Below are 1,153,433 nucleotides of genomic sequence, written 5' to 3'. Positions count from 1 at the left end.
TGAAGAGAAACATGACCTGCTGACTGCAAGAGCTTCTAAATGGTGGGCCAGTTGCTCAAGAACAGTGACTGCTGGATTTCAAGCACCCTGCCTGGTGTCCTGGCTCCAGGACTCTTCCTGTCACTGACACATTCTCTGAGGCACACTTGAGGGCCTGGAATCATTACCTTTGTCATCTGTCCAAGGCCAGGTTTACATCCACCGCATTGCTGATGTCTGTGTGGCTACAAGTCACAGGTCTTGGTGTGGCTCAGGGAGATGGGTATTCAAGCCTGATTTTCAAATGCTCTACACTCATCAGGATCCAGAGGCCTAAGCAAGGGGTGTGTTTTTTGTTTTATACCTTTAGGGACAAGAACAAATACTTACTGCAGCTCTAGACAGGAAGAAAGTGCTTCCAGGTTAGTAATAAAAGCAGTTGCTCCCTGAGGATAAATTCTGAGTCCATCTTCCACCCAGGATCACAAACCATGTGACTCATCCAGGCCTTGGTTGATAATTGTGCTATGTAAAAGCCAAAAACCCTACAAACTTTACTGGAATTCATCTGGGTCACCCAGCAACACCCTCTCCCCTTACTTATTTTACAAACCCACCATCTTCTGGTTTCAGTATCCATTTTAGCTTAACTTTTAGCATAATGTCCTCAGCCAAAGAGCTAAATGAGAGTGTCCCAAACCTTTCTAACCTGTGACACTCATGGGCACTTAAATGAGGAAGGCAAAGAGAGACAAAGAAAGCAACAGAGAGGGACAGAGATAGAGACAGAGAGAGAAGAAGGAATTTTTGTGCACGGAAGAGAAGTTGAAATAATTTTAAAACTTACTTATTCCATTAGTTCTGGGGACATGAAGAACTCACTAAATAAAACTATTTACAATGACTTAAGAACAGTCACCTGAGGAACTTTCATAATATCATTTTATTTTCTTCTCTTTTTTTTGAGATGAAGTCTCACTCTTGTGGCCCAGGCTGGAGTGCAATGGCGTGATCTCGGCTCACTGCAACCTCCGCCTCCCAAGTTCAAGAGATTCTGCCTCAGCCTCCCAAATAGCTGGGATTACAGGCACCCACCACCACACCCAGCTAATTCTTGTATTTTTACCAGAGACGGGGTTTCACCATGTTGGCCAGGCTGGTCTCGAACTCCTGACTTCAGGTGATCCACCCACCTCAACCTCCCAAAGTGCTCCCAAAGACAGGCATGAGCCACAATGCCCGTCCCAACAATATCATTTTATAAAATAATCCACTACATGAGCTTTAAAAGAAATCAAATACTGGCCGGGCACGGTGGCTCAAGTCTGTAATCCCAGCACTTTGGGAGGCCGAGACGGGCAGATTACGAGGTCGGGAGATCAAGACCATCCTGGCTAACACGGTGAAACCCCGTCTCTACTAAAAAATACAAAAAACTAGCCGGGCGAGGTGGCGGGCGTCTGTGGTCCCAGCTACTCGGGAGGCTGAGGCAGGAGAATGGCGTAAACCCGGGAGGCGGAGCTTGCAGTGAGCTGAGATCCGGCCACTGCACTCCAGCCTGGGCCACAGAGCAAGACTCCGTCTCAAAAAAAAAAAAAAAAAGAAATCAAATAATACAAGATAGTCATTGGATATGGATTCTCCCTGGTCCTATACCCAAGAAATTTTAAATTCCTAACGCGGTGAAATAGCTCTTTGGCTCTAAAATCTATTCCATGAACACTAAGAAGTGTAATGGTCAGGCCAGGTGTGGTGGCTCACAGGTATAATACCAGCAATTTGAGAGGCTGAGGCGGGAGGATCATTTGAAGCCAGGAGTTCGAGGACAGTCTGGGCAATGTATCGAGATCCCATCTCTACAAAATAATAGATAAAATTTGCCAGGCATGGTGGTATGTGCCTGTAGTCCCAGCTACTTAGGAGGTTGAGGTGGGAGGATTGCTTGAGCCCAGAATTTGAGGCTGCAGTGAGCCAAGATTGCGCCACTGCAATTTAGCCTGGGTGACAGAGCAAGACCCTGTCTTCAAAATAATAATAATAATAATAAAGAAGTATAATTATCTTCATTGCTCTTAGTTCTACAGTATTACCAAACACGTTTATTAGAAGGTGGCACATTTGCCTAGTTTATATGTTTATTCATCACACATGTGCTGGGCAGTGAAGCAGCTCAGAGCCTCTCGTCTTTCAGTTCCCATGTGGGCTGATTTCTCTCTTCTGCCCCTTCAGTGTCACCCCCATTCCCATCTCCTACCCAGGTAGATGGAGTCGGGTGTTTATGACTGGACCCGGACCTACAAAATTGCACTGAAGGCCACAGCAGAGCTGTCTGAGCCCTGGGGTTCATCCGACCAGCCAAGGGCAATTTTGAAAGCAGCAAATGTTTCTTCTTTCTTCTCCTTTGTATCAACTTCCTCCCCATCCCCAGGAACCCAGTTAGTTCATGGACTAAGCCCTGCTCTGTGCCTTACCTGTAGGCCTCAGACAGGGCCCACAGCCAGGCTCTGCCTCCCACCCAGGCTTGCTTCCCCTCCCCACACCTTCTCTGAGATTGGAGGGCACTTCCCTCCCACACTGTATGACTTACTTCTTGATTCCACACTGTCAAGTGCGCTGACAAGTATATCACGGAGCTTAGTCTTGCCTTAAAATATAGAAGCTCCTGGCGCTGTGAATTACTCAGAGCAGTGGACTCAGTAGATACATCCTTGTCTTTCTAGCAAGTCTTTCCCTATTAGGGGTGGTGAGCACACCAAGGCCACCAGTTCCTTGCAGGTCAGACTCAGGCTTACCTGAAGCTTCCTTTGAGACAGGGATGTCAACAATAAACCTTGGGAATACCCAGGGCCAGTCTGGAAGGCCCTTTTGTCCTCTCTGGCTCTTGCACATTCAGTTTCTTTGGCTCTCTCCACCCTCCACCCTGAGCCCCTTTATAGCATCCCTCCTTGAGTCTAATGTGAGGCATTTGTGAAAAGGGTGCTTTCTCTCTCCATCCCTGTTGCAGAGCACAGTATCTGGCATTCAAAATGATAAAGTCTGGCTGGCAGGTTGATGGATGAATGGATGAGCTGCAGGACCAACAAAAAGGAGGGTGGGTCAGTGTGTGAGTGAATCAAAGAATGAACTGTTCCTAAGAGTGTCCTGGAATGGCACCCACCAGAGGACAGAAGTTCCTGCTTATCCAACGGGTTAGGACCTCAGTGGCTTTATATAAGACAAAATAAAATTATTGATACATGCTTCAAGTTTGTAAAACTATGTTTTTAGTGTTTATTTTCCACATTTAAGAAGTAGTGGTGGCTGCCAAAAGACCCCAGTGGCATCCCATTGACTCTCTAGGGTGAAATTTCTTCAAATTCATTTTCCAAAAATTTATACCTTAGAAAATAGGATATTTATAAACATATATTCAAAACATGGCATGATACTTATACAGGTAAATTTTTGAAATATTCATTATATTTTATTCACCACTTCTGTTAGAGGGCCATTACTTCCCTTAATTGAAAGCAAAATATGTCTGTTACCACCATCAATATTCTTCAGCCTTGAACTTGAAGGAAGCTTTTTGTTTGTGAATTTTTGTTTGTTTTAAGACAAGGTTTTGCTCTGTTGCCCGAGCTGGAGTGCAGTAGCATGATCATAGCTCACTGCATCCTTGATATCCGAGGCTTCAAGTGATCCTCCTGCCTCAGCCTCTCAAGTAGCTAGGACCACAAGCATGCGTCGTCACGCCTAACTTTTTTTTTAATTTTTAGTAGAGGCCTGGCACAGTGGCTCACGCCTGTAATCCCAGCACTTTGGGAGGCCAAGGCGGGTGGATCATGAGGTCAGGAGTTAGAGACCAGCCTGGCCAACATGGTGAAACCCCATCTGTACTAAAAATACAAAAAAATTAGCTGGGCGTGGTGGTGCACGCCTGTAATCTCAGCTACTCAGGAGGCTGAGGCAGGAGAATCGCTTGAACCCGGGAAACAGAAGTTGCAGTGAGCCGAGACTGCACCACTGCACTCCAGCTTGAGCAACAGAGCAAGACTCCGTCTCAAAAAATAAAAATAAATAAGTATAAAGTTTTAGTAGAGATGAGGTCTTGCTATGTTGCCCAGATTGGTCTCCAGCTCCTGGGCTCAAGTGATCTTCTCCCCTCAGCCTCCTAAAGTGCTGGGATTACAGAGGAGAGCCACCGTGCCTGGCCTAAAGGAAGTTTTTTAAATAAAAGGCTGGGATAGCTTTAATATCCCATCCAGAGCTTCTCAACCTTAGCTGCATTCTTAAATCACCTGGGAAGCTTTTAAAAGTCACAATGCCCAGGTTGCATCTCACCTATATTACATTAGGTTCTCTGGAGAAAGGACATAGACATCTGTCTTTTGTTTTAATTTTTGCCTTTTTTAGTTTTTAGTTTTAGTTTAGTTGTTGTTTTTTTTTTTTTTTTTTTTTTGTATGTTTTGCTTGGCATCCATATTTTTAAAGCACCCCAAATGATCCCCATGTGGAGCCAATGCTGAGAACTACTGCTGTCACCCACATGCCACTGAAACTCAGGAAGAGACTTACTGTGCAAACTGGAGGGTTTTATGTTCCCTCTGAGAGTCAGGTTGGAAACCAGCCAGTATCCTCATTCTGATTTTTCCCCATCATCTCGTACTTTCTTTACACTTATTTCAATCCTGGTAATAAAGAACCTTGGCTTATGGGCTGTGTCCTCCAGGCAGATCCAAGTTCAGGTGACTTACGCTATCGTTTTGTGAAAGCTGTACTTTTCCACTACTGACCTTTGAATTGAGCTTCTGTGTCTAAAAGCAGTTTCAGAAATTAAGAAAAGGAGACAGGGCAGGTGCAGTGACTCACACCTGTAATCCCAGCATTTTGTGAGGCCGAAGCAAGTGGATTTCTTAAGCTTAGGAGTTTAAGACCAGCTTGGGCAGCACGGCAAAATCTTGTCTCCACCAAAAATACAAAACTTAGCCTGCCTTGGTAACATGCACCTGTAGTCCCAACTACACAGGAGGCTGAGGTGGGAGGATCATTGGAGCCCAGGAGATCAAAGCTGCAGTAAGCCATGATTGTACCACTGTACTCCAGACTTCGTGACTGAGCAAGACCCTGTCTAAAAAAAAAAGAAAAGAAAAGAGGCCGGGCACGGTGGCCCATGCCTGTAATCTCAACACTTTGGGAGGCCGAAGCAGTGGATCCCCTGAGGTCAGGAGTTCGAGACCAACCTGGCCAACAGTGTGAAACCCTGTCTCTACTAAAAATACAAAAAAATTAGCCAAGCATGGTGCTGCACGCCTGTAATCCCAGCTATTCAGGAGGCTGAGGCAGAATAATCGCTTGAACCTGGGAGGCAGAAGTTGTAGTGAGCTGAGATTGTACCACTGCACTCCAGTCTGGAGGACAGAGCAAGACTCTGTCAAAAAAAAAAAAAAAAAGAAAGAAAAAAGAAAAAGAAAAAGAAAACAGAAAAAGAGATAGTTGTAATAAATCTCAAGCAGGTTGCAAACCAAAGCTGGTTTGTTTAGTTTCAGTTTTGCTTTTTTTTTTTTAACACTTTGTTTAGCATCCATATGCTAACCAGAGCTGGCCAATTCCCCAAACCACAGGAATGTTGAAAAATGACAAGCTGTGTGGCCATCCCGCCTTGGCCAGCAAACATGCCCCTCATCCCACCTACCACCCCATACTTTTTGTATTCTGATCATTGTCCAGTAAAACCACAACCCCACTGTGCTTGAGGAGTCTCTTTCCAGGACTCCCTACTGCAGTAGCTTTGAAAATGTGTTTGCCTTCAACTCTAGTTAATCCGTTTCTGCTTTGACCATTTGGTTTCTGGGCTAGGCCATTTCACTGGATCATCTGGAAAACAATGTCTGGGGATGCCCACCAGAAAAGTGTCTTCTCCTGGAGTCTGGAGGTAGTTGGGTATGGAGGAGGGAGTGGGAGGGTGGGTCTCACCATATATCATCCTTCTATTCCCATCCACTATTCCAGTGTTCACTAACTCTGCAGGGCTCCTGCAGTGGATTTAACCAAAAGACTTTCACACAACACCAGCAGATTGCAATTATGTATTCAGTTTCCTACGTACTTGAACAACAGGGGCCACGGGAAGGAGAGGAGAAACATTGAGAGAGCTGCCTGGGTGGAGTAGCTGACTTCTATTAAGTAATGGGTTCCTATGTGCACTTTACAAAATCATCTTCCTACAGGAAAATCGGCTTCCACAGGGATAACACGGGTTGCAAGGGTCACATGGGTTGCAGGGGCTGCAGGGGCTACAGGGGTTGCAGGGGCTGCACGGGTTGCAGGGGTTGCAAGGGTTGCAGGGAGAAGTGCAAGGGTAGCAAGGAGACTCGATCTTGACGCAACTGCCGAGCCCGTAGGAGTATGTTACATCCTTCTCATCCACACAGGGCGGCAAGCTGAACTCTTTGCAGATGTTCATGTAGCTGTACTTTTTCGATCCGAGGCAGTCGTACCTGTTCTCCCGCTCAGCCGACACACATACCTTTCCATCCTTCACTCGAACTTTGACTTGATCAGGTTCAAAACCGCATACATTCACTGATCCTAAAATGTTACTGCTACAGCAGGAGGAAGCCAGAATTCTATTTGTTGTTCTTCTCAGTCTGGAATTGAGAAAAGGGACAGGGTGGGAGAGAGCTCAGACCTCAGAATCCAGACACAGCTTGAGAAGCAATATTTTGATTTCTAGCTTTTGAAATAGCCAAAGTTAACACTAGCCACTGTGAAAATAAACTTTACACAAATGCATGAAGTAAAAAGTGTAGTCCACCCGTGTGAATCACACGGCCCCACAAGTACACCGCTATTCACAATGAATGCATGCTGCCTGCCCTTCCAAATCTTTCTCTCGTGTTTAAATACCAGCTCCTCCTTTTATTAGTTATGCATCCTTGGGTAGGTTCCTTAACCCCTCTGTGCCTCAGTTTCCTCATCTGCAAAATGGAGATAATAATTATATTAATGCCTGCATCATATAGGGCTAATGGAGGATTAGATGAGATTATGATATTTTACTTAGCACTGTGCTTGGTACATTATAAATCCTGCTTAATTATTATCACTCTCATTATTACTATAATTAAATTGTGTATATAGTTATAATTAAATTATATATATAAATTATATTTTGTATTTATGTAGATTAAAAAATGGGATGTAACTATTAAGATACCATTTAAAATCTGCATTTTAGAGATGGCTGCCAACTTTAGAACCCAGCCCTACTGGTTCATAGGACAGGTGCTACCTCTGGCAGTTGCATAGAGACAGCCTGAAAGCTCAATCAAACAAGGATGGCAGGAGAGCCCTGGCCTGGCTCTGCCCAGCAGGGCCTGGCTCCTCCAGGCTGGGAAGTCACTCTAGGCTCTGGACAGCCGGCACCAGCAGAAATGCAGTCAGCTGGGTGGGGCCATGTTGATCAGATACAGAACAGCCTGCCAGTGGTGTCCTGAATCAGGATCGCATCAGCTAGCAAGAGCTGATAGTGCATATCTCTTCCTGACTCCCCATTTAGTACTGCACGTTGATAGCTTGAAATCAATCATAGTCGTGATGAGGATATTTACACCATGGAAACTGGAAAATGCTATACATCAGCGCTCTCCTCTGTTCTCACTGCAGAGCTACCATGGTTCCTATAGAGCTACCTTTTGCTATTCAGTAGTTCTATTGTGTAAATCCTTAATAAAAACAATAACAGCAGCTCACACTAATTGATCAGTTATGATTCGTCAAGAGGTAGTAAAGCAAAGTGCCTAAGAACAGACTGTGGAACTGGTGTACCTAGGTTTAAAGCTTGGCTCTGCCATGTGGATAACTTACTTCTCTGTGCCTCAGTTTCCTCATCTGTAAAACGGGCAATAAAAATAGTCTACATCATTGGGTTGCTGTGAGGCTTAAATTAGTTAATGCAAGAAAATATTTACAATAATGCTTGGCACATAGGATGTTAAGGTTTTGTCTTTTTTTTTTTCAGTGTGCTGTGGAAAGTGCTAAGCATGTTAAAGGCATATTTCATTTAATCTTCACAATAATAACTGTGATGCAGATGTAATTATCACCATATCACTTTTGTATGTTAAATTTTGTTTATGCGGTAACTTCTTTTTGTTACATAAGTTATACAAGTTCATTGTAGAAGACTCAAAATACAGATAAGTAAACATATGGACTATTTTAAAAATACCTATAATCTCATATAACTCTTAGCATTTTGGTGTTTGACTTTGTGTGTGTGTGTGTGTAGTTCTATATACATGCAGAAAGAGAGAGAGTTTTGTATGTGTTCTTGTGAAATCATGCTATACATATTGATTTTTATCTGTATTTTCCACTTGAGCCCTAACATCATTAGATTAGCAGTTTGAGTGTTCACTACCTTGTACTGAAAGTTACAAATCAAGACTCTCAGTGGCTAATTATAAAATGATCAAGTAGAACTCAGTCCCAGAAGACACTGAGGCAAACAGAAACAACTTGTGTAATACACCCAGAGGACTGTATTCAGTCCCATTTCTTTTCTTTTCTTTTCTTTTCTTTTTTTTTTTTTTTTTTTTGAGATGGAGTCTCGCTCTGTTGCCCAGACTGGAGTGCAGTGGCACCATCTTGGCTCACTGCAAGCTCCACCTCCCGGGTTCACGCCATTCTACTGCCTCAGCCTCCTGAGTAGCTGGGAGTACAGGTGCCCGCCACCATGCCTGGCTTCTTTTTTTTTTTTAGTAGAGAAGGGGGTTTCACCATGTTAGCCAGGATGGTCTCAATCTCTTGACCTTGTGATCTGCCTGCCTCAGCCTCCCAAAGTGCTGGGATTACAGGTGTGAGCCACCACACCCGACCTCAGCCCCATTTCTACCTCTTGCCCCATGGAACCTGGGGGTGGCATGGGGCATGATTGTCTTTCTTGCCCTGGGTGTGCCAGGGTACCCTACGCCATACTAAGGAGAAAGTAGGAGAATTTTGGACTCTTTGAAATCTATCTTTGTGAGGTAAGCAGGAGAACAAGCACTCTATCTTACTGGATGGGCAGAAAATAGCCCACAAAGATGCAGGGAACCAGCCCAAACTCCAGGCATGGTACCCTCTCTGGATGGATTACAGGCTTAAAGCCAGAGCAGGCAAGCCCAAGGGGAAGCACAGAGCAAGATGGGCACTCTCTGGGCCTTTCAAGACTCTCCCACAGTGTGTGCATGGTCTGAGAATCAAACTTCTGTTCAGCCGGATCTTCTCATATGAGACGAGAAACATCAAATCCCACCAGGACGATGCAGCCGGGCCTCCTAAAGGAGGGCCAAGGACCCCAGCTGGGAGTCCTTGCTAGTGGCCCCGGCTCTGGCCACAGCTGGTTTTGGCAAAGCCCTCTTGACCTCCACAGAAGCTGGATCTGGGAGCCAGGTCTATAAGCCCATGTCAGTGCCCACATTCATCTCTAAGTAACCTGGGTCCCAAGGCACAATTTCATGTATTTTGTTGCTTGGGTTCCTTTTTTCCTCTATGCTTGTCGCTTTGGTTCCTGTGGCTCTGTGACAGCTGCACAAGAGTCTCACAAATGTCTTCAGGAAGTCACCCAAAAAGTCTTGGCCAGATCATGCTTCCTTTTCTTCTTGCTTCTAAGTCAGTGGTTATCAGGGAAGATGTGTTGGTTTAGGGGAAACTTGCAGAAGCCACATTTTACTCATCAGACTCAACTCTGAACTTGCAATTTGACTCCTGCCTGGTGATGTCCCCATCACCCCACCTGGAATTTTCCATGGCTCTATGGGGTTCTGCGCAAAGGAAGTTTGCCTCCTATACTTGTTATCGTGGGGCCGAAGCTTAGCCTCAGTAAACGTAGGGAAATCAGCTGCTTTACAGAAGCCTCTTGGGAAGGCTGGGAAAAGCTAGCAGACAGTCAGTGCCTGTGTCTACTGCTCTGTGCAGCCTCCTTTCCTCCCTGCTAATGCTGAATTTCACCTGGATGTACAACCAGACTCCCAAATATGAAACATGCTGCCCACAGCAATGACCAGCTGCATACCCAGCCATCTTCTCAAAGATATAAATCAGATTCAGCCTGGTCATGAATAAAGTAATGAAGATGTCAAAAATATCTACCTCTGCCAGGGAACCAGGTGGGGCAGGCCTTCCTCTAGGCTTCGTTGGAGTACTTTGCTTTTTCTCCTGAATATAGCCCCTTCCCAAAGTCCCATTTAAACTTGATCCTTCTCTTTCCAACACATCTTTTTCTTTCTCTTCTCCTTTCTTCCCCCTTTCTCTTATTTTCTAGCCTTTTCTCTCTTCTCCAGGCTTTCGGGTTGATACTGAGGACAGTATCACTCAGCAGGGAGCCAGGCAGCATGGCACAAGTGCATCTGACTCTCCTGCAGGGTTTGTTAAAACACAGGTGGCTGATTAGCTGGGCGTGGTTGTCCGCACCTCTAGTCCCAGTTACTCAGGAGGCCGAGAAAGGAGAATCGCTTGAACCCAGGAGGCAGAAGTTGCAGAGAGCCGAGATCCCACCACTGTACTCCAGCCTGGGTGGCAGAGCAAGACTCCATCTCAGAAAAACAAAACAAAACAACAACAGCAACAGAAAAACACAGGTGGCTGGATCCCACCCCTAGAGTTTCAGAGGTTTCAGAACTAGCAGATCTAGGGTGGATCTGAGAATCTGCATTTCTAACATGCTGCAGGTAATGCTACTAATCTGCTTCAGGGGCCACACATTGAGAACCACTGACAAGAGATTAAGCTCACAGATTCCAGACTCAGGCACACACAGCTTCAAGTCTTGGCTCTGCCACCACCTAGTGATCAAGAACATGGCCCCTGAATCTGTTTCATTGTCTGTAAGATGACCAAGATAATATCACCCAATATATCACCCATGTTACAAGGCTTAAATGAACGTGAAGTGCTAGGAACAGTTTCATTCAATAAAGTGTAAGTCTTCTTTATCAAGCTGCACCAGGCCCACCTTACATGGACTTACCCTAAATCTGAAGCTTTAAGTCTTATATCATTAAACAACAAGGTCAAACCAAATCATAGCAATGCATTTGGCCTAGATGGGAAGTGACTTTTACCCCTGCAGCCAAGGCGTGACTGAGCTGTGAAAAGTATGGATGTGAAGAGTCTATGATGAGAGGCAGGCAAAGGCCCAACTCACTTCCACTTCTGCAGAGGACACAGAGGGAAACAAGGGAGAGCTCCCCTCAGTGGGAGTGGAAGAGCCAGCCTTGCACCAGCTAGAAAGCCCCATAGGGCTCACTTATACTTTGACCTCTGGGTCAGAGAATGAGAGAGACTAGAAAGCTTTCTCTGAGGGCTTAGACCTGGGCAAGGCACCTCTAAACCCACAAAGAGCTCACCATGAGGCCTGACTCATCAGCCTCACCAAGCAAGAGTGGATTCAGTGAAAACCTCATCCTCAGAGCATGAAGAGGGAACCAAGAAATGAGGAGGCAGATTTTTGAAGTTTTGAGAGTGCCCCTGGTGTGGGGATTTCAAGGGAATTTTTCACTGAGATTTGTGCCAACCACAGACACTTGGGTACGTGGACAGAAACACGGTCTCAGGATTCGTTTCTAGGTACCGGTAAAGAGTACAGCTGTAAATCAAAGTTCTTTTGCTCCTGGGGACTGCCTGGTGTCCTGGCCACGCGGGGCACCCATGAATTAGATAATAAACTCCTAGGGCAGGATTGAGGAGGGCCTGGGTTTTGTTTCTCCAGCCTTAAGACAGAGGGTAGGGAAGCCCATGAAATGTGGTGGTGAATCGGGTACAACTTAAATCAGTCTGGTGGCATGGCTTCCCACAAAGGAAACCAATGCAGTCCTCTCAGTCCCTCTAAATCCGGAAGAGGGAAGAAGAGACAGGACCACTGCCTGCCTCTAGGGGAGGAAAAGAGGATATCAAAGAAGCTAAAGAAACAAAGGTGCTTACTTGGGTCTCTACCAAGGAAGACACTGCCAACATGTTGTCTTCTGGAGTAGCTGCCCAATAAAGAATGGAAATGGATTGGACTTCCTTCCTTCCTTCCTTCCTTCCTTCCTTCCTTCCTTCCTTCCTTCCTTCCTTCCTTCCTTCCCTCCCTCCCTCCCTCCCTCCCTCCGTCTCTTCTATCTTTCCCTTCCTTCCTTTCTTTCTTTTCTTTCTCTCTCTCTCTCTCCCTTTCTTTCTTTCTTCCTTTCTCTCTCTCTCCCTTTCTTTCTTCCTTCCTTCCTTCCTTCCTTCCTTCCTTTCTCTCTCTCTCTCTCTCTCTCTCTCTTTCTTTCTTTCTTTCTTTCTTTCTTTCTTTCTTTCTTTCTTTCTTTCTTTCTTTCTTTCTTTCTTTCTTTGAAACAGGGTCTCTTTCTATTGCCTAGGCTGGAGTGCAGTGGCATAATCACGGCTGACTGCAGTCCTGACCTCCCAGGCTCAAGCAATCCTCCCACCTCAGCCTCCTGAGTACTGTGGACCACAAGCATGTGCCACCACGCTTGGCTAATTTTTTTAATTTTTATTTTTTGTAGAGATGGGGTCTCCTTGTGTTGCTCAGGCTGATCTCGAATTACCAGACTTTAGCAATTCTCCCATTACAGCCTCCCAAAGTGCTGGGATTACAGGTGTGAACCACTGCACCCAGCTTAGATTGGATTTTCTATGCCCAGTCTAAGAAAACACTACACATACATCAATCAAATAACTGACTATTATAGTCAGGAGTGCTCAAGAAATCTGTGGGATGAATTAAGAAGCTGTTGGCTGAGGCTTTTTGCCAGTTATTAAAGGAGGACCCAGAGACACAGTAGATTGACTCTGACCCAGAAAAACAGTTTCAAGGGGGCCAACACAACTGCAGATCAGAGAGTCTTCACTTCACATTGGGCAAAGAACCTTCTGGACAACACAGCCTGCCATCTGAAGGATATGTCATAACTAACCAACCCCCTTGCATTCTTTAAAAGGGAGGAAGGTCATGTGAATATGAATTCTAAACTCAAAAAGCCTTGGGCAAGCTTTCACACCAAAAATTGTTTTAAAAAATTGAATCAACATATTTCTGTATCTATTTAGTTATGGATCAGGCACTAGTTTAGAGATAAGAATAAATGGCATTGCACTAGAGGAAAAAATACTACAGTGGGGGCTGTCTGGGACTGAGGCTAAAATCAGGGTTTAACATTTTCACCCATATTCACCCATATTCAGGAAAATTGAATATTTAGGTTTGCAAATGACACTAAGCCTTTTTAGAGAGTGAAATGTCAAGTTGTCAGAAATAGAGCATAGACATTTCACAAGGTGGTGTGAATTGGAAGAGATAAAGAGGACAAGCCTTGAGGTCATTTCTAAAATGGACTTGGAATTATCATTTCCGAGATCCAGGAATTAATGTAAAGACATCACCAGCTTTATATACTGCCTGCAGGCACAGAAAAAGTAGGCAAAGACCCAGACGCTGTCAGGAAGAGCATCACAAACAAGAGAAAGCATTACCTCTTGCCTAAACTACACTGCCGAGATTAAGCTTGAAGCTGTTTCTACTGCATGCCAAGAAACAAGGCTCCTGAAAGAGGCATAAAGAGAGTAGATGGCACAGGACAGAGAGGCATTTTAATTGGTAGAGTCTGGGGATAGGAGAGCAGCCAGGAGACAGAGGCTGGAAAGACCTGGACAAGGGTATTCAAGTATCCAAAGGTAGGAGGAGACTGGATACTAATCTGCTCACAAAGAAACCTTAACTTGGACCAAATATTTTAAAAAGAGCCCCTGCCTCAAGTGTGAGCAATTTATGTAACTTGATACCCTAAGAAATAAAAACAAACATTGGTTCAAAGAGTATAGATGAATTTACAGGTGAAAGCTCCCAGGCTATGAGGGAGGTTCATTCATGACCATTGGTGGCTGGTGACCTAGACAATAATTATCCTTTTTTTTTTTTCCTTTTGAAACAGCGTCTCGCTTTGTCACCCAGACTGGAGTGCACTGGCGCGATCTTGGCTCACTGCAACCTCTGCCTCCTGGGTTCAAGCGATTCTCCTGCCGCAGCCTCACAAGTACCTGGGATTACAGGCACCTGCTACTATGCTTGGCTAATTTTTTTTTTTTTTTTTTTTTTTTTTGTATTTAGTAGAGATGGGGTTTCACCATGTTAGCCAGGCTGGTCTCAAACTCTTGAGCTCAGGTGATCTGCCCGCCTCGGCCTCCCAAAGTGCTGGGATTACAGGCATGAGCCACTGCACCCTGCCTCCTATTGCTTTTTCCAAAGAAACATCACTGTCACTGTTATCAAGAGACTCTATCTATCTATCTATCTATCTATCTATCTATCTATCTATCTATCGTCTGTCTATCTGTTTTTCTGCACTTTGCTTGTTTGACTTAATACATCAATATGTAAAATGTTTCATCAATCCTTTCTACATTTACTTATTATTTCAGTGTATGAATGTATTATTTCTTTAACCAGGGACAGCACTTTGAACCATCTTTTTCATCAACAGTAACAGACTAAATGGCATATGTAAAAAGTTAGAAAAGGAAAGGCTTCTTCAGGTAAAAAGAAAATATAATCTAAAACAAAATTTTTTTTAAACTGACTCTTTTTAATTGCCCAATTCAATTAAAAAGACTTTCAAGTCTATCCTGAAAGCTACAACTCAGTCCATAGTTTATTTGCAAGACCTTTGCTAGAATGAGAGGGGAAGCCAACATGATAGACCCAATTCCAGACACAAGGTAAGTCTTTGTCTGGAGTGGGGGGATAGGAGAATGATATTCCCACAAGACCAAGGTAATGCCTCTATTGTTCAATTTGCTCTCCTGCTTGTAAAGCCTCTGGCATGCATTAAGGATTTGATCAATTATTATTACTTCTCCTATAGTCATTTCTGTAAGTCAAAATATACTCAAATCACTTTACTCATAACCAGGAAAAATGTTTAGTTTGCTGCTTCCAATGGCTTTTTAATGACACCCCCTGTTTCTTCCCTTCATTAAAGCCGCATTATTTATCATACTGGCATTCTTGCTATAAACCACCAACGACCTTGCCAATCAACATCATTACATTGTCTTTTGAGAACCCAACAATTCCCATCATGGACTCATTTACTCTTCTTTCCTTAAATCTTTCCTAAGTCACCAGGGTCATTATCCTGAACCCTTTTAATCTTTGTTCAAGTATTGATTGTCACATATTTTTCCTTATTCCAACTTATAAGGCTAATATACCAACTATAAAAATCTAAAAATAAGTTATTTTACTTGGCAAGCTCTCGCTTCTCATCTTCTATGGCTCTGATGGCTTTCCTCTCCAAACTTCTGAGCGATGGTCGCAGACAGTAAAGCTTGTAATCACACAGGCAACATGGGTAGAGATCACACAGGCCGCAAGAGCGTGATCGCTTGGAGTAGCACAAGCAGTACGGATATGGGTGCAAGTCACAGCAGCAGTAGGGGTGCATATACAAGTCACACAGGCACCGCGTGCTAAATTCGTCGATGCATCTCAGTTGCCTTAGTTCTCTGTCCACCTTCTTTATGTCCCTTCTGACACTGTCCAAGAGACAACTCAGTGCAGCCATTATGGTCACACCTTATTGTTCTGTGAGTACCTGTGGGAAATGGCACTCAGGGAAAAAATTTGTTCTAAGCCCTTCTCAGAAGTTGCTTTTAAAAATAAATGAGGCACACATGATTCACTTACTTTAAAGCTTGTGTTCTGTGACCTCACCACCTTCTGAAGTATGTCATAGTCTTCTGGTTACCATGTGAACTGTACACAGTTATGGTCTCCAGAGGCCCTCCTCAGAGTTACAGGGCTACTCTCAGAACCTTACTCATGTTGAGATTTCACTCACCTTCAAGGAGGATGGGTCTCCCAAGCGAGCACAGCTCACCGGAGTGCACGGGGCAGCCACTAACATCCTTGTCTTGTGTGTGCTCTGGGGACCAGCCATGGCTATGACTGTGTGTTTGTTGAACTTGGTGCAGGTGAAGGCAGGAGCTGCCCACTCCTTTCTCCACGCACTTCTAGCTCTAGCCTTGACTGGAAGCTTGGCCTTGCTCCTTTTGTTCTACAATTCATTCTGGCTCCAGACAGGCAGAATATAATGTTCTCATCGTTCTCCTCCTACCAAGTCATCCTCAAGTCAGCCATTGCCCTTGACCTTCTGAGTTACAGGTCTCTGAGTCCTGCCCATTCTTTGCCAGCTGTGGTCATGGCTCTCTACTGGTTGGGGGTCCTGTCCTGAAGCTCCCATCTGTCAGTGCTCGGGGGCCTGTCCTGGGGAACCACCTCCCAGCGACTACACCTTTGGTCTTGCATCCAAGCCTCCAGATGCCTTGTCCCTGAGTGCTTCCCAGATTGTGGTCTTTGATGCTCTCATAGCCAACTCCCTGAAGGTGCTGGAAGCCAACTGCCTGAAACCCCCACTTCGGCCGGTTTCCTTTACTTTCTGTTCAGTTAATATTCTAGACCTCTGACTCAGCCTCAGATCTGGCTCTCGGTGCCTCTACTCCTCTGTCCTTCCACCTCAAACTGCAGTCCAGCTCTCGAGTCTCCCTTGTATGGACTAGAGCACAGGGTATCGGTGACAAGTGGTTGGATGTGACACTGGTGAGGGAGACAAGGGCCGGGTTTGAAGGGACCTGTAGCCAGACTAAGGAGTTTGAACTTTATTTTGAGCCCAAAGAAGGATTGTTGATTTTCTTTTCTATTGTCAGAAGTGAGACAGCCACACTGAACGTAAGTTGCTAGGGACAGTAGTAGAGGTGTTTTCTGCTGCAAGGCAAGAAGAGACAACAAAAATCTGGACTGGGGATCATGGCTACGGGGATGGCAAGGAGGAAGCCAATGGGATCGCCTTCCCCTACCTCTGCCCAGGCCCCATCTAATCCATTTTCCACGTTGTAGCCAGAGTGACTTTCATATAGAAATCTGTCATTCCTCAACCTTCCCCACCCACCATCCCACCCACCTCGAAAGTCTCCTCTGTCCTCTTAAAAAAATGACCAAAATCTTTACAAGGTGCTGAGCAATGGGGCCTCTCCCACTTCCCCACTCTCCTCTCCCGTCTCAGTATTACTGCAATTCATTACCCCTCAGCCATGATGGCCTTCCTGGAAGACCGCTCACTTTCCAGAGGTCGTTCCTTAGTACCTTGAAGGACGTGCCTCATTCCTTCCACCTCATTCAGAGCTCATACACAGGACGTTCTGTCTGCTTAGAAATTGAACTCCCCACCTATGACTTTCATTCATTTAATTCTTAAGGCACCCTTTAGATCTCCTCCTTTCTTCTGGAAGCCTTCCCTGTCTCCCAGACTAAACACTCATAACTTAGGACACATTTCCTTCATGACATTGTTTCACTAGCTGTACTGTAAGCCATGAGGGCAAAGACCTTGTCAATTTTTGCTTCATAGTAGATACCTAACACAATGCCTGGCACATAGCAGGTGCTTGAAATGTACTCACTGAATGACCAACTGGGTGAATTAAACAGGATTTAGTGAACAGAGTGAGGGTGTAGTGAGGGAGGAATCAGTACTGACTTCCAGCTTTCAAGCTTGGCAGACTCTTGGTACCACCAAGATAAAAATAACACACGGAGAAGAGTAAGTTTGGGGATTTGGTGAACAGGTGGTGCCAGTGACAACTTTAAGGTAGAAATCTGGGGTATTCTGTAGATAAGAGGGTCTGGAATTTGAGGAAAGGCTGGCTAGAACTATAAATTAGGAAGCCACAATTCCATAGGTAGTTGGAACCCTGGAAGCAGGCAAGATAATTCAGAATGAAAAAAGGGGGCTGGGGCCGACTCCCAGGGAAAAATAACTAGAAATGAGGAGAGTGAAGGAGTCCATGAAAGTCTCATAGAAGGAGTAATAGAGAGGTGAGAGCCCCCTCAGCTGGAGTCCCTTGGGTGTCACTAGACCAAGCATGGCATTCCCAATGGCTCGATGTTCCCCAGCCTTGACTTAGGAGGCCCTTTTCTGTGCAGATAATGTGTCTTAGCAAACAAGTGTCCCTAGAGGTATTAGAATGAGAGGCTGGCCCGTTGAGTCACGTGGAATGAGTCAAAAAGCAAAGTTGAATGATTCTCCTCTATGGACAAATTCTGACCTCTTCAAAAGTGATCCCACTGTGATTCGATTCTGAGGGGTGGACCCTATTAATAGGAACATGGTCTACTCTTTCCTGAGAGTTAATTGCAGGAGTTGTACAGATTTCTCTAGCTCCAGGTGACAGAGAATTCTTATATCACCTTGAATTATATCCCTTAGCAAATGTCAGCAAAGATTGAAGCAGGCAAGCTCTCCGTTTAATATTATTAAATACACAAGTTCAGGTGCCTAAATACACACATCTGTGTATACATGGTACATTATTAAGATGGGTATAGCTATATTTCAACTAGGATTCTCCCATTATCCCACCTTCCTAGTGAATTTTTTTTTTTTTTTTTTTTTTTTTTAATTTTGAGATGGGGTCTTACTCTGTCACCCAGGCTGGACTGCAGTGGTGCGTGCTCTCTGCAGCCTTGATCTCCTGAGCTCAGGTGAGCCTCCCACCTCAGCCTCCCCAGCAGCTGGGGCTACAGCCATGCACCACCATGCCTGCCTAACTTTTGTATTTTTTGTAGAAATGGGGTCTCACCATGTTGCCCAGGCTGGTCTCAAGCTCCTGGGCTCAAGCCATCTGCTCACCTTGGCCTCCCAAAGTGCTGAGATTACAGGCGTGAGTCACTACTCCTGGCCCTTCCTAGTGATTTTACTCTTCGTCATGAAGTATATTCTTATCATTTTAAGTGACTAAATAAAGGTAGTGTCTTCTTTAATAATGAGATGGAAATGTGATCTATTCATAACAGAAGGACTCTAATATGGATTCTAATATGGAAGTAGGGCCTTCTGCATGCAGCACTATGTCCATGGAAGCTCCCATTCACCTTGGCTGATGTCCAGATAGAACTTCCTCTGGATGAAAGGCAGGTCTTGGCACTTTCCCAAGTTGGGCAATGCTTGCTTGGTCCCCAGTGTTGGTGAAATAATGAGCCAAAGAAGGTCCCCTCTGCCTCTTCCAGCAGGTAGCACAGCCACAGCTCAAGTCTAGTCACTAGACCAATGTTACAAAGACACTTTTCTAACAGTTAGGTTACACAGTGCTTAAACATCAAATATGAAATATGCACACAGTGTAGCCTCAACTCTGTAAAAAAGAATCCATAGGCTAGGTGTGGTGGCTCACACCTGTAATTCCAGCACTTTGGGAGGCCGAGGTGGATAGAATCACTTGAGGCCAGGAGTTTGAGACTAGCCTGGGCAACACAGTGAGACCCTATCTTCTACAAAAATATTTAAAAATTAGCCAGGTATGGTGGCACATGCCTATGGTCCCAGATACTCAGGAGACTGAGGAGGGAGGATCACTTGAGCCCAGAGGCTCTAGGCTACGTTGAGTTATGATTGCACCTCTGCACTCCAGCCTAGGCAACAGACTGAGATCCTGTAAAAAAAAAAAAAAAAAAAAAAAAAAAGGAGAGACACACCCTGAGAAATTAGTTGCGGTTAACTCTGGCTAGTAGAATCATAGATGGCTTTTAAAAATTATTTTTTCTGGACTTTTCTGTGGTTTCCAAATTTCTTCAATGAGGATATCACCAGTTTTATAACGAAACACTTTCTGATACTGAACTCTCTAGAAATCAGCTATGTACTGAGTTGAGTTGCTAAGCCTACCTTTGGCCCCTGCCATCCAGCTAAGCAGGCCATTGGGGAAGTCTCCCTGGAATGGACATCTGGAATTTGGTCTGTCCATCATCCACGCACCTTCTTTTGATAAAATAACTTTCTCCACTCCCCACTCCCACCCTCTACCCTTAAATGCTGCCAGTAAAGTTGCCTTGCCAAAGGGCAGTGATGAAACCAAAGCTGGCCGGTCCGACTCTCTTCTGGGAATTTGATCTTTAGCAGAGAGACCTAAAGCCTGAAGATGGTTGGAGCTGATTCATTCTGACAGTGCACCCTAGGAGACTACACCTTAGTTACTGCCCTGTTCCATCATTTTCAAGTTGGTCCCTGGCTTTTCTTTTGGCCTAAGATCTCCTGCACATCTTTCCAATAAGCTCCCAGTCAGTTACCCAGTTAGTTTCTGTTTCTCGTATTTAAAGAACCCAACTGAGATGACAGCTTGTCCCCTGGATCTACACACAGATGGCCATTCCAGGCTGACCTTGCAAGTCAGCTGTGGCTCCAGTGGACATTGTCTCAAGCAAGTCCAGCTCCTCCCTGTTAACCCAGATCCAGTTGCATCAGGGCAGCGACCATCCTGAAGGCCCTGTGGGTATGGATCAATGACAGAGACCCACACTAGGGAAAATGGCTGGAAGTCCCCAGGAAGACCCCTACATGAACACTGTCCCTGGAGTCAGAGAGGCTTCGCTGGTGCCAGAATCTCAGAACTTTAGCTTCGGAAAACTCAAGTCATCCAGACAACTTCCTACTCAAGTAGAAAATCTCTGCTATAGCACCCCAGGCAGATAAGTATGGAAGAAATGAGGGCTTGTGTTTGGGTTGAGATGCCCTCTTATTGGTGTAGATAGCCAATATGCCTATGACCAACCACACCAATTAGTGTCATTTTTTCTCCCCCTTTTCTCCCTGGCCCATAAGGTCTTTAACAAATATCTTCCTGCTAAATACGGTGAGGGATAAGGAGGAGGAGGGTGTTCGTATATTCTCTTACAGCTGCACCCAACAGAAGTGAACCTGAGGGTCCAAGTTGCTACAGAGTAAAGGCTGCTTTTGCCTGGTGGGGTCTAAAAGCTCTAGAGCAGTTCAGAGTGTGCTTTCCTTTTGCCTGCAGCAGATCATTCAGATATTGAGAAAGAATCATGTGAATTTTACATACCAAATAAATACATGAATAAGTTCCTCATTAAGATTTGAGGAGTAGGCCAGGCATGGTGGCTCATGTCTGTAATCCCAGCAGTTTGGGAGGCCAAGGCAGGTGGATTGCCTGAGGTCAGGAGTTTGAGACCAGACTAGCCAACATGGTGAAACCCCGTCTCCACTAAAAATACAAAAATACTAAAAATACAAAAATTAGTCTGGTATGGTGGCACATGCCTGTAATCCCAGCTACTTTGGAGGCTGAGGCAGGAGAATTGCTTGAACCCGGGAGGCCAAGGTTGCAATGAGCCGAGATCATGCCACTGCACTCCTGCCTAGGTGGCAAGAGCAAAACTCTGTCTCACAAACAAAACAAAACAAAAAGATTTGAAGAGTAGATGGGGGTGTTAGGTTGACCAGCCACTCTGATTTGCCCAGGACTGAACCCATATCTAGGATGCAAACTTGCATTTCTTCCTTACAACCTCTAAGGGTAGTAAGGAGTGTGTTTTTGTTTTTGTTTTTTTAGAAACAGGATCTCTCTATGTTGTACAGGGTGGCCTTGAACTCCTAGCCTCAAGTGATATTCCCACCTTGGCATCCCAAAGTGCTGGGATTATAGGTGTGAGCCACTGTGCCTGGCTGGAAGTCTTATTAGAAGTTCTGAATTCTTTGTGACAACTATAGCTTCTTCTCTCTCTTACCATCTCACCTGCACTTGTGTGTTTCCCCCGCCTTGCTTTCATCTCACAAATTCTCCAAGAAAAATCATTAGCGGCTCTCTATATTGTTCTTGATGACAGCAGAGACCCCAAATTTTTTTTTCAACTTCACACTGGAGTCATTCAAACATAAGAGCACATTTTCATGTCTACTTAGGAAGAGAAGGACTTGCTTCTTTCGCAGCTGGTGGCCTGATTAGCTTGAGGGAGTTGAAAAAATATTATAGTCTTACCACTACCACCACTACAACTGTCTATCTCTTAATAGATGCTTACTTGACTAATAATGATATTTCACATGTAATGAGTGCTTGAGTCTGTGCCAGGCTAATCCTCACAATGACCTCATGAAGTAGGACTATTATTATCCCTATTTTTTTTTTTTTTTTCTTTTCTGAGATGGAGTCTCACTCTGTCAGCCAGGCTGGAGTGCAGTGGTGCAATCACGGCTCACTGCAACCCCCGCCTCCTGGGTTCGAGCAGTTCTCCTGCCTCAGCCTCCCAAATAGCTGGGATTACAGGCGCCCACCACCAAGCCCGGCTAATTTTTGTATTTTTAGTAGAGACAGGGTTTCACAATGTTGGCCAGGCTGGTCTCAAACTCCTGACCTTGTGATCTGCCTGCCTCGGGCTCCCAAAGTGCTAGGACTACAAGCTTGAGCCACCATGGGGCCAGTTATTATCCCCATTTTGTAGCGAAGAACATTAAGGCAGAGCATTCACACAGGAAGTGGCAGAGCCAGGGCTCTGCGTGGTCAGTGCTTTGTCTTGGAAGAGTAATGATCCTTGAGAAGAAAATTTCTCTTGACTTTGACCTTAAAGATGAAAGAGAAATTGAACTCAAACATTAGGATTTCGGTTTCCCTGCTTTCATCATTATCTGCACATGTAGAGCTGGACTTGCTGCACATTTTTGTTCAGATGGAGTAAAGTGGTTTTCTGCTCCATGACACCCCTGTGTCCTGCCTGCAGCCACCTTGTGATAGGTGGGGCTGCTTCCTACCTGCCCCGCTAGTGATTCACAGCTCCTCTCTCCTCTTGGCAGTAGAAGTTTTCCTCTCTCCCAAAGGAACATTTCTCGCCAAGAATGCTTTTGTAATGCCCAGACCCGCAATGACCCGAAAGCAACCACCAGAGTCCAGAGACAAAGCCAAGCGGCAGGGATAGCTTTATTTCGAGTTTGAACTCGGTTCCCTCCAGCTAGGCATCAGATCCTAGGGAGAGACCCCGAGCTCGGTGTTCAGCCGTCTTTTATAGTCAGACACAAACAAGTTACAGCAAGTTACAGAGTCACTGGGGATTTTTACAGTTGTAGGTTTACAATTGGCTGACATTTAAAGTTAAACATTAGTCAATTGTTCATTGGTTCCCGCCCTTTGACCAAACCACAAACGGCCGCTTGCCCTGCTAGGGGCTTTCTAGATAACCTTGTTGTTTTAGCATTAAGGGGAGTTTCCTGACTTTTCTGACCTCTGATATTCGGTATTTTTCCACTCCTCATTCCCCCCTCTCTCTAGTATCTTGAGAGCCAATCTTGGGTCTTATATGTCTGACTCGGAAGTCTCGGTGAGTACAGGTTGGTACGGGGCTCTCAGGACCATAAGCTGGACAGTGTTGAGTCTTTCTTTTACAAAGTTTGTTAATCTGTTTATTATACATGGTCCTATAGTGAGTAAGAGAAGTATACTTATGAATGGTCCTATGAGGGGCACTAGAAGGGAGTACATGGAGGAATTCCACCAGCTGTTGGCCGCAGAGGTGAATTGTTGTTTCTGCAATTCTAGGCTGAGTTTATGTAGCTGTTGAACTCGCGTTTCTACGAGTCCAGATTCATTTATGTAGAAACAACAATCTTCTCTGAGGAAAAGACAGGTCCCTCCTTTTTCGGCCGTTAACAGGTCTAGTGCACGGCGGTTTTGTAAAGTAACTTGGGCAAGGGAGGTCAATTGTCTCTGTAATGAGGCAAGGGATTCGGTGGAAGCTTCCATAGCTATGGAGAATTGATGAGAGAGTTTTGCAGTGCTGATAAGGGAGTGACCTAAAGCTCCCCCGGCTAGTCCTGCAGCAACTAAGGACGTGGTGAGTGAGACTCCGGCTACTAGGGGGAGGAATATAGCTCGTTTTGGTCTAGGGAAAGGGGCGGAGTCCCACCTGGAAAATTCCGCAGGGGTGCGCAAGGTTAGTTGGGGGACTAGCGTGACAGGGAGACACAGTAGGGTTATAGTGGCCTGAGTGGAAAGGTTCTTATATAGGGTCCCATTGCACCAGAAGAAAGAACCGGGAGGGGCAAAGAGGGTTGAGTTGGGAGTGGAAGTTGTATTACAGAGGGTAGTGCCAGCATTTGAATAACAAAAGGAAACTTGTGTCTGTCCAGGGTTTAGGAACAAGGGGATGTCAGGGATCGGGGGTGGTAGGTGGCTATTGTTAGGGTTTAGGCTGAGAGAAGCGTTAGACGGGCCTGGAAGTGGAACTGCGGTTAACGGCGGTCGCTCTAGAGCCACGCAGAAGAAGCATGCAGAGAGATTGCCTAGGCCAGTGGCGTTTGCGATTTCTAACCCTTCTCTTAATAGGGATAACCAGGAAAAGGGGCGGGTAGGAGTTAAAGTTGAAAGCTGGACATTTAATTCCCTTTCCTGGTTCTGTATAGCCGCGTGTAGGGTGGTCTGGATCTGAACAAGGGAACGCCAGAGAAAGAGACGGCTACTAGGCCAGGTAGTTCCTGAAGTCAAGTACATAGCCCCTTTTGTTCTGTCTGAGCATAATTGGTCCAGTTCTCAGTCAGGAAGAAACGCCAAGCGAAAGGGGATGTTGCCGGGTTCGCCTGGGTCTCCCCACAAGGGATCCATAAGAGTAGAAGAGTTATAAAGGAGGTAGGTGTCATAGTTACAGTTTAGGTTGCTGACAGCGTAGAACAAGTTTTAGAGGGTTTTCTTTGGTCCGGTCAACTGTCCAGGTTGCTGCCTCTCCCGTCGAGGATGTAACAAGGTCCGAGAGCGGGTCTATAGGCTTGGCGTGGGTGTGATGAATACAGGCGGCGATGCCTTCCACTTTGAGGGCCACAGGCGTAGTCAGGATCACCTGGAACGGTCCTTTCCACCGGGGTTCTAGGGTTTCTTGTCGGTGGCACTTGACGAGGACCCAGTCTCCCAGTTTGTATTGATGTGGAATGGGTGGAGGCCCAGCTTCATATAGTTCTTTTAGCTTGGGCCAGACTTCCTCATGAACTCTCTGTAGGGCTTGTAAGGAGAACAAAAGTTCAAGAACATTATCTGTGTCAGCTTTGAGGAGATTGTCTTTAAGGTTAGGGAGGATAGGGGGTGGTTTGCCATACATTATTTCATAAGGGGTAAGTCCTAGTTTATAAGGAGAGTTACGTGCCCGGAACAGAGCGTAGGGGAGGAGGACTACCCAGTTAGCGCCAGTCTCCATGGTCAATTTAGTTAGGGTCTCTTTTAATGTTCTATTCGTTCTTTCTACCTGACCTGAGCTTTGGGGTCAATAAGCACAATGTGGTTTCCAATTAGCCCCAAGGATGGAAGCCAGTCCCTGACTTACCTTTGCGGTGAAGGCCGGCCCATTATCCGACCCTATCATGACTGGAAAGCCATACCTGGGCAGGATTTCTTCTAGGATCTTTTTGGCCACAATCTGTGCAGTTTCTTTTTTTGTTGGAAAAGCTTCTGCCCATCCTGAGAATGTATCTATAAAAACTAGTAAATATTTGTATCCATATTTTCCTGGCTTTATTTCAGTAAAGTCAATTTCCCAATATATATCAGGTCTATCTCCCCTGTGTCTTTTTCCTGTGGTCTGGGTCCCATGACTGGCGTTATTGAGTTGACATACTACAGTTTTTAACCGTGGCGTCTACTTTTTCAGGGGCGTTTTTAATTTTTAGTCCAGCGTGTTGAATCAAATCTAACATCCGCCGCGGGCCCAGATGAGTGCTTCGGTGGATTTGTGCTATTACTCGCTGCCCCAACCTGTCCGGGAGAATGGTATTGTTGTTAGAATCTTTCCACCACTGATTACTGACCTGTGTTCCGGGGAGTTTACTTATCCACTGGAGGTCTTCTTCTGAGTATTCTGGGTGAAAGGGCAACTCTCTGGGCCTGGGATCAGGCAGCTGGAGGGCCAGCAGCTGAGGAGTGGTTTTAGCCACGTCTTTTGCAGTCTGGTCAGCCAGGTTGTTTCCTCGAGTGACTGGGTTAGTGGCCTTTTGATGTCCCGGACAGTGGACCATAGCCAGCTTTCTGGGTTCCCAAAGGGCAGCCAGAAGATTTAAGATTTCTTCTTTATTTTTAATGTCTTTTCCTTCAGCTGTGAGAAGCCCCCTCTCTCTGTATATAGCCCCATGTATGTGGGCAGTGGCAAATGCATACCGGCTGTCAGTATATACTGTCAGTTTACGGTCTTTGCCTAGTTTCAGGGCTTGTGTCAAGGCTATTCACTCAGCTTTTTGAGCCGATGTTCCTGGAGGTAAAGGCTCAGCCCAAACTATCTCAGTCTCTGAGGTTACCGCCGTCCCCGCATACCTCTGTCCTTGATGAACGAAGCTGCTTCCGTCAGTGAACCAGGTGAGGTCTGCATCTGGTAGCGGTCAGTCCTGGAGGTCTTCTCTGACTCCATGTACCTGGGCTAGTATTTCAGCACAGTCGTGGAGCGGCTTACTTAAGTCTGGGTCTGGCAGCAATGATGCTGGGTTTAGGGTTGTCGGGGGCTTAAATGTTATTCTGAGGGGGTTTAGCAACAGCCCTTGATAGTGGGTAAGCCGAGCATTGCTGAGCCATCGGTCAGGGGGTTGTCGGAGGATGCCTTCGACAGCATGGGGGGTGGTGACTTGTAATTCTTGGCCCATGGCCAGTTTGTTAGCGTCTTTGACCATTAGGGCCGTTGCAGCAATCATCCGGAGGCAGGGAGGCCATCCTGCAGCTACCGGGTCCAGTCTCTTTGAGAGGTATGCAACTGGTCTGCGCCATGGACCTAAATTTTGAGTTAATACTGCTTTCGCTAGGCCCCGGCTTTCGTCCACGTATAAGTGGAAAGGCTTAGAGACATCCGGAAGACCCAGCGTGGAGGCTGAGAGCAGAGCAGTTTTGATTTGCTGGAAAGCTTGCTCAGCCTCTTCAGCCCAATTGAAGGGCTGCTGCTCTTTGGTAGCCTGATAGAGGGGTTTATGCCAGTTCAGCGAAGCCAGGTATCCAGAGTCTGCAGAACCCTGCAGATCCCAGGAACTCTCTTACCTGCCGTGTTGACTGTGGTCTGGGGATCTGTAGGACAGTTTCTTTTCGAGCATTTGTTAGCCAGCGCTGTCCCCCTCTAAGTAGATACCCCAAGTAGGTTACCTCCGGCCTGCAGATCTGGGCCTTTTTAGCTGAGGCTCGATAACCCAGGTTTCCCAAGGTTTTCAGGAGGTCTTTGGTTCCTTGGATGCAGGCCTCTGGGGACGTTGCCGCTATTAAGAGATCATCAACATACTGCAAGAGAGTTATACTGGGGTGTTGGCGTCGGTACTCACCCAAGTCTTCATGGAGGGCTTCATCAAACAGAGGTGGGGAGTTTTTTAATCCTTGTGGCAGTCTGGTCTACGTCAGTTGGCCACTTATGCCTCTCTCAGAGTCTGTCCACTCAAAGGCAAAAATTTCCTGGCTTTTAGGGGCTAAAGGCAGGCTAAAAAAAGCATCTTTTAGGTCTAGAACAGTATCCGCCTGGTTGACAAAGGACATAACAACTGCTGCCTGATTTTCTGGGGCCTCTGGATCTATAGGTGTATACTGTCTAAAGGCTTCCATTAGTCTTTCTAGATAAACAGCGGGGCTTTCTGTCTTCCCCTGTAAAACAGAATATACCTTAGCCAAATTAGTGGGCTTGCGAGCTGCAGCCCGGAGACCCGCCATTAGAGTCTGGCGATAAACGAGTAGCTTTCCCCTACCTTCTGCTGTATTGTAGTCCCACGTTGGCCTGGTCAAGGGAAATGCTGCATTAATGAGGTCGGGATTTGCAGTAGGTTGACCGTCATCTCCAGGAACCAACTTTCTAGCCTCTACCTGGATTCTCTCCCATTCCTCCGTTGTGAACAGAATGTGGAGGAGCTGTTGGCAGTCATCCCAGGTGGGCTGATGAGTGAACACGACACTGTCTAGAAGGGCTGTTAAATCCTTGGGGTTATCAGAGAACCAGGCATTCTGAGTTTTACAGTTGTACAGGTCACTGGTAGAGAATGGCCAATACTGGAGTCCAGGGTTGCCTGTGTCATCGGGGGGTCCTATTTCCCTTAAGGGGAGCGCTACAGTGGAATCGGGAAGTCGCAGAGTTGCCTCACGCTGGACACGCCCGCGCGTTCGTCTTGCTGGCCCTCCCAAGCCATGTTCACTTTCAGTTTCCCCTGGCGCCGCTGCCGCTTCTCAGCCCTCATGGCTTCCTGGGAGTGCGGCCGGTTGGGCTTGGGCCTGGGGTCCAGGAGGGGGATGATAAGGCGGGGGTTCCAAGGATACGGGGTCCTGGCTGTCAGGCAATACAGGGGGCAAGGGGGCAGTTGGAGTTTTTGGTCTTTTGGTGGTCCCAGTTGGTTGCGCGACTAGGGTTTTACAGGGTTCAGAAGTCAGCAGAAAGGGAGCTAGCCACGGGGGCGGATTTTCCACCAGATCTTGCCAGACCAAAATGTAGGGGATCTGATCTGGGTGTCCCGAACGACCTGGCAGGAAAACCCTTGATTTTACCTGGAGGATAATGGGGAGGCAAACAGTTCCCTCGGCTGGCCAGCCTACGCCGAAGGTGGGCCACTCAGAGCGTCAGAGGGTTATTAATTTTCCCTTTTTAAGTTCTATACTGAGATCATGTCCCCTTGCTCTCACATCTTTAAAATTATTTGACAAGGAGAGAAAGTGGTATGGTCTGGGAGTTGCCCATTCCGAGGAAGTCCTGTTGATAGAAGATGGGTGGTAAGGGATATTAGTGCCTGGTACAGGACTGGCTCCGAAGCTCCTGTAAATCAAGGTAAATTAGTAAGGGGCGTGCAACAGATAACTTCCAACAACCAAGATATATTGATCGCTAGCGCGTCTTGGGCTTAGGACCCGACCAGAAGCAGATGGGCCACAGAATACAGAGCCCCAGATGAGTACTGGAGGACGTCTCCCACCGGCCTCCACTGACTGTCCTATAGCGCGTCCGCCAGGACTAGATCAGTCTCATATACAGACCCCACGAGATTATTCAGAGGCAGACAGACAACATATAAACAGAGCCGGCTTACTCACTTTTGCGATGACCCATTGGCCTGGGGTCTGGTGGGCTTAGGGGCAATCCCGGACGAGCCCCCAAGATGTAATGCCCAGACCTGTGATGACCCGAAAGCAACCACCAGAGTCCAGAGACAAAGCCAAGCAGCAGGGATCGCTTTATTTCGAGTTCGAACTCGGTTCCCTCCAGCTAGGCATCAGATCCTAGGGAGAGACCTCGAGCTCGGTGTTCAGCCGTCTTTTATAGTCAGACACAAACAAGTTACAGCAAGTTACAGAGTCACTGGGGATTTTTACAGTTGTAGGTTTACAATTGGCTGACATTTAAAGTTAAACATTAGTCAGTTGTTCATTGGTTCCCGCCCTTTGACCAAACCACAAACGGCCGCTTGCCCTGCTAGGGGCTTTCTAGATAACCTTGTTGTTTTAGCATTAAGGGGCGTTTCCTGACTTTTCTGACCTCTGATATTCAGTATTTTTCCACTCCTCACTTTCCCTTGCGTGGCGTGGATGCTTATTTTGTAGAGGAGCATCAACCATCTTTGTCAATGCATACCAACATTTCAGAACAAAACATCCTCACAGGAGTGCCATTCTGCCAGGGGTTCTCTGCATGGGGAATGGATTTTCTACCCGAATTTTCTACCTCCAGCTGGGGTTGCTTTTAAGCAGAGAACATGGAGTCCAAAGCCCTCTTTTTACCTACTGTTCTGTCTGACTCAGCTTTCTAGGTAAAGCTCCCAGGGTCTAAGGTACATTCTGCTCACTGACTCCTTCTCAACTCCCCGCAGGAGCCCAGCAGGGGAACAAGGTGGGGCTCCTGGTGCTAAAAGCTGGAGAGAGGACAAGTTCCAGTGTCTCTCTGAGTGGTGGGACTGGATGGCCCGAGGAGGAGGAGGGGACAGAAAAGAAGACAGGGGAGTGTGAAACCTGTCTTCTTCATTTCATTTAATGCCTCAAATTTCTTGGTGTCAGGACCACTTGACATCTTCAACAACTATCGAGGATCCCAAAGAGCTTTTTGTTACGTAGGTTTTATCTATCAATATGGATCATATTAGGAATTAAAACTGAGAGATATACAAAATATGTATTCATTTAAAAATCAATAACAGTGAACCCATTACATGTTAGCACAAATAACATTTTTTATGGGAATCGTGTTTTTGAAAAAACTGAGAACAGGGGCATTGTTTTACATTTTTACAACGTTTTCTAATGTCTGGTTTCACAGAGGGCAGCTGAAATATCTTCTGTCTTCAATCTGTTGCAATATTTTTTTTTAAATACAGAAGAAAATCCAGCCTTACACAGATGTGCAATTGATGAAGGAAGGACCTCTCAGACCCCTGAAAGGGTTTTGGGGATCACATGTTGAGACTTGCGGCTTTAATTCGGAGTTCTAACTGCACAGTGCCTCAAAGCCACAATCACTTTGCTTTTCCTAAAGCAATTCAGTCTCACATTGCAGAACTTTGTTACAGAGCTTTTGGGAAATCTGTCCACCCAGCAATTCCCTTCTTTAAAAACTAAACCCCTACCCATGGGGAAGGTTGGGAGGAACTCTGACAGGAATCCTTCTAAAACATGACCTGCTCCTGCCCTGGGTGCAAGTTTCTGCACCAAGAGAGAACCCAACAACAGCTGGGCCAACCAAGTCCTCCCTTCTAGGAACCTGGCACTGGGGGACATGGGCCAAGGGGGCTCGAACACAGAAAGCAAGGCTGCCGTTGTGGACCACCCTCTGTAACCGTGGAGCCTGGGTTCTTCACAGCTTCTGGGACCCGCTCTCCAATGAGGGTGCTCCTGTTTCCACCATTCACTAATTTATTATCCCATTCATTCATTCTTATAGTAAATACCTCAAAGGTCATTAGCAGCTGTGGATCTGAAAAGAGTAGGAAGTCAAAATTAAAAGTTCAAAATCCAGTTGTGAATAATGTGTGTGCACACACATGTTAGTGTGTAAAAGAAAGAAGGAGGGGCCGGGTGCAGTGGCTCATGCCTCTAATCCCAGCCCTTTGGGAGGCGAAGGCAGGGAGATCACTGTAGCTCAGGAGCTCAAAACTAGCCTGGGCAACATGGCAAAACCCCATCTCTAAATAAAAATAAATAAAAATAAAAAAAGGAGGAGAGAAGTTTCCCGGTTATAAGTGAAATTTCAAAACTGGGCCAGGCATAGTGGCTCATGCTTGTAATCCCAGCACTTTGGGAGGCTGAGGCAGAGGGATCACTTGAGCCCAAGAGTTGGAGACCAGCCTGGGCAACATAGGGAGACCCCTGTCTCTACAAAAAATTTAAAAATTAGCTGGGCATGGTAGCACACGCCTGTAGGCCCAGATACTTGAGAGGCTGAAGTGGGAAGATCACCTGAGGCCATGGGATGGAGGTTACAGTAAACCGTGGTCATGCCTCTTCACTTTAGCCTGGGTGACAGAACAAGATGACGACAATGACAATGATGACGATGATGATGAAGAAGAAGGAGGAGGAGAAGCAGGAGGAGGAGGAAAGAACAAGAGGAAGAACTGTATGTACCTGGAGTACAGTGGTGCACACCTGTAGTCCCAGCTACTTGGAAGGGTGAGGTGGGAGTATCACCTGAGCCCCAAGAGGTCCAGACCAGCCACCAGTCTGGGCAACACAGCGAGACTTTGTCACACAAAAAAAGAAAAGAAATGGAAAAAATCACATGTAGCAGGATCCTGTCTTCAGCCAAGTTATGATTCGTTTAGGGATTTTGTTAGGTCTGGCTCCTAAATGTTCAGTAACATCTAGCGTATTTCACAGACCACTTATATAAGTGGAGTTTTCTCCAAGAAAAACCAAAGCATGAACTAAGGTTCAAGGTGGCATCAAGCTGGTATGGAACAGAAGATTGCACATGGGAGATGGGGAGGGGCCATGAGCAGAGCTAACTGTGACCAGCAGCTCAGGCTGAGAGGTGGCTGTGAGATGCCAGTCTCCTCTACAGATCTCAGCGACTGCCTTGAGATCCCACAGTGGGGCCTAGCTTATCAGTCGCCAGGGTCAGAGGCGCCCCAGCTAACTGCTGAATCACACACAATGAGGAGGGAAGCAGTCTTCCCACATTGACATGAAACATGGGATGGCTCTGATGCTTTGGAGGTTCCAGAGATCAGAGCAAAGCTCTGGCACATTAGCAGTGCCCTGGTTGCTCAGAGCCGACCTGGGAGAGGTCCCAGTTTTGTTAACAGAGGCATCTGGGAGCACTGCTGCTCTGGAGAAGCTGCTAGAGGCAGCAACCCTGCTGGAAGCCCCGGGAGATGGCACCTTTGGCAATGATGTCAGAGACCTTGGAACTGCCCTGGGAATGTGGTCAAAAATTCATGGATGATTTCTAGGATAGAAGACCAGGAACATCCACAAAGTAAGCCAGAGGAGGAGATGGGCAAACTGATGGACTACTAGCAGGGCTGGCGAGGGCTGTTGTAAGCTTCTAGAGACATCCCACAGAGCTCCCAGAAATAACTGGGGAGGCCAGCAGAAGGCTGCAGGGCTTAACCATGGTGGACACCACCCAAAGAAAGGTGCTCAATACTGTTCAAGTTACTCCTTCAAGGGTATAGTCAGACCACTACTAATGCCTGAGTTTGTCTTTCTCTGTTAAAATTTCATTTACCCTTAGTCTTGCAAACAAATGTTGATCTCTTATATAAATAAAACTGGAGTGTTGTTTTCCTTGTGTTTCTCAAAGTTCTGTCCTCCTGCACCATCAGAGGCAGGGAAGGAGGAAGGAGCGTGTCCAGAGCCTGTAACAAGCCTCACCTGGCTTTCCCGTGGATTTCTCATGGTCATGACCAGGGCAGGAGGGGCTGTGGTAGCGGATGGGACCTTTCCATCCAACTCTCCTGCCCTCTCCTCTGCAGATCATTCTCTCTCTCCCCACCAACTCCTGCCGGCTACCAGGCTGGCATCTAGGTAGGTTCTCAGCTTTTTAATTTACGTGCCTTCAATTACTGTCACCTCAGCACCTCCCTCCCATATCTCATCAGCTTCTATCATCTCCTGAAACAGTTCACTTCCTAAATTTTTTTTTTTTTTTTTTTTTGAGACGAAGCCTCACTCTGTTGCCTGGCTGGAGTGCTGTGGTGCAATCTTGGCTCACTACAACCTCTGCCTCCTGGGTTCAAGCAATTCCCCTGCTTCAGCCTCCCGAGTAGCTGGGACTACAGGTGCATGCCACCACACCCAGCTAATTTTTTTGTGTTTTTAGTAGAGACGGGGTTTCCACATGTTGGCCAGGTTAGTCTCGATCTCCTGACCTGTCTCATCTTCCTGAAGTGCTGGGATTATAGGTGTGAGCCACTACACCTGACCCAAATCTTAAATTTGGAAATTTGAAAATTCTACTCTCTGATCACAATCTGCTACTCTCTAACCCCCTCATTCCCTTGATTACACGCTGAATTTTTTTTTTTAACCTTGGGGAGGACTTCTAACACTTCCTGTTCTCCTAACACTTCCTGTTCACCTTCTCCCAGCCTATGAGCTCTTCCTCACTCCTCATCCCCTCCCACCAGGCCACGGCTCCATGGCTCATTCAGATTCAGGGTGGGTGTGATGGGGCTGGGGACAGTGGGAGAAGTTCCCAAGGGGAAAGTGAGTACTGATGGTAGAGGTGGGACGCACCTTGCCCTTTCCACCTCAGTGCCTTGGCAAAGCTGTTTCTCTGCCATCCCCCACACTTTGAGCCCTCTCCACTCAGCTAACCCTACTCACCATTCAGATCTCAACTTGAATACCACTTCCCTGGGGTCGGCCTCTTCTGTTCACCTGTAATGTGCCCCAAGTGCCCGGGCCTTTGTCTCATAGCAGGCCTCAGACTTACATGTCTGACTCACTCCTGGCCAGTTCCTAGACCTGTTCCGCACATCCACATCGGTAGTACCCAGCATAGTGTCTGTGGCTCAGTGAGGGTGGATGAATGGATTGATGGGGAACAGGTCAGAGGCTGTGCTGATGGGGAGAAGCAAAGAGGGGTGGCGCAGAGCTAGGGCAGGCAGCGGGATCCATCAGGATCAGAAAGGAAGGCTCATGCTCTTGAGGGCTCTGCCGGGCACCCGTCCCTCCTCCTGTCCCATCAATTCCCTCCTGGCAAGCCAGGAGTTGTCAAAGCTCTGCACAGAATGGGACCAGCTTCCCTCCTGGCTCTCCTGACTCTGAGCCAGGATGTATCCTTTTGGAGGTTTCCAAGGATTCTCCTACTGCTAGTACCTTCAAGAAGACAGTGCAAGGGGCCTGACAACCCCTGTCCTAGGTAGGACCTAGGTCGGTGCTTGCACTCAGTCCTACTTCTCTATTCATGCTGATGTGTTAGCTGTTAGATGGGCTGGATAAATAATGAGTGATTTCAATAGATGTATGATAATGTCGCTGACACACTGAACCAGTGCACTCAGGTTACATAAACCACCCTCCTCCCACACACACACACAGAGCACTCCTGGATTATCACCCTTGAGACCATTTTTATTGTAAGGAACAGAAAACTCCATGAAAAATGGACTAGACAATAAAAGGAACATATTAACTTACATAATTAACAAACAAAATCCACTTGTCTGTATATCAGGGAGGCAGGCATTATTTAATTGAGACTCTAGCTCATTTCTCTACCCTCTGTTGGATTCATTCTCAGACTTGCTTCCCTCCTGTTCATAGACAGCTGATACCAATAACCAAGGCTACTTGCTTCCTGAGTTACAGCTGATGAGAGACTGTCCACTCCACAACCGTCAGACAGTCCTGAGCTTCATTCTGATTGCAACGCTGCGCATGCTCACTCCTTACTGCTGGGAAAGGTCATTGCTATCATTATGGTGCTCAGTGGGTCTTTACTAATTTATTTACTCATACTTAAATGGAAAATTTCAGAGTCTGTGTTTCCTCATGGTTCTATCTTTGGGAACAAGTCTAATGGCCACTGCCTTTCTCCCTGCCAGAGTCAGGATCTGGCATCAGGGGTTTCCAGGGCTCCCTGGGAGCAGACAACTGTTGCCTAACAGCTACGTGGCTAACAGTACCACTGCCAGCAAGAACACTCCTTTACTTCACAGAAAGCTCCCCCTTCCTGCTCCACCATGCTAGAGGGTTTGAAATGCTTTGAAATTCTCTCCCTTTGAAGTTGAAATACCGCTTCCCTGAAAATAAAATGCATCTTCTCCAAGTGCCTGTCACATAGTGTTGTAGACTAAATTATGTCCCCTCAAAATTAATGTGTTGAAGTCCTAACCCCCAATGTAACTGTATTTGGAGCTGAGACTTTTAAAGAGGTATTAAGGTTAAACGAGGTCATAAGGGTAGGGCCCTAATCCAACATGCCTGCTGTCGTTATAAAAGGAAGAGGCCAGGTGCAGTAGCTCATGCCTATAATCCCAGCACTTTGGGAGGCTGAGGCAGGTGGATCACTTGAAGTAAGGAGTTCAAGACCAGCCTGGCCAACATGGTGCAACCTCATCTCTACTAAAAATACAAAACTTAGCCAGGAATGATGGTGCATGTCTGTAATCCCAGCTACTAAGGAGGCTGAGGCAGGAGAATAACTTGAACCAGGAAGGTGGAGGTTGCAGTGAGCTGAGATCATGCCACTGCACTCCAACCTGGGCAACAGAGCGAGACTCTGTCTCAAGGAAAAAAAAAAAAAAAAAAAAAAGAAGAAGAGGAGGAGACGCCAGGGATGTGTGTGAACAGAGAAAGGCCACACCAGGACACATCAAGAAGACAACCACGGCTGGGCATGGTGGCTCATGCCTGCAATCCTAGCACTTTGAGAGGCAAAAGTGGGCAGATCACCTAAGGTCAGGAGTTCAAGACCAGCCTGGCCAACATGGTGAAACCCCATCTCTACTAAAAAATACAAAAATTAGGCCGGGCACAGTGGCTCATGTCTGTAATCCCAGCATTTTGGGAGTACAAAAATTAACTGGACATGGTGGTGTGTGCCTGTAATCCCAGCTACTTGGGAGGCTAAGGCAGGAGAATCGCTCTGCACTCTGGCCTGGGCAACAGAGCAAGACTTCATATCAAAAAAAAAAAAAAAAAGGCCGGGCGCGGTGGCTCAAGCCTGTAATCCCAGCACTTTGGGAGGCCGAGACGGGCGGATCACGAGGTCAGGAGATCGAGACCATCCTGGCTAACACGGTGAAACCCCGTCTCTACTAAAAATAAAAAAAAAACTAGCCGGGCGAGGTGGCGGGCGCCTGTAGTCCCAAGCTACTCCGGAGGCTGAGGCAGGAGAATGGCGTAAACTCGTGGGCAGAGCTTGCAGTGAGCTGAGATCCGGCCACTGCACTCCAGCCCAGGCGACAGAGCAAGACTCCGTCTCAAAAAAAAAAAAAATTAGCCAGGCATGGTGGCAGGTGCCTGTAATCTGTAATCCCAGCTACTTCAGAGGCTAAGGCACAAGAATTGCTTGAACCCAGGAAGCGGAGGTTGCAATGAGTCAAGATTACGCCACTGCACTCCAGCCTGGGTGACAAAGTGAGACACTGTCTCAAAAAAAAAAAAAAGAAGACAATTGCCTGCAAGCCAAAGAAAGAGGCCTCACCTCAGGAGACACCAAACTCCCTGACACCTTACTCCTGGACTTTCAGCCTCCAGAACTGTGAGAAATAAATGGCTGTTGTTTCAGCCACCCAGGCTGTGGCATTTTGTTATGGCAGCCCAAGCTGACTAAGACACATGGTTACGATGCAATCTCTCAGTAGGATAACCTGCCAGCAGCTGTGTGATGACAGATCTTTAACAACCGGTTCTCCAAGGACAAATGACCTGGTTTGTAGGATTTGCCAATTACCATGGTGTAAATACTTCCACTATGGCCAATTTCAAGTTATCAGTGTGATATTTCTGAATATCAGGTTAAGAAGAGATGTGTACCGTTGGCTTTTGTGAGCCAATGCAAGCTGGCTGCAGCATGCCACTGCTTGACAGTCAATGCCAGGAGCAAATATTCTTAGTAGCACATTACATGGCAGGATCTTGTTTGCTTGTTTTTAAAAATAAAATGGTATTTTCCTAGCATGCCTTCACCCCCACCCCAAAAGCACTCACACACCCTGGGCAGGGGTTCTCAAGACAGAAAGGGACTTGATAATACAGCAGTCAATGTTTTCTGCTCTTTCCACTCCTTGCTTTTCACACCTAATGTGCTCAGCACAGTAACGCGACATAGGAACTGAGTTGTACTAAGTGGCTGGTTTCCATTTCAGAGCCAAGCCGCTCTCCATGAGGGCCAAGAAAAAGGGGAAAGATATTTCCCTCAAAGCCGGGCTCTGCATTTTTGTGCGTGTTGTTCCCCCATCACCTCCTACAATGTTTCTTCAGTTACGCAAATGGGGTATTTCCCAGAAACCTCTTCTTTCCTTCCCATTATTTACCTGACACATTTTAACTTACTTGGGGAAATATTTGCTAATTTTATTTCCATGACGGGTTTTACATCTCTCCCAAGAGCAGTTTTTAAAAGTGCTTGAAATTCATAACTGAGCATCATCGTTCCTTAGACACAAATTTGAATGATTAATTGGATATTTTCCATTCCACTCCAGCTCAGGTTGTGCAGAGCCTGCCCTCTACCTCTGGCTGCAGCTATCTGTGAAGAATCGGCTTGTCAGTGTACCGGGGCGGCCGGCAACATCTCCATTTCCTTTATTGTGAGCTCTTCGACTTTATGAGCGATTCCTAGCTGAATTCAAAAGGAGCCCGTTCCCCACCTGAAATTCTTAGCTCCTGCTTCCTCTGCTCCTCCCCACTTCCTTAGGAAACTGGGCTCTGCCTCAGGCAGGCTTGGCCATTAAGCATCAGCTCTTGGCGCAACAAAAGCGGATCTCTGCAAGCCTGCTAGAAGCCTGCTCCCAACCGCACAATCAGTGAGCCCTCGGGTCCAGCTGCTCCGCCTCAGGGATTCCAGTATGGCCACATTTTGGTGATGTTACTGCAGATACTGCGAGATAATTGCAGGAAGCTCGTCTTTGAAGACGGGGAACCATCCAGAGGTGTGCTGGGGGAGGCGCCTGCCAACACAAAGAGCCCATTGCGCAGGTCTCTTCCCAACTCCACGTTCAGTGAAGTGATGCTGGTGGCAAGGAAATCAGTAAATATTACAAACCAGGGCGTCCGCCGCCACCTCACCACACCCTGGAGCATCCACTTACTACACGGCACTGGAAATACCCCGTTTTTAAAAAACAAGAGACAGCAGCCTGTGCAATTAGAATCTTCTCTATCTCACCCTCCCCATCATTTTCTGGAAGCTCCCCGGTGCTAAATGGGAGCCAAGCAATTGTGAATCACATAGCCTCTTTGGAAGGTGCGTCTTTCTTTTCAGTCCTCATTGACTGTCTTCCCCTTGTTAGGCCCTCTGGTGTTCTCCACGGGCTGCAGGATCACTCAAAGCTCCTGCCATCGGAGCTTTTGCTTTTCTTTACATCGACTTCTCTGTGGGTTTATTTCTAATCACTTCATGATCCAACAGGCAGTCCTGTCTGTTTACAGTGGTTCCCAAATCCCAGGAAGGATCGCTACCAAAACAGATTTCAGGGCTCAGCCTCCAAGCCAATCAGTGGCACAGGAATCTATGTTTTTGGTTTGCTCCCCAGGTGGCTCTGGTATGCCAGCCTAGCTTCAGGCCTAGGGTTGGGATGGCATTTGGAAACCACAGCAAAACCATCTGCAAATGAGTACGCTGCACTCTTCTTCAGCAGCTCCTGAGAGTTAGGACCCAGCCTGGCTGAGGCTGCAGGACTCACCCAGCCTGTTCTCCTGTTTAGGGCAGACAGACAACATCTGAGGGCTTCCACTCTGTCATCCTTCAGCCCACATGACATGGGGAGTGTCAGTGACTTTCCTGATTACCCAGGGATGCAAAGGCTGGCTATGAGGTACAAGAGGGGGTGAAATGATTAATTGCCTCTTGAAAAGCTTAATTGCACATCGTTTTCTAATTTGTCATTTCCAAATGAAGCCCAGGCTGTCAGGTGAGCTCAGCTGCACCCAATCAAAGGTCAGACCCCCCCCCCCAATCATTCCCTGAGTGACTCACAGTTACACCTCACCCCCACGCTGATGATGAGTGGGTGTCCCCCATCTCAGTGGCTCCCAAAATCCAGGTTGCAAATTAATCACCTGGGAACTTGTTAAAATTCAAATTCCTGGGACCTTCCTGTTTCAGTAGGTCCAGGGTGGGGTCCAGGAACCACTTCGTTTAACAAGCTCCCCAGGTGAGTTCACTTATGCAGCTAGTTCTGCTTAAGCCAAAATGTCTTTCATGACATCTGGTCTTCTTAAGGGTGTTATATTCCCTGAAGGAATTCCTCTGGAGTAACAATGAATCAGCTTTTTCCTTAGCTCCTTTTACAAATAAATACTGAGTTTCAGACGTCAAGCCATGCAATTCAGCGGAGGAAAGTGACTAATAGCAGGGGCCATCTGGCCAGCCACACTTCCACTGGGAACACTGGGATATGGTGAGTGACAGGGGAGCATCCCAAGCAGGTGGGCTGCTCCCTCAAAGGGAAGGAGGGCACGGATGAGGGCAAAAAAGGCCTCACCGAAACAGCTGGAGGGAATGTTCCCCTACCAGGGTTAAATTGTGCAGTTTCTTTTTGTGAGGGTAATCATCAAATTAAATGTTTTAATTACTGAAATTACTTACGCATTTCTTTTGAGAAAAAGAGCATATCAGAACACTATCCACTCCCCAGATGGGCAAATGCTTTGCTTCCAGGGAAGGGGGTGTCTGGAGGAGTCCATTTTAATTTCATTATAAAACCGGCTTGAGAAATAAAGGTCTGGGATTGACACATATTCCCAGCCAGCTGTGACTTAATGAGTACAATTCAGAGCTTGGAACCTGCTGGCCACATCCATATTAATATGTCTGTGGGAAAAAACAACAGGGAAAGTGACAAACTGCTATCCCTAGTATTTGAAATGAATTTTAAATGACTGTTAAAATGGCTAACACAGGCGAGCATCACTTCGAGGCAGCCCAGCTGTCTGGCCTCCCCTCCTGTCAATAACACCCCTGGTAGGAAGAAGCTGTTTCACACAGATCAGCAAGTCCCGAGTCCCAGGGCCAGGTCAGCAGGTTTGGTAGCAGAGATGCATCTGTGTTCTGAACCGGATCCATCCCCCAAACCCCAGAACCTGGAAGGGCCTCTCCCCTCCTTTTATCTTGAATTGTTTGTTGCATAACCATCGGAGTCATTATGATGGTAATAGTCTTTGTGATTCTGATTTTCCCAGGCAGAGGCACATGAAAGTAAGAAAAATGTCTTGTTCGAGCATTTTGAGATGCTAAAAATAAAAGGTGCTGGGTAAGCCTGTGGTGTTAATAAGTACAAGGCGAGAGGGTGGGTGTGGGTGGCAAAGACAAAGGAAATGCAGAAACCAAGGGCTGTGTGTTTTGACATTCAAGGAGAACAGCCACCTGGTACGCTGGGAAGAGAAGAGACCCCGGGCGGATGAGCTAGTGCTATAGTACCCGTGGGTGGGGGTGAGGCTCCTCCTCGGTTCTGGAGAGCAGGGCATGCAGACCCTCAAGGTGAAGGTCTTGGCGTTCCCCCAAACTCGCACTCTGTTGCTGCTGTGTGTTGCCGGGAGGCAGTCCTGACTCAGAGCCTGGACTCTCAAATCACACAGATCCTGCCTCCTCCACTTCATTCAAAGGAGTTTCAACTGGGCCATCAGCCTTGACTTTTTCATCTGGAAATGGGGTTAAAATACCAGTTTCATTGGGCATTTTCTGAGAAGTAAATGAGAAAATTTAAGTACATACGTTGTCTCAGGGTCTGGCACAGAGTAAGTCCTCAGTGCTTTTTGTTACCGTTTCTGACACACAGCTCAGTAGCGTGAAGTTTCCAGGTTATTCTCCAATTAAAAACATCTTTCTGTACATGTCGGACACTCATCCTCTGAGACTAATTGAGCAAGCAAATCAAAGGAGGAGATCATTTTGCTTTGAGCTGCACAAACCCTCTCATTCATTTTCTCTTAAACTGGTATTTTTCAGACTATGTCCTCTGCAATCTGAGGATTCCTTGGAGAATTTTGTAAGCTTGCTTTCAATTTACATTTCTTTTTTATATTTTACCAGCTTTAAATGGCAAACCTTTATCAAGTTAGGTTGTAATTTTTTCTAATTTGGTCTTCAGGTCTCTCTCTTGAGAGTGGCCATAAGCCAAGCTAGCCAGTCTGTGGGAGAGCACTGGGGTAGGAGTTGGGGGTGGGGGTGTGTGGGTGGGTGATGGTGAAATTAGGTTCAGGTGTGTGCATCAGATAGGCCACAATCGGGAAATGAAACCAAAATTCATGATACATATTACTTACAAGGTCCCAGAAGGGTTAGGGGTCCCAGTGGGAGGCCAACAGGAAGTCTGTAGGTGGCAGTGAGCACGGCCATCTGATGGAGCAAGGGGTTTGACTACATCTTTTTTGAGTGTTTGTTGAGACCAAAAAAACACACAGTTCTGTCACCCAGGCTGAAGTGCAGTGGTGGGATCATGGCTCACTGAAGCCTCAACCTCCCAGGCTCCAGTGATTCTCCTGCCTCATCCTCCTGAGTAGTTGGGACTACAGGTGCATGCCACCACAGCCATGACTCTGGCATTGACCATTAGGTTGATTATGGCCAGCAGTTACGGGCTGTGTTGAGCTTTGTATCAGTGGGATAGAACAATGGGGCTATAGCACAAATAATCACACTGGAAGGGGAAGATGTAACCAGGCGCCAAAGTCATGAGGTATGACTAGGTTTCAAATAACTTATGTCAGGCCTAAAAATAGATGCCTCAGCAGGAACTATATTAAGCAAATTTATGATGTTATTTGCATGAATAGCTCTTTTAATCTTTACAATTATCCTATAAAGTAAGTGCTATTGTTATCCTCCTTTTACAGATAAGCAAACTAAGGCACAGAGAATTAAGCAGTTTTTCCAAGGCCATGAAGCTAGTAAATGGCAGAGCTGAGGTTCAAACCCAAGGAATCTGACTCCAGAGCCTTTCTTGGTCACTATTTCACATGCTGTCTCTAAAAACTGTAACAAACGCATGCAAATACAAACATGCATATTCAGATATTCCGTATCAGACTGTGACTTGGTGGAGACCACCACATCACAAACTAGTGCCACCAGACTAACCTTTTTAGAGAAAAAAAAAACCTCATTCATCTATTCGTTCAATGAACAACTGTTTATTGAGTATGTACTATATGCTTCCAAGACCTTCCTATAACTATATGGATGAGAAAGATCATAGCTCTACCCTCATTTCTTTTTTCGTTTTGTTTTGTTTTGAGATGGAGTTTCACTCTTGTTGTCTAGGCTAGAGTGCAGTGGCACAATCTCAGCTCACTGCCAACAGTACACATCTCTTAACCTGATATTCAGAAATACTCATTCATCCAATGGTACACATCTCTTCTTAACCTGATATTCAGAAATATCGCACTAATAACTTGAAATTGGCTGTAGTGGAAGTATTTGCACCATGGTAATTGGCAAATCCTACAAACCAGGTCATTTGTTGCTCACTACAACCTCCGCCTCCTGGGTTCAAGCGAATCTCCTGCCTCAGCCTCCTAAGTAGGTGGGATTACAGGTGAGCACCACCATGCCCGGCTAATTTTGTGTTTTTAGTAGAGACAGGGTTTCATTATGTTGGTCAGGTTTGTCAGGTTGGTCTCGAACTCCTGACCTCAAGTAATCCACCCGCCTCAGCCTCCCAAAGTGCTGGGATTACAAACATGAGCCACTGTGCCTGGCTTCTACCCTCATTTCTTAAAAATACTCAGATCTGGTTCTTGCTTTGGCAGCAAACATCCTAAAGTTGGAATGATACACAGATTAGCATGGCTGCTGCCCAAGGATGACATGAAAATTCATGAAATGTTCCATATAAAAAAGAAGTGGAAAAAAAAATGCAGTCTGTATTTATCCATTCACTTAAAATCAATCCCAGCATAATAGTGAGCTGTGCAATAACTGGCGAGTGAGGGCACTGGGTGGTAAACAGAACATATTAATCATCTGGATGTTTATTATGATTTGGATGCTACTCAGTGGACTTGTATTCCTGACAAGACATGTTGGCAGTAGATTCAATTTTTCAACAAAAATCTGTCTTTTCAAGCATTTAGATTAGTTTAATTGAAGGATATCCTGAGAGTACCAGCACATTGTTAAAGTCTGTGACCACTTGCAGTCACACATAGGTGGGAATCAGGGTTTTATTGATTCCATGCAACAGAACCATCAGACAGGAGGAAATACTTGATGCTGAGGCCCAACTAAACCTCATTTAAGTTTTTTATTTTTAGGCCAGACTCAGTGGCTCATGCCTGGACTCCAGTACTCTGGGAGGTGGAGGCAGGAGGATTGCTTGAATCCAGGAGTTTCTACAAAAAAAATTTAAAAATTAACCAAGCATGGCAGTGTGTGCCTGTAGTCCCAGCTACTCAGGAGGCTGAGGAGGGAGGATTGCTTGAGCCCGGAAGGTAGAGGTTATAGTGAACTGTGATTGTGCCACTGCATTCCAGCCTGGGAGACAAAGACCTTGTCTTAAAAAAAAAACAAAAATTTCATTGAGAGAGGGTAACACTTTGATTGAGTTAAAAATTGGTGTTCCCTATCATCAAAATCTGTTGCAAATGTTCATCTGTTAATACTAATGTGTAATGAAATTTTATGTATTTCAACCATGAAAATGTCTTTTTAGACAGGTACTACCAAATACTGATAGCAATTTATGAGCATATAATTTTAGTTGAGCATATTTATTGCTGGGAAGGCATTTAGAGAATCTCCTCTGGTTGTTCTTCTGTATCCTTTGTAATATCCTTTATAACAAACTGGTAAACTCAAGTGTTTCCCTGAGCTCTATGAGCCATTCTAATGAATGATCAAACCCTAGAAGGGGCTTATGCAAACCTCTGATTTACAGCCTTGGTCAGAAGCACAGGAGGCCTGTACTTGTGACTGGGACCCGAAGTAGGAGCCCGTCTTGCAGGACTGAGCCCTTAACTTGTGAGTTCTGATGCTAACTTCAGGTAGATGGTGTCAGAATTGATTGAAATTTAGGACAAGCTGGTGTCCACTGGAGAATGGATGTGTGGGCGGAAAACAACCCCACACGTTTGGTATCAGAAGTGAAGTATGAGAGTGAGTGTGAGTATAGAGAGGAAAAAGTTTCTTTCCTATTCAGCTTGTAAGTAGTAAAGCTGGATTGCAACACAGAATGACTGGCCCCAAGCCTATGCTTAATATTATCTTTTATATTTGTATCATAGTCTACGAACTGATTTTTTTTAATTTTTTATTTTATTTTACTTTATTTTCTTTTAGATGGAGTCTCGCTTTGTCACCCAAGCTGGAGTACAGTGGTGCAATCTCAGCTCACTGCAACCTCCCCTTCCTGGGTTCAAGCAATTCTCCTGCCTTAGTCTCCCGAGTAGCTGGGATTACAGGTGTCCACCACCATACTGGCTAATTTTTTTGTATTTTTAGTAGAGATGGGGTTTCACCATGTTGGCCATGCTGGTCTCAAACTCCTGGCCTCAAGTGGTCTGCCCACCTCAGCCTCCCAAAGTGCTGGGATTACAGGCATGAGCCATCACACCTGGCCTAATCTTATTTTATTTTTATTTATTTATATTTTTTTGAAATGGAATATTGTTCTGTCACCCAGGTTGGAGTTTAGTGGTATGATCTCAGCTCACTGCAACCTCTGCCTCCCAGGTTCAAGCAATTCTCCTGCCTCAGCCTCCCAAGTAGCTGGGACTACAAGCATGCACCACCATGCCCAACTAATCTTTATATTTTTAGTAAAGATGGGGTTTCACCATTTGGTCAGGTTGGTCTTGAACTCCTGACCTCAAGTGATCCATCCGCCTCAGCCTCCCAAAGTGTTGGGATTACAGGCGTGAGCCACCACACCCAGCCAGCCACTGGGCCCAGCCTAATTTTATTTTTAAAACCTACTTTTCCTCCATTTAATTCATCTTGACATCATAAAAATGATTCTTGAAAAAATACTCTAGCTTCACTTAGATGTGTTAAGTCAGGGCATGTCTGCTAAGGCTCAGGCAAGCATTCTCCTTAAAAAAGCAGTTTATCATATTTGCAGCACCTAGAAGATGAATTTGCTTAAAAAAAAAAAGAAAAAAAAAACCAGAGTTACTCTTCTCTGCTTTGAAACCATAATGGAAGAACACAAGGTCAGGAAATATGATGATTCATGTTGATACTTATGTTTGTAAAGATTTTTTAGGGGGAAGAATCATATTCAGTTTTTTTAAGTTTAGCGTCAATGGTTACTTGATAATGAAAGTTATAGCTCTGGTTAAGAAGATAAGAATTAGAGGTTAAAAAGAAACTATAAAATAGACTATAAGGCCGGGCGCGGTGGCTCAAGCCTGTAATCCCAGCACTTTGGGAGGCCGAGACGGGCGGATCACGAGGTCAGGAGATCGAGACCATCCTGGCTAACACAGTGAAACCCCGTCTCTACTAAAAATACAAAAACTAGCCGGGCGAGGTGGCGGGCGCCTGTAGTCCCAGCTACTCGAGAGGCTGAGGCAGGAGAATGGCGTAAACCCGGGAGGCGGAGCTTGCAGTGAGCTGAGATCCGACCACTGCACTCCAGTCCGGGCGACAGAGCGAGACTCCGCCTCAAAAAAAAAAAAAAAAATAGACTATAAGTTCCATTTATAGAGTCTTATTAAATTGGCATCGTTCTAAAACATATAAGCAAAGATGAATAGTTTGACAATGTAAAAATTTTAAACTCCTGTGTATCAAAACAACAGGAACCACATATAAAAAATAACAAACCAACTGAAATATTTGAGGAAACAAACCAATAGTTAATATAAAACACTCCACAAACTAAGCAGAATAAATGAACTCCCTGATGGGCAAAAGCAATTCACAAAAGAAAATTAAACATATAAAAAGTACTTGACCTCACGAGTAATAAAAGGAATGAAAAATGAAGCAATAACAAAATATTCTAGAGGACGTAATATCCCAGAGGCACTGCACCATCCCTGGCCGGTTTCCCTAAACTCAGCCTACACCTTTGTACCTTTTCTTTTATTAGATGTCCCTCAATTGCCCAGGTTTAGCGTGCCACCTGTTTCCTGTCAGGCCCTGACTGATGCTGGCAAGATGTATGAAATCAGAATCTAAGTTCTATTTATAAGAAAATTCATTAGCAGCATTACCTATAATAGCAAAAACTCAAAACAGAAACAAATAACCAAAATAAGAGACTGATTAAGCAAATTATGATACCTCTATATAGAATATAAAAATATAGATGGGTGCAGTGGTGTGTGCCTGTAATCCTAACTACTTGGGAGGCTGAGGCAGGAGGATCACTTGAACCCAGGAGTTCAAGGCTAGTCTGAAAAACATGGTAAGACCCCCGCCTCAAAAACAAACAAAATAATATAAAAATATATTAACAATCATCTTCTTAAAGAATATTACTGAAAAGATGAAGCATACACAGTATATTCCTAAACTAAAAACACACAAAATTGTGTATATAATAATGTCCCATTTTGTTAAAAAAATTTAATGGGGAAAACATTAAATCATATAATGTTACATTTTAATTAAGAGTATATAAATATGTGCTTACATATCTTATATATAAAACAGTATATGTGTTGTTTGTTTTATATGTTTTATAATATACCATGTTACATTTATATTTTATATACAATATATACTCTCTATATAGATTTATTGATTCATTTTATTGTGTCACTTTTTATAAAGAATTCTCTACATCTCTACCGGTACACGTTTATGTCATGTATCTGTTATATAAACCACATAATATACATGTTACAAATCACATACACGTATATACATGCATGAATGTACAGTGCTCTCCCACGTGTCATCCGAGGTCACTCAGTCCTCTGGGACTGAAATAAAACGGGTTATATCCTCCAGTTCACGTTGGTGTAAAGTACAACGAACAGTGTCCTCCTCAAGTTTATCCAGATTCCCAGGGGCTCACTGCTGCCTCTGGACTATGGGGTTTATTCTTAGACCAACTAGACTTCTTTTTTCCCTTCTCTGCCCCAGCTCAGAGGTGGGATTCAGTCATTTCTCTGGATTCCTCCAAAACCACCTTCGCAAGGAAAATGAGCATGTGGCAGGTGTTTTATATCTTCCTTTTTTTCTTTTTAGAGATCGGATCTGGCTCTGTTGCCCAGGCTGGTCTTGAACTCCTGGGCTCAAGCAATCCTCCCACCTCGGCCTCCCAAAGTGCTGGGATTACAGGCGTGAGCCTGCACCAAGCCCAGCCTAGCGTTCTCTCAATGTTCAGAGCGGCACAGCGTGGTTGTCTCTTGCGTAGAAAGCCCCCCGCTGCTTGCAGGGCTCTGGCTGCCGGGGTGGGGCGGGGCCTGGGGGCGGCGCTGTTTGCGTCCCTCCAGGCTGGCCTTCCCTCTAGGATTTTCTCGCTTCAGTGTATCCGCCACCTTCCCATCTTGTGCTACACCTCCTGGCATTACAGACAAGGCCCCTTGATGACTGTGACAGACATCCGGGTCTGGGATAGAAGATAACAAGGAGAAAGCCTTACCAGTCCATCCTCCCACAGCCACCAGTAGGAGTGAGAACGATGCCAGCACAGCTCAGCACACAGCACACAGCACAGCGCACAGCACAGAGCACGTAGAGCGCAGCACACAACAAAGCACACAGCGTACGGAGCATAGCACAGAACGCACACGCACAGCACACAGCGCACAGCACAGTACACAGCGTGCACAGCACAGAGCACACAGCGCATAGCACGCAGCGCACACTGCACAGAGCACACAACGCACAGCACAGCACACAGCACACAGCGCACAGCACAGCACACCGCGCACAGAGTGCAGAGCGTACAGAGCACACAGTGCGCACGGAGCGCACAGCACAGCGCAGGCTTCTGGAGCAGATTCTGGAGGAAGTCCTGACTCCACCACTTACCAGCTGTGCGGTTTGGGGCACAGTTCTTCCCCTGCCTTAGTTTATTTATCTACAGAATGGGATAGCACTAATATTTAGTAGGGTTGCTGAAAATTAAATGAGTTAAATATAGAAGAATATCGGCCGGGCGCGGTGGCTCAAGCCTGTAATCCCAGCACTTTGGGAGGCCGAGACGGGCGGATCACGAGGTCAGGAGATCGAAACCATCCTGGCTAACACGGTGAAACCCCGTCTCTACTAAAAATACAAAAAAAAAAAAAAAAAAAAAAAAAAAACTAGCCGGGCGAGGTGGCGGCGCCTGTAGTCCCAGCTACTCGGGAGGCTGAGGCAGGAGAATGGCGGGAACCCGGGAAGCGGAGCTTGCAGTGAGCTGAGATCTGGCCACTGCACTCCAGCCTGGGTGACAGAGCGAGACTCCGTCTCAAAAAAAAAAAAAAAAAAAAAAAATAGAAGAATATCTTTGAACTTTGCAGGCAGTAGACAAGTTTCTTAGAGTTAATATGTATGAAGTGCTTAGTGTTTGGCACATAGTAAATAATACTCAATGTTATGTTTTTCTCCACAAATATGAATTATGTCCTCAGCCACTGTAACCACCCAGGGGGTTCACCTTGCCTGCTGCCTAGACTGAGCAGATTCATCAAGACAGGGGAATTGCAATAGAGAAAGAGTAATTTACGCAGAGCCGACTGTGCAGGAGACCGGAATTTTTGTTGTTGTTGTTGTTACTCAAATCGGTCTCCCCAAGCATTCGGGGAGCCGAGTTTTTAAGGATGACTTTGTGGGTGGGGGGAAGCCAGTGAGCCAGGAGTGCCGATTGGTCAGGGATGAAATCATAGGAAGTTGAAGCTGTTGTCTTGTGCTGAGTCAGTTCCTGGCGGGCCAGGGGTACGAGATCAGATGAGCCAGTTTATCGATCTGGGTGGCACCAGCTGATCCATCAAGTGCAGGGTCTGCAAAATATCTAAAGCACTGATCTTAGGAGCAGTTCAGGGAGGGTCAGAATCCTGTAGCCTCCAGCTGCATGGCTCCTAAACCATAATTTTTAATCTTGTGGCTAATGTTAGTCCTGCAAAGGCAATCTAGTCCCCAGGCAAGAAGGAGGTCTGCTTTGGGAAAGGGATGTTACTGTCTTTATTTAAATTAGAAAAACTAAGTATCTCCCAAAGTTAGTTCAGCCTATGCCCAGGAATGAACAAGGACAGCTTGAGGGTTAGAAGCAAGATGGAGTGAGTTAAGTTCGATCTCTTCCACTGTCTCAGTTATGATTTTACAAAGGCCGTTTCACCACCCCTCAGCTAAAGGCAGTTTGGTTTTGAATTACATGTTTATCCTTGTATCTAAACTACCAGAAGAATGTATTTCAAAATGTAGGAGATGGGGCTGGGCGAGGTGGCTCTCACACCTGTAATTCCAGCACTTTGGGAGGCTGAGGGGGGTGGATCACTTGAGTCCAGGAGTTCAACACCAGGCCGGGCAACATGGTGAAATCCTGTCTCTACAAAAAATATTTTAAAAAATTAGCTGCACATGGTGGTGTGCACCCAGCTACTCAGGAGACTGAGATGGGAGGATCGTTTGAGCCTAGGAGGTCCAGGCTGCAGTGAGCTGTGATTGCGCGGGTGCACTTCAGCCTGTGTGACAGAGTGAGACCGTCTCAAAGAAAACAAAAGTAGGAGATGGGATTATGGTACTTATTTTTTTCTTTTCTTTTCTTTGTGCCCTTTCAAATTTTCCAAATTTTGTATATTGAGCATTTGTTATTTTTGCAACTATGGAAAATGCCAATTTTCTTTACCCCCAAAAGGCAAGAGAAGCCTCCTGGGATGATAATGGTGTAGGTTAGGAGAAACTTGTTTCCGTGAGTTGATTAAAGCTCAAACATCAGGCAGGGCTCCTTGGGAAACGGGTGGACCTTAAAAATTAATGATTCCCTGCTGTTTGCATCTCAGAAGAAACCTGTGTTTATTTATTGCTCTTCAGACTTGCCATTTCAGCATGTTGAAAAGAAACCAAACAAAGGGAAATTAAAAGTGCATGACTTGATTCCTTCCTATAAGCCAAATTGTTCTGAAAATTTCCCCTTGGATTCCCAGATTTTAAGAGGCTTAGCTTGCTTCCTGCTCCTAATTGCTGTATTAATTTAATCTGCTCAAAGTCTCCCAAGAGTCTAGGTCATTGGCCTTTGGGGCTGACTGTCTGGTCTGGACTGGTCTCCTCCATAGACAGTTTTGCTGAGATGTTTTACATGTTACCCCTATCTTCTATTTTGCTAGTTTTCTCCTTCCAAGAAGTGGGTTTCTCCTGACCTAATTAAATGAGTTCTGGTATTTGTGTGAATTTGCCCATTGAAATGATGTGAACCTATTTTCCTTTCTTCAGCAGAGACCTAGAGCTACACATTTGTCCTAATTTTCCTGTTTTGGGTTCCTGATCATTTATCTTATGAGCACTCTGTAGCTTCATGTGTATCTAGCATAAATTGACTCTGCATAAAAACAGACTCGGCAAATTTGTCTTTCTGAGCCTTCATTTACTCATCTGTAAAGTGGGGACAAAAACATACGTATTCAGGCCAGATGCAGTGGCTCATGCCTATAATCCCAACACCTGAGGAGGCCAAGGCGGGTGGATCACTTGAGGTCTTGAGGTCAGGAGTTCGAGACAAACCTGACCCACATGGCGAAACCCTATCTCTACTAAAAATACACAAATTAGCCAGGTGTGGTAGCGCATGCCTGTAGGCCCAGGCTGAAGCAGGAGAACCGCTTGAACCCAGGGGGTGAGCCGAGATTGCACCAGTGCACTGCAGCCTGGGCGATAGAGTGAGACGCCATCTAAAAAAATATACATGTGTACGTATTTGTTTCCTGGGATGCTGTAACAAATGACCGCAAACTGGGTGGCTTAAAACAATAGAAATGTATTCTCTTATAGTTTTAGAGGCCAGAAGCTCAGAATTGAGATGTCAGCAAGGTCAAGCTCCCTCCAAAGAGATTCCTGGAAGGGGAGGATCCTTCCAGCTCTGGTCTTCTCTAGCTTGCGGCAACAAAGATCTCACCTTCTGCTTCTATCCTCACATGGCCTTCTTTCCTGTGTCTCTCCTGTCTCAAATCTTTTTTTCCTCTGTCTTGTAAGGACACCAGCCATTAGATTTACTATAAATCCAGGATAATTTCATCCCCAAATCAAGAACTCAGTTATATCTGCAAAGACCCTATTTTCAAATAACGTCACATTCACAGGTATCTAGAGTCACAATTTGGACACACATTTTGGGGAAACACTATTCTATCACCACAACATATGAATCTTGTTGAGTTGCTCTGTGAATATTAACATGAAATGCCAGGCCAGTCATGGTGGAAAATACCTGCAATTCCAGTGCTTTGGAGGCCAAGGTAGAAGGACTGCTTGAGGGCAGGAGTTTGAGACTAGCCTGGGTAACATAGTGAAACCCTATCTCTACAAAAATTTTTTTTTAATTAGCTGTGCATGGTGGTGCATGCCCATAGTCCCAGCTACTTGGGAGACTGTCGAGAGGATCACTTGAGCCTGAGAGATCAAGGCTGCAGTGAGCTATGATTGTACTACTGCCCTCCAGCCTAAGTGACAGAGCAAGACCCTGTCTCTTTCTTTCTTTTTTTTTTTTTTTCCTTTTTAAAGAGGCTGGGCGCTGTGGCTGTGGCTCAAGCCTGTAATCCCAGCACTTTGGGAGGCCGAGGCGGGTGGATCACCTGAGGTCAGGAGTTCAAGACCAGCCTGGCCAACATGGTGAAACCCCATCTCTACTAAAAGTACAAAAATTAGCTGGGCGTGGTGGCAGGTGCCTGTAATCCCAGCTACTCAGGAGGCTGAGGCAGGAGAATCACTTGAACCTGGTAGCCGGAGGTTGCAGTGAGCCAAGATCGCACCACTGCACTCCAGCCTGGGCAACAGAGTGAGAATATTTCTCAGAAAGAAAAAAAAGAAAGAAAGAAAATGATATGGTAATATGTGTAATGCAGCTAGCATAGAGCTTGATACACCGTATGTGCTTAACCAATAATAATCACCATAATTGCTATCACCACAAGAATACTTACATTGGGCCAAGCCTCATACCAAGCCCATCTGTGCCAGAACTGGGGCTCCAACACAGGTTGTTGTGGCTTGGAGCCCATGCACTGCTCTGCTGCACTCAATTGCCTTGGACTCATCTCTCTACTTCTCTGCTGTGACCCAGCACCTCACCCTCTACCCCTTCCACACTTTGCACATTGACCCAGAGTTATGTGTGGTGGTGTTTATTGGGAAGAATTAGCAATGGAGGATAGGAAGAGAGAGAGAAGTTTCTCTGAGTCCTTGTGAAGGCAGCTGACTTGCCCCAGGGTGAGTGATCTAAAGAGGGAGTCACAATGTCTTTGTTGCCCTCATCTGGAAAGTCACATGTCACTTCTGTGGCCCTTTATTGATTGGAATTTAGTCAGTAAGGATAGCCCCTACTAAAGGGGAGGAGACATAGGTGTCACTCTTTGAAAGAAGTATCAAAGAATCTGTAGACATATTTATAAAATACCACACTACCCATGGGGGAGAGATGGCCTTTGTCTAGGAACAGAATCAGGCTCTTTAGCCAAGCCACTATGAGTGGTGCAGAGGGAGGCTGCAGCTGGGTTTAGGAGCAGGGGCTGAGGAGTGCTAAATTGTTCCAAGGTGTTGCAATCCAATGGGAAGAATTTGAATTTGAGGTCAAAAGAAGAGAAGAAGATAAAAAGGGGAGTGAGGAGAGAGGATGTAACTGCATGATTGGTTCATTTTGCCTGTGCCCAGATACAGCCAATTGATCAAGACAGGAAAATTGTAATAGAGAAAGAGTTTAATGCACGTAAAGCTGACTAGACAGGAGACTGGAATTTTATTGTTACTCAAATCAGTCTCCCCAAAAATTGGAGGCTAGAATTTTCTAGTTTGGCATGAGGGGCTAGGGAGTGGCTGCTCCTGACTGGTTGGGGATGCAGTCATAGGGGTGTGGAAATGGTCCTTGTATGCTGAGTCCACTTCTAGGTGGGGGCCACAGGACCTGTTGAGGGTTGAGTCTCTGGTCCCAGTGGAGTCACCTGGTCATCAGAAATGCAAAAGTCTGAAAAGACATCTCAAAAGGTCAATCTTTTTTTTTTTCTTTTTTTGAGATGGAGTCTCGCTCTGTCGCCCAGGCTGGAGTGCAGTGGCGCGATCTCGGCTCACTGCAAGCTCGGCCTCCAGGGTTCACGCCATTCTCCTGCCTCAGCCTCCTGAGTAGCTGGGACTACAGGCGCCCGCCACCTTGCCCGGCTAGTTTTTTTGTATTTTTTAGTAGAGACGGGGTTTCACCTTGTCTGCCAGGATGGTCTCGATCTCCTGACTTCGTGATCCGCCTGTCTCGGCCTCCCAAAGTACTGGGATTACAGGCTTGAGCCACCATGCCCGGCCTAGGTCAATCTTAAGTTCTACAATAGTAATGTTATTTACAGAAGTAATTGAGGAAGTCACAAATGTTATGACCTCGAGAACAATGTCTGGTAATTGTTCAACTGTGCCTACGTTTCAGCAGAATTCAGACCCCTCTCATCCTCCAAACCTAGTAGTCTTTCATTACTTTTACAAAGGCAGTTTAGTTTTTAGGAAGGACTATTATTTAGGCTATAAATTAAATTTCTCCCAAAGTTGGCTTGGGCCACACCCAGGAATGACCAAGTGTGGTTTGAAGGTTAGTGGCGAGAGGGAGTTGGTTAGATCAGATCTCTTTCAGTGTCATAATTTTCTCACTGTTGTTTCTCACTGCCTTTTGCAAAGGCAGTTTCAAGGAGGGAGAGTAGGAGCAAACCTTTCTGGCCACAAGTGGGGTGGCAGAAAGATTTGTAAGAACAGGGCTTGCTAAAACATTTAATGTTGTGTTGCTGGAATATAAGACTCCTCCATTTTATGAAGCCATCAATCAAGCTTGCTACACATGCTCTCTCTCCCTCTCTCTCTACACACGCACACACACACACACACACACACACACACACACACAGATACACAGATTCCTTGTGCTAGAGGCTTTTAATGGTCATTCTAAGGAGCTAAGGTTTAGTTCTGGGTTCACTGAGTGCTGAGCAGCGACCACACTTGAGGGCAGCAAGCGATCCATGAACTTACCTATGCCACAGAAGAAGATGCTTCAGCCCTGAGGCCCCTGGAAATTCTCAGCAATCTAGGAAAAGGCAATGGTGTTTCCCTGAGCCTGGAAAAGGAGGCAATCTTAAGAAACAGTGGCCTAGCAGCAGTCCCAACCCACCTGAGAGTGCTCATCTGGGAAGGGCAGGGCCTATCGTTCTTTCCAGAAACAGCCTTCAGGCAAGAGGAAATTGTGATTAGCTACTCTATGGCAGTACAGGGCGTGAGTATTAGCTCTTTGGCATTAATTCTGTTGTTAACTGTCCTTGGAGGACTCTGTGTTTTCTGAGAAAACGCTAAGATGTTGTTTTGCAGGTTTTCTTCTTTATTTTGAGTCATTTGCTTTTATCTTCCATAATAGACGGTGGTTTGGGAGTAAGGGTATTTGTGGGCTTCAGGCTTAATTAAGTCTGAAAAGTAGATTTAACGTCAGTCAACTTCAAGCCTGCTTGATCGTCCCTCTCATTCTATTCCATGAAGTTACTGAATTTGTACATAAGTGCTCTTTTGAGAAACATGAGGCCCTGTTGAGCAATCTCTTAAAAGAAAGAACATCTCTGACATTTTAATATTTAACAACACAACAACAACAACAACAACAAAACCCGCTTTTGGCAAGGTAAGGTACTCAAAGAAAGAAGGTTAAGTCTGGGAAGAGTCCCCTCCCCTCCCCTCCCCTCCCCCCTCCCCTCCCCTCCCCTCCCCCCTCCCCTCCCCTCCCCTCCCCTCCTCCCTCCCCTCCCCTCCCTCCCTCCCCTCCCCTCCCCCCCTCCCCTCCCCTCCCTTCCCCTTCCCTTCCCTTCTCAGACGGAGTCTCACTGTTTCCCAGGCTGGAGTGCAATGGTGCAATCTCGGCTCACTGCAACCTCTGCCGCCCGGGTTCAAACGATTCTCTGGACTCAGCCTCCCAAGTAGCTGGGATTACAGGTGTCCACCACCACGCCCAGCTAATTTTTGTGTTTTAGTAGGGACGGGGTTTCACCATGTTGGCCAGGCTGGTCTCAAACTCCTGACCTCAGGTGATCCGCCTGCCTCGGCATCCCAAAGTGCTGGGATTACAGGCATGAACCACCGCGCCTGGCCAGAAAGAGTATTTTAAAGCTTAAATGTTGAATGTTTCTTCAAGACTGTTTAGAGGCCAGGTCATTGTGTATTTAAAAGTCTTTTCTGGATTTTAGTAAGTCATTGTGCTCTTCAAGGGTGGGGCTGGGTCTTGGTTCTGTCTGCAATTCCCAGTGCCTGACATGGTCTGTGCTCAATAAACATTTGTCGACTTGGGCGTTCATAGGAGACCATTAACACTGAGAGAGAAGTTAGGATCTTGTTCTAGAATATTTCCAAAGGTCAAAACATTTTGAAAGTCACAATGAAGTTTCTGATCAAAAGGGCCTGAATTTCCTTGTTCCTTACTAATTTTGATCAGGATTTGAAAGAGGGAAATTCCCAGGGCAGGGTTTGGGGGAATGTGGGGGAAGATGGCAGGTGGCTGGTGCATTTGTCCATGCTGTATACGCACATTAAGGCTGGTGTTTTTAGTCTACACCATACAACCCTGAATGCGCCTGATATCATCTGATCTTGGAAGGTTGGTGGTTTTAGGCAGCCTGTTGACTATTTTCAAAAGCTTTCATTCCCAAAGGCCATTCAAAATAACTAAATGTTGAGTTGATTTTGGAAGGAATCTAGGCTGGGTGAGGTGGCTCACACCTGTAATCCCAGCACTTTGGGAGGCCAAAGTAGGAGGATTGCTTGAGGTCAGGAGTTTAAGCCTGGGCAACAGAGACTCTACTCTGACTCTATTGAAAAAAACAAAAAAAACCCATTGTAGTGGCACACCACAGCTCCTCAGGAGGCTCAGGTGGGAGGATTGCCTGAGTCTGAGAGTTCTAGGCTGAAGTGAGCTATGATTGCACCACTACACTCCAGCCTGGGCAACAGAGTAAGACTCTGACTCTAAAAAACTTTTTTTATTTAAAAAATAAAAACAAAAGTGGGAGGCCACATGAATCTTTCCCTTTGATGTTGAATTAAATACCTTTTTTTTTTTTTTTTCCTAAGACAGTGTCTTGCTTTTTCCCCCAGGCTGGAGTGCAGTGGTGCAATCATGGCGTACTGCAGCCTCAGTCTCCTAGGCTCAAGTGATCCTCCCACCTCACTCTGCCATGTAGCTGGGACTACAGGTGTGCCACTACACCTGGCTATTTTTTTTTTTTTTAGAGATAGGATCTCGCTATATTGCCCCGATGGTCTCAAACTCCTGGGCTCAAGCAATGCTCCTGCCTTGGCTTCCCAGAGTGTTGGGATTACAAGTGTGAGCCACCTCGCCAAGCTAGATACCTTCTTGCATTGCTTTCCCATCCTTTCATCTATATATTTTTGAGTCTCCTAATAGTTGCTGAATTCCATGAGCATAAGGGCTACATCTGTCCCCTCTCAACTCCCCACAGCACTCTATTTTGGCCCCCACCCTCTAGTCACATCTGCTACTAGCCTGTCTCCAAGCTCACAGATCCTGCCTCCAGGCTGGGTACACACACCCAGTTTCTTAAATAATATAAGAGTCAGCTGGAGCCTTCTTGCCCCTTAAGATCCAGAGAAGATTTTCTGGAGTATACCATTCTACAGACTAGAAAGCTCAGTGCCTCCTGTAAGACTTCTTCAAGTTCCCAGGAGACCTGAGGTCTGGTTGCCTCTCGTTCTGACCTTCTGCTTCTGTGAATTTGTTCAGCATAGGGCTCATCTTACTATTTTGTATAACTCAAATGCAAGCCTCAGCCATTTCCTCATTTTCCATAAATTCACACTGACATGTCTTTGCGTGTGCAGCAGACTCTATTTTTACTAAAAATTCAGGAAGATGGAGGGCTTTACACTGCAGAAAATCAGGCAACTTTTTAGAGACAGTTTTGCTATGTTGCCCAGGCTGATCTGAAACCCCTGGTCTCAAGTGATCCTCCCACCTCAGCCGCTCCAGTAGCTGGCACTATAAGCGTGAGCTACCACACCCAGCAAAAGTCAGGCAACTTAAAAGTGAACATTAGTCATACTTTATAATCTCCTTGGTCGTGTTCTTAAAAACATCCCTCAGCCATTTCTACCACCTTTTATAAGGTTACAGAATCACCTATTTTTTCCTTTTCTCTTCTTACCTCTTTTCCGTTCTCCTAGGAGAAAACACAAAACATCAGTACCACCGCCGACACACACACACACACACACACGCACACACACACTCTCCTCCAATTTTCCAGGCATCCCTTACATATTCAAGGACTATATTGCAGTTTGTTTGTTTTTCATGTCTGGGAAAACATCTTTGTTTTTGTTTATTTGTTTTTACTTTTTTGTTTGGTTTTTTGTTTTGAGATGGAGCCTCAGTCTGTCATCCAGGCTGGAGTGCAGTGGTGCAATCTCGGCTTACTGCAACCTCGCCTCCCGGGTTCAAGCAATCCTCCTGCCTCAGCCTCCCAAATAGCTGAGATTACAGGTGCCTGCCCCCATGCCCAGCTAATTTTTGTATTTTTAGTAGAGACGGGGTTTCACCATGTTGGCCAGGCTGGTCTCGATCTCCTGACCTCAAGTGATCTGCCCACCTCAGCCTCCCAAAGTGCTGGGATTACAGGTGTGAGCCACCAAACTGGCCTTTATTTATTTTTCAATAGGTTTTTGGGGAACAGGTGGTGTTTGGTTACATGGGTAAGTTCTTTAGTGGTGATTTCTGAGATTCCGCTGTACCCATCACACAAGCAGTGTACACTGTACTCAGTGTGTCGTCTTTTATCCTTCACCCCATTCCCACCCTTTCCCCCAGTGCCTAAAGTCCATTGTATCATTCTTATACCTTTGCATCCTCATAGCTTAGTTCCCTATGTTGCAGTTTTGAAAGTACCACTCTTAAGAAAGGGCTGTTAAATTCCAGGACAAACCAACCCCCACCCCTGGACTTTGCTTGCATATTAGTAGGGGAATGTGATGATGGTTTAGTTTTCTAATTACTCTGATTCCCAGTTTCCCCATATATAAAATGAGGATATAATAGTGCTTGCTTCACATAATTGATGTGATAATAAGTTAATGTGTAAAGCCCTTAGCACTGTACTTGGCACACAACGTGGAGATAAATGTTACTTATTCTTACTTCTTCCCTCTTCCTGCCCACTTAGGCCCACTTAGGCCCAGGTCACATGCCAGCACCCCCATGGAGACATTTGGGAGCTCTCCTGACCAGAACTAATCACTTCTTCCTTGAATACTTACAGCAAAGGGTTTACTTCCCTTCTGGCAAAGAGTGCAAAGACAAATAGGACAAGACAAACCCGTAACCTGGAGGGAAATATACACAAGGGGGTAGAGACAAGGTAAAGATCCCAGGAAGCTAGGGATGGGGTAGAGGAAGGATTCTAGAACAGAAGCAAATTAGCCAGCTTCAAGATCTTAAATTCAAAACAACAACGTGATGATGTTGCCAATGTTGTCAGCCAAGAATATCCATATGCAGTTCTTCTGTCAATTTTTCATCAATTGCAGATTTTACCATATGCAGTTTTAGGGCTTGCCACTTTTACATTTATTGACTATTTCTTTTCGGCATGAGTGTATAAGTCAGGGTTCATTCAGGGAAGCAGGACCCACTATACGTTATGAAATAAGGAATTTATTATAGGAAGTGGACTTTGCACAATTTGGGGAGGAACTGGGAGGTAAAGGTCTGGAAAGAGGAGATGAAGAATTTCAGAAAAGTTACTTACTAACCCCAGCTTGCAGGGAAGCCTGGAACCCATGCTTCAAACTTCAGTATACAAAAGGCTGTTGGCGCTTCATGACTGCAGCCTCTGAGTTCACAGCACAGCATCTGCTGGTAGTCCTGGGGTTGCTGTTGTTGGCAGAGTTAGCAGGGAGAAAGGACAGTTGGACCCAGAGTGGGAAGAACCAGGGCAAACGAAGCTGCTGGCATGTCTGTGTCTGTGTCTCATCACCTCTCATCAACATCAATCTTTAGATAGCAATGGTGCCTGCTTCATCTCTGCTTCCTAAATCTCACACAACTTCACTTTTTGCCAACTCGACCCAGAATCATACAGAGAAAGAAATTGTAGGAAACATAGCTCCCAATGGAATAATCCAGCATAACATTCATTATAAATCTCAGTATTCATTGCACATTGTATAAATGACTGATCATTAATATCTATTTCTTAGAACAAGGAATAAAGAATATTAAGAGGGAAAAGTTATAGGATCTGGGTAAATGGTAGGGTCAAAATTTCAGAATAGAGTCCATAATCAGATTCACATTTATGAGGATACGTAATATATATTAGAAATGGTTCTGCTGAACAATGGAGAAAGGAAAGTTATTTCAAATAAATAGTGGCTGACCAAACTGGATGTACAAATGGAACATACACTAATCACAACATATATAAACATGAACCCTACCTCACAACATATATAAACATGAACCCTACCCCACAACATATATAAACATGAACATCATGCACATTATAGACCCAAATGTGAAAAATAAAACAATAAATCTTTTAAAAGATAAAATGTGACATGATCTCCATGACTTTAAGGTTTGATAAGGTTTGCTAAACAGAATACAGAAACCACTAAGCCTTTTTGTAGAAGATGTAGGATAATTGTAAAATGTTTGTTGAGTGGAATATAAATTAATTCAACTACTTTGGAAAAGTGTGACAGTATTTACTAAAGTTGAATATTTCCACACCTTATATTCCAGCTATTTCACTTCTAGATATGTACCCAATATAAATGTGTACATAGGTACACCAAACACTTGAATAAAAATGTTCATGGCAGCTTTATTATTATTATTTTGAAATGGAGTCTTGCTCTGTCGTGCAGGCTGGAGTGCAGTGGTGCAATCTTGGCTCACTGCAACCTCTGCCTCCTGGGTTCAAGCGATTCTCTGCCTCACTCAGTCTCCTGAGTAGCTGGGATTACAGGCGTGCGCCACCACGCCTGGCTAATTTTGGATTTTTAGTAGAGATGGGGTTTTGCCATGTTGGCCAAGCTGGTCTTGAATTCCTGACCTCAGGTGATCCGCCTTCCTTGGCCTCCCAAAATGCTGGGATTACAGGCATGAGTCACCACACCTGGCCCATGGCAACTTTATTAAAGTCAAAGCCAGGAAGCAAGCTAAACGTCCATCAACAGTAGAATAGATAAATAGCCGGGCGCGGTGGCTCAAGCCTGTAATCCCAGCACTTTGGGAGGCCGAGACGGGCGGATCACGAGGTCAGGAGATCGAGACCATCCTGGCTAACACGGTGAAACCCCGTCTCTACTAAAAAATAAAAAAAAAAAAAACTAGCTGGGCGAGGTGGCGGGCGCCTATAGTCCCAGCTACTCGGGAGGCTGAGGCAGGAGAATGGCGTGAACCCGGGAGGCGGAGCTTGCAGTGAGCTGAGATCCGTCCACTGCACTCCAGCCCAGGCGACAGAGCGAGACTCCGTCTCAAAAAAAAAAAAAAAAGAATAGATAAATAAATTTGGTACTTTCACACTACAGAATGCTATACAGCAATGAAAATGAATAAATTACTGCTACATGCAACAACATGGATGAATTTCACAAGCATAATTTTGAGTGAAAGAAGTCAGATATAGATGAATATGTGCTATATAGCTATATAAAGTTCAAAATGGGCAAAACTAATCTATGCTGTTAGAAGCAGGACAGTGGTTTCTTTTAGGTGGTGACAGTTAATGGCTAAGAGGGGTTATTCAAGAGGTTCCAGCTATGCTAGGGATATTCTGGTTTCTTTAATCAGAAAGGTGGTTACTTGACTGTGATAATTCTTTATGCTATACATGTATGATATATGCTTTCTGTATGTATGTTTACTTTAACTGTTTTTAAAAAGTTATTTTTAGAAAAGCATTTAAAATGTTCTGTCTTGCCAAGGACAGTGGCTCACACCTGTAATCCCAGCACTTTGGGAGGCTGATGTGGGCAGATCACTTGAGGTCAGGAGTTCGACACCAGCCTGGCCAACATGTTGAAACCCCATGTCTACTGAAAATACAAAAATTAGCCAGGTGTGGTGGTGCGCGCCTGTAGTCCCAGGTACTTGGGAGGCTGAGGCAGAAGAACTGCTTGAATCCATGAGGTGGAGGTTGCAGAAAGCCGGGATTATGCCACTGCACTCCAGCCTGGGCGATAGAGTAATACTCTGTCTCAAGAAGAAAATTCTGTTTTATCTATCACTAAGTGTTATATCTTGTAGTCTTTTTCTTTTTTAAAAATTAGAAAAACATTTGTATTAATACATTTTGTAGAGATGGGGTCACACTGTGTTGCCCAGGTTGGTCTTGAACTCCTGGCCTCAAGCGATCCTCCCACTTCAGCCTCCCAAAGTGCTGGGATTACAGGCATGAGCCACCGTGCCTGGCCCCTAGTAGTCTTTTTCTGACTTCTCAACCCCTTTTATCCTTCCTACACAATTTCCTATCCCCTTGCTCTAAAAATATTTTGCTTCCATAATTCCTTTTGCATGTTGGACCCTAACTTCATTCCTCAACAAGTATGTCTTGAGTGTCTACCACATGCCAAGCACAAGCCAACGTGATTATGATGGTGAATAAGTTGGCAAAGAGCTGTTCTCGTAGAGCTTTAGCTTCCAGGACACAGAGGCTTCTGGGCAGGCAATTGATTCCCCAGAGCTTTAGATTAAGGGCAGCTTCTCAAAATCTACCGTTTGTACCCATTAATGACCCTGTCACTCCTTGCATTGTCCCTGTGTAAAGCCTCAGCATCATCTCTGATGATTTCCTCCATCCCACATTCAAAGATCTACCTCAACCTGCCCATTTCTACCTCCAAAATGTGCTCGTCCATTCCTCCTGTTTTCCAGCCCTGATGCTTTTCATCCAAGTTGAAGTCATTACTAGTTCTGTTGCAATGGTCTCAGTTCATTTGCAGAAACAGCCACTCAAGCTAGTTTCAGGAGAACGCAGGTTCAGGTAACTAACACATTGTTGAAAAATCTGGGGAAGATATTTGAAGCAGAGCCTCCAGGAACACCACCTAACTCTTGGAATCCTATTACCTCTGTAAAAAACAAAACAAAACCGGAAAGCCACCATTGCCATGCGGAAGTCCTTGAATGAAGAAGCAAATGACCCCAGCACCAAGCAGCCTCTGTATCACTCATGTGGGCTACATGAATCCTTGTCCAGAACTCTAGCTACAAAGAAATGTACGAATTGCAGTCTTCAGGTTTCTGATGCTACCAGCATAGGCTGGAATGGATGCTGAGCATGCCTGGCCTCCACATCTCCCTCCCCTCCCAGCCCTGCCTGTCAGCTTCCCTGCTCTCCCTGACAATTCCATTCTCTTTCTTGCTGCTGACTCTAATCATATCACTCCCCAGCTCAAAAGCCTCAGATAACTCACCATTTCCCTATCTGTCATTCAAGGCCCTCTGTGATTAAACCCCAACTTGTTTTTCTGGTGTATGTCCTACTCCACTTCTACAACTTTCTCGACTCCATCCATTCCCCTACCACTCCCCAAATGTATTCTGCTCTTTCCAACCTGATGCCCATGTGCATCTTCTGTCTTCTCATCCTCATTTCCCTTAAAATGGAAAATGGCCTTCTAGGCCCATTTCAAATATCCCTTTCTTTCTCCTTTGATCCTCTTAACCACAGTGACCTGTCACCCCAGCTAACTTCTAACACAATGTGGAAGAATAAGGCAGTTATTCAGACTGCATCTGTGGACAGATGTGGGCTAGAATCCTAGCTAAACCTGGGCGAGTGAGATCTTCCTGAACTCAAAGCCTCACTGTCCCTCTCTGTAAAATGGGGCTAATAGTGGTACCTATTTCGTAGGCAGGTTGGAAGGACTGGTTGAGATCAGCTGCCAGTGCCCGCCTCTACACATGGTAACGACTCCATGAGTATTGTTTTGTTCGCCTTTGAACCCCTCACCCAGGTGCTCAATAAATACTCAGGTAATAAATGGACATGCCAAACCAAGCAGCAACATCGACCTTAGGGAATCTAAAATCAAACCAATGTAATACTGGGCCCCCTGCTCAGGGGTTAGCTTAGGACACAGGTATGAGCGGGTGAAGCGTTTCCACTTGGTTTATCAAGTCAGGAGAAAATAGAAGCTAAGAGGCTTAAGGGTTGGGCTGCGGCACAACCCCACGGTGCAGACCACAGCAAGTGAGCATGTTTCGTGGATCAAACCCAGTTTAGATTCCCCACAAAAGCTTTTATTTGGAGAGCTCTCATCTCTACGTTCAGAGAAGTAGGCTCCTGAACACAGAAAGGTGGAAGGAGGCAGGAGGTCTTGGACTAGGTAATTTCCCATCTTAGCCTGATTGGACAGAATTCCATGTGATGCTGAAGGAGTGAAAATTGCTACAGTCTACCTTGGAGACCCATTTGACAGAAGGTGCACATGCCCTGTGGCCCAGTACCTCTAGGTCTCTACTCTGGACAAGGAGATGTGTCTAGATGTGTCTCCTTGTGTATCACAAGGAGATATGTCCAAAGAAATGCATTGCTGCATTATTTACAAAATCAAGAAATTAAAGCAACCTGAGTATCCATTAATGGTGAATAAATAAAATTTGATGCATTTAAATGTTAAAATGTAAATTGGCAAATGCAAAGGCATGAGCAAGATTTTTGTGTATCAATATGGACAGATTTCAAAAGTATAATATTGAATGAAGAAAAATACAATCAATATGATAACATTTAAAGATATAAAAGCGACAGGGCACAGTGGCTCACGCCTATAATTTCAGCACTTTGGGAGGCCAAGGTGGGTGGATCACTTGAGGTCAGGAGTTTGAGACCAGCCTGGCCAACATGGTGAAACCCCATCTCTACTAAAAATACAAACATTAACCGGGCATGGTAGTACCTACCTGTAGTCCCAGCTACTTGGGAGACTGAGGCAGAAGAATCACTTGAACCAAGCAAACAGAGGCTACAGTGAGCCGATATCATGCCGCTGCACTCCAGCCTGGGTGACAGAGCAAGACTCCATCTCAAAAATAAATAAATAAGATGTAAAAGCAATACTGTAATATTATTCAGAACTACATGTCTGTACAAGTTTTGAACAACAAGCTGAAGGGATACATGCTAAATTCATTGCAGTTACTTTTGGGAAGGGGAATTTGGGAACCAAGAGGACTTAAATTTTATCTGTAATTTTTCTTTCTTTCAAATACAAACAAGTTTAGAGTTTTGAAGGACATATATTTGAAGGACATATATTAATAACTGAATTCAGGATGATGGTTGGGGTATAAGGACACTTTTCTATCTTAAAAAGTAGTTTTTTCTTGGAAAACAAAAATATGACTTCTGTGATCTGGTTTGGGATACATGTGTATGTTGTGCTGGGCAGGAAGGGACTGGTGAAAAGCTTTGGCTGTGATCCTTTAGAAACATCCTCTGGCTGACAACAGAAATTAATCATTGCCATGGCATTGAAATTCCAACAGTTGGCTGAGGCTTTTAAACACCTACAGCCCTTTTTGACCCTTTGATGGAAGCTGTGTCCTCTCGACTCCAGTGGGGAAAATGCACATACACAGTTTGGCATATAATTTTGGGAGTGTTGTAGCCCTTAGGTGAAGAGTCTGCATTGCTGCAGAATATCATGTGGTTGGCTTGTTCTGACCTTTAGAACAGTTAAGTAGAAATGCATAACAGAGAGACCAAGAAGACTTGTTAAAATAAAACATAAATACAACATTATCTTGGAAGAAAGAAGGTTCGGACTCTCAATCTGTGTGTGTGTGTGTGTGTGTGCACGCACGCGTGTGTGTGTAACTGCTGAAGCCCTAAAAAAATAAGCACAGCTTCTCATGAGCTCTCAGTTTGCCTCCTGAACTGTAATGTAAACAAGTCAGATCATTCTGGGAAACTTGAGACTTAGGAAGCCTAGCTTCTGCCAGTGTAAATGCCAGCATTCGGGTCCTTGGAATGAGCTTCCCTCAGCCTGGAGCAGGAAATTTAGAGAAACATGTTTGGTCTTGCAGAAGGACTGGTCTGTTTGCTCTCCCTGCAGGGACCATGCGGTGGGCAGACTTCAGTCAGGATGAGCAGCTTGTTCAGGGCACGGCCAGCCTCCAACATTCCTTGCTGGAAGGCCTTGGGGATTCACCCAACCCCCCTAATGGGGACAGTCTTCCCATCCAGCGCCCAAGCAGTCCTCTTTTCCCTGCCAACCTTAGGCTGGGATTAAGATAGTTTTTTAAACTAAATTTCACTTATTTATTTATTTAGAGATAGCGTCTCACTGTGTCAGCCAGGCTGGAGTACAGTAGTATAATTATAGCTCACTGCAACCTCAAACTCCTTGACTCAAGCAATCCTCCTGCCTAAGCCTCCCCAGTAGCTAGCACTACAGGCATGCACCACCATACCCGGATCATTTTTTTTTGTAAAGATGAAGGTCTTGGCCAGGCACGGTGACTCATACCTGTAATCCCAGCACTTTGGGAGGCTGAGGCGGGCAGATCACCTGAGGACAGAAGTTTGAGACCAGCCTGGCCAATATGGTGAAACCCTGTCTCTCCTAAAAATACAAAAATTAGCTGGGCGTGGTGGGCGGTGCCTGTAATCCCAGCTACTTGGGAGGCTGAGGCAGGAGAATCGCTTGAACCTGGGAGGAAGAGGTTGCAGGGAGCCGAGATGTCGCCACTGCACTCCAGCCTGGGCGACAGAGCGAGACACAGTCTCAAAAAAAAAAAAAAAAAAAGGGGGGGGGTGCATGTCACTATGTTGGCCAGGCTGGTCTCAAACTCCTAACCTCAAGCAATCCTCCCACCTCAGCCTCCCAAAACGCTGAGATTACAGGTATGAGCCAGCACACACCTAAACATTTTTTTTTTAAATCATTTTGGTCTGGAGACAGGATATGTCATTTAAAAAACCATTTTGGTATTTGAAGTTTGTTAATTTCTTTCTATCAAATAAAGAAAAATAGAGAAAATTTAATTTTTTTTATACAGAGTCTCACTCTGTGGCCCAGGCTGGAGTGCAGTGGCGCAATTTCAGCTCACTGCAACCTCCACCTCCCGGGTTCAAGCAATTCTCCTACCTCAGCCTCCGAAGCAGCTGAGATTACAGTTGCACGCCACCATGCCAAGCTAATTTTTGTACTTTTAGTAGAGAAGGGGTTTTACGATGTTGACCAGACTGGTCTTGAACTCCTGACCTCAGATGATCCGCCCATCTCGGCCTCCCAAAGCGATGGGATTACAGGCATGAGTCACAGTGCCCGGCCTTAATTTTAAATTTTAAAACAATTCTGGTAATATTTAGGTCTGCTGTATCATTTCTAGTTGATGCAAAAATCTGTTCAGTTGGAGTGATGAACTGCCAGCATCCCCAGAGCACTGAGCTTGTCGTCAAGCATGCTTGTTGTCAGGGCTGTGGCCAAAACACTAGGGGATGCATTTGACATTTAGAGGAAACTTAATCACTTCCAAAGACCCAAAGTCAGATGTAGCCTTAAATGTTTTATACAATATTTATGCAATATAATACAAGATTTATACAATATGAAATATTTTATACAAAAAATATTTGAAAAAAAGTGACTTGGCAATAAATCACAGCATGGTACTCATTAAGGTTACTTGCTGACTCATTAAAGTTGAAATAATGATCCAGTTGTCAAGATATAGATATAGATGGTTGTTGTTGTTTTTAACCTGTTAAACTTTGCCAGGGGGAATTGTTTGGGGATTGGGTAACCAGAGGGGCGCTAAAGCACAATGAGCTCAATTCAAATCCAGAGAAGTGAGGGGCCATGGGACACTAACACAGGGCCCTCACTCCACTTATGCTGAAACAATTTAAAAAAAATTTTTTGAGACAGGGCCTTGCTTTGTCACCCAGTCTCAAATGTACTGGCGCAATCACAGCTCACTGTGACCTAGAACTCCCAGGCTCGAGCAATCCTCCTGCCTCAGCCTCCCAAGTAACTGGGACTGTAGGTGTGCACCACCATGCCCGGCTAATTTTTTTTTATTTTTTGTAGAGATGGGATCTTGCTATGTTGCCCAGGCTGGTCTCAAACTCCTGGGCTCAAGCAATCCTCCCACCTCAGCCTCACAAAATGCTGAGATTACAAGTACGAGCCTCTGCGCCAGGCAAAATAAGAAAAATTAACGCTTCTATTCCTATAGCAATGTAACTCTCTTTAAAAATTCCACCTCTGCAGATGGGGGTGGATCTTTAAAAATTTCTTGTCTGTAGACAGGCTTTGGCTCCTGGGCCTCCCCTGGAATCTCCTGCAGGAGTTCTTGTTCAGAAACCTTTGCGGCAAATGCACACAGCACTCGGGTGCCAGCTCTCTGGTGGAAACATCTCTACCCCAAAGAGACTATCCAGAGTGGATATGCTCCTCTTGCCTTCATTTTGCTTGCAGGCTCCATTCTGTTAAATTTGGAAGCCATGGCAGCCATCAGTGACTCCTTTCTAGAGCTGTGGTTCTCAAACTTGAGCTTTAGAATCATCCGGAGGGTTTATTAAAACCTGGACTGCTAGCACCCCCACCCTGAGTTTCTAATTCTGTCACTCTGGTGTGAGGGCCCAGAATTTGCATCTCTAATGACTTCCCAGGTGATGCTGATGCTGCTGGTCCTACGACCACACTTGGAGAACCACTGGTCTATGCATTTCATCTAAAATGTCCTCTTTCCTCAGTTTGGGTCTGATCCCAGAATGTAGGCTCAAACACAACCCTCTCTACACAATCATCATGGGAGGAAGGGGATGGAGCAGATGGTCCTATAGTTAGTCAGTGAAACATACATGGAGTCCAGAGTTATGTATAAAACAGCCCTTTCACGTTCAGTTGAACATTCCCACCCGATAGACCACAAAGGGGCCAAGAGTCTGGAGTTGCTCATCTGCTCCTCTCTCAGCAGCTTACCCTTCTTGGGTTTCTTTCACTAACAAGGGCTTCACTGTGACCCTCTGGCATCTGGGTGGCAGCTCCTTCCCTTTGGAGGAAGAGCCTTTTTCCCTGGACATTCTATCCTGTCCCTTTCCCCCATACAGCCCCTCTTTTGGTTCCTTTCTTCTGCTGAGCTGTGCATTGTTCCTTTCCATCTTGATAGTATGAAGCTTCAGGACCTGGGGTGTGAAAGACAGAGAAGGGGAAGAGAGGCCTCTGGCTTGTCCGCCCTAAGGATGTGGTGCTTACAAGAGAATCGGAACTTTCGCTCAGCTTCGTTAACAAGGCTGTGGCTATGTCTTATGGTATTATGCCAAAAGTCTCCCTCTGTCATCCTAGTCTTCTGTACCTAAACTCAAGGACATGGGAGAAGAGGCAGTCTTGCCACTGCACAATCATGGGTCAGTGCTGCTAACCTCTCTGGTAGCACTGCCTTACCCCTCAAAGGTGGGTTTGATGCTGGGAATCTCTACTCAAGTAGCTGTGAAGATTTCAGACAGGAAGTTTTGTAATCTTCAGACTGCACCTGCTCAGTAGCTGTTCCCTTTACCTACAGCTGGAAGTGGCCCACACATGGGACATATTAACCCTGATTATGCAATTCCCTAGCAGTGGTTCCCCAACCTGGCTGTCATTAGAGTCACCTGGGAAACACTTTTTAAAATGTATTCATTTTTTAAAATAGATTTAGGGGGCACAAGTTTTGTGACATGGATATATTGCATAGTGGTGAAGTCTGGGCTTTTGTGTAACCATCACACAATGTAATAATGTACATTGTACCCATTATGTAATTTCTCATTCTGCCCCCCCATTCCCAACTTTTCAAGTCTCCAATGTCTATTATTTCACTCTCTATGAGAAGCATTTTTAAAATGCATATTCCGAAAAATATGTACAACACAGAAGGTATACACGTTTCCTTAATACATAAAGAGTGCTTACAAAATCAACAAGAAAAGTCCGTTAATCCAATAAAGAAAAAGGACAAAAAGTATGAATAGGCAGTTTACATACTCATAAAAGTTCAAAATATTCATAAACAGATAAAAATATAATAGTTATCACTCATCATTAAAGTCACAGACATTTAAAATGTTGAGGTACCATTTTTCACCTCCCAGATTGACAAAAGTTAAAAAAAATTCAGCTATGCACTGTGTTGTGAAGAATGTGGAGAAAGGACATGCTTCACGTGGGAGTAGATGTTGACATAACCTTTTTGCATGGCAGTTCATCAATATCTATCAAAATGCTACAGGCAACTTCCTTGGTCAGAGATAGCTAAAGAAATAAAAGCAACAAAACAAAACAAAAAGTACTACAGGCATATTCCTTTCCTCAGAGAAAGCTAAAGCACTAAAAACAATAAAACAACACAAAAAATGCTGCAGACATATTCCATTTGACTCAATGATTTTGCTGCTCTGAGTTCACTGCAGTGATATCCTAATGCATGTATAAAAATGCATCTACAGGAAGTTCATAGCAGCATTGCTCATAATGGCACAACCCCTAGGCAACCTAAATGTGTATCAATAAGTGAGGGGTGAAATAAACTACACCATGGCTAGCCACTGAATCTCTATGCCACTGCAGAAAAGGATGATGTCTGCTATGGTCTAAATGTATTCCCTAAAATTCATGTGTTGAAATTTAAGGGCTCATGTAATAGTATTAAGAAGTGGGGCCATGGCCAGGTGTGGTGGCTCACGCCTGTAATCCTAGCACTTTCGGAGGCTAAGGCAGGTGGGTCACGAAGTCAGGAGATCATGGCCATCCTGGTGAAACCCCGTCTCTACTAAAAATACAAAAATTAGCTGGGCGTGGTGGCGCATGCATGTAGTACCAGCTACTCAGGACACTGAGGCAGGAGAATCGCTTGAACCCGGGAGGCGGAGGTTGCAGTGAGCCAAGATCATGACACTACACTCCAGCCTGGGGACAGAGCAAGACTCCATCTAAAAAAGAAAAAAAGGTGGGGCCTCTAGGAGGTCATGAGAACAGAGACCTCTCATGGATGGGACTTGGGCCCTTGTAGAAGGGCTTGGGAAAGTGGATTTGTTCTCTTCTGCTCTTCCCTCTTCCACCATGTTGGGACACAGCAACAAGGCACCATCTTGGAAGTGGAGAGCAGCCTTCACCAGACACTGAGCCTGCTGGTGCTTTGATCTTGGACTTCTCAGTCTCCAGAACCATGAGAAAATAAATGTCTGTTCTTCATAAATTACCCAGTCTGGCTGGGCACGGTGGCTCATGCCTGTAATCCCAGTGCTTTGGGAGGCCGAGGTGGGTGGATCACGAGGTCGAGAAATCGAGACCATCCTGGCCAACATCGTGAAACCCCATCTCTACTAAAAATACAAAAATTAGCTGGGTGTGGTGGCGCATACCTGTAGTCCCAGCTACTCAGGAGGCTGAGGCAGGAGAATCACTTGAACCCCGGGAGGCAGAGGCTGCAGTGAGCCAAGATCATGACACTGCACTCCAACCTGGGCAACAGAGTGAGACTCCATCTCAAAAAAAAAAAAAAACCAAAACAAAAATTACACAGTCTTGAGTATTTTGTTATAGCAGCACAGACAGACTAAGACAATGTTGATCTGTGATCATGTAACAATCTCCAAGATGTGTTGTTAAGTGAAAATAAGGTTCAATACAGTGTTGGTAGTGTACTTTCATTTCTGTGAAAATATGGGTGATATGGACATATGTACATATATATGTATTCAGAAATATGTGTAGACCATTTATGGCAATAGGTTGCCTTTGAGCAGGAAGACTGACACGCTCTTACTTTTAACATCGATAGTCCCTTTGCATTGTTTGAATTTATTTTTACCATGAGCATGTGTTATTTCATTGAATGATAATAATTTCAAAATCATATTCTTGGATTTTTCTAGACCATTTGGGAGTAGGAGGCAAAAATATGTTTGTTAAAAAAACAAACAAACAAAAAACTCCACTTGGGGAAATGGTTGATTCTAGGACTGGGAAGGGAATATACAAGTTGATCCCAGAGCATCTTACGGTGCCAAAAAGAACAAAGCATCACAAAACCAAAAGGACGGGGCATGTTCGAGGGACACAGGAGCCAATCTGAAAGAGCTTTCCATGGCCAAAGCTGGACATTTTGAGCAATAAAATAAATAACATAGTGGTGAATTATAACCCAGAATATAAAATAAGTATCTGTGAGCCCATATTGGTATACGTAAATCATTGAATAAATAAAGGGGGAAGAAGAGGCACATCTCCCTTACAGAAGAATTCCAAGAATTTCAAACACTTTATGTAGATATTCCCTTCTCCAGAAAGGAAGGCTTAATTCCCACCTCCACCTTGACTGTGGGTTTCACTCTGTGACTCTCTTCCGAAGAATACAGTGTTGTGGGAGGGGATTGCTGGGGGAATAATTTTAGAATGGAGAAAACTGGCAATCCTTTCCCTGACCAGTTAGCCAAAGATTGGCAATCAAAGTTGATAAGTTATGCTGATAGTGTCTACCTTTGATATGATGTGATAAGAGGGCTACTTCACCTCCACCTCTGCAGTATTCTTCCCTAAATCCATAACCTCAGTCTGATCATGAGAAAGACATCAGATAAACTCAAATGGAAGGACATTGTACAAGATACCCAAAAAGTACTTTTCTTTTTCTTTTTTTTATTTTTATTTTTTGAGACAGAGTTTCACTCTTGTTGCCCAGGCTGGAGTGCAGTGGCACAATATCCGGCTCACAGCAAGGCCTCCGCCTCCTGGGTTCAAGCAATTCTCCTGCCTCAGCCTCCCGAGCAGCTGGGATTACAGGCATACGCCACCATACCCAGCTAATTTTGTATTTTTAGTAGAGAAGGGTTTCTCCATGTTGGTCAGGGTGGTCTCAAACTCCCAACCTCAGGTGATCTGCCCACCTTGGCCTCCCAAAGTGCTGGGACTACAGGCGTGAGCCACTGCACCTGGCTCAAAAAGTACTTTTCAAAACCATCAAGGGCCAGGTACAGTGGCTCATACCTGTAATCCCAGCACTTTGGGAGGCCAAAGCAGGTGCATCACTGGAGGTCAGGAGTTCGAGACCAGCCTGGTCAACATGGCAAAACCCCATCTCTACTAAAAATACAAAAAATTAGCTGGGCATGGTGGCGCATGCCTGTAGTCCCAACTACTGAGAAGGCTGAGACAAAAGAATCGCTTGAACCTGGGAGGCGGAGATTGCAATGAGCCAAGATCGCTCCATTGTACTTCAGCTTGGGTGACAAGAGTGAAACTCCATCTCAAAAAACAAAACAAAACAAAAACTATCAAGGTTATGAAAAACAAAAAAAACTCCATGAAACTGTCACAGATCAGAGGAGACCAAAGGGACATGATGACTAAATGTGTTATGGTACTCCAGATGGGACACTGGAACAAGAAAAGAATATTAGCAGAAAAACTAGTGAAACCCAAATAAAGTGTAGAGTTTAGTTAATAATTAGAAACAAAACTCCAGGCAGTTCTTATGTAGCCAGCTTGGCTCCAGGCTGCCATGAAGCACTCAGAGGCCCTTCAATAGGATGGAGGTTCTCAAAGTTAAGTGTGCAATAGAACCCCCAGAGAGTTGCTATCCTGTAGATCCCACGGTGGACATTCTGATTAAGTAGGTCCATGGCAGGCTTGTGAATATGCTTTATTATTATTATTATTTTACAGACAAGGTCTCATTCTGTCATCCAGCCTGGAATGCAGTGGCACAATCTCAGTTCACTGCATCCTTCGCCTCCCAGGCTCAATCTGTCCTCCCACCTCAGCCTCCCAAGTAGCTAGGACTACAGGCACATACCACCATGCCCAACTAATTCTTTTTGTACTTTTTTTGTAAAGATGGGGTTTCACCATGTTGGTCAGGCTGGTTTCCAACTCCTAGACTCGAGTGATCTGCCCACCTGGCCTTCCCAAAGTGCTAGGGTTATACAGGTGAACCACTTGCACTCAGCCTGCTTTAAAAAAAAAAAAAACAAGAGCCAAGATTTTTATTTGTTCATCTCTTGCCTTGGAAGTACAGTACTCCTTGATGACATTCTTGGCCTTAGATTCTTTGCCGTGGTCCTTAACTACCCCAGAACTGCAACCAACCACATTACTGGGCTTTCCCTCTCTGTCAATTTCACCAAGGCCCACCCAGTCTCAGTTTCTTGATGTCACCAGCTTATTTAGGTGGATTTGGTGTTCAGCACGGAGGCCCTCCACCAACTTGACATCCACAGGCCATCACGGTGGGATGCAAGCACACAGAGGTGGACGTGGCACTTGTCTAAGACTGGCAGCTTTCAGAATTACATGTGCTAGGCCATTGTGATGAGAGTGGTCAGCACCTCTTGTAAAGCAGTATTAATGCCCATGATGCCTCCAACAGCAACGTCTCCCTCAGCCACGGCAGCAGAATCTTAAATGCACCCAAGTCTTCGCCTCCCACAACTGGGTAGCTGAAGGGGGGTAATGGATATACATTTTTAATACAAACTACTAGGGCTTCTGAAATGTCACATTTTGGACACACTGCCCTGGAAACCAAAATCTGATACTCTACTCATAATTACTATGTCTATCAATAAGATGTGAGTTCTGTTGGAACAAAAATCTTCTGAAGATAGAAAGATCATGAACTTCCATTCATTGTGTAACATCTCTAGTCTATTTGGGGCACTCAATGGGTTTCTTAATAGAATTCTTACCACCACTTGACATGTGATAAGTGTGAAATGAATAAATACTGAAAATAAGAAATTAATAGGAAACCTGTGGACACATCACCTCTTCTCATTATCCTGACCTAGTATAATCAGAAGAGGTTATTTCCTCTGGTGCTTAATTCACATTTAGATTATATTCTTTTGTTTTAACATACAGGCACAATGCAAATAATCATGAATTTCTTTGCAGAATTAGAGCCATCTCAGGGCATGGTGTACTTCTTCCAGAGCATCCTGTATGCCCCTTCATGTTATCCCCACTCACGGTCACTCTTCCTGGGACTCTCTTGTCAAACCAGTCCCCAGCCCCATGCCCCAAACACACACATCTAGTTAATTCCTACTCTAGTCTTAGCTTCATGATCATTTCCTTATCTCACCTCTGTCACTGGTAAGGACCCCTCCAACATCCTCCCAGAGCACCCTGCCCTTTTCGGTTATAACTCCCAGCACCTACATTCTGCATCTTCTCATCCCCACTAAACTAAGCTTTAAGATGACAGGAACTGTGTCTGTCACGTCTCCTGGTCCATCTCTAGCTTGTGGCATGGCAGGTGGCAGACACTAGGTGCTAAATATTTGCTAAAAGAATGTTGAATAAATTCATCAGAGATTCCTCAATTAGAGTGCATTTGGACATAAACCTATCAATAACCTAAGCAGAATTCTAAAATCCCCAACAATTGGGATAGCTGTGCAATCCTTTCTGAATTGCAACCCATTTTAATGGTCAGCTCATTGTCACTAAGAGTGGCTTCTTTGAGCTGCAGACAGCAGAGTTACCTGTGAAATTCTGTCATGAGACTGAATGGGAATAAGACTCTGGAAGAGGGTTAGGAGGGAGGCAAAAGGGAATTTCAATGGCTGGGACACCCAATTTTATTAATCTGTCATCAGCATGCACAGACATTGCAGTGAAAAAAGCAGAAGCTGTGGCACTGTGGAAACTCCAACCAAATCAGAGATGTCAGAATCAAACATATAACTTTGGCAGTAAATTGTAAGGTGATGGATTGGTCATTAAGACAACCAAAGCTGACCAACAATGCGTTAAGTCTCTTGAGCACTTTCTACATACAAGGCACTGAAAGACATAAAGGTGAACAAAATACGTCTCTGAACTCAAGAAGCAGTCATCTAGACAGGAGGTAAAAACCACAGTTAAAAGGCATGAGAAACCGGCTGGGTGCAGAGGCTCACACCTGTAATCTCAGCACTTTGGGAGGCTGAGGTGGGAGGATCCCTTGAGCCCAGGGGTTCGAAACCAGCCCAGGCAACAAAGTGAAACCCCCATCCCATCAGACCCCCATCTCTACAAAAAAAAAAAAATACAAAAAATTAGCCAGGTGTGGTGGTGCATGCCTGTGGTCCCAGCTATTCAGGAGGCTGAAGTGGGAGGATCTCTTGATCCTGGAAGGTGGAGGCTGCAGTGAGCCGAGATTGTGCCACTGCACTCCAACATAGAGCTTTGATAAGATAAAAATCTGATCAGTGTACCAGTCATTCAATCAATAAAATGTATTTGGCAACAGAGCAAGACCCTCTGTCAAAAAAAAAAAAAAAAAAAGGTCCTGAGACATGAAGGTTGAGCATTCTGAGTGATTTGCTGCAGCTTCAGGAAAATGGGAAGGCTGGGTGGAATATGGACCACTTCCACTGGAACTTAAAAGATTATTAAACAATAATATATTATTATAAATTGAGCCCAGGAGTTCAGGGTTTTGTGATAAGCCATGATTGTGCCACTGCAGTCTAATCTGAGTGACGGAGTGAGACCCTGTCTCTAAAAAAAATTTTTTTTAATTGAAAAAATAAAAACAGGCTGGGTACAGTGTCTCACTCCTGTAATTTCAGCAAAGAAGCTGAGGTGGGTGGATTTCTTGAGTCCAGATGTTTTAGACAAGCCTGGGCAACATGGCAGAACACCATCTTTACAAAAAGTACAAAAAATAAGGCAGGCGTGGTGGCACACCGGTAGTCCCAGCTACTGAGGAGGCTGAGGTGGGAGGATGGCTTGAGCCTGGGGGTCATGGCTGCAGTGAGCCGTGATTGCACCACTGAACTCAGCCTGGGTGACAGAGTGGATGAGAGATGAGCTTGCTTTTGAAGAGGTGGTTACAGCCCAGAGGGAAAGATGCATGTCAACTAATCATTACATGCAGCGGGTAGCAGCTATGGAGATGTGTGCCAAGTGTTACAGGAACACAGTAGGAGAACAGCTAATGGGCAGGAAAGGTTAAAGGAAACTCTCACATAAGAGGTGATATTGAAGGTTGAGAGCAGCCAAGAGGTGTTTTCCTGCAAAACGAGAGAATTCCTGCAGGCAATCGGAACGCCACGGACATAGGTTCAGAAGCACGAAACAGCATGACAAAGAATAGGAGGTCTCTCAGTCACTGTTTGACTTCAGAAAGAGACAAAGGGATTCTCACACAAACATTTCATATAAGATAGGGAAAAAATTGATCAGAATAATATTCTGTGTAGGCTGGGCGTGGTGGCTCATGCCTGTAACCCCACCACTTTGGGAGGCCGAGGCAGGCAGATCACTTGAGGTCACAAGTTCCAGACCAGCCTGGCCAAAATGGTGAAACCTTGTCTCTGCTGAAAATACAAAAATTAGCTGGGCATGGTGGCAGGCGCCTTTAGTCCCAGTTACTCAGGAGACTGAGGCACCAGAATCACTTGAACCCGGTAGGCAGAGGTTGCAGTGAGCCGAGATGGTGCCATTGCACTCCAACCTGGGCAACAGAGCAAGACTCCATCTCAATAATAATAATAATAACAACAACATTCTATGTTGTTATATATACAATAACATTTAGGTTGCAATTGTAAGTCTGCTTTAATATTTAAAACAAAAACCAAAGTTAGTGTTGATTTAGGATTTGAGGTGTACTTTTTCTAAAAACTTGTCCAGTAGCACATTTGACAAATATGTTGAAGTACTTAGTTTTTTCTCAATGACCTCTCTTAACCTACAGTTGTCAAATGCTTCTCTTTTGAAGGTCCTATTATGTTCTCATTCTTGTCAATTTCTTCCTCTTTAATTGTTATCTATTAACTCCATGTTTGCTTATGATTCTAGCAATTCTACAACATCACTTTCATCAGCTCCACGAAACTTGCACAAAGGTTATTCAAAGTATGATTACTTTTGTGTCTCAAACTAACCAGAGACACTTGGATGAAACCAGCTGAAGAACTGCCTGCAGCTGAGTATGAGAGTGTGAGGCAGGGAGCAGTGGACAAATGCTGACATTGACCAGCTAGAGGCCTTCACAAAGTAACTCCAACTTTCTGACCTTCAGATTCCTCATCTACCTTGAGGAAATTATTGCAAGAGTTCAAGTAAACTGCACACATGGCCGGTGCAGTGGCTTGTATCTATAATCCCAGCGACTTGGAGGCTGAAGTGGGAGAATCACTTGAGGCCATGTGTTAGAGACCAGCCTGGGCAACATAGAGAGACCTTATCTCTTTTAAAAATTTGTTTTTAATTAGTCAGGTGTGGTGGTGCACACCCATAGTCCCAGCTACTCAGAAGGCTGGAGCAGGTGGATCACTTGAGCCCAGGGGTTCTAGCTTTCAGTGAGCCATTATGCTTGTGCCCCTGCACTCCAGCCTGGGTGACAGAGTGAGACCCCATCGCTAAAACAATAAACTGCACAGTGAAAACACCTAACATTGTCCCAGGAATATGACTGTCCCTCAGTAAACAGCCACATTCTCCCTCCACAATGCCTTGGATATCCTGGAGTACATTTGATTGATTGACTGATTGGTATACTGATCAGATTTTTATCTTACCACCACTCTGCTAAAGAAACGCCAGGGCTGATAGATAAACTTGTGTCCTGCAGAGGAATAAAGGGAGGAAATATTTATCAATTTTCAAGACAGAGGTGCCCAAAAAGCTAGTTTCCCACTGAATAGAGATAAAAAGAGAACAGGAGTACAAGATATTACATATGCTGAGGGTGATTTCGCCAAGACTAAACAGAGCTGGCATCTGCAAGACATGCAAAGATTTTTTATTCCAGGGCCATGGGATTCTGGAATCCAGCCCTTCCCACATGTTGTTCATTCTAGAAAAATAATTAGATAATGGAACAGGAGAATCACCATGCCTCATTGCAATCTTAAAACTGAATTTATAAATAAAAATGAGAAATGAAGCCCACCCTGGACTCTTCTGAGAAATTACCGAAAAATATGAGATTTGACTGACAGCTCATCTGAAATGCAATTTTCCTGTCTATTGTTCTCTCAATTCATTTCCGAATTCATATTTTAGTGTATTTGTTTTGGGAATGTTTTATTTCCCTCAAGAATGAAGGGATTCTTTAAAAAGAATTATATGCAAAAATTAGCTGAGTGGTTTCCCATCGTTTACAATGAAAATTTACATGCAGTGGCAGTAATCCAAAATGTTACATTTACCTTATCATACGATTCCCATTACTTCAGAGAAACCCTGGAGACTAAATCTCACCAACAATTAAAAGGAGTAAGGTCCTGATATTCTAATCAGAGTCTGAACATTACAATAACATTTGTTATCAGATCAGAATTACAAAACCACGAACAGAGTAAGAAAAAAGATTCATGATTTTAATCTTTGTGACCCTTGTTATAACAATACTATTACCACATAGCAATAGTTTCTCAAGAGAAATTTCTCACAATATCAGTGAGGTGATAATTGCAGCTATTTTCCTGGTATGGGTTAATTTCATGGAAATAAGTCCCAACAATGAATGATCATGTTTAAATGAGAAAAATGCTGATGAGCTGTGTCTTAATTGTACACATTCTTCTTGGGAAATTTTTAACCAAGAAATGAGCATATAAGCATTAAAAGAATATTTAAAGAAACTATTGATTTGAGACAGTTTGTTTTGGAAGAGCAGTTCTAGATATTAACAGCTGGGCACACTGAAATCTAAGTTTCCCAACACAAATGTCAGAAAAGATCCACTTATCCTATCTTACTTGCAATTTCCAGTTCCCTAATAAAAGAGCTTTCTTTTACATTAATTTTTAGTGTATAAATAAACTTTTATAAATTAGTAAGAGAAAGCTCCACAACCCCACAGAGGACATGAATAAGCAGTTCACAGAAAAAGAAACACAAATGGCTTTTAAAAATGGAAAATGCTTAAACCAGGCGATTGTTAACTCAGAAAAAATAAAATCTTGTATAAGGAATGCAATCTGATTCCCAACTTGGCTCAGCAACAAATAATATTTATGTGATATTAATACCCTAAGTGCTGAACTTAATATACCTATCACTGGCTTTCTGAACAAAATGGACTTGAGATGTTCCAGCACAAACCTTTTCATCTCACCTTTTCAGCTCCATGGATGAAACAGCAATCTTTGTAGCTTTTCTGAGTACTCTTGGGTTATTAATGAATAGTCTCTTTTTTCCCCAAGGTAACCCAAAGTCCAATTTAGTCTAACATCAGAATACCAAGCTCTTATCCAATGTATAGCTTTCTCCTGCAGCCTGGGCCTGACACAGGCTTGAAGTCTGCAGTGGGTAAGAAGAATGAGTAGGGCAGCCAAATAAAATGTAGGATGCTCAGTTAAACCTGAATTCAAGAAAGCAACAAGTACTTTTAATATAATTATGTCCCAAATATGGCATGGGATATACTTATACTCAAAAAGCATTTATTGTGTATCTAAAATTCAAATTAAACTGGGCATCGAGTTATTTTTATGTGCTAAATCTGGCAACCCTCGGTTCAGGGCCAATGTCACTATGTCCCATCTTGCTCACTGTGTTGCCTCTGGCTCCTCTAGAGTTAGAGGCAGACATGGAAAAGATCGCTGTGAGGAGAAGGAGAGCTCTTGGCCTGCATGGTTGTCATCTGCATGTGTGCCCTCTTGGTGTATCAGCTGTCCAAGGGTGAGTCATGGGACCAGCCCCATCACTGGGGATGTTTTAGATGTACTTCCCTTGACCTGGGAGATGCCTCATTGGACTGGCCACTGACAACTGCCCCCTTGGCACCTGGCTTCTGGTGGCTCACTCTTGGTTGGGGTCACTTTCCGCCCTTCCAGATGGTACAGTCGGGTGGGTTTTTGTTGTTGTCGTCGTTGTTGTTGTTGTTTGAGACAGGGTCTCTCTGTGGACCCAGGCTGGGGTGCAGTGGCACAATCTTGGCTCACTGCAACCTCTGTGTCTGAGGTTCAAGTGATTCTCTTGCCTCAGCCTCCTGAGTAGCTGGGATTACAGGCATGTGCCACCACGCCCAGCTAATTTTTGTTTTTGCTTGTTTGGTTGGTTGGTTTTTGAGATGGAGTCTTGCTCTGTCACCAGGCTGGAGTGCAGTGGCGCCATCTCAGCTCACTGCAACCTCTGCCTCCCAGGTTCAAGTGATTCTCCTGCCTCACCCTCCAGAGTAGCTGGGACTATAGGGGCGTGCCACCACGCCCCTGTAATTAGCACCAGCTAATTTTTGTATTTTTAGTAGAGATGGGGCTTCACCATGTTGGCCAGGAGGGTCTTGATCTCTTCACCTTGTGATCCACCTGCCTCAGCCTCCCAAAGTGCTGGGATTACAGGTGCGAGCCACCACCCCGGCCTAATTTTTGTATTTTTAGTAGAGATGGGGTTTCATCATGTTGGCCAGGCTGCTCTCGAACTCCTGACCTCAAGTGATCCACTTGACCTCCTAAAGTGCTGGGATTACAGGCGTGAGCCACGGAACCCGGTCGGCCTAGTGGAGAATTTCAAAAGCAATCCATTAGCAGCTCTTTTCCACAGAATCCAATCTGACCCATAGAAAACCCCGGCAGCCCCTGGAAATGCTGGTCAACCTTGACTCTCTGTTCTGCTGGGAGGCGGTCTGCTCCAGCCAGCTCCTGGCCTTCACACACCATTTTTTTTTCAGGTGTGAGTCAGTCACTGAGTATATTGAGTATGTGACTGTCTTCCCAAACTTGAGGAAATGCCTATATGACTCTCTGAGGATGCTCTTGAAAACCCCCTAAACCTCCGCTAGTTTAGGATGAATGTGAGGAATCTTTCTCTCACCGCATGTCGAGGATGGGGTAGGAAACACAGTACTCTGATAACTCTCCCCAGAGCAGTCCCCCATTCTGGCCCTTCAGCCCCCTGCTTAATTCTTGGCCTTCTTTTTTATAGACTAGAGGTAGTCAGTGGCCAAGGCTGGAAGAGCCACTCTGGGGACACCTCATTTGCAAGCCCTGCCTGGATTGTCTAGAATTACTGTATAGAATGTAGGGCCCTTTGCACCTATTGTTCTCAGCTTTAGAGTCTCAGTTGGATCTCAAAGACTTAAAATTCTATTTTAACAACCTATTACATAACTAAAAATAGTTATATAATCATACTGTGAAGATGACAAAAGGGTGTGTGTGCCTGTGTGTGTGTGTGCAGGATGTGGGGTGTCATAAACCAAAATCCTCATCTATCATAACAGGGAGACAGAAGAGAGTTTGTGAAACTGATAAATCAGGATGTGGTAGCATAAGTACAGCATTTAGAAAGATAGAGACAAATAGCAGAAGGAGGACCTGAGTAACTGAAAACACTTGCCTTTGGGAAGTGAGACTGGGGGGTTGAACAAGAGTGGGGGAAGATGCTGCTATTTTTCATTGCAAGCCTTTTAGTAGTATTAAATTTTTTAACAATGTATTTTGATAATAATAAAACTAAGTGATAAATTTTGCCAAAGCCACAAAGAAAATATTACGCAGTTGTTACAGAGAATGAGGCAGGTCCAGCGCAGTGGCTCATGCCTGTAATACCAGCACTTTGGGAGGCTGAGGCAAGCAGATCACCTGAGCCCAGGAGTTCGAGACCAGCCTGGGCAATGTGGCAAAACCCCCTCTCTACAAAAAATAGAAAAATTAGCCAGGCGTGATGGCTCACACCTGTAGCCCCAGCTAATCAGGAAGCTGAGATGGGAGGATTGCTTGAACCCACGAGGTGGAAGTTGCAGTGAACTGAGATCACATCACTGCCCTGCAGCCTGGGTGACAGAGCAAGACCCTATCTCAAAAAAAAAAAAAAAAAAAAAAAAAAAATTATGTATATCTATGTAATAATAATAGCTAACACTTACATAGTATTTCATGACTATCAGGCATAGTCTTAGATTCTGGGCCTATACTAGTTCATTTAATGTGTGTATATTGGTTTCCTAGGATTACTGTCACAAAGTACAATAAACTGGGTAATTGGGTGGCTTAGAACAACAGAATGGTATTGTCTCACAGTTCTACAGGCTAGAGTCAGAAATAAAGGTGTTGGCAGGCTCACGCCCACTCCAACCTGTAGGCAAAGGATCCTTTCTTGCTTCATCTAGCTTCAAGTAGCCGCACACATTTCTTGTCTTGTGGCAGCATAAATCCAGCATTCACATGGCATTCTCCCAGTGTGCATGTCTGTGTGTCTGGTGCAAATTTCCCCTTTTTCTAAGGACACCAGTCATATTGGATTAGGGCCCAACCTAATGACCTCATTTTAATTTGATTACTTCTGCAAAGACCCTATTTCCAAATAAAGTCACCTTCTAAGATACGGAAGATAAGGACTTTAACGTATCTTTTTGGGGAGACAGATAACACCATGCAAGAAAAGGAAATTGCAGCACAAAGAAATGAGGTCATTTGACCAAAAATGCATGGCTAGTTAGTAGTGGTACTTGAGTTTAAACCAAGGAAGTCTGGTTCCCAAGCCTTGTGCTCTTAACCACTACACCACGCTCTCTATCTACCTCCATTAAGTGCTCAAAGCAAGATGAAAACAGTGTACCAAGTATGGTATCATTGTGTGAAAAGAAACTGGGGATGACTATGACATACATGTTTGCATATGCACAGAACATCTTTGGAAGAATGCCCAAGAAACTGGCAGTAGTGTCACCTCTAGGGAGGGAAATTTGGGGAGAGAGGAATGACCTTTTTCTTTTATATATATATATATTTTTTAATACTTTGAAGTTTGCTAGTTGTTTTGTTTATTTGTTTCCAAAGGCAGGAATTAATTTAAAATAGTTAAATTTAAAATGAAAACAAGTGGGATGTTCTGGGCCGGGTACAGCAGCTCATGCCCGTAATCCCAGCACTTTGGGAGGCAGAGGCTGGAGGATCACTTGAGCCCAGGAGTTCAAGACTAGCCTGGGTAACATAGGGAGATTCTGTCTCCACCAAAAAAAAAATTCAGAATTAGCCAGGAGTGGTGGTGCATACCTGTAGTCCCAGTTACTGGGGGGCTGAGGTGGGAGGATTGCTTGATGCTGGGAGGTCGAGGCTGCTGTAAGCCATGCTTGTGCCACTGCACTCCAGCCTAGGTGACAGAATGAGGCCCATATCTCAAAAAAAAAAAAAAAAAAAGAAAGACATGTCCTTTTGTTAATGCCATCACCCCATACTATAGGGGCTACTTGAACTTTTGGAAGAAATCTATTTTGGGGGGAATGATCTAAGCATTGGTTCCCAGACAAACTATTTTTTTAAAGACAGGGTCTCACTCCGTCACCCAGGCTGGAGTGCAGTGGCACGATCAGGGCTCACTAAAGCCTTGACCTCCTGAGCTCAGGTGATCCTCCCACCTCCATCTGCGGAGTAGCTGGGATTCCAGGTCCACCCTACCATACCCAGCTATTTTAAAAATATTTTTTTAAAGGTGGGGTTTCACTATGTTGCCCAGGCTGTCCCAGACAATCTCTTTAATTGCTTTAAAAGACTATTGTGATAGCTTAGTCTTTTCAGGCTGCTATAGCAAAAATATCACAAACTGGGTAGCTTATAAACCATAGAAATCTACTGCTCACAGCTCTGAAGGCTGGGAAGTCCAAGATCAAGAGCATGGCAGACAGAGCATCTGGCAAGAGCTAACTCTCTGGTTCATAGATGACGCCTTCTCCACTGTGTCCTCACGTGGTGGAAGGGGAAAGGAATCTCTCTGGGAGCACAAATTCCATACATGAGAGCTCCGCCCTCACGACCTAATTATCCCCCAAAGGACCCACCTTCTAATACTATCACATTGCAGAGTAGGTTTAAATATATAAATTCTGGGGACACGCAGACATTGAGACCATAGCAGTGACTATATAACTTTGGAAAGAACCACATAGTGAACTATTATAAAGCCATTAAACTTTACATTTGTTGAGAATTTTTTAATGATACTAGGAAATATGTTTATGATAAATATTGTGAACTTGTCTATACAGATAACCAATTCTCTTAAAAAAAATACTAAATAGAAAAAACTATAAGAAAATATACCTAAATATTAACCAAGATTATTTTGGGTGAAGGTGGAAAGAATGATGGATAATGGGGGGGTTGTACTTTTTGTTAATTTAAGTCAGAAGATGACATTTAAAACATTTCTTAAAATGTGCTAGAAGTGCTTCTAGTGAGCTGGAGTTTTACCTACACTAACAAACACTGACAGACCCAGAAGACATTTAGTCACATAATGAGTGTGTGTGCCTCAGAGATTTTTCTCCTTCAAAAATCAGCCTAGGGCCGGACGCAGTGGCTCACGCCTGTAATCCCAACACTTTGGGAAGCCGAGCTGGGTGGATCAGCTGAGGTCAGGAGTTTGAGACTAGCCTAACCAACACAGCGAAACCCTGTCTCTACTAAAACTACAAAAACTAACCGGGTGTGGTGGTGCATGCCTGTAATCCCAGCTACTTGGGAGGCTGGGGAAGGAGAATCACTTGAATGTGGGAGGCGGAAGTTGCAGTGAACTGAGATTGCGCCACTGCACTCCAGACTGGGCAACAAAAATGAAACTCCATTTCAAAAAAAAAAAAAAAAAAATCAGCCTAGGAATCCATTTTCTCATGTAGGCACTTCTACTCTTTACCACTTTCCCTAACTTGATGCTTCAACAAGATTTTGCTGAAGAATCAACAAAATTTTTCAAACCTCCATTGAGAACCCCAGAGGTACAAGGGGTCCTATGTAGGAGAAAGTGTGCATTTCGAGGTCAAAACCACCTTGCTCTGTGTGACTATGGGAAAGTTATTTGCATTCCCATGCTTCAGTTTCCTCATTTGTAAAATAGGGATAATTCTTTCATTAATGTAACAAATATTTACCGAGCACCTTCTCTGGGTCATGGTGTGTTCTAGGTGCTAAGAACACAACAGTGATGAGAGAGACAAAGAACATGTCCCCACGGAGTGCTGAGTGGGGAGCGAGGCCTCTCTCATGTGATTGTTGTAAAGATCAAAGGAGCAAATGTGTAACTGAAGAATCAGATGTCTTAATCTGATTCAGATGTCTGTTTAACTCCATATCCTCCAACCTGCTAGGGTCACCCAGTCCTTTACCATTAAATAAAAGTTAAGCAAACTCCCATTCCTCTTGCAGGGAGAACTCCAGCAGCCTCCTCTTATCTTAAGGGTTCTCACAGGGCCACCATTTCTCCTTGTCTCCTCTGACAACATCTGTTCTTCCACGGATCACTGCTTTCATCTTAGATCTTCTCTGAGCTGCCCACTTTCAAGAACTCTCTGCCCTGCTGAGGCCATGGTCCCATGCCTGCCCTCCCCAAAAAGGCCAGGCGTGGTGGCTCAGATGTCTTCTGAGGATGGTCCTCAGGATGGTCTTCTGAGGGTTCAAGACTATGGAGGAAAATTATAATTCAGGGGAGCACAAAGAAAAAAATCAGAATCAATATGTTATATCCTTGTTCTTCACAATTCCTCAGTCATTGCCAGCACATTCTACCCTTCTCTTCAAGCGGACAGTAGCCTTCCCTCAAGCCGCCAAGTTCCCTCTGCCTCTCAGTTGCCATCCCTTCTCTGTCAAGACATCTGCCCCTCACAACCCAAATCCACTCCTCCAGCTGTTCAAGCAAGGGGAGTGAAGGGAGAAGAGGAGCTGCACCTTTCTTCCCAAAGGCCCAATCCCAATATAACATCTCCCCAAGAGGAATTCTGTCTCCAGCTTTCAGTAAAACAACTTTTTTCTCCCTACCATCAATGTAAGTGAAATGTTAGGAGCCTGTGGATAGCAGTGGCTTATACCTGTAATCCCAGTGCTTTGGGAGGCCAAGGCAAGAGGATTGCTTGACCCCAGGAGTTTCAGACTAGACTGGGCAACATAGCAAGACCCCATCTCTACAAAGAAACAGTTTTTTTATTTTATTTTTATTTTTTTTATTTTTATTTTTTTGAGGCAGAGTCTCGCTCTGTCGCCCGGGCTGGAGTGCAGTGGCCGGATCTCAGCTCACTGCAAGCTCCGCCTCCCGGATTTACACCATTCTCCTGCCTCAGCCTCCCGAGTAGCTGGGACTACAGGTGCCCGCCACCTCGCCCGGCTAGTTTTTTGTATTCTTTAGTAGAGACGGGGTTTCACCGTATTAGCCAGGGTGGTCTCGATCTCCTGACCTTGTGATCCGCCCGTCTCGGCCTCCCAAAGTGCTAGGATTACAGGCTTGAGCCACCGCGCCCGGCCAGTTTTTGTATTTTTTTAGTAGAGACGAGGTTTCACTGTGTCAGCCAGGATGGTCTCGATCTCCTGACCTCGTGATCCGCCCATCTCGGCCTCCCAAAGTGCTGGGATTACAGGCTTGAGCCACCGCGCCCGGCCAAGAAACAGTTTTAAAATTAGCCACGCATGGTGGTATGTGCCTGTAGTCCCAGCTACATAGGAGGCCGAGAAAGGAGGATCACTTGAGGCCAGTAGTTCAAGACCAGCCTGGGCAACATAGCAGTACCCCCCCCATCTCTACAAAAAAATAAAAATAAATTAGCTGGGCATGGTGGTGCCCACCTGTAGCCCTAGCTACTTGGGAGGCTGAAGCGAGAGGATCACTTGAGCCCCAGAGTTCGGGGTTATGATGAGCCATAATTTCACCACTGCACTTCAGCCTGGGTGAGAGAATGAGTCCCTGAGCCTAAAAAAAAAAAAAAGAAAATTAATTTATATTAAATTAAATTTTAAAAAGAAGAGAGGCTGGGACATAGCAACTCAATAAACTTTAGTCCCCATCCTTTCCCTTCTTGGTGGAGTCAGCTGGCGTGGTTGTACACACCATCCCTCTGAGTCTTTATCTTTAAAATGAGGACCCTGGGGTGTTACTGTAAGGACAGGATCAGTTGCTACCTGTAAATACTAAGAACAGAGGCTGCTGTGTAAGCGCTCAACCAGTGCTCTTACTGTTATTATCAGCTATGATACTAAGAGCTACAAGTTTTCTGCAAGAGATCAGCTTTTATACTTGGAAAAGCATTCGTTTCCTTGGACTGCTGTAACAAACTACTACAAACTGGGTGGCTTAAAGTAACAGAAGTCTATTCCTTCATAATTCCGGAGGCCAGAAGTCTAAGATCAAAGTGTCTGCAGGTCCATGCTCCCCCTGAAGGTTCTAGGGAAGAAGCCTGCCTTGCCTCTTCCAACTTCTGGTGGCTCCTGGAAATCGCTGGCATTCCTTAGCTTGTAGATGCATCACTCCAAATTCCCCCTCCATCATCATATGGCCATCTTCCCTGTGTGTGTTTGTGTATCTGTGTGTGTGATTGTGTATGTGTCTGTGTGTGTGTTGTGTGTCTCTCTGTCTTTTCTTTTTTTTTTTTTTTTGAGACGGAGTCTCACTCTGTTGCCCAGGCTGAAGTGCAGTGGTGCAATCTCAGCTCACTGCAAGCTCCGCTTCCTGGGTTCATGCTATTCTCCCACCTCAGCCTCCCGAGTAGCTGGGACTACAGGCGCCTGCCACCATGCGCAGCTAATTTTGTTTTTGTATTTTTAGTAGAGATGGGGTTTCACTACATTAGCCAGGATGGTCTCAATCTCCTGACCTCATGATCCGCCCCACTCGGCCTCCCAAAGTGCTGGGATTACAGGCATGAGTCATCACGCCCGACCTGTGTCCTGTCTTCTTATGAGGACACCAGTCATATTGGACATAGGGCCCACCCTAATCTAGTATAATCCCCTTTCAACTAACTATGTCTACAAAGACCCTATTTCCAAATAAGGTCACATCCTGAGTTTCTGGGTGGACATGAACTTTGAGGGACATTGGTCAGCCTAGCACAGTTGGGAGGGCCAGATCTGAGGCTTAGGCTTATGTGACATATTGTTCAGGCCAGAGTTGTTGGAGGTAGGGGCTGTCAGAGACCCGACTGATGGGCCTCTCCCATTCTTCCCAGCTCCAACTGCCTCCTGGGCCCAGGGCTGCTTCCTGCGTGGACAGTCCTGCCTGCTGCCACCATCACATCATCTCTGACTGCACAAGCTGTCTGTGCCTTCCCTAAGGGGAGAGCTTGCTCCGGAGCTGCCTCTCTCAGGCCTGAACTCCTAAAACGTGGACTCAGAGGAAGTCCTATGAGGCATGAGACCTGACCCAGGGTGAGGGGGAATTTTAACCAGTGAGATTCAAGAGACAAGACAGAGCTGGCAGAAACATTCCTTCTTATTCTCCCTTCAACAGTTTGGCCCAGGATGTACTGTCTGACCAAATGGCTCTCTGGGTTTCTCAGGAAGGTAGGGTTGGCAGTGTGCAGTGGCTTGTGCCTGTAATCCCAGTGCTTTGGGAGGCTGAGATGGGAGGATCACTTGAGGCTGGGAGTTCGAGACCAGCCTGGGTGACAGAGCGAGACCCCATCTCTACAAAAAAAAAATATTATTATTATTTTTTGAGATGGAGTCTCACTCTGTCGCCCAGGCTGGAGTGCAGTGGCCTGATCTCGGCTCACTGCAACCTCTGCCTCCTGAGTTCAAACAGTTCTCCTCCTCAGCCTCCCAAGTAGCTGGGATTATAAGTACCCACCACCACACCCAGCTAAATTTTGTATTTTTAGTAGAGACAGAGTTTCACCATCTTGGCCAAGCTGGTCTTGAACTCCTGACCTCGTGATCCACCCGACTCAGCCTTCCAAAGTGCTGGGATTACAGGTGTGAGCCACCATACCCAGCTACAAAATTTTTTTAAAAAGCCAGTTGTGGTGGCCTGCACCTGGGAGGATTGCTTGAGTCCAAGGCCTGAGTCCAAGGCTGTAGTCTCACTTACTCAGAAGGTTGAAGCAGGAGGATCACTTGAGCCCAGGAGTTCCAGGCTACAGTGAGCTCTGATTGCACCACTGCCCTCCAGCCTGGGTGACAGGGGGAAACCCATCTCTAAAAAAAAATTTAAAATAACCCAGGCGTGGTGGCTCACATCTGTAATCCTAGCACTTTGGGAGGCTGAGGCAGGTGGATCACCTGAGGTCAGGAGTTCGAGACCAGCCTGGGCAACATGGTGAAACCTCGTCTCTATCCAAACTACAAAAATTATCCAGGTGTGGTGGTAGACGCCTGTAATTCCAGCTACTCGGGAGGCTGAGGCAGGAGAATCACTTGAACCCAGGAGGCAGTGGTTACAGTAAGCTGAGACGGCACCATTACACTCCAGCCTGGGCAATAGAGCAAAAATTCCATCAAAAAAAAAAAAAAGTTTAAAAGAAAAAGAAATACCCTACTCTGTGCTTGCTTTCCTTCCTTCCTGGCCTCCAGTCCCTCTGCTCATTCCTGCTGCCCTAGAATTATGTCTCTCAATAAAGAATTCGTGCATAAGTTTTACTTCTGCTTTTTTCTAGAGAACTCAGGCTACCACAAGTGCCCTAGAAAAGAGCTCCTTCAGGACTAGGGAGCAAGACCAGGCTTCAACCAAGGCAAAGACTAACAATTAAATGAGAAAGCAAGTGGAAGGGCCGATCCAGATCCAGGAATACGCAGAAGCTGGAGATTTGAGGAGAGCAGAGACCTAGAGCCTGTTTGCTAAGCTCAGCCACTGGATTACTGAAGTCAAGTCCTGCTCAGCTTCAAGAATGCCAAGCTGGAGCCACACACCAGGGTTAAGGCCAGCGCCCCAGGCTGGGGTGAGGCCCTGGAAGTAGCTAGCAGGCTGGAGCCAGAGTACCCACACAGGTAAGGAGCACAGGCAGCCTGAACCAGATGCCCGGGCTGACGGGGCCCACGGGAGGCATGTCACAGACAACAGGATTTGTTGGTCAAAGTCACGCTCTTAATCTCTGAAGTGTACCAGTTACAGGTACACTTTGGTTAGAAACCTTAAGAGCCTGGTGTGGTGGCTCATGCCTGTAATCCTAGCACTTTGGGAGGCCGAAGTGGGAGGATTGCTTAAGCCCAGGAGTTTGAGACAAGCCTGGGCATCACAGTGAGACACTGCTTCTACAAAACATCACAAAATTAGCCTGGTATGGTGGTGCATGCCAGTAGTCCCAGCTACTCAGTTGGCTGAGGTGGGAGGATCGCTTGAGCACAGGTCAAGGCTGCAGTAAACTGTGATTGTGCCACCGCACTACAGCCTGGGCAACTAAAAACAAAATTATTCTCTAAAAAAAATTACATTACATTACATTCTTAAAAAAAAGAGTGTGGGACATATCAGCGGCTCAATAGGTGCTAGTCCCCATTCCTTCTCTTCCTGGTGGAGCAGATCTGCTGCTGACCGTCTTAAAATCAGGGTCCTCGGCATGGTGTGGTGGCTCACACCTATAATGCCAGCACTTTGGGAGGCCAAGGTGGGTGGATCACCTGAGGTCAGGAGTTTGAGACCAGCCTGACCAACATGGAGAAAGCCCATCTCTACTAAAAATACAAAATTAGACGGGTGTGGTGGTGCTTGCCTGTAATCCCAGCTACTCAGGAGGCTGAGGCAGGAGAATAGCTTGAATCCACGAGGCGGAGGTTGCGGTGAGCCGAGATTGTGCCATTCCACTCCAGCCCAGGCAACAAAAGCAAAACTCCATCTCAAAAAAAAAAAAAAAATCAGGGTCCTCATTTTAAAGATTAAGACCCATCTTTACAGGCATACGCCTGAATGTCATCCCAGCTACCCAGGAGCGAGATGGAGCAAGACCCTGTCTCAAAACAAAACAAAAACAAATGTTAAGAGCTGTGATACAATTTTAATGTCTTTATTCCCTTCTCTTTCTATGGCTTAGCTGCTTTTTGGTTTCCTGTAACTGGTACACTTCAAGGATTAAAGTGTGGTTCGGGCTGGGCACGGTGGCTCATGCCTGTAATCCCAGAACTTTGGGAGGCTGAGGCAGGTGGATCACGTGAGGTCAGGAGTTTGAGACAAGGCTGGCCAACATGGCGAAACAACTCCTCTACTAAAAATACAAAAATTAGCCAGGTGCGGTGGTGCGTGCCTGTAATCCCAGCTATGCGGGAGGCTGAGGCAGAAGAATCTCTTGAACCCAGGAAGTGGAGGTTGCAGTGAGCTGAGATCGCACCATTGCACTCCAGCCTGGGTAGCAAGAGTGAAACTTGGTCTCAAAAAAAAAAAAGAAAAGAAAAAAAAAAGTGTGGTTCAGTCCATAGTTGTTTTTGCCCCAGTAAGAGACTGTTGTTGAAAACCGATTGGCCCCTTAAGGTTTATTGCCCTACCCTTATGCTTCTCCATAACTACCACATATTGAATGTTTCCTATGTGCATGCCAGCCCACTGTAACTCCTCACCACATACCATGAGGGAAGAAGCACTAGCTTCGTGAGACAGAGGAGGGAACCAGGACTCAGATAAGGTAAGTTACTTGCTGCAGCCACAGCATTTTCAAGGGACATATCTGGGTCTTAACCACTACACTCTACCATTTTCCTTAGCTTGAATGAGTCAGGAGGATTTCACCAGAAAAGAAAAGATATATGTTGGGGGTCTTAAATATCTGCCTCATCTCCCTGGAGGCAGCATGGAAAGTGAGTAGACACACAGAACTTCAACTCAGAGTGCCGGGGTGCGGGCCCTTGCTCTGCCAGTTACTATCTCTGAAACTTTGAACAAGTTAATGAAATTTTCTGTTGGCCGTTTCTAATCTGTAAAATGGGATGATGAGATGATAATACTAACACTTTCCTCATAGGCTGTTGGAAAACTCCAATGAGATGATACATATTAAACACCTAGAGGTGTAGAACGTTTCAGCTGGGCATGGTAGTACATGCCTGTAATCCCAACTACCCCAGGAGGCTGAGGCGGGAGGATTGCTTGAATTCAAGGCTTGAGTCTAAGACCAACCTGGGCAACAGAGTAAGACCCCATCTCTGAAAAATAGAGTGTGTGGCACATTGGAGGTTCTGTTGCTACTCATAGTCATTATTATGAGCATTATTTATCTTCTATCAACTGGCCACAGGATGTAACTCTGCCCTGCAGGCCCAGCCTCAGCTGATCCACCATGGGCACATCACTTAGGACTACCCATGCTGTGTACTGCACAACTCAGAGGTATCATCCATATAGACAGTGGTGTGAATAGTGTTGCCTAGTGTGGTGCATGGGAGCCCTCATCACAAAACTTATCTGGTTTCCTGGAGTGGTTTCAACTTCTTTCTTCACTAGCTCATCACATGCCATGGTACTGCTGAAATAACAGCCCAGGGATAGCTCTCGGCTCAGCTTCACCTCTGAGGGTATATGTCTGCATGCTGGGTTTCCCTGGTGCCAGCTAGCACATGACCTCAGATGTCACCAAACCAGTGGTCAGCCCAGAGCTTGGTGCCAGTTCTCCAGAGACCTGGAGAAGAAGATCAGGCTCTCAGTTCAGAATCAGTGACCAGCGGCCCTTCCTGGCTTGCATTCCAGAAAAGATTTTTGTGGCATTTTCAAGGAGAGCTACATAAAAAATCAGACCAAAATAAAACTTGCTATAAAGAATCTGTCATGGACTGGAAACACTGATCTCAAGTCCACCCTTCTGATGCAGCTGGGAGGTTCCCCTCAGTCCTAGTTATTCTAATAACCAGAGAGTGTTAAAAGGGCTGTTGATGTCTACCTATACTGGATCATCTAATGGAGGAGAAAAAGTAGATTGCAGGCTGGGCATTGTGGCTCATGCCAGTAATCCTAGCACTTTGGGAAACTGAGGTGGGAAGATCGCTTAATGCCAGGAGTTCAAGACCAGCCTGGGCCAGGCACAGTGGTTCATGCCTGTAATCCCAGCATTTTGGGAGGCCAATACAGGTGGATCACTTGAGTTCAGGAGTTCAAGCCTGGCCAACATGGTGAAATCCCATCTCTCCTAAAAATACAAAAATCAGCTGAGTGTGGTGCCTTGCGCCTGTAATCCCAGGTACTCAGGAGGCCAAGGCAGGAGAATTGCTTGAACCCAGAAGGTGGAGGTTGCAATGAGCCCAGATTGCACCACTGTACTCCAGCCTGGGCAACAGAGCAAGACTCCATCTTAAAAAAAAAAAAAAGAAAAGAAAAGAAAAGAGATCAGCTTAGAAAACAAAGTCAAAAGGAAAGAAAGAAGAAAGGGAGGGAGGGAGGGGAGAGAGAAAGAAAGAAAAGAGAGAAAGGCAGATTATAGAAAAGTATTGTGTGCTTAATTTCATTTATGTTAAGTGATAATAATGAATCAACATATCCCTAGATACATAAAGAGATGTTCTGAAGAATTATAATTATCTGTATAATAAGAACTCTATAAAAACTATATGTATCATTTTTATAGTCTAAAAACAAACTATTTTTTAAAAGCAGTTATATACCTATCTTTTGATGCCCACATAACCTTAGTCAAGTTAGCTCACCTCTCTGTCCCTCAGTTTCCTCATTATAAAATGGAGACAACGATAGTTTCTACTTCATGAGACTGTGAGGATTAAACGTATTAATATATGTAAAGTACTTAGAACAGTGCTTAAAACATTGAAATGCTTAGTGCTATTTGTATTAGGGTTTTACAGGGAAATAGAATCAATAGAATATTGATAGGTGGTAAATAGATATCTGACCATATATGTAACTGACAATTAGTTGGCTACTACAGCTAAAAGCCCAGGAATAAAAATGACTCAGTGATGTAATTTTCTAAGAGATATATATGTATGTGGAGAGAGAAAGAGAGAGAGAGATTAATTACAGGAATTGGCTCACAGAATTATAGAATGAAGTCCCACAATCTGCCATCTGCAAGTTGGAGAACCAGGAAAACTAATCAGAAGGCTTGAGCCCAGGGATGGTTTAAGTATTGGTCTGAGTCCAAAGGCCCCAAAACCAGGAGGATTGAAATCCCAGATCAAACAGAGAGCATATTCACCCTTCCTCTGCCTTTTTATTCTATTCAGGTCCTCAATGAATTGGATGATGCTCACCCAATTCGGGAGGGCAGATCTTTACTCAGTCCACCAATTCAAATGCTAATCTCTTCTGGAAACACGCTCATAGACATGTTCAGAAATCATGTTTTTTGTTTGTTTGTTTGTTTTTGAGACAGAGTTTTGCTCTTGTTGCCCAGGCTGGAGTGCAATGGTGCAATCTCGGCTCACCACAACCTCTGCCTCCCAGGTTCAAGCGATTCTCCCACCTTAACCTCCTGAGTAGCTGGGATTACAGGCATGTGCCACCATGCCCGGCTAATTTTGTATTTTTAGTAGAGACAAGGTTTCTCCATGTTGGCCAGGCTTGTCTCAAACTCCCGACCTCAGGTGATCCACTTGCCTCGGCCTCCCAAAGTGCTGGGATTACAGGCATGAGCCACAGCGCCCTACAGAAATCATGTTTTACTAGCAGTCTGGGTACTCCTCAGCCAAGTCAAGTTGACACATAAAATTAAACATCAACTATGATTGTGGTGATGATGATGGCGGTTGGTATTACTTTTATCATAACTCCACATGATGCAATGATGTAGGCAGGAGGGAAATTCCTCAGAACAAAAAAGTCAAATTATTTTTGCAAGGCCATGAGATAGATTAGTGATAGTTGAAAAGAAAGACATAACTGCATGGATGCATTTCTACTGAGAGCTAACTGGTCTAATATATTAGTTAAACTGACAATTCATTGGCTACTATAGTGAGGTAACTTTCCAAGAGATAACTTTCCAGGAAATGCAGTGATTTTTAGATTGATGAATTTCAAAGAAATATATAAAGGTCATAAAGAGATAAGAAATTCTATATGCATTGCCTTTACAATATGTTGTAACAGTAACAGTCTGTTGTCTCAGCAGAAACCCATAAATGAGAATCTGGGAGGCTGGGCACAGTGGGTCATGCCTGGAATCCCAGCACTCTGGGAGGCTGAGGCAGGAGGATTGTTTTAGCCTAGGAGTTCAAGGCCAGCCTGGGCAACAGAGCAAAACCTTGTCTCTAAAAAAATTCAAGATAAAAAAGTTAGCCAGGTGCTGTGGCTGACACTTGTAGTCCCAGCTACTCAAGGGGCTAAAGCAGGAGGATCCTGAGCCCAGGAGTTCAAGGCTGCACTCTAGCCTGGGCAACAGAGTGAGACCCTAAAGAAGAAGAAAAAAAAAAAAGAATCTGGGAGGGATGGGAGTGGGTGAGTGGGAATGGTGGTGTATATATCAAACCCTTGGATTTTATTTGTAGCAGGGGTCTCTGCCTGGCATGTGTATGTTGTAAATGTATACAGTTCAGGACTCCATGCTCTCAAAATGGTTGTGCCCCAGGAGGCCAGTCCTGTTCAGGAAACACTTGCTCTGAGGCTCTCTCTAATTCAGTTCCAGGCTCGCCTGCCTGCTGGCAATGAAGGTGCCTAGACGTGAATTCCTGGTTCAGATTCCTTCATCTGATGACAACTAATAAAGGGTGTGGCAGCAAACGTAAGTCATCATTCAACCTGACTCGAACTAGGGAACCCAGGTGAAGAAACCAGTGTACATCCTTATCATCACCAAAGATAAGCCCCTGAACAAGGCTGTCTGCTCGCTAAAGATATAAAACAAGCAAAGATCCGTCATCATTTCACTTAGAGAGGTTTAGTGCTTTAGTGCTTAACATTCCATAGTAAATGTAGGCACTTTTCACTAGCAATGTCAAAGCTAAAAAGGGGAATTCTTGTCAGCAGCATAAACAGATTACGCTTATGAACCAAGCCACAAGAAAGGAGTTCATACTTCTTTCTGGTAGATGAATGCTTTGTCACCCCATGTCACCCTATAGCAAAAGTATAACATTCAAAATCAACTGGTAGAAAAGAGACAAACACAAATTCTTCAAAGGGGCAAATAAAAACTATTTTCATATACATATATCAGTTCTTATAAAATAAAAATTAGCCAGGTGTGGTGGTACATACCTGTAGTCTCAGCACCTTGGGAGGCTACAGCTGAAGGATTGCTTGAGCCCAGGAGGTTGAGGCTGCAGTAAGCCATGTTTGTGCCACTGCACTCCAGCCTGAGTGACACAGCAAGATCCTGTCTCTAAATAAATAAATAAATACTACATATCAATCTGTTTGAAGTAACATTCAGTGTAGTGAGCTACCGACATGTGCAGGCTCAATGTTGTGTAATTTTGTTTATTTACACCGTACTGAGAGTAGGAGCCTCATCTGACACGACTATGGAAGAAAGCCCAAAGCCTCCACCCCTGTAACAATGCAGAAGTCATTTTGACCTTGAAGGTTTTAGAGCAGGTATACCAATGACCACGTGGGTCAATAAAAGAAAAATCTTTATTGATTTTAGCTGCACAGCTTCTTGGGCCGGCTTCCAAGATAAATAAGTTGCAAGATATTTGCTTGTCATTGTTTGTAGGCTATGAAGCAGCATCCCAAGAGCTTGGAATGAGATGATCCTCTGAGAACTAAACTATAAAATCAAAAATAATGGGTTGGCCGGGCACAGTGGCCTATAATCCCAGCAATTTGGGAGGCCAAGACAGGCGAATCACTTTAAGCCCAGAAGTTCAAGACCAGCCTGGCCAACGTGGCAAAACCCCATCTCTACAAAAAATACAAAAACTAGCTGGGCATGATGGTGCATGCCTGTAGTCGCGTCTACTCTGGAGGCTGAGTGGGAAGATTGCTTGAGCTGGGGAGGTGGAGATTGCATTGAGCCAAGATCGCCCCACTGCACTCCAGCCGATGTGACAGAGTGAGACCCTGTCTCAAAAAACAAACAAAAACCCACAGTGGGTTAAAGTACAAACATGCAAAATCGCCTTTAAAGAAAGAGAATGACACCCAGGCAGCACTTGGCTACCTAGAAAAAGCCTGGAGGAAAACTGTGCAAAGCACAGCCAAGCGCTGCCTAGGGGAGCGGAAATTTCAGCCAACAGCTTTTGAATCTTGATGGTTTTTTGCCTAGAAAGGCCATTCCCAATGTGGGGCTAGAAATAGGAGATTGTCACCAAGGGAATATTAATGTTTAGATCCCGTAGACAAGACTTTCCCTAATGTGAGCGGTATGTATCACACTATGTGTGCCTGATACCATTACAGATTCAATTAATCTAGCAGGACGGTGGCAGTCTGCTAACAAGTGTGTAACAACTCACTGCCAAAAAAAAAAAAAAAAAATTCAATTAATATGACTCTTCTTGTTTTCATTCCATGTTGATGAGCAATCTCCTGATTACTCTGGCTCCTCATGTCAGTGTCCCTGCAGAGAAATTCTGTATGGAGAATATGGACGCCATGTATTCCCATCTTCATAACAATTATCTTTGACATTGTAAATGAATTTAATTGTTATTCAGTTTATGATTTCGCTTCCCACACAACTTGACTACAGGGAGAGAATGGGCTGCCTGTGGCCATGTAGGTATCTCAGTCTATGGCATCCATTATGTTTTGATTTTGTAGCTTAAGTCTCAGTGGGCACCCTCATTTTCTGGTTCTTAGAGACTTCTTTGTAGTCTCAAAGCACTGATGAAAGCAAATATGGAAAGTGCCTCTCAGTAAATTAATGCATCGAGTTTTGCTTTTCTATCTAATCTCATATGCCTGGTGAGTATAACTGGCAAAACTAGGTTTCTTAGCCTGTAAGACCAAAGACCACCCAGCGGACGATGGAAAATTGCTGAAGGTGACAGGTGCCACCTGAGGCCTCCTGAGAACCAGTCTGCCTGCCTTCCCTGGAGAGGCACACCCCCTTGTCTCTGGGTGGACAGTGCATGCCCCTCTTCATTTTCTACCCAAGTCACAGACCATGAGTGAGCTTACTGGTCTTAGGGGCTTATTTGGGGCAAACTAGGAAAACATTATGGGATATCTGCTCAAAACAGTGAACTTCCGGCCAGATGCAGTGACTCACACCTATAATCCCAGCACTTTGGGAGGCCGAGGTGAGCAGATCACTTGAGGTCAGGAGTTTGAGACCAGCCTGGCCAACATGGTGAAACCCCATCTCTACCAAAAACATAAAAAATTAGCCAGGCATGGTGGCAGGTGCCTGTAATCCCAGCTACTCAGGTGGTGAGGCAAGAGAATCCCTTGAACCCAGGAGGTGGAGGTCGCAGTGAGCCAAGATCGTGCCAATGCACAGCAGCCTTGGCAACAGAGTGATACTCAGTCTCAAAACAAAAACAAAAACAAAACAAAACAAAAACAGTGAACTTGGCTTTTGAATAGTTGACCTGAACTTGTTCTTTTGGATCATAAAAATGCCTGTTATGGCTACTCCTGTATGGTAACAAATCTTCATGTGTAGTCTGCATAGAAAACAATGCTTATCTTTTCATTCTTTCACACTAGAAAGTTATGCATCTAGCTGAGCCAGAATAAGAAAGATAACATTATGCTCTAAGTCTAAGCTAAAGGAGGGGAGGCCAAAACAAAACCATTTTTTGCTGACTAGATATTATTAACAAATTCTGAAGAGAATCCCCCCTGCCTCTCAAGGTGGGTTATGGTGTCAGTGCTTATGAGAATAACTCGTCAGGGCTCATGCAACTTAACTTGGACCTAATTGAGTCACGGCCCAAGAAAAGGCTTTTAAGACCACCACTTTATGTGTGTATGGAGTGGCTTATAGTGAAATAGTTATACCTAAGACCTCTGGTTCCTCATATTAAGTACTGACCTGAAAACCCCAGACTTCAATTTTTTTATAAGTCTAAGTAAAAACTGGCTGCCTTTTGCATGGAACATCTAATAAATTAATACATCTGTAATCAGATAAGGAGTTTTCTGGGTTTTTTGTTTTGTTTTGTTGCTGTTGTTGTTTTATTTGTTGTTGTTGTCGTTTTTGAGACAGGGTCTCCTTCTGTCACCTAAGCTGGAGTGCAGTGGCACCATCTCAGCTCACTGCAACCTCTGTTTCCCGGGCTTAAGCCATCCTTCCACCTCAGCCTCCTGAGTAGCTGTGACTACAGGCACATACCACCAAGTCTGGCTAATTTTGTTCATTTTTTGTAGAGACAAGGTCTCTGTATGTTGCCCAGGCTGGTCTCAAACTCTTGGGCTCAAGGGTTCTTCCTGCCTCCGCTTCCTAAAATGCTGGGATTATAGGTGTGAGCAGTTGGGCTGGTCCAAGTGTTCAGGTTTTTTTTTTTTTTTTTTTGAGACGGAGTCTTGCTCTGTTGCCCAGGCTGGAGTGCAGTGGCCAGATCTCAGCTCACTGCAAGCTCCGCCTCCCGGGTTTTTTTACGCCATTCTCCTGCCTCAGCCTCCCGAGTAGCTGGGACTACAGGCTCCCGCCACCTTGCCCAGCTAGTTTTTTTGTATTTTTTAGTAGAGACGGGGTTTCACCATGTTAACCAGGATGGTGTCGATCTCCTGACCTTGTGATCCGCCTGTCTCGGCCTCCCAAAGTGCTGGGATTACAGGCTTGAGCCACCACGCCCGGCCACTTTTTTTTTTTTTTTTCAATTCTTTTTTTGAGGTGGAGTCTCGTTCTGTCACCCAAGCTGGAATTCAATGGTGCAATCTCGGCTCACTGCAACCTCTGCCTCCCAGATTCAAGCGATTCTCCTGACTCAGTCTCCCAAGTAGCTGGGACGACAGGCGTGCAGCACCACGGCTGGCTAATTTTTGTATTTTTAGTAGAGAAGTGGTTTTACCATGTTGGCCAGGCTGGTCTCAAACTCCTGACCTCAGGTGATGCACCCACACCTTGGCCTCCCACAGTGCTGGGATTACAGGTTTGATCCACTGCGCCCGGCCTCAAGTTTTCAGGTGTTTTTTGGTTCGTTTTTTCATTTTTGTTTGAGACGGAGTTTCACTCTTGTCGCCCAGGCTGGAGTGCAATGGCGTAATCTCGGCTCACCACAACCTCTCCTCCTGATTTCAAGTGATTCTTCTGCCTCAGCCTTCTGAGTATCTGGGATTACAGGCATGCACCACCACACCTGGCTAATTTTGTATTTTTAGTAGAGACGGGGTTTCTCCATGTTGGCCAGGCTGGTCTCGAACTCCCGACCTCAGGTGATCTGCCCGCCTTGATCTCCCAAAGTGCTGGGATTACAGGCGTGAGCCACTGCACTTAATTAAATTTATGTTTTGGGCCAGGAGTGGTGGCTCAAGCCTGTAATCCTAGCACTTTGAGAGGCCAAGAAGAGCTGATTACCTGAGATTGGCGATCAAGACCAGCCTGGCCAACATGGAGAAATCTCATCTCTGCTAAAAATACAAAAATTAGCTGGGTGTGGCGGCATGTGCCTGTAGTCCCAGCTACTCCGGACGCTAAGACAGGAGAATCACTTGAACCTGGCAGGCGGAGGTTGCGGTAAGCCGAGATCGTGCCACTGCACTCCAGCCTGGGTGACAGAGAGAGATACTCCGTCTAAAAAGAAAAAAAATTATGTTTTGGGCTGGACACAGTGACTTATGCCTATAATCCTAGCACTTTGGGAGGCCGAGGAGGGTGGATCACCTGAGGTCAGAAGTTCAAGACCAGCCTGGCCAACATGGTGAAACCTGGTCTCTACTAAAAATACAAAAATTAGCCAGGCGTGATGGCGCGAAGCTGTAATCCCAGCTACTCGGGAGGCTGAGGCAGGAGAATCACTTGAACCCAGGAGGCAGAGGTTGCAGTGAGCTGAGATTACCCCACTACACTCTAGCCTGGGTGACAGAGCAAGACTCCATCTCAGAAAAAGTAATAAATAAATAATTTTGTTTTGGGATAACTGTAGACTCATATGCAATTAAAAGAAATATATTCTCAGGCCAGGTGTGGTGGCTCATGCCTGTAATCCCAACACTTTGGGAGGTGAGGCAGGCAGATGGCTTGAGCTCAGAAGTCTGAGACCAGCCTGGGCAACATGGCAAAACCCTGTCTCTACAAAAAATACAAAACTAAGCTGAAAGAAAATTAAAAACAAAAAAGTAAGCCGGATGTGGTGGCATGTACCTGTAATTTCAAGTACTCCTGAGGTTGAGGTGGGAGAATCATTTGAGCCCAGAAGTGGGGAGGCTGTAGTGAGCCAAGACTGCACCACTGCACTCCAGGCTAGGCAACCCAGCGAGACCCTGACTCAAAAAAAAAAAAAAAAGAAAGAAAGAAAGAAATAGATGCTCAGGTCTTTCCTGGGTATGGAAAAAAAGGAAGGAGGGAAGGAAGGGAAGGAAGGATAGAGAAATCCTGTGTATCTTTTATCCAGTTTCCCTCAGTGGTAACATGTTGCAAAACTAGATCACAACCAGGATACTGACATTGATACCGTCAAGATACAGAACATTTCCATCACAAGGATTATCATGAAGCCCTTTCATAGTCATGGGCCTTTCTTCCTATCATTCTGTAATCCCTGGCAACCCCTAATCTATTCGTTTTTATAGTTTTGTCATTTCAAGAGTATTATATAGGCCGGAAATAGTGGCTTACTCCTGTAATCCCAGCACTTTGGGAGGCCGAGGTGGGTGGATCACTTGAGGCCAGGAGTTTGAGACTAGCCTGGCCAACATGGCAAAACCTTGTATCTACTAAAAATACAAAAATTAGCTGGGCGTGGTGGTGTGCCTGTTGACCCAGCTACTTGGTGGCTGAAGCACAAGACTTGCTTGAACCCTGGAGGTGGAGGATGCAGTGAGCTGAGAGGCCACTGTACTCCAGCCTGGGCGACAGCAAGATGCCATTTCGGAAAAAAAAAAAAAAAGCCAGGCACAGTGGCTCACACCTGTAATCCCAGCACTCTGGGAGGCTGAAGTGGGAGGATCACCTGAGGTTGGGAGTTGGGAGTTCAAGACCAGCCTGCCAAGGCAGGCTAAGGCAGGAGAATCGCTTGAACCCAGGAGGCAGAGGTTGTGGTGAGCCAAGATCATGCCATTGTACTCCAGCCTGGACAGCAAAAGCGAAACTCCATCTCAAAAAAAAAAAAAAAAAAAAAAAATGTGGGGGGAATGCTATCTAAATGGAATTATATAGTATGTAACCTTTGTGGATTGGCTTTTTTCACTCAGCATAATCCTCTAGAGCTTCACACATGTCATCAATATGTGTGTCAGTAGTTGGCTTCCTTTTATTGCTGAGTAGTATTCCATGGTACGGATGTACCAAAGTTTAATCATTCATCTATAGAAGGACATTTAGGTTGTTTCCAATTTTTAGCAGTAATGAACAAAGCTTCTATAAATATTTATGTATAGTTAGTTTACTGTGAACATACATTTCCATTTCTCTGAGTTAAATGCCCACAAGTGCAATTGCTACATCACGTGGTAGCTGCTTGGCTGTTTGTTTGTTTGTTTGTTTGTTTGTTTGTTTTAACTGCCAAACTGCTGGCTTGGTGGCATACACAGTCCCAGTTACTCTGGAGGGTGAAGCAGGAGGATCACTTGAGCCCCAAAATTCTAGATTTCCTTCTTGGCACTGCTTTAGCTGTGTCCCACAAAGTTTGATAGGCTGCCATTTTATTTTCATTCAGTTCAACGCATTTTTCATTCCCCTTGAGACTTCCTCTGACTCAGATTACTTCAAAGTGTGTTGTTTATTTTTCAAGTGTTTGTAGCTGTACTCATCATCTTTCTTTTATTGACTTCTAATTTGATTCCACTGGTCAGAGAACACACTCTATGTTTTCAATGATTTAAAATTTTCTGAAGTTTGTTTCATGGCCCAGGATGTAATCTATCTTGGTATGTGTCCCATGGGTACTTGAAAAGAATGTGTATTCTGCTGCTGTTAGGTGGAGTGCTCTATAAAGTTTAATTAGAATCTGTTGGTTGATGATGATGTTAAGCCTTCTTACAATCTTCTGATTTTCTGTCCGCTTGTTCTAAGCAATTATTGAGATAGAGGTGTAGAAACCTCCAGCCATAATTGTAGATGTGTCTTTCTCTTTTCAGTTGTGTTAGGCTGTTTTTGCATTGCTATAAGGAGTATCTGAGACTGGGTAATTTATAAAGAAAAGAGGTTTAGTTGGCTCATAGTTCTGTAGGCTGTATAGGAAGCATGCTGCCAGCATCTGCCTCTGGTGAGGGCTTCAGGAGGCTTACAGTCATGGTAGAAGGCCAAGAAGGAGCAGGCATATCACATGGTGAGAGACGGCGCAGGAGAGAGAGATGGGGAGGAAGGTGCCCCACACTTTTAAACACCAGATCTTGCATGAACTCAGAGCGAGAACTCACTCATCACCAAGGGGATGCTGCTAAGCTATTCATGAGGAATCCTACCCTATGATCAAACACCTCCCACCAGGTCCCACCTCCAACAATGGGGATTAAATATGAACTTGAGATTTGTAAGGAACAAACATTCAAAGCGTAGCACAGTTCTGTTAGTTTTTGCCTCATATATTTTTGCAGCTCAGTTGTTTGGTGCATACACACTTAGGATTGCTGTGGGTTATTGGAGGATTAAATCTTTTATTATATAATGTCCTTCTATATCCCTAGTAGTTTTCTTTTCTCTAAAGTCCACTTTATCTAATATTAATATAGCCATTTCTGCTTTCCTTTGATTAATCTTTTTGATACTTCTTATTTCATCCTTTTACTTTCCACCTGCCTGTGTCATTATATTTGAAGAGAGGTTCTTGTATACAGCATATAGTTGGGTCATGTTTTTGTTCTTTTATTTTTATTATTTATTTATTTATTTATTTATTTATTTTTTTTTTTGAGACGGAGTCTTGCTCTGCCGCCCGGGCTGGAGTGCAGTGGCCGGATCTCAGCTCACTGCAAGCTCCGCCTCCCGGGTTTCCGCCATTCTCCTGCCTCAGCCTCCAGAGTAGCTGGGACTACAGGCGCCCGCCACCTCGCCCGGCTAGTTTTTTTGTATTTATTTTTTTTTTAGTAGAGACGGGGTTTCACTGTGTTAGCCAGGATGGTCTCGATCTCCTGACCTCGTGATCCACCCGTCTCGGCCTCCCAAAGTGCTGGGATTACAGGCTTGAGCCACCACGCCCGGCCTATTTATTTATTTTTGAGATGGAGTCTCACTCTGTCGCCCAGGCTGGAGTACAGTGACACAATCTCTGTTCACTGCAACCTCCGACTCCTGGGTTCAGCCAATTTTCCTGCCTCAGCCTCCTGAGTAGCTGGGACTACAGGCATGCACCATTTGGCCTGGCTAATTTTTGTATTTTTAGTAGAGATCATGTTGGCAAGACTGATCTTGAACTCTTGACGTCAAGCAATCCACCCACCTCTGCCTCCCAAAGTGCTGGGATTACAGGCATGAGCCATTGCACCCGGCCTAAGTTTACCATTTTACTTTTCGTTTTCTGTTCTTTCCGGTTTTTTAAAATTTATTTCTCTGTTTTCTTTTTCCTACTTTCTTGTGCATTACTTAAATATTTACTAGAATTCTATTTTGATTTATCTTGTTTGTTTGTTTTAGAAAAGAGGTCTCACTCTGTCACCCAGACTAGAGTGCAGTGGCGTGATCATGGCTCACTGTAACCTTCAACTTCTCTCATTTGGCTCTGGTGATCCTCCTGCCTCAACCTCCGGAATAGCTGGGACTACAAGTGCAAACCACCACACCGAGCTAACTTTTTTTTTTTTTATATATATGGAGTCTCACTTGTTGCCCAGGCTTATCTCAAGCTCCTAGCCTCAGGTGATCCTCTCATGAGCCCTGGCCTCTCAAAGTGCTGGGATCACAGGTATGAGCCACCACATCCAGCCTATTTCCAGTGTTTTCTAGTCTATCTCCTTGCAAATCTTTTTTCAGTGGTTGCTCTTCATTATATATACATAACTTCTTACAGTTTTCCTTATGCCAGTTTGAATGAAGGGTAGAAACTTTACTTCCTTTTATGCTCCTTTACTTTTCCCTATTTCTAATATAATTAAGTTTTTCCTATACATACATTTAGAAGAACCTCATCAAACAGTGTTATAATTTCTGCTTCAACCATCAAACACAATTTAGGAAAGAAAAGTCTATTATATTTACCCATATTTTTGATTACCATGTGTTTTCTTCTTCCTAGATATTCCAAGATTACTTCTTTCATCGTTTTCTTTTTTTTTTTTTTTTCAAGAACTCCCTTTCCTTATTTAAAACATGTCTGTTGATGACACGGTTTTAGTTTTCCTTTATTTGAGGATGCCTTGACTTGCCCTTGTTCCTGAAGGATGTTTTCACTGTGTACAAGATTCTTGGTTGGCAGTTCTTTTCTTTCAGCACTTTAAAAATGTTGCGCCACTTCCTTCCAGCGTCTATGGTTTCTGATGAGAAATCCACTGTCATTAAGATTGATTTCTTTCCCTCTGTCAGTGAGATGTTGTTCTTTTCTTGCTGCTTTCAAGATTTTTTCTTCATCTTCAGTTTTTAGAAATTTGGTTATGAAGTGTGTTGGCCTGGATTTGTTGTTGTTGTTGTTGTTTTATTGTTTGGGCTTTACTCATCTTCTGGAATCTGTAGCTTATGTCTTCTGCCAAACTTGGAAAGTTTTCACCATTATTGCTTCCAATACTTTTCAGCATTGCCCTCTTTCTTTTCTTCTTCTTCCAGGAATTCAGTGACACAAATACTAGCCCTTTCGTTATAGTCCCACAAGTCCTTGCAATTCTGTTCATTTTTTTTAAAGTCTGTTATCTCTCTGTTCAGATTGGGTCATGTCTATCATTCCATCTTCAAGTTTACTGATTTGTTCCTCTGTGCCTTCTATTTTGCTGATGAGCTCATTCATTGAGTTTATAATCTCTGTTATTGTATTTTTCACATCTAAAGTTTTAATTTGGTTCTACTTTATATCTTCCACTTCTTTGCTGAGGCTTTCTATTTCTTTGCTGAGTGTTTTTGTTTGCTTATTTGTTTGTTTCAAGCTTGTTCTTAATTGCTCATTGAGGTATTTTTATAATGGCTACTTTAAAATCTTTGCAAGATCATTCTAACATCTCTGTCATCTTGGTGTTGGCATCCACTGATTTTTTTTTTTTTTTTCCATTCAATTTGAGATCTTCATGGTTTTGGTGTCACTCATAATGAACGATTTTTTATTTAAACTTGGAATTTGGGGGAGTTATGAGACTTTGGATCTTATCGATACCTTCTGTTTCTAGTGCCTTTCTATGACATTATTCTGGCAAGGGAAGAAGGAGTGCTGCCTCATTACTGCTAAATGGAGGTAGAAATCTAGATCTCTCAGTCGGCTCTGTTTATATCTGATAGAGGAAAGGGTGCTTATTATTATTGCTAGGTGAAAATGAGAGTTCCAGCTTTCCAATAGGCCTGCACTGATACTTCCTTGGCTGGTAGAGGAAGGGATGCCTGGTTACTACACTACATGTGGCCACTGAGGCCACAAGGTGCAGAGTGACCTTGTTACTGCCAGGCAATGGTGAAAGTCCTGATCCTCCGCTAGGGCTCTTCTGCCACCACTCCAGTGGAAAGGCTGTTGGGGGGGCTCATTACTGTGATCTAGGGGTAGAAGTCCAGGACCCTCACGTGGTCTCCATCGATTCCATAAAGTGGGGTTGTGGGGGTGAGGGTCATTATCTTCTATTAGGGATGAAATTCTTGGCCCTCTAGTCTGCCCTCTCTCATGCCACCCTGGCAGTAGGTTCTACATATGCATTTTACATTCACAGTTCACATTACAGCCTCATGAGATGGGACATCCAGCCTCCTACTCAACATTTGGTAGCATTTGCAGGGGTGAGGACCAGAGTCAAAAGGAAAACCCAGGGATTCACCACCATGCTGTTCCCTGGGACTCAATGTCCTTAGTTGGTCTGTTTTCTTCTCTCCATCTCTCCGGGTTTCTTATGTTTGTTTTTATATAATTTTCAGGGTTTTTAGTTATACTCAGTGGGAAAACTAGGGAGAAATATGTCTATTTCATCTTCCCAGAACCAGATGTCCCTAGTTGGCCATCTTGAAAAACAGACAAAACCCATACTCTGGGGCAAACCAGAGAGAACCATCCAAGGTTGCTGAGCATTTGAGCTGACTCTTCTGGGTGTTACTCTTGGTAATTCTGGGGGCCAGGAATCGCCTGCAGCCATTTATTTGGCTTGATGTTTTTTATTTAATTTAATTAATTTATTTAATTATTTGAGATGAAGTCTTGCTCTGTCACCCAAGCTGGTGTGCAGTGGCATGATCTTGGCTCACTGCAACCTCCGCCTCCCAGGTTTAAGCGATTCTCCTGCCTCGGCCTCCTGAGTAGCTGAGATTATAGGCACGCAATACCATGCCTGGCTAATTTTTATATTTTAGTAGAGACAGGGTTTCACCATGTTGGCCAGGCTGGTCTCGAACTCCTGACCTCAAGTGATCCACCTGCATCGGCCTTCCAAAGTGCTGGGATTACAGGCGTGAGCCACCATGCCTGGCTGCTTGATGTTTTTTAAATCAACTATTTAAAATAAGGGATAATTATCAGTTTCCAGTCAGAGGAAGATCTGAGTGGTCGCTGTTGTTTTGAACAGTGCGGGTCACCCATGTCTCAAGCAGGAGCTTTGTCTCTACAACTTTAGTTGCCAAGTTTTATGTCTTCACTAACTATCCCCAGAATCTACACTCATCACTATTGCTAGCAGCCAAATTCACATCCACCAACTGGGATTTATAATTCGTACTTTCTTAGGTGATGGGAAATGTATAGTTAACTTTAATTTTGATGATATTTTAGTCACATCCTCAAGCTTTGTCCACACAGATATTTGGAGAATGTCTACCAGGTTTGCCAGGACATTTTACGGGTAGAACTGATTTTTGATTCTCAACAATGGCTAAGTGGTGAGGGAAGAAGTCAGAGTTTTAAGGAGACCTCAGCCAGCAAAAGGCCAGCAATCGAAAGACCTGACCTCCTCATTCCAATCACATGTGCATTCAGACTAGAAAGACAAAGAAAAGAAGAGAAGAGAAAGAGAAAAGATGACTTGATCCAGAATATTCATTCTAAAGATGGAGGCCTTTATCATGTAGGATTCCACTTAGCTGCAAGTGACAGGAAGATCACAGTGACAGTGGCTTAAACAGGATAGTAATTCATTTCTCTATTACATAAAAATCTGGAAGGGCAGTCCAGAACTGGAATGGGAGCTCTGGATTCATCAGGGACCCAGACCCCTTCCAAATTTCTTGCTCTTAGCCTCCCAAGTAGCTGGGATCACACACATGTGTCACCATGCCCAGCTAAATTTTTAAAAATTTTTAGTAGAGATGGGGTTTCACCATGTGCCCAGGCTGGTTTCGAACTCCTGAACTCAGGTGATCCACCCACCTTGGCCTCCCAAAGTGCTGGGGTTACAGGAGTGAGTCACTGCACCTGGCCTCTTTTTTTTTTTTTTTTTTTTTTTTTTTTTTAATTTTTAAAATTATTTTGTAGAAATAGGCTCTCACTATATTGCCCAGGCTGGTTTTGAACTCCTGGCCTGAAGCAATCCTCCCACCTTGGCCTCCCAAAATGCTGGGATTACAGGCATGAGCCACTGTGCTTGGCCTGGAGGCAAATAATTTCCGTCTCAGAGATTAACAATAATAAGAATTCATAATGCAGTCTATGGGTGACCAACCCCGATTTACCTTCACATGCTGCCGTTAACAAGGATGTTGAGGATTTTTCCATTTGATGACTGTATCTGTCTATAAGAGTAGAGCCCATAAGGATGGCTTTTCTTCTCTAGCGGCTCCAAGTGTGTGATCAGAATCAGCGGCAGGCTTAGGGTTCAGTTCAGGCTACATCAGAGATTAACTCGGCCATGGAGTCTGTGGGATAAATACAGAATAAATATCATGGCAAAGAGACCACAATTCCAGGAAAATAGTATGCCCTTGGCAGGAGAAATATAAATGTTAAAGCAAATCACAGGCAATCTACCAGGGAGCCAGATCTAAACTGTAGGAAGCTCCAGTCTCCTTGAATTTAGCAGAGATTTGAGTGACTAATCCACCCTTCTTATAATTTCCCTCCAAAATTGGAAAAATAAATCCATGAATACAGGATGATTTATTTTAAATCTGGGTCAGGGCCAGACACAGTGGCTCACTCCTGTTACCCCAGCACTTTGGGAGGCCAAGGCAGGCTGATAACTTGAGGTCAGGAGTTTGAGACCAGCCTGGCCAACATAGTGAAACCCTGTCTCTACTAAAAATACAAAAAAATTATCCAGGGATGGTGGTACACACCTGTGATCCCAGCTACACAGGAGGCTGAGGCACAAGAATCACTTGAACCCGAGAGGTGGAGGTTACAGTGAGCCAAGATAGCACCACTGCACTCCAGCCTGGGCGACAGAGCAAGACTCTGTCTCAAAAAAAAAAAAAAAAAAAAATGTCTGGATCAGTTGTAAGCATACAATGTGATAACCCACCTGAGAAAACAACATTAAAGCGTTCAGAATTTTCAAATACCCACTTGCCATGGCACCAGGGACTAAGAACTAAGTAGCTGTCTCTTAAGTTTACCAAAATAAAAAATTGTCTGCTGAGGCTTCTCTGCTTTAAAATAAAAGTTTACTCCAGCCTGGGCAATCTAGCAAGACCCCATCTCTAAAAAAGATTTTAAAAATATTATCCAGGTGTGGTGGCACACACCTGTAAAGCCAGCTACTCCAGAGGCTGAGGCCGAAAGGGTCTCTTGAGCCCAGGAGTTTGAGGTTGCAGTAAGCTATGATTGCATCACTGAACCTCAGCCTGGGCAAAAGAGCAAGAACCTGTCTCAAAATAAAATAAAGTAAAAGTTTACCAGTTCACAACCTCTCACTTCTCTAGGCTTAGCAATCTGCAGCTGCTCAGGAACACAGCTAAGAAAAAAAACTGAACCACACATGTCTATGAGAAAATCATTTTATTGCATGCCACTTTACTGCACTTCTCACAAGTAGCTGGGATTACAGGTGCACACCACATCGCCTGGCTAATGTTTGTTCATGTTTTGTAGAGAAGGGATTTCACCATGTTGGCCAGACTAGTCTCAAACTCCTGACGTCTGGTGATCTGCCCACCTCAGCCTCCCAACCTGCTTTAAGCAAGTCTATCAGCGTCATTTGTCCAACAGCAAGTGCTCACTTCATGTCTGTGTCACATTTTGGCAATTCTCATATTTCAGATTTTCTCATTATTATATCTGTTATGGTGATTTGGGATCAGTGATCTTTAATGTTACAATTGTATTAGGTTGGTGCAAAAGTAATTGCAGTTTTTGACATTAAAAGTAATAGCAAGAACTGCACTTATTTTTTCACCAACCTAAATAATTGTTTTGGGGCACTACAAACTGCCCATTTAAGACAAAAAACTTAATAACGTGTGTTCTGACTGCTCCACTGACCTGCCATTCCCCATCTCTGTCTTTTTCCTTAGGCTTCCCTATTCACTGAGACAAAGCAATATTGAAATTAGGTCAATGAATAATCCTACAATGGCCTGTAAGTGTTGAAGTAAAAGGAATAGTTGCATGTCTCTCATTTTAAATCAAAAGCTGGAAATGATTAGGCTTAGTGAAGAAGCCACGTTGAAAGCCGAGGTAGGATGAAAGCCGAGTCTCTTATACCAAACAGTTGACCAAGTTGTGAATGCACAGGGAAAGTTCTTGAAGGAAATTAAAAGTGCTACTCCAGTGAACACATGAGTGGCATGAAAACTAAACAGACTTATTGCTGATATGGAGAAAGAGTGGTCTGAATGGAAGAACAAATCCAGGCTGGGTGCAGTGGCTCATACCTATAATCCCAGTACTTTGGGAGGCTGAGGCAGGTGGATCACTTGAGATCAGGAGTTCGAGACCAGCCTGGCCAACAGGGTCAAACCCTGTCTCTACTAAAAATAAAAAAGTTAGCCAGGCACAGTGGCTCATGCCTGTAATCCCAGCTATTCAGGAGGCTGAGACAGGAGATTCATTTCAACCCGGGAGGTAGAAGCTGCAGTGAGCCAAGATAGTGCCACTGCACTCCAGCCTGGGTGACAGAGTGAAACTGTCTCCAAAAAAAAAAAAAAAAAAAAAAAAAGATCAAATTCGCCACAACACTCCCTTAAGCCAAAACCTAATCTGGATCAAGGCCTTAACTCACTTCAGTCCTATGAAGGCTGAGAGGTGAGGACTCTGTAGAAGAAATGTTTGAAGCTAGCAGAGGTTGGTCCTTGAGGTTTAAAGAAAGAAGCCACCTCCATAACCTAAAAGTACAAGGTGAAGCAGCAAGTGCTGACGGAGAAGCTTCAGCAAGTTATCCAGAAGATCTAGCTAAGCTCATTAATGAAGATGGCTACACTAAACAACAGATTTTCAGTGTAGACAAAACAGCCTTCTATTAGAAGATTCAATCTAGGACTTTCATAGCTAGAGAAGAGTAGGCAATGCCTGGCTTCAAAGCTTCAAAGGACAGGCTTACTCTCTTATTAAGGGCTAATGCCACTGGTGACTTTAATTTGAAGCTGGTGCTCATTGACTGTTCTAAAAATCCCAGGGCCCCTCAGAATTATGCTAAATCTACTTTGCCTATGCTGTATAAATGGAACAACAAAACCTTCATGATGGCACATCTGTTTACAGCATGGTTTATTGAATATTTTAAGCCCACTGTTGAGACGTACTGTTCAGGAAAAAAAAAAAAAAAAAATCCTTTCAAAATGTTACTGCTCAAGAACCCTAGTGAAGATGTACAAGGAAATCAATGTTGTCTCCATGCCTGCTAGCATAACGTCCATTCTGAGAGTCCATGGGTCAAGGAGTAATTTTGACTTTTAAGTCTTACTCTTTAAGGAATACATTTCATAAGGCTATAGTTGCCATAGAATGTTTCCTCTGATGACTCTGGGAAAGTAAATTGAAAACCTTCTGGAAAGGGGCCAGGCGCAGTGGCTCACGCCTGTAATCCCAGCACTTTGGGAGGCCGAGGTGGGTGGATCACGAGATTGGGAGATCGAGACAATCCTGGCTAACACGGCGAAACCCCCCATCTCTACTAAAAACACAAAAAATTAGCCAGGCATGGTGGCGGGCGCCTGTAGTCCCAGCTACTTGGGAGGCTGAGGCAGGAGAATGGCTTGAACCCAGGAAGCGGAGCTTGCAGTGAGCCGAGATCGCGCCACTGCACTCCAGCCTGGGCGACAGAGCAAGAGTCTGTCTCAAAAGAAAAAAAAAATGGTTTCCTGAGATGGAAGCTACTCCTGGTGTGAAGATGCTGTGAACATTGGTGAACATTGTTGAAATAGCAACAAAGGATTTAGAATATTCCACCTTCTGAGCTGATAAAGGAAGTGCAGCGTTTGAGAGGATTGCTTCCATTTTTTTAGTTTTTCTTTTTTGGCTGCTCCTTACAGAGCGCGGCTAACTCCCAGGCAGTGTGCCCAGAGTCAACTGACTCCAATTTTGAAAGAAGTTCTGGGCCGGGCGCGGTGGCTCAAGCCTGTAATCCCAGCACTTTGGGAGGCCGAGACGGGCCGAGACGGGAGGCCGAGACGGGCGGATCACGAGGTCAGGAGATCGAGACCATCCTGGCTAACACGGTGAAACCCCGTCTCTACTAAAAAAAATACAAAAATCTAGCCAGGCGAGGTGGCGGGCGCCTGTAGTCCCAGCTACTCGGGAGGCTGAGGCAGGAGAATGGCGTGAACCCGGGAGGCGGAGCTTGCAGTGAGCCGAGATGGTGCCTCTCACTCCAGCCTGGGCGACAGAGCGAGACTGCATCTCAAAAAAAAAAAAAAAAAAAAAGAAAGAAAGAAAGAAAGAAAGAAAGAAGTTCTACTGTGGGTAAAATGCTATCCAGCAGTGTCTCATGATACAGAGAAATCCTTTGTGAAAGGAAGAGTCAATATGGCAGACTTCATTATTGTCTTATTTTAAGAAATTGCCCCAGCCACCCCAAACTTCAGCAACCACCACCCTAATCTGTCAGCAGCCATCAACATCAAGGCAAGACCCTTCACCAATGAAAAGATTGCAACTCACTGAAGGCTCAGATGATCATTAGCATTTTTAACAATAAAATATTTTAGGCTGGGTGCAGTGGCTCACGCCTGTAATCGGGTGGATCACCTGAGGTCAGGAGTTCGAGACCACCCTGGCCAACACGGTGAAACCCTATCTCTCCTAAAAATACAAAAATTAGCCGGGTGTGGTGGCAGGCGCCCATAATCCCAGCTACTCTGTAGGGCTGAGGCAGGAGAATCGCTTGAACCCCGGGAGGTGGAGGTTGCAGTGAGCCGAGATCACACCATTGCACTCCAGCCTGGGGGACAAGAGTGAGACTTTGTCCCAAAAAAATAAATAAAATAAAATATTTTAAATTATGTACATTGGGGTTTTTTAAATACAGCATTTTTTATTTTCTGTTTATTTTTATTTTTATTTTTTTGAGACAGGGTCTTATTCTGTCACCCAGCCTGGAGTGCAGTGGTGTGATCACAGCTCACTACAACCTCGATTTCCCTGGCTCCGGTGATCCTCCCATTTCAGCTTCTTAAGTAGCTAGGACCACAGATGCACGCCACCAGGCTCAGCTAATTTTCGTATTTTTGGTATCACCATGTTGCCCAAGTTGGTCTCAAAGTCTTGAGCTCAAGCAATCCACCTACTTCAGCCTCCCAAAATGCTGGAATTACAGGCATGAGCCATCGCGCTTGGCCTGTTTTTTAAACATAATGCTATTGCACATTTAATAGGTTACAGTATAGTGTAAACATAACTTTTATACGCACTCGGAAACAAAAAAATTTGTATGACTCACTTTACTACAATATTTGCTTTATTGTGGTGGTCCGGAACTGAACCTGCAATATCTCTGAGGGATGCCTGTGATTTTATAAGCATCTGTGCATTTTTTCCCTAAAGAAGCCAAGCATATCCACTGGATCCTGACTCACAGCCCATGTAATCTTGTACTGCACACAGTTCTATAAGCATGTTACCCAGCTTCCAATTTCCAAGCATATTAGGATTCTGGCCAACAGAATGTAGACAAAATGTGCTGCATTCAGATACGGTCTTTAAAATTTCTTGTAAAATCTTTCATTCTGTTTCTTTCACATGTCCCCAAATCCAGAGGATTCTGAGATGGAGTCTGAAGCCCTGGAACATACCGGAGGCCTAGATAGCAGGCTGGTCCCTGAGTGACTGCGGGGCGGGGTGCAGAGCACTTCTTTTTTTTTTTTTTTTTTTTTTGAGTTGGAGTCTTGCTCTGTCACCCAGGCTGGAGTAGTGCAGTGGCGCGATCTTGGCTCACTGCAAGCTCTGCGTCCCGGGTTCACTCCATTCTCCTGCCTCAGCCTACCCAGCAGCTGGGACTACAGGCCCCTGCTACCACATCCAGCTAATTTTTTGTATTTTTAGTAGAGACAGGGTTTCACCGTGTTAGCCAGGATGGTCTCGATCTCCTGACCTCGTGATCTGCCCACCTCGGCCTCCCAAAGTGCTGGGATTATAGGCGTGAGCCACCGCGCCCGGCCAGAGCACTTCTGCAGCCCCACCCTGGACTGTGAAGCCAGCAAGAAATACTTTGTTGGGTTAAAGTAGAGAGGTTTCAGGGTTGTTTGAAACAGTAGCCAGAATTCCTCATCCCAACTTATACAGAAATTAGTACCAAAAGTGCTGTTAAAACACACACACACACACACACACACTAAAACTTGTGCCTCAGTAGGCAGCAAGGGAACAGATTTGACAGAGTGGATGACTGGAGATCTATTTTATAAAGTGGCAAACTGTGGGTGGTACCTCACGCCTGTAATCCCAGCACTTTGGGAGGCCGAGGTGGGTGGATCATCTGCGGTCAGGAGTTCGAGACCAGTCTGGCCAACAGGGTGAGACCCGTCTCTACTAAAATACAAAAATTAGCCGGGTGTGGTGGCACACACCTGTAATCCCAGATACTTGGGAGGGTGAGACATGAGAATTGCTTGCACCAGGAGGTGGAGGTTGCAGTGAGCAGAGATCATGCAACTGCACTCCAGCCTGGGTGAAGGAGTAAGACTCTCTCTTTCAAAAAAACAAAGGCCAGGTGTGGTGGCTCATGCCTGTAATCCCAGCACTTTGGGAGGCTGAGGTGGGTGGATCACAAGGTCAGGAATTCAAGACCAACCTGGCCAGCATGGTGAAACCCCATCTCTATTAAAAATACAAAAAATTAGCTGGGCATGGTGGCGTGCACTTGTAATCCCAGCTACTTGGGAGGTTGAGGCAGAAGAAATGCTTGAACCCGGGAGACGGAGGTTGCAGTAAGCCGAGATCGCACCACTGCCTTCTAGCCTGGGTGACAGAGTGGGACTCCATCTCAAAAAAAAAAAAAAAAAGAAAAATACAAAAAATTAGCTGGGCATGGTGGTGGGCACCTGTAATCCCAGCTACCCGAGAGGCTGAGGCAGGAGAATTGTTTGAGCCCGGGAGGCGGAGGTTGCAGTGAGCTGAGATCGTGCCACGGCACTCCAGCCTAATTGACAAAGTGAGACTCTGTGTCAAAAATAAAAATAAATATTAAAAAAAAGGCTGGCAAAAAATTTGATAAAATTGTCACCTGTGCCTATTGAACTTGTAGCTCTGTAGGAAGAAATTAGAAAACAGCACATTAGTACTGTGTGTTGGTTGTTATTGACTGCACTGGACAGACTATTACAAGAAAGTGATGGTCACCGGAAAAACTGGCCAATTTATAAGCAGAAGTAAAAAAGGAATAGAGTCCAGAAATTCAGTGTCCTGCTGAGTCGGAAACCCCAACTTTTTTAGACTCTAAACTGGAAGATATGAGAACAAACAAGGCTTTCAGTAACAAAGTTCCAAGAAAATTTATGAGTTGAACAAAGTGGATGAGCTTTGTGCCAAAGATCAAATTAAGGGAGTGGCCTTCTAAGCCAGGTATGGTAGTGTGAGGTGGCAACCATTAAGTTGAAAGAGGTGTGGGGGAAGAGGGAGGCAGAAGGGAACTAAAGAAAATAAGGCAGGCTTAAAAACTATGTCTAGGAAGAAACTTTGGGTTACTGGCACATGGAACTGACTGGAGGTAAAGAGATGGGAAGCCTACAAAGTTTTTGAAACCAGGATCCCAAGCTTTTCGCTTTTGACTGTTCAAAGCGTTAAGCCCCCAATCGTACTCAAGAAGGGTATTCCCCAGATACACACTTGAATTGTGGCCAGGGAAGATGATGTGCAATGAATGAAAACCATGCTAGAGGGTGGCTGCAGAAGCCACGAAAGCAATAGAAAGTTCCTCCCAGAGAGAAAAATTAGAGCCTAATTGAAGGCATGAACACCTAGAGGATTTCACCTTTTCTCCTGACCAATGACTGCTGTGTGTCTTCTATTTTCTCTTCCAAACGTGAGTGATAAAGGCAGTAATTCTGTGTTCCATCATTTTATATTAGTATGGCAAGAGGCAGGGCCAGTACTAGAATGAGGCAAGTGAGATGGCTGGGGCACAAAATGTACGGGGGTATTCATTCTCAGGCTGGTGTAAGTGCTGATTTGGCACAGAAGGAGCCACATCCACACCTGACGGTAGGTGACGCACACCAACACCTACCTTATAGGTCTCGCTTTTTGAGCTGAAGGTAGTAACTGGCTGGGACTTTGAACTGTTCATCTTCGCAGGTGGAAGGGGCAGTATTCTATGTGTAGAAGGAAAAATGAAACAAATATTTGGTTAGCAGAAGCAAATATTGGCTGTTCCCCAACACCTATGCTTTCACTTTCTGGCACACCAGTAGGCCATATTTCCTTGTTCCTTTGCATCCAAGTGGGGAAATGTGACTGTGTCCTGTCCAGTAGAATGTATGCTGTCCAATAGAATAGTATGCAACATTAGGCCTTGTGTTAGTCCATTTTGCATTGCTATAAAGGAATATCCGAGACTTGGCAGTTTATAAAGAAAGAAGGATTATTTGACTCATGGTTCTGCAGTCTATACAAGCAGCATGGCACCAGCATCAACTTCTGGCAAGGGCCTCAAGAAGCTTTCAATCATAGTGGAAGGCAAAGAAGGAATAGGTGGGTCACATGGCAAGAGAGGGAGAAAGAGCAATGGGAAGGAGGTCCCAGACTCTTTTCTGTTTTGTTTTGTTTGTTAGAGACAGAGCCTCGCTTTGTCATCCTGGCTAGAGTGCAATGGCACAATCATGGCTCACTTCAGCCTCTGCCTTCTGGGGTCAAGCAATCCTCCCTTCCCAGCCTCCCAAGTAGTTGGATCTACAGGTGCATGTCACCACACCTGGCTATATATATATATACACACATATACATGTTTGTTTGGTTTTTTTTTTGGAGGCAGAGTCTCACTCTTCACTCAGGCTGGAGTACAGTGGTGCAATCTTGGCTCACTGAAACCTCCGCCTCCCGGGTTCAAGCAATTCTCCTGCCTCAGCCTCCCAATCCCTATAGCTGGGATTACAGGCACATGTCACCACGCTCAGCTAAGTTTTTGTATTTTCAGTAGAGACAGGATTTCACTCTGTTGGCCAGGTTGGTCTCAAACTCCTGACCTCAGGTGATCTGCCTGCCTTGGCCTCCCAAAGTGCTGGGATTATAGGCGTGAGCCACCGCACCTGGCCTATACATACATAATACATATAATATATATGAGATGGGTCTCACTATGTTGCCTAGGCTAGTCTCGAATTCCTGGGCTCTGATCCTCCTGTGCCTTGGCCTCCCAAAGTGCTGGGATTACAGTCATGAGCCACCATACCTGGCCCCAGACTCTTTTTTTTTTTTTTTTTTTTGAGACAGAGTCTCACTCTGTTGCCCAGGCTGGAGTGCAGTGGCGCAATCTCCACTCACTGCAAGCTCCGCCTCCCAGGTTCACGCCATTCTCCTGCCTCAGCCTCCCAAGTAGCTGGGACTACAGGCACCCGCCACCGCACCCGGCTAATTTTTGTATTTTTAGTAGAGACGGGGTTTCACCATGTTAGCCAGGGTGGTCTCGATCTCCTGACCTCGTGATCCGCCCGTCTCTGCCTCCCAAAGTGCTGGGATTACAGGCGTGAGCCACCACGCCCGGCCCCCAGACTCTTTTGAACAATCAGATCTCCCGTGAACGAATAAAGCAAGGACTCACTCATTATCTCAAGGACAGCACCAAGTTATCTGCCCAGTGACCCAAACACTTCCTGCCAAGCCCTAACTCCAACCTTGAGGATCAAATTTCAACATAAGATTTGAGGCCGGGCGCGGTGGCTCAAGCCTGTAATCCCAGCACTTTGGGAGGCCGAGATGGGCGGATCACGAGGTCAGGAGATCAAGACCATCCTGGCTAACATGGTGAAACCCCGTCTCTACTAAAAAATACAAAAAACTAGCCGGGCGAGGTGGCGGGCGCCTGTAGTCCCAGCTACTCGGGAGGCTGAGGCAGGAGAACGGCGTAAACCCAGGAGGTGGAGCTTGCAGTGAGCTGAGATCCGGCCACTGCACCTCCAGCCCGGGTGACAGAGCGAGACTCCATCTCAAAAAAAAAAAAAAAAAAAAAAAAAAAAAAAATTTCAACATAAGATTTGAAAGGAATAAATATCCGAACTATTTAGGCATGGCCCCTAAAACCTCTGGTGCAATCATCTCCTGCCACCAGATGCAAACAGTGCAGTGGAGCTCTCCCAGGCTCTAAAAGGCAGCAGAACCACAAGACAGAAGGAGCCTTGAAGTCTTCCTTGTTGGAAGTGATATGTCTATGAAATGCAATGTTATAAAAGGTGGTGTCAGAGATAGGCTGCTGGGGACAGACAACTAAGGAAATTGGAGAATTAGAAACATTACTTCTTGGCTGGGCATGGTGGCTCAAGCCTGCAATCCCAGCACTTTGGGAGGCCGAGGTGGGCAGATCACCTGAAGTCAGGAATTTGAGACCAGCCTGGCCAACATGGCAAAACCCCATCTCTACTAAAAATATAAAAATTAGGCCGGGCGCGGTGGCTCAAGCCTGTAATCCCAGCACTTTGGGAGGCCGAGACGGGCGGATCACGAGGTCAGGAGATCGAGACCATCCTGGCTAATACGGTGAAACCCTGTCTCTACTTAAAAATACAAAAAAAAAAAAAACTAGCTGGGCGACGAGGCGGGCGCCTGTAGTCCCAGCTACTCGGGAGGCTGAGGCAGGAGAATGGCGTAAACCCGGGAGGCGGAGCTTGCAGTGAACTGAGATCCGGCCACTGCACTCCAGCCTGGGTGGCAGAGCAAGACTCCATCTCAAAAAAAAAAAAAATTAGCTGGGCATGGTGTCGGGCACTTGTAATCCCAGTTACTCAGGAGACTGAGGCAGGAGAATTGCTTGAACCCGGGAGGCGGAGGTTGCAGTGAGCCAAGATTGTGCCACTGCACTCCAGCCTGGGTGACAGAGCGAGACTCTGTCTCAAATAAATAAATAAGAAAAACATTAAATCTTATTATTGTCATTAATAGTAGTTTCTAATTCTTTCTCTCAGTTGGACAAGGCTATGCTAATGATGCTGTGATTGTGGATGAAATCTTCACGTGCACCAGTGGGTTTTCATATTTTAAGCCAAGGATAAATGCTGCCTGTGCAGATCACAGACTGATAGCTGTTGCTAGATCAGCACTAAATAGTCTCTCCTACAATTAAAATAATATCTCAAAGCACATGTCTTGATAGTACGTGGGTAGTGGTGCCTTCATCTATGAAAGACTGTTTTGTATAATAAAGTTGTTTTTAATAGATAGATGAGTCAAGTAATTTTTTTATTGAGCTTGCTTCAAAATTGTTTGGTCATTTTCTGTATAATGAATAAGCTTTACTGTATGCTTTTTTGGAAGTCTCTCTGTCCATCACTCTCCATTAGAAATACATCACAAAATGAATAGAACTGGACATCATATCTGTGTTTTGCTTCCACTTAAGTTATCTTTTTGTTTTTAATAAGACAGGGTCGGCCGGGCGTGGTGGCTCACGCCTGTAATCCCAGCACTCTGGGAGGCCGAGACGTGTGGATCATGAGGTCAGGAGATCGAGACCATCCTGGCTAACACAGTGAAACCCCATCTCTACTAAAAAATACAAAAAATTAGCCGGGCATAGTGGCTGGCGCCTGTAGTCCCAGCTACTCAGGAGGCTGAGGCAGGAGAATGGCGTGAACCCAGGAGGCAGAGCTTGCAGTGAGCCGAGACTGTGCCACTGCACTCCAGCACTCCAGCCTGGGCGACAGAGCAAGACTCCGTCTCAAAAAAAAATAAGACAGGGTCTTCAAAAAATTTATACTTTGTTTTTACTTGTTTATTTAGAGACAGGAAATAGCTGTCACCCAGGCTGGAGTGCTGTGGTGCAAACATAGCTCACAGCAGCCTTGAACTCCTGGCTCAAGAGATCCTCCCACCTCAAGCCAGGCGCAGTGGCTCACACCTGTAATTCCAGCATTTTGGGAGGCAGAGGTGGGCAGATCACGAGGTAAGGAATTAGACCATCCTGGCCAACATGGCGAAACCCCGTCTCTACTAAAAATACAAAAATTAGCTGGGCGTGGTGGTGCACGCCTATAATCCCAGCTACTCAGGAGACTGAGGCAGGAGAATCACTTGAGCCAAGATCGTGCCACTGCATTCCAGCCTGGGGACAGAGAGACTCTGTCTAAAAAAAAAAAAAAAAGAGAGATCCTCCCACCTCAGCCTCTACTACTAAAGGCACACACCACCATGCTTGGCTAGTTCTTTTTTTTTTTTTTGTAGAGATCTCACTGTGTTGCCCAGACTAGTCTTGAACTCCTGGGCTCAAGTAATCCTCCCACCTTGGCCTCCCAAAGTGCTGGGATTGCAGGCATGAGCTGGCCTATAAGTTATCCTTACTGCTACTCACTCATTTAAATTTAAAAAGATGAAAGCAACCTAAGATCATCTAAACAAAATGGGCTTAAATTCCCTAATCACTAATAAAAAACAAAATCAAACATACTAAAACCTAGACGGTAGGAGAGGAAATGAAGGATGTTTGGCATTGGTGAAAGTAGATATCAGTGGGTGCATGTGTTCACACCCAAAGATTCCAAAAATCAATCTGGATTCTTACTTACATTATGAAAACTAAGATGTAATTTCCAATTATGTCTGTGGTTCAAAACATTTCTTGAGTTATGAACCACTCTCAGAGTCTAATGAAAGCTATAGATTTTACTCCCAGAAAAACCCATATAAATACACACGTAAAACTTTGCATATTATTAATTGTATTGCCTTGGAAATGTTTTTCCTTCTCTTAGAAAATTATTTAAAAAGTTTTGCTTTTCAGGCCGGGCGCAGTGGCTCAAGCCTGTAATCCCAGCACTTTGGGAGGCCGAGGCGGGCGGATCACGAGGTCAGGAGATCGAGACCATCCTGGCTAAAACGGTGAAACCCCGTCTCTACTAAAAAATACAAAAAACTAGCCGGGCGAGGTGGCGGGCGCCTGTAGTCCCAGCTACTCAGAGGCTGAGGCAGGAGAACGGCGTAAACCCGGGAGGTGGAGCTGGCAGTGAGCTGAGATCCGGCCACTGCACTCCAGCCTGGGCGACAGAGTGAGACTCTGTCTCAAAAAAAAAAAAAAAAAAAAAAAGTTTTGCTTTTCTAATTTGGTTTTTCAAGTAAAAACTTATGACCAGGCCGGGCGCGGTGGCTCAAGCCTGTAATCCCAGCACTTTGGGAGGCCGAGACGGGCGGATCACGAGGTCAGGAGATCGAGACCATCCTGGCTAATACGGTGAAACCCCATCTCTACTAAAAAATACAAAAAACTAGCCGGGCGAGGTGGCGGGCACCTGTAGTCCCAGCTACTCGGGAGACTGAGGCAGGAGAATGGCCTAAACCTGGGAGGCGGAGCTTGCAGTGAGCTGAGATCTGGCCACTGCACTCCAGCCTGGGCAACAGAGCGAGACTCTGTCTCAAAAACAAACAAACAAACAAACAAACAAACAAAACTAATGACCACTTTTTGAAAATTAAAATAAATTTAAAAATTAAATGAATGTAAATAAATTAAAATACATTAATTTTAATGTTAATTAAAATTAAAATAAATACAAGTGCACATAGAGAAAAACAGAACAAAAAGTAAATTTTAATTCTGCTGAAAAGTAATTTCAACAAAAACAATGCTGCCCCTTTGGCTTAATAAGTTGTGTGATTTTTAAAAAAATAAGACAAATATGTTCATTACCATAGAATTGACTTTAAGTCTTGCTTTGATGGAAATGAGTGTTGAAACCCTGCCTCATGAAGGTCTGTGTTAGTAAATGGAATCTGTGATCCAGTGACCAGTCGAGGATGGGCTGGGATCAAGAACACCAGGATTGGCCGGGCATGGTGGCTCACGCCTGTAATCCCAGCACTTTGAGAGACCGAGGCAGGCAGATCACCTGAGGTCAGAAGTTCAAGACCAGCCTGGCCAACATGGTGAAAACCCATCTCTACTAAAAAATACAAAACTTAGCAGGGTGTGGTGACAGGCACCTGTAATCCCGGCTACTCAGGAGGCTAAGTGGGAGAATTGCTTGAACCCGGGAGGTGGAGGTTGCAGCAAGCGGAGATGGCACCACTGCACTCCAGCCTGGGTGACAGAGCAAGACTTAAAAAAAAGAAAAGGCCAGGAGGCTGGGTGCAGTGGTTCACACCTGTAATCCCAGCACTTTGGGAGGCCAAGGCGGGTGGATCACCTGAGGTGAGGAGTTCAAGACCAGCCTGGCCAACATGGCAAAACCCCGTCTCTACTAAAAGTACAAAAATTAGCTGGGCATGGTGGTGGGCGCCTGTAATCCCAGCTACTCAGGAAGCTGAGGCAAGAGAATAACTTGAACCTGGGAGGCAGAGATTGCAGTGAGCCGAGATCGTACCACTGCACTCCAGCCTGGGCAACAAGAGCGAGACTCCGTCTCAAAAAAAAAAAAAGAAAAGAAAGAAAAGGCTGGGTGTGGTGGCTCACGCCTGTAATCCCAGCACTTTTGGGAGGCTGAGGCAGGTGTATCATGAGGTCAAGAGTTTGAGATCAATCTGACCGATATGGTGAAACCCCCATCTTTACTAAAAATATGAAAATTAGCCGGGTGTGGTGGCGTGCGGCTGTAATCCCAGTTACTCGGGAAGTTGAGACAGAATTGCTTGAACCTGGGAGGTGGAGGTTGCAGTGAGCCGAGATCACGAGATCACGTCACTGCACTCCAGGCTGGGTGACACAGCGAGACTCCGTCTCAAAAAAAACAAAACAAACAAAAAAAAAATTAGAACACCAGGATCCTCTACAACTCTTTGAGTTCAATTCCTGTTATTTCATTTCCTTTGTTCTCAAGTCAATGAAGTCATTTTTGGCAGTACTGACCTCATTACTGCTGTCTTTGTCAGCAGGGAAGGGATTACGGATTCACTTTCCACTTGAAGATTGTTGAAACAGAAGTAACACTCCAAAGTGTTCTGAGTGTTTTCAGGTTACCACAGTTTCCTGACTGCAGAGAAATGAAGAAAGTGTCTTTGTCACACTCAATTCCAGCCTGCGGAAGAATCTGCTTCAGTGATGAAAGTTTGAAGCTTTGTCCTTCCAAGTTATTCTTCCAACTATATAGGCTTGGCCAAAAGCCTGTAGTTCTGTTTTGTTTTTTTTTTTTTTTTCCACCAGAAATATGTTTGTGATTCCAAGACCTGAACTGGAAGATTTTCTTCTTTCAGTACAACCAAACTATCTGACTAACAAACCAAGCGGTAAGTGAACTCCTCCCTGTAGAATTGTTTGGAAAATTGGCGTTCCTTTTTTTTCCTTAAGTACACACACGAGCTTCTCCTCAAGTTCAATAAGGACTTCATCACCTGCCTTACCCTTACTTCATCACCTGTGGTTGATGATATTGTGCTACTGTTACTTGACAAAACCTCTTAAAAAGATGGTGATTTGGGGATCTGGCTTAGAGGAAGTTGAAGATACCCACAGCAGTAGACAATGTGGTTGAGGCTGTTGACAGGGTCTTTGACACCAATGTATGCTGACCAACATGCAGAGCTGCTTTCCTCTAAAAGGCAGTGTGGGGCCTGGCGCAGTGGTTCGCGCCTGTAATCCCAGCACTTTGAAAGGCTGTGGTGGGTGGATCACTTGAGGCCAGGAGTTTGAGACCAGCCTGGCCAACATGCTGAAACTCTGTCTCTACTAAAAATACAAAAAAAAAAAATTAGCCGGGCATGGTGGCACATACCTGTAATCCCAGTTACTCGGGAGGTTGAGGCAGGAGAATCACTTGAACCCAGGAGGCGGAGGTTGCAGTGAGCTGAGATCACGCCACTACACTCCAGCCTGGGTGGTGGAGCTAGGCTTTGTCTCAAAAAATAAATAAATAAATAAAATAAAAATAAAAATAAAATTAAAAAGGCGGTGTGACTGGATGGGCTGCCACACCTCAAAACGGTCCCTCCCAGGACCCGACCTGGAGTTTTCTTTCCATCAATGTGTACTTGGCGAAGGCTTTTCACAGTTTTGAAGAAGTTAGTAGTATCTATATTTTCCAAAATGGCCTCGAAAACATGGTTTTTGTTTTCATTTTTGTTTTTGTTTAGAAGGCATTGGTCAGTATACAAATAATGCACGAGACCCAGAAAGTCATAAACAAATGTTTGTAGTTTTGTTCTTTTCCATGCTGCAGAGAAAGAGTATCACTTTCAATTATTCAAAGATCTGCTTTAAAACATAGGAAATATTATACATACAAAATGTAAGAAAGGAATATTACACATTTTAGAGTGGGTGACACCAATGGAAATATTCTGCCTCAGCTTCAAGCCCTCAAAGAGACCAATTTCAAGACATGTGCCTTCACCAACATCTCTCCAATCACACAGAGATTGTTTGGCTTGGTAATGGGATAAGAAATCTTACAAGATGTAGCCGGAGGCCGGGTGCGGTGGCTCACGCCTGTAATCCTAGCACTTTGGGAGGCTGAGGCGGGAGGATCACAAGGTCAGGAGATCAAGACCATCCTGGCTAACATAGTGAAACCTCGTCTCTACTAAAAATACAAAAAAAAAAATTAGCCGGGCATGGTGGCGGGCACCTGTAGTCCCAGCTACTCGGGAGGCTGAGGCAGGAGAATGGCGTGAACCCGGGAGGCGGCGCTTGCAGTGAGCCAAGATCGCACCACTGCACTCCAGCCTGGGGACAGAGCTAGACCCCGTCTCAAAAAAAAGTTGCAGCTGGGCGTGGTGGTTCATGCCTGTAATCCCAGCACTTTGGGAGGCCAAGGCAGGTGGATCATCTGAGGTCAGGAGTTTGAGACTAGCCTGGCCAACATGGCGAAACCTGGTCTCTGCTAAAAATACAAAATTAGCGGGGCGTGGTGACATGTGCCTGTAATCCCAGCTGCTCAGGAGGCTGAGGCAAGAGAATTGCTTGAACCCTGAAGGTGGAGGTTGCACTAAGCCGAGATCACGCCATTGCCTGAGTGACACTCCAGCCTGAGTGATAAGAGCAAAACTCTTCTCAAAAAAAAAAAAAAAAAAAAAAATCTTATAAGATGCTTCCAAATAAGGTTCTTGATTTGAGATGAATCCATTTGACAAGATTCTAGTCTTCCCCAGACAGGATCCTTCTCATGAATCCACACTTCCCGAGATATATTTCAGGATATGGAGATGTCAGCTGTTTTTTCAGCTTTGTTGGAGTCAGGTTCTCATTGGCACAATCTTCCCTCATTAGAAGCACCGAGAGTTGGTATCCAATTGCATTAGCAATGAAAGATCACGGGGCATGAAAATTTAGCCACACTGTACTTTCTTTTTTTTCAACATTTTAAAAATTAAGCTAGACCCAACAAAAGCAAAGGCAGACATTTTTATCCAAAATAATAGGGTATACTTTATTTCATTTTCATCAATGGTAAACTATTTTAGAAATCTTAAAGTAGCAACAGTAACAATTGTATATTATCCAACCGCATACTTACTTTTCATGTGATAAAGACAATTGAAGCAAGCAGAAAGTCAAATTTGAAAATCTATTCCAGCAAACTGCTCAATTCACTAGTTACCTGTGTAATTAAAGAGCTGATTGCAAAAGCTTGGGAGTCTTTGAATAATCTCTAGAAGTTCCCGACAGTAGTGAACTATATAATGAACTATGATGACCAATTCTATAGGTTTAGAAAGAATTACACATTGTCTAGCGTGTTACACTTTCAACTACATTTATAAACTATTCTATTCTATTCTATTCTATTCTATTCTATTCTATTCTATTCTATTCTATTTTTTGAGACAGAGTCTTGCTCTGTTGCCCAGGCTGGAGTGCAATGGTGCAGTCTCAGCTCACTGCAACCTCCACCTTCCAGGCTCAAGCTATCCTCCTGCCTCAGCCTCCTGAATATCTGGGACTACAGGTGCACACCACCACTGCAGCTAATTTTTTTAAAGGTTTTGTAGAGACAGGGTTTCACCATATTGCCCAGGCTTATAAACTATTTTATGCTGCCAGTATCTTCACAGATACAGGAGAAATAGAATATAAAAAATTGAAACTAGAAAATTGTGATGTTCTTTCATTTCCTTCTAGACCTCATATGACTAATTTAGAGGATGAGTGTGACAAGACCACCTAGAATAACAGTCCTGACTTTTCTTACATACACTTGACTACAACACTCTGTTAACTTTTCACTCATGTTAGCAGCAGTATCTTAGGCATAATCTTGTGTCTTATTCATATTGACTCTGATTTCCTGCAAATAATTATATAACCCTGGAGAGCTAGTCTTGGCCATGTCTTCATCATCAATAAGACACTCTTTTTTTCTCTTTTTCTTTCTTTTTTTTTTTTTTGTTTGAGACAGAGTCTCACTCTGTCCCCCAGGCTGGAGCACAGTGGCATGATATTGGCTCACTGATATTGATATTCACTCACCTCTGCCTCCCACGTTCAAGTGATTCTCCTGCCTCAGCCTCCCAAGTAGCTGGGATTACAGGCACACACCACAACACCTGTCTAATTTTTGTATTTTTAGTAGAGACAGGGTTTCACCCTGTTGGTCAGGCTGATCTCGAACTTCTGACTTCAAGTGATCTGCCCACCTCAGCCTTCTGAAGTGCTGGAATTTCAGGCGTGAGCCACTATGCCCGGCAAAACACGACTTTCAAAGAGTGTCTTGGTCAGGTGTGGTGGCTCATGCCTGTAATCCCAGGACTTCGGGAGACCGAGGTGGGTAAATAGCTTGAGCCCAGGAATTCAAGACCAGCCTGGGCAACATGATAAAACCCAGTCTCTACTAAAAATACAAAAATTAACCAGGTGTATTGGTACATACCTGTGGTCCCAGCTACTCAGGAGGCTAAGGCAGGACAACCCCTTAAGCCCAGGAGGTCAAGGCTGCAGTAAGCTGAGATCACACCACTGCACTCCAGCCTAGGCAACAGAGCAATACCCTGTCTCAAAAAAAAAAAAAAAAAAAAAAAAAAAAAAAAAAAGTCTTTGAGGAAAGGAAATCAGTTTATTGAAGAGATATCTGCACCATCCACCCCCATGTTTATTGCAGCATTATCGCAGTAGCCAAGATATGGAATCCACCTAAAAATGTCCATCAACAGATAAATGGATAAAGCAAATGTGGCATATATACACAATGGAATATCATTCAGCCATAAAAAAGAGTGAAATTTGGCCAGGCGGTGGTTCATGCCTGTAATCCCAGCACTTTGGGAGGCTGAGGCGGGCGGATCATGCAGTCAGGAGTTCAAGACCAGCCTGACCCACATGATGAAACCCCATCTCTACTAAAAATACAAAAATTAGCCAGGCGTGGTGGTGTGTGCCTGTAATCTCAGCTACTCAGGAGGCTGAGGCAGGAGAATTGCTTGAACCTAGGAGGCAGAGGTTGCAGTGAGCAGAGATCGCGCCTCTGCACTCCATCCTGGGCAACAGAATGTGACTCCATCTCAAAAAAATAAAAAAAAAGAAAGAAATTCTGTCATTTGCAACAACATGGATGAGCCTGGAGGACACTATGTTAAGTGAAATAAGTTGGGCACAGAAAGACAAATACCATGCGTTCTCACTCATATGTGGGAGCTAAAAAAAAATAAATGAGCCCATAGAAACAGAGAGCAGAACTGTTGTTATTAGAGGATGGGAAGGGCAAAGGAGAGGGTAAGGTAGGGTGAAATTGGTTAACAAGTACAAAATTCCAGGTTGAAAAAAGGAATAAGTTCTAGTGATCTATAGCATTGTAGGGTGAGTATGGTTAACAATAATTTATTTTATTTATTCACGTTAGCTATCTTTAGTTTATTATAAAAGAGAGACATGGAAACTACTTACATGATGAAAGGTTTCAGAACTTCAGTAGAATGGGCAGCTTCATGCTGATGCATTTTAATAGTGATTTATTTCAGTCTACGTATTTTCCAAGAATGTCACCATCTCTGAATAAGAAATAATTCTTGACCGCCCACGTGGCCAGCGCCACCTGCCTCATTGTGCCTAGGACTTCTCCGAACTCGCGCTGCGGCGGGGCAATGGCGGCTTCCTGTGTTCTCCTGCACACTGGGCAGAAGATGCCTCTGATTGGTCTGGGTACCTGGAAGAGTGAGCCTGGTCAGGTAAAAGCAGCTGTTAAGTATGCCCTTAGTGTAGGCTACCGCCACATTGATTGTGCTGCTATCTACGGCAATGAGCCTGAGATTGGGGAGGCCCTGAAGGAGGACGTGGGACCAGGCAAGGCGGTGCCTCGGGAGGAGCTGTTTGTGACATCCAAACTGTGGAACACCAAGCACCACCCCGAGGATGTGGAGCCTGCCCTCCGGAAGACTCTGGCTGACCTCCAGCTGGAGTATCTGGACCTGTACCTGATGCACTGGCCTTATGCCTTTGAGCGGGGAGACAACCCCTTCCCGAAGAATGCTGATGGGACCATATGCTACGACTCCACCCACTATAAGGAGACTTGGAAGGCTCTGAAGGCACTGGTGGCTAAGGGGCTGGTGCGGGCGCTGGGCCTGTCTAACTTCAACAGTCGGCAGATCGATGACATACTCAGTGTGGCCTCCGTGCGTCCAGCTGTCTTGCAGGTGGAATGCCACCCATACTTGGCTCAGAACGAGCTAATTGCCCACTGCCAAGCACGTGGCCTGGAGGTAACTGCTTATAGCCCTTTGGGCTCCTCTGATCGTGCATGGCGTGATCCTGATGAGCCTGTCCTGCTGGAGGAACCAGTAGTCCTGGCATTGGCTGAAAAGTATGGCCGATCTCCAGCTCAGATCTTGCTCAGGTGGCAGGTCCAGCGGAAAGTGATCTGCATCCCCAAAAGTATCACTCCTTCTCGAATCCTTCAGAACATCAAGGTGTTTGACTTCACCTTTAGCCCAGAAGAGATGAAGCAGCTAAATGCCCTGAACAAAAATTGGCGATATATTGTGCCTATGCTTATGGTGGATGGGAAGAGAGTCCCAAGGGATGCAGGGCATCCTCTGTACCCCTTTAATGACCCGTACTGAGATTACAGCTTCTTGGCCTCCCTTCCACCTCTCCAGCTAATGAAGTCCTGCCACAGTGGAAAGAGGGAGTTAATAAAGCCATTGGAGCACCCCAAAAAAAAAAAAAAAAAAAAAAGAAATAATTCTTGGCAGGGTCCAGCATGGTAGCTGATACCTGTAATCCTAGCACTCTGGGAAGCCAAGGGGGTGGCTTGAGCCCAGGAGTTCAAGACCAGCCTGGGCAACATGGTGAAACCCCATCTCTACAAAATATACAAAAATCTGCTGGGTGTGGTGGCATGCACCTGTAGTTCCAGCTGCTCAAGAGGCTGAGGTGGGAGGATTGCTTAAGCCTGAGAGGTTGAGGCTGCAGTGAGCTGTGATTGTGCCACTGCACTCCTTCCTGCCTGGGTGACACAGTGAGACCCTGCCAAATGGAAAGGAAGGAAGGAAGGAAGGAAGGAAGGAAGGAAGGAAGGAAGGAAGGAAGGAAGGAAGGAAGGAAGGAAGGAAAGAAAGAAGGAAGGCAGGCAGGCAGAGGAAAAAAAAATCCTTGTCATCTAGAACTACTTCAATGCCTTCGTATTGTGGGAGATCTTTATCTTCAACTTTCACACTAACTGGTTGAATTTCTTCCCCCTTTCTTTTAGAGCCTGATCCAACAACTACTGCCATACCTTTCCTTGAGATTTTTCTGGAAGCACAATGCCCCCTTTGGTTACAGCTTCGGTGACACTTCTTTCAACCAATACTTTGTTAAAGAGTGGAAAGAACTTCTAAGTGCTCCTGCTGCCACCGATAGTACTCTGCTCTCACATTGCCCTGCAAGTAGAGACCTCCAATAATTTAAATTTTTAAAAAAATTTATTTTATTTTATTTTGTTTGAGACAGGGTCTCGTTTTGTCACCTAGGCTGGAGTGCAGTGGCGCGATCATGGCTCATTGCAGCACCAACCTCCTGGACTCAAGTGATTCTCTTGCCTCAGCCTCCTGAGTGCTGGGACTACAGGCACTCACAGATACGCCCACCTAATTTTTTTTTTATTTTTTTTATTTTTTGTAGAGACGGGGTTTCGCCATGTTGTCCAGGCTGGTCTCGAACTACTGAGCTCAAGCCATACACCGGCCTCAGCCTCCCAAAGTACCGGGATTACAGGTATGAACTACCACACCTTGCCAATTTTTTTTTCTTTAAAGGGAGATGCTCTGTGTTGCCTAGCAACTCTTGGGCTGAAGCTAGTCTTCCGCCTCAGCCTCCCGAGTAGCTAGAACTATGGCACGCACCACCACACCTGGCTGGTTAACAATAATTTCATGTATATGTTCAAAAAGCTAGAAGAGAAGATTTTGAATATTCCCAACACAAACAAATGATAAATATCTGAGGTGATCTATATGCTAATTACCCTGATTTGATTGTTACACATTATATACACGTATTGCAATATTACTCTGAACCCATAAATTTGTACAGTTATTATGTATCAACTAAAAGGAAAAGGAAAAAATGAAGGATGCTAAATGCTTGCCCAACCTATCTTGTAGCATTGATGTCAGTATCGATTAGATTACATGATAAGAAAACATCTTGTAACCTCTCAAAAAATAGTAGTCTTTGATATTTTCTGTGGTCATCTTGCATAAACCAGTAGTTTTTTCTTTGTACTATCAGTCTTATAATACAGTATTGAATAAGCTGAGAAAAATAATCGTATTTATGATGTCCTGCAACTATCCTGTCTTTATCATTTCAATGATTGTGAGTTTATATATTTATAGAAATCAATTCATGGACACCAAAAAATAATTTTTATTATCAGATGAAATAAACTCTTAAAAGCAAGTGCTGGCTGGCCACGGTGGCTCACACTTGCAATCCCAGCACTTTGGGAGGCTGAGGTGGGTAGATCACTTGAGCCCAGGAGTTCCAGACCAGCCTGAGCAACACAGTGAAAACCTGTCTCTACAAAAAAATATTTAAAAATTAGCCAGATGTGGTGGTGTGCACCTGTAGTCCCAGCTACTCAAGAGGCTGAGGAGGGAGGATCTCTTGAGCCAGGAGGTTGAGGGTGTAGTGAGCTAAGATTGTGCCACTGCACTCCAGCCTGGGCAAAAGAGAGAGACCCTGTTAAAAAAAAAAAAAAAATGCTGTTTTCCAAGAAAAATGAAATATTTTCACCTAAGAATGTCTTACTCTTTTCTTTTTTTTTTTTTTTTTTTTTTTTTTTTGTTGAGACGGAGTCTCGCTCTGTCGCCCAGGCTGGAGTGCAGTGGCCAGATCTCAGCTCACTGCAAGCTCCGCCTCCCGGGTTTACGCCATTCTCCTGCCTCAGCCTCCCGAGTAGCTGGGACTACAGGCGCCCGCCACCTCGCCCGGCTAGTTTTTTGTATTTTTAGTAGAGAGGGGGTTTCACCGTGTTAGCCAGGATGGTCTCGATCTCCTGACCTCGTGATCCGCCCGTCTCGGCCTCCCAAAGTGCTGGGATTACAGGCTTGAGCCACCGCGCCCGGCCTGTCTTACTCTTTTCAACTTGTCTGGAATGAGTGAAGGTAATCTATTTGCAGTGGTTTTACCACAAATATCAGGCTAGGCATGGTGACTCACACCTGTAAACCCAGCACTTTGAAAGGCCAAGGTGGGTGGATCATGAGGTCAAGAGATTGAGACCAACCTGACCAACATGGTGAAACCCTGTCTCTACTAAAAACACAAAAATTAGCTAAGCATAGTGGAGCTCGTCTGTAGTCCCAGCTACTCGGGAGACTGAGGCAGGAGAATCACTTGAACCCGGGAGGTGGAGGTTGCAGTGAGCCGAGATCGTGCCACTCTACTCCAGCCTGGCAACAAAGCAAGACTCCATCTCAAATAATAATAATAATAAAATAATAAATAAATGTGTACTCTCAAGTTGCAATGTTTTAAAAATAAACTTCAACTGTTTCATGCTTTCTGAAAAATTTCAATGCTTCCTAAAAATTGTCAAAGCAATTTTCCATCAGAAGTTCTTCATGACTGATTTTTTTTTTTAAGTGGGAAAGAACAATGAGTAACAGAATATCACATTCTTTGAAGTCCATATCCCACCAAAATTGTATCCTTAAAGCTTTGCAATTTACCTAAGATGTTTTGTAATTTGCAGGTAAGTTTGCATTGATACTGTCTATCACATAATTTTATGAACTTCAAGCTTTCTATAGCTTCCCAAATGGAAGCTGAATCATTCTAGTGGAAGCTGAATCATTCTCTGGCCAATAGATGAACTCTGATTAATTATTAATAATTATAAAGCTCTTCACTGCACATTACCATCATTGGCATCGTTCCTTGATATACAATGAAATATTAGCACATTTTGTAAAAGATAATAAAAGACTTTTGTTTTGACAATGTTTTAAAATAGTGACAGTTCCAAAAGAAACAAAACTCACATAGGTATACACAACCAACAACGGTTGAGAAAAATCAGACACAAAAGGAGAACAATAACAAAAACCTGTGTGCACCAAGCCTTGCAAAACTGTGCAGTTGTTGACAAAAATAAATTAGACCACGTGGGGAGCAGACAAAACACCAACTGTAGAACAATGCCAGGTTTGCTATCATTTTAGGTGAGATGCTCAGTAATGTCCCTAGTTTTACTTTGTTTTAAAATTTTGTCTAGATGAAAAATGGGGGCCGGGCGCGGTGGCTCAAGCCTGTAATCCCAGCACTTTGGGAGGCCGAGACGGGCGGATCACGAGGTCAGGAGATCGAGACCATCCTGGCTAACACGGTGAAACCCCGTCTCTACTAAAAAATACAAAAAACTAGCCGGGCGAGGTGGCAGGCGCCTGTAGTCCCAGCTACTCGGGAGGCTGAGGCAGGAGAATGGCGTGAACCCGGGAGGCGGAGCTTGCAGTGAGCTGAGATCCGGCCACTGCACTCCAGCCTGGGCGACAGAGCGAGACTCCGTCTCAAAAAAAAAAAAAAAAAAAAAAAAAAAAGAAAAATGGGATATTTTTATGTTTTCTCAAGGCAAAGAGAACCGTGACTTATATTTTATGATTTGCATAGCTTGTTTGAGAGGTATAATTATTGTTATGCTTCTGGGATGCATAGCAGGCCCATGGCAATGCCTCCCCAATCTCTACCACTAGCTCATGCCCCTCCCTACACTGACACCATACAATTCTTCCAGAAACCAAATAACCACTTAGGCATAAGCCTGGTTTTTTATCATATGATATTTTTCTAAAAGCTTAAGTACTTTATTATCCTATAGTTGAGAAAAGGGGGCAGTGGGGCCAGGCGTGGTAGCTCAGGCCTGTAATCTCAGCACTTTGGGAGGCCGTGGCGCAGTGGTTCACGCCTGTAATCCCAGCACTTTGGGAGGCTGAGGCGGGCGGATCACGAGGTCAGGAGATCGAGACCACGGTGAAACCCCGTCTGTACTAAAAATACAAAAAATTAGCCGGGCGTGGTGGCGGGCACCTGTAGTCCCAGCTACTCAGGAGGCTGAGGCAGGAGAATGGCGTGAACCTGGGAGGCGGAGCTTGCAGTGAGCGGAGATCGTGCCACTGCACTCCAGCCTGGGCGACAGAGTGAGACTCCATCTCAAAACAAAAAAAGAAAGAAAAGAAAAAACAAATATTTAATTTGGAATTAGTTGCAACCTTAGGTTGTCTGAGGATACAAGGAGTTGGCAAAAATCAATTCTTCTCCATGACTTTATTTCTACCCCTTTGTTTCTGTTCTCTTTTCTGTAATTCTAATTAATGGGAGAAAGACTTCATTACGGTACTCTCACATTTCCTTCCTCTGTTTATTTGTTCTACTTTCTGAGAGATTTCTTCAACTTTATCTCCCAAGCCTTCTATTAAATTCTTAAAATTTAACAATCATTTAAAGCCAAGGCGGGTGGATCACTTGAGGTCAGGAGTTCAAGACCAGCCTGGCCAACATGGTCAACACCTGTCTCTACTAAATATAAAAAAACTAGACTGGCATAGTGGTGGGCACCTGTAATCCCAGCTACTTGAGAGGATGAGGCAGGAGAATCACTTGAACCCAGGCAGTGGAGGTTGCAGTGAGCCGAGATCATGCCACTGCACTTCAGCTTTGGTGACAGAGCGAGACTCCATCTGAAAAATAAATAAAAATAAAATTCCCTAAATTTCTCTCTTGTTCTCTGATTCAATCGTTTTTACAATTTTCTAGTTTTTAGGGTGCAATTTTTATTTCCCAACTGTTTCTGAATATATAATAAGGTATTATTTTTAAGTTATCCAATGTTCTCTGAATCATTTGTCTTTTCTAGGGCCGATTTCGCTGTTTAATTTGGGTTTTCTCTTTCTTGCTGCAGCCTTTTCTTGACTGTCTAGTGATCCTGGGTTGCTCATTGATATTAAAAATGGGGCAATCGGAAACCTTATTGGGAACTTGACTATGTGGATGAGCTTGTGGAATGGAAGGATTTTTTTTTTTTTTTTTTTTTTTTTTTTTTTTTTTGAGACGGAATCTCCCTCTGTCACCCAGGCTGGAGTGCAGTGGCCGGATCTTGGCTCACTGCAAGCTCCGCCTCCTGGGTTTACGCCATTCTCCTGCCTCAGCCTCCCGAGTAGCTGGGACTACAGGCGCCCGCCACCTGGCCTGGCTAGTTTTTTTTTTTTTTTTGTATTTTTTTAGTAGAGACGGGGTTTCACCGTGTTAGCCAGGGTGGTCTCCATCTCCCGACCTCGTGATCCGCCCGCCTCGGCCTCCCAAAGTGCTGGGATTACAGGCGTGAGCCACCGCGCCCGGCCGGAATGGAAGGCTTTGATCACAGATGAGTAGTTGGGAGTCAGCCAATTTGCTTTGGGACCCCAAAATACTAAAATGCAGAGTTCCTACACTGTCATCTAGTTCTCTCCAGACAGGCTGGTCAGTTTTCTTAGAGAAGGATCTTCCTATTTATTTTAGCCTCAAGGGTAAACACTAGGCAGCCTGACATTCTGTAAGCAGGGGAAGGAAAGGCAACTGCTCCACAGGCAGACTCCTGTTTTCAGGAGTCTATTTCACACTTCACATCTGCCCTCTGTTATACTTGCCATTTTTGGGTCTTTGAGTCTTGAATGTCTCTGAGTTTCCACAGGGAAATCAGCCCCTTCCTCAGTTGAAAGCCACACCTGAAATATTCACGATACAGTTTCCAGCACTGTGCTTTGTCAACTACAGCTCCATTTTCTGCTTTCCATCTCCAGAAACATGGATGACCTCTCTCATCAGCTCACTGTCACCCAGGCTGGAGTGCAGTGGCACAATCATGGCTCACTGCAGTCTCGACCTCCCAAGCTCAAATTATCCTTCCGTCTCAGCCTCCCCAGCAGCTGGAACTACAGGTGCGCACCACTATGCCCAGCTAATTTTTTTGTAGAGACAGGGTCTCACTATGTTGCCCAGACTGGTCTCGAACTCCTGGCCTCAAGCAACCCTTCTGCTTCAGTCTCCTAAAATACTGTCGTATTACAGGGGTAAGCTACTGTGCCCAGCCTCAACTCATGTTTAACATTATTTGAGATTTATTCTTCATACAGAGGAATATCTCTTTTAGGAGGGGATAAGAAGAGTTATGGACAGGGAGGTGTTGCTGTCATTATTTTATTTATTTATTTATCTTTTTTTTTTTTTTTTTTTTTTTTTTTGAGATGGAGTTTCACTCTTGTTGCCCAGGCTGGAGTGCAATGGCATGATCTCAGCTCACCACAACCTCCACCTCCCGGGTTCGAGCAATTCTCCTGCCTCAGCCTCCCAGGTAGCTGGGATTACAAGCATGCGCCACCACGGCCGGCTAATTTTTTATTTTTAGTAGAGACGGAGTTTCTCCATGTTGGTGAGGCTGGTCTCGAACTCCTGACCTCAGGTGATCCGCCCACCTCTGTCTTCCAAAGTGCTGGGATTACAGGCATGAGCCACTGCGCCTGGCCTATTTATCTTTTGAGACGGAGTTTTACTCTTGTTGCCCAGGCTGGAGTGCGATGGCACAATCTTGGCTCACCACAACCTCCGCCTCCCAGGTTCATGCAATTCTCCTGCCTCAGCCTCCCTAGTAGCTGGGTTTACAGGAATGCACCACCATGCCTGGCTAATTTTCGTATTTTTAGTAGAGATGGGGTTTCTTCATGTTGGTCAGGCTGGTCTTGAACTCCCAACCTCAGGTGATCCACCCTGCTCAGCCTCCCAGATTGTTGGGATTACAGGCATGAGTCACTGCACCCAGCCTCTATCATTATTTTCTAATACCTGAGTTATTATTTCTGTAATTATGGGTTCATCCAAAGCCTCTCATTTTTTTAAATTTGTCTATTTGTATACATCCAAATAAAACAGCTATCATTATTCTTTGTAAACTTATTTTTAATCTACACAAATGAAATTGTGCTAAAGATCTTAGTCACCTTTTTATTTTATTTTTTCAATCAGCTCAAGCTTATTAATTACATTTTTCAGGCCAGGCCCAGTAGTAGCTCATGCACAGTAGCAGCTCGTGCACAGTAGCTCACACCTATAATCCCAACACTCTGGGAAGCTGAGGTGGGAGGATCATTGAGCCCAGGAGTTCAAGACAAGCCTGGGGAACATAGGGACACCTCCATTACTACAATTAAAAAAAAAAAAAAGGCATGTACTTGTAGTCTCAGCTATTTGGGAAGTTGAGGCTGGAGGATTGCTTGAGCCCAGGAGTTCAAGGCTGCAGTGAGCTATGATCATGCCTGTGACTAGCCCACTGCATTCCAGCCTGGGCAATATAGTGAGACCCTCTCTCTTAAAAAATAAAAAGAAAATCCAACTGTAATTGTTGATTCATCTATTTCTATCATTCTTCATTTAATATGTATTTGAAGCTGATCTATTGTTTATATGTACATGGTGGTTATACCATCTTGTATTTATTAACATAGACTATCCTGTACTAACTATTATGCTATTTTTTATTTAAATTCTATTTTGTCAGGTATTAAGATTGCTCCCAGGCCAGGTGTAGTGGCTCAAGCCTGTAATCCCAGTACATTGGGATGCTGGGGTGGGTGGATCACTTGAGGTCAGGAGTTTGAGACCAGCCTGGCCAACACGGTGAAACCTTGTCTCTACTAAAAATACAAAAAATTAGCCAGGTGTGGGGGCAGACGCTTGTAATCCCAGCTACTTGTGAGGCTGAGGCAGGAGAATCACTTGAACCCAGGAGGTGGAGGTTGCAGTGTGCCAAGATCACACGAGCCTGGGCAACACAGTGAGACTCCATCTCAAAAAAAAAAAAAAAAAAAAAAAAAAAAGAGATTGCTCCCTTGACTTTCTTTTAATTTCTTTTCTTTTTTTTTTTTTTTTTTTTTTCGAGACAGAGTCTCACTCTGTCGCCCAGGCCAGAGTTCAGTGGCACGATCTCAGCCTCCTGGGTTCAAGCGATTCTCCTGCCTCAGCCTCCCGAGTAGCTGGGACTACAGGCGCCCACCACCACACCCAGCTAATGTTTTTGCATTTTTTGGTAGAGAAGGGGTTTCACCATGTTAGCCAGGGTGGTCTTGATCTCCTAACCTCGTGATCTGCCCGCCTCAGCCTCCCAAAGGGGTGGGATAACAGGCGTGAGCCACCACGCCCGGCCACTTAATTACTTATGATTGCCTGGTATGTATCTGTTTTTATCTTTCTATTTCTAACTTCTCTTTCTGTTTTAAATGCATCTTTTATATAAACATCTTTCTTTGAATTCAACATAGGTGTCTCTGTTTTCAATGAGTAACTCTGATGGTTAATTTCATGTGCCAGTTGACTTGGACACAGGGTGTTTAGATATTTGATCAAACATCATTCTGGGTGTGTCTATGAGGATGTTTCTGGTGGAGACTGACATTGAGTTGGTAGACTGGGTAAAGCCGATTACCCTCCCCAGTATGTGTGAGTCTCATCCAATCAGTTGATGGCCTGAATAGAACAAAAAGGTTGAGGAAGAGGAATGCCTGCCAAAGGGCATCATGGGTCTGGCTTATGCAGGAAAGACAACTCAGAATTGCAACCTATTGATCCATGCTAAAAGAAAAGATTTCGCTCTACATTTAAAGACTGGTGTTTATATGTTATACGTGCTTTTATGTTTTGAGTTAAAATAAAATGTATCTATGTGTCTTTTTTTTTTCTCCCCAAAAACTCCATTTTGTAAGCAAGTATTTTGATTATCAGGCAAACTATCTTGATTGCCTCTGGAAACACAGCTTTTCCCGTAAAATAGTGAATCATCAAATGCTTTTCAAAAGCTCTAAACCCCTGTTGTCTCAGGCTTGCTCAGTGGGGTCTTTCACTTTGTGCACTCGGTGGAAAGGTGCCTATCATGGTGGCGGAGCTTTCCTTACCATGCTGACCTGTAGCTCTCCAGTTATAGCTCTCTATGTTATACCTGTGAGGAGGTGTAATTGGTTGCCATGATTTTTTTTTTTTTTTTTTTTTTTTTTTTGAGGCAGAGTCTCGCTCTGTAACCCAGGCTGGAGTGCAGTGGCATGATCTCGGCTCACTGCAACCTCCGCCTCCCAGGTTCAAGTAATTCTCCTGCCTCAGCCTCCCGAGTAGTTGGAATTACAGGCATGCACCACCACACCTGGCTAATTTTTGTATTTTTAGTGGAGACGGGGTTTCATCATGTTAGCCAGACTGGTCTTGAACTCCTGACCTCAGGTGATCTGCTCGCCTCGGCCTCCCAAAGTGCTGGGATTACAAGCGTGAGCCACCGTGCCCTGGAGGTTGCCATCAATTTTCACAGAAATTTTTTGCTTCAGGTGGGGTAGGATCTGAAACAGTCTCCCTACTGCATAGAAGTCCCTGAATCACTGAGCTGATACATTCCTGTCTGCAGCATCTCAGGTTGTTACTGTTTCAGGGGCTGGAAACTGAAATGCTTTAGGGGCAAAGTAGGTAACCCGCATGAGAAAAGCAGGACAAAGGGCTTGGGTGCAGTGGCTTATGCCTGTAATCCCAGGACTTTGGAAGGCTGAGGCAGGCAGATCACCTGAGGTCAGGAGTTCGAGACCAGCCTGGCCAACATGGTGAAACACTGTCTTACTAAAAATACAAAATTTAGCTGAGTGTGGTGGTGGGCGCATGTAATCCCAGCTACTGGGGAGGCTGAGGCAGGAGAACTGCTTAAGCCTGAGAGGTGGAGATTGCAGTGAGCCAAGATTGCAGCACTGTACTCCAGCCTCGGCAACAGAGACTCTGTCTCAAAAAAGGGAAAAGAAAACGGGAAGTTGAAGAAGACAGAACTGAAAAATAAAGAAGAGCAAAATAAAACTTTTGAGAGGCAGTACAAACATGGCCTTTGACATTTGTAATGACTGATTCAGAAAATGTAGTTTTCTAGATTATGGGTACACAGTCTGTTTCAAAGTAAGTTCAATGATATTCAATTACTTTTTTTTTTTTTCCAGATGGAGTCTTGCTCTGTAGCCCAGGCTGGAGCGCAGTGCCGTCATCTCGGTTCACTGCAACCTCCGCCCCCCAGGTTCAAGTGATTCTCCTACCTAAACCTCCTGAGTAGCTGAGATTACAGGTACCCACCACTATGCCTGGCTAAATTTTTTAGTAGAGATGGGGTTTCACCATGTTGGCCAGGCTGGTCTCGAACTTGTGACCTCAAGTGATCCGTCTGCCTTGGCCTCCCAAAATGCCAGGATTACAGGTGTGAACCACCACACCCGGCCCTCAATGACTTTTTAAATACTGTCTTATACTCTGCAGAGGTCATGAAAATTTTCCACGTGCTTCTGAGAAATTCTTCTTGAGAGATTCTTCTCTGCTCATCAGTGAGGAATTAATTTTGAGTGACTTCCAAATCCCTTTGAGAAAAAACTGTGTATATTGTTTTCCACCACTCAATTGCATTAGAGCATTAGTGTGAAGATTTTCGGCAGAGCAAAAATTGAGTGTATTATGATTATTTAAGTGTTAAAAGTTTTAGACAAAGGTTTCATTTTGTCTACAAAGTCTGCCAAACTCTGGCTAAAACAAAACAAACAGACAAGCAGTATAAAATTAGGCATCAGTTACATGCCTTTTTTAATGAAACCTATTAGAAGAAGTAGATAATTGTGTAAGAAAATTAGAGTTGTAGTAATAAGAAATTAAAAACTAACTAAAACTATCAGAACCAAACACCCAGAAAGAGCTCTGCTTTATGGTTCAAGCAAACAATAACCAAAAGGTGTAAAAGTTAATTCTCTGATTCATATATTTTGGGGAGTTATTGAAGTTGCTGAAGATTAAGGATATTCAAACAGTTACAATTTCAGAGGCTGCTTTGCGATGTTACCTTGTTTGAAGCAGGACGTGATTAGGAGGTGGTTTGTCACTGATAGGAAACAGGCAGCAGCATCTAGATATAAAACTTAGAATAACTGCAAATCAGTTACAACTTGCATAATTAATGGGTTAATTGTTAATATTAGAGGTAAAAATATTTTATATTGTAACCTTAAGTAACTAGATAAAATGAAATGTAACACATAGTAGGGAACTTTAGTTTTTGACATTTTATAACTTATGTGTACTTAAAGAAGACTGTTTTGCCATAAATATCGAGTCTTTGAGTGATTATTTTAGGCAATAATCCAGGACAGGAAATACAAGATTAGTGTCAAAGTCATATGCCTACAATGGCCAGGTACAGGACATAGTAAATGAGGGTGGCCTGGTATGAGAGCACAGAGACAGGGACCAACTGGGAGTATAAATTTGATTAGAAAGGGACAGCTGTTAACAGATGGGAAGGTGGGTGATATCATCTCCAAAAATGTTAAGTGATTTTGGATATAGGGATTTTTGTGTGGCGTCTCCTGATTTTTAATTTAGCAAATATTTCAATTTAAAACAAAAACCTGCCAGGCGTGGTGGCTCATGCCTGTACACTTTGGGAGGCCGAGGAGAGTGGATCACTTGAGGTCAGGAATTCAAGACCAGCCTGGCCAACATGGTGAAACCCCATCTCTACTAAAAATATAAAAAATTGACCGGGCGTGGTGGTGTGTGCCTGTAACCCTAGCTACTTGGGAGGCTGAGGCAGGAGAATTGCTTGAACCCAGGTGGTGGAGGCTGCAGTTAGCCAAGATCACGCCATTGCACTCCAGCCTGGGCGACAGAGTAAGACTCTGTCTCAAAGAAACAAAACAAAACAAAATAAAACCTGGCAGTTAGCATTTGTGGAGTTAAAAAATAAAATTAGCTGGCTGGGCGCAGTGACTCACACCTGTAATCCCAGCACTTTGGAAGCCTGAGGCAAGAGGATCACAAGGTCAGGAGTTCCAGAACAGCCTGGTCAATATGGTGAAACCCTGTCTCTACTAAAAAATACAAAAATTAGCTGGGTGTGGTGGCGGGCTCCTATAATCCCAGCTACTCAGGAGACTGAGGCAGAAGAATCTCTTGAACCCGGGAGGTGGAGGTCGCAGTGAGCTGAGATTGTGCCCCTGCATTCCAGCCTAGGTGACAGAGCACGACTCTGTCTCTAAATAAATAAATAAATAAATAAATAAATAAATAAATATTAAATTAAATAAATAAATGGAAAAAAAAAAAAAAACAACCCCGTGAATCCAGCAAAACCTATACTGCCTGGATTCAGCTTGCCGGTCATCTCTAGATTACCAGAAGAAGGATGACATTTACATTAATTAAATGCCTGCCAGGTTATATACATAAAATAAGTTTATTTATATTTCAATTAACTCAGTGTACTAGGTACAACCATGTCTATAACACAATGAGGAAATTGCAGCTTAGAGAGGTTAGTATAGCATTGATAATCACTTCTATAGGTAGCAAAATGTCTCATAAGAAAATTAAACAAATCAAGTGATAAATGGACCACAAATGACCTAGCATAGATCTGTTAACTGTAATAGGAGGAAAAATCAGTATGAAACCAGAATACTGTATTTAAGGGAACACACACTGAGAGAAGACTGCATGAACAATGTAATGTAAATTTTATTTACTTTCTTTTACATTATTTTTATTTTCCTTGTGCAATTTAGACGTGGAAAGGGTCTCTGCATTTGTGAACTTGATTTCCAGTTCAAAACTCTCGGATTTTACTGAGATGGCTAAGCTCTTTGTCTGAGTTTTGACCCTTTGTTTTTCTGCTTTTCCACTCACAATGGAGATTGGGAGGCACCTCCTGGGATAAGGTGGAGTTACTGCAGGAATTTCCTCTCTCACTGCATTTGAATGCAAAGTTCCACAGGAGGTACTTTTCAGAACATATTGCTGAGTTGGTGTAACACTTAAAATATAGTAGAGATGCTCTAACCATATAGTTGCATTTAGAAGTTGAATTATTCTTTATACTTTCTGAATTTCTAGAATGTTCGACATTTGATATATATTATTTTAAAACCAGAATTAAATGCTACTTTTGAAGTGTAATAGAAAATAGTAGATAGCACATACATTTCAAACACTAATTGGTCTGCAAACAGCTTGGAGGAACAGCTTTCCTGGACAACCTTAGCCACTAAGTGTTCATTCATCCCATGCTTAACTCCTGAGCTTTGACATTTGTGTCCCTACTCAGGCTTCTTGACTTTCCTGGAATTCCATTGACTGGTCTCTTGGAAGACCCAATCTGGATTCATTGTCATCTAAGAATAAGTTTCCCCTCTTCACAGCCTGGACTCCTCCACGTGCACTGGCCAGTCTGGGTGTGGGAAATTCCTTCCCAACTATTCTGGTAAAATTCTTTTCCTCCTCTTTGAAACCACCATCCATTTTCATCTCTTCTGGTTTAGAAACCATTCACTGAATTTCTATTACTTTTGTGGTTACCCTTAAATTTTTAAGTAAGCACATGTAACTTGACAATGTCTAAGTTAATCATCATTGCCATAGCTTTCCTCCTCTCTGAAACCATACTAGACTGTAGAGTGCCTTCACTTGCATTATTCCCCCTCACTTTCATATTGTTCCACAGTTTAGTCTCGCTTTTCCTTGTTATGTTGTTTTCACTGTTTTTCCTATAATCAACACTTGTTGAATTTGCCCAGGTGTTTCCTGATTTCTTTGTTCATCACTGTTTCTTGAGTGTTGCTCTCTCCTGAGTTCAGTGTCCTTCTTCTGAATATAGCTCTGTGAGTAGTCCCTACAGTGAGGTTCTCTTGATGGTGAGCTCTCTCATATGCTTGAAATGTTTATACTTCAGTTTCTCCACCATGACAGGTAAACTAGGATGGCAGTTATTTTTTCTCAGCACTTTGAAGATATTATTCCATTAGCTTTTGGGTTTTATTGTTGCTTTTCTTGTCAGCCTCTATAGGTAAATTGTTCTCTAGTTCATACTTTTTGATGTTTTGAAATTTTCTACAACATGTCAAGGTGTAGAGTTAATTTATTTATTATGGGCCGGGCACGGTGGCTCACACCTGTAATCCCAACACTTTGGGAGGCTGAAGCAGGTGGATTACTCGAGGTCGGAAGTTCGAGACCAGCCTGGCCAACATGGTGAAACCCCATCTCTATGCACCTGTAACTCCAGCTACTCAGGAGTCCGAGGCAGGAGAATTGCTTGAGCCCGGGAGGTGGAGGTTGCAGTGAGTCAAGATCACACCACTGCACTCCAGCCTGAGCAACAGAGTGAGACTCCATCTCAAAAAAAAAAAAAAAAAAAAAAGTATTCTGCTTGGAACTTAATGTGAATACTAAATTTCTATTGTAATTTCATCTTTAGCTTAAGCAGGCTTTTACCAGGACAGCCTCTGTGCAACCTGAGTTGAAGGTATGTTTTTCAGAAATGTGTGTGTGTGTGTGTGTTTGCTTCTGCCAGAGTCCTGCTTTGTTTTGTTTGAATCAGAAATTTCCTGTGTTGCCCAGGCTGCTGGTGGCTCGTCTCGAACTCCTAGGCTCAAATGATTCTCCTGCCTAAGCCTCTTGTATAGCTGGGATTACAAGTGCACACCCACCACGCTCAGCTCCACATTCTATATTAATGTCATAGCTTGAAGATGTGTGAATCACGGAAGTGGAATAAACTGAGCCCCAAACTCATGTTAGGGCAAGCCATAGTGTGAAATTATCAGACGTGACTTTTTTTTAATCCCTATTTAAAGTCTAAGCTGAAACCGACAAGCTTCCTTGTTATTTCCCTGTGTTAGTGAGTAAATGTTTTCTAGTTCTTCCCTTCCCTAAGGGCATAACCATTCAAAGTTTTTAGCTACAAGCAGGGGTCTCAGTTCCAACTCTATGCCTGCTCTACTGTCCCCTTGTGGTCATGAAAAACCAAGTGCCCTGATGACCTAGATGGAGGCCGATGCCCGCAGCCAAGCTGCTGCAGCGACAGCCTTAGCCCTTCTCTCTCTCTAGTTTCCAGTTTCAGCTTTGATTTTGGCCTTTGGAGATTTCCCTTAGCTTTCTCAAGGGCTCAGCTACACATTTAAAGGGATGTTTGTTGTGTTTTATCCAGCATTTAAAGAAGTTTGTAGCAGGAAGATTTTTTTTTTTTTTTTTTTTTTGAGATGGAGTCTCAGTCTGTCCCCCAGGCTGGAGTGCAGTGGCGCGATCTTGGCTCACTGCAACCTCCGCCTCCCAGGTCCAAGCGATTCTCCTGCCTCAGCCTCCTGAGTAGCTGGGATTACAGGCACCCACCACCACGCCTATCACGCCCACGTTGGCCAAGTTGGTCTCCAACTCCTGACCTCAAGTGATCCGCCCGCTTGGCCTCCCAATCACTTGGATTATAGGCCTGAGCCACCATGTCTGGCTGGAATATTTTTATGTTATCCGCCTAGTAGTTCTAGAAATGGAAATTCATGCAGTTCTAGTCTTCCTTCTTCTTCTTCTTCTTTTTTTTTTTTCTCTTTCTCCATATTCAAGATGCGGGAGTCTTTGGATTTTTCAGAACAAAGACTCCCTTGTCTAGAATATGGATAAGAGTTCCAAATTTGGTTGGCATCCTTCCTACACAATAAATCTCATCACAGATCTCCTGGATTAAATATTTTATTCCACTTACTGTTAATTGTAAAGTACCAGAAGTCACCCCAGGGAATAGATTCTAGGGAAAACACCCCAAAATGCAACCATAACAGGTCTGTTGCCCAATGCACTCAACAAGTCAATACGTGGAGATACCATGTTACAGCAGAGAAAGAGGGTTCATCATAGGGCCACCTAATGAGGCAACAAGGGGAAACCTCAAATCCACCTCCCCAGGAAGTTTGGGGCTAGATTTTTTTTTGTTTTTCAGACGGAGTCTTGCTCTGTCACCCAGGCTGGAGTGCAGTGGTGTGATCTCGGCTCACTGCAAGCTCTGCCTCCCGGGTTCACACCATTCTCCTGCCTCAGTCTCCCTAGTAGCTGGGACTACAGGCGCCTGCCACCACACCCGGCTAATTTTTTGTATTTTTAGTACAGATGGGGTTTCACTGTGTTAGCCAGGATGGTCTTGATCTCCTGACCTTGTGATCACCTGCCTCGGCCTCCCAAAGTGCTGGGATTATAGGCGTGAGCCACCACACCTGGCCTGTTTTGTTTTGTTTTTGAGACAGAGTTTTGCTCTTGTCACCCAGGCTGGAGTGCAATGGCGTGATCTGGGTTCACTACAACCTCCACCTCCTGGGTTCAAGCTATTCTCCTGCCTCAGCCTCCCATGTAGCTGGGACTATTGGCACGTGCCACCACGCCTGGCTAATTTTTTGTATTTTTAGTAAAGACGGGGTTTCACTGTGTTAGTCAGGATGGTCTCGATCTCCTGACCTTGTGATCCACCCGCCTCATCCTCCCAAAGTGCTGGGATTACAGGTGTGAGCCACCAGGCCCGACCGTTTGGTGCTAGAGTTTTTAAGAGTTTGGGAGTGGGCCAAAGAGGGCAGGGTGAAGTCATGGGACAGGGATGAAGAAACTGTGTTCTCATGCTGATTTCATTCTTCTATGGGGGTCTTCAAACTGGTTGATGTCAGTTGTTTGGCTGGAATTCAGGATCTGAAAAACATCTTAAGCAATTATTTAAAGCCTTATGATTCTAAGGTCAGAGATACTATCCACAGGAACAATCAGGATGCAGATGCGCAGTATTAGTGCACCCTGATTCATGCTTAATTATATCGAGAGGTTTTTTTTTTTTTTTGGTTTGTTTGTGTGTGTGTGCATATGTTTATTTTATTCTATTTTTTTGAGACAAAGACTGTCTCTGTTGCCCAGGCTGCAGTGCAGTGGCACAGTCTCGGCTCACTGCAACCTCATCCTCTCAGGCACAAGCAATCCTCCCATCTTAGCCTTCTGAGTAGCTGGAACTACAGGCATGCGCCACCATGCCCAGCTAATTTTTGCATATTTTTGTGGAGATGGGGTTTCACCATGTTGCCCAGGCTGGTCTCGATCTCCTGGACTCAAGCAATTCGCCTGCCTCAGCCTCCCAAAGTGCTAGGATTACAGGCGTGAGTCACAGAATTTTTGTTAATTCTGTGAGGACAGCTTCAAAGTCTCCTTTTATTCTCATTTTTGCGAGTTCATTTAGAATTTAGAAAACAATTTCAGCCAGGTGGTGACTCATGCCTGTAATTCCAACACCCTGAAAGGCTGAGGCAGGAGGATCACTTCAGCCCAGGAGTTTGAGACCAGCCTGGGCATTATAGTGAGAACTCATTTCTATAAAAAAAAAAAAACAACAAAAAACAAAAAAACAACATTAGCTGTGTATGGTGGTGACCACCTGTGGTCCCAGCTATCCAGGGGGCTGAGGTGAGAGAATCACTTAAATCCAGGAGGTTGAGGGTGCAGTGACCCGGGATCGCATCACTGCACTCCACACTGAGCAACAGAGCAAGACCTAATGCAAATGACCCTTATTGACATGAAATCTCACCCATATTTCAGAGATTCCCAGGCACTGGGGGAGACAACCCCTTTTATTGGGCTTATTAAAATGAGAGGAGGGCCTAGTTTACAAGACTGCCTTTAACGCATTGATTTTATTTGCTTTACATTTGTTTGGGATGAAATTCACTTCAAAAGTGGGCCTGACAATTCTGTTAAAGGGGATTTTCTTGTTGTTAAGGTCAAGAAACATTGCCTTCATTTAGTATAGATCAATTGAAATGATCCAGCTTAGTGCTAGAGGAACTGACAAGGAAAAAGATGAGCTTTGATTTTTGTAAAACGAGAAACAGAGGAAAGCAGGAGAAAAATGAGAGAGGATCTCAGGAAAGGGGCGGAAGGTGGACACAGACAGGTTGAAGCTTTGGGATGTATAAGAGTTAGGGACCTGGTCGGGCACAGTGGCTCATGCCTGTAATCCCAGCACTTTGGGAGGCTGAGGTGGGAGGATCACCTGAAGTCAGGAGTTTGAGACCAGCCTGGCAAACATAGGGAAACCCCGTCTCTACTAGAAATACAAAAATTAGTCGGTCACGATGCTGCACGCCCGTAGTCCCAGCTACTCTGGAGGCTGAGGCAGGAGAATTGCTTGAACCTGGGAGGCATAGGTTGCAGTGAGCTGAGATCATGCAGTCCAGCCTGGGCCACAGAGTGAGACTCTGTCTCAAAAAAAAAAAAAGTTAGGGACCTGCCTGGAATCATGGCACACATTTTTGACATGGAGTCTCATTCCACTCTGTCACCCAGGCTGGAGTGCGGTGGCACGATCTCGGCTCACTGCAACCTCCACCTCCCGGGTTAAAGCAGTTCTCCTGCCTCAGCCTCCAAGTAGTCAGGAATACAGGCGCCTGCTGCCACGCCTGGCTAATTTTTTGTATTATAGTACAGATGGGGTTTCACCGTGTTGCCTAGGCTGGTCGCGAACTCCTGAGCTCAGGCAATCCGCCCACCTCGGCCTCCCAAAGTTCTGGGATTACAGGCATGAGCCACGGCACCTGGCTCGGTTACCTCTTTTAAGAGTGCCATCTGGGCTGGGCGTGGTAGCTCACGCCCATAATCCCAGCACTTGGGGAGGTCCAGGCGGGTGGATCGCTTGAGGTCAGGAGTTTGAGACCAGGTTGACCAACGTGAAGAAACCCTGTCTCTACTAAAAATATAAAATTGGCTGGGCATGGTGGCGGATGCCTGTAATTCCAGGAGGCTGAGGCAGGAGAATCACTTGAACCTGGGAGGCGGAGGTTGCGGTGAGCCAAGATCACACCATTGCACTCCAGCCTGGGGAACAAGAGCGAAACTCCATCTCAAAAAAAAAAAAAAAAAAAAAAAAAAAAAAAGAGGTAACTGAGGCCAGTCGAGGTAGCTCACACCTGTAATCCTAGCACTTTGGGACTTTGGGATGCCAAGGTGGGCGAATCACAAGGTCGGAGTTTGAGACAGCCTGGCCAATATGGTGAAACCCTGTGTCTACTAAAAATACAAAAATTAGCCGGGCGTGGTGGTGGGCGCCTGTAGTCCCAGCTACTCGGGAGGCTGAGGCAGGAGAATCGCTTGAACCCAGGAGGTGGAGGTTGCAGTGAGCTGAGATTGCACCACTGCACTCCAGCCTGGGTGACAAGAGCAAAACTGTCTCAAAAAAAAAAAAAAAAAAATCTAAAAATACATTTATTGTAACTTTGTCTTTTGACAACCTTCTTCCAATCCTGGGTCTCCATTTAATCACTGACCTTCCCTCATTGGGTAGCTATAGAGAAAAGAGAGTAAAAAGAGAAAGAGAAGGAAGAAGTGAATAAAAGATAAAGAAAAGGTGTGTGACCTTTTCCTCTTCTCTTAATCACTGAAATAATACACCACTGATTTCCCTATGCATGGGAACTCCAGAACTTGAGCCAGTTCAAGGTAGGTGCCAGAGCCAACCTTTAATCATTGGTTGATTCAATAACCATGTTCTGTAATATTATTCTCAACATTTGACAATGACATTACTCATAATGATTGGTATCTCTGTGTGAACATGGCTGAAAGACCAAGGCTAGGCTAATGGTCCTTTATAGACTGCACATATAAAACCGATTTTTTCTTTTTTTTTTCTTTTGAGATGGAGTCTCACTCTGTCGCCAGGCTGGAATACAGTGGTGCGATCTCGGCTCACTGCAACCTCTGACTCCCTGGTTCAAGTGATTCTCCTGCCTCAGTCTCCCTAGTAGCTGGGATTATAGGCACATGCCACCACGCCCAGCTAATTTTTGTATTTTTAGTAGAGACGGGGTTTCACCACGTTGGCCAGGATGGTCTTGATCTCCTGACCTCGTGATCCGTCCATCTCGGCCTCCCAAAGTGCTGGGATTACAGGCATGAGCCACTATGCCCGGCCATAAAACCGATTTCTAGTCTGTGGAAACAGCCACTCATTAAAGCATCTGGTGCCATTTATGCACCCGCCTATTTTGCCTAGTCACTTCCCTTCTGCAAAACTCATCATCCATTTCTGATTACAAAATACCAGGTTAGTCTGTCTGCCCTTGTTTCTAGCTAATCACAAGTATGATGTTCTGATTCTGCTAAATACCAAGGAAAATCAGGAATACAGAAGTCATAGGCTCTGACAACAATAATGAGTGTAGGGTTTTACACATGAGGTACTCAAAACATTTGCTGAATGAATAAATACATGTTTTTGAGAATTATCTTTACTACACCAAGGTGAAAGGGTATAGTGATAATCTGACAGAATTTAAAAGCAATATTGGGGCCGGGTGTGGTGGCTTATGCATGCAATCCCAGCACGTTGGGAGGCTGAGGCGGGAGGATCACTTGAGTTCAGGAGTTGAGTCCAGCCTGACCAACATGGTGAAACCCCGTCTCTACTAAAAATACAAAATTAGCTGGGTGTGGTGGCGCATGCCTGTAAACCCAGCTACTCGAGACGCTGTGGCAGGATAATTGCTTGAACCCGGAGGAGGAGGTGTGGTGAGCCGAGTCACACCACTGCATTCCAGCCTGGGCAACAAGAGCGAAACTCCGTCTCGAAATAAATAAATAAATAAATAAATAAATAAATAAATAAATGCACGCACTATTGGGATAATTAATAACAGTATCTACTCACAGGTGTTGCTGAAGATGGAATGGACTAATATTGTGAAAATGTCCAGCAAAACTTTAAAGCCCTGGCCGGGTGCAGTGGCTCATGCCTGTAATCCCAGCACTTTGGGAGGCCGAGGTGAGTGGATTGTGAAGTCAAGAGATCGAGACCATCCTGGCCAATATGGTGAAACCCCGTCTCTACTAAAAATACAAAAACTAGCTGGGTGTGCTGGTGCGTGCCTGTAGTCCTAGCTGCTTGAGAGGCTGAGGCAGGAGAATTGCTTGAACAGAGAAGGCGGAACAGAAGTTGTAGTGAGCCAAGATTGTGCACTGCACTCCAGCCTGGCAAAAGACCCCTCTGTCTCAAAAAAAAAAACAAAAAAACACAAAAAAACCCCCCACAAACTTTAAAGGCCTATACACATGTTAATTAGCATCAGTATATGGGATATAGATATTATGGATAACTAGTCCAAAGATTAGGAGTCAAATATTCACTCTTCCCCAATGGTCCCTAATTGTGTGACCTTGGGAAAGTTACTCAGAGTTGCCCTCTCAGACTTATTTTTCTCATCTGTAAAGTGGGGATATTCATACAGTTACTTTCCTTCCATGTATAGATCAGAGAGTTATTGCAGAATGCTTCAGAAGTTGTAAAACGTGATGTAGATGTTGATTTTTGTTTGTTTGGATGATTAGTACGTGATCCAGTGGACAGAATGCCAACGGATACACACTATTACCCCAAGAGTGACAATTTAAAAAAATACATTTCTCAGAAAGTGTATCCATTTAGGGTCGGTGCATATGGTTGTTGAATCTGTGGACCCCTGCATTCCAGCCTGGCTGCCAAAGTGAAATGTTCCAGCCACTGAGGCAGTCAGAATTAAATCAACCTCATTGTAAGTATCAGGAAATCCATCTCCCAAGCAGCTCTTTCCATGACTTCTAATGGATAGCAAAATTGGAAAATTTGCATTCCCTGTGGGTTTGATAGTGACAACACTGGACAGATAATTGTGAGCTGAGTTCAAGGCCCAATTGGACTTTCTGATTGTGTGATCACAGACAAGTCATTTATCACTGCAATCTACTCTGCAGGACTTTTAGGAGGCTTAAGTAAGTTTGTGCATGAAATGTCATTTTGTAGACTGCAAAGCACCAAACAAATGTAAGTATTGGTATTCTTCCCAGACACTGAGGGAGATGTTACTGAGCACTAAAATTTCCTGACACATAAACAGCAGAAGCAGAGAGAATTGGTGGGGGGAGGGGAGGAGAGGCGTGGCGGAGGTTGGGGAGCAAAAGGCCTGGATAATTCACACACTGGAATAATAAACTCCTGAATCATATAGACTTAGCCAACCTGGGTCCAATGTAGAGTTCTGGTAGCAACTGCAGTGGCTGGAAAACGAGGCCTATCAGGAAAAGTTGAAGGGGCTGTTTCTTCTACAGAAAAGATAGACGAGAAGGAACCCGCGCTTTCCAGGTACACATAGGCAGCCTTGGGAAAGGTGGCCAGCAGATGCGCACCATTTCCAAAGAGAAGGGGCTGACAGGTGTCCGGTGAGGATTTGTTTGGATGGACAGAGTGGGAGTTTTCTGTACCATACAGCAATGGAGCAGGCCAAAGCTGGCTCTAGAGCTGCTGTGAGCTGGTCACGTACTCAGCTGAGAGCCCCTGGCAGGCGGAGCGGAGCAGGGGAGACAGCAGCACGGAGTTTGGTCATGTTGAATAAACAGGCTGGCCCCTCACAGTGAAAGTTTTGTCTTTGTGAGATGGAGCTAAAAGATGCCCCTAGGACAGGGACCTTACTTTGGCAGGTGGCTCACCCCAGAACTAAACTGTACTTTAATCCCTAAATTTATTCCTTGTGACAATTTACTACAGCCTTACATAACCCTAAATATACAGGAAAATTCTGAGCTAGGCATGGTGGGGCACGTCTGTAATCCCAGCACTTGGAAGGCTGAGGTGGGAGGATCACTGGAGGCCAGGGGTTCAAGCCCAGCCTGGGCAACATACTGATAGTCATCACTCATTCATTCATTTCTTATCCTTTGGGCTGGTGACACTTACACACTGGTAGAAAAACCAGGGTGAATATCACCTCAGTTTTTCATGAGGAAGTACACTGAACAAAGACAAGCTTAGTGAATAACTGTGGTATAAATCAGAGGAATGGAAGGCCAAGGCAGGGGGATGGCTTGAGGCTAGGGGTTCGAGACCAGTCGGGGCAACATAACAAGACCCTGTCTCTACAAAAAATAAAAAAAAAATTAGGCTGGGCGTGGTGGCTCATGCCTATAATCCCGCACTTTGGGAGGCAGAGGCGGGTGGGTTACTGAAGATAAGGAGTTCGAGACCAGCCTGGGCAACATGGAGAAACCCAATCTCTAGTAAAAATATAAAAAACATTAGCCAGGCATGGTGGCGGGCACCTGCAATCCCAGCTACTTGGGAGGTTGAGGCAGGAGAATCGCTTGAACCCGGGAGGCAGAGGTTGCACTGAGCCAAGATCATGCCATTGCACTCCAGCCTGGGTGACAGAGCAAGACTCTATCTCAAAAAAAAAAAAAAAAAAAAAAAAATTAGCCAACATGGTGGCGCCAAACTGTAGTCCCAGCTACTCAGGAGGCTGAGACAGGAGGATCGCTTGAGCTCAGACAGTTAAGGCTGCAGTGAGCTGTGATTGTGCTACTGCGCTCCAGTCTGAGCAACAGAGCAAGACCCTGTCTCAACAGAAAATAATAATAATAATAATAATAATAATAATAATAAAGAAAAAGAGAAGAACTAGAAAGAGTGAGCCATGGAATTAGGGGTGGGAGCCATCTCTCCTAACTGTGGAGAAGAGAATAACATCATAGAGGAAGTAGCATTGGGGTCAGGGAGTGCAGACAGCTAGCTTTCGGCAGGGCAACCAATGGCAGGAAGGGTGTTAGGGCATGAATCTTTGTGTGGAAGTGGGTATTTGATTTTTTATTATTCATGGGTTTTACCATGTCTTTAACCGAAGTGTAGGCTTTTTTTTTTTTTTTTTTTTTTTTGAGACGGGAGTTTCACTCTTGTTGCCCAGACTGTAGTGCAATGGCGCGATCTCACTGCAACCTCAGCCTCCCGGGTTCAAGTGATTTTCCTGCCTCAGTCTCCTGAGTAGCTGGGATTACAGGCATCTGCCACCACACCCAGCTAATTTTGTATTTTTATAGAGACAGGGATTCTGCATGTTGGTCAGGCTGGTCTGAAACTCCCGACCTCAGGTGATCCACCCGCCTCGGTCTTCCAAAGTGTTGGGATTACAGGCGTGAGCCACTGAGCCCAGCCTCGTAGGCTTGTTAAGAACAGCAAGTGTGCATTATACTTCTTCCATGAGCTGTGCAGCTCCCAGCACAGTATTCCCTCTATATCCATGGAATCAATGTCTCATTCTGTCCTGCTTTCCCACTTCTTGTCCACAATTTCACCTCAGAGACACTGTTCTAACCACATCCTTCCTCTAGGCTTTTATTTATCCTTCACATGTTCAAATCATATCCATCTTGTGAGGCCGCCTTCCCCTCTTTTTTTTTTTTTTTTTGAGACAGGGTCTCGCTCTGTCGCCCAGGCTGGAGTGTAGCAGCACGATTTCGGCTCACTGCAAACTCCACCTCCCGGGTTCAAGGGATTCTCCTGCATCAGCCTCCCGAGTAGCTGGGATTATAGGCACGTGCCACCATGCCTGGCTAATTTTTGTATTTTTAGTAGAGACGGGGTTTTGCCATGTTGGCCAGGCTGGTGGTCTCAAATGTCCGACCTCAAAGTGATCTGCGGCCTCGGCCTCCCAAAGTGTTGGGATTACAGGCGTGAGCCACTGTGCCCGGCCAGCCACCTTTCCTTTTTATCCTGGAGAGAAAGGACTCAATCTCCTTTGAACTCCTATTTATAAAGCTGAACCACAAGAAATTGTTGTTTCTGTAGATCAAAAATGGCCAAATACTGGCTATTTTATGAGGTTCAACCTAGTATACCTTCTGCTGACTCAGCGCTCAGTCTCATTTTGTAGTACTTTCCATCACTAGAATAACAGTTTCTTTCTTTTCTGTCTTTCTCCCTGCCTCCTACTCCCACCCCCACCAAATGGAAGCCCCATGAGAGCAGGACCTGTGCTCTTATTCTTTGTTTTGATTCTAGCGCCCAACATACTGCATGGTACATGGTAGGAACTCAATGTTTGTTCAGTGGATGAATGAATGCTTTGCCCTGGGGTTTGGGCATTAAACATATTTGATCTGGTTGTGGGATTGCGTAAGTCTCTCAGTTCTAAAAGTCAAGTTGTGAAAATAAATAAATATTTAAATAAATAATAAAAATAAAAAAAAAATAAAGCCAAGTTGTGGGGTATAGCAGGTCAGTGGTTCCTCAAATCACTGGTACACTAGAAACACCTGCAAAGCATTTCTAGGGGAGTAAAAGTCCTGGATAATTCACAAACTGGAATAATCACAAATTCCAGGCTGACTCCAGATCAATGGAATCACAGTAGTGTGGAGCAGCCCAGAAATCTGTAGGTATCTTTGTCTCCAAAGATGAGTCTCAGGTAGCCACTGGAATAGCTATCAAACCTGCACTTGTGCACGACCAGATTCCGTGCACCCACGGGGCATGAACTGCAACTGTCTTGGTAATTGCCAGGTTCTCAGTGCATGGCACAATGCATAGCAGGTGGCAAACAACGACAAACAGTTGTTAATGCATCTTGGAGGTCTTTTAATATTTCTGAGAGCACCTTAAGCTGCCAAGGCCCATTAGGCTAGTTGAAAGAGGTCTTAGAGGATTGACCCTGAGAACCTAGGGTCCCCTTGCGCTCCCACACTTCAGACGCTTGTATATTTGTGGCAGTGTGTAACAAGCCAGGTGTCACTGAGCAATTTAGCCTCCCTGAGCCTCAGATTCTTATGTGAAAAGAGGGCATTAGGTTAAATGACCACTAGGGTCCCATGGGATTGATCTTGCTTTCCATAATGACTACTACTTACTGTGTGACTTTGGGCAAGTCGCTTCTCTTGTTGAAGCATCTGAAATCTCACCTCTCCCACTTCTTGTCACTGACTGTAAGCCCCATGAGGCTGGCAGAAACCTTACTTATCCCATAGCATGTATCTGTAATAGTGCTTGGTATACAGTCATATATAGTCATATATATATATAGATAGAATATATGTATGTATGTATGTATGTATTTTGAGATAGTGTCTTGCTCTGTCACCCAGACTGGAGCGCAGTGTCGTGATGTTGGCTCACTGCAACCTCTGCCTCCTGAGTTTAAGCAATTCTCATACCTCAGCCTCCCCAGTAGCTGAGATTACGGGTGTGTGCCACCTCGCCTGGCTAATTTTCTTGTGTTTTTAGTAAAGACGGGTTTTGCAATGCTGGCCATGCTGGTCTCCAGCTCCTGGCCTCAAATGATCCGCCTGCGTCAGCCTCCCAAAGTGCTGGGATTACAGGCATGAGCCACCTCACCCAGCCAATAAATCATTTTATTGGATGAATGACAGGGATTTTTTTAATGCAGTGAAAAGGTAGAAGCTAGCTTAATTAAAAATTGTATATATCGGCCGGGCGCGGTGGCTCAAGCCTGTAATCCCAGCACTTTGGGAGGCTGAGGCGGGCGGATCACAAGGTCAGGAGATCGAGACCATCCTGGCTAACACCGTGAAACCCCGTCTCTACTAAAAAATACAAAAAACTAGCCGGGCGAGGTGGCAGGCGCCTGTAGTCCCAGCTACTCGGGGAGGCTGAGGCAGGAGAATGGCGTGAACCCAGGAGGCGGAGCTTGCAGTGAGCTGAGATCTGGCCAGTGCACTCCAGCTTCGGTGACAGAGCGAGACTCCGTCTCAAAAAAAAAAAAAAAAAAAAAAAAATTGTATATATCAACCTGAACTCAGTATGCTGCTAGTTGAAAACTTAAAAGTGATACATATCTTTCCTCCTTTATTTATTTATTTATTCATTTATTTATTTATTTTGGCAGAGATGAGGTCTCCCTGTGTTGCCCAGGCTGGTCTCAAACTCCTGGGCTCAAGCGATCCTCCACCTCGCCTCCCAAAGTGTTGGGATTACAGTTTGAGCCCCTGTGGTTGGCCCCTCTTTTTAAAATAACAAATGTATTGAGATATAATGCACATACTATAAAATTAACCCATTTAAAGTGTGTAATTTAAAAAGCTGGGTGCAGTGGCTCACACCTGTAATTCCAGCACTTTGGGAGGCTCAGGCTGGTGGATCACCTGAGGTCAGGAGTTTGAGACCAGCCCAGCCAACATGGTAAAATCCCATCTCTACTAAAAATACAAAGATTAGCTGGGCATGGTGGCGGGTGCCTGTAATCCCAGCTAGTCGGGAGGCTGAGGCAGAAGAATCACTTGAACCTGGGAGGCGGAGGTTGCAGTGAGCCGAGATGTTGACATTGCACTCCAGCCTGGGTGACAAGAGCAAAACTCCATTTCAAAATAGTCAAAATAATAATGCTATAATGAACATTTGTGTAGAAGTTTTTGTGTGAACATACATTTTCAATTCTCTTGGGTTGGTATCTAGGAATGGCTTATGGTAACTCTGTGTTTGACTTTTTGAGGAAATGTCAAAACTGCCAAACTGTTTTCCAAAGTAGTTGCTCTATTTTACATTCCCATCAAGAATATATGAAGGTTTTAATTTTCCACATCCTTGCCAACATTTATCTGTCTTTTTAATGTTAGCCATCTTAGCGGTTGAGAAGCAGCGGTGTCATATCATTGGTTTGATTTGCATTTCTTCGATGACTATTGATGTTGAGAATATTTTCATGTGCATATTGGCCACTTGTATATATTCCTTAGAGAAATACTGATTGAAATAATTTACCCATTTTATTTTTTCAGATTTTTAACTTTATTTTATTTATATATTTATGTATGTATTTGTTTTTCAGACAAGGTCTCACTCTGTTGCCCAGGCTGGGGCGCAGTGATGTGTCTCAGCTCACTGCAACCTCCGCCACCCATTTCAAGCAACCTTCCAGCCTCAGCCTCCTGAACAGCTGGAACCACAGGCATGAGCCACCACACCTAGCTCATTTGGTATTTTTTGTAGAGATGGAATTTCACCATGTTGCCCGGGCTGGTCTTGAACTCTTGAGCTCAAAGAGATCCACCCGCCTCGGCCTCCCAAAGTGCTAGGATTACAGGCGTGAGTCACCACGCCTGGCTGGATTTTTAACTTTATTTGGCACTATGATGTGTTTTATCCAGGTTAGGAGGCTTGACTTAATTTCAAACAACTCAGTGCTCTCTGATAGTCTTTTATCCTAATATGAGCTTTAATTTTTCACCTTCAAAATACTTATTTTCCAGACTACAGTCCTTGATGGAACAGTCGGGAGTCAAATGTCTTGCCTTCTACTTTTTGTATTATTACATCCTCACAACCCAGGACTTTACTGTTTTTTACTCATCTTCTTTCATACGTTTAAAACCAGGTGCAGTGGCTCACGCCTGTAATCCTTCAGCACTTTGGGAGGCTGAAGCAGGAGGACTGCTTGAGCCCAGGAATACCAGATAGTGGCACACACCTGCAGTTCCAGCTACTTGGGAGGCTGAGGTGGGAGGATCACTTTAGCCTGGGAGGTTGAGGCTGTGGTGAGCCATGATCGTGCTACTGTACTCCAGCCTTGGATGACAGAGAAAGATCCTGTCTGAAAAAAATAAATAAATTTGAGCTCGTTTTCAGCCCCATGTTTCCCCTTTGCCCATTTAAAAATGGGGTTGTCTTTTTATTGTTGAGTTGTAAGATATATATATATATATATATACACACACACATATATACATAATCCAGACACTAGTCCCTTATCAAATATATAATTTGCAAATATCTTCTCCCATTCCATGGGTTGCCTTTCTTGATGGCATCCTTTGAAACACAAAAGTGTTAAATTTAAGTCCAATTTATCTATCAAATTAAAATAAAATGAGTTAAATTCAATTTATCTTTTTTTTCTTTATTGTTTGTGCTTTTATATCTAAGAAACCATTGCTTAATCCAAGGTCACAAAGATTCACTCATACGTTTTCTTCTGAATTTTAGAGCTTTAGCTCTTGCATTTAGGTTTACAATTCACCTTGAGTTAATATTTCCATATGTATATAGGTATCAGGTAGGGTCGGTCTTTAAACAACAACAACAACATGATGTTTAGATGCCATGAAGTAGGTGGCAATGCCTTAACCTCATGCATGTTGTCAGGTCTGAGAGCCTCTTCCATCCTTGTCAAGGGGAGTGCTAATATTCTCTCCTTTCATACAAAACATTCTTTTTATATTTTTATCTTTTTTTTTTTTTTTTTGGAGACAGTCTCGCTCTGTCACCCAGGCTGGAGTACAGTGACGCAATCTCAGTTTACCTCCCAGGCTCAAGTGTTCCTCCCCCTTCAGCATCCCCAGTAGCTGGGTCTATAGGCGTTCACCACCATGCCTGGCTAATTTTCTGTGTTTTTGGTAGAGATGGGGTTTCACCATGTTGCCCAGGCTGGTCTCCAACTATCAAGTAATCCACCCGCCTCAGACTCCCAAAGTGCTAAGTTTACAAGCATGAGCCACTGTAAAAAGATCTTTTTTTTTTTTTTTTTTGAGACAGAGTCCCGCTCTGTGGCCTAGGCTGGAGTGCAGTGTCGTGATCTCGGCTCACTGCAACCTCTGCCTCCTGGGTTAAAGCGATTCTCCTGTCTCAGCCTCCCCAGTAGCTAGGATTACAGGTGTCTGCTACCGCGCCTGGTTAATCTTTGTATTTTTAGTAGAAACAGGGTTTCACCATGTTGGTCAGGCTGGTCTCGAACTCCTGACCTCAGGTGATCTGCCCGCCTCGCCTTCTAAAGTGCTGGGATCACAGACGTGAACCACTGTGCCCAGACAAAAATCTTTTCTTATAGTGAAATTTAGCACACATATAGAAAAGTATGCAAAATAAAAAGCTATGGCTGGGCACAGTGGCTCATGCCTGTAATCCCAGCACTTTCGGAGGCCAAGACGGGTGGATCACTCGAGGTCAGGAGTTCGAGACCAGCCCGGCCAACATGGTGAAACCCCGTCCCTACTAAAATACAAAACATTAGCTGGGCGTGGTGGCGGGCATCCATAATCCCAGCTACTCAGGAGGCTGAGGCAGGAGAACTGCTTGAACCCAGGTGGTAGAGGTTGCAGTGAGCCGAGATCACACCACTGCACGCCAGCCTGTGTGACAAAACGAGACTCTGTATTAAAAAAAAAAAAAAATGTACAGCCAAGTAAATGATAATAAACGAACATCCTGTAACCAAAACCCAGGTCAAAAAATAGATCACTGTCAGCACTCCAGAGATTCCCCTTGTGCTACTTTCTAATGAAAACTCCTTCCTTCCCCATAAAGTAACTGCTACCCCTTAAGGTAACCTCGTTTGCTTTTCTTAGTTTTGCTCCCTAAACATGCATCCTTAACAACAGAGTGTCACTTTGCCAGTTTTTGAAGCTTATGTCAATGAAATTGTACCATTTCTGATTTCTTTTATTTAACATTATTTTTATGAGATTCATTCAGGTTTTGCAAAGAGCTTTGGTTCATTCGTATTTATTACTGCATGGTATTATACTGCATTAACATGTCATAATATTCTATTTTTCATGGTTATTTGGATTATTTACAGTTTGGGGCTGTTACAAAGAATGCTGCTATGAACATCTTTTTCTGTGTCTTTTCTGTTCAAACAATTCTCCTGCCTCAGCTTCTCATGTAGCTGGGATTACAGGTGTGCACTATCCAGCTAATTTTTGTATTTTTAGTAGACACGGGGTTTTACCATGTTGGCCACGCTGGTCTTGAATTCCTGACCTCAGGTGATTCGCCCGTCTCGGCTTCCCGAAGTGTGGGGGTTACAGGCGTGAGCTACTGCGCCTGGCCTATTTTTTATTTAAAAACTTTTTTTTTTTTTAAACAGAGATGGGTGTTATTATGTTGCCTAGGCTGGTCTTGAACTCATGGGCTCAAGTGATCCTCCTGCCTCCTACTCCCAAAGTGCTGGGATTATAGGTGTGAGCCACCATGCCTGGCCCATCCATGTATTTAGATCATCTTTGATTTCTCTAAAAAAAATTCTTTTTGATATAATATAATTTATTTAAAGGAAGGGAAGATCATTCAGCTTGGGTAGATAAAAGGAGAATTGGTATCAGAAAAAGTCTTGGGTTAGTCAAGAAGAGATGGCATATGAGCTGAATCTTGGGGAAAAAAAATGTAGGAGTAAATTAGGTAAATAGGACAGAAGTGTCTTCCAGGCAGAGAAACAACACAGGCAAAGGTATGGTATCAAGAAACCATATGATACGTAACTCTAAGTAGTTGGAAAACATTGATACATAAATGCAAAGAAGAGAGTGGCAGGGGCGACTGATGTAGACAGGGGCCACTACCTGGGAAGCACAGAACACTCAACCAAAATTTGGGGATGTGGGTAGACCTTCTAGTAGCTGACAGTCTCATCCATCTTCTGGTCCTCTGTGCTATCAACCTACTCATCCATGTTACAATGAAATTCAATGTAGTTGAAGCTTCTGCTCTCTGTGTAGCTTTTTTTTTTTTTTTTTTTTTTTTTGAGACGGAGTCTTGCTCTGCCACCCAGGCTGGAGTGCAGTGGCCGGATCTCAGCTCACTGCAAGCTCCGCCTCCCGGGTTTACACCATTCTCCTGCCTCAGCCTCCCGAGTAGCTGGGACTACAGGCGCCCGCCACCTCGCCCAGCTAGTTTTTTGTATTTTTAAGTAGAGACAGGGTTTCACCGTCTTAGCCAGGATGGTCTCGATCTCCTGACCTCGTGATCCGCCTGTCTCGGCCTCCCAAAGTGCTGGGATTACAGGCTTGAGCCACCGCGCCCGGCCTTTTTTTTTTTTTTTTTTTTTTTAAGAGACAGGGTTGGCTGGGTGCAGTGGTTCACATCTGTAATCCCAGCACGTTGGGAAGCCAAGGTGTCACCTGAGATCAGGAGTTCAAGACCAGCCTGGCCAATATGGTGAAACCCCGTCTCTACTAAAAATACAAAAATTACCCAGGTGTAGTGGTGGGTGCCTGTAATCCCAGCTACTCGGGAGGCTGAGGCAGGAGAATTGCTTGAACCCAGGAGGTGGAGGTTGCAGTGAGCCCAGACTGTGCCATTGCACTCCAGCCTGCGTGACAAGAGTGAAACTCCGTCTCAAAAAAAAAAAAAAAAAAAAGAGACAGGGTCTTGCTCTGCTTTCTGGGCTGGAGTGCAGTGGTGCAATCATGGCTTACAGCAGCCTCGATCTCCAGGGCTCAAGCAACTCCCCTGCCTCAGCCTCCCCAGTAGTTAGGACTACACATGTGCACCATTATGTCGGGTAATTTTTTTTCTTTTTTTGTATAGATGTGGCCTATGTTGCCCAGGCTGGTCTTGACTACTGGTCTTAAGTGTTGGGAATATAGTTGTGAGCCACTGTACCCAGACAATGTGTTGCTTTTTATGAATTCTCCTGGTGATACCCGAGTTCTTTGAGGGCATTCTGGGCCTATATACACACATTTCTGTAGCGGTCATTTCAGTTTTCATTGACACATATATGCTCCATTTGTACCATGGGTATAGATGAACATCCAAGAGCTCATGTCTTTCAGAGCTTCTTTTTCCCTCATGAGGACACTGCATTTGTATATTCTTTTCTTTCTTTCTTCTTTTTTTTTTTTGAGATGGAGTCTCGCTCTGTCGCCCAGGCTGGAGTGCAGTGGCACAATCTCGGCTCACTGCAAGCTCCGCCTCCTGGGTTCATGCCATTCTCCTGCCTCAGCCTCCCAAGTAGCTGGGACTACAGGTGCCCACCACCACGCCCGGCCAATTTTTTGTATTTTTAGTAGAGATGGGTTTTCACCATGTTAGCCAAGATGGTCTCGATCTCCTGACCTTGTGATCCACCCGCCTCGGCCTCCCAAAATGCTGGGATTACAGGAGTGAGCCACCGCACCCAGCACGCATTTGTATTTTCTGAATTCTTGGCTCGGACTTAGGTAGTGCTGTTTCATGAATTCCCTCCAGGAAATATCCTTATTGTGTACACACAGCCTGCAAAGGATGCAGAGCAGGGCCAAGAGAGTGCCCTAGATCTTTAGAGGATGCCATCTCAGTCACCAGGGCCCCCATCCAGATTCAACATTTCGGTTCACTGGTTGTAGTGGGGATCAGTATATAGATCTGAAGAGCAGAATGTGTCCTCTTCCTTCTCGTTGAGCCCAGGAGGTGTTTACCGGTTTACCCTAATGGATACAACCCAGGAACAGCCAGATGGAAGAGATGCATAGGACTAGGTATGGGAGAGAAGCATGAGGAGCTTCCATGCCTTCTGTGTTCATGTCACTCTCCCAGCACCTCCACGTTGTCAGCGGTCTGGAAGCTCCTCAAAAATATTTGAAACCTGTGTACAGGCTTTGTGCATCTTTTATTGGTTGTTCTTATATATTATTTAATCATTTTTAATATTACTTTAAATGGTGTTTTAAAATGTTAATTTCCTAATTCTTTTTTTCTTTCTTCTTTTTTTTTTTGAGATGGAGTCTCATTCTTATATATATATTCTTATATATATATTCTTATATAATATATTCATTATATAAGACAATGAATTTTTGGTGGACATTAACCTAGCTATTAACAGCTTAGCTAGTTAAACAACCTAGGAGCAACCCTTAACTACTGTGAGATGGAGTGGGATTGGGTTCCAGTCGCCTGTGGTAGTAAAACACTTATCAGCCCACCTTTTATTGGCATTTCTCCCATCCTCATACATTTCTCCATTCCCACACAGTGCTTCCTGCAATCAGCCTCCAAATAAACGATTTACAGCCAAATCCTTGTCTCAAGGTCTGCTTTTGGGGAAACCAAATCTAAGATACGGCCTATTTCAGAGAGGCAGTCCTTCAGGTATGAACACTGAGTAAGGAAGAGGGGTTTGTTAGCACTCCTCACTGCACTGGGTGAAACTAGACATCAATCCCTGTTGTCTTAGCCCCAAGTACCTGTCAGACTTGCTCTACCTCAGCTTCTCAGTTTGTATTTCTGGAACTGAGATGCATCCCAGGGGAAAAAGTGGCTCCAAACAGAGGACTCACTTGGGTCTTATTCATTCCTTGGACCCTGGTTTGGTAATTCATCATTATTTTGTTAGCTTTCTTGTGCCATTAAGCAAATGTGAAGAAATACTTTGCCTGACTTTTCCAGCTCTCCTCAAAGGGAGAATTAGTTCAAATTATTAGAAAGGAGCTCCCTTTAAAAAGGAGTCTGTTTTCTAAGGTTGTACTGCACTTTACTCTTCATAAGAGCTTCTGTTGACCCCTGCTTATCTCCATTCCCTTATCTGTATTTCCTCAGCCCCCACACATGTGATGGTCTTTCACAACTCCATGCCTTTACTTGTTTTTCTCTGTTCAAAGTGTGACCCACCAAGGTGTTACAGCCCTGGGAGAGGAAAATTCTTCCTAATATGCCATCTGGGACAACAAAAAGGTAGCAAAGCTAAGATGATTATCAAAGACTAGAGAGGCAGTTTGCCAATAGGCTATCTAGAGGGAGGAGACCAACTTTCAACCAGGAGAAAAAGTCTCAGTTCCAGGAAACTAGGAGTGGGTAAATCAAGTTGAAAGCAGGATAAAAGAATAATGAAAAGATGAAGGAGAGACTTGGAAGAAAGAGAAGCGAGTCAAACTATGGGCATGGTGTGGTCTGCTAGGGGGCAATTCTAAAAAGATTAGATTTAAGCAGGTATTCTATTTGCTCAGAACATTCTTTTTTCTTTGTTTTGTTTGTTTGTTTGTTTGTTTTTGAGACTCAGTCTCGCTCTGTCCCCCAGGCTGGAGTGCAGTGGTGGGATCTCGGCTCACTGCAAACTCCGCCTTCTGGGTTCATGCCATTCTCCTGCCTCAGCCTCCCCAGCAGCTGGGACTACAGGCGCCTGCCACCACGCCTGGCTAATTTTTATTTTTATTTTTGTATTTTTAGTAGAGACAGGGTTTCACCGTGTTAGACAAGATGGTCTCGAACTCCTGACCTCGTGATCCGCCTGCCTCAGCCTCCCCAAGTGCTGGGATTACAGGCGTGAGCCACCACGCCCGGCCTGCTCAGAACATTCTTGAAAGCTCAGCTTGGCCAGGTGGGGTGGCTCAAGTCTGTAATCCCATCACTCGGGGAGGCTGAGGCGGGTGGATCACCTGAGGTCAGGAGTTCAAGACCAGCCTGGCCAACATGGTGAAACCCCGTCTCTACTAAAAATACAAAAAATTAGCTGGGCGTTGTGGCGGGCGCCTGTAGTCCCAGCTACTTGAGAGGCTGAGGCAGGAAAATCGCTTGAACCTGCGAGGCGGAGGTTGCAGTGAGCCAGGATTGCGCCATTGCACTCCAGCCTGGGCAACAAGAGTGAAACTCCGTCTCACACAAAAAAAGAAGGCTCAGCTTAAGTGACTTTTCTTAATTCTCTTGGCTGGAATCACTTCCTCCTTCAACCTCCACATTACTCTTCTTCCATTTATCGTATCATTTTTTTTTCTCTATTGGTTTTGAATAGTCTGTTCCTTCTAAATTATTAACTTCTAGATGGCAGTTGTGGTATAGAGGAAAGAACAATGGAATCCAAGTCAGAAGACCTGGGTTTCAGTCTCAGCTTCAGTACTTACCTCAGGTGTTTGAGCCCTGGTGTCCTCATCTAGGTAACAGGGATATTATAATTTACCCTATAGTGTGATTCAAGTATTAAAAGGTATAAAGTGTAAAAATTGAACATAGATGGGAGGGCAAGGTGGGCCAATCGCTTGAGCCCAGGAGATCAAGACCAGCCTGAGCAGCATGGCAAAACCCCACCTCTACAAAAAATACAAAAATTAGCTGGGCATGGTAGCCTGTGCCTGTAGTCCCAGCTACTCAGGAGGCCGGGGCAGAAAAATTGCTTGAGCCTGCTAGGTAGAGGTTGCAGTGAGCTGAGATCATGTCATTGCACTCCAGCCTGGTGATGGGAATGAAATCCTGCCTTAAAAAAAAAAAAAAAAGTGGAACATAGCATCCGACAAGTAAATGTTTCCATTTGCTGAGCCTAGGTGTCTGACATATATTACCTTATTTAGACATCACTGCAACTCTGTGTAGATAGATAATTACTATGGAATATTTAACAAATGAGGAAAAAAGATGCAATGGTAGGTTAAATCTAACTAATTTTTTTTTTTTTTTTTTAAACGGATTCTCACTCTGTCGCCCAGGCTGGAGTGCAGTGGCACGATTTTGGCTTACTGCAACCTCCGCCTCCCGGGTTCGAGCAAGCAATTCTCCTACCTCAGCCTCTGGAGTAGTTCGGACTATGGCCACACCAACACTCCCAGCTAACTTTTGTATTTTTAGTAGAGGCGGGATTTCACCATGTTGGCCAGGCTGGTCTCAAATTCCTGACCTCAGGTGATCCACCCGCCTGGGCCTCCCAAAGTGCTGGAATTAGAGGCGTGAGCTAGCGTGCCTGGCCAAATCTAATCTAAATCCAAGTAAGGCCACGTAGTTAAGTAGCAGAAACAGAGCTGAAATTTAGATCTGGGCTGGGTGCAGTGGCTCCCGCCTGTAATCCCAACACTTTGGGAGGCTGAGGCGGGTGGATCACCTGAGGTCAGGAGTTCGAGACCAGCCTGGCCAACACGGTGAAACCCTGTCTCTACTAAAAATACAAAAATTACCCATGGTGGAGGTGCCTGTAATCCCAGGCACCTCAATCACCTGAACCCAGGAGGCGGAGGTAGCAGTGAGCTGAGATAGCGCCATTGCACTCCAGCCTGGGTGACAGAGCAAAAACTCTGTCTCAAAAAAAAAATGTTTTTTTTCTTTTAGATCAGTTTGGCTTGAAATCTAGTGTGGTCTACTGGTCTACCCTCCTTCCTCAGGACTCAAAGGGACGTCTAATAGTGACCTTGAAATAACTTTTTAGTCTAAACTAATCTGGGCCAGTGGTTGAGCTGGTAACCTACAAAAGTGTTCCATTATCTGCCTCAACGGTACCGGGTCTATCCTGATTTATAAGTAATTTTTCACACATTTTGCTCAAAAGAACTTCCTAAGCAAAAGTGTGTGTGTGTGTAATTCATTAACAGACCACCTCTGTAGAAGGAACTTCATGTTCTCAGTTTTTGCCTTCAAAGAGGTACTTGATCTTTTAAAGGAGGTCATAGAAACCTTTGAGAAGAAAGTCCTGAATTGGATCCTTAGGGGGGAAAAAAAAACAGGTTTATTCGATTAAAAAAAAATTTTTTTTTTTGAGATGGAGTCTCGTTCTGTTGCCCAGGCTGGAGTGCAGTGGTGTGATCTCAGCTCACTGCAACTTGCCGCGTTCAAGCGATTCTTCTGCTTCAACCTCCTGAATAGTGGGGATTACGGGCGCGCACCACCACGCTCGGCTAATTTTTGCATTTTTAGTAGAGATGGGGTATCACGAAGTTGGCCAGGCTGGTCTTGAACTCCTGACCTCAGGTGATCCGCCAGCCTCAGTCTCCCGAAGTGCTGGGATTACAGGCGTGAGCCACCATGTGCGGTGGCCAAAACTCTGAACGTTGTCTGATAGAAGGAATTCGGTTTTAAAAGATCCTATCTTGGCCAGGCGCAGCAGCTCAGGCCTGTAATCCCAGCACTTTGGGAGGCCGTGGCGGGTGGATCACCTGAGGTTGGGAGTTCGAGACCAGCCTGGTCAATATGGTGAAACCACGTCTCTACTAAAAAAGAAATACAAAATTAGCCGGGCGTGGTGGCGCATGACTGCAATCCCAGCTACTCCATAGGCTGAGGCAGGAAAATCGCTTGAACCTGGGAGGCGGAGGTTGAGGTGAGTCAAGACCTCGCCATTGCACTCCAGCCTGAGCAACAAGGGCGAAACTCCGTCTCAGAAAAAAAAAAAAAAATGATTTTCCGTTCTGATTCCACTGATAATAAATTGAACTCCTTTGTAGAATAGGTTTATCGTCTTTCATTAAAAAGTAATAAAAAATCACGAATCATTTATATCAGGAAATTAGTGGAAATTTCCACATTTTGTCTTTGGATATGTGATGGTGGTGAGGAAACTGGGGAGACTGAGGAAATAGAAGTTGCTGCAAAGTCAACTCCATCTCTTTCTGGAAAGGCCCTTACATAACTACTTACTTTTCCAATAAAAGGCTGCATATGTCTTGCCCTTTAACTGATTTTACCAACTTCCACTTTAAATACAACTGCGGACGAAGGATGAGAGGCAGCAAGAAACTCCTAAGGATCCGCCAAATAATTAGGGCTGCCCCAGGGGAATACGGGCGAGCGAACGCAAGAGCCCCTCTTCCTCCTCACCTCCTCTGGGACTCACACTTACCCTCCCTCCCGGCTGGCTCGCCCGCAGCCACCTCCTTCCCTAACACGTGCTCTCCGGAACACTCACTCTGGAGACATCCCACCCCCGGCGGGGCTGGGCTCGGGAGCCGAACGGACCAATCGGCACGCGCCTTACAGCGTCGTGGCCGGACAACGTTGAGCTGCCCAATCGAGAGGGCCTTACCGCCCGTTTCCCGGAGCCCCGCCTCTCGCCGCCGCGCCCCCGCCCGCCGGTCTCCTCCCTCCTCCTCCTCCTCCTCCCGTTCGCCCCTCCCCCGCCGCTCCGGAACGGAGCCTGCGAGACGGAGAAACTGGGGCAGAAGTGAAGATGGCGGCGGCGGTGTTGGCGGCGGCGGCGGCGCCTTCTCGCTAGTGACGCGCGGTGCGGGCTCATCTCCTTCCCTACCTCCCCTAGTCCGGACCCCGTCCGCCGCCGGGACCAGACCGTCCCCGTAGCCCGCAGCCAGCAGCCGCCCCTCTCCTCCCCCGGCCGCCCCTCTCCCAACGCCCGTCTGCCGCTGGCCGGCGGCGCGCCCGTGGTCCCGGCCGCCAGCCTCGCACTCCGCGCTGTCGCCGGGGGAGCGGGTGGCGTGTGGATTCGCCCTCCTGTCCACCCCTCCGGGCCACGGACACACGCCCGGCAGGGAGGCGGCGGCGGCCCCTGCGTATTTGCTTCCCTCCATTTGGGGACTGGGAGGCGGCGGCGGCTGTGGGTTTTGGGGAGGGGTAGAGGGCTGGGGGGCGGGTGAGAGCGGGAGGGGGCCGCCCTCGGGAGGAGGACGAGAAGGAAAGCACCATGACGTCCATCCATTTCGTGGTTCACCCGCTGCCGGGCACCGAGGACCAGCTCAATGACAGGTAATAGGGCTGGCGGGTCGGCGGGCGCGGGGGGAGGGGCGCCTTTCCTCCCTCCCCTCCCCCACGGGCCGTGCCGGCCGGGTGCGGGTGTTTACGCGCCGGCCGGCCAGCTGGGGTGGGGTGTGGGGGTCCTTACTGCCTCCTGCTAGGCTCCTTCTGGGGCAAACTTCTGATCCCGGGGGCAGGGGGCCGCGGGGGGAGCGCGGTGTAGACGGGACTCGCGGTGTAGACCGGAGAGCGCGCTGTAAACCCCCTCCCCCCTCCTGAGAGGAGCGGCGTTGAACTCGGCGGGGATGGGGGGGATGGTTTCTGGCTCCCGGGGGGCAGGCGGTAATTACTGCCCGGCCAAGGCCCGAGGAATCCATATTAGTCAAAGTTGAATTGAGACAGACAATGCGGATGGGGGATGGTGGAGGTAAAAAGAGAGGGAAGAAGAGAAGCGGGACCAGGGGCCCCGGGGTAGGCTGGGCTGGGCTGGGCTCCTCTCGTCCCGGGCCCCCGGCAGCTGTGTCCGGTGGGGTGGTCTGGACCTGGGAATCCCGGGGTGGGGTGGGGGGGAGAAGCCGATTCCCGGCAGATCGCTGGGGGGCAGGGGGGAGGTGATGGTTGGGGGAGGGAGTGAGGGAGGAAGCGCCATGATTATTGTTATTATTATTAAATTTGAGCCCTTGCAGTGAGGTTTGTCTGCCCCAGGAGGAGATGGATTCAAGCGGGGGTGGGGAAGTGCATTGGATTCCCTTTGCTCTCCTCCTGAAATGGTGCTGGCAGCTCCTGCTACCAGCCCCTGTGATGCGAGCTTTTTTGTTTCCTTTTCTATTCTAATGATAGTGTTTTCCTGAGTTGTAATTTGACAGCTGAAAACCGTGCGTAGAGTGTCAAAGGAAAACTTACGTTTGCAGTTCGCAATGCTGCTTTTCTTAACGCGCTGTAAATTTCTGGGTTGGGTTTGCTATGGGCGGAGGATGAATTATGATTTTATTTTATTTTTTGTCTTTTATAAGAAGGCTGTTTTGGTTTGGATTTCTCCCTTTCTTCCGCCACCGTTCCTTGCCAGTTTAGGATATTGAATTGCAGTGCCGCATGCTCTCAGGGAACTGAGATAAAGCAGGAAAAGTTCCTTCACAGTTGGAAAACAGACTCAGGAGGTTGAGAGAGGCCTCCATTAAAGCATGTCTTAGAATCTAAGGCTCAGATCTAATGATGGGCTAAATGTTTACAGGATCAGAAAGTGGAGCATTTTAAGTCTTCCTCTCTCCCAATACTTCACTGCTTTCTACATTTCTTTTGCATATAGAAGGCCATCTGGTCCCAAGTTTAGAAGTCAGGATTTTTGCTAAGTGACCGGGTGACTTAAGTTGCAGATGCCCTATTTGTTATGCGCTTCCCGGAGGGAGGAAGAGGCCTAACTTGCTGTTGAGATACTGGCCTCTTGTCTCAGTGTATCTAACCGCCTCAAGTGGAGCAGACAGCTTTTAAATCCAGAGCTGGCGGTTTAGTTTCTGCACTTGGTTCGGATTTGCCTAATCTTTGCTGTAGCCATATTGTATTTAACATGTTTGGGAATCTTTTGAAATACTTACTGAAAATACTAACCACTCAGAGTTGTCACATAATTTTTTTAAATTCTGAAATAACTTTTAAGTTATTTAACATTTTGTTATGTGGTTCTTAGTCTGATTTTACTGCATTAAAGATCTTTTGGAGACATTAACATAAGATATTTTGGTAAAATTTAGAAACAGGCTAGTAGTGAGGATAACTCTACGGTCATTAATAGAACCAGGTTAATAGTGCTTGTCTTGTTACTTACAAAATTGTACCAGAGAAGAGAGAACTAGGGCATGTTTTCTATATTAGTCTTAACTTTGTGTACCAAGAATCCTGACTAGCTTATTCAATTGACTCTGCATGCCAAAACCTATTTTGTGGTTGTGTTGGGCATTTTGATTCATTTTTGAGCATTCCTTTTGCTTCATCTATTTGAGAAATTTATGAGTAATGTATCTTTTTAAATGCTAATTCTTCTTTTTCCATTCCTAGTATAAACAATCAGCTTTGATTCTTGTATCATTATACAACATTAAAAATATTTAGATCATTGTGACTTTTAATTTCATGAAATTAGGAAAAAAGTGAACTTGAGCATGTGCATCAAGGTGGCAGATATTTGAAAAATAGAAAGGTACTGTAGGTGAAATGATAAAGACCTATATGGTTGTATCTAGTAGCGGTAAACACGTCTTGTCCGTTGAGATTTGTGAAGGCAGCATTTAAGATAGGCACATACCCAAAGTTTTGAAGTAGTTGATTTGTGGCAGGAGCTGTTCTGTGTCTCCCTTTCAAAAGGAAGGCTCCTTTTTGCATACCTAGTTGTAAAGTAATAGGATCAACCTGTCACTTGAGAAAAATCTGTTTCCAAAAGAGACTGGTTTTCTGGAACCTTTTGATTAACTAGAATAAGTGTATTTTCATCTAAAGATAAAAACTTTACCAAGTTTTAGTAAGTTTGGCCAATAAAAAAGAGACTGCTACTGTAGCTTGACCTTTTTTTTGTTATGAGAAATGTATGAGAGTCACAAATAAAACGATAATCATAGTTACGTATGAAAAGGGTGTAAATCGACTTTATACTTTGGTCTAAAAGTAGTAAGATTAGTAGGCAGAATGGTACTGCAAATAAATTGCTCAGTTGAAGAAAACTTTTGATTCCCAAAACAGTAGTGTTTTCTTCTCCAAATACGTTTTCTTTCTTTACCCACATCCTGTTAAAAAGTCAAATATTTTTTCAGCATAATAGCCTGATGTCTCAAGTGTCTAAAATGTACAAAGCATGAAAAAGTATTTTTTTTTTTTATAATTTGTGTTTTCAGACTTGCCAATAATGAATAATAATGATGCCTGAATGAAATTGATGAATACGGGTGGGGATGGCTGGGGTGGAAAGAAGAGGATGTTGGCTGTGACTTCCGAGAATGATTACAAGGTACCTGGCACAGAATGCTGGGCCCTCAAGCAAATATTCAATGAGTTGAATTGAAACCATTCAGTGCTCAGATGCTTTGGACATTTTGATCTCCTTTCCAATGGATTTCTTGAGTTAGTACTATGTTCCTGCTTAAAACATTGTCTCAGAGAAACAGTAAAGCAATATAAAGAATGTGGTTCTGCATGTCGAGCTTGAGGGGAGAGCTGGAAAGGCCTGCTCACTAATAGTCTGGAAAGTGCCTCACTAATGAGCTGAAAAAATAGGCACAGAGATTTACAGCCTTTATCCAGGGGTACAGCTACTGAGAGACAGCTGAGGTCCACATGATGGGTCTTCTGACTTTTTTTTTTTAAGTTCAGGGCTCCATTCCACTTCACGTGGCTTGTATTCCAGAATGGTTTTGCTGTCTCAGACATCCCAGCCTTCAGGCAGCCACCTGTCTTAGTTTTTTGATTCCATTTTCCCCTCAACTGCTCTCTCCAGGGCTCCTGATTGGTTTATGCCTTTTTTTCAGAGGCTGACCCTCTTAACCTTTTCTTGGTACTAGGTTAGGATAGGTCTTCTTAAGGTGATGTGGCTATGACATTTATTGTCCTTGTCCTGAATTATTCCTCAAGATGCAGGTTAGTTACAGAACAAACCAGTTGTTATTGCTTGTCTGTATGTGGGATTTTCCTGTGAGATTTGCCTTTTGGCATTACAATGTATTGGGCAATCATAAACAGTCTTTATTGAGATTGTCATATCAAAAGGATTTTTTTTTTTTTTTTTTTTGAGATGGAGTCTTGCTCTGTCACCCAGGCTGGAGTGCAGTGGCCGGATCTCAGCTCACTGCAAGCTCCGCCTCCCGGGTTTACGCCATTCTCCTGCCTCAGCCTCCCGAGTAGCTGGGACTACAGGCGCCTGCCACCTCGCCCGGCTAGTTTTTTGTATTTTTTGGTAGAGATGGGGTTTCACCGTATTAGCCAGGATGGTCTCGATCTCCTGACCTCGTGATCTGCCCGTCTTGGCCTCCCAAAGTGCTGGGATTACAGGCTTGATCCACCGCGCCCGGCCCAAAAGGATTTTTCTCTAAGGAGTTTCCCTTTCAGGTGTCATAACACAAGGTAAGATACTATGGACAGGAATTTTAAACTGTGCTGGTAGCGTAGTCATTTAACCTCTTAGAACCTCCCACATCAGTCTCTGAATTAGATGTAGCACTCTCCTCAAGGTCAGGGAGGAACAGTTGAGACAGTGGATGGGAAAAGATCAATATTATAATGTGGATTCTGTGGAAAACATTATGAAGAGATGGTTACTTTTAACTTTTTATGTGTTGCTTGGTTTCCAGATAGCAAAGCAGGAACTCAAAAATGTTGCCCTAGAATATCCTTAGCATTGAGAGCAGAATTGACTCTTAGTTCTAGATTAGTACTTCTCAGCTGGATGTGATTTTGCACCCTCCACACCCAACCTCCTCCCCATATTGGGCAGTGCGTGGACACTTTTTTTTAATTGTCACAGCTGGGGCACTGCTACTGGCCTCTAGTGGATGGAGGCTAGAGATGCTGTTAAACCTCCTATAACGCACAGGATAGCCCCCACGGCAAAGAATCACGGGGTCCAAAATGTCAGTTGTGCTAAGGTTAAGGAAGCCCATCCTAGATGATCTTCAATGCATTTAGTTGTAAAAATAAGTGAAAATGACTTTTATGAAGAATATTTCAAGCAATATACATTCTTTTTTTTTCTTTTTTGAGACACAGTTTCACTCTCATCCAGGCTGGAGGCAGTGGCCCGGTCTCAGCTCAGTGCAACACCTACCTCCCGGGTTCAAGCGATTCTCCCTCCTCAGCCTCCCGAGTAGCTGAGATTATAGATGCACACTGCTGTCTGGCTAATTTTTGTATTTTTTAGTAGAGGTGGGGTTTCGTCATGTTGGCTAGGCTGCTCTTGAACCTAACCCCAGGTGATCCGTCTGCCTCAGCCTCCCAAAATGCTGGGATTACAGGCATGAGCCAGCGTGCCTGGTTGCAATATATATTCTTAATTTTTAAAACATGATTATTTAAATTAAGATTAAGGTCCGGCCAGTGGCTCACGCCTGTAATCCCAGCACTTTGGGTGGCTGAGGCGGGTGAATCACTTGACGTCAGGAGTTCAAGACCCCTTAGCCTGGCCAACATGGCAAAACCCTGTCTCTACTAAAAATACAAAAATTAGCCTGGTGTGGTGGTAGACGCCTGTAATCCCAGCTACTCAAGAGGTTGAGGCAGGAGAATTACTTGAGCCCATGAGGCGGAACTTGAGTCCCTGAGACAGAGGTTGCAGTGAGCCGAGATCGTGCCACTGCACTACAGCCTGGGCAACAGAGCAAGACTCTGTCTCAAAAAAAAAAAAAGAAATTAATTAAGGTTAATTGAAATTAAATAAAAATTTAAGTCACTTCATCTGTAACTAGTCACATTTTAAATTCTCTGTAGCCCCACGTAGCTACTCACTACCACATTGGACAGTGCAGATACAGAGCAGTGCCATCATCACTGAACGTTCTCTTGGATAGTGTTGGCATAGAAAGTGTGTTTTTGCACAAGTCTTGGCATTTAGTGAGTGTTCGTTATGTTTATTAAGAACTTTAAGGTTTTAAAGACTCAGACATATCTTCACCCTCTCAGTAGGAGCCAGAAAATATGCCAGGGATTATATGAACCACAACAAAGGTTGTGGTGAGTAGAGGTTATGATAATTGAAAGCTACTTGAAATTTTATTGTGCTGCATCGAAAAACAAAACAGCAACAACAACAAAAATCAATCAAACCCCCCCCCAGACATTAGGTTGTGTGGGATAGAGCTATCACCAAATCAGTGAGAAATCTCACCATTTGATTATTGAAATTGTTACCTAAAAACAATACTAAATTCATTATGCCAGGTGCGGTTGCTCACACCTGTAATCCCAGCACTTTGGGAGGCTGAGGTGGGCAGATCATCTGAGGTCAGAAGTTTGAGACCAGCCTGGCCAACATGGTGAAACCCCATCTCTATTAAGATACAAAAATTAACTGGGCGTGGTGGCGGGCGCCTGTAGTTGCAGCTACTCAAGAGCCTGAGGCAGGAGAAATGCTTGAACCTGGGAAGCCGAGGTTGCAGTGAGCCACGATTGTGCCACTGCACTCCAGCTTGGGTGACAGAGCGAGACTCCATATCAAAAACAAAAACAAACAATAAAAAACCAATACTAGATTTATTGTATTGGAAAAGTAGTCTGGCCTAATAAAATGTTTAAATGAATTTGCTTAAGTAAGATTAACAACAGGGTATAGAATAACCAAACAAAAATAGAAAATCAAAACAAAGACAGGGCAGTTTTATAAATCAGGAAATCTGTGGCTGAATCATAGGACTAGGAATAAACAGACACTTGTGAAGAAAATTACAGGATACACAGGAATATGACTAGGAATAATGGGTGAAATTAGGAAAGGTCAGGGTTTTTTTCTCTAACAATTAGACAGTTAGGTTATTTAGGAAATAGTCTCTAAAGGAAAATTTAATTGCTGAAGACTGAGTTACACGGACGTAGGTCTTATAAGGTATATTAAAGGGAGCAATTTTATGTTGCAGGAGGATGTACTTAATGTCTCCCCTCCCTCATTTTATCATACATATTTATTTTGTTTTTTGAGTCTTGCTCTTGCCCAGGCTGGAGTGCAGTGGCGCCATATTGGTGCAATCTTGGCTCACTGCAGCTTCTGCTTCCTGGGTTCAAGCAGTTCTCCTGCGTCAGCCTCCTGAGTAGCTGGGATTACAGGTGCCAGCCACCATGCCCGGCTAATTTTTGTATTTTTAGTAAAGATGGGGTTTCACCATGTTGGTCAGGCTGATCTCGAACTCCTGACCTCGTGATCTGCCCACCTAGGCCTCCCAGAGTGTTGGAATTACAGGCGTGAGCCGCTGTGCTTGGCCATATTACACATACTTCTCATTAAGAAGACAGACTCCAGTTAGCATCCATGTTTCTGTAATTTTGACTCCTTGGCATTCTGAAATGAAAATAGCCACTTCTCTTGGCTCACTGTGGTTATGAATTGTTGATTTGTTTTTAGAACTGTTTTTTAAGTTTTCCTGAGTATTATTTTTAAGCTTTTTTATTTTGGAAAACTTTAAGCATATGCGAGAGTAGAGAGAATAACATAGTGAACAATCATGTTACCATCACCCAGTCTCAACAGTTGTCAACTCATGACCAATCTGATTTCAACTCTCTCCCCATTTATTCTCCTCTCTCAGGTAATTTAATTGTTGTAGCTTCACTATATATCTCAAAATATGAAGCCTTTAAAAAAAAAACCTGAAAAAACCTTAATAACAAAATTGCCCAAATTTTCCTGTTGTCTCATAAACACTTATTTGTTGACAATTTTGATAATTTTACTTAATAAAGCTGATTGGGTTCTAACATGTCAAAAAATTTGGCATTCGTAGAATAAGAGAAACTTGCTTGGATTGTAACCTTAGAAGAAGGGGCCACTGGGGAATTATTTAGTTCCTTAAAGCTCAGTGCTGGCCGGGCGCGGTGGCTCATGCGTGTAATCCCAGCACTTTGGGAGGCCAAGGTGGGCGGATCATGAGGTCAGGAGATCTAGACCATCCTGGCTAACACTGTGAAACCCCGTCTCTACTGAAAATACAAAAAAATTTAGCCCGGCATGGTGGCGGGCACCTGTAGTCCCAGCTGCTTGGGACACTGAGGCAGGAGAATGGCGTGAACCCAGCAGGCGGAGCTTGCAGTGAGCCGAGATCACGCCACTGCACTCCAGCCTGGGTGACAGAACGAGGCTCGGTCTCAAAAAAAAAATAAAATAAAATAAAAAAGCTCAGTGCTATAACTCCCCCCTCCCCCCCAAGATGGAGTTTCGCTCTTGTTGCCCAGGCTGGAGTGCAATGGCATGATCTCTGCTCACTGCAACCTCCGCCTCCCGGGTTCAAGCGATTCTCCTGCCTCAGCTTCCCAAGTAGCTGAGATTACAGGTGTGAGCCACCACGCCCAGCCAATTTTTAGTAGAGACAGGGTTTTACCGTGTTGGTCAGGCTGTTCTTGTATGCCTGACCTCAGGTGATCCACCTGCCTTGGCCTCCCAAAGTGTCAGGATTACAGGAGTGAGCTGCCATGCCTGGCCTCAGTGCTATAACTTCTTAACCTCCAGTAAGACAGCATTTTGTCAGCAGTCACTTGTAATTGTTAGATAATGATGATAAGATAGGATTCTTGAAATTAAGTGATTTGTCACTATGAGAAATAAGATTGTCATGTGAAAAGTTTGCAGCATTTTCATAAATTAATAGACAGGTGAGGTATTAGTCAACTGGACTTGGCTATAAGAAATTATTCTCTGAGATCATATTTCTTACTACTTTCTGGAGACAATCGGTGTGGTGGTTAACAAACTCCTTCAAAATTAGAAATACAATAAATTCTTAGATAACCGTGCTTTGTAACATTGTCATTTTGTCAGGATATTAAAGAAGGTGTTAATATTTAATGTTATTTTACTTGTAAATATACAATTTATGTTACTTGCACAGCTAAAGTACTGTTATTTGTTCAATTTCTGACAGTATCATTCACTTGATAAAATGCCTTTGACTCTTATTTTCATCTTTATTGAGTTATACTTTACAATCAGTAAAATTAACCCGTTTTAGGTGTACAGTTTGATGAATTTCGGCAAATGTGTACAGTTGTGTAACCACCACCACAATCCAGGTACAGAACATTTTCATCACCTCAAAAAGTTACCTGGTGTCCCTTTGTATTTTCAGTCATGTCCCCGTAGGTCCTGACTACCTAGCAACCACTGTTCCGCTTTCTCTCACTGTAATTTTTTCCTTTTTGAATTTCATAGAAATGGAATCATGTATCTGTTCTCTTTTGGTTAGAACAGTGCTTTTGCTACAGATCTGTGTTGCAGCATGTAGTGGTTTTTTCTTTTATATTAAAAGTAGTATTTTCTTTTTTTCTTTTTTTTTTTTTGAGACGGAGTCTCGCTCTGTCGCCCAGGCTGGAGTGCAGTGGCCGGATCTCAGCTCACTGCAAGCTCCGCCTCCCGGGTTCACGCCGTTCTCCTGCCTCAGCCTCCCGAGTAGCTGGGACTACAGGCGCCCGCCACCTCGCCCGGCTATAAAAGTAGTATTTTCTTTGCTTGAACCAGGGAGGCGGAGGTTGCAGTGAGCCAAGATCGCGCCATTGCACTCCAGCCTGGGCAACAGAGTGAGACTCTGTCTCAAAACAAACAAAAAAAGGAGTACTTATTTCATGACTGTACCACAGTTTTTAAATCTGCTTTCTAGCTGATGTAAATTTGGGTAGTTTGCTGTTTCTAGCTATTCTCTAATCTTTATTTTTTTCTTGTTTTACTTTAATTTTTTTTTTTTTTTTTTTTTGAGACAGGCTCTTGCTTTATTGCCCAGGCTGAAGTGGAGTGATGTGAACATGGCTCACTGCAGCCTTGACCTTCTGGGCTCAAGCAATCCTCCTGCCTCAGCCTCCTGAGTACCTGGGACTGCAGGCTTGCATTATCACACATGGCTGATTTTTAATTTTTTGTAGAGTTGGAGTCTCTCTGTGTTGCCCAGACTGGTCTCAAATTCCTGGGCTCAAGCAGTTATCCTGTCTCAGCCTCTCCAAGGTGCTGGGATTACAGGCGTGAACCACTGTGCCTGGCTTTATTTATTTATTTATTTATTTATTTATTTATTTAAAATTAGAGACATCGTCTTGCTATGTTGCCCAGGCTGGTCTCAGACTCCTGGCCTCAAGCTGTCTTCCCACCTTGGCCTCCCAAGTGTAGTGGTTAACAAACCCTTTCAAGGAGTTTGTTAGGAGACACCGTGGTTTGCAGGAGACACCGTGGCTGGCCTGAAGTTTTTCTTGGCTTCAATTTGTTACAATATTTTTCATAGGAAAAATCCGCTGATAATAAAAACCTAGATTTTTCTTGACAGCAAATTTTTGTGTAAATTAAAAAACATACTAGTATATGTAAAAAGATATTTTAGAATTCCATTAAATGTAATGGTTGTATTCTAGATTGCTAGTTATAACAATTATGATAGTGGTTAGTCTTCAAAGCACTGTGATGAATGGATCAGTAGATAAGTTTTTATTTTCTTCCCCATGAGTTCAGACCCCATTTCTGTGATACAGAAGTGTCGAGAACCTGCCGTTTCAAGAAATTGGCTCTGCTCCAGCGTGAATCTGCTGTTCAGAATTCAGGTGATGAGGTATTCTAGGTCTTTACTTGAATTCAGATACCAGGTCTACCTCACAGACAACCTGGAACTCCAGAGATGGCCTTACCTATGTCTTCAAGACTCTTACTTACGGGCATGGTGGAAATTCATTTGGGTGTTTTCTGTGACAGCCTTCTTGTTATGAAGTGAGAAGTGGAGGAAGATGGTTTTTTAAGCCTAAAGAAAAGCTAAATTTGAGATTAGGAAGTTAATTTGATGGAGAAAGCTAAGAAAGCACAGACAATATGGTAGGGTTATTTTAATTTCTAAATGATGAAAACAGAGTTTTATACGGAAGGCTTTGGGGAGAGGGGTATTAGGTTTTTTTCAGCTCATTATCTGTTCTCTTATGTTGTGGTAGTGACTTTGTTTCTTGTCCAGAAGTAATTCGAACTTGTCCAATTATTGCTCTGTAACATCCTTTGCCTCTACAAACCCTACTTTAAATCTTTTAAGGAAGCATTACCAATCAAACAATTTTTATGAAATTGTGGGCAATTGTAGTTTAAACATTTGTTCTCTCATTCTCTCTTTCTTTTTCTTTCTTTTCTTTTTCTGTTTTGGAGACAAGGTCTCACTCTGTCACTCAGGCTGGAGTGCAGTGACACAGTATTGGCTCACTGCAGTCTCAATCTCCCAGGCTCAAGTAGTCTTCACACCTCAGCTTCCCTAGTAGCTGGGACTACAGGTGCATGCCACCACACCTGGCTAATTTTTGTATTTTTCATCATGTTGCCCAGGCTGGTCTCAAACTCTGAGACTTAAGTGATTCTCCTGCCTCAGCCCCCCAAACTGCTGGGATTACAAGCATGAGCCACCATGCCTGGCTAAACATTCATTCTCTTAATAGACTTATATTTCTAGTGATGTTTAAACTTGTCTTCATCTCCAGGAAATTCATAGATGTTTTCCTTAAGTGATTGTGTTTTTTCTGCTTATCAGGTATTCTGATTATTATATGTAGATTAGAGAATAATTGAGCAGGGGGAGTATGGGCAGTGGGACCTTTTGTTTCTGTAGTTGTTTTTTGGGGGAAGTACTTTTTTTTTTTTTTTGCCTCCTATAGTTGTCAATAGGAGGATGAACCCAAATTGCTGCTACATGAAATGATCCCTGGTAGAATTCTGTCACTGCCTAGGGGATGCAGAAACAGAAATGAGTGATTTCTGTAGTGTAGGTTGGCAGGTCATGGTTTGTAGGTCAGAGATGACATGTGGGCTGATTTTGTTGGCATCTGCTCATCTTTCTGCTACTTTTGAGAGCTGAGAGCTGCTGAAGAGTACATATGACACTTGCATGCAGAGACAGGAGTCAGTACTGTAGTACAGTACAGGAATTAGCAGCCACCCCATACCGTCCCTGAATGTTTCTGGTTTCATGAAACTCTAGAGTGGCAGGGACTTGAGGACAGTTGGTATTTTGCTTTTCTCTAGGGTCTTTCTGCTCTTCAGAGGGCTCTGGGAATGTAAAAAGCTTCTTCAATTGACATGAAGATTCAGTCTTTGTCTTTCTTTGATCAATTTTAAGACATTCTTGAGAGATAATAGCATGTTTTGGGGATTGGGGACATGATATGTTTAAGTTTTTTTTTTTTTTTTTTTTTAAGTAGAAGGTTTTTCTGACCGTTGAATTGGAATTATTGTAACATACCTAATCAAATTGTAGTAAAATCATGGATTGTGGTGGCTTTTCCCAGTTAGGAGGTCTCTTGATTTAAAGCAGTGCATCTCATGGGATGGACTGTCATCAGGAGCAGCAAAGCTTGAAGACCACTGTGTATACAGTCTTCAGGAGCAGCAAAGCTTGAAGACCTCTTTTCTTTGTCTTAACATTAATTGATGATGGCAAATAGGGCCAAACTTGCCAGTTCTTCACTGCCTCCAACCTTCCTTTTCCCGTTAGACTTACAGGTTTTATACCTGTCTGTTTGAGAATAGGATATTTTCCTGTTCCTTGATTTTCTCTGTCTCTCTTTCTCTCTTCCTCTCTTCTGTTCCTTCAATTTTACTCCCACCGTGTGTGTGCGTGGTAAGACCAAAATGCGAGGAAATAATTTGCCCAATTAAGAGAGAAGACTTTTTAGAGTAGTTTGTTTTTGTTCACTTCTTTTTTTTTTTTTAACCACAAAATTGGAAAAATTTAGATTAAGTTACATAAATTCTAGGTCCTCTATACAACTGTGAGGTACTGAAAGGATAGCTTTTTAAAATGCATTTGGGTGCTTATAAGGTCACAGTCTAGCTGGGAGAAATGAGGCTCATCCATAGATAGTAGCACTATGAAAGACTGTTACAAGAGGTAGAGTTTGGGCTGTGTTTTCCATGCTATTGCCTGCACAGAGTTTGAGAACAGTGTTAGATTAGTTTTTCTTGTTGAGTAAATGCTTGTGTGCTTCCCATGTGCAAAAAGTGCTACGCCAGGGATGGCTGGTGTGTTTCAATTGCCGTACCAAACCATCATGAAATTTTGGGTTGAGAAGTGTTTGGAGCTTTTTGTGGCTCATGGGGAAAGCTTGGAGAAGAGTGAGGTTGTAGATTAGTGAGCTCAGGGACTGGCATCAGGTGGGTGTGCCATGTATTGTATTTGTATCTTTTTTTTTTTTTTTTTTTGAGACAGGGTCTTGCTGTGTTGCCTAGGCTGATCTTGAACTCCTGGGCTCAAGCAACCCTCTTGCCTCAGCTTCCTGGGAGTAGCTGGGATTACAGACAAGTGGCTAGGATTATAGGTGAGTGCCACTGCACCTAGCTTGTTTTTCTAACCTTTTATTTTGAAATAATTACAGACTCAAAAGAAGATGCAAATTAGTACAGAGAGGTACCATGGATCCATCACCCAACTTCCTTCAGTGGTAACACATTATGCTAGATATTTTTGGCATCCATGTCAGAATACTAGAGAAAGAAACATTCTCCGCATGTGCATTTTTGATTTTTTTTTTTTTTTTTTTTTTAGACAGAGTCTTGTTCTGTCGCCCAGGCTGGAGTGCAGTGGTGCCTTCTTGGCTCACTGCAACCTCCACCTCCCAGGTTCAAGCAATTCTCCTGCCTTAGCCTCCCGAGTAGCTTGGACTACAGACGCCTGCCACTATGCCTGGCTAATTTTTTGTATTTTTAGTAGAAACGGGGTTTCACCATGTTGGCCAGGCTAGTCTCAAACTCCTGACCTCCTTTGGCCTCCCAAAGTGTTGGGATTACAAGTGTGAGCCACTGCTCCCAGCCAAAATTGTTTATTCTAAGATAACATAGATTAGAAGACACAAGTTTAAAGAAAACTTTGCATTTTTAGATGTGATTGTAAATTGATGAGATATAGGCTGGGCACAGTGGCTCACGCCTGTAATCCCAGCACTTTGGGAGGCCGAAGCTGGCCGATCACGTGAGGTCAGGAGTTCGAGACCAGCACGGCCAATGTGGTGAAACCCCATCTCTACCAAAAATACAAAAATCAGCGGGGCGTGGTGGCGAGCGCCTGTAATCCTAGCTACTCAGGAGGCTGAGGCAGGAGAGTCACTTGAATCTGGGAGGTGGAGGTTGCAGTGAGCTGAGATCGGGCCATTGCACTCCAGCCTGGGCGACAGAGTGAGACTCTGTCTCAAAAAAAAAAAAAAATTGATGAGATAATATGTAGTGATTTAAATTTTTAGGTAGTCTGATATGGTGGTGGATAGAATGTAAGTTGGAGTAAGCAAGATCGTGAATTTGTTCTTTGTATCCGACACTGGCCATATGATGATACGACTGTCCATATGGTGAATAAATGATACAACTCATTTGTAAAATGAGAGAGTTGGGCTAGATCATTTGGTCTTTTTTTAACTCCTATTTCCATGCTCTTGTGATTGTGGTAGGGAATAGCTTTTTTTCATCGTATACCTGTTTGCCATTTATATGTCCTTTGAGAAATGTCTATTCAGACCTTTTGCTCATTTTTAATTAGATTATTAGATTTTTTCCTGTAGAGTTGTTTGCGCTCCTTATATATTCTCATTATTAATCTCTTATCTGATGGATAGTTGTAAATATTTTCTCCCATTTTGTGTATTGTCTCTTCACTTGATGGATTGTTTGCTTTAGATTGCAGACGCTTTTTATTTATTTATTTATTTATTTTTATTTTTTGAGATGGAATCTTGCTCTGTTGCCAAGGCTGGAGTGCAGTGGCATGATCTTGGCTCACTGCAACCTCTGCCTCCTGGGTTCAAGCAATTTTCCTGCCTCAGCCTCCCTAGTACCTGGGATTACAGGCACCCACCACCATGCCCAGGGTTTGACAGGGTTTGACCATGTTGGCTAGGCTGGTCTCGAACTCCTGACCTTGTGATCCAGCCTCCTTGGCCTCCCAGAGTGCTAGTATGAGCCTCCGCGCTCAGCCTGCAGAAACTTTTTAACTTGGTGTGATCCCATTTGTTCATTTTTGCTTTAGTTGCCTGTGCTTGTAGGGTGTTACTCAAGAAATCTTTGCCCAGTCCAGTGTCCTGGAGAATTTCCCCAATTTTTTTGGGGGAAGTTTCAAACTTCGAGGTCTTAGATTTAAATTTAACCCATTTCGATTTGATTTCTGAGTATGGTGAGAGACAGGGGTCTAGTTTTATTCTTCTGCATATGGACATCCAATTTTCTTATCACCATTTATTGAAGAGACTGTTTTTTTCCCCAGTGTATGTTCTTGGCACCTTTGTTGAAAATGAGTTCACTGTAAATGTATGGATTTGTTTCTGGGTTCTCTTTTCTGTTCCATTGGTCTGTGTGTCTGTTTTTTTTTTTTTTTTTGAGGCGGAGTCTCGCTCTGTCACCCAGGCTGGAGTGCAGTGGCCGGATCTCAGCTCACTGCAAGCTCCGCCTCCTGGGTTCACGCCATTCTCCTGCCTCAGCCTCCCAAGTAGCTGGGACTACAGGCGCCCGCCAACGCGCCCGGCTAGTTTTTTGTATTTTTTAGTAGAGACGAGGTTTCACCGTGTTAGCCAGGATGGTCTCGATCTCCTGACCTCGTGATCCGCCCGCCTCGGCCTCCCAAAGTGCTGGGATTACAGGCTTGAGCCACCGCGCCCGGCCTGTGTGTCTGTTTTTATGCTAGTACCATGCTTTTTGGTTACTATGGCTCTGTAGTATAATTTGAAGTCAGCTAATGCAATTCCTCCAATTTTGTTCTTTTGCTCAGGATAGCTTTGGCTATTTTGGGTCTTCTGTGGTTCCATATAAATTTTAGCATTGTTTTTTCTATTTCTGTGAAGAACATCATTGGTATTTTGATAGAGATGGCGTTGAATGTAGAGATTGCTTTGGGTAGTATAGACATTTTAACAATACTGATTCTTCCAATCCATGAACATGGAATATTTGGAAAAGGGTTTTTGTATTGTAGAATGACTCAGAGGAAGAAAGAACTGTGAATCTATGATTGTCCATGATTTCTTTTACTTAATTATGTTGATGAATGGAAAATAAGTGAACAAGGAAAGTGGGAAAAAGGTTTTTATTTTTGTTGTTGTTGTTGTTGTTGTGGCAGAGTTTTACTCTTGTTGCCCAAGCTGGAGTGCAGTGGCGATTTCGGCTTACTGCAACCTCCACCTCCTGGGTTCAAGCGATTCTCCTGCCTCAGTCTCCCGAGTAGCTGGGATTACAGGCGTGTGCCACCATGCCTGGCTAATTTTTTGTATTTTTAGTAGAGATGGGGTTTTGCCAAGGCTGATCTTGAACTCCTGACCTCAGTTGATCCGCCTGCCTTGGCCTCCCAAAGTACTGGGATTACAGGCGTGAGCCACCGCACCCAGCCAGATTTTTATTCTTTAACTCAGTGCAACAAATACTTTGCCAGCTAACCTGTGTATACATTGGAATACAAAGATGGCTGGCCTCTGCCCTCATGGAGCTTTCAGTTTAATGAGGAGACAGACATGTAAAGAAGGAATTAAGTGCTAATTGATAATATAAGTGATAGGGAAGAAGGATCTAATGGTTGCGTAGGAAGAACTTTGAAGACAAGGTTGCAGGACGTGTGGACTGGTTTATCCTCTTCCTTCAGTTCTCTTGAATTTTGGTTTATAGGCATTGATGGAGGGATGATAGGATACCTGAGCCTTGCAGAGAGTCTATTTGCTCATTGTGCACAGGCTGGGATTGACTATATGGCCTCTTCAAATGCTGCTCGCACAGAGATACTCAAAAATGAGACTGGGTCGGGTAGCACTTTGGGAGGCCGAGGCAGGCAGATTACGAGGTCACGAGATCAAGACCATCCTGGCCAACAAGGTGAAACTCCGTCTCTACTAAAAATAAAAAAAATTACCTGAGCGTGGTGGCGTGTACCTGTAATCCCAGCTACTTGGGAGGCTGAGGCAGGAGAATCGCTTGAACCAGGGAGTCGGAGGTTGCACTGAGCCTAGATCGCGCCACTGCAGTCCAGCCTGGTGACAGAGCAAGACTCTGTCTCAAGAAAAAAAAAAAAAAAAAAAAATATATATATATATATATATAGATAGATAGATAGATAGATAATTTGAATTTAGATATATCTGTTAAATTTTGTAATAACATTTTATCTATCTTTGGAAAGTTTGTTTTATGATATTGACACTAATTATCAAGTATTGCAATTCCTGCAGAATTTGTAGAGTGATACGGTGTATCCGAAAGATACTGTGTGCCTACCACAGACAGGCCCTATGGAAGAGAGCTCTGAGAACTGGAAAGACTATAGAGTTGGAGTTAGGAGGCTTGGTCATTCCACTGACCAGTCACATAGTCATTTTCATGCAGTGAGTTTCATTTTACTCGTTTGTAAATGAGGGGGTATATTTAATGTCTGAAAGTTCATTTCAGCCTTGAATCTGTGTGACTGTAGAGCTATAGATACTGTTTTATGAGTTACATTTGATATATGTTGGCCAGTTCTGCCATTTTAAGGTTTGATTTTTATTGCCTGCCTCAGACCTGCCTTTCTACTTTTTTTGTACTTATTCTAATAGGTATTTAGTTGTAGTGGACAGAAAATAGAGCTTTCTAAACTCTTGCTATCTGGTTAGTTTAACTGAAGAGAAGCTCTTTTTTTTTTTTTTTTTTTTTTTTTTTTTTTTTTTTTTTTTGAGACGGAGTCTCGCTCTGTCGCCCGGGCTGGAGTGCAGTGGCCAGATCTCAGCTCACTGCAAGCTCCGCCTCCCGGGTTCACGCCATTCTCCTGCCTCAGCCTCCCGGGTAGCTGGGACTACAGGCGCCCGCCACCTCGCCCGGCTAGTTTTTTGTAGTTTTTAGTAGAGACGGGGTTTCACCGTGTTAGCCAGGATGGTCTCGATCTCCTGACCGTGATCCGCCCGTCTCGGCCTCCCAAAGTGCTGGGATTACAGGCTTGAGCCACCGCCCCCCGGCCTGAGAAGCTCTTAAAAAGCATCCCCAGGTCTTCTTTATTGCTTCCTCACCCCTTCCCCCTTTATTTTATTTTGTGTTTTGACATGGAGTCTCACTCTGTTGCTCAGGCTGGAGTGCAGCTTTATCAAGTATGTGATAAAGCAAAAGCGCATTGATGATGGCATATCACCTGAGTTTGAAAATGTTTGTTTACCTTTAATTTCTAATGGATTAAGAGTGTTGCTCTTGTTTTTTGAGAAGGCTGTTTAGGAGGTCTAGTACTGCCAAATGCTCAATGAGAAGCTTTTTAACTTCTGTTTTCCAGGAAACCCATTGTTCTGTGTATTAGACTGTAATAGATACTACCTTGTGACTTTACACTGCTGAGTAGAATGTTTTGAGATGTTCATCGAAACTTTACACCAAGAAGGATTTTAGGATTTTATTTTATAGCTGAGGAAACTGAGGGCCGGAGTGCTTAGGTGATTAGTTAAGTAGCAAAGACTCCACCCTACATTAACTTAGCCTTATTGCTTTTCCTTTGCAAAGGATAGAGGAAGTTACTTGTTTTTCTACGTGTGTGTGTGTGTATGTAATTATGTATTAATGTGAACACGCTGTATATGTATGTGTATTTATGTAATTATAAATATGAATACACGGTGTTTGTGTATATGTATCCAAACGGGCGTGCGCGCGCGCGTGTGTATAGGTGTGTGTGTGTGTGAAGTCATTAAAATGGTGTTTAATTATTCAGCAAGATTTAGGGGCGTCTGCTGCCTGTCATTCTAGTCTTGGGTATCTGGTGGTGGTGGTTGGTTTATGAAAAGAGACAATTACAGGACCGTGTGACAAGTACAGTAAAAGGGGAAAGTTCAGGATTCTTCACTAGAGGCACCAGTTCAGTCTTGGGCAGGGGAAAAACTTACCTGAAGAAGTGTTGAAAATGAGAATCGGGATAGTGAATGAAAAGGAGGTAGGCTGAGGGGTTGGTGGGGGAGCTATAGGATGTAGGACAAGGTGTTAAGAACTAGAAGAGCTCTCTAGGCAGAAGAAGAGCACATGCGAAGACCATAAGGTGAAAGACTGCTGTGTATTTGAGGAACTAAAAGAAGCCCAGAATGCTTAGACTGATGTGTACATAGTTTCAAATCAGTTGAATAATTTCCTTGTAGAAAAGGATATCTTGTTTATTATATTCAGTAATGACTTTGGTAATATCATGATCAAGTAAATATGATGTGCTAGGCCATAAATTGGCCATAACTGGTAATATAGTTGGTTGGGCATAGAGTAATGGAACCAGTGCGCTAAGGGGTGTGAATTCCATTTTCCATGTAGGCAAGTTGCTTGATTTCATGGCTACAAAGAATGTACTTCACCTCTCTCCAGCCAAGTTGTTAGTGTTTGCTATTGTTAATTAGGACGATCAAGCTTGAATGGATGATTCAGTTCAAATGCCTCACTGTCGTTGGGAAAAAACCTGCAAATCTTTCGGAGAGACCAGTAGAATCACTGAACTGAATAAAAGACAATGTATTTTTCTATCTAAGAGGTGAAAAAGTCTATGATACTAACCGTGGTAAAGACTAAAGTTTCATAAGTGCTAAAACAAAATGATGGTATACTTGCCTCTGGGTTTTGGTTGATTACTTTTAATATTTCTTGCTATGATTTTGTATTTTATATACTTCTGTATATGTGTATATATTATTTTAATAATAGAAAAATAATAAATTCTGGCCAGACGCGGTGGCTCACGCCTGTAATCCCAGCACTTTGGGAGGTTAACGCGGACAGATCACGAGGTCAGGAGTTGAGACCAGCCTGACCAACATGGTGAAACCCTGTCTCTACTAAAAATATAAAAATTAGCCAGGTGTAGTGGTGCGCGACTGTAATCCCAGCTACTCAGGAAGCTGAGGCAGGAGAATCGCTTGAACCCGGGAGGCAGAAGTTGCAGTGAGCTGAGAGTGTGCCACTGCACTCCAGCCTGGGCGAGAGCGAGACTCCGTCTCAAGAAGAAGAAAAAGAATACATTCCTAGGAAAGTGTTTTAGCTTATTTATTCACCTAAAATAAGAACATGAAAGTCATTGAATAAAGAATGGTGATTTAGTTTCATCTAAAATATTTTTTCCTCCAGAAATTTTTTGTTTTTTTAAAGACAGAGTCTCACTCTGTTGCCCAGGCTGGAGTGCAGTGGCAGGATCTTGACTCACTGCAACTGCCACCTTCCTGGTTCAAGCAATTCTTGTGCCTCAGCCTCCAGAGCAGCTGGGACTCCAGGCATGTGCCACCATGCTCGGCTAATTTTTATATTTTTAGTAGAGAGGGAGTTTCGCCATGCTGGCCAGGCTGGTCTCGAACTCCTGGCCTCAAGTGATCTGCCTTTCTCAGCTTCTCAGAGTGTTGGGATTACAGGTGTGAGCCACCATGCCTGGCCCTAGAAACTTCTTAAAAGAAATATAATTCCTTTTTTTTTTTTTTTTTTTTTTTTGAGATGGAGTCTTGGGTGCAGATGGAGACTGGGGTGCAGTGGCATGATCTCAGCTCATTGCAACCTCCACCTCCTAGGTTCAGGTGAAAGATAACACATTATAACTTTACCTTTTTTTCTCTGTATTTTCTTTAGGAAGCATTCCTTAAATGGAGATTCTTGACTGGGGTGTGTGTGTGTGTTTGTGTAGTTTTAGTGAGATTTTTATTTTTGTTTTTTCCAGTATTCTATTGTAAACATTTTCAAACATGCAGAAGAATTGAAAGAACAAACAATGCATTATCTGGATAACCTTTTAGAAGGTAGATAATACCTTCTAGATTCAGTAAATTTTCTTTTTGAGTGAAAGCAGGTTTATTAAAAAGGTAAAGGAATAGAGAATGGCTAGTTGGTAGGCAGAGCAGTCCCCAAAGGCTGCTGATTGCTAATTTTTATGTTTATTTCTTTATTTTATGCTAAACAGTAGCATATACCCTAGTAAATAATACACCTGACAGGCTAACTCTCAACCATCATACTGGTAACATACACCTATAGAATGTTATTTCCTGATCTTAGTAATAGGGATTATTCATGAGTTTTTCTGGGAAAGGAGTAGGCAGTTACTAGGAACTGAGGGTTCCTCCTCATTTTAGACCATATAGGGTAACTTCCTGACGTTGCCATGGCATTTGTAAACTGTCATGGCACTGTTGGGAGTGTAGTAGTGAGGACTACCAGAGGTCACTCACATTGCCCTCTCGGTTTTGGTGGGTTTTAGCTGACTTCTTTATGCTACCTGTTTTATCAGCAAGGTCTTTATGGCCTGTATCTTGTCCTGACCTCTTATCTCATCCTGTGACTTAGAATGCCTAGCTGTCTGGGAACGCGGCCTAGTAGGTCTCAGCCTTACTTTAACCAGCGTGTACAATTCAGGATGGATTTGCTGTGGTTCGAACGCTTCTGACATATTTCCCGCCTCCCTTTTATAAGAAAATCTTTAATCCTAAGGATTGTAGAGGGAGGAAGATGGATCTTCTGTAACTTCTTGGCTGAATAAGGGTGATGATATTCCTGCCTAACTTACTAAGATTTTGCTATATTTGCAAAATATGTGTGTATGTAAATAACTTTGAACTATTTGAAAGTTGCAGTCATTGTAATACTTCATTTTTAAATACATGTGCTTGTATCTTTTAAACATGAACCTTTTCCTCTTTTTTCTATATAACCACTGTACCGTTACCACACTTTATAGGAAATTAACAAAACTTCCTTAATATCATCCAATACTCAGTGTATATTCATTTTTCTCCATCTGTCCTCAAAATGTCTGTGTATAATAGTGGGAATTTTTAAACCAGAATTCAGTCAAAGTTCACATGCTGCATTTGGTTTCATTTGAATTTTATCGTGGAGTAATTTTTACAAACATATTTGTGGTTTTTCCAAGGGCTACATGTAATCATTTGATGTTGACATTCTATATTAAAGCACAATTGTCACTTTCAGTTTAATTTTCTTTGAGACAGGGTCTTGCTTTGCTGCCCAGGATGGAGTGTAATGGCACCATCACTGTACACTGCAGCATCAACCTCCTGGGCTGAAGTGATTCTCCCACCTCGGCCTCCCAAGCAGAGATGGGGTCTCACTATGGTGCCCAGGCTGATACTAAATTCTTGGGCTCCAGGGATTCTCCTGCTTCTGCCTCCCAAAGTGTTGGGATTACAGGCGTGAGCCACCACACCCAGCTTCGATATTCGTTGTCTTTTAATTGGTCTGTGTATATGTTTGTTTGTCACTGACGTGTATGTACATTTTGTTGAATTTCTCAGCATTGCTTTCTCTAGACCTCATGAAGTCTCGTACCTTTTGCAAGATTGACAACTTCATTTTGCAGATATTTTGCATCGGACTACCTGGTATTGTCAGATTAACAGCCTGTGACTAGCAGTGGCTTAGCTTCAAAAGATGTGGAAGTGATAGGCCAGTTTGTGCACTTGTTACATTTACAGGGATGTTTGGAGACCATTTTACTAAGAGAGTAATGGTTGGTGAGGGTTTTGGGTTTGTCAACTTTTGTTTCCTTATGCAGTCTCCTGATTGCAGGGATGAGGAAATAACATTCTATCAGTATTCATTACCGGGTGTGATTTTTTTTTTTTTTTTTTTTTTTTTTGAGACGGAGTCTCGCTCTGTCGCCCAGGCTGGAGTGCAGTGGCGTGATCTCTTCTCACTGCAAGCTCCGCCTCCTGGGCTCACGCCATTCTCCTGCCTCAGCCTCCCGAGTAGCTGGGACTACAGGCGCCCGCCTCCTCGCCCGGCTAGTTTTTTGTAGTTTTTTAGTAGAAACAGGGTTTCACCGTGTTAGCCAGGATGGTCTCGATCTCCTGACCTCGTGATCTGCCCGTCTCGGCCTCCCAAAGTGCTGGGATTACAGGCTTGAGCCACCGCGCCCGGCCTGGAAGTGTAACTATTAATGAACAATTTCCAGAGAGAATTATTGAACTCGACAATTGGTTTACCATCACAGAGGCCCCCTAAAAGCATCTAGGTCCGAATCACAAGGCAAGTCAATATAAATGTGTTTATTTGACATCACTAGTATTACTCATATAGTCAGGTGATTGATTAGGTACATCGTTTAGGAAATGTGAAACGTGATGTCTTCTGAGACTTAAAGATTGAAATGTGAGTTAGTGATTAGTTCTTTACTATGAATCTGCTCAGACTCAGGGTGTATTTTCTAAGAAATAGTATTTTATAAAAACTACTCAGGAGCCTTTTGTAGTCTATCATAAGCGTGATGATTGGGTCTTCATATGCATATGTGAGATGTGCCACCCTCAAACCTTGTTATGACATCATCAGCACGTTACCCTTCTGATACAAAAAAAAGGAAAAAGAACTACTTGGCTTCATCATCCATTTAATTGGTAAGCTTTAGGACTGAATGTTTTCTATTTTCAGAGACACATCTGCCCAGAAATACTACTATTGTGTATATTCATTTAATAGTTTGCATGCCTACTGTGTATCAGGCATTGTACTGGGGACTGGGTATGTAGTGGCATTCTAAATAAACCTTAATGCCACTTCCAAAAGGAAAACTCCGAAAATATTTTGGGTGTGGGGCATTATTGTTGAAATAAATGTGTGGCTTGCCAGTATGATTAATATGAAGAAGACATATCTGTTTGCATGTAAAGTTTATTGGAAATAGGGCTTATTATTTCATAGCTGTGCCTAAGGGAGTATTTTGATACTATTTTGTGATCAGTTTTCAAGGGGTTGTTAGTCATATGTGCCATTTTTCTTGGGTATTTTGCAGTTTTTCTTACATTGAATATGTGATGAAGTTGCAGGATCTTTTGTGTGAATGTGAGAAAGATCCTGTATTTATTTTATACATATTCTTTATACATACACATATTTTGTTTCTAATCAAAAGAGGCCTTATATCTGAAAGCCTTCTTGTTACTCATAAGACAAGGATGTGTGAGACTACACAGTTTTTAAGGGTCTGCCTAGGGCTAACAGAGGGGAAGGAGTAAGAAGTTCTGAATGGGAAAGATGATAGAAATGTTAGCGAAGTGTCAAATTAAGTAGAGTCATTTTTTAGACTTTCTTGAAGCCAAGACAGAAACAGTGGCTAAAAAGTTACAAAGCTCAGTGTATCACAGGAGCTTTACTTCCTCCCTCACTCTTTTTCTCTCTCTGTTTCTCTCTCTCTCTCTCTCTCTTCCTTTCTTCCTTTCTTTCTTGTCAGAGTCTCACTCTGTTGCCGGGGCTGGAGTGCAGTGGTGTGATCTCAGCTCACTGTGACTTCTGCTTCCCAGGTTCAAGTGATTCTCATACCTCAGAGAGTAGCTGGGATTACAGTTGCGTGCTACCACACCTGGCTAATTTTTGTATTTTTAGTAGAGATGGGGTTTCGAGTTTTACCATGTTGCCCAGACTGATCTTGAACTCGTGGGCTCAAGTGATCCATCTGCTTCGGCCTCCCAAAGTGCTGGGATTACTGGCATGAGCTACCTCCCCTGACCAGGAACTTTTTCTTAATCATGGTTTGACATAAGTGTTGGAGAATCTTTTACATTAGAGATATTTTGAAAACCTAATGGGCTGTGAGTTTTATAATCGATACAGAAGTTTTCTTTATGTGATTACGTGGAACACTGGTAGAAACTGACATTATAGTAAATTATTGTTTTGTGGAGGTCTCCCTATGGATATTGAAGAATGTAAGTTTCTGGGCTAGAATTATATAATATTTAGAGGCTGATTAGGTAAATCATGAGGTTTGCACATTTTAATGTTATTTTAATGCAATGTTATTTTTAGCATTGTTACTATGCACGAAGCACTGTGTTTTCCAAACATTGTTTTATTTCACATCCTGACACTGTTCTTGGGGAAGAAATTTGAGTTGAAGGAGATAGTGTGGTTCTTTTGCTGTACAGCCGCGTAGTGGTGGGTCTCTGAGCACAGGTCTTTTTATTGTTTTTTTTGAGACACAGTCTCACTCTGTCACCCAGGCTGGAGCGCAGTGGTGCGATCTTGGCTCACTGCAACCTCTGCCTCCCGGGTTCAAGCATTTCTTCTGCCTCAGCCTCCAGAGTAGCTGGAACTACAGGAGCCCTCCACCACACCCGACTGATTTTTGTATTTTTAGTAGAGATAGGATTTCACCATATTGGCCAGGCTGTTCTCGAACTCCTGACCTTGTGATCTGCCTGCCTCGGCCACCCAGAGTGCTGGGATTACAGGCATGAACCACCATGCCCGGCCCATATGAACTAAAGTTTTAAATATTTGTAGATAAAAACAAAATGTCATAGTAAAAGACTGTGCTCCAGCCTTTAAAAACAGTACATTGGCCGGGCGCGGTGGCGCAAGCCTGTAATCTTAGCACTTTGGGAGGCCGAGACGGGCAGATCACGAGGTCAGGAGATCGAGACCATCCTGGCTAACACGGTGAAACCCCGTCTCTACTAAAAAAATACAAAAAAAAAAAAAAAACTAGCCAGGTGAGGTGGCGGGCACCTGTAGTCCCAGCTACTCCGGAGGCGGAGGCAGGAGAATGACGTGAACCCAGGAAGCGGAGCTTGCAGTGAGCAGAGATCCGGCCACTGCACTCCAGCCTGGGAGATAGAGTGAGACTCCGTCTCAAAACAAAAACAAAAACAACAGTACATTAACTGTTAGCTTTTGTCTACATGAATTTTTTAAAAAAACTATTAAAATTTTAATCTGTTGGCAGAGGACAGGGTCATTATCGCGTATATTTTCTTCCCTTTTGCGTGGGGTTTCATAGAGGAGAGGACACCATGTATAAAGTGACAGTCTCCGTGCTCATTTTCTTTTTTTGAGACGGAGTCTTGCTCTGGTGCCCTGGCTGGAGTGCAGTGCTGTGATCGACTGACAGAAACCTCTGCCTCCTGGGTTCAAGCGATTTTCCCGCCTCAGTCTCCCAGGTAGTTAGGATTACAGGCGTGCATCACCACACCCAGCTAATTTTTATATTTTTAGTAGAGATGGGGTTTCCACCAGCCTGGCCATGTTGACCAGGCTGGTCTCAAACTCCTGACCTCAGGTGATCCACCCGCCTTGGCCTCCCGGAGTGTAAGGATTACAGGCGTGAGTCACTGCACCTGGCCTCCATGTGAATGTTGAAACAGGGACTATGGTTCATGTTTGAAGTCAGTGTGCCAGTACCTATTTATGAAGCTCTTGCTTCTCCATCCTTATATGCTAGGGTATGATATGGCGGGCTATGCACATCATGTTATAATCATTATATCATTACCATAGTAACACTGAATTGTTTCTATTTTTTATGTGTTTGGGTGAGAAAGTTTGTGAACAGTTGGTCTCTGGTTTTGTATAATATTCTAATATCTTTAGTCAATCCACACAGTACCTCCTTTGTACTAAATGCCTGGATGTGCAAAAAGTTACAGGCCTTATCCTTAAGGGTAAGCTTACTGTATAGTTCGGAAAATAGAAATGTAAAAGGTAGAATAGCAGTATCAGAGAGACAATTCAAAGCAATAAATGATTAAATGCAAAATTGAATGGGATTAGCTGGGTGCAGTAGCTTGTTCCTATAGTCCTAGCTACTGGGGAAGGCTGAAGTGGAAGGATCACTGGAACCCAGGAGTTTGAGAGTTTGAGGCTGTAGTGCTGTCTCAAAAAAGAAATAGAGTCGAGAAATTCTGGAAGAGGTCAAAAGAGGAAGTGCTTACTGGACCATGGTACCTTAATGATACTTGTTGTTGGTATTTTGATAGGTCACTTGGGTGGGATAGAGATAACTATAAATGTAATTGGGGAAGTTGAGATAACCAGGAATTTGATAGATTCCATGCTTTATATTATTTTTACAGTAAATATGAGATACAGAACAATTTATACATGAACTTCAGTTATGTCCAGGTATTGAGTTAGTTATGAGATCTATTTTGAATGTCTTTCAAGAGTGCTTATTTTTTAATGGGATGTAATGATAGATATTTGGGTTTACCTGTGATCTCTTCATCCAAAGTGGTACTGATGATAAGAAGTAGCAGTTGTAATAACAGCATTTCTGCATCCCCAAATTCCTTTTTACCAGTCCCATTTAAGTTTTTCTTTCAGTCGGAAATGGTGACGGAAGAAACAGCAGGAGCAGCTAACATTTTGTACTAGGTTCTGTACTAAGCATATTGTGTGCTGTAATAATACCCTGTTGATGCAAATGTCTAAGTAACCCTTGCCATCATTCAAATGAATTTCTGTTTCAAATTATTTTTTGGTATGTGTTGAGCGACTCAGTAACCCTTTGTTGGTGTTTCAGATGAAAGCTCTTGATTTAGTTTAAAGGTCAGGCCTTTAGGTCTTGATTGTGGTGGTTAGAGTTTTTCTTGCTTGTCTGGTCAAGCCAATAACTCAAACTAGTAAGACAGTTTAGAGAAGTAAGATCAAGGCCCTTTTAGACTTGCTGGTTTTAGGTGGAACTTGGAACTCCTTTGTAGCTCAGCAGAGTTCTTTTGGTTTTTAAAGAGACTTGTCCCTAAATTTGTCTGTGTGTGTGTTTTATTTTGGTCTTTGCTCTGTTCCTCGCTCTTCTTCACCCCAAGCTCCTGTCTTCCATCTGCTCTATGGCTGTTTACCCATCTCTTCCACCCTTGACTGAAGCATTGTGGGTATTATATTATCTTGCCTTCTGTCTTACATGGTGCTGTCCTTCCTTTTAGAGCATCTTGGGGCTTCTCAGTGGCTTCATGGAGCCTAGGAACCCTGTAACAATGTGTTGTCTACCTCTACTTATTGATGTATGCAATTCAGATTTTTCTTTTTTGAGAAAAGGTCTTGCTCTGTCACTCAGGGTGGAGTGCAGTGGCACAATCATGGCTCACTGCAGCCTCAACCTCCAAGGCTCAAAAGTGATACTCTGACGTCAGCCTCCCAAGTAGCTGTGACTATAGGCGTGTACCACCATGCACAGCTAATTTTTAAGTTTTTTGTAGAGACGGGGTCTCACTGTGTTGCCCACATTGGTGTCAAACTCATGGACTCTGTGTTCCTCCCTCCTTGACCTCCCTAAGTGCTGGGATTACAGGCATAAGCCATCGTGCCCAGCCACAGTTCAGATTTTTAGGGCACTCCTGAGGATTTCTGTTAATGTATACTAGCCTTTAAAATATTGAAAGATGATTAAAATTGCTCGTATACATTTTAAACGCAAATAGTACCTTTAATGTTTGAGGAAAAGATGAGAATCATTGCTGTAAAGTTGGTTGGACTAGTGAGTCTATGTACAGTACTTCATCCAAAAAGGCAGGATTGATTTTTGTTTTGTTTTTTTCACTTAACTGTTTCAGTGGCATTTTAAGGAATTTTGGATCCATTTTGATTGTTTAAAAAGTTCTGTGTCATTTTCAGAAAGGCTTGTCCCTACTCTGGTTTTGGTATGCCATTTTTTTGGTTTATTAAGATGAAACCAGATTTTTTTGGCTGTACATTGTGTTGGCTAGATATATGATTTCTGGTTGGGAACAATTTTTCCTCAAAATTTTGAAGGCATTGCATCACTGTTTCATAGCTTCCAGTAACCCTTTTGAGGAGTTGAGTGCTGTTTTGATTCTGCTTGATATCCCCCAACCCTGTGCCTTAAGACCTCATGCCCTGAGATATTTTAGGGTCTTCCTTTAGTCCCTTGGTTGAGAAATTTCACACTGATGTACCTTGATGTAGGTCCTCTCCTTATTCATTGTATTTTGGGTCCAAATACTTCATGGGTCCCTTTATTCAGGAAATTTTCTTGTTATTTCTTTAATACTTTTCTCTCCCCATCCATGTTACCATTTTTGTCTTTTTGGAATTCCTGGTGGTTGGATGTGTGACACCTTCATAGCTACTGTGATTTTCTTACCTTTTCTTCCCTGTTTTCCATCAGACCAACTTCTTAAAAAAATATTCTGTTAAATATATATATTTTTCTTTTTGGGCTGGTTTCCCCAAAGAGGAATCCTGTCAGGTAAGAGAGTGGCTGTAAGCATTCTGGGATGGGGGCTGATTACTGATTTTAACAGACAGCTTTCACTTTTTCTTCTGGTCTCTGACACCCCTTCTCCCTCCCACACCGATTCTGGGTGTGTTCCCAGGCTATTATTACTCTGGTTGAATTTTGCTACGTAGGAAATGTTTGGCCTCTGGAAGGGAAGCAGTCTCCTGTGTAGAGGGTGGGGAGCTAGGGGTTTAACTGCTCCTTATGCTAATTTCCAACAGTTCCTGTTTTGCATTATCTTCAGGCTTTAGAGGAATGTGATGCCTCCAATTCCTAAAAATTGACCTGTTCATTTTCGGCTTCCTCCTACCATGTAGGGTTTAGGTTTAAAAGTTTTGTCGTGAACTCATTGACCGCTTGTCTGTCGGCTTTCCAGCTTCCAAAATTGGTTGAATGCACTAGCCTCCTGTTTCTCTTTGTCCTTATAACTTTAGAATTCATTTGTTTTTCAAAATTTGTCATCTTAGTGGAATTGCAGGAGGTATTTAAGATATACATACATTTAACTAGAAGTTACATGCATGAAAATTATTCCTGTTTTCTCTAAATATACAACTTCTCCATACCGTGTGTGTGTTTTAATGTGATTCTCTCTTTAGCACACACTTTTCTCATAATCTCTGCTCTTGTATCTGTGTTTCTTGACCGTGGTCTGTTGTTTGCTCTCAAGGAGAGGCTTGAAGCCTGCTATTGGCTTTGCAGTAACTCTGCATTTTCCTCCTGAAAATGAGTATCCCAGGATATGCACATTTAATAACTAACTTATCAAAGTGCACTCAAGCCTCACTCAAGATTTAATTTTGTGAGGCTTCTGTGGATCTTCAGGCTTTAAAAAAATTATTCTGAAGTCACTGTAATCAGGGTTTGTGTTTTCTTTGTGTGTGTGTGTGTGTGTGTGTGTGTGTGTGTGTGTCTCCCTCTACCCTTGTGTTATATTTCTTTTTTGAAATGTTTTTCTACTTACTTTGCTTTTACAAGTAGATTATAAACTACTTGAGATGTGTGAATTTGAATCAGTGGTTCTCAGCTTTCCTTTTTTCCTGAAGTTTAGGCTTCTTGAAGGGTAGGTTACACTGGATTCTGTAACTGTGGCCCACTATTAAGGGTGGTATTCCCGTGTATGTAGAGAAGCTCCTTCCACAGGTGATTCTGTTGGTCTCCTCTCCTTGACCTCGTCCCCTGCTGTATTTTATAGTTCATTTTATTTCTTGTGAAACCTTATACTGGGGGCGTTCAGGAAGTATTTGTTAATTGAATTGGACCTGTGGCAGGTTGTGGCATGATGGCAAGGATAGAGGGAAGGTTTTCTTACATGCCTTCTTTCCCACTTTTCCTCTTAACTGAGTAATTACAGGTAAATCACTTAACCTCTGTAGTCACTCGTTTTCTCAACTGTAAAACAAGGAGACTATTATACCAGAGACTCACTATTAAATGGAAATATCTGTATGTTTCTTTTCCCTGAGATCAAAAAAGTTAAGAAATATTGAATTGTACAATTCTCTGCTGTGGTGCCATTTTCTAAGAAAATCTTCACAGTCCATGATTAGTGAGAAAAAGGTTTTGTTTTAATTTGCTCTTTTTTCTTTTTTGACTTTTTAAAATTTAAAAACCATCTTTTCTTAAATGTTAGTAATATTAGTTGTTCTTTTCTGAATCTCATTTGGAAAAATAAAAAGTTGATAAAATTATATTTGTTCTTATAATTTGAAGGAAGTTTTACTTATCTGTTAAATTCAGAAGTCAGAGATAAGTGCTTTATGCCTTTAAAAAAAATCTGTGACTCCTCACTTTGGGGAGCGGGTTTCTGTATATTTGTTAAAGAAAGGTTGTTAATGTTCTTTGTCAGTGTTTCTGCCTTTACTAATATTTTGTCTGCTTGAACTGTCAGTATCTGAAAGAAGTGGATATGGCTTGGCTGTGTCCCCACCCAAATCTCATCTTGAATTGTGATCCCCATAATCCCCACATGTCAAGGGAGGGACCTGATGGGAGGTGATTGGATCATGGGGGTGGTTCCCCCATGCTGTTCTCATGATAGTGAGTTCTCATGAGATCTAATGGTTTGGTTTGTTTGTTTGAGACAAGGTCCTGCTCTGTCACCCCGGTAGAGTGGTGCAGGGGTGGGGTTTCGGCTTACTGCAAACTCTGCCTCCTGGGCTCAAGAGATTCTCATGCCTGAACCTTTCCAGTAGCTGGGATTACAGGTGCACACCACCACGCGTGGCTGATTTTTGTATTTTTCATAGAAACGGGGTTTTACCATGTTGACCAGGCTGGTCTTGAACTCCTGGCCTCAAGTGATCCACCTTCCTCGACCTCCCAAAGTGCTGGGATTACAGGCATGAGCCACCATGCCCAGTCGAGAGCTGATTGGTTTATAATTCAGTTTTCCCTGTTCTCGTTTGGTTTGTAATTCAGTTTTCCCTGTTCTCATTTGCTTTCTCTCTCTCTAGCTGCAATGGAAGACGTGTCTGTTCCCCTTCTGCCATAATTGTAAGTTTCCTGAGGCTTCCCCAGCCATGCAGAACTATGAGTCAATAAAACCTCTTTTCTTTATAAATTACCCAGCCTTGGGTATGTCTTTATAGCAGTGTGAAAACAGACTAATACAGAAGTATATGTTAACTTTCTCTGCTGAGCGTGATGGCGCTTGCCTGTAGTCCCGGCTACTCGGGAGTCTGAGGTGGAAGGATCATTTAAGATCAGCCTGGGCAATATCATAGGGAGATCCCACGTCCAAAAAAAAAAAAAAAAAGGCGTGTTAAATTTTTCATTAGAGTTGACAACTTCTCAAATGGCCAGTTTTTGTTATATACATTGTTGAGGCTGTGGTATTAGAAACTTTCAGATTCATGAACATTATTCAATGTTCTTTGTAGTTTGTTCCTTTTATTATCATATAATCTCTGTCCCTATTAATGCTGTCTTTTTCGCTACTGATACCTGACTTTTTTTCCCTTAATCTTTGACTTGTAATATGTGAGATTAATCTATTTGAATAAGTAGACTTATTTCTGCTCTCTGAATTTCATATTTTTTGATCCGTTTACTTTGCTGCTGCTGCTGTTGTTTTTTTTGTGTGTCTAGCTTTGTTGTCCAGGCTGGAGTGGCATGATCTCGGCTCCCTGCAGCCTCTGCCTCCCAGGTTCAAGTGATTCTTCTGCGTCAGTCTCCCGAGTAGCTGGGATTACAGGCATGTACGACCACGTGTGGCTAATATTTGTATTTTTAGGATGGGCGGGGTTTCACCATGTTGGTCAGGCTGGTCTCGAACTCCTGACCTCAAGCTGACCACCATGTTGGTCAGGCTGACCTCGAACTCCTTGGCCTCCCAAAGTGCTGGGATTACAGGCATGAGGCACCACGCCCAGCCTCTTTGCTGTTTTTTTCCTCTTCTGTTAGATGGTTAGTTTTCTGCATTCCTTTTTTTTCCCTCCCTCTTGATTCGAAAGTTATAGACTGTATTTCCATTATTTTAATGGTTACTATTAAAAGTTTCAGTTATATAGTGTTCTACTAAAAATGTGGGCCTAACTGGCTTCTAGGATGAACCCAGCTCTGGCACCCAGTCTCTTTTACTCTATTTTTCTTGTGTGGAGATACTCATCTTGTATTTCATCTCAGCTTTGTCTTTTGGTTTTCTCTTTTTTACAGTTGCCTTTCATAGCTACATATATAGGGTAGGAGAAGTTTTCCTGAGGGTAAACTCAGTGCATCATCCGTACTTCAGCCATTCTTTCACTCTACTGATTTGCATATCTGCACATAATATTCAGTAAATACTTGTTAAGAAGTGTTTCGTACATTGTTTTCCTTTTTGTTTTAGTTTTACTCACTTTTTCCAGCTTTTGATGGAAAAGAGAGAAAGTGGAGATAACAGGACCAACCACATCTGTAGAATGGTTTTTACACAGACTGTCTACAATCCGGGTTGGTGAAGTGGTCAGGGTAAGAAGGAAGTATAGAGAATTTAGTCTGGGACAAAGTTTCTGTATGGTCCAAGTGTGAATTGACACTTATTATTATGACAATATTATGACAGTGTTATTTATTGATAATATTCTAATAAGACTGCCTCCATTTTGTTAGGTTTGTTTTCTGTTTTTATACACACTGAAGTATTAAACAGATGCCAGTTATTTTTGTGGGAAACAGGAGGACTGCACTGCTGTGTTGTAGCTATGATGATGGCGACTGCGTTTTACAAACATTTGTGTTCTCCTAACAGAGTGATTAATTACTAGGACAGGTTTGAGATGGTGGCAGTTACAAAGAGCATCTGGCTGGAGATGAGTTTAGTGTTTGCATATACCCCTACTCACTCCTCCACCATCTTCCCCTTTCAGACACCCGAAGAGAGGAGGTAGCTGATTATACCAACAAACTTGTTATGCCTTGAGATGTATCTCTGTGACTAGTAAGTGATTTCCAGGCATTTTTTAAAAAAGCACGGCAAAAAAGGCAGCAGTATTGGGGAAGATAATTAGGGACTGGAAGGTAGGCAGCTCTTCTTCATAGTCTTTCCCAAGATTAGCTCTCTTACTGTCATATCCATGCACTATCTAAAAGACCCACTTGTCCCTCCTGCACCCACCCCGCCCTGTATCTACTGAGAGAAGATGAGAGTGGACACTGAGATGGGGTGAGATGTTACTTGGTCAGTAATGTTAGTCTGTAAACTAAAATATTAGTCTGTAAACTAAGTCTGTAAACTAAAATATTTGTCTGGAACTGCTTGTTGAGTCTGTTGAGTCAGTGTACATTGAGCTATTAGGTTGGTGCAAAAGTAATTGCGGTTCTTGCATTTTTTTTTTTTTTCCCCTTTTTTGAGACCGAGTTTCACTCTTGTCACCCAGGCTAGAGTGCAGTGGCACGATCTCGGCTCACTGCAACCTCCACCTCCTGGGTTCAAGTGATTTTCCTGCCTCAGCCTCCTAGGTAGCTGGAATTATGGGCGTGCGCCACCACGCCTAGCTGATTTTTGTATTTTTAGTAGAGACTGGATTTTACCATGTTGGCCAGGCTGGTCTGGAACTTCTGACCTCAAGTGATCCACCTGCCTTGACGTCCCAAAGTGGTGGGATTACAGGTGTGAGCTACTGCGCCTGACCTGGTTCTTGCAATTTTAATGGCAAACTGCAATTAATTTTGTACCAACTTAATATTTATTGTAAGACAAAGAACTGGAAGCATTTTCTGGTAGATCCTTGAAGACTAAAACCAAGCCTTTATTATGGTAGTTGTGATACCACACAGAGAGGAATCATTTGTGTTAATTCGTGCTCAATAGTGACAAAACACAATGATAGAGTCCTTAAATTTGGCTGTGGCAGGTTTTTAAATTTTGATGACATTTGTTGGACTCCTTTGGTTTAGATAGCTGAAGGGAGGGTTTCTAGATTAGAGACCCATTAGAGTGCATTGAAGTAGGTGCAGACTTCAAAGAGCCATTTAATATAGCTTTTAGACCCATTCTGATTATGCAGATCTGTAGGTTTTCAGTAAAAAATGAGGTTGTCAAGTGGTTTGATTGTACAGCTCACTTGATTAGTCCGGCTTAATGGGAATAAAGATGCCCAGCAGGGTCTGCTTATATTGGAGAAGGAAAAACAATACTGAAATCTATTGCTGTCTCCTAAAACAAGGTACTTTTGAATCATAAAGATCTTTCATTTTCCCACTTAAAGGAATAAAAATACCTACTGCCGTATTATTTTGATTGAAAATATTTATTTGGGCTGTAGGTATTTTACCTATTTTTTTTTTTTTGGTGAGATAGAGTCTCGCTTTGTTGTCCCGGCTGAAGTGCAGTTGCGAGATCTCTGCTCACTACAACTTCCGTCTCCTGGGTTCAAGCGATTTTCCTGCCTTAGCCCCCTGAGTAGCTGGGACTATAGGTGCGCCCCACAATGCCCGGCTAATTTTTGTATTTTTAATAGAGATAGGGTTTCACCATGTTGGCCAGGATGGTCTTGATCTCCTGACCTCGTGATCCACCTGCCTCAGCCTCCCAAAGTGCTGGGATTACAGGCGTGAGCCACCATGCCTGGCCAGTATTTTACATTTTTTAACAATATGATTTTAGGCACAGTGGATTATTATGCTCTTTAAAAAATCCTTTCTGTTGATAAGGAAATTGGGAAACCATTTTTAGATGAGGAGAAAAGGCAGGAAAAGCAGATTGTCACTGTTGAGTTCTACCTTTTGGAGGAGGTTTCTATATTCTAGATATACTCTTTTAGGTTCTGGGGTAGAGATGACTAAGACTTGCTCTACTTTAGGAACCTTAGCTCTCAAACCAGTGTCCTCTGGTTCCCCAAGATCTTAATAGCGAGTGTTCCATGTTCAGCTTCAATTTGGGAAGCATAAGATTAAGCATAAACAGGCCTTTTCATTGTAGGGCTTATTGGAGGCTTAATGGAGGTGTATGAATTGTGAATTTCTAAGAGGGGGCTGTCCTAAGCAACAGTCTCCAAACTGGAAATAGTATGCTTATTTACTGCCTCCCTAAACGGACCCCTACTTTTGTGAATATTTTAATCCTTTTGTGTATTTATGGTGTTTTAGAGTGAGTCGCGAGTTCCAAACCCAGTTGAGCCATCAGAATTACTGTGGATGTGTAGACATTTTTTAAAAACATTTTTAAGTTGGTAATATGTTCATGTGGTCTAAAAGTAAAAAATAGTACCTGTAATCCCAGCCCTTTGGGAGGCCTAGGTGGGCGGATCATGAGGTCAGGAATTTGAGACCAGCCTGGCCGACATAGTGAAACCGTGTCTCTATTAAAAATGCAAAAAAATTAGCCAGGTGTGGTGGCGGGTACTGTAATCCCAGCTACTCAGGAGGCTGAGGTAGGAGAATTGCTTGAACCTGGGAGGCGGAGGTTGCAGTGAGCCAAGATCATGCCATTGCACTCCAGCCTGGGCAACAGTGCGAGACACCGTCTCAAAAAATTAAAAGTAAGTAAGTAAGTAAATAAATAAATAAATAATTGTAGATTGGCATACAGTGAAAAGCCTCCATTCCTCTTCTGTTTCCTGGCCTTCTACTTCCCTTCCTCATAGGTGATTAGTATTATTCCTTCCAGAGATATTTCATGCATGTACCAATATTTATTTAGCCAGAATATAAATTATTGAGCCTTGTATTTAGAGATTTCTGAGTTAGTAGGTTTAAATGGGGCCTAAGAATATGTCTTTTTAATTGTTCCCTGGGGATTTCAATGATCCGTATTTAGGCACTCTTATTTTAGAGGGTACACATTACTTTTGCATGTGATGTTACCTATTTCTCAAAACAACTTTGTGAAACAGATACATTTTTGACAGAAGTGGGAACATGAGAGCAAGATATGTTAAATGATGTATCCAAGGTTACACAGTGTCAGAGCTAGGAGTCAAAACCCAGGGCTTTTGACCACTAATTTTGCCTTTTCGTGAAAGCTACAATGTTGTTGATTGCCCAAACCAAAGAAACAATTTAATGTGTATGTTTATACCCAATTATTCCTATTCTGGTAAGCATTAGATTTTAGAATATTTTATTGTGTTACTTGCCTATTGGAAGACCTCCAGTGATTGGACTTTCTGTAATTTTCATATAAGGCACTTCACCAGTTAGATTCCTGTTACCATTGTAAGGCGCTTAGGCAGTCAGGCTCTGCACTATAATAGGCTTTTATCTGTAATTTTGCTTCCTGATGAGTTCTCCTTCCCCCTTGCTATTGCTTCCAGTTTCCATTTGGTCCCTGCAGCACATTTCCTTAACACCAACCCAGATATAAACCACAGAGGAGGGAGAGGGAGAGGAGAAAGAAGATTGTCGTCTTAGGCGAGAGGACTGGGAGAGTATCCCACGACTATAAAGTACTGAGTGACTTTCCTGTTTATCTGGTAAACTCTTTCTGGGGCTAATTCTTAGAGTTTCAAAAATTCCTTGCCGGGCGCAGTGGCTCACGCCTGTAATCCCAGCACTTTGGGAGGCCGAGGTGGGTGGATCACCTGAGGTCGGGAGTTCGAGACCAGCCTGACCAACATGGAGAAACCCTATCTCTACTAAAAATACAAAATTAGCCGGGCGTGGTGGCACATGCCTATAATCCCAGCTACTGTGGAGGCTGAGGCAGGAGAATTGCTTGAACCTGGGAGGCAGAGGTTGCGGTGAGCCGAGATCGTGCCATTGCACTCCAGCCTGGGCAACAAGAGTGAAACTCCGTCTCAAAAAAAAAAAAAAAAAAAAAAAAACACACACACACAAAAATTCCTCATACTCTTGTAGCACTATTTGAATTACAATGTAGCCTATGGGGGATTATTATTATTTTACAGGACAACATTCGTTTGGTGTGTTTTATAAAACCTAGTCTGCTAATACTGGTTACGGCAGAATGTTTTAAAACCACTTTTTATTTATTTTATTTTATTTTATTTTATTTATTTATTTTTTTTGAGACAGAGTCTTACTCTGTTGCCCGGTCTGGAGTGCAGTGGCCGGATCTCAGCTCACTGCAACCTCTGCTTCCCAGGTTCAAGTGATTCTTGTGCCTCAGCCTCCCGAGTAGCTGGGATCACAGGCGTGCACCACCACCCCTGGTTAATTTTTGTATTTTTAGTGGAGATGGGGTTTTGCTATGTTATCCAGGCTGGTCTTGAATTCCTGGCCTCAAGTGATCTGCCCGCCTTGGCCTCCCAAAGTGCTGGGATTACAGGCGTGAGCCATTGTGATTGGCCAAAAATTACTTTTTAAGCGTTTAAAATTTTTGAAAGAAAGACTTTTTAAAAAGTCACAAATCCACCATTTTGAGGCAGTGTAGGGCTTAGAGCTAAGACATGAATGCCCATTTATTAAGCTCCCCCCATCCAGATAAATAGGCATTTACTATGTGTCAGGTATTGGGAATTTTGAAATTAATAAAACATGGTTCTTGCCTTAGAGTTTGTTTGGCAGTGAGGGAGACAGATATTTTGTTGCACAAGTAGTTTGAGTATGAGAAGCGCTGTTGGGAAGTATGCACTAGGTATATTGGAATTCAGAGAAATGCCTGATTTAGTCTGGAGTGAAGGGTAAAGTTTCCCACAGTTTGTTTCAGTGTAAGCTTGAGACTAGTAGCTACGTGTGCAGAAGGCCGTAGGGATATAGTTATTCTATCAATCTGTCTAATATCTGTCACCTACCTACCTACGTACCTACCTGTTTTCTTTTTTCTGACAGTGCCATTCAGAAGGGATATGGTTATTCTAAGGCCAAGGGAATAGTTACGTAAACAAAAATAAGAGTAGTTTGTGAGTATAATTTAGTTAGGGAATTGTGTTTGGAGTACAGGCTCCTTCTGGAAGAGAGAGAGAGATGTGATTTAGGGAATTGTGTTTGGAGTACAGGCTCCTTCTGGAAGAGAGAGAGAGATGTGATTAGAGTGACAGTAGTGACAAGAAGAGAAAAAAACGCTGAAATAAAAACTCATGTATAAGAAACAGGGAGTTACAGTGTGTTCACAGATTTCTTTTTCGAAGAATTCCCAGAGTTAGCTGTCATTCCCTGGATCCTCAAGTTCCTAGCAGATCTTAGGAATCAAATAGGGCCCTATTTAGTTTGAGAACCACTTCAAGCCAGAGCTTGGCAGAGTTGAAGTAGCAATATAGTGAGCTATCCAAGGATGAAAAATACATTTCAGTAATGTTGATAAATGGCTGCCATTTATTGAACACTTAAGTGCCTGCTTTTTCCAAGGTACATTACAAAATTATCTTGAATCCTTACAGCAACACTACCAGACAAGTGGTAGTTTCTATCTGCATTTAATAGAAGAAGAAACCTTCCATGCCTCTGGGATGTTAAAATAAGCTCTATCAAAGTTCCAGAGCCAGTTAAAGTAGAGATGGAATCAAACCGAGGTTTCTGTGACACTACAGGATACTCTTCCCAGCTCACCAGGCTACCCCTCACAAGAGAGTAGGTATGGTGCCCGGGGCTGATGAGATGGCAGCTTAGGACGTAAAATGACCGTTTCAAAGGCAGCAAAACTGCGATTTCATCTTTGATGTTAATAAAACGGCAACAAGAGCCATCTCCGTAAATCTTGTACAAAGAATCTCTCCAGAAACTAATGGCATCAAGATCCTTGATCAAGAATATAACCCCCTCATTTTCTTGTTTCTATAGAGAAATCAGATTTCATTACAGTTATTTTATTTCAGTTTACAGTTCTTTCTCAAGGACCGAATAACTTACCAAATAGCAGTGTTTATAGTGTGAAGTACATCAGGTATCTCATTAGACATTTTATTTGTATGTAGAGTTAAAATTGGATTTGTGGTAGTTTGAATACATTATCCCCATTTGGGAGATGCTTTAAGGAATGAAGTCACAGGTATTCAGAATGTGGATGTTCTACGGTGAAGAAAGCCTAGTATATTCTCCTGAAATTTTGGTCAGATGCTACACTTTTTTGGTCAGGAGCTCTGAAGAAGTCTTTTGGTCCTATCTGCTAGCGTAGTTTGATTCTTGCATGTATGTGTATATAGTCTTATTGTTAAGCAAATGAAATTAGATAAGACAGAAGGACTTATGAAATTATTAAGCATAATTAGTGTATACAGATCGTATCTTGAATCTTTTATTACCAAATTTCTTCTTGTTTGGCATGTGTATTCTTTCCCCTTTCCTGTTTTGAACGGAGCTGAAAATAACATGATTGATTTTGCTTTAAAGAAACATGAGGCCGGGCGCAGTGGCTCAAGCCTGTAATCCCAGCACTTTGGGAGGCCGAGACGGGCGGATCACGAGGTCAGGAGATCGAGACCATCCTGGCTAACACGGTGAAACCCCGTCTCTACTAAAAATACAAAAACTAGCCGGGCGAGGTGGCGGGCGCCTGTAGTCCCAGCTACTCGGGAGGCTGAGGCAGGAGAATGGCGTAAACCCGGGAGGCGGAGCTTGCAGTGAGCTGAGATCTGGCCACTGCACTCCAGTCCGGGCGACAGAGCGAGACTCCGCCTCAAAAAAAAAAAAAAAAAAAAAAAAAAAAAAAGAAACATGACTCATTTTGTGTGTGTGCAGCATTTCGTTTTTCAGAGATATGTTTATCTTTCAAATGGCCCCGGTAGTTTGGGATTTTGGTCTCGTTTTCACCTAATTAGGGAAAGTGTTATTTGTGATACAATATAAGAATTTCTAATCAGAGTATTTTTCAGGTTAGAGGAAGAAATTGGTTGTAGGTATAAATTTTTGCAAAGTTTAGCTAATGAAATGACCATGAATAATGTAAAAATGCTCTGCAAACTAGAGAAACATGAATTTTCTCAGTTTAATAGAAATCTTTTTGACAGTTTCAACTAAAAGTGATACTAAGGGAAATAGAAGTAGTTCTTGAGCATTAAAAACGCTTATATCCCTTTATGAAGTTACAATATTTATTTAGAAACTTCGTTTTCTTCTTTGAATGCATCTTGAAGGTGAATGTTATTTAGGATAATGTGAATGCATTATATATAAATTGGCATTTATCATCTTCATAAGCATTAATAAAAGTGTAAGTCCCCCTTACAAACTGTGATTGAAGATGCCAACAGATGGAACTTGCCTCACAAAAACCACCTTTTGTTTTGTCTTTCTGTGTTTTGTTTTGTCTTTTGTGTAATTTGGGGTCATTTAACCCAAGAGTAAAGTCAGTCAGATGTTTGCTACTTGGCAGATTTATTTGGGTAGGCAGTAAGTGAGAAAAGTGATACCACTGTTTTAGAAATTGTTGAGCCAAATTTAAAGAAATAAAATGTGGTTAAGGCTTGTGACTGAGCAAAGGTTAACAAGGATCAATGTGCAAGCTGAAATCCGAATTATAAGACTTTGATCAGATTGCTTTTCGCCAAAGAAATAACCTTGTAGCAATTCTTTAATTCTTACGTGTCAAACCCGGGTGCCTATAGTTGCTAAGGCTCTGCGTCCAGGCTGGAGTGCAGTGTGGCGATCATAGCTCACTTTTACCTCAAACTCCCGGACTCAAGAGATCCTTCTGCCTCAGCCTCCTGAGTTGCTGGGATTACAGGCATGAGCCATCATACCCAGCTGCTACACCATTTTATAATCTGAACAGATTCAGAGGCTGGGCGCAGTGGCTCACACCTGTAATCCCAGCACTTTGGGAGGACAAGCCAGATAGATCATGAGGTCAGGAGTTGGAGACCAGCGTAGCCAACAAGGTGAAACCCCGTCTCTACTAAAAATACAAAAATTAGCCAGGCATGGTGGCGGGTGCTACTCAGGAGGCTGAGGCAGGAGAATCGCTTGAACCCGGGAGGCAGAGGTTGCGGTGAGCTGAGATGGTGCCACTGCACTCCAGCCTGGGCGACAGAGCAAGACTCTGTGATTCTGTCTAAAAAAAAAAAAAAAACACACACACACACACAGAATCAGGCATGGACAATGTATTCAAAGTACAGGATTAGACCAACAGATTTTTTTATAACAGTATGAAAAATTCATTGATAGGGTTTCAGATTTAACATTGTAACTAGTTTTTGAGAAACTATGACTTGCCGAGTTTTGATGTAGTATCAAAGATTATCGAATGCTGGTCATGGTGGAATGCATCCATAGTCTCAGCTACTAGAGAGACTGAGATGGGAGGATCACTTGAGTCCAGGAGTTTGAGGCCTGAGCAACATAGTAAGACCTTGTCTTTTTTTTTTTTTTTTTTTTTTTTAAGGAAAAAGGATATCCGTAATTTAATGTGGAGAAATGAGAACTCTCATATACTGTTGGTGGGAATGTAAGTTAGTACAGCCATTATGGAAAACAGCATGGAGGATCCTCAGAAAACTAAAAAATAGAACTACCATATGATCCAGCAATCTTACTGCTGGATATATGTCCAAAAGAATTGAAATCAGTATATTTAGGAGATGTTTATCACAGTACTAGTCACAATAGCCAAGATAGGGAATCAACTTAAGTGTCCCCTCAGCAGATGACTGGATTTTTAAAATGTAGTGTATATATACAGTGGGATAGTGTTTAACCATAAAAAATGATGAAATCTTGTCATTTGCAACAACATGGATGAGCCAGGAAGACGTTATATTAAGTGAAATAAGCCAGGCACAGGAAGACAGAAACTGCATGTTCTCATTCATATGTGGGAGCGAAAAAAAGTTGATCTCATAGAGGTGTAGAGTAGAAAGAATGGTGTTTACTAAAGGCTGGGAAAGGTAGTGGGGAAGGTAGGATGAAGACAGATTGGTTAATGGGTACAAAAATACAGTTAAGAAGGAATAAGTTCTAGTGTTCAGTAGCACGGTGTGGTGACTATAGTTATCAGTAATTTGTTGTATATTTCAAAATAGCTTGAGGAGAAGATTTGGAATGTTCTTATCACAAATGATAAATGTATGAGGTGAAATCCCAATTATACTGATTTGATTATTACACATTGTATACATGTATACACGTATACACGTTGTGTACATGTACATGTTGTATGCATGCACCCCATAAATTTATCAGTTAAAAAGAATATCCCTGGGAGGTCAAGGTGGGTGGATCACCTGAGGTCAAGAGTTTGTTTGAGACCAGCCTGGCCAACATGGTGAAACCCCATCTCTAAAAAATTATCCGGGTGTGGTGGTGTGTGCTTGTAATACCAGCCACTTAGAAGGCCGAGGCAGGAGAATTGATAGAACCCAGGAGGCAGAGGCTGCGGTGAGCTGATACTGCACCATTGCACTCCAGCCTGGGCGACAGAGGGAGACTAAAAAGAATATCCGTAATTTGGAAAGCATTTAAAAGGCATATAAGTAGGAGGTTATTTTGGTTGGCATTTGTGGCTGTTTTAGTAAGAAGAATGAACTATTATTCATTTTCTCCCCAGTGTCGATTTAGTATTGGTCTCTTTAATGGTACTGTGCATTTAGAGTATGGCAGTTCTCAGAGTGTGGTCTGTGAACCTCCAAGACTATTACAGGAGCTCTGAGGTCAAAACTGTCTTTATAATAACACGGAGGCTTTTTCACCATTTTGACATCTGTGCTGTGGTTTAAAAGCAGTGGTGGCTAAAATACTGGCTTTTTGGCAGAAATCAAAACAGTGGCACCAAACTGTACAACCAGTTGTCATTGTATTCTTTGCTTTTCTTGTAGGGGAAAAAGCCAGTTTCACTTCAAAGTGTCCTTGATGAAACAGAAGTTATTAACTTTATTAAATCTTTACCTTTGAGCATAAGATCGTTTTAAAAGCACTTTGGCATTTGTTTGAGTTGCACACTGAACAAGCCCCTTTCTTCATGGAAACCATTTTTATTTGAGACTGACTGACAAATAATGGTTATTCAGACTTGGATATTTAACAGACATTTTCTTGAAAATGAGTAAGCAAGCCTGTTACCTTGAGGAAAACAACGAAGGTCTTTGTTTATAGTGATAAATTTGAGCTTTCAAGCAAATTTTAGAATTTTGGGAAACTTGTACCCATCGCTGTGAGTTTGACACTGTAGATTGATAGTAACATTAGCAAATGTGATTTTTGAGTATCTGTGTCAATCAGTAAATCAGTGTTTTCCAAATGACCAGTGTATGCTGGTCCAAATGACAAAATCATGCTTGAGTTATTCAAAGTTCATTAATAGGTTTCAGATTTCCACAGTGCTCTCAACCTTTAAGAAATCACTTGCTGAGTTTTGGTATAATATCAAAGAATAATGCCTGTGGTTATCTGGAAAGGATATTAAAATATACCTCACTTTCCCCTAACTTTTCTATTTAGGGCCAGCTTTTCTTCATATACTTCATATACCAAAACAATATACTGGGATAGATAAAGGCAGAAGCAGATCAGAGTATCTAATTTATGTGAAGCCTGATAATAAAGAGGTTTGCAAAAATGTAAAAGAACTCTGCCTGTCAAATATTTTTGGGAAAATTTTTTATAGGAAGGTAATTTATGTCAATATGTAATTAGTTTATTTTTTAAATATTCAGAAATTTTATTGGTTAACTTGTGTTATCAACAGATGTAGCCCACATAAACCAAAAGATTTTTGTGGTCCTCAATAGTTTTTAAGAGTATAAGGTGGTCCTGAGATTTAACAAGTTTGAGAATCAAACTTTGTAACAGGTGAAGAAAGGAAGCTGCTGAGGAAACTGTGTTAAAGAATATTATATGCATTTTCCACCACAACCAAAGGTTCTGATTTACTTTCAGAGAAAACCCTCCTAGGTTGGGCATGATGGCTGACACCAGTAATACCAGAGCTTCGGCAGCCCAAGGCAGATAGGATCATTTGAAGCCAGGAGTTTGAGACCAGCCTGTGCAACACAGCAAGACACTTCCACCCTATGCCCACCCACCCCACTTTTGTCTCTACAAAAAATAAAAATTAGCCTGATGTGGTGACATGCACTTGTAATCCCAGCTACTCGGGAGGCTGAGGCAGGAGGATCTCTTGAACCCAGGAGTTTGAGGCTGCAGTGAGCTATGCTTACACCACTGCATCACCACTCTGTCTGGGTGACTGTGTCCCTTGAAAAAAAACAAAACAAAAACAGAAAACCCTCCTATAAGAGCTAGAAAGAAATGAACATATATGGTCTTTGCTTTCTTGAAGCCTAAATTCTTTTGTTCCTGATAACATTTTTAGTTCCTGTGTGGCCATCACAACAGTCTTACTCATTGGTTCCTCATTGTTAAACTCTTAAGTCTCCTGTGGTCAACTGTGAGATGAGAAAAATTAAGGACCAAATGGGGAGTTTTAAATATAGCTAAATTTATATTTATTTATTCTAAGATTATGGCCTTCCTGCATTTTTTGATGTGAAAACATAGTGATTTTTTTTCTGTGTGTGTTGTCAAAATAATTATATTGCATCTCTCATTTTCCTACCCTCACTTCACATTTACTGTTCCATGAAATCCTAGAGTTGTAGTACTGAAGATCAGGGTTAAATTCAGATACAAACCTTGAAAAATGGATTTTTAAAAACGTATCTGAAAATTGAGTGTCTAATTCAACTCTCAGGCATATAACGAGTAAGTTTTTCATACACAGATGAAGAGACTCCTTCCTCACTGGTTGGTGCTTCTTGCTTGGGCTGAGGCAAACAGAAGGCTAGTGTGACTCTTTATGGTAGCCCCAGCCCCAGTGGAGTGTATATATTTGTGTGAGATTGTAATTCATCTGGGGGAAAGGATACTTCTAAGGCTATAGGAATAATCCTTCCTGGCTGTTTGCCATTCCCAACCTCATAGGCCAAGGTAGCTCCTAATGTTTATTGTAATACAGAGTGCATAGGGGGAAAGACATTGCTCCCTTCACCCAGAAACAAATCCATGATGCAACGTGAGCTGAAGACTCAGTTGGTATAGGAGGTCTTATAACAAAGATCTCCTTTGGGCTCCCCTATGAACTTGCCTTAGGTGGTTCGCCATTGGCTTCCTCCAGGACTGTGTGGAAAGGGATTTGGGGTTGGGATACCCTTTGCATTGAATAAACTAGCCCAGGATGTCAGTTTGCTGGGGATGGGGCTGGAGTGGGGATGTCTCTTCTAGATGTTGGCACCAGTAAATGATCATCAGAAAGGGTCCAAAGTTTATGTAGCCTTTTCCCCCAGGTATAGTGGCTGGCAGGTGGGACCACCCCACGTGATAGAGTGAAATTTATTGATATCAGTGATAACATGAAACAGTTGGCATGAGAAGAAGCGTTTAAGAAGTGGCAGTGTTTATGGTATGGTGCGAAAGTTGTGTAAAAGAACTGTGTAAAAATTGAGGACTGACTGCCTCTATACTTAAAAAAGTGCGTGATAATTTAACTGTGGACCATGTTCTGTGGTTAGAGATACGTTGTCAGAGAGGTGCTTGTCTCTACCATATATGTAGTACACAGTAGTTGCTCCCCCCCCCCCCCCCAAAAAAAGTATAGGCAAGATCACCACTCCAAGACGTAGGCTTTAAGATTTAGACAGTTTGCCATTGGAGAAATGCCAGAAATATTCTTACAGTATTTCTTTTTCTACCAGAATATAGCTGGTCACAGAATTTTTAAGTGTACTGCATTTTTGTTTTGGCAATACCTGCTTTCTCTGACATGGATGACAAGAGGTGAATTTTAAGACTTTTTCTGCAGAAGTCTGTGATTTAGTGTTGTAGGTAACCTTCACTGACTGTATCTATTGGTTCTTTGCATGAATTATTAAGCCCTTTACTTCAAAATAAAATTATACAGGTATGTAAAAGTTTTATTCCATGAGTGGATATCCAGAGTTGGGGTGGGGTGGGGTCACTTTAAAGGCAGTTTCCTAGTATGATTGTTGGGAAATGATGATTAGTGTTTTTTTTTCCTTCCATGGTAAGTGATCTTTTAAGAGTTATATGGGCAACTATCTTAAATCTGTATATTTACACTGTTCACATGTTTAATTTGAGACGGAAGACCTGGAGAGTTAGTTTTGTTGAGATTAAGATCAGGAACATTTTCTGCCTCTGAAATGAGTTATGTACCAGTAATGTACTTTTTTCATTGTTGGAACTGTATCCATAAAAGCAGAGGGGTGAGGAAAGACTTGGCAAGTTGTATTCTGTCTTAGCTTAGAGTCTGTGAAGACAGTTCAGATAGAAACACAAATGACTAGGTATGAGAGAATTTGTAGACTTCTGTAGGAAGGAAATTACTAGGAAAGGTTCATGGAGGAGGTGGCATTTGATCTGGGTGGGAAATAAGTAGAATGAGACTGAAGGAAATGCACTGGTGGCAGATGATGCCACCTTTGCCATTAAGGTGATTGCTGAGAGTCATGAAACATGAGTGGATGTACCTTGTTTAACAGTTCCAGGTATATGAAAACCATCACCTTGTAGAGAATGTGATGTCAGAAATATCTTTCTGTCTTTGAGAATTGAAGCCTTTGAAGGATTTAACTATACCTCTTTTTTGTTTTTTTGTTTTTTTTGGCTTTAGAAATTCGGCAAGAAAGGATCCATCAGGGTTAGTCCAGTTTAGGGGTATTTGAATATGCAGATATGTTATATGTCAGAGGTAGGCAGAGAATTATGAAACTGAAGAACCTGCACTTAGTGCTGTTGCCAGTTGAGGAACAGTGAGAAGATAAATAACCTTTGAAATTGTAATGTTAAATTTGGGGAGAATGAGCTTGAACTTATAGGGGATTTCAGGTATAGCAATGAAATATGTTAGCTTCTACCGAGTACCGTTACACTGTTTTCCTGTCTCTGTTAATTAGCATCAGTTTGCTGTTACCTTACTTTGTTACTTTAAAGAAAAATTTCAGCCTCTAGATCTGTGAAATGATCTATACATTTAAAGGAATGAAATAGTTTATTTAATCAGAATATAGAATAAACGTAGAGAATAGAAGGGTAGAGTACTAAGGATTGTCAGAAGCTTTTTGCTAACTTATTCATTGTGTGTTACAACCACCTCACCAAAGTTCACCTGTCGGTCCTTGAATGAGATTACATGCTATTATGAGGTTATTTTCTTTGTTTTTGTTATTTATTTTATTTTATTTTATTTTATTTTATTTTATTTTATTTTATTTTATTTTTTTGAGATGGAGTCTCGCTCTGTCACTCAGGCTGGAGTGCAATGGCGCAATCTCCGCTCACTGATCCTGGCACTCTGCCTCCCGGGTTCAAGTGATTCTCCTGCCTCAGCCTCCAGGTAGCTGGGACTACAGGCATGCACCACCGTGCCTGGCTAATTTTTGTATTTTTAGTAGAAACAAGGCTTTGCCATATTGGTCAGGCTCGTCTTGAACTCCTGACCTCAGGTGATCCACCCATCTCGGCCTCCCAAAGTGCTGGGATTATAGGCATGAGCCACTGTGCCTGGCCAATGAGGTTATTTTCTAATATTATGCTGTACTCTTAAAATTGTTTTTCATCATAACCACATGTAAAAATTTATTCTGAAATGGAATTTGGTGAGCTTCAGTGTGAGTTTCTTTTTGTTTTAAAGAGAGAGTAAACTTTTGTTAATATTGCCTATGTAGTATTGCCTATTGTAAACATTGTATGAAGATCCTTTAAAGTAGGCGAATCTCTATTGTATAGAGTCATTAGCAAACTAAAAAAACTTCAATTTTTTTTTTTTTTTGGCTAAAGGAAGGGAACAGCATGGATAAGTTAGCAAATTTAAACGAATGTTATCACAGGCCTGCAGTGATTCTGTGATTTGCCTGTCTACCGAGGACTCTATAATGTAAAAGATAAATAAATACTTCTTAAATATAGCTTACTTTTTTGGCGGTAAAGATTTATTTGTTACTGTTATCTGGATTCATGTAAACTAATTTGTAAGGCCCAGTTTAGTCATGATAACTGTCTTGAGATTTGAAAGGATGATACATTTTGTGTAAATCTATGGACTGAATTTTTAAGAGTTTTTAAAATTTGATATTTGGGGAAGCATTCTAAATGTCTGTATAAAATCATTTGAAAGTTTCAAATGGGTACGATAAAAATTGAATATTTCTTTGTAAACATTACATATGTATCTTCCATTGATACACTTGCTTTTGATATATTCATAAGCATTTCAGGACTGAGGCTGGGCACTGTGGCCCATGTCTGTAATCCCAGCACTTTGGGAGGCCAAGACGAGTGGATCCGTTGAGCCCAGGAGTTTAAGACCAGCCTGGGCAACATGCTAAAATGCTGTCTCTGCAAAAAATAGAAAAATTAGCTACAGGCCTGCACCTGTAGTTCCATTTACTCAGGAGGCTGAGGCAGGAAGCTAGATTGAGCCTGGGAGGATGAGGCTGTAGTGAGCCGTGATTGCACCACTGCACTGTCCAGCCTGGGCGACAGAGTGAGACCCAGTCTCAAAAGAGACAAAAAAAAAAAAAAAAACCAGTAAGAATTTCAGGAATAAGAATTTTCAGAACCAGAGATGACTAAAAGAGTTCTTTCTCACATAGATGAGAACTTGAGACCTAGTGGACTTTTAGTGAGTCCAGGTAGTAGTAGATGAGCTGGGAGTAAACCCCAGATTTCTTGCTATTCCGTGGCATTGTTTCCAGTACAAATTGATGTGCATTTCAGACATGTATTTCAGATGTGGTTAGGGGTCTCACCAGGACTTTTAAGATTAGAAAATTTAATTGATAGCAGTAACCATTTGTGCTGTCTCTCCAGATAGCCTGAAATTAGAGTTCTTGAGTTTAAATAACTTTTAGCATTCTGATATCCTCAAAGCTTATTTTAGTTTTACTAATAATTGCCTGGAATATTTGGAGCCATGGAAACATTGAATTCTTATTGTCAGGCATTGTCCAGTTTTGAAAAAGGCCTTGACAATTTTTTTTCTCTACCAATACTAGATATTTTGTGAAAGCTCTGGAGGCACTTTTGAGCTACTAGCAAAGGAATGGAAATGAATGAGTTTAGTTGCATGCCAGTGAACAAGTTATCTTCTGAAAGTGTCACTACTGTGGTTACTCATAGTAAATGTGGACCCAGGAAAGTGAGAGCTCGTTCTGCTTCTTAAGGTCTTCTAAAGGCTGCTGTTACTCTCCAAAGCAAACCCGTTGTTTATCTTCTCCCTATTTTCTAGTCAGCCTTCTCTCAGAGCTCATGGGTTCCACAATACATTACTCTTAAGGTGTTTTATCTTGGAACACAGAAGTGTGCTTTGTAAATGGGCAAACTGGAATTCTTTGAAAAAGCTTAACTTTCTTGAACCAATGAAAACATGTTTTGTTAATGGAAGTAAATGCAAAACTGTGCTACAAAAATGAAAATGTGTTTTATTGGGGGCCAAATCACACATGATCAGATGCTGTTCTTTAGGAGTGAGAATAAGGTCACCAGTTAGTATCTACTTCTTCACAGAGAAATAAAATATGGCCGCATTTGAAAGTTACTTTAGGCTGGGCACGGTGGCTCATGCTTGTAATCTCAGTGCTTTGGGAGGCCGAGTTCGGTGGATCTATTGCGGTCAGGAGTTTGAGACCAACCTGGCCAAAATGGCAAAACCCCATCTGTACTAAAATACAAAAATTCGCCGGTGTGGTGGCAGGTGCCTGTAATTCCAGCTTACTCGGAAGGCTGAGGCATGAGAATCGCTTGAACCCAGGAAATGGAGGTTGCAATGAGCGGAGATCACACCATTGCACTCCAGCCTGGGCAACAGAGCGAGACTCAAAAAAAAAGAAAATTACTTTAGATACTGAATGCAATTCAATATGAGACAGTTACTGTGCACCTTTGAAAGACGCTCTTCACTAGGAGGATAGAACTCACGGGATAAAGTTAAAGAACAGCTGACTCCTAATTGAATCTCTTACTGAAATAATTAGGTAATTTTCCCATAGATTATATATTCTTTGTGGCAGTTTTTAAGTCCTAAACTGGCTTTAACGTCATTTATTTTTGGAGTATGCATAACATTTTTATCTGTTAGTACAAATGATTGAAATTTGATTTTATTCATTTTTGTCACTCTTTAGAGAGCAGAATTCGTGGACTTTTCTGTTGATTTAATGTTCTAATTTTTCCCATTGCTTTCTACAATTCTCAGCTTTTACAAGGATTATTTCTGAAAAAAGTTTTAAAAGATCAGATCAGGCAGTGTTTTTTTTTTTTTTTTGATAATAGAATTGAACTCTTAAAATCTACATTTGATTATATCTTTACATTGTAAAATGACTTCCTTAGGTTGACAAAGTACCTAGTTTAGTTTAGCTATTATAGTGTTTTATATTCAAGACTGTTTTCTTAAGAGAAACAATAAAAGCATAACAGAAAATACAAGTTAATATCTCTTTGCTTTGTAGCCCTTTGAGATTTTTCTAAATCTGTTCAATACTGTTTTAAATGCTGTTAGAAATGGGAGATGTTGTCCTTACTTTATATAGATAAGGACATTGATGCTCTGGTTTGTTCAGTATTGTGTTATAAGACCGTTCAAGAACTTGAGATGATGCCTTAAGTCAATTAGGCTCTCGATTTTCATTTCATGATATCCATGTGCACTCCAGAATCTCTTGGCATGGATAACACAGTTTTTGTTTTGTTTTTTGTAAACAAATGAGGCCGGGCGCGGTGGCTCAAGCCTGTAATCCCAGCACTTTGGGAGGCCGAGACGGGCGGATCACGAGGTCAGGAGATCAAGACCATCCTGGCTAACACGGTGAAACCCCATCTCTACTAAAAAATACAAAAAACTAGCCGGGCGACATGGCGGGCGCCTGTAGTCCCAGCTACTCGGGAGGCTGAGGCAGGAGTATGGCGTGAACCCGGGAGGCGGAGCTTGCAGTGAGCTGAGATCCGGCCACTGCACTCCAGCCTGGGCGGCAGAGCGAGACTCCGTCTCAAAAAAAAAAAAAAAAAAAAAAAAAAAAAACAAAACAAATGAGCCTTTGGTTGGGCATTGGTTCAGGTACCAACAACTTTATGCTACCTTTTCTATAAACTCTAGAAGCTTCAGTTTTCTCACCTGGGATTAATGGGAAAATGGGATTAATACGATTATCATTGTTACTGAGGTTGCAAATGGAGTGGTGAGGGAAGGAAATTGCAGAGTCTGCTTGTGATCTTTTTGGGACAAAAATGAAAGAATATGAAAAACATTCTAGAATATGAAAAACATTCTTACCATAGCAATTGTTTTGTGTGCTACTATTGGAAATTACCAAAATAATGGTACAAGTACCTGTCAGAATTATTTGTTTACAAAAGATCTGTCCATGTGATTTGTTAATGTTTTGTTTTGTTTTGTTTTGTTTTGTTTTAAAGGTTACGGGAAGTTTCTGAGAAGCTGAACAAATATAATTTAAACAGGTAAGAGTTTTAAAATATTTAAATCTTCTGACAAAGAACAATTTTTCTTTATTAAGAAAAAACATATTTAGGCAGCAGCCTGATATGATTAAGATTAATGTGATTGTTAGACTTTAAGAATCTTTTAATCTGTCAGCTTTTTATGAGTTGGGCTTATTTGAATTATAAATTACATTCATGCTTTTTTTTTTTAATCTGGCATACAGGGAGATATAAATGATTATGGAGATATTTTTAAATTATTGCTTTAAAGTAAATATTAGTTTAAAAAATAGGTGTTGCCAACTATTTTTTTCTAATTGATTTTAAGAATAAACCCTATGACGTATTTACCATTTAAAAAATAATTTTACTTACTTTTTCTTTTTTTAATCTCTCAGCCACCCCCCTTTGAATGTATTGGAACAGGCTACTATTAAACAGTGTGTGGTGGGACCAAATCATGCTGCTTTTCTTCTTGAGGTAAATTATTCACTCTAAGAGAAATGAAAAATAAACAGTTAAAATAGAATTGTGCATCATTGTATTTCTTCCTTTATAACAGGAAAATAGCAGTTACTCCAAAGAGTTATCTTGAAGATCTCCCAGTTCTCTTTCCTCCTCTGGCCCAGAGAAAGCTTACATGATTTGCCAGAGTGTAAAACTAATTAGTAACAGAATGGGGGAGGCTCCTAAATCCAGTCATTTTCTTAGTTTGAATTTTGTCAGATTGAGATGTTGTAAATTATTTTCTGCTGGTTTCTTGACAGTGTATGTATGTCATATTTTCCCATCTCAGGTGTGAGCACCTTTTGGAAGGGAGTTTATTTATTGTCTTCTGAATTGACAGTGATGGGCACAGAATCTATTGAATAAATTCAAATTTTAATACGTATTTTTACTTGGAGAATTTTTTCTGTTTTCTTTGCTTTTAGGATGGTAGAGTGTGCAGGATTGGTTTTTCAGTACAGCCAGACAGATTGGAATTGGGTAAACCTGATAATAATGATGGGTAAGAGATTATGTCCTTTCTATTTAATATGTATTTAGCTCTTAGGTATTATATTAAACCTGTGTTTTGATTTTGGTAACCCTCAACTTGAAGGGTCACAGAAAATTATATGCTTTTAAAACAGTGAAACTATTACTTTCTAGTTTAATTTTAATTTTTATGCAAGCAGTGATTCACAGCCAAAGTAGTAACATTAAAAGTAGCAGAGGAGCTGGTTATCACTTAACAGAAGCAGCTATCAGAAGAATGATAGTACATGTTTAGTAGGTATCAAGTCACATCTACTCTTTAACTGAAATGATTTTATAGATCATTTCCAAATTAAGCAATGCAATTTGAAATAACCGGGTTGTGATGTTGGTCTTCAAAAATTTACCTCTTGTTTTCCCCCAGGTCAAAGTTGAACAGCAACTCGGGGGCAGGGAGGACGTCAAGGCCTGGTAGGACAAGCGACTCCCCGTGGTTTCTCTCAGGTTCTGAGACTCTGGGCAGGCTGGCAGGCAACACCTTAGGGTAAGTTGTGGCCAGTTGAAGGCACCATGTTACTGATGGTCTGTATCATCTTCCTTTGAGTGCTCTCAGTCTGAATGATCATCTTCAATATTATATCTAGCAATGGAGTGAGAAAATTCTCCTGAACTCTGGGCAGGAGTTCATATTGCTCAGGGTGAGCCACCATGATAAAAATAACCCACACAGGCTAATTACAATTAATTTAGGCTCTTGACCTTTAAAAAATGTGTATAATGTTTACATGTGTTTATAATGTCATGCCATTTATTTCATTTAAAATTTTAAATGATTTTATCTTTGGACCTCTCTTACAACTTATTCTTGGGTAAAAGAAAGTCTAACATTTATTTATTTCTGGTATCCAAATCTGGTAGTTCTTTCTGAATCAATTTAATGAAGTTTGTAAATGATGTAATTAAACCTTCATTATTTTATTATTTTAATTTTTTTGTAGAGATAGGGTCTTGCTGTGTTGCCCAGGCTGGTCTTAAACTCCTGGCCTCAAGTGATTCTCCTGCTTTGGCCTCCCAGAGTTTTGGGATTATTCATCTGAGCCATTGCACTCAGCCACTTTTATCTAAAGTTTATATACTGTTAGACTAAAGAAACCATACACGGCCGGGCGCATTGGCTCACGCCTGTAATCCCAGCACTTTAGGAGGCTGAGGCGGGCGAATCACAAGGTCCGGAGATCGAGACCATCCTGGCTAACACGGTGAAACCCTGTCTCTACTAAAGAATACAAAAAATTAGCCAGGCGTAGTGGCGAGCGCCTATAGTCCCAGCCACTCGGGAGGCTGAGGCAGGAGAATGGCGTAAACCCGGGAGGCAGAGGTTACAGTGAGCTGAGATCGCGCCACTGCACTCCAGCCTAGGCGACAGAGCAAGACTTCATCTCAAAAAAAAAACCATATACAAATTTCGAGCCAGATGCTTTTACTCATTTTATACCTTGATTGGTATCACTGGCCAGATTTTCTGAAAGTAACCGGTTAATGATTAGGTTATGCTACTTCAGCCAGCATGTGTGTTCAAAGGCTGCTCACAGAAAACTAGAAGCAGTTTAACTAGTTTCAAAATATAATGAAATAGAGGAGGAAGTTTTTGGCTTTTTTTTTCTCCAGACCACAAATTGGTAGGTAAAGTAAAAGTTAGATTTGAAAATTGGGCCTGGGTATGGTGGTTTACACCTCTCAGCACGTTGGGAGGCCAAGGTGAGTGGATCTGTTGAGTCCCAGAGTTTAAGACCGGCTTGGGCAACATGGCAAAATGCCATTTCTACTAAAAATACGAAAAAGTAGCTGAATGTGGTTGCGCATGCCTGTAGTCCTAGCTACCCAGGAGGCTGAGGTGGGAGGATCATCTGAGCCCAGGAAGTTGAGGCTGCAGTGAGCCGTGATAATGCCACTGTATACCATCCTGGGCAACGGAAATGAGAGAACCTCGTCTCAAAAGCAGAAACAAAAACAAAAACAAAAAAGAAAAAAGGAGTTGGGGGGGAATACCAGAAAGATTACTTTCTTTGCGTTTATGTTTTCATGCTGAACTAAATTTATTTTGGAATGTGAGGAAAGTTATTTAGTTGAGTACATCCTTTAGCTATGCTAAATATAGTTCTTGTCTTTATTAAAATGTTCTATGTGCTCTTTAAATGGTCCTAGGCACACAGTGTATGATAAAGAATTCTGAAAGTAGCATGTAATAACATGAAATTTTATTTCATGTGATAAAACTGGAAACATTTTGATTATTTTTAAGAGTAAGTATTACCTGTTAACACCATTGCCAAATAGTACCTTTCTTAAAGATGAACATTTTTTTGTTTAGTTCAAGGATCAGTAAAGTATAGCCTGCATGCCAAATCTAGCCACCCCCGTTTTTATTGAAAGACAGCCATACTTATTATCTGTGGCTGTCTTTGTACTATAACAGTAGAGATGAGTAGTTGGGACAGACTAGCTTCCAAAGCATAAACTATTTATGATTTGGCCCTTTACAGTAAAAGTCTGCTCATTCCAGGTTTTGCTTATCAGTTTATATACTGGCATTTGTTCCTAATCCTATACTCTATTTAATTTTTAATTTTTAATTTTTTTTGAGGCGGAGTCTCTTGTCACCCAGACTGGAGGGCAGTGGCGTAATCTCGACTCACTATATATAACCTCTGCCTCCCGGGTTCAAGTGATTCTCCTGCCTCAGCCTCCCAAGTACTTGGGACTACAGGCGTGTGCCACCACACCCACCTAATTTTTGTATTTTTAGTAGAGATGGGGTTTCACCATTTTGGCTAGGCTGGTCTTGAACTCCAGACCTCAGGTGATCCACCCATCTTGGCCTCCCAAAGTGCTGGGATTACAGGCCTGAGCCACTGCACCTGGCCTACTCTTATTTATTTTTAAATTTTACTTTTCATTTTGAAATAACTTGACCTTAAAAAAAGTTTACAAAAATAGCACAAAGAATTTCTGTATGTGTTGCACCCAGCTTCCCTAAATGTTAATGGTTTACATTTACATAATCTTATCAAAACCAAGAAATTAACGTTGATCATTGCTTAATATACAGAGTTTATTTAAATTTCTCCAGTTGTCCACTAATACCCTTTTGTCCAGGATTCAGTCCAGGATTCCAGTTGCGTTGAGTTGTCATGCTGCTGCTGCTGCTTTTTTTTTTTTTTTTTTTTTAAATAGTGGTAGGATCTTGTTCTGTTGCCCAGGCCGGAGTGCGGTGGCACAATGATAACTCACTATAACCTTGAACTCTTGGACTTAACGCAATCCTCCTGCCTCAGCCTCTCAAGTAGCTAGGACTATAGGCATGGGCCACCACCACACATGGCTAACTTTAAAATTTTCTTTGTAGGTAATTTTTAAATTTTTTGTGGAGACAGCGTCTCTCACTATGTTCTCCAGGCAGCCATGCTTCTTTAGTTACCTCTAATCTGGGCCAGATCCTCTGTTTTTATCTTTCTGACCCTGATGAGTTTGAAAAACCAGTGGTTATTTTGTAGAATGTTTGGATTTGTCTATCGTTTCTCGTGATTAAACTTAAGTGATATATTTTTTGCAAGAATACCGCAGAAGTGATGATGTGCCCTTTTCAGTGCATCATATCAGGTGGCATGTGATGTTACTGTTGTTTTATTACTGGAAAGGAGGTGTCCTGTGATTAGTTAAGATGGTGTTTACCTGTTTCTCCACTATAAAGTTAACTATTTTCCTATTTTTCATTAATATGTATTTTGTGGGGAGATACTTTGTGACTCTACAGATATCCTATTTCTCATCATACTTTTGCTCACTGAGTTTAACATTTGTTGATGATTCTTTTTTTTGTCTGAATCAGTTGCTGTTGTGGTGTTGGCCAAATGGGGATTTTTAAAAAAGATTCTCATCATTTCTTTTACATTTATTAATTGGAATTCAACTGTAAGGAAGAACTTTCCCACCTCTACCCCATTTTTTTATTTGTTTACTTTTTTTATTATCTATTTATTTATCTAATTTGAGACAGAGTCTCACTCTGTCGCCCAGGCTGGAGTGCAGTGGCGTGATGTCAGCTCACTGCAACCTCTGCTTCTGGGTTCAAGTGATTCTCGTGCCTCAGACTCCTGAGTAGCTGTGATTACAGGCGCGCACCACCACGCTTGGCTAACGTTTGTATTTTTAGTAGAGATGGTTTCACTATGTTGGCCAGGCTGGTCTTGAACTCCTGACCTCAAGTGATCTGCCCTCCTTGGCCTCCCAAAGTGCTAGGATTACAGGTGTCAGCCACCGTGCCTGGCCTTATTTTTTATTCTATTTTATTTCTTTTTCTCATGTTATTTACATCATTATGGTCTCATGGATATTTCTTATTCTCTGGTTTATAACCCATTTACCTTACTATGTTGCTCAAATTGTCTTAGACTTAAATCCTCTTAAAACTTGGAAATAACCAATTATGATAGAATGTATGGCAGAATGACTGAAGTAGAACGCTAGAATTTTGTGACTTTGTTAATAAAAATATACAACAAATACAGTAATAAAGGAGTATACTTGAGTTTGAATAAAACCTCTGTAGACCTACTCCGAAGGAGATTAGGGATAATTTTAAGACTTTAAAATGCAGACAGAATCGTTGGTTTTCTGAATCCCCTTACCCATTACTTACACTCCCCGTAACCCCCTCTTTGTGCCTCTGTTCTCTCTGCCAGAACAGACTGTGTAAGCGTTCTTTAAGCATTAGGTCCATGATTGCAATACTGTAAAGTGTCATGGTACCTCCTGACCAACTCGATGCCAGTGATTTGTTTAGTTATATTTGAGTTTGCAGATGTTTACAAAGTGTAAGCACATAAATTCTGATTGTTTCTCTTGGGCTGTGTGAAAAAATTGTTTGCAGTTTGTTGAAGGTGAAATTGTGATTAAGTTATTTTGTAAATCAAATTTTTTTTACAGTCACACATATTTTCCTTTATAATAAATGTGTTTCCTTGATTTGTATGGTGCTCTTTTTTTTTGTTTTTCAATTTCTGTGTTAATTACAATTAATTTTAAAGAGGCTTGCAATTTATAACATGTATTATGGAATCTAGGACAGGCAGATCTTGAGTCCTCAAAGGGGAGTCTTTAAACCACAAATTTACCAAATACAATCCAATATGAAAGAGACTGTCCCTGGAGACCTTGGTCCCCACTCCCATCCTGCAGAGTCCGCGCCTGCTCAGTTATGCTGCTGGGAGTTGTCCTGGATCAGGGAGTGAGCGGTCTCTTTGAGAGCCACGTTTGAAAGAGTTGGGATTATTGGTACAGTTTTTTAGCGTGGATTATTTTTTTTTTTTGAGAGACAGGATCTCCCTCTGTTGCCTGGGCGGGAGTGCAGTAATGTGATCTTGACCCACTACAGGCATGCCCCATCACACCCTGCTAATTTTTATATTTTTGGTAGAGCAGATTTTGCCATGTTGCCCAGGCTGGTCTTGAACTCCTGACCTCAAGCAATCTACCTGCTCCAGCTTCCCAAAGTGCTGAGATAACAGGTGTGAGTCACTATGCCCGACCAGCATGGATAATTGGGAATTGATCACTTATTTTGACTGATTATTTTTAGGAATACATACTGGTCCATTTAATGCTTTTTCCTTAGAAGATTTTGCTAATTGTCAGATTTGTGTGCTAAAGATTTCTAGCTGCTACTGTTTTCTTTCTTTAATAATTAAAGTTTATCCTGCAAGGTATTTAAAAAATCTCCTAGATATTTTTGTTAAACTCATTTTAAACTTGCTTAAGGGTAAGAGCACCGGATTTATTTGGGGAAGAGAAGGGAGTTTGTGTTTAATAAATAGTAAGGTGAATATGGACCTGTTAGTATCGAAAGTTCTATTCTGTTACTTGTGACCATTGAACAATAGATGATAGGTATAAGCTGCTTTTCGTTGATTTGAGCTACCATATTCCTTTAGGGTTTACTCTGAGCTAATAGCACATGAATTGAAATGTATATTTTTACTTGCAAATAGTTGAAGCCGCTGCCAGGTAGGTAAGATAGTTTGTAGCAGGATTCTGACAAACTGGATTCCCTGTTTTTAAAGGAAGCAGCTGGTAAACTGGTTTTGGCTGTAGGAAAATACAGGGCCACAGTTGGCAAATTCAAATCCGTGTGCCCCCTCCCTGCCTTATTTTGTCCCAAGAAAACTTGCAAATCTGGATTGTGTGGTAATCTCTTATCTTAAATATTGGGACTAATTGATATTTTCATGGAAATAAATACACACAGTCACATCATTCAAACGTGTGTGTGCACGCATGTGTATGCACATTTAAAAATTAAACTATTTTAGGATGGGTTTTTTTTTTTTTGGAGACAGGATCTGGCTCTGTCATCTGGGTTGGAATGCAGTGGCATAATTTTGGCTCACTGCAACCTCCACCTCTTGGGCTCAAGCCATTCTCCTACCTCAGCCTCCCAAGTAGCTGGGTGCCACCCATGCCCGGCTAATTATTTTTTTGTGGAGACTGGGTTTTGACAGGTTGCCCAGACTGGTCTTGATCTCCTGAGCTCAAGATCTGCCCACCTTGGTCTCCCAAAGTTCTGGGATTACAGGTGTGACCCCAGACTATGGTTTTAGATTGACAAAAAAATTTCAGACATCGTACTGAGAGTTCCCATGTACCCCATGTCTAGTTTCTACTATTACTAAAATCTTATGTTAGTATGGTACATTTGTTACAATTAATGATTCTAAAGTTGTCTATAGGTTATTCACATTTCCTTAGTTTTTTGTAATGTCCTTTTTCTGTTCTAAGATCCCATCCAGGACTCCGTATTATATTTAGTCACCATTTCTCATTAGATTCCTCTTGACTGTGACAGTTTCTCAGACTCTTCTTGTTTTTGATGACAAGACTTGGCCCATGGGCTTTAAGTTTGCAAACTGTGGACTAATTGCATACTAGGTATGATACCCTTAGTTCATTTTGAGTCATTCTGTGTACCTTGAGAACTGTGTAATGGGATCAGAATTGTAGGATTAATTTGATAAGCAAACCACAGAAAGTAGAAACAAGTTTTCCCAGTATTTTTTAGTTTAGCATTAAAAATTACGTTGCTCACTGTAATTATAGATAAGAGAAATCAGCTGATTCCAATACTGTCTTTTGTGACTACCAATAGACCTCTATTAGAATGTGCTTAGTTAAACACATTAATCTTTATATAGATAGTGAGCTGGTTAGAGGAATGTTCAGGGGTGATTGAGGTATGGCAACTGGTAGGTGGTTTGGATTCTGATAGGAGAAAACACTGCACACGGCAGGCCAGAGTGGGAATACCTGTATTTTCTATGGTAACAGTCAGGTGAATGGAGAAACCAGAGAGATATTTTGACGGTTGTCTTTAAACTCAATCGAGGACTTGTGTAGCAGAGATTGTAAATTGGCAGCTGCTGGTGGTGTAACGGATTAAATCAGCAGTGCTTAAAGAAAATAATTTGAGTGTTTTTAGATAGGCAGATAAGTCTCTCCTGTCTTCCCTGTTATCTTGGCTTCCCTTGTTTACGTATCTTATCTCCCTCCCATGGAGATTTGAGTTTGAGATGCCTGTAAGGTCTGCCCAGGAGCAGATGTGTACTTGGATGCTATTTCTGATCAGGCTTGTAATAGTACTTGCTTGTGGAAAAAATTGGTGATGGATTTCTTAGTGAAAGTATCGAGTCTTCCCTTTTATCTATGATGGCCATATAATTTATTGTCTGAACAGGGATGTTTTTGAGTGAAATTAATGATTAGGCTTAACCAATAGGCTTAAACGGGCACTATCATAGGTAAACTGGTATATATAGTTACATGATTTTAAGACTCCTTAATGTGGTTTTTCCTGTTTTCACGTTGAAATAATTTATATATTTTAGCTCTTGAATGTTTTTAAAAATGCCTGAACATAGTTTTTCCTGAAAGATTTAGTTTTTAAAACTCACAGGAAACTATAAAGTGCTGATTTAATAGTTGATTTTTGTTGTTGTTGTTGTTGTAGACGGAGTCTCACTCTGCCACCCAGCCTGTAGTGCAGTAGTGTGTTGATAGCTCACTGCAGCCTCAAATTCCTGGGCTCAAGCAGTCCTCCTGCCTCAGCCTTCCAAGTAGCTGGGACTATAGGCGCACAAGTAGTTGATTAGTGGTTGATTTTATTCCCTATTTGTGTTTCATTGGTTGTGTGTTGTTTTCTGATGCATAATTGTTTTAATATATAACTTGAAAACATGTCTACTTTCTAGAGTAGTAGTTTCTTTAATACAACTTCAGTTTTAAGTGAATTTAAAATTTAATTGCAAAACCATAAAATTTACCATTATAATCATTTTTAAGTATACAGTTTAGTAGTGTTAAGTGTGTCCACACTATTGTGAAACAGCTGTCTCAAACTTTTTCATCTTGTGAAGTTGGAACTTTATACCCGTTAAATAACAACTACTCTTTTTTTCTCTCTCTCTAGTCCCTGGTAGCCACCAATTCTACTTTGTTTCTGTGAATGTCTACTTAAGATGACTCATATAAGTGGAACCATTGAGATTTTTTATTTTTTTTTTTGTGACAGGCTTATTTCAGTTAGCATAATGTTCTGAAAGTTCATCCATGTTGTAGCATGTGATAGGATTTCCTTCCTTTTAAAAGCTGAATAATAATCTATTGTATGTATGTGTCACATTTTGTTGGACACTTAGGTAGCTTCTACTACTTGGTAATTGTGAATGATGCTGCTTTGAACATGGGTTTTGCAAGTATCTTTAAGACTCTGATTTCAATTATTTTGAATATATACCAGAAGTGCAATTGTGGATCATATGGTAATTCTTTTAATGTTTTGAGAAATCTCCATATTGTTTTCCAAAAGTGGTTGTGCCATTTCACAGTCCCACCAACAGTGCACATGGGTTCCAGTTTCTACACATACTTGAAACACTTGTAATTTTTTTTTTTTTTTTTTTTGCTTGATAGTAGCCATCCTAATCAGTATTAGTTGATACCTCGTTGTGGTTTGGTTTGGATTTCTCTGATGATTAATGATGTTAAACATCTTTTCATATGCTTGTTGGCCATTTATATATCATGTTTGGAGAAATGTCGTTTCAAGTCCTTTGCCCATTTTTTCATCAGGTTATTTAATTTTTTATGGTTGAGTTGTAGGAGTTATTTATATATTCTGGATGTTATCCTCTTACTGGATATATGATTTGCAAATATTTTCTCTCATTCTGTAGGTTGTCTGTTGAATGTGTCCTTTGATACACAAAGTTTTAAAGTTTGATGTAGTGCCATTTGTTTATTTTTGCTTTTGTTGCCTGTGTTTTTTGGCATCATATCTAAGCAATAATCACCAAGTGTGTGAAGCTTTTCCCTTATGTTTTCTTTTAGGAGTTTTATCATTTTAGGTCTTATGCTAAGGTCTTTAATTCATTTTGAGTTAATTTTTGTATATAATGTAAGATAAGGGTTCAACTTCATTCTTTTGCATGTGGATATCCACTCTTCCCAGCACAACTTGTTGAAGAGACCATTTTTTCCCCCCAAGTGGTCTTAACACCTGTGGAAGATAATTTGGCCATATATATGAGGGTTTATTTCTGGGTTCCATTTTGTTTCATTGGTCTTTTTTGTCGTTATCCCCAACCCATACTGTTTTAAATACTTTAGCTTTGTTATATGCTTTGAAATTGTGAAGTGTGAATCCTTCAACTTTGTTCTTTTTCAAAACTGTTTTGTCTGTCTGGGCTTGCCTGAGATTCCATGTGAATTTTTAGGGACAAACTTTTCATTTCTTTTTTTGTGTGTGTTTTGTTTTTAAGACAAGGTTTTGCTGTGTTACCCAGGCTGGAATGCAGTGGCACAAACATGGATGGCTCACTGAAGCCTCAACCTATTGGGCTTGTCAAGCATTCTGCCTGCGTCAGTCTCCGGCATAGCTGAGACCATTGACACATTTCACCATGCCTGGCTAATGTTTTGATTTTTTTCTAGAGACAGATCTCGCTGTGTTGCCAGGGCTGTTCTGGAACTCCGGGGCTCAAGCGATTCTCCCACCTTGGCCTCCAATGATCCTCCCGCCTTGGCTTCCCAAAGTGCTGGGATTGCAGACATGAGCCACCATGCCCAGCTAATTTTTTATTTTCTAAAGAAGAAAAGTCATTGGGATTTTGATAGGGGTTGTGTTGAATGCTTTGGGTGGTGTAGACATCTTAGCAATATTCAGTCTTTCAATTCATGAACCCAAGACACCTTTCTTATCTGTGTCGTCTTTAAATTTCTTTCAGCAGTGTTTTCTACTTTTCAGGTTATAAGTCTTAGGTTTTATTCCTAAGTACTTTATTCTTTTTGATGCTACTGTTAAGTGGGGCTTGTTTTCTTTTTTCTTTCCTCTCCCTCTCCCTTCCTGTCCCCTTTCCCCCTTTACTCTTCTGTCTCCCCTCTCCCCTATCCCTCTCTCCTCTTGTCTCTTTCTGTGAGACAGAGTCTTGATCTGTAGCTAAGGCTGGAGTGCAGTGGCACAATCATGGCTCACTGCAGCCTCCGCCTCCTGGGCTCAAGCCATCCTCCCACTTCAGCCTCCCTGCTGGGACTACACGTGAGTGCCACCATGGCTGGCTAATTTTTTTATTTTTTGTAGAGATGGGGTCTTGCCATGTTGCCTAGGCTGATCTCAAACTTCTGGGCTCAGGTAATCCTCCCTCCTGGGCCTTCCAAAGTGTTGGGATTACAGCTGTGACCCACCATACCCAGCCTGGATTGTTTTTTTAATTTCCTTTTTTTGTTGACGTAATGTGCTTTTAAATGAACAGTTATTTAAACATGACATTTATTAACTGAAATAAATGCTGTTTCATACTGCAGCCTTGAGGATGCACTATATTGCTTTTCTCCAAAGTTATCTTGGGCAGTTCTTAGGCTATAAATACAGATACTGCATAAACATGAATTGGTAGTATGCATCAGCAAGTACAGAAGCCCATCAAAAGGATGACAACAGCTTCTCTAGCTTTATTTTTTCATTTTACTGAGGAAACTATTTAAACAGTTTTTTTGTTTAGCCAGAGATTGGGCTTTCCAGTCAAGTGAGAGGAGAAACCATGGAAGTTTAATGTATACTGATTTGAGAATCATTATTGGTTAATGTGTTCCAAACTTTTAAAGGGGGGAAATGGTTTGGAAAATCAAATTGAAATGAAGTCTGTTTGCATTGGGAGTTTGAAGGTTTCAGCCTTAGGCAGCCAGTACAGTAGGAATTGAGAGTAAAATACTTCTCTCTAGGTCAAACGATCTCCAAGTATTAGATTCATTTTGAAGAGAACAGACGCTGCCCTAATTTAAAAAGCTGAAGTGACTTGTGTGACTATTTTCTTTAAGATGTGATTAAGTACAGAAGGCAGTCATGGTTATCTAGATGACTTCATTTGAATCTTCTTAATGTTCATGTTTGGGCAGTAAGTGAAGATGTAGATGTCATGCCCTTTCTAAGTTGTTTTCTCACAGGAAAAAATTACCATATTTAAATAGCAGCTCTCTCTTGGACAAGGTGGTTGATAGTGCTGAATATTAATGCAGTACTATCTTAGCAAATGAATGTTTATTTCATGGGAAGCACTGAATTCTAAACTAATTCTAAATTAGTTTTTGTGTAACAATGTTGGTAGTTAAGTCTGATAGGTCTTTCATGCAAAGGCAAGATGTGTTCATTTTATTTTATTTATTTATTTTATTTTAATTTAATTTAATTTTATTTATTTGTTTTGAGACAGAATCTTGCTCTGTTGCCTAGGCTGGAGTGCAGTGGCGTGATCTTGTCTCACTGCTACCTCTGTCTCCCGGGTCCTGGTTCAAGCAGTTCTCCTTCCTCAACCTCCGGAGTAGCTGGGATTACAGGCATGTGCCACCATGCACAGCTAATTTTTGTATTTTAGTAGAGACAGGGTTTCTCCAGGTTGGCCAGGCTAGTCTTGAACTCCTGACCTCGTGATCCACCTGTCTTGGCCTCTCAAAGTGCTGGGATTACAGGTTTGAGCCACCGTGCCTGGCCGATGTGTTCATTTTTTATAGTTGTGATTAAAAATACCTAGGTAGCTCTAAAAAATTATTTCCCCAGGACTTTGGGAGGCCAAGGTGGGCAGATCACCTGAGTTTGGGGGTTTGAGACTAGCCTGACCAATATGATGAAAACCCGTCTCTACTAAAAATATGAAAATTAGCCAGGCTAAAAAAAAAAAAAAAAAAAAAAAAAGCAAGGCTATGGTGTGGCCCACACCCGTAATCCCAGCTACTCAGGAGGCAGAGGCAGACGTTGCAGTGAGCCAAGATCTTGCCACTGCACCCCAGCTTGGGTGACAGAGGGAGACCCTGTCTCAAAAAAAATTTTTTTTGTAAGGATGCAAAAGTGTGATGTTTATCTTTATAAAAAGTGAAGTTATATTTAAGCATTAAAAAAATTGGATTGGGCATGGTAGTACACACCTGTAATCCTGGCTGCTCAGGAGACTGAGATGGGAAGATTGCTTGAGCCCGGGAGTTTTGAGACCAGCCTGGCCCACATAGTAAGACCTCATCTCAAAAACACAAAAAAATTGGGACAGTTGTCAGGTATCTTAGTGCATGCCTATGGTCCCCAGCTACTCAGGAGGCTGAGGCAGGAGGATCACTTCAGCCCAGGAGTTCTAGGCTGTAGTGTATTTTGTTTGTACTTGTGAATAACTACTGCTCTGCAGCCTGGGCAACATAGCAAGATCCCATTTCTTTAAAAAACAGTATTATTATTATTTTAAAGCCCAGTTCTATTACCTTATTCTCTTGTCAAAACACTACGTAACATGTTATGTCATTTAGACAAATAACTTTATTTTAGCTGAAAATAATAATGAGACCCAAGCCATCAGAATGATTGTTTAAAAATGCTAATTTTATAAATTCTCCAATATTTAGAAGCCGCTGGAGTTCTGGAGTGGGTGGAAGTGGTGGAGGATCCTCTGGTAGGTCGTCAGCTGGAGCTCGAGATTCCCGGCGGCAGACTCGAGTTATTCGGACAGGACGGGATCGAGGGTCTGGGCTTTTGGGCAGTCAGCCCCAGCCAGTTATTCCAGCATCTGTCATCCCAGAGGAGCTGATTTCACAGGTATGGATCTTGTAGAACACTTAATGTCAGACAACAGGACAAGGTGAGGTTTTACTGAATATGTGGGTTGTAGTCATGACTCATATCATGAATTCTGAAATAACTTTTTCTATTTTGATCCTATAAAGTCTATTTTGTTTTGTTTTGTTTTGTTTTGAGAGGGAGTCTCACTCTGCTGCCCAGGCTGGAGTGCAGTGGCTTGATCTCAGCTCACTGCAACCTCTGTCTCCTGAGTTCAAGCAGTTCTCATGCCTCAGCCTCCCAAGTAGCTGGAATTAACGGGTGTAGCCAGCACACCCAGCTAATTTTTGTATTTTTTAGTGTAGACGGGGTTTCGCCATGTTGGCCAGGCTGGTCTCTGACCTCAGTGATCCGCCCGCCTTGGCCTCCCAAAGTGCTGGGATTACAGGCTTGAGCCACCACGCCCTGTCCTAGAAAGCTGATTTTGATAAAGAATTTAATCAAGAAAATTATCATAGCACTTCTTTTTTTTTTTTATTTCAGGCCCAAGTTGTTTTACAAGGCAAATCCAGAAGTGTCATTATTCGAGAACTTCAGCGAACAAATCTTGATGTGAACCTTGCTGTAAATAATTTACTTAGCCGGGATGATGAAGATGGAGATGATGGGGATGATACAGCCAGCGAATCTTATTTGCCTGGAGGTTAGTGGATCACTGTCATGTTTTTCTCAGTGCTGGAGTGCTCTTTGGACTGGGGAATGGAATTTAAAGTACATAGACTTTTCTGAGTATTCTTTTCAAGGTGGTAGATATTTTTCACTGTAGAGCTGCTTGATTGTAAAGTTTCTTTTAAGGGAAAATGGGGAAGTGTTTTTGCTCAGTGGATTTGTGCTTGATCCCAACAAAGACGTGGCTGTATGTGCATAGCTTTATAACTAGATGACACATGACTCTACAGTATTGTTTTTTGATGCCTTATTACTGAAAATATGTAATATCTGAACTACATTTTGATCTTGACTATCTTATCTCTGTGATGTCACAAGTGTTGTATCTTTTTTTTTGAGATGGAGTCTTGCTCTGTCACCCAAGCTGGAGTGCAGTGGCATGATCTCAGCTCACTGTAAGCTCTTCCTCCTGTGTTCACACCATTCTCCTGCCTCAGCCTCCTGAGTAGCTGGGACTACCGGCATCCACCACCATGCCCGGCTAGTTTTTTGTATTTTAATAGAGACGGTTTTTCACTGAGTTATCCAGGATGGTCTCCATCTCCTGACCTCGTGATCTGCCCGCCTCGGCCTCCCAAAGTGCTGGGATTACAGGCGTGAGCCACTGCGCCCGGCCACAAGTGTTATATCTTAACAAATGATCTATCTTTCTTGTGATTATGTAGTGAGTAGCTCAGACAACATTTACGCATTTGGTGTTCTTTAAAATATTTGTTAATAATGTAAGTTGTGTTTTTCCTCAGGTGATGTCAGTCCCTAGTTTTTTAATGTATTTTAATTTTTAGAGATCTTTCAGCAGTCTACAGATGCTCTTTGTGTGTATCCTTCAGTGATGTTTGTTTCTGTTTATAGAGGATCTTATGTCTCTCCTTGATGCTGACATTCATTCTGCCCACCCAAGTGTCATTATTGATGCGGATGCCATGTTTTCTGAAGACATTAGCTATTTTGGTTACCCTTCTTTTCGTCGTTCATCACTTTCCAGGCTAGGCTCATCTCGAGGTAATTTTGCATTTATTTATTTATTTATTATTGTCGCAGGCTAGCTGTATGGAAAGATAGTGGTAGAATCGACTTACTGTATTTGAACTTCTAATATTGCAGTTATTATGAGTTTTTTATGAATGCTTTAGCATTAAAATTATTTATTATTTTGAAGAGCCACAATAGTATTTTAGAGTTGATCTTATTTACATTGTGGAATTGGTGTCAAGGACTATGACTTCACCTAAATGTGTTTTTAATTAGGAATATGGATTCTGAACTAAAAGCAGAATTCTACTTTACAGTGACATGCAGCATTCAGAAAACAAGTCTTAGTTTATTTGTTTAAAATAAGTGATCTGTTTATTTTAAATCCTGGTTAGATAAAATAATGAAATGTGAAAAAACTTACTAGAATGGGTTTAGGACCAATATTAAATGTGTAGAAATGTTTAGTTTATTAAAAAGCTTTTTTTTTTTTTGGAGACAAAGTTTCACTCTGTTGCCCAGGCTGGAGTGCAGTGGTATGATCTCAGCTTACTGCAGCCTCCACCTCCTGGGTTCAAGAGATTCTCCTGCCTCAGCCTCCTGAGTAGCTGAAATTACAGGTGCCTGCCACCATGCTCAGATAATTTTTGTATTTTTAGTAGAGACTGGGTTTCACCGTGTTAGCCAGGCTAGTCTTGAACTCCTGACCTGAGGTGATCCGCCTGTCTTAGCCTCCCAAAGTTTTGTGATTACAGGCATGATCCACTGCGCCCAGCCTAAAATGCTATTTTCAGAAGTTTGAGGCCGGGCATGATGGCTCATGCCTGTATTCCCAGCACTTTGGGAGGCCAAGGTGGGTGGATCATGAGGTCAAGAGATGGAGACCATTCTGGCTAACACAGTGAAACCCAATCTCCACTAAAAAAATACAAATAAAATTAGTCTGGCCTGGTGGTGGGTGCCTGTAGTCACAGTTACTTGGGAGGCTGAGGCAGGAGAATGGTGTAAACCCAGGAGACGGAGCTTGCAGTGAGCTGAGATCGCGCCACTGCACTCCAGCCTGGGAGACAGAGCGAGACTCTGTCTCAAAAAAAAAAGAAAAAGTTTGAAATCCTTAAAAGATATAGTACATGGTAGAGGTTAGAAAGATTTTGAAATAATTAATCCTGCCTTTCTCTGTATATGTTTGTGTATAGCTTGTTTACATTATAATTGTCAATATTTTTACTTTCCAGAATGTAAAACTACTTGATTCAAATAACAGAAATTAGCTGTATTTACTGACTTTAAACTGGAAAATATGCCATGTTATATTGAGAGCTTGCTGCATATACTTTTAGTACTTAGGAATAAAGTTTTAAAATAACAGATCTGTGGTGATCTTTTAATATATTGAATGCACTATGTAATAGCATTATGAATTTAAAAATAAATGCATACTTTACTACCTTAAATGTATCAAGTAATATATTTTCAAATATTCCATATGTAACATAAATAACTCCTTTAAATGTCTCTTCCCCCTTCCCCCCCGCCTTTCTTTTTTGAAACGGAGTTTCGTTCTTGTTGCTCAGGCTGGAGGGCAATGGCATGATCTTGGATCACTGCAGTCTGCCTCCCTGGTTCAAGTGATTCTCCTGCCTCAGCCTCCCAAGTAGCTGAGATTACAGGCATTCGCCACCTCACCAGGCTAATTTCGTATTTTTAGTAGAGACAGGGTTTCACCATATTGGTCAGGCTGGTCTCAAACTCCTGACCTCAAGTGATCCACCCACCTTGGCCTCCCAAAGTGCTGGGATTACAGGCGTGAGCCATCGTACCTGGCCAAATGTCTCTTTTCCTATGTTCATTCTGTGTAGGCATTACTTTTAGTTTGAATCATATGGAATAGCTAATACTTGACCACTTTTGACCTATATATATGGCAGTTTTGTATAGTTCAATTTAATTATTGTTTCTAATCCTTATTTATCCTATTCTTAGAAAGTTTATTTTGGTTATGTTGTTTAAAAAGTAATATATGAGCAACTTCAGAAAAACTGGCTTTAGATAGTTTGTAGGCCAATAACCATGGGAAGCATTTTGGTAAGGAAATCATTTTATAAAGATTCCTTTTTAAAAAAACAGACTGTCTGGTTCCTCAAAAAAATTTGAGACTTACTCATAAAAATCTGTCCTATAAAAATTACTCTAAACAAGGGCTTGGTTTTTAAAAACTTTATACTTAGCTTATATTAATGGATTCATAGTTTAACCTTTTTAGGGTTTTTTCTATGTGTGCATTTTTTGAGTTTGCTTATATGTGTAACATGTGGAAGTTCTAAATTTATGTGCTTTTTAAACCCACCAGTAGACAAATGAGGAGTGTATATTTTCTAGTATATAAATTGAATTCATAGTAAGCATTTCTAATGCAAGCCAACAATTTAAAATTATTTTAAAAAAACCAAATATAGTTCAAAATAAAGCAGTTCAGCTCTAAAACCATGTAGTTGAAATATAGAAAAGTCTGCCTCTAATTTTTTAAAATACTAGTTATAATTTTTATACATTCACTTGAAAGGGTTGATGTTTTGAATGTTGCATGTCAGCCTTATTAGATATACATTTACATAAATTTTTATGAGTAGATAAACTGCTGTTAGTTGCATCCTGAAGGGTCTTTACTAGAGAGTGGCTTACTTTTATCCCACTGGTGTGACCCAATTGCATACCAGTTCTCCTTCTTCCCTTAGAGAGAGACTCTGAGCTGTTGCGTGAACGTGAATCCGTTTTACGTTTACGTGAACGAAGGTGGCTTGATGGAGCCTCATTTGATAATGAAAGGGGCTCTACCAGCAAGGAAGGAGAGCCAAACCTGGATAAGAAGAATACACCTGTTCAAAGTCCAGTATCCCTAGGAGAAGATTTGCAGTGGTGGCCTGATAAGGTATTTGGAAAAAAATCACACCGCTTCCATTTAAGTGGATCCCTGACAACCCCTCCCTCCAAGGTTTCCATTTTATTTATTCTGGTTTTTGTACCATCACTCAAGGAAAAACACAAATATAAAACAATATTTTTGTTTTGTTTTAAAATATAAATAGAATGTATCTTTATTTGGCACTCCATGAGTCATCTCAGTGAGATGTATTCAGTGGTGCAGCGTATCTTACTGCTTGATGAAGTAAATCAGAGAAGTTAGGATGGTAGTTCTAGGTAACACATCAGCATGCTATTCCAGTACTTCCTTTCTGGTAATAATTACTCCACTAAATGATGTTACATTCCTTGGTAGAAATTTGTTTTGTCAAATTTCTAAAGTCAGGTGGACACCAGTTTCTGCAGGGCGTGTTTTTGGTCATTGATACAGCATGTATATCATGACAAGATTAGGGATCTGTGTTCCTTTGACTAGTTAACTATGCCATTTAATGTCAGTGAGTTCTGACAGATCCTTTGCGGTGAATGCTGTGGGAGACAAAGCTGACTGAACAGGAATGGGCTAGGGGAGTATGCTCTGCATCCTGAGGAACAGTGCAATGGCTGGATTATAGAAAGCATCTAGGATTTGGTAATTGATTTGAATCTTTAAAAAATCTATCACTGCCATAAGTGAAACAGAGTTGATGCATCCTGTTCGTGGTATGTATGTAATTGATAGTTCATCTCCAGAGGCTCCTATTGGAACCCATGTTTTTCACTTGTTTTTTACTGTGTCTCTTTTTTCTTATTTCCAGAACCATTTGGGTAGGAATTTTTCTGAAGCAGAAATAAACTAAAAGAAGATGGGAACTTTGGGGCCCTACTAGCAGATAAAGGGAGCCTGATAAGGATTTCTTTCCTTTCTTTGATTTAGAACTTGAATCCGGGATATTGAAAGGAAATATTATTTAACTTTCCAAATTTACGTTTCCATAGTTACTGTGAGTCTTGTTGTAGTTCATTTATTTTCCTCTGCATTCAGCTCATGTGGCAAGCTTGAATGCAAGAAGGAACCTGAATTTTAATCAGTCTCTTTGGAAGCAAAAGGTTATTCTGTCTTCTTTGGCAACTGCCAAACTTTCCCTGAATTGCATTCTTTTACTTATTTCCCTAAAACTAGAAATGTCCCAAGTTCTACTTTTACTTCGTGTGGTAGGGAGTGATTTAAACCATTGGGCTTTTACTTTTTTTTTCTTTTGGTACATCATTTACCATTTCCTATTTCTCTTGCCTGGATCATGTTGGAGCTCTGTCTGTTTCATATTGGCAGGAAGTAAAAGAGGACTCTTGAATTATGTTTTAATAGGGTCATCACGTATTATTAATCTAGATTTCTTTGTCATGTATTATTTTTGATTAATGAAAGTATTTCTGAATAGTACAAGTTTAGCAAGCCTAGTCATTGTACTCTCTGTTAGATTTAGCTAGCCCTTGTTGGCCTGGCTAAAAATATGATAGATATGTTTTTAAGTACACCTTGTTTTTAGAGACAGTTGTAAGTGCATCGTGAAATCTTGGCACTTTAGACTTTTAGTGCATTATTCCTTGGTTTGTTTAGCCACTGAGTGAATGGAAGAAGAGCGGTATGTGAAACAAAGTATATCCTACCTATATTCTTTTTTCCATTAAACACCAAATTTAAAATACCAACATCGAAAAACACTTTTTACTAGCACATGATTGAAATCTAAAAATCATACTTGAATTCTGGGAAAGAAAACAGCTTAAGTCTTTAATTAAACTGTTAAGCATTAGCATAGTGATCAATAAATACCATTAGGTGCTTGTTTGCAGGGCTGAATGCTACAAGAGAATATAGAGAGCTATTAAAGGGAAAGAAGATCCTGTTTTTAACTAACTTTAGGAAAACAAAGTATTATACAGAGGCACAGGATAAATACCATGTGCAGAAACTGGCAATATGTGAGACCTATATTGGTTTCCCAAAATTAGTTAGGGGTAGTGATTCCTAAGGAGCAGAAAGTTTTTGGGGGAGGCTTGTCAGGGAATAGAGAGGTAGGTGGAGAATGCAGGGAGATAGGGTATCAGGATGCACTTGGTATTTACCACTGGGACAGGAGGTACCAGCACCAGATGAGTGGTCTGCCAAGAGCAGGGGCTTGTCTAATGCGGGGTCCAGTAGGAATTCCCAGCTCAAGACAGTTTGGATGTCATGCTAAGGCTAACGCTGGGAAACTAGAGCAGTTGCAGAGCATGCATCTATCATTTTATCTCCTTTATGCCACAGACATTGCTAATTGCCTAGTACTTTGCTACTTATGGGGGCTATATTAATCACAAGATTGGCTATTGAGCCTGTCTTAAGAAACTTGTGAGGTTTAGTGTAGGAGACAGGTGATGATTACTCATCCAAAGTAATAATCTTAAAACGTGGCTTCCTTTATAATCTTGATTGGGGTTTGCTTTTAAAAAAAAAATCTCAGTAACTTGCGTTATTTTGACTGAAAGTGTTATTTCTACATTCTTGACATACCAGGCTGCTAAAGGATAGTCTCAATTTTATACACAGTAGTAAACTTGGAATATAGCTGGAAAAGACCTTTGACTTGCCTCTGATCCATTCATTTTTATGGAGAAGGAAACTTCATGTCTTTGCTTATTTCACATGGCTTGTAAATGGCACATGTAGCAATGAAGTTGCTTTTTAAATATGGGAAGGAGTAGCTTTTTTTAGGAGTAGGGGCAATCAAAATATGGATCCTAGTTTTATTTCAGAAATGAGCTAATATAGTACTCTTAAATATTAAGTATGGTTGTTAATGTTCATAGTAATTTTCATTTTGCCTCTTGTTAGAGTACAAAGTTAATTCTGTTGGTAAAGGAACTGGATTAGTACCTACTTTCCCAGCATCCATTTAGAGGAACAACCAGTTCCTCAAAATTCTACCTTTTTTTTTTTGGTGAAATTTTGCACTTGTCGCCCAGGTTGGAGTGTAGTGGTGCGATCTCGGCTCACTGCAACCTCTGTCTCCTGTGTTCAAATGATTCTCCTGCCTCATCCTCCTGAGTAGCTGGGATTACAGGCACCTGCCACCACGTCCAGCTAGTTTTTTGTATTTTTAGAAGAGATGAGGTTTCACCATGTTGGCCGGGATGGTCTTGAACTCCTGACCTCAGGTGATCCACCCTCCTCAGCCTCCCAAAGTGCTGGGATTACAGGCGTGAGCCACCGTGCCTGGCAGTTTTACCGTTTGTAAGCTAATAAAATTATTTTAATGATAGGATGTTCTCTTTTCTTTCAGGTTTTGTGGTATAATATTGAACTGAAAATACTTGAGGTGACTGTAAAATACAAACATTTCCCAAAATTATTCTTTGAATTAAATGTCAAAACTAATATAATATAAAAGCATAATTAAAAATTATAGGCATCTTGAAAGCTCCATGAAGACAGAAGTAAGGGTCATTCAATCATTATTAATTTAGAAACCTTGGTTAAATATATGCCATGTGTTAGACCTTTTGTTAGATGTTAGAGTAAGAGATTTTGTAGGAAGAAGAAAAATAATGGTAATCTGAGTAAGTACCATAATAGATTTCCATACATACATACATAATAGCTACACAATAGCACAGGAGGCATTGGGAAATCACAGGAGGCTGCGCAGAATGATTACAAAGAGTGTGGACTGAAGTCAAGCTGCTGGATTTCCTGTCTTAACCCTGCCACTGTCTAGTTGTGTGACCTTGATCAAGTTCTTTCTTCTCTCTGCCTTGGTTTTCTCATAGAGATAGAGATAGTAATAATTTTTACATTATGGGTTTGTTATGAGAATTAAATGAGTTAGTTTATGTAAAGTGCAAAGAGCAAGGAGAAGCATGGTCCTGTCCCACAAAGGGAGAACAGGCAGTTCCTGCAGATCATGGGAGGGTGAGAGAGCCCTGTTGGGTATTTCCAAGTACGTTTATGTGGGAGTTGTATTTTATGTGCCAGGTTCTCTGTTAGTAGTGAATTGGACACAGACCAAACAGATACAGATCATGCATGCCCCCTTTATCTGACTGGACTAGAATGAATTCAAGTTATGAAAACATTTTATTACAGTAATAATTTAGTGTAATAGGAAATTAAGGGCAGCCTATATGTACCAAAGTGAGAAGGGGAGGGAGTGCCTAACTAAGTCTGTGCTCTAAGTCCAAGGTTATGATGCTCACAGTCAAACTAGCCAAGTTTATACTGGTTTCTGAAGGTTTTTACCCCAAAACATCAACTTTCTTATTATGCTATCCCTATTCCCTAAAATCCATCCTTTCTTTCTTTTCTCCCCCTTCCTCTCTTCCTTCCTCTCTCCTCCCATACTCTGCCTCCGACTCCTTTCTCCCTGCTCCCTTTACTCACCCTTCTCTAGCCATTCTTTCCATCCTTCCATCCATCCACCTTTCCATCTAACCATCTATGCATCTACTGTTTTTTACTGTTTTTTTTGACTTGTTTGACTGCTCGTTACATTTTGTATTTCTGGAATAGCTTTGATAATTCATTTACTTTGGTGAGAAGAGGTAATCTTTCAATTAGGTGGTTCTGTAACATGACTGTATTTTCTCTTAGTCATTTTTGCAATTTATTTTTTCTAATTTAGAAATTTAATATGTTGCTGAATGTCTGCAAGTAAATTGTAATTATACATGTGTTTATACCAACTTACTTCCAATAAAAATCTGAACCAAACACATTTTACAAGGCCTAAGCCAGACAAAGACGCCAGAGGAAAAGAAAACCATAGGCTAATAATATCTTTGAACATTGATGCAGAAATCCTCCAAAAAAATTCGAGAAACTGAATTCAATACATATCAAAAAGATTATACATCATGACCAGGTAGAATTTATTCCTGGCATGAGGCTGGCTTTATATATACACATTAATCAATGTGGTAGATCATGTTAGCAGTATGAAACCTGAAAATCACATGAACACCTTGATTGACGCAGAAAAAGCATTTGAAAAAGTTGAACATTCTTTCTTGATAAAAACTCTTTAACAGTTTAGGTGTGAAAGGAAAGCTCCTCCATATAATAGAAACCATATATGAAAAAACCCATAGCTAACAATCAACAGGGAACAACTCAGAGGTTTTCCACTAATATTTAATGCAAGGCAGGGACGCTTGCTTTTGCCAGTTCCATTCATCATAGTACTAGAAGCACTAATGAACATCAAACAAGAAAAATAAATAAAAGACAACCAGATTGAAAAGGAAGAAGTACAATTATCTCTATTTGCAGATGACATGATCTTATATGTAGAACCCCCTCCAAAATTTCACAAAAAAACCTGTTAGAATTAATAAATTCATTAAAGTTGCAGGCTACAAGGTCAGCATACAAAAATCAGCAGTATTCCTATACACAAATAACAGCCTAGCTAGAAAAGAAATTAAGAAAATAATCTTGGCTAGGTGCTGTGGCTCATGCTTATAATCTCAGCACTTTGAGAGGCTGAGGTGAGAGGATCTCTTGAGTCCAGAGAGCTTCATGGATGGGAAGAATTAGTATTGTTACACTGCTCAAAATAATGTACAGATTCATACGTAATCTCTATCAGAATTCCAGTGGCATCCTTCACAGAAATAGAAAAGCAATCCTAAAATTTGTAAAGAACTATAAAATACCCCAAATAGTGAAGGCAATAATGGGAAAATTGTAGGCATCATACTTCTTGGTTTAAAATAAACAAAGCTATAAGCAATCAAAACCATATGGTACTGGCATAAAAACAGAAACATAGACCAATGGAACAGAATAGAGAGCCCAGAAATAAATTCAAACATACATTATTAACTAATTTTTGACAAGGGCACCAGTGGGGAAAAGATACTTTCTTCAGTAAGTGGTACTGGGAAAACTGGATTTTCACATGTAAAATTGGATTCCTATCTTAGACAATACATAAAAATCGACTGAATAGACAAAAGACCTAAATGTGAAGTATGAAACCTTACAGACTGTAAGAAAGTTTAAGGAAAGCTCCTTGACATTGCTCATGGCAGTGATTTTTGGATTTCACACCAAAAACTCAAACTTCAAAAGCAGGAATAAGTAAATGGAACTACATGAAACAAGCCTTTGTGTACAGTAAAGAAAACAATCAACAAAATAAAAAGGCACCCTATAGACTGTGAAAAACTATTTGCAAACCATGCATCTCATAAGGAGTTAATATTCAAAGTTTATAAAGAACACTTGAAGTCAGTAGCAGAAAAATAACCTGATTAAAAAGGGGGTAAGCACCTTATAAGACATTTCTTCAAAGAAAACATAAAAATGGCTAACCGATACTTGAAAAGGTGCTTAATAAGTCAGTAATTGTCAGGGAAATGCAAATTAAAACCACTGTGATACACCATCTCACACCCATTAGGATGATTGTTATGGAAAAGACAAGAGAGAGCACATGTTGACAGTGATACAGAGAAAAGAGAACCCTTATATGCTATTGGGAACGTAGATTGGTATGGCTATTTTGGAAAGCAGTATGGAAGTTCCTAAAGAAGTTAGAAATAGAGCCACCGTAGGACCCAGCAATCCCTATTATGTACGTACCCAGAGGAGAGGAAATCATGCATATCTGCACTTGAGCTAGGCATGGTGGCTCACGCCTGTAATCCCAGCACTTTAAGAGGCCGAGCTGGGTGGATCACCTGAGGTCAGGAGTTCGAGACCAACCTGGCCAGTGTGGTGAAACCCTGTCTCTACTAAAAATACAAAGAATTAGCTGGGCGTGGTGGCGCGTGCCTGTAATCCCAGTATCTCGGGAGGCTGAGGCAGGAGAACCGCGTGAACCCGGGAGGCGGAGGATGCAGTGAGCTGAGATTGTGCCACTGCATTCCACCTTGGGCAGCAAGAGCGAAACTCTGTCTCCCCCCCCCCCCCCCCCCCCCCCCCCAAAAAAAGTATCTGCACTCTCACATTCATTGTAGTAGTATTTGTAATAGGTAATATATGGAAAAAACTTAAGTGTCCTTCATGGACAAATGGATAAAGAAAACACACACACATACACAACAGAAAAAAAGGAAAAATATTCAGCTTAATAAAGATCCATTTGCCACAACATGGATAGACCTAGAGGACATTATGCTAAGTGAAATAAGCAAGACACAGGGAAAAAACAGACTGCGTCATCTCACTTATATGTGAAGTCTTTTTTTTTTTTTTTAAGGTCAAATATACAGAAGTAGAGAATAAAGCAGTGGTTACCATGGGCTGACAGGGAGTGTGGGGGTGTGAGGGAAGGAAAATGGGGTTAAAGGATCCACAGCAGACATGTAGGATGCAAATCTAGAGCTGTAATGTATGTCATGAGGATTACAGTTAATAAAATGGTATCATATTATGGATTTTTGTTGAGTAGATTTTGGCTGCTCGTCACAAAACAGTAACTGTGAGATATGTTGATCTATTATAGTAACAATGTAAATATCTACATGTATCCTATAACATGTTGTAAACTTCAAATATACACAATAAAATTTATTTATGTGTTTATTTAGTTAGTTGTTAGTTTTTTGAGACAAGAGTCTTGCTCTGTCACCCAGGCTGTAGTGCAGTGGTATGATCTTGGCTCACTGCAACCACCGCCTCCCGAGTTCAAGTGATTCTTGTGCCTCAGCCTCCCCAGTAGCTGGGATTACAGGCATGTGCCACCATGCCCAGCTAGTTTTTGTATTTTTAGTAGAGACAGAGTTTTGCCGTATTGGCCGGGTGGCCTCCCTCAAGTGATCTGCCTGCCTCGGCCTCCCAAAGTGCTGGAATTAAAGGCGTGAGCCTCCACACCTGACCAAAATTTATTTTAATAGAAAGAATCTAAAGGGACTTAAAAGGGGAAGATGAAGCCACAGTAGTAGCAAAGACTGTTAAAAGTCAGACACAAAGAGCTAAGTAATAAAACTTGATGGGAGTGGAGGGAGAAAAATTACAGAGAAATCTATGCTAGGTAAACTTGCTGAAGCTGAACATAAAAACTTTGCTTTGTGCTCTGCAACAAAACTGTTTCAATTTAAGGGGTGCATACATTCTGTATTTTCACTAAGCTTTCAGAAGGTGCTTGATGAGACTTATGTGATGAAGATGCAAAAGTGATTCAGCAACTCAGAACTGTCCCCCCCGCCGAGGTGGAGTCTTGCTCTGTCGCCCAGGCTGGAGTGCAGTGGCGCGATCTCTTCTCACTGCAAGCTCTGCCTCCCAGGTTCACGCCATTCTCCTGCCTCAGCCTCCCGAGTGGCTGGGACTGCAGGCGCCCACCACCACACCCAGCTAATTCTTTTGTATTTTTTAGTAGAGGCGGGGTTTCACCATGTTAGCCAGGATGGTCTCGATCTCCTGACCTCGTGATCCACCCACCTCGGCCTCCCAAAGTGCTGGGATTACAGGCATGAGCCACTGCACCAAACTCAGTCCTGTTAATTAACATTAACTGGCAGGGCTGGTGGCTCAGGCCTGTAATCCCACCACTTTGGGAGGCCAAGGCAGACAGATCACTTGAGATCAGGAGTTCGAGACCAGGATGGCCAACATGGTGAAACCTTGTCTCTACTAAAAATACAAAAATTAGCTAGGCATGGTAGCGTGCATCTGTAGTCCCAGCTACTTGGGAGGCTGAGGTGGGAGAATCGCTGGAACCCAGGAGGCGGAGGTTGCAGTGAGCCGAGATCGTGCCACTGCACTCCAGCCTGGGCGACACAGCAAGGTTCTGTTCCCCTGCTAAAAAAACAGGGGAGGGGGGAGGAGGGAGGGATTGCATTGGGGAGTTATACATGATATAAATGATGAATTGATGGGTGCTGACGAGTTGATGGGTGCAGCACACCAACATGGCATAAGTATACATATGTAACAAACCTGCACGTTATGCACATGTACCCTAGAACTTAAAGTATAATAAAAAAAAAAAAAAAAAAAAAAAAAAAACATTAATATTCCTTACTATTCTGGGTCTATTTTTATCTAGTCTAGAGGAAACAATAAGTAGATTTATTCCCTTTATATTGTAGAGTTGTATGTTACTCTGTTTCTTTGAATGGTGTTGAGAGGAAATGGACCATTTCATTTGACCCCTTGTTTAAGCTCTTTGGAGCAATCTCCCCGTTGGAACCAGCTGATCAGACTTGCTGGTTACACTGCTTCACCTTCATTGTGCTTCCCACACTGAGGAGAATGAAGGCAGAGGATTCTAAAAGTGGAAGTTGGCTGGGGAACATCTTTGATTTGTTTTTATTGACATCTGGAAACTTCCAGGATTAACTAGATGTGTCACAAATGTAATTTAATATGAAGTAAGAACAAAATGAAAAATGATCATAAAAAGGAAAAGCTCAGTATAAAAAGCACATGAAAAAGTGGATAGGCAGAGAGAAATGAAGTGTGAATGGATGCAGTTGGCCAAATTGCAGTGTATCCTGTAGTTGCCATCCATTCCAATCATGACATGCAGTACATTGTATTTAGTGACAGGAGTTGGAGCTGCTACCCAATGATAAAACCAGTGTTTGCTCATAGTAGAAAAAATGTGAAAACCAAGTTTTGTGGGGCAACATTTAGGAATAGAGAGGCTAACTTTTTCACAATATAAATTAGTAAACATAGGTGTGACCAGTTAATAGAGTTGGTGTTGCTGGGCCAAGTGTTTTTTAAAGCTTTGGCCACTCTTTCATGTCTCATATTTTTAAGTTTTCCTTCCCCCTTTGAGGAAGGATTTCTAGTTAACTTTATGATCCATTTATGTTGGACAGTTGCAGATTTACTGATTCAACTCCTTTTTGTTGAAAAATAGAGCTACAAACTACTGCTCTTTAAGGAAACATGCATAGCCACTTTCTCTAGTTGGATTGAGCAGATGTCAGCTTGCTCATAAGCAGCAATTCATATTTAATAAAAACATTATTTTCTATGACTTATGAAATTAGTGAGCTAAAATACTGTCCTTGTGTATGTATTTGATTATTTTGTATTTCTCTACATATAATAAATTTCTTTAATACGGATAAATCTGAAGCAGGCAAGACGTAGTAGGTGATTTTTTTGTCCTCTTTCTGTGGGTTCATAGTCGTGCTATTCATCTTCATTTGTCCATAGTGGATTTTCAGGGCCTGTAGGGGTTTAATTGGCTCATCCAGGCCTTATCACCCTGGGGGACGTTGCCCTATTTCTGAAAGATAAAGGCAAGGCAGTTCTGAGAGGGCCTCATGCACCATGCACCATGCACCAGGCTCTTGCTACTGGGATGGTTTGTTCAGGATTGTACTGCTCTAGTAAGGCATTTACCCAAAGAAGCTGGAGTTAAGATTCATTTGTTCATTCAACAGTTGGTCAGTGTGTTCCTGCTTTGTGTCATATACCAAGCTGGCATATGGTAAATGTAGTTGTGAGTATGATATTGGCCTTTCCACAAGGAATTCAGTGGGGAACACAAACATTAAATAGAATATAATGTGATCACAGTGTGGTCAACACTAGACTGAAAGTATGAATAAAGTGCCATGGGGTTTAGAATGGGAAATGACCAATACCGCCTGAGAGATCTGGCAAAGGCATCGCAGAGGAGACGGCATTTAAGCAGCATTTTTAAGGTGAGGTGGGCATTGACCAAGACAAAAAGGTATTTCAAATATATTAAGCATGGGCCTAGAGTCACGAAAGGTCATGATGTGTTTGAGGAACAATGAAAAATTCAGAATTGTTGCTTTGTGGTGGGGAGTAGGAGAAGAGGTGAGATGACTAGGCAGTTTGCCAAACAAGGAGTTAGGATATTGTTTTGCAGCAATTAAGACGTCAGTAGAGTCCTTAGAGAAGTGACTTGATGTGATTGGTGGGATTTTCTTTTGTTGTATTTGATTAGTTTTAAGGAGGTGAACATTACTGGCATGATGGGAGAAAGAAACAGGAAAAATCGAAAGTTAGTTATGAGAATGCTACAGTTGTTCAAGGAAATTGTGAGGATCTCAACCAAAGCAGGGATATGGGGACAGAGAAAGAAAAGAATCTGGCCGGGCACGGTGGCTCATGCCTGTAATCCCAATACTTTGGGAGGCTGAGGCGGGCGGATCACGAGGTCAGGAGATTGAGACCATCCTGGCTAACACGGTGAAACCCCGTCTTTACTGAAAATATAAAAAATTAGCCAGGTGTGGTGGCGGGAGCCTGTAGTCCCAGCTACTTGGGAGGCTGAGGCAGGAGAATGGCGGGAACCCGGGAGGCGGAGCTTGCAGTGACCCCAGATCGCGCCACTGCACTCCAGCCTGGGCGACGGAGCAAGATTCCGTCTCAAAAAAAAAAAAAGAATCTGAGAGCATCGTAGACATGGGAACCTGGGAGCACCCCTCATCTCTTTTCTCTCATCAGTCAATTCGATTGTCATGTCTCCCATTACCAGGTGGGTGGTGATGTCATTCATAGAGATAGGGACTACAGGGAAGGCACAGCTTTGCAGGAGATGGCAGATTCATTTTAGAGATGTCATTGTGCTTTTTAAGACAGTTGTAGGTAAGTCTGGAGATACGAGATTTACGCATTTAAAAGCATGATGCTCTAGTGGATGCAGTCACTGAGGCTGAAGGTGAAGCACAATTTGAATACAGGGACAAAGACAGAATCAGTGGCAGGGAGTGCATGGTAGTACCAGGGAGATGGAGGGTAGATGGAAGACCAGTAGAGAATGGTGACCTGTGAAGTAAGGAGAGAAGGATGGGTTCCATAACAGATAATGAACTGAGGCAAATCATTTGAAGAGTTTAAAGAGAAGATGGATTGATGAAATACATTGGGCATTGATTTGGCAGTTGGAAAAAATGTTGTAGCTGTCACTGAAAACTGGTAAGGTGAAACATGTCCAGGCATTAATTCACTTTACCATGTTAGGACTGAAGGAGAGATTTGTTTGGATGGTTGTTGGGGGATATGAGAAGGAGTTGCATACAATGCGTCTATGGGTTATCTTTAAATAGGGGAGGAAAACCCTTCTTTCTCTGAGATGGGGAGAAGGGAGGAGGTGAGAATGGTGCTCTCATTAAGCAAATCTAGAGCTAGGAATATTGAGGAAGCCTGTGCCTGAGAGCTATCATTTTCTGGGTGAGTCAGAGATGAAGTCAGGGGAGGAGATTAGTCATAGTCGAATTTGATTGAGTGCTTTTTGCACTGGGCTCTGTGCTGTGTACTTTATCCAGCTGATCCTTGAACTATGAAGGAGTTAGAAGCACCCACTCCTCATGCAGTTGAAAATCCACGTAACTTTTAACTCCCCCAAAACTTATTATAGCCTCCTGTTGACTGGGAGCCTTAGCAACAACATAAAGTTGATTAACACATATTTTGTATGTTATATGTAGTATATACTGTATTTATACAATAAAGTAAGTTAGAGAAGAAAATGTTATTAAGAAAATCCTAAGGAAAAGAGCTTATATTTAGTATTCATTAAGTGGAAGTGGATTACCGTTAAGGTCTTTATTCTCATTATCTTCACGTTGAATAGGCTGAGGAGAGGAAGGAAGAGTTAGAAGAGAAGTTGTTTTTGCTGTCTCAAGGATGGCAGAGGATGAAGAGAACTATAAGCAGACCCTAACAGTTCAAACCTGTATTGTTCAAGGGTCAACTATATATCTTACTCCATTTGGTTTTTAACCCTGCAGTCCCCTCTCCCTTACCATGATTTGCATTACCTTAATACCCATTTTAGAAATGAAGAAATGGTTTCAGAGAAATTGTATAGTTTACCCGAAGTCACATACTTAGTAAGTGTTGGATCTAGGTTTGGGACTCACTTAGTCTGATTCTATTATAGTTAATTCTTAACCATAGTATTGAGAAGAGAATATGAAGTAGAAAGGTAAAATTTGATGCAGCTTCTATGGAGAAAGTCAGTAATGGTTTGTAGATACCCATGCTAAAGTTAAGGGAAGAATTGCTAACTTGGAGAATTCCAAATTTGGTCTCTTTTACATCCCCCAATAAAAGTGACTTGAAAATAGGGTTGACTGGTACAGGTAAAATAGAAGATTAAAATTAATATTATTTCTGTGTAACACTCAGGCATAACCTGTTGTTGTTGTGTTATATTAATAAATCTTGTAGACTTTATAAGTTTTAGCTGAGCACTATAATGTTACCATCTGATCAAATAAAATTGAATTTTGGCAGAAAACCAGAAAGACACTGTTTGTTTGTCATACCCTGAGGTCAGAATCCCAAAGAAAGTGGAAAAGTACTGTGTATAGACCAATAGCATTTTTGCAACCTAAAATCTGTTATTGGCAAATTTTGCTGTGAGATTTCTAGGTAGCTTTGTGGCTCTGATCATTGGTTTTATGTTAAAGAAAATTATTATTTATTTACATTTATTAGCCAAGCTTTTTATAATTTTTATAATTTACAACTTACTGCATGTATGTCAACATAAAAGTGAACAAATTATTACCTTAAATATAGGCACTTGTTTCCATAGCTTGAAAGAGCTTACAGGGAAAGAGTCTTTTGATTTGACATCGTTTTTCTATGCTTCAGCTCCTTATTCTTTCTTTTTTTCCCTTCACTAATTCAGCACATTGATTGAGTACCTACTTGTACACTTAAGTTCTTAAGTTACAGTGGTGAATAAGACAAAGCTTATACTTGAGTGAGATAGTGTATAAACAGATGTGTCAAGTTGTGAAGTGCTGTGGATTAAAAAGAAAGCAGTATAAGGAACTGAATGTGAGAGTGGTGGTTCTGTACATAGCGTCATCAGAGGCAGTCTCTTGAGGGAGTGTCACCTGAGAAAGAGTAACACAGACAGAGGGAACAGCAAGGACAGTGGTCTGAGGGTAGGGTCATAGTGGACATGGTCCAAGAATAGGAAGAAGGCCAGTGTGAATGGAGGTGAGTTAATGGAGGGAGCCAGGGCCACCTTAATTGGATACCTTGTAGGCTGTGCTAAAGACTTGATATAGTTGTGGTTTATGTGTTTTCATAATTAATCTAGATCTGATGAAGTGATTAAAGTGACAGTGTTCAAATCAGTAGATTTGGCAATTTTTATATTTATAGTATTGTATTTTACTTTATAGGATGGAACAAAATTCATCTGTATTGGGGCTCTATATTCTGAACTGTTGGCTGTCAGCAGTAAAGGAGAACTTTATCAGTGGAAATGGAGTGAATCTGAGCCTTACAGAAATGCCCAGGTATTTTATTTTATGAAATCTTGCATTGAATAGCTTTACATATCAACATATAAAATAGTAATTTTTTTTTTATGCTTTCAAAGAATCCTTCATTACATCATCCACGAGCAACATTTTTGGGGTTAACCAATGAAAAGATAGTCCTCCTGTCTGCAAATAGCATAAGAGCAACTGTAGCTACAGAAAATAACAAGGTATGAAACACTTTGCATTGATAAACATTTCATGCTTTAATTATTGTTTTCTTTTTTTCTTTTTTTGCTCCTTTTCCATCTTTTCATTTTCGATCTTTCTATGTTAACATAAATACAAAGTGTCTCAAGCCTTAGTAATCTAATGTATATTTTTGTTGGCTAGTTTATACTGTAACTTTAAAAATAGAAATGCTGAGGTGGGTAGATCATGAGGTCAGGCGTTCAAGGCCAGTCTGGCCAACATAGTGAAACCCCATCTGTACTAAAAATATAAAAAATTTACTGGATGTGGTGGCGGGTGCCTGTAATCCCAGCTCCTCAGGAGGCTGAGACAGGAGAATTGCTTGAACCTGGGAGGTGGAAGTTGCAGTGAGCTGAGATCGTACCACTGCACTCCAGCCCAGGCGACAGTGCAAGACTCCGTCTCACATAAAAAAAAGGTTTCTGGTTTAAGGAAAGGCAAAAATATTCCAAGAAAATTGCTAAGAAAAGATGTTGAGAAGGTAGGAAATACCAAATGAGAAAGTATGGATATTATGCCTCAAATTACCGGTTTAGCTTTAAAGTCACTGAATTGTTTTGTTTTGTTTTTGTTTTTTTGAGTTGGGGTCTTGCTTTGTTGTCCAGGCTGAAGTGCAATGGTCGTAGCTCACGACCATTGCAATGGTTCGTAGCCTTGAACTCAAGCCTTCCGAGTAGCTGATACTGTAGGCACACACCACTGTGCCCTACTGATTTTTAAAACTTTTTTGTAGAGGCAGAGTCTCACTGTGTTGCTCAGGCTAGTCTCAAACTCCTGGCCCCAAGTGATCCTCCCTCGTTGGCCTCCCAAAGTGCTGGGATTACAGGCATGACACCTGGCCTAAAGTCACTAAATTCTTTTAAAAATTGGTAGAGCAAATGTTTACTTCTGACCTTAAAGATGGCCTTAGACATTCATTTCAATAACTACTATTTTGATTTGTGTGAAGAAGGTATTTTAGTTTCTAGTCTTAACTAAGAACCTCTCTGAATTACTTATTTTTATAGCATTTAACTCAAAACATTTTAGAACTCCAGTCTTTAAAGTATATATGCCTTGCCCTAGTTTTTACCACAATTCTTTTGAAAAGATGGCTTGATTTTATTTAAAGTTCTAATATTTTATTCTTTAGGTTGCTACATGGGTGGATGAAACTTTAAGTTCTGTGGCTTCTAAATTAGAGCACACTGCTCAGACTTACTCTGAACTTCAAGGAGAGCGGATAGTTTCTTTACATTGCTGTGCCCTTTACACCTGCGCTCAGCTGGAGAACAATTTATATTGGTGGTGAGTCTATAGGGAGGAAGAATTTATCAGCGAATGCTTGTATATGTATAGAGAGATGCTTTGAGTAGTGCAATACCAACATGAGAAGGTCAATTAAAAGATAATGCCTTATGGAAGGGAAATTTCACTTTGGAACAAAGTAATATTTTAAAAAACTTTAACAGTTACATTTATTTATTTATTTATTTATTTATTTATTTATTTATTTATTTATTTATTTATTTGAGACGGAGTCTCGCTCTGTCGCCCGGGCTGGAGTGCAGTGGCGCGATCTCGGCTCACTGCAAGCTCCGCCTCCCGGGTTTACGCCATTCTCCTGCCTCAGCCTCCCGAGTAGCTGGGACTACAGGCGCCCGCCACCTCGCCCGGCTAGATTTTTTTTTTGTATTTTTTAGTAGAGACGGGGTTTCACCGTGTTAGCCAGGATGGTCTCGATCTCCTGACCTCGTGATCCGCCCGTCTCGGCCTCCCAAAGTGCTGGGATTACAGGCTTGAGCCACTGCACCCGGCCAACAGTTACATTTATAAAAGTAGTACATACTTAGTGAATATAATTAATACGTTTTATAATGTATAAAGTAGAAACATAAATCCTTTAGAATCCTACCACCAGAGATAACTACAATTAACATTTGGGGGTATTTTAAATCTTTTTTTCCTCTACATAAACGTGTACTTTGCTTTTACATAATTGAAAGTATAGGTTATAGAATTTTTTTTTATTTCATTGTATGAATATTCTCTACCTTATTTAATTATAGCTTTACTGTTAGAAGGTGACCTTACATTTTTTCTGTGTTGTATTTTAAGGAGTTAACAGCAAATTTGCATTTTGGAAACAATATACAGGGGAGTTTCCTAATGAAGTATAATTATTTGGAAGAACATGTATCAATTAGGGCCAGGTACAGTGGCTTACACGTATAATCCCAGCACTTTGGGAGGCCAAGGCCAGAGGATCGCTTGAGCCTGGGAGTTCGAAACCAGCCTGGGCAATACTGTGAGACCTAGTCTCTACAAAAAATACAAAAAGTAACTGGGTGTGATGGTGGGTGCCTGTAGTCTCAGCTACTTGGGAGGCTGAGGCAGGAGGATCTCTTGAGCCCAGGAGGTAGAGAGTGCAGTGAGCTGAAATCAGCCACCTGCACTCTAGCCTGGGCAGCAGAGCAAGGCCCTGTCTCAAAAAAAAAAAAGGGAAATCAATTGATGAATTTCCCATAAAATTTAATTATAAAGGTTTAATAAAAGTAGATCCAGTTATTAATCTTATGCACAAATTAGAATTAAGATGAAATTATACACGTTAATAGTTTTCTGAGGCGAAATTACTGGAGAAATGCCAGAAATGCTTAACTGATAATATGTGTAATTTCAAATTTAGTGGGCTGTGTTACTGCTTATTTGACCAGTTTGTGTTTTTTGTTTTCAGGGGTGTAGTTCCTTTTAGTCAAAGGAAGAAAATGTTAGAGAAAGCTAGAGCGAAAAATAAAAAGCCTAAATCCAGTGCTGGTATTTCTTCAATGCCGAACATCACTGTTGGTACCCAGGTAAGTGATGAATTAAGCCTGTCTTCCTGTCTTAGGGGACCTCATTTCTCTTCAGAATCACTTTCTTCCCTTGTAAGCAATTTTACAGGTAAGCATCATTTGAAGAATCAGTTTCCAGTAACATGTATGTGTCACATCATTCTTCCTTCATTCAGTAGAGTAATACTGTATAGATTTTGGTCCAGTATCAGTAGGTTTCCCTATGGGACAAGGTTCCCTGGTTTTAAGAATCACTTGCTACTTTTAAAATGCAGAATCTGGAACCTCTTACCTGAAATGTTTAAGTTTGTTTGGTGTTAGGGCCAGGCATCATTGTTTTTAACAAACATCCCGGGTGATTCTTACGACTAAACAGTTTGAAAGATACTGCTCTATGGGGATGTTGTCAGCATGAGGCAAGGGGCTTTGTCAAATCCCCATTTCTACCACTTTCTGGTTTTTGACCCTGAATGAGATGGTTTTAGGCTTCTACAGGTACTATTTTCTGGAAGCTGATATTCTTAATATCTCAGTGGTTCTCTAAGTGTGGTCCAGAGACTCCTGCCTTCTCCTCAACCCTTTCAGAGTCTGAAAATTTCCTTTCTTTTTTTATTACATATTGGTGTCAAGCTGAATTAGCTTCCTATTAGCTATTAGCTAATAGGTTCCTATTAGCTGAATTAGCTTTGTCAGAAGAAGGTATCACCAGATTGAATGCAGAAGCAGACATGAGAATACAGCTGTCTGACATTAAGAGATTTGCTAAAATATAAACAGTGTTACTTGTCTTGCCGCTGTTTTTTTGCAAATCTATTTTCCATAAAAATTGTTTATATGAACGTGGGGTTTTATTACTGTAAAATATTTAAATTTTTCTCAATTTCAATTACTAATATGTTTGATTTACTCAGTTTTAATTTACTGATTATTAAAACTAGATATGACCCACATAAACCTAAGGTTTTTGGGATATGCAGTAATACTTAACAGAGAAAAAAGGTCTTGAGATCAAATGAGTCTGAGAACGTCTAATTTATTACATTCTGGTTGAGGTTTATCTTCTGGGTAAAACTTAATGCTTATATTCATTACAGCAAATGCTGTTATGAATGTTTAAAAACTTAATCCTTAAAACTTCAGACAAAATGGTGGTTTTTAATTATAGAATGTGTTAATTTCTTCATCTAGCACTTTAAATGCAGGGTTTTTTTTCTCAGTACAAAGGTAGTAAAATGTACGTATTCTCTTTCTTCATGACACCTTTTTTCTTGGTCTTACTCATGGTTTTCTTCTGCCTGTTGGTCTTCTAACCAGAAAATTTTCAGCGATTACCCACTATTTTGAACATTATTGATTGGCCTTCATTATTTATATTAGTTTCTTTGGACAGGGTATATTCTCTCTTTTTCCCCCTGCTCCTACTCCCTCTCTTTGCCCCTCTTTTCCTCCTTTGTAGGATCCCCCCTTTGCCTATTTAATTTAAATACTGATTTCAGATGTCCTGGACATTCTTTAATTGCACTCATGTATTAGCAGGATGTTGCAGCAGCTGCCATATCAGCAGGTAGGATGGCATTACTGTAGGCAGGGAGAGCAGAAAAAATAAAGATGCACTGGAGAAAAGCTCTCAATAAAAAAGCTTGACACTAAATTGCTGAAAGATAACATATTAAAATACCTTGGTATAGAACTAAAGTTGTATTTTAAACCTGTAGAATACTGGAGGCTGAGGGCAGTTGCAGCTGTAGAACAAGGAAAATATTCATGCCTTAACATCAAAAATAACTGTTGGTCACTTAGAGTATTCAGCAGCATCTGTATTTTAAAAGGTCATGTTAAGAACTATTCATTTTATGCCACGGAGTTAGAGTTAATGATACGCAACTATTCTTTGGTAGAACTGTACCTCTAAGCCAATGTTTCCAGTTCCTGCACTTTTCAAATGTACCACCATCTTCTTTTGTTTGTTATATTTAATTATAAGCCACAAAAAATCATGATTTTCGTATATACCTCTGGTCATCTATCACATAGTAAGATTGGGATATTGGAGAAATCAAAAGTTATCTCCAGAAAAAATGTTACTATCCAAGATGGAGATATTGTTGGTGTGTTTAACAGTGCTGTCTTGAAGGCCATTGGTTTTCAGAGTATGACCTGAGGTTAGTCCCGGACAGTGAGAGTTTTTTTTTTTTCCTCTGTAGGTTATTTACTCCTGAACTCAGTTAAACTTCTGACACTAATGTCTACATATTCTTTTTTAATTTAAAAGAAAATTTATTCATGGAACCTTCTGGCTAGCAAGAAACAATAGTCTCACATCTATAGAAATGAAGTTATAGAGCCTATCATGAATTAAGGGAAAAAGTTATTTCAAACTGTAGGAAACAGACAAGTATAATTGTTTTATTCACATTTTACTTTTTAAGTTATAATGCCTTTTAGTTTCTTCTCTGCTCTTTCTGCTCTGTTTGTTTGTAGCAGAATGGTTGGGATATCTGCTGCATGAAAATTTAAAGTTAATGCTAAATTTTTAGCAAAATTGTTGAAATTATTCCTGTTCCTTAATATTAGAAACAAATTTTCTTTTCTTTTTTTTTTTTTTTTTTTCTGAGATGGAGTCTCATTCTGTCGCCCAGGCTGGAGTGCAGTGGCGTGATCTGGGCTCACTGCAACCTCCGCCTCCCGGGTTTAAGCAGTTCTCTGCCTCAGCCTCCCAAGTAGCTGGGATTATAGGCACGTGCCACCATGCCCAGCTAATTTTTGTATTTTTAATAGAGATGGGGTTTCACCATCTTGGCCAGGCTGGTCTTAAACTCCTGACCTCATGATCCACCTGCCTCAGCCTCCCAAAGTGGTGGAATTACAGGCGTGAGCCACCACCACGCCTGGCCTAGAAACAAATTTTCTTAATGAAGACCTTTAAGGTCATGCTTTTTCAGCCTTATTGATTGGGTAAGATCATATTGGGAAACTAGGAAGCCCAGTACTTTTATATATTGTATTTCATCCATTTGAAATAAATATTTTATATGTATATATATATTTAAAGTTATGTCATCTTGATGATGGTTTCTTTTTGTTTGCTAGGTATGCTTGAGAAATAACCCTCTTTATCATGCTGGAGCAGTTGCATTTTCCATTAGTGCTGGGATTCCTAAAGTTGGTGTCTTAATGGAGTCCGTTTGGAATATGAATGACAGCTGTAGATTTCAACTCAGATCTCCTGAAAGCTTGAAAAACATGGAAAAAGCTAGCAAAACTACTGAAGCTAAGTAAGTACTATACCTTAACTAATCGTGCTTTTACACCAGTTCCTTGTTTGCTCTGCATATGAATGGGAATAATCCAGGAAGACTTAGAGGTATATAGTGAAGTTGTAAACTCCTAACATGATAGGGTCTTGTTAAGGTTCCCAGGAAATTCGAAAAGGAATTGCTAAATTTTACTGTTTGTAACTTGGCTAATATTTGTATATTAAAACAGTTGATTTTAATGTCCGGATGACATTGTAGTGTTCTTTTGATGCCCTTGTTTTGTTATTAGAGATATCCTTTGCAGATGTTTTGTGGCAGTAATAGTATGTTTAAGCCTTACTATTAAGCCGACATTCTCCTCTCTCCTTGTGTAATCATCTTAATTTCTACCTAACTTCCTACCCTACATCTTGATTATTGAAAGGGTTTTTTTTACAGGTTAATGTACTCGAGAGGGAAATATCTGTAAAGAATTTGTAAACGTTTTTTGAGTTGAAGGGATTTGTGAATAGAAACACCACTGAATTTTGTATAGCCCCACATTTCTGGGGCTGGCTTATTGTTTGGAGAGTGGTACAGAGATCTCAACACCTGTGCTTTTAGAACATCTACTCATCTTTAAAAATAATCATTTGTACTGTAATTTGGTTGTTTGGTATGTGAACTTTAAAACTTTAGTAAAATTGTTAAATAACATTTTTTCTTAATCTTATAAAATATAGGTGACCAGTATAGTTAGTTATGTGGGAGAGTAATGATAATCACGTTCTAGAAATAACATTTAAAACATCAGTGTATTTTCTTTTTTTCTAAATGTATTCAGTCATTGAAAAATGATAGGGATTTTACTGTACCTACAGCTTTTTAAGGTTCCAAACTTTTTTAGCTTACTTTCCATTTATATTCAGATGTTATGATTATAAATTTACTGACTTTACTGCTGTCATTCCTCTCAGTGTCAAAAGTGCATACTTAAATGTAGAAACAGTGATTACTGTTAAGTTAAATGTAATTTTTAACAAACTAACGCTATTGCACTTTATACCTAATTAAGATTTTGCTTTTAGTTTTAGTGTTCTTTCTCTGTCTTGGTTTTTTAAAAAAGATTTGTAGACTTTTCTTCTAATTACGTTGAATTTTGTACTAAAAATAAAAGTACCGGGCGAGGTGGCGGGCACCTGTAGTCCCAGCTACTCGGGAGGCTGAGGCAGGAGAATGGCGTAAACCCGGGAGGCGGAGCTTGCAGTGAGCTGAGATCAGGCCACTGCACTCCAGTCTGGGCGACAGAGCGAGACTCCGTCTCAAAATAAATAAATAAATAAATAAAAATAATAAAAAAATAAAAGTAACAAAACATTTTCATTGTCTTATGAACTTTGTAAAGAATATTTGAAATAATTTTGATGTGTACAAATATAAACAAGATTAGAATAGAATATGCTATTTAAAGCCTGTAGTTTATGAAGTTTTTCAAGATCTTCCTTTAAGTCAGCCATTTCAAATATTAGCAAAATAACTAAGTGAAATTAAATGTTAAGAACATAGTCTTTTTCATGTCAGTAGTACCCTTGTTTGCCAGTCATCGAAATGCATTCACTTTAAAGGTATGCTAGTGATTAGTCAGTATTGGCTTCTCCCCACCATCGCAGCATTTGTGGAGCAGCCAGGAGTATTCGCTGTGTGCTTATCCAGATCACTCTTGTTAAGATCCCAGTGAAAATAATACCGGCTTTCTTTTGGATTGTTTCTAAACTCAGGTGAAATTTCTGATGAGAGTAATAGGAGACAAGAGGGTTAAGATGATGGTCCAGATTATAATAGGTATATAAATAACAAATTTGTGAGTAATCAGTGGCTTTTCTGATTAAAAACTGATTTCTACCCTTTAATGAATAAAAATATTTATGTTTGTACCATCTGTAGAATGCCGTTTAGTTGCTGTAGTTATTTTCTTAAACAGAGTAATAAATAACTCAAAGAAGGCTAGTGTTTTAATCCTGTCACCAGATCGTTTAAGAATAAATTTTTATAAACCATTGTGACTAGAGTTTCTTCTTTGAACTCTTAAGAAATTAATGGTCTAATGGGCTTTTTACTTACTTACCTTTACCATTTTTTTTTTCGGTTAAATTGCCATATCCAAATCTTAGCAGTGTTGCAGTGTGAAACTTATGTGCTCAAGAGGCTTTGATAAAGCTGTGTTGATAAATTAAGTGTAAATTTCGTTATTTTTAGGTAAAGCTTATCTGAATCATTGTCTCAAGTTGTTGGTAGCTTTTATATTTTTCCTTCCCATATTAAACCACTATTTGAAAGTATGCATTGTGTACCTTTTATTCTTGAGTCTTAAAAATATGCAATAAAAAATTAATATAAATACACAATTCAATAAAAATATTTTTAATATTCATTCTCTTATAAGAAAATACTTGTGGTGTTTTTAAAAAATACTAGTTTCCATTATTTCATTTATCTAATTATAAGAATCTTATTTCTTATCTCAGGCCTGAAAGTAAGCAGGAGCCAGTGAAAACAGAAATGGGTCCTCCACCATCTCCAGCATCCACCTGTAGTGATGCGTCCTCAATTGCCAGCAGTGCATCAATGCCATATAGTAAGTTTTATTTGTTGTACACATTGGTCAAAATTGGTCTCATGCAGACAGCTGTGTTTAGTTTGTTTCTGATTTAAGGCAACTCATATCATTTTTTACATCTTTTTATATAATTTGTATCTCTATTACTTTGATTTTTTTTTTTTTTTGCGTAACTTTCTTTGAATAGAAAGATGGTATTTACAGTGTTGACTGTTTCTATTGTTTTTCAGAATTAGAGTTTTAAAAAGATGAGATTCATTATAGTAATAGAAGGAAATAATTACCACTAGCTAGTCTGTCTACTCACTTTTGTTGAGACTTTTATTATTGTAAATTGGTTATGTTTTGGTCACAACTTTTGCTCAAAATTTGTAGAATTTATAAACCTAGACTTACTCTCACACCATGGATAGAATTTTTTCAAAAGTTCCTTAAAATAAATTTTATGATGTAATTGCTTTGCAATTTAGAAATTAAAAATTAGACTTTAGTAGTTATGTGGTAATTTTCTTAAAACTATCTGGCAGATCTTCCTTTTTAAACTTTGGTTAGATAACCCTAATTTTGGGAGCACAAAATACATTTTATCCTATTTCATTGCACTTGTTTATACTGGTATTAATACAATTAAACATTAATGGTTATTGTCTTTCTTCACTGTGAATTTATTTGAAGTACAGATTGATTAGAAAACTCCAATTCCTAAAGCAGTAGCTTAGGAAATTTTTGAGAACCTTCACTTAGTATCCCTTTAAAGATAGTCTTTCTTATAAATTTAGATGAAATCTATAAAGTCTCTTTTACATTTTCTTTTTGGTACTTACCATTTTGTTGTTGTCTAAGAACGACGACGGTCAACCCCTGCACCAAAAGAAGAAGAAAAGGTGAATGAAGAGCAGTGGTCTCTTCGGGAAGTGGTTTTTGTGGAAGATGTCAAGAATGTTCCTGTTGGCAAGGTTTGTTCAAAATATCTAAGAATTAATTACTAACAGAACTATAATGATCTTGGTTATCCAGGGATTTGTGGTTCATATTTGAGTCCTTTCTTCAGGGCTGTTTTATTGATTAGCTTCAGTGGTATCTTTAGTTGTACCCTGCATCTGATGTAGATCTGTCTTCTCAGTCCCTGACAGATGAAGAGATTTTGCCTCTCCTTGAGCATTTGTGATGATATGTTGCTTTTAAAAGAAAACTATTATTTGGGAATAATTTTAGATTTGTAGAAAAGTTGCACAGAGATACATTACTTTTTGGTATAGCCCATTCTTTGGATCTGTTAGACAGTTCTAATTGAGATCATCTTCCATGACATTTAAAATTCTTACATAGTACTGAAAAATCTTATTACAAGTCACCTTCCACTTTTTCTCTTCTCCCTGAAGAAAGTTTTGTCTTCTAAGAAATCATCAGTTTGAATGCCATTAATTTCACTCTTCTACTGATGCATATTTAAAATGCACTTGCAGTTGTAGAATGTCTGTAAAGTAAAGGTTTTCATGATTACTCAGTAGTTTCTGAAATGTGATAGTCTTTCACTTATACTTAAAGGAAATAGCAGATATACCAGGTTCTGCAGCTTACAAAGGTCTTTCTCATATACCATTTCATTTGATTCTCAAAATAGACCTGTAGTTCATGGGTGGGTGTTTTCTTCTAAGAATAAGATACTGGCTTAAAATAAAAAGCATCAAGTAGCAGAAGTGGGACCCAAATTTGTCCTGATTTTAAGTTCTGTGCTTGTCTTTCTGTGTGTTGCTGACCCTATCCCTGTGTTGACCGTATTGTAGCCACTAGCTGTATATGTGGCTGTTTAAATTTGTTAAAATCAAATAACTTAAAAAAGTCAGCACCTTAGTCACATTAGCTTCATTTCAAGGGCTCAGTAGCCACTTATGGCTAATGGCAGCCACAGTGGACACTGCCAGTGTAGAATGTTGCCGTTTTCAAGAAAGTTCTGTCAGACAGAAAGCTGCTTTAATGTAATTAAGAGGGGAGATGGGAGGATCCCATGGGCTATATACTTAAGTTTTTCAGTTGATTTCTGAAAACATTCGTAGACTATAATCAGTGGCTGTGTGGGTCAGTTTTCTCTAGCAAATGAGCCTTGAATATAGATGTCAATAGAAAAACTTTGGTGAGTCTGTCTAGGTTAATTTTATAACTTGGTGATCGTTGAAGAAACATACAAAGAATTGGATTCCTTTAACGTTAGTTCGGTGAATAGAATTTGTATGTTGATTTTATTTTAATGTTCATTGAATTTGCCTATACTTCCAGGTGCTAAAAGTGGATGGTGCCTATGTTGCTGTAAAATTTCCAGGAACTTCCAGTAATACAAACTGTCAGAGCAGTTCTGGTCCAGATGCTGACCCTTCTTCTCTCCTGCAGGATTGTAGGTTACTTAGAATTGATGAATTGCAGGTAAGTGTAAAGAAGTCATTCAGCAAGTGAATATTGGAACTGACTCCTTGAGTTTATTATGGAGTTTGAAAGCAAAATTCCTTTTGTGTCATGCAGGTTGTCAAAACTGGTGGAACACCGAAGGTTCCCGACTGTTTCCAAAGGACTCCTAAAAAGCTTTGTATACCTGAAAAAACAGAAATATTAGCAGTGAATGTAGATTCCAAAGGTAGATTTTGTAACTTTTTCAGCTGGCATATTCTATATTCCATTAATACTTGTTCAGGAAATGGGAATATGATAAAGTAATTCAGGGCATTGGCATTTTTTTGTTGCCTGTCTGTAACATTATGGAATGGCATGTATCTGTTTGAATTGACTTACAAGTGTGGCCAGAGAAGTTAAAATATTGTAGATGTTTATTAGAGATAAGATGTATAACAATTTTTCTTCTCATTTATGTGCTTCTGAAGGTGTTCATGCTGTTCTGAAGACTGGAAATTGGGTACGATACTGTATCTTTGATCTTGCTACAGGAAAAGCAGAACAGGAAAATAATTTTCCTACAAGCAGCATTGCTTTCCTTGGTCAGAATGAGAGGAATGTAGCCATTTTCACTGCTGGACAGGTAGAGGCTCATTTTTGCTTTTGAAAAGCGATAGGACAACAATGGCATTTTTGCGAAGTTGGGGGTCTGGCTCTGGTTAGCTTGTTAATAAATGATTCAAAAACTTAGACTATTTCACACATTTGAGTACTAGGTTTCTTATTGTTATTACTAAAATCTAATTTGGAAACAAATATGCCTGTCACAAAAATCAGATGCATCTTTTGATTACGAGTCAAACTTTACCGTTTTCCCATTATTGTAGGAATCTCCCATTATTCTTCGAGATGGAAATGGTACTATCTATCCAATGGCCAAAGATTGCATGGGAGGAATAAGGGATCCCGACTGGCTGGATCTTCCACCTATTAGTAGTCTTGGAATGGGTGTGCATTCTTTAATAAATCTTCCTGCCAATTCAACAATCAAAAAGAAAGCTGCTATTATCATCATGGCTGTAGAGGTAATTTGAGTTTTGAAACTACTGGGCATTTTTATTCAGAAAACACCACTAAATAGTCTTGAATAGATCTTGCAACAATCTTAAATAGATCATTCATTGCCCCTTTCTTCACTGAAAGAGCTAATAGTCTATTAAGACAACATAGACAAGCACATCAGTGTGTGCACAATGTTGTAGGAGCATAAAGGGGAGAGATATAAATCATACTGTGACTGTACCAAAGACTTTCTTTAAGAAACGATACCTGGACAGATCAGATAGGCATCCCCTAGACACAGGGATGGAGTTGGGAGGTATTATCCCAGGCACCAAGAGCAACCTTTGTGAATCTTAGTTGGGAGAAAGTACTTTTTTTTGATATGACCAGAATTCTGGTAGGGATCCTACGGGTCAGTGAGTTGCAACTGAAAAGGCTGGAGAGAGGCACTAGGGTGTTTGTGTGCTCACCTAACATTACCTAAACTTTAGCCTGAAAGTGAGGAGGAGGAGGAGGATTATAAGCCATTGAATGACATGCTTTTGATTTTTTAAAAAAGATTAGCAGTGGCTGGTGGGTGTTTAGAGAGCAGTTGATAGAGATCAGAAGTTTGGAGATCAGATAAAAAGGTTAATGTAGGCTGTGCGTGGTGGCTCACGCCTGTAATCCCAGTACTTTGGGAGGCAGATGGGGGCGGATCACTTGAGGTCAGGAGTTTGAAGGCAGCCTGGCCAACATGGTGAAACCCTGTCTCTACTGAAAATACAAAAATTAGCTGGGCATGATGGCGCACGCCTGTAATCCCAGCTACTCAGGAGGCTGAGGCACAAGAATCACTTGAACCCTGGAGGCGGAGGTTGCAGTGAGCCGAGATCGCACCACTGTACTCCAGCCTGGGTAACAGAGCGTGACTCCATCTCAAAAGAAAAAAAAGAAACACTAAAAAAAGAAAAAAAACAGTTAAGGCAATAATCCAGGTTAGAAACAAAGTTAGTGTCAACTTTTGGAAATGAGGAAGGAGGGGATGGATTTAAGAGATCTTAAGGAACTAGAACCTACAAAGCTTGGTAACTGGATTTTAGTTGTAAATGAAAGAATTAATAAAGCTTCTGATTTGGACATGTTTGATGGTAGGGAGGAAATATAACAGAGGGGAACAAATGGGATAAGGGAAAAGGATGAATTTAGTTTCAAACATGTTGTCATTGAGCATTTGTTAGATGTGGATACAGTGCATTAGAAGCTATTGGAGCAATTTCAGCCGAGATTGACCTGATATCACTGAACATCTTAAAAGGATCACTTATGACGTGCTGAGAGCACTAGGGTGAATGTGAGTAAGTAGGAGTGCCAGTTAGGAGGGATATGATAATAATCCAGGTGGGAGATGATAGTGACTTAGCCCAGGGGATGGAGTTATGAGTGAAATGTGACTAGATTCTAGATACATAGTCTTGTGTTGCTTAATGACAGGGATACATTCTGAGAAACAGATTGTTAGGTGATTTCATTGTTGTACAAACATCATATAGTGCACTTACCTGAACCTAGATGGTATAGCCTATTGCTCCTAGGGTACAAACCTATATAGTGTATTTCTACACTGGATACTGTAGGCATTTGTAACACAGTGATAAGTATTTGTTTACATAAACATAGGAAAGGTACAGTAAAAGTATGGTCTAAAGGATAAAAAAAGAGGTGCACCTGATAGGGCATTTACCACAAATGAAGGTTAGAAGATTGAAAGTTGCTCTGGGTAAGTCAGTAAGTGAGTGGTAAGTGCATATGAAGGCTTATGTTATTACTGGACACTGCTGTAGACTTTATAAACACTGTACACTTAGGCTACACTAAATTTTTTTTAAACTGTTGATTTGTTTGTAATAATACACTTAAAACACATTGTACACAGTCAGGCACAGTGGATCGTACCTGTAATCCCAGCACTTTGGGAGGCCAAAGCAGGTGGCTCTTAGGCAAGGAGTTTGAGGCCAGCCTGGGCAACATAACAAAACCCTGTCTCTATAAAAAATACAAAAATTAGCCGGGCGTGGTTGTTCCTGTAATATCAGCTACTTAAGAGGTTCAGGCACGAGAATTGCTTGAACCTGGTAGGTGGAGGTGGCGGTTGCAGTGAGCTGAGATCATGCCACTGCACTCCAGCCTGGGCGACAGAGTGAGACTCTGTCTTAAAACACACACACACACACACACACACACACACACCCACACACCCACACTGTGTAGCTATCTGAAATGTTTTCTTTCCTATATCCTTAAGGTTTTGTTTTGTTTTGTTTTTGTCAGAGTTTTATTTTCTTTTTTGAAAACAAAAAAAAAGTTTTATTTTCTTTTTTGAAAAAAAAAAAGTTTTATTTTAGGCTTGGGAGTACGTGTGAGCTTTTACTGCAAGGTAAACTCATGTACAGGGTTTTTTGTACAGATTGTTACATCACAGGTATTAAACACTTTTTCTATTTTTAAAATTTTTTATTGCCTTTTAAAAAAATGTACAATTTACAATGCCTTCTTCTGTAATACCTCCTGAAGGACCTGCCTTAGGCTGTTTTAGTTAACTTAAAAAAAAAAAAATAGAAGAAGTACACTCTAAAATAACTAAAGAAAGTATAGTAAATACTTTAGAAATCAGTGACCTAGTTTTTTTATCATTATCAAATGTTACACTGTACATAAATTATATGTACTATACTTTTATATGATTGGCAGTACAGTATGTTTGTTTATGCCCGCATTGCCACGAACAGTATGATTTAACGACAGCTATGATGTCACTAGGCAATAGGAACTTTTCAGCTCCATTATAATCTTACAGTACCACAGTCATATATGTGGTCCATCATTGACCATAATGTTTTTATGAAGCACATGACTGTACTAGGTATCTTTTTAAGGTAGAACTAATGCATTTGCTAGTGGCTAAATGTAGGGTATCAAACAGACGGAACAAGAGAGTTAATAATTTTGGAAGAATGAAGTTGTCATTGAGTTGAAGACTGTAGAGGTGAAAATTCAAGAGTTTGGTTTTAGACATGTGAAGTTTAAGATGTCTCTTCCAATAGAGGAAGTGAATGTGAAGACATTATAATAGATAATAATGTCTTCTTCACTGATAGAAGAAGTGAAGGTGAAGGTTCAGGAATTTGGTTTTAGACAGGTGAAATTTAAGTTGTCTATTAGAAGATTATCGACAGATTCCTGAACCAAGAGGAGATGGTGAGTAGAAAGTTAGATGTGTATGTCTGACTAACAGAGGAAGGTTCAGGCTGGAGAAATTTACTTGGGAGTTGTTTTTTTTAGAGAAATTATACTGAACAAGATCATGGAGGTTGTGAGGAGAAAAGGTCCAAGGACTGAGCCTTGAGAATAGTCTCAACATTTAAATGTCAGGGTGATAAAGGGGAACCAGCATAGGAGATCGAGAAGGAACATCCACAGGGTTGGAGGAAAGCTAGAATGAGTTGTGTCCTGGAAGTCAAATGAAGAGCACGTGTCAATCAGGATGCTGGGACCAACTGTGTCAAATGATGCAGTAGGTCAGTGAAGTGAATACTGAGTATTGACTGTTGGATTTAGCTCCATCTAGGTCATTGTTGATAGTGGGGATGAAAGCATCGTTAGAGTGAACTTAGGAGAAAATGAGAGGTGAGGAACTGAAGATAAATACAAACAACTTTTTTGAGCAGTTTTTCTATAAAGGATGGAAATGGAGTTTAATATGGGGGCATATTCACCCTCCATTAGGTTGGAGGTGAACAGTACTTTTTAGAACTGCATCTAAAATAGAGACCCAGACTCATTCTTAGCTTAGGTTTGCTTGTAACCTATTGCACTAGTGGTTTCAAACTAAAGGAGGTGATGATACAGAGGTAGCTGTGGTTTGAACTTGATGTCTAGAAATAGCCTTCATATCATTTTAGAATTCTTGATAGGTTACCAATATTGAAAAACCACAGGATTTATATTTAAAATCCAGATTTTCAGTTGCTCACAAAAGATTAGAAGATCTGGTGAAATTTGGCCTTGTAATCTATATCCCAAAAACATTAGACTGGTCTTTACAATTCATTGCAGTTCTCACTACTTAGAGTTTGTTGCTCCAAGTGCTAGTGATGCCATTTAGTATACAGCTTCTGTTATCTCGTTTACACACAGCCTCCTTCACTCATTTATATTAATTCAAGTGTAGGCATTTGATTCTGTGACCTCTTCACTTTGTCAGCATCTGACAGGTAGTCATCATCCCACAGGTAGGGATAAGGTGTGTCATCATTAGTCTTTATACCTCAGTGACTAGGGCTTACCACACAGTAGTCCCACAAGAAATTTTTTATCGAACTCACACTGCCTTTTGCTATAAGAATAAATGACAGATGTAACATACAATGATGCAGAGTAAACTTTTCTGCTTGTAACACAACTAAGTAGTATTGATACCCTCAGTGTGAGAGCCCATCTACTACAGTCTGGCAGGTTAGAGATGAGTTTCCTGTAGAGTAGTAGCTGCTTCTAACTAAATAATCGGCTGTTGCTTGAAACTAGTGTATATGACAGCAGTGTACCACAAAATATCTTGATTTTAGTTGTTCTTTGTTTTCAGGGAGACTTTGTTTGACATTTTCTCTTAACATACTATGTATAAATTTCCCTGTGTTTTGGAACGTTTAGTATTAAGCTCTTCATGTACTGGAGCTTGTTATTGATGAGGTGACTTCAGAGCCATAGTTAGTTCCACAATCAAAGTGGCCTATCTCACGTGTGGTTGTTAGTGAAAATAGTTGTTTGTGTTTTCTTGCGTGGACATCTATTCTCCACCCGCTCTCAAGTTGGGGAGAGGAGAGAGCTTATTTTGACCGTTTTCCAGAAGGTGACAAGTTGTTCAAATGCAGTTTTCTTTTTTCCTTTATACTCCCACATGCTCTTTTCCACCTGCCTTTTTCTAGTTATAGTTAAAATGAATGACTTTATTTTATAAAACTAAAGCTTTATATTCAGTTCATTAAATATTCCACAACTACAGTTTTCCATTCTGAAAGAATGAACTTCTTGGTATGTTCATGCTATTTGTCAGAAAGCGAATGATATGTTCTCTAAATACTTACCAATACCACTGTGTCTTTGTTAATTAAATTACAGCTGTCATGATTCCTGCAGAATTGAAGGTTTTGGTTTTCATATAAACTTTAACAGCATAAGAGGGCTGGGTGTGGGTTGCACATGCCCAGCACTTTGGGAGGCTGAGGTGGGGCATCACTTGAGCCCAGGAGTTTGAGACCAGCCTGGGCAACATGGCAAGACTCTGCCTCTACAAAAAATAAGCCTGCTGTGGTGGTACATGCCAGCTACATGGGAGGCTGAGGCGGGAGGATTACTTGAGCCCGGGAGGTTGATGCTGTAGTGGGTTGTGTTCACATCACTGCACTGCAGCCTGGATAACAGAGTGACACATTGTCTGACACACACACAAAAGCCTAAGAAGGTGAGAGTAAGCCTGGAATAAAATTTATATCCTTTGCTTAATTGGCTATCATTATTAATAGGGTTCTAATTAGATAGTTACATAACATGAAGTAAAAACCAGGGATTGGTAGACTGTGGCCCAAAGGCCAAATCCAGCTACTCCTATTCATTTATGCATTGTATGTGGCTGCTTTCCCGTTTCAGTTGCAGAGTTGAGTTAGTTGAGAAAGCTAAAAATATGTACTTGTCCTTAACATAAAGTTTATCCTCCCTTCTCTATTCCTGTCGATTGTATGTTCTGCTTAAAGTCTACCCTTAAGTTTTGTTTCTTTTGATAGGCCACCTGAAATTGTCTCTACTTATTTGCAAATCTGATAATATATTATTGTGTTGGCCGTGAGAAATTTTTAATATATGTAATGTGCTACTCAAATTCATTGAGGTTTTTTCCCCCTAATTTGTCTGAGCACAGAAACAAACCTTAATGCAACACATTCTGCGCTGTGACTATGAGGCCTGTCGACAATATCTAATGAATCTTGAGCAAGCGGTTGTTTTAGAGCAGAATCTACAGATGCTACAGACATTCATCAGCCACAGATGTGATGGAAATCGAAATATTTTGCATGCTTGTGTATCAGTTTGCTTTCCAACCAGCAATAAAGAAACTAAAGAAGAAGAGGGTGAGATTAAGAACTATAGCAAGGTCTTTAAAGGGAGTTTTTAGGCAATTTTGAAAATGTAACAGTTGTTAAAGAAAACCAAATCACTATAAAGATTTGTGTGTCCTTTTTTTTTTTTACTTTCTCAGAAGGTAAAGATGGGTATGTAACAAAATTTTCCACCAGTGTGTTTTTATTGTCTTTAGTACTATATGATATATACAAACTGGATATGTAATACTAAATGAACTTTACTTATTTTATAATTGCAGATGACATTTATTACATGAGAATTATTTAGCAAGTTAAGCCAAGTTACATTGAGGCAACTTTTATCTAAATTTTTAGAATATAGAGGAGAAAAATCACTTAGTGAGGTGTTATGTTTTTGGAAGGTTTTTTTTTTTGCCATAAACTTTTTAATTGGCTAAATGAAGGGAGAAATTGAGAATAAAGTGTAAATATGTAATTCATAATGGTTTTTTTTAATTTTAAATTTGCTGATGATATTCTGGTAGCTACATTTTTGAATAGTGGTTTGCAGGTTTCTGACCTTTCTGTCATTATCATTGAATCAGTAAGGATTATACATAATACATAAACTAAGACTGAAATACTGGTAAGTAGGTCTTTTTCTATTTTAATTGTGGAAGCTAAATTTCAGTCTTCTTATTAATGACCTTATTTTTTTCCTTCGTGGATTGAGAAGTAAGGTGGAATAAGGAAATAAATCACATATGAAAGATCATATAGTTCAATCTGTCTTAAGTGTTAGTTGCTCTAAGGAGGAAAAATTGAACAATTGGTTATCTAGTATGTGAATTAGAGTACTAAATATATAGAAATTAGTGTTTAGTGGACTGTAGATACTCAGTGTATTAGTTTTAAAACTTAAATTGATCTTAATTTTTTCTCATTTTTCAGAAGCGGAGCGTTCTGAAAGAAATACATTTGCAGAAAGGCTTTCTGCTGTTGAGGCCATTGCAAATGCAATATCAGTTGTGTCAAGTAATGGCCCAGGTAATCGGGCTGGATCGTCAAGTAGCCGAAGGTAATGTGATTTTTACCAGGAAACTTTAATTGGAGGAAAAAACCAAGTACAGAAAGCAGTGTATCTCTTACCTGTCGTGTACATGAATTGGTGGGTCCTTTTTTGTTTCATTTTTGTTCCTCCCAATAACACCCTGGGAAAAATAATCTAACAAATTAAAGTTTAAGGTAGAGCTGGGACACTTAATAAATTTGAGATAATTTAGACAAGTAGTTTAAATTTGTTTCTTTCAATTTGTTCTAAATTCATCGTCTTGCTTCCTAGAAAGTTACTGTCTTATTTGAAGAACAAGTAGTATAATAATTGAAGGAACCTTAATCTTTTCAGATTGCTTATTTAGGTCAGTTTCTCAGATATCTTGATCTGGGAAAAAAATGAAAGGCTGATGTGTATTATGGATGTTTGATGTTTAAATTTTCAGGCTGAGTTTTGGGATGGACAAACTTTTATAACACATTAAATATTGCTAGGTATTTGACCAGATAATGAATATAAAGAATTCAGGATATAGTTTTCTTTCTGTAGGAAAAAAATTTATTGTCTGCTTGACAAGATCATTAATGGAAGCACTGCTTACTATGTGCTAATGTGGTAGGTTGCAAAGTCTGCTTAAAATGAAGATTCTCCTTGCCTATTTTCTGTTCCGTAGTTAACTATTCCTTTAAAAATGTGTATTCTTAAATTGGCAACAGGAAGGCTACCAAGTTGATCCAAGTTGATACTTTCCCAGGTTCAAAAACATCCTGAAGTGAGGTTTATCAAAAAGTATTCGTGGGTGACCAAATTATAATTTGAAACAGTGCAAAAGCGTTATGTAGACTAAACAAAATGGAAATTATCACCAGTTTATTTATTCAGGACTATACTAGACAGACAAAGTGTTTGGTTAAAGTGGGAAGCAACTTAAATTCTTCATGAAGAAATTAGTGTCTGAATTATTTCAGGTATTTCATTTCCTCAGGGAAATTACAGGTGCAAATCAAGTTGGACTCTGATATGGTTGGTCCAATGCCAGTGCTGCCATCTTTTTTTCATGTCAGGATTATTTTGAAGGCAAAGACTAAAAGGAGCTTCAAGAGTGGGTGATGTGTTGCTCACAGAAATAATTTGCAGAGTAAGCTCCTTTGAGGAATTTGCCGAAGATTTCACTGCAGTGCTCTTAACCAGTTCAAACTCAGGGCTGCTGGTTGAACAGATGAAAGCACAGGAGTCTTATTATCCACGCCGGGCAGTAGGAAGTCCACAGACTGCTTCATTGAAGTGAAACCCTCCTCTAGCCTCCAATGGATTTTCTAGGCGATGCCCCTTGATGAGTATGCAGGCTGGGATTCATGAGCTGTAAGCTCAAAACTGATGCAATTTCAATATTGAATGGAATACTGTTAAATGCCTTCAGATGATGATTTGACTCAGAAGTTTTATTATGTGACTCAATAGTTCCTGAGTACAAAGGGCAGATTTAGTGGAAAGCTTGATTGATGCATCTGATTGCAGGTGTATGTACTCTAGAGATTGTTAATCTGGAAGACACATGACCTTCGCTTTTTTGTCACAGTGTTATGTTTGAACATGACTGGATTCTAAGGCTTCTGTAGCATGGATATAACGTGCTTACAAAGAGGAAATTACATCATCCTTGAATTCTTCCATATTGTCAGAAAATACGATGACTCCAGGCAAGCCTATACGAAGAAATGTCAAAACTCTGAATCTTAGCAGCCAAGGTGGTATCTCCTCAGTATTGTCCTCAGCCACTGAGGATACAGGTGAATCTTCATGAATTGTGTACAACATCTTGAAGAATAATTTTCTTTTTTTGTTTTTTGTTTTTTGTTTTTTAAGAATCTATATGAGGAGCTGGGCATTGTACTTAAAAATGTTCCCAAGACCTAATGAAGAAAAGAGGTTAAGGACAATTTTAAAAATGACAAGGAATGGCCCCCTCATTTAATATTGAATTGACTACATCACAGCAACAAAGTTGGGAGTTTGCAAGTTCAAGATGAGACTATGGTCTCAATTTATCTTCATTTATTCTTAATCTGCTTTAAGCTAGAAGTTGGAGAATAGCCCAAATATGTTTTTTGTTTGGCCTGCGCAATGTTAAATTTTTTTTTTCCTTTAATTTGAATGCCTTTAGATAAGCATGTGTGCCTCTAGCTTGTCACTACCCCCATTTCTTACACCTGACTGCCCTTATTTTACCTTTCTGACCCATTAGCCATTGAGTTTATGACTCTGGTGTAAGCATTCTTGAAAAGGCCAAAACATGCATTTATTTTCAGGTTATTTGTAGTGTCTCCCAATTATTGCTGATTTTTTTTTTCTTTGTGCTTTGAGCAAGACACATTAGGATACCAGGTGTCTGTTGAGCTTAATTAAAATTGTATAGGAGCATCACAGTGTGAACAGTCACCATGGTGTGTGCTGTTACTGGTAAGGAGTCTTCCTTTTCCTCTCGGTGATGTCTTTGGACAGGGAAGTGACCTGGACTGAAACAGTCACTGTGCCATGCTCCCATCCACATTATAAAAACTCTTAAACTCCAATTTCTAAATTGGAAAAAAGAAGACATTGATACTATAAAAGAATTAACTATAGTTACTTTTTAATAGTGAATACTATAATGGCAAATACATTATTTGAGACAGTAACATTTACATTGCAGAATCTTCTAGAGTGTTTTTATTCCAAAAAAAAATCATAAATAAGTCTTATAAAATAGATATGTTCCTGAACATAGCCTCTAAAAGTAATTTTTGTGAATGCCTTTTTAAAAAAACTTCCTTATAAAATTAAAAATGTATTGATATGGAAAAACACATTTATCCTCAATTAAATAACAATTGCAATTAGAGATTTAAACATTAATAAAACTTGAAATTATTTCTAGATGTATTATGCGTATCTAGTAAGGTGTTAGGTCTTTCACATGAGAATGTCATGTCTGAGATTAATTCTACATGGGAGAACGAAGTCCCTTATGTGTTGTCTGGCCCTCAACATGAAATTTTTACTCTTTATCCATTTACAAGCTCTAAAATTGTGACTGAGTGAAGGGATTTGCCATTTGTGCTCGCTCTTAAATCATTGTTAGTTCTAAATGTATTAATTTTGTAGCCGTTGTAAGGTTTTATTCAAAGGTAAAGTATAGACTTTCATACACGTAGTTCCCACTTCCCCTAACGAGTTCTGTGTTTGTGATTATTTCTTTTTCTTTTTAGTGATGTGTACACCTGTACAGTATTTTTTTTTTAATAGCAGGAGGAAAAAAAATCATGCCCACACATTAATCTAACCACACATTTTATAAACTCTAGTTTCATTCATTAATTTCTTTGGGATGCAAGTTGTACTGTTAAAAATTCTTTTTTTGTGTGTAAAAATCTAAATTGGTCTTTGTTTTAAAACTACTCATTGCGTGGATATTAGTTCAGTTGGTTTTGAGATTATAAAAGGGATTTAGTGTTGAACAATACTGGTTTTGTGCTAATCAGTATGATTGCTGATGTCTACTATTAAACTTAATTATTACTGATTATAAACAGGGGATAGAAACTTTTCGTTTTAATGTTTAGCTGTTCTTTTATCCGAACTGTATGAAAGATTATTTCTAATCTTACTTCACCGCAGCTTTCGTTCCCTGTGCTTAAGTTTGTGTGGGAGCTTAATATAGTGACTTTAGTGCTGAACGGTGTACTAGGAGCCCCCAGTTTTATTTCTATCCCTCACTGACTTATTCTGTGATTCCAGAATTGGCATTTGTACTTCACTTCCCTTGCCTGGAGTGCTTGCTTGTAGGACATACTTTCATCTTCTCAGATGACAAGTTCTGTACACCATTTCATTATGTGTAGATATGGTAGTGAGCTCTGATTTTGTTCATGTTCTTTTAGTTTGAGATTACGGGAAATGATGAGACGTTCGTTGAGAGCAGCTGGTTTGGGTAGACATGAAGCTGGAGCTTCATCCAGTGACCACCAGGATCCAGTTTCACCCCCCATAGCTCCCCCTAGTTGGGTTCCTGACCCTCCTGCGATGGATCCTGGTAAGAGCTGTTACTTAATTTCATTTAGTGTTTAACAAAAAGAGCAGGTCATGAAAGGAAATAATTTTAACATTTTAAAGGAATATTTAGAAATTTGAGAGATTTGAAAGTAGTGTGATGAATATTATAACTAGTTTAGCTATAAAAATTAGATTTAAGGTATTTATATTTTAAAAATTAAAATTCCAGAACTCTTGTCAGGTGTTCCACTTTTACTGAAATATTTATTTCTATACCAGTAAGAAGCTCAGTAATCCCTTTATTAGTAATATATCAAGATAAGTCAATAGATTTGCCTAGTGGATTCCTTCTCTTATAGTTTGGAAAAGAAGTTTCCACTTAAACTCTATCCAGTTTGACCTTTGGCTTGCAGAGAAAAGCCTTAAGGCCAGTTAAGAGAACATGTTAGGAATATGTTGCCTATAATGATATACATCCTACTGTTCTGTTTACTGAAAGATGGTGACATTGATTTTATCCTGGCCCCCGCTGTGGGATCTCTTACCACAGCAGCGACCGGTACTGGTCAAGGACCAAGCACCTCCACTATTCCAGGTAAGAATCTGTACTCTTTGTCTGCCTAGTCATCTGGAAGAAAAAAGGACACACTTTGGATATAGGGTTCTACAGATCTACACTTGATCTCACAGAGACTTTGCTTGAAAAACATCTAATTCTCTGAATTACCTTCCATCTGTCAGTGCAAATATGTAGTGTCTATGTACATACATTTAGAAATCAGATGAGATTTGTAAAATGTTGTTCATAGGTTTAAATTCTTTGTGATGAAGTTAATTTATTACTGATACTAGAATATTGTTCTGGTGGCTTATATACCTGATATATTATTCCAGGATATTCTTTTTTTTTTTTTTTTTTTTTGAGATGGAGTCTCGCTCTGTCACCCGAGCTGGAGTGCAGTGGCCGGATCTCAGCTCACTGCAAGCTCCGCCTCCCGGGTTCACGCCATTCTCCTGCCTCAGCCTCCCGAGTAGCTGGGACTACAGGCGCCCGCCACCTCACCCGCCTAGTTTTTTGTATTTTTTAGTAGAGACGGGGTTTCACCGTGTTAGCCAGGATGGTCTCGATCTCCTGACCTCGTGATCTGCCCGTCTCGGCCTCCCAAAGTGCTGGGATTACAGGCTTGAGCTACCGCGCCCGGCCTATTCCAGGATATTCTTAAAAAAAAATTGTAACTGCTCCTTGCAGAGCAGGACTAGCTACCCCATAGGCAGTGTGCCCTATTATCAATGTGCTTACGTACCCCATAGGCAGAGTAGCCCGGAATATTCTTTTACTGTGTCTTCTTCATTCTTGTTTTGTACCAAATGGATCTGCTTAATTACAGGTCCTTCCACAGAGCCATCTGTAGTAGAATCCAAGGATCGAAAGGCGAATGCTCATTTTATATTAAAATTGTTATGTGACAGTGTGGTTCTCCAGCCCTATCTACGAGAACTTCTTTCTGCCAAGTAAGAGGATTTGATATATTTTTCATATGAAGATTTAGCTTAGCTTAGCTTTTACTATTAAAGTTGATATTCTGACACTATATGGACAACAGTTATATAAATTTAAAACAATTTATCAGAATCCAGCATGATACTCCCTCTACTACTAAGCTCTGTTGAGTGAAAGAGACCATCTCAACATCATGTAGTGTACACTGAATCAATACAAACTGGCTTTTATGTTAGCTTGATTGAGTTGTATATTTATACGTGAAAGACTAAAACAAAATTTAGGTTTTTGTTTTATCATGAACATTTATTTTATCAGGAAGGAAAATAAGTAGTAATTAATATTTTTGCATATAATTTTTCTTATTTTAGGGATGCAAGAGGGATGACCCCATTTATGTCAGCTGTAAGTGGCCGAGCTTATCCTGCTGCAATTACCATCTTGGAAACTGCTCAGAAAATTGCAAAAGGTAATTTATTTCAGATCCTAAATGAGTTACATATTTTTCAGTTTGGATAGATTCTCTTCTGTACACATATTATAATTATTCAGACTGAATTTCCATATATGTAAATGATACAGTTGGTTGGAAACAGTCAAGATTTGTGTGTGTGTGAAATTCATGTGTTATTCTTTCTTGAAGTGTACTGTATCTTCCAACTTTCCATCAAAATACAACTAATATAAATTTATTGATTTAAAAATACTCCATAATGAACAGTGTAAAATCTTTGGAAAATAAGATGGGTTACTGATAGAACCTCTTGGTAGTTAATTGGTGTTAAGTGATATAACTTTACAGAATAATAGACAAATGTCTTGTTGTTATTTTTGACTTAGAATTACTGCTAAATAGAAAGCATTAAGGAATATCAATTCTTACCTTCCAGCCTTTGAAAGATTAAAGTAGTTATCTTTTTAAAATACTGATAGTTTATGAGATGGTCTATAATTTGCTAAATAGAGCCAGGACTTGAGTCTTAACCGCCTGAAACAGAGCTAAGGATTCAGATGGCTGATGTAGTGTGTTTATAGGCGTCATATGTGGGTATGATATAATTATGCTTTACATTGTTCCAGAGTTGGTTAGATTACTTTGCATGTCATCTTTGTATATCACTTTTTAAAATTGATATATAATTTCTGGTTTATACTGTGTATATGCTAAGACCTTTCATTTGAAGAAAATGGATGGCTAATTAAGTCCTTTGCTGCAAGATGAACTGATGTGTTCTTGCTTTTTTAGCTGAAGTATCCTCAAGTGAAAAAGAGGAAGATGTATTCATGGGAATGGTTTGCCCATCAGGTACCAACCCTGATGACTCTCCTTTATATGTCTTATGTTGTAATGACACTTGCAGTTTTACATGGACTGGAGCAGAGCACATTAACCAGGTAAGTTATTTTTACATTTTCCTGTATTAATCATATCTTTGTGTCTTTTTTCCCTATGACTATCACTAGACTTACAGTTTTCAGCTTTGGAATTGTTAAGTCTGATATGAAGAAAGTTGATTTAATTCCTAAGTAAATGAGGCAGAAGAGCTGATTGTTCAGTTAAATATGGCATACCATGAAAAGTGGAAATTTTCACTGGGTAGTGTAATCTGATCCACAAATCTTGATACAGATTTTATAACTACAGTGCCTTTTTGGGGATGATACAAATTATTTTTTTCAACTGGTAATATTTCTATTTGTATAATATTATAAGCTGTGTATCTGCTGTAGCCCTATATAAGTCCTAGTTTTCCAAAGCACAATAATTTTGAGATTGAATTGTTTTAGAAAATACCAGAAATGATAATTATGATGAGATATACGCATACTTATAATTATTCCTTTAAAAGTACACTCTTAATTTTAGGATATTTTTGAGTGTCGAACTTGTGGCTTGCTGGAGTCACTTTGTTGTTGTACGGAATGTGCAAGGGTTTGTCATAAAGGTCATGATTGCAAGTGAGTACAATTCTAGTTTTCTTTAGTTTAATATTATAAACTGTTTAGCTTTATATTGCTGTATGGAAATAATCGATAGTCATGTTTTAATTCAGAAAGCATGAGGTTATGTTTCTCTTAAGTCAGTTTATGTATAATAATGTGATTCTTGATTTAAACTATACTGTGAAATGTTTGGTTTCTTTGCTAGTTCTAACATTGCCCTCCTTAAATAAAAGTAGATGATTATACATTGTAACTAGGATCAGATTAGTATTTTGAGAAATATATCTACAGAATGTTCCTGAGTGTATTATGCAGCAGAGGTCTCAGGTGCCCTGTAGTAGGGTATATTAGGAGAAAATTGCCATAGGCCTGGAGGGAATCATGGAGAATGTTTGGACTGTGTCTTACTTAAACTAAATGCAACAATCTTTCATTCAGCAACAGTTACCACAACTAGTTTTGTTGGTTTTCACAGACCTGAGAATCAATGAAATACCTAGCACTAACATCTGTGGTGTTTTAGGATTATGGATAGGGACTTCAGTATAAATGGTTACAAATGTTATAATAGAGAATTGGACTGTAAAAACCATCTACCTATACATTAAGTAATTGTATAGGACAAGTGAAAAATTTTAATAGATATTGCATTGCTTATTTATAATTTTTGTTAAAAGAATTCTGGTTGGTATTTTTGTCTTCCTTATTTTAAGCACCTAAAAGTGTGATAATCTGTTGTTATTGATTGTTTGCCAAGGGTACTAGATGCCAGGGTGGTGGTGGTGAATAGTCCTGACAGTGTTCCCAATCCTATCAGAGGCCACAAGCAAGAAATATCTGCCCATAGAGTTATAGGGTTCATTAGGTCATATGGGAGGACCACTTGAACTGGACTGGAGCGGTGGGGAATTAGGGAAGAAATTCCAAAAGTGGCTATACCTTAGAGTACCTCTTCTCATAGGAATTCTGTATTGCTGTCATTACTACCAAGTAATCCTTTTGTTATATAAGCTTTGACAGTTATACTTTGCATTTAGGAATTAACAAGGGCTCTCTCTGGTTTCAGTGAGTTATACCTTCATAATGTCAACATAAACCTTTGTATGTTTAAAAACTTTCAGTTTTTGTACTTGTGTATAAATTGTCTATAGACTCAAACGGACATCACCAACAGCCTACTGTGATTGTTGGGAGAAATGTAAATGTAAAACTCTTATTGCTGGACAGAAATCTGCTCGTCTTGATCTACTTTATCGCCTGCTCACTGCTACTAATCTGGTTACTCTGCCAAACAGCAGGCAAGTAGGATTTTTAGGACTTACAATAAGTTAAATCAGAAGAGCGCAGCATACCTGAGTAGCTTTTCGGCCTCCCTTCTGATGACAACATTCTGTTTTGCAGGGGAGAGCACCTCTTACTGTTCTTAGTACAGACAGTCGCAAGGCAGACGGTGGAGCATTGCCAGTACAGACCACCTCGAATCAGGGAAGATCGTAACCGAAAAACAGCCAGTCCTGAAGGTGAGTAAATTAGACATTTATGACACTTGTGGGAAGCAATATGTTTTATTTTTGTTTTGGTCACTATTTCTTTTTCATTTTAGATTCAGATATGCCTGATCATGATTTAGAGCCTCCAAGATTTGCCCAGCTTGCATTGGAGCGTGTTCTACAGGACTGGAATGCCTTGAAATCTATGATTATGTTTGGGTCACAGGAGAATAAAGACCCGTACGTATTCATTAAAACCTTTTTAGCTTTATGTATTTCCTACATTAGTGTAGACCTTTTACAGTTCATTCTGTTTTTCCTTCCTCCTCAAGTCTTAGTGCCAGCAGTAGAATAGGCCATCTTTTGCCAGAGGAGCAAGTATACCTCAATCAGCAAAGTGGCACAATTCGACTGGACTGTTTCACTCATTGCCTTATAGTTAAGTGTACAGCAGATATTTTGGTAAGTTCTTTGAATGTGTATTGCAAGTACCTGAAAAGTATGCTTTTAAAGTACTCTTCTTTGCTGTGAAACTAGGAAAGAATTTAAACCTCAAGATGCAGTGCTAATGAGGTTATGGTAATAACACACTCAGGAATGGGGTGGGATTGCATCTCTTCCTCTCTCTGGAAAACCATAAAACTATCAGTGCCCTCAGAACCTGTCATAAAGAAATTTACGATATGAGAAAAATAAAGGCATGTCACAGAATAATGTAAAATTTAAAAACAGAAAAATACTTTTATCAGCCCAATAATAGTGTAATCTTGAATCAAATTATAACCTGACCACTTACTGGAATGTGATGGAGTAATTTAAAAACAAATCTTATTGTAAATAACATTCAAAACAACAACCAGACTATGAAAATTGGGTGTTTTCTGTAGCTAATATTTATACAAGAAACTGCGCACAGAAAAGAGACTAGAAAGTAACAGTGGTTCCGTGAGGGAGAGATGGGATTATGAATTTATTCATATCAACAATTGAGTCTGCCTTGCTATTTTGGAAAGTGCCCCAGACTGAGTTAAACATATTCTTCCTCTGATTTGATATATTTGGTATTGTTCTTCTAAATATTAGTTGATACACCGAGGACTATGGGACAAAAAATAAGAAATCATACATTTAGGACTCACTATATGTCAAGCACATTGGCAGGTATATTTCATAAATTGACCTTATAAATGTTTTGGTTAAATTTATTTTGAGATTCTATTATGAAATGTTAATGCTTAAAAAATGTTAGAACTTATAACTTTATGAGTGTCTAAGCATCGTATGAAATATCTTAACATTAATAGAGTGAATATAATTTTGTAAAGCTTTTAGATACTCTACTAGGTACACTAGTGAAAGAACTCCAAAACAAATACACACCTGGACGTAGAGAAGAAGCTATTGCTGTGACAATGAGGTTTCTACGTTCAGTGGCAAGAGTTTTTGTCATTCTGAGTGTGGAAATGGCTTCATCCAAAAAGAAAAAGTAAGGCATCCTTTTTGATTTTGGCTTGGATACCATTTTCACACTGTTTTTGTGATAGTGATTTATGTATATGAAAAGATAGATTGCTTATATTTCTCTTTTTGTTCTAGCAACTTTATTCCACAGCCAATTGGAAAATGCAAGCGTGTATTCCAAGCATTGCTACCTTATGCTGTGGAAGAATTGTGCAATGTAGCAGAGTCACTGATTGTTCCTGTCAGAATGGGGATTGCTCGTCCAACTGCACCATTTACCCTGGCTAGTACTAGCATAGATGCCATGCAGGGCAGTGAAGAATTATTTTCAGTGGAACCACTGCCACCACGACCGTCATCTGATCAGTCTAGCAGGTAAAATTGCTACCAGGTAACAGATTCCAATTAATCCTTTCCTTGGAAATGTCGTGTTTGACTTCTAAAACCTTTGCATAAGCACTCAGGTGTTGTACATGATCATTTGTATAACATAAATAACAGCCAAAAAGCTGGAATTTTAAATATTTTTCTACAACAACGATATTATCAAGGACAGGACTAAAATAGCTCCATTATAAATGTTTCTAATTATAAGATTATTTGTTCTTAAGTTTCATTTATCTTTTCTATTTGTTTGATAGTTTCCCTAATTACACCGTAAGCTTGTTGAATCAGGATGTGGAGCAACTTAAAACTTTCCGACGTTCTTTAGCACACTGCTTCTCAAACTTTAATATGTATGAAAATGACTTGGGGCTCTTATTAAAATATAAATGCCCACTCTAGAGATCTGGAGGTGGGGCCTCCAACTTTGTATGTCTTTCAAGTTCTCAGGTGATGCCAATTCTGCTGGTTTAGGTACCAGACTTTTCAGTAGTAATGCTCTAGATCTTTGGCAAATATTTAGTGTATTTTGTTTTTTCAAGTCTGATTTTATAACCAAGTGCATGTGTGATGATGTTTTAATAGGGACCTTTAAGATCTAAAGACCCTTTTCCTCCTTTTCTGGAAAACATCTCTGTTACTAAGGATGGCCTGCTTTAGTATTTGGGATAGCTCCCAAGTTGTCATCCTTGGGTTTGATCTGGGTTGGTGTTGAGTATCTGCTCTCACTATTCTCCTATATGCCAGTATATGTGTCCCAATTTTTCCTTTAATGTCAGGTGTTCCTTTAATCTAAATCCAGTTTTGTCTAACAGAGCTCTCCCATAGTGTCCTTGATACTGATACACCTCCAGGACTTGTTGAAAACTGTTATAAATCAAGCTGTATATCTTCAGACTTGTCAAGTCTATCCCGTTATTAAATGATTCTGTTAGTGAGATCTGCTTGGACTCTGTATGATTTTCCTGATCTTGATACCCTGTGAGGAACTCATTAGTTACTTAAGTGATATTAGTTTGTGAATTCTTAGTATCCTTCCCTTGATCTTGTTCTGGAACATAAAAAATTGATGGCTGTTGAACAGATTTTGGGATCATCTCATCTCTAAACACTGCCCATGAAACTGTTCCTGGTAAGTTTCAAGATTTTGTGTCATCTTGTTCTTAGTCTCGTTATTAAAGTATTATATACTCTTAAACTCTCTTTATTCCATTCCCTTTGATTGTTTCTTGAGGCAACTTCGTAAACCTTCCCAGCAGGAGATCTCATGTTATAATCAAGAAATAGTGCTAATGTTTTCTTCAACTGTTAAAAGTTCTATTATAGTACAGTACATTCTTACCCATAAAGGGTATATTTTGACCAGTGTTCCAAGGATGTCTTAAGTTTAAAAACACAGACTTAACCATTCTCTGGGATTTCACTTGTGTTGGATTATAGATGGTGTATATCACCCCACTGAGTGTGAAGTCTTAAGAGTGGTTTTTTCTGTTGCTTCTTTCCACCTCTTGAAAATGTTCTTGTTATGTTCTTAACAAATAATCTGTTTCTACTTTATTTCCATGTCTTTCATATAACAGTAACTAACAGTTACTGAAATTTTAGTATGTACTAGGAACTTTCCTAAATATTGTAGACACATTACCCGTTTTAATTTTCCCAATACGTCATAGATAACCACTATCATTCTAGTTTGTAAAATGGGGAAACTACAGCTCAGAAAAGTTAGGCAACTTCTCCAGTGTAACACAGCTAATTAAAGTTTAGACGCTAGACTTGTCTTGACAGATCCTTCCTTTTTTTTGTATTCTCCTGGATAGTAGATGGCAGAGTAGAGAGGAAGACTGCTTGGTGCTTGCTGATAGTGTTGAGCCGCCACACAGTTAACCAACACTGAACCAGACTTTATAGTGTAGAGTGCAGTCCAAAACTCTCTAAAATGCAGACTTGTAGTTAGAAGTTCTCAAAAGAGAACTTTTTCCATTCTGCATCCATTCATGGCTGAGATAGGTAAGTCTCTTGAGGTATGATTTTTCTGTTTCACTCCTTCATGGTGTTGTCCTTTTAAGATTTATGTTTAGCTTTGTATATGTGAGGGGGACAGAAGAGGAGATTACTGTTTATCCTTTGCTTAGCCTCCGGACTCTCATGTGAAATCTGTGGTTCCTTGAAGCCCTTCTAGCCCAAGAGACATCAGTAGGTCCCTTTGGGACTATTCTTTCCAAGCTTTATACAGTATAATCATTTCTCTTCATCACCCCCATAGCTGTCCTTTTTTTTTTTTTTTTTTTTTTTTTTTTTTTTAAATATCTAGCATATATGTGTGTTCCTTAACAAGAGTGGTTTCTCTGCACAGTCTGCCAAATTGCCGGAACTAGAAGTCCCTAAAACTTAGAAGTGTATTAACAGGGCTTTATTAGACTAGGTTTCAGGACTGTTGGGAAAAAAGTTGAAGTCACACAGGTAACTGGGGAGTTACACAGGTTGAGTGTTCCTAATCTGAAAGTGTGAAATCTGAAATGCTGCAAAACCTGAAACTTTCTGAGCACCACCATGATGCTCAGGGGAAATGCTCGTTGGAGCATTTTGGATTTTGGGATTGAGGATGCTCAACTGGTAAATATATGTAATGTAGATACTCCAAAAAAAAAAAAAAAAAAAACAAACAAAAACAACAACAAAAACAAACACACACACACACACAAGATCAAACACTCTGGTCCCAAGCATTTCAGGTAAGGGATGTTCATGTAATATGTTTTATGTATTAGTATTTTTCTTTTTCTTTTTTTTTTTTCTTTTTTTCTTTTTTTTTGACGGAGTCTGGCTCTGTCGCCCAGGCTGGAGTGCGGTGGCCGGATCTCAGCTCACTGCAAGCTCTGCCTCCCAGGTTTACGCCATTCTCCTGCCTCCGCCTCCCAAGTAGCTGGGACTACAGGCGCCCGCCTCATCGCCCGGCTAGTTTTTTGGATTCTTTAGTAGAGACGGGGTTTCACCGTGTTAGCCAGGATGGTCTCGATCTCCTGACCTTGTGATCCGCCCGTCTCGGCCTCCCAAAGTGCTGGGATTACAGGCTTGAGCCACCGCGCCCGGCCTGTATTAGTATTTTTAAATTACTCTTTTTAAATTTTTTGTAGAGATTGGGTCTCGCAGTGTTGCCCAGGTTGGTCTTAAATTCCTGTCCTCAAGCAATCCTCCCAACCTCAACCTCCCAAAACGTTGGGATTACACACATTAGCCACTATACCCAGCCTGTTTTGGCAGTATTATACATACTAAGTGCATAACTTCTTAAAGTAAGCACTTTGAGAGGACTATACTTCTTTGGATGTTTGTTCCAGGATGTTTGTTTTAAAAAAGAAACACTCATTAGTTGTGACTTCACACAATGCTGACTTTTATGTTTTAATATTGAAATCTCTTTAGTGGTTGGAAATACCCTTTTTCATCTCTACAGATTTTCTCTTAGCCTTTCCCACTTTTGTAATCCATAATCTCCGTTTTACCAGTTACTTACAGTTCTAGTGTTAAACATCATATTGAGACCACTTATCTGTTTGTTTGAAAGCATGATGTTCCAGTCAGCTCTCAGGTGTAATTGGTTTGATTCTCATTTCTCATAGCAACTGAGATAAGGAAAGAACCTGTCAGTGCAATCACTTAAAGGTCTTTTGATTTCAACATCTTTTACCCCCCATTTCTTTATCTATAAATAATAGGTGACAGGGTTATTTAGCCAATTTCAGATTTCTGGCCTGTATTTTAAGCTGTATTTTCTGGTTCTCCCTTTTCCTTTTATAATCCAGTCAACTGTCTTTTCTTGGTTTCCAAGTCAGGTGTTTAGGGAAGTGAAACTTTTGCCACTTTGCCTTTGGTTATGACTCTATTTTAAAATCATGCTTTTGAACTGATGTTTTCCCCACATACATCAGCAAGTCATTAGTTAATAAGCTCATTCAAAGTAGAAATCATGTCAGATCTCCTAAAAGTTAGATCACTTGTATTAAACACTTTCTGTTAATGGACAAATGGTGCTGTCAGAGCCTTTGGAAACTGAGACCTGCTGGTGGAGGAGGAAAAATCTTCCTGTAGAATTTTTCGATGGGATGGACTCATACAAATATGTGCATCAACACAGATTTGAAATGACTTAAAAAGAAAAAACATATTCTGAGATTTGTATTTTCTGATATATTATAGATTAAGTATTGTTGGTTTCCAAGAATTCTCAGCTTAGATTTAAAGTCACATCCTAGCAAGTGTCTCACATGTAATAAATGAGTTAAATAAAAATATGTGTTGCATATCTGAGCTGTGGCAGCAGTATACTCATAAGCTTCTGATTCTTTACAGCTCCAGTCAGTCTCAGTCATCGTACATCATCAGGAATCCACAACAGAGGCGCATCAGCCAGTCACAGCCTGTTCGGGGCAGAGATGAAGAACAGGATGATATTGTTTCAGCGGATGTGGAAGAGGTGATTTTAATTGTGGTAGATTTAAAAAGCTTTTATTTTGTGGGAAAAGAAGAGTAGTCACTAGAAATTACATTAATAGTAGCTTGAGACTACTATATGCATTTGCATCCAGTTTGTAGGTGTTTGTTATATATTCTCATTTGTGGTTATACATAGTAAAATTATTTTAATAATTTGTGACTTACTGGATATTAGGAAATTGGACACAAACTTGTCTTTACCTAAGGATTAAGAGTTGAGATATTCTCAGTGTTAACAGCAAAGATACTCTGTTTTTTTTTTTGTTTGTTTGTTTTTGTTTTTTTTTTTTTTTTTTGAGACGGAGTCTCGCTCTGTCTCCCGGGCTGGAGTGCAGTGGCCGGATCTCAGCTCACTGCAAGCTCCACCTCCCGGGTTTATGCCATTCTCCTGCCACAGCCTCCTGAGTTGCTGGGATTACAAGTGCGCACCATCACACCCAGCTAATTTTTGTATTTTTAGTAGAGACGGGATTTCATCATGTTGATCAGGCTGGTCTCGAACTCCTGACCTCGTGATCCACCCGCCTCAGCCTCCCAAAGTGCTGGGATTACAGGTGTGAGCCACTGCGCCCAGCCAAGATATTATTAATATTAGAAAAATTTGGTAGTTTTGTACAATGTATTTGAAAGAGGATACTACATATTTATGAGGTAAATTTTATAATGCCTGCAGTATATAAAAATTTAACTCTCCTCCCTGCCCCCAGTATAATTTTTATACTTCTAATTTGAGGGTTCTGTATATGCTCAGTAATAAACTTTGGGATCTGTGGGTATAATTTTTTTATTTTTTTGAGATGGCGTCTTGCTCTTTTGCCAGGCTGAAATGCAGTGGTGTAATCTTGCCTCACTGCATCCTCCACCTCCCGGGTTCAAGTGATTCTCTTGCCTCAGCCTCCTGAGTAGTTGAGACTACAGGCACGCACCACGCCTGGCTAATTTTTGTGTTTTTAGTAGATTTGGGGTCTCACCATGTTGGCCCAGGATGGTTTTGATCTCTTGACTTTGTGATCCGCCCATCTTCATCTCGGCCTCCCAGAGTGTTGGGATTATAGGCGTGAGCCACTGTGCCTGGCCAGGATGTAATTTTTGATAGCAAATTGTCACTAACAGATGAAGATTTTCAAAACTGCTTGATACATGATTTTGAATTCTCTATAGTTAGGGAATCTTTGCATTTTAGTTAACTAGCTACTTTGGGAGAATGCTGGTAGAGATAAAGGTTTATTATGTACTTTGTCTACAAATAAGATTCTGGATTTAGGTTGAGGTGGTGGAGGGTGTGGCTGGAGAAGAGGATCATCACGATGAACAGGAAGAACATGGGGAAGAAAATGCTGAGGCAGAGGGACAACATGATGAGCATGATGAAGATGGTATGCAGGTTATTTGAGAAATTACTCAGTATGAGTAAATCAAGTACTTTTAAAGGGGGATATTAAATACAGGGAGAAACCTCATTTGAATGTGTAGTGAAATGGTCAACTTAAACTTTCTGCCAAGGGTTTCTATAGCATCTGTTTGGAAAATTTAGGTGCTATATATAATACATATATAAAATAATTTGTTTTTTCTTTTTAAGTCAGTTTCTTAAAAGACTTTTAAAAACTAAATCATAGGTGCATTATGAAACATTTGGAAATTAAAGAAAAGGAAAATAAATCACCCATAATTACACCCAGATGCTGATAACTTGTATATTTGCTCTCAGTCCTCCCCTGCACTGCCCTGATGTGCTAGACTGTTTCCCTAGCCATTCTTCTAAGGTTGAGTAGTTACTGAGTCTTATTTTAGTAGTTATCCCTTCTCTCTCACACCATTCCCCTTCTCCCCAACTCCCACCCCCCATGCCTTCTTAGTTACCACCCTTATGATATTCTGGCTTATCAGACCCTGTTTTAAACCATAGTGAGTATGTGCTTTTTTCTTATTTAAATGTTTTTTTAAGGGAGTGATATGGAGCTGGACTTGTTAGCAGCAGCTGAAACAGAAAGTGATAGTGAAAGTAACCACAGCAACCAAGATAATGCTAGTGGGCGCAGAAGCGTTGTCACTGCAGCGACTGCTGGTTCAGAAGCAGGTATGTTGCCTTATCCCAACAACCTTCTTGCTTATGCTAAGGCTGTGTGTGTGTATTCAGTGTGGATTTGTTCATACTTTGTGTGATATATGCAAGGGTAGCTAAGCATTTTTATAACTTCATCCTAGTTCTCTGGGTATTAGAAAAGAAAGTATTATTTTAGTAACTCTTTCTCCAGCTTTTCTGGTTATTAAATAATGAATGAATTTTAAAGTTTATTTAAAAGATTTGTATTTTCTTGTCTTTTTTTTTTTTTTGGAATTGGGTCTCACTCTGTCACCCAGGCTGGATATTCCAGTGGTGCAGTCAGAGTTCTTTCCAGCCTTGACGTCCTGAGCTCCTACCTCAGCCCCCTGAGTAGCTGGGACTACAGGTGCAAGCCACCACATCGGGCTAATTTTTTTTTTTGTAAGAGATGGGATCTTGCTATGTTGCCCAGACTGGTCTTGAGTTCCTGAGCTCAAGGAGTCGTCCCACCTCAGCCTCCTCCGTTGTTGGGATTATAGGCATGTGCCACCACACCCAGCTAAAATTTATTTAGGAGACTGAGGCATACGAATAACTTGAACCCAGGAGGCAGAGGTTGCAGTGAGCCGAGATGGTGACACTGCACTCCTGCCTAAGCCACAGAGCCAGACTTAAAAGTTATTTTCTAATAAAAACTATTTTAGTGGTGGGTTTTGTGGATTATTAAATACAGTCTGGCATTCTGTTTAATATGTATGTTTTCCTGAATGAGGAGTAGATTGTAATTTTAATTATTAAACTCACAATGTTTTTGGTTTTAAAAATAAAAATTTTAGGAGCAAGCAGTGTTCCTGCCTTCTTTTCTGAAGATGATTCTCAATCGAATGACTCGAGTGATTCTGATAGCAGTAGTAGTCAGAGTGACGACATAGAACAGGAGACCTTTATGCTCGATGAACCATTAGAAAGAACCACAAATAGCTCCCATGCCAATGGTGCTGCCCAAGCTCCCCGCTCAATGCAGTGGGCTGTCCGCAACACCCAGCATCAGCGAGCAGCCAGTACAGCCCCTTCCAGTACATCTACACCAGCAGGCAAGTCTGAAAACTTGGTATTCCTAAGAATACTTAGATAGATTTTTAAAAATTAAAAATAAAATTAGTTTTATGATAGTTCCTCATTGTTTTGTTGAGTTTCAAATATAAAAATTATGCACATATGATTATAGCAGGGTTTCCCAGTCTTTGCATTATTGCATTTTTGGGCTGGATAATTGTGGGAGGCTGTCTTGTGCATTGTGGGATGTTAAGCAGCATCCCTAACCTACACCCACTAGATGCCAGTAAAACCCCTCTCACCCTTCTTCCCCTCCCCTTGGCTCCCACAGTTGTGATAACCAAGAATGTCTGCAGATACAGCCAAATGTATAGCCCCTTTGGCAGGGTGTGTGGGGGGTGCTATGGGGATCAGATTTCCCCTAGTTGAGCACTTTATATTAATTCTTGTCCCCTCCATACTCCCCTCCCCAAAATAGTGTGGTTTGGGCAAAGTTTTTTGCTTGGCTACCACAATTGATCATTTAGATTTACATAAGTATATATAATCCCAGAGAGACACAATTAAAAACTAACATTAGCTCATTGTTGTTGTCCCTTTTCCTTATAGCAAGTTCAGCGGGTTTGATTTATATTGATCCTTCAAACTTACGCCGGAGTGGTACCATCAGTACAAGTGCTGCAGCTGCAGCAGCTGCTTTGGAAGCTAGCAACGCCAGCAGTTACCTAACATCTGCAAGCAGTTTAGCCAGGGCTTACAGCATTGTCATTAGACAAATCTCGGACTTGATGGGCCTTATTCCTAAGTATAATCACCTAGTATACTCTCAGATTCCAGCAGCCGTGAAATTGACTTACCAAGATGCAGTAAACTTACAGGTATGAAAGCACTGAAAAGTTTCTCATTCCAGTGTATTTTTTTGGCTGTCAATTATGAGAATTCCAGTATTAGGGGAATTAAATGTTACAAATGTTTAAAAGTTGACATACTGCTGCTGTATCGAATTTAGCTCTGTTTGGATAGTTTTAACTATTTTAGTTTGGTCTTCATAGAACTATGTAGAAGAAAAGCTTATTCCCACTTGGAACTGGATGGTCAGTATTATGGATTCTACTGAAGCTCAATTACGTTATGGTTCTGCATTAGCATCTGCTGGTGATCCTGGACATCCAAATCATCCTCTTCACGCTTCTCAGAATTCAGCGAGAAGAGAGAGGATGACTGCGCGAGAAGAAGCTAGCTTACGAACACTTGAAGGCAGACGGTATGAAATTCTTCATATATACAGAACGTCCCCGACTTAAAATGGATCTCCAACTTATAATTTTTTTGTTGTTGAGACGGAGTCTCACACTCTCACCCAGGCTGGAGCGCAGTGGCGCCATCTTGACTCACTGCAAGCTCCACCTTCCGGGTTCACGCCATTCTCCTGCCTCAGCCTCCTGAGTAGCTGGGACTACAGGCGCCCGCCACCATGCCCGGCTAATTTTTTGTATTTTTAGTAGAGACGGGGTTTTGCCGTGTTAGCCAGGATGGTCTGGATCTCCTGACCTTGTGATCCGCCTGCCTTGGCCTCCCAAAGTGCTGGGATTCCAGGTGCGAGCCACCGCACCTGGTCCCCAGTTTATAATTTTTTTTTGTTTTATGATGGGTTTATTGGGGGTATTCAATGCATTTAGACTTTATGCATTTATGATGAGTTTATCAGGACATAACCACATCTTCAGTCGAGGAGCATCTGTACTTGTGTGTTTAGATAGAATCTTTGTATCCTAGAAGGGTAAAGCATTTTAGTTGCTGTTATGTAAGATCTCATCTTACTGTGAAGGGAGAAAGAAATGACTTGCTTGCATTACTTGTTGAGGCAGAATAGGCTAGTTATCATCCAAGCTATTTTTAAAAATCCGTTCGTATCATAGGAATCTGATACTAAAGCCTTTTTATTTTTGAAGTTATTGGTCTCTATGTTTGTCTCATTATTCTCAAGACCTCCCCCTCTCCTCTTGGAAAGTTATTTTGACTAGAATTGGTTATGAATGTACTTTGTACTCAGGAGGGGGAAAGTATGTGATTACCAGTGCTGCTCTTTTTTTCTCAAATCACATTTCTTTTTTTCTGCCTCCCCAGCCTGTTGAATTATAATTAAAATATATATCTATGTATTTGTTATGTTCTTTTCTATTCAGTTATAAAGTGACCTTTTTCAGGAGTAGGTATCAGCTCAAATATTGAACAACAGAGCAACAGCAGTAATATAGTAAAAGTACCTCATACCTAAAGTCAAAATCCAAGGATTTGGTTCTATCTCGACCTCAGGATAAACAGCTTTGTTACTCTGGGCAGATCATAAAGTGAGGAAAGACAAAGGTCTAAGAGATTACTTAGAAAGACAGTGATAGGCATCTACAGTAGAGGTAATAGTTACTAAAGTAGAGCAGTGAAGACCAAAAGGAGGGGATAGAAGCATTGAAATCAAAAACAGAATTTAGGGCCTTGTTGAGAGATTAAGTACCAGAGGCATCATTTATATTTAGACCTTGATCCTGAATAAATAATAGGAAAATTAAAGAGAAAAACCTAGAGTAGTGTAATGGACAAACTTGCTTTCGAACACGTGAGAACTGGGGGAAAAATGGTAGAAATGTCAATTATGCAGAATTGAATGGTTGGTAAAGATATCTGTACTAAAGATAGAGATTTGAGAGGTAACAGCTTTCCTGTCCTAGGAAGGCTGCTTCACAAAGACGAAAGCCTTATCTTTGTTAGGCTGTAGTCGTTACCCCAGAGAACAGAATTCTGATAACGGATCATAATTGGTGGTGGTGGTCTGTCAGCTTTAATGTAATGATTCACATATCACACATAATTCACCCATTTAAATTAAAAAGTGTCCAATTCCATAGTTTTCCAGCCCTGTATAACCTTCATCATAATGAATTTTGGAATATTTTAATCTTCTCTACAGAAAACCTATTAGCAATCATTCTTCATTTTCCCTTACTTCCCCCACTTCCCCTTCCTAAGCAACCGTTAATCTATTTTCCCTCTCAATAGATTCTGGATATTTCCTGTAAATGGAATCATACAGTATGTGGTCTTTTGTGACTGGGTTCTTTAACTTAGCATAATGATTTTCAGGTTCATCTATATTTAGCATACATCAGTAGTACTTCATTATTTTTCATTTCCTAGCAACATTTCATTGTATGAGCATACTATTTTTTGTTTATCCTTTCATCAGTTGTACATTTGAGTTGTTTTCACCTTTCCACTATTATGCATAATGCTCATATGAACTTTTGTGTATAGATTTTTGTGTAGATGTGTATTTTCAGTTTTCTTGAATGTATACCTAGTTATGGAACTGCTGGGCCATATGGTAACTGTTTGTAACCCTTTGAAGAACGGGCAATACTGTTTTCCAAAGAGGAAGACATTCTCACTAGCAGTGTATGTATGAGAGTTTTAGTTTTTCTACATTTTCACCAACACTATTTTTTGTTATAACCATCCCAGTGGGTGTGACCTAGTATCTTTGGTTTGCATTTCCCTAATGGTCAGTGATGTTGATCATTTTTTCATGGGCTAACTGGCCATTCGTTTATCTTCTTTGGAGAAGTGTCTTATTTGGATCCTACACCCCCAGCCCCCCCACCTTTTTTTTTTTGTTGTTGTTGTTGTTGAAACGAGTTTGGCTCTTATTGTCCAGGCTGGAGTGCAGTGGTGTGATCTTGGCTCACTGCAACCTCTGCCTCCCGGGCTCAAGCGAGTCTCCTGCCTCAGCCTCCTGAGTAGCTGGGATTACAGGCACCTGCCACCAGGCCCAGCCAACTTTTTTGTATTTTTAGTAGAGATGAAGTTTTGCCATTTTGACCAGGCTGGTCTTGAACTCCTGACCTCAAGTGATACACCCACCTTGGTCTCCCAAAGTGCTGGGATTACAGGCGTAAGCTCCTGCACCCGGCCTTGCCCATTTTTTAAATTGGCTTGTCTTTTAAAATTGAGGTGTATGAGTTCTTTATTCTGCATATAAGCCCATTATCAAATACATAATTTGGGAAGATTTTGTCCCATTCTCCGGGATATCTTTTCACTTTCTTGATGGTATCTTTGAAAGTACAATTTTAATTTTCATAAATTCCAATTTATATCTGAGTGTTTGTTTGTTTGATTTCTTTTTTGAGACAGGGTCTTGCTCTGTTGCCGAGGCTGAGTGCAGTGGTGTGATCTTGGCTCACTGTAACCTTCACCTCCCAGTTTCAAGCAGTTCTCCTGCCTCAGCCTTCCAGGTAGCTGGGATTACAGGCACCTGCCACCATGCCCGGCTAATTTTTGTACTTTTAGTAGAGACAGGGTTTCACCATGTTGCCCAGGATATCTATGTTTTCTTTCATTGCTTGTGTTTTTGGTGTCATTTTAATGAAGTGATTCTCAAAGTGTGGTCCCTAGATAACAGCACCATCGACGTCACCTAAGAGCTATAGAAATGCATATTCTGGGGCTCTACCCCAGACCTGCTAAAACTCTGGGGATTAGACTAGAGGTCTGTTTTAATAAGCCCTCCAGGTGACTTTGATGGACCCTGAAGTTTGAGAATCACTCTCTTCAGGGAAGGAGTTCCTTTTGCCATTCCAAAGGATACTGGAATTCCTTTTCTATATGAAGTATAAGACTGTCATGCACAGTGGTTATATTTCTAAAGCTGAGCAGCAGGCTTAACTACTTTGTATTTATGAATATTCTCAGTTCCTAATTTTGCTTATTTATGATAGTAAATTTCACATTTGTGTTCTTCTAATAAACATTGTCATTTCTTTCTGTTCTTATAGACGTGCCACCTTGCTTAGCGCCCGTCAAGGGATGATGTCTGCACGAGGAGACTTCCTAAATTATGCTCTGTCTCTAATGCGGTCTCATAATGATGAGCATTCTGATGTTCTTCCAGTTTTGGATGTTTGCTCATTGAAGCATGTGGCATATGTTTTTCAAGCACTTATATACTGGATTAAGGCAATGAATCAGCAGACAACATTGGATACACCTCAACTAGAACGCAAAAGGTATCCATTCTTGCCATGAGATTGATTTGAGAAATACTTGCTTGGTATGGTCTCTATTAGTACATTGTCAAAATTTGAAGTAAGGAGAATAGCATTGCAAAAGAGAACTAGCACAGGACCATTTCATGTGGGAAAGTGGGCTTGAATTTATCCAACCTTTCCCCATTGCCACTCTTCACTTAAAATAGGAAACCTAAGAATCTGGTTAAACTTCATGCTTGAGATAGTTTGGCCTGATTATCTGTCATCTTCCTTTTTTCCTTTTTTTTTTTTTTAAAGGGATGGGGTCTGACTCTGTTGCCCAGGCTGGAATGTGGTGGTGCAATCAAAGCTTACTGCAACCTTGAACTCCTGGACTCGAGATCCTCCTGCCTTAGCCTTCCAAGTAGATAGGACTTACAGGCGTGTGCTACCATGCCTGGCTCATTTCTTAATGTTTTGGAGAGACAGTGTCTCATGATGTTTCCCAGGCTGGTCTTGAAGTCCTGGCCTAAGTGATCCCCCTGCCTTAGCCTCCCAAAATGTTGGGATTACAGGCATGAGTTAACATGCCCAGTCCATGTTTTCTGTTAGAGTTTGTGTAGGTACTCCTTATTTCTTAGGTGATTTGCTTTTTCTTCTATTGAGTCCATTTTGTAATAATGGTAAATAAACCTGTTTGCTCTACCATTTCCCAGATTCTGACAATGTATTGCAGTGTTTGAAATTTGTTAGATATATTAGTGACCTTTTTAGTGTGTTTTTGCTTGTATTTTCCCTGACTTTTGCTACTGTTCATATTATATAGATACTTTAGGTAAAATGACTCACTTGTCTTTTTAAAGGACGCGAGAACTCTTGGAACTGGGTATTGATAATGAAGATTCAGAACATGAAAATGATGATGACACCAATCAAAGTTAGTGCACAGAAAATCTGCTAATCTACTTCAAGAAATGGCTGCCTCAGTAGTTCCCCTTCAAGCTTTTTAACTTCATTATTTTCTGTCTGGGTGGGAATTTCTCTTTTCTTCTCTATGTCTCATTTCTTACATTTTCTGTCCATTTGTGCTTACACATTCTTGCATTATACATTGCAAAACTAAGGATGTATTAAAGAAATGTTACAAACTTTCCAACAGTATTTTTCTTTATCTTCTATCTTGTATTTGTCTTAGTATTATGTTTACCTTTACTCTTAATGTACTGTTATTACATTTAATAAAATCTTAGCAAAACCTTTGTTAATATTGATGCAAAATAGATTAGTTAAGAAAATGAGAATTACCAGTTACAGCTCCTAAATATCAGAATGCTAGCAATTAATACAATGAAAAGAGAAAATATCCCAACTCCAGGCTTTTATCCAAAAGTTTTAATATCACACTTTGGGGTCTAGTGGAGTTTATTTGTGGGTTTCAGTTATTTCAGATGGGGCTAAATAATGCATTCACCAGTTTGTTATTATCAACTAGGACTTTTATTCAGCCTGTGGAAAGACAATTGGCCTAATTGCCATTTTTTGAGAACCCAGCCATAGCTCACTGCCATTGATATGCAAACAAGGCACTGCCAAAGTTTTACTCCATTAAGGAGATTTGGTGCTAGTGTGCTGACTTACTATCAAGATATGTAAATTGTTCAGACATTACTCTCTGCTTAGCAAATGCTCAGGTTTCAACTCCTGATCATCTCCTCTGTTTGGAGTTGTCAGTGAGTTGGGTCCTGAATATACTCATGAATCTAACTGTATTTGGGTGGTGGGTATCTCAAAAGATAAAGAGGAGGATGTGGGAAACCTCTGTCCAATACAGAATGGCACAATATTGTTAAATGCTGATTTTTATTTTGCATTTTTTATTGTAACATACACGTAACTAAAATTTGCACATAACATAAAACTTACATTGTAACCATATTAAACTGTTACATTTACTTTAAAAAATACCAAAAGTTTGGACTATAAACTTGTTTTTGTGTGGCATTAAAATTTTATAAAAGAGGTAGTAGGAATTTTGGATTGAGCAGATTAAAGGTCTGTTACCCTAATCCAGTAATTAAATAATTTTCCTAAAAAACAAAACATTTTATCTTTTTATGTTTAGGTGCTACCTTGAATGATAAGGATGATGACTCTCTTCCTGCAGAAACTGGCCAAAACCATCCATTTTTCCGACGTTCAGACTCCATGACATTCCTTGGGTGTATACCCCCAAATCCATTTGAAGTGCCTCTGGCTGAAGCCATCCCCTTGGCTGATCAGCCACATCTGTTGCAGGTGAATTAAACAAGTTAGTCTTAAGGTTTCTTTCTAATTGAGTTTATTTTCTTTAAAGTATTCAATGTAACTAGAATATTTCTGTTAAAATTTCAGCCAAATGCTAGAAAGGAGGATCTTTTTGGCCGTCCAAGTCAGGGTCTTTATTCTTCATCTGCCAGTAGTGGGAAATGTTTAATGGAGGTTACAGTGGATAGAAACTGCCTAGAGGTAAGACGGTAAAAGTTTTTGCAATATAATATTTATTAAGGACAACTTGTCCCAGCATATAGATTTTTATAAATGCATTAATTTAGACTATTATATTTTCTGAAATGAAGTGTCAGAATTTCCTGCCTTGTGATATAATGTAGGAAGAATTCCAGCACTGTCATTAACTTGCTGTCAGATCACTTCATCCATAAAATACCAGCCTCCTTATGTGCTTTGTCTGTTTCACAGAGCTGACTGCTGTATGTGGCTGAAAATTTAAATTTTTCATGTATAATAAAAGTCTGTAGATGAGCATGTGTAATTTTGGCTACAACTTTAACTTTCTGAACTAATTTTAATCAAGACTAGATAAATAAGATAGCATTAATAATGATACCTAATATTTGTGGACTAAATCTGTCTCCTGGGCATTGGTCTCCATCTTCATAACTATGTTTGGTAGAATGCATTATCACCCTGATTTTTTGGGTAAGAAATTGAGTCTTGAAGAGAGTAAGTAAATTTCATGTGGGAATGTCTGTGTCACACAACTAGTTAAGTGGTAGATCTGGTTTTCAGATATAGCTCCGATTTGGGAGCCTAAAATTACACTCTACTGTTTGTCCACTGAAAACGTAGTAAAACATTAAAAAGCAGGTTTAGAAGACATGTAGTTGAATAGAATGTTTTTTATCTCAGTAATAAAAAGGAGAATGCAGTACTGAAAATATTAAAAATATATGAGAATTAAGTACCACTGATATTATAAAGATTTATTTAAAAGTTCTCTGAAGTTCCAAGGCAAGAAGTGAACTTATTTTATTTTATTTTATTTATTTTTGTGAGACGGAGTCTCACTCTGTCACTCAGGCTAGAGTGTAGTGGCACAATCTTGGCTCACTGCAACCTCTTCCTCTGGGTTCAAGCTATTCTCCTGCCTCAGTCTCCCAAGTAGCTGGGATTACAGGTGCCCGCCACCACGCACGGGTATTTATTTTGTATTTTTAGGAAAGACGTTTTCGCTATGTTGGCCAGGCTTGTTTCCAAGTCCTGACCTCAAGTGATCCGGCCACTTCAGCCTCCCAGAGTGCTCGGATTACAGGCGTGAGCCACTGTGCTCAGGCCAAGAAGTGAATTTAAGGGGTGGGTGGGGGAAGGCCGGATGTGGTGGTTCACGCCTGTAATCCCAGCGCTTTGGGAGGCTGTGGTGGGTGGATCACTTGAGGTCAGGAGTTCAAGACCATACTGGCCAACATAGCCAAACCCCATCTACTACTAAAATTACAAAAAATTAGCTGGGCATTGTGGCGGGCGCCTGTAATCCCAGCTACTCGGGAGGCTGAGGCAGGAGAATCGCTTGAACCCAGGAGACGGAGGTTGCAATAAGCCAAGACTGCGCCACTGCACTCCCGCCTGGGCAACAGAGTGAGACTCCGTCTCAAAAAAAAAAAAAAACAGTTGTCTGAGGTTGGTTTGGTAAATGCATTGGAATTGGTGGTCAGCTAGGGCCATCAGAACCATTGAAGCTCCAGAAAGGGAAAAAAACTTGCATATGATTCCTGTATTACTAAGTTGAGGACAAAATCTGGTTAGTTTTTTTTCCCTTCATTTGTAATTTTAAATGTAAATATTCATAGGTTCTTCCAACAAAAATGTCTTATGCTGCCAATCTGAAAAATGTAATGAACATGCAAAACCGGCAAAAAAAAGAAGGGGAAGAACAGCCCGTGCTGCCAGAAGAAGCTGAGAGTTCAAAACCAGGGCCATCTGCTCATGATCTTGCTGCACAATTAAAAAGTAGCTTACTAGCAGAAATAGGACTCACTGAAAGTGAAGGGCCACCTCTCACATCTTTCAGGTATTTGCTAAGACCCTTTGTTTTTATTGTTCAGTACAGCGTTAAAAATGTATATCCATGTTTAGTTACCATTTGTAGACTTGCTGTTAGCAGCTCAGCTAAGGGGAAACTGAATAATTAGAAAGAGTGGAACTTTCTAGATTTGTGATTCACACTTATCTGTGCTCCTTTTCCAAGTCTGTAATTCTCTTACAAGAGGTAGGTTCTTTGTTTATCTAATAGAAATCTGTTAGTATATACTGTGGCTCAGTATGATTTGTTGACTCTCTGTTTTTTGGTTACATGGCATAATACTTTTTTTGTTTAGATTAGAGTTAAAAAGCTAGTTTGAAAATAAGATACATTGTATATACATTGTCTAACAACCATATAAGGCAGGGGAGAATTGTGGACTTGGGTGGACCAAGCTTCCTAGAAGCAGTATGGATTGAATTGAGGTGGTTAGAATGTGCAGAAACAGACTGGAGAGAATTAGAGGTAAGGAGGCCAGTTAGAAAGCTATTTGTTATTATTAATAGTTTCAGTTAGTTGGGGGAAAGATGCTGAGGCAGAATGTTGACTTTGGGGATAGAAAGGACATGGTGGAAAGGAAGAGAAACTTAAGATGGACTTGATCACTTTGATGGAACAGGAGGAAGAAAAATTAAAATCTGCTCTAAGTCAGGGCATTAGGGAAAGAGATGGTACTATTGAAAAAAAATCAGAATTGTCATTGTGGTGAAGAAGCCATATTAAGTTTTAGCCATGCTGAGTTTGAATTGAGCATCATTGACGTGGACATATTTATTTAACAAATGGAAATTCTGGTTCATGGTGAAAGTTTGAAGTAGAGGTGGATCTGGGAGTCACCTAAATGGAGATGGACGTTGGACTTTAAGCTTAGAGAGGAGATAAAATGAAAGATGAAGGTAAGACATAGCCCAGGAATTTATCCATATGTAGAAGACAGAAGGAATAAGGGAGGAAAAATAATAAGTTCTGTGGGGAACAAGTGGCTATGGAAAAGTTCTCTGTTAGGATGCAGTTTGAAGAAGTTAAGACCTCAGAATATTTTAAAGAAAAAAAAAAGTAAGTTACTACCATTGAACAAAAAACAGTCAGTCTTTGAAATTGGCTAAAGTATTTCCTCCCCCCCACCCCTTCCCTTAAACTTCTTACAGGCCACAGTGTAGCTTTATGGGAATGGTTATTTCCCATGATATGCTGCTAGGACGTTGGCGCCTTTCTTTAGAACTGTTCGGCAGGGTATTCATGGAAGATGTTGGAGCAGAACCTGGATCAGTATGTATTTTGTGCACTTTAAATTCCATTCTGCCTGATAAGCACATATTTCAGGGAATACTCTGTCATGCATTTTTTTTTTTTTAAGATCCTGACTGAATTGGGTGGTTTTGAGGTAAAAGAATCAAAATTCCGTAGAGAAATGGAAAAACTGAGAAACCAGCAGTCAAGAGATTTATCACTAGAGGTAAAGTTATTTAGGTTTTCTTATACTATACCTTAGTATGCTATTTATATAAATTTTAAAACATACAAAATAACAATAGCTTTACTTAGGTATATGTACTTATAATTAAAAAATTAAAAGAAATGTTGAACTACCAAATTTATTTTTTATTTGTGTGTGTGTGTGTGTGTGTGTGTGTGTGTGTGTGTGTGTGTGTATGTGGTTTCTTTTTATTTTTTCTTATTGTAACCATCAAATTTAGAATAGTGGTTTTCTCTGGCAGTTTGGTTCCCTAGCATCCTCTATGAATTTTTTTGTTTTAGTTTTTAAGTATCATTATGCATGCCTTGATTTAAACATTTTTTATGTATTTAATTCCATTGAGATTATTATTCATATTGATGCTCAAATTGTGTCTTCTTTGGCTAATGGGAGTCTTGAGTCAGTTTTGATTCCTCAGTCCTTTTGGCATGGGCCCAGTAATTTTTGATAACTTTCTTACTTCCTGGTATGTTTCATCTTGTGCGTTTCCTGTCACAGACCTTAAATCAGCCATTTCTTAAAGTAGCCTTGATTCCTTTTAGTAGGAAATTGTGTTTTGAGATTACAGTCTGTGCTCTAAGGTTGCAAATAGTTACTGAGTTGATCATGGTTTCTAGGCCTTTTTAATTGATAACAGTTGGGCAGTGCATTTTATTTTGTTCTTTTTTTTTAAAAAAATCAAATAATGAATTAATATTGATACTCCCAGTTCAAATTCAAGATGTAGGACCACAAGGTTGTTTTTGTTATTTTTGCATCTTAGATTTTTTTTTTTTTTTTTTTTTTTGAGGCGGAGTCTTGCTTTGTCACCCAGGCCAGAGCACGGTGGCATGATCTTGGCTCACTGCAACCTCCGCCTCTTGGGTTCAGGAGACTCTCCTGCTTCAGCCTCCTGAGTAGCTGGGATTACAGGTGTCTACTACCATGCCTGGCTAATTTTTGTATTTTTAATAGAGACAGGGTTTCACCATGTTGGCCAGGCTGGTCTCAAACTCCCTACCTCAGGTGATCCACCAGCCCTGGCCTCCCAAAATGCTGGGATTAGAGGTGTGAGCCACCACACCTGGCCTTGCTTCTTAGATCTTAAGTCTTTATCTCCTTTCTTTCAGACTGAATATCCAATTTCCCAACAACATTAATCAAATTACTCATTTGTTTTAATGCCACAACATGCATAGTAGCAGTCTTAGAATTACATCACTGGAATCTGAGGTGCAAGGATGGCTTGAGTCCAGGAATTCGAGGACAGCCTGGGCAACATAATGTGAGAGACTCTGTCTCAAAAGAATTATAACATCAGCACTATCACTAACAAAATGATCATTCAAAATAATTAAAGATTTATTTGCAGATGTTTGTCCTTAGATCATATACAGTTAGAGATAACACAGTTAAAGGAGGTTTATTTTAAAGTCACTCTTTGTAGGTTTTGCTACCAGCTCTATATAATTAGGACCTTTTGTTTCATTTTGCTTCCAGGTTTTAGGGATTCCTTTTTCCTCTTTTGGTTTTATTTTGTAATCAATGTAAAATATCTACAGTGTGGCAGAGTGAACTCTACAAAAGAATGGCTATAAGTCCATTCTTGTCTCTTTTACTGTTTTTTCAAGTTTATTTCCTTCCCTCCCTTTTAAAATATATAAGCATATGTGTATATTAATTACATACTTCCTCCCACCTCCCCAGACATACTATACATTTTATTCCATCTTGCTTTTCTCAGTTAATAGTATATCCCAGAGAAAATGTGAGATGTTCTACCTTCCTTTTATAGCTGCTTAATGTACTGCACTTTTATGGTTGTTATCGCAGTTTTTGCAGCTAATCCCTTATAGGCTAGGTATTCGGGCTTATTTCCAGTCTTTTGATGAATGGCCTCGTGTTTTTTTGCTAGTGTGTCCCTGAGATAGATGCTTAGATGTGGAATTGCTGGGTCAAAGAGTATGTGCGTGTAATTTTGCTAGACATTGACGGATACTTCTGCACAGCAGTTGCATAATTTTGCATTTTCACCGTCAATGTGAGAATGCCTGATTCCTCAGTCTTGCCAACATTTGTTAAACTTCTAGATTTTTGCTAATCTGATAGGTAAGAAATAGCACCTCAGTATAGTTTTAATTTGAATTTATCTTATTTTGAGCAAAGTGAAACATTATTTCATATATTTAGGATAGTTGTATTTAACTCAGTTGATATGCCCATTTTTTTTCTAAGTTGGCTTTCTCTCAGATTTTAGAGGCTTTTTATGTAGCTATAGGTGATAGACACACTCATTAATGATTATATATATCTTTGTGAGAAAAGGTGCAAACAATTTTCCAGTTTGGTTAATTCCCCTCCAGCCTCCCACCCACTTAGCTTGTCATCAAGGAATTCATCTGTGTTTTTTTCTGTTTTTTTTTTTTTTTTAACATCTCTGATTATTTGGTATTCTGGTGTATCCCAAAATTGAACAAGATTATTGTTTTCCAATAAACCTTTGAAAGAAAGTGTTAGAATTGAATTAAATTCTGTTGCCCTGATTTAATTTGCAAGACATTGTTGTGTGCTTTAAACCATTGTATTTCATAGTGGATAAGCTTCTGAGAACTCTGATTACTTTGTAGTTTTTTAAACTCTCAAGGAAAAGCTAAAACTAGATTTTCAGATTGAAAATAGAAAAATTCAGGCTACAAAAAATTCTAACTACTTTCCAACATTGAATTTACTACTTTTTGACTTCTTGATGTGTTTTAATAGGTTGATCGGGATCGAGATCTTCTCATTCAGCAGACTATGAGGCAGCTTAACAATCACTTTGGTCGAAGATGTGCTACTACACCAATGGCTGTACACAGAGTAAAAGTCACATTTAAGGATGAGCCAGGAGAGGGCAGTGGTGTAGCACGAAGTTTTTATACAGCCATTGCACAAGCATTTTTGTCAAATGAAAAATTGCCAAATCTAGAGTGTATCCAAAATGCCAACAAAGGCACCCACACAAGTAAGTAGTCTACAAATAACAAGCATCATAAAATTTCTTTCCTTGTCCCTCAAACCAACAGTGGTAATCATGGTTTATATATGTGTGAGAGTATAAATTTACATTTTTACATAATTTTATTCTAGATTGATTTAATCTTAAACTATTCTAATTGACAATTTCCTACTTTACATTTATTTTGATAAATTTATTTTGATAAATGTTTGTGATTGTACTAGTTTTTCATCTCAATTGTTACATGTTGCGGGTGGGTAAGAGGTTGTAAAATACATAGTGATATAAAAATTCACCGAGCAGGCCGGGCGCGGTGGCTCAAGCCTGTAATCCCAGCACTTTGGGAGGCCGAGACGGGCGGATCACGAGGTCAGGAGATCGAGACCATCCTGGCTAACACGGTGAAACCCTGTCTCTACTAAAAAATACAAAAAACTAGCCGGGCGAGGTGGCGGGCGCCTGTAGTCCCAGCTACTTGGGAGGCTGAGGCAGGAGAATGGCGTAAACCCGGGAGGTAGAGCTTGCAGTGAGCAGAGATCCGGCCACTGCACTCCAGCCTGGGTGACAGAGCGAAACTCTGTCTCAAAAAAAAAAAAAAAAAAAAAAATTCACCGAGCAAATTGCAGCATTTCCTCCACTTCAATATTTAACCCACATGGATATTTGAGAAGAAAATGCTATTCTAAGAGCAGTGCTGTTCAAATTACGATTTCCAAACTTGTTGCTGTTCCCCAGTGAGAAGAAGACTTTGCAACCAAGTGTAAATCAACTGTGTCACTAAGCTCACTGTTTAGTGAGACTTAAAAAAAAAAAAAAAAAAAAGAATCCTGGTGCAAGCTTATTACCTCACTGAGGATCAGCACTTTGGGGTTAGGACTCTTAGCTAACTTTTAAGATTACAATGAGCAAATTTTAAAATTTGTCAAAATTACAAAAGCCTTAGGAGATTAACATCAAGTAGGAGCAGAAGATTATCAGACTTGTAGGTGGATGGAGACTGAATGAGCTGTAGAAAGGATTGATGGTTAGAGTTCCTCAGCTTTTCATCAGTTTCACCATTTCACTTTCTTTAATGTTGTAATGAAAAGAAGTGAAGAGATGTGAATGAGGAAACTGGGAAATCATAACATTTCAAAGCTATCTTTTTTGTACACTTACAGGAAACCATACTCTGGCTTGGGCTTAGGAATTTAAAAATAATAATAGGTAATATTCTGGTGGCCTTTAATGCTTTCATGGCAAAAACTAAGAACAGATGATATTTAAATGAGTCTAGTCATGTAAGAAATTTCAGCATTATTTATAGTGACACTATCATAACCTCACTTGCTGTATATTACTTCACAACTTTGACATGACAAGGGAGAAAATTAACAAATATTGAGTGAACATCTATTTTGTGCCAGGTATATTCTACACAGTCACCTTCAACCCTGAAAACCCATAGGGAGAGAAAGGCGTTAACAACACAGGTGCTAGGGAAGGATAATCTTTAGCTGTCATGTTTTCTTTACGTTTGTCTCATTTCTTTGCATTGACTTTGAAATTTAAGGTAGTTGAATTTGCATTCATCTAAATACAGTATATTTCTTATTTTCTTCTAGGTTTAATGCAGAGATTAAGGAACCGAGGAGAGAGAGATCGGGAAAGGGAGAGAGAAAGGGAAATGAGGAGGAGTAGTGGTTTGCGAGCAGGTTCTCGGAGGGACCGGGATAGGTAAATTTTGTGTCTTTGATTCAATGGCACCTTTTTGGATGAATTAGAGATAGACCTGTAAATGAAAGAATCTTAAAATTATGGATTGTTTTTTAGAAAAGTAAAATTTTAATTTTGAACATATGTATAGTAACTAAGAATAGTCTGTTAATAAAATACAATAACTAAGAATAGTCTATTAACTAATAAAAAGTTCTGCTTTAAAAACCCAGAGGCAGTTGAAATTATTTTCTCTTTTATCTGACTCAAGTTACTGTTTGAATTTTTTACCTGTATCATTCTCTCCTAAGTTTATCTTAAAAAATCTTAATTTTTCAGGCCACATGTGGTGGCTCACGCCTATAATCCCAGCACTTTGGGAGGCCAAGGTGGGTGGATCATCTGAGGTCAGGAGTTCAAGACCAGCCTGACCAACATGGTGAAACCCTGTCTCTACTAAAAACACAAAATTAGCCAGGTGTGGTGGTGCACACCTGTAATCCCAGCTACTTGGGAGGCTGAGGCAGGAGAATTTTTTGAGCCTGGGAGGCAGAGGTTGCCGTGAGCTGAGATCGTGCCATTGCCTTGCATTCCAGCCTGGGAAACAAAAGCAAAACGCTGTCTCCAAAAAAAAAAAAAAAAAAAAAAATTAATTTTGGCAGATTGTGCTATTTAAAATCTTTGAAGTTTTCTCTTATTAGGATGGATTGCATTTTACTTTTGACTAAAATTTCCAGAATTGTGTATGGACTCTTGATATCTGGTATGTTAAGGTCCTACTCCCTTACAATAAAATTTTTATATTAAGTAACAAAATCTAGATAATCTTTATTTCCTAACCATCATCTGTTTTGGCATTCTACCACCTTGATACCATAACTGAACAACCTGTGTGCTCTAGTTTTCTAACTTTTTTACTAGTTGTGCTAATATTTTTACTTGTTAGTCAAAGGAAATGAAGTCATAATAGTTTTCCTTCTCTTACAGAGACTTTAGAAGACAGCTTTCCATCGACACTAGGCCCTTTAGGCCAGCCTCTGAAGGGAATCCTAGTGATGATCCCGATCCTTTGCCAGCACATCGGCAGGCACTTGGAGAGAGACTTTATCCTCGTGTACAAGCAATGCAACCAGTGTGTACTGTGTACTTAGTTACCTCTTAACTGGCTGTGTTATTTTTTTTTTGCTTTTGAATTAAAGGTGGTGTTTAAAAAAAATTGTCAGCTACTGGCAAAACCACATGGTTGAGGACTCTTTTTATGTCTGCAGTAAGAAGGAAGCTCAGGAGGGAATAAGGCAGTGTTTACTGAAGGGTAACTGTATAGCTTGAATTTATTTTTTCCTCCACCCACCTTATGTTGGGACACTGTCTCCATTCTACCTTCCTTGCATACTAAGGAATTTGCTGTGCATTATATTTATTTGTATCTTTATTTGAACAAATTATTACTACTTTTGGAGCAGATTGTCTGTTAGCAAACTGTAGTTGGAACACATTAATGCTGATTAGTATAGCAGGAAGAATTTTATTTTGAATGTTCTATCAAGTGTTTTTCTTTATATGATACGAAATACACAAATTAGTTATGTTTTTTGTCTTTATGCGTAACTGTATGTACACATTTTATAGTGAAGGAATAACAGAAAACTATTATTTCTTCTAGTAAGTCCTCAGCCTTAAACATAGGTATCTTTTTCTTTACCCTAGCCCCTTCTTTTTTTTTTTTTTTTTACCCTAAGTAAAAGATATTTCTGGCTCTCTGATAAAGGAAAAAAAAAAATACGGAAGTTGAGTATATGTGTGTTTAACTCAGAGTATAAAAAAATCTAAAGCCGGGCGCGGTGGCTCAAGCCTGTAATCCCAGCACTTTGGGAGGCCGAGACGGGCGGATCACGAGGTCAGGAGATCGAGACCATCCTGGCTAACACGGTGAAACCCCGTCTCTACTAAAAATACAAAAACCAGCCGGGCGAGGTGGCGGGCGCCTGTAGTCCCAGCTACTCGGGAGGCTGAGGCAGGAGAATGGCGTAAACCCGGGAGGTGGAGCTTGCAGTGAGCTGAGATCTGGCCACTGCACTCCAGTCCGGGTGACAGAGCGAGACTCCGCCTCAAAAAAAAAAAAAAAAAAAAAAAAAAAAAAAAAAAAAAACTAAAAAGAAAACTTGTCATACAAATATTATAAGTAGCCTTAACAAGATGTGGTAGTGCAAGGACTGTTTACTCCCTGCCAAATTTTTCTATGATTGATCTTCCAGTTTCATAAAAGATCTTCCAGTTTCATAAAAGACCTGGTTCTGAAATTTTTGTATTTGTTACCCAAGTTTCTTGTTTTATTATTAATTTTTTAAATAAAAGATTGTAGATGTAATTACACAAGAGGTTTTAGAGAGTATTCAAGTTAACATTTGTTCATCATTTACAGGCATTTGCAAGTAAAATCACTGGCATGCTGTTGGAATTATCCCCAGCTCAACTGCTTCTCCTTCTAGCAAGTGAAGATTCTCTGAGAGCAAGAGTGGATGAGGCCATGGAACTCATTATTGCACATGGACGGTAATGTGTACAATTGGGAAGGCATTTCAGTTTAAACATCAGCTACTTATTTTCAGTATGTGGGTGCCATCATATCTTAAAAATTGTGTCATAAAGTATAAGACTTTAAATGCATTTTTATTTTTTTAATGTATTTTTCAATGACAGCTTAAATTCCGTAGTGAGACAGCTTAGTTCTTCTCATGTATTAGAAAGGTAGGGTTTTAATAGTTACCTAGGTTATTTAGAAATTACTTGAAAGAAAGTAGATCTCAAATTCACTTATCAGAATACCCTCCTGGCAAAGGCCACACCTGTGTTCTTGCCATAACCATGAAATTTCTTTTAGGCTTCCTGATTTATCTTAAAAGTTCATGCAGGTTTTTGCTTTCTGTTCTGTAAAGTATGAATTTAATATAAAATCTAAAAAATATCTAACAGATTACATATCCCTTTTTCCAAGGTGACAAGTAAAAGTGACTTAGGAAGATAAGGTCAGGTGTGGTGGCTCGCACCTGTAATCCCAGCACTTTGGAAGGTCAAGGCGGGCAGATCACCTGAGGTCAGGAGTTCAAGACCCGCCTGGCCAACATGGCGAAACCCTGTCTCTACTAAAAAAAAAATTTTAAATGTCTGGGCATGATGGCTTATGCCTGTAATCCCAGCACTTTGGGAGGCTGAAGCAGGTGGATCACGAGGTCAGGAGTTCAAGACCAGCCTGACTAACATGGTGAAACCCCATCTCTGAAAAATACAAAAATTAGCCGGGCATGATGGCGGGCGCCTGTAATCCCAGCTACTCGGGAGGCTGAGGCAAGAGAATGGCTTGAATCCAGGAGGCGGAGGTTGCAGTGAGCCAAGACCATGCCATTGCACTCCAGCATAGGCAACAGAGCGAGACTCTGTCTCAAAAAATGAATAAAATAAGTAAATAAATAAGCTGGGTGTGGTGGTGAGCGCCTGTAATGCCAGCTACTTGGGAGGCCGAGGCAGGGAGAATTGCTTAAACCCGGAAGACAGAGGTTGCAGTGAGCTGAGATTGCGCCACTGTACTCCAGCCTGTGTGATAGAGTGAGACTCTGTCTCAAAAAAAAAAAAAAGTAGGTCACATTTATGCTGTAGTTTCTATCCTGGGGCTACTCTGATATCTATTTTGAAGCTCTGAAGTGTTTATTATTTTAGGTGAAAATTTGTATTTTTTTCTTCCTAATCATGATTTTAAGTTAGGAATTTAGATTAGATACAGTCCTAGAGATGTATAAGCTGGTAGGCTGGGCACTAGAGCTAAACAGCCACTTCCAGAGCCTTTTAATGGTCCAAGCCAAAGACTGTTGAGAGAACTGTATTTTCTTCGCTGATGCTCCTGCTTTTCTTCTCTGGATTTTATGTACTGTTTGTTTATTCCTCTGCCCTGTCTCTGAAGCTACAGCACACTGGTATAGCTTAGTCCATTATAGAAAAATCAAGAACAGTGTACATTTTTGGTAAAATGATTTTTGTGAATATATATTAAGAGTTGCATATTTAGCCATGTTTTCTGTTGAATGCAACCAATATACAACAATATTGACGGCTTTCACCTGGCTTTCTGGAGTAAACCGTGAATTTATTAGTGTTCTAGAATCATTAAATTCACTAGAGAATTTGATTCCTATTGGATTGCTTTCTGAACATTTTTCTGTTCTTCTACAGTGCTCCCTCTGAGCATTGTAGAAGTGTTCCAGCACCCCTATGAAGACCACATTCGTCAGGTAGCCTTTAGTCCATTATCTTGAATCATACATGTAGGATCTAGTGATATACTTTTTTAAAGATTTGTATTACCAACTTCTCTGCTCATACTGCATTAGTACTAGCAGGTGCATTGGATATTTATTGACTCCAAAACTTGAATGTATTTTTTAAGTTAAGTCCTTTTATATTTAAATTATACACTAAATTCTAGAAGTCTCCGTTATCTGGAATGTGAAAGACTTTTTGTTTTTAGGGAAAATGGAGCTGATAGTATCCTGGATCTTGGATTAGTAGACTCCTCAGAAAAGGTACAGGTAAGGAACATTTTATTCATGTGATGATAATCACAGAATTTAAATTATAAGGAAATTTAAATAAAGGGGATGAAAGCAGGATTTCTGAAGAAACTGTCTTTATAAATAAAATGAATGTTTACAGTAGAGAGACAGAAGCAAAGGTAAATAGATCGGTATTATGCATAGAATCAAATAATAAGGTTGGCTTAATTACGGCTCAGTGTAATGCCACCCATTGGTTGGTGTCCATTTGAGCACAGCTTAATTAAGCTTTACTTTGAATATGTAACAAATTGAAGAGCAGAGAGGGAAAGATGTATACAATCCTAGGGCTAATTCGCTGGGCACGGTGGCTCAAGCCTGTAATCCCAGCACTTTGGGGGTCCGAGGCGGGTGAGTCACGAGGTCAGGAGTTCTAGGACTCATTCTTCAAAGAAGTAACTGGTGGCAACGTTACGAAAACAGGTGACATATCATGCTATAGCATAAGGGAGGCTTTTTAGTTGGCGTTGAAACAATTGCACATAGAAGGTGAGACTTCCAATTTGAACCTAACTAGGTTGATTGCCTGCTAAATTCATATTGATTTACTAAGACTCAGAGTTTTCACAACTACTTTGCAATGTCCAGGACACACTCTGAAATTACTCAGCATACAAAGAACCAGGAAAGACTGGACCCACCTCTCAGGAAAAGAACCAATAGATGGCAACCACGAGATGACCCACTTGTTGGAGTTATCAAAGACTCTCCCATGTTCTGTAAGATAATGGTGAACACTAGTGAATGGAAAGATAGAGGTTCTCAGCAGACACATAGGAACTTCAAGAGAGAACAAAGGGAAATTTTTATAGTTAAATGTGCAATATCGGAAAGAAAAAAATTCACAGGATGGGTCAGTAACTGAATGAAGGTGTTGGAGGAAAGTGTCAGTCAGCTTGAAGATAGATGGAAATTACCCTTTCTGAAGAACAGATAGAGAAAATATTTAAAACAAAAGGATAGTTTCAGGGAGACCTGTGGGACAGCTTCAAAAGATCTAACATATATGTCACTGAAATACTCAGGGGAAGAGAAGAAACTGCTATAGAAAAAATATTTGAAGAAATAAGTCATGGCTGGACACTTCCTAAATTTGTTAAAAGACATAGATTTCCAGATTCAAGAGTCAGTGAACTCAACAGAAGAAACTGAAAGAAAACTATGTCCAGATACATTGTAATCAAACTTCTGTAAAACAAAGAAATATTCTTGAAAGCAGCCAAAGAGTGGTTCTTTACCTATAGGGAAACAGTGATTTGAAAGACAGTGGATTTCTCACTTTTGGAAGCCAAAAGTCCAGAAATTCAGCAAAGTGATGACAGAATTCTGTATCCAGTGAAAAGAATTTTCAGGCAATAAAGTGAAAGAAGCTTACCCAGGTTTCATTAAATGACTTTATTTTAACAACAGAGATGTTAAAGACCTAATAATACACAAGCTTTGTGTGTCACATTCCGAAAGGGCAAATTAAAAGTTGATTTACCTTTAATATTGTTATACACATATGTTTAAATATTTATGTTGCTCTTCCTACCTGACTTCATTTGAATGATTTCAGAGAACCATTTCATATGTTTTGTTTTTTCAATGACTCTTGGGGCTCACTCTCTGATATTCTTTGTTAGCAGGAAAACCGAAAGCGTCATGGCTCTAGTCGAAGTGTAGTAGATATGGACTTAGATGATACAGACGATGGTGATGACAATGCCCCTCTGTTCTACCAACCTGGGAAAAGAGGATTTTATACTCCAAGGCCTGGCAAGAACACAGAAGCAAGGTTGAATTGTTTCAGAAACATTGGCAGGTAAAAGAACTTTAATCTTGGGTTTGAATTTTTTCAAACATTTCAATTTATGAGATTTTCTAAAGTATATTGGTTTTAAAATGTTTGTAGGCTGGGTGTGGTGGCTCACGCCTGTAATCTCAGCACTTTGGGAGACTGAGCCGGGAGGATCACTTGAGCCCAGGAGTTGGAGACCTGGCTGGGCAACATGGCCGAACCCTGTCTTTACTAAAAATTAAAAAAAAAAAAAAATTAGCAGGCACAGTGCTGCATTCCTGTAGTCCTAGCTACTTGGGAGGCTGGGGTAGGAGGATCACCTGACTGTGCCACTGTACTTCAGCCTGGGTGGCAGAGTGAGACCCTGTCTCAAAAACAAAACATTCTCAGGCTGGTGTTCCTGTTGTTGTTGTTGTTGTTTTTTTTTTTGAAAAAGTGTATGTGCTGTACTTTATGCTGAATAGAAAGGAGGCTGTAGAGAATTTCTCAAAATATGTGTGGGGGGATATATGTATTCTAGAATTATTTAAATCTTATTTCTCTGTCTTTGTTTTTAGGATTCTTGGACTATGTCTGTTACAGAATGAACTATGTCCTATCACATTGAATAGACATGTAATTAAAGTATTGCTTGGTAGAAAAGTAAGTGATTTTGATGAACTTAATTGTATTCACAATTGCAGAAATTTTCTTTTATAAAATAATCAAATGCTAGCATACTGTTTATAGCATTAATTAACTATTAAATCTTAAAGCATTACAGCCATTATAAGTAACTTTAAAACATTTAATTATACAATTATGGTCAACAAAAATAAAATTAATAATAAATTAATGACAGAAAAAGACTATGGGGAGATGGCATAGCAGAGTGGATTACACAGGCGGGCCTGGGGGTCTGACAGACCTACGTCCTGTTGCCAACAAATATGCTGACATTTCTGCCATGTTTCCCCATTTATAAATTGGTAAGAAACACAACATTTTAAGTACCTGGCACATAGTAAGTGCTCAGTAAATTGTATCCACTATTAGTAGTTGTACCGGGTGGTAGAGAAGGTAGTAGTATTGAAAAGAGCCTTCCAGGCCAGGCACAGTGGCTCATGCCTGACACCTGTAATCCCAACACTTTGGGAGGCCAGGGCAGAAGCATCTCTTGAGCCCAGGAGTTTGAGACCAGCCTGGATAGCATAAGAGACTCTGACTCAACCAAAAATGTAAGAAGTTAACTGACTGTCGTGGCATGCACTTGTGCTCCCAGCTATACTTGGGAGACTGAGGTAGGATGATCTGCTTGAACCCAGGAGTTTGAGGCTTCAGTGAGGCATGATTGCACCACTGCACTCCAGCCTGGGTGACAGAGCGAGACCCTGTCTCAAAAAAAAAAAAATAAGAGCATTCTAACTTCAAAAATACATATAAGAAGTACAACACAGCATGCTCAATATTGATCTCTGGATGATGGAATTAGCTTATCTTCTTTATGCCTTTTGATAGTTTGATAGCCTGCACTTCCCTTTATGATGGCAGGGGGAAAAGAAAAACCGTTTGCTTTAAAATTAATATACAATGCTAATTATGCAGCTTTTGATTAAAAACAAAACCGCCCATGTTCCTAAAAATACTTTAGAGAAATTACTTGACACAAAATAAATGGAATAGATTAAGTCCTTTTTTTTTGTTTGTTTGTTTGTTTTTTTTTTTTTTTTTTTTTTTTTTTTGAGACAGTCTCTGTCATCCAGACTGGACTGCAGTGGCACAATCTCTGCTCACTGCAGCCTCCACCCCCCAGGTTTAAGTGATTCTCATGCGTTAGCCTCCCAAGTAGCTGGGATTGAGTAAGTTCTTATTGTCGTTGATAGGTTCTCGGAAACTGCAACTCTAATTGAAATGCAACCAGTTTTTTCTTATTAACATTATAATGAAATAATGTTATTTGAGAACCTACTGTTTGTCATTTCAAAGTTGCATCCAAGAACCTATCAAGGCTTTAATTAATTAATTTTTTTGAGATAGAGTCCCGCCCCGTTGCCCATGCTGGAGTGCAGTGTTGTGACCTCGGCTCACTGTAAACCTCCACCTCCCAGGTTCAAGCGATTCTCCTGTATCAGCCTCCCAAGCAGCTGGGACTGTAGATGCACACAACCACGCCTGGCTAATTTTTGTATTTTTAGTAGAGATGGAGTTTCACCATTTTGGCCAGTCTGTTCTCAAACTCCTGATCTCAAGTGATTCCCCCACCTCGGCCTCCCAAAGTGCTGGGATTGTAGGTGTGAGTCACCATGTCCAGCCAGTGGCTTTGAGGACTTACGTTAGTTTTTTTCCAGAGGTACATGTCACACATCTGATAAATAAGCATGTTAAAGCTGTAGTCTCCTAATAATTCTCTTTAATCAGACCTGATGAATAATTTTCTATCAGTACATGAATATCATATGATTTTTTCTTTTTAACTCTGACCCTATTAAATTCTTTTTTTTCTCTATTTAAACATTTCTTTTGATTTATTAAACATTTCTAAAGACAGAGCAATAAATGATAAGGTGAATATCATATTACAGAAACTATATACTTGATGTTTAGAAATAATATCAATAAGAATACCTGGGTTTTAAAAAATGTGTATGATCCCAGAAGTCTTTTTTTTTTTATTATTATTATACTTTAAGTTCTAGGGTACATGTGCATAACGTGCAGGTTTGTTACATATGTATACTTGTGCCATGTTGGTGTGCTGCACCCATCAACTTGTCAGCACCCATCAATTCATCATTTATATCATGTATAACTCCCAGTGCAATCCCTCCCCCCTCCCCCCTCCCCATGATAGGCCCCAGTGTGTGATGTTCCCCTTCCCGAGTCCAAGTGATCTCATTGTTCAGTTCCCACCTATGAGTGAGAACATGCGGTGTTTGGTTTTCTGTTCTTGTGATAGTTTGCTAAGAATGATGGTTTCTAGCTGCATCCATGTCCCTACAAAGGATGCAAACTCATCCTTTTTTATGGCTGCATAGTATTCCATGGTGTATATGTGCCACATTTTCTTAATCCAGTCTGTCACAGATGGACATTTGGGTTGATTCCAAGTCTTTGCTATTGTGAATAGTGCCGCAATAAACATACGTGTGCATGTGTCTTTGTAGTAGAATAATTTATAATCTTTTGGGTATATACCCAGTAGTGGGATGGCTGGGTCATATGGTACATCTAGTTCTAGATCCTTGAGGAATTGCCATACTGTTTTCCATAATGGTTGAACTAGTTTACAATCCCACCAACAGTGTAAAAGTGTTCCTATTTCTCTACATCCTCTCCAACACCTGTTGTTTCCTGACTTTTTAATGATTGCCATTCTAACTGGTGTGAGATGGTATCTCATTGTGGTTTTGATTTGCATTTCTCTGATGGCGAGTGATGATGAGCATTTTTTCATGTGTCTGTTGGCTGTATGAATGTCTTCTTTTGAGAAATGTCTGTTCATATCCTTTGCCCACTTTTTGATGGGGTTGTTTGTTTTTTTCTTGTATATTTGTTTGAGTTCTTTGTAGATTCTGGATATTAGCCCTTTGTCAGATGAGTAGATTGCAAAAATTTTCTCCCATTCTATAGGTTGCCTGTTCACTCTGGTGGTAGTTTCTTTTGCTGTGCAGAAGCTCTTTAGTTTAATGAGATCCCATTTGTCAATTTTGGCTTTTGCTGCCGTTGCTTTTGGTGTTTTAGACATGAAGTCCTTGCCCATGCCTATGTCCTGAATGGTACTACCTAGATTTTCTTCTAGGGTTTTTATGGTATTAGGTCTAACATTTAAGTCTCTAATCCACCTTGAATTAATCTTCGTATAAGGAGTAAGGAAAGGATCCAGTTTCAGCTTTCTACTTACGGCTAGCCAATTTTCCCAGCACCATTTATTAAATAGGGAATCCTTTCCCCATTTCTTGTTTCTCTCAGGTTTGTCAAAGATCAGATGGCTGTAGATGTGTGGTATTATTTCTGAGGACTCTGTTCTGTTCCATTGGTCTGTATCTCTGTTTTGGTACCAGTACCATGCTGTTTTGGTTACTATAGCCTTGTAGTATAGTTTGAAGTCAGGTAGCGTGATGCCTCCAGCTTTGTCCTTTTGACTTAGGATTGTCTTGGCAATGCGGGCTCTTTTTTGGTTCCATATGAACTTTAAAGCAGTTTTTTCCAATTCTGTGAAGAAACTCATTGGTAGCTTGATGGGGATGGCATTGAATCTATAAATAACCTTGGGCAGTATGGCCATTTTCACGATACTGATTCTTCCTATCCATGAGCATGGTATGTTCTTCCATTTGTTTTTGTCCTCTTTGATTTCACTGAGCAGTGGTTTGTAGTTCTCCTTGAAGAGGTCCTTTACATCCCTTGTAAGTTGGATTCCTAGGTATTTTATTCTCTTTGAAGCAATTGTGAATGGAAGTTCATTCATGATTTGGCTCTCTGTTTGTCTGTTACTGGTGTATAAGAATGCTTGTGATTTTTGCACATTAATTTTGTATCCTGAGACTTTGCTGAAGTTGCTTATCAGCTTAAGGAGATGGCAGAGACACAACAAAAAAAGAGAATTTTAGACCAATATCCCTGATGAACATTGATGCAAAAATCCTCAGTAAAATACTGGCAAACCAGATTCAGCAGCACATCAAAAAGCTTATCCACCATGATCAAGTGGGCTTCATCCCTGGGATGCAAGGCTGGTTTAGCATTCGGAAATCAATAAATGTAATCCAGCATATAAACAGAACCAAAGACAAGAACCACATGATTATCTCAATAGATGCAGAAAAGGCTTTTGACAAAATTCAACAGCCCTTCATGCTAAAACGCTCAATAAATTCGGTATTGATGGAACGTACCTCAAAATAAGAGCTATTTATGACAAACCCACAGCTAATATCATACTGAATGGGCAAAAACTGGAAAAATTCCCTTTGAAAACTGGCACAAGACAGGGATGCCCTCTCTCTCCACTCCTATTCAACATAGTGTTGCAAGTTCTGGCTAGGGCAATCAGGCAAGAGAAAGAAATCAAGGGTATCCAGTTAGGAAAAGAAGAAGTCAAATTGTCCCTGTTTGCAGATGTCATGATTGTATATTTAGAAAACCCCATTGTCCCTATTAAATTCTTAAAGTGTTCCAGCTAAAATGTCCTTATTTAAAGAACTAGACTCAAAGCTTGGCAACATAAAATTGTTGATACATTGAGTCTTCAGCAGGGTTTAGGAAACAGCTAATCAAATAGATCCAAGTTTAACCCAATAAAGTGACCTTGGGGCAAGTTACTAAATTTCCTTGAGTGTCAGATTTATCATCTGAATTTAATAATCTATATTTTATGTTACTATCAAGAATAAGATGTATATTAAGTTCAGAGCCAGCTGCTCCCCATAATCGGTGTTTAATAAGTAGTGCAAAGTTTTGCAGTTTTAGAACTTTAAAACTGTTATGCTTTTGGCTTTGTATTTTTTCAAAATATAACCCTTCTTACGCTTTCAAAAGCAAATATTGTCAGAGCCAAATATTTATTAAACTTATCTCTTTAAACAGTTATATACCAAGTGGGAAATTATTCTGTATCGGTATATCTTCAAATTAGATAAAATTCTTTATCAGATTTTAATTAACTAATTGAATGAAGCTGTTTCTTTCATATCTGAGTTTCATATGATTACTTTTTTAGGTCAATTGGCATGATTTTGCTTTTTTTGACCCTGTAATGTATGAGAGTTTGCGGCAACTAATCCTCGCTTCTCAGAGTTCAGATGCTGATGCTGTTTTCTCAGCAATGGATTTGGCATTTGCAATTGACCTATGTAAAGAAGAAGGTGGAGGACAGGTAAAGCAAATATGCACTTTTCTGATTCTGGCAAGAGATTTGGTTAATCTACTGTGCTTGTCTTATGTATAGACAGTTTAGTTAGGGACTGAAAGAGAAGAACATGTGTGAACACATAGGAGAAATGGATACTGTAGGTGTTAAAGATGGATCAGGAGTTAGTGAGACAGACTGAGGTAGAAGGGCTTGTACCTTTTTTTTTTTTTTGAGATGGAGCCTTGCTCTGTCACCAGGCTGGAGTGCAGTGGCACCATCTCAGTTCACTGCAACCTCTGACTCCCTGGTTCAAGCGATTCTTCTGCCTCAGCCTCCCCAGTAGCTGGGATTACAGGCATGTGCCACCATGCCCACCTAATTTTTGTATTTTTAGTAGAGATGGGGTTTCACCATGTTGACCAGGATGGTCTTGATCTCCTGACCTTGTGATCCACCCACCTCGGCCTCCGAAAGTGTTGGGATTACAGTCGTGAGCCACTGCGCCCAGCGGCTTGTACTTTTTTATGGCCTAAAATGTTTCCATCTCTTAGATTCTGGTCAAATAAAGAACTGTGTTTATATTTAAAAATTTTAGTTTTATAAACAGTTAATGTTTTACTGCTTTGACAAAATTGCCTTTAAATAGCACTGGTAAATTTTTCACAGGTCGAACTCATTCCTAATGGTGTAAATATACCAGTCACTCCACAGAATGTATATGAGTATGTGCGGAAATATGCAGAACACAGAATGTTGGTAGTTGCAGAACAGCCCTTACATGTAAGTGTTTCTAGAAAGTGTTGTGTGATCCAGTGAGGCCATTTGTGTCTTCATGTGTGGTAACCTAGCTAAGTATATTCAGTCTATTTATAAAAGACCAAAGTTTTTAAACCAAAATATTTTATTTACAATGTAAATTACACCTAATTTTAAGAATTCAGACCAAGTACTCATTTTCTTTTGATAACACTATTGGAAAAACCACGCCATCGTGAGACAGTAGCTTTGGCAAACAAAAGTGTGGAAAAGGTGCTTATGGTACCAGAACGACTATTGTAGGGTCCTACTGTTTTAGTGGTAGAGTTACTGAGACAGACTGAGAGGAACAAAGGCTTTTTATACCAAAATGTTTCCATCGCTTACATTCTGGTCAGATAAAGAATTGTCTTTATATTTTAAAATGTATGTGTAAAATAATATACCTTAGTCCTTTGTCCTGCTGTGTTAGTGGTAGGACCCTAAACCAATCCTTTCGATACCACAAACACCTTTAGTTTTATTACCAAAGCTAATTTGGGTAACCTGCTAAAAGAACTCACAGGACTCAGAAGCAGTTGTATTTAACAGTTATGGTTTATTGTAGCAAAAGGACCCACAGAAAGATCAGTAGGGGAAAAAAGAAATATTAGGCCCAGTCTTGAGGAAACCAGGTGCAGGGTTTCAAAATTCTCTCTCAAGCAGGGGGATGAGTTATTGCAAGTTCTTCAACCAGTGAAATGTATCAACATGTATACATTGTTTGTGCTTAGGGAAGCCCACTTTGGAGTCAGAGCTCAGTGTTTTTATTAGAGGCTAGTTCCATTGGCATTTTCTGTCTGCACAACCAGCCATGATTACTGAAATTCCAGAATCCCTGAAGAAAGCACACATTCATCTTGAACTGCATTGTTTGCACAAATAGTCCAGGCAGGCTGATACAGCATGGTTCATTGCTCCAGACATTCAAAACAGCCTTGTCAGCTAGTAATGGTGGAATATTGCAAAAACCAAGTTCTCAGACATCAGCCAACGCCAGCTGTACAGTCAGGCCCTTCTAAAGAGTAGCATCAATCCTACTACGTTAGTTCTTTCCTCATCCAGGGTTAAATTTTTTTTTTTTTTTTTTTTTTTTTTTTGAGACAGAGTCTCGCTCTGTCACCAGGCTAGAGTACAGTGGCCCAACCTTGGCTCGGTGCACCTTCTGCCTCCTGGGTTCAAGTTATTCTCCTGTCTCAGCCTCCTGAGTAGCTGGGACTATAGGTGCGCACCAGCACGCCCAGCTGATTTTTGTATTTTTAGTAGAGACGGGGTTTCACCATGTTGGCCAGGATGGTCTTGATCTCGTGATCCGCCCATCTCGGCCTCCCAAAGTGTTGGGATTACAGGCATGAGCCACCGCACCCAGCCTGTAAAATGTTTGTATAGCTTTATGACCGGTGGTGTTCAGTGTTTCTGATCCCTGTGCTACAATTGTGCAGGCTTTGGAGTCGTACTGTTAGAGTTCAAATCATGGCTCTACCACCCCTCTAGCTGTATGATGTTACCAAATTAAGTTTTTTGTGCCTTGTATCCCTCCTCTGCAAAACTGAGGGTAAGATTAAATTGAATTAGGTAAGGTACTAAGACAATTCTTGGCACATGATAATTTCTCAGTAAACATCTAGCTTTTGAGTTTGTATCTGGGAGGTTTGTTGTCAATGTATCTTTCCTGAGATGCTGACAGGATACCACTTTTAAGACTGAAGCTATTCTTGATGACTAGCCTATTTGTTATTAACATAACTTTTAAAATTGTTAAACCACTGGTATATAACACTACTACTTCACTTTTGAACCTATATAGCTTATTCACTATGCCTTCCCTCCCCACTTCCTGCCTTTCTCTCTTTTAAATCTTAATAAAAAATACAGGACTGAATTTTTTTTGCTTTCTGGTTTAAAATGGGAACTAACATTCTTAGAGAAGGCTGCTAAAATTAGATCTTGTGCTTTAATAATATAAATAAATGTTACATGGAATATGAAGTATTATTGTTTCTGAAATTCTCTAGGCAATGAGGAAAGGTCTCCTAGATGTGCTTCCAAAAAATTCATTAGAAGATTTAACGGCAGAAGATTTTAGGCTTTTGGTAAATGGCTGCGGTGAAGTCAACGTGCAAATGCTGATCAGTTTTACCTCTTTCAATGATGAATCAGGTAGGACATTTTTAAAAAGTTTAAAGAATGAACTATATAGATAGGTCAGTCAGCATTTTCTGAGTTTGAAGTTCTTAGATCTATTTATAGGGTTTGGGAAATTGCTTGTATTACTCAAGCATTAAAACAATTTTTTACATTATTTTTAAAGGTATGTTTGAAGTAAATAGTATTTTGATGGCTTAGCATTAGGTTATTCTTAACTCTTTTACTGCTTAATTTTTCTAGGTTTCAAAAAATATGAATACAAACAAAAATTTTTCATGGTGAACAACTGTGTAAAAAAGGATTCGTATATACTGATTAAGAAAAAGTAATCCATGTGACAACTCTGGGCTTTTCTGATTCATGTTGCTTAAACTCCCTAATGAAAGAATTTGTATGATGATTGCTTTATAGAGCTGAACCCAAATCGCACTTCTAAAAACACAGTAGCACACAAACACTTCCTAGATTCTAGGAATCTAGGAAGAATAAGGAGTGGTAGTGATAATCCTCTTGAAAGAAAAACCTTTGTCTCCAGTGTTTGATTTGCTGCAATTCTTTCTTTTGAAAGTCCTATGGTCTAGGAATAGGCTTTTTAGCTGTGACTGTACATTAGAAGCTCCAAGAAGTTCTCTGTGAAAGGATTATACCTATATTACAAGATTATTATGTACACAAAGGTACTGATTTTTTCCCCTTTATTTTTCCTATTTTGTAAGCAACTTCAGCCAAATTATAAATTGTAATAGTTTTTGTGCTACCTTGTAATACAGTTTTTAATACTAATAAGAATTTGTCTCATTTACAAACCAAAAATTTAGGAAGGAAGACAGAGTATCGAAAGAAACTGCCTAAGATCTTGCCACTCCAAGTATGATCCTTGGATCAGCAGCATTGGCATCATCTGAAAGCATTTTAGACAGGCAGAATCTCTGGTCTCCCCTCTCTGCATTCCCCACCCAGTGAAACAATGAGAATCTGCATTTCTTGAGATCATAAGAATAATGACATACAGATGAGATTAAAGTCATGCAAATACCAAGTTTAAGGCTGGTGGTTCATTTGTCTTGTTTTGGTCATATTGAGTCAGGATTGACTAATGAACTGTAGAGGTTTTACATTATGCAAATGCTCTTAATTTCCTGTATTAGGAATTAGACACTCCCCCCCAAGTCTTAAATAATGTTTTAATCTTGTATCCTTTTATTATAAGAAGATTAGTAATGTTCTGCAGATAATAACAACAACTGGTATAGTGTATTTTATTTACATTCTTCATTCTTAGGAGAAAATGCTGAGAAGCTTCTGCAGTTCAAGCGTTGGTTCTGGTCAATAGTAGAGAAGATGAGCATGACAGAACGACAAGATCTTGTAAGTTAAAATTTATTTCACAAAATTTCACAAGATTTGTAGAAGGAAATACAAAATTTAAAAATACCATGTATGATGGCCTTTTAAGTTTGTAATGGTTGGTCATTTTAATTTGGGGTAGGGCAATTATAGAAGGTCACAAATAAGGCAGTTTTTGTTTTCTGCTCTATAACAACATCTGAAGCACTACTACAGCTGTAAGCAGAGTGAAGTACATTTAGCTGTTAATATGCTGTCCTTAGTCCCAGAAGATAACAGTTTATTGTTGCAACATGGCTTTTTATCTTTCTTTCTTGTACTGCCTACATATGCTTCTCCCTGTATACATCCTTAATCCTTTTGACTAGTGCCAAGTGTTGACAGAATTTCTGAGTATTATCTTGATTGTTATCTGCACACTAGGAAGAGAGTAGCTTAATTGTGATACGTGGGTACTAAATCTTTCAGAATGTTATTAGTACAGAGCCCCAGCTAACTTAGAATCATAAATCAGATAACAGAAGCTTTGATCTTAGTGGAAAGTCTGCCTCTCAGTGGAACTTATGTCCACCCATCAAGTAAAACCATAACCAAATCATCCTGCCTATTAATCTTGAAAGGCAGTATGCTGCTGACTTTCTTGTAGAAATTTGAAGGACATTCCTTATCTAGAAAACCTTGGAAGATCCTTTCTATACTCGTACTCTTCATGGTTCCTGGAACGTTTCCCCTGTCTAACCAGCCTTAGTTCTAAACTAGACCACTCATGGAAATATTTTAAAATGATCAGATTTCTAGATGTATCCTTTATTTGAATAAGGGGGAAGTGGTTACAACTTGTGCAGGAAAGAAAAAACTTGCAGATTCCTAGTTACCTTCGTTCAGGCAGGAGTTTATTTTGGAGGGGGTGGAGGGAAGGAGGGGAACTCATCTTTACGTGGCTCTACGTGTATTCTAATATTTCTCTGCTACGGTGAGATAGGTGTGTTCAGCAGTCCTAACTGCCACCTAGTTACTTTCTCAGCTTTTAGCCACCCTGGTAATTTTGACTTAGTTTGTTCCCCAGGTGGGTTTGATATAATTTTTCAGCATTTGCCTTTCCCAGTCTTGTGGCTCTTAAAGTTCCCACTAGTGCCATATACCATAACTGTCCCTGTTGGTTTCAGGATCACCTAAATAGCTTATGTTCTGCCACCTTTAGTCAGTCTTCAGATTCAGGGCACCTTGTTTCCTTAAGACAAGGGCCATATCAAGTCTGTAAGAACCACCAAAAACAGAAATAGAAATGATTGGCTATCCGGTATAAGTTCTGAGTTATCTGTTTTAATCTATTCCCTAGTTTTAATTTTCTGCCGTTTTTAAACCAGTATTTCCTCAGTCCAGTCAGCCAACTTAAATCTCATGACAGTTTCTGCCTTCTACTGAAAGAAAAATTTGCTAATGACTCAATCTTAGAAAAAAGAAAACCTTCTATGAAGACCTCAGAATTTCCTGTCAACAGCTTTAATTTGTGAACCTTAAACTCTTATAGAAAATCTGTGTTTAGGGTGTAAGCAGTGTATCATGGTATCTTCCTCCCCCTTACCCTTCTCCTCTTTTTGGGAAGTCATCCTTCACGTATTGTTGGTTTCATCCTGATGCATCTAGAGGACATAAGAATGGAGTTTCTGAAACAGTTCTCCCATGAATTAATTAGTCCTGCAAATTATAGGTTTCCAGAGTTACTGGGTAACGCTACAGTTTATTTCCCTCTTGGAGTGTATAATTCACTAGTAAAAGTATTTCTCTTCTTCCAACTTCTTGGAGATCCAGCAGTGAGGTCATCTACCCTGGTTAACCACATTCATCCTTGAAGAAACACTTTACATTAAGCTTGTTTCTTATCTATGAAATGAGTGGTTTGGATCAGCTTCATCTCCAGAGTACCGGTTTGCTATTTCTTTTCAGATTTATAGATCCTGATACTTAGGTTTTCTCTTTTTTCTTTTTCTGTCCCTTCATATAGAATTCTAGATGAGCTTTCCCATGCAACTGTGCTTCAGGAAATCATAAGTTTGTTTAGGTTTCCTAGTCATTCTAGGAAGTTGGATATACTTCATTGTTAAATTGTGCGTTTTAAAATGATTAGATTTAAAAAAAAGCTTTTCCTTAAGAGAGAGAGACACTGAAGAATGGTGCATGTGTATGTATGAAGGGATGGACTGATGAGGAATGTTACATGTTCAGTGAAATATTTCAGGGAGGCGTATCCTTGGTTAAGTTAAAAAGCGTAAGTTAACATTTAATGAGCATCATTTACACTGTGTTGCACAAAGTTTTATTATAGATACATGATATAACTTAGTGTTAACATGGCTTATTGCATGAATTTTGATGCATAGATGTTCCCCAATAATTACTATTATAAAATGATTCTGTATCACAATGTAGCAGTAAATAGTTTTTTTGCTTTATTATTTGCTTTATTATTTACATTATTTTGCTCCTTAATGCAAAATAACTTTTTAAGATAACCTGTGTGAGTTTTGAACCTAAGACCATATCTTTTGTTTGGTAGCCTTTTTTCCACTAATAGACAGTTTATGGAATTTAGCTGCAAGAAAGGCTCTTAGAAACCATTTAGCCCAACAGCCTCATGTTACAGATGAAAATACTGAGGCCCTGTAACAGAAAGTCACCTTTTTTTCCTCTACTAACTCTGGACTTACTCCCTTAGGGAAAAAAAAAACAACAAAAACCTGTCTTGAGGTATGAATGATCCCTTTCCTTTTTAGTATAAGAAAATATATTTAAAACCCAATTCAAAATAATATCTCCTTTCATAACAATAGGGCTTTGTGTATATATTGCCAGAGTTAAGAGTTAAATATTAACCTGCTAAATTCCTGTTTAGGTTTACTTTTGGACATCAAGCCCATCATTGCCAGCCAGTGAAGAAGGATTCCAGCCTATGCCCTCAATCACAATAAGACCACCAGATGACCAACATCTTCCTACTGCAAATACTTGCATTTCTCGACTTTACGTCCCACTCTATTCCTCTAAACAGATTCTCAAACAGAAATTGTTACTCGCCATTAAGACCAAGAATTTTGGTTTTGTGTAGAGTATAAAAAGTGTGTATTGCTGTGTAATATTACTAGCGAATTTTGTAGATTTTTTCCATTTGTCTATAAAAGTTTATGGAAGTTAATGCTGTCATACCCCCCTGGTGGTACCTTAAAGAGATAAAATGCAGACATTCCTTTCTCAGTTTATAGCTTAAAGGCCTGAGGAGCACTAGCAACATTTGGCTATATTGGTTTGCTAGTCACCAACTTCTGGGTCTAACCCCAGCCAAAGATGACAGCAGAACAACATAATTTACACTGTGATTTATCTTTTTGCTGAGGGGGAAAAAATGTAAATGTTCTGAAAATTCACTGCTGCCTTTGTGGAAACTGTTTCAGCAAAGGTTCTTGTATAGAGGGAATAGGGAATTTCAAAATAAAAAATTAAGTATGTTCTGTGTTTTCATTTTAACTTTTTTTATGGTGTTTAATTTGTGGTTGGCTGCAACTGTGTATCATGTATATGGAACTTGTAAAAAAGTTCGACATTCAGATCTTAAGAGATGAAATCACTTTTACCTACAAAAACCACTTTTATTGCGGTTTGACTGCATTGAGCTCTAGGATATTAAATTATATCACTAATATTTTGCATGTAATTTGCTCATTTGAGTGAGGGCACTTTTTTTGTACATATGATGGGGCCAATGCACAATACTTTTATCACAATCAACTTTTTCTTTGTATCCCTATTTCAACGAGCAGTCAGTCAAGAGGTTACTGCACTTCAGTTCTAACTAGACATTTGTACTAAGGTATTTCAGTTATGTAAACTCAGCCTGGGCACTTTCTGATAACTGTAAAATGTTTTATAAGATCATGATTATTGAAGATACATTTTGGAAAATTTTAAATGTTCGTGAGCAGCTTAACTACTTTTGTATCTAGCCTTTTTTAAGTATCTTGTTACATTTACTTTTTTAAATAAAGAAATTACAGAAGAAATGTCAAGTAATATTGAAGAAACAATAGTTTTTATTTATGTAGTTGTACATTTTTAAACTAAGGGCAATACACTGACATGGTTATGTGCATAAAAATTTTGATTTAAAGAACTGGAAGTTTATATACACCTGGACTATAAGAAACAGAAGAAAATCAGTCCACATTTTACAGTTAGCAGAGAATCCTAAATGGCACTGGCCTGGCCACCTTTTCTTTTTACAAATGAGGGAAGTGAAGTGTGACCCCTTACTTGGCATAGGAAGTTAACTTACACTTAATAACTGACAGGTTTTTTTTTTGATGACCCATTATGTAGCCTAGGATTAATATCCCAAAATTACTCTGGTTTAAGTAGCTTTCTTCAGTGGCATAATAACACTGTTTTCTTCTTCACTAAGTCTTCAGTGAAGTGACTTAAAACAGTTACTTGACATATTAAAAATGAGGAGAGCAATTCTCTGGAATCTCTCAGTTCCTTTGTAGGACTTCTGGCTTTGAGGATAGTCTTCATGTTCAAAGGCACTATGCTTTTATTATATAACTTCCTTCAGAAGACTGAACCACATGATATTCTCAGCCCTGTTAACACTAAAAATATTTAAAGCTGAATGATAGTAGTGACTCATTGTATTACTTAAAACTTATATAACACGCTGTATTAGATGTGTGTAAATTAGCCAAAGGTTATTTTACAAAGTGAGACATTGGTTTTTATGTCTAAATGCTATTTCTGAATAAATGAAATAGTAATTAGATCAAGAGCTGATTAGCATCAATGTGTTTGAAAGATATAAAACTTATATATCACCTTAACCTCTGTATGCACATGATGGGATTGATAAAATATTAAATGAGAACAAAGTAGGTATGATTAGGACATTTGAAACCCTAATTGTGAATTTATTTTTAATAGTTACTGAAATGAAAATATTTAAAATAATGCACAATGTCTTAAGTCTTCCTAAATCAAGATTTTGGTTAAAAAATACTTTTAGTAATATTAAAAACAGATTTTTTTTTTTTTAAGTAAATCATAAAATGGTTCTAAATGTAAAATAAAGACATGTAAAATAAAGTTCTCTTTTGGTCTTGTTTAGTGTTTAAATCTAACAATGGAAAACAAATTTAGGAAGAGAAGACCAAGGATGAACTTTACTGAGTGTTTTCAGAGTTTGCTACTATTTTTTTCCCTAAATCATCTGAATACCAAGACTACCCAGTATAATGGATAACTGGGGCAGACTTGAGAGGGTATTTTAAAGGAATGATTTCACTATTTAGTAGCTGCCCCCAAACAACATCCCTCTCATAAAGATACTATTTTTACATGTTTAAAGGTAGTCAGCAATTCCTATGTTTAAACTCAAGTTGAGATAATCCCTTGAGGCAGTAGTTTCCATGCTTCTGTAGTAAGATTCAGTTGTAGAGTCTGTAAATGCAGATTCTTAAGCATTCCTCATCCTCTTGCCTCCTTTCTGATTCAGTAAGTCTTCGGTAGAGGCCAGAAATCTTCATTCAGATCATCCCAGGTGATTGTGAAACACTGCCCAAAGAATATTTCCTTTCTATTTACAAATATAAATGTCCCGCTGAAAGCTCCTGAGAGACAAACCTTTCCTACTTAAAACTACTTATAACCTATGGAAAAGTACATCTATTGAGAAACTAGTACTAGATTGGATTCTTCCTCCTGATAAGGGGCTGGTTGAAGTGCTTTCAATAGACTGTGCTTGGGTAGTGAATGAAAATATTTTTACTATTTATATCAACCTATGTAAGTAGGCATAAACATAGATTATTTAAACACCATTTGATTACCACAGAAGTGATAGTTTTATGAAAAACAATAGGAATGTATTTAAAATGTGACTTTTAAATTTACCTCAAGGTATCTTGGATTAAGCAAAGTATCTTCTGTTTCTCTAAATTACTTTTATTATAGTAGTATGTGCCATGCATCTTGTTGAGTGTTCCACATACATTATTTTACCCCATGAGAAAGAGACTATTATGATCCTCAAGAGGAATGGAGACACAGGTGAAACAACTTCCTCAAAGTTACACAGCTAATTAGTGCTACAGTGAGGTACAACTCCAAGCATTCTGGAACTTGTATATACTACACGTTGTGCTGTACTATTCTGTGGAAGCTATGAGTGAGCTGGTCATAGGATAATCAAACATTCCAGTGAAAGTCCTGGCTGCATTATGAAAAGGCAGTAATTCATACATTTTTGCTAAATATTTCTAAACACTTTTGTCCTGCGTAATTATCCCCAAGGATAACAATTTGAACTCTGACAATATGAGAACTGTCTAAAATCATCCATGGTACCTTAAAATGAAAAGCTAACTTTTTGTTCTTAAGGTATGAAGAGCTGCTTGCTCTAAAAGGGCAGATGTGTGTTTCATGGGTAAAATAACTCAATTTTCTGAATCTTTTTCAGACTCTTTCTAGCTGCTAAACTTTAAATCAGTGTTTAAACTTTAAATCAGCTACAGGCTGACTTTGATACAAGTAGGATCTCTTCAGGAAAAACATTACCAGCCCATGTACTTGTATCTGAAATGCTGTCTTCAATGGGGAAGATGAAATTTGGCTATTTATGATGTTTAAATGCATTGTGATTCTCTGGCAAGCTTATGGCATGGTTCTGGTTAGATGTGTTTTAAGTTAGCCCTAAGAAACTATCTGTAAACAAAGTGCCTCAGGCTCTCCGGTAGCCAACTACGTTTTTATATGTTCAGTTTTGTCTAGTGAAATCACAGGCACTGTTACTACCTGTAGAAATGGAAGGCTTATGTGACAATCATCTTTAATATATTTACTTTTTAGTACCTTTATGGAACAAATACCTGAATTTGTGTTGTTTTCTTAAAAATTCTGCCTACATAAAAACAGTCATAGTGATCCTCAACTACCAAGAAACAGGTTGGGGTATGGAGGAGTGAGTAAAAACAAAACAGTCAACCGGGCAACATGGCTCACGCCTGTAATCCCAACACTTTGGGAGGCTGAGGTGGGTGGATCACGAGGTCAGGAGATCGAGACCATCCTGGCTAACACGGTGAAACCCCATCTCTACTAAAAATACAAACATTAGCTGGGTGTGGTGGCGCGTGCCTGTAATCCCAGCTACTCGGGAGGCTGAGGCAGGAGTACCACTTGAACCAGGGGTTCGGAGGTTGCAGTGAGATGAGATCACACCACTGCACTCCACCCTGGAGACAGAGCCAGATTCCGTCTCAAAAAAAAAAAAGTCATAGTAACCTCAAAATATAGGCACTGAAGTCCAAGTACAGTGATTAGGAGAGGGTTTGATTCTTAAGAGTTTTTGATCATCAGGTTCCTGCTTTAACACAGACCAGAAATAGCGAAATTAAGATCAAGGAAGCTAGAAAACATTAAAAAACACAACAATTAAGCCATTTAATGTAGAAACATTTGGTTAGCACCAGGTCTAGAAGTCTGAATACTGCAAATACTGCGCCTGCTACATAAGGATGACATGCCAGCAGCCTTACCCAATTCAAACATAGCACTGAAGGCTAACATTTACTTTACGTCAGGATAGTTAACCACTCAAAACTGTTCTGCTCTGGAAGAAAGTGGAGAAGCATGCATTTAAAAAGATACGTCCAATGTTGATTAAGATGTTAAAAGAAATTCTGTAACCTGAAATACAGGGCCTTGATCAAAGTAAGCACTTTTGTTTTTTGTTTTTTTTTGAGATGGAGTCTCACTCTTTTGCCCAGGCTGGAGTGCAGAGGTGCAATCTTGGCTCACTGCATCCTCTGCCTCCCAGGCTCAAGCGATTCTCCACCTCAGTCTCCTGAGTAGCTGGAATTACAGGCACTCACCATCATGCTAGGCCAATTTTTGTATTTTTGTAGAGACGGGGTTTCACCATGTTGGCCAGGCTGGTCTTGAACTCCTGACCTCAGATGATCAGCTCGTCTCGGCATCCCAAAGTGCTGGGATTACAGGCGTGATCACCGCACCTGGCCCTCACTCATAATTTTTGAATGAAAGAATTTATTTCTAAAAGGTGCCAAATATCTGGAACCACTATATTACCTATAATAAGTGCATCAGTAGAGCACTATATAGAAAAGCTATGGTCCTTGACTTGGATGAGATGTACGTTTTCTTGATCACATGAACTTCTTGGAAGCATTGTAAAACACTGATTCTCTTATTTTTAAAATAAAACTTCAGCAGATCTTGGGACACCTGTTTAAGGGAGGCAAAAACTTGCCAAGTTTAAGGTACAGCAGCTGAAGTGTTTAAGTGATCTGAGAAAGTGAAAAAGAACTATGGTTTCTGGGTAAATTTTTGTCATTCTGTACTTTCCCCTACTGCTAATGCCCTAAACCAATGCAAGTTAAATACAGTAACAAGAGGGCCCCTGCCCTCCCACAGCTATGACTTCACCTTAACAGCTTCACAGATATTCCAACTCTCACCACTCTTGGTCCATCCATGTACTATCCAAAACTAGTTTACGTGCTCATTGTCTGACTTCTCCTAGTGACCCTCCACAATAGCAGAGGCTATCAGAAACTCTATCCTTGTTCGCTTCTCTTAAGCCCAGTGTGTACCACAATGCCTGGTCAAAAATCATTTATGAATCAGTAAATTATCTAGTTCCCATGTCAGAAATGTGGAATCATTCAATTCCCTCTTTACCCCTATGTTCATATTAACCATCAAGCCCTAAGTTACTAAATATTGAACTCTTGAGTTAATCTACTTCTCTCCACATCCACATCCACCACCTTCTACCTAGATTATGTCAATAACTTACTAACTGGTTTCTGTTTGTTTTGTTTCTTTTAATATATAGAGGCAGAACAAGTTCTAAAATGCATATTAACCATTTTACTCCCTCACCTGTTTAAAATACACTGACTTTCCACAGATGGCTATGTAAAATGAAGTTCAAACTCGACAAGGCCCTTCATGATTGGTATCCTGCTTTACAGCCTTATATTTACTTGCTATCTTGTTATACTGAAAGACTTGCAATCCCCTGGTAGGTTATGACCTCTGTCACCTTGGAGACTGTATAAATACTGCTCCCTCTGACCTTACTGCCCACTCTCTATGGCCCCTCATCTTGGAATGGTTAGTTCCTATTCATAATTCAGAATCTGGTTTACCCACCTCTTTGAGGTGCTCTCCTTGACCTGCCCTACACCCTCCACCTTGACAAAGCTGTCTTACTTTCTTTGTACTCCCTCTGAATAATGTAATGTGTCTGCTTGATTTCCCCCTTCTACTCTGTAGGTTTCTATAGTGTAGGAACTCCATCTCAATTACCTTTTCCTCTACTCTAAGTTCCTTTGGTGTAGGAACTGCATCTCAATTACCTTTTCCTCTACTCTAAGTTCCTTTAGTGTAGGAACTGCATCTCAATTACCTTTTCCTCTACTCTAGGTTCCTTTAGTGTAGGAACTCCATCTCAATTACCTTTTCCTCTCCAGTACCCAGTAGAATGTTAAATTCATTCAATGGATTCAAATGACCAACTTCAATGCAATTTAGGAACATACTTTTGTAACTTGTTGATTTTATCTCACCTGGAACTCTGCACCTTTGAAGTGTTGTCTTATTATCCAACTCTTATGACCCAAAACTCCTGTCTTTCCAATGCTCTCACACTTATGAGTAAAAGAAAGTTGCCTCACTTCTTTTTTTCTGCATTTAGCCTAGACATATTAGCAACTTATTCTGAAATAGTTAAGAGGGAAAATGTTCTTTGTACTGAACTTGAAATTTTTTAGAAAAAATATATATTGCTTGCTAATTCTTTTGCAAAAACTGCTTTACTTACTATTAATGTGAAGGGTTGCTAAGTATGGCTTTTAGGTTGTCACAGTTGGATCAAATCTACGGCTGAGCCAATCAGTTCTGAACCACATAACTAGAAACTCCCAACTGGATTTAATGAGAATCATGATCTTGACATGTCCAAACAACTCACTGTTTTCCTACTAAGACTTCATTGGCAATAGGCACTGCTAACTGCCTAGTCTCTGGATTAGAAACTTGTAGTCATTGACGGGCACGGTGGCTCATGCCTGTAATCCCAGCACTTTGGGAGGCTGAGGCAGGCAGATCACCTGAGGTCGGGAGTTCGAGACCAGCCTGACCAACATGGAGAAACCTCGTCTCTACTAAAGATACAAAAATTAGCCGGGCATGGTGGCACATGCCTGTAATCCCAGCTACTTGAGAGGCTGAGGCAGGACAATTGCTTGAACTCAGGAGGCGGAGGTTGCAGTGAGCCGAGATCGTGCCATTACACTCCAGCCTGGGCAACAAGAACAAAACTACATCTCCAAAAAAAAAAAAAAAAAAAAGAAGAAGGAAAAAAGAAACTTATAGTCATCCTAGAATCCTCCCTCTACCCTAAAGTCCATATCCAACCACTGATCAAGTCATCTTGAGGACATTTACTTAACTCACATGCACGGATTCTTCTTGCATTCCCCACTACCACTGCCTTATTTCAAGCTTGCTTTATCCTGCACTTGGCCTATTCCAATTAGCTCTAAACCAACCTGACTCCAAAATTCTCACCTTCCTTCACACTGGAGGCCTTCCTGAATTATAAATGAATGGCTCATTAAGTATAGACCTGTTTAGTGGTTTTCAAACTAGGGTTCAGGATCTGCCAATTTTCCACAAGCATCTTGATTCTTAATATATATGCAGTATCTTGAATTACCTGGTTGACCATTTATGATGGCACTGATGTCAAATAGACAAAAATTTAAAGAATGGAATTTAATATGTAAATGACACAATTGTTCCTTATGAAAGGCAACTGATAAAAAGAGTTATAGAAAAAGTTATCTATCCCATGGCTAGGAAGCAAAAAAACATGCTTCATTAATGGTCACTATAAAATTCACGCCGGGCGTGGTGGCTCAAGCCTGTAATCCCAGCACTTTGGGAGGCCGAGACGGGCGGATCACAAGGTCAGGAGATCGAGACCATCCTGGCTAACCCAGTGAAACCCCGTCTCTACTAAAAAATACAAAAAACTAGCCAGGCGAGGTGGCGGGCGCCTGTAGTCCCAGCTACTGGGGAGGCTGAGGCAGGAGAATGGCGTAAACCCGGAAGGCGGAGCTTGCAGTGAGCTGAGATCCGGCCACCGCACTCCAGCCTGGGCGGCAGAGCGAGACTCTGTCTCAAAAACAAAAACAAAAACAAAAAAAAAAACAAAAAAATAAAATTCACACTGATGCAATATAGTTTCAGCAAAGCAACATCATCATTCATTGCTTTTGGTTGCACACTGGAATTTTACCATTTCTATAGTCTTGGTTGTATTTAATTTATAAATCTACTTTTAGTTGTGTAAAGCTCCAAGAATAAGGAGTTTATTACTGGTCTTAGGTTTGTACATACTTAAGTAACAATACATATGTAGTTTAAGTCAGTATCAAAGTGGCTGTGAAAATTTTTTTATTTAAAAGGGATTGCGGCCAGGCACAGTGGCTCACACCTGTAATTCCAGCACTTTGGGAGGCCAGGGGAGGCCCATCACTTGAGGTCAGGAATTTGAGACCAGCCTGGTCAACATGGTGAAAACCCATCTCTACAAAAATACAAAAATTAGCTGGACATAGTGGCGCGTGCCTATAGTCTCAGCTACTCAGAGGCTGAGGCAGGAGAACCCCTTGAATCTGGGAGGCGGAGATGACAGTGAGCAGAGATCACGCTACTGCACTCCAGTCTGGGCGACAGAGTCGAGACTCTGTCAAAAAAAAAAAAAAAAAAAAAAAGGCAGCGTTGTTGAGACATCAAGTTTGAGAAATAGGGATTTACCCAGTGAATGACATACAATAAGACAGCAGTAGCTTGAAATTACATATTTTCTATACAAAAGGCTAGCTTGTCTTCTTAAGCAATCACCACACAAATCTCTAAGGGGAATGGATGCTAGACCAGTTCCTATGGCTGCATAACAAATTATCCCAAAATTGGTGGCTTAAAACAACCATTTGTTATGCTTGTGGATTCTGTGGGTTAGGAATTGGGACAGAACCCAAGATGTTGTTTTTCCTGCTCCATAATGTCTGGGGGTTTCAACTGGAAGGCATGACAGCTAGGAGTTGGATTCCTCTGAAGGCTTATTCATTCACACATCTGGAGGTTGATGCTAGCAGCTGGCTGGTGCTTTGCTTGCTTTCCATGTGGGTTTCTCATGTAGTCTCTCTGTGTGAGCTAGTTTTTGGCTTCCTTTAGCATGGTACCCAAGCTCCTAAGGAAACTGCCCAAAAGAGAGACAACAAGACCAAAGCTATCTGTAGTGTCCTTAATGAACGAGGCTTAAAAGTCATGCATCACTTAACAACAGGGATATGTTCTGAGAAATGTGTCATTAGATGATTTCATTGTTGTGCAAACATCATAGAGTGTATTTACATAAACCTAGATGGTAATGCCTACTATACACGTAGGCTGTGTATGGTATTGCTCCGAAGCTACAAACTTGTACAGCATATTACTGTACTGAATACTGTAGGCAACTGTAACACAATTGTATTTGTGTAACTAAACATAGAAAAGGTACCGTAAAAATATGATATAAAAGGTTTTTTAAAAAAGGCTCACTTGTATAGGGCACTTACGATGAATGGAGATTGCAGGACTGGAAGTTGCTTTAAGTGAGTCAGTGAGTGAGTGAATATGAAGGTTTAGAGTATTACTGCACACTACTGTAGATGCCATAAATACTGCATGCTTAGGCTACAAGAAACATATGAAAAATATTTGTCTTTCTTCAATAAATTAAACTTACCTTACTGTAACTTTGTTTCAAAAATGTTTTAATTTTTTAAAGCTTTTTGACTCTTTTGTAACAACAGTTAGCTTAAAACAGTGTATAGCTACAAAAATTAGCTGGGCGTGGTAGCAGGTGCCTGTAGTCCCAGCTACTCGGGAGGCTGAGGAAGGAGAATGGTGTGAAGCCAGGAGGCAGAGGTTGAAGTGAGCCAAGATCACGCCACTGCACTCCAGTCTGGGCAACAGAGCAAGACTCCGTCTCTAAAATAAATAAATAAATAAATAAATAATTAAGTGTATACCTGCACAAAATTTTCTTTCTTTATATTCTTATTCTATAAACTCTTTTCTATTTTTTTAAAATAATTTACTTTTTAAACTTTTTTTGTTAAAAACTAAGACACACACATGCATTAGTCTGCGCCTACACAGGGTCAGGATCATCAATACTACTGTTTTCCACCTCCACATTTTGTCCCACTGGAAGGTCTCCAGGGGCAATAAATACATGAAGCTGTCATTTCCTATGATAGCCATGCCTTCTTCCGGAATACCTCCTGAAGGACCTGCCTGAAGCTATTTTACAGTTACTGTTTTTTTATATATGTAAGTAGAAGGAGTTTACACTAAAATAGTGATAACCATAGTAAATACATAAATCAGTAATATAGATTATCACTATCAAGTATTACATAGTATATGTAATGATATAAGATATACTTTATAGACTGGCAGATCTGTTTACAGTAGCATCAACACAACACGGGTAATGTGTTGTGCTATGACTATAACGTCGCTATCATAGGAACTTTTCAGCTCCATTATAATCTTACAGGACCACCACCATATATGGGGTCTATCATTGACCAAAATGTTACATGGCACCTGACTGTAAACTATTTGTTAGTAGTATTAATAACCAGGTGCAGTGGCTCACACCTGTAATCTCAGCACTTTGGGAGGCTGAGGCGGGCGGATCACAAGGTCAAGGGATCAAAACGACCCTTGCTAACATGGCGAAACCCTGTCTCTACTAAAAGTACAAAAAATTAGCCAGACGTGGTAGTGCGTGCCTGTAATCCCAGCTACTCAGGAGGCTGAGGCAGGAGAAACGCTTGAATCCAGAAGGTGGAGGTTGTAGCAAGCCGAGATTGTGCCCGGCACTCCAGCCGGGCGCCCAAGCGAGACTCCATCTCAAAAAAACAAAAAAAAGTTAGTATTGATGGCCCATATGCAAAGGGAAGCGCATTAGACATCACCTTTTAATGGGAGGTGTATCCAAGTTCTGGAACAGCATATGGTACCAGAAATAGTGTATGGCCATTTTTGTTTTTTTTGTTGTTGTTGTTGTTGTTGAGACGGAGTCTCGCTCTGTCGCCCAGGCTGGAGCGCAGTGGCCGGATCTCAGCTCACTGCAAGCTCCGCCTCCCGGGTTTACGCCATTCTCCTGCCTCAGCCTCCCGAGTAGCTGGGACTACAGGCGCCCGCCACCTCGCCCGGCTAGTTTTTGTTTTTGTTTTTTTTTTTTTTTTTTTTTGTATTTTTTAGTAGAGATGGGGTTTCACCATGTTAGCCAGGATGGTCTCGATCTCCTGACCTCGTGATCCGCCCGTCTCGGCCTCCCAAAGTGCTGGGATTACAGGCTTGAGCCACCGCGCCCGGCCTGTATGGCCATTTTTGGAAAATAAAACATGCCATAAAGTCCATATGAAGATGCAGAATCCTCTTACTCCTTGAGATCTTTCAGTTACACATGTTATTGTTTTCATGTGCTCTCCCAATAACTTTGAACATCCTGAGGGAAACTCATCCAGACTACACTATTCTAAGTACCATTGTGTGTTTTTGCTATGTTATTTAAGAATATTCAATTCTGCCATAGAAATTGAGAGAAACTAAGTATGGGAGCAAATGACTTGTTAGACATAATGAAATTGGTAAGATGTATTATGTATAAATAATTATGCTGTGAGGCATGTTAAAAATAGGATGAACGGAACATATGTGTATTGAACATACACAAAAATAATGGAACACACGAGAGTTCCATTTTTAGATTAAAAGGGCTGGAAAGACCAAGTAAATCTTTTTTTTTTTTTTTTTTTTGAGACGGAGTTTTGCTCTTGTTGTCCAGGCTGGAGTGCAGTGGTGCAATCGTGGCTCATCACAACTTCCGCCTCCCAGGTTCGAGCAATTCTCCTGCCTCAGCCTCCCAAGTAGCTGGGATTACAGGCTTGCACCACCACGCCCGGCTAATTTTATATTTTTAGTAGAGACAGGGTTTCTCCACGTTGGTCAGGCTGGTCTCAAACTCCTGACCTCAGGTGATCCGCCAGCCTTGGCCTCCCAAAGTGCTGGGATTACAGGCGTGAGCCACCGTGCCCGGCCCCAAGTAAATCTTAAATATTCATAAGGGAATGATCATGTTACTGCCAGACTGACAACTACGTTATCCCTAAATCAGCCACTCACTGGTGAGATCCACTCTGGCCCCACACGTGCTCTGTCCAAGAAACACAGATACCATCCATAACTGCTCAGTAGGTTTATTATAACTGGTTATAAATCCAGTTACAGCTGGAGTCAGGTTCCACCAGTTCTCCAAAAGAAGGCTCCACCTTCTACCTGCTGAGCACTCTTGCTCATCCTCACTATGGTCCTCATAACGACACCACCAGCAAGGAAGGCTGATGCATCAAACAGTACATGAACAGTAACATTAAGATTCAGACAGTATAATCCTTCCACTCTCTCCCCTTCCCACATCCTAACCAAAATATGTTAGTCCACTCAATCTCTTTCCCCTTGCTGTTATGTTTTAAAATGATTTAACAGGGTACAGCTTGTATGCTTGTTTGGCACAGAACTGACACCCATTTTGTGAAGTGGCAGTTAAGAAGACTGGCTGACGGAAAGCCCAAGGAAGGAGGCAAGATTGAGAACAACAATCCTATTAATTGGAAGGTGGCAGGGCAGAATGGGTCTGTGGTGCAGTTTAAGATTAAAAGGCATATCCCAGCTGGGTGCAGTAGCTCACACTTGTACTCCCAGCACTTTGGGAGGCCAAAGCGGGCAGATCACCTGAGGTCGGGAGTCCGACATCAGCCTGGCCAACATGGTGAAACACCGTCTCTACTAAAAAAATACAAAAATTAGCTGGGTGTGGTGGCAGGCGCCTGTAATCCCAGCTACTCGGGAAGCTGAGGCAGGAGGATCACTTGAACCTGGAAGGCAGAGGCTGCGTTGAGCCAAGATCCCACCACTGCACTCCAGCCTGGGTGACAGAATGAGACTCCATCTTTAAAAAAAAAAAAAAAAAGGCATATACTGCTCAGTAAATTAATGAAAGCCTATTGTGAACAGGGTTAGGCAATGAGGCTGATCAGATTCTAGACTTCATGTGCAACCAATCAATGAAATAGACACACCTGTAAAGTTGGTGCGGAGGCTAAAGATACAATTAATGTGTTCCAAGGACAGGAGGTCTTGACTGAAAAAGGAGTCTGCTACTTTAAAACAGAACTCTGTTCTTAGCTACCAAGGATGCATTTTCAATTAGAAAACTGCAATTTGGTTCCACCACACCCTGACTACTATAGTTTTCTCTATCATTTTCCTCTTCCCCATTACTTTATTGTATGTAAAGTATGTATCAGTTACAATGTAACTATGTAAACAATTAAATGTGTAACTGCAAGATCTCTAGGAGTAACAGAATTCTACATATTCATATAGTCTTTATGGCATATTGTATATGCCATAGTTATAATACATAAAAGCGTATTGCATTTTTTAACCAAATGGCCAATGTTATCTTTTGATCCACATCAAATGAAGACAGAATGGGGGAAGAAATAATGGTTTTGCGAAGACTCCCTTCTCCATTAGTGCCATGCTCCTTGAGGTCTTATCTTTATATTCCAGTTAGTTATTTTGCTCTAACAACAAAAAACAACCCACACATAAAACAAACAAAATGCCGTAACAGTTTTTGCATATCTTCTTCAGTTGAAGAATTGTAATGTATTTCGTTTATGATTGTAAAGCCAAGGAAAATTTTTTTGTTTTGTTTTGTTTTTTGAGACGGAGTTTCGCTCTTGACATCAAGGCAGGAGTGCAATGGCGCGATCTAAGCTCACTGCAACCTCTGCCTCCCGGATTCAAGCGATTCTCCTGCCTCGGCCTCTCAAGTAGCTGGAATTATAGGCATGCGCCACCACGGCCGACTAATTTTTGTATTTTTAGTAGAGACGGGGTTTCGCCATGTTGGTCAGGCTGGTCTCGATCTCCTGGTCTCGAGTTCCATGACCCTCTGGGATGGCCTGACTCGTACGTGGAAGCTACCATTGCATCAAGGTGATTTCCCACCCCTTAAGTGTTTTACAAGTCATATATTATTAAATTCACACAACAACCTTATGAGGAAGGGATTATTATTCTTATCCTGTAGATGAGAAAGCTGAGTCTCAGAGAGGTTGACCCAAGGCAGCATGGCTAATAAGTGAGGGAACTAGAATGCATGCCCATGATGATTCTTTTTTTTTTTTTTTTTTGAGACGGAGTCTCGCTCTGTCGCCCAGGCTGGAGTGCAGTGGCTGGATCTCAGCTCACTGCAAGCTCCACCTCCCGGGTTAACGCCATTCTCCTGCCTCAGCCTCCCGAGTAGCTGGGACTACAGGCGCCCGCTACCTCGCCCGGCTAGTTTTTTGTATTTTTTAATAGAGACGGGGTTTCACCGTGTTAGCCAGGATGTTCTCGATCTCCTGACCTCGCGATTCACCCGTCTCGGCCTCCCAAAGTGCTGGGATTACAGGCTTGAGCCACCGCGCCCGGCCTGATGATTCTTTTTCACCGAACTCATTCATGTTTGTATCTTGAATACCTAAACATGATGCCCGACACACAATATTGTTTGATGACATTAAGTGAATGAATCTGATTATTTGCCAAGTGGCCTATAGTAAATTGAGACTCAGTTGCTTAGTAGAATCTATGTGGCTATTAAAGTTCACAGATGAAAAAAAATTTCACTCAGCATCTGACCCCTAGTAGTTGCTTTAAGAAAGACTGTCTGGCCAGCGTGGGTCCTCTGTATGCTTAGGGCCGGTCCCCTGGGCCCACTTTTTCTTTCTCTATACTTTGTCTCTGTGTCTCATTTCTTTTCTCAAGTCTCTGGTTCCACCTACCGAGAAACGCCCACAGGCCATGTCGAAGGACGCGTGAATCTGGTGCAGATGCAGGAGCCGACTTTGCAGCTGGAGGAACAGTCCAAGCTCAAACTTGTGAATGAGGAGAACTTACGGAAGCAGGAGGAGTCCGTGCAGAAGCACCATCAAACTTTCTTTGCGTCCATCAGGACAGCTGTCACCATGTTTGGGGAAAGATTCCGTTCCTTTGTGACAGACCGGGACACAGTGACAGCCACGGTGATTGGGCTGACGCTGCTGGCTGTCGGGGTAAAATCAGCCAAGAATGGCTTCATCGAGGCTCGGCTGTGGAAGCCGTCCCTGGTGAGCGAGACATCCAGCATCACGGTGCTGGAGGCGCTGCAGCACCCCTTCCAGGTCAGCCGGCGTCACTTCAGTCGGCCCCAGCACGTGCTGGAGGGTGTTGTGCTGCATCCCAGCCTGGAAGAGAGGGTGCGAGACATTGCTATAACAACAAGGAACACGAAGCAGAACAGCGGCCTGTACAGGAACGTCCTGCTGTACGGGCCACCAGGCACCGGGAAGACACTGTTTGCCAAGAATCTCGCCCTGTACTCGGGCATGGACTACGCCATCACGACAGGCGAGGACCTGGCCCTCATGGGGCGGGAAGGCGTGACCGCCATGCACAAGCTGTTTGACTGGGCCAATACCAGCCGGCGCGGCCTCCTGCTCTTCATGGACGACGCGGACGCCTTCCTTCGGAAGCGAGCCACTGAGGATATAAGCAATTATCACCTCAGAGTCGCCCAGAACGCCTTCCTAAAGCACACGAAGGAGCGCAGCAACAAATTCATGCTGGTCCTGGGCAGCCGCCACCCCCAGCAGTTACACCGGGACATCCACGACCGCATCGACGTGATATTGCACTTCGACCTGCCCTGGTCGGAGGAGCTGGAACGCCTGCTGAGAATGTATTTTGACAAGTATGTTCTTAAGCCGCTAACAGAAGGAAAGCAGCGCCTGAAGCTGGCCCCGCTGGACTATGAGAGTAAGTGGGAGGAGATCTCTGAGATGACTGACGGCATGTCGAGCCGGGAGATCGCACAACTGGCTCAGTCCTGTCAGGCCAAGGCGTATGCCTCCAAGGATGGGGTCCTCACCGAGGCCATGTTGGATGCCCATGTTGACGACTTTATCGAGAAGCACCAGGAGAAAATGCGCTGGCTGAAGAAGGATGGCCAGCCCCCCTTAACCTGAGTCCACGGCGAGAACATACCTCACGGAGCGTGGCTGCAGACTCCTCCCACCCCTGCCTTTCTGGTCCATGCACATTAAGGAAATGCTCCCCCTAATAAACTCCCACAGGTGCCGCAAAAAAAAAAAAAAAAAAAGAAAGAAAGAAAGAAAGAAAGAAAGAAAGAAAGAAAGAAAGAAAGAAAGAAAGAAAGAAAGAAAGACTGTCTACCCCCACGCTATGGCAGGTTTGAGAAAGAGCTTTCAGCATTTTCAACGCTTAAAGTGAGATCTTGATCCTATTTACCATCTTTCAGCCATCCACAAAACAGGTGCATGCTGTTCAGGTCACGGCAAGATCCCGTCAATCTTTCAGCTTCAAACTACTTAAATCTCTCTTCCATTTTATTTTTGTTAGACCAAACTATTTTTTTTCAAAAGATTTTTTTTCAAAATGTTTTCCTGACTTTAGTAACTTGTCCCTCTCCCCCTCACTCACCCGCATTCACACACACACTTTCCCCCAGCCACTTCCCCTTTTCGGTTGCTTACGCACGAAACCAGCCAGCCCATTCCCTACCGAAGTGTTTGGCGGTGTAGCTGCCCCGTCCCCGGCGCTTCACACAGCAACAGCGCGTTCTCTTGGCCTTCCGCAGTGTCTCAGGACAGGCTGGGCTAGCGCAAAGCACAAGCTCGGGAATCTGGAGCCGACCTGCAGGACACCTGCCGCACCAGGTGGCTAGAGCCTGGGGAGGGCGAGGCGAGCTGGGACCGGGCGGGGTGGGCAGCGAGCCGACTCCCTCACGGGGCCGGCAGTAAAAAGAGGCCGCGAGGGCTCTAGGTGAGCTCTTCAGGAGTGGGCGCCCGGAGGGCGCGAGCGGAGGAGGCGGGACCGATGCGGTGAGGTGGGGCCAGCTGGAGTAGGCTGGGCAGTGCAGAGCCGGCGGCGTAACCTCAGGGGAAAGCCGGCGACTGGGCGGGGCCCGCGGAGGCAGGGAGATTTTCTTAGGCCGCAGGCGGGGAAGTGGGGCTGGGCGGGATAGGCGGAGCCCCGAGGCAGGGGAGGCGGGGCCTGTCGAGACTGGGAGAATCCCTAAGGCCGCAGGTTGGGAGGCAGGGCGGGCAGAGGCGGGGAGGATCCCTTAGGCCGCAGGTTGGGGAAGCGCGTCGGCCGAGGCGGGGAGATTCCCTTAGGCCGCAGGCGGGGAGGCGGGGCTGGCCGAGGTTAGGCGGAGCCCCGAGGCAGGGGAGGCGGGGCCAGGCCGGCGCTGGTACAGTCACTCGATGGACCGGCGAGAGAGCAGGGCCGGCGCGGCGGGGTGGGGCCGGCCGGGACCCTAGCGCTGGGGGCGGGGCGGACCAGCGGACCAGCGGACCACCTGCGTCCTGTCGTAGTTGGAGGTAGCCTGCTTAGCTCAGTTCCCTCAGCGCCCGTAGCTTCGGCGGAGTCTGCGCGATGGGCGACCCAGAAAGGCCGGAAGCGGCCGGACTGGATCAGGATGAGGTAAATGTTGCTGTCGCTTCTTCCCCCTCCCCGCAGTCACGCCAGCCCGTTAGATTGCAAGTTGCAGGACCGCTGTAGGAAATGTTATTGGTCGCGGTCAGAACAGGCCTGTCCGCCTTCCCTCGCCGCAGCCTGGCTTCGTCGTTGCGAGCGCCGAGGAGGCCGTCCCCGGGGAGGGCGGAGGAAGGAGCTGACTTTGGGTTTGCGTCCCGCTCCGCTGCTCTGCCCCGGAGCCAGCCAAGGACGACGCTTGGAGGCCTCCGGCCGGGGTGAGACTTACCCCTGCGTTAGTCCGCCTCACGCTCTCCCACCCTCCTTCTCTGTTTTGGAGCCCTGGCTAGGGAAACTAAGGCAAGGAAAGAGGACTGTGGCGTCTCTGCTGGAGAGGTGCATACCATTTGGGATGGAGAACGCGTGTGGAAATTGACACGTAGAAGGGGGCACGAAATCCTCATGAGGCCGGTTTTGCTCCGGCCCGGCTCCTTAACTAACTGAATCTTGGGGTCACTTTCTTCCTTTATACAATGGAAGTGATACTTCACAGAGAATTAAGTAAAATGCTTTATGCAAAGTGCCACGAAAGTTTTAAGTGCTTTTAAGCCCAAGTTGTTCATCCTGTCCACAGATCTTATGCTGATAAAAGTACCTAAAATAAACCAGAATTTGTTAGACTCTAGGATTGTATGGTAGTTTAAACTGTTGCTGTATAATTTTCAAACAGTGTCATTTTGCAAATACTTCTAAGTCGTTTGTGAGCAAGAGAAATGCTTTTTGTACTACTGGAACCTGTTGCTGTGGTATCTTTGTTTTAATACTGTGAAGATTTGGAGGAAACAAACGTTTCCACCCCCAAGAGATTCATGCTTGGCCCTACATTTCTTTAGAAAGTTGTAGATTCCAGGTTTGGGATTTTATTTTATTTGACTTGATTTTTGTAAGCATTTAGTAACTAACTGTAAATATCCCTCAAGCATTTTCTTCCTGTTTTTAAACAAATGCGTTTAGTACCAACTTCCTTACTCAAAGGGGAAAATTCAGACTTTGCTGTTTATGCTAATGACACCAGCAGTGATTCAGGCTTAACACCTGGATATTAAATTTTATTTATTACTCCTATCTCGATACAGACCCGCAAAGACAGACAGAATTTTAGATTCAGAATGAATTTTAGTGGTCCAAAAGTTTTTAACTTGAGATGCTGGGATGCCTGAAGCACTTTGTTTTTGTAGATGCCAGAGTGCATAATAGGAGACCTGCATCAGAGTTACTTGGAGTATTTTGTAAAAAATGTAAATTGCTGAACCCACACCCCAAACATAGTGAATCAAAATCTCTTGAGATCTACATTTTTAACAAGTATTTCAGCTGATCCTGGTACACATATTAAAACAAAAACAAAAACCCCCCACTGTCTTAAAGAGTCCATGGGTAGACTAGAAGGGGCTTTATAAATCTGAAGTGGTATGTAGATTTTCTATGTGCAGATGTTAATCTTCTGAGAAAGGGGTCCATAGTTTTTGTCAGTTTCTCAGAGTTAACTATTGCTAATCTAATTTGTAGTCTATTTTCAAGGTAAAGTTTAGGCCAGAAAACATTAAATGGCATGCCCAGGACTCAGTAGTGGAGCTAAATTTAAAACCAAGTTCTTGCACCTGGGCCAGTATCCCATTTGTTCTGTCAGATTTTGTGGGATGAAAATGATACTTACAAGTAGTGTATGACTATGACAACATGCAGATATTTTACAGAAGTAGAAGAGACGTAAAGGCAAAGAAACAGAAGTGGTAGAATTGGGGCTGGATGGGAGGTAAGAGCCTGGTATGATGCCAGCCTAAACTAGGGCATCGTGCTTGCTGGGGAATCTTGACCTAAATTGTTGTCCTGACATGCCCAGGCATATCTCCCAACTGGGTGACCAGAAATTGAGTCAGTCAGAAACTGGAAGTACCATTCTGAAAAAGACAGTAGAATGTCACTAAGGAATGCCTACTGCTAAACTTTATTTCAAATTCTCATCGCTTCACACCTGTGCAGCTACAATAATTTTGTTGTTTCTCTATCTCCTATATTACCTGCCATTCAATCCTAATTACCATTGCCAAGTTAATCCTTCATTAGACCAGTGCCTCTGTGTTACTGACCCTGTACCCCCAAAAAAACTCCCAAAAGGGTCGCAATTCCTACCAAAAAGCCTGGCCAACACCTTAGGCTGGTGAAGTCTTGTTGAAGCTGCTTTTTTCATGCTAACTGCCACATCTTAATTCAAGTCCTCATTTCCATCTTTGAAATTGGTTCCTTAGTTGCTTGCAAAATCTGTTTTTTTGTCAATTAATCCTATACATGGGTTTCTGATTAGTCTTCCTAATGCCACCTCTATTCATGTTAATTCCCATTCAGAAACTCTCCATGACTATTTGTTCCCCCACATCTGTGGGGTACAGATTTTCAAACTGTACCCTGCAGTGAATGCCAGCACCTGTGGTTGGGGCAAATGGGGAGAATTGGAGTATGAGCCTTCCAGACCTCCAGTGTTTGAAGATCTTTGGCCACAAAATTGATTCCTAACTTCTTAGTCTGATTTATCTTACGAGTCTGGATCCTTTGCTTTAGCCAAATCACATCATTTCTACTTTTGCTTTTCCTTGTCCTGCATCCATTTCAGTCTGTTTTAATCTCAGCTAGCTCCTCTTCTTTCATCTGCCCTTTAAATACCAGCATTCTCTAAGGCTGTATCTTCAGTTGTCTTGCTACTCTGTATGTTCTGTCTGGATAATCGCATCCATTCCTTTGGCAACCACTAATGGGATCTCCATCACTCCTGTTCTGCAGTGTTACATTTTTAACTGCTTACTGGACATCTTGAAATTGAATTCATTATCTTTTTCTTTTCTTTTTTTCTTTTTTTTTTGAGCCAGAGTCTCACTCTGTTGCCAGGCTGGAGTGCAGTGGCACCATCTCGCCTCACTGCAACCTCTGCCTCCTGGGTTCAAGTGATTCTCCTGCCTCAGCCTCCCGAGTAGCTGGGATTACAGGTGCACGCCACCATGCCTAGATAATTTTTGTATATTTAGTAGAGACGGGATTTCACCATGTTGACCAGGATGGTCTCAATCTCTTGACCTCATGATCTGCGCACCTTGGCCTTCCAAAGTGCAGAGATTACAGGCATGAGCCACCACACACAACCTGAATTCATTATCTTTTCTAATGACCTAGTTGACTTTGTAAGGATATTGTGTTTGTAACTTTGTTGTTGTCACCTGGCTTGGTGGGAGGAGTTAAACTTCTGTTAAGACAACATTTTTGTCTGATTTATTCATTTATTCTCCAGGTTCCGAGCACCTTTTATGTGCCTTTTACGTCTTGTTATCACCCAGTTACTGGAGCTGGAAACATCAAGGGCATCTTTAACTGTTCCTTGTCCCCTTGTCCCAGATTCAAATTTTTAGCAAGAATAATTCATTCTACTTCTGAATATCACTTAAATCAATTTTTTTGTGTGTTTCTAGTTCAGGCAAGAGATGGGTGGTACAATAATCTTTTCATTGTTCTATCTGCCTCTAATTTCTCTTCTAATCTAGCAATGTTTCTACAAAAGTGATCTTAAAACATATATCTGATTATGTTATTTGCCTGATTAAAAACCTTCAGTGGCTCCTAATAGCATACATGTTAGAGTTATTAGATGCCACAGTGTTTTATATATAAGCAGCCCACTTTGACCTGCTCCAAAATTTTTTAAAAATCAGATTACTACTAACCAATTTTACTCCTTTACTAACCCTGTAAAAATATAGATACCCATGAGCTTTGAAGTTTCTGTAGCTAGTAGGCTGCTCTCTCATGCATCCATATATTTCTTTTTGTTTTGTTTTGTTTTTTGAGATGGAGTCTTGCTCTGTTGCCCAGGCTGGAGTGCAGTGATCTTGTTCATTGCAACCTCTGCCTCCTGGGTTCAAGCAGTCCTCCCACCTCAGCCTCCCAAGTAGCTGGAATTACAAGCATGCGCCAGCACGCGCGGCTAATTTTTGTATTTTTAGTAAAGATGGGGTTTCAACATGTTGGCCAGGCTGGTCTCGGACTTCTGACCTCAAGTGATCCGCCTGCCTACCTCAGCCTTCCGGAATGCTGGGATTACAGGCATGAGCCACCACACCTGGCCAGCCACCACCGATATATTTCTATTCCCACCAGAGGCTGGGTGAGGTGGCTCATACCTGTACTCCCAGCACTTTGGGAGGCTGCAGCAGGAGGATCGCTTGAGGCCAGGAGTTCGGGACCAGCCTAGGCAACATAGCAAGACCCCCATCTCTACAAAAATTTTAAAAAAATTAACTAGGCATGGTGTCATGTGTCTGTAGTCCCAGCTATTCTGGAGGCTGAGGCAGGAAGATCCCTAGAGCCTAGGAATTTGATGCTGCAGTGAGCTATGATCATACCTGCACTCCAGGCTGGGTAAAAGAGCAATACCTTGTCTCTAAAAAAAGAAAAATGTTGGCCGGGTGCGGTGGCTCAAGCCTGTAATCCCAGCACTTTGGGAGGCCGAGACGGGCGGATCACAAGGTCAGGAGATCGAGACCATCCTGGCTAACACGGTGAAACCCCGTCTCTACTGAAAAATACAAAAAAAACTAGCCGGGCGAGGTGGCGGGCGCCTGTAGTCCCAGCTACTCCGGAGGCTGAGGCAGGAGAATGGCGTAAACCCGGGAGGCAGAGCTTGCAGTGAGCTGAGATCCGGCCACTGCACTCCAGCCCGGGCGAGAGCGAGACTCCGCCTCAAAAAAAAAAAAAAAAAAAAAAAAAAAAAAAAGAAAAATGTTAAAGCTAGAAAGTGTAGGTGATACATTATGGTGGGGAATATTCAAAACACTTGGGGCTTCAGTCAGTGAGCCAAGTTTAAAAAAGCAAAAAGCTTGACCATATGGCAGAAGATTAGTAAAAATAAATATAAATAAATATATGTGTTTAGGCTGGGCACGGTGGCTCACACCTGTAATCCCAACACTTTGAGAGGCCAAGGTAGGAGGATTGCTTGAAGTCAGGAGTTCGAGACCAGCCTGGCCAACGTGATGAAACCCCATCTCTACTAAAAATGCCATAGTTAGCTGGGCGTGGTGGCAGGCACTTGTAATCCCAGCTACTCAGGAGGCTGAGGCAGAAGAATTGCTTGAACCGGGAGGCGGAGGCTGCAGTGAGCCGAGATCATGCCATTGTACTCTAGCCTGGGTGACAGAGCGAGACTGTCTCCAAAAAAAAAAATGATGTGTTTAAGTCACATAGTTTAAGGAATACACCATTTTCTTATGATTCTGACCTTTAGCCAATTTTCAACTACCTGTTTGGATCACTTTGCATAATAAGGCCTCTACTGTATTATTGTCACTATAAATATTGTTTTCTCAATTTTGTTTGGGTTTGGAAAAAAAGTAAAAAGCTTGGTTCAACTCTGAAAAATCCTTACAAATGGTTACAGGGTTTTAAATTTTTTTTTTTTAACTGCCTATTTTTCACTCTCATGGTATTCTTCAGTTAAGCAGAGATACCAAGGGAAACTTTCATCTGAGGTCATCCAAAAAAAAAAAAGAGGCTGGGCGCGGTGGCTCAAGCCTGTAATCCCAGCACTTTGGGAGGCCGAGACGGGCGGATCACGAGGTCAGGAGATCGAGACCATCCTGGCTAACACAGTGAAACCTCGTCTCTACTAAAAATACAAAAAACTAGCCAGGCGAGGTGGCGGGCGCCTGTAGTCCCAGCTACTCCGGAGGCTGAGGCAGGAGAATGGCGGGAACCCGGGAGGCAGAGCTTGCAGTGAGCTGAGATCCGGCCACTGTACTCCAGCCTGGGCGACAGAGCCAGACTCCGTCTCAAAAAAAAAAAAAAAAAAAAAAAACAAAAAAAAAAAAAACGATAACTGGAAACACAAGTTTATGCATTGATGATTTGCTGATTTCCTTTCTGTACAGTATAAAACATTTGGTTATTTTTATTACTATTTTAAAAGGATGAAAACATTTAAAAGTGAAATTTTCTCCTGGTGTTTGTGACATTAGGGAGATCACAGATTTCACTGGGAAGTGTTCTCTGCTGCCTTTTAGGTTTCATCTCCTCCCATTGTGCCCCCACTACCATGAAGTCCAGACTTCTAGTTCTTCAAATAGAAAATGACTTCTAGTTCTTCAAAAATGTCACATACTATCATACCTTTTTTTTTTTTTTTTTTTTTGAGATGGAGTCTTGCTCTGTCGCCAGGCTTGAGTGCAGTGGCGTGATCTCAGCTCACTGCAACCTCTGCCTCCCAGGTTCAAGTGATTCTCCTGCCTCAGCCTCCCGAGTAGCTGGGACTACAGGCACGCGCCACCACACCCAGCTAATTTTTGTATTTTTAGTGGAGAGAGGGTTTCACCACATTGGCCAGGATGGTCTCAATCTCTTGACCTCATGATCCGCCCACCTCGGCCTCCCAAAGTGCTGGGATTACAGGCATGAGCCGCTGTGCCCTGCTCATCATATCTTTTTTCACATTGTTTTTTTCTTCTAAAATATGGGGTCTTAGATTAGGTCCACAGAGGGTACTCTGGAGAGCCTAGAGTTTCAAGATGCATGAACTTTCTGAAATTGTGTTTAAATGTGTGTTTGTGCACGTATCTAAGCATTATGAAATAATATGTCATCTCTAGCCCAGCTGAAAGGTTGATGTTGGTTAACCTCCTTCTCTTTACATTGCAAAATCCTTTGTAATACACTCCTAATCCAGCTTCTCCTCTTAATAGTCTACAGGTTTTCAGGATAGAACAGGAGAATGTATATATAAATGTGACTTTCATTCTAACTTAAAGGTACTAGTCTTCAGCAGATAATTTATTTATCATCATTCAAAAACTTCATTCATCGTCAGGGCATTTGGTGCTGAAGAGTGACTGCTTGTGGTGTCCTTCCCAACTTTCAGTAACAAAAGTATGGAAGTTCCCAACTTTCATACTTTCAGTATATCCCAAATTTCAGTAACAAAACTAGCAAAGGCCAGGAGTTTGAAACCAGCCTGGGCAGCATAGCATGACCCCCATCTCTACAAAAAATTTAAAAATTATCCAGGCATGGTGATGTGTGCACATAGTCCTGGCTACTTGGGAGGCCGAGACAGAGGATCACTTGAGCACAGGAGTTTGAGACTGCAGTGATCTGTGATCACACTACTATGATCTATGCACTCTAGCCTGGCTGACAGAGCAAGACCCAGTCTTAAAAAAAAAATTGCTCAAATATTTGTGGAGTACAGGAAGTAGAGGAATTAGCAGCCCATTTAGTTAGCTAACATGCTTGACACGATGCTAAGCCCTGGGAACATCACAACAAATAAAAATTGGTTCCTCTTCTCCAGGGCTCAAGTGTTGTATCTGAGGAGGCCCACACCTTTAAACAAATAGTTAAAATCAAGACAATCTGTACTGTGATGGCAGTAGGTATAAAGCACGCAAGCCCCCCGTATTTGCATAGCCTTATGCTTGTATTTTGGGCTTTCTTCTTGCTAAGCCTTAGCCTCCTCCTCTATAACACTTGCTTTGGCGAGGTGACAATGGGTGGAGGCTGGAGTAAGGAACATAACGGGCCTGTCACAGTAGAGAGAGACAGTTTTGGTTAGGAGTCTAGAATTTGTATGTGTTCTTTTCCTGGTTTATATGTGTTTAGCTTATTTGTATGTCCTTTGTTTATACTCATTCTCATGCATGTGCGACTCTTCTGATCCTCTTCTAATGTTCCCGCTGACTATTTTAAAAATATATACATGGCACCATTTGCTCTTAGAGTGCAGTCATGTTTTGAAGCAGTATGAATACAGGTTTGTGTTTCTCACTTTATTCACAAAGCTTTGAGACAGCCCACAGTGAGATCATATGCAGTAATGTTAAAACGTAAATAGAAGTAACAAATTGGAGTATCAGAAGATTAAGATGAACACAGGTTAAGTTGTAGGTGATGAGTTTTCAGATAAGTATTATAGTATTTCAGTGAAGAGCAGAAAGAAAAAACATTAAAATAAAGTAGCTTATACCAGTAACTTATTCATTCCAGCATTCTATATCAGAGAGACTCTAAAGGGACATTTTGTTCACAAACTTAGACATTTGCCCATCATGACATTTATGGGTGTAGCTTTCTACTTACCCTCAAACTAGCAATAATTACAATAATTTTTGAGTGCTTATTGTATACCAGGCTTTGTTTAAAGCACTTTTAATCATCAGAATAAACCTATGAGGCAGGAATTACTTTACAGCTGAGGAGACTGAGGGTTAGAGAAGTTAAGCAGCTTCCTATGGTGACACACACACTTCCTAACAGTATTAGTCAGCTACCAGGTAACAGTAAGGATTCAACCCAGGCAGACAGGCTCTCAAACCAGTGCCATTTCCCTGACTTCCCTAGATGTGTGTTTAGGTATGAATAAAGGAGAAATGTCTATATAAAAAGTGTGTTTGTACTTTATTTTTCAAAGAGATCATCTTCAGATACCAAGGACAATGAAATAAAGTCAAATGAAGAGCCACTCCTAAGAAAGAGTTCTCGCCGGTTTGTCATCTTTCCAATCCAATACCCTGATATTTGGAAAATGTATAAACAGGCACAGGCTTCCTTCTGGACAGCAGAAGAGGTACGTGGCATTGCCTTCATGAGCATTCATGTCCTATAGTGCAGTGTTCCCTTCTTGTTTTACAGGATATTGAAAAACTTTAACTTATACATTGAAGAAGATCAGTTGCAGAAGATAAGTTTTGGAATTACTGAGACTAAATACGATGTTCTCAATGTTTTAGTTTAGATTACTATCTATAAACAAGTTTTCTGCTGCAACAATGGCATCTAATTCTCCCAGATTTTTATTTCCAATGTATTAGAACATTTTCTTTTTTCTTTTTCTTTTCTTTTTTTTTTCTTTTTGAGACAGAGTCTCACTCTGTCACCCAGGCTAGAGTGCAGTGGCGCGATCTTGGCTCACTGCAAACTCCACCTCCCGGGTTCAAGCAATTCTGCCTCAGCCTCCCAAGAGCTGGGATTACAGGCGCCCACCGCCACGCCCAGCTAAGTTTTATATTCATAGTAGAGATGGGGTTTCACCATGTTGGCCAGGCTGGTCTCAAACTCCTGACCTTGTGATCCATCCACCTCAGCCTCCCAAAGTGCTGGGATTACAGGCATGAGCCATTGCGCCCGGCCAACATTTTCTAATTTTAAACAGACTTTGAGTTTGATATGGCCAAGTAAGACTAGTCTGACTAGTCTTATAAGGTCGGCAGAATAAGTAAAATTGCAGCTCTAGTCAAAAAATGAGTGAAAGCTGGAGCAACTCTGCTTCCAATTGAGAGACTTATCTGATTGTACAAAAGGAGGCGCCGCATGAAGAGTTTGATCTTCAAACTCTTCATGGACTTACTCCTGAGTCAGCCAGGTGGAATTCACAGTGCTGCTCCTAGTTTGGCCGTGCCCTCAGCTACATCAGACGTGGCAGAGTTGCCACCAAAAGACCAGCTGTAGAATGCTTTCTGTTAATTCCACCTAGGAGATCAGTTGAACACAGCAAACTAGAAAATATTTGCTGGTTGGTAAGGACAGTGGTCATGAAAATGATTGCCCTGTAGTCTAACTGAACAAATAGTTATTGTCTTGATCTTTGATGGGTGATACCTGTACAGCACTATTGTTCTGTATATGTTTGTATATGTATCTTTTTAGATTTGAATCTAAATCTAATTTAGATTTTAGATAGATTTGAATCTATTTTTTCAAGAAGTTAATTCTATAAATGTTAAACACATGCTGTTAAGAATGCAGGCTATGGGGTCAGACTGCCTAGGTACAAATTCTGTGCCACTACTTACTAGATATGGGACTGGGAAAGTTGCATGACCTCTCTGTGTATCCTCATCAGTAAATTGAGCTAGTTGTACTTGGCTATTTGGGTTGTTATGAGGATTAATGAGATGTTTAAAATGGTAGTTGACACTTAGTAAGCACTAAATAAATGTAAACTATTATTTTATGCACAGAAGGGGGAAAATTTAACTGAGAAATCAGAAGGCACCAATGTTTGAAGCTTCTATTACACACTTTTACCCACTTTGCCGTCTTTGTTACATTGTAGTGTTATATATTGTCAACATCTTTGTTATATTATAGTTGACGTATACAGCAAAAAACCAAACCACAAAAAACAAACACCTAATATTTTCATACTGGGTCATAATGCTCGACACACCTGACTGTCCCTAACTGTCTGTGGTTTTTAGAAAGTTTTTTTGTAAGATACGGTTCAGAGAACAAGTGGAATACACAGGTGGCTTTTTCGTTCATCATGTTAAAAAGGTACTTAAGATTCTTAGGATTCTTGAAATTCATTTGGAAATTAACTTGCATCTTTTAGCAAAGACAATATGTGACCTGTAACAAAGAAGCACTAATTTTTAAAAACTGAAATCTACGGGTTGGTACATGTTTGTTCGGTAATTATAGGAGGATTCAAATACATATTTTGAAGATAAACACATTTTTAGTTCCACATATTTTTCGTTTACAAATTATGTAAATTACCATTTGATAAGCTTAAATGGTTGAGCTTAATTCTTAAATATGGCTGATCAACAGAAACCCTGATCGAAAGACAAAAGTCTGGGGTTTGGGACTTTTTTCTTTAAAGCCACTCAGGCAATTATGATAATTGTGTAGTTTGGAATCAGTATTTAAATGATGAAATTGAGAATTTGCTCAAATAAGAAAATGCTAGGCAGGAAGGAAATATGACTAATGTAGTGTAAATAAAATTTACAAGACCTTTGAAAGTGAGTGTTCAAAGAGATAATATTTAAAAGGAAGTATCTTACAATATTAACATTTAATATCAAACATATAATATGTAAGAGGATGGACATGGTGGCTCACACCTGTGATCCCAGCACTTTGGGAGGCTAAGGTGGACAGATCACTTGAGGTCAGGAGTTCGAGACCAGCCTGGACAACATGGTAAAACCCTGTCTCTACTAAAAATACAAAAATTAGCCAGGCGTGGCAGCAGGTGCCTGTAATCCCAGCTACTCGGGAGGTTAAGGCAGGAGAATCACTTGAGCCTGGGTAGCAGAGGCTGCAGTGAGCCAAGATCATGCCGCTGTATTCCAGCCTGGGCAACAGAGTGAGACTGTCTCAAAAAAAAAAAAAAAAAAAAAGTGAGGGGTTTTATATATATTAGAATGAAGAAGATGTCCTTCAGTTAAACCTGAGTTGAGCTTTTAATAGAACAGAACTTGATTTTTAGGTTGCATATTAAAAGATGAAGACAAATGTTTCCTCCACCCTGCTCCATTGTATCCCCAGCGCTTAGCACAGTGTCAGGTGTGCAGTAAGTGCTCAACAAACCTTAAAAAATAAATTAATGGGAAAAAGGGTTTGGAAAATGCATAAGTACTCAGCAAACACTTAAAGAATAAATTAATGGGAAAAGGGGTTTGGAAAATAGCATGTGATTAAAAGGTTGGGACATTAAGTCCTTTTTGGAAATGTCAAAGAGATTGAGGCTTTATGTTTTTTGTTTTGTTGTTGTTGTTGTTTCGAGACAGAGTCTCTCTCTGTTGCCAGGCTGGAGTGCAGTGACACAATCTTGCCTCACTACAACCTCCGCCTCCTGGGTTCAAGTGATTCTCCTGCCTCAGCTTCCCAATGTCCCCCGGGCTGGAGTGCAGTGGCGCAATCTCAGCTCACTGCAACCTCCGCCTCCCAGGTTCAAGCAATTCTTCTGCCTCAGCCTCCCAAGTAGCTGGGATTACAAGCACCTGCCTCCACACCCAGCTAATTATTTTTATTTTTAGTAGAGACGGGGTTTCACCATGTTGGCCAGACTGGTCTTGAATGCCTGACCTCGTGGTCCGCGTGCCTCGGCCTCCCAAAGTGCTGGGATTACAGGCGTGAGCTACCGTGCCAAGGCGAGGCTTTGTTAGAGTAAATAGAAGAAAGGCAAAAGACAAGGACAGTTACATATTTCAACTGTTTATGAAGTTAATCCTGATAAATATTTAAAAGATTTTTTCTGACAAAATTGAAGCAGGATAGTTTCTCTGATCCCGTCCTAGGTGGGAACTGGAATGCACACGCTGGAGCTAGCTGGCCACTTTGGCACTGGCAGGGGCAAACTCCACTCATTTGAACCCATTGTGCTCAACCCCTTGAGGGAGGGAGCATGCAGGTGAGCAGGTGCAGGAGCTTGGGCAAGTTCTTTTGGACACCAGCAGGAGCAAAACTCCATGCAGGCCTCGTGGTAGTATCTGTGGGGAGTACCCACAACCCTTGAAGCCCCAGAAGGAATGTGTTATAGTCAACTCTCTTTTAGCTTTTGCTGTCCGTGGATGGCTTGTTTTAACAGTTCAGTGGGCCCTCTGCCTTTTCACATGAAACAGTTGGTCTCCACCAGTGAGGGCAGAGGGTCAGTGTGACAGCCTTTAGCATCCACACCTGTGGCACCCGAGCTCTTGTTCAGCAGCCAGGAAAAATCAGATCACATGAACAAATCGAAGGGTGGTGAATACAGAGGATTTTATTGCTGATGAAAGTGGCTCTCAGTGGGAAGGGGAACTGGAAAGGGGATAGAGTGGACTCCTCTCCAAAGGAATGCTGTCAAGCTGTCCCTCTGAAGTTAAGCTGCTTCTCTCTGATGTTCAACCATAGTCTCTGTCATCCAGCTGCTTCTCCTCTTTTCCTCTTCTCTGCTGGTAGAGCCTGGGGTTTTTATGGGGTAGCAGGGCCACGGGTGGTTTTGGAAAAGGCAACATTCGAGTGGGAGAACAGGAATGCATGTTGTCACTTTGGGCTGCAGTTCCAGGATTGAGGGTGGAGCCCTCGCCGGGGACCACCTTCTTCTGCCCAGAATTTCCCTGCCTCCTGTCCCTATCAAAATGATGTCTATATACGCTGTGTGATGCTGTTTGGAGGTGGGACCTTGGGAGGTAATTAGATCATGTGGGTGGAGCCCTCATGAATAGGATTAGTGGCCTTATAAGAAGAGACATGAGAGATACAATCTCTCTCTCTCTGCTATGTCAGGATACAGCAAGAGGGTGGCCATCTGTAAATTAGGAAGAGGGCCTTCACCAAGAGCCCAACTAGGCTGGCATCCTGATCTTGGGCATTTAGCTTCCAGAAATGTTAGAAGAATAAAAGTATGCTGTTTAAGCAACCCAGTCAATGGTAATTTGTTATAGCCCCCAGAACTGACTAAGACAGGGTACATTGAAAGACAATTTTTGGCTGGGTGCAGAGGCTTAGGCCTGTACTCCCAGCACTTTGGGAGGCCGAGGCGGGCAGATCACTTGAGCTTAGGAGTTCAAGACCAGCCTGGGCAACATGGCAAAACCCTGTCACTACCAAAAATACAAAAAATTAGCCAGGCATGGTTTTGTGCACCTGTGGTCCCACCTGTGCCTCTGGAGGCTGAGGTAGGAGGATTGCTCGAGCCCAGGAGGCAGAGGTTGCAGTGAGCTGAGATTGTGCACCACATTCCAGACTGGGTGACAGAGTAAAACCCCGTCTCAAAAATTTAAAAAATAGACAATTTTTAAATTGTAGGTTTCACCAAATTCTAAAGTATATCTCCCTTAATTCCAAAGACTAATTCTAATGAACATTTTCAAAAATATTTCCATTCCCAGTGGAAACCATGCCTACATATAAACTGCTTTAAAAACCAGATTGTTGGCCACCTGTGGTGACTCACACCTGTAATCCCAACTCTTTGAGAGGCCAAGGTAGGAGGATTGCTTGAGGCCAGGAGATTGAGACCAGCCTGGGCAACATAGTGTGACCCCGTCTCTTTAAAAAAACAAGGCAAGGCCAGGCGTGGTGACTCATGCCTGTAATCCCAGCACTTTGGGACGCCGAGGCGAACAGATCATGAGATCAAGAGATCGAGACCATCCTGGCCAACATGGTGAAACTCCGTCTCTACTAAAAAATATAAATAATTAGCTGGGCATGGTGGCACCTGCCTGTAGTCCCAGCTACTCAGGAGGCTGAGGCAGGAGGATTGGTGGAACCCAGGAGGTGGAGATTGCAATGAGCCAAGATCATGCCACTGCACTCCAGCCTGGCAACAGAGTGAGACTCCGTCTCAAAACAAAACAAAACTTAGGTTGTTACCTGCCTGGCATTACTTCTGGGTATAAAAGTAGATTGATTACCTGGCAGTAAAGTGGCAGCTACAGTTTTTTAATAGGTGCTTAATTATCTAACACCATAGCAAATACTGTATAAAATGTTAAAGCAATGACTGTTGAGAATCATTAGCTTATTCACTTCAGTGCCTTCTTGACTAGTTTTTACTCTCCCCCCTCCCCTTTTAAAAGCCCTTCTTTCATTTGCTCTGGTGCCACTAGATGATGTTAATTTGGATATTTTTAAAGTATATCCTGGCCAGCTTCTTAATTAGCCAGAAAATTCTATTCTGTTGTAATTTTTTAAAGATAAATTTTATTGTGTATGTTTAAGGTGTACGACATGATGTTATAAGATACATATATATAGTAAAATGGTTACCATGGTGTAATAAATTAACATTTCCTTTGCCTAACGTAGTTTAGCTGTTCCCCCTCCCCCACCAAGAGTAGCTGTAACCTACTCATTTAACAAAAGTCCTCAATATAATACACTTATTAGCATAACCTTTTTGTTCTATTTCTTTGCAATGCTAACATCTTTCTTTTTCCATAGTTTACTGGTAGTGGGATATTCCTACTTAACTTTACAAGGGAAGTTAGTTTCCCAACAGTTTCTGAAACACGTTGAGAAGAACGTAACTCCAAATTAAAATTTTTGAAAATCTTTTTATTCCAGGTCGACTTATCAAAGGATCTCCCTCACTGGAACAAGCTTAAAGCAGATGAGAAGTACTTCATCTCTCACATCTTAGCCTTTTTTGCAGCCAGTGATGGAATTGTAAATGAAAATTTGGTAAGATTTTTGCTTGATTTAACTTTTGTTCTCCTTTAGCAGTTAAATGATGATAATGTCATTAAGATTATTAAATTGAGCCAGAGGAAAGATGTCTAAAAAATGAACTAGATGAAACTTAACTCTTTAAATGTTTTTCTGATGAATTGCTTATCCTTTGACCAGCAACTATATTAAATCAAGCATAAATTATACCAATCAAAACTATTTACAGTGCAGTAACATGAGTTTGATTTTTACCCTCAGATGGTAAGCTTAATAGAGAACCTGCACCTTAATAACCTTTGGAGCTCTGTAATAGAATACTGGGTTCTGGCTCCCCATTTTGAAACTTAATTATGGTTGATCAGAAGGCATAATTTCTTTTTAAAAAGAATAGAAAGATAGGCCGGGTGCGGTGACTCATGCCTGTAATCCCAGCACTTTGGGAGGCCGAGGTGGGCGGATAACGAGGTCAAGAGATTGAGACCATCCTGACCAACATGGTGAAAACCTGTTTATACTAAAAATACAAAAATTAGCTGGGTGTGTTGGCACGTGCCTGTAGCCCCAGCTATTTGGGAGGCTGAGGCAGGACAATTTCTTGAACCCGGGAGGCAGAGGTTGCAGTGAGCCAAGATGGTACCACTGCACTCCAGCCTGGCAACAGAGCGAGACTCCATCTCAAAAAAAAAAAAAAATGTGTGTGTGTATATAGATATGTATGTGTGTATATATGTATATATATGTGTATATATATACTATGCAACTAATTTACCATGGATAATTGATGGATAAACAGTACTGCCTAGGATACTGCTTAAAATAATCCGTAAGGTCTTTCTGACCTGTTTGTTACACGACAGGCAGTTTTTAAGTGATAATGCTGATGTCCGGATTCTGATTTGCAGTGTTTAATGAGAGCCTATAGAACTGGATATGTCTGTTTCCGTTATCTTCTTAGGTGGAGCGCTTTAGTCAGGAGGTGCAGGTTCCAGAGGCTCGCTGTTTCTATGGCTTTCAAATTCTCATCGAGAATGTTCATTCAGAGATGTACAGTTTGCTGATAGACACTTACATCAGAGATCCCAAGAAAAGGTATTGTTGGGATTTTATTTACAAAATATTGCTTATGGCTTGGTTATATTCAGATCAGAATTTATTCCAAAATTCAATGTTAAGGAAAGATTCAAGTGTGGAAGTTTCTGAGCATAATATTTTCTATTGCTTAATAATGTATTGAGTTTTAAAAAAACTTATTATAGAACCAGTTAAGCTTTAGATATTTTATCTTTAAGAACTGTTCAGTAGCATCTTCTGTTTAGAAATTGAATACTCAAATTTAGCTGGTTTTGTATGAATCAGATTCAAACTAATAATTGAGTTTTATTTCTATTTTATGGGCATGTAAAAATGTATAAAAACTACAGATCTGGTATCATACCATAGAGTTACAGTTATTATCTCTGATTAAGTTTAGTCCAATTAAGAAAAACAAGTGAGGCCAGGCATGGTGGCTCACGGCTGTAATCCCAGCTCCTTGGGAGGCCAAGGCAGGTGGATCACCAGGTCAGGAGATCGAGACCATACTGGCTAACACAGTGAAACCCTGTCTCTACTAAAAATACAAAAAAATTAGCCAAGTATGGTAGCGGGCACCTGTAGTCCCAGCTACTAGGGAGGCTGAGGCAGGAGAATGGCGTGAACCCGGGAGGCGGAGCTTGCAGTGAGCCAAGATGGCGCCACTGCCCTCCAGCCTGGGCAAGAGCACGAGACTCTGTCTCAAAAAAAAAAAAGAAAAACAAGTGAATAACATTGCTGTTCATTCTTTTGTTTTTACAGGGAATTTTTATTTAATGCAATTGAAACCATGCCATATGTTAAGAAAAAAGCAGATTGGGCCTTGCGATGGATAGCAGATAGAAAATCTACTTTTGGTATGTGGCTCTAATTTATATATGATCAGATTTGCCTCAGGTGATAAGACAGTATTTTATGTGGTGTGACTATCCAGTACTAATCAAAGTTACAGCATGGAAAAGGAGTACAAATATCTCAAATGCACCTTTACCAAAATCATTATTCCTAATAATTAATTAGAAAGTGTTGGTAAAATAAAGCTGTTATCTATTCTACTTAGTTGGAAGTTGAAAAGTTAAGATGTTAGTGCATGATGACAGCTAAATAGGAGTCAGTCATATAGCAATAACAAGAGTATTATAGCAATTCACAGTTTGTACCTGGCTTTTAAGTTTATTTTAGGAATGGTTTTTTTTTTTTTTTTAGACAGAGTGTCACTCTGTCACCCAGGCTGGAGTGCGGTGGCGTGATCTGTGATCTTGGCTCACTGCAACTGCTGCCTCCCAAGTTCAAGCAGTTCTCCCTGCCTCAGCCTCCTGAGTAGCTGGGATTACAGGCACCTGCTACCATGCCCAGCTTATTTTTGTATTTTTTAGTAGAGATAGGGGTTTCACCATGTTGTCCAGGTTAGTCTTGAACTCTTGATATCAGATGATCCGCCCACCTCGGCCTCCCAAAGTGCTAGGATTACAGGCATGAGCCACCACGCCTGGCCTATTTTAGGAATTTAAAGCAAGTGAAAACTTAACATTTTTGAGGAAACAAATGTCTAGTTTCTCAAAAACTAAAGATTAGTGTAATCAACCAGGACAAAAAAACCATTTGTAATAACAGGCTTATTTTTCATAGGTAAGCTAAATGCAAACACCCTTCTGGCTGACTTGAGATCCCATAGCATTTTTTTAAGGAAGTGTATCATATTATGTCTTACACATAATAGTTGCTCAATAAATATTTACTAAATTTAATTAAAATATTTCTATATTTCATTTGGATAGCTCTAAGTACGCATCTCATTCTTATCTGTTTTTAATCGGTGTTCTTTACTTTTTGGTTTTATTCACTATGTGAGGAAGCAAGTCTCAAAATTTTTGGTCTCAGGCCTCTTTGTACTCTTAAAAATTATTAAGAGCTCCAAAGTGCCTTTACTTGGGTAGGTTATAGGTATTGATATTTCTGCATTACAAATTAACATTGAGATAATTTAAAAATATGTATTAGTGCATTCTAAGATAGCAATAATCAACCCATTACATTTTAATACAGATAACATTTTTATATAAGTTTCTGTATTTTCCAAAAAAAAAAAAAAAAGAATAGCATGCTTTTAAATTTCTATAAATCTTTTAAATGTCTGACTTAATAGAAAACAGTTGGAGTACCATATCTGCCTTTGCATTTGATTTGTTGCAGTGTATATGTATGTAGTATATGCCTCATTTAAATATGTATTATGGTTAGAAAAGGGAGGAATATTTTATTTAGCTTTTCAGATTATTATGGATATGTCATGTAGCTTCTAGAAAATATCATTATAAAGTATGAGAGACTGGTAGTTAAAAAAAATAAATAATGCCTTAATGTTATTATGAAAATAGTTTTGACCTCAGGTCTGTAGATTTCTCAGGGACTCCTGGACCACACTGAAGAACCAGTGATGTAGTGCATATATGGGCCAGCATGTAGTATACCAGGGATGAAGCAGATACGTTTGCCTCCTTGCTTTCAGTTCATTTCAAAAATGAGAAAGGCAGCCGGGCATGGTGACTCATGCCTGTAATCCCAGTGCTTTGGGAGACTGAGGTTGATCACTTGAGGCCAGCAGTTTAAGACCAGTCTGGGCAACAAAGCAAGACCCCCATCTCTACAACAAATTTAAAAACTAGCCAGGTATGGTGGCATGCATCTGTAGACCCTGCTACTTGGGAGGCTGAGGGAGGAGGACCACTTAAGCCCAGGTGTTTGAGGCTACAGTGAGCTATGATCCACTGTGCTCCAGCCTGGGTGACAGAGCAAGACCCAGACTCTAAAAAAAAAAAAAAAAAAAAAAAAATAGGAATGAGAAAAGCACTGGTTCTCAATATATGTAAAAATCATCTGGAGAATTTGTGGAAAAACTCTTAAGAATCCTGCCAAAAGTGATGTAGGAGGCCCAGATGGGACTGAGAAATCTGCATTTTTGTATTCAGTTGATTCCCTCACAAGGAGCCTCAGAAACACTATGGGAAATGCTGGCTTTAGAGAAAAAAGAAGGGAAAAGGCAGAGAGTTCCATATACACTGAAAATACTAGTATGGAAGCAGTGATGAAAAATGATGAGCAGGCCCACAGAAAACATGTATTTCCTGAACTACCCAAGAAGGACAACCTAGAAATAGAGAAAACAGAGAAGGCTGGCAGTCACCATGTAACTACATGAGGACTCCAGCTAGATTCTTCATATTGCTTAATCTCGAGGGAAACCCCATTTCGGGTTCTAATTTAGGGTCTCAGGAAAGAACATGTTCTAAAATTGTGGAGGGGGAGTTGAATGAATGTAGAGTGGAACAGGGAAAGGGGAAAGGGTAAAGAGTGCATGGTGACTCTCGTTTTTGGGAGTGGAGCTAAAAGACAGTAACATGGAAATATCGCCTTGCTTTGCTGCACACTGTTACTTTCCTTTAACCAGCTGAGGAAGTGCTGTTTTATGAACTGATTGGGCTGCCTGCACCACCGTTAGTAGCTATAAGTTGACAAGGACAGCTCTTTCATCTGGCTTAGGGTTTTGCCTAACGTTTTTGGTGACTTTCTTAGTGCCTTTTGCACTAAGATCCAGCATAGCAACTATTCTTTCCTTATATCCAGACTCTTATAAGCCTTTATTTTTAGCTAAAGAGAAACTAAGAATATTTCTTTAAAAATTATTAGTTTGTCTGAGAGTTTATAACAAGATTCAATTCCTATAGAGCAAAAATTTTCCTTATTATATATGTATAGATTTTTAAAAATTGAGACATCCTGTTTAATTTTTAAAATATTTTTGAAGAACTTTAAAATATATAGATTAAAACTTAATATATGTAATGAAATTTTATTTCAAGCCTCAAAAAAATTAGCTACACAATCTTAGTACATTGCCATCATAGAGGTCAGCTATATCTTAAAAATATATCCAACCTTCCCCTCTCTAAAATGAATCATGAGGCCTTTACATTCACTATAGTTTTTAGGAGAAATGTTCTGGAACCCTCTTTTTATTTCACATATATCTCAAAAAATTGTAAAATGTACCACGTGTAATCCTTTAATCTTCTCCAAAAAAGAATAGCCTTCTATAACTATGTTATGATTTTCATTCTTTAGTATTCACATGAATGTATAGCATGGTTACAATACCAATTTTCCACTAGGCACAGTGGCTTGTGCCTATAATCCCAGCTACTTGTGAGGCTGGAATGAGAGGATGGCTTGAGCCAGAAGTTCAAACCAGTCAGGGCGACATAGAGAGACCTTAGCTCTAAAGAAAGAAAAAAATTAGCCAGGCATGGTGACGCACGCCTGTAGTCCCAGCTACGTCAGAGGCCGAGGTGGGAGCATTGTTTGAACCCAAGAGTTTGAGACTGTTAAAACCATTAATGCGCCATTGCACTACAGCCTGGGTGACAAGAGCAAGACCCCACTCTCTAATAAAAATAAAAATATCAATTTTTCTTTTATTCACGTTTGTATTTAATTATAGTCTACTTCCCTTACAGATAATTATACTTATGATGTTACCTTAATGTCAATGAAAAATGTATCAATAACTATAAGTTATCTTAATAGTAAGATAAAAGATACAGTAAGTTATATGTTAAACTAATGACAAGTCTCTATCTTAAGAATAGTGATTATGCTGATGATGATTTTTGAGATAGGCTCACTCTGTCACCCAGCTGGAGTGCAGTGGTGTGATCATAGCGCACTGCAACCTTGACCTCCTGGGCTCAAGCATTCCTCCCACATCAACCTCCCAGGTAGCTGTGACTACAGGTGTGCACCACCACACCCAGCTAATTTTTAAATTTTTTGTAGAGATGGGGTTTTGCTCTGTTGCCCAGGCTGGTCTCTAACTCCTGCATTCAAGTGATCCTCCTTCCTCGGTCTACCAAAGTGCTCATATTTCAGATGTGAGTCACTGCAGCACTTGGCCTAGAGTGGATTTTAATGTCTTCTCTCATCTAGTACTTCTACAGGTTCCATTGAGTCAGTTCAGGACTTGTTTATTAAGTGACTTCTTTGTGTGTGGTCCTGTGACATGTACTGAGGTATAAACCGTGATGTCATCTATGAAAAAGGTTTGTAATGCACTCAAGCACTCAGCTGCCTGTATCTCACAGTCTTATAGACCAAACCTTTCTCCTTAGACATATATAAATACTTTTCTCAAGCATATGCAGTGTGGTGACATAAGCACCTTGTGAATGACCTTTGGGTTAGAGCTCTGATCATCCTGTATAATGTTACAGATATGATGCCACTGTAGACAGTTTCTTAATAGGAGATGGATTTCTATGAAGTCCATGCCTAACAATGAGTAACCTTTAAAATTGGCCCTTTTGTATTTTGCTTATGTTATGGGGATATTTTATCTAATAGATATTATCCTCAGTTGGGCTTATCTATTTTTTTTTAATTGCAGATCCATGCCAATGGTTTTTGAAATGTTTGCAGATGGTCTGTAAGACACCATAAGTTTCTAAAAATATAAACTTAAGCAACCTCTCCTACTTTCAGAGGAAGACACTTATCATAAAGTCTACCTTCTACTCACCAGTCTAGTACACACACACATATGTATACATACTACACACATATGCATGTACCTGCACTCACAGTCATGTGTGGTGCACACATAAATCACCGTTGTTTTGAGTAGGTTTTGAGAAGGTCCTTCTTTGTCCAGACACCAAGACCTATAGAAGTCCATTGTCTGACAGAGGATTTGAAGGAGGCATACCTTTCTGCTCCAGTAGGTAGAGGTGGCACATTTTCTCCTATGGAGATCTTTGGCCATGGCACTAACTCGTGTATTTTGTTTCTTTGCAAACAGTCATGGTATTTATTGATATATATGGTGTATATATATCAATATATACACCATATATATACACCATATATATCATACACCATGTATATACAATATATATACACCATATATATCAATAAATATTTATTAAATTTATTTATTAAATTTATCAAATATATATTTGCATATATATATGCAAATGTTTGCAGTATCTGATATTTCAAAAACTGAAATGATTTTATGTCTCCCAGGGGAAAGAGTGGTGGCCTTTGCTGCTGTAGAAGGAATTTTCTTCTCAGGATCTTTTGCTGCTATATTCTGGCTAAAGAAGAGAGGTCTTATGCCAGGACTCACTTTTTCCAATGAACTCATCAGCAGAGATGAAGTAAGGAATGGAATGTTTTTCTAGTTATATTTGTATTCATATTTGATGTTCATCTATTTTTCTTTTCTATCTTTTTTTTTTTTTTTTTTGAGATAGGATCTCATTCTGTCATCCAGGCTGGAGTACAGTGGCACGATCATGGCTGAGTGTAGCCTCGCCTTCCCTGGCCTCAAGCAGTCCCCCCATTTCAGCCTCCCTCATTGCTGGGACTGTTGCAGGTGCCCTCCCTTGTTGCAGGTGCCACTACACCTGACCTAATTTTGGTTTTTTTTTTTTTTTTTTTTTTAGAGACAGGGCTTCACCATGTTGCCCAGGCTGGTCTTGAACTCCTGGGCTCAAGCGATCTGCCTGCCTCAGCCTCCCAAAGTGCTGGAATACAGGCATGAATCACTGTACCCAGCCCATTTATTTTTCTTTCTCCTGAAAAATGCTGTGGTGACACAGGTATCCTGGTAATTAAAATAGGAAGTCACGTCATCTTGCTTTTAAGACACTGCATTTTCCTCCTATGTCTCTTACCATCTCTCCTCAGTCTCCTGGTCATTCTTAATATCAGTGTCCTCCTAGGTCCCCGCGCTGGCCTTTCTCCTTCACTGTATGTGCCCTCCTGGCTGATCTTATTTACTGTCATGAAATCAGCTACCATCTAAACGCTCATAACTCCCAAAACTTAACCCTTTGTCCCAGATATTCTATCCTAAGTGCCAAACCCATGTATGCTAGTGCATGTTCGACATTTTCTCCTTGAAGTTCCCCCAGGTGTCTCAAACCTGTTATTTCAGAAATCAAACTCATCATCTTTTTCCAAAAATTTGTTGTTCCTTCTGTTTTTCCTATTTCATTTAGTGTCTCTATCCTTCTTTTCCAGTCATCTAATTTGAAATCTAGGAGTCATTTTAGATTGCTTCTTCTTTTTCAGCCACATCCAATCAGTAACTAACCCTGGTCTCCCTCTGCCTGCTATACCGTTTCCATCTTTCTTACCACTTTTTTTTTTCTGTAACCTTTTTTGGATTACCTTCTCAGAAGAGACATCTCGAAACTTTCCTGATCAATTAGGTGAAATTGGCCACTCTTTCCTTTATGTATCCATTTGAAACCTGCACCTGTCCATGTCTTGGAGTCCATAGCATGTATTGTACTTTTTATTTCTCTCTTCTGCTAGACTTTAAGCTCCTTAGTGCAGGGACTTTGTTTTATTTATCTTTCTGTTCTCAGTGTTTTGGCTATCATAGCCATTCAGTTAACATTTATTGCCTATGCTAATCCTTAACTTCTCTGAACCTTGGTTTCTTCGACTATAAAAACCATTTTGTTAGAATGCCATGAAATAGTGTATGTGAAAGTATTTTTTTAAATGCCATAAAATACTTCATATAATTACTTTTTGCTTTTTCTTTTTTTTTTTTTTTTTTTTTTTTTTTTGAGACGGAGTCTTGCTCTGTCACCCAAGCTGGAGTGCACTGGCCAGGTCTCAGCTCACTGCAAGCTCCGCCTCCCGGGTTCACGCCATTCTCCTGCCTCAGCCTCCCGAGTAGCTGGGACTACAGGCGCCCGCCACCTCGCCCGGCTAGTTTTTTGTATTTTTTTAGTAGAGACGGGGTTTCACCGTGTTAGCCAGGATGGTCTCGATCTCTTGACCTTGTGATCCGCCCGTCTCGGCCTCCCAAAGTGCTGGGATTACAGGCTTGAGCCACCGCGCCCGGCCTACTTTTTGCTTTTTCATGTCTTTAAATTTTTAATAACTTTTATTAGAAATGTCATCAAGGATTGTTATAGAGAATAAAAAAATTAATCTCAGCACACAGAGAACCACATTTACTGTTTTGTTGGAGTATTTCTTTATAGACTTTTTTCTACATTTAATTCTATTTAGATATATAAACATATTTTCATCATTCATATATTTAGGAGTTGAGATGTTCTTTTTCCACTTGGCAAAATACTGCAATCATTTTTCTACGGCATTAAGCACCTTTTGAAAATAGTGGTTTTGTTAGATATATGAGCTAATGAATGAATCATTTATTTGACTTTTATAATTAGAAATTTAGATTATTTCCAGGTTTTTTGTTTTACTATGGTGTAAAATGAATACCTTTACATATATATGAGCTTTGTCCTCCCTTTATATTATTTTCCTAAGCTTGATCACAAAAAGTAGAATTACTAAGTTATAAAGCCATGCATACATACATACTTGCAGATTTTTTTTTCCAGTAATTTTATAACAATTTTCAGCCCCACCTAGCAATGTATAAACATTTTCTACCATACTCTCACCAGAATTTAGATTAACTTGCTAAATGTTTGGCAAATTTGATAGGGGTAATTGGTATTTCATTATTGGTTTTATTTGCATTGTTTATTACTTAAATTGAACGCTTTTTTCATAATTATATTAGTCATTTGTATTTTTTCTGTAGTTGCCTACTTTTATCTTTTGCTTTTGTTTCCAGTTCAATATTAACATTTTTCTTATTTAACTCTATTTTAAGGTTATTTCTTCAGTAGTCTATTATCCTTAAAGGAAGAGGTCATGCTTGCTTGTTCATTGGTGTATTCCCAATGTACAGTGACTGATTGGGTCCTTTCAACAAGTATACGTTTATAGCATTTGTTATATTTATAGCACAAATATAATATAAAATATAAATTTGCTTATATTTATTTCATATATTTTCCCAATTTTTCCTTTGCTTTTTAATTTTTGTTCTTTTAACATACAAAACCTTAAATTTTATGTAATCCTCTTCCAGAGATAAATTAATTACACATATTTTCTTCTTGGTTTTTTAACCTTTAACTCTCTAATACAATTGGAATTTGTTTGAGTCTAAGTAGGATTTAGCATAAATATAATACAGTAAAGAATATGTTAGAGTTTAACTTAATTTTATTTCAAACACTCTTGGGAAGTTTTTTCAGTTTGCCTTGTTAAGTAATCCATCCTTTCTTCATTGACTTGCGCTGTCTTCTTTATTATCTATTAAGGTTTTATTAGACTAAAATCAGTTTCATGGCTATTTTTTCTTCCTTATTGACCTATCAAATTTTATTCTATAACAAACTATTTTAATTATTATAGTTTCATATATTTCAATAATTTGTAGGATAAATATCGAGACTTTTCTTTTGAAAGTGTTCTTACAAGATTCTGTCCATTTATTCTATTCTTTTTTTTTTTTTTTTTTTTTTGTGAGACAGGGTCTCTCTTTGTCACCCAGGCTGAGTGCAAGTGGCATGATCCTGGCTCACTGTAGCTTTGACCTCCTGAGCTCAAGCAGTCCTCCCACCTCAGCCTCCTAAGTAGCTGAAACTACATGCATGTACCACTACATTCAGTTAATTAAAAAAAAAATTTTTGTAGACACAGGGTCTTACTGTGTTGCCCAGGCTGATCTGGAACTCCTGGGCTCAAGTGATTTGCCCACCTTGGCGCCTCCCAAAGTACTGGGATTACAGGCATGAGCCCCTGTGCCCGGGCTTCCAGATTAACTTTCGAATTAAAAACAATCCCATTTAGGCACTTGACCTCTGTGCCCGCTTGGGACTTGACCTCTGTGTACTTTCCTTTCTTTTCTGCTCTAAAGCCTTTTAAAATAAATTACAGGCACACACACACACACACACACCAATTCCATTGAGATTTTGATTGGTATTGCTCTGTGTAATAAGTTACCTCTCAGTTTTCATCAACACTTTAACATCTTTCAGCCTCGATGGTAATTTCTTCTTTCTTCCTTTTTTTTTGAAATAGGGTCTTACTGTCACCCAGGCTGGAGTACAGTGGCGTGACCTCAGCTCACTGCAGCCTTGACCTCCCAGGTTCAAGGGATCTTTCTGCCTCAGCCTCCTGAGTAGCTGAGACTATAGGCATGACCACCATGCCCGACTAATTTTTGTATTTTTTGTAGAGATGGGGTTTTGCCAGGTTGCCCAGGCTGGCAAGGAATCTGCCCACCTCGGCCTCCCAAAGTGCTGTATTACAGACATGAGCCACCATGCCCGACCTGGGAATTCCATCTTTCTATATCCGACCTCTCTCTTTTTTCATTTTGAATTTTTGAAATTTTTCTTTTTGTTTTTTTGATATTTGGCTCTATACTATCCATTCTGTGTTTTGGAGTCCTGATTATTGTAGGTTGACTCTCCTTGGCCTATTCTCCAATTACTTAAGATTCTATACTATTTATTGCATTTGTATAGCCATACTCGGGTATTTCACAAGTTTATTTTTATTTTTGGTTGAGTTATCTGTAAGATCATCTCTGCTTTATATCACTTCAGGTGATATTCATCATAGTTCCGTTTCCATTTTCTTATTTATTTGCTTATTGGTATTTTTTATTTCTATCTATCTATCTATCTATTTATTTATTTATTTATTTTTTTTGTAGAGACTGGGTTTTGCCATGTTGCCCAGGTTGGTCTTGAACTCCTGGACTCAAGCAATCTGCCCACCTTGACCTCCCAAAGTGCTGAGATTACAGGCATGAGCCACCAAGTCCCATGTCAGTTTCCATTTTCATTGGAATTTATTTTTATCTTGAGCCTTTCTTATTTAATTACAAATGTTGTATTTTTGAAATCTGTTATTTAAATACTAATTAGTTTTCAATCATTCCTTAATTATTTTTGAAATTTAAAAATTAGTGAATTTTCATTTCAGGCTTTCTTGCTTTATTTTCCTTTCCAAAATGCTTTTATTTGCAGATTATTTGTTCATAAATTAGTTTTTCTATAATGTTGATGAACTAGGATTTGCTGACATTGAACGTTTTTGTTATAGGTTATTGTATTGGCATTTAATGAGATTTGAAGGAAAGAAGTTCCTAGTCCTATTAACCCCTCTTCCATTTTCCAGAAGTTCTGTGTTATATTCCTAGAACCACTTTATATGATGCTTGACCCATCACTGTGTGCAAATAGCTGATGAACAGTTATTTGACAGTGACATTTTTCTTCTCTTTTAGGGACTTCACTGTGACTTTGCTTGCCTGATGTTCCAATACTTAGTAAATAAGCCTTCAGAAGAAAGGGTCAGGGAGATCATTGTTGATGCTGTCCAAATTGAGCAGGTAAACCAGGAAGTTTGTGTAATTAGCACATACATCTCTCTTTCTCTGATGTTTGTTCCACTATTATATTGACTCGTATGAAATTTCATAAGTCAATAAAAATTTGGTAGGTCATTTTGTAGGTCAATAAAAATACCAGCAATTTTATTATGGTCGGTCTGACAATGCCAGTACATGATATATTACAATTATTATGTCAGTTTACAATTTGCTTTATTCAGTCAGTCTTTGTTATGTATTAAGGTTTTATGTATACTAAAACCTGTTTCAGGGCTGTTTTTCTGTTTTTCTGATCTCTGTCAAATTTTATGCTTAATCAGCTAATTATAGTAGCTTTGTATTTTTATATTTTTAGTGACTGGAGAACAGTGATGATTTTTTATTTGTTTTGTATTTTTAATAATGTAGCGAGGTACCTAGCTGGAAGCATACACAAATTTTTATAGAAAGAATAAGTAAATTAATGAAAAGTAACAATTAAATTAGAGTATGCAAAGATTTCTTACTAGAAGGAGCTAGATGTTCTACTTAGGATGTGTTTTTATCATTCTAAAATTACTTTTTTTTTTTGTAACACTGCATAGTTTAACAGGCATAGTTTGTATATTGGAAGAGGAAAAACGCATAACGGGCACTTTGGTATCTTTAGTCATTTTGAGAACTAAATCCAAGTGGTTAATATGTTTTTATTTTTCCTCTTAACACTTTACCACTACATAGTCTTTCAGTATGATTAGAGCTCATTTTATCTCCCAACCCCCAAATCTGTTTCTTCTTTTTTCTCATTTTCTTTGTTAATTGAGTTTTTCTCTTTCCCAGCTCCCTTCCATAGTCGTGTTCTTTATGATGATCATCTTTGAATCTTTTTCCAGATATTTTAGAACAAAGTATCTTTTTTTTTTCTATTGAGAAAGCATACAAATCCAAGTCGTGTATCTGCTACTTTAAGAAATCCAGTAATTTGGTAGTTCATTTCCATTTATTTTGGCTCTTTGAAAACGTGAAAAAATGTGAATAGTAATACCCCAAACATTTTTAAACATATGGACATCATTTGCTACATTGAAAGAATTTATCCTAATATATTTCCTTGGACAAAATCAGTCTTAGAAATAAAACAAAAGTCCTCTTTCTATTTGGAACATACATATTTATAGTTTTGTTTATACTTTATTCTGTTTTTGTTTTCATCCCAGGAGTTTTTAACAGAAGCCTTGCCAGTTGGCCTCATTGGAATGAATTGCATTTTGATGAAACAGTACATTGAGTTTGTAGCTGACAGATTACTTGTGGAACTTGGATTCTCAAAGGTGATGTGTTTAAAAATGTGTTACTACTAGTTAAAAATATTATAGGAAAGCAAGGACCCTAAAATATATTTTACTGAAAGCATTTGTAACATACTGCTCTGTTTTTCAAAAGTCCATGACAGAGACTTGTTTCATATGAACACGGTTTTACAAAATCCTTTGAAATTTAAAATTAATAACTGAAGTAGGAGGCTGGTAAAATATTAGAACTAATAAGCTCAATAAATTATTTTGCAATAATGGCAGCTATATATTTAATAGGATTATTTTCAAGGGGTTAGGTTTAATATGCATACGTATATTCACGCTTATAAATCTCCATGTGTCTATGTTGTAGTTTGGGAGTTAATACTTTTAAATACGGAATAGTTATTAGGAAGATATTAACTGTCATAATGTAACTCTTTGAACAGAGTTATCCAAGTTATTTTTGTCATTTATCAGAGATAATGTACCTGAATTTCATCACGTGTGATTTTCCCATTACTTAAGACATGGAGCCTGCAGCCACACTATCTGGGTTTGAATCTTTGTTCCACCACTTTCTAGCTGTGTGACCTTTGGCAAGTTGCTTAACTATCTCAATTTCCTCATCTATAAAACAGAGATAGTAATAATATTTACTACAAAGGATTGTTGATGAGTTGATACACTTAAAGCACTTAAAATAATATTAGACACATAAACTCACACTAGATGGTCACTTTGTACTTAAGTGAAACACAGAAATTCACTATGTGTACTATACCATGGTAATTAGAAATTACAGATTTTGATTTCTTGTCATGAAAATGTAAGTTTAAATTGTCTTTAATGAGAATCCTTATGAAATCTATGATGCTGTGGTAATCATTACCTATTTTGCTAATGTTGTATTAGCAGATATAGCAGAATTATATTCTGATAACCACCCAGGTACTTAAAGAGTCAAGTGTGGCCGGGCGCGGTGGCTCAAGCCTGTAATCCCAGCACTTTGGGAGGCCGAGATGGGCGGATCACGAGGTCAGGAGATCAAGACCATCCTGGCTAACACAGTGAAACCCCGTCTCTACTAAAAAAATACAAAAATCTAGCCGGGTGAGGTGGCAGGCACCTGTAGTCCCAGCTATTGGGGAGGCTGAGGCAGGAGAATGGCGTGAACCTGGGAGGCGGAGCTTGCAGTGAACTGAGATTGTGCCACTGCACTCCAGCCTGGGCAACAGAGTGAGACTCCGTCTCAAAAACAAAACAAAACAAAAAAACTTATAAACTATGTGTATTAAAAGAAATTGTGTTTGCTCATAACTTTTACCAATGTTTTTGTTATTAGAAAATGAATTTGCTTATTTAAGCCTTATAGTGAATTCTCTATTCTTTAACCCATTACCATATCCTCACATCCACATGTTCATGTTCTGCTGCTTATTAGAAAACTGCTGACCCTTGGGTCTGATTTTCCTTTTGGGAACTTGCTAACTGTAGGTATGTAAAACATGCCACCTCCTGCAGAAGAAGATCTAAACACAATGTAAAACTTTGTTTTTCCACAGGCTTCAAAATATCTGAATAAATTCTAAAATGCAGAAATTATAGAGGCCTTAGATTTTTAATGCAATAAAAGTAGAAATTGATTTAATAATTGCCAAAAGCTTCATCTACTTAGAGATTAAAAAATACATCCTTTAGGTCAGGTGCAGTGGCTCACACCTGTAATCCCAGAACTTTGGGAGGCTGAGGTGGAAGAATAACTTGAGTCTAGGAGTTTGAGACCAACCCAGGCAACATGGCGAAATCCTATTTCTACAAAAAATTAGCCAGGCATGGTAGCATGCCTGTAGTCCTAGTTACTCGGGAGGCTGAGCTAGGAGGATCACTTGAACCCGGAAGGCAGAGGTTGCAGTGAGCTGAGATTGTGCCACGGGACTCTAGCCTGAGCAACAGAGTGAGACCCTTTCTCTGTCTCTCTCTCTCTCTCTCTCTCTCTCTCTCTGCATATACGTATATCTCCTTTAAAATGAGATTTAAAATGAAAATAAAAATTAATTGAAAATATAAAGTAAATGACAATATGATTACTATATATCAAAACTTGTAGGAGCTGGGCATTGTGGCTGACTCCTCTAATCCTAGCACTTCGGAGGCCAAGGCGGGAAGATTGCTTGACCCAGGAGTTCCACACTAGTTTCAGCAATATAGCAAGACCCTATCTCTACAAATAAAAATAATAAGCCTGGGCGCAGGGGCTCACGCCTGTAATCCCAACACTTTGGGAGGCCGAGGCGAGTGGATCGCCTGGGGTCAGGAGTTAAAGACCAGCCTGGCCAACATGTTGAAACCCTGTCTCTACTAAAAATACAACAATTAGCTGGGCATGGTGGTGGGTGACTATAATCCTAGCTACTCAGGAGGCTGAGGTGAGAGAATTGCTTGAACCCAGGAGGCAGGTTGCAGTAAGCCAAGATTGTGCCATTGCCCTCCAACCTGGGCAAAGAGACCGAAACTCTGTCTCAAAAAAAAAAACAAAAAAAAAAACAAAAAAACCACCAAAAACAAGCCATTTAATTTAATTTGGTCTTGGTTACTTTGTCCGTGCTGTGAATGACTTAGATCTAATTTTTTGAAAAGTCTTCAGTTCTAAAATCCAGTGAGTCTGTGACTATTGGTTCAGTGCCCTTTCACTGTATCTTGCTGTGTATCACAGCTCCAATATTCCCTCACTTTTTACATACAATTTCTGATGGAGGAATTTCATAGAATTTCACTCAGCCACACACAGCATATGAAGTTTTGGAAAAAAGATATATAGATATTTAAAGCTTTATTTAAAGATATAAATCACATAGCTTGCAATTCACCCATTTAAAATGTACAATTCAATAGTTTTTAGCGTAGTCACAGAGTTGTGCAACCATCATAACAACCTATTTTAGAACATTTTTATCACCCCAAAAAGAAACTCTATCCCTATTAGCAGTCAGTCACTCCCCTTTCCTCCCCTTACCCACCTTGTCTTAGGCAACCACTACATCTAATTTTTGTGTCTGTAGATTTGCCTCTTCTGTATATTCTCTTTCATACAAATGGAATCATAATAGTATGTGGTCTTTTGTGGTTCTCTTCTTTCCTTAGTATAACGTTTTCATGGTACCTTCATGTTGTAGCATATATCAGTGCTTTATTCCTTTATATGACCAAATAATATTCCACTGTATGGATATACCAAATTTTATTTATCCATTCGATGGGCATTTAGGTTGTTTCCTCTTTTGAGCTATTGTGAATAATGCTACTATGAACGTTCATGTACAGATTTTTGTGTGGACGTGTTTTCATATCTCTTAAGTATACACCTAGGAGTAAAACTGCTGGGTCATATGGTAACTCCATGTTTAATCATTAGTAGAACTCCAGACTGTTTTCTAAAGCAGCTGCACAATTATATATTCCCACCCTGTATGAGGGTTCCAATTCTTCCACGTCTTCACCAACACTTATTACCTGTCTTTTAAAAAAGTATAGCCATCCGAGTAGGTATGAAGTGATATCTCATTGTGATCTTGATTTGCATGTCTCTAATGGATAGTGATGTTGAACATCTTTTCATTTTGTATTCTTCTTTAAAGAAGTATCAGTTTGTCTATTTGGACACTATGCCCATATTTAAAATTGGGTTACTTGAATATATGTTTATCTGTGGTGTTCATATTTTTTGCTGGGATACTCCTAAATTGAGAAATCCTCTTCTGTTACCCTTGTGAATCACTGAAATATCCCACAGTTTCCATCAAGCTGTATCTCCAAGTCTGCTTCTTGAATTCCTTTTTTTTTTTTTTTGAGATGGAGTCTTGCTCTGTCAGCCAGACTGTAGTGCAATGGTGTGATCTCGGCTCACTGCAACCTCTGCCTCTCAGGTTCAAGCAGTTCTCCTGCCTCAGCCTCCTGAGTAGCTTAGATTACAGGAACCTGCCACCATGCCCAGCTAATTTTTGTATTTTTAGTAGAGACAGGTTTCATCATGTCAGTCAGGCTGGTCTCGAACTCCTGACTTCAGGTGATGCCACCCACCTTGGCCTCCCAAAGTGCTGGGATTACAGGTTTGAGCCACCATGCCCGGGCTTGCTTCTTGAATTCTGAAGCAGTAAAAAAGCTTCTTGTTAGCATAGTCCCCCTTTTTATTTGGAGACATCTAGTGACTATGGATAACATTTATTGTGTCTTCCCTGATCATGGTCCCTTAATGACAATTTGTTGATTATCTGTTCTTTTATTAACTAAGAAACATATTTAGAACCACAGTAGATTGTTGCTAATTTAACATTTTATAGTATCATGTATGTGTGACTAATAGTAATACCTATGAAAAATGCTCACGGTGTATTGGATATCTCAAGCTGTGAGAACATTTTCAATTGGGCAGTATTAAATATTTCAATTCCTGAAATAGTTGTGTTTTTTTTCTATTTATGAGAATACCAGAGATGCTAGTAGAGTTTCTTGAGGAGGTTAGTGGTCGATCTTGGGTCATCTTACGACTTGTCAGCCTTGAGTGCCTCCAGGGTCTTAGGGGAATGATGGGATCTTGTAACTGACTAGACAAGTTTCCAGAAACCTGACCTCTGTTTTGGTCATCTTTGCTCTTTTTGTGGGATGTAATTTGATCTTTTCAGAATGTCTAATGATATTTCTTTCCTTTTTAGATTTTTCAGGCAGAAAATCCTTTTGATTTTATGGAAAACATTTCTTTAGAAGGAAAAACAAATTTCTTTGAGAAACGAGTTTCGGAGTATCAGCGTTTTGCAGTTATGGCAGAAACCACAGATAACGTCTTCACCTTGGATGCAGATTTTTAAAAAACCTCTTGTTTTAAAACTCTATAAACTTGTCATTGGTAAATAGTAGTCTATTTTCCTCTGCTTTAAAAAAAATTTTAAAGTATATCCTTTAAAGGACTGGGGATTTGCTCAAAAGGAAATCCAAAACTTATTCCACACAGTTTGCATTTATGTAATTTTCCTGTTTAACAGCAAGAGTGTGACCTAAACGCTTTTGTCACTGAAATAAAAGATAGCATTATGTGGTTAAGAGCATGGGGTGAGGGGTCAGACATGAGTTTAAGGTTCTGCCCTTACTCCAGTGTGTGACCCTTGGCAAGTCAGTTAATCTTGGTAAACCTCAGTGTACTTGTCTTTAAAATGGGAGTAATAGTAGGTCCTAAATTCATAGAGTGGATATGAGGATTAGGATGCAAAAATAAATGCTTAACCAACACTACTACTGTTAGCACCACTACTAATTATCATGTCGTTGATAATATTAATTGCAGTGATGGTGTAATAAAATACTTTCTTTTCCTTAAAGTAATTGTGATTCTAGGTCCTAGGATCTAGAATTAGATCTTTGTATTTTTAATGCTTAGGGGAAGAATGTAAGTATCTCCTTAAAAAGAACTTAATTCTCATTAACGCGAGAATAAGTTCTTTGAATTCCTCAGTATGTAGTAAAGAAAATTTAATTCTTAGTTGCTTTGGGAAGCCTACTTACGGAGTGGAAACCAGGAGGTTTTCGTGGTAGTTGACCTTGTAAGAAAAATGATTCTTCTTCAGAAAATAAAAATATAACTATTGCCAGATTTAGCCCTGGAATGTTTAGAATCAGGCTAGAATAGCATTTTCCAAATAATATTCTAAGAGCTATTAGCCCCTCTAGATATTTTGTAGGGGAAAAATGGGATTCTGTGGTCAGATGAGTTTGGGAAATGCTGAACACTTCATTGTTTAGCAAGTACAGTCAGTACATCAAAGACTGAGCAGTTCAGTGTGGTACATAAATTTATCTCGCCCTGCATATTCCCAACATACTTAACACAGATGTTTTTTACCTGTTAACATCTCACCCAGCTAGTGTTCCTCAGAACAAAGATTGGAAAAAGCTGGCCCAGAACCGTTTATACGTAGATGAAGGGCTTATGGACTGAGAAAGGGAGAACATGGTAGGGATTATTGAATCATTTCAAATTTATGCCAGGCTGAATAATGTACCAGCAATTGACTTTGGCTGTGTTTCTTTATGGTTTTATAACTCTTGAGCTGTTGTTAAGAGATAGTTCTTTTAATGTGACTATGCTACATGATAGCCAATAATGAGGGCAAAGGAGGTTTCTCTAGAAGAGACTGATGAAAGGCTGGGAACTAAGGTTTTTGAGAAGTCTACCCCTATTTATTTTTAGTAAGTATCAAGAGGTAGCCTGAGCCTAGTTACTGAATTTTTAATACATTATTATTTTGTGTCCTGTATACCCCTTCAAGCAGTTGTTTCCCACTCCCAACAAACTGTACTTTATACAGTTCTGAATGCTAAAACTTAGAATGCATAATTTTGGCTCCATTCTTTCCATAACAATCTAATCAAAACTGGGAGTTCTCAAGTGAATGCAAAAGGAGCAGGCCATGACTTTATTTGTTAGAGAGACTGTCAGAAACTTGAGATCTTTTGGCCTATGATAATACCATTAATTTTTGCATTGCTTCACAGTTTGCTAGGTGTTTTTACATCATCTCATTTGATCTCAAAACAGCTTGACAGAGCAACTGTAATTGAAATATTACAGATGGAAAGAATGAGGCTCAGAGAAGTTAAATGACTTGGCCAAGATCTGCTCATCATCACTGTCTATACAGTATTTTTTTTTTAGAGGTTGTAATGTCTCATATTTAGTCCTTTGCCATCTATGTTGATTTGCTTTTGTCTGTTTCCTCATTTAATTGAATATACTTTAAATATATACATTAATTAAAGTATCAAAATATAGAGAAACATTTGAACTATATTCAGGTAATATGTTTAAAGATATTTATATGTTGCCATACAAAAACTTAACATTTAAAACTGATAATATCTGTAATGACATCAGAATGAAAGAAAAAAAGTTGTACAGTGTATATTCCTTTGTTTTGAATCTAAATCTTTTTCGTAGGTAATGACTGATGCCTTAATGTGAAGCTTATTTATAATAGCAATAAACCTAACTGGATTTGGATGAGGAAGTCTTAATACTGACATAGTGGATTTTTAATGCACTGGTTTGTTATTTGGTATTCTCTTTTTCCAGGCCTCCAGGTTGCACATTTATTTATTATGTTCAATACTTTGGTTCTTAGTTCTTAAAGAATCAAGAAGTTGTGTAATCTTTTAAAAATATCTTGCAGGTAAAGAAAAAAAGTAAGAGTGTGTTTACAACTGTTTTCTCTTTTTTACAGCACATGTATTTAAATCATTGCTATAATAAAGTTAAGTTCATTATTTAGGAATATAAAAACTTGTAGTTCTATGATAGATTGCATTTATTAAAAATGTTTCATTGTAGCACATAGCAATATGGCCAGGAAGGACTTGAGAAGACAGTTTGATCCATTGCTTTTAGACAGGACCAGGTTTTGCTGTCCAATTATATACAGTAATAGTTTTTCTTACAATGTAAGCTGACCCCAGTTTTGTCTTGATATTAATATATGAAATTTTTATAATTGTCTCATTTAGAAACATCCGTATTTTTCTGCTTTTTCTATTGCCATTTTTTTGTGCATGAATTGATTATTGAGAAAATGTAGCAGTTTGCATATTTAAAAATTAATCATTTTGCATTTTACATTTAAATATGCTAATATCACTGTCATATAATTCCCAGATTTCATTTGTAGATATTGAGCTAAGGGCTAATGTCAGGAGCTGATTTTTAATGCTAAAGCTGCAGATGGGCTAAATAAAAACCAAATTAGTCCTACAATCAGGTATTACGTTTTTAAACCAAGTTGAGTGAATTGATAGTGGACTTGGGAAATATTCCCCATCAGAATCTGGATGAGTGGCACAGAATTGAAATCTCTTTGTTTCCCACTATTTCCCTTTAAGTGCTCTGCTCCTTTGTAAACGGTTAAAGATTTGAAAGAGAATCTGATATTCCCGAGGCATTAGGAAGAAAGGATTTAATCCCTTCAATTTGGGGCTTAATCCTGTTAAAGAAAATGTAAGTGAAAATGGAAGGCTGGAGAAAATGATTGCTTTTTGTACAGTTAAATAAGGTCACAATATTCTTACGTACTTTGTTTTACAACTGTTGTTTTCATTTTTTTCAAATGTCTGGTCATTTACCAAAGTATTTACTATTTACTGTGTACATAGAAAGTTTTATTATGTGTGGTCTATCTAAATTTTTTTTTTTTTTTTTTTTTTTTTTGCTGAAATACATTATCGTCAGTCAAGCCAACCCTGCATGTACAGAATTTGTTTCTTTTCCAAATAAATTAGTTTTCTTATTTTTTTGGTTCAGTATGTTGAAATAAACTGTCGTACCTTCATCATTTTGTCCATTTCCTTTTTGAGGAAGTGCAAGGGCTACCCTAATAAAGGAATGTATATATTTACTATTTGTGTCTGCAGATAAATACATACTTGTTTGTTCAACTGTCACCCCGACCACAGTTTTTACATTAAATGAGACCCCCAGTTCTCTCACCTTTCTCCCAATCCATAAGCCTCTCTTCATGTCTCTTTGTTTCCAGCTGAGATTCCACAAACATCATATTACTAGTAGTAGCACTCATACCAGTACCCTCAACTCTGTCCCTTATCTGCTTTTTACCATACACGGAAAAATTTAGAAAAACTCCCACGTCTGTTTTGAATGAAACAACTTAGTTTTTCCAGTACTTGCACCCCAGCAGCCAAATGCTGCTAGAAGAAAAGTCATACAACGAGGCAGTTAGATTCTCTACGAATTCATGATTACCCTATCTCAGCACTATCTGGAAATTCGACTACAATTTCCTGGTAAACTTGACCTCCGTTGTGCACAATTGCTTTTTCACACCTCCTCTCTCTACCTCTACCCCCGTTTCCCAAAGAGGTGACCATATCTTTGTGGAGTTTGCACACATAGAGATATTCTCAGAGTTCATAAAAAAATTTGACAATATAAGAGCCCCAAATCTAGAACTTGAGAAGTTAGCAGTAGATATAAATTCGTATGTGTGTTTTCTGCTGTGGAAGTCATTACAATCAGGGAGTGATTGAAAATATCTGGGACTAACAGCCATTTAATTTTGGGGACTGCTGCTCTCATTCCCACCATGCGGTTCTCCCAGGGCTGCCAATCCGCTAGTAGGCACTGCTTCTGTCTGGGCACAGGCTTAAGCATGTGATCCAGACTGGGCCAGGTCCTTACCTAGGGTTTTCCTAGTTGAAACTGAAGAAAGAGAACTACTTTTATTCTAAAGACAAGCTAGAGAGAGTCCTAGTTCTAAACTCTCTGAGGCCCAGCTGTATTCTTTGCATAGTTTCATTTTCAAGGTAATAAATGCTACTTTTGGCCTAAGATAGGTCAAATTATGTTTCTTGATTTTCAACCGAAAGGATTCTAGACAGAACTTCTAAAACAGAAGTTGATCTCTGGAAGAAAAAAAAAAAGTAAGTGGAAATAATCATGGTATTTATGTGAGTATCAGGGTCAGCAAGAAACAGATGGCAATTCAAGTTAGGGTAATTCAAAAGAAGTTTGGCAAAAGGACAATTTAGAAAGTTGTGGACAGGAAAGCATAGGAAATAGTGTAGTGCATGGGGCTACCAATTAATTACGGGGCTGTTACCACCCCTGCATTCAAGGAGTTAAACTTCAGGGAGCAGTTAAACCAGAGGGAGAGAATTATGGATAAGATGTGATCTTTATTTAGAGGAGACAGCAAGCCTAAGGCAACTTTGCTGAGAAGGAGCCAGAAAATAAATACTCTCACCTTGTTCCTCTTGCCTTCTATCTCCTTCAATGGCTCCCCATTAGCCAAAACCAACTAGGCGCAAGAGGGCAAGGGAGCTTGTTGCCATCCTTACAGATCAGCCTCCAGGCGTAGGGTGGAAAATGGATCCAGAGGACATATAGAAGACATGTCACAAAGAGTTGGAAATTATTGGTACTTTCCTCAAAGAATTACAAGAAAGAGATGAGCTCAGGAAAGAATTAGTAAGTTTGTAAGAAAAAACAAAAGGAAATCAAGAGACTCAAAAAATTAAGTACCCTGCAGGGCTGAAAAAGCAGGCTGATTGTAAACCCCCAAAATAAGGTTGGAATTGAGAAAATTTCTTTTTTCTTTTTCTTTTTTTTTTGAGGCAGAGTCTCGCTCTGTCGCCAGGCTGGAATGCAGTGGCGCGATCTCAGCTCACTGCAACCTCCACCTCCTGGATTCAAGCAGTTCTCCTGCCTCAGCCTCCTGAGTAGCTGGACTACAGGCATGCACCACCACGCCCAGCGAATTTGTATTTTTAGTAGAGATGGGGTTTCACCATGTTAGTCAGAATGGTCTCTACCTCTTGACCTCGTGATCTGCCAGACTCAGCCTCCTAAAGTGCTGAGATTACAGGCGTGAGCCACTGTGCCCGACTGAGAAAAATTCTTGAGATAAGAATTCATTAAGACAATCTTGGCAAAGGTAAGAAGAGGGGTGTGAGAAGGTAATGTAAGCCTCCTGAGAAGGTGAGAAAGTGCAGGTGGAGGGCTTGACCTCATACACTTCCCCTATTGTAGCAGGAGGGAAGCCAGGGAAGGTGAATGGATGATGATGGGGTATGTCTGTAGTTTAGTGAAGAGACATTGTAAACTTGTTTTTGTTGACTTAATTTCTCTGTGAAAGAGATGATAAGGTCACCTCCTTGGGAAGTGGGGGTAGGGGCAGCAAGGGAAGGTGTGAAGAAACAATTGTGGAGGATGGAGATCATAGTAGATTCAGTTTACCTTAGTGTATGTTTTTTCTCTAGCAGCAGCTAGGGTACAAATATGTAAAAACTGGATTGTTGCATTCAAAACGGAATTTTCCTGGATTTTTCTATGTATGGTAAAATGTATGTATGTATGGTAAAATGTAGATGAGGTAAAATGTAGATGAGGGATATTAATAGGAATGCCACTACTAGTAATATGATGGACTCTGGAATCTTAGCTGGCTAGAGAGACGTGAAGAGAACAGGCTCATGGATTGGGAGAAAGTAGATGAGTGAGAGGACTTGGGGGTCTTGATTAAGTCTAAGAACTGTGGTGGGGGGAGTAGGTGAACAAGTGCTCTGGAAGGGGAGGAGATTGTGGTCAGAGTGAGGTGCTAGAATTGGTGATTCAGAACATGGTAAGTGTGGGAGAAGGAGGCTGGGGTTTGATGCTGGGAAAGCGGGTGGGCTCATTAGTGATGAGAACATCAGGGAGCTGAGTCCAGGGTTTTGCATCTTGGGTGGATCCTGAGAGCCAAGTGTTTAAGTCTTTAGTGAAAGAGAGGTACTATCAGGAGGACAAGATGAGGAGTAGGAGAGGGAGATATAGCTGAGTTGTGAGTCTTAAAAGAGCAGGGTTGTAACAAAAGAATGGGGTGTCTATGGTCTAGAGGTGTCCGTGGGATCAGAAGACCCCAGTGCAACTTTCCCCACATACCTGAGAGGTCCATGGGGTGTGAGAAAATAAAAGCTTTCTTTCCGAAGGCGACATGGGAAGAGTTCCCAGGGCAATGCCCTGTTTCAGGTAACATAAGGCCAGTAGAGGGAGGCACTGACTGACTGCTTTTGGAGCAGGGTTTACCAAAGGCTCAGGGCCAGCATTTGGGAGGGATAGACAAGTGAGGCTGGGTCAGGAATGGGGCCATGTACAGCACTATCAGGACTATGGTGAGGCAACTGTAGATAGCTGGGGGTGGTACTGACTTGTTAAAACTGGCTGAGTTGAGGTGCAGTGAAGATCCACCATGTGAAGGAAAGAGTTGTCCTGGTTTTATGGGACCTTGCTAGGTGATGTGTTTATGGCAGGATAGCACTCATTGCGCATCTGGGCTTTCTGCTCCTGTGCCAACTCTCACAACCATATCTCCTGTTCTCTGATCATTTCTCCAGCTTAGCATGTTTACACATCATAGAAAGAAGGGGTGAGAAGTATTCTCCAGTCGCTTACTCAATTGTCCCAGTAATGGTCAGAGGCTATGTTCTTTATAGTCTCTCATCAATAATGATAATGTCCAAGTTCTGACAGTAAAAGTGTAAGCTTCACTGTATCTCGACGATTTATTTCTCAGGAAATTAATAGTCTACGGCCATACCACCCTGAACGCACCCGATATCATCTGATCTCAGAAATTAATAAATATTTATACATACTTTAGGGTTTACAAGGTGATTTTGCAGTCATACCATTGCAATCATTTCATTGGCTCACCAATTTTATGAGAAATTGCTGTCATAATAATATTATTATTATGATAACAATGATATTTGGGACTTGAAACTCAGAGAAGTTAAGTTTCTTGTCCAAAGTCACACAACTAGTAAGGGGTAGAGGCATGACCCCAACTCAGGCATCATGGTTTACATTGCACCATCCTTTCACTGAATGCAACTAAATTTCTATTGTTACAGCTGGTGGAAGTCAAGACAATTTTTGGTGGGATATGATCCCTTAGACCTACACACCCTCCATAACACGCTCCATTGGCAGGTGTCAGTTTAGAGCTGCATTTGTCCATCTCAAGGTCATGTGTCACGGCTTGCTGAGAATTGTGTTTGAGCATCAGTTCATGACTGGAATGGCAATAATGTTTGAAGACATCGGGACTGCAAGGGCAGTTGATACTTGTTTGCATACATTTGAAAAACCTTCTTTAAAGTTTTTTTTTTTTTGAGATGGAGTCTTGCTCTTTCGCCCAGTCTGGAGTGCAGTGGTGTGATCTCGGCTCACTGATCCCGGCTCTCTGCTTCCCAGGTTCAAGTGATTCTCCTGCCTCAGCCTCCCAAGTAGCTGGAATTGCAGGTGCATGCCACCATGCCTGGCTAATTTTTTGTATTTTTAGTAGAGACAGGGTTTCACCATGTTGGCCAGCTGGTCTCGAACTCCTGACCTCAAGTGATCTGCCCACCTTGGCCTTCCAAAGTGCTGCCGTTACAAGCATGAGCCACCACGCCTGACCTTGAAAAGTTTTTTTTTTTTAAAGTAAAAAAGAAATTTAAAAGCTTTAAGAAAAGAAGTATTACAGGTGAAACTCACAATGGCATGTCCAGCCAGTGGTTGCATATGACAAATTTTGGAAACCTGAGAACACATCATGCGGTCTACTGTGTAAAATGTTAGGTGCTGCTCAAAGGGTTTAGAGGAGTTTTCCAAGAAGTCTTGCCCAGAACTTAGGGTAATAAAGTGGTGGCAAATAAAGATATGCTTGCTTCAATTTATTTAAATTCCAGACTGATATGTTTCGGATTTGTGGACCCGCCCAAATCTCATGTTGAATTGTAATCTCCAGTTAGAGGAGGGGCCTGTTGGGAAGTGATTGGATCAAGGGGGCCAACTTCCTCCTTGCTGTTCTCATGATAGTGAGTGAGTTCTCACGAGATTTGATTGTTTAAAAGTGTGTAGCACTTCCCGCTTTGCTCTCTGCCTCCTACTCCGGCCATGAAAGACATGCCTGCTTCCCCTTCACCTTCCGCGGTGATTGAAAGTTTCCTGAGGCTTCCCGAGCCATGCTACCTGTACAGCCTGAGGAACTGTGAGTCAATTAAACCTCTTTTCTTTATAAATTACCCAGTCTCAGTTTCTTTATAGCAGTGCGAGAACGGACTAATACACAGACCATACATAGCACCTGTTTCTAATTCCTGCTGTCTGGGGGTTTGGGTCTATCGGAGCCAAAAGTCTCAGAGAACTTGGACTGCCCTTCATACAGTTCTCCAAGAGACAGAGTCTAACCAGCTAACGGCAACATCCAGATACATCTCTGAGGAAAGAGATTGGTAAAAAATTATTCCAAGCATATCTTTTGTGTGTGATAAAATTCATCATCTACTCATTTCCAGGGACTCAGCTTTGTCAATGGGCACCAGAGTTCAACATAGAAAGTTTTTTCCACCTCCAGATTTTTCCCTGCTCCTGCTTTCCTTCCTGGCTAGTCTCTGTGTGCTCATGGCTCTCTGTACTTATGACTGCTGTGGCATATGGTGTACTGAAATTGTAATTGAGCCAGTTTAAGGTAGGGACCATGCTCTTTACATTTTTATTGTCCTGCGTGACTTGTAGCAGATGTTCAGTATTTCTTCAGTGAATGAATGGATGAGGTGACAATCATAATTAATTGAATCGAGAGGACTGGTGTCATGTAATCAAAATAAGCTGGTGGTTAGAAACCATCATTTATTGAACATGTGTAACCCAGATTCTTACACATGTTATCTCATTTAGTGCTCTTAATCCTATTGGGAAAATATCTTTTTCCTCCTTCCCTCCACAAATATTTATTATCTTTTAAGTGCCAGGCACTGTGTTAGGTACTGGAGATAAAACCATGAGCAAGACAGACACAATGTCTGCCCGCAGAGTGGGGTCGACACATAAACGAGAAAAGGAAATAAAACATTTCTCTCATTTTCGAGATGAGTTTCAGAGCAGTTCTGTTCCTTGTTTAAAGTGATACAGATAGATCCAGATTTCTGTCCCAGTTCTAACTGATACCAAAGCTTATGCTTTCCCCAGAATCCCCCAGTCACCTCTAATTGGCACAGAGTTCCAACCCATCTCAAAAGGTTGGTGGCCTGGGATGGGGGTGTGGGTGGTGAGAGCTGGTAGCTGCAGGAGTGATCTGGCTCCAGGGGAGAAGCCAGCAGATGTGAGGGTCAGACACTGCAGCAGCTGGTAGGCAATGCTATAACAGTCAGTGAGGACTTTAGTGGGCAGGGCTGATGGGAGAATTTAGCAAAGCTAATTGCATCTAATTATCCGAGAGGGAAGAGTAGCTTTAGCGTCTCCAGCTGCTACCAATGTAGAGCCCAGAGTCAGTAGCCCCCATGTGCCCTGCATGGAGTGGGGAGAAAGCCATCAGAAGCTGCTGTGGCCTTCTGCCTTCTCTGGGGCCAGGAGAAGCAAAAGGCAGGGAAGATGAGGGGACAGGAGAGACACTGTGCCGAGTCCCTTTCCTCACCAGACAGGCCAGAGCCATGACCTGGCTGCTCCCCTGGTCCCCATTCCCCATCTCTGGGCTTGGCCTTCCTGTGAGTAGCACCTGCTTTTGAAAATGACAGAAATGTCTTGCTTGAGGGCTTGTTTCCTGCTTTCCTCATGGTGGAGCCCTTGAACCACTGGTTTCTCAGAGCCTGCTCCTTCACGGAGGGAACTGAGGATGCAGATTTTTCAAGACAGAAGATTCTGTTTCCAGAGGAGCTTGGTGTCTGGCAGGAGAGATACCTTTGGACACAGAAGATATATGTGCTCAGCCCTGGCCCTTTAGAATGGCAAACTCATAAAGGAGCCCTTGGAGGAATTTTCCCCTGACTGGCTGTACAAAGATGAAAGTCTAAGGGATGATATTAAGGGGAAACTGTCGTTTTGGTCCCAACTGAAAGAGGAAGAGCCTCTTCCCATAAACGGATCCCAAGCAGTTATGAAACAACCGACAAAACCACACACCTTTTCGAAGTATCAGGTGGCTTGGACTAGTCATGAATACCTGTGACTTTGATATTTGCCAATCCACCAGTTGGGTGGAGAGGGGAGGGTCAGAAATGTCAGACAGCACTAATCCTCCGGCCTATTCTGAGAAGAGTTGGAGATAGAGCAGGATGCACTAGCGCCTGTCTGTTGTCCCAGAATGGGTCATGTGAGGTCCTTTGGCCCTGGGTATGTGGAGTTGCCCTTCTCAGTGTGAGGAGGGCAGTATCTCTGGTCAGGACAAGATGCGGGTGTTTGCACAATCAGGTCTGGAGAGCAGATTTCCTGGGAGAGAGGGGGTCATGAGATGATGCTGCATCCTATGAAACCTAAATCTATCTTGACCCAGGTAACTCACTGGCAACCCATAGACAGTGGGTTGCCTCAAGATGTGGGACTCTGCACTGTGAGATGTGGAAGAGCACAGGCTTTACAGCCAAACTGCTGGGGTTCAAATCCTAGCTTTCCACTTGCCGGCTGGGTGACTTTGACAAATTAGTTGTCTGTGCCTGGAGTTCATGATCTGTGAACTGCGAAGAACAGTAGTATGGACTTCTTGTATTATATAAATATGTGGAACACTTCAAATAGCACCCAGCACACAGTAAGCACTCAATAATTGAAGCTATTATCTCAAAGCTTCTATTTAGTACTAAAATTTCAACTCTATGCTGGAACATTTCCATTAGCTTAGAGGGGCCTTAAAATTAAGAAGTCTTCTAAAGCCAAGCTAATGGCTTCCTGATATATCACCTTTAACAATTTCTTCATTGTGTAGGTTTTCAGTTCCATCTTGCAGACTGGCTGTGCACATTTTTAGCATAAATTTCTAAGTATTCTTAGTATCTAGCATTGTAGTTGGCTGGGAAATATATTCTTGTGTTTCCTTAACAAATAAGATAGCTTTACTCTGCTGACAGCATTAGGAGCAATTGACATTCTGTTTACCTTAATTATCTGTGTAGGTTTAACATCATTTGTTGCTGTTATCATGAACATTTTCTTTTAAGGCTAATGAACAAATCACAAGCCCTAATAAGGAACAATTCGTATTTCATTCTACAAATGGCAAAGTCAAATAACTTGAGCAGCGCAGTATGTCACTGCTCAGAAAAGCCCCCGGTCCCGGTAGATCTCATCCTGCTGTCCCCTCAACTGGATTGATAGCTTGAGGGTGCAGACTTGCTGCCCCTCTGTCTTTAAAGCGTCTCCTTGCAATGAGTAGAATTCAAACTGGTTATTATTTGCAATACAGAGCTCAGTTTGAGACTAGGCCCTACCCACGGATTTGGGCATGGTTGGGTATGTGGAGAAAACTGCGATGGTGGCTCAACCAAAGTTTCTATGCATAGGTTCCCCTCAGACAGAATCAAAACTGGGGAAGGAGGCAGAACTGAGGGGGGTGAACCCTAAGTGATGGGATGGGGCAAAGATTCTGAATGGAGCATGGATGGCATTAGAGAGACCTTGCCAGGTAGAACTGAAGAGTAGTTTCACAAAACTTGGTCTGTTGGGGTACAAAGCACAAAGAGGGTAACACAAAGGAAAGAGGGTCATTCTTTTCTCCAGACCAACTCTGTAATTGACCTCAGTGCCTGGCAGAGCAGGATGTTGTAGTAGTAGTGCATATGTGTGTGTGTGTATATACATATATACACATATATGTACATGTACATGTAGACATATATGTGTGTATATATATACACATACACATATCTATGACTTTGTACATGTCCACGATTTTTCCCTGGGGTAAACTGGGTTAGAAGAATACAGAATTTTGAAGCTGCCCTGTGTGTGGGTATATATATGTATATACACACATGTATATATATATACACATATATATACACACATATATATACATACATATATGTACATATGTATATATATTATATATATGCACACATACACAGGCCTTTATTCAATATTAGAAACTTTCTTTTTACTAAAACTGTAGCTATATTCTAAAACCTTTTCTTTGGCCCAATGGGAAGAATTTTTATTTTTATATTTTTGGCCACACATTTATTTATCTCCATATCAGATACTCTTAGCTATCTACCAAAGTCATTCCAAGCCCTTACCCACTTCCAATGATAGAAGTTGGGAAAACCACATACTTGGCTTCCCAGACTCCCCTGCAGCTCAAAATGACCAAATGGCCCAGTTTAGTTAATGAAACAAAGAAATGTCTGTTGGAGTCTTGTAGAGAAATACTTTTTCCTCCTTGCTAAGTGTGAGGTTTGTGAAAAGAGTGTCTCTGCCAGGCATACCTCATTGTACCCTGCCTTCAAACAGTTCTGTATGGATATGATCCTTGGAACAGTGGCAGCCATCTTGTGACCATGAGGCAACAAGCACAAGGAGGAACCAAAAATCCAATATTCTGATAATGGAAGAGGTAAAAGGAAAAAGAAACTTGGGATTTGAATATACTGTTACATGGCTGGACCAGCCTTGAAACCTCCTATCACCCTTTTTACTGTTTTGTGAAACAGTAAATAACAAAATTACCTAAGCCACTCTTACTCGTGGCTTCAATTACTTATAAGAAATATATCTTAATTTAAACAGCCTCTCCTATTTTTTTTCTTGAGACATGGTCTCGCTGTGTCACCCAGGCTGGAGTGCAGTGGCTCAATCTCAGCTCACTGCAACCTCTGCCTCCCAGATTCAAGTGATTCTCCTGACTCATCCTCCCAAGTAGCTGGGATTATAGGTGCTCTCCACCAAGCCTGGCTAATCTTTGTTATTTTTTCAGTAGAGACGAGATTTCAGCATGTTGGCCAGGCTGGTCTAGGATTCCTGACCTCAAGTGATCCACCTGCCTCAGCCTCCCAAAGTGCTGGGATTACAGGGGTGAGCCACTGTGCCTGGCTCCTATTTGTTTGTTTGTTTGTTTATTTAGAGACAGGGTCTTACCCTATCACCCAGGCTGGAGTGCAGTGGCACAATCATAGCTCATTGCATCCTTGACCTTCTGGGCTCAAGCAGTCCTCCCACCTCAGCTTCCCAAGTGGCTGAGACTACAGGTGTTTACCACCACAGCTGGTTAATTTTTTAATTTTTATTTTGTAGAGACAGGGTCTCACTATGTTGACCAGGCTGGTTTTGAACTCCTGGCTTCAAGTGATTCTCCTGCCTTGGTCTCCCAAAGTTCTGAGATTACAGGTGGGAGCTACCATGCCTGGCCCTTTTAAAACAATTCAAAGTGAGTTCATTATTTCTTCTTCTCATTCTGTGTCCCTCACCCATAGGGTGATTTCAATACTCCTATTCTGATTACATTCCTTACAAAACATTTAAACCTGTACATGGACACTCATATCCACTTCTCAGCAATGCTGGAATCCTTCATGTACATTCATTTCTCAACCCTCATTTGGCATGGCTTTTCTATATTTCAGCAGATGGAATAAGGTGGTCCTGAGTAGTCAGATGCCTTCCTGGTGGCCTCATCCCCTGATGGTAGTGAGGTCACAGAAGAAGGTGTCCAAGGCATTCCTGGGTTCTGCCATTGGGGTGCCCTGCCTGCTTTTCATTTGGGGACAATGCCCCAGCACCCTTCTTTCCTAGGGAGGAGTGCTACTGCCTTTTAACTGAAACCAAATTAGAAATGCTTGATGTTCAAACCAAAACCTTTTTGTCCTGGAGACAGTAGTACATCAGGTACTCATGCCCGGAATACAAAAAACTCTGTGGCTTCTCCAGATTGGAAGACAGCTGGAATTGTTTTCCCTTCTGCAGGTATGTTTGGACTGAACAAAATGTTTGATTGTATTACTTTTGAATGGCTGGTTTCCTGTTGTGATCTAGCTAATATTCAAGTTTTCTGTGACAGGAATAAATTACAGAGCTTATTCTATCCTGTAGCTCACACCTTTCACAAAACAGCCCAGCTGAAGATGGTGAGACCCATGTGCTCATCATGCCAGGTGGCTAGAGTGGGAAGAGGCAGGCAGGATAAGAAAAGCTCCCTTCCTGGCTTTAGTGTTTCGTAACTGAGAAGGGCATGAAAGGAGGGGCACAGGCTCAAACGGAGGTATTGTCAGGTATGCTAGGCTGAGACTAGGATTCAAAGCGTGTGGTGTGTGGAAAAAAGTATGAGGTCGGGAGTTACAAAGAGTGGCAAAGCAGAAAGATGAAATACTTCAGTCAGAAGAAGAATCTCAGTTCTATGATTTATTGGCCATGTGACCTTGAATGAGTTACTTAAGCCCCTCTGAACCTCAATTTTCTTATCTATAAAATGGGAATATATATTGATCTGTGGTTTGAGGGAGCTGCAGTGTAGACGAGAGTCTGGATCTGAGTTGAGTATAGAAAGGGAAGAGTGCTGGGAGAGAGAAGAGATGCATCAAATCCCAGTTTGTGGTTGGGTTAGTTTTGGTGGGTTTTAATCCTGTGGTCAGCCCAGGCTATCCTGAAAGCTGTTACTCTCAGGGTGCCACCACATGCTTATTTTATAAGAGAAGGAGACTGAGGTCCCAAAAAGTCAAGAACCTTGCCCAAGTCCAATTATAGAGCAGTAACTAGAACTAGAACTAGGTAATCAGCTTTAACTTTAAATCCTTCTTAATAACTTGGCTTTTAAAACTTGTTCTCAGCTGGTCATGGTAGTTCAAGCCTATAATCTCAACACTTTGGGAGGCCAAGGCAAGAGGATCACTTGAGCCCAGGAGTTCAAAATCAGCCTAGGCAACATAGGGAGACTCTGTCTCTACAAAAAAACGTTAAAATGAACAGATGTGGTGGTACACACCTGTGGTCCCACCTACTCAGAAGGCTGACGTAGGAGGATTGCTTGGGCCTAGGAGGTCAAGGCTGCAGTGAGCCATGGTTGCATCACTGCACTCCAGCCTGAGTGACAGAGTAAGACCCTTTCTCCATCGATCAATCAATCTCTCAGCCTCAGGCTAGCCATGGGTAAAATGAGGTTAAAATGAAGAAATTGTAGGCCATATCCAGTCTCTGTGCCTTTGCCTTCTCCTTACCCTCTGAACCTCCTCAAATATGAGTTTTACTCACAGTTGGTGATATAGTTTGACTCTATGTCCCTGCTGAATCTCATGTTGAATTTTAATCCCCAGTGTTGGAGGTGGGACCTAGCGGGAGGTGTTTGGGTCATGGGGCAGATCCCTCATGGCTTGGTGCTGTCCTCCTGATAGTGAGTGAGTTCTCATGAGAGCTGGCCCCAACTCTCTCTTGTTCCTGCTCCCACCATGTGATGTGCAAGCTCCTGCTTTGCTTCTGCTACAAGTAAAAGCTCCCAGAGGCCTTCCTGGAAGCTGAGCAAGTATCAGCACCATGCTCCCTGTACAGCCTGTAGAACCGTGAACCAAATAAATCTCTTTTTAAAATAAATTACCGAGTCTCAGGTATTTCTTTATAGCAACACAAGAATGGCCTAACACAAAAAGCTGGTACTGGGAGTGGGGCATTGCTATAAAGATACCTAAAAATGTGGAAGCAACTTTAGAACTGGGTAAGAGGCAGAAGTTAGAAGGGTTTGGAGGGCTCAGAAGAAGACAGGAATATGAGGGAAAGTTTGGAATTTCTTAGAGACTGGTTAATTCATTGTGACCAAAATACTGATAGCGATATGGACAGTGAAGTCCAGGCTGCTGAGGTCTCAGATGGAAATGAAGATCTTATTGGGAAATGGAGCAAAGGTCACCCTTCTTATGCCTTAGCAAAGATTTGGATTTATTGTGTCCATGCTCTAGGGATCCATGGAAGTTTGAACTTGAGAGTGATGACCTAGAGTATCTGGTAGAATAAATTTCTAAGCAGCTGAAAGAAATCAGGCACATTCCTCAGTCCTGGGCCCAGTACAAACACCATATATCTCTCAATTTCCTGGGCCCAGTACAAACACCATATATCTCTCAATTTCCTGGGCCCAGTACAAACACCATATATCTCTCATATCTCTCAACTTCCTGAGCCCAGTACAAACACGTCCCACCATATATCTCAACTTTAGAAAAACACCACCTGGAAAAATCCCTGATAACGACACAGCCATTTGTAGTTTTACTGAAAGCACGGGAACCAATAGATCACCGCTAAATGTATAACTTAATATGTTAACCAATTGTAATGCTGTAACCTAAAGAATTCCCTTGTTCCTCTGTAACCTTACAAGTCCTATTTACATCGGGCTATAAAAAGCGAGCGCACACATTGTTCGGGGCCCTCTTGTATGTTGTGGAACGGAGGGACCAAGTTCGAACTTGCAGTAAAGATCCTTGCCGCTTGGCTTTGACTCTGGACTCTGGGTGGTCTTCTTTGGGGAATAAATGGTCTGGGCATAACACAGCAAAGTATTCAAGATGTAACCTGGCTGCTTCTAATAGCCTATATTTAGATGTGGGAGCAAATAAATAACTTAAAGTTGGAATTTATATTTAAAAGGGAAGCAGACAGAGAGTAGAGGTATGGAAAATTTGCAGCCTGGACATGTGGTAGAAAAGAAAAGCCTGTTTTCAGGGGAGGAATCCAAGCAGGCTGTGGAGCAACCACTTGCTAGAGAGATTTGCATAACTAAGAAAGAGCCAGGTGCTGATAGCCAAGACAATGGGAAAAAAGGCCTTGAAGGCTTTTTGGAGATCTCAGAGGCAGCCCCTCCCATCACAGGTCCAAAGGCCTAGGAGAGAATGGTTTTGGGGACCAGGCCCAGGGCCTGCTGCTCCGGGCAGCCTCAGGATACTGTTCCCTACACCTAGGCAGCTCCAGCTCCAGCCATGATTCAAAGGGATCCAGGTACAACTCAGGCCTCTGCTCCAGCTCCAGAGGGTGTGGGTGGTAAGCCTTGGCAGCTTCCACATGATGTTAAGCCTGTGGATGCACAGAATGCAAGAGTGAAGAAGGCTTGGAAGGTTACCCCTAGATTTCAGAGGATGAGAAAGCTTGGGTGCCCAGGCAGAAGGCTGCTGTAGGGGCAGAGCTCTCACAGATAACCTCTACTAGGGTAGTGCATAGAGGAAATGTGGGGTTGGAGGCCCTACACAGAGTCCCCACTGGGGCACTGCCTAGTGGAGCTATGGGTAGGAGGCCACCATCCTCCAGATCCCGGAATGGTAGATCCACCAGCAGCTTACACTCTGCACCTGGAAAAGCCACAGGCACCCAATTCCAATCCATGAAAGCAGCCATGGTGAGTAGACACCGCAGAGACACAGGCAGGGGTAGATCTGCCTAAGGCCTTGGGAGGCTGCTTGTTGTAGCAGTATGCCCTGGATCTGGGACATGGAGTCAAAGGAGATTATTCGGGAACTTTAAGATTTAATGATTGCTTGGCTGGGTTTTGAACTTCCATAGGGCCTCTCATCTCTTTCTTTTGGCCAATTTTTCCTTTTTGGAATGGGAATGTTTACTCAATGCCTGTACCCCCATTGTATTTTGGAAGTAAATAACTTGCTTTTGATTTTACAGGATCATAGATGGAAGGGACTTGCCTTATCTCAGATGAGATTTTGGACTTTTGAGTTCATGCTGGAATGAGTTAAGATCTTGAGGTACTCTTGGGAAGGCATGATTATATTTTGCACTATGAGAAGCATATGAGATTTAGGGGGCCAGGGGCAGAATGATATAGTTTGGATATATGTCCCCACCAAATCTCATATTGAATTGTAATCCCTGATGTTGAAGGTGGGGCCTGATGAGAGGTGTTTGGCTCATGGGGGCAGATCTCTCATGGCTTGCTGCTGTCCTCCTGATAGTGAGTGAGTCCTCATGATATCTGGTTGTTATACAGTGTGGCACCTCCCCCAACCCCCTTGCTCCTGCTCCTACTATGTAATGTGCAAGCTGCCACTTTGCCTTTTGCCATGAGTAAAAGCTCCCTGTGGCCTCCCCAGAAGCTGAACAGATGCCAGCACCATGCTTCTTGAATAGCCTGCAGAACTGTGAACCAATTAAACCTCTTTTCTTTATAAATGGCCCAGCCTCAGGTATTTCTTTATAGCAACACAAGAATGGCCTAAAACTCAATGGTGGGAGACTGAAAGCTTTCCCACTCAACTCAGGAACAAAATAAGGAAGCCTACTTTCTTCACTGCTAATCAACATTGTACTGGAAGTTCCAGCCAGAGCAGTTAAGCTACAAAAAGAACTAAAAGGCATCCAAATTGGAAAGGAAGAAGTAAAATGATCTATATTCACAGATGACAATCTGACATATAGATATGAAATTTAAAACTTATTCAGAGTAAGGTATAAATGACTGATAAATTTTATTTTCTCCCAGGGATATTTGCTTTCAAATCAAGGTAGTAAATTCTGCATGTGAAGTTTATTGCATCAATCTGCTAATATAAACTTTTTTTATTCTTAACTTTCCCATGAGCACTGAAATCAATCTGCATAGAGTAACCTGCCCTGCCTACATTGTCACAGACTGCCTCCTACCAGGCTCCTTTCTTTTCTTTGTCTCCAGCTTCCTCCCATCTTCTTTTACCTGTTTAAGGGAAGGATGGTCTGTATCGGTGGTTTTTAAAGTGTGGTGCTCAGACTAGCAGCATCAGCATCACCGTGGAGCTTGTGAGAATGCAATTCCCGAGCTGAGTCAGAAGCCCTGGGTTGGGGCCCACAGATCGGTATTTTGACATGTCTTCCACGTGGTTCTGATGCACACTAGAGTTAGAGAACCAGTGAACTATGGAATGAAATAAAACCTGAAATTTATTCCTGTCCAAGGAAGTTGGAATATTAACTGAATAAGAGCTGGAAATAAGTCAGCAGCAATACAATTAAACACATTACATAGAATACTACCACTGGTTTAGCTTGGTATTTTGGCAAGGGCTGCCTTCTAGGCTGTTGCCCTGCCCCCTGCCTCTCTAGCTCTCTCTGTGGGCTTCTGTTTCTCTTAGCTGACCCTTCAGACCTTCTTCCTCTTCCTCTACTTCATGCCCTCTGGCTTTTCCCCAGGCTAAGGCAGATATCAATTCCCCTGAAGTTGGTAACACTATTGTGTAGACAGCTCTTTTATCACTGTGGTCAGGCCAGGCCATCCCTAAGGCTCTGTTACTCTGCCTATTACCTCCCTTACCACCCTCACTTTTCATTCCAGGGCTCTGAAGTTTTGGGGGCTCAGCTTCTGAATATTTTGTTCTTTCTTGCAAGCTCATGAAGACAATTGTGTCAGTTTCCTTCACTGGGGATGGTTCCTTTGTGTCTTCTTTCTCATTGAACAACTGAACACATTTTCTTCATTCTACCCACAACACATTTTCTTCATTCTACCCACAAAACAAAGCCACGGCACCTCGTTTGTCTGCCTCATTCATTTGTTCAAGGGTCGTTTCATGACTGACCTTATTCTGATCACAAGGCAAACATGTGGAAGTTGCAGGTGTCCTCAGATGGGAAATCCCTGTTTGCAAAGTCTAGCTTTTCACCTGGCAGCCAGTTGGACACTTTTGTCACCTTTGAGAACTTCAGCAGCCAGACCCTCTTTAAAGATTTCTCCTGCTACCAGAAACAACTTATTTGAGGAGGGGGGCCAGGAAAATAACCCTTGGTGTACAGATGTTCACCTTTAATCTTATGGAATTAAAGTGTTTCCAATTTTAGGCCATATGAGTCAGCTGGGTGGTTTATTACTGTTAGACAGTGTTTGTCAAAGCTTGGACCTTGGTTTACTGCTTGGAACCACCCTAGGGTTCACCCCAAGGTTGGGGTAGGTTCTGGATTTGTTTTCAGTCTGAATTTGCCCCAGAATAAGCCCTAACCCATGCAATGTGAGTCATGTTATAACCAGGTTCAACTGTTTTTTTGTAAGAGCTCCCATTGTATACATGCTGCTTCTTGGCTGAATGTCAGGAATCAAGACTAAGTCCATCTGTGGGCACACATGAAGCCCTGCTATAGTCGGTCTCCTACACTTCCCATTCATGCCCTCACCTGCTTAGGTGACATCCCCCCAGGCTAAGGTATTTTGAGAGGCCGGGAGAGGCTGCTTCAGGGACCAGTCCATCTGGCACAGCTGCTGCAGGAATCTGTTGCCATCTCCTCTGACTTTCCTGGCCACTGTCTTCCATTCACAGAACAGCCTGAGAGACCCAAGTGGCATCTTGTGTTGTGCCCCATGAGAACACCAGTGTCTGTGTGAAGGTGTCATCTCCTGGTCCTAGACTCAATGCAAAGGTGGGGAGCGTAGTCCCATCTCTAACTTTGTACCTCATTCATCTCCAGGGTTCCAAAGCAGGACTTCAAGTGCTCAATGTCATACACATTCCCTCATGAAAACAGTTCCTCCAGTGTCTGCCTCAAATTTTTCTTCAGAGGTTCAAACATAATCCAGGGGGCTGGATATGCATGTACACAAAGTCAAACACACACCCCTTAGGCCCACCACCCTGGGCAAATAAACACCTGGAGGAGTCCCCAGCCCACAAGTTTTTCAAAGAGCCAGACTCTAGATTCCAGTCTCGACTGGACTAGGATTTCCTGGGACATCAAGTTTATTGGAGTCCTTCAGGGCAGGAACAGAAAGACTTTGACTTTAGGTTTTTCAGTCCATTGTTCAGTGGTGTAGCCAGGACTCCATTAGCCACAGAGATCGCCCTCCTTCCCATACATTCTCCTTGCAATAATGAGCAGCTGGTACCTTTGCTCTGCAAGCTCAATTCCATCCATAAAGGTTGACTATGGAGTTCTGAGCACTGGGCGCTTCTCTGAAACTGTTTCTTTGGGCCACCAAAGAAGAGACATAGTTTTGGAATCGTTCTGTGGCTGGCAACGAGAGTTTGAGAGGAACTTCCCAAAAATGTGAAATACAATATTTAAAAATATTGTAAGAATTCATATTCATCTTAAAAGCCAAATACGCTGGGATATGTGTCTCTCTCAGGGTGTTTTGTTCAACTTGATGTATTTAACACTCGGTTCTTTAGCCCTAGGAGAATTACCAAACTGATGGAAAGAATCTTACTATCACAGGCTAGACCAGAATCCTGCCTGGCTCTCCTGGAGCTTGTGCCTGAGAGAACTCCAAGAAGAACTTCAGCTTGGCTGCCCAGGGCTGGACAGAGGTTATTACCCCATGAGCTCTGCTATTATCTTTCCTGTTGAGTTGGAAAGGAGAATTGTGGTTTTCCCTGAAAGTTTACTCTTAATGCTTTGTTAATACTAGGAGAGGAAGAGTGGAGTGGCTCTAAAATGGATATAATTGGGGTTTAATTTCAAGATGCCCCAATACAATGACCAACAGGTACCAAAACGAGTGTAAGACTGATTCCTTCATTTACATAGGAAATTGTGTGGAACTCTTCCATGTTGTTCAGCCCTTTAGCCAGATTAAGGAAATAGAGGAGGGTTGGAATGAAACAAGGACACAGCATAAATGAATTTCTTTGGAGAGAAATGCCGTCTGGTCATAAGCCCCACTCCCCTCTGGCGAGAGGTGAGGGCTACCCCCATTTCAAGTCTGCTGAGAGGGACTGCCGCAGGACCCCCTGGAGGGCTGACATGTGCTCCCTGCAGCTGAGAACACAGGTGACCTGTGCTCACAACTGTGAGAACTCACAGGTGGTGGCAACAGGTTGTGCTGGGGTGGACTTGCAGCAATTCCCACAATCAGAGACAGAGCTGGCCTGGACCTGCCTGAGTCCTAACCAAGAGGGTCTTCACCAGAGAGAAGGGAATTCCAACAGTGCAAGTGGGTGTGGGTAAATTCCCAGGAAAGGAGAGCTGGGGGGGACTGGAAGCTGCCAGACAGGGGAAAGCTGGTGTCGCTCCCATGATTGAATCGCAGCTGGATTGGCCTGCAGGAGAATTCCCCCCAAATCTTCAGAAGAGCCTACAAAAGAATGTCAGCCTTAAACTCTGACCAGAGCAGAGTGTAACTCTAACTGAGAAGGGCACCAGTTTGGAGAAGCTATTTCCTGTCCCTTACCTGGCATGCCAGAGCACGGGGAGTGAAGGGGAAGAAGCCAAGAAGCATCCCACCAAACAGCATCTTTGTGCACACAGGAAAAGGCCTGAGTATGAATGGTGGGCCCTTTCCCACTTCCCTGGAGTTGCCTAGCGCTGAACTTGCACAACTGTAAGCAATGGTCATGAGACAAAACCAATCACATCACTTTTTGCCACTGCAAGAAAATTTGAACTGGAGAAGGAGAGTTTATTTGGTATATTTAACACTAAATCAAATTTGAAGTTTTGACTAATGTCTTGGACTGAACATTCAAATTACTCAGTTGAACTGTTTTGTAATTTATGGGCCCCAGGAAAGTCTACAACCCAAGAAAGAACAGAAGAGGCCATGGCACCTACCAAGTTTTCATCCAAGGGCAGGGAGTTGATTTTAAAAAGTCAGTGGGTGATAAAAATCAAGTTGCACTTTGATTACAACTCAATTTGTGCTTGTTTAACACACAAAGAAGAAAGGAGAAACTCTGAGGTATCAAGTGGGTTGGACTGAATGGACTCAACCTTACGTGTCTGAACTATTCACCATATTGGAACAAACAGCAAATAGGTTTAATTCGTATACTGAGACTTCTTTAAGTCAAAGAGTTACAAGCATTCAAGGATCATTCCAGGAAAGGAAGGAAGATAAGCTTGAACTCCTGGAAAAGGCCCAGCTAATGTTGCTGGGAGAGTGAAGACAAAGTTCTCCAGGGAATGACGTTATGACACTAACATGATGAAGACAGAGCATAGCTCACGGCCACTATCTTCAGTGTGGGAACCAGTGGATTGACAAAGGTCCTGTTTGGTGCAGGACTTTGGGGAAAGGCTGACAGGAGGACTTAACCACAGAGTTTCTTTGCTGCAAGCAACCAGGTGCTGAGATCTCTTGTAAGTACTGGATATGGGACTAACTTAGTTAAGGAAAGTCCTTATATAAGGCATTAAGACCAGATGCTTGGCTGAGTATGTCCGGGGTTCACCACCCAGGACTCGTTTACAATATCTGAAGACATTCCTTAATGCTCCAATCATGGGAAACAAAAGGAATGAGCTGAGAACAACAATATAACTATGGATGAATGATATAAAGTCTATTAAAAAAAAGGAGCAGTCACATGCATGTCCATCATCTAATATAATGACAAACGTGTTCTTGCTTAAATTCTAATTCCTTCTCAAGATTTTGGCAAACTCTTCCAGGAATGGCTAATCCCAAATGTGATTCTAGCCCACTTTTTCCAAATTCCATCCTTCTGGCCCTGGCCTGTGTTTATTGTAAAATCTCATATTGGTCTTTAGCTCTCTGAGTCCTGAATATCTCTTTTTATATTGTATTTAATTTAATTTTAAATTTAAATTTGAATGTCTCTTAAGGCCTGAGTGTTTGCCACCATGCTCCAGTGCATTCATATGTAGCTGCTCTGACCTGGCCTTCTCTTGGCCTCAGAGCACTCCCACGTTGAGCTTGTTTTTACTCAAATTTTCTTCCACGTTTTGTCCTTTGCTTGATCTCTAAGGACTTTTTGTTAGGCCCCTGCTCCTGAAAGCCAAATCTTCACCTCCAGACCTCTAAAGCAGTATTTGCCAACCTCGTACCCATCAGGGCACACTGAGAAGATACTTTTGTTACACACTTTTGTTACATAGTTTTGTTACACACTGTGACAAACTGGCAAGATTTGGAACCCCACGGGAAGCTGCAGAGGCTGAAGGTGACCAGCTCAGGGCTCCAGCCACCCAGAGTCAATGTCTCGGGGTGTCCTTGCAGGGATGCTTCCTTTATCCTTGCTGTCTTGAGTGTAGTCCTCAGACCAGCACTATAAACATCACCTGGGAGCCTGGAGTCCTAGGCCACACAGACCTACAGCCTAGGACTCTGCATTCTTATTTCCACTCTTCTGGTCCTATTCCTACAGTTTATTTTCATTGCCTTTCCCATCAGTCTGTTGGTGTGTTCTTCTTGTCTGGAAATAGAGTAATACAAATTTCCTCTCTGAGAAAGAAAAATAGGAAACAGAAATGTGAGTCTTCCTTTAATAAGGAAATAAGTTTTTATAGGGAAGTTCTCAAGGAGACACTGAAACCATTAATTCTAATGCTGTTTGTGAATTGTTTTCTTTTCTATTTGCTGATAGGAAAAGCTACAGAGTTTAATATATTTTTGCCATTCAAGAGCTAAATATTTACTAATTAATCAGATGAAGACAAGGTCACAAATCAACTTGGCCTTGCTATCCTTGGTGGTAAAGGTCTTTGCCATTTTTGCTCACGTGACAGGTAAACTTACCATGTATTCGTGCCCTTCAAGAACCATGGAATATGTTTTAGACAATTATGGAAAGTCATAAAACATGACTTAGTATAGAAGGTAATAATGGTTTGTAAACTGTATTTTTTAGTCAATTTAGATATAACTTAAAATAGACCTTAGTTTTAAATTCTGTTTCTACCAAAAGCTAAACTCCCTGTTCTAACACTCTAAAAATTCCATTCTAGTTTCTGGTATGTGAAATACCAGTTCTCTTTCCCCCATCGTATAGTAGTTAAAATAAAACCAAAGCACAAGACAAAGCTCTGTTTATTCTTTAGTCTTACACTCTCAGTACAATGATTCTACCATCTTTGTCGGGAAAAAAATTTTTGGGATAGAGCATTGCTAAGAAGACTGTCCCTCATGCCACCAAACAGACCATTCATTTATTATAATGTACTGTTTCAGTTTATAAAGTTTCTTCCCTGGCTTTGCAGAACTAGCATTTTAGAGCCAAGTTCTACCCTCCTGGACTAATAGAAATTATGTTCATGACTAAAGAAGTACCTTATATTATTTTTAAAAAATTCTGTGATTAATCCCATCTTCCTAGGGTTGAGTTACTTATCCTGTTTTGTTAGGGGAGTTCCACAGATATGCAGCAGGCTTCTGTTGAATGAGGAAATATGACCTTAGGGCCAGCATTGCCATTTAGAAGGAAACAAAATATGGAGCCAAGGTCTGGATTGGACACCTTCAGGGTATATGGGTCCCTGTATCTCATGGAAAGTCAATGCCAGATATCCTTTATCAGGAACCTCTGTCAGTCTCCTGGAAAAAGCTGGAGTATCTACTTCCCCTCTAGGTTTTAGGCTTCCATTGTGACTGAGGGTTGTGTGGCTATGAATATAGCAGTGCTTCCTTCCTATCACCTTTGGAGGTTGTATAGCACAGTGGGAAGAACAAGGGGTGTGGGTTAAACATCTGGCTTGGGATCTGTATTAGTCCATTCTCATATGCTATGAAGAAATACCCTAGACTTGGTAATTTACAAAGAAAAGAGGTTTAATTGACTCATAGTTCTACGTGGCTGGGAAGGCCTCAAGAAACTTACAATCATGATAGAAGGCACCTCCTCATAGGTGGCAAGAGAGAGAATGAGTGTTGAGCAAAGGGGGAAAAGCCCTTTATAAGACCATCAGATCTCGTGAGAACTCACTATCATGAGAACAGCATGAGGGTAACTGCCCTCATGATTCAATGACCTCCCACTGGGTTCCTCCCATGACACGTGGGGATTATGGGAGCTATAATTCAAGATGAGATTTGGGTGTGGACCCAGCCAAACCATATCAGAATCCCAGCTCTACCACTTACTATGTGACCATAAGGGAATTGTTTAACCTCTGTGCCTCAGTTTTTGCATTTGTTAAATGGGATAAAGCATCTGACTGGTGGGGCTGCTGTGAGAATTAAATACAATAAATTGATAAGAATAAGAATGAAAAGTGCTGAGAGCAATACCTGGCATTACTAAGAGCTCAAATGGTGTTAGCTCTTCTTTTTCCTTTCATCTGGCCTCTTCCACTTGTTTCTTGGCTCATGGTCAGTTTAAGAAAGAAGATGAACCTGGAGCCCAGCACAGTTCTCGTTCTCTGTGTCTTTTAGTCTTGGTGTTCTCCAGCTCCATCTTGGAACCGCCTCCTATCTCTTCTGTCACGACAGACTCTTCCAGTGTGATTTCAATGTTTTCTGAAACACTGCTAACCATATATCAGTGACTCCTAGATCCCCTTCCTTTCTCCTGAAATCCAGACCCAGATTTCCATTTACTCACTGGACATCTCACAGACACAGATGTCTTTCACATCAAGCTGGTTATCTTTCCTTCACTTATAACATTATATTACAATTCCTTTTATGAGCATATCTTCCTGATTAGATCCCATGATTCTTTTGAGGGCAAGGATTGTTTCCTATTTTTGAACATGTATTGTTCAGAACGGATTTTGTTTATTTTAAAACGTCTTAATTTTACTTTCATTTTTCAAAGATATTTTTGCTAAGTGTAGAAATCTGGATTGAACTTCCCCACCCCTTCCCATTCCCACCCGAAGCACTTTAAAGATCTCTTTCCATTGTCTTTGGGCTTGTATAGTTTCTGACAAGAAGTCTTTGTAATTCTTACCTTTGTTTCTGTGGATGCAATATGTTCTTTTCCTGTAGCTGCCTTCAGGACTTTCTCTTTTTCTTTGGTTTACATATTGAAGTTTAAATATGATGTGTCTATGTGCTTTTTATGGGGGGTTTCTATCTTACTTGGGGCTCTCTAAGATTTTTGGATCTATAGTTTGATGTATTTCATTATTTTTGAAAAATTCTCAACCACACTCTCTTCAAATTCTTCCTCCACCTCATTCTCTTTCTCCTCTCTTGGATTTTTAATTGCATGTATGTTAGATCATGAATATTGTCCCACTGTGTTTGGATGCTCTGTTCTGTTTGTTTTATTCTTTTTATTCTTTATATTTCAGTTTAGATAATTGTAATTGACTTACTATTAAAGTTCACTTTTTCTTTCCTCGACTGCATCAGTTCTACTAATTATAACATTGAAGGCATGCTTCATCTCTGTTATTATATGTGTTTAATCTTCTAAGCATTTATATTGGATTTTTCTCTCTGCTGAAATTTTCCTTTTGTTCTTACATGTTATCGATCATTTCCACTATAACCTTTAAGATATTAATCATAGTAATTATTTCCTGTCAGATTGTTCAAACACCTAGGTCATCTCTTAGTTTTGTACTGTTGATTGCTTTGTCTTTTGGGAGTGGGTTTTTCCCTTGCCTTTGTATGAGTGTCTTATAATTTTTAGTAGAATGCTGTCCATTGCATGTAGGATAGCAGAGCATGAGATATACAGTATTTGTGCCTGGAAATGGGCACACAATTTCTTCTGCAAGACCATTAGTGTATATATGTGCTGGTAATGGTAGATGACAGATGCTGAGTCCATCGAGTCAGGAGTTGAGCTAGATTTGGATTCTGTTGTTGTTATGGTTATGTTTGTATACCACTAACTTCAAATTCTTCTGGTGTTAACTTTGTTAGAATGGGGACTGTGGTACCAGAGAGTTTTCCTCAATGTTCCTGCTTTCATTTTAGCTTTCTGCTTTCCTTGTGCACCATTCTGTAGAGGGATCTCTCTCCATGCTCTTGCCCCTCCCCTAGAGGTAGTCTATTGTTGCTTTTTACTTGGTACTTGCTAAGTCTGGTGGTGGAGGTCAGGATATTTTTTTCTGTTATCCTGATCTAGTCTGAGTCTTACGTCTTCTGCACCAGGGTTTTAGTGTGGCATCTCAGTCATCCTGCTCCTCCTCTCCATGGAAGCCAAACTCTGTTTTGTACTTGCAGTAGATCTTGTGTGGAGGGAGTTTTCTGTTCCCCTCCAGTGGCGGGGGGGCGGGGCTTTAATTGTGTTGGTATAGTATTCTGGGCCCAGGACTGTTACCTTTTTTCTTGTACTCTTTCTTTCCCTTTTTCACCCTTTTTTCTTTTATTCTTTCCCCAGCTGCAGTAGATCTTCATTTGTTCCCTGGGGTGACAGAATTTGCTGCCCCATGCTAGTGACTTAAGGCTTTCGTTTCATAGAGGAGAAGGGAGAAGGGTATAAATAGAGTTTCATGTTTTTCCTGTTTGAGTCACAGTGTCAGAGCTGGAGTGTCAGAGCTGGTTTACAGCGGTAAGTGCCACCCTGACCTGTTTTTCCTCCCTCCTACCAATATCTTGCTGCTTCCCATTGATTGAATCCAACCAGAAGTCATGTAGCACAGGAACTTGAACTGTGCGATCCATAGGGGTTAACCTCCCAGGGCAAGAGCAGGACAGAGAAGAGCGGGATTGGAAGTCGGGTGGAGGAAATAATGGAGAATAACCAGCACACATATACCTATTTTATAATTATATTAAAGTAAAAATAAAATAAATTCAAGAGGTAAGAGAGTGTTTGAAGGGATGGGCCATTGGATCTGGCTGCATTGGGAAAGATATGGATATAGGGCCAAACACAGTGGCTCATGCCTATAATCCCAGCACTTTGTGAGGCCAAGGAGGGTAGATCACTTGAGGTCAGGAGTTCAAGAGCAGCCTGGTCAACATAGCAAAACCCCATCTCTACTGAAAATACAAAAAGCAGCCAGGCGTGGTGTTGTGTTCCTGTAATCCTAGCTGCTTGGGAGGCTGAGGCAGGAGAATTGCTTGAACCTGAGAGGCAGAGGTTGCAGTGAGCTGAGATTGTGCCACTGCACTCCAGCCTAGGCAACAGAGTGAGATTCTCTCTCATTCAAAAAAAAAAAAAAAAAAGAGATACGGATATAGAAGGTATCTGATGCAATGGAAGACAAAATAGTTCCAGGCTTTGGAAGCCCTTCTGAGGGAGAAGGTTGAAATGGAAGTGAAAATTTGAGAGAGTAGAAAGGATCAAACACTGTGCTCAGGGGGAAGATGGAATCTAAGATTTCTGAGATGCTGTCGAAATCGAGAGCTTGGCCATCGGTAAAGGATGGCTGCAGTGGGTTGTGAGAGTCAAAGGATTTGTAAAGCCAGAATATTGGACAGTAGTTTTCTTAGACCTTGATGGAATGAAAGATAATAATGGTACAGAAATTGGAGGGCAGAACTTTGGTACCTCACGTTATCCTCAAGGAATGAAGGGATGGAATAAAGAGATCAGATGCCAGAGATAAGGAGAGGAGGAGGCAGGTATGGCCAAATGAGTGGAGCTTGAAAAAAGCTGTTTTATACTACTATTGCTTCTAAGCTTACTACTTCTGTTATCATTATACGCAGGTCAACTCTCTGATAATTGTATGGGTTTTGTGGTCTGAAAGCATCAGTAGGGAGCCAGAAGAATTCTGATCTACTTCTGTTGGTTTTATAGTTCAATTACCCTCTTACACTTCACAGTATGCTTCACCCACATTGAGTTTGCATTTCTTAAATGATGGCCATTTGTTTCATGTTTTTCAGTGGCCCATGTTCAGACTCCCACCCACAGATGCTGTGAGATAAGAAATGTTTATTGTTTTAGGCTGCTAAAGTTGTGGTGTTTGTGTGCTATGTAGCAATAGAAAATTAACATGCTCTGTGATACATACTTTGCAGATATTATCTCAACTGATTTTCACAACAGCCCTAAGGAGTTGATGATATTATTATCCCAACATTTATAAATGAGGATTCTGAGGTTCAGAGAAGTTGAAAAAGCTGTCCAGAGTCACATAGCAGGTAATGGATAGGGATTTAAAGACAAGCCTCCAACTCTAGACCCCATGGTCTTCACCTGCCTTTGATAAGATTTCCAGATTCTTAGTTTTGAAAACATAGTACCAACCTTCAAAAATTTAATATTAAGTTTACAGTTTTACCCACAATGGATAAGAGAATCTATTTCTCAGCATTCTTGCCAATATTGATTTATTTATTTTAAAAATGATAAATTTACAGTTCCTAAAGTTTGCCTTTCTTTGGACATGCCTTCATATTTTTGTTTTCTAACTATAGTTCCTCTTTCATGTATGGTTCATTTATGAACAGCACATTCTTGGGATTTCATAGTAAGAGAGGGTAGCTCATGAGGAAAGCATCTCTAATTTTCATCTCTTCAAGTGAGAAAGCACATTTTAGATTAATAAACTCTGAGTGAAATGACCATACAGAGACCTGATGTAGAATGGCATTTCGGTGAAATGAAGTGGCAAGCCTAAAGTGCCTGTCTACTTTTGGGCTGTATTTCAGTAATATGGCTACCAAAGCTACCATGGCTTCCAAAGTACCTGGGAAAAGGTCATTCCTATCTCAGGGAGAGAAATAGCCATACCTCTATGAGCTCTAGATATCCACACAAAGTCATTTATTAATGTGCATTTTCTGTGCTTTTGGGTGAACTCTAGAGCACTATAATTAATTTTTCCCCATTATGCCTTTCTGAAAAACTTCATCCTACAAATTGTGTTTCACCCAGTAACAAACGGATTATGCAAATAAAATAATTTGGTAGTAATTAAGTTCAGAAGGCAACACTTTTTGGATGGATTTAAGTTTGTCCCTCAAGAGAACCCTACAAAGTTATGAGGTGTTTTGCAAATTTATCCAAGGAGGAAATACAAAATGTCTGATTTTTGTGATGTTTTCCATGGCATTATTATTAGGAGCAGGTGCTTTTTCTTTCTGCATGAGGATGAAGACTCATTTCAGTTAATAAAACCACAAATTTCAGACACTTCTCAGTGAGAATGGAAATAGTTCAATTATGAAGACACTCATTTTTGTGGTACTATGATTGCTGCTGAGTTTAATAAGAAAAACAATCAGGACTGTAACACCCATATTTTCTAAACCCTTTTAAATAAGGCATTAAATCAATCACTAGTCAATTAATGAAAGTAATCATGATGTTTTAAAAATCAGAAATCTAGGATATGTAGTGATATTATAAATGTATTTGTGAAAACGAACATTACTTCCATCAGCCAGCGGAATGTTTTATGATTGAGCTACATTTGTAGCTCCCTAGTTCCTTCTATAGATTGGCTCATGATGATGAAGATGAAGCTGCTGCTGATTGATTGATTGATGATAGTTTTGCCTTAATAAGGACTTATCATGTGCCAGGAATATTATCTCATTTAATCTCCACCACAGCCATAATAATAAGAGCTGTTATTCTTATTTTACAGATGAGAAAATCAATACTCAGAGAGATTAATTTGTTCAAGGTCACATGGTTGGTGAGTGGCAGAAATAGGATTCACACTCAGTATGCTTGACTCAGAAGACCACTAACTTTGCTAGACTAAGTCATGCCAGCTCCACAAGCTTGGATTAGTGTTTGAGAGCTGAATCTTATGTCTTTGTTCTGGTGGATACAGCCAAGACAGGATCACTGGCAAAGGTCTTTTAATTCTTCTCTGCCTTGTCAAAATCACCTTTTAGGCATTTCTCTGATAGCTGATGATACAGAAGTATCTGTATTAGGCTGTTGAAGCTCTGTAATTTCACTAAAATGCTTATTTATTAAAGATAAAGATTATTTATTGAAGATACTTGTTTTTATCCCAAGTATATTTATATTATTAGAAACTGCAAGTGGCATTCCATGACTCAAATGTTCCTTTTATTTGAAAAGATGATAAATCTAGTGTTTATCCTAGAACTTCACACCTTTCAACAATTAGAAATATGGTCACTTTTGCATGGAGTTAATGGGTTGTGCAGAACGTACTTGCCCCAGAAACGTGGTAATTCTCTCTGCAGCAAGGCTTGCCATGGGAACTGTCCATGGTGGTTCCTGGCAGAACTAACAAGTTATATGAGGAGCTTCCAGTGTGGGACGAGGTATTGAATTTCTAGGTAGGTCTCCCCTCCCCCTCAATTTTCAATTTTTTTCTCTCTCTCTCTGAACAAGGTATTGAATTTCTAAGGTAGGTCTGCCCTCCTCCTCAATTCTCAAACTCTCTCTCTCTCTCTCCCCCCGCCCCCCGCCCCCCACACAACACATGCTCTTCTTCCATTCCTTCATTCACATATTTGTGAATAAGAGATATTAGGAAAAAGTATAGGTATCTAGCTCACTTATGCCCTTATAGTTTAGATTTTGAGATTCTAATTTTCTGATGACTATAAATTGCTATATGTTTATCACATGATAAAACAATGAAAGAATACCCTTTTATAAGAAAGATCACAGAATATCTATCACACATAAAAATATTTGATGTCTTTAGATTGAATGCCTTTTATTATTAATCTTTAAATCCAGCCATATAGAAAGGCAAAAAGTACTGTAGTTACAGGCCTACTTTAGTTGAATTTCTGAGTATAAGGACCACTTTTTAAGGTGTAAAATAAAACAACCCACTGTGGTCAACTATATTATGGTTTACCCATGATTTTGGTGCTTCTCTCTGTGGTGTCCCTATCTATGGGAAGATTATACATTCCTACCCTGTTGAACCCAGAAGTGGCCATGTGACTTGCTTTGACGAATCAAATGTGGGAAACATTCCACAGATGTGTTTATTCTAAAAAAAACAAAACAAAGGTGGGCCCCTTCTGAGCAGAAGGTGTTAACAGCCAGCATATATGGTTCACAATGCCACAATGACTGGTAATGTTTCTGACTGAGGTGGCTCTATTAGCCTGAGTCCCAAAGTGAAAATTAATCAAATCAGAGCAGCAGCTGACTCTCACCAGATGGTATGGTTTGAATATATGTCACTGCCAAATCCCATGTTGAACTTAAATCCCCAATGTTGGTGGTGGGGCTTGGTGGGAGATGTTTGGATCATGGGGGCAGATTCCTCATGGCTTGGTGCCTTGGGATAGTGAGTGACTTCTTAGGAAGTCTTGATCTTTAGAAATGTGTGGGACTGCCTCCACCCCTTGTTCCTGTTCTGCCATGTGAGACAGTATATGCTCTTGTTTTGTCTTCCACCATGAGTAAAAGCTCCCTGAGGCCTCCCCAGAAGCCAAGCAGATGGTGGTACCATGCTTGTACAGACTGTATAACCATAAGCCAGTTAAACTTCTTTTCTTTATAAATTACCCAGTCTTGAGTACTTCTTTACAGCACTGTGAGAACAGCCTAACAGAAATTAGTATGGAGGAGTAGGGCATTGCTATAAAGATACCTGAAAGTATGGAAGCAGCCTTGGAACTGGGTAATGGACAGAAGTTGGAAGAGTTGGGAGGGCTCAGAAGAAGAGAGAAATATGAGGGAAAGTTTGGAACTTCTTAGATACTGGTTAAATGGTTGTAACCAAAATGTTGATAGTAATATGAATAGTGAAGGCCAGGCTGAAGAGGTCTCAGATGGAAATGAGGAACATATTGGGAATTGTAGCAAAAGTTACCCTTATTATGCCCTAGCAAGGAGCTTGGATGTGTTGTGTCCATGTCCTAGGAAGTCTGTGGAAGTCTGAACTAAATCGTAATGATTTAGGGAATCTAGTGGAAGAAATTGCTAAGCAGCAAAGTGTTCAAGAGGTGGCCTGCTGCTTCTAATAACCCACACTCAGAGCCAGGATCAAATAAATGACTTAAAGTTGGAATTTATATTTAAGAGGAAAGAAGAGCATAAAAGTTTGGAGAATTTGCAGCCTGGCCATGTGCCAGAGAGAGAAAAAGCTTTTTGGACAGAGGAATTCAAGCAAGCTGTAGAGCAACCACTTACGAGAGATATTTGCATGACTGAAAAAGAGCCAGGTGCTGATAGCCAAGACAATGGGAAAAAATCCTTAAAGGCATTTCAGAGACCTTCAAGGTAGCCCCTCCCATCACAGGCACAGAGGCCTAGGAGGGAAGAATGGTTTTATGGGCCAGCCCCAGGGCCCTGCTGTCCTGGGCAGTTGTGGGACACTGCTCCCTGCATCCTGGCTGCTGTGGCTCCAGCCATGGCTCAAAGGGCCCCAGGTACCACATGGGTTGCTACCCCAGAGGGCACAAGCCTTGGTGGCTTCCATACAGTGTTAAGCCTGTAGGCACACAGAGTGAAAGGATGAAGGAGGCTGGGAATCCTCTGTCTATATTTCAGAGGATGTATGAGAAAGCCTAGGTGTCTGATGCAGAGGCAGAGCCCTCACAAAGAACCTTTACTAGGGCAGTGTGGAGGGGAAAAATGGCATTGTAGGGTCCACAAAAAGTGCCCACTGGGCCACTGCCTAGTGGAGCTATGGGAAGGGGCCCACTGTCCTCCAGATCCCAGGAAGCAGATACACCTGCAGCTTGCACTCTGCACTTGGAAAAGCTGCAGGCACTTGACAGCCTATGAGAGAAGCCATGGGGGAATGTACCCTACAAAGCTGAAGGGGCAGAGGCACCCAAAGATTCCTTGCAGCAGTGTGTCCTGGATCTGGCACATGGAGTCAAAAGAAATTATTTTGGAGCTTTAGGATTTAATGACTGCCCTACTGGATTTTGAACTTGCCTGGGGCCTGTAGCCTCTTTGTTTTGGCTGATTTCTCTGTTTGGGAACAGGAATGCTTACCCAATGCCTGTACTCCCACTGTATCTTGGAAGTAACTAACTTGTTTTGATTTTACATGCTTATAGGTGAAAGGCGCTCATTTCCAGATGAGACTGTGAACTTGGGTCTTTTCATTGAGTTGATGCTGCAATGAATTAAGACTCTGGGGGACTGTTGGTAAGGCATGATTATATTTTGCAATGTGAGAAGCACATGAGATTTGGAGGGTCATGGGAGGAATGATATGGTTTGAATATATGTCCTCACCAATCTCATGTTGAACTGTAATCCTCAGTGTTGGAGATGGGGCCTGGTGGGAGGTGTTTGGGTAATGGAGGTGAATCCCTCATGGCTTTGTACTGTCCTTGTGATAATGCTTGAGTTCTCAGGGGACCTAGTTTTTTTTTAAAGTATGTGGCACCTCCCTCCCCGACTCTCTCTTGCTCTGCCATAAGATGCCCACTCCTGCTTCTACCATGAGTAAAAGCTCCCTGAGGCCTCCCCAGAAGCTGAGCAGATGCCAGTGCCATGTTTGTACGGCCTGCAGAGCCAGGAGCCCATTAAGCCTTTTTCCTTTATAAAGTACTCAGTCTCTGGTATTTCTTTAGAGCAATGAAAGAACAGCCTAACACACTGGATAAGAAAAATGAGGGAGAAACAAACCTTGTTGTTATAAGCCACCGGGTAGGTAGAGCCATGTTTTGCTGCATCCTGGCTTATCCTGAATGATACACTCATCCACTCCTGTTTGCCATCACAAATCCCCCAGGGAAAAAGGCAGCCATAAAATAAATTTCTAATGGGAATACATAATAGACTTGGAATTTAACATAATAAAAACCCATATGTATTACAAAACTCTCAACCTTCTTTTCTCTCATGCTGGCTAGAACCAATCCCTTTTTCCCATCCTAGAACATTCCAGATAGCACTTCAGACCAGTTTCTTGGCTGTCTGGAAGACACTTTTGGGTGTCTAACATGCCAGGGAAGAGCTGGTGGAGGTAGCTGTGAGAATTCCCGTCGCTATGTACAGTATTTCCCTTTAAAAACAACGAAGTTGCCTAAAATCAAAAGGAAAGTCTAATTGTACCCATACTAATCTAAAATTAAAGTAATTCTTTGTCTTCTTTTACATTGTATTTACTTTGTTTCATGATTTTTGCCCATCCTATAAGTCCATATATCCCTTTCTCAGATCTTTTTAACCCTGATGCTCCATTTTTCTTTCCAAGCTTCTGATCAACTTGTCAAGCCATTGCCACTCTGCATGAACCTGCATATATTCTTAATGCAGGGCACTTCTTTTTCCATATAAACTGGGTAGCTAGGTGAACTCCCTAGAACTATGCCCATTGGGAGGACCTCCCTGTCTTCCAGAGCCATAACGAAGTGGTGGTATAAGTCAGCAGCAGACTTACCTGATCATGTCAAGCCAACCCATCCACGAAACAGGACTAGTCTACTTTCATCCTCGTTCAAAAGCTTCCCCAATTCCATGTAGCCCTAGGTGTGAGCAGGGGCCCAGAAGCAGAGTGGTTCTGGGCCTTCCCCATGTGCTGCTTACTTACGCCCTCTGGCCCTGCTTGTGACTGATCCTGGATGCACCACTTCCATCTTATGAAGGATTGCTCACCTTTGACAGAACCTACCTGCTGATGGGCAGCTCTGGCTGCATGGTCACTTAATGGTCCATGCTCTATTTTTATTAAAATGAGATAATCTTTCTCCACTGAGGCTCAGTAGTGTACTAATAGCTGCTTTTGGGTCATGCATAGTGCATGGTTCTCTGCTGCAGATGGTATGCCCCTGCTCAAAAACATTAGGGGTCTACAATGCAATGCTCCTACTGTAGCATGTGATGAAACACCTCACAGCATCTTTTCTTACCACAGACACTTCAGGTACCATAGGGGCTACTGGGTTGCATGGTTCAAGAAGCAGGACTACTTGCCCCTCAGCCTGAATCTACTTCAGAGCCTTTTCTTGCCCAGGGCCCCACATAAAGCTGGCAGCCTCTGAGCTACCCAATAGATGGGATGGAACAATATTCCAAACGTGTTGTACCAGAACCCCAAAACATCTACCAAATGTGCTTCTTTCTTAATGATGGAAGGTGTGAGATGCAAACATTTGTATTTTACTTTGGAGAGGATGTCCCAGCATGCTCTGGATCCATCTAGAATCTTCACTTATATGGTGGTCCCATGCATCTTTGTAGAATTTACCTCTCACCCCTGGAGTCTATGTGTCTTCCCTTGCTCCAACATATTTCCTACTCCTGGATGATCAGTTCTGATTAAGCTGACATCACTGATGTTGTGGACCAAACCAATGTTCTTCAGAGTGTCAGGCCATCCAGGTGACCTCAGACTGTATTATACCAGAAGGTAATAGAGTTAACATAGCCCTGGGGCCAGACCATAACCATGTAGGGTTTTCTGTCCTATGTAATTGTGAACTACTTATCCCTCTTCCTGGTAGGAATGAACAAGAACACAGATATCAGGTCAGTGGCCACATGCAGTGTGCTGGAGGGCATGGTTAATCTGCTGTAATAGAGATATCATGTTGGGCACAGCCACTGCAATTGGGGTTACTACTTGGTTGAGTTTGCCATAGTCTATTCTTATCCACCATGCCCCATCTTGTTTTAGTAGAGGCCACGTGGCGAATTAAAGGAGGATATAGAAGGACCACCAACCCTGAAGTCATTAAAAGCTTTTGAAGGTGGCACTGATCTGTGCCATTTCCCCGAGAAGTAGCCCTATTTTTTATATACTCTCTTAGTCAGGGGTTTGGGGCAGTTTCAGATACTTCTACTTGACCTTCTTCCCTAGAATATCTTACCTCACAGGTCAAGGAACCAGTGTAAAGCATTTGATTCTACCAACTATCAGGTATCTCCATTCTAGTTATTCATGTGAAGACTGGAAAAACAGGTAGCTGTCTGTACCCAGTGGGTCCACTGTGAGCCAGACTTGGGCCAGGACCCCATTTATTGCCTGGTCCCAGGCTATGAGGGCATTTAGGGTTTCTGAGTATCAATTTCAGTATACAAATCTTTGAAAAGTCTGGGCACTCCCATTTCTCCAACGTATAGCTATCCTAGTAAACAGAAGTAGATCCCTTTGGGGAAGAGACCGGGGAATTACTACTGAATACACTTGCTACAGTGTTGTAGGGTCACATTCTCTTGGGCACAACGAACAGTTCAGGAATAAGCCAATGACAGGCAATGATAGCCATCAGGAATCCTGGGAAAGACTCTTACTCTCTTCTTGTTGGACACGAAGGAGAGAGGATGTAGTAGCTCAAACCGCCACAGTAATCTATGACCACATTAGACCAGAGAATGGAACCAACACTGATGAGGTGGAGACAGAGAAATGGAGGGAGTGGGGATCTTATTTAGATGACATCACTTGAGTCCTACATCAAGTTGCACCTGAAGCCACACTGAAGTGAGCCACTACATTCCCTAGTCTATTCTTCCTCCAGTTTGGATTGTGCTTACTGTCCTACCTGGCACATTGAGGGAAATGGCATTTGTGACAAGAAGGAAAAAAGAGTTTTCTGTGACCTTTTCCATGTTAAGTTAGGACAATGGTTGGGTTGTGGATAAGGTCATGTAGCAGAATAAACTAGGGAGCTTTTCTTTTCTTTTTTTTTTTGAGACAGAGTCTCTCTCTGTCGCCCAGGCTGGAGTGCAGTAGCACAATCTCAGCTCACTACAACCTCCACCTCCTGGGTTCAAGCAATTCTCCTGTTCAAGCCACCTCAGTAGCTGGGACTATAGGCTAATATTAATAGAGATAGGGTTTTGCCATGTTGTCCAGGCTGGCCTTGAATGACTGACCTCAAGCAATGTGCCCACCTTGGCTTCCCAAAGTGCTGGAATTATAGGCATGAGCCACTGTGCCCATCCATTTTCAAACCACCCTTACCCGCTTTCTCTACCAGGACCCATTCTAGAATCACCTGCCTTTCTCTCTCTCTCCCTGCCTATCTCTCTCTCTCTTTCTGTGCACATGCACATATTTATGAATGTGAAAAGTTTAAATCACCTCCCCCAGGTAATTCTGATGCAGCCCAGACAAACCCCTGGACTCATTGAACTGAGAGTGTAACAGATTCTGCTGCCCATATCCTGGCCTTGAACATAATGCCTTGTTAATTCCATGGGCCCAGTGTCTCACTGAGGACCTCCATAAAAACCTCACTTGCTAACTTTATTCAAAGGACTGAACACTCCACCCCCTCCTAGGCCTTCTGTGGCATTCTGTCTTCCAGCCCTCCCTCCTCTGAGAGAACTACCTGTGGGCTCTTACTTTCCCTTTATCCCCATCTCTGCTCTTAGAACTTTATTCAGGTCAAACTTTTAGGTTCTATGAACTCATCTAGTCACAGAACTAAGGAATTCAAGGTGTGAATTCACAACACAATTCCCACTGACAAGAACTGATTACAAGGATGTGGAAACGTAAAAGAATAGATATTTAAAACGATGAGTGGTACGTGAATACTAGAATACTTGTAGCCTGGAGGTTTGGCCCCCTCCCGCCCCCTCCCACAGTGTTGTCAAACCAATTCTCTCTCCTTTTCTTCCTCTCTACCAGATGGAAAGAGTTGGTTAAGATTCTGTAAGGTAATTTTTCCCGATGTGAAGCTAGTTGGTCCTTCCTGTGCTTAGCTGGCCCATTAGCATCAAGATTCTGTTTCAAGGAACAGGGGAAGGGACAGGCTCTTGTATCACATTATTGAAACCACAAAAGTGAAAGAGGGATGAATCAAAAAACAAAATTGTGAGCACAACATCCTTGATTGAAATGTACATTAAGTATTTAGACAGGCTATCTCCAAAGCATTCCTTCCAGCTGCCTCCCACAGACAGGGTAGTGCTAGCTGGCTGAAGAAATAGAAGGGGAGGTCACTGAGCATGAATGGAGAAAGTGAGCATTTCTCAGCTTCTCTGGAGACAAAAGGCTCTGAAGCTCCAGAATGTCCCATTTTGATATTGAAGAAAGACTAAGGTGACCTAGCACTGGACATGGCCCATTGCATGAAAGATGTTGGTAGATTTCTTAGAAAATGACATACTTGACAGGTCTTGCTGAAGTTTCTTCAACCACAGGAGCTGCTAGGTGGGCCTGGATGTGCTGTGAATACCTAGAAGGCGGAGGGTTCTGTCAAGCTCCACACTTTGTTCTTTGGAGTTCCCCTGGAGACTGAAGAGCATGTGTAGGAGCAACCAACACATAGAATGGGGATAGCTAAATGCTGTACTTTAAGTAACAAAATTTATAGAAAGCAAAAACTCTTAGCAAAGTCATTCTACTGGAGTAGATTCCTTAATATTGTTTGGCTCAATCTTCTCTGCCAGATCACCTACAGTTCAGCAACCACTTCGAGAGCTCACCTAGGCATGGGCCAGTACCAGAGGGTGGGTCTTCTTTTCTTTTTGGGACAGAAACCCTGTTGAAATCTTCTACATTAATTATAATGAATGCTTGTGAGGGTGTAAGGCTTGCAGGCAGGCAGTCACATCTGTGCATATCGTGGGAAAGATAGTCTAGAAGTATTTCATTCTTGTCATATGCAGGTCATAGTTTTCATAGCACTTTATATGTCATATTGCTCTTAGTTTGTAGATACAAAGTACCAAAAGATGAGTGCCTTTAAAGTTGAAATTGTATTTTACTTTTCTATTCACCTTTTTTGTATTTTAAGTGATTTTATTTTCTTCGTTGTTGTATGTATGTACTTTCTTGTTTTTCTACATGAATACATATTACATGCATTTTTAAAAAGTAGAAACATTGTAAATTATTTATCACATGCCATTAATTCCATACCATAAAATCCACCCTTTTAAAGTATATGATTCAATAGCTTTAATATATTCATAAAGTTTTGCAACCATTACCACTATCTAATTCTGGGACATTTCCTCACCCCCCCCCAAAGGAAACCCTGTACCATTAGCAGTTATTTCCCCAGTCTCCTTCAGCCTCTGGCAACCACGCATCTGCCACATAGGACACCATGATTAACTATCCAAAGTCATAAGTCTCTGTGAGTCAAATGATTCCGATTACTTCTTTCACTCCATTATCCACTATGGTAACCATGTCTACCTTGCCTTTAGCAATTAAGTGCCATCATTTGGCTTCCATGTTTTCTACCAACCTGAAGCAGTTGGCTTGATGAGATGGTGGAATGGCCCTTTGAAGACTCAATTACAGTCAGCTGGTGGCAATACCTTGCAGGGTGAGGACGGTGTCCTCTGGGTTGTTATATATGCTCTGAATCAATATCTAATCTGTGGTGTTGTTGCTCCCATAGCCAGAATTCATGAGTTTAGGAGTCAAAGGGTAAAAATGGGCATGGCTGATGATCCACTAGCAAAGTTTTTGCTTTCTGTCCCCACACACTTAGACTTTGATGATCTATATAGGTTTTAGTTTCAAAGGGAAAACTACTTCTTCCAAGAGATACAACAATGATCCATTGACCTGGAAGTTGAGACGGCCACCCAGTCACTTTGTGCTCCTCATGCCTATGAATCCACAGGCAAACAGTTATTTTACTGGCTGGGGTGATTGATCCTGGTTACCACAGAAAAATTGGGCACACAGTGGAGATAAGGAAGAGTTTGCCTAGAATACAGAAGACTCCTTAGAATACCTCTTAGTACTACCGTGCCTTGTGATTACTACAGATCAATGGAAAACTACAACAACCCAATTCAGGAAGGACTACTAATGTCTCAGATCCTTTAGGAATGAAGGCTCGGGTCACACTATCAGGTGAAGAACAATGGCCAGCTCAGGTGCTTGCTAAGGGCAAAGGGAATATGGAGTGGGCAGTGGAGGAATGCAGTCATAAATACTATGACCAGGTAACCAGTTGCAGAAATGAGGACTGTAGTTGTTATGAGTATTTCTTACTTATTTTTAATGAATATGTTTATATATATAAATATTTTTTTTCATTTTCTTCTCATTATTATACCCTTATCCTCTCACATAAGATGTATTAAGTAATGCTTACCTTTGTATCACAGTGTTTAAGTTATAGGCTATCAAAATAGAAGAGTGAACATCACCTGAGGACTTTGCATCCTTTTTTGGGGAAAAGATTAGCTTGATTTGGGTTGTACAAAAGATAGTTGTATCATGTGAAGCAGAGCATGACTTTGTTATTGTCCTTATCTGGAGATTAAATATGGTTTGAGGAGATGTGTATGGAGGCCAAGTTGACAAGGGATGCACTGAGATGATCTTTTTGACGTGTCAACTGCACTTGGCTAAACTTCTCAGTTAATCAAACACTCATCTAGGTATTGCTGTGAAGGTATTTCTTTAGCTATGATTAAAATTCATAATGAGCTGGCTTTAAGTTAGTGAGATTTTCCTAGGTAACTTGAGTGGGTCTCATTCTACTGAAAGGCCTTTAAGAGCAGAGCTGAGGTTTCCCTGAAAAAGAAGAAATTCTGCCTGTGTTCAGCTGTTTCTACCTGTGCCCTAGAGTTCTGCTCTGCTCTTCCAGATGGCCTGTCCTATGGATCTCAGACTTAGCTAGCCAGCCGCTATAGTTATGTAAACCATTTCCCTGCAATAAATTCTATTGCTATATATCTCCTACCAGTTCTGTGTCTCTGGTTGAACCTGATTAAATGAGCCTGGCTAAAATGACATTTATAAAATATTAACAGGGATTATTTCTTGGGACTGGGATTGATTTTTAGGAGATGTGCTTTACTTTCTTTTTTGTTCTATTCCATGGTGTCTAATAATTTTGAAAGAGCATTGTGAAATAAAAACAGTCGTTAAAAATAAGCATTTTTACAAAAATAAAATAGTTACATGTCAGTGATTCCTAATCATTACCTAAAGCCTAATTCCATTCACTAAATGTCTCAGAGAACTCTAGTATTTGTAAAATTTAGAGTTTCTGAAAACACAATTTTAAAACCCTTTGGTTTTTGTCTTTTCCATAGAATTGAACCCAAAAAAAGTCTATATTCTCATCTCTTGTGCCCTTTTTGTTTCTTGAATGTTTATCAAGCGCAAGGGCCCTATCTTACTCTTCTTTTCTACTTGCTGTGAACCATGTACCTAGGGCTGAATACGTGACAGGGCCCTGTCAATGTTTCTTCATAGGTACAGTCCATATACATAAATGTGTATGGTCTAACTTCCCTTAAATAACTTTTGTCTAGTAATTCACCACAATATCCACATCATCCTTTTAAACTAGAATATGAGCACTTTAGTTTTAAAACATATTAAACATTAAATTATTACATCCCTATTTTCTTTATTTTATAACTATAATTTACAGACTATATTTATTTTGTTATAGTTGAAATAGCTATGCACTTACTATTTTGTACTTTGCCCTTTTATTAATAGTATTTCAAGCCTACATAATCTTGAGTCAACATAATCCATAAACTTGTCTTTTTAATGATTATAGAGCAATCCATCATGTAAATATGTCACAGTTTGCTCATCTGTAGCTCTATTTTTGGACATCTGGGTTATTTCCAGTTTCTTTCTCTTATAAATAATGTGACTGTGAAGGCTTGTTTAGACCAGTGGCTTCTACAATTTTCTCTTTGAGGTCATTTAGTTAGGTCAATATCTCTAAAGATGATTTATTTGGAAAAAAGACATGAGCAACTTGTTACTTATTGCCAAATTGCTTTTTAGAAAGATTAAAACAATTTACAGCATCATCAGCAATATATTTCCCTGAAGCCACATTCAGGGAATGTATTAATCAAGCCACATTGGATTATTAAGATTATTATTTATTTTTGCTAGTGTATAAGGTATAAAATGGCATTAAAGTTGCTTTAAATGTGCGTTTCCTTAATTGCAAGCAAAAATGTTCTTTCTTCCATCTGGTGACACTATCCGCAAATCCATGTCTGTGAACTGTTCATTTTTACACTCTGAATGTTGATTTTGTGCATGTATTCTCTCCTTATATGTGGTAAGGTGTGTTTTTAAAATGTTTAATGTATTGTGGTAGGAAAAATAATGGCCACCCAAAGATATCTACACACTAGTCCCCAGAAGCTGTGAATAGATTAGCTTACATAACAAAAGGGACTTTGTTGATGTGACTTAGGGCACAGGGGAAATTATCCCGGGTTATCTGGATGGGCCCAATCTAATCACATACATGTTTAAAAGTGGAGAACCTGGCCAGGTGTGGTGGCTCACGCCTGTAATCCCAGCACTTTGGGAGGCCGAGGTGGGTGGATCATGAGGTCAGGAGATGGAGACTATCCTGGCTGACACGGTGAAACACCATCTCTACTAAAAATACAAAAAATTAGCTGGGCATGGTGGCGGGTGCCTGTAGTCCCAGCTGCGGGGGAGGCTGAGGCAGGAGAATGGCGTGAACCCGGGAGGCAGAGCTTGCAGTGAGCCGAGATCGCGCCACTGCACTCCAGCCTGGGCGACAGAGCGAGACTCTGTCTCAAAAAACAAACAAACAAACAAAAAAAACAAAAAAAAGTGGAGAACCTTTTCAGTCTGTTTGGAGAGAAAAGTGTTGACAGAAGAACATTCGAAAAGATGTAATATTGCTAGCTTTGAAGATGGAGGAGGCGGCCATGAACCAAGGAATGTGGGCAGCCTTTCAAGTTTGGAAAAGACAAGGAAATAGATTCTCCCCTAGTGCCTCCAGAGAAAAACAAAACAAAACAAAAAACAAAACGCAACCCTGCTAACACCTTGATTTTAACTCAGTGGGACCCATGTTGGACTTCTGACCTATAGAACTAAAAAATGATAAATTTGTATTGTTTTAAGCCATTGTGTTTATGGTAATTCGTTATAGCAGCAATAGAAAACTAATACGTTTAAACAATGCATTTAAGAAGTTTTGCTGTGAAGGGAAGGAAAGAAAAGGAGTGCCATTTAGAGTATTTACAACGCATTTTTTCTTAAAACTTCCACACTTTCAGATCTATTGTATCTTCTGTTTAGATGTTTACTCTCCTTTCTCAGCCAGAAGAGTGTATTCCCTGGGAACTGGGTCTTTTATCTCTGCATCTGCAGGTTTTAATCTTGTGCCAGGCACAAAACTATTCAGTATGTTCAAAAAATAAATAATTGTGGATGTTAAAAGACACTCTCTGTCTTTCTCCAGGATGGAACGGTGACAACATTTACACTTGTGCCTTTAACCAAAGCGACATACTGTCATGGCTATGGGCATGCTGCCCAGATCTTTGTTAAGTTCTTGTTTTACTACCTATTGTCTCTCTTTTAACTGCCCTCTCAGCTTGCTTTCCTGTGATCTAAAATAAATGTGCTTGGGCTCTAAGAAGGGGAAGCAAAGCCCTCCAGGGGTTAAAAGTAGCCTCACCCTCCTTCTCAGAGTGTCAGGTCAGTTGAGGAAACTAAGTCATGGGACAGAAGTTCTAACTCCTTTCGAATGTTCTCTCTACCTTGCAAAAAGTATGTGGCAGAGTAACTCTGGTTCACCTATCTCTGGCCCCTCCTACTTCTGGAAGATATTAGGAAGGAGTGGCCTTTCCCACCCACCTACAGTTAGGCATGGTCAGATGACTTGCTTTGGCGAAAGATAGGTAAGCAGAAGTGTCACTTGTGGATGGTAGCTTCTTAATAGTTGGTGCAATTTTCTAGGGCTTCCTTGGTTTGGTACCTCCATAGGCTGACCCTGAGGCAAGGATTTGAGTGCAAGTAGTTTGGGAAGAAACACCAGTAAGGGAACAGAGAAGTAAGACAAGCAAGGAAAGGAAGGCAGCAAAGAGTGCCTTATAAAGCCCGTAATTGCTATTGGCAACTGGATTTCAATACTACTGGGGAATTCTTGGAGTCAGGGTAGAACTTGCTGCAGAATTATTTCAACTGAGGCTGGGGTATTTATCCACTGATTCCCTATCTGTTGCTGGCTGAGAGCTGCTTCTGGGCATAATAATTCTCTAGCACTTCCAATTTTCCCTGTAAGCATGCTCTGGGAGCTAGACAACAACTTACTAGAGCAAAGGGTCTTACTAGAGCAAAGGGTGTTTGAAGAAAGCAGCCATTGGCAGGTTAAAGTGAATGTCAGTGAGGGTGTGGCCTCAACAGTGTCTGCAATACGGTGCTTCAGCTATTATGAAAGTACAAGTTGATATGGAGATATTGAGCCATCATGGAGGGTAGCTGCCCTATGATTACCCAGACCTGGAGCAGATTTTGTGAGAGACATAAGCCACTGAGATGAGAGAGAGTATTTGTCACCACAGCACAATATAGTATAATACTGATTATTACAAAGCATAAATTGAGGGTCATCATGAAGATGGGATTTCAAAAAAATTTCTTTGTATCCCATAGCTTCCCAGAAAAACATTTATCCATCCAGTTCAGTTTAGCAAACATATATAGAACACCTGGGAAAGATACTTTTAAGTTACAAAGAACCATGACATGTATAGTTTTCATCATGTGATAAGGTTATATTTTATGACTCTATATGGAAGTAATAAAGACAGAGTAGTTGCATGGCTAGGGCTTTTGGAAGAAGAGGAATTGATCCAGTAGAATATAATTTAGGTTTTAGCAACTGACCTATTTGGTTTTCCTTTAAGAAGCAAAATCTGTTACTTTCTACTCTACTGCTTTGCGGTTATGGTGTCTCAGCTACTCTCTGTAATCTCTACTACTTCTCTAGGTTACCAACTGCCTATACTTTACTCTTCCTCCTATCTCAGAAGTGTGTCTTATGCTTTCATTGCTTCATATATCCCATTGCCTTAGGACCTCTACTGATCCCTGACCTCTATGGCTTCATGGTTCTGCTCACATGTACAAGAATTGCACCTTTTCACCCTGCTACCAACTGCTGACTTCTTTTGTGTATTTCACATGATGACTCTTAATTAGAGGATCTGATTGCTTTAGTTGTCACAGTTGGCTATGTTGGGCTAAGTTCTTCTCCTTGGACATTGCAGAAGTTGCAATAATGTCAGTTGTTCATGACTGGCCTAATGAGCTGTGGCTAGGGTGGCAGGGTCATTTGAAGCCTTTACTTAGAAATATATCAAAGATACTTACTACTGTCATTCATTTGTTCATTATCAGCTCATTTCTGTGCATCTACTAAGTGCCACAAACTGTTCTAGGCATTGTGGTTTGTTTCAGGTATCTATTGCTGCATCACAAACTACCCCGATACCTAGTAGCTTAAAACAACAATCTTTTATTATATTCCATAATTCTTTAGGTTGACTGGGCTCAGCTTGAAGTTTCTTCCTGTAATGTTGGCAGTGGCTGAGTTATCTTAGTGCTCAACTAGGCTGCAACATCCAAGATGGCTCACCCACACGGCTGGCAGTTAGTACTGGCTACTGGTTGGGATCCTGGCTGAGTCTGTTCAATAGAGCCCCTCAGTTTTTCCCCATGTGGCCTCTTTATGTGGCTTGAGCCTCCATAATAAAGTTGCTGGGCTATAAGAAGAATGAAATGGAAGTTTAAGGCCTGAACTTAGAAGTACTCGATTCTCTTGGTCAAAAGCCACATTATACCGGTCAAAAGAGCCACAGAACCAGCCAAGTTAGAAGGACAGGGGAAATGGAATTCCACATTTTGATGAAGCAGTGGAATGTGCACACAGGTCAAAGAGGAATCAATTTGATGATCTTTGGAAAGTATGTACCATAGCCAGCCCTGTGGCCAAAACAGTGAATGTCTCTCACACATGCAAAGTCATACTCGTCTCTTTCCCAAAAGTCATGTTCCACTGTGGCACTGTTGCAAGGTCCAGAGGCTTATCGTGCAGGTCAAATCCAAATATGAAGAGCTCCCTGAGTGTGGTCTCTTTGGTGCCGGTCCTAGGGGTGGAGAGATCTTTGAACTAAAAGGGTTATCTATACATCACGCATACAGTGGTGAGAAAGGTGTAGGATAACCACCATAGACATCTTTAATCCAAAAGAAGGTGAGTACAAGTCTGCCAGATAGAGAAGACAGATATGAGCATCTTGGGCAGAAAGAGCATTATAAAAAAAAAAAGACAAATCTGAGAATACCATGGCGAAAATGTAGGGTGAGCAGAGCAAAGCTGCCAGAATGTACCTGGAAGAGCAGGTTAGGACTCATTTGTGAAACGCATGTAATAAGATAATATGGAGTTTGATCTTCATCAGGAGATGATTTGGAATTAGTGGAGGTTTTTCAAACAGGGGATTCTCCCTGTTCAGTTGCCTTTTGGAAAGATGACTGAGACTTTGGTCTGGAGGCAGAATTGAGGGAGGGGAGGTAGTCAAGACTTCAGATATGGAGAAAGTTTGGAGAGGAACTTTTCTAATAGTATAGGAAAGAGAAGATGAGGACATGAACCTCAGTGACATTAATGTTTTGTCTTTATGACACCAACTTTTCAGTAGAGAAAAGATGAGGTTGTGGTCTAGAATTAGATAGAACTTAGTTTAAAACTCACTCTTGCTTCAACCTGGTTTTGTAATCCGGGCAAGTATTCCTCAATCTCTTGGCCTCAGTTTCCTCTTTGAAAATAATGGTTTCTCCATTTTGGGTCATTGTGAGGATTACTTTGGATAATGCACATAAAACACTTAGCATGAATCTGGCACAAAATAAGTGTCTCATAGATATTAGAGTGATGATGATGGCACTGACATTGTGCCATATGGTGTGTGACATAGGTCCAAGTTCATTCTCCTCAATTTTATTAAATAGTGTAAATAGTGTAATGGAGATAGCTTGAGATTTGGAAACAGAAGGGTCTAAGTCTCAACACTACCACTCATCAACAGTGCCATTTTAAAAAAGACAGACAACTTTTGGTAGCCTCAGTTTCCTTCTCTACCAAATGGGGTCACTGTCTTCATACAGAGCTGTTGAGAAGTTCTAGGTACAATAAGATATGTGAAAACCTTTTGTAAATGATGAGGTTCCAAACGCATAAAAAGTATTATTTATCTGATTGTTCCTAGCTGCTATTCAGCATGATTCCATTCTTTGTTACTTCTGGTATGTCATTAAAATTTTAAGACTACAAAATTAGAAAATTAGTAACCAAAAGAGAGCAATTTCACAACCAAAGAAGGTAGCACTCAGCAAGCTCTGAAGTCTCCTTCAAACTCTGGCTCCTGAGACAAAGTGGCGCATCTCCTTCACAAAGGCTACAAAGCTGCAGTCATGTTCCCACCCAGACAAGAAGAGGGCATGTGGTAGCCTTGAAAAACCAGACAGAGAACAAAATGAACAGAGGTTCTGCTCCCTGAGGTGCCCAGAGCTGGTGCCCTGGCTTTGAAAGGGTAGACTTTCGTGGTGTCTGTTTCCTAGATGCCATTGCAAACAGAGCTCATGCAGAGAAATGCTGTGCCAAGCCCATATTTTAATATTGGAGAATTTACTTCATATGAGCTTCAGCAGTAGTTTGCACACCAGGCTGGCTGCCTAAGACCCTCTTGGGGTGGGGCTTATAAACAACTGTATTCACTCAGATATTTATTATATCCCTAACATGTACTAGTACTAACCTGAACTCTAGACACAGGGATACAGCAATTAACTAAACCTAGTTCAGACTCACATGGAATTTACACTTGAATGTGGGGATATAAGTGATAAATACATAAATATATCCCGTGTCATATGGTCACAAGTGCTATGAGGAAACACAAAGCAGGATAAAGCGGGGCTGCTTCGATCTGTGGCTCCAGCATCTCCTACAGTTCAGCACCTACACCTGCAAACGGGCGGCAACGAAAAGAGGACATGGAGGGGGTACGCCCACTTTTAAAAAGCCTTGATCTGGAAGTTTTACGTGTCATTTCCTTTTGTATTTTATTGGAGTGATCTAGCCACATGGCCACAACTAGTTGCAGGGGAGAAACTTAGAAATTTAAGCTTTATCTGAACAGTGGACTCTCAACCACCCCTGCTTTCAATAGAAGGGGACAGTTATTTGGTGGATTTCTAGTTGCCTTTACCATAGTCCGTGGTCATCTTTTCGTCACTATTGTCCTATTGTCATGAATACACAGTTTCATGTCTAAATTAGAGATTAATATAAGGACCCAGACCCTATATGTTTTTTAGTCATATTGCCAGCTTAATAGTTTAGTCTTCAGTTGTGCCTAATGGGTGATTCAAACTATCCAAGGGATTTCTAAATTCAATTAGCATATTTTTATGTTTAGAAGTTTTATTTTTTTTTTCAAATCAGTTTGGTCACTTAAAAACTCTGGTTCTAATGCCATAATTTCAATCCCCTCCTTTCTTTCTTTACACACATTAGGTATCCTAATGTTATCCTCACCATGTGATTATTTCAGTGGTTGTGGTGTCTGTGGTCTTCATCCCATTTGTTTCCTAGGCTGACTCTCATTCAAGATGGCTTATTTCCCTCGTGCATGTCTGTGTGTAAACTTACTGAACTCGGATCTTTATTCTTTGAGGCCTGAATTCAGGACATTTCTCCCCAGAGGACCTGGGCTTGCTATTTCCAGGCACCCGGCAGCACTAACAACCCCGACCTGTGCTACCATACATTCTCAGCTTGGATTTCTCTGGCTTTACAGATAGGCTGGATTCCAGCCCCAAACTTACAACAAGGTAACTTGTGGTTATGAATTTTTAAGCAAGATGTCAAACGTACCTCTTAAGAAAATAAGACTTAAGAGAACAAGCAAGTTTTCTTATCTGCCTATGTGGAACACCTTTTTTTTTTTTTTTTTTTTTTTTTTTGTCTAGTCAGCTCTTCTACTGTGAATGTCATCTTTTGGGGATCCTGGCTTGATACAAAGGTCTGATTCGATTTCTTTCCATTTCGTGCAGGCTCTAGACTTTATTTTCACGTGAACTATTTAACTGAAACTCGGCTGGAGGCGGTGGCTCGCGCCTGTAGTCCCAGCACTCTGGAAGGCCGAGGTGGGCGGATTACGAGGTCAGGAGATGGAGACCATCCTGGCTAACACGGTGAAACTCCATCTCTATTAAAAATAAAAAAAATTAGCCCGGCGTGGTGCCGGGCGTCTGTAGTCCCAGCTACTCGGGAGGCTGAGGCAGGAGAATGGCGTGAACCCGGGGGGGGGGGGGGGGGGGGAGCTTGCAGTGAGCCGAGATCGCACCATTGTGCTCCAGCCTGAGCGACAGAGAGAGACTCCGTCTCAAAAACAAAAAACAAAAACAAAAACAAAAACAAACCCCCAAAAACTGAAACTCTAAGCCACCACTGTTGGGGAATACCCCAGGGCAGCCACTGGTTTACTTCACTTCATGGCTTTCTGCTTATATTTGGCTTCTGAGAATGTCTTTTATTTTCTTACCTCCTCAGTGGTACAGAGAAGAGATTTTTAAAACGTTTTCTCTCTCATTTTAGGAGTATGTCAAAGATAGCTGGAAATTATTTGCAGATATTAGGGGGATACCTAAATATAATGAGCATGAAATTATGACTAAGTTAAAATCCTAAATGTTTTGCTATCTTTCCCCAGTGCTCCTATGGAATCCTAAAAAATGTAAAAAAAAAATCTTGTGGAACTGCAAAAATGTTTCCATTTGAACTTGTAGTTTAAATTTTCAGTTAATTCTTTTTGAGTTTTCTAGGTGAACAATTATATCACAACCATAAATTCTCATACTTTTACTTCCTCCTTTATTGTACATTTTTGTAAATTTTATATCTTTCTCCTTTTTTAATTTAATCTTTCAGAACAATGTAAAGCAATTGTTATAAAGGATATGATTGTCTTTTTTCTGTCTTTGTTTCTTTCTGTCTTTAATATAAATATATCTAGTGTTTCCTCATTAAGCAAGGTCCTATAGTTGAAATCATATTTTATCATCTTTAGGAAGCATGTATGTGTTTTTATCAAGAGTTTTTTTGGAATATCAAGAATGGAATTTAAATTTTTTAAAAGTCTTTCAGCATCTGTGGAATCAATTATGTGATTTTTCTTTTTGATCTATTTAATATGGTGAATTATATTAATACATTTTCTAATATAAGTGATCTTTTCTTAAACTCCACATGTTCATTGTGTATTTGTGTTTTTTTAATGGACTGGTGAATTTTGTTTGCAGTGATATTAATTCTTTTGATATATTAAGCAAGATGCTATAGTTGTGATCATTTCATTGTGATTAGGAATTCCCTGGGTAACCACTGAGAACTCTCCACTCTGGCTGGTCAGAGCTATTGTCTTTTTACCATGTGTGAGCTCTGGGGAATTCTAGGTTTACAACTCCCTGGTTCTTTTTTACTTTGTCTTGTGATGTTTCACTCTTTGTATGCATAATCCAGCACTCATCAGACTCAAGTAGACCTATATGCAAATCTCTAGGTCTTCTCATCTTCTTACCTCCCTCCTATTCAGATCCTGGCTCACAGCTTCCAACTGTCTCAGTCCCCCAAACTCTCATTTCCATCTCTTCATTTTCATGAGGCTCCCAGGCTCTGCATGACTCCTCCAACCTGGGTACCCATAATCTGGATATCGACTGCAAGCAAAATGCTGCGGTCAGTATGGGGCCTGGTTGTCTGTTTCTGTTCTTTCATGGATCACTGTCCCGTGTTGTTCGTTGTCCAATGTCTGAACAGTTGTTACATACGTTTTGTTCAGTTTTCCAACGAAAAAGCTCAAATCTAGTCCTTGTTACTCTCCCATAATTGGAAGCAGAAGGTTTTCACTTTGGCTTTTTAACTATAGTTCCTTTTATTTATTTTTATATTGATTGCTCTAAGGATTACATATGCATCATTAACTTATAGTCTTCTTAGACTTTATACTGAATTACTTCAGGAAAATTACAGAAAACTTGTAATAATATAGTTGTGATTTTTTCTCATCCTTTTGGCTGTTTTTTTCATATATATTGTGTCTTCTTACATTTTTGGGAGATATAATTCACATACCATATATATGATTCACCCCTTTAAAGTATATAATTCAGTAGTTTTTATTATATTCACAAAGTTGCAAAACCAGAGCATTTAATCCAGAACATTTTTCTCACTCCTAAAAGAAAGGCAATACTCATTAGTACTCACTCTGTATTCCTCTCTACTCCCAGCCCCTAGAAACCACTCATCTATTTTCTGTCTCTGTGGATTTGCTGAACATTTCATACAAATGGAATCACATGATTTTGATATAAATTTTAAACCTAACAACACTGTGTTACAATGTTTGCCTTAGAGGGTCAAATGTCTTAAATTAAGAGAAGAAAAAACATGTAGTTTGTTTTAGTGTTGCATCTCACAGGTACACTTACTCATGCCATGAAATAGACCACACTTATGCAAGTGTACAGCGATGTTCTGTGTTCCCATCTAACACAGCTTGTGTAGATTTACAGGCAGACTGATGTTTCATCTGAGTAAAACTGGTTAGTAATGACCATGAGCAGGTGCAGGACTCAAAGCTTTCTAAGCTTTACTTCTTTTATCAGCACTTCTGATTTTATAAGCAATAATGCTTATCAACCGCATTCCTACCCAAATCTCCTGGCATGCTTGGGTATAGGAGGGCTTCATGGGGATCCATATATTTTTAATGGTGCTTTGGAACATCCAGGAACAGCCAGGCTGTTGTTCTGCACTGAGATCAGCACAACATTGGCTGAGCCCCACAGCCAATGACTATAGTTTTTTTTTTTTTTTTTTTTTTTGAGACGGAGTCTCGTTCTGTCGCCCAGGCTGGAGTGCAGTGGCTGAATCTCAGCTCACTGCAAGCTCTGCCTCCCGGGTTTACACCATTCTCCTGCCTCAGCCTCCCGAGTAGCTGGGACTACAGGCGCCGGCCACCTCGCCCGGCTAATTTTTTGTATTTTTTAGTAGAGACGGGGTTTCATCATGTTAGCCAGGATGGTCTCGATCTCCTGACCTCCTGATCCGCCCGTCTCGGCCTCCCAAAGTGCTGGGATTACAGGCTTGAGCCACTGCGCCCGGCCGACTATAGTTTTTATATTCATCCACAGGCTACCATTTTTGGTGCTCTTTATTCCTTCCAGTAGATCTGAGTTACCATATGATGTCATTTCTTTTTATTCTGAAGAGCTTCCTTTATAGCATTTCTTGCAGTTTTCCCTTCCATTGTGACAAACAGGGCCCTGGGGATCTTCTGTGATGTAACATATTCGTTACTTGATAAGTTGAATTTTTCAAGGAATTTGTTCATTTTATCAAAGTTATTTAATTTATTGGCATAAAGTCGTTCATATTGCTCCTATATGATACTTTTGATGCCATGGTTTCTGTAGTGACATCCCCTTTGAATACTGATATTGGCAATTTGCCTTTTCTCTATTTTTCTCTTGAGGTTTGCTAGGGGTTTATGAATTCTGCTGCAAGGAGTCGATTTTTGATCTTATTAATTTTCTGTATCATCTATTTTTTATTTCATTGATTTCTGTGGTATCTTTATTATGTTCACCTTTCTGCTTATTTTAGGTTTAATTTGCTTATCTTTTTCTAGCTTCTCTTGGTGTTTAGTTATTTCATTAACTTTAAACCTTTCTTCTGCTCTCATATAAACAGTTAAGGTTATTACTTTTCCTTTATTATAACTTTAGTTACAGCCCATAAATTTTTATATGTTATACTTTTATATACTTAATTCTGTTCAAAATATTTTTTAATTTTCCTGGTAATTTTTTCTTTGATCTGTGAGTTATTTATAAATGTATTGTTTAAGTTTGAAATATTCAGGGCTTTTCTAGCTATTAGTGACAATCTTTTCATTCTGGCTTCCCCAGCTCTGAACCTATAACATGTGATCTTTTCAGGGCCCTGGGTAATCTTGTCTTGCAGTTCAACTATGGTAGCCTGACTTCTAAGGTGGCTCTCAATGGTCCTTCTACCTCCTGATCTATATGCCCTTACAGAAAGAATCCTTTCCCTTTGAGTATGGGCTGGACCTAATGACTTGTTTCTAATCAATAGAATACAACAAAGGTAATAGCATGTTGCTTCTGTAATTAGGTTATGACATATCATCACTTCTGTTTTGCTAGCAGACTCGTTGGCTTTGATGAGCAAGCTACCATGTTGGAGAGGCCTATGTGGCAAGGAACTGAGGGTAGCCTCAAGCCAACAGCCAACAAAGAACAAGCCCTTAGTCCAACAGCCCTCAAGGAACTGAATCATTCCAGCAATAGGAAAGTGAATTTGGAAAAGAATCCTCCCCAGTTGAGCTCTCAGGTGAGACCCTAGCCCTGGCAGATTGCAACCTTGTGGAAATCCTTGAAGAAGAGGACTCAGGTAAGCCTGAGCCACAAAAGCCAGGAGATAATAAATAAGTGTTATTTTAAGCTGCTACATTTTGGTTAATTTGCTGAGCAGCACTAGATAACTAAGGAGATGCAGTTAATCCTATGCATACTTCTGGGGCCCTTCCCGTGTGCAGCTCCCTCTTCCTAGGTATCCTGCCCTGGAAATCTTAATAGCTTTAGTAGCCCAGAGCTCTGATCTCCATGCATGTCTGGTTATTTTAAGGGCAAAGGTTGAGTTACAAACATCTTAATATCCTGTACAGAACCTAAGTTAATACTAAGTAAATTTCTAGTGAGTGTTCCTTTAGTGTTTGTTGACTGACATATTTTCCAACTTGAACTGTCCCAATGCAGCCTTGATCAGGGACACATCTTAAAGGGAGAATGTGAAAACCTTTGCAGGCCTCCCTAAGTTGGAGCCCCAGGGCTTCACGAACATTCCCTCCACCATCTCACATGTGACAAGTCACTCCTTCTCTTTCTAGACCTGAGTGGAATGGTGTCTTGCAGGATGTGGAATCTGGCTTTTCCAGTGGCCACCAGGTGGCTGGATGACATGGCCTGGCAATGTAGGGGAGTTAGCTGCCTATGGAGTAAACCTTAACCAACAGGAAATGGGAACCATGCAGAAACTGGGCAGATAGATTCTATTTCCTTTCTCCCTTCTATAGATTTCTCTGAGGTACAGTTCCTCTTTGAAGCCCTGTCAGAAAAGTCCCATAGCTCTAGGAAATGAACCTGCTCAATGATCTGCTACATCTCTTTGTGACTCATTGTAAAGGAATAGCCTGCACAGTAATCCAGCCTTTGCTTTACATCTTTCTTTGTCTCACTCCCACTTTTCTTCACCTTCCCTTCCTCCTAGGCCGGCATCTCTCAAAGAAAGCATCTGTACCTTAACCCTTGCCTCAGGCTCATCTTTCCAGAGGACCTAGGCTTAGAGAGATGGCACTCATAGTTTATCTTTACTTTCCATGTTTGTCTCAATAAACAATTTCTGCAGAGTATACTTTAGCAGAATAAATAGAACTATGACTCACCTTTGATAATTCACATAGTCAGTGTCACATATTATCATGTGTCATATTCTGCCACATTTTGGATGTCTTCTCAAAGACATCTAAGTTTCTTAAACTCTATGCTAATGACAATGGATGTTAAAACTGACTGATTTAGGAAAGAGTCAATTTGAAGGAAACAATTGAACACGTAGTTTGCAGGTGGCTCCTAGATTTCATAATGACTGGATAGAGGGAGTTAAAATACTTTTAAAAGTGGGCAATTTTCCAACTTTCCATGTGAAACTCAATTATGAATTTTTTTTTTTTTTTTTTTTTTGAGACAGAGTCTCGCTCTGTCGCCCAGGCTGGAGTGCAGTGGCCGGATCTCAGCTCACTGCAAGCTCCGCCTCCCGGGTTCAGGCCATTCTCCTGCCTCAGCCTCCTGAGTAGCTGGGACTACGGGCGCCCGCCACCGCGCCCGGCTAATTTTTTGTATTTTTAGTAGAGACGGGGTTTCACTGTGGTCTCGATCTCCTGACCTTGTGATCCGCCCGCCTCGGCCTCCCAAAGTGCTGGGATTACAGGCGTGAGCCACCGCGCCCGGCCTCAATTATGAATTTTACTTTTGCTTTTGCCTGCATCCCATGTCACCATCCTGCCAGGCTTCTTGCAATTTCTGCCATTGCTCTTCAGGCCCGTGAAAATATAAGATTTATTGAAAGGGCAACTCACAAAGAAAGGCAGAGATCAGTGTTAGTTGGTTTAACTCCCTTCTCTAACCAGTTCTGATTTTCAGAAGCATATTGAGTAGAAGCAAAAACTCAGGAATGTAGGGTTTTTTTTTTTTTTTCCTTAAATACATGGGAGCACACAAATAAAATAACTGCATGTACATGCCTGATCCTTTCTTATCACTATACTGCATGCAGTCAGATGAAAGCATTCCTCCCTAAGCCTCTATCTTCATGTAAATTAGGTGCAATTTATTTTCCCTTTAGCCTCAGAGCTTGGTAAGTATAGTCAGACCAAAAAGGCCATTAATAAAAACAGACCCTAAACATTAAGAGAAAGTGAGTTACTTCTAATGCTTTTCATTATTTTGGAGTAGCAAATTACAGGTTCTTTCATTAGCATACTCAGAGTTCGAGAGAGACTGTCTGGGAGGGTAGCAGTAACATGGTCTCTTCTCCACTCTGATTTCCTTGCATTTACTGTGTCTCCATCATGGTTTAATGGAGCTCATCAAGTCTGGAGGGTTGGCAATCATGTGATTCTATGGTGGTTGTTAAAATTGCTGTGATCCTCATATGCATGAGACATGGGACATCAAATAGAGGCCTCTAATTTAGCTTGTAAGATAGGGCTGAGGAAAATTAAAGGAGCATCTTTCCAGAGTTGACACCATTGAGCTAATTCTTGAAAGCTAAATGGGAGCTGGACATGTGAATACATGAGATGAGGGAGTCCTAGAAATTAAAAAAGATATTTTAAAAAGATTTTTGCCTTTAGTGAGTAGACCATGGTGTATAATCATTCTTTGGATATTGAGCTTTTATTTTGACTCAGAGGTATTTTCCTTGAATGATAATGGGATGTACACATAGCAGGAATAAAATATGGAAGACAATCTGTACTACCCAGGGCTAAATAAATACATAAACAAGTAAAATAAGCTTTTCTTATATTATTATCTTCTAAATAATTTCCTACTCAACTAGCCTCATCTCAACCTAAAAACATGTTCAAGTCATCTCTGTCCAGAGAGAGAAACCCTTATCTATCAGGTAGGGCTCTTTCAGGTCAAAGTTGAAGCTGAGACAGAAAACCTGACTCTAACTACTTGACTAAAAAGATAACTTATGAATATTGTTGAAGGTGTAGGGTTAGTCTAGCTCCAAGGAAAACTGGATACAGTGGCTTGGATAATGTCCCTAGAACCTGGTTTCTCTCCATCTCATAGTTCTAACTTCTGCTGTGTTGGTTTCATTCTTTGTTAGGCTTTCTTCTTATAGGGCAAGACAACCACAGAACTCAGAACTGCTTTTCAGTTCAAATGTTCCTTCTTGCAAAAAAAGAGTACCTGCTTTCCTAATAGTTCAAATGAAAATTCTAGAATTGAATCTAGATGTCTTAGATCTCAAAGAACTTGGGTCATTTCCCCATCCATGCCAATTCTTGGGTTATTTGCCAAAAAACGAGTGCAAGGTAAATGCTGGTGATACCCAACATGTCCACTTTTGGGTCATATGAAGTGCATGGGATGAAAATAGAGAAGATGCAGCATCCCCATAGCAATTCTTTTAGAACTGTTATCAGAAGCAGGGAGGTAGGTGCTGAGCGGCCAAAACAATCTGTGTTGTCTGCCATATTGCCTATGTTGCTTTCTCATCATGCTAGTGCCCTGTTTATCTTACTCGTTGTATGACTTAGCAGGTTTTTTAATGTTTCTGTGCCTCAATTTCTCCATCTATGAAATGGAGACAATAGTACTTTACAGGGTTGCTGTGGGGATACAATAAAGTAATGTACATGGAGAACCAATTGTGTCCCAGACTGTTCTCCTTGATGCCTCCTTTTCCCTCCATCCACCATTTAGTCTCAAAGCTTCTATCTCTTGAATTCACTTTCTTATTTCTATTCCCACTGCCACTGCTGTATTTTCATTCTGTGCCATCTTTTCCATAGCTATTTTATTATGTCTTTTGGCCCCAAGTTACTCTACTTGCTGATCTTTTCTCCATTTTAAGAACCTAGTTTCAGGAACCCAGTTCCATTCAATTGATTGATATCATTGCTTCTCCATTTTAAGATCCTAGTTTGAAGAGCAAAGTTCCAAGGATTAAAAAGAGAAATCCTTGTTACCTGAAGTGTTTCAGTTAGATTTAAGTTAATCAGACTCTTAAAACTCGGGATTGCATTGAATCTGGGAGGATTTAACACATTTATAGTGTAAAGTCTCCTTATATAGAAAAATAGTTATCTTTCACTAGGTCACTATTAGTTTATGATCTAATTTAAAAAGTAAGAGTAATAATCATGTAACTGATGATTCAAGCTCGTTTTTCCATTCAGTAAATATTGAGCATTCACTATATCTAAAGCTTAGTGCAAGATAGGAAGCAGTTACATTAGATAATGTGAGAGACTGGCTATGAGAATTACAGGCAGTCAGAGGGAGCGAGCTGAATTGGCAGTTGGGCATTGAAAGATGAGAGATCTGGTTAGGTGGAGGGACAACAGGAGGGGATGAGTGAAGATTAGGGTAAGGAAGCTGGGCTACCAGGAGTGTTTGGGGAGACCCATGTGATGGGAAGAAATGCCAGGCCTTGAAGGCAGATTTCATTTCCTAGAAAAGAGTCATATTTTGAAGGCTCTTGCTAATTAGATACTGGAAATCTGTTTATATATTTAGTTTGTTTTTTTTGAAGATGATTTATTAGTAAACTTTTTAACAGCTTTGAGACATAATTGACATATAATAAACTGCATCTATTCAAAGTGTGCAGTTTGAGAAGTTTTGACATATTTATATACCTGTGAAACTATTGTGTCAAAATAATGAACCACCGTCTTCCAAAATTTTCTTGTGCCTTTTTGTCATTCCTCCTTCCTGCTCCTCCTCTCCATCTCTGGGCAAGCACTGATATGCTTTCTGCCATTATAGGTTGTTTGTATTTTCCAGTATTTTATGTAGATAAGCTCTTTTTTAAGATGTTATGCCTTCTTTCACTCAGCATAATGATTTTGAGATTCATCTATGTTGCATGTATCCGTAGTTTGTTTTTATTCCTTACTTATACTTTATCATACTTTATTCACTCACCTGTTTATGGCCACTTGGTTCGTTCTGAGTTTTTGGATATTACAAATAAAACTGCTATGAACATTCACATGTAAGTCCTTCTGTAGACACGTGTTTTTATTTTTCTTGGGTAAATATTTTGGAGTGGAAAGTCTGGGACATATAATTGGATATATTGAACATTTTAAGAAACTGTCAAAAAGCAGTTGTATCATTTTATATTCCTGCCAGCAATGAATGAGAGTTCAGTTGATCTACATCTTCACATTTAATATGTTCAGTTTTATTAATTTACAACATTTTAGTGAGTTTGTAGTCGTATCTCATGGTATATAATTTTGATTTACATTTCTGTAATAACTAATATTAAGTATCTTATGATATATGTATTTACCATATATGTATCCTTTTGGTGAAATGCCAGTCCAACTCCTTTGTCCGTACACTTTTTATTATTTTATTTTATTTTTTATAATATGTTTGCAGCCCAGCCTGGGAAGCTGCAGAGCATAAGTGTTCCAGGAAGAGCTATCTATATTTTAAATTGAAGTTTCTTTTTATTGAAGTATAATGGTTCTTTTTATGTTCTGTCTAGAACTCTTTGTTGGATATTTGAAAACAGTTCCAGCATAATGTATCTTTTTCCATCCTTAAAAAAAAATACTCCCATTTTTAGAATGGTTTTAGATTTATAGAAAAATTGAGAAGATAGTACAGATAGTTCCCATAGGTCCCTCACCCAGTTTCCCCTACATTAATATCTTACATTACTATGGTACATTTGTTACAATTAATGAGCCAGTGTTGACCATTTTTACTAATATCTATAATTTATTCAGATAACCTTAGTTTTTACCTAATGTCCTTTTTTTGGTTCCAGGATCTCATCTAGGATACCCTGTTACATGTAGTTGTCACATCGCCATAAGTTCCTCTGAACTCTGACAGTTTCTCAGACTTCCCTGGTTTTGACAGCGTTGGCAGCTTTGAGGCATATGGTCAGGTATTTGGCAGAACGTCCCTTGTTATGGGTTGAATTGTGTCTCCCCAAAATTCATACATGGAAGTTTTAACCCTTATACCTCAGAATGTGACTATATTTGGCAATACGGATAAAAAGATACTTAAGGTTAAATGAGGTCATTAGGGTGATTCCTGTTCCAGTATGACTGGTATCCTTATAAAAAGAGATCGGGACACATACACAGAGGGAAAACTATGTGGACATACAAAGAGAAGATGACTATAAGCTCAAAGGAGAGGTCTCAGAAGTCAACCCTGCCAGTATCTTGATCTGAGTCTTGGTTCTGTTGCTTGCTTTAACTGGGTTTATTCTTGCATTTTCACATGGCTTGCACTTTTTTGTTGTTGTTGTTGTTGAAAGCCATACATGATGTATTGAATGATGAGATCCTGGGCAAATAACTTTTAATATGAGGTTTTATGTTAATGTTCACTGAATCTGTAACTGCCAGAGACTTCAATTTCTTCTAGTGTTCTTGTTTTTGTCTCTCCTGTTGTCTTTGGAATTTTCTAAGAACTCCTTAAATAGAGCCCTCACCTTGCAGCTCTTTCAACTCTAGTCCACTCTTATTTTACTAGAACTCTGCTGATAAAGTGACAAGGTATGGAAATAAGAAGCATTCTATAATCTTATAATAAGTCTCAGTTTTTTGTGAGGCTGTGTCCCTGGGCTGTGGCCTCAAAAGTGTTTCTTTGCTTTTCCCACTCCCCTGCAGGGAGGAAAGGCTAAGGGGGGTGTTGTTTAGCAATTTTTTTCCCCCGATCAGATAAGGCTCTGGTAGTTTTCATCCCTCAGTTTATGTCTCCAGCAACTTCTGCTTTGGGTCAGTTGATCTGGGCTGTGATTGTCTATATTTGCCTCTATCAATTTTGGGGTGATGGTTTGCCCTGCAACCTCAGTTCTTTGATGGGTCAAAAAAAAAGTCATTGATTTTCAGTTTGTTCTACTTTTTTCTTGTAAAGACAGGAGTGATAACTTCTAGTTTCTTTATGTGTCACAGCTAAAACTGCTCCATTCTTTTAACATATCCACATCACTATATTAAAATGAGTTTCTTGTAAAGAACATCTACTTGGATCTTATTTTTTATACAATCTGATAATCTCTGTTTTTTAATTAGTGTGTTAAACGATTTGCATTTTGTAATTAATGATATGGCTGAGTTCTACCATTTTGTTGTTTGTTTTCTTTTTCTCCTTCCCTCTTTCTTGTCTTCTTTTGGAGTTTTTGAAAATTTTTAGTATTCCATTTAAGTTTATCTGTTGGCTTTTTGACTAAATCTCTGTGTATCATTTAAATAAAAACTGGTTGTTCTAAGAATTACAATATACATTTTTAACCTTTCGTGGTATAATAAGAATTAACATTTTTTCACTTCCGGTAAAATATAGAGACTTTTGAACCTTATAGCTTCCTTTATTCTTCACCACTTATGTTATAACTTTCACATGTATTAACCTATATACATTGAAAACCCTACCAGACAATGTTATAGTTTCTACTTTTGACAGTCATGCATATTTTAAAAAATCTGACAAGGGGAAAATTATCTATTATACATTTTTATCATAAACATAACCTGATTTAAATCACACAACCTGAAATACATTGTTTCCTTTCTTTCTCTTTCCCCTTTCTACTTTCGAAGATTTGTGGAAACACTGAGCTCAACCTGTCATTACTCAGATCTTTAATATTTTTGTTTCCTATTTTATGCAACATCCAAGCTAAATAGCCTCTCTCTTATGACACTACTGATGGGAATGTAAATTGGTGCAGTCTCTTTTGAGGACAATTTAATTCTGCTTGTTCTATTTGTAAAATGCATAGTCCTTTTGATCCAACAATTCTAATTCTATGAATTTATCGCACAGTTATGCTATGGTCTGAATGTTTGTGTCTCCTCAAAATTCATGTGGTAAAATCTGAATCCCCGAAGTGATGGTAGTGGCAGGTGGGGCCTTTGGGAGGTGATTATGTCATGAGAATGGAGCCCTCATGAATGGAATTAATGTCCTTATGGAAAGAACTCATAAGAGAACTCTTGCCGCACCATGTGAAGACACAACAAGAAAGTGTCATCTATAAGCCAGGAAATGGGCCCTCACTAGACACTGAATTTGATGGCAATTTTATCCTAGACTTCTCAATCTCCAGATCTGTAAGAAATAAATTTCTGTTGTTTATAAGCTACTCAGTCTATGGTATTTTGTTATAGTAGCCCACAAGGACTAAGAGAAAGTATTGTCATATGTGCCCAAGATGTATGTACAAAAATATTCATTATAATATTGCTTGTAATAGTAGAGGGCTGGAAACTCATTTGAATATCCATCAATCAGGAACTGGTTAAATAAATCATATTATAGCCATACAGTGAAAGACTCTGCAGCCATAAAAAATAAAGAGAACCATGTGCACACATATGGAACCATCTCCAGACATATTGTTAAGCATAAGAAAGTAAGGGCTACAGAATGTTGTGTATAGTATTCTCTCATACATATGCTAATAGATGCATAGAATCCTCATGAAACATTTTATAAGAAATGTGTTACTGCATCTGAAAAGGAAGGGATTAGGAAATTGGGAGCATTAGTGGCATGAAGTATAAGGAAGACTTACTTTTTAACATATTCCCTTTTGTATTGTCTAATTTTTTTAAACCATATGCAAGTATTTTTTCAGTTCGAAATAATAAACAAGACTCTCACTTCTGGCCATAGTCAAGTAACAGAGATTAAATTTACCCTCTTGCCCCAATCATCTAAAAAACAAGCACAAGTATATGAAAATGACAGTTATCACACATAGAACAGAAAGCACAGGAGAGTGATCTCCCAGACAAGGTAAACAAACAAAAAGAACCTATGATCTACCCCAGCTTACTGCCTGGAGAGTCTCCAGACCAAAGCTGAAGAAGGAGGAACCCAAGTGGAGCTCAAAGGTCTCTCTGACTTGAAGAGACAGAGCTGAGAATTTGGGAGAAGGGGATAAAACACGATTAGAATTTTTAAGACAGTATACCTGAGGGAAGAGAGCTTCCCAAAAGGAGAGCTCAAGAGATTCCCGGAGTCCTGGAGACTTCAGCTAAGTATTGCTTACAGCATGAATGTGAAGAAAATGAGGCGGGAGAAAGAACTGTCAGAAGAAAAACAAGTGGAACAATTCCTAGAGTTCACACAGAGATGAAAATAATTCATGTTGTCCCAAGCCAGGGTGGAAAAACCTTGCAATACACAGGACTTTGGGCAGAGTAGTTAAAAGTGTTAGCCTTGGTAGTAGAGAAAAAATTAGGCCCAGAATAAATACTTCTCTTGTCCTGCCAAATAGCTTAAGAAGATCAAACTGTTACCAAGTTACTTAAAACTCTAGACTATTTAAAGGAATTTAAAGATACCTACAACCCACAATAGTAAAATTCACAATGTCTGGCATCCAATAAAAATTTTCAGGCATATGCAAAGAAGAAGGAAAACATAATTTATAATGAAGATAAAAATTAATCTATACAAACAGACCTAGAAATGATGAAGATAATATAGAATTAGTAGACAAGGATATTGAGGTAATCATTATAAATATCTTCCAGTATGTTCAAGAATATAGAAGAAAAATATTCACATCAAGGAGAGACATAGAAAATATATGAAGACTCAAAGTGAAATTTTAGAGATGAGAGATACATTGGGCAGGATTAAAACAGATTAGACACTGTAGAAGAAAAGATTACTGAACCTGAAGACATAGCAATAGAAAATATCTAAAGCAAAACACAGAAAAAACACTGACCAAAAAAAAAAAAAAAAGAAAAGAACAGAGCATCATTGAACTGTGGGACAACTTTAAGTAGCCTAATACATGTGTATTTTGAGTCCTCAAAGTAGGGGTGTGTGTGTGTGGTTAAGTACGATATTGAAAAACTAATGACTAAAAGTTTTTCAAATTTGATGAAAAACTTACAGATTGAAAAAACTAAATAAACTTCAAATACAAGAAACCTGAGGAAAACTATATGATGGCACATATTAAGTTTCTTGAAACTACTGATTAAAAGAAATACCTTAAAATTAGCCAGAAAAAAAAAAGACACATAACGGATAGAACAGGTATGACAGCAGACTTCCTATTGGAAATAATGCAAACAGAAGACAGTGGATCATCTTTAAAGTACTAAAAGAAAAACTGTCAACAATTTTGATGATAGAATTTTATACATAGCAAAAATTAATGTCAAAAATGAAGGCAAAATAAAGACTTTTTCAGACATATAAACTGTGAAAGAATGTATTAATAGCAAACTTGCTGCAGAAAGTGTTAAAGGAAGTACTTCACGTGAAGGCAAATTATACCAAGTGGAAATCTGGATCTATTTAAAGGACTGAAGAATACCAGAAACAGAAAATATGTGGGTACATATCAAATACATTTTTCTTATTTTTTAAATATCTTAAAATGTAAGAGACCATTTTAAACAAAAATAATGCCATTAGGTTGTGGGGTTTATAACATATGTAGAAGTAAAAAGTATAAAGACAGTACAAAGGCTGAGAAGGGGAAATATAACTGTATTGTTATAATGTTATACAATATGTGAAGTTGTATATTACTACTTGAGTGTATATTATTATTAATTGAGGGCATATTATTACTATGATAGAGTCATCACTAAAAAAGACATTCAGTAACAAAATAACTAAAGCCATCACTAAAATAACAAAAGCAATCATATAAAATAAACAAAAGGAGGTGTAGCTAATGAGTCAACAAATAAAATGGAATAATAAAAAATAAAGAGGCAGGAAACAATGAAATAAGAACTGAGGTGACAAATAATAAATAATAAACAAGGAACAAAATGGTAGCTTTAAACTGACACATATCTGTAATCATACTAAAGGGAAATGATCTAAGCATTGATTAAAAGGCAGAGATTGTCAGACAGGATAAAAAGGCAAAACTCAATGGTATCCTGCTTAAAATAAACCAAATCTGAATATAATAATACAAATTTGCTAAAGGTAAAAAGATTAAAAATATATTATGCTACTGCTAATCAAACAAAGCTGGAGTGACTACATTAATATTGGATAAAGTAGATTCAGAGCAAATACTATTACTAGGAGTAATGAGGATCATTTCATCATGACACACTGGTCAATTAGAGAACATAAACATTCTAAATGTCTATGCATATAATAACAGAGCTTCAAAATGCATGAAGCAAAAACATGATAGAACTTTAAGGACAAAGAGACAAGTTCACAGTGACAGTCAGAAATATCAATACCCCTCCCTCAAAACCTTTCTAACTTCCCTTTAAACTTCTTTAACCAATAGGTAATTTATAAATATGTTGTTTAATTTCTGAATATTGTGGGACTTAAATTCCAAATATTGCCAGGCGTGGTGGCTCACGCCTGTAATCCCAGCACTTTGGGAGGCCAAGGTGGGTGGATCACCCACCTTGGTCAGGAGTTTGAGAGCAGCCTGGCCAACATGGTGAAACCCTGTCTCTACTAAAAAAATACAAAAATTAGCCAGGTGTGGTGGCATGCACCTGTCCCCCCAGCTACTGGGGAGGCTGAGACAGGAGAATCGCTTGAACCCAGGAGGCAGAGGTTGCAGTGAGCTGAGATCATACCACAGCACTCCAGCCTTGGCAACAGAGCAAGACTCTGTCTCAAAAAAAAATCCAAATATTCAGCGATTTTTCTGGATGTTTTCCTGTGATTGACTTCTCGTTTTCTCATTTAATTCTGTTTTATGCTCAGAGAACATATTTTGTATGATTTCAATTTTTTTAAAGTTGCTAAAATTTGTTTTATGGCCAAGAATATGGTCTATCATGGTTAACGTTTCATATGAACGTGAAAAGAACATGTGTTCTGCTGTTGTTGGGAGGAGTGCTCCAACAATGTCAATGAGATCAAGTTAATAGCATTATTTAGGAATTCTATATCCTTGATGCATTTCTTTCTACTTGTTCATTCTATTAATTACTGAAAAAGGAGTGTTGAAGTCTCCATCAGTAGAGTATAGACAGTGAGTTGAAATGGAAAGACAATGGTTCAATAACTTGATAGAGTTCACCTCTTTGGCCACTGAGCATTTATAATCACTTTTCTACACATTTATACTTCCATATAACAATCAAAACTTCTTTATGCTAACACTTAACAAAAGGTAACAAATATTTTGTGTGACCAAAATATTCCTTACCCTCTCCCCAAAATGAAGAAACAAAAGGTTCCAAAAGTCATTAAGTCCATCCCTATGAGACAATCATGATGGATATCTCTAGACTATGTTAATGACCTTTCAAATTCAGTCACAGTGCCACCTGAATATTTTGTTACCTAACAGTGAATCACAATGTTAACCACCACCATCAATTCTTATATTCAATAATAAAGGAATAGAGGAGACTAGAGAGAATTATAAATAAATATACTGGTAGTTATATATACAAATCAAATATAATAGTTTTGTAGCATATGCTAATATACATATTACTATATGAATACATACACACATATATACATATTCATGAACACACTAACTACATAGCACAAGCAAGGAAGGAAATATGAATAGCTGTTAAGAGTCCCTAAGTCTATAAATGGTCACAAGGAGGCTCTTGAACTTTCTTCTACCACTACTCTTTAATGTTTCCTTTGTTTTCATAAGAATTTCAGCTGATCAGAGTTATTTACCTGATGAATTAATTCAAGCCTTCATTATTGAAGAATCTGCATCTTTAGTAGCTCTGCTTAAACATTTTTTTTGTAATTATTATTATTTTTTTAGACAGATTTTTTTAGACTGCTTTGTCGCCCAGGCTGGAGTGCAGTGGTGCAATCTTGGCTCACTGCAACCTCTGCCTCCTGGTTTCAAGTGATTCTCCTGCCTCAGACTCCTGAGTAGCTGGGATTACAGGTGCAGACAACCATGTCTGGCTAATTTTTGTATTTTTAGTAGAGACAGGGTTTCACCATGTTAGCCAGGCTGGTCTTGAACTCCTGACCTCAAGTGATCTGCCCACCTTGGCCTCTCAAAGTGCTGGGATTACAGGTGTGAGTCACTGCATCTGGCATTTTTTTTTTTTTTTTTTGTAAATTCTTACTAATTTTTATTCCTGGATATGGGAGTATTAAGAAGTACCTTAGATAATGAATCTTCTGGGTGCCAAACATAATCCTTCTCACCACCATTGTGCAGCAGCAACCTCATTTTCCTTTGGTAGTTGGGATAAATCATGCCAGCCAGTCAGAAGAGTAACCCTTTGCCTATTGGATCAGGGGCACAAGGAACCCAGAATGATCAGGCACCCTTTAAACTTCCAATTCAGTGCAGCTTTTGTTGTGTCTTCTTGTGGAAGAATTTATCTTTTAAGAACCAAGACCGGCTGGGCAAAGTGACTCATGCCTGTAATCCCAGCACTTTGGGAGGCTGAGGTGGGCAGATCACCTGAGGTCAGGAGTTCAAGACTAGCCCAGCCAACATGGTGAAACCCTGTCTGTACTGAAAATACAAATAATTAGCTGGGCGTGGTGGCATGTGCCGGTAATCCCAGCTACTTGGGAGGCCGAGGCACGAGAATTGCTTGAATCCAGGAGGTGGAGGTTGCAGTGAGCTGAGATGGTGCCACTGTACTCCAGCGTGGGTGACAGAGAGAGACCCTGTCTCGAACAAACCAAACCAAACCAAACCAAACCAAACCAAACCAAACCAAACCAAAACAAAACAAAAACAAAACAAAACACCAAGACCTCCAAACCCACCAAACTCAAAGTTGCAGGGATGGGTAGAAAAAAAATTATATAATTGGGTTCATAGGTGCAATAGGAGAAGCTACTCCCATTTCCACTTCTTGATTCCCGGACCTAGATATTCTGCTTATATTCCCTTACACTGGTTGTTAACTTAAAGCCTAACTGCATCCTGTCTTAATCCATTCAGAGTGTTGTCTCCCACCTGTTGCTATAATTGAGTTTTCAGCAGGCCATCTAGCCAGCTGCTTGCTTTCTGGGCAATGGTGTGTATGGATCTATGGCATGAGTCCATTGCTGCACTTCTTACTGTTACTAGAACCAGAAACTAAGAACTTCTAACATGAATGGCAGCACCAGCAGTAGAGATTGTGTAGGTTGATGAGATAAGAGAAACTTCATAATTTTTAATCCTGAAGTTTATATCTGTGTCAGACCCTGACTTTTACTTCTACACTTTTCAGTAAGATATGAAAAATATTGACCAAATCCTACTGTAACTAAATTTAAAGTTACTTAGTTCATTAGAGTTTCTTGAATGGGCTCCTAGATGGATGGGATTTATTACCACACGATTTTAATTACCCTGGAATTGTGACAGCAGGGATTCAACCTTTAATGCCATGTAAGGATTAATCAATAGCAAAGTTTCTGAGTCTTTGTGGATCTAAAACTCTTATCAGTAAAGATAATACCAGTAAAGATAAAATAAAACGCCCCTTGATCAAGCCATGACAGACTAAGGTTTCTGTAGAGGTGCCTTTTAAATGGAAATAAAACATGTGGTCTATGAAGAAATTAGTATAGATTTGAATCACAGAATGAGAAAGGAGGTCATGGATTCTCCTTTTACTTTGAAATAAATTACCAGCAAGACTGAAATCTGTGAGGCAGAAGTCAACATAAAGATGTAAGAGCTGATAAGGGTCCTTTCAATTTTAAAATTACCTTTTTAAATGCAGTTCAGAATATTCAAAATGCGGTGGAGAGTAATTGCTCCATTTATTTCTATTTACTATTAAAATTTAGCACCATCCCAGAACCCAGAAGGCAAAGTTGTTTTCTGCCTAGATACCTAAATATATTTTCTCCATTTCCATTTCTTTAAACATGGCCATGATACCGTTTTGTAACATAATTACAAACATACTTTGCAAATACATCTATCTATGGCTCATAGGATTTATAAGAAACAAGAAATAGCCTATGTTTTGAAAGTGTTATCTTCTTAAAGAATAAATCTTTGCTCTGAAAATCTACATATGGATATCCAGTGTGTCTAGATCTCTGGGGAAGGAGGGAAGGTGTTTAAGACTTAGACAAAAAAAAGAAAAGCATATTTTCCCATGAAAGTTGAAAACAAAAACAAAAGAAACGTAAGGAAATATTGTCACGTAGAGAAGATAAAGCAAGAAAGATGGGATCCACCTTCCTTGAAAGCACAAACAGAATAGGTAAAAGCAGAGTCGTTCTGGCTAACTGAGGTTGGGAAATTGAGGGTGGGAGTGGGGAAGGCAAGTCCAGATAAACAATCCCTCCTCCAACTCACCCCTAACCAGGCTGTTCCAGAAGAGAACTCTGTGGAGCTTGATTTTGAAATCACTGTTTTAAGGAAAGAAAAATTGGAAGATGTTTCTGTTTTCAAAATTTTAAGTTCTAAATGTATAGCTGAACTGATGGCAGTGGCTACATGTCCAGTCTTTTTTGGAGCAACTGTTGTGCTCTTGTTGTCTCTTCCTCTGCTGGTTCCTACTTATTCTTGCATGCCTTTACTCACTTTGTACCTTCTGCTCCCCAAATCCTACCTATCCTTTACGATTCCGCTCAGGCTAGGTGCTGTGGCCCTTGCCTGTAATCTCAGCACTTTGGAAGGCTGAGGCGGGTAAATCACTTGAGGTCAGGAGTTGGAGACCAGCCTGGCCAACAGGGTGAAACCCTGTCTCTACTAAAAACAGAAAAAATTAGCCGGGCATGGTGGCTGGCACCTGTAATCCCAGCTGCTCAGGAGGCTGAGGCAGGAGAATCGCTTGAACCGAGGAGGTGGAGGTTGCAGTGAGCAGAGATCGTGCCACTGCACTCCAATCTGGGTTACGGAACAGGACTCCATCTCAAAAAGCAAACAAACAAACAAACAAAAATTCAGCTCAAATCCTATCTCTTCTGTGAAGTCTTTCCTGATCTTTCAAGTTGAATGTAACCTCTCCCTCCTCTGAGGTCCAATCATTTCACTGCATTTGTATTTGTATCAATTAATTAAATATTTATCATTGAATGCACTAGCATGGTGCTAGGAGTTAGGGATATGGTGGTGAATGAGACAGGTATGGTCCCTGGCCTTTAGAGAACTGATTTAGTGGTAGGTAGTAGTGGTAGGGACAGCCAATAAAAAAGTAAGCAAATAAATGACTTAAGTACGGTTTATCATAACTGCCATGCAAGAAAGAAACTGGGTGATGTAATAAAGTATAGCTGGATCTCAGTGTGCACGTGTGTGGGGGTTACATTGGCACGTGGTGTGGAAGTCCTGACTGAGCGGCTGGCATATGAACTGAGAGATACAGGAAGAAAAAGGAAATGGGAAGGCTGGGGAGAACCACACCCAGAATTATAATATGAAGTCCCAAAGTCTGAGGAACAGAGAACAGAAGGCAAGAAGCAAGTCAAATTGGGATGCCGAGAAGCAGAAAATCTAAAGACAGAGATAGCAGCAGGGACCAAGGAAAACAATCTTGAAACAACTTCCAGATGAGAGCCCGGATGCCCGGGGGACCTTCTTGGAGGTCCTTCAAAGTTGCACATTCTTCTAGGAGAGGATCCCTGTCTGGGTTCATCTTTGTATTCCCTGCAGAACCTAGCACAGGGTTTAGCACATAGGAGGTACTCAGCAATTATTGGTAAAACAAGAAATAAAGTCCCAACTAATTCCTCCATGAAGATGCCTCTGATCTTCAGCAAATGTTCTTTCTTTCCTCTGAAACTCAGTGAGCCTATCTGCCCTGCCAATGTAACACATTGTGTTTTTATCTACATTGTATTATAGAGCCAGTGTTGGGCATGGAAGCTATATTTTTTCTGATGTTGGACTGGCCTGTCTTTACGTCCTCATGGCCTGCAATCTGAATGGCAGTCTTACTTGTCCTGCTGACTTTCAAAAGCAAATAAATAAGCACCATGCATATAGCCAGTGTTACCAGGTGGTGTCCTGAGAAACCAGCTGTGGGGGCAGGAACGGTGAGGGGATAAATCCTGATTTGTGGCATTTGTCCAATTCTATTGTGTAAATGCTCCCACTGGCTTGCAAAATTCCTGACTACTCAACAATCAGCTCTCAAGACTCCAGCACACTGTATGGCCTCAAGGTTGGTGCCCAGGACCTTCAGCCTGCCTGTCAGAAGGATCTTTGCAGAGAACTGCACTTTGTTCTGCGTGCCACATACAAGAGACCTAGGGAATGTTTTGAAGGCTTGGGAGATGAACTGCAAAGATGATGAAATAATCAGTGGGTTGGTGCCCATGTAAAGCAGGGAGAAGAAGCCTCTCTCTTCACTTGCTCTCATGGTCTCTGGCAGCTTTACAAGAAACAGTGAAAATGATCTCCTATAGCCTGGAGCTGGATTCTCCCCTTCGCTCATTCTTGGGGAGTTGTAGGCAAGGCAGCTGCCTGAACATTCAAGGCACTCTCCTCTCTTTAGACTGCCTTGCCTAGAACCAGACCAGCTATGTGTTGGGGGCATCACTGAGTGCAACAAATCTCTACTTACTGTCAAGTCACTATTAGGTTGGTGCATAAGTAATTGTGGTTTTTGCCATTACTTTTAACGGTGAAAACCGCAGTTGCTTTTGCACCAATCTAATACTTAGGCTTTCTCCCACATTCTACAAAAGTTGCAGGAGCGGGTGTGATGGGTGCAGGAGTGATAGCCTGGCTGATAGGAGTTGTCACAGTGTTTAATGAAAGTACTGTCCCTTTCTGATAATGCCTTGTGCTTATAATTCTCTGACATTTTGGGCAATATTCTGCTAGAAAATCAGACCACATATCCTTCTAGTGAATCAAAGATACTCTGAGAAATGCCAAAGGGATGGGGAAACGTGTGAGAGTGAAAGGCTGGTGGTGACTTTCAAAGTAGATAAGGATAAAGTAAGGAGTTCTGGACCAAATATTCCAAGCTATACATCAGCTTACATTTTTTCTGACTTAACACTCAGGAAGAAGGTTCTGCAATTCAGCCTATCCACTGGAAGGAGAAAGAGTTGGGCCTTTACATGAGTTTCCTATCAGTGCTGTAACAAATTACTGCAAACGTGCTTGCTTCAAACAACATGATGTATTATCTTGCAGTTCTGACAAATCTGAAATGGGTCTAATCAGGCTAAAGTCAAGATATTGGCAGGGCAGTTTTCTTTCCAGAGGCTCTAGGGGAAAACCTGTTTCTTTGTTTTTTCCAACTTCTAGAGGAGACCGTCTCCATTCCTGGACTCTTGGGCCCCTTTCGCCATCTCCAAAGCCAGCGATGTTGCATCTCTCTCTGTTTTCTGTGGTTTGCGTCTTCCTCTGCTGCTTCTGCTCCCTCTTGTACTTCTAAGGACCTTCATGAATGTGTTGGGCCCACCTGGATTACACAGGCTTATGTTCCTACTTAAGGCCAACTGATTAGCAATTTTAACTCCATCTTCAACTCTTAATTTAACTCCTTTAGGGCCTGGGGATAATGATGTGGACATCTCTGAGAGGTTATTATACTAATGACCTCACGCTGGATTCCAACCCAGCATCTACAGAGCTTTATGACCATGGGCAAGTCAATAACCTTTTAAAAAAGCTTCATTTGATAGTAGGGTAATAGTAATACTTTCCTTGTGGATTTTTGGTGAAGATTAAATGTGCGAATGTGTGCGATGTGCTTGAAGAGTGCCTGGCACACAGCAAGCACTGAGTGTTAGCTATTTTTATTTTAGACTCAAAGAAACTCGCTCATCTGGATCTGGATTAGAAACCCCTCTTGTGAACCCTCGAGACAGCGGCCCTTCTCTGACCATAGCGCACCTCCGAATTATTAGGTCAGTGCAAAAGTAATTGCAGTTTTTGCCATTAAAAGTAATTGCAATTTACTTTTTTTTTTTGCACCAATCTAATATAATGTCACCATCTGTTTATGTGTCTCTTTCCTCTATTAAACAGAGTTCCCTGAGGGTAGGAGAATTAGCTTATGGATCTTTGTAACTTCATCATGCTTCATACAGAAGAGGCTTTCCAAGAAATGGCTGAAATATATTACTATTACTAGTAAAAAAAAAAACCCTAGTCTTTTCATAAGACAAATAAAAGTTAATGGGTAAAAATGTCTCTGTTGTATAATTTTCTCCCACAACATGTTCTTCAAAATTCTAGGACCTCCTACCATTTGTCTTTTATGGAATACTTTCAAGATTAAACAAAATTATCATCAAATTAATTATTATTATTAAAAGTGTTAATTGGTTGGGCATGGTGGCTCACGCCTGTAATCCCAGCACTTTGGGAGGCAGAGGTGGCGGATCACCCGAGGTCAGGAGTTCGAGATCAGCCTGGCCAACATGGTGAAGCCCGTCTTTACTAAAAATACAAAAATTAGATGGGTGTGGTGGTGCATGCCTGTAATCTCAGCTACCTGGGAGGCTGAGGCAGGAGAATTGCTGGAACCCCAATGATGGAGGCTGCAGTGAGTCGAGATCATGCCACTGCACTCCAGCCTGGGTGACAGAGCGAGACTCTGTCTAAAAAAAAAAAAAAAAAAAAAAGTTAATTGATGAAAAGTGTTTGCTTTAGAAAATTAGTATTCATGAGAAAATTCAGAAGATAACTGATCAGCTGTCACTGCCAACATTACTGGTCTGCCTCTTCACATCCATGCTTTGGAGATGAAGAGTAGTACTGAAGTAGTACTGTGCTATGACAGTGAACAATCGTTTTTAATGAAAACCTCTCTACTCCCTCCACACAGTGAAGTTGTGACTTTGGTGGGGTATGTCAACATATCCTTAGCTAGTAAGCACAAGCTATAATCAGATGAAGAGATATTATTAAATACACATGTAGGAGGAAAGAAACCATAATCTAGTTGTAGGGTGTAGAGATATGATCATCCTTGAATAGAGATCATCCTTGAAAAGAAGAGACATTTAAAATAGTTCTTTTTATAGAGCCTGTAAACTGAAGGGTTCCTTTTATAGAGCCTGTAAACTGAAGGGGAAAGAAGAGATCTAAAGGGAAATTCCAAAGTCTTAATTAAGATGTCAGGCTTAAGTTATCTCAAAGGGAGTCTACAAATTCTGAGGTTTCATAAGAGGAAGACTCTTCTGTGGGCAAAATTCAGAAAAGATTGGCTTTTAGGTGGCTATGTGGGGTGTAGCTTTGATCTAAGGCACCATGGATTCAGTTAGAGCTCAGCGTGAAGATCTCTCCTTCAAGCAAGTGCATACGAATATTAGAGCATTTTCCCTGCAATGTAACATAGGTTTATGTGTGAGTCTCTCTCAGTAGACCTTATGGTTGGTGAAGTATGTACTAAGCTTTGATTCCTATAGATAGAGGGCCCTAAATTATGCATATCATACAGAAAACAGAAGAACTGTTTGGGCTGAATAAAGGAGCTTGTCTCATAGAATTTAAGATCCAGAAGGGAGCAAAGAAGCCTTCTACATTGGTGGGCTCCAAATCTATCTGAATAACAGAATTGTCTATGGGGTGGGTGAGGGTACTTTTCATTAATAAGAATACTAACTCTAAAACACAGAGAAGATACATCCCCTTACTCTCTCCAAGAGAGGCAACTCAAAGTACCCACCTAACCAGTCTATCCAGGGACAGATCTCCGGTATAGGGACTTGAAATTTTGTGGCCCAGGCAATCTCTCTTGCTTCACCATCACGCCCACTCCATGCTTCCAGGTGATTCTGATGAGATTTTGGGCCAACTGTTTTCAAACCTCTGCTAAATGGCATGTTCAATTTAGAGAGCATATAAAAAGCAGCTGGGAACTTTTTCTACTGATCAGCCCCCCTCCCTAAGCCTTTTCTCCTGTTACAGAGGTTTTGGTATGCCATCCGGAAAGGAAAATGCCTCAAACATACTTTGCTACTCTAAGTGTGATTCCTGGGCAAGAAATATCAGCATCACCTGGGAACTTGTTAGAAATGCAAATATCAGGCCCAAATCCAGAGGTAATGAATTACCACCTGCAGTATAACAAGACACCCAGGTGATTCTATGGATCTAAAGACTGAGAAGCATTATTTTAGACTAGAGTGATCAGGAGTGTATAGTTTGAAAATGCTTTTTTATATTTACATGTTTTTTTGAAAACAGCATTATTGAGCTATATTTCACATGCCAAACAATTCACCCATTTAAAGTGTGTTATTCAGTGACTTTTAATACATTCAGAGTTGTGCAATCATCACCACAATGCATTTTAGGACATTTTCATCTCCCCATCAGGAAACCTAATAGCCACAGCTATTATTCTCCATTTCCCCTTCATCCCTGCAACCCTAGGAAATTGCCAATTTACTTTCTGTCTCTATAGATTTGCCTGTCCTAGACATTCCATATAAATGGAATCATACAATATGTGATGTTTTGTGACTGGCTTCTTTCACTCAGCATAATGTTCTTAAGGTTCATCCATATTGTAACATGTATCAGTACTTCATTTTTTAATAGCCAGATTATATTCCATTGTATGGATATATCACATTTTTAAAAATCCATACGTTAGTTGATAGAAATTTAATTTGTTTTCACTTTTTGGCTATTATGAATAATGTTGCTGTGAACACTTATGTTCAAGTTTTTGTGTGGATATATGCTGTGATGGTTAATACTGGGTGTCAACTTGATTGGACTGAAGGATGTCTAGATAGCTGATAAAGTATTGTTTCTAGGTGTGTCTTTGAGGATGTTGCCAGAGACTGACATTTGAGTCAGTAGACTGGGAGAGGAAGATCCACACTCAATGTGGGCAGGCACCATCCAATCTGCTACCAGTGCAGCTAAAATGAAACAGGTGGAAGAAGGTGGGATAAGCTGTCTTGCTGAGTCTTTTGGCTTTCATCTTTTTCCCCATGCGGGGTGCTTCCTTCCCTCCCTCCTGCCCTTAGACATCAGACTTCAGGTTCTTTGGCCTTTGGGCTCTTGGACTTACACCAATGGTTTGCCGGGGGCTCTCAGACCTTTGGTCACAGACTGAAGGCTGCACTGTCAGCTTCCCTGCTTTTGAGGCTTTTGGACTCAGACTGAGCTACTACTGGCTTCTTTCTTCCCCAGCTTGCAGATGGCCTATTGCAGGACTTCTCCTTGTGATCATGTGAGTCAGTTTTTCTTAATAAACTCCCTTTCATATAGCTGATTAGTTCTGTCCCTCTGGAGCATCCTGATTAATACATATACTTTCATTTCTTTTTAAATACCTAGGAGTGGAATACTGGGTCATATTGTAACTCTATGCTTAACATTTTGAGGAACTAATAAATACTTTCGCAAAGTGGCTACGCCATTTTTCAATCTCACTAGCAATGTATGAGGGTTCTAAGTTTTCCTGGATGATGGCTAATCATATCACAAGGACACTTGGGTCTCAGAATGAATAATGCACAACACAAAGGTAAGTAAAACTCATTTACAACCACACACAAATAAAAATCCCTGACTAGGCAAGGCAATCATGAGCAAAAAGAACAAAGCTAGAGGCCTCACACTATCTGCTTTCAATCTATGCCACAAAGTAATAATTCAAACAGCAAGGTTCTGGCATAAAAATGGACACACTGATCAATGGAACAGAATGGGGAGCCAAAAATGAACCTATACATGTACTGTCAATTGATTTTTGACAAAGATGCTAAGAATACACAGGGGCAAAGGATAGTCCCTTCAATAAATGGAGTTAGGAAAAATGGATATACACATAAAGAAGAATTAAATTGGACCTTTATCTCATCCCATATACAAAAATCAACTCAAAAGGAATTAAAGACTTAAGCATAAGACTTGAAACTATAAAACTACTAGAAGAAAACATAGGAGAAAAACTATATGACATTGGTCTGGTCAATGAGTTTTTGGATTTGACCCCCAAAGTACAGGCAACCAAAGCAAAAATAAATGAATGGAATTGCAAGAAACGATAAAGCTTCTACACAGCCCAGGAAACAACAGTATGAAGAGAAAATCTATGGATTAGGAGGCAATATCTGAGAGCCGTACATCTATTAGAGATTAATATCTAAAATATATAAAGAACTCAAACAACTCAATAGCAAGAAGACAAATAATCTGATTTTGAAATGAGCAAGGGGCCTGAATAGACATTTCTCAAAAGAAGACATACAAATAGCCAACAGCAATATGAAAAAATGTTCAACATTGCTAATCATTAGGGAAATGCAAATTAAAACCACAGTGAGCTATCACCTTATACCTATCAGAATGGCTATTATCAAAAAGACAAAAAAAAAAGTATTGGCAAAGAAGTGAAAAAAAGGGGACCCTTGTACATTGTTGGTGGGAATATAAATTAGTACAATCATGGAAAACTATATGGAGTTTTCCTTTAAAATGAAAAATAGAATTACCATATAGCCCAGCAAACTCACTTCTGGGTATTTACCCAAAATATTTGAAATTAACTTGTTTAAGAGATGTTTGTACCCCCCATGTTCATTGCAGCACTATTCACAATAGCCAAAACATGAAATCAACCAAAATGCCCATCAACAGAGATGGATAAAGAAAATGTGCTATACAAATATACACATAATAGGATACTATACAGCCTTTAAAAAGAAGGAAATCCTGTCATTTATGAAAACATGGTTGGATTTGGAGAACATTATGCTAAGTGAAATATGCCAGGCACAGAAAGACGAAATCTGCATGTTCTCACTTACATGTAGAACCTAAAACAATCAAACTAATAAAAACAGAGAACTGAATGGTGGTTATCAAGGTTGAGGGTGGGAAGGGGGAAATGACAGTCAAAGAATATGAAGTCTTAGGAGGAATAAGTTTTTCTTTTGAGATCTATTATTGCATGTTGTGGCAAATATAGTTAATAATAGTGTATTATACATTTCAAAATTGCTAAGAGAGTAAATTTCAAATGTTCTCACCCCTAAAAATGATAAATATTTGAGGTAATGGATATGTTAATTAGTTTGATTTAATTGTTCTACATTGTATTCATAAATCATAATTCATAAATCACTTTGTATCCCATAGATATGTACAATTATAACTTGTCAATTTACAATAAAATTTTAAAAAGAATAACCAGAACTCTCATATATTGCTGTTGAATGCAACTTCGAAAACAGTTTGGCAGTTTCTTTTTTATTGATACACAATAATTTTACATATTTTTGGGGATTTTAATATAGGTATATGACATACAATGATCAAACCAGAATAATTGGGATATCCATCACCTCAAGCATTTATCATTTCTTTGTGTTGGGAACATTTCAAATCTTCTCTTCTAATGATTTTGAAATATACAATAAATTATTGTTAACTATAGTCACCCTACTGTGCTATCGAACACTGGAACTTATTACTTCTATCTAGCTGTGTTTTTGTACCCATTGACCAGCCTCCTTTCATACTGCTCCTCTTCCCAGCCTCTGGTAGTCACCATCTGCTCTCCACTTTTATGAGTTCGTTCGCTTTAGATTCCACATATAAGTGAGAACATGTGGTATTTGTCTTTCTGTGTCTGGTTTAGTTCACTTAGCATAATGTTCTCCAATTGCACCTACATTGCTACAAATGACAAGATTTCATTCCTTTTTTTTGGCTGAATAATATTTCATTGTGTATATATACCACATTTTCTTCATTCATCCATTGACAGACACTTGGGTCGATTCCATACCTTCGCTATTGTGAATGGTGTTGCAGTAAATATAGAAGTGTAAGTATCTCTTTGATATGCTGATTTTCTTTTTTTTTTTGGATATATACCCAGCAGCTGGATCATATGGTAGTTCTATTTTTTGTTTCTTGAGGAACCTCCATACAGTTTTCCATAGTGGTTGTACTAATGTATATATCTACCTGCAGTGTATTAGCATTCCCCTTTTCTCCCCATCCTTGTCAGCATCTGTTATTTTCTGTCTTTTTGATATACATAGTTTAGCTATATATATCATAGTTATACACTTACCATGGGATCTAGCAATGCCAGTCCTATGTATTTGACCAAATGTAATACTAACTTCTATTCACACAAAAAACTGTAGGCAACTATTTTAGTAGCTTTATTAATAATTGCCCCATACTGGAAATAATCTAACTTTCCTTCAACTGGTGAATGAATAATAACCTATGGTACATTCATACCATAAAAATAAATCATTGATGTACTTAACAACACAAATGAATAACACATGCTTTATGCTAAGTGAAGTCAGACTTGAAAGGCTACATACTATATGATTCATTGATCTGACGTTCTTGAAAAGAAAGAGCCACAGAGGCAAAGAACACATCAGTGATTGCCAGGGGCTAGGTTTAGGGCAAAGGCTTCACTACAATGGGCAGTAACATTATTGGAGGGGTGACAGTGCTCTGAATTCGGATAGAAGTGATGACTATTCAACTGTGCATCTATTAAAACCCGCAGAACTGTTTATTAAGAAAGTGAATTTTATTGTTTGTCAATTAAAAAAATAAATTTCAAAAGAGCCCTTAATGACTTTGCATGGTTCTTAGAATAAATTCCAACTGAGAATAAATTTTATGTTCTTGATCCCGAGTTGCAAAACGGTCTATGGTCTGGCCCTGACACTCTGTGACCTTGTTTTTTACTCTCCCTTTTGTCCACTGTATTAAACTCATTTTATGCATCCTGTAAGATTGATGATAATGCACCAGTTTGCTAGAGCGAACCTAGCAGTGGTCTGTACTGTCACTGCGTTCAGGAGGCCAGGTTGCTACTACTTCTGCTACTACTTTGGATTGAGGTGCTCACTGTGGCTGCTGCTCCCAGTCCCTCAGGGTGCTGTCACGTACAGCCAGCCCAGCAGTGCCTCACCTCCTGTCATATGCCTTGCCTTCCACCTTGGGACTTCCCTGATGTTGTCCAGGCAGCTACTTTGTGGCCACTCACAGGCAACCTAGGAGGGCTAAGTTAACTAATGGGAGACTAAGTTGACTAATGGGAGAAGGGAGCCTGCCAGTAAGTTTTCTCTCTTCCAACCACACCAGTAGCCTTCCTTCACTACCGACAGATGTTTGGAGCTTCAGAAGCATTACATTGCTTCTCTGAAGACCATAGATCAGTACCTCTCTCGGATCCCTCCTAAACTCTCAGCAATGCCCCCACACTGCCTCCTGACCAACCCATGGTGCTCCCGCAGACTCAAGTGGCAATGCCCAGCTACAGAATGCACTTCCTTGTGGTTGCTCTCCCTCTTCTCCTGACTCACTTCTCTTTCCTCTCAGTCCTACGCCCCTGTGGTTTCACTTCCTTATGTACTGTTCATGCCTAACCTTTTGCTCAGGCTCTACTTGCTGGGGAGTTCAGCCAAAGGCGCCCCCACCAAGCTCTAGCCACATCTGATTTCCTTGATTCCAGAATAAGCTGTGTATTTCCCCCAACCTACCCTCAAATAAGAGACTTTGCACTATGTTTCCTCTGCCTGGCTCCTTCCTCAGCTGTTCTGTCAATCATTCTATGTGAATATTGACATATGCACTCATCTAATATGTGTCTTATGTGCTCTATTTATTTTTCTCTCATTAAACTATAAGCCCCACAAGAGCATGAACCTGTCTTGTTTAGTGCTATATCCTGAGAGCCTAGAGCAGCTCTAAGCACATAGGAGGCCCTTAGAATGAATACTTGCCATTGTTGGACTGGCTAGTCTAAAATCTATACATTCAGTTGCTTGCTTGACACAAACTTGCCATTCAGTGCCCAAAGTTGACCAAATGAGGTGGTGAGAGAACTGTCCCAGCAAATGAGATCTCTTGAGGTGGGAGGCTCTGACCGTAGACTTACTGCCAGTTGTCTCAGTGTTCCCAGTTTCCAATACCACACTGTTGAAAGAGCGCTTAAAAAAGCAGGGCCCAGCCAGGAGTGGTGGGTCACACCTGGAATCCCAGTACTTTGGGAGGTCAAGGCGGGTGGATCACCTGGGGTCAGGAATGTAAGACCAGCCTGGACAACATGGTGAAACCGCATCTCTACTAAAAATACAAAATTACCTGGGCGTGGTGGCAGGTGCTTGTAATCCCAGCTACTCAGGAAGCTGAGGCAGGAGAATTACTTGAACCTGGGAGGCAGAGGTTGCAGTGGGCCGAGCCAAGATCACGCCATTGAACTCCAGCCTGGGCAACAAGAGTGAAACTCTGTCTTTAAAAAAAAAAAAAAAAAGGAGGGCCCAGCATTCAGGCATAAATCTTTATGTCCTTGAATTAGGCAAAGGCTTTTAGATACAACACTAAAAGTACAAGCCTCAAAAGAAAAGATAGATAATTTGTGTTTCATCAAAATGGAAAACTTTTATGCTTCAAAGAACACCACCAAGAAAATAAAAACACGACCCACAGATATGGAGGAAATACTGACAAATCATAGATCTGATAAGGTACTTACATCCAGAATACATAAAAAAACTCACACCTGGATAATAAAATGATAAATAACCAAATTTAAAATGGGCAAAGGATCTGAGTAGACATTTCTGTGAAGAAGCTATATAAATGGCCAACATGAAAAGATGATCCACACCATGAGCCATTAGGAAAATGGAAATCAAATGTTATAAGATACCATTGTATGACAACACATGGAACATATGGGCACAGGGAGGGAACAACACACACCAGGGCCTGTTGAGGGGTGAGGGGCAAGGGGAGGGAGAGCATTAGGACAAATATTTAATGCATGTGGGGCTTAAAACCTAGATGACGGGTTGACAGGTGCAGCAAACCACCATGGCACATGTATACCTATGTAGCAAACCTGCACATTCTGCACATGCATCCCAGAACTTAAAGTAAAATAAAAAAAAAAAAGATACCATTGGACCTCTACTAGGATGGTATAATTTTTTTTCAGCAGCAAATAACAGGTGTTGGTGAGGATATGGAAGAAATCTGGAATTTTCATATAGTGCTGGTGGGAATGTAGAATGGTGCAGCTGGTATGGGAAAAGGTATGGCAATTTCTCAAAATTTTCAATGTGGAGTTACCATGAGATCTGGCAATTTTACTGCTAGGTATATATATATATATATATATATATATATATATATACCCAAGAAAAATGAAAATGTACATCCACAGAAAAACTTGAACACAAATGTTCACAGTAGCATTATCCATAATCGTAAAAAAGTGAACCTAAATGTCTGTCAACTGATAAATGGATAATCAAAGTATGATGGAGCTATACAATGACCTCTTATTTGTTCATGAAGAGGAACAAAGTACTGATGCATGCTACGACATGAGAGAGCCTTGATAACATTAAGCTGAGTGAAAGAAGCCAGTCACAAAGTCCTCATATTGTATTATTCCATTTATATAAAATGTCCAGAATTGGCAAATCTATATATAGAGAAGATAGGTAAGTGGTCACTGGAAGTTGAGGAAAGAAGGGAGTGAGTGCTAACAGGTATGGGATTTCTTTATGGGGTGATGAAAATCAGTTCTCAAATTGGTTATGGTAATAGTTTGTACAACTAACTGTGCATACGCAAAAAACATTAAATTGCATAATTTGAGTGAATAGTATGATGTGTGAATTATACCTCAGCAAAACTGTTTCTTTCTTTTTTTTTTTTAATAGTACAGATCATTAAAGAAAAGTCACATCAATAAAGAAAAGTAGATAAAGTGGACTTTAAAATCACCTCTCTCTCAGGTATACCACCCCAAGCACCTTCGTAACTGCTGCCTACGCACAGAGTCTGTCCAGACTGCAGGTGATGAACTGATGACCAGGGGACCACTTGTGGCCTACAGATTCTTTTTGCCTTGGCTTATAGAGCACATAAAATATTTAAAAAATAAGTTACTAATATTTTAAAATTAGAAGAGTTCGCATTAAATGTGAACTTCTGGCTTCTCTTGGGGATAGGGGGAACCAAACCAAAGTAAAAGAAAATACCCCGACTTGATGGCCACACCGGACCTTCTTTTCCCATGTAGAAAAATGAGGCCGCTTTTTTCAGGGCCATTGTGCCATTCTCAGTTTGTCTCTGTATAACCATCTAAGTTACTTCTTTGTCACCTGCTTTTATCCCTTAGGGACATTTGAGTTTGCAACACCTGTGCAGACCTTTCACTGCATCAAATCTGCCTGGTTTTGGGTCCTGTTGCCTGAGGCCTTGCTTGATGATTGGCTAATCCCATGGTGGTTTCCAACCCTGGCTGCACATCAGAGTCTCCTGGGGCCCATGTGAAAAAAATACCCATACAAAGCTGGACATTCCTGAACCCCAAATTTTTTTTAACAATTAGATTAGACTCTCTTGGGGTGGGGCCTAGTATTAAGAAAAAAGAAAAAAACAAAAAACCAAAAAATCCAACTTTCCAACGCAAGCAAAGGTTTTAGTATTTGATAATGGTTTAACGGCCTCTCAGATAATTTTTGTCTTTCAATTGAAAGCAACCAGTAGAGCTAGGAAAGGGTGCTTTTGATTAGATCAACCTTTTACTTGATGTTTAAATCAGAGTTGGCAGCTGTCTGGACCTCAATGGAACTGTCCTTTCTATAACCAGTCATGTTAAAAGATTTTGCAAACATTATAACAAGGAAGGCCAGGTCACGGTGCCTTTGCAGCCTTGTTATTTGTAACCACCAACTTTTTAAATTGATGCAGTTGAGTTGCTCTTGAGACATTCTGCGGGTTCTGGAAATGTCACCGGGGTTGACAGCACAAGGAGTTAGTTACTGTGACTTTTTGAGAGGCCATGAGTGGACGACACAGCAAGGCAGGAAACAGGTGCTGGCAGCCAGCAGGCACTCGATAAATATTGGGTGAATGAATGGACAAGACATTTCGCTTCTCATTATCTCCACACGAGATGAAAAATTTGAGGGGAAGAAGGAAGGGCAGGAGAGGGGCCCCTTAGATGTCTTCCTCCGGATTTTTTGTTAAGCCTTTCCTAGACAATTTACAGAAGGTTTCGGGTAGAGAAAGCACTGCTTAGAAAAAAGCAGCCCCCTCCCACCTTGTGGGCATGAAGAGTACAGAGGAGACCACCTGAGAAGCTTTTCAACTGCCTTCCAAGGCTCCCTTGAACTTCACTGAGGAACAGTAGGGACCCCAGACCCCCACTCAAATAGAAGTTTCGAAGGAGGTGCTCTAGGCTGAATCTGACCTCCGGTGACCCAAGGAGGCAAACAGATGGCACCCTTCGGAAAGTAGCAGTGCAGGCTGGCTAGAGGCCTGGGCGGTGAGCTAGGACTATGGGGCACAGTGGGGACACGCCTGGTGGCTGTACCAGGGCAAGGCGGGGGCGTCCACTGCACCTGCAAATCCCGCGCCTCATCTTGGCCCCCTTGCATCCCCGCGGTCAAGCCCACCCCGCAGAGGCTGCCTGCAGGGCTGCAGTGGAGAGGGGGTCTGCGGCCAAGAGGAGGGAGGCGGCGAGCCAGGCTGGGGAGGGGGGCGCGGCTGGCGACGGTGCTGTCCAGGGGGAGGCGGGCTGAGGGAAGGCGCTGCCGCTGCTGCCGCCGCCTCGCTCGAAGCGACACAGACGCCGGGAGCGGCCGAGGCGGTGAGTCGCAGCGCCTTCCCTCCGCTTCTCGGGAGCCAGAGCGGAGTCAGAGTTGCAGCCGGGGCGGGTGTGCCGGGGGCGGCGGCCCCGGGAGCGGCTGCTGTGGGGACCCATGCGTTCCGGGCGCCGCGGGCGCAGGGGTGGGTTCGAGGAGCGCTCGGTCCTGGGAACCTGGTTCCAGCAGCTCCCTCCTGGGTGCAGTTCACCCTGTCAATTCCTCTGTCATTCCCCCAGTGCCTCTGAGGGAAAACAAAACAAAATCACAGACCCCGAGGGTGGGCGGCGGAAAAGGAGAGAGCAACTTTGCAGAGGGCCGCGCAGAGACGCGTGGGGCCGGCGGGATGGGGCGGGAAGGGGCGCGCTGGGCGGAAGGGGGCGTTGGTGAGCCTGGCGGCCCGGGGACATCTGGAGCATCCCGCCCCGGAGTCCGGGGCGGGGGTCCGGGACATCCGCTGGATCCCGGGCCTGCGGAGTCTGCCGGGAAAGGCCGCAGGAGGCGGGTGCGGGGCGTGGGCGTCTGGGGAGGGGGTCGAGGGAGAGGCCGAAAGGCGCTGGTTGAACCTGGACGAGGAAACAGTCTGCGTTTCGGACTCAAGACCTGAAAGATTCGTGTCCCTTGCCCTCGAGGACTCGGGAAGGGTGTGCTGGGGAGATGTGTTTGAGTGTTTTTCAGTGCATACCGATTTATTTTTAGCTCCCAGAGAAGCAGGATGTGCAAAGTGGGTTGTATCAGCCTGGGAGGGGCAGGAGGTCTCCCTGTCCGCAGGAAATACACAAGTTTTTTTTTTTTTTTTCTAATGCTGCAGATGCTTGCTTTAACTTTTGTGCATGGAGAAAGAATGCCATTTGGCTCTCTGCAGAGCTCCTGCCAGGGTTAGTTTCTTCCTGCCGGTCTGTCGGAGGCTGCAGGCGAGGCGGCTGTGTGTGCTTCTGTGCTTACACGCTAGCCTCGCAAGAAGGTCTATGTTCTGTTCCGTAGGGCAGCTACCGTGAAACACAGAAGTAGGCTGCCAAGGTCTCACTCTCTCAGAAGGAAACCACACAAGCTCGCTCAAAGTTTTCCCAGTTCTGGCTGATTTGAAAATAATAAACCTAAGCCACTGTATTACCAAGAGCGGAGTTTGCTGTCAGGGGTTTCTCAGACCTGATTGGAAATGCCTGTGAAGTTTTTCACTCCAATTGGGAGATCCCTGTGTTTTATGGCCAAAGGCCGTGATGCAAAGACTGCAAAGGAGAGGGGGTGTGGTGTGATGGTGGGAGTATGGGTATTTGCCCTAGCGGGGCAAGGACAGATCTGGGGAGGAGCTTCAGGGGAGGAGGCTGGAAAAACTGAAATTCACATGGTTACCTACCCAAGTCAGATGTCTGGAAATTGTCCTGAAGTCTCCCCTGTCTCAACCATTCAGTGTCCAGTCCTTAAGACCCTCTGTCTGTAACTGTACTAGGAGAGTTGCCAATATGGACATTAGGAGTGTGGGCTCTGCAGCCAGACAGCCGGATTTAAGCTGTGGCTCATTCATCAATAGCTCCTGGATCTTGGGGTCCTTACTTAACCTCTACTGAGTTTTCTGATCTGAGGCATGAGGTTGATAATAGATAACAAAACTATCTCAGGGTTACTGTGAAGATAAAATGAGTTAATACCCAGAAAACACTAAGGATCATGCCTTATTGTAAGTGCTGCATAAATGTGAGCTCTTATTATTTTTGTTGTTGTTGCTATATGCCCTCTTCTCTCAGTTCCTGCTATCACTGACTTAGTTCATATTCTCAGCACTTCTTGCTTGAATTGTTCCAATTGCTTTTGAGCTTGTTGCTCCCAATCAGGACCATCTTACTCCAGTCCATTCTCCAAACTGTGGACACTCATTTTGAAAACAAAAATCTAAGCCAGTCATTCTGCTTCATTTCCTTTAGAGGTTTTCTGTGGTTTTCAGGATAGAATTCAGACTCCAGGCACTTTCCCGGTCCCACCCTTCTTTCCTCATTAACTTCATCTCCCAAGCCTCCCCCCTACCCCATGTGGCCTCTGCCCATGCCACTGAGTCTCAGCATCTATCATCTCCCCAACCTTCCTTGTCTGGTCAACTCCCATGCATTCTTTGCAGCTCAGCTGCTGCCACACTGCCTTCCAGCAGGCTGCATGGCACTCCCTCTCCCAGAGGTGCCTCTGCTTCATGCTGCCATGCTACCCTGGATATAGCCCTTGCATCATTCTGCACCATTATCTATGTATCTGTCTTCCTACCTGCAAGTGCCTTAAGAGATGGATTCTGATTGTAGTACATGTTTGTTGAATGAATAAACAAACACCAGTCAAACACAATCCAGTCCTTTTCACTAAAGCCAGAATCAAGCACAGAGAATAAGAGAGAGGAGGACCAAACCAAGCTTTATATCTAACACTCTACAACAAAAAACCTTGGGAAATACTAAGGAATCAAGAGTTGGTCAAAAGAAATGTGGCATAGTGTCTTGAAACTGATCTGATCCTTGCCCTCGAGGTGTGTCCTTTTAATGGTGAGGGGCAGACTAACAATGAAGAAACATAATGATCTGAACCCTTCTCTTTCCTTGCTTCCTTCATAAAAAGGTCAAGCATCTCAGACGTGGCTGTAGGGGATGGAGGTCTAATTTTTTTTAAAGGGTTGTGCGGTGAATTGGTTCTGGAGGCAGAGGTGAACTTCATAACACACATGGGTTTTACAGCTTTTCCTTGAATTACAGCGTCCCTCCCAGTGTGAATTTCAGATCACCTGGTGTTGGTATGATAACAGGAAACCTCCAGTCATCAAAGCTATTCTGTTACTTTTCGGACTATGCAGTATGTTCAGAGGGTGCTTTTCTGACTCAGGCACCCACTCTAAGCTCTCCAACTCCTGGGGTCCCAGGAAGTTGCACAGGAAGGTAAGAGCTGCTGCTTCCCTGAGGCAGCCCCAGAGTCTGGTTTTAAAGCTCTAGAGCCGGGATTTTTGTACAAGCAAGAGAGCGAAGAATGAGCTTTATATTTTTAAAGGGTTGTAAACGAAAACAAAATACAACAAAACACAGAGAAGAACATGTGATAGAGACCATGTCTAAAATACTTACTACTTAGTTCTTCATAGAAACACTTTGCCAACTATTGCAGTGAAACTGAGACACATTGGTTTCATTTTGCATGTCATCTGGTTGGTAGTGGCTGCCTGGAAAGCTGGGTCCAATAAGAATCCAAGGCTGGGTCCGGGCTCAGCAAGAAAGGGTGCTGTGGTCAGCTAGTGATGTCTGTCTGCTAGGGAATGGGATTAGGAAATAGTCTTCACCATTCCTAGCCTAGATAATATCATTTGTGGATAATGAAGACAGAAATCAGGGATAGAGCACATGAGTTAAAAGTCCTTAGAAGGCAGGAGCTTTCTACCACAACAATGAATAATCACTGCACTTAACATTAATATTGCCATTTATTGAGTGTGTACTATGTGGCCCTGGTTTACATGGGATACCTCATTTAATCTTTATGATAATTTTTCAGAAGATATTTTACTTAGGACTCAATTCTGTTGTGTCAGGAACCCCAACATTCAAACTGTTTTAGCAAAAAAGGAATGTTATTTTGGCTCTGATAACTCCTCAGTCCAGGGGAAGACTTTTCAAGTACGGCCTGATTCAGGCCTCAAACATTGTTAGCAGGACCTCATTTCTCTATTTTTCTCAGTTCGCTTTCATGGAGTTGGCACCATTTTTAGTACCATCTCACTGAAGCCCCATCTCATTGTAGGATGGCTGGAAGAGCTCCAGACCTTACATAGTCTGGGCTTTAAATCCAGCCAGAAAGTGGAAGTCTTCATCTCAGCATTGCTCACAATGACTTACTTTGGCTTGTCAGCACTGATTGGGTCCTGTGTCTCTTCCTGTGACCAGGGTGCCACATGTTACTAGGCTTGGGCTTGGTTACATGTCACACGTTTCATCCATAGAGATAGGCAGAGAAATGGGAGCAGGGGTGTTTCTCCAGCAGAAGATTGTTATACTCTCACCAAGAGATGAGTCCCTGGATTTTGGATTGCAAAGCAGCAGATGTTCTCTATAGGACTGTTAGCATTCCCTCTTCGTAGATAAGAGAAACAGCCTTAGCAGCACGCAATAATTTGCTCAAGGTCACATGGTCAGTAAGTACTGGAGTTCTCATCTGATATCCACAGTTTATGCACTTAGTAGAATTACTTGTGAGCAGAATATTTAAAGTGAGTTTAGTGAGCTTATGTGAAGCTCTAACCTCTCTATTCCTGCAAATATAGCTATATAACTTCAAGAAATTTTTTTTTTTTTTTTTTTTGAGGCGGAGTCTCGCTCTGTCGCCCGGTCTGGAGTGCAGTGGCCAGATCTCAGCTCACTGCATGCTCCGCCTCCCGGGTTTACGCCATTCTCCTGCCTCAGCCTCCCGAGTAGCTGGGACTACAGGCGCCCGCCACCTCGCCCGGCTAGTTTTTATATTTTTTTTTTTAGTAGAGACGGGGTTTCACCGTGTTAGCCAGGATGGTCTCGATCTCCTGACCTCGTGATCCGCCCGTCTCGGCCTCCCAAAGTGCTGGGATTACAGGCTTGAGCCACCGCGCCCGGCCAACTTCAAGAAATTTTAAGTTCTGACTGGCTAGAATACATGAGAAAAATGACATGGCATCTCTGCCTGGATTTTTACTCAACTATTTGATTAATATTCTTGAGCAGTTTCTACATGCTCAGCATTCTGTTAGGTTGTAGAGATATAGGCTGAATAAGATCTAGTCCCCTGTCTTTAGGAATTTATATTCTAACGTGAAAGTGCAAGACATAATTAGGGAAGGGATTGACTAGAATCTGGAGCAGGTGGGGGAATGTGCAGGAGGTGATTTCCCTTCCTTGGGATGGTGGTCTTGCATTTTTGTTTCCTGAGGCAGCCCTAGTACAGTGCTTTGTGCCGTAGGCAAGCAATGAATATTTCTTGAATACAACCTTTTAAAAAACTGTGGTTAAATATACACAACATAAAATTTACTATTTTAACCATTCTTAAGTGTACAGTTCAGTGGCGTTAAGTACATTCACATTATTGTACAACCATCATTACCATCCATCTCCAGAACTTCCTCATCCTGTCCAGCTGAAAGTCTGTTTCCATTAAGTACTAACTTCCTATTTCCTCCTACCTTTCAACCTCTGGCAACCACTATTCTACTTTCTGTCTCTATGAATTGACTACTCTAGGTACTTCATATAAATGGTATTTGTCTTTTTTGTGACTGGCCTACTTCACTTATCATAATGTCACCAGAGGTCATCCAAGTTGTAAGATGGGCAGAATTGCTTTCCTTTTCAGGGTGAATAATGTTCCATTGTACATATGTACCACACTTTGTTTATCCATGTATCTGTTGATGGACATTTGGGTTGCTTCCATCTTTTGGCTATTATGAAAACACTGCTGTGAATATGGGTGTACAGTGATATGTTCAATTCCCTGTTTTCAGTTCTTCTGGGTATATGCCCAGAAATGGAATTGCTGAGTTACATGGCAATTCTGTGTTTAAGTTTTGGAGGAACATCCGTTGTTTTCCATGGTGGTACCATTTAACATACCCACAAGCAACGCACAAGGATTCCATCAACACTTGTTATTTTCTGTGTTTTCTTTTAATATAATAGCCATACTAGTAGGTGTGAAATGTTGAACACATTCTTGAAGGTAGGTTGGAATAGAATTGTGAGAAATAGTGGTAGAGTTTAAACTTCATTCTAGGGGAACCATTGGATATGTGTTGCCTGTGATAATGGCATGATCAGAAGGTTTGGACATTAGAGAGGGAGGGGGTGGGGAGAAGAGAAGTTACTTTAATTATTTAGATGAGAGAACATAATAGTTTTCCCCACATCTGTACCACTGAAAATATTATGTCTATCTCTAGTAAATGGTTTTGAACTTGGGGAGGAAACATAAATACAGCATTGAGAGATCTCATGGCCCAGGATTCCTCAGAGAAGTAGACTACTGTTGCTAATAATAGCACTCATGATAGCAAATGCCTAAAGGTGATTCAAGTATTGATTAATTCTGATAAATCCTATGAAAGATTCCTCCTCCAACATCCCTTAAGGGGGCAGATGAACTGCTCAAAAGGGAGTAACTGAGGAAAGTTAATGAAGGGACTATTTACAAAGGTGTGGGTAAGATCAGGGAACCCACCAGAAGTGGCCAGCAATGCATGGAAGCTTTCACGCATTGAGGAATATGACTACTGCCCATCATGGCCTGGTGGGGAGGCATCTGGGTGAATAAGACCCTAACCACTCTCTTCCATTCTCTGATCTGGTGCCGGTGCCACCCAGTTGGCCAAAGTAGCCAGAGCCAGACCTCAAGAAGGCCTGTTGTTATGGGACTATCTTGTAGTCCATAGCAGCCAACACAAAATAGTGTTCTAGTTATCCCCAATTTACAGGTAACTGAACCGAGGCATTGAGAGGTTGAGTGATTTACCAACATTGGGAGCTAGTGCAGGTTTATGGACCTGAAATCTGAAGACTGATAAATAATCAGAAATCAGCACATTTCTTCTGTATATGCAGCTGGATCTGGAAGGTACGTTTTCCCCAACCTGTGTGTTTTGACTCTGGAAATAATCTGATGTGTACAAGCTTGGCTTGGCTGTCAATAGGTGGTGCAGGTACCTGCTCAGATCCCCCACTTTTTACAAAAATAATGTACTTAACAGGCATATTTCATACTTGATTTATTATATTTAGATAAAAAGAATATTTTCCATATACTTTATGGGAGTGACAATCTGTCCTTGAATCACATTTGCTACACATGAAAAAGATGCAAGTTGTGGGTTTTTTTTGTTTTTTTTTTGTTTTTTGAGTTGAAAGTGCCAACAGAGTTGACAGTGTCACCTGGCTGTTTAAACATTAGTGAGACCTTGGGCTACAATAAGAGAATACTATTCAAAGAAGGGAGAGGCTTATTCCCTCTGTGCTGCCCTGACAGGTACAAGTTAAGGGGATTTCTCATGAGCTGGCAGATGCTGAGGACAGTAGCTGGGACTCTCTGGCCTGGAATCGCTCTGTGGGACTTTTATATTCTTTTCTTCACATACATGAAAGCACTGCACTGAGGGAAAGGGATTAGACTCATCTGGGGCCGGAACTAGGCCCACCGTGAACACAGAATGGGCTCCTTTGGAAGGCTTCATATAGTCCCTGGCTGGAGATTGTGAAGCTGAGGCCATAGGTGAGAGATGGGGCTGTGAACTTATATTTGTTTCCTGTGGCCCCTGAAACAAATGACCACAAAATGGTGGCAACAGATATTTATTCTCTCACAGCTCTGGAGGCTAGAAGTCTGAGGCCAAGATGCCATGCTTCCTCCAGGGGTTCTAGGGGAGGCTTCATCCTTTGCCTCTTTTAGCTTCTGGTAGCTGCAGCATTCTTGGGCATGAGGTTGCATCACTTGAGCTGTGCTCCATGTCACATTGCTTCCTGCTCTTCTCTGTGTGTCTCTCCTCTGTGCATCTTTTATAAAGACATTTGTCACTGGATTTAGAACCCACCTGTGTGATCCAGAATGATTTTATTTCAAGATCCTTTATTACATCTGCAAAGACCCTTTTTTCAAATAAGGTTGTATTCACTGGTTCCAGGGGTTAAAGCTTGGTTATGGCCAGGCCTGGTGGCTCATGTCTGTAATCCCAGCACTGTGGGAGGCTGAGGCAGGAGGATTGCTTGAGTCCAGAAATTTGAGACCAGCCTGGCCAGTAAGGTGAGACCCCATCTCTACAAAAAAAAAAAGAAAAAGAAAAAAAAAAATTAGGTCTCTTGGCATGTACCTGTGGTTCCAGCTACTCAGGAGGCTGAGGTAGGAGAATCTCTTGGGCCCAGGAGGTGGAGGCAGCAGGGAGCCATGCTGACACCACTGCACTCCAGCCTGCGTGACAGAGCGAGACCTTATCTCAAAACAACAACAACACCCCACAAAAATAAAAAAAAGTCTTGGACACTTGGACATACCTCTTTTTGGGGGTTGCCACCATTCACCCCATGACAGAACTCAGTAGTTAGTATACAGAGCAACTATTGATTCTCTGACTCTATGACGGTGCCCCTAGCTTTGATTTACTGCCTGGATTCTAGATTCCTAGACACAGTAGAGGTTTTCTAAATACTTTTGATTTGATCATTTGAAATTTTATTCTAACTTTAAACAACAAAATAAACAAACACTTAAAATCTACCATCCTTTACTTCTGAAATAAAGGAGTGAGTGAAAGAGGCTGTCAAAAGTCAGTTTGATCCCTGTCTCAGCTAAACGGTTTCTGGGCTTCGTTTTGCTGGATGGCATTGAAGGAAATGAATGGGAAAAAGAGCTGCCACTGGTCCTGTTCGGGTTTCTCACCTGGGGCTTTCCCAGATTCTTTCAGAAATATAATTCCTCAGAGGAAGGCTAAGGATGCTGGAGCCTTTCAGGAAAGGGAAGCAGAAGCAGTAGAGACTCATTTCTAAGCCCATGCTTCAGGAAGCATCCACTACAAATATTGTTTGTGAATGCCATTGGCCCATCGGTGGGTCTTTTACTTATGTATTTTCAACAGTGAGCCCCAAAGTAGGGCCTGTGTACATCAGGCACATAAGGCAAGGTAAAGAGTAGCTTTGGCAATGGCCTGGAGAATTCGGTGACTGTAGCCCATCAAATGAGGTGTATCAGAAAAGTCCTCTCCAGGGCATCAATTATTCTGTTTTATTGTCTGCATTGATCGCATTAACTGGGGAAGAGCCAAAATCCATTCAGTCTGTGCTATGGAGAGGCAGTTGAAATTAAGGTCTGTTTCTCTCTAGGGGGCAGCTAATTTTGGTTTCTCAGCTGCTTTACAGTTTGACTTCAAAAGAGAGGAAGGAAAGAAAAAAAGGTAAAAATGCCCCTTCATGTTACCTAACCTACTGTATCATTGTTACTCTGGTTAATATTAACTTTGGATCCTTTTGTTTTGAACAGTGTATCGGAATACTGTGATACTTACAGAATTTAGTCTCCCTACCTGAAGAAAAGGTTTGCCCTGCAGGGGACCAGCTACACAGTTTGTGGGGCTCAGAGCAAAATCAAAATGTGGGAACTTTGTTTAAAAAAATTAAGAATTTCAAGATAGTGCTAGTGGAGGATTAATGGCAGCGTGGGGCCCTGCTGAGCATGGGGCCTGTGTGATGGCACAGGTCACATGCCCATGAAACTGGCCCTGGCTTTATATATATGCTGAGGATGGTATCCTTTTGCCTACCTGGCACCTTAATTCCCAAAGAGTGACCAAGCCAGTTTCCTCTGCCTTGGTTGGTGCACAGCTCTTCTGTAGGGCAAGGGCAGTAAGCAGCCTGGCTATCTCCTGTTGGTCCTTCCATGTCCCTGGCTCCCTTCTCTACCTGGCTCTGTGCCCCAAGAGGAGATTTTTACCACTGGTGTCAATGGCCATCTTGTCTTCTGACTTCTGGTATAATTTGGCCAGATATCAGCAGGAGATGGGAGGATGGGAGGAGAGTGAGGTAGGGTATTTATTCACCTATCCCTCCACTGGGTAGCAACCTGCAGCTTGGTGTGTGTGTGCTAAAGACCACAGCGCCTGTCAGCTGTCCTCTCCATATCACCACCCTCTTTAGGTTCCTTCAGCCACTTCCTCCCCTTATGCCTTCAGGTCTAGGGTGGTCATGGCTTCCTGCTATTACTAGCCTTAGAGTCCGGCATTACCCTTCATTGCTTTCCTGAACCCCTGTGTGACTTTCTTCTCAATAGCCTCTTCAGTAGGACTCCTCTGTAGGATTCAAGAGCAGCCTCTTTAGTTTTCTGGTTGGGCTTTACCTGATTTGGTAACCCTTGGCCAGAGTTTGGCCACACCTTACTCTGCTGCAGGGTGGAAAGAGAGAAGCTGATGGCTGTGATAACAGGTGACTCTGCCGGGCTGGCTCCTGGTAGAGACGGGCGATCAGAAGGCAGCACATCCACATCTACAGTGGTGGGGAACATATGCTTGAGAGCTAGACATTTGAATTCTCTGGCCTGACTTTGGGGAAGTCATCTCATCCATAAGATGAGCGAATGACAGCCCTTCACTTACAGGGCTGTTTCGAGCATGAAGCGAGATCACACCGGCATCGTGCTTGTCATAGTGCTGGGCACACAGGAAGTGCTCAAGAAGCATCGTTGCTTTTAGCTTTAGTTCCATGGAGTGACCCCCTCTAGGGAATACACTCGCTACTTTTCTCAGATCTGAACTCAGGCACTGACGGCCTAGACTACACCAATGATTATCAAGTTTTCATTGATTCACGGTTGTTCGGGTGTTATTTCTATCTTTTCAATTAGATTGTTCTGAAATTGTTATTGTCTTATATACCTTTTAAAAAACAAATCTAAGTGCCCAACCCAGTAGGTAGCACATCATAACTGGCCAAGAAATATTTTTTGGCTAAATATAAGACGACTACATAATTTATTGTTCACATCGGGACATTTTTGAGAGCGAAAGGGGAGGGCTTTCGAGTAATTACAGCAAAACAGCAGGCACAAATGGGGACTGTCCTAGACAATCCAGGTAAAGAAACACAGTTACTCTACTTAAGTGTTGTTTTTTTTTTTTTTTTTTTTTTTTTTGAGACGGAGTCTCGCTCTATCGCCCGGACTGGAGTGCAGTGGCCAGATCTCAGCTCACTGCAAGCTCCGCCTCCCGGGTTTGCGCCATTCTCCTGCCTCAGCCTCCCGAGTAGCTGGGACTACAGGCGCCCGCCACCTCGCCCGGCTAGTTTTTTGTATTTTTTAGTAGAGACGGGGTTTCACGGTGTTAGCCAGGATGGTCTCGATCTTCTGACCTCGTGATCCGCCCATCTCGGCCTCCCAAAGTGCTGGGATTACAGCCTTGAGCCACCGCGCCCGGCCTTAAGTGGTTTTTAAAGCAGTTATTTTTAAGCAGTTTTCAAAATACGTTTTTAAAATTTGCCAGCCTACCGTATTTTGTATTCGTCTGCCTTTGGTTTATGAGATAAAAACATGAGATTTGAAAAACATAGGGAAAAATATGTTTAATATTCCTAATAGATTGTTGGCCTGAATTTGAGGCAATGGGTCAAGGCCTCTTACCAGATAGAGACCTACCTTTATACTTTGTTACCCTACTTTACACGAGGGTAAACTTTCTTCTGTGTCTACTTTTAAAACAGATAATCCCCTAATTATTGTCTTTCTTGCAATAGTGATCATTTATGCTCAAAAATGGCAAAAATAGATTTACATACATGTGTTTTTTGGAACATCTTTGTCTTTGTATTTCTGGTTGCCTGGGTGACATTTCCAAGAGAATATGTGCTAATCTGCTATTATTGAAACAGAGATAAGGTGGAAACTATTTTTAGGCCTGTCTATACCTTTCTTTTCCTCCCCTAGACCACTTAATTGGTTTATTTTTTTCTGTTTCCATTGTCTGAAGGGCATGCATAGCTTCTGTCTTAGTCCATTTTGCATTGCTATAATGGAATAAGCGAGACTGGGGAATTTATAAAGAAAAAAGGTTTATTTGGCTCATAATTCTGATGTCTGTAAAAATTCAAGATTGGGCATCTGGTGAGAGCCTCAGGCTGCTTCCATTCATGATGGAAAGTGAAGAGGAGCTGGCAGGTGCAGAGATCACATGGCCAGAAAGGAAGGAAGGGGAGGGGGAGGTGTCAGGCTCTTAATCAGCTCTCCACTAACTCATAGAGTGAGAACTCACTTCCCTCCCTCCTCCACCCAGGGAGGGCATTAATCTATTCGTGACATACCCACCCCTACAACCCAAGCACATTCCATTAGGTACCACCTCCAACAATGGGGATCCCGTTTCAACATCAGATTTGGTGGAGACAAACAACCATGTTTAAACTATAGCAGCTTCCTTCCTGAAGCTCTAATTTGGGGACTGGATAACTTTTTTGAAACCTGATGTAGTCACTCAGTATCTTCTTCATTTACAATAGCTAAATGTGTATTGATAGCCAATTTGTTTGGTTAGTTGATAACAGTTGTTTTTATCACAGTTTGTCTAAAACAAGCTTAGGCAAGGGATATTTTTGTTGTAAAAAAATAATGTGGAGGCAATCTGTAGTTCTCTGGTGGAAAAAGTACATCCGTTCTGGAGCTAGATTAATCTGGTTTTGGTCTTAGTATTGCCACTTATTAGCTGTGAGGCCCCTGGAGCTTGAATCTTCAGGTGACAATGGAAGCAATAATAGTGCCTGCCTTATGGGGTTGTTGTGAAGGTTGAGAGGGTTAAGTAGAATAACACATGCAAGGAGAAGATGCAGCATCTCACGGATAGAAGTGCTGATGCTGCTGTTCTTAATATCAAAGGTACAGGTGCACCTGCCTTTCAGAAAATAATCTCATGCAAGATATCACAAATATTTGAATTTCCTAAAGAGATAAATTAGGGAGATCATTATTTTCTTTACTAAAATGTTTTTGTTTTTATAAACATTTCAGAGAATTTCTTTCAGTGGTGAACATCCTTGGGTGTATTTATAGTAATATTGAAATTAAAAGTTTCTAATTTACCCCAGCAGTTTTAGGAACATAACTGTTGTGTTATCAACCATAATTCAAATGTTCAAAAGCAGCCAGAGTTAATATTTGGGGTCTTTTCTTCCCCTATTTTTATGTAACGATTTTGTGAAGATGTATGTATCATTTATGTGTGGTATGTAACTGTAGTGTTCTGTAAGAGATTTTGAACATTTATTTGACTGTTGCATGTGCTTGAAGGGGAGATATTTAGCCTAATTCTAATATTTGAGATAGGGCCTTGATTACTGCAGTTAGAGATCGGAGATGAGTAATTTGGATTATATGGCAAGTCTGAGAGAAGAGATGGACTTTAATGTGTTATTTAAAACTGTTTAATATTGGGGTGTTGCTCTGGCTGGGGTTCCTTTGGCTCTCACTCTTTTGCGTTGTTATTGTATTTTTAAAGGCGGATTGCTGCACCATTGGTCTGGAGTTTGTCTTGCTGCCCTTGAGGATAGGGGAAGGAGAGAGGAAGCAACACTCAGACACACATGTGCATACACACACACACACACACACACGTCTCTTTAGACATATAATCTAAATTTTCTCAGTTGTTGTAAGTGGAGGCTGGGGATGTGGGAAGTCAGTGACGTTGAGTTCCTACCACCTCACCCTTTGGAAGACATGATGACCATTTCCATGCCAGGCCAAAGGACAGGCAATGAGAACCAGAAGTCCATTCTAGCGTCTGAAGTTTCTTGGGAAAGCAACAGGAAGACATTTAAAGTATATGTTCCCCGGACCTTTGATGTTGTTCCCTCTGTATCATTGCCCCCACAATTATAAAAGTAAGGCATTATAAAATAAAATAAAATATGCACAATATAGAAAATTAGAAAGAAGAAAGAATCACTCTTATTCCAAATATTCAAAGGCATCCTGGAGTATTTATTATCATTACTTAATATAGAGATTTTTTTTTAGTTACAGGGTCATATTTATATTTATCTATTTTTTAAAATTATTTTTTTCATTTAACCATATGTCCCAAACATTTTATGTTTTATTCTGCAATCTTTGTAGACAATGCTTTATTGTATATATAATATTTCATTGAATGGATTATACCTCAGTTTACTTAGTCATGCAATTTTTGTACATTTGGTCAACATTTTATATACATTTTTTGCTATTATTATTTTTGTACAATAACATTTTTCTCCATTTAACATTATATCTTAGGATATAGTTTTAGTGAATTTAATAGATTGAAGGTTTGAACATTTAAAAACTCTTAACACATTTTTAGCAAAAGCCAAGTTACTTTTCCAAATGGGTTAGAGCAATTCATGTTGTGTGACTGTGTCGATTTCATCTTCCTTTACCATGCCTTGACCTTTATCACTTCAGAATACTTTCACTAACTAATCTAAGTGCCCAACCTAGTAGGCAGCACATCATAACTGGCCAAGAAATATTTTGTGGCTACATCTAGGATGACCGTATAATTTATTGTTCACATCAGGACAGTTGTGAGAGTGAAAGTGGGGTGCTTTCTAATAATTACAGCAAAATGACAGGCAGAAATAGGGACTGTCCTAGGCAATCCAAAATACTTTCTTTTAATTTGCATTGCTTTGACGACTAGTGAGGCTGAACATTTCTTTTTTATATTATTATGTACTAGTTGCATTTCTTCTCTTCCTAATTTTCAGTTACATGTTCTTTACCCTTCAATGTTTTTCATATCAGTTAAAATAAAAAAAAATTTCCTTCAAATTTTAAAAGTAATATATGGTTGCGATAACAAGAGAAACAATTCAGGACAAAGATCCCCAAAGTAAAAGCTCTGATGGCTCATTTCTTCTCCCAGGGAGCCAGTGCTAAAGGCCTGGGTGTTTCTCTACCTTTCTCCTTGTGCGTGCACACAAATACACTTCATTTTAAAGATACAAAGGGGGCTTGATATTCTCAGTCATAGTATACATATTATTCTGTAACTTGCTTTATTTTTTGCTTAAAATATATATTGTGGACATAAGATCTTTATCGTAATAAAATATCTTTGGCACATTTGGTACAAATATTTCCCCAAATATTAGTATATCACTTGCCCATTTGACATAGTTTGACATTGGCGAGTGGGCAAATGTTTCCCTGCGATTTCTTCCACTGACAGGACAGCCTGCTCTGCGCTTTTACGGGGTTTGCTACTCTGCTGTCTGCTGGTTTTAAAACATTCTTAACCTTCAAAAAAATCATGATTTAATGCAACTATAATTTATTTTGTGTAGGATGAGGAGGAAATAAGGGGCCAAACCGATTGCTTTTCTCCTTTAACTTGCTGATGAATTGTCCCATCACCCTTTATAGAATGAGGCTTAGAAAAAAAATCCTTCCATTTCCATAAGGTAAGTTATCCCTTTTATGTGTCCATTTTTTTTTTCAGCTCTAAACTAGTGGTACCATAATCAGGAGAGTATCTTTCTAAGGCAGGGAAGAATTTGCATTTACCTGGAATTAGGTGGTTACACTGAGAATAACCTGATTTCTCAGGCCCCACATCTTTGCCTTGAACTTGAATATCGGGATGCCATGGGAGTGTGAGGTCTGAGCTCAGAGTGCTTCTGCTAACGATTTCACATTCATTGCTCCTGCATTGCTGTGATGTAGGAGGGCCACAAATACGATCTCATTTTACAGGGGATGGGGCTGAGCCAATCTCCATGATTCACGCACGGTTGTTCCTGCTTTCCGATCCAATAGTTCATTATTTTATATACTTCTGTCTGTTTTTGTGGTTGTCCTTCTGGTTCCCTTTCTTAGTGATACATTTGTGTTTGAAACTTTAATCTTAGTTGGCTATTTGACCACTATGAGGAGAATCTCAAAAAGGCTGCCTAGAACTGACGGCTCTTCCAGGAGCATTATTATTATTATTCCTATTGAACAAACATTTATTGGGAACCTGCTCTGCCCACGGCACTATGCCAGATGTGGGAAATACAAGGTGAAAAAAACACTTTTCCTCTCCTTGAAGAATTTACTACTTTAGTATTGTTGTAGCTCCTGCTGTTGTCCTTAGACCTTTACAAAAGGATATCAATATTTTGTGTTGCATCTACTCTGCTGCCTTGATTGCAATGACGGAGGATGTTTTCTGTCCAGCAAGTCTCACAAGTGCATTGCAGGCTGTTTCCTATTCAGAGAACTACTATGAGGCATTTAAAACACCCAAGGACTTGACTGATGCATATTTTATAAGCTCAGATGGTCTTAGAGATCTTCGGTGTCAGTGTCCTCTGTCTCTAAATAACTACACTTTTCGGCTCCAACTTCTCTTCCTTTGGGCATTTAGGTTACTCGATTGGTCAACCAGGATCTAAAAATAAACCTAGAAACTTTGAGAGTATTTTTCCCCCATTGGTTGATTGATGTGTGTTTTTGTGTATGCCAAACTGCGCTGTGTAACTATTTACTTTTGCATTATGTATAGCACTTAGCAACCCACAGTGGAAATGAAAGCTAAGAGCACAGGCAGTCCCCAGCTGAGGCGGGGGAGCTCGCCTGCCCAAGTCTCAGCCAAGTCTCTTTCCCTCCCCCATCCTGTACCTTGCTGGCCTCTAGTTCCTGCTTTTTGCCTTCTCTGCTGGCGGCCAAGTGGGGACCAGGAGCAGGGGCAGGAAAAGCCTCTCCTGCCCCTACTCTTGCCTGTTGAGATTTCCCTCTGCAGGTCAGCGTGGGTGGGGTGAGGGGAAGGACGCAGGCCTTGGCCACCACTGGTGTCTTGGCATTGGTGACAGTCCTGTAGGGTCAGAGGCACTGAGACGCTATGTCTTATTTGGAACTCTAAATGCATTTCCATAAAAAAAGGACACCAGTTGTGGCTGGGCCCTCAAGACAAAACTATGTGACTTCTCAGGAATGCTTTCTTTAGGGTGACATAAATCAGTACTTACAATGTTGCTGTTAGAGGAGGATACATTCTAAATTCTAAACATTTCAGGTTAGAAAGAAACTTAGGACAAAATCAGCTTGTAACTCAAGGGACCGTCTCTAAAGTCAAAAAGTGGCTTATTCCCACATGAGAATGTCCTTTTGCTTAGGACTTTGGAGTGTGCTGAATGAGCTCAGCCCTTCTTTCCTTAGCCCTCTTCTGTAGCTGTAAGAATACTTTGGTTCTCTGATTTTCAGAGTAGCAATTGTCCTAAAAAGTTCATACCTTGATTTTACCAGAAGGGTGGGAGAAAGGCCTTGGGGAGTATAGATTTAATTCCTTGATTATTGCCTTTTAGAAAAGAATGCAAAACAAAATGTACCAGGGCCATTGTTAAAGATTCTTACTTTTTTCCTTAAGAATTCCAACTTTTGTTCCTTTTTAGGACTCTTGTGTGCCTCTTATTCATAATGCATTTTGTGGAACAGATTTGAAGAATATTTCTGTGTGTGTGTGTATGTGTGTATACACATATATATGTATAATATATACACACATATATTTAGGCTGTGGATAAATAATTTTCTAAAATAAAAAGTTTCTTTGAAAGTTGATTTATATCATCGTTCTTTAGTAAAATCAGTTTTTTTTTTAAAGGGCTGGAAAGCATACATCAGCAGTTCAGAATGATTAAATAGTACTTACTTGGAAAGGGACAAAGTCTGTGAACTGAACTTGTGTGGTTTTCACAGACGGGGACAAAGCAGTAGAAAAATCAAAACGCTCCAGCCTCAGGTGAATTTTCTTTCCAACCTCAGAAGGGGTGGGCCTACTTGACACAGGAAGCGTCATAGGACAGTGGTTTGAGTAATGAGAGAAGGCTTGTGGGTTGGACTCAGCTGTTGTCTACATACCGAAAGACAGAATGGTCTATAGAAACTCTCCTAATTCCATGGCCTCTGCATTTTTTTGCAGAGTGCATGTATTACACACAGGACACTTCCCCTACAAGAACAAGGAGCTGCAGAAATAGCTAGAGCTATAGACTGCAATGGAAGAGGAGGCTAAGCTTCTAGCAGTTGCAGACAAAGAGAGAAGTCTTAGAGGCTGGCATGTCAGCCCTGGTGTATGAAATTAACCAGCCCTGAAGGTTCAGTGCAGGACCCTAGAGGATCAGGGCACAGTGCAGGATAAGGATGAGAACAGGGATGTGTCCACACATCCGAGACACTTTCCTGTGCTACCCATAGCCGTAGGTATATAAATATATGATAATAGTTTTGTATGTATTGTGTAAAAATATATTTATACGTAACCATTTAGAAAATTGTTGTTCTGCTGGGTGTGGTGGCTCACGCCTGTAATCCCAGCACTTTGGGAGGCTGAGGCTGGAGGATCACATGAGGTCAGGAGTTTGAGACCAGCCTGGCCAACATGGTGAAACCCCATCTCTACTAAAAATACGAAAAAAATTAGCCGGGCATGGCAGTGCACACCTGTAATTCCAGCTACTTGGGAGGCTGAGGCAGGAGAATTGCTTGAACCTGGGAGGCAGAAGTTGCAGTAAGCCGAGATCACGCCACTGCACTCGAGTGAGACTCTGTCTCAAAAAAAAAAATGTTGTTCTAGAAGGGCCATTGTGGTGGTAAAGGACTAGGATGTCACTCAAACTAATTTGAGTAACAGGGGTTCTTGTAGCAATGACTGCTACTCTCATTGATTCAGACCTCACTATGTGCCAGACACTGTTCTGAGTATATTATCTCATGGAATCTTCTCACCCATCCTGGGAGGTAGTGTGTTATTATTCCCGTTTTACTATGGAGGAGCAGGCATAGAGGATGTTCTCTAAGGCAGCTGTGTGGGAAGTGGGAGAAGTGAGTCGCACGCAGAAGGTCACTCTGGAGCCATGATTTCTAACCACTATTCTAGATCTGTTCCTGGAAAAGATTCCATGACAGTGAATCAAAGTATAGCTGGGCCTCATGGCATTCAAAACAAGGGACTGGAAAATCAGGAATGGAGCCATTTTCTTTCTCAGAGGTCATGTGGTCTCTGCTCAACTAGCCCCTCCTCTTCTCTCCTATCTTGTTTCTTTATCTTACACATGGCGCCTGAAGGTCAACCAAACCCAAAAGGCTGTACCATGAGACTTCAATTTCCCTCAGCATCTCCTGGCATAAATTTATAAGCAAGAGATTCCTATTGGTCCAGCTCACTGAGTCAGGCAACACAAGCTGTTGGAGCCCAGGCAGCAAAATAGTTACCTGCCTTCGTGTTGCTGTTTATCTTAGTTTCATTAGTGGCCATTTCCCTGAGCAGGGGATTATTGGAAAGGCAGTGCACACTGGAATGGGAAGTAGTTCATAGCAAGAAGTTAACATCTCTGGTACAAACTCATTTTATACTTTGATAAACATTTTTTGTTATCTTTACAAAGTTTCTACTTAAAAGAATCTATATATATCTCTATCTATATAGTCTACATCTCCTTAGGTTACAAATGTTAGAAACCTGATTCAAAGGGGCTTACAAAAAAAATCAAATTAATTGGTTCATGTAATTATAAAGGCAAAGATTTGCCTGGATCAAGGTCTCAAGCAATATTATCAGAAATCTATCTCTTGGCTCTGTGTTCCTCTGGATTGATTTTATCCTCAGGCACGTCCTCTCTACATGATCTCGAGATACCATCAGAAGCTCCGGGCTTATCTGTTCGCTGAACAATCCCAGCAGAAAGCTTCTCTTTCCCCATAGTTACAGCAAACTTCCCAGGTTTGATTCTCATTGCCCTGAATTGGTTTCATGCCTATCGCTCAACCAAACATGGCAGCCAAGCTAATTGGTCAGGCCTGGGTCATTGTCCATCCATGGAAAGGGGTTAAGTCTCCTTCCACTCCCCACACATGCATTAAAGCACATGGACTGGGAATGGGGGAGTGTGGTCTCCCATGACAATGGACATGTTAGTACCACAAGAAATGGGAAGGGATACTGTCCATGCTAAAACAACCCACATCACTATTGAACATTTTCAGGTCTATTACAAATAACTGGACAGCTGTAATAAAGGTTTTGGGGCCCAGGAAAAGCAGACTGGACCACAGGCTGATTCTTATGTGACAAATTTAAAGACCTAGGAAATCCAAAGTGCAGGGGTAGGCCTACATCCTCTGTGGTTTTTTAGGTTATAATTCTGAAAGATGATGATATTTAGTCAAAGAAAATTGTTATTAAGATTTGCAACTTTTTGAGAAAGCCAATCACAGGATGGTTTTGTCTTTACTTTTTGATCAAGTAGAAGGATAACACTTGAAGGGTTCTTGCTAGGTGCCCCCTATTTGAAATCTAAGCTGTTCTGGCATTAAAATGACTTTGGTAAATTACATACAGGCTTTGTGTAAACCTTCACAGTGCCTAGGATTTAAAACTCAGTTTGTTTAGCTAATGATTAAAATGCCCAGTTTATATATCAATGATCTTAATACTCACTGGGAAATAATTGCTTGGTTTTTAACTATATAATCAGGAACTAAGTATATAATCAGGTACTTGAAGTCGTGTGGAGGTTAAACCAGTAAGTCTTCACACTTGCAGGTATGGTTTGAGTCTACGTGACCTCAGATGTTCAGTAGCAGTTTGTGTGTATGTGTTTGTATGCGTATGCATGTGTGTGTTTGTAAATATAATTTTGTACTAACAGAACTGCCATATCTCTTTGCTTACTCCACCTGCTACAATGATCCCAGATGTCCATTGGAACAAATTATCAGCTTATTTTGCCTATCAAAATTTTCAGGCAGTTGCCTTTTCACTTATTTAAAAATTTGTATTTAAGGGATTAAAAAAGTCCCCTCATATGCCAAAATGTTTCTCTTCGGTTGATTTTCATGTAATGTTGACTTTCATATTTAATAGTTGTTATTTCTTTATATGCTGTTTTGAGGTTTTTCAATTGCAAACAACAGTGAGATAGGCATCGAGGGGGCCAGAGTGCCTCCCAGCTACTCTAGAGGCTGAGGTGGGAGGATTGCTTGAGCCCAGGAGGTCAAGGCTGCAGTGAGCTGTGATTGCACCACTGCCCTCCAGGCTGAGTGACATAGTGAGACCCTGTCTCAAAAAAAAAAAAAAAAAAAAAAGAAAAGAAAAACAACCAACATGCAACATGGGCTCTAGGGTCTGACTGCCTGGGTTTGAATCCTGGTGGTGTCTTGCTAGCTGCTTTACTATGGGCAAGTTACTTACCCTTCTGAGCCTTTCTTTCTAATAGTTTTATATAATTTCCCTAACACTGTGTGGTATGGACTGTCATTATTCTCTTGTTTAAGAGAGAATTGGGTGTTAGGGAAATTACATAAAACTATTAGAACTGTGCCCATCCCATAGTAAGCAAGCACTCAATCGCTCAATAGGTGTTAACTATTAATATGATTTGAACAGGTAGAGAATGGGGTAGAGTGTGTTTAGGGAGAAGAGACGTGGCAATCGTTGGCAAGGACAGTAGAGGGGAGGGAAGGCACAGGGACAGCTGGGAGGTTGGTGTGGAGCTGAGTCCACCAAAGTTCCTTTCCTCTGAGTCTGTATTTTCCAGAGTCTCCCCTTACTCATCTGGTTTCCCCAAAAGGACTTCAAAGCCCAAGAGAAGCATATCCGGATCTACCTGACAATATGTTTCCCAGGATACTAAAGTGGCCTTCTGGTTTATCAATCAGTGCCTTGAGCATTTAGTTGGTGTGGGTTGGTCCCCTAGGGTCTCATCACCCCCGAGTGAACTGATAAAATCAAATTCCTGTGTGTGCAGAGCTGAGGACCAGGCCTTGGACCTATAGTGACCCCTGAGAGGCACAAGAATTGTGAGGCCCAGCTGGAAACTGAGAGCTCACCCACCTCTCTCTTTCTCCTCTCCCTTGATCTTGCCATTAAACTTTCATAAATGCGACGAACTGCACCCCAGACATCCGGTGGGATTGGGCAGAGCCTGGTGTGCAGAAGGAGGAGCTCAGGAAGTGCTTCTGCAGTGGAGGAAGAGTACTCGCTGCTGCTGAGGCAATGGGCAGTGGAGTGGGGCTGGGGGGGCCACACCTCGGAAGCTGGGCTCCGGGTTCTGGACCCTTTTTCCACTTGCTAGGTGCCTTTGGAAAAATCCCTTAACTGAGCCTCAGATACCTCATCTATGCAATCAATATCACATCTGAAGGTGGAAGACTGCTCTATGTCCTCTGGTGTCCCTGCCAGCTCTGACACATGTGCCCTAACAAGGGTACCCCCAGCAAGAGTTAGGGGTATTGGGGCACAAAATGTTTCCTCCCCGTGGAACTCAAGGGGAGCTACAGGGTAGTTTCTGCCTTCGTCTGTGCGCTGATTGCTTTACGTTTGCTTTCCTTGTTGCCCTATTTGAAATGTAAGCTGTGTTGTTGGGTGGAGTGTTAATTGTGAGAGGAGGATGGACACAATTTTTTTTTTTGTATTACCTACTGTGCCCATCACAATTCTGAGCATTGAAAAGGTGCTCAATATACATTTGTTAAAATGAATTGAATATTATTGCCTAGCAATCAATGAATTACATCACATTCTTACTCAAAAGACATTATTTGCTTCATTTACAGCATAGCAATAATAAGAAAAACACAACAAATAAAATCGATTATTTTGAAGAATAGAGGATGAGTTTTAAGAGCTATGAGTTCTGTTTCAGAGTTGCATTTACTTAGTTACAATTCATGTTAGTTTGTTATAAAATGCTTAATTATTTAGAAGTCATTCTCCCATCCCCAGCTTCAACTCCATAAGATAGAAAATTAAAACATTGATTTTGTTTTAAAATTCAGGCTCCCACACAGCCCCATTTGTAAGAGTAAGAGGTGTTAATACTGCTAAGTTGCTCTTCTTGTAATTTGGATAAATGCTGCTCACATGTTTATTATTCTACCCTTTCTTCAAAGGGGCATTCATTTCTAGTCTGAGACTAATGTGGGAATCTATTACACTGGTCAATAAATGAATAGCCTGTTCTTATATATACAAGAATTCCAAAAGCTCTCATTTTAGCCACAAAAAAGCAAAACAAAACACACGCATAAAATACCCCATTTCCACTTGTTCAAAGCTTCTGAAAATAAGGTTATGGTTGCGATATATTCCTAGGCCTTCCTTTGTGAATGCATAGGCCAGCAACACACTCTGGAAATAATTCCCCACACAAGCTAATACTGTTAGGACTCGGCTTTCTGCCCTGGATCCAGTGCAGCCTTCGTATATAGAATGCTGCTAATTCACCACTAAATCAGGTGTCAGCTAGAGGCTTGCAGACACCCTTAATTTGACTTGTAGTTTTTTAAAAACTTCTAAAAATTTGTTGCTAACTTAAAAAAATAGAGGATGTTTTATAAAAATGCAGATTTCAGGCTTCTCCTGAAAAATCGTAATATCCGCATATAATACTGGGTCCATTTCCTGCCTGGCAGCAATCGGAGAGCTGAGTGATGCATGTTCTCTTTAGAGAGGACGCATGCACACGGGTCCCTGGAATCCCCACCCTTCTGTCTGTCACACATCCTGACTGGTTTCACGTGCCCACATGTCTACCTGTTCCTTTAAGCATTTTTGAGGGTTTTTGTTGCTGGTCATGGTATAAAATATACATAACATAAAATTCACCATTTTAACCATTTTTAAGTGTACAGTTCAGTGGCATTAAGTACATTGACATTATTGCACAACCATCACCACCATCCATCTCCAGAACTTCATCTTCCCCAACTCAAACTCTGTATGCTTCAAACAACAACTCCCCACTTCCTCCTCCCCACAGCCTCTGGTGACCACCATTCTGCTCTATTAATTTGAGTACTCTAGGCACCTCATGTAAATGAAATCATACAATATTTGTCCTTCTATGACTGGCTTATTTCACTTACCATAATGTCCTCAAGGTTCACTCATGTTGTAGCATGTGTCAGAATTTCCTTCCTCTTTAAGGCTCAATAATGTCTCGCTGTGTGTATATACCATGTTTTGTTTATCCACTCATCTGTTGACGAACGTTTGGGTTCCTTCCACCTATTGGCTAATGTGAACAATGCTGCTGTGAACATGTGTGTAAACTCTCTGAGTCCCTCAAGCTTTTACGTTTCTTGACGATTTTCTCAACCATTTCCCAGCTCTGCTCTTGTAACTCCAGCTTTTATTTCTCTCACTGGTGCCCCAAAGCCTATACATTCCAGGACTTCAGCTTAAATAATTAACTTTTGAGGAAGCATTGAAAAACATTCTTCAAGATGTCTCATGAAAATAACTTGGATTCTTTAAAATTGTTCAAAGTAGTTGCTGTGGGATTTTCAAGATTTAATGTCACATTCATAAAAGTATCTGGATATAATATTTTGTGATTTATTCCTCCTTGAATTTAGTTATGAAAAGCTCCTATTTGAGGAAGAAACTTGCAATATATTTGATTGTTTTGATCCGAACAAAACTTGTTCTTCTTGGTTTGTGTGCTATATATGCTAAAGAGGCCTTTTGTTGTAAGTGTTGATAAGTGAGGAATATGAAAATAATTTGGGTTTTATTTCCAAATTTTCACGTTGCATTAAGCTAGGAAAAGTGTGACTATTTTTCAGATTTTTCAGTGAGTATTAAATGGAAAGGACAAAATACAGTTTTTGCTCTTTGTTTTCAGAGACTGCGATTTCTTTTTCTTTTCTTTTTTTTTTTTTGGAGACAGAGTCTTGCTCTGTCTTGCTCTGTTGTCCAGGCTGAAGTGCAGTGGTGCGATCTCAGCTCACTGCAAAGTCTGTCTCCCGGGTTCAAGTGATTCTCCTGCCTCAGCCTCCCAAGTAGCTGGGATTACAAGCATGCACCACTTTCATAATTTTTTTTGGTAATTTTAGTAGAGATAGGGTTTGCTTTTTGGTAATTTTTGGTAATTTTAGTAGAGTTGGAGTTTCACCATGTTGGCCAGGCTAGTCTCAAACTCCTGACCTCAGGCAATCTACCTGCCTTGGCCTCCGAAAATGCTGGGATTACAGGTGTGAGCCACCATGCCCGGCTGAGAGATTGCTATTTCTGATTTGTTTTTTTAAGTAATGGCAACATCAACCTAAATGTCACTATCTGACAGAAGCACATGGCAATTCAACTTTATTATTATGTGCACAAAATCTTGATGTCAAGATTCAAGGATCAGTTGTGTATCTTGATATGGGCATATTATCTCTTGATAAGGACTTGGCTCTTCCTGTTTACTTATGTTAGAATAAATACATTTCAATTTCAACACATATAGGGGAAATCCCTAAAGTTAAGATCTAACATTCTTGTCTCATCAAAGTGTGTTGTACTTTGGAATGTTCTTTTCTACCTGCTCCCCATTCTCAAAAGATACTGTTAGTGACTGTGTGAAGGAATTCTTTCCCTTGACAAGTCTTTGGTGACTTGGATGATTGGTGTAGCATGGATTAGTAAAGGAGGCCATTTTTACTACTCAGGACTGTTTTGTTTGCAAGTGACAGATATCTAACTCAAATTACATAAACAAAATAGCTTGGATAACTGAAAATTCCAGAGGTGGAATTCAGATCCACTTGGATCAAGGTGTACAAAGAATGTTAGGAGCCTGTCTTTCTCACACTTTTTACCTCTCATGTCTGCTTTCTTCTGTGTTGACCGAATTCTCAGTTGGTTCTCTCCAATATGGAAGCCAACATGGCCATCAACAGCTTCAGGTACCCATCACCCTCACAATTAACAAGCCTAGAAAAAAGAAAAAAACTTCTATAGTAGCTCTCACAAAATTACCAGTGAGAGATGAAGTCATTGTTGGGTTACATGCTCATCCCTGAGCCAATCACTGTGGCAGGGGATGAGTATCATAATTGGCCAAGCCTTGTTCATGTGGCCATCATGGTACAAGAAACTGAGGAGTGGCTGGTTAAATTCCAAGTGTTTGGAAGGCCAGGGTCTGGTGCCCTCCCTCCTCACAGGGAGGGCAGGGTCTGATGTCAGAACAAGAAAAAAGATGCTTCAAAACTCTCTTTGGGGAAAGACTAGTTTTATTCATCCTTGTTTCTTTTAGGGTGAGTGACACAAGGCCTACCAAAGTTGCTCAATTATGGTTGCTGAGTAAATGAATGTTAAAAGGAGTGATTGAAGAGAGTTTAACTGAAGACTTATTTCTATGGTGTCAGCAAGGTTAAGGGAAACCAGCAAACGATGATGAAGCCCTGCAGGCCCAGCAACGTGGGAAGCTGTTAGAATCCTCAGGCCAAAAGAAGTCGGGGAGGAATAGTTCCTACAACCTGAGAAAGGATTAGCTGGAGAGGGAAGCCTGGCAGGAGATGAGCCTGGGGTTAGAGGAATGCACCATTGTCAAACTGGGGCCTGGTGAGGAGGAAATGGGGAAGATAAATACCCCAATTGCTCTCTCATCCCCCCCTCCACCCTCTGCAGTCCTTTCCATTACCTCAGCCCATCTAGAAGCCAGAGGATAAGGGACATAGTTAATTTAGCATGTGAAGATCTGTCTCCAGGGATCTGGATGGACAACTGGAGGTCATTCCAGTCTTCTTTCTCACTCTCAGTTCTCTTTTGACTTCGTCCTAAAGCATATCTTGGATGTATTCACGCCCCACGCACCACCTGTCATACCCAAACACAGACTATACTTATTTTACTGCCTCATACCACATGCCCTTCGCAGGGGCACAGAGATGGCTGTGCAGGAAGTTCTGTGCACATTGTGTGAATGACATCTTCTGAAACTGTCTGATTCACGGTGTGTTCTGTGGCTTTGCATTGCGTTGTGATTTGTGTTGGCTGCTGGTGAGGGTGGGAGAGTTCAAGGAAACAAGAAACAGATAGGGTGAAGGCTTGTCATGTCATAATTTAAAATTAGGAAATAATGGCCTGTTTAGTTTCAGGGGTGAAACTGATTTCTCAGGTTATCAGACAGATGCTGTCAGAGCAGAGAGCACGAAGACCAAGATTTCAGTGCTAAAAATGATGAAATCAGTTGACGAGAGTCTTGTATAAGGAGGCACTTTTGAAAAGAGGTTATTGATGATTGCCAGAGAGGGATGCTAACAAGTAAGCGATATCCAGCTTCATGGAGGCATCCAGAACTGTTGGCCTTGGCCTTCACGACCCACTCAACTTCTGATGAAACAGCATCTACATGTGTCACCGGGAAGGGATCTGGAATAAATATCTTATGATGAGCCACAGAGAACACAAAGCCAAGAGCAAGAAATAATATGGTCACCATGCACTTAAGCACCCGTGTGGTTGGAACTGCGTGTGGGGGCCTTTGGTTGTGAGTAAGGACCCTGGCTTGCAGGCTTGTTGTGCAGATGCATGAAATAATAGGTGGAAAATGCTCACAGACTATCAAGTGCAGTGTGAACGTTAGATGCCATGAATGAACTGATTCTTTGTCTTTCACTATTTTTTTTTTCCTCCTGTGCTAGTTCCTCTGGGGTTCCTAACTGTTAGTCTCACTTTTTAAAAATGAAATGTATGAAACGTATGAATGTATGAATACTATGAAATGTAGGTAAGCTATCCGGGAACTGCCTGTCTTCTTAAATCTCCAACATACATGACTTTGGGTGATGCTGATGTTTTCAGGGCTGTAATTGTATTTCCCAGAAGTCATCCACTATGTTTAGTATCTTTCCCCTTAAAATTCATGTGTTGAAGTCTTAGGCCCCCAGTACCACAGAATGTGACTATATTTGAAGATAGGGTCTTTAAGGAGGTAATTAAGGTAAAATGAGGTCATCTTGTTACCAGTGGATGGTGTCCAGGCTCTTGGCGTTTTGAACAAATAATTGGACAAAATGCACAAATAAAGCAGGGAAAGAATGAAGCAACAAAACCAGAGATTTACTGAAAACAAAGCACACTCTACAGGGTGGGAGTGGGCCCCACCACAGGGGCTCAAGAGTCCCGGTACAGAATCTTCTTGGGTCCAAATACCCTCTAGAGGTTTCCCATTGGCCACTTGGTGCTCTCCTCATGTAAATGAAGTGGTGGCCCACCATCAGTCTGATTGGTTGCAAAAAGCAACCAACCAGAGGCTGAGGTGAAGTTCCAAAGGTCACATTCCTATGCAAATGTCTGATTGGTTGCAAAAATCAACCAATCAGAGGTACTTTCAATTTCCCATCTGCTGTGCAGAAAAGATGGGGTTTGCAGAGGGAGTAGTCTCTGGTCCTTTTGTTACTTAGGCTGGAAAGTTAGGATTTTCCTTTCAATTCAGTTCTAGGAAGTCAGCATGAAATGGGCTTAGGTTCCATGCCTCCAGACCTTATTTTCCTGCCTCAATCCGGGTGGGCCCTAATCCAATACTGGTGTCCTTATCGGAAGAGGAGATTAGGACACAGGTACACACAGAGGAGACAACATGAAGACACAGGGAGAGGATGGCCACCACAGTCAAGAGAGAGGCCTTAGAAGAAACCAACCCTGTGGTCATGAGAAGCCAATGTGAGTGCTCTTGAAAACTCATCTTTGCTCTTCAGCCTGCTGGCCTTGTTTTAGCCTCATCCCTTGGACCAGTATTTACCCCATAAGATTCTTCTTTGAATTTACCTTTTGGATCTTTGGATCAGTTTCCTGCCCTTTAGTGCTTGCTCATGCAACCATACTCTTTATTAGAGGCAGGGGGACAAATGTTCAGGTCTCCCCAGGCCTGGGGAGGTTCCTGGGATGCAGGACCTTTAGGGCCAAACTTGGGATGTTCCTAGGTAAACTGAAATGAGTTGTTCACCTTGATAAGACAGAAGCTTTGGTAAGATTTATTTATTTCAGCTTACTGGCTTTGTTGGAAGGTGACTAGTCTAACAGAATGTTACAACTATTGTTACAATTATTGTCTTTGAAATGTTTATTATACATACATTTAGAAACTATTTTGAAATGGGTGCTTCCACCATGAGGTAAGCCAAGTAATGAAAAAAACAGCTTCAGATAGTTTTCACTTCCATTATCTCCTAGTTTCATTTTTAACAAGAATATTGTCTTGGCTTGGGTTTGTATTATTAATAATTTCATACATTTCAGGGTGTAGATGTTGAGTAATTATCTCCCCAATGCTTCTAAGCATTTGCATCAGTTAACTGAACCTTTTAATGAACCTACTAACAATGTCCTTGGCATTATATAAAATATAAAATTGGAGTCAGTCCCTAGTCAATGGGTTTTAGCTGGTCCGAGCCTAACAGATGCTCATAATCAAAACACAGGTCCAAGTTGGTTTACCTTTTATGGCCTTATTTTGGACAATTGGAAAAAAATTAGGTGTTCAGTTCTTTAGATCAAGTAACGAGGGCTCCTGCCTCACCATCAGAACACATGTTCTTTATTCACATCTCGCTGGCCCAGCTCAGTTCTTTAACACAAGCCACCCACCACACGTGGTCCTGCCTCCCTCATTCCATCTGCCACCATCTATCTCTCGCACCCTTCTCAGTGTCTTCCTGGATGGGGCAGGAGGAAGTACTGGACACATTCCCAGCTCCATTTGACCATTGTACCACCCCCATATCATGTGACACAGGCCTCACTTTATACTCAACAAAACATACATTATTGCTAAAGCCAAGGCAGGCCGAAGTCCGAGCTAACTTCTCTGTTATTTTTCCAGGGCTACTGCAACAAATTAGAACAAATTGAGTGGCATAAAACCTCAGAATTGTATTCCCGCACAGTTCTCTGGTAATTAAGATGCCAGCTGGGCCCTGTTCCCTCCAATGGCTCTAGGGGAGACTCTTCTCTTGCATCTCCCTAGCTTCTGGTGGTTTCCAGAAATCCTTTGTGTTCCCTATCATGTGGACACATCACTCCAATCTCTGTCTCCATCTTCCTATGACATTCTTCTCTCTGTGTGTCTGTGTGTCCAGATTTCCCTCTTATAAGGACACCAATCATTGAATGACAGACTTCCTTAATCCAGTATGACCCATCTTAATTGATTATATCTATCAAGACTTTCTTTCCAAATAAGGACACATTTACAGGTACTAGGGGTTAGGACTTTAACATATCTCTTTGGAAGATACAATTCAGCCTATAAGAATGTCTTACTATAAATGGCATGAAGAAGAGCATTTGCTCATTAATAGGACTTAGTGAGATCTGAAGCACACACTGAAGGTACTAACAATCACTGGCTTGGAAGCAGAATGGAGTAGTGGAAATAGTACAGGATGTGGAGGCAGATGTGTTTAAATCCCAGCCCTAGTACTTGTTTGAGAGACCTTGGGCAGATCACTTCCCTTTTCTGGTCCTCAGTTTCCTTGTTTATAAAATGAGTACAATGTCTACCTTACAGAGCCATAAGATGATTTATACAAAGCATCTGCTACAGTGCCTGGTACAGACTAAGTGCTCACTTAATGCTGTCTCCAACCGCCCTTTTAAATTGAGCTGATTTCATGTAAATAAAGTTGCGAATTTCATTGTATTCTTCACAGAATTTAGAAGTAAAAAGTCTCTAACTAATACTGAGTTATTAGCCAGTCTGAACATCACCTAAGTTTTGTATTTGAAGAGTGACCCTTTTGGAGTGTGATTGATAATTTTGGATATACAATAGGAAATGCCTTTCATCATGAAGTGGATGGTGAAATGTCCATCACTGGATACTTTATAGATAATCAAATACCCTGGCTCATTTATAAATAATTGCCTTAGGGATGTGATTGGAAATGATTAACCCTGATGAATTCTTGCCACTCTGGGCTCATCTATCTTATCTTCAGGAATTTGTGGGGCATTAAGGTATTTAAGGGCAGAGTTTGTTTCTTTTCATTAACTGTCACATCAATTAGGAATTGTGTTTGACTGCAGGGTGGAAAGCTAACTTCAGTTGCTCAAAAGCACAAGGATTTGTTTTGTTTGCTCTTAGAAAAAATACTGGCGGTAGTAAGACCAAGAATGTATGGCTATGTTTTGGTCACTGGGGACCCAGGAACCTTGTGGTTTTCTGTTCCATTTTTACTGCATATTGTTCTTAAGACAGCCTTATAGTCCAAGATGGCTTTTGGAGCTTAAACCAATGTTCTAGGTAGAAAGACGGAGAAAAGAAGAAAGAGGCAAAGGGCCATGCCTCCCAGCTGAGTCAATCCTCTTGAGGATCTTTACCCAAAACCTACCTTCTGTTTTTGCTTTGTTTGTTTTCTAATCTTACCAACCATACTTACCTTTAAGGAAAGCTGAGGGCATGTCAATGTTTTTAGCTGGGCACTTTGCTACTCAATAATGTAGATAGGAGAGAAGGGATATGTTGACAGCTAGCAATCTCTGAGTCAGTTCTCTCAATGCATTTGATAACCTCCTTCATGATGAAAAGCATTTCCTACTGTCCAATCAAACTATTATTCAGACTCCAAAACAGTCACTCTTAAAGAATAAAAAGAGTAGTTCTTTCTAGAGCACCTAGCATAGTTCTTTAATTCATCAGAGTTTAGTGAAGTCATTCATTTTTACAACAAATGGTGACTTTATTTATTTATTTTTTTTGGAGACAGGATCTCACTCTGTTGCTCTGGCTGGAGTGCAGTGGTGTGATCATGGCTCGTTGCAGCCTCAGCCTCACTGGGCTCAGTGAGTGGCTCCTCCTCTGCCTCCTGAGAAGCTGGATCTACAGGTGTAAAGAGTGACTTTTGTGTGCCTACTAAATACCTGGCAATGTGCAAAGCTCTATGGTTAGAGCGATGAGTAAGACAGACATAGTCCCTGCTTTCATATAGTTATAGTCCAGTGGAGGGGTAGAGGTGCATAAGTCAAAGAAGCACTTGAAGACATGAAGAATTCCTATTGTGATAACAAAGAATGATGTGAGAGGTGCAAAAAATGGAACTGTCTTAATTGGACAGAAAAGAGCTAAGAAAGGCTGCTGACTCCATGGATGAGTTGGAATTTGATGGATAGGTAGGAAATAACTGGTTGAAGGGGATATGTGGGTAAATAGCATTCCAGTAATTCCAGGCATTCCAGGAAGAAGGAATAATACAAAGGGAAGGTCAATGTGGGAGGAGCGTGGAAAAAGGCTTGTTGCTGTGACTGGAGCACAGAGAGCAAGAGGAAGCACATTATGAAATGAGACAGGGACCAGACATGTGGGGATATGTTAGGCATATTAAAGACTTCAGTCTTCCTTCCAAGAGCAGTGGGAAGTCACTGAATTTTAAGGTGGGGGTTGTTACCAGAAAGGGGTCCTGATCCAGACCACAAAAGAGGGTTCTTAGATCTCACACAAGAAAGAATTCAGGGCGAGTCCACGGAGTAAAGTGAAAATAAGTTTATTAGGAAGGTAAAGGAATAAAGAATGGCTACTCCATAGGCACAGCAGCCTTGAGGGCTGCTGGCTGCCCATTTTTTATGGTTATTTCTTGATTATATGCTAAACAAGGGGTGGATCATTCATGCCTCCCCTTTGTAGACCAGACCGAGTGAGTTCCTGATGTTGCCATGGCATTTGCAAACTGTCATGGCACTGGTTGGAGTGTAGCAGTGAGGACGACCAGGTCACTCTCATCACCATCTTGGTTTTGGTGGATTTGGCTGGCTTTTTTATTGCAATCCATTTTATCAGCAATGTCTTTATGACCTATATCTTGTGCTGACCTCCTATCTCATCCTGTGACTTAAAATGCCTTAACAGTCTGGGATTGCAGCCCAGTAGGTCTCAGCCTCATTTTGCCCAGACCCTATTCAAGATGAATTTGCTCTGGTACCAACACCTCTGACATTTTTCCCCTCCCTTTTATGAGAGAACCCTTAATCCTAAGAGTTGTAAAGGGACAAAGATTCATCTTCTGTAACTTCTTCAGGCTGAATAGGGGTGATGATATTCCTGCCTAACTATTAGGGTCTCTTGTGTTCAGGGTAGAGAGGAGCTCAGTCAGAAAGCATCAGTATGGTGAGGGCCATTCATAACTCCAAGTTTTGACAAAAGGTGATATCTGGAAGATTAATAACTGTTTGATTTAATAAAGCATTCAGTAAGCTTGCCCTGCATTCCTACACAGAGTATAACAGCACTATATTCTATAACAGCAAGGCAAAATAAGTAAAATTATCCCAAGTAAACTAAATAAGAAGGCTTTCCATGAACTGGCCAACTGTTGAAACCATGCTGATATGGGGTTGCTAGATGATTACAGTGTGCCCAGAATTAGAATATTGATTCAGATTTTTACATTATCCCTCCTTCTTGTTTCTTCTGAGGAGCAGTCAGACATCACTGGTTGGTTCACAGCAATAAGCAAGGTTAGCCTAAATTGCAGAAACAAACTCAAAAAACAACTAAGACTAAAATCTAATAACAGGTGTACCATAGTTCTTGAAACATAATTTTTCTTTTTTTCTCTCTCCAGTTTCCCATTTTTACTAACAACAACTCCTGATAAGACTGATTTGCTTTATTATACTTGGCATGATTACTTGTATAAAGTGCAGCAAGAATAATTATTTTTCACCTAAGCTCTTTAAATTGGCTTTGATGGAACTCTGTTCCATAGACAGAATCTCAGATAAGACTTTTTTTTTTTTTTTTTTTAAGCCAAGCCCAGCCACGGGTTTGTACCTTCAAATACCTATGAGTTGGGTAAACTACTCTCCTCTTGAGGTCCCAAGATACACTGGGGCTCTGGGGCCTGTTAGAAAGTGACATTCTTTACTTACCACAGGTCAGGAACCCTGTACATGGTTTGTAGACAAGATATGAGACCAGTTTTCCCAAGGGGCTTCTAATAGTTCTGTCTTGGCTCAAGTCAAGTTTGATTCCTTAAAGGAAAGTGCACCATTCCAGACAATGCCTTAGTAAAATAACCAATTTCTCCAATTGTGTCCTATTACAAAAGAAAACAGATTCTTATTGTACTTATGCAAATAACTATATTGCCATAAGTTAAGAATACTCACAACTAGTTTCCAAATTCCAGAGAAATCAGGTAGAGAGAAACAAATATGCTCCAAATTTTATTTACAGAAGTATACTTTACTCGGTTGTTAAAAGCTATAAATAGCTCAAAAGAAAAGTTTTCTTGGCTCTGGAAAACAAAAAGATTCAGCAATGTTTTAAGCAAAAAATTTAAAAAAGATTACTTCAGTTTTTTATTAGTTCAGTCCATGCAGTTAACTCCTGTTCTGCTTGAACAGAACTCCTGTTCTGTCATGAACATTTGAGCTCTCCATGAGAGTCTTGAAAGTTTTTCCTCTATTCTAACCTCACAGTCTCCAAAGTTATCAGAAACTTACATTTAAGAATGTCTGTCAAAGTCCTGAAGCTGATGATAAGCCACCTTTTGAAGAGGATCAACATAAGACAATAATCATCTGTGGATGGCAAAAAGTTTTAGGACAGACACTATTAAAGCCACAATTAATAAGAAAATTTGGTTACTTCTGTGGTGTATAACAGTTTCACATAACAATTTTAACTATTGATAACATATACTAAATCATATCAGAATTATAGGAGGTTCTCATAATTTTGGAACACATACCAATAACACATTTATGCAAATACAACCCAAAGAAAGCCAAACACTATTTCATATTTGACAATGCTTTCTATATGATTTTTGTACCAAATAAGTCAATTTTCACCTTTATATTTGTGTAATGTTAATGTCAACTCCAATTTTTAATAAAACTTGATAAAATTAAAATCTATCCAATTTTAATTAGTTTGACCTTAAGATTTTTTTTTTTTTTTTTTTTTTTTTTTTTTTTTTTTTTTTTTTTTTGAGATGAAGTTTTTGCGCTTGTTGCCCAGGCAGGAGCACAATGGCATGATCTTGGCTCACTGCAACCTCCACCTCTGCCTCCTGGGTTCAAGCAATTCTTCTGCCTCAGCCTCCCAAGTAGGTGGGCTTACAGGCAACTGCCACCATGCCTGGCTAATTTTTGTGTATTTAGTACAGATGGGGTTTCATCATGTGGACCAGGCTGGTCTTGGACTTCTGACCTCAGGTGATCCACCCACCTCAGCCTCCCAAAGTGCTGGGATTACAGGTGTGAGCCACCACACCTGGCCAAGATAAGATTCTTATAAACCTTTTATAACCCTTTACAAGTTTTTGTTAAAGAGCAGATTAGATTAGTGCTTTAAGAAAAACCTGTTGTGCTTTTATTCTAATGTTTAATTTACAGAAAAACTGAATACCCCTTTAACTTTAGCCAATTTGTTCACACACAGAATTTCTTTTATGAGATTAATTTTTCACAAACCTTCTACAACTTGTTTAAACCTTCAGCTTTATCCTATCTAACTTAAAACAACCCTTTAACCCTTTAGTTTAGGCCAGAAATCCACATTCCCATGACTTTTTATAATTTTTTACCAAAAACACGTTTCACTTTCTTTACACACCTTCCACGTAAAACTGTTTAAATTTTCCAAAGATTCATTCCAAAGTCATGTGAACTAAAAGGCATTACACTTTTTACTTCTCTTTTAAAATATTTAAGCTCTTGTTATTCTTAAGTCAATTAAAGCTCTTTCATACATAAGTACCACACACACAACATATAGAAATACACAGACAGAAGAAGACCTAGTAGTTGTAATATTTTTCATTTGCCAGTTTATTTTCTTTCCCCCCGCCTTTTTTTTTTTTTTTTTTTTTGAGACAGAGTCTCTCTCTGTCACCCCGGCTGGAGTGCAGTGGCACGATCTCGGCTTACTGCAAGCTCCACCTCCCGGGTTCATGCCATTCTTCTGTCTCAGACTCCCGAGTAGCTGGGATTACAGGTGCCTGCCACCATGTTCGGCTAATTTTTTGTGTTTTTAGTAGAGATGGGGTTTCACCGTGTTAACCAGGATGGTCTCGATCTCCTCACCTTGTAATCTGCCTGCCTTGGCCTCCCAAAGTGCTGGGATTACACGTGTGAGCCACTGCACCTGGCCTATTTGCCAGTTTCTTAATTGAATTACTGGCTTCAGGATGGACCCCGGGGCCAGGAAAGCATGTAGTTTTTATGGCGTAATAAGCAAACACAGTTGGAAGGCAAAACAGATCCCCCAAAATTAAGGGTCCCAGTTTTATATCAGATTCTGGATCCCCAAAAGAGGGAATCAGCCCATCCCCAAAAGGACATTTCCTACCTAGTTATTACACACCAGAGCTGTCTCATAATGTGAAGTGATTTCTGATGCTCCCAAAAATCAAAAATGTCAGATAATGCAATGCAAAACAGAACAAAGCCTTAGATTTTGAGAGAGATCTATTTTTAATTCCTAGAGAGCTATCTACTTTTAATTTCTGGGGTTCCATGAGGAAAACAGAGGTTGTTCTTCCCCCTCCCGCCGCGAAAACAGGGTCTGTGGCACCTTCTGTGTTTTTTCCCAAGGAACTCCAGGCTGTTAGAGCTTGAATACCCACTTTTAATTAAGCTGACTTTTAACCATAGTACTCTTTAAAAACATCCTTTTGAATTTTTTATTACTCATCTTTAGCCTGGCCAAACGGCAAATATTTCTGGCTTTTGAACTTTACTAAAAGTAACCTCACAGGTACTCTGAGAAAGGAAATTCAAGACAGTTTGTGGAGGGAAAGAGAATAAAAAATGGTAAAGGTCATGCAGATATTAAATCAGGAAGAACTCAATCCCTAAGCCAGGAATTGAACCCTGAAACCAGGCCACCATTGTGAAAAGAGAAAGCATGGCCACATGGTTACAAGGTCAAGCTCCCAAGGACATGACTGACCAATTTCCTGGGCCATTTTGAGCAGCAGGCTTAGGTTCTAAGCCCATTTTCTATCCTAAGGTAACCCTCTCTATGACAGAAAGATACAGAAAGACAACTTCATAGCACAAAGTGCAACAGATTTGCTACAGCTTAAGATTAGCCTCACAAATCCTTTTTTTCCCATTAATCAAAACTTTACGGAGGAGATAAACAGTAATTTTTTACCATTCATTTAACTAGTTTGCAGAGAGAGAGAGAGAGAGAGAGAGAGAGAGACAGAGAGAGAGAGAAAAGCATTGCCTAAGGCAGGGTGGGTAAGGTGAAGATCTCAGGGAGGCCAGAGAAAGACCCACCCATTGCTCATAAGTTCAGGCAGCTGCTTGTCAGTCGTGAAGGGATCTTTTCCAGAAGTCCCGTCAGCTCTCAAGTTTTCCCTTTTGGGAAGGAAAAAACTCCCCATGTCCCATGGTCCTGTACATCCCTAATTTTGTCACCCGTAGCCGTCAGCAAAGACTGCAAGGCAGGTTAATCCAAAGAGAATAGCAGTTAACATCCCATAGTGCCAAACCTGGTCTTAGTCAAAATTGACTTTACTGACCCTCTAAATCTTAAGAAGGACTCTAATCTTCTTAAGTTGGACCTCAAACCCAAGATTGGTCAAGCATCCTTGCCTTTTATTAAGAGGGGCCTATAACCCACTCTGTCTTAGGAGAGACTCTAACTCCCCTAAGTTGGGTCTCTAACCCAATCCCATCCTTTACCTGGGTGCCCTACCACTTACCCAAAGTCGGCCAATCAGTGCTGCAGTCTGTTTCTTTTGGGTTGGGGGTGGGAGGTTCTTCAGTATCGTCTCTTTCATGGTTTGCCAGAAAGATGTTACCAGACCCCACCACTTACCCAAAATTAGCCTTTGGGTTGGGGGGTTTCCTTACTATAGTCCCTTCCATGGTTTGCCAGAAAGATGTTACTGGAAACGGGTCCCAGTCCAGATCCTGAGAGAGGGTTCTTGGATCTCACACAAGAAAGAATTCAGGGTAAGTCCATAGAGTAAAATGAAAGCAAGTTTATTAGGAAAGTAAAGAAATGAAGAATGGCTACTCCATAGGCAGAGCAGCGCTGAGGGCTGCTGGTTGCCCATTTTTATGGTTATTTCTTGATTATATGCAAAGCAAGAGGTGGATTATTCATACCTCCCCTTTGTAGACCATACAGGGTAAGTTCCTGATGTTGCCATGGCATTTGTAAACTGTCATGGCACTGGTAGGAATGTAGCAGTGAGGACGACCAAGTCACTCTCATTGCCATCTGGGTTTTGGTGGGTTTTGGTTGGCTTTTTTTTTGCTGCAACCTGTTTTATCAGCAATATATTTATAACCTGTATTTGTGCTGACCTCCTATCTCATCCTGTGACTTTGAATGCTTTAATAGTCTGGGAATGCAGCCCAGTAGGTCTCAGCCTCCTTATACCAAGCCCCTATTCAAGAATGATTTGCTCTGATTCAAACACCTCTGCATGTGAAATGATCATATTTGCTCTTTGAAAAGATTACACTTATAGAGGACTGGACTGAATGGTGGCAGACTAGACAGAAATCCAGGCAAGAGATGATAGTGACTTGATTCAAGAGGAGGGTAATTATGGGTATGGAGAGAAGTGACTGGATTTAGGTGGACAGATTCCTTGAACCACTTGACTTTTGGGAGCTAATGGTGGTATAGATGTGTCTTTCTGAGATATAAAATTTCATCTTTAATATGGAAAAAGAGTGGTTACATTAGATTCATTGGGAATAAGAGGGCTCTGTTCTACAGGTTTATTTAATCTCAAGATAACCTCGACATCGCCAGACTTGGATTGGTGATATTTTTGTCCTGGTTTGGTCTTAGTGCAATATTTGTAATTCCATATAGTTTTCCAATAATAAACTCTGGTATTTTGATAAAATGTGCACAAAAGACCTGTACAGTCTTGTGCACTCAGATGAGCAATGCTCAAGTGATGTTTTCTTTGCCTGTATGAGAATTGTTAGCTTTTTTAATTTCTCAAATTTAGAATTTGAGAAAGAATTGAGAAATTTTAGGTGCCCAAATGTAAACATGTTTTAAACAGGGTACCCAAATGTAATGTTTACTGTTGACTCTTTTCCATCCATAACACTGCAAAAATGTCAGGAAAAATATATTAAGCTGCATAAATACATAAGGACAAAGAAAATAAGAAATCAGATGACTATATATGAGAGTCAACAAAATTTTGAAATATGGAAGGCAGTTGGATGAATGGCAATTAACTTGAATTTTAGTTTTTTCTGCTTGGTTAAAAGCCTAAAGCCAATTATAAACAAGCTGATTTTTGCCACAAAATTCCAGACAGGCTCAGATATTGGTGCCAGTAGATACTTTAAAAAAAATTTTTTTTTAGACAGAGTCTTGCTGTCACCCAGGCTGGAGTGCAGTGGCACAATCTCAGCTCACTGCAACCTCCTGGGTTCAAGCAATTCTCCCTGCCTCAGCCTCCCGAATAGCTGGGATTACAGGCACCTGCCACCATGCCCAGCTAATTTTTGTATTTTTAGTAGAGACTGGGTTTCACCATGGTGGCCAGGCTGGTCTTGAACTCCTGACCTCAGGTGATCTGCCTGCCTTGACCTCCCAAAGTGCTGGGATTACAGGCGTAAGCCACCATGCCTGGCCAGCACTAGATACTTCTAAAGGCAGGGTTGATAGGAAGATTTGTTTAAAAAAGATTCCTTCTCTTCCATCATCATGCTAGGGAAGTCTGTTTATTCTGCATAGATAGGAATTTACTGTCTAGAGAGGGTGACTGGGAACTCCCAGATGTGGGACAAATCAGATATCTGGCAATGTTTGGAGACATTTTTTGTTGTTTCACAATTGGGTGGCAGTTTCCTAGTGGCATCTAGTGGGTAGACGGCAGAGTTCTGCTAAGTATTCTACAATGTACAGGACATCCCCATAACAAACAATTACCTGGCCCCAAATATTAAGAGTGTTGAGGTTGAGATACCCCAAGTTAAGTGAAGATCTAGGGTGAGACTTTCTGCCTTCCATCCAACCAGGCATGTGCATGTACAGACCCTGCAGGAATGGGGGAATAGCTCTGTGGGGAAATTGACTAGCAAATCAAAAGACACAGACACCTGCAGATTTCTTAACAAGACAGGTTTCTGCCAATCACCCATTGTGAGTTTTACTCATTCTCCCAGAACTTCCATTCAAATTCTTATGACTCTTTCTTAAATACAAGCAGAGAGCCACATATGACCAGATAGTTGAGGGAGTCTCTTACATAAAAAAAGGAAATAAAATTGAAGAGAAAAAAGAATTCAGAAGAAAATAATGAATACAAGCAATAGAAAAAAAATGCTAAGAATAACTTGATCATAGTAGCTCCCCTGCCAGGCAGGGTATCTCACACCTGTAATCCCAGCACTTTGGGAGGCCAAGGGAGGAGAATGACCTGAGGTCAGGAGTTTGAGACCAGCCTGGTCAACATGGTGAAACCCCATCTCTACAAAAATACAAAAATTAGCTCGGCATGTTGGTGTGTGCCTGTAATCCCAGCTACTTGGGAGACTGAGGCAGGAGAATCACTTGAACCCGAGAGGCAGAGGTTGCAGTAAACCTAGACCGTGCTGCACCATTGCACTCCAGCCTGGGCAGCAAGTGCGAAACTCCATCTCAAAAAAAAAAAAAAAAGAATAACTTGATCACAGTATTCTAGAAAGATAAGAGATGCTATTGCACTCCCTAAATTAGAATAGTGTGCTATTAACAAGAAAGGGATATTGACAAAATAAGTTATTAAAAATATGAGAGGAGGAATAAAAAAGGAAGGGTTGGGAAATGAAAAATTCTCAGAAAGCAGAATAGAAAGACTAAGGGATAAGGAAATAGGAGGGAAAAGATAGCAACGAAGAAAAAAAATCCAAGAGGCTTACCTCCAATAAATCAGAATTCCAAAAAGAACATAGAAGGAAATCAGAAGATAAAAAAAAAAGAAAGAAAAAATTTTCCCAAAGGGCGTGAATTTCCAGATTGAAAGGGTCCACTGGGTGTCTGGTAGAAGAGATGCATATCATCATAAAATTTCATACCAGGAATGAAGAAAAATCTTATGAGCTACCACAAAGAATAAGAAATCGGTTATTAGACGGACACTATACTTTTCAAAAGAAATATTGGAGATGGAAGATGATGGAGCACAGCCCTCAACAATTTTGAGGGAAAATTATTTCCATTTAGAATTCTATATTCTGTGGAAATTCTGACAAATGTATAGGTGGAATAAATACATTTTTCACAATTACATGACTGAAGGAATTTCCTTTCTATGTATCTTGCCTTAGGAATAGCTGGGGATGTGCCCCACCAAAAAGACATCTAAATCAAGAGGGAAGAAGAAATGGGATCAGGTCAAGAACCTGCACAGCAAACAGGAGAAGGGAGTAGCCAATTTACAGTGTGCATCAGGCCCACAGAATTTGGAAAGATTCTAACAGGAGGATGAAGCACTCTAAGAAGGATGTCTTTAAGGAAAACAAACAAATAAAAATGATGTAATTTAATATTGTTACAGTAGGTAGTTAGACATAAGCAGGGCGGGAGAGCCCTCACCCCGCCAACCCAACCAGGAAAGTCAGGAGACCATCAGGTGATGGTCAGGCAGTTGTTAAACTGTCTCTCTAAAATAATAATTGGTTGCAGGCAGCACCAGGGAAAGGCAGTCTTCCAATAGATAGAAAACACCTGAAAGTGGTGATCAGCAGCTTCCTGATAAGATCTCCATAGTTGGGCGGGTTCAAGCTTGTGGACTAAGAGGCCAAATAGTGGAGTTTATCTGGTATGTGACCTTCCTCTAGGAACACTCTGCTGGTAAGGGAAAAACGCCTCAAGTGAGCATGTGTACAATTTCACACTGCACGTGGGGCCCCTCCCAAATGCTGGCAGGCCACTGTGCATGCAGACAACACCCCACCAAGGGAAGAATCAGGGGAGAAGGGAGCATAAACCCTGGAAGCATGCTAGCATATAAAACTCCAGGTCAAAGGTCAAACCAGACACTTGAATCTCTCAAGTCTCCCCATTGGTCCTCTTCCAAGTGAACTTCCTTTCGTTTCTGCTCTAAAGTTCTTAATAAGCTTTCATTCCTGCTCTAAAACTTGCCTCAGTCTCTCACTCTGCCTTATGCCCCTCAAATTATTTCTTCTGAGGAGGCAAGAATTGAAGTTGCTGCAGATTCATGGCCACTAACCTACTTTGGTGCTGTGTGATTTGGATACATTCCCTAGCGGTAAGAATATCTTCAATAAAAGAAATGTTAGGGTTTTGTTTTCAGGACACATAAGTGAAAGTAATGTAGAAAATTAAGTAAATGAAAAATGAGGCCAGGGCAAAAGAAAAGACATGAGCCAGAAAGGAAATCTCTTCTGACTGTGCATTTAGAGAGTGCTCAATCTGCACCTGCACTGTGTAAATGTTGGCACATAATTATTCAGGCCCATGAAGTCGGTGTGAATACTTTTTTCATTTTACATTTGTTGAAAATGATGCACAAGGTTACATACCCAGTGCCTGGTGGAGGCAGAATTTGGTCAAAGCTGTCTGGAATCATAGTCATAACAATGTAAATACTGTATTGCTTTAATCAAAATAGCGATATGACTATATAGAGGTGATGGCGGGGTCAGAAAATGGGAGGAAGTAATGCAACAGCTAGGTGATACTCTTTGACAGCAAGAAGTAGATGTTGTCTGAATGGAAAAAGGAAATGATAGCAATGAAAGAGTTAATGTAAAAATGTGGAGATTATGATCATAGAGAATAGCCAAAAAGAGTCGAGAGTGCCTACTTGGAGGGAATGAGACTGGGAGGGGATAGGAATGGGGTAAAATTGGCAGCTCTTTTTCTTTCCAGGCTTAGAGTGCTCTTTGACTTTAATAATACATATGTGTTAGTCTGATTTTTTGAAAAGTTAAAGATAAAAAGAATAAAGGAACCCTTTAGCCTTGTATTGGATCACCCAGTTGTAATCTAAGCTTCTACACAGGAAAGGTTCATTATCCCCATTCACAGAGGCATTTCACCTTTCTTTTATAATTGCAGCCATCAAGCTTTCATTGGTTATGGGAAGGCTTATAGGGTGTTCTAGAATGGTCTGCTTATTGCCAAAGATAAGCCAAAATCATGCTGAGCTGGTTTGAAATACTGGTCTGCTATTCATAAATTATTTCAATTCGAGAAAAAGGTCTTCCTGGCTTGAGTTTGTAGATTTAATTAGACAATTTCAGAGTCAGTTATGGAGCCAGTTGCCATTTTAGGGTTGAGTCAGGGTTTATGAACTCATCCATGGGGAAGACACTGAGGTTATATTTTGCTTTTATGAGTGTTGTCTCCTGTAGTTTTTTCATTCCTTATCTACTGAAGGAAAAATCACTATTAATAAATACAAGGAGTGAAACAAATTGACTTTTCTTTCGTTCTTCTGGAACTAAGTAGAGGAGACGTTTGCATCTCAGTAGTAATTCTTCTTTTTGTTCTGAGCTCTCTGTTGCATTATTCACCCGTGGACTGGCAAATTATCTGAGTCAGAACCCTGGTCGGAATGGCCTCAGCCAGGGACTGAGAGGCAGACCTAATGCTAACATGAATTTGCAGCCCCATTACAGTTGCGCCCTGCGGTGGGGGAGAACTCAGTCTCTTACGGCCAGGAAGTCTTCTGAAGCGAATAGGCTTCTATTCTGTTTAACCACCATGTGGTCTTGAAAACTCCCTCCTGTTTCTTTTTTTCAATTTTAAAAATCCGGTGATTTCTTTCCTGATGCTCTAACATAAAGAAAAATAATGATTCTAGCCGTGACTGAGGAAATAGTAATTGTAAATGTTAAACAATGCATGGGGGTAAGTTTTCTATGTGGGGCATTTGGGGATGCTGCATATTTGACCATCTGGAATGGGAGTTGGAGGTGGCCGATTGTGATTGCTCCACATGTATTTTAGTTAGAGAAGGATCCTGGGAAACTTTGCAATAAGAAGCTCCCTTCATTTGTATCAATTTCTGGCAGGGACAGAGAGCTCATGTGTCAATCATACCTTTAAAGAGAGCTTTACTTCTCAAATAACTGCCCATAGAAAGGGCTATTATTTGAGAATAATAAGCACCAAGAGAAAGTCTCTCAGGGCAACTACTGACACCTTTTTATTGCTTTTTGCACTCTTAGAGGTAGAAAACAAGCCACTAACTTGGTTGTGGCAGCATTAATGAGTATCCCTGTGGATGGGGCAAGGGGGATGTTGGGCTATGAAACCAGATTTAGACAGGCAGTGTAAATACAACACTCAACTCTGCCCTCTTCATTGTGTGATTGTTACAAGGCAAAGCAGTAGGTTAGGGCCACTCTGATGGACCACCAGACACTAATAGCTCATATTTACACCAATAAACCAAATGGTTGCCTTTAGGGCTAATCCAGCGGCTGGAGGGGTCCTTTAGGCTTGTGTTGGTAAAAGCACCAGTCGTGCCCAACCCAGGGTTTCTCCAGTGCCTTGTAAAGGGGCTGCCAGCAGAGCTCTTTAATTTTTATGTTTATCAAATGATGTTCTGTGTTTCTTCTTATGACAAAAAAGGAATCATCTTTAAATGTCAGCACGATGCCTGGCTTAAGTCCGCTGGCTGACGGACTGAACTAATGGGAGAATTGCAGAGTTCAGAAGAGGTGAAGTGCACATGTGCAAAACCAATGGGCTTTTTACCATTATTTGAATACTCCTCGACTTAAATCAGAAATAGGCGTAAATGAGCTAAACTACTTTGAAGCCCAGGGCCCGTTTGTGCCACAGCATACTTTTATTTCCATCAGTGTGATACTAACAACATTAAGGATCAATTTTCTGTACAAAAAGGCTGTGTTGAGACAGGGAAAACAAAATGACTCATTAAAGAGGTTTAACCTCAAAAATAATGTGTAAATACATTTGAATTCTAAGCAGACCCAGTGGTAGGCTGGTTATATTGTGCTCATGTGATTTTTTGACATTGTGGTAAACAGTATGTTTTCTAACATTATTAAAAGCTTGAATATTTTGTTCTTTTCGTTTTTGTTTGTTTTTGACAATAAGAGAAGAGCCACCAAGAGAAGGGGTCGTAAAAGAACACTTTTATTGCTTCTATTCATAAGGGAGTAGTTCTCGAACTTGGGGAGCTTGTATAAAGCCACCTCCCAGAGCTTTAGATTCAGAAGGTAAAAAGAGGGGTCCGTGAATCGGAACATTTACAAAGTGCTGCAGGTGATTATGCTGCAGGTGGTCCGAACACCACACTTTGGGGGAAGAAAACCCCAACCAACCAAACAAAAAATTTCCTTCAACCCTTCTTTGGCATCAAAACTTGTCCCATGTCTCAAACCCTCAGGCCTTTGCACACTTTTAGAGGCTTGGCCTCACTGTTGAATGAGTGGGCTGGAGACACAGACCAGCTGGAGCCTCAGAGCCCACTGGTCTTATATAATTCAAGAACTGTTGATTAGGTATGACACACGCCAGCCCTTCTGTCTCCTTGCAAACACAGTTTTTATGGGAGCCCCAAACCCTCATGCCCACCATGCAGAGTGTTCACAGAACATTTAGTGTTCCCAGAGGTTCCCCATGCTTTTGTTTGAGAGCCTTCCTTCTGAGTAAAATGAAACTCCTAAGGCTTTCTCTTTGATGAGTGGGAACACCTATTAAATTCCTTCTCCCTACCCTACCCCTGACAAGAATATGTTAATCCCATAGGGTTGAGGTCCCCTGAAGTTCTATGACCAGCCCTGACAGGAACAGAACAATAGTTTGCCCGGGAGTCAACCCTTAAAATCTGCAGTAAAATACTTGGCCTGCCTCCCACTCCCTTTGTGCTATCTGAACAAATGTGGTGTGCCATGCTATATTGTTTTTGGGTAATTCTGCAGGCCAGTATTGAAATGAATGCTTGTAGGAAGCTGTCAAGATGAACCTAGCATTAAGCTATAAAGGTCAGTTGGAGGTAGTTTAAATAAAGGCATTTGCTTGGGGTTGTACAGAATAATGGAACTCTTAAGTGAGAAGTCGAAATAGCAAACACTGCTGGCTGCCAACAGCACACCGTGCCATTAACCTTTCATATGAAGTCATTGGAAGATAACTGAATTATATTTCCTCGGGTGGATTTTTTTTTAAGAAGGTGAGTGGCAGCAGGGATCTATTTTTATTAAAAAGGCTTGAGAAATGCAGTGAAATGGCTGTGTGTTTGCAATCAGGTCTTCCCTGTTATTTGACAAGGCCTGAGTAATCGGAGGCAGAAGAATCAGTAGTTCTGCCTCGTTACTGTGGCACTTTGCTGGATGTGCTTTATAATATTTGGGCAAATGTGCCATTATCCTTGTGTCTTAATTTCTCACTTCCTGAAATATGACTTTATGCTTCGTAGCATGATGGGATTTCCTTAAATGTTGGCAGATTGCTTTATGTGTTCAGATGTGCAAAGGGAAAATAACTGAATTTATTAATTATGCATTGCAGTTCATATTCATTTAAAGCTGTCAAGTGATTAGCTGTGGGAGGTGCGTGAGAAAAGGACTGTTAAAATGACAGCAGTTGTTGCTATAGATAGGGCTGCTTGTTGCTATGCCCATAACCTCTTAAAGAAATGTACCATTGACACTTTAAACCCTAGTTAATCAAAACTGGGTTATGGACAACAGAGTCATTTATATTTCCCCCTTTATAGAGAGCACAGGCTATCCTGTGATTGCCTTCCAAAAGAGTGGATTCCATGTATAGAGATCATGTTCCATGACAGGAAGTGCTCATCCTTCCTATTTGCAAATTAAGACTTTGCCAGATGCTAGCAGGTGTCATGAGAAAGACACATACACCTGTGGGTCTCAGTTTCTCTCCCTAGAAAATGGGGAAAATACGGTGGTTGTGCAGAGTGTCCTCTTTGGTCCAGCTCACTTACCCAGGATGTATTTGCTATTTTGGGTTAGAAAAGAAGTAACAAGGCCGGCTGGTAGCTCTGCAGTGTCTGGTCTTAGTTGGTACTCAGTGCTGTTTGTGTGCACGAAGGAAAAGCTCACTGAAGCTAGCTCAGGTAAAGGGGGTTTCATGGAAAGGACACAGCAAACTCCCAAACACAGGTATTGCAATGCAGCCAACCTTCATGGAACTGCAGCAGGAAATGACTAGAAATGAAGTGGTGGTCTCCAGTGGCAGGAGTTTTCTGGTTTCTCTGTATCTTCTCAGCCAGCTTCCTCCACTAGGTTCGAGCATGTTTCTGATCTCTGCAGTCTGGAACTCACCACTGACTGTAGATGCTAAGACCCATATTCCTTCATTGACCAAGTATTAATAAGTGCCTACAGTGCTCCAGGCGCTGTTTTAAGCCCTGGTCTCCTGTGGAAGGTTCAGGCAATAATCAGATAAAAAGCAAACCAATCAATAAACAGTATACTTTCAGATGCTGATGAGTGAATGCGCAATAAAATAAGGTATAAGGTAATTGGATGGGGGAATGTCATGCCGCTTTAAAGAAAGTGACGGCGGGGGGGGGGGGGGGGGTGGCATTTGAATAGACTTGAATCATGGGCAGAGCCTGCAATGCAAAGATCTGGGGAAGACAATTCCAGTCAAAGAGGCCAGCATGAATCAAGGTCGTGTGTCAGGAGTGAAGGTGGTGCTTTGAAAGATCAGCAAGAAGTCACGGTGGCTGAAGTATAATGAATTAGGGGTGAGTAGTGGGATTTGAGGTCTGAGAGGCAAGAGGGACATCTCACAAAGGGACTTGTAATATGGTCAGACATTTGGACTTTTTTTCTAAGCGAAATAAAAAGCCATTGATTGGAAGGGTCTTAAGCTGACGAGTTACATTTGATCATGATTCACATTTTTAAAAGATCAGTCTGGTGGCTGTGTGAAAAACAGAATGTAGAGGAGCAAAAGTAGGAGCAAAGAGACCAAGGAGCTGACTATTACAGTAATCCCCTTGAGAGGTGATGGGGCTGGGCTTAGGGTGGTGGCAGTGGAGTTGGTGAGAAGGGGCCATGTAGGGATACTGCAGGATTTGTAGGTGAGTTGGTTATGGGGTGATAAAAAAAAAGAGGTAAATTGAGGTTGATGACTAAGCTTTGCCAGAGCAACTGGTTGCATGGGGTGACCATTTGCAGACATGAGGGAAGACAGGGAAAGGACCAGGATGGGGGCAAGGGAGGAGAGAAAATAAATTCATGTTTTGGACACGTTAAGTTTTGAGGTGCCTACTAGGTCTCCAAATGAATCTGTCAAGCAGCTACTTGGATATTTGAATCTGGAGCAGGGGAGCGGTCAGGACTGGAGATTAGCTAAATCTTGCCAGAGGTCTAGCTAAAATCACCCAGAGAGAGAACGTGTATACAGCAGAGGAGGCCTGGGGCTAATCCCTGGGGTACCCCAATATCTGGAGGTGGAGACAAAGAGGAAAGCCACCAAAGAGAACTGAGGAGGAGCAGCCAGTCAGGTAGGAGGTCAAATTCCAGAGACAGTGAATTCAACTGATATCTGGCCCACCAAGGTGTAGGGCTCCTTCCAGTCTGCTCTCTGTCCTTGACCCAATCAGTTGTAGCTAAAGGGAATGGGGGTATGAGGCCTGCTGTCTACTAAGTTTGTGGGCAGGTCCAGATTTCATGAGAAGGGGAAGGGATAGGCCAGGCAGGCATTCTAACACTTGCCTAAAGTGTAATTTAAATTTTGCTGACAGACTGTTAAGGGATATTATTTCTCTTTCTCTTTTTATCATATCTTTCTTTTAATTTATCTCATTTTTACAGACTTTTTGTTAGTTCCCTCTTAACTTTTACTTTCCAAACGATTTCAGAGGCATTTGGTACCACCAGTATCAGGATTTCTTCCTACTTTTCTGTCTTCTTTCCTTTCTTGGTCCAGCTTTTAAAGGTTTCTTTCCACGCTCCCGTCCATGGACACAATGCGGCCTCCGTATTTTGAACCCTGTGGAGGAACCATAGGATGGGGTGATCATCACAGTCAATTCTTCTCCAGGCAGTGGGGAAATGATCCTTTCAACGTGATACGAGTTTTGTTGGAATGAACCTTTCACCCAAGTAGTGCTAAGGCACCCCAGGAGGCTCATATTAGCAATTACCCCCACCGCAAAGTAGAGACAGGAAAGGAATAGAGAACATTACTTAATTTGGGGAGTTATGTGACTAGCTGTTGATGAAGAGAGACTACATGATTTCAGGAAGGGCCTGTAAGGGAAGGAACATGAATGGGGAAGGTGGTATAGCATTGCTTCACTCTGGCATCAGGCGGAATTCTCCATCCCAGGCAACAGGTCACTGTGCAGGTGTGAGTCATGGGTGGGCCACAGGGCCAGCAGGGTCACAAATGTAGGCAATTGTACAAGTCTACCATCGCCATTAGAAAAACAACTTCAAGTGTGTGTCATCTGAGAAGGAAGGCATGCTGTTTGCTTTAGGTAATTATACTTACCTGTAATTATTTATGTAATTACAGCTACCTGTAATTATTTGGGTAATTATAGTTACCTGTTCACCAGCATTTGAGGTACATGCTTAAAGATACAACCAGAGAGGATTTATTCAATCTAGAAGCCTCTTAGGTGAATATACGTATTATTTTGTGTTGGTTCCCTAGATCCTCCTTGCTCTGAGAGGATGCATTCTCTCTGGGGAGTCATTTTGAGCTTCTATTTCTCACATATAAATTGTGGATAATAGAGTTGACCTTTTTCACTCCGATTATTGAGTTTGATGGCTTTGAGATGTGGCAAATCCTATGTAGCTGCTAAAATCTTATTCCATTTCTATGTTCCCAACCTCTTGGCTTCATTTTTAGGGAGGCTTTCTGTTATAACCGGTACAGGCAGGTGGTTCAGCATCTGCCCAGGGAGAGTGAGACTGATTTTCCTTCTCTGCAAGCCTCTGTGTGGTCACTCATTAGTTTGACTTGGTTACTAACAGTAAGTCACCTGTGTTCTCTTAGCAGACTGTTTTACATTTTTAAAACATTTCAAAAGTTGAGAAAAGAAAGAGGGAAAATCTTCATAACACATTTTCTTAATAAACACGTTTTCTTTTTTTATTCCTTTTTGATCTTTATACTACTTATATGTATTAGAATTTTAATTATAGTATACACAAATGGTATATTCTTTATAGTATTTCATAATAGTTTTATTTTTTGCATACTATTTCATAGATTAGAATGACCATAATTTATTTGATATTCTCTTTGGGGACATTTACTTTGTTTCCAGTTTTTTTTTTTTTTTTTTTGAGACAGAATCTCGCTCTGTCACCCAGGCTAGAGTGCAATGGCGGGATCTCGGCTCACTGCAGCCTCCGCCTCCCAGGTTCAAGCAATTCTCTCCCTCAGCCTCCTGAGTAGCTGGGATTACAGGTGCTCGACCCACACTTGGCTAATTTTTTTGTATTTTTAGTAGAGACAAAGTTTCACCATCTTGGCCGGGCTGATATTGAACTCCTGACCTCGTGATCCACCTGCCTCAGCCTCCCAAAGTGCTGAGATTACAGGCATGAGCCACCATGCCTGGCCTATGTGGAAACATTTTCATGAGTCTTGATTCATCTTGCCAATGCCTCTTAAGTTTATTATTAAGATTCTTTTATTGATTTAAATAAGAAGGAACCTCAGAAGGGAGAACTATAAAGGAGAAGAAAAACCCCAAGAGATGCAGTAAATAATTATCCAGGTTATTCTAATTTTAGCAGACCTACATAATTCTACAGAATTATACAAACACACATTGTATAATATTATAGTATTAGACAACCCTCTGCCTTGGTACCACATTGTCCCATCAAGTCCTGAGAAAATGAGAGCAAATTTCAATGACAGCTGACCCTCCTGTTACATTACTTTAATCCTATAGTATTATGTAAATGTAATCCTATAGTTTTATATTTATGTTTCCATAAATATTCATGGACACATAGGGAAAAATTTCCTTTTGGTAACATCTATGAGGTTTATATTTTTCTTGATGTAGTACTTACAGTGAGTTATCTACTTGTTATATGTTCTCCTTCTTTCTTACCAAGAGAAATCTGAGTTTTTTCAGAGCAACAGGCCCCATTAAATATTCAGTTTCTCAGAGTGTCTTACAGCTAATTGGCCAGGGGACACAGTTCTAACCAATATAAAGTAAGCAGAAGTCTGTGATGCTGTCTCTTCCCCTTCCTCCTTCCTTTTGCCTGTGATGCAGCTGTGACGCATTGAAGTGTAGCAGCCACATTATCACTTTATGGAAAAGAAGCCATACACGAGAAGAAATGACGGAGTAGTACGACAAAGTTCCCAGCTGAATGGAATCATAATGGCCCCACCCAAAATTGATTAAAAAGCCACAACTGAATGGAATCATAATTGATATACCCCAAATTGATTAAAAAACTGTTGTTCTAGTTTATCTCATATATTTTACAAGCATCTTCAAGTTCTTTGTAGAAGGAAGTAGGTGTAAACCTGCATACACATCAGTAGTAATATTGTGTGGAAGTAAATATGCCCACAGGAAGAGGCAGAAGATCTCCTGTGGAACCAACGTGAGAGCTGCTGATCAAGTGCAGTCAGGGTTGATGGCCAGAAACCTAATTTCTGAGACTCAAAAACCGGTGAAAAAGTATACAGATCATCAGTCTGGGTTGGGGCACAAGAATGAAGATCTCGAAGAGAATATGACAAACAGGAAGGTAGGTCAGTCTCCTAGGGGTTCAGAATCAGCTGTCACACCAATGTCAAGAACTTCTGAGATAAAGACAGGGAGAACTTTACAGATGAGAATGGGAATTTCTTCTGGTGCCATTTCCTCCCTCTTAGTCCACCCATAGCTTAACCAACCCTCTGCCTTGGTACCACTGGTCCCATCGAATCCTGAAAAAATGAGAGCAGATGTTGATGAAAGCTTCCACATCTGATGATTGGGTGTTTTTTCCCGTAGACTAGCTTTTGGCTCTATACATTTCAAACCTTGTTTCTCCTTCGCCGCCCCCACACTTCAGTGCTAGACACCTGGGGACTTGTTCATGTCCTCTCGCCTTGTGCCTTCAGTAATGACACTGGGTGAATCAGCACAGTGGATGGTAGGAACATTCCTGAAAGTCCTGTCTACCATGGGACAGACAACAACCACTTAACTACACGTAGAAATGATCACAAAACTCATTAATGATGTCCTGCAAAACCTCTAACTCCAGGTATTCCAACTCAACTACCAGATTCCCAAAACATCTGGTGCAACTCTGGTTACCTTATGTAAGAACGAAGGAGAACTTGTGGTGAAAAGAGACAGCAATTTCAACCAGTCGCTGTTGAAATACCTTATTAATGCAAAAATTTTTAAAAATGGCTATGAAGGTACAGCATTAGGACCCTCCCGAGAGCTTTAGAAGGGGCTTATGTGCCCTGAGAAAGGGTCCTGAAGCTTAAGCTCCTGTAGCTTTAAGGAGAACCCATCTTTGTACACTCCTTTCAGGAGATGTGCCAGCAGCACATATGACACCCCGTGGACTGCTTTGTATGCCTCTTGACAATTTGAGACAAATAGCTTTAGAAATAATATATATTTTGTTTTGTTTTACAATTTTAGATAATCCATGCTATTGTTAAAAAAAAAGAGCATAAAATATTTTTACTGTAATTCTGCCATTTCATATAATGTCTTTCTGATAATCTTTACATCTATATATAGCTATATAGGTATATCTCTCTATCTCTCTATCCTCATCCAAAACAGGACAACTTCCAAATGTCATTTTAAAGATGAGATTTATTGTGAGCTTTCTTTTATATAATTATATGTCATGAAATATTCTCATAAAAGGGTGATATTTTTATTTTATTTTTTTGAGTCAGGGTCTCACTCTGTTGCCCAGGCTGCAGTGCAGTGACATGATCTCGGCTCACTGCAACCTCTGCCTCCTGGGTTCAAGCAATTCTCCTTCCTCAGCCACCTGAGTAGCTGGGGACTATGGGCATGTGCCACCATGCCCAGCTATAAAAGGGTGATTTAAAAAATAACTTTGGCTGGGCGTGGTGGCTCACGCCTGTAATCCCAGCACTTTGGGAGGGTGAGGCAGGCAAATCATCAGGACAAGAGATCGAGACCATCCTGGCTAACACGCCATCTCTACTAAAAATACAAAAAATTAGCCAGGCATGGTGGTGGGCACCTGTAGTCCCAGCTACCAGGAGACTGAGGCAGAAGAATGGCATGAACCTGGGAGGCGGAGCTTGCAGCGAACCGAGAGCACACCACTGCACTCCAGCTCTGGGTGACAGAGCGAGACTCCGTCTCAAAAAAAAAAAAAAAATTTAAAAAGAAAACTTTACAATATTCTAAATTTCCCTATTATTGGACATTTAGGTTATTTAAATATCTTTTATATTATAAATAAAGTTATGGTAAATATCTTTCTGCATACATATTTATGTGTACTTTTCATTATGTACATGATAAATTCCTAGAAGTGAAATTACTGAGTCACAAGATATAGAAAATGTTAAGAATTTTATACATACAGATAAGTTGTTCTCCAGAAAGTCTGTATGAATTTACACTTACGCAAAAAATGTGTGAGAGTGTTTTTCTAACCCTTGCCAGAAAAATGTACAATTATTTAGAAAAATCTTTTGAATGGTGTCCCATGGTTAATGCTTATTTCTCTGATGATTGTGATACTGAACACTTTTTGTAATTATTTTGGCTTTGTATAGCTTGTGTAAATTGTCAGCTCCTTGGGCAAGAGTTTTTCTTTTTTTTTTTTTTTTATTATACTTTAAGTTCTAGGGTACATGTGCATAATGTGCAGATTTGTTACATATGTATATTTGTGCCATGTTGGTGTGCTGCACGAGCAAGAGTTTTTCATTAGATGATTTTTAATTAAGGCACTACATTTCCCAAAGTGCATAAAGCCTATTAAATGTGTTATTATTATTATTATTATTATTATTATTTTGCTTTTTTCTCTCTGTCTGCTCTTTCTCTGGCTTTTCTTCTTTTCCCTAAGTAGAGGAGTGCCCAAAGAGCTGCCCTTCACAAACCCTGTTGTTGTCTTCATGTTAAACTGAGCCAGATGATACTGTCATTTTTGGAAGGCTGAAAAATGGTTGACTATCAGAAATTTCATGTGGTTAAACCTGATACATTTCTCTTGACAAATCTGATTTAATTTCCCTTTCTCCCTAGAGCCAAATCTTTCCCCTCTTTCAAGGGTCATTTTAAATGTGATTCTCTTGCTGAGTGCTGCCCCTCCCATCCTTCAGGGACACCCCAGCTGGAAATTCACCCTTCTGACAACCTTTACATGCACATCTTCTCTGGAACGTTTTTCTTCCTACCATCTGCTTATTTCAGAACTTTCTTTTATATTGAGATATCATTTACATAGAGTAAAGATGCAAAAATCTTAATTGTACAGCTTGATGAATTTTTACATATGTATATTCCTATGCAACAACCACTCACATCAAAATACAGAACATTTTTATCACTCTAGAGGGTTCTCTCCTGCCCCTTCCCAGGTGATAACCACTGCCAGCTACCAAAGGTAATGACTGTTTTGATTTCTATCATAGGTTACTTTTTCATGTCCTTGAAGTCAAATTGATGGCATCATACAATATATACTATTTTGTGTCTGGCTACTTTTTCTCAACACAACCCTTCTGAGCTTCATCTATGCGATTGCATGTATCAGTAGCTTGCTCTTTTTTATTACTGTGTGGAATTCCATTGTATGAATATGTAACAATTTGTTTTCCATACCGTCTCCTGCTGATGGATACTTGGGTTGTTTCCAGTGTTTCACAATAATGAATAAAGATGCTGGCGGGGCATGGTGGCTCATGCCTGTAATCCCAGCACTTTGGTAGGCTGAGATAGGAGGATCTCTTGAACCCAGAGTTGGTCTGTATCTTCACCATCATTTGATATATACATCTTTTTCATTCTATGGTACGGGTAGTGGTATTTCATTGTGATTTTAATGAGGCATGTTGTTTTAATTCCATGATGGATAACAATATTGAGCACCTTTTCATATGCTTAATGTCCATTTGGATATCTGCTCTTATAAAGTGCCTATTCAAGATTTTTGCCCATTGTCTTAATGACTATTTTTTGTGGTAAGTTTTATGGTAAGTCTTGAAGTCTGGCCACTTAAGTCCTCCAACTTTATCTTTCTTTTTTTCAGAGTTGTCTTGGCTATTTTAGATCCTTTAAATTTACACATAATTTTCAGAATAAGCTTGTCAATTTCTTCAAAACAATACCTGCTGGGGTTTTGACTGGGACTTTGTTGAATCTGTAGGTCAGTTTGTGAGAATTGGTATCTTCATCCGTGTACATTGTGTATCTTGCCATTTATGTAGGTCTTCTTTCATTATCTCAGCAATGTTTTCAATGTAGGGGTCTTGCATATCTTCTGTTAAATGTATTCCTATGTATTTGATTTTTTATGCCATTGTAAGTGGTATTGTTTTAAAATTTCATTTTCTGATTGCTGGTTGCTAATATATAAAAATACAATTTGTTTTGGTATACTAACTCTATTTTGTTTCTCTCCTTGCTTCACATATTCTTGTAGTTGTTTATAGATCAATTTCTTTGGATTTGCTAGATATACAATTATGTAACCTGCTAATAAAGGTTTACTTCTTCCTTTCCAATATTTATGCCTTTTATTTCATTTTTTAAACCTTATTGCACAATTTCTATACATTTTTCTCCCCTGTAAGCTGCCTGAGGCAAGATGCTTTGAGGCAAAACCCTAGCATAGTGCTTTAAACATAGAAAAGGCTGAGAGAATTTTGGTTGGTTATATAAATGATGAAGGGGAAAATAATGAAATTAAAGCTGTAATTTGCTATTCTATATGATCAGTGAACCACTACCAAGAAAAAGGAGACTGATTAAAAACCATTTTTATGAATTGATACATTTTTATTTGCAAGGATTGCCACAGGTGTGTTCAAGACTCTCCCAGGTCATTCTGCTTGGTTTGTGGTTCCTGGTTCCTGGATCCTACACTGATGTTATGTTCGTGTTCATTGCGTTCTTTCATAAGACTCTTACTAAGCATTTTGAGAATTCCAAAATAGCAGTAACTGCTTCTCCCCAGGATAGCACAGAGCAGATGGATCCCTGAACCTCATTGCCTTTGGTCCCAATTCCCCAAGCTTCTGTTGGTGTAGAAAAAAAAAATCTGCATTTTCAATATTGCTGGAGTGAAGCCTGGGAAATTTTCAGCTTTGAGTCTTTAAATTCCAACAAGCAATGTTATTTTTAGATTTCTGCTACACACTAGGAGTTTGTGAGTGAAGTCATATTAAGGGGTGAGGATGTGGGCCTGTGTGAGTGGGTGGTGGTCTTTTCCCAGTAAGCAGCCATTCTTGCCAGTTTTGAAGATACATGGGATTGTGAACTGGCTGCCCATGAGCTGAGATGACTCCCAAGGCAGGAAGAAAATAATTGATTGGACATTGATACCTATTTTTGCATTTGGTTGCAGTAGTTATTTCTCTTTTATAGATTTCATTGTCCACATGGCTGAAAGATGCATGGTAAGTTGTTTTCTAAGGCGGTAATTCCATTGTTTCTTTGCGAGCTGTAGATATGCTGTTAGACATTTAAACAGTAGATTTGCAAAGTATTTAAGGCAGTTTTGACTCCATGACCACAGGGATGTTCTCTGGTTTTTCCAGAGAGCGGTCCCCATGAATGAGCTAACTATGTTTTTGCTGTTGAATAAATATGGATCATCTTGAAAAAAGTGAAAGTGACAGAAAATAATAGAAAAGAGAAAATAAAAAATGAATACTCTTGTAAATTTGGATTAAATAATATAAATGCAGAGTGATAACTTTTTCAAATATTTGAATTTTTCAAATATTTTATATATGTTGTTCTTTTAAACATTTACATATTGACATTAAAACAGTGTTCTAGAAGTAATTTTGTGACTATTATTAATGGAATGCTTCTTTTGCCCCAATCACCTGAATCCCTACCATCCAGAAATAGTTATAATCATTTGTTATAAAATAATTGTAATTGTTATGAAATAATGACTGTTATGAAATAATTACAATTACTTTTTTTTGTTGAGACAGAATCTTGCTCTATCACCCAGGCTGGAGTGCGGTGGTACCATATTGGCTCACTGTAGCCTCTGCCTCCTGGGTTCAGGCAATTCTGGTGCCTCAGCCTCCTGAGTAGCTGGAATTACAGGCATGTGCCACCACATCTGGCTAATTTTTGTAATTTTAGTAGAGATGGGGTTTCGCCATGTTGCCCAGGCTTATCTTGAACTCCTGGCCTCAAGTGATCTGCCTGTCTCTGCCTCTCGAAGTGCTGGGATTACAGGCATGAGCCACCATACCTGCCCTAATTACAATTACTTTCCAAATTAAAAAAAATATTATATATCCTGTTTGGAAACCTGCTTTTGTCATTTAACAATCTATGTTATGGGTATGTGTCCATGTCAAGAAATACAGAACTACATTATTTTAATTTAACAGCTACTTAGGATTTCTGTGTGTGTGTGCACGCACATGCCCATAAAATAACCAGTTCTTTGTTAACAGATATTTTTGTTTAGGGATTTTTCTACTATTATAAACAATATTGCAATGGATATCCTTGTTCATAAATATTGAGCATTTGTCTGATTAGTTCCTTAGGATAACTCCTAGTAGTGGAATTCTAGGACTCAAATTGTAAATTTTATTTTTTGGTTCATATTGACAAGCTTTCCTGCAGAAATCTAAATTAATTTATATTCTCATCAACATCAAATTGAAAGTATTTGTTTACCTGCTCCATTGTCAACACTATTTGTTGTGCATCTTTAAAAATTTTATTTTTAATTGACAAATAATAATTTATATTTATAGGCTATAATGTGATGTTTTATATAATGGGATACAATATGATACATGTTTGCATTGTGTAAAATTAAATATAACTAATGAACATATCCATCACCTCACATATTTATCATTTCATTATGATGAGAACATTTAAAGTCTCTTGTAGCAATTTTTAAATGTATGATACATTATCATTAACTATACTAGCCATGCTGTGCAGTCGATCCCTAAGACTTATTCCTTCTGTCTAACTGAAACTTTGCACCCTTTGAACAACATGTCCCCATTCTCCCATCCTCCACTCCCCTCACCCAGCCTCTGGTAACCACCATTCTACTCTACTTCTATGAGTTTAACGTTTTTAGATTCCACATATAAGTGAGATTATTCTGTATATGTCTTTCTGTGCCTGGCTTATTTCACTTAGCATGCTGCCTTCCAGGTTCATTTATGTTGCTGCAAATGACAGAATTGTCTTCTTTTTTAAGGCTGAACAGTATTCCACTGTGTATATAGATCACATTTTCTTTATTCATTTGTCTATTGATGAACTCTTACGGTGTTGCCATATCTTGGTTATTGTGAATACTGCTGCAATGAACATTTGTATGTCTTCTTTTGAGAAATGTCTATTCAGGTCCTTTCCCATTTCTAAATGGGTTATTTGTTTTCCTGCTTTTGAGTTGTTTGAGTTTCTTATATATTTTGGATATTAGCTCCTTATCAGATACAGGGTTTGTGAATATTCTCTTCCATTCTGCAGGTTCTCTCTTTACTCTTAATTGTTTTCTTTGCTACATAGAAGCTTTTAATTTGATGAAATCCCATTTGTCTGTTTTTGTTTCTGTTGCCTGTGCTCTTAGGGTCATATCCAAGAAATCATGGCCCAGGCCATGGTGTGTTTTATTGTAAATCTTGACTTGCTTCTGTTTTTGAATTTCTGTATATTTGTATCTTCAGGAGAATTGTAGACTAAATTAGTTAGGATTCAGTTGGAAAACCCAAAACCACACTAGGTATTTCTAATACCAGAGATTTCATACAGGGAAATGGTTCCCCAGGTGTTGGAAATCTGAAAGAGCTAAAAGGAAATGCTGCAGTCATGCAGGCACAGTAATAGAAAGAAGCAGCCATCTTTCCCAGGGCTGGTGGTAGGGTAGAGGGTACTTACTGGCAGAGGGCTGGAGGAAGGGAAAGATGACACAATTCAGACCATGACACCAGTACACAAACTCCCTTAACACGCTGTACTTTCAGTCTCAGAACGCTATGCTAGCTCTAGCTTTTTTCCAGTTCTAGGTACAAGGAATGTACTTACTAGTTGTTTGTTAAATAAATAAATAAATTTTATATTAGATGATGCATATTCATATTCAGACTTTTAAGTCTAAAGCCATCATACATTTTAAATTGAAATTACAAAGAAAATCTGTCAGATTTTTAAATGTCAGATGTTCTTAAACTTTATACACAGCTAAATACCAAATACATGCAAAGTGTCTTGAATATTACAAAACTTATTAAATTTAACACAGAAGTGTAAACTTGAGCTATTTCATCATCTCAGTATTTCATTCTTTAAATGTTCCTAAGGTTGAAAAATCACTTATCCAGTAAAAAAAAAAAAAAAGAGAGAGAGAGATTTTCTAACTCAGATAAACTGAGGCTATCATTTCAAGAGGGTGGAGGCTACTTGGTCAATTACTTAAAACCATGATGTAGTTGCTTATGGGTTAGGACTTGGGTCTGGGCCATAGGATCTGTCTTAGTGTTCCTTGGGGGGATTCAGGAAAATGGGATGTAGCATGTTCTGATCACATGAGAGAATATAACTTGTTGCTATTGTTAGACAAGCAAAACAAAAATAAAATATATAAAGGAAAGCATATTTTGAGGAAATTTCTATGGGAAACAGCAACCAATTGAAAAATCTTTGCTATAAAAAGATAAGAAATTCAGTTTTGAGAAAGGCTGAGCCTTCAGTTTCGAATGTTCAATACCAGAACTCTGTAACCACTGAAAAAGTACACAGAAAAACAAACCAACCTTTCCAGGAGGCCGAAGATCATGGATCATGTCCACAGGAGACCATTCCCAAGGGCAGAAGGGGAATTTCATGTATTCAGAAGGCTTTGGTGAGAGTTCACAGAATGGATGTAATGGATAAATTACTGGCAGACTTTTCATACCATTTACTATCTTGAACAAACCACTTAAGCACTTTGCTAAGTACGCTTTATGGGTAATAAGCTAAAGGGTGTGGGGGATGTATTAAAATGTATACAATACCATGTGGTTACCAGACATTATTGTTAGGAGGTTCATCTTATCCCAACACTAACTTCACGTACATGGATTACATATAAAAATGCTCTTTTGGGGCCGGGTGCGGTGGCTCATGTCTGTAATCCCAGCACTTTGGGAGGCCGAGCCGGGCGGATCATGAGGTCAGGAGATAGAGACCACCCTGACTAACATGGTGAAACCCCGTCTCTACTAAAAAATACAAATAATTAGCTGGGCATGGTAGCAAGTGCCTGTAGTCCCAGCTACTCAGGAGGCTGAGGCAGTACAATGGCGTGAACCTGAGAGGTAGAGCTTGCAGTGAGCCGAGATCGGGCCACTGCACTCCAGCCTGGGTGACAGAGTGAGATTCTGTCTCAAAAAAAAAAAAAAAAAAAAAGAAAACAAAAACAAACAAACAAAAACCACTCTTTTGGGAGATGAACATCCAAAAGAAGGAGGAAACTCATGATCTGGGAATGTGGAGGTGGTGAGTGAATCTGGGTTAATTTGGAAAAGATTCATGAAGGATCTGTTTCAGTTTATTACTAGGGGATTGCTGGGGTTGGACTGCTGCCATCACAGGAGTTGGGCTGAGCCAAGACTGAGGGTGAGAGAGGAGGGGATGCTAGGGAGGCAGTGATCAGGAGGCTGTATGTCCATTCATTCTACAGTCACCTATCAAGCTCCCACCATGGGTCCAACAGGGATCAAGACAGACACAGTCTCTTCCTTTGAAACATATCTGGTAGGGAAAACAAAAGAAACAACTAATTATGGTTGTTTTTCGGTACAAGCAGGGGATTGGTTCCAGGACCCCGTGGATGCCAAATTGGCTCATACTTAGGTCCCCAAAGTTAGCCCTGTGGAACTCGTGAATGCAAAAAGTCTCTCGTCCCATGAATACTATATTTTCCATCCGTGATGGGTTGAAAAAAATCCACAATTAAGTGGACCTGTGCAGTTCAAACCCGGGCTGTTCACAATGTCAACTGTGCACAATGAATTATTTAATTATAGTTATTATGATACGTGCCAGGAAGGAAAAGTGCAGTGTGCAGTGGAAATGTGGTATGGGGACTTTATCTGATGTGTGTTGAGAGGGCAGGGGAGCTGAGACCTGAGGATGAGGGGCTGGCTGGGAGGATGGCTGGGGCACAGCAACCAGCACAGCAGAGGCTGCTTAGCCGAAGCCTAGGATGGAAAGGAAATGGGCACCTTCCAGGAACCTGAAGAAGGCTGGACAGACCATGATGAAGCTGGAGGAGGGTAGCACAATGTAGGCCTAGGTAAATGATTTTGGATTTTGGACTCTGTCCTGGGAGCATGGGGAACCTGAGGTGGGATTGGAGTGGAGCAGTTTGGCCTCTATAGGATAGGTGTTGGCCTTGGAGACGATGGGAAGTATCTAAATATTAAAAGCATTTTACAGGAAGAGTTGCTTGAGTTGGGAACTGATTGTACGCAAGTGGGGAATGAATGAGGAAGAGTTAAGGTTGCTTTGAAGTTTCTGGGTGGACAGTGGAGCCATTAGTGGAGACAGGAAACACTGAAGGAAGTATAGGCTTGTTGGGGAAGATGACAACCCTGATTTAGGGTACAGTGAATATGTGTTCCTGTGAGACATTCAAGTGGAGAGGTCAACTAGACATCTGGAAATATGGGCTTGGTGTTCAGGATTGTGGAGGTGGGGTGTTTAAGATATGATGGATTATAATTGTAACCACCTGAGTGAATGAGATTGCCTGGAAAGAAAAGAAGGTAGAGAGAAGAGAGTTTCTTTGGTGGGCATAGATATAAAGTGAGAATAGGTAGGACAAATAAATAGAAGTTGTTTATTTCGAGCCTGGACCAAAGCACTTCTGTCCTTAGTGAGATTCATTCTTAATTTGGGAGTTGGTGTGCTAACTCCAGGGCTCTTCTGGTCTAACTCAAATTCCCCTTCTTCCCTTGGGTCATGATCTTGGGCCTCCTGGAAAGGTTTTTTTTTTTTTTTTTTCAGTGCACTTTTTGAGTGGTTGTAGTCTTGGTATTTTTCTGAACTGAAACTGAAGTCCCAGCCTTCTCCCAGAACTGAATGTCTTTTTTTTTTTTTTTTTTTTTTTTTTTGGAGACACAGTCTCGCTCTGTCACCCAGGCTGGAGTTCAGTGGCACAATATTGGCTCACTGCAATCTCTGCCTCCCAGGTTCAAGTGATTCTCCTGCCTCAGCCTCCCAAGTAGCTGGTATTACAGGTGCCAACCACCAGGCCCAGCTAATTTTTGTATTTTTAGTAGAAATACGGTTTTGCCATGTTGCCTAGGCTAGTCTTGAATGCCTGTCCTCAAGTAATCTGCCTGTCTCAGCCTCCCAAAGTACTGGGATTATAGGTGTGAGCCACTGTGCCTGGCCAGAACTGAATTTCTTATCCAACATTTTATAATACATATTTTTCAATTGGTTGCTGTTTCCCATCAAAATGTCCTCAAAATATGCTTTCCTTTATATATTTTATTTTTGTTTTACCTAATAACAATATGTTATATTCTCTATGTCAAGTTTTTAAATTTTTTTACTTATTGTAAGGATTCTGTTTGGCTTCTTGTATATTTAATAAAAAATAGAACATTTCATTTGGCAATTAGAGCTTTTACCTAACAATTAGAAGATGATATGGGTTATTTTTATATACTATTAGAAAGTCACTACTGATTTGCCCAAGTCTTATCATCCTATCAGTTCTGTAGGTTAGGGAATTCAACTCAGTTTATTCTAAACACTGTGTGTGTGTGTGTGTGTGTGTGTGTGTGTATTAGTATTGTATGAGCATAAGCTCCATGAGGGGAGATACTTTTGTCAGCTGTACACATTGATGTATCTCAAACATGCAGAAAAGCACCTGGCATGTAGTAAGTGCTCAATAAATATTCATTAAAAAAATTGAATAGTGTGTGTTGGGAATACAGTCAGAGATATTTAAAAGACATCCACATACTAGTTTCAATCAGCAAATTCTCATTGTGGCATTGTATGGCTGGTGACTAACTGAATTTTATTGATTTTATACTTTTTTTGGTTATGAGTATTTTGCATGTTTTTGCCTTCAAGTGTTTTGGACTGTGGCATTATTAATTTCTATTTATTTATTTATTCATTTATTTAACTAATGTAGCAGGTATACATTTCAGTCCAAAAATGGGATCTTAGCCATTCTTGAGGCCCCTTTCCATATCAGGGTTGCACCAGAATTGAGGTATGTGGAACACAGGTGAAAAGAGGGACCCAGACCTGGGCCGAGGGTCCAGACGTCCTCATTGTACCACACTTGCACCTTGCCATGGCCTCAGGACATTGTCACCAAGTAGTGGTCAGATTCTACCCCTCTCATTATATCTCCCAGCCCCATCTAGCTGGCACTAATCCTGGTGGACAACTGTTGAAACAACCCGTGAACCTCAGTGCTTAACATAATAAATGTTTATCTTCCCTCAAGCGTTGTTAAATGTACATATTCTGATTGAACAGCTTCCCTCCAGGCACTGACTCAGGGATCCAGGCTGCTTCCATCTTGTGAAGCTACCATCCTCCAGGGCTTCAGAGTTCTTCGCCCCCACCATGTGGAAGGAGGAAAGAAGAATACGGAGAATGAAGTCTTTGGCCAGGCAGAGACACACATCACTTCCTCTCACTTTCCATTGGTGAGAACTAATCACGTGGCCTCATGTCGGTGCTGCAAAGTGAGCTGGGAAAGGGCCCTAGCTGAGCAGCCAGTTTCTGGCAACAATTCTACACCGTGGAGGGGACTATGGCTCTTTGGTGCTTGCTCACCTATCTCTGCCACAACCCTTCTATTTTGCTGATGTCAGCTAATTTTTGCCCATATCCCTGTTGTCTTTAAGAGCACTTGGCTAATATTTTCAATGAGCTCAGACTTTAGGAAAAAAGTCAGGAAGGAAAATACCTTGCTAGCAACATCACTTGGAGCTTGAGAAACAAGGTTTTTCCAGGAGAAGTCAGCTTGGCTACTTTCATGGAACAGGAGAGAGAGAAATTTAAAAAAAAAAGAAACACAAGTTAATTTTAAAATTAAGTATCCTGTTGTGCAAATATTTATTGAGCAGATACTATGGGCTAGACATTTAAATATGACTGTGTTCTTCCTCAAGTGTGACCCTAAGAGAGGAAAAAAAAAGAAGAAATATTGCAGTGCTCAAGACAGAAATGTTTTTTAAAAAGCTAGATTATTTCAGAAGTAAGAGCTGGAATGGAGGAAATCAACAGAGTGGTGGAATCTAGAGGGTGTGGGCAGGGGTAGGGAGGCAACTTTAAACTGGGTAGCCAAAGGTGGCCTTTCTGAGGATTAGAAGGTGATTTCTAGGCTGACACCTGAAACAATAGCAAATCGAGCCTTGTGAAGAACAGAGGAAAGAACATTCCAGGCAGAGAAAACAGCAACGCAGAGGCCGTGAGATGGGATAGAGCGTGGCCTATGCAAGAAACAGGAGAGAGGCCGGAGTGGCTTGAGCATGGAGGAGAAATAGTGGATGCTGTGAATGAGGCCAGAGATGGAGGTAAAGGCCAGGACACCCAGAGTGGGCCATGGAGGGAGGGGGAGTTTTTCCAGGTGCACTGGGCAGCCACAGGAGGGTTAAGTGGGGTAGCGCGAGATCTCCCTGATCACTCCTGGTCTGGTGCCTGTCAGTCTGTGCCCAGCCTCTTGATGCCTGATATGCTTCTACTGTGGTGTATTCCTGTGTGTAAATACATGAAGTATTCTCTCTCTCTCACTCTCCTTTAAATATTTTGGGCTTTGGGTGGTGGTAGGTTGCAAAACTAGTTCTCATGTGTGTCTGTGGGTGAAACACTGGAAGATAAAGCCACTCGTGTAGACCCAGACTGATAGAACTGGAGGACTGGAAATGGAAATGCAATTCAACGGAACAGAGCAAAGGGGGAGCCTGTGAAAAAAAGGGTTCTGGCATTGTGAAGCCAGATGGAAAATAATTGTATTAAACCAGGAAAGAGAGAAGGGCAGGAAAAACAGAGCCTGGGAGAATACGACAGGGGAAGTCTGTTTGCTAGATGTGATTTGGTTTAGTTCTTTATTCTGTACCTGCTCCCTGTTTTGTGGTGTGCCTGCTTCCTGCTGCAGGATAGTGAGGTGTGTTACTGCAATAATATCTGGAATGGACTCTGGGGCTACACATTCCAGAGGGTATAAATGATACTGCTTAGGCTGCCTCACAGGTGTATGTTTAACTTTCTGAATCTGGCTTACATTCTCCCATTCTTCGACAATTACCAGTTTTTTATGGTAGCAAGAGGCAGTTATGATGATTCAGAAAGATAATGCCTAGTGGTGCTTTACGAGATTCTCTTCCTGGAAAGTCCTTGTTAAAATTATGTCAAGGTCATATAAGGACAGTCGTGTGTGTGTGTGTGTGTGTGTGTGTGTGTGTGTGTGTGTGTTTGGGACAAAACTGATTCTGTATCACTTTAAAAGTATACAGTTGAAGGACGAGTAAACAACAACAGCAAGGTTAAGCGTTTGAGTAACATTTTTTCAATGATACCTGATCTGAGTTTGATATCTTGACACAGCCTGCCACTTTGGATTCAGTTGTTGTTTTAAAATGGCTTCATGTGTTTCCCTGTCACCTCAGGGGTGCTTCAGAGGCCAGTGTGCTAGATGAGCACACGTAGAAATAAGACACAGACCCAGGGTTTGCACATATGAGAAGTGGACCCATTTCTCTCCATGGGTTAGGAATGGGCAGTGGTTTGGGGGACTCTATTGGAGGTGGTTTGATGGGTCAAGGAGATAATTTTATCATTTCAATTTTTAGAATCTGAAAGATTTATTTCAGTCTTCTGGACTCTTCCTTTAAAATGCAAACAATTCTCACCAGGCCATTTTCACCCAATACCTCTGTTAGAATTAGTAGAAATGAGCTTGGAGGTAGGTGTCCAGAGGCAAATGGAGATGGGTAGAGCTTAGAGGAGGCTGGAAGGTGACGAGAGCTATGGAAGGATGACATCAAGGACAATGTCAGGCCAACCGCCTCATTCATGAGTTGGGGCTGTGAGCACTCTCTTTCTGAAATGTTGTGCTTTGGTTGAAGCGTTTTCCCCAATATTTTTATTTAACATAAATTTGTGCATTTTGGTGCAGAGCTCATGCTGATTTCCCAGAGTACAAGAAAGAATTAGGTGGAAGCTTCCTATTCAGACATGCCCCAAGGCACGTTCACCTGTGGGCACACACCTGCCTTGCTGCGCCTTTTCCCTCTCTTCTGTAAGGGCAAGTCTTGAAAGGAAATGGATTTCACAAGTTGTGTTCTTTTAAAGCTATGTCACAATGGTCACTAAATAGCTATTTGTGTCATGAATGACTGCCTCCCAGGCTACGCCTCAGTCATCTTGTTCTTCGTCTATTGTCTGGGCCCCGCACCATGCCACTCACACGGTGAGTGCCAACTGCGAGTAATGCAATAAGATTCTAGAATTGCTGAACAAATGCTTGAATAACTGTAAGATGGTATTAGAGATACAAACCTTGTCTTACCTTGGGTAAAAAGCGTACGCTGATCCTGGTAGCAAATGAATGAGATCCTAGGAAATGAGAACCAGAACGTAAAATGTATTTCAGGAAGGCTGAGTGAGGAGGGAGTGGCTCTCTTGGGAACAAAAATTATTTCTAGTTCAAAGTTATTGTGACATTTGTGGAGCACATGACCTGTGACATTTCCTTCCAGGCTTCCCCGGCCTGCCTGCCTTTTCCTCATTTCAGTATTTGTTGGCCTCACCTTCAGGGAAGTGGGGAATGAAGAAATGGCTCATTTTACTACTTGTTAGTGCTGTGAGTTGAGTCCAGGAGGGTGAAACTAATAGCTGAAAAAATCCTAAGGGTTTTCTAAAGACTTACTTATTTGTCTTCTCATGAATAATTGAGAGCCATATATAGTTCTAAAATCATATATAGTTATAAAAATTGTCAAGAAACCCACAACCCACTTTTGTCTCCTTGGAAATGTGGTATGGAAATGTGCAAGAATTTTATTTATTTATTACCTGATTTTAATGTTTATTTTGGAGACAGGGTCTTGCTGTGTTGCCCAGGCTGGTCTTGAACTCCTGGCCTCAAGCGATCCTCCCAGCCTCCCAAAGTGCTGGGATTACAGGTACACACCACCTTGCCCACACTCAAATTTTACTTTTGAGGCAGCATAGCTGTGATATTTATGATATTAGTGCCTCCAATAGCAAACTCCTGTAGCCCTGGGGAGTTTGAAATTGGGATGACGTTGGATGGAGGATGCAGGTGGTAGAGAACAAAGAAAGCTGAATTCCAAACATGTGTAGCCTCAATGCCCTGACCTTTGTGTCTCTCGCTGCAATGTACTAAAGGCCTCTGTTTCGTTTGTAAGCATTCAGTCACGGAGGAATAACCTCCCGAAGGTTTGTAGCAAGCATTCCTGGGGATCTGTTGGTAGCTCGGACAGAAGGCTGAGTGCCTGGAGTTGTTCACATCCCCGCTCTGCCCGCTGTCACACTGCCCTGAGGTAACAGGCAAGCCGCAAAGCAGCATCCTTGGGTGGTGGCGCCTGCGTATGCAGCAGTGGAAATATATGGGCGGATATGAAAAAAAAAAAAAAAACCTCACTGATTCACATCAGGACCAAGAAGTAATGTGACTTTTCAGATTAGCAGATCGAAATCTGTTGCAGCCGCTCAGCATTTCTATTTCAAGCCTGGAGAACATCTCTCCAACTGTTTCTTTCTCCTTTCTCCACTCCCGCTTCAGCCCTCAAAGCCCCTGCTGCTTTTTTGGTTCCTCCTGTGCTGTAGAGTCCATTGCCTGAGGTTTCTTGATTTTTTTTTTTTTTTTTATGCCCAGGTAAGAAGAATTGTCAAATCTGGTACTCTATTGTAGGCCAGACTCCACTGAAGACATGTCAGAGAAGCAAGGCTGGGGTTCCCATAAATCCTAGTTGAATGCGCGAGGGCATGAGTGGATGGGGAGACACTTAGGGAAGAGTAAAGCGCCAAAGAATAAAGCACAGCATCTAGGGCGCTTCCCGCTGACAACCCTCGACTTTGCACACTGGCTCAAACACGGTGTGAAGAAAGTTTTCATTCCTGTGTGGTATGTAATTTTTGTACATTTCATATCATTAGACCACCAGGTTCATGGAGCAGCTACTACCTGTAGACACTGCACTTGACCCTGAGGTTTCAGAGGTTAATAAACTTTAGCTGCTATCCCCAAGGGGCTCTCTGTCTGTGGAATGCTGTTTGTTTTGGACCTGCATCACTTGTAGAAGTAGAAAGGGCTTAACAAGTGTCTGAGAAAGGGAGTGAATGATGTTCATACAAAGAACGAAAGAACTGAAAGTGAGTCAGCAGGTATCATTTGTATTTGGTGGACCTGGGCCTAGTGGTGCCATGGAGGTGTGGGGAACCATCCATTCATTCTCCCTTGGCCTGCCTTGCCCTGGTGGCATCTGTTTCAGGGACATGGGGCTGGGTTAAAGGAACATATACCTGACTTGTACAAGCATCCAGTGACCCTTCCGCTGAGCCCTGGCAGTGTTGGGGAGTGGATGTTGCTAGTACTCTCTCCTCTTGGTGTAGATGTTCCCAGATTTCTGGGGCTGGAGGGTAGATGAGGAAGGGTTAACTCTAGGGCAGTGACAGCTGAATATGCAGCATAAACAGCATTTGGGGATGAGATCACTTCTGTTTTGGGAACCTACAGGCAAACACAGTTGCATTTGTTCATGTAATCATTGCCTTGTTTGAGGTTGTTTATGTTTAGAAATTCATGTTGGAATATTTATCAGTTGGGGCACAGAAACCAACTCTGGCTACTGAAGCCAAAAAGGAATCCACTATAGGCCATGGAGCAGTTCCCAGGATTGAGGGAAAAGCATGAATTGTACATGAACCTGGTCTCAAAAGGAAGCGGGGGCAATTCTGGGGTTCTAAATACTGGGAAACTAAGGGATAGTCTTTTCAGGACTCATCTCAGGATGAATCAGGAGCTGTTTTCCATCCTGAAGTTTTTCCCTGGAGATTCAAATTCCTGGAAGAGCAAGTTGGCTGGGTCATTCTGGCCATCCCCTTAGGTCACTGAAGGAAGTCAGGTGTGAATGCTGGGAAGGCAGAAACTGGCAGCTGTCCACCCTGACTGTGAAACGATGTTTTCTTTCTCAGGCCTCTTCCTAATCTTTCTGGTCTATTTCCTTTGAGACAGGCTTTCAAGAGTAGTTTTGAGCTTTTAGAGCATTGCTTGGGGCTGTAGTGGACATGTTGGCAACTGTGACTGGAAGAAACCATGGAGTTTGAGAACAGCATGGAGGCAACAGATGGAAAAATTTGAAGTTTCATTTAAATAATGATCTTAAAAAATATGTCCCTTTATCTCCTTATTCCACATCATCTGGATGATACTTAATACCACAAGTACCTATTCCTCTATTCATTCATTCTTAGTGCATTTGGATTTTCTGAAGCATTGTTCGGTCCTGAGTAGAAATTCATTAATTGTCATGGTCTAATGAGAAAAAATAGGCTTAATATAAAAATAATGCATCTGCGTCAAGTATAGGCCAAATGATATCACAGAGTGCTGTTTTCAGAAGAGAGAAAAATGTTCGGGAAATGGGGTCTTTATGTGGCACGTGGCAGCTCAAGCATGATGAATGCAAGGGAATCTGGGCCATTGCAGTCAGCACCGTATTCAAATTGAAAGCAGCAACTTAGTTTTAGCAAAACAATGTAATCCTTTACATGGCACTAATGTTATTTTGAGTTTTATTGACTTTGCAGTTTTGGGTTTAATTTGTGCATTTATTTTATAGTGGTATGAGACTACAAGCATATAATTCATTTTGTATTTCTATATATTTAAGTGAGTTATAATAAAAATAACTGGTCAACCCTGGTGGTCCTTTGAGACAGGCTTTCAACAGTAGTTTTGAGCTTTTAGAGCATTGCTTGGGGCTGTAGTGGACATGTTGGCAACTGTGACTGGAGGATTTTTTTTTCTTTCTTTCTTTCTTTCTTTCTCTTTTTTGCGATGGAGTCTCGCTCTGTGGCCCAGGCTGGAGTGCAGTGGCCAGATCTCAGCTCACTACAAGCTCCACCTCCTGGGTTTACGCCATTCTCCTGCCTCAGCCTCCCGAGTAGCTGGGACTACAGGTGCCCGCAACCTCGCCCGGCTAGTTTTTTGTATTTTTTGGTAGAGACGGGGTTTCACCGTGTTAGCCAGGATGGTCTCGATCTCCTGACCTCGTGATCCCCCCGTCTCGGCCTCCCAAAGTGCTGGGATTACAGGCTTGAGCCACCGCGCCCGGCCTTTTCTTTAAAAGGAAAGTACCTTATTCAAGTTTTAGAAATGCTAGCCTATGGGAGATATTTGCACCCTCTCTGACCCTACCTCTATGGGAGGAGACACATGCTAGGCTTGGTCATGTGACTTGCTTTGGCCAGTAGGATATTATCTGACATGAAAGCAGAGGCTTTATAAGAGCTTATGGATTGGCTTGGCCCCTTGTACTCCTCTCTTTCTCTAGGAGAAGATCATGTTTCAAATGCTGTTGGTTCAAAGAGGATGACAGACATGTAGAGCCTATCTGAATCCAGCTCAGCCAACCTGGATCAGCTAAATTCTAGGCAAACAACAGATCTGTGAGCAAGAAATAAATGTTTGTTGTTGTGTTAGACTGAGATTCTGTGGTTGTGTGACACATAGCATTGTTGTGGCAATAACTGGCTGATATGGTCTAGCATATTGATGAGGTAGCCACACCCTGGAGCATGTGAGCACGGGATTTACTGAGCGCTTACCATGTGCCAGTCATTGTGGTGGGTGCTGGGGCTACAATAGTGAACAACAAAGACCAAGTCTCAGCCCTTAGGGGGCTTCCATTCTGGTGGGTGTTCAATAGTTTTTGCTTGACTATTTATCTGATGAAAGCTTTATTTTTCCTTTTCTCAGAAAGGCAGACTACCTCTACTCTGACTTTTGTTGTTTGTTTTTGAGACAGCAGCTTGCTCTGCTACACAGGCTCGAGTGCAGCGGTGCGATCACAGCTCACCGTAACCTTGAACTCCTGGGCTCAAGGGATCTTCCCCTCTCAGCCTCTCCTGGCCTCAAGTGATCCTCCCACCTCAGCCTTTCAAAGTGTTGGGATTACAGGCGTGAGCCACTGTGCCCAGCTAACTTTGACATTTTTGAAAAGCAAAACATATAGGTAGATGTGATCTTATCTACATATGGATTTTATATTTAACCAAGAAGTCAAGGAATAACTTGGCTAGTGATGAGTTGTCACCATTATCATCAAAATTCCCTTTGTTAAGGCATTTGCGTCTCTTGACTCATGTCTAGAAATGTCTAGAAAGAATATAAAAATAGATGAAAAAATAAGAACATCATCATTTTGTCTACCAATTTTGCTCGTGGTTGATTTTGCTTTATACAAAGTTTTGACTGGGTTCCATAACTAAAAATAATCTCCCTGTGTACGTGAAATTTCACCAGGGTAGATGCGCTTGTATTTATGCACGGCTGAAAATTCTGCCGAGTATGGAGGTCTGTGGTGGCTGGGCTGGAATGAAAACACAGTCCTGGGAAGGGGATTTGAATGTAATGTTGAATACATTTAAAAATATTATTCAAATGACTGCAAAAGTTCATTTTTATGAATTTAGGACTATTAGGAATCAGCAGCAAAATTTCACATTTCTTGTTTCATGGAGAGCAGGGCTGAAATGCAGCTGCATATATTATATTCAGCTCTCGGAGGTCTTAAAGCAGCAAAGCCCATTTCAGATTTAACCTGAAGGAGTTGTCTAGGCCAGCGCTGGGTAGCTAGTAATAAATAGCAGGCAGTTTTGAAAAATAATCTGTTGCACTCTGGAATGCAGTGAAATTTGGAATATTTTTGCTTTAGTGACAAGCTCCCTTTTGTTTAGGTCCCAAATGTCAGAGGTCCAGAGCGGTGGGGTGGGGTAAACCCATGGACACAGTCATGAAGTACTTGGATGTCCATCAGAGCCATAAAAGAGATTTATCCATTCACTCTGGGGGACTCCTACCCGTAAGTGGGTATCTGTAGTTCTCAGAGAGAATCTGATGCTTTCTCCCTGCTCATTCTGCAGATGGTCATTCTGTAGAGACTCAGCTTGACCCACTGTAATCTTCTGGATGGGATTCCTTGTTCTTTCTCTAGAACCTCTGCTTTATCTCACTGAGTTTTCACTTTTGGGGAGGGGAGAAAAGAGTAGATTGTTTGGGTATGGGATGTGTTGTGGGGGCAGGAGTCTGGGACATCTTCTAAGTCTGAAAGAGCACGATCAAGCTAAATGGTGGAAAATGAGGAAAAGTGGCTTTTGTCACTTTGTTTCCAGATGTAAATAACACTGCCAAGCCATGCAGAGTTGGAAGAGAATTTTAGGTATATTTTGGAAATGTTAATCACATTGTTTCACCTGTGTCCTCATTCTTTTTGCTGCTTTCCCACTTGCCTAGAAACAACGTTTTACTTCTGGTAAAGAAGTTAATGTTTTTGTTTTTGTTTTTTTGGTTTGAGTTAAGCCTGAAGTACTCGGGACACAGATGACCGATTATAATGCGATCTTGTCAGATCTGCCCTCAAATCTGTTGAATTTTCCATACTTGTCTGGCAGCCCTGTGCTTCCCAGGCCCACATGCTGTGGCTGATCTGTTTTAATCATCAAGCTCTGGGGCTCAGTCAAGGGAGAGGCGTTGCCATTGTCAATGGAAAAGGAATAAGCATTGGGAAACCTGAGGCTAAATGAGGGTCTGGTTCCATCAGAAATAGTTCTGGGTGGTCAGAGAAAGGAGGAAGGAAATTAGTATTTACCTAATCCTACCTCACCCAGCCAGTGCCTGGACTCAGAAGTGAGGTCTCACACTGGTTGTCCAGAGAAGCCAGAAGTGGTCAGAACCAGAGATCCAGGGTGATCTATGACCTAGAACATTGGTTTTTAAAGTGTGTTCTCTAACCAGCATCTTCTGTGTCACTGGAACTTGTCAGAAATACAACTTCAGGCCGGGCGCGGTGGCTCATGCCTGTTGGCATGCATTTTGGGAGGCCAAGGTGGGCAGATCACAAGGTCAGGAGATTGAGACCATCCTGGCTAACACAGTGAAACCCTGTGTCTACCAAAAATACAAGAAAAATTAGCTGGGCGTGGTGGCACGTGCCTGTAGTTCCAGCTACTTGGGAGGCTGAGGCAGGAGAATCACTTGAACCCGGGAGGCAGAGCTTGCAGTGAGCCGAGACTGTGCCACTGCACTCCAGCCTGGGCAACAGAGCGAGATTCCATCTCAAAACAAAACAAAACAAAACAAAACAAAAAACCCACAAAACTTCATGGCCCTACTCCAGACTTGCTGCATCAGACACTCTGAGGGTAGACCCCCTGGCAGCTGTGTTTTACCAGGCCCTCTGGTGGATCCTGATGCCTACAAAGTTGGAGAACCACAGCCCTATCTTTAGATAGTTAAAGGGCACCAAGAAACCCAAAATCTGTCACTTAAGACCGGGACAGGGAGTGGGGTGTTCAGGTCTCACCAAAGAAAAGAAGACTTTTCCCTTCCTACCTAATAGTTAACAAACTTAGCAGATAACTCTTATGAGATCATTAAACACTCAATCTTTTTCTTTCCTAAATGGTACTGTAGCATAGCAGTGATTCATGGAATATTGTAAACCTAGAAAAATGAGTATTCGTATCCTATTTTGATATTTTACAAATGGTTTTACATGTTTATAGCCTGATTTCATTTATGTTTGCCTTGACTTCTTTTAGAATTCCAGTCTGTAACTAGAAGTGTTATAAACATCCTTTCATCCATTTGTTTGTTCAGATATCAGGGACTGCCTGCTATGTGTTAGACCCTGAACTTAGATGAGAACACGTGGTCTTTGCTATTAAAGATACATAGTATAGGGAGATGATGGAGTTCTGTTTATAATAATAATCACAATATACCCACTTGAGGTGAATATTTGAAGATTTGGGAGCAAAGAGGATGGAGTAGCCCATCAAAGAACCTTACAAGAGGATGTCCTTGGAAAGTCTTCATGGAGAAGATGATATTTGAGGAACAGAAAGGAATGAAACATTTACCATGTAGTAGAGGTAGGAGAGAATATTCTAGGTAGAGGGGAATACATACGGAACTATATTTGCTATAACAAACGACCACAAACTTGGTAGATTAAACAATACAAATTTATAACTGTAGATCAAAAGTCTGACGTGGGTCTCATTGGGTGTAAAATCAAGGTGTTGGCAGAGTGCATTTCTTTCTAGAGGCTTTAGGGGACAATCAATTTTTGTGCCTTTTCCAGCCAAGAAAGGCCATCTGCATTCCTTTCCTTGTAGCCTCCTCCTTCATCTTCAAAGATAGTAACGGTAGACAGAGTGCTTCTCACACTGCCATTTGTTTGGTTTTCTGGACTCATGTGATTAGGTTGGACCACCCTGAAAAACCTATGATAATCTGCCCATCTCAAGGTCGTTTATCTTAATTATATCTGCAAAGTCCTTTTTTACCATGGGGAGAAATGTACTCACAATGTTCTGAGAATTAGACCATGGGGCATCTGCAGGCCATTATTCTGCAGCCACCATGGATGCCTGAGAGTGTAGACTGTTTTAGAAAGAAAAAGAAAGCCCAGTGTAACTGTGCCAAGGCCAAGAGCAAGGGAGAGAGTGCTGCTGAGAAATGGAAATGGTGTGTGGCAAAATGGAACAGTGATGCTCTCAGCAGAGGTCCGAATTTTAAAAATATCAGTGGCTGACTTAATTCAGTTGATTATTTTAAAGAAGCAATTTCTTTCTTTGTGGGGGAAAAATGAATGGTGCCCAGAGGGACAGGTATAGGTAAGTAGAAAACATTCCATTTCTTCTTTTTCTAGTTTTTCTTATTTTATTTATCTGTCTAACTCACTGATCCAGAAATTTATTGGGTAAGCCACTGTGAATGACAGGAGTTTGGGTGCAATAGATATGCCTTTCAATAAAAAACTAGTCATTGAATTGCTATAGTAAAAAACTTTATATTCACATTGCCTGAGGGGTACATTCAGGGTGGACACAGTGTCCCTGTGCAGTAAAATAATGGTAAATCTTGCTCACCTTCCTTTCTAACCGTGTTGTTTGACGTGTGTTCTCATTCTTTTAGCTGCTTTCCCAGTTAAAGATGGCACATCATAAAAGGAGACCTTGCTGGCTGTTTTAAATCTCCTAACATTTAAGTCTCTCAGCTGGAAAATTATCTTCCTTAGTGCTCTGGAATGCATCTTCAAATGCTCATCAGCTGATATTTATTGAATACTTTCTGTGAGCAATAGTGGACTTTAAATTGACTATAACCTACACACCCTTTTCTGATCCAATCTCCAGCAAATATTTTATTGTATTAAAAGCTCAGACTCTAAGAGCTTAGTATTCAAGTGCGTCATGCCTCAAAACTACCTTGATTATTGTTATTCAAAATTTTTTTTCCTTAAAAGTTCACCCCTGGGAAAGGATAAGAGGAAAGGAAAGTTAGGCAGTGAATGTAAGCTGGATCTGAGAGATAAATGTGGAGAGTGTGGAATTAAAAGAAGTAATTTTAACCAAAACTGGGAAGAATAGTAAATCACATGGTCACGTTGTGAAAGCATGGGCTTTGGAAGGAGGCTGACTTGAATTTAAATCCTAGCTCATCAAGGCAGGTGGAAATCTAAAACGAAACAGTTATTTTTTGGTAGAGACTGGAGCATGAAAATTTTAGCAATATATATTTCTGTCAGGAAAACTATAAAATATAGCCAAACGTGCCCAGAGACAACTTCTATTAAATATCTGGTTGTGCATGCAAACCTTCTTTGGTATACTCACGGATGTTGAGGTCGTAAGTTGAAGAAGTCTATAAATAGCACTCTTCTTTCCTGCTTGAATTTATAACTAATTAAGAGATACAGGAGTCAGACTGATGAGAAATTATCTATCTATCTATCTATCTATCTATCTATCTATCTATCTATCTATCTACATGTACGTGTGTGTGTGTGTGTGTGTGTGTGTGTGTGTGAACTAGCCAAGTAGAAGGGAGAATGTTCCAGGCAGAAGGAAAACCATGTGCGAAGGCCCAGAGGCAAGGGGGAGCATGAAGAGTAGAGAAGTTACAGACTTTTTGGTGTGTCTTAACATGAGGTACCCACAAATGAGGCCAGAGGAGTAAACAGGGGCAGATTACAAAAGGCTTTGTAGGTCATTTTAAGAGTTTTCACTTGATCATAAGGGTTGTTAGGAATGTTTGAGGGACAGCTGTCAGGGCTCTTGGTGAAATCCTTGTAGCAGTTACTGTCAGACTCCACTTTCTTCTCAATAAATGCAGAGGTTGTATCTCTAACATAAGATAAGCACTTGAAATGATGGCTGCATAGCCTGCAGTCTTGTTTCTCAGCATGAGTACTCAATGATGTAAATCCTGTCTTCATCCAGTGTTTAAGAAATAGAGTGATGTCCTGAGCCATAAGAATTGCTCACTAACTGAGGTGCTCCAGCTCGAGTGCCTGGACACAGTAGGTGTACGGCATTAGGCTTCTTTCTCTAAAGAGACTTTAAGCCTCATCAACTAGGATGGGACAATGGAACAAGTCTTTGGTCAGACAGAGAGGGAGGATGAAGGTATGGTAGATCCTTGTGATTTCTCTTAGCTCAGGAAAACTGTGGCCAAGATGGAGGACTCTAGTCCATGGGACAGCCTGGCATCCTCACCATGACCAGCCAGCTCCATGGAGAGACTCTGGATGGTTTATTTAGTTGTTCAATCGTGTATCCACCCATTCCTTCAAAAATACACTGACTGCATTTGCTGACTATTACTATTGAAATATAGGTGTGCAAGGGTCTGTAATGAACATTGAGGGAGGCATATATTATCGCCGTTTTGCAGATCTCAAAGCTGGCACTCAAAGAAACCAGGTGACTTCCTCATATCTTGTGGCTATTTAAAAGGGCAGGCTCAAAGTTCTGACGCGAGTTTTCTTCTCCCTAAAGCTCAGGCTCTTAAAACACACACATAAACAAATAAGCAAAAACAAACATAAGCCCCATTGTTCTTAATAGAGAAGTTACACAAATTCTTTCTCAAAAATTGAGAAAATAATGCAGTTAAATCATTCCATCTGTCTTATGATATTATTTTGCCTTTTGGATAATTTCTAAGATGTGGAATTGTTTAGTTCAAAGGTATGGAAAATGTTAAAGCTTTACAAATGAATCTGGCAGACTGACCTCTGGAAGAGTGCCAAGTTACCTGCCAGAAATTCATGTTCTTCATTATACAACACTCTAAGAGATCACTGAGGATGTAATGAAACATACCTCTCGGTGTTTGTTTTGTGCCGACCATGAGCTCCCTGTGATGAATTTGAAGGGCTCTGTTTTGATCTACAGTAGGGGGCAGGAAAAATGAGGCTTTAAAAGTAGTTTAGTTCATCAAGACCCCGTAGTAAATAAAAAGAACACAATAAGAAAGCTGAGGAAGAAATTTGGTTTCAGTTTACTTCTGTTGCAATCAACTGTTCATTGTGAAATTTCACATAGTCGTGTGTTGTGTGTTTAAGAATGAGAGTGGTCCTCTTACCAACTGCCTGACTAATGACTGACAAATATCCACCATTGGTTAATTTGGTGGAAAAAGAGTAAATCAAGCTATGTCTGAGTCAATGGACTATTTAACAGAACCGGCTGGTTCCATCCAAAGGGCTCATTTGGCACCACCATATGCAGGGTAGAAGTGCTAGAAAGAAGGCAGGCATTTTATGTAGCAAGTTGCTTAAAATAAAAACAGTGTAATGTATAGTTTTATGTCCTTAATCATAGCTAATATTTATATTTGTCAAGCACTTATATGAAGACACTGTTCTAGCGGCTTTCTTCTCTTTATGTCATGAATGTAGGCTTTTTGCTCTGGCTGTGAAGACAACAGGCCATTTTTGGGTGGCTGGTAAGCAGGAGCAGTGACTGCTCCTCCCAAGGCAATGGGGTCCCAAAGTGCTAGGCATGGCCCCCACCAGCATCTTTTTTTTTTTTTTTTTTTTAAAGCATATCATGAATGAATATGACTTGGGTCTCTCTCTCATTCTTGAATGATTTGAGATAGATTTGAAATTGTCTCACTGAGTGGCATCTTTGTGTAAATGCACTTGGCAATCATTTTGGTCCACTCAGCAGATTCCCAGTAGATTTGGCTTTGCAGTCCTTCCAGGTTGTTCTTCTGAGGCCAGGTCACAGGATGAGTGACCTGGATATTGACATATTGCTCTTCACAGCGACTGCAACATTTCTACTCCCATCAGCAGCCTGAGAGAGCACCCTCTGTCTACATCTCATCGACACTGGGTGAATTTTAAGAATACCCCCCACTGCCTGATCTGATGGTTCTGGAGGGGACTTGTATTAGTGTTTTTCAGAGAAACAGAATCAATAAGATGTGTGAGTGGATACAGAGGCAGAGATAGAGATATAGAGATAAAGATAGAGCTTATCTATCATCTATCGTCTATGAATATATATCTATCATCCTATCTATCTATCATCTATCTATCTATCTATCTATCTATCTATCTATCTATCTATCTATCTATCTATTGGAAGAGAAAGAGAGAGACATATCACATGGATCCTGGCAAGTCAGAGATCTGTAGGGCAGACCAGCAGTCTGGATACCCAGAGAAGAGCTGATGTTGCTAAAGTCTAAAGGCAGTCTGAATTCTTTCTTGGGGGACCTCAATCTTTTCTGCCTCAGGAGTTCAACTAATTGGACAAGCCTCATCCACATTATCTTGTTTAGTTATTTATTTTTATATATTTAGGGGGTTCAGGTGCAAGTTTCTTATATGAATATACTGTGTAGTGGTGAAGTTGGCCACCCACATTATCAAGGGTAATCTGCTTTACTCTCATTCTACAGATTTAAAAAGCTAATCCCATCCAAAAAATACCTTTACAGTAACATCTAGACTGGTATTCGACCAAATATCTGGGTATGGTGGCCTCGCCAAGTTAATATGTAAAATTAACCATCAAGGGACATTATTCATTTTGTAAACCTCCCTGCCTCTGAGACAATGGCTTGCACATGGTAAGCATGTTCAGTGCATGTGTTTCTGACTGAACGTGTGAGTGAATGACTGAAAGAAAGATCTGACTCTGCTTCTATCTTAGTTCTTTACCTGTATGGGATGCCATGAGGGTTAATGAGGAAAATCACAGTTGACATGTTCTATTATGTTAGAAAGAAAGATGTAAAGCATTTCAAATTGTGTAAGAAGCACATATGGATAGAATTGGGAGAGCATTCAATTTGTATGTGAATAAAGAGTTAAGGTTTTTTGTGCATAGTTGGGTAGCTTCCTTATATATATTTTATCTAAATTGGCAAATCAATTTTAAGCCTGAGAGTCCTTAAAAATATGCATTTGTGTGTCAGTAAAAGTAAAGTATAAATACATAAAAAATGAGAGGCCATTGCAATCCTAAAAGATTACTGATTCAAAGTCAAAGAGAAACGACATCTAACTCCTCTGGTATATGTTACTGTTACTAGGTGGTTAATGTTGCCAGCTCTGGAGCTGAATTGTCTAGGATTCTGGCTCCACTGTGTATTAGCTTCATGTCTCGGTTTTCTCCACTGTAAAATGAGAATAACAATGATCAGCCTCACAAAGCCGCTGTGAGGATTAAATGAATCACACACGGAAAATGCTGCATCCAGTGCCTGACGTATGGTAAGTGGTCGAGCAGTGTTACTCATAGCACCTCTCTTCCTACTTAACTGCTTTTTCAGCCAGTTAAGAATAGAAATTACATTTTTAAATATTCCAATTAAAAATATTTCCTATTTAAATCTATATTTAAAATACCAAATACATATTTAATATTAGTGTTTACATACTTACTATTTAAACATCTCTTAATGTTGAGAGGACATATTAAATTAGATATTAAAGAAATCAAGATTTCTTCATTAGGTTTGAATTTCATAAGACATGAAATGAGATTATGACATATGGTGAATTTTTAAACATACATACAAAGAGTTTCTGGGCATATTGCTGTTTATATTTGCAAATTGGGAGCTTGTCTCCTTGTAGGATTCTACAGTTCACTCCAGTAGAAGGATCTGGCTCCTGTTTATATGTGACTATGAAATGTTTTGAGATTTCTTTCAGGGCAAACTCTGGCCTGTGGGCTCAGTTTGGCCCAATACTTGTTTTTATATGACCCTCAGGCTAAGAATGGTTTTAACATTTTTTAATGGCTGGGAAAAGCATCAAAAGATGGATAATATTTCATGATACATAAAAATTACGTGAAATTTAAATTTCAATGTCCATAAATGAAATTTTGTGGGAACACAGCCACACTGATTCGTTTGTGTCTTCTCTGTGGCTGTTTTTGTGCTACAACTACAGAGCTGAGTAATTTCAACAGGCTGGGAATGGCCTGCAAAGCCTAAAATATTTACTCTCTGGCCTTTAGGAGAAGAGTTGGCCAATTTCATGCCTGTTTCATTTCAAATGTGGGAAAGCAAAGCCCAAGAGGTGAGATTCAGCTTTGTCCATTTTGGAAACTGTTACCAGGTAGGGGAAGAGATGAAAGTCTTTAAGGAAAATAAAATTCCTGAATTTTGTGTGGATTTAACTCCTTCAAGTTCTCCTTACCTTCCAAGATAACACAAGTGAAAATACTTTTGAGAGGGAGAAGTCCTCTCTGACAGAAAGGCAGATGCCTTCAGAGTTGACACCGAAACATTGTCATGGCAGGTGGGTCTGCCGCCCAGGCAGTCAAGAGGGAGCCTGTGAATGGAGTTCTGTAATGTGTGATTTTCATGAGGTCCTAATGCATTAGATAAAATGTGCCTCACCCAGTGGAAGGGTTTTTCCTTTGGATTTCCATACTCTTAGGATATAGTATTTTCAACTGTGTCAACAAGATTGATCTGCTGCAATTACTAAGATCTGCAGCACATGTTATCAACACATCAGAAGAACTAAGAAGCCTTTCCTTAAAAATTAAAAAAAAAAAAAATTATCTTAAGTTGCCAACCATGAAATGCTTTAAAAATAGTTCTTTGTATAACTTCATAAAATGCTTCTGAGAGATTCTTCCCATTTACCTGGTGTTGATAAAAACCCAAAGAACATTAAATTCGGTTTTTCTGTAGATGGAAAAAGTCTGGTGGGTTTCATTCTCTGGGCAAGTCGCAGTTTGGAATTGTGCATTCTTCTGCCCATTTGAAGTTCTATTTTAGTTTTTGTTGAAATTTCTTTTTCAGCATAGTTCCTTGTTATTGTTCAGAATGAATACCCTAGAGGAATATCTTCCAGAAGTCTTGTGTTTTAAACATACTGAAGTAATGAAATGTGATAACTTGGTACACTGTAATTTGGATTTTGCATAGCACACTGTGATTTTGGACTTCTGTATTCTGATAGCTTGGTCATGAGCTGAAAGGGCTCAAAGCTATTGCCCTTCAAAGTACAGTGCTGCTGAATAACCCAAATGTCAGCCCTGCAACACTGGAAAAGCAGCAGCAGTTGAATTAGCAGAATGCATTTGAGATGCATCCATGTAAATGAGTTTGAGATTCATCCGTTCACCTTTTGTAAACCAGTTGACAAAAGAAAGAATAATTGTGCAGAAAAGGCAGTTTTATATTTTTATAATAATGAAAAAAATGAGTAAAAGTTTTTAAGAACAATTGAGATGACTAGGTAAATTGACAAGATTAGAAACTGTGAGAATTGCTTTGGGGAGTGCAAAGGCTACTGTGGTCCAGCCATACTGAACTCTCATAAGTACCATGTACTGAGACCTGTCCATGTCCTTTCCACACATTAGCTCATTGATCCTCACCATGGCACTCCAGGTGGGAGTTACTAGCTGCATTTTGTAAATAGAACTTCAGGCACTAAGAGGTTAAACAACTTGCTTAGGGTCACACAGGTCCTAGGAGTAGAGACAGGATCCAAACCTAGCACCTGGCTCCAGAAAATCAATGAGGCTAACTAAAATTTACAAGCAGGTCAAAACAAGACTAGGAAGAAAGGGCACTTTTGGGGGTTGAGAGACAGGGCAGAGAGAGTTGGCTTGGACCTCACATTCAGGCTTTGGACATTTCTTCCAAATGAGAGTATATAAACATGTGTGACATTTTTTGGGTGATTTTATATAAAAATTACTTTATATATATGTTGTATATATAGCATATACTATATATTTTGGTATATATAGCATATATAAAATTATATTTATAAAAATATGTAGTATATGCTATATATACAAACAATTGATAGAATATATTATATATGCAAACATATAATGTATGATATATAAAGTATATACTATATTAAAAATATAAATGTAGTATAATTTTTGTCATCTTTTTAGTGTTTTTAATAAAATGAGACCCTAAAAAAATTGGAAGTGCTGCATTTCTGTCTTCCCCTGAGAGGTCCTATAATATGTTATTGAAGTAATATCACTATTTAATACATAGAATCAATAAAAAATTGCATAATGGGTAGTTATTTCACTTTTTAGTATTTCACCTTGCAGTATCAATTACATAACATTAACTCTGTTCATTTAAAATATTCCAAAATAAATATATGACTATGTCCTGATTGTTTTACTCAAAAACGAGATTATTAAGAGAATGAAAAGACAAGTTATAGACTTGGAGAAATCTTTGAAAAACACTTATTTGATCAAGGACTCATATCCAAAATCTACAAAGAATTTTTAGAACTCAACGATAAGAAAACAGCTCAATTTTCAAAAAATGGGCAAAAGGTCTGAAAAGATACCTCACCAAAGAAGATATACAGATGGCAACCATGGAAAGATGGTTAGCATAATCTCTCATTAGGGACTGTAGATTAAAGCAGCAATGAGATACCACTACACATCTACAATTCAGTACGCGGACACCAACCAAATGCTGGTGAGGATGTGGAACAACATGAACTCTCATTCATTTCTGGTGGGAATGCAAAATAGTACAGCCACTTTGGAAGACAGGATGCTTGTTTCTTACAAAACTAAATATACTCAAACCAGTTAATCTAGCGATTATATTTCTTGGTATTTGCCCAAATGAATCGAAAACTGAAGTATATTAAAATACCTGCTCGTGAATGTTTACAGCAACTTTGCTTATACCTGCCAAAACTTGGAAGCAACCAAGATGTCCTTCAGTAGATGAATGAATAATCGATGATACATCATACAATGGAATATTTTTTTCAGCGATAAAAGGAAGTGAGCTATCAAACCATGAAAAGACATAGAGGAAACTTAAATGCATGCCATTGTCCCTCGGTATCCATGAGGGATTGGATCCAGGTGGTTGACCCTTTGGAATCTGTGCATGTGGAAAGTTGCCTCTTTCACTCTGCATCCTCGGATTTCATGTCCCTTAAGCCTGTTTTTTTTTTTTTTTTTCAGATGTTAGTTGAAACTGCAGATGCAGAACTATGGATATAGCTACTGGCTGTGGGATCCTGAGTGATTTACCTCCGTGTTTTTCATCTCTAAAATGGAGGAAAAGGCCAAACCTACCATTAATAGATCTGTGAGGATTAAATTAAGATACATAAAGTGCCTCACATATAATAAGCAGACAAATGATAAACTTTTACTTTTCTCTTCCAGTGGAATTGGAGGAGCATTAAGGTTGTTACAGGCTTTGCACTCCTTATCCTAACTCTTCCACCACCACCAGTTTAAGGAAAGTAGTAAGGAAAAGTTGAGTTAGAGGCAGCTGTGTACTAAAGGGTAAGAGGCAACTAAGTCTTTAGTTCTGTTTGAGCTGGTGAAAACAAGGCACCTCTCCTTACAAAGTCCCCATAGAAGTCATTGTTTCGAAGTAGAAGTGTGTGCATGTATTTTTTGGCACTTATTTCTCTTCTTCAAATAGAAGAAAGTACATAAGGAGGCAAAACCCACAAACAAATTAAAACATTTAATGAAACCTCTGACACACACACATACACATGTCATGTATACACAGCAATTCAGCTCAACTGCAGGTAAATGAAAACATGCAGTTCTCCCCTATAGATATTTACCATGTTGTCTGAAACAGTCTGCTCGTAGCCAAGTGGCCACTTGTGTTATTTACTCTTCTCCTGTTCTGCTGGTGAAGAAGGCTGTGAACCCCCCTTCCAGTCCAGAGAAAGAGTCTCTGAGTGGTCAGCAGCAACAGTACACACAAGAGACCATTCCCCAGGGACCCGTCAGGGGAGCCACATCTGAGTTAGTGCTGGATGAACAAAGGGACACTAATATGCTATCAAAAGGTGAGTCTTGGGCTAATAGAACTTCTCAGAGAATTGCCTTTACTGAGTTATATTTTCCTGCAATATTGCCTGCTTTTATGGAGGAAGAGAGAGACAGGAATTACTTGAGCAATCCTGTATTTTTGGTGAAGCCTGCACACCAATTTGATTGATTTCTTGGTCAAGAAATAAATAACAACAGATGCTGTGTATAACTTAAAGCCCCAATCTTTTTAGTCTTTAGTTAATTAATTATATTTTTATTTTTTGCCTTAGGTGGAAAGCTTTAATCAATCTTCTAACTCAGAAATTTGGTGCTTAGAGACCTTTCTTCTATCATTTTTTTCCCTAAGTGATCTCTATTCTTTATGATCCTTAAATGTCTTAAGCACAATCTAGTCTATGAGCCCCTTCGAACCCTCTCAAAAGCTGGTAAGAATAAATCTTAAGTAAATGTAAAAATAGTATCATATCCTCAAGTGGGCAGAGATTCTCCAAACCTCTTGATCTCAACCCTTTTATTTAAATCACAGAGACATTTGGTTTTAGAACTGGAGGGGTCCTGTATTACAGATTTTTTCCTGAAAAAAATGGGAAGAATAATAATAGTACCTACTGGGTAAGATTGTCAGAAGAAGTAAATTACATAAAGTATATAAAAAAGGCTTGGGATAATGCTTGATCCCTAATAAATGCTCAATAAATGACACCTTTTATTGTAATTTTCTTTCACCAGGATTGTTAGCATGTTCTATTATAAATGCTCTAGGTCTGCAGTAATAAGGTAGCTGCAGGGCCCATGTGACTATTTAAATTTAAATTAATTAGGATAAAACAAAGCTGAAATTTCAGTTTCTCAGTTGCTTTAGCCACATTTCAAGGGCTCAATACCACACATGGCTAGTGGCTACCATACCAGGCAGTGAAAACATAGAACCCTTTCATCATCACAGGAAACTTTCATGGACAGTGCTGCTCTAGAGTATATCAGCGGCATTGGAAATTCATAAGCCAAGAGTGTCTTTCAAATATCAGCTAATTAATGAACTAATATCATGTCAGATATCACCTCTATAACATTTAAAAATACTTATTGTGCTATTATGAATAGTGCTGCAATGAAGATGAAATCAACCTAAATGCCCATCAATGACAGATTGGATAAAGAAAATGCAGTACATATACACCATGGAATACTATGCACCCATAAAAAAGAATGAGATCATGTCTTTCGCAGGAACACCAGTGCTACTATTATTCTTAGCAAACTAATGCAGGAACAGAAAACCAAGTACTACATGTTCTCACTTATAAGTGGAAGCTAAAAGATCAGAACCTATGAACACAAAGAAGGAAACAGCAGACACTGGATTCTATTTGAGGGTGGAAGATGGGAGGAGGGAGAGGAGCAGAAAAGTTAACTGTTGGGTACTGGGCTTAACACCTGGGTGATGAAATAATGTGTATAACAAACCCTCAGGACATGAGTTTACCTTTGTAACAACTATGTAACAAACCTTCATATGTACCCCCCGAACCTAAAATAAAAGTTAAAAAAAAAAAAGGAAAAAAATCTCATTGTGAGCCAGGCATGGTGGCTCACGCCTGTAATCCCAGTACTTTGGGAGGCTGAGATGGGCAGATTGCTTGAGTTGGATGGCAAACCCCATCTCTACAAAAAATACAAAAATTAGCTGGGCATGGTGGAGCACACCTGTAGTCCCAGCTACTTGAGAGACTGAGGCAGGAGGATCACTTGAGCCTGGGAGGCGGAGGTTGCAGTAAGCTGAGATCTCACCACTGCACTTCAGCCTGGGTGACAGAGTGAGACCCCATCTAAAAAATAAAAATAAAAATACTAATTGTGAGATGAATTAAGATAAACCTATAATAATAAAAAATGACTAGAAGATTAGATGTTTAGCTGGTAAAATTAATTGGGTGAAAGAAAGTTACAATGCATTGCTATTGTTTTTCCAATTTGTAAAAGTTGTCTAAGAATATGCATGGAGAGTACATACATGAGCATGAATGTCTGATTCTGCCAGAGAAGCTTAAACATGTATGGAATTGTGAGATACAGTAAAGGAATGGAAAACCTGGCATCATCTTGGCAACAGGCTGAGGTTTTATCTAGGGGGACCCTGGGACCCCTAGATGCACTGGCCTGGTACGGTAGCCACTAGCCGTGTGTGGTATTGAGCCCTTGAAATGTGGCTAAAGCAACTGAGAAACTGAAATTTCAGCTTTGTTTTATCTGAATTAATTTAAATTTAAATAGTCACATGAGCCCTGCAGCTACTTTATTACTACAGACCTAGAGCATTTATAATAGAACATGCTAATGATCCTGGTGAAAGAAAATTACAATAAAAGGTGCCATTTATTGAGCATTTATTGGGGACCAAGCATTAGCCCAAGGACCTGGGAGAGTTTATTATATATTGCTCTCAACTGGTGAAGGGGAGTTTATAGATATTTGGTGCAATTTCAGGGCACATCCAGCCAACAATGAATTATGTTAATGTAACTGGTGAACAGTAAACTGTGATCTGTAAAAGCAAAATGAACAACTGGTGCTTATTTACAATGTACGTGGAATAATTTTTATCACATGCTGAATTATTTTGGGGAATATATTATCTAATTAGAAAGTTATCTTAACATTTAGATTCTAGTTCAGTGATTACCGCGTTATGGGCTCAATAAACATTGGTGAACTTTGTCTTTGAGATTTTAGAAATGGTTGGCAGAAACGATGCAACATGGCATTGTTTAAATGATGGGTGGTAACCAATTAGTGATTATGGAATCAGTTTAGTGGGTCATGATCAACATTTAAAAAATGAAATGGAGTGAATAGAATGGAAAATATATTGCATGTATCAAGGGAAAATATTGTTATAAAATGTCTGCTTTAAATATATATGTATGGGCATACAGAGTCACAATGAATTTTTTTATTCTCCATGGATTGTGGTAAAAAAATGTTTAAAAGCGACTGATGTAGAGGAAATTCGAGTACCAGTTGGTTAGTTGAACCCTGTGTTGGTGATGATAATGACGATGATGACAAAAACAGCTACAGTTTGACTGTTTACCATAAACCAGTACTTTTTCTTTTTTTAAACACAAATTATTTTTTTTATTTGGAAAATGCTTTATATAATTCAGTTATATAATAAAGAATAATATGTAACGGTTTTCTAATTTCATTTTCATAAGCAGCCGGTATGGTAGGTGCATAACATTCCCAGTCTATTTGTGAGCTATGTGCATTTCAGTGAGGTTAAAGTGCAGTTCCCAAGGTCACACAGCCGGTAGAAGTTGAGATGTGATTTGAACTGACTCTGCCTCTAGGGTTAATGGACTAGTTATACTTTAAGACGCTGTAGAACTCAACTGCTTGATCACTCCTTACTGACACTGTCATAGAGCATGGCAAGAAGAAATGAAACTAAACTTGATTCCTTCTAGTTATGGGCCCCTGGTCTTATGGCAGCGGTGCATTACTGTAGAAAGCCCTGGGTTTAGAAATAGACATTGAGGTTTGAGTGTGATGTTGAACAGTTGCTAACTTTTTTAGTCTTGATTTTCTTCTTGATTTCCATTATTCTTTTTTTGTAGAGCTGTTGTCCAGTCAGGGGCTAGTGCACTTAAATGCACCTACTGTGCACTTCCCATGTACTAATGCATTGAATCCTCACAGGACTCCACCTAGTGGTCCTGCTAGCATCCCTGTTCTACTGGTGTCTGAACTGAAGTCTGGAGAGGACCAGTAACTTGCCCAAGTGCACACAGCTACCATGGAATTCATCCCATGTAGACCTGCTCCTGAGCTATGCTCTTAGCTATATGCTCTTAACTGTGGCACAAACAAGATCATCCCGAAATGTTAAAGGAGTTCTTCAAGTTTCCCCCCCAAGTCTTTGGACACCTCTCTGAGTCCCTTCTGACTCTCCAAGGAAGTGCTTCCTAGCTTGCAGAAATGTCCACTCAATAGTGTCATACCATCTCTCTTCTTGCCTGCTTACTCCATTTGTGGAATGAAATATGGCCTCACCCTTCTCATGCCTGTAGAAGTTATGCTAAGGTTTCCCTCAGCCCAGAGAAGCAGTTTCCCAAATGTGCCTCTCTTCCTAAACCCATTTCGGTGTGTCCTCACATTCCCTAGCAAGGATTAACTATTTTTATTTGCTTATTCATAAATAATAACTTTACAGCAGCTCCAATTATCTTTCCGAATTCCTCTTCTGTTTCTTCCAGTCTTTATCAGACTTAAATTCTCAAAAAAGAACTTTTTAAAAATAATCCATGTAGTAATGTTTCAAGTGTTGTTTTAACATATTCTGCTTAAAATGAAGGTCATCACTGGCTGAAAGTAAGTGAACATATGTTAAAATTTCATGTGTTGGTGCTCAGAGTTCTGATACCATTTGAATTTCAAGAATTTGAGGCAAACTAGAGTCTTTGAACAAATGCTCAAATTATTTTTCTTCCTAGTAAGAATGTAACCAGAGTCCTTGTCCCAGGACTTAGGCTATCTTCTTTCTGGCTTGACCTTTACTTCAGGTAGGGAGAGGGAACCAAAGAAAATGAGCAGTGGTGGAATTTTCTCCTTCCAAGCCCCCTAACACCAGCCTGACTTCATACAACACATACAGCTAATGCTGCTGCTTCTGCTGTTGCTTCCCCTCCCCCCAACCCCCTCCCCCTCCCCCACCCCCTCCTCCCTTCCCCTCCTCCCTTCCCCTCCTCCTTTTTCTCCTCCTCCTCCTCCTCCTTCCCCTCCTCCTCCTCCTCCTTCTTCTTCTTTTTCTTATTCTTCCTCTTCTTCCTCTTCTTTTCATTTCCTGTCTGTAATGGAGATGAACAGCTCCTAACTAACCGCCTAACATTTTACCTTTTATACTTCAAGTCCCATTCTAGTTCACTCCTTAATAGTCTGAATTCTTTTGACCTTTCCTTCTCCATGCCCCCAAATCCACAGCCTTTATTTTACAGCATTTTGCTTGCATCCAGATTTTCAACCTATTAATGTTAGTCTGTTAATGTTTAGTCAAGAATACAGATGCTTGCTGTGTTAAGGGCAAGATAGCCATCAACTCTATGGAAACAATTACAGAAGGCAGCAGGAAGAACATCAAAAACGAAACAAAACAAAAAGCTAAACAAATTTTAAAAACTCAGATCTCTTTCATGCTAAAGAAGAGTTTCCAAAGCTTAAACTTTAATAAATTATCATCCTCAAATGGAAATGGGTGAAGAACACACATGAGCCCTACATGAATTGGGAAATACAGTTAACTGCTCTTAACCATTAGGTGAAGTTCAAAGATGAATAAGCCCATGTGACCAAATGACCTCCTTGTGTGAGAGGTGAGGTTATACTTTGGTCTTAATGCATTGACAGAGCAGATTGAAGATAAATCTCAATTTATCTTCAGCTGTTTTGGTTGGAGTGGTATGTTGGCTACTTTCTTCATGTTCTCCTCTTCCTTTTACCTACACGACTGGACTGCATCTGGCTCTTCCACATTGGAATGGAAAGATAAGAGGAGCCAGAAGTTTTGACTTGGTGTCACTGTTTTTAGATAGCCTTGAACTCTCTGGGGCCTGGCAGGTGCATGTAAGGCTAACATTTTTCCTTCTGGATGTTTCTGTGGATTTTTCAGAGACTACCCACCCCCTAACATCTCCCAACCCCCCTGCTTTCTGCCCTTACCCTTTGCCACCCTGATCACTGGGTTTTCATCTCTAGCTTCTGTGATGCGGATAACATGCCCTCTCTCCTCTGGCTCTTCACTGATTCCTTCTTCACTTCAAGGAGTCTGGTTGGTAGTCACCTCCAGCTTTCATTAGTTGGGGTCTCATAAAATGTCCAGGAGACCCGACAAGACATAATCTAATGTGACCTCACACCAACTCTCTCATGAGTGGCTCACTTCTGGTCTGTAGGACACATCTAGGCATCCTCTGCACTCAGAAACTTGGATACCAACACAGCTACCTCTCCTTGAGCTCATGTCAGCAGGCTCAGGGTATCACCTGCTTTAGGATCTGCATCCACCAAATCTTCCAAATTGTAGGAGCCCCATGTGAAGCTCTCTGAGTGGTCCCATTGAATTCCCCTTCTCCAGGCTTGAAGTGAGAATAGACTCTCTCTAACCCTTTCCCAAGGGTTAAAGTACAGCTCTCTCCAAAGAAATCCTTCTCACAAATTCTTTTCTCAGTAGATTTTCTCTTGTCTCCGACTTTGATATTCTTGTTGTGGGTGAGAGATCTCTGTCTTCTAACTGGCTCTTGTTCATTAACTTTGAAATTCTGCCTTGGAGTCTATTAATCTCCAAACTGAGATATAAAAATTTCCCATTTTGGCATCCTGTTATACAAATAACAAGTACACCAAACTCTTTGAGGACTGTGTGTACTGTTAGGCCTAGACCAAGCTTTGCTAGGGCAACATTTGCTCTCAAGGGATTTTAGCAGGGAATTCTTCCTTGGGGAAAAGCCTATTTTAAAAACCGTCTACCCAATAGGTAATGCTCTGATGGGTAGAGCTTGCCGCCAAATGGTTTAAAATCCATCCTATAATAGTAGGTGATTTGACTTTTTTGGTTAAAAAGAGAAAACATTTTTCTTTGATCAAAATATCCAAGATCATTAATTGAGTGCTAGCGGCTGAGGCATTTCCTCTTGATTGTTGCCTTTGCATTCAGACTGCCTGTGTGGTTTCCAGCTTCCCTTTTGGACTGGAACAGGCCAAGTGGAGAATTCTGAGCTCAAAAATCAACTAGGATGGCAATTTTCAGAAAGCAGTTCTGATTGCTTTGACTTTCTCTTTAGCTCCTCCTGCCTTTCTTCAGTGTCTGCATTCCCTGTATCAAACTGGCTTTGAAAGAGCCTCCTACTCTCTAGGCCTTTGGTCATTACAAGTGAGTGGCCCCAGTCATCTGTGGTTCACTGTGGGGGTTGTGTTGGGCCATTCTGTTAGGTCTGCACAGAGTTTTAAAAGGCAGGTCATCTCAGCTCCTCTGGTTCACCTTAGATCCCGCAATTCCTGCATGCTAACTGTACACATCCTGCAGGCATTTGGGCTTTACTTCTTGGATCTTCTAGTACATCTTCCAGTGTGAATTAAGGTAAACTCTCTGAAACAAACCAACATGCCTTTGAGTTATTGGGAGATAAGGTCGAGTGTTTTTAGTTGTAACTTTCCTTTTATCAATGATTTGTTGTTGTTGAGGAGGAGTGACTTCTGGAAATACTTGACAAGATAGAAAGGAGACATTGGGTGTGTGTCACTATGTGGCACAAAGGCTGCAAAGGTGAAGAATAGAGACAAAAGAGTGCAGATAATAAAAGAAAGGAGATAAGTAGATATTTACTCATATATGCTTTTTTCGCCTACCAATAAGAGTTGTTCTTTAAAACCTGAATTGAGAAATTAGCAGAATAGGTGAGAGATGACTGAGAAGGTCTTTTGGCCCATGGTAGTTTAATGGGACAGAAAACTACCCTGGGAAAATATGCCTGTAACCACCCCTTAAACTTTTACAGGGTATAACGACATTAGCGCCCAGAAACCTAAACTCCTCCTTCAGACCACAGCAGCCCTGTCATAGGGAGCTTCCCATTGGCTTGGTGGTGTAATCTTTGACTGGAAAGTGTCATGTTACAAGTCTGGCTCTGTTCTGAAGACGGATGCCTGTTTGTGCTCTAGACTGGGATGGAGGCTATGTAATGCTGATCGTAGTGGTAGGAACCCACTTGGGTCTCTGTCCTCATCTCAAATCCAGAATCCTGTTGGACAAAAGGAAGCAACCATACTCCTGCTCAGGCCGGGATCCTTTCTGGAGTATGCAGCAAGCTCATTCATTCTTGCCTGTTTGCCCCCATTCTAATCAGGGTAACAGCTACAGGCTGGGTGGGCGTTCTTCCCCAGCTACAGGTTACCTTTCTCTAGGTTGATACACAAACTCTTTATTGCAGTATCTGTTGAAACCTTAGCTTCCTTCCTTCCTTCCTTCCTTCCTTCCTTCCTTCCTTCCTTCCTTCCTTCCTTCCTTCCTTCCTTCCTTCCTTCCTTCCTTCCTTCCTTCCTTCCTTCCTTTCTGTCTGTCTTTTTTTTTAATTTGAGACGGAGTCTCACTCTGTCACCCAGGCTGGAGTGCCGTGGTGTGATCTTGGCTCACAGCAACCTTCACTTCCCGGTTTCAAGTGCTTCTTCTGCCTCAGCCTTCCAAGTAGCTGGGATTACAGGCATGCACCATCATGCTTGGCTGTTTTTTGTGTTTTTAGTAGAGATGGGGTTTCACCATGTTGGCCAGGCTGGTCTCAAACCTTAGATTTCAATTGTAGTAGCATGTTACAATAAGAAGTGAACAAAGCCAATTTTGCTTTGCTAGTCTGTTTAGATAATGTAATTGATAAAAATAGCAATAAATGTGTATCCAATCCTTACTATAAGCTAGTCTTTATGTAAACTCATTCAATGCTCACAAACCCCTAGGAAGTATATGTTATTGCATCCCTGTTGTCTTAGTTCCTTTTGTGTGCTGTAAAGGGATACCTGAGAAAAATGGTTTATTTGACTCACCATTCTGATGGCTGGGAAGTTCAAGATTGGGCATCTGGAGAGAGTCTCAGGCTGTTTAGACTCATGGTGGAAAGTGAAGGGGATCAGCCATGTACAGATATCACACGTGGGAAGAGGAAGTGTTTGGGGGTGGGTAGGTTGCCGCTCGTGTGGGAATTGAGTAAGAACTCAACCTGAGGAGGAGCATTAACCTATTCATGAGGGATCTACCCACTTTCCAAACACTTCCCACTAGGCCCCAACTCTGAACATCACCACGCTAGGGATTTCATTTTGACATGAGGTTTAGAGGGGATGAACATTCCAATCATAGCACCTGTTTTACAGGTGAGTAAACTGAGGCACAGAGAGGTCCAGGAACTGGACTGAGCTCATCTAGTAAGTGGCAGAATAGGGAGCCAGTCCCAGGCAGTCTGACTCCTGAATCTTAGTTCCTATTCACTACTTCCCAAGCTCTATCATATTAATGATGTAAAATTCAAATGAGATTGTATATAAAAGTTAAATAAACTCCAAACTATGAGACAAATGTCAGTGATTGCTCTCTTTTAGACTCCTTGGGGTGAATGTTATAGATACAAATGTCTTCCCTCTAAACTGTGTTATTTCTTTTCTGAAGATAGTGCAAATGTGATAAGGAACATCAGCAACCCATATTCTAACAATCATCATTATATTCCTTTTCTATTGCTGTGTAAGAAAATTACCACAATTTAGGGGCTTTGGCTTAAACAACATACATTTATTATCTCAGAGGTCCCAGAGTCAGGAGTCCGGGTACAGAGGACCTAGCACAGGCTAACTAGTTCCTCTACTGAGAGTCTCACCAGGCCGAAATCAAGGAGGTAGCAGGGCCTGTGAATTCTCATCAAGGCTCAGGTTCTTCTTTGCGTTGGCAGAATTCATTTCCTTGCAGTTGTAGGCCTGAAGTCCCTGTTTTCTTGCTCACTGTTGGCTGGGGTCCTTGCTTAGCTTTTAGAGGGCTCCTGTGATTCCTTGCCAAGTAGCCCCCATAGGCAGGTTGCAATACAGATGTTTGCTTTTTTCAAGGACAGCAGGAGTATGTCTCTCTGACTTCTGATCCCTCTCTAGTTGGCTAGTATGGAGTGACTAGATCATCACCATTTGCTGTATAATTTAACCTAATTGAGGAAGTGACCATCCTATCATTCTTACAGAGTCCACCCACACTCAAGGGGAAGGGATGATATAAGATGTGTACCCTGGAGGGCCCAATTCTGCCCACTGTGATCATTGTGGTTTTGAAGCTCCTGGGGGTTTCAGCCACATGGCTAAAGTGAGTTGTGGGAAAATTGTGGAATGGTTTACTAATGAATATGGATGTGCCACTGAAATGTATTCATGTGCTATTCTGGTGAATGCTGTAGAAACTGGAGCCCTGCCACTTAGGGCTTCTAGGGGCTTTGCTGCTATGGGAATAATCAAGGCCACCAAATGCCAGGTGGTGTAAATTGCCAAAGTGGTTCCTGGACTTGATCCTGATGAAAGTTGATGCAGCATCCTTGCTGGCTTACAGGCTCACTGTGTTTCTCATAGACTCCGCAAGCCCCATGCAGAGCATTGTGTGATGAACATGTCTTATCCGGAGCAGGGATTGTTCTTTGAGAGAATATAATTATTGCCTCTGCCTTGCCGACCCATCAGCAATTGTTTTCTTTCCTTGTGGCGTGGGCAGAGTCTGTGTGGGAAGGTGCTGGTTTAATTTCTGTCACATCTCACTTGTTCTTTTCCCAGGGGCAATGTAAATCTCAAAATCAATTCAGTTGGGAATTACCATTAGGAGCTCCAGGGTCAATTTGGTACAGTAAGGCAAAGGCTGTCTGGAAATCCCAATGAGTCACGTGGCATAAGGCCCTGTGATAAGCAGCACTCTTCTTCCCAGACTGGAATTTTGTGTGTGAAGCTTAAATTCCTGTAAACTGATAAATTGAGATGACTTATGAGTGAAAGGGGAGAAGTAAAGACACCTTATTTGGATACATGGTGGGCTCTTTGAAACCTCTGATATTGAAATAATAAAAATCTTTTATTGATGTGAAATGTTTTTATTTATAAAGTGCTATCAGTTCAGGTCCAGGATTGTTTACTCTTTTGTTTTCTTCATGAAAGCAAACCCAACATCTCATGGTAATAAAGGAGGTATACCAAAATGAAGTGCTTCAGTGTGTTCCCAGATGGTCATGCTGAGAACTGGGTCCTCTCAAGTTCTAGGCTGAAGGCAGTGACTTATCAGGAATACTTGAGTTGGTACCAAGAACATTTGTGTATTTGTTATTGCAAGTGTAATATATGTTAGTTGTAAAAAATAACATTGGAAAATTAGAAGAAAGGAGAAAGTAAAAATGCCCTTAATCTCAACACCTAGATATAGCTCCTGCTATTTATATTTATATCTCTAGGAGATAGCTCCTGTTAGTTTGACATACATAATACATGTATGATATATGTATTACGTCTATCTATACACACACCAAATGTATACAATATCTACAAACTACAATTTGGTAGCTTCATTTAAAAACATTTTACAGGTATATTTTGAGATTTTTAACATGTTCTTAAATATTCTTCTATAGTATAATTGTATGTTGGTTAAGAGCATGGAATCTGGGCCCAGATTGCCTGAATTTGAATGAATACTGGCTTAACACTATTTGATTTCATGGCCTTGGGCAAGTTACTTAACTTTCTATGCCTTTCTTTTATCTCTGTAAAATAGGGACAATAATAGTACTTATCTCATATAATTATAGTAAAGATTAAATGAGTTAATATATTTATAAATTGTTTAAAATAGAGCCTCCCTTTTAACATTGCCATATAACTGCTTGCTTTTGTTAATGGTTATGTACAAGTCCATCTTCTGAGGGAGCTGTAATTTATTTAACTTATCCATTGTTTGATATTTAGGTGTTTCCAATTTTTATTATTACAGATTATAAAACCCGTACACATGCTTTTTTGTGTGCTGATTAAAAATTTTTTTCTTTTAGTTACATTACAGGAAATAAAACTTCTCGATCAAAATATATTAATCTTTTTCAGATTTCTGTTACTTTTTTGGGAAATTAATCTTATAAAAAGTTGACCAATTGGTACTTCCAACTGCGATATTGAGTGTGTGTTTCCCCTTATCCTCATGTGTCAAGGCAATGGTAGTATCTTATATTTTATATTTGTTGTTGTTTTTCTGAGATAGAGTCTCACTCCATCACCCAGGCTGGAGTGCAGTGGCATGACCTCAGCTCACTGCTGCCTCTGCCTCCAGGATTTAAGGGATTCTCTTGCCCCAGCCTCCTGAGTAGTTGGGATTACAGGCATGCACCACCACCACGCCTAGCTAATTTTTGTAGTTTTAGTAGAAATGGGGTTTCACCATGTTAGCCAGGCTGGTCTCAAACTCCTGATCTCAGATGATCGGTCCTCCCACCTCGGCCTCCCAAAGTGCTGGGATTACAGGCATGAGCCACCATGCCCAGCCTCTTATGTTATTTTGATTGGCATTTCTTTGATTGCAAGCTAGATGTATATTTTTCCATATGTTTAGCAGTTTACATTTATTCTTTATAAATTATTGCTTCCTGAACTTTACTTATTTTTACTTTTCTCTTTTAAGTGAAAAAATATATAATGATATATATATTAGGTTATATATATATGTGTGTGTGTGTGTGTGTATATATATATATTTTTTTTCAGTCGCCCAGGCTGGAGTGCAGTGGTTAGATCTCAGGACACTGCACACTGCAGCCTCAAACTCCTGGGCTCAGTGATCCTCCTGCCTCAGCCCCCTGAGTAGCTAGGACTACAGGTGGGCATGATTATACCTGGCTAATTTAATTAAATTAATTAATTAGTTTTTTTTTTTTTTTTTTTTTTTTTGTAGAGATGGGCCTTGCTATGTTGACCAGGCTGGTTTTGAACTCCTGGCCTCAAGCAGTCTTCCTACCTTAGCCTCTCAAAGCGCTGGGATTACAGGTATGAGCCACCATTCCTGACCAGCTTCTGATCTTCTACTAGAGATATTTTGTCATAGTCTCTGTGTTCTTCAAACTGTTTATTATTATTATTTGGCTATGTTTCTATAGCAACAATATGATTTTGTGATATAAGTAACATGTGCAATTAGTTGGGGAAAGGGTTGCCATGAATGTCGCTAGAAATGGTGCAAGAACATGACCATGTCCTGCCTCTGCAACTTCAGAAATCATTTTGAATGAGGAGCCTTTTGTGAATGAAATTCTATTAGTGAAAATTTTTATCTTTGCAATTGTGGTAAATATTGTAACTACCTGGGAGAGAATCTTTTGGTTCATTAAAGAGATAAGTAGCTACCTAATGAGAAACTGTCAGTAATCTCATGGACATGTGGAAGAATATTTATTTTTAAAAGCCTGGTCAAGCAGAGGGCCTCAGGAACAAACAATTCACTCTTTTAATTAGCTCCTGGATTCTGTTGCCTTTCTCTGGACTATGGAGACCTCTGGCTACACAGTGCACTGTTACTGAGTGTTGAATCTCAACAGAAGTTGATATTCTTTGTGTTCTCTGATTTTCTCCATGTGAATCATTGTCTCATGGCAGGCTAAAGCAAGTGTGATACAAATATATTTTTAAAATAACATAAAAACACTTAAACTTTGGAAGAGGGAGGGAATGTGTTCTGTTCTAGAAAATAGACCACTATCAATGGGTAAAAGGTCACCATTTTGGGTTAATATGAGGAATAACTTTGTTATTACAAGAAGAGTCCCCCCATAGCATGGCTCACCTTTTTGAAGCAGTCACTGAGATTCTTCCAGCAGAGACCAGGTGATCAAAAAGTATGTTACTGAATTTAAGATGAAAAAGGTGGGGCCCATGCACTGGGTGAGACCTTGCACTAGGTTACTTCTAGTATCGTTTGCAACTCTTGGAGATTCTACACTTACATAAGATTTTAAAAACCATGTGTGTACTTATCTAAAGTAGTGAAATTCATAGAAATAGAAAATAGGATGGTGGTTACTGGGGCTCAGGGCAGGGGGAATAGGAATGTTATTGTTTATTGGGTATAGACTTGCAGATTTGCAAGATGAAGAAGTTCTAGAGGTTCATTACACAACAATGTGAATACAATGAACACTACTATACACTTATAAGTGTGCCTACTGTGAGGTTAGCCCTAGGCCAAGCACTGTCAGGGACACATAAGTTTAAGACAGTCCCTGCTTTCAGTTGTCTCACGGTCCACTTCTGCTATTAAACCAAGGATGCTGAGCAGCAGCCCAGAAGCCCACACTAGCTAACCATGATGTCATCACTGCCACTGCCATTGAAGGCACTGCCAGAAGCCCAAAGAAACAAAAACACTCCTCCCTTCTTCCAGTCTTATAATATCCTGCTAGTGCTCCCATGACAAAGCCCAATAAGAAGCCAATTGGTGAGTTATTCTGAGAAATGTGGCATGCTACTTTCTTTCCCCATCAGTATAGTGGAAGGTATAAGGATGAATGTGAATTTGGGTTGGCAATACACTGTTAGGCACAGTCCACCCCTTTGTCTCCTTTTCATCTATACGCAGCCCTCCACCCATATATAAACTTGACAAAGCAACAACAGCAACAGTATAATGCTTCTGTTGATGCAATTATCCTTTGTACAAATGAAGCCATGCTCACTAGTTCCCTGATAAGGGGGATACGAAGTGCCATTAGTCGGTGCATTTACATTTATATGTTGATGATGTTAATTCCCCTTACAGGTTAATCAAAATCCCATTTATCATGTAACTTACAAGACTAAATTGTAAAGTTAACCACCTAGTTTGTAGTTAACTTATATGACACACTCCTTGTATAACAGACACACTTGGGGAAAGGAAAAAGGGGAAAGTGAGTTCTATACACAGATATGTACAAGGAAGAAAATATACATAGTTGCTATAGTCCTCACTTCTGTAGCTGATCACAAAGCTGCGTGTGTGTGTGTGTGTGTGTGTGTGTATGTGTGTGTGTGTGTGTATTTAGAGGGAGGAGAGAGAGAGCAAGCAAGAAAGAAAGATCTAGGATTTACATTTTTATATATCTATATGTCTTCTTTCTTTCCTTATCAACTCCCATGTGCTTTTCTCTTTAACCCCTTGGTTGGTGAGGATTCTTTTTCTGAAGGGCTGATGCAAATCTTTACTCCTGAAAAGTCTGTGTACTTAGTCATCCCTCCTTTGTTGGTGTAGTGAAATCTTCTATTAACTTTACTGCTGGACATGGAAGTAAAAAGGCACCACAGAGAATCCTCTGGATTACAGACATCTTTCTTAATGCCCCCATTATCCAGCAACAATCTTATTATAGCTTAGTAATTGGGACCCCAGTTAGCACAGTAGAACCATTTTTGTTTGTACAATGGCTTAAGGAGTCTGAATGACCAAGTGGTAATCTCAAATTCTAGTTCAGTGGAACCATTCTGGTTTCTGCAGCTGGCTTTTCTTTTCTTAGAAATGAATAACTTTAAACCAGCAGAGCCCAAAATCTTAGGCACAGGTAGCAACATTTTTGTGACTAGCGTATTAGGCATAATAGTTAGAATAGACTCTCCCATTTTAATTTTTGATTCTCCGACCCATGTATTATAGATATGGGAGGAATACCACTCTCTGAGGGTTGTTGATTCAAAGCATGTACTTCATCCTGTAAGATATAGTGCCATAAACTTTCAAGAGGTTACCTCCCAGTTAGTGACAATTGAGCCTTCAGTAGGTGATTCCATCATTCTACCAGGTCAGCTGCTTCTGGATGATGGAATATATGGCAGGACTAGAGAATTCTGTGGCTGCAAGTCAATTGCTGCACTCTTCTGTTGTGAAATTAGCGCCTTGATCAGAAGTGATGTCATAAGTGGTGCCACAATGGTAAATAAAGCATTTTCTAAGTATGTAATTGGTGGTACTTGGAAAAGGCAAACCCATATCCAGAGGAAATGTTGATTTCCCTGAGAACAAATCTTTGCCCACTTCATAATGGAAAGAATCCAGTGTAGTTCACCCACTATAGCACGGCTAAATAGTCCACCTGGACTCATTGCTGGCCCCTGCTGTTCGCAGGGTGAACACACAGTAATGGTGCTAGCCAGATTCACTGTGGTGAGCCTACACGTAGACTCTTTTGATTACTGTCATGACCACTCAGAAGATAAATCTATGGAGAAGTTACTAGGGTGGCTGGGAAGAAATGGCTGGCTGACATCCTCAGAATATGTTATCTTGTCCCCCTGATTATCCACAGCCTTCTCTGCAGTGGACGTTGTTTTGTGAACTTGCACATGAGATACAAATATTTCCCACTCATTGCCTTTTCCAAGAGGTCATCCATCTGCCTATTCCTCCATCCTCCTTTTTAGCAATTTTCAATTCTGTTCTTTCCAAGTCAATGACCATCTGGCCAAATCATTATCCATTATGTATGAGTTAGTGTAGATTTGTACTTCTGGCCATCTTTCAGTTTAGACAAAACAGATATCCAGATGTGTTATGAAGTTCTACCAACTGGGAGGATTTTCTCTCTCCACTATTTTTCAGGGCCACCCCTGAGTGGATATAAAACAGCCTACTTCTAGCTGTTGCTGATGTATAATGGAGTATCATATGCAAAACGTGTCCGAGTCTTTTTTCCCCTATCATTGTCTGGTTACAGGGAACTCCTTTTGAAGCCATAGGTGTGGGTTGAGAGAGAGGAAGCAATGTATCAGGAGTAGGTGGCCATAGGAATCTGAGCCATCGAATCATATGGCTTACTTGTATCCATAGGACTTGCTACAGACCCATCTTATATACCACTTCTACTTGGTGACAGAGTGTGACTTCACTTAGCTGATTTTATGGTTTGGTCAATTAAATGATGACCTGTTAGTTTATGGTGGGCAGCTCAGCTCATATGGTCATCTAGTGTCCTAGGGCAGGAGTTCTGTCTCCACAAGAGCCTGAGAATATGCTTTCAAGGGGAAAAATCAGCAGCTCTTACTCAGAGAGAGAAAATTAGCAGAAGAGGCTGGTTTTGCTCCAAAACTCTAGTACTCTAAGCCATGATTCTTACATAGGGCTTGCTCTAGGCTTGGACACAATCCCCTTTTGTACATGGGGAAATGAACTACACCTCCAGGGATCACAGAGAGATCAGAGGCCACAGAGTTCTACGATTAATGAACATGTTTCGCTTCATGTTTTCATACTCAAATTCTATTTCTTCCTAGCTAACTTTTTTCTAATATTGATCATAGCAATTTATTGAATATATTTTTGCTCACCTTCCTTCAATAGGAATTATTATTGCCTTATTTACCTGTTATACCTTTGAAAGTGATCAGATTTTTCATGTTTTCAAGGAGTTTGATGGACATATTTTTCTTTACTCTTTCTAAATCAAACTACATCATTATAAAATAAAACACAGATATAACCCCCACTGCAAATCAAATATGTAACATAGTGAATTACCATAAAGCAAACACATTTGTAACTACCATTCAGGCCAGGAAAGAGAACTTCACCAGCCTCCCTAGAAGTCTCTTCTGTGTGACCCATCTCCATCATAACCCCCTTCACTTCATAAGTAACCATTACCTGGACTTTTATATCAGTTGCCCAGCTATGCATCCCTAGGTACTGTAGCTTAGTTCTGCTCATTTAATGAATGTTGGTATACCATTCTTTTAATTTGTGCATTCCTGCTCCATCCCTTTCTTTTTCCTTATTGTTTGTCTGTGGATGAACCCAGCCTTCTGACTTTAGAGTTTCTCATAGGCTAGATTTTGCTGATTGCAATCTTATGGTACATTTCATTGTGTTCCTCTGTATTTCCTGCAGTGTAGTGGCTGGAATTTGAGGTTTGATCAAACTCAGGTGCAATTCCTTTGGCAAGATTTTAGGTGTGTTTTTCCATCAGGAAGCATATAACATTTGTGTTGTTTGTCTTTTTGTAATATTAACAATGGTTAATACTTAGATTCATTTAGTTATTGGGGCTCCTAAGATGATGATATTCCCCGTCGACATTTTTTTTTGCATTTATCACTTGGGATACAAATAATTGCTTCCCTTTGTCTACTTTATATTTTATTTATTTATTTATTTATTTATTTATTTATTTATTATTTTTTGTGATGGAGTCTCACTCTGTTTCCCAGGCTGGAGTGCAGTGGTGTGATACCAGCTCACTGCAACCTCCACCTCCTGGGTTCAAGTGATTCTTATGCCTCAGCCTCCCAAGTAGCTGGGATTACAGGCATGCACCACTACATCCAGCTAATTTTTATATTTTTAGTAGAGATGGGGTTTCGCCATGTTGGCCAGGCTCGTCTTGAATTCCTGACCTCAAGTGATCTGCCCACCTCCAAAAGTGCTGGGATTACAGGCATGAGCCACTGTGCCCAGCCCCTTATTCACTTTTTGGTTACCCAGTGATATAGTTCATACAGAGAGACAAGATAAATATTTTATTCTTTTTATTGACCAGGTTTCATAATAATAAGTTGGTTCTCTTTCATCCTCCAAAGGTTTATGCACATACATGAACTTGGGGACTTAAGCATTTTTAATGGCTTCCATTTAATTGCAGTTATCTTTCTGAAAGCTCAAATTATTGCATCTTTGACCAGTGGAAGCCTTTGAAAGTTGGCTTCTGTTTGTTTTTTCCTGGATGTTATTCTTGGATGTTCTTTGTGGATATAAAACTCTTGTGAACTGAAAAATCAAGAACTACTTCTCCAGCTCAGGCCTTTCTCTGATTCATTCATGGCCTTACATGACCAGGGAATATGTTTTGAAGAGTGGGGCACACCCTCTATAGAAAGGGAATACATGGTTTCTGTTTACAAATATTGCTGGCTTTGTCTTTAGAGACCAGAACGCTGGCTTCCTATTGAGCCATTCTCCTCTGGAAATGAGATTGCCTCACCAGTGTTGTTCACCTTTTCTGGAAATATCTGATATTAATTGTTTTCTCTAGAATAACTTATTCTTTTAGGAGGCATGTGTTCTTGTCTAGTCAAATATCCGGAATAAAATTGAAAATAGTTGAAAACCTGCCTTTTAACATTTCCCCCTGAAATTTGCTATGCAACCCAGTAAAGAGCTATAAATAAACTTTAGGAATAATATAATTAATCTTATTAAATGTGAGAGTGCTTCAGGCTTCTTTGCATGCAGTAGAAGGACTTGCATTAAAGTGAGCTGTGCCTTCAAAATGTAATTTCGCATCCTGACCGCAAGCTTATCACATCCCTCCCCTTTTAGTGACCTGTTTTTCCTTCAGCTCGAATGCTGTATTTTTGGTTTTCATCTCTAGCTTGGCCAGTTCTGAACATTTTAACTCTCTCATTTTTGTTACTGTGACAGCGACTTTGTGGAAATAGGGCTGTGGAGGTTTTTATGATGAAACATTGACAGGAGAAGTAATACTTGGCCCAGCACACGAAACAGAATCACTCACAAGAAAGAATAAAGGTGATTTTGAAAAGCTTATGACATCAATGTCTGTGACTATTTATTTTGGCTTATAGCATTCATGTTTGCAGGCTGAGTAATATAGATTTTCACTTACGAGTTCTATTGTAGAAGACCCTTCCCTCTGTAAAAGATCTGATTCTCTTGCTTTAAGTCTTTTGCCTGACATTCAGGGCCCTCCACAGATTTATTCCTGTCTCCCTCAAAAACACTTAGTGACTTCCTGTTGCCTGTTGGATTAAGTATACACTTTCCACCATGATTCCATTTTTACCTCTCCAGGCCCATCTCCCTGTCTTTCCTGTGGACATCTCTTCAGATCAGCTATTTTAGTTGCCTCTACTTTCCTGGTATACCCTACATTTTACTACTTTGGTCTTTGCTCACACAGTTTCTTCTATCCAGAATGGCTTTCTCTTCTATCTGTATCTGCAGAGATCCTATCATTATTTTAAAATTCCTACTCTTCCATGAAGTCCTTCCTGATTCCTTCAAAGAAATATCACTCCTCCGAATTCCCAGGCAATGTCTTCATGACAGTTTCTTTATATTATTTTGTTATGTGACTAGCTGTTGTTGCTATTATTTATGTGTTTGTCACCACTCTGGGGTGACAACTATACATCCAAATTTTCCTGGGACACTCCCAGTTTATACCTGTTATCTCAGCACCTTGTCTGGTTAGTACCCCCCTTTTACTCTCAAAATTATCTTGGTTTGGACAATGAATTAAATGGTCACTTTTGGAACAAATGACCAGAAGTTTGGGGCTGCATCATACTCATCTTTTAATCTCTGGTCACTTAACACAAAGAGCAGTGTAATTCACATATGGTGGGCAAAGGAATTAGCAGAAAAGAGACTGGCTTGTGTTGGGGCAGGGACCACTTTGCCTGGGTTATCAGGAAATGCTAACCAGATTAGTTTTGATTCCTCCCAGAGATAGTCTTCCTAATGGCACTGCCCAGGGGCTATTATTTTCCCATCAGAAGGTGGGGATCCCCCAGGGTTTGATAAACAATCCTTCCCTACATGACGGCTGCAGGCATTGTTCCCCCTCAGTGGCTAGTGCATTTAGAACTTCAAAGGAGCATACTTGGGCATTGTGTAGAATATTTAGTTCACATGTGAAAGAGGCTTGCTTTATTTACTTGCATTCCTTTTTATTTAAAAAATTAGCCTACAGAAAAGTTGATAGAAAATAGCACATAGTCATACTGTCTTCATTTTGCTACATTTGCTTTCTTTCTCTTGCTTTCTTCCTGTATATACACATAGATTCAACTTTGTGTTTAAGTAAGATGTATGCATAACTGTTCATATTCTTTTCCTGAACTGCTTGAATGTAGATGAGGATATCATGATACTTCACCCTTCAATACTTCTACATGCTCCTCAAAATAAGGACATTTTTCTATGTAAACAATATCATTACTACACCTAAGATAATAATTTCACAAAATCATCTCAAATATAATCCATATTCAAATTTCCTTAAACTTGTTTGGGATCCAGAATCCAAATCTTATCTTGAAATACTACAGTTCCCATAATCCCCATGTGTCATGGGAGGGACCCAGTGGGAGGTAATTGAATCATGGGGGCAATTACCCCCATGCTGCTGGTCTTTGGATAGTGAATGAGTTCTCACAAGATCTGATGAATTTATAAGGGCCTTTCCCCACTTTTGCTCATACTTCCCCTTCCTGCCGCTGTGTGAAGAAGGGTGTGTTTGTATCCACTTCCACTATGATTGTAAATTTCCTGAGGCCTCCCCAGCCCTGCAGAACTGTGAGTCAATTAAACCTCTTTCCTTTATAGATTACCCAGTCTCAGATATCTCCTTATAGCAGCATGAGAATTGACTATTACAGTAAATTGGTACTGGGTGTGAGGCACTGCTGTAAAGATACCCAAAAATGTGGGAGCCACTTTGGAACTGGGTAACAGGTAGAGGTTGGAACAGTTTGGAGGGCTCAGAAGATAGGAAGATATGGAAAAGTTTGAAACTTCCTAGAGACTTGTTGAATGGTTTTGACCAAAATGCTGATAGTGATATGAACAATGAAGTCCAGGCAGAAGTGGTCTCAAATGGAGATGGGGAACTGGTTGGGAACTAAAGTAAAGGTCACTCTTGCTATGCAAAGAAACTGGTGACATTTTGCCCCTGTCCTAGAGATCTGTGGAACTTTGAACTTGAGAGAGATGATACAGGGCATCTGGCGGAAGAAATTTCTAAGTGGCAAAGTGTTCAAGAGGAAGCAGATCATAAAAGTTTGGAAAATTTGCAGCCTGATGATACAATAGAAAAGAACTATTTTGGGGGGAGAAATTCAAGCCTGCTGCAGAAATTTGCTCAAATAATGAGGAGCTGAATGTTAATCACCAAGATAATAGGGAAATGTCACCATGGCATGTCAGACACCTTCACAACAGCCCCTCCCATCAAAGGTCTGGATGCCTAGGAGGGAAAAATGATTTTGTGGGCCAAACCCAGGGCCTCCCTGCCTTGTGCAGTCTTGGGACATGGTGCCCTGCATCTCAGCTGCTGCAGCTCCAGCCTTGGCTAAAAGGAGACAACATACAGCTCAGACTGTTGTTTCAGAGGGTGCAAGCCCCAAGCCTTGGCAGCTTTCACGTGGTATTGGGCCTTTGGGTGCACAGAAGTCAAGAATCGTGGTTTGAGAACCTCTGTCTAGATTTCAGAGGATGTATGGAAATGCCTGGATGTCCAGGCATAAGTTTACTGCAGGGGCAGAGCCCTCATGGAGAACCTTTGTTAGGGTAGTGCAGAAGGGAAATGTGGGGTCAGAGCCTCCACTGGGGTACTGCCTAGTGGAGCTGTGAGAAGAGGGCCACTGTTCTTCAGAACTTAGAATAGTAGATCCACTGACAGCTTACACTGTGTGCCTGAAAAAGCCACAGGCACTCAACACCAACCTGTGAAGTTAGCTGACAGGGTGGCTGTACCCTGCAAAGCTACAGAGGTGGAGCTGCCCAAGGCCATGGGAGCCCACCTCTTGCAACAGCGTGATCTGGATGTGAGATACGGAGTCAAGGGAGATTATTTTGGAGCTTTAAAATTTAATTACTGCCTTGTTAGATTTCAGAGTTATATGGGGCCTTTAACTCCTTTGCTTTGGTCAATTTCTCCCATTTGGGATGGGTGCATTTACCTGATTTCTGTACCTATATTATATCTAGGAAGTAATAACTTGCTTTTGATTTAACAAGCTCATAGATGGAAGGAACTTGCCTCATCTCAGATAAGACTTTGGACTTGGACTTTTGGGTTAATGCTAGAATGAATTGAGACTTTGGGGGACTGTTGGAAAGGCATAATTGTGTTTTGAATTGTGAGGACATGAGATTTGGGAAGGGCCAGGGGCAGAATGATATGGTTTGGCTGTGTCCCCACCCAAATCTCATCTTGAATTGTAGTTCCCATGTGTTGCAGGTGGGATCTGGTGGGAGACAATTGAATCATTGGTGTAGTTACTCTCAGTGAGTGAGTTCTTACAATATCTGATGGTTTTATAAGGGGCTTTCTCTGCTTTTGCTTATACTTCTCCTTCCTGCTGCTGTGTGAAGAAGGATGTATTTGCTTCCCCTACCATGATTATAAGTTTCCTGAGGCCTCCTCAGCCCTGTGGAACTGTGAGTCAATTAAACCTCTTTTCTTTATAAATTACCCGGTCTCAAGTATGTCCTTATAGCAGCATGGGAATGGACTAATACACTGCTATTCTTGTTGCACCCCCCAAAATGTATACCTGTAGACATATGTTCCCCCTCTGCACACCTTTTGTTATACTTAAGGATCCACATGCCTCAAAGATATAACATGATTTTTGCCTACAGGAAGTTTGTAGTCTAGTAGAAAAAAGAATAAGATGGAAATGCATTATATATCATGGGTACTCCAATTTAATTCTGTTCAGGGCACAGGTGAGTTGCTAGGGAGGCAGTGGACTTTTCTACCTGCATGGTTGGGAGAACAGAATATTATGTACACATGGAGTAAGGCTGGAGCTACTACTCATTGATTTTTAAACTTTTATTGAGTACTAGGCACTGTGCTAGCCTCTGGGGATGAACTTTGAACCTTAACCATCTCTACTTCACAGAAGTGAGTATTCATTGTGGGTGATGAGCTTTGAAATAATAACCTCAATATTAAATATATAACCATCCATTGTGATAAATGCAATGAAGGAAAAGAATAGTGAAGAGTATGTAGCAAAGACCAAATTTCCTTTTGGGGTGGGCATGATGGGAGGTCTCACTGAGAGAGTCACATTGACCCTGAGTCAAATAATGAACCTGAAGAATGAGTTCAAGTTAGGTGAATGAAGAGTAGCTAGCAAGGGGTCTCCATGTTGAAATGTCTCCACTGAGGAAGAAAGCAGAACCTACAGAGGGCTGGCACAGCTAGAGTTGAGCCCGAGAGGAGGGTAGTGTCAGGTTGAGAGGCAAGGGACAGGTCATACAGGGCCCAGGAAAGAAGTTTTCCTCTTGAAAAAAAAAAAACCATAATTGTTAGATGGGCTCTTTTGGAGTTGGGATGGGGAGCAGTTGGTTTGTTAGGACATGGAGAACAAAGTATCCTGATAACTGGAAAATGAAACAACTTGACAAGGCTGGAATATGGGGTGTGAGGGAGGACATCGTGTTGAATTTTGAATTCTTCTTAGAAGCAACAGGGAGCCATTGAAGGGTGAGTATGATCAGAGGGGTGATGTATCAAAAGTGTATTTAAGAAAGAGAAATCTCAAAGATGAATGAATTACTTGAAGATGCTGAAGGCTGGAGGATCTTGCAGTTGTCCAATAGGTAGAGGATGAAGGCTTAATTAAGGCAATGAAAATGGGTGGAGACCAGAAGACAAAGTTCCTCAGTAGTCACTATCTACGGGATTTGGTTATTGATGAGAGGAGGAGGAAATGGAGTATTAAATGGTGTTCAGGCTCCTGGCTATGTGATGAGTGGAAAAGGATAGCAAGAAAAGGAATTGTTTTGGGCAATCGATGGTGTTTTGATTTGCCCCTGATAAGTGCCCCGATAAGTTTGATTTGTACCCAATAAATGATAAGGGAGATCCAGCCTGATGTTACATAAGCAACTGATTAGTTAATGTTCCCTGGACTTGCAGATGTTCTCTCTGAATATTTTTGGTCTATTAACATGGTATTTATTAAGCAAGTTGGAAGCATGCAAACTATTTATAAAGGAGTACTTGCATTTTACAACTGACAGATTACTTTATTCGGAATTACTCATGACAGGCTTTTTTGTGTGTGTTTGAGAGACATTTGACTTTGCCACAGTTTTTTTAAAATATGGTATTTCTGGTATGTTTATATATTGTGGGTTTTCAAAAGCAGTTAAATGTCACAATTAGGTTTGCTGTGTTCTGTTTTTTTCCCATTCAGTTACCCATGAAATATACAAGTACAACATCTGGCAATCTTCTTTATAAGAACTCTGGCAAAAGAGCAACAAGGATTAGATTCAGCACTTGTCAAATCATCCAATTGTAATATTTTCATCTAGAGTTGAATCTGAAGCTGGGTGAAACTGCCATGTAAAGAGGAGTTCTGTGTAATGTCACAGAGGGGCCATTTAGGAGAATTCCTTTTATGGTTGGGGCATTCTTGAGATGCCTGGAATAGCCCATTTGTATTGTATCATTGAGATGGAAACACAGCTAGGACGGGTCAAGCCACCATGATGACAAGATCCACACAACACTTCTTTTCTGTTATTTGTCAGACTAGAGCCCTGGTTGGCTGATAATAGCAGACCTTCCTTTTTTATTTCATTTTTCTATGGCAAATCCTTGGTCTCGGAAGTGGAAAGCCCCTTTCCTAGCTTGAAGGCCATATATTCTTAGAACTGGAAGGGACCTCAATAACTGTTTTAATCCAAATCCCTGGCATTTTTGCCAATGAGAAAAATGAGACAGAGAGATTACACAATTTGGTCAAGGTCAATATGCTGAACTCCCTGCCCCTGCTAGATTCCCCCTTGGGAATGGGCAGCCTCTCTCTTCCTTTTATTTTATATTAATTAATTAATTAATTAATTAATTAATTTATTTTTGCCAGAAATCAAAGTCTTCATTCACTTTATAAAAATCATCTGACTCATTTGAAAGAAAAATAGAGATGTTTTTCTCTGAAAACTTATTTTTGTTTTATTCTAAATGAGTTTTCGTTCTAACCCAGTGTGATTCCTCTCTATTCTAAGAGCGCTTTCATGGCACAGTATGACCTCTCTCTAATGGCCAGTGTTGCCTAGTTGGGCTTCAGTATAATGGTTACAACAAAAACCTCTGTGCTTTGGAGCATAGCATCATCTCTAAATTCAGGAAAGAACAGATGCTAGAAACTGTGGTCAGCGTCACTGCCTGGGCCTTTAGGGCGGGTGATGCTAGGAACTTCTTTAGAAGCAGTTATTTATTCAAATGAAATTTTTGAAAGGATCTTTGATTTTTGAAATGACAAATCTCATACCTTGGCCTTAGGACCAAGCACCCCATGACTTGGGAGTGCTAATGGGACTTGGTTGCCACTGAAGGGAGGGTGTGTGATGGGGTGGGTGATACCTGGAGCACTGGCCCAGTCAAGGGAAAGAATGAGAGTTTTAAAAATGAGTTGTGAGGGGGAAAGGGGACAAAAACACATGTGGTGCTTACCATTTACTGGCTTGGATGGGGGGAAATGGATTCACCAGAAGCCTCTTTCTCAGGAACCACCATGACTACACAGTTCTACCTTTCTCTCCATACCTTCTCCCAGCAGAAATGAATGGTTTCTGGTCTGGATGTGTGGGAGGAGTGGTAAGTATGGCTGTAGTTCATCATGTTGACTATGTTCTGAGACTCTAGGGGCTTGGCTTAGAAAGCCAAAGCCTTTGTTTTGCTCCTGCTGGAACCTGTTTTCTGTGAGGTTGTGGACACTGCAAGAACCCGTTTCTGAAAAGGATCTGGAGGATGAGACCAGAGGAAACATCAATACTAGCTCAAAACAGAATGCCCCTACATTTTAAGAGCTCAATTAGAGAAAAACAGGGTCTGTATAGTGGGGTGTTCTCAATCTGAACCATTTCCAAGAACTGCAAGAGAGTGCAGTCATCTGAGCTAAGCACATGGAATGATGAAAAATTGCATCCTGGTGGATTTTCCTCAAGTCTTTGGAATAGACATAAATCTCTTCTTGCTGTTGCAAAGCTTAATGCTTTATTGAAATGATCATAGAATACTGGATTATTCTGTTCTGTGGGGACTCAGAGATGATCTGTGCTGGGGAGTCTCCATTTGTCCTTTCAGACCCACCCTCCCCCTTTTCCACACTGTTCTGGATCCAGGGAGGCTGGTCTCCATGGATCCCCTCAATGGGCTCCCCTGACCTCTGGTTTCTATTTGGATTTGGCCAATGGGAGGCACCTGCATCACCCCCTCTTGGTGGTTCCCTTAACCCTGTTCACACTGTGTAAATCGTCCTCTGCACTAAAGCTCCCATTTGAGTGTATCATCTCTTTTCTGCTGGGACCCTGTACAAATACATCATCTAATTCTGTATGTCCATTTTACAGATGAGGAAACTGAGTCACAGGAGGGCTATGGCTTTTCTGGTTGTGTCTCTTTCCTCCTCATGTTCCCAGACATGGCTGAGTATTTCCAACCTGATATCCTGAGTCCTAGAGTGCTGGATGGGGATTAGGAGACCTCTGGCACTCCTGTCCTCTCTACTTCAATGTGATGGTGCACGCCTAAGCAACTTCTGTGTATCAAAAAACTGTGTCCTTAAAAAATGGTATTTTAATAGGACAAAAAAGTAGTTAGGGAGAAGAGTCTCTGCTGGGAGTTCACTGTCATTTACTGGGCTAGCGGAAGGTCAGAAAGTATCTCTTTCCCCATGGTGGAGGCACCTGGTGCCAGGGCTTGGCTAGAGGCTGTGGGCTCATTGACCTACACCCATCTCAGCTTGGTGCCCTGTTAATACTGTGGCTCTGAGTGTGAATACCTAAGCCAATTTATTTCACTTATATCTTTATATTTTCCTTTTATATGGGCATCATAAAAATCCAAAAAAGTCTAATAGAGCTCTTTTAATATGTATAAAATAAAAATTTTAAGTCTTAGCATTGTATCACACTATAATGTGCCACCACTTCTTTCTTTTTTTTTTTTTTTTTGAGACGGAGTCTCGCTCTATGGCCCAGGCTGGAGTGCAGTGGCCGGATCTCAGCTCACTGCAAGCTCCGCCTCCCGGGTTTATGCCATTGTCCTGCCTCAGCCTCCTGAGTAGCTGGGACTACAGGCGCCCACCACCTCGCCTGGCTAGTTTTTTGTATTTTTTAGTAGAGACGGGGTTTCACGGTGTTAGCCAGGATGGTCTCGATCTCCTGACCTCGTGATCCACCCGTCTCGGCCTCCCAAAGTGCTGGGATTACAGGCTTGAGCCACCGCGCCCGGCCCACTTCTTTCTTTATAATTGGCATATAAAATAGTATTGTTTCTACAATCAGTGAGTCCTAATTAATGAAATATGGTAGGAAGCTTATTAAATTATCAATGTGAATCAAAAGATGGATTGGAAAGCTAAGGACTGAGGATGTCTCTATTAATTCTTTTGCTCAAAAAATATTTATTAAACATCTTCTGTGAGACCAGTCCTGGTCTAGGCATTGAGGATCCAGCTGTGAAAGACACAGACATGATCTGTGAACTCACAGGGAAGACAAGAAATACTGAATATATATTTGTATATATGATGTTACAAAAGAAAAGGTGCAGTGTTCTTTGGGAGTGTTAATAAATGACCTTAAGATGGTCAAGTGCGGCAGATGACTTGACTGGAGGAGCAACACTTAAGTGGAGAATGGAAGGACAAGTAGGAATTAGTCAGGTGGAGGTGAGTGGGGAAGGAGGAAAGTTAGTCCTGGCCAAGGGAGCAGTGTGTATGAACACTGGGCGCTGGCAAGAGGTGAGGTGGAACTGAAGGAAGTGTGAAGTAGCTGGAGCTCAGGAAATGGTACAGAGATGAGAGATGAGACTACAGAAGTAGGCGGATGTTAAATGATGAAGTACCTTAGATGTCATGGCAAGGAGTTTGGCTTTTATCCACAGGGCAAGAGAAAGTTGTGGAAGGGGTTCCAGGAGAAGAGTGTTATGCTTAAATTTTAGAATGATCACTCTGACTACTGTGCAGAACTGAAGTGCTATATATCACAGTCAGATGAAGCAAGCATGGTAGTAGTCATACTCACTTGATTAGCGGGATGGAAGTGGGATGAGAGGACAATAGCAAATGATACAAGGGAATCTTGGAGCAAGCAATAATCCCCATCACTGATTGCATTCTGCAGATATTATATTCTGATTTTAGAAACAATCAGAACCAATGTAGAACCAATAATAAAGAAAGAAATAGTGGCATATTAAAGTGTGATACAATGCTAAGACTTAAAATTTGTGTTTTATATATATTAACAGAACTCTATTAGATGTATTTAGACTTTTTAATGATTCTTCCTAGTTCCTGATAAGCTAAGACAATAATTTTATTTTTGACAGAGTGATTTCTTCTGACTTGAGCCTGCAGTGTGCTGTGAGAGATCCAACACCAGGTAAGTATAGAACAAGTTTTTCTTAGGTTTGTAAACAACAGTTTTCTCCCAAGATTCCTTAAGACATACATAAACATAACATTCTATGTAATCCTCATTTTAGCCTTTTGAGTCTTACTTCCATCTTATACATGAGGAAATTGAGGCACTGGTAACTTGACATGCACAAAAATGTTCATCACAGCATACATTATGATAGTAAAATAATACAAAATGAAAAGGAGAGAATGTAAATATCCAATAGTAGGTAAATTGTATTAAATTAATTATGGCACATTCATTTGATGGAAGTATTTTAAAAATATTCATTATCACCTTAAGATGTTCTCTTCTATTCCCAGTTTGGTAAAAGTCTCTATTATAAATATATGTTGAATTTTATTAAATGCTATTCTATATCCACTGAGATGATCAAATGATGTTTATGCTTTCATTTGTTAATTTTAGTTTACATTAATGGATTTTCTAATGTTAAGCTACCTTGCATTGCTGAGATAAAACCAACTTTGTAATGATGTGTTGTCTTTTCTATACTTAGCTAGATACAATTTGCTAAGTTTTAGTCATAAATGAGATTGACTAAAATCTTTCTGTGATTTTTCTTGTCAGGAATAGTTTTCAAAATACTGAAATTACTTGCTACTTAAATGTATACTGGAACTTGACAGTAAAACAGTTTGGGCCAGATGTTTTCTTTGAGGAAAGAAATTTTACTAACTGATTTATTTAGGTTTTCTATTTCTTCTTGAGTCAGTTTTGTTATGGTTTCAGTTACATATACATATTTCTGTTGAATACATATGCAGGAGGGGAATTTCTGGATCATAAGGCAGGCATATGTTCAGCTTTAGTAGATACTATCAAACTGTTTTCAAAGATGGTTGCATTAATTAAAAAATTTATACTATAATCAGGAGTGTATGGGGGTTCTAATTAGTCCACATATTTTCCAAAACAAGGTGTTTTCTGTTTTTTTGTTTTGTTTTTTTAAGTTAAGCTCTTCTGGTGGGTATGTAATAGCATCATATTGTTTAAATTTGCGTTTCCCTATAGACTAATGAGGTGGGGCACCATTTCATATATTAATTGGCCATTTGGGTATCTTGTTTTGTGAGAAGCCCCTTCAGGTCTTAAAAATGTGAAAACATTGGGTTGTTTTAAAAATTAAATTGTCTTTCTTATTGAGTTGTAGGCATTTTTGATAATATATATTTTAGATATATCCTTGGTAGGATATATGTGTTACAAATATCATCTCTTTTTCTGTGGTTTTTTACTCTTTTTTATGAACAAAAGTTCATTATTTTATGAATTTCATATATTATTTTACCTTTACATTTCAATCTATAATATGTCTGGAATTGATTTCATTGTACATGGTGTGAAGTATAAGGTCAAGATTAATTTTTTTCCATGTGAAGATCCAGTTGACCAAGCCCCATTATTTTGCCATAGCACTATATGTCTATTTTGGTTAGGGTTACTGAGGTAGGATTAACACATGGAAAATTCATTCTCTTAAAATATATGGTTTGATACATTTTGAAAAATGTATGTAATCATTGTTTTACCTCACAATCAAGAGGTAGAATGTATCTAACACTTGAAAATGTACACCTTTGTAGTAAATCTACTCCCTCTACCTGTAGCCCTTGACAACCACAATCTAGATTTGGCTCTCTGCTTCTCTTTTTTCCAGAATATATAAATGACATCATATAGTATGCAGCCTTTGTTTCAGATTTTTTCACTTGGGGTGTTTTTTTTTTTTTTTTTTTGAGATTCATCCATGCTGTTATAAGTAACAGTGGTTTGTTCCTTTTTATTGTTGAGTAGAAGAATTCCATTGTGTGGTATACCACAAGTTTATCCATTAACCAAATGATGAAGATTTGGGTTGTTTACAGTATTTAGCTACTAGGAATAAAGCTGCTACAAAGATTCATGAACAGGCCTTTGTGTGGACATATGTGTTCCTTTCTCTTGGGTAAATTACTAGGAGTGGGATTATTGTATCATATGGAAAGCATAGCAAATATATGTTAAACATTATTTTTAAAAATCCCCCAAACCGTTTCCAAAAGGACTGTGCCATTTTACATTCCAATCAGCAATATATGAAAGTTTTAGTTGCTCCATAGCTTCTCTAGCACTTGGTATTATCACTCTTTGTAATTTTAGCAATTTGAGTGTATAGTGTTATCTCATCATAGCTTTAATTTTCATTTCCCTAATGATGTTGAACACCTTTTCATGTGCTACTTTGCCATCTGCATATCTTCTTTGATAAAGTGTCTGTTCAAATCATTCACCCATTTAAAAATTATTTGTCTTAATGATATGTAGCTAATTAGAATATATTCTGGATACAAATACTTTATTAAATATGTGCCTTGCAAATACTTTTCTCAGTGTCTAGTTTATTTCTTTAAAAGTCCTAAAAGTATCATCCAAAGAGTAGAAAGTTTTACATTTTGGTGAATTTCAGTTTATCAATTTTTAAAAGTGGAAGAGTATTTTTTTTTTTTTTTTTCTTGAGATGGAGTCTTGCTCTGTCACGTAGGCTGGAGTGCAGTGGCTCTATCTTGGCTCACTGCAACCTCTGCCTCCCAGGTTCAAGCAATTCTCTTACATCAGTCTCCCAAGTAGCTGGGATTACAGGTGCCCACCACCACACCCAGCTAATTTTTACATTTTTAGTAGACACGGGAGTTCACCATGTTTGCCAGGCTGGTCTCAAACACCTGACCTCAGGTGACCCACCCGCCTCAGCTTCCCAAAGTGTTGGGATTACAGGTGTAAGCCACTGCACCCAGCCTGGAAGAGTAGTTTTAAGTACTATTTAGGAAATCTTTGCTAAAATGAAGGATGCAAAGATTTTCTTATTTTTTCTAGAAATTTTAAAGCTTAAGCTTTGTATTTAGTTATATGATCCATTTTGAGGTAATTTTTTATGTCTTTTGTGAGGTAAGGGTCAAGAATAACTTTTTATATGGATGTCTAAATTTTCCAGCATCACATATTGAAAAAGCTACTCTTTCCCCATTTTAATTACTTTGACACCTCTATCTTTCTCTCCCCTCTTTGGTACTCTAATTATATGCATATTAGACCATTTTATACTGTTTGACAGCTCTTGCATGATCTTTTTGTTAAAAATATTCTTTCTCTTTTGATTTCAACTTGGATAAAGTTTCTATTAATCTATCTTTAAGTTTGTTTATTTTCTGTACTTCCCCTCTCTCATCTAAGATGCTTTATCTTTTCTTGCATTTTATCCTCCTTTTCTATGAAAGCCTTTAACATATTAATCATAGCTATTTTAAAGTCTCTGATTGTTCTAAAATCCAGGCCATCTCTCTTTCTAGCTCTGTTGATTGCTTTATTTTGACAATGAGTTGAGGGCTTTTTGTTTTTGCTTTTTTGAGTGTCTTGTAATTTTGATTGCATGTTGGAAAGTGTTTGTAGAACAGCAGTAGATAATAAATAATATTGCTACTCAGAATTGGGCATACTTCTTCTTCTGTAAGATTGTTGATATGAAGAGTTGAGTCAATCTTGTTAGTAGTTAACAACAAGATTGGTAATTAGTACTGAGTTTGGGTGGAGTTGAATTTGTGATTACCATAGTTACCTTCACGTAACTATGATTCCAAAGTTCTCCAATGGTGGACTGCAGTGACCTTATGCAGTGGCATTCCAGAGTGTTTTTCTACATGTCTAAGCTCCATCCTCAGTTTTCAGCAGACTCTTCACCCTTGCTCCACAAAGGGGACCTCTCTCTCCATGTTTGTGCTCTTCTGCTAGCAGTAGATTGCTCTTGTTCATTGTACTAGGCAGAGCTGTGGTGGTGGTGGTAAGTTCTCAGTTCAACTGGGCCAGCCTCATTCTTAGGTAGGCCTTATGTTTCTGGGCCTTGGGACTGGGGCTTTGTTAGTGTTCCTGCTTCTCTTCAAGGCAGCCAACCTTTGCCTTGTATCTGTGGAGTGTTTTGTGTGGGAGAGAGTTTCCTGCCCCTCCCTCACTGGTAACAGACCTCTTGTTTGTGTCAGCACAGGATCCTGGACCTGCAAGTTTCTTGTCCTTCCCTTAGGGCAGATGGCAGGCTTTTGCTTGTACCCCTTTCCAAGAATCAGTGGATTTTTGCTTGGACCTTGGGGCTGGGAAGGTGTTTTGGTCCTCTGCCAGTTGTTGAAAGCTTTTGCTTAATATGAAATAAAGTTTGGGAAGTAGATGGAAGAAGCATTACTTGCCTCTGCCCTACTAAAAGGAGAACTCCCCAGTCTCCAGCCCCACCCTTCTTTTTAATGAGTGTTCATTGCAGAACCCTGGGAAAAAGCTTGAGAGAGAGCTGGGGCTCATCTCATGTTTCTGAGGCTCCCAGGGATACTTTCATACTTGCCCACATTTGCCTTTTAGAAATTCATTAACATTTTAGCTATTTTCTTATTCCTGCTTTCATGATGGCTGCCTCTTTCTACTGTGCCCTGCCAAAGGGGACAGTTTGTGTGACCCCTTTCTCCTTGGAAGGGCATGCCACTCTTGGTAAACTTAGTTCACTTGGTTGCCTTGTGTCCTTAGCTCTCTAATGGGTTCAATACAATTATGATTTTGTTGATTATGAGGCTTTTCTTGTTGTTAGGATGAGAGTGATGTTCTCTGTGGTTTTCTGTATCTTACATGGATGTAGAACTGTGTTGCAAATTTTTAAGAGTCACTGGCTTAAAGGAAAATTTTGGTTGTAAATACAATTGCCAGTCAAAAATGAATGGAAACCGAATCAATAAAACCACAATCTAAAACTTAATAGGAAAACTGAGAGGACTTAAATTTTATTCTTTTATTGGATTGACTGTGTTTGGCATTTTTCTTTGTTCCTTTGTAGAAATATATGGCTACAATGCCAGGAATATTGCAATAGAATAGCTTTATTCTGAGGTCTGGGGTAAGGGAGAGAGGAAGATTGGCTTCTCCTTGCCATAAATATCTTCAAGACAGGGTGATGAAAAGGAGAACAATGAAAAAAATACAAAAATGAGACAGTAGAATGGGCATTCTGGAGAAGTTTGCAGCTTCTCAGAAGAGGGGTGTACAGTTGAAGATCTTAAAGAAGGACTACTAATGTCTATGGGTCGAGAAGTGCATCATTCTAATTCCACAACTTATTGATTTCCTAGCCATCTTGGGAGCATCACTTCAACTTTCAGCTCAGTTATATTAACCGTCTACACCCTTGGTATTCCAGGGGTGGTCCAGGGGCCAGCAGCATCTGCACCCACTGAGATCCTGTTAGAAATGGAGAATCACAGGTCCTATCTCAGACCTGATGAATCAGGATCTGCATTTCAGCAAGATCCCTGAATGATTCTTGTGTACTAGAATGTCTAGAATGTACTAGATGTGGTGTTTTACGTAATCATGGTTTCTGTGTTTTTTGTAGTCGACTTTATATTTAATGAGATTAAAATCTTTCAAAGTCAAAATATTGTGAAGGTAACTCTACTGTAAGGATAACCTGGTGGGGTGTGGGGTACAGTGCACAGAATTAAGGCATTTAAATGCATTTTCTAGTTAAATTATCAATTTAATTGAACAATTATCATTGATATGCTTATTTAAAACTTACTACTTTTAAACTTTTTTTTTGAGCTCTGTGCTCCTAGCATTTAAAAACTCTTTCTTGTAGCAGGGATTTTTCTGGTGCTTTCTCTCATAAAGAGATTTCTTTTTAGACCTATTGCTATGAGGGGATCATTTGTATACCCCCCAGAATTCATATGCTGAAACCCAACCCCCAAAGAGATGGTTTTAAGAGGTGAGAGTCTTTGGGAGACGATTAGATCATGAAAGTGGGGCCCTCATGAATGGAATTCATACCCTAATAAAAAAAAAAACCTATGGGAATTTTGCCCCTTCCATCATGTAAGGACATAGCAGGAAGGCACCATCTATAAATCAGGAATAGGACCCTCACCAGATTCCGAATCTGCTGGCACTTTGATCTGAGACTTCCCAGCCTCCAGAACTGTGAGCAATAAGTGTTGCTTATAAGCTTGCAGTCTATGGTATATTATTATAGCAGCCCAAATGGACAGAGACCCACATGAAGCCTGCTTCCTAGGGCAATTCTGCCCTCTCCATATTGGTCTCAGCTTAAGAAACACGTTCCTGCATGAAGTTGCTATTGATGCTTCAAAAACCTGGCTCACAGGGTCGTAGCAAGGACCCATTCCTCCGACAAGGTTCTTGCCAAGAGCTCTCAACTTCTTAATCTTCCTGACTTTGAGTATCTTGTTCTTCAGTGAAGGGAGTGTGCTGCCAAAATTCTAGTTTTCTCAACTCTTGATAAAGGTTAATTTTACATTTGTCCAAATTCTTAAGCTGTTCTCTTTCTTTTAATTCCATAGAAAATGCTAGCCATGATTTCTGGATTAAAGCACCTGCTCTTCTTTTATCTTTTCTTTTGTTTTTGGACTCAGGTATTTTAAGCTCTTTCCTTTCCCCACTTAGTGAGAGACATGAAGTCAAAACATTCTGGCAACATCATTAATTTTTTTTTTAACATATCTTGTTCATTTTGGGATCATTACATATGTGTTCCAAGCAGGTAGCCAGAGAAGGGCACCAGGTCATGCCTCCCAGTGGAGTCAGCCCAGGTAAAGAGTTCTGGTTGCCCTGGCCAGTGAATTCTGGCATAATCTCAATGGTCACCCTGAGCTGCAAAGGAGGCTGAGAAATGTATCGTTAAGTTGGGCATATTCTTTCTGCAAAAGCAACTGGAGCTGGGCTTGCTATGGATGGAGAACTAAATGTAGACATCAGACCAACAGGGAGCTAAAGATTAGTGGTAGGACCAGTGCTGCTGTATTGGAGAATGAGCTTAAATTATAAACAGGTTCATCTATAATGACGCCTCCTATTACTTCGATTGCTGAAATCTTCTTTCATGGAATAGAAAAATATGTGCTGCTGAGACTAGAAATAGAGAGAAGGGGAGGTACCTAGCCCACCATGCGCTTACCCACTCTCAGGCTCAGCAATTCAATTCACTCCCTTGAGGGAGCATGGAGGGATGTAGTGAGGTGGAAGAATCACCTTCTAGTAGTTTCAAGAAGATAAACATTTTGTTTTATGTGCCCAGGTAGTAGGAACATTGAGATGGAGAGAATGATGCTTCTGCTAATAATTATATATGTATGCGTGTGAGGGTATATATTTATGTGTGTGTGTGTGAGTGTATGTGTGTATATATAAACATATCTGATTGTTATATATTATTACATATTGTGCCAACTGTATTATATTAGTTGCTTTATATGTTTACTCAACTCCTGCTACTAATGACCTTGCAATGTGGTGATCTGCTATGGGAGCTGAGAAAAGGGAAAATTCATGTGTGTTTTGTAGTCATGAAGCCCTTTTAAAGGAGATGGGATGAACTGCCTATAGATCTTAGAGAATGGGTAGACTTGTTTCAGGTAAAGAGGAAGGGTGACTCGGTAAAAAAACAGCAAGGACCACAGCCGCTAGGCCTTCAGCTGTTTCAGAAGCTCACTGCATGATTCATCATTAGATCCCTCTGCGTTTCTTCTCAAGACACAAACAAACAAGCAAATGCAGATGACTGGGCAGTAACTTCTATGATTACATATCCTGCTACTCCCCGCACTAGAGGAGAGTTTGAGGCAGGCGCTGTTGGTGTATAGCAGGCTCTGGCCTCTCCTTATGTCCTTGTCGTCTTTGACTCCTGATGTAATGCTGATTTGGAAACTCTTAGCAACTAGCCCGGCTCCCTACCCGAGGCTCAGCCCAGGAGTTGGAATTGACAGCTAATTGTCGCCACTGATTGCTTTGCTGACAGTGCTCTGTCGCTATTTTGGTTTTTCTTGAGAGTTCCTTAATTAGAGAAAATGACATCGTGTGCTGTCCAATCAGTTGCTTGTTGGATATTATTACATTTGTAGGAGAATCAGGCGACATTCGGGCTTGTTCCTGCCAAGCTGGTATGAGGTTCATGACCTGCAGCACAGTTTGCTTGGCAGAGCAGTAGTCCCCACACAGCTGAGACCAGTTTGCCACTGACTTAAGGGAAGAGCATTCTGCATTCCCAGTGTGGACTCAAAGTACCCAGGACTCCTTCGGGGCAATGTCCCATTGAAACTTTACACCTCACAGTGGCCATTGCCTCATATGAATGTTGACTTTCTTCTCCCTGAAATGAGATATTTCAGGATTGCTTTGATATTTGTCTTTCTGACTAACATGGAAAGACCCTTTTGTTTTTCCATGGGAGAGATACAAATATGAACTGAAGATGAATTTCCATTTGGTGAAACTTTAAATGTGGTTTCTCATACAGTATAGTAAGATCTCAATACACTGCTTTAACTAACAGGAAGGATGATCTTAAATTAGAAAATATTTTGAGTTATAAAATAAGTTTGAAGAGTTTTACAACTCTGAAATTCACAGAATAATTTTTACAAGCTAATTTTTAGGTAGTAGTCCTTTCTGAGGCTATGTTTTTGAATTATTTTGGAATAGCACATACCTACTTTATGTGTTTATTTACACATAAACTAGGTAGGAAAGTTTTATACATAAGATTGTCAAATGAGCACTGACCTTTCTAGTTCCTTATTTCTAGCGTTAATTCATTACATCAAATATTTTTTGAGCCTTCAAGGGTACCCTTGGGCTTAACAAAGAAGTATGGGACACAGTTTCTGTCCTCAAGAAACTTACATCCTAACTGGGAAATTAACATTCTCAAGTGAGACCCCATGACTTCTTCAAAGGGATTTATAAGGTTGTGTAGCTTTTCTCCTGGAGTTATCAGTTTTGGAACGGAATAAAGAATGCAGGATTGATCCAGGTTTGAAAACGTAAGAGGAGAAGAATATTGAGGATCTATGGAGAGTTCATAACATTCTCAGATTGGGCACAGAAGGAAGGAGACGAAGATGTATCTGTGTCTGTGTCGGGGGAGTAGGGGTTGACCATAAAGATGGAGAAAGTGGTTAATGGATATGGTGGATGGGTAGAAGTCAAAGAGGATTCCATGAGGTCAAGAAAGAAATGAAGAGTAGGTAAGGGTCAAGAGAGATCAAACAATGTCTCCTGTCCATGTTTCCTGTGGGTCTGTCTTTGCCTCCTCAACTACATGGTAAAAAAGGGACCAGACATGACATTTCTCTTGTGCATCCTTCCCTGAAGAAATTCACAGCTCATTCATGGGATTTATGAAGATCATTTGGTTGAAATTATTAACTTTCTTGTACATACATAGAAATGATTGAGATGCTCATTGGTTCGTGTGTATAGTGACCTCCATAGCGTTTCCTGATGTAATCTTATATGGTATAAACGTACCCACACACACAATGAAGAAGAGGAAATCCCCATCACCTGATAATTGTTCATTACTTTCAAGTAAAGGAAAATTATTATCTCTAGGGAGACGTCAGAGAGACCCCCATGCTGGAGGTGATTTTGCCTTACCAGGAAAGCCAAAGTTGCTGTTCTTTCCCACAGGCCGACAGCTCTCCTTTTACTCTTCCTGGTTTTTCAGGCTAAGTGTATTTGAAGGCCCAAATGAACAATTTAAACTTCTTTCTGTTGCTGTTACTGTTTTCCTGCTCAACACTCAACTTATTCTTATGTTTATATTTAACCAATGTAATCCTCATGAAAGACTTTTACAGTTGAAGTCACAGCAAAAGCTAAAGAATAAAATTTTAATTAAAAAACCAAATTTAAAAAGCTCAGACTTTATGATGTCATAATTACTGTATATTCTTAGATATTTTATAATTGCTGATCCCTGGGTACCACACCTGTTGGGGGTAGCAACTATTTGGGGCCAGTGGCAAGGGCAGTAAAAGAATTTACCAAGACAGTTGTAGGTAAAGAAAGGCAGATTTATTAGAGAAAGTAGGCAAATACATTGCAAGGATGCAGTGGGTAGCACAGCAAGGATGCATAGCATTGCAAGGATGCAGTGGGTCTGCAAAGAGGCAAGGGTTGGAGGGAAGTTTTATAACATCTTGCTGGAGGGTGCTACATGTTTGTGATTAGCTATTTCTCAGAACAATTGGTCATTGCTCTCCCCACAGTGGGGCCCTCCCCAACCTGAGGCCCCTCCCCAACCTGGGGCCCCTACCTCATTGTTGCTTACTTATCAGGACTCCTCACCACCCACTGTAAGTCCCTTGATATAGTGTCTTCTATTTGTCTTGGCTACCCAAGTGCTTCCCAGTACTGGGGGACACAGTGGGGCCCGTGCCCTGAAGTGAATGTGTCTAATGTTCAGCTTGAACATACCAGCAGTGCCTACTGTAAGAGCTTTTTTCCTGAGGTAGCATTTTAAAATTCCTTAAGCTGTATCCAAACATGAAAGACTTGACCTGAATCATGTGGTTACCATGGCATCTAAAGAGAGCCCCTAGAAGCTCATCGATTTCTCCAGACAGAAAGATGGTAAACTGCTCCAAGAGAACATTTTCTACCTTGCAGGCTGAGAATAAACACTATATTTATCTGAAACAGCAAATCTGATCTTCAAAACTTCTCTCAAGCATAATCTTTTATGAGCTATTTGCTGAAAATTGCTCACTGGTTTATATGCTCCAGCACTGACTTGTAGCAGCTTTTCTTTCATCTCTGACCTGGAAGCTTCTTTTCAAATAAAATAGAAATATGAAGGACCCCAGCTAAGAAATCTCTTCCAATTTCAGAGAAGGGTTGAACTACCCTGAGCTTTCCTCCTTATTCAGGGAGACGGAAGCAAAAACAGGTCTACCCTGAATAAAATACAGGTCCACTTTGTGCACAGGCAACCTCTCCCCTTCTGACACAGTTCTTTGATGTTACTCTCATTCTCATTAATTGCTAACTCTAAGGCAACAGAGCTTAAATCTTTGAAAGGATTGCTTTTTATACAATCTTATTGTCTGAAATTTGTGCTTAATAGAAAGGTCATTGGACCACCAGCTTTTTGCCTTAGAGTTAGTAGGCAGGGACTGTCTAAGTCATTGATTTCTATTGCTTGACATTTCTATAACACTTGGTATATTCAACACACTTTTTTACATCCATTGTTATTTGAGCCACAATGGAGTAACAATGCTGTGAGGCAGAGAGACAGATATTTTAAAAAAATTACCCCTCTCTACTTTTTTATTTTTTTGAATTAGAGGACTGAAGGTATAGGAGAGACAAAACTTTTCCTCTTCCCTTTTAGGGCGTGTGTGTGTGTGTGTGTGTGTGTGTGTGTGTGTGTGTGTGTGTGTGTAGGGGGCCATGGGGAGGGGGTGGTAGCTGGGCTTGGGAATTCAGATAAACAGGAGAAACCCAAATCTATTTAATACAAGTTTTATGTGACCTGAGGGCACTTACAAGGAAATGAAGACCCAAAGAAGTAGTTAGGATCAGTTACTTCTACACTGAGTTGGACAAAGACTAGTAAATTGTGTAACGGTGTCAAGGCAAAGGGGCTTGGTCAGGGGTAGTTAATTGGGTGGAGAAGCAACTAGGAAAATAAGGGTGAGTTTATCAAGGTTTGTTTGTACAGATTTCTACTGGCCTCAAGTTCTTTTCCTTGATGTTAAGAATGTTGCTTTCCTTTTGGTATAAGGAGGACTTTTTTTTCACATGGGAGTTTTATCTCCTGCTTTTAAGAAACAGAAGGAAGGTCAGAGTGATCTTGCGTGTGCTTTTTTTTTTTTTTTTTTTTTTTAACCGCCTTTAATTCAGAATCGTCAATATGCCAGAGCAGCATATTTTGGAGTGTCACATTCTTAATTACTTTAGAGTCTGTGCCTTTTAAAAAATCAGTTCTTAGCCCGTGGCAGACCTGGAACTAGAACCTATTCCTGTCCCTAAGGGTTGTTCAGTCATGATGGACCAAGTATGAGGATGGGAATGGAGAGCTCACAGATTGTTTAAGAATTGTCTGCTTGCTTGTCTGTCTCCTTGATTTGACTTTCAGCTCCTTGAAGGTGGAGGTTCTCTTATTTATTGTCGGATCCTCAATGGCTAGAATAATGGCCAGCACATAATAGGTGCTCAGTTAACATTGCTAAGAAACAAGTAATAATGTCAACATTTTCACTTCTGTCTATCCTACCTCTTACACATGCCAAAGGCATAGGAAATGTTGAATGGAAGAATTATATCTACAATAAATAGGCAAAAATACGGGCACAGAGAGAGAATCATAGGTTGTTGATTTGCCAAAACCTCTGGGTGAAGGACACTGAATGGCTGTAGAAAAGCACAAAAGAAATGGAAAATCTAGCTCCTGCCTTGGGGGACCTCAAAGTGTACTCAGGGAAACAGAACACCCACCATGAAAATGATGAGGAAAGTCAGTTGGCCCTGCCTTCTTGGAAACTCAAAGTTTGGGGGAGGGTGTGGACATGCACTACAAAAAACCTTAATCTCAGAGGGAGGAGGAAGTAGAATAACTCAAGTGTCGTTGTCTTTGTTTGGTTCTATAATTACCTGCACCTACATACAAGTGTTTTTATGGATGAAAATAAATTCAGCAACTGGTCGAGGGATGAATCATTCTAATTAACTGGAATAGAAGGTGAACCTTGATAAAGCTTCATTTGGCATTTTTCTTTAAATAGTCAAGTAATCATGCTGTAGTTTAACATCAGTAAACAATTGTTTCCATCCTTATCCCTACCAGAGCTAATATTTTCCAAGTCCTTTAGAGCTGTACGTTTCAAGGTTCAGTCCTCCAGCCACATGCTTATGTATCAACTGATGAAATTCTGATTCAGGGCACCTGAGAATCTGCTTCTTTTCCCCTTAGTAAACATTTTATCTTGGAATAATTTTATATTTACAGAAATATTGCAAATGTTGCAACAAAATGTTGCAAATATAGTACAAAGAGTTCCTGTATTTCCTTCACCCAGTTTTTTCTATTAACTTCCTATAGACCAAAATAATTTGTCAAAATTAATAAGCATTGGTATAGTAATACGAACTAAGCTACAGACTATTCAGATTTCACCAATTTTTCCACTACTGCCCTTTTTTCCTGTTTAATCCAGGCTATCACATTACATTTAGTCCTCGTATCTCCTTAGTCTCCTTGGATCTGTGATCGTTTTTTAGTCTTTCCTTGAGCCTGCATTTTTAATAAGCTCTCCAGGTGGTTCTCAGATACTAGAAGTGAACACCATTGCTCTTCCAAAGCCAGGGCACACCTCACAGGTGCTGAAAGGGACCTTCCCTGGCCTGAGCGGTGCCTTGTGTTCTTCATCCCAAGTCGTGCCTGAATCACTGGGGGACCCAGCAGGACACATAAGGCACACACTGGAGAGAAGTTAACAAATGTAACAAAGCACTATTTATAGAAGTGTAGACAGAAATAAGCGAACAAATAAGGGTTGTTAAGGCAACCAGGAACTATTTACAGTGAAAAGCTTTGATTCACTTTGGGAAGGGGGAAGAGGAGTTAGGGCCACCCAGCGGGAGCAGTAGTCAGAGATGTGCCATTGGAGAACCAGCTTCTGTCAGAACCACCAGACTCTGAAGTACAGATAAGTGGAGGGGGTCAGACCCTGGACTACTTCCTCTAGCTTGGATCTCCTACTGATGCCTCCTGTTAATGGAACTCAACAAGAAGCCAGAGGGCAGGGAATGGGCCATACTGTTCCTGAGCACAGAGAGGGGAGAGAAAGGTGGAGAACTGATCTAGAGACTAGGTCTAGGAAGGAGTTGAAGTGACAATAACCAGAATTGTTTTAAAGTAGAATGCAAGAGAGATAGCCTGGCTAGCTAACTGTGCTGGGATTAAAACTTGTGCTCTGTTTATTAATTTATATCTACTATGTTATTAGGGGCCCATTGCTTACTTAAAAAAAAAAGAGAGATCCAATGAAAATATTATGTTTAGCTTTGGAAACTGTACAGTTTGTGAACTTACTGCAAATTCAACGAATATCCTTTTAGTGGGTTAATGATGTGAGAGAAAACCATAGCTTCCAGCTAAATAAGTGAATATTCAAACTGAAGAAAAGAAGTGCCATCTGAGATACAGTCTTAGAATTGATCATGAATTTTGAGAGTGACATATACTGCCTTGTAAGGTTTGGATAAAACAGTGCTTTTTATTTTATTTTTTCCATTATGTTAACTCTCCAGTTTTTGAAAGGAGAGATGATTACCCTTTCTGCAGTATAGTGAATCAAATTCTGGGAATTAAAGAAAAAGATTCAGAAAATGTTTTTCAATTTTTTTTGTAATTGCAAAGGAATAAGCACTTGAATGGAAAAGAGCTCATATTATCATTTTATTTTTAGAGAATAATAGCCTACTTTTATTTTTTATTATTTTTTTTATTTTCCATACACATAGTTGCTTTTATTTTATTTCAATAGGTTTTTGGGGAACAGGAGGAGTTTGGTTACAGGAATAAGTTCTTTCATGATAATTTCTGAGATTTTGGTGCACCCATCACCCAAGCAGTGTACACTGTACCCAATGTGTAGTCTTTATTCCTCATCTCTGTACCCTTTCCCCCAAGTCCCCAAAGTCTATTATCTCATTCTTATGCCTTTACATCCTCATAACTTAGCTCCCACTTATGTGTGAGAACATATGATGTTTGGTTTTCCATCCCTGAGTTACTTTACTTAGAATAATGGTCTCCAATTCCATCCAGGTTGCTGCAGGTGCCTTTATTTCATTCTTTTTTATGACTGGGTAGTGTTCCATGGTATATATCTATCACAATTTCTTTATCTACTCATTGATTGTTGGGCATTTGGGCTAGTTCCATATTTTTGCAATTGTGAATTGTGATGGTATAAACACTTGTGTGCAAGTATCTTTTTTGTATAATGACTTCTAAAGAACTCATATTATTCAAGCATCCATGGGACTTACGTGGTATCACTAGTCTTTAGAACTGGACTTTCCTGGGCTTTTTTTTTTTTTTTTTTGACGGCGAGTGTGAGTGGGTATGATTTTTTCCCCCCTCATTTCAAACCAGGAGTAGAAGTTAGAAAAGAGGAATATTAACTCTAATTGCATTTTTTTTTTGCCATTAAGTTTGACATTAAATACATTAAGTCTGCTAAAAGAGAAGGCTAGTGGAAATTTGTTTGACTCATGCGTATTTTTCATAGGTATGGGCCTTTTGTGTTTGCTCATCATTCTCAGTCAGGAAAGGGACACCTTTATCTTTATTTTAAAAGCTGCTTACATTGGGGTCTTGGCTAGAAACAGAATTTGCCTCCGAGGGTTTGAATGAAGACAGTCTAGTGAAGGGGCTACTGCAGTCCCCTGGGGAGGATTATAGTGATAGACAGAAGGTGATCTGGCTCCCAAAAACCAGCAGCAGGGGGAAGCCATTGCCATCCTTGGGCCACAGAAACAAGAGGAGCAAATTGTGGAGTCCCATAAGGGTTGTAATCATGGTGGAAGGGCCACTGGGCAGAAGCCAGAGCTGTGAAGGGACATACCCACTGTGGGACACTGCAGTGAAGTGGAGAGAGTAGGAGAAACAGCACCCCATTACACTCCTCCTGCTCCCCCACCTTTGGCTGGTGCCACCCTTCATCAAACCCAACAGAAGCCAAGGGTCATGGCAGTGTAGATGACATTGGGACAGCGAGAGGCGGAGTATGGCTGGAGGAATTGTGGGGTGGGGAGAGACGGGGAATACCAGCAAAATGGCCTACTGCAATTGAGCCTCCAGATTATTACTTGTGACATGAGGTTTGCAGGAAATGCAAAGTAGATGCATTAAATTAACAAGTAAATCAATTTTTTAAAAAAGAGTCAGTTTTATTGTTTTAAAATGACGTGCTACTCCCCTAGCCTGTTCTGAAGTTCTGGTGTAGAGAGACCCTGTTTGCCTGAGTTTTCTTAGCCTCACTATGTGGTGAAAAAGGTGTTGACCGTTAAGAGTGTGGAGGCCGCATTTGACCTCAAGGGGCCTGGAGGGATGGCACAGCTGTTATTGGTTGCCCCAATTGGCATTTTCAGAGTTAAAAATGGCTGTCATTACCTGAATGCTCTTATTGTCCTAATGGGCTATTTCTGTTGGAGCTAAATGTAATTACTGAATAATCATTTCCAGTTGTTCGCTGATTATTTGTGCATACATTATTTAATGAAAATAGACTCAGATGATCCAGTGGTAGAAAAGCCAATTTCTGGGAAAAACATCCACTGTAGCCTCTCATATCCCCAGTTGTAGATTATTGGAAAACAAAAGCAAAACAACATGATCTTAAATGCTCTTGGCAACTTGAACCAAACCTGGTCCCAGGATCATTTAAGAACTTCTGCTGCGAGGCTCAGAGAAAATAGAGCTGAAAATAGACCAGTTGCAGCAGATTCAGTGGAGCGACGTGAAAATATTTTCTTTAGCAGGGAGTTTTTAATGAGCAACAAAATGGCATGCCCAGAAGATTACATTCTTGGGAGAAGAAATTCGTGTTTGATTTTCCTTTTCCCGGTGGACTACCTCTCTGAAGTAACTTTGCATCAAGTCTTTAAACATGATACAGTGAAAGCTTCTCAGCCTCCTATCTGCAGTGATGTTTTCATCTTATTTAACCCAACCTTTTCTTCCCCTATTTGTGATGGATTCTTGGGCAAAGCTATCTTCATCTAAAAGGTTCCAGAAAAAAATAAATAAAAGCATGCTCTTTAAAAATATTATTTATGTATTTACATTGTTCGTTAGTTTACACTGTGTTTCTTTTGTTCCCTAGCCTGGAACAATGTCTGGCCTCGCTTTGTCCTCATACTGGCTGCTCTCTTTATATCACAAAATGTTAAGTTAAAACGTCAAAAAGTGGTCATAAGCTATTCGCTCTAGTGGCTCATTGGCTTATATAATGTTTGAGAGCCTTTGACTCTCAGAGCTTAAATGAGCTTAATTGAAATTTTGAGCAAAGCTTAAAAAGCCAAATCTGTCTATCATGTCTTGTGAAAGGAATGTCATGACTTTGAGTAGCTGGAATCCATAAGTTGCTCATAGTTACTGACTCTAAGTAGATACCAAGGCCTATCTTGCTCTTATTGATCTGACCAGTGCAAAGAGTGCGAGCAGGCAGGTAGTAATGCAACCCCATGCTAGCTTGTGCTTTAACCTAAATTAAGAACCCGAAGCCTGTGATAATGGGGATTAGCACTGATGTAAAGATAATCTCTGTCCTTTGCAGCTATTCTTGTCTGTGTCAGGATTATTTTCCAAACCACTGCAGTCGTAACATTGATGCGTCTTTAACTCTGTTGCCTGCCATAGTCCCTGGAGGTCAGTTAGTTGCCATGGTTGTCTCTTCTAGCTCTGAAAGATACATCTATTTCCTTTTCCACTGTTATTTTCATAGACAAGGACCTTCTTTCTGCCCTGACTCATCAAGATGACCTCCAACAAGACTGCCTGCTCACAGGGTTCCCTTCCTCTTGCCACAGTAGGCTTCCTAGACCTATATAATATTTATCAGGATCTGACTCTGCTTAAAAACTCTCAGCCAGTTATTACCAACAGAGTAAAACCCCTGTCAGTAAACAATGAAGATACTGTTGTGAGCAACTGCTGTGGACAAGATCCAATGCTCGGCACTGTAGGAACCCAGATGATGTCCATTTGCTTCTTCACCTTGTGTCCTTGGTTAGTTTATAATTTCCTGTAGGCCAGGAATTATACTTGATGTGTAGAAGTGCCCAGCAACAGGACTGGCTTTTCATCAGCATTCCTGATTACATAGCTTCAGTTGAGGATAGCTCATTAAGGCATACAGCCTGGAAACTTACATACATAGTCCTCTCAAGGCTGTTAGATGTGGCTCCTAATATTTTTGAAACTGTCTATTTAGAATTCTCTTCAGAACTCCTAAGTTATGAAAAGAGTCTTGTTACTCCATCCTTTTGTTCAAGACACAATTTACTGAATTCCTGCTCTGTACCAGGCACCATGCCAAGCCCTTGGTATGCCAAAAAGCCCACAGAACAGACTGCCAGGAACACACCAGAGGCAAACAAACTTAGGTTTATTACCTTGCTGCTGCAGTAAGAGAGAGTCACACCATGGAGAGGTGTGGGGCATTTCAACAGGTGGAAGCTTGGGAAGCATATCTATAGAGTTTGCAGGGTTGAAGTTAGTTATAAGATGCTCTTGAAAGAGATTGGTCAGAATTCATAAACCAGGAAGTTGCTGGAACAATCGATGCTCTTATCTTGAGGACACATGACTCTGTGGCGTTACGGGTAGATCAGTTTGTCTGTGGCCTTATTTAGAACATATGTGATATTGTTGGGATATTTGTCCCCAACCAAATATCATGTTTGGGAAATGAAAGCCGCAGTGTTGAAGGTGGGGCCCGGTGGGAGGTCTTTGGATCATGGGGCCGGATCCCTCATGAATGGCTTTGGCCATCCTCTTGGTGATGAGTGAGCTCTTGCTCTGAGTTTACAGGAGATCTGGTTGTATAAAAGTATGTGGCACCTCCCCTTTCTCTTGCTCCTGTTTTCACCGTGTGGTGTGCCTGCTCCCTCTTTGCCTTCTACCATGATTGGAAGCTTCCTGAGGCCTCCCCAGAAGCATATGCCGCTATGCTTCCTATACAGCCTGCAGAACTGTCAGCCAATTAAATCTCTTTTCTTATCAATTACCCAGGCTCAGGTGTTTCTTTATATCAGTGCAAGAATGGCTGAATACAATACATGTCTGAATGAGCAGATATAGAGTCCGGGTTTAGTTTGCTTTGCATGTCATGGCTTATACAGGTTTTCAGTGTTGTGAATAATAATCTAATTTTGCAAGTTATGGTTTTGGTTTGAATTTTCAGATCCTTCTCACATCTTAGTTGCCAGCTGAATTGACTTTCCCTTCATCAGAAGAATAATGACTGAATTCCTGTTCTCAAGAAGTCCCCAGTCTGGGCTATCATAATATAATTTGATGTGTACCATAATAGAGATATAAATAAGGTGTTACTGAGTTCAGAAGAAGCAAACTTTTTTTTTTAACAACCCATAACTTTGTTGAAATCCTACCATATACAAGGCTCTACACAATTAGGCACTGCTGAAGTTCCATACATTAGTTTATTTGATCCTCAGCAATCCTATGAAGTAGGTGTTATTTTTCTTTCAAATGTTAAAGACAAAAAAGTGAGATGCAAAAAAAGTTAGATGGGTCACTCAAGGTCACCCAGCTAAGAGATGATTTTGGAACTTTATTAAACAAATGCTTACTAGGTATTGTTCTAGGTGCTTTATATAAACTCCAATGTAGACCTCTGAAGTAGCTACTACTCTATTTCATCATTGAGAGTAATGAGCCTCGGGGATATGAAGTAACTGGTCTAAAGTCACAAAGCTGGTAACCATGTAGTAGAGGCAGGATTCAGATCCCAGTTATGTGGCTCTCCGGGTCATGCACTCTCCGGGTCCTGCACATGGCCCCCTTGCCCTGCTGCTTCTCCTCAGCGCTTGTCATTGGACTTTCATGTCTGTATCTTTAACCACTGTGCTAGTGTGGCTCATGGACAGGAGAAGCTTCACAGAAGGACTGACATGTGGGCTGGGGTTTGCTAGATAAATAGGATATCTCTGGATGGATCAGGAAGAGAAGGCTGTGACACTTCATTCACGAACGGTAGCCCTCGAGGAGCCCTGGGAACAGGAAAATCTCTGCTGGGCCAGGGGTCAGCTGAGGCTTGAGTGTGTAAAATCAGAGAGCTGTGGGTGGTAGTGATAGAGCTGGAGACACTAACACTAGAGTGATAGTGTTGGAACCAGATTGGGACTTCACAGTCGCCCTGGCATTTGACCAACAGGATGCTTCTCTTCCCAGTACCTCCCTTGGCTCTGAATGGTCACTCTTATTTCAATGCATCCCCTCAGGAGAGAGTTCACCAAAGATATACACACTGAAGGCAGTTCCGGAGAAGTTCTAGAAATGTGTTAAGTAAAAGAAGCTTTAGGAAAATATGTTGCCTAGAGATATTCTTATGGCAATTGCTTTGATGAACATAGCACTTATTTTAATGTCTACATCCTCGTAAGTTAGAGAAAGAAAATGTCACTACTTTTCAATTAGTCCAGAGTCTGAAAGAGCAGCTTTTATTTATGCAGTGCTGGGAGGTGACTTGCATTTAATCTTCACATGAATTCTATAAGGAAGACTCTATTCATATGTCAGTTGTATAGATGAGGAAACTGAGGCTCAGAGGACTCCAGGGAGTTTCGCATGTCGCAGTGATAGGTGGTAGAGTCAAGATTTCAACCCGGTTTGATTCCAGAGTTTGTTCTGCCACATTGCTTCAAGAAGTCTATGTCCTTTTAGTTTGTGAAAATGCAGTATGTCCCAAACACAATGGCCAATCCTATGCCATGGAGAGTCAGTAGTAGGAGAGGCAGGAGCAGCCTGGAGCAGTAGGGAGAGGCAGTGGTAGGAGGACCAAGAGGAGGGGACTTGTTGGAGCTTCATCACCCTTCCCCATTCTGTGCCAGACCTGCCCCTGCATCCCATCCTTGGGACTTCCTGGTATAAAATAGTATCCCACCCAATGTTACTCCTTAGACAGCAAGAGATAGTCCAAAACCCAAAGGCTGAAATTCCAGGTCCCACTGTGGGCAACGGAGCTCCTCTTCCCTTTGCTGGGACATTAGTTCAACAGCCAATTAGCAGATGTATTTGTGTTGACCCTTCTGTTAACAACCTAGTAGTTTACTTATTTAACTAATGACAGGTGCCCTTGTTAGGCACTGTGGGCACAGAAAGGTCTTTGATGACTCTGGAAAACTGATGATATTTATAATTTGGGGTATGGCATTCTAAATGTTTATAGCACCAGGGAAAAGGTGGCAGCAGCAGGTAATGAGCCCAGGGCTACACATTCTGGAAATAGAAGGAATGATTTGTTACCATCATTTTTTTTTTCTTCTGTAGAGTGAACTTGTGGATTAATTGTATTAGTTTATTAACTTACTCTAAGTAGGACTTGTCCCTTTGGCCCTTTGCATGCGCCTGCCATCCGTGGTATCTAGTATGGCTAATAAGCATGAGACCACCAGTGTCTGAATCCTGATTCCTCAGCTTATCTTGGACAAACTGTTTAAACTTTCTGTGCCTTATTTTTTTTTATTTTGAAGATGGAAATAATGGTACCTATCTTATAGGGTTATTTGAACGATTAAGTAAAACAATTCCTTGAAAATCACTCAACACATTGCTCAGCACATAGTAAGAGCTCAGTAAAGGATGAGAATATTAAATGTTGAGTGAGCACCTGTGGTGTGCCAGGCCTGGGCATGGACTGAACACTGCACTCCCAGGGGTGCCTTTCATGGACAACGATGTTAATATGACTCTGGAGTTGTGCAATGCAATGACCCCATTCCAGAAACTGCTGTGAGTGCTTCACATGTGTTCGCTCTTTCAGCCTTGCAACAACCCATTATTATTCCCATTTAGAATTCAGACAGAAAGATGTTAATGGCTTTGCTCAAGTTTAGCCAGCTGGTAAGTGGAAAAGCTGGGGTGTGAGCCATTCATATTATTGTGGTGTGGACCAGCACAGTTGACCTCTTTCCTGTCAGTTGCAAAATGGAGGAAAGATCTCCTTGATAGTTTGGTTTTCTTTATTAACCCATAATGCATGACTTGTCTTTGTGTATTTTAATATTTCTTAGAAGAATTTATATTTTTAGCCTTTATAAATAATACATATAATTGCAGTTTAATAATAGAAATTCATAAATTCACTTGACCTTGGGCAAAGGTTATATACTGTTACTTATCAAGTTCAACTATACGTGATTAGAGAAGAGGAAAGGAAAGAGGAAATGGGGGTTGGGGAGAGAGAGAATGAGAACAAGGCCACTGGACATTTGAGTAGTACCAGCACATCTATCTGCCCATCCATCTGGCTCCAGGGAAGGATTTGTCACCAGCCCATGTTCTTTGTTCAGATGGCTTCAGTTCCCATGCGACTTTCATAATGCAGGCATCTTGCCACATGGAGTGTAGTAATGCACTTTTCATACAGCATAGCCTATAAATGAAGCCAGATACTTTAGCTGGTAGTCAACCAGAGAAGCAGGGGTTTGCTCCAGTACCATAAGAAAAAACTGGCTGTGTTAGTTTTTTTACCATCTTTTTTGACAAGTGACATGGCAAGTCCCCAGTGAGACACCTTTCTGAGGGATTTTCAAGAGGACCATCCTCTTCCAAAGACCGATTTTTGCTCTGCGTGGTGGTCAGTGATTTTCTGAAACGGTTGTGGGCCCTCCATGGCACCTGCCTTGGCCACAGATGAGCTAAGAAAAACACCAACAGATTTGTTCCATTCTATTTTCTCCTCCTCTCAAGCTGAGCCCTTCTTTGACCTAGTTAGCCCCTTTGCATAGAATGGTTTGCTGAGCTGTATTGCTCTCTCTCCTCAGGGTCCTGTATTGCCTTTCTCTGTTGGCACCAGAAACTTCTGAGCCTCCTAGCCCTTCCTGAACTTTCTTGGCTCTTACCTGCCTGGGAGGAGAACTCAGACACATGAATCGGTACTATTTATGTCTTCGGTAACTTTTTGCAACCTTTTGAATGTTTCAAAATTAGTTTTCTTCCTCCCAAAATTTCATTCAGGAGGCCAAAATAAGAAGGTTTTTCATTTTAAGGTTAAAGTCTCTGTGATAGTGAGATTACAATAGAGACAGATCAATACTGACTCTTTTTCCCTCAAATTCTCATCGTGCTTGCTGCTCTAAGGGTAGCAGCCTCACAGAAACAGGTAGTATTGGTGGCATTTCCATGAGAGGTTAGGGCCACCTGATGATTGATAACAATTATGACAAGACTATGTAGTTTCGCCGATTGCCACACTGAGGTGACTCAGGGCACCATCAGAATTGGAGGAGATGAATTTTTTATATAAAAATAGGATGATGTTGATACAATGCAGTCAAAAAATGAATCACCATGCCCTCTACACCCTAACAAAATATGTCTTCCTTTCTGCTTAAGACCGAAATAAATTACTTTCTGCCACTGCCATTCACAGAGCCAAATTAGAGCCTAGCTAAGATGGAGCAGAATATTTTTGTTAGGACAAAGCAAATCAAAACGGCAAGATTACCAGTTAGTACAATGGCCTAGCCACAGTCGGCACTCAGGTGTGAGTTCATCTGCTATGTGCTGAGGGGATTTTGTTCCACAAGTTACTTTTATGATATCTACTAATAGACAGGTGGTTGGCAGGGGGCTTTATTTAGGAGAATACTTTTTTTTTTTCATTTAACACACTATTTTTTTTTTTTTATTATACTTTAAGTTCTAGGGTACATGTGCATAACGTGCAGGTTCGTTACATATGTATATTTGTGCCATGTTGGTGTGCTGCACCCATCAACTCGTCAGCACCCATCAATTCATCATTTATATCATGTATAACTCACCAGTGCAATCCCTCCCCACTCCCCCCTCCCCATGATAGGCCCCAGTGTGTGATGTTCCCTTTCCCGAGTCCAAGTGATCTCATTGTTCAGTTCCCACCTATGAGTGAGAACATGCGGTGTTTGGTTTTCTCTTCTTGTGACAGTTTGCTAAGAATGATGGTTTCCAGCTGCATCCATGTCCCTACAAAGGACGCAAACTCATCCTTTTTTATGGCTGCATAGTATTCCATAGTGTATATGTGCCACATTTTCTTAATCCAGTCTGTCACAGATGGACATTTGGGTCGATTCCAAGTCTTTGCTATTGTGAATAGTGCTGCAATAAACATACGTGTGCATGTGTCTTTGTAGTAGAATAATTTATAATCCTTTGGGTATATACCCAGTAGTGGGATGGCTGGGTCATATGGTACATCTAGTTCTAGATCCTTGAGGAATTGCCATACTGTTTTCCATAATGGTTGAACTAGTTTACAATCCCACCAACAGTGTAAAAGTGTTCCTATTTCTCCACATCCTCTCCAACAACTGTTGTTTCCTGATTTTTTAATGATTGCCATTCTAACTGGTGTGAGATGGTATCTCATTGTGGTTTTGATTTGCATTTCTCTGATGGCCAGTGATGATGAGCATTTTTTCATGTGTCTGTTGGCTGTATGAATGTCTTCTTTTGAGAAATGTCTGTTCATATCCTTTGCCCACTTTTTGATGGGGTTGTTTGTTTTTTTCTTGTATATTTGTTTGAGTTCTTTGTAGATTCTGGATATTAGCCCTTTGTCAGATGAGTAGATTGCAAAAATTTTCTCCCATTCTGTAGGTTGCCTGTTCACTCTGATGGTAGTTTCTTTTGCTGTGCAGAAGCTCTTTAGTTTAATTAGATCCCATTTGTCAATTTTGGCTTTTGCTGCCGTTGCTTTTGGTGTTTTAGACATGAAGTCCTTGCCCATGCCTATGTCCTGAATGGTACTACCTAGATTTTCTTCTAGGGTTTTTATGGTATTAGGTCTAACATTTAAGTCTCTAATCCATCTTGAATTAATCTTCGTATAAGAAGTAAGGAAAGGATCCAGTTTCAGCTTTCTACTTATGGCTAGCCAATTTTCCCAGCACCATTTATTAAATAGGGAATCCTTTCCCCATTTCTTGTTTCTCTCAGTTTTGTCAAAGATCAGATGGCTGTAGATGTGTGGTATTGTTTCTGAGGACTCTGTTCTGTTCCATTGGTCTATATCTCTGTTTTGGTACCAGTACCATGCTGTTTTGGTTACTGTAGCCTTGTAGTATAGTTTGAAGTCAGGTAGCGTGACGCCTCCAGCTTTGTCCTTTTGACTTAGGATTGTCTTGGCAATGCAGGCTCTTTTTTGGTTCCATATGAACTTTAAAGCAGTTTTTTCCAATTCTGTGAAGAAACTCATTGGTAGCTTGATGGGGATGGCATTGAATCTATAAATAACCTTGGGCAGTATGGCCATTTTCACGATATTGATTCTTCCTATCCATGAGCATGGTATGTTCTTCCATTTGTTTGTGTCCTCTTTGATTTCACTGAGCAGTGGTTTGTAGTTCTCCTTGAGGAGGTCCTTTACATCCCTTGTAAGTTGGATTCCTAGGTATTTTATTCTCTTTGAAGCAATTGTGAATGGAAGTTCATTCCTGATTTGGCTCCTTGCTTGTCTGTTACTGGTGTATAAGAATGCTTGTGATTTTTGCACATTAATTTTGTATCCTGGGACTTTGCTGAAGTTGCTTATCAGCTTAAGGAGATTTTGGGCTGAGATGATGGGGTTTTCTAAATATACAATCATGTCATCTGCAAACAGGGACAATTTGACTTCTTCTTTTCCTAACTGAATACCCTTGATTTCTTTCTCTTGCCTGATTGCCCTAGCCAGAACTTCCAACACTATGTTGAATAGGAGTGGTGAGAGAGGGCATCCCTGTCTTGTACCAGTTTTCAAAGGGAATTTTTCCAGTTTTTGCCCATTCAGTATGATATTGGCTGTGGGTTTGTCATAAATAGCTCTTATTATTTTGAGGTACATTCCATCAATACCGAATTTATTGAGCGTTTTTAGCATGAAGGGCTGTTGAATTTTGTCAAAAGCCTTTTCTGCATCTATTGAGATAATCATGTGGTTCTTGACTTTGGTTCTGTTTATATGCTGGATTATGTTTATTGATTTGCGAATGTTGAACCAGCGTTGCATCCCAGGGATGAAGCCCACTTGATCATGGTGGATAAGCTTTTTGATGTGCTGCTGAATCCGGTTTGCCAGTATTTTATTGAGGATTTTTGCATCGATGTTCATCAGGGATATTGGTCTAAAATTCTCTTTTTTTGTTGTGTCTCTGCCAGGCTTTGGTATCAGGATGATGTTGGCCTCATAAAATGAGTTAGGGAGGATTCCCTCTTTTTCTATTGATTGGAATAGTTTCAGAAGGACTGGTACCAGCTCCTCCTTGTACCTCTGGTAGAATTCAGCTGTGAATCCATCTGGTCCTGGACTTTTTTTGGTGCGTAGGCTATTAATTGTTGCCTCAATTTCAGAGCCTGCTATTGGTCTATTCAGGGATTCAACTTCTTCCTGGTTTAGTCTTGGGAGAGTGTAAGTGTCCAGGAAATTATCCATTTCTTCTAGATTTTCTAGTTGATTTGCGTAGAGGTGTTTATAGTATTCTCTGATGGTAGTTTGTATTTCTGTGGGGTCGGTGGTGATATCCCCTTTATCATTTTTTATTGCATCTATTTGATTCCTCTCTCTTTTCTTCTTTATTAGTCTTGCTAGCGGTCTGTCAATTTTGTTGATGTTTTAAAAAAACCAACTCCTGGATTCATTGATTTTTTGGAGGGTTTTTTGTGTCTCTATCTCCTTCAGTTCTGCTCTGATCTTAGTTATTTCTTGCCTTCTGCTAGCTTTTGAATGTGTTTGCTCTTGCCTCTCTAGTTCTTTTAATTGTGATGTTAGAGTGTCAATTTTAGATCTTTCCTGCTTTCTCTTGTGGGCATTTAGTGCTATAAATTTCCCTCTACACACTGCTTTAAATGTGTCCCAGAGATTCTGGTATGTTGTATCTTTGTTCTCATTGGTTTCAAAGAACATCTTCATTTCTGCCTTCATTTCGTTATGTACCCAGTAGTCATTCAGGAGCAGGTTGTTCAGTTTCCATGTAGTTGAGCGGTTTTGATTGAGTTTCTTAGTCCTGAGTTCTAGTTTGATTGCACTGTGGTCTGAGAGACAGTTTGTTATAATTTCTGTTCTCTTACATTTGCTGAGGAGTGCTTTACTTCCAATTATGTGGTCAATTTTGGAATAAGTGCGATGTGGTGCTGAGAAGAATGTATATTCTGTTGATTTGGGGTGGAGAGTTCTATAGATGTCTATTAGGTCCGCTTGGTGCAGAGATGAGTTCAATTCCTGGATATCCTTGTTAACTTTCTGTCTCGTTGATCTGTCTAATGTTGACAGTGGAGTGTTGAAGTCTCCCATTATTATTGTATGGGAGTCTAAGTCTCTTTGTAAGTCTCTAAGGACTTGCTTTATGAATCTGGGTGCTCCTGTATTGGGTGCATATATATTTAGGATAGTTAGCCCTTCCTGTTGAATTGATCCCTTTACCATTATGTAATGGCCTTCTTTGTCTCTTTTGATCTTTGATGGTTTAAAGTCTGTTTTATCAGAGACTAGGATTGCAACCCCTGCTTTTTTTTGTTCTCCCTTTGCTTGGTAGATCTTCCTCCATCCCTTTATTTTGAGCCTATGTATGTCTCTGCATGTGAGATGGGTCTCCTGAATACAGCAGACTGATGGGTCTTGACTCTTTATCCAGTTTGCCAGTCTGTGTCTTTTAATTGGAGCATTTAGTCCATTTACATTTAAGGTTAATATTGTTATGTGTGAACTTGATCCTGCCATTATGATATTAACTGGTTACTTTGCTCGTTAGTTGATGCAGTTTCTTCCTAGCCTCGATGGTCTTTCCATTTTGGCATGTTTTTGCAATGGCTGGTACCGGTTGTTCCTTTCCATGTTTAGGGCTTCCTTCAGGGTCTCTTGTAAGGCAGGCCTGGTGGTGACAAAATCTCTAAGCATTTGCTTATCTGTAAAGGATTTTATTTCTCCTTCACTTATGAAACTTAGTTTGGCTGGATATGAAATTCTGGGCTTAAAATTCTTTTCTTTAAGAACGTTGAATATTGGCCCCCACTCTCTTCTGGCTTGTAGAGTTTCTGTCGAGAGATCTGCTGTTAGTCTGATGGGCTTCCCTTTGTGGGTAACCCAACCTTTCTCTCTGGCTGCCCTTAAGATTTTTTCCTTCATTTCAACTTTGGTGAATCTGGCAATTATGTGTCTTGGAGTTGCTCTTCTGGAGGAGTATCTTTGTGGCGTTCTCTGTATTTCCTGAATTTGAATGTTGGCCTGCCCTACTAGGTTGGGGAAGTTCTCCTGGATGATATCCTGAAGAGTGTTTTCCAACTTGGTTCCATTTTCCCCCTCACTTTCAGGCACCCCAATCAGACGTAGATTTGGTCTTTTTACATAATCTCATACTTCTTGTAGGCTTTGTTCATTTCTTTTTCTTCTTTTTTCTTTTGGTTTCTCTTCTCGCTTCATTTCATTCATTTGATCCTCAATTGCTGATACTCTTTCTTCCAGTTGATCGAGTCGGTTACTGAAGCTTGTGCATTTGTCACGTATTTCTCGTGTCATGGTTTTCATCTCTGTCATTTCGTTTATGACCTTCTCTGCATTAATTAGTCTAGCTGTCAATTCTTCCACTCTTTTTTCAAGATTTTTAGTTTCTTTGCGCTGGGTACGTAACTCCTCCTTTAGCTCTGAGAAGTTTGATGGACTGAAGCCTTCTTCTCTCATCTCGTCAAAGTCATTCTCTGACCAGCTTTGATCCGTTGCTGGCGATGAGCTGCGCTCCTTTGCAGGGGGAGATGCGCTCTTATTTTTTGAATTTCCAGCTTTTCTGCCCTGCTTTTTCCCCATCTTTGTGGTTTTATCTGTCTCTGGTCTTTGATGATGGTGACGTACTGATGGGGTTTTGGTATAGGTGTCCTTCCTGTTTGATAGTTTTCCTTCTGGCAGTCAGGACCCTCAGCTATAGGTCTGTTGGAGATTGCTTGAGGTCCACTCCAGACCCTGTTTGCCTGGGTATCAGCAGCAGAGGGTGCAGAAGATAGAATATTGCTGAACAGCGAGTGTACCTGTCTGATTCTTACTTTGGAAGCTTCCTCTCAGGGGTGTACTGCACCCTGTGAGGTGTGGGGTGTCAGACTGCCCCTAGTCGGGGATGTCTCCCAGTTAGGCTACTCAGGGGTCAGTGACCCACTTGAGCAGGCAGTCTGTCCGTTCTCAGATCTCAACCTCCGTGTTGGGAGATCCACTGCTCTCTTCAAAGCTGTCAGACAGTGTCGTTCACGTCTGCTCAGTATTTAGGAGAATATTGCTTGCCCTAATGCTGTGGGAGTCTGAGGGAATGTGGTTGTATTAGTCCATTTTTATGTTGCTGATAAAGATATACCTTAGACTTACAAAAGAAGTAGGTTTGATAGACTCCCAGTTCCATGTGGTATGGAGGCCTCACAATCATGGTGGAAGGTGAAAGACACGTCTCACCTGGAGGCAGACAAAAGAAGAAAACTTGTGCAAGAAACTCCCCTTTATAAAGCCATCAGATCTCATGAAACTTATTCACTATCCAGAGAACAGGAAGGGAAAGCCACACCCCCATGATTCAGTTACCTCCCACCGGCTCCCTCCCACAACACGTGGGAATTGTGGGAGCTACAATTCAAGATGAGATTTCGGTGGGGACACTGGCCAAACTATATCAGTGGCTTAGAAACATGAATACAGAACCTGAATTGAGCCTATTTCTTCATTTTCCCACCTGATTGCTTTGACCTAATCAGGACTGAACTTAAGTGGAATGCTATCTCCCTCCCTGGCTTCCTCAAAGCTGGATTCATTGTACCTCCTAGGTCTTGCCCATAATTTCTCTCTCAAGGCTATCATCACATTTTGTGAGAATTACCTGTTCTGTGCACTTTTTATAGGTTGAAACTATGACATAATTGGTACCAAAAACAGTGGCATATAATTGGTGCTTCCTTGTGGAATGAATGAGTGAATGAATGGTTATAAGATGTTATGTTTCTCCTTTTTTCAGCAAGTTTCTTAAATAAAAAACCAGGACGAATTCTACAGGGGATGTGGCAGGATAATGCAGGCTCTCCACAAAAACACTATCTAAGCATTCTCCTTACTGACCCAGGTGTGCTGGGACTTTTATTTAAAGAAATGTGATGTGAAAGGCTGTGTTAACCCTCTAAACCCAATTGTCAGAGAATCTGAAATTGTAAAAGTTTCAAAACCTTAAAATGAATGCAAATTCTTATTCTTATCATTTCTGTACTAGAACCAGGAGAATGAGAGGGCCTAGGACCAGATCCCTTTAAAGTGAGGTGGGCACTTACAGATGCCACAGCTCTAATCGGATGAGGGTTAGTCCATAAGTCACTTGTTCCAAGGAAAGTGAAGGAGTTTTGAAAGCCAGGAGAAGCAAGTGAGTCAGCAGAACAACATCAGCAACAGAGCTATAGTCCATCAATCTAAGAACAATGATATTTCCTGTCTCCTTTAAACTGCATATGGACAGCTCCAGGATTAGAGTCAGTCTTCTGGGTTTTTATAAGTATATATTATGTCACAAAATTGTTTTCCAAGTTGCTGCGTTGTAATTTTAAACAAAGTCATAGCATCCTATTAAATCAATCTGCTCTAATTTGGTTGGTTGGTTATTTCCAATTTTTTTACACTATAATAAGTAATGTCATGAGCATCTTTTTGTGTACAAAGTTTCTTTATTCCTTTAGGATGAATTAGTAGTGCATTAAGGGTGAGAAACATTTTTGTGGCTCTGGATACATATTGCCAGAATATTTTTCAAAGGGCTGTAGTGAATACATCCAAGGCCTGTTTTAGCTCCTTTTGAAAACTGTATGCTCTGCTCACTGACATTCCCTGCTTTGTGATCACCTGTACTTGTTATAAATCGGAAACTGTATACTTCACATTGCTCCCTCTTGATCACTTGCCACACAGCCCACATAAAAGCCAGGTTCCCACGAGGTTCAGTCCCAGTAGAGCACCAAATTCAAAGAAATGTCCGACAATCAAAATTAATTAGAAATATTTAATTTCAATCTTTATTGTTTCTCTCAAAGAAATCTAATGGACATTCTTAAAACTCTGGTCCTCTCCTTTTCAATCCTGTCGCATGCTGCACTTGCTAGATACCTCTCCATCTCTCTTCCCATTGCTATCTCACCTCTCATTGGCTTCTCTGTTTTTTTTTCTGCTGGCACCTGCTGTCTAGCTCATTTATCCAGCCATCTTCCCCAAGGCCCATGCAACCCACAGGGCTCTTCTTGCTGTGTAGAACCTCTCTGGGGAAATAGAGTCTAAATGTCCTCTGGCGGATTTTCTCTCTCAGACTCAGACTTCACATAACAAGGGAAAAACCCTGAAGCTGACTTGGTAAGCGAGAATGTACCTTCATTACAAGCAGACAAGGATGGGGGAAGACCATGGATAGCCACATATTAATAATTTTGTCCTTACCACAGATAACGACAACAACAATAATAACCACAGCACTTATGTTTAGTCAGGCCAGGCACTTTTCTAAGCGCTTGACCTGTATTGTCACTGAATCTTCATAACAACCTTATGAATTAACTAATATGATCAACTCCATGTTTTAGAGGAAGAAACTGAACTAGACAATGTTTTAAGTAAGTTTCTCAATGTCATACAGTAAGTGACAGAGCTAGGATGTTCACTAGGTGACCTGGCTGTAGAGTCTGGGTTCTTAACTACTCTACTCTACTGCTTCAGCCTGTGTATATACATACGCACACACACATGCCTATGCATATGTTAATATGCATACATGCATGCGTTAATATGTTATATATTACACATATAATGCCTTTCAGTTTTTCCTTATTTTGTCAAAATGTAGAGCAAGAACTTGAAAACACTATGGAGTACCCATGTCTTATGAGTTACTTCTTTTAATTAAAAATTCCTTTTCCAGGTGAGTTTGTGCTACTGTGTCAGTCTGTGTGTCAGATCTTATTGATCTAGGTTATGGTGTTACTTTATTACTTCTTGTGATGGAAAAGGCGTGTTTTGACAAGGTCGGTGGAAAGATGTAACACATCTTGGACTCTGGAATATCCGTCTGGTAAAATGATGTGCTAGTATGCTGACAGGGGAGGTGCTGAGGCTCTGAAAGAAAGGAGTTAGTAATTTAAGTTGCTTTTTATCAATTTCTCAAGTAAATGTATACATCCTGCCTATGTCTTGGGTTTGTTTTTCATGCATCAGCTTTTATCATTTATATTTTTCTTTTGGATATGCCAATTAGGTGGCCCGGTTCATTGTTTTCAGCCCAGAGACATGCACGATGCAGTGCTCAGATAGGATATACCTTCTCCTTTGGAAAGACTGGTTGCATATTACATACATGGACACACCTTTCTCAGTTAGAGGACAAAAGTAGGAATTTTTTGATTTTGTTCAAGAAGAAAATGTCTGCCAATTTAGGTCACACTTCACAGGAAAAAATGGCTTTAAAAACATTAATCAAACATTCACTTTGAAACACTGCTGCTAGTCTGCCCTTCAAAGAGGAGTGCATGTTGAGAAAAGGCAATAATCGCCCAGTTTTCTGTAGTGGAAAGAATGTTGGAATAGGAGTGAGGAGATCTGAGGTTGAGGCCATTTCTGCTGACTTGGGGGGCTTATTACTTGTCCTCTCAGTTTTACTGTCTTCATCTGTGACATGAAGGTTTGCACTAAATAATGTCTATACCTTTTTTCATATGCAATAAATGTAAGATAAACCTCTGTGTAGGTGACCTTTAAGATTCCATCTGTCCTATGCAGGTGTGATTCTGGGGACCCCTAGGGATGTCTAACAGGGCATCAGCAGCGCCTCCCTGCTGGAGAGTCCTCACTCCCCTCACATTCTTACTTATCAACCCCAACTGGCTGGCTCAAGCTCAAAATTGCCTAATTAGCAGTTCTGTCCTTAAGATTAAGCACTGGGTAAGACAAAAATATTCCTGGAAGAACCTTTGTTAGCCACTTGCTATAATTATTTTGTTCTGTTAACTAATCTAATAAGCAGTAATTTAGTTTATAAGCTATTAAAGATACTGAGTTGGGCTCCGGGTGTGTGTGGAGTTGGATGAGGAGGAGAGCAAAGATGCAAGAGAAATGGCCCTGCCCTTGATGCTGGAGAATGGGCAGAGCTGCATAGAGTCAGATGAGAGCTGCAAGTTATGAGTGCTGTATGAGTTTAAATGGGGAGAGGGATTGCTGGCGGCTGTGGTGGGCAGGGATTTTTTTTTTTTTTTTAATTGAGATCAGGTTTGAACATGACTTTGCAAGATGGTTGACTGAACAAAAGACATAGGTAAGAGCCTATGGCTTGACATGAATCAAAGCTTATAGCTGGGAATAGCCAAGGCATGTTCAGAACCAGTTCAAGGTGAAGCCATAGTACCATAAAAGATGGACAAAGAAAATTGGAATGTTGTCGGCTGGGCACGGTGGCTCACGCCTGTAATCCCAGCACTTTGGGAGGCTGAGGCAGGTGGATCACCTGAGGTCAGGAATTCAAGACCAGCCTGGCCAACATGGTGAAACCCCATCTCTACTAAAAATACAAAAATTAGCCAGGCATGGTGGCACCTGCTGTAATCCCAGCCACTCAGGAGGCTGAGGCAGGAGAATCGCTTGAACCAAGGAGGCGGCTGTTGCAGTGAGCTGAGATCACGCCACTGCCTGGGCAACAGAGTGAGACTCTGTCTCAAAAAAAAAAACAAAAAAAACAAAAAAGAAGAAAAGGAAAGAAAAAAAAAAAAAGAAAAGAAAATTGGAAAGAGTGCAGTAAACAAAAAGGAATGACCATTTATTTTTGAACAAGGAAGTGATATACCAATGGCAATTTGAGGAATTTTGTGTGGCAGGAGTGTGCAAGAGAGTTTTGAGAGTTTTGAGTCCCTAAGGCTTCCAAGTTCCAACCCTTACTCCTTGAATGTTATTAAATGCGTGTTTTAAAAATTTGATCTGAAGATCCTTTCGGGAAGAAATGTTGAGTATAAATAATCTTTCCAGCCAATATAAGCAGCTTGGGAAGAAAAAGTAAATGTTTGAGGGATCCTAATGTGAGGGGACAGGGCTTGGAATGCCCACTCAGGCCTGATTATCTGGTCCCAGTGACATTCATGTTCATCCTCTTTCTTCCTTTATTTTTTCTAGCCCTTAAAACAGAGTAAAATGTCAAACTGTGAAAGACCACAACTGCTTTTCTTTGTTATATTTAGCCTCTCACAGTTTTTAAAAATATGAAAGCTATAGAATCTGCCTCATCTCTCATGTCTCCATCCTCTCACTGGCTAAGAACGTATTTAACGGGTTTCATATTGGAATTACCAGGAAAAGTTTGGGCTGTCTATGACTGCATGACAAACCACCCTGGAGTCTAGGGGCTTAGCACAACAATCACTTCCATCCCTCACAGATCTCTAATCTGAGCTGGTCCGGGCGGGAAGGCTCAGGTCTGTTCTGTATACCCTCAGCTGGGATGGGTCGAGTGGAGGCTGGAGAGTCCACTTTCAAGACAGCTCACTCACATGGCTGGCGGCTGGGAGCTTGGGGCTGTGGGGGTCGTCAGAAGACCCGGGGAGAGGGGAGCCCTGGTTTCTGTCCACGTGCACCCCTCCGTGGCTTGTTGGCTTCCACACAGCATGGTGGCTGAGTTCCAAAAGTGAACATCAGGGTTGTAATATGCTTTATGTGAGTAACTTGGGTTGTGCTTTGAAAACCTTCACCCTTTGATTAAGGGATAAGGGAAGGCCCTTAAGCTACATAGTTCTTTAAAATCCATGTCCCTTGGCCGGGCGCGGTGGCTCAAGCCTGTAATCCCAGCACTTTGGGAGGCCGAGACGGGCGGATCACGAGGTCAGGAGATCGAGACCATCCTGACTAACACAGTGAAACCCCGTCTCTACTAAAAATACAAAAAAAAACTAGCCGGGCGAGGTGGCGGGCGCCTGTAGTCCCAGCTACTCGGGAGGCTGAGGCGGGAGAATGGCGCAAACCCGGGAGGCGGAGCTTGCAGTGAGCTGAGATCCGGCCACTGCACTCCAGTCCGGGCGACAGAGCGAGACTTCGCCTCAAAAAAAAAAAAAAAAAAAAAAAAAAAAAAATAAATAAAATAAAATAAAATAAAATCCATGTCCCTGACTCTGGTTTCCTCTGTCACAGGCTATTTAAAGGGCTGGTGTCCATGGGAGGTATTCCAGCCCCAAAGTGTGTGGGGGCCTGAGCTCTCAGCAGAGATGGGAAGTTGAGTCTCACAGTGAAGTGAACTGAGGGGATGGTGGGTACTCCCTGGGTAGAGTTGTCTCGGAGAAGCACAGAATCAATCATTAAATACCATTCTCTGTGATTTAAAAGTCGAGTGCTGGGTTTTCAGCACTCCCTTAATCTTGCTCAAAAGGGAACTTAATCAAGAGAATGTTGCTGTACTCCATTTGCTTCAAATGGGTTCTGCGTGGCTAACGTTATACTTGGTAGCTCTTGACTTGTCTTCAGTTTCAACTGTAGGGGGAGAGAGGATATTGTTTTGGAGAGTACTCTAAGCCCTCTCCGCTGATAGAAAGAACATGTTTCAGTGCTTATTGGCCTCCCAAGTTTCTGAGAGTTGTTTTTGAGTCACTTAGAAATAATTAAACTGGGTTAAGCAAATACTTTTTGCTTCAGAGCTTCAACATTTATTAGTCAGTTATCCTGTAGAGCAGCTTTTTGCCCTTATTCTTCAAAGCTCAGGCCATTTATTCTGTAAGTGATACTATCTGATGTCACAATGATATATATTGTTATACTAGTATTTATCAAGACTATGTAATGAAACCATATGTTGGAAGAAGGCTATGTCTATACAGTTAGTCTTGAAAGCAGGAACTTTTCCCATTGGATGCAGTACCTGGAATTGTGGTATATAATATTTTAATTGAATACAGAATGTTTCTGGCATTAAAATCTTTAGGAAAGTTAAAGAGTTAGAAACAGAGAACTGTCCAAGTAATAAGGAGTGAGCCGTTTTCATAAACATCCTGTTCTTAGGTGCTCATGGTTTGTGGAAACCTCAGGTGAAGACATTTCTGAAGGATGCTAGACTGAAAATAATGTCACAGGGTCCAGGCAGGAAACATAGCATATTCAAGCAGATGATTCAGGAGAGACATATTTACAAAAGTGTTGGCATGGTTAAAAGAAACTAACAAAGGATGACGGAAGCACCCTGAGAAGCCGCTGTGACCCCTAAGCCTGGAGAGGACTGGGTAGGGAACCAAACTCAGATGCAGGAGGTGCCACTGGACAGGGGCTGTGCCTTTCACAGAGGAGCACATCCACCCGCCAGGAAGATGATGAGAAGAGTAAACCCACCAGTTCCTCTTCTTTCTGATCACCTGCCAAGGCCATCCTTTGGCAAACCTCAACCAAAACCCAGAAAGGCCAGAAGGCCCATTGCTACATTCCATAAAATTCAGCCTTCTGGGGTACAGAGCAGTGTGGAGAAGGGGAGGGAGTGGATTTGAAGGAGCCAGCGGAAAGTATCCATCACAACACATACACACAACCCTACAGTTCTGGTTTGTTAACGTTTGTTTCACAAACACAAACTCATCAGGGAGGCCTAAGTTGCATGGGTGAATTTAACATAAGTTTCTCTCTACTAAGATAAGGGTGAAAATTCAGATTGCATAAAATTCATCCCAAAATATCATGAGCTCTGGGACAAAGAGAATTTGAAACTTCATATTTCTGGCTTTCTTCAGGCCGTGGCATAGGGACGGAGTCCTGGGGTTAGGGAACAGGGGGAGGGCTAAGGTGTTTAGAACTAAACTTTCCTAAAGAAAAGGAAATCTTGATTCTGCAACAGAAAATAAGCCCTCGGCAGAGCCCCTGAGATGGGCCAGGGGTGAGGAAGAAGAGAAAACATGCCCATCAATTAGGTGACAACAGCCCTCGCTACCTGGTAGCAGAGGGACAGAACCCCAAAGGCAGGTGAACTTCTGTGATAAACGTGCTCAAAAGGGAGAACAGTTCTGAGACTCATTCAGTCTGTATCTCAGAAGTATGTGTGTCTGGTAGAAGACAGCCACTTGGGGGTCTATTCACACTGTGGCTTATTTCTCCTTTAAAAATAGAATTGTTTAGACTCTTGATACTCAGTGGGTTTAGGCTGCCGTTTGGTGCTGAAGCTGCCTAAGATGGAAGGGAAAAGCATGCGTCTGCTAAACCCCTCACAGTTTCCAGTCTATGCTAACTTATTCAAGGTTACAGAACACGTGTTACATGACAATGGTACATGGAATTTTTTTTTCTTTTTTTGAGACGGGGTCTCACTCTGTCACCCAGGCTGGAGTGCAGTGGTGTGATCTCGGCTTACTACAACCTCCGCCTCCCAGGTTCAAGCAATTCTCCTGCCTCAGCCTCCCATGTAGCTGGGACTACAGGCGTTTGTCACCATGCCTGGCTAATTTTTTTGTATTTTTAGTGGAGATGGAGTTTCACCATGATAGCCAGGATGGTCTCGATCTCCTGACCTCGTGATCCACCGGCCTCAGACTTTCAAAGTGCTGGGGTTACAGGCGTGAGCCACTGTGCCTGGCTATGGAATTTTTTATATGTGAGAAATCATAGGAATTTTCAAGCCTATGCCCTTTTATGAGAAGCCTAACTTCTCGCACAGTGACTTTCAACATACAAGGTAGGTCCATAGTATTTTATAGTTTATATTTAGTTTATAGTTATAAAGTGCTTTGTAAACTGTAAAACTTATAGTTTATAGTTACTTCCCATTCAGTCTGCCTTAATTCCTAATATCCAAAAGGACTTGGTGTATGACAAGCTCATGGCACCTGCTCAAAAGCAGTGTCTTAAGGTAGTTTCAGTTTCTTTGGCTTAGAATGTGTGTTAGTCTGTTTTTGGGTTGCTATAAGGGAATACCTGAGACTGGGTAATTTATAAAGAAAAGAGGTTTATTTGGCTCATGGTTCTGCAGGGTGTACAAGTATGGCACCAGCATCTGCTTGGCTTCTGACGAGGCCTCAGGAAGCTTACAATGATGGTGGAAGGGAGAGGGGGAGCAAGCACATCATATGATGAGAGCAGGAGCAAGAAAGAGACAGAGGAGGTGCCACACTTTTTTCAATAATCAGACCTCACGTGAACTCAGAGGGAGAACTCGCTCATTATCACAAGGAGAGAACCAAGCCCTTCATGAGGGATCCATCCCCATGACCCAGACACCTCCCAGAAGACCCCACTTCCAACATTGGGGATCACATTTCAGCATGAGATTTGTAGGGGACAAAACATTGAAACCATATCAGAATGAATCTGGCTCCTTCTCCCAAAATAAGGATGTAAACTACCCTTTGATACTTGGAATTCATATACACTGAAGACTGTGTTTAGAAAAAGAAATGTTCACATAAATAGGTTATAGTTCCTTAAAAAGCCAGGTTCAGCAGATGTAGCCATAAAAAGATTCACAGGAGCTGAGAAGTTCCTTATGGCCATTTAATTTGAAAGTCACTTTAATTTGTCATTGGTTTTGAATTCAAATATTCACAAGGGTAACCTTTGGGCAGGAGAATAAATCAGTACTGTTAATCGCACTTGTTTAATTCAGCCATGAGAAAAATTAATCCTTTCATAAGCGGCTGGTTTTCTGGATGACATTCTGCTGCTGCACCATTCCTTTTATTTTGTGATGGAAAGAAAGGTTATAAAATGTTTTTAATTAAAAGTTTTAATCTTTTTTCCCCTTCTCTAAAAATACATTGTGGAAGAATACTATTTTAATTGGAAGAAATATTTAGCTCAATGAAACCAAAATATAACTGGCTATAATCAAGAAATGAAATAATCAAGATAGGACATCTGAAGGAACCCACAAGGTTTCTTGTAGGTATGCATACAAGAAATTTATACTGAGACCTGTAGTTTTTCAGAATAGGCACTAAGGAACCCTGGTAATAAACCAACGGGTTGGCCATTTGCTATGTGCAAAGCTAGTTTGAGAAATACAAGAGGCAGTTACTGCCTTCAAGGAGCTAATCTGATTGCAGAGATAAAGCCCATGAAAAGTGATGGACATACAATAATTAAATGACCGTTCAGTTGAAATAATGCCACAAAACTGTACTTATCTCCCAGATAAATGGTACTGGTAATAAGTGCTTTATCTGGAAAACAGAGAGATGGCTGTGGAAAAGCATGCAGTGACTTGGAGATGGAACTTGAATTGGGTTTTTAAGGAAGAGTAGGACTTGGATAGACTTAGAAGGGCCTTAGGGATGACAGAAGAAAAGCAAGAAATAATCGGGCTTAAAATGGCCTGGGATCTTCATGGCTGTGCAATCTGGATGGGACATGAATACTGCCAGTGACTCACTGCTTTCATGGGTAACCTGCTCTATTTTTGCACAGCGTTAGTCATCAGAAAGTACTTTTGTTTAGTCTTCAGGTGAATCTATCCCTGCCCCCTAGAGCTTCTATTTGAGTTTTTTCCTTGTAGAGAAATGTAAAACCCTCTTCCAAATATGAGCCCTTGAAATATGCGAAGAGGACTATTTTGTGTCCCCTAAGTTTTCTTTTCTTCCCCAGTTCTTTCAGTTATTCCTCATTTTTCATTGTCTCCAGATACTTTGCCTTCTTGTTCAGTTTTCTCTATGTATCCTGAGACCCTTGACCAATACGTCTTTCTCTCACAAAGCCTGGTTCTGATCCCAGCCCTATTAAAAACCTGCAGCCCCTCTGCAGTGCCCACAGAATAAATCCAGCCTCCTTGCTTGCCTGTGACATAGTTCTTCATTGGGGGCTAAAACACGTTTGCACTGTGCATGCCTCCCCCTTCAGTAAAATGCCTCCTATGCCAGAAGACAGGGCATAACTGTGACACAGCATCTAATGTGCGCCCCACCTCCACTTTTCCTTGTGAGTGGGCAGGCAGAAGATGGGGAGTGAGGTTTTGGGGTTGTACATTTTCCCCTTTGGTGAGAGAGCAAGGCCATTGTCTGAGTGCTATAGGCACTGTCTTTTGTTGTCCTGACCACTGTGTGTGCTTCCAGGGATGCCAAGGCTGATGTGGAATCATCCAGTGCCCCCCGCCCCCACCCCCATTTTGGCCTTGGCTCAGCGCTGTGTTTTTGCCCCTCAGAGCTGCCAAGCCTTCACAGGACCACCACCATCCTGTCCTCCCGCAAGTGAGTTCATAAGGCCCCTCAGGCCCTGATGTAACGCAAAGATGATCCTGGCTGAGTTTCTGATTTTCACCATTCCTTGAAGCTAACAGGGTCTCCGGGGCATCTACACTGGCTGGGAAAGTAGGTTAGTTGCCAGAATGACCCAGGCCTGCAGAATCCATCCTTAACACTATAGATGGGGATTTATTCACTTTTTTCTATTTGCTGCTCTTGCTCTGTTTTATAATGATTTGAGCTGTTATAGTCTAACTCAGTCACACTTCTTTCAGCATTCTGAAAGGAAAACTATGTCTATAAATTCCAGGAAGAAGAAGAGATTGTAGCTTTTGGCTTTACTGAGAAAACTCAGAATGACTTCTTGTTTTTCTTCTGTGTTATTTTAAAGTGGGTAACATGGTTTCTCTGCAGATGCCTCTTCCTATCCTGACATCCTGAGATTTCTCATGGTTACTTGTTGATTTGCTGTAAGCTCCAAGAGTGTTATAGGACTCTATTTTTATTCTCCGCATAGCACTTATTTCCTGATATTTCTCATGCATATTTGCCGATTTGTTGTAAGCTGCCTGAGAGTAGGTACGTTGTTCATTACTCTGTCCCCAGCATCCAGTGTGGTAGACATGCAGTGAACAGTGGAATGAATGACAAGTCATTCTTGGTGTAGAATGCATTCTTTGCCATACTTTGGGGGAGGGCTGGCCTTATGAGCCTTGTTAGGTTTTAGCAAACATAAATGTCTCCAGGATGACTGCTACCTGAAAGACACCCTACTGATTACTTATTAGTCTTTGGGGTTGCTCCCAGTGTCATCTGCCCAGCCCCACTCTTGGAATCTTCCGTAATGAAAATCTGCCCACTGCTTTCTGCCTCTCTGGAGTTTGGCTGTCTGAGCATTTCTTGCCTGTTTGTATGTGGGCTGATTTGATTGATCTGAGTAGTCTACCATTTGACTAATAGTTTGCCCCCCATCTTGTTCATTACTCGGAACTACTGAAAACCCACATCCTTGTTTCTTAAAGGGCCATAGCATTCAGATCCAGGAACTGAGCTTCAGACAGGTATGATTGCTATCTGCTTTTTACCCAACACTGGTTTTTACCAAACACTATTTTCCTTTGGAGAGCTTGCCTGCCTTCCTTTCTTTGTTTCTTGCTTCCTTCCTCCCTATCCTCAGCACTCATTTGTTGATCCCCTACTTTGTGCCAAGTGCTTGTGCTAAGTGATGAGGGTCCACGGTGAATAAGACAGGCAGGCTGCCTGCCCCCTCATGCATGTTAGAGGCTACTATAAAAACAGTGTCTCACCACCACCACCTGCCCACATTATGTATGCTTCAGTTGAAGGGTTGAGTTCCATTTTGACAAATATCATGGTGTAGAGACTGGGCTGTAGAATCAGGCAGATCTGGGCTGACCTCCCAGGCCTTCCATTTATTACCCAGGTGACCTTGGTCAGGTAACTTACTTTCTTAATGCTTCAGTTTCCTCAGTTGTATAATGTGGAGAATAAATAGTCTTCACCTTGCAGAATTCATAGGAAGATAAAATGAAATACAATTTCTGTAAAGCACTTAGGACAGGACCTGACTCAATCCGTGTCAGTAATGAGAGTGAGGATGGTGATAATCTCTGGGAGCCTGGATGAAGGATGTGGAAATAGTTCATCCTTGATTATTATACAAATGCTCTTAATCACCATTTGCTTAACTAAAGGATAAAAGGTACTGTTTAAATTAGCAAAGGGGAAAAAAGAGGTAAACATAGTTGGGATACATGAGTACAGAATCATATTTTTTGAACTTAAAGAATCAGCCTGTGTAGTGTGACAAGCAGGCTGTGTAGTATGACAAGCAGGCACATGCACTTCTCAGGGGTGGGCACAGTGTTTGTATTCGGGTCACTGGTTGCTGTATGGATGAGGCACATCTACCTTAATAAAGAAGCTGCTGCGAGGGAACAAGGGCTTGTTGGGGAGGTGGCACTGAGGGCGCAGAGAAGGAAGAGGAGAGGAGACAAAGCCCCTGGGCTTGCTCATTTCCTGCTCTATTTACTGTGACTTACCTAGAGCTCTTTTAGCCTTTCTTTAAATAATTGAAAACCATCTTAAGTACCAGGGCCTTCATGAAAGTAAGTAGTATGCCCAGTGGCCCTATGCTGAGCTAGGATAAAAATCTAAAAACTCTGAGAGGATCACTGTGTGTGTCATAAAGGAGGAATTTGTCACCAAAATGGGAGGGCCAGTACCTGTCTGTGCTGGTGCCAGAGTCTGGTTGAGAGCTGTCTAAGGATTGCAGCCCCCAGAAATGCTCAGGGCAGAGTGGGTGCACCTGGAAGGACGGATGGTGGCGTTGTCCTTGAGTGTTCACATCTGTGTGGCCTTTATTGGGATGTCTGCTTGAAACAGTGAGAGCAGGAAGTGTCTAAGGGGCCAAGCCCCACATTAATAACAAGTTTGCTGCTCGAACATTCAGCTAATTTGAAAATTGTTCATTTTTAAATAAATGCCTTTTAGCAGTTTGAGTACTTAGAAAATTTCTTTGGGAAACTTAACAACAATAATTCCAACAAAAATGTCCTAAAGGATGGAAAAAAAGTCTCCCAATTCTCTTAGAATACTTTTAACTTTTCAGCAGAGGTATCCAAACATAGAGTGTGAATGTTGAATAAATATAGTTTAGGACAAAAATAGAAAATAGAGACTTGTCTTCCTAGTGCGAAAACACATGTAATAACCACAATATTTTTCTTTTTTTTCCACTGTAAAAAAAATTCTGGGTAATGTTTCATGCTGGGCAAATGGTTATTTTTCCTTTCCATCTTTTCATTACCTGCTGAGAGAGAGGTAATGAAAAGGTGGAAAGGAGAAATAACCATTTTTCTTTGCCAAAGAACTCACATTTTTAATGTGTCTTTGTTTCTCTTTAAATTTAAATTTACATCAGGAAAAGATTCAGAAAAGATCATGGTGAGATGAAGTATCTCTACATAAGCCTGCTATTTCCTAGGCAGGGGCCCTCCCCAACTTCCTGGCACTGTCCCTGGCCCCCCAACTTCCTCTTTCCCCACTCCTGCCCCTTTGCCTTGGATGCTCATACAGTGTCTGTGTTTCTCCTCCATAGCACCACAGTAGTAATTTAAGAATCAATTTTGTGATTCATTTTTAAGTATTTCCCTTCTGTGCTAGACTGTAATGTCCATGAGGGCAGTGGGGGAGACTCTTCACCTGGGTATACACTGGGTCTGGCCAAGTGCCTGACACATAGTAGGAGCTTAATTTATATTGTTGAATAATAGGTAATGTTTATTGAATGACAGGCATTCTCCTAATGAAAGAATCAGTCTTTAAAATGCTTGGCAAACCATCAAAAAATATAAGCTTCAAATAAAATCTAAAAGCATCTATGTGTACAATTTATTTTGTATATTGCTTTGGGTATTTAAGCTATTGCATACATCACATGCTACAACTAGCCTGGATATGAACACTCGAGTTTCCAAAAGTGTAAGTTGAGATCAAATAAATTATTTTATCTTTTCATCTGCGTGTGAGTGAGGGAAGGGGAGGGGAGTTTTGCTAAGTTGAGTTAGCACAGGGAGAGTAGGTCATTGTTAGTCGGGGGGTCCCCAATCCCAGGTCTCTAAGGAGAACAATCAAAGAGACATTGCTTGTGTACCAGCCAAGGTCACAACAGGAGGTGGCAGGCACTCTCAAATGGGTAATTTGAGGAGAACTTAACAAAGGGGTGACTTGTGAAAGTAAGGGCAGGGTTTATAGAAATCATTTAGAGATAGTGCAGCACCCAGGGCTAGCTACAGCTTAGAGCCTTTACTTTCCCTAGGGTAAGGCATGGAGAGTTACCAGAATCCACAGAGAAGAGCTATAAAGAGTTGACCACCTAAAAGGAGCTGTGAAAATGGTAACAGCATAGCAAACCCACAGCATCTTGTCAGGGAGGAAGCTGGGGGAGTGCACACTTTTCTTCCACCTCCCAATCTCCTGCCAATGCCTTCTATGAGTACAACCCAACCAGCATAAGGGAACCATTGCTTTGGTCCATAAGGGTCAATTGTACAAGGCCCAGAGCAGGGTAGAACAGGTTGGAGAGTGAAGGTGAAATGTAAAGAGAAGATATAAGGTAAAAAAGAAGATAGAAAACACAGCTTGCATACTCTCCACAGAAGCCTGCCAGAGGAACAGAAAACCTGGAAAGTATGAAAATCCCATATTAAAATGAGGACATTTATGTGAGAGCTTTGGAAGGGCAACCTCTGCACTGTCCCAAGGAGGAGAAGTGATATTGCCAATGTCAAGTTGCTGCTCACTGGCAGCGGCTAACCTTAAATTGTAGAGGTCTCACAAATTCAGTCATCTGAACAAATGCTAGTAGTTGCAAGCACCTTGGTATGTTGGGCACAGGAGCCTTACAAGGGTTATTTTTGGTGCCCCCATTTTCCAATAGAGCAAGGCTGTTTCTGTAGGCTTTTCTTCAGTACAGTGACACTCACCGTGAGGCCTCAGCAGTAGCACCTGGCAGCTAATTAGACATGCAAATCCGTGACCACACCCCAACCTTCTAAATCAGCATCTCTGGGGGTGGGGCTTAGAGAGGCATATTTCAACAGCTCTCCAGGTGATTCCTATACACACTGAAGTTTCAGAACCACTGCTTTTGCGGCTATGACAAACTTTTGGAACATGAAGAAATAAACTTAAGGCTGTGAGTAAAACACCCCTCACTGCACCAGTACACACAATTTTTTCTTACTCTTGGCATATTTTCAAATAGTCCTGTAAAATAAGGAAACTGTAAGGGAAGTGGTTTTCAAACAGAGTTTATTTGAATCGCTTCTCGGCCTTTTGGCTAAGATCAAGTGCAGAGTTTATTTGATCCCCTTAGAGCCAAAGGGGTCACTGGGCCAATTCACCCAACCAATGTAATGTTTATCTTTATAATATTTCATTTGTACATAAGGTTCTAAGACTTAAGAAGCATTGAAAAACCTCTGGTTGGGATGACCTAAGGTCCTGTCTTGCTCAAATGTTCTATGGTGTTGTGTACATGTGTCAATTGCATTGATTCAGTATGTGTGGTGTCTATATTTAGTGCTTACATAGATGGGCATATTTTGTTTCATTTCCAATTATTAGTACTGGCATATGCCCAGAGGTGCTATTTTTCCATTTCCTGTCCTTTCTGGCATAACTAAGGTGTTTTCCCATAGATCTTTCTACTCTGAATGTATGTATAATTTCTAGAATAGCAGTTACCCCTTGTTGGCATGTCATTAGTTATTTTACCATCTTTTATTACTGTTTTGCACACACACAAAAATTGCAGAAAGTATCATTGCATGTTTGCTTGTATCAGCTTGTGTGTCTGAGCTAGTCATGTAAGCATTTAGGCTATTATGTATTTTTTAAGGGAGCGGCCTCAGCAGGCAGAATCAGAGTTGTTCTGATCCCTATTGTGTACTTGGCTTACGTGACATCCCACATGCTTGAGCAAGTGCCTGTCCTTTCTGTGCTTGCATTTTCTTGTCAAAAGGCCATGATAATATTCTGCCTCCCTATGTCACATGGAGTAGCTCCAGAATTTCTACATAGAAGGGGGTTTGGGGCAGTAATCTTTTAGCTGGGGATAGAGAGTGGGACAGGGACTTTTCATGAAGGTAAATTTGCAAAGGAAGCACACAGCTTTTCTTAGTTTGCATATCAAAGGTCATAAAATTTAAAAAGTTTTCCAAATATGCTTTTGTTTATATTAGGTTGGTGCAAAAGTGATTGTGGGTTTTGCCATTACTTTCAATGAAATGAAAATTGATAAAATGGGAAACTGGTAAAGTGGAAATTAATTATATCAAGGAATACTTGTAAGTAAAATTTGGGCTGGCTTTGGGGGAGGATTATTGAGGGCAGGGAGAGCTAAAGTTCTTGTCCCTGGCCACTTGTTAAATAGCTCGTGTGTGACCCTGGGATCTTGTGACGATAATAAACTGATGAAAGAATGGAGCAAGTGCAAGACTAGAAGGATTATCAGGCTGGTAGCCTTTGTATTTCCTTAAGGGTCTTTAGAGAGGGAAAAGCATTTGATTCATCTTTATGTCTTTCCCCAGCTCTCAGCACCTGGTACGGTGCCTGACTCATAGTAGCTGTTCAATAAATATGTGAAGTGCAGAAGAATTTGTAACTCAGATGTTACCTGGGGTTACCTGATTCTTTGATGTATAAAAAGGACTTGAACTCTATCCTAGTTGCTCTGCAATGTTAGAAGCTTATGGTCTCATGGCCTACTCTTGCTCTGGTTTCTGGTTGCTCCAGAACTCTTGGTCACACATCTGTCTCACCTGTAGCTCTTTCCCTCTGTGCTCTGTGTGAACCCATCACCAGCTTCTTCTCCTTGGTTTACCCCAAACAATTCTCATGCATGACATTTGTGTGCAGTGGACATTCCTAGTTCTTTGTGGATGCCAGTTGGGAGACAGTAGCACATAGATAGTTCAGGGTTAAATATTAGTTTTCTTTTAAAAATGATCCTGGGGAATATGCACCTTTGATATGACATGATAAAAATGGCACTTTGCCTCTGAAGTCTATTTCATTCAAACCCCTAACCTCAATCTAAGTATAGAAAAACATCAGACAACTTGCAACAGAGGGCCGTCCTATGATATGCCTTAGCAGGACTTTCCAGAACTCTCAGTGTCATCAACAGCAAGGCAAGTCTGAGAAACAGTCACAGCCAAGAGTAGCCTACGGAGACATGATGATGAAATGGGATCCTGGGACAGAAAAAGGGTATTAAGTAAACACTAAGGAAATCTGAACAAAGTGTGGTCCTCTATTCTCATACCTGGAACAGAAAATTTCTTTCTGCAAATTTTCCTCTTTGGTTTCCTTGTCAAGGTGCTGGTCCTGGCCTCCTGCCCCATCCATATCACTGCCCTTCTCTTCCTCATACCAATCCTGCTTTGGAGCACCTCTCAATATCCCCCATCCCCATTAATTTTTTCATGGAGCACTTTGGGGGCTCTTTGTTTTACCCTGGCTCATCCAGTTGCTCTTAAAGTGACAATTGTCTCTTCCCACTGCAAGTGAACTAACTGTTCGTTGTGAGCTGCTCCTCAGTCCAGATCCAGCTTACCCTATGCAGTTCTGGAGAACTCTGGGATCATAATCTTTCATTGTGGCCTAGCTCAGGACAGCTGAATTATACCAACTGGAGCATTGCCCATCAGGGAGAGAAAGGTTTGCTCATCTTTCAAGGCTTTATCTCAATATTAACTATATGTTTTCCCCACGATGGACATTGAACTACTTCTAAACTATGTATTTAGGTTGGGAAAAAGTAACTTCCAATTCAGTTCCAGGCACTGAGGATACTCAAAAATGCCCTTAGCAATGAACATTCTAGAAATAAGTTGAATTCACTGAGTAGCACATTTCATGGTAAGCTTTCAAACATCATTGTTCCTGCAGAAATTATCTTCAGGTTGAAAAGTGGGTTCTCAGCCATGTTATTCTCATCAAGACCATCCAAACAAAAATAAGGGGAAGAGAGGGAAAAAATAGTTACCCTTTTCTGGAGTAGCAGATGGGTTATCTCATTTAATCCCCACAACAACATATTAAAATAGCTATTTTTGTCCCAATTAGAGACAAGGAAGCTGAGATGTGCATAGTGGTATAGCCTATGAGTGGCCCGTCCAGAGTCCAACTGTGCCTGACTGCAAAGCTTGGACTCTGTTCAAAGCCCTGCCTCCTCACTGCTTTTCCAGAAGTCCTGGGGCCAGTGTCATTGAAAGTACTTGATTTTTTTCCCATGTTCTTGATTTGTGCCTTTATTTTTTGCCAGTGCTTTCTAGAGATAGAAGTTTAAATTTGCATGTCAGTTTTCATCCTCATCAACATCCTCCTCCTCCTCACATATCTCTAGTGAAGCAGTGGATTCCTGTGAGAGGTTTTGTGAGAATACATGGAAAGGCTGCTCAGGTCCAATTCTTTTCCCACCCAAGGTGAATCTAAGAGCCCAACCTCCCAGCTGCAGAAAATGGCATGGCTTTCTGCAAGCCATTACATATTTTCTCATGTCTTTTCCAGGTTTCTCATATGTGGCACGTATAAGATGAAGGGAAGGGGGAGGAAAATTGGGGTTAGGTGGGCAGCCAGGTAAATAAAAATAGAGTCAAGAGGCCAGGTCAGTCTTTCTGGGGTCTCAGGGTCTTTTATTAAGCCATTTCAGCCATCAACAGAAGGCATGATTTGTGTTGATGCCCACTATGCATCCAGTTGGTACCACTTTGGACCGTCACTGTGTTAGTCCATTCTCACACAGCTATAAAGACATACCTGAGGCTGCGTAATTTATAAAGGAAAGAGGTTTCATTGACTCACAGTTCCACATTGCCAGGGAGGCCTCAGGAAACTTTCAGTCATGGTGGAAGGTGAGAGAGAAGCAAAGGCACATCTTACATGGCAGCAGACAAGAGAGAGCAAATGAATGAAGTGGGAAGAGCCCTTTATAAAACCATCAGATCTCATGAGAACTCACTCACTATCATGAGAACAGAATGGCGGAAACTGCCCCCATGATCCAATCACCTCCCACCAGGTCCTGCCCTTGACACATGCAGATTATGGGGATTACAATTTGAGATGAGACTTGGATGGGGACACAGAGCCAAACTATATCAACCACCTAACCTTTATTGTCTGAGGGAAGGAATGATGCTGCAGACAGGAGGAGTCAAGCTGAAGACCATGATGCACACTGACACCTCATGCTTCGTATCTGTCTTAGTCCATTCTGTGTGGCTGTAACAGAGTATCTGAGGTTGGATAATTCATAAAGAAAAGAGGTTTGGTTAGCTCATGATTCTGATGTCTAGAAAGTCGCAGGGCATGGTCCCAGCATTTGCTTGGCTTCTGGTGAGGGCCATGTGCTGCATCAAGACATGGCAGAAGCAGAAAGGCAGGCGGGCACGTGCAAGGAGGCAAACATAGGGAGGGACCTCACTTTTTAACAACTAATCCAGTCTTTTGAGAGTGAACTCCCTCTGTAAGATGGCATTAATATACTCATAAGAGACCTGTCCCCATGACCCAAACACCTCCCATTAGACCCTGCCTTGCAACATTGCCACAATAGCAATCAAATCTCAGCCTGAGTATTGGAGCGGAAAACCATATTTGAACTGTGGCAACATCTTTAGAACACTTCAAGGGAATGACTTTTGGCGTTGAGTGAGGGGGCAGATTTGAACAGCATTGTAGCAAACACAATTGATGCAACTTAGTGGGTTTATGGGGTTCTTCTGAGTTAAAAATTAAAATTCTATTACAACAATGATAGAAGCAAAATTCTGTCATATGCCTTCCTAGGAGCAGCCTAGTTTCTGTTAAACCACGTTAGGCTTTGAGCCCTGAAACTTAACAACTGTATAGAGTAATATTACTGCTAGAAAATAGCCTGTACAGCCAAAACAATTTTTGGAGTAGACAGAGCTTTTGGGGTTGGGGCCACAAAAATTCTACAAAAAGTTCAGACTCTTTTAATGGTAGAAATCTGCCCTCCAGGAGGGGGCAGGCAGTACCATTGATGGAAAATTTGCAAGGAAAGATTTTGTTATTATAGTGCTATTACAATGCAATAATACATAATGCAAATAAAAGTTCATTTTGGGTGAAAAGAGGTTGGAAGAAAAAGTAGAAACCCGCAGAAGCAATTTAAATAAATGAACAAAGTCTCCATCATTTCCATATTAAAAAGTAAAAGGCATTAAAGAGGTTGTTATTTCCTGCATTCTAAGAATCTGGAGAGCAGAAACTGAAATAAGTAAGGACTTGGACTAAGAAATCATCTGTGATAGCTAAGTTACTACAGAGATAAATCAGTGATTGGAAAGTTACAGGTAAGTTACTTAATGCTTATGGAGCTGCTTTTCCTCATTTTTCTTCTCCTTCTCATTATTGTTACTATTATTATTTGTAGCATTACTTGGAGAGCACTTTGAGGATTGTACCTAAGTGGCTAAGCTAAATGATGTATGCTCTATTATCTGTAAACACGTGTGTGCGTGCACACACACGCACACTTAGATTTATTTCTACTTTCTACATTTTTCAGACCTGAAATCAATCTAAGAGCTTGGGCCTGTCTAGTCTGCAGAAGGCTGAAAGGTGTAAAGTATTAGGTCAAATCATATGAAATTGTTTTTGTAAGCCAAACATTAGTCATTTCATATGATTCAATATGGAAAATTCTAGATGTATCACAAAATGTAATGAAATGTCATCCATTATCTGGTAGTAGTTACCAAGATGAAGTTCCATGCTGGAAGAAATTAAAAAGTCCTTCTGAGGTGTGTCTTTTTTGCCAGGCAGAAGCCACCTGGGCTCTCATAACCATTGGCCCTGTCTGAGAATCAGAAGACCTGGGTTTTACTTATGCCTTCATTAAAAGATACAGTAATTAATACTCTCTCCCAAACTATGTATTTTTTAGAATTTCTTCTAGTCAAATGAAAGAAATGTTGAAAGGCTTTGAAAAGCTAAAAATTATGTTGAAGTAGCAGTATCGTCATTACGAAGTGTGGGGGAATAGACTTAGGGCTGTTCAGAAACAGGAGAATGTAATCTTGAATAATAGAAACCCACTCAGATTTCTTGGTCCATTCTGAGTAGTGGATTCACCAGCTAATACAGGCAGGAGATTTCTCCCCTTAATGTGAGAATGGGCCTTCAGAGCTTGGCTTAGATAAAAATGGAGACATCATTTGGATGGTGCCATATTTTTTGGAATTAAAAATAACTGTAGCTTTGTGCTGAGAACTGCAAGGAACAAATGGTTCTGCATGTCACCAGATTTAATGGAGACAGGTGGTGTGCTCGGCTCTGCCCTGGGGGCTTTCCTCACTTGCAGAGACTGCTTGTGTTGCCAAATTCCAAGGTGGTTTAAGGCTGAACCAATGAAAGCTCCAACCTGCTTCTCCTCCTGTGAATACAGTAGAATCCAATCGCAATTCATTCAGGACTGGATTCTCAAGTAACTGGGGTCCTCAGAGATGCTTGGATTGCATTTTGCTAGCAAGTATTTTTCACCAGGCAATGGGGCTTCAGGCAAGCTCTTTCAGCAACACATTCACCAGTTTGGTTGGTATACATTGTGGGGTTTTGCTGAGATTTTACTGGAAGGGGAAAAAATTTATGATAGAATTTGAAGAACACAATGTGAAGGACCAGCATTTTTTTTACATGACAGTGATGTGGAGGGTTTTGAGGAAAGGGTGGCTAGATGGCAGGCACAGGGAGTGGGGAAGGAAACTACCATCCCTTTCCTTGTGCCAGGTACTGGGCCATAACAGTGCGGGCATTACAGCATGCATTTTTCATGGTGTCTTGAGCCAGGAGGCATTGTGACCCATCTTAGGGATGAAGACTGAGGTCTGACAGCAAAGCACTCTAGGCAGTACCTTGGTGTCAACCACTGACCTCAAAGGGATGAGGTCATGACTTTTTGTTTATCATGATTTAGTCCTAGATGATTAAACTCCATCCTGGAAAAATCTATTTGTTACAAAAATTGTCTATTGATCTCCTTGTTTGATCCAGAAAAGTTGCTTTAAGGTACAAGGGGCTATATGAAATGGAAGTTAGATCTATTTTTTTTTTTTCTTTTAAGAAAAACTGCCTTTTAAAGTTGGCCATTTGTTTCCAGCTTTTGCGATTTCTTCACCTTCGAGCGAAACTTCTTTATTTTGGGAAGACCCACTCGAGTAGCCTCTTTTAGCTATGTAGATATAAAGCCAATACCTACCTACTCCAGAGTTTGGGGCTTGGAGAAACCTGGAGGTCTGCAGATGGGTAACATTGGTCATATGTTGTCCAAAACATATTATTAGACAAAGCTGAAAGTGATGGGCAGATTTGCTTAATACTTCTTAAGGGGCAACCCATCATATTCTCTTTCCCTTTGTGGCTCTGACTTGTTCTCCTGGCTAGTGATCTGGGTGTCACACTACGCTGGGGTTGTCAGAGGGGAGGTTGCTGATGCTGAAACTCCTCTGGCTAACCTGCCTTGGCAGAGCATCTGGCCTGAAATGATTCTGAAGGTGAGTGCATATGTGTGTGTGTGTGTGTGTGTGTGTGTGTGTGTGTGTGTGTGTGTGTGAATTTCAAGAGCTGTGTCAACAAGCAACTCTAATGCTGGGAACACAGGCCTACTTTGGGGTAGAGAGTCCAAGAGAGTGAGGCCAGGAGAGAAGAATCCTCACCCTCTGCTGCCTTGCTGGTGGCAGTGCGGGGCCTTGGTTCCTAGGACTCTTGTTGGCATTGATAACCCATTAGGCCCTTGGGTTCTGAGATGCCTGCTAGTTGGCAGGCCCTGGCACTGGAGGTCTGTGTTCTGCTTTTAGCGGCACCACTGTGGTTGTCACAGTGGTAGGGTATGGGACACTTAACCAATTGATGCAACTTTCTACCTTCTCCTCTGCAAAGAGACAGTAGCCACATCTGACTGCTCGGATTGAATAGGGGCCCCTAGGATTCCCCTCCCTTCCAGACAAGGGTTTCTCAGGAAGAAAGGCATCTTTACCAAAAGAAGAATCGATCTTGGAGTCATATTGTTTTTACATCAAAATGTGGTGGAGATGAACTTGTGTTCCCTAATAAAAGTCCTTGGATTTTGGACATTCATTTGAATTATTTGATGCTGTTTGCTTTCCTCCTCTTAGAGAAATGGGAGTCCAGCATACATCTTTGGCAACTTCCATTGTGGTTTATGACACTGTTCATGAATCAATTACTAAAATTTTCAGGCTTTAAGGGCATAGTGAGCACGATGTTATCACCAACAGATAGGTAAAAAATGAAAATAATTTGAATTTAGTTTGTTCCAAAAATTTTTGGCAGCTGTTTTGAAAGCTCTAGTTCTTTCCCTCCATCAAGCATTCCAACTGCTTTTTATCGTAGACGTGTTATGTACGGCTGAACACACACACGTATATGCTCTAAAATTAGCATCATGAATATATATTATTTTATATCCTAATTTGTTCCCCATATAACATTATTTCGTTATTATTTTTCAAAAACATGACTTTTAATGGGTGCATTCTCTTGTATAAATGTGCCGTGGTTTAATTAAGCAATGACACAATGGGTATTTCCGTCTTCATCATTAAAAATAATGCTCTGGGGGCGGAGCAAGATGGCCGAATAGGAACAACTCCAGTCTCCAACTCCCAGCGCGAGCGACACAGAAGACCGGTGATTTCTGCATTTTCAACTGAGGTACTGGGGTCATCTCACTAGGGAGTGCCGGACAATCGGTGCTGGTCAGCTGCTGCAGCCTGACCAGCGAGAGCTGAAGCAGGGCGAGGCATCGCCTCACCTGGAAGCGCAAGGGGGAAGGGGATCCGTTTTCCTAGCCAGGGGAACTGAGACACACAACACCTGGAAAATCGGGTAACTCCCACCCCAATACTGCGCTGTAAGCATACAGGCATTCCAGGAGAATATATCCCACACCTGGCCGGGAGGGTCCCACGCCCACGAAGCCTCCCTCACTGCTAACACAGCAGTCTGCCGCGATCTATCCGCAAGGCAGCAGCGAGGCTGGGGGAGGGGCGCCCGCCATTGCTGAGGCTTAAGTAGGTAAACAAAGCCGCTGGGAAGCTCGAACTGGGTGGAGCTCACAGCAGCTCAAGGAAGCCTGCCTGTCTCTGTAGTCTCCACCTCTGGGGACAGCGCACAGCTGAAGACCAACAGGGGAAGTAGCGGGAGCCGGTGCAGACGCGAACGACTCTGTCTGACAGCTTTGGGGAGAGCCGCGGATCTCCCAACGCGGAGGTTGAGATCTGAGAACGGACAGACTGCCTGCTCAGGTGTGTCCCTGACCCCTGAGTAGCCTAGCTGGGAGAAATCCCCCACTAGGGGCAGTCTGACACCCCACACCTCACAGGGTGGAGTACACCCCTGAGAGGACACTTCCAAAGGAAGAATCAGACAGGTACACTCGCTGTTCAGCAATATTCTATCTTCGGCAACCTCTGCTGCTGATACCCAGGCAAACAGGGTCTGGAGTGGACCTCAAGCAATCTCCAACAGACCAACAGAGAGTCCTTCTGACTGTCAGAAGGAAAACTATCAAACAGGAAGGACACCTATACCAAAACCCCATCAGTTCGTCACCACCATCAAAGACCAGAGACAGATAAAACCACAAAGATGGGGAAGAAGCAGGGCAGAAAAGCTGGAAATTCAAAAAATAAGAGCGCATCTCCCCCTGCAAAGGAGCGCAGCCCATCACCAGCAACGGATCAAAGCTGGTCAGAGAATGACTTGGACGAGAGGAGAGAAGAAGGCTTCAGTCCATCAAACTTATCAGAGCTAAAGGAGGAATTACGTACCCAGCGCAAAGAAACTAAAAATCTTGAAAAAAGAGTGGAAGAATTGACAGCTAGACTCATTAATGCAGAGAAGATCATAAACGAAATGACAGAGATGAAAACCATGACACGAGAAATACGTGACAAATGCACAAGCTTCAGTAACCGACTCGATCAACTGGAAGAAAGAGTATCAGCGATTGAAGATCAAATGAATGAAATGAAGCGAGAAGAGAAACCAAAAGAAAAAAGAAGAAAAAGAAATGAGCAAAGCCTGCAAGAAGTATGGGATTACGTAAAAAGACCAAATCTACGTCTGATTGGGGTGCCTGAAAGTGAGGGGGAAAATGGAACCAAGTTGGAAAACACTCTTCAGGATATCATCCAGGAGAACTTCCCCAACCTAGTAGGGCAGGCCAACATTCAAATTCAGGAAATACAGAGAACGCCACAAAGATACTCCTCCAGAAGAGCAACTCCAAGACACATCATTGCCAGATTCACCAAAGTTGAAATGAAGGAAAAAATCTTAAGGGCAGCCAGAGAGAAAGGTCGGGTCACCCACAAAGGGAAGCCCATCAGACTAACAGCAGATCTCTCGGCAGAAACTCTACAAGCCAGAAGAGAGTGGGGGCCAATATTCAACGTTCTTAAAGAAAAGAATTTTAAACCCAGAATTTCATATCCAGCCAAACTAAGTTTCATAAGTGAAGGAGAAATAAAATCCTTTACAGATAAGCAAATGCTTAGAGATTTTGTCACCACCAGGCCTGCCTTACAAGAGACCCTGAAGGAAGCCCTAAACATGGAAAGGAACAACCGGTACCAGCCATCGCAAAAACTTGGCAAAATGTAAAGACCATCGAGGCTAGGAAGAAACTGCATCAACTAACGAGCAAAATAACCAGTTAATATCATAATGGCAGGATCAAGTTCACACATAACAATATTAACCTTAAATGTTAATGGACTAAATGCTCCAATTAAAAGACACAGACTGGCAAACTGGATAAAGAGTCAAGACCCATCAGTCTGCTGTATTCAGGAGACCCATCTCACATGCAGAGACATACATAGGCTCAAAATAAAGGGATGGAGGAAGATCTACCAAGCAAATGGAGAACAAAAAAAAGCAGGGGTTGCAATCCTAGTCTCTGATAAAACAGACTTTAAACCATCAAAGATCAAAAGAGACAAAGAAGGCCATTACATAATGGTAAAGGGATCAATTCAACAGGAAGAGCTAACTCTCCTAAATATATATGCACCCAATACAGGAGCACCCAGATTCATCAAGCAAGTCCTTAGAGACTTACAAAGAGACTTAGACTCCCATACAATAATAATGGGGGACTTCAACACTCCGCTGTCAACATTAGACAGATCAACGAGACAGAAAGTTAACAAGGATATCCAGGAATTGAACTCATCTCTGCACCAAGCGGACCTAATAGACATCTATAGAACTCTCCACCCCAAATCAACAGAATATACATTCTTCTCAGCACCACATCGCACTTATTCCAAAATTGACCACATAATTGGAAGTAAAGTACTCCTCAGCAAATGTAAAAGAACAGAAATTATAACAAACTGTCTCTCAGACCACAGTGCAATCAAACTAGAACTCAGGACTAAGAAACTCAATCAAAACCGCTCAACTACATGGAAACTGAACAACCTGCTCCTGAATGACTACTGGGTACATAACGAAATGAAAGCGGAAATAAAGATGTTCTTTGAAACCAATGAGAACAAAGATACAACATACCAGAATCTCTGGGACACATTTAAAGCAGTGTGTAGAGGGAAATTTATAGCACTAAATGCCCACAAGAGAAAGCAGGAAAGATCTAAAATTGACACTCTAACATCACAATTAAAAGAACTAGAGAGGCAAGAGCAATCACATTCAAAAGCTAGCAGAAGGCAAGAAATAACTAAGATCAGAGCAGAACTGAAGGAGATAGAGACACAAAAAACCCTCCAAAAAATCAATGAATCCAGGAGTTGGTTTTTTGAAAAGATCAACAAAATTGACAGACCGCTAGCAAGGCTAGTAAAGAAAAAAAGAGAGAGGAATCAAATAGATGCAATAAAAAATGATAAAGGGGATATCACCACTGACCCCACAGAAATACAAACTACCATCAGAGAATACTATAAACGCCTCTACGCAAATCAACTAGAAAATCTAGAAGAAATGGATAATTTCCTGGACACTTACACTCTCCCAAGGCTAAACCAGGAAGAAGTTGAATCCCTGAATAGACCAATAGCAGGCTCTGAAATTGAGGCAACAATTAATAGCCTACCCACCAAAAAAAGTCCAGGACCAGATGGATTCACAGCTGAATTCTACCAGAGGTACAAGGAGGAGCTGGTACCATTCCTTCTGAAACTATTCCAATCAGTAGAAAAAGAGGGAATCCTCCCTAACTCATTTTATGAGGCCAACATCATCCTGATACCAAAGCCTGGCAGAGACACAACAAAAAAAGAGAATTTTAGACCAATATCCCTGATGAACATTGATGCAAAAATCCTCAATAAAATACTGGCAAACCGGATTCAGCAGCACATCAAAAAGCTTATCCACCATGATCAAGTGGGCTTCATCCCTGGGATGCAAGGCTGGTTCAACATTCGCAAATCAATAAACGTAATCCAGCATATAAACAGAACCAAAGACAAGAACCACATGATTGTCTCAATAGATGCAGAAAAGGCTTTTGACAAAATTCAACAGCCCTTCATGCTAAAAACGCTCAATAAATTCGGTATTGATGGAACATACCTCAAAATAATAAGAGCTATTTATGACAAAACCACAGCTAATATCATACTGAATGGGCAAAAACTGGAAAAATTCCCTTTGAAAACTGGCACAAGACAGGGATGCCCTCTCTCACCACTCCTATTCAACATAGTGTTGGAAGTTCTGGCTAGAGCAGTCAGGCAAGAGAAAGAAATCAAGGGTATCCAGTTAGGAAAAGAAGAAGTCAAATTGTCCCTGTTTGCAGATGACATGATTGTATATTTAGAAAACCCCATCGTCTCAGCCCAAAATCTCCTTAAGCTGATAAGCAACTTCAGCAAAGTCTCAGGATACAAAATCAATGTGCAAAAATCACAAGCATTCTTATACACCAGTAACAGACAAGCAGAGAGCCAAATCAGGAATGAACTTCCATTCACAATTGCTTCAAAGAGAATAAAATACCTAGGAATCCAGCTTACAAGGGATGTAAAGGACCTCTTCAAGGAGAACTACAAACCACTGCTCAGTGAAATCAAAGAGGACACAAACAAATGGAAGAACATACCATGCTCATGGATAGGAAGAATCAATATCGTGAAAATGGCCATACTGCCCAAGGTTATTTATAGATTCAATGCCATCCCCATCAAGCTACCAATGACTTTCTTCACAGAATTGGAAAAAACTGCTTTAAAGTTCATATGGAACCAAAAAAGAGCCCGCATCGCCAAGACAATCCTAAGTCAAAAGGACAAAGCTGGAGGCGTCACGCTACCTGACTTCAAACTATACTACAAGGCTACAGTAACCAAAACAGCATGGTACTGGTACCAAAACAGAGATATAGACCAATGGAACAGAACAGAGTCCTCAGAAATAATACCGCACATCTACAGCCATCTGATCTTTGACAAACCTGAGAGAAACAAGAAATGGGGAAAGGATTCCCTATTTAATAAATGGTGCTGGGAAAATTGGCTAGCCATAAGTAGAAAGCTGAAACTGGATCCTTTCCTTACCCCTTATACGAAGATTAATTCAAGATGGATTAGAGACTTAAATGTTAGACCTAATACCATAAAAACCCTAGAAGAAAATCTAGGTAGTACCATTCAGGACATAGGCATGGGCAAGGACTTCATGTCTAAAACACCAAAAGCAACGGCAGCAAAAGCCAAAATTGACAAATGGGATCTAATTAAACTAAAGAGCTTTTGCACAGCAAAAGAAACTACCATCAGAGTGAACAGGCAACCTACAGAATGGGAGAAAATTTTTGCAACCTACTCATCTGACAAAGGGCTAATATCCAGAATCTACAAAGAACTCAAACAAATATACGAGAAAAAAACAAACAACCCCATCAAAAAGTGGGGAAAGGATATGAACAGACATTTCTCAAAAGAAGATATTCATACAGCCAACAGACACATGAAAAAATGCTCATCATCACTGGCCATCAGAGAAATGCAAATCAAAACCACAATGAGATACCATCTCACACCAGTTAGAATGGCAATCATTAAGAAGTCAGGAAACAACAGGTGTTGGAGAGGATGTGGAGAAATAGGAACACTTTTACACTGTTGGTGGGATTGTAAACTAGTTCAACCATTATGGAAAACAGTATGGCAATTCCTCAAGGATCTAGAACTAGATGTACCATATGACCCAGCCATCCCACTACTGGGTATATACCCAAAGGATTATAAATTAGTCTACTACAAAGACACATGTACACGTATGTTTATTGCGGCACTATTCACAATAGCAAAGACTTGGAATCAACCCAAATGTCCATCTGTGACAGACTGGATTAAGAAAATGTGGCACATATACACCATGGAATACTATGCAGCCATAAAAAAGGATGAGTATGCGTCCTTTGTAGGGACATGGATGCAGCTGGAAACCATCATTCTTAGCAAACTATCACAAGAAGAGAAAACCAAACACCGCATGTTCTCACTCATAGGTGGGAACTGAACAATGAGATCACTTGGACTCGGGAAGGGGAACATCACACACTGGGGTCTATCATGGGGAGGGGGGAGGGGGGAGGAGGGAGGGATTGCATTGGGGAGTTATACATGATATAAATGATGAATTGATGGGTGCTGACGAGTTGATGGGTGCAGCACACCAACATGGCATAAGTATACATATGTAACAAACCTGCACGTTATGCACATGTACCCTAGAACTTAAAGTATAATAAAAAAAAAAAAAATAAAAAAAAAAAATAATGCTCTGATGAACATCCTTGCACCTGAATCTCTGTGATCTTCTCTGATTATTCTTTTAAGGTAGACTCTTGAATATGAAACTTTTAGATTGGAGAGAAAGTTTAAGCATCTTCATACCTATGTCAAACAGGTCTAGATAGGAATGCTAAGTTTACCACATTCTGGCCAACATGTGTTTTAACCTTTAAAAAAAGATTTGCCAACTTGATTTGTAAAACATGGGTAACTTTTCTCTTTCTCTCTTTTTTTTTTTTTGCTTTGATTGCCATTGAGTTAAACTATTTTATTTTACTGATACTCTGTATTTTGTGAAATATCTAATAATGTTCTTTATTTTTTTCCATCAGAGTATTTATTTTTTATTACTTCATTATTTGCAAGTGTTCTTTATATTTTAAGGATATTAGCTCTTTGTCATAATCATAGCAAGAATGTTCCTAAAACTTTTATGCTGTTTGTTAACGTACAAAAGCTTTTATTTTCATCCAGTTAAACCTATCAATTTACCCTTTTTGATCTATTTCATTTTATTAAGTGACAAATAAATATGAGTAATGTGGGAATAACACAGCGCAGAATTGCTATTCCTTACAAATTATTCAGGCAATAGAAAATTTTTTCCAAAAGTAAGTGTTTTTGCTTTCAATCTGCTATTGTTCTTTTCTTTTTAAAAATATTTTTAAAAATTATACTTTAAGTTCTGGGATACATGTGCAGAACTTGCAGTTTTATTACATAGGTATATACATGCCATGGTGGTTTGCTGCACCCACCAACCCGTCATCTGCATTAGGTATTTCTCCTAATGCTATCCCTCCCCTAGCCCCCCACCCCCTGACAGGCCCCGGTATGTGATGTTCCCCTCCCTGTGTCCATGTGTTCTCACTGTTCAACTACCACTTATGAGTGAGAACATGTGGTGTTTGGTTTTCTGTTCTTGTGATAGTTTGCTAAGAATGATGGTTTCCAGCGTCATCCATGTCCCTGCAAAGGACATGAATTCATCCTTTTTTAATGGCTGCATAGTATTCCGTGGTGTATATGTGCCACATTTTCTTTATCCAGTCTGTCATTGATGGGCATTTGGGTTGGTTCCAAATCTTTGCTCTTGTGAACAGTGCTGCAGTAAACATACGGGTGCATGTGTCTTTATAGTAGAATGATTTATAATCCTTTGGATATATATCCAGTAATGGGATTGCTGGGTCAAATGGTATTTCTGGTTCTAGATCCTTGAGGAATTGCCACACTCTCTTCCACAATGGTTAAACTAATTTACACTCCCACCAACAGTGTAAAAGCATTCCTATTTCTCCACATCCTCTCCAGCATCTGTTGTTTCCTGACATATTTAATGATTGCCATTTTAATTGGCGTGATATGATATCTCATTGTGGTTTTGACTTGCATTTCTCTAATGACCAGTGATGAGCTTTTTTTCATGTTTGTTGGTGACATAAATGTCTTCTTTTGAGAAGTGTCTGTTCATATCCTTCGCCCACTTTCTTATGCTTGAGAAGAAGTGGGCATTCCTAACACACTCCTTAAGAAGCCTTTTGGAGTCACTCTTCCTTAGGTGCTTCCCATTCTGTACCAAAACATTTTCTATTTTTATGAAATATGTGTGCTGCCATATCTATTTTCTGTGAGACATCATTCTTTCAAAATTGGGAGAATCTTTGACTGTCCTTATGGATAATTTGGATTTCTGTAAATGTTTAGACATTTAGACAGATGTTTAGACATTTTAATATGGTATTTGTGGCAGAGATTGGCTCACTATTCACCAAACTTCTATCCTCTTTCTTCTGGTTACACAGCTAAGTCTCTGGGTTATGGGAAATAAAATGACTGTATGAGCAGAAGTCATGTGCACCAGTTCCAAATTTGGCCCAAACCACATGTTTCACTAGATGCTCTCCTCATACTGTTTCCATGGTGGCTTTGGAAGCCATGCAGTGAAGTTGGTGGAGCCACAAGATGGAAGGCTACTGGGACCCTGAATCATCACCAAAGAGAACCTTGCCTTTGAATCTATGCAAGGGAGAAAGAAAAACTTCTATTGGATTACACCAGTGAAATCAGAGGGTTATTGGTTATAGAAACTGGTATTACCTTCACTAATACTATATTCTTGTAGTCAAGTTAGAGAAACTTTAGATTTATAATAGATTATATCCTTGTATGCAAAGAAAGTAGATTAATATAAACTGATGTCAAAGTGGTGGGTTGTGTCTAGAGGCATGCCATTGGGTTCAGTCCTTCTATTCATAGGTGAGAAGTGGTCAGCAGTCTGGATACTTGAGAATAAGATGGTTAGAAGAGAGCCATGATCAATATTTTCATATATTTCAAGATTTTTTAATGCATGGCTTAAGAGAAGATCATTACAACCAGTGACTAGAAATTAAAGAAAGGCATATTTTAGCTCATTACAAATAATTTAAAATAATAGGATGTACTGCCTTGGAAGGACATGAAGTTCAATTAAGTATAAGAGGCTGGTCATTTCCCATCATCGATGTTTTTCAGTGAAAGTAGAGGAGACCATTAAGATCCTTTCCATATCTAAGATTCAGTGAGACTGTGAACTACTGTACCACACTATTATCATGATTGACTTCTTAGTGATGTCTTTCCAGGTGGTTTCTCTTTTCCTGAGATTGCAGGGCTGATAGGCTGTGTTTGTGATGCCCTCATTTGAATTTACGGTAGCTTGTTGTGCCAATAAAGAACTTACCTTCTAGACACACTGTTATTAGGTTTGTTTTTCAGTTGCAGCTATAAAACTTGGATATTTATTGGCTCATCTAATAGAAAGTTCATAAGAAGAGCAAGTTTCAGGAAAAGTAGATCCAGAAACTCAAATATATTATCAACACCCAGATTCTTTCCATTTTGTTATTCTGTCATCTATCCAGTAGCAGTTCTGTCCCTCATTGTGGGAAGTGATGCCAGCAACAACTGTAGTCACATGCCTCCTCGGCCATGACCTCAAGAGTTGATAGGTTGCAGGAAACGGAAGTGGGAAGTCTAGTACCATGTTAAGGAGATCTAGACAATGAAGTGGAATAAGTGGGGTGCACTGAGATGAGAGGGAATCTTTAAAAAACAGGAAAAGGAGGTTAGATATGTGTGCTCAGTAATTAAAAGTTTCTTAGGTTCTGGAGCAGAGGCATGGCATAATGAAAATCATGTTTAGAAGGTTTAACTTGGTGTCATTTCACTTTAAAGAGGCTTTAGTGAAAAGTGGCCATGACTTGAAAAGAGTCTTTTTGAGGGTCTTTCAGTGATGTGTTGGTGGAGTTCTTAAGAGTTTATAAGCCATTGTTAAATTTTTAGGAATTCTGTATGCCAGCTGTTAAACTGTTGGCAGCCCTAAATGGACTCTGAAGGAGTATTTATACCATGGAAATTGGCAAAAGGTATGAATCAGGGCTCTTATCTTCGTAAAGCCAGTTTACTACTATATCACAAGTATTGTGCAATACATCTTTTTTTGTTGTTGTTGTTGTTTGTTTTTAACCTACCCCAGGATTATGAGAAATCCTAGTAAATAAAAAGAAAAAATAAATTATAAGACCAAAATAATATCACAAAAACCCCATAGGGTCATTTACAAGTTATTTATCTATGAGAAACAAACCTAATAATCTATTCTCCTTTATTACAAATTAATATGGACTAAGTTTATTTAATTTCAAGTGCCTCAAAGGCTTAACTCTAACTTAGTGCTTCTCAAACTTTAGTGTGCATGTTAATTACCTGGGGATCCCATAAATGCAGATTCTGATTTAATAAATCTGAAGAGGTATCTGAGATTTTGCATACCCAGCAAGATCCCAGGTGATGCCATTGCTACTGGTCTAGGGACTTTGAATAGCAAGGATCCAAACCTCTTTCAGCCACTGAATTTGTAATCTGTTGCAGGAGAAAAGGGTAAAGGAAGCAGGCTGTTGGAAGCATTAAAACTAATTTGACTGAAGCTAGGTGCTGCATAGGCCAGCAGCCAGATTGACTTGACTGGCTCTAGCAAATCAAGAAATGAGAGTAAGCTGAATGGAAGAGATGTTTATACTTCTTTTGTGTTTGTTTCTGTTGTAGGTAGATCATATGTTTTATTGGACTATCAAGGTAACAAGATGAATTATAGACTGCCAACTGGAGTTTGGCAGACTGTGCCATGACACAGCTTTGTCTATAAGACACATTGCATTGTTTTCAAACTTGTTGCCCAGGAGTCATTTTTCAAGGGTGAATTATTGCCAAGTCACTGAGTTTGGTGTCACTGAGGAGATTATTATGGGTTTTTCAGTGGTTAAGTATAGACTTCTGCATTTTTTTTTTAATAACAAAATGAATAAGCCACAGTTTGGTCCTTTGGTTTAATAGTGTTTTTAGGAACTCTCTCTTTTGAGATAAACTGATGTCTCTTGGACTGTGGATTTTCATCTAGGGTTTTGAAACTTCACTAAATATATCTGGGTGAAATGCCAAATTCTACTGCCTTTTCTGAGGTTTCTCTGGATTCTGTTTTGATAAATATTTCACTATGGCCCAAGCCAAATGACTGTAAAGCTAAAGCCAGCCTCAGTGTTTTCTTTGGAAATTAGAGTTGAGGAGAGAATTGAGGTAGAGTGGAAATGCAGGGACCCTGTAGAGTTGGCTAGAAATTCCTTTGTAAATTTGAATTAAAACTATAGTTAGCATGCTAGACACAGTGGCTCACACCTATAATCCCAGCTACTTGGGAGGCTGAGGCAAGAAGATATCTGGAGGTCAGGACTTCAAAACCAGCTTGGACAACATAGTGAGACCCCGTCAATTAAAAATAAAAGTATAGTTAGCAAATGGACACCAGATCCAAAATACCCTAGCAGTACCACAGTCAGCCTTTCAAAGATGCTGCTTAGGCAACAGTAGTTCAGTTTTTACCAACAAAGGACTAATTTATCATTGGACAGGACTGGAAACTTTGACCATGAGATAGAAAAAAACTATTGAACTTTAATCCTGGAAGAGACCTGAGAAATACTCAAATTTACATTGCAGGATTTATAGGTGAGAAAACTGAAGCTTAGAGAATTTTATGGCTTGCCCAAAGTTACCCTGCTTGCTGGAAACAGCCAACGCTAGAATTCAGGTTCCCTGATATTTTTTATTATACCACAACATTATTGACTTATTATTTACCAGATTCTGTGCTAAATATTTTACTTATATTATCTCATTTGATTCTCATCAAACCATCTATAATAGCTACCATTCATTTATTCATTTATGTCATACATATTTATTACACACCTACCATGTGCCAGCCACTGTCCAAGGTACTAGGGATACAACCATCATTACAGCGCTCATATTCTTTCTGATGGGAACAGTAGACAATGATTAAATAAGTCCAAATGTGATCCTTTAGATAGTAGTGAGTGCTATGGTGAAAATGAAACAAGCTGTTATGATGATGGTGGGTGCTTGACGGAGGAAGAGAATGGCTTCAAATTAAGAAGGTGACATTTGGGTAGAGACCTAAGTGACAAGAAGAGTGTCTCAGGCAGAAGAAACAGCAAATGCAAAGCCCCACAGAGGGAAGGAGCTTGGTATATTCAAAGAATAGAAATCAGTCAGGGTGATCAGAGTATATTGGTGAGGGTGAAAGTGAAATAAAGGGTCCTCAAAGCCAAGGCAAATTGCTGAGGGAGCGGAAAGCCTCGGGCGGGGCGGGGGGGGGGGGGGCGCGTTTAAAAGCAACAGAGCAAAACGATCCAATTCATGGTTATTATTGTTCCTTTCTATCACTTCCTCATTTTACAAGTGAGAAGTCCAGGTTCACAGAGGTTCTGTGACGTGCGTAAGGTCATCCAGCTGTTAAGTGGCACAGGTGTCACCAGCTCTGACTCAAATAGCTCCAAATCCCATGCTGAATTGTTTCCATTTTTTCCGATACCAGTTTTCTCCTCCTCTAGCCACATTATTCCTACTTGTAAAACAGTAATGCCGGTATGTTAAATGAAAATTTTTGATGTGAAGTTTTTGATATAATTTTTTTTTCCTGAAAAATGGGTCAGGGCGGTGTGTTTCACTGCATTCTACTCTATCCTTCACTGCATCCTACTCTACCGAAGAAACTTATTTTTTCCTTGGGTAAGTTCTGATGTTTAAAAGTCCTCTAGCAGCTACTTCAATGAGTTTTTTCTCTGGCTGGTGCTGCCATTATCTTTTGGACACTGGCCAAATGCACCAGAATGGTATGGTGGGCACTGGTGCATCTCAGAAAATGTATAGAAAATAGAAACGAATAATATGGGAACACTTTAGCATCCCTTCCTGTGAGCATGAAAGAATTAGCAAATGGCAGCCTCAGTCCTCTTCTTCTGTCCTTGTGGAACATGTTAGTCCAAAAGCTGTTAGATAGGGCTGACTAAGGTAGGTGTTCACTCAGTGTACATGGGCCTGGGTATTGTGGAATAGGAGAGGGATGCTTTGGTGGTTCAGGAAGAACATTGGAGCCCAAGTGGGATGAAGAGGTGTCTGTACAGTCCTAAAGTATTGAAGCCTGAGGGGGTGAAAAGGTATCTGCAGTAGGCAGGGTGGGTGGGCATCAGCAGCAGTGAGCAATTGCTATGAGGACACCTAGTGTCCAGATATTGGTTCCTAAATACCATTTTCCACTAAAGCAAACCAGGGCTCTTTAGAGAAATTATATATTTCAGAACAAGGGCAGACAAAGTACAAGTTGAGCCTACAACATGTTGTGCCAAACAACATGTTGTGCCAAAAAGTAAGACTCAAAGAATGATGGGAATGTTTCTGAAGAACCTAGTAGCCTGCTGGATGGACCTCCCACTGGCCAAATCTGGAATAATTTGAACATCAAGAAAAGTGATGACAGATTATAATTCAGTGAATGAGACAGGAATCTGAGTTCACATTAATATAAATAAATTGACAAATAAATAACTGGAAAGTTTTTTGAGGATTGGGATATTTATGCAGTCTCAAAGTACCTTCTTATGAAATACTTACAGATTACGAAAGAAAAATGAGTAATTTACTCTGGTGTGTCTACCAGGTTTCTCCAGCTAACATCACCATGAATGAGACAAATTGAAATTTTGTGCCACCTGCAAAGTCCAGAGAGAAGAACACAGCATCACTTCTGTGATATTACCACCAAAGATGCATAACTTGAACCTAATTGTGAGAATATATCAGAATAACTCAAATTGAGGGCCATTTAAAAAAATAACTAGCCTGTAATCTTCAAAAATGCCAAGTTCATGAATGTCAAGGTCAAGAATCTGTTGCAGATTGAAGGAAGCTAAATAGCCATGAGAATTCAATGCAACCAGTGACTCAGAACTGGTCCCTTTTGCTAGAAAAGACATCGTTAGGACTAGTGGATGAACATAAATGGGGTCTGAGGATGAGATAGTAGTAATGCTTCAGTATTTTGTTTCACAATTTTGATGTTCATGTTGTGGTATAGGATTACTACAGTAAAGTATTCATGGAATGATGAGGAAAAATATCAGCAACTTATTTTCAAACGGCTCGTGTGCTGTTTCTGCAACTTTTCTGTATATTTGGTATTGTTTCCAAATCATACATTTAAAATATAAAATAAAAGTGGGCTAGGAGTTCAAGGAGTTAGCATCATTCGTATACTGAGCAGTTGTATTTATACTGAAACCTCGCGAAGCATGCTAGCTCTGAAACCAGGTATCCCAGGTTCAAATCCTATTTCTGAATGTCCTTGGGTGAGTTATTTAGCCTCCTTGTCCTCAGTTTTCTCTTCTGCTAGAGTGATTGAGGGATAATGACCAATTTTTTAGGACTGATAGGAGATTTTAGTGAGACAATCACACAAAGGCCCTAGAACAGGTTCTGGCATATGGCAAACAGTCAACATCTCTTAGCTATTGTTCTTATTATTTTGTAAGCAGGTAAAACATCTATGTAATGTAGCCCCCTCAGTCCTTTAATAGCAAGCTCCCTTGAATGAGATCCAGTGTTTTCTCCTTGGGCTCAATTCCTCCCTACATCAGTGATATAATAACGAAGCTTCAGTTTATGTGACCAATTATGCTGTATGAGTAAATTCCTACAAGCATTATGAGATTAGGGTAACAGGGTTAAAGATTTTCCTAAAAGCTCTTAGGAAGCCTGTTGGTCCATCCTTGGCCAACTAGATGTGATTGTGTGATTTGACCAGACAAAAACATGTTGATTACGACTGCCCACAGCCAAGACTATGGAGGTCCAAAAGTTAATTTCTCTGTGTTTAGAATTGCTCATTATAATTCCATTTCTAGAACTGAAAAGAACCTCAGTGATTACTTGTTTCACCCTCTCATTGTATAGGTGAGAGGACTGACACCCTGCATGGTGAAGGATGCCCCAGGTGGGATCGTACCACTGGAGTTTGAACCCTGAGCTACTCTGACATAGAAGTAAAATAGTTTGGGTGATGCTGAGGTCCCATAGAAAAAGTGTTTCTGGAGGAGAAGTGCATGTCTTTTTATGGTGTTGGGAGGAATTTACTAGTTTCCAAGTAGGGTAACTCTGCTGTGGAGTATCTTGATCTATGACACCCCAGCCTGGGGGCTCCATTCCAATAGCCTGGTGGGGTCTCAGCTCTGAAATCTCCCAGTTTTTCTTAGGAGATCTGCATCACATGTCTCACACCATAGACAAAGCTCTGTCTCATCTTTTACTTGCCATCCTTGTGTTCCTAAGGTGTCAGGCCGTAGCCTTGGGCTCCTGACTGATCTCTTCTGAGTCAACCGTTGAGCCAGATTCCTCAAGTGCTCTGTTCACTTTGTGTCCATTTCACATTTTAGGAGACTCCAACTATTTTTGGTAGGAAAACAAATATCCTCCAGGCTGCCAGCGAGTTTTCCAAGACACATCCTGATTCATTACAAAGCCACCAAGATACAAAGGTCTAAAAATAGGGAACTTGCTTAAATCTTTCATTTGGCATCAGGATGCTAAGTTCATGTTAACTGCAGTCAGTGTTTTAGACTGATTTCATTTGATTTCCTGGGTACTATGCTCTTTGGCTGTGGAGGGCAACTTCTTGTTTATCTTCATCTCTGCCTGGCTTCAGATGAAGGCTTTGTGCTTTAAAAAAAAAAAAAAAAAAAAAAAAAAACACCCAACTTTTCTTTTTACTACCCATCTGGTTAATAATTATTTTCTTTTTTGCTTTTTTAAGCTCACTTGTTATGCTAACATAACTCTGTCTAAACAGAATGTTTATAATTGATTGCATTGTTCATTTTTAAAGTTTTTCCCTTTCTGTTTAATTAGAATTTATGGCATGCCAGAACTAGATCCCTCTCCACAATGCAAGAATCAAAATGACTTTCAAGCCTCCCAGTGGGTTAATGACAGGGTCTGAATTTATCTCTGAGCTCTATTAAGGAAGAAACTTTCCCTGTTTTCATTTATTTCTTTGGGAGGGGGGATTAACATTTCATTTAAATATGGCATTTTCAGAATTTAACTTTTCCCTAATTGGTATCTCTATATTTTATGAAATTGTGAAGCAAACTTTGGGTAGAATGCATTTTGAGAATGAAAGTGAAGTGCAACCATTACGTGATTATATACTTCCAGCTGGGCACAATGGTGTGGGCTAGGTAAAAGGGATTTCAGACTTATGAAGGGTATCCTTTTTTCAATCATTTTTCTGACTCAGTTTCGTGAGGTTATGTAGGGGACTTTAACCCGGTTGTCCATATCATTTCTTGACTGTCATCCAAGTAGGCATTATTTAAAGGTCCATAGTAGATAGTCTCTCTCTCTGTGTGCCTCTCTCTCTCTCTCTCTCTGTCTTTCTTTCTCTCTCTCTCCACCTCCCTCTCCTTCTCCCTCTCCCTCTTTCTCTCTCCCATCCCCTTCCTTCCTCAGAATGTATGTAGATACATATACATACCTGTATTGCTGTAAAACTTCAAAGCACTTGCCTTTGGTGTGTGTTTGCAGTAGCATTTGTGTTTGCAGTAGCATTTGTGGCTTAGGGACAGTTGGGGATCAGTGATTACTGTGACTTGGATAGTCTCACTCTGATTAGGTGTCTCTGCCAGCTGTTTTTGGGTAAACTTCAAGAAATTGGTTTGAATTGATTCATTTAAGCATAGTCATTGGCCACACATTCTAAAACATGTTACCTTTCCATGCTTGGCATGTAACCAGCCTGAGATTTTCTTGTGTTTTGGCTGCAGAAGATAGGAAAACCATGATTCAGATTCAGTGCTGGCCAAATGAAGTCTCTCTGGGGTGGGTAAGCAATGTTCCTTTAACATCCATGATTTATTCATCATATCAATCAAGAGAGTTTGGGGATACTTTTAAATTATAATTTCAAACTTATAGAAAAATGTCAAGAATAGTACAAATATTTATTCTAATTCCCTTACCTAGATTCTCCTATAGGTTCACATTTTTGCTTGTTTGCTTTCCATCATTTTCTGTTTCTTTCTTTCTCTGTATGTTTTTTTTCTAAACTACTGGGGAGTAACTTGAAGATACCACATCCCATTACCCTTAAATACCTAAGTGTGTATTTCCTAAGAATGAGCATATTCCTTTCATAACCACATTACCATGATCAACATTAGGAAATTAGATACTACAATATTAGTATCTAAGCTACAGTCTACATATAAATTTTGTCAATTATCTCAACATCTTCTATAACTATTTTTAAGATCAATTATGTTTGAAAACACTGAGTTTTGATTTTGCTACCTCCATGTTTGGCCATTTTATCCCCACCTTATTGTATTTAATTAAACCAAAAACAGATTAAGAATTATCTTGTTTCTAAAGTACTAATTTATGTTTTACTGGAAACTTTTATAAATATGTGAGCCCAAGTCACTTAAGGGCAGAGTCTGGTATGTTGTTAAACATTGTATATCCTAGAGTCCTTAACTTACTGCCTGTATTTGCAAAGTGAACAAATGGGTAAGAGTCACATTTTAGACCCCAGATGTCTCAGCTTCCTAATTATTAATGATCTGTGACTTTTATTTTTTCAGAAGGGTCATATCCTTGGGCTTCAGCTTTTGCCTTGTTCTAGGCTCCAAGATAGGCCCAGTAAGTCTACATTTTCTGTGAGATTGTATGTATTCACAGTTGCCCTCTCTATGAAAGAGAATAGTTAGTGGACTCTCTGGAAGGCATTTCCCTTTTGTTTCCCTAGGGCCAACATCTTCCCCCTCTTAAAATATAAAACTAGGTCTAGGGACTTATTGTTCTATCCCTATATTCTCATTTAATTAAGACTGTGAGGCATTTGGCGATACTTTCTCTTTAAGGTTCTTCTTCACTCTCGCCTTATTCATTGCTTCTGCCGTTTATTCACTTGGCAAGACAGTAGTGATCTGAAGAGGAGAGTGGAGGCTATGGGATGGAGGAAAGATCTCTGGGTTCTGAGTGACGTGATCTAAGTCAAATCCTGGCTCTCTTACAGGCTGTTTGTGTGCCAAAATGGGTCAGAGCTCCATTTTGCAGATAAATAACTGAGGCTCAGAGAGGATCAAGGACTTGGGGGAAGCCATAGATCAACTATCACAGAGGCAAGACTCCTCGTCCCAGCTCTGAAATACTCGTTCATGAAAATATTATGATTCTAGAATCATGCCTGGCATTTATGATGATGATAATGACGATTCTTATTTCTATATTATCTTTAGCGTGAGTTGTAGTCTACTAGTCTATTTACACTGCCAGGAATGGCGAGTCGGTTTTGTCTTGAGTGCTAACTGGATCACTTTGTAGGCTTGCCTGGAGTGCTGTGGAAAGAACTCTGGCCTCAATTCTCTCCTCTCCTCCCTTTGTCCTCTCTTCTCTCTCCTCTTTTGCCCTCATGTCCAAATTGCTGTTGTTTGTTATTGCAGAACAATGCAGCCATCCTTTCGATTGAAGGAGGACAATGATTGTTTCTCCCCATGGTAAAAGTATTTTTCTCTGATGAGAGACAGAGAGAGAGAATGGATGAGGGAGAGGAGAGAAGTATGAAGCGTGGACTCAGAAGGGAAAGAAAAGCAGAAAGCTGGAAGCCAGGAGAGGTCAGGGGAAATGAGGAGGGCCTCAGGCTCAGGGCGGGGAATATTTCTGCTTTCCATGTGGCATGACCCACCTGGGCGAGGGAGAAGGGATCACTCACCGAGGAACTTTCAAAGGAGAAAATGTTCTGGCCTGAACAAAGTCCTGTCATATTCTGATGATGTCCAAGTGACCATCATGGGTTGCCATCCAAAATATGGATGAGTGAGAGACAGGCTTGCTCCTGAGGTCCCTAGGTGCTGAGGCTCCTTCTGCCATAGGATGGCCCATACCCTGGAATGCACTTCAAATGCAGGTCCCACAGTACTTGCTAGTGAGTATCCCCCATGTTGGCTGGATGCTAAGCCCTTAGAAGGCCAGGACTCTGTCTCTCTTTCTCACCATGGTGTCTACAGAGTATTTGGGAGTTTTAGTGCAATTCTGTTGCTAACTACCTGGAGTTAGGTCAAGGGCTTTGCCCTCTACAAGACTTCTCTTATTTCGGACACTAGCCACAAGCTCTGGGATTGATGGGGGCTTTCCATCAGCTCCCAAAGCCCACAGGCCACCTGCGCTTTTGACCAACTGGCTACAAATTTGGGAATTCCCATTACCCCCTCAGGTTTGATAATTTACTGCATTCAACAAAGGGTGAGGCAGTCACAATTCTGTATGACAGAGATGACTGTGCCCTCTGAAATCCACATAGTCATCTTATAATAGCACCTTGGCCTAAGTTACTCGCCTTCCATCTCACTGAATGCAGTGTGCGTTTTATCAAGTGCCTGTCATGAGCGAGGCTCTGGCTGAGCCCTCCTGGTTCTCTTTAAACTGTTTTATTACAGGACCCCCTTGAGATCTCTGATCCTTCATTTTAAACCCTGGTCCTTGCAAGAAGATTTCCTCAGATCTTGGGAAGGGCAGTTTGATAATTGCATGTCATCTTTGTTTTACATGCCAGTTAGTGCAAGGTAGATTTTTGCCTGACTCTCGGTGTCTCTCCAGATTAGAAGCAAGAGAGCTATTGACAAAGATGGTTGGCATAAGGTCAGGTCCTAGCAGCCATCAGCTGACCCTTGGTTCACATCATGAAGACCTCTGAGGGACTGTGGCAACTTTGTGCCTCCTACAATATTCTTTAAGTTGGGAAGCACCAACAATGAGAGACTCTTAGGTTGAGGAGCCACCATCAGCAGCGGCTAGTCTTCATCTGGTGACGGGGCGAGCCACCACTCCATCTGCCCCAAGTTGGAAGAGCTGCTGTCATTCTCCCAAATGTGAATGTGATTGTCCTGACAGCTCCTCCACTTTGTGAGAGACTGGAGTCTTGGGCCAGCGGCAGAAGCGTTCCTGTGAGAAATCTGGGCTTGTTACCAGAGATCTAGGATGTGCAGCCACCCAAACTCCTCAAAACCTGCGGGGATGAAGGAAAGGAGGGAGATAGAAGGAAACACTGGAAAACAGAAAGTCTTATTTCTTAAAAAAAAAAAAAAAAAAAAAAAAAAAAAAAGTTTTGCTATTGTCTCTGACAGCCAGCTCTGTCAGTTGCATTTGTGACCGCACAGGCAGTTGGCAAGCCAGGCAGAGAACTCTGATCTCATCTTCACAAGGTGCGATCTCCTGTGCTCCCTTAGCACCCTGGAAAAAATTTGCCCCAGGGAACCATGCAGTGCCATCCACACTTAAGGGCCTCTCATCATCACAACATTCAAATCTTTCCCACTATGTTCCTATCTTTCTTCTCAGTTGGGGTGTGTTAGGTGTGAAATTTGCCTTCAGGCCCTGTGGGCTTTGGGAGCTGATGGAAAGCCCCCATCAAGAGCCTGCTGACAACACAGGTGCTCTCAGCTGTGACCAGAGATGAGTGGGGGGTCAGCAGGCCTAGGGGTGTCAACACTGGGAATGATTCTACCAGGAGGGCTGAGATGTGTCTGGTGGGTATTGCCTACATGGCTTTGCCTAGTGCCTGCAGCCCCCAAAACCAGGGGGTAAGAGGAAGTAGGGTTCTGCCAGCCAAAGATAGATGGCAGATGAGGCCACAGGAAGAGGAGATGCTGGAATCAGGAAGAGATGTCACAGCTTGGTCACAGCTTGGTGGAGAAGAGGCAGTTTGTAAAGCTGGTAGATTCCAGCAGGTCTGGTGTGAGAGGGAGCCGGGGAAGAAGATGTGAGTGGTCAGTGGTTTCATGGGACAGACTCGGAGTCCCGTACTTGCATTCTTTGCATGGACAAGACCCAGCACTCTCAGTTCCCTCAGGAACAGAGGACAAGGAGGGCAGCTCTCTGGGGCTTCCTCCCAGATACACTCAGCAGTCAGTTCCCACTTACCCTCTTGCCTAGCATCTTCCAGGGATTCCAAGAGGAGCTTGGGTCTAACACTGCCCTAGGAAGAACTTGCTCCTTTTTTGTTGACATGATAAAAAAGTTATCAGAGAAATAAGGTGTTTAAACAATACTTTAGCCAGATGACCCCTTCCTCTCTCTCACTTAGTCCAGGCATGGCTGTGCCTTGACTGACATTGGACTTCATGCTCTGGAGAGGACCAGGGGCTCAGGGGCTCAGCATGGAGGGTGCTGGCTACTTGGTCCTACCTGTGGATGCCTGAGGGACAGTCTGAAGTGGGACAAACAGACCACAGAAGTTCTCAGGCCTCTCTATAGCTTGAGAATCAGGATGGATATCCATCATGGAAACATATCGCTGAACGAGACCCAGGAAACTGAAGTAAGGGGGTCAGATTACTCAAAACCATTTATTTATTTGTTCAAGAAACATTTGCTGAGTACCAGGCACTAGGAGGAATGTTAAAATATGATACACACACGAAGTGTTTTAGGAATCACCAGCTCCAGAAGGCTCCAGTCATGGCTGATGGCAGGCACTGAAGCCTCTTCAAACCCAGGTGCCTCCAAATCAAGCCCCATCTGAGGCAGAGTTGAGCAGGGAGTCTGCACTCAGCTTTAGTCCGGCCTCAGGTGTGCTCCCTCCCCGACGTTTGTGGAGCATGGCCTGTCCTCTAAATTATTCCGTCTTTGCCAGCTCCTCACTGTCTTCACTCTAAGATTGCTGAAGGTGCTCCAGTGGCCTCTGTCAGCATGCTGCCTGGACACCTCCCTGCTCAAGGCTTTGAGTTCATTAGGTATATTTTCAATCTTCCAAGTTACTGTAGGTAACAATTATACCAAACATTTTGCCATTAAAAAACATGGGGCACCATTTTTCTAGTCTCCTATAATATTTTCCACATCATTTTTTCTAGCCTCTGAGAACATATATATTGCAACAAGTTATAGTTACAATATATTGCCGCCTGTGACCTGTTCCCAAAGCCAAGACCACCATTGGAAACGATTCTCCCAGAAGGAGGGCTGGCTGAGGTGTGTCTGCTTGGCATTGCCTACATGGCTTTGCCTAGCGCCTGAGGCCTCCAAAACGAAAGGGTGAGAGGAAGTTGGGTACCTAGAAGTGGAATGCTGCTGTAGTGTTTAGTACTTCTGGGTACCTATTGCCATCTCAGTCAACTCTGCTGTTGAACAAATAACCTCAAAATGTCAGTGGCCTGTTACAGCTACAAGAGCTTGTTTCTAGCCTATGGGACTGCAGGTCGTCTGAGCTTGGTTGGACTTGGATTCAGGCTGTGGGCTTAGATCAGGTCTGTTCCATGTGGCTCATTCTTCTTGGACCAACAGGCTACTCAAGAATTCTCTTCTACTGCAATGTCAGACCTTCAATAGGAACAAGTGGAGGGAGACAATGTCTTTCGTAGCCCAAGCTCAGACTTTGTTCACTGTACTCTGCCCACATTCCATGGGCCAAGGAGGTCTCTTAGCCAAGCATAACCTCAGTGAGGCACAGATATACATTCTGCTTTTAGTGGGAGTGACTACAAAATCACACAGCAGAGGGAGGGCTGACAAAATGGAAAGATAATGCAATCTATTATACCTATACTGCTGCATAGGAAGGCTCTCTGGGGGTCTGATGGTCTCTTAAGAAGATGTCCAGTGAATCTTCTTGCTTTTGGCCCCAACAAGATTTCATTACTGTTGTCTCTTTTCACATTTCCTACTTTTAGAAATGACTGGTCCTGCTAATTCCTGAGCCATTTGGGAATTATGCAATGTAAATCTGGTTGCTTCTTGGCTTTCCGGCTACCGCCTTAGGATTCATATTTTCAGGTTTGTTGAGTCAGTCACCACTTGCCCATCTGCTTTCCAGCTTCCAAAATTTCATTACTGTTGTCTCTTTTCACATTTTCTTTGTCCTTGTGGGTTTATGCCTGTAATAAAATCCCTTTACTGTCATTTTTGTAGGGTTTGGGGAGAGAGCAAGGCTAAATGCATTTTTCAATCCATCATCCTGCCAACCTGGCTCTTTCTTGACACCTGAATGATCAGCTGCCTTTCCCTCTCAGCTGCTCCGGCTTTAATTACGTGCTGCTCAGAGCCCCTTGTTGCCCGGTGACAACCAAGTGGAAGAACTTTGATGAAGTGCCTGACGGATGATGACTCACCTCTCAGTCTGGATGGTTGTTGGAACACAATGTCGGCTGCAGAATAACCCTTTCTGACTCAATGTTGTGTCCACAAACACAGATTTTGAGAAACCAACCACCTCTTCAGAGTTTTGAATACATAGTATCACCTGATTTGTTTTTTTTTAAATCTCAACCTGGGGCATAAGGATCATTCAGTTGCTGGATTTTCTTAAGTTAAATTGCAAAAGAATACAAAACATAACTACTTGGTCTATTTGGATGGCCTTCAGTTATTTTCTATCAGGCCATTGGAAATGATGGGGCTGGGAAGGATACTCTGTGCCTGGTAGTTTGATCAGCTGTTTAGTGTCTTTCAAATGTGGATTGACCATTGGAGCTTACCATATGACAGAGGGGGAGGCCGAGTTCAAGAGCACTACCATGGTAATAACATTTATTTCCTGACGTCGTTTGACCCGCAGCCTCTCAACAGTACCAGATTTATACTACTAGCATAGCAGGAGTTCTGCAGGTGAAAGCCATCTCGAAAATTAATGGCAATATTTTTGTAGTGCTATGGAGACAAGGACCCACAAATTTATTTCCAAGCAGAGAAAGAAGAGAGACTGACCTGTGATGATTAGTGAACCTTCAACCAGATAACTAGGGTTCAAATCCTGAGTCTGTGTCTTACATTCTGCATGACCTTGGGTAATTTTCTTGATCTCTTGGATGAGAAAACAGCTCTCTTTGCTCACAGGATTGTGGGGTAAATTAAAGGAGCAATGAAAGCTTTTTGCTAAATAAAAGTTCTATTCAAATACAAGTTTTATTTGGGGATAGTTATGAATATAAGTAGCTTATACAAGGTGGGTAGGTAGTAAGCAGTTCATTTTTATGCACTTTTTATTACTTGGAACATGTGACTCCTAGCAAAATAAATGAACTCTGTAAGATGTTTACTGTAAGATACACTTAACAAGAAGCACCTGATGGGCTCTTGGTACATGCCAGGTCCTGTTCTGGGCACTGTATACATAGTAAGTCATCTGAACCTTAGAACCACTCTATGAAGCAAGTTCTACAGATGTTATTATCACCATTTTAAAATGAAGGAAACTGAGGCCCAGGAAGCTAAGTAAGTTGCTAAAGTTCCTCTCGCTTACTAGTGGAGCCAGGACCTCCCCACAGGCAGCCTGGCCCTGGGTCTTCAGGGTAACCTCCGCCCTGCACTCTGGGGTTGTGGAATGGCCACCATGCACATTTCCTGTTCTTTTCAACTGTTCCTTTCTAGGCTCTTCTTCCTTTGATGGGACACAAAATGTTAATGTCTTCTGGGTTCTCGCTCAGGCTTTATTCTCATCTCAATACCCTCTCCCTGAGCATTTGCTACCTATCCGTGGTTTTAATCACCATCTATATGCTAGTGACTTCCACATCTATGTCTAACCCTGGTCTCTCTCCTGGTTCCCAGAGGGGTTATTCAACTGCCTACTAAATGTCTTGCCTGGGATACATTAAAATCACCTCCAACTCTTCATATCTAAAGTTTTACTCCTGATTTTTCTTCTGATCCACTAAGCCTGCTCCTCAGTCTCTCAGCACCCTTCTCCTAGGTAGGTAGGAAGAATGCTGAGATCATCCCTGGGTCTCCTTCTTCTTCACCTCCTATATCCATGCAGCCCATATCTAAGTCCTGTCAACTCGGTCACCTAAATAGCTCAACACTGTCTGTTTCTTTATATCTTGGGCCAATACCCTAGTCCAGGCCAGGGCCATCTCTTACCTAAATTATTGCAACATCATCCCCAGTTTCCCTGCCTCTAGTCTTGCAGTCCTTCAGTAGTTATCTCACATTGCAGTCAACAGGACTTTTTCAAGATATAAAACTCGTCACATATTTTCCCGCTTAGAACTCTTCAAGGACTCCTAATGACCTTAGATAATGGCCAATTTCCTTAACTTGGCTTCCAAGACTGGCTATAACCTGGCCACATCCTACTGCTTTAACCTCAGACTTCAACACAGTTTTTCTTAATCTTTTTCTACAGCCATGATAAACTTCTTTCGGAATCTCTGTGCACCTCTCTCTCACCTCAGGACCTTTGCACGTGAAGCTGTTGCTTTTGCCTAGAACAGTCTTAATCCCTCACCCACTACACTTTTATGTCTAGCTCCTTGTCATCCTTCAGGCATTAACTGGAAGTGGAAACTTTTTCTGGGAAGTCTTCCTTGACTTTTCTAGCCTTTGTTAAGTGCCTTATACAAGAGGGCTTCAGAAAGTTCATGGAAAAATGGAATTAAAAGAGAAAAAAATATAAACTTGATTTCTCAATATGAACTTCATCAAAGTCAATACAACTTTGTAAGTGATGATATCAGCTGTTTAGTCCATCCCTAAATAACTGAGGGTCCTGGGAATTTAACCATGTAAATGCAGTCTTTTTTACATTATTAACTGAAAATGGATTCCCTTTAATAATTTTTTTAAATTAGGGAACAAAAAGAAGTCAGAAGGAGCCAGAACATGATTATAAGGTGAATGCCTAATTATTTCACATGAAAACTCTCACAAAATTGCCCTTATTTGATGAGAGAAATGGGCAGGAACATTGTCATGGTGGAGGACTCTCTGGTGAAGTTTTCCCAGGTGTTTTTCTGCCAAAGCTTTGGCTAACTTTCTCAAAACACTCTCATAATAAGCAGATGTTATCATTCTTTGGCCCTTCAGAAAGTCAACAAGCAAAATTCCTCTAGCATCCCCAAAAAACTTTTGCCATGACTTTTGCTTTTGACCAGTCTACTTTTGTTTTGAGTGGACCACTTCCACATCTCAGTAGCCATTGCTTTGATTGTGCTTTGTCTTCAGGATTGTGCTGGTAAAGCCATGTTCCATCTCCTGTTAGAATTCTTTGAGAAAATGCTTCAAGATCTTGACCCCACTTGTTTAAAATTTCCATTGAAAGCTCTGCTCTTGTCTGCAGCTGACCTGGGTGCAATAGTTTTGGCACCCACTAAGTGGAAAATTTGCTCAACTTTAATTGTTTAATCAGAATTGTGTAAGCTGAACCAGTTGAGAGGTCTATGGTGTTGGCTATTGTTTGGGTCATTAATTTTCAGTCCTCTTCAATTAGGGTACAAACAAGATTAATTCTTTTTGTTTTTTTTTTGCAAATTGATGTGGATAGTCTCCACTGTGGGCTTTGTTTTCAATGTTATTTCATTCCTTCTTAAAATGTATTATTCATTTGTAAACTGCTGGTTTCTTTGGGACATTGTCCCCATAAACTTTTCATAAAGCATCAATGATTTCATCATTCCTCCACCCAACATTCATCATAAATTTGATGTTTGTTCTTGCTGCAATATTAGTATAATTCCTGTTGCTCCAATAGGGCTCAATTGAAAATGATGTCATATCCTTTTTAGTAACTCAAGCTAGATACCATTCTGACATATTATAAAAAGTTAGTATGAGTTTATTTTGGTACAAAAAAATTGAGCTCCATGCATAATTTTAAAAATAATATGCATTTTCCATAAACTTTTTGAAGACTCAGTTGTACCCTTACGTGACACTTACTATAATGTATTGCAATTGCTTTCTTGCTTGTCTGTCTCTCTGGCTACATTGTAAATTCCTTAAAGGCAGGCTCCATGTAGGTCTAGCCCATCATCGCATCCCCTGAGATTAGCACAATGTTTGGCACATAACAGGAGTTCAATAATCATTTATTGAATATTTAAATAATGTTATATAAAAACATCAAAGATTGTAAATTACCCTATTCTCAAAATAAGACCCCCAAAAATTCGTGCTTTGTTTTTTTTTCATAGATCACTAAGTGAGAAGGCAAACTGAAGACAGAGCTTTGCTTTATTCAAGACACTGGGAACTAAAAGAAAGTAAAAGGCAGATTTTCCTCCGTCTGTTTTTCAGAAATTCTGATGCCCTATTAACTGGGATGCTTGTACTCCTAGGGAAGTGATAATATGAGGAGACAAAGGTAGATAGGTGGGAGGGCTTCTGAAGGATGTTTCTAAATGCTTTGTGTCTGCAGAAAAAGGAGAGCATTGAGAACCTTTTTCTAAATGGAACAAAGCATGTGAGTGGCATATCATTTAGCCTCGTTTACTAACTCTTCAAACACTAAAATTCTTGCCTGGCAGGAGATAGGTTCTCTAGAAGCTTAGGAACCTTTGAAAGCAGGGATTGAGGACAACGTCTGGACTAACGTTGGCCATCATAAAACTTGTCTTCCACATGACACATCTATCAAAACCAAGCATTGTCTGTCTTCAGTAGAAGATGCATTGTTAGAGGTGACATGGGTTCACAGTGCCAGCCTAAGCATTTTTACCTAAACAGCTTATCTCATGCTCTTTTCTGTACTCACTGTGGTTTAATTTCCTCTGTATCAATCTCTTCATCCATAAGATGGAGAGTTTGGCTGATAGCAACTCCAGTCATTAAATAGAGATGAAGTTCTACATGAGACCTTCTATTATTCTCTTACCTGTTTCCCATTTTCCTTTGAATAACTAGTCACGGTTTGTGATTATAAGCTTGTTGGCATTACTTGTTTACTCTCTGCTCCATTTCCCATTTTAGCCCCTGCCTCTCGTCGTCCCCCACCTTCATCTCCACCCACCATTGTAAGGTCCATGAGGACAGGGACTGTGTCTATTTTGATCCTCTATCCCCAGAGCCTAGCATGATGCCTGGCACATAGTAGGGGCTCAATAAATGCTTGTTTGAAAAGCGGCTGGTTGAATGAACACCATCATGAGGAAAGTCATGCAGTGGCTCCCTGACTTTTTGCATACATTACCGAGGCTCTCCAGAGAGCCTTGCTGGGGTTACTGATTTATTGTAACAGAGGAACAGGAAGAATAAGAAGGCCTCTTAACGGATGTCACGTAGGACACAAACATTGCTCTGATAGGCCGGCTGTTATTCCATCGATTTTATGTCAGTTGCTCTTTATTTTGTGTTCTGTCACACATCAGCCCCAACTGAAAGGAAAGGCTACAGGCTGGGATTTGAAAGATAATTTAATGAAGGGATTATTTATAGAGGTGTGGGCAAGAGCAGGGGAACCAGATGGGTTACTGAAGCAGGCAGGAACTAGCAGTAGTGAGAAGCTGTTGTTACTCTTGGGCCTGACAGGAAAAGCTGGAACCTGGGAGAATGGAGGTGTGGACAGGGCCGTAGACAGGAGCCATTGTTAAAGAGAGCTGCAGTCACCATTGGAAGCACATTGCTAGCAAAGGGGGAATAGGAAGAAATACTGCAGACTCTCCTCCTGCTCTTTCATCTCCTGCATGGTCTCCAATTGGCACTGCCCAATGGGAAAAGGGATCTCAGGTATACATGTATAGGGCATAGAGGTCAGCCTTCTGCGGTACTGGAGGGCAGGAGAAAAGCTAGCATGTGCCATTCCTATTAGTGATTTTCTCTTTGCAGAGAGAGGTGCTTGTGATCTAGTTCATGCTGCTCACACATATTCCAGTCAAGCAGGCACCTGCTGTTCCTTGACTTCAGTTTACAGCATCTCTCTGTTTTCTTGCCTCTCTGCCAGTCTCCTTTCTACTGTTCTTTATATGTCTTGCATTCAGACTCTTCCAGAGAAAATCTGATGGTGTCACCCTCTGATATTGGTCAGGGTACACATAAGCAGCCTGTAAAAACTACCTTCAGGTGAGGCACCTGTCTCTGGTCCAGTTAGCTACAAAGCAGGCTGGTCTTGCCTGTGACAGACTCTCAAAAAGGGTGATGGGTGACCAACTCCTCAGAGGAAACAGCCTGATTGGAAGTCACCTTGCATGACTTGTCTGGTCCATTGTCATCCTCACTTCCACTCCAGTGGTGACCATCCTCCCATATGAAGGATAGTAATATCAATACTAGGCTGCTGGAAGGGACTAGCTAATGCTCACTATTAGAGTCATGCAGGACAAGTTGCCCCCGTTTTTTGTTTTTTCTCTTTCTTTCTTTTTTGAAATGGAGTCTCGCTCTGTTGCCCAGGCTGGAGTTCAGTGGCACGATCTCAGCTCACTGCAAGCTCCACCTCCTAGGTTCATGCCATTCTCCTGCCTCAGCCTCCCAAGTGGCTGGGACTACAGGCGCCCGCTACCATGCCTAGCTAATTTTTTGTATTTTTGTAGAGACAGGGTTTCACTGTGTTAGCCAGGATGGTCTCGATCTCCTGACCTCGTGATCTGCCCGCCTCGGCCTCCCAAAGTGCTGGGATGACAGGCGTGAGCCACTGTGCCCAGCCAACAAGTTGCCCCTGTTAATTGGATTCACCAAATGTGCCCAGCACTGGTGGGTCTTCTTAACGTGATGCCTTTTCAGCTCTCCCTCCTGCTCCAGGAGTGACTGGGATATCTGTCATGCCCCAGATATTGTGTTCAGGGTCTGTGAGCTGGTTTTCTTCTGCTTCTAATCACAATAGTCATAGTCATTTGTATTCATAGAAAGTAAATGCCTCTGTCAATGAGGTTCCTGATAAGAGGAACAGGGAATAATGCCTTTGTAGTCCTAATCAGCCCTGTAAAACCTCCTGCAAATAGGAAAGGATTGTTTTCTGGCATTTGAGATTATGCTAAAAATTGAATTTAAAAAAATGATAGCAACTGGTTGTTGGTAAAGTTCTAGAATGGCAGCCTTGGTGGGTGGCAGGGATGCTTTTCTCTTTGAGTGCCTATTCTTCCTGGATGGGGAGTCTCTTTTGTGCCACCTGCTTCAAAAGCAGTCAGTGCGGCAACCCCAGAGTACTTACTGTGCCATTGCAAACCATTTCTCAGTGCCAGAACCCCACCCCCCACCCCCACCACCACAATGTTTGGTTCTCTGTACACACTCTTTCCTTCCCCCTCCAGAACACACTTCCCCTTTGCCTTCATCTTGCAGAATTCTCATCTTTCCAGTCCCAGCTCAAATGCCCCTTCTCATGACATGGTGCTTAGGGAAGGTGGCTCTGCCATCAGCCACTTGCATGTCATATCTAGTCCATCACTCATCAGCTGGCTCTTAATTTCTTCATCTTTAAATGTGAGATGGTAATTGGATGAAGCTGTATGTTACAGTGGGTAAGCATGTGAATGTTAGAGCCAGATTGTTAGGTTTCAAATGCTGGCTCAACCACCTACTTGCTATGTGACCTTGGGAAAGCTAATGAACCTCTCAATGCCTCAGTTCCTCCATTTATAAAATGGGGGTAGTAAGAAGTATACAATTTTGTTGTGATAATTAAATAAGTTAATGAATGTTATACTTTATTATTCTCTATCTCACTCAGTTGTAAGAATTAGTTAGGTAAAACATGTAAGCATTTGGGATCATGCCTGCCCCAAACCCAGCTCTTCCTATGTAATTGGGGTAGTTCTTATGTTCTGTTGCATTCTGTTTGTTATTGCCCAACATGCCAGCAAGGGTTTGTGCCTCCTCTGTGTTCTCCTAGTATATTGATTATACCTCTAATAGTATTTTTCATACTGAATTATCATTGTTTGGATTCTGTTTTCTCTATTGGACTGTGATCTCTTCACAGGCAAGAATGGATCATTAGTAAATAGTTGATATTCATTAAAATGAAAAGTTTACGTAGCACAGAAAGGTTTCTGGCCTCAAGACTGGTGTTGAATAGCTTGTCTGTGAAGTTCTTGGTGCAGCGAGAGGCCAGCAGCAGACGGGTTAGGACTCTTTCAGTGCATCTGCCTCTCCTCATTGTCTCTTATGGTTTACCAAGTGCAGTCAGAACATGAGTTCTAGTTCTGAGAGTAGGTGTCACCTATTCTTTAGATAAGCTATATACAGTGTTGGAAATGAATGATGTTAAGTGAGACTTGGATTCTCTCCTTTACACTTCACTTTAAATAAAGTGTTTGCTTGGTTTCAAATGTAGGTTTCATCCCCTTGACTCCAAATGGAATTATACCACCATAAAGAACTGTTTGCTCTGTAAAAAGATGACTCATTCAGGTGACGGCTAGCCAAAATCCTGGGGAAAAAAGAAAAAGAAAATCATAATTTACCACTTACTGTTTTTGGTTTTCCTTATGCAACCAGACATACCTTTTTCTAATTTGAAGCCATTTGGCTTGTGCTTGTGAGATATTAATGACTGTAAAGAGCTGATATCAAACAATCATATTTTTGAAATTGCTGTATTAATTAAGGCTGATGGTGCTTTTAGTTATCACCCCATGTCAGCCTGTCATCCCTACTCCCCCATAAACATTTTTGCAGGTGCCTACATATGACAAATGTACCACAAAATACACAATATGAGCCCTTGTTTGTCTTATTAGTTGGAAAGATGCACAGAAGTTATTTTTGGAATCTTGTTCATAAGTTTATGTTATGCATGAGAAGAATCATAAACACTAGTTTATATATATATAGTGAATGAATGAATGTTATATTAGATTTCTGATTCAAAGTGGTCTGTGTCAGGCTGGTACTGGTACTGATACTGATACTGTTAGGAACCGGGTTGCCCAGGAAAAGGTGAGCAGCAGACAAACCAGCATTACCTACTAAGCTCCACCTCCTGTCAGATCAGCAGTGGTCTTGGATTCTCATAGGAGCATGAACCCTATTGTGAACTATGAATGCGAGGGATCTAGGTTGAATGCTCCTCATGAGAATCTAATGCTTGATGATCTGATTATCTGAGGTGAACTGTTTCATCCTGAAACCATGTCCTCCTACCCCGGTCCTTGGAAAAATTGTCTTCCAGGAAACAAGTGCCTGGTGCCAAAAAGGTTGGAGACCGCTGGTCTATGATAGAGAAACACAGACAAGTTTTGTTGTTTAAAATGTCTTATAGCCTAGACTGCAGAGGGAAATTTATCTGATGAAATGTCTCCATTACATTTGTTATTATTTCAGGTTAGATTAAAATCTTAGCTGTGTTGGGTTTTTTCCTTGGTGAAAAGTTGGTATTTACCCTCTCCTTTAAAAAATCCTTTTAATAAACATTACTAATTTTATCTTAAAATTATTTTATAGCTTTGATGGTGGGTTCTATCAACTCAAGGTCCTATTTGGAAGCCTGTGGAGCCATCTAAATGTGTTAGCTGTAGCAAGGGCAGATTTAGCTGTTCTGTGTGGTGCACCTTTAGCTTAGAAACCACTCAGTTTTATTCTGTTTTTTTTTTTTTTTTTTTTTTTTTTTTTTCATTCATTGGCTGACCAGTTAGGCTCTGTGCAGTTTATCAACATGCTGTGATGCTTTATGTCTTTTGTCTAAACCTAGAGCTTGTCTCCTTCTGGGTTTATATTGTCTGTTGGCTTAACAGCTGTGTTCATTGTACTGTGTTTGCCCTCTGAGTTTCCCAAAACCTGCTGTGCCAGCTGCTGTTTGTATAGGCTCCGTGGGGAAAAAAAAAGCCATCACACTGAAGATTAAACAGATGTGGGAGCTCTATCCAGATTCAAATATCTAGTGCTGTCTGGTATATTTCTACTTTACCTGTTGGTGTCATCAGTTGATGGGGACATGTTGAGGCTATCTAAAATGGACTCCTCTTTTGCTTCCATACACATTTCCTCTGATGGATGATGAATTACTGATTGTTATATAGGTCCACACAAGGGTGTCACTAAATTTTCTTGGTTCACTTCAGTGTTTATGCCCCTTAGTCAGTAAGTTCTTATCAATATCTAACCCAATTTCTTCCTATTGCCACCTAAGGAAATCAGTTTTCCTTGGATCTTTGCTCTAATAATTACTTTTCTAAAAGTATTTGAGATTCATTTCTACATGCTGCATCCAGAACATTCTTCTAGGTACTCCTCTTCTCAAAATTGCAAATGGAGCAAAATTCACGATGCTCAAGATGTGGACAAATGTTCAAAGAAGTATAACTTTAACCTTGAATATATGTGATTAAGAAAATAGGAATAAAGGCAGGCTAATTGCCACTCTCTTAAAAGCAGCTCTTAAGCTCTGAGTTGGCTCTCAGAGATTTTGGTCTTTTATAATGTGATGAGAAAAGCACCCATGGGCTTTAAAGGAAGACTGACCTATGGTCACATGGCCACTTACTAGCTGTCGGATCTTAAGGCTATTATTTAACTTCTTGGAATCTTTTAATAGTAGTGGCCTCATGGAACTGTTGGGAGGATCGAAAGACATTATCAGATAGAAGATACCTCACTGATGGTAGGCATTCCACAATGCTCCTTTCTCTCTGCCAGGTTTGTCAATGCAATGTGACTGTTATGTAATATGTTGATAAGTACACTGAATTTAATTATTATAAAGTTTCATTAATTACATCAGAATTTGTAGCTATTTGAATAGGGTTGAGCTGAAGTTTATTTATTTATTTTTTACTAAGAAGAAAGGATTAACCAAGCAAATTTTTCTGTCAGCCAGAATGGAGATAAGAAGAAAAATTAAGCTACTTAAAGCTTTTAGAAACTCCAATTTGCAGATAAAGAGAAAGAATTAATTAAAAACAATCATTATCTAAGTCATTGAAAGGATTGGGGAGACAACATGCTTAGTAATGCTTGCCTCTGGTTCATGTACAATTGGCTGCTGTGTGATTTACAAAGGTGTGCCTCATTAAAACTCCTCTATATTTCAGACATCTTATCAATTAAGATATGCTTTCATTCATTGAATCTGAATCTGTGAATTCCTCTAGCATTGAAAAAATGGAGCATTGAATAGAGGTAAAGTGCTGTCCATTGGTCACTAAAGCTGTGGGAAAGATCTTCATTCACTTGTACTGATTTATACTATCACTGCAATTCCTGTTTCCTATGCCTTCATTAATTTATCAGACATTTATTGAAAGACATCAAGGACTGTGGGCACTCATTGACTAAAGTAGAAGACTTTTTCTTCTGGCCTCAGGCTACAGCGATACAACTTGCCTTCCCCAATAGTGAAAGCGTGCTTTCTCCCTCTATATGGAAATTCCAATCAGATCCACGCACTGATAGATCTCGGACTTAACAAGGTATTTAATAATGACATTTATTGCAATTATACTCCATCCTTTGAATGAATACAGATGAGGCAAGAGTTAATTGTTTGATTTCCAATTGTGAATATAAGGAGGGCAAGCCCTTTGGCAACACCAGACAGATGCTGGTGATCACTTTGTAATTATCAGGGATATGTGGGGTCATGTCCCTGTGCTCAGTTCAGGTTGAGGGTCTGACCTCAGCTTCAGGCTTGAGGATACACCATAGGTAATTATCATTATTAAAACATTTTCTTGGATGCAGTTATTCGTTGCATCTTTCTATTGCCACTTAAAAGTTTTTACCTTTATTTCTTTGTTTGTTGCATTATTAAGACATAATTAGAAATAATAAGACTGAGATAATCCTACCCATCCTGATGCTACAATTTTCATCTTTTCTTCGCATTATTATCCAAATGTATGTGATATGAAAACTATAGCTGTTTATCTTGGAGAACAAGACTGTTACTAGACTCTGTAGGACATAATTGTTAAGAGCTCTGGCTCTGAGTCAGACTGTCTGGATTCACATCTCCATGACTCCACTGAAGTACTATGTAACCATGGAGGACTTCCAAACCTCTGAGCTATGGCTTCACCTTCTCTTAAGTGGGCATAAAAGTATATTCATAAGAGTATTATAAAGGTTAAATGCAAAATAGCACATAAAATGAGTTTTCAAATATGTATATATAATATAAAATAAATAGTAGTGAGTTATCATTACAACCAGAAGTCTAATGAGCCAGATATTCTTATCTCAAAATGAGAAAATAATGGATTCTTGAAACAATTGCTTATTGAGTTCATTAAATTTTAGGATGGATTATTAAGCAGAAGGTTTATCAGAATCTTTGGAAAGAGAGAGAAGCAGTAGGGGCTCATAAAAAACAAGTCATAGCGCATCATAGTTAGAGCAGGAGCATGCATTAGACTTGAAGTCTGGATTTCAGAAACATCTTTCCTAAGTCTTTCATAGTAACCTTATGGACAACTGAGAAGTTGGGGCTAACACGTGACTTGGGTACCATAGCTTTCAGTTATCTGTCTCAGTATTCTCCAGGACAACATTCTGTTTGTTTTCTTTATCACACACCACAAATCTAATTATTTGGCTGATTATTTTTTTTTTCTTTTTCATTTTTCTTTTTCTTTTTTTTTTATTTTTTATTTTTTTATTTTTATTATACTTCAAGTTCTAGGGTACATGTGCATAACGTGCAGGTTTGTTACATATGTATACTTGTGCCATGTTGGTGTGCTGTTATTGATTATTTGTCTCCTTAAAAGAATGTAAGCTCCATGAGGGCAGAAACCATGCCTGTCTTGATCACATTTGCATCCCATGACTTCATACAGGACCTAGCCCATAGCCAGCAATCCTCAAATATTTGTGGAATGATGAAGAAATGAGAAAATTCTTGGCTGGTCAAAAGATGTGACCCTGTGAATTTCATTGCAGCACCATTCACAATAGCAAAGAAATGGAAATGACCTAAATGCCTATCAATGACAGATTGGATACAGAAAATGTGGTACATATACACCATGGGTCACAAAAAAGAACAAGGTCATGTTTTTTGCAGGAACATGGATGGACCTGGAGGCCATTATCCTTAGCAAACTAATGCAGTAACAGAAAAACAAATACCACGTTTTCACTTATAAGTGGAGCTGAATTATGATAACTCATGAACACAAGGAAGGGAACAACAGACACTGGGGTCTACTTGAGGGTGAAGGGTGGGAGGAGGGAGAGGAGCAGAAAAGATAATGATTGGCTACTGGGCTTAGTACCCGGGTGATGAAATAATCTGTATAACAAACCCCCATGACACGCGTTTACCTGTGTAACAAACCTTCACATGTGCCCCTGAACCTGAAATAAAAGTTAAAAAAGAGGCGTGACCCCAAGAGCAATGGATCCCTAGAATGATGTCTGTTTTAAAACATCACTTCGTTGTTAGGCTTTTCTTGGTTAGGATCATTTAATGGTTTATTCATTCACAGGAAAACATAGAAGGCTTGCTAGTCATCTCTGTGGACGCCACAAGTTGGAAGATGTAGCTAATATTATAAAACAAAATTTAAAATTATCTCAATAATCCAAACTTCAAGTCAATAAGATTGAAGGAATTAAGAGGAAAAAATTAAATGCCTACGTTTATCAGATTTTTAAAACTCAGTTTCCCAGATAGGATACAAGAGACAAGGTCCAGCGGGAGATCATGTGGAAGAGAGTTGGATTTTAACTGGCCACACAATAATCTGAGCTTAAAACACTATATCATGGTAGATTTTTAAACATAAACCTACCCTAGACCAGTGGTTCTCAACCTTGGCTGCATATTAGAATCTCCCAAGGCACTGGTAAACAAACAAACAAATAAAAAATACCTCGCCATCAGAGATTTTGACTCTGTTTTGGGAAAGATCTGAATATTCTAATATATTAGCAAGTCTAATGGAGTTAAGAACCTCTACTCTGACTTTGCCCTTACCAATAACTATATACCTTCTATAATCTGTTGCTAGCATTCTACTTTCTGATTATTACCTTCTGTATTTCTAAATAACTCCACTGCAACATTTTTTTGCCTTCTGGGACCTCTGATCCATTGACTTTGCCACCTCTTGGCTATTTCTCCCTTCATTTCCCCATTTCTCTTCATGGTTCCATTCTAGTAGTCCCTGCATTGCATACGCCTTCAGTACCTCCCCTCCTCACCTGACAAGTCCTAACCATGATTATTAAATCTAAGAGAGACTGAATGTGGTTGGAGAAAAATATGCAAACTTGCTGATTGGTCTTACTGAAAATTCATGACTGCAAATGTCAAGAAGAAAATGCCATGTTAGAATCCTACTAAATCTCCTTAGTCAATTTACTCTCATTCTTATAGATAATTGTTGCACCCTTCTTCTCTCCCAAACCTCAAACCAACCCCTTCCTCACTCTCAGCTAATGGCCTTGCCTCCCTCACGGAGATGAGGCAATCAAGGAACTTCCACAGATTCCTGCTACAAAATCTATTCACCTCCCTGCTTCTGGCCCTGTGCCCTCTTCCCTCCTGTTAACTGAGATGAATCATCACTGCTCTTACTAAAGCCAGCACTTCTCATATGCCCTGCACCTGCTGTCTTACTTAGGCCTTGGCTTCTGCAATTGGCTGCCAATCACCACTGCTTCATTGATTTTCCTGTCTTCCCTGCATCATATCCATCATTTACATAGTATGATATCTTCCATCTTTAAAAAAAATTTAAAAAAAGAATCTCTTGATCCTATAAGCTATAGCTCAATTTCTCTCTTCCCCTTAATGGCAAAAGAGTTGTCCGGACTCATCATATCTACTTCCTCTCCCCGCTTTCTCTCTGCAACCCACTCCACTCAGAATTACCTCCCCACTGCTCCACCAAAGACTTTGTCCAGGCCCCCAGTGACCTTGACATTACCAGACTCCAGTGATCAGTTCTCAGATCTCATCCTGCTGAACTTTTCAACAGCATTTGACACCACGGATTATTCCCTTTTTGTTCTTTATTTTCCTTTACCATTTTAACCACTTGTTTTCTATTGTGAACTATAAAAGCTTTAGTTTTATGCTAGAGCCATCAAAATCTTATCTGGCCGGTTCATTTTATAAAAAGAATATTTTAGCATCCTACTTAAACTCAACTTTCATTTTTATGTCTATTGCTATCAAATTTCCTTAGGATGTAAATAAAATCTTATCTTTTAGGTCAGCGCTTAGGAATTGTTTGCTAAATTCCAGATTAACTGTGGAAACCCGGTTTTTGGAGTATCTATTCCCCTGTCTCCTACTTCATCATTATATATTAATTGTCTGAAATTTCTTGCCTACATTTATTTTTTACATTGTAATTTTCACATTTTGTCTTGTTATTGTTAATTTTGCCTTTTTGATGTAGAGGCTATTCCTTTGTCTTAAATTTTTCTAACTATTCCCACTTCTTTCTTTAGCGCATCTGCTTTCAGATGTCTTTCATTCTTCTTGTGATCTTTAATCTGAGACTTCTTTGACAAGTTTTTTATATATAGTCTCTTACTTTTAAAATGTTTTTCTTCTTCCCAGCCAGCTTACCCCACTGTTCTTTGGTGATATTTTCACTTATTTTAGTTTTGCCTAAGTCTGAGGAGGATGGCCCAAGTTGATTCTTATCTTCTCTTTGTGTATTTAAATTTTTTCTCTTCTTTTTAGTGGCAGCTTGTAAAGCCTATTTTTGTCTTCAAAGTTTAAAAACCTGACAAGTCGGCGTGGTTCTCATTTCCTTCTCAACCAAGGTACTTGGAAGTGCAGCACGCTGCCTCCACTTCTTCACTTCCATTTAGTTCTAAGTGTTTTGCAATCTGTTTTTTTTTTTTTTTTTATTTTCCTGTCATAATCTAATAAAACTGCTCTAAGGAAATTCACTCATGGCTTTCTTTCTATTGTCACTTTCAGTATTTGTCTTACTGAACTCCCTCCTTCCTGAAGCTCCCGACTCTTAGATTCCATGATGCCATTTTCTCTAGACTTTCCTCTGTTTCTTTGACTAATGTATGGGGCTCTTTTATTTTGCTTCTTCTTTAACCCTTCCTGCCCTCCAGGGCTCTGTTTTTATTTCTCCATTCTTCTTACCATGCCTAATCTTCTTGGGGGAGCTTATCCACTCACTAGCCCCTCTGACTTTGTGCTATTTCGTGTACCTGGAATTCTTCCCTTTCTTGCTCTCCCCACTGATTTTTCAAAATCCATTTAGCTATTACTCCCTCCAGGAAGGTTTTCTTCAGTCCTTAGGTTGGACCGTCTCCTCCGTTGTGCCCCAAGAGTACACTGGTTGACACCATTGTCATATCACACATTATGTTGTAATACAAATTGTCTGCAATCTTCTTAAGGACAGAAACCATGACTATTTTGTATCCCTGCACCAAGTACAGAACTCAAGAGGTTGTTTTTGAGGCTTGCTTTCCTCTGAATCATATGTAATCCTCTTCATCATCTAACTGAGATTGTATTTCAGCTCAAGAAAAAGTTTTAAAAATTATGCTCTGGATCACACTTTCTGTAGTATCTCTGATATACATGTCATTTGCATATCAAATCCCCTTGATCTACTTCCTAGTCCTATCCAAGTCTCTATCATATATTTATGAAGTCTCTCTGTGGGTTGACTTCAGCCATCACTTAAGTGCTAATGATTCCAAAATCCTTTTCTGTAGCCCCTACCACTGTCCGGAACTCCTGATTATTCCTGCACATCCTATCCCATTGCTTGCAATCATTTCTTGTCCTCATGGTACAGATATTCTGCTGCCTTGAGGCCTCCAACTCCCAAGACATGTCCTTTAGGATCGATGAGGACCGGGTACTCCCAAATCCCTCATTTGAGTATAATGTGTAGGTTGTCAGGGCAGAGCAAAGTGGGGTGGAGGTGAGGGCAGCATGGAAGGCAGTTGCAGGATGAGAGGTAGTTGTACCAGTTTCCCATTGCTGCTATAACAAATCACCACAAACTTAGAGGCTTCAAACAGCACAGACCTATTCTCTTGTAGTTCTGGAGGTCCAAAGTCTGAAATCAGTTTTACTGGGCTAAAGTGAAGGCGGCAGGGCTGGTTTCTTCTGGAGGCTCTGAGGGGAGAATTCATTTCCTGGCCTTTGTCAGCTTCTAGAGGCTGCTGGCATGCCCCAGCTCCTGGCTGCATCCTGCCAATCTCTGCTTCCGTCGTCACAGTGCTTTCTCCCCTGACTCTGATGGCTCCTGACTCGGGAAAATTGTGATCACAGTGGGCGCTCTCAGATATTCTCTCCATCTCAAGATCCTTAACTTCATCACATCTGCAATGTCCCTTTTCTCCTACAAGGTAACATTGACAGATTCTGGGGACTAGGACATGGACATATTTGAGAGGCCATTATTTAGCCTACAACAGTGATCCTTGGTCAGGGTAGATCATGATCCTTGGTCAGGGTAGAAACACAAGCAAACTACTTTTAGCAAAAGGAGATCCAGAATATTTGATTTTTAGCAGGTATGGGTATATGTGCGTATGTGTGCATCGGGGAAGAAAAATTGTTGCTATCAATGCTATTTCTAGGTAATAGAAAACAAACAACGTGAAGGGGAAAACATTCTAAATTTTGTGTGTGTGTAAAAGTAACAAACTTTAGAGTCATTTATCTGAACTGCCTATGATTTATGCCTAAATACTTGACAGCAAAATAATATTCTCTAGCTAGCTAACTTGTTAGATTGTCATCATTTAAGTTTATTTTATTACAGTGTGCTCAGGAGTCTGTTCCCCATGTTAACAAAGCAGGGGGCTTTGTTCAGTGCTCAGTACCTCTAATGAGCTCTCCTTGTAATGGAGATATGAGGCAGCTGGGCTTAAGGACGCTGAGCAAAGGAAGAGAAGAATGATTAGACCTTGCTTTTTTCTCTCCCTCTCTCTTGTATTCTTTTCTTTAAAGAAAGCTGTGGTTAAGGGACATAATTGGCTAAGGGGGGAAAAAAAGGAAAGAAAGTCCTTCATTTGCACAGCTTGCCTTGACCATATAAAAGACACACACCCTGAAGCAGAAGTGCTGCTGAACAGGCAAGGGGAATGGAAAGGGTTATTGGGAGATGGCTTAGTTTGGTTTCCCCGGAAGCAGATTTTTAATAATAAGTGATTATTTTGGGGGACGTGCAGAAATGTCTCCCAGAGTTGTGTCTGGGGGTCAGGAGGTGGGTATTTATCTATCAGTTACCACTCACTATTGGCTGAGGACTGTCATCAGGGGTTTACTCCTCTGCTGCCTGGCTGCATCTGTGGATTGAAAGTCCTTGTGGCAGGGGAGGGGCCTGGAGGCTGAAAGAACACGCCCCAGATACAACTGACAGAGCACTGTCAGCCCTAGAGAAGCCTGCACTCACCTCGATCTGCCTTCCAACTGCTGCTGAAAACAGAGGGGTAGGTGGGATGTAGCTTAGGGAGCTCAAAGTGAAGGCTACAGAAGAATCCCTTCTCTAATGGTAGGTAGTGTGGCAGTGATGGGCAGTGATGGGCTGTGATGGCCACCTGCTTCTGAAGGGAATGATAACAGGTGCTCCTAAGGGCCTGGACTGTGAGTGAGACAGATATGGGGTCACACCCCATTAATACATTTGCTCCCTAGCCAAGCCTCTGTTTTTCCATATGTAAAATGAGAACGACAGCCTCTCCTTTTTAGGACTGCTTTGTGAAATAAAAGAGATAATGTGTGTAGAGTGCTTTGCAGGGCCGCTGGGACAGGACTACACCCATACACGAGAGTAGTTGTGTTAAACGGGAAATTAAAAAGACAGCAAAAGCAAACCAAACCAAACCCAAACCAAAACAGACAAAGAAAGGAAAAGAAACAGGAATAAAAAGGAAGGTGATTGACACTTGAGGCATCTGTTATAGGAAATACGTTGCATGTGTTCATATTTCTTTCTAAATGTCTGCAACTTTTTCAGGACTCAGGACATGGAGTCATGCACACATTTTACTTGAGTGTCCAGTTCAGGCTTCTTTCTGCTCCCCCAACTCTGTGTCCTTGGTATTGCTTTGGTAGAATTTGTGGCATCAGATACACAGTGTATCTGATGTTGTTAACAGGGTTGTTTTAGGGCCACCAGCATGTCCTCACCAGCCTTGTGAAAAAGGCCAGACATTTGTTTGTTGGAGGAGTCTTGGTTTCTTGCTCAGATGAATGATAAGTGAACTGCCTCAGGTCATCAACCATGTTCTTTTATAAAGTCCAAATCACCATTTGGCAGCAAATGGCTTTTTCACCCAGGGGTGGATGTTTGCTTGTTCCCTGCTTCTTGGAACCCAGATAATGAGTACTTCATTCACTATAGGCTTGGTGACCCCAAGGCCCATAAAGAAAGTCAGTGGAGTGGTCCAGGCTGGCGGACATCAGGCTCAATGATACCAGGGACAGTGGTGCTGGTGACACAGCTTTCACCTCTGTTGATGTGGCACTGATAAGGAGCTTCTAGTTCAGAAAGCAAAATCGCTAGCAACCCCCTCCAAAAAAGGAATTGTATAAGCCTTGCCATAGAAACGAATAATAACTCACAGACTAGCAATGCCGTGACTTCCCTGGAATAGAAAAGGTCAAGGTAATGACCCAGGCACTTGATGTCCTGGCTGCAGAGGGACACACTCCCCCACAGCATTCACACACACACTTCATGCTGGCAAAAGATTTGTTTGAATGCTGCTATCTGGATTGCTGTCTCTGGGAAGCATTTTAGAGCCAAGACCCCATACAATTCCAGTGGGATGAATGTTGCTTACTCATTCTGCTACAGTTTCCATTATGTGCGCTCTGTGTTGGTGGGTTGTGTGGAACAGGAGATGTGAGCTTTCCTAATTTATTAAACTGGGAGCACAGGCCCTCTCCTGCTTGCCATTTAGGGTGATGAGGGAGGAAGAGGACCCAGTGGTTAAGGAGCCGGAGGAGAGGAAAGCGCTGAGCCGGAGGTACTGTGAGCTCAGGAGCTCAAGGCACCCTGGCATTGAGCTCACATAGACATGTTTTTGTAAAATTTTCAAAATAAAGCAGTTTTGCCTATGATTGGTTAAGACAATTGTCTCTTCCCATAGGACTTACCCTTACAAAACTCTGTCGCATTGATCAGCAGGGAGATGGCGTTGGAGTAGCCAGAGGCATTTTGGGAATCAGACTAAAGGGAAGCTGAATCGGGGATGCATTTTGTTTGGGTTTAATGAGATATATTTATGTAATTTACAGTCACTTCCATGTATACATGCATCTGGTAGTTAATAAAAATATGTTATTTTTCTGGATTTTTGTGATACGAAGCTATTCTTTAGTTTTTAAAATTTATAATTTTGTAATTTTCTCATTTTAAAAAATACTCATATTTGTCTCTAATTTTGTAACCATAATTTTTATTTATTTTTATTTTTTATTTTTGTGATGGAGTCTCACTCTGTCGCCCAGGCTGGAGTGCAGTGGTGTAATCTCGGCTCACTACAACCTCCATCTCCCAGGCTCAAGTGATTCTCCTGCCTCAGCCTCTCAAGCAGCTGGGATTATAGGCACCTGTCACCACACTGGGCAGTGTGGTTGTATTTTTGTATTTTTAGTAGAGATGGGGTTTTACCATGTTGGCCAGGCTGGTCTTGAACACCTGACCTCAAGTGATCTGCCCGCCTAGGCTTCCCAAAGTACTGGGATTACAAGACATAATTTGTATTTTTAATAAAGAAGTCTGTATTTGTATAAACTCAGACCCCACAAACCTGAATCTGCCCTCTCATCCCCAGGGAAATACCCGTCCCTCCCTCCCTCCCTCCCTTTGTTCCTCCTTCCCTCCCTCCCTCCTTCCCTTCCTTCCTTCCTTCCTCCCTCCTTCCCTCCCTGCCTCCCTGCCTCCTTCCCTCCCTCCCTGCCTTCCTCCCTCCCTCCCTTCCTTCCTTCCTTCTTCTCCCTCTCCTCCTCCTCCCTCCCTCCCTCCCTCCCTGCCTCCTTCCCTCCCTTCCTCCCTCCCTCCCTCGCTCCTTGCCTCCCTCCCTGCCTCCTTCTCTCCCTCCCTCCCTTTCGCCCTCCTTCCTCCCTCCCTTCCTCCCTCCTTCTCTCCCTCCCTTCCCTCCCCCCCCCTTCCTTCCTTCTCTCCCTCCCTTCTCCCTTCCTCCTTCCTCCTTCCTCCCTTCCTTCCTTCCTTCCTCCTCCTCTTCTTCCCTCCCTCCCTCCCTCGCTCCTTGCCTCCCTCCCTGCCTCCTTCTCTCCCTCCCTCCCTTTCGCCCTCCTTCCTCCCTCCCTTCCTCCCTCCTTCTCTCCCTCCCTTCCCTCCCTCCCTTCCTTCCTTCTCTCCCTCCCTTCTCCCTTCCTTCCTTCCTTCCTCCCTTCCTTCCTTCCTTCCTTCCTTCCTTCCTTCCTTCCTTCCTTCCTTCCTTCCTTCCTTCCTTCCTCCCTTCTTCCCTCCCTCCCTCCCTCTCTTCTTCCTCTCCCTCCCTCCCTGCCTCCTTCTCTCCCTTCCTTCCTTCTTTCCTTCCTTCCTTCTTCCCTCCTTCCTTCTTCCCTCCTTCCTTCTTCCCTCCTTCCCTCTCTCCTTCCCCCCGCCTTCTTCCCTCCCTTCCTTCCTCCCTTCCTTCCTTCCTCCCTTCCTTCTTTTCTTCCTTCCTCCCTCCCTCCCTCCCTTCCTGCCTCCCTCCCTCCCTCCTTCCTTCCCTCAATTCCTCCTCCTCCTCCTTCTTTTTCCCCTTCTTTAGGGGCTAGAACTTTGCAATATTCACCTGGGTTCTTGATTTCTTGCTCCTACTCACATTCTCATAGAATCAAGGGGAAAACATTTTATGTATGTAATGGATTAAACAAGATTTTACAGAATGATTTGACAGCCCGACTATCACATAATATGGGAATACCCATAAAAGAGTGTGTCCTGAGTTCTGAGCTGCCCACTTGAAAGGCCTTCTGGATAACACTGTCTCTACCTGATCTGGCCTCCCCGCACCATTCAGGCTCACCTCTCACCTCCCCTGACACCCTGCACGCCTCCCTTTCAAGCCAGTCCTCCCGGTACAGTATATTTCACAGTGCAGAGTTTTTGTATCTAATACTGTTGACTCAGTTTCTCTTTATTCATCTTTCACTAAAAGTGCTAACAAATGCAAAATGCTAAATCATCATGTTTCTCAATCTAAAGAACAACTAGAGCATTAACGTTTAGGGAAAAGTTGCAAGAGGCAAGCATGCTGAAAGTCGTAAGAAGTCCTGAAAATGAATAAACAGGAGATCAATAAAGAAAAAAAGAAAAACTCCTGAAAGTTATTGAAGAGAAAGGAAAAAAATAAAACACAGAAAACGTAAAAAAAAAAAAAAAGTGTCCATAGCCTGAGCCCATTTGGTTTAGAAGTGAGCAGATATTTGCACTTCAAAGTACCTGAGGGCAGCATCGTGGAATCTCTGATGTTTGTAATAGTTAATGTGTGGAGCTGGTATATAAAAGGCAGAAATTTGGAAAGATTATCATCCAAAGAGGTATATGTTTTAAAGGTTGCATTTTAACCGGATCTCCGTGGTCCAAGAGGCTTACTTCTGTAGCATACATTGTTTTTCAGTAATATTAGTCAAGTAAGATGGTATTGTACTAAATTAATGGAATTTGGGGAAGGTACAGCATAATAGTTAAGACTAAATTTGGAGTGGGACAAGCCTGGCTATAAATCCTAGTTCTTCTACAGGGTTAGCTGTGGGAACTTTTCAAGCTTCATTTTCCTAGAAGATGAGCATCATAATCTCTACATCGCAGGATCATTGAGAGATTGGACAATCTTAATTAGTTGTTAAGTTCTGTTAAGGACTCATGAAACAGTTGCTGTGTGAGCCTTTTTGCAAGATCATTTTTCAGTTAGTTCCTGGCTTGTCATTCAAATTGCAGTCCTGACAGATTTCCAATGTTGTAAGAGTTTAGCACTTCATCAATCATTTAGGCATTAAATAGACATGAAAATATTTGTTAAAATATTTTCTCCTCTGTTATTTTTAGGTTTTTAAAAAATATTTTTCCCTGAGAGTAATAGGAGAACAGGTTGCACTGAGAATAAAACCCACACTCCACCCAGGCCCTGACTTTGGCTTGGGTTGGACTCTCCCCTGTGGTCAGAGCAGCTGAAGTCTGGGATTGGTTGCCCCACCAAAGCCACATGGAGCTGGAAGGACACTTCCACAAGGACAGGACACTGGGTAGACACAACTGCCTGGATTCCATAGACCCATTGCAAGGGGCTCCTGAGGACCTGCCCAACAATCTTCTCTTGCCTGATTTTTCCACTTCTTGCCTCAGTGGGCCTCATCTCATGCCACTTTCTTCTGTACCCACTGCTCGGATGTTGAACCATGCCACACCCTTTCCCATCTCAGGGCCTTTGCACGGGCCGTTCCCTCTGCTTAGACTGCCCTTCTTGACTCTTGGCGAGGTTGGCTCCTTCTTAACCTTCATTCCTCCACTTAGCAGATCCTTGCTCAGACACCTTCATCACACGTAGACCCTTCTCCGCTACGCCGCATCTCAGGTCTGACTTCTCTGCCGCAGCTCCCTGACAACAGTGCAGGCTTGTTGTATGGATACGTTTCTTTACTTGTATTCCGTCTGTCCCCCCATCTAGACCGTATGCTCCACCAGAGCAGGGACTTTGCTCTTCTGTTGGTGGGACACTCCTGGTGCCTGGCACAGAGCCTGACACATTCAGGCCCTCAGATGTTTTCTGAATGACTGATAATGAATGAATAATAAACTGGTGAAGAGGTAAAATGAGGTAGGAGGAGGCATGAGGGTGGGTGACAGAGGATGGCAAGGTGAGGATCATGCTAGTGGGTAAATAGACTTGTTGGGATCTGGTCCCAGGTGGGAAGTGACTGCAAACCAGCAATACTCAGAGTGAAGGAGGAAGCCACAGGAGAACAGGGCCAGTGTCTGTTAATTGAAGAGAGACTTTGGGGCCACTTGTTTCAGGCACCTGTTTTAGCTCTTCTCGATAGGACAGCGACTGTTCTAATTTCTTTGTATGGTATAGGAACAAAAAATAATAACCCGTAACACAATTCAGAATGTGAGAAGAGCATTCCAGGAAAGTGGCCACAGAAACTAGTGCCACTTCCCTTAACTCCACTGATTCCCTAGGGAGACTCACCACCTCCTTATCTCTAACCCTAACTGGCCATGATACAAGTGGCATTTCTAGTTGTTTATGACATGCTAACACTTGTGTTTCCCAGGAGTTGAGTGGGCCTAAGTGGGGAGAAGAGTGGCAGGAAATTGTTAAGACTGTGGTCTTTGAAGCCAAGTGCTGGCTCTGCCACCTGGTAGATCGTCAGCATGGATATATTATTTAACTTCTTTAACTTGAGTTAAAGAAGTTAAATTTTTAAACTTATTTAAAATGGAAATAGTCACTAATAGAGATGGTTCTGAAGATTAAATTGGATAATTCATGTAAAGAGCTTAGCTCAGTACCTGTGCATGGTTAGTGTCAAATAGAAATTTATTCCTGAGTCCTTCCAAGCCACAATTATCTTCTAATCAGCCCCTGAGGTTGTAGAAAGCTTAGCATGTAATCAACAGAAATAAACTGAATCTACTGGAGCCAGAAAAGAAAAGTTTATTGGAGGGCTATTAATAGCTTAAAGAACTGAGGGAAGAGCTGACCAAACAGGCCTCAGGAAAGATGAGAACCAGGGGAACCGGGGGTGCCAGAAGCAGGAATTCATGAGCCATCTTTCCAAGGTCCTGCCGCTGCTGATGGCTCTGCTGCCAGTGCTCTTGTTCTTGTTGGCTGCAGATTTAAATGCCCGGGAGGGAGAATCAGACAGACTGCAGTGGGCTGGGGCTCTCCCCTGTGGTCAGAGGAGTTGAAGTCTGGGATTAGTTGCCCCGCCAAAGCCACATGGAGCTGGGCAAACAGTTCCACAAGGACAGGACACTGGGTAGACACAACTGCCTGGATTCCGTAGACCCATTGCAAGGGGCTCCTGAGGACCGGCCCAGTGAACATCTCTTGCCAGATTTTTCAGCTTCTTTCTTATCAACATTTAATTGCCTTTAATCATAGCCCAGCGTCATTTCCTCCTGTCTTTCCAATCAATCATTCCTTCTTTTGAATGACCTCTATAATGTTGATTCGCTCATACATTCATTTAGTCAAATGCTGTGTGAAGCTTCTTTTATAGGAACGTATTTATGGCATATTTATTGAATACCTGTTGGGTATGGGGTTCTGTTCTGGGGGCTGGTTTGGCTCAATGACCCAAAGAAATCCCATGCCCTCAAGGACATGTCATTGGCACCATTGCCACTTGATGTTGTATATCTATTTAACATATAAATAATGTGACTGTGAGACAGACAGTCATAAATAAGTAAATAAATAAATATATAACCCTAAGTGGCAATGGTGCTAATGAGCCAAGTGCTAATGAGACGGGGAATGAGTGTAGAGTGTGAGGGGGTATTGCTCACATTGGTTATTCATGTTTATATGTGTCTATCCTTCAACTGATCACCTTTTGTTACTTTATTCTTACTTGTCTGCCATAAGTGACTAGCTGGCTTCTGCCTTCTGGAGCGAGCACCTTAAAGTACCCTACCCCTGCCTCTTGGTGGATGCTGAATAAAGTTTGTTGAATGAATGGATAAATACACCCCTTATAGTCTGGCTATCAGGTGTCTATATTTTTCTGCATGTGAAGCACCCAGCCACTCTTCCAAGGGAAGCATTGCAGGTGACGTGGACAGAAGGGAGAATTATGCCTGGGCTCTGCCCTCTTGCATACTCTGTAATGTTTTTGACTGGCTGATTGATTTAACCCTCATTTAGCCAATCTCTCTTCTCTGGAATGAGATTTGTTTCTTTGTGTGTTTTTTTTTTTTTCTTTTGTCATACATCGTTTCTGAATTTAAGACCAGCTCTGAGATATAAATGAGGAAAATATTCATCCCTCACAACTGAATCACAGAATCGACATCGGAATGAATCACAGCATCTGAAGGAACCTCAGGAGAGTGGCAATAATGAGGGTCCTTTAAGGAAGCCTGAATCCTCTTAAATCTATATTTAATGTCTATGTTTATGAAAATGGAAAGAACTAGATGAATCCTCATTTAAGGACTCAGTCTAAAAGTAGACAAGACAATGGAATGCTTTAAAATATTTTTTCGACATTTGTGTAAAATGGAGCAGTGTGAATTGCATGCTGTTCAGACATTGGCCTCCATCTTAGCAGGATCTCTGGTTTTTCACTGCAGGCCAATGAATGCAAGGCCGTTGACACAGCTCTCTGGTCCTGATGGTAACTGTGTTTATAAATGGTCAGCTGTGTTGTGTGTATATTTAGTTTATGCTAAATGCCCCTGAGAGGATGAATATCATCTGCTTCCAGTTTAGTTATGATTTGGAGCATGGTAGATTTTTTCCAGATGAATGAATACTAAGCCTTTTCCACTTCCTGAGGAAAGTTAGGGTTGAATTCTGAACTGCAAATTGCCAAACTTGTTAAATCCAATGAAAACTAAATGTGAAGTGAGGTTGACTCTATTTTCAAGCACTTGTCAGAATATACTGTACTGCTCAATGAAAATGCCATGTTTTGAGTGAAAGATTAGATACCAGTGCTGACAGACCAAAAACCATTTCATTCACCATTAGCATGAATGGATGATATGGCTGACTGATAGCATGGTTAGAAATAATGGCTAAATGGTATTGGTGACTATATAGTATCCTTATGTAATATTAGAACTTTTCAAAGCCATTCTTATCTAAATGTTCTCAGTGTTTCATATCTCCAAGGATGCAAGAATGCACATGATGGTAAAGATGGGAACAATAGACCCTGGGGATCAGTGGATGGGGAAGGAGGTTGGGAGGCCTAGGCTGAAGAACCACCTATTGGGTACTCTGCTTATGGTCTGGATGATGGGACTGTTGGGACTCCGAGCCTCAGCATCACACAATTTACCCATGTAGCAAATCTGCACATGTATCCTTTAATCTATAATAAAAGTTGAAATAAAAAAAACCATCTTTCCAATAACATGATCAGCCCTGATAAATTTGTTAATAAAGTCTTTAAAATAGTCAAGCTCAAATATTCCATGTTACATATTCTATCTGAAACACAGGGAAAAATGGGATGCCAGTCAATACCTTTAATAATGCAAATAGAATCCCAGCACTAAATATAAGAGAAAGAACTTATTTTTAAAAATGTAATTATGTACAAAGTCCCTTTAAAAAAACAATAGACGCTGGTTTTAAAAAAACCTTGAAATTAAACCAATATGTATAAAGTATTGTAACCATTATCACTATTACAAAAGGATTCTCTCCAGGCTACTGAGAAAGCAAAGTTGGCCAGCTACATGTATTTGTTTATTCATAAGCCATACATTCCTTGATAGAGATCTTAAAGGAAAAGTTAGGACCAACTTGGCATGGATGTCAGAACTGGAAGGGACTTGACAGCAGTTACACATCATTTTCTGTGTATAGAGAGCTAGTGATAGTGAGTGACTGCTCCAAGGTCACTTATCTGCCAATAAGTGGCCAAGGTGGGGTTAGACCCTAGACTTTCATTTCTGTGCTCTTTCTGTCTTACCTCCTTGCCTCCCAGGAGTGAGATAGATTAGCAAGATAAATGTGTAGTTGTCTTAGTCTTTTCATGCTGCTATAACAAAATACTCACAACTGGGTAATTTATAAAGTACAGAAACTTATTTTTGTGGTTATGGACTTCTGGGAAGTCCAAGATCAAGACGCCAGCAAATGTCTGGTGCGAGCTGCTGTCTGCCTCAACATGGCGCTTCTTCTTGTGTCCTCACTTGGTGAAAGGGACAAAAGGGCAAAAGGGACAAATGCTGTGTGAGGCCCTCTTTTATAGGAGCCTTAATTCCATTCATGAGGGATGAGCCCTCGTGATGTAATCATCCACTTAAAGCCCCACCTTTAATACTACAGTAGTCCCTCCTTGTCCATAGTTTCACTTTCCTAGGTACAGTAAAACGAGATATTCTGAGAGAGAGAGAAATAGAGACCACATTCACGTGATTTTTAATACAATACAAAAATCACATTCATGTGATTTTTAATACAATATAGTGTTACAGTTATTCTATTTTATTATTGGTTGTGGTTAATCTCTTGCTGTGTATAATTTCTAAATTAAACCTTATCATAGGTATGTATGTATGTATAGAAGAAAAACATAGTATATGTAGAAAACATGGTATGTATCAGATTCAGTACTATTTGAGATTTTAGGCATCCCCTTGGGGTTCTTGGAATGTATATTTCTTGTGGATAATGGGGCACAACTGTATTGTACTGGAGATACTACATTTCAACACCAATTTTGTAAAGACACAAAAATTCAAGCCATGGCAGCAATCTGTAGAATTTTTTGTTTTGGCATATATATTTTAATGAAAGCAGCTATTATATGAAGAATGAAATACATACTCTGTCGTTATTATCCTTGTGCTCCTACATGTTCCTGCTCTTTCAATCCCACCTTCACTATTTTCTCATTAATTGCTGAGAACAAATAGGTAAGATAGGGTGTGTTTCAGTGTGCTTCTGTGAGCAGGTCAATGAAACGTGTCCTATAACATAGAAAATAGAATTTTTCTTCTCTTGGTCTCACCCAGTTGTCTTACACATCACCTAGTAGCTTGGTATTTAATGGGCTGTCCATTCTGATGCTACAGAAATCTGTCAGGGTTCTCTCATAGGTCAGCACTAGTCACCGCTAATTTATTTATCTTGTCATTTAACCAAGCACCTTTTTTTTTTTTTGCATGAAGCATCATCATTTCTAGAGACACCATTTTTTTAAGTAAAATCTCAAAGTCTAAAATTGAGTTAATTATATTTTAAATCATAAAACACTTTAAATTCACTTTGACATGTTTTCAGATCTTAGAGGCTGAGGCAGGAGAATTGCTTGAATCCCGGAGGCAGAGGTTGCAGTGAGCTGAGATTGTGCCACTGCACTCCAGCCTGGGCAACAGAGGGAGATTCTTGTCTCAAAAAAAAAAAAAAAAAAAAATGTACCTTTCAGGTTGTGCTATGTTTGGGTGTCAAAAATATAACTTTGAGATGAAGGAATATTCATAAAAATTATTTCACAGATTTTCTTCAGTTAAAAAATCATACTTGGAAAGATTACATTTTATTAAACCAAACATCTTCTATAGTATCTATATTATTAAAATATACAGGTTATTATGAGTAAGGAAAACATTAAGAATCTGTCTTAGATAAGAATTCTTAGATTGTTGGAGCTAGAAATAGACTAATAGCTATAATCTGTGGAACATTCCAAGGTTCAATAACTTGCATGAAGTCCTTACCACTGACATATACCACTTCTAGTCTATGTTCAAAGGGACACCTTTATTAACTCTTTGGTAAAATCCTGATTTCTCATTTAACAGTATTCAATTCTCCATTAAGTGCTTAGATGAATATGAGTCTTTGGTGTATTGACCGAGGTGCGTTTGTAGTTGTTGGTACATCACCAAATATACAGAAATTGGTTACATGTTTTCTAATGTTTTCCTAACATGTCAGTTGGAATAGCTTTTCTTCTTTGATTATTACAATTAATTTTTTAATAAAAAAGGAGGAATTTTAGAAATCCAAACAATTGCACATTTATTGATATTTTATTCCTAATAAAAGTGATACTTTGATATTTAAGAATTCAATAATATAATTTGAGATTTTTTTTATATATATTTCTGAAGAGGGCTTTGGTCCTCTTAATAGCTTTGAAACTGCACTTGACAGACTAATTAGATTGTCTAGACTGGCACTCTCAGAGGTACTTAACCGCACATTTTATGTCAGACACAAAATCTGAGAGACTACTCCTTCCTTGTGCCCATTAGTAATGGGATCCAATAGATCACACCCACTTCCTTGAAGCCTTCTCAATCAGACATGCTGAGTTAGTTCTTTCACAGGCAGTTCTTTTGATACTTCCTTCCCTGTGAATCTAACCAATATAATATTCCTATTTATTGACTCATTTTATTGTAATTCCTATTGTCACATTACACGGACTGCGTCTGCTAGTTCCTTTTTTTCAACTTTTATTTTAGATTCAGTGGGTATATGTACAGGTTTGTTACCTGGTATATTGCATGATGCTGAGGTTCGGGGTATCAATAATTCTGTCACTCAGGTACTGAACATAGTACCCAGTGGTTAGTCCTTCAACTCTTCCCCCATTTCTCCCTCTCTCCTCTAGTAGTCCCTGGTGTCTGTTGTTCCCATTTTTATGTCCATGTGTACCAATGTTTAGCTCACACTTATAAGTGAGAAGATGTGATATTTGGTTTTCTGCTCCTGTGTTAATTCACTTAGAATAATGGACTCCAGCTTTATCCATGTTGCTGCAACGAACATGCTTTCATTCTTTTTATGGCTGCATAGTATTCCATGGCATATATGTGCCACATATTTTTTAGTCTAATTCACCATTGATGGGCACCTAGGTTTGATTCCATGTCTTTGCTGTTGTGAATACTGTTGTGATGAATATGTGAGTTCATGTGTCTTTTTGTAGAATAATTTATTTTCTTTTGACTATATACTCAGTAATGGGATTGCTGGGTGAAATGGTAGTTCTGTTTTAAGAACTTTCTTAAAGTTTTTAATTCTTAAAGAATATTTCTTTAAGAAATCTCCAGACTGTTTTCTTTTTTTTTTTTCCTCTTGAGACAAGGTCTCACTCTTTCACTTGGGCTGGAGTGCAGTGGCACAATCATGTCTCACTATAGCCTGGACCTCCTGGGCTCAAGTGATCTTCCCACTTCAGCCTCCCAAACAGTTGGGACTACAGACATGCACCACCACACTCAGCTAATTTTTGTATTTTTTGTAGAGGTGGAGTTTTGTCATCTTGTTCAGGCTGGTCTTGAACTCCTGGGCTCAAGTGATCCGTCCACTTTGGCCTCCCGAAGTGCTGGGGCTACAGGCATGAGCCACCATGCCCAGCCCCAAACTGCTTTTCTACAGGGGTTGAACTACTCTATATTCCCACCAACAGTGTGTAAGCATTCCTTTTTCTTTGTAGCCCCAAAAAGTTTATTAAAAAGTGTTTTGACTTTTTACTAATAGCCATTCTGACTGGTGTGAGATGGTGTCCCATTGTGGTTTTGATTTGCATTTCTCTGATCATTGGTGATTTGAAGCATTTTTGCATGTTTGTTGGCTGCTTGTAGTTTTCTTTTGGGATGCATCCACATTTTTTTGCTTTTTTAAAAATTTTTTTATTTTTTGCTTGCCTGCTGAGTTTAAGCTCCTTATAGATTCTGGATATGAGACCTTTGTTGGATGCATAGTTTGCAAATATTTTCTTCCATTCTGTAGATTGTCTGTTTACTCTGTTGATAGTTTCTTTTGCTCTGCAGAACCTCTTTAGTTTAGTTCTCATTTTATCAGTTTTTGTTTTTGTTGCAATTGCTTTTGAGGGCCTAGTCATAAATTCGTTTCCAAGGCTGATGTCCAGAATAGTGTTTTCTAGGTTTTCTTCTAGGATTCTTATAGTTTGAGGTCTTACATCTAAATCTTTCATCCATCTTGAGTTAATTTTTTTATATGACGAAAGGTAGGGGTTTAGTTTTATTTTTTTGCATGTGGCTAGCCAGCTATCCCAGCACCATTTTTTGAATAGGAAGTCCTTTCCGTGATGCTTATTTTTGTTGACTTTGTTGAAGATCAGATGGTTGTATGTGTGCAACTTTATTTTCTGTGTTCTCTATTCTGTTCCATTGGTCTATGTGTCTGTTTTTGCACCAGTACCATGCTGTTTTGGTGACTGTAGTCATACAGTATAGTTTGAAGTCAGATAATGTGATGCCTCCAGCTTTGTTCTTTTTGCTTAGAATTGCTTTGGCTATTTGGGTTCCTTTTTGGTTCTATATAAATTTTAGAATTATAGAATTTGGTTCTATATTAATTTCATTTCTTGTTCTGTGAAAAATGATGTTGGTGGTTTGATATGAAGAGCATCGAATCTCTAGGTTGCTTTGGGTAATGTGGCCAATTTAACAACATTGATCCTTCTGATTCATGAGCATGGAATATTTTAGCATTTGTTTGTGTCATCTCTGATATCTTTTGGCAATGTCTTGTAGTTTTCCTTGTAGAGATCTTTCACTTCCTTGGTTAGATATTTTCCTAGGTATTTGTGTGTGTGTGTGTGTGTGTGTGTGTACATGCATGTGTGTGGCTAGTGTAAATGGGACTGTGTTCTTGATTTGGCCCTCAGCTTGAATATTGTTAGTGTATAGAAATGTGACTGATTTTTGTATCCTGAAACTTTACTGAAGAAGTTTATCAGTTGCAGGAGCCTTTGGACAGAGTCTTTAGGGTTTTCTAGGTATAGACTCATATTCTCTGTGAGGAGAGACAGTTTGATTTCTTCTTTTCCTATTTGGATGCCTTTTAGTTCTTCCTCTCGCCTGATTGCTCTGGCTAGGACTTCCAGTATTATTAATAGACTGAATAGGAGTGGTGAGAGTGGGCAGACTTGTCTTTTTCCAGTTCTTAAGGGTAAGGCTTCTAGTTTTTGCCCCTTCAGTGTGATATTGGCTGTTGGTTTACCATAGATGGCTCTTAAAGTTTGAGGTATGTTCTTTCAATGCCTAGTTTCTTGAGGGTTTTTTTCATGAAGAGGTGTTGGATTTTATCAAAAACTTTTTGTGTTTATCAAGATGATCGTATGGTTTTTGCTTTTAATTATGTTTATGTGGTGAATCAAATTTATTGATTTGCATATGTTGAACAAACCTTGCACCCTAGGAATGAAGGCTACTTGATCATGGTGAATTAACTTTTTGATGTGCTATTGGATTTAGTTTGCTAGTATTTTGTTGAGAATTTTTGCTTCTGTGTTTATCAGAGGTATTAGCCGGTAGTTTTCTTTTTTTGTTGTTGTGTCTTTGCCCGGTTTTGGTATCAGAGTGATGCTGGCTTTGTAGAATGAGTTAGGGAGGAGTTCTTTCTCCTCGACTATTTGGAATAGTTTCAATAAAATTGGTACCAGCTCTTCTTTGTACATCTGGTAGAATTTGGCTGTGAATCCATCTAGTCCTGAGGTTTTTTTGATTAACAGGGTTTGTTTTAAATTACTGCTTCAAGTTCAGAACTTGATGTTGGTCTGTTAAGGGTTTCAATTTCCTTCTAATCAGCCTTAGGAGGTTGTGTGTTTCCAGGAATTTACTCATTTTCTCTAAATTTTCTAGTTTGTATGCATAGAATTGTTCATAATAGTTTCTGAGGATCTTTTGTATTTCTGTGGGATTCATTGCAATATCACCTTTGTCATTTGTGACCGTGCTTATTTGTATCTTCTCTTTTTTTCGTCGTTAATCTAGCTACTTGTCTATCAATCTTGTTTATCCTTTCAAAGAACCAACTTTTAGTTTTGTTGCTTCTTCATATGAATTTTTGGGTCTCAACTTTGTTCATTTCTGCTCTGATTTTATGTATTTTCTTCTGCTAGCTTTGGGGTTACTTTGCTCTTGTTTTTCTAGATCCTCTAGGTTTAATGTTAGACTGCTAATTTGAGATCTTTTTAAATTTTTGAGGTAGGCATTTAGTGCTATAACTTTCCTCTGCTTTTGCAGCATCCCAGTGATATTGGTATATTGTATCTCTGCTTTCATTTATTTCAAAGAATTTCTTGATGTCTGCCTTAATTTTGTTGTTTACTGAAAGCCACTCAGAAGCAAGTTGTTTAATTTTCATGTAATTTTGCAATTTTGAGAGATCTTGGAGTTTATTTCTATTTTTATTGCACTATAGTCTGAGAGTATGGTTGGTATGATTTTGATATTTTTGAATTTATTGAGACTTGCTTTACAGTTGAGCACATGGTTAATCATAGAGTATGTTTCATGTGCAGGTGAGAAGAATATATATTCTATACTTGATGGATGGAGTATTCTGTAGATATCTGTTAGTTCTTATTGGTCAAGTGTCAAATTTAAGTCCAGAAATTCTTTATTAGTTTTCTGCCTTGATGATCTGTCAATGGGGTATTAAAGCTCCCTACTATTATTGTGTGACTGTGTGAGTCTTTTTGTAGGTCTAGAAGTACTTGTTTTATGAATCTGGGCGCTCTGATGTTGGGTGCATATATATTTAGGATAGTTAAGTCTTCTTGTTTAATTGAACTTTTTATTGTTATATAATGCCCTTCTTTGTCCTTTTTCACTGTTGTTGGTTTAAAATCTGTTTTATCTGATAAAAGAACAGCAACTCCTGCTTTTTGTTTTGTTTTGTTTTCTGTTTGCATGGTAAATCTTTCTCCAACCCTTTACTTTGAGCCTATGGGTCTCTTGAAGACAGCAGACAATTGGGCCTCATTCTTTTATCCAGTTTGCCATTCTGTGCCTTTTAAGTGCAAGCATTTAAACCATTTGCATTCAAGTAATAGTGATATGTAAGGTTTTGATCCTATCATAAGTTGTTAGCTGGTTGCTTTGTAGTTTCTATTTTGTAGTTGTTTTATAGAGTCTGTGGGCTATGTACTTAACAGTGCTTTTGTGGTAGCAAGTATCATTCTTTTGTTTCCATGTTTAGAACTCCCTTAAGGATCTCTCATAAGGCTGATCTAGTGGTAATGAATTCCCTTAGCACTTGCTTGTCTGGAAAATATTTTGTTTAAATATTTTATTTAATATTTTATTTAAATATTTTATTTATTTAACCTTCCTTTATGAAGCTTAATTTGGTGGGATAATTCTTTTTTGGATATCCCTAAACTTTGATATGTCTAGAAGGCAGCTCATCTGGTGCTTGCTCTGAACTGAAAACGAAGGCCCACATTCTTGAGTATTCCTTCACTTAACTCTCATATCCTCTTCCAAGGAGTTATAAATATTAACAAGAAGTCCATTCCAGGTTCCCCATTGTTTCAGTCTCTGCTTTCTTTTCTCAGGGAGTCCATTTTGCTGAACCTCACATCCACCCCAACCTGCACTCTCTTTTCCAAAACACATTATTAACAAGTAATAAACCATGTCATGGGACATCAGTCTCCCAGTGTTCTGCCATTAAAATAGGTGGGATAATGACCTCAGGACAAAGATCTCTTAAAGACATTTGCATTCACCATTATTGTTTTGCATGTTTTCTTTCAGATTATCTCAACTTTGGTCTCCTGGGACCACTCATTGGTGACAGTCAGAAAGTAAGTGTACATTTAAAATTTTCTTCTTAGCTGTAAATAGAAATCTCAGTTTTGTTCAGTGGTTTTCACAAGAGACCATTCTGTTCAAATGTTTTATCAAGAATAGTAGCATAATGAATGGGAGTTTCATATATATAAAAGATACTAAAGACCCTTTAAAAAATTTATGGAAATGATAAATAAATAGAAACAAAGTAAATAAGGTACTGCCTGCCTATCACCTTTGAATATTACTTATAGCATAATAAAGTATATTTGCAGCCACTGAGTGGAGTAGTTTTTACGTAACATCTTCATCCCAGGCAGCTGCCAGAGTCTCCTCAAGGGGCACATTACAATAGCCTCCTCCTTTATGTTAAATTGGGTCATATTCCAAGAGGTATCTCAAATGGCATTAAGCACCAATTAACAGATATCAGATAGTCTGTCACCTAATGGGAACATAACAGATTTGTATTAGAGAATGAACATGTGGGTGAATTAATTCATCAATTTGTGTGACAGCTCTGCAAAGTCCTCACCACTGCGAGGCAATGTAGGAGTTAGCTCCAAATCTAACTCCAATGTGGTTAGCTCCAAATCTGGATCCAGATACTTGAGTTCAGTTTCAGCTCTGTCGGTTACTATCTGGGTGACTATGGAACATATCCAAATGTCTCTGTTTCTTGGTTTTTTCATCCACAAAATGGGACTAATACCACCTATCTTGTTGTTAGGAGGTTATTACGAAGATTAAATGAGTTAATATTTTCAAAGTGCTTAAAACAGTGCCTGGCACATGGTAATCACTGCAAAAATGTTTGTCAAATACGTTAAAATAAATTAAGAATGTAGGGACATTCCAAGATCCCATATTTAGAGATTGAAAAACTGGTTTGGTCTGGAAGCAAACAATACATACCTATTTCCCATACCTTGGTTTCTAATACTATTTTCCAATGAAATGAACCAGGATTCCTTGGAGAAATGGCTGATTTAAGACTGTGACAGAAAATATAGAAGATGAGCCTGGAGCATCTTGTAGTGCTATAAAGTAAAGGAGTGCACAAAATAAAAATCCACAATGATGGTTGTATGTGAAAAGAATACAGGACCCAATCAAAAGTACTTTCAATGTCCAAAGATGGAAAATTCAAGCAAAGAAAGTTAGAATTAGGATATCACTTAAAGTACAAAATACATATCTATACTGATGTAAATACATGATTGAATAAATAAATGAAGATAGTGTGGAAGAATTCCAAATAATGTATGTAAGATACTCTGCCTTTCAGGGGGTAAAGCATAACCCTCCCTGGGGGCTGCACAGAATGACTTTCTTTCAAAGAGTATAGTAAAGAAAGGGAGGGGGAAAAGTAACTTCACAATGGAGAAACCGGAGCAAACGCTATCTCAAGCCAGGTGATGAAGGTTAACATCAGCAGTGGCAGGTCACACTGGTAGTAGGTACCCTTGACATGATGTGATGAGAAGAGCACTTTGCCTTTGTGATCTTCCTCTCCAAAATACTTGATCTAAGTCTAATCATGAGAAAAGCATAAGGCAAATTCTAATAGAGTGACATGCTACAAAATATCTGACCAGTACCCCTCAAAGCTGTGAAGGTCATCAGAAACAACTGAAGTCTGAGAGATAGTCACAATCAAGAGAAGCCTAAGGAGAGATGATGACTCAATGTAATGTGGGATCCTGGACCAAAAACAGGACATTAGGTAAAAACTAAGAAAATTTGACTAAAGTATGGAGTTTAGTTAACAATAATGTATCAACATTGGTTCATTAAATATGATAAATGTACCATGCTAACGTAAGATGTTAATATTTGGGAAAACTGAGTATGGGGTATACAAGAACTTTCTGTATTATCTTTATAATTCTGTAAATCTAAAACTGTTTGAAAATAAAACATTTATTTAAAAAAACACTTAAGTAGGCCAGGCACAGTGGCTCACGCCTGTAATCCCAGCACTTCGGGAGGCTGAGGCAGGTGGATCACGTGAGGTTGGGAGTTCGAGACCAGCCTGACCAACATGGAGAAGCCCCATCTCTACTAAAAATACAAAATTAGCTGGGCATGGTGGCGCATGCCTGTAATTCCAGTTACTCAGGAGGCTAAGGCAGGAGAATTGCTTGAATCCAGGAGGCGGAGGTTGTGGTGAACCGAGATCACACCATTGCACTCCAGCTTGGGCAACAAGAGCGAAACTCTGTCTCAAAACAAAACAAAACAGTTAAGTAAACACACCAAAACCAAAAACAACAAAAATGAAAACAAACAAAAAAACTGGTTTAGGGGTATACCTTCCAATTTTTAAGTACCAAAATGAAAGTATTTTGATATTTTGAAAAATGTTGAATCCAATTCATTTGTGTTTCAAGACTCACTGATGGAGAATGATATTCTGCATTCAAGTTTTGACTTGAATAAAGGTATACACACGTATAAAGCATTCTGCTATATTTCTGTTATCCTCAACAGCAGGAAGAAAATAATAATTGGCAAAACAGAGCTTTTTTTCAAGAATGGCTGTTATTTGAGTGCAAAGTGGATTATGACATGTGTTGGTTGTATATTGCTACATAACAAATTGCCACAAATATAGTGACTTAAAACAATGTGTATTTGTTATGCTCCGTCTTCTTGGGGTCAGGAGTCTAAGTACAGCTTGGGCCTCTGCTTAGGGTCTTGGAAAGGTGTCATCAAGGTCTTGACTGTGCTGTGTTCTTGTCTGGAGCTTGGGTTTTTTTCTTCTAAGCTCACGTAGCTGTTGGCAGAATCCAGCTGAGATTGTAGGACTGAGGTTCCCACTTTATTTCTGGCAGTCACCTGGGTCACTCTCATGTCCTAGGAATCGCCCACAGCTTCTTCCCACGTGGCATCTCACAGGCTTGTCACAACATGACAGCTTATGCCTTCAACCTCTGCAGGAGAAACTCCCATTGCAGCCTGCTAAGACATCAAGGCAGTGAAGTATTCAATGAAAGCATTGACTATGCCGTATTCCATTTGCTAAAAAGCAAGTCACAGGTTGTGCCTGCACTCTGTGGGAGGGGATTACATAAGACATGACTCAGTGGGGATCACCTGAGGGTGTGTCCACTACAGTATGAGAGTTACAAAACAGATGCATGCGGCTGGGCGTTGGGATTCCACCACAGGTGAGCAAACCAAAGGAGAGGCAAATCAGAAATGCTTGCTTCTTGCTTTCAAGCAAACTATAGTTCGAGGTAAATAAATAGATTTCACCTCTTCTCCCCAACAGAGTTGTTAAAAAATACTTCTAAATACTCCTCAAAGTTATCAAGTGAGAATTAGGATTATCTGAAGATGAAGGAGTCGGAGAAAAAGATTTGGAGACAGCTCATAAATACATCATCATTTCCCTGACTAATACTTTCTCTTTTTTAGTGAGGAAATTTGCACAAAAATATGTTCTTAACTCCATAGCAACAATGTCTATGCACCTTAATAACTCATTTTATGAAAGTTCAAATAACATGATCTCATTTTCAACTTTTCATGACTTAATTTTTTTTTTTTTGAGACTGTTTAGTTTTTTAATGCTTATATTTTTAAATTCTGCTTGCCAATAATTAATACAATGATACTGTTTAGTTTTTTTTAATATTTTACATGATGTTTGTAAATTTCATATTTTAAATGTATTCAATAATTATTTTCACTAGTTTCTTTTTTTTTTTTTGAGATGGAATCTCGCTCTATTGCCCAGGCTGGAGTGCAGTGGCACGATCTCGGCTCACTGCAAGCTCCGCCTCCCAAGTTCACGCCATTTTCCTGCCTCAGCCTCCCGTGTAGCTGGGACTACAGGCGCCCGCCACCGCACCCAGCTAATTTTTTGTATTTTTTAGTAGAGACAGGGTTTCACCGTTTTAGCCAGGATGGTCTCGATCTCCTGACCTCGTGATCCGCCCGCCTCGGCCTCCCAAAGTGCTGGAATTACAGGTGTGAGCCACCGTGCCCGGCCCTACTAGTTTCTTTTTATGAGTTCTGAATCCTTTTCTTATAAAATATGAATTACAAAAATACTGGCATGGCCATTTGGCTCCAGCATTGTAATCACCACCCAGATTTTTAGGACCTCAAAAATATTTATTTTTCCTGATTGTTCTTTAGAACACTAAACTGTCTCAGAAATCCTTCTATTTAGGTATCTGAAGTGCAAGTTTCTGCTTGCATCTGGAAATAAAGCACAAGAACCCTTATTAGACCTTGTGTCTAATTGTGGGTTTGGATCATGTCATCACTGTGTCTATGAATATCCAGAGAGGTTACTACAAACCTCTTAGGGGACTGAAGCAGAAACCTTTGCGATTTTTGTCTCAGATATGCAGCCACCATGAAGAAAGCAGGTAACCTGTGGATACGCAGCTCATTAGTAGCCAAGATGAAATGAAAAGGAAATATATATTCAATCATTCAATTAATAAACTCACAAGAGGGGCTAGGTGCCATGGCTCATACCTGTAATCCCAGCACTTTGGGAGGCCGAGGTGGCGGATCACTTGTGGTCAGGAATTCGAGACCAGCCTGGCCAACATGGCAAAACCCCGTCTCTACTGAAAATACAAAAATTAGCCAGGCATGGTGGCGTATGCCTGAAGTCCCAGGTACTAGGGAGCTTGAAGTGGGAGGATCACTTGAACCTAGGAGGCAGAGGTTGCAGTGAGCCGAGATCGTGCCATTGTACTCCAGCCTGGGCGGCAGAGTCAGACTCTGGCTCAAAAAAATAAAAAAGAAAAAAAGAAATTCACAAGAGGAAGGATTTCTTGTGGCCTCCTTCTCCCCTTCTCTCTCTTTTTTTTTTTTTTTTTTTTTCAAGTCTCTACATGACTGTATTTTTCTTTTTTCTACTCGTTCACAATAAGCCTGAGGTTGTAGCTATTGGTTCCTCTTATGCCAAGGGGTACAAAGGATTGTTATTCAGCATTGTGAGAACATGATCACCTGTAGCTATTGGTAAAATAACTCATTTAGCACATAAAGGTCAGAGCTTACCTGCTTCCTTCTTTCCTCCCTGGGGTTGTTTTCTTTGTATGAATTAAATAAAGGGGTCTTTTTTGAAAATAGGAAGTAGATTAGAGTAAATAGAAGTAACCTTTCCTGTTTGTGAAGGAGGCATTCAGTGAAAGCTCAGAGCAAGTGCATTTATCTTTAGCTGGAAGGTCACAGAGCAAAACGATTCTTGATCAGGGCTAAATTCATGGAAAGTCTTAGGATTTCTCAAGGTCATTGGCCTGTAGTGGTCATCAAAGCTCTTTCTCATGGTTTTAACTGAGCTTCACCAGGGATTTAGGTTTGCTTAGTGGTTTTATCAGGTATATTTGCCATGTATCTTAATATATAAATCTGGTACACGCACCTTTTACCAAAATTCTGGGTCTATTTATTATGTGAATAGAACAACCACTAGATCTTCTTGTCACAAGAGCTGGGTTTATTCTGAAGTAATGCATTTTATAAATAGTATCTTTGTACATTGTATCTGTCTTTCCATTTTGTTTCTAGACCATCCTAGCATCCTTTCTGTATTACAGTGGTTAAATCCGCATTGGGCTTCCTTGTTAGGGAGTGCCTAGGTAGCACGTGGCTGTGGCAATCTGGGAAGACAAACATTCACCAACTCATTTGTTATTTCTCTTTATTTGGTGCTATTCTTGGGGCCCTGGGTCCCCGAAATTACCTCCTCTCATTCTGAGCTCTCCTTTCCTGGGATTTCCTATTACATATGTATTCTGTATTTGGTCATCCCTGTCTTATTTCCCCATTGTTTGCTATTGATACTTTTTCTCGCCAGACACTGTAAGCTCTTGGAGGGCAAGGTCCCTGCCTTCTTGTCTTTTATGCCATCACAGTACTTGGTGACCTCAGCACTTGATGCCCACCTGCCACCATCCCTCATACCTCCTCCTCTCACATCGGATCAAAACACTGTTTCCTCAAGTCAAGTAAAAACTTACATACCTTCCATTTGCCCTGCCCTGTGCTCAGGGCCACAGAGGTGGGGCCAGCCAAGCAAAACTTCCACACCTGTCCTAGAACCTCCCATCCTCTTCTCAGGACCACTTTTCCCATCTCAGAGGCCCTACGCTCCTTTCTGGGCATTTCTCCTGTGTCTCATTCTCTGACATCTTTATCCTCACTGAGGTCTCAGTATAGGATTGCCCCTCCTAGGGCAATCATGTTCTCAGAGAGTGATCCTGAAGACTAGAAAGACTCCAGGCCCAAAATAATGCCCTCCCAATGGTGAAATTCTAGGCACCATGATAGGCAATGGTGGAGACATGATTAACCCATCCTTGTCCAGCCTCCCTTAAATCACATCACATAGGTAGATGCATACTTTGCTTGCTATGGGTCTACCCTGTCTAGGAACTATTAAAAACCGGAAATGTCGATCTCTGTTCTTAAAATGTAAATAACCTAGCAGGGGCATTACACTAAACATGCCTATAGAGAAAGATGAATGTACTGTTTAAGAGGTGTTCTAATCACATAATCCTGGGTTCTTGCCTCAGTTTCTCTATACTAGCTGTTTAACCTTGGGCAAGTTTCTGAAAATTTCAGAGGCTAATTTTCTTTATCAATAACACTGGGATAACAAAGCCTGTTCTGAGGTGGTTATGAAAATTCAATGAGATAATTATATGAGATAGTATATGAGATAATTATATGCAATTTTTGGTACATAGTAAGTAGCATGACACTTGTGCCATCAATAAGCTTGAGCAAGGCAGTGTGGAAGTCTGAGGCTGAGAACAGGAGTATGGAGCAAGGCAGTGATGAAGGTGCAGGAGGCTGGAGGGCTTCACAGGAGGACATTTCTTTGGTTCATGGGAAGCACTGAGTGTTGTCCAGTATCTGTGCCTGCACAGGGTGGATACTTCATCCTTTGATCAATTCTTGGAAGCAACCTGCTGAGGAGTGCTGAAAAGTATGAGTGGAACCTGTCAAAAGACAAAATTACAATAAATTTAGTTGAAAAATTGAATTGGCTTTTATTTGTGATTTTAGACTCAGGCACCATCTCATTCTATAAAATAGAATGGGTGCTCTGATGGGCTCAACAGGAGGGGGCTTATAGGCAGTAAAAGGCTGAAGAAAGCAGAAACAGGGAACAAAAAGCAGACCAGTCACTTCAAAGACCACCTTGAAAAAGATCACTTTCCTTATAGAGTTAAAACAGAGGAGAATTCTTTATTATGCTGGCTCAGGTAAACTGGGCCTCTTCTGATTGGTTGCTATGAATCTCTTGATTTTTGGAAAACTGGCCCATTTCAAAGTTCAGTTTGATGATGTGGCACTTAGCACAAGTGACTCCATTTTGATTTGGTCTGGTCTGTTGGGGCCTAGTGCAGGAGCCTAATCCAAAATAATGACCTTCTTTAAATTTTTGTTTAATAAACCCATGCACATTATCACTCTCCAGCTCGAGGGATAAAGGTAGCTTCCTTCCTTATTGTAGCTGTTTATTTCTAAGTCTGTCTCCTCCGTTGGACTATGTGGTCCTCCAAGCAGGGATCTGACAGTTCATTCCTGTTATCTTCAGGTCATGAGTATGAGTACATGCTCAGTGCTTAATAACTGGTAGAATTATTGAAAGGGTAGAAGATACAGGAGTTTTATTGCATGAAATCTTCTAACAACACCAGTGATCATATGATGCATTTACTAAGACTTAGTACAAGGATGTGAACATATTTTTACTGCAGGCAAGAACATGGTTCCGTGAAATGAAAGATGGAAATATTGTGGTTTGTGGTTCTCCAAAACAACATTGTTTGTGGGGTCAGAGGAAGAAAAAATATGTGACTTAGGAAAGTTGCAACAGTCTTGAAAATGCTGGGTTTGCTGCTTGTTGAGAAAGAAAACCAAACAACACCCTCCCCTCAAAACTCCCAAGCACATAAAACTGGAAGAAGAGCCTGTGTAAAATCAAGCCGGATGCCAAAAGGGACGGGTTGGCAGATTGGAATGGATCATTGCAAATTCCTGCAGCCACCTGGCATGTGATTTAACACTTCTCTGAGCTTTTGTTTTTCCATGCTATTCGGGGCTGAATTTATTCCTATCTTATTGTCCTTGTCAAAAGCAACGATTTCTTAAAAGGCTGTGTATTTTCTTTCCATTCTTGTTTACACCTTACTGTCCTGCTGTTTACAAGATTGGTCTCTCACACTCTGCCTGGGGTGTTTTCTATTCTTGTGTAGTTAAAATTGCCAGAGGAGTTTTTTGAGCTGCTCTATTTTAAAGAATGGGGGAGCCCTGCTGCCTTGTGGAATCCCAACATGGCATGGCATCTCCCCAATAAAAGAGGCACATAGCTATTATGAACTTGTGACCAACTGTGAAACTTTGCACATTCAAGTATTTTAAATGCTTGAAAGTGCCTGCTGTGCATCTTGTTACAGAGATATAATACCAGACGTGCTTCTCACATGGGCTGATGACTCCTTGGAAGTTGCCTGGAGAAGCATGAAATGTAATTTCTTTCCAAAGTGGAGCACTTGCCATCTTCTCCCTAGCACTGGGTTGGAAATAATGTTCTATTGCCTCCTGTCCCGTCCCCTCTGCGGGCTGTCGTAATTAAATGAAATGATGGATACAAAGTCCTTTACTTCTAGGCACTTAGTAGGAGTTTAATAAAATATACTAAGTGCCACTAGGCACTTACTAACCCCAGTCACCCTTTGGAAGGAAAACTAAGTAAATCATTCATCAGAAGCTTGGTTTAGGCTGGGGTCAGCCAACAGTGGCACTTAGTAGGAATTTTAAAAAGTATTTAATGAAATAGTTAATAAAATAATACCATTTATTAAATTATTTAATAAAATAAAATAATAAAATTTAATAAAACTCATATTTTATTGTCTCTCTTTAACATATTATGTCTCTCTTTAACATATCCTTTAAGAAGTGGCTCTAGAGAGTATGGCACAAGAGTTTCTACATGTTTCAAATTTACCTGCATATGGAGTGGATCCAAATAAGTGAAAATGGCATCAAAGTAGCCAAGAGGAAAGATCTAGTGCAAAGGTAACATTAAACAGCTGCCTATAATTCTCCTAAATGGGCATAGATGTTGACGATGATGACGAGGTTGTTGCAGGGCTGAGACTAGAGAAGGTGAGTAGGACATTTGCTTTTGTGCAAAATTAGAAGGTGACAAAAACTCCATAATCAAAATAAATAGCACTTAGCACAATGTTTTTAAAAAATTGAATGCAAAGCATCCATGATGGACAAAAGATCAACGTTTTAAATAAAGATAGGATCAATAACCATGCTGTGCAGAGTCACATTGGAACCCAGGGCAAAAGAAGAAATCAGTAATAGCGATCCTGTCTTAATTTAAAATGTTGATACTTTATTCATCATGAATGTCTTCATTTATTTTGATTTTCTTTAAAACATTGCATTAAAATGTTACTTATGTAGATTTATGCTTTTGTGACACCACCTTAAATCTTGCGCCTAAAAGCGGACTGCTCACCTATCTGGCCTCTCCATGCCCTTGCCCTGGGGTGACGTCCACTAGGCGAGGAGGAAAGTCCCAAAGCGGCCTTCAGATATCCACTGCTTATTTTCTCTTGACCAACTCTGTAGTCCTGAGTTTAGTTTAACTATGATCTCATGAAAAGACTACACCAACTGAAATTCTGATGTTTTTCCCAATCAAGTGACTGCAATGAAAGGTATAGTTTGGAAGGAGAACTAAGTAAATCATTCATCAGAAGCTTGGTTTAGGCTGGGGTCAGCAAACAATGGCTGGCATCCTGGCTGGTTGCTTTGCAGGTAAACTTTTATAGGCACACAGGCCCACTCATTTGTTTTTGTGTCAACCATGGCCATTTCTGTGCTTCAATGGCAGAGTTGAGTCATTGCAACCAGAGACCGTACGGTATGCAAAGCCAAAAATATTTACCATGTGGCCTATTGCAGAAAGAGGTTGCAAGCTTCTGATCTAGGTTATTAAAGCACCCGGATGTTCTTGGATCAGAATGTGGTTTTGGCAGTGATTTAGAACTTCCAGTTGTTTGGAGATTATATATCAGAAAATTCAAGGATGTTTACAAAGAATTATCTGTAAGAAGTGAGGTAAATGGGGGAGGGATTAGAGTTCAAAAAGTAAATTGAGAGAAGCAGCAGGTGTGGTCTGTGTCTGTCTCTGCCCTGTGGAGTTCCATCAGGGCCCAGCTGTGATTTGAGATCGTAGAGATATTAGATACTTACATGAACTTGACATCACCCATAATTGATGGTAAGCAAACAATGAGTTTGTGAAAAACTGCATTCATTTGCATAAATGAATCACATAAATGATTCATGGATTTAATTACTTCATTCTGTTAATGTGGTCAATTTCAAATTGACTTACTTCACTAATTCAGCAAGCATTTATGGAGCATCTATTTATGCAGAAACCGTATGAGTCTCCTTCAAAGTAGTCTACATCTAAGTCTGAGTGTCAGCAAATAAAGATAGGGAGGCCCTGGAATCATATTCTGATGCTCCTTGAATTTGGGGTGCATAGAGGAGACCACAGGGAGAGAAGAAGAGAAAAAAGGCTCATTGAAGGTTCTGGATCCTGGCTAGGGAGCTTCAACTTTAACCAGTAGCCAGTCAGAAGCTTCCTTGATCAAGGGAGTGGCATGGCCACATCTGCACTTTAATTAGGATGTTAATTGAGTGGTGGTGTGTGGAGGGGTAGAGGGTGGTTATAAGTAGAAGTTGGGGGACTAGTCAGAAGGCAATGTAAACAGTGTGGGATGGTTTGTAGACTTACAGAAATGGCAGAGACCTCAAGTCAGTGGCATCCATGGAAATGGAAGGAAAGATACATCTGAGAGAAAGTTGGTTAGGGTAAAACCAATAAGTGCTCAGCCACTTGCTGAGGTCGGCCTCCTGAATTTGGAGTTGAAGTGATTGGGAGGCTGGAGAAGGGAAGAAATAGAGAGTCCAGATAGAAAAGCAAGTGGAGGGGTCAAAAAATACCCCCGGGGAAAAGAGAAGAGAAGAGAAGAGAGAGAGAGAGAGAGAGAGAGAGAGAAGTGGAGAGGAGAGAGATTGGTGCTAGAGATAAAGATTGGGAAGTTATCTGAGAAAAGATAATCGTAGAAGCCATGGGCATAGAAAACATCAACAAGGGAAGAAGTTAGAGAATGGAGATGAGCTCTGAAGAAACAACTATGGTAGGATTGTCAGATTAAAAAATAGGGAGCTCAGTTAACATTAACACTGAATTTTAGATCAACAAAGAATAAAGTTTTAGTGTAAGAATGTTCCATGCAATATAAAAATTTTTCATTATTGATCTGAAATTTAAATTTAATTGGGTTTTCTATATCTTTTTTTGCTAAATGTGGCCACCTTTGATTGTGGGGATTACTCTTATTTATGGAATGGGCAAAAGAGAAGGAAACTGGAAGAGTCTAGGAATGGATAGATAGGTCCCAGGAGCACCAGGATGTTGCACTATCAGAAAATCAAAGGACAGAGTGGGTTTCAGAAGGGTAGAACAGAAAGCTCAAAGCTGTTGCGTTTGGCAACCTGGGAATCAGTTAGGGACCTTGCAGGAAGCAGACAGAGGTCTGGCTGCAATAGATTGAGTAAATATAGGAAGAATGATGAAAATAATCAGTTAGATCCTTCTTTTGGGATGCATGATGGAGAAGAGGAGAGAGATAGAATTGTAAAGGGTAATAAAATAGAAGGAAGGCTTACAGAATCACAGAGGCCAAGGCTGTTTTCCAGCTTTGGGGAAGGAGCCCAGAGAGGTGTTATCCTGAAGATGTAAGAGGGCTGGTGGTGAAGGGATGGAGTGAGATGTGGGTGATGCTGGAGGGGAGAGCAGGATATAAACGGAGGGATTAACCTTTCCATGAAGGATGCTCCCTCTTCATTGGAGTCATGAAGGAAGGAAGAGGGGAGATGGGAAAAGATGTGGTGATTTTGAAAGTAGGGAAGGAAGGCCTTTTGTTTCTTTTTGCTGTCAGACTGTGCTAGAGAGTGCATGATATGAAGGAGGGATTAGGGGAGTGGAGGGGGGTGGAAACTCAGGCTCAAAATACTCCTTTGCTGATTGCACAGGATAGATATGATGAGGAGCTCAAAGGTGCTTATAATTCATCCAACTGGAAGCAATTTATTTCCCTCATTTTGTGTCTTCTTCCAGCTCCAGAGATCCCTATCGATTCACAGCATAGCTGAATTACTCACCAGGGAAGGGAAAATAACAGAAACAGGATTGAACAGGCTTACTGTCCTTCATTTTATTCAGCCAGGAGACCCTGGCCTTAAAAGGATCAAGGCCATTTATGCTCATCCCTAGTCCTACAGAAGCACAACAGTGGGCATTTTGGGGAATGTGTGGGATTCCTAGTCTGGAATCTGTGTCTGCAGATTGTGTCATGTGGGGTTAATGGCTCTGCCATGTCACACCCAGCATACAAGGGACTCACAGATATACAGGAGACACACACTAACCCCAGTCACCCTTCTGTCTTTTAGAAGCTGAGATGAAAAGGCAGCCAGGCTATCATGCAAATGGGAGAGGATGAGACTGAGGAACAAAACAGCCTGCAATCTCTTAGCCACTTTTCCTCTCTGCTGGTAAGAGCAGGGATACTTTTGTGGCACAGGGAGGAGTCATTTGCAGAGCTAAGGAAACCTGGGAAGGCTGAGAGAGTGGTGTTTCAGGGAGGAGGTGGAGGAGTGCTGTCTAACCAGGGAAAGTCTTCAGTAGCTCCATCTCCAGAGAACAGCAACATTTCCAACTTCTCTACAGTCCTCATTCTCTCCCTCGCTCTCGCCCCAACGCAAAAGCACAAATGAAATTCCTAAACATAGCCTGGGTGTGATGGCTCACTCCTGTAATTCCAGCACGTTGGGAGGCCAAGGTGGGCGGATCATGAGATCAAGATATCGAGACCATCCTGGCCAACATGGTGAAACCCCGTCTCTACTAAAAATAAAAAAATTAGCTGGGCGTGGTGGCACATGCTTGTAGTCCCAGCTACTCGGGAGGCTGAGGCAGGAGAATCACTTGAACCCGAGAGGCGGAGGTTGCAGTGAGCTGAGATCATGCCACTCACTCCAGCCTGGTGACAGAGTGAGACTCCATCGAAAAAAAAAAAAAAAATTCCTAAAAGTAAACCACTGCGGTGTAGTTATTTTTAGTATTTGCTGTTAGTATTTACCAAGCCTTTCAGTGTTGATTTGTCTGCCCACTCATTTCTTTTCCTGCCTCTACGTGCTGGGCTTGGGATGGAAGGAGCACACGTAAGAAGCAGCTGGTGACCTCACAGAAATATGTCCTGGAGAGTAGAGGCTGTAGGCCTTTAAAATCGATCTTCTCCACCCCTGCCTTGCAGAGAAGAAAGAAAGGTCTTCACTCCGTTAGCCTTGGAGAGCAACGCAGTTGTTGGTGAAAGTGAAACCATTAGAATGTCTAGGTGGTGTGTAGTTAGGTTAAGGGCCCTGGTCGAAGAGCTGGGTCAGGGAATCCACACATGTGCACAATGTCATAACGCAAGCAAAAATGGGTCAGAGGCCAGGTAAGCAAGCAGAAAGCAGAAATTAGGAGGAAGCACATGCTGGGGGAGAGAAAAGTATAAAAAGCCATGTAATCAGTCAGGGATTTGAGGGAGCTGAAGGTTGAGAGTAAGATGAGTAGGGCTGGCTTTGAAAAGGCCAGAGGACGAGGTGGCGGGCGCCTGTAGTCCCAGCTACTCGGGAGGCTGAGGCAGGAGAATGGCGTAAACCCGGGAGGCGGAGCTTGCAGTGAGCTGAGATCCGGCCACTGCACTCCAGTCCGGGCGACAGAGCGAGACTCCACCTCAAAAAAAAAAAAAAAAAAAAAAAAAAAAAAGGCCAGAGGAGGAAAGCTCTGCAGCACTCTGATAAGCTACGGCCTAATGCTGCAACACTGCTTGTTCCTGCCTCGGCTGTGGGTCCAGTCACCTGGAGGCAGCCTTGCCCAGAGCAGCCACATTGCTCTGTAGGGGAGCTCTAGGGCATGTTCTAACAGAGGACTGTTGAAAGGAGCAGGACCAGTCCAAATATGAGTCACAATAGCCTGCATGGTTACTGGACCCCTGGCCAACCCATGAATGTATTCGTTTCTTAGGAAACGGAAAGAAGTTGTTTCCTTTTACTACTTCAAAAAACGTATTGGCTTCCTTTTTGCATTCTTTTCTTACTTCACTATTTTTTCCAATTTCTAGGAAAATGTAATGAATGAAGTAAAAAAAAAACAAGAAAAACCCTCAATGGATGGGCTAACATGAGAATGGAGTGAGTGGACAGAGGAAAGAATTGGTGAGCTTGTAAATAGAATAGTAGAAATTACCTTATCTTAGCAATAGATCAAATAGACTGAAGAAAAAAATGGCAGGGATCTATGGGAATATAAAAATTACCTAACGTGTGTCATCAAGAGAAGATAATAGGGTGGGTACAGTGGCTCATGCCTGTAAGCCCAGCACTTTGAGAGGCTGAGGTGGGTGGATCACTTGAGGTCAGGAGTTCGAGACCAACCTGGCCAATATGGTGATACCCCATGTCTACTAAAAATACAAAACTTAGCTGGGTGTGATGGTGCATGCTGGTAATCCCAGCTACTCGGGAGGCTGAGGCAGGAGAATCACTTGAACCTAGGAGGCTGAGGTTGCAGTGAGCCGAGATCGCGCCATTGCACTCCACCCTGGGCAACAAGTGTGAGACTCCATCTCAAAAAAAAAAAAAAAAAAAAAAAAAGAGATAAGAATAATACAAAGAATAAAAATGAGGTAAGTGCAATAAACTTTCCTTCTCCTCTTTTCTAAATTATATTTCCTGGTTAAAGCAAAAGATAGCACTATCTGATGTAGTTCTTGATGTACATAGATAAATATTTAAGAAAATTATTTTGTAAATGAGGAAGGGTAAAGGAATGTAAAGGGAGGTAAGAATTCTACCAATAGACTCTGGTAAGTTGTATATATTTATTGTAATAAGGAGAGCAAGCATTGAAAAAGCAAGACAAAGAGATATACCTAAAAACACTATAGATAAATAAAAATGGAATTCTTAAAAAGTCCTAAATACCCACAATAAGTCTAGAAAATAAAAATGAAGGAAAAAAAGTAGAGAACAAACAGGATGAACAGGAAACAACAAAAATGGTAGCTATTAGCCCAAGTATATCAATAATTACATTAACTATAAGTGGCCAAAATACACAAATGAAAGACGATTGACATAATGGATTAAAAAAAAAACCAACTATATGCTGTTTATAGGAAACTCCTGTCAGATATAACAATATAGGAGGATAAAAATTACAGAATGAAAAAAATCTTTTAATGAAATCTTTTAATGTAAATATTAATTTTTTAAAAAGCAGGAATAGCTATAGTAATGTTAAAGAAGACTTTAGAGAAAAGAAAATTACCAAGGACAGAGAGGGACATTATATAAAGATAAAAGGGCCAATTTATCAGAAAGACATAGCAAACATACATATTTTGCATGCAAACCCTAAATATATACCCAAAAATGTGAGCTGCAAAATATGTGAAACAAAACTGATAGAATAGAGAAACGAAATAGGCAAATTCACAATGAGAGTTAAAAACCTCAACACACCTCTCTCAATAACTGATAGAACAACTGGACAGAAAATCAGCAAACATAGAGAAGACCATAACATTATCAACCAACTAGATCTAATTTACATTTATACAATCCACCCAACAACAGAAGAATTGACTAACAAAATGTATACCAAAATATACCATAAACCATAAAACAAACCTCAACAAATTTAAAAGAATTGAAATTATACAAAATGTATTCTCTGGCTATAATCAAATCAGACTAGATATCCCTAGCAGAAAGTTGGCAGGAAAATCTCCAAACAGTTGGAAATAAACAACAAACTTTCAAATAGAATCTGTAGGTCAAAAAGGAAGTTTCAAAAAAATAAAAAATACATTAAAGTGAATGAAAATGAAAATACAACATCAAAATTCACGTGACTCAGCTAAAGCAGTTCTGAGAGGAAAATTTATAGCACTAATACAATGCTTACATTTGAAAAGAGGAAGGTCTCAAATTGATAATCTGAGCTCCTATCTGAAGAAACTGGTTTTTTAAGAAACTAGAAAAAGAAAGAGCCAAATAAACCCAAAGTAAGCATAAGAAAGGATATAATAAAGATAAAAGCAGAAATTAATAAAACTACAAGGAGAAAAACAATAAAGAAAATAAACAAAAAGCTAGTTCTTTGAAAAGAAAATTGATAAAACTTCAGCAACACTGACAAAGAAAAAAGAAAGAAGACATATATTGCCAGTGTCTGGAATTAAAAAGGGGACATCACTACAGACCTGCAGACATCAAAGAGAATAATAAGGACATTCTACAAATAACTACACATTTAAGTTTGACAACTTATATGAAATGAAGCAATTTTCCAGAAAGCACAAACTACCACAATTCATACAATATAAAATAGATAATTTTGATAGTCTTGTAACTGAGGAAATTGAATTAGTAATTTAGAAACTCCCAAAACAGAAAGTTCCAGGTCCAGATGGTTTCTCTAGAAAATTTCATAAAACATTTATAAAATAATTAATACCAATTCTCTACAACCTCTTCTAGAAAATAAAAGATGAGGAAGTATTTCCCAATTCATTTTATGAAACTGATATTATTTTGATACCAAAACTAGAAAAATCACAATAAAAGAAAAATAAAGACTACTCTTATAAAGATAGATGTGAGAATCCTAAAAATACTGGTAAATAGTGTTCAGTAATATATAAATGTAATTATATGCCATAACCAAGGGTGGTTTATTCTAGGAATAGAAGAATGGTTCAATATTTGAAAATCCTCAATGTGATTCACTATATAAACAGTCTAAAGAAAAAAATCACAATCATACTAATTGATGTACAGAAACCCATTTGACAAAATTAAACAACATTCATGGCAAAAACTCTCAGAGAAATAAAAATAGAAGAAATCTCCCTCAAATTGATAAAGAATGTCTATGAAAAACCTATAGCTAACATTGTATTTAATAGTAAAAGACTGAATTCCTTCTCCATAAGATCAGGTAAGGATGACTGCTCTCACCACTCCGATTCAATATAGTACTGAAAGTTTGACATGGTGCAATAAAGTAAGAAGAGCAAATAAAAGCGAAACAAATCAGAAAGGAAGAAATAAAACCATTCCTATTTGCAGGCGACATGATTGTCTACTAGAAAAATTCAATTTAATCTATAAAGAAAAAACATCCTAGAACTAATAAATGAGATTAGTTAGGTTGCAGGATGTAAGATAAACATATCAAAATCAATTGTACTTTTATATACTATCAATGTACACATGAATATCAAAATTAATTATACAATATCATTTACAATCTCTCAAAAACATATGGACTACATATGTATATATCTAACGAAACATTTATGGGATTTATATGCTGAAAACTACAAAATGCCAATAGAAGCAATCAAAAAGTATCTAAATAGTAGAGAAGTGTGGATTGGATTTGTGTTTGTGGATTGGAAGAGTCAACTTAGTAAAGATGTCAATTCTCCCCAAAATGATATTCAGATTCAGGTTTAATGAAATTCTTATAAAAATCCCAACAAGCATTTTGGAGACATATACAAGATTATTCTAAAATCTATATGAAAAGCAACTAGAATGTCTAAAATAATTTCAAAAAAGAAAAATAAAGTAGGAGAAATCACTGAACCTAATTTCAAAATTAGTATAGCTACCATAGTCAAGACTGTGTGGAATTAGCAAAAAGATTGATACATAGGACAGAACAGAGAACCTGAAAATAGTCACATATATGACACCCCAAAACTTAAAAAGCAACTCAAAATGGATCATACACTTAAAATAAAACATAAAACTAGAAAACTTGTAAAAGAAAACATACCAGAAAATCTTAAATCCCTATGGACTGTTGAAGAATTCCTGAACATGATATCGACAGCATGATCTATAAAAGAAAAAAAAATCAACAAATTGGACTTCATCCATATTTAAAATGTTTGTTCTATGAGGAACTCTGTTAGAAGGATGAAAAGACAAGCTATAGACTAGGAGAAAATATTTGCAAAACACATACCTAGATTAGACTAAAGAACTCCAAACTCAACAACTTTTTACAAAAACAAAAATCCAATGAGGGAATGGGCAAAAAGAGATATCTTATTGTAAACAATATTTAGATGGCAAATAAGCTCATGAAAAGATGTTCAGCATCCCTAGCTACTGGGAAAATGCAAATGAATGCCATGATGAGACAGCACCACACACCTATTAGAACAGCTAAAATAAAAATAGTGGTAATGCCTGTATTAGTCTGTTCTCACACTGCTAATAAAGACATACCCAAGACTGGGCAATTTATAAAGGAAAGAGGTTTAATTGATCCACAGTTCAGCATGACTGGGGAGGCTTCAGGAAACTTACAATCATGGTGGAAGGGGAAACAAACATGTCCTTCTTCAAATGGTGGCATTGAGGAGAAGAATGTGTGCTCAGTGAAAGGGGAAGCCCCTGATAAAACCATCATATCTTGTGAGAACTCATTCATTATCATGAGAACTGGTTGGGGGAACCTCCCCTGTGATTCGATTATTTCCACCTGGTCTCTCCTACGACGTGTGGAAATTACGGGAACTACAATTCTAGTTGAGATTTGGGGTAGGACACAGTCAAACCATATCAATGTCAAATGCTGGTGAGGATGCAAAAAAATGGAATTACCATACAATGCTGGAGGATAAAATGCTAGAGTCACTCTGGAAAATAGTTTGGTGGTTTCTTTAAAACTAAACATACATTTACTATGTGACCCAGAATCACTCTCCTGGACACTTATTCCAGATAAATGAAAATTTATCTCCTCAAAGTCTGTACATAATTGTTCCTAGCAGCTTTATTTTTAATAGCCCAACACTGGAAACAAACAAAATGTCCTACAATAGGTGAGTGGTTAAGCAGGCTGTAGTACTGTCATACTATGGAATACTACTCAGCAATGAAAAGGAACAAACACCACTGATACATGCAACAACTTAGATGAATTTAAAGGACATTATGCTGAGTGAAAAAAAAAACAATATCCAAAGATCACATACTATATGATTCTATTTATTAATATTATAGGAATGACAAAATTATAAAGATGGAGAACAGATTAGTGATTGTCAAAGATGAGGAATGGGGGCCCAGGGGGTGAGTATAACTGTAAAATGGTAGTAGAATGGAGTTCTGTGTGGTGATGGAACACTTCCGTATCTTGATTGTAGTGATGGTAACATGGATGTACATGTGTGATAAAATAATATGGAACTGTAAAAGAAAATTCCATATGGGTTTGCCTCAACACAAATATTGTTCGTTCTTGGTATTCTTGGGCTTATTTATATGTGAAAAAGATACCATTTCTATGTGGTTGGCTGTTACTTGCTTTCTTTCATTCGTTATGTTTCTAAGGTGTACCCAAGCTATTGCATGCTGCTGTGGTTTATCAATATTCCGTGTTATCTAATATTCCATTTAATGACTATCACTTAAGTTATTTCTTTGTTCTCCTGTTGATGGACATTTGTGTTAAATCTAGCTTTTTGCTGTTTCGAAAAAGACATGTTTGTACATGTCTTCTGGGAAAGTGTGCAAAAGTTTCTCTGGATGTCTCAGTCTGTCTGTACTGCTATAACTAAATACCTGAGACTGGGTAATTTATAATTAATAGAAATTTATCTCTCACCATTTTGGAGGCTGGGAAGTCCAGGATCAAGGTTCAGGAAGTTTGGTGTCTCATGAAGCCTAGTTTCTGCTTCCAAGAGTGTTGCTGCCTCAGGAGGGGATACATGCTGTGTCCTCAACATGGCGGAAGGGCAGAAGGGAAAGAGGGCACTCCCTTCAACCTGGAGCCCTTTTATAAGTGTGCTAATCCCATTTGTGAGGGTGGAGCCCTCATGACTTAATCACCACCACCCAGGCCATATCTCTCAATACTGTTGCATTGGGGATTAAGTTTTAATATAAATTTTAATTTATATATAAATATAAATTTTAGACGGGACATTGTCATTCAAACCGTAGCACTAGAGAATGTACACGGGAGTGATTTGCTCAGATGGAGGGTGTGAGAGATTCAACTTCATAAGACAAGGTTAAATTGTTCCAAGTGGTTATATCAATTTTTACCCCCCACTATCAGTTTAATTTGCATTTTCTTAATTAAAGATGAGGTTGCTCATCTTTTCCTACATCCATTCACTATTAATGTTTTTCTCTTCTGTGATGTGCCTGTCAGATCTGCTGCTCATTGTTTTTCTATTGTGTTGTCTTTTTATGACCGATGTATAACATCTCTTTATATACCCTGAATTCTGATCTTTTGTTCATTTCAAGTGTTGCAAACTTGTCTCACATATTGGCTTGTGTTTTTGTTTTCTTCATTGTACCTTTGGATGAATGCAAGCTCTTCATATTACGGTTGCGAATTTATCAACTTTGCCTTCCTTTTTTTTTTTTTTTTTTTTTTGTTGTTGTTGTTGTTGTTGTTGAGAAAGAGTCTCGCTCTGTCGCCCAGGCTGGAGTGCAGTGGCCGGATCTCAGCTCACTGCAAGCTCCGCCTCCCGGGTTTTACGCATTCTCCTGCCTCAGGCTCCCGAGTAGCTGGGACTACAGGTGCCCGCCACCTCACCCGGCTAGTTTTTTGTATTTTTAGTAGAGACGGGGTTTCACTTAGCCAGGATGGTCTCGATCTCCTGACCTCGTGATCCGCCTCGTGATCTGCCCGTCTCGGCCTCCCAAAGTGCTGGGATTACAGGCTTGAGCCACCGCGCCCGGCCTGCCTTCCTTTTATGGTTAACACTTTTATGCCTTAAGAACTTCTCTCCCATTTTAAGATCAGAAAGATGTTTCCCTATATTTTCTTCTAAAAGTTTAAACCTTTTGCTTTTTACAACTAAATCTTTAATTCCTCTGGAATTACTCTTTGGGTATGGTTCCTCCTTTACTTTTGGCTCAGTTATTCCACACTTAATGAGAACCCTGTTATCTTGTAATAGCCGAGTGGATGAGAAAATCAAGGAAGAAAACCCTCATCCACTACAAGATATGGGAAGCTGGCTAATTCTTCCTTAGGTAGCCTTGAAATAAATTTTGGTAAAATGACCTGGCTTTTCTTTGCTGTAGCCAAGGCATTCTTGCTGTAGAACTTTTGCAAATGTTTGAGTGCCTCATGTTCAAAAGTAAAACAAACAAAAAGCAATGAATCCCCTGTCACCATTTGAGCTATGTCTCAGATCATTTAAATAAGCTATTTGTTGGGGAAAAAAAAAAAAAACGAAAAGGCATTTAAAATGCCTGTTTGTATAGCATTCAGAGTATGGGTTCTGCTTTTGAAGAGGTAATGCAATTTATTAGAAATATCACTGGACAGGGAGTCGAAAGACTTGTGTTTAAGCCTTGATCTGTCATCACCTGGTTGAGAAACCTCTTTGTATCAGTTAAGATTATGTGCAGTGGCCTGTAACAAGGATCCTTCTACAGTGGCTTAACCAAATAGGATTTACTTTTTCTCATATAACAGCCTGGAAGCAGACAAGCCAGGCCCAGTGCAGTGGCTCCTTCTTTCAGTTTAGGCTTCATTCACAGCATGTGGCTTTTGTTTTCATGCTTGTGACTTCATGACTGCAAGAGATAGCTCTTCCTCCAGCTTTGCATCAGAGTTGCAGGCATGATGAAGAAGAAGGGCAAAGAACAAAAAGTGAATGCCAGTGTCCTTTGAAAGCACTTTTCCGGGAGCCCTACCTAGTGACTTCGGCTTGTTTGCATCTCCAGAACCAAAATTGTTCCACCTGGCCACCATTCTTAGCTGAATCTTAACACAGCAAATTCCTGCCCTGGACAAAATCAAGATTCTGTAAGGGAAAAGGGAAGACTTGTGATTGGATAGGCAACTGGCAGTGTCTGCCCCACTGTCTAAGCTTCCAGTGGGCATGCCTGCCCACTGCTGACAGGGTTGTTTTCATGGCAAAATAGAAGATCAAATGTAAGAGTGCGTCATACACTGTAAAATGCACTTAATAAACAGAGTGGAAATATTCTGAACTATTTTCTCAGAGAGCAAATCCAATGTTGATAGAAAGTTCAGGTTGGGTGTGGTGGTTCATGCCTGTAATCTCAGCACTTTGAGACACTGAGGTGGTAGGATGACTTGAGGCCAGCAGTTTGAGACCAGCCTGGGCAACATAGTGAGCCCTCATCTGTATTAAAAAAAAAAAGTTAGCCAGGCATGTTGGGGCATCCCTGTAGTCCCAGCTATTCTGGGGGCTGAGGCAGGAGGATTTCTTGAGCATAGAAGTTTGAGGTTACACTGAGCTATTATTGCTCTACTGCACTCCCATCTGGGTGACAGAGTGAAACTCTGTCTCCCTAACTCCGCAAAAAAAAAAAAAAAAAAAAAAAAAAAAAAAAAAATCCAACAAAATATATAGCCTCGGGTCATCAATATCTATTGAACTTCCACTCATTCTCTTTCGGACATCTGCAGATAAGCTGAGTACTAGGGTTTTTATACAAACACATCCTCAAATATCAGTCTTCAGATTATTGTGAAGCACTGTTGTGGTGGACATTTGCTGATGCCCTTCCCACTTTCCCTTTCCTTTAAGTACCTCCAGTGTCTCTCTATGTGATGTTTGTTTGGATTGACCCTACTCTTACCACCAGGGATAAGCCTTGACTAGTTTAAGACATTTGACATATGAGACCCCAAAATACAGTGGCCGATTCAGCAATGGGCCATCAGAATGACCTCAGAACTTTCATTGAGACTGCCATGACACTGACACTATCCTCTTGGATGATAGATATGTGATCTTGAACTGCTACAACCATTTTTATTGCACCCGAAGGGGAGCAGCCTGAGGGTGAAGCCAATTCACAAAGAATACCTGTACCAAGAGAATTGTCTAGAATCGAATGATACAATAAACTGGTGGTTTCCCAAAACCAATCTTACTTCTGGGATTTTCCCCAGCTCAATGAACCAAATATTTCCTTATTTTGTTATTTATTTGTATAAGTGAGTTTGAGCTGGGTTTTCTGTTACTTGTAACCAAATGATTCCTAAGTGATAGTTTCTATATATATTCCAGGAAAAATTATATATATTTTATTACTTTAACATATTATTTATTCCTTTAAATAATTGAAATGTATTTAAATAATGTCGTATTTAATATATGTGTATATGTATATATTTATATTTAAGTTAGTTTATTCTAATGTTTATAATCCTTCCTGAATTAAGGCCATAAGGCCTGAATGTTACTCAGCATGCCTGTTTCTCCCTGTAATAAATTGTCTGCATAGCATCTGTCCAGAGGAGTTGACAGTGAGATGCTCGGAGCTGATTCATACTCTGGGGACTGTGCCTGTTACCTCTGGGTTACAAGACTCATTCCTGAGTACTTTGAACCAAAAACCAATTAGGCTAATATACATCAGTGTTCTTGGAGGCGTGTTTCCTGTTTCCTGTTTGTGAAGGCACCTACAAAAGAAATAAAAGTGACAGTCTCACCAAAACTTTTACAGAGCTGTCAAATGTTCAAGTACAATATTCACTAATTATGAGTGATCTCGGTTGCAGGGCATCTGATCTCCTGGTATTAAAATCTGTCGCCATACTGAGGAAGGCCCCAAGATCCCAGGCATTGAGTGACTGCATACTGTGAGTTAGTTTTTTAATCTCTTGAAAGGGTTAAATTGTGTAAATTATGATTCAAAATGCAAAGCTGTATCCTAGGTAGGTTTCTGTGTGTTTATATATTTGTATTTGCTAAGTAGAAAAATAAGCTTTGTCATGGGGTAGCCATTTCCATTTTTAACTCTTGATGAATGTGTATGTTACTGAAAAGAAAGCTATACACCCATTTTAATTTAAAAAAAATTCTGTTCTCTTTTTTAATGACTGATTAAACGGAAACCTCATTTAAGTGTAAGACATTTAGTAAAACAAAACAAAACAAAACAGGACATATGATAATGGAGTAAAAAACCTGGCTTGTTGATTCCTGGAAAAAAAGTAATTTATACCCCTCCTTACTTTCCAAATGGACTCATTTAGTATAGAGGATTGAAGAGGATATTATGCAGCAAGTAGATGGGATGTTTTCTAATTCAAAAAAGATTCTTTTGAAATTCTATTATAGTATAATTAGGGCAGCAACACCAGCAATAGTGAATTTCCTGCTAGAAGAGGAACATTATTACTTTCCTAATTTGTTGATATGACTCTCAAAAGCCATCTCATTGAACAGTTAGGAAATTGGCTTTTCAGGAAGGGAAATCTACTGAATTTCTTGGAAACTTTTCAAAATAAGTTAATGGCCCCAGACAAGAGCTAGTGAAGAATTGCAGGCAAAATCATATGGCTTAGACCTCAGTAATATGTTTTGTGCCTGTTTAGAAAAAAGGCATGAAGATTAATCTGATATTTATTTGGTCAAACAGTTGTGTATGAGGAACAAATGGAGAAAATAAAATAAATGAGGGTAGGGAAGATACACTAATATCAAATGAAACTTGAGTAGACTTAGCTCTTTTCATCCCACTTCCTTTTCCCTCATTAAGTCTCTATGGTTTAATTACTACCTGAGCATCATGGCTCACCTAGATGTAATAAGAAAGTGAAAGTGAAAAGTTTTTATTCCAAATTTGGTAGTCCAGTCCTTCTAATGAGATCTATAGAAGAGTAATGAAATATTTGAAGTCATGTTAAGCAAAATCTAATGTTTTTTCTTTCCTCATGGCATTGAGAACTAAGTCTCAGCCCTCTTGCATTTCTCCTGGAGGCCAAGGTAGAGTTGTGCATTGTAACTAGTAATGATCATGCAGTCTGGGAAGCTCCTTCTTCTTGAGATAATTTGGTTGAACTATTTATGGATATCACAACCCGAGACATGGCAGTCGCCATTGCTTTAGTTCCTTGGCTCTTTCTGACATCAAGCTAAAGCATAATAGGAAAATGTGTGTTTTTACCTAAAGACAGTAAAGCTTGAATAGGATTTAAGATAAGAACACTTCCCCTTGGCATGGAGGTGTGGATAATCAATATGATGCTATTGGCTTCTAGTCATTTTTGTCCCTCCTGCAGCACCTGGGTCCTTCTCTGTGTTTCTTGTTTCAGGGGCAGGTAATTCCTTGCTAGAGTGAGCTTCAAATAAGCTAGACTTCATCTCTCATTCACATGGAGCAAAGGGAGACAGCGAGAGTTCATGCGGCAGGTTTGCAGCATCTGCCAGACACAAACGAGGATGATTTGGATGAGAAATTGACAGAAAAGCTCTTGGGGCAGTGAAGAAGCCACTCCCTGCTTGACTATTAGTGGGCTCGAGAGAGTAGTGGGCAAGGCAGGGAAGAGGATGACCTCTTCAATAGAGGTTAAACTTCCTAACAGGGGCTTTCCATAAGAATGGCCTGACTTAGCAAATACTGTCCAAATAAGTCCAGATAACCATAGATGGGAGGAATACATGTAAAGAAATTATTTGAAAGCAAGGTATATAAATAGACTCTAGGTACACAATTATTACTGATTTCCTGTTGTTTGGATATCTCTCTTTAGCCTGCTTAAGCCAGGATGGTTTGTCCAGGTCCCCAGGAAATCTGTACTCTTCCCAAGGCTCCCTATGTGACTAGCTTCTTACTTATAGGATGTTACATGGAATTCCATTTTTCTGTGGTTTTCTAAACCAAGACTTCTTTGCTTCTCCTCTTAAAAGAATGAATGCTGTTTTAGCCCTTTTAGCCTAGGAGTTCATTCTTCTGTATTTTCAATGTCCCACAAATTCCCCTCTGTCAAGAAACATTGATTTCGTGAACAGAATACCTTTCATTTAGGAATAATATGGAGAGAGATTATCTCAGAGACTCAGAGCACGAGACACCAAATATTCAGAGGATAATGAAAGTGTGCTTCCAGATGTTTTCAAATATAGCCACAGAGACAAATACTCATCAGTCGAGTAATTGATTCCCTGCCAACTATTTTCCATCCAGTCATGTTCTTAATTCCAAAACAGCTAATAAATTCGGCGAAAAACAAAAACAAAAACAAACTCCTTTTGTATTAGTAGGTAGAAAAAAATAGAAAGAGAGTAGTTTATTTTCCAGCAATTTTGCAACAAATTTTTTAGTGTCATATAGACATAGGAGAATGGTGTTTCCTGGAGATGAATGATGATTTCAATTAACCAACAAATGTTGACTAAGTACCTACTAACTTGAGCCCTAGGGAAGAATGATATGGTGTAACATGGACTTACATATTTGGTAACAGATTATGTTTCTAGAAACATAACTCATTTATTTGTTCAATAACTATTTATCGAGCACTTGCTCTGCGACAAGCACTGTGTTAGATGGCGGGATATTAATAGGGACAGGAAGGCATACAGCTGAGAAGAGTGGGATTGGGAGCAAAGTTAATCAAATAATCACACAAATACATTTTACAAATGTGTTAAGTACTATGATAGAAAACAACAACAGCAAAAACAAGTAACTATGAGACTATACAATGCAGGTACCACACCTAGTCTCAGTGGGGATCAGGGAAGGCTTCCCTGCAGAAATCTGAAGGTGTGGGAGATGGGCAGAAGAATGGCCAGAGCAGAGGTTCTAAGGTAGAAGGGAGCATGGAGCTTACTAAGAATTGAGCCAAAGCTAGTGTTGCTGGAGAGCAAGGCGGGCATCCTATGGGGGAAAGCGAGAGAGGTGGCAGGAGCCAAGTCATGAAAGACTTTGTAGAGAATGAATAAATGAACTAACATGAGTAGTTTATAACAGGAAATGAGTCCTGTGGTCTTCTGTAAAAATAAAAGGAGTTTGCAATTGTATAATGATTCTGCTGATAGGGAGAAGATACTCATTTAGTCACCCAGCCCATATACCCAAGACAAAATCCCTATTCCCATGGATCTGAAATTCTAGTGGAACAGGCAGACAATATGCCAATAAGCAATATATAGGTTTTATACTAAGTTTTTGCTTATAAGTAAGTAGTGTAGGTCTTTAGATACAATTTAAAAACAATTTCAAGTATAAATTGTATTGCATGTAAGTGTGGTTATTCTTCTGTTTAGTTAAATAAAGGCATATGCTCTAGAATTCCTAAGAGGATGTTCAGGACAGGTGTCCTTCATAGTACCCAATTCACAATCAAAGACTTTGAAGAAATTTCAAGAGAGGAAAACAAGAGAGGGAAACCAGGCTTTGTATTAATTTGTTCTTGTTTCTGAGACAGTAGTGATCCCATTGTCCTCCCTGTGCCTCGTTCTGGAGTGGTGAGGGGAGGAGGAAGGGAGCAATATGAAGACTTAAATGAAACTCACCGAGTCTAACACTGATGGAGAAGGAGCTGAGAGGGAGAGCATTTCAGAGTCTATTTCTTCGGTTTTATTTTCTTCGTTTGTTTTTGAAATGGGATCTCACTCTGTTGCCCAGGCTGGAGTACAGTGATGCAATCTTGGCTTATTGAAGCCTCAGCCTCCTGAGTAGCAGGGACTACAAGGGCACACCATGCCCAGCTAATTTTTGTATTTTTTGTCGAGTCAGAGTGTGTCACTGTGTTGCCCAGGCTAGTCTAGAACTCATGGTCTTAAGCAATCCTTCTGTGTTGGCCTCCCTAAGTGTCTGACCTCTTTCTATTTCTTCTTACCAAAAGGCCTTATGATACCTTATTATATATTTAATATGCTGTATACATTTTGCACATTTAGCATCTCTAGAAAAGGTTCACATCTTAGAATCAATGTACACAGTTAAGGAGAGGGATTTCTCTCCCACATTCTCAAAAGTTCTTATTTCATATTGCTTCTTAAAGCCATTACTGACTTACAACACAGAAAACAATACATGCCTGGAACCTTATTTAAGGTTTTCAACTGTGCCTGTCGTTTACAAAGGTCTGCTGGAAGACGTCTTGATGCAATGTTTGCATAGCTATAGAGAGTATGACTGACATCAGTGGAATTACACCAGGGCACTGGTGAGGATTACCTTCAGGTCTTGTTTGCAGAAGGCAGAGGGTTTGATTGATATAAGTAGTTCATTATATCAAAGGGAGGCATAATAATTATCTGTTTTAATCTTCAGGAACCTCCTTGTTTCTGACTTTCCTACTGTATGAATCAAAGTGATTATTTCTGTATAACAAAATATCATAAACTGGGTGGCTTATAAACAACAGAAATTTATTTCCTACAGTTCTTGAGTTTGGGAAGACCAAGATCAAGTTACTGGCAGATTCGGTGTCTGTTGAGGTCCTATTTTCTGGTTCATAGATGGTGCCTTCTCACTGTATCCTCCCATGGTGGAAGGGGAAAAGAGACCCTGGGGTCTCTTTTATAAAGACACTAAATCCACCCTCATGTCCTAATCACCTGCCCCAAACTCCGCCTCCTAATATAATCACCTTGGGGGTTAGGACTTCAACATATGAATTTGGGGAGGGAGGCAGACACAAACTTTCAGACCATAGCATATGCCAAGAATCTTAGAACTGGGAGGAATGATGGACATGTTGTTAATGTGATCCTTTAGTACAAGTTTTTTTCAACATAGCACTATTGTCATTTTGAACCAGGTAATTCTTCTGGAAGGGAGTGTCTTGCACATTGTAGGATGTATTGCAGTATGCAGTATCAGTATCCTGGTGCCCATAGTATATGCCCCAGTCATGACAACCATCTGAAGACATTGCCAAATGTCTCCTGGGAAGGGCAAATATCACCCTCAGTTGAGCACCCCTGCTTTAGTGCATCCTGATCAGTGACTCACACTGCTCTGTTTGAGCCTTGTATTGTAGTTGTATCACAAATGTGTGCAATTCTAAATGTATAGCTTTCAGTTTAACAGGATGGTATCTTTATAGTTCTGTATTTCTCACATCCACATTGAAGATGATATTATCAAACCAGAATTATAAGATGAAATAATTAGATATTTACTCAGCCAAGTATGTGAAATTCTAATGTGATAATATGTTTTTCTGGGAGTCTCATTTCATTTGTTAAAACCTTAGAAAATTTTATCCTCAAAGTTTAAAGCTTACTTAGTGGTTCAGCTGTTTCTGAAGAAGATACGTTTATGAGAGTCTTAATGCCACAAAGACTCCACTTCAGTCAGCTGCAAGAATTAAGAGCCTTTTGGTGCCTTGGCACTAAACTTAAATGAGACATAAATGAGGAACATTTAATGAAATCAATTCTAGTTTTATAGGAATCTGAGAATAACAGAGAGGAAAGAAGTGCTGCTCTTGTGTCCTTTGGTGATGGTGTTTGACATTTTAGTGTAATTTATTATAATAGTATACTGGTTAATGTTCCCATATTATCTGTGGCTTAATCAACGTTTCTGAAAATGGGAAGAATGTGTTCTATCTGTCACTGTAAAGCTAAGAAATGGTATTTCAAAATTACTTCAATCATACATGATTAGATCTTCTAAAGTGGTGTTTTACTGTGCTGTGGTGCAGGGAAGACTTCAAATTGCAAAAATGTACTTAGACATATAGTAATATATGACACCATTAAAGAGATTATTTTTAAATAAAATTCCTTTTTATTTGTATTTTTTTACTTTAGTAGATATTTATTTTGTTAGGTGGTTTTATGAAAGTGAAATTCCTTTTTACTGTTATTGTTCACCTCACTTAAAGACTTCCTGCCTTAAAGTGTCACATATAGTTCAAACGAGCCAATATTATTTGGAAAATAGAGATTCTTTTGTGTCATGATGCTGTTCAGAAATATTAAGGACTTCTGATTATCTCAAAAATAAAGTTCTAACTCCTTTTCATGACATTCGAGGCCCTCTAGTAACTGGCTTCAATCCATCTTTTCACATTTATCTCCATTACCTCCCTTTGCCCTGTCCCCATATCATATTCCAGCCACAATGAAGAAGGTAGCCCGGGTCATCTTTGCACTTTTCTGCCTCCATAGCCCTTCTCACATTGTGATTTCTACCCCTCAAATTCTAATCCGCTCTTAAGAATCATTTATTTGACAAAACATTCTCAAATTTTCTTAGTTGGAATTAAACTGTCTCTTTTTTTTTGTATAATGCTTTGAAAGCACTAGATTAGTGCTTTTCATACTATCTGGGAGAGAATTCAATTTTTGAAAAACTTTCCAATTCATCACAAGTCAATAGGTGTCCTTCTGTCTGTGACTACCAGTACTTAGAATCTACCACAGGAAACTCACCATGCAAGTTTGGCAATCTCCAAACCATTCCATACCCTATTCAATGAGATGAGTTCACTTGATTACACACTTGGGTGCTGCAGCAATATCCAGCTGCTATAAAAGTTTATTGATAACTACTTGCAGTATCTGTATTTGTCTTATTGAAGTCTGATAAGACTGATCCGTAGACCACATTTTAAGCAGTGCTGTCTTAGACTCTAAGCTCCATGAGGACAGAACCTAGGGCTGCTTTTTTTCATCATCATAATCCTAGGACATGGCATTGACTGTCACATAACAGCACATTGATTACATGCAGAGGTTCTGTCAGTAGCAGTTCCTGCCTCCAGAGTAGCTTGGATTAGATCTTGATCACTTTTTAACACCTATAGGATCATCATCCTTTACTTATAACAGAAAATAAGAATAAATGGGACTATCAGGCTGATTTATTTTTAAAATACATGCTCTTTAATGTAAAATCTACTAAAAGAAAACATAATCTTAGCCTCCTGGTGCTGGTATGACCTCCTTATAAAGATCACTTGATCAATAATTTAATTTTCTTTCACTGGAGAGTTGTAAAAATTCACTTACTTCAAGTTCACTTAAGTAAAATAAAGGAAGTTTAAAAGAAATCTAAAACAATTAGCCTCTTAAATAGCAAGACTGTATGAGAGAAATGTGTTCCTTATACAAGGGAACCCCTGTAAAAAACAAAATTATATTTAAAACCAAAACGGCTTTCTATTATGCAGCTCAAGGAGAAACACTGAAACTCTTGAACAGTCTAAAATTGTATTTCTGAAAATGAGAATCACATGGAATTAGTTTAGCATCTACCAGTGTAACAGAGTAACATTTTTCAAAGTTTAAAATGTAAGAGTCTTAATAAATTACTTGACAACGCTATTTGAACATAACAGCTCTCACTTTCAGTAGTTCAAGAATGTCTTCTGAATTGGTAGGAAGTTGCAGTTGAATGTTCATAGTTTTCACTGAATGTTTCATTATATTAATGTTAACAGCCAAGAAAAACAAGGACATTTACTATATGTTTTTCCCACCCTTGGCCACTGACTTTTCTGTGGAACATTTGTTATTTCTGGGAAACATATGGCATATGCCCAGAACCGTAATTAGTAACAGTTTGATGTTATAGGAGTTCAAAATTTAGTATTTTCTAGCTTCATTAGATCAGTGGCTTCCTCTGAAATATAAAAGCAACAAATACAGATCCTAAAGATACATTCTGGACTCAGCTTTTTTCTCCTTTACTCACTGCAGTATTTGCTTGTTTTGATGGGGAGGTGTTCAAACAGCTCTTCCCCAGAGCCAGAAGGAGGCACTGCTCTAAGTACTTTATATATATCGACTTATTTAATCATTGAAGTAACAGGTGAGAAAAAAAGGGACACAAAGACATTACTTTGCCCAAAGTCACTTAAATGGGCAATTGTGTAATCAGGATTCCTCCTAGGGAGTCTGCCTCCAGGGTCTGTGTTATAACATTCATACATAGTATCTTTTATGCGATACTGTTCCTCTAATGAGATGAAAGCTTCCAGAATTCCATTGGTAAAATCTTGTTGAAAAGGTTATTTTCTTGCAGACTATTTCTGACTAATGCTTATGTAGTAGCTGAGAAATGCAGAATGACTGGGGAATGCTGGGTAGCCAGGAATGCTGGATCAATGGGGGAATGCTGGGTAATTAGGAATGCTGGGTAACCAGAGAATGCAGGGTAACTAGGAATGCTGGGTAACTGGGAATTCTGGGTAATCAGGGAATGCTGGGTAACGTGGGGAGAGGGACAAGAAGTCATTAGTTAGCAGCTCACCCTAAGCAACCTTCTAGTATCTGTAAACCAGAGGGTTGTCATTAATACAGAATCTGGGACTGCTGCAATGTTGATTATCTTCACATAAGATCCTTGAAATCAGTATTATCTTTGAATCTGAAGGATATGTATTTGTAGATGCATTTTACTTCAAATCTTTAACTGTATTTAAAATTCACAGTTTTCTAGCACTTACTACATACACATATACAATAGCTGAGAGGAGACATTTCAGGGAAAGAATGTTATTTATTAATTCGTTTATTTTTTACTTAAGACTTAAAGACTTTGTGGGGGAATGGGTTAGCAGAGAGAACCCTTAGTCTTTCCAATAGGAAATTTACCAGTGAGCTCTCATACATATCCTAGCCGGGGGAGAAAAGATAACCACTTTCACTTTGTGCTGGAAATCATCAGTTGCTTAGGCTGATTATTCAAAGAAGGCAAAACGTCTCATTGATGTCAAAATGTAGTTTGTCCCATCTTGTGTTACTAATGCAGTTATTAAGGACTGAAAATGTGATATTGCTTAGCAACATGCATAAAGTATTTACTATTATTTGATTTGAGCAGCAGCAGCAATAAGTACTATGTCTTGTAAATGTCCTGGTGACATTTTATTTTCCTTCTCATCTAACTTTGCTTGTATCCATTGCCATGGTATTAAGCAAAATGCTTAGTCTGTGGCTTGGTAGAGTGGGTTTAGATATACTCCCTTAAGTACAGAGATCAGTCCTGAAAGCTGGCATTAGCACAATGTAGAACCAAAAGGAAATTAGGCTGCAGGTAAGAAAAAGTGGTAAAGGATTCCTACAACTGTGATGGTCTATATACGTCTTCTAATTTTCACTAACGGCAAGTATATCATGATGTCCTGTGAGATGCAGGAACTTGCTATAACACTGTTCAGGCTATTTGTTTTGTTGTCTCTAGTCTTTCAGGCAGCAACTACTGTTCATAATAATCAAAAGCAAACATAATCCCTATTTCCTCCTAATGAAAAGACAGCAATTTGACTAATAACTGTGCCAGCACTCCCTTGTCATTTACACTTCATGCTGTGTGATGGAGAACGAGTTGATGTCTGCGAGAATTTGATCTGGGTAGACTTCCATCCAAGCCCTCCTTTCTTCTCCAAATTAGAATAGCAACTGTACATCTGAGAATCCGGGCATTCCTCTAGTATGTTCCCTTTTTCTGTCTCCACAGTCATCCTAGCTTGATCTCTTAAATCCTGGTATTTTTTTTTTTTTTTTTTTTTTTTTTTTTGAGGCGGAGTCTCGCTGTGTCGCCCGGACTGGAGTGCAGTGGCCAGATCTCAGCTCACTGCAAGCTCCGCCTCCCGGGTTTACGCCATTCTCCTGCCTCAGCCTCCCGAGTAGCTGGGACTACAGGCGCCCGCCACCTCACCCGGCTAGTTTTTGTATTTTTAGTAGAGACGGGGTTTCATCGTGTTAGCCAGGATGGTCTCGATCTCCTGACCTCGTGATCCGCCCGTCTCAGCCTCCCAAAGTGCTGGGATTACAGGCTTGAGCCACTGCGCCCGGCCTAAATCCTGGTATATTAACTTGACTTCTGCTTGGGGAAGAGTAAGAAATCCCAGAGGTTAGGACCATCTAGCTAGACAGACTGTCACTGAAAGAGTTGAACAGTTTTGAGACGAAAGAGGGGCCAAGCTTCTCTCATAAAAACAATAGAGAATCAGTTCACCACTACAACAGAGGCAGTCATTCATCCTGGAGGGGAAAGATGTTCCACTTGGGACTGTCACCCAGTGATTGATGTCTTTTCAATTCCAGGACATGTGGAGGTGCTTTAGGGATTTGAATCAGTGAGCACATTGTTTAATTCTTTGTCCTTCCCAGGGAGGGATCCTGAATGTGAACATCTTCCTCATGCAGTTTCAGTTTTTGGTGCCTTCCACGTCCCTTGGCTTTGCTTTTGCTTTGTTGCATCTTAGAATCATTACTTAATTATGGACCCAGTTCCTTCTGTGCACTTGCTAATTGGATGTTTTGAAAAATTGCTCCATGCTGGCTTCAATAATGAGGAGAGAATTAAAAGGCTGAGAAGTGCTGGGAAATACAGACAGACCACAATGGTCATGGAAATCTAGCAAAAACCACCGAGATATCCATTACCCCAGTAACTAATGAGGGGACATGGAGCACCGAGCAGAGAGGTTAGAAAAAAGACAATGAAGTGATGAAAGGGACAGGGTCAGTGAGGGGGCCTATTCTTGAGAAGAACACTCGCAAGGAGGGAAATCCTGTGTGAATGGTGCATTGACTGGACAGCCTGAGCTAGCTGTTGCCTCCTGTTGAGGAGGGGAGTTCCCTGAACAGGACGAACAGCCAGGACTTTGGAGTCCAGCATCCTGACATCTGTGACTGTACTCTGCCATTTACTGGCTGTGGGATGTGGAACTTTACCTCTCTGATCATCCAGTTCTTCTTCTGTGAAATGAAAAATAATAGTACTTGTGTCATAGTGTTGTGGTAAGGAATAAGTGAGATCAAGTTGGTCAGACTGTCTAGACTACTTCCCGGTACACAGCAAACTCTCAGTAGTGGCTAGTCATTATTACTATGCAGTTATGTTGTCAATTTAATAATGTAATAATAAAATATTAACACAGGTAACTTAGTCTGGCATAGCTCAGGATTTAAAATACTCTGTAGAAGAATCATTGTTTCCATTGATTCCTCTCCTTTCTCTTTCTGGCCAGTTTGTTTTTTCCCCTTTTCTCCCTCCCTCCTCTTCTACTTAGGAAGAGGAGAGGAGTTAAAAACTGGGTAAGAGGCTGGACACAGTGGCTCATGCCTGTATTCCCAGTGCTTTGGGAGGCTGAGGCAAGAGGATCACTTGAGGCCAGAAATTTGAGACCAACCTGGGCAACATAGTAAGACCTCGTCTCTACAAAAAAAAAAAAAAAAAAAAACTTTAAAATTAGCCGGGTTTGGTGGTGCACACCTGTAGTCCTTGCTGTTCAGGAGGCTGAAGCAGGAGGATCACTTGAGCCCAAGAGTTGGAGGTTACAGTGAGCTATGATTGTACACTCCAGCCTGGGCAACACAGGGAGACCCTGTCTCAAAAAAGAAAAAAATTGATTAAGGAAAATGCAGCTGTTCGGCTGGGGGCCTTTGGTTGTTGGGATATAGCAGAAGTGTGGGAAATGCTGAAAGGGGCCATCAAAGCCCAGCTGGCCAGATAATCCATGGAAACCCTTCCCAGTGTGGACCCTATCATCCTGGGCCATTACTTATTTGGCATTTAGACATAGGTAATTTGCAATTTCAGATTCTAGATTTTCTCCTCCATTAAAATGTAAACCTTTACAATGGAAAAGTTTGTTGTCTCTTTTGTTTACTGCTAATTCTCTAGTGTCTAGATACAGCTATCAGCTCCACCTTTGGGGTCTTGAAAGTCCTCAAATGGGCCTTCAAGTTCTGACACAATCTCCCCATCCCATGTTACCTCTCTGATTTTATCTCCTACTACTCTGTGAAATCTAGCTAGATATATTCAGGAGTAGTTAAGACTTTTGGGCATATGAAAGACATCTAGCAGTAAAATGTAGTAGAAAGATTTAGAATGGATCATGTTTGAGGTCTAAGTTCTAGTGCTGCTACTATTTCCTAGGGTGAAACTGGGCCAAATCATGTGGCCTTTGCAGGCTTTAGCCTCCACACTGAAAGAGTTTTGGATCAGGGTGCTTCTAATCGTAAATTTAATGGCAATGCTATCCTTGGTTATAGCATAATATGAAGTTGATTTATCCATTCAGAAACATTTCTGAGTATTTTTGGTCCCTGGTGTGAAACTGTGAATCTTAGCCTGGTGATTCATAGACTAACAGCTGCTTTCCCACCCTCTACCCCAAGCTCAGGGCTTTGCAATGGGGGCGGCAGTATGGCCAGAGCTGACATCATGTCCCATTCTTCTTAGGTCCAAGTCATTTCCATCAAGCAGCATTTCCCAGGCTTTTGCCATTCAGGTCCCATCTCCACGATTTTTACTATATCACATTCTATCTATATTATTGTTTACTTAATGTCTTTCTTTAGATCACTCCCTCTTTATATTTTACCTTACATTTGCCCTAAGCAGCAGTTATAGCTGTGAATAGCTTTGAAATCGGATATGCCTGCTATACTTTTTTCTAAAGCACATGAAAATAAATGCACAACCATAATCCACCATAACTATGCACCACTAAAATTGTCTTGAGTAACTCTAGTGGTTTGCCTTTCACACTTTGGGAAACACCACCATGAAGGTGAGAGACAGAGCTCTGGAGCCTTCACTGCCTTCAGTGTCCTTTTTCCAGTGATCTTAGACCTTGGGAGGACAGAAAAAGCCATTCTCAATGAAAATCTAAGGGAGCCCTTTCCAAGGCACTGGAGATTGTTCACTTTATTTTGATTTGGAATGTAGTGCAGAAATGACTAAGCCTTCCCGAGAGGCCAAGGGCTGCTGGAAAGAAGAAAGAAAGGTATTATGCTGGCTTAAAAAACAGAAGTCAATGGGAAAGGAACATGCTGAAGAGAAAGAGCAATTAGCTGAAGCAAAACAAAGCAGCAGAAAAGTGAGAGGAGTGCTGGGGAAAACTGCTGCAGAGAAATGCATTTGCTCTTAGAAGCAAAGCATTAGTGGAAGTTGAGAGACTTTGCAGAGATCCTCATTTCCTCCTCATTTTGGACTTTCGGATTCTCTCTCTCTTATGATGTGAGAACTGATTAGATACACACAGGGGCTCAGCTTGGAGGCCCAAAGTATGATATTCTTCAATACACTTCCTGCTATTGGAATCATGCTCTAAACAGGTCAGCTCCTCTATGACATATAGTTTTGGCATGAAAGATGGATCTAAGACTACCAGACAGAAAGAGTTAGAAATGACTGTAGGCTTTCTCTAGCATCTTTTCATACTTAATTAAGAAAGGGAAGGACCTTAACCTTTATCATGATATAGATTTGATTGACTTAGGCCCACATATCTGCAAGGGTCAGCCAAATTTAAATTGTAAACATGTTTTTAGAAAATCTGAATTTTGCAGCACAACTGGCTTGAGCAATTGGAAACAAGATGCAGGACCCCAACACAGACACTGTGTGGAATGACATCTTAGGCAAAAAGGGCATCTTACCACCAAGAAAAGTCTAAAAGAATTGGAAGAGGAGGCAGAAGAGGAGCGGTGCATCCTGCAGCAGTCAGTGGTGACAACATACAAAGATATGACTTTGGAAGAGCTGGAGGATGATGAAGACAAGTTTAATGAGGAGGATGAACATGCTATTGAAATGTACAGATGGCCAAGACTCGCTGAGTGGAAAGCAATTCAACTGAAGAATGCATTTGGAGAAGTTTTGGAGGTCTCAAGGAAGTATTATGTTCAAGAAGTTACCAAAGCTGGTGAGGGCTTGTGGGTCATCTTGCACCTTTATAAACAAGGAATTCCCCTCTGTGCCCTGATAAATCAGCACCTCAGTGGACTTGCCAGGAAGTTTCCTGATGTCAAATTTATCAAAGCCATTTTCAACAACCTGCATACCCAATTATCCTGATAGGAATCTGCCCATGATATCTGTTTACCTGGAAGAAGACATCAAGGCTCACTTGATCAGTCCTCTCGTGTCTGGCGGCATGAACCTGACAAGAGATGAGTTGGGGTGGAAACTGTCTGAATCTGGAGCAATTAAGATGAACTTGGAGGAAAACCATAAGAATCCGATTAAAGATGTGTTGCTGTCCTCAGTGCAGAGCTCTGTCCCCTGAGGAGGGACAGCAATTCCGAGGGTGACTGAGGCTGCAGCTGCTATCACGTGCTGAACTTTCTTGTGACAAGTTGTCTGGATTTTTTTAAAAAAGAAAAAGCAAGAATGAATCGTTCTGGTTTTTAGTTTTGTATAAATTATGTTTCAACTCTTTACATTGTAGAAATAATCATTGCTGGAAATTCTGTTAAATATTTTGGAACTCTTTTTTTAAACTATAGTATTTCCTCTAAAAAAAATTAAAACCAGCTATTGGTATGGCAAAAAAAAAAAAAAAGAAAGAAAAAAGAAAAGAAAATCTGAATTCCAGAGGATTAAAATATCTCTGTTTGGGAACATCTCCCCTGGCACACAGCTGAAGTAAGTGCCTGCAGATGGTCCCAGCCCTGTTGAGGGGAACTGTGTTGGGGTCTAGCATGCATTGTGCTGGGCCCCTGTCGAAGCCGATGAGTTCCAATCTAGAATTTTGATTAGGAGGAGGGAGGTATGTTAGGAGCCAAGTCAGCTGCACAAAGGCTGATTGGAAAAACCTTCTGTATTGTTTTGTGCTTTTCCAGATTTTTCTATTTAAAAATAGTGCCTATTAAGAGGGAGTGCTAATATCATTACCATCCTTTCCAAAAGGGCACAGGAACTGGGAGGCTCTGAGGAAATCAGGTATGGTCCATACAGCAGACAGGACAGATTCAGCCAAAAGACAAGAAAGAAGCTCTTGGTTAAGCTGTACCAGGAATACTATCAATTACTGTTTCCTGGGATGAATGTAGGAAAAACCTAAGAATTAAATTGCACTCAAACACATGAAATGCAGTTTCATATACTGTTTTTCTAAAACCTCAACTAGGATATTTATAATAAGGTTTTGGTTTCTTTCCAGACTTGAGAGAACATTCATCTGAAATTACATTTTTCAGGTCAGTTTCGGCCAGATGTTCTTTAGATAACTCATGAACATTTTCTTTTTTGGGTGGAGGGGTGTAGAGCATAGTCCCTTTCACCCTTTTTGAACCTTTTTGGTAGATACTGTTTCTTTCCTCATTCCCTCTTTATTTTCTCTTCTCATTTCTTGAGTCTCTGTAGAGGCTGACCTGTGGGCCAAATCCTATTTCTCCAGACCTTTGCCCCCCGTAAAACAAAACAAACAGACCATCTTTCACTTTTCAGAATTTTCAAGACTATGTCAATGCTTTGACTAAGTCAGACCTTTGTGTAGAGTACATGAATCTCAGCAGCAGCAGTGATGAGTTGGCCTCTTCCGGAAGGGAATTCACTGCATGGGTGAGGGCCATTGAGTTAAAGTGAGTTTCACAGCCCACTTTGCTACCCTTGCCTGGTTCCTGAAATGGTTCAAAGTAACAATTTAAATCATCAGAACAGAAAAAAAAAATAGGATTATTAGGTGCACTCTCTTTTATGTGATTTTTATTCTTGTTTATTTGTTTCATATGAACTTTATGTGAACAAAGGGACCTTGGTGAGTACATGTACAGCCAAATCAAACTTTAATAGAATCCCCTAAAATAAGACAGGAACTATGGGAAAAGGTTTTCTTATTAGGTATTTGTTCTGTCCATTCTCTGAAACACTCATTTCTAACACTGCTCTTTAGTAGGGAAAAAGTCATTTTTCTTTATATCTAAACTATTGAAGTCATTATATTTCTGATGGGGGGAAATTTTTAAGTATGTGAAGTAAAGAGAGTGATGGGAGGCTGAGTTGGAAAGAACACAACATCTAACTGAGTCCCCTCTTCTTCTGGTGAATTAGTATTGTCCCATGCTCATGAACTAGTGTATTTTCTGTTTTTAATTTCCTCAATTTTCAAACTGTAAAATGAAATATTATGGTGTCTGTTTCCTGGGAACAGAAAACACATGTAAATATTTGAGAAATTTGATACAGAGAATTTCGGTTTGAAGCTTGTCAAAAAGACACATGAAATCAAGCCCCAATAAAATATTTTTTCTTGCTTACATCTGGTTTATCATGATTTGATTAAATTATTCTTTGTAACATACTCCTGAATGATTTTATAACAAATACATAAATGGGAGGATAACTTACATGCCATTATGCTAACAATACCTACAATTTTAGTCATTGCACAGACATAACACTTAAAAATTAGTATAAGTATGTAGACTTTGGTTTAACTCTTTTATTAAAACAGGACTTTGAGATTTTATTGTTATCAATTAATATTTTAGGGTGCCTGAGGCAAGAGGCACATGGAACCTGCAGCCCCTCACCTTGTCTCCCCTTCCCATCCCTGGCTCTTTGTGGCAGGACTCCCATGCAATCAGGCTGTATTAGTTTTCTGTAACAAATTAGCCGCAAATGTAGTGGCCTAAAACCATGCCAATTTTTTTTTTTTTTTTTTTATACTTTAAGTTCTAGGGTACATGTGCATAACGTGCAGGTTTGTTACATATGTATACTTGTGCCATGTTGGTGTGCTGCACCCATCAACTCGTCAGCACCCATCAATTCGTCATTTATATCGGGTGTAATTCCCAATGCAATCCCTCCCCCCTCCCCCCTCCCAGTGATAGGCCCCGATGTGTGAGGTTCCCCTTCCGGAGTCCAAGTGATCTCATTGTTCAGTTCCCACCTATGAGTGAGAACATGCAGTGTTTGGTTTTCTGTTCTTGTGATAGTTTGCTAAGAATGATGGTTTCCAGCTGCATCCATGTCCCTACAAAGGACGCAAACTCATCCTCTTTTATGGCTGCATAATATTCCATGGTGTATATGTGCCACATTTTCTTAATCCAGTCTGTCACAGATGGACATTTGGGTTGATTCAAAGTCTTTGCTATTGTGAATAGTGCCACAATAAACATACGTGTGCATGTGTCTTTATAGCAGCATGATTTATAATCCTTTGGGTATATACCCAGTAGTGGGATGGCTGGGTCATATGGTACATCTAGTTCTAGATCCTTGAGGAATCGCCATACTGTTTTCCATAATGGTTGAACTAGTTTACAATCCCACCAACAGTGTAAAAGTGTTCCTATTTCTCCACATCCTCTCCAGCACCTGTTGTTTCCTGACTTTTTAATGATTGCCATGCTAACTGGTATGAGATGGGATCTCATTGTGGTTTTGATTTGCATTTTTCTGATGGCCAGTGATGATGAGCATTTTTTCATGTGTCTGTTGGCTGTATGAATGTCTTCTTTTGAGAAATGTCTGTTCATATCCTTTGCCCACTTTTTGATGGGGTTGTTTGTTTTTTTCTTGTAAATTTGTTTGAGTTCTTTGTAGGTTCTGGATATTAGCCCTTTGTCAGATGAGTAGATTGCAAAAATTTTCTCCCATTCTGTAGGTTGCCTGTTCACTCTGATGGTAGCTTCTTTTGCTGTGCAGAAGCTCCTTAGTTTAATGAGATCCCATTTGTCAATTTTGGCTTTTGCTGCCGTTGCTTTTTTGTGTTTTAGACATGAAGTCCTTGCCCATGCCTATTTCCTGAATGGCACTACCTAGGTTTTCTTCTAGGGTTTTTATGGTATTAGGTCTAACATTTAAGTCTCTAATCCATCTAAATTAATTTTCATATAAGGAGTAAGGAAAGGATCCAGTTTCAGCTTTCTACTTATGGCTAGCCAATTTTCCCAAGACCATTTATTAAATAGGGAATCCTTTCCCCATTTCTTGTTTCTCTCAGGTTTGTCAAAGATCAGATGGCTGTAGATGTGTGGTATTATTTCTGAGGACTCTGTTCTGTTCCATTGGTCTATAGCTCTGTTTTGGTACCAGTACCATGCTGTTTTGGTTACTGTAGCCTTGTAGTATAGTTTGAAGTCAGGTAGCGTGATGCCTCCAGCTTTGTTCTTATGACTTAGGATTGTCTTGGCAATGCGGGCTCTTTTTTGGTTCCATATGAACTTTAAAGCCGTTTTTTCCAATTCTGTGAAGAAAGTAATTGGTAGCTTGATGGGGATGGCATTGAATCTATAAATAACCTTGGGCAGTATGGCCATTTTCACGATATTGATTCTTCCTATCCATGAGCATGGTATGTTCTTCCATTTGTTAGGGTCCTCTTTTATTTCACTGAGTAGTGGTTTGTAGTTCTCCTTGAAGAGGTCCTTTACATCCCTTGTAAGTTGGATTCATAGGTATTTTATTCTCTTTGAAGCAATTGTGAATGGAAGTTCATTCATGATTTGGCTCTCTGTTTGTCTGTTACTAGTTTATAAGAATGCTTGCAATTTTTGCACATTAATTTTGTATCCTGAGACTTGGCTGAAGTCGCTTATCAGCTTAAGGAGATTTGGGGCTGAGACAATGGGGTTTTCTAAATATACAATCATGTCATCTGCAAACAGGGACAATTTGACTTCTTCTTTTCCTAACTGAATACCCTTGATTTCTTTCTCTTGCCTGATTGCCCTAGCCAGAACTTCCAACACTATGTTGAATAGGAGTGGTGAGAGAGGACATCCCTGTCTTGTGCCAGTTTTCAAAGGGAATTTTTCCAGTTTTTGCCCATTCAGTATGATATTGGCTGTGGGTTTGTCATAAATAGCTCTTATTATTTTGAGGTACGTTCCATCAATACCGAATTTATTGAGCGTTTTTAGCATGAAGGGCTGTTGAATTTTGTCAAAAGCCTTTTCTGCATCCATAGAGATAATGATGTGGTTCTTGTCTTTGGTTCTGTTTATATGCTGGATTACGTTTATTGATTTGCGAATGTTGAACTAGCCTTGCATCCCAGGGATGAAGCCCACTTGATCATGGTGGATAAGCTTTTTGATGTGCTGCTGAATCCGGTTTGCCAGTATTTTATTGAGGATTTTTGCATCGATGTTCATCAGGGATATTGGTCTAAAATTCTCTTTTTTTGTTGTGTCTCTGCCAGGCTTTGGTATCAGGATGATGTTGGCCTCATAAAATGAGTTAGGGAGGATTCCCTCTTTTTCAATTGATTGGAATAGTTTCAGAAGGACTGGTACCAGCTCCTCCTTGTACCTCTGGTAGAATTCAGCTGTGAATCCATCTGGTCCTGGACTTTTTTTGGTTGTTAGGCTATTAATTATTGCCTCAATTTCAGAGCCTGCTATTGGTCTATTCAGGGATTCAACTTCTTCCTGGTTTAGTCTTGGAAGAGTGTTAAGTGTCCAGGAAATTATCCATTTCTTCTAGATTTTCTAGTTGATTTGCGTAGAGGTGTTTATAGTATTCTCTGATGGTAGTTTGTATTTCTGTGGGGTCGGTGGTGATATCCCCTTTATCATTTTTTATTGTGTCTATTTGATTCTTCTCTCTTTTCTTCTTTATTAGTCTTGCTAGCGGTCTGTCAATTTTGTTGATCTTTTCAAAAAACCAACTCCTGGATTCATTGATTTTTTGGAGGGTTTTTTGTGTCTCTATCTCCTTCAGTTCTGCTCTGATCCTAGTTATTTCTTGCTTTTGAATGTGTTTGCTCTTGCTTCTCCAGTTCTTTTAATTGTGATGTTAGAGTGTCAATTTTAGATCTTTCCAGCTTTCTCTTGTGGGCATTTAGTGCTATAAATTTCCCTCTACACACTGCTTTAAATGTGTCCCAGAGATTCTGGTATGTTGTATCTTTGATCTCATTGGTTTCAAAGAACATCTTTATTTCTGCCTTCATTTCGTTATGTACCCAGTAGTCATTCAGGAGCAGGTTGTTCAGTTTCCATGTAGTTGAGCGGTTTTGATTGAGTTTCTTAGTCCTGAGTTCTAGTTTGATTGCACTGTGGTCTGAGAGACAGTTTGTTATAATTTCTGTTCTTTTACATTTGCTGAGGAGTGCTTTACTTCCAATTATATGGTCAATTTTGGAATAAGTGCGATGTGGTGCTGAGAAGAATGTATATTCTGTTGATTTGGGGTGGAGAGTTCTATAAATGTTTATTAGGTCCGCTTGGTGCAGAGATGAGTTCAATTCCTGGATATCCTTGTTAACTTTCTGTCTCGTTGATCTGTCTAATGTTGACAGTGGAGTGTTGAAGTCTCCCATTATTATTGTATGGGAGTCTAAGTCTCTTTGTAAGTCTCTAAGGACTTGCTTTATGAATCTGGGTGCTCCTGTATTGGGTGCATATATATTTAGGAGAGTTAGCTCTTCCTGTTGAATTGATCCCTTTACCATTATGTAATGGCCTTCTTTGTCTCTTTTGATCTTTGATGGTTTAAAGTCTATTTTATCAGAGACTAGGATTGCAACCCCTGCTTTTTTTTGTTCTCCCTTTGCTTGGTAGATCTTCCTCCATCCCTTTATTTTGAGCCTATGTATGTCTCTGCATGTGAGATGGGTCTCCTGAATACAGCAGACTGATGGGTCTTGACTCTTTATCCAGTTTGCCAGTCTGTGTCTTTTAATTGGAGCATTTAGTCCATTAACATTTAAGGTTAATATTGTTATGTGTGAACTTGATCCTACCATTATGATATTAACTGGTTATTTTCCTCGTTAGTTGATGCAGTTTCTTCCTAGCCTCAATGGTCTTTACATTTTGGCATGTTTTTGCAATGGCTGGTACTGGTTGTTCCTTTCCATGTTTAGGGCTTCCTTCAGGGTCTCTTGTAAGGCAGGCCTGGTGGTGACAAAATCTCTAAGCATTTGCTTATCTGTAAAGGATTTTATTTCTCCTTCACTTATGAAACTTAGTTTGGCTGGATATGAAATTCTGGGATTGAAATTCTTTAAGAATGTTGAATATTGGCCCCACTCTCTTCTGGCTTGTAGAGTTTCTGCTGAGAGGTCTGCTGTTAGTCTGATGGGCTTCCCTTTGTGGGTAACCCGACCTTTCTCTCTGGCTGCCCTTAAGATTTTTTCCTTCATTTCAACTTTGGTGAATCTGGCAATTATGTGTCTTGGAGTTGCTCTTCTCGAGGAGTATCTTTGTGGTCTTCTGTGTATTTCCTGAATTTGAATGTTGGGCTGCCCTACTAGGTTGGGGAAGTTCTCCTGGATGATATCCTGAAGAGTGTTTTCCAACTTGGTTCCATTTTCCCCGTCACTTTCAGGCACCTCAATCAGATGTAGATTTGGTCTTTTTACATAATCCCATACTTCTTGCAGGCTTTGTTCATTTCTTTGTCTTCTTTGTTCTTTTGGTTTCTCTTCTCACTTCATTTCATTCATTTGATCCTCAATCGCTGATACTCTTTCTTCCAGTTGATCGAGTCGGTTACTGAAACTTGTGCATTTGTCACGTATTTCTCATGTCATGGTTTTCATCTCTGTCATTTCATTTATGACCTTCTCTGCATTAATTATTCTAGCTATCAATTCTTCCACTCTTTTTTCAAGATTTTTAGTTTCTTTGCGCTGGGTACGTAATTCCTCCTTTAGCTCTGAGAAGTTTGATGGACTGAAGCCTGCTTCTCTCATCTCGTCAAAGTCATTCTCTGACCAGCTTTGATCCGTTGTTGGCGATGAGCTGCGCTCCTTTGCAGGGGGAGATGCGCTCTTATTTTTTGAATTTCCAGCTTTTCTGCCCTGCTTTTTCCCCATCTTTGTGGTTTTATCTGCCTCTGGTCTTTGATGATGGTGACGTACTGATGGGGTTTTGGTATAGGTGTTCTTCCTGTTTGATAGTTTTCCTCCTAATTGTCAGGACCCTCAGCTATAGGTCTGTTGGAGATTGCTTGAGGTCCACTCCAGACCCTGTTTGCCTGGGTATCAGCAGCAGAAGTTGCAGAAGATAGAATATTGCTGAACAGCAAGTGTACCTGTCTGATTCTTACTTTGGAAGCTTCCTCTCAGGGGTGTACTCCACCCTGTGAGGTATGGGGTGTCAGACTGCCCCTAGTGGGGGATGTCTCCCAGTTAGGCTACTCAGGGGTCAGGGACCCACTTGAGCAGGCAGTCTGTCTGTTCTCAGATCTCAACCTCCGTGTTGGGAGATCCACTGCTCTCTTCAAAGCTGTCAGACAGAGTCGTTTGCGTCTGCACAGGGTTCTGCTGCTTTTTTTGTTGTTGTTGTTTAGCTCTGCCCTGTCCCCAGAGGTGGATTCTACAGAGACAGGCAGGTTTCCTTGAGCTGCTGTGAGCTCCACCCAGTTCGAGCTTCCCAGCGGCTTTGTTTACCTACTTAAGCCTCAGCAATGGCGGGCGCCCCTCCCTCAGCCTCGCTGCTGCCTTGCAGTTAGATCGGAGACTGCTGTGCTAGCAATGAGGGAGGCTCCGTGGCCGTGGGACCCTCCCAGCCAGGTGTGGGTATAATCTCCTGGTGTGCCCGTTTGCTTAAAGCGCAGTATTGGGGTGGGAGTTACCCGATTTTCCATGTGTTGTGTGTCTCAGTTCCCCTGGCTAGGAAAAGAGATTCCCTTCCCCCTTGCGCTTCCCAGGTGAGGCGATGCCTCGCCCTGCTTCAGCTCTTGCTGGTCGGGCTGCAGCAGCTGACCAGCACCGATTGTCCGGCACTCCCCAGTGAGATGACCCCAGTACCTCAGTTGAAAATGCAGAAATCACCGGTCTTCTGTGTCTCTCGTGCTGGGAGTTGGAGACTGGAGCTGTTCCTATTTGGCCATCTTGTTCCGCCCCCCCATGGCAATTTTTTATCTTGTGTTTCTGAAGATCAGAGTCTAAAATCAAGGTCCCAGGAGGGCTGCATTCCTTCTGGATGCCCTATGGGGAGAATGTCTTCCCTTGCCTTTTCCCTCCTCTACAGGCTGCCCACATTCCCTACTTAGCCAGAGCCCCTTTATCTCATCACTCCAACCTCTTACTTCCATCACCACATCTACTACTGACTCTGATTCTCCTCCCTCTGTCGTAAGGATTCTTGTGATTCCACTGGGCCTGTCCAGATCATCCAGGATAAACTTCCCTTCCTGAGATCCCTAACTTAATCACATTTGTAAAGTCTCCTTACCATAGGAGGTAACATATTCATAGGCCCTGGGAACTAGGATGTGGATGTCTTTGGGAGGCCTACCACATGTGTGAACTCTCCAGGCCCACATTGTTCCAGCTCCATCCTTTACCATCACTGCCCCCTACACTAGAACTGTTTTGTCTGCCCTTGGGAGGACCTCCCCAGGCAAGGGCTCACACAGATCCTAGGAGTGGCTCTGTTACCAGTAGAGGGTCTTGACTGCAATTTGTCCAGGTTCTTGGCATTTTGAACAAAGAATTAGACAAAATACACAGCAAAGCAAGGAAAGAATGAAGCAATGAAAGCAGAGATTTATTGAAAATCAAAGTGTACTCCACAGAGTGGGAGCAGGCCGAGCATTGGCTTAAGGACCCTGGTTACAGGATCTTCTAGGATCCAAATACCCTCTAGAGGTTTTCCATCAGGCACTTGGCATACACCCCATGCAAATGAAGTAGTGGCCTGTCTGATTGGTTGCAGAAATCCTTTTTTCTGTCTGTGCTCCTCCTCATGTGTCAAGGAGTTGCTTTCTGCAACCAATCAGAGGCTGAAAGGAAGTCACAAAATTATGCTCCTATGCAAACATCTGATTTGCAAAGGGAGTAGCCTTTGATCCTTTTGTTACTTAGGTGTGAAAAGTTGGGGTTTTCCTTTTGATTTAGTTCTAGGAAGTCAGGATGAATCAGCCTTAGGTTTCTTGCCTCCAGATCCTATTCTCCTTCTTCGGCTCAGACCAATTGAACAGGAAATTCCAGGATCCCTGGTACCTGGAGCGCTGTCAGGGTTTAGGAGAATGTCAGTGCAAGCTCAGTGTGGGCACAGAGCTCTCAGACTCCTTGACACATGAGGAGGAGCACAGACAAAAACTGGCGAGAGTGGGGCTCTCTAAGGCTAGAGGCCCAAGCAGGGGCCAGATGCTGACATCTACAAGCAGTGTTCCTCCAACAGCCAGGCAAGCAGCATGATTGAATGCCTGGAGGTAGACTGCAGTCAAATGGAGACTGTCAGTCCCTTCTAAAGGAGTCAGTAGACATACAGCGCCAGGGAAGGGGCCCAGTGTTGCTACATCTTAGCAAAACTAAAAATCTATTTTCATTTTGTTTTAAACAATGTGCAAGCCAGAAAAAAGGGTTGAGGGGACCAGATATGGCCCTCAGCCATTCAATTTGCAACTGACCCCTGGTTCAAATGAATGAGCACAGCATACCTAGGCATAGATGACATTTTATTGAATGAGTGAACAATGAACTTCAATGTCACATTAGAGATGGTGCATTAATTAAATTACCCAAAGCTGAAAAATTCATCCCTAATTATGTCACATTGTTCAGTAGGCTCATCAGAGATTCAGCAGGGAGATAACATGACAACTTTATGATAAATATTAATAAAATGTCCATGATATGGCAATGACTTCAATTTATATAAACCCTTTTCCATGATAAATTTCACAGACAAAAAATAAGGACTACAAATTAAATACCCTTGCCAGTGAAAATTCCAAAGTTAAAGTCCAAAGAAATTAAAGTCCAAAATTGAAAGCTCTTCTGTGGAATTAAAAATCCAAAGGAATCAAAGTTCCAATCACAAAGGTAAAGTTCAAAATTACTTCAGAAATTTCTAAGAAGTTGCTTCATCGTCATTAAATCATTTGACAATTCTTTATGGAGCTTCTACTGGGCGCCACGCACAGTGCTAGGTCCTGGGGGGAAAGCGGTGAATAAGAGGCAACCATGTCCTTACGGAGTTGTTATTTAGATAGGGAACAACATAAGCAAGTAAAACATGTAGTATTTTAGGTAGTGATGATTGCTAAGGAGAAAAAAAATAGGAAAATTGAAGGTAGGGGCAGTTTGAAATTTTAGATAGAATGGCCAATGATTGTTCCATTGAGAAGGTGACTTTTGAGAAAAAGCCTGCAGGAAACCAGGGAGGTAACCTGGCAGATACTTGGTGGGAGTCCATGCAAGGATGAGGGAGTGCCAAGTACAAAGGCCTGTGTTGGATGTGGCCTGGTGTACTTGAGGAGCAGTAGAAGGCTGAAGTGGCTGGAGCAGAGAGAACAGAGATGGGGGATAGTAGAGGGTGGTGGTCAGAGCAGAAAATGGAGCCAGAGCGTGGAGGGTTCTTTAAAGATAAGAACTCTGGCATTTACTCTGAGTAGGATGGGAGTGCTTGGAAGATGTTGAGCAGAGAAGTGACATGCTCTGACTTGTTTAAGTTTAAGTCAGACCTCTCTGGCTGCTGCATTCTGAAGAAGCTGAAGAGAGTAAGGACAGAACTAGGGACACCAGTTAGGAGGCCATTGTAATACCCCTGGGAATGGCTGTTAGTGTTAAAATTTGGTGGTGGAAATGGTGGCAATGAGAAGAGGTCAGATTCTGGATCTGTTTTGATAGTTCATATAACAGGATTTTCTCATGTATCTGGCTGGGGTGTTAGGAAAAGAGAAGTCATGAATGACACCATGGTTTTGGTTTAAACAACCAGAATGGAATTGCCATTACGAGAATGGGAATGACAGGGAAGGAAACAGAATTTGAAGGAAAGATCAAGGGGCAATCTGGGGACATGTTAAGTCCTAAACATCAATTAGACATGCAATGTAGATGAGTACGTATTTGAAGGTGTGGATCTGGAGTTCAGGGGAGAGGAGCCAAACTGGTGATTGTCAGCATGTAGATTTTATCTAAAGCCATAGGACTGGATGAGATCACCTGGAAAGTATGTGTGGACAGAAAAAAGAAGAGTTTCTAGACCTAAGCCCTGGGTGACTCCAACGTAGAGATCAGGAGGATGAGGGGGAACCAGCAAAGGAAAATGAGAACAAGCATTTGGGAAGGTAGGAAGAAGAAATCATTTCGTGGAGAAGACACTGAATAGCTGTGTCAAATGATGCTGGGAGGTGAAAAGTGAAGGCTGAGAATTGACCTTTGGTTTTAGCAACATGGAAATTAATGGAGACTTTGATATGAGTAGACTCAGCTAGACTGATGGACACTCTGGTGCCTGGGTACAGCTGAGGCTCCTTCAATAGCCCTAGCCTGGCTATCTTCCAAGAATGGATGTAGTTCTCTCAAGTACTGAAGCACTCAGAAGTAGAGTTAGACACAAGATCACCCAAGTGGATCACTTTTTAATACATCTGAAGTGTTGATAATTGACCTAAGAGTATTATAGAAATAGCCTCATCCACTTGAAATTAAAAATAAGACAGTCTGTGGCTCCTAAAAAAATTATCTTAGGCACAAGGCTATTCCCCAAACCAAGTATTTATTATTGTCAAATACCATAGCACAAATACAATACACTGAGTAAAGGAGGTTAGGTAGAGAAAATCTTAATTTCAGTTACACCATGATCCAGTAAACCTACCATACTGGAGAGCTTGACCTGTGAATTCACACTTAATGGAAGAAATGTCACATGCACAAACACTACCACTGCAGCCACCCAGAAAGAGAGAGAGAGAGAGGAGAAAGGAAATCCCAGCCGTTTTCCCCACAATATAAACCCTGCCTCCCTAAAGCACAGGCTGGGACCGTGTAAGAGTTCATGCTTCCTGCAGGCAGTTAACACCTCAAAGAGATACACTGAGTGAGGAAGGGCTGAGGCTCCACATTCCTAGTTTCTATCCCCAAAGGACTGATTAGAGAAAACATTGCTTCTCCCCTAGGACAGTGAGGCAGGGAGAAGAGAGGCTAGGAATAGCCCTCCGGGAGTCCTCCTAAACACAAACTCAGGGAAAACATTTGACTTCTCTGCCTCAATCTCCAACAAACACAACAGGAAAGGGAATTCAAATCATTTTATTTGATTGGTTCTTTGGTATAAAATTGAATAATGATAAATATGTCTTTGGCTACAATGAAATTAGAAACATATGAGTTTTCACCGTTCAAAATCTCTCTTATTCTGGATGTAGAATATTTATACACATAATCTTAGATGCTCTTGTGTGCATATCTGTCCATGATCAGGGAGAAACTAGAACCCACTTACTTCTTGTTGAGTCCTTGAACTGTCCCATCTGCTGATGAAAGCACTTATTATAATAAAAATACCATTCTAACCAGTCTGTTATAAATTCATTAACAAATCTATATTGAGTCCTTCATTTAAGATAGATAAAGATTACAAGTACTCTTTGTCCTTCTAGAAAATTGGAACAATCCGGCTGGGCGCAGTGGCTCACATCTGTAATCCCAGCACTTTGGGAGGCTGAGGTGGGCAGATCACCTGAAGTCAGGAGTTCGAGACCAGCCTAGTCAACATGGTGAAACCCCGTCTCTACTAAAAATACCAAAAACTAGTCGGGTGTAGTCGTGGGCACCTGTAATTCCAGTTATTCAGGAGACTGAGACGGGAGAAACACTTTAACCCGGGAGGCAGAGGTTGCAGTGAGCCAAGATCGTGCCATTGCACTCCAGCCTGGGCAAGAAGAGGGAAACTCTGTCTCAAAAAAAAAAAGAAAAAAAGAAAAAAGAAAGAAAGAAAGAAAATTGGAACAATCCTATCAGATCATATAAAATATGGCTTTTCTTGCCAAGTCTTTATGAAGATGTTGTTTGTTGTTACCTTAAAACGCCTGTCTCACCTCTCTCTCTCCAGATCTTTCTCCTTTACTCTGTCAGCATTTAAGAGTCTACTTTTCCATGGAGGCATCCATAATTAATCCCACTAGCCCTCATCAGCACTGGCATTCCATCACCCTCACATGCACTGTGGCTTTTGTAGGTCATGGTCATGCTTTGTTGTTGGTTGTTGATATCCTTGTGTGTCGAGTAGACACATTTGCACACACTTAGCCTCTTGGAAGGAAACTGGAACTCACCACTCCACAGGTGACTTGAAGTGGAATGTTTTATGTTCTCTAAGCCACCATATGGCAGTAAGTAGATTTGCTTTAAGTGTCTTATAGATTGATTGAGCTTAATTGAAATTATGTACAGGACATGTAAATGCTTTGGAAAGTATATAATACTATCTGATTACAAGGTGCTGTTCTGATTGTTGGTTAATGTAGTTTAGTTTTCTCTTCTGTTGCATGTTAGAATCACGTGGGGAGATTTAAAAAAACATTAATGCCCGGGGTCCATCCCCGTGGAATTATCAGTTCATTGCTCAGGGATGCAAAGCCGGCATCAGCATTTTTTGAAAGCTCCCCTCCCTAAGTGCTTAAACCACAACCCTGGTTTGCCGTTTCTTGCCAAGTAAGTGTTCCCCCAATGGTCACACGACTCACTCCCGCATTTCATCCAGATCTTTGTCAAATGTCACTGCCTCAGAGAGCCCTTCCTCTACCCCTCTGTCTGAAATAGTCCTCCCCACTCTCACCCATAGATTCTAGCCTCTCAACGTGCTTTTGTGTTTTTCAAGGCATTTAATGGTTACCTGATATGATATTAATATGTGGAATGATAAGGAAGTGAATTTCGTTCAACACAGGAATGGAGACCTGCCCTCCCATGGAAGCATCTCTGAATTTCCAATCCCCTATTGTTTTAACCACATTATTATTCCAACCACAGAATGGAATGCCAGCCTAAATCCCCCTGGCTGGTGGGAGAAGGCAGATGATGATAGAGGAAGCCTGGGTTAAAAAAAAAGAAAAGTGAGAAACATGGTTTAAAACATTTCAAAAAGAAAGGGGAAGGGATAGAGGTGATACAGTCTTTTTTAAAAATTGAAAGCAGGACTTTGGCAGAGGCCAAGTTGGCAAATGGAAAGAAACCTCATCCCTACAGTTACAGAACCAATATCTGGATTGAGTGGGTAAATCTAGTTGGTCAAAGAAAAAGCCCAAGATTGATAAGAAAATAGTCACAGATGAGATAGGCTCCGATCTTCCTCCATACCACCCCTTGCGCCGTGAGAATGATTCCCGGATGAAAGGGAATGAGAAGGTGATGGAGTGAGGAGGGGGTTTGGGAGCTGGGTGGGAGTTCTGAGGAAGTGAGCACACAGTGTGGAGAAACAGGGGTCAGCTTGCTTGAATTTGATTTCAGAACCATCGTTCAGTAGCTGTGAGGACTTACACACTTGAGTTTTCTTCCTGGGCCTTCACGTCTGAAGATGACAGAAACTCCTGATTCATTTGGGTTGTTGTGAAGATTAAATGAAATAATATGTAAAAGTTTGTAGCAGAGTACTTGGGAGACAGTAAGTGCTTAGTAAGTGCTAACAAATGTGTGTTATTAATAATGCCTTTTTAAAAGGGAGTGAGCTGTCAGAGAAAGCTGGAAAAATTTTTCTTTAGTCACATAGCACTTATCCCAGGGAGCCAAGGACAGGGCATGTGACCTAACTTTGACTGTTCCCCAAATGAGGGAGGGATTTTCTATCTGTCCCTGTTAGAGAAAACTAGCATGAGATTAAATGACAAATGGCAGCAATCAAAGTCAGTGAGAAATATACACAGCTGTACTTGGATATTTGTCATTTTTGAAAATTTTAGTTAAAATTGAGTACCTCCTTTATTGTGCTAGTAGATATTAATCACTAGTTACTATTTGCTTGTAATTTGAATAGTTTGCTTTTAGAAAAAAGCATAGCAAAGTGAAGCACATGCTAAACATTTTCTAACTTTTGTACAAGACTTTGAAAGATTAATACTAAGGAGGCTTCATGGATCGTAATGAAGACACCATTCATTTGGAACCAGCTCCTAAAAAAAAATTGTGCCTGTAGCCTCAAACTTGATTAAGGGAAATCCTGTAAGTCCTGGAAAATATCACAATTGCTGTAAGTAGTTTATTAATTATTGTGTAGATTTACTTTACATAAAAACAGTGTTCCTGAAAAACTGCAACTAAAACAAATGTTTATAATTTTATTCATTTATTCATTAACTTATATTGTAATATCTGTGAAAGTCAATCGTTTATTTTGGATTGATTTTAAGGCACAGTAACTTCTAATTCTTTGTCAGACCTGATAGTTTAAAACCTGTACATGAATATTTGGTGGTATCATGGAATGCAACAGTTTTGTTTGCTACTTAAGGGCAGCCGGGTGATGAATCCTTTTGCAGATTTGTGGAATTATTATTTTAAATGACAGTTATATAATTGTGATATAAATGATTACAAACTCCCTGAGGGCAAGGAAATGTAGCTTCTATTTACTGCAGCACTGTGCAGTGAAAAGGTAAATAGTACCTGGACATGAAGTCGAGACCTGGGAACACATGCAGCCTTAACAGCTAACTTGTGTCGACAAGGCACCTACTTTTGGTGAACATTAATTTTCTCATCTGCCTTCCTATCTTACAAATTCTGAGATGGGATCATATGTACGAGAAATGCAACAACATATGGGAGAACACAATAGAAACATTATAGCAGGTGCTCAACACAGAGTTGTCTAATGATTCGTTACCATTGGATGTATTTGTTCTTTTAGACTGCAATTTTCATGTTTACTTTTCTTGAGGTAGGGCACTTGTATACTTTGGTGAGCTGTTTTGGTTTTGCTTTTTTTTTAATCACGCATATGGGCTTAAAATATTTACTTTGGTTTGCTCAGACTATGTCTTCCAGGTTTTTCATGAGGTCTTTGTTCCCGCGGCTCCTCCTACCTGTGCGTTCCACCCATGTTTTTAGCAGTTCTGTATATAGTGTGGTCTGATGGCTAGAGCCACAGCGGTCTCTCCCAGTGTAAGCTGAGAAACCCCACTGACTCGGAGGGTGGCAGGAATTTAGTGAGCTCCACAGTCAACTTCCCCTGGGTCAGGGTTCTCTCAGTTTCCTCCCCTTCAGCCCCACCGACAACCCAAATCAAGAGGAACAAAGTTGCCCGTATTAGTTTTCTTTTGCTAGTATGACAAATTACTACAAACTTAATGACTTAAAGTAACACAGATTTACTGTCTTACACTTCTGGGGGTCAGAAGTCTAAACAGACATGCTGAGCTGAAATCAGTGTGTAGACAGGGCTGGTTCCCTCTGGAGACTCTAGGGGAGAATCCTTTCCTTGCTTTTCCAATTCTAGAGGAGTGATGAGTTTTTAAATGTATTACCTTGGCTTTTAAATATAATTTATCTAACCATAAGCTTATATAATTTAATTCTAAATAATGACTGTGTTTAACAACCAGCTTATAAAATTTCTAAAAATTTAACATTCAGCTTTCAGAGGTCAGTACAAGCAATTATAGCTCACAACTGCTTCCATATTTCTAAATAATCTGCATATACTGCTGTTTCTTGATTTTTCAATTTTGACACAATCTCCTTATAATGGAAGATGATGATTTAGCTCCTCTCATTCCCTCATTCCCCAGCTCTCCCTCAATTCTCCAGTGCACACCTTCTCTTACTCCCATCTTCCCAATATAATACTATCCCAATTATGGGTTAAAACAGTATTCACTGTTTATGTCATTATGGTTGACTCATTATAGCTAACATATGAGCCACATGGATACATGTGGTGATTGCATTTCCTTTCTTGTACAACGTTTTTATTCTCCTGGATTTAATTGCCAATGGCTACAGCTCCAAGCGAGCAGAACAATTTTCTCAGTAAGGGTCAACATTTCTGGTGCTTTAGTGGTTTCTTGTTTGTGTGTTTCTTGGAGCTGTCTTTATGGAACTCTCTGCTCTCCTGTGTCAATCAGGAGTGATTATTCTCTAAACCTGCGACATACTTTTGTTCTGAGAATCCACTTCATCATCACCTTGGGAGGATTCCCCTGTTTCTTGTGTTGGGTGTCCTCCATGGCTTTCAGGTCCTTGTCTTTCCAAGTTTTAATCCTTGTTTTTATAGAACTTAACCTCCAGTAGTTTCCTGAGGCAGCAGCTTAAGAAAGCATGCATTGGAGGTAAGTTTTAATACTTGCATGTATGAAAAGATATTTATCATGGTCCAGTTCTTGATTTCAATATTAGCTTGGAATACAATTCTTCACTGGAAATCATTTCCTCTTAACATTTTGAAGACAATGATCCATGGTCTTCTTAAGTACAATGCTGCTTTTGAAAAGTTTCAAAAATGCAATTCTGATTTCTAAGCCTTTAAAAAATAATAACCTGTCATGTATCTCTAGAAACTTTTGAGTCTACTCTTTATCTCTGACATTCTAAAAGTTTCACAATGATATGCCCTATTGGGGTCTTTTAAAAATTTATTGTGCCAGGCCTTTGGGCACATGGGCACATTTAGTCTGGAAGCTCATGCCCTTTGTTTTGGGAAATGTTCTTATATTACCGTTTTGGGAACATGCTGATAGTTTCCCTTCCAGAATTTCTTTTATTTTTGAGACGGAGTCTCGCTCTGTCGCCCAGGCTGGAGTGCCGTGACCAGATCTCAGCTCACTGCAAGCTCCGCCTCCCGGGTTTACACCATTCTCCTGCCTCAGCCTCCCGAGTAGCTGGGACTACAGGCGCCCACCACCTCGCCCGGCTAGTTTTTTGTATTTTTTTTAGTAGAGACGGGGTTTCACCGTGTTAGCCAGGATGGTCTTGATCTGATCTCCTGACCTCATGATCCGCCCGTCTCGGCCTCCCGAAGTGCTGGGATTGCAGGCTTGAGCCACCGCGCCTGGCCACTTTCCAGAATTTCTATTGTTCATAATAGAACGAGGACATCTTGGTTTAATGCACTACTCTTCCTATCCTTTCTCTCTGTTCTTCTTCCTCACACTTCTTTTCTTTCTTTTTATGCTATGTGTAGGAAGATTTCTTAAATTGTGTCTCCAAAATTGTTTATTAAATGTAAAAAATCTCTGCTATCATACATTTAGCTTCTAGAATCTCTTTGTTAATTTGCTAAGGGGTCTTTATCTAGCCTCCTATTCTTGGTCATGGATATAGTATCTTATGCCTTTCTGAGGCTATTAATTATCATCGTATTAGTCAGGGTTCTCTAGAAGGACAGAACTAAAAGGATATATGTGTGTATGAAAGGGAGTTTATTGGGAGAATTGACTCACATGATCACAAAGTGAAGTCCCACAATAGGCCATCTGCAAGCTGAGGAGCAAGGAAGCCAATCTGAGTCCCAAAACCTGAAAAGTAAGAAAGCCGACAGCGCAATCTTCAGTCTGTGGCTAAAGGCCCAAGAGCCCCTGGCAAATCACTGGTGTAAGTCCAAGAGTCCAAAAGCTGAACAACTAGAAGTCTGATGTTCAAAGGCAGGAAGCATCCAGCACGGGAGAAAGATGGAGGCCAGAAGACTCAGCAAGCCTAGTCCTTCCAACTTCTGACTGCTTTATTCTAGCCACGCTGGCAGTGGATTAGATGGTGCCCACCCAGATTGAGGGTAGGTCTGCCTCTCCCAGTCCACTGACTCAAATGTTAATCTGGATTAGATGGTGCCCACCCAGATTGAGGGTGGGTCTGCCTCTCCCAGTCCACTGACTCAAATGTTGATCTCCTTTGGCAACAGCCTCACAGACATACCCAGAAATGATACTTTGCATCCTTCAATCCAATCAAGATTAACCATCACAATTGTTAAATTTTTTCTGCCTCTGACATTTTTTTGTTTCTTCCAAGTTCATTTCTCCTCTTGTTTTGTTGCATATCTTTCTCAAATATCTGGTCATTCTGTTTTCCATTCATAGTTAAGTGCACAACACTAACAAGTTCATGGGAAGCTCTGTGTGCAGGAATGGAGCTCCTTGGGATTCTCATTGGGGCTATCATCCAGACACTTGTTCATTTTGTTGAGGAACCCATAAATATCTGTACTGTAGACTTTTCCCTAGGGCTATTCTATTTCTTCTAAGAGAAATCCTCCAATATTTTGCCAGACTGCTGACATTCTAGATGCTGAGTACAGGATGGGAACTGTGAATCCCATTTCCAGTCTCTGGTCTTACTCCCACTTCCTGCTGTGCCTTTCATCCAGAACCTCTCTGGTTCAGTCTCTTGTAAGTAAACCTCCAGTATCAGTTTGGGATAGGGGAGGAAGTTGCCTAACTATGGGGTAGAGAAGAGTGCGTTGGAACAAAAATGCTTTCTAACTACCTTTTTATCACCCTTCTTATTTTCAGTTCCACCTCTCACCTTTATTTTCAGAGGTATCTGGTGCCTGTCATTCCTGAGCTTTTTCTGGCTTTCGAAGGGCAAATCATTGACTTCAATCACTGCAGATGGTTAATTTCAGTTTTATTCCACTCTGTAAATCCAACCACGTGTGAAACTGCTTTCCATTTTCTGAAAATTTGTTGATGTCTCTCTTCTGATGTTGTCTCTTCTTCATCCTCTTTTATGTGTGTATTTACATTTTTACATTCTTTTACTGTCGTTTTATTAGAGTTTTGACTGGGAAACGATACCAATGGGTGTATTTAATTTGCCATTTTTAACATGAAGTTTGTATATATGTTAGTAAGGGTTTTGTTGTTTTAACCAAATTGCTCTCCAAAAACACTGAGTCAGTGTCTATCCCATTGACAATGTCAGTGCTCATTACTCCGCATCCTTGCTAACACTAGGTATTATAAGTATATATTTGTATCTTTGCTAATTTGTCAGGAAATATTTTATATCGCATTGCTATGGCGAACTGGTTTGCCTGGGGCTAATGGGTTTTCTGGGATGTGGAATACTCAGTGCTAAATCCAAGAAAGTCTTGGGCTAACCAAAACAGGTTGGCCACCTTATTAATTGTTTTAATTTAATTAACTTATAATTTCCCCCAAAACTCTCCCAAGCTGAATTCATTATTGATGCTGACAGAAGAAAGAACTCTATCTTGTTCTCCCTCTTTTACTTCCATTGACTTGACATCTCCCCCTGCTTCAACAGTCACCACACTTTGACTTGCTGTCCTCTTCTGCGAGCAAATCTCTGCCTTCTTTTCCTCTGGAGATAGCAGAGCAAATAGAAGGTGCTGTCTGGAGGTGTGCTAGCAAGATCAATTGGATTAGCAAAGAAATCTGAAGCCCTATTATATTATTTCTTTGGGCTTTATACTTGAAGACTAAACTCAGTAAAAAGTCAGAGTTCTGTGGGAGAGAGAAGTCAGAATGCCTTTGAGTGAGTAGATATGTGCATCTGTGTCTTCTTGGCTGTGTCAGTGTTAGACTGTGTTTGGGATGGGAATCATGTTGGAAATTCATGCCAAAGAGAAACTGAGAAATTGTGCTCCCAAACAGGTCTTATTGAAACTATCTCAATCAAAAGAACTGTGAATCTGAAAGGAGACAGAGTTAGAGGAGGAAGATGGACAGTGTTATACACTCAGAAAAAGTTAAAATTTGAAGCAAATCTTAGCATTCTATTATTTATTCACTATGTTGCTATGATACAGCCTTATGGTAGCAATGCTTAGTTCACAAGCAATTTTGGAATTATCTTCATTAATTTACTCAGTGGACACTTGGGATTGATTAGAGGTAAAAGAGCTCACAGCATGGTGGGGAAGAGAGTCACATATATAATATACCAGAGGTATTAGTAAGGTGCTGTGAGTGTACGCACACTGGAAGGAATAGTTTCCCTGAGGAGTGGGGAGAGAGTCAAAGTAGATAAGGCTCTATCGAAGGTGGGCATCTGAATGGCTCCTAATGGAGAGGCAGCAATTTGCGAGGAGTGGACGGAGTCAGGACATCATAAGCAACCTGTATGTGTCATGATGTGGCACTGTGAATGGCTATGATGCATTTGGCGATTGGGTCTGGCTTTGTGGAGAACAGCAAGCTATGGGGCTGGGTAAGTAGGATGAGCCTGAATTCCAGAGACTCCTTTATACCTTGCTAAGCAGGGGGATTTTCTACCACAGAAGATATTTTATTGACTGATTAAGTATACCATAAGTTTTCATATTTATGTAAATAAGTGCTGATATTTTAATTCACTTAGACTAGCAGTTATCTTTTTTTTTTTTCTTAATAGCAGCACCATTTCTTCAAATAGAATCTTACACATAAGCCCATGTAGAAACATGTAAGATCAGGCTGGGCGTGGTGGCTCGGACATGTGAAAAATGACAGTAAAGGAGTCTTTGCACTTTGAGAGGCTAAGATCGGCAGATGGCTTGAGGTCAGGAATTCAAGGCCAGCCTGGACAACATAGAGAAACCTCATCTCAATGAAAAACATAAAAGTTATCCAGGCATGGTGGCATGCGCGTGTGGTCCAAGCCACTCTGGGGGCTGAAGTGGGAGAATTGTGTGAGCTTGGAAGGTAGAGGTTGCAGTGAGTCCAGATTATGCCATTGCATTCCAGCCTGGGTGACAGAGCAAGACCCTGTCTTAAAAAGGACCAAACCAAACCAAACCAAACCAAACAAAAACAAACAAAACAAGAAACATGCAAGATCAGAGCTGCTGTAGTTGATCCAGGGTTGGGGCTTAGATCCCATTCTTCATCTTTTCCTCTTCCAAAGCTGCCTCCAGGGAACCCCTGGTGTCCTGCAGAGGTGAGTCTGAAACCCACTGACAGCCTGAGGTTAAACTCTGAGGGTGTCACAGCAAGAAGTATGAGTGTTCATTAAGATACCTCTATTTGATCATCTCTGGACTTCAAATAAAGGAAGGGAAAATGATTACTAAGACTTTATAATTAGAAACAAATAACATGACATCAATAATACAGTAGATATGTTAAGAGATTGAGCTTCTAAGATACCACTGTCTTTTATTTCTGTCTTTCTGGCCCCTCATTGTTGGTTCTGGGGATCATCCCTATTCCCTCTGATTTATTTCTTATGTTTCATGTTTTCTCTACACCCATAATGTCATTTTCCACCTATGTACTTATACTCTACCTTCCATCTGAGGCCCTGATGCATCTCTATCAAGATGTGCGATGATCATTGCAAATTCTTATTATCATCCCCTCTAAACTTGAGATTCAATTTCTTGAGTATATCTGTGTCTTTAAATGTAGCCATTTCTATCAGGATTGACTATATTATGCTGCTCTAACAAACAGCCCCCCAAATCTCAGTGGTTTATTGAAACTAAAGTTCATTTCTCACTCACGTGAAATCCTCTGTGGGTACAAATGACTCTCTGGAGTTGCTCATTTAGATGTACACTCAACATTCTAGGCTGCCTCTCATCCTATGATGATTCACTTCCAGGAGAAGGTAAGACTGAGGGATCTCACATCAGCAATCAAGTGCTCTGGCCTGGAAGTGACAAATATCACTTCTGCTCACAACTCATTGGCTAGAGCTAGTCATATAGTCCTATCCAAAAGCAAGGGGGATGGGGTATTATTCTCCTAAGTGTCTGGAAGAGAAGAGGGTGTGCTCCCTCTCCATTACTTGCAACTACTCTTCTTCCTGTTAGGGATACTGGTCCCGTCTGACTACCTGACACTTGTTCATTCTTCATGTTTGTTTCCCTGTGTCTTTTCTGACTCCTCTTCTTCTTCCCTCCATTCCTCTTCCTCCCCAGCAACCTCATCAGGAGGCTCTCACCCATGTGTCCAAGCACTGTGCTCACTTCTAACCCAACCCTGCCCTCGCTGCTATGTTTGTGTGGGCATGCCAGTCTTCCCCAGTTGGACCAACACAATGGCATTATTGATCTCAGTATCCCCGGTACCTAATAGTGCATGCTACCTGTAGGTACTCGTTGAGGTTTATCGTGTAAGATGAATGAATGTTGCAAGTTCCTAAACATGTGATTCAGATGCCCAATCTTACTCTGTTACTTTATGAAAATTTTTTTAAAGCTATATGATGTTATATCAAAATATGTTGTTATACTTTAGGATAATCGGTATGCTAGCCCTGAATTTAAGCATAAGTCCCTTTTTCTTTTTCATGGGAGTCTAGGAAAACTATATGTTTATTCAGCAGTAAAATACAGTTTGGAACTTAAATGAGCTATTGATCAATTTCTGGTCTTATGCGAGAAGGAATAAAGCATCAAGAAAAAGGAAAGACTTGCTGTCAAGAACAGGAAAATTTGACAATAGAATATTAAGAATGCAGGAAATGAGGGGAAGTGGAAAGGCAGCAGCTAGTGGGAGAGAAAAAGTGCAGGGACAGTAAAAGTGAATGTAGGAGCTTTCTGACCCCTACGCTTCAGGAATGCAATTCATCCCTAAAATGCTGTTTGGTGTCTTAGGTTGCAAGTAACCAAATTAAAACCAGATTGAAAGTAGAGTGAGACACCTGTCATCATGAGACTCATTTGATCTGTTTAAAGGCGGCTGCTCTTATGCAGGGACCAACACTCACCTCCAGGGCAGCAGCTGGTGCACACTACCCCCGGCAGTGCCTGCTGCCAATAGTGCAAACGACTCAGAGAGACTTCATTGGCACAAGGGAATACTCTCTCCTTTCTGAGTAAAGAGCAAGTAGAACTAAAGGTTTCACATTTTATTTTTTATATTTTTATTTTATTTTATTTTATTTTTTTTGAGACGGAGTCTCGCTCAGTCGCCCAGGCTGGAGTGCAGTGGTGAGATCTCGGCTCACTGTAAGCTCCGCCTCCCGGGTTTACGCCATTCTCCTGCCTCAGCCTCCCAAGTAGCTGGGACTACAGGCGCCTGCCGCCACGCCCGGCTAATTTTTTGCACTTTTAGTAGAGACGGGGTTTCACCGTTTTAGCCAGGATGGTCTGGATCTCCTGACCTCGTGATCCACCCGCCTCGGCCTCCCAGAGTGCTGGGATTACAGGCGTGAGCCACCGTGCCCGGCCAGGTTTCACATTTTAAACATACTTTATATTCCTCCTCTTCGGGGGCTCCAGCCTGCTTTCGCGCCAAAGCAGATGTTATATTTGGCATAGAGTCCTCAGAGCGGCAGTTGTTCCTGAAAGTTCCTTTTTGCATCTTTGTGCCTAATGCAGTGGCTTACAGGTCAACCAGGCTTCTCCCCTGACTTTCGATGTGTAAGAGTTTGTGTTTCAAATGGATTTGGTTTTCTTAATGTCACCCTGGGTTGGTGGAAAGGAGAGTAAATGGAAATTGGAGGGGGAGCAGGGTCCCCTGGGGAGGTTTAAACAGATGGAAGTCAATTGTCTCTTGAGAAGAGAGGAGGCTATTAAGTTTTCATTCCACACTCTGCACCTTTTCTGTTAGCAAAGAACAAGCCCCACTCTCTAGCAATTGCTTTCCACTGAACTCCCCTGTCCTGCCCCCCCCCTCAAGCAAAAACCTAGGGATCAACTTAGTTCACTCCAAATTAGAAAATTAAATAGTCATTTGTTTCTGCTTGTCCACAGGGAGAACCATTTTCTTTTCTTCTTTCAAAATTGCCCAGTTCTTGTGAAGGGTTATTAACACCAGAAAGAAATACATTTTAATAAGCTTAAGTCTCATTACTACCTGAGACCATCAGATTTTAGTACTGTGATATTAGTACTGTAATATTAGTACTGTGATATTAGTACTGTGATATTAGTACTGTGATATTAGTACTGTAATATTAGTACTGTAATATTAGTGCTGTAATATTAGTACTGTAATATTAGTGCTGTAATATTAGTACTGTAATATTAGTGCTGTAATATTAGTACTGTAATATTAGTGCTGTAATATTAGTGCTGTAATATTAGTACTGTAATATTAGTGCTGTAATATTAGTGCTGTAGTATTAGTACTGTAATATTAGTACTGTAATGTTAGTACTGTGATATTAGTACTGTAATATTAGTACTGTGATATTAGTACTGTAATATTAGTACTGTGATATTAGTACTGTAATATTAGTGCTGTGATATTAGTACTGTAATATTAGTGCTGTAATATTAGTGCTGTAATATTAGTACTGTAATATTAGTACTGTAATATTAGTGCTGTAATATTAGTGCTGTAATATTAGTACTGTAATATTAGTGCTGTAATGTTAGTACTGTGATATTAGTACTGTAATATTAGTGCTGTGATATTAGTACTGTAATATTAGTGCTGTGATATTAGTGCTGTAATATTAGTACTGTAATATTAGTGCTGTAATATTAGTACTGTAATATTAGTACTGTGATATTAGTACTGTGATATTAGTGCTGTGATATTAGTGCTGTAATATTAGTACTGTGATATTAGTGCTGTAATATTAGTACTGTAATATTAGTGCTGTAATATTAGTACTGTAATATTAGTACTGTAATATTTTGATCCCTCTGTCTTTTAGGCTCTGACACCAAAATTGCCATAATGAAAGTGTTTCACTTCTTATCATTTATTTTTATGGGATCCTTTGTTCCCAAATGTCTTTTCATCCCAGCCAAAGGGAGAAATGTTAATAGATCTACCATCCAGAAGGTTCCAAAGCTGGCCTGTCAGGTTTTCTGTTTTCTTGTTTATTATCTTTAAACTTTTGTTTTAAACACTTATTTGCCATGTAACTTAATGCCTGATAGTAGTGAAAGCATTTTATGGGTTTTAATTTATTTAATGCTCGTGAAACCCTATGAGGTAGGTACCGATATTATTTTTATTTTACAGATGAGGAAACTGAAGCAAAGAGAAGTGAAATGAAAGCTAGTGAGTGATGGGACCAGGGTTTGGACATGGGCAGTCTGGCTCAAAAATTGTGTGCTTTTAACTACTATGTAATGCTGCCTCACAAACAGCTTGTCTCGCAAATCGTTATTCTGGATCAGAGGGTGTTGACTGGCCTGCAATTGTATTTTGTATGGCCCATACACAATTCAGAAGTTTGAAAAATTTATGTAGAAATCTGCATTTCCTGACTTCTTTCGAAAATAGGAATACCAGATATCATTAGGCTCGAATTCCCAATATGGCAACAACAGCTGAGCAACAATCAGCTGTTTAGATGAGGCGCCTGCTGTCCAATTTCCACAGTCCCCACCAGTGCAGACCATAGTATCTACTTAAATTTCCTACCTGCCTCAGAGAAGCTTCTGAGCTTGTGACCTCTGTTCCAGCTGCTCTATGTATGGACACTGCCCCAGTACAGCAAGGGCCTGCTGCAAAATGCGTTTCTTAGTCTTCAATACTCATTTCTCCTTGTAATTGGATTTCTGGTAAGTTATGTCTCATGGTGGATCTGCCCCAAAGATAGAGACTGAATGGAAGTGAGTCACTCGCCCTGGCCTCCATTGTTCTGAAGAAGGTTCCAGCCACATGATTGATGTCAGCTGGTTTGCCAGAGCCAGAGCTGGGTTTCAGGACAGACACACCGGCATCTAATAGTGAAAGGCAAGGTTGAAAGGCCAAGACCAGCCTGAGGTCTGAGAGACCAAGGGCATCTGAGAGACAGAGGCCAGAAGTTCAGAGATGGACATAAAAGGAGTTGGGAGAATAAGGAAGTGAAAAGAACGTAGTACAGTATATCAGAGAAGGAGCTCCAGACTGGCAAATGTAACTCCCTTGAGAAAGTTAATGTCTGTCTGCTGAATTCACACTTCCTTATCCATGCATCTCAGTCCATTCAGGCTGCCATAACAAAATCCCTTAGACTGGGTGATTTACAGATAATAGAAAATTATTGCTCGTGTTTATAGAGGCTGGGAAGTTCAAGTTCAAGACGCCAGAAGATTCAGTGAGGTGAAAGCCTGTTCCTCATTCTCACTGCATCCTCACATGGTGGAAGGGGTGAATTGTCCTCATATGGTAGAAGGGGCAAGAATGTGCCCTTCACCCTATTTTATAAGGGCACTAGTCCCATTCATGAAGGCAGAGCCGTCATGACTTAATCACCTCTCAAAAGGCCCCATCTCTTAATATCGCTGTAATGGAAATTAGGGTTTAATATAAATTTCGGAAGGACATATTGAGACCATAGTACCATACAATAAAATCAATACCCCAGCTTCATGGAGTTGTTGTAAAGATTAAATGAGATAGTGTACTCTAAGTACTTAGCATGGTGCCTGGTGTGATCAATGCTAACCCAAAGGATCCAGGAGGTCTCGAGTGGTTGCTGAGAATACTAATGGGTGTTTGCAGTCTGCCTGTGTGCAGAGGCAGATATGGAGTATGGGTGGGTCCAGTCAGTTCTCAGGGGGCAAATCCAAGACAGAGTTTGATTATTCATAACCCTAACATTGTATTGCCATCATTTATTTTAATTTTTAGTATATTTATTTAAATTTAGTTTTTAATTTCAAAAGTAAATATGATAAACAAGGGAGCTAAGGTAGACAAGAGAGTTATGGGTGACAATGCTAAGTGCTTTCGTCACACTTACTATTTGTATTTTTTTTTTAGTTTAATGAGAATGCCATACACTTCCCTCTCTCTTTACATCTAGAAATATTGTATGAACGGTGATTTCATAAGGTGCTTGCAACTTCAGGTGAGCTAAGATTTTGCATTTTGTTATTTCTTCACTTCTTTTCTCCCTCACTCTCTTTCTTCCTTATGGAAATTTATAGATTTGTCTTATAATCTAGTTCAACATTTCCCAAAATATAAGCTAAAGAATCTAATCTCATAAGATTCTCCAGGAATAACAGGTTTTTGTGATCAAATAAAATTGGGAAATGCTTTATATTTTATCTCTGCCTTGAGATTTACTAAACATGTTGAAAGATTGATAAGGCTTTCAATTGCCTTGAAGTAAAACAAAAACAAAAATAGAAAACGCAGAACATTTAGTCCAATATTTTCTCAAATGCATTTGGCCACGAAACTTTTCCTTTCTTGAGTAAACCCTAGTAACACCCTGCTGGATCCAACTGGACAACTGTTGATCTGGGTCTCCTCATTAAATGACTTTCTAACCTTGGAACTGGACTGATTATTGTTACTGCTGCTTTCATTAAAGGTGCTATGTTTTATGTTTATAGATTTGTCTTCCTTCCAAAGACCTAACTTTAAAAAAATCAGAAGAGCTTATCTTCTAACCTCTGTTTCATACACACTGTCATTGAAAATGTGATGAAAGGATGCATCATGAGAAAGTAAACATGCAACTTAGGTAAAAGTTGTTCCAAGTCTTTACAAATGTTCTTTTATCTTCAACCTTATTATGGCTCAAGATATAGTAACTTTTGCAGGGTTTTGTGATTGTTTTTTTTTTATTTTGTGAAAACATCCAAGAGCCCCCAACAGCCTATAGATTTGCAGATCCTTTTCTTTCCCAGGTAGCCTTGTATTCAGGAAACATTAACTTCACACAAATTCTTCTTTAAAATAAGTGTGTAATGATCTTTTTCCTCTCATGGGCTCTGCACAAGCTTGTTCTCTTTTTCTCTCGTCATTTACTTACAAAAAATAAAACCTGTTAAGAAGCAATTTGTTCTATGTTAGGTTCATTTATACAGCAGGTGAGCAGGAGATGGCTGGTGACATCAGCCATCTCCTAGTGTCTTGGAAGTGCATTGACACAGGAGTCACCTGGGTTCTGCTTCATCTAAGGAGTGCTTCAGGACATTAGAGAGCTGAGGGAGACAATCCCAGATCAAGTGAGAATTTTCCTTTGCAGGGTAGGAACTGATGCCCAGGCCTGTGACACTCCTTTGGCTCTTTCAGAAACCTCTTCAGTGACACGGACTCCAAAGCATAGTAACTGATCTTTCTGGATAATACCAGGCAGAGCTGGACTTAGGTACTTGCTCAGTCCAGAGGCCTCTTCAGATGTGACTAGGGAATGGCTAATCAGATGTGGAAAGTACCTTGAATGAATAGTCTCTGGGGAAAAAAACAAAACAAAACAAAACACCTCTTAAATTGGTTTTATTGAATGTAGAAGAACTGCCTGAATTTTGTGAATGGCTGGGGAAACACAGGGAAGGGCCCCTGTCTTCAGTGTGAATGCACTGTCTTGCTCAGAGCCCCTGCCTTTGCTGTAGCTCTTCCTTTCAAATTCAATGCCAGTCATGGCAGCAAAGATAAAAGAAGCTAGCGCTAGCTTGTCTCTGCTTGCTCATAATTCTGTTCAGGGCAGATTTATGGAATGAATGATTCTTTCCATCACAGTTGGCTAATTTTAGAAAGATTAGAATGCAGGAGACTTCCGTTCCTATGCTAATACAGCCAGGCAAGTTACTACTATCATCTAGCTGTGTTAACTGAATTTTACTTTTGTGTCTTTCTGGTTTCCTATCTGAAAAATGAGCAGGGAAATGAAGACCTTTTACAGAATGACATTAGGAATAATGGACAAAAATTGATTACAGACCACTTGACAAATTAATAGCTCCATATTTATACTATGAATCAACATGTAATTTTTATCTTATAAATAACCAAGGTAATTACAAATTCCTAGTGCTTTTTAAATCAGATACCAAATTCTTTTTATTTTCTTCAACTTTTATTTTAAGTTCAGGGATACATGTGCAGGATGTGCAGGTTTGTACATAGATTAACATGTGCCTGGTGGTTTGCTGCACAGTTCATCTCATCACCTAGGTATTAAGCCCAGCATCCATTAGCTGTTCTTCCTGATGCTCTCTCTCCCCATCCCTCACAGGCCCTGGTATATGTTGGTTCCCCCACAACGTGTCCATGTGTTCTCATCGTTCGGCTCCCACTTATAAGTGAGAACATGCGGTGTTTAGTTTTCTGTTCCTGCATTAGTTTGCTGAGGAAAATGACTTCCAACTCCATCCATGTTCCTACAAAGGACATAATCTCATTCCTTTTTATGGCTGCATAGTATTCCATGGCATATATGTACCACATTTTCTTTATCCAGTCTATCATTGATGGGCATAGGGTTGATTCCATGTCTTTGCTATCGTGACTAGTGCTGCAATGAACATACGTGTTTGTGTATGTTTATAACAGAATTATTTATATTCCTTTGGGTATGTACCTAGTAGTGGGATTGCTGGGTCAAACAGATACCAAATTCTATTCATTTGTCTTAAAATTCTTAGAAGCAATGCTGTAGAACAACATATTCCAGGCTGGATTTTACCTTTCATTTTTCTTTGTTACTACTAGATACATGCAAAAAATTGAAGTTAATATTGTAAATCTTATCCTTTAAATGGAAAACAGAGAAGGCACTGAGTTAGAGAAACTTTCACTTTCAAGAGCAGAAAGCAATCAAACATTAAAAATCTTAGGACCATTTCAGTGTGACTCTCCCTATAAAACCCATAGATTCTGGGAATCATGACCACTTCTTTTGTAAATATAATTTCCCTAAAATTAGTACCAAGCACTTTTAGGTCTGGAAAGCATCTTGGAAATGGATCTTCTGAGGGGTCCAATAGCTTCTTACTGTGTCTGTTTGAGAGTTAATAGCTCACCTATAGCTCAGATCTCCTAAATCTCCAGACAAAATTTTTTTCAAGTTTTCTCTTGTTTCCTCATTCCAGAATTATTTTATAGTATCCAAGCTACTTCACTTTCCACCTTTCCCTTCCTATTCTCCCCCATAAATTGGTTCCTATAGCTCCCTGCTGCTCCATGGAGACCCTGCGGTGCCATAGGAAAGGGAAGGTTGTTAGCTGAGCCTCTGGGTTCTCTACAACTTATTGAACCAGAATAGCTCAATTTTTAGCTATTTTTCTTATGATGCTTTCCTGAGATAAGGGCTCCATGGCTTGAAAATATTTTCAAACCACTGTCTTTCCTGACCAAAACCACATGCTTGTCTCACTCCATGTTCCTCACCGAACCTCCAAAGTCTCTTTATAGCAACTTTTGTAAGGTTTGTTCCTTCTCTTTTCCCTTTTATACCACTCCCCATCCCTACTATAGACCTGAACGCTTCCCAGCATCTTCTTTTCAAGGGCCACTGTTTTTTACGAGTGTAAATGCCTGAAGTTAAACTGTGTTATCTAAGATCCCTAAATTCAGCCTCATACCTCAACTCCATGCTCTCTTCCCTGATTCTAATATTTTCAAAACAGCTCCTCAGGACTCCTGGGAGGTGTTCTGGCTGCCATAAACCTTAAGTCTTCTTGGGCCCCATATTCACCCAGGAGCTATGTCTCTTTCCTGTCTTCAAAGCCACACCAAAGCTCTTTGAGGGTAGGAAACATATATTTTCCATCTTCACATCTAGCACTGGTTTTTAACATGGTAGGTATCTTAGTTAAGAATTTCCTTGGCTAAAAATAACATGGACCCCCCCAAACAATAGCTTAAATAGTTAAATGAGGGGTTTTCCCTTTCCCATATAATCAGAGGTCTAGAGATGGGGAGTCTGGAGCTGGCATGACAGCCATGATGCTGCAAGAGACCCAGGCGCCTCTGTCCTCTCAAGCATCCTTGGCACTTGCTTGTCACCTGTGGTCTCAAGATGGAGGAACCCCTTCTAGAAGGCATCATGTCCATATCCCACTAAAGAAGAAGGGAAGGTGATCCTGTTGTAGCTCATGAGTGTGATAATTGGGTGTTCATATGCATGTGTGAGATGTGCCACCCTCTGAACCTTGTTATGACATTGGCACATTACCTGTCTGACCTGACTTGGGAGAAAAAAAAAAAAAGAAGAAGAAGACGAAGGGAAAGGAATTGAGTCATTTGTGGTGGAAAATTTGTTGATGAAAGACAGCAACAAAGCAAGAGTCAGGCAAGCTTCTTTAATGAACTTTCTAAAAGTCCCACTTGGTGACATGCACTTACATTTTATTCATAAAAACTGTGTCACATGGACCCCCTAGCTGAAAGAAGTCTGGAAAATGTAGTGTTTTTTAAGGCTGGGTATGTTGTTAATAACATTGATGTTCTGTCGGTAAAGAAGAAAGAGATAGTAGATATTTGGTGACAACCTGCAGTCTCTACTGGAATAAGTATGCAAAAATACTGCTTATGGCTGGAATGGAAAATGTCCACTCCCACCATGGTCACCTGTGTTGAGTACCTGGAAGAGTGGTTCTCAAAGTGTGGTCCCAGGCCAACTGCATCATCTGAGAACTTTTTAGAAATGCAAATTCTTCAGCCTCAGCACAGACAGATTGAGTTAGAAGTAGATGGAGTCAGTGATCTGTGTTTTAAATGCCCTACAGAGGATTTTAATGCTGCTAGTGTTTGAGAACCACTGGCCTAGAATGATCATGCAGAAAGTTCTAGACTGTCAGGCTCTGCTTGTCTTGACGTCACCAGAGTGGTCTGGGATGGATTGGTGGCCAAGATAGGCACTAGATAATCTTTACAAAGCAATTTAATTAAGCTCACCCAAATAGAACTAGAATGATCCAGGTTCCTGATGTTGTGGGGTTCAGGGGGAGCTTGAAGAAAAACTGGCATGGAAGTAGAACCAGGCCAACCAACTTTAACATGCCAACAAATGCCAGAGGCTCCTTCCTCTCAAAACTATCTTCCATTCTTCTCAGTTGAAGGGCTTTAGTTGCAAAACAAAAAGTGTTACTCTAGGATCTTGCAATTAAAGATTATCTGAGATGCTGGCAAGGATGTGGAGAAAGGGGAACTCTTGTATACAACTAGTGGGAATATAAATAGGTACAGCCATTACAGAAAAAAGGATGGAGAGTCCTCAAAAAACTAAAAACAGAAATATAATACCATCTGATCTAGCAATCCCACTGCTGGGTATATATCCAAAAGAAAGGAAATCAGTAAGTTGAGGAGATATCTGCACTCCCACGTTTGTTGCTGCACTGTTCACGGTGGCCAAGATATGGAGTCAACTTGAGTGTTCTTCGGCAGATGCATGGATAAAGAAAATGTGGTATATATACACAATGGAATATTATTTAGCCATAGAAAGATTAAAATTCTGTCATTTGCAGCAACGTGGATGCAGAACATTTTGTTTAGTGAAACAATCCAGGCACAGAAGGACAGATATCACATGTACTCCCTCCTATGTGGGAGTTAATAAAAGATCATCTTATGAAGGTAGAGAGTGGAATGGATGATAGTTACCAGAGACTGGGAGTGGTGGGGCAGAGGAGGGTAAATATAGAGAGGTTGGTTAATGGGTACAAAATGCAGTTAGATGGAAAGAATAAGTTCTATATTGTTCGATAGCACAGTAGGATGACTGTAGTTAACAATAATCTACTGTATATTTCCAAATAGCTAGAAGAGAAGATTTGGAATGTTCCAACACAAAGAAATGATAAATGTTGGAGGTGATGAATATCCCAATTACCCTGCCTTTACCATGACACATTATATGCCTGTATCAAAATATTACCTGTACCCCATAAATATGTACAATTACAATTACAATCAATGAAAAAGAAAGAGTATTTGAAATGTATAATCCTTGAGCTTCAATGGGACCAACAGGGATGGCTTGTGTGGAGAGGGTTGTAGTCATCCCATAACATCCATCTGCTTCTCCCCCAAGTAACCCATAATGAACTCAGTACCATTAAGTATAATAAAAAGTGCACACAGAGCACACGCAGCTTCAAGTTGGCTCCTCTGGCACAGGGCTCCTCCAAGCATGGTCCACAGGCAGATCCATCCTGAGAACTCTTTGTTACTGGTCTGCACTGAGATAAAGAACTTGAATCCGAATGTAAATCAAATACGTTACTGGGCTCACTCTTTAGTTCAGCTGACATTTTTTCAAACTAAGACTTTCTCAAAGAAATTAGTGCACAACAAGAAACAAACAGTTCATAGACTGATTCTATGAACTGTTTTGAGTGGCACTGCCCCTGCCTTCCAACTAGACAGTCACCTCTGCCCTTCATGGAGATTCTGTAGCTGCCACTTTAAGCATCCTCCTGTCCTTCATTTCTTTAACAAACATTAATTGAGGTCTGTGGTATACAAGCACAGTTGGGATGCTGGGAACACAGTGGGCAACAGGACAGACAATCTGTAAGGGTACTAGTTGTCATCAAATGGCAGTATCAGGTGGGAGAGTATGTGTGGAAGTACTTCATAAACCTAATTATATTTAAGAATCGGTTAGTATTCTCTTTCCTTCTTTAGATGGAATAAAAGGTGCAAAGAGAACAAGCACCCTGCACAATATTGCTAGAGTAAGAACTCCCCTCTCTCTGGCCACTAGCTGAATTTGCTTCATTCTTTTCTGTCTCTGTAGTGGGTCTCATCTGAAAGAACATTGCTCTTGAGCTTAAGAAGGCAAAAGAATTTAGAGGGTCAGGTGCAGTGGCTGACGCCTGTAATCCCAGCACGTTGGGAGGCTGAGGCGAGAGGATCACTTGAGGCCAGGAGTTTGAGACCAGCCTTGGCAACACAGTGACACCCTGCCTCTATAAAAAATAAAAAAAAAAAATTAGTTGGGCATGATGGTGTGTGTCTGTAATCTCAGCTACTCAGGGGAAGCTGAGGCAGGAGGATTGCTGGAGCCCAGGAGTTGAAGCTGCAGTGAGCTGACTCTGCCACTGCACTCCAGCCTGTATCACAGAGCCAGGCCCTCATCTCCAAGAAAAAAAAAGAATTTAGAGTTGCATTTCAGATGAGAAGCACATGACATTATTGACAATTCAAGTTTGCTCCCAACCTCTCTCATGAGTGTCTGAGCATAAAGTCATCTCAGCATATACCATTGGAACTTAAGGGAAAGGGGACTAAAGCTCCAGGTAATGAAAATTACTAGTAACTTGGCCCCTGGTGGAATGCCAGTGAGAATATGCACTTCCACAGATGCTTGAATTCTCTTGGCCCAGGGCTTTAGGAAGCCACAGGAAAAGGTCAGGATGCTCAGGAATAGAGACGTGCTGTCAGAGAAGGATGGAAGGGTGGAAGAGAACAGTGCTGGGCCTAGCAACTTTAAAAAGACCTGCAAACCAGTATGGCAAATGTTAACATTTGTTAAATCTGAGGAGTGTGCATATGGGTGCTATATTTTTCCTCTGTACTTTCTTTTATATTTTAATATTTCATAATTTAACATTTAAAATTTTTAAAAAGATCCTCAGCTGGTCATGGTGGCTCATGCCTGTAATCCCAGCACTTTGGGAGGCTGAGTCTGGTAGATAACTTGAGGCCAGGAGTTCGAGACCAGCCTGGCCAGCATGGCAAAAACCCATCTCTACAGAAAATGCAAAAATTAGCTGGACATGGTGGCACATGCCTGTAATCCCAGCTATTCTGCTCCAGAGGCTGAGACACAAGAATGGCTTGAACCCAGGAGGTGGAAGTTGCTGTGAGCCAAGATTGCACCACTGCACTCCAGCCTATGTGACAGAGCAAGACTCTGTCTCAAAAAAAAAAAAAACAAACCCACAATTTTTCAAGATTCATAGAACAAAATAGTGTCTTCAGATGATCAATGTAGCACAGAAGAAGAGAAGCTGCAGTAAATAAAATATTCATGGCCCTAAAATTATGAAGGGCAGGATGTGTGTGTGTGTGTGTGTGCGCGCGCGTGCGCGCGCACGCGTGTACATGCACATACTCAGAAGCTTTAGCATGCACCAGAATCCCCTGGAAGGTGTTTAAACCACAGAGTATTGACTGTTGTCTAGTTCTGATTCAGTAGGTCTAGCGTGAGACCTGAAAATCTGCATTTCTAAGAAGTTCCCACAGTAAATCCTCATGATATCTTTTTGAGTAGATATTGTGTACTCTTCCCACAATTACCTGGACTGGTTTGACTCATTTGTTCAACAGATATTTAGTACTTACCTACTGCGTGCCAAGTACTGTGTTACATGCTAGGGGTATATGATTTATTGTGCACATATAACTCCTTATCTAGAGGCAATCGTTAAATACGTATTATATGTTTATGCCAAAAGCTGAGCAATCATCTAAACCCTTAAGCAAGCTGTTGGGTATTATAATAGCCAATCAGTAGGATAGGGGAACACCATGGGATGGCTGTGTACAAAAACTACTTTTTTATGTATGGATGAATACAGATAACTTTCTTTTTCTTTTCTCATCTTACCCCCAACCACCTCCTATTTTTTTCTCTCCTTTCTGTCTCTCTCCCTCCCTGGGATAGATGTGTTTGATGGGCTCATCCAGCAGCTATCTCAAGCCACCCCTTGCTGCTGCCTGTTACCAGAGGTTCTAAAGAACCAGATATTTGCTCTGCCAGATTCACTGGCAGCTGGGGCTGGCCACATGCTCTAGTTTTGGCTAATGAGATATAAGTGGAAATAGGTTGGGGGTCTTTGGGGAAGATTTTGTTTCTATTCGAGAGGACACAGGTAAGAGGAAGTTCACTGGCACAGCCCCCTTCCCTGTCTTTCTGCCTTAGGACTACAATAGCCATCTTGTGACCATGAGGCAACTAACATAAGGATAGTTCCAAAGGGGACAGAGTGACAGAGACTGGCTTTTAATGACATTTTTGACCAATTCAACCAATGTTAGCAAGCCACCCATACTCAGACTTAATGTTAGTGATAAAAGCAAAGCTCTATTTTAATGAACTGTTAATTTCTATCACTTGCAGAGGAAATCACTCCCAAATGATACATTACCTTCTCCCTTTCTTCCTCTTCTTTTTTTTTTTTTTCCTTTTTTATTTTCCTTCTCTCCTTGGTATGTGTGAATTGTGTCCTCCTTGCAAATTCATATGTTGAAGTCCTAACCTCCAAAGCCTCAGCATGTGACAGTATTTGGAGATGGTCTTTAAAGAGGTGATTAGGTTAAAATGAGGTCATTAGGGTGGGCCCTAATCCAGTATGACTTGTATCTTTAAAAGAAGAGGAAATTTGGACATAGAGATGTAGAGAGGGAAGACCACGTGAAGACACAGGAAGAAGACAGACATCTACAAGCCAAGGAAAAGAGACCTCAGATAAAACCATCCCTGCTGACACCTTGATCTTGGACTTCTAGCCTCCATAACTGTGAGAAAATGAATTTCTGTTGCTTAAGCCACTTAGTGTGTGGGACTTTGTTACGGGAGCCATGCTGAGCAAATATACTTCTTTCTCCCGCCTTTTACTTTTTTACTTCCCCCCATTCTTTCATTTTCTTTATTTGTGTGGAGATATATATATATATATATCTCCAAGGGTTAGCCTAAAGTGAGGAATCCCTTCATTAGGGCCCCTTAGCAGATTTCTTCTTATGTCTCCTTGGCCAGAATTATGTTGCATGCTCATATGTAAACCAACATCTGAGAAGGGGAATGAAACCACTGTAATTAATCTAAACCAGTCAAGATTCACCCCTCTTTGGCTGGAATGTAAGCTGCCTTTCTTACAGCTTATGGCTGCTCACAGAACTGTAGGGACAACAAGACTATAAGCAGGGTTCTGTAAGAACAATGGTTATCAGCCTAAGGCAATTTTGCATCTGCCTTTTGCCAATTCAAGGGACATTTGGGTAATATCTGGAGATGTTTTTGATTGTCACAACCTGGGGGAAGAGGGGAGTTGCTACTGGCATCTAATGGGTAGGGGCCAAAGATACTACTACATATGCTGCAATGCACAGGAAAGTCCCCTACAACAAAGAAGTATCCAGCACAATTGTCACTCATGCCTGGATTGAGGGACCCTGTGTTAGAGGAAGGGAAGAAGGGTGGCTATTAGGAGGGCAGCAAGAGGTGTTTGTCATGGATGGAAAAACACATGTACGTGATGTTCTCACAGCCTCCCTGTGAGTCTCACCGGCTTCAGGCCACAGCATCCCTGAGTGACAGAAGCTGGTCTCATTACATTGGCCAAGCAGCCCTCAGTCTGCAACTATCTGTCAGAGACCCAGTGAATCAGAAAGATTGGTGCAGACTAAAATTAGAAAAGAGATGAAAAGTGATTATTTGGAAATAAATTTGAATATGCCTGTTTAGATCCTCCAAGACTGCAGTCTGACATATAAATAAGACTAAAAATATGAAATTGTGGTACTCCGTCATCCTATTCACTAGATTTCACTAGCTCTGAATCTAATAAGGCCTTCGTCATTGTGTTAAATTAATGCTTTTTAATATTTAAAAGATATTAATCTTGCTTTGGTATGTTGTTGGTCTATTTTTAAATTTAATAATTTCAAACAGTAGCTCTTCAAGTATTTGAATCAATGATTTTTTATATCCACTCATCTTGATGTTTTGCCATAAGTAATAAATGGTGTAATAAAATATCTTTGTGCTTCAAGTAATACCTCAGCACTTTTTAAACTTCTTTGCAAAACTTGAATACAGTTTACATATATGAGTTATAGGCACACATATCTACAAAGGAGGCTAGATTTTTAAAAATTAATGCCATGACCTGCAATTTCCTTTGCAAATATATAGCTTGTCCTGTTTGCTTTATGGCTGTTGTTTGCAACATCATATTTTCCCCTCAAATAAAAAATTTTAAAATGGCATAGAAGACTTTGGCCAAATTGGCTAACAGTTTCATAACGTTTGATATTGTTCCAAGTTTTCATGCACCTAATTTTATATATACATAATGTATCAACTTTTGATATAGCAAAAAGCACATAGGTAGCTTAAACTGCAAAGCATTTTCTGTTTTTCAGGCTGTATATTGCAAGACCTACCAAGCAACCTTGCTTAAATGTTTCGTACTTAATTGCCAGAGTTTGCAGTGGACTCTTCATTTCTTAAAGAATTACCACAAATGTATTCACTTATTCAGCTCCTGTGTGTTCACATACATGTCTACCACTATTTTCTTTTCTTCAATCAGCCAGTGTGTAGAAGTAAGAACCATCATCTTTAATTCAATTTCTGGCTTATTATAGACCTAGGATCCTCACAGGAATATTTGTTCAATTTGAACATGCTCGTCAGCTGTTTTTTTTTTTTTTTTTTTTTTTTTTTTTGTTGCCTATGGATGACAGAGTGATGTTTTACACAAGAGTAAGAGTACTTCATTTCCTTATTACATGGACATATTTCTAATTGGCTCCAGGCTCCTTACTATTAATAGCTGTTGAAGATGCACTGTACATCTAATTTAGCACTGCCTGGGGTGACACAATTGGTTCTCAGTTACTTTACTGCCAATATGTACAGCTTATGCCACAGGGAGCCTGGATCTAATTGGTGAGATCCTTGCCCTCTGAGACCAAATCTAACACATGCTTCCGAGACAGCTTCCCTCTCAGAGACCTCAGCGTTCCTCATTATCCTGACCTTCTTTGATTTGGTGCCATGATTGACATAAGGAAGGCAAAGCCACCTCCTTGGCTTGATTTATTCTAAAGATAATTTGACTTTATCCATACCCATCCCTGTGGAATATGGAAGCCCTCGGAGGTGACTCCTGAATTTGCATATAGGAGCTTAGGGGTAGCAGTATAGAAGGCCAGGGGCTTGAATGAATGTATGTTTGCAGGGAAAACACACTTTGTTTCATTTTAATTGTATTCTTTAGTGAGGAGGTTGATTGATATTTGGTTCTGGCAGGGAGTGTAGGCTCCCTATGTCACCCTTTGTACCTTTGCAGAGCCACTGGTGATTCTCCTTGTGGAAAGCCCTTTTTGGTGCCACCACTGAAAGTCAAACCTCTTACTATGACTTTAAGGAGTATGACATTAACCAATCCCTTGAGCCTTACGTTCCAGCTCTCCTGCCACCCCAACCTCCCACTCAGCCAAGCTGCAATAATTCCATGAACAGGACATACAGCTTTTTTTTTTTCCCTCTTCTGTTCCTTACTTTTTGGTGTCCCCAAGGTCCAGATCTGGCCCTCTCTCCCCAGTGCCAACAGCACTTCCTGCACCCCACTATCATCACAGGTCGGGTGTGGAATTCCCGTGATTCAACATACAGTTTTCCTCAGCGCAGACTGTGAGCTCTTTGAAGGCAAGGCCCATATCTTAGTCGCTTTGGCATCATGAGTACCCAGGTGGGTTCTGACATTTGGCACTCAATAAAAGTGTATTGTGTTAAGCTCTTATTGTTACTATGGTATTCTGTCTTTATCAGCAGAAGAGAAGGAGGGTTTCCCCAATAACGTGGTAAACAGGTAGTTGAAATATAACCCTATAAATGCTGAAACACTTTCTGGATGAAAAGCATCTCAAGTCTCTGCCTTAGTAACAAGGCCTAACATATGTTTTACTTCAAGACTCAAGAATATCATTGTGAACGTTGGTTATGATACTGACCTCTGATATTAGCAGTGTTGCACGACCTATGAAGGTGCCCTGAAATAATGGTGTCAATCAATGCAACTTTAAATAAAACATACACATTGACAAAAAAACAAAAAGCATGGGTCCACCCAGTGACCTTCCAGTGAAGCACCAAAATTTGTTTTGTGAGACTTCGATTTCTTTCTTTTTTTTTTTTTTTTTTTGAGACAGAGTCTGGCTCTGTCTCCCAGGCTGGAGTGCAGTGGCTGGATCTCAGCTCACTGCAAGCTCCGCTTCCCAGGTTTACACCATTCTCCTGCCTCAGCCTCCGGAGTAGCTGGGACTACAGGCGCCCGCCACCTCGCCCGGCTAGTTTTTTGTATTTTTCGTAGAGACGGGGTTTCACCGTGTTAGCCAGCATGGTCTCGATCTCCTGACCTCGTGATCCACCCGTCTCGGCCTCCCAAAGTGCTGGGATTACAGGCTTGAGCCACCGAGCCCGGCCGAGACTTCGATTTCAATGAGTGAATGCAGGTTTACTTGGCTCACAAGACAGCTGGAATGTTTTTCTCTTTTTTCAGATTATTTACTGTGAACTTCTTAGAAATGTTCCTATTTTCTGTTTCTGGAAAGTATTAATATTCAGGACCGAAACACTTAACTGGGCTGGGTGCTGTGGCTCACACCTGTAATCCCAGCACTTTGGGAGGCCAAGGCGGGTGGATCACGAGGTCGAGAGATCGAGACCATCCTGGCCAACATGGTGAAACCCCGTCTCTACTAAAAATACACACATTAACTGGGCATTGTGGTGAGCACCTCTAGTCCCAGCTACTCAGGAGGCTGAGGCAAGAGAACTACTTGAACCTGGGAGGTGGAGGTTGCAATGAGCTGAGTTCGTGCCACTGCACTCCAGGCTGGCAACAGGGCAAGAATCCATCTCAAAAAAAAAAAAGAAAGAAAAGAAAAAGAAACACTTAACTATTCAATGACTACAGAAAGGTTATATGAACTTAATCTATATTATATTTGTAATGAAATAATTTTTCACCTTTAGAGAATCAGGTTGTTGTCACAATAAAAATGTTGTATAATACACTGTATTAATAATAGCACACTAAATGATTTTGTCTGTCTTTTCTCTACACTGTCATTCAACAAGTACAATTTGCTATTTGCTATATATCATGCTAAGTAGGATCTGAGGGAGTAAGGGTATACAAGATAGACATGATTCCTGCCTCAGGGTCTTCATGTTTAAAGAGGAGAGACAAACCAATAAATAGAATTGCAATATAGAATGTTTCAATTTTGAGACTTTCACCAGCCTGTAAAACATAGGCCACCTTTACCATCACTTGAAATTCTTACAACCTTTTCATCACCAGTTCAAGAGACCATCACAACCTTGACTAGGGCCCATGGTATTGTTCTGGTGGCAGGAATCAGGATTTTAATAAAGGCCTATGGTAATTTCCCTGGCTATGGTTATCTTTGGTGTTTTGTGGTAGGGTTGTAGGGCTGGCTAAGGTTCATAAGATTTATATTCATAATCTCAGCGGCTTGTATGTGGAGAAGAATGGTGATGCCTATCAGTGGTGGTAGGTGGTAGTCACCAGCGGGAGCCTCAGTGGAAAAGTCTGTGTCTAAGTAGAAAACATGGGAAGTAATTACTGCTGCTGGAAGTTGGAGCAAAAGTTTCTACTTGGAGCTTTTCTGGAAACATGTTTTGCTTATTCATCAAATTATGATTGAACTGTGTAGATGTCCAAATGTTGTAAATAATGAAATTAAATGGTATGATTTATGCCTGTGTGGTCTTTGTCACATGTCACTTACACTATTTATTTGATATATATTATATGTAGAGAACCACACTAGACACTGAGGGAACTCTGTTTTGGTCTCAGTGGGTTTACAGATCAGGAATGGCGTCAGCCAAGGACACGGGGCATGCGTGTTCAAGGTCACAGGGCGAGTGCCAGCTGTGAATGGAAGTAGATTTAGGTTCCTAATGAGTAAACAAGAGTGTTGTGTAGGACTGTTTTAAAAACTCATCCCAGTGAAGTGATTGGCAATGGAGAGGTCCCCTAGGTCTGAGAGCAGGAAGAAGAATCCCATCACCCTAGCAAAGCAGGGTGGTTGATATTAGCTGGTGCTGGGCTTGAGAACAACCATCAGAGGTTACATTAAAAATCAAATTTATTATAGGTATTTGAGATCAAGATTACCTACATTAAATATGGAATAATTCGACTTAACTAATACTTATTTAGAATCTATCAAGGTTCTCTTTTAAGCTATAAGGAATTTCCTCTTGTATTCTTCTACATGAATGAGACTAACATAAAAACCTAAAGTCTTTCTGACAATCACAAACAGAGAATTAGGGGATTGGGCCAACCTAATTTTGCCTTTTTAATGGTGATTTAAAATTTATTGATAAAAAATTGCCTTACTGAGGAATGCACAGAGTTTTTACTAAGATCATTCTAGTCTTGTGGACTAATCAGCATGTTAGAATTAGAAATGAGTGATCATCTTAATTAGGGGTTTTCAGATGTTGTGTAGCCATAAAATCCTTTGTCTAAACAAAGTTTTACACTGAAGTGTGGTATGTCAAAAAGACAAAAGTGGAGTTGGGTGTGAGGGATAATCTTTATTGATTTACTCCAGTCAAATCTCAAAGGGATCCCCCAGAACCCCCAGGGATTCCCCAAGACACAGAAAACTGCAACTCTGGGTCACTTTCCACATTTCATAAATGAGAGTGCCATTTATGGAAGGGTAAGTGAATCTCCCCGTAGTACTGCTTGTTAGAGGCAGAAAAGAATCTAGCATTTTTGACTTATTTTGGCTTATTTCATTGAGCTTTTTTCTGAAAACCTAACACAATTTGTGTATCTTTTCATTTGTGTTTACAAATGCCTATAGTTTCCAAGGTAAGCGTCTGATTGGTTTGTAACTGAGGGAAAGAGTGACTGCTATGTCCTGAGCCAAGAGAGAAACGGGCTAAATCCACTGTCTGTCTTTATCTCCTTCTTGTATTTGACAGTGTTTATCTTTGCTCTTCAGTTGGAAGAGAGTGGCCTCCACAAACCCCAGCCACAGCCCCGTCCCTTCAGTGGGAAATGTAGTTCCACAGATGATGATGGATTTCCACGTGCTTCTTTGTTAGAGCTCTTCTATGTGATTCTGGCATCTAGTAGCTAGAGCAGGGCAGCTTATGAGCACAGGGGGATCTTTTCTAGACTTCCAGGGGTTGCCTTTGGGTAACAAGGCCCTACGCAATTCTGCCATACTACTCTTTAGGTGATCTAGCGCCATCATTTTTAACCACTGTTCTAAGGTATGTCCATAGCTCTGCATGCTCCCCTTGGTGGTGTACATTTGTTTCTGCAAAGTAGCTACTCAGTCAGGGACCACTCCCATCTTCCCCTTCTGCCCTGGCCACACGCAAACTCACACACACACATACACACATGCACAGCTAGGCATACCATATGAGCAAGTTCTAGCTCATGAAATGTGAATGGAAGTGATGTGTGTCATTTCTAGCCCTGTCCTAGCAAACCCTCCCATGTAGTGTTCCTCAGGGCTCTCTCCCTGTTTGTTGGCTGGATATATAGAATTTAAGCACCTAGAGCAATGTTTCTTAAGCTCAGTCTATCAGCATTTGGGGCTGAAGAATTCTTGGTTGTGAGGACTTGTCCTGTGCATTATAGAGGGTTAAGCAACATCCCTGGCTTCTACCCACTCCATGCCAGTGGCACCTCCCCTGTTGGAACAGCCCAAAATGTCTCCAGGAATTGCCAGATGTCTCCTGGTGTGGCAGAAGGTGGAGGGAAGCAGGGGTTGGGAGGGGCAAAATGACCCCTGGTTGAGAACTACTGCCTAGAGTATTGCAGAGCCATATGATGGAAGGGGCAAGGGGCCCTGAACCACCTGAGATAGAAAGCCAACTGGCATTTATTGCACAGGGCTGTGAAACTATGGAAATGTTGAGGTTTGCTTGTTACAGCATCTGATGGTACCTAACCAAGCACACTGCTTTTTATCTGCTTTGCAAATTGAACTTCTATGTAAGATTCCTTTTAAAGAAAGTATCCCTCGAAAAGAATGAAATAAACGTAACCTTTGGAAACTTTTGACCCAGTTTAGTCTCTTCCCTTTACAGATAGGAACCAGTTACAAAGAAGTGAGGTGACTTGTCCAAGACCACACAGCTAGGGAGTTGCAGAGGCAGGCCCGGAACTCAGGCCTCCAGGTGCTTCACCCTGTGCCCTAACCTGAAGCCACTTACTTTAACTTTCTCTGAACAGGAACAGATGGAAGTGACAAAACCAGCCATACTGGGCACAGTTTAACTTGGCCTACATGTAGGATGGGTTGATAAAGTGCCTCAAGTTCCTCCTCTGACCCCATCATGTTTCTTCTTCCTGTTCATTGTGTTGTATCATCTGAGTCACTATTTAGGGGGAAGGCATTGCCTCATTCGTCAAAGACCCTGTTAAAAAGCAGGTTATTTCCTGGGGGAAATCATACTTCTACCTGTGCTACCTGGCAGTACAGATCCCTTTACCAGATTGGTCAGGTACCCCAGAAGAACAAGGAGAGCCCAAAAATGGGGTCCTGAGTGGCTCAATCCCCAAAGCAGGGCCAGCATGGGCTTCTGATTGGGATGAGGAAGAGACTGAGGAACCAGGAAACAAGGGAACCTGAAGGCCCATCCGGTGGGCTAGCCACACCTGGCTGGGGCACGGAGTGAACAGCTAAGTCGCCAGTGGAAAAGATGTTTCCAGCTTCACGTGAAGCCTGGCTCTCATTGGGTGGGGCTCTGGGTGGGGCTCAGCTTGCAGGCCATTCCTGGGGCAGCTGGGTGAGGCCAGCCCCAGCAGGGCGACGCTAGCACCTCTTCACACGTTACAGTGGTGTCATCTGGAGAAAGGTGTGAAGTAAATGCATCGACTAATGTACCTTGCACACATTTTCACACCCTCATTTTTCTGTTTCATGCTCCCTTTCTCCCTCAAGCCAGCTCCAAATGTGTGAGTCTTTGTGCCATTTCTGAATTTACAAATCCCCCCAGAAGGCACTCATCATGGACTCTCTAGATCTTTGTTGCCAGTTATGGAGAAAAGAATGGACTTAACTTTCCCTAGGGCTATTATAAAACAATGATCATCTGTCCCAGGTGGTTAAGCTTCTATAAATTCTCACAAGTAGCAGAAGCCAGGCTCTCACCCAGCAGGGAAAGCTGAGCATTGGCCTTACCATTGCCAAGTGTATTTGGGGCCGTTGTTTTTCTCTTCTGCTAACTATTCCTTCCAGCCAAAACTTAAGTTGAGAGAAGGGAGCAATTATCCTCATTCTTTGAGAATTACAAATTGTATTTTAAACTGGCATATTTTCACTAGTTGTATACACCTTTTTCTCTTTTTCTTTTTTTCATTTTGGATAATAGTTCTTGGAGTTAAACCTTGGCCTTGGGGATATCTGAGCTGGGGGCGGTTAATTGTTGAATTGTCATGAGCTAACAAAATTATTTAAAAAAAAAACAGTAATTTCATCTTAATTGCTCATGAAAAAAAGTAAAGAAATCTGTAGACATTTGGAGTCCTATATGCTTTATTAAAACTATAAACAGTCATAGCCAAGGCAGTTTGGACAGTCTGCTGAACTGTGTTATTGTTACGAGACTTCAAAACTTAGATATTCAGCTTTTCTATATTCTGTTGCAACATTTGTTACTTCACCTTTTTGCATCACTTCGAATGGGATAAAACTTCAGTACTGAAAGTTTCTTGGAAAGTCATCTAGCCTCTTGGCGCTCAAAGTCTGTCTGTGGATCCGTAGCACTGTTATCGCCTGAGAGCTTGCTAGAAGTGGAGGCTTTTAGGTCTCGCCCAAAATCTATTGAGTAAGAGTCTGAAGTTTACCAAGATCCCCAGGTGATCTGTGTACACATTAAAATTTGAGACTCAGTGGTCTAGTCTGACTCCATCATATGAGGAAACTGAGGCCCAGGCAGGTTTCCAGAAGGGGAAGCTGTGGCTCAGGAAGAAGGGCTACACCTTAAAAGCAAGCTGCCATGAACTTCATAGCCTCTCCAGATCCAGGCTCAGGGTGTGGCTGAAAGCTTCATGTATCCATTTTCAATCATACTTAAACATGGTCACAATATAAGAAATGTTCTAGAGCTGCTTCTACTGTGGGTACTTTTCCAAAAATAACTGGGAAGGACTTGCCCGGTAGACAGACAGGGGCTGACATGGTAATTTCAGACCTGGCAGGTGAATAATGAGTCACCATCTATTCAGATCACTGCTGCGAGTAGTTTCTCAGGGGTGGCAAGATGGCAGTCGTCCACTCCACAAGAAAACTGGAGGGCAAAGCCCACAATATTTATGTTGGCATTTTCACTGTTTATATGAGGAAATATTTTCATTAATCTCAAACATATATTATTGAGTAAGTCTCTGAAATCAGGTGTTTGCTTAAAAAAATAAATATAACCTAGTTCTCATATTTCAGGTTTGATGCAATAACTACCTCTAGCTCCTTGGGGCTGTGTTAGATTTTATTTTTGCGGTAAATAAGACTATAAATTCAACAGAATTGGTCAGCCATGCACAGATTCTAACATGTTACTGTCGTTATAAAGAAGAAATAATTTTTGATTGTCCAACCTTGCTATGTGCCTGAGAAGCAATGAAAACAATTATTTTAGAAGCCAAGATGGGGAGAATCAAATGCCATGTATTTCTGATGGGAGAGGAAGAGGTTCGAATGCTCCATCTGGTGTGTAGGTCTAAGTTCCCTGCCTTGGGCAGAATGGTTGGGCTGTTAGAGGCCTCAAGGAGAAGGTCCCATGGATTTATGGGCAGAAAGAGAGAAAGTGGGAGAGAGGGAGTTGTTTCTTTCCCCGGGTGGAGACAGAGAAAAGAGGATTTGCATTCCTTTGTGACAGGATTGGAAACATATAAGTCAGATATAATGTAAGTTAAAATGCAGACCAGACCACAAAGGCTGGTATATAGGAAGCACTCCATAGATGCTCATTCCTTACTGTCTTCTCTTTTTCTCTCCAAGAGTCAAGCTGATGGCACAGTCCAGGCAAAACCCAGAGGCATGTTTGGTTTGCTTAAGAGGCCTTTATCTGCACTGGCAAAACACAAAGGAGAATGTTTTCATTGTTACTAAGAAAAGAGCTGCTCTATGAATCATGGCTGCTTCGTGGGAACAGCAGCAGCTAACAGCAGCAGCCAATGCAGAGTTTCCATGCCTCTGGGGGCATGGGGAATTTGGATTTCCTAATGAGAACTAGGGTTCCTATGGCCTCGCCCTGAAGTGATAGGAGCCATTGAGATCTAGAATAGTCTAGATGAGGTCAGAGGGAGCACAGGGTGGTTCTGATTTAGGCTGCTGCACTGAAATGACCCTGGGCAGAAGGGAAGATGCTGGGGTCACAGGCAAGGAGCCCTGAGCAGGTGATTCTTAGGGGCCACAAGTAACTGTGGGTTCATGGGAAAGGTGAGGAGGAGCTCGCACAGTAAACAGCCTTTTAGGGAAAAGCAAGTCTGTCTCATGATCCCAGTTTTTCTTCAAAATAATATATAGAAGTCTAAAAATGGAGGGGGTGGGGCGGGGGACAAAGCAACAATGACCTACTCAGAATTTCAAATGCCCTTTGATAAGTTTCACTTATCAGACTATTACAATTCTGATTCACCAGTGAATTGGAGATGGATTTGAGAGTGGGTACATGCAAGGTAATGAACCTAGGTGAAGATAATCCAATGGCACAGATAGATCTTCCTAAGCAGTAATAATCATATCTGACATTGGCATGGCTTTTCATGATTTATAGACCATTCTTATTTGATCCTCATGGCAACCTTATGAGGAATTTCCCTCTCGTTAGCCCATACAGCCTTGGCAAGCCCAGGGTTTATGCTCTTCCACTAGACCAGTGGCCTATACATGTAGGGTGTACAGGAGAATCGATTGCTTGCAAAATAACACTATTTAATTTTTTTCTAAAAATAATGAAGAAATTAAACTTTACCAATACTGAAAATGTGGATTGAGGCAGCCGTGCCATGTCTGTTTTATGTCATACAACCCCACATCATGTACACCCAAGCCAGGTCAGCTGAGGATGGAGGGACTTTGCACTTTTCAGAGGGTTGAAGTGCCCTCAGCTTACTTCCTCACTTCCTGCATATTGTCTCATGTTGCCCTTCACTCAGCACGTGACATGAATTTATCAATTTTATTCTCTTCCTTACTCTGACAGAATGGACAAGCTACTGAAAATTATTCCTCTCCAAAAATGCAAATGAGGGAAATAACAGTGGTGCAAGCGCACAGCAAGTCCCAAAGGCAGCAGAGCCCCACACTTCTGTTATTCCTATGTGCTCTTTGTCAGTCATAACGTGAGATTGAGAACAATGACAATCTCATCTGAGCTAACAAGCGGCCAAAACATTTTCTTTTTTTTTTTTTTGAAACAGAGTCTCGCTCTGTCATCCAGGCTGGAGTGCAGTGGTGCATGCAACCTCTGCCTCCCAGGTTCAAGTGATTCTCCTGCCTCAGCCTCCCGAGTAGCTGGGATGACAGGCGTGCACCACTACGCCTGGCTAACTTTTGTATTTTTAGTGGAGACGGGGTTTCACCATGTTGGCCAGGCTGGCCACGAACTCCTGACCACAAGTGATCTGCCCGCCTCGGCCTCCCAAAGTACTGGGATCACAGGCGTAAGCCACCACACCCAGCCCAAAACATTTTCAAGAAGGTTATTTGAAATGTGAATTATCTTTGCCATCCTTGATAATGAATGTCACCCAAGTATCAATCGTATTTTATAAGCCCAAGGATATTGAGACTGCATTGAGATCAGCAATTCATTGAACCTCGCAACATCCAAACAGGAAGACAAACCTCTGCAGTTCCCCCAACCCAACCCTGTGGTGATTAAAAACATAAGATTCTCAACAGTATTTTAAAAGTTTGCAAAATTTATTGGTAAATATTTAGCAGCTTCTTTTGAGACTTGTTACCTAAAAACAACAACAACAACAACAACAACAAACTCTGTGACTGGGTAAATCTGTGACTGGGTAAATGTTTGTTCTTCCTGATGCTATTAAAAATGGTGGAAATAACACTTAAAAATAGATATAATAACAAACAAAATGCCAAATGCCTTTATTAGTAACATAATACTGTTGAAATAGAAAGAGAAAATATTGCTGAATGTCTGAAGAATCAAGGATGAGAACAAATGATGCTGTATAGGATGTTTGCTATTTAGTTGTATGAAAGCATACATATTGTCAATGTTTCAGTTTAGGGTATTCGTCAGGTTCAGTTTCAGTAATTCAGAACCTAAAGAATTACTTTAAATTTGTATGTGTGTGTGTATGCCACATATGGGAAAATGTACTAGAAAAGATATTTCCTCAACAATTACTTCTTTAAAATTAAATTTCCTCAACAATTAAATTACTTCTTTTAAAAAAAGTTTTATGTAAAACCTAGGTTAAGTGTGCCCACTGAGGCAGAGATTGAGCTAGATAAAAGTCATTCCATGAATTATTCACAGGAAAGCTTTTATAACAAAGTAGTTAATGCCAGAATTACACAAAATGTTACAGGATGTCATCCATATGGGTTAACTTTATAAAAACAAGACTTTTAAAATATAGTGGAGTCTTTATAACACTGTATAATGAGATGGGTAGTGATCATGAAAACCTTTTGTAATACATAGACCAGGTTCTTTGTAAGTTCCTTGTAAGTTATTTTCTATCAAAATATTAAAGGAATTATTGAATTTAAGATAAGTTATTCAGCTATTCATTTTTCTCCCAGAAAGAGATGAGACCTAAATATGCTGGCCTTTCTTTGATAACAAATATTCTATCTAGAAAATAGGTTGTGAAAAAAATATTAGCACTGTAAAATCATCATAAAGAATGAAGGTGAGAAGGAGACATTTTCATTGTCTAACTGGCCCAGGAAGGCTGTGACTAAGGTTAACTAAACGCTTTGTCTTCCTCAAACCCATCACCTCAGACTAGATTAAGTGCCCTCCTCCTCTCTGCAATCCTATAATACCATGTATACACATTCATTCATTCACCTACCCCCCCACCAACCCACCCACCCATCCTTCTATCCACCCACCCGCCCCCCTACCCACCCATACTACAAGTATGTATTGATCACTTATTAGGTACCAGCATTCTAGATGGTGGTTATACAAAGCAGACAGTTGACAAAATCATCAAAAAACCCAGCTCTCATGAAACTTACATTCTAACTAGGAGACACAGATCGTTTAAAAAATGAGTAAGAAGCTGGTCATGGTGGCTTGAGCTATAATCCCAGCTACCTGGGAGGCTGAGACTAGAGGATGGCTTGAGCCCAGGAATTTGAGGCTGCAGTGAGCTTTGATTGTGCCACTGCACGTCAGCCTTGGTGACAGAATGAGACTCTGTCTCTTAAAAAAAATAAGTTATTGGCCGGGCGCGGTGGCTCAAGCCTGTAATCCCAGCACTTTGGGAGGCCGAGACGGGCGGATCACGAGGTCAGGAGATCGAGACCATCCTGGCTAACACGGTGAAACCCCGTCTCTACTAAAAAATACAAAAAACTAGCCGGGCAAGGTGGCGGGCGCCTGTAGTCCCAGCTACTCGGGAGGCTGAGGCAGGAGAATGGCGTAAACCCGGGAGGCGGAGCTTGCAGTGAGCTGAGATCTGGCCACTGCACTCCAGCCTGAGTGACAGAGCGAGACTCCGTCTCAAAAAAAAAAAAAAAAAAAAAAAGTTATATAAGTTTGTGGTGATAAATATTATGGACCAAAAAAAAGAGAGAAGGAAATTAGGGAGCGCCAGGGAATACATTGTGATTTTAACTTCAGTCATCAGAGAACGCATCACTGAGAATACAATGCAGAGTAAAGACCCCAAATAGGTGAGAGAATGAGAACTGCAGATTATGGGGTAAGGGTTTACCGAGCACAGGGAACAGTAAGTGCAAAAGCCTAGAGGGATTGTGCATCTGTTTTAGTTTTAGGTGAATGAGTGACCGGGAGAGGAAGCACTGAATCAGTGAAGTAATCAAGAGCAGGGCTGGCAAGCTGGGCAGAGCCTTGGCCTTGCAAGATTTAGGCTTTTATTCCACGTGAGATGGGAAGTCCCTGGAGGGTTCCTTCCATGCAGAGGTCATGACATGGTCTGCCTCATGTTTTAACAGGGTTGTTCTGGCTGTGTTATGGAGAATAGACTGAATGGGGGCAAGTGCAGAAGTAGAGAGCTGTAAGGAGACAGGGCAGGGATCAAGGTGAGAAATGGCCCAAGGTGGCCTGGACAGAGTGAAGATGCTAAGTGTTTGCATGCTTAATTGCTATGTTACATTGAAATTGTCTACTTACTTTTAATCTCCTCCACGTACATAGTGCATTCCCAGCACCTACCACAATGCCTCACCCCTACAAAATCACAAACTGTCTCCTTTTTAGAAATGACCCATGTCCATTTTGAGGGCGGTATAGAACTCATTTCCTTGTGGCTAACCTATCTACAAAGGCAATTGAGGTAGAAAAAGTTACTTAAGGATTAAAGGAAAAATCAGTGGTTGATTGTGGGTTAAGAGAAAGCAGATGATTGGGGGAGTATATTCTTGGTCGTAGAGACTAATTTTAAGGAAAATCTTCCTTTCCTAACAACTCTGTGTGTTTTGGTCTAAGACAGAAAACTGTTTCTATCTGATGTAATAACTTGGAACCATCACATCGCACAATTCCAGGACATGCCTTTCCCACAGAATGCAGTGTGAATCCCTGAGGTTGTGCAATGTAGTGCTGATTTATGGATATGTATCTATCTATATCTTTGAGAAGTCTCTAGCTATTGGGAGGTGTCTCAAATTCACATAATTGCAGAAACAAAGCGAAAGACATGATCTCACATACTATTTGTTCAGGGACTTGTGGCTTTGGATAGTTATAGTAGATTGAATAATAGTTCCCAAAAATGTCAGATCCTCATCCTTGGTACTTATAAATACTTCCTTATGTGGAAAAAGGGACTTCGCAGAAGCGATTAAATTAAGGATCTTGAGATGGAGAGATAATCCTGGATTATGTGGGTGGGCCCAAAATACAATCACAAGTGTCTGTATAAGAAAAAGGCAGAGGGAGATTTGACATGGACAAATGGACAGATGAGGAAAAGACAATGTGACACAGAGGCTGAGACTGTAGTGACGCAGCCATAAGCCAATGAATGCTGACAGCCACCAGAATCTGAAATAGGCAGGGAAGGGCTTCTCCCCTGGAGTTTTTGGAGGGAGCTCCAACATCATGTCTTTGGCCCAGTAGTACTGATTTTTGGTCTTTTAGCCTCCAGAACTGTGAGAGAATAAATTTTTGTTGTTTTCAGCCAGGAAGTTTATGGTAATATTGTAACAGCAGCCACAGGAAACAAATACACTAATATGGTAGTAGCTTTAACCTATTTCTTGTGTGGTCATTTATCCTCTGAAAGAGCAACTACATTGTCTGTCTTTAGATTTGTCTATGAATATTTCATCAGTGACTCTATGCACAACAGTGATTTTAAAGGGGAGGCAAGGTGATTATAGCACTCTCTGGTAGGAAACACCTTATACCTGCTGAACTGTTAAGCCAGGATGCTCCTAATTTAGGGTATGAGAAGTCTGTTTGCTAAATAACATTTTTATAAATAGCAAATAGTGGTTGAAAGGAAATTATACGACTGAGCCATCTTGCTTTATGATTTTACTTACTTAATGGTTAAAAATCGATCTATTCAAAGATTCCAAATGACCCACACGCATATCCATCTTTCTGTTTTCCCTGAAAAAAACTGAGAGCAAGCTTTTATCTGGAGTAGAAGCTCTATGGGACATGTAGCACATGAGTTAACACTATGCAGGATGCTACAAAATCTAGTTAAATGTGACTCCAAACTCAATGTTACTTGATCTTTCTTCATCTTGATACCTCACAACCCTCTAACCCCAAATCATGGGAAGATTCTAGAAGTCTCATGAAGACTAAAACACTGAGGAATGTTGAAGATGTTTTAGCTGAGAGGCTTATTGCCTAAGTTCCCACAATCTCTGGGAGTGTTTCTTTGCTAACTTGCCCCATTTAGATGTGGAATTTATTACCAAAGATGGAAACCCTGCCGCCAGAGTCCAGTCTTCTTGGGTGGACTATGAAGCTGTTCTTCTCTGAAGTCCTGCTGTCTTCCCCAGTATCTTGAGTGCTGGAGGTATGGGTCATGGGAACCTATGAACCATGGCAATATTGTATCACTCTGACTCAGTGCTTTTCTCTACCTTCCAAAAGCCCACAATTGTCTTCTCTCCTCTAAATATTTTCAATGAACTTTGATTCTAGCAACAAAAGTCATAAGGGACAAGTCTTCAGGTAACATCTTTTGGCCTTGCTATCTAAATCCTCTAAGTCAGATGTGAGAAAACTATGGCCTGTGGGCCAAATCCAGCCTGCCTCCTGTTTTCTTTTTTAAAAAATAAAGTTTTATTGAAAGATAGCCATGCCTATTTACTTATGTATTGTCTGTAGCTGCTTTTGTGCTACAGTGGCAGAGTTGAGTACTTGAGACAGAGATGGTATGACCTGCAAGGCCTAAAATGTTTAGTATCCGACCCTTTACAGAAAAAGTTCACAGACCCCTGCTTTAAGTCAAGGGAATTGAGTGTCTGATTACCATCTTTTAACAGAGATGGAAGGTACTGAGAGGACTGAACTGGACTGAATTACTGCCACAGGATATCCTGCCACTTAGGCCCAGAGGTTGTGGGAAGTCTGAGTTAACTGGACGCCCAACACGATTTCTATCCAATTCCGAATGACCCTTTGCTCTTGAGCTACTGCAGGGATGGTGGCAACACACATCCCAAAGATGATCTCACTCTCCATTTACCCACATTCTAAGGCAGACCAGATCTAACTGGATTGTTCAAGGATGCTTCTGTTGAGGCTGTACCCTCTGTCCATTTGGGTTTCCTCACACATCCTCCACAAGTCCTCAGGCTGCTTCATGTGTGGACAAACTAGACTGGAAGATGCCGAAGGACAGGCCTTCCAGACAAAGAGCTCTTCCTCAAGATCCCCTGGCATATTGTGCTGTGCACACTGGAGGTGCAGGAGCATCCCTACTTGTACTACGTTAACTGTGAGACCCAACCTTCTGCTCAGAGGATGACAACAGATGGATGCAAATTGTCCTATGATTGCCATTTTGGAATTGCCATTTGAAGACAGTGGTGACCTGTGGGTCTGGAGGAATCACTGCAGGGTGGGACATACGTATCAAATTCTGCAACCTGGGTCAGTTGTGGTGGTATCTACTTTGGGACACTTCACAAAGAAAGAAGAGGGAAATGAAATGATGCCTATATAATTGCCTCATGGAAAAGATTCCCTATCATGTTACAGAAATATAGTCCACTATGTAATTACTCTGGAGGACGATAGCATCCAGATTCCTCTTCAGTATGGTGTGTGGTTGGTTGTTAGTTTGTACAGAATGAATGATGGCCTCTGTTTGCCTGCCAACCAAATGTGGGACACTCAGAAAAGCAATTTTTTCGCATCAGACAGATCTGGATTCAGATTTTACTTTTTCTGCCAGATTTACTTCATTCTGCCTTTGCCACTTTGGTCAATTTAATTACCTTTAGTTTTATCACCTGTAAGATGGGAATACTGTTTCTTGATTCATAATGTTATTGTCAAGATGAAGTAAAAGAGTTAATAGAAAAGACTTCCACACTGCTGGAAGAAATAGTAGTCACTCAATTCTTTGCCATTTTCAGCTTGTCTTATTGTTGAGCTAAACAAAATTCCCGAGGAGATTTGTGAATTTATTGAACACATTTTATTGAAGAGGTGCTGGGAGCACTGGTTCAGCAAAAAAAAATAAAATAAAATAAAATTTAAAGATTAGTATAAAGTAATAAGGATAGATCTACAGTTGTTATTAAGGGAAGGCAGGATCTGTGTGTATTTGTACCCCAGTATGGTGGTTTTCTTTGTAATGCTGGAAGCTGTTGTTAACCTGAGAAAATAGCAATAACAATGTTTCATTTATGGACACAGCTTTCGACCCCATCAGGGCCCTGGTACAAAAGGCCAGTGGAAGCTGGGAGGGCTCAATGGATAGGAAGCTTGGCACTGATAGTAACAAATACTGCCAGTAATAATAGCATATTCCAGCTTCTATATAAAGGTTGGGACTGGGCCCGGATGGAAGTTAGAATAGAGCATAGGTTCTGTGCTACTTCCAAAAGGTATTTTGTTCTTCCCGTATTCTTTGAGATCAGAACAAAGAAACAGTTGACTGGATATAGAAGTTTCATGACAAGTAAATGACATTTTGTTCAGGATAATTGTAACATTTGCATTGTTTCCTTTTGACAGTTGATCAAAAGGAAATTTAAATGTACAGGGCTAACTGGCCCCATGTAGGTCAATAAATAAGCTAGTGCATTCAGTTTTCATCCTAGGACTCTGGAAGGCAAACTTAGGAGTCTTTCCAGAATTTTCCTCCTCAGTCGGCTCAGTCGGCATCCCCTATATAATTGTTTCAGTGGTGCTGCCACTGGGTGGTTGTCAGCCTCTGCCATATTCAGAGAATTGTGTGGCTTCCTTCTAAAGCTTTGCTGCATTCCTATCTTAAATCCCAGTTAAAGAACCGCACATTCTGAGAATAGTCTTGAATTTTCTAATATTTTGAGAGCCCATCAGACCTGTAATATCCTCACTTCTTCCTATTTAGAATTTATTTTTTCCATACTGTTAACGTTAAGAAGCCAGGAGACTGGTGGTTTTTACATTTTTTTTTAAATTTGCTCAATGTCTTGCCAGGATTGTCCAAAAATATTGTTTTAAAACCTTTGTCCTAAAGAGCTCTGTGAAATTACAAGGCAAGCCAAACTCAGCATGTTGGTTGGAGTGAAGCTCACCAATGGGGAGCCCTTATAAACAGAAACTTAGACTTGAAGGAAGACCATTGAAGGATTCTTCTTATCTTTCCTATTGATGCCTCTTAGAATTGTAGCCTTTTAAACAGAGGTTCCAGTACCTAGTTTTTCAGCCAGTTCTAAGATTTCTCTTTTGCTTCTTTTTCAATTATGTAGAAAATGGCCTAGCTAACAGCAAGAGGAAAACAATTTTACATTCTACATGCTCACTGTATTTTTAGTTGCCTAAAACTGTGACTACTTGCCAAAATTATTCTGGCATTCTATGAAGAGATGCCATTTGTCATCAGAAAACTTTTGAACTCTACATAAATACAAAGTATCAGAGGATTTTTTATATCCAGACAAGGCTTATAAAAACAATTAGACTGTACTTTTTGGGTTTTGCTTGGGTCGAATATGATTCTGATCATCAGAAAGGGATTTCTCATTCACTCCTTGATGAATTGCATCAGTAAGGGTCTACACAGGAAAAAGAAGGCATGTTAGGTATGTCAAACAAAGGAGGTTTAAGACGGACCTGATTGTAAAAGAGCTGAAGGAACAAAAAAGAGGGAGGGTTGGGTAACCCAGAAATTAGATTGTGAGGCTGCTGCCACTGGAAGAATGGAAGTGCCGAGGGGAGCCAGCACCCCGACTTGTGCTCACTGGAATTGTTGGAGTTGCATCTGTTTTGGAACCTCCTGTTTCTACCTACTGGAATTACAAAGGCTGCAGGAGCTTGCAGCTGTTCAAGGCTGCTGCTACTGCTGCTGCTGGAACAGCCAGCACCATAGGAGCTCAGAACTGCTGTCTGCCACCACTGCCAGAACTGGCTGCCACTGCTGGGTGTGTAGCTGGAGCAGAGAGAAGAACAATGGTTTCTCCCCCTTCGCCCTTTCCACATCCACCAGTGTCTCCCACTGCTTTGATCTAATTGGAAGTCAGTTGTCAGGATTCTGGGAAATGTAGCTTGAAGGGTTTGCTGAGCCTGGAAGAGAAGGAATGGAATTGAAACCAAGCAGGCAATCGACCAGCTCCTTTCTCTCCTTCATGAAGAGGTGGAATGTGTTCTGCATGAACCTGCCATGGAATATGGCAATGTGTGACACGTCCTTGCCAGCTCTGTGAATGAGTAAATGTTCACTTGGCTTTCTTTTCCTTCCCCAAAATATTTTTAATTTTGAGTAGCTTCCACTTAATATTTAAAGATAGACTATGACTACAAAAATCGAGCAATACATTCTATAATTTGTCTTCCGTAATTTGTTTCTTTAGAAAGTTTTGGAAGAAAGGCAACTGACATTGATTTATGCTTTTACAAAGATGTTAGGTGACACACAAACATTTTTCCTTTAATGCTTACAACAACCTTATGCAGTAAGAATAACTTTTATCCCTAAAAAGCAGTGTCTGGAGGAAAGTTTCACAAGCTCTTTATCTCCAGAGCCAGGAGGAGACCTCTGTCTAACACTTTCCATCCAGCCAGCATGTGGGAGGCTCATATGCTGGAAAAAAATTACGTTTTTTTTTTTTTTTTACTTAGAGCCCAAGAGGTTCCTGGATATGGGAAGAATAGGATTTATGAGTAGATTGCCAAGGTGTTTTCTCCCCCACTTTGTAGTGCTGCTGTAAGCTCAAAGAAACAATGTATACTCCAGTGGATAGAGGTGCCAATCTTGAATTTGCAGAGGACTTGGCTTGAATTTCTTGACAGCACAGCTTCCAGTCTTTCTTTTATAGTTTTTAGTTACATCCAATAGATTGGAAGCACTTTGATGATGCCATAGTGTCATGTTCATCTCTGAATCCTGAACAGGACCTGGTAGAGGGCTGGCACCTAGAGAGGCTCAACAAATGTATGACTATTTAACTGTGGGTGTTGGAAGGCTCTGCCTCCTTCATGGATCACACAGGATCTATAATCTTCAGAGATAACTTGGTTCAGATCCAGACTCACTACTTACTAGCTATGTGACCTTGGGAAAGTTATTACTTTTTCTATAATCTCTTCTGTAAAATGGAGATAATACCTACCTATCAAAGGTCATTGTAAGAATATGTTGGTTAATGTATATAAAGTTCTTGGCATTATGGTGAGCATATGATAAATGCTTAATAACTACCTGTTTACCATTGTGTCATTTCTTACTGAAGTTAGCATATGTCAAAAAATCAATTTGATCACTACTTATGCGCAGTGCACTGATTTGAAAATATTTGTAAGGCTGGGCGCGGTGGCTCAAGCCTGTAATCCCAGCACTTTGGGAGGCCGAGGTGGGTGGATCACGAGGTCAGGAGATCGAGACCATCCTGGCTAACACAGTGAAACCCCGTCTCTACTAAAAATACAAAAAAATTAGCCGGGCGTGGTGGCGGGCGCCTGTAGTCCCAGCTACTCGGGAGGCAGAGGCAGGAGAATGGCGTGAACCCAGGAGGTGGAGGTTGCAGTGAGCCAAGATCGTGCCACTGCACTCCAGCCTGGGCGACAGAGCGAGACTCTGCCTCAAAAAAAAAAAAGAAAAAGAAAAAGAAAAAGAAAATATTTGTAAATAAGAGACCATCTATATATAAACGAACTTTGCTTCTTTTGTATGTTGAGTGCCTGGAAGCTTTCTGCAGGGAAAATCAACTGGTTGAATTTGAAATGGCCTGAGTTTTGGATAAAGGTGGATGAATCAAATCTTGTGTATATGCATGTGTATACTTGTGCACGTAGTGTCTTTATGACATTATTCTCTTTTGAAAAACAATTCTTTGGAACTTCATGTTTCGATTGACTTACCATGAGCTTTCTATATACTTGATGATTAAAATGTCCCCATTTGGTCTTGCTCTCTGATTGCTTTCCCAAATTTCTGGTTATTTGCCATTTCATGCTATGAAAGCACTAGAAGATGGGTGCCAATGTAGTTAACTCAAATATTGCCTGCATATTTCTAAGTGTATTGTTTTGAAGACAGTCAAATAGTCACACATTTGTTGAGCCTCTCGAGGTGCCAGCCCTCCACCAGGTCCTGTTTAGGATTCAGAGATGAACATGACACTATGGCAGTCATCAAAGTGTTTCCAATCTATTGGATGTAAATAAAAATTATAAAAGAAAGACTGGAAGCTGTGCTGTCAAGAAATTCAAGCGAAGTCCTCTGCAAATTCAAGATTGGCACCTCTATCCACTGGATATGTCAAGGGACAGCATATCCTGACATTTATAGCTTCGGTTCAAGCTGGAAAAGCTAATTTGGAATTAGACATGTCATGCACCATTACAGAGCCAGAATTTTTTTACAGCCTATCCTATTCTTGAGCAGGGATTTCTTCCTTACCAGGGCACATATTACTTTGGCAAAAACTATAGAGACTGGATATCAATTTTCAGGAAATTCTAAACCGGTATTAATTGGGTTTCCTTTATTTTTTTTACAGTATAAAACCCTAGTCCAAGTTTAAGAAACCGCTCTTGAGACCGTTCTCTAACTTCAAATCGTAACTCTGTTTGGGGAGTCTTTACCCCTCAAAATATAAGTTTATTCATTTATTAATCGATTCATCTACTCATTTATTTATTTAACAAATATATTTTGAGTGCCTGCAGTGTACCAGATACTGTTCAATGCTGTGAACACATACAGAGTGAACAAAATAGGCAAAGTCCCTGGTTTAAAAATCTTAAAGCTAAAAGGGACCTTAAATTTTGGTGCTATATTTTCATTAAAGGCGAGATTATATAAGTATATAAAATCACTGGAGGTCAGTACGCAGAAGATGGGAGAATTGTCTTCAGACAGTCAACTCTGCTTCATATCTGAAGTCCCTCTTAATAATAAAACAAATTAAAATATCTAACCCTCATAGTTGTAAAGGAGAACATCAGTTAGAATAGTTATGGCTAGTAACAGCTCACCTAATTTAAAATGGTTAGACAATAGAGTTTAACAAAACAAAACAATAAAAGGAAGAGTAGCTTTAGGCACTATTTCATCCACAGATTCAGGAGGTGACAGAGTCTGAGCCCCATTTGTTTGAAATTCTCATGAAACATCAGCCAGCTCATTTGCTCCTGTGCTCCTGGCAGTGCGTTTGCAGTTGGGCAGTGGGTTCTCTCCTTTCCTCTTCACTCTGTACCACGGGTGCTGCTGCTGTTTATCTCACTAAGTGTTATTCATATGAAGAATTAGAATAATGCAACTACAAATGAGTTCACTCCTTCTTTAAGATCCCAAATCTTTTAAATAATATATACAGATATGTATGAAGGACGAGTGTCAAAAATGGCCTGGTGCTGTCAAACAAACAATTCTGGCAAAACCCAAGGGGTGGGAAGAGATTTACAAGGGAGAGCAACATAGAACTTACATAGTAAAAACTAAAGAATAATAATAATCTCACTGGGATAAATTGGGAATTGGGGAAAGAATGTGCAAAGCTATGTCTGGTGAAGAATTGAAATCTGGGTCTCAACAAGTAAAGGAGTAATGGTCGTAATACAATTTACAGACAAGAAAATACAAATGGCAAACAAATACATTTTTAAAATGTTCAACCTTTCCAGTAACTCAAGACATAAAAATCCAAATGATGTCAAGCTATTATTTGGCATTTATTAAACTAAGAACAATAAATAAAAAATAAACATTATGTGTTTATAAGTAAACAAATATATATGATGTAGTGCTGACAAGCCTGTGGGAAAATGGTATATTTAATTCTTGTTAGTGTCAATAGCAGTTACAGTTCATTTAAAAGTCTGAAGAGAAATTCTGTCAAAAAGCATAACAATTTTTATACCTACAGCTAAGTAATCACTCTCTTTAGGATTATTCCCAAAGAAGCAATTTGAAGGAAGAAAAGTGATGTATAAAGATGCTTATTTTTATTTTTTTGAGATGGAGTCTCGCTCTGTTGCCCAGGCTGGAGTGCAGTGGTGCGATCTCAGCTCACTGTAACCTCTGCCTCCCAGATTCAAGAGATTCTCTTGCCTCAGCTCCCGAGTTGCTGGGATTACAGGCATGTGCTACCATGCCTGGCTAAGTTTTATATTTTTAGTAGAGATTGGGTTTCACCATGTTAATCGGTTGGTCTTGAACTCCTGACCTCAGATGATCCACCTGCCTTGGCCTCCCAAAGTGCTGGGATTACAGGCATGAGCCGCTGCACCTGGCCCTAAAGATGCTTGTATATTGTCATTTATAATAGGGAAAATCTAGAAGCAACTGAACTCTGTGGCAATCAGAAAATGGGTAAAAATAGTATGACATATTAGTTCACTGTAATTTGGCTAGAAACAGAAAAATATATGAAGAGGAGAAACATGGAGGTGTTGAAGGCTTGTGGAAGATATTTATTAGCCCACATTGAAAAACAGAGGGAAAATTTTTGGCTTCTCAATGTTCTGGAATTGAGTGTTGGCTCTTACATGAATATGTAACTCCACCTGTGAAGTCTGGTGTCTCAGGTGAGTGCTGTATGCTTTCCTAAGATGGCGTTCTCCTATCTGTAATCATGGTACTTACCTCCAGGGGATAGCGTGAAGATCAAGTGAGGTCATTCGCATGGAACACTCAGTGCAGTGGCAACTGCAAAACAAGCCAAGGAAATCGCTACCTAAATATTATTACTATAACTGTGTTTATTTTTTTCTTTGTCAAATTAAGAATTAGAAAAGAGCCTGAGAAGAATGGAGAAAAGGTCCTGTGCATGATAATGGAATGGATGGAAGTTTTATTTTTAAGCATTTCACATTATAATGTTTAATAATTTTTAAATGTTGACATTTTAAAGAATATATTTCTGAGTCCAAAGACTTCCCAGGGCAAAGTCCTCATACCAGGGCCTCGTCTCTCAAGCAGCTGGAAAGCCTGACTTCATAGCCCGACCACAAGTGCTCAGAATGCAAATACAAAACTACAGAGTCCACCATACAGATTTAAAATGAACTGATTGTATCTTTATCCTTCCCGCAGCTGTTTTGGGAGAAACTGCTCTTCTTAGATGTCTGATTATTCCACACCTGTGGGGATATAGTATTGCTCCTTGAGAACCAAATCATGTTTGAAATCTCTGGTGTCAGAGGGTCTTTAAAAAATGGATGGCTTAGCATTTCCTCAGAATGCTGCATTCACGGGAGGGTTCTTCCACCTGACCTGTCGGGAACAATGCATCTTTCAGGCTGCTGGGCAGTGAATGGGATGCTCTGAACTCCACTCTTTAGGGTTGTTATTCTGAAATCCTCATTGTCGGCAATGCCTTCTTGGCAGCTAGACAGTAAAAATGCATCTATCAATTCAGTCTCTTTCCTTTTTTTTTTTTTTTTTTTTTTTTTTTTGGTAGCTGCTTGGCAAAGAAGCAAAAACCAGCATAGCTACATTTTATTCTGGGCACCTGCATTATTTATGCTGTCAGAAATTCTAGGCAAGAGGCTGAAACCGTGATTATTATTAGGCTTGGGAACTGTGTGGACAAGCAAAAGAGACTTTCTTTTAATGTGGGTGACAGAAAAATGAAATGACAATCTGGAAAGAACAAACTCCAAGGCATGAACTTCTAAAATGATCTGCCAATTAACTGTGAAGAGGATGGCATCCTAATCAAGCGCTTGATCTACTTACCAGGCGCTCCCGGAGGTTCTTCTGCTGGCTCCACCAAGTAGAAGGAAAAAGCTGATTCTGTTAGCCGTGTAGAACACCTTCCCAGAAGGAAGAACAGGGACTTCTATTCTGGCACATGAATCATTCTCAGAAGGGCTCGATTTGGGTTCAGCCAAGGAGTTGGACTGGACAGAAGTGCAAAGAGAGGCAGGAACATCCTAAATGGCTTCTGTGGCTTGTGTGATGAAAATATCGTCTTCTGGGTTTAAAATGGATAGAAACACTCTGAAGGGCAAGCCATGAAGAGAGCAGGGGATGTGCTGATTTCATCTTTATTTTAAAAAGACACTTTTAAAAGAGTAGTTTTAGGTTTATAGCAAAGTTAAGAGGAAGATGCAGAGATTTCTCATTTACCCCTGCCCCCACAACATGCATAACCTCCTTCATTGTCAACATCCACAGTGGCACATTTGTCACAACTGATGAAGCTACTTTGACACATAATCACCCAAAGTCCATAGTTTGCATTATAGTTCGCTTCTGGTGTTATACATTCTATGAGTTTGGACAAATGTGTAATGACATGAATTCACCATCACAGTATTGTAGCGGGGACAACATTTTACCTCTGTTTCTTAGGGTTTTTTAGCTGGTCCCAAGAATTAAATTGACATAAGACAGATCAACAGGAGAAAAATTACAAATATAATACAAGTTTTATATGACCCAGGAGCCCTCCTCATAAGGAAACGAAGACCCAAAGAAGTGACAAAACCTAAATGTTTCTACATTAGGTTGAACACAGACAGGCAATTGTGAAAAAGTAACTAAATTATGTTGTGGGGGCATGGCAAAAGTAAGATATGAATTATTTTAACAAGGCCTGTTTGTATAGAATTCTTCCAGCCATGACTTTCCACTACAGAATGTTTCTTTTCTTTTGATACAGAGAGGACGTCTTTCACATAGGAGTTTTTATCTCCTGTTTTCAGGAAGAAATTAGGGAGATTAGAGTCTCCTTGCATACTGTTTTATAAGTGTGTTTTTCTCAGAATAATCCTTATACCGTGGTGAAATATTTTGGGGTACATATCCTGCCACCTTTCAGTATCATACGCATAGTTTCATTGCCATAAAAATACTCTGTGCTCCACCTATGTAAATCTCCCTCCCTCTGACCCTCTAGAAAACACTGATCTTTTTATTGTATCTATAGTTTTGCCTTTTAAAAATAATGTCTTATAGTTGGAATCATATAGTATGTAGCCTTTTCATATTGGCTTCTTTCATTTAGTAATACGTGTTTAAGGACCCTCCCTATCTTTTTGTGGTTTTATAGCTCATTCTTTTTTAGCACTAAATAATATTGCATTGTCTGGATGTACCACAATTCATCCACTCACCTACTGAAGGATATCTTGGTTGTTTCCAAGATTTGGCAATTGTGAATAAATCTGCTATAAACACCTGTCTGCAGGTTTTTGTGTGGACATCATTTTTCAGCTTATTTAGGTAAATACCGAGGAGTGTGATTGCTGGATTGTATATTAAGAGTATGTGTAGTTTTGTAAGAAACTGTAAAACTGTCTTCCAAAGTGGCTGTACCATTTTGCATTCCAGCAGTGAATGAAAGTTCCTGTTGCTCCACATCCTCACCAGCACTTGGTGATGTCAGTGTTCCATATTTTGGCCATTCTAATAGATGTGTTGTAGTATCTCATTTTAATTTACATTCCCCTGATGACATCTAATGTGAAGCATCTTTTCATATGCTTATTTGCTGTCTGCATATCTTGTTTGGTGAGACATCTGTTAAAGTCTTTGGGCCATATTTTAATCAAGTTGTTTCTTTTCTTATTGTTGAGTTTAAGAGTCCTTTTTCTAGATGTAATTTTTGTTTGTGGATATCCAATTGTTCTAGCACCATTTGTTGAAAAGACTATCTGTGCTCTATTGTATTGCCTTTTCTCCTTTGCCAAAAATCAGATGATTGTATTTGTGTGGGTCTATTTTTGAGGTCTCTATTCTGTTCCCTTGATCTATTTGTCTATTCATTCACCAGCACCACACTGTCTTATTACTGTAGCTGTATAGTAAGACTTGAAGTCAGGTAATGTCAGTCCTCCAACTCTGTTCTTCTCCTTCAATATTGGCTGGCTATTATGGGTCTTTTGCCTCTCCATATAAACTTTATAATAAGTTTGTCAATATCCACTAAATAACATGCTGGATATTTGATTGGGATTGCTTCGAATCTGTAGATCCAGTTAGGAAGAACTGACATCTTGACAATATTGAGTCTTCCTATCCATAAACATGGAATATCTCTTTATTTATTTAGTTCTTTGATTTTGTTCATCAAAGTTTTATAGTTTTCCTCATAAAGATATCGTACATAGTTGTTAGATTTATACCTAGGTATTCCACTTTGGAGGATGCCAATGTAAATGGTATTGTGTTTTTAATGTCAGATTTTATTTGTTCATTGGTGGTATATAAAAAAGTAATTAACTTTGTATCCTGCAACCTTGCTATAATCCCTTATTAGTACAGGAGTTTTTTGTTAATTCTTTTGGCTTTCCTACATAGATGATCATGTCAACTGCAAACAAAGTTTTATTTCATCCTTCCCAATCTGTCTACCTTTTATTTCCTTTTCTTATCTTATTGCATTGGCTAGTACTCCCAGTATGATGTTGCAAATGAGTAGAGACACCCTTGCCTTATTCTTGTTCTTAGTGGGAAGCTGTGACTTTATCACCTTAAGTATGATGCTAGCTGTAGGTTTTTTGTAGATATTCTTTGTCAAGTTAGGGACATTCCCCTCTATTCCCAGTTTACTGAGAGTTTTTAATCATGAATAGGTGTTGGATTTTGTAAATGCTTTTTTGATCTTTTGATATAATCATGTGATATTTCTTTTTTAGCCTGCTGATGTGATTAAGTACATGATTTGATTTTGAATGTTAAACCATACCTGGTGTAAATCCCATGTAGTTATGGAGTATAATTTTAAAAATATATTGTGGGATTCAATTTGCTAACTTTTTGTTGAAGATTTTGCATCTCTGTTTATGAAAGATATTTGTTCATAGTTTTTTTGTAATGTCTTTGGGTTCAGTACTAGGATAATCCTGGCCACATAGAATGAGTTAGGAAGTCTGTTTTCTTCTATCCTCTGAATGAGATCATTGAGAATTGGTATAACTTCTTCCTTAAATGTTTGGTAGAATTTACCAGTGAACCTATCTGGGCCTGGTGTTTTCTATTTTGTAAGGGTATTAATTATTGATTCAATTTCTTTAATATATAAAGGCCTATTCAGATTATTTATTTTGATAACATTTCCAGAGATACTTTTCCGAGTTTAATCACTAGATTGTCTTCAAAGTCTGCAGTTTTATGTAGTAAAAATGGGCAAGCATCTGACATGTGGGGAAGGATAGAGGATCTTTATGTATATGGATGGATTTTCACCATGAATTCTAATCTTGGGACTTTTCTATGGCAAAATCTGGACCAACCCTATAATAAAAGCCATTTTAAAGATGTCTAGTTTCTGCAGATGTTCTGTTTTCTGAGGGTGATCCTGTGATGTTATTGAAGCCTTCCATGTACATTGTGCAAGCTGTGTAATGCAAAACCTGAGGGGCATTTACATAGTGGTTTTTGTGCCAAAAGAAAATATGTTCACTCTCTAATGAGCATGTGTTACCTTTAGAAATGGGGGGAAATTTTTTAAAGGGCTTCACTTAAAATATTTTAAATTGGTCTTGAAGTCAAATGACATAGGTTTCAATCTGCCACCAACTAGCTGTGTATCCTTGAGCAAGTAGCTCAGTTACATCCTTGTTACATTGGCTTACAAAACCCTCCCTAAGCTGTCCCATGTTTGCCTAGTTCATCTTGTGCTCCCTACTCTTTTTAGCATTCTGGAATTCTGGTTTCCTTTTCAATTCCTCTAACATGCCATGCTGCAATGGTTTTAATCACACCTTTTTCTCTGCTCAGCACTTCTCCCAACTTCTCATCTGGCTCATTCCTCTTTCTTATTGACTCAAAGGTCATATCCTTAGGGAGCCCTTCTATAAAACTCAAGACTGAGTTAGATCCTCCTGGACAAGCACCAGTAGCTATCTTTCTGTATCAATCGTTATTTGTTAAATGTTGAAATTCTTCAATAACTGTATCATGAGGTCAAGGCCTGTGTCCTTCTTGTTCACTGCTGTCTCCCCCAGCCTAGCACAGTGCCTGCCACACAGAAAGCACTCATTGAAGCTTTTTGAAGGAAAAAATGAACGAATGAACTGAGGTGGAGAATCTCCAAGATTTTTTTCCATTTTGAGGAGTCAGTGGCATTAATTCAGTAAAGAACAAGGATGTGCTGATTGTGTTTGTATGTGCTCATTTGCTTTCAAATGATAGAACACCCACTCAGACTGGCTTAGGAAAAACGAGGAGTTATTGGTATGATACTGAGGTGGCTCAGAGAATCTAAGGAGGAATTGTAGGAACTAGAGAGGCCCTGAGGAGTTCAGAGACTGTAACTGGGAACTCATGCTGGTAGGAATCTGACTTCAAGTCCCTAATTCTTTTAGAGGGTTCCATTGTTACTCAATCCCAAGTGGACAGCCTTCATGGATCATACATCTTCCTTTCATCCATTATTCTCCTCTTCTGGTGAGGGTAACTCCCTATTGCCTCTCAGTTCCCATTTTTGTTTTGACTGTCTTTACTGTCAATTGAGGATTTCATGGTGAAGTTTCTTATTAAAAATTGCTTGAAGAACAAGCCAGTGTCAAGTCTTGATGTTCTGGAATTATTTTTTAGTCCTTCTCAGCCATGACACAAAGTGGATCCAGACTGTCTGGGCTCTCACTTCTCTTTAGTTAAGTTGCTGAGCTCAGGGGATATTGACTTTACATTATGGAAAACTCAATAACTGAACATCTCATTTTGGTTGTAGAAAAATTTAGGCTCTAAAAGCTTTAGTGGTGAGCTTGATTCATAGACTGCTTTGGTGATAGTAGTAAGGGGCTAGATTTTTATATAACCCCTGAGTCTCTACCTGGTGCCCTTTGAATGCCACACTGCCTCTTGAGAGAGAACTTGCATTTGGTTCTTTGGTTGATACCTACTTAGAAAACCAATGTTGTCATTTTGCACAGATAAGACTATGGAAAAGCAACATAGCCTCAAGGCAGGTTTAACAGGACAGATTCCCAGGATGGCTGTGTAAATTAACCATCCCACTCCATTCTGAGAACAAATGTTTTCTGCAATGCTATATTTGAATTGTAGATGATAGAAAAAGAGTAGTGCAGTCCTTTGATTTCTTTTCTTGTTTGTGTTTAGCACATTCTCTGATATAAGCCACATAGGCCAGTTCTTGAAAATTGTCATTGCAGTTTAAGTCCTTTTGTAAACAGAAATTCTAGAATCAGAGGACTTGACAGAAACTACCAAAAGCCACCTAGGCAACCTTTTGCCTCTGGGAGGCCTGCTATGAAGACCCTGCCGTAGGTTTTTTAGTAGTGGATTCACTCCCACCTGGAAGGAACATCTCTCTCCCCTGAGGCCCCACAGCACTTTGCTGTACTTCTCTTGGGATGCTTAAACTCTCTCCCATTTTCTTCCCTATTACCGTTTTAAGGGCTTATCTTTGCTTCTTCCATAAAGTCTTGCTTGGAACATGTACTCAGCATGCATTTGTTGCCTGTATTAATTTCCTATTTAACAAATTACCGGCCGGGCGCGGTGGCTCAAGCCTGTAATCCCAGCACTTTGGGAGGCCGAGACGGGCGGATCACGAGGTCAGGAGGTCGAGACCATCCTGGCTAACACGGTGAAACCCCGTCTCTACTAAAAATACAAAAAAAAAAAAAAAAAAAAAAAAAACTAGCCAGGCGAGCTGGCGGGCGCCTGTAGTCCCAGCTACTCGGGAGGCTGAGGCGGGAGAATGGCGTAAACCCGGGAGGCGGAGCTTGCAGTGAGCTGAGATCTGGCCACTGCACTCCAGCCTGGGCAACAGAGCGAGACTCCGTCTCAACAAAAAAAAAAAAAAAAAAAAAAAAAAAAAACAAATTACCACAAACTTGGTGACTTTAAACAATGCAGATTTACTGTGTTACAGTACTAGAGGTCAGAGTTCCAAAATGGTCTCATTGGGTTAAGGTGTAGGCAGGCTTTGTTCGATTCTGTAACCTCTAGGAAAGATCAACTTCCTTTCCTTTTCGAGCTTCTAGAGGCTGCGTACATCTTTGGCTCATGGCCCCTTCCTCCATCTTCATAGCCAACTGCAGTGGGCCAAGACCCTCTTATGCTGCCCTATTTCTACCTCCTTCTTCCACTTTGAAGAACTCTTGTGATTACATTGGGGTCACTGTATAATTCAGGATAATCTCTCTATTTTAAGGTCAGCTGATTGGCAACTTTAATTCCTCTTTGACATATGAGATAACATACTCACAGGTTCCAGGGATTAGGACGTGGACACACGGGGGGCAGGTACAGGGGAGCATGAATCTGCTTATCGCATTGCCCAAACACAACTGAAATCAGTAACCTGACTATTGGAACAGTATTGATGGCTGCCTTCTTTTTTCAAGTGGCTTTCTGAAAATTCATAATAAACATTTATTTTCTGAAATTGATTTTTCAAAATATTCCCAGGAGGGGATAGGTATGCTTTAAATGTCCTAATTAATTATTTTTCTGCATTAGGATTTATATATATTTGATTTTATTAAAGCAAGATTAATCTCTATTACACTGTTAGAACATTGATTTATATACATCTGTGTAAGGGTTATGATAGAAAAGCTTTTGCATTAAAAGAAGAACTAGGCATTAGCAGCTCTTCGAGTATGTGGTGTGTGCTTTTTTAGGGAAAGCTTTTTGAGAAGAGACACTAATGTCAGCAAAGTAATAAACTAATGTCCTATTTCCTCTCTTGTAAAAAAGTAAATTTCATAGGCTAAATATTATCCTAGGCTGTGGTTTGTACTGTCGTCAGATGCTACTAAATAGAAATTTGGGCTATGAAAATATAAATATAAATTCATAATTCTCCTGGTGTTAAGAACTGTTATAATGTACTGACTAAGGAATTGAGTGGAAGCAGAAAAATCACATTTCTAACAGATCCATTTTTTAGAAAGCATAACTTAGGGTAAACTAGACCTTAAATAGCACATTTCTTAATTATTTTCCTTAATTATGGAGAGTAGCTCTTTCAGTCTAACTGTACCAGATACACTGCTAAATTTGAACATTACTCCTTATAATCACCCTTTAAGGTAGTTACTAATATTGCCAGCTTACGGACAATACAATCAAGGCATAAAGGGGTTAAGTGAATTGTCCTAAAGTCACAGAGATAAAAAGTCATATTTGGAGAGTCCATATTTAATTCAGAGTGTGTCTGACTTCAAAGTTTATACTCTCTCTGTTATAACACAGCAAGAGTCCTTGGTGCCAACATTTTGCACAGAAACTCAACAAAATGTGTGACTTTAGACTGGAGATCAATTTTAGAATTGCTTCTCTGTTCTTGTTTGTAGGCGTTGCACTGTCAACACAGGCACCACACGGAAAGAATCTACATTTATCACTCTGCTCAGCCCTACTTCCTCATTCTTTGGAAGCAGAAAGAAATAGAATTTGTGATGATTTGTAAAAGTCAGATTTATAAATGTACAGTGGTGTCAGCCTGACAACAAAGAGAGATTCATGGTCTTGAAACAATCTTTAAAAAAAAAGAGCGCAGGCCAAGTGCGGTGGCTCACACCTGTAATCCCAGCACTTTGGGAGGCTGAGGCAGGCAGATCACTTGAGGTCAGGAGTTCGAGACCAGTCTGGCCAACATGGTGAAACCCCGTCTCTACTAAAAATACAAAAATTAGCTGGGTGTGGTGGTGCATGTCTGTAATCCAAGCTACAGGAGGTTGAGGCAGGAGAATCACTTGAACCCAGGGGATGAAGGTTGCAATGAGCTGAGATCATGCCACTGCACTCCAGCCTGCACAACAGAGTGAGACTCTGTCTCAAAAAAATAAGTAAAAATTTAAAAAGAGCAAAAACACAGATTCTATTATAACATTTGCACTAGTTGTACTGGATGCTGTTGATGGAAAAATAATATTTTGTAACTTTCCTTTTATATGGGAGATTAAATATAAAGAGGTCATTTGTGGACCATATTCTTACAAAACAAAATCCTTAGTTTCCTGTGAGAAGCTCTGTCTCTGAGAAAAGAATTATTTACCTCATTCAAACTGTGAAAAGGTATGCAGGGTGAAAGAAGAGGCCGTTTTTACTCCTGTAGTGATTTTGATGTCTCTTTCCTTCTTTTTCTTAGATATCAATGCATATGACTCTTCCATGTCCAGGAAGACTTTAAAGAGTCTTTGCATGAATATTACCAAATATTAATTAAAGTTTACTAATTTAATACTTGGAGAAATAAAGAGCTGTTTTCCAGTATTACTTCTGCAATGCTTTTGGAAGGCACTTCTATTTTCTTCTGTAGGGACTCCTGGAAATTTTATAACGTTCCACAGCTTATTAAACATGTGATATTTCACCTGCACAAGATGTTTTTGATGGTGGATACTCTAACAGTTGGGAATAGGTTTGGCATGTAATAGTGGTATCTTAAATAAAATGGAAATCTCTCTCTCCTCTCTCTCTCTCTCATGTAAAAGTCCATAGAAAAGCAATGTAGTCTTGAAATGGCAGCTTTTCTCCATGAAGTATTCAGGAACCCAAGCTTCTTCCAGCTCACAGCTCCGCCGTCCATCTTTAGGGTGTACAGCCCACTTCCTCATGGTCTACAGTGGTAGTCACCATACTCATGGTCCCAAGCAGTAGAATGGTAAAAAGAATTAACATAAAAAGGGGGCAAAAGGTTTAGACAAGTTTGTTTGTCTACTTGTTTTTAAGGAAAATTCTGGAAGCTACCACATGACATATCTATTTACATCCCATTGGCTTGTTCTTAATTATAAAGCCACAGAGCTAGAAAGGGAATTAGGAATGTCTTTATTCTTCACAGCTATTAACAAGCTAAAGATTCTATATCTATGGAAGAAAGAGAAAATGGATATTAGAGGACAATTAGCAACTGCTGCCACAGATGTAATAGCTGCTCCTTGAGATCTCTGAAGGGCAGCCATGTGAACATAGCATCAAAGAGAAAAACATAAATCTTATAGTAAAATTTTAGGGAGGAGACATTTGGTTCATCATAAGGAACTTTCTAATGGTTAGAGTAGTTCCACAATTGTAAGACCTGACATTTTGTAATGGAGAGCTCACCGTTACTAGAAAGTATTCAAGCAGCAGGTGCTTACTACTCCTTAGTGATAGTGTAGAGGGGATTTCTTCACTGAAAGGTAGATAGGACTGGGTGACCACTAAGGTATCTTCTAGTCTATGAGCCTGTGAAATCTGCTATTTCTTAACAGCTGTAAGATCTGTAATTATGTTCCCCTTTTATTACAGATATTGGTAATTTGAGACTTCTTTCTCTTTTCTTTCTTGATCACTCTTCTAAGGAGTTATTATTAATTTTACTAATTTGTTCAAAGTATCAACTTCTCTCTTTTCATTTTTCTCTATTATACATTTTTTCCATTTAATTAAGTTCTTCTCATTTTATTATTTCCTTCCTTCTACTTTCTTTAGTTTTATGATGCTCTTCTTTTCCCAACTCTATGAGGTAGAAATTTAAATCATGGATTATCAGCCATTTTAAAAATTAAATGCTTTTATTGATTCAGGGTCAAGGAAAATACAATTGTGAAAGTGCTATGTAAATTATAAAGCACAATACAAGGGTGCTATTTTTACCCGTATTTCAGTAACTTTGCTGTAACCCTTTATGACTGCAGGTGATGGTGATTTGGAAGATTTTTGTATCTGCTTCTAATAGTTTGTATGTCCTTTCAGATGTTGGTTTTGATTTCTTGAGCACCTTGGCTTTATTCTACTTTGCTATTTCTATTGGATTGTAAAACCAGATAATCCTATTAATATGGTGTTGAATTAATATCAAAATTCTTTGGCTTTTTGATCCTGGGCAAATGATTTAATTTCTCTGGTCTGTGTTTCTGCATCTTTTCTGGTTCTCTATTTATCCTGTGGATTCAAATTACCATATGGTGTTATTTTCTTACTCTAATACAACTTTGCTCTTCCCCCTTTTCCTTTGTGCTGTTGTTGAATATTTTACAATTCTGTATGTTACAACTCCAATATACAATTTTATATATATATATATATATATATATATAGTTTTATACAATTGCTTTTTTAATGAGCCAAGAGAAGAAAGAAGAAGAAATATGCATTTATGACATCTTTTATAATTACACAATTACCTTTTCTGATGCTCTTTTTATCTGAGGTCACTTGCTTTAAGCATGAAGAACTTCCATTAGTATTTCTTGTGAAGTAGATCTACTATCAATGTATTTGGTCTGTTTTAGTTTATCTAGGAATATCTTTATTTTTGCCTTCATTTTTGAAAGATAGTTTTGCTGGATATAGGCTTCTTGGTTGACAGCTGTCTTCTTTCAGCACTTTAAATATGTAATCCCTCTGGCTTCTGGCCTCCTTTGTTTCTGCTAAGGCAGTTGTTAATCTTATTAAGGTTTCCTTACATGTAATAAGCCATTTTTGTCTTGCTGCTTTCAATATTTTTTTTGTCTTCATCTTTCAGCATTTTAACTATGATATGTGTGGGTTTGGATCTATTTGTCTTTATCCTGTTTGGAGTTCATTAGCTTCTTTGATGTGTACATTAATGCTTTTATTTAAATTGGGAAATGTGTGCATAGGTGCATATGTTTTATATACATATTGATGTCCCATAATTATTTGAGGCTCTCTCTGTTCATTTTCTTCGTTCTTTTTCTTTCTGCTCTTCAGATTGCATGTTCTCTACCAACCTATTTTCAGCCTCACTCATTCTTTTTTCCACCCATTTAAATCTATCATTTCTCTGTAGTGAAATTTTCATTTCAGTTATTCTGCTTTTAAACTCTGGCATTTCCAGTTGGTTTTTTAATATAATTTCTATCTCTTTATTGATATTCTCTATTTGATGAGGCATTGTCATTGTAGCCTCTTTTACTTCATAAAATATGGTTTTCTTTAGTTCTTTTAACATATTTATAGTAGCTGCTTTGAAGTCTTTTTAAAATACTACATCTAAATCATCTCACAGATAGATTCTTTGTCTGCTTTTTTTTTCCTGTGTATGAATTACATTTTCCTTTTGCTTTGCATGTCTCATGACTTTTCATTAAAAGCTGAACCTTTAAGGTAATATAGTATAGCAATTTTGGATTTCGATTCTTCTTTCTTCTCTGGAGTTTCTGTTGCTGTTTGCTTGGGGGTTTGTTGTTGTTGTTTTTAATGACTTGATTAAACTATTTTAGTGAGGTCTATTTTCCCTACACTGCAAAGCCTTTACTATTTATTTTCAGAGGGCATAGCCTTGGGCATACTCACATCACCCTGGAATGACTGGTTTTGGTAGAGCTATATTTGGCTCTCTCTTTCCCAGTCTCTCTGTTATATGGTCTGCTTCATTTGATATCACACCCAGCTGTTAGGCTCCACTAATTTTTTGCTGATTTTTCTAGTATTTCTTAAAATGTTCTTGGGCATAAATTATTTCAGTCTTCTCCAATTAAATTCATCCAGTGAAGTTTTGGCGGTTGATATTTGAGGTTTGCTCTCATCCCAGGAAGGATCTTTTTAGCTATCTCCTTTCCCAGTTCTCTTTGATAAACTAGCTAGTCTGCAGGTTAGCTTTTGCTCTCCTATAGTTATCCACCTCCTCTCAATTGTTTACCATCAAAATCTCCATGTTTTCAAGAGCACCCTTAAACTTGAACTTTTACACACTCTATTACAAATAAAGTCAGCTCCTTTGGGGAGAGCTTTAGAGCTCTCTCTTCTTAGGGATGGCCTCTCCATCGGGGAAAAATTTCTGAGTAACTGCTTTAGGCACTAGGCAGTGATAGTAGTCTCTAGTCTTCTCAAACTGCCTTCCCTGACGTAGAACCTCTACCCTAAAAGCAAGGTGCATTGAGGGCAATATGAGCCCTGGTATTTTTGATCTGCTGGACCTAGAGTAGAGTCTCTGCCTTATGAATAGAGGATAGATAGAAGAAGGGAGTCCCCAACCTCTTGGGTGCACTCACTAACCTTAGAGCTGGAGAAAGGCTGGTGTCCTACCTTTCCAAGGGAGATAATTATATTTCTTGACTGAGAGCTAATGGGAAAAATAGGCCACACTTATGGGCCACATCTTCTCAAGAGAGGAGCTTTTATCAGACTGAGCTGAGGGATAAGGAAGGACTGGATCTTAATTCAAGTGCTCGAGATCCTAAGTGTTCTTTCAGAGTTTTAGTATATTTTATTGAATAAATGTTTCTTCATTGTCTATATGCCCTTAGAATGATTATTAGGGACTTTATATGTATATGATTTTAAAAAGTATTTTCACAAGTTATACTTAAGTCATTTGGGGAACAGGTCCATGGAGCTTTTCAAAGTGCCACTTCAAAAGTAGAACCTCTGTTTTAACATAAACACATATGTGCATTTTCATTAAATAGTGCTACATGTAAATTTTGATATATTTTTGTCATTCAGTTCAAAATGTTTCTAGGTTGCAGTATACAGGCATGTCTCAGAAATATTGCAAGTTTGATTCCTGGCCACTGTAATAAAGTGAACATTGCAATAAAATGAGTCACACACATTTTTTTGGTTTCTCAATGCATATAAAAGTTATGTTTATACTATAATCTATTAAGTGTGAAATGGCATGTTTTTAAAAGTATATTTTAGTATAATTACTTATATATAATTAATTATATATTAATTTATTAATTATATTATACAATAATAATTATATTATACTAATTACATTATATAATAGTTATATTCTATTAATCATATATAATAGTTAATTATATTAATTATATATTATATAATTAATCATATTAGTTATATATTATATAATAGTTATATCCATTATATTTTATATAATGGTTATAAATATTATATATTTAGAAATAATGCATTTTTATAGATTATTGTAATATAAAATATTATTTCTAAAAGTACAAATTTTTAGAAAATAATTTTTCTAAAAATGCTAATAATACATTTTCACAGATTACTATAATATAAAAAGTTATTTTCTAAAAATTACTAAGGAACAAGTTCTAATCTTTTTGCTGGTGGAGTGTCTTGCTCCAGTGTTGATGGCTGCTGACTGATCAGGCTAGTGATTGCTGAAGGTTGGGGTGGCTATGGTAATTTCTTAAAATAAGACAACAGTGAAGTTTTACCATATCGGTTAACTCTTCTTACATCATGGATTTCACTGTAGCATGCAGTGCTGTTTGATGGCATTTACCCATAGTAGAAAATTGGGGTCAATCCTCTCAAACCTTACTGCGGCTTTGTCAGTATACTTTATGTAATATTCTGAATCTTTTATTGTCATTCAACAACATTCACAGCATCTTCACCAGAAGTAGATTCCATCTCAAGAAACCACTTTCATCTGCAGTTACCTTCTCCACTGAAGTCTTCAACCCCTACAGGAAGTCATCCATGAGGGTTAGACTCAACTTCTCCCAAACTCCTGTTAAAGTTGATATTTTGGCCTCCTCCCATGAATCATGAATGTTCTTAATGTCATCTAGAGTAATTAAGCTTATCCAGAAGGTTTTCAATTTGCTTTGCCCAGATCCACCAGAGGAATCACTATCTATATACTTTAAGAGCTATGGTCTTATGAAATATACTTTTTAAATAATAAGACTTGAAAGTTGAAATTACTTCTTGATCTGTGGGCTGCAGAATGGATATTGTGTTACTAGGCATGAAAACCACATTAATCTCCTTGTATATCTCCATCAGAGCTCTTGAGTGACCAGGTGCATTGTCAATTACCAGTAATATTTTGAAAGGATCTTTTTTTCTGAGCAGTAGGTCTCAACAGCAGGCTGAACACAGTCAGTAACCCATGCTGTAAACAGATGTACTGTGATCCAGGCTTTGTTATTCCGTTTATGGAGCACAGGCAGAGTAGATTTAGCATAATTCTTAAGAGCCCTACAATTTTTTGGAATGGTAAATGAGCACTGATTTCAAGTTAAACTTAACTCTTGCATTAGCCCCTAACAAAAGAGTCAACCTGTTTTTTAAATCCTTGAAGCCAGCCATTGACTTCTCTCTAGCTATGAAAGTTCTAAATGGCAACTTCTTCCAGTCGAAGGTGATTTCATCCACATTGAAAATCTGTTTTTAAGTGTAGTCACCTTCATCAATGATCTTAGCTAGATCTTCTGCATAACTTGCTGCAGCTTCTCCATCAGCACATGCTGCTTCATCTTGCGCTTTTATGTTATTGAGATGGCGTCTTTCCTTAAACTTCATGAACCTTTGCTAGCCTCACAGTTTTATTCTGCATTTTCTTCACCTCTCTCAGCCTTTATAGAATTGAAGAGAGTTAGGGACTGGCTTAAGAACACACTTTGGCTTAAGGAAATGTTGTGGTTGATTTGATCTTCTCTCCAGGCTACTAAAACTTTCTACATATGAACATAAAGCTGCTTTGCTTTTTTTTTTTTTTTTTTAATCATTCATATCTTCACTGTAGTAGTATTTTAAATTTCCTTCAATATCTTTTTCTTTGCAGTAGAGTTGGCTGTTTGGCACAAGAGAATTAGTTTTCAGCCTGTCTTGGCTTTCAACATGCTTTTCTCACTAAGTCTAATCATTTCTAGATTTTAATTTAAAGTGAGAGACAGACCTGGGCCTGGGTTGTCCTTTGCATCTGCACGTGTTCGCAGTGGTTTCCGCGATGCTACCTCTGCTGCGCTGCGTGCCCCGTGTGCTTGGCTCCGCCGTCCCCAGCCTCCGCGCTGCCGCGCCCGCCTCGCCTTTCCGGCAGCTCCTGCAGCCGGCGCCCCGGCTGTGCGCCCGGCCCTTCGGGCTACTCAGCGTGCGCGCAGGTTCCGAGCGGCGGCCGGGCCTCCTTCGGCCTCGAGGACCCTGCGCCTGTGGCTGTGGCTGCGGCTTGCTGCACACTGAAGGAGACAAAGCTTTTGTTGATTTCCTGAGTGATGAAATTAAGGAGGAAAGAAAAATCCAGAAGCATAAAACCCTCCCTAAGATGTCTGGAGGTTGGGAGCTGGAACTGAATGGGACAGAAGCGAAATTAGTGCGGAAAGTTGCCGGGGAAAAAATCACTGTCACTTTCAACATTAACAACAGCATCCCACCAACATTTGATGGTGAGGAGGAACCCTCGCACGGGCAGAAGGTTGAAGAACAGGAGCCTGAACTGACATCAACTCCCAATTTCGTGGTTGAAGTTCTAAAGAATGATGGCAAGAAGGCCCTTGTGTTGGACTGTCATTATCCAGAGGATGAGGTTGGACAAGAAGACGAGGCTGAGAGTGACATCTTCTCTATCAGGGAAGTTAGCTTTCAGTCCAGTGGCGAGTCTGAATGGAAGGATACTAATTATACACTCAACACAGATTCCTTGGACTGGGCCTTATATGACCACCTAATGGATTTCCTTGCGGACCGAGGGGTGGACAACACTTTTGCAGATGAGTTGGTGGAGCTCAGCACAGCCCTGGAGCACCAGGAGTACATTAGTTTTCTTGAAGACCTCAAGAGTTTTGTCAGGAGGCAGTAGAGCAGACAGACGCTGAAAGCCGTAGTTTCATGGCAGGCTGTGGCCAGTGAACAAGTCCTACTCTGAAGCTAGACATGTGCTTTGAAATGATTATCATCCTAATATCATGGGGAAAAACACCAAATTTAAATTATATGTTTTGCACGCTCATTTATTATCATTTTTCCTGTACAAATCTATTATTTCTAGATTTTTGTATAACATGATAGACATAAAATTGGTTTATCTCCTCCAAAAAATAAAAAATAAATAAATAAAGTGAAAGACAGGCAGCTCTTCCTTTCACTTGAACACTTAGAGGTCATTATAGGATTATTAATTGGCCTAATTTAACATTGCTGTATCTCGGGGAATAGGCAAGCTCGAGGGGAGGGAGAGAGATGAAGGAAGTCCAATCAATGGAGCAAGCAGTCAGAACACACACATCCATCAATTAAGTTTTTCATCTTTTATGGGCATGGTTTGTGGTGCCCCAAAACAATTACAAAAGTAATGTCAAAGATTACTGATTACTGATCACCATAACAGATGAAAAAATGTTTAAAAACATTGCAAGAATTACCCAATGTGATACAGAGATACGATTTGAGCTCATACTGTTGGAAAAACAGTACTGCTAGCCTTGCTTGATACAGGTTTGCCACAAACCTTCAGTGTGTAAAGATGACAGTATGTGTGAAGCACAGTAAAGCAAAGCACAATAAGATGAAGTGTGCCTGTAAATCATACCGCCATGGCTTTAACCCATGGACGATTGAGAAATGCATTGTTTAATTTCCATTCAGGGATTTTCTATTTGTCTTTCTCATATTGATTCCTAGCTTTAATCCACTGTTTACAAAGAGTATTCTCTGTGATTTCAGTAGTTTATAATGTGTCAAGACCTTACTTGTGGCCCAGCATGTAGCCAATTTTGGCGAATACAGTACTATTTCTATAAAGTACTCTTTCTCTTTCCCTTCCTTCCTTCCTTCCTTCCTTCCTTCCTTCCTTCCTTCCTTCCTTCCTTCCTTCCTTCCTTCCTTCCTTCCTTCCTTCCTTCTTTCTCTCTCTCTCTCTCTCTCTCTTTCTTTCTTTCTTTTCTTTCATCAATGTTGACCAGTTTGGCCTTGAACATGTAGCCTCGCCTCCCCGAGTGCCAAGGCAACCGGCCTGAGCCACCGCGGCTCCCTCTTTCTTTCTTTCTTTCTTTCTTTCTTTCTTTGTTTCTTTGTTTCTTTCTTTCTTTCTTTCTTTCTTTCTTTCTTTCTTTCTTTCTTTCTTTCTTTCTTTCTTTCTTTCTTTCTTTCTTTCTTTCTTTCTTTCCTTCCTTCCTTCCTTCCTTCCTTCCTTCCTTCCTTCCTTCTTTCTTTCTTTCTTTCCTCCTTCCTTCCTTCCTTCCTCTTTCCTTTCCCTTTCTCCTTTCTTTTCCTTTCCTTTCCTTTCTTTCCTTCATCCTTTTTCTTTCCTTCTTTCTTTTCTTTCCTTCCTCCTCTGCCCTCCCCTCCCCTCCCCTTGTCTCCCCCTCCCATCCCCACCTCTCCTCTCCTCCACAACCATAGTTCACTGCTGCCTCAACTTCCTGGGTTCAAGTGATCCTCTTGCCTCAGCCTCTAGTAGCTATAAAGTATTATGTATTGACAGTAATATTGCTATACCAGCTTTGTCTTGGTAGAGTTTGTATGATATATATGTATTTATCTTTTTACTTCTAGCCTTTCTGTACTCTTGATTTCAAAGTGTGTCTCTTGTATACAGCAAAGAATTACAATATACTTATTAATACAGTATGATGTTTATTTTCTTTTAATTGCAATATTTAGTCAGTTTATATATTATGGTAATTATTGATATGTTTAAGATTACATCTTTAATCTTATCATTTCTATTATCTTATTATTTATTGTTCTTTTTTCCTCTTTTCTTCTTTTGGGAATCAAATAAGTTTTAGAATTATTTTTTCTGCTCTATTAGCTTATTAGCTGTATGTTCTTTAGTTTGTTTTTTTGTTTCTTTTTTAAGTAGTTACTGCAAGGATTACATTGCAACTAATAAGGGACTATTTGTACTTATACAAGAATTCTAGAGTCTTAGGACACTTTAATTCTATTCATCTCTTTTACTTTTGTGCTAATATTCTATATTTGAAATCTACATTTATTTTATATCCCACACAACATTCTAATTTTATAAAATTAGTATTTCTTTAGTGTTATCTATATATTTTCCCTTTTTATATGTCTATGTTTCCATCTGGAATCATTTTTCTTATGCCTAAACAACTCTTGAGAAATTTGGTATAATTCTGTTGGAATTAATTCTCTCTGTTTTTCACTGAAAATATCTTATCTCACCTTCATTTAAAAAATTCTAATTAAACTTTTATCTTGAAATAAATGTAGATTCACATACAGTTGTAAGAATAATACAGAGCGAACCCATATGCCTTTTACCCATTTTCTTCCAAAGGTAACATCTTGCAAAACTGCAGTACAAAATTACAATCAGGATATTGATACTGATACAGTCAAGATACAGAAGGTGTCCGGCACACAAGGATCCTACTTGCTGCTCTTTACAGCCAGGGCACTTTACTGGCTTCCCTACCTGCTCCTTAACCCCTTGCAACTACTCATCTATTTTTTATTTTGATCATTTTGTCATATCAAGAATCTTATGGGAGTGGATTTATATAGTGTGTGAACTTTTGAGACTTGTTTTTCTGCTCTGTAAAATTCTCTGGATATTCATGCTGGCTTTTGTATGCATAAGTAGTTCATTCAATTTTAGTACTAAGTAGTATTCCGTCGTATGGATATAGTACGGTTCGTTTTCTCATTCCCCCACCCAAAGCCTCTGGATGGTTCCCAGTTCTTGGCTGTCATAAAGCTAGCTGCTATAAACAAGCAGGTTCAGGTTTTTGTGTTAGCCTGTCTTCATTTCTCTGGAATGTCCAAGTGCAATTGCTGAGTTGCATGATAGTAACTTGTTAAATTTTTCAAAGAAACTGTCCAGTTGTTTTTCACAGTAACTTTATCAGTTAAGTTTCTCTGCCTCCTTGCTGGCATTTGGTAGTGTCACTATTTTTTATTTTAGCTGTTCTGATCTCATTATGGTTTTAACTTGAATTTCCCTAATGGTTAATGATGTTGAAAAACCTTTTTGGACTTGTCGTCTGTGTATATTCTTTGATAAAATGTCCCTTCGTGTCTTTTGTCCATCCTTTAGTTGGATTATGTGTTTTACTGTTGAGTTTTGAGAGTTCTTTATATATCCTAGATATGAGTCCTTTGTCAGATATTTGATTTGCAAATATTTCCCCTCCAGCCTGTAACTTGTCTTTTCATCTTCTTAACAGGTCCTTGTGTATACTATCAATTACTTATTTTATAGATTATGATTTTGGTGTTGTTCCAGTACCATATGTTGAAAAAAATATTCTTCTTCCATTGAATTGCCTTTGTAGATTTGTCAAAAATCCATTGGTCATATTTAAGTGGTGAGCTATTGGGTTCTCCATTCTGTTCCATTGATGTACATGTCTGCCCCATGCCAATATCCCACAGTCTTGATAGTCGTAGCTATATAATATGTTCAAAAATCAGCTAGAGTGATGTCTTCCATTTTATTCCTTTTTTTCAAAATCATTTAAGCTATTTTAGTTCCTTTCTTTTTCAATATAAATTTCGGAATAATTGTGTATATATCTGTAACAAATCTTGCTGAGATTTTGATTAGAATTGTGTTAATTCTGTAAATCAGTTAGAGGTTAGTTGATATCTTTGGTATGTTGAATCTTTCCATCTATAAACATGGCATCTGTCTCCATTTATTTGAACCTTTGATTTCTTCCATTGGCATTTTGTAGTTTTCAGAATACAAGTTCTGTGCCTGTTTTGTTAGATTTATACTTATTTCATCTGGTTTTGAGCAATTATAAATGGCACTGTATTTTAAAATTCAGTCTCTCCATGTTCATTACTGGTGTAGAGAAATACAATTGGTTTTCAGGTTTATCTTGTATCCTGTGATCTTTTCAAACTCATCTATTAGTTATAGGGAGTTTTGTTTGTTTGTTTTGCAGATTCCTTGGGGTTTCCTATAAGACAGTCATATCATCCACAAATGAAACAATGTTATTTCTTCTTTTCCAACCTGTATGCCTTTAATTTCTTTTCCTCACCTTACTGAAATGGCTAGAACTTTTGGCATGTTGCTGAATCAGTGGTGAGAGTGCACATCCTTACCTGGTTCCTAATCTTAAGAAGAAAACATTTACTCTTTCACTATTAAGTATAAAATTAGTTGTAGACTTTTGGTAGATACTTTTTATCAAGATAAGGACATTCCTCTCATTCTCATTTTTCTGTGAGTTTTTATTATGAATGGATATTGAATTTCTTCTAGGACTTTGAAGACATAAATATTAGTTTGTTTTTTTTTTTTATAGTCCTATGGGTCTCAGAAGCTCTGTTTCTTACTTTATTTAATTTATTTTTTACAGTCTGTAGTCTTCCTGGGAACAGAAGACACACCACATTCTTACATTCTTTTTTTTTTTTTTTTTTTTTTTTTTTTTTTTTTTTTTTTTTGAGACAGTGTTGCTCTGTGGCCAGACTGGAGTGCAGTGGCACGATCTCGGCTCACTGCTACCTGCGCCTTGCAGGTTCAAGTGATTCTCCTGCCTCAGCCTCTGGATTAGCTGGGACTACAGGTGCACGCCACCACACCCAGCTAATTTTCGTATTTTTAGTAGAGACAAGGTTTCACCATGTTGGCCAGGATGGTCTCAATCTCTTGACCTCATGATCTGCCCGCTTTGGCCACCCAAAGGGCTAGGATTATAGGCGTGAGCCACCATACTTGGCCTCCACATTCATTTTTAAAGAACATTTTCTCTGTATATATAATACAAAATTTGCACTTTTTCCTTTTGTCATTTCAAAGTTTATTATTCCATTATCTTCTAGATTTGACAGTTTCTATTGAAAAGTCTTTTGTTGCTCCTTTGAAGTCAATGTGGTGTTTTATCTTGCTGTTTTTAAACTTTTTGGCATTGTCTTCAGTTTTTAGCAGGTTGATCATGAGGTTTCTAGATGTGATTTTATTTGTAGTTATTTATCCTTTTGGGGGTATATACAACTTTTTAAATCTGTTGTTTTGTGTTGTAAACCCCAAACATTTGAGACAGGTCTCAGTCAATTCAGAAAGTTTATTTTACCAAGTCACGCATGCCCATGACACAGCCTCAGGAAGTCCTGATGACACGTGCCCAAGGACATCAGAGCACAGCTTAGTTTTATACATTTTAGGGAGACATGAGACATCAATCAATATATGTAAGAAGTACATTGGTTCCATCCAGAAAGGTGGGGACAACTCGAAGTAGGGAGGGGCTTCCAGGTCACAGGTAGGGGAGAGACAAATGGTCGCATTCTTTTGAGTTTCTGATAAGCCTTTCCAAAAGGGTCAGTCAGAAAATGCATCTATCTCAGTGAGCAAAGGGATGGCTTTGAATAGAATGGGAGACAGGTTTGGCTTGAGCAGTTTCTAGCTTGAATTTTCCTTTTAGCTTTGTGATTTTGGGGGCCCAAGATATTTTCCTTTCACAGTGTCTTTTTGTAAGTTTTGAAAATTTCTGTGTTCTCTTCAAATATTGCTTATTCTTTATGTTCCTTTTCTCTCGTCTTTCAAATTCACGTTAGCCTTTCATCATATTCCAATGTCTCTTACATTTTTCTGTATTTTCTATTCTTCTTATCATGCTTCAGTCTAGATATTGTCTGCTGATCTGTCTCTTTCATTAGTTTTTTCATTTTATGTATGTTCTCTGCTCTTAAACCCATCTATTGTACTTTTACTTTCCATTGTATTTTTTAGTTATTTAATTTTAATATTTTCCTTTTTTATAAATTTCATTTTTGTGTGAGAATTCTCCAGTTTGCCATCTATTTCCTTGAAAATACAAATAAGAGTTATTTTAAAGTCCCTGTCTGATGATTACAGAAAATGAATAACTTATGAGTCTCCCTATATTGCCTATTTTCTCCTCAGAGATTTTGGTCAGTTAGACCTATTTCCTGGCATGCTTAGTGATTTTGGATTGAATTGAAAATGATGTATGAAAAATGTTAGGGGTTCCGGAAAATGTCATCTTCCTTTAAAAAGGGTTGATTTTTTTTGGAAGGTGGTCAGAAAGGGGGCAAATTATCTTGATCCAGTTAGGGAATGTAATGATTCTAGGGTGGATCCTGGCTTTTGTGAAGGCTCCTCTATTTCCTGTTTTTCACTTCTTCTAGGACTTAACCTTTCAGTTTTGAGATGTGAAAACTTAGGTTTACCAGGTTCCAACTCCTTGGAGGATCTGAACTGTAATTTTGGTTTCCCTGGCACTACACAGCTGCCAAACTCTGCCATTCTGTTTTAGCCTCTTTGCTGCATTTCATGTTTCACTTCTTGTCCTCTTGTCTCATGCCATTTAGGAATTGGGAAATGCTTCAAGGGGAAAACAGTACAGATTGTTGGAATATCTTCTCTGTGATTCCATTTTTTTCTCTCTCTCTACAATCTCAGTCCCTCAAGTCTTGAATATTTTTAAATATTTGTACTCCAATTTTTATCTCTTCAGCTTCTGAGAATGATAAAAACCCCACACCACTTAAGAATCATCCAATAATTTAAGAAGAAAAGCAGTGGGAAATGCAGAGTCTCTATCTCAGTGCTTCACTAAATGTTTGTATCTTCCCCAAATTCCTATGTTAAAACCCTAACCCACAAAGTGATGGTATTAGGAGGTGGGCCCTTTTGGGAGGTTATCAGATCATAAGGGTAGCGCCCTCATAAATGGGATAAATCTCCTTATAAAAGAGGCCCTAAATAGCTATCTTGGTCCTGTGTGCCCATCCTACCATGTGAAGACTCAGCTTGAAGGTGCCATTCAGGAACCAGGAAATAGGCTCTCACCAGAGACCACATCTGTAGGAGCCTTGATCTTGGACCTCCCAACCTCCAGAACTGTGAGACATACATTTCTGTTGTTTATAAACTACCTAGTTAATGATATTTTGTTATAGCAGTCCAAATGGAATAAGACACTCAATATATTTTCCTTTTATCTGAGACCCTGGCACTTAAAATTTTTGATGCCTCTACCACTCTTTAATGTCTTCCAGCCATAAAAAAAAATCTAGCTATTGTTGTTATTTCAGTGAGAGTATTGAACACATGCTACTTCATCATAGTGGGTCATAGATGACCCAAATCACCCAAACCTGTGCATTCTAAATACTGCTTCAGCAAAGACTATAATTTAGGCATAGTTTTATTCAGGACATTTTCTCTAGTTTACTTTGCCCATTTTCCTTGATTCAAATTTTTCTGACTAGATTCTTTTCTTACCATAGAACTCCTTAGACCAAAGATAGATTAAGATATTTCGAGTTCCAAGATGAAAAAAAGGTAAGTTGGCCTTCTCCCTTTCACAAAAAATTAAAAAATAAAAACAAGCCTACCTTGTAAAATAAACATGAGAAATAATTCAATTTTTTCTAAAAACATATCAAATGTAAGTTATTTCCAAAATTTTACAGAACTAAGCTTCTTGAGTATAAATCCTGGCTCTGCTATGTAGTAGGTAAGCAAATTACTTAATCTCTGTCTTCAGTTTCTTCAGTTGTGAAATATGGAATAGTGCCTGCCTCATAGGGTTATTATAATAAATGATTTAATAAATGTATAATACTTAGAAAAATATTCCACATGTAGTAAGCACTCAATTAATGTCAGTTAGTGTAAAAGATTTTCTTTTTTTTTTTTTTATTATTACTATTATACTTTAAGTTCTAGGGTACATGTGCATAACGTGCAGGTTTGTTACATATGTATATTTGTGCCATGTTGGTGTGCTGCACCCATCAACTCGTCAGCACCCATCAATTCATCATTTATATCATGTATAACTCCCCAATGCAATCCCTCCCCCCTCCCCATGATAGGCCCCAGTGTGTGATGTTCCCCTTCCCGAGTCCAAGTGATCTCATTGTTCAGTTCCCACCTATGAGTGAGAACATGCGGTGTTTGGTTTTCTCTTCTTGTGACAGTTTGCTAAGAATGATGGTTTCCAGCTGCATCCATGTCCCTACAAAGGACGCAAACTCATCCTTTTTTATGGCTGCATAGTATTCCATGGTGTATATGTGCCACATTTTCTTAATCCAGTCTGTCACAGATGAACATTTGGGTTGATTCCAAGTCTTTGCTATTGTGAATAGTGCTGCAATAAACATACGTGTGCATGTGTCTTTGTAGTAGAATAATTTATAATACTTTGGGTATATACCCAGTAGTGGGATGGCTGGGTGATATACATCTAGTTCTAGATCCTTGAGGAATTGCCATACTGTTTTCCATAATGGTTGAACTAGTTTACAATCCCACCAACAGTGTAAAAGTGTTCCTATTTCTCCACATCCTCTCCAACAACTGTTGTTTCCTGATTTTTTAATGATTGCCATTCTAACTGGTGTGAGATGGTATCTCATTGTGATTTTGATATGCATTTCTCTGATGGCGAGTGATGATGAGCATTTTTTCATGTGTCTGTTGGCTGTATGAATGTCTTCTTTTGAGAAATGTCTGTTCATATCCTTTGCCCACTTTTTGATGGGGTTGTTTGTTTTTTTCTTGTATATTTGTTTGAGTTCTTTGTAGATTCTGGATGTTAGCCCTTTGTCAGATGAGTAGATTGCAAAAATTTTCTCCCATTCTGTAGGTGGCCTGTTCACTCTGATGGTAGTTTCTTTTGCTGTGCAGAAGCTCTTTAGTTTAATGAGATCCCATTTGTCAATTTTGGCTTTTGCTGCCGTTGCTTTTGGTGTTTTAGACATGAAGTCCTTGCCCATGCCTATGTCCTGAATGGTACTACCTAGATTTTCTTCTAGGGTTTTTATGGTATTAGGTCTAACATTTAAGTCTCTAATCCATCTTGAATTAATCTTCGTATAAGGAGTAAGGAAAGGATCCAGTTTCAGCTTTCTACTTATGGCTAGCCAATTTTCCCAGCACCATTTATTAAATAGGGAATCCTTTCCCCATTTCTTGTTTCTCTCAGGTTTGTCAAAGATCAGATGGCTGTAGATGTGTGGTATTGTTTCTGAGGACTCTGTTCTGTTCCATTGGTCTATATCTCTGTTTTGGTACCAGTACCATGCTGTTTTGGTTACTGTAGCCTTCTAGTATAGTTTGAAGTCAGGTAGCATGACGCCTCCAGCTTTGTCCTTTTGACTTAGGATTGTCTTGGCAATGCGGGCTCTTTTTTGGTTCCATATGAACTTTAAAGCAGTTTTTTCCAATTCTGTGAAGAAACTCATTGGTAGCTTGATGGGGATGGCATTGAATCTATAAATAACCTTGGGCAGTATGGCCATTTTCACGATATTGATTCTTCCTATCCATGAGCATGGTATGTTCTTCCATTAGTTTGTGTCCTCTTTGATTTCACTGAGCAGTGATTTGTAGTTCTCCTTGAAGAGGTCCTTTACATCCCTTGTAAGTTGGATTCCTAGGTATTTTATTCTCTTTGAAGCAATTGTGAATGGAAGTTCATTCCTGATTTGGCTCCTTGCTTGTCTGTTACTGGTGTATAAGAATGCTTGTGATTTTTGCACATTAATTTTGTATCCTGAGACTTTGCTGAAGTTGCTTATCAGCTTGAGGAGATTTTGGGCTGAGACGATGGGGTTTTCTAAATATACAATCATGTCATCTGCAAACAGGGACAATTTGACTTCTTCTTTTCCTAACTGAATACCCTTGATTTCTTTCTCTTGCCTGATTGCCCTAGCCAGAACTTCCAACACTATGTTGAATAGGAGTGGTGAGAGAGGGCATCCCTGTCTTGTACCAGTTTTCAAAGGGAATTTTTCCAGTTTTTGCCCATTCAGTATGATATTAGCTGTGGGTTTGTCATAAATAGCTCTTATTATTTTGAGGTACATTCCATCAATACCGAATTTATTGAGCGTTTTTAGCATGAAGGGCTGTTGAATTTTGTCAAAAGCCTTTTCTGCATCTATTGAGATAATCATGTGGTTCTTGACTTTGGTTCTGTTTATATGCTGGATTATGTTTATTGATTTGCAAATGTTGAACCAGCCTTGCATCCCAGGGATGAAGCCCACTTGATCATGGTGGATAAGCTTTTTGATGTGCTGCTGAATCCGGTTTGCCAGTATTTTATTGAGGATTTTTGCATCGATGTTCATCAGGGATATTGGTCTAAAATTCTCTTTTTTTGTTGTGTCTCTGCCAGGCTTTGGTATCAGGATGATGTTGGCCTCATAAAATGAGTTAGGGAGGATTCCCTCTTTTTCTATTGATTGGAATAGTTTCAGAAGGAATGGTACCAGCTCCTCCTTGTACCTCTGGTAGAATTCAGCTGTGAATCCATCTGGTCCTGGACTTTTTTTGGTGGGTAGGCTATTAATTGTTGCCTCAATTTCAGAGCCTGCTATTGGTCTATTCAGGGATTCAACTTCTTCCTGGTTTAGTCTTGGGAGAGTGTAAGTGTCCAGGAAATTATCCATTTCTTCTAGATTTTCTAGTTGATTTGCGTAGAGGTGTTTATAGTATTCTCTGATGGTAGTTTGTATTTCTGTGGGGTCGGTGGTGATATCTCCTTTATCATTTTTTATTGCATCTATTTGATTCCTCTCTCTTTTCTTCTTTATTAGTCTTGCTAGCGGTCTGTCAATTTTGTTGATCTTTTCAAAAAACCAACTCCTGGATTCATTGATTTTTTGGAGGGTTTTTTGTGTCTCTATCTCCTTCAGTTCTGCTCTGATCTTAGTTATTTCTTGCCTTCTGCTAGCTTTTGAATGTGTTTGCTCTTGCCTTTCTAGTTATTTTAATTGTGATGTTAGAGTGTCAATTTTAGATCTTTCCTGCTTTCTCTTGTGGGCATTTAGTGCTATAAATTTCCCTCTACACACTGCTTTAAATGTGTCCCAGAGATTTTGGTATGTTGTATCTTTGTTCTCATTGGTTTCAAAGAACATCTTTATTTCTGCCTTCATTTCGTTATGTACCCAGTAGTCATTCAGGAGCAGGTTGTTCAGTTTCCATGTAGTTGAGCGGTTTTGATTGTGTTTCTTAGTCCTGAGTTCTAGTTTGATTGCACTGTGGTCTGAGAGACAGTTTGTTATAATTTCTGTTCTTTTACATTTGCTGAGGAGTGCTTTACTTCCAATTATGTGGTCAATTTTGGAATAAGTGCGATGTGGTGCTGAGAAGAATGTATATTCTGTTGATTTGGGGTGGAGAGTTCTATAGATGTCTATTAGGTCCGCTTGGTGCAGAGATGAGTTCAATTCCTGGATATCCTTGTTAACTTTCTGTCTCGTTGATCTGTCTAATGTTGACAGTGGAGTGTTGAAGTCTCCCATTATTATTGTATGGGAGTCTAAGTCTCTTTGTAAGTCTCTAAGGACTTGCTTTATGAATCTGGGTGCTCCTGTATTGGGTGCATATATATTTAGGATAGTTAGCTCTTCCTGTTGAATTGATCCCTTTACCATTATGTAATGGCCTTCTTTGTTTCTTTTGATCTTTGATGGTTTAAAGTCTGTTTTATCAGAGACTAGGATTGCAACCCCTGCTTTTTTTTGTTCTCCATTTGCTTGGTAGATCTTCCTCCATCCCTTTATTTTGAGCCTATGTATGTCTCTGCATGTGAGATGGGTCTCCTGAATACAGCAGACTGATGGGTCTTGACTCTTTATCCAGTTTGCCAGTCTCTGTCTTTTAATTTGAGCATTTAGTCCATTTACATTTAAGGTTAATATTGTTATGTGTGAACTTGATCCTACCATTATGATATTAACTGGTTACTTTGCTCGTTAGTTGATGCAGTTTCTTCCTAGCCTCGATGGTCTTTACATTTTGGCATGTTTTTGCAATGGCTGGTACCGGTTGTTCCTTTCCATGTTTAGGGCTTCCTTCAGGGTCTCTTGTAAGGCAGGCCTGGTGGTGACAAAATCTCTAAGCATTTGCTTATCTGTAAAGGATTTTATTTCTCCTTCACTTATGAAACTTAGTTTGGCTGGATATGAAATTGTGGGTTGAAAATTCTTTTCTTTAAGAACGTTGAATATTGGCCCCCACTCTCTTCTGGCTTGTAGAGTTTCTGCCGAGAGATCTGCTGTTAGTCTGATGGGCTTCCCTTTGTGCGTAACCCGACCTTTCTCTCTGGTTGCCCTTAAGATTTTTTCCTTCATTTCAACTTTGGTGAATCTGGCAATTATGTGTCTTGGAGTTGCTCTTCTGGAGGAGTATCTTTGTGGCGTTCTCTGTATTTCCTGAATTTGAATGTTGGCCTGCCCTACTAGGTTGCGGAAGTTCTCCTGGATGATATCCTGAAGAGTGTTTTCCAACTTGGTTCCATTTTCCCCCTCACTTTCAGGCACCCCAATCAGACGTAGATTTGGTCTTTTTACATAATCCCATACTTCTTGTAGGCTTTGTTCATTTCTTTTTCTTCTTTTTTCTTTTGGTTTCTCTTCTCGCTTCATTTCATTCCTTTGATCCTCAATCGCTGATACTCTTTCTTCCAGTTGATCGAGTTGGTTACTGAAGCTTGTGCATTTGTCACGTATTTCTCGTGTCATGGTTTTCATCTCTGTCATTTCGTTTATGACCTTCTCTGCATTAATTAGTCTAGCTGTCAATTCTTCCACTCTTTTTTAAGATTTTTAGTTTCTTTGCGCTGGGTACGTAATTCCTCCTTTAGCTCTGATAAGTTTGATGGACTGAAGCCTTCTTCTCTCATCTCATCAAAGTCATTCTCTGACCAGCTTCGATCCGTTGCTGGCGATGGGCTGCGCTCCTTTGCAGGGGGAGATGCGCTCTTATTTTTTGAATTTCCAGCTTTTCTGCCCTCCTTTTTCCCCATCTTTGTGGTTTTATCTGTCTCTGGTCTTTTATGATGGTGACGTACTGATGGGGTTTTGGTATAGGTGTCCTTCCTGTTTGATAGTTTTCCTTCTGACAGTCAGGACCCTCAGCTATAGGTCTGTTGGAGATTGCTTGAGGTCCACTCCAGACCCTGTTTGCCTGGGTATCAGCAGCAGAGGTTGCAGAAGATAGAATATTGCTGAACAGCGAGTGTACCTGTCTGATTCTTACTTTGGGAGCTTCCTCTCAGGGGTGTACTCCACCCTGTGAGGTGTGGGGTGTCAGACTGCCCCTAGTGGGGGATGTATCCCAGTTAGGCTACTCAGGGGTCAGTGACCCACTTGAGCAAGCAGTCTGTCCGTTCTCAGATCTCAACCTCCATGTTGGGAGATCCACTGCTCTCTTCAAAGCTGTCAGACAGTGTCGTTCGCGTCTCAGTGTAAAAGATTTTCCAACATCAACAGCAAGAACCATTAAATACGTCCACATATAACTTACATGTACTCATAATAAATATTTATGGTTTAGTAGGGTTAAGTTTGATTTACTTGGAGCCATGCAGTTTTAGAAAAGTTTATGAGAACTCAATATTTTTGTTCTTTCTTTTTTCTTCTTTGCCTTTTTTTGAGATTGGGGGTTGGAGAGAGGCTCTCTTCCCTATTAGTAGGAAGAAAAAGGAACCATTTCTTTCTACTCTTCAACATTTATTTCCCAATAGTTGAGTCATTCAACATGGATTGAGGACTCACTGTGTTCTGGGTTGTGTGCTAACTGTAGTGTTGTACAGATGAATAAGATTTCATCCTTTCCCCGAAGATCTTTGTAGGCTTATCAGAGTCAGACAGATAAACAAGAAATGACATACACACTTGAGCCATCTACCCTGTGGCAAGGTGTCAGAATTTTATAATATATTAACTTTATTATCCTCCAAACAACCTTAAGATGTAGGCACTGCAGCTTAGAGGACTTAAGTAACTTGTTCAAGGTCCAACCATAAAAAAGAAGAAATTTGAACCCGGTAGCTCTAAACAGTAAGTCCAGGCCTGCCCACTAACGTTAAGACAGAGGAGACAGCAACGTCCCTACCTACAAACATTGACAAAAGACTGGTTAGAATTGCATGACCCAAACCACCTGTTAGTTCAGGTGTGTGAGCCCAGGTCAGACTGCTTATTTAGTGGCATTTACAAGTTATTTCTGGCAAAGTGGTCAAACTAATAATAGGCAGCCTTGACATTCTTACAAAGAGTGAAAAATAAGATGCAGAACTATTTTTGAATGGGTATTTTTAAATTTGGTGAACCATTTTCACCTTTAAAAAAATGACTTGTCAATTAGAAAATAAAATGGCACATATTCTCTTCAGTGTAGTGGGCTGTGATTGGAGAAAGCTCTCATGTATTTCCTATGATACGTTCAACTACATTTGGGTTAATTAACCAAATTGGTAGAAATCTGAGCTCCAAAGAGATCATCATCATGCCTTCAACCTCACAGAAGACTGGTAGCTTCCTTCACTCTAAGAGGAAACTCTAAACCTAGGTAGTTTGCAAAGGAAAATGAGTAGGTAGGCAAATTACTTAATCTCTCTCTTCAGTTTCTGGTTGAAGCATGTTGTAGAAAAAAGGACTATGTGCACCCACTTTTCATTTTGAAGGTCAGTTCACTGGAATTTTTTTTTTTTCGAGATGAAGTCTCACTCTGTCGCCCAGGCTGGAGTGCAGTGGCATGATCTTGGCTCACTGCAGCCTCCACCTCCCGGGTTCAAGCAATCCTCCTGCCTCAGCCTCCTGAGTAGCTGGGACTACAGGCATGTGCCACCACGCCTAGCTACTTTTTGTATTTTTAGTAGACACAGGGTTTCACTGTGTTAGCCAGGATGGTCTCGATCTCCTGACCTTGTGATCCACCAGCCTCAGCCTCCCAAAGTGCTGGGATTACAGGCATGAACCACCATGCCCAGCCAGTTCACTGAATATATTAAATAGTGATGAGCTGAAGCCCAAGGCAGCATAAAGTATACTTAGTCTTAAAATGTTAGACCAGTCAAAATAAAAGTGTTGGTTTTTTGCTAATTTTCAAATTAATCCGTTTAAAGTCCTGAATTTGAGGCATTTTTTTTTTTTTAGAACTAAGAACTTCTTATTTCAGAAGACATCACCTCTTAGCAGAATGTGGCACTGCAGTTTTTCTCTCTTAAATGCTAAAGCTGCATAAAGAGGAGGAAGAGTTGATTAGGCAGCCATGGATTAGAGCCAGAGAGACGGTAAATTACGCAGCTCAGAGAACATGGGTCCCAGGAAAGCTAGAAGGGTATGTTTCTCTGCCTCTTCCCTTTCCCTCATTACTATAATGTGCATTTCTGAACATAAAAGCAGAACAATAATTGGAACAAATTGTTAGTTTATGAATTGTGGCTGTTGGTGAAATCTGCTAGGGAGGCTTTAGGTAGACATTGAATTCCATTGTCCTCATTCAAACAGGTAAATTCCCAACTGTCATTAGTCTGAAATTAAAGGAGGAAAGTTCTTTATAATTTGATTTCAGTTTTGCAGTGCTGCAGCTAATCACATCAGGAAAATAACTTTTTAAATAAACATCTATCTTTTCTCCCAATTGGGGTTGAGACAGAAATAAAGGAAGATGAAAAGGAGGATGGAATAGGAAGGTTATATGACCAAGCGGTTTGAACATTAGTCTTATTATTAAAGAAGCAATTTCTGATTCTACTAAAGAAATTTCATTCTTTTACAGGGACACAAATGTAATCTGCCTGGCTGCCTTAGGTTTCATTTATATTTTGTAGCACCCCAGAGCTACGCTTATTTGTTTAGTTATTTATTATTTTTTTAAGAAACAGAATAGAAGTCCTTATAAGCCTAGCATGTAAAGGTCCTTAGGGTTTTGAGGACAGTCTCCTCTTCCCTGCCTTTTAACTCCTTGTCCTTTGTTTGGGCATACATTTTCTGAATGTCTTTTTCAGAGTACCTTCCTGTGAGTTTCACTGATTTTGTTTAATTGGCTTCCCATTAATTAAGAAGGAGAATTAACTGGGAAATAGGCTCGTGTGCAGAGTTAAAAGTTAAGCCAGGGTGGTCCTAAAGGAAATAAAGCTAATGTTAGAAAACATGTGAGATAACCCTTTTATTCTGTGGCTCTGGGCTTTCATTACCTGGCCCCTGGGTACTCAATGTTGAGTCCTAGCAAAGGGGTATGGATGAGAGGACTCAAGAGTAGAGGATTTGGCACCCATATGGCCCCAAAGCAAAGTTTTCAGCTTACTCACAGGGTTTTTTTAAAGTAACACTGTTTTGAGACTCCTTTGGTCATCATTTTTGCCTATCCATTTTACAGTACAGGAATCCTGAATTTATGTTATCTGATGTCTACATCCTACTTGGTATCAGGATCATTAGACGGTCTCATCTGTCTCTGAGCCACCACTCACTGTTTTTTATTTTTCTTTCCATCACAAGCATGGTCTCAGTATATCTATGTATATTCTGATATAGTTTTTAAAATACATTTTCTTCCACCCCCTCCCCCTGAGCTTCTATTTTTATATATTCGCTTGCACATAAGTTTAATTGGCTAAGAAAACTACTCCAGAATTTTTCAGTTTCTTTCCTTTTGTTATAGAGAAAGAGAGAGAGACATGCTTCATGCTGGTGATAGTGAAACAAATGAGAACTTCAGGGTGGCATGTATTTTCCTGCAAGTAACTGTAGAGAGAAGACACCAAAGCCTTGCAGAGGAAAGTTGTAGGCATGCTGGAGTCACAACTTCGGGGGCTGAGGTTGTCGGGGAGCTGTCCGTGATGGTTCTATGGTGCGTGTGTACACACATACTCTCTCTGTCTCACACACACACACACTCCACAGTGACAGATGACCTATTGAAATAATTTCAGAGCCGGTCTGTGGTTGCTACGACAACCAATGATCTCTTGGCTTTCATCTGGCCATGTGACAGGGACTTTGACGTCAGCTAGAGGCAGAGTCTGTGGCTGAGTCCACACAGTCAAAGGCTTGTGAGAATCTGGTGGATGCTGGACCTTGCTGCTGCTGCTACTGCTGTTTCCAGGGGCTGCAGAGCATGGACTGTTAACTCTTGCACTTCTTCTGAGTGAGGTAATTAGTTTGCTTTATATACAATAGTTAGATGTTTTTATAGCTCATTGTGGTTTTCCCCTCTCTCTTACCTCCTACAAGTTTGTATTCATGAGCAATTATTGTTGTACCAAGGGGAAAATGTGAAGCAGCTTCTAGTTGTGAATTTCAGGCAGGTTCTCTGGAATTTAGTTAGATTTGGATTAATGTTCTGTGAAGTAGGTTAAAATATAATCGCCTTGCAAGCTCCACACTTGCTAACATAACATTATGTAGACGTACGAATTTTGCAGCTTGAGCCAAATATTCTCTCTTGAATTCCAGGAATCCTCCCTTCAGTATTGTTTTGGGTTTAAAAACTCCAGCATAGCCTTGCAATGTGTTTCTAACTTTTCTTTTTACAATTGCTACTCAATTCTGAATCAGCCCAAAATAGTTTGGAATTGGTTTCTATCTTGTTTGCAGCATTCATATTTAGCAACAATAGGAACCACGGGAAATAACATAACTGAAATAAAAGTTGGGATTTTGCTTATAAATAAGACCTTTGGTGTTCTGAAAGTACCAGGAAAAATTGTCAACAGCTTCCTGTTTAGAGAGAAATAATCGGGAATATGCCAAGGAAGTTGGGGTGGAACCTTTGACATGTGTGCATGCAATTGCTTTTTGGTTGTTAGAGCAAAGTGCATATTTCCAGTATCCTCCCCTGAAAATTCAGCTGTGAAGAGAATGGCATGAGATGGTCTTTGCTAAGGAGTCATGTAAGCTGTTGTTACTTTTTAAAATCATCGTAATTACCTAAAGAAGAAAACAATAGCCCTCAAACAAAATGTGTCATTGATACTCGTTCTACTTTAACTCAAACACAGATAGAAGTGATCACTCACAATTTGCTCAGGATCTTAAATGAATAATTTGATAACTGTGATTAATAAGAATTTTATCTTTATTCCTATAATACTATATACTACAAATTGTTTTCTTCGTATTATAGTTCCTTTCCTTCCCAAGTTTAGTAATTTCAGATTTTCTTTCATGACATACAGATTGAATTGTTTTGGAGCTTGTAATTTAAAGAATATCTGTAGTACTGAAGTTAGCCAAAGTCTAGATTTATAACCAGGTGTCTAAATCTTACAAGTTTAACAGAAAAAGGGGCAAATTTTAGAGCACTACATGTAATACAGCTAGTATTTTAAGTAGTAGAAAAAACTGGTTGAACTGTATATATGAATACTGTATATTAACAGTGTGTGAATTATACCCTAATTTAGTGCAAGAATATATTGTTTTAATTTTTATGTTCTTCATTCGTTTCAGAATTCTAATAGCATTTATTTTACTCTTGGAGGTGAAAATTTTGAACAGAATTTAGCTACAGTAATAAGAGAATAACTGTGGGCATATCAATAATTTCTCAATAGCTTTCAATGAGTGAATAATCATTTAACTTGCTGGCATTTGACATGTCTATTTTTGGTCAGAGTCTCCATGGAGGATTTTCCAAAAGTCTAATGTGCTTTCATTCCAGGCATATCTACAGAGACGTAATCTCATCATTTAACTGATCTCAAAATTATAATAACCCAGAGGCCATATTCTTAACACCCCTAGAAAAATGATAATTTATATGTAACATTTCAGTTGAGCACGGATAAGACCAGTAGCACTGTCATTTAACAGCACTATCTTCAATGAGGTACACTTTGCCATTTACTTCTTTTACTCGAAATGTGGAATTACCATTATAGTTTTTCCAGGTAGCAGAGATTTTCTTGGTGCTGTTTCTATGATGTTTTAAATTAAAGTCTTATAATAATTGTATTCAATGCCCTTTCAAAATAGACGGCATTTTAGCAGTATGAAATATAAGAAAATAATTCAGTGTTGATGGCAAAATCTCAATGATGAAGTTTATCACTAAAAGAAAACAACCTATGCCGTGAAAGCAGAGATGCTCTAGAATCTACAGGTCTTTTCCTATAGGAAAATAAGAGAAAAAAAGACTCTCATCAGAATCATTTATTTACAGCATTGAGACTATGTTGATTTCAAGGTCATGTTTGTTGCAGCTTCAAAAAATGCTGGCAAGGAACGAGTTACTCTAGAAACCTAGCTGTTGCATTATTAAATATTTTGTGTATAGTTTCGGGCATTCTTAACCTTTTTGGTGCCATGGACCTCTTCACATAGCCTGGTGAAGCCTATGTACTTTTCTCAGAATTATGCTTTTACATGCATAAAATAAAGTATGCAGGGTTACAAATCAAACCACTTTCATTCATTGAAAAATGTCAACTAAAGTTTACAAAATTGTGATACATGTTTTGTTAGTAACACATTATTAAATAATACAAACTAATAGCAGTTATAATAACTACCATAATTTTGAAGTAGTGGTGAGCATAAAAGATATTTCAGGATATCTACAACAACTGTAAAATGAGGTGAAAATATCTGTGATTTCTCTTGGCAACAATATCACGGGTGCTGTGGTTTGTGGCCTACATTTTAATCGAAGGAAATACTAAATTTCAGTTTGAGGTTAGTGAAACTGAAGATGTAATTTTTTCCCAACCGAGTTCCCCAGGCCCTCTTGAATTTTATCCACCCCCGAGTCCATTGATATGTACGTTAGTGATGCCAAAAGGTGATAGAACAGCACTGGACAAAACCCATCCCCCCATTTCCACATTCAGGTCCACTTTGAGTGTGTGAATTTTGCAGTGTTCTCTAAATTCTGCATGAAAAGGAGTAATATGTTTGTATAGCTACCAAACTGTAACTTTCTTTTATTTGATTGGGAAACCCTTGCCTGGTTAGACAGGGGTTAAGAGGAAAACTCGTAGTATTAGTACAAGTTATGCGAGTTAAAACCATGGGCCACAGTAGTAAGACTATAACTATTTACAAAAGAGCCTTTATCCACTCAGAGAAGATAAGCAAGTAGTACTTCGATGAAGAATGCTGGATGTTATACGAGATTGTAGCTAAAGAAATACTCTAGAAGGTACTTCATGTGCTCATAACATTTGAAGCAAGCATTAAAGAACGTATGTGGCTTTCCAGCTTAATGTAAAGCACATACATGTGTGAACTGATCAATTGTCATGTTAATTCCAGATACTCAAGAGAGAGCCCTAAAGGTTTATCTGACAGAGGTCTCTAGGATGAGGCATGTTTGAAATTAAAGCCGGAAGTGGAGACACTTCCCAAGTATCTGAATGCAGAACCTTATTGGCCTTATTGGATATTTAAGACCAACACAAGGGGTGTTAATAGTATTGTTTAGTGTGACTTATGTAAGTAATTGTCTCATTCTACATGTTTCTTTAAATGTGCAGAAAATAGTGCCTGATCTTCCTCTCCAAACCAACAGCATAACTTTGCAGTTGGTCAGCTACCGTCACAGCTCCTACGTTCAGAACGTCCAGAGTCATCCTTTCTATGACATCAGCACCCACTGTCTCCGCGTAAGAGAATGGGAGCTATGACATTTTGCACAAGCTGTTCTTTAAACTCAATCCAAATCCCTCGCATTTGAAATGGAAGCTTAGCAATTTGTCTTTGTGTGTTCTCAAAGGAATTACGAAAGAGATGTTCTCAAACGTTTCTTATTCTTTGGATTAGAAAAGAACACTTGCCTTGGAAGCTTTTAGTCTCTGTAGCAACTTGATAAAGAAACTTGGAAAAAGTTTAAAATCTCTGACTCCAGGCTGTACTGTTTGCTTCTCAGTGCCAGGTGTTTGAAACTTTTCAAAAAGGAATGTGCCATTATTTTTCACAAAATCCACGTGTATTTAACTGGTGCTTCAGGATGGAAATCTAACTAGAAATAGCATTCCAAAATGTAGTATTTTTTATTGTTTCCAGAAGTGATACCATAAAAGTTAATGCCCACTAAGATTTTGATATAAAAATTATATGATAAATATTGAAATTCACTGCAGCCAAACTAAAAACAGTCTGCCCTTTTTATCTCGGTAGTGAACTTTAGGGGGTTTGTTGCACGTATTTTCATAAGTGCCTTTAAATAAAGACACAGCATCCCTTTAAAATTTAGTAACCAGAATATTCTCAGGTCACAATGCAGTTTTATATTTGATTTATAGGAAAGAAATCTCTAACCTGAAAGACATTCCAGCTGTTGCCTGTGTTGATGGGAGGATTCTTCACATTTTCTGAATCTCTCCCAGTGACTGCAGGAAGACCAAAGGTTGCACATTGCTTTTATGCAAGGATGAATTTTTTTAAAAGATGATTCTGGATTTTGTTTGCTTTAATGAATTTAAGCCCTATCTATTAGAGGTAAATGTCAATAAAACTGCCGTGTTCTTTGGCTCTGGTGACTCCCACAGACTTTGATATGATTCATGTAACTCAAACCATGATCACCTTTGTGACGACCATATTTACAATAGCGTTGGAGATCAAAAATAGCATCTCACAAGAGTTTCCCCATCCTATACCTTCCCACGTCTTACCGTGGATCATGTGCAGCACAGTCACTCAACTGGCAAACATTTATTAACTGACTACTGCATTCACAGTATTATAGTAGGCATATGAGGTCCTCCCTGACGGAATCCTCAAGTGAGATATGCCGCTGGCGTGGAGAACCCAAGTGCCTTTATGCAACCTGGCTTTTGTTTGCTTGAGCTTTTATTCGACCATTCAGTCTTTCATGCATTCAGCAAATTTTGAGCACATACTAGGTGTCAGGCATTGAGCTAGACCCCAGAGTTGCTGTGAGGTACAAGACAGGGCAGGTGCCTTCCATCACAGAACATGCAGTCTAACTATATAGAGAACTTGCCCAGAGACCTATATGTACCATTAACTGGGGTTCTCTTTCCCACAGCCACACTGGCCACTGCAGTCCAAAAGAGAATTTTAAAAGGAAACGGTACAAAACAGAACATCAAAACAAAACAGACAAACAACCTGGGAACCATTAGGTTTTACACCAGAGTGAAACCCCAGAAGAGACATTCTGCAGCTGGTGAACAGCCGGCCTCATTTGTGAGCAATCTGTTCCCATCCATGTCAGGGATTCCAGGTTGGTGTGCTCAGTCCTATTCCCAGTTGGCCAGAGGCTATTTGTCCTCTAGTTCAGAAGACAAATGAGACTGGTAGCAACTGACCTAGAGAATATTTTCTTTTATGCAAATACCCTGTTTCATGCAAATAATGAAAACCATTGCATTTTATGAAAAGTCTTTAAATTAGTGATATTTCCAAAAATATCTCTACCATCTTCCCTGTACTAACCCAGTCAGGACAGGGTCACTGCTATAATTAACAGCCCCCAGTCTTAATGGTATAATCCAACATTCTTCATTTTTCAGTCACCCAGAAAGCAGGATTGGGAGAAGGGCTCTGCTCCACACAGTCCTCCAGGGACTCAGGCTCCTTCTATCTAGTTAAACTGATCAGGGGCCTGTTTCTACCACTTGCTAGTGATACTCTGGGCAAGTTACTTAAGTCACAGTTTTCTTATGTGAATAATATTAGGGCCTCCCTCTTGGATTTTTGAGTCAACTTACTTGGCATAGAAACTGACAGGTATTAGGTACTCAATCATGTGAACTGTTATTATTAATCTTCTACTTCTGGTAGTGCTGCCACCACCATCCCCCAAGGAGGCAGGAAGAATCCGTCAGAATTGGAAGAGTATTATAATAATAGCTAACATTTAGGAAGCTAGATAGTCTTCAAAGTTATTTTCAAAATAACTATTTTTTTTAACAACATTCCAGTTTTATAAATGAGGAAATTGAGGCACTGAGAGCTTAAATTGTTGAGTGTCACACAAGTATATAATAGAGCTCTAGGCATTTGGCTCCAGAGTCCTGGCTCTTTATTCACTATGCTCTATTGCCTTTCAACTTGGAATATACAGCAGAGCCTCAAATACTGTCATTTTGTTCAACATCGTTTTGTTGTAATGTTAATGAGAAAAAAGAATTGGTTTTGTTGTCAATGATGTTGTGAGGACTTACTATTATATATTGTATTTTCCCCAGAATTAATGTTAAATGTTGTGGCAGATTGTATTCAAAAATAACCTTACAATTGAATCCATTACCACATTAAAAAAATTTTTTTTCAGAGATGGGGTTTCACTCTATTGCCCAGGCTGAAGTGCAGTGGTGTAATCATAGCTCACTGTAACCTCAAACCTGGGCTCACGCAATCCTCCCACCTCAGCTGCTTGAGTAGCCAGGACTATAGGCATATGCCACCATGCTCAGCTAATTTTTTTGTTTTTATTTTTATAGAGATGGGGTCTCGCAATGTTGCCCAGGCTGGTCTTGAATTCCTGTCCTCAAGAGATCCTACCTACCTTGGCTTCCCAAAGGGCTGCGATTACAGGCGTGAGCCACTGCATTGTCACATGTTCTTCTAGAATCTTGCTTCTAGAATCTCCATCAGGAGGTGAAGTCTATTGACCCTCCCTTTGAACCTAAATGGGCTTATGATTGGTTCAACTGATAGAGTACAGTGGAAATAATGTTAGGTGACTTCCAAGGATAGATCAGAAAAAGAACACAATTTTTTTCTCTCTGGCTATTCTTTTTCTTCTTGACATTTTTCCTTAAAATCCAGTCACCATATTGTAGGAAATCCAGACCACATAGAGAGGCCAAGAGTAGGTATTTCAGCCAGCATCTCTTGCTAAAGTCTCAGCCAACATCCAGCATCAACTGGCAGGCAAGTGAGGGCCAGCTGTCAGATGACTCCAGGCCCGGTCGTCAGGTCTTCCTTTCCCCTCCCAATGCCAGGGAATCATCCCTGCTGAGCTCTGCCCCAAGCTGCAGTTTCATGAACAAAATGAAAGTTGTTATTGTTTTAAGCCCATAACATTTGAGGTGTAGGGAGGTAATTTCTTAGGCGGTCAGAGTAACTGGAACATTGGGGTAATTGGAAATGAGTGAAATGCCCGTGGAGAGGTCTAAACTTCAGGTACATATGGATTATTAAATAGACTTTTGCGATTTGGCCTAACCTAACCTAATTTCTGGAGGAAAATATATTTCTGTTACCAAAGAAATTGCAAATGAGCTTTTGGAAATTTGGAACAATGTCCTACATGTTAATGCTGTTTGGTTCTAGGAAAGGATCTGCGCTACACTGAGGCCAGACTGCATGCCTTAGCAAGATCTCGCTCATTGGCCCCCACTGACTGGGTCCCTCCCTGCAGAAGAGTGCGGTGTGGATGGCAGTACTCGTACCATCTGTCCTAGACCATTGCTCAGTCCTCCTTGTCCACCTTTGTCTCCCTCTCCCATACCTACTCTGTCTAAATTGCTGCCTACTTTTCTATTGTTAGAACCTGTTGTCTCTTTGACACTCTCTTTTGGCCCATTTCCTATGCTTCTAGGGCAATTTTTCTGCTCTACTGGTTTGTAGTAAAGCTAGGGTATTCGCCTTAGCCAGGCAAAATTTAGCGAATTCAACAAAATCTTTTTTTTTTTTTTTTTGAGACGGAGTCTTGCTCTGCCACCCAGGCTGGAGTGCAGTGGCCGGATCTCAGCTCACTGCAAGCAGGCGCCCGCCTCGTCGCCTGGCTAGTTTTTTTGTATTTTTTTTTTTTTTTAAGTAGAGACGGGGGTTTCACCATATTAGCCAGGATGGTCTCGATCTCCTGACCTCGTGATCCGCCCGTCTCGGCCTCCCAAAGTGCTGGGATTACAGGCTTGAGCCACCGCGCCCGGCCGCGAATTCAACAAAATCTTATGCCTCTTAACAAAGTTGCCAAAATGACAGCTGTCCCATTGGCCTGTGGCTCCGTGTGTTGGTCAAAGCTAGCATATGAAATCCTTGATGTGGTCCTTGTGTCCTTACTCAAAGAGGCATCCCTTTCCCTTCTGCTGTAGCGAAATCAATGCCCCAACTCTCTTCTCACTTACTTAAACTTCACCCCATCCTAATAGTTTACTCCTCTTCCCTTAAGAAGGCTGTCATCCATGTATTCATTCAGCATTTGTTAACTCTGTACAGTGAGCCCTAGAGTTGAGTGCCTATGAAAATATTCCTTTCATGTCCAAGGACTGCTAAGGTTTCTCCAGTTGTTCTTCATTTGCTTACCATAGACACAGGGCAGATGTGGTGCAATCACCCAGACTTTTCAATAACCAGGGTATGTCCCACCTCATCCAAGATGTTTCAGCTAAGTAGGATACTACAAGAGTAATATAGGACCAGTCAGTCATTGCAAAGGTGACGGTCTAGTTAGGAAGGCTGGATGGCATCTGCAGTTGAGGGCCAGAGCTACGTCTTCTACCCTGTCTTCAACTTCCCACAGTGCCCAGCATCATGCTGGACATACAGTGCCTCCTCTTTACATCTCCGTTAGGTGATTAGTGAATAGATTAACCCCAGAGGATATATGGCATTGAGATGACTTTGGAGAGGAAGTGAGTTTTGAGTTGGGCCTAAAGGATGGAGAGCATCTGGCATGAGGAGCAAAAGTGGAAGGATAATCCTTCATCGAGAAGCATGATGAAGACATCCTAGTGACAGAAATAGGACACTTCCCCACCTGGAATCAAGAACATGGTTGGGAAAAGGAAAAAAAATGTATAATCTATATGGTGGGTCCATGGAGGATCTAGGATTTATCCACTTAAGCTGGATTCAATCTGATAGACACTAGGAAGCTGGGGAAAGCCAGGAGCAGGGAAGTGATGTACATGTTAAGTGGGGTGAGAATATTTTAGTGACTCTGTTTCTTTACACAGCTCATTTAAATCCCTGAATATGTGTTAAGTCAGGGGTTCCCTTTTTGTCTGCTTTTCTCATAGAAACGTTTTAACTTTTTAAATTTTAAAAAATGTGAATTCTCTTTTGCCTTCTATATGGTGTGAGTAGCCATTTTAACTTTAGCTGGGTTATATCCATAGACAGAGCTGTGTAACTTCATAGTTTTAAACATATAACCTGCTACTCATCAAAATCATACTCATATAAATTCCAAACCAAATGAACAAGTCAAGCCTTTAAAACATTTTCTATAAAACTAAACTATAATGAGCATATAATGAAAATTGTTATAAATATATATTATATATAATTATAGATATTATATGTATTTTATATATATATATATATATATATATATATATATATATATATATATATATATATACTGAAACCCCTGGGACATTGCACCATTATTCTGAACAATCTTTGAATCATGTCACCAATGAAAAATTAAATTGTGTTCAGTGAGATTTTATTCATAAGTTGTGAGTGCATTGCGTTACATCTGAAATCTTTGAATACTGACCATCAATATATGTGTCTGGCAACTATCAGAATGTTCTTAACCAGAGTATGCCATCTTTAAGAAAAATATTATAAATTATACATGCAAAAAGTATATATAATATATATGTACAATATAAAGAATAATAGAAAATAAATCCCTGGGTAGCCAATAAAAACAGCATCTGTTCATCCTTCTAGTGAAGTGTAATGCATTGATATCGATGATAATTTCACTCCAGCAGCACACAGATTAGTACCATCCCTAAGGTCCAATACCAGAAGAAATTGAATCAGCGATGTATATTGTAGCTCTTTGATCACATAAAGATTTTAAACCAGTTGAGTCATGTATTTCAGTCTCTGATGGTGAATGAAAGGTATGTTTTCCACTTACAAAACATCACTTCCTATTGCTACTGGCAGTTGTGAAGGTTTGGAAATTGGTTTTTGTGTCCAGAGGCCTTTGCCCAAAAGTTATTGCCCATGTTGTGCTTTTTGTCACCTCCCGGCTATTCAGGAGGGAATGGTCAGGGAACCCTTGGTGAACCCTGAGCTCCTGTACAAACCCAACTGCCAGGAGTATTTAAAGCAAACCATTCTCTCTCTCAGGGTGTGTGTGTGTGTATATATATATATATATATATATATATATATATTCAGAATATATTTCACAAATAGAAGCTATTTAACCATTAAAGATGCAATATTTGGTCCAAATTCCACTTTATAAAAGAAATTGTCATTAGATCTGTTTGTGCCCACCTTGAAAAATGTTGATCAACTTCCAGTTTTTAAAAGCCAATCTGTTACTATTTAGAAATAGAACCTTCTTTCTCCTCAGACTGTCAAAACAGACTATGGATTAGAGCGAAGACTATACTGTTAATGAACCAAGAGTTCATTAACTGTTCCATCAGCATCCCCATCAGGAGGAGTATTTTGTTAGAGTCACAAAAGGCACAAAACTTAGTTATGCTAAAGGTTAACTAAAAGGCACTGATTTTGAAATACTGTAAAAAAAAGAAAGTTTTCACTGAAATCATGTTATATCTTGCCTGGATTTAAAATTAACGGACTCTTTTATTGTGGTAAAATATGCATATAAAATTTGCCATTTTAGCCATCTTTATGCGTATGCTTCAGTTCACTAAGTACATTCGCATTGTTGTGCAACCATTACCATTGTACATCTCCAGAGCTTTTTCATCTTCCCAAGCTGAAACTCCATCCATTAAACTCACTTCCTATTCACCCTTCCCCATCAGCCCCTGCCAACCACCGTTCTACTGTTTTCAAACAGGGACATTTTTAGGGAATTTAAAATAAACCTGCCCTTCCTCTTTCTCTTGCATAAGCTCTTCAACTAATAAAATATCTGTTAAAAGTCCTAAATTAATTGGAAGTTTCTTAGGTTTAAACACATGGGCAAAATGTACACAAAAAATAAACATCTGTTTCATGAAAGATGTTTTAGACATACAGCATTGGGAATATGTTCTTGATGTTAAAGGAAAGGAGATGGTAGGCAGAAGTGTGTGTTCCAAATCACTTACTTAAACCAGTAAGTTTTATATAATCACTCAACTAACCAGCCATTCAACCTGAGAGACTTTCTAGTCCTAGTAATATACTCAGACAGTCTTATGTTAGCCTTCTATTAATATTCATTTGAAATAATGTAAGTATAGAATCAATATCTGTTTATAGTTGAACATTTGGAAAACACAGAAGAATATGGAAAACATCATTCTTCATGTTTTACTGTTTAAAGGTAACAACTACTAATATTTTAAAATTAAAAAGCATTACATTTAATTTTACTTTATTTCAACAGAAGAAAAAGAACTCTGAAATAAAATGGAGAATTTGAACTTCACACAGCTGTTTGAAGTGAGAGTTACTGTTTCTAACTAATTTTAATTTATTAAAAATTAAAGATCAAACTCTAAGAGATTAAGGATTAACTTAAAAATCTAATTGTTTCATAATGAGTACAGGCTTATACTTTTAGTTAATAAAGCTTAGTTAACTGTCTCAGGAAGACAGAAAAAACTGCAGAGAATCAAACAAAAATACCCTTGGTTGGGAGAAGGGTTTTTAAAACAGAGTTCAAAACCTACTCCCACCTTTAGGATTGTTCTCTTGGTGAAAATTGTATAAAAAAGGGCAATCTGTAAGGAATATAGTTCATGAAGTCATAAACCGCTTTCAGAAGGAAAACTGAACTGTATAATAGGGAAGCAATTCTTTCCCCCAGTGGGCTAGCACTCATGGGAAATGTAGAAGAACTCCCTGCATCTATTGACTCTCCCCTTTGACCAGAGAGGCTTAACTTTGTTTGCTTCTAATACCAGTGTTTTTTATATTCCACAAATTGTTTAAATACATACTATATTTTAGTTTGCTATATTTGGGCCACAGTTGCCCTTTGTGTATATTTATTTTTCTAAAGTTTCTACTTCTCTGATTGACCTGGAGAAACTAAAATTGTCAGTACGTATGTGGCATGTCATAGTTTAATTTTTGATGCTTAATTATTAGTCATGGTAACCTCTTTCTTATTGAAGATGCTCTCCACCAAGCCCTCTGTGCTACCATTTAATGTGGACTAGATTTAATCTCTTCTACTAGGATTTCTTTCCATCACAAGTGGATTATTTTCATTATCTCCACATCTACCCCTTTCTTAGACTCATTTTCAATTTTGCTAGAGCATATTTTTTATTTTTTTCAAAATAACAGAAGAAGGGCTATGTCTTTGTAGATCTTCATTTTGCTCTCATAATTGAAAAAAAGACTCCAAATTACTTTCCATCACAATTTTATGGACTTTGTTTAACTGTCTTCTAGCAACCTGGAAAGCAGATGCAGAGTCTGCTGCCATTTCGATTTTGATTCCTTTATAGGTAGCTCCATCCCCCAGCCCTCTCCCATGAACTTTTAGGATTTTCTTGTTGTCCTTGGAGGTAATAAATTTTACCAGGAAGTGTCTGGGTATTTTTTTAATTATTATTCCTCTTCAAGTTTTTTAAATCCAAATATTCAAGGTTTATTCAGCCCAGAAAAATATTCTTCTATGATTTATTTGAAGTGTTCATCTTTATTTTCTTTGTTTTCTCCTCTAGTAACTCTCACTTTGGAAAGGATAGTAGGCCTCTTAGCTCTAGGAGATGTTAGGTCTCTTGGATCTCTCTTCTGTGGTCTTAACTTTTTTCTCATATTTTCTTTCTTCCCTTTTATGTGCATTCAGAGGATTTTCTCAATTTTGTCTTCTGGATCTCAAATTTATTTTTGAGTCATTTCATCACTGAGCATCTTTGTAAAATCATTTTTTAATGTTTATGAATGCAGACTTCTCTCACATATCCCTCAAAGTATTACTTTTTTTTTAAAGTTACCTTCTTTGTTCTTTGTTTCAACTCCATTTCCTTTAGTAATCAGATGTTCTGTTGCTCCACTGGATCCTTCTTTCATATGTTCTAGGTTTTCCTTCAATAACCAGTAACTTTTGACTGGCCCAATCATATTTATAAATGAAGGACTGGGTTGATTTTATTTAAAAATGAAGGGCTGGGTTGACTGGCCCAATCATATTTATGAATGAAGGCTGACTAGTAGAGGTGACTGGAGAGATTTCCTTGGCAATTATGTAGGAATGGTTTTCCACCACACTTCTCTTCATGAATGGAAGGGCTGGCAGTTCCGCTCACAGGAGGCACATGTGACAGTGGGAAACAGACAGGCAAGCCTATGACTGTCCCGACTGCCAGGAATAGGAAGGCTTTATTTTTAGGGATGAACTACTTTTGTGTGCTGCCTTTCTGTACAAATCTTAAAGGGGGGTAGAAAGAGATGGAAAACAACATTCTTCATAGTCTTTTTATTAATTTTCTTGACTGTTCCTTGTCCCTGTGGCTCCAGACCTGAATTCTTCAGGATTCTGTTGAGAAGAACAGCTCTCATCTCTTCACTAGCTCTCTCTAAAATTGATTTTACATTGTGGTTTTTGTTGGCTCAATCCAAACATACCTGTTGGCTATTTTCTAGAAATTTCTTAAAATTTCTGTGTACTGATGGTAACTTTTCTTGATTTCCATCCCAGTTCTATGATTTATTCTTTTTCATACATATTTTCTGTCCCTTAGCTGGAAGTTTTGAAGGAAGAACAGGTAGACTGTCATGTCTAGTCTGCCATCTTGAAGAGAGATTATATTAACATTAGAGTGGCTGCCCCAGTGTGCTGATGCATGATTGGCAGGAGGCCATGGCACATGTCTTACCTTTCATGAGACTATTTCTCCTTCTTTCATGGCCCAGACAGCACCCCCAACCCTGACTGATCATATGATCAATATGGATCATTTACATAAGGAGAACAAAGTGAAAACAGATGGGTCACAGGAGCCAATTCCATTCATCAAATCCACAATATCTGCCTCAACCATGTACTGTATCATTCTTCAGGACTCCACTGGGTCCCATTCCTAACTTCCCCAGAACTCCTGTCAAATACCAACCTAAATTAGACCACTAACCACACAGTTCTACAATTTTCTATCTGTCTCCTCCATTAATCTACAAGCTTCCTGAAGGTAAACATGGTGTCTCATTTCATATCTGTGTCCTCACTGCACCCCACGAGGACTGGGATTAAGTACTCAAAACAGACTGAATAACTCAGGGACTGAATGAATGAACAAAGAAATGAGCAAGCTTGATGTTCACCTGCGAAACAGGTGTGTTGTCTTTCTTTGCTGATGAGGCTAGTGACCTCCTTTTCAGTCATGCGATGCTTTGGAGAAGGGTGTTTCAGGCAGAAGGAGCAGAATGGATGAAGGCCCAGAGGCAAACTGGAACATGGCTTCTTTGGGGGAGACTGGTGGAAATTGTTCCCAGAGGGTTGTTGATTATTAATTCATCCAAAGAAAATCTCTAACCTCTGTTGTATCCTTTTCTGCAGAGTGGTAGTCTGACCACAGGGTCCTTCTCATCTTTGCCAGTTCAGTGAGTTCAGGTCTAAATAGAGCTGTTTTGTTTTAGCAGAAAGGTTGGGTCCTCAATTCAATAGGTGTCAGTAAATGCTCTTTCATAGTTCTATGTAATCATGATTTAAAACCTACATCAGTCTTCTTTGCAAATGTACATTAAAGCATCTGCTTATACTTGTATTAAGTAGCATTACTTGTACTAAGCCCTCACTTCACAGGGACATTATGAAATCACAGACAGCTTAGAATGGAGCTTTCAAGTCGTCCTTGGGCTCCTGTTGCCTGCTGGAATGGATAAAGCATGACCCCCTCAGCCAACAAGCTCTGCTGCTCCTGTGATGTTCGGTAAAACTTCCTTGCTCCAGTGCCTCCAACTCCAGTCACCATCTGAAAGTCCTCCCCAGAGGTTGGAGTGCTTTGCCTCCTATTTTTGCAAACTTAATATTTAAAAGAATTACTAGTTGTCAAAAGGAAGCAGGCTCTTAATTCCTGGTTAATTGAAATTAGTCTTGTAATTTTAGATGTGTTATTCTATTCACAAAGCAGGTACCTGATAAGTGTTTGTCAATGAGTGAAAGAGTGAATGACACATTAGGGGAAAGATGGGGTTTGTCTTTCCTGAAATTGGAGTTAAGGGGCACATTTGCTGGGAATTACACCAGGTAAGTACAGGGATCTGCTTTTGATCACAGGCCATTTGTTCTTCCTATGTTAGCCGTTTTCAGTCTGATCATGTGCTATGCACATCGTTCATCTCTTGTCTTTGGGGATAATTAATTCCAGGTTTCAGAACATCACTAATGACATCTCAGTAGGGTTCTTTTGTTTGTCTGTAACAGGATTGTCTGGGGTCCGTGCTGTTCCCAAAGATCTCACTCCTCATGTGATGAGGCAGAGACCCTGACTCACAGGGCACACCCATCACATCCCCAACTTCTCAGCATCAAACTGGGTTTGTTTTAAGAATGAAGCCACTAGCATTAGAAGTGTGACAGTGTAAGACAGGAGATTCTCAGTTGTATGACTCAGGAGCCACCTTGGCAACCCTCAGTGAAATGCTGGGTTATCCTAATAGGCAAGTGAGGTCTTGGAATGCTAACAGTGTAAAGTCAGGGACACGTTCTCAGCAGCCCTTGATGAAGTTAAGAGTAGAGACACCAGTAGAGAAATGACTGCCTGTGAAGGTTGCACAGAGAAGATAAGGTTCTCACATTACTGCAACCTCTAGCTGGATCTGAGCTGCTGGGTCAGTGGAGAGGAGCACCAGCCCAAATGGATCCCCCAGCGCTCTTGGTTGGAATCTTCCCAGAAGCCTGAGGGGAGAGGTATGATGTCTAAACACAGGTCCCTCCAGTCACTGGCGTCAGAATCAGAGCCACAGCAGTGTGGTGGAAAGAGGCAGATTCCTGAGCCAAGTTCAGAACTTTGGAATCAGACTCTTACAGAGGTGGGACTTGGAATCTGCCTCTGTAAAACCGCCTAGGTGATTTTTAACTCACACCAGCTACACATTGAAAGCCTCCTGCACCTCCTAATCTCCTCACTCTATAGGGATCTCATGCTGTGGACAGATTGCCAAGCACCAGAAATTTTAGCCAAGCGTGTGTGTAGTTGGCACATAACATGAGAGGCAAGTTCTGTGCCCTTGAATATAACAAGTAGTGCTGGAATACAGGCACTACATTAGGCCTTGATGGCAATTCTTGCCTTTAGGGGACAGTAAGTTATGAAGTCATAATCTGTACTCTGAGCCCAATGTGATGAATCGTGCAGCATCACTAAAAACTCCTTTAGTGGATTTACGCCATTGGTGACAAAGAGATCCGATGCCAGGAGGAAGTTCTCAGCCTAGATCACTACACAACTGGAAAAAACAACCCTGAGCAAGTTTCCTCTTTGTGAGGAGCAACCTAAGGATGGGACTAATCCACAAAGCTCCCAACAGATCCCCTTAGCAGGGCTGCCCAAAATATTGAGGCTGTCAGACTTGGATATCTGAGCACCCTAAGTTGACAAGCTTAAAGGGCAGAGAGCATGCTCCCTTTGTCTTTGTCTTCCTAGGAGGCCTAGTGCAGCATTCAGCTTATAAGTAGGTAGAGAGAGCCATTGTTAAATGGTTCTTGTGCAAACAAGGCTGACCTAGGCGCTGGGCCACGTGAGAATGTGGAAGTGGAGAGCCCAGCTAGCGGGACTGACATGCCTTGGGTAGATCTTCTCACATTCATGGCACCTATTGCCTCCGCCATGACTCACTGCCCATGCACTCCATCACTTGTGAGACAAGATGTGACAAGCAGCTGCTGAAAGTTGTGCCTTGTAACCTAAATATGTCTCTTTGCTCTTTCTAACTTCATGGGAGTAAACCTCTCTTCTAATCATACATGAGTTAATGCAAAGGTTTCAGAAATTAAATCACATTTCCCCACTGGTTAACTTGATCATTTCAGAGTTACATCATCATTGTGGATTGTTTTTTTTTTTCCTCCTCAAGAGTAATAAATTAATGAACTATGCACAAGGGAAGTTTCTATTTTAAGAAAGCTGTGTGAAGTGAAAGAATACTTTGTTCAGTTATTTCTTTCATAGTAGGTCTCCACCTTCTTTAAGCTGAAGCACACCTGTTTCAGGGAAAAGAGTTGGCCAACAAGACAGCATTGGCTTTATGGGAATGTGCCAAAGAAATTTCAAGATATTGTATTCTTTTGATTCATATTCCCAAGTTGCTATCCGGAGGAAATATACTAGCAGAAGGAGAGAATAGCAGCCATTTACAGGTAATTAGTGAGTCTATGGTGTATGATTCATTGAATTCCATTCTAGATCCCTATTTATAATTATTGGAGATTTCTTGGCAATGCTTAAGAGACAAATTACCCAAATCCCCTTACTTGTCATAGCAGCAGTTTAACTTTGCATAAGCGGTACTCCATGACCACTGCATTAGTCATTTTTCATTACCTACCTTTGAGGTATGTTAACATTAGTCCTCTTTAATGAAAGAGAAAACAAAATCCCAATAAAGTTGATTCTGGCCCAAGAGCATATAATAATCAGAGTCATGTCCATAATTCTTAAACTTCTTCCCTCTGAGAAAGCACATGTTTTTCAGTGGGAAATAGCCTCAATGGGAGGTACATAGGCCAACATTTAGGAAATGTGTTTTTATTTATATAACTAGTCCTATGTTTAGAAAAGGAATATTCAACTCTAGTCTCACATAAGAATCAGCCAGAGAGCTTTAATAAAATGCCACTGCTGGGGCCTCTCTCACAGGAGTTCTGACTCATTTGGTCAAGTATGAGGCCTGGCCATGGGTCTTTTAAATTAGGTGGGAAAGAAGCTTCCAAGGTGATGCGCATGTGCAGGGAGCGTTGGGAATCCTGGTCCTGGCAAAATTCTAAATCTGACCCCACAGTTTCCCCCATGGTCTCCACCATCCTGCCATTAGAGCCCCTGCATGTGGAACCTTCTGGAAACCGATACATACAGCCTGGCTTCCAGCATTTTGTTACCAGAGAGGGGACATTTGCACAGAGTGGTTTAGCAGTTGAGCTGTAGTAGAGCTAGATTGCTGTGGCAGAGGAACAGGGAGAAAAGAACAAACCCATGGCATTGTGTACTGAACTGGCTGGTGAGGGAGGGGTGCAGCTGAGAACCCTAGGCTGCCCCAGGATCATGACCGGACAGGAGTGCCATGCTCCCAGGCAGGGCTTCTTGAAGATGAGTTGGTAGACCCTGATATGGAATGGAAAATCAAGGAAGGCTTCTTGATTCAGAGCAGCATGCCCTTTGAAGTCAGACTGCCTGGGTTCAAATCCTGGTTCAGTCACAAACTGTGATTAAAGCTTGGGCAAGTTGCAACCTCAAAAATGATTCATTTCCTGATTTGGAAAGCAGAAGTAAAAAATTGCAACTAACTCTTAATTTTGGGGGACAATGAGATGAAATAATATATGACATAATATACTAGGGTCTACTTCTACCCCTTTCTGGGGTCACTGGATCACCATTAAATTCTCTTTATTAAAATGGGGATGGACCATGACCCTCTTCTTTGAGGTAACCCATTCTCACAAGGAAATATAAGGTTAGATTTAAGATAGTGAACCAAATGTTGTCCCAGAGGCAAGAGATTTCATGGAAAACAATTTAGAAGGGAGGCACTTGGCTTCAGAATAGTGGAGTAGAGCCATGGGACCCGTGATATGTCCTTGGACCAAAGAATGAGAACAGGTACCAGGAGGCCAAATGGCATTGTGACCAGACTTGGGTCAAAGAACACAGAGAGCAATCAAAGCCAGAAATTATAGAGCCAAGTCCTAAGAGAATTGATGACCCGCAAACCAAGGAAGGTGCCCAGGGCTGAGGAGAGTGGGTTCAGGAATAGCATGCTAAAGAACAGGTAGAGAGTTGTTTTGTTCTCTGCCTCCTTGGATAGTTCGCTAAGCCAAGGGGGTCCCTGAAGTCCAAATCTTAACAGGCCATTCTGACAAGTGTGTTTGCCACTAAGAAGATACGATTTCTAAATCAGAGTCCTTAGATTCTGCTCTAAGACTGTGGGCCTATCAGCATTTCCCATAGTGAATCCTACAGAAGGCTGGTTCTAGGGTTGTTCCAGGATAAACATATTTGCTGGATGAATGAAAGTCAGCATGTTTCTTAATTGGAAGACTTTTCAGTGCTTTTAATTTGCTTGTAAATCTCTAAGAGGAGGATATGATAAGACATGTTTCCCAAACTAGTTTGACCATGGAACCCTTCTTGGCATTGGAATCCCCAACTCCTACTGTTTTTGCCGTCTCAACTCAAAGCTTCTGCCTTTAGGCCAGACCCAAGTCTAGTCTCAGGGGTGTATAGAACTCTCTTTGGCATGTGGCCTCATTCCCAGGTTCCTACCACTCAGGTAGAGGCACAAGATAAAGCTGTAAACTGAGTGGAAGGCCCAGGCCTGCCTTGATCGTATTCTGCCTGGCACATAATTGCGACTCAGTGCCTATTTGTGGAATAATTATTCGTTGAATGAATGGGATAACCTAGTTCATGCCAAGCTCTTTTTTTTTTTTTTTTTTTTTTTTTTTGAGACGGAGTCTCGCTCTGTCGCCCAGGCTGGAGTGCAGTGGCCAGATCTGGGCTCACTGCAAGCTCCGCCTCCTGGGTTCACGCCATTCTCCTCCCTCAGCCTCCCGAGTAGCTGGGACTACAGGCGCCTGCCACCTCACCCAGCTAGTTTTTTGTATTTTTTAGTAGAGACGGGGTTTCACCATATTAGCCAGGATGGTCTCGATCTCCTGACCTCGTGATCCACCTGTCTCGGCCTTCCAAAGTGCTGGGATTACAGGCGTGAGCCACCGTGCCGGGTTCATGCCAAACTCTAATTGCTGACATAGATAGTATCTTGGGTATATCCGGGGTTAACTACTCAACTGACCTGAACTTGTTGGGGAGATGTGTTTTCTTAGGCTATTTTGTATGAAACTAAGAATAATAAGGCATAAATTGTCCTGATTTGGTGCCTTTCTTTTTTCACTGATCCAAAATGACTTCATAATAACCTTGCCCATCTCACTTCAAAACAGCCATGAAAATGGTTTGCCAAAATTAAATGCTTCACAAATATAAAATATAATCCTAATAATTTCCTTAGTCATTAGATGCATCTGTTGATGTCCTGGAAGGCCCTGTAGTACCTCATCTGAACCTTTGTGAATATCTAAGCATATGGCAGTAAAGCCTGCCCCCAAGCACGTTTTATAACCACAGGCTTTGCAAGTTTAAATGGAGAAGAGAGATGAAACAAGAATGGGCTATTTCCCTTGACTGTTTTATCTTGGGTAATATTTATTTTGAGCAGTTTTCTAAATAAGCAAAGCTTTTCTTCTATGCTTCATGCTCCTGCATCCTAGGAATGATTTATTTTGTGGGAATTTTCATCCACCTCACCTCCACCCTGAACTTGCTGATCTGGAGGTACTATGATGCTAGCTGGAGTGGTCCCTGGCAAGGCTCTGCAGAGGGTCATGTCAGACACAGTCCTAGCCAAGGCACTGCCTCGTGTGGGCGCCATATCTTGTTATTGCTTGTGGGTTTCATCCAACTGCATCTACCCAATAGCAGTTCTTTTTTTATTTTTATTTTTTGGAGGGGGTAGGTAGAAAGAAAAGAAAGTAACTTTGATACAGAGGTGGGGAACTGGAACTTAGATCCACATCTACAACAACAAGGAAAGTGAACTAATTTTGTCTGAACCCTCTGAGTTGCAAGATGTGTTTGAACTGAAGCGTTACATTTAAACCTTATTATCACACATAACAATGCATAAAATCACAATGGCCATATTTTCTTAACCCTGCATCATAATACAGCCTAAAGATTTTATCTATGTTTTAAAAAATGTATTTATATAAACAGTCTTCAACCCGCATAAAGATGAAACCACATTTAGTTTTAAATTTAAAAAATCACCGTGTTGAAAATAAAATCATTTGAAATCATGACTTTTGGGAAATCTTGACTGTGGCTGTCTCTGCCCTGTGCCTTGAGAGAGAAAGAAAGACTTCGAAGTCTGTGCTACTTGCCAAGTGTGTCAGGAGTCCTGCTTGTCCCAGATGACAACTGGCACACACGGACAAGCCACTCGCTCTAACTTTGTTTTTTCCTGGTAAAGAAGTAGCAACTACTTGGCAGCCTACTTCTTCTTTGCAGGAAGCCCACCAGGAGTTTGCATAGTCAATCTGAAATCATTTGCATAGTCATTTGAAATCATTTATTCAGTGTAAATCGTTACCATCAGAAAGTAAGAAGGAATCTGTTTACAAGGAGATCTTAGATAATGGGAGAAGGGCCGGGCGCGGTGGCTCAAGCCTGTAATCCCAGCACTTTGGGAGGCCGAGACGGGCGGATCACAAGGTCAGGAGATCGAGACCATCCTGGCTAACACAGTGAAACCCCGTCTCTACTAAAAATACAAAAAACTAGCCGGGCGAGGTGGCGGGCGCCTGTAGTCCCAGCTACTCGGGAGGCTGAGGCAGGAGAATGGCGTGAACCTGGGAGGCGGAGCTTGCAGTGAGCTGAGATCTGGCCACTGCACTCCAGCCCGGGTGACAGAGCAAGACTCCGTCTCAAAAAAAAAAAAAAAAAAAAAAAAAAAAAAAAAAAAAGATAATGGGAGAAAATCCAGAAAAAAATATTTATCATAATCTTGGCTACTGATTATAACATCACCTCTTGCTGAGATTTCTTTAAGGGGTTAGTCTGGTATACCAAGCATATTCAGCTGCTGAGTTTTAGAAATGAATAATACAAGAGAACCAACTAATGTGCCTTTGGCTCTTCCAAGCCAGTCTGGAACCTGCAGGAAAACATTGGTTATTTTGGTGTCCAGTTGGAGAGCACAGGGTCACACAGCAGGATTTCTGAAAATCAAAGCTCTCTTCCTGAAATATATGGTACAAAGGATGCATTTCTGGGATCTGATGTTTTCTGGCTTGTTCAAATAATAATGATGGTGTTAGGAACCTTTCACAACTATAGGACTCTTCTTTATGCTCAATGCCAAGAACAACAAAAGCCTCACCAATCTGTGAATGATCTTTGTTCATGTTAGAATTCTCTCCCTGAGCTGTTGGTTCTCCCATCCAGGGCTTGTCTGCTCTCCCTTCAGTTAGGCTGGCCAGCATTGATCCAGAGTCCTGGAATGTAAGTGGCTCAGCCTTTGTTAATTAAGTTACCTGATTCCCTGCATCCCCGGGCTAATTTTGTTTAAGATTTCACAGTGCTTCTAAATCTACAGATGTAAACAAACAGGGACACACTTTTCTTCAAGTCATTTATTAGAATCAAAATTAGGAATTTTTAACCTTCATACAGTTGAACTGGTGAAAGATGCTGTTGCAGGTAATTGGAAATGTTCATCAGTGTCTCAGAAAGAAAGAAAGAGAGAGAAAGAAGGAAGGAAGGAAGGAAGGAAGGAAGGAAGGAAGGAAGGAAGGAAGGAAGGAAGGAAGGAAGGAAGGAAGGAAGGAAGGAAGGAAGGAAGGAAGGAAGGAATGTGTATTTTCTTCTAACCATGCCTGCTTGTTTTAGTTTTGTAGGCTGCGGGTCAGTTAATCAATGTGAGCCAGTTCGAGGATGGCATGCCTAGGTTATTTTCCAAGAGAAAGGAATATGGTCTTCCACTATTAGGTTTGGAAATATCTAGAGTGTGTTCACTTAAAAGCTTATAGGTAGTGTATTATAATTCATTTTCTTTAGGAAGAGGGAGAACCAGAGCAATTAGGACATCACTAATGAGCTGTTTGAAATACTAGGAAACATTAGTCTTATGGATATAAATAAATTGGGCATAGAACGTCAAGTTTAATACTGGACACTATGGTTATAGAACATGAAAAGTAGACATTGTATTAGTTTCCTATTGCTGCTATAACAAATCATCCCAAATTTAGTGGCCTAAAAACAACAAATTGATTATTTTACAGTTCTGGAGGTCAGAAGCCTAAAGGTCAACAGAGCAGCCTTTCCCTCTGGAGGCTCTAGGGAGAAGCTGTCTTTTTGCCTTTTCCAGCTTCTCAATGTTGACTGCCTTCCTTTAGCTCACAGCCCACAGCACTCAGACCTCACTTCCACCATCACCTCACCTCTGACTCCAAAGCTCCTGCCTCCCTCTTAAGAGAACCTTGTGATAACACTGGACACACCTGAATAATCCAGAATAAGAATAACCTTCCCTCCTCAAGATTGTTAACTTAATCAGATCTGCAAAAATCCCTTTTGCCCTGCAAAGCAACCCATTCACAGGTTTCAGGGATTAGGATGTGAATATCTTTGGAAGGCCATTATTCTGCTTACCAGAGACATCGACATTATAGATAAATTAATTTACCCTTTCTTTTTTTAAATTTTTTTTTTTTGAGATGGAGTCTCGCTCTGTCACTCAAGCTGGAGTGCAGTTGCACGATCTCAGTTCACTGCAATTTCTGCCTCCTAGATTCAAGCGATTCTCATTCCTCAGCCTCCCAGGTAGCTGGGATTATAGGCATGCACCACCACACCCAGCTAATTTTTGTATTTTTAGTAGAGATAGGGCTTCACCATGTTGGCCAGAGTGGTCTCAAACTTCTGACCTCAGGTACCCTCCGGCCTCTGCCTCCCAAAGTGCTGACATTACAGGCCTGAGTCACCACACCAGGCTAATTTACCCTTTCTGATTGGTTTTCTCATTGGCCCTCCTACAACTTTGAAGGAGTAAATTGTAGCTATGGTCTGCAGGTATGGACTGTGGGTGTGACCATGCCATCCTGCAGCGAGACTTCCTGTGAGAATAAGATCTGCTGGTGCTGTGGACTCTGCTCTGTCCGAGGGAAATTTCTGGTGGGCACTAGACTGATGTTTTCTTCTTTTCCACCAGAGTCTTGCAAATGTAACATGTATTATAGCTCACTACTCAGAATCAAAAGCTGATTGTGGTAGAGTTTATAGGTAACAGGGCTCTAGATTGAAGCAGGTCAAAGGCTGAGTCTCCCCCTTACTATATGTGAAATGTTGCCCAAGTTCCTTATTTTAATTATGCCTCAATTTCTGTATCTGAAAAACAGAGATGATAACTTCCAGAATTGCTGTGAGATTAGGAAGATAAAATACGCGAAGTTTTTAGCACACGCCTGACATATAGTTGTTGCCCAGTTACTGATTATGGTCGGAGGCTTTCAGCAGGCCTACTCTTGCTCTAACCCGCTGAGAACAAACACCAGGAGTGAAGAGTAGCCACAAGCAGGGCAAAGAAAGCTGTGGATCAGGCCACAGACAAAGCCATTCCCCAGTTAATCCATGAGGCTGACCGCCAGCATTGTGCAGGGAAAGTGGAATTCTGCGCTTATATCGAGCTTGCAGAATTTGCAGATGGAAAGTCTAAGAACTTGTAGTAAAACCTGGGCAAATCCCAACATGGAATGGTATGGATCATGACCTTTTCAACATCATAGAAGAGGGTTAGGGTCCAGAGGAGAGAAGTCCAGGTCAGTTGAGTCCATAGGCAATTTCCTTAGCCATCACAGTTAGGGCTGACCCCTTATCCATCAGAACATATGCAGCTATATAATCATCATTTGCTTGCTTACTCCCAATGAATGGAAAATACTGTCTTGTCCCAGAAGGTGGCTTCAACTTTATTCTCGATAGTCTACTTTCTTGTCGTCCTAACACCTGACTTTAAAACCTTCTCCAGATGTTGTTTTATGTGTATGTGTGTGTATCCATTCAGTCAATGGATTCTATCAGTGAAAAACACCAGCATTTATTTATTGAATATTTACTTTATGCCAGTCATTAAGTGCTGACTGCCTAAAATATATTTTGTTACTTATTACTTGTAGTATTTTTATTATAATTCTAGTAAATCTATTATTATTTTGACTTTACAGATAACCAAACTGAGACTTCTAAAGTCTATGTAACTGGCCAAACTTATAGAGATTGTAAGTGGTGGAACCAAGAGGCCAAGCCAGGTCCGCCTGTCTCTAAGCTCTAGGTTCTGGTACCTGAAGGGGGAAAACTCAGCTGAGAATAAAATGATAACAGGAACAACAACTATTACTAAAATGGAAAGATGTCAGTAAGTGGAGAAAAATGAGTTACAGAACTGTACATAGAGTATGATTAAATTGTTGTAAATTAAATAGAAATGTGTATATTATGAATATATATAAATATATAGTTTTAAAACTTATTTGGGGGGCCAGGCACAGTGACTCATCCTTGTAATCCCAGCACTTTGGGAGGCCAAGGTGGGCGGGTCAACTGAGGTCAGGAATTTGAGACCAGCCTGGCCAACATGATGTAACCCTGTCTCTACTAAAAATACAAACAAATTAGCCAGGTGTGGTGGCATGCACCTGTAGTCCCAGCTACTCAGGAGGCTGAGGCACGAGAATCCCTTGAACTCAGGAGGCAGTGGTTGCAGTGAGCCAAGATCACACCACTGCATTCCAGCCTGGGTGACAGAGAGACTCCATCTCAAAAAACAAAAACAACAAACAAAGAAACTTCTTTGGAAACTGATGAAAGTTATCGTCCCTTTCAAAACACATATGTATAGATGCACACAAAATTTCACACACAACTTGGAAGCTCAGGTTAGGGATCTCTGATATGTATATATCACATATAAAGAAAAACCTGGAAGGATATAAACCAAACTGTTAATTGTGCCCTTTAAGGGATTGGATTTCAAGACATTTTTCATGTTATCTTTTATGTTTTTCTATCTGGTGAATTTGTTTTCAATGAACATGTATTATTCCTATAATCAAGAAAAACATGTTAAAGATTATAAATGAAGGCCAATTGTTTCCAATTTAAAATGGAATTTACTGGTTCTTTTTCTCCTGATGGGCAGGCTTCTAACATTTTCCCATGTCATGCTCAGATATGATTGGTGAACCTCTGAAAAAATTCAAAGGACACTTTGGTGAATACACTAAATGTGAGTTATTTTGTCCGTAAAAAAACTTTCCCTAAAAGTTAAGAATAACCGAAAATAAGGAGATGTTGGTGAGTTGCGGGGCAGAGACCATCAAGAGCATCTGGGACAACATCATCAGTGTCTTCCACTGAGAGGGACATGTGCACGTGAGACTTCCAGTGGAGTTTTCTATGTGAGAAACAAGGGGTCTTTCTGACTAATATTGTGTGCCCTGTAGAACTAAACAGTAAATGAGGTTAATGCTGCATTTCAGAGCAGAAGTATGTTGTAGTAGAGATCTGTATGCTAAGCAAATTATCCTTGAGCTATTGTTTCAAATGACGTCTTAATCTTCATTTCAACTCAGTCTGGCACTAATTGAAATGGCTGTTTCCAGGGCACCCTGGTGCTTAACAAAGGAGTTTCCTTATGCTCTTGACCTGCTCACTGTCTTAGTCCCTGCCAGTTGCTTTGGGTTTAGAAGATACTTTCTCCCCGTTCCTACTCCTCCCCAACATACACACACACACACCCATCTTCAGCCCAGGACTCCCCATAAGCTGGATAATCAAATCTTATTCTGAGCACGAACAAAGATTCCAGGAGCATCTTACTTTTCACCAAGAACAAAATTTTTAATTATGCATGTTTTTTAAAGGAATCTGTAATATTGCAGATGGATTTATTCTTGGTTTAATCTGATTTTTTTGCCCATGTTGGGGTTAGATAATAGCCAGAGACCCCAGGAGTTCTCATTGCCAAGGACAATGATGAGCCCTTCCCAAGGCATTCTCTCTCCAGAACGTTGCCCCACTCAGTTTAATGCAGCAACTGCAGGAACAGCAAATATTTATGAAGCTCGTTGGATCCATACCAGTGTGCTAGGTAAAAAAGGACAGGACTTCTTTTCACTCCCCTGCTTAATCTGAAAATAGAATTTGCATGCTACTGTTTGTTCCCCTCCTTGGATGTGATGTAAGTTCCGTTTGCCTGGAGTACTGTGTATAGAAGTCTATATTAGGATAACTGTATTATGTATCTTGTTCCTAAAGGTTGGGGCCACAGAAGGATACAAATCTCTTTGCATACTGCTCTATACGATTAGGAGCTTCCTACATACTGATGAGAATCCTGAAGGTTCACATCTGCCTGGTACCTTCACAGGTCTGATCTTGCTGCAGGAGGCAGGCTCTATGATTAGCAGACTCTATCATGGGAGCCAATAGACTGTAGTAGTAAAAAGTCCCTGTGTTCAAGTTAGAACAACGTGAGTTTAAATCCTGACACAGCCACTTTCTGACTGTGGTTTTGTTAAGTTTCTCACTTTCTTTTAGCATCTGTTTCCCTGCATGAAAGATAAAGATATTAATATCTACATTGCAAAACTATTAGGAGGATTAAATTAGGTGTTACATGCAAAGCACCTGCCACCACAGTGAAGTGCTCCATAAATGGCAGCTAATGACATTATTAGCATGCTGGTAGTGCTCCCATTAAAAACAAAACAAAAACAACACTTTCTCTTGACCTCTTTTTCCCTGCCAACAACTGTCCCATTTTCCTGCACTCCTTTTAAGCAAAGGTCTTTCAAAGGGGGCCTGTACTCATTACCTCTGACTTCCCTCCTCACATTAATCCTAAACCCACTCCAATGGGACTTTGGTGCCACTTCTTCGGTGTTATTTTTCTTGTCAGGGTCACCAGTGGCCACTATACCACTAAAAATGCAATGGCATTTTCCAGTGGCAGTGACCAACAGCAGCATTTGGTATAGGGCATCGCCCCTTCCTCCTTGCTGTGATACTCCCCTTAGTCATGACACTGCACTTTGGCTTCCTCCTATCTCAACGGCTGCTCCTTCTCAATGTCTGCAGCTGAAGTCTCTGATCTTTAGATGCTGGAGGATTCAGTAATTGTTCCTCTTTCCTATCAACACTGATTCCCTCAGTGAGCACATCCAGTCTTATGGCTTTGAATACTGTTTTTGTGCCAGTGATTCCCAAATATATAGTACCAGTTTTCAACTCAGTCCCAATCCCAGACTCAGATCCATCCACCTACTTGACTAGAATATCTAACAGGCATCCCAAGCTCAGTGCATTATTTAAGGTTCTCTTGAGAGACAGACCAATAGGACGTGTGTGTGTGTGTGTGTGTGTGTGTGTGTGTGTGTGTGTGTGTGTGTGTGTAGACAGAGAGAGAGAGAAATTTGTCATAAAGAGTTGGCTCATGGGATTATGGAGGTAGGCAGGTCCCAAGATCTGCAGGGTGACTTGGCAAGCGGGAGACCCAGGAGAGCTGTTGGTGTAGTTCCATTCCAAAGGCCAGCAGCCTCAACACCCAGGAAGAGCCAATGTTTTAGTTCAAGTCTGAAGGCAAGAAAAAAGCCAGTGTCATGGTTTGAAGGCAATTAGGCAAGAGAAATTCTCTATTACTTGGAGGAGGGTCAGATTTTTGTTCTATTCAGGCCTTCAGTGGACTGAATGAGGTCCACTCACATTAGGAAAGACAACTGCTTCACTTAGTCTACTGATTCAAATGGTAATCTCATCCAAAAACACCCTCGTAAAACACCCAGGATAATGTTTGACCAAATATCTGACACCCTGTGGCCCAATCAAATTGACACATAAGATGAACCATTACACACAGCATGTCGGAAAATTAGACTGTCGATCTTTTGGGCAAACATGACTCTGTCTGTGCCTTCCCCTGTCATTGCTTACCAACTTCACCCTCCCAGTTTTAGCTCAAGCCAAAAACCTTGGAGTCATTTCCTCCTTTCATATCTCAGTTACAACCTGTCAGAAAATTTTGTTGACCTTCAACACCTATCCGGACTTCAACCATAGTTTGCCACTTGCATTGCTACCACCCTCATTGAAGCCACAATCATTACTCGAGGAGCCCTGTTCAGAACACCATATTTGAATTGCTGCCACCGGTATTCCTGGTCTCCTTTACTCTAATTTTATCCATAGTGCTTACTGGTTTCTAATATTCCATATAATTTTCTTACTTTTTCTGTTTGTTGTTTTTCTATTTGCCTCAGATAGAATGCCTAGCACAGTGCCTGATATGTAGTATACACTCGATAAATATTTGTTGGATGAATTGCCATTGTAGGGATAAAGAAACTGGGACTTAAAGGAATTAAGTAATTTGCTTGGGTCCCAAGTTAATAAGTAGTAAAGCTATCCTAAAACAATACCTAATAGAATCATAGGCAAGAGCTGCTAATATTAGGTAAGTTTCTTCAGTTGGGCATCTATTGTCCATTTTTTATTAAAAGTAGGCATCTGGGCGTGGTGGCTCATGCCTGTAATCCCAGCACTTTGGGAGGCCAAGGTGGGTGGATCACAAGGTCAGGAGTTCAAGATCAGCCTGGTCAACATGGTGAAACCCCATCTCTACTAAAAATACAAAAATTAGCCAGGCGTGGTGGCAAGCGCCTGTAATCCCAGCTACTTGGGAGGCTGAGGGAGAGAATTGTTTGAACCCGGGAGGCGGAGGTTGCAGTGAGCCGATATCGCACCACTGTACTCCAGCCTGGGTGACAGAGTGAGACTTCATCTCAAAAAAAAAAAAAAAAAAAAAAAAAGTAGGCTTTGTCCAGATAGCCATGTCTGTAGACCAGTGCTGATCTACATAATCATGTTTGACCATAAGCTAAGGTTTATTCTCTTATCTCTATGTCTTTCAGCCATCTGATAAAATCCCCTTGTTTTGAAACATTTTCACCTTTCAGAAACTAATGGATTAATATTATGTTCCTCTTGCCTTTTCCTAAGTCTCTTAAGTGAAGGCAGACATCATTTTGAAGATTTCCTTATAAGTTAACCCTTTTATCTTTTTATAATACATATAATAGTATTAAATTATCTCACCAGAGCAAAATGGAATTTTTATTAGCTAGATCTTTGTATTATGATCCACAAATATGGGGTGAGCACCTACTTTATGAAGGCTCTGTGGAAGGGGGTGGGGTTGGAAAAATAAAGAGGCATCCAGAAGCTCCTGGTCTATTTAGGGGAAATGCATATATATTAATCAGGATATTGAATCAACTGATTTAACAGAGACTAAGTAACAGTGGCTTAAACAAGATAGAAGTGTTCTGTCTCTTGCTGTTTGCTGTCTCTCATCTCAGCTGAACAATTAAGGGAGAAGAATTGGCCTTATGCTCCCAAAGTCATTTGGGGCCCAACTCCTTCCATAGTTTTGCTCCACCATTCCCAACTATATTGTTCTCCTGAGATAGTGGAATTTGGATTATACTCCCACATGTACATTCGAGGCCCTGAAACAGGGGAAGAGAAAAAGTGAGTAAATATACAATCCAGAAGTTGTACATTTCACTTCCACTCACAACTGTTTGGCCAGAACTTAGTCATGTGGCCATACTTAAGGCAATCTGAGAAACCTAGTCTGTAGGGTAGCTGTGTGCGCAGATCAGGGGATTCCATTACTAAAAGGAAGAAAGGGAGACTGACTATTGGGAAACAAATAAGTCCCTGATTAGCCGTATCTGTAAATACTGCTGTCACCTCCAACTAAATAATAAGGCCTTAAAGGGTAGGGCTGCATTTTACACTTTCAGTGCCTTCAAGTGATAAGTTCTCAATAAATATTTCCTGATTGGGTGATTTGGTGAATGCACTTTCATCCAAGAGATTTTCTGGAGAGTTTTTATTATACTGCCAAAAACAAACACTATTCAATCCCAGAGTAAACACTGCAGGAAAATAAATGTCACAGGGCAACATAGTCATAAGTGGGTTCTCCCTATGCTCACACGCCCTTCGTTCTAAGCTGGGGAGGCTGCTGTAGTAACACAGATGCAAAAGATAAACTTTGACTAAATGGCTTCATGTTCCAGATGATTGGCTGCCTCGTTAAAGCACCCAAAGATGAAGCTACTGCTCCAGCAAAGTTGCTGACCTAATTTTGAGAACTAAAAGACAGAGCTAAGTGTGTTTTCATGGCATCCCACATTCCTTTCTTAATTCATCATGTTTCATGGGAACCAGGATCTCAGGCTGCCCCTCCCCCAGGTAGCAGTTAAGCTGGTGGAATTGTTCTCTCTAGTCCATAAGGAAATGGAAACGGATCCTGCTGGAGGAAGTAAATAGAGCAGCAGTAAAGCATCCCTCCCCCCGAATGTGAACATCTGTTCAAACTTTTCACAGCTCCCAGGAGGAAGTGGATAGAACACAGGGCTTCTAACTATAAAGGGAAAACTTCACCCATTTGCACTCTGCTAACTTGAAATTTATGATGATTTGACCTGACCTGGCTTTGGCTTTATCTCTATGATGCCTTTGAAGAAAGACCAAACTGGGTAAATAAATATGATAAACAAAAGTCTAAATGGTGCTGTTATTATATTCATGAGAGCAAACCTTTGTAGGACTTAACTTCATGAACTATTTGAATGTAAATTACTACTGCTTATGGCAAGTGAGAGAGATTCAATAACATAGGCTACAGCCACACCTCAACTTGAAAACTTACGTTTAACATAAAGCTGAGGTGCTGTATGGCTTTGACAGAAACAGCCTGTGTGCCATGGTTCTGGAATTTCACGAATGCACACTGGCTTTTCTTCATCTATCTGAATTAGCAAGAGGTTTGCTGCATCTAGTTAAGACAGCCAGACGCTCTCCGGGAACCTCAGCCACCCCTAATCCAGACGTCAGTTTGCATTTACTTTAGGATGAATGGAGGTCCCTTCCCCCTCCTGTTGTCATCTGTCCTTCCCAGAATATTTTGCAGTAGGGCCTGTGGCAATCCTTTTCTTCTTGCTCACTCTGAGTGGTGGCTGCTCAGTGGAGGGCCCCCAGCTGGCTCTGGTTTCCAGCGGCTTCAGAGCCCACTGGCCTGGAGGTAAAGCTGCAGAGTGATAAGCATTGTAAAAATAAAACCCGTTGCTAAGCCAGGCCAGCCAAACAGCGTGGGAGGAGTGGAAAATTCAGGCTATGTTTTCTTGGCGTGACACATTGTCAATATCTGAGGTGTTCTGCTGGAGGAAATGGGAAAAGATGTTCTCTAATCAGACCTATCTGTGTATTATCAGTCAGTAGCCCTTGGAGAATCATGTCAAAACTAGGCTCTTGGGACTGGAGCCGTAACCTTGGGTCAGCTTGTTTACTGCCCACTATCTTGACTTGACCAACCCCTTGGGGTCTGGTGTGGCCTTGGGAACCGCAGTGTCTAAATGCAAGCGTCGCTGCCCTTAATTGAACTACTAAGAGAGAGTAAGTGCTAGGTATTGTTTAATCAGGGATCAGGCCAGTCTCTCCCTCCACTTAAGCCTGCCATGCGCCCTTACTGATGATATATTTTTATCTAATGCCCTGAGTTACAGATATTACTACCCACGTCAAGCTTTTGGGGTAGCTGTACATTTTTATATTTTTCGCACAAAGGAAGTGACTGTAGCTCCTGGAAATTCAGTCTGGTCACCTGAAACTTTGGTGATTTGGTCTGGTCTTCTTTGGGGCTGTATGTCTAGTAATGCGGTTCTCTGTTCCTCGGCCCCCGGAACCCTTTATTGTGTGGCAGATTGAAATAAGAGTAGGAGAGAGAACATTGCTCTCCTAGCCCTGAGAGCAGGCAGGTCCCTGAGATACCTTCAAGATCCACCTTGAATTCAGATGAGAACTCCTTCCAGAAAATAATCTGGTATGTTTTCCTCATTTTACGGCTTACGATTTTCCCCATCGGTATATCAACATACTAAAAGCAAATCCCTGTCTCTCTCTCTCCTCCTTCTCCTCCTCCTCCCTGACTCTCTTCTTCCCTCCCTCCTTTTCCCCCTCTCCTTCTCAGTTTCTTTGTCTTCAAAGACACTTGACGACTTTCTGGCATGTTGCCTAGGCTCAGGAGAGAGAATCTTTATAAAAATTTCTTCTAGCCATTGGCTTGGAAGTACTATATAAATCAGCAAGACACTTTGTTATAAAACTTTCTCATTATCAACATTCACTACTGTTCCATTTTATGAATGCTTCTTTGTCTTCCAGAAAGCATTTAGGATTAAGTAATGCTGTTATTGAAAATGTGGGCGGTTTCTGGTGGTGTGCTTGGCTGGCTGAATTATAGATGGCTGTCATGAATATTATAATGCCAGGTTCCTATAAGTGAGTTAAAAATATTAATGTATGAAGTAAGTTGGGGATGGCAAGTGAAGATTCAGCATCCTCATTATCCGATTGAGCCACTGGATTTGTACTTTGTAGTAAAAGAGCTCTAAGATCTACATGTGATGCAACTCTCCAAGTAAGGTTTGGGATCTTTCTTATTATTGGATGCATAGATTCAAATTAAATTACAAAACACAAAGTATTTTGCACATCCTGTGTCCCAGCACTATGCTAGACGCTAGAGAGGCACAGATATATAAACACCAGACCTGCTATTGAGGTGTTCATAATCCTGTGAGGGAACTCTAATCTGTAAACAGAACTCTCTTGCAATGTAATGAGTACCATAGAGAGGGCCAAGAGGTATGAGAGCTGCATGCCTAGAGTCAGGACACCTGGGGACAGGAGGCATGTGGTGGACATGGTGAGTAAGAGCACCTGGTCTTTGATGACAGATATATAGAGTTAAATCCTGGATCTGCCATAATTCATGGGAGGAACAGATTACTGAATGAATTAATACATAGCTTTTATTGTTATTGGGATTCAAGGAAATACTGCAGTGTTTATATAAACTGCTTAAGACAGCGTTTGGCACCCAGGATCAATGGTGATTTGTCATTGGAAAGTGAGCGCTTGTTTCAGGCTTTATTTGATGGGAATCCAGGCAGGATGAGTAGGAACAGTGGAGGCTGGGAAGTCAGGAGGAGACAGCCTGTGGAGAGGGAGAGTGGGGGCCTGCTAAGAAGGGCCTGCCTCTCTGTGGAGTTGGAACAGGAGTTGATGGAGAGAGGGTCAAGCGCTTTAGGCAAGGCAAGCTGGGGCCAGATTACAAAGCCATTTGTAGTATTAGACTGAAGGATCAGACATGACATTGAAGACAGTGGGGATTTATTGGTATTGGTGAGCCGGAAAGTGGCGTAAAGAGATGTGAGTTTAAAATAAATCAGCCAGCATAGCATGGTAGTTCACACTTGTAATTCCAGTGCTTTGGGAGGCTGATGGCGGGAGGATTGTTTGAGGCCAGGAGTTTGAGACCAGCTGGGCAACATGGCCAGACTCAATTTCTACAAAAAATAAAAAATTATCCAGGTGTGGTAGCATACACTTGTAGTCCTAGCTGCTTGGGAGGTTGGAGGCTCTAAAAAAAATTAAAAAATAGCCTCTCTGATAGTTGTTTGGGTTAGGAAATGAGTACAGTAGTGCAGGCAAGAAATTATGTTCACATTTACTTCACCATATTTGTTGAAGGCCTGCTGTGTCCCAGCTACTTTGCTAGGTATTAATGAAAGTAGAGTGGAGACAAGGTTAATAAATATAGGGATAGAGAAAGAAGAAACACTATAATAAATTTTTTAGGTAAAATTGATATTTAAAAAAAAAAAAAACCTACCATCTAGAACTGGGGTGATAGAGAAGGCCAAGTGAAAAAGTATTTCATGGAACAATGAAATCTTTTTGGAACATAAGAATTCAAAATACTTCATTAGACCTGGGAATAAAAAGAATGACAGCCATTTTTCTTCTTGCTCTTCCTCTCTACTTCCTTCTCATTCATTGGGAAAAGTCACAGAAACTAGAGATGACTGGCCCTCTCTGAGTAGTTGTCTCTGCAGCCCTCAGAGGTCAGGACATGCTCTGTATTAAGTTCCAGAGAGATAAGGAAAATGGGGCAAACAGTTGGAAAGTAACACATAGCTTCATCTAGTATTCTCATGGCTCACCATAGCACCTTGAATGTTCAGTTACTTTTCTTTTTAAAAGAGAGACTAGTACTTCAGAAAGTTGTTTTCTGTTGAAATGGAAGTGTTATGAGAGGTTCTATTGAGTAACAGAAAATATGGGGTTATTTGATGAGAAGTTGAGGACATGATCTGAAGGCCATTGTGGGTAAACAGTAGGAGTGAGCAGTGATGTGTAAATATTGACATGGAACTCAGGAGGAAGCAAGAGGAGGAAAAAAGGATTATGGCATGAAATAGTTTTTGCTTATTGGAAAGATGTTGTTCCTAAAGAATAATAAATCTTAAAGAAAAGGCAGAGACATAAGAGACTAAGAAGGGAGCCATTATTGTCTTTGATTGTGTTCATCCTTCCAGAAGTTCTCAGCCATACCCATGTCGGAAAGGTGGCCATGGTACTGTGGCATTATTCATTGTCAGGTGAATAAGTCAGTCAATTCCTTATATACTGCGTAGTAGAGATTCTAGTAGGATAAATTTAATAATTGTGAAACAAGACATGCAATGTATATCAAGCCATATTCTTACCAGAAAAATCTCATCCAGTCAGATTCTCTTGTCAAGTACGTTTGTAACTGGTGAGAACTACTCACAAACTGCAGTGCAGGTAAAGTTGCATCCCTCTTATTTTAGTTAATTCTTCAGAAATCCAATATACCCCATTAGCAGGCAAACCAGTATCTCTGTCTTGTTCTTTTTCCTCCTCTTAATTGTCCTGAAATCTCCAGGGTTTATTCAGTGCAAGGATGGCCCTTGACTTCCAAATGCATAGCATAGACTGCTGAGGTCTCTTTGGTCTACCCTGCACTTGCTTTTCACTGCCACACAGTGGCGCTGTTGAACAAAGGCCAGGTACAGTCTGATAGTCATTGCCTATCCGCTGTTGCAGGAAATCCTAGCTGGTCCTGCTGACCATTCAGGCCAAGAGAATGTCCTCGCCAGGAGAGTTTACCTATACAGTGACATCTTGGATCTCAGGACAGCCCCAGTTGTGCTGAGTCAAGGCCTCTTAATGATCTGCCACCTCATGGAAGCTTTCTCCCAAGGTCCTTCACCAAAACAGTGAACTAGCTTTTCTGTTAAATCCTCAAAATAAAGGACCTTGAAACACTTATCTCCATAGACAGTGGAGCCACTAGCAGTACATTTGTACTCATCAATGAGGCCACTTCTGATCTGATTTCCTGCCATTTGTCTTGGTTAAAAAAAAGGGGGGGGGGGGTCAGGGGGATTTACAAAAACTTAATCTCTGGTAGGTCCCCTCTGATGACAGCTCAGCACACAGTGTGTGTTTAGGAACCATTCTGCTTCTTATTCTCCCCACATCAGTCATTATTCTAGAACTTGAAGTAGTTCAAAGTGAACTCACAGTGGCATTTAACCTGTTGAGAATTTCTTGTCACCACAGTATGTTTTCACTGGTAAAAGAGTCATCTGGTTTACCATGTGTCCCCATGGTCCCAATGAGTACATATTCATACAGGACATGGAAGCCAAAAGTAAATGGTTAGCCACAAAAGATTTGTTTTCTCCTATTTTGCTGCTTACAAAGGAGTGTTATCTTATGTTGAAAAGGATTTCAGCCAAGAACAGCAGTGAGGCAGTAGGAACAATGTTACAATGTATTTCCCTGGCTTTTTCAAAAGCTATTCCCCCATTTCTGCCTGCAAGCCTTAGAATGTGAGATGCAGGCTGGAAAAGCTTCTGGAGGGGAAAGCAGTAATAGAAAAAAGAAGAGATTTTGAGAGACAGGAGAAGGTGGGGTGAATGGTGGAGGAAAGAGGTAAGGAAGAGTCAGGAGCATGAAAATTATCTGTGTCCCAGCATTGGGCATGAACCCTAATGGCTGTTGGATCCATCTTTACACAAAGACAGCTGTGCTGCACATGGTTGACACAGCATATCTGAAACAGGCCAAACTGACCTCTTGTTTACCATGATTAAGATGACTATATAATTGATTGTCCAAACAGGAATACTTCTGAGAGTAAAAAGGAACACTGTTAATACTGAAACTGGGGCAGCAGGTATCAACTGGAACTGTTGAGGGCAAACCAGGAGTTAGAGTCATTTATATTTTGAAGGTAGTTTCTTTAAAAATTAAGGCTTTAACTGTGAACAGTGCATTATTCTGATTGCTGTGTTAGCTACAAACAAAATAAGATGGTGCCACTTCAAAGAATTGGCAATCTAGTTGCAGAGATGAAACTCGCACACAAAGAAATTATCAGTCACCATTCAAGGTGGTGTCTAACCAAGTACCAAATAAGTGACAGTATGGTCATGGGATGTGGTAGGAAGGGCACTGGTCTTGGAGTTAGAAGACCTGTCTGGATCTCTCTTTAGCGGAGTAACCTTGTCTAAGAAACTTAATCTCTTGGAACATCCATTTATTTTTTGACTGATTGATTCATCCATCCATTCATTCATTTATTCATTCATTCATTCAGTAAACATATGAACTTGCCCTGTGTCCAGTGTATCTTGGTGCTAACGAACACACTCTTTACAAAGAGACACCTGGGTTCAGGTTGTACCTGGAGACTTTGAACTTGTAGTTTAACCCTCCTGAGCTTCAATTCCCTCATCTGTTAGATGGTGATAACACCTGCTATGGTCTGAATATTTGCATCCCCCAAACTCATATGTTGAAATCCTAACCCCTAAGGTGATGGTATTGGGAGGTGGGACCTTTGACAAGTGATTATCTCATGAATAGGATTAGTGCCATTATAAAAGAGGCCCCAGAGAGACCATTGCCCCTTCCACCACATGAGGACACAGCAAGAAGTTGCCCTCTATGAACCAGGAAACCAGCCCTTGTATCAGATATCAAATCTGCTGGCATCTTCATCTTGGACTTCCCAGTCTCCACAACTGTGAGGAATAAATTTCTGCTGTTTATAAGTTCCCCAGTTTATGGCATCTTGTTATAGCAGCACCAATAGACTAAGACAATACCTAACTCATAGAGCTGTTGTAAGATGCTGTAAATGAGAGAATAAAGTGAGGTTTTGTATAGGAAACATCCAACAGTTTCCAACATACAGAAAAAGTCCAAGAAATGATAGCTAAATGATAGCTAAAATTATTATTCCAGATACTGTACTGGTTGCTGGAAATGCAAAGGAGAACTAGGGAGAGGGCTCTACTTTGCAGGTGAAAGCAGACAGTGGTACCTGCTGACACACCCCACAGGGCTGTTAGGAGCGTCCAATGAGGACATCAGGTGAAAGCACTTCACAGGCTCTGACATGCTGCACAAAGGAAAGACCTTATGGTTCTTACCAGTGGTTGGGGCATTGTCTAGATCCTTCTCTTTTCCTATTTATTAGGATGCTGTCAACTATAAATAGGAGATAACCCAAAATATCTTTTTTTTTTTTTTTTTTTGAGATGGAGTCTTGCTCTGTTGCCCAGGCTAGAGTGCAGTGGCTGGATCTCAGCTCACTGCAAGTTCTGCCTCCCAGGTTTACGCCATTCTCCTGCCTCAGCCTCCCGAGTAGCTGGGACTACAGGCGTCCGCCACCTCACCCAGCTAGTTTTTTGTAATTTTTTTAGTAGAGACGGGGTTTAACCGTGTTAGCCAGGATGGTCTCGATCTCCTGACCTCGTGATCTGCCCGTCTCGGCCTCCCAAAGTGCTGGGATTACAGGCTTGAGCCTCCGCGCCCGGCCCCAAAATATCTTAAATCATACGTTATCTCACAGAACAAGAAGTCCAGAGGTAGAGTGTTTCCAGGATTAGCTAATTCTGTGGTTTAATGATGCCATCAAGAGTCCATAATTCCACTCTGCTAATCTCAGTTTTTGGTTGACTCACCCACCTCAGAGTGATACATTGGCTGCATCAGCTCCAGGCATGTCATCCTCACCACACCACATACTAGACGCAGAAAGAGACTATCCCTTCCTTGTGTCTTAAGATCTAAGAAGCCCTTCTTGGAACCCCACCCATACCCTTGCAGACTTACTTGTCTTATTGGCCAAAATTGGATCCCAAGTCCCTTCCCAAGCCAGTCCGTGGTAAGATAAAGTTATTGTAACTGCCTTATGCTAATCAAGATCTATTCTCGGCCGGGCGCGGTGGCTCAAGCCTGTAATCCCAGCACTTTGGGAGGCCGAGACGGGCGGATCACGAGGTCAGGAGATCGAGACCATCCTGGCTAACACGGTGAAACCCCGTCTCTACTAAAAAGACAAAAAACTAGCCGGGCGAGGTGGCGGCGCCTGTAGTCCCAGCTACTCGGGAGGCTGAGGCAGGAGAATGGCGTGAACCCGGGAGGCGGAGCTTGCAGTGAGCTGAGATCTGGCCACTGCACTCCAGTCTGGGTGACAGAGCGAGACTCCGTCTCAAAAAAAAAAAAAAAAAAAAAAAAAAAAAAAGATCTATTCTCTGGGGGCTGGGGATCTTTTCATCTTCCCTAAAAACATGACATTGTAGAGGGTGTAAAATACCTGAACGAAATCAATCTTTTGTTTACAGGAAAGTGAAGAGAAATGGTTGTGGGTAACAACCAGTAGTGTCATATATTGTTTCTACAGGTCCAGTTCCTAATTCTACCTCCAGAATTCACACTGGCCTTTGTCCAGGTTCTCAGTATCTCCCATCTAGGCTCTTGATTCCTTCTCTATATCCTTGTCCCACCCATCTGATCTTCCCTTCATCTACCACTCAGCCCTTTATACAATTCAAGCCTGATTATACCATTTCTTAACTTAAAGACTCTCAAGACTCAATTCAGATGCAACCACCTCTTTGAAGGTGCCCTGGATGTTTTATTTATGTCTCTTTTATAGTCCTGTTGAGAGACAGTCATGCATCTGAATTATTTGTATATTTTCTGTGCCTCCCACTATCTTTCCTGTTCAATATGGTACCATTGGCCACATGTGGCTACTGAGCACAGGAAATTGAGCATTGAAATTCAAATTGGGATGGATTGTAAGAATAAAATGCATGTTGAATTTCAGAGATTTAGAACAAAAAAAGAGGATTGTACAATATTTCATTAGTGGCTTTTAAAATTGTTACATGTTGAAATTCCATTTTGGTTAAATTAAGTTTTCTTCTTAATTTTCAATGTAGTGACTAGAATATTTCAAATTACATACATCATTTGACATTTGTAGCTCACATGATATTGCTGAGCACTAGATTGCTAGCTCTTGCAGAGCAGGGCTGTACCTTATTTATCCATTATTTATCACACCAGCTTTCTTTTCCCACCTCAGGGTCCATTAGCATTGGAACCTAGTCCAAACACTTTACTTGGTGAAAATAAAGCGTAAGAAAACTCAATTTGAGGATGAAAGAGCACATGATAATTTCATGTTATTTGACCACCACTCCTGGATTTCTGATACATAGGTTATCTTTTGTGTGTTCCTACTCATCTAAGCTTTTAACATTTGCTGGGTTTGGAAATCACTCTTTGTTGTGGTTACTTCAGGGCACTAAGTTGTTATGGACTAATCCAAGTTGAAGAAAGAGAGAAACTAGAATTTAATTATTTTGATCAGGTTTGTTTTTCTCTGTTAGTTTTTATTCTTCTGCTTAGATGTCCCTCAACAAATTATATTTTACATTTTTAAGGTAGTGGCAGTGTCTCCGTGACTATAACCTCTAGAATATTTTAGTTATTTTTACAGTTATTAGGAATAAAGAAGCAGATGTAAATTATGATTTCTATTCAACTTCATTGAATTATAGCTGGAAGTTGCATTTTTATGGATGAATTATATATATTTTACTGTTTATTGTATTCTTAGCAAGGATCATTTAGAAGACCAAGAAAATGACCATATTATACAAAATATTTAAGAGAAAACCTGTTTCTCATGGCATAATGAAATCAGAAACTTTAAAATATATATTTAGTGAGCAGAAGTGATGGAATTAAGTTTTATATTTACAGTAGCCAAAACATGCCATTGTTTGGGTGAAATAATCTTTTTCTGGAAATGTCTGATAAATTTATACTTCTAACTTGGAAATAAATAATATTCATGGTCATAAACCATGTGCTGAAGAATACAGCAGGATTATGTGGTTATCATCTGGTCAAAGGGCCTGACAGCCTTTGAAAGCTGAGTCGTGTCTGACCCCCAACTTTGGGGCGGGCTGTCTCCACGAATGAGCACAAATCATTGTGGAGTCCATTATTTTTCAGTGGGACTACTTAATAAGTGCTTTTTGCCAGGTTTTGTGAAGATGATTGCTTCCTTTGTCTTTGATCTTTTCTCAGTCACTGAGGAAAGTTCTGCTCCAGTGACATGTGGCTGCCAGGAAGCCGGGGTAGAATTCTGGGTCTTCCCCTTTCATGGAGATGTTATCCCTGGACAGCTGGGCGATTCATTTCCCTTCCTCCCTCCTTCCCTCCCTCCCTCCCTCCCTCCCTCCTGTCCTTCCTTCCTTCCTTCCTTCCTTCCATGGCGAAATAAACATAACAAAAAATTTACCATTTTAACTAATTTGGGGCATAAAATTCAGTGGCATTAAGTATATTCACAATGTTGTATAACTGTCACTATTACCCATTTCCAGAACTTTTTTATTCCGTAGAGAAACTATGTACCTATGAAACACTAACTCTCCAGTCATCTCCTTCCCCATACCCCGACACCCGTCCCTGGTAATCTCTGTTCTACTTTCCGTTTCTAAGAATTTGCCCATTCTAGGTACCTCATGTACGTGGAAACATGCAGTATTTGTCCTGCCATGTGTCACTTCTTTCATGTAGTGTAGTATCTTCAAGGTTCACCCATGTTGTGGCATGTGTCAGAGCTTCATTTTTTAAGGCCGAATAATATTCCATTGTATGTATATGCCGCATTTGTTTATCCATTCATCTGTTGATGAACTTTTGGGTTGTTTCTACCTTTGAGCTATGTGTGGTTTATAATAGTGATATAAAAGGTGATGGCACTGGTCATTTCTGCACTTGGGTGTATTTCTAATGGAAAGGAGAAATCCAGCTGTTATTGTACCTAAAACCTTTTAAGTGATGTACCCTAAAAACGAGTGTGATTTCCTTGCTGAAAAAGAGAGCCACTCTGCAGAAGGCGTGTCATCAGAGGTGGGGACCTCTTTACAGTTCAAATTTCCCAGGGCCAAGTGCAAACATCTCCCAGAGAAGGCAGTCCTGCTCATCACCTGGCAGAAGATGAGGGTAGGGGCTCCTCACTTCCCCCGGACATTCCTAGGCAGGAAGGACTTCAGAGGGTCTAACAGAAAGCTCCAGGCCAAGTGTTGTCTGTTTGCTTTAAAGGGAGAAAAGGGAATTTTTAAAAGGAGAATGAAAGTGTCCTTGTCTCTAGAATTGAAGCAACTTGGAGGAATGAGTGGAGTCTTTGTTGAAGTGAGTGACACTTCTTTTTGGCGTGCCTGCTGCCATTTTATTCCATGTGGTGGTTGAGTATGTTGTAGCCAGAGACCTGGAAATATCCAAATCCTGCTCTGCCAATCGCCCTTCTCTCCTGGGGGTTTCCTTAGGGGCTACAGATATATAGACCTTGGGAAATCAAAGTACTTGTTATCACCAGTTGGACAACCAGGCTGGGCCTTTCCAGTTATCAGGTCAAGAGAATGGTTTGGACTCAAGGCCCAGATGCAGCCTCTTCTACTCTTTTGGTTAAATTCCAGTGTTACTACCTGATATGGTTTGGCTGTGTCCCCACCCAAATCTCATCTTGAATTGTGGTTCCCATAATCCCTATGTGTCATGGGAGGGACCCGGTGGGAGGTGATTTAATCATGAGGGTGGTTACCCTTCATTCTGTTCTCGTGATAGTGAGTGAGTTCTCATGAGATCTGATGGTTTTATAAGGGGCTTTTACCCCTTTTGCTCAGCACTTCTCCTTCCTGCCATCGTGTGAGGAAGGGCATGTTTGCTTCCCCTTCTGCCATGATTGTAAGTTTCCTGAGGCCTCCCCAGCCATGCTGAACTGTGAGTCAATTAAACCTCTTTCCTTTGTAGACAACCCAGTCTCAAGTGTGTCTTTATTAGCAGCACGAGAACAGATAAGTGGACCACCATCCATCTGCTATGCCAGAAGAGGCAGCAGCCCTGTACTACGTGGAAGTAAAAGGGATGAGGAAGAGGGTACTGGGTTTCTGCATATCTCGAGAGCCAGGTGAAAGAGAGAGATAGAGGGAATATATTTGACTTTAACAATCTGTAGTCCTCACCTCTGGCAAATAGTGGACTGGAGGGCTCACCCAGTGATATCAGTGCCTCTTGAAAAGTGACCTGAATAGATGTAGGGAGAAGGGCAGTAGTTTCCTCCTTCCTCTGTATATGCATGGACACCAAGCTAAGGGTTTTATGAATGTTTCTCTATACAACCTTATATACCATGTACTCATTATTATCCCTACTTTGCAGGTGAGATTACTAAGGCTCCAGGAGTATAAATAGCTAGCCTGTCATACACTTAGTGGAAAAGCAGGGCTCTCACCCAGATCTACTGGACATAGTGGTCTGTGGTTAATTATTCTGTAACAGTGTTCTTGTCAGACTGGGTTCCAGAGGCCCCCAGAACTCTAGCCTCAGTCAGCTGTTATTTTAATCTTATTCAAAAAGCAGAATGGGAATTCTGTGACAGGTCAGTTCCAGGATTAGTTTTTGCTTCTTTGGAGAAGCACTTCTGATCATGGAGACTATCCATTCTGCAGAGCCATTTATGAGGCTTAATTTAGAAACAATTGAAGTGATTATAGCAAAATTGTTTTAAAAGAAAAAGACAAATGGTCTTATTTCAGGATAATGTAATTATGTTAAGGATTTATTTCTAATCCACTGTGGAACCCTGGTTAGAAATAAGTGTTAGAAAGCAAAGCATTGGCTTTAGGAAGTTTTGTTGAAGGAATTTTTCCACAAAATGAAACTCATCAAACTGACAAGATGCTGTTGTGCAATTACATATGGAAAACACACACACACACACACACCATGCATACACACACGCTCCAGGGTAAGAAGAGCAAAAGAGACCACACTCATATTGCACAGTGATTATCCTGTGGCACCGGCAAACCTCACACACTCCCTGGCCTTGAGAGAGCCTACCCTGGTTCTATTCTCCAGATCTGCTTCTCTTCATCCCCATAGTTTTATGATTGTATCAGCACAGAGACTGCATAACATACTGGTTAAGAACAAGAGTTCTGTGGTTATGGCCCTGCATTTTAGTGCTGACTCTACTATTGTTTGCTGTGTGATCTTGGATAACTTACTTAACCTCTCTGTGCTTCATCCTTCATCTGTAAGTAAGACCATCTTCAGAGTGTTGTTATGAGGATTAAATGAGTTAGTGTGTGTAAAACACTGGTTCATGGGGAGTGCTTTATAGGAATATGCTCAATCACAAAAAACCACAGAGGCCAGCCGAGCCTACCATGGGCAGGGTAGGCGGCAGATGGAGAAAGGCCTCATATTCACGAAGGACCACACTTTTGTCACTCTGTCCACTAAGTTTATATGTCAACTCAGAGTTACACTAGTGAGACTGATGAACGAGCTGACGATCAAGTCACTTAAACTTGGGTCCCTAGACCACAGCACCTAGGGTGCACTGTGAATTAATATTCTTTACGATGCTACAATTTGCTTGTGAGTATTATAATTGTAGTGCATTGAATTTTTACTTGTGTCATAAATCGGCTAAACGTAAATACTTAGAGTAAATCATCATATTTATGAATCTGTTTTTCCTTCCTTTTTAGTAAGCCACGGGGACACAAAAAAAGGCAGGTGGCCAGGCCTCCCTTGAACTCTGGGATCAAATCCAAGCCTTTGGGATATTTTCTGAAAGGAAAATGTCTCATTTCATTACAGGAGGAAGGTCTGAGTCGATGGTGGCAATTCACTCAAATCAGAGCTTTCCTCATTCTGTTATTAGTGTACAATAATCACTTTTCCCTCTGGGTGTGGTGGCTCATGCCTGTAATCCCAGCATTCTGGGAGGCTGAGGCAGCCGGATCACCTGAGGTCAGGAATTCGAGACCAGCCTGGCCAATATGGTGAAAACCCATCTGTACTAAAAATGCAAAAATTAGCCAGGTGTTGTGTTGTGGTGGGTGTTTGTAATCCCAGCTACTCGGGGGGCTGAGGCAGGAGAATCACTTGAACCCAGGAGGGAGAGATTGCAGTGAGCTGAGATTGCACCATTGCACTCCAGCCTGGGCAACAAGAGTGAAACTCCATTTCAAAAAAAAAGATCACTTTTCCTCAAGCTCAGTGTAAAAAAGGGACCCTGGAAAATAGGCTTACAGAGGAGATAATCTGTAGGGAAGGGCAGCTGTGGTTGTTTCCATGGTGTCCCAGTTGGGATGCTTCCAGGTACAAGTCTGAAAAACTCCAACCTTGGCTTGCCACAGAGAAAATTTATTCTCTATCTCACACTACTGAAAGTTATGGGAGAAAGCCCAACTGGTGACTCAATGATATCATCATGACTTTTTCTATCTGTCTTTCTCACAGCCTCAGGGGCACTTCATCCTAAGGCTTTGCAGTCACAAGATGACCATAACAGTTTTAGTCATATCATCAGACTGCAGGAAAAGGCTGTTTCGCTTCCTTGTGTTCCATCTTATTAGCAAGGAGACTCTTTCCCCAAAGGCTTCTAGCAGCTGTCCTTTCCTGATTCATTAGCCTTCCCCTAACCAATTCTTGGCAAAAAGATGCAACCACTATCATTGGCTTAGACCGATCAGATTTTGCCTGCGTCACAGTGGGAAGGAGGAGAAGATGCCAGAAGGACATCAGGACTCTGTGAGTATGGGGCAGGAAAAGAGCTGCTGGGTGTGGGTCCAACAGACTGTGTGCAATGGGAACTTTCCAAAGCAGAGGTGTCTAAGCTGGGTTTCGTGTTGGAACCACTTATACTGGATATCGTAGAGTTGGCTGCTTTGAGGGCAGTGTTGGTGATGGCATAATTGAGATTGGGCCATATCTCTTACTCAGCACATATTTGATTGGAACATCTTTGCCCTAACACCACAAGAATGAGAGGAACAAGTCCAGGTTGTAATTCCATCGGGGTAGCATGGCATCCCAGATATGACATCTTTTTGGTAGAATTTAGTGAAAGATCCAAGTGAGAAATGAACCTTAGCTAACGATAAGGTCATCATTATTACTATTCAAAGATTTATCTATGTAAAATTTATATTTGTCCAGTTAAAGACATAAATATAATATATTATTATGTAATAATTAATAAACACAACCATTACATTTCAGAGGTGCATGGTGATGATCATTTGGGGTACTGGTTTTGGTTGATGAAAAAACAAGGAAGCTCATTTTGCAAACATTGAAGGAAAATATTTTGCTTCACATTTGAAGACCTGAATTTCAAATCTCATCACAGCAATCTGAATCAACATGAGTGGTTATGAAGCTCTGCCTTGAGTGTGTTCCTGTGTTTCCATCCTGAAGAAGCTGAAGTGAACATGAAATTATGGCACTAACATATATGTATCGTAACCTTTGTTGTTGCTATTGCTATTATTAATATTTGCATTACACTAGATAATTTCTGCATACAGTGCCTATACATACAGTGCCTCATTTGGTCCATACCTTATAAGGTATTATTGTGCCCATTTTATAGCAGATTAAATGACTTGCCCAGGGTCACCTAACTAGTAAGTGACAGAACAGGAACTCAAATCCAGATCTTGGACCTTGATGTCCGTGTTCATTCCTTACCATTATGAAACTTTATTGCATGTTTTAGCATTTCTGAATTTCATCTTTTCACTGGAGGCCTGAATTCTGGCTCAATGACTTTCTCTCTCCAAGCCTGTATTTTAAAATCTGTAACATGGGGTACAATGATAACTAGTGCACAGAATTATTGTGGACGATTCAGTAAGACAGTGGGTCTGAAAGTACTTTGTAAAACTGTACACTATTATACAAATGTAGGTTCATTTCTAGCTGTCTTTCTTTAAATGAGATATGGTGGTGCATAATGATCGAAGCAGGGACTTGGAGTCTGGTGTGCCTGGATTCAAATCTGACCATACCACTTACTGTCTGCCGGATCTTGGATAAATTATTTAATCTCCCTAAATCTTAGTGCCCTCATCTGTGAAGTGAGGTGAGTGATACTCTCTCTTAAACAGTTATTACAGAGATTAAATGAGATAATGTGCTAAAAACATTTAGCATATTGCCAGGCAGGTGACCAGTAATGAAATGAGGGTGAACATTAGGACTGAGTACACTAGGAGGCCCTTGGATGAGTTAGAGACGTATCACATTGCAGGTGATTGTGGTGATGCCAAATAGCAGGACAGAACAGACTTAGGGAAGCAGGGCTCACTCACTGCATTGTGACATCACTTTGTAATTAAGTCTTTTCCCGGAAAAGAATTGTCTTAACCAAGTCCTATCTACAAAAGTTTCTAATTAACTCAAGCCACTCCACAATGCTTGGAAAGACCACCGTGCAGTGTTCTTTGGCTCTAGTACATCTAATTTTGTCTTCAAAGAAAACCTGACACAGTATGAGGGAAGCTGAGAAATGAAAAGAAAATCTTCTTTGGACAGATTTTCTCCACCTACATCTCAGTCATTGCATTTCAAAGCCCGTTTCCACATAATCAAAACTGCTGCTCACCAGGGCGCGATGGCTGGGCACTGAACATCACCCGTCTGGGTTTATGTGTATTTTAAACAATGAGACATGACAGGCTAAAATGGTAAAGTGGGTCTATTATCTAAGGAAAGGCAATTGAGTTATTCTGAATCAATGGTGGAGCATGCGCAATAGATTTGTTGGCTTTTCTCTTTTCTGCAATTACTACATTTTTTGAGAGTTCATAAAATTTTAATTTTTACTGTTTCATCAAGGACGTTCTCACTGAAATGAATAGTCCCCCCCACCCTACCCCCCACAAATGCTTCATGATGACATGAAGATCCAAAGACTAATGCTTCAAAGCCACTGCTTTGATTCCTACGAAGGCACCAGCAGTCTTTCCTCACCATACAATTACTAAATTTTATTTTGGTTATTTAAGTCAGGATTTCTCATCCCAGGTGAGCTGTGAGTCAGGTGTTATCGATCCCTTGGCTTTCCAGGCAGCAAGAGTACCTGGCTTCCTGGAGTCTTCAGCATTCTCATCCACTTACCAGAGTACTGCATAAATAGTGTCATTTCCTCTGTGTGCCTAGAAGTATAAAGGGCCAAGCAGCACTGTTGTAACAGCCTGCCGACTGTAATAGCTTCCTGCTCCCATGGTGGGGACATGTGGGTAGTAGAAATTCCCACAGGTAGTTTGCCTGACTAAGCTTGGTCTTGACAATGAAGATATATGGTAGATAAACTAGCAGTGAAACTGGATCTCTGCACAGCTTGAAAATCAGACCCTAAGATTTTAAAAACTTGATAGAAAGAAGCTTTAAACAAAAAAATGAAAACTCATTTGAAGATCTGCCAGCACTATGTGTCTTGCTAGAGACGGAAACTTCTCAGTTACTTTGGAACTGTTTCTTTGACTATGATAACCACCCAAGTGAACTTTGAATTACACACACGTAAGGATTTGGTTCTGTTTGGAACTGGAGATGTTTAAAATGCTCTAGTTTTAAGAAGCTAAAAATATATTTGCTTTGGGAAGAGGTGGAGGTCAGGGATAGTCTGCTGGGAAGGCAGAGCTGGGATTCCCATCTAGATTGATACAGGTAGACGGTGCTTCCCTGCCTTCAGTAGATGCGCACCAGGGGACTGAGGGGGCTGGACTGGAGTCTTTGGGGAGGATCATGAGGACCCCGAATGCCAAAGATGGTGGGAGCTGAGGAAGGGAGAAAGGGGCGATTAGAGTAGCATGATGGTGGCCCAGGGCCTGAGCCTTGATCTGTCGATCTGTCTTTGGTTCGTTCCACCAACAAATTGTATTCTCCTTGGAAGTCACGTGGACACTTCTCCAAGTCAAGGCTCTGTGCTGTTTACATCTCAGTGCCTTCTTAACTTCTCTCAGGCTTAAAGGAGTTCACACACTCTCCAAGCCACCTCTGTGATTTCCTAGCCGACGCCTTGGCCCGAAGGGATCCTTTCCCACTTACTTGGGTTACTCAAATGTTGGGGGTTACTCAGTCCTTTGCTCCATTTGCAATTGGGAGCAGATTTCAGACAAAATTTGGTCACAGGATGCTGTATGCAGAGCCTTGCTGTGTGCTTCATCCTCAGGACACTTTTATAATTCGATTCTGATTATCTGTCCTCACAAATTCATGAAGAGATTGGTTTATTGTCATCCTGTTTCTTCCGGCATCTGTGAATAATGAAAACAGCCTCAGAATTGATAGTGTCACTCACAGTTCAGTGTTATTTGAGGGAGTCCAGGGAATGAAAGACAGGGAAAGTTCAAGAGGAAAGTATCACTTTCCCTTTGTACTCACCTGTCAACATCCCCCTGTGTCCATAAAACCACCTTTACCTTTCTTAATAGGTTGGGTTAAAGGCAAAACCCAACAATTCTAATTGCTGCTTAACCCAATCTCATAGTGAAAAGAAATTCTACCTTTGTTGTAGACTTAAATGTTTCTTGTGTAATGTGTTATTGCCTTAACTAGATTATGCTATTTGAATGTAGATAACACAACTTTTCTATGAAGCAATCACCTCTCTGCTCTACAAGCTGACCAGTCTACCCTGCCATTCCATCCCATATCATGCTTTGGACCTACTGTAATATCCAGGAACACACTGAGTTTTCAGGAAATTCTTGTGAAATAACTCAAAGCGAGATGGAATCTTCCTGAGTAAAGACATTATTCCAAGCCTCTCCCACGTGCTAAAGTGCATAGCTCATGGCTTTTATTCTAGGAATGATATTCATTCTAATTTTTCAATCCTGCTATTTGATCTACTGGGAATAAATTTAAATATTTTCAAATACACTCTTTGATACATATTTAAATATATATTTAAAATCTTGTAAGCCCTGAAAAGGAATGAGATCATATCTTTGCAGGGACATGGATGGAGCTGGAAGCCATCATCCTCAGCAAACTAACATAGGAATAGAAAACCAAACACCACATGTTCTAACTAACAGGTGGGAGCTGAACAATGAGAACACAGGGACACAGGGGAGGGGAAACAACACACACTGGGGCCTGTCGGGGGGTGGATGGAGGGAGAGCATCAGGACAAATAGCTAATGCATGCAGGGCTTTTATACCCAGGCGATAGGTTGGTAGGTGCAGCAAACCACCATGGCACACAATTACCTACGTAACAAACCTACCTGCACATTCTGTACTGTATCCTAGAACCTAAACTTAAAAAACAAAAAATCCTTCTGATCTAATGAGGATCAGTTTATCAAACTATATACATACTACTGTTAAAATATAGGTTTTTAAATTTTTATTTTTGCTACAAAACAAAAATGGATTCAACTCAGATTTGATCACTGGTGTGTTAATTCTAGTATTTTACTGTGCTTCTATGTTCTTTTATTATCACTTCTCTATGAATACAATCAAATTCTGTTTTTGCAACTTTTCTTATAATGGAAAATGCTACTCTTAAATAAGCAATTGACTCAGGATTAGCATGGTGCTCTGTATCATTTTATACATTGTTGGACATCATAATTCATGATGAAGGGAAAGAGAAATACTAGCAAATTTGTGTGCACAGTTATTCGAATGGAATACTTACATATAGCGTCCTTCTTTTATTGCTTTCTTCTTCAATAAAATTATGTGGATGAATTTCCTTTTTCTTTCTTTCTTTCTTTTTTTTTTTTGAGACAGAGTCTCACTCTGTTGCCCAGGCTGGAGTGCAGTGGTGCACCACTTCATGGGTTCAAGCAATTTTCCTGCCTCAGCCTCCCAAATAGCTGGGATTACAGGTGCCCCACCACGCCCAGCTAATGTTTTTTTCTTTTGTTTTGTTGTTGTTTTAGTAGAGACAGGGTTTCACTATGTTGGCCAGGCTGGCCTCAGACTCCTGACCTCATGATCCCCCTGCCTTGGCCTCCCAAAGTGCTGGGATTACAGGTGTGAGCCACCGCACCCGGCCCTTTTCATTTTTTTTTCTTGTTTTGAGACAGGCTCTCACTCTGTTGCCCAGGCTGGAGTGCAGTGGTACCATCGTGACTCACTGCAGCCTTGACCTCCTGGACTAAAGCAATTTTCCCACCTCAGCTTCCCACCCCCCGACAGGCCCCAGTGTGTGTTGTTTCCCCTCTCCTGTGTCCCTGTGTTCTCATTGTTCAGCTCCCACCTATTAGTCAGAACATGTGGTGTTTGGTTTTCTATTCCTATGTTAGTTTGCTGAGGATGATGGCTTCCAGCTCCATCCATGTCCCTGCAAAGATATGATCTCATTCCTTTTCAGGGCTTACAAGATTTTAAATATATATTTAAATATGTATCAAAGAGTGTATTTTAAAATTTACCCAGTTCCTGAGTAACTGGGACCACAGATGCATGCCACCATGCTTGGTTAATTTTTTTTTTTTTTTTTTTCGTAGAGATGGGGTCTCCCTATGCTTCTTAGGCTGGTCTTGAACTTCTGGGCTCAAGCAATCTTCCTGCCTCAGCCTCCCGAAATGCTGGGATTATAGGAGTGAGTCACCATACCTAGCCCCTCCTTTTTTTTTTTTCCTTTCACTATAATAATCATTTTTGTTTCAATACCATCCATAAAGCTGAATTTGACTATAGAAGTAAGTGTATTTGAACCTTTAGCTCTATCTTCAATGAGGAAGGCTTAGGTTGTCAGTCCCGGCCATTTATTACATGACTATATTTGGGCTTCTGATTATGCACTGTGTGTCAGCTGCATAGATTTAAGGTGTTTGCTAGCTATACATGATAAATGCATAGCTGTAAAGTCTCCTCTTCTTAGATCACCTCTATGGACCTGTGTTTACTGACATCATAGCTACTAAGCTGTGTGTACTAATAAGCTTGTCTGTGCTGCAAGATTAAATAGATAAGGCCAGAAGTCACATTATTTGGGAAAAAGCTGAATGTAATTTTCTCTACAATTTCTTTTAATGGAGTTAGCACGTCTTGTAATTCAGCAGCATGTGTATTTTTAAGTGATTTACTATGTGTGTACACAGGGATGCAGGATGCAGAATTCCAGGTGCCTCCTCTCCTTGGCCTGGCCTGGCTAGCAGGGAGTAGGATCTACCTGACCTTGCTTCAGCTGTCCCTAGCCTGAGTAGTGACAGTTCAGGAAAATATATAAGCTATAAGCCACTTTAGAATATTTGGGGAATACATTTTTTTACACTGATTCTACCGAGTTGTTTGTTTGCCTTTACAGTATTTGCTGTAATGTAGACTAGAAAAAATAAAGATAGTTCAATAGAAGTGAAATTATCTTATTAGCATTTAGAATGAGCAGGAAAAATCTTAGGTGGTTCCTGCTGGGAAGGGGGATGGATGGGAATGTGTAGTGTGGTATGTGAGTAAACCCAACCAGGCACACACAGACAGCTTTAGGTAGAAGGTGGTTTGCCTACTGGCACACAGAACCTGTCTCATAGAGATGTGGGGAGACTTTGTTGGTTTTTTTGTCTGTCTGTTTGGGTTTTTTAAAATCACTTTGTGGATATATGTTCATCTTTCCTCTCTTTAGATTAAGCTTCCATTTTCATTTTCTCTTAACAAGACATGGAAATGGTAACCAGAGAGTAAATAGCTAAACAGGAAAGCTTTTTCTTAAGCACACAAATATACACACATCGTCTCTGAGTCTCTGCTCTGTTTCATGAGATACCCTGTGGAGTGGAAGGAATGCAAAGATCTGTGTTCTCCTCCACTTTCGGTACTTATGGGCTATACCTATAAAACCTTGGGCAAACCTTTAATTCTTCACCCTCCACTTTGTTAATGTTGGGATAATTAATCTTCCCTCTTCCTTTCTCATGATATTTCAAGGATCTACTGAAATAGTGTATGTGAAAGTCCTGTGGATTCATGCAAGAAGGGACTGGCCTTTATTTCAGTCTGTAGCACTGGGCAGCTGGTCTAGTGCCTGCACATACTTTCAGTTCAGCAGATATTAGTGGTAAGGATGAGTGTTTAAAAGAGACCCTGTACATGATTCTAAAGGCAGTATCCTCTGCTAATTTAAATCTTTTATAATCTGTATGGTGAGATTAGGAGTAGAGGGAACAGGGGTCAAATTACAATTGAGACAAAATTGGGTTTTAATAATTTCTTTATTCAGGCAATAGATTTTTGTTAAGCAACTGTTACTTGCTAGGCCTTGTTCTAGGCACTGGGGTTAGAGCAGTGAACAAAACAGGCCCAAATCAGTGGCCTCATGAAGCCTGCATTTTAGCAGGGTGTATTAGTCAGGGTTCTCTAGAGGGACAGAACTAATAGGATAGATGTATATATGATGGGGAGTTTATTAGGAGAATTGACTCACACAATCACAAGGTGAAGTCCCACAGTAGGCTGTCTGCAAGCTGAGGAACAAAGAAGCCAATCAAAGGCCTAAAACCTCAGAAGTAGTGAAGCTGATAGTGCACCCTTCAGTCTGTGGCTGAAGGCCCGAGAGCCCCTGGCAAGTCACTAGTGTAAGTCCAAGAGTCCAAAAGCTGAAGACCTTGGAGTCTGATGTTCCAGGGCAGTAAGCATCCATCAGGGGAGAAAGATGGAGGCCAGAAGACTCGGCAAGCCTAGTCCTTCCAACTTCTGCCTGCTTTATTCTAACCAGGCTGGAGGCTGATTAGATGGTGCCCACCTAGATTGAGGGTGGGTCTGCCTCTCCCAGTCCACTGACTCAAATGTTAATCTTTGGTAACACCATTACAGGCACACCCAGAAATGATACTTTGCATCCTTCAATCCAATCAAATTGACACTCAATATTAACCATCACACAAGGGAAGATAGACACTAAACTAAATAAAACTGACAGTATATTAGAATTACAAGTGTTAAGGCAACCCAAAATGCAGAAAAGGAGGATCAGGTATTATTTTTTAAACTAGGGGGTAAGAGAGGGCACTGCTGAGAAGGGGAGATTGGGGTGGACCTGAAGGAGGTCGTGAGTAGGTAAAGAGCTATGAGGACATGGTGGGGAGAATTGGAGCCACAGGCATGTGAGGGGAGGCATCCAAACTATGAGGATATAGGGGGTGATATACAAGCCATGAAGATATGAGAGGATCCTGGAGCCATGAGAATATGGGGGATGGAGACATTGAAGCCATGAAGATATGGGAGCAGGAGGGCATTTGAGGCAGAGAGAACGGCATGTGTACCCTAAGTGGGGGGATAATGCCAGGCATGTTTGAAGAAAGAGACCAGTGAAACTAAAGTGGAGAGAGGTAACTTGAAATAGAAGGACATAGAGTCAGAGAGACAAGAATGATGATGATGATGAAGATGATGGTGATGGAGACACTGTTGAGTGCTTACTTTGCCAGGTTCTGTTGTGTTATCTCACATGAGCCACACTAAAACATCAGTTGAGGAAACTGATGCACAGGGAAGTATGAGTTCCTCAGGGTCACACAACCACGAAGTCTTGAAGCCAGGACTGGCACTCAGGGTCCTCTGATGCCAACAGCCCTGTCCTTAACCATCATGCCTTATCATGTCTCCTGTATAAGCAAGCCAACCCCAGACAGATAGCGTTTTTTGGTGTTCCGTGTTCTGGGTGACTTTTTCTTTTTTCTTTTTTTTTTTTTTTTTGAGATGGAGTTTCCCTCTTGTCACCCAGGCTAGAGTGCAGTGGCACAATCTCAGCTCACTGCAACTTCCGCCTCCCAGGTTCAAGCGATTCTCCTGCCTCAGCCTCCCGAGTAACTGGGACTACAGGCACCTGCCACCACGCCCAGCTCCTTTTTGTATTTTTAGTAGAGACAGGGTTTTGCCATGTTGGGCAGGCTAGTCTTGAACTCTTGACCTCAGGTGATCCACCTGCCTTGGCCTCCCAAAGTGCTGGGATTACAGGCATGAGCCACTGTGCCCAGCTGGGTGACTTTATCTTATTTTTAGTCAGCTTTGTAGTGAGCATACTATCACCAAAAAAGTCCCCTGAGACTACTCTCAGTTTCCTAGGAAAAACAAAACATAAGGAGAAAACCTATACCAGTACCTTTGGTGATAAACTTTGGACCTAGATAAAGAAAGTCTCAGTTTCTCAGATACAGAAAGAAGACTCACTGAAAAGATGACCGCAGACAGTAGCTTTGGAAAGGTACGATCTTTCATTATTACCAACTGAATGATTGCCAGGAATACTTGCCAGCTACCTTGCTATTCACCTAACACCAATATTTATGAATAGTTCAGCTGCCCTCTGCTTCATGGAATTCTTAAAAATGACAAAAGCAATGCAACAGCATCTACAGTCAATATGAAATAGGGGCAACAGAATGGAGCCATCGTTTCTTGAGCATCTGCCACATGCCAGCGCCTTTCTCAGTGCTCCAGAGGGAAGCACAACAAAACTCCATTGGTGCACTCAGGGCTCCCTGGGGAGAGGGAGGAAACCGAATGGAAGTGACTGTCTCCACCCGAACACCAAGGAAGACTCCAAGCAGAAGGAGGGAGTCAGAATTTTAATGTTAGCTACTGGGAAACACATCCATGTTTACAAAAAGTTTTGTATTTATTCTCCCACGAGCTTCCTTCATAGGGCTGGAGAGGCAATAAAAACACTTGTCAAGGTCAAGGTAGGGTGAGGAGTTTGGTGATTCCAATCAGGTTGGGGTGCGGCCTTGAGAGGCCCTGAGGACGAGGCTACGGGGTTTGGCATTTAATCTGTCATCAGTAGGGAACCGTGGAAGATTTTTGAGAAAGGACGTGACTTGAACAAGTGGGGAGTCTTAAAGAGGCTGAGCAGTTAATATTTTTGAGTTAGGATGGGAGACAGTGAAGACAGTGAAGGCTGGGATTAAGAAATGGTAGCAGTGACAGGAAATGAAGTTGAGAGCAGCACAGGCAACACAGACCCTGTCTCCACACAAAGTAGAAGAAAATTATAGCCATGTGTGGTGGTGCATGCCGGTTGTCCCAGCTATTCAGGAGGTGACACTGGTGAGCCATGATGGCGCCACTGCCCTCCAGCCTGGGTGACAGAGTGAGGCCCTGCCTCAAAAAAAAAAAAAAAAAAAAAAAAAAAGAAGTGTTGAGAGATAAGAATTTCCTTATGGCTGTATTTTTTTTTTCTTATGACAAACGAAAGTTGTTTTGTGTTTTTTAAAAATTAGTTTATTCTTCTTTCTTGTCTGTCCTACATTCTTGTGAAAAGCTGATTTTAAACACAGCAATAAAACAACTGAGAATCATTTTTTCCACTGGGTAAGAAAGAATTGATTCACTCAATCAGTCAATATGTGTATTTGTTACTCCTCAGTGGCATCCAATTTGCTCTGAAAATATAATTCTTGTCCAGCCAGAGCCTGGGAATGGGTAATGAGTTGCCCTTAACAGCACTAAGACCTTTCCAGAGTTGGATGGCCATTTGTTGTGGGGCTTCTCTGAGTCTGCTCTTATTCTGCCCAGACCCCACTTGGTTTGGTCTGTTTAGTGATTGATGGGCCTTGAAAACCCCAGAGGTTCTTACCTCTTTGGAGTCTCTTTCCTCCCTGAACTCTGAGCCATAGCTGCCATTTCCACTCGCCGCTGGGTATCCTGCTGGCTGGGCCTGGGAAGTGGTCTTTTTGTTGGACGTGGCCAGGTTTAACTCTGTGCCTTTACGACAGCACTCGGAGCCTACAGGACGATGTGGAAACACCAGCAGGTGTAGTTAGAGCATCTCCACACCTGCTGTATAAATAGGGGAAATACATACTTTTTAGCACAGTAATTGGCATGCAGTAGGAACACAGATAGGAATTCCCTTCCTTTCCTGTCCCTGCAGTTTGGTTGCTGGGACACGAATACACTAGAGAAGAACTTTGAGAGGTGTTGTGACCACTCTTTAGACATAGAATGGACCACTATCCAAAATTTAGTTCAGATATCAAGATTGATGATGCTATACATACACTAAAGGGATATGAACAGGTTTTCTACTTACATAATGGGGGCTTAGAGCAGGACAAGCCTACCAAGCTAGTCCCAAAATGGCTTGAGAGAAGAGGAAAAGAGACAGCTTGGGGTTTTCATTGCAGTTAGGGGGTACATACAGAATGAGGGCTCCTGCATGTGAACAGGGGCTTGCCTGGCTTGAGTCTCCCACTGGTGTCAAGGAGGGAGCACCTTTACTTATCAGCTAGCCCGGATGTGTGGGGCACAAGGGGGAAGAGGGATGGGTGATGCTCAAAAGCTGTGAGCAGTCAAGCATCAAAAAATTGAGTCGGATTTTTTATTACAAAAGGCCTGATGTTAGAACAGAATTGAATGGAAGTGAGAATCAAGGGTGACTCAGAAGGAAGCAGAAGGAGCCTCACTCCTCACCTCAGACATAATATCAGCCTCCACTGGCTACAGCATAGATCAATATAATCCCGATGCAAATGGAATCCTTAGACTGTGGAAATACAATCACATGGCCTCCATTCAGCCATGAACACAAGGGAATCTGAAGGAGAGGATAATATGCTGAGTTATGTGGATTACTAGAGTTAGCAAATAAAAACGCGGAATGTTCAGTTAAATTTTAACTTCAGATAAACCACAAACAATTTTTTTTGTATAAGTATGCCCATCAACATTCGGGACTTACTTAAAAAAGTATTCATTGTTTATCTGAAGTTCAAATTTAACTGGATATCCTGCATTTTTATATGACAACTTTAGTGAGCCCTTAAAAGCCCTGCAGACCTGAGAGGGAAGGCTGGGGAAGAGAAGAGGATGGTAGAACATTTTTGTCTTTAGGTAGCACAGAGCACCTTGCTGTCACCCTCTCGGGACACACCCATCTTTGTCCTGAGGATGCTGTTGGGTGCTGCTTTTTCTACAGGCTTGGTAAAGCAGTAGGAGCAAAGCTTCCTTTAATACAGATTCTTATTTAGCTGGCAAGGTTAGCCAGAGGACTGGTTGCTTGTAACTTTTCATGCTCTTTTCTCTCTCGTCGGCTTAATAGGTCAGCTGCCTGTGCTGGTAATCACAGACATGACTAAGTGGTTTTGTTTATTACCTGATTTATATTGTCTTCAGTCTTTGTTACTTCCTATCCTCCCTTCAATCTGTCATTTTATCCTGCTTTCCACCCCAACGTCCATCCTGCCGTCTACCTTTTCTCCCTTCCTTGCTTCTTTTCTTCCTTTTGTTTTCCTTCCTCTTGTTCTTCTTCCCTTCCTTCAATGGCTTTGGGGGCACCTCCTAATTTCTAATCTGCAACAGTTGTTCTACATCCTCTTTTATCCAGAATTAGTATTTTCTAGCTGCTTTGGACCCATTCAGCGCAAACTCACAATGCAGATAATCTAATCAATGCAGATTCAGCTTAAGGAACATCATAGTAATGACACAGATTTCTTTACCAAGACTCAGAATGGGGTTAGAAAACACTGTGGATTTTGTTGTTGTTGTTGTTGTTGTTGTTGCCTTATTTGTTGGCCTGGAAATTGAAGAAGTGTGGTGTAGTTCTTACCACCAAGCATTGATTACTGCAGCAGGAGTTCCTTGAATGAATGGCCTGGGTCCTTTAGGGAATATATCCCTTGCAACTAGAGTTGTGTCCAACAAGGAAGAGGTGCCTGCATTTATCCAGAAGAGCAAAAAACCTGAAGGTGGGATGCTGGGGCCACAGCAGAATAAAAAGGTTGTCAATGGCAACAAATTGTCAATTTGTCAGTGACAACAAATGCTTATTGAGTATCTGTCAGGAATGGTGTTAGGTGCCAGAGATACAATATGAAACAAGACAGAATCCCCCTACAATGGAGTTTAGCGTCTGGCAGGAGAAGTAGATTGTAAGCATATAACTGTGCAAATAATTCCAACTGTAGTAAATGCTATTCCTAAACACAAGATGTGATTGGAGCAAGTCATGTTCCGGGTGGTCAGAGAAGGCCTCCCCGAGGAGAACATGCTCAGTGAGATCTGCAGGGTGAGTGTGTAGGAATTAGGGTAATGAAGACGTTTAGAAAATGGGAGAGGCTGAGTTGGAAAGGAAGGCATTTCAGTCCTGAGAATGGCTGCCGGGTGAAGAACAGATCTGATGGAGCAGCGGCAGAGGCCACAAGAGCAGCTACAGGCAGTGATCCAATCAACTCCTCCCTGCTCCTGGGGCACTGCTAACATAAGGGAGCCCTGGGGCTCCTCCTGGAGAGGGCCATCAACGGAGTCAAGCATCACACAGTTGCTGTGACTGATGAGTGACACTCAAGCAGGGCTCATGGGATCTGTATACAGAGCCACAGCCTCCTCAGCCCCAGGAAAAAAGACCAGAAAACAGAACGAAACAAAAAAACCAGCATTCTGCTCACCTTTGACTACTTCTCTAATGGGTCTTTGCTTAATTTCAGGTTAGAATAAGGACTTCCATGCAGGAAAACCCTCAGGGGGGGCTGGCGGTCCCCTCTGGGTGCACATCCACAGACGTCTTTCAGCCCTGGCTAGCAATCTGAGGAGGGGAGTCGGGCTGGAAGCCAGCAGTGGTTCTCTTTCATTCTTGCTTGCTTGTATCGCTTTCATGCTCTTGTTCTTTCTTTCTTTTTTTTTTTTTTTCATTATACTTTAACTTCTAGGGTACATGTGCACAACGTGCAGGTTTGTTACATATGTATACATGTCCCATGTTGGTGTGCTGCACCCATTAACTCGTCATTTACATTAGGTATATCTCCTAATGGTATCCCTCCCCCTCCTCCCCACAATAGGACCCGGTGTGTGATGATCCCCTTCCTGTGTCCAAGTGATCTCATTGTTCAATTCCCACCTATGAGTGAGAACATGCGGTGTTTGGTTTTCTGTTCTTGCGATAGTTTGCTGAGAATGATGGTTTCCAGCTGCATCCATGTCCCCACAAAGGACACGAACTCATCCTTTTTTATGGCTGCATAGTATTCCGTGGTGTATATGTGCCACATTTCCTTAATCCAGTCTGTCACTGATGGGCATTTGGGTTAATTCCAAGTCTTTACTATTGTGAATAATGCCGCAATAAACATACGTGTACATGTGTCTTTATAGTAGCATGACTTATAATCCTTTGGGTATATCCCCAGTAATGGGATGGCTGGGTCAAATGGTATTTCTAGTTCTAGATCCTTGAGGAATCGCCACACTGTCTTCCACAATGGTTGAACTAGTTTACAGTCCCACCAACAGTGTAAAAGTGTTCCTATTTCTCCACATCCTCTCCAGCACCCGTTGTTTCCTGATTTTTTAATGATTGCCATTCTAACTGGTGTGAGATGGTATCTCATTGTGGTTTTGATTTGCATTTCTCTGATGGCAAGTAATGATGAGCATTTTTTCATGTGTCTGTTGGCTGTATGAATGTCTTCTTTTGAGAAGTGTCTGTTCATATCCTTTGCCCACTTTTTGATGGGGTTGTTTGTTTTTTTCTTGTAAATTTGTCTGAGTTCTTTGTAGGTTCTGGATATTAGCCCTTTGTCAGCTGAATAGATTGCAAAAATGTTCTCCCATTCTGTAGGATGCCTGTTCACTCTGATGGTAGTTTCTTTTGCTGTGCAGAAGCTCTTTAGTTTAATTAGATTGCATTTGTCAATTTTGCCTTTTGTTGCTGTTCCTTTTGGTGTTTTAGACATGAAGTCCTTGCCTGTGCCTATGTCCTGAATGGTATTAGCTAGGTTTTCTTCTAGGGTTTTTATGGTATTAGGTCTAACATTTAAGTCTCTAATCCATCTTGAATTAATTTTCGCATAAGGAGTAAGGAAAGGATCCAGTTTCAGCTTTCTACTTATGGCTAGCCAATTTTCCCAACACCATTTATTAAATAGGGAATCCTTTCCCCATTTCTTGTTTTTGTCAGGTTTGTCAAAGATCAGATAGTTGTAGATGTGTGGTATTATTTCTGAGGGCTCTGTTCTGTTCCATTGGTCTATATTTCTGTTTTTGTACCAGTACCATGCTGTTTTGGTTACTGTAGCCTTGTAGTATAGTTTGAAGTCTGGTAGCATGACGCCTCCAGCTTTGTTCTTTTGGCTTAGGATTGTCTTGGCAATGTGGGGTCTTTTTTGGTTCCATATGAACTTTAAAGCAGCTTTTTCCAATTCTGTGAAGAAAGTCATTGGTAGCTTAATGGGGATGGCATTGAATCTATAAATTACCTTGGGCAGTATGGCCATTTTCACAATATTGATTCTTCCTATCCATGAGCATGGTATGTTCTTCCATTTGTTTGTGTCCTCTTTCATTTCACTGAACAGTCGTTTGTAGTTCTCCTTGAAGAGGTCCTTTACATCCCTTGTGAGTTGGATTCCTAGGTATTTTATTCCCTTTGAAGCTTTTGTGAATGGGAGTTCATTCATGATTTGGCTCTCTGTTTGTCTGTTACTGGTGTACAAGAATGCTTGTGATTTTTGCACATTGATTTTGTATCCTGAGACTTTGCTGAAGTTGCTTATCAGCTTGAGGAGATTTTGGGCTGAGACAATGGGGTTTTCTAAATATACAATCATGTCATCTGCAAACAGGGACAGTTTGACTTCTTCTTTTCCTAACTGAATACCTTTATTTCTTTCTCTTGCCTGATTGCCCTAGCCAGAACTTCCAACACTATGTTGAATAGGAGTGGTGAGAGAGGGCATCCCTGTCTTGTGCCAGTTTTCAAAGGAAATGCTTCCAGTTTTTGCCCATTCAGTATGATATTGGCTGTGGGTTTGTCATAAATAGCTCTTATTATTTTGAAATACATTCCATCAAAACCGAATTTATTGAGAGTTTTCAGCATGAAGGGCTGTTGAATTTTGTCAAAGGCCTTTTCTGCATCTATTGAGATAATCATGTGGTTTTTGTCTTTGGTTCTGTTTATATGCTGGATTACGTTTATTGATTTGCATATGTTGAACCAGCCTTGCATCCCAAGGTTGAAGCCCACTTGATCGTGGTGGATAAGGTTTTTGATGTGCTGCTGGATTGGGTTTGCCAGTATTTTATTGAGGATTTTTGCATCGATATTCATCAGGGATATTGGTCTAAAATTCTCTTTTTTTGTTGTATCTGTGTCAGGCTTTGGTATCAGGATGATGTTGGCCTCATAAAATGAGTTAGAGAGGATTCCCTCTTTTACTATTGATTGGAATAGTTTCAGAAGAAATGGTACCAACTCCTCCTTGTACCTCTGGTAGAATTCAACTGTGAATTCGTCTGGTCCTGGACTTTTTTTGGTCAGTAGGCTATTAATTATTGCCTCAATTTCAGAGCCTGCTATTGGTCTATTCAGGGATTCAACTTCTTCCTGGTTTAGTCTTGGGAGAGTGTAAGCATCCAGGAAATTATCCATTTCTTCTGGGTTTTCTAGTTTATTTGCGCAGAGGTGTTTATAGTATTCTCTAATGGTAGTTTGTATTTCTGTGAGGTCGGTGTGATATCCCCTTTATCATTTTTTATTGAGTCTATTTGATTCTTCTCTCTTTTCTTCTTTATTAGTCTTGCTAGCAGTCTATCAATTTTGTTGATCTTTTTAAAAAAACAGCTCCTGGATTCATTGATTTTTTTGGAGGGTTTTTTGTGTCTCTATCTCCTTCAGTTCTGCTCTGATCTTAGTTATTTCTTGCCTTCTGCTAGCTTTTGAATGTGTTTGCTCTTGCTTCTCTAGTTCTTTTAATTGTGATGTTAGGGTGTCAATTTTAGGTCTTTCCTGCTTTCTCTTGTGGGCATTTAGTGCTATAAATTTCCCTCTACACACTGCTTTAAATGTGTCCCAGAGATTCTGGTATGTTGTATCTTTGTTCTCATTGGTTTCAAAGAACATCTTTATTTCTGCCTTCATTTCGTTATGTACCCAGTAGTCATTCGGGAGCAAGTTGTTCAGTTTCCATGTAGTTGAGCGGTTTTGATTGGTTTTCTTAGTCCTGAGTTCTAGTTTGATTGCACTGTGGTCTTAGAGACAGTTTGTTATAATTTCTGTTCTTTTACATTTGCTGAAGAGTGCTTTACTTCCAACTATGTGGTCAATTTTGGAATAAGTGTGATGTGGTGCTGAGAAGAATGTATATTCTGTTGATTTGGGGTGGAGAGTTCTGTAGATGTCTGTTAGGTTTGCTTGGTGCAGAATTGAGTTCAATTCCTGGATATCCTTGTTAACTTTCTGTCTTGTTGATCGGTCTAATGTTGACAGTGGGTGTTAAAGTCTCGCTTTATTATTGTATGGGAGTCTAAGTCTCTTTGTAAGTCTCTAAGGATTTGCTTTATGAATCTGGGTGCTCCTGTCTTGGATGCATATATATTTAGGATAGTTAGCTCTTCCTGATGAATTGATCCCTTTACCATTATGTAATGGCCTTCTTTGTCTCTTTTGCTCTTTGATGGTTTAAAGTCTGTTTTATCAGAGACTAGGATTGCAACCCCTGCTTTTTTTTGTTTTCCATTTGCTTGGTAGATCTTCCTCCATCCCTTTAATTTATGCCTATGTGTGTCTGTGCATGTGAGATGGGTCTCCTGAATACAGAAAACTGATGGGTCTTGACTCTTTATCCAATTTGCCAGTCTGTGTCTTTTAATTGGACCATTTAGTCCATTTACATTTAAGGTTAATATTGTTATGTGTGAACTTGATCCTGTCATTATGATATTAGCTGGTTATTTTGCTTGCTAGTTGATGCAGTTTCTTCCTAGCATCGATGGACTTTACATTTTGACATGTTTTTGCAATGACTGGTACCGTTGTTCCTTTCCATGTTTAGTGCTTCCTTCAGGATCTCTTGTAGGGCAGGCCTGGTGGTGACAAAATCTCTAAGCATTTGCTTGTCTGTAAAGGATTTTATTTCTCCTTCACTTATGAAACTTAGTTTGGCTGGATATGAAATTGTGGGTTGAAAATTCTTTCTTTAAGAATGTTGAATATTGATCTCCACTCTCTTATGGTTTGGACAGTTTCTGCTGAGAGATCTGCTCTTAGTCTGATGGGCTTCCCTTTGTGTGTAACTCGACCTTTCTCTCTGGCTGCCCTTAACATTTTTTCCTTCATTTCAACTTTGGTGAATCTGACAATTATGTGTCTTAGAGTTGCTCTTCTCGAGGAGTATCTTTGTGGCGTTCTCTGTATTTCCTGAATTTGAATGTTGGCCTGCCTTACTAGGTTGGGGAAGTTCTCCTGGATGATATCCTGCAGAGTGTTTTCCAACTTGGTTCCATTTTCCCCGTCACTTTCAGGCACACCAATCAGACATAGATTTGGTCTTTTCACATAATCCCATATTTCTTGGAGGCTTTGTTCATTTCTTTTTACTCTTTTTTCTCCACACTTCTCTTCTCGCTTCATTCCATTCATTTGATCTTCAATCGCTGATACTCTTTCTTGCAGTTGATTGAGTCGTTTACTGAAGCTTGTGCATTTGTAGTTCTCGTGTCATGGTTTTCCTCTCTATCAGTTCTTTTAAGGTCTTCTCTGCATTAATTATTCTAGTTATCCATTCATCCATTCTTTTTTCAAGTTTTTTAGTTTCTTTGCGCTGGTTACGTAGTTCCTCCTTTAACTCTGAGAAGTTTGATCGACTGAAGTCTTCTCTCAACTCGTCAAAGTCATTCTCCATCCAGCTTTGTTCCGTTGCTCGCGATGAGCTGCGTTCCTTTGGAGGGGGACACGCGCTCTGATTTTTTGAATTTCTAGCTTTTCTGCACTGCTTTTTCCCCATCTTTGTGGTTTTGTCTGCCTTTGGTCTTTGATCATGGTGACGTACTGATGGGGTTTTGGTGTGGGTATCCTTTCTGTTTGTTAGTTTTCCTTCTAACAGTCAGGACACTCAGCTGTAGGTCTGTTAGAGTTTGCTTGAGGTCCACTCCAGACCCTGTTTGCCTGGGTATAAGCAGCAGAGGCTGCAGAAGATAGAATATTGCTGAACAGCGAGTGTTGCTATCTGATTCTTGCTCTGGAAGCTTCGTCTCAGGGGTGTACCCCGCCGTGTGAGGTGTGAGGTGTCGGTCTGCACCTAGTAGGGGATGTTTCCCAGTTAGGCTACTCAGGGGTCAGGGACCCATTTGAGCAGGCAGTCTGTCGGTTCTCAGATCTCAACCTCCGTGCTGGGAGATCCACCGCTCTCTTGAAAGCTGTTAGACAGGGGCATTTACCTCTGCCGAGGTTTCTGCTGCTTTTTGTTTAGCTATGCCCTGTCCCCAGAGGAGGAGTCTACAGAGGCAGGCCGGCCTCCTTGAGCTGTGGTGGGCTCCACCCAATTCAAGCTTCCAGGGGGCTTTGTTTACCTACTTAAGCCTCAGTAATGGTGGTCACCCCTCCCCTAGCCTCACTGCCACCTTGCAGTTAGATCTCAAACCACTGTGCTAGCAATGAGGGAGGCTCCATGGTCCAACAGTTGGCACTGGTCTGTGGGTGCAGCCCGACCAGCGAGAGCTAAAGCAGGGCGAGGCATCGCCTCACCTGGGAAGCACAAGGGGGAAGGGAATTCCTTTTCCTAGTCAAAGGAAATTGAGACACACAATACCTGGAAAATTGGGTAACTCCCACCCTAATACTGCGCTTTACCAAGGGTCTTAGCAAACGGCACACCAGGAGATTATATCCCACACCTGGCCCAGAGGGTCCCACACTCTTGTTCTTTCTAGTTCTCCATGGAAGTAAAACAATGGGGAGAATGTCCCCATCTCTGGAGGGCTCATTGTTGTAAACAACCCAACCAAACTAAACCTTTATCTCATTCAGATGAATAGTCCATGTTTAGCAAGCACCTGCTAGATGCCAGCCATGATGCTGACCTATTCATTGGGGAAAATGAATTTTTCCCCCTTTTCTCACTTGGCCCTCCAAACAGCCCCATGGAAAGGGTGCTATTGTGCCTATTTTACTGCAGAGCAAATGAGACCAAGAGATGTTCAAGGACTTGTCCAAGGTCACATAACACAGCACCATATTAAGGACTTCAGTGGAGTTGTTCTGCTACCAAGTCCAGTTCTCTTTCTATACACCTTGCTGGAGGAAGCAAAAGATGCAGGAGGTTAAGAAGTTACTTCATATTATCTTCTTGTGAACCAAGTATTGGGATTCTCACTTGCACATATGTTTGATCAGTAAACGTCAATATTTTCATAAGTTTGATAGACAAACATTAATATTTTTAGCCATGTTGGCCAGGATAGGGATTGACCAGCACCTTCCAACAGAAGCAGCCACTGAAACCCTGAAAGTGATCCAGCTAGAGACATGGAAGGAGTGAGGGTGAAGAGGATGATTCTGGTTCTACACCCCTGGGACCATGAGTTGCATGAATTTGCCATGGTAGTTAACTCCTCTACACTCCTTATCCTTGGACAAAAATCAAGATATAACATCTCTCACATCAATTCTATAGTGAAATCATGAGGATAAAATATTATTGAAAATGCTCCAGACTGGGCACGGTGGCTCACGCCTATAATCCCAGCACTTTGGGAGGCTGGAGCAGGTGGATCACTTGATGTCAGAAGTTCGAGACCAGCCTGGCCAACATGACAAAAACCCATCTCTACTAAAGATACAAAAATTAGCGGGGTGTGGTGGCATATGCCTGAAGTTTCAGCTACTCCAGAGGCTGAGCCATGAGAATCGCTTGAATCTGGGAGGCAGAGGTGGCAGTGAGCTGAGATTGTGCCACTGCACTCCAGTCTGGGAGACAGAGCAAGACCCTGTCTCAAAAAAAAAAAGAAAACAAAAGAAAAAGAAATTCTCTGAATTGCATCCAGAATCCTAGAGTCCTGTTATTTCTCTGTCCTATGTAGGATACTATTTTTGCAAAAAGATTCCTTCTAAACCAGGAAACTGTAGATGTTAAACACATGTGTGCCAAATAAATACAAATTATGAACATGTTTAGAGTCTGTGGAGGATCTTGAATCAATTTACCGAATGAATTTGTGGCCTCTAGAGGATATCTAAAAATGGGGACTTGAGCTCCTCCTAGACCTCCTCTGCTAAGTTAAGTGATGAGCCCTGGATCACCATGATGGATCTATTTGCCTCCACAGTCCATGAGGGCCGACTGTTTTGCTTTATGGTTTTATCAGAACCCAAAGTAGTAATAATGAGTTTTAAGTAAGATAATATTTAGTACCCTAGTTAAGCGGACATTTACTGCAATAGGAATTCCTCAGAAGTTTCCCAGACTAGGGTCTCAAGTAGCCTGACGTCTCAGATACTCCAGAGGCTGAGCTGTGAGAATTGCTTGAACCTGGGAGGCAGAGGTTGCAGCCTTGAGGGGCTGTTGAGGCCCCAGAGCACCCTCCTCTTCCCCTGGCTGCAGCCTTCCCTGGTCCAGCATCTGGCTCCCAAGGCAGCCAAAACAGGCAGTTCTGTTGCAATGGTCTGATGGCCAGGTGGTCTGATGGTGAAGAGACATGTGGACTTCATCTGAAGCCTCTGACTTCAGACACTCCCAGAATTTCTTTGTTTGGGACAGCCTTGGAGTTTCTGTAGGCCTCGAATGTGACCATTTAGTAAGGCCTCTGTCCACTTTCTCATGGGCTCTTTAAGCATGCAGTGTAAGTACCCCTCCAATTGCTGGCAACCTGGGAGGGAGTGGAGGCAGCGTTAGACACTAAATGGACTGGAGTATCTGGGAAAGGAGATGCCATCAGGAGTTGAATTTCAAGCTATAGAAGACGTAGGGTGCTGTTGAGGTAAAATATGTCTTTAGGTTGAAACAGGAGAGAGGGTATTTACATGGTTACAACAATGCACTCTTTTAAGAGCAGGGTGGATGTGCCCTCCTAAGCTCTGGAATAGCAAATGCCAAACTCACATGTTGTCACTATAACTCAGGCAGACCATGGGTGTGGGGAGTGAGGCATGGAATTCCAACTCCAATTCCAATTTAATTCTCATCTTAGGGGGTATGTAAGCTCTTCCAAGATGTGTAGTTGGGTTATAAGGGCTTTAGAGGAAAATGGCATACTGGAGAACTTACTGCAAAGAGGTTCTTCATGTCATTGGCAAGAATAAGTTTTTGCCAATATCAATCAGCTCTGTCTGCTAAAAACCCTACACTGGCTCAGCCTCAGTCCAGAGTGAAAGCCAAAAGTCCCTACAGTCACCTCCAGGCCCCACATCATCTGGCCCTTCATGATGGTGCTGATGTCATCTCTTTCATATTCTCACACCCTCCACTCTAGCCACATCCTGGTTCATGCTAGGCACGCCTCCAGTTTAGACCCCTCTCGGTCACTGTTCTCACTCCTGAAAGAGTCTTCTCACAGTTACCTCCATGGTGACCAGCCTCACTTCCTCTGGTCTTTTTCCAATCCAATGTTGCTTTCTCAGTGGGGCCTTCCCTGGCTTCTGATTCAAAGCTCCGACACCCATTCACCCACTGCTGGTATTCTGCAACTCCCTTCTCTTCTTTACTCTTCTCCATGGCACCTCTTCATCTATCATTTCCCCTTCTTATTTTATTTATTGTATGTCTATTGCAACTAGACTGAAAGCACCTGTTTTAATGGTGCTTATAGTCTGTGGCAATAGACGTACAAGAATAAGTTCTTGCCAATGACATGAAGAACCTCTTTGCAATAAATTCTACCTAAGGGTTACGGGAACCATGACCAAGTGAATAAAAGAAAAGTGGAGTCAACCTAAATGTCTATGAAGGGGAATTAAATAAATTCCATATAATGGAATACCAAAGGGCTGTAAGCCTCACATTATGAACCATTGTATCTGTTACCTAATTCGATGCTTAGCACAAGGGCAGTGCTCAATTGATTATTTGTTGAATCTATTGATAAATGAAAATTTAGCAATTTGAAAGGGTGAATGAGTTACATTCATATGTATAACATGGAAGAATTTCCACAATGTTCTGTTTTTTTTTTTTTTTTTTTTTTTTTGAGATGGAGTCTCTCTCTGTTGCCCAGGCTGAAGTGCAGTAGCGTGATCTTGGATCACCACAACCTCCACCTCCCAGGTTCAAGTGATTCTCCTGTCTCAGTCTCCTGAGTAGCTGGGATTACAGGCGCATGCCACCATGCCTGGCTAATTTTTGTATTTTTAGTAGAGATGGAGTTTCACCATGTTGGCCAGGCTAGTCTCGATCTCCTGACCTAGTGATCTGCCCGCCTCGGCCTCCCAAAGTGCTGAGATTAGAGGCATGAGCCACCATACCCAACCAATATTCTTTTAAGTGAAAATGAAGGTTAAAGATTAATATGGAATGATCCCATTTATGGTTAGAGTGTACAAGTTTCATACATATGCATTTAAATGTCTAAAGGGATATATATGATTTAAACTGTTAATAGTTTCTTTTTATGGAGTGCTATTGGATCAGAATGAAGATGTTCACTTTCTCATTTTTACATCCCTTTATTACTTAGATTTTTTTCAATAATGATGTAATACTTTGGTAATCTGCAAAACAAAAAATGGTATTTCCATATTTGGAGGAGGGGGAAAGAGTTGCTGTTAGACAAGGTTCTGCTCAGATTCTTATCAGAGTATGTTTTATTGGCAGTAATGTGGTTGTACTTTATTTTTATGAAAAATAAAACTTGGAAAAACCCCCAGGCCAGGCCCCTTTCAACCTGAAATGCACACTGTAGTAGAGCAAGGGCTCTGATATTTTGGAGACTATAACCTCTGCTCGCCTGGAGAAGACAGGATGATTTCCTGGGCTTTATCTCATGCTGTAGGGAAGGCAAAAGAAGAGTACATTTGTTTCTAGTGAGCCTCTTGCTCACCAGAATTTCGTACCATTTCAGTTCTCATCTCAAACCCAGTCACCTCTCTGCAGGGGGTATGAGAGCCAGGTGTGTGGCTGGGAGCCCCAGGCCATGACCCTTCACACAGGAGATATGAGCCCACATGCCCAACCTCACTGGGAAGAGGCCTCACTGGGAGCAATGGCTTTGTAGCATATTTCGTACAATTCCAGCAAAGCCATTTGGTGATCCAAATGGGGCATAGGTCTCATTTCCTTACATTGATTGGCTCATCTTAGCAGAAGCAAGACAAGAGAATATTCTTCGGTCAAGATAAAGACTAAGTTAGTGAGATTATTATATAACTCTTCAATTCTCCCTTCCTTATATTTCAAGAACCTTTTTTAAGTTGTGTCTCCACAATCTAGACATTCCATTCATTGAAAATTCAAAGCAACTGTTAGTGGGCAAGATTACATGCCCCAAATTAGGCAAACTTTTTTGTGTGTGTGTTTTTTTCTTTTGTTTGTTTGTTTGTTCTGTTTTGTTCTGAGATGGAGTCTCGCTCTGTTGCCCAGACTAGAGTTCAGTGGTGCAGTTTTGGCTCACTGCAACCTACACCTCCCAGGTTCAGGTGACTCTCCTGCCTCAGCCTCCCAAGGAGCTGGGACTATGGGGGGGTGCCACTACGCCCAGCTAATTTTTTGTATTTTTAGCAGAGACGGGGTTTCACCATGTTAGCCAGGATGGTCTCGATCTCCTGACCTCGTGATCCACCCGCTTCAGCCTCCCAAAGTGCTGGGATTACAGACATGAGCCACGCCCAGCCCTAGGCAAAAGTTTAATGAACCTGGTCTCTTTCAGGAATCCCTGTGGTTTCTGGGTTCCTTGCTGCAGCCAAACTTGACTTTAGCTGCTCGATTCTTGCAAATTCCATTTTAGGAGACTTCTCTGCAGTTTGCATTGAGACTTGTCCTCTGAAGTTAATCAGGCTGTCCAGGATAAGTTATGTCCTTTTCCCTGGAAAATCTAACTCTGGGCTCTGAGGAATTAAGTCATGGAGCTTTCAGAACCTTATGAGGAATCGCAGAAATGCAAGGCTGCAAATCTTTCCCTCCATGGATACACAAAATAAAGAAGGGAACGTGCTCATCCTGAAAGCCTGTTCACCAGTCACCATTTCCTCTTGCTGTGGCATCATTTTTTGTTGTCATTCCTTGATTTTTCTTTTTAAGTGGAAACTTAAGTTCTTATTTTAGATTCCTGGTAGTAGTTCCTTGTTGGTGATTGGGTGTCTTCTCTTTGCATATATTTTACCTTTTTCATCTGCAGTCAATATCAACTCCAGATTTATGTTTTGATATCTAGGAGACTGGGTGTGACCCAAAATAAGTTGAGAGATTTCACATTCCCCTTCCCAGTGTAAATTACTGAATAACAGGATGCCAGTGTCTAATAGAAAAGGTGCACAGTCACATAAGGAAATGCAGGACCAAAGCAAAGGCCCTTAAGAGGTAAAAGATGGGACATCCAGGAGGCCAAGGTGCCTGGAGCAGAGAGAGAACTGAGAGGTAAGTCAGAGATGGCCCAGGGCCAGCTCACGCAGAGTCTTGCGAGCCAAAGAGGGAATTCTAACTTTATTCTAAGCGCATGAGAAGACTTCATAGAACTTTAAGCAAAGGATTGACATAGTCTGATAAATGTTTTTAAGAAGATACTTTTATGCTGGGCATGGTGGTATGCATCTGTAGTCCCAGCTACACGGGAGGGTGAGGCAGGAGAATTGCTTGATCCAGGAATTCGAGGTTGTAGCGTGCTAGTGCACCACAATCTTGCCTGTGAATAGGCACTGCACTCCAGCCTGGGTGACACTGCGAGGCCCTGTCTCTAAAAAAATGAAAATGTTTTATAAAAAGTTACTCATGACCTCTGGGGACAGCGCACAGCTGAAGACCAACAGGGGAAGTAGCGGGAGCCGGTGCAGACGCGAAGGACTCTGTCTGACAGCTTTGGGGAGAGCCGCGGATCTCCCAAGGCGGAGGTTGAGATCTGAGAACGGACAGACTGCCTGCTCAGGTGTGTCCCTGACCCCTGAGTAGCCTAGCTGGGAGAAATCCCCCACTAGGGGCAGTCTGACACCCCACACCTCACAGGGTGGAGTACACCCCTGAGAGGACACTTCCAAAGGAAGAATCAGACAGGTACACTCGCTGTTCAGCAATATTCTATCTTCGGCAACCTCTGCTGCTGATACCCAGGCAAACAGGGTCTGGAGTGGACCTTAAGCAATCTCCAACAGACCAACAGAGAGTCCTTCTGACTGTCAGAAGGAAAACTATCAAACAGGAAGGACACCTATACCAAAACCCCATCAGTTCGTCACCACCATCAAAGACCAGAGACAGATAAAACCACAAAGATGGGGAAGAAGCAGGGCAGAAAAGCTGGAAATTCAAAAAATAAGAGCGCATCTCCCCCTGCAAAGGAGCGCAGCCTATCACCAGCAACGGATCAAAGCTGGTCAGAGAAAGACTTGGACGAGAGGAGAGAAGAAGGCTTCAGTCCATCAAACTTATCAGAGCTAAAGGAGGAATTACGTACCCAGCGCAAAGAAACTAAAAATCTTGAAAAAAGAGTGGAAGAATTGACAGCTAGACTCATTAATGCAGAGAAGATCATAAACGAAATGACAGAGATGAAAACCATGACACGAGAAATACATGACAAATGCACAAGCTTCAGTAACCGACTCGATCAACTGGAAGAAAGAGTATCAGCGATTGAAGATCAAATGAATGAAATGAAGCGAGAAGAGAAACCAAAAGAAAAAAGAAGAAAAAGAAATGAGCAAAGCCTGCAAGAAGTATGGGATTACGTAAAAAGACCAAATCTACGTCTGATTGGGGTGCCTGAAAGTGAGGGGGAAAATGGAACCAAGTTGGAAAACACTCTTCAGGATATCATCCAGGAGAACTTCCCCAACCTAGTAGGGCAGGCCAACATTCAAATTCAGGAAATACAGAGAACGCCACAAAGATACTCCTCCAGAAGAGCAACTCCAAGACACATAATTGCCAGATTCACCAAAGTTGAAATGAAGGAAAAAATCTTAAGGGCAGCCAGAGAGAAAGGTCGGGTCACCCACAAAGGGAAGCCCATCAGACTAACAGCAGATCTCTCGGCAGAAACTCTACAAGCCAGAAGAGAGTGGGGGCCAATATTCAACGTTCTTAAAGAAAAGAATTTTAAACCCAGAATTTCATATCCAGCCAAACTAAGTTTCATAAGTGAAGGAGAAATAAAATCCTTTACAGATAAGCAAATGCTTAGAGATTTTGTCACCACCAGGCCTGCCTTACAAGAGACCCTGAAGGAAGCCCTAAACATGGAAAGGAACAACCGGTACCAGCCATCGCAAAAACTTGGCAAAATGTAAAGACCATCGAGGCTAGGAAGAAACTGCATCAACTAACGAGCAAAATAACCAGTTAATATCATAATGGCAGGATCAAGTTCACACATAACAATATTAACCTTAAATGTTAATGGACTAAATGCTCCAATTAAAAGACACAGACTGGCAAACTGGATAAAGAGTCAAGACCCATCAGTCTGCTGTATTCAGGAGACCCATCTCACATGCAGAGACATACATAGGCTCAAAATAAAGGGATGGAGGAAGATCTACCAAGCAAATGGAGAACAAAAAAAAGCAGGGGTTGCAATCCTAGTCTCTGATAAAACAGACTTTAAACCATCAAAGATCAAAAGAGACAAAGAAGGCCATTACATAATGGTAAAGGGATCAATTCAACAGGAAGAGCTAACTCTCCTAAATATATATGCACCCAATACAGGAGCACCCAGATTCATAAAGCAAGTCCTTAGAGACTTACAAAGAGACTTAGACTCCCATACAATAATAATGGGAGACTTCAACACTCCACTGTCAACATTAGACAGATCAACGAGACAGAAAGTTAACAAGGATATCCAGGAATTGAACTCATCTCTGCACCAAGCGGACCTAATAGACATCTATAGAACTCTCCACCCCAAATCAACAGAATATACATTCTTCTCAGCACCACATCGCACTTATTCCAAAATTGACCACATAATTGGAAGTAAAGTACTCCTCAGCAAATGTAAAAGAACAGAAATTATAACAAACTGTCTCTCAGACCACAGTGCAATCAAACTAGAACTCAGGACTAAGAAACTCAATCAAAACCGCTCAACTACATGGAAACTGAACAACCTGCTCCTGAATGACTACTGGGTACATAACGAAATGAAAGCGGAAATAAAGATGTTCTTTGAAACCAATGAGAACAAAGATACAACATACCAGAATCTCTGGGACACATTTAAAGCAGTGTGTAGAGGGAAATTTATAGCACTAAATGCCCACAAGAGAAAGCAGGAAAGATCTAAAATTGACACTCTAACATCACAATTAAAAGAACTAGAGAGGCAAGAGCAATCACATTCAAAAGCTAGCAGAAGGCAAGAAATAACTAAGATCAGAGCAGAACTGAAGGAGATAGAGACACAAAAAACCCTCCAAAAAATCAATGAATCCAGGAGTTGGTTTTTTGAAAAGATCAACAAAATTGACAGACCGCTAGCAAGGCTAATAAAGAAAAAAAGAGAGAGGAATCAAATAGATGCAATAAAAAATGATAAAGGGGATATCACCACTGACCCCACAGAAATACAAACTACCATCAGAGAATACTATAAACGCCTCTACGCAAATCAACTAGAAAATCTAGAAGAAATGGATAATTTCCTGGACACTTACACTCTCCCAAGGCTAAACCAGGAAGAAGTTGAATCCCTGAATAGACCAATAGCAGGCTGTGAAATTGAGGCAACAATTAATAGCCTACCCACCAAAAAAAGTCCAGGACCAGATGGGTTCACAGCTGAATTCTACCAGAGGTACAAGGAGGAGCTGGTACCATTCCTTCTGAAACTATTCCAATCAATAGAAAAAGAGGGAATCCTCCCTAACTCATTTTATGAGGCCAACATCATCCTGATACCAAAGCCTGGCAGAGACACAACAAAAAAAGAGAATTTTAGACCAATATCCCTGATGAACATTGATGCAAAAATCCTCAATAAAATACTGGCAAACCGGATTCAGCAGCACATCAAAAAGCTTATCCACCATGATCAAGTGGGCTTCATCCCTGGGATGCAAGGCTGGTTCAACATTCGCAAATCAATAAACGTAATCCAGCATATAAACAGAACCAAAGACAAGAACCACATGATTGTCTCAATAGATGCAGAAAAGGCTTTTGACAAAATTCAACAGCCCTTCATGCTAAAAACGCTCAATAAATTCGGTATTGATGGAACGTACCTCAAAATAATAAGAGCTATTTATGACAAACCCACAGCTAATATCATACTGAATGGGCAAAAACTGGAAAAATTCCCTTTGAAAACTGGCACAAGACAGGGATGCCCTCTCTCACCACTCCTATTCAACATAGTGTTGGAAGTTCTGGCTAGGGCAATCAGGCAAGAGAAAGAAATCAAGGGTATCCAGTTAGGAAAAGAAGAAGTCAAATTGTCCCTGTTTGCAGATGACATGATTGTATATTTAGAAAACCCCATCGTCTCAGCCCAAAATCTCCTTAAGCTGATAAGCAACTTCAGCAAAGTCTCAGGATACAAAATTAATGTGCAAAAATCACAAGCATTCTTATACACCAGCAACAGACAAGCAGAGAGCCAAATCAGGAATGAACTTCCATTCACAATTGCCTCAAAGAGAATAAAATACCTAGGAATCCAGCTTACAAGGGATGTAAAGGACCTCTTCAAGGAGAACTACAAACCACTGCTCAGTGAAATCAAAGAGGACACAAACAAATGGAAGAACATACCATGCTCATGGATAGGAAGAATCAATATCGTGAAAATGGCCATACTCCCCAAGGTTATTTATAGATTCAATGCCATCCCCATCAAGCTACCAATGACTTTCTTCACAGAATTGGAAAAAACTGCTTTAAAGTTCATATGGAACCAAAAAAGAGCCCGCATTGCCAAGACAATCCTAAGTCAAAAGGACAAAGCTGGAGGCGTCACGCTACCTGACTTCAAACTATACTACAAGGCTACAGTAACCAAAACAGCATGGTACTGGTACCAAAACAGAGATATAGACCAATGGAACAGAACAGAGTCCTCAGAAATAATACCGCACATCTACAGCCATCTGATCTTTGACAAACCTGAGAGAAACAAGAAATGGGGAAAGGATTCCCTATTTAATAAATGGTGCTGGGAAAATTGGCTAGCCATAAGTAGAAAGCTGAAACTGGATCCTTTCCTTACCCCTTATACGAAGATTAATTCAAGATGGATTAGAGACTTAAATGTTAGACCTAATACCATCAAAACCCTAGAAGAAAATCTAGGTAGTACCATTCAGGACATAGGCATGGGCAAGGACTTCATGTCTAAAACACCAAAAGCAACGGCAGCAAAAGCCAAAATTGACAAATGGGATCTAATTAAACTAAAGAGCTTTTGCACAGCAAAAGAAACTACCATCAGAGTGAACAGGCAACCTACAGAATGGGAGAAAATTTTTGCAACCTACTCATCTGACAAAGGGCTAATATCCAGAATCTACAAAGAACTCAAACAAATATACGAGAAAAAAACAAACAACCCCATCAAAAAGTGGGGAAAGGATATGAACAGACATTTCTCAAAAGAAGATATTCATACAGCCAACAGACACATGAAAAAATGCTCATCATCACTGGCCATCAGAGAAATGCAAATCAAAACCACAATGAGATACCATCTCACACCAGTTAGAATGGCAATCATTAAGAAGTCAGGAAACAACAGGTGTTGGAGAGGATGTGGAGAAATAGGAACACTTTTACACTGTTGGTGGGATTGTAAACTAGTTCAACCATTATGGAAAACAGTATGGCAATTCCTCAAGGATCTAGAACTAGATGTACCATATGACCCAGCCATCCCACTACTGGGTATATACCCAAAGGATTATAAATTAGTCTACTACAAAGACACATGCACACGTATGTTTATTGCAGCACTATTCACAATAGCAAAGACTTGGAATCAACCCAAATGTCCATCTGTGACAGACTGGATTAAGAAAATGTGGCACATATACACCATGGAATACTATGCAGCCATAAAAAAGGATGAGTTTGCGTCCTTTGTAGGGACATGGATGCAGCTGGAAACCATCATTCTTAGCAAACTATCACAAGAAGAGAAAACCAAACACCGCATGTTCTCACTCATAGGTGGGAACTGAACAATGAGATCACTTGGACTCGGGAAGGGGAACATCACACACTGGGGTCTATCATGGGGAGGGGGGAGGAGGGAGGGATTGCATTGGGGAGTTATACATGATATAAATGATGAATTGATGGGTGCTGACGAGTTGATGGGTGCAGCACACCAACATGGCATAAGTATACATATGTAACAAACCTGCACGTTATGCACATGTACCCTAGAACTTAAAGTATAATAAAAAAAAAAAAAAAAATTTCAAAAGGGGAGTAAAATAAATGACTTGTGTTAAAATTGTTAATGCATAAGGGTTATCAATGTCCTCAAATATGTTCTTACACAAATGGAAAGTTATTGGGTTTATATTCCTGTGTATAAAAAAAAAAAAAAAAAAAAAAAAAAAGTTACTCATTACTCTTGGAGGCTGAATAGATTGGGACAAGGAGTAGGGAGAGGGAAGATGAGTGAAAAGTGAGATTTCTGTGAGAGAGTTGTTGTAGAAGATCAGGTAGGAGATAATAGTTTGTATTGAGGTGCTGACAATGGAAATGGCGAGAAGTGAATGGATTTAAGACAGATTTTGGACGCAGATCCAACAGTTTGCTGATGGAACAAAAGTGAAAGAAATCACGGATGGGCCTCAGGGCTTTGGAGAGAGCAGTTGGGTGGAAGATGGTGTTCTTCACTGAGATGAGGCAGGTTGGGGTTGGGGAGAGCACAAGATTCAGAGAAAATACCAAGAGCTCCAATTCTTACCTGTTTTGTTATATTGAGAGCTTTCAATGTCCAGCCTTGAACTGGGCATTGATGGACACAACATTGAAGAGGGCATGGTTTTAGCTTCCTTGTGTTTGTCTACCTACTTTACTGGCCATTCCTTCTTATTCTCCTTTATTGGCTCCTTCTCATCTCCCAGAGTCTAAATGCCACATGATCAAAGGCTCAGTCCTTGATCTACATTGATTTCCTTGGTGCTGTCTTCTGGTGTTTGGGTAGAAACAGTATACACATCCACTTCCTCGGTGCTTTTCTATCCACTTTCACGTCCCTGGTGCACTCATTCAGTCCTTGGCTTTAAACTCTATCTATATACTGATGACTACCCGATATATATCGCCTCACTGAACCTCTTCCTCTACCTATAGACTTATGTATTCAACTGCCTGCTTGACATCTCCAACTGATGTGTAATAGACATCTCAGGGTTAACACATGTACAACTAAATAATGATACTCATGCCTCATCCAAAAGCCCTGCTTCTCTTGCATTTTCCCCATTTCTATAAATGTCAACTTTATCCTTACAGTTGCTTAGGGCCAAACCTTGGAGCTATGCTGCACTGTTCTCTTTTTTCACATCCTACGTATGAACCATCAACCAAGTCTGTTGGCTCTACCTTCAAGCTGTACCCCGAATACAACCAGGTGCCCCTTTTCTGCTGATATCACCCTGGTTCCCGCCACCATCACCTCTTGCCTGGATCATTGCATGGACATCCTAACTGGCCTTCCTGGCTCTGCCCTTTTCTTCTTTAGCTTACACTCAACACAGCAGTCGGAGTGGTCCTGCTAGGATATAAATCAGCTCTATCACATGTCTGCTAAAAACCCTACACTGGCTTGGCCTCAGTCAGAGTGAAAGCAGAAAGTCCCTACAGTCACCTCCAGGTTCCACATCACCTGGTCCCTCATGATGGTGCTGATGTCATCTCCTCTCCCACCTCATGCCCTCTACTCCAGCCACATCCTGGATCATGCTAGGCATGCCTCCAGCTTAGACCCCTCTCATTCACTGTTCTTGCTCCTCAAAGAGTCTTCTTACAGACATCTCCATGGAGACCTGCCTCACTTCCTTTGGTCTTTTCCCAGTGTTGCTTTCTCAGTGGGGCTTCCCCTGGCTTCTTATTCAAAATTCCAGCACCCGTTCACCCACTGCAGGCATTCCACAACTCCCTTCTCTTCTTTACTCATCTCCATGGCACGTCTTCATCTATCATTTCGCTTATTTATTTTATGTATTATATGTCTATTGCCACTAGACTGTAAGTGCCATGGAGATGGGAGAGCTCCCTTGACCCCTTTGTGGGACTTGCAACAGGGGTGTGGCTTGCTTCCTTGGACACCATGCTCAAACCCCTTGTGAGAGGGGGAGCATGCAGGCAAGAAGGTGTGGGGCCGAGGTGAGCCCTTTTGGACTCCAGCCCCACAGCAGTATCTAGTGGTGTTTTACAATTAATCCTCTTTTAGCAGTTGCTGTCTGCAGATGGCTAAGTGTTAACCAGCTCAGTGGAGAGTCAGGGTGACAGTCTTTTACACCCTGCTTTCTTGGTACCGAGGTTCTCGTTTGGCATCCAGGAAAAATCAGGTCACATGAATGGTTCAAAAGGTGATGAATGTGGAGGATTTTATTAAGCAGTAGAAGCAGCTCTCACCAGAAGGGAAGCTAGAAAGGGGATGGTGCAGGAAGAAGGCAATCTTTCCCCAGAGCCCTCTGTCTCTGGCCAGGCTCCTCTCTGAAGTCATGCTGTCTGAAGTTAAGCCATGTCTATCCATAGTCTCTGATGCTCAGTTGCTGCTTCTCGCTTGATGTTCAGCCACTTGTCTCTCTGCCAGCTGAGGTCTGGGGTTTATATAGGCACAGGATAGGGGGCAGTGCAGGCCAAAAATGTAACATTTGGGTGGGAAAACAGGGATAACTGTTCTTATTTAGGGCCGTGATTTCCAGGCTTGAGGGTGGGGCCTTTGCCAGGGAACCGCCCCCTTCTACCTAGTATTTCCCTGCCTCATGTCCATATCACCATGAAAATGGGGGCTTTGCCTGTTTGCTCCCTGCTGAATCCCCGGTGCCTAAGAGTGCCTCACCCCCGGTAGACACACTTAGTGCCTGTTTGTGGAATGAATAAGTTCCAATAGGAGGTGGTCTCCTCCTTCTTCACTACTTCTCTCTGACTTTTTATGGACTGTTGTCTTAATCTCTATAAATGCTTTGTCCTTGGAGGTAGTAAAGCATAGGGCTAAAACCACTGGGCAACCACGCATCAGCCCACACTGACAGTTCGGCTCACTCATTCACAAGCAGTGTCACCTGGGATAAGTTACCTAGCCTCTCTGAGTTTTCATTTGTTTGCTTATGAGATAGAGAAAGCCTGCCTGCCTAGCACACAGGTTGTGAAAGTTCAATAGGATGTCACATGAAAGATCATTTAGGATAAGGCATCGTTTTCATTTATGGCAGCGTCTGGCCCTGACTGAGTGCCAGAGCTTTACATGTTTGACTGTCTCGTTTAACTCTCACATCGAATCAATAAGAGATGAACTCATATCATTAAACTCATTTTACAGATGAGAAAACTGAGGGGCACCAAAATGTGAAGTGAATTACCCACCAGCTAGTAAACAATCGAGCGAGGCTTTGAAGCCAAGCATTTCTGTTCCAGTGTTTTTCCAGTATTCATCCAGTAGGACATCCAGGAGGCCAACGTGCCACAGTTCCCAACAGATTATATTCTGAGTTATCAACAAACATTTTTGAGTCACTTGAAGATTTGTCTTTGCACTCTGATTGTAGTTTCCACCAGCCCATGCAGACTGCTAAGTAGGTCTCATTGTTTTCTCTTAGAAATGGTAAAATATCATCTAGTCACTTAGGAGAAAAACTGTGATTAGAAAAAATGTTAGCATTGTCCACTTTATGGTCATTCAAAAATGGCAAGTGTGAGCAGAGAACAACAGTTCCACAAATTGATTAGTTGGTAGTTGAACGTGGTTGTCTGAAAGTCACGTATATGTAATTTCTTAGGATTCTTAAATTAGTAAATCCAGTTTACTGAACCAGTATTAGCATCACTATTTTAGATTGTAAAACTGCCTTAATTGTGTAGAATTGGCTTACGGAGTGTTACTTAAGAAGAATGGGATTCCACCTATAGTTCTGTTGTAGCACACTTAACAACAAACAAACATGAAAAGCTATATTAGCTTTCATAGAAACATGTTTGTTCTGTAAATAGGTTAATGGTATGGTAAGTCCCCTAAGATAACGGAATTAACATCGTTTATATTAACATTACTGCTGTTGATAAGGCCGTATGAATCTGTGGGTTTATCTGAATTGTAGGCTATTCCCATTATTAAAAATAAAGACAAAACTTTGAGTTACTATTTGTGAAAACCTTATTGTGCTATGTAGAAATATTGAACTAATATTAAAATATTTGAATGCTTTAGTTTCAGGGATTTGTTTAAAATTGGAGTCCTTTTTCATTGGTTAGTCTTACAAAAGTGTAAGCCGTTATGTTTTTGACTATTTAAATAAAAACAAGTGCTATTTTAAATGTACAGAATAGATTGATAGTATAGAAGAGTCTTAAGTTCTTCATAGGAACTTTAGAAAAGAGAAATATATGCTAATTCAGTTTTTTTAATCGTCTGCACTGTGTATATACACTTGGTAATTATGAGCTCAATTTTGTTTTTTGAAAATATGTGTTCATAATTTAGGTAATTTGCTACTTAAAGCACTAAGTCTCTGATACCTGAAAAGTAAATGTAAATGGTGGTGGTAAAATAATATGCAGAGAAAACATTATTAAAAGATAGCCCATCATACCTATGTTCAACTAGCACAAAATAAATGTTTTAATGACTGATTGGAGTTATGAAAACGATTTGACCCAAGGTGCAACTTTTGCCTCCAAACTGTTTTTCTCTTGACTGCTAATTACCATAGCATTTCCCTAATGTTATCCTGCCCCATCCCTTCAACTCAAACTGGCAGAAATTCCTGTTTTCCCAGAGAAAAAGGCATTGTCAGGCTTTCCTCTGTCTTCCTCCTCGCCACCTAAGGAATGAAACTCTGTCAAATGTCCCCTGAGATTTTTGTTGTACCGTCTAACCAAGTCCAGATGATGTCTCAAGTTTAGTCCTCATACTTAGTAAAGTGTTTGTCGTTATCTACTAAAATGAATTCTAGGCTTAATTGTGAACACTTGTTTTCCCAATAACTTATTCCATGCTTTTCTGCCTTGTTTGTGTCATGGCCTTTCTGTGCTGATGAATTTGTAAATGTGGTTTAATTACTGTTTACCAAAAAATAGCTGCCTACAGATCAGTCTCAGTGGGAGACTTCACCAAAATGTTGAGGCAATTTGTTTCTAGTGCGAAAGCAGCTAATAAATTTGAAGCACTTTTTAAACACTAGGAAAGGCACTTAAGTTTGGTTGTGAAGAAATAGTACTTTATACATTGGAGACATAAATCATTCTTTAAGAGAATAGATTTGAATATCAAAATGGCATTTTTCCCCAAGACCAGGCAAGCAGCAATTTGCGCAAACTGTAATAATGGTGATTTGATTGAAAACCACCCCGAAGAGATATATTCTAAAGAACTCCCCAAAAGGAAAACTTGAATTTACTTGTAAATTCCATGAAATGTTTCAGAGCTCTAGAAAGCCGGGTATTATGTATTACCGGATGTTTCTGAATTCTGACCTCAGGCAAATTGCCAACTTAGCAACTAAATGACAGCTTTACAATTCTAATACAAACCAGCCTCTGTAACTTTGTTTTTTTTAATCTCCAAAGGAAAAAAAGGACACAGAGGGAAGTGAAAGATATTAGACTGTTCAATTTATAAATTCCATTTGTTCTCCATTTGAGTTGTAGTTTAATTTTGCTTTTGCATAAAATGGTGTTTGCTTGATTCTGCCCAAAGAGGGAACTCTGGGCCGAGCGTGGTGGCTCATGCCTGCAATCCCAGCACTTTGGAGGATGGCATGAGCTAGGAGTCTGAGACCAGTCTGGGCAACAAAGTGAGACCCCTGTCTCCACAAAAAATTAAAAATTTAGCCAGGCATGGTGGTGCACACCTGTAATACCAGCTATTTGGGAGGCTGAGGCAGGAGGATTGCTTGAGCTCAAGAGTTTGAGGCTGCAGTGGGCCATAATTGCACCACCACATTCCAGCCTGAATGACAGAGTCTTAAAAACTAAAAGGCTGGAGGGAACTCAAAAAGTAAGTTCCTTCCTACAGCAGTTGGCCATACTCATAAGTGCGGTGCCCCATACTCCCTTCCCTTTGGATGCCTGCATATGAGCAGGGCGGGTTCTGCCTCCAGTGCAGAAGTCAGAAAACAAAATCAATAAACTTGGCAATGAATGAGGCTTGCTGGTCATTATCTGAACCATGAGTATTATGAAAGCAGTTTGAGCAGTGTGAGATACAAATACCACCCCGTAGAAGTTTAGTTTTAGTGAGGTCACCAGACAGGCCTCACTAAATTCAATACAAGAGATCCTAAGCTCAAGTCTTAACCACCAGATAGTTTTCAGTGTGTAAAACAGCGTCCTGAAAACCAAGCCCGCTTGTTTCTGGCAATAAGCCTCCTTTTCCAAGACTATTCCACGTTTCCACGTTGTAGTTACCTTTTTACCAATCATTTTTCTCAGTCACGCCTTCATTCATTCATTCACCAAATGCCATTTGTGGTGGGCCCTAGCAAGACAAAGCAGCCCCAGTGGAGACTCTGCCTCAAGGGTCTGACCGTGTAGCAGAAGGAGACAGAAAGAAACCCACAATGGCTGAAATCGCAAAGGAGATTGACAATCGTTATGAAAATGGAGATATGCTGTCTTTCAGGTATTCTGTAATTTTTCTAAGCCTTGCTTTCAGGGTTTGTTTTTTGTTTTTTGTTTTTTTTTCCAATAGAGGAAAAATGCAAAATACAAGTGCAGAGCTTTTTTTTTTTTTTTTTTTTTTTTTTTTGAGAAGGGGTTTATCTTGACCACACTTAAATCATATACCTTGGGAATTAGGAACTAATCTCATATATCATCTCCTCCAAGAAAGCTTCCCTGAGAGCATCCATGCACCCTTTGGGTTGGGCATCTTTTCCAGGTACTCTCACCGAATCCACTGTCTATTCTGTGGCATATCTGTCATATTGTCCCCTCACTGTCACCACCATCCCCTGCACACACAGCTAGGTACACTTAGGGAGAAGGGGCCACGCCTTATTCTGCATCCTCAGAACGAGAAACACACTGGTAAATGAGAGCCAAATGTTGAGCCAATTTGTCTCTAGTGCAAAAGCACTATAAATGAGAAGCACTTTTTATGCATTGAGAAAATAACTTAAGTTTGAAGAAATGGTGCTTTCTATACTCAGGAAAATAAATCATTCTCTTTTTTTCGAGACTGAGTCTCGCTCTGTCACCCAGGCCGGAGTGCAATGGTGCAATCTCAGCTCACTGCAAGCTCCGCCTCCTGGGTTCATGCCATTTTCCTGCCTCAGCCTCCCAAGTAGCTGGGACTACAGGTGTCCGCCACCATGCCCAGCTAATTTTTTTTGTATTTTTAATAAAGACGGGGTTTCACCTTGTTAGCCAGGATGGTCTTGATCACCTGACCTGTGATCCACCTGCCTTGGCCTGCCAAAGTGTTGGGATTACAGGCGTGAGCCACCATGCCTGGCCAAAAATAAATCATTCTTTAAGAGAGTAGCTTTAAATATCAAAGTGGCATTTTACCCCAAGGCCAATAATAATTACAGATATTTCCCCACCTAGTAAAAGTTGCCTTTATTTTCCACACCATATTAAGTTTAAAAATAGATAACAAAAAGGTGTGCATTCTTGTGTTTTTAAAATGTAAATGTATGGAAATATATATTAACAGCATATTTAAGTACACATACAAAAAATCTGGAAGAACACATATCAACATGCTAGCAGTTGTTATCTCTAAGGGTTAGTATTTGAACTGATGCTAATTTTTTTCTTTATGTATCACTGTTTTACTATTTTGCTATAGATATGTGCTACTGCTATGATAAGAAAATGCAAAGTTATTTGTATTTTAAAGAAAAACATTTGGCCTATTTCATGAGCCAAAATCGTAAGACATAACTTTATGAAGCATCATCTTTACTATCAAATCCCAACATTGTCAGTGATTTATTCCATGCATTTAAATCACTGAACTAGCATGGTAGAGTTTGGTGGTATTAGACAGGTTTACTTCCATTTTCCGTCTTCATGTCTGTGTTTATAATATTCAGAAGGTATCCAAGCAGCATTTTACTTGGAAATATTCTAGCAATAAAACCTGCTAAATTCTTTTCCTTGGTCTCTCTCTTCCTTCTTTCCTTTACTTTTCCCTGCTAATACTTGGATTAGCTATCAGAACCCCAGCCTTCTTAAATTTAAGCTCAACCTCTGGCAAATTGATGTCAAAATTAAGTAAGCAATTAATTCTCCCTCCCTCCCTCCTCTGTCTGTCCTTCCTTGCCCTCACTTCGCTCTACCTCACCCTCTCTCTGAACCTTTTGCTTTCAGGATGGCTCTGTATAAAAGAAATATTCATTTTCTGGTCAGTTATAATTCTGCTGTGCATCCTGTACTGGCCTATCTTTCTATTATTTTGTTTGGCTGACCAGTATGTTGCAAAACCTAGACAGTGTTATTGGACGCGTATAGAGTTTATTTGTTTGTTTTTTCTTCTTCCCAAAGGAACAATCACAAATTATAAAATGCAGCCCTAAAGAGCAGCTCTACAAATTATATATGTTTTCTTTTCTATCTGCAGCTGAATTCTTGCCGCCAGGATGGGGAAACAGAACAGCAAGCTGCGCCCGGAGGTCATGCAGGACTTGCTGGAAAGCACAGACTTTACAGAGCATGAGATCCAGGAATGGTATAAAGGCTTCTTGAGAGACTGCCCCAGTGGACATTTGTCAATGGAAGAGTTTAAGAAAATATATGGGAACTTTTTCCCTTATGGGGATGCTTCCAAATTTGCAGAGCATGTCTTCCGCACCTTCGATGCAAATGGAGATGGGACAATAGACTTTAGAGAATTCATCATCGCCCTGAGTGTAACTTCCAGGGGGAAGCTGGAGCAGAAGCTGAAATGGGCCTTCAGCATGTACGACCTGGATGGAAATGGCTATATCAGCAAGGCAGAGATGCTAGAGATCGTGCAGGTATGTAGCCTGAGCCCTTTAAAAAAAGAAGGACATGTATCTCAAGTAAGAATTGGAAGGTGCACAGTATAGCACAGTGCAGAGGTTGCAAACGGGTGAGTGACAGGACACTTCATTTGGCCCACCCTGCATGTTTGAACAATTTAACCTGCATTACAGTGTGGGGAGACTGCACATAAAAATCCACCCTGGTTGGTATCTCTTGAAAAACTCAGAACCTCTGACCACACTGGGCTCAGAATCTGGCCTGTTACAAGTCACCTGATACTTTGTGGTGACCTTACACTACAGATGGACATGTACTTTTCGGGCCACACTCATTGTGGCCACTCCATCAACTTATTGCAATGACCTGCCTGGACCCGGATCCTTTGGGGTTATATCCCCCAGACTGGGGGTTAATGATAAAACTCTGACTTGGGTTCAAATCTTGCATCTTTCAGTCACTTTGACCAAGTTAGTTCACCTACACGAGCCTTAGTATCCTCAGCTATAAAATGGAACTATCAGTTGTACTCTCCTATAACATGGGGTTATTTTAGGATGAAGTGTGACTCTCCATGCTAAATGGTTAGCACAGTGCCAGTCATATGGAAAGTTCACCATCATCATCATTATTTATTCACAACTTTACTAGAGTCTCGAATAAGAGCAGGGATCTGGGCTCCAGGCTCCATTCCATCAGAAGTACAAACACTGTAGCACTGAGGCCTAGATCATTTTAGTAAGAGACACTCCATTTTACTCCCCAAATCACTCTCCCAGAGCCAGTTTCCTGAACATAACAGGGGGAGGGGCCCTAGCGTTGGCTACATTTTCCTTGTGGGACCCCAGCAAACTTGGCAGGTAGGCAAGCAGGGTAAGGAGCTAGAGTCATGGCAATGACAGGTGGCTCAGCAGTGGGTGGGACCCAGAGACAAACATAAGGAGACAGAGACAGGAATCAGGAGAGGACCAGGAGAGCCTCAGCTGCAAGGAACAAAAAGGACTAGGTGGGTGGGCAGCACCAGGGATGCTGGCAGTCGCTCCTTGTCTTGGCAGGCAAGTGAGGCACAATGGGAGAGCATTTGGCAGCAGACAGCAGGGCCACGGGAGCGGGCCTTTGGCTTCCTAGAGGGCTCATTTTAGAGGCCAGCCCTCATTCCAGGACATCTGGGTCCTGCCGAAGTGGAGCTACAACCCCTGAGAGAACTGTTGGGGTGCTGGATGGGTGAGGGGACATAACACAAGGAGACAAAAAGAACTGAGCTACAGGAGAGGGTGGGATGTGGGTGCAGTGGCCTACAGCAAACCCCAGGGAATTTGGTTATGGAAATGGAGGCCTGCAAGATGAACTGTTATTGAGCCTTGAAGCTGAAGTCCAGGGCCTGCTCCCGAGACAGTAGGACTGAACCCATGTGCACAGTTAATGGGACAATTCATATTTGGGTGGGATGCAGAAGCAGGCATTCGAAATGACCCTGACTCATCAGAAGCACTCCAGGATCTGTCAACTTCTTCTCCTTTCTGGTTGGGCCACCAGTGGTTGTTCCTTCACCTAGAGCAGTAACTATCTGAACAAGTTGTGTTAAATTAATTCTTCAGAGATGAAGATTTTGAAACAAACAAACAAACAAAGATCCCTCCCTTCCTCTGAGAATAAACTTATGAAAAATACAATGTCTGTTGCACAAACACAGGCAGTATAGAAAAATATAACAGATAAAGAGAAAAACTTATTCATAATTCTACCCTACCCACAAAGAGAATCTCTACTAATAATTTTTAATACATCTTTCCTGGCCCTATTTTCATGCATCTAGAAATATCTAATTGATTTCATTATGTGGATGAAGTTTTCTGTCTTGTCATTTTCACTTAGTAACAAAAGTATTTGTCAAGTTTTAACAACTTTGAGTACAGATATTTTAATGGCCGCATAAGAGTCCTACCATATATTATAATTTGCTTAATGTTCCCCATTGTTAGGTGTTTAGGTTGTTTTCAGTTTTTATTGTTATACATAATGCTATAGCTTTTAAAAATAAAACAAATCAATAATTATTGTGAATAAAGTGTTTCTATATTCAGGATTATTCCCTGAGAACAAATTCCCAAAAGTGCAATTACTGGGCCAAAGGATATGAGACATTTCCAAGGCTCTGTATGCACTCTGAAAATTGTTTTTCCAAAGTGTGTGATGGGTGTTTCCATATGCTTGCACTTGTCTAATTTTTCTTAATCTTTGCTAATTAAATAAAAATTAGAATTACATTAAAATTTAAAAGGTGATTCAGATTGGGTGCAGTGGCTCAAGCCTATAATACTAGCACTTTGGGAGGCTGAAGCAGGTGGATCACTTGAGGTCAGGAATTCGAGACCAACCTGGCCAAACCCCATCTCTACTAAAAATACAAAAATTGGCCGCGTGTGGTGGCTCACGCCTGTAATCCCAGCACTTTGGGAGGCCGAGGCGGGCGGATCACCTGAGGTCAGGACCAGCCTGACCAACATGGAGAAACCCCACCTCAACTAAAAATACAAAATTAGCCAGTGTGGTGGCACATGCCTGTAATTCCAGCTTCTTGGGAGGCTGAGGCAGGAGAATCACTTGAACCCGGGAGGTGGAGGTTGTGGTGAGCCAAGATCAGGCCATTGCACACTCCAGCCTGGTCAGCAAAAGCAAAGCTCCATCTCAAAAAAAAGGGGGGGTTGGCTGGGTGTCGTGACTCACGCCTGTAGCCCCAACTACTTGAGCTACTTGGGAGGCTGAGGCAGGAGAATTGCTTGAACCCGGGAGGCAGAGTTTGCAGTGAGCTGAGACCATGACATTGCACTACAGCCTGGGTGACAGAGTGAGACTCTATCTCAAAAAAAAAAGAAAAAAAATGACACATTTTAATTAGTGTTATTTGTGTTCTTTTCTTTAAATCTGGGAGTGCTATGCTCCACACCTCTGTAGTGAAAGGGATGAGTACATTCTCCATTTGAAGAGAATTGCTTCATGACTGGAATCTAAGGAAAATAAATCTCATTAGACACTGCCGATGAAGAGTCAAACATTGCAAAACATTTGGAGATTTATTATTCTGAGTCAAATATGAATGACCAATGCCCTGTGACACAGCCCTCAAGAGGTCCTAAGAACATACGCCCAAGGTGATTGGGGCACAGCCTAGTTTTGTATGTTTTAGAGAGACATGAAATATCAATCAAATACATGTAAGATGTACATACATTGATTCCATCTGGAAGGGTGAGGCAACGTGAATGCTGGGGATAGCGGGACTCCCAGGTCGTAGGTGCATTTAAAAATGTTCCAATTGGCAATTGGTTGTAAGAGTTATGATCAATAAAAAGGAATGTCTAGATTATGATTAGTGGTTGTGGAGACCAAGGTTTTATCATACAGATGAAGACTCTAAGTAGCAGGGTTCAGAGAGAATAGCTTGGAAATAGTTCTTATCAGATGTAAGATCTGTGTTGCTGTTAATACTGGTGGGCTTTTCCTGAATTCCAAGAGGGAGGAGGGTATAATGAGGCATGTCCAATACCCCTTCCATCATGGCCTGAGCACGTTTTTCAGGTTAACTTTAGCATGCCCTTGGCTGAGAGGAGGGTTTCATTCAGATGACTGGGGGAGCCTTAGAATTTTATTTTTTGGTTTACAGCACTGTGTTAGCTCCTGCTCAACACTTTTGCCCAGTGGTCCTGGCTGCTGTTGGTCAATGGTTTTGTGATCAGTACTGATGAAGATGCAGACGCTGAGGCAGGGAGGAACCTTTAGTCCTCGTGGGCTGATGAAATCAACACTCCCTGCTGAGAACTCGGCCCTGAGCAAATAGTATAGGAAGGAAAATGGACACTGTCCCTTTTCTGTGGAATCCAATTTGTGCAAGAGACAGAGAGAATTGCAGAGAATATACAGAAGGCACAAATTGACCCCCACCCAGCCCCTGTTGACTTCACTTTACCACATTTGCTAAGGAATGTAAAAAGTGATCATCAGGGCCGGGCGCGGTGGCTCAAGCCTGTAATCCCAGCACTTTGGGAGGCCAAGACGGGCGGATCACGAGGTCAGGAGATCAAGACCATCCTGGCTAACACAGTAAAACCCCGTCTCTACTAAAAAATCCAAAAACTAGCCGGGGGAGGTGGCGGGTGCCTGTAGTCCCAGCTACTCGGGAGGCTGAGGCGGGAGAATGGCGTGAACCCGGGAGGCGGAGCTTGCAGTGAGCTGAGATCTGGCCACTGCACTCCAGCCTGGGTGACAGAGCGAGACTCCGTCTCAAAAAAAAAAAAAAAAAGTGATCATCAGAAGGAAGGTGCTTTGGGGCAATGTCTTTTGGAGAAATAAATAAATAAATAAAGGAAATGAAATGAAATAAATAAAATAAAAGGAAGGTGCGTCAGCCTCCCAGAGACATTTTCTTCACTATAAAGCACCTCAGTCCATTCACAGCCCCACAGTGTTTCCAGGCTATAACTGTAAGGTCACCCATTCCTTACGAAATGCTCAGATACGCGTGGCTCTTAAGAAGCCTGCAGAGGAAAGCTTGAATTTCTTAAACTGTTTTCTAGAGCGCTAAGTCCTGATGATTAATATTCATGACCACAGAAAGGAAATATTGTAGCACCCTGAGGTGACTTCCAAATCATCAAAGAGATTAAATTAAACTTAGAACCATTTTCATATTAAGGGCTATGTTATTCTATTCTGCAACTTTGCAAACTGACAATTCATGTATTCTGCCACATTCTTATGCTTATCTCCCTGCTTTCAATTATTCTGGATAAATTGGAATTTACTGCAGGATCTCACAGAGCTTCCCATTCTTTTTTTTTTTTTTCTCTCTTTTTTTCGCTTCCTCTTTGAAAAGCCACACTCCTCAAGCCTTGTGACTGCTGCGGGAAGCTTTGTGCCTGTGTCTGGCCGTCTTTTCTTTCTTGTGGCTGGTCTGTAGCACTTAGGAGAATGTTCCTTTGCTTCAGAGGAGTCACTGTCAAGTTTCTGTTTTGTGCTTTTCTAAATATCTGTTAGAAAGTGATGAGTTGGGGACAAGCTATGGACCAGGAGAACCATCAACAAATTAAGGTTCTATTTGTTAATATGAGTTAACACCTGTAACTTGATAACAAGTGTTGATACATACATTCTTAGCTGAATCCATGTCCCTCCACAACTGAGAAATTCAAGCAATTTAATGAAAAATACAAATTTCTGATTGTTCACCTACAAACACCAGTAACTGGTCTGGGTGAAGACTGGGGTGAAAACAAGTTTATAATTAATTAAGCTTGACAATGAATGGGGTGTAGGACTCCAACTCATAAATTTTCTAGTTGCTCTTCCCTGACATTGCTTCCTGTGGTTTAGCTTTAGTATCCACAGAATAGTGCTTGTAGTGACAAGCTGAAATTGTTTTGTATTTCATAACATTGGTAGGGAAAAACTCTAAAATTTATGGGACTACTGTGGATTCTGTATAGCTCTGAATCATACCAGATTAGTTCCCCTCTGGCGGCTATAACAATGTTTGAGAAAGCCAGTCGCTTAAAAATACAATTATTATCTTATAGTTCTTGAGGTCAGAAGTCTGAAATCAGTTTCATTGGGCTAAAACTAAGGTTTCCTCAGGGGTGTGTTCCTTCTAGAGGCTGTTGGGGAGAATTCTTTCCCCTGCCTTTCCCCAATTCTAGAAGCTTACTGAGTTCCTTGGCCTATGGCCCTCTTCATCCATCTTCAAAGGCAGCAACAGCAGATTGAATCCTTCTCAGGCTGCCATCCTCTGTGTATTTTACTCTGCTTTTCTCTTCCACTTAAAAAGATCCTGGGATTACACTGGGACCATGTGAATAATTCAGGGGAATTTTTCCTTCCATCTCAATATTCTTAATGTAATCACATCTTCAAAGTTTGTCTTCCTGTACAAGTTAATGTATTCACAGGTTTCAGCGATTTGGATGTAGACATCTTTGGGGGCCATCATTCAGTCTGCCACATACGCCAAAATGCAGTTGTGTTCCTTTTTAAAGAAAATATTTTTGTGCTAGATCAACATCTGGGTGAATGAGCAAAACCATATGCAGATTTATTTTTAGGACCTCAAATGAACATTTTTACATTCATGTGTTTATTTTATTTTTTATCCTTTTTTTTTTCCTTTTTTTTAAAATTATACTTTAGGTTCTGGGATACAAGCGCAGAACGTGCAGGTTTGTTACATAGGTATACATGTGCCATGGTGGTTTGCTGCACCCATCAACCCGTCATTTACATTAGGTATTTCTCCTAATGCCATCCCTCCCCTCGCCCAGCACCCTGCAACAGGCCCCGGTGTGTGTTGTTCCCCTCCCCGTGCCATATATTCTCATTGTTCAGTTCCCACCTATGAGTGAGAACATGTGGTGTTTGGTTTTCTGTTCCTGTGTTAGTTTGCTGAGAATGATGGTTTCCAGCTTCATCCACGTCCCTGTAAAGGACACGAAATTATTCTTTTTTATGGCTATGTAGTATTCTATGGTGTATATGTGCACATTTTCTTTATCCAGTCTAACATTGATGGGCATTTGGGTTGGTTCCAAGTCTTTACTATTGTGAATAGTGTTGCAATAAATATACATGTGTGTGTGTCTTTATAGTAGAATGATTTATAATCCTTTGGGTATATACCCAGTAATGGGATTTCTGGGTCAAATGGTATTTCTAGTTCTAGATCCTTAAGGGATGGCCACACTGTGTTCCACGATGATTGAACTAATTTATGTTCTCCTATTTCTTCACATCCTCTCTAGCATCTGTTGTTTTCTGACTTTTTAATGATCACCATTCTAACTGGCATGAGATGGTATATCATTGTGGTTTTGCTTTGCAGTTCTTTAATGACCAGTGGTGATGAGCTTTTTTTCATATGTTTGTTGGCCACATAAATGTCTTCTTTTGAGGAGTGTCTGTTTATATCCTTTGCCCACTTTTTGATGGGGCTGTTTTTTTCTTGTAAATTTGTTTAAGTTTCTTGTAGATTCTGGATATTAGCCCTTTGTCAGATGGATAGATTGCAAAAATTTTCTCCCATTCTGTAGGTTGCCTGTTCACTCTGATGATAGTTTCTTTTGCTGTGCAGAAGCTCTTTAGTTTAATTAGATCCCATTTGTCCATGTTGGTGTTTGTTACCATTGCTTTTGGTGTTTTCATCATGAAGTCTTTGCCCATGCCTATGTCCTGAATGGTTATTACCTAGGCTTTCTTCTCAGGTTTTTATGGTTTCAGTCTTACGTTTAAATCCTTAATCTATCTGGAGTTGATTTTTGTGTAAGGTGTAAGGAAGAGGTCCAGTTTCAGTTTTCTGAATATCACTAGCCAGTTTTCCCAACACCATTTATTAAATAGGGAATCCTTTCCCCATTTCTTGTTTTTGTCAAGTTTGTCAAAGATCAGAGGGTTGTAGATGTGTGGTGTTAATTTTGAGGCCTCTGTTCTGTTCCATTGGTCTATATATCTGTTTTGGTACCAGTACCATGCTGTTTTGGTTACTATAGCCTTGTAGTATAGTTTGAAGTCAGGTAGCATGATGCCTCCAGGTTTGTTCTTTTTGCTTAGAATTGTCCTGGCTATACAGGCTCTTTTTTGCTTTCATATGAAATTTAAAGTACTTTTTTAATTCTGTGAAGAAAGTCAATGGTAGCTTGATGGGAAGAGCATTGAATCTATAAATTACTTTGGGCAGTATGGCCATTTTCATGATATTGATTCTTCCTACCATGAGCACGGAATGTTTTTCCATTTTTTAATGTCCTCTCTTATTTCCTTGAGCAGTGGTTTGTCATTCTCCTTGAAGAGGTCCTTCACATCCCTTCTAAGTTGTATTCCTAGGTATTTTATTCTCTTTGTAACAATTATGAGTGAGAGTTTGCTCATGATTTTGCTCTCTGTCTGTGTATGATTGGTGTATAGGAATGCTTGTGATTTTTGCACATTGATTTTGTATCCTGAGACTTTGCTGAAATTGCTTATCAGCTGAAGGAGTTTTGGGGCTGAGACAATGGGGTTTTCTAATTATACAATCATGTCATCTTCTGCAAACAGAGATAATCTGACTTCCTCTCTTCTTATTTGAATACCCTTTATTTCTTTCTCTTGCCTGATTGCCCTGGGCAGAACTTCCAATACTATGTTGAAGAGGAATGGTGAGAGAGGGCATCCTTGTCTTCTGCCAGTTTTCAAAGGGAATGCTTCCAGCTTTTGCCCATTCAGTGTGATATTGGCTGTGGATTTGTCATAAATAGCTCTTATTATTTTAAGGTATGTTCCATTAATACCTAGTTTATTGAGTGTTTTTAGCATGAAGGGGTTTTGAATTTTTTCGAAGGCCTTTTCTGCATCTATTGAGATGATCATGTGATTTTTGTCATTGGTCCTGTTTATGTGATGGATTATGTTTATTGATTTGCATATGTTGAACCAGCCTTGCATCCCAGGGATGAAGCTGACTTGATCGTGGTGGATAAGCTTTTTCATGTGCTGCCAGATTCGGTTTGTCAGTATTTTATTGAGGATTTTCACATCAATGCTCATCAGGGATATTGTCCTGAAATTTTCTTTTTTCTTGTTTCTCTGCCAGGTTTTGGTATCAGGATGATGCTGACCTCATAAAATGAGTTTGGTAGGAGTCCCTCTTTTTCTATTGTTTGGAATAGTTTCAGAAGGAATGGTGCAAGCTCCTCCTTGTACCTCTGGTAGAATTCGGCTGTTAATCCATCTGGTCCTGGGCTTTTTTTGTTGATAGGCTATTAATTACTGCCTCAATTTCAAAATTTCTTATTCGACTATTCAGGGATTCAACTTCTTTCTGGTTTAGTCTTAGGAGGGTGTATGTGTCCAGGAATTTATCCATTTCTTCTAGATTTTTTAATTTATTTCCATAGATGTGTTTGTAGTATTCTCTGATGGTAGTTTGTATTTCTTTGGGATCAGTGGGGATATCCCCTTTATCATTTTTTATTGTGTCAATTAGATTCTTCTCCCTTTTCTTCTTTATTAGTCTGGCTAGCAGTCTATCTATTTTGGTAATCTTTTCAAAAAACCAGCTCCTTGATTCATTGATTGTGTGTGTGTGTGTGTGTGTGTGTGTGTGTGTGTGTGTGTCCCTATCTCCTTCGGTTCTGCTCTGATCTTAGTTATTTCTTGTCTTCTGCTAGTTTTTGAATTTGTTTGCTCTTGTTTCTCTAGTTCTTTTAATTGTGATGTTAGGGTATCAATTTTAGATATTTCCTGGTTTCTACTGTGGGCGCTATAAATTTCCCTCTAAACACTGCTTTAGCTGTGTCCCAGAGATTCTGGTACATTGTGTCTTTGTTTTCATTGGTTTCAAAGAACTTATTTATTTCTGTCTTAATTTCATTATCTACCCACTAGTCATTTAGGAGCAGGTTGTTCAGTTTCCATGTACTTGTGCGGTTTTGAGTGAGTTTCTTAATCCTGAGTTCTAATTTGATTGCACTGTGGTCTGAGAGACAGTTTGTTATGATTTCCATTCTTTTTCATTTGCCAAGGAGTGTTTTATTTCCAATTATGTGTTCGATTTTAGAATAAGTGTGATGTGGTGCTGAGAAGAATGTATATTCTGTGATTTGGGGTGGAGAGTTCTGTAGATGTCTATTAGGTCTGCTTGGTCCAGAGCTGAGTTCAAGTCCTGAATATTCTTGTTAATTTTCTGTCTCGTTGATCTGTCTAATATTGACAGTGGGGTGTTAAAGTCTCCCATTATTATTGTGTGGGAGTCTAAGTCTCTTTGTAGGTCTCGAAGAACTTGCTTTATGAATCTCCTATATTGGGTGCACATATATTTAGGATATTTAGGATAGTTAGCTCTTCTTGTTGCACTGATCCCTTTACCATTATGTAATGCCCTTCTTTGTCTTTTTTGATCTTTGTTGGTTTAAAGTCTGTTTTATCAGAGATTAGGATTGCAACCTCTGCTTTTTTTAATTTTTTTTTTTTTTTTTTTTTTTTTGCTTTCCGTTTGTTTGGTAGATCTTCCTCCATCCCTTTATTTTGAGCCTATGTGTGTCTTTACATGTGAGATGTGTCTCCTGAATATATCACACTGATGGGTCTTGACTCTTTATCCAATTTGCCAGTCTGTGCCTTTTAACTGGAGGCATTTAGCCTATTTACAATTTAAGGTTAATATTGTTATATGTGAATTTGATCCTGTCATTATGATACTAGCTGGTTATTTTGCCCATTAGTTGATGTAGTTTCTTCATAGTGTTGATGGTCTTTGGATTTTGGTTTGTTTTTGCAGTGGTTGGTACCGGTTTTTCCTTTCCATAATTAGTTTTTCCTTTGGGAGCTCTTGTAAGGCAGGCCTGGTGGTGACAAAATCCCTCAGAATTTGCTTGTCTGTAAAGGATTTTATTTATCCTTGTCTTATGAAGCTTAGTTTGGCTGGATATGAAATTCTGGGTTGAAAATTCTTTTCTTTAAAAATGTTGAATATTGGCCCTCACTAGCTGGTAAGGTTTCTGCAGAGAGATCCACTGTTAGTTTGATGGGCTTCCTTTGTGAGTAACTCAGCCTTTCTTTCTGGCTGCCTTTAACATTTTTTTCTTCATTTCAACCTTGATGAATCTGACAATTATGTGCTTTGGGGTTGCTCTTCTCGAGGAGTATCTTTGTGGTGTTCTCTGTATTTCCTGAATTTGAATGTTGGCCTGTCTTGCTAGGTTGGGGAAGTTCTCCTGGATAATATTCTGAAGTGTGTTTACCAACTTGGTTCCATTCTCCCCATCATTTTCAGGTACACCAATCAAACGTAAGTTTGGTCTTTTCACATAGTCCCATATTTCTTGGAGGTTTTGCTCATTCCTTTTCATTCTTTTTTCTCTAACCTTGTCTTCATGCCTTATTTCATAAAGTTGACCATCAATCTCTGATACCCTTTCTTCTGCTTGATCGATTTGGCTATTGATACTTGCGTATGCTTCACAAAGTTCTCGTGCTATCTTTTTCAGCTCTATCAGGTCATTTATATTCTTCTCTAAACTGGTTATTCTAGTTAGCATTTCCTCTAACTTTTTATCAGGGTTCTTAGTTTCCTTGCATTGGGTTAGAACATGCTTCTTTAGCTAGAAGGAGTTTGTTACTACCCACCTTCTGAAGCCTACTTCTGTCAATTTGTCAAACTCATTCTCCATCCAGTTTTATTCCCTTGCCCATGAGGGGTTGTGATCCATTGGAGAATAAGAGGCTTTCTGGTTTTTGGAATTTTCAGACTTTTTGCACTGGTTTTTCCTCATCTTTGTGGATTTACCTACCTTTGGTCTTTGCTGTTGGTGACCTTCGGATGGAGTTTTTGCATGGTTGTCCTTTTTGGTGATGTTGATGCTCTTGCTTTCTGTTTGTTGGTTTTCCTTCTAGCAGTCAGGCCCCTCTTCTGCAGGTCTGCTGGAGTTTGCTGGAGTTTCGCTCCAGATCCTGTTTGCCTGGGTATCACCAGCAGAAGCTGCAGAACAACAAAGATTGCTGCCTGCTCCTTCCTCTGGAAGCTTTATCCCAGAGGGGCACCTGGCCAGATGCCAGCCAAAGCTCTCCTATATAAGGTGTCTGTCAACCCCTGCTGGGAGGTGTCTCCCAGTCAGGAGGCTCAGGGGTCAGGGACCCACTTGAGGAGGCAGTCTGTCTTTTAGCAGAGCTCAAGCACTGTGCTGGGAGATCACTGCTCTCTTCAGAGCCGGCAGGCAGGAATGTTTAAGTCTGCTGAAGCTGCACCCACAGCTGCTCCTTCCCCCAGGTGCTCTGTCCCAGGGAGATGGGAGTTTTATCTATAAGACCCTGACTGGGGCTGCTGCCTTTCTTTCAGAGATGCCCAGCCCAGAAAGGAAGAATCTAGAGAGGCAGTCTGGCTACAGCAACTTTGTGCTGCTGTGGTGGGCTCTGCCCAGTCCAAACTTCCAGGTGACTTTGTTTATACTGCGAGGGGAAAACCACCTAGTCAACCCTCAGTAATGGTGGACGCCCCTCCCCACACCAAGCTGGAGCATCCCAGGTCAACTTCAGACTGCAGTGCTGGCGGTGAGAATTTCAAGCCAGTGGATCTTAGCTTGCTGGGGTCCTTGGGGGTGAGACCTGCTGAGCGAGACCACTTGGCTCCCTGGCTTCAGCCTCCTTTCCAGGGGAGGGAATGGCTCTGCCTCGCTGGGGTTCCAGGTGCCATTGAGGTACGAAAAAAAACTTCTGCAGCTAGCTTGGTGTCTGCCCAAATGGCCCTCCAGTTTTGTGCTTGAAACCCAGGGCCCTGGTGGCGTAGGTACCTGAAGGAATCTCCCTGTCTGCAGGTTGTGAAGACCATGGGAAAAGCATACTATCTGGGCCAGAGTGCACCATTCCTCACAGCGTGGCTTCCCCTGGCTAGGGGAGGGAGTTCCCCAACCCCTTGCACTTCCCAGGTGAGGCAACACCCCACCCTGCTTCTCCTTTTACCCTCCATGGGCTGTACCCACTGTCTAACCAGTCCCAGTGAGATGAACTGGGTACCTCAGTTGGAAATGCAGAAATCACCCATCTTCAGAGTTGGTCTTGCTGGGAGCTGCAGACTGGAGCTGTTCTTATTTGGCCATCTTGCCCGGGAACCTCATGTGTTTATTTTTAAGTGACAAATTTAGGAACATGATTTAGGCTCAATATTCTATTATCACATCAAAAATCATCTCTCAGGAGTCTTAGGCCAGGTCAGAACCCTGACCTTTCATTTCAGCAGATTCTCTCCTCCCATTGGTGGCCGAGGTCAGCCCACCACTCAAGAAGAAGAATTCTTCCTGTCCGACACAGTTCCTGTCCCTCAGCCGTGCTAGAGACAGGTCTGAATGCCCACACCCATCACAGCACAGGCTGTGTCTGAGGAAGGGGTCAACCAAGCAAGCGAGTGGCATCACTGATTCTACCATGAATGCTTAGATGTGTTCTGGCATCTTGAGGGGTGGAGGGAATGTTGACCTTAGGGATCCATGAATGAGACCACAGCACTCCCAGGGAGCTAACGTAGGAAGAAAATGGAATTACATTTGCCTCCCTTCTGTTCTCAAAAGTAACTAAGACCCTTGAAAGTCCAAATTTGAACTACAGGATTCTCACTGACTATATGTATACATGCTGTGTTGCTTTATCTTTACAACTCAATGAAAATGATAGGCTTAGACAACATTAGATCATCTGTACCCAAAGCAAAGATGAAGAAGGAACCAAAGGAAGAATAGGCATGTGAGGGTGAGGCAGGAAAATAGAGTCGGGAGGCAGGGAACATAAGGCCAATTCACACTTCAGCTGTAACAGGAAATATCCTCTCCGTAGGGCCTACGCCATAAATGACTATAACTTTAGTTCATCCTCTCCATTTACGTAGGGCGTACCCAAAGTAACCAGTGGAATCCTCTAGGGGGTATTTAAACTCCCAAAAATTCTGTAATGGGTCCTTTGAGCTCCTATGTTCAGGCCCACTCCCACACTGTGGAGTGTACTTTCATTTTCAATCCGTCTCTTCATTCCTTCTTTGCTTTGTTTGTGTGTTTTAGCCAATTCTTTGTTCAAGATGCCAAGAACCTGGACACCCTCCACTTTTAACAAGAGTAGCCATCTTGGACAAAGCAGATGGATACTGCCTTTCCTTTTTAAAATTTCCGTTTTCCTTCTTTCCCGTCTCCTTGAGTCACAATTTTCTATTCTTGAGTGCCAAGCTCAACTTCCCCATTTACAAATGCAGCAGTGTCACTGATTCTGCCATGAGTGCTTAGACATGCTCTGGAATCTTGAGGGATGGAGGGATCCATGTATTAAGGGTAGAGACCCCCAGGTGAGGGCCTGGCTTCCAGTCACAATTCTGCTCCCTTAGTAGCTATGTGCCCTTGAGCAAGTTACTGAACGTCTCTGGCATCCATTTCCTGATTTGTGGATTGCAGCTCATTGAAACGCCTAACTCATGGATGATTGTAAGTGTTAAATCAGTCATTACAAGTAAGGTGCCTAGAGCAGTGACTGCATGGGCTATCACTCAATAATTGTTGGCTACCGTTATTATTGCCACAATTTCCAGAGCTGGGACAGGATGTCTTCCTACTAAATGAAGGGAGTTCATTTCCACTTCAATGGAGAAAGTAATAGATAGAATCTTCCATTAACTTTTCATTTAAATTTTGTTAGTTATAAAATGTGTATTCACAAAGAAAAGGGAGGTGTCCCACTAAATCTCCAATTGGTGGAAATCACAGAAGAGATATTCTGGATTTTAGGACTCCTAGCTTTTTTACCTGCTGTCTTTATCAGCAGAGATCAGCCTATCTGAGAACAAGCTAAAACTTCTGAGCTATGATGTTCACAGGATGCAGATTAAAGAAATAATCATGTTTCCAGGAAAGAATGTAACTGGCCCCAGGAATTCCCCAAACCATGTTGACCTGAGCCCACAGTCACACATCATGCATTGGGACTGTCTGGGGGACAGTCTGTCTGGGTTTGTTCTTAAGTTCAAGTTAGAGCCTTTCGAAAAGAATCCAAAGGCTGACATCACGTTACCCTAGCAGTCCTTAGGGCTCTGACTTGAAAGACGAGGTTAGAATAATTTGTAATCAGCATTTTTACTACTTAGATGTTAATGATTGTTTCAAAAATACTTGGAGTCCACATACCTGTTATTTATTTATTATTTATTTATTTATTTATTTATTATTACTATTTTTTGAGATGGAGTTTTGCTCTGTCGTCCAGGCTGGAGTGCAGTGGTGCAATCTCAGCTCATCGCAGCCTCCGTCTCCCTGGTTCTCAAGAGATTCTCCTGCCTCAACCTCCCAAGTAGCTGGGATCATAGGCGCCTGCTACCATGCCCAGCTACACATTTGTTGTTTTAGAGCCAAACTTTCCCTCCTAGTTGTGATTCAGGGTTAACTGACATTTTTTGATGAAAGCATGGTGAACTTAAGAACACCCTAGTATACATTGCATACCTTTTAAATGAGCGAAACCTGAAGGAAGGCATTTGGAAATATACTGGCAACCCACAACAGGAGAATTTGGTTTTGCTACTTTTAGCAGTATGGGAAAAAAAAAATTTTCTGATTCTCCCCTGTGATGAATAAGGCATACATATCTATATAGCAGCCAGATGAAGATGGGGAGATATGGGGATGGGGGTAGCCATGCAAAAACAGCTTATCCTCCATGGGCACCAAATGAACATGCAAACTAATCCCCACTCATTTCCAGAGTGCCCACCATGATCAATTCAGACAACCAGCCTGTTCGTAGTTATGCCACAGAGGATCACAATAAGGGCCAGGGAGACTTCCTTATATTATTTTTAGAAGCACATTCTGAGTACATTTGCATTTTTTCCCCCCAAAGACTATTGTAAATAGACACTCTGTCACTTTTAATATGGTCCTTGGAGACCTGAAACACTGTGCTTTTCTGATTCTGGGGGAAAAAAAGGAGGGGGTAGGGGAAGAGTTTCTAGTTCATCTCATATTACCCCCTAGGAATTCAGCTCCAAACCCTGTGTAATTCTCAATTATGAGCATGGACCACAGATGTGGGTCTAGAATGCAACTTAGATTTCTTTCCTGGAAGAAACTCTTTAATGCAATTGCTTAGGCTAGTGACTTCCTCTAAGAACTGACTTCAGTGCTTGCTTATCGGATGTTTTAGGTTTGTCCCTTTCTTATCAGGGGATTATATTGTTGCAAATCACACTATGGCTTAAGAGTTTAAGTCAAATCAAGTATGGTATCTGGCAAACATGAATGAGTGCTACATAGCTTCTTGTGCTTATTGGCAATCCTTGACATGCCCTGGTTTGCAGCTGCATCACTGTGTTATCTGCCTCCATCATCATAGAGTGTTATCCCTATGTGTCTGTGTCCAATTTTCCCTCTTCTTATAAAGACACCAGTTGTTGGACTAGGGAACACTGAAATCCATGATGATCTCATGTTGACTTGATAGCATCTGCAAAGACCCTATTTCCAAACAAGGTCACGTTCACAGGTTTCAGGTAGACATGTATTTTTGCAGGACACTATTCAACCTAGTACACAAGCACTATCTCATTTAATCCTCACAACAATCATATTAGCCCCATTTTATGCATGAAGAAACAAATTACTTCCAGATCTTCATTTCCACTGTGTCCAACTCTTAATGGACCTCTCTGTTAAGATGTTGCACTGATATAAAGTCAATAATCCAAAAACAAATTCATCATTGCCCCAAACTCCCTACCACTCCCTTGTTTTAAATAGTCTTACTATCCATCCTCTAATCAAGTCAGAGACATCTTTGGCACTCCTCCACCATCTATCTCCAAATTTAGACAGTCACCAGAGCTATGAAATTTGCCTCCTTGGTATTTTTTAACCTTTTCATTCCTGTGCATTCCTTCTGCCATTGTCTCATTTCAAGTCAGTGGTGGTACTCTTCACTTTTAGATATGAGCAATTAATAGTTTTCCAATCTTACGTAAAGTGCTCTGCAAAAGGCAGCTTCAGATGACTCCCTCCAAAGAGGCCTTTACCCTCCTAAACAGACATTCTGGAGTTACTGTGTTTCAGGCTTCACATTTCTAACCTATATTACTATAACTTTTTCCCAGTTATCTATTCTGCATATTGAAACCAACGCAAAAGTTACTAACTTAAAACAGCAATCATTTATTTAGCCTGTCAATCTGATATTTGGGCAGAACCTTGGGATCTCATTTCTGTTCCATGCAGCATCAGCTGGGGTGGCTCGAAATTGCCTGGGGGCTGGAACAGCTGAGGCTGCTTGGACCCAGGACCTCCCTCTGTGTCTCTGTGTAGTCTGTCTCCTCCATGGTGGCTTTGGGGTGGCCAGACTCCTCACATGGCAGCTCAGGGCTTAAAAAGGGCAGGTCCATCCCAAGAAAGAGAACCAGGCAGAGCTGTATCTCCTTTTATGATCTGACTTTGAAGGTCACAGAGCATCACTTCTCCCATTCACCCCACCCCAGGCAGTCACCGAGGTCTCTATGGTTCACCAAGACCTCCAGGCTCAAGGGGAGGGGACCTAGAGTTTACCTTGAGAAAGGCAGTGGCAAGGTTCTGGAAGACTGAGTGGGATCAGAAAGCCTGTTCTGGACATTTTTGGAAAATACCATCTTCACAACACATTTCTAACAGCTCTTCCTGCCTCCCATCAGGTCCTCCCCCAATTCGGTTTTCTCCACTGATGCCAGAGTGATCTTTCAAGACCGAATATGATCATGTTAACCATGTTTCTCTCCTGCCTAAAATCTTTTGAGTATCTCCCCATTCACTTTATTTATTTTTATCTTTAAATTTTATTTTAATTTTATTTATTTATTTTATGAGATGGAGTCTCGCTCTGCTGCCCAGGCTGGAGTGCTCACTGCACTCAACTCACTGCAGTCTCCAGGGTTCAAGCAATTCTCTTGCCTCAGCCTCCTTAGTAGCTGGGATTACAGGTGCACACCACCATGCCCAGCTAATTTTTGTATTTTTATAGAGAACAGAGTTTTACCGTGTTGGCCAGGCTGGTCTTGAACTCCTAATCTTGTGATCTGCCCTCCTTGGCCTCCCTAAGTGCTGGGATTACAGGCATGAGCCACCGCGCCTGGTCTATTTTTTTTTTTTTTTTTTTTTTTTTTTGATGCGGAGTTTTCGCCCTTGTCGCCCAGGCTGGAATGCAGTGGCACGATCTCAGCTTACTGCAACCTCCACCTCCTGGGTTCAAGCTATTCTTCTGCCTCAGCATCCCGAGTACCTGGGATTACTGGTGCCCACTATCATGCCCGGCTAATTTTTGTATGTTTAGTAGAGACGGGGTTTCACCATGTTGGCCAGGCTGATCTTGAACTCCTGACCTCAGCTGATCCGCCTGCCCCAGCCTCCCAAAGTGCTGGGATTACAGGCATGAGTGACCGTGCCCAGTAAATGATGTCTAAATTTCTTAATGAGGCATATAACAGCCTTTGTGACTGGGTCCCCATCTCTCTCAAGACTCTCTCACATTTGTGACCTTTGAATGCTCCATGCCTCAGTTATATGTTAGCTGGAAGATACCGGAAGTCACCGTGGCCTCTCACATCCCACAGCCTTTTCTCATGCAGTGTCCTAGAGTGCACTCTTATCACATCTCCCTCTCACTCTGTGGAGGTGTCTCCTCTGCCCCCACACTCCAGTCCTATGCACTGAACTCTGTTGTTGATCTCCATCATAATAGCGCTTTTTGTTGTTGTTGTTCATTTCAAGTAGATTGCTGTTTTGTAATCATGAACAACTCCACTGAAAGATATAATTACTTTATGATCTCTTCAACAGGATTTTACCATGTTGAGTGCTGGATATTTTTATAGCTCTATAAGTGTTCTTAAACCCTTCCGAGACACAGTTAAATTACTTGGAAACAGTTTGAACTTTCCCGGTCTTGCTTCTCAGATTCATTAGCTGATACGCGAGCGGCACTCAGCTAGCACTGATTATTACCACTACTGAGGCCAGGCCTTTCTGACTAGCCAGTGCCCCACAAATCATGAGGCTCTCCCTCTGGCTGATGGAAACAGGCACGCTTCTGGACCTTGTGGGAGGGCCAGGCACTCTTTCCTCTAATCCTTCCACTTGGTTCTTTTTTCCCAGTCCTGGGTAGTTTCTTCCCATGTGTAGACTGACTATGCTGACTACTTGAGGGAGACCTGCCACAGCTCTCCGGAGTTCCCTGTGTGCCACTGTCTCTTCTCTTTTACTCTGTCCAGTGATCACTAGCCACTTTAGTGTCTCCAAACTCTCAGTGGGCTGCTCATCAGTGAGCCCACCAGGCATCACATAGGTCCCCGCTCCTGGCACTGTGGCTTGGAAACTCTCTCAAGTCATTAAGCTGGGGCCAACATAGGACTTACCTCTCATGTTTTCATTTTCTCAGGGATTACTGTCCTTTATTGCCCAGTTCCCAGCATCTGGTAAACTGTCGTTTCATGTCCATTGTTTTTTGGGTTTGTGGTTGCTGCTGCTTCAGGTGGGAGGGTAAGTTCAATCCCTATGACTCCATCTTGGGCAGAAGCCACACTCTCTACTCTCATGCCGATGTGTTTCTGTGTTGACCTGTCCTGCTGCCACCTGTCCTGTGAGCTCCTTCAAGGCAGGGCTGTGCTGATGCCAAGGGATTTAGCACCTTTTTTGTGCTATTCATAAAGTCCGCAAATGTTTGTTGAATAAAGTAAGTGTTAGACTCCAAAACATACAAAGGTGAATAAGACAATATCTCTGTCTGGAGGAAACTTAGAAGCCATTGGGAAGACAAATCTCATGAAGAAGCATTCCAGGCTATTTGTTTTGGGGAAAAAAAAAAAAAGAAAAAGGAGGAACAGAGAAAACAGTCCAGATGAAGAGGGAGTCAGAGTAAGAGTCAGTCCTAGTGCAGACAGAACTTTCTTGAGGCACTACTTTCGTAGATGTTTTGTAACAAAAGGGTTCTGGTCAAACCAGTTTGAGAAAACCTGGTTTAAATAGATTTCAACAGGTCTCTTTACTGCAGGAATTATCAGAATCTTTAATATGTTCATGTGCATTGTGATGTTTTGAGAAGGGAATAAAGTAAGCAGTGTTTCCCAATACTGTTTTGATGATGGGATCTCTCTGATCTTAACACATCTTGGAAGGCTGACATTTCTTGGAAAGCGCATTGCGAGCCACCTTTACAGCATCGCCAATGTGTAATTGTTCAGCCTTTGTTTCTGTATCTCCAATATCCATTAACCCACTTCTGCAGAGCAGCCTCTTGCTCTTCTGCTGTTGCACACCACAGAACATAAAGTTCTTCCTGTGTTAAGGCTACATCTAACTTCCCGTAAGTCTTCAAGTTATAAAAGGGCATAGTGCTGGGTTATTTTAAATAGTAAGCTCCCCTAGTGTGCAGAGAGTGCAGTGTACAGATCGTGGACTCTCTCATTCCATTTAAGAATCACAGTATCTAGCTGGGTGCGGTGGCTCACAGCTCTAATTTCCACACTTTGGGAGGCTGAGGCAGGAAGATCACTTGAGCCCAGGACTTTTAGATCAGATTGGGCAACATACTGAGACTCTGTGTCTACAAAAAATTAAAAATTAGCCCAGTGTGGTGGCGCATGCCTGTGGTCTCAGCTACTTGGGAGGCTGAGGTGGGAGGATGGTTTGAGACCAGGAGGTCCGAAGTTGCAGTGAGGTATCATCACGCCACTGCATTCCAGCCTGGGAGACAGAGTGAGACCCTGTCTCAAAGAGAAAAAAAAAGAATCACACTATCACAAAGGGACCAGTACACGAAGTGGTTCAGTGGTTTCAAACTCTATTTTCAGCAGCAAAAATGGTTCTTCACTTCTATGCGAAGTACTGTTTTTTTAATCTATAATCTGAGGACAACCAGGTACTGCTGAACTTCTATTGTCCATAGTCTGCTGTCAGAGAGCCTTGGGTGTCTAGTTTCCTGTTAGAACACACTATATTTTGCGATGAAATGTCTGGTTTCCTTCAGAGAAGAGGTTGAACATTAATTCTTGGAATTTTGCCTGCCCTCAGTTAATTGCACAACCTTGATCAGTGCAGACCTCAGTCCTCCCTTTCCAACATTCCAAGAGATTGTTTTTTCAAAGAGAAAAATAAAAAAAAAATGTAGGCCACAGGGAAGCTGATAGGGGCTCTGGCCACAGCAGAGAGCTGTCTCAAACCTGGCACGGGCAGAGTCAGGGCTGGGCTCCTGGGTGTCCCAAAGCTCCGCATTTACCCAGAGACAAGAAAAGGACTTTTCAAGTTTAATTAAAAACAGGATGACCCTGCTAGGCCTCTCATTGACATTGCTAAAAATAAAGCAGGAAAGCAGCCTGGTCTCTTCACGGTTTAATCCCATTACATGTAGAAGGGGTGGGGACTGGAGCTAGTAAAAGACATGATTTGTCTCAGATGGCTGTCTGGGGTCGTGTTTATCTCCTCTGTGCTATGCAGTCCCAGATTTTAAAGTTCTGATACAATCAGCTCTCGGTTGTTGATGCCGTGGGAAGGGAGCAAAGGGACAGACAATCCTGTCACTGTGGCTCTGCAGGGCTGTCACTCACTCACTCACTCTGGGGGCCACTGGGACTCGTCGCCTCGGCTCTCTGCTCACCGTTCTGGTACCACCCCTGACATAGGCCTGGCTTTATAAATAACCCACTAATTCCTATCTGATCTGAGTGTCACGAAAGAGTTATATGTGACCCCCTTGAAGAAGACCCCCACTTCCTCCTCATACCCACAACACACTCAGACATGGTGCCTCCCACCCCATTCCAGAAGCCCTGCTTGCACATATGTTCACATCGGGGCCTTCTGACTCTGTTCATTTTGTGGAGGAAGTAGTGGGAGTTGTTTGTTTGTTGTATTAACTGATTCTCATTTCTCTGTGACAGCCTCACTCCTTTAGCCTAATACTGAATACCAAGACTCTGGAAGACTTTCCGTTGAGTGTGAGAGCTTCACACATTCATGTGTTTGTTTGAGCTTTCATTCATTTCTTCAACCAAGGGTGTTAAGGGAATAACCCCTAGATTATTACACAGTTGATTTTGCATCAGAATCCCAAGAAGAAGAGTTTCATGGGCCACAACCTTAGACCCTGAACGTCCCAAAGAGTGCTCCAGACCAATAGGTTTTACTTGCCACCAGGGGACCCAGAGGTAGCCTAGGCAAGGGCTTTCATAACAGCTATCAAGGCATTGCTGGGATGACTATACCCCTCTAAATGGGGATCATTGAAAAATAAAGTGGTTTTGGTGCCCCATGTGAGACCTCCCAACTCCTGTACTAGAAGATTGTGAGACATGAAATAAGAGAGAGTGGCCAGGCACAGTGGCTCATGCCTATATTTCCAGCACTTTGGGAGACTGAGGCAGGAAGATCTCTTAAGCCGAGGAGTTTGAGACCAGCTTGGGCAACATAGGGAAACCACATTTCTACAAATATTTTCTAAAAAATTAACTGGGCATGGTAGTGCATGCCTTTGGTCCCAGCAACTCAGGAGGCTGGGACAGGAGGATTGTCTGAGACCAGGAGGTCAAGGCTGCAGTGAGCCGTGATAGCATCACTGCACTCCAGCTTAGGCAACAGAATGAGACCTTGTCTCAAAAAAAAAATAAATAAATAAAAATAGAGAGCATGTCAGTCTTGTTGACAATTGTATCTCCACCACTTAGCACATAGTAGACAACACACAATTATTAAATAATTTACAAATGACTAGTGTTCTTTTTTAAAATTTTACTTTAAGTTCTTGGATACATGTGCAGAATGTGTAGGTTTGTTACATAGGTATACATGTGCCATAGTGGTTTGCTGCACCTATCAACCCATCATCTAGGTTTTAAGCCCTGCATGCATTAGCTATTTGTCCTAATGTTCTCTCTCCCCTTGACCCCCACCCCACAGCTGGCCCCAGTGTGTGTTGTTTCCCTCCCTGTGTCCATATGTTCTCATTGTTCAACTCCCACTTATGAGTGAGAACACGCGGTGTTCGGTTTTCTGTTCCTGTGTTATTTTGCTGAGGATGATGGCTTCCAGCTTCATCCGTGTCCCTGCAAAGGACACGATCTCATTCCTTTTTATGGCTGCATAGTATTCCATGGTATATATGTGCCATATTTTCTTTATCCAGCCTATCATTGATGGACATTGGGGTTGATTACGTATCTTTGCTATTGTAAATAGTGCTGCAATAAACATACATGTGCATGTGTCTTTATAGTAGAATGATTTATATTCCTTTGGGTGTATAGCCAGTAATGAGATTGCTGGGTCAAATGGTATTTCTGGTTCTAGATCATTGAGGAATCACCACACTGTCTTCCACAATGGTTGAATTGATTTATGTTCCCACCAATAGTGTAAAAGCATTCCTGTTTCTCCATAGCCTCATCTGCATCTATTGTTTCTTGACTTTTTAATAATTACCATTGTGACTGGCATGAGATGGTACCTCATTGTGGTTTTGATTTGCATTTCTCTAATGATCAGTGATGTTGAGCTTTTTTTTTTTTCATGTTTCTTGGCTGCATAAATGTCTTCTTGAGAAGTGTCTGTTTATATCCTTTGCCTACTTTTTTATGGGGTTTTTTTTTTCTTGTAAATTTGTTTAAGTTCCTTGTAGATTCTGGATATTAGCCCTTTGTCAGATGGATAGATTGCAACAATTTTATCTCATTCTGTAGGTTGCCTATTCACTCTGATGATAGTTTCTTTTGCTGTGCAGAAGCTCTTTGGTTTAGTTAGGCCCCATTTGTCAATTTTGGCTTTTTTTGCTTTTGGCAATTTCATCATGAAGTCTTTGCCCACACCTATGTCCTGAATGGTAATGCCTAGGTTTTCTTCTAGGATTTTTATGGTTTTGGGTTTTACATTTAAGTCTTTAATCTATTTTGAGTTAATTTTTGTATAACGTGTAAGGAAGGGGTACAGTTTCAGTTTTCTGCATATAACTACCCAGTTTTCCAGCACCATTTATTAAATAGGGAATCCTTTCGCCGTTACTTGTTTTTGTCAGGTTTGTCAAAGATCCGATGGTTGTAGATGTGTGGTGTTATTTCTGAGGTCTCTGTTCTCTTCCATTGGTCTATATGTCTTTTTTGGTACCAGTACCATGCTCTTTTGGTTACTGTAGCCTTGTAATATAGTTTGAAGTCAGGTAATATGATGCCTCCAGCTTTGTTCTTTTTGCTTAGGATTGTCTTGGCTATACAGGTTCTTCTTTGGTTCCATATGAAATTAAAATTTTTTATTCTAGTTCTGTGAAGAATGTCAGTGGTAGTTTGATGGGAATAGCATTGAATCTTTAAATTACTTTGGGCAGTATGGCCATTTTCACTATATTGATCTTTCCTATCCATGAGGATGGAATGTTTCTCCATTTGTTTATATTCTCTCTTATTTACTTGAGCAGTGTTTGTAATTCTCCTTGAAGAGATCTTTCACCTCCCTTGTTAGCTGTGTTCCTGGGTATTTTATTCTCTTTGTAGCAGTTGTGAATGGCAGTTCATTTATTATTTGGATCTCTGCTTGTCTATTGTTGGTGTATAGGAATGCTTGTGATTTTTCCACATTGATTTTGTATCCTGAGACTTTGCTGAAGTTGCTTATCAGCTTAAGGAGTTTTGGGTCTGAGAAGATGGGGCTTTCTAAGTATAGAATAATGTCATCTGCAAGCAGAGAAAATTTGACTTCCTCTCTTCTTATTTGAATACCCTTTATTTCTTTCTCTTGCCTGATTGCCCTGGCCAGAACTTCCAACTATGTTGAATAGAAATGGTGAGACAGGGCATACCTGTTTTGTGCCAGTCTTCCAGCTTTTGCCCATTCAGTATGTTATTGGCTGTGGGTTTGTCATAAGTAGCTCTTATCATTTTAAGATATGTTCCATCAATACCTAGTTTATTGAGAGTTTTTAACATGAAGGCCTTTATCAAAGGCCTTTTCTGATCTATTGAGATGATCATGTGGTTTTTGTCATTGGTTCTGTTTATATGATGGATTATGTTTATTGATTTGCATATGTTGAACCAGCCTTCATTCCAGGGATGAAGCCAACTTGATCATGGTGGATAAGCTTTCTGATGTGCTGCTGGATTTGGTTTGTCAGTATTTTATTGAGGATTTTTCCATCGACGCTCTTCAAGGATATTGGCCTGAAGTTTTCTTTTTTTGTTGTTGTGTCTCTGCCAGGTATTGGTATCAAAATGATACTAGCCTCATAACATGAGTTAGGGAGGAGTCCCTCCTTTTCAATTGTTTGGAATAGTTCCAGAAGGAATCGTACCAGCTCCCCTTTGTACCTCTGGTAGAATTCGGCTGTGAATCCATCTGCTTCTGGGCTTTTTTTAGTTGGTAGGCTATTAATTACTGCCTCAATTTCGCAACTTGTTATTGGTCTATTCAGGGATTTAACTTCTTTCTGGTTTAGTCTTGGGAGGATGTATGTGTTCAGGAATTTATACATTTCTTCTAGATTTTCCAGTTTATTTGCCTAGAGATATTTATAGTATTTTCTGATGGTAGTTTATATTTTTGTGGTGTCAGTGGTGATATCCCCTTTATCATTTTTCATTGTATCTATTTGATTCTTCTCTCTTTTCCTCTTTATTAGTCTAGCTAGTGGTCTATTTTGTTAATATTTTCAAAAACACAGCTCCTGGATTCATTGATTTTTTGAAGGGTTTTTTGTGTCTCTGTTTCCTTCAGTTCTGCTGTAATCTTAGTTATTTCTTGTCTTCAGCTAGCTTTTGGATTTGTTTGCTCTTGCCTCCCTAGCTCTTTTAATTGTGATGCTAGGGTGGTGATTTGAGATCCGTCTAGCTTTCTGATGTGGGCATTTAGTGCTATAAATTTCCCTCTTAACACTGCTTTAGCTGTCTTTTGTTTCTGGTATGTTGCAAATGACTAGTTTTCAATTCTCTGAACACCACTGACTGCAAATAAGGAAGGCAACAGAGGTAAATTTGGGAAATGAATGTGAATAGGAAAATCAGATTTAATGACACTTCCATCTTTTGTTGCTCATTGGAGAAATACAGATCCCTAAACACTGTGAGGCCTCAGTGGTCTTTCCCTGCTTGCTCTAGAGCCACATCATGTACTGTATGCCCCCACACTCTGTTGAGGTCCTTGCCATGCTCCCACCCTGGGCTTCCACGTGGTGGTTCCCTCATCCCTGACTTATTTAAGCCCTATACTTTCTTCACATCTTTACTCAATCCTCAGTCCTCAGAGAAGCCTACCCTAACCCTCCTGGCAAAACCTAACTCTCCCACTGTGTCATCACAGAAGCCATGCCTCTTCTTTCTAGCACTTTTCTCAACAATGGTTTTATATCTATTTCTTTATTTTACTAATGTCTGCCTTATTTCACAGCAAAAATCATAAGGGAAGGGATTAGATCAATGTCAATACCTGGTACACAGTAGTTGCTTATACATATTTGATGCATGACTGAGTGAGTGGATGGATGAAGAGGCAGTCACCTAAGAGCAGTGATTTCCATGACCTGGGGTCCATGGATCAGCTTCTAAATCCTCAAACCTGAGATCGTCTGCAGTGATGGGTGGGTTTGCATGGTTTCTAAGGGAAAAGCTCAAAGCTTTTGACAGATTAAAAATATTTAAGGGGTTTCACATGAATATGTTTAATTATGTGAAGAGAGAGAGGAGAAAAAGAAAAGAGGAAACTGAAAAAAAACATTTAAAAGGATAAAGGGGAACTTTGTAAATTGGAGCAGTGCAGAAGAAAAGTGAGAGAGGGGATAGAATGAGAGGGCAACTGGGGGACAGTTATTCCTGAATAAATTCTCTAAACTAAGTGAGGTTGACTGTATTCAAGACCCTATGTTAGGCACTATCAGGGGTTCAAAAAATAGCCAGATGTGACTGCTACCCTCACTCTAAAAGGAGAACATCCTGGGTATGAGTTCAGGGTAAATGGAAGGAAGTGATACAAGAGAGGTTGGAATGGAGCCCTTTGCTAGCCCAGAGGGAGGGAGATTACACATAGCAGTAGAAGAAGGGAAGATGATGGAAGGCTTCCTGGAGGAGGGTAACATTTCAATCTATTCTTAACACATGGATAAGAGTCCAAGGAGGAGGGGAGATGGGGTAGGTGAGCACTCAGATGAGAGAAGAATATAAACAAAGCTGCTTGTCCAGGACACCAAGGAGCGTATCATATTGTCAGACTCTTGACAACAGCCTTTGTGGAGCATCTGAGCTGGGAGACACCTCCTATGGCCAGTCACGGGCACAAAGCCAGTGGCATCTAGAAGTACCACATGAGACAACCTTACTGAGGCCAGACAGACATGGAGAAGGAACAATCCAGCCCCAAAGAAGATTGAGAATGAATAAATACACGGCCCCCTTAAAACTTCTGGCAAAAATAAACTCATCCGTTGTCCATAAGTGCTCTTCCCCGCAACACCTCTGCAACTCCTGAAACAGCTCCGCGCTCTCTCCTTTAAAGAGATTGTGCTAATGTGATCCGTAGGGACGCCAATTTCTAGGTGTTGTGTTATTGTTGTCCTAAGATTCCTGGGCTTAAGAATTCACCAAATATTTAGATCATATGAGCTTGAAACATATGTGACGGGTGTGTATGTTTTCCTAGTTGGTGCCGATTCCCTTTTGACTAGGTCAAGAGTTACGAAAAGCTTCCACTATGGGAGCAAAGCAAGCTGGGGAGAGGTTGCTAGACCTCAAGACTTTTGCTGGTGTGAAAAGACACCTGCTGTCTACTGTTACTAAATCTTCACCTGGGCCTGTTAAGTCTCAGGGCCTCTCTTCTCCCATTTGCAAAAACAGCTCCATCTCTCTGGCCTTTCCTAGCTACCCCAAGAGCTTAGGTGTCCCCAGCAGTGAGGCACATGGCACTACAGCCCCAGCACAGTTGGTGGAGTAGACCTGGGCTGGGATGACAGCAGGCAGGGGACCATGATGAGGAGGACAGACGATGGCTCCCTTCTTGTCTCCAGAGCACACTTCAGTGAGCATTTCTTGGGAATGAAATGGCTCAGCTTACCCCAGGGACACCCATTATCCTAGATAGCACCCTAACTCTGCGCTTTACCTCCCAGAACAAGTCGCTGCAGAGTCAGCTCTGGAGTTCAGTAAGCACGTTGGGTGGGTTTGAGACAGACTCAGGGAGCCTGTCCAGAGGCGTCCCTGAGGGATGGGATCAGCCTAAAGGCCAGAACACTGGGTGAGTCCGTTTTCATTCTTATTTTGACTGAGATTAGAGTACTTACCCTACTTTATCCAGAATGTATAAGGGACTTCTGGCAGGGTTGGTCCTGAGCAAGACTGTAAAGCAGCTCAGTTGAACCTTCAGTGTCTTTTTCTGCTCCCACCTTTCCTATTTGGAGGTGACTCCCCACAGCTGCTTTCCTTTCTCTGTCCTCTCCACCTGCCTGGCTGCCCCTAGAGCTCCAGAACTTTCTGAAATTTTCTGCCTACTCCCTGTCAAAATTTATTTTTTCTAAAACTCGTCCCCAAGACTAAGAGGCCCAAAGTGACTCTGATTAGGAAAGTCATGATCTGGGGAAAAAAACAATGACTTTTCATTCCTCTTCCCAAATAAAAACTACCTTTGACCACAGAGGCCTTTGGGCCCTTACTGAGTCCCATGTGGAGGTCACAGGCAGTGGGGTGATAGTTTCAGTAGTGCTTACAAAACTCCACAGAATCCTCTTTCGCCCATCAGATGTCATAGCTGTACCTAGTTTAGCTCAGGCCTGAGGTTGTGTAATATTTCAGAGCTCTGATGGCAGGTGATTTCCATCTCAGAACTACCTGGGAGCTTGCTGAGAAGGAACGTGAGACCATTGTCACAGGCGGGGGAAAAGCACTGGAATGGACTGGAAGTCTGCCTGGGGGAACATGTGGCACACACAGAATGTCACATGTCTGTCATCCTTGAGGGGTCATTGTGGACTCTCAAGGGTCCATGATAGGCATCCACTTACCTCTCTAGCCTGAGGAATGTCATCTGCAGCCTTGCTCCTCAAAGTGGGGACCTTGCTTCTCAAAGCAGGGTCTTTAGAACAGCAGCATCAGCATCACACTGGAGCTCATTAAAAATACAGACTCTCAGCCCCACCCCTTCCCCCAGCACTACCTAATCAGATTCTGCATTTTAACAAGATTCCCAGGGGATTTGTATGCACATGAACAATGGAAATGGCTAGGAGAGGTGGCCCATGTCTGTAATCCCAGCACTTTGGGAGACCAAGGTAGGAGAAGCTTGAGCCCAGGAGTTTGAGACCAGCTTGGGCAACATAGTGAGACCTCGTCTCTCCAAAAATAAATAAATAAATAAATAAATAAATAAATAAATAAATAAATAAATAAATAATTTTTAAAAATTAGCCGTGTGTGGTAGGGAGTACCTCTAGTCCCAGCTGCTTGGGAGGCTGAGGTGGGAGGATTGCTTGAGCCTGTGAGATGGAGCCTGCAGTGAGCTGTGAGTGTGCCACTACACTCCAGCCTGGGTGACAGAATGAGAGACCCTATCTCAACAAACAAACAAAAAACACTGGAGACACAGGGTCTTCCTGCTGGTTGTCCCTCCTGAAGGTCCTCACTGGAGGAGAACAAGCTTTGCAGGCCTAGCTTCTTCTACCTGTGCCGCCACATCTTATACCAATCAGTAGGGATAGGACCAGGTCCAATGCGGATGGAGACATTCCCTTCAACCCGCATTTGGGAGGTTTAATGATTGTGTGCCATACCGTTTCTCTGTCTTACCACCATGTTGCTTCTGTCCCCAGGCAATCTATAAGATGGTTTCCTCTGTAATGAAAATGCCTGAAGATGAGTCAACCCCAGAGAAAAGAACAGAAAAGATCTTCCGCCAGATGGACACCAATAGAGATGGTAGGAGGCGGGGGCTGCACTGCTTAGCTCAGATGAGGGTTGCTGGAAGGACTGGGGAGTCCATACTGGGAAGTGCCACTTGAGGCCCTTCATGCAAGTGGCTCATCCTCCAAGCCTCCCGAGTGGGTAGGAGGGGAGGGGACCAGGTGGCCACAGGAGAACTGAGCCCAGAATTGGGAAAAATGCCTTATTTCTAGTCTCTTCTATCCTCCTTGTAGGTCAACTTCTACCTCCAAGAAAATAGAATGGATCTTGTGGGGCAAGAATGAAAGGACCTAAGAAACCATTGTTAGCACAGACCCATCCTTGGGACAGGCTTAGGCCACAGCAGGCTGGGGCCCTGCAGTCCAGGTCATCAAAATGGGGAGAGGGTTGTTATTCTGTTGTTCTACCCAGGTGCTGACACCCTTCACTCCAGCCTGCCGAAGGGGTTTTGTTGGAGTCTCCAGTGCATGCACTGAGATGTTGTGTTTCCCAGAGACAGTGGGCTCCCACAGTCACTGGGGTGCCAGGGGTAGTGGTGAGGGAGTAAGGTGCCCAGCAGGTTCCCACCCTGATGGTGCCACCCACAATTCAAACCCAACAAAGTGAAAAAGAGAGTTGAATTTCAAACTTAACAGAAGGATTTTAGATCTTAAATTGCCAGAGAGAAGACAGAAGGCCCAATTATCCTTGAATTTCAGATAAACAGCAAACAATTGTTAGGATTAGTATGCCAAACTAAAAAAGTCACTTGCTGTTTATCTGAAATTCAAAGTTAACGGGGCGTCCTGTATTTAATTTGCCAGATCTGGCAACGCTATTTAAATGTTACACTTGAGTGAAAAGCGCTCAGCTCAGGGCCAGGCTCTGTAGCTCTTGCTGTTATTATCAGCTCACCCGATCTGTTCAGAGACCCCGGCAATTCTTGTCAACCATGTGCACATGCACTTGGGCCCCCACCTGGCGCTGATCTATAGAACAACAGAAGGCTTCCCCACAGAGAGAGCCTCTGTCTCTTTTTATCCCCCGCCCAGGTACAGCTGCCTGAGAATCTGGGTTTGTGTGGTATGGGCCAATCTGCTTGCTTTGTTTCCTCCACAAAGGTGCCATTCCATTTTGAAACATCCTATGTCCCTTTATTTGCTTTGATTTACAATGAATAGTTGTGACTAAACAAGCATGGGATTATTTTAATAGTTAATTAACTTGTTGATGTTAAACTGCAGATTTTACTGGTACTCAAGAGCACAATGGGTTTGTGCTGTATTCTAGGTCCAGACACCTCTTTAGGATAGGGCTAAAGGATGGGAGAAGATCAGATGTCACAGGATAAAGCCCTAACTCTGTGTTGATCGTAGGCAATGAATTAGGGTCTCTCCATTGGTTCTTTGCTGCTGTAGGATCGCAGAGCCCTGATTGAGTTAGCATTCTCAGAGCACAACTCACTGCTAAAGACCTGTGCCCTTCTAAGGGAAAACCTTGTGTTTAAAATTAAATTAAATTTTCAAAGGTTAGGGTTGGGGGAGGTGGGTCGGAGCCATAGAAGGAAGGAGGAAGAGGGGCTGCAAGTTCACAACCCTCAGAGGAATCTTAGCCCAACCAGGGGACTGGGTGCTTCAGCTCAGTGCTTGGCTACTGGACCCCAGAATTGAGGCCACTTGCACCCCTCCCTGTCTAGAGCAGAGCAGACCTCACCTAGAGTCTCCTGCCCTTAGATTTAGCTTACCTGATGCTCTTGGAAACTAACCTCTGGCCTCTGATTTGAAGAGAAAAATCTGGGCCCACAGGCAAGTTCTCCTAGGAGCCAACTCTGAAGCATGCAGACAGTTAACTGAAGAAAGCCAGATACCATGCCGAGCTCCAGGTCTGCCCCTGCTACCTCCAGCCGGTGCCTCCCAGAGCCGACCTCTGAGAGATTGCAAAGTGTTTGGAGACCACACCAGTCTCCCTTCTCTTGTGCCTTGCCAAGCTGGAAGAAGTCATCACCATTTTAACTACTATGGACAGGGCAGGACTCATAAAAAATGGCCAGAACACAAAGCTTGGAGGGGATCAGCTCTACAAATTAAAAATAAATTAATAAATACATCCCTATGGTTTTCCTTCATGGAGATAAAGTGGGTTTCGTTAAACAAGAACTAGGTTCTGGTGAGGAGGGAATTGTGGCTGAGGAGAAGATATGTTTGTTGGTGTTTCTGTTGGGGGAGGCCCCCTCCTGTCGGGTTTGGAATAAGTTGGGAAATAAAAGAGGACAGAGGTCAAAAGAGTCAAAAGATAGACAGACACTGGAGGCTATGGCTTAGCATGAGAGTCCAAGGGCGTGCTGAAAAACCCACAGGCGTGCAGAGCCAGGCAGGCCAGGTGCTGCCCTTGGAGGAGGAGATGGAGATAAATCCTCTCTCGGGCAGCTCCTTCCAAGAGAAAAAGGGAGGGCAAGGCTTGGCGAAGATGCCTGGCAATTCCTCCCAAATTTACCAATCTAGCATGTCACTTCACTCCCAGGGGCGGGGTAGACAAACAGGAAGGGTCCTTCTGGAAGCACCAGGAATGGGGAAAGCCTTGCAGTCCCCCAACTCCTACCCCACCGCCCCCTCCTCTCCACAAGTGACAGAAGGGCCTTCCCGGAAAAGAATTCCATACGTGCTCCAGCGTATGCAGAAAGGAAAGGTCACCGGGGTCTGAGTGGGAGCCCAGGCTGCTAAGCCTCCCTCCTCCAGCCATCAGGGTAGCAGGAGAGCGCCCTAATTGAGAGACAGAAACCCATGGGTTACCCTCTGCCTTGAACACATACCCTGCTCTTCCCCTGACCTCAGATGGAGGCACAACTGTCTTCCCGTGGTGTTTGTATAAACAAACACTTATGTCCACGACTTCTTCCCCAAGACAGGATGGGCTCTTGCAGCAAACCTAAGAACACAGAGTGGCGTGAAGAACACGAAGTGGCTCAGAAGGCTCCGGGGAACATCATGGGAACCAACTGGGTGCTGCCAGGGCCCAGCTCGTTCTCATAAAGGCAGGAGGGCCACTTATTTTACAAATGCTGAGTGAGCCTCTCCAGGGCACCTGGAGCCAGGAGGTCAGGGACCAAGTCAGCATCATCCACCACCCTCTCCCCAGCCCCGGGCCCAGGGCCGGGCACACAGTGCACTCTCAGGCAGCGGTGTTTGATTGCCACGTGCACTGTCCTAAGTGCTGGCAATGCCATGGTGAACGAGGCAGCAGTGTTCCTGGAGAGTCCCCTGCGCTCTTCCCCGGGACAGGTGAGTGCTGTGTGTCACAGCGGCAGTGAGGCTGCAGGCAGAAGGTGAACCGACACTGCCCAGCACACAGTAGTGGGAAGGGTGTAAGCTCATGCAGCTGCCACCAGCCATCACTCACCCGTCCTCTTGCTTCCTAGGAAAACTCTCCCTGGAAGAGTTCATCCGAGGGGCCAAAAGCGACCCGTCCATAGTGCGCCTCCTGCAGTGCGACCCGAGCAGTGCCGGCCAGTTCTGAGCCCTGCGCCCACCAATTGAATTGTAGAGCTGCTTGTGTTCCCTTTTGATTCTTCTTTTTAACAATTTTTTTTTTTTTTTGCCAAACAATATCAATGGTGATGCCGTCCCCTGTGCGGTCTGATGCACCTTCCTCCATGACGCCTTCAGCTTCTTTTGTCGTGGATGCTTCGTGGGAATGCCCAGAGCCCCAGTGTGCTTGTGGAGAGCATGGACAGAACATTTGTGGTGTTCATTGTTAGACGGTTTTTAATCGTTACTATTATTTTTTCTTTTGATTCTAATGTCTCTGTTCTAAAACCTAAGACTCGGGTTTGGGGGCAAAAGAAGGGAAACCCATCCAGTCCTGTGATTCTATTGCAAGCTTCAAGGGGCTTTTGTTTGAAAGACAAAACTCCCCGCCTGGGTCTGTTGTCATACATGCCACTGTAGGGATGATGGATGGCAGCGGATGCTGGATTCCCCAAGAACAAGTTACCCTCTGGGGTGAGGCTATTCCAGGGAGCTGGGACATTTCCCCATGGGGGCCCACTCCCACCTCTTCCCCAGCAGGTTGTAGTTTCTAAGCTGTGAACATTTCAAGGTAAATTAATAGAGGAGAGGAAAAAGATGGCTCAGCTATTTTTTCACAGGTTTACACTAGTTGAGCTAATATGCGTGTCTTTGGAAATTAAACACAAATGGTAACCTAGTTCAAAACCAGACCCATCTTGTTGCCTATTGTGATAAAGTAAAAAGACTGCTGTATATAACATATTGGGTATTGCAGACCAAATTAAGTGTTTTGCCTTGTTTAAATGAAATGCATGTTTAGTGAGCACTAATACAATCTTATTCCAGAAGACTGTTTTTAGTAGCTTATTGTGAAGTAAGACAACTATAATGAATGTCTTGTTTTGTCTTGTTTTGAAGTCATATCTGTCTTTGCACAAATGTACCAATCGACAAGTATATTTTATATATTCCATAAAAATACAAAGTAACCCTGACTAGGGCCCAACCTTAATTTTGAATGCGTTTCCAGAGTGGCCGTGCCTAGAGGGCAGCTGCAGAACAGGTGGTAGTGGGACAGGACAATTGGAGCACAGGAATGTTAACATGTATTACGGGGGGTCAGGAGGGTGGTTTGCCTCCCAGGCCCAGCAGCCCATTGACAGCATTAGACTGGCGGCATGGTGCTTTTCTGAGCAGATCAATGCTCTGCAGACTCGGAAAAAAAAAAAAAATTGCATACATTCTTGGAACTTCCCAGTGGTTTAATCTGTGTGCATGGTTAGGGAGCCAGGTCTGGAATATTCAGTTTCCCTGCCCCTGTTAAAGAGTCAGAGGTTGGGCAGTCATCAAATTCATCATAAAGACAAGGGCAAGTGCATCTGTAGTTTCCAAGGCCCCCCAATGGAGAATCCAAAAGTATTTTCCATTGCTGTGCTCTTTGAATGCAGACTTCTATTTCCAGAAGTGACAGCGCAAGTCTGAGTTGCTGTTTGGTCTGGTGACCTCAGACACACTGATTTGAATTGAAAACTAAGAGTAAAAATTTACTGGTTACAGGCGAGTCATATTCTCGCAAGTAGCTGGCAAAGGGAGGCCCAAATACTTGAGGTTGTTCATGGGGAATTTGCCCATAAGAGAAGGCAGAGAGGTCCCCAGTGGGTATATTTACTGCCAAGCCACTTGCCGAAGAACAGAAACCATAGAAAGAGAGACATCATAACCAGGAGAAAAACGTGGCTGAACATGCTAACCTCCAGGTTTCTATGTATGACTTGAGTCTGCTGTAACTGGTAGCAGAAATCCAAATTTGTATGGTAGACCTAGACCAAAAAGAACCAGATCTGTAGGGTGAAACTTTGAGACCTAGACTCTGTAAAAATAATCCTAGTCTTCCCCCAGGGGTCAGTTCTTCACAGTGGTTCTGTACCAAGACTTGCCAAATTCCTCCATGGCCAAGTGTTAAAACCAGTTTTTGAAAAATAGCGAATTAACCTAAGACACAGAAGGCAGAGTGGGTGAGGAAACCCAGCATGCCCTATTGGCAGTGCTCAAGAGCTGCATCGCACTTTTCCCTGCTCTGAATCGAAGTCCTAATTCCTTCCTTTAATTCTCCTTTGGTAGGTGGAATCAGTTAATGTTTTGAGAAACCTGCCCGGGCTCTGCCCTTAGTCAAGACATCTCGTTGAGCCACACCCACTCTGTTCCTTGGAACCTAGAGCTGGAGTGAGGACTAGAGGTCTCCATCTATTCCAGAAAGAAAAGTGAGCCACATGCAGGCCGATGAATGCCGATACTTCCAGAATGTATGGAAATGGTCCCTGTCCTGGCCTGCCACTGACCCTGTCTGTATTTTCTCAGAGGTGGTTTTTCTCCTTCTCCTTCCCAGGAAGGTCTTTGTATGTCAAATCCAACGCACTCAAGTTTGGCCAAGGGACTCCACAGCACCCAGAAGGCTGCATGCCTCAAGGTTTATGTTACTCCTCTGCTGGGCTGTTCATTGTCATTGCCGTGTTCAGAGACCTTTGGAAATAAAACCTATTCTGTCCCAAATAAAACCAGCCTGTGATGTTCAAGGGACTGGAATAAAGTGGCTTATGACCTGAAGGATTCTACAGAGTGCTCGACTGTTCATACCTCGTTCAGAGTCGGGGGTGCGTGGGGACTGCGGGTGTTATCCCATCCCATCAGTATGCCCACGGTGGATTTAATAATATATAATTTATAAGTCATAGCCTGTGGAGTGACCCGTATATCAGTTGACTGTGTAGCTCTTGCCTGGCATTAAAGCATGTTTTTGGTTTAACATGATTGTCTGGAACATGAGATTTTCAGGCCGAAACTGCTGCCACAGCTGAATCTGTGCCTTATTGAGGCTCTAGCTTCTGATACTGCCTTCCTCCTAGGTGTTCTTCCTGCCTAGAGCGACGCAAGGAACCAAGGTTTGTGAGTGGGGGATGAAAGAGGCTGCTGACCCCAGAGTTCTGTCCCAAGGCATCCTTCATCTTCATATGGGCTTCCTTACATCCCTCCCTCCATGGTCTCCACTTTCTTCCCATCTCCTCCCCTTCCTCAAACTATAGTCCAAATGTTAAGTACAATAAAAGGAGAAACTGAGGCAACCTGCCCTTCAGTGGAATCTGGGTAAGCTTCAGGAAATAAATAATCTCTTCACCCCTCTCAACCTGTGAAGATTCAGTGAAAAAGATGACATGAGACAGAGCCTACACTCCGAAAACCAGTTCCGATCACGGTGTTGGCTGTTGTTGCTGTCATTGGCCTTGCCTCCAGCACAGGAGGCTGTTAATGTAGAGAAAAGGAGCTGCCAACTTGCTAACTTGAGTGTTAGCCAAGGGAGAGCCTCATGGGCCAACTAGACCTTGTGGGGGGTGGTAGAGTTGCCCTCGAGGGAATCTTTTCCTACTGCACACAGTCGGCCGCTATGGACCAGTGATGGCCCTGACACCATGAATCCTGAGCATGAATAACACAAGTCTGATCCTGAGAAGGTGGCTGGATGTCTCCAGTCTCATCAGAAGCCTGCCTACCAGCAACCTGGGAATTTCCAGCAAATTTCCAAACCCGAGGCTCCTATTTTCAGGGCATTTTCCTGCTGCCCCAACCCAACTGAGTCCCCACACATCCTAATTTGGTACCCACCAGCTGAGGAAGAGTCCAAGTGTTCTCTCAGTCAAGGTAGAAAGGAGAGCACAAGAGCTGCCTTTGAAGGACTGGACCTCCTTCTCTTGCCTGGCTTGTCTTTGCCAGAAGCATGGTGAATGCTTTCCCGAAAAATTCTGGTTTGGAGGTGGCCGAAGAAACAGAGAAAAAAACATTGAGTCTTATGTTTTCTAAGTCAGTAGAATATCAGTCAAATCCACCTGGAACAGATGATTGCATAGGGAAAAATGTTCAGGCTGAGGGTATCACCAATGATCTATTCATTTCAAGCAGGATTCTCTACAGTTGAATGCTGACCACATGTCCAGGACTTAGACAGGTCCTGGGCACTTGTGGTACTGGGTGCTAATGTAAAATGCATGGTCCCGTACACCCTTGGGGATGCACACAATGATTGCTCTGAGAGCATCCCAGTCTTGTTTCATGACTTCTTTTCTAACACTATTCCAGGAAATGGCTGACATTTTAACTTCTTGCCCAGAGTGGGACTCCTCCTGTGGGTGACCATTGCCTGGGGCTCCCCACTGACCTGGCTGAGACTTTCTGGGAACTGTGCTATGGTCTGAGACTTTTCCCACATGGACTTCCTCCAATAAATCTGCTAAACTTCTAATCCCATCATGTCATCTACATCTTGGAGGACCTCAAGTGACACGGCGACCTTGCCCTTAACCTTCCCATTGACCCCCCCAGAAACAAAGAGCTCCAACCCTCGGGTCAGCAGCCTTCCCAAAGTGAGGATCATGGTGGTGACTTCTCATCGCATCCAGAATGTCTAAGGATAAGAGGGGTCTGTGTGTCTTAGGACTAGGGAGATGACAGCCCTGACTCTCCCAGGGCAAATGTTTGTCATTGTGCTGATAGACACCAGATAACTATCCTTTTGCACCCTGCCTCCTATGAGGGCAGACTATGTCTAACTTGCCTCTCTCTCCAGCACATGGCAAAACATCAGGTCCAGAGTAATTGAACTGAATCAGTGTAGACAGTGGAAGGCAAGAGCTGGTACTAGACTTCACGACAATGACAATTAGCCATCATCGCCTATCCAACCAGCATCTCATTCCAGGAAGCTGGGTGGCACACATGGCAAGCACCTAACAGCAGGACCGTGGCTGCCACAGGCCAAGGGGGAGGCTGTCTCGGGAGATGTGGAGACCAACTCGTGCCCTCAGCTGGACCTACTTGGGCAGCTGGGGAGAGCACCAAGACCTCCTAATAAGGCTGTGGAACACAGTCATGACAACACTCCTTGGGGCCCATTTCTAATCCCAGGATCTCTCCAGAAGGCTCTGCAGTGAGCGCTCCCTCCAGCCCCTTCCCTCCCAGCCCCTGGTCTAGGAATGGAGGCCACTGGAGATGCCGCTGGAGTTGAAGTCGGTCAAGAGAGGCTTCCTAAAGGCAAATGTTTAGCCAGGATTTGAAAGCTGTGGACATAGATAGACAGAGATGGGAAGATGTAGAAGAATGTAGAAATGCTGCTTGTTTGGAACAGAGCTGCTCTCAGGAGATAATCATGGACAGCGGTTAAAGAAGTGTGGGCAGCTCCACAGAGTGGTGCCCACCAAGGAAACCCCAGCAGATACCGGGATAGTGCATACAGGTGTTCACATACAGGTGCTCCAACAGATCCTAAGGAGCCTGTGGGTTCCAGGGCAAGAGACTGTGAGGAAACTGGAGTTTGAGCCACATGGTTTCAGCCTCCATGCGGAGGTTGGTGCAGGTGAACTAAGGAAGCAGAAAGCTTTTGTGGAAATTCAAGGGCGAGCAAGTGTGCCTGGGAGAGAGGATGGGCAGAAGCAAGTGAACAGAACCAACTCCCTGCCCCAAGGGACTGGCCAAGAATAACCACCCTGGGGAGCCTGCCGTGGTCACACAGAAGCCTTGGAAGTTCTTCAGTCCTCTTCACATTTAACACTGGGGTGAAGTACAGCAAAGTAACTTTACCAGGAAATCCCTGCTCTGTTGAAGCCCAGGACCTGAAGGCAGGGTGGGCAGCTAGAATTTTCCCACATCACACAGAAACCTCTATCCAACCAGGTAAAAATCCCCAATACTGGCCACACAGAAAGCACCAGACACTGTTGTTTTACTCTTATGTTATGAATATTTATTTTTTCTTCTTAAAAATGTACAAAAAATAAAATAACTGTATTTATAGTTGATAGATTCCCCCTCTCCCATTTACAAAACTATTAAGTTACATTTACCTTTTTTTAAAAACATGAGAGTAAATTGTACATATATCATTCTCCCTTGCTTGTCTTTAAGAAAGGGTCGTTCATAGCATTTGGCACAAACCCTCTATTTCTGTTGCGTTTTCATGATTTTAAATAAGAAGGAAAATAAACATTTGATTCACTTCACGCTTCCTAAGTTTCTGGGCAGGGACATGCCTTACTCTTTTAGAAACCAATTCCAAGATGACATCTGACTGCATTTTTCTGTTGGTCTCAACTTCTAAACACTCATAAAGTCTAAACAATTTGGAGATGTATGAGGAAAAACTCTTGTTCTGTTCAGTTCAGACTTTGTTTTAAAAAAAAAAGAAAGAAAGAAAAGAAAAATGCTCATTTCACAGGTCCATGATCTTCCACGGATTTGTTTAAGCTTATTTATTTGAGTTTGATTAATTTAAGGGACAAAAAAGAAGAGGCGGCAAGTTTTCCTATGTCTTTGGAGTGTTTTGCTCGGGAAATTTTGCTCGTCAAAGTTCAGCTAACATACACAGCGCACACATCAAAGGCAAGCTGGTGTGCTCCGAAGACGCAGAGGGGAACAGATCGAAAGGGATGTGGCACTCGGCACCACCCCCTGGTGGCACTGGCCTCAAATCCCTTGTTGTGGCAATTGTCACCACCATGATTGCTCAAGGACTTAGGAAACATGCAGAGCATCTCCAATTCATCTTCTGCCTTAGGGCAGGACTGGCAAACAGTTTCACAAAGAGGCTGGAGGGAGAGGGGTAGGTTGCCTGTGTCAGGCTGCCAAATCTTTGTCTTTTTCCTACTCTGGAGTCCTATGCCCCAGCACGAGTATTTGCCGTTATGTCTGCCAATCGTGTTCGAAACTATTCCTAACCCTAGGAGCATGGGAAGTGCATAGTACGACATGTATTTCCAACACTGAATTTGTCCATCTCAGAATAGAGCCCCATTAGTACCCTGGAGGGTCCCCAAGATGCTGGTCCAGGGCGTGGCAGTCAGAGTGGAGGAGGAGGGGACACACTGGAGCACAGCTGGATTCACGATGCAAACCTTTGGCACCACAGGAAGGGTTAACACGCCCAGAGGACACACAGAAAGGTGACCCCTCACTGCCGCTCCGAGATCTTCTTGGGCACAGCACCTGCTCTCTGTCCCATTCAATTCCTCCGCGACCTCAAGGAGAAACAGCTGAGCTAGAAGCAGCCCCTCCATCCTGCTCTGCATCTCAGGGGCAGATGAGGTGGGAGCGCAGGAAGCCCTGAGAGAGGGGGCCTCCAGGTAAGAGTCAAAGTGCTTTACAAACAAATCTGGGCCGTTGTAGAGAACCTGTCCTAGACCCAGGGCCTTGGGTGCAGGATGTGTCTAACTACCGAAAAGCTAGTGCTTCAGGCCACAGGGGCGAACGCAAACCCCTAAACCTGTCCCCTCAAAGAGAACAGCGGCCCATGATGGTTCATCATTTTGTGACTGTTTAGGGGAGTGTTTTTCTCTTCCAGCTCCCAGGGCATGTAGCAGGAGACCACAGCTTCTCTCTCCCAGTTTGCCTCCTGAGGCTGTTTTCACGGGAGCCAGGTCTCTTGGCACATTCTTTCTCACTCACTTCCTTAAAACCCAGCATGCAGGAGTGAGGCAAACAATCGCCCCTTTCCATCTGGTGGCCCAGGAGGAAGCCCCAGCCGGCCGACTCGGGGGTTTCGGCAGCAGGCCTTTTAAAGGGCCACTTGAGATGAAGGGCTTGTAAACTGGGAGGCACGGCACAGTGTCCAGGATTCTCATGATAGCCAAGGAGCTCTGCAGCAGGCCCAGTCACAGGGCCCTGATGGCAAACCCCTGCAGAGGCTCTCCAGAAAGCTCAGGCTGTGCCCACAGCCAAAGCTGGAGAAGGAGCTGGGGTCTCAGACAGGATGGCCTTTCCCACGAGACAGCTCAAAGGGAGAGTCAAGGAAAACACATCATTGTGAGATAAACGTGGTGGCCTGGAAGGAGAGCCGTGCCCGTGGAGAGGGAGGGGGGCTTCCTCTGGGGACAGGAAACGAGCCCACAGGTATGCCCACTGCAGAGTCCATCTCGGCATCAGCTGCAGTCACCTTAACATCCCAAAGGCCCTCTCCCTAGCCCCGCATGTCTCCTGAACAGGCACAAAGGCAAAAACCCCTGTTAAAACGGTCTCCAGGTCTGTGTCTCCTCTAGGCCAGTGGCAGTAAACATGCCCACATACCACAGGTAAAATATATTATTACAATATTATAAACACTATGTACAATGCATTCAGGCAGACTTTATGTGTTACTTACTAATTACACGATGGCCGATGGTCTTCCTGTACAAGGCCTGGTGGCCACTTGCTGGGAACCCTGGAGGTATTTAGCAAGATGACCTTCCCCAGAGCAACCAGAAGGTGTCTGACCAGAAAGTGGGCATCCACCTCTCGCCCCACCTATGACTACTGCACCCAGAAGTAGCTCATTTCGTCCAGCCACTCGGGAGATGTGGAGGGGTGAGAAAGAAGGGATGGGAATTTTTTAGGCTGTTCGGGATGAGTGTTTCTCTTGAAGGGGGAATGCTGGACGGTCTCATCTGGAGCTAGCAGTGACGTGCAGAGTCCTGGAAGGCCTGGACTCGGACTCCAGGAAAAGGTGGACAATAAATAGGAATCCGACAGGCCTAAGGCACTTTCCTGAGGGGCTCAGGATTTAGCTCCGTGGTAGGTGCCAGTGGACGGGCCAAGCACACCGACAGTGGAGCCTGTCCCTTGCCCCACTCCCCAGCACAGTCTTGTAACAGCAGTTGTGAGATGGGGGAGATGGGTCTCCGGGTTCTGGGGCCGGGGCTTCTGTCTCTCCCAGGGAGGAACGCACTGAGAGCTCCAGCCAAAGCGGATGCCAAACCCAGGTCTAGATTTCCATGAGCGTGACCTTGAAGCCCTCCACCATGCTCTCCATATTGAGGATGAAGGTGTCCTCGTTCGAGTAGTGCTCGATGATGTTGTCATCCATGTTCACCAAGATGCTGCCATGGAGAGGGGAGGGGTGTGAAAAACAAAGACGCGGTGAACAATGTGCCCAGGGGAAGGGGAGCTCCAGGCTGGGGGTTCTCATAGCCATTCTTTGGCGGTGGAGGCTGGGAGGAGTGGAGGAGAGAGGACACAAGGCAGGGAAAGACCCTCATTCAGTTTTCTTTCCCCAAAAACTAGTTTGAGGAAAGCAAAGCCTCAATTTCTCAGAACTAACTTTCAACCCAACCTGCTTGCTTTATAGATGAGTAAACTGAGGCCCAGGGAAGTTAGAAAGCCCAGAATGACAGAGTTAGTGATTACCAGGGCCAGGACCTACATTATTAGGCCCCCCTGACTCTTTTTCATTAACCCATATTGCCTCTCGAAGATGCATTTTTAAAAAGGCATTGCCTCTACTTTTAGGAGGAAGAGGAAAATAAGCAAGAATTGCAGCTACCCTTTTTTGAGCATGTTGACCTTGTATTTAGTTCTCACAGCGACTGTGAAGGTAGGTGTCAGCATCGCCGTTTTGCAGATGAGAAAACTGAGCTCAGCAAGGTTAAATTGTTTCCCCAAGTTCATTCAGTTAGTTCATGGCTGAGCTTGATTTTGAAATTAGCTTTACCTCATTCTGACACTTGTACTTTACCACCTATGACCTACTCCTTAGCTAACCATCCCTGGTAGAGTTTTAAGAAAGCCAACAGCTTCCAAAGACTTCCATAATTTCTTTAAGCCAATTTCATGATTTGAAGTCAGACGGATGCTAGTTTGAGAATGAACCACTGATTCTATCATTTTACAGTTATGTGTCAGCAGGCAAGCTGTTTAGCCTTTCAGAGCCTCAGTTTATTCTTCTGTAAAAATAAGAACAGTCACCCAGCTTTAAAGGATTGTTTATAGGATAAAAACATTTAGCGCAACACCTGACAAGAGCTTGATGAAAGCAAAATGTTATCATCAGCATGTACCACTGCACTGAGAATTTCTGCTCGGCAATAAGACTGTGAGACACCACTCAAATATCACTGTCAGAGGAGTACACCCAGCCTACTACACTGACCTTGGCAAGAAGTATAATGTGCATTTTAGTGAATCTTCCAACAAGAGCTCAGGTGGAAAGGGTTTCCTGTCGGATCCTCCAATCAACCAACAGGACTCATCACTCAGAGAGCCTCAGCTTCCCAGATAATCCAATTTCCTTTATGAAAGTGATCCAGAGAAGAGTTGAAAGACTCATCTTCTGCTTTTTGTAGGAAAATACCCCAGAAGCTGAGTCAACAGATACCCTCTCCTGGCACTTACGTTAGCTCCTGTGGTCCCTACTCTTAGACCCTTACACATAGGAAGCCCACACAGAAAGTCAGATGGCAGAACATGGGAGCTAAGCACTTGAGCTTTGAGGACACAGACTTGGGTTCAAATCTGTGCTCTACCTACTGAACATGAGACCTTGGGTGAGATGCTCAAGCCCCTCTGGCTGCTTTCCTCATCAATAAATCAGAGATAAGAGATTCCACCTCATAGAGTGGTGAGAATTAAATAGAGAAATACATGTAAAGTACTTAGGAAGGGACCACGAACCTACTGAACATCCAGTAAATATGACCTATTGTTCTTAACAATGAGAACACACAGATCCAATGATCATTTGAGAACATTTTCTTGATAATTACCTTAGAAGAATCCCCTATGTTCCAAACCATTTTTTGTTCCTAGTATGCCACCCAGAAACCAACCCCAAGGGCCATACATGATTCCCTACAAACTCCACTCCCTGCGCAAAGGTAACTTAGGCGTTCTCCCCAGTGTCCTCAGCACCTCCAGACCTCTGTGGTCTTCCTGCCCATCTTGTCATTGCAATAGGGCATCTCAGCTGACATAGTGCCAATGCACTGCCTCCCTCCTTCCCTCTCTCCCTAAAGATCTTCCAAACCCAATCTGCTCTGCAATTCTCTGGAAGAAGGACACAATTTTTATGAAAAGTAGGCAACAGACCTAACAAAAGACAGGCATCATTTTATTTTTAAGGCATCATGTGGACTTATCTGATTTGAAAGTCAATTTAAGTTCAGTTTCTTTCTTACCCTTTTTTGCTTTTCTTGTAAAGCTTTGCTATCTTCTCCACAGGCAGCCCATATTTCTCAGATATCTGTAATATCAATAACAAGAAGGCAGATGAGCACAGAAGGACGCCCAACTGGAAGCAAGGGGGAAAGTTCCAATTTCACTCCCTTGGCCATTTTCCCAGGAATAGAGTGCTCTTCACTCATGAGTCAAACTCTCAAAACACTCATTTATGAGCCTCTCCCTTTGGATAGACTTTAAATCATTCAACAAAAAATTCAGCCTCGTGGGAATTCAATCTATGATAAAAGTGGCATTCCAAGTCAGTCAGAAAAAGATGGACTGTAACTATGATGTTGGATGAAATAGCCAACTAGAAAAAATTTAACAAGTTACATTGGATTCCTTCTCTACTCCTTACACCAAAATACATTTGATACAGATCAAAGATTTACGTGTGAAAGATGAAACCATAAAAGTAGAGGAAGAAACCATGAGTTAAGTTTTTGGATAGCTGTCATCTTAAAGTAAGGAAGATCTTTCTAAACAAGACATGAAACCTGAAGAAAAAGGTCAAAAGGTTAATAAAAACAACACAACTTTAAAAATGCAGTACAGGAAAAAAAAAAAAAAAAAAAAAAAAACCTAAAATGCTGAAGACAAAAACCACACTGGGAAACATTTTTGCAACACAAATGACAGACATGGAACTAACTTCCTTAAGTTAAAAAGAACTGCAAATCAAAAAAAAAGATCAGCAATTCAATGAACAAAGGAAGAAAAAACCTGAAGAAGCAATTCATAGAAGAAAAGTAATTGGACAGTGAGCATATAAAAAAGTGTACCACACAGTCATAATTTAAAATTTTCAAATTAAAGCAAAGTGGGATACTACTTTTATTTATTTTTATTTATTTATTTATTTTGTTGAGATGGAATCTTGCTCTGGTGCCCAGGCTGGAGTGCAGTGGTGTGATCTCAGCTCACTGCAACCTCTGCCTCCCAGGTTCAAGTGATTCTCCCGCCTCAGCCTCTGGAGTAGCTGGACCTACAGGTGCACACCACCACACCCAGCTCATTTTTGTATTTTCAGTAGAGACGGGGTTTCACCATGTTGACCAGAATGGTCTTGAACTCCTGACCTTGTGATCCACCCACCTCGGCCTCCCAAAGTCCTGGGATTACAGGCATGAGCCACCGTGCCCAGCCTATTTTTCAAACTAACAAACAACTAAAACTTGATAATACAGCATCAGCCAGACTATGAGAAACAGCAGTTCTCTCAGATGTTACTCTCAGATGCAAGAATAACATGCTCAACCTCTTGGAAAGAAATTTGGCAGAAGCTATTAAAATTTAAAATGCATATATCCTTTGACCCACATATTCCATATCTAGTAATCAGGTCTACAGAAATACATTCAGATGTACACAAAGATTTTCAAAGCATCACTGTTTAGAATAGAGAAAACTGCATATAACAAACATCCATTAAACACATTTTAATCATTCACACTTAAAACTCATGCAGTCATCAAAAGAAATGTGGGAAGCCTATATGAATTCACATTAACAAAAATATTCTTAACATATTGAGGAGAAAATACCAAGTTGCAAAACTGTGTTTATAGTGTGATCCCACTTGTATTTATATACAGAATATATATATATATTCTGTAAGTATACAGAATATTTGAAGGACCCACCAACATATTAACAGGGACTACCACTGAAGAATGGACAGAAACAAGGAGACCCTTTTACTTTTTATTTTGAAAAATTCTATTCTATTTATTTTTACAATCATTGTGTTTCACTTTTATAAAAATAAAGTAGTAATAGTTTACAGATGGATTCGGGAAAGCCCTGCCCTAAATGTCTTTCGTACCCTCTCTGCTCCCAAATCAAATCTGTCTGCCCCTTCTGAGCCCAGCAGCTGGTGGGGCTCACAGGCAGCTGAGAAAGGTGAAGTTTGAAATGTGGATTATTGGAAAGTCTAGCAGAGGCTGGAAAGAGAGGCTGAAGAGGTCTAGAGCAGAGCTGGAGGAGCTTTGGATCCTAAGAAGAGTTCACTCTACAGAGAATCACAGATTCTCACCCTTCCAACTATCTCACCCCACAGGAAGAACTCCCCATCCCCTAATAAGGCCCAAAGGCACGGAACAGGTGAGCAGAGAGCTGGGAGAGCAAAAAGAGACTATGACCGAGCAGCGGGCCTGACAGACATCACTAATCCACCACTGATGAGATTCTCTCACAGCCACACCTGAGCCAAACGAGCCAAGGATGAAAAACGACACATCCAGTGGGGGCCTTTGGACTGCAAAGAAAATTGGCAGAACTTCTGTTGGAGGCATCCATTTGAACAGAACATAAAAGAGCACTTAAGAAAAACAGAACACTTGTGGAGCACACACATGCGAAATTCTGATATACAAATATGATTATTGATCTAAACATTTTTTTAAGTTGAGCAAATGAATAAAAGGATAGGTGGTCAATTTAGCAAACTTAATAGTGTCAGGAAAAATCAAGTCAAAAACAATTTCAAAGTGCAAAGCAAAAGGATAGAGCATAGATGGAAATTATGATGGAAAAGAAGAAAGATGAAAACATCCTGGAACTTCCCAGACAAAAAGAGCAAGTTACCCCAAAAAAGGATAAGCCTGGCTTCAGTCTTCTCATCTCAACACTAGAAACCAAACGACAGTGGACAGGAACTCTTACAGACTGCAGGGAAAAAGTATTTCACTCCATAAATTCCAGACACCAACAAGCTATCTCTCACTTATCAGGGTGAAAGAGCAGTGTATTTCACCCAAATATCCCACTTGAAAAAATACAGTTGGCCCTCAGTATCTCCAGGTTCTGCATTCTTGGATTCAATCAGCTATGGATTGAAAATACTAGAAAAAATATGAAAAATAAAAGTACAGTGGCAAAAAGTAATATGAATCAAAACAATACAGTGTAACAATTATTTGCATGGCCTTTACAATGTATTACGTATTATAAGTAATCTAGAGATTATTTAAAGTACATGGGAGGATGTGTGTGTGTTACAGGCAAATATCTATGCCATTTTACATGAGGGACTTGAGCATCTGTGGATTTGGGTTTGGAGGAGGTATCCTGGAACCAATCCTCCCGAGGACCTCAAGGGACCACTAGACTCACAAAAGAGCTCCATCCAAATAGAAAATGCATCCAAATGGAGACATCAAACTGGGGAAAGGGAAAAGTAAAAAAGCCACCAGTGTCACGCTGTAAACTTGAGTATACATAGCAGGGGTGTCCAATCGTTTGGCTTCCCTGTGCTACACTGAAAGAAGAATTGTCTTGGGCCACACATAAAATACACTAACACTAATGATAGCTGATGGGCTTAAAAAAAAAAAAAAAAAAAAAAAAGCAAAAAAAAAAATTCATAATGTTTTAAGAAAGTTTACAAATTTCTGTTGGGCCATATTCAAAGCTACCTTAGGCCACATGCAGCTTGTAGGCCATGGGTTGGACAAGCTAGGGTTACGTGGACTGGAAACATGAAGTGTAAGTGCTAAATAAGGATTCTTGAAGTTAAAAAAGGACATAATACAAAGGAAAATCTAATCGTTTTCTAGAAATAAAGCACTAAGCTATTTTTGCAAAATCTAGAAGCTGGAAGTTGATGGGGAGAGAGCAGGCATTTCAACTGGCTCATTTTAGCAAAAGGAGGGAAGGCAAGGGAGAAAATACAGACCTAAGGTCTCATCTCACAGAGGGAGGAGCGGAGCTGGAGGGCACTGGTGGAGAAAATAGTTGAAAGTTTATTTTCAAATAGTAGCAAAGAATTACTTTAGGAATTTGGAAAATTTAGGAAAAGTAAATAATAACTTTCAAATTTAAACGTTGAAATACAACAACTTAGAATCTGACTGCAAAACTAAAGAGAAAGTAAGAAGAAGCTACAACGTGAAATAAACAATAAACAAAAAGATGGAAGAAAAATCAAGTGTATCACTTATTATACCAAATGAGAATAAACTTCATTCTTCCAGTAAAAGCTAGAGTGTCTGAGTGAGTGTAAAAGAAAATAAATAAATAAATAAAGAGAAAGAGAAAGAAAGAAGCTCAGTTGTATGGTGTTTAAAAGAAAAGCATTGAAGACAGTGTGGTGAGTGAAGGATGACTGATGAGTGACCACACCAATCAAATGCAAACAGAAGCAAAAGAGGAGTGACAAGGTATAATTTAAGGTTGACGAGGTTAAGAATGGATGTGATATAATGATATGATATATGGATATGAATGGATATGATATATGATATAATGATTAAAAGCACAATTGATGGAGAAGCTACAGCAATCATAAAACTTTATGCATCCGATAACAGGGCACTTAAGCAAAAATTATTATAGGTAATTATTACAGATGTAATAATTTTTGCTTAAGTGCTTTGCTTTTGCAAAATGAAAGTACAATTATTATGGGAGATTCACTTGAAAACCTTGAAACAATGCAATTATAGTGAGAGATTTCAATAGACCTTTTTAAGAATTGAACAAATCTAGTAGACGGATAGGTAAAAACAGTTGAATAATCATTATACTTTATATAATATACACACACCTCTACACACACATTTATATATAGATATACACACACAAATATTATAAATATTACATATCCTAAAGAGATTCTCCCATGGATTGGGTAACAAAGATAAGCTACGCTGAATCACAATTCAATAAAATTAGAAATAAAAATGTTGTAAGTTTCCAGAAATGTTTAACCTCTTCTAAATACTTCTATGCAACCCTGGCTGTATAGCAGCTCACCATCTCTTTAGAATATCAAATTCCTTTAGCAACTGCTTGAGAAGAATTATATCTGTCTAAACAAACACTAGAAAGGTTCCTCAAACATTTTAATGCTGTTAATGCTGTTTTCAAATCTGGTGAGACACTCAATAATGTACGGTTGACATAGCTTTCATCACGCCTCCCCCAAAATGCCGTTTGGAAGAATTTATGCTTGCTTTCTCTCTTCCTCCCATGCCTGGCATCTGCACTGTTTGTCAATGTCTCCTGGTGGCCATACTTGCACATACAAATTAAAAGGGAATTGTCAAGGGGAGCTGGTTCTGCACCCAGAGAGCTCTGAGCGAAGCTTTGCTGAAGGGATGAAGGAAGAGGGACCTAGATGTAGCCAATTCTCAGGAGTCAGCTCACTGCCTTCCCCATTCCCTGGGATTCTAGAATGACCCAGTTAACAGAGCTGGTGACTAGAAAAAATCCTTGAAGGGCAACCTGCTTCCACATCATTTCTAGAGCTGTCATTTCCTCAGCATGGTTGATCTTAACCTGGAGGTCTACAGATGCCCAAAGAGTATATATATGAACTTGAATGGGGGAAAACATTCATCCTTATTTTCACTAACTTCAAACTGGAATGTAGCATTTTCTTTTTTTTTTTTTTTTTTTTTTTTTGAGACCTGTCTTGCTCTGTCACCCAGGCTGGAGTGCAGTGGTGCGATCTTGGCTCACTGCAAGCTCCTCCTCCTGGGTTCACATCATTCCCCTGCCTCAGCCTCCCGAGTAGCTGGGACTACAGGTATCCACCACCACATCTGGCTAAGTTTTTAGTAGAGACAGGGTGTCACCATGTTAGCCAGGATGGTCTCAATCTCCTGACCTCGTGAGCCACCTGCCTCAACCTCCCAAAGTGCTGGGATTACAGGCGTGAGCCACTGTGCCTGGCCGGAATGTAGCATTTTCTTCAAGCTGGAACATAAGGTAACATTGGCAGTACCTGTGTCTTTTTTAACAAGGGAAATCACAGATATTTCATGTCATATTAGAATCCTGCAGATGTTCCAAAATACTGATTACATTCATTCATCACTTTGAAATTACAGTAGTTATTAGACTCACCCATGGATCATATTTAATGCATGAATAAGGATCACATGTATTTCTATATCATAAGCATGCTTTTTTTATTATTTTGATGACTAAATATCAATATAACTAGTTTCCTTTATAATCCTATGTATTTTATTTTATACATCTAAAACATTATTCTGAAAAGGGTCTGTATATTTCACCAGACTGCCAAAGGTATCCATGGCACAAAAAAGTAAGCACCCCGATAAACATTTTTCTGTATATAAGAGCTTGTTGCGTACTTGGAAGTCCTATAGACCATGTTATTTGTACCTAACTACCATTCTGACTCCTTGCCCTTCAAGAGTTGGTTTCTTTGAACTTTGGTTAGTGCTACTTGGAACTTCTTTTTAAAATAAAATGGAAAAATAAAATAGGAACTTTTTCCCACTCAGCATCAACCAGCTTATATCTGTTAGTTCCCCCTGTTCTGAAAGAAAACTGAATCTGATGCTTGGGTTTTGTCTTTTTGGGGGTTTGATTCCCAGCTCCCCGAAGCATGAAAGGGAACACCTCAGCTCACAAATCAACTGATGCAAGTCAGAACTGGGTAAGGGGCATAAAATCTAGGGTAGCAGTGGCACCAGCCATAGCTAGCATTTATTGAGTCCCTGGGTCCCCAGCACACAGGCATGTGGAGCTTTGCGTGTATTCACTTGCTTAGTCCTCACATCATGAGAATGGAATTAGTGCTTTTGTAAGCTCTGTTTCTCAGATTAGAGAACTGAGGCTTCCTGTCAGTCAGTAACTCACCCAGGATCCCTCAGCTAGCAAGTGGCAGAGACAGAATTTGAAAGGGAACAACCTGGGAGATGGCTTTAGATTCTGAACTGCTAGAGAAGATGGGCATATGTTGAGATGGCTTGGGGACAAGACTCACAGACCCCATCCTGTACAAAGAAGCAACTGGCAAAGGTGAAACCTCTGCCTCCAGGAGGGCAAAGTCCTGCTCTCAGTGCAACTCTCAGCATCAAAGGCAGCTTGCAAATGTGCCACCCTGGGACAGTGTTCCCTGCCTCCATGCACGTCAGGGAGATGCGCTTTGCCAAATTCAGAACCCTGGAAAGTGAGACCAGGCAGGATATCATCATGCAGAGGAAGCTGGCCGTCTGTCAGGGGTGGCAGAAAATTCCTTCTCCCCAGGGGCTGGATGACATCACCCACACAACAATCCTTCCTTCTGTGAATGAAAACGTGTGGCACATGAGCGTTCTGTCGGAACAGGGTGATTCAGAGTGCTTGGGTTTTTTTCTTTGTGTTTTTCAAGTTGTCTCAACTGAGCATGCATTTTTATTAAAAGTGCATTTTATAAAAAGTGCGTTATCAGTATTTGTAAAAACCCCAAAGACTTCCTTGACACCCAGGAAGATTCTAGATCTTGGAGATGTCTCATCAATGTGTTATTGGTTGCCTGATGATCTAGAATTTTTAGACTTTTATTTTGTGGAAAGTTCTTTGCCCAGAAACCTCCTGTATGTGATAGGCAGAAGTGATGGACCAATGCAGGATTCAGTCAGCCTTCTCTAGAGGCATACAACAGAACTGCCTACTCTAGAAGTCAGTTACTTCTAATTGTTTTTATGTGGAGTGATACGCTGTTCATTCATTGGGGGCGCTTAAGATATACATCAAAAAAGCAGTGGACTCTTGCTTGTAAATGCTTCCTAGGTGTCTGTGTTTGACCTGTCAGGAGAACCAGGTAGGATTCATGAATTGCCTCCATCCATGAATGACACAGTTGGACAAAAAGTGGGTGCTACTAGGGCCATGAGCAACCTTTTTCTTTGTAGACATCAGCTAGCTTCACTAGAGAGAACATCCCTATCCCTTTCTCTAGCCTCTTTGCCTTAGGGGAAACACAGTCTGTCTCTCCACCTCGTAGTACTCACAGTCATTGTCTGTATGTGTATATGTGTGTGTGTGTGTGTGTGTGTGTGTGTGTGTGTGTGTGTGTGTGTGTTAGACACATAAAATACACTAACAGACACACATGCAGACACATGGACACACACACATGGTATATACTCATTTATAATTTCTGTGTGTTACTCTAAGTACCATGTATACACACTCATTTATCCTCACACCAATCCTATATCCCATTTTATTATCCTCATAATATTATCTCATTATTATTCTCATTTCAGAAGTGATGACACTAGAGTGTAGAGAGGTTGAGTAACTTGACCAGCTTAGCTCTCTGACTGCATGGGATCAACAACACACAGACTACTTCTTGCCTAATGGCCTAGTATTGCCTAATCTCTTTTCCTTTAGATGTGGTGAGCTGTGATTGGGAATGTTTATCCTTCTTGTGATAACTTTCCAGTTGTAAATGTCTCCCTAATTGGGCTTAAAATTGCTTGAGGACTTAAGTTGGCTCTATCAATTTGTGGAGCTATCAGCCCTTTGAAAACCACCCCTTCTGGACCTCAGTTTTTACATCTGTAAGGTAGTGATGATGCTATTTACCTGCCATGTTCATGGGGATATTGTAAGAATCCAATGAAGCAGGGCATGTGAATATCATGCCACCCACAGCACTCAGTCTAGAGGTATACATACAGCAGATACCCAATTCAGTCAACTTATGCTGAAGGTTCTGGGAGTACACCACAGAAAAGAAACACAGCCCCTGATCTCATGAACTTGACATTCAACTGGGGAAGAGAGAAACAATAAACATGGAACAAATATAACTATGTCAAGTGGTGATAAGTGTTATGAATGACAGAGAGTGATGAAGATGCTATTTACATAGGTGTGCTGGAAAGGGCCATCTGATAAAGCAACATGTGAGCAGTGGCCTGGAGGAAGTGAGCCTTGTCCATATGGAGGAAGGGCATTTCTGGCAGAAGGAACAGCAAGTGCAAAGGCCCTGAGGTATGAGTGGCCCTGCTGGCTTTGGGGATTAGCCAGAAGGTAGTGGCCAGAGATGCTTTATTTGCAAGATTACTAGGTAAAAATCACTAGAAATGCAGAAAAAAAAGAATTGGAAACTCATCTCACTACCACCATCACCACCACCAAATTCTTTGTCTTTAAAAAGCAGTTTAAAACCTAATTATAACAATAAAGAAGCCAAATTAAATCATCAAAGTTATATGGATGGTTTGATTGATGTAATACTAAACATGCAAATGAAAAGAAAAATAGTCTATATTCTACAAATGATACCAAGTATGGGAATATTTAGTAACATCTGGCTGATAGATAACTTCTTTTCTTGTTCTATCTGGGTGTATAGATCTGTATAGATAATGATTTTCTGGCACACGAAATGAGGGTCTGGGGGTTTAGGACTACTGAATAAGAAGAGTAATACAGAAAGGTGACTCAACTTGGCATAGATTAAACCATAATTACATTCCTCTTTGTTGTAGTCAAGAGTTCTTTCCAAAACAGTAAGAGGTCAAGGGTAGTACAAACAAAACAAAACATGGTAGGCATTTTTCACATGTTGCAAGGAAGGAAACCAAATATTCAAAAATGGACATACTCAAGACTACAGTCATGATTTGAATCGAGTCAGTCAAGTTCCCCAGTCTACCCTCTCCTCTCATGCTGCTGCACTTGCACTTACTGGCAGTGTCCTGACCTCACTCTTGCATGGAGACTTCTTTTTCTTTTTCTTTTTTTAGATGGAGTTTCGCTCTTGTTGCCCAGGTTGGAGTACAGTGGCACGATCTTGGCTTACTGCAACCTCTGCCTCCCAGGTTCAAGTGATTCTCCTGCCTCAGCCTCCCGAGTTGCTGGCATTACAGGCATGCACCACCACACCTGGATAATTTTGTATTTTTAGTAGAGACGGGGTTTCTCCATATTGTCCAGGCTGGTCTCAAACTCCTGACCTCAGGTGATCCGCCTGCCTCAGCCTCCCAAAGTGCTGGGATTACAGGCGTGAGCCACCGCGCCCGGCCTGGAGACTTCTTTAATGAAGGCAAACTCAAAAATATTATCTCAAGGAAGAACATAATGTCTGCTGAGTGTAAGAACAGCCCAATTTTTTAAATAACAGAACTCCATCCTATCAAGTGGCTTAAATTACAGACTCCAGGAAACCCGTGTAGGCTGTAGGAACACTATCACCATCGCCAAACTGTTCAACAAATCTGCCTGATGTGACACCTTCTGACTCAACCCTAAGTTCCTTGGAAGGAAGGTGGCAACACTATTCTATCAAGATGACAAATCCACATTTCACCACCAATTGCCAAAAAAAAATATTTTTTGGCTCTTTATTCTCCAGTTCAGACTTTCTTCTACACTTAAATAATGCCTGGCTGAGGATAGGGAGTTGGGTGTTCAACAGGAGCAATAAGAGCAGGTTCTCCAATAGAAAGCAATTCAAATATCCCTAATGTGGAAATAGCTGCATCATCAACATCATTGCCATCATCTACTCAGCTAATATCTATTGAATATGTGTGTTAAACTCATTGAATGCTGTTGATGACTTCATTTTATTGATAAGGAAGTTGAGGCACAATCAACCTTTCAATAATTAGTTCAGGAAGAGAGCAAAACAATGTGAATATTGATATGAAGCAGGTGTTTCTATTTCCAAAACAATTGCAAGACTCACACAAAGCATACTTTTACATTTGGAGTTGTGAATTCTGCTGGCCCTGGAAGACTATGAGTTCCTTTCTCAACAGAGAGCATTTGCTCTTCCCAAGCCCTTGATGAAGGTGATAGCCTAGACCCAGGCCAATTCCTAAAATCCGCTGGAATGGGGTTATGAAATAATAGTCTATAGGGCCATGTCTTGGTTTAAAACTACCTTTGCAGAATGTGCAACCAAAAGAGTGTCATAAGGTGACTTATTACCATCCTAAGTGAATACTGCATGTAGGACCTTAGGGCAGAATCAGACTCTAATACCAGTTCCCAGCCAAGGTACACACCAGCTAGTGGCTCTCACATTAATGTGCTTCAATTCAACCAGAAGCTTGTTACCAGTGCTAATTCCTGGGCCTACCCCTATAGAATCTGATTCTGAAGATCATGGGTGGAGTTCTGGGATGGCATCTTTGTTTTTGTTTTTGTTTTTTTGAGACACAGTCACTCTGTCACCCAGTCTGGAGTGTGGTGGCACAATCTCAGCTCACTGCAAACTCCACCTCCCGTGTTCAAGTGATTCTCTTGCCTCAGCCTCTTAAGTAGCTGGGACTACAGCGCATGCCAACACACTCAGCTAATTTTTTTGGTAGAGACGAGGTTTCACCATGTTGGCCAAGCTGGTCTTGAGTTCCTCACAGTAATGAGTAGGGAACTATGTTTGTGTTTATGGGAAGCCATTTTCAACCAGTGACAGAGTTCAAAGTGATGGCCTCAGGTCAAGCATAATATCTCTTGATTAATCACGTTTTCTTAAAAGTTAAGGTTTTTTCCTTTTCTACTCACTGAGCATTTTTTCTGTCTATATAACTTTCCACTGTTAAAAACTATAAGGTCCCTCACAATGATATTATTTTGAAATGAAAAGTCAAAACAAAACATGGAGGCCAGGGTCACGTTGCCTTCTTGTCTTGAGACTTTGTTTAATGTGGGGCTTTGGACTGTGGGGCGTAAAGATCATTTCTTGGGAGCAGCTTTGTGCCTCTGGGCTCAGGAGAGAGGACCTCCCCACATGACTTTGGAGTTTCAGATGCAGATACCTGCACCATTTCCATAGCCCCGTGCCTCCTCTGAAATTTCAAATTTGTGGTATATTACATAATGGAACAATGAGCAAAAATAACATTCTGCCTTTTGGACAGTAGGAAAGGAGTATTTGAGAAATCCAAAATCTGAGGATTTCTACCCAAACAATGCTTCAGTAACAAAGGCTAATTTAACTGTGGACTTGGTATATACCAGGGGCCAGGCAGAGTTTCAGATCTCTCTTGTCTCATTTAATCCTCATAACAATCCCACGAGGGAGGTAGTATTATCATTTCCATTTTAACAATGAAGAAGAGGTTAAGAAACTTGTCCAGCTAGCAAGAGGCACAGTCAGAAATTGAACACAGGTTTTCTGAGGCCAAGCCCATATGCTGACCCCTAAGCTATACTGTCTGTATAGTACACATGTTTGTTTTATTTTACACACACACACACACATTACCAATATACATTTGTATATATCAATATAGATATACAATGTCATATTTTATATATTTATATTATACACATGCATATTACCAATATATGACTGTGCACTGGTAAGTGTCACTATGGTAAAGTGTCATGCACTAGTAAGGTCCTGGTCTAAAGAGAACCCACACCCTGAAAGGAAACCCTGTCTTACCCCACCCAGGTCCCAAATAAACTTAGGGTAAAACTACAGTGAGTGGGAGCCACTGTTCTTGAAAATTCTACCGCCTCATTTCACAGCATGCTTACGCCCTCGCTTACACAGAGCCTGCTGTCCTTCATGGCTGCCCCCAAGTTGGCGGGGCTGCTTTGTCATTCCAGACTGCATCACCCAAGGATCCTGGAGGGACTTCTCTTGCACAGCTTTCCCATTTGCATAACTTAGGAAGCAAGGAGATAGCTTGTGTTGATGCTTCAATGAAACCTTTTCTTTTTAGACATAAAGGGGAAATGAAATAAGAATTGCCCTAAGAAATCTGACCAGAGCCAGCCTAGGGAACCTGACTTCTCTGTGGCTTACAGGGTCAAAGGATACATCCCCACCCCTCACCCTGTACCTTCAGCTAACCAAAGTGAGGTAGGTGTAATGAGCTCCCACTAAAAGGGATCAACAGCCAGATGCTGCTGTGGCGGGCAGGGTAGGCAGAGGTTGCTGAACTACTGTTTAGATGGGAGTGAAGGTGACATTGAGTTCCACTGTGATCCAGTCCAACTCCATCTACAGAACACTTATAGAACTGGTCAGATGCCATGGAAGGTAAAGAAAAGACACCAAGGAAAAAGGAAGGTTCGGAGTGTAATGAATCAATTCAGTAATGGTTTAAATCAGAGGTTCTCACACCTAGCTCATCTCAGAGTATCCTCAGGAGCTCGTTAAAAATAAAGGTTCCTGATCCCCACTTCCTCCCTTCCCTGATCTACCTGCAATTCAGAAGTATCAGAATCTCTAGAGTTGAAGTCAGAGAATATGCATTTAAGCAACTGCTTCTGTGGTTTTCAAATACCACTGTCCCAGTTAAGTCAGTTTCGGTAACATGGTCTTAAAGGCTAGACTGGAGTATGAAATTATCCAAAGTTGTCTAGAGAGGTCTGAATATTTTGTGAGCTTCCAGCTTAGTCTATCTTCTGGCAATCTTAGACTCATTTTAAAAATCTTGGTTTATTTGAAGAGATATAGATCATATCTTTGTGGCATTGATTTCTGTTTTTGTTTTTCCTTAATGTGAGGCAGATCCAGTAACAACAAACTCCATCCTATGAAAAAATCCTGTAGAACAAAAAAGATGACCTAACCCTCCATCTGTGTGTTTCTTAGATGGAGGTCCTTAGTGTTCTGCTTGGAATTGCCTCGGGACTTGTTAACAACAGATCACGGAGGGTAGTGCGATGACATCGATAACATTCCTACACAGTTTTTAAAACTTTCTGGTGAACAATGAATACTAGATAGACAGATAGATAGACAGATATATAGATATCACAATTCACCATTTTAACCATTTTAAAGTGTATAATTCAGTGCTGTTTAGTAGAGTCACAATATTGTACAACTATCACCTCTATCTAATTCCACAACATTTTCATCCCTCCCAAAGAAAACCCATTAAGCAGATGCTCCACCTCCTACCCCCATCCCCTGGCAACCACTAACCGGCCTTTCGTCTCTATGGATTTGCTTATTCTGAATATGTTCTATAAATTGAATCATATCACAGTGGCTTTTTTAATCTGGCTGAGCAATTCCATGCCTTGGAACATACCCAAAAGAATTGGAAACAAGTATTCAAACCAAACTTGTCCATGAATGCTCATAGTAGCAGTATTCACAATAGCCAAAAGGTAGAAAAATTCCAATGTTCATCAACTGATAAATGGAAATACAAAATGTGGTATATTTACACAACGGAATATTATTTAATCATAAAAAGTGTGAAGTCCTGATTTATACTACAACACAAAGGAAGCTCAAAAAAGAGTATCCCAAATGAAAGAAATGGTATAATTCCACTTCCAGGAACTATCCCATATAGCTTAACATTTGGCTTCATAAGCCAAGATGCTTCTCCAATGTAGCAGTTTTCCGAACCAACCAATAATGTTGAACTGTGTTCCTGGCTCTATCACTATAAAAAGACAAATCTTCTACAATATGGTTGTATGGGGCAGTGGTGGGGGGTGGGGGTGGGGTGGGAGTGGAGGCAGTTAGAGAGTGTATTCAAAGTAGAGTTCTATTGAGGTTATATTCAGGTGAATAACATATAAACAAAATGTAAAATAACTTCTTGTGAGCCCAAGTTGGGTAATACTAGACAAGACCATGGGTAGGAAGGAAAAGTCTTACTGCAAATCACTATAATTCTGCATCATTTTTTTTTTCTTAACCAAGAGATCGTATTTTTATTTTGGACTGCACCATCACGGCCAGCGAGACACTTGTTAATTATTTTTGTTTTGTATATATTTGGGAGTTAATCATATCTAATTTGGTTTCATACCAAGAGACAAGTGAGAACTCAGTTTCACCTTCCTCCACAGCATCTAACTGTGATTAGCCTTAAACTGACAGGGAATTGGCAGTTTTTCCGTTTGCTTCTCCTCAAGATGCTAATAAGCCTTGACAGTAGTGAGATCAATGCCTCCACAAATCTCAGGTTTTTCTTGTTCTGTATAAAGCTCATTCTGAAGCCATCTCAGTGGCTGCACGTTAGTACATGGATTCCAGAGGAGAGGGAACACAGCAGGTTTCCTGGAAGCTGAAAGGAGCGCATGGCTTACCGCTTCCATCAGGCCCTTCACTGTGGGAGACTTCAACATCAACGCATCGAACACATCGTCAGTCTCCTTCCTCACGTACAAGAGCACTGGAAGAGAAGTGCAAGAGAGCCACGTGACCAAGGGGCTGCACAATTTCACAGCTGCTCCAGGGAACTGTTTCCTGTCACACAGGTGTTGGAGTCTGGCACCTCCTGCGAAGCCTCAGACCCCTGGTCCAGATAACATTCAACCAGGGTGACTGAGACAGCTCCATAAACAACCTGTGGCTAGGGACTGTCAAGGAGTGATTCGATGAGATAAACCGACAACCTGGCCATAAGATGCTTTGACACAAATGTTCCCATTGGAATTTCTCCAGAGGGGTATGTGACATCTCTTTCTGCAACCTCTTTCCTCTGTGTTATTTGTTCCTTTGATGAATATTACTGAATGCCCACCTGGGCCCACAGGTTGTGTGCGCTAGGAGTTGGGGTTGTAGCAGTGTTAGTAAAATTATAGCTCCTGTCCTTAAGGAGATTGCAGTCCATTTAGAGAAGCAGGTGTTCCTCAAATACGCAGACAACTAGACACAGGGTTATGGAGGAAAACGATGGGAAACAGTCCTTATAGGGGCCTGGCCATGACCTGGAAGGGTTGGGGGAAGCTCCTTTAAGGTTCCCTTGAAGGAGAGATCCAGCCTGTGAATTGCGTGTGCATCAGTGCAGGCAAGTGACTAGGTGGGGGCAGTGGGGAGAAAGGGAGAAGAGGGAGAGCAAACTCCAGGCAGATAACCAGCATGTGTACAGGCCTGGGAGGGAGATGGGACACTGTCCAAGCAAGGGGAGGAAGAGGAATAGGATGTGGAGTCCCACGGGGCTGGGTTTGACCCCAGAGTGCAACCCCTGCTGTGGGCCCTGGTCATTTAAACTCTCCAAGCCTTGGTCTTCTCTGTGAAACAGGGATGATAATATCTGCCTCGCAGGGCTACTGTGAGGGTTAAATGAAATAAAAACCATGTGGTACTCTTAGCCCAGGACCTGCACACAGCAAGCACCGTCCTTGATCAGTGGGGGAAGCAGTCGTCATGGTTCTACTGCCCTCAGTGAAGTGGAGTACAGCTTTTCTATTTATTTCTCTGAAAATGATATTCTGAATTTGAGAATGTAGAGAGTATGAGATAGTAGGGAGGTCTTGGCTATCTTTAAAGATGTGCATACTGAGGCAGAGAGAGGCTGAGACACTCCCCCAGAGTCCCACAGATGTAACAACTGCTGATGTTCCTTCTGCCAGCCTTGACCTTTCTGCCTGTCCCCATCCTTACAGCAGTTGTGTTGCAGCTCAGCTCCCAGAATAAACTTGGAACTGTCATTCAGAGGCCACCCTCATCCCCACTGAGTGTCTCCCTCCTCCCAGGGATGTGGCCTCTGATTCTTACTTCAGAGGGAAGGAAGAAGGTTAAGACTGAAGCCCCACTGCCATCCAGGAAAAATGCAGAGGTCAAAAACCCTGCCAATTCTGGGTACCAGCGACACTCAGGTACCAACAGAGCCATCAACCAGAAGAACAAAGTTGAAGCTAGGAAATGAAATGAGCTCTCGTCCAAACTCCCACCTCCTACCCCTCCTCCCAATCCCGGGGGGACTTCATTAAAGCTGGTTGCTTCACAAAGGCCAAGTCTACACGGGGACATGCGGCTTCTGCCTGCATTTCCTTTCTGCAGCCAGTGGATGTTCAGTTAGTGTGTGAAGAAAAGAAAAAAAAAAAAAGAAAAAGAAAATAATGAACAAGTATTGCCAAATCTCTTCTCTTTACCAAATATAAAAGTAAAACACCAATTAAATAGATAGAATGTGTCTCCAAAGATTTCCAAATTTCGTTCTTTGGAAGGAATATTTTATAGCCTTCATTTCAGCTAAAATAATTGAATGACCTAGTGGCTATTATAAGAGGACTCAATGTTACCAGCACAAGGAAAAATAATTAGAATACAGGACCTTAGTTACATCCAGATAAGGAAAATTAAAGTCAAGGAAAAAAGCCATTGGTTGCTGCTGCAGATAAACAGTCTATAATTCTCTCTGCAGCCCCCAACAGGAAAAAAAAAAGTAATTTCCAGCAGGCTGACCCCCAAAGTATATTCTTTTTCTTTGAGACAGTCTTGCTGTCACCCGGGCTGGGGTGCAGTGGCATGATCTCGACTCACAGCAACTTCTGCCTTCCAGGTTCAAGTGATTCTCATGCCTCAGCCTCCTGAGTAGCTGGGATTACAGGTGTGTGCCACCATACCTGACTAAGCTTTTGTATTTTTAGTAGAGAGGGGGTTTTACCACGTTGGCCAGGCTGGTCTTGAACTCCTGGCCTCAAGTGATCCACCCATCTCAGCCTCCCAAAGTGCTGGGATTACAGGCATGAGCCACCAAGCCTGGTCCCCCAAACCATATTCTATTATGAGTACTGCTTCCACTGGATTTACAAATCTCTTCTTTTGAAATCGTGGTCTTTGAAATGATATGGCTGCTCTTCTTGCTTCAGGTGTGGCTGGAAAGTGTTAAAGGGAGCATTGTGCTGTGTTGATGGGCCCCCGAGAGGCACCAGGGAGGGCAGCTCCACCATTCCCCTGCTGGGCCTCTTGACAGCAACTCCCGAGGTGCGCTGGGCTCAAGTCCACCCCCACAGCTTTCCCAGGGAGCCAGCTTTCATTACTCTGTGTCTGTGGCAGAGCAACTGAAATAATCACTCTGCTGATAATTGCAAGAACAACCATCATGCATCCCAGCCATTGTGCAGCCAAAGGCAGGCAGCCACACGGGCAGCCCCCAAGGGACTCCCACCCAGCCACCTTGACAAATGGCCACAAAGGCAAAAACCAATAATCATGGCGTTGGTAATAATTATGCTCATTCTCTCTGTTGGAGAACTTCTAACAAATAAACAACAGGCAAAGTCATTGAGCCTCATTCCCCTACTTGTCAAAGACCAGCTCAGTGGATGCTCCAAGCAAGGGGCCCAGTAACCCCACTGACCTTTTCCAAAGAAAAGTCACTCCTGGGGAAAGTGCCCTTTATTGCTGGAAGGTTACAGCGCCCTCATGTGTCTATGATTCAGATGTTTCAAAAGCCACAGCTCAATACAATTTCTAGTGGCAATTTTTGTGCTGGTTTCACAATCTCAAAATAATCTGAAAAACAATCTTTGGATTAACCTCCAAGCACTCTGTATGAAGGCTAGCCATAATTAATTTCACCTGTGTGATTCTGTGATTCCTGATGTCCATGTTACTGCCCTGACTCTATAGAAAAGGCATCCAAGAATGAAGTTCAAATATACTGGAATATTTGATGGTGAGTCTGTGAAATCAGAAATATTTTTAAAGGTTTGGCTGGGCATGGTGGCTAACACCTGTAATCCCAGCACTTTGGAAGGCTGAGGTGGGCAGATCACTTCTTACCCTCTTGGTGAAGCAGAATAAGACCCTTGACTGGGAGAAAATGAGTAAGTGGTGATGCCACAGAAATCTGAGGCTCATTTATTTGGGTGAGATGAATTGTTTGCATGTATCAAATAAGGCTCAATCGCTAGTTCTTAAGAGGTGTGACTGTCACACCCACACAGCAAGAGTTTCATTCTTAACCTTGTACCCCGCTGCTGGATAAGTCTGTTTATTCCAAGGCAAAGGAAAGAACCAGCACCCAGGAATAACAAATGTTTCCTTAAGGTGTTGAAAGGACAGAGTTTAAAACAAAGGAGAAGACTGTGGACTTCCTGTGTGAAGAGAAAATCACCAGGCTGGCACAGAGCCATGCGGGCCTGGGCAAGAGGGCTGCAAACTCTTCTTGGGAGAGACACCCCGCATCCCTTCTAGGAGGGCATGCCCCAGGAGGAGAGATACCTCGCTTTGTCCCTTCTTCTTTCATCTGCTTTGAAGGCACTGGACCAAACTCCTCTTCCATGGGTCTGAACATCCGTTTAACAAGGACACTGCCGCTAGAAAAGATAAGCAGAAATCCTTAAGTAAAACCAGCAAGGTGTCAAAACACACATTCATGTACGTGTCAGTTTCTATCTTTTCCTTTGCTTATACCATCCCTATGCTCTGTAACTGGATCCACTCACCAACCTCCCTCTTCCCCTTGCAGGTCCCAAGCAATCCCTGTCTGAAGCAGCACACACACCACTATCTTTAGGGCATGGACCTAACACGTGTTTCCCACTGCGGAATATGGATCCACAAAGGTGAGACTTCAAAAGTGGGTTTTCCCCACTCTGTCCTACACCTATCCCTTCTTTCTGCTCAAGATCAGGGCTGGGGGGAAGTAAATCCCTGGCGTCCGTATGGTGTTCAAGTCACATCAGCCCCTCCCAACCGGCTGAGGCCTGGGTGGCCTGCCCCCTTTTGCCAGCCCCCTTGGGAGGAACAGCAGAGACCTCTGGAAATGCTGTCAGCCTGACATGAGTTCTGTGATGTGGCTTTCCTGCCTTTCTGCATTCTACCTCTCCATCTGGCTGCAGCAGATGAGACTGCAGTGGTGGAAGTTCCTTAGACACCCAGACCTTGGCTGCCCAGGCCTTTGCTCTTTCTCAGGAGAGGTTTGCAGTCCCCTTTCCCAGAAGCCTGTGGTGCTGAGGCCTTGCATGTCCCCAGCTCGGCGGTTCTGATGTTTCTGCATTTCCTCCCACAGTCCCTGTCCATTCCGGGTATCCTAAGCAAGGGGAGGATTTTTTTTTTTTTTTTTTTTTTTTTTTCTGAGAGAGAAACAGAAACTGAGAGGATAGAAGTCATTGATACTGAGAAAATGTCCCCGAATGGAATCTGTTTTCAAACCTTCAAGGGAACAGATGCAGGTTTTTAGAAATTTTTAGTGTCTCTGAAGATTCCTGGGACCCGGTGCTGATCACAACCCCAAAAGACACAATCCCAGATGCCATGATCCTGAATGTTGAAATCCCAAAAATATGATGTGAGGGATTTTAGACTTCAGGGCTTCTGATCTTTTGAGATTTCAACATTCAGGATTAAAGCCCAAGCTTCCAGGGGCCAGGCACGTGAAACAATGCCAGATGGGTAGCTCCGTACAACTGTTAAGACAGGAACTCTGAGACCACATGACCTTGGTTTAAATCCCCGCCTTACAATTTGCTATAGGAGCCTGGACCAGTTCCTCAACTTTCTTGGGCCTCAGTCTCCTTATCTTTAAAAGGAGGCTGTTAAGAAAATTGAATAAATCCCCATGTGTGAAGCACTCAAGGCTCCCTGATACATAGTAAGCGCTCTTCAAGTGTTAGATGAAGATGATGATGATGATGATTATGACAACAAGTTGGAGAGATTAGAGGAAGAGAGACCTTGAGAAGAGTAAACAAGGCAGACAGTTCGAAAGATGTTAGAGTTTCCATTTACCATCAGATAGCAGACATCCCAAACAGCCACTTTGGTCACCTGAAGGACTAATATTGGTAAAGCTCCCTGCATGGGAGATTGACAGTATTATCAGTCCCAAGCTTTCAAGATCATGCAAAACCTTCAACTCTCCATCAGCATTATTGTTATTATGAAGTTATGTATCAATTCTCAAGTGAAGTTAATGGTAGGGTCTAGTGGTAAAAAGAGCACATGGTGTACGGCCGGGCATGGTGGCTCACGCCTATAATCCCAGCACTGTGAGAGGCTGAGGTGGGAGGATCACTTGAGGTTGGGAGGTCAAGACCAGCCTTGTCAACATGGTGAAACCCTGTCCGTACTAAAAATACAAAAATTAGCTGGAAGTGGTAGCGCACGCCTGTAATCCCAGCTACTCTGGAGGCTGAAGCAGGAGAATTGCTAGAACTCGGGAGGCAGAGGTTTCAGTGAGCCGAGATCTCACCAGCCTGGGTGATACAGCAAGACTCTGTCTCAAAAAAAAAAAAAAAAAAAAAAAAAAAAAAAAAAAAAAAAAAAAAGCAGCACATGGTACAAAACTGTGAACAGTCCCCAAAGTATTTCTGTTAACAGTTTAAGTTATTAAACCAATGCTGCCTTAATTTACCTTCTCATACTAGCCGGTCTAAAAGGTATATCTGTCCTTCAGAGTCCTTAATAAGACTTCAGATGTTACAAAGCACATTTCTCCTCTGTCACTGAAGTCTTACGAGCACCCTGTGAGTCAGGCGAGGCAAGGACTAATTTTATCCCATTTCAGTGATGACAAGAGGTGCAGTGCGTTCAGTGTCAAATGCAGGGCAATGCAACTGATATGTGAAACAGGCTGTTCAGAGAAGCACCTTTGAGGAAGCGACCTCATGATAAGGCTATTCAATAACCCTGAGATAATGAGGAGGGGTATGAGAAATGCTCTTCAGTGTCAGCATCCTCTTCATTTATTTCCTAGTAAGTCAAACTATAGAAACAACTAGAGAAAAAATATAAAACCCAGATCCCAGCTGAAGGTGGTAACTTATTAAAGCTTTTAGGGCAGTGTTCCCTCTGCCTTCCTCTCACTACCTTGTCATAAAAGCAAGTCATGTTACTCTGTTCGTCTTGGAACTGAAGTGACCATGACCTCAGGGCTAGAAGATTTAAAAACCCATTCACAGCAGTCAGTGACCAGTAGGCTAATAATGGGTAAATAGCCTGAAATATCACCAGACACTCCATCATGCTGTGTGAGGGTTCCTAACCTAGTGACTTTCTTTTTCACCAAGCAAGATTTATTTATATTTTTCCAGTTCTGCTGACTTTTGATAGCACCCTGTTCTGAACCATGACCAACTCTGCCATTAAAATAACATCTTGGATAAACCACATTTCTTCTGGGAGTTCAAAAATGCTTTTTCACACTTTCAAATCTGTAAACTCAGTAGGAGTGAATAAGTTTGTGTGGCTCAAATTCAACTGTTTCATTTATTTTCAAAGCAAGGCAAGAAAAGAAGGGCAGCTATGACTGCCCCATTTGACAGATGAAGAAAGCAAATTTCAGGTCTCCTGATGCCCAGTCCAATTGCAGCCCGCCCTCTGTAGCTGTGGGTTCCACATCCATAGCTTATAGCTTCAACCAACCACAATAAAAAAATTCAGAAAAAAATTGCATCTATACTGGACATGTACAGACTTTTTTCCTTATCATTAGTCCCAAAACAATATAGTGTATCAATTACTTACACAGAATTTGCGTAGGATTAGGTATTATAAATAATCTAGAGATGATTTAAGGGAGGACGTGTGTCAGTTATATGCAAATACCATGCCATTTTATACCAGAGACTATTCTTCAGTCTGTGAATTTTGGTATCCGTGGGAGGTCCTGAGGCCAATCTTCCACAAATACTGAGGGATACATGTACCACAGAAGGACCAGAGAGCAAGAAAAAGGTGCTTTCTCTGACATCAATTTCCACCTCCCTGGCACAATATGGGGTTATTATGTAGAATGATTCTAGGCTCAACAGCACATTCAGCCATTACCTTGTAGGATCAACTCAGGAAAAGCAAGTTCCTGAGGTGTAAAGGTAGTGGTAAGTTTCATCAGAAAAGCAGTGGGAAGGTGTCAGGTCTGAACCATGGATCTCTGGCCATACTTGTAAAAGGCAATGTTGCAGCCTACCTGCCAGGGTCAACTTCACTAGGCATTGTTCACCTACTGAGGAGGTGCCCAAGAAGAGGAAAGAATGGGGCTGCAGGCACCACGGAGACGTAGTTTGCCTATTTCTCAACTCTGCTTGTGGCCTATGTATGCTGTTACCATGAATGCCCTACCTAAATGGAAGTCCCTTGCCCATGTTATCCTCAGAAAAGAAGTCATCTTATATTCAAAGCTGCACAAAGTCTTTTGCATTATGAAGTAGGGTCTGAATCCATTTATTTTCAATGAATTACTCTTTGGGGAAGAACTTAGCCCAAAATGATTTCAATCAATGCTGGCTTAGGATGTTTAATAGAAATCATTTGAGAGAATCAGTAAAAAACCAAAAACAAACAAAAAACACACAACATACATTTAGTAACTATCACTGAATTATGAGCTCAAAATTGCAAGTCATAAAAAACTAGGTCAGTAGGCCCCAGAGGAATCATTTTCAAAGGTAACACAAATATTTCTGTTTCCTGCTAAAATGTTATAGCTTGTGGCAGACCAGTGTTCCAGCCAAGAAGACTTGAAAAACTGTTGAAAAAAAATTTTTAAATCTTATTGAGGGTATTGGAGAGCTGCTGATGAGGCAGCTGGAACCTGAGGAGCTGAAATCTACTGCAGAGAGGTGAGCTGATCATCAGTGACAACTTCTTCTCTCAAAGCACTTGCCAGTTCTTGGTGGGGTGTAGAAGATGAGGCTCAGACCTAAGGGCAAGGATGCTTTCATAGCTTTCAGCAATCTCATAGTGTTTGAGAAACAAAAATTGGGGTTTAGGATTACAAAGGTACCCAAAATTTACTGTCAAACTTCCAGAGAGAAGGGAGGTACAGAGAAGTGAGCCAGACACTCTGTAGTATTCCAGTGAAGGCATTTGCCGAGTTCTTAAGCTGCACAGAACAAGATAATAAGTTATGCAAAAAGCCCTTGAAAAATCATTGAAGAGGTTTTGGCAGTCTCATTACCCTAAGGAGTCAAAAATCAGGTTATCAGGCCTCATCAAAGAAAAAGACCCAAAGTCAGTCCCTCATGACTGCAACCTACGGTGAGCCAGAAGTAGTTTGAGGCTAATACAAACTACAACTCAGGTTTGGGTCAGCTCTGTCCCTGACTCAGTTATAGTGATCTGCACCCACTGAGGCAGCACAACCTTCATAAGAAAGAAATATGGTCATATACAATCTCCATAATTTGTATATACATTGTCTACCATTAAATCAATATTTATCAAGCAGACTAATAAACAGGACCAAAAGAAAAACAGACAGTAGAAACAGACCCACATGTAATATTTATATCAGTTATTTGAGGTAAAAAATAACTTCAGTGATGAGAAAGGACCTAATGTTGAAGATGAATTGTGAAGAATTTCAGTAAGTGTATTTCACAAAATGTGATAGATATTTCTAAACTATACAATATGTTTTTCTGTAAATGTATGTGTAATTAAATCAGCAAAAGGTAGTATCAGTAAATCATTGACTCTTTTGGCTATATCTACAAAGGTTTAGCTATTTAGACTGGCCTCAAAACTTTAGTTTTCATCTTCTCCTTGAGAAATTGGGGACATTGCCCAATATTTTTAATCACTTTATATTCAGGTATATTTGGTAATGCATAACCCACCACCTCCTACGTTTCATGGTTTGCTTGGCATCCCTGGCAACTTTATCAAAGAAAAGCACTTGATTCTCTGGAAAATCATTCCTTTAAGAGAAATAGGGCAGGACTCTAGAAGAATTTTATTTTGTAATCCCATAAAAACTGATAATAAACAGAGTGATGAGTTTTTAGATTTAACATTATGTTGATTAAATACACTCACTGTTGATTGGTTAATAATCTCTGACTCCCCAAAAAGGCAATAAATTCTAGCCAAAATATTTGATTCCATGGAAGATAAGCAGGATCTTGGTCTCCTATTCTCAACAACGCTATGATCGAGCTCATGGTTTAGTCTGGCAGTGTCTACAGGACCTCCCTCCTGCAGGAGAGGCAGGGCCCTCTGCTGCAGACACTCAGAGCCTCATGAGTGAAGTCACTTCAGAAGCCAACTCTCAGAATGGTGTGAGACCAACCTGGGGGGTGGCCTGCCCAACGTTTACCTTCTTCTGGCTCTTGTTTTCCTAAAGTCTCAACCACTGATGAGATTATACGTGGTGGTTCCAAGGGAGATAAGGGTATGTGGTGTGCCTTTAGGAAGCACGGGAGAAAATAAATTCTTGGAGAGAGTAGCGGTCTGAGCATCCCAAGCAGCCTGGAAATGGTAAGATCTTGAAGAGAAACCACTGACCTCTGAACACACGATCACCTAATCTTACCAAGGATCCTAGTGCCCCAGATGCAGTGTAGAAGCCACAGAGCTGCTTGACTTGAAGGGGTCTTGCTGCAGGCTGGAAAAAGAGGACCTCAGCGGGACCCACTGAGGACAGAGGATCAGGGCAAGAGGGGTTTCCAAGAAACCAGAGGCCAGATGTAGATGAAGACCAGATCTCCAAAAATAATGGAAATAGAATTTATCATCATGCATGCTATTTGCATATCAACTTGCATATTATTTCAGGGGGTTTAAAGCCTGCCCCTCTTTCTCCATAAGAGACATCCATAAATTCCACATTAAAGGACTATTCTCTAAGGAAAAAATATTTGTTTAGCTTCTTCTTTCTTTTCATCTCTATCTCCCTCTCTTCCATTTCTCAATTAAGTATCATTTTTTTCATGGTCGGAATAGGAATCTTAACAATAACAATAGCTATGACTTAAAAAATATCAAATTCCATGTGTCAGGACATTCTATACATTAATGCTTATAATAACGCTAGCAGGTGGGTATTATTATCCTGCTATTTTAAGATGAGAAAAATGAGACTCTAAGAGATTGTTATTTTAAGTTAAGAACTTCTAAGATCAAAACCAGATTCAAATTGTGGCTGACTAACATGATATTTTTTAAACCCCCAAGTGATTTGACTGTGCAACAAGAGACCAGGTGTTGAGAACTACTGACCAAAAGACTCTATTTCTAACTGCCATATTCCCTGCCTACCAGACTGGAAATGCAGAGAAGTCAACACATCTGCATGATTGTGGGGTTACCAGGAGAGGGGCTCTTGTGTGTTATATCCTCAGTCTGGTCATTGTGTGAGTGATGATTTTAAGTACTCATTTGCATACTTGAACACGAATGCGAGCATTAATTAATGTATTAATCAATGTAGCAGGGAGAGGAAAGAACGTGGCCAATGAGCAGTCCTGATGGAAGTTGTACAAATACCAGTGAAGCCGGTACTCCTTAAGGTTAGGTGAACACTTATGGTGGCCTCAGATCTGCTCCCCTCTGCTAGATACACTCATCTGGGCTTGTCACAGTCTAGGTCCTACACTCCAAGGAATGAACCAAGGGTGTGCCTTTGTCAAGGCCGGAAAGCTATCTCAGCGAGGGCCTGTCTCTTGATGCCTACTTTGTAGCCACAGTTTGAGAATTAAGAGGATTAGACAGTAGAGCATCATGGCTAAAAGCCAGTGATGGGAAATACAGCAAGACCCAGGTTTAAATCCTGCCTCTATCACTTACCAGCTGTGTGTCTTTGAACAAGTCTCCTAATCTCTTGAAGCCTCAGTGTCCTCATTATAAAATGGGAGTCATGGGAAGTCTGGGAGAATTCAATGAGATCATGCATAAAGCACTTAGCACAGTGCCTAGCCAAGGTATCCAGTCATGTTAATTATTACTTTTACACATCACTACAGCCACACACCTACCATGTCTTAACACTCAGGCTCCAACACTATTCATGTCACTCATTCAAACTGTAGTGAGATGTGTAAGAGCAAAAGATGCAGGCCTTGGGCCTCATGTTTGTACAATAACACAGGGTGAGCCAAGACAGAGAAGCCAAACCAATGGAGTTACAAGTAGGTCGATGGCCATCTAACTGCAGTCAGCTTGCAAGGAAGGACAGTTTGAGGTGAGAGAGATTTACAACTGAGGCCTGTACATCAAGGAGCATTCAGGATCTCAGACCCTTCTCACTCATAATACTAAGTTTTCCCATGAGAACAATAGCATGTTACTGTTGGATGGAATCTTCGAGATCTTATGCAAGATCCTCAATGTCAAATTAAGGAAACCAAAGCCCAGAGATCAAGGAGCTGGCCCAAGGCTTTACATTAGTAAGCGGTAGCCCAGGAATGGAACTTGGGCTTCCTGAGCTCCGAGTCAATGTTGTTTCTGTGACTCCACATTGTGCCTCATTAAACATGGGAATTACTGATTAGAATTGACAGTGCTAGTCATTTCTGTTCATTCTAACCACTGGGAATATATTATGTATGTGCCAAGATAGAAAGAACAGTCTAATTAGGTATTTAGAAAATTTAGAACTCAGAATTTAGAGGTTAAGTGCTGGATGAGGTTCTGCTCCTCATCAGCTAGGGAATCATTTGACTCCTTTGAGATTTTCTGTCTTTTAGGATAGAAGGTGGCAAACTTTTTCTGCAAAGGGGCAGGCAATATTTAGACTTTGCAGGCCATATGGTCTCTGTTGTAACTACTCAACTCTGCTGCTGTAGCAGCAAAGACGCCACAGACAATACATAAATGAATTGATGCTTATAATAACGCTAGCAGGTGGGTATTATTATCCTGCTATTTTAAGATGAGAAAAATGAGACTCTAAGAGATTGTTATTTTAAGTTAAGAACTTCTAAGATCAAAACCAGATTCAAATTGTGGCTGACTAACATGATATTTTTTAAACCCCCAAGTGATTTGACTGTGCAACAAGAGACCAGGTGTTGAGAACTACTGACCAAAAGACTCTATTTCTAACTGCCATATTCCCTGCCTACCAGACTGGAAATGCAGAGAAGTCAACACATCTGCATGATTGTGGGGTTACCAGGAGAGGGGCTCTTGTGTGTTATATCCTCAGTCTGGTCATTGTGTGAGTGATGATTTTAAGTACTCATTTGCATACTTGAACACGAATGCGAGCATTAATTAATGTATTAATCAATGTAGCAGGGAGAGGAAAGAACGTGGCCAATGAGCAGTCCTGATGGAAGTTGTACAAATACCAGTGAAGCCGGTACTCCTTAAGGTTAGGTGAACACTTATGGTGGCCTCAGATCTGCTCCCCTCTGCTAGATACACTCATCTGGGCTTGTCACAGTCTAGGTGCTACACTCCAAGGAATGAACCAAGGGTGTGCCTTTGTCAAGGCCAGCTGTTTCCAGTAGCACTTTACTTAAGAACACTTGGATTTTATTTAATTTTCATGTCACACAATATTATTCTTCTTTTGAATTCTTTTCAACCATTGAAAAATATGTAAAAACCATTTGTAGTTTGCAGACTATACTAAAACAGGCGGTGGGCCTGATTTGGTCCTCTGGCTATAGTTTGCCAACCTCTGCTCTGGGAATAAACTCAGCAATATCTGCTCCATTTTGCCAACTGTAAAATGTTTTCCAAGTAAATATATTAATTATATAAGAATAGGGAAGCCGTGGTTTGACTGTAGCTTGAAGAAAAAAGATCTAAAGATTTTAGTGACACATATGTAATGCAACCAAGAACATAAAGTAGCTATTGAAAATGCATGTAGTTCTAGATTGCTTTGAGTATAAAATAGCATCCAGGTTCTAAGAAGAAATCTCCCAATATAATCTGCAACTCACATGGTTCAGAACATATATTTATTCTGACCCAGCCAATTTTAAGGAGACTACTAACAAATTTAGTAGTATACCTTGGAGGGAAATTAAGATGTTGAGAAGTAAAACTGTATTTTACCAAGAACAGTTGTAGGGAGGAAGGGGATGTTTGAATGATGAGGGAAGATGAGACTTATCCAGAGAGCAGAGCTAAGACCAACAGTAGAAGTCAAAAGAAGGTAGACATCAGCTCAACAGACAAAAGAACTCCCTAAGAGCTGGAATTGTCCAATAATGTGATGACCTATCTCACACACATGAACTCTCCATCACTGGGAATTTTCAAGTAGAAAATGGCTGGCTGCTTGTCAAATAGGTGGTATAGCTGTTACCATTATCTACGAGGGGAGGTCAGCTAAATGACCTTAAGGTTTCCTTTTGGCCCTAAAATTCTGAGTCTACAAACTGAATTAATGGAGAGAAAGCAATTTGAAGATCTGGCTGCTCCTAAAAGACTGCAGGACCACATTCAGGATGTGGAAACATTGGGCATCTCTGTGACTGTCTCTTACCTACAATTGAAAAGGCTCTCAGTCCAATTGATATTCAAACCAGCCTCACTACTGGCCTGCCCGGCTAACTTCTTCTCAGGGAGAGGGATTTGAGGGTTGTGTGTGCATCCCAGACAGTACCAGAAGTAGGGTAGGCTGTCATCTTTGACTCTTGCCTCAAGCTCATCTTGATCTTGTGTTGGGGCCAAACAATAGGTAAGAAGGACTACCAAGAAAATTTCACCAACTGGATTATTGATGAAAGGATGGAATGGAAGGGGTGGGTCCCTTAGAAAAACAGCTAGTTATTCAAAGGGGTGGGTCATAGGGAGGAAGCGGGTGGGGAAAGAGTCCTGGAAGTAGAAAGTTATTCATTCCTCCAGCCCCCAGCCTCCCTCCCAGATGGTCCCCAGAATCAAGTGTCTCTCAGCTCTGAGTCCTGAGGTGAGAGGAGGGTTTCACTTCCTGCCTAGGGTTATCCGGTGCTGGAAGAGCCATTACCACTGACATGCGCGGACTTGGAGCGTTGAAATGAAAGAACCGAGTGTCTTACCCTTCTCGTTCATCATCCGCATTGTAATACACCTGTGGAACAAAACAATAGGCTTACTGTAGGTCAGAGACAAGAAATGGAAAAAATATTACGTGATGTACAGACTTTCCTAAGGCATAAACTGTCTCTTAAAAAGGCAAAAGACTAATCTGTTTAATGATGCTGTGTGTGTGTGTGTGTGTGTGTGTATTTCTAAGGAAATGCATATTTAACCTCCTTATAATCTCCATGGGGTTAATTCCTAGATTTTAGTAAAATGAAATTGGAAATCTGATATTTCTAGCTAAAGTCAGTCAGATTAGATTAACTATGGTGTTAAGCCAAATCTTACTCTTGACACTAAGGAGATATTTTGGTGGGATCTAAAATCCATTGTTTACAAAGGCTCTGGCTTTGCAGGGTGGGTCCTTTCCTGCCCCCTGTGTAGCAGTGTCTGGAATCAGCTTGCCTGTGGACCAAATGGGGGATGGAGAGTGGGGTAAGAGGGCAGTGTGACAGTAAGTAGGCCTGTCTACTTACTCCCCAAAGGGGCTCAGGGTATCTTGGCACCCTGCAACCACAGAAATTTAGGAGTCAACAGTCTTCAGGCCAGGAAAGGTCATTTAGCTCTGGAAGGTGTTCCTGGCCAGAAAGAAGATCTCCAAAGACAGACTTTAGGTAGTTGGCATGGCAGAAGGCAGAATCAGATTAAAGAAATTATGAAGCATCCTTATTATTTTATAGAAAGAACCATGGGAGAAATCCAGAGGGCATCTGCTATGTATATATGTCCTCTTGACCCAGTTATCTGTAAATATTGTGAGTCTTTTGTATCTTTATCTGCGTGTGTCAGGACTGTTGTGTTTGAGTGTGTTTCAGTGAGTTAGTATCAGGTATTTACATATTAACTCAAAAGTAGCCTCTGATTCTAGTACATTAGTCACTGTCCCCGCCTCTGCCTGGGTGAGAAACAGCTGTGTCTAGATAGACAACCTCCCTGCAAACCTTCTCAAAGGCTCTTGGCAGTTCCTGGGATGCTGTCAAGCCTAGATCTAGTTATAAAACAGGACTGGTTACCTGGAACTCTCTGGGAATGAGTCATTCTAGTCATTAGCTCAGATTTCTACAGGAATTTGTCCTCTTAATTTTTTAATGGCTATGGTGGTTTTTGACTGCAGTGGTTTTTGAGATGCTACCAATCTTTGCATCTCTCCTGCTCCCCTTTCTCTTTCTACCCACTTAAAAGAAACCAGCCATATCCACTGGCCTGCCACTGCTGGCTCTTGTTTTGCAGGTCAAAGTTAGCCAATCTCTGCTCCATCCCCAAATCTAAGGCCATGGCACTGCCTCTTCCCTCCTGTCTTTGTAAGGATCTTTGTATTGTATATTTAGTTTCTTCTGAAACAGAAAACAGAGGAGGTAAGATTTTTCTTCCCACTGGAAGTCTCAGCATGGCATTCAGAGCAACTGTCATTGGGATGTACAAGGAATAGGACTGCCTAACTTCATGAATATGGAGTAACCCACCTAAGTGAAGGAGGCTGGGGCATTCCACTGGTCATGCAACTGGATGATTTTGATAAAGTTCCCCATGTTGGCTTGTGTTTTGCTGCTTTCTTTAAACATGGCATAGTGCATCTATCTGGCCTGACTACTGGCCTCTGCAAAGTTGGTTGGTGACTCAAAGATGGAAGCAACCTTCTCTTAGGTGTTTTCCCACCCTCCGGAATGTTCTCTACATCACTGTCCCTTCCTTGTCATTTCTCCTCCTTGCTCATAAGGACCCACTATTTCTACCATGTCAGCTGTTGGGCCCATTGCACTAACTTAATTTTTAGAGCACGTTTTTCAAACTTTAGAGTGCATAAAAATACCTGGAGACTTTATCGTAAATAAAAATTCCTGGAACTCACTTGGGGAATTTTAACTCAAAAGATCAAGGATGGAATTCAGGAATCTGAATCCTTATCAATAACTCCTATGATTTGGGAAAAGTTTTTTTTTTACAAACAACAGTGCAAGAAATGGTTTCTGAGTATGTGAGAGAGGAGAGGAGTCCTCCTTGGGTTCAAGAGCTTTGAGGAAGGTTGATGCAAGCAAAGTAGACGTTATCTAAAAAGATGATGCCTCTGTATCCCACCATTTTTCCCAATCTCGCCTAATCACATGACCTTTAAAGGCATCCAGACAAAAACAGCCTGAATATCAGGGCTTCAATATCAGGTGAGTGAGACTGAAGGGCTCCATAGTGCCTGCACATTGGATTTATTCCTTCATAATAGTTTTGATAAGTGTCTGAAGAATATTTCAATCCACATGTGAATCAATGAAATAATGGGAGAGGTGGGGGGCAGGTAGACTGACAGTGAAATACCCACTCCCCAAGTCGTGTCCTTGAGTGAACAAGGACTGCTGCCCTGTAGCTTCAGCATAGCTTGGGAGTGCCTCACTGGCCATGAGAACCACAGGGCTGCTGGCCCTGCAGTTGTGCACAGCTGCAATGCAGCTGATTTTAGCAAGTCTCAGGACTGCAGTGGTTTTTGAGATGCTACCAATCCTTGCGTCTCTCTTGCTGCCCTTTCTCTTTCTACCCACTTAAGGGAAACCAGCCATATTCATTGACCTGTCACTGCTGGTTCTTGTTTTGCAGGTCAAAGTTAGTCAATTTCTGCTCCATCCCCAAATCGAAGGCCTCTTCCCTCCTGTCTTTGAAAGGATCTCCCAGGCATCTAGCTTTTTTGAGAAAAGGCAGTCTGAAAGTCCCTAGCCACTGTCCAAGCTCCTTTCCTTCAGCTAAGCTAGCTGATCAATCACAGGATAGTCACAGGTTGTTCTAGGGACAGCTGAGTGTGTTCCTTTGTTACCAGAAACTCAGGGCAGGCTTCTTCATTGACCCCTCCTCTCCAAATCGAAGGCCATGGGAGAAGGCTGAGAGCTCTGAGGAAGGCCTTCAGATATACAGGGGGATATACAGGCAGGATATACAGGGGGATATACAGGCAGGATATACAGGGGGGTGCTGATTGGGCTGCCTGGCAAATGCTGAAACCAACAGACTGAAACATCTGCACTTTCCTTCTGATTCTGCCTCAGGCTGACAGCCAGGCTCATGACACCCGGGGACAGGAGAGGTCAGTGGACTGACAGTCAAGAGCAGCCAGATAGGGCCACTTTTCCTCTTCAGATTAATTTACACTTTGTATATTTTGGAGAAATCTTGCCAAGAGAACTGGTCAGGTTGTTAGCTTTGACATGGAACTGAGGCCGGAGTCATGACAGTAAACTAAACAATAAGAACAATTTAACTCAATTATCCCTTCTTCTGGAAGGCATGGAAACCTAGCTCCATAAAATCCCATGAGGCACCGACAGTGCAGAAATAAATCATCACCATGGTCTTGGGAATTAAAAAAAAGTAGGTACTGGCACGCTTATCTTGATAAATTATAAAATTCCTCCTCCCCACTTTGTGTCCTTGTTCTTATCCAACAAGTAAGACAGGATGAAAATGTTAAGTCGGTTTTAATGTTAATGTGTTTTCAGAAACAGCTGTAGGCATTTTATTACCATGTTGGGTCATGAATAACAACAAAAAAGCCGTGGTTGTAGAGTTGCTCTGTCTCATGAATCTAATGAAAGAACACAGAATACTGGGGGACAAAATACATCCAAAAGAGAAAGTAAAGCCAGTAGTGATTTCTCTTCCTACACTAAGGTCAATTCCAATGAGTGTTTGCATGCTTAGAATGGAAGAAAAACTTAAATGTGTCAGTATGCTCCTATTACTCAAAACAGATGTTTCCTCAAAGAACTTTGGGTTTAAAAGAAAACTCATTGAATCAAAAATTCATTAAAACCCAATTGATTTGGTGAAAAACAATTCTGGTTAATGCTAAGGAAATAATTATTTTTTTCCTTTTTCACACAATTTTTTGTTTATCACATAACAGAAATAATACTAAAAACAAAAACAAAAAATCAGCCATATCTCATAACCCTGTAAAAAGTGTTGCAATTTTTCTTGCTCCCTTCAAATTCAGTTATATATTTTGGTATCATAATATGAACACAAATTACTATTCTACATTTTTTTTCCACGGAACATTATCATAACTAGGTCCCATGTTGCTATGTAGTTTCCATAATTAAAATTTTAGTGACTGCATAATATTCCATCAACTTGAGCTACCACAGTGAGTTAATTATTGGACATTTACGTTAGTTTGAAGTATTTCATTTCACTTGTAGATATAACTAGGAGACAGAAATTGTTTCTTAAGGGGGCTTGTCTACAACCTCATTTTTATTTTGATGTGAAATGATTTACCTATTAAATGGGAACTTTTTATTTACTAAATTTGTTGAGTTTTATTTAAGCTGAGACTCCCCTTGTGCAACTTTATGAAGTTATAGGTGCAGTTCAACTTCCCACCATTAGGTGGAGCTCTATTGTGTCAGGATAATCCCTGCCATGACAAAGCTCACAGAACAAAACTTACAGGTTATCAGCCTTCTCGCTTTCTTTCTCTTCCACGCTTTGTCAACACTTCACTAATATCAGCTTACTCTCCTTTTCGACTTAGTTTCCTCTCCTGAGACATTCCTTTCTATAAAAATGCATTTACTATAGGGAATGACATTGACTTTTTCTCTAGTGAATGGAAGGTAAGTTATTTTTAAGGTCAACACTGTCTTGAAATGCTTCTATCTTAAGGCCCTAACTTCCCTGTGGATGGATGGGAGGTGAGCATTAGCTGGTAGGTCATACCTGTCCAGTCCTCTGCAGGTTTGCAAAGTGAACATCAGGTATGAAGAGAACTGGCTGTGAGTGGAGATCAGGCATGGTTTTGAAGTAGGTGATGTCACTCTTCTTCTGTAAAGGTATGGCGGCCAACTTCCCATCAGAGGCTGGATGGGATCACAAAACTCATAAATGAGAGAGTCATATATGACTAAGAACTCTCAACTCTAAGTCCTAAAGTCCACGATTTTCTCCTAGGAAGCTTTCTGAATAACATAGATGTAAACACGCTTTGACACCTCCCACCACCTCATCCCAGCAAAACCAGCAGGAGCATGGACTTCAAGTGAGCACTCTTGAGGTGAAGCTCGACACCCCTCACACCCTCCTGTCCCTTCATGCACCCAAGATTCCTTGTCTGCAGAAGGAGGATGCTGGTCTCCACATTATTACAAAGTCCTTCCTAGCTCAAACACACTGTGCTCATGTGATTCTATTTGCTTTTCACAGGGATAATTAATCACCCTGTCTCCACTGCCAGGGGAAAGCAAACCATGCCTTGCATGTATGTAGTTTTACCTACAACCCACTTCTTCCACCTGTTCCCGCAGTGGACACAGCCCACCTGCAGTCTTTTAGAAAGCAACATTAGTCTCAGTGAAACTCACAGCTGTTACATTGAGTTTGAGAGGCCTGGCCTTTCCCTTTCTTCCTGTTCTGCTTCCGCTCTTCATCTCGGATTTTTCTTTCTGCTCCCTGATAGGAAAAAAAAAAAAAAATGCAGACAATGCCAGGCATATTAGCAGAGCATGCAAAAGTCATGTCACACATAAGTCATGAGGATATGAAACAATACAGGGGAGAAGGAAACCAGGCAGCCCCATTTCCATTCCTCTGGCAAGGTTGGGCTTTGGCTCTGAAAGCCGAGACCACTCATAAGTCTATACCACATTTGTGTCCTGTGAGTGATCCTGCATCTCCCAGATTTTCTCTCCTTTTTTGGTATCTTTCCTATTTAAAGAAATTCAGTTTTGTATCCATATGGAAAGAATCAACACAGTTCGCTAAACCAATGAAACCCGTTAAGCGACTTTAGTGATTATAATAAAATGTCAGAAGATGAATCATTGACCCATTATATTTATTCCTAGACATAGAGAGGGTTTTAAAGTGTGAATTCCCTATAAAATGTTTCCTTTGCTTTCCTTTTAAACTTTAAAAAATTATTACATTGGTGGAAATGAAAGAAGCCATAAGGAAACCACACAAGATGTAGGACTACTTTGTACATGTAAGTACGGTTTTTGTTTTTGTTTTAATATTTCCATATGTTCTTAGAAATAGTGCTCATTCAACCAAATAGAAAAATGTTTAGTCTATTAAACTCCTTTCTGCTCCTCTATTTTTGCAATTTGCCTTTTTCATGGGCTCCTCTTGCCAAATCGCCAAATCACCAAATCACATCCTACTTAACCATTTGACCACCACCCTATATCTCTTTACTTCATGGCCTCTAATGATGCCCTATCTTTTCTCTTTGGTTATTTCTCTCTATGAGCTTTGCTAACTCATTTTCTTTTCCTTATCCCCCAAATACAGACATTCCAAAATGGATTCCTTTTCCTTGCTCTATCTCTACTCTTGCCACGGAAGAATTAATCTGTATCTTCGTTTTCACAAGGCACTAGGCAGGTGACACTCTGATCAACATCTCCCACCTAAACTCCTTCCCTAAGTTTCAGATTCATGTTTACAGTTCTTGCCCATTGTGGTGGCATATTTAGGGAGCAGCAATGCATAGAATGGCCAGCAACTGGCCGGGCGCGGTGGCTCAAGCCTGTAATCCCAGCACTTTGGGAGGCCGAGACGGGCGGATCACGAGGTCAGGAGATCGAGACCATCCTGGCTAACACGGTGAAACCTCGTCTCTACTAAAAATACAAAAACTAGCCGGGCGAGGAGGCGGGCGCCTGTAGTCCCAGCTACTCAGGAGGCTGAGGCAGGAGAATGGCGTAAATCCGGGAGGCAGAACTTGCAGTGAGCTGAGATCCGGCCACTGCACTCCAGTCCGGGCGACAGAGCGAGACTCCACCTCACAAAAAAAAAAAAAAAAAAAAAAAAAAGAATGGCCAGCAACCTTTCACCCTTCCAAAATTGTCCCCAAATCATCACATATAAAACAGATAGATTTAACAATATAAAAATTTAATCCTTCTGTATGTAAACAAATCAATTAAAAGACAAAGGAAAGGTTGGCAAAAATACTTGCAATAAAATATCACATAAAATGTCAAATCCTTAATATATAAATAATGATTCAAATTTTAAAAATAGCTAACATACTAATAGAAAAATGGACAAGAGTCATGAAATAGGCAATTCACAGACAAAGATACACACATGGTTTGAATTATTACAGAACAATGAGATATATTTTTTGCTTATCAAATTGGCTTTTGTAGAAAAGCAGATTCCCAATTCTGGCCAGCATGACGCCATGACACAGTGAGAATTTATGGTCAATGAAGGCTTCACAAAAGAGATGGCTTATGGCTTTAAACTAATTTTTGGAGAATGAGTAATAATAGCTAACTCTGTGCCAGGGAATTTCTAAGAGCTTTACATAATAGAATTGAAATAGCTTAATATTTTAACCAGATCATTTAAATGTGCATTTTTATATTTTAAAAACTACCAAATGGAATAATTATTTTACTTACTATCAAAGGGGGGAATTTTATAGCGCTTCATATGAAGTTTTGAATTGTCACTGACACTTGCAGATCACAGAAATTCACAGCAAAAGGGGCATAAAATATAAAACTATCTGCTAGGGAAATCTCTTCCTGATATATAAAGGTTTTGTACAGTTTTGTGCTAGAAAACATATTTTCAAAAAATGAAGTGCTAAATGCACAGATACAATCTTCAATTGGATGTGAAACATAAGCAAAGGGGTTCTTCAAAATACTAAAGTCTGTAATAGGAGCTATTTTTTTAATTGGGTCCATGTAAGGCATTTTTCTACGTGCTTGGGGCTCTGTACAATATAACATTTAATAGAAATAAAATTTAGATTTTGTTAACCTGTATAAATTATAGCTGCCCCCAGAAACACCCCAAGTTGGGTCAAGGAATTTGATTTCTGAGTTAATGTTTTATTTTGTACTATTTACGAGGAAAGGGAAAATAATGAATCTGTTTCAAGATTTATACAGAAGCATACCTCAGAGGTACTACGGGTTCAGTTCCAGACCCACATAAAAAAGAAATATTGAAATAAAAAGAGCCACACTTCTTTTTTATTTCCCAGTGAATAGAGAGGTTATGTTTGCACTATAGTGTATCAAGTGTGCAATAGCATTATGTCTTAAAAATGTACATATCTTAATTTAAAAATACTTCATTGCTAAAAAAATACACACTGAAACTTTAGCAAGTTGCAATCTTTTTGCTAATAGATGGTCTTACCTTGATGTTGATAGCTGCTGACTGATCAGGGTGGGTTGCTGAAGGTTGGGGTGGCTGTAACAATTTCTTACAATAAGACAAAAATGAAGTTTGATGCATCAATTAACTCTTCCTTTCAGGAAAGATTTCTCTATAACATGTGATGCTGTCTGATAGCACTTTACCCACAGTAGGACTTCTTTCAAAATTGGAATCAATCCTCCCAAGCACTGCTGCTGCTTTATCAACTAAGTTTATGTAATATTCTAAATTCTTTGTTGTCATTCCAACAGTGTTCACAGCCTCTTCACCAGTAGTAGATTCTATCTCACTTTCTTTGCTCATCCATAAGATGCAACTCCTCATATGTTTCTTATGAGATTGCAGCAATTCAATCACATCTTTAGGCTCCACTTCTAGTTCTAATCTTGCTGTTTCCATCACATCTGCAGTTACTTCCTCTACTGAAGTATTGAACACCTCAAAGTCATCCATGAGGGCTGGAATCAACTTCTTCCAAACTCCTGTTAATGCTAATATTTCGACCTCCTCCCATGAATCATGAATGTTTTTAATGGCATCTAAAATGGTGAATTCTTTCCAAAAGGACTTCAACTTACTTTGCCCAGAACCATCAGTGGAATGACTATCTACAGCAGCAACAGCCTTACCAAACACATTTCTTAAATAAAAAGACTGGAAAATCAAAATTATTTCTCAATCCATGGACTGTAGAATGGATGTTGTTGTGTTAGCAGTCATGAAAACAATATTAATCTTTTTGCACATCTCCATCAGAGCTCTTAGGTGACTGGGAACATTGTCAATTAAAAGGGATCTTTTTTTTCCTGAGCAGTAGGTCTCAACAGTGGGCTTAAAATTAAGCCCACCAAAAACACATAAGCTGTCATCCAGGCTTTGTTGTTTTATTTACAGAGCACAAGCAGACCAGATATAGCAAGATTTTTAAGGACCCTAGGATTTTTGGAATGGTAAATGAGCACTGACTTCAACTTAAAGACAGCAGCTGCATTAGCCCTTAATGAGAAAGTCAGCCTCTCCTTTGAGGTTTCAAAGTCAGGCATTGACTTCTCTCTGGCTATGAAAGTCCTAGGTGACATCTCCCAATAGAAGGCTATTTGCTCTACAATGAAAATCTGTTGTTTAGTATAGCCACCTTCATCAATGATCTTAGTTACATCTTCTGTATAACTTGCTGCAGCTTCTACATCAGCACTTGCTGTTTAATCTTGCACATTTATGTTATGGAGATGGTTTCTTTGCTTGAATCTTATGAAGTGATCTCTGCTAGCTTCAAACTTTTCTTCTGCAACTTCCTCATCTCTCTCAACCTTCATAGAGTTGAAAAGACTTAGGGCCTTGCTCTGGATTAGGCTTTGGCCTAAGGGAATGTTGTGGCTGGTTTAATCTTCTGTGCAGACCACTAAAACTTTCTCCACAATAGCAGTAAGGCAGTTTCACTTTCTTATCATTTGTGTGTTCACTGGAGTAGCACTTTTAATTTCCTTCAAGAACTTTTCCTTTGCATTCGCACCTTGGCTAACTGATACAAGAGACCCAGCTCTTGGCCAGTGTCAGCTTTTGATATGCCTTCCTCCCTAAGCTTAATTATTTCTAGCTTTTGATTAAAGTGAGAGAGATGCAATTGTTCCTTTCACTTGAACACTCAGGGACCACTGTAGGTTTATTAATTGGCTTGGTTTCATATTGTTCTGTCTCAGGCAATAGGAAGACCAAAGGAAGAGAGGGAGAGAGACTAGAGAATGGCTGGTTGATGGAGCAATCAGAACATACACAACCCGATCAATTAAGTTCACCATCTTATATGGGTGCAGTTGGAGGTGCCCCAAATAATTACAATAGTAACACCGATGATCACTGATCACAAACATGACAGATATAATAATAATGAAAATGTTTCAAATGTCAAGAGAATCACCAAAATGTGACACAGAGACACGAACATATTCTGTTTGCATAATGGAGCTGACAGACTTGATCGATACAGGGTTGTCACAAACCTTCCATTTGTAAAAACTTGCTTTCTGTGAAACATAATAAAGCAAAGCACAATAAAATGAGGTAAGCCTGTATGTTCAATGTAGAATTTAGCAAAGTCACCTGCTTATTATTTTTCAGGCACTCTTTTATATGCCAAACCCAAAGAATTAACATAAAACATAGAGTATCTATAAAGCAGATGGTGGCCCTTCTACAAAAGAAATTTCCTGCCCAGAATGCCCAGCTATCATCATGACAAAACAATTTTGATAATATCCACTCAAGAGAACCACAATTCTTATTTCAAGAATAAAGCTTTTGACTTCACAGTGACCCCGGGAAGCTTCGATACATTCCATTAAAGTAAAGAAAACACTCCTTGAGCAAGACCTTCCAAGTATTCCACCTCTTTCTATGACTCTTTGTGACCTGAGACTTTGAGAAAATATTCTTTCCACCGTTATTAAAGTGCAAAAGTCTAGTTCTTCTAGAAGAGAATAATTTGTTACAAATACTAAATTTGTCATTTGAAAATAATTCCCTCCATCTAAATGTTCACTCTACAGTGTTAAATTTGGAAAATATATCTGAAAAATTCCTGCCCATATTGTGATCATTTTTGCCACCACTTGAGAGGTCATGGCTGTCTTTGTTTTTTATTTAACACTTAAGTTGCTCCTGTACATGTATTTTAAGAATGTGGCTTTATTTCTCGGTTTTTCCAACATGCGCAGCTATTGTTTGCAGTAACACAAAATCTTCACGAAAGATTGTGAAAGAATTTAATGTTAGCATAAAGAGATGCACATAGGTATCTATATAGGTAGGTATATAAACAGATTCCGAAGTTTTAAAATGTATTAACACATGCATTTCAATAGAAGTATCTTAATACTGAGTATGGTTAGGGAAGCCCTTTATTTTCATCTGCAGTCTCACAGATGTGAGATTAATTACAATTGATTAATTAATTGATTAATTTGAAATCAAGCTGGAGAACTGTAAATAGTGCAGAATTCCATCTCTTGAAAACTAGACTGTGATGAGAAAAATGCATGGTTTTAAAACGGAATAGCCCTCAACTCTTTTACCTGAAAGGATAAGTCAAATTGGGCATTTGTATTTACACACCCATTTGAAAAGTATACAAATTAATCTTTTATATCTCTTTTTAATCTCCCAGGAATCAGTTTTACTTGGATTTTGAAATTAGAGTGCAAAAATGATGACAAATTACAGCAAAAGATTTTGGGTCTAGTTTGTTAAAGAAATTGACAGTAATTATGATGAATATACCCTGTAAGACCCGTGGCATTTCTTCCTTATGAGTTTCCTGACACACCCCACTCCAACCCTTAACATCAGGATGTGTAACTTCCTGCTAGAACCTCTTGACATCACTACTTACTTAGAATAAATGCTTATCATTTATCCGGCATTCTCCAACCATTTTCTTTTATTTAGCACTGACATTTACTAGACTGATATGCAAAATAGGAGCTACTGGAAATGCCACCTACTTTCTGATTGGCAAGGTATTTGTTGACATAGTCCTTCCCAGTTTTTATGCATATTTACAAACATGTTCACACAAATAAGTGGTTCTTTCAACCATTTCTTTCCTTGCCACAGATTACCCTCTTAACACGACTTCAGGAAACAACTGCTTTGGAAAAATCCATACAATCCTCTTTTTCACCGTCTCCCTTCTACAGGTTAAAATAACTGAATGAAAATGTATAAAACTATTTTCAAACAAAAGGTATAATCAATCAGTAATTGTATCTGCCCTCTTAGTGTCTCATAGTCCCTCTCATTCTAGGACTTAGGTGAACAACAACATAACATTCGCTGTACATTATGCATGCTTTTATTCTTTGTTTTTCTTATTTATTACATTAACACTAAGCCTTCTCTCTCACTTTCAATTCCAACTACCAAAGTGAGTATGAATGGATTGCCAGGTTCCTCTATCCAATTATTTCCCCTCTTTCTCCTCATCTCTAACTTTATTCTTTATTTCCAAGAAGGGGCTTCATGGAGGGGGATTCTACAGTCTCCCCCGGAATATCTGAAATAAAGTAAGGGAATTCAAATTATTTAAATGCTTCCTTATTTGTGCTTTAAAAAATTGTCTGTTACACATCATTTGAAAATGTTTAATATGCTGAATTAAAGACATAAGCTGATTTTTTTGGTTTTATTTTGTTTCTAAAGCCTACCTTGGCTCTTTGTTGAGGTTTTGAAATGCCAGTTGTCATTTAGGTATTTTATATATAAAGTTATTTATCAATTCCAGGAGAATGAGTTTGAAATTAGACTTAGATTTGCATCTAACTACTCTGCATTCTCACTGTGTGTCTCTGGGCAAATTGCTTATGCTGTCTGTACCTTTGATATTTCACCATTCCTATACAACTGTGTCTATTGATTTAACAGGCCTCTGGAAACTGTCATGGAAACTTCTCTACTGTCTTGGAAACTGTCCTACTGATTGCTGTGTCATGGAAACTGTCCTACTATGTACTGTCCTACTGTGTACTGTGAACTGTCCTACTGTGTACTGTAAACTGTCCTACTATGTACTGTCCTACTGTGTACTGTGAACTGTCCTACTGTGTACTGTCCTACTGTGTACTGTGAACTGTCCTACTGTGTACTGTGAACTGTCCTACTATGTACTGTCCTACTGTGTACTGTGAACTGTTCTACTGTGTACTGTCCTACTGTGTACTGTGAACTGTCCTACTGTGTACTGTCCTACTGTGTACTGTAAACTGTCCTACTATGTACTGTCCTACTGTGTACTGTGAACTGTCACACTGTGTACTGTCCTACTGTGAACTGTCCTACTATGTACTGTCCTACTGTGTGTGTACTGTGAACTGTCCTACTGTGTACTGTCCTACTGTGAACTGTCCTACTATGTAGTGTCCTACTGTGTACTGTGAACTGTCATACTGTGTACTGTCCTACTGTGTACTGTGAACTGTCCTACTATGTACTGTCCTACTGGTGTACTGTGAACTGTTCTACTGTGTACCGTCCTACTGTGTACCATGAACTGTTCTCCTGTGTACTGTCCTACTGTGTACTGTGAACTGTTCTCCTGTGTACTGTCCTACTGTGTACTGTCCTACTGTGTACTGTGAACTGTCATACTGTGTACTGTCCTACTGTGAACTGTCCTACTATGTACTGTCCTACTGTGTACTGTGAACTGTTCTACTGTGTACTGTCCTACTGTGTACTGTGAACTGTTCTGCTGTGTACTGTCCTACTGTGTACTGTGAACTGTTCTACTGTGTACTGTCCTACTGTGTACTGTGAACTGTTCTCCTGTGTACTGTCCTACTGTGTACTGTGAACTGTTCTACTGTGTACTGTCCTACTGTGTACTGTGAACTGTTCTACTGTGTACTGTCCTACTGTGTACTGCCCTACTGTGTACTGTGAACTGTCCTACTGTGTACTGTCCTACTGTGTACTGTAAACTGTCCTACTATGTACTGTCCTACTGTGTACTGTGAACTGTCACACTGTGTACTGTCCTACTGTGAACTGTCCTACTATGTACTGTCCTACTGTGTGTGTACTGTGAACTGTCCTACTGTGTACTGTCCTACTGTGAACTGTCCTACTATGTAGTGTCCTACTGTGTACTGTGAACTGTCATACTGTGTACTGTCCTACTGTGTACTGTGAACTGTCCTACTATGTACTGTCCTACTGGTGTACTGTGAACTGTTCTACTGTGTACCGTCCTACTGTGTACCATGAACTGTTCTCCTGTGTACTGTCCTACTGTGTACTGTGAACTGTTCTCCTGTGTACTGTCCTACTGTGTACTGTCCTACTGTGTACTGTGAACTGTCATACTGTGTACTGTCCTACTGTGAACTGTCCTACTATGTACTGTCCTACTGTGTACTGTGAACTGTTCTACTGTGTACTGTCCTACTGTGTACTGTGAACTGTTCTGCTGTGTACTGTCCTACTGTGTACTGTGAACTGTTCTACTGTGTACTGTCCTACTGTGTACTGTGAACTGTTCTCCTGTGTACTGTCCTACTGTGTACTGTGAACTGTTCTACTGTGTACTGTCCTACTGTGTACTGTGAACTGTTCTACTGTGTACTGTCCTACTGTGTACTGCCCTACTGTGTACTGTGAACTGTCCTACTGTGTACTGCCCTACTGTGTACTGTGAACTGTCCTACTGTGTACTGTGAACTGTTCTACTGTGTACTGTTGTACTGTGTACTGTGTACTGTGAACTGTCCTATGTGAACTGTCCTACTGTGTACTGTGAACTGTTCTACTGTGTACTGTCGTACTGTGTACTGTGTACTGTGAACTGCCTTACTGTGAACTGTCCTACTGTGTACTCTGAACTGTCCTAAACTGTTCTACTGTGTACTGTCCTACTGTCCTACCAGTGTCATGGAAACTGTCCTATTGATTGCTGTGCTGCTCTGATGGCTGGATGATTGGCATTAACTGAAATCATCATGGCCTGAAAGGCCGTTGAGACTTTAGGGATATTTACTGCTACGCCGCATGTCCCTAACCCCTATGCAGTTCTTGTTTACGTGTTTTCTTTCTGTTTTCCTCACCATCTCTGCTTTCTCCTGCCACTGCTAAACCAGAACTCTCAGACATGTTAATAGTATTAAACCTTTAATACAACTGACTGCAGCACCTGTAAGAGTGATGGGCTGAATTAACGGCATTTGCAGTGCCTTGGATAAGACTGGAGACTATTACTCTAAGTGATGTAACTCAGGAATGGAAAACCAAACATCATATGTTCTCACTGATATGTGAGAGGTAAGTTACGAGGACCCAAAGCCATAAGAATGATACAATGGACTTTGGGGACTTCTGGGGAAAAGTGGGAGGGGGTTGAGGGATAAAAGACTACAAATATGGTACAGTGTGTACTGCTCGGGTGATAGGCACACCAAAATCTCACAAATCACCACTAAAGAGCTTACTCATGTAACCAAATACCACATGCACCCCAATAACTTATGGAAAAATAATTTTAAAAAAGAGTGATGGGCAACAGTGAACTGGCTACTACTATCTTCTTCCTGTTCCTCTCTCTCCCCAGCGTCTAATATGGAGTACTATCCTTTCACTCACAGTTAATCTCTATAAGCAGCTAGTCAACTTATTTTATTGCTCATATACCCTTCCTATCCTTCCCAGTTTTAAAACAATTGTACGATGTCTACCTTGTCAGAATATACTGTCACACTGTCTCCGCCATCATTTAGAATTAGATCTACAGGTAAATAGATCCTGAATGCGCACCACCCATCGTTTTACCAATGTCTTTACAATAATATTGCTTGTCTAAATTGTGTTCACTACGAGAGTCCCTGAGAAGAAATATTCTCTGGATGTTGGGGATTTATTTTGTTTGTGCCTGCAGTCTTTATACTTCAAAGTCAATTAGGCTGTGTATAAAATCCTTGGCCCACATTTTCTTTACTTGATTACCTTAAATATCATTGTCTTCTGACAAGGTGTTGCTGTTGAAAAGTTTGATAATCAAATTTTCCTTATAAGTGATTTAATATTTATTTTATTTACTTAGAGGCCCAAAGAAAATTATTTTCTTTTTTCAAAAAGTCCAATAGCTTAACTATTTTGTATTGGTTATAGTGGATCAATTTTCCCAAGTGTGTGGTGGACTGTTTAAATACATATACTTTCTGTTTAAGGTTTTGCTTAGAGAATATGTATTTAAATGCATATCTAAGGCAATGTATTTTTAGTATTCCATCCCCCCACTTTTTTTCCTCAAAGATTCCTATTATATGTATATTGGATTTTTTTTTTTTTTTTAAGATAGGGTCTTGCTCTGTCACCCAGGCTGGAGCATAGGTCACCACAACTTCAAACTCCTGGAGTCAAGCAATCCTCCTGCCTCAGCCTCCCGAGTACCTAGAACTGCAGACATGCATCACTGAACCTGGCTAGTTTTTACATTTTTTTGTAGAGACAGGGGTCTCAATTTGTTGCCTAAACTGATCTCGAACTCCTGGACTCATGTGATCCTTCCAACTTGGCCTCCCAAAGTGCTGGGATTACAGGTATGAGCCACGCACCCAGTCTATATTACATCTCCTTTACCTGTCTGCTATATTTGTATTTTCTCTCACACCTCTTTCTTCATTTCCTTTGATTTTAAAAATTTTGTTGTTTCCTAGCTTGTTTTCTTAAAGCATTATCTTTTATATTTATTTACTCTTGTGTTGCTTCTAGCATAGTTTTTATTTCTAATCCATTTTAATCTTTTATTTCTAAATTCCCTGACTTCCATCTCATCTTTTTCAAGTCATTCTATTTTCTACACATCTCAAGTTGATTTTTTCAAATTGAGATTTATGTTGATCTTCATAACGTCCATTATTTCCTTAATTTCATTTAGCTTATTTTGAAATATTAGGCTACAGTTTTCATCTGTTTTGTGGGCCTGTCTTTTTGAAAGGCATTCATTATTCATAGGGAAGTCAGTCTGATCTTAATCTCTTTTTTCATAAAACATTGTATGGGATTCAACTGCTTTTTCTTTTCTGTTGGTCATTTTCAAGTGAAATGAGTGAGCCAGGATTTCTTCTAGTTTCGTGGCTCCCAGGATCCCCATCTGGTGTGTTCACAAAGTGATACAAATATAGTCAGATTTTCTGAGATCTGCCTACTCTGTATCCCTTCCCATCTTCCTCTTCATTTTCATTTTGACCTCTTTCCTTTCACCTTTTTTTTTTTTTCAACTCAGCTTGGACTTTACTCCGAGAATTTCTTTTTTTTTTTTTTTTTTCCAGAGCAGGATTTTGTCTTAGAAGGGAACTTTAGTTTCTGACTTCCCAGAGTTCATAGAGCCCAAAACATTTCAATGCTCAGTCCTCTTACACTCACTGGCAAAGTAGAATCCACTAGATCTGTACCCTCCCACCCAGGTCTCACATGCTGTCCTGAGACAGCCCACTGCACTTTCCAGTGAGTACTTTGGACAACTTTGTAGGTTTCCTGTTCTTTGGCTATCAAGTGGCCCCATTACTTTCCCTCATAATCGCTGATATCACACAGGCTTTGAAATTGTTGATGCTTGGTCCCATTCATATTTGGGATTTGTGATGATTTCCCGTCACCTAATCACAGGGTTTTAAGTTTTTCTGTTCAAATTTTTCAACTCTTTTGGGGTGGGATTCAGGGAGATTCAAAGTACATGTTTACTGAGTGCATATGTACTAATGAACTTATTTTATAAGTGCTATTTCCATTCCAAAAAGTCCTAGATGTGGTCCCATTTAACCCATAAAATAATAACGGATGCACTGATATGCTCTGGGACAGGGTCTACGCCCAGTAAAGAGTATTAGTCTGTTATTTGAACTATCTCATTGGGTCAAACTTACAACACAATGTGTTATAGACTAAAGTTTGTGTGCCCCCAGAATTCATATGTTGGACTCCCAATTCCCAATGTGATGGTATTTGGAGGTGAAATTTGGGGGAGGTAATTGGGTTTAGACGAGGTCATGAGGGTAGAGTCCTTATGATAAAATTTGTGTCCTTAGCAAAAGAGACACCAGAGAGCTTGTGCGCATGCTCGCTCTCTGTGCCATGTGAGGACACAGTGAGAAGGCAGCTGTCTGCAAGCCAGGAAGCGAGCCCTTACTAAGATCCAAATTAGCTGACATGTTGACCTTGGACTTTCCAGCCTCTAGAACTTTGAGGAATACATTTCAGTTGTTTAAGCCACCCAGTCTATGGTTTTTTGTTATAGCAGCCTGAGCTAAGAAACAGTCAGTCATTAACTTAGTGATAAAAATGATAAACTGAAAAAAAAAAAAAATACAGTTGACTGAAGACTTCCTTTCATTCTCAGGAACCGAGAATGAAAGATTACCACTCCCACTGTGATGAGTAAAGTGACTATTTTGACACCACTAGACAAGTGAAGGTGACAAGGAAGAAATGCCATTAAAAGTAATATGTAATAATAAAGATACCTTTATAAAAAACTGTCATCTTTACTCACTTTATCACAGAAGACCTTGATCTGGCAATAAGCTCTATGAATGGGTTTATTGCTACGATTGTTATAACTGTATGTGTCAATCTGAATCATCAAAGGAAGTCCTTTCACCCCTTTTTGGGAGGAGAAATCTGTACTCAAGCAATTCACGGTGATGAAAATCTGAGGGAAACAGAAAGAAAAGGTTCACAAGTCACCATAAAAAGAATGTACAATAAATGCATAAACTTTAGACTTTAAGTCAAAATACTAAACAACCCCATAAGGACAACTGAAGAATATTTTGATATTCTTTTCACATAAAAACATGCTGAGCATAAAACATATAATTTATAATTATACATTATTTTTGAAATCTGCTTTCATATTTAATCTTGAAACAGACCATTTAAATTGCTTTCCTGGAAGTATATCAGCAAAGTCTTATTTATTTTTTAAACATGCATAAGTGGCCTGGGTAAAACACTGTTTCCTCAACACATCAAAGTTGCCACTTCTAATAGTTATATCAGTTATTCTAATTTCTGACCTGTGGAATAAAAAAAAAAAAAAATCAGATAACACCTTCCTTTGCAAATTACTGCATCGAAACCTAGTTATTTGTTTATATATCTGTCTGTCTTCCTTGATTATGAAGCATGCAATTTGAGACCACTTATTATTTTTATATTACTGGTACCTAGTGCCTGGAGGAAAATAAGCACTCAATAAACATTAGATGAGTGAATCACTGAGTTTATCTGCAGAAAGCCTACTAGATTGGGAATCAGATGCCCCAGCCCCAGCTGTAACATTAACCAGCTAAGAAACCTTACACGAGTCACTTAACGTCTTCAGATTTCAATTTTCCCTTTAGGATCCCTCCCTGCAGGACAAAATGTAGATACATATATACTTCCATGTTAGTGAAAAAGTAAAAGATTGTTAAATGTAAGATCTGAAACAGGAGAGAGAAAATATAGTGGATATAGTGAAGGTATCAACATCCTCACCTTACAGCACAGGGCATCAAGAGATGTAAAAGAAATCACACGAATTCAAAAAAATGGAAACTCCAGGAAATTAATAAGATTATAGTGTTGACCAACAAAAGAACTAAAAATAATTATTTTATTTTATTATAAAATTTGGTAAGAAGAGAGGGAGGAGTGTAAATGAGGTAAAATTCTCCTCATTTTACATAGTGGATGGCAGACCATTGATACCATTTAAGAGTGATTTATCACAGAATGGAGGTATCAGTGTAGCACCCAGGTTTACATGGTAACTACACTGATGATTAAGAGGTGGTTTCTGGGGAGATCCAGGCACACTGTATTATACTCTTGGTACTATTTTCGTTTGATGCCACATGTATTCTTTTTATTTAAAATAAAATGTTAAATTATTTATTGCTTTAAAATTGTACAATTATGTGTTCTGAAAACTATTTCATTCGATGTACTATTTAATGCTTGCCTTATTTGATTCCCTGGGTTTTCCATTCACCTTTAAGCCTTGGACCTGAAGCCCATCACACCACAGTGACACTATGGAGAGCAGCCCTCAAGGAAGGAAAACCATGAGAAACAGACTGCATGTGAAAGGCTTTTCAGCCAGGCGCGGTGGCTCTTGCCTATAACCCCAGCACTTTGGAAGGCTGAGGCAGAAGGATCACCTGAGCTCAGGAGTTTGAGATCAGCCTGGGCAACATAGTGAGATCCCATCTCTACAAAAACTTTAAAAATCAGCCGAGTGTGGTGGTGCATCCCTCTAGTTCCAGCTATTTGGGAGGCTGAGATGGGAGGATTGCCTGAGCCCGGGAGTTTGAAGCTACAGTGAGCTGAGATCATGCCACTACCCTCCCAGCCTGGGTGACAGAGCGACAGCATATCTCTAAATTAATTAATTAATTAATTAATTAAATAAAAGCCTTTTGAAATTTTGATGTAACTACTAGGCCCGATCTAGTTCATTTCAAACCCAAAGCCTGTAGGCTTTTGGCAATCCAGGCATCTCATTTTTAGTGCTACATCTCTAGAAACCTCATTTTTATTTTATTTTTGAGCTCCTCATCTGGCACGGAGGAATGTCTTAGTGGGGTACCACATCCACACCAGTCAGGCCAGATGACAGCGCTTAGTGACAGGTTGATTACAGCAACCCTATGCCCTGACCCCTGGGCTCTCACACTTCCAGCCACTCTCTGAAAACAAGTACCCAACAACGATCTAATTATGCCAACAAATCTAGCAAACTAAGGTACAACATGAGGACCATCAGTAATAAAATTGTACTGTAGATGGGAGATCGGGGGAAAAAGAAAAAATATATATACCGTATATGGAATCCATGCTAAATGAGTAGATTTTAGCTGCTCTTGTCAAAAACAAAAAGAAATGGGTAACTGTGTGAGACGGTGGATATGAGATGACGGATAAAGTATCTACATGTATTCCATAACATCATGCTGTGTATCTTAAATATACACCATGAAAAGTTGGTTTAAAAAAAGATGATCTAACTACCAATATATTCATTTCCTTCATTCATTTCTTTAATTCATGTGTTCACTCATTCAGTCTGTAAACATCCACACAAGCCCACAATGGGTCAAACACAACATTAGATACAGGGGATAGAAAAGAAACCCAAAACCCTGCTTCATGGAGCTGACAGTCCAAGAGGGAGACAGATGAGTGATCCAGCAGTGACCAACACAGAGTCATCCTCTGTGTTCTGTGTACAGAGAGGCAGGTGTGTACAGAAGCCCCAGGAAGACAAAACAGAGCCCTGGGCTTGGAGAACACTAGTGAAATACAAACCCACACATTCACTGGGCTTAGAGCAGCGGCCTGACAAGGACTGAGGAACAGTAAAGAAAAAGAGAATGACTAAAGATGCAAATGTCAGGTGATTCACAGGAACTGAGTGATGAAGATTACTAAGAAAGAACACACAGGCTGAGCGCGATGGCTCACGCCTCAGCCTCAGTAATCCCAGCACTTTGAGAGGCCGAGGTGAATCACCGGAGGTTAGGAGTTCGAGACCAGCCCAGCCAACATGGTGGAACCCCATCTCTACTAAAAATACAAAAATTAGCTGGGTGTGGTGGCAGGACCCTGTAATCCCAGCTACTCGGGAGGCTGAGGCAGGAGAATCTCTTGAACCTGGGAGGTGGAGGTTTGCAGTGAGCCGAGATTGTGCCATTGCATTCCAGCCTGGGCAACAAGAGCAAAACTTGGAAGGAAGGAAGGAAGGAAGGAAGGAAGGAAGGAAGGAAGGAAGGAAGGAAGGAAGGAAGGAAGGAAGGAAAGGGAGAGAGGGAGAGAGGGATGGGAAAGAGAGGGGGGGGGAAGGGATGGGGGGATGGTTACGATAGGGATGGAAGGAGGGATATTCGGAGGCGGGCTCCTTGGGTCCTTCTTCGAGGGACCCTCTCCCCTCACCTCTCAGGAAGGAGAGAAAAAGAAAGAGAGGGAGGGGGGGCCGACAGGGACTGGGGGAGAGACAGGCTTAGAAGGTGGGTTTTTGAGGGGCGAGTGTAGGGAAAATTAAGGAAGCCAGAATCGGAAGGAGATCATTAGGAGGAAGGGGAGATTAGTCGATTGGAGGTGATGGTCCTTCCTTGGAACGAGCTTTATATCTTTCTTTCTTTCCCCTCTCTCTCCCCTCCCCCTCCCTCCACCCCCGAAAGAAAGAAAAAAAAAGAAGATCCGAAAAAAAGAAAGAACGCCCTCACGCCCCGCAAGAAAGAAAGAAAAAACAAGCTATGTCTGATTCTCCTACTGATTTTCCATAGTATAAGTATTTTGCCCACTACAGCCACACAGACAGAAAATACTATTACTGTCCCTGGAGAAGCCCTAATGGCAGAGAATTTTTATTTAACAGTCATTTATGCAACAAATATTTTTGAAGTACCTACCAAGTTCCTGAGGCTGTGCTAGGCGCTAGCATAGATGCATTGGTTATGGTTCCTGCAACCACAGAAGTCAGGGATGATGGAGAGAGAACGTATGATGATGCTCTAAAGATAACAGCTTCATCAAACACTAACCTTTAGGTTATGAAAAAGTACACTTTACAGAGAACACCTGAAAAACATCTTGGCCAGACTGTATAAACGCAGTTGTATGTCAGCAAAGCAAATGATCACTCTGGTGAGGTATGCAGTTGTTCATCATTTTGGCCACGTCCTTCATAGAGATCTTCCTGCTGGTGGCCATAATCACAGGAGTCTTAACACAGACTGGTTATTTTCCACTCCTCATAAAGCCTACCTAGAACTACAGGAGCCAGAGGAGAAAAGTGTTCTGATGAATATTTCCTAAGCTATTAAGATTCATGGTTGGCTCACTGATTTAACCACGTGTCACTCACAGTGGACATACACTCAGACAGGCAGGAAGCAATATTAAATGTGGTCTTATCAGCTCAAGTCTCAACTAAGAGCCGACGTGATGGAGTGTGAATATTTACAAGGGCCATTTAAGTGGGACAGACCCACTAGATCCACTGAAATAACTGCTTACTGGCAATATACTATAATACATAGACCAAATTTTCCCTGGAGGAGTTATAAAAACCAATCACCCAGTAGAGATGGTCTTTAAAGGTCAAATGAGCTACCACACATCAGTCTTCACCGGGAGACACTTAGGCTGGGTTCTCTCAATAGAGAGAGGTCCTTAGCAGAAGCTCTAATGGGCTCTCTAATTCCATTAAAAGTAAACAACACAAGAATCTGCCTTTTCTGCTACATTGTGTTGTCAGCTCCCGGTGAACCTATAAGGGAGGGATTTTATAATAGGTTTGGCATTGTTTTCCTCTTGCCTAGCTGCCTGACCCACTGGCAAAGCACAGTTTCAGTACCTGATGGTATCAATCATAGTCTCGCTGTGCTGCACTCAAAACCCAAATGGTTGAACTTTAACTGAAACTGGGGGTGGGGAGGAGTTTGGGAAGTCATGGAAGGACATTAAAGCCTTAGCTTGGAGACTGATAAGCATTCATTTGTTTCATCTTGCAAACCCAACCATATCTCAGCTCCAAGCACAGCAGAGAAATGTGAAAGCAAATTACTTGGAAGTATATCTACAAAGCACTTGTTTGTAAATATGTATTAGAGGGGCTTAAGGAAAAGGTATAATTTCCTCTACCAAATGTTCATCCAAATGTCATGCACAGAAAGTTATTTTTCACTTCGGTGGAAGCCTTGATTATGTAAAAGATGTATAAATGCCATAAACAATCTATCTGTCTCCCAAGCGTTAAGAAAGTTACGAATGCTCATATAATATTTTTAAAACCTCACTTACTTGTTTTCCTATAATGCTAATAGCACGTAATTTATATTTTAAGAAAGAATCCATCAGATCAGATGTATTCAGGCAGATAATAGATACAATTTTAATTTTGTCATCAGTTCAAGGGTTGATTAAGATAGAAGGATTGTTTCTAAACGTACCAAGATCTTTCCCAGAAATAGAAGCAGTCTCATGATATTTGGCATTGTTTTTACAAAATCATTTGTTACATATGAATTATAATTCCCATTTTGTGTTTTCTACCCAAGGCAAGTGACTTTACTGAAATTATAATACTCCTCAGGTGTACATTATGCATGCAGTAAGATTTATTAAAATAAACACAAATCAATGAGCTTTAGAATTGCTACATTAACTTGATTATTGACTCCTAAACCTTTTTCTGAGAGCTTTCCATTAAAATAAATGGGCCTACCTTTGATTCAGAAAGCAATTTGGGATTCAAAAAATTGTAATATCTGTGATTTGATACAATGTATTTATTTTCCTCTTTAAACAATTGTATTTTGCACTTTTAAGATGTTTCTCTTTAAAGACTAAGAACGCTACTTATATCCTGATAATTGAGGTTGAAAAAAAAATTCTTTTCCAAGAAATTGCACAGGATAAGCCTCTAAATCACAGGTACAAAGTATATATTAAGAAATAATCATTTTCACATGAGAACACATTTTTCTTTCACAAACAATATATAACTATATAAATGTGTTTTTGCCAGATTCTTCACTCTGTTCCTTTCTTGATTTTTAGAATTTCTACAGACAGCTTTCTCACATTTTACCTTTTTTCTTCCATTTTGATAGGATTGTATTTGTGTGCAGATGCAATGCCAAATTGAGACAGAAGATAGACTAAAAGTAGACAATATTAAAATGTGAAATCTCAGCTTTGGGCAACCATCTTTTTTTATACATGTATTCATCAAATAGTGATTTAATGTCTTCTTTCTGTGCTTGGCATCGTGCTGAGAGATGGGAATACAGGATGCAAGACAGACTACCTGCCTCAGGGAGCTTGCTATTTTGTTGAGGATATAAGAAATGCCTAGATTTCATAAAATGTACAATGATATAGCACTTTTAGGAAGTACTTTTTAAGAATGTTTATTTCATTTCTTCCTTTCTTCCTGATAAAATATTTATTTTCTCCTCTCAATTCTGCAGGTATGTATGTATACACACAGATGCACACTTGGTGGACTCACACACTCTACCATAGTTTCCCGTATTCTTTCAGTGCTCAATTTTTTGTTTGTTCTCCTTTCAGAGGCTTTGCTGCCTGCTGTGTGCTCTGCCTTCTGTGCTGTCCCTGCAGATCATCACACTGCCAGCTCCTTCTTCTCATTCAGAGTCATTCCAAGGTACTCTGCAGAAATATCCGCCTTGACCATTCCATGGAGAGCTGCCTTTTACCTCTTCTTCCTCCTCCTCTCAACCGCTTGGCCCATGACCAGTGGCAGAGTGTGTCAAATTTCTCTTTTCTCCTTTCTTCATAGCACATACAATTACTTGAATTTATCTTATTATTTATTTGCTTAGTGTTTAATTATCTGCTTGCTGCATGATGCTGACAAGTCCTTAAGAGGAGGGTACTTGTCTGCTTCAAGCTCACTGTATTCCCAGTACTAGGCCCATGGTAGACAGTCAACAAATATTTGTCCAACAACTTAAGAGAAGATAAATTATTTTTCTAAATACAACTATATCTATGTTCTTGCTTTCATAAGCAATACCTCCTAAGAGCAGAGATTAATATGAGTAGCTGAAGTCAATTTAGTATAGTGAAGTTAGCTGCTCTGACCAGATGTTATGTATCAACAATCATAAATTGAGCATCAACTATATATTAAGCATGAATATCTTCATCAATATCTATCTATCTATCTATCTATCTATCTATCTATCTATCTATCTATCCATCCATCCACACTATGAAGATGCTATATACAGAGGCCATGGGAAATACAGAAGTCTATCTATGGCAGGGCCCTGCCCTCAAGGGAAAGGTGGGGGTCCAACAGTATTCACTGTTGTGGAAGGTACGTAATTAGATATTAAATTGAACACTCCAGACTCTGTTTGCTTTAAGAAGAGAGAAGGCCAGGTGTGGTGGCTCATGCCTACAATCCCAGCACTTTGGAAGGCCAAGGCAGGTGGATCACCTGAGGTCAGCAGTTCAAGACTAGCCTGGCCAACATGGTGAAATGACATATCTACTAAAAATACAAAAATAAGCCGGGCATGGTGGTACATGCCTGTAATCCCAGCTACTGGGGAGGCTGAGGCAGGAGAATTGCTTGAACCTGGGAGGCAGAGGTTTTAGTGAGCTGAGATCCCACCATTGCACTCCAGCCTAGGTGACAGAGCGAGACTTTATCTCAAAAAAAAAGAAGAAGAAGAGAGCTCAACAAGGCAGCCAGGGAAGATTTCCTGTAGGAGTCTTGAGACAGGAGAAAGAGAGATGGAAGGGAAAAAAAGCTCATGCTGGCTCCGAAAAAATGTAGAGATCACCCTAATGGAAAAGGAAGGTTTATATCTGGAAAGTGAAGAAAGAACCTGAAAGGCGGGGAGTGGTGAGGAAAGAGGCAAATCAATCTGTTTTTATCACTGTGATCCAGTAATAAGCACTGAATGAGGCCAAGTGTGCATCTCTGAGGCCAAGGCAGATAGAGCTGTGGCCACAGCCTCCAACATCCAAGATACAGAGAGGACGGGGCATGAGGACTGAGAAAAGGTCATTGTGTTCAGTAGTGGAGAGCATCCATGCTACTTCCAGAGGCCAGACCAATGGAAGGGAGGAGAGGAAGGTGATTGCTGGGCAAGTGAGACAGGTCAAAGAGATGGAGAAGAAGCACCTCAGCTAAGGGAGGGATGGGAGCACTGGCAGTGGGCAGCTGGCCCAGCAGAAGTGCACTTCTGAGATGAAGGAGGCGTCCATACGAAAAGAGATGAGGTATGTAAGAGGCTGCAGAGAGGAGTGGCTGTGGGAGTCAAGAGCCTCAGAAGCAGGGGATAAAGGAGATCAACTCACAAGTGAAGTTTTATGAGAGGAAGAAAGAGCTTTCTCTGAAGCTGGAGGGTGAGAAGACATAACAGTGAGACAGCAAAAGAACTAACATAACTAACTCCATTTTTGTTTAAGGGGTCTTTACCCATTCCTACACATAGGCAAGGATGATTTCAGAGCACTGACGTAATATGTGAAAACAGCAGTCATGTAGCTTTTATAACTAATCCTGGGATGAAAGGGGAAGTATGTAAACAACTAACTATGTTTTGTGAAAGATTTTTAGGAGCATTGTGACCTGATCAAGGACAAGGAAGTTCCCAGGCTCCTCGGACACTCACTGCTGTCCAGATGTCTGCAGTTACTGGTTACCTCTTGATCTCAACCCCCTTCTTGTCCTCCTGCCCTTACTATTGAAAGAGCCTAAAGTTTGTACTGACCTATGATGGTACCTTAGAACATTAGCTCACCATCTTCTCGGTTATGTTCCTTTCTGAATAAACCTGCTTTTCCTTCCACCCACCCTTGTCTCTTGAGTCTGGCTTTCAAGTGGTGAGAAGCCAAACCTAGGTTTGATTATAATGAAAGTAAAGCAAAGCCAGAAAAAAATATCCTCCAAGAGGCTCAAAACAGTGTGCCTGGTGCAAAGCCCAGCACTACAGCCTCGGACTCATTGTCTGACCTTTCTGGGCCTCACTTTCTTCTTTCAAATAGGCATAACAATCCCTGCCTTGGTACTGTGACACTTAAATGAAATAATACTTTTAAACTGTAGAGTGTAATGAAAATCGAAAGAATTTTACTATCATCAACATTATCTCTCTCCTTTCAGACACCTCGTCTCTCAGCTGGTCCTGTTCTTGAACTCCAAGCTCTCACCCACACGGCAGAGTCAACAAAGTCCTCTCCATTTTACCTCTCTGAATGCTCCTTAGTGGCCTGGGTGGCCTGGGTGGCCTCCTTAGCATTCCCAGGGTCCCCCAGTTCAAGCCCTCCTTCCTGTAGGATTACTACTTCCTCCCTCTATTGCTACCTTCCAGCCGGATTCTCTCCCTGGGGATTTTGTGAAGCTAACTTCAAATGATCCAAAGGTAGATGAGTTCTGATTTGCATTAATGGAACAAACATTTAATTAAGAAACATTGATTTAAAAACATTAAATCTCTCTCCCCACAGCACTTTGGGAGGGGTTGAATCCCAGGTATTGCTGGGGAGAACACGGGGAAGTCACTCAGGCAGAAACCTTTACTGCTCTTCAAACACAACAGTTTCTCCCGCTCGGCTCTGTCATGAGCAGATCTTGCGAAGCAGGACATCGGGGTGAGGGAGACTTTTGACACTGCGTAATGAGAGATTGGGCTGCTTGGTGAAATAATGAGCTCCCAGGCAGAAGAACTTCAGTACAGGCGGAAAGATTCATTCACTTGACTTTTTCAGCATTTATTACGTGAAGCTTTTTCTGTTCATGTTTAATACTTAAAACTTGTTTTGAGTTGGTAATATCTGAATATGGTACAAAATCCAAAAGGCACAAAAGGGTAAACTGTGAAAATTACCTCCCTTCCTTGTTCCCCAGCCAATCAACAATTTCTTGAGTATCTTTCTAGAAACATGTTATGCAAATGTAAATACACATCATTTCCTATTTTACACAAGTGGTAGCATAAAACGCACACAGGTCTGCATCTTGCTTTTTTCACTTAACAATAAAGTCTGAAGATCGCTTTCTCTCTCTCTTTAAAAAAGCACGAAATGTGGAATGACAATTTCTTCAACATTAGATTGTTTCCAGTGTTTTCCTGTCATAAACAATGCTGCAATGAACTTCTTTCTACGTGGCTTTTGTTCACAGGTGCATGTATAAATTTACTTCTGAAACTGCTTTCTTCAAAGCAAGGGCAGCCTTCTCAGCAGCATCTTTATAACAGGCGTTTCCTAATTTAGTATGCATCAGAATCGCCAGGAGGCCTGGCTGAAGCACAGGTTACAGGGCCTCATCCCCAGAGTTTCTAATTCAGTGGGCCTGGGTTGGGAGATACAAATATTTGTGTTTCTAACAATCTCCCAAGTCAACACTGATGCTGCTTATTGAGGATCACAGTTTGAACAATCACTGCCTAAACCATTGGACTTTGGTGGCCCTCTCTTGTCCTCTTTGTCCTCCTTCTCCTTCCTTCCTTCCCCTTTCTTCTCCGCTCTTACTCACCACCCCTTCCTTCTCCAGCTCCTCTCCCTCTACATTTTCTAAAGTCCCATCCTTCACCCTGTTTTGCCCACCCTCCAATTCTCTCCACAGCAATCTCAACCTTTCTCATGACTTCTATCATCACCTCTTTACAACTAACACTAACTTGTCTCCTGAGTGTCACACTCTCCTGAGTGGTGCAGTGCCCTCTCTCCTTGTGCTTTCCAGGTTCTGCACCTTTGGACACTCCCTTGTTCCCCACCGCACACTCTTCTTCCAGCTTCCTTATGTCTAAGTCCACCTGATCCGGAAGACACACCCTACATGCCACATCCTTCCTTGTATCTTCCCGATCCCACAGAAAGAGGACCTCTCTACATGCTGAAGTACTTAGAACTAAGGTGTAGGGGTGTGTGTGTGTGTGTGTGTGTGTGTGTGAAAGACAGAGAGTGAGAGAGAAGAGATAAAGCAAATCTGGCAAAATATTAACAATGAGTCAATCTAGGTGAAGGGTAAGTGGTATCAAATGTATTACTCTTTCCATTTATCACTTGAAATTTTAAAACATAAAATGTAAAAAAATGAATAATGGAGCTGCCTCTCTCTTCAGACCTTTTCTTCTAGCACTTTATCTCCCGTAGAGTCACTGTCATTTACCTACCTTGTATTTCAATTATTTACATCTGCATCTCAGTTCCTAGCCTAGTCCAAACATTCTCTAAGTGCAGGGATGCGGCCTGGCTTGTGTTCAGGACCTCCACCGCCTGGCCCAGTGCCTGACGTGCAGTGAGTGTGCTGCTTCACAGGAATGATTATTCCCTTGTCAGAGGTGAAAGGAGATATTACTACTAGGTCTTTCCAAAACAAAAAGGTGCCATGGAAAAAGCACATGCTTCAGAACCAGACAGCCCAAGGTTAGAATTCCAGCTCTACCATGCACTAGCTGTGCAACCTCAGGTAAGCTAGTTAACTTTTCTGGGCTTCAAATTCCTCATTAGTTAAATGGAAATTGTTATTCACTTAAAAATATGAATATTGCATAATATATATGGAGTGCCTGGCAGAGTGCCTGGTATAGGGTAATCACTGAACAAATATTAGTCATTGTGTACACATGCACACACAATCATTTTATGAAATCTAAGTATGCAGTCTAATTCTCTGCACAATACAATAGTTCGTACATGTTAATTACAGAGTCCTAAGCAAAACTCAGTCCAGAAACCATCCTAACAAAGATCTAGCCATTGATACCTTTGATGAGATGCCTTCCAAAGATTATTCCTTTTATATATGAATTAACTCCAGCTTTATAGCTTTTCCTAACATCCATTACCTTATAAAACTGGAACAAAGGAATGGCTTTGTTTAAGTTCAGTACCAAAGACTCCAGCAAATGTTTACTTTTCTCTTGTAAGGCTTCCTTTACCCACACCACACCTCAGCAAACACATAAAAATGCCATTTGCCCTGCTTTGCAGTGTGCAATTCAATCTTTCAAGACCCCTCCTAGGAGTGTCCCCCAACCGTATTTTTACTCTTGAGACCAAGGGATATGTTTTGTAATATTCTGTAATTTTCCACAAGATTGCCTATTTAAAATCAGGCAAAACATTAATTTAGGCAAAAAATTGGTGTATAACTTTTTCTTGATCATTAACATCTACCAACCCCATATCATCCTAGACTGTCTTGTAAGCCGAAAAAGAACTCCTCAGTCAAAAGCACTGGGCTGCTGAGGGGTGCAGGCTGGGGAATAAGCAAGGTCATGAACCCACAGGGCACTCAGGAGTGTAGTCTCCTTCAGACAGTCCTTTGGTTTCCATTTTCATCCTGAAAAACAGTATTTACACATCTTCCCTTCTCCTTTGGTATCCAGCAATGGAGTTCAGCAGAACAAGAACGCTGTCCATTTAGGAACAGCCCTTTGGAAAGCATGATTCGTTAAGACTACCAAAACTTTAACTTTCAAAAGAGCTGGCTTGGCACACAATGGAGGCTCAATAAAAACTGATTAAGCAGTTTAGACCAAAAAGGAAGAGAGACAGAGGGAGGGAAAGGAGAAAAATAACACATTTGAGACAACTTAATGGATTTGCCATGATATGGTACTGAACACAAGCCGGACTTTCAATTAGTATAACCGTATTTTTCACCCAAAGAGACTGAATAATTTGCAGTATACAAGAAGTTAGAACACCTGTGTTTTCTCCAATTTATTCCTTTTTCATAAGCTATGGCCAAAGCCCTGCGGTTCTCACCATCTTATCTTTCAAGCTACTGAAATTGAGATAATGAGTACACAGAGCTGTTTTTCCTCTCTAATAGCAGCTGCTGGAGCAGAAAGCTAGGCTTGGCTTGCTCACCTTGAAAAGACAACACTGAGAGAGAAGGTGAGCAGAGGAAGTGAGAGGAGGAAGAGAGTTAGGTTTTCTATGGAGATAGTAAGTCAGCCTATATGATGGCTCTAGTCACATCTCACGACATGAAGCCAGTTAGTTCACTGTCATCAACATGACCCAGGCCACATCAGATGCACTTGTAAGTCCAGGGCAGCTGTCAGGCAGCACTGGGACATTTAAATCAACTTCATTTTCTCCCTTAAAAATTGATTTACAAATACAGATGAGAACATTTTACTTTCAACTTGCACTTTTAGTTTCCTCTCACCAGCCAGCTCATCTTAGCACATCCCTGTTTACCTCCCTGAGACAGGCTCTCAGTTCTTAGATGATATGTACTTGTTAGTATTAAAGCAAAATCCAACAGGAAGGCAATGGGGCAAAACTATTAATGCAAATAGGGCCCAGAGGAAATATCAATATGTCTCCTCACCTTGCATTTTCCCACAGTTTCAAAAACTACATGCACACCTCTTTTGTAAATCCAATGCATCTGAAGCATTCCAAAGAGACCCAAGATTAGAGGAATCTCTCTTTAAAAGGAATATTGGCTTATGCGTAAGTAGTCACTTCCAATTACCACCCTGGTACATGTGAGGATTTGTTTGTTGGATTTCTTAAGTTGCACATGTAGAGTGGAGGGTCACTGCATGCCTCCTGCAAGCTTTATCTTCTCTGATCATAACCCTCATTCTTGTTTTGGAAATTTTTTAGTGCTGTGCTTCCTGCATGGTTTTGCAAAAAAAAAAAAAAAAAAAGAGCAAGGAATTGCCTCCACTATTCATAACAGAAGAAATATACTAGAGAAAGGTGTACAGAGATCGTGTAAATGAATAAAAATGGAATTCAGGATACCAGGGAAAGGAGCTGGAGAGAGTTGGGGGAAATGAAGAATAAATGTGTAAAGGCACGGAGAAGAAAACACTGATATGTCTCAGCACTGTAATTGAAAACATGCACTGATCTTTGCAGAGGATCTCACTAGTGTTAGGCTAATCAGCATGCCAATGCTCCATTGAAGAGTGAAAGGAATTTTCACTCCCACATCAGTTCCGGTCAATATGTATGATATGGACAGGTGATGTACCAGGGTAACAGAAGACGTGGATAAGGAGAGCCCTATATGCTGGAAGTGCTGGACCAGCAGGCCCATTTTTGTGGGGAAGGAGAAAGTGTGGCATGAGGACAGGACACGTGGCGAAAGCAGGGTGGCCTGATTGAACTGCTTTGCTCAAGGAAATGGGGTTAGCCACTCATTTTCTTTCTTTCTGGATGCACACAGTTTGTCCCTTATAGATTGCTTGAAGAAGAAAAATCATAGCTTGCTTTGGCTTAAAACAAAAATCAAATTTCTCTCTATCAGGATAGTCAACAGCATGGGCTCTGGACTCATAGGGCCCTGAGTTCTAAATTCACTTTTTCCATTTGCCCAATCTTGCAGGGCCTGATATGTTGAGAGGTAATATTTAGTGGAATCAGAATCTAAGAGGCCCAAGAAGATTATCCATGATGTCTCTTAGGCTCTTTGCTCCCTTTCCCACCTCCATTGGGTTTCAGCCCTGCCCACCTCCAATCTCATTAGGAAAATTTATTAACAGAGATAAAAGCAGATGCCTTACTTTGTCCTTGGCCCTTTCCAAAACTGCAACAACTTCCTGTCTGGAAGGCCCTCCCCAATCCCAAAATGCAGGAAGAACATTCGCTGATGCTCTAACAAAGCAGAAGGCTAGACAAACCAATACCCCTAAGTCCTCTCCTGCAACTCAACACACAGCGGGAGCGGGAGCGGGATACACATCGCTCAGGAAAGTAATCACTCTGCTTCTGAAAACGGAGGCACTGGCCTAGAAGGCAGCAAAGAATAACCCTGGGAGATCAGAGTTTTATATTATTGAATTATAATAGACTTTTCTAAAAATCATAAAGATCGGAGACGGCTAGTAGTAGATTTATTTGTCAGCATGATTATTTAGTGTGATGGTGAGAGGTGACAACGTGCTAGCAGCCCTCGCTCCATCTTGGCACCTCCTCGGCCTCAGTGTCCACTCTGGCTTCGCTTGAGGAGCCGCGCGGGGTCCTCCAGCACTGCCGCACCGCGCTGGAATTCTCGCTGGGCCTCAGCCGCCTCCCCGATGGGCGCCACCCCATGCTCCACGGCGCCCGATCCCATCGACCACCGGATCCCATCAACCGCGCGATCCCATCAACCGCTGGATCCCATCGACCGCCCAAGAGCTGAGGAGTGTGGGCGTGAGGGGCAGGGGACTGGAGGGCAGCTCAGGCTGCAGCCCCCCTGCAGCATCCACTAGGCTAAGCCAGCTGGGCTCCTGAGTCAGGTGGGGACTTGGAGAACTTTTATGTCTAGCTAAAGGTTTGTAAATGCACCAATCAGCACTTTGTGTCTAGCTCAAGGTTTGTAAAGGCACCCATCAGTACCCTGTGTCTAGCTCAAGGTTTGTAAACACACCAATCACTGCTCTTTGCCTAGCTAATCTAGTGGGGACTTGCAGAACTTTTGTGTCTAGCTAAAGGATTGCAAATGCCCCAATCAGCACTCTGTGTCTAGCTCAAGGTTTGTAAACGTACCAATCAGCACCCTGTCAAAACGGACCAATCAGCTCTCTGTAAAGTGGGCCTATCAGTTCTCTGTAAAATGGACCAATTGGCATGACGTGGGTGGGGTCAGATAAGGAAATAAAAGCAGGCTGCCCAAGCTAGGGCTGGTAACTTGTTGGGGTTCTCTTCCGACTGTGGCACCTTTGTTCTTTTGCTCTTGGCAATAAATCTTGCAGCTGCTCACTCTTTGGGTCTGCACCGCCTTTATGAGCTATAACGCTCACTGGGAAGGTCCGCAGCTTCACGCCTGAAGCCAGTGAGACCAGGAAGCCACCGAGAGGCATGAACAACTCCAGACATGCTGCTTTTAAGAGCTGTAACATGGTGGAGGTCTGTAGCTTCACTCCTGAAGCCAGCGAGACCACTAACCCACCAAAAGGAAGAAACTCTGGACGCATCTGAACACCTGAAGGAACAAATTTCAAACACACCATCTTTAAGAACTGTAACACTCACCGTGAGAGTCCACGGCTTCATTCTTGAAGTCAGCGAGACCAAGAACCCATCAATTCCAGACACAATGGTAGTGAACATTTTCACTGAATCCTGAACTAAGGTCATTCTAAAAGGTTTGGAGGCAGAGCAATTTAAAAAATATTCATGGAAAGAAAGCTTTTTTAAATCTTAGTATTATAAACCAAGGAAGGGTGAAGCATAGAGACGTGGAGGAATTGTTACAGTGTTCCAGTGAAAAAATCCGAAAAGGAAACATGTTCCTGAAAGTGCAAACCACTAAACCACTAAGCCTCTTTAATGCTCAAGTAATTCTTCTCTGTGGTCACATGAGGGAGGTCTTTGTAGCGCACCAAGATTGGTTTAATCTTAAAATCATTGTGAACAGAGAAAACAGCCCTGGACAAAAATAAGGGGCCCAGTTTCAAGACTCCTTAGAAATCTAGGAGAAAAGGAAGTCTGTAATTAGGGTTTGCTGCACTCTGCTCTGGGGGTGATGTCATCACTTGGAAAAGGCAGTGCTCGGTGCCAGGAATCTAAGCTCACAGCCCTTTAATAACTCACTAGGATCTGGCGTGGGAATTCCTCATCTTAGGGATTAGTGACCAACAAATCTACTTCTTAGGTGCCAGTGTTTGTGTAAGGAGAGAATGAAAATTTAAAAATTCTTGTAAATGGGAGTCATGTGAAAGAATATGACACAGAAGTCCTCCCATTGGGATGATATGGATGGGATCTTAATCTACACACACACATATGTGCACACACACACACTTCCCATTGTTTTATGGCTTTTTTTTTTTTTTTTTTTTTTGCCAAAAAAAAAAAACGGGGGAAGTAAAAAGCCAGTTACTTGGGTGCCAGGGCTAGAATCTGGTTGTTTGAACCCCTTTTCAGTGCTTTCTGCTGCCACACACTGGGCCCTGACCGCCATCAATTTCCAAGCAGTGACAGTGTGGACACTCAGAACCTTGTCCACCTAGATATCAGCAGCCCACGGACACCTGTTCACATTACACAGGCTTCCAGACTGCAGAGACCCTGAGGACAAAAGCCGATCCTGTTGGAGACTATTTCTGCTGCAAAGACTCTGTGTCACAACCAGCAAAACGGATTCTGGGTTGAAGAACTCTGCAATAGTCTTGCGAGAATCCACCTGCAACGGACACTGCAAATCTGGAATTAATCCCCAAACCTTGTTTTAACTAATAGCTTTAACACCTTCCCTGGGAAAACGTTTTCCTATAATTTAATTTAATTTAATGATTAGAGTTTCGTGTCTTTCCTTTTTTTCTGTTCATGCTAAATGAGAGGTAGAAATAAAATGTAAGTCAGCAATGAAAGAAAATGTATGCCTTGGAAAAATCCATAAGCCTTATCATCAGGTCTTGATTATAGATCTGTGGCAAGAATACCAAATACTGGATTGGTTTTTGGTTTTTGTTTTTTAAATAAATGGATCAAAACCTAAATATCCAAATAAAAACTATCCTTTAACATAATCATCTTGGGAAGACATACAGGTTTCTCCAATGATGCTGCCAAGGCTTTAAAGCATATTTAGAAGGTCTCCTCTGATATGGCCGGCTCCAAAGATGATATATAAAACTTGGTGCCAAAAAAACCTCATCCTTAATCCTCAGGTGGTATTATCCAGCTTGTTGATATGTATTCACATTTGGATCGAGGTGGTTTCTGGTGTTTTGTTTTTTTTTTTAACACCTTGAAAGACCAAGATTTACCACTGTTGTGAGCATTCAGAAGAATGTCACAGATTCCCCCTTCAGCAGTGGGGACACAAATCAGTGCCTGGCCTGCTGCAGCTGCAGCACTATGAGGACCAGGCCAAAGGAGCTAGGGAGCCAGGGAATGCTGGTGGCCTTGCTTGCCCCGTTCCTCTGAGCTCCGGGCAGAAAGACTGAACCTACCTATGGCTTCAACCTGCATTGTGTCACTACCCTCCTAAATGCTGAAAGGCAGTGAAGAGATAAACTGCATATCAGTTGCCTGGGGGGCATAGTTGGGCATGAAAACTCAAATGTTCACCAGGGCTAGGCAGGGAAAATTCCAGAATGGAGAATGCTAGAGAAAGCCATAAAGAGCCCAGTACGTTATTAGAGTCACTCATCACCTTGCAAACACTAGGGCTTAATGGTTGCCAGAATCTTTAATTATGCAAGAGGCTTAAAAACCTGGATTTTTAAAAATAATAATCTTCTGATTATTTAATGTGGGCCAAAAAAAGTTAAAATTTTAAATAGAAGTACAAAAATGCATAACACACACATACATATATGCATTCTGTGGACCATCTAAAGGCTGCAGGCCACAAGTTTGTGTCCTCTGGCCATACAAACTAAAATATCATGTGATACTGAAAGGGCCTGCTGCCCTGAAGCCTGGGAAAGATTTCTGTGCAGACGTTACTAATGGGAAGTTGAAAGCAAATGCAACTACTCGTGACAGATAGGTCCACAACACGAAGATCACAGACACTTCCACTGTGAGAGGGATGCCTTTTACTTCTTGCTTTGTTGAAAACCTTTTTTTCAACAATCATGCAATTTTGCCTTTTGTAGTCCGCTTGTTATAAAATCAATGATATTTTAGAGAAATTCCTTAGGCTCCGCAGATTTAAAAAATCCTCTCAGCCTTTCTAATGAAGTAGATTTAACTTTTATGGTTTCTCTTTAAAAGCTCTTCAGTAACTAACACAGGAGCAGGAAACCAAACACCTCATGTTCTCACTCATAAGTGGGAGATGAACAATAAGAACACATGGACACGGAGGCGGAACATCACATCACCAGGGCCTGTGGAGGGGTGGGGGTCTAGGGGAGGGAGAGCCTTAGGACAAATACCTAATGCATGCAGGGCTTTTACCTCTTGCTTTGTTGAAAACCTAGATGATGGGTTGATAGGGCCAGCAAACCATCATGGTACACGTATATCTATGCAACAAACCTACATGTTCTGCACTTGTATCCAGGGACTTAAAGTAAAATAAAACATTAAAAGCCCTTCACTAGTCTGGAGAAAAATATTTGGAACTTTTTTCATTACTTATTGATTAACCCAAACCTCAAACAATTGCTGCCACCAAGTGATAGTCACTTAAAATATTATTAATGAAGCTAAACAAATTTTGCAACATAAAACAATGCAATATAAAATATCCTCCACTGTCTTTTTTCAAAGCATATGTGAGCTTAAACTTGTCTGCTCTGAGCAACATGGTTCATACACATGCATACTGACATGTACACCCACATGCACAGGCACACACATTTAGACAAGGAAAGTAAGCTCCTGCTTATGGTGAATGAGTGGTCGGAATGAACTGGGCTGGAAGCTCAACTCAACTCCACATTAACTATCTCATTGGTTTACTACAGAGCCTGAAGCTTCCATCATTAAACTGTCCCTTCTAGGTTAGGCATTTCTATAAAAGGTTCCTATTGAAGCAGAACAGTTAAAACATTCACCCACTAGCACTCATTATCACAGATTGCGTGATAATGAAAATTATGGTAATGATTACAGCTCATAGTTATAGCTTGCCTTAACATTTGTTTTGTTGTTGTTGTTGTTGTTGTTGGTGGTGGTGGTGGTGGTGGTATGTGTGTTTAAGACAGGGTCTTGCTCTGTTACTGAGGCTAGAGTACAGCAGCATGATCATGGTTCATTGCAGCCTTTGCTGCCTGGGCTTGAGCAATCCTCCCACCTCTGCCTCCTGAGTAGCTAGGACTTCAGGTGCATGCCACCCTGCCCAGCTAATTTTTATTTTTTATTTTGTAGACATGGGGTCTCCCTACTTTACCCAGGTTACTCTTGAACTTCTGGCCTCAAGGATCCTCCCACATTGGCCTCCCAAAGCGCTGGGATTACAGGCATCAGCCACCAGGCCTGGTCCTTTAACACTGATAAGACACTTCCAGCTACATGACCCCATTTTCTTTCCAGGGACTCTGACATAGGCCCTGCCTCTCCCTGGTCACACTGTTGCTCAGTTACTGTTTCCCAGGCCTCCCTCCCCAGAGCACTGGATCATCCATCATGCTTTATGCCCTCAGCATGATGCTGGCTATAGCAGAGACATTTGGAAATCTGTGTGTTTGTCTGCATGTCAGAACCGAGGCCCAGAGAGGTCAGATAACTTGCTCAGGATGGCTCAGTGGCCATCCTAGTCCTGTGCCATTACACAGACTGCCTCTTACTGATCAGGTCCGGCAGTCTAGCCTCTGAGAGAAGAGGGAACCATGAGAAAGGGCAAGCATTGGCTGGAATAAGGAGGCACTAGGCAGGAATGTGGGAAAGGTACAGATAGCCCTGAGCACAGGAGCACAGTGTTCTCAGGAGAGGGGAGGGGCAGGGAGAATGGGCCTCGGGTAGCCGAGGAGATTAACAAAGTGCCAAAAGCACATGGCTTGGGCAGGAAACTTTAAATGAAGGAGGAGTGGACCTTAGAGACACATTTGCCTACAGTTCTGTGTGGGACCAATCTCGCACCCCACGGCAAGGTCTGCTTCCTTTCTGGGAGGCACTGAGACTGAGCCACAGAAACTTCTCCAGGCTGTACGGGCACTCGATCACCATTTGCCCATTTAGGCTGCCTTTCTCAGGCCTATTCTACATTGTTTTATACTTGAATGAAATGAGACACTGGGCAATTCTTCTTCTGTAGCCGTGCCTGCAAACTCCCAACCCATTTCCTTTCTCACCCAGCCTTCCCCCTGCTCTCAGACAATAAAGCATTGACCAGAGCAGTGTACATTGACCTTTTCATTTGCTTGAAGACAAACTCTTCTAACACCCTCCTAGATGGTCCAGAACTAAACCAAAAAACAAGCTTAGGTTTCATCTGGCACCTTCCCATGAGTGCAAAATAAGAATCAAGGATCAGAAGCGAAGGAACACAGAAAGGAGGGTGGGCATAGCAGAACGGTTTGGGGTTTTCATAAAATCAAAGAGACTCGTGGCCATTTGGATAAAAGCCTTCTTTTATCCAAACTGGTGCAATAGTGGACGTCTCTTCTCAGGGCTCACATCACCACAGATTTTGCCTTTGTACTTCTTAAACCATGTGGGCACCACGAAAAACAGAAAAAGGTTAGTTAAGCAGCCAACATTAAACAAGTGGCTGAAGGTCGCACTGGTGGCCACACCTCTGTCAGTAGAGCTCAGGGACCTGCAGCCTGCTTCCTGTATTCCATCCTTCAACCAGCTTAAGCCTGGAAGGGCTATGGGGTCAGCGGTCTGCCCAGAAGCTTACCTACGAACACATCAGCTCTGAGCTCCTCCCTGTGTCTGGAGGAGGCTGCACGGAGAGGCCGTTGGGGAAATCTGCACTGCAGAGAGAAAAGGTTTCCTGGCCTCATCTTCCCAGCTCCAAGTGCTAAAATGAAGCCTGGGGCCTGAAGGATTTGGGTGGGACATGCAACTTGGCTCATTACATTCTACAGGAAGCCACAGAGGAGCACGCTCCCTTTTCTCCCTTACCCTCCACAAAGGCAAAAGATGAAAGGTTCATTTTCTTTTCAATAGGAGGCTACCGATAGAGGCTTTTAAAAAAGAATAAACTGCAGAGGATGGGCACGTTATTAGGAGGTATGAACAATGAATCAATGCTATTTTGTCACTCACCTTCGCCTCTTCATTCACGTCCCAGGTAAAGGAAACAGCATTATATGCAATCTCTTCGATGTTTCCAATCGTATTAAAGCTCTCCTTGTAATCAGCTGTAACATTTAAAAAAAAGAAGCTTTTAAAGCAGTAAGAGTGACTCAGTGACATGTACTGAACCATCATTTTCCAATGGGTAAATTTAAACTTTGCTTATTTTTCTAGCTATCTCCATGCTAACAGTTAAGGATTGGTGCTCACTTATGTTCTTTTACTAATACTTACTCTGTAAGAATGTAAGCATGTTCCTCTATTAAAAGAGTAAAACTAAGCAAACCAATGTTCTTAGCTAATTTGTTCATTAATTTCATGTTTTACTAGTTTTATAAAATTATTAAGGTTTTCTCTTTTCTCCCAAGCCCCATGTCACCTACCCACACTCCCTCCTGCTCACTTTTCTGCCACTTAATTTTGCTAGAAGTACCAGGGTACTCCACACAGAATTTTTGGTAGAACAGAATATTCTGTTCATCAGCCAGGCAGTGTCATCAGGACTTTAGTTTAAAAAAAAAAAAAAAAAAAAAAAAAAATTCAGGAGACCACAGTAAAGTTTTTTTAAAATTTCTTTTTGGGGCCGGGTGTGGTGGCTCACATCTGTAATCCCAGAACTTTGGGAGGCCGAGGTGGGAGGATCACCTGAGGTCAGGAGTTTGAGACCAGCCTGGCTAACATGGTGAAACCCTGTCTCTACTAAAAATACAAAAATTAGCCGGGCATGGTGGCACATGCCTGTAATCCTAGCTACTTAGGAGGCTGAGGCACAAGAATCGCTTGATTCTCGTGCCTGGAAGGCGGGGGTTGCAGTGAGCCAAGATCGTGCCACTGCACTCCAGCCTGGGTGACAGAGTGAGACTCCATCTCAAAAAAAATTCTTTTTGGACTTAGCTATGGAGAGTTGAGTTAATCATACTTAGTTCACTGTCAACATTGGTCTATTCAAGGCCCTCTCTTATTTTACGACTTTATTTGGTTACTATATATTTCTTTTTCTTCCTATTATCCTTCCCACCAATGCAATAGCTATAAATGTGTTAATATATATTCTTGTGGAATATATTGGTTTGATTTGCCTGTGTACATAGCTTTAATTATCATAAATTCTGTTGTTCTATGACTAAAGTTGCCAGATTGGGCAAATATTTGGGATATACTTATCTTCAAAATGTATTCATTATTTATAAGAAATTCAAATTTAACTGGCACCCTGTATTTTATCTGGCAATCCACACTATAGACCTTTTCAGATCTAACCTTACTGCTAGTTGCATGCCTGTTTCTAACTGTGGCTGCAGGGACTGTCGATCACAGTTTACTTATCCCCCATCCCAGAGATGGACCCTTCAGTTGTCTCTGCTCTCTGGTACAGACAACTCTGTGATAAAAATTCATATTCCTGGGAGCTGAACTGATGGCTGATCACATAAAAAGCTCCTAAATGTGCTCTTCAGGACAGCCCTCCAGACTCAGTCTCCAGGATGGATGAGCCAGTGCAGCCTCCCACCAGAACTCTATTTCCCTCTTTCTCCCTACTTTCTTGCCAATCTGATGAGCACAAGGCAGCATTCCACTGACAATATATTCACACTTCTTCTACCGCTTTTAAGTTCAAGTATCTCTTCTCACACAGGATAGCCAACCAGGTGTCTCCTTACGGAGACTGCTTACTAATGTCCTTTGCCGTGCTTCTGTGGTTTCCCCCATGGAAATTTTAAAGCCAAACTACATGTTTACATTTTAAATAAAGCACACACTTCAACATAAAAGCATGTGTGGCCACCACAGGAGAGTCAGAGATCATGAACAAATAAGAAAAATATTTAAAAGCAACCACAATCTTCTCGTCCACAAATAACCAACTATAAACAGATCTGTGGTACACTTTATCCTTCCTATCTTTCTCTCTGCTTCCCTTTCTCAAAAATATGTAAATATATTATACAATACTATAACAGTTATTTCTTAATGTACTTATTTTTGCCTAACACATCATCAGTATCTTCCCATGTCAATAAACTGGTGTAAAATTACTTTTAATGGCCAAATACCACTAAATTGAATTATGTGCCATGACTTTATTTTGCTTGTCTCGGCCAGATGATGTCCAATACTTTTCTATTTCAAATAATGTTTTATTTAATTATCTTTACAGCTAAAAATGCATATATGCTTAATTGTATTTCATTAATATATATTCTTAGAAGTGAAAATAGCAGGTCAAAGGAAAAAAAAGTAAGGCTTTTAATTCATGTTGTCGAAGTGTTCCTGCAAAAGCTGAAACAGTTGATGTTCACAGCAACAGCACACGTGTTGTTGTTTCCTCAAAATATTTCTTTCCAAATTGATATGCAAAACATGGTGACTCATTAATTTAATTTGTAATTTATTGATTGCAAAAGAGGTTGAACCATCTTTCATTTTGTTTTTGACTCTCTGTCTTTATTTTTTTCTCTGTTTTATTTATTTATTTATTTTTATTTATTTATTTTTGAGACAGAGTCTCACTCTGTCACCCAGGCTGGAGTGCAGTGGTGCGATCTCGGCTCACTGCAAGAGCTGCCTCCCGGGTTCAAGCGATTCTCCTGCCTCAGCCTCCCGAGTGGCTGGGAGTACAGGCACCTGCCACCACGCCTGGCTACTTTTTTGTATTTTTAGTAGAGACGGGGTTTCACCGTGTTAGCCAGGATGACCTCGATCTCCTGACCTCGTGATCCACCCGCCTCGGCCTCCCAAAGTGCTGGGATTACAGGCGTGAGCCATGGCACGCGGCCCTTCTCTTTGTTTTAAAAATGTATTTATTTATTGCAACACTTCCTGTTCTGTCCTCTGTGCATTTTTTCCTTAGGGTATTCAGTTTTCTTACCGATTTTGAAATAAATAGTTAAAGCTAAAAGAGAAAACAAAAAGCAAAGAAAAACAATTTTATATCTTTCAAATTTAGAACAAGGTTATACGACTATACTTGGGATGATTTTAAATATAAACCTGTGCTTCCAGCAGGCCAGCCAAACTCTTAAAATTTTGAAAAGAAAAGAAGACCATTGAATTCAGATCAACTGAAGTCCTTGATTCTTTATAGCTAATTATTCTAAAAGACAGTCTCGCAACTTTGAAGTTTTAAATACACATTTAAAAATAAGCAGCTTTTAGGTGAATTATAAAAAAGAAAGCAAATGTTGTATCTAGAAATAAAGACAAACCAAGAAAATTTGGTCAAACATGTATCCTAGCTCTCGAGTTACAACATTATAAGGTTTTATTTCCCATAGCGTCTCCACATAAAAAATGTCTTCCATAAAAAGCGTATTAGCTCAAATAAGGAAAGAATTTCAAAAACAAATGCGATATAGACACAAATAAAATACTCTAATCTTGTTCAAGGTCCCTGTCAGTTTCTATCACCTTCACTTAATCAACAAATGTATTGAGGAAATATTTACTATGAGCCCTCTATGTGCCAGGCAGTGTCATCATGCTTGAGAAACAGCAAGAAACAAAACTAGGTCCCTGATCTTTTGGCTCTTTCAGTCTCAGAGACAGAATATAAAAAAGTACATAGATAAATAAATGAACAAGACGATTATCCTTAATCTGTTTTTTATGCCCAAAGCAAAAGGATAGTAAGACTACTTTTTATTGGGTGGTTCCATTACCTTGTATATGTCCTTCATGGCATGTACAAGTATTTTATTTATTAGTTTACTATTTATCACCAGCATTTCTCATTAATTGTATATGTTATATGAGGGCAAGGAACTTATCTTAAATACGGCTGCTTTCTCAGTGCTTAATATCATACTTATAGGATGTGCTCCATAAGTTTGTTCAGTGAACAAATGGACGGATCCTTAGGCATTCTAAACAAGAAAGATAACTAAGAGACTAATGTCATGTACTCCTCTCCAGCCTTATACCATACAAGAAATGTCTGCTCATCTCTACCCTTTGTGTTCAGTCTCTACAGGTGGTACAATAGCTTTGCTCCCACTTCATGACCGTCAAAGTCTTCCAAGAGACTAAACAGCTGATGCAAACCGATGTGACTTCGTCCACATGCATAGTTGTCCGACAAATAAAATGCTAATAGTTGTGCCTCCGGTTTCTGAAAGCTGGGTGAATGTCCTTTGGTGAGTGTTGTATGCTTAAGAGTTTATGGCCCACGGTAGGAATGGAAACTCAGTGACCTGGTGCTGAGCCTTCCTCAACTTATTTTCTCAAGAAAGTTTCTCAAACCCAAATGTTGTCAATATTGACAGCTACAGTCAGGAAAAGGCATAGTCATGAGCTGCTGTGCCGGTTTCCTTGAGCTGTCATCACTAATTACCATAAACGTGGTGGCTTTGAACAACAGGAATATTTCTGCTCACAGTTCCAGAGGCCAGGAGTTTGAAATCAAGCTGTGCCATGCCAGCAGTGTGTCACTCCAATCTCTGCTTCTGTCTTCACATGGCCTTCTCATCTGTGTCTCTGCATCTGTTCCCCATTCTCTCTCTCTCTCTCTTTATTTTATTTATTTATTTATTTTGATACAGACTCTTGCTTTTATTGCCCAGGCTGGAATGCAATGGCTCATTGCAGTCTCTGCCTCCCGGGTTCAAGTGATTCTTCTGCTTCAGCCTCCCCAGCAGCTGGGATTACAGGCACCTGCCACCATGCCTGGCTAATTTTTTTTGACATTTTTAGTAGAGATGAGGTTTCACCATGTTGGCCAGGCTGGTCTTGAACTCCTGACCTCAGGTGATCCACCTGCCTCAGTCTCCCAAAGTACTGGGATTACAGGTGTGAGCCACCGTGCCCGAACTGTTCCCCCTTCTCTTCTAAGGATTTGTCATTGGATGTAGGGCCCACCTTAATCCAGAGTGATCTCATCTTGAGATCCTTAATCACAATCTGCAAGCATCTTTTTCCCAAATAAGGTCATATTTTCAGGTTCTGGGAGTTAGTACGAGGACATATCATTTTCGAGGGTCCCTCTCAACCTCCTACATCTGGGATTCCTTCCTGTGATTAGAACTCATGTGACCTGAGTGAATGGCTTCTTTTTGCAATGATAGTTACCATAGCTAAAAAATAATCATCCCTCTTTAAACGAATTATAAAACACATCATCGTGAACATATTGAATTTCAAATGGACTTTTTTTTTACCCTAAAGAAAGTGACAAGGCAACATAAAAACTACAGATTTTAAATACTAGTTTGTAAACACAATACTAACATCTACCTCGCGAGGATAAGTGAAAAAACAGGAAAATGACTTAATATTTTCCAAAACAGGCAAGATGCAACAATATTATTATTGATTGAAACAGGTTTTAGAAAATTATGCTGGCTGGGCGTGGTGGCTCACTCTTATAATCCTAACACTTTGGGAGGCTGAGACAGGCAGATCACCTGAGGTCAGGAGTTCAAGACCAGCCTGGCCAACATGGTGAAACCCCATCTCTACTAAAATACAAAAATTAGCCAGGCGTGGTGATGGGTGCCTGTAATCCCAGCTACTCTAAAGGCTGAGGCAGGAGAATCACTGGAACCCGGGAGGCGCAGGTTGCAGTGAGCTGAGGTCACGCCATTGCACTCCAGCTTGGGCAACAGAGACTCCATCTCAACAACAACAACAACAAAAAGAATAAAACCATGGGGAGAAAAAAATGGGAGTCTTTCTAATAAAATAAGAGTGAACTTGATCTCATTGTTAATGTCATATGCTGCCAGTGATACAGCCACAATGTTTAGGGTCCTCTCTAAGGCTGTGTGTGTCCTTGGAATCTCAGAGTGAAGTGTATGGGAACACACGGAAATTCTCTAGGGACCTGCTAGGATCCTCCCAAAGCAGAACAAGTGTTTCCAAATTCCCATGGCTGACAGGCTTGAGTGGATATTCTATAACGGTGTTTCTCAAATGTTGCAGGGCACCTGAATTACCTGGAGGGCTTTGGTAAAATGCAGATTCTCTGTCCACTCTCAGAGATTCCAATTCCATAGGTCTAGAATGTGGCCAAGAATTTGCATTTCTAGCAAGCTCTCAGGTAGAGCTGATGTGGCTGGTCTGGGGACCACACTTAATACTGTTCTATGGAAAATGGAAATACCAAAATAATTAAAAGGAGCAATTTCATTATTGGATTATTTTGGTGCATTTGGTTCATTCCACACAGTATTAGAAAGTGCTATATTTGGCCAGGCATGGTGGCTCGCGCCTGTAATCCCAGCAACTTGGGAGGCCAAGGCGGGCGGATTACGAGGTCAGGAGTTTGAGACCAGCCTGACCAACGTGGTGAAACCCTGTCTCTGCTGAAAATACAAAAATTAGCCAGGTGCGGTGGTGCGCACCTGTAATCCCAGTTACTCAGGAGGCTGAGGCAGGAGAATTGCTTGAACCCGGGAGACAGAGGCTGCAGTGAGCCTAGATTGTGCCATTGTACTCCAGCCTGGTGACAGAGCAAGACTCTGTCTCAAAAAAAAACAAACAAAAAAAGTGCTATATCTGTCATTAAGGTCCTATGTCAACTATCAATGAAGTCCATGTGAGAGTTCCTCTTCGCTTCTCAGATTTCCCTTCTTAGGAGGACTAAATATCAATATGGGAGGACAGGCAGTTACCTGCACAGTAAGATTCAAGCACCACCTGCTTCAGGATGTCTTCTTATTCTTATGCCTGGAAGCTCATCCTAAAACACTCCATCCTTTGGATAAAGACACTGTCATCTCCTGGCATTAAAATGCAAATGCTCTTAGGATAATACCTGTCACAGAGAACTTACAAGCTCGTGCCAAGCCTATGTGAAGCTTTTATCACCTCTGCTAATCCTGGCAACCACTCTATGAAGCAGGAATCAGCATCTTCCTCCCACAGAGAAGTGAAGCTGTTTGTGGAAAATAATGTAGCTGGTAACAAGCCAAGCTGAGATTTGAATCCGGGTCTGCTTGATGCCAAAGGCCACATTTTTAACCACTGCCCATATTCGTCTTGCAAATTCAACAATACATTGTCAGCAGATATTGGGATCACAGTATGTCCTACAATGGCTACTAGTTTGTTGGGAAGCACTAAAGGAGTGTAAGCTTGATGAGGCAAAGAGACTGGACATTTTGGGATCATTGCAAATTCCTTGACAAGGACAAGGTTGGGGTGCTTCAGTAGAGAGGAGACAAACAAGAAAGTATCTCCATATACTGCAAGCACTGTGAAGACTGAAAGAAAAATTCCAAAGTTAGCCTTTCTAAGAAAACAAGAAGTGTCTGTGTTGGGGAAATGATGATAAACTTTGCAGTGCTTCAGCAAAGGGCTGCTGAGGATGTGTGAAAGTGCAATGCTTTGTGTTTGTGTTTCTGGCAAGTTATATTTGGCACAGAAATTCTGGGATCCAATTCTAGTTGAATTGTTATGGTGAATCTTTTTGTTATCTTTTCTATTTTTTATCTTTTGCATATAATCACTGGCCTGTTAATAGGTTTTTAAATTCAGACTTCTGGAGGCTGAGCTTTCTTCAGACTGATCGTAGGTGCAAGTGTGATTCTGGAAATCCCGTCAAAGGCAGTGTTAATTCCTCCACCTTAATTAAGCTTCACACGCTGGGTAAATTATAACTACCCCTTCTAATTATTTTTGTATATATTGTTGGAGATTAAAAGGAGTGGCATAATTAATATAAAGATTGCTTCTCTTCTGAAAGGTGCGGATTCTGTCTGGACTAGTGAAATAATGAAGCTGGAATGCTGAAAATGGCTCTGGGCACGATTGCTGACTCAAGGTACATATACCACGGCCTAATAAGATGCTTTTAACGAAAGCTGAGAGCTCGACATAGTTTATATATTTGGGGTCCTGATGCTTATAAGTCTATTTACAGGGTGGCATTCGAGGCATAAAGAGAAAGGACATGGTGGTGGAGACACAGACCTGAATTTAATTTTCCATCCTTCTTCCCACCAAGCCCTGAGACCTCCGGTGAGTTAACTCAACTTCTCTGAACTTGAAATTTCCTCCTCTACAAAATAGAGACAATAGCTAAGAGAACTGGGCCCTGCTAGTCTTACAGTGGAAGGTGGGACCAATACTGGTCTCCACTTTGCACCTCCCACCTGTCCTCAAACATCCACTTCTCCCTGTCTGCAGTGTCCAATAGGATCGGCTCAAACTCAGGAAACAGGAGAGGGTCATTCCAGGAGCATTTGCTCTGACTTGAAACAGGCAGAATAAATGAACCCTAGTCTAAATAGATTCTGAGATTTTTTTTTCTGTTTTCAAAATCAAAGCAGTGGCTTCTTAAAACCTGAATGACTCACAAGAACTCACTTATGAGTTCATTATTTTCTTCATAATGCTTTACAGAGTCAGAGGTGAACTGACTGGGTTTCCTTAAGTGTGTTGACACTAGAGCTGATTTTTAGAGGCACTAAAGTATTTCCATCATTGAAATACTGGCCCATGAGCAAATAATAATAATGGCCACCATTTTTTGAGAGCCCTGTGCTAAACATATATATATTTCACAAGTATTACCTCAGACAGCTTTGCTTGGTAGCTTTTTATTGTTATTATTCCTACGTCATAGAATAGGAAACAGGTAAGCATGTAAGTACTCCCCCATCCCCCACAGTCAAGTTTGTAAGGGGCGAAGCTGGGATTAGAACTTATGAAATTCATCTACATACATGCCAGAGGCCTTTGACTTCTCTGCTACACAGCCAAATGAGCACCTTTCCACACAAAATCCAGGGCAATTACAGCTGAAATTATGGAAACATATGGGACCAGCATAGAGTGACTCCTCTATTAATATATTATTAAAGGCATAATTATTAATAATATCGTTACTATTTACTCTCTATGGCTTAGTATAATACCCTCACAGATAACATTTGTGTTTCTTAGAACTTTCCTTTTAGGCTACATCTAATATTTTACTTGGGTTTGATTCACCCTCCTGTTTGTGGAGAAGGAATTATACAGACAATGTTATAGCTTTCAAGTTGTACTGACCAGAAGCACAGAGTATGAACATTTTACATTGTAACCCATTACTATGTTCTGTGTATGCTAGTATTTTTTATTCTATATGATTTCATTTTTTAAGAATGTTGGTCTTGCGCCGGGCGCGGTGGCTCAAGCCTGTAATCCCAGCACTTTGGGAGGCCGAGACGGGTGGATCACGAGGTCAGGAGATGGAGACCATCTTGGCCAACACGGTGAAACCCCGTCTCTACTAAAAAAACACAAAAAACTAGCCGGGCGAGGTGGCGGGCGTCTGTCGTCCCAGCTACTCGGGAGGCTGAGGCAGGAGAATGGCGTAAACCCGGGAGGCGGAGCTTGCAGTGAGCTGAGATCGCGCCACTGCACTCCAGCCTGGGCGACAGAGGGAGACTCCATCTCAAAAAAAAAAAAAAAAAAAAAAAGGAATGTTGGTCTTGACTAGCAAACTTGATTTCAAACTGACAATAGGTCATATCCTGTACGTAGACACACATAAATACACATGCACGTGTGCCCATGTTTGCACCACAGCACATAGCTCCAGATTTAGTAACTCAGACAGGCTTAACATTCAGCTCCTTTCATTAGTCCATGTGGCTCAGGGAGATTTAACTATAACCATTTTATCTCTGTCCACAAATTTAATTTGTAAATCACACAAAAGTACCTGGCAGTTTCTGACAGTTTTCTGAATGAATGAAAATGCACACTGTGCTTTGGTAAGTAAGACGCTTGTAACACTGCATGAACTACTCAAGCATATGCCGGTTTTCTATTCTTCATGCTGCTGTCTAATATACTGACACTCTTGAAAGTACATGAGGGGACAAGAAGTTATAGGCATGTAGGATTAGAAGTTACTGCCCAAAGTGGTTAATCAGCAGTAATCATCCCAGCAAACAGGGCCCCTTCTCCCACAAAGCTCTCTAATCTTTTCCCGCCCCAGATGATATCTCCAGAAACTATAACACTTGGTTACACCAACTCTAATTTATAAAATGAAACTGAACTCTTTCTGAAATGGTGGCATTTTATATTATTGGCAAGCGTCTCAAGAACGTCTGTTCTATAAGATTCCACAGCCTCATTCTAGTGTCTAACAACCCTCAGTGTGAGAAAAAATTTTCAAACACTTATAGTTGTACTTCAGAGTTGCAGACTGAATAGATTCAAACACTAGAAATAACTTTTTTCCAACTTTTAATTGGTAATTGGTAGTGCAGAACAAAGACTACAAATCTTCAAGTGGATTATCTTTCACTAAATTTAAACTACAAGCCCAATTACTTGAGCAACTCAAAATATAGTAAGATAAATGTTCATTATCAAGCTTCCCACTTACCCCTGACTGCCCAAGTCACAGACACAGAATGAGTTAAGTGACTTAGGAAGGTAAACCTCTTACCTGTGTTAAGCCAGTGGGAAGTGGCTCATGGACTATTCTAGTTTGTTGCAGGAATGATTTGTGCATTAACTGCTACTTGAATGACTCACGTTGCTGGTCCTGTGTACTTTTACTTATTTTTCATCAATGCTGAAATTGTTAGAGATTTTGATATTATGTCAAAATAGGAATTTGAATTCTCCTAAGGAGGGAAACTGCTGTTGCTATTACAGTTTACTGTTGTAATGCTGACCCCAGATGGTGGGTGTGAGTGGACTTGAGTCCACAGCAACCTTTGGAGAACTACATGACCTCACTAAGCTGGCTGCCTTATCTGTGAAATGGAGGCACTACGGCACCTATAGCACAGGATTGTTGAACAATGACGAGACTCTCATTTATTAAGCACTCAATTATTTCAACACATGTCTTTTCAAAAGCAGAGAAACTAGTGGTGGTCCACATTCCTGAAGCCTGTTCAAAGAGTTTTCTTCAGATTAGCTTTACCTTATTTTGGCTTCTACAACCTCAAAGAGTTTAATTTAATTTTGAAAAAACTTGGCAAGTTTCAGGTTTTGTAAACAAGGAAGAAAAACTTTAAATTTGCCTAATTTCACATTTGTGGATGTTACAAAGACATACATTTGTTTCTATTGAAGGCCACAGGGGCAGAAACTTCTAGCAAATGCTAGAGGGTGGCTGAATAGACCAGCTCTGTAGTTTTGCTCATGAAACATATGAGTCTTATGAACTATCTAATTGTATCTCTAGGATTTTTTGTGTGTGTGTATGTCATTTTTAAGCCAATCCAATAATACTGAAAACTATAATACTATGAGAGTGCTTGAAGTTTCCTTAAATGCACATCTGAAAAAAGAAAACGAGGTTCCAAACAAACAACATGAAATCAAAAGTATAAATTCCATGCTGGAGATGAAAGAATGATGTTACAACTATGGATATAACAAAAGTCCCATCAGTTAGGGGAAAAACAACTCAATGTCTAGTAAATGTGTATAAAAAATGACAGGAAATATAGCATTGTATGGTACTAAACACAATAGGTCTATCAGTGGTTTCAGTTATCTGTGCGTGTGAGTATGTGTGTGTGTTTTGATTTTGAAATCTCATCATCTAAACCAGTATCTCTATAGGACAGCTTTACCCTGTCATTAACACAGACCCTCAGAGGGCTCTTCAAGTATTGTCTGCTTTTATCTTCTCTGTAACATTCCTTCTGGTTAACCACTCATAGCTTTAACATTTCCAGGAGTAGGAGAAATATCAGAAAAGGCTTATTAAACGATAATATGCTGGAACCAGAAAAACTGAGTTCCGAGGAGCAGCGAAGAAAAATGATGGAGGGACACATTTGTTGTAAGTTTTAATTACACATCTAGCTACTTTTTTAAAAAAAAAAAGTTTGCCTTTCAACAATTTTCCACGTTTGTTTCAGGAAAACAGAAATAATTTCTAGTTAAGTTTAAAAGGAGACATTTATCCTTGTTTATGAGTATATATATATATCATGTTTGTAGGCTAGCAATTAAGTCTCAGAGGTATTGAAGTTACATCAAAATGTTTATAGCACAATAAAATATATTTAAATATAAGAAATGGAAGTACTAAAGGCATAGTCTTCTAGTATCAGAAAAATACTACCAAAAATGATTCTTTCAGCATGAAAGAGGAGAGTCCAACCCCAGTCAGATTTCTCAGTGAGCCAGGCACATGCCTGCTTACTGTCACTGTCACCTAGATGCACAAAACCACACATGGCAGTGTGCTCATCGATTATGCAACATTGGTTAAGCATCTGTTCTCTGCCAGGTTCTGTACCAGCTGCTAAGCATACAAAGATTTAAGGTTAAAAAACTCCTCTCTTCATTCAAAGAGTTCAGCATCTAGTAGGATGAATAAATGAATGAATGAATGAACCAAGTGAAACCCTGCCAAGTGCTATTGTTTAGATCTAAAGCAAAGCCCACAGGGGGAGCAGCTGACTTTACCTGGGAAGATTAGGAAAATCTTAGGGGAAAAAGGTCTCAAGGTGTGAGATGTCTTCCAGGTGAAGAAGTGAGGGAGGGCTATTCTAGGCAAGGAGAACCCCAGAGAAGGGTCAAATAAGAGGTTGGAAATAAGTAGGAAAACATAGTGAAGGGTGAAAAGAGATCTGTCATTTCAAAATATTAATAAAAGACAGATTATGCTAGATTGAGAAATGAGTGATAGTTTAAGATGTCGGGCAGGAAGCACAGGCTCCTCTTTTAAGAAACATGGGTGGAAGGAAAGAGGAGAGCCCAGCAATAGCTTGAAAGGGAGTCCGCAGGGATCAGGGGCTGGAGCTGGGGATAGGATCCTGAGCCTTCCCTGGAGGGAACCAGAGGGAGCCCGAGGACCACCCCTATCACACACACAGCAGAAGGGATTTTCCCCAGAGATGCTGGCCTCAAGAGAATCAGTTTCCAGGATTCATCCTGAGACAGTTATCCAGTAAGTGAAAACCCACAGTGGCTCAATTATGATCGAAAATTATTTTCTGCCTAAACAAATATTAAACTTTAGAGAACACTTGCATTTACAGTGTTTTAAGTTAATTAACCTTCACAGCCTACCGCACTTTTATCACAGAAATGTTTCTAATCAAGGTTGAGATGAAAAGGAGTTTTCCGTAACTGCAGCTTTAGCACGTCTCTAGAAAACAGAGCATGTCTTACACTGCACATGAACTCGTGATAACAGCAAGGGCAGATGCAACAGAGAAGGATCTGGAGCTGCAAGTGAGGCCGTTGCTGGCCCACACCCCAGAGTCCCCCTCGCATCTGGTCCTGGGGAGGACGTGAGGATGGAGCTTGCTCTTCTGACTGAGCTCTAACTACAGCCTGAATTCTCACCAGCCCTTGGATTTTGTTTTTTTTAATTTGGGAGCTCTCAAGAGGTTTGGTTAGGTTTGTAACCAAATTTATTTTTCATATCTATTCAGAAGTATGGAAACAGCCTAGAAAAACATCAAAAAATGAAATTCTATTTACTTGAGTTATTTTTAAGGGAGGGAAGACCTACATTTTCCAGACTGTAGGGAGACAGCAAATCTGTATAATTTGGGGAAAAGGACAGCCCTCCAGAGAGCCAGAGAACTAAACTAGATGGGATGGTGGGAAGCCTTGCTGAAGAGAGTTGGGAGTTGCTGGTGCCCTTGCCTCCCAGGCCTGTTGGGGCCACAAATTCACACTACCTGGCCACCTGGCCACCGGGACACTTGGCTACCTGACCACCTGGCTATCTGGCCACCTGACCACCTGTCTGCCTGGTCACCTAGCTACCTGACCACCTGGCTACCTGACCACCTAGCCACCTGACCACCTGGCCACCTGGCCACTTGATCACCTTACCACCTGACCACCTAGCCACCTGGCTACCTGACCTCCCAACAATTGGACATCACCTCTTCCCACACACCACCTTAAATCTCCAACCTCCCACTTTTCTGCATAGCTCTCACAGTAGCCAAGCCCAGGACTGGCTATAAAAACTGAGAAAGCATGTTTATAGGGCACATCCAAAGCCAGCTTCCTCTAAAAAACTCAAAGAAAAAAACTCTTTATTTTGTTTAACAGTTAAAATAAAACTGTCCTTTAGTTTTAATTATGATTCCTGTTTGAAAGTGGAGCATGACTCCGGATTAAAAAGAGCTTCTAGACCTTAACAGGACAGCCATGCTGAATCATTCACAGAGGTCAACTAAAGTCTGTGATCAAGAGTCTTTTGAGAGGCTTCCTTTACCCTTAAAGAGAACTATGGAGAATCAAAAGTGAAGAAATGTTTTCATTTCATTTTGAAAGCTTAAGTTTTCAAAAAAGCGTGACCTTATTATAAAACTACTTTCAACAGAATGCAATTTAAACACTAACTCTTAAGAAATAGATTTGTATTAGGACACAGACGAAAATCCTATAATCACATGCTAATAACTGAAATTGTACTCTAATTGCCTGCTAATTACCATGGAAATCTACAGGATTAATATTAACAATGTAACTAATAAATCCTGATACAGGAAAGATTACTGCAAACCAACATTAAAGACAGACATTGAAAAAAGGGCATACAGTTTATTTCATAATTAACTACAACCTTGTATCAATAATGCTTACACTGGATGTGACTATAAAGTAATGATGTTTATTTGGATGTGTTTATGGAATCAGGCTCATTACATCACAACCTGTACTGCCCATTCTGAAAGCACAAGAACTGTTACATGCATTATTTTGGAACATCTGCACCAGAAAGTAGTAAAGGAATTCTTAGTTCTCTTCCGTAGGGAGAAGTTATATATGAATGTGCTACCAATTAACTGTTGTAGCTTCTGGCTTTCACTCTCTGAAGTTAATGTTGGTTGTTGAACCTCCTCTTCTAATTTCCCTTCCCTGTTTGAAAGGTAACAAATAGAAAAATATGCCTTCCAGAGAACGTGGTTTTGAAATTATCCACTATTTGAGGAGATTTGATTGATACCTAGTCCAGTTAACGTTTTTATTTGTGATCCATTTTAAAGATTTTTTAAATGGCTCACACACTGTGCAAAACAGGGTAACTCCACGGTGCAAATAAGTCCTGGGAAACTCCCAGACTATTCTGTGTGTAGACGGTGCCTCAAAATCAACACGCCACTGGCTGAACTCAGTACCTGGCCAACCTCCATTCCCCCAACACTTGGCCATGCTGCTCCTTCTGTCTCCCCTGCCTCTGGGGAGGACATCCAACCATTTAGCAAAGCTGCGCTTTTCTTCATAATCTTTTTCTTCCCCTGTATCCCCCACAGCCAATCAGTCATCAAGGCTCTATCAGCTCTACAGTTTGTCTCTCAGTCCTGGGTTAATTTTGTATTTCCCCTTTGCAATTCATGCCTCCAATCCCAGTCTTCTGCCTGGCTATTGCTGGTCTTCTATTGCCAGTCCATCCCTCACTGCATCCATCCCACATGCTGGCTCAGAATTACCTCCCTAAAACACAGATATTCCATTACAAACCTGCCAAAAAACCCCAATGGTTATCCAAAGCCTCCAATATCAAGCACTGCAACTCATTCCAGAAAAAGTTCATTTTATCACAGTATTCTATTTGACTATTACTTCTGCACATTCTCTACTGTCTGTCCTTATTAAAGTTCTGGGAGGACTGATGTGCAAATGTAACACAGCCACTTGGATGAATGGCAATTTGCAGGTATAATTTCTATTATTACCCTCTCTTACACATCTTGGATCTCTAAAATCTTCTTCATTCAACAACAGAAAAACATGGCTAAACAAGATATTCATGTTAAACCTCAGTATAAAAAAGTATAAATACACACACACACACACACACACACACACTTGAATATCTCCCCAACAAAACTGTCAAACAAGACTTTGTAGAGCCAAGATACTGTTAAAGCAACAAAGAGCAAGAAACTCTGAGCTCCACTTCTGGCTTAGTGACGTTCATCTGCAAACACGGTGAGGTGGGTGATCGCAAAAGAACTCAAATAGCATTTCCTAACATTCTACCCGCAGCTCTGAGGTTTGCCACCAGGACTGAGGTGTCAAGAATCAATGAACCTCTAACACTCAGAGCCTTCTGGGTCTGTGGACCCCTAGAATCCTCCCTGGGCTCAGTCAGCCTCCACTGGGGACCCAGGGCTTCAGCCTGTGACACATAAAAACAGCTTAACCAGGGTTTCTTTTAGAGTTTGAGACCAGAAAATTCCATCTATGCTTCATCTCCCTGCCATTCTAAGATCCCCTTAAAAAATGTAAGCCTTTCCACAGCCCCATGTACTTTCTTCCTTCACCCTACTCTCTGCATGGGTCAAATCAACTAGCAGTCTCACTAGCATGTATGAGAGTATTCACCCTTCCCACCTTGGCTAATAGTGTTATCAGACTTTATTAAATAATTTGTCAGTCCCTTTTTTTTTTTTTTTTTTTTTTTTTGAAACAGAGTCTTGCTCTGTTGCCCAGGGTGGAGTGCAGTGGTGTGATCTGGGCTCACTGCAACCTCTACTCTTGGATTCAAGGGATTCTTCTGCCTCAGTCTCCTGAGTAACTGGGATTGTAGGTGCCTGCCACCATGCCCGGCTAATTTTTGTATTTTTAGTAGAGATGGGGTTTCACCATGCCTGGCTAATTTTTGTATTTTTAGTAGAGATGGGGTTTTACCATGTGGGCCAGGCTGGTCTGGAACTTTTCACCTCAGGTGATCTGGCCACCGCGGCCTCCCAAAGTGCTGGGATTAGAGGCGTGAGCCACCACACCAGGCCTCAGTCCCACTTTTGTTTGTCTTGATTACCGTACCTATGAATGTGCTATTGCACAACTTGCAGCACCCTTCCCTACCTTTTTGACCTCGCATGCCCTAGTTATCCTTTCAGATGAGTCTCAGAAACTTCTCTGGGAAGCACTTTTCTATGCTGCCACTTACCACGTGGTATCTCAGCTAGTCATCTTCTTGCCCCTAGTCTTGAGCAGTTTGAGTACAGGGCTCTGCCTTAATTATATTTGTGTTGCCAGTGCCTAACAAAGGGTCTGGCACATAGTAGGTATTCAGTAAACTTTTGCAGAATGAATGTGGAATAACTATGCTTCTCCTGAAACCGGTGTTAACTAATATGGGGCCATTCCTAACTCCATGTCTTCTTTTAAAGGGGCTTTCTCACTCAGAGGAAATCAAACTGCAAATTTAATTTAAGTGGTTATTCCACACAGGAGGTATAACTGATACAGGAATGCTCCTGGGACTGCAGAATGTAAACTTATTTATGACCTTGAATAATTGTTGTTATTCAAGGAGCTCACAAGAATGAACTTGTGAGACTTAGAGGACTTTGCTTATGTGTTTTGAAAAGCAGCAGAATCCACTTGGGCCTGGGTTTGTTTGGTTTACTTATATCAAGTTAGAGCTTATTGCTAATGTTTTCTTCCCCTGCCCCCAACTTCTGCCAAACAGTTTATGACCCAATGTACAAGAACCACATATCAAACTGGCTTCCACCAGTGTCAGAACCAGCAGGAGCCAAGAGGTCCACCACTCAGACTGCAAAACATCCTCCACATCTGGAGAGGAAGGCACAGACCAAGAATGAGGACGTCTGTAAATCAGCCACTCTCCATGTAGACGGCCTAGTGGATGCCAAGAACTGGCTAGAGGCTGGAATACAAAGGCGGTATATGGTGGAGAGAGGGCTTCAAATAATTGTTTTTTTTTTTTAAATGGCAGGGTGCAGTGGCTCATACCTGTAATCCCAGCACTTTGGGAGGCCGAGACAGGCAGATCACGAGGTCAGGAAATCGAGACCATCCTGGCTAACACTGTGAAACCCCATCTCTACTAAAAATACAAAAAATTAGCTGGGTATGGTGGCATGTGCCTGTAGCCCCAGCTACTCGAGAGGCTGAGGCAGGAGAATCGCTTGAACCAGGGAGTCGGAGGTTGCAGTGAGCAGAGATTGTGCCACTGCACTCCAGCCTGGGCAACAGAGTGAGATTCCGTCTCAAAAATAAATAAATAAGTAAACAAATAAATAAAATAAATAAAAATAAAAAATGGTGCACATGTTGGCATTCTTGGGTTTCTATCCCACCTACATACCACTTATCACATGTGTGACCTTGCATAAAATTCTTCCTTCTTAGCATCTCGGCTTTTAAACAAGAAAATGGGTTATTTTGGCCAGGTGCAGTGGCTCTCGCCTGTAATCCCAGCACTTTGGGAGGCCAAGGCAGGCAGATCCCTTGAGGTCACCCTGGCTGGGAAGAGTGACGGGGAGGGCGGGATGAAGAGAGGTTGGTTAATGGGTACAAACACAGTTAGATAGCAGGAATAAGTTCCAGCATTCAACAGCAGAGCTGTGTGACTATAGTTAGCAATAATTTATTGTATATTTCAAAATAGCTAGAAGAGAAGATTTGAGATATTCTGAACACAAATAAATGGTAAATGCTTGAGACGATGGATATCCTAAATGCCCTGATTTGATCATTGCATATTGTATGCCTGTATCAAAATATCACAGGTATTCCATAAGTATGTATAATTATTATGTATCAATTTAAAAATAATAACCCTTGCTTTAGCTAAGGGGCCCTCATCTTGGTCTCTAACTCCAGCTTCAGGGTCACTGCCTGGCTGACTTGGTTGGATCTGCAGACCACAGATGCTGGTGGAGATTTGGGAACTGCGACTTTTGAGCCCTGAGTTTAACCTCCAGCTTCACGGAGGTTTCGAAAAAGAAATGCATCAAATAATTCCGGATACTTCTTTTTTTATTTTATTGTTTAGGCCATTAGTAGGTTCCTAACCAAAATTGGTAAATGTATGGCCCACCTACTCTCTGCCTTCCTTCACCCTGTGCAGGCACTGATAACCTTCCATGATACTCCTAGTGGAGACAAGGGGTGACCTCAGAGACTTTCTCAACATCACACTCCAGAGTTAAAGCAGATGATGGTGCAACAGTCAGACATATGTGCCAGGACACCATTGGCGCTCCTTTACATGGGAAATGGTGTTTACAACCCACTGGCAGAGAAATGCATGATTTGATTTTTTTAATCTAGCAGAAGAATGAATTAAATGAGATTTTTGCATATTTTCTCACTCTATGTGAGCAGATGTCAAGTTGAAGTTGGGGTAGAGACTGTGCTCAGAAAATACATGTCTCATTGAAGCTAACTGATGGATTTAATGCCTTGTTCTCAGGTTGTAAGCAAGTAACCCAGCTACCCATGAAGTAAATGTCACAAATCTCAGAGACAAAGCATGTGTGTGTCTATGGGGACACACGTGTATACAGAAAGAAAAGTCTGAAGGCAGGCAAGAGATGATAAAGAAGAGAAGATTTGAAGATTTGAAGATCTGAGAAACCATTCTAGTCTCAGAAAAGTAAACCCTGTAACGATATCAAAGTTGGATCAACAGGTATACCAGTAAAATGCTTTTATTATTTGCCTTATTTGGACCCACTCCATATTTCTCTTTAATTGCTCCTTTCATTTTCTTCGGTAATAATTATAAGGCTAACTTTTTAAATAAAATAAAATTGTTCCTCTGCTCTATGCAGATTTAACTAAACAGGTTAAGGCAAGTATCCCCAACCCCCGTCCTAGTCACCAGGTCTTGGTTTAGTTTATCAACCCAGGTCAGGAAGGCAGATCTTATCCCGGTTGTTGCACTAATTATCTGAGGGAGAGTCATGTGATATAGGCCAGTGAGCCTTCCTAGGCCCCAGTTTCCTTGTTTATTCGATAAATATGTTTGACTAGTTAATACAATAGGTGTATGTGTGTGATGCAGGGGTGAGGAGTGGCTTAACTATTTTGTAAGAAAAACCAGTAACTAGTTCCAATATCTTCTACGGTGAGTCTCTGACCCTATCCTAGTCACTAAACTCTGCCATTGTGGTCAAGGAGTCCTAGCCAGGGTGAAATGGAAGATCTGAAAAGTCCTCATTGCAGTGTGTAAGAAATCAAAGTAATCGTCCTTTGCAAGGCTCAGTAATACCTTTTCATACCCAACATGATAGGAACCTTCACTTAGCCCACACTCATTTGGACTGCAGCATCTTAGTCAGCAAAATGGAGTAATAAAGTCTACAAATGAGAAATGACTTACTGCTTATGGAAACAGTCTTAAAATTATTTGGAAACACATACATTACTGTCTGTTTTTAAGTAATTTTTGGAGCCTTTAAGATCTATTCCCTGACTTCCCCTGCTTTGCTCTGCATCTCACAGGTTGATTCTGCAAACTGCACTTTCTGGGTTAATGTGCCCTCTGACTCTGAGTTAAATTCTGCCAATGGGAGGCACTGGCAGGAGATCAGGAGGCAGAGAGAAGCCAGGACAGTTCTTCTCCTCCCTCTTGGCATTGAGAATGTCTCTGGCAGCGATTCTGCTGTGCTTTCATCTCCCATTGGAAAGCAGCTCTCTCTGTGGTCCCAGCTCCTGCTGGGTGGCTCCTCCAACACCCACCTCCTCCTCCCTTTGATTCTCCAGCCCTGCAGGTAATAGCTGAGTTGTCTCATTGTGCCTTCAGCCTCGCCAACCTTGGCAATGAACTCATGCCCAGTGAATTACTGGGCATGGGTGTTGCCTTCCAGACTGAACCCCGAGTGATGTGCCATCCAGGGGGCTGCTGGTCTGTACAGAACAGACCTCATGTTTAGGGGTATACAGACTCTTGGCAGATTCACTTCTTCTTTAAACGGTTCACTTGCCTGACCACCTAGCATTGCATACATTAGGAGTGTGTTGAAATGGAAAAAACACTGGACAGGGAACTAGAAACTCACTGTGCAGTCACGTGACCTTTGCCAAATGCCTTTAGGGTCACATGAGCTTGAGTTTATTTATGTCACAGGGATAAGGGTTCATCCGACCTGCTGACTACCTATTAGGTTCAAATGGAGAGGCCATGAAAACACGTTTTAGGAATTGAAATGGTCATTGCAAATCTAAATATATGACTATGATTTTATGAGACACAGTTGACTTTCATAGAATAGAAAATGCTTTGCTCTCGGCTTAGCCTGATTTTGGTTACTCAGTCTGATCTGCACTGAATGTCCTGACATAGACTCGTGCCTGGCACATCACAAGAGCTCTGTGGCTCCAGCTGTGATTACTGTGCCGGGCTCCCCTTGGCATCGAGACAACATGTCAGTTTATCGAGGATTATACAGGGAAGTCAAGGTCAACTTACCAATGTCAAGGACCCTCTGCTTCGCCGTATGCTGCCGAGAGTGCCAGTATTTCCAGTACTTGAGCTGTTCATCTCTGTTTTTGTCTTCACTGAAGACCACCATCACCACACTCTGCAGAGGGGAGAATCGTGGAGCTTACTTTTTGTTCAGTGCTTCTGTTGCCTCAGTCTCCAGTTCTGGAAGTTCTACCAGAGGTGTTTTTGTGTCATGTTGCTTTTCTGGCTTTAGAAAAGCCCAGACAAGCTTGGTTGTATGGTCTGTTTTGTTATAAAATGGACCTACTCAAAAAATGATTGAAAAATAAGAACAGCATGAAGGAAAAAAAAAAAAAAAGAGTCCTACATCAGTTTTACCAGGAGGTTATAAACAACCAGATCAACCATTTATCAGCAAATGTATCATTTTGTGAGGTCAACAGAAACCCACCCAAATATTTTTTTTCTTGCATTGGAAACAAGCATTCTTTTGAAATTTTTACTCCTTAAACATAAAATGTGATGCCATTTGTAAAGAAGCAAACATCTGTTTGTGGTCTAATGAAGTGCCTCAGGCTGGAATATCAAAATTAATGAGAAAAATACCAAGGAAATGAGGAAGATGCTAAAAGACAAATTCGTACTGGTGAACATAGATCTAAACTACAGATATTTCATACACCGAAAAACACAAGAGCAACTATGATATCTATTTAAATCTAATGTGAATGTACTTTAAAAATGAGCTTGAGAAACTAATTATATCTTGCAGAAATAAGAATTCAAAACTCTTTTCAGTTCTAAATTATAAACAGCCTCATTAAACTAAATACACATTAATTCACCGTCACTTACGAAATGGAGACAGTACCAAAAACAACCCTCTTCCAAATAAAACCCTTTAATTACAGTATCAGGAATACTCCTCCTCTCACTGCACATCCAAAACACTTCTTAGGCACCTTGCTACTGTTCCAGAAAAATATTTCATGGACTTTCATTCCTTAAGAACTTCTTAGGGCTAGGCCGGGTAATTCATGCCTGTAATCCCAACACTTTGGGAAACTGAGGTGGGAAGATCTCTTGAGTCCAGAAATTCAAGACCAGTCTGGGGAACATAGTGAGACCCTGTCTCTGCAATAAAATAAAATAAAATAAAATAAAATAAAATAAAATAAAATAAAATAAAATAAAATAAAAAGCCAGGCATGGTGGTGCACATCTGAAGTCCCAGCTACTTGGGAGGCTGAGACAGGAGGATCCGTTTGAGCCTGGGAGGTTGAGGCTTCAATGAGTAGTGATCATGCCACTGTACTCTAGCCTGGGTGACAAAGCAAGACCCTGTCTCGAAAACCAAAACCAAAACCAAAACAACCTTCTCCTTTGTAGCAGTTTACACATTAGTTATCATTTACTTATTTACAATTATTCAGCCAATGGCAATGTCTTCCCAATTAACATCAAACTTAGCAAGGACAGAAACAGTGTCTGCCATTCACTCTGGCACCTGACGAATAATAGACAGTAAATACATGCTGGTGGCTGGCTGTCACTTCGAAATCTGGCTCTTGCCTAAAGTATGTGTAAACAATTTTTACACAAGAAAGCAGATGTTTGTTAGGAAAACGGTGTAGAAATATGTATCCATATTGTTTCAAATTCACAAGCAGTGTGATCTTCAAAGGCACTGGATACATGACAACAAAGAAAAACCATTCTCTGTGCTGGTGCAACTATGAGCTCAGCCAGCTTTTCATTCTACCCTCTGCCACGCCTCAAACTTTTCCATTTATGTGTAAAAGCTTACTGCGTGGCTTCCTGGTATTTATTTCTGTCTCAAAATAACAATAACATTTAAAGTAATATTTTTTCTGGCAAGTGTCTAAATTAGCATAAATAATGGCATATTCTTGGTATGGAAATTTATTTCTTCAATGATAAAGAAAAAAGCAGTTTGAAACTGTTGTTACCACGCCCTACACGCTTTGACTTGGAATGAAACACTGTTCTCAGAAATAAATGCTGGTAGGTTACAAACACATTTCTCCTTCCTGCCCCAGAGCTGGGGAGTTAAGAAAGAGCCACTCTGAGAGGTGCCAACTTAGTCTCCAAGGGTGGAGGTTGAAGTCCTTACAAAAAAGGGGAGACTCTTCATTTCAGCCAAAATGGAACATAAAGAAATAAAATTTTCTTATTAAATTATTTTCATGATTTCAGCAAAGTAGAATTCTTGGGAAAGTCCCTGTACTCCAAACTCTTGTCGTGACCTTAGAATACTAACCACCCACCATTTTTTCCAGGTTGATGATAATGGTGTTAAGAGGGTGTATACGAGTTATACTAACACTTGGAATTTATAAGGCTTAAAAAAAAAAGCAAATTTATTCAGCGTCTTCTTACCAGATGCTCATATACGAGAGGGGGAGGATGTAATTTATAGGAAACATATCCAGAGAGAAATATATCCAGGCTAACATTTGCCTGCCTTCAGCCCTCCATGCTGCTTAACACAATGCAACCTCATGGTAAAGAGAGTTGGGTTCAGGAGTCTGATGGCCTGGGGTGGATCCTGGTTCCCTTGCCTTTTAGCTATGTAACCTTGGCCAGTTACTAGCTTCTGAAACTTTATCACCCAGTTTCCTTATCTGTAATATCATAAAAACAATAGTGCCTTTTTCATAGGGTTGTTGTCAGTTTCAATGAGTTACTAGACAGATGGTACCTAATACAATACCTGGCGCTTGAAGATAATAAATATAAATTGTTATTTTATGACTCTTGCTATTATTATTATGATGGCATATTCTCTACTGCAGTCTTGACTACAGCGTTAGAACTTAGTAATTCTCCTGATGCGCACACAACTTTCTCACTGCAGTGAGCTCAGCCTTGTGTGGAACCTGTGCCCCACCTGCACTGGGGGGTGTGCCCGAGTTGTGGCGCTGTAGGCACACCATGTGCTCCTTTCTTAAGTGTTCTGAAGTGGTTAGGAGGAGGGAGCTGTGACTAAAATAAGGTGGGCTGGGCACCATGGACACAACAGCATAAATCATTTTACAACAGATCAGGAAAGTCCTTCCACCTCTTTTCAGAGCTGTGCTATCATTTTCATTTTCAGTAGAGAAGGATTACCGGTCCTCTCCCTTCTTGGCAGTAGCAAGTACGCCAGAAGCTGGCAGGCTTCCAGAGAAGGGAGAGCCAGTTGCATTTCCCACAAGTAGAACTAACACTCATGAATCTGCAAATTCCCCCAAGTGACTCCTGGTGGGGATCGTACCTTGTCTCTGGAACCCTGAGAAAGCACTGGGCTGCAGAAGGCTTTGAAACCAAGTTCCACTGGGCCCAGGGATTCAGAGTGAACTGCATTTTCCTTTACAGAATAGAACACAGCTCTTTCTCACCCACAGAGGGGTTCTGACTTACAGCTACTTACTTGAAAAATTATGATCAATTGATTGAAAACAACCACAATGAGGAAGCCATAAGCAGTGAGTGAAACGGGAAAATTCCTCGGATACAGTCAGACAGCATGTTCCAACCACGTCCCTTCCCTGAAATTTACTGGTTACTGATTACAATGATAAACTACGAGCCAGTAAGTGCTCTTGCCCCAACCCTCTGACATTCGTTCTAGAATTATTTATGTTGAAGGTTTTATCTTTTTTCCCATGCCATTCCACAAGGCTGTGAGGTAGCCATTCCATTCACTGGATTCCTTTGTACTTTATCTGAGAAATGTGGCCCCTACCCTGACTTTGCTGATGGGATGTCGGAAGCATTTGTTGTCTCCGGTCTCACTGAGTGTTATGGCATAGAACTGTCCCTTGTTGAGGTAGGTCATGGGGCCCTCCCCCTGCTTCTGACGGAGAGATTTGGTGGCTTCCAGGGTGTACTGAAACGTGCCACTGTGAAAGAAAACAAACAGCGGTCAGATCCACTCACTTGGACATTTCTGCTTTTTTGACCAATTTCACATCAATAGCATTTCACATCAATATTAACCAATGTTTACTGTTTTAGAGACAAAACACAGCATATGGCAAAAGAGATGAGACCAGACCAAAGGTCATTGCTAGTGCAACGTATACAACATTTCTAATAGTGGCCCATAAACCAGATGGTTTGGAAGGGGAGAAAGTCCACGATGTGCCTGGCCAATTGTGCAAGAAAAAGCTCTACCAGGAGAACCCCTGGTAAATCTTAGCTGGCAATTAGGTAATGCTCGAAGCTTAAGAATGAATAGAATTTGCCATTTTTACCCTAACAACAAAACAATGAAATAAATAATTTTGTTCAATTCATGTATATACCTAACCTTTTTTTGTTTTGTTTTGTTGTCTAACCAAGGTGTTACAGATTGCTGTATCTTACTATAAAGCATCTCAAAACATGAAAATCCAAAACTCAAACATTCACCTGAGAATCTAGTTCCCTAATAACAGGGAGTACTTTTGGTCTTTTGCTTCTTGCTTTCAAGCCTGCAGAAGAACTCATGGCAGGGTTGTTCAAAATCAGGGGTTTGCAAATGATGACCCATAGGCCAAATCCATCTGACTGCCTGTTTTTGTAAATAAAGTCTATTGGAACACAACTGCACTCACTTGTTTACATATTGTCTATGACTGCTTTCGTACTACAACAGCAAAGTTGAGTTGTTGTGGTAGAGATGATAGCCTGCTAAACCTCAAATTCTTACTCTCTAGTTCATTACAGAAAAAGTGTGCAGATCCCTGCTCTAAATAGTGTCCTTCATATTTTTTTAAAAACATGATATAATTTACAAAAGATAAACACTGATTTTTCCCAACTTCAAAGAGAATATCAATTATTTAAAATAACACAACAGGTATGAACCACAATCATTTTTTGTTTAACACATTCATTCAGAAATATTTATTTCTGCTATACTGCAGGACAGCACACAGTGACAATCCAATAACAAACACTGCGTATTTTCTAGATCATCAGAAACTCTCCATTGAGTTTATTTTTTTAGCTCTTTTATTTCAAAGTCTTTGGAAGGCTGGGCACAAAAATGACTCAAACTTTGTCTCTGAAAATGGCTTCCTGACAGGATTATGGGGGGTTCTTGCTTTCTATGTTAAATATTTCTGTAATGTTTTATTTATTTTTGAACTTTTATGATGACAAAAAAATCTGAAGGGCAGAATAATATTCCCCTTTTATGATAAAAAATCTTAGGCTTAAGCTAATAAACTAAGCAAATTCCAGAATATGTGTCTTAAAAGAAGTTGGGAAATAAATCATTCAAAACAGAACTGATTCCATTGTCATTTTGTCTGAAAAAGCAATTTCAATGCAGTGCCACTGAATCATAGCATTTTAGACCCAGACAGGATATTAGGAATCACCTAGACCAGTAGCTTACGTCTTGTCTAGGGCACAGATTGCTTTGAAAACATGAAGAAAGCAGTGAACTTTCCTTCCCAGATAAAGACACTTATGAACACAAACGATTTTTAATATAATTTCAGGGATTTGTGTCCATCAAGCCTGCCCATAACACAGGATAAAAACCTGAGATTCAGCCCACCTTCCTCATTTCGCAGCTAAGGGGAGGCTAAGAGACGTGCTCACTCTGCTGGACCATGGCAGCAGTGGAAAGAGAAACTAGGTCAAGTCACTGGTTAGGTCCTTGCTCTTCCCACTGGCCTGGCAGCTGCTGACATGGTACTTTGGATTTACAGCATGCAAATTAGACTCTTATTCCCACATTTTAGAAGACAATTTCAAGTCTAGTCTTCCCTGCCTCCTGCTTCCTGCCCCATCTCCACAACACACTCCAAATTCTAAATAAGATGATCTGGGAAGGATGAGTGGGGAGCCTGAGATTGGAACCAGAGGACTTTAAGAGGAAACCAAGAGAATGGAAGAGGGCCATATGCGTAAAAGCAAAGGGGCAAGAAACATAGTGGGAGATGGGATTTTAAGTAAAGAGGGACCAAAACATAGAGGGCCCTGATGACCTTCATAAGGAATTTGAGTTCAGTTCTGCCTGAAATGATGAAATACTTGGTAAGTTTTGTAAATGGGGGAGATAAATTCATTCCTTGCCACTTTCTTGCTCTCTCTTTTTTAATTTTTTTAAATGTAATGGCGTCTTACTGTGTTGGCCAGGCTGGTCTTGAACTTCTGAGCTCAAGTGATCCTCCCACCTCAGCCTCCCAAAGTGCTGGATTACAGCCATGAGCCACTACGCCCAGCTGCCATTCTCTCCTGTCTTCAGACGTGAGCATAACCAAGGTCTTAAAACATGACTCTTCTACCTGGAATGTTCTTAATCTTCCTTCTTTCCTTAGAAAACACCTGCTATTAACCCTTCAAGATGCAGCTCAAATGCCACTTCCTGTGAATATTTGCCCTCAACCCCACACACCTTCCTACTCCCACACACATGTGCAGGACTATAGGTCCATTTAACTCTGTTTATATATCTCCATAGCAGGACTCATCTCTTAGCAAATGTTTTTCAATTTGTCTGTCATCACATTTGTCTCCTCCAAAAGTGTATGGACCTCTTGTAAGGGGAGATTATATCTTATCCCCAATCCTACTCACACTGCTGCACATGGAAGTCACCTGAGTGCATGATAGCTGGTAGCTGGCTATGTGCACAGTGGAACAAAAAAGAAGTGTTGGCAGGGAGATCCAATGTATTGCAATAGCTCAGGAGAAAGTTGACAAGGATAATTTGGAAAAGAGATGACAAGTGGAACAAACAATTCAGCATTTGGCAAGTGCTGAGAAAGTCCAACAGAAAAGAAGCCAAATCCTTTACCTCTAGCTGGGGTGGCTTGGAAAATGGCTACATCATTAGCCACAATAGGAAATAAAAGCAGAACACCAGGTGTGAAGCAAGTAGAAGAGGAGGGAAAGAAGAAAAAAAGATAGAGCTTCATATTACACTTGTTGGGCTGGAAGCACATGAGTATGAGGTTCAGAGGAACACCTAAGAAGGAATGTCTAACCAACAGAAGGAAGAAAAGGGGTGTAGGCCCCAGAAAATTGGTCAATACTGGAAATAATGATATAGAAGTCCTTTGTATAAAGAAAAAAGCACTGAGGCAAAGGAAATCACACTGTTCTTTAAAAGTTTACAAAGAAAAAAGGTTTAAAGGTATAACTTGAAGGTACATTTAAAGGGTTATCAGTTAATCAGTTTCTAAGGATGCATCTCCTGGTAACTCACCTTGATGTCTGATCATACATGTACTCCTCAGCCCCAACTGAAGCACTCCGAAATTTCTGCAAAATATGAGTCATTGGAATTAAAACAAGTAGGTAAGTCATTATGCAAAAATGATAATAATAAATGTATTCCAACTATTTTATTCTCTCACTAGAAAAGAAAGTTATATATTTGATATTATGTTTTTCAACTACAGCAAAAGTAGTCATAGAACTCACCTATCACCTCCTCACTTAGAGCTACACTCAACAGAAAACACATTTGTGCTTTGTATGTTATTCACGTGTTCACAGGTGTTCCTACAGTGTTTGAGGTACTGGAAGCTGTTTCCTCAAATACATAATACATCTCTGCCATTTGCTATTGTCTCCAACACTTATTCCAAATGTCATAAATTCTGAATTAATAGAACATGAATTACACAGAGGTCATATAGCACAGCAAAAAGCAATACAGTAGAATGGTTAAGAACATAGTTTCTGGAGCAAGATTGTTTAGGGTCAAGTTCTAGCTCTTTTACCTGCTACCTATATAAAATGAGGCAAATGCTATATTTTCTTCATCTATAAAATTTCTTCTATTTATTGTAATAAATAGAAGAATTAAATAAGTTTTAAAAAGTACTAAGAATAGGCTGGGCATGGTGACTCATGCCTGTAATCCCACACTTTGGGAGGCCAAGGCAGGAGAATTGCTTGAAGCCAGGAGTTTCAGTCCAGCCTGGACAATAAAGCAAGACCTGTCTTGACAAAATATAAAATAAAATAAAATTAGCTGTGTGTGGTGGCTCATGCCTGTAGTCCCAGCTACCCAGAAAGTTGAGGCGGGAGCATATCTTGAGACCAAGAGTTCAAGGCTGCAGTGAGCTACCATCACATCACTTGAGTCCAGCCTGAGTGATAGGCTGGAGTGCCTATCAAGACGCTATTTTCTTAAAAAAAAAAAAAAAAAAAAAAAAAGTTACTAAGAATAGAGCCTGGTACATAGTGAGCACTATGTACGTGTATAAATACTATTATAAAGTAATAGTTTGACCCTATTCAGTGCCCTTCTCTAAGGATCTTCATTATCACAATATTATAAGAGTAGGTTTTCTGGGGAAACTAAGTTTAGTATTACACACAAAGAAGCTTGGGTCTCAAGATGTTCAATTGTATGCACAGTACATATAGGATGTGCTTTGCTACGTTTTAGAACCTTTTCAAAAGTAGATGACCAAAAGCCCTAATTCTTGATCTGAAGTGAATATTGTAGAATGCAGATGAAAAAGCATTTCATTGACCACATATCTTGTTCTTTCACTATGACCATTTTTCAAGTGTCTCGTCCTAAGAAATAACCTTCCTGTCTCTCATTTCTGTGCAATAAACTTACATTCTTTGACCAGCATTTCAAGGGTTTCCTTCTAAAGGAGAAATGTTATCACAGCTATTTTCCAAACTTCCTCACAACCCCTAACCATCATCTCTGGAATTCAGCATACCTTATATCATAGTTTCCATACATATTTATGATCCTTCTTCTTATCCAGTCTTACTCCTTGAATTCAAGAAGATGATCTTCCCTTCGAACTTTACCCAGACGAATCCCATGAACATTGCCCAAATACTTGTTGGCTGATTAAATAATCATGACAGAGAATCAAAGGTACAGATTTGTGTTTCTTTTGCAATCAATTAGGTAATCAGCAAAGCATTCAATGGGAATTTTCTGGGGCTTCACCATCTGCTTTGGTGCCAGAAGAAACACACAATTATATATGACACTGTCCTGGCCTCAGAGAGATAAAAATTGGTTGAGGGGATGCAACACATTCACATTAAAAAAAAAAAAAAAAAAAAAAAAAAAAAACTAAAATACAGCAAATGACTGTATATGAAAGTCTATGTTGAATCATCATTCATTCATGTGTCTTGACTGGAAAAGCATAGAATGGGCATTGCCAGGAAAGGAAGATCAGCAAAATTATAGGGGGATTTCATAGAGCTGGTGAACTTCACTGTGACCCTTGGAAGCCAAAGACAGCCTGGATTAACTGAAGGAACTGAGAGAAAGTAACCTAAGCAAGAGAAGGCCACCATGAGTCAAGACAAAAATGATGACTACAAATGTGGTGCATACATGAGACCAAGGACACAGGCCTTGCCTGGTTATTTAGTAGGAGCTTGAAAATTTAGGTCTTGCTGCCCAATATGGTAGCCCCTAGCTCCATGTGCTATTTAAATTTAAGTTGATTAGATTGATACATTTAAACTTTCGGTTCCTCAGTCAACTAGCCGCATTTCAAGTACTACATTCACACATTGGCTAGTGACTAACGTTGGATAGTATTAAAAAATTTTCCATCATTGCAGAAGGTTCTACTGGACAGACTGATTTAGGAAAATGTATTTACATTTAATATGGTCAGGAATTAGAAAATTTTGGAGTGGGAGGTAATATGATGAAAAAAATATTTAAAGGAGTGACTTGGAGACACGGATGCATTTCCAAAGTCTTTGCTTGAAGGAATATGCAGTAACCCATACAAACCATGGTGAATCAGCATTAGTATACATGGCAAGAATGGATTACCATCCATGCCATAGATTTCTGCAGTCTGAGGATAGGCTAGCCTCCTAAAGCATATTGGACTTGTAAATTCTGTGGTTCTAATTCCCCAGATGGCGCGAGAAGGTATGATACTACAAATCTTCAGACTCAGAAAAATTCAAATATGTGCTGGCTGAAATACAGAATCCCACTTCAATGCATAAATGCATGAGGATAAGAACTGTGAAAAAATAAATGTTTTTCCTAGTTCCATGTTATAGTAGTGGTGACTACTGTAGTTACCATGTTACAAGCCTAGATACTACTTTTCATTAAGTTGAAAATTTTTTCTTCAATTCTGTTACATTATCTTTCTAATTTTAAAAGAATTAAATGGATAGAGTACCTAGAAAACATCACCATCCTTTAGATGAGACCTGATTATATTGATGGGTTACATGGCTATAAATGAATTAGTATTAGGAATTAGAACCAAAATGCTCAGGTTGTTCTGGAAACAGTTATCAAGTTTCCACAGTTGTTTGGAGACCTATTAATATAATTTGTAGAATGCCAAAAGGCAGTCAGACAGCCAACATCACTGTATTTTACTGTGACTTGATATAGTGCATCTATAAATTTGAACCCAGAAAAATGATAGTAAAGAAGGTATGATAACATATATTTGATAGATTACTCTTAAAGGACCTTGGACATCAGGCAATCGTAAACATATTTAAATCTCAAATATTGGAATTCTGTTCTTTCTCTTGCGTTGTGGAAACGAGCTATCTGGTAAGAATATGTCTCAAAAAGACAATGTTTCTTTAACTGTACGGAAATCATAAATTGCTAAACCATTTCTTGTCTTTGACTAGCCACTAATTTTTAGGTCCCATCATTTATTCATTCACTCTTTGAAAAAACATTTACTGAACATTTATTTTATATCAGGCACTGTGCTCAGTGCTACAGATACAGCGGTGAACAAAAGGAGACTATGTCTCTGCTCTCATGAAGCTTCTGGTCAAGTAGGAAAAAACACTAATCAAACAATTGTTTATTTTTAAAAACTACAAACTGTGTGCAGGCATTCTGAAGAAGAGCAACAGTTCTATATGAGCTTATCACATTCACTGCTATGAGAAAGCAAACATTGGCACCACTGGCAGTCAACATTAATGTTCCTAACAGAGTGCAATGCTTCCAGAGAAACATGGATAAAGTCGACAGGAGGTAAGCAGTGCTTCCAACAGAGCCCCAGGAGATAATAACACAATAACAAGGTGAATAATGCTCCCTCCTTCTGAACAATGATCATGAGATACCCAGTTTCTGGGTGTCCCTACATCTTGACAGTATCTAATTCAGAGCTGGTTGTCACTTCTGTAATCCCTCCTTGGACTCATCCAGCACATGCCCAAACATTATGAAGAGCTCTCAACTCTCCCTGACTGAGATGCTGGTAAGGGTCTCCTGCTGAGGCAGGCTAAATAAGCGTAACTTTGACTACGGATGTGTTCGTGGTGCTCTCTGGGGTGGTGGATTTAGATACAAAGAAAACTGAGTCCAGTAGAAATTGGAGTAAGAGAAAAAAAAAAAGGGCTTCCCTAAGGAAGTTACACAGAAGGAAGGGTATAGAAAGGTAGTAAAGAATACTCTAGGACAGTATTGTCCAATAGGGTCTTGTACAATGATGGAAGTGTTCTATATTTCCACTGTCCAATATGGTAGCCTCTAGCTGCATGTACATGTAAAACATAGTCAGTGGGACTGATGGACTGAATTCTTAATTTTATTTCATTTTAATAATCACACTTGGCTAGTGGCTATGGTATTACACAGCTCAGTTCCAGCCCATGGACCAACATACACATAGGTCCTGAGTCAGAAGTGGGCATATGAGGCTTACAGAACCTATTGGAGCCTAGAGCAGAGGATAGAAGGAGGAAAGTTGTATGAGACAAGATGGGAGAAGCATTGGAGACACAGACTCCGCAATGCCTCGTAAACCTGTTAAAGACTTAGATCTTTAACTGGGCTCAGTGGCTTATGCCTGTAATCTCAGCACTTTGGGAGGCCGAGGTGGGCAGATCACTTGAGGTCAGGAGTTCAAGACTAGCCTGGCCAACAAGGCAAAACCCTGTCTCTACTAAAAATACAAAAATTAGCTGGGCATGGTGGTGCCATGCCTGTAGTCCCAGCTACTCCAGAGAGTGAGGTAGGAGAATCGCTTGAACCCGGGTGGCGGTGGTTGCAGTGAGCTGAGATAGCACCAGTATAGCCTGGGCAACAGAGTAAGACTCCATCTCCAAAAAAAAAAAAAAAAAATTAGATCTTTATCCGAAGAGCAGTGGGATCTAAGTGAGGGGGTGGAATGATCAGATTTCCATATTGAAAAGACTATCATAGGTACAGTGTACAAAAGTAGAAATGGCAGTGTTAGAGGCCAGAGATAGTGACAGCTTGGGCCAGTATGGTAAAGTACAGTGGAGACAAATGGATGAATTTCAGAGATGTTAAGAATGTACAATTGATAGAATTGATAATGGATTAGATGAACTGAAGGGAGAGCTTGAGCAACCAGAAGGATGGCAGTGCCACTTATGAAGGTGGAGAGCACAAGGGGAACATGGGGGAGGATCATAAGTTAGACTTGGGATAAGTAAAAAAATCAAATGGGCAGTTAGATATAATAAAGATTATTAGTTCAGAAGAGAGGACCAGGCTGGAGAATAAAATTGGAAGGTCTTTTGGACACAGATTGATAACTGAAGCTGTGGATATGAAGCCAAGAGCATTTGCAAGAGGGAAGAGTGATCAACAGTGTCAAATGGTGCTGCAAAGTTAAATAACAGCTTTAACAGAACTGGGATATTCATAGATGTTCTATGCATGAGGTGGGTAAATGCCCTGTTAATCTAAATAATGCGTGATCCAGTCTTATCAACTTTGACTACACATAGAGAGATTTAAATCTTCCTAAGTTATAAAATGTGTATGCCAGAGATTTTCTAAAATTTTGCTTGATGTTAAAACACATTAACAAAATGATAGAAATTTGGTGTTATCATAGCCACTGCATCATATGTTTAAGATAAACATAATAAAACTGTGCATTAATCAGAAGTGAAGCCATGTTCCAATTTAGTAGATGAATCAACATTTTTGAGATTTTATCCTTTAAATGTGTGGGGGATAATGGACTACCAGTTGTCAATCAAGCAAGTTGGATAGGGTTTAGATCCAGGATCACTTCCAGTTTCAGACTAGATGAATATAAAATCAATGGACTAATGATCAGACATCTATCCAGATAATGACAAATAGTCATTCTTTGCTTTCATTTCAAGATGCTCTGCAAACTATGTTAATTCTACAAATAATGTGCCTGGAGTTGAATTATGAACATCAGACACAGTAGAGCCGTCTGATGTTCACTCATAAATAATTCTCAATTCTTGAGCACATGGGAGGACTAATGGGAGAATTAAACTTCTTGGCCCTCTTGCAGTTAGGTTGATCATGTGGCTAGTTTTAGCCAATGAAATGTGAGATGGTGCAGTTGCGCCGTTTTCAGGTCAGCTAGTCAATATGACTAAAGTCAGTAAAGTATGACTTTACTAGTCAGTATGCCATCTCCACGGCCTCCCTTCCTCTGCTGGGGAGATACTAGAAACCACACAGAGATGATAATGTCACAAGATACACGGCCCCTGGATTCCTGAGTCACTAATTGGAAGAGAGCTGTACAGACATGCATCAGTATTTTTATTAGCAAGAAATAATACTTTATTGTATTAAATCACTGAGATCTTGGTGTTCCTTTGTTCCTAAACCAAAAACTATTGTTAACTAACTTACAGAAAACTGTAGTACAGAATAAACAAATTCTTCCTTCCATTTTGATTTCTTATTATGATTACATATCTATATGATTTTTGATAAAAAAATCTTTCCATCTTTTAATTTTTAAATATTTCTTAAAACATTTTTGGTCTTGGCCGGGCGTGGTGGCTCAAGCCTGTAATCCCAGCACTTTGGGAGGCTGAGACGGGCGGATCATGAGGTCAGGAGATCGAGACCATCCTGGCTAATACGGTGAAACCCCGTCTCTACTAAAAAATACAAAAAAACGAGCCGGGCGAGGTGGCGGGCGCCTGTAGTCCCAGCTACTCGGGAGGCGGAGGCAGGAGAATGGCGGGAACCCGGGAGGCGGAGCTTGCAGTGAGCAGAGATCCGGCCACAGCACTCCAGCCTGGGCGACAGAGCGAGACTCCGTCTCAAAAAAAAAAAAAAAAAAAAAAAAAAACACATTTTTGGTCTTAATTACCACTCCATTGTATATTTATCAACTATACTCTTTGCTTATTAGTGGCATGATCTTCGGTTTGTTTCTTAACCTCTCTGAACCTCTGTCTCTTCATTTGTAAAATGGGAAAAATAATGCACCTTCCTTGTAGGATGGTAGTAAGGATTAGATGTAAAATGAGTAAGCCTTGGTGCCTGACACAGAGTAGAACTCAGTAAATGGCATCTAGCATTATTTCCCTTCACACATACAGACAGATTGTAAGCTTCTAGCAGAAACTAGGCATGCCTTTTGCCCTAAGCTTCCACATCACCACAGTGCCTAGTACCCAGTATAAATCAACACGTACTTGCCAAAAGTTATTACAAAGAGGATGTAGAATAAAAGGTAGATCAAATTAGCTAAAATTCATCCATTAAAGTGCTTTTTTTTTTTTTTTTTTTTTTTGAGACAGGGCCTTGCTCTGTCACCCAAGCTGGAGTGCAGTGGCATAATCATAGCTCACTGCAGCCTGAACTTCCTGGACTGAAGCAATCCTTCCACCTCAGCCTCCCAAGCAGCTCAGACTACAGGTGCATGCCACCACATCTGGCTAATTTATTTCATATTTTTGTAGAGACAGGGTCTCACTATGTTGCCCAGGCTAGTCTTTAATTCATGGGCTCAAATGATCCTCCTGCCTCTGCCTCCCAAAGTGCTGGGATTACAGGCATGAGCCACCACTTCCAGTCTAAAGCACTTTTAATGCTACCACGGTCTTTTCAAAAATCCCAGCCTGAGTTAAAACAAACTACTCCCTTCCCTGCTACACTTCACATGCATGTGCACATACACACAGAAGAATTGGGATCAAATGGCAAAATAAATTTGATTATTCAACAAGGGTTCTAGATATTTTAATAGTTTGCCTAGAATAAACGAGTTTAGACAAATTTTCCTTAATGAAATTTTCTTGGTGAAATTACTCTGAAACCACTTATTCTTATAACCAGTTAGCAATGAAATAGCTAACAATCATAGTAGGTCATTCAATTTAATTTACATCAGGCTGAAATACAATACGCCATGTAAACACTGATTTCCAAGACAAGGAAAGCAGCTCCACCAAAATCAGTGGGAACAGTCTTTATACTTAGTTTCTGGTATGTTTCTTTACTTTCTCATCTACTTCAAAATAAAGCCCAAAATACAATAGCTTCCTTTCACAAGACTCTTTATCTACAATACAAACATAACTGATAACACATCCCCCAAATAGCATGATGATTCCGTTGACATTGGACCACGTCCATACACTATTCTGTGACTAATGGAATATTTCTACACTGTGTGAGAAAATACATCAGTGGCAATCTTTTGGTGAAAAGGCATGTACCTCACATGGGATTGTGGAATGATAATTTCAGTTATTTGCTTTTCTACAGAAGCACCTCTGACTACTTGAGAGTAAATCAAATAATCAACAATACCAAAGACTCTACAAGATCCTTCACTCAGTTTAAAAAAACAAAGAAAGAAAGTTTATTAACTATTTTAAGCAATATGATACAGGAAGCTAAGAAAGGTAATTTTAAGACCATTTTTTAAATTTAAAGGGCATTGAAAGTTTGATTATAAAGCTACCAGAGCCCAAGAAATACGACAGCCTCTTAAGGACAAAGAATTTATCATATGTCACTTTTGTCACTCCCTGATTCCACAGAATATAGCAGGCACTCAGAAATAACTGGTGCCAGGAGTGGCAGGGCTGCTAGTGCAACTTCTATGACCTAGTATAGAAGAGTTGCTCTCTGCAACTTTGCGGAGAGTTAGTCCCTGCTCACCAACCTTTCGCACTCTTTGCTTACCTGAAAGATAAAAAAAAAAAAAAATCTGAGATGGATCAAGGACAGTCAGATATTTTTAAAAAGATTTTGGTGAATCACTGTCTTAAGCAATGGAACAATTGAGAATCAGAAGGCCCCAGTCTTCTCTGAGTGTGTAGTCATATGGTTAAGGATTTAGGTCCTGAAATCTTAGGTTGAGTCCTATCTCTCCCACTTACTGCTAAATGACCATGAGCATACTTATGCTCTCTGACCCTCAGTTTCCTCATTTAGAATATAGAGATGACAATAATAGTACCTACCACAAAGGGCTTTTGTAAGGCTTATATATCACTTAGGATGACGCCCAGCACATAGTGAGTACCCATCAAATGTTCATTATTTTTAAATATTATTACTTAAAGATAAAATCTCAAGCTCAGGTAGCTGCATTTTTCCCCAGTGGAAATTAAATAGGCAGCAAGCTAAAGATATTATCATGCTGCCACTACACTTGCTCCTCTTTAGGAAATTGGAAAACCACACATTCTCTCCTTCTGCCATTGTCTTTTATTGGCTCAGGTGGGCTGAAAAATAGGGAACCAATGACCCTCATCTTGAATGCAGAGGCAGTGCTCCTAAACAGTGAAGAAGCTGATCTGAGCTAATAAAAATACACATTACATATTCTAGGTCAAAATTTGGAAAAGGTACCAACAATTATATCATAAATTGCTGTTTTAGCAAGATCCCAAGGCAATTCAATAAATACAAGATCATCTTTTTAATAAACCATGCTGGAAATGAAACCAGTATGGCTGGATATCAGTATGGAGAAAAGGGTCTTAATCCTTACCTCACGCCATATATAAAAGTCATATCACGTCTCAAGCTTGGTGTTTGGTCTGTGGGGACCCACACATGTTCAACATGTGTATCAAGAAGTGTTGTGTTCAGGGACCATCTACCCTGGCCATGGCATGATGTTCATCCACAATAATTGCAAGGTGTTCAGATTCTGCAAGTCTAAACGTCATAAAAACTTCAAAAAGAAGTGCAATCCTCACAAAGTTAGGTGAACCAAAGCATTCCAGAAAGCAGCTGGTAAAGAGCTTACAGTGTATAATTCATTTGAATTTGAAAAACGTGGAAATGAACCTATCAAATACCAGTGAGAGCTATGGAATAAAACTATTGATGCAATGAAGAGAGTTGAAGAAATCAAACAGAAATGCCAGGCTAAATTTATAATGAACAAATTGAAGAAAAATAAAGAGCTATGAAGTTCAGGATATCAAAGAAGTCAAGCAAAACATCCATCTTATCTGAGCCCCCCTTGCAGGCAAAGGGAAGCAGTTGGAAGAGAAAATGGTACAACAGTTACAAGAGGATGTGGATGTGGAAGATGCTTCTTAGAAATCTCTGTAACCACTTCTTTTATGCACATTTGAAAATGCCCTTTGGAGACTTGGAACTGCTAAATTATTATTTTTTACATAAAGTCACTTAAATGAAAAGTGATTTAAACATATCTTTCCTACATTTCCATCTACAAAACATCAGATATTATGGATATTAGATTGCATCTCAGTGTTAAATTTTTACTGACAGATGTACTTATGTAAATCATGAAAATTCTACTTATAACTATAGAAGTCAATTGTGGATGTAAAATGGTTATGCCATTTGGATAATGGCACTAGGCCGCATTTGTATAATAACTAATGGCAAAAATTCATGGCTAGTGATGTATAAAATAAAACATTCTTTGCAGTAAAATATTCCCTTTATTAATGTTACAGAAGGGGGATACAACAAGGAGCTAACAATTTGTATGACAGTGTCAAATGTTATTTTTATTTTAGTATTTCCTATTTGGTTTATTTGCACGTTAGAAGAGCATAATGACATTGTTTGATGAAACCTAATCATGCTGGACTGTTTTGACCTGGTTTAACCCTTCCGATAGGTAGTTGTGGATGTTGGGGATGAGAACTGAATAATCTTTGCCTGGAATGACAGTATACTCTAGAATTTCCACTTTGGAGAATGCTCAGTTCTAACTTGTGATTTCTGGTAGAACAAACTTTATTTTTCTAGCCTAGTAATGATCTAGAAGCAGAGGAATCCTAGTGCCTTGTAAAGTTATTTTGTGGTTTTCTTTTAAAAAGCTCCTGTTTTTGGAAAGTAGAATTTATAGGTACAACATCTGTTCATTATTTGCACATAAAATAAAACCATTTAAGGCCGGTCGCGGTGGCTCATGCCTGTAATCCCAGCACTTTGGGAGGTCGAGGCGGGCGGATCACGAGGTCAGGAGATCGACACCATCCTGGCTAACACGGTGAAACCCCGTCTCTACTAAAAAATACAAAAAACTAGCCGGGCGAGGTGGCAGGTGCCTGTAGTCCCAGCTACTCGGGAGGCTGAGGTAGGAGAATGGCGTGAACCTGGGAGGCGGAGCTTGCAGTGAGCCGAGATCACACCACTGCACTCCAGCCTGGGAGACAGAGCCAGACTCCATCTCAAAAAAAAAAAACCATTTAAAAAGTAAAAAAAAAAAGTTACTTCAAAATGAATCAGAAACCTACATGAAAGTCATAAAACTAATAAACATCTAAAGAAAAACAGAAAAACAAAAAAAAGTGTGACATTGGATTAGGGAAAGATTTCTTAAATGATATAACAAATGTATAAACTATAAAAGATAACATTAATAAAGTAGACTTGATCAGATTAAATACTGTCACTCATGAAAAGATATAGTTAAGAAAACAAAAAGGCTAGTGGAATGCAAAATATGTGACTAACGAAGGGCCTATATTCACATTATATAAAGAACTCTTACAACTTAATAAAAGGAAGAAAACTCAATTTAAAAATTGGACAAATAATTTGAACAGACACTTCACAAAGGAAGTTATAGGAAGGGCCAAATAAGTACATGAAATAATGTTCAACATCACTACATTTAAAAAAATGCAAATTGAAAGCACAATGAGACACTATCACATATCCACTAAAAGAGCTGAAGTTTAAAAGTTACCAAGTTTTGGCAAGGGTGTGGAAAACAGGGATAGTACCTTATAAAGTTAACCATACATGAGCCACATGGCCTAGCAATTCCAGCTCTAGGTATTTACCCGAGAGAAATGAAAGCGTATGTCCACATTAAAATATAAACAGGAATGTCTATAGCAGCATTTTTCATAATAGCCAAAAGCTGGAAGCAACTAAATGTCCATCAACTAGTGACTAGCTATAGTGATATACACTCACTATGAACTACTACTCAGCAATTTGAAAAAACAACTATTAAAACAAGCAACAAGGCTGGGCACAGTGGCTCACACCTCCATCCCAGCACTTCGGGAGGCCGAAGCAGGTGGATCACCTGAGGTCAGGAGTTCAAGACCAGCCTGGTAACATGGTGAAACCCTGTCTCTACTAAACACACACACACACAAAATTTAGCCAGGCATGGTGGCACATGCCTGTAATCCCAGCAACTCAGGAGGCTGAGGCAGGAGAATCGCTTGAACCAGGGAGGCAGGGTTGCAGTGAGCCAAGATCTCACCACTGCACTCCAGCCTGGGTGACACAGTGAGACTTCATGTCAAAAACAAACAAAAAACAAGCAACAACATAAATGAATCTCAAAAATATGCTAAGCAAAAAAAAAGCAACATAGGAGACTATATCCTCTATCACTTCATTTTCATGAAATTTTAGATAAGGCAAAACTATAGTGACAGTAGGCAGATCCATGCTCTCCAAATGCAAGGTGAGCAGGCAAGACTTCAAGTGCAAAGAAGTTCAAGGAAATTTTCAGGGCAAGGGAACTTTCTATACCTAGATTGTGACGTTGGTTTCACAATTGTATACAATTACCAAAATTCTCAACTGTGCACTTAGAACTTCTGAATTTAAAACAAACAAGCAAAGTTAGTCCTATGAGCTCCTAAGAATCCATATTCTCTATTTGTAAGGTAGAAAGAACGCACACATACACACACTTAATTATTGATAACACAAATTCTCCTTCTTGAGTATTCCATCAGACAAGGTTTTTTAAAACTTTATTGGCTTGTTTTGCTTTGTTTTGAGACGGAGTTTCACTCTTGTCACCCAGGCTGGAGTGCAGTGGCATGATCTAGGCTAATTGCAACCTCCGCCTCCCGGGTTCGAGTGATTCTCCTGCCTCAGCCTCCCAAGTATTTGGGATTACAGGCACCTGCCACCATGACTGGTTAATTTTTTTTTTTTTTTTTTTTGTATTTTTAGTAGAGACAGGATTTCACCATGTTGGCCAGGCTGGTCTTGAACTCCTGGCCTCGATCTACCCGCTTGAGCCTCCCAAAGTGCTGGGATTACAGGCACGAGCCACCACATCCAGCCAAAATTATACTGCATTTTAAAAAGGAATGGACAAGTCGTACTTTAGCTACCTACCATTTGGAAGGTTATAAACTGGAAAAGATCAAGGTGAAAACCACAAAGCAGAAGTTTCCAAACAAACATCTCTGAATTCCTCACAAATATTTAATCTTAAGACTAAAATGAAAACAAAGAAATCCATCATCTAAGAACCAAGAAAAATAGAAATATTCCTCCACACACAAACTCATAGATAGGTTTATTAACACCTATTTAGAAAGAATGCCAGACTACCAACAAACACATCTTTTAAAAAACTAATTGAAACTAAAACTTACTGTTTAATGCATTTATCACACTTTGAAAGGAAACAGCAGAAAAATTAGCTAGGGGCTCTGGGTTTGAGTTCCGGCCATCGATGGAGCCTGGGACTCACCTCTGTGGCTGCGTCCTTGAAGCTCTCGCTGTACGTGCTGTCCGGGGTGCTGCGCTGGTCGTCCTTGAGATAGGCGCTATGGGTGGCCAGCGAGGGCACGTCATACTGAGTCTGTTCAAAGATAACCACTCGTTGCTCTTCCCCATCTCCCCGGGGATAGTGCACAGGTGGGGCCATGAAAACTGGTGTGAAATCTTCAGCTTTCACCACCGTGATTCCCGACACCGGGATGATGGCAGAGCTCTCGGGGAAGCTGATGCTGTACTGTTCCCGCTTGGAATTCTCCAGGTGATCTTGATTTAGGGAAAGGTTCACTGGAACAGTCTTTAGGACTTGCACTCGGTTTTCTCCTCCACTCAAATTACTCTGGGCTTCACTGGGGCCAAGGCAGTTTCTGTGTGTTCAAACCCGCCCCCGCAACACAATAGAATTAGAAAAATCACCATTCAGCAACGCCTAATAAAATAACCAATGCAGGCAATAATCATTGAATGCTAATGCCATTAAGGGATGAGGGGCTGGCAAACTTAACAACGAAACGCAATGGGATCCTTGCATCACTAAAAGTAGGACCACGAGTAAGCCATGCGCCCTCTGGTATCATGCAACCTGAAGTACTCAGTCTCACTGTAAAAAAAAAAAAACAAAAACAAAATGAGGCCTGGAGCGGTGCCTCACGCCTGTAATCCCAGCACTTTCCGAGGCCGAGGCGGGTGGATCACCTGAGGTCAAGAGTTCGAGACCAGCCTGGCCAACGTGGTGAAACCCCGTCTTTACTTAAAAAATACAAAAAATTAGCTGGGAGTGGTGGTGCATGCCTGTAATTCCAGCTACTTGGGAGGCCGAGGCAGGAGAATCACTTGAACCTGGAGGTGGAGGTTGTGGTGAGCCGAGATCATGCCATTGCACTCCAGCCTGGACAACAAGAATGAAACTCTGTCTCAAAAAAAAAAAAAAAAAAACCTGACCCTAGGTCTAATCAAACCTTCATATCTAACTTTCAGCTCTTAGGAAATACAGGAACACAAAGAATGACTTAAACAACATCAAAAAGAAGCGATCAGACAAACCAGAATGCAGCACATCCTACTGACCTAAATTTGTCAACAAGTCAAAGGCATGAAAAAAGGAGGAAGGGTGGGAGAAGCATTCTAGATTAACAGAGATTTAAAAGTCATAAAAATCAAGTATGACCAGTAGCTCTTGTTTGGATCCTGACCTGAACAAACCAAAAAGGCATTTGTCAGGCAATGGGAATTTTGAGGCAATTGAATATGGACTGGGAATTGGGTGATATTAGTAAGTATTGTTGTCAGGCGCGGTGGCTCATGCCTGTAATCCCAGCACTTTGGGAGCCCAAGACGGGCGAATCACCTGAGGTCAGAAGTTCAAGACCAGTCTGGCCAGAATGGTGAAACCCTGTCTCTACTAAAAATACAAAGTTAGCCAGGCACAGTGGCTTTCGCCTGTAGTCTCAGCTACTCAGGAGGCTGAGGTGGGAGAGGGACAGAGTGAGACTCCGTCTAAAAAAAAAAAAAAAAAAAAAAAAAGTATTGTTAATTTAGTTAGGGGTGATAATGATTTTGAGCTTATGTAATAAAATGTCCATTTTTATTTTTTAGACATACAGATCAGAAGTAGTTAGAGGATAACTAATATGATGACATGACAGGGATTTATTTTAAATACTATTGCAATTTGAAAAAAAGAAAGAAAAGGAAAGAGAGAAAAGGTCAATATCAAGCAGATATTAAGCAGTGGCAAAAATGTATCATTGTTGAACTGGAGAATGGGATGGGTATTTGGGGGGTTTATTACACTATTCTCTGTACTTCTGTATATATTTGAAAATTTTACCAAAAAGTTAGTTTTAAAATACAAAAAGAAAAAAGCAGGAGGAGGACAAACATGGTAATTTGAAGGACTGAGGAGTGGGGAGGATATTTTTACCATTCTGTGGGCACCTTAAAGGAGAAATAAGATAATGAGAATTTATCATTCAAATATTTTCACCAAATTGAGAAAGAACATGAGCTCATTGACATCCTTAGCACTGAATTCCTTTGGGGGCTTAAGGAAGTGGTGTAGCTGGGCTTATGTAAGATAAAATCTCTCAGATCTCTGTACCTGGGTGGTACAGAGATAAAGGAAAGGATGTAGAAAATTAATTCTTGCCAGACTAGAATAAAGTACTTTCATCTATACTAAAGAAGTCTAGTAGGAGAGAGCAGAAACAAATAAGAACTCATTAATGGAAAATTATTGTTGACAGCAAAATGATTTTATTAGCCAAGTCCCTCTGGTCAGTGTAATTTTGGGGCCACCTCTCACTAATTTATGGATTCTTCTGAGTAATATGGCGAGAAAATATATCTTTTGCCCCCTCTCTGATGCCTGGGTTGTTTGTTTATTTCTGTTTTTTATCCAGCATGTGCTTTCTGGGGTTTTCTGGCATCTCTCATTGTGAGGAATATTTTCTTAAAATTTGCTCTTCTGGGGCTGGGTGTTGTGGCTCACACCTGTAATCCCAGCACTTTGGGAAGCCAAGGCAGGAGGATCACCTAAGGTCAGGAGTTTGAGACTAGCCTGACCAACATAGAGAAACCCCATCTCTACTAAAAATACAGTTAGCCAAGCATGGTGGCGCATGCATGTAATCCCAGCTACTCAGGAGGCTGAGGCAGGAGAATCGCTTGAACCCAGGAGGCGGAGGTTGCGGTGAGCTGAGATCATGCCATTGTACTCCATCCTGGACAACAAGAGCGAAACTCCGTCTCAAAAAAAAAAAATTTCTTCCAAGAACTGGGCTCTCCTGGCTCCTGTGTATAAAGAAGGAAGCCCATTAGCCTTTGAGCTTGCCTGACTATGAAGCAGGACTTGATATTTTCAGCTTTGATTTTTCAGATGAAACTTCAAAGTGAAACTTACAAAAAGAATTTCTCCACATGAACACAGCAAATAGAAAAATATTTAAGATACCTAAAACTTTATTTGTAGGAAGAAATAAGTCTAGAAAATAATTTCCTAAGGAGTAAAATCACAAGTCTACACACTTTCTGGCCTTAAGTAATGACCTGATTTCATGATCAAATCAATAACGTGAACCTGCACATAAGAAATAGTGAAAATTTAGAATTTGTGTTTCATCTGAATCCAAGTAGTTGGAGAATGCCAAAACCCAGACCACCCATTTACATTACCATGCCCTAAACCTAAACCTTATTGTTTACACATTGCATAGAATGTTAATAGATATTCCTCACATACACACACAAAAAAGAGTCCATGGTGAAATCAATAATAAAAAACAAACAAAACTGCCATAATGAGACCACCCTGAGTGGGTTGCAAACATCATGAACCCAGTTAAGGTACCAGCATTCCTTCACCTGTTTAACCAAAACCCAGGATTTCCCAAACTCATGTCAGCCCAGAGCCTTTAGTGAAGAAATAACCATTAATACTTGGGGATAAGCCCCTACAGGTGAGGAGTACATAAGTTGGTCTACATTTATTGGCTACAAAGTTGTTATTCAGTTTCCACTCTAGGTTTTGCACACATACAGTCTCATTGGCTTTGCCAAAATATTCAAAGTTAACCAACTTCTCTATCGTTAGAGTCCATTTGGGGTCAGGTTTCTCAATTATTTAATTCATGCAAAACTTATGAATTCTAAAGAAAGAATACAAGTCAAAATATTTTTTGGCTTTGGTGTCCTAATAAACAAACAAATAAGCAAGCTATGGAATTGTATATATCTAGTTGAATATTATCATACCACCAGAAAATAACAGGTTCGGCACCACCCTAAAATGTGTAACTATGCCTCTGTTAAACAGTTTTAGATTTTGAAGCTAATACCAGAGAACGTCACAAAGACATCTAAAAAATGGGTAATTAAAACTAAGAATTATTGTGAGATAGTAACTATCTGCAATAGAATTTAAAATTGAACCAAATATTGTAATATGAGAAAAATGCAATGATAATAACGGTGTGTTAAACATACTTTTTAGAAAATTCAGATCATGTCTTTGAGATTCTGTTATTTTTCCAGGTAGCAACTTCTGCATACAAACAGTTGTAATGGTACTATGTTAACATATGGCACCTTAATTCATGAATATGCTGTAGATCACAATGACATCCTTCCAAATTATATTCGATGAGAAGTCTAAGTCATAATTAATCTATATAAGGTAGGTTAGTCTACACTTCACTGCAGTTTTTTTTTTTTAATGCTCTGTGAAAATCACAAAAGTAACCATTAAAATACAATGAGCAGCTGTTGCTTCATAATGTTGTCCTAAGAGATACTCACTTGTCTGTGATGTAAAAAGTAGACAGAGCACATGGCTTAAACTTGTTTTTCCCTCATCCTGCTGTAATTCCGGCACAGGACTAAGCAGATAGCACAAGCTTAACTCAATAAAACTGACTGGATCAAGGGAAAGTTTTAGGGCCTGAAGAGTGTCAGCCTCTTTTTCCTTGTCATCACCTCTGCCAGCGAGGTCCCAGGACCCCAGGGCAGTGTGGAGCTTCAGGAGATCCCTAGTGGAACAGTGACTCCAATGCAGGCAGTCTTCATGTTCTGCTGGGGTTGTACCCTGGAGATGCTGCACAGCACAGGGCTGCTGGTTGGTGGAGAGGCCCCTGCTGCTGATCACAGAAGACTGTAATGTCACAAGCAGTTCCTATCAAGGCCAGGTCAGATTCTGACATATGTGCTAGTAGGGGATTTTATATCCATATGGAAGAACCTCCAACAGAAAAACACCATGGCTTCTCTCCATCCCACTGCAGGGGAAGAGATTTATTGATTGGTGAGTTTGAAAGAAGTGGGTGAGTTTGGGCCGGTTGTGGTGGCTCACACCTGTAATCCCAACACTTTGGAAGGCTGAGGCGGGTGGATCACAAGGTCAGGAGATCGAGCCCATCCTGGCCAACATGGTGAAATCCCGTGTCTACCAAAATACGAAATATTAGCCAGGCATAGTGGTGCACACCTGTAGTCCCAGCTACTCAGGAGGCTGAGGCAGGGGAATCTCTTGAACTGGGAAGTGGAGATTACAGAGAGCCAAGATGGTACCACTACACTCCAGCCTGGTGATAGAGCAAGACTCCGTCTCAAAAAAAAAAAAAAAAAAAAAAAAAAAGTGGGTGAGTTTGAAAGAAGTAGCTGAGCAGGGTGATTCAGTCCCTTCTGGTCCTGTTTCTTTTTCTGGATCATTCTGGCCAAAGAGAGAGGACTCTCCCTCCAGTCACCCCTGCTGTGCTATAAATGGTACAAAGTCATGCCTGGGACTGAATGGGTACACTTACCTAAGTCAGGACTGAAATGTTACAAACTGCAGATTCTGAGTCACATTCTCCAATCGGCTTCATCAGAAATAAAGCTGCTTTTGATTTTTCTGCCCCTTTTGAATCTCGATTTATCTGACTGTGCCTTGCTTTTCAGCTGTTCTTGATTGAGGAGGGCAGACAAGGGGTGTTCCATAGTGATCTCCTGCAGCTGTCCTGCCCCTTCACCCTGACAGCGGTAGCCCTTGCAGTGGCCTCCACCTGTGCCTCCCCTGGCTAAGAAACCGTCCAACCTCCTTTCTTTCCCCTCCCCCATCACCAAAAGCAATCTTTCAAGTGTCTCACTTCCCGAGGGGCCTAACTGCAGTTATAATGCCATAGGATTGATCAGAAAAGTTAATCCCAGCAATGCGCTATCTTGCCAGCATCTCATCTCTGACTCAGGATTTTAAGCCTCCTTAGAAGCAGGTATCTGAAGAGGGTGCAGGGACCCTTTGAATGCACAATCAAAAATGCAATTGGCTCTCCTCATTGAGAGATCTGGCATTGGTCCAGATTCGAAAGACAGAGGATGCTAAGCTTCTTGACCCCATCTCCTCTCAAGAACAAAACATACAGTTTAATAACATTGTTTTCAGAAAACATAGAGTTATTCTGGGGGCCAGGCAAATTCCTTTACCTTTTCTCCTGGTCTTCTTGGCTGTCACTTGCTTTGCTTACAGACAGCAGCCTCTTGTCTCGAGGAACCTGGAAACATCACCAACCATCAGTCAGATGTACATAGATGCAACCATGACCATGTTCAGAGCTGGACACCAGCATAAGCAAAGAAACCAAAATGGGATGTTCTCCAGGAAATGGTGGAAAAGTTGCTATCACCAGAAGATGTTAAAGGCGAGTAGCCTGAGTGACAATGATTGTGGAGCCAGAGACAAAGGGTTGGTGATAAACATATGGCCACAGCAGACATGATTCAGCTGCTCACTGCTGGCCTAGGTGACTCTCCCTGGACCCGAGCACCTCTCATGCACTCCCTACCTTGGGAGTGGAAGAGGGGAGAGAAGCAATGTGAGCAGAGGTGAATCTAGACTTGGGTGCCTTTGATCAGACAGAAAACATAATGGAGTTACACAACAAGTGTCAGCATAAAGAACAGGGATCTATCCTCCTCTCTGATGAGAACTTTAAGTGCTGACATGGTGGGGGGGCTTAGGCACAGGGGGCCGTACTGAGCTAGCAGCGGGGGGAAGCATCCAATATACCTGGGCCCCCCTTTGTCCACCTTCCTACACAGCTTGTGGACTTGCTCCCACAATTTTGTTTCTAAATACACTTTCATTATTGTCTTAAAACTCCTGATGCCTTTTGGGAGACCGAGGCAGGCGGATCACGAGGTCAGGAGATCGAGACCATCCTGGCTAACATAGTGAAACCCCATCTCTACTAAAAATATAAAAAATTAGCCAGGTGTGGCAGGCACCTGTAGTCCCAGCTACTCGGGAGGCTGAGGCAGGAGAATGGTGTGAACCTGGGAGGCGGAGCTTGCAGTGAGCTGAGATCGTACCACTGCACTCCAGCCTGGGCAACAGAGTGAGACTCTGTCCCAAAACAAAATAAATAAATAAAAAATAAAATAAAATAAAATAAAACAAAACACTCAATGCCAACATATTATCTGAAAGATATTGAAAAAGTGCTCATTGAAAGAAGGGCCATCTCACCAGCTGTGTCTCTGACTATCATCTAATCACCTACTGCATCCTAGATCCTTTACTCTGCCATAGTTTTCTTTTTTCTTATTTTTTATTTTTTTTTTATTATACTTTAAGTTCTAGGGTACATGTGCATAACGTGCAGGTTTGTTACATATGTATACTTGTGCCATGTTGGTGTGCTGCACCCATCAACTCGTCAGCACCCCTCAATCGTCATTTATATCAGGTATAACTCCCAATGTAATCCCTCCCCCCTCCCCCCTCCCCATGATAGGCCCCGATGTGTGAGGTTCCCCTTCCCAAGTGATGTCATTGTTCAGTTCCCACCTATGAGTGAGAACATGCGGTGTTTGGTTTTCTGTTCTTGTGATAGTTTGCTAAGAATGATGGTTTCCAGCTGCATCCATGTCCCTACAAAGGATGCAAACTCATCCTTTTTTATGGCTGAATAATATTCCATGGTGTATATGTGCCACATTTTCTTAATCCAGTCTGTCACAGATGGACATTTGGGTTGATTCCAAGTCTTTGCTATTGTGAATAGTGCTGCAATAAACATACATGTGCATGTGTCTTTATAGCAGCATGATTTATAATCCTTTGGGTATATACCCAGTAGTGGGATGGCTCGGTCATATGGTACATCTAGTTCTAGATCCTTGAGGAATCGCCATACTGTTTTCCATAATGGTTGAACTAGTTTACAATCCCACCAACAGTGTAAAAGTGTTCCTATTTCTCCACATCCTCTCCAGCACCTGTTGTTTCCTGACTTTTTAATGATTGCCATTCTAACTGGTGTGAGATGGGATCTCATTGTGGTTTTGATTTGCATTTCTCTGATGGCCAGTGATGATGAGCATTTTTTCATGTGTCTGTTGGCTGTATGAATGTCTTCTTTTGAGAAATGTCTGTTCATATCCTTTGCCCACTTTTTGATGGGGTTGTTTGTTTTTTTCTTGTAAATTTGTTTGAGTTCTTTGTAGGTTCTGGATATTAGCCCTTTGTCAGATGAGTAGATTGCAAAAATTTTCTCCCATTCTGTAGGTTGCCTGTTCACTCTGGTGGTAGTTTCTTTTGCTGTGCAGAAGCTCTTTAGTTTAATTAGATCCCATTTGTCGATTTTGGCTTTTGCTGCCGTTGCTTTTGGTGTTTTAGACATGAAGTCCTTGCCCATGCCTATGTCCTGAATGGTACTACCTAGGTTTTCTTCTAGGGTTTTTATGGTATTAGGTCTAACATTTAAGTCTCTAATCCATCTTGAATTAATTTTCATATAAGGAGTAAGGAAAGGATCCAGTTTCAGCTTTCTACTTATGGCTAGCCAATTTTCCCAGCACCATTTATTAAATAGGGAATCCTTTCCCCATTGCTTGTTTCTCTCAGGTTTGTCAAAGATCAGATGGCTGTAGATGTGTGGTATTATTTCTGAGGACTCTGTTCTGTTCCATTGGTCTGTAGCTGTGTTTTGGTACCAGTACCATGCTGTTTTGGTTACTGTAGCCTTGTAGTATAGTTTGAAGTCAGGTAGCGTGATGCCTCCAGCTTTGTTCTTATGACTTAGGATTGTCTTGGCAATGCGGGCTCTTTTTTGGTTCCATATGAACTTTAAAGCCGTTTTTTCCAATTCTGTGAAGAAAGTCATTGGTAGCTTGATGGGGATGGCATTGAATCCATAAATAACCTTGGGCAGTATGGCCATTTTCACGATATTGATTCTTCCTATCCATGAGCATGGTATGTTCTTCCATTTGTTAGTGTCCTCTTTTATTTCACTGAGCAGTGGTTTGTAGTTCTCCTTGAAGAGGTCCTTTACATCCCTTGTAAGTTGGATTCCTAGGTATTTTATTCTCTTTAAAGCAATTGTGAATGGAAGTTCATTCATGATTTGGCTCTCTGTCTGTTACTAGTTTATAAGAATGCTTGTGATTTTTGCACATTAATTTTGTATCCTGAGACTTGGCTGAAGTTGCTTATCAGCTTAAGGAGATTTTGGGCTGAGACAATGGGGTTTTCTAAATATACAATCATGTCATCTGCAAACAGGGACAATTTGACTTCTTCTTTTCCTAACTGGATACCCTTTATTTCTTTCTCTTGCCTGATTGCCCTAGCCAGAACTTCCAACACTATGTTGAATAGGAGTGGCGAGAGAGGGCATCCCTGTCTTGTGCCAGTTTTCAAAGGGAATTTTTCCAGTTTTTGCCCATTCAGTATGATACTGGCTGTGGGTTTGTCATAAATAGCTCTTATTATTTTGAGGTACGTTCCATCAATACCGAATTTATTGAGCGTTTTTAGCATGGAGGGCTGTTGAATTTTGTCAAAAGCCTTTTCTGCATCTATTGAGATAATCATGTGGTTCTTGTCTTTGGTTCTGTTTATATGCTGGATTACGTTTATTGATTTGCAAATGTTGAACCAGCCTTGCATCCCAGGGATGAAGCCCACTTGATCATGGTGGATAAGCTTTTTGATGTGCTGCTGAATCCGGTTTGCCAGTATTTTATTGAGGATTTTTGCATCGATGTTCATCAGGGATATTGGTCTAAAATTCTCTTTTGTTGTTGTGTCTCTGCCAGGCTTTGGTATCAGGATGATGTTGGCCTCATAAAATGAGTTAGGGAGGATTCCCTCTTTTTCAATTGATTGGAATAGTTTCAGAAGGACTGGTACCAGCTCCTCCTTGTACCTCTGGTAGAATTCAGCTGTGAATCCATCTGGTCCTGGACTTTTTGTGGTTGGTAGGCTATTAATAATTGCCTCAATTTCAGAGCCTGCTATTGATCTATTTAGGGATTCAACTTCTTCCTGGTTTAGTCTTGGAAGAGTGTAAGTGTCCAGGAAATTATCCATTTCTTCTAGATTTTCTAGTTGATTTGCGTAGAGGTGTTTATAGTATTTTCTGATGGTAGTTTGTATTTCTGTGGGGTCCGTGGTGATATCCCCTTTATCATTTTTTATTGTGTCTATTTGATTCTTCTCTCTTTTCTTCTTTATTAGTCTTGCTAGCGGTCTGTCAATTTTGTTGATTTTTTCAAAAAACCAACTCCTGGATTCATTGATTTTTTTGGAGGGTTTTTTGTGTCTCTATCTCCTTCAGTTCTGCTCTGATCTTAGTTATTTCTTGCCTTCTGCTAGCTTTTGAATGTGTTTGCTCTTGCTTCTCCAGTTCTTTTCATTGTGATGTTAGAGTGTCAATTTTAGATCTTTCCTGCTTTCTCTTGTGGGCATTTAGTGCTATAAATTTCCCTCTACACACTGCTTTAAATGTGTCCCAGAGATTCTGGTATGTTGTATCTTTGTTCTCATTGGTTTCAAAGAACATCTTTATTTCTGCCTTCATTTCGTTATGTACCCAGTAGTCATTCAGGAGCAGGTTGTTCAGTTTCCATGTAGTTGAGCGGTTTTGACTGAGTTTCTTAGTCCTGAGTTCTAGTTTGATTGCACTGTGGTCTGAGAGACAGTTTGTTATAATTTCTGTTCTTTTACATTTGCTGAGGAGTGCTTTACTTCCAATTATGTGTCAATTTTGGAATAAGTGCGATGTGGTGCTGAGAATGTATATTCTGTTGATTTGGGGTGGAGAGTTCTATAGATGTCTATTAGGTCCACTTGGTGCAGAGATGAGTTCAATTCCTGGATATCCTTGTTAACTTTCTGTCTCGTTGATCTGTCTAATGTTGACAGTGGAGTGTTGAAGTCTCCCATTATTATTGTATGGGAGTCTAAGTATCTTTGTAAGTCTCTAAGGACCTGCTTTATGAATCTGGGTGCTCCTGTATTGGGTGCATATATATTTAGGATAGTTAGCTCTTCCTGTTGAATTGATCCCTTTACCATTATGTAATGGCCTTCTTTGTCTCTTTTGATCTTTGATGGTTTAAAGTCTGTTTTATCAGAGACTAGGATTGCAACCCCTGCTTTTTTTTGTTCTCCCTTTGCTTGGTAGATCTTCCTCCATCCCTTTATTTTGAGCCTATGTATGTCTCTGCATGTGAGATGGGTCTCCTGAATACAGCAGACTGATGGGTCTTGACTCTTTATCCAGTTTGCCAGTCTGTGTCTTTTAATTGGAGCATTTAGTCCATTAACATTTAAGGTTAATATTGTTATGTGTGAACTTGATCCTGCCATTATGATATTAACTGGTTATTTTCCTCGTTAGTTGATGCAGTTTCTTCCTAGCCTCGATGGTCTTTACATTTTGGCATGTTTTTGCAATGGCTGGTACCAGTTGTTCCTTTCCATGTTTAGGGCTTCTTTCAGGGTCTCTTGTAAGGCAGGCCTGGTGGTGACAAAATCTCTAAGCATTTGCTTATCTGTAAAGGATTTTATTTCTCCTTCACTTATGAAACTTAGTTTGGCTGGATATGAAATTCTGGGTTGAAAATTCTTTTCTTTAAGAACGTTGAATATTGGCCCCCACTCTCTTCTGGCTTGTAGAGTTTCTGCCGAGAGATCTGCTGTTAGTCTGATGGGCTTCCCTTTGTGGGTAACCCGACCTTTCTCTCTGGCTGCCCTTAAGATTTTTTCCTTCATTTCAACTTTGGTGAATCTGGCAATTATGTGTCTTGGAGTTGCTCTTCTCGAGGAGTATCTTTGTGGTGTTGTCTGTATTTCCTGAATTTGAATGTTGGCCTGCCCTAGTAGGTTGGGGAAGTTCTCCTGGATGATATCCTGAAGAGTGTTTTCCAACTTGGTTCCATTTTCCCCCTCACTTTCAGGCACCCCAATCAGATGTAGATTTGGTCTTTTTACATAATCCCATACTTCTTGCAGGCTTTGTTCATTTCTTTTTCTTCTTTTTTCTTTTGGTTTCTCTTCTCACTTCATTTCATTCATTTGATCCTCAATCGCTGATACTCTTTCTTCCAGTTGATCGAGTCGGTTACTGAAGCTTGTGGATTTGTCACGTATTTCTCGTGTCATGGTTTTCATCTCTGTCATTTCATTTATGACCTTCTCTGCATTAATTATTCTAGCTATCAATTCTTCCACTCTTTTTTCAAGATTTTTAGTTTCTTTGCACTGGGTATGTAATTCCTCCTTTAGCTCTGAGAAGTTTGATGGACTGAAGCCTTCTTCTCTCATTTCGTCAAAGTCATTCTCTGACCAGCTTTGATCCGTTGCTGGCAATGAGCTGCCTTCCTTTGCAGGGGGAGATGCGCTCTTATTTTTTGAATTTCCAGCTTTTCTGCCCTGCTTCTTCCCCATCTTCATGGTTTTATCTGCCTCTGGTCTTTGATGATGGTGACGTACTGATGGGTTTTGGTATAGGTGTTCTTCCTGTTTGATAGTTTTCCTTCTAATAGTCAGGACCCTCACCTGTAGGTCTGTTGGAGATTGCTTGAGGTCTACTCCAGACCCTGTTTGCCTGGGTATCAGCAGCAGAGGTTGCAGAAGATAGAATATTGCTGAACAGCGAGTGTACCTGTCTGATTCTTACTTTGGAAGCTTCCTCTCAGGGGTGTACTCCACCCTGTGAGGTGTGGGGTGTCCGACTGCCCCTAGTGGGGGATGTCTCCCAGTTAGGCTACTCAGGGGTCAGGGACCCACTTGAGCAGGCAGTCTGTCCGTTCTCAGATCTCAACCTCCATGTTGGGAGATCCACTGCTCTCTTCAAAGCTGTCAGACAGAGTCGTTCGTGTCTGCACAGGCCTCTGCTGCTTCCCCTTTTGTTGTTTAGCTGTGCCCTGTCCCCAGAGGTCAAGTCTACAGAGACACGTACAGGTTTCCTTGAGCTGCTGTGAGCTCCACCCAGTTCGAGCTTCCCAGTGGCTTTGTTCACCTACTTAAGCCTCAGCAATGGCGAGTGCCCCTCCCCCAGCCTCGCTACTGCCTTGCAGTTAGATCGCAGACTGCTGTGTTAGCAATGAGGGAGGCTCCGTAGCCGTGGGACCCTCCCAGCCAGGTGTGGGTATAATCTCCTGGTGTTACCCGATTTTCCATGTGTTGTGTGTCTCATTTCCCCTGGTTAGGAAAAGAGATTCCCTTCCCCCTTGCACTTCCCAGGTGAGGCGATGCCTCGCCCTGCTTCAGCTCTTGCTGGTCAGGCTGCAGCAGCTGACCAGCACCGATTGTCCGGCACTCCCCAGTGAGATGACCCCAGTACCTCAGTTGAAAATGCAGAAATCACCGGTCTTCTGTGTTGCTCGTGCTGGGAATTGGAGACTGGAGCTATTCCTATTCGGCCATCTTGCTCCGCCCCCAAAGTGTCATTTTGTCTACTCTTCCATAGTTTTCAAACACATGAATAAGTAGGTTTGAATTGGGTTGGTTTATTGAATTTTTTGTGTTTCTTTCTTTCCTTCTTTCTTTCTATCTTTCTTTTCTCTTTCTTTCTTTCTTTCTTTCTTTCTTTCTTTCTTTCTTTCTTTCTTTCTTTCTTTCTTTCTTTCTTTTCCCTTTCTTTCTTTCTTTCTTTCTCTTTCTTTCCTTCCTTCTTTCTTTTTCTATATCTCCAGATCTTTCTTCTAGCCAAACTCCTTTGCACCCAAAAAGCAACTTTTCCTTTCTTGAGATGAAAGAACATTCATGAAAATCATGCCTCTACTGGAGTCCTCCATCAATTCCTGTGATTTCCACTTACCTGAATACATACACAAGCCCAGACACCTGGCTTAGGGTAGGGACAGAGCAGAGTGGCCAGGAGTCCAGACCTAGAGCCTGCTTGCCTGTGTTCAAATCTCAGCTCTACCACTCAGTAAACTCTGTCCCACTTTCCTCATCTGTAAAATGGGCATAACAATAGCCCCTCATCTCACAGGTTTTTAGTAAAATTAAATAAATTAATGTAATTTTGAAAGCACTTGGAGTGTGTGGTACTTTATATTTGTTAATAAAAAACAAAATAAATCAATTGTAAATCATTCATGTTAACTTTCATAGTCTATACTATATCAAGCATTGCTAAACACTGGATAGAAATGAGATAAATGATAGTTGTCATCATCTATTGAAGATGACAGAGAAACACACAATTTCAGTACTCAATACACCTGTGTTCATTGCAGCACTATTCACAGTAGCCCGCAGGAGGAAACCACCCAAATGTTCTACAGCAGATGAATGGAAAAACAAAATGGGGCACAGCCATACATCGGAATACTATGCTGCCTTAACAGAGAATGAAATTAAGGTGTATGTTGTAATATGGAGGGACCCTGAAGACACTATGCTAAAAAACTAAGCCAGATACAAAAGGACAAATATTGTATGACTCCACTTAGATGAGGTACCCCAGAAGAGTCAAATTCATAGACAGAAGGTAAAACAGAGAGGACCAGCAGGTAGAAGGATAAGAAAGGAATTATTGTTTAAGGAGTACAGAGTTTTCTGTTTGGGAAAATGAAAAGGCTCTGGAGATAGATGGTGGCGATGTTTGCACAACTATGTGAATGTACTTAATGCCACAGAACTGGACACTTACTAATGGTTAAATGGTAAATTTTATGTTATATATCTTTTATGATAATTTTTTAAAGGCATTAAGGAAGAAGTAAGTGTTTAAGGAGACCCCACAGGTATAAAAATAGAAGGAAATCATGTCCTTTGCAGCAAGATGGGTGGAGCTGGAGGCCATAATCCTAAGCGAATAAATGCAGGAACAGAAAACCAAATACCACATGTTCTGACTTATAAATAGGAGCTAAACATTGGGTCTACATTGACATAAAGATGGGAACAACAGACACGGGACTACTAAGGCAGGGATGCAGGGCAAGGGCTGAAAAACTACCTTTTGGGTCCTATGCTCATTGCCTGGGTGCTGGGCACAGTCGTATCCCAAAGCTCAATATCATACAATATATCCATGTAACAAGCCTGCACATGTACCTCCAAATGTAAAACAAAAGTTGAAATGATAAATTTTTTTAAAAAAAGACCTGCATATGTATCCCAGAACTTAAAGTATAATAATTTTAAAAATAAAAATAAATAATAAAAGGGGGGGAGGAGAAAGAAATTCTACTGGCATTGAGATTAAAAACTTAATAAACTGGAAAACTATACATACATTAAAAAAAGAAGACCTGCCTCCCCAGCTCTGCCTGCTGCTGTACCCTGAGTTTATGACTCACCCACCCCACTAGAGAGCACTTAGTTTCTCTCCTAAAATATAGTTATTCCTATAGTGTTTTAAAAATTTAATACCCCGCGATATGAGATAAAACTGTGCTACTGACAGGATTCCCTAGAAGCCTACAGAGCGGAGCTCCCCAGACGGGCTGAGCCATTGGTAGGAATTTGTAAGGTGGATGGAGAAGGCTTTCTAGCCACTGGAGCTGCTTATAAAAAGGTTAGAGGGCAGGACAGAACAAGGAAGGCATGGCCGGCATAAGGAATGAGTTGGGGGAGATGTGGCCTCAGAGATGAGCAAAGGCCAGATGAGGAAGGGCCTCTGAAGCAGGGACAGATGATTTACCTCTTTTGTCATGTGCTATGGCACCATCACATTTTTCTTGACTATCAAGCTTCCCTTGCCCTCTCCCCTTCCAACCAGGTGGCACAAAGTCCCCTGTGCCTCTGAAACCCATCCCCAACCCCTGGACACCAGCCTCCAGGCGCAGCCGCCAGGGTCCCTTGCTTGGGCTGCTCAATCAACTCCTAACTGGTCTCTCTCCTCTCCTTCATTTCATTCCTGTGAATTATTCCTGGATCCATTAGGAAGACTCAGCGTGGTCTGCTTAAAATGCAGTCTGATCTTGTCGTGTTGCTATTATACTTAAAACACTTGAGTGCTTCCCATTACTCTCAGGTAGGTAGTCTCAAAACCGTCTCCCATCTCAGTGTAGGCAGCCCCTGTTTTTGCTTCTCACACTTGGGCCAACTATATTTATGACCATGCAATGCTGCTTCTCACAAAAGAGCCATCACACAAAATCCTCTCTGCCTAGAACATGTCCCACCCCTCCTACACCCACACCACAACCCATGCCTTCTTCAGGCTAACTTGTGCCCATACTTTGAGTCCTATCTAATTTTATGTGTCCATGATATGGCAATCTCTGTGTCCACCTTGTACATGGTTATGTACTCAGTGCCTGGAATGTAGTAGGCCCTCACTAAATACTTATTGAAAGAATCAATTGATCAATGAAAATGGCCTGGAAAAGGCAGGACCAAAGAAATAGAAGAACAGGGATGCCAAACACTGAAACATGTTAGCAACCCCAAAGATTCATGGAAGTGAATGTTATTGTTGCCAAGAGTCCCTGATGTGAGCTCTGCGCAGACACCTGTGCTCGGTCTAAGGTGCTAGGCACAATACCATAAAGGTGGTTATTAACGTGTGGGTTTGCTCTTTTTTGAACCATGCTCTTTTTTGAAACGTTGGCTTTGCAAACCATCTTTAGATAAACTGAGAACTCTGAACTTGGTCTCTTCTCTTGAGTCCTAGATGCCCCTACCTGGACATCTTGCAGGTACATCAAACTCAACTCTTTATAATTCTCCTCAGAGCCTTTATTCTGTACTCTCTGTCTCGATTAATCCAGAAATCATCTTGCCCTTAGTTATGAACTCCCCTCACCAACTCTCTGTCTCTCTGTCTCTCTCTTTTCTGTCCTGGTCAGTGCATGTGACAGATCGTTCTCTACTCTGTGGCAGAATATGCATTGCTTCCTCTGGAAAGCCGGTGAATTATCTGGGAGGTTGTTAGTCAATCTACTGCTCTTAGAACATAACCCTTTTAGAGCACTGACCTCCATAAACCATGGTTATAGGTTTACAGCACTGTGTTTGTCCTGGACTGTGATTGTCGGTGATCTCTCTGAGGTAGTGAACTGAGTCTCACCTGCCTTTAGATATCCAATATTTATCCCCATTGCTAGGAGGTCATAGCTACTTAATGAATATTTTTTGGGTGGGTGTGTAGGTGAGTGGGTGGGTGGGTGGATGGATGGATGGATGGATGGATGGATGGATGGGTGGATGGATAGATGGACAAACAAATCAGCCAACAAACTGGTTTCCAGCAGTACTGGTCAGTAGAATAGATAGAAACCAACTGACCAGGGAAGCCTATTTTTCACTACAGCTGGAACCAGATGATGATAAATCAGCTCTCTCAAGAGGAAAATAAAGTTACATAAAGTAAGTCAAAACAGTTTTAAAATATCTGGCTACTTGAATCTGTCACGTTTTTCTGTCATGCCTGAAATTCATGGAAAGGTCGCACAACTCTGGAGCTATTATTGGTAAGTAGTTTAAACTAGATAGAGAACTGGGCTAGAATTTTAGTCTCTAAATTATGACAGATTCTATACATTTGGGTTTTAAAAAATAAACACCACTTGATGAGTAAGCAACTTGTTAAGCTCCAAATGCATACTTTTAAAATTTTTAAGTGGATTCAAAAAAGGGCATTTTGTAAATGGTAGACATTGTAAAACAATGGATATTAGGAAACATACAGGATTGTCCTGTGATCTTGGGTAAATCCCACTGAGTTGCGGAACTATGAAATGTAAAACCTGATGGACTTCACTGCAATAATGCTGTGGTGACAGTTATCAAATGCAGGTGAAAAGACCTTGAAATTTATGAAGTATTATGCAAAGGTATGCCTTCGCCACATTCACAGGACAGGGACCACCATTTCTGGAGTGCCTGCGTGCAGCTCATGAACTCCTCCCTGTGGACAGAGTCCACGACTGCCCCCTCAGGGATGATGTACTCCAACTTCAACAGTGAGGAAAAACAGTTTCTTTGACAAAAATAGAATCAATTCATACTCTGAAGAGGCATAGAAAGTCTGTAAAATGTAAATGATAACATGGCAGCAATTTTTACAAAAATTTAACTTCCCAGAGTTTACACGAGTTTAGACCAAAAAACCAGAACTGCTTTATTTCATTAACATTTCACTTGACTACAGAAAAAGGTCTATCCTCAAGGGACATTTAACTTTGTTATAACTTTAACACCAACGTATATAAGCTGTAAACACCCAGGGAACTGAAAAGGGCTTCAAAATGATCATTTGAACATAGAGTGTTTGAAAACAAGACCAATTCTTTCCAGAAACACTAAAATGTTTCAAGCAAAAATATAGCAAAGCTCGTGTGAAATAAAAGCAGCTATGTAACTCTAGTAGTCCACACGGTCTTGGAAATATTAATTCAACAGAAGGAGTTACAGACTTGGCTGCAACTTGAGTTTTATGTAAACTCCCTACCTGGTGTCTCAGAATATTTACAGAAAGCAGTATTTCAACTTTCCTTTAAATGCTAGCAAATATATAAGAGGACAGGTAATCTAGGTACCACATTTACTAGTACTTAATCACCCATATTTACTAATACTTAATTATCCTTTGTATCTGTGGGAAATAAAATACATTGCCTTCATAAATTACTAATTATGGACTGGATGTGGTGACTCATGCCTAATCCCAGCACTTTGGGAGGTCAAGGTGGGCGGATCACTCGAAGCCAGGAGTTCAAGAGCAGCCTGGCCAACATGTACAAAATCCCATCTCTACTAAAAATACAAACAAAAAATTAGCCAGTTGCAGTGATGCACATCGTAGTCCCAGCCACTTGGGAGGCTGAGGCAGGAAAATCATTTAAACTCGGGAGATGGAGGTTACAGTGAGCTGAGATCATGCCACTGCACTCTAGCCTGGGCAACAGAGCAAGACTCTGTCAGAACAAAAAAAAAAATTACTAATTATGTTTGTTTTAGGGTATGCTTCTCTTTCTCACTAATACAAAAAAAGAATTGCCATCAAATACAGATATATGAAATTATATCCATTTCATAATAACAGAATAAAATCTATTTTTTAAAGAATAAGAACAATATATTTCTCCTAAATATCATTAGTATATTTCTTCAAAGCCTTATGAAAACTATTAAGTGACATATTAATTTAACATTATAAAAGTTACAAACAAGCCCGGCACAGTGACTCCTGCCTGTAATCCCAGCACTTCGGGAGGTCAAGGAGGGCAGATCACGAGGTCAAGAGATCCAGACCATCCTGGCCAACATGGTGAAACCCCGTCTCTATTAAAAATACAAGAATTAGCTGGTCATGGTGGAGCGTGCCTGTAATCCCAGCTACTTGGGAGGCTGAGGCAGGAAAATCGCTTGAACTCCAGAGGTGGAAGTTGCAGTGAGCCAAGATCTTGCCACTACACTCCAGCCTGGTGACAGAGCGAGACTCCATCTCAAAACAAAAAAAAAGTTACAAAGAGAAGTTGTAATGATCTGAATAATCAAATCAGGGTCACTTTAAAGATATATTTATAGATTTTGAAGATCAATACAACTGTCAGGTTTTGACTATTTTTTAATCATAGAAGAAAATCACTTTTCAATTTCTTTCTAAGGATGAGACCAAAAACAGTTAAGCCCTCAAGAAGTGGCCCAGTACACGAAGCAACCTAATTTGATGAGTTCTGTGCTTCCCAACTATCCTCAATACGTTTTGAAAATTTTCAGTTTGAAACATTTATAATTTATCCTTGCATTTCTCAAATGAGATCCTCAATCAGAAAGAATGAAAAGTATAAAACCACCACAGCCAGAAAGGAAGAAGAAAAAAAAGCCTACCATGAAATCATTTTGGTTTTCACAGTTTTTTTTTTTTTTTTTTTTTCCCCAGGAATTCCCCCTCACTGTAGAGAAAATAGCCTTACTTACATGCAATGTAGTTTAGGCCTTAAAGCATCCTTTCATCTTGAACCCAAGTCCCCCAAAGTTAAGGTCCTTCTTGCTATGTCACGAGTCCTGCTGGGAGATTTATGCCTTCATAAGAGGGTGGTCACAATCTGCCAGTGCTGGCTCTCTTGATAAGTGGGAAAGTCAGCCTAGACTGGAGAAAGCCTAGACCAAGAGAAAGCCGTTCGTATATTTGTCCAGCACTTCCTAACTGTAAAGGATGCATTTGTTTGAGTTAGCAATATCTTTATTTAAAATACCCTGGACCTACCTGTCAGTCACTTGTACCTGCCACTCATACCTTGTTCTCCATCTTAGATAAAGCCTCACTTTGTTTTCAATAATCCCGCCAAGGAGGAATCCCTCCTGAGTGTTTTAATGGGAAAGAAGTTGGAAAAGGAATGTGTAATTTTAGAAAACCCTGGCAGAAGAGTAGGTGTGGTGGCAATGCCAGAGGTGGTGGTGGGAGATGTTTTGAAAGCATGAGAACTGTTTTAGGGAAGAGACAGGAGACAATAGCTTGCAAAGTGGAGGCTGCTGGAAGTTAACAGGAAGTCGGAAGCAGAAAGGAAACAGGAAGCAGAGACCGAAGGTTACGAAAAGGGAAATTATCTCTCCTGCATGATTTTGCCGAAACCTCTGGTTTTTCCATGATGGAGGAGAAGGGAAGGTGGGATTCAGTTCTTATTCTAAAATAAGAGTTCATTGTGCCCAACCAGCAAAATAAACACAGCCATCCTCACATTTGTGCCAATTCCCAGCATCAACCAAAGGTGTTTACAATCAAGGCAGGTAATAAATCTCATTCAGTAAATACTTGTCCATTTTTTACACTTCAATAATTCAAAAGGAGCAGGTCATACCAGGCATAGTTCTTTATGCTGGAGAAAAACCATTGTTTTTTGTCTGATTTCCTGAAATACTCCTATTTTATAGGTAGTATATGGCAAGTAGATTTTTGAAATGTAAGTGCTTTACATTTATTTTGCCTTAAGAGTTTTTCATAATAAAAATTTACTACTCATCAAAACAATGGAGAAAGTTAGGGTTGTAACAAAATTAGGTATTGTAATTGCTGCAAACGTCTTCCACAAAAGTATTCATCAGAATGTTCCTTTTAAAACTGAAAAATCTAGAAACCCTGAATGTTTCTTATTAATAGAAAAATCTAGAGGCAACCTAAATGTTCAACTACTGAGCAATAACTAAATTATGGTATACCCATATACGAGGATACGGTTTGGCTCTGTGTCCTCACCCAAATCTCATCTTGAATTGTACTCCCATAATTCCCATGTGTTGTGGGGGGGACCTTGTGGCAGATAATTTGAATCATGGGAGCAGTTTTCCCCATACTGTGCTTGTGATCACGAATAAGTCTCACAGGATCTAATGGTTTTATCAGGGGTTTCCACTTTTGCATCTTCTTCATTTTCTGTTTCTACTGCCACATAAGAAGTGCCTTTTGCCTCCTGCCATGATTCTGAGGCCTCCCCAGCCACGTGGAACTGTAAGTCCAATTAAACCTCTTTTTCTTCTCAGTCTCTGGTATGTCTTTATCAGCAGTGTGAAAATGGATTAATAAAGCCACACAATGTAATATACTTCATTCAGCAAAAATAATAATCCTAAAGTAAACATGGTAACAAGGAAGTATTTGTAATATAAGAATAATATGCAAATAATATTTATGCATGTGAACAAAGAACACAAAAAATATTATCCCAAAATGAGCACTTCCTCTGGGTGGGTGATAAAGTTGAGCTTTGTAGATGGGGAAGTAGAGGGCAATGAGAACAGGAAGAGGCTGAATTCTATATTGAGTTTGGAAATGCTATTAGTTCCCTGGTCTGGGATGAAGAATCTATTCCATCTTCCCACCAGCAAACGGATGTCCTGGAGCAGGAAGAAGAGAAAAGTGGAGGCTGGGGACCTACCTTGTAGTAGTCATAGAGCAGGCCGAGGGCAGCAGCACTGTCCTCATCACCATTAATGCTCATCATGGCCTTGGTGGCCGCCGTCAGGGGATTCTCCAAGTATGACTTCCAGGCTTCATCCTCACTGGTGTAGGCTCTTCGGGTATTGAATGGAGGGTCACTGGGCATGGGCACTAAGGCCACTAGTCTTTTATTACTGTAAAAACAAGAGAAATGTGAGGTTCATTATCAGAGAGAGCAAATTTCTTACCCCTAATAATATACACATTACATGACTACAAACCTTAATTTTCATTTCCTCAGAATGGGGGAGAAGGAAGGGAAGAAGATTAAAGTTAGAGTGACAACCACTGATTTATTTTTTTACTGTCTATGCGAAGTAATAAGTCTTTAAAAAGTAGTCCCAGTAGTATAAGTTGGTATTATGGTTTGAATGTTCATCCCCTCCAAAACCTAAATTAAAATTTCATGAACATTGTGATGGCATTGGAAGGTAGGGCTTCCACGTGGTGTTGAGCCCACTCCTCTTTAAGAGGTGTTTAGGTCATGAATGGATTAATGCCATTATCAAAGGAGTGAGTTCATTGTGACTGAAATAGCTTTGCCCCCTCTTGCTCTCTTTCCATCTTGCTCTCTCTTTACCCTTCCATCTTTCCCCATAAGATGATGCAGCAAGAAGTCCCTGGTCAGATGCTGCCCCTTGATCCTGGACTTCCCGACCTTCAGAATTGTGAGCCAATAAATTTCTACCCAGGGTCAGGTATTCTGTTATAGCAGTACAGACAGTTGGTCCTCTTCAAACTCAGGGCTCTGTATCCAGTCATTCTAGGGGCCAAGTAATTTTATTTATTTATTCTTTTTTCTTTTTCTGAGACAGAGTTTCACTCTTGTCATCCAGGCTGGAGTGCAATGGCGCAATCTTCGTTCACTGAAACCTCCACTTCCCAGGTTCAAGGATTCTCTGCCTCAGCCTCCCAAGTAAGTGGAATTACAGGCGACTGCCACCATGCTTGGCTAATTTTTGTATTTTCAATAGAGACAGGGTTTCGCCACATTGGCCAGGCTGGTCTCAAACTCCTGACTTCAGGTGATCCATCTGCCTGGGCCTCCCAGAGCTTAAGGATTACAAGCATGTGCCACCAAGCCTGGCCTAATTGTTCTTTATTAATGAATGCAAGAATGGAACCCTAAGAGAGAGCAGGTTTCATTTCATTCTCTGAGTTCTCATTATAAATAAATGCAAGACATTAAATGTAATCAATATGCTAATGATTATTGAAAACTTTTATCTAGTTTAATCTATACTTGAAATTACTAGCAAATTATAGATGAACCCATGTCTCAATTTAAAAAGGCAATGTAAGCTACTTTGCAAACACAATGTATTACAGGTAATGTTGTATAAAATGATATGGAACAGCAGGAATGAGACAGACTCTATTGTAGATCCTGTGCTGCTACAGAATTCTACAATATTTAGGTGATATAAAAGTCACAAGCTACAAAGACCATCATGGAAAGTGAGGGAGTCTACATGGGGAATTTACAGTAGAAACATAAATGGGTGGGAGTCAATCAATCCTAACCAAGCTAGCCTTGCATAAAGCAGCAATTGACAAACAAGGCAATGTCTTCAGGTGAGTGTGATGACTCAAGTACCCAAAGACCATGACAGTCCTCAGCATCTCCCCATGCTGGGTGCTCAGCTATCAAACAACAGAGCCTGCAGAGGTTTGGTCACTTCTCTCCTAGCCCTCATATGCTTGTTCATTGAAATGAAACCAACATGGAACAATGAGACATTGTATTTCAGTAACACCTAAGTCAGCACATCGTAACATGGCAGGGACATGTGACAAGGCTGGCAAAGGCAACGCCAACATCACTCAATGGAAATTCAACTACCAAGGCCTTCTGATGGTCATGCAGTCATAAAAGAGGTCCTTTTTTGCCAAGAACCAACATATGTTGGTGCAAATGCGGTGGAAAGGGAACAGCTATATACTGTTGATATAAATGTATCTCTATGGAAAACAGTATGGAGATTTTTCAAAGAACCAAAAGTAGATCTACCATTCTTTCCAGCAATTCCATTGCTAGGTATTTACCCAAAGGAAAATAAGTCATTATATTAAAAAGACACCTCCACTCATATGTTTATCACAGCACAATTCACAATTGCAAAGATATGGAAAAACCTATGTACCCATCAATCGATGAGTGGATAAAGAAAATGTGGTGTACACACACACACACACACCATGAAATACTACTCAGCCATTAAAAAAGAATGAAATAAGGTCCTTTGCAGCAACAGTGATGGAACTGGAGGCCACTATCCTAAATGAAGTAACTCAGGAACAACAACAACAAAAAACAAATACCACATGTTCTCACTTATAAGTGGGAGCTAAGCAGCTATGGGTATGCAAAGGCAAAGAGAGTGATCTAATAAACATTGGTACAATGTACACTATTCAGGTGACAGGTGCATTAAAAGCCCAGACTTCACCACTATACAATGCATCCATGTAACCAAAAACCACCTGTACCCCTAAAGCTATTGAAATGAAAAATATAGAAATAAACTAAAATGGAAAATAGAAAAAGAAAGACTTAAAAAAAAAAAAAGAGGTCTATTTTTGCTGACACTCCTATGGGATCTCCTAATGGTAGATGGTTCCTCAGCTCACTTTGTGATGGAGAACTGGTGTGAACTCACAACAAAGAGTGTGTCAAGGGCCCTTTATGTGCTGTCAGGGTGCATGCTTCGGTGTAAGTTCAGAAAAAAAGACACTGACATTGGTAAGATATGTTTGGGATGGGACAGATGGGAAATACACGTTTAGCAGAGTGGAATTCCAGTCGCTAGGTCTCTGAATCAGGCTCTTTGAGCCAGTGGTTTGGTGAAACTGATTGGAAGGAAAGAGTGAACACTGACTCAACTGAAAATGAGTTAGATTACAGGGGTATAATCAGGCTTCTTGGAATACATGAGAAAACACCCTAAGACTGGGCATGGTGGCTCACGCCTGTAATCCCAACACTTTGGGAGGCCAAGGCAGGCAGATCACAAGGTCAGGAGTTCGAGACCAGCCTGGCCAACATGGTGAAACCCCATTTCTACTAAAAATACAAAAATTAGCCGAGCATGGTGATGTGTGCCTGTAATCCCAGCCACTTGGGAGGCTGAGGCAGGAGAATTGCTGGACTCAGGGAGGCAGAGGTTGCAGTAAGCCGAAATCGTGCCACTCCACTCCAGCCTGGGTGACAGAGCGAGACTCCATCTCAAAAAAAAAAAAAAAAAAAAAGGAAAAATAAACACCCTGGTTGGTGGGCTTACTACCATACTATTAGGCACTATGGTGACATGGAGTAGCATAGGCCTTAGAAGTAAGTACTTGTTCACCATTTACAGTGGTGGGAAGCTGGGTAATGTCTAACGTTTAGTTTCTCCTGCCTTAAATAGGAATAGCAATGCCCACCCTACTTACCTTACAATGTGCTTGTGAAGATCAAATAAAATAATTGATAAAATAGGATTCTGCAAACTGCATAGTACTTTGCAAATAACAGGTATGACTATCACTGCACAGTTTTATGTTCCCATAAAATTTGTGGATATATCAATTTTTGGTAAAGTTGAGAATAATTTAAAAGTCTTAAAGATAATCATTAATTGAAGGGAAATTAAAGTTATTCATTTAACAATATTCTTTAAATATTTATTGAGAGCCCAATAGTTGCCAGACATTGTGCTGGTTGTTAAGGATGGAGTGGCACGCAACATACTGTTCCTTACCCCACACACCTGCCAGAGAGAGAGAATATCACTACTACAGGGCCATGCATGCGAGAAAGGGTGGTGTTGTGAGGGCACATGACAGAGGGGACTAACCTAATGAGGGGACAAAGAAGGGGGCCAATATTTCTAAACAAAGCTGAAGCATAGGTAGGAATGTGCTGGTCAGTGCTGAGATAGGGATATGCGGGAAATGCTTTTAAAAGTGAAGGATACTTCAGTAGTGTGCAGAATAATGGGATTTTCTTACAAAAGGAACACATTTGTATTTATTTTGGAGAGTCCGTTAGAAAAAATGTACATATTTAATCTAATGATAAAATAGTATTTCCATATAGAAAACTTCTAAATATGCAGGGTTAGATTTGGAGACAGGAAATGCTGGTGGACTCCTGAGGATCTATAATGAGGCCTTCGGGAAGAACTAAGAAAGCAGCAGAGGTGGTGGGCCCGGGCCGTGACAGTGTCACCCGGCCCACCACAATTGATTAGTTGGGGCCACCCGGGGTGCCTGGTCTGCAGCCTCCACTTGGAGGGTAAAATAGAGGATTTGGAACCTCAGTTGTTGCCCATGAAGACACAGGCATCATGCACACTTCCAAAAATGCCCAGTCCTGCAGGAAGGACTTCACGTTATTTGGAGTGACCACACCATTGAAAAGGATGAGGATTTTACTCTGTCATGCCTCAGAGACACACACATTGCTGTGGAGGAGTGTGGGTGGGGTGAGGTGTTAATTATAACACTGGCTAAATTCCAAAAGTTTAGCAGGAAGCACCAAGCTGAAGGATCAGAGCCAAGTCTCGATTTTCACTAAAATGTGTCCTGATTCACTGGAGAGATTTTTCCCTAAATCTTCCTCTTAAAATCCCTACTCCCTCCTGCTGAGTCTCTTAGCTTGCTGATTTCATGTTTCCTAGCACCAAGCTTGACTCATAAATTTAAGAGCGGCATCAGCCTTTCCCCTAAAATGAAATTGTTGATGAATCCTTACGTGATCAGTGGAAAAAATATTCTGGGAAATCACAACTTTGTTAGCCATTTCTTTTCACATTCTTGACAGCCACAGGGGCCTTTTGTGCTCTTCCCTTTAACTACACAATGACTTTAGTTTTTTCTTCACAAATTATAATATCTCTGGTACACAGCACTGTTGAATGAAGTTTAATTTAATAAAAACAGAACAATCTCTCTGGTACACTGAGCAAAAATGTAGACTTGTAAAGAAAGGAAAGTTTCACAGAGCAGCTTTCACCACAATTAGGAACACTCTGAAGCTGTTTTATCATTGCTCTTTTGGAAGGGCAATTCTAATTCTTTTCTGGTCCATTTCTTAAATATCCTCTGTGAAGCTTTAGGTGGGCTATGTCCTGGGTAGCCTCAAACACAGAACGGTAAACAGCAACTGTAAACTCAATCCCAAGGTCCCGCTTTGGAGGAAAATTTTGGTGATCGTCAGAGCAATCACAGCAAGGCTAAGGCCATGTCACACAGAAAACTTTTTTTTTTTTTCTCTCTCGTTTGTTTTCTTTAATCCGTGACTTCACTGCTGGGAGATGGCTGAAAGACGAGTCACCAGCTGAAGCAGTGAAATGGACCACGCAGCTGTGCCACTGAGACCAAGACCAGCCAGTCCACAAGGCTCCAGAGCATTCTGCCAGGACAGCCCCCTCCATGCTCCCCTGAGTATAATAGGAGTCAAATGCAGGAATGCTTTACTGGGGAGAAGCAGAGGAAGCTTAACACATAACATTTTCCCCTTCTAAAGATATGTGCAATAATGGTCAACAGATCCAGACACAAATCCACTTATAAAGACACTTGGGATCCAAAACAAAAACTAGGACAGTGCCCGTCACACAATGCATGTTCATGGTGAACCCGGTGCTAAACCATTAGTGGATGATCTGCTTCCAGGTCAGGCCTTCTTATGTAGCAGGGCAGCCCCCTCACAGTGATCTGTTGAAAATCAGCCCTAGACACAAGGTTTGTAGAGAACAAAAACAAAGAAAAGAATTTTTTTTTAAAAAAAGAAAATAACAAAGGAAAAAACTAGGACGGTGAAGTACGCACACAAATTATTACTTTTAATCAACTTCTCACATCCATTTCTACAAGGACATTGGTTTGTGTTTTACGGAATTTTTGTCTTGATCTAGGGGGAGGATGCTTTTGGAGTTGAGGAACTTCAGTTTAAATCTCAGCTCTATCAATGAATGAATTCAGATGAGTTGCTCATCTCCTTGATGAGCAGGTATCTCTTCGAGCTTCCATTTCTTCTTCTGTATCATGATATTTTATATTATTCTAAAGGAATCACTCAGATATTTCCATTTGAAGTGCTTGGTGCATTATAGATCTTCCCTAGATAATAGTTAGATAGTAGTAGTACCTTCCATAGAGCTAATTCTACTAATAACCAGCTCAGAGTCCAATGGACTGTTTTTGGGTCTTAACTCCTTGAATTTTCTTGTCCATTTTTTACTTTTATAAAATCCTGCTTTACTTGTGAGACAGTATGATAAGGTAGTTCTTCTCTTTAGCCAACCATTCTTTTCTAATTTCTGTTCTACTTGAACTCTCCTCTTCCTTCTCTAACTCTGATCATTCCTTGGTCTTTTTCCTATTTATCTACATTATTGTTCTAACAGCTTTCATTGCTCTACCTTAATGACTAACAGATGTATAGTACCTGAGAACCATTTCTGTATTTCTACATAGAATCCTTTTGTCGTGGAATCAACCTAATGCCCATTAATAGAAGAATGGATAAAGAAAATGTGGTACATATACATCATGGAATACTATGCAGCCATAAAAAGAACGAGATCCAGGTCCTTTGCAGGGACATAGATGGAGCCAGAGGTTATTATCCTTAAACCAACACAGGAATAGAAAACCAAATACTGCATGTTCTCACTTATAAGTGGGAGCCAAATGATGGGAACAAATGGACACAAAGAGACAAACAACAGACACTGGTGCCTACCACAGGGCCGAGGGCGAGGGGAGGGGAGGGATAGGAACATAAAAAATAAATATGGGTACTAGGCTTAGTACCTGGGTGATGAAATAATCTGTACATCAAACTCTTGTGACATGAGTTTACTATATAACAGACCTGCACATGTACCCCTGAATGTAAAATAACAGTTAAAAAAAAGAATCTTTTCAATTTAAACTCAATGTCTTCAACACTAAGCGAATCATCATTTCTCAACCAGACACTCCTCATCATTATCTGTTCCCAGTCACTTAAGGCCAAACCTTATGTACTGTTTTAATAATATCCAGACTCTGAAGCCAGACTGCCTGGGTTCAAATCTTGGCTGCACCACTCATTAGCTGTGTTACCCTGGATTACTTAATTAACCTTTCTGTGTATCGGTTTCTTCACCTATAAAATGGAGACGTATCCCAATGTAGACAGAATAATGGTATTCACTTCCTACTGTTTTTGTCAGAATTAAATAGACTGACACACTATAAAAGCAGCATACATGCTATTATTCTTTCTCTTTATCCCTTACATGAAGTCAATCACCATATTTATGATTACAGCTTCAGTCTTATCTCTTCATGCCTTCAACTTTCCCCTCTTTGATCCATATTGAAGGCTAATGAGATAATCTTCACAGAACGTGATTTTTCAGAGTGTACTATGACTCTTTACTGCCTATAACATCAAGTCCAAAATCCTCCGTCTGACATTTAAGGGCTTCTACTATCTGGTCCCAACCTACTTTTCAAAATGTACTTCCTTGTACTTATTTGATATAAGGAATTAAGCCATTTTCTCTGCAGCTTCCTAAAGATGCCCATTCTTACTTCTATCCCTTTGCTCAGACTGTTTCCCTGCCTGAAATTCCCTCCCTGTTTCTCTGTCTAAATTGTGCTCTTATCAAAATCCAGCTGCAACATCCCATCCTCCAAAAAATTTTCCAGGATTTTCCCTATTTTAGTCTTTCAGGGCCTCCCTTTGCTAAAAACTTTCACGGCCTATGTGTTATTTATTACAAAATCTACCATTTAATTTGTATCATGCAAAGATGATTGACTATGAAAAGAAAACTGTCACTGAAGGCCAGGTGCAGTGGCTCACACCTGTAATCCCAGCACTTTGGGAGGCTGAGGCGGGTGGATCACCTGAGGTCGGGAGTTCAAGACCAGCCTGGTCAACATGGCGAAACCCTATCTCAACTGAAAATACAAAAAATTAGCCAGGCATGGTGGTGCACACCTGTAATTCCAGCTACCTGGGAGGCTGAGGCAGGAAAATCACTTGAACCTGGGAGGCGGAGGCTGCAGTGAGCCAAGATCGAGCCACTGCACTACAGCCTGGGCAACAGAGTGAGACTCCGTCTCAAAAAAAAAAAAAAAAAAAGAAAGAAAAGAAAAGAAAGAAAAAGAAAAAAGAAAACTGTCACTGAACTGTCGGATCCAGCAACACCACCAAAACAGTGGCATTTTGAATCATCAAATAAAAAACCCAGCAGTTCCCATGCACAGTCACTGACCTTTGTCCTGCCTTGGATTCACAACAGCCTGGCTTCACCCTGGGATCTGGAAAACCTTCTTCTCTAGCTTAGCCTTTGGCTTTCTTCTAGAAGCAGCAAACTCTACCTCATCCCCAAGTGCATTCACACACACACACACACACACACACACACACACACACACCTCCCTGAGTAAATTAACACACATACACACCCAGACTGGCTCTAGGCACTTACGTCTAAAGTGTGTCAGATTGTTTGTAGAAAGTGTTAACACACACAAAGGTTAACTAAGTTGTCCAGGGTAACATAGCTACAAAATACATCCAGAATCTGACCACAGGAGATGGTCGTAGAGTCAAATCCCTGTCACACAGAACTTAACTAGCCTTATCACATAGAACAAGTGATTCAACCCGTCTGGATCTCAGCTTTCTCATTTGTGAAAAAGCTGATAAATTAAATTAGAGAAATGCATGTAATGCACCTAGCAGAGCACTAGACACAGAGTAGTGGCCTCTAATTGGGCCATGATGAGGATTAGAGAAGAGCAAGATAAATAATGTAGGAAAGCCAAACATTTGCTCTTAAATCACCACCACAAGACACTTTAAATCCTTGTCTGCCCTCAGCCTTTCCTGTCTCTGTTGGTGAAAACTCTACCCTTCTAGTTGCAATACTTGGAGTCATACTTGATTCCTCATTTTCTTACATCCACTTCATTAGAAAATCCCAGTGGGTCTGCTTTCAAAACATATCCAGAATCTGACCACTTCTCACTACCTCCACTGCTAGCACCCCGGTCCAAACCACCATCATCTTGCACTTGGATTATTGCATTGTCTCTGTGGTAGCCAGCCTCCCATATGGCCCTTATTGATCCTTGACTTCTAGAATTCACACACTTGCAAGTCTTCTCCTACATTGGACCAAGGTTGGTCTGTATGACCAATAGCACATAACAGAAGTGATAGTATATCACTACAGAGCTAGACAATAAAACTCTGCAGCTTCCATCTTTGTAAGTCTCTCCCCCACTCCCACCCCATCCCCTTGTGCTAGCAAACTACCATATTGTGTCATATTTTGGCAAGGAACTGAAGCCTTGACAGCTGGTGAGGAACTAAGGGCTGCCCACAACCAGATGAGTGAGCCTAGTAGACTCTCCAGTCTGAGTCAAGTTTTGAATCAATTATGAATCCAAATGACAACTTGACTGCCACCTTTTGAGACCCTGAGCCAGAACCTCACAGCTAAGCTGGTCCCAGATTCCTCAGAAAGTACATGAGATCATGAATGTATGCTAGTTTAGCTGCTAAATTTTGAGATAGTATGTTACACAGGAATAGAAAATGAATACAGTTTCCTAATAGGTTTCCCTGCTTTTATGATTACCCCCTGCCTCCTTTCCAGTCTATTCTCAACTAAACAGCATCTAGAGAAATCCCACTGAAACAGAAATCACATCATGCCCTCTCATGCTCAATTCTGTAATGACTCCCCATTTCCTTTAGAATAGAAGTGATGGTTGTTACAATGACCTACCGGGTCCCCCAGGATCATGGGTCCCTTACTTCTACAGTCTATTCTCCTGATACTCTTCTTCTCACTCATTCTCATCTTGCTGCACTGGTCCCACCTTAAAGTCTTGACTTCAGCTGTTTCATCTTCCCAGAACATTCTTCCCCCAAATACCTAAGGCTAGCTCTCTCATCTCCTTTAAGCTTTTGTCCAAATCTCACCTTAATGAGACTTAACCTGACTACCCTATTTAATGCAGCAATCTGCCTCCATCCATGTTGGAATTTCCAATTCCTTTAAAACTTTCTATCTCCTTTACCCAGCTCTCTACTCTTTCTTTTTTCCATAACAGCCATCACCTCCTTAAACGCAACGTAACTTAGTTTTTTATTATGGTCAGTGTTCCTTGTCTGTCTACCTCTGCTAGAACCTAAGCTCCAAGGGACTAGGGTTGTTTTGTTCATAAATATATCACAAGCACCTTGAACAGCGTCTGCCACATACTTGGTAGTCAATTAACATCTGTTGAATGAATGAATAAAAGCTCCATTGCCATTGAGGAATTGAAGTAAAAGTTGTGCGTTAAAATATTAATGAGAGAATGGGAGGAGCTGCATTCTTCATGTTTTCATAAAATCAATTCACAGCATATTTGTAAAGTTGGTTGTGAGCTATAAAGTGCTATGCTTTTGATTTTAGGAAGCATAATTATAAATGTAATTTAATAAGCATCGATCCAGTTTGAACTTTCTCCTCCCTCTTAATTCTCCCCTTCAAATTAAAAAAAAAAAAAAATGTGGGGATTCATTCTTCTATTCTCCTTAAATGCGAGCTAGGAAACCAAGGATATTTACATTCAGACCTGAGGCAACTGGAGGGGAAAGCTAAACTTCAATCAGCAAAAGCATGATATTAAGAATTCCTTTCTTCTACCTGTTGTCCATCATTCCCAACACTGACTTGACTTAGGGGCAAAAAAAATTTCTATCCACTACCCCTTCCTTAGAAGTAGTGAAACATTTATATAATTTCTAGGATTTCATGTTATGTACTCTGTCTCAACTGTCCTCTCCCCCACCTCTTTCTCTTTATCTCTCTCTCTGTCACACACACACACACACACACACACGCACACATACACACACACAAAAGCATAGCCTTTATCTTGAGAGCACATGAATTCTACTCTCTCTCTCTTTTTTTTTTTTTTTTTTTTTTTGAGTCAGAGTCTCGCTCTCTCCCCCAGGCTGGAGTGCAGTGGCGCCATTTCGGCTCACTACAACCTCCATCTCCCAGATTCAAGCAATTCTCCTGCCTCAGCCCCCAAGTAGCTGGGATTGTAGGCATGAGCCACTACGCCCAGCAAATTTTTGTGTTTTTAGTAGGGACAGGGTTTCATCACGTTGGTCAGGCTGGTCTCAAACTCCTGACCTCGTGATCCGCCCGCCTCGGCCTCCCAAAGTGCTGGGATTACAGGCATGAGCCACCGCGCCCAGCCGAATTCTACTCTCTAAATAGTTAATATTCTGAGTCTTGAGCACTTGAGATTGGTCTCATTTTCTTGTAGCTGATTCACTACGGCTGATTACTGACTTATGTAATCACTTCAGCTTCCCAGCCAAAAAATGACCATATTCAGACCAAAAATGAAAGAGCAAAGCTTCAAAATCTGATACTTACTTTTTTATTTTGGAATATTGGTCTTTTTCCCATTAACAGAATAAGACTTTCAAATGGAAATTAATGAACCAATTTTCCTACCCAGGATTAATGTCACAATTTAAATGCCAAAAATGATTGTTTGACTACTAGTTGCTTTCATGCTCCTTTTAGTGCTTGCTAGAGGCAAATCATAAGAGAGAACGGATACTTTCCATTTTGAAAAAGAGTTAAAATTTATTTGGAAGACTCTATGCTCAGAGCTTGTCCTTGATGACTCTAACTTTTTGCCCTTGACGTAACCTGTCTAAGATTCCTGGGAAATGAAATGAATCCATAAGCCCAGGACAATATTGATAAGCTTCACGTTAAAGATGGCTATGCTAGGGAAAGAGAAGATTCGATTAATTCAGTGAAAATATTATAATGCCCTCCACCACATAAAGTGCATAGTTTTTAAAAACAGTAAACTGTAAAACAAAATTGATGTCCATTGAAATTAAGATGGTTTCGTTTTAGATACTGATTGCAAAATATACTGATCTACTGCTTGAAGCATGGTCTCTCTCTCTCTCTCTCTTTCTCTCTCTCTCTCTCTCTCTCTCCTGCCCCCTCTCAGAAGCCCCAGCTTTGTAGTGCCCTAAGCATGCTATTAGTTCACCTATGAAGTAAAAGGATTAGAAATAAAACCAAAGAGCTACAGGAAAGGTAACCCACTGAGTTCTAGAAACAATGAGAAGGATATCACCATAGAAAGTGAAAGGAAGAGGACAAGAAAGAATTTTAAAAATGGAGAGAATTTGTAGAGATAGCAACTTATGAAATGACTAAAATTGGTTAGTGTGTGGTGTGTGTGTGTGAGAGAGAGTAAATCAAAATCTAAAACTTTAGCAATGATTATAGGTGAATTTTTATTTGCTCCTTTCTACTTTTTGACTTTTCAAGTAATCTTCAATAATAACGTCATACTACTTATTGTGCATCTACTATATGCCAGCTAATGTTCTAAGACCCTTACATGGGTTAACTCATGTATTCCTTATATTAATAATAACTTTAGAGTCAGATATGGACATCATCCCCTTCATACAGATGAGTAAATTGAGAATACAGTGTTAAGTAACTTGCCCAGGTTCAGGTAGCAGTCAGCATTAGATCAGCATTGCCTCCAAGTGCCTGAGTTCTTTTTCTTTTTTTTTTTTTTTTTTTTTTTGAGATAGGGGGTCTTGCTCTGTCCTCCAGGCTAGAAGGCTAGAGGAGCGCAGTAGTACGATCATGGCTCACTGGAGCCTGAACCTCCCAGGCTCAAGTGATCCTTCCACCTCAGCCTCCAGAGTGGTCCATCATGCCTGACTAATTTTTTTTATTTTTGTAGAGACAAGGTCTCCCTACATTGCCCAGGCTGGTCTTGGACTTCTGAGCTCAAGTGATCCACCTGCTTCAGCATTCCAAAGTGCTGGGATTACAGGTGTGAGCCACCACGCACAACCTCAGAGCCTGAGTTCTTATGCATCCTTCTCTATTTCCTACTCTTGACCATGCTCTATTTTCACAATTAGAAAAAAAGTTAGCTGAAAAGGGAAAACTCATAAACAAACAGGATACAAAAGACCAATATAACAGGGGATATGTCCAAATTCAGAGTAATAGAGAAATTATGCAAAAGGGGAGTTTGTAAGCTCTCTGAAGAAAGACAACATTTTTACATTATTTGTAGAATTCCAAGGTCCTGGAACATTCTAGAAAGTACATATCAGGCAGGCAGGCAACACATATTTATTGAATGAATTGAAACGGGTGATGGGTAGCAAGTCCTAATTTATCTTTAGTATAATATAACTAGAGGTCATCTATTTTTAAATGTCCTGCAGAAAAATGATAGCAAGTGATTCATATAACAGAAATATAGATTAAAGAACTGTGAAATAAGGGAAATATTACATTTAAGAGCAAACGAAAATATGATTTTTAAAGGAAAGACTTATAACCAAATTAGCTTTGAAAATTAAAGTCAGTTTTTCTGAGGATATTACAGCAATTGAATCTCTAGCAGTAAGAGAGAAAGCACAAAAGCACTTTACAAGCCTGCAGAACCAATTTCCATTTAAACACTATTTCATGGGTTTACCTCTAATGTTTACAGACAATATGAAAAAGAAATTTTAATGCAATTCTAGGAGATAGAAAGCAGAAGAGATTGGAATAAAGGAGAAGCCAGAGTTGAGAAGGCTGCACCCCACCTTTGGTGCAAGAAGCGTTAATGTGTGCTTGAGGACTGTTTTTCTCTCTAAGCTTGGAAAACTCAAGTCTTCAGTGCCGATGGCCAAGCCAGTTCCTGTACAGTGTGCCCAGTGGAACTAACTACAACATTAATTGGCTTCTTAAATACAGAGGAGTCCGCCTTTGGGGTTCCTAATGCCAGAGAGAGAAATAACATGGTAAAACACCTAGAGCAACTTCAAACTGCCACAAATGGAAACAGACAAAAAATATGAGCTTAACGCAACAGAAAAGTTATCTCATGTGTCTAACCCCCAGCTTGCCCTGCTGAGCTTCACTTGTATACATACAAAGGACCCCCGGGCATCCTCAGAGCCTGTGACCAGACCTTCCATCAAGAGAGCAGCCCACCTCAGGAAGAGTGAGCTCCACTCTGCTAACAGCCTCCTGCCCAGGCTAAAAAGTCTTCAGTCTAACTCTTCATTTTTAATATGAGAACTAAGAATAACCATACATTTAAGGAAACCTTACATGAGTAAAAGAGAAGCCCCAAGATGAGCAAAAAAGGTTATTTATGAGGAAAATAATTAATGTTGGATACAGAAAATAAAGTTAAAAGGAAGATACTTGAGAGGTAATGGGTAGGGGCCTACTAGAGTGAGGGGTAACAAGATGGCGACCAAGACGATGGCGCACCGTAAGCGAAAGATTGCTGAACTAAAGCACGAATATCTTGCTCGTGGTTTGCAAACCACGGAAATGAAACAAGATGCCATCAAAAGGCTCCAGGCCTTTATTTATTTATTTATTTATTCATTTATTTATTTATTTATTTATAGAGGGAGTCTCACTCTGTTGCCCAGGCTGGAGTGCAGTGGTTCAATTTTGGCTCACCACAACCTCCACCTCCTGGGTTCAAACACTTCTCCTGCCTCAGCCTCCCGAGTAGCTGGGGCTACAAGCACATGCCACCATGCCCGCCTAATTTTTGCATTTTTAGTAGAGATGGGGCTTCACTATGTTGGCCAGGCTCGTCTCAAACTCCTGACCTCATGATCCGCCCGCCTTGGCCTCCCAAAGTGCTGGCTCCAGGCATATCTTTTAGGTCATGCTGAAGAAGAAGAAAATGAGGATGTACTGGGAGATGAAACAGAGGAAGAAAAACAAAGCCCCATAGAAATCCCTGTCAAAGAGGAAGAACTCCCTGAAAAAACTGTTGATGTGGAAGCAGAAAAGAAAGTGGTAAAAATTACATCTGAAATACCACAGGCAGAGAGAATGCAGAAGAGGGCTGAATGAGTGCATGTACCTGGGAGCTTGTAAAGTAAGAAAACTGCCCGGGCAGCTGGGTTTGGGACTTCTCCAGTTCCAACAAAAGGTCTGTCGTCTGACAACAAACCTATAATGAACCTGGATAAGCTAAAGGAAAGAGCTCAAAGATTTGGTTTGAATGGCTCTTCAATCTCCAGAAAGTCTGAAGATGATGAGAAACTGAAAAGGAGGAAGGAGCGATTTGGGATTATTACCGGTTCAGCTGGAACCAGAAGGAACCACAGATGATACAGAGGCAAAGAACAGGAACAGAGCCGCGCTGTGAGATTGCCTGCTGAAAAGTTCCTGCTGCTTTCTGCTCTCCAGTGGTTTCCATTTCTCTGATTCTTCTCGGTCACAAATATACCTAAATGCACAGTCACGTACCTACCTCCTGCCTTGCAATGAGGGCACATGTACCCCAGGTACATCTGGGAACTCTAGCAGCAATTTGACTTATTGCTGTTCCAACTTTAAGGCTGTCGTGTTTTTGTTTTTGATTTTTTGCTTGTTAGTTAAAAAAACAAAAAAAAATCTGAAAACAGACGGGGGTAAGAAGAAGCTACTGAACCTACAACAGAAGCAGAGGCTACTAGAAAACAAAAACCACAAAACAAGTTACATGATTTTTAAAATAAAAATAAAAGTTTGTATGAAGACTGAATAGGAAAGACAGCACAAAATGAATTAATAAACTGAGCAATCAAAGCATTGCCCAGTTTTTAAACAAACAAAAAAATCATAAGACAAAGTTAAAAGGTATGCCGGATGATTACAGGTATAAAGTTCAATTAACAAGAGTTACAGAAGAAAGCAATGAAGAGGATGAAAGGGAAGACACAAATACACAAAAGAAGACTAGACTAGGCCGGGCGCGGTGGCTCAAGCCTGTAATCCCAGCACTTTGGGAGGCCGAGACGGGCGGATCACGAGGTCAGGAGATCGAGACCATCCTGGCTAACACGGTGAAACCTCGTCTCTACTAAAAATACAAAAACCTAGCCGGGCGAGGTGGCGGGCGCCTGTAGTCCCAGCTACTCGGGAGGCTGAGACAGGAGAATGGCATAAACCCGGGAAGCGGAGCTTGCAGTGAGCTGAGATCCGGCCACTGCACTCCAGCCCGGGCGACAGAGCAAGACTCCGTCTCAAAAAAAAAAAAAAAAAAAAAAAGAAGACTAGACTAGACTAGAATAATGTCTTACAGCTGAAAAAAAAAACTTGAGTATTGGAAAGTCACCAAAGTGTTGGAAAGAATAATGAAAAAGTGGCACTTCTGTTCACATCTTGGTGAAATTTTTGGGTTGAAGATTAAATTTTAAAATGCTACAAATACTGGGAAAAAACTTAAGTAACATTCAGCAGAACAGAACAAGAAACTGCCAGCCAATAAACTTCTCATCCACATCACTAAGTGCTGCTGGACAAGAGAAAAGGGATTTGAACATGAAAGTCTAAACACAGCAAAAGATCAATTAAGTGTGATGGCAAAGTAAAATACCTGTCTAGTCGTGAAAGGATTAAAAAACGATTCCACTCATGTATGTGTCCCTTTTGAAAAATTTATCCCTTGAGCCAAAATAAAGAAAGATATGCATGGATAAGGAAGAAAATTGATACAGCCATCAGAGAATATCAAATAAGTCAGTAAAATATTAATTGTAACTGATTTCTGATCACGGAAATGAAATGTATGCCACTAAGAAAGAATTTTTAAAGATAATATGAACCTAAAATGAAACACCTGAGAGGTGATAGGAGAAGAGTTGTTTAAAAGGTGTATTGGGCCCAGCACAGTGGCTTATAGCTATAATTCCAGTGCTTTGGGAGGCCAAGGTGAGAGGATTGCTTGAGGCCAGGAGTTTGAGACCAGCCTGGGCAACATAGCAAGACTGTGTCTCTACAAAAGAAATTTTTTAATGTAATAATGAGATAAAATAAAAAGTATGTTGATTTTGCTTTGTACGTAAGAAGAGTAATCGATAATGCTTAATTCCTGATATTGATAGAAAAGATAAGTTTATGCTTATTAAAAGTTCAAGGGTAACAATTACTAGGATAAAGATAAGATATAGAAATTAAAGAGCAACAATTTCCATAGTATGGTGTGCAGACACCTAGAGAAATCCCTTAGATACTTTCAAGGGTCTATGAGTTTAAAATTATTTCCCTAATAATACTGAGATATATGTGCCTTATTCCCTCTGTTGACATTTGTAGTAATGGTACAAAACTAACATTGGGAAAAGTTCAAGCTTCTTATATGAATAAAGACAGTAGCATTACACTATACTTGAGGTGTTATATTTTTATCGTCACATACTCAAAAACAAAACAAGCAAACAAACAAGCAAATACATGCAGTTTCACTTGAGAATGTCCTTCATGAAGCAGTGTAGAATATTAATTGTATTAATCTCAAACTTTGGATACCAACCTTTTTAATATTCTGTGTGACAAAGCAGGAGGTACATGTAAAGCACTTTGACTGCATACTGAAATACAGTGATTGCCTCAAGGAAAAGCACTCGTGCAATGCTTTGAATAGGAGTTGAAACTAGCTGCTTTTTTCAAGGGATTCCATTTTTACCTGAAAGAATGACATATTGACAAACTACGTGTTCAGACTTGAGTGTTTGACTGATGTCTTCTCAAAAACCAAGTGAGAGTCTATCACTTCACAGAAAACAACTGACAGTATTTGTTGCCAGTGGTAAAATTTGAGCTTTCAAGCAAAAAAAAAAAGAGAGAGAAAGAAGAAAATTTTTGGAAACTTGCATTCGCCACTACTGATAACTTTCTAGTACTTTATTTTCTGATGAGGTTAATGGATATAATTTTTTGCTAATGCATCATGAAGCACATTAACGTTTGGAAAAATCTGAATAACTCAGTCAATCAATATTTCCAAATGCCAATGCGTGATGTTATAGAATCACACACAAGTATAAGGTCTATTCAAAGTGCAAGACAGGCCTACAGATTTTAATGTAACAGAGAAAGTTCAGTGTATAATTTCAGTTTCCACATTGCAATTAACCTTTAAAAACTACCACTTTTGAATTTTGGTGAAGTATCAAAGAATATCCAGTTATATGAAAATATATTTTCCTTTTCCAACTATCAGTGTGAAGCAGGATTCTCTAACCAAAATAACATTTTGTAATAGATTGAATGAAGAGGCAGATGTGAGAATCCAGCAGTCATCTGCTAAGCCAGGCATTAAAGAAAGTGGCAAAAATGTAAAATAACACTACTCTTTCTCATTAAATTCATATGTTTTACAAATTTTAGCCCAGGCGCGGTGGCTCACACCTATAATCCCAGCACTTTGGGAGGCCGAGGCAGGCGGATCACCTGAGGTTAGGAGTTGGAGACCAGCCTCAACATGGAGAAACCCCATCTCTACTAAAAATACAAAATTAGCCAGGCGTGGTGGTGCATGCCTGCAATCCCAGCTATTTGGGAGGCTGAGGCAGAAGAATTGCTTGAACCTGGGAGGCGGAGGTTGCGGTGAGCCAAGATCATACCATTGCACTCCAACCTGGGCAACAAGAGTGAAACTTCACCTCAAAAAAAAAAAAAAGAAAAAAGAAAATTTTAGTTTAGGTTTTATTTTTTTGAAATAGAGTCTTGCTCTCTTGCCCAGCTGCAGTGCAGTGGCATGATCTCAGCTCACTGTAAGCTCCACCTCCTGGGTTCAACCCATTCTGCCTCAGCCTCCCAGGTAGCTGGGACTACAGACGTGTGCCACCACCCCCAGCTAATTTTTGGTAATTTTTGTAGAGATGGGATTTTACCATGTTGGCCAAGCTGATCTCAAACTCCTGACCTCAAGTGATCCACCCGCCTTGGCCTCCCAAGGTGCTGGGATTACAGGCATGAGCCACCACAACTGACCAGTTATGTTTCATTTCAAAAATGTTATTTCAAGCTGGGTGTGGCGGTACACACCTGGAATCCCAGCTACTTGGGAGGCTGAGGCATGAAGATGGCTCGAGTCCAGGAATTCAAGATCAGCCTGGGCAATATATCAAGATCTCATCTCAAAAAGAAAAAAAGCCGGGCGCAGTGGCTCAAGCCTGTAATCCCAGCACTTTGGGAGGCCAAGACGGGCGGATCACGAGGTCAGGAGATCGAGACCATCCTGGCTAACACAGTGAAACCCCGTCTCTACTAAAAAAATACAAAAAACTAGCTGAGCGAGGTGGCGGGCGCCTGTAGTTCCAGCTACTTGGGAGGCTGAGGCAGGAGAATGGCGTAAACCTGGGAGGCGGAGCTTGCAGTGAGCTGAGATGCAGCCACTGCACTCCAGCCTGGGCGACAGAGCAAGACTCCGTCTCAACAAAAAAAAAAGAAAAAAAAAGATTAAAAAGCATAATAATAAAATAAAACATTATGTTAATATGCTTTATAACTATCATATGGCTTACAATTATTTTAATTGAGGCATAAGTATTTTTTAAAATTTACTATCTTTAATTTTTCATATGATATACATCAGTAGATATAACCCACACAAATACAAGCTCTTCTGGGACTTCAATAATTTAAGAGTATTAAAGGGATTCTGAGAACAAAAATTTGAGAAGCACTGCTCTAGAAAATAACCAGAGAAAAATAATGAAAAAAGATAGCCGGGCACGGTGGCTCACGCCTGTAATTCCAGCACTTTGGGAGGCCGAGGTGGGCAGATCACCTGAGGTCAGGAGTTCGAGATCAGCCTGACCAACATGGTGAAACCCCGTCTCTGCTAAAAATACAAAATTTGCCAGGCATGGTGATGCATGCCTGTAATCCCAGCTACTCAGGAGGCTGAGGCAGGAGAATCCCTTGAACCTGGGAGGCAGAGGTTGCGGTGAGCCGAGATCACACTAGTGTGCTCCAGCCTGGGCAACAAGAGCAAAACTCCATCTCAAAAAAAAAAAGAATTATTGACCAATGCAACAAAAATAAACAAAAATAAAAATAATGATATGGCATAGAAAAAATAAGACACTATATATCAGTAATTGTAATATGTGAAAATGGGTTAACCCTACCTTTAAAAGATAAATACTTTCAAACTGGATTTTTTTTTTAAAGCCAGTATTATCTTTTAAGTACCCATGAGACATAAGAAAACTGACCTAATATCAGGCCACCAAGCAAGACTCTACCCATTTCAAAGAACTCTTATCATACAAACCAAATTCTCTGACCACAACATAGTGAAATTGTAAACAGCAAAGAAGATGAAATTGAAAGACTATATGTTTTGAAATTATAATATAGTTTTCTAAATATTCACAAGTCAAAGAACAGCCCTTAAAGGAAGTTTTTAAAAGTAGAACTCCATGATAAAATACTGTATGTTGTGGAATATAGATAAATCAGCACTTAGAGGCAAATTTCATACTTTAACTGCTTATGTTAGATGGGAATAAGGCTAAAAAGTTAAAGAGCTAAGCATACAACATGTTAGAAAAAAAATAAAAGAATTCACTTAAGAACTTAGAAAGATGGATGTAATAAAGATAAAACAAATTAACGAAGTAAAGACTTGACAGAAAGGACAATTTAAGATGAAAGTTGGTTCTTTGAAATGGCAAAGAAAACTAATAAACTGGCAAAGATAATCAAATATTAGAAAAGAAAAGGAAGACAATTTTAGATGCAACAATTCTCTTTTCAAAAAAGAGAATTTTGTGAATCCCTGTATGTTAATAAACTTGAAAACAGACAAAATGGGAACATTTCTAGAAAAATATAAACAATCGAAAGTGATTCAATTATTTGGAAAGAGAAAAACAGTATTTTTCAGTGCAGAAACCTGGCAGCTACTACCTTAACCAAGTGATGAAGGTACACCCTGAGAGGGGCACATCTTGAAGAGAAAACATCAGACAAACCCAAATGGTGGGGCATTCTATTAAGCACCTGGTGACTGATGACTGTGGTAGCAACTGCATTAAAACAAACCAGTAAGTATATGAGTCAAAACAAATAAGGCTATGAACCAGAAGAAAACAAAAACAAGTAACTTTTGGAGGTGGGACTGTGAGTGATTTGTCTTTATTTAGTAGTTTTAAAGATAGATAGATAGATAGATAGATAGATAGATAGATAGATAGATAGAGCTTATGCAACTGAATATAAATGGAAGAGAAGGCTGGGCCAGTGGCTCACACCTGTAATTCTAACACTTTGAGAGGCCGAGGTGGGAGGATCATTTGAGCCCAGGAATTCAAGACTAACCAGACAACATGGCAAAAACCCATCTTTACAAATAATAATTTAAAAAATTAGCCAGACATGGTGGTGCATGCTTGTAGTCCCAGCTACTTGGGAGGCTGAGGTGGGAGGATCACTTGAGGCCTGGAAATTGAGGCTGCAGTGAGCTGTGATTGTGCCACCACACTCCAGCCTGGGTGAAAGAGTGAAACCCCCAACCCCCGTTTAAAAAAAAAAAAAAAAAAAAAAAAAAAAAAAAAAAACCTTTTCAGGGGATATAGAAATATTGGACTGAAGAAACAAGCTGGGATGGGTGGGGGGGTGGGGAACTAATAAGTTTGGGTGTTTCCTCTCCATAGCATCCAGCATTCTTGATTTCCTCTCCTCTGCTTCATACATAAAAGCATAGTCACAGTCATCTTTATGCAGTTCCTTTCTCTAAGTCATGAGGTTACTATTGTGTACCTTTCTCTCTTCACCTGTATGGGAAAAAAAAATCCCCTTTCATTCCTTGTAAGAATAATAGATTTTGGCTGGGCGCGGTGGCTTAAGTCTCTAATCCCAGCACTTTGGGGGGTCGAGGTGGGTAGATCACTTGAGGCCAGGAGTTTGAGACCAGCCTGGCAATGTGGTGAAACCCATCTCTACTAAAAATAAAAAAATAAAAAGATTAGCGGGGCGTGGTGGCAGGTGCCTGTAATCCCAGCTACTCAGGAGGCTGAGATATGAGAATCACTTGAACTGGGGAGGCGGAGATTGCAGTGAGCAGAGATGGCGCCACTGCACTCCAGCCTGGGTGACAGAGCAAGATTCCATCTTAAAAAAAAAGAAAAAATAGAAACAAAGAATAATAAATTTCTACTTTGTGGTCCCAGTCAGTCTGTGACCAGAAGGACTATTTAAAAGAGAAATTAAAGTAAAAAAATAGCAAGTTATATTTCATGCAACTTCAATTCCAAAACAACTCAGATATAGATTTTTTTTATATATATATACTTAGATATAGATGTTATATATATATATTATATATCTCTCTATATATATAAACATACTTATATTTGTAAGGCTTGGCAATGACCTGAGGTACTCGTTTTTGTGTTTATAAATAGACCTGTAACACACAAGTGCTGAAAAGAAATCTTCATGATCATCCACTCCAAACTTCTCATTTTACAAATAGGCAAACTGAGGTCCAGAGAGATTATACCATTTCCCTGGGATTACGCAGTTATTTATGTTAACATTGAAATAATTCAAGGACAAATTGCTGGAGGACACAAATCCACAGGGGATTGGTTCCAGGCCCACAGATGCTCAAGTGTCTTGTATAAAATGGCCTGGTATTTTAGGTATATAACCCATGCACATCCTACTATATACTTTAGATCACCTCTAGATTATTTATAATACCTAATACTATGTAAATGCTAGGAAAATAGTTGTTATATTATTCTATTTTCATTTGTATTGTTTTTTATTGTTATTATTTTTATTTTTTTTCCATCTTTGAAATACAGTTAGTTAGACCCACAGTTTTGGAACCTTGGATATGAAGAACCAACTGCATACTGTTGGCTAATCATTCGTGCTTTGCAAACACATAAGCACTCTTCCATGAGAACAAAGCTAAAATCATAAACAGCTTCCTGCCAAAGTTTTCTTCCTCCATTCACACCCCCTGCCCTAAATTTCCCACTCAGTTCATTGAACAAACCTTTATTGAGTTCCTGCTGTACTACAGGCTCTGAGCTAGGTGCAGGAGGCAGTGTTGACCAAGCCAGACACAGTCTCTCCTATTAAGGAGGATTTCATCTATGAATTAATTAGTTCATGTAAGCTTACTACCAGCTTTCTCTAAAAGCTAACAAAAAATTACATTTTGAGAACTTTTTTTTTTTTTTTTTTTTTTTTTTTGAGAAGGAGTCTCGCTCTGTCACCCAGGCTGGAGTGCAGTGGCCAGATCTCAGCTCACTGCAAACTCCGCCTCCCGGGTTTACGCCATTCTCCTGCCTCAGCCTCCCGAGTAGCTGGGACTACAGGCGCCCGCCACCTCGCCCGGCTAGTTTTTTGTATTTTTTTAGTAGAGACGGGGTTTCACCGTGTTAGCCAGGATGGTCTCGATCTCCTGACCTCGTGATCCGCCCGTCTCGGCCTCCCAAAGTGCTGGGATTACAGGCTTGAGCCACCGCGCCCGGCCGAGAACTTTTTTTAATAATCGGCCCTAATCCCTAGGTATATAAGTCCAAGTATAAAGATGTAATTAAAAAATCATATCATGGAAGGTATGTCTTGTTAAATAATGGAAGCACTGCTACTTAAAAACAATGAAAGTTAAGACCACATCCATTCGACAGGTCTTAACTGAGCACCTACTGTGAGCTGGTACTGCTTTGAGTACTGGGATATAGCAATGAAAAAGACGAACCCAGTCTCTGCCCGGGTGAAGCTCTGACAGAAGACTATAGAATTGCAGATGTGACAAGTGTTAATGAAGAAAAGTACAGGGTGCTGCAAGAGAAAATGTCATGGGGACCATGTGGTAGCCAGGAGAACCTCACAACACCTCTAACCACAGAAAGCATCAAGGGCCAAGGCTCCTGTTGCCCGTTGCTGAAATCTATCATCGCATTTGTGTGGAGGCCACACTTCACCGTGGGCTGCTTCCAGCCAGCGATCATGCGCAGTAAGACTACCAAAGCAGGAGCATTCTTGGGGAACAGGGACTCCTGTGATGGCTGGCTCTGACTCAAAGACCTTCAGCCTCACCCCATGGCCTTGCTGCATCTTCTTTAGACTGCACAGCAGGCCTGGCAACTTCTGTTCAACATTCCCTCCCTCTCTCCTTCACTCCAGGTCAGACTCACATTGTTGTCTGACAGTTCCCCCGCTATGACAGCTCCCTCCTTATTTTTTTCTCGCAGGTGGTTCCCCTAATACAAGTATTGCATGTGTAATCCTATCTTAGATTATTCATCTTGAAGAACTCAGACTGATGGAGGATCTAATTTAGATTGAGATGGGGCTGCTTAGGATGGGGTTACTGTGAAAGTATTCAAACACAAATTGAGACTTGCAGAAGGAGGAGGAATTTCTCAAGGAAAAGAGGAAGGAATGTCATTACAGGAACAGCATGTGCAAAGTCCCTGAGGCAGGTTGGAACTTCTCCCAGTCGAAGAACTAAATGAAGGGCAGCATAGCTGGACGATAATGTTTCAAGAAGGAAGAGGGCAGTGTCTGATGAAACTTAAGAGATAATCAGAGGCCAGATTATGCCAGGATTTATAATTCACTTTTAGGATTTTACATTTTGTATGCTAAGTGCACAGGGTATTTATGTGAGGTCTTTAGGAAGGGAACATCTTGATCAAACTCTTTTCTGTTCAATCCATACACAGGGTGATCTTTTGAAAACACAAGATGTTCCCTTGTGACCTTTAAAAGATCACCCTGTCTGCTGCGTGGGATTGAACAGAAAAGAGGTTGTAGGAGACCAACAAGGCAGTTACTGAAATGGCCCAGGAAGGATAAACTAAGGATTACTTTCTGCATAATGAGAAAAATCACCTTTATAAGGTCTTCCTTAAGATTCTGTAGCTCTTTTCTTTATTTCAAGGCAGTCAATATTTCCTGCCATTTTCTTTATTCAGATACTGTCTTAAATTTTACATCTTTGTGCAAGTGGGCATTATGTCTCACTCAATTTGTAACCTCATATACTATGTGAATCAGTCTATAATCTCCAAAATTGTGTAACAGAGATATTCTATGGGAAAAATGTTGGCCTCCACCTCTGTCTTTAAAGCTAAGAGAATAGATTAGAAACTTACTTTACAGGCGTTCCACAAGAGAGTAATGGGAAAGTCTGTATAAAATCCATACAAAATATGTTGCTTACACAAGATGTCCCTTCTAGAAAAGGAGATAGGGCAAATAAATTGGCTTTCTGAAAAGTTTGATCTAAAATTAAAATGGTGGAAATAATAAAAGCCAATTAAACTTTGGTTTGCCTGATTAAAATTTAGATGGGCTTCTAAGGGAACTATTAGGAAAATAAGAACTAATTATCTGTTTTTCAATAGTTAGACAATAATCAGAAGCACTCAAGTCCTCTAGTCCTGGATCTGTGCTTGGATTTTAAAATATTCTCATTTTTAAATTGATAATTAGCAGTGAATAGAGGGGGGAAAAGCCTTTTTATCTGTATATGCATATGTTACGTGAATATACATACACATATACATATATCTTCATATATACATACATATGTGTGTTTGCAATACACTTAGGGTTAGGGTGGGGTGTGTGTTATGTGGATGAAGGTCATTTGTGTGTTAGCTTATTTAAATTAAACCTTTACCTGAGACGATTTAAATAAATTCTGGACAATTTTTTTTTTGTTGTTTCATATGCAATCATACAAAAAAAAAAAAAAAGCTGAGCATGGTGGCACACCTGTAACCCCAGCTTCTCTGGAGTGAGGCAGGAGGATTGCTTAAACCCAAGATTCTGAGGCTGCAGTGAGCTGTGATCACACCACTGGACTCCAGCCTGGGCAACAGAGCAAGATCCTTTAAAAAAGAAATCAAGTAATAAGTGATGAATATTTAATCTGATCTTGGATTTGGGAACAGTTATGTAAACATAAAAACAGTGGAAGAATCAATGAAGGGCCAAGTACAGTGGCTCACACCTGTAATTCCAGCACTTTTGGGAAGCCAAGGCGGGAGGATTACTTGAGGCCTGGAGTTCAAGATCAGCCTGGGTGACATAGCAAGACCCTGTCTCTTAAAATTAAATAAAAAAAAAATCATTGAAGAAAAAGTGATAACTTTAACTACAAAACTTGAAACACCTAAAAATGAGTAGAGATTTCCAGTGAAAGGCATCAGAGTAAGGCTGCATTATAAACCCACTCTCCCATAAAACCTAATAAAACTGGACAGAAAGTGTGTGTGTGTGTGTGTGTGTGTGTGTGTGTGTGTGTGTGTGCAGACATCTCAAAAATTTACCAACTGCACAGCCCCACACCATACATTCCAACAGATGAGGCCAGTGGGGGAAATGGAAGATTTTCTTACCAATGTGCCTCACAAACAGCAGCACCGGAGACAGAAGTTAAATCAACAAATTACTTAGAGTGCTTGCTAATATCCTCCCAATATGGACAGAAGCCCAGAGGAGTAGACCACACCTTAGAACACTCTTTGAGATGTCATTACCTACACTTTCAGACTTTAGCGGAGATGGAAAGAACTTGGGGGTCTTTCTAGTACGGGAGAAAAGAGAAGCAGCACAGAACGATCTCAAACATACAGAGCTAATTCATTGGCTAGGAGTGAATCGTTCTGTTGAAAGGACATTGATCAGTGCATAGAAAGAAAACATGTGGCATGGGTGATGAGCAGAGAGGCAATGGTAAAAATAACTGAAGACCAGGCACCTGCAGAATCGTTGTATTATATTCTTGTAACCAAACACACCAGGAGAAGTCAAGTGGAGTTCCTCCAAGTGAGGAGGTGATCCTACATGGGTACCACTCCTGGTACCCTGGAAATGGTTCCCCTTCTCTATACTAGGGATTTTATTTATTTTTTCCTTTCTTTGAGACAGAGTCTCACTCTGCTGCCCAGGCCGGAGTGCAGTGGCACAATCACTGCTCACTGCAGCCTCGATCTCCAGGTCCCAAGTGATTCTCCTACCTCAGCCTCCCAAGTAGCTGGGATTACAGGTGCATGCACTGCCACGCCCAGCTAATTTTTTGCTATTTTTGTAGAAACGGGGTTTCGCCATGTTGACCAGGCTGGATTAATGATTTTCTAATAGGGAAAGTCACAAGGAGGTGGAGGATATCATCATTAGAGGCAGGGAAGTATGTGACATGGGGGGAGATTCACAGAAGGGTTCAGGAAAAGGCTGCTATACTGTTGATGAAGTGTCAGATCAGGAGGGTGAGCCATGTTACAGTAGAGAAGAGTGTGTGGAGCCTGAAAACTCTAGAACTTCTAGAACCCTGCAGTTACATGGGCTCTCCTGCTGGCCATGTGATGTAGTGGGAATAAGCAGGGTGCTGGTGAGCTGTCTCTTCTACCTGGTGTCACTGCTGCATGAAAATGTGGAGTTCTCTCTCTCAGGTTCACTCATATCAAGCAGGTGCTAGCCAAGCAAGCCTGTTAGAAAGTCAGGTAGGGCCGCAAGAAGCATAAAGCCTTAAAGCTTTCTAGGAACTATAGCTGCTTAGTTACAACGTCTGTGATGCTTGCATCAAATGACTGCAAATGGACATGAAAGTCTGAAGAAAAAAACAAAGGTCAGTGTTCTACTTTTTATATTGTCTGATGCTCTATGAAAGCCTCATCTTGTCTGCATTGTCTCTGAGGAAAGCGAGAATGTTTTTAACCACAGACTCCCCAACAACTGTTAGAATATTGCCCAAGGAAAGTGTCCTGCAGAGCTGAATCAAATACAAAATGCAGCCTGATTTTGTTAGCAGAAAGAGTCCACTAGACTGAGAGCACAGCCCTTTGCACTGGTGGCCATTAGTGGCTTGCTTGGTGTTACTGTGGCAGCTGTCCAGACACTTTCCCTGCACTCTCTGTTGTCCCGGGGATGCTAGTCCATCCAGAGGGGTTAGGTTGAATGGAAGGAGGCATCCGTGAATCATCCCCAGCAGAGAATAGGAACTTAGCAAAACTGAAAACAAAATGGAAGATAAATGCAGTAAGACCCTTTGAAGGAGGGAAAACTGGGAAGCGGACAGGGAGAAGACTGCTGAAAGCCCCAGATGAAGTTTCATAAGAGTTTTCCACTGTGATTTATTGACGTGGCTCCAAAATCTCAGGTTCCCTTTACTTTTAGCCCTAGTAACTAAGAGATAGGAAAATGGAAAGGGTAGATGTGAAGAGCCAAAGCGAGGGTCCTCAATAGAAGCAGAGGCCCCAGGACTCCATGATGAAGTAGAGGACTGACCTAAAACCCAAAGGCATCCCGCCACAGGAAGAGGATGATGCTGTCCTGCAGATACGGAGTGAACTTGATCCAGAACATTTAACCGAGGTATGGGGGCTTTTCCACCCTGCCACACCTTCAAATGCCCAGGCTTTTCACTGGCCTTAAAAATCCATGAAAGCGGGTTTCAGATGGTAGCAATAAGTGAAGAAAGAATTGATTCATGCAAGTAGGTTGTGGCAGAGCCAAACCTTTATCTTCATGGTTGAAAGTGAATAGACGATACATAAAATCATAGATCAAGAAATAGCAGTATTTATTTCTGAGACATATAGAGGTAAACAAGAAGGAATAGGGTGTGGGTGCAGTGACTCATGCCTGTAATCCCAGCACTTTGGGAGGCCAAGAGAGGAGGATCACCTGAGCTCATGAGTTTGAGACCAGCCAGAGCAACATAGTAAGACTCAGTCTTTACAAATTAGCTGGGTATGGTGGCGTGTGCCTGTAGTTCCAGCTACTTGGGAAGCTGAGGTGGGAGTGTCCCCTGAGTCTGGAAGATTGAGGTTGCAGTGAGCCATAATCACACCACTGCACTCCATCCAGCCTGGGCCACAGAGGGAGACCCTGTCTAAAAGAAAAAAAAAAAAAAGGAAAAGGAAAAGAAGTAAAAAGAAATCCAGTACAGTTGCTGGAAATCATAATCAGAGAGAAGAGTGGGGGAAACTGCTGTTTCTTTACAGATTGCTTTAAGTATTATTTGATATTTTAAACTAAATACACTTCTTTGATAAAATTATATTTTAAGAAAATACTATGTGGGTCATTTGCAACATGACTGCAGCCCAGAGGCAGCCTGTAGTTGCCAGTTGTCAACCACTAAACCACCAGGTTTCTGGAGGGAGGCCGTAGGCAAATGGGCACCGGACCTCCTGAGAAGTAGGAGACCAAAACCCCATTTGGTCCCTTTTCAGGAAACAGTCAGTGAAGCGTGAGTTTAAATTCACAGACCACAGAGTCAGACCACAGGGTTCCAGTTCCATCTCTGATGCCTGTCAGCCCTGTGACCTCTGACAAGCTACTGAGCATACCTGTGCTCCCATTTTCTCATCAACCCTCACAGATGTGATTCAAGAATTGAGTTATTCATGGACCGTGCTTAGAGGGACACCTGTGACACACTACGTACGGTAACTATGTAAAAGCTTGATATTAACATTATTGTAAAGTGCAATATTCTTAAGCCGTCTTTGGTAGACTACAATGGCCCCAACACCAGTCAGCTGGCAAAAGACAGGAGGAGTTTGTAATGGGAAACTCACTAGAGAGGAAGGAGAGAGGAAGGTCAAGCTGACCTCTTAGGTGCAATCCCCAGGCTTTCCTGGACACCCTATCTCCTTGATGCTGGAAATCACCCCCCATCCAACCTCTGCACTGTGGGTATGCCTCACGGGAGAAAGTCTTCCATGTGAAAACACTTAAGCTGCCTCTCATTGCAACATGAAAATGCAGTGCCCAGCATGCAACACGTCTTGGTTTTTGACATACTCTGAAGGGTGGAAAGAGCAGAAATGGCAGGAGAGACCCAGGCTTCCTGGTTCCATTTTACTTTTTTTTTTTCCCTCACTATATTGTAACAAGGACAGAAACCCTGACTTAAGTAAACCTCTAGTTCCTGAACTTGTCAACAATGAGACAGGACCCTGGGAAGAAAGACATTCTCAGGCTGGGAGAGGGGAAGGGGATGTTGAACTGCTGAATGTAAACATCATCAGACATTTTTTAAACTTGTAAGCGAAGCTGAGGAAGTGGGAAAAGTGATGACCACACTCCAACCTCATATATAATACTAATATGTGTGTGTGTGCGCGCACGCGTGCGCGTGCGTGTGTGGAGAGAGACAAAGGGAGAAAGAGAGAGGGAGTTGAGTCTATTCTCTCTTTTCTACTTCAAGACCTCATTGCAGTGGTCCCTATAAGTAGGGAGGGAGAAAGGAAAGGAAGGGAGAGAGGGAGGGAGGGAGGGAGGGAAGAAGGAAGGGAGGGAGGGAGGGAGGAAGGGAAGAAGGAAGGGAGGGAGGGAGGGAGGAAGGGAGGAAGGAAGGAAGGAAGGAAGGAAGGAAGGAAGGAAGGAAGGAAGGAAGGAAGGAAGGAAGGAAGGAAGGAAGGAGAAGGGAGGAGGGAGGAGGGAAGAAAGGGAGGAATGGGGAAAGGAAGGAAAGAAAAAGAAAGGAAAGAAAGGAAAGGAAAGGGAAAAGAAAAAAGGAAAAGAAGGAAGAAGAAGGAAGAAAAGAAGAAAGGGGGAAGGACAGAGAGTAGAGGAGGAAGGAGAGGAGGAGGAGAAAGAAAAGTGAGAATGGAAATGGAACTTAAAGGTTGAGACTTTTTCTTTTTTTTTTGTCTTTTTTTTTTTTTTTTTTTTTTTTTTTTCCTTTTTGTGGAGAACGGGGTCTCGCTGTATTACCCAGGCAGGTCTCGAACTCCTGGGCTCGAGCTATCCTCCCGCCTCTGCCTCCCTGAGAGCTGGGATTACAGGCGTGAGCCACCGCGCCCGGCGTGACTTTTTCACTCAAACACAAACAGTCCCATCCTAACATTCTTCTGCCTAAACATCTCTAGAAATAAGTTACTACCTGAAAAAGCTCTTCATTCCACTGGCAGAAAGCTCCAGTTGTTAGGAAACTTTCACTTTGTGGCAGGCACCTTGCAGCACTCCCGCTGCAGGGAGAGCAGCTGCCCATGGGCCCGGCTGCCACCAGGCCTCCCACAAGCTGCTCCCAGCCGGAGGTTGTACTGGCCCGGATTCCATGGCAGATGCAGGACTCCTCTGATGGCACAAAATAAAGCACTCCTAGGCTTTGAGGAAGCTTTCTTAGACTGCTGGGTCTCCCCAGCCCTTGGATTGGGCTTGCCTCAGAGTCTGGGGGTTCTCCTTGCCTTGCTGAGCTCCCCCCACTCCATTCCGTCACAGGTGCATTCCCTTAGTAAGATCCTCCTATGTTTAACCTCATCATGGTGTCTGCTTCTTGGAGCATCTGAACTGACACATACTTAAACTGAGACAAAATCTCTTTGCTTTCACCTGTTGGTCCCAGTTCTATCCCCAGGAATCACTGTATAAGTCTAATGTACTGTGGCTCCAGTTTTTCTAGCCAAGTATTCATAAAGGCACTGAACTGTCCTCTGTGTGTGCACATATGTGTATGAGCGTGTAAATGTATGCGTATGTGTGTAAGAGTGGGGCTGGGGTGAAGAGAATGGCAGGAGAAGTAAAATCTGATGAAGAAAGGGTGAGAAGACAGACCCAGTGAGATAAGGGAAACCTGAAGCTGATGACTTCCTGTAAAACATAAATGCTGAAACTTGGCCCTAGTGTGAAAGCCTCAGTAGATACACAAAGGGAGCATAGAAGACATTGAAAGGTTGGTCAAGGACTTTCATGGGCCCAGCAACCTTCAAGGAATAGATAATTCCAACATTGTTTGAATTGTTGCAGCACATAATAAAGCATGGAACATTTCCCAGCTCATTATAATCAGCTGGTATAACACAGATATCAAAATGCACAACGGTGAGGCGCGATGGCTCATGTGTGTAATCCCAGCACTTTGGGAGGCCAAGGCGGGAAGATCACCTGAAGTCAGGAGTTCAAGACCAGCCTGGCCAATATGATGAAAACCCTGTCTTTACTAAAAATACAAAAATTAGTCGGGCATGGTGGCAGGCGCCTGGAATCCCAGCTACCAGGGAGGCTGAGATGGGAGAATCATTTGAACCCAGATTTGAACCCAGGAGGCGGAGGTTGCAGTGGGCTGAGATCGAGCCAATGCATTCCAGCCTAGGCAACAAGAGCAAAATTCCATCTCAAAAAAAAACATAAACAAAAACAAACAAAAAAGCACAACGATAGCATGCACCCACATCCACAGAGACACATACACACACCCAGGAAACAGGAGACCAGTGTTAGTTACAATAACACAATGAGAACAAACATTTACTGAGTATTTACCATGTCTCACAGACTGTTCTAAGGGTTATATACCTCACCTTAATGTTGGGAGGCAAGATCTCTCACTATTATCCCCTTTTTATAGTTGAGAAACTAAGAGAAATCAAGTAATTTACCCCAGGCCACAACCCCAGTAAGTAGTGGGATTGCGATGAATATAGACATAAAATCCTCAGAAAAATATTGATGAACTGAATCTATTATTTAAACAACTGCTATAACAACAACATGACCCTGTAAAGCTTATCCCAGGAATGCAAAACCACTCAAAAAAGATTAGGAAATTTATTGATTGATATCACTATATTAAGAAAACAAAGGAAAAAACCCAATATAAAAATTATTAACAGCTGCAATAAACTGAATGTTTGTACACCCCTAAAACTGATGTTGAAACACTATCCCTAATGTGATGGTATTTAGAGGTGGAGAAGCCAGAAAACTAGCCAGCTAAGAAGAGGGCCTTAACCAGAGCCCCTCCATGCTGGCACCCAGATCTCAGACCTTTAGCCTATGAAACGGTGAGACATCAGTTTCTATTGTTTATAAGCTACCCAGTACTTTGCTATGGCAGTCTGATTACACTAAGACAACAGCCAAGAAACCAACAGCACCATTATGCTCAACAGTGAAACACTGATAGCATCCTCTGCCAATCCCGACCAGTGTAATAAAAGAGAAAGATTTAAGAAATCAAAACACAGCCTAGCCAACATGGTGAAACCCCTTCTCTACTAAAAATACAAAAATTACCCAGGCATCACCTGTAATCCCAGCTACTCAGGTGGCTGAGGCCAGAGAATTGCTTGAATCCAGGAGGCGGAGGTTGCAATGAGCTGAGATCGTGCCACTGCACTCCGGCCTGGACGACAGAGTGAGACAGTGTCTCAAAATATAAATAAAATAAAATAAAATATATTTAATAAGCAAAGATACCTCTTAAAATAGTACCAAAAAGATAATATGCTTTTGGATAAACTTTTAAAAATAAATATAATAAAAGTACAAGTTCTAATGAAAAAATGTTTTAATGATACTGAGGAACATCAAAGATGATTTAAATAAATAGAGCAAAACATATTTGTTTTTATAGGAATGCATGATGTTAATAAGATATCAACTCTATACTAAAGTTATTCATAAAATTTAATGAATCCCTTCCCTTCTCCTCACTCCCAAATCAGGTTTTCTTAAGAACTACAGAAGCTGATTCCAGTTTGCATTAAAAAAAAAACCAAAGTAACCAGAATTTTTTTTTGGAGACGGAGTCTCGCTCTGTCGTCCAGGCTGGAGTGCAGTGGCCAGATCTCAGCTCACTGCAAGCTCCGCCTCCCGGGTTTACGCCATTCTCCTGCCTCAGTCTCCTGAGTAGCTGGGACTATAGGCGCCCGCCACCTCGCCCGGCTAGATTTTTGTATTTTTGAGTAGAGATGGGGTTTCACCATGTTAGGCAGGATGGTCTTGATCTCCTGACCTCGTGATCCACCCGTCTCGCCCTCCCAAAGTGCTGGATTACAGGCTTGAGCCACCGCGCCCGGCCAGATTTTTTTTAAAGTAGACTAATTAGATGGCACAACATTTCCAGATATTAGAACATTGTATAAACTTAAATAAATAGTTGTTTCATAGGCATAAATAGATCAGTGTAACACACTGAAGAGTTAAAAAATAGTCCTAAATACACAAAGGAATTTAATCTATAATAAAGGCTGGATTTCAGACCAGTGAGGGAAATATTAAGTATTGCTTAATAAATGGCATTGGTACAATAGTTTGGCCATCTAGAAAAACAATTATGTAAAAACCTCACCTCATTTCTTCATTGAATAAATTCCAGGTGGATCAAAGCTTTTAGTGAAAATGTGAAACCATAAAAGAATAAAATAAATAGAATGATAGAATAAAATTTAGGAGACATTTGTGTAGGGGAAAACGTTGTCTGTATTTAATTTTAGAGCAGAGAAAGCCTTCCTAAGCAAGGCATAAAACATAGAAGTCATTAAAAACAACAACAACAACAAGATGAGGCTGGGCACGGTGCCTCATGCCTGTAATCCCAGTACTTTGGAAGCCCAAGACAGTGGGCGGATCCCAAGGTAAGGAGTTCGAGACCAGCCTGGCCAACATGGCAAAGCCCATCTCCATTAAAAATACAAAAATTAGCCACGTGTGGTGGCACACGCCTGTAATCCCAGCTACTCGGGAGCCTAAGGCATCGCTTGAGGAATCACTTGAACCCGGGAGATGGAGGTTGAAAAAGACTGATAAGATGCACTGCTGGGACGGTAAGCAGCAATAAGCATATTTGACCATTATTGATTGGATTCTAAATTAAAGTAGCATTTCTGGAGAGCAGTCTATAAAAGGCTTCAATATGCATAGTCTTTGCCCCAAAGGTTCCACTTCTATGAATTTGTCCTTCAGTCACTTGCATATTCATTCTATGAAATATCATGCAACCAAAAAAATGAAGTGACTATATTATTGATATGGAACTATCAAAATCATAAAACAATATGTGTAAAATCATTTTTGTAAATAATAAGACAAGTGAAAAAAAATTTTTTTTTTTTTGGAGACAGAGTCTTGCTCCGTCACCCAGGCTGGGGTACAGTGGCACAAACTCCGCTCACTGCAACCTACACCTCCCAGGTTCAAGCAATTCTCTTACCTCAGCTTCCTGAGTGGCTGGGATTACAGGCACACACCACCATGCCTGGCTAATTTTTTGTATTTTTAGTAGATACAGGGTTTCACCACGTTGGCCAGGCTGGTCTCAAACTCCTGGCCTCAAGTAATCCACCTGCCTCAGCCTCTCAAAGTACTGGGATTACAGCGTGAGCCCAGCCGACAAATGAAAAATTCTAAAACTCTCAAATGCATGTTCATTTATATGTGGTACAATGCCTAGAAAAACATCTGGAAGAATATCCACAAAAATTGTAAAGTTCTATTAAAAGTGGTAAGAAAGAAGTATAAAAGGCAAGTTTATCTTTTTTCTCACTAAATTGATAGTTAATTGTGTAATAACTTTTTTTTAGTATTTGTAAATTTTAAGCTAAGAAATTCTACTTATAGAAATTCATTCTAGCAAATGATCTAAAAATCTCTTTTGTCTTCGTTCACTGGTCCTTAATTCAGGAATATAAAAATCTTGAAAGATTGTATGCCTAAGGATTTTTATAGAATTATGACTTTATAACAGTGAAAACTCTAGCAACAACCTACATGTAATCTAAATGTAAGTCAATGATAATAAATCCACAGTATATAATGCTCTGCTGACATTAAAATATTTACTGAAAAAGTCATAAAACTCATGGACAAATACTTATAGAGTTAGTTTGCAAAAAGTTAAAAATACGGCTAGATGCAGTGGCTCATGCCTGTAATCCCACTACTTTGGGCAGCAGAGGTGGGCCAAACACTTGAGCCCAGGAGTTCGAGACCAGCCTGGGCAACATGGCAAAACCCCATCTTTACAAAAAATACGAAATTCAACTGGGCATGGTGGTGTGAGCCTGTAGTTCCAGCTACAGCTACTCAGGAGGTTGAGGTGGGAAGATCATCTGGGCCTGGGAGGCCAAGGCTGCAGTGAGCCGAAATCGCACCACTGCACTCCACTCTAGGCAACAGAGTGAGACCCTCTCTCAAAATAAATAAATAAATATACGCAATATAATCAATTACTTAAAGATTACCCTTCATTTACATAAGTACTTTATAGGTTTTATGGAGGAGAACCATTATTTGTTGCTTGCAAGTGATTGACTTCCTAATCAAGCAATTCTTAAATTTACAGCTTCAAGAACATTTAAAAAAAAAAAAAAGTAGGAGAAAATATGCTTGGATCACATGAAATCCTAGATAATCTAAGAATGTATTTAAAATAATGAGTTTAACCTTCTACTAGAATTAAGTATATTCTTCCCCTTAATCAGTAGCCAAACTAATTAAGCTGAATTTTTCTGTTCATGCCCTCTCTGCAAGATTTGTAGAGGAAAAATATATATATATATTTTATATATGTATATATATTTTATATATGTATATATATTTTATATATGTATTTTTTATATGTATACATATTTTATATATATACACACACATATATATATCTACAAGGTTAACTATAAGAGGAAAATTGAAGAAAATAGCCTCAATAATTCACAGACTGGATAATGAGTTCCTGATTAATGCAGCTGGCTCTAATGCCATCAACACTTTTAAGACACATTCTTAATTGCTCTACATGTTTTAATGTTGTATCTCAGTTTAGAAAAGTACCAAATTACTTCCATAAATTGCCATTTTCCACAGATGTTACCTTTAACGTTATAAGCAACATGTACGTGACAGATGTTTTAACCCGCAGCTCTAGGAGAGGTTTCTAATATAAAGTTTAGTTGCAGAGCCCTGGAACCTTATCTTTGAAAAGTGACTTCATTTTAAATAGCCCTACTATTTAGATAAACAACCAAAGTGTTTCCTAAGCACTAATAGGCCGGAAAAAAAGAAAAAAGAAAAAAATACACCCACACACACACATACAAAAAAAAAAAAAAAAAAAAACAGGAAAAAAGAAAAGAAAAAAAAAAAAAAAACAGGGAAGGGATGAAAGCCTGACCAAACCTGAGAAATGAAAAATAGTGGCAGACCTTTGAAATCGAAATAAAGCACAAAACTTGAAGACTCACACTATCTTGCCTCATTCTGGACCTGCCTCCACATTTCCCACAACTTAATTATTGAAGACTGGAAGGTAAATGTGCAATTGCTTTTTTTTCCTAAATTATGTTCTTTCTAATTACAGTCTTAAACCTTGACCTAACAGTCTGTCTCATCTTTGGGGTTTCCGCGTTTAGCTCGGTACTCAGCTTTGCGTCTGGCTACAGGCACTCAATAAATCACATAGTCAAATAGGCTTATGTGGTGGCCACTCATTTGTTGTTGTTTGGATGTATTCATCCTGAGCTCACCCTTGACTAGGTTCCTTGAATTTGTGGTCATTGATCAGGGGACTTTAAATGCTGATCTGAGTCACTGCTTTCATTGGCAAAGGAAGGAGGGCTGTGAATTAGGGGTTGTTCTCAGACCCAGTGACGTACTGAGAGAAGAGATCATGGCTCCACACTCTTCTAACAAACTCTTTTTTACTGACTGTAAATGCTCTACAGCTGAACTCTGCACAAAACCCTAAGCACTTTCAAAATCTCAAAATACTCTCTATATATTTAAAGCAAACAAAGATAAAGCTCTCCTGTGATCAAAAAAATCCACCTGAGTAAATGGAAAGAAACGCAATTCAAAACAAGTTACCATTTTTAATTTACCAAATTGGCAAGGACTAAAGAGAGGATTATAATATGTATTGTTAGAGACGGAATGTGGAATCCTAATCTCAGATACACCATTGGTGGGAGTCGTTAATTAGGAGAAAATATCTGGATGGCAATTTGGAAATATGAACCAAATGTCTTCAAAAAGTGCATACCTTTTGATTAGGAATTTCTATTCATTGGAATGTATTTCAAGGAAATAACTAAGAAGTGTGCAAAATTTAGCAATAAGGACAATCATTCAAGACCGGGCATGGTGGCTCCCGCCTGTAATCCAAGCACTTTGGGAGCCCAAGGCAGGGGGATCTCTTGAGACCAGGAGTTTGAGACCAGCCTGGTCAACATGGCAAAACCCCAATATTCCTGCTGAAAAATACAAAACTTAGCTGGGCATGGTGGTGCACATCTGTAATCCCAGCTATTCGAGAGACTAAGGCACAAAAATTGCTTGAACCCAGGGGCCAGAGGTTGCAGTGAGCTGAGACTGCACCATTGTACTCCAGCCTGACTGACAGAGTAAGACTCTGTCTCAAAAAAAAAAAAAAAAAAAAGGATAATCATTCAAGTATTGACCTTAGTAGTAAAAAACAGGGAAAAATCTAAATATACAACAAAGAAGAAATGGTTACATTAATTTGGATATTTTTACCCAATGTAAAACTATTGGGCCATTAAAAATATTTATTGTCGTGGAAAGCTATCTGTAATAAGTATCAGTTTAAAAAATAAGTTACTAAACAGTACATAAATCACTGTCTTATCTTTTCATACATAGTGTAATTGTATATACATGCACAGAAAAGGGAGCAAAAATACAGATTTCAAAATGTTAACAGTATTAACATCTCTGAGTGGTAGAAAATTGTTATTTTCTGATACTTTTACATTTAAGTATAAATTAACTACCTCTTATAGAATCTTTTAAATAACACTAAAAAGAGGCTAAAATGAAAGAAAAAATTTAATGAGTAAAATCCATAAAGATTAATCTCAAGCTTTCCATATGTGAAAGGAACAAAAGTACTCACACATGCATAAGACCAACATATTTGCCATTTAAAAATTTAAACCTCTGAACATTTTTTAAACGTGAAATTAAAGTAACAAGTTGAAATGATAGCCAGGATTTTAACAAGACGGTTAATAGTTTTAGGTGCAAAAAGAGCTCTCACAAGTCAATGATAAAAATATGAGTATCTCAATTTATTTTTTAATAAATGAAAAATAAGAACAGTCCTCTGTTAACCCATAGGGTGCAACTGTACAGATGTTGGAAGGTACAACTTTGGGTAGACACCAGAGGGAAGCACAGCTGGATCTCAGCCCCAAAGTCCCCCTCAGCCAAGTTCCCTCTCCTCCAGAACATAACACAATCATAGGTAGTAGCCAGGGTAAAAGCAAGAGCTTCACTAAAAAAGAAATACAAATTACAAAATAAAAATCTGAGAAAATGTTTAATCCCTTTAACTATCAAATTGCAATTTTTTTTTTTTTTTTTTTTGCCTTGCAAATAAACAAAATACAATTGTCATTTACTTGTGAGACAATGAGAAAAAGACACCCTTAAACACTGTTGGGAGAACACAAATTGTTAGAATCTTTCTAGGTGTCATTTTCAAATTATGTATCAATGACATAAAAATATTTATGTCTTTTGTTCTTGTACTTCCAGAAGTCTATTCTACAGTAATAACCAGAGACAAAAACCTTTACATATAAACATGATTTATTATACTGAACATAAATATTAAAAATAGAAGATGATAGAGTTCACCTTTAAATGCCATGTAGGAGAATACTTAAGGGACTGGTAAAGTACCAATAGTATAGTATTAAGTGGAAAATGCAGAATGGCATGAATGATGTAAAAAACAGAATCATAATTTGCACACTCTTTGTAAAACCACGTTGATATACTATGCATGCACATATTAGAAACTGTAAGAAAAGACAAAGTATTAACAGGGTGCTGGAATTATGAGTGACTTTTCTTCTACACACTTTTTTCTATTTTCCAATTGTTCATCATGAGCACATATTATTTTCATAATCAGAAAAAGAAACGTCCCAGGAAATGCTTCTTTAAAAAGTAAACACATATGATGCAAAACTGTATCATAAAATAGTTGCAATAAAAGTCAGCCTGGGCAATAGCATTGAAAGCTAGGAGGCAGGTCATTCTGAAATGCTTCACAACAGCAATTTATGAAATAATTCATTAAATATACAGTACAATAAAAATCTCTCTATCAAAAATATTTGCTACAATGACAACAGCAAAATCTAGTTAGCCCTGAAAGCTCTAAATAGCATGTTTAATTTTGTTCATCTTTCCAAACATGCATGGGTGTGCTGCAGTGGAAAAGCTTGGAGCTTGTAATTCAATGTGTCCTGGGATTTGACCACATCGGTATTTTATTGCTTAGGAAGGATTAGGAAGGCTAAAAAGCATAACAAGACTACTGCTGCCCCAGTTCAACTTCAAGATGCTAAAAGTGATAAATGACTTGTGTCCCAAATTTTGTGAACAAAATCAAAATGCAAATTTGTGTTGTGTGGCTGAATATGATACAAAACATACCTTATAGAATGTTTGCTAAAACTACAGATAAACACAAGATAAAAGGAGATTGTAGTCCTTCCCTCAAGTCTCCCACAAGCCCCTTAAGGATAGGTGCCTTTATTTAGACTTTTTTTTTTTTTTTTTTTTTTTTTTTGAGACAGTTTCACTCTTGTTGCCCAGGCTGGAGTGCAGCAGCATGATCTCGGCTCACTGAATGTCGGCCTCCCAGGTTCAAACGACTCTCCTGACTCAGTCTCCCAAATAGCTTGGATCACAGGCATGAGCCACCACGCCCGGCTAATTTTGTATTTTTAATAGAGACAGGGTTTCTCATGTTGGTCAGGCTGGTCTCCAACTCCCAACCTCAGGTGATCCTCCCGCCTCGGCCTCCCAAAGTGCTGGGATTACAGGCATGAGCCACCACACCCGACCCATTTAGACTTTTAACATCCAAAGAAGATCATGATTTTTTGAAAATATTATAGTATTTGAGGTTTGAAGAATTTCTATACAATATGAAGAAAAGGATGGGGGAGGGTAGGACCAGTTGGGAGTGGGAGAGAGGGGGCAATTGCAAATTCACTTTTGAGCACACAACCAAAATGTATACCTACTAGCTCCTGTTTCACCACCTCTGTATTGATTCTGCAGCCGAAGATCGCTTTGGTTTTGCTCACATTCTACAAAAGTTCATTTCCACCTTTTTTGTTGTCGTATTTTTAGCCTCCTCTTTTTTGTTGTTGTTTTTTTCCTAATGCAATGTTGGCAACTTCAGTGACTCTGGGAGGCCAGTTTCCCCAGCAAGTTCCCATCAGGTACTTTTTGTTCCCTGCTGTGGATGCTTCTTGGATTGGTTGATAAGCAAATAAGTTCATGTTGGCGACAACACTTCCATTCAAGACGCCTGCAGTAAATCCTATGATGCAATCTCCTGCAGTTTAACTAACAGACCCAAGCTGGTCTGGCATGATCTATGCACCAGCTTGCAGAAGCAGTCAGATGAGTCACTGTGTGGCCCTCCGGGGAGAAGCAAGTCTATACTCTAAAAAATAAATAAATGTTTATTCTAGAAAATAAAATAAAATAAAAACCCCTTGACCTTGCCTAGAATTACCTTTTGTTTTTAAAGGAAGTCATATTCCAGGCTCTCCCTGTCCCTCCAAAAGAGCTCAAAACTGGGCCCAACACCAAGTCTCTCCCATGAACATTCAGGCGGGGTCTGAGGCAATGTGGCTGGCAGGTTTGTCTCGGGAGAGTTTGCTTCAAGTGAAACTACGTAGGCACATGCAGCCCACTGAGTGGAACAAACTGAGTTTCTTTCATTCTTAGTCATTCCTCAGCCTCAAATTATACACATGTTGGAAACTCCTACACCTACTTGTGCTATTTTGAAAAATAATTGGATTTAATAATTGAAAACCCGTATGCAAATCTAAAAGGACAAGGTTGTGGAGACACAGATAAGGAATCTACAGGTCACTGAGGAATAGCGCAGAACCGACAGGCAGCATGCCAGCGTGAAGGGCAGTGTGGCATTCCTGGGACAGAGAGGAGAGGCCAGGGACTTCTGCAGGGGATCGGGTCAATTCTACCTGCAACAAGCAAGTAGCAAGCAGGCTTTTCCGTTTTATTTAGAGACGTGGGTATCATTTTTAAGTGTCTCCACTTGATAACTATTTTTATACATAACCTTTAACTTTTTTAAATAAATACATCATAAATGCATAAATAAAATTTATTCTTAATTTCAAAAGCAGTGCAAGCTCACATCAGCACAGAATGAAAACACAGAAACAATAACAGACAAAAAAGTACCTTTATTTTATCCTTAAGAGAGCAAACCACTGTTAACTTTTTGTGTTTTTTCTGAATTCTTTATTCTTCATCTTTTTATGCCTATAAACATTCTGATATAATAGATCATGAACATTTATCTTATCATTAAGGATTTTTTCATTAATGTGATTTATAATGCTTGCATATTGTCCCAGCATCTCACTAAACCATTTACTAAACCAACTCTTTATAGCCAGGCTTTTAGGGTTATTCTGGTTTTTTTGGCTTTTAAAAATCATGTTGCACTTTATGTCTTTGGTTATGTCTTTAAGACAAATTCCTGAAACTGGAATTTAGTTGTCAATGGGTAGACCCATTTCAACTGGTTTTGCAAAACTGCCTTCCAGAAAGTTTGTGATAATTTATAATTCTCCAAAAATATTTTTTACCTGAACCCAGTTTTGTTCATTTTAGTCACTTTGACAGGGAAACTTAGAATATCTCTGTTAGATAATCTGTATTTTTCTTATCACTAATACAGCTTACAGCTAATATTATTTTCTGTCTTTATTAGCCACTTATACAGCTTTTACTAATTGTCTACTTATGCTCTTTGACCACTTTTCTATTGAGGTAGTTGTCCTTTTTTAAATTATTTTCCAAAATATGTAAGATATACATATTCTTAAAAGTATACCCCAGGACTCCAGAGCAACTTAAAACTCCTACTCTGCAGAGGAAACATAAATGTCCTGAGACCTAATCAAAATTCCCTCCAACATGAGAGCCTTTCAGGGGCAACTGACTTCAGAGACTTTTAAATTCTGTAACACAGTAGGATACCAGAGGAGATTTTATTCCTGTCCTAAATGAATGATCATTGTGCGCCCTGAAGTGAAATAATACGTTACCTTATCCTTGAAGTGAAACTGCAGCTGCTATTCTTATCCTTATATTATTTGAAACCTCTTCTGAACATTTACTAAATTACTTGCTTGGCAACATTTTTTGACAGTGGATGTCTGTGAATTACATTTTATTGAAAGGAGTAATAAGGAAAGGGAGAAGGGGGAGAAAGAAAAAAAGGAAGGGGAAGGAGAAGAGGAGGAGAAGGAGAAGAAAGAGGATGAGGAAAAGGAGAAGGAGGAAGAGGAGAAAGAATAGGAGAAGGAAGAGGAGAAGGAGGAGGAAGAGGTCATCCCTTTCACCTATTTAAGGTTTTCAGCTTACTAAATTTTAGTCAATGTTCCATTCATTCTGATATTGCCTCACTCTCGCTTCATGAGCCTGTGAGAATGAACCACTTCCTGGGCTGTCTCTGGGAAGAAGTTCTCAGTGTCCCTGCCCGCCCATTTTGTCTGATTTTCTTGTACCACTTTTCTACCAGCCCAGTAAGGCTGTACAGGAGTCCTCTAGTTAAACCATTGATTTCACCGCCTCGCTGCCCTTCTGAATTCCATGTGATCCTCTGAATTCCTCCTGCCTTCCAAAAGTCTGTTTGTCATCTGAATCAGACCACCACTGATTTTGGTAAAGGAGGTGAGGGGGCTTGGGAGCAGAAGCAGGTCCCACTGTGCCTGTAACCTCCTGTCTTGCTAATGTTCATGGCCCCCGCTGTGAGCCACCACCAGCCCAGACCCCTCTGGAGGGAGAAAATGAGACAAAGAATATTGGAGCAGATAATTATTCTCAGAGATCATTTAGTTCAACTCCATTTTACAGATGAAAAATAATGAAAGAAAAATCCTCTGATCTTATGTTAATTATCTTATTGGCAATGCAGGAAAGAGGCAAAATCTACCTGTGTTCCTTGTTTCTTTGAAAAGTTAGATCCAAGAAGTACAGAAGGCAGTTATTTTATGGGGCTCACTGAACTGAGAACCAGAAACAATGATTTGGGGTGAGTGTGGGAAGAAAAGTCCATTTTAACTCCCAGTAATGATATCAGAATTTTAACCAGGTATTTCACAGACTCATGTTCATGGTTTAAGAAGTAAACATGCAGTGCTTATCCTGCTCCCAATCTTCCAAAAAAAAAAAGCATGTTTTTTCAAACTAATCAAAACTCCAATTTTTCAATTTTTACTTAGAATCCCAAAATGAAATACAGAAGAAAAAATGGAAGATGCTTTTCTCCTCAAACCAGGCTTTTAGATCAAAATCCTATACCTGCTCCCTCACATGCCCTAAGATGCATTTGGATGATCCCTAAGGCTCTTCTAGCTCTAGGATTCTAGATTGCAAATTAAAACCAAAACCAATTATCTAGGAGACCAAACAGCCACATGCTGTCGCACCCTAGGCCCCAGCAGCAGCCCCTGCCAGCCACTCACACGCCACTGAGAAAACACTGGCAACTTAACAGTAGTTAAGCAGTTTCTTCCCGCTCTCTCTCGTCCTTTCCTTTCTCCATGCCTCTCTCCTTCACTTCAACCTTTCCTTGTCTCCTAAAACCCTGACCTAAATTCATGGGCCTTAAAAAAGAAGCGACTCTGGCTCTCAGGGTTAGTTATATTTGTATATTCAGAGTTCAGATGAAAGGCTGGCGCCAAAATAAAGAGAAGCCACAAGCAATTCTTGCTTTCCGTTTCTGTTCCGGAGGGTATCTGCATTCACACTTGTAAAGGAAGCATTTCCTTGGGAGTGAAAGTGAAGTGCTCCCCACAAAGTTCATTGCCATGTTCATTACAAAGTAAAATAAGGCACTTCATCTACCACAGGCATTGATTGCTTTCCACTGAATGCCCATTCAAATGCATGAACAACCTTCAGAACCCTGACTTATTTTCAAAATATACAGTGAAATCCCGTGAAATGCACCAGCTTTTCTAGCACTTCCTATAAGAATTCTTAAAATGTGTTATTTGATTAGTATTGTATGTGGCAAATCAAAAGGTGCTCTTTTTACAAATAGTATTACTACTGCTCACCAAAACTCATGAAGCTGAATCATTTCTCTTTTCCCAGTATAACCAGGGATGGGAGGCAGAGATCCCCAAAGGAATGCTTTCTTACTTCTATCCCACTTAACCCATTATAATCCAGTACTTTTTTTTTTTTTTTTTTTTTTTACCACTTACCATTAAGAAACTTACGGCATAAAACACACTTTCAGTCAGGCACGGTGGCTCACTCCTGTAATCCTAACACTTTGGGAGGCCAAGACGAATGGATCACCTGAGGTCAGGAGTTCGAGACAAGACTGGCCAAAATGGCAAAACTCTGTCTCTACTGAAAAAACAAAAAACGTAGCCAGGCATAGTGGCACACGCCTATAGTCCCAGTTACTCAGGAGGCTGAGGTAGGAGAATTGCTTGAACCCAGGAGGTGGAGGTTGCAGTAAGCCAAGATCATGCCATTGTACTCCAGCCTGGGCGACAAGAGCAAAACTCTATCTCAAAAAAAAAAAAAAAAAAAAAAAAAAAATACACTTTTGTTATTACCTATTATAATCCAGTACCTTTTACCATTTACCATTATAAGAAACTTACAACATAAAATGTACTCTCCTGGTAATGGAAAAATAAACAAAACTGATCTGAAGAGCCTGGATTCATCCAAAGGAAGAAAATATGCAGGCAGATAGATGGTAGGATGAATCCGAAATTTGGAGGCCTAAATTTGAAGACCAGTGAAGCTGTCTGAGGGACTCCCAGGTACATGTTGTTACTAAGCAACCCACCAGTCCTCCTGGGCCAAAGCAAAAATTCCTATCCAGCCTGTTGCTGCTCATTAAGGAATTTTCCATGGAGAAGTCTGCCAAACCAATCACTGCCCTCTTTCAGGTTAAGCCTAGTTTTTGTTCTTTGTTTGTTTGTTTTTGTTTTTTGTTTGTTTGGTTGGTTGGTGTTTTTTTTTTTTTGAGACAGAGTCTCGCTCTGTTGCCCAGGCTGGAGTGCAGTGGCGTGATCTTGGTTCACCTCCACCTCCTAGGTTCAAGCGATTCTCCTGCCTCAGCCTCCCAAGTAGCTGGGACTACAGGCGCGTGCCACCATGCCTGGATAATTTTCATGTTATTACTAAAGACGGGGTTTCACCATATTGGCCAGGCTGGTATCACACTCCTGACCTCGTGATCTGCCTGTCTCGGCCTCCCAAACTGCTGGGATTACAGGCTTGAGCCACCTCACCTGGCCAGGCCTAGTTTTTATAATTGAACAAGAGTCATTGAAAACCTCTTGAAAAGGAAAAGAGTATCAGTACCCTAGTGAATGCCAGGGATTATGAGTGAGAACTCTAATTAACTTAGGGTAAGGCTTTTCTTATACTAAAAATAACTTCAAATTTTTCCAAGGTTAAACCTAGTTGACATGATCTTACCTCTTGGCCCAGATAACAAGGATGGGCTGCTGATGCTGTAAATACTGAAAGAATGCAGCAAAGTTCACTAACTATAGTAGCACCTAAAATCAGACTCACATTTATCTCTATGTGCAGAAGCTGTGCAGCTGTCAGTTCTCACCAAGTAATACGGGAGGAAAAAAGAAACAGGAAAGTGACATTAGGGAGACAAACCAAAGAAGGAAAGAAGGGAAGGAGGAGGGAACAAGAAGAAAATGTTGATTTAAATGAGGGAGGAAGTAAGGAAGGGGAAAAATACTATGTAACCATTGTTAATTTTTTAACCAGAAATGTATGGCTATAGTCAGACCAAAGTCATAAAGAGGAACTGAGGCAGTTGCCTGAATTATCTAAGACTTTTTAAAAAGTAAATTTAACAACCTAACATCCAAAAAGTCTTATTTGGATTTGCTATACATTTCAAACAAACACTTCTTGAGGTGATTGGGTACTGTTAATGTTGTTTAAATGCTTCTATGTATGTTTGATTTATCCAACTACTTTTCTAAATTCTCCTTTTACTTTCCTGAGCCTAGCAGAAATTGCTAGACATAGCTTTTCATTGATCGCTCTAATACTTACTCCTGGTCTCCCTTAAGTCAGGTGGCACTGGGACCATTTGAATGGCCTGGACTCTGCAGTCAGTTTAAAACAGACCCTCACTGTAGGCCAACAGAAGATCTAGTACCATCTTATCAGTGTAATACTTTAAGCTACCATGAGCCTTAGAAATGAAACTGCAATCATCATCCTATCAAATCATTTCACCAGGGACCAACATCAAACTAGAGCTCTTTACCTTTGACTTTGTGCTACAAAATAGAATCTGAATTCAGTGAAACAACAGTCCTCAAAAAAGTGAATACCAAGCATGGTGGCTCATGCCTGTAATCCCAGCACTTTGGGAGGCTAAGGTGGGTGGATCACTTGAGGTCAGGAGTTTGAGACCAGCCTGGACAACATGATGAAACCCCATCTCTACTAAAAATACAAAAAATTAGCCAAGCGTAGTGGCACACACCTATAATCCCAGCTTCTGGGGAGGCTGAGGAAGGAGAATCTCTTGAACCTAGGAGGTGGAGGTTGCAGTGAGCCAAGATTGTGCCACTGCACTCCAGCCTGGGCAACACAGCAAGACTCTGTCTCAAATATATATATATATATATATATATAGAACATCAGCTCACACATGAGTGGGATTCAGCCAGAAACCTGAGCTAGACCTTTGGCAAGCCTAGCGGAGGCCCATGTGGGTGATATCACTTCAAATCAGTTCTTTTGCAGCTCTGGAAACATACTCCCCTTCAAAAAAGACCCCTTTCTTCCAGAAGCAGCAGTTCAACAAAACAATGAAAGTAAACATGTAGAGCAGGCCTAAGAAGTCTTATATCCACGTTAAAATCATATCTGAAGCTGCTCGTCCAAGGTAGCATAAAGTAAACTAAAAGTCCACAGGTTTCTTTCATTTACACACAGGATATGCACCTGAAAAGTTGCATGTAAATTGCATCTATTATGTAAACTAGCATTAAGTTTCACTTGAAGCAGTGTTGTCCTATTTAAGGCAATTATAATGCCTGGAACATTGTTTAGATGCAGATTCCCTGTGCTTTCTCCTAGAGAATCTAATTCAACACTGCTGGGTTGGGACCCAGGGTGCCTCAGATGGTATATGATATGTTTTAAACTCAGGTGAGTTTTAGATGCAATGATTTTAGAAATTCCTGTGGAGATTCCTATTTTTAAGCATGTGCATCATCCTCAACTTGTTTTTCAGTTAGGTTAACTTTGCCTGTATGTCAGTTTACTTCATTGAAGATGGGAAACTCACTAAAGCACATGCTATGCAGTGTTCCTCCAGACACAGTGGACAAGTTCATGTTTTCTGATGGATAGTTTATAGAAACTGAACAAGAGCAAGAGGAAGGCAGCAAGGGCAAATTTTACCTTGCACAAGCCTAATGTTAAGGAGTGGAGATGGTAGCTGAAGGTAGGTTACGCTACCAGTTTTAGGGAAGTGGGCGTGTCTGAGCAAACACTATCTGTACTTTGTCTCCTTTAGTTTGAATCCCCAGGGATCCTCCAGAGTGTGTGCATTTATTCATCTCTGAATTAAGGAGTGTACAAGATTTAATCCGTTGTAGGGAACAGAACTGTGGACCCCTCACCATTAAACTGGTGATACTCAGGGAAAGAAACAAGACTGATGAGTGTTAGCTGGTTCATCATTTACTCATTGGGTATTACTATCTCTTGATTACCAAGACCACTTACAAGAACAATTTTGACCATTTTGAGTATGCAACTGTCCAGATTAATACATAGAGAACTGATCATGTTAATTTATTTGATAGTGCCATTATCTCTGACTCTGATTCACCCACACAGAGCTCCTTTCTGGTCCTAGACCATGCTAACCACACTGTCACCCCAGGGCCCTTGCAATTGCTCTTCCACCTGCCTGTAACACTCTTACCCCAGGTATCTCAGGGCTTGATGCCTCACTTCACTCAGGCCTCCACTCAAAGCTCACCTCATTGGAGAAGCTGTCCATGATCACCCTATACAAAAGACCTCCCCCATTATTCTCAGTCCTTCCAGCCAGTTTTGCTTTCCTTCATAGCACTTATCATCTAATTAATGTTTACTTTTTTGTTGATTTACTGTCAACAAGTCTGCCCCTTCCAGCCCCGCCGCGCCCCTCCCCACCCCCGGCCACCGCCCAGCTCCCCCCCACCACACACACACACAAAGTACCATGCAGGCAGGGACTAGGTTCTATTCACCAGTGAATCTCAATGCCAAGTATATAGTGGCATTCAAGGCATACTCATTCAAACAGTGAAAGGGTATATGTATTGGTTTGAAAAAGATATGATAAATTCTTGACGTTTCTGACCTTAAAAGATATTTTGCATAGCCAAATGTAAACAAGCATATGCATTTATAAAACTAAAGACTAGAGAGTTTAATTAAAATGTAGAGTCATCCCATTACTTGAAAGGTTATCCACATGAGATACCCATAACTTCAGCCATTTTCTGAATAATAGCAGGACTCCTTAACAAAAAACACACAAAATGACTAAACTTATCATAGGCAAAAATGCGATGAGTAGGGAGAGGCAGTATTTATCATGACCTGTATTGTTTTTGTTTTTGTTTTTTGAGATGGAGTCTTGCACTGTCACCCAGAATGGAGTGCAGTGGCGCAATCTCAGCTCACTGCAACTTCTGCCTCCCAGGTTCAAGGGATTCTCCTGCCTCAGCTTCCCAAGTAGCTGAGATTACAGGCGCCCACCACTATACCGGGTTAATTTTTTGTATTTTTAGTAGAGACAGGGTTTCACTATGTTGATCAGGCTGGTCTTGAACTCCTGACCTCGTGATCCACCCACCTCGGCCTGCCAAAGTGCTGGGACTACAGGCGTGAGCCACAGCGCCCAGCCCCTGTACTGTATTTTTAAAAACTTTTTTGTAACTATTGTATTTTTTGTAACTATTAGGCATTGTGTTTATTAAAAGTATGTCTGTCCAGGTGTTGCTTTCCACTACAGTTTAAGCCCCCTGAGAACAAGGCTCATCTTATCCTTCTTCACATGCCTCTATTATGCCTATGTGAATGTGTTACGAATAGTAGGTAACCAGAAAATACACTTACCTAATGAAAAACACCTGTGAGTATCAAATCACATAGTACCTATATGTTCTCTGAATATATTTTATACATTTTGGCAGTAAAATAATAAGAGTTTCTTAATTTAGCATTGTTTCGCTTGTACACATGCTTGCTGACAAAGATCTTAAATCTTCATAAAATTTAGATGGAGTAGAGAATCTTAAAATATGTACAAAGACAAAATGTCCTAAAAATACTTTGTTTTAATTGGCGATAGCATCAACACTGCAGAACATCAAAAGCAGAACGTTTCAATCTGAAACGTCCACACCATAAAAAAGACCATGCTACTTCAGTCTAGACTTGTTAACCAGAAATATCATCCTGTGCAATCCCAAAGATTGCCTAAATCTCAATGGGATTATGAAAGAATATCCAGTGTGTGTTCGTTCATGTTATTTCCAGAAACTACAGACAGGCCTGGTAAGGCGAATTTTCAACGAGGCTCACGAAGCCTCTCACTTGCTCAGAAAGGAAGCCCCATGGTGTGCCCAGGGGCCCGTTTCCTTACAGTCCCCACCGCATCTCACACACATAGTTGCATAAGCTTCAGACCCACCCCTGCCAGGGCTCCCTTAGAATATTAATATTAAGAAAACTGGGCTAGAATTCGCAGAAATGATCCAGAAGTCACGTATTGACTTAAAGCATTTTCAACAGCCCCATGAGAGAGAAACAAACCAGGTCGAATTTGTCTCTTTGCACCATTGTAACCATTACTTTTCCCAGGATACAAAATTTCGTGTTGGAAACCACGACTAGATAAAAGCAACGTTCATTAAATGTAAGCAGACGTAATCCCAGATACTTATCACCCATAAAAACTAGGTGATGTGTGTGGTGAAACCAGATTGCGGGCGCTCAGTACTTATTTCTGGTGGTAAACACATTGTTCTTACTGCTGCTAAGTATAACTGGTGAAAATAAAGACCGGCCCGTTTTCATTCAGAATTCGAGTCCTGTTGTATCACAAAACTAAGCAAACTAAACGTTAATTGCGCAATTAATTAAACTAGATTTGCAATCATCTTTGACGCACGCAAGGATCAAAACAAACCCCAAAAACTTGCTGTCGCCTCGGGATTTGGCTACTGAAAATTTCAAACTCGAGTCGTGTTTCCTTAAAGACTAGAAAGATTTGGGGAAGAGCTGGGGGTATTCTCAGACGACCACACACTCTCCTCTTCCTACCTTGCCTCAGACCCTCTCCCGTGTTGGTAACGCTAGTTCTTCCCCTCCGGTACGCTGTACTCGGTTAATTCCTCATCGGTGGCTAACGGGGTACAACTATCTGGCAGTTTTTTGCCTTTTAAGTATGACAGCGCATTTCCTTAGGTTCGCCTAACCTACCAAGCGGCTTTATGTTGAAGCTAGTCCTTCCCCTCCACCCCTGAACAGGTCCGCTGGGCCTTCCCACTCCTCCCTCGTGGTCCCTCAACCTGGGACGGGTCCCCACCACTTCTCCATGACAGGCCTAGCGGCCCGCGGCCTTGGGGCACCGGCCCTCTCCGGCGACACGCCTTCAGGAAGGTCCCCTCGGGGTGGCCGCAACGCCACGGCAAAGTTACCGGGGAAAGCAAAAGGGCGGCCCCGCGCACTTCCAATAGGACGCAGCCAGTTCCCAGGCCCGGACGCGCCCGAGAGGGGGAAGGGAGTGTCCCCGCCGAATCCCGAGAAAGGCCGCGGGACCCACCTCCGGCTCCCTCCCGCGCCCGCCCTGGCCCCACCTCCCCCGGTTCGCACAAAGCCTTCCGAGGGCGGGGGTCGGCCCGCGGGGAGGCCGTCAGGACGCGGCCGGACCGGGCCCGGTGACCCGCGGGCGACTCCGGCCGCGCAGGCGCGTCTGGAGTGCCTGTCCGGGACGGGAAGGACGCGAGCCCAGCGTTCCCGCCTCCCCGAGCCCCTGGCCTTGACGGCGAGAGCACCCCGAGAAGGCTCGGCGCGCCCCACGCAGTCCCGCCTGCGGCGTCCGAGTTGGCGGCCAACTGCGTGGAGGGCCGCGAGCTCCAGAGGCGTGCAGACGCCGTCGGGGCGCGGGTGAATCGCTCAGCAGCAGGCGCCCCTTGGCGCCCCGCCGAGGCCCTAACTCGAGGCCTCACATGAGTTCCCCCAGTTTGCGAACCGTCCTTTCCCCCGGGCACCTGAGGAAGGTGGCCAAACAATGAGGGGCGGACCCGGGGGAGGGAGGCGGGGGAGGGGAGGAGGGAGGCGGGATGTCGAGGGAGTGGGAGACGGCGACGGCCGCCCCCGCGCCCCCCGGCCTCCCAGCGCCTGGCCTCCCTTCGGGGCCACAGGCCGGCGCGCACTCACGCCCACCCTCCTGCCCGGTGCGAGAAGATGGCCGTTTCTGCCTCAGTATAAAAGCTCTTTGTTGCGGTCACACAAAAGCGGCCAAGCCCCACTTTTCCAGTAGGCCCTTTGGACAAATCGAAGGAACTCAAGCTGAACTTCCGAATGGCCCTAAACGCCAGATCGGTGGGAGCAGCTAAAGCAGAGGGGGAAGAGCAGGCCTCCCGCGCCCATCTACCAAAACCTCTGGCAATATCCAAGTATTCATCCGGGAGCGGGAGCTGAGACCATTCCTAAGGGAGGAAGGAAAAGGAAAACCCACTTTTACTATCAAGGCCCAAAGGGGATATTAAACATTCACATTGTTGTAGGGTTTCTCCTCTTAATCAGGGTAGAAACATAATGCGGAAAAGTCTGGATCCACCAAAAAGAAAAAGGAAAAAGAAGGAAAAATACCAACAATAGCAACTTAAAAAAAACAAAAACAAAAACATAACAAACCAGTTGCCATCAGCCCAAAGTGGTAGTAGCAGCAGCCGGCGCGTGTGATCCACTTACTTGTCCGACTCTTGTGACATGTTTGATCCAATGAACTTGCTCCCCTTTTCCTGGAGCCTCAGCCTCTGGTGAAACTGGACTTTCAAGTCTGTGCAGGTGAAGGTGTGTGAGAGCGCCCGAGATGGCAGAACAAGAGCTACAGGTAATTCTGCTTTTCCGTCCCCCCTCACCACTCTCGCTCGCTAGCCCGCTCACGCCCTCACCTAGCCGGAAAGGTGGGATAAGGGGGGGCCCCTCACATGGGGCCCGAGCTCGGAGGCGGCCGGGCGGCGCGGAGTCCTCCTGGATCGTGGCAATGGGCAGACACAGAGCAGAAAGTGGCGGACTTGGGCGGCCACAGGTAACTTTCTCGCAAGGAGCTGAATTCTTTCACTAAAGGGTACAAGCCCGAGGGACGAGCTGCGCGATGATTGGCTGGGGAGCTCCCTCAGGTGAGCTGCCATTGGCAGAGGCGCACTCAGGTAAGGCCCTTCTCCAAGTGAAGGTAACTCACTCCGAAGTTTACCTGAGTGGAGCGGCGGCATGCTTGCAGCTCGGCGGCAGCCTGTGAGAGCTGAGGGTCAGTTCTTCGAGTAGACCTCAAGCTGCGTTTTCCTCCTTCTCCAAGGCAGGGATGGGAAGGTCGGGGGTACTGGTTGAAGCGAAGAAAGGGGTTGGGGGAATGCAACACCTGCAAACACTAGGAATTATGGGTCGAGCGGAAGAACTAATGAGAGCCTAGCTCAGGTATCCCAAGTCAACCAGAATCAAATGCGCAGTACGCCACAAGGCATTTAATGCCCACAGTAACAGGGCTGTTTGACAGTGGCAGAAGAGGACGGGACTAAAGTTACTTTGTGCTGAGAGGGGGAAAGAAGCACAAAGTTTGGTCTGTTGCGTAATTGAATTTTTAACATTCTTATCCACAACAAACACTTTTCGTGTCCTGCTGTGTAAAAGACATCAGATATATTACAGATTTTCAAGCAGGTGAGCATCCTTTTACGAGCTGGGCAGGTGGGGAGTGGCGTGGTTTTGATGGAGTGAGGAGATTTGGTTGAATGGACACTAAGATGGCCAGGCGCGCCTCTTCGATCTCAACTCTGCAGCCTGGGATTCCAGAGCTGCAAACAACCACTGAATTCGTTCTGTAAACCTGTTGTCATTTGACGTTTCCAGGCAGGCATCAACATTTACACTGTAATTCAATAGACGCTACTACTACAAAGGTGCTTTATTCTTCCAGCCTAATATGGTTGCTACGGAAACACTGCAGGATGAAACTGATTTTTTGTGTGGTAATGTTTCTCCTGGTTGGGAACAACGCAAATTAGCAGAGGTGTAATTTCTAACCGCCGCTACCAAAGAGTGAAGTGTTTGTGGAAGTTCTGACTGGGATCTAGCTCGTACATATGGATTGTGGAAATAAAGGAGGACGTGGAAACTTGCCACATTTTATTTCAAGTTAATACTAAAGCTGCCAGACTTCATACAACTTTTCTTTTAATCTTTATGGATCACATATTTTCTGAAAATTACACGATAAAACAAGGTTTGGTTTGTTTCATGTGTCCATTTTCAACAAATAAATTTCAAAATTGTATTTTTTAAAAACAATATAAACACACACTTTAAAAACGAATATATTTTAAGACAATGCAGGTACTATTTTAATATAATATTTTAAGATAATGCAATACCTATCATGTTCCTCTCCTTTTTAGAGGCAGCCACATTCCACTTTTATCTGTCTCTTCTGTCATTCACCTCCCTATTTCTAAATAATTTATACTGCCATCTCTTGATTTGCCAATAGATGTTGTGCTCTGACTACCTGTTGCTTCAGATTAGGATTTAGCTCTTTCATGCCAAGCAACTTCTCCTTCCAACACAGCACTTTCGCAGTTTAGGAGCTAAGTGACTATGCCAATAGCAATGACAACAGAGCCAATAGTGTTCTATTATTGTTTTCTTTCTTATGAAACCTTGTATCTATTTACTTAATTTATTATGCACCTATCCTGATATTTTTCTACAACTGGTCTATCAAATGACTATCATGTTTATTTTCCAAATGATCAATCAATCAATTCCAATTTTCCCCTGAAAACAATTCCTCCAGAAATTCATTGTTCTTCTGTTTCAGTGGAGATGAGTTGCTCTGTGAATCCACTGCTCAAGTGTCATCCTGGGACACTCCTTTTTTTTTTTTTTTTTTTTTTTTTTTTCAGAGTCTCTCTCTGTTGCCCAGGCTGGAGTTTAATGGTGTGATCTCAACTCACCGCAACCTCTGCCTCCCGGGTTCCAGTGATTCCCCTGCCTCAGCCTCCCAAGTAGCTGGGATCACAAGCATGTGCCACCACCTCCAGCTAATTTTGTATTTTTAGTAGAGACGGAGTTTCTCCATGTTGGTCAGGCTGGTCTAGAAGTCCCAACCTCAGGTGATCCACCTGCCTCGGCCTCCCAAAGTGCTGGGATTACAGGCATGAGCCACCTCGCCAAGCCTGCGACACTCCTTAATTTGTAGTGTGAGAAACCCCATTTCTGTGTTTTGTGCCCTCTTTCTTGGTTTACTGCTTCATTTTCCATGGCACATGTTTTAGTAACAGCCCAAGAAAAGGTACAGAAGGTAAAATTTGAGTTCTTTTTTTTTTTTTTTTTTTTTTTTTTTTTTTTTTTTTTTTTTTTTTGAGACGGAGTCTCGCTCTGTCTCCCGGGCTGGAGTGCAGTGGCCGGATCTCAGCTCACTGCAAGCTCCGCCTCCCAGGTTCACGCCATTCTCCTGCCTCAGCCTCCCAAGTAGCTGGGACTACAGGCGCCCTCCACCTCGCCCGGCTAGTTTTTTGTATTTTTTTAGTAGAGACGGGGTTTCACCGTGTTAGCCAGGATGGTCTCGATCTCCTGACCTCGTGATCCACCCGTCTCGGCCTCCCAAAGTGCTGGGATTACAGGCTTGAGCCACCGCGCCCGGCCAAAATTTGAGTTCTTACATACTAGATATGTCTTTATTCAACTTTTACTTTTAATAGAGAGTTTGACCAAGTGTAGAATTCTAACCAGAACTTCTTCATTCATAATTTTATAGAAATTGCTCTTTCACTTATTTATTCGAATTGTTAATTTAAAAAAATGTTTAGGCCATGCACAGTGGCTTGCACCTGTAATCTCAGCACTTCAGGAGGCCAAGGCAGGAGGATTACTTGAGTCCAAGAGTTCAAGATCAGCATAGGCAATGTAGCTAGACTCCATCTCTGTAAAAAATACAAAAATTAACTGGGCATACTGGTGCACACCTGTAGTCCCAGCTACTCAGGGGGCTAAGGTAAGGAGATTGCCTGATCCCAGGGAGGTCAAGGCTGCAGTGAGCTGACATCATGATGCTGCACTCCAGCCTGGGCTACAGAGCAAAACCTTGTCTCAAAAAAAATTAATTAAATTTTTAAAAACAGGTTCTTATTCTGTCACACCAGCTGGAGTGCAGTGACATGGTTATAGCTCTCTGCAGCCTCAAAATCCTGGACTCAAGTGCTCCTCCTGACTCAACTTCCCAAGTAGCTGCAATTACAGGCAGAAATTGTTCTTTTATCTTCTAGCTTCCAGTATTACTATTGAGAATGTCACTTAATTTTACCGTGCTTCAGTTTCCTCATCTATAAAATGGAGATAATAATAGTAGTTACCTCCCTAATATGTCTGATTCACTTAGAACAGTATCAGGCACTTATTAAATTATCAATTATTATTCAATCTTATTATTTATTTTTTAAACTGGATTAATCTCAGAATGTTCTTCATTGTTTTTTCCTGTTGCACATCTCTTCATCTTTTGCCCTATTTTGGAGGATATTTTCTTGCTTTACTTTCTACTGCAGTTGTTATCTCAACTATTTAAAGAGCTCATTTCATGCTGTCTGTTATAAATATAATTTAGTGATCAGGTCACAGTCGCACTAACTTTTTCTATCTTTTGAGATAGGCTGTATCCTTTGCCTCCTGCCTAGTCTTGGCTTTCTCTAGCTTCCCTTCTCTTGTATTTGTTTAGTCCCATCACGTTAGAGGCTTTCGTCAACTGTCTGTAAACCTTTTCCTCTCAGGAATGAGGTAATAGAAACCTCACCAGAAACTCTGTATGTGGGTGAGAAAAGTGTGCTTGCTCACTGGTGGGCTTGCCGTATGATCAGACGAAAGCTAATTTTTTCATGGGAAGATACCTCAAATGTCAGAAACTAGATGTCTTTTCTCTGGGGCTTGACAGTTTCTCATGAGAAATATCTTACAATCCCTTGCCTGAGGAGGCATTCACTTGGCTGCCAGCATTCTGGAAGCAGTTCAGGGGAAGAGGTCTGGATGAGTAACTGCTTAGGATGCAATCTTTCACACTCTTTTCTTTCCTACAGGTGCCTTATTCCTGCCCTTCTTTGTGCTGCTGGGCAAGCCTCCCTCCTCTTTCTCTTGTTGACTGCGAGGAGTGGGACAGGGCACCTGCGACTCCAGCAACTCCAAGTGCCAACATTGACCTGGCCCCTTGCTTTTACCTGCTTACCTCTACCTCACCTTCTGGGATCCTGGGACCCTTCATCAGTATTTTCTTGTAGTGATCTCTGTCATCTCCAAGGCCCAGACCACGCTAGGGTTTTCTAGGGAATTGGGCTCTTTCTGTACTGACCTCTATAGCCATATTACAGTGTAACTTTCACTGTTCTGTTAAACTAGTTTTCACTCCTCCATCGAGCCTCTCTATTCTTCAGAATTGTGTTGAAATATAACTTTTGCTGATGACTCCTCCTCTATCTTCTTTGCCCCTATGGTTTTATCCCTTTATGTTCTTTTACTATCTTTTTAGGGGAGAATGAAGATGAATAAGTGTGTTTAACCCTTTAATCTGAAGTCCGTTTCCAAAATTATACAAAAGCTTTTACCAAACTGTCCTAAATTTGTTTGTGCAAAGAAACCCAGTGTTTATGTTTAAACCATTCCTTTTGTTGGTTTATGATAGTCAAGAATCTTTTCTTCCTCTTTGGTATCTAATAACTCAACTTTGTTCAGATAGCTTGTTGTCCCTCTACTGGCTAACTACTTCTGTATTTATTAGTTAGATTAGCAAAGGAAGATGTTCGAAAGGACCATTTTAAAATGTCAACCATGAAATTACCTGTTACTCAAATGTTTTGATTCCTTTGGCAGAAGAATAGTAAATAAATATGAAAGCTTCTGCCACACTCACCATGAGACTCTACTACTCTCTCTCCAAATATCTTTATTCATAAACACTAAGTGCAGCAGTGGTTCCCAAAGTGTGGTCCCTGGATGGACTGTCAACATCAGATCCCCTGATAACTTGTGAGGAATGCAGATTCACCAACTCACCCCAGACCCATGGAATCAGAAATTCAAGGAGGTGGGCAGCAACCTGTGTTTCTAACAAGCCTATAGATGGTTCTGATGTATCTTAAAATTTGAGAAACACAGTACAGTATTCTGACAGCATAAAGTTGCACACCGTTAGCCATTGAAGACCATCATCCTAAATTATGCTGGACATGCAGTTTTGCAACAGACAGCCGTAGAGTAAGTAATGGATTTTACCTGTGTGGATGCTTCCATTCTGAACCTAGTGATTATTTATTTAATGGTTGGCTGCTGTCCTTAGTTGGAATAGTTAGCTCCTCAAAATAATGATCCTGGAATCTGCTGCAGTATGCATCATGAACTTGGAAGTTTCAGCACAGTTTAGAATTTGATGGTTATTTTAGGAGGCAGCAACAAAGCAAATGTTCATATAAAAACTGGTAACAAGATAGTGCTGTTTCTAATGAAATTGTTTATGAGTTAAAATTTTTAATTAAATTCCTGGGGAAAAATAATGTTATTTTGATTATCATTTAAGTAATGGTCTTAATAGATGACTATTAAGATGGCTAATCTCATTTTCTTATTGTAAAAAGTGTTTAGAATTTGATGCTAAATTGTCATGTCATTGTCATGAACCTCTTATTATAGTGAGACTTGGGGAAAAGGATGCCATTCTATGCCATCTGGGCAGAAGAATTCAGTTGGTTTGTTTTTGTTTTTTTGAGATGGAGTCTTGCTCAGGCTGGAGTGCTGGTATGATCTCTGCTCACTGCAACCTCCACTTCCCAGGTTCAAGTGATTCTTCTGCCTCAGTCTCCTGAGTAGCTGGGCCCATCACCAGGTATCTGCAACCATGCCCGGCTAATTTTTGTATTTTTAGTAGAGATGGGGTTTCACCATGTTGGCCAGGCTGATCTGGAAATCCTGGCCTCAAATGATCCACCCACCTTGGCCTTCCAAAGTGCTGGCATTACAGGCATGAGCCACCGCGCCCAGCCAGAATCCAGTTTTAAAGGGCTGCAGATCTAGTTAAACAAGTCTGCCGGCTGACTGTCTTCCGCCATATGTCATCATATGCGGGGCCACTATAGCAGATCTGTCATTGAATATGCTGTGAAGCCATGACAGGTAGTATCTCCTCCTAGGTTGTTTTGTGCTGTGAAAACACTAATTTGTTAAATTGGCTATTATCCCCAAGAAGGAACCTAGAGAAGAATAAAATGTACCTGGATGCCTGAATTTGAAATCGACCTAAGGATGTATAACTTAACCAACTGAGCATTCAATGGCAGTTCCCTTGCAGTTTGGAGCCTCTTTTTCAGCCAGCAGCCAGTTGAGGTTTGTATATTTCTTAAGGATAGCAAGTGTTTCTGTTGCTGGAATTAGCCATAGGTAACCCTTTCACAGAAAGCACTGCCCTGTTAAAACAGCATTGAGCAAGTGTCTTTATCTTTATTGCTTCATCTTTTTCTTTTCTTTTCTTTTCTTTTCTTTTCTTTTCTTTTCTTTTCTTTTAAGACAAGGAGTCACTCTATAACCCAGGCTGGAATTCAGTGGTACAATCTTAGCTCACTGCAGGCTGCCTCAATCTCCTGGGCTCAAGCAGTGCTTGGCCTTTCAAAGTGTTGGGATTATAGGTGTGAGCCACCACATCCTGGCCCTCTAGTCCTTCCTGAATCCTCAGTGATAGAAGAGTAAGGAAGGAGATGAAAGTATTAAAGATGACAAAAAAATTTGGAAATTGGAAAGCAACTGAAGGAGTAGAAACTGATTTAGCAGAGTTGAGACAGATGAGCTTAATCATCTGTGACACTGAGAGTCATGACCATTTAGCCTGTAGAACCTCAGAAAAGCCTAGAACAGGTGTGTCCAATCTTTTGGCTGCCCTGGGCCAAATTAGAAGAAAAATTGTCTTGAGCCACACATAAAATACACTAACGACAGCTGATGAGAAAAAAAAAAAAAAAAAAAAAATCTCATAGTGTTTTAAGAAAGTTTACCAATTTGTGTTGTACTGCATTCAAAGCCATCCTGGGCCACATGTGGCCCGCAGGCCAAGGGCTGGACAAGCTTGGCCTAGAAAATCAAGTGTCCAATTATCATTGAAGGTGGGAGTAAGTGATAGGGCTGATGCCAGAGGGATTCATTGAAAAGCTTGATACAAAGCTGATAGGCCCCTAGGCCCCCACCTCCACCCAGTGCAAACAAGCTCTCGTGCATGTTAGTTTTCCAGGCTGCCATGACAAAATACCACAGATGGTGTGGTTTAAACAACAAAAGTTTATTTTCTCACAGTTCTGGAGGATAGAAGTCAAGATTGAGGTGCTAGCAGAGTTACTTTCTTTGAAGGCCTCTCTCCTTAGCTTGCAGGTGGCCATCTTACTGGGTCCTCACATGGTCGTTTCACTGTGAACCCACATGTCTATGTTCTAATCTCCTTTTCTTATAAACATATGGGATTAGGGCCCACCCATATGACTCCATCTTACCTTATTTACCTCTTGAAAGACCCTATCTCCAAATACACTCACGTTCTGAGGCACGAGGGAGTTAGGACTTCAACACTTAACTTTAGGGAGATACAATTCAGCCCAAAACTCCATCCCTCCTCCACGCTAGCAGGAGACAGAATGTACTGTAGTGAAATTGAACCAGGAGGACTTCCCACTTGGGTACATCATGGGAACTATCAGGAGAGAGCCACTGGACCTGCAAGAAGGAGAGCAAGTGAAAGATCATATGCTAATGAGTGAGATATCATCTCATAGTTTCCTCCACCCAGCTTAGTAAGCCAGGAGCCAAGTTTATACCACCAACACCCATGCCTCTCCCCCAAGGCAAGAGATCAGAGGATGTTTCTTTAAATAAATTACAAGGTCCTAGAAAAAGATCTACAGATGTGAATGTATAGGTGTTCCCCAATCCAGAAGGAGAAAGGGAGGAAGGGAGGAAGAAAGGGAAGGAGGGAGGGAGGGAGAGAGAGAAAAGAAAGGAAGAACCAGGCATGGTGGCTCATGCCTGTAATCTCAACACTTTGGGAGGCTGAGGCAGGCAGGTCACCTGAGGTAGGGAGTTTGAGACCAGCCTGGCCAACATGGAGAAACCCCATCTCCACTAAAAATACAAAATTAGCTGGGCATAGTGGTACATGCCTATAATCCTAGCTAGTTGGGGGGCTGAGGCAGGAGAATCGCTTGAACCAGAGAGATGGAGGTTGTGGTGAGCTGAGATCGCACCATTGCGCTTCAGCCTGGGCAACAAGAGTGAAACTCCATCTCAAAAAAAAAAAAAAAAAAAGAAAGGAAAGAGAAAAAAAGGAAGAAAGACGCTTGCTGTCTACCATATCTCCTTTCAAAAAAGTCATTCAGTTCCACCCTCACAGAGAGTCTCTACAGAGCTTCTTATATCACACTTAAATATCAACATGAGGTCAGAGATCATCAGTGTTTGAGAAAAGCCTCCAAAAGGAAGTACAAACACCAGAACAAAACAAAAGTCTAACTAAAAGAATAACTTTGAGAAAAACTGACAGTACAGGGATGGGATAAAGAGTATATAATTAATATGTAAACAATGCACCCATGAAACAAGAACAATGTACTATTTAAGAGCAACAAAGGGCCAGGCGTAGTGGCTCACGCCTGTAATCCCAGCACTTTAGGAGGCCGAGGTGGGCAGACCACTTGAGGCCAGGAGTTTGAGACCAGTCTGGCCAGCATGGCGAAACCCTGTCTGTACAAAATATGCAAAATGTAGCAGGGCATGGTGGCAGGCCCCGGTATTCCCAGCTACTTAGGAGGCTGAGGCAGGAGAATTATTTGAATCCAGGAGGTGGAGGTTGCAGTGAGCCCAGATTGTACCACTGCACTCCAGCCTGGGTGACAGAGAGAGACTCTGTCTCAAAAAAAATAAAAATGAAGGCTGGGCATGGTGGCTCATGCCAGTAATCCCAGCACTTTGGGAGGCCAAGGCAGGTGGATCTCCTGAGGTCAGGAGTTCAAGACCAGCCTGACCAACATGGAGAAACCCCGTCTCTACTAAAAATACAAAATTAGCCAGGCGTGGTGGCGCATGCCTGTAATCCCAGCTACTTGGGAGGCTGAGGCAGGAGAATCGCTTGAACCCGGGAGGCAAGGGTTGTGGTGAGCTGAAATCACGCCATTGCACTCCAGCCTAGGCAACAAGAGTGAAACACAGTCTCTAAATAAATAAGAAAATAAATAAATCAATCAAATAAAAGCAACAAACACAAATATTAGAGAGTCAAAAGAGTTTCTGAACATTAAAAATAGGAAAAGTTGAAATAGAGTCTTTAATGGAATGTTTAAAGACAGAATCTAAGAAATCTCCCAGAAAGTAGAACAAAAAGACAACAAAATGGACAATAAAAAGAAAAGAAAAGTGTACAGTCAATTAAGAAATAATAATGTGTGACTAACAGATGTTTCAGAAAGAATAGAAAAAATAATGGGGAGAAAATCATTAGAGAAAAGATAAAATACGATTTTTAAGAACTAAATAAAGCATTATGTTTCTTATTGACAGGACCCACTGAATGCTCAGCCCAGTGAATTCTGAAAGGTATAAATTGAGGCAATTATCATTAAATTTCTTGACTGAACTTTCCAGAGAGTAAAAATAAAATGAAATAAGTGAAGAAAAACTGCTTGTATATGAAGGGTCAAGAATCAGAATATATTAGACTTTTTAGCAATACTGCCAGCTTGAAGAGATTAGAAAAATGCCTTTACTGGATTCTGTGCATAGACAAGTTATCAGTGAAGTATACAAGTAGAATAAAATTTAATTTCAGAAGTGCAAGGTGTCAAAAATTGCCTGTCATGCACTCTTTCTCAGAAAGGTATTGGATGATATCCTTCATTAATACATGGGAAAACACCAAAAAAAGGGAATACTCCTAAGATTCAGAAAACAGGGTAGCCAACAGAAAAAGAGGAAGGGCCGGGCATGGCGGCTCACGCCCGTTATCCCAGCTCTTTGGGATGCCAAAGTGGGTGGATCACTTTAGGCCAGGAGTTTGAGGCTGCATCTTGAAACCAGTGAAACCCCGTCTCTGTTATCCAGGCGTGGTGGTGCACGCCTATAATCCCAGCTACTTGGGAGGCTGAGGCATGAGAATCGCTTGAACCCAGGAGGCAGAGGCTCCAGTGAGCTGAGGTTGTGCCAGTGCACTCCAGCCTGCACAACAGAGTGAGACCCTGTCTCAGAAAAAAAAAAAAGAGGAAAATCAGAGAATGATGGCTTTGTAGCCAGCTTAGAGAGTAACTAAATTTCTCCTTTAACAGAGGTCTCTGGATAAAATAGAGGGGGAGAATCCAACTACTAACTTTAAGATTGTAGGAAATTATATTGATAGTCTTTGTGAGTGCAGAAAGTATTAGCAATAGGTACAGAGAAAACAAAGGAGATATTTAGCATTCAGTAACTCCGGGAAAAAAAAAAGTACAAGGATGGAAATATAATCATATTAATCTTAATACATACTTGGCTCAACTGAATAATATTCATATGGTCATAGTAATATAATTACTGAAAGATAATTTGCTAAAATTGGTGATAAAACTCAATTGGAAAGATAAAGGGAGAAAGGTACTGAAGTTGTATGGATAAAAAGGAAGTGGAGGGTTGTGGAAGAGTTAAACCAGCTGCCATAGCAGTAAGTCCATAGATGCTGCCTGCAACTTATAAATCATGAACTAGCAGCATTAGTGTTAGTTAGGAATGTGTTGGGCTGCTAGTAAATCAAGGCTAAGAGTTTTTTTAGAAAAATAGAATTTAGTTTTTCTCACTTAAATAAATAATGGTCTCAAAGCTAGCAACACTGGCTTCGGTCCTGAGGTTCAGTGATGTCAATTCTGGTATCTCCAAGATTCTCTTGGCCTTTTCCCTGTGGGCAGAAGATAATCCCTTCAACTGTAACCATTACATCTGTGTTTAAGGCAGTAAGAAGGAGGGAGGAGTGATGCTAACCTCAGCTATGGTATGCATTAAAAAAAGCAATACCAGCATTGATATTAGAAGCTTCCAACATGCCTTCATCTGATGTCCCATTGGCCAGGACTGAATCACACAGTCACCCCTATCTGCAAGGGTGGCTGGAAGAGTGAATATCAAGCTTTTCCAAGCCCTAAGGCAGGCAAGAAAGAAGAAATTGGAAATGTGTTCTGGGTTAGCAAATCAGCATATTACTTGGAAATGCAGGAGTAAATGTTAGAATTTTTTTTTTCTTTCTTTTTTTTTTTTTTTTGAGACGGAGTCTTGCTCTGTCACCCAGGCTGGAGTGCAGTGGCACGATCTCAGCTCACTGCAAGCTCTGCCTCCTGGGTTTACACCATTCTCCTGCCTCAGCCTCCCGAGTAGCTGGGACTACAGGTGCCCGCCACCATGCCCGGCTAGTTTTTTGTATTTTTTAGTAGAGACGAGGTTTCACCGTGTTAGCCAGGATGGTCTCGATCTCCTGACCTCATGATCTGCCCGTCTCGGCCTCCCAAAGTGCTGGGATTACAGGCTTGAGCCACCGTGCCCGGCCAAATGTTAGAATTTTTAAGAGAAAGTTCAAATGATGAAAAAGAATTGCTGCCAAGCACAGTGACTCACACCTGTCATCCGAGCACTTTGGGATGCCAAGGTGGAAGGAATGCTTGAGTCCAAAAGTTTCAGACCAGCCTGGGCAACATGGGGAAACCCTGTCTCTACAGAAAAGATACAAACCATTAGCCAGGCATGGTGATGTGCATCTGTAGTCCTGGGCAAAGGTGGGAAGATTGAGGAAAGAAAAGAGAGAGAGAGAGAGAGAGAGAGAGAGAGAGAGAGAGAGAGAGAGAGAGAGAGAGAGAGAGAGAGAAAGGAAGGAAGGTAGGTTGCCTCTAAGGAGTATGACTGGCAAGTGGATAGGAGTGAGCATGCATTGTAAACAATATTATTTTCAATATTATTAATCAATGTAATCACTTGACTTTTAAACTACATATATAGTTTTATATACATGTATAGTTTATACACACATGTATACATATACACACACTTTTAATCAAGATAAAGTTAAGAAATTAAAGTAAAAATTGCAAATGTACCATCCACTCTTTTGCCCATTTACAGATCTGTCTCCTCAAAATTCTTGTTTTCTTTCCTCCCTCACCCAACTAGCTCCCAACCTTCTTTCATGTCAGTGTTCAATCATCTCTTCCTCAGGGAAACTTCTTTGACTCTCCCAGATGAGAGATAGGTATTTTGGAAAGATACGTCTCTCCATAATTTATGTATGGAGCAACACCTTTCCTCTTGAATTACAGTTGTAATTTAACATTTACTTGTGTGATCTTTGATCACCAACCATCTCCCACCACTAGACTCTAAGCTCCATGAAGGCAACTAACCAATAATGCCTAGTATTGATTCACCGTCATCTACCCAGTGCATAGCTGGCAGGTAGTACATAGGTGATGAATGAATAAGTAACAAACACTCTCAATCACAAGCACCCTTCCCATTCTACAACTATTCCATGGTTGGGGAACTTCAACTGAGCGAGGCATCACATTGAGCACCTTCATCAGCATTGTCGAGTAAATAAATTCCAGAAGCATTTATGGAGCCTCTGCTATACTCCAGGTGAACTGGCTTCCTCATTTAAATCTCAACAGTACTCTATAAGTTGGCAATTATAAGACTTAAGGATGCTTTCTGCAGCAAACCAAAGAGCAGCCAGCTAGTAGGGCTAGTAGGGCCTTTGCCAAGACTGTTTAACTTCTCTTGCCTGGTAAGAGATCTGGGGCCTGGGACAGAGGGAGGCAATTGCTGATATTAGATCAACAACTCCATAATTCACAATTCTGAATCAGTGTTTTTGCACTAGTCTGCTGTTCATGGTAGAAAATATCACGTGATATTTTCTTCTTAAAGGCATATAGAAGGTAGACAGTGCAGGATGAACATTTTACTGGGAAGCTCTCATCAGACTTCCACTTGTAGCTCATTGGCCAGAATTGGGTCACATGACAAGTATGGATCAGGAGCTGGAAGCACTGTCCATGAGATAAAAAAAAAGTCTCCACCCAATAGATAACCATGAACAAATCAGGGTTATCTTAGCAAGAAAGAAATGAGAGACAGCTATTTAACAGGGCCAGGCATGGTGGCTCACACCTGTAAACCCAACACCTTCGGAGGCCGAGGCAGGCGGATCACTGGAGGTCAGTAGTTTGAGACCAGCATGGTCAACGTGGTGAAACCCCATCTCTGCTAAAAATACAAAAAATTAGTCAGGTGCTCATGCCTGGAGTCCCAGCTACTTAGGAGGTTGAGGCAAGGAGAATCGTTTAAACCCTGGAGGCAGAGGTTGCAGTGAGCTGAGATCACACCACTGCACTCCAGCCTGGGTGACAGAGTGAGACTCCATCTCAAAAAACAAAACAAAAACCAAAGCAAACCAACAGCAGCTGTGCACAGTCTGTAATCCCAGCACTTTGAGAGGCCAAGGTAGGAGGCTCACTTGAGGCCAGGAGTTTGAAACCATCATGAGTAACATAGTGAGACCTCTGTTTTTACTGAAAACACATTTTTAAAAAATTAGCCAGGCATGGTGATACATGCCTATAATCCCAGCTACCCAGAGGCTGAGGAGGGAGGATTACTTGAGCTCTGCAGTGAGCTGTGATCACACTACTGCACTCTAGTCGGGGCAACAGAGCAAGACCCCACCTCAAAAAACTATGTAAAATAAAATGAAATAATTTTTAAAAACCCAACAGTGATACCACAATATTAATAGTTTCATAGTACAGATAATGCATTTGACTTTCACTTTGGATAATATAAGTAGCAGAGCTATAATTCAAATCCAAATCCAGATCTGCCCTATTTTTTTTTTTTTTTTTTTTTTTTTTGAGACGGAGTCTTGCTCTGTCACCCAGGTTGGGGTGCAGTGGTGCGATCTCAGTTCACTGCAAGCTCCGCCTCCTGGGTTCACGCCATTCTCCTGCCTAGGCCTCTGGAGCAGCTGGGACTACAGGCGCCCACCACCACACCCAGCTAATCTTTTGTATTTTTAATAGAGATGGGGTTTCACCATGTTAGCCAGGATGGTCTCGATCTCCTGACCTCACGACCCACCCACCTCAGCCTCCCAAAGTGCTGGGATTACAGGCATGAGCCACCAAGCCCAGCCTAATCTGCCCCTTTTCAAAGCTTGTACCACACCACCTCCTAGACTTGAATATGAAGTTGTTCCTGTTCCTGTATACAGATGTGGTAGATTGAGTTAGGAATGGCTTCAGAGAGGAAAAATACTCGAGGCAAGGTCTTGAAGGAAATAACACAAACTGGGTGGATGGAGAGAATGAGAGGGTGGTTGTGGGAGATTGTACTAATAGCACCCTCTTGCCTTTCACGCTGCATAAAAATGATTTTTTATGTATCCTATTGATCATCAGAGCATCTCTCTCCATTTTGGGGATTATTATTATTGCTTTGGTGGCCTAAACGAACTAAAAATAAACCGAGATGAGATAATATTTATCCAAGGGAAAATGCCAAAATGTGAACCCAGAGACCATGACTGGGGCCACAGCAGAATGGAATGCTCCCTCTGAGATTTTTAATGAGACATGCTTATTGTTGATGCCTCAACATCTTTGAAATGTCTCAATCTGGAAAAACATATTCAAATAACCTAATATCATGAAACTTCCTCCTCCCTACTTGAAAACTTTCAGCAATTCCTCAGTACACGTATGGCAACCTAAAATACCAGTTGCAACCTTCCTCTAACCCCCCATGCCTGAACCCATCCCCAGTGGTCTTCCACATAAGAAGAAACAAGGTGGGTGTACCCTTATATGGGGTCTGCAGAGCTACAGACTGAAGAGAATCATTCTTGTCCAAGCCTTGGGACCCCTTCCCAACCCTCGCCGCAATCACAAATTTGACCACCTAAGCCACGTCTAAACATTTGGAGAGCAGGTCAAAAATACCAGAAAGGGTATTTGGAGGGAAAACTTAAGTAGGCTGAAAAGAGATATCAAAACAGAACCAGGCCAGCCTGGGCTGCAGTGAGCTGTGATCATGCCACTGCACTCCAGCCTGAGTAATGGAGGGAGACACTGTCAAAAAAAAAAAAGAAAAAAAGAAAAGAAAGAAGGAGGAGGAGGAAGAGGAAAAAAGAAAAGAAAAGAAAAAGAGAAGAAATGAGAAAGAAAACTGGACCAGGAATCTAGGATCTCAAGCCAAGAGATATGAATGAGTGAAAACCAAATGGGAGCATAAGATTCAGACAGTGAAAAACCTAGGACAATCATCTGCAACATTTGCTGATGGGATAATTTGCTTTTATTGTCAGACCTGGTCTTGGCATGGCCCCTCCCTCCCCTGCCTGAGGTGGTGTCAGCTCTTCCTATGTGGTCCTGGCAAAAAGCCCTGACATTTCTCAGGGTACTACACAGATACTAGACAGGCCTCTGTGACAGTTTCTGGTTCATGCCCTTCTCAGTATACTAGGTTTTGGAGACAACCAGAGCACAGTACGTTTCCACTGTACTTTGTCTATCTCTAGTTGCAGAGCTCCGGACAGAGATATTTGTGGAGTGGGGAGTAGGACATGGCTAGATCTAGGTGTTCCAACCCAGTTGGTGGGGGGTTTTGTCATGTGTTCAGGCATTAGCAGCAGAAGACAAGTGAAGGAGGTGTCTGAGGCCGTGACTGGTCCCACATAGTAGATTTCCAGGTTGGGAGACAGCAAATTTGCCAGGAAGAGAGCCCTACAGTGTTACCTAATTCAGGTATCCTCTCTAATTCTTAGGCAGTTGGCATTTCAGTCATGAGAGAGGATCTCTCGGAGTGACCTACAGTTCCTTCTGTCTCCTGCCTGGATGTCAGATGTTAGAGACATATTAAGGGCTTGCTACTTAAAGTGCAGCCACAGACCAGTTTGCTATTGGAATAACCTGGTAGCTGGTTCGAAGTACAGAATCTCAGGCTGCGCCTCAGACCTCCTGAATCAAACTTGCTGTTTCACAAGATTTGTATAGACATTAAAGTTTGAGAAACACTTGTCTAAGGTTTGGAGATACAGCCATGAGTGGAAGCCGTAGCTTCTGGGTGTTCAGGGCAAAGAATAACATGAATTCTTGTAGGTAAATTGTGACCAATGGACCAAGTCTATTGTTGTACCAGAGATTACTCTTCAAAATTCAGCTGTGATTATCAATGAATGAAATTAATATGGCGAAGGGATGATGGGAAACTTTAGAATGAGCTATGAGTTGGTCACCACCTAAACCCACTGATCAATCAACATCACCAGACTTGATGGGCCTCCTGAAGGACCAACATGGCCAAGCCCATGGCACTACCTTTGAGGTGTTCTTGTCTTAAAAATGAAGATGAATCCGATCAAGCCTCCAGAGCTAATGCCTACAGGAAATAAGGGAGATAAGAAAACAAGTTGAATAACACTCCAAAGAGCCAAGTGAAAACAATCCCCAAAGCTGGGAAGCTTACAGGCAGCAGAGTTAGTTACTGCAACAAATCAGTGGCATGGGGGAAAAATGTGAAGGCTGGAGAGGGGAAGAACCTACATTAAAATGGATTTAAAAGGCAAACAACTAAATGTAATCTGTGGACCTGGTTTGGATCTTGCTTTAGACAATTAACAACCAGCTGGTGCTTGGCACACTGGTTGCTCGTCCTAGCACTGAGGGCCAAGAATAAAAGGACATCAATTTACCTTTCTCAGTCTTACTCCCCAACACTCCTCTTCACTGACTCTGTGCACCAGTTGAACTGCTCTGCTCTGCACATTAAATACTGCATTTTCCAGCTGTTTTCAGTTTCTTTGTTTGTTTGTTTTGAGACAGAGTCTTTCTCTGTCACCCAGGCTGGAGTGCTATGGAACCATCTCAGCTCACTGTAACCTCCACCTCCCAGGTTCAGGAAGTTCTTGTGCCTCAGCCTCCTGAGTAGCTGAGATTACAAACGTGCACCACCACACCCAGGATTTTTAATAGAGGTGGGTTTCACCATGTTAGCCAAGCTGGTCTCGAACTCCTGGCCTCATGTAATTTGCCGGCCTCAGCCTCCCAAAGTGCTGGGATTATAGGCGTGAGCCACCACGCCCCACCAAAAGTAACAATTTTAAGAGTTCTGTATGCATTTGTAACTAAGTAAGCATTTTATTTCCTTTCAATTTTATTTATTTATTTAGAGATGGATTCTCGCTCTTGTTGCCCAGGCAGGAGTGCAGTGGCATGATCTCAGCTCACTGCAACCTCCACCTTCTGGTTTCAAGCGATTCTCCTGCCTCAGCCTCCTGAGTAACTGGGATTCCAGGTACCCATCACCACGCCCCACTAATTTATTTTTGTATTTTTAGTAGAGACGGGGTTTCACCATATTGGCCAGGCAGGTCTCAAACCCCTGACCTTGTGATCCACGCACCTTAGCCTCCCAAAGTGCTGGGATTATAGGCATGAGCCACTGCGCCCCACCTAAGTAAGCATTTTAAGAATGAAACAATGGTATGTTTGTTGTCTGTTGCTGTGTAACAAACTATCCTAAAATTTAGCAGCTTAAAACACAAACACTGAACATACCACATAGCTTCTAAGAGTCAGCAATCTAGAAGCAGCTCAGCCAGGGTTCAAGGTCTCTCATGAACTTATGGTCAAGCTACCGGGGGGGCTGTGGTCATCTGAAGGCCAGAGGATCGCATGATTGTTCCACAGGCTGTTGGACAGGCTTTAATTTTAGGCCTTGTGAATCTCTCCACATCCATGTCTCAATATGCTCAAGACATCCGAAAGCTGGTTTCCCCTAGAGCAAGTGACAGAGAGAAAGAGAGAGACAGAAACAGAAGTCACAGCATCTTTTGTAACCTGATTTTGGCAGTGAAAGACTATTCTTTCTGCTATTTCCTATTGTTCATATAGACCAATCTTGGCGCAGTGTGAGAAAAAAATGTACAAGAGACACAGGACCTTCAGGGGCTATCTTAAAGACTGCCTACCCAATATGGGTAGTTTCCAAAGCTTAAAAAAAAAAAAAAAAAGGGAGGCCAAGGCAGGCGGATCACGAGGTCAGGAGATCGAGATCATCCTGGCTAACACGGTGAAACCCCGTCTCTACTAAAAAATACACAAAAAACTAGCCGGGCGAGGTGGCGGGCGCCTGTAGTCCCAGCTACTCGGGAGGCTGAGGCAGGAGAATGGCGTGAACCCGGGAGGCGGAGCTTGCAGTGAGCTGAGATCCGGCCACTGCACTCCAGCCTGGGTGACAGAGCGAGAGTCCGTCTCAAAAAAACAAACAAACAAACAAACAAACAAAAAACTTGTTTTTAATACACCTTATTCAAACAAGATGGTTGTAAAAATAAAATAGGTGTGAGGATACTGTGTATGCACCCTGTCAGAATGTCGAATCAGTCTTAACAGGAGAGCTTAAAGTGTTTCACAGGTCTCTTGTTTTGTATTTTTTTTTTAATCTTTTCCTTTTATTTTTATTAGTGCACGCTACTTCGAACAAAATATTTGGGATGCTTTAATGATTATATGTTTCCATAATAAATGCAATCCTTTCTTGTTTTTCCTGGCCACTCGATTTTTATCCCAGGCATTTTGCCTTTTTGGTTAAATCGATTGTGTCCTTGTCTCAGCTGTCTAGCTGTGTCCTTCAGCTAGTAGGAATTTACCAATTTACCAATCTACAGAATCTCAACTGAGTCTGAAATTCTCTGGTTTAAAAAACAGAATCAGCGAGAACAGATTAGGAGGGAGAGAAAGAACAGTCTTAAAAGGTATGTAGATATATATACACACGCACATATATATACACATATATATGAGACTATAAGAAAATAGCATGTAATGCCATAAACAGCAGCTTTTTTTTTTTTTTTTTTTTTTTTTTTTTTTTTTTTTTTTTTTTTTTTTTTTTTTTTTTTGAGGAGGAGGAGTCTCGCTCTGTCGCCCAGGCTGGAGTGCCGTGGCGTGATCTCGGCTCACTGCAAGCTTCGCCTCCCGGGTTCCCGCCATTCTCCCGCCTCAGCCTCCGAGTAGCTGGGACTACAGGCACAGATTAGGAGGGAGAGAAAGAACAGTCTGAGAGTAGAATTCTCCAGTGAGTCACCAGCTGCCTGAGTCGCCCCAGGCAAAATGCAAAATGGGTCCTTAGCCAGGGTCTGCCCACTGTCCCCACCCGCTCCCTCCGTTCCCTGCTG

General features: G+C 41.1%; 6 protein-coding genes, 2 non-coding genes and 8 pseudogenes across 18 annotated transcripts; 12 read left to right on the top strand and 4 right to left on the bottom strand.

The window, feature by feature from the left end:
- Positions 1-6,032: 6,032 nt before the first annotated feature.
- Positions 6,033-15,690, bottom strand: ODF1 (outer dense fiber of sperm tails 1). Of its 2 annotated transcripts, none has more exons than XM_010354532.2 (2): positions 15,232-15,690; positions 6,033-6,608 (listed from the first exon to the last, which is right to left on the bottom strand). In XM_010354532.2, the coding sequence occupies exons 1-2, from the start codon at positions 15,549-15,551 to the stop codon at positions 6,167-6,169; spliced, it is 762 nt and encodes a 253-aa protein (XP_010352834.1). In that variant the 5' UTR covers positions 15,552-15,690; the 3' UTR covers positions 6,033-6,166. The 2 variants fall into 2 exon arrangements, 1 of the variants encoding a protein (XP_010352834.1); XR_004059309.1 differs by lacking the exon at positions 15,232-15,690 and adding an exon at positions 10,096-10,318 and having other exon boundaries at positions 6,491-6,608.
- A 26,961-nt stretch (positions 15,691-42,651) lies between these two features.
- Positions 42,652-42,751, top strand: LOC115899767 (annotated as a pseudogene).
- An 85,454-nt stretch (positions 42,752-128,205) lies between these two features.
- On the top strand, positions 128,206-129,275 carry LOC104655153 (annotated as a pseudogene). The gene has a single exon (XR_004059341.1). The product of XR_004059341.1 is annotated as an aldo-keto reductase family 1 member A1 pseudogene (transcript).
- A 29,034-nt stretch (positions 129,276-158,309) lies between these two features.
- LOC115899819 lies at positions 158,310-158,435 on the bottom strand. The gene has a single exon (XR_004059422.1). It is a non-coding gene; the product is annotated as a U6atac minor spliceosomal RNA (small nuclear RNA).
- Positions 158,436-167,837: 9,402 nt separating this feature from the next.
- Positions 167,838-327,496, top strand: UBR5 (ubiquitin protein ligase E3 component n-recognin 5). 5 transcript variants are annotated; one of them, XM_030937430.1, is made up of 59 exons: positions 167,838-168,377; positions 219,752-219,796; positions 220,177-220,258; positions 220,711-220,787; positions 221,181-221,300; positions 233,747-233,936; positions 234,441-234,600; positions 235,479-235,628; positions 238,316-238,527; positions 252,624-252,740; positions 252,824-252,934; positions 254,089-254,243; positions 255,673-255,790; positions 258,860-259,044; positions 261,531-261,640; positions 262,466-262,578; positions 263,900-264,043; positions 264,140-264,251; positions 264,496-264,650; positions 264,895-265,092; positions 271,023-271,233; positions 272,137-272,263; positions 276,160-276,311; positions 276,771-276,866; positions 277,660-277,783; positions 278,144-278,241; positions 279,019-279,167; positions 279,640-279,731; positions 280,868-281,014; positions 281,118-281,236; positions 281,320-281,446; positions 281,539-281,668; positions 282,532-282,692; positions 282,803-283,042; positions 287,405-287,528; positions 288,813-288,924; positions 289,497-289,628; positions 290,432-290,689; positions 291,261-291,529; positions 291,704-291,915; positions 295,481-295,711; positions 296,536-296,609; positions 297,795-297,967; positions 298,064-298,177; positions 299,797-300,017; positions 301,178-301,298; positions 301,387-301,485; positions 304,246-304,489; positions 306,088-306,199; positions 307,166-307,310; positions 308,601-308,731; positions 310,698-310,758; positions 312,408-312,586; positions 313,120-313,204; positions 318,261-318,416; positions 319,059-319,172; positions 321,203-321,347; positions 322,618-322,703; positions 325,576-326,754. In XM_030937430.1, exons 1-59 carry the CDS (start codon positions 168,316-168,318, stop codon positions 325,786-325,788), a joined length of 8,400 nt encoding a protein of 2,799 aa, XP_030793290.1. In that variant the 5' UTR covers positions 167,838-168,315; the 3' UTR covers positions 325,789-326,754. The 5 variants fall into 5 exon arrangements, 4 of the variants coding, with proteins under 4 accessions (XP_030793290.1, XP_030793291.1, XP_030793293.1 ...); XM_030937431.1 differs by having other exon boundaries at positions 167,855-168,377; positions 312,411-312,586; positions 325,576-327,496; XM_030937433.1 differs by having other exon boundaries at positions 168,282-168,377; positions 238,334-238,527; positions 312,411-312,586; positions 325,576-326,747.
- LOC115899830 lies at positions 191,237-191,346 on the top strand (annotated as a pseudogene).
- Positions 327,497-339,429: 11,933 nt separating the features above from the next.
- Positions 339,430-342,039, top strand: LOC104655155 (annotated as a pseudogene).
- A 1,389-nt stretch (positions 342,040-343,428) lies between these two features.
- On the top strand, positions 343,429-380,468 carry RRM2B (ribonucleotide reductase regulatory TP53 inducible subunit M2B). The gene is given in 10 exon segments (XM_010354534.2): positions 343,429-343,638; positions 343,640-343,693; positions 351,919-352,074; positions 358,290-358,406; positions 359,350-359,483; positions 360,228-360,322; positions 365,544-365,677; positions 370,654-370,758; positions 371,955-372,068; positions 376,745-380,468. Coding segments are annotated over 10 exon segments (1,272 nt in total). The 3' UTR covers positions 376,898-380,468.
- Positions 380,469-430,123: 49,655 nt separating this feature from the next.
- LOC104655149 lies at positions 430,124-430,306 on the bottom strand (annotated as a pseudogene).
- Positions 430,307-462,282: 31,976 nt separating this feature from the next.
- Positions 462,283-940,553, top strand: NCALD (neurocalcin delta). Of its 2 annotated transcripts, XM_030937324.1 has the most exons (7): positions 462,283-462,380; positions 574,821-574,873; positions 685,294-685,343; positions 709,058-709,138; positions 904,469-904,865; positions 934,177-934,282; positions 937,662-938,291. In XM_030937324.1, the coding sequence occupies exons 5-7, from the start codon at positions 904,488-904,490 to the stop codon at positions 937,757-937,759; spliced, it is 582 nt and encodes a 193-aa protein (XP_030793184.1). In that variant the 5' UTR covers positions 462,283-462,380; positions 574,821-574,873; positions 685,294-685,343; positions 709,058-709,138; positions 904,469-904,487; the 3' UTR covers positions 937,760-938,291. The 2 variants fall into 2 exon arrangements, with proteins under 2 accessions (XP_030793184.1, XP_010372481.1); XM_010374179.2 differs by lacking the exons at positions 462,283-462,380; positions 574,821-574,873; positions 685,294-685,343; positions 709,058-709,138 and adding an exon at positions 819,122-819,278 and having other exon boundaries at positions 937,662-940,553.
- On the top strand, positions 722,512-723,404 carry LOC104655150 (annotated as a pseudogene).
- LOC115899823 lies at positions 755,283-755,387 on the top strand. The gene has a single exon (XR_004059425.1). It is a non-coding gene; the product is annotated as a small nucleolar RNA U13 (small nucleolar RNA).
- Positions 801,326-802,472, top strand: LOC104670834 (complement component 1 Q subcomponent-binding protein, mitochondrial). The gene has a single exon (XM_010374181.2). It carries the CDS (start codon positions 801,373-801,375, stop codon positions 802,216-802,218), a length of 846 nt encoding a protein of 281 aa, XP_010372483.1. The 5' UTR covers positions 801,326-801,372; the 3' UTR covers positions 802,219-802,472.
- A 2,964-nt stretch (positions 940,554-943,517) lies between the features above and the next one.
- Positions 943,518-1,135,397, bottom strand: GRHL2 (grainyhead like transcription factor 2). 4 transcript variants are annotated; one of them, XM_010374178.2, is made up of 16 exons: positions 1,133,873-1,135,397; positions 1,081,156-1,081,351; positions 1,065,511-1,065,578; positions 1,059,530-1,059,923; positions 1,046,068-1,046,123; positions 1,042,606-1,042,762; positions 1,038,882-1,038,993; positions 1,017,740-1,017,834; positions 996,129-996,287; positions 983,269-983,356; positions 982,628-982,767; positions 977,881-977,912; positions 967,406-967,500; positions 963,538-963,623; positions 948,720-948,784; positions 943,518-946,646 (listed from the first exon to the last, which is right to left on the bottom strand). In XM_010374178.2, the coding sequence occupies exons 1-16, from the start codon at positions 1,133,890-1,133,892 to the stop codon at positions 946,532-946,534; spliced, it is 1,878 nt and encodes a 625-aa protein (XP_010372480.1). In that variant the 5' UTR covers positions 1,133,893-1,135,397; the 3' UTR covers positions 943,518-946,531. The 4 variants fall into 4 exon arrangements, with proteins under 4 accessions (XP_010372480.1, XP_030793180.1, XP_030793182.1 ...); XM_030937320.1 differs by having other exon boundaries at positions 1,134,076-1,134,194; XM_030937322.1 differs by lacking the exon at positions 1,133,873-1,135,397 and adding an exon at positions 1,133,553-1,133,600.
- Positions 1,054,454-1,056,132, top strand: LOC115899709 (annotated as a pseudogene).
- LOC115899708 lies at positions 1,095,527-1,096,451 on the top strand (annotated as a pseudogene).
- Positions 1,135,398-1,153,433: the final 18,036 nt, after the last annotated feature.

Source organism: Rhinopithecus roxellana, chromosome 9 (assembly GCF_007565055.1).
Source record: "Rhinopithecus roxellana isolate Shanxi Qingling chromosome 9, ASM756505v1, whole genome shotgun sequence".
Classification (NCBI taxonomy): Eukaryota; Metazoa; Chordata; class Mammalia; order Primates; family Cercopithecidae; genus Rhinopithecus; species Rhinopithecus roxellana.
This window is presented reverse-complemented; position numbering and strand designations above follow the sequence as displayed.

What these genes read in the sequence shown, in the direction of transcription:
- ODF1 (XM_010354532.2), bottom strand. Translation starts at nt 15,551, where the DNA reads ATGGCTGCACTGAGTTGTCTCTTGGACAGTGTCAGAAGGGACATAAAG. An exon ending in GAGAAGCGAGAGCTTGCCAA is followed by an intron (nt 6,609 to 15,231) that starts GTAAAATAACTT and finishes TCTCAATTCCAG; the next exon opens with ACTGAGAAGAACAACAAATA.
- UBR5 (XM_030937430.1), top strand. Translation starts at nt 168,316, where the DNA reads ATGACGTCCATCCATTTCGTGGTTCACCCGCTGCCGGGCACCGAGGAC. An exon ending in CAGAGGAGCTGATTTCACAG is followed by an intron (nt 233,937 to 234,440) that starts GTATGGATCTTG and finishes TTTTTATTTCAG; the next exon opens with GCCCAAGTTGTTTTACAAGG. An exon ending in TGCTCAGAAAATTGCAAAAG is followed by an intron (nt 278,242 to 279,018) that starts GTAATTTATTTC and finishes TTGCTTTTTTAG; the next exon opens with CTGAAGTATCCTCAAGTGAA.
- LOC104670834 (XM_010374181.2), top strand. Translation starts at nt 801,373, where the DNA reads ATGCTACCTCTGCTGCGCTGCGTGCCCCGTGTGCTTGGCTCCGCCGTC.
- NCALD (XM_010374179.2), top strand. Translation starts at nt 904,488, where the DNA reads ATGGGGAAACAGAACAGCAAGCTGCGCCCGGAGGTCATGCAGGACTTG. An exon ending in AGATGCTAGAGATCGTGCAG is followed by an intron (nt 904,866 to 934,176) that starts GTATGTAGCCTG and finishes TTCTGTCCCCAG; the next exon opens with GCAATCTATAAGATGGTTTC. An exon ending in GATGGACACCAATAGAGATG is followed by an intron (nt 934,283 to 937,661) that starts GTAGGAGGCGGG and finishes CTTGCTTCCTAG; the next exon opens with GAAAACTCTCCCTGGAAGAG.
- GRHL2 (XM_010374178.2), bottom strand. Translation starts at nt 1,133,892, where the DNA reads ATGTCACAAGAGTCGGACAA. An exon ending in CAAGAAGACCAGGAGAAAAG is followed by an intron (nt 1,059,924 to 1,065,510) that starts GTAAAGGAATTT and finishes TTGAACACACAG; the next exon opens with AAACTGCCTTGGCCCCAGTG. An exon ending in TCAAGGACGCAGCCACAGAG is followed by an intron (nt 1,046,124 to 1,059,529) that starts GTGAGTCCCAGG and finishes CATATTTTGCAG; the next exon opens with AAATTTCGGAGTGCTTCAGT.